General features: G+C 49.4%; 3 protein-coding genes across 15 annotated transcripts; 2 read left to right on the plus strand and 1 right to left on the minus strand.

Moving 5' to 3' along the window:
• Positions 1–17,698: 17,698 nt before the first annotated feature.
• Positions 17,699–636,643, minus strand: PRKN (parkin RBR E3 ubiquitin protein ligase). 5 transcript variants are annotated; one of them, XM_081141124.1, is made up of 12 exons: positions 636,512–636,643; positions 500,951–501,114; positions 422,077–422,299; positions 393,619–393,740; positions 329,338–329,421; positions 304,024–304,139; positions 233,914–234,050; positions 125,053–125,114; positions 114,955–115,104; positions 29,834–29,914; positions 21,711–21,828; positions 17,699–20,093 (listed from the first exon to the last, which is right to left on the minus strand). In XM_081141124.1, the coding sequence occupies exons 1-12, from the start codon at positions 636,516–636,518 to the stop codon at positions 19,981–19,983; spliced, it is 1,377 nt and encodes a 458-aa protein (XP_080997250.1). In that variant the 5' UTR covers positions 636,519–636,643; the 3' UTR covers positions 17,699–19,980. The 5 variants fall into 5 exon arrangements, with proteins under 5 accessions (XP_080997250.1, XP_080997249.1, XP_080997252.1 ...); XM_081141123.1 differs by having other exon boundaries at positions 636,494–636,629; XM_081141126.1 differs by lacking the exon at positions 29,834–29,914.
• A 160-nt stretch (positions 636,644–636,803) lies between these two features.
• Positions 636,804–964,860, plus strand: PACRG (parkin coregulated). Of its 5 annotated transcripts, XM_081141419.1 has the most exons (6): positions 636,804–637,171; positions 689,062–689,196; positions 799,640–799,811; positions 805,101–805,250; positions 961,538–961,657; positions 963,477–964,860. In XM_081141419.1, the coding sequence occupies exons 1-6, from the start codon at positions 637,019–637,021 to the stop codon at positions 963,647–963,649; spliced, it is 903 nt and encodes a 300-aa protein (XP_080997545.1). In that variant the 5' UTR covers positions 636,804–637,018; the 3' UTR covers positions 963,650–964,860. The 5 variants fall into 5 exon arrangements, with proteins under 5 accessions (XP_080997545.1, XP_080997546.1, XP_080997548.1 ...); XM_081141420.1 differs by lacking the exon at positions 961,538–961,657 and having other exon boundaries at positions 963,477–964,854; XM_081141422.1 differs by lacking the exons at positions 961,538–961,657; positions 963,477–964,860 and adding an exon at positions 954,336–954,409.
• Positions 964,861–993,441: 28,581 nt separating this feature from the next.
• Positions 993,442–1,113,479, plus strand: QKI (QKI, KH domain containing RNA binding). 5 transcript variants are annotated; one of them, XM_081141180.1, is made up of 8 exons: positions 993,442–993,693; positions 1,028,091–1,028,233; positions 1,042,883–1,042,999; positions 1,077,966–1,078,109; positions 1,102,003–1,102,090; positions 1,103,510–1,103,785; positions 1,106,493–1,106,567; positions 1,110,422–1,113,479. In XM_081141180.1, exons 1-8 carry the CDS (start codon positions 993,552–993,554, stop codon positions 1,110,436–1,110,438), a joined length of 1,002 nt encoding a protein of 333 aa, XP_080997306.1. In that variant the 5' UTR covers positions 993,442–993,551; the 3' UTR covers positions 1,110,439–1,113,479. The 5 variants fall into 5 exon arrangements, with proteins under 5 accessions (XP_080997306.1, XP_080997304.1, XP_080997305.1 ...); XM_081141178.1 differs by having other exon boundaries at positions 993,449–993,693; positions 1,103,486–1,103,785; XM_081141179.1 differs by having other exon boundaries at positions 993,449–993,693; positions 1,103,489–1,103,785.
• The last annotated feature ends 39,954 nt before the right edge of the window (positions 1,113,480–1,153,433 follow it).

Consider the following 1,153,433-nt stretch of genomic DNA (forward strand, 5'->3'; position numbering starts at 1 on the left):
CAGCTCCTAGTGTTCAGACAGCAGGAGTTCCACGCGCCCGCCGGCTTTACGTGATGCGTGAGGAGGGTGCAGAGGAAGCAGGCAAGTCTCCTCCGTAAATAACGATAGTGCCCGAAGTTGTTCCCAGACACATGTGCAGGCAGAACCCTCTCTTTCTTGACCAGCTTTCAATGCCTCTTAATTCCGTTCTCTGTGCTCTCTTAGCTCCTTTCTCTCTGGACGTCCTCAAGGTCACGTTGCCTCACAGGGGTGGCCCGAGTGAGTCATCCGGGACCTCCTCCCCCACCGGGGCAACTGGAAGTCACCTACCCAGGAGCCGATTCCTAGAACAGGAGGGAGGAAACTCAAATCCGCTAATGCCCGGCGGTGGGTAGCTCCTGAAAGTTACCAGCTCCACAGTCGGACCTGAAGAGGCAGGTGGCGTAGACGAGCGCTGGCCCTCAGCACGTGTGGTCCTCACCACCTCACTATCTGAGTGGCATCGGTCGGGATGGGTTTTATATTACCGTGTGATTTTTAAAAAATTGGAAAACATGAATTACCTTTGTAAGCAGAACACTAAGGTGGTTTTTTATCTTAAAATAAATATGTATTGCCCTGGCTGGCGTTGCTCAGTGGTTAGAGTGTAGGCCTGCAGAATGAAGGGCCTCGGGTTCGATTTCAGCCAAGGGCACGTACTTGGGTTGCCGGTTCATTCCCAGCCCCCAGTCGGGGCGAATGCAGGAGGCAACCAGTCGATGTGTCTCACATGGATGTTTCTCTCTCTCTCACACTCTCCTTCCCTCCCTTCCACTTTCTAAAAGATCAATGGAAAAAACATCCTCAAGTGAGGATTACAAATAAATAAGTAAATATATTTGTTATTAATTGTTGACATAAAGCTTTTCTTTACTGGGCAGCCATGGGAGCATACAGCCCAATGGCACCTTAGAGGTAACCTATCCAGGTGTGGTCATGGACCCGGTGGCTCAGACACTGCATTTTAACAGTGTCCCCAGCAGATTCACACGCCCATTGAAGTTAGAGAGGTGCTTTAGTCCAAATCTCTCATTTTTCAGAGGACATCAGGGTCCGGGGCAGCTGGGTCAGCTTGTCCCGTGTGACACAGTAAACAAGACGGACCTGAGGCAGAGCCCAGGTGTTACTGTTCCTGCCTCAGAATCCTGATCACTGCGTCCCCGGGCTCACAGAGGAAAAGCAAGGTGACAGGAAGTCTGCTGGCCTGAAAATGTCCCAAAGGGGATTTCTACTCAAGCTCCTGCTCCGTGTTCTAAGCTATTAAAGAATAAGCTCCTTACCCTTCGTAATGAAAGGTTCTTCTAGCCCTGGCCAGCGTGGCTCAGCGGCCGGAGCGTGGGCCTGCATCTGAAGGCTCCCGGGTTCGATTCCGGCCAAGGGCACGTACTTGGGTGGCGGGTTCATTCCCAGCCCCCGGTCGGGGCTCGTGTGGGAGGCAACCAGTCAGTGTGTCTCTCTCACACCGATGTTTCTCCCTCTGCCTCTCCCCTTTCCTTCCATTCTCTCTAAAAAAAAAAAAAAACAATGGAAAAAATATCCTCAGGTGAGAATTAACAGCAACAAAAGTTCACCTGTGCTCCGTGCACTTGAGTTTACACATAGAGTCAGTTTCACCCAAAGGAAACTAATCTTAGAATTTGGCAACTATCAAAGTTGGCAAAAGGCACAGGACACCTTCTCTCCATGATCGCTCCTTTATCCTGGTTTCGAGCCAAAGCCGGGTCTGGTTCAATAAAACTTCACTTCGTGACTGGTCTGCAGGAGGTGGCGAAGGGTCCCGATCCTTTCTGTACGTTTTGGAGCCTCAGCTTCCTCAGGCATAAAATCCACGAGGCGGTTGGGATGGTTAAACGAGACGGCACGTGTGAAGCGTGGGAAAGGGTGTGGGACCCCAGGAAAGGACCGTGTTCTCTGCATTGAAACGCAGGCGGCTTTCAGGCCTGTACTTGCGGTTGGCGTCTGTGTCCTAAGCCTCAGGCCCACTCACCCAACCTGACGACCATCTCGTGGAGCGGATGTGACCCAAGACCGATTTTTAAAATGTATCTTTATTGCTGAAAGTAGTATAGATGTCCCCTTCCCCCCCATTGACCCCCTGCACCCTAAATACTACCCATACTAACTTTTGTATATTACATGGAAGTTGCAGCTCTTCCCGGGGGTCTTTTCTTTCCATTATTGGCGGGTGGTCTGTGGGAGACAGTTCCTTGCGCCTTGGTCTTTGCCTTGGTCGTTGCCATATGCATTTTGATCTGTCCTTCGGTTTCTTCTATGGTCTCGAGGCTTCGGCACTCAGTTCTCATTTCCTGCTCACTGTTCCATTGCTCTGTATTCAACTTTTTTTAAAATTCATCTTTGGTGTGAGGTGTAAGGTGTTTAAGATGATTAGCAAGTTGCCACACTTCATGCCATTTATTAAATATTTTCCATTGTTTTGTTAACTTAAAAAGCCAAAGTGACAGGCAACAAGCATTTATTTGAGATTTAAAAAAAAAAAAAAAAAGGCAAAAAAGGAAGGATTAGCTACTCAGGAAGCTCAGAGTCAAGCAGAAGCCCAAAGTGTTGCTATTAGGAGGTGAGGGGGGTTATGTGGAAGAGGAGGACAGTGACGTCCACAGAAGGAAGGCATTCCTATTGGCGCAGATCACATAACATAGTGAGGCTGATTCTAAACAATGTTTCTAATTTCCAGTCCGGAAGTCATAATATCTGCTTTCTTGTTATCTTTGCAAGTAGCTCTTTGGGACACAATGTTGCTTTAGGCCCAGTCCAAAAGTTATTTTGTCCTATTTTAACATCCAAAGCTTTGAGGCCTAAGATGTGCAAGGCAGTCCTGGGATGGAAGCTCTGGCTCCATTTTAAAGTAGGTCTTTTACTTTTTTTACATTTTGAATAGGCTGACACAGGCAGAACTTGGGGTTTGGGAGAAAAACAGATGTGGTCAGGACCCTGGCCTAGGAGAGAATCCTGTTGAAGGTGGGGGCAGCCTTTCCCAAGAGCAGCACCCACTGTCACCCACCCCACCTGCGGGACTCAGGGCTTCGGGACAGAGGAAGAGAGTGAGGAGGCCTGAGGTGTCCCCTGCCGCCCTCCACCCACATCCCACACACAGGGAGCCCGTCTGGGGGGTAGGGGGGTGAGCCTTTCTCTAAGTTAAAGCTGCAGGACACAGGTGTGCCAGCCAGATGTTCCCAGAGCACCTGGGTGGCCCAGGCCAGTGGTCTCCGTCAGAAACCCAGCAAACCTGGAGCAGCTGGCTGAGCAGGAACCTGTGCCAGACAACAGGCCAGCAGGTGGCTAGTGACACAACCCTAGCAGAAGAGAAACCGACACGCCCAGAGAGGAGAGGGGAGGTGTGGCCCCAGCCCCTGTGTGTCTATCGAGCTCTCCCTGGAGCTGCCTGGCGTCCAGCTCAGCAGCATTGGTCCCCGAGGGACCCGTGAGTGCCCATGGCCCCACTGTACCATGGCAGGCCATCTACCACACTGCCACAGAAACTGGCAACCCCTGCCCCAAGCCTGTCGCTGCTGTTGCTCTTCTTGGTGGTCTTGACTCCATTCCCACCCAATGGGCTTTTCCTGGCCCCTCCAGGGACAGGGGCCTTTGGGACGTTCTCTCCAGCTGCTGGCCTGCCTCGGTGTCCTCCAGCCCTGCTGAGGGGCTCGCTCTAGGGAACCGGGAGCACGTCTCCTTGGCTTTGTTGCTCATTCCAAGTCCCCACTGTCTGCACTCTGGGCACCTGCATCTGCATCGTGGGCACCGGCGGGCAGGAGCATCCCCCCACTGTCTGCACTTTGGGGAAATTCACTGATATGTACATGCTTAGGATTTGCGTGTTGTTTCAATAAAAACATCAAAAAGGAAAGCTATTCACCGAATTCCTCCATCTGCCAATCGAGAGACGTGGGACATGAGAACAAGGCGGGACCAGGGTACAAAGGTGCCTGTGAGCAGAGAAAGTATTGGGGGTGAAGATTCGCGTGGTTTTGGACGTGTGATGGTTGAAAGATTTATTAATTATCTCGTGGCCAAGGGGCGTGGGCAGCGGGATCTGAAGTTCAGGAGGGAGATCTAGGCTGGAGATAAAAGTTTGGGAGGAGCCAGCCCCGAAAGCCTGGAGACCGGATGAGGCCTCCTGGGACTGGCCCGTGAAACAGGACGCCTACCTGAATCCGAGTCAGAGAAATCGTCGTTTGTAACATAAGTAGGTTTCATGTAACATCTACTTGTAAGAAAGTATTTGGCACCGCGGGATAGTCGGGGGACATACTAGAAAATTCCGAGTTGCTATTGGAAACCCAGGCTTAGCTGCAGCTGTGCCCTCACTCGCGTCACTGCCGGGAGTGGGAGCGGGGGCGGGGGCAGGAGGGGCCTGAGGACTGGACCCTGGTGGCAGCGACGGGAAGGTGGTGACAGGAGAAGGAACACGTGGAGGAGGTGAGGGGGGAGGTCACGAGGCGGCGGAGAGCAGTCCCTGAGGACGGTGTCCCGGGACGGGGACGAGAGAGCAGCGAGGGGGAGGAAGTGCTCCAGCAGGACGTCCCCTGGACGTGGCAACAGAGCAGCTCTGGCGACCGTGAGGGACCGTGGCTCCCGGGGCCGGAGCACTTTGCCGTGCTGAGGGCCGACCAGTGCCCACAGACGGGCGCTGCTCCTGCAGCCGGCGCTGAAAGGCCGCCGCTGGTTCACGGTGGGCGCGCACGATGCCTGTGACCCCTGTGCTCGCGAGGCTCGGCCACCTCGGAGATGCCGGGATGCCGAGACGCACGCCCGGGCGGGCTTGGGATCAGCCCCTGGAGGCCTCCCCGGCAAAGGCATCTGAGTGCAGAGGCGGAGCTGGAGTGGATGCCGGAGGAGGGACAGCGACCCGAGGACGCCCAGGCTCGCCCACCTGCGGGCTCACTCGCCCCCTTCCAACGATACCATTTCAAATACGGTTCTTTCTTCCGGAAAATAGAAGCAGCAGTGCTCCCCCAGAATCCTGTAATTCTTTTAAATTGTAGTCGTTACCATTAAGTCCCTTCATTCAAGAAAGACCAACATTGTTTCCTCACCTGGACGGAATGAGGGGCAGCCCTTCGCCATGTCCCCTGAGCAGGACTTATTTCTTAGAGCCAACAAACAAACAGAAGCCGACATTAGGTCCTTGGCCTGCCCTTCACCGCCGGGCGTGGGTGGTGCGGGGCCAGAGGTAGGACATCTTCTCACCCCGAGCGCGACCCAGGGCTGCGACTCAAGAGGACACTCTGCCTCGCATTTCAAAGCACAGAGCTCATCCTGTTCCCTCTCCAAATATTATCTTGACCGAAGCCTTAGCCAGCCTTTCGTATCAGAAACAGAGCGAGAAGACAGACCGCACGCACCTGCGAAGCATTAGGGGTATTCTACTTGCCTTTAAAAAAATGCACTCTCGTGACACTGTGACTAAGAATGTCGTCTATCTGCTGGGTTTACATTGTTTCCACAAGTGATCCCCCCTGGAAAACTCAATGCATGGCTTTGAAAGACAATTTGCCCAGATCTCTATAAGTTACTTATTAGAGGACTTCGCCTATGAAAGCTTTTTGTGTGCTGTACCTTGATCAGCTGGGAGCATCTGGTTAACTACACGGCTGTTCTTTTAAAAAAATTCAAAATTATTTAATTGTATTAAAATAATTGGAAAACTCTACATATTTATAGGTTGTTTGTGAATTTTTACTTGTGTGGGTGCACGCTGCTTACCAAATGGGGCATGTCCGCGGTCCTTCCCAGCATCTAGTGCGTTTTGAGTAAGTGCTGCTCACTCTGGCACCTCCCCGGAGGGGAGCGCAAGGCCCTGTCCCGCACAGCCTGCCCCGCGGTCTTCTGTTTACCTTGGAGGCGAGTTCTCCAACTTCAGGGACACCAGAGTCACCCGCAGGGCTGGTTAGGTGACAGCGCTCTGGGCCCCACGCTGAGTTTCTGAGGCTGTCGGTCCGGGTGGGGCCTGAGAACGCGCCTTTCCAAGGAGTCCCCCCGGGGAAGCAGACGCTGCTGGTCAGGGGCCCGCACGGCCCTCGGAGAAACTATGACGGCGGCAAAGGTCACCTATGGAGAATCTCCTCGCTGCGCCACTCAGGGGCCACGAGGAGTGTCCCCACCCCAGCCCCTCAGTCTACAGACGAGAATCGACGACGCAGGTGAATGAACCTCAGCGTCGATCTAGGACCACAGCCCGGGTCCCTGGCCCGTCTCCCAGAATCTGGAGTGGGTTCCTCCCGCTGGCACGTCCCGCCTCTGTTCTGGACAGAGAGGCTCCAATTCTTTTCTAAGTCAAAAGGGAACCTATTTTCATAACACGGTTAAATGGTGTGAGTTCTTTCCTCTTTTTGATGAATTAGAGTTACAGGAATGAGAACCCCTGTAAACATGAAGAGATTTCACATTTCAGGCTATATGTCTTTTTTTTTTTTTTTTAGTCCTGACCGCAGGATATTTTTCCATTGATTTTCAGAGAGCAGAATGGAGGGAGGGAGGGGGAGAGAGAGAGAGAGAGACATTGCTGTGAGAGAGACACATCAATTGGTTGCCTCCCGCACTGGCCTCAAACAGGGCAGGGGATCGAGCCTGCAACCGAGGTACGTGCCCTTGACCAGGAATTGAACCCGAGACTGAAGGGTCGCTCTAACCACGGAGGAAAAAACGGCTGGGGATATATGTCTTTGAACTTGAACCTCTGAACTCACCCCTCTGTCTGTATCAGAAGAGAGGCACCTCATGATGGCCACGGGGCTCTGGGAAGATCCACCCCTCAGGCCCTCCCGGGAGCTTTGGTTTCTTACTGTAAGATGAAGGCATTGGTGCAGATTGTTTAAAAATTCCTTGCAGCCCTGGCTGGCATGCTCAGTGGTTAGAGCATCGGCCTGCACACCGGAGGGACGCGGGTTCTATTCCCAGTCAAGGGCATGTACCTGGGTTGCAGGTTTGGGGCGCGACCAATCGATGTCTCTCTCACATCGATGTTTCTCTCTCTCGCCCTCTCTCCCACTCTTTCTAAAAAAAATCAATGGGAAAAATATCCAGGATATTTTTTCCAAGCAAAAAAATTTCCTTGGAACCCTAGCATCGTATGAGGCCACTGAAACCTAACGGGCCTCCGACAAGTGTTTGTTGAGCGAGCACAGTAAATGGAAACATAAGTATCCCTTCTCCGGGGAGAAAGCGGAGGGTCACTGGCTGCTCTTCACGGCATCGGGGGACGGGAGAGCTCTGGGCCTTGTCTCCTTTGTCAGTGGGTGTCTGAGAGGGTCACCTTCCTGTAGGACATCAGTGTTCCCAACAAGTCCTACTGAGAGGGTCCCTCTTCTCCTCTAAGCGGGGATGCTCCTCTTACAATGAAAAGAACCAGCAAAACGTAAAACTGGAACCAGCACAATCGACGAGAGAACAGAAAAGTCCTGGTGAGTAGAAGGGGTACTTCCTCAGGCGGGACACACTTTTCGGGTGGGACACACCCTCCCCGGGCTGGACACACCCTCCCCGGGCAGGACACACTCTCGCTGCTCTGTGCTGTGGGGTGTCTCCTGGGCCCTGACGTTGTTCTGATCTAAGGTAACAGGTAAAACATTGAAACAAGAAGTAAATGTGTCATTAGCTAAGAGAAAAGGGATAGCGATACAATCTTCAAATCCCTTTGTTTTAATTTTGAAACAATTACAATTTTAAGATAATTTGAAGGATATATAAAATTAACTGTAGGTTACTGATATGTGGAAGCCACTGACTTCTCAGGAAGGAAGAAGCCAAGTGCACTATAAATACCCAATTTTTGTTTGCTTGGCTAATCCTGCTTCTGAAACTAAGCTGGAATTAGACATGGCAATCAACATTAAATGCCGTTATGCACACTGATACATGTGCTATTTCAGACTGTGGGACTCTCTGACCTTGGAAACGCACGGCTCACCATCTGAGGAGGGAAAGCTACAGAGACGGGGCTGGTCCCCGTTTAGCGTCGTGGGGCTGAGAGGCTCCCAGACATTCATTCCCGGTATCTGGACCTCGCATCTTTCAATAACAAAATGGTTTTCACATTCAAATAGCTGTGATGGAAACATTTATACTGTAGAGTCCATCCTTGCCTGTTTTCTTAACAGAATATTCAGAACATAATTTAACTTTTTCTTGGTGACTCACGATGAGTCATCATTATGAATCAAAACCATAGAATTTTAGTACCAAAAGGAACCTCAGAGCCCAGCGAGGCCCGTTTCTTCATTTTCTGGATGCGCAGATGGAGGCGGGACAGGAGTTCAGTGCAAAGCGGACCTGCTGCTCCCTGGAGGGAGCAGGTCCAGGAGCCTCAGCCTCCGTTCTGGCTCCAAGGCTGTGACCGCCACGCCCTGGGCCTTGGGGCCTCCACGCTGCTGAGACTCCGTGAAGCCTGCAGAGGCCAGTTTCTCCTTTGCAAGATGGGCCCAGATTTTTAATGCCCTTTGAATTTTTTGCATCTGTTTTCAGGTTTCTCCACCTTTGCTCTCACCTATTATTTGCAGCTCTGTGGCTGTGCGGGGGCGTCAATGTGCTCATTCAGCCCTGGTCTCCTCCATCTGTCTCTGGCCAAATCCCACTGAAAGCAACAGAAGCCTTTACCGTCAGCTCTCGGCAGGGCTGCCCCCGCCACACACTCGAGCTCTTCTTAAACCCCCCTTTCCCCACTTGCTCTCGCTCTCAGAACCTCTGGGCTCAGAGGGCATTGCTTCCAGTGCCCTCCTCCTCTGGCCCGAACCCCAAGACGGCAGCTGGGGGAGGGCCTGCCTCTCTCACCCGCCTCCCTTTCCTTTCTCCCCCGAGAGAAGGTGCTCAGCCCTAAGTCAGTCCAGCTCGGTTTGCTTCCCAATTTTGCCATTTCTAAATCTCACTCCTCGTACCCAATCGCTTCACCCAACACCACCCATCCCGCCCTCGGGAGCTGCTCAGCCGCGGAGGAGGAACACTCCCGCTCACTCAGTGTGTTTCTGTTTCCACCACATAATGGGCGTCCTCAACTCCCCATCCACAGGCTGGCAGGTAAAAGAGAGTAATTACAATCCTCCCCCCTCCCCCTTCCCCTCCTCTACCTGCCCCACCCCCTTCTCTGCGGTGATCACCGCACTGTTGTTTGTGTCTGAGTGCCTGGTTCTGTATGTTTGTTTCCTTAAAATCCCCTCACCTTTTACAGCCCTTCTTGAGATAATCTAACAGCTTTGGGCTTACCATTTGGGGAAAACCATAACTGCTTTTAAATGTTGAAAATCCCGAGATCATAAAAAGGAATATAATGGCCTTAAGAAAGCCAGCACCTTTGTATAAAAAAAAGAAAAAAAAAAAGTATTTTATTTTCGTCAATTCATATGATTAGATGCTGCATCAGAATTCTGCCCCATGAACAGCAAGGAGACAACTTCAGACCCCAGGTAAGGAGGCAGGAGGGCGCGGCTCTGGGCAGGCCCCCGTCTGCTCCCAGGTGTACCCCACCCGCCTGTCCTCTGAACCCGAGACCCCGCCTGACACAGGGACACCGTGTCCACCTTCCTTGCAGGGACACTGCGCGTGTCTGCCCAGAGCTCCGCCGGGCCCGTCGCTGCGCGGGGTGGACCCGGCAGCTTCCTGGGCGCGGGAGGGGAGGGGCTCGCATCTGTGGCCCCGGCAGGAAGGTGAGGGACACAGAAGAGGCCTGTCCCCTCCTGCTCCGACCCGGGGCCATAACCTGTAACCAGAGAACTAGACTGAACGTCCCCCAAGTGTTTTAAAACCACGAAATAACGACCCCGGTGAGGACTCCAAGCAGCGGTTCCTTTTGAAGAATTGAGCAGGATGGACTGGGGGGGGGGGGGGAGCGTGAGGTCAGAAAGTCCCGTCAGGAGCCTAAAGATGACGACGGCGAGGATGGGAGGTGGTGACAAACCCGAGAGACACCTTAGAAGTTGGAATGGGAGCGTAAATCACCCACTAGAGAGAAAAGAAGGAATCCAGAGGCATACCCTGAGAATCAATTCAGAAATGAGAGGAGGCTGCGCGGGTCTCACACACAGGCTGAGCTCCTACTGTGTGCTGAGTGCCTGTGTGGAGGCCGGAGAGGAGCCCCTGCCTGCAGCTCCGGGGACACCGCAAGGAGGGGCGGGGGGGGGGGCAGGCCTTCGACGGGGGTCAGGAAGGCAAGAGGCGCAGCGGCGGGAAAGCGAGGCTCTACTCACGCGAGCGGCTGGAAGGAGGCGGCGTGGCTCCCGTGGTTACCGGGAAGGGCACAGCGGAGGTGGCTGTCGGCGGCGGGAACGCACCGGGTGTCAGTCTGCTGGGGTCAGGCCGGGCCTGGGCTCAGCAACCTCGGAGCCGGGGCTCTGGCTGGGAAAGAATTCAGAGCCAAGGCCCGAACTCTAAGAGAAGATTTATTTCGTTAATCACAGAGGTGGGAGAAGTAATTTCCAGAAGAAATGGGCTCAGCAAACAAGTTACAGAGGCAAAGGAAGGAGCTTGAGAGTGAGGCAGCTACAGGTACCAGGCCTGGGGGTGGGGAGGCGCAGGGGTGCTCCAGGGAGGGGAGCGCAGGGTCCTCCGTCCTAATGGTTTTAGGGAGGAGATTTTAGCTGGAAAGATCTCATTATAATATTCAGCAGCTGTCCGCGTGTGTCCTTTCAGGGTCTGGGTCTCCGCTTGGTTGGTTGGTCGGCGCCAGGGCGGGGCCATCATTCAAGGCAGCTGGGCCTGAGGTCAGCTGTGGCTGGTTCTGCTGCTTTTCTGGGCCTGGAGCTGGAATAAAACTGAGGCCTCGATGTCATCTCTGGGAGGAAGGGTCAGGGGGTCCAAACCGCAGGACAGCGATATGCTGGAGGAAAGGCCACCCCGGGGGGGAGGTCCCACCCGACCATTGTCCTTACTAGGCACCCGGGGCTTTCCACCCTGGTGACCTTCTGTACCTGGCCTGTGTCCTTGCTCTGCTCACGTCTGTCTGTCACTCACAAGATGGTCTCAGTGGAGGGTCAGGGCAAGGTGGCTGGGTGACCTGAGATGAACAGGGTCCACCTGCTTCCAGAACCTTCCACATGCTGAGGGTCAGCCGTTCTGGTGAAGACCTGGAACCGACCCACCCGGTTCCGGACCCACAGCCCGAGGACTGTTCCCTTCACCCCAGCTTCAGAGCCCATCTCCTGGGACAGGACCTGGCTGGAATCCCTACGCCACAGTCGGGGTGGTCAGCCAGTCAGACCCAGGTGACGGGCGGGTTTCCCTGGAAGCACATGATACAAGCCCTGGAATCTCTGTCCCCTGAACATCCCAGGGCCACTCTCCCTGTGTGTGTGTGTGTGTGTGGGGGTGCGTTGGGTTTCATGGTCTGTGAGGACAGTGTGGGGAAGACACTGGATATCTTGGTGAGACACAGGGAACCCCGAGAGAGAGATGAAAAATCCCAGAACAGCCTGGCCAGTGTGGCTCAGTGGTCGAGCATATGGACCCACACACCAAGAGGTCACTGGTTCGATTCCCTGTCAGGACACATGCCTGGGTTTCAGGCTCCATCCCCAGTCGGGGGCGTGCAGGAGGCAGCCGACCGATGTTTCTCTCTCATCATTGATGTTTCCATCTCTCTACCCTCCTATCTTCCTCTCTCTCTAAAATCAATAAAAACATTTTTTTAAATCCCAGAAAAAATGGGTGAGGAAGTGAACAAGGTCCAGGGGATGTGGGAAGGATTCTGAGCACCGGTGGTGGTGGGGGAGCCTGGTCAGACAGGAGAATGCCACTCTTTCTGAGGGACAGCAGCAAATGGGAGTAACTGGATGGACTCAATTTACTTAGGGGCGCAGGAGCCCGAGGGCAGTTGAGTCAATTTTTACAGCTGACAGGGACCCTGAGGATCATCTGCGTGGCTGGAACCCAGAAAGGACAAGAAGCAGTTTCCAATAAGAGTGAGACCCAATTGGAGCATGAATTTGCAGGGGAACAAATCTCACAAAACAGAATTCTGGGGTTGGGAGCCCAGAGGGCACCCAGGGCTGGGGTGGGGGACGGGGGGGGCAGTGGCCTAGGCCTGCTGGGTGAGGTGACCCATAGATCAAAAGCATTAGCAGCTCAGCAAACTATGCAGTTGGGGTTTGAGGAAGGCCCGGGTGGGTGTCAACGCCACTGAACAGGATGGACGGAGGAGACCTTGGATGCAGGGTCTGATGGGGACAGTGCAGTCCCCGTGCTCAGGAAGGATGCAGGCTCGTGCGGAGCCGCCTGAGGTCCGAGTCCTGGGTCTGGGACTGGTTGGCAATGGGAGAGAACCACTGTCCCTGCCGAGGTCTTCTCTGGGGCCCACCTTTGCTAGTCTCTGTTTCCCAGTTCTCCTGATACTGCTACTTATTTGTGAGAAGGACTTGCAGCTGACTGTGTCACTTCCCTCAGTCACCACAAAGTAGTAGACAGGCAGGAGGGCTCAGATCATGGCTTTGCCGGGTGGCTCTGGGCTCTAGCGGGAGGGCCTGACTCTGGTCCTGTCCTGGATGGCTCAGGGGTCACACCTCAGCTTCCCAGCCAAGTCAACTCCTGCCTGGCCACGAGGTCATCCATCAGAGGTGACTCTGAGCCCGGCGCTCCAGTCTGCAGGCTCCTGCTCCCACTCCACAGGCCCTGTGTCCACTCTTCCCTCTCCCTCCTCTTGTGTCAACTTCACTATCAGAGAAGATCAGGCCTCCCGTGGTCTCCTGGGAGGGCTGAGCCTTCCCACAGCCAGGACAGCCCTGCCGCCCGTGGCCCAGTCAGGCCCGGCTGCCCAGCTGCGCCCCCGTGGCCGTTTCCTTCGCCTCTGCGCAGTCCTGACCGAGATGAAGCAGGGTGTTTGCTGCAGCTTTGTTCTGATTTATGATCATAAACATCCTCTCTGCATTCCTCATCACTAAATGCCTGTTAAAGTGTCACAAATACCTGTCACTCCGTGACCTGGGGCACCTTTCCTGTGAAGGCTGTGACCTGGCTGCAGACACTTGCATCGCTATTGTCCTCTCTGAGGAGCCAAACCTACAAGGGCCCCTCTCCGGGTGCTGGGAGGGGGTCTCCGTGACACCCTGCAGTGTTTGGTCTCCTGAGGGCATCCTCTCTGAGGTCTCAGGGGTCCTAGCTGGAGGCCCTGGCGGAGGCCGGGCTCAGCTCCACCCAGCGCACCTGCCACAGGCTTCGTCCTTGACGGGGGCGTTTGTGGTGTGGCCGGCACGGCCGCCCAGCTCCTCACCAGAGGCTTCCGGACTTGATTTAATAGTTCCCACGTCCTCCGAGTGACTTCAGACCCGGACTCTTCAATCCAGTCCTCCCTTCTCTTCCTTTGTATTAGAAAAAATATTTGATCTCTAGATGGCAAGTTCCTTGAGGCCAGAGATAATAAATTCTCCTCTAAGTTTGTATTTTGAAAAATTTACAACTATAGAAAAGGTAAAAAATCAATACAATGGACGGCCCTATTCTCTTCACCTAGATTAACCAACTTACTAATTTGCAATGTTTGCTCTCTTTATATAGATACATATACACACATAATATATTTATACATAATATATACACATTGTGTGTGTATCTATGTATACATATACAGACACACACCTTTTGCCGAACTATTTGATAGTTGTACACGTCATGACACTCTACCCTACATACATATAAATCTCTTCAGAACATGCCATTCTCCTGCATGGCTACAATGTTGCTCCAGTGCTGTGATTGGCTACAATGTTGCTCTGGCTCTGTTTTCAGAGGCGATGTAATTTTGACCTTGAACCCACTCCTGTACCCCTCCCTGCTTGACCAGCTCAACTCAGGGTCTAGCACGAGGTGACATGGACAGAAAGAAGTCGCTAAACAAATGTTAGTCGCGTGGGTGCAGGGATAGATGAATGACTAAGAGGTCCTCTTTGATGAGTCTTCAGACTGTGCCCCGTTCATGAACTCCACGCGGGAGTTACAGCGACCTTCAAGCGCTTCGCATTGATCTTGGCAGCAACCTTACCCCGAACAGGATATATATTCTGCGACTGTGGCTTTTTGTCATTAGATGGATGATACTTAAGTTACTGGTGGTTGGGGGAACAGTCACGGCAAACCCCTTTAAAGTGAAACATATGAGAATTACTGTTAATCAGACATCATCCATCTCCCAGGCTGCAAAACCACTTTACACCGAGAACGCAAACCGGTGTAATAGCCAGGGAGGCAGCGGGACCGTGGCTCCGCGTGGTAGGGTTTCACTTCCAGCCACAAAGAAGGGCACGGCTTCTGCTGTGACTGCTTCATTGTGTCCACAGGGACCCGTCACAAAGAGGCCTCTGTGGAAACCGACAGCTTGTTCATCGCGCAGGGGCAGGCCATCCAGTCAGGCAGGCTTTGCCCTCCTGTTGGAGGGGAAACTTTCCTCTCCTGCTTGGTACCAAACAGGCCCAGCAGAAAATCTCACTTAAGAGAATCACCTTTAAAGGAGAGACTGTGTCGGGCGGGGCTGTGCACACAGTAGGTGCTCACAGGTCCGGTTCCCGGTCCTCCCAGCACCTACAGCAGGGGCGTCCTCGCCAGGGTAGTAGGTAGTTGGGCATCTAAACAACTGGGCCATTGGAGAAGCGTATTTCAGCATCATGGCCACCTTTCGTGATGAAGACAGCGGAATTCAGTCTCTCTCTATTCCAAAGGCTTGTTTTAATTTCTCGCCAGCATTCCCGAGACATCCTTTCAGGGCTGTGCGCCCCGAGTCCTGGCGCCAACGTCTCAGGAGCAGGTTCCTGCTGAGCAGGCCCTGCGGGCGCACCAGGCAGTTATCCTCGCGTGTCCCACGAAACACTGTGAATTCCGTTCTAACGGTGCTGCCCTTTAGAAACACAAGGTCACGGAGGGATTTCTTTATCTCATGTTGGCCTCCTCTCCCAACCACGTCGTTTGCAAGGCTGACCCTGAGGTTGCAGGGTGAGTCTTGGGATCCTCTCCCAACTCCCAGGACTCCTTTCGCCCCGCCCTCAAGCTCCCTGTTCTTTGCCCTCCATCCAGCGTTTCCCATGTGGCCTGTCCGCGTCCCCGTGAAGGCCTCGCTGTCCCACATCTGGACCCATCTCCCGGGGCACAACCGCGGGACCTCCCCGTGGTCTATCCCAGGAGCAAGCTGGCCGCTCGCAGGGCCGCAGTGGCCCACTGTCCAGCAACTCCTGAGGGACATGGTCCAGAGCACGTCTGATGTGAAGTGACTGCCGCTCGTTAAGTCAGGGGGAGTCCTCTGGCAGCTTGGGGCAGGTGGCCCCAAATTCCGTGTGTTTTGCAAACGGTGGCTGTTCTTCACTGTGCGTTTCCTTTATCCCCGTGAATCTTTTGGATAGCTTCCCCTCGTCTAAATTCACAATATTTTCTCTTGCACGGTGGAGCAGATATTACCCGCCCCCCCCCCCCCCCGAAAAAAGCAGAAGGCGGGGCATAAAAACCAAGTAGTTCCACCTTGTGATGCGGGAATAATTTCCCGTAGGATGTGAGAGACAGAGACAAGAACATCTACCACCACTGATCAGGCAGCAGGGTGACTTGAAGAGTGGAAGGGCGGCCACGTTGTGGTTATTTTATAAAATGCATTAGTCTATCCTTTATCTTTAAAACCCAATGATGGACTTCTTAAAGGAAGTGATGAAGAAAAACATTAGTCAAAACAATCACAATTCTGGGTAAATGAAATGGCAACCGACAGAACCGCCAGCTACGCGGATGACAGATGCTGTCTCGCTCCCTCCGTGAGGGACAAAGCTGGGCTCGGGTGAGAGCCAGGGAAGGGGAACTGTTGACGGGTCAGCCTGCGTCTTTACCAAACAGTCTTCGGTCGCGTCTCGCGTGGCCACCGAGCCTTCCGGGGACCCGTGGGACCCGTGCTTCAGTGCACCGCGGGAAGTCACAACCTGGGAGTCGGGTGTATTTCTTAAAAGCTGAATAAAAGCCAACTGATTGAACCTGGGTAATTGGGTGAGTAGATAACCCTGCAGCATGAGCTCCTCCCGCCGGGCACGCGGCTCTCCTTTTGAGGCCACCTGTGCAGGTGAACGGAATCTCTTCGCGGGCAGTCCCAGCCCCTGTCCCTGTCCCTGTCCCTGTCCCTGCGCGGGGTGCCCTGGGCACAGTGGGTCAGGACCCGGAGCTCAGCCTCCGAGGAAGCAGGGGAGGCCGCGCCCAGCTGGCCGCCCTCGAGCAGGCCGGTCCCTTCGAGGGTCCTTCTTCCCGGTCAGACGAGGGCCGGGCCGGGGGAGGAAGACGGCTGAGCGCGTCCAGCTCTGAGCAGAGCGCCTGGCACGGGAGCACGTGGTAAACGATCGCCACCAGTGTCATGAACTCGAACCGGATGTTTTTAAACAAGAGATTCATTCCCAAAGGGAGGTGTAGATCTTCCCATGAGAAATCCACACGCTCGCTCTTCAAGACTGAAGGCCAAGGGAAGGTCCCCGCGGCTCCCGGCTCAAGGTGCAGCAGAGACGCATGTCCCTGTTCCGTCACCTGCGTCGTGCGGGAGCTGGATCACGCGTGTCATTCCAGCTCCGGCCTCAGCTAGAATGAGGCCCCAGGACTGAGGGACAAGACCTCGGACGTGCAGCGGCTGATTTTCCTATTCGGGGGAAATGGACTCACCTACCCTCAAGACGCCCTCACAAACATGCCGCCAGCGAGATCGTTTCCCTCAGAAAGGCGCCTGCGTCTCTAACCGGGGACTGTCTGAACGCGGTGCCCTGTGGGCTCCCAGGTCCCCCGGCTGGAGCGGCCCGGCCCTCTGAGCGGCTCGCGTGGCTGAGCGGGTTCTGCGCCGGGCCGACACTGGGCCCGCCGTCCGGGCGTGATCCTAACAGGTCCGCGCAGGGGCACACCTCACGCTGGCACTCGCTCCACTTCTCAGCAACGCTCTTTTCTAAAGTGGAAATTTCTAGAACGTTTGCCTTTGACCTTGGGTCCCGTGCCCTCGGCCGGCGCTGCTCGCGTCCTGTGCTCCCCCAAGGCCTCGGGGGATGGCGGGTTGAGGTCAAGTCGCACTTAGGGAACAAAGAAGGGAAAAGCGCTTTATTTACATGGGGTTAAACATCCCAATCATGGAGACTGAACGATCGCCACTGAAAGGAGAAGCAGCCTCCACACACACACTGCGTTTTGAATTCTCTCTAACGTAGCCGCCTGTCATACCAGCGAACCGGCCGCATCTGTGACGCCCTCGCCTCTCTCTCCCCTTTATTTCCCCAGTTGGACAGTCTCACTTGCTAAACTCCCTGCATGAGTCTACACCGCAGGGCAGGGCCGGGATGTTTGGGGCGCGGGGAGGTCCGCAGGGAAGGAACAAGCCAGGTGGGTGCCCGGGGTGACTCGGGGGACACGCGGAGCCGAAGGAAGGTGAGAGGACGGGGGGGGCCCACCCGCGTCCCGGGTCCGTGGTCTGGGTTCCCGTTTAACCCTCACAACGGTCAGGTACCTACTGTGACTTCCAGAGATAAGCCCTGACCCCGGGAAGGTGGCAGAGCTGGGTGACCAGACAGACAGGAGCGACAAGGTGGGCCCTGAGCTGTGAGTGCAGGTGCCGCTGACAAACCCAGGCGGGCGACGAGGCCACTGCCGACCGGCGTCGAAGGCGGGGGCGGGGGGCTGCTGGCGTCTTGGGCTCCCCTCCCGCACTGCCAGCATTTACTGAAAAGAGATCTTCAAAGACAGACCCAAAAGCTTTTCTGATGCTTTTATTGACAATCTGAATACAGCCTTAGGCCTAGTTGTCAAGTATTTCTTTACACACTTCAGAGAAAAACAGGCTCCCCGGCAAAGCCTTTACTTCCATTCTGCGCCGAGTCCCCGCGCGGTCCCCGGCCACGCTCACACCTGCTCGCTCACAGCAGCTTGTGGTGCACATTCGTTCACAGTGGCTTTTCCCTTAAAGTGTTTTAAGAAGCAGAATTCTATCCTGGCAAAGAGCAAACAAACGAAGCCGGCCGCCAGGTACGGAGCGGGGACCTGGGGCCTCACCCGGGCCTGGCGCAGGGGGCAAACCTTCGGGCACCGCACACCGGACAGCACGGGGATCCGGGACCAGGCGACGAGGGCGGAGTTGGGACGCCCAAGCCCTGGAGCGTGTGAAAGCCTGGTGCCCGTGAGGAGGGAGCCCCGGTGCCTCACGTGGGGTGGGCGCAGGGAGCGCTGCTGACGGGGATCGTGGGGGGCAGTCAGGCCCTGAGTGATTTCAGGCCCAGCACCGGCACCTGCGCTGGGCCATGGGGGCTCAGCCCGTGACCCTCCTCTCTCCCACTCACGGCCTCGGCTCCCGTTAGCTCTGCACCACCCGTGGGCTCCTGACTGAGCCTGGCGGCCTGGGGGCCACACCGGCAGAGCGAAGCCGCCTGAGGCTGCTGGGGCAGAGGGAGAGCCGGAAGGGCCGTCCCTGGGTGGAAGGCCCCGGAGAGAGGGGCGAAGGCCCTGGGGCATTTCCTGAGGCCCCTCCCTTTCCCCTCGCAAGGGTTTCTGGTGCTACTTCTTCGAAGAGAAGTCCTGCCGCTGGTTTTATAATTTCCAGGGTCCCTACGTGCAGAAGGGGCCCCGTGGGCTGGTGGACTCGTGACGCCCTCAGGAAGGTCACCATCGCCCCGAGGAGACATGGCGAGGACGGAAGACACTGGGTACGCTGTTCCTGAGCCTCCCGCGCGGCAGGAAGTGAGGTTTGCGTATTTAGAGTGAACACACCTTTTTGATGGGGGGCAAACGCCTCAAAAAAGAAATAAAAGAAAAGTTGATCAATACTCCATCCAGCCCCCGCTAAGGCCAGGAAACATCCGTGAGTTCGGCGGCCGTGGAGGAGCCTGAGGTCTGCAGGCTGGGGGACAGGGACGCGGGGGGAGCGAGCCCTCCTGGGGCCGGCGCGGGGGGGGGGGGGGTCACTGTGATTGTCCTGGAAGCGGCCTCTTGAAAGGTTGCGCTTAAACGACCCGCTCTCCCGTTACCACTGAGAATCGCTATGAGACCACGTCCACAAACGCCTCCTGCCCGGCACCTTGTCCACGCAGTTTGCAGAGAAGCCGCGTGTGACTGGCTGCAGGACCACGGCTGAGACTCAGATGAGAGATTTGGTAATATTTCCAGAAAAACTGTTCCTAAAGTTGCAAGTAATTAAGTGGAGTGAAAGTGCACTAAGTTTTAATTTCTTCTCTGCAGTTTAGACATTCGAACTACCCTGGTCATCCCTCACCTAGGTGACAAACCGAGGCAGGCAGCCCCGGGTGTCGTCACCGCAGTAAAGGGAGGGTTCGGGGGGAGACACGGCCTTTGCACTGCCGCCTGTGGTCCCTCGGGAAGCCGCGCTCTGGGAGACTGTCGGAGCTGCGAGCTGCGCTCCGAAGGCGGTGAATCGAGGCCTGAGGGTCCAGTGCCGAGTCCTGAGGGTCCACTGCTGAGTCCTGAGGGTCCAGTGCTGAGTCCTGAGGGTCCACTGCCGAGTCCTGAGGGTCCACTGCTGAGTCCTGAGGGTCCACTGCTGAGTCCTGAGGGTCCACTGCCGAGTCCTGAGGGTCCAGGGCCGCCGACCTCAGAGAAGCCCAGAGGGCCCCTCGGACCAACTTCCCAGGGTGCCTGCGCTTCCTCCCAGTGCCGGCGAAGGTAGAGGGCAGGAGATCAGCCCCGAGAACCCCTGAGAACGTCCAGCCTGCCTTGAACTCACTCGAGAATGACAGTGCCTCTGAGATGCGTGTCACCTGTGGGCTGCACGTCACCTGTGCTCTTGCGGGGGGGAGGGGTTGCTGAGGCCCGAGACTGTTCTCCCTGGTCTCACATCCAGGGCTGCTGTTTCCCACGGGACAACGAGAGGGATGCCCCGTACCTGGTTTTGTGATTTTGGAAACAACTGTGTGTGTGCGAGTGTGCGCAAGCGTGCGTGTGTGCATATGTGTGCGTGTGTGGAGAGGGAAGAGTCGCAGACGCTGGTCGCTGTGTCTTGGGCGGCCAGCGGCGGGCCCGCGGCAGCTACACGTCGAACCAGTGGTCGCCCATGCAGGCGCGGCTCCACTCGCAGCTGCAGTTCCAGCACCACTCCAGCCGGCACTGGGGCTGCGGGCACTTCATGTGCATGCATCCTCCTGGGGGCAAAGGACACGGCAAACTCTGGGGGGAGGACCTCGCCCCCACCCCACGCTGCTCAAGACGCGGCTTCCTGAGGGCCCCCCCCCGCCCCGCCCAGCCCAGGGGCGTCTGAATCGAGGAACACAAATCAGGACACACACAGCTTTCAAAGTGGTGGCGCTAGGGCCCTGGCTCAGTGGTCAGGGTGCTGGCCACGAACCGAAGGGTCCCAGGTTCGATTCCCAGTCCAGGGCACGTACCCCTGGACGTTGGGGTTTGATGCCCAGCCCAGGTTGGGGCGCGTGTGGAAGGCAATGAATTGATGCGTCTCTCTCACATCGATGTTTCTCTCTCTCCCGCTCCTCCCTCGCTTCTACTCTCTAAAAATCAATGCCAAAAATTTCCTTGGGTGAGGGTTACAAATAAATAAATAAATACATAAAAGTGATGGCAGTTGGGACGAAATGTCACGCCCACCGAGGACCAATTTTATGTGTCACTCTGACCTCGCTGGCTTCTCCTGAAGGGCGAGTTAGAGACAAACGCTGTGTGTTTTGCCAGCAGGATCGATTCCTTCTTTAAGTAGATATTAAGTTTAATATTGCGAGTCTACGTTAATATACTAAATAATGTAATATATAACATGTAACGATGTAAACATATACTATGAATATGTTTTTCATATTCAAAGTGTAAACATATAGTTTCAAAGTATAAACATTTACTTTGACTTGTTTCAAAGGTCATTTAAAAATTACAAGTATGTGGAAGATAAAGGGAAAAACTCCCTCAGGATCCTTTTATCTCAGTGTTTCCCACTTAGGACCACACAGTTACAGGATCCTATAATTTTCCACACATATCTAAGGCTTGTACGCTTACGATGCGATTAGCATAATAAAGTAACGGGATGCCGTTCAATCACTTAAGCTTCTCTGGAGCATCATAAAGAGCCCCTGAGAACACACTCGAGGGCAGAGGAACAGTGAAGGGATGCTGGATGAAAGACCAAGGAGGTTTTCCTGTCCTACAAGATCCTACGGCCATAAACTACTGGCATTAAAATAAGATTTTTTCACAGAAGCCAGGTGGCAACGGCACAGCGAGCAGGAAGGAGGGATATTCACGGGCGGCCCTGTCTTCCTCCCGGCCGCGCACACGGGGACCCTCGGGGGGAGGAGGGAGGGCAGAGGAGGTCTGCAGTTGTTTGTAGGGAAAATAATACAATAATTAATCAATAATAATACAAGAATAAACTCCGTTTTGCGTGCTCACAACTGCAAACCTACTTCTGCCCCAGCCTGTATTAAATTTGCGTCCTTTAAACGTCGGTGATGTGGGACGCGCCCTCTCCCAGGGCCGCAGCCTCTCTGCTTCCTGCCCCCCCCGCACCCCTCAGCCGGGGGACTGGAAGGCTCTCCTATTATTAATAAGTGATAATAAGGGCGATGGACAGGTGAGGGCCTGGGCTCAGGAGGTCAAGGGAGCTGAGGGGGGCGCTGGGATTCAGTCGGCGGGGCTCCCAGGTCCCCGAGCTGGGTGCCTGGCTATGAGGCCCTCCCGGAGCTGCTGGCCGTCAGGCTCCAGGAGGAGCTCAGCGGGCCCCGTCCCGTGGTCCTGTGCCCCCGGCTCACCATTCTTCTCCACGGGCACGTGGCAGCGGGGGCAGGGCTTGGTGGTCTTCTTGATGGTTTCTTTGGAGGATTCTTCCCAGCGAGCTTGCTCCGCGGCCTTCGCATCCACCCTGTAGACCTGGGAAAACGAAGACGCGGGAGTTGGAATTCACTTCTTTTTTTTTTTTTTATCTCCACCCGAGTTCCCAGTGCTTTTCAGAGAGAGTAGAAGGGGCCGGGAGAGAGAGAGAAACATCGATGGGAGAGAGACACGACTGTTCGCCGGGGATCGAGCCCAAAACCGCGGCAGGTGCCCTTGACTGTAATCGAACCCGAGACCCTTCAGTCTTCAGGCCAGCGCTCTAACCACGGAGCCAAACTGGCTCGGGCCGTTTTGTGTTTTTTTTTTTAAAAACCCAACGGATTCTTGTGCTCACAGCCTGGAGATGTGGATTCAGTCAGTCTGGGGTGGGGTTCAGAAATGTGAATCCTTAAAATGGTTTGCCAGGCACCGGGAGGTTAGGGAACCTTCCGCTTGGGCCTGAAGTACATTCAGCTGGGTGCCTGTTAGGACTTTAGCCCTCAAGCTACGAAGCGAGGACTTGTTCTTGCGTTTCTAGGGGCTGAGGGTTTCCTGTGACTCGCATTTTCGCCCCGTGCGAGTCTGTGGCTCCTACAGGGCCGTGTGTGCTAGTTAGGCCGGTGCGGGCTCACTGCTCGCCCATCTCGAGGAGGAACCGAGTGCGAGTGCAGGCGGGGGCCGGGCAAGTCTCTCTCCTTACACCTTTGATGGCTAACAACAGCAATTGTGGTAATTCCCTGCATACTTTCAAAACTGCCTCTGCCAGGTCAGTGCTGGCACGGCCGCTCACGGGAGGGCCGTGGTGTCTGCTTGCGCGGCCCTGACTGCTCCGTGACACTGGGGCGTCGCAGGAGAAGTGGCTCAGAGCAGGACCGGGGGCCGTCGTGCCTGGGTTTAACCCCAGCTTCACTCTGCTCGCTGTGCGGCCGCAGTCAGGTGCCTAAGCTCGGTCCATGCTCATCCGTGAGCGTGTGAACATGTACGCGCCTCCCAGGTACGAGCCTCCCAGGTAAGCACTGCGAGATGTAAGTCAGTGAGATGAACACGCAAGGAGCTCGGCACAGAGCCTGGCGCCCTGAGAGCGAAGTGTTTTCTATGATAACTATCATCATTTCATCATCGTCATCACCATTTCTGACGACACGGGCTATGGGAGTTTGGGTAAACTGAAAAAACTGCTGAAGGCCTGGATTGGCCTTAAGTCTCCTTTAAAAAATACAGGTGTGCCCTGGCCAGTGTGGCTCGGGTGGCTGAGCATTGTCTGTGCACCAAAAGGCCGCTGGTTTGATTCCCAACAGGGCACATGCCCAGTTTGCGGGCTCCGCCCCCGGTGGGGGTGGGTGGGGGGGGTGCGGGAGGCAGCCGATCGATGATGTTTCTCTCTCAAATTGATGTTTCTGTCTGTCTCTCCCTCTCCCATCTTTTCTCTCTCTCAAAAAAAAAAAAACCAATAAAAATATTTTTAAAAGAAATAAATAAAAATCCAGGTAAATCCAGGTGCCCTCATAGAGGTTTTTAAATCTGTGCCTGGGAGATGCTGCTGATATACTTGTAGGTTAGAACTAAAGAGCCTGTGCACATACGTGCCTTTCCTGCCATACGAAGCTTGTCTGTGACATTCGCTTAGTCAATAATCAAACAAGTGTGTCCTAGTTCTAAAAGTCGATCTGAACCCATTTTCCGAAAAGGACCAGATGGCCATTAATTACTGAAAACACAGACGGCTCCATTCGGATGTGAATGTTCTCAGGTGAATCCCAACTTTGAAGAGGTGCCTCTCGCGTCCACACCGGGTGCCCAGGCAGCACTGGCTCCCACCCCAGACCGGACGCCTCTGCAACGCAGGCCCCCCCCAGCCAGGGCCGGCTCAGGCGGCTCTAGGCCAAGCCCAAAGCCTGTGAGCAGCCCGCCCCCTGCTGGCGAGCCGGGCACCGCACCACCTGTCAGGCACACAGGTGTGAACAAAACTTAAACTTTGTTGTTCTCACATTCTTGAAACTGTTATTCTTTTTTGGGAAAATTTGCATATATATTTACCTCTCTCTAGAGAGAGAGAGAAAAAAATCCCCCGAGTGCTAGGATGTAACGGAGCATCTTGCCCAGGGCTGGGTGGGCTGCCAGGCTGCAGTCTCTCTGCTCAGTTCTAAACACCCCGGGCCATGCTTCTGCTTCTGCTTCTGCTTCTGCGTGTAACTTGGAAGATTTTTTATGAGGACGGTACAGTGGGGGTTTCTGTTACTGGTGCAAAGCTTACTGGCTACCAGCTCAGTCTGCGGGATTCGATCTTAACTGCTTCGTGGAGGGGAAAGGGAAGGAAATAACGTCTATTTGCCTATTTTGAGATTGATGGTGACGTGGAATCACATACATATCAAGAAGCAAGATTATTGATAGGTGCCGTTTATTGGGAACTTTGAAGTGCTTCGTGTTCAACTATTACCACAAGTTGATGAACCGGGAAAGCCTGCGCCTGAGCAAGGAAGGAAGAAAAGCTGCCTTGTATTTCTGATACCAGAGCTCTCTAGCTCATGGCTTGCTTAGGACGGTCATTACTAAAATTAACATAGGAGACGGCATGAGAGGTATATAAATGAACTAAAGTCAGCAAAGTTAAGTCAGGGGCCTGCTACGGGCTTGACTGGAGATAAGAGCTGACCATGAGGAGCCTCCAGACAAAGAAAATTCCTGCAAAGATTACTATCTACTCACCCATCCCTGTCGTTTACTCAGACCATAAACGGAAAACACAAGGCCACAGCATATACCTTGTAAAGGTTAAAGTTAATCCCAACATTTTCCCCCGCTCTCTGTTTCCCCATGCCAGTAACCTTCCATAGAAACTACGAACGGATATGTAAGCTCCATCTCCCGAGACGGTGGGGTCTCTTTTCCGTCTCCCGTGAGGAGAGCCCACTACTCCATCTGTATAGCAGCCGCCCTGTCTCTCGGCTTCACTAAGAAGCTCCCTGTCACTTTCAACTCTGTGCTAGCTCACATCTGAATTCCTTCCGACAGTGGGTCCCGGACCTTCGGGTCCCGGACCCCCGGAACGCCTGCATCAAAATGATACAGGACTTGGAATTTGGAAGCATCACTAGTGTAAAGAGGAAGGCAGAGCAGAGAACAAAGCTTATCCTTTGTGAAAGGGAGCTATTCTGGAACAAAGCAGACAATTGTTTTTGCTGAAATTGGCACAGAGGCCCATTCATTCAACACACGCTGGGTGCCTGTGACCCGCGGGCACTGCTCTAGGTACGAGGGACACAGAAAACAAAGATGACAAACACACAGCAAATGGAAAGCACCTGCCTCGTGGCGCTGACGTGGTAACAGAACAGTGGCCCTAAACCGTGGCTGCGTGAGCGGCACCGGAGGGACCTGTTCCAGCACAGATTGCTGCAGACCCCCCACGGCCCCCGCCTAGTTTCAGACCCAGGAGGTCTGGGCGGGGCTGGGAATCTGTGGTGTTCACACGGCTGGTCTGTGGGCGACCCTTCGAGCAGCCCCGCTGGCGGAGCGTCTGCGTACGCCGCACGCCTGTCACCGCAGGTAGAACGGATCATGTGTGTGTGTGTGTGATCCAGCCCAAGCTGTCCAGTCCCCAGCCCGAGCCATCCTGGGGGAGTGGGCACATCGGGACAAGGACTGCCCTGTTCTGCTCATACCGCGAACGCCAGGCCCCGGGCTAGGCGTTCCGCGTCATTTCATTAAATCTCTTTCATGCCACGATCCCATATCACAGATGAGGAAAGCAGGCCCTCGAGAGGGTAATTCACTTAGTGACTACTACAGCGAGTGTACCTGTCAGGTCCTCCAGACAGAGGGAACTGACAGGATACACATGTGCCTATATAAAGCATACGGATTTATGTACGGAATTGGCTCGTGGGATTGTGGGACTGGCAGGTGCAAAGGTGGTGAGGCAGACCAGCAGGCTGGACGTCAGGCAGTTTCTGTGGTGCAGTCTTGAGGCAGAATTCCCTCCTCTCTGGGAAACCTCAGTCTTTGCTCTTAAGGCCTTCGACTGATTGGGTGAGGCCCACCCCCGGATGAGTAATCGCCTTACTTAAAGTCAGCCAATTGTGGATGTTGACCGCATCTTCCAAATTCCTTCCCAGCAACACCTGGACTGGTGTTTACCAAGACAGCCGAGCAACACAGCCTAGCCAGGTTGACAGAAAAATGTACCCATCACAGCTGGTCAGGGCCGAAACTCATGTTCAAGACCCGATCTGCGTGACTTCCAAAGCATCCGCCTTGGATTCCTCGCAGGGCGCGGCGGGGAGATAAGAGATGGGCAGCTGGTCCTGCTGAAGGAATGAAATGTGGGCCTGGAGGACAGCAGTGGTCCGCGTAGGCGCTGTGCCCCCCCTCGCACTGGGCAACTGCTCCGTTGGCTAGGAGGTGCTTGGGTAGAGTGGGGAACCGTTTCCCCACAGAGTCTACACACCCACAGAGTCTACACACCCCACGTGGGTGACAATGTGTACACCCCCCCCCATTTTAGTCAGTGAGTGACGCATTTAGAGCTTCCAGGACCCAGCCCTTCTTTGCTCAGAAATGCTGCCTTTATGGAAACAGTCCTTGTTTCTCTGTTGTCATTAGAAAACGGTAAACACTCCTCTTTCCCCAGGTCACGTCTTGCAAAGCATAGAATTTCCCTTAAGGATTTAGCGCCATCTGGTGAAGGAGAGGCGCTCAGCAGACGCGTCCCCTCTTCCTGCTGAGATGCAGAGGTTGGTGGCGTGTTCCCCCGGGGGAGAGGTCTCAGGGTGTGCGTGCGTGTGTGTGTGTGTATGTGTGTGTGTACATGTGTGTATGTGTGTGTGTACGTGTGTGTATGTGTGTATGTGCGCGTGTTCATTTATCTCTCAGTGTTGTCTTTCACTTTCTCTCTATAATGCCCGGCATTTGCAGCATTCAGCCCTAAAACCAGGCAGACCCCAGAGTTTTACGGTTCTGAGTACTTCACGCTTATAAAAAGCTTCACAGACGTCTCCCTGTTTAGAGCTCGGTCGCTCAGTGGGCCTTACTGACCCCTTGTGGCAGGTGAGGGAAGCGCTGTGAGCATTGTGACTGGGGGGCGGGTAGTGAAGGAATCACGGCCGCTGGGGACACCAGCCCTGCTCCGCGGCCCCCCCCCCCCCCCCCAGCCAGCCGTCCAAGTGCCTGGCCTCGTCTCTGGCACTTCCTCAGCTCCCTTCCACTGAACGACAAGTGAGGACGCACCTGTATTTACTGGAGATCATCACAGTCGTTTGTCTGCAGGTCCGCTAAGTCGAGGGCTTAAGTGAGGGGCATCAATAAAGCTGTCTTACTTAAACCACCAAGTGATTCAGGGACTACACTCCCAAATAACTGGGCTCCTAGACCTCCGGCAGTAATAAAGGCCCCTGTCTCCAATTCTGGGGCCGCACTTTTGTGCCACAGCAGCAAAGGGCTGGGAGACCACTGGGATGAGATGCAGAGGCAGGTGCTTCCAGGAATCGAGGCTCCCGCGCCCCCGCGGGTCCCCCTCCTCCACGAGGGCGCACGTCCCCCAGCCTCTCCTCACAGATGGCAGCGGTCAGGGTGGGGTCGCGGCTAAGGGGCCATCAGCTGGAGATTCTTAACCTTGGCTTTCATTGGCGCCAGCCCGGCCTTCCCCTCTCGGGCAGTCTTTGCCTCCATTCCTTCACCACTGAACACCTCTGCTGAGACGCCCAGAATGAACTTGTCCCCGGTCCCTGAAAATACCGCGTCTGTGCCTGCGTGCCCCCTTCCGGTGCGTGGCACCACCCCCCACCCCAGTTAGAAATTCCAGCATGGACCTTAACTCGTCACTTCTCTCGTCCTGCCTTCTAATCGTTGGCAGGCCTGTGGCTCCCACCTCAAACCCAGGGCCTCTCTGCATCCCTGCTGCACCCCCCTCCCACTGCTTCCAGGGACAGACGACTTTTCCAGGTTCCTTGGTTGATTTGCTCTGTTTTCAAATAAGAAAAATCAGAGGCTGGCCCAGTGACCAGAGCTCGGGGCAGGGAAAGCTGTATGGCAGGGAGGTCTTGTTGCAGGGCCATCTCTCCTTGAATTCTCCCCTGGCTAGCCCTCTCCTGAATCAACTATTCCTCCCCTGAACTCCCAGCATATTGATTGATTGTGGCATCTAATAAAGTAACATACACCTCACGAGATCAGGGAATTTACCCCCAGAGCCTACAACAGACCTAGCCTATCAGAGGTGTTTAGCGCATATTTCTCGAATGAATAAGAGGATGTCTTTTCTTTATAGATGCCACCATCACTCAGCAAACATCTGTTAAATGTCTACGTGCCAGATGCCGTCTTGGGCCGGGGGGATGCAGGGAGGGACAGAAATTCCTGCCTCTGCACCGGTGTCCCTGCAGCGCCCTCTGCTGGAAGGCTCTTTATTACCCCATTTCATTGTCCTCTTGACAGACTGACCCACCTTCCGTGACTTTTCCAGGAAAGCATTATGCAAAGGGGCATATCTTCTAAATTCGGTTTAGCACAATCCCATCATTGTCTGCTCCCTGCAGCCTCCCCTATGGCTCTCCTCTGAGCCTCTGAAGAGAAATACATGTATCTGCATTTTTTTTTCTCCCCCCCAGCAGGATGACTGGCCTACACAGACACTCGATTTAATTCTGCCAGTTGATGGTGATTGCAGACGCAGGCCCCTTGGTTACTGGTCATCTATGCTCAAGGCCAGCTCGAACTTCCCCCCATTTTTCCCAGTTGAACATGAAGGCTTTAGTGACTTAAAAAAAAAAATTGGGGCGACCTCAATCTTTAGTACCAAGGTTGGTTGGTTCCTCTTGAATGGGGAATGAAGGAGACTACTGGTGGGCAGGGCACCTGGACAGCTGTATGTTAAACAATGCTCTTCTTTACCTTACTGCTGCTGTTTTAAAATGAACAGGTGTTGGGGTATCACTCCTGGAAGCCTGTGTCCATGGTTGTGATCCTAAAAGCGTATGGATTTAAGTTGCATGCAAGACCAGATCTATTTCTCAGAGCCTCAGGCTCTACCCTCTGGGCTACAGTGATGCCGAGGCAAGGGCGGGGTGGTCTCAAGGTCATTGCTATTCCTGAGGTCAGTCCCCGGTAAGCTCCCATCTGAATGCTCCGGGGCTAAAATAAAATCAACCGAAAGAGCTTTCGCTGCCTCTGCTATAGGAATGGCAGTTCAGGGCTAAATATGCCAGTATGCTCGTGGCCGACATTTAGGAGCTGGTGAGAAGACCTGAATTCACTAATTATGTTTATTTAATTAAGCTAATACTGAGCAAATACGTCCGCAGAATACTTACAGGGATGTACTTTGTGCTCTGACTTCACAGCATTCAGGTATTTAAAATTCTCTACTGTGAAATTAAAACGTTCTGGAGTTTCCGTGTTGATTTATGAGGCTCCTGTCAACAGAATGACTAAAGGACTTATCTGGGTAGATGTGGTGTTTAAACCCTTGTTAACATCTGTATCGGGGGAAATAATGCGCACATTCATCAACTGTGCCGAGGGTTCGAGTCCTTCTCCCGAAGGCCTGGCTGATCATAATTCATAAATAAAAAGAGAATGCGCTTGCGTTTCCCTGAGCCTGAAACAGCACACGGGAGAGCGAGGCTCGGTAAACAACGTTCTGAACAACCTGGTCGAGACTGAACACAAGGTAGCTGGGTCACGACATTGCTCCCGTCATTTCATCCATGGAGTTCATACCCCCCGAAGATTCTAAGCAGGGACACTTTTGACAAAAAATAAAGTATGGGCTTGGTATTATTGATTTCTCTGATGTCGAGGCTGTCACACTGCATCGCCTCTCCTCTCCAGACGCCCCCGGCCGCTGTGCCTCGCCCCTGTTCCAGGTGCCCCATGGACGGACCGAGGCCCCTCCGCACCGGGCGCCTGCAGCTCCACCCGAGGGGGGCCTGGCTCTGGAAGGGGCAGGACGGCCGGGCACCCACAGCCCCGCTCCCAGGGCTGCCGGCTCCCAGCTCTGATGGCCCCGGGGAAAGCTCCTCTCTCCCACCCCACCCTGAGCCCGAGGGAGGAGGGCGCTTACCTGGGCGGCGGCTCCGGGGGCGGCCAGGGCGCTGCACTCCCCTTCGTGGAAGGCGTCCTTGCAGTCCCGGCAGAAGACGAGCTGCGGGGGAGCACACGGTGGGTTAGAGGGGCTCCCGCAACAAGGGGCCATCGCAGGGCTGCTCTTTTCTAAGCTCATCCCCTCCACACCTCTGACTCGCGGGACGGTTTCTGTGTGAGGTCACTTTTTTGCAAAGAGACATGAAGCTCTATTTCCATTTAGATGGGACCGTTGGCTCTTTCCTAGAGAATGTCCCAGGCACTATAGTCGGGCTTTACAGTTGGAGTCGCATTTCCTGCCCTCAAGGACACAGCAGGCAAATAAATACCTGTCGTCGAGTGTCACTGGTGTTAGAAGGCGAGAGAGACAATCTCACTCAGGAGTTTCACAGCTACTATTGTTCACACACACAGAGGGCTTACGCGTTCACGTGAACGGACGTGGCTTTGTATCGAAAGCCTGGTACGGAGTCAAGAAACGGGCTGAGCCGCATCCCTCACAAATTCAAACGTTGACGTCTTTTCCCCCCTCAAAATACAAAACTTTGTTTTTCATTGAGGTGGAGTCGACGTGCAAAACCATGCGCGTTTCAGGCGTACAACCTAATACTTCCATATTTGTATATATTACAAAGTGAGCGTCACCGTGTCCCGTTGACACCTGTCACTAGGCGTAGTTGTGGATTTTTATCCTGTGATGAGAACTTTTAAGATCTGTTATCTTAGCTGATTTCAAATATGCAAGTCTGTACCTTTTGACTCTTTTCACCCATTTTTGCCCCCCCCCCGCCCCCCGGCAACCACCGATCTGTTCTCTGTACCCATGAGCCTGGCTGGTTTGTTTGCTTGTGGCTGCCACGTATAAGTAAGAGCGTGTGCTATTCTTTCCCTCTGTCTGACTTATTCCCTGAGCATAACGCCCTCAAGGTCCACCCACGTTGTCACAAATGGCAAGACTTCACTCGTTTTTATGGCTGAATAACATCCCATTATACACGTCACACCTTCTTCACCCATCCGTCCATCCATGGACACTGAGGCTGTTTCCAGTGGCCGTGGGAGTCACCGGGTTGGCGTCCCTGCTTCCTTCAGATACATGACGCCCAGGAGTGGAATCGCCGGGTCACGGGGTAGTTCTGTCTGAGCTTTCTGTGAAACCTCCGTAATGTTTTCCACAGTGGCTGCACCAGTTTACATTCCCGCCAGCGGGGCAGAGGGTCCCCTTTCTCCGCACCCTCGCCAGCACTTGCTGTTTTTTGTCTATTTGATGAGAACCGTTGGAACCGCCGTGGGGGTGATGTCTCACGGTGGCTGGAATTCATTTTCCCACCACTGTCTGGAATCACCGGACAACCTCCGGAGTGTCCTTCAGCGTCACCGGCCAGGCTCTAGAGGCCACTGTCTGACCCAGGGGATTAGACACCTGCCAACCGAGACACCCCGGGAGAGAAAGCCCCCTCAGTGCCCGTGCCTCAGTTTCTCCCTCTGAAGAACCAGAATAACGCTCTTAACTTCCCGTGAGCAGCGGGGAGGCAGGTGAGATGGCCGCGCAGGCTGGCGACCCCCCTGGCACGAGGGGCCTGCACCGCGGGGGGCGGCCGGCTGATGCCCTCCCGGTTCCCCGGCTGGAGAGGGCGCGGCCTCGCCCTCGGGTTCCCTGGCAAACGCTGCTTTCGCTGTGGGGCGGCGAGCTCGCGGGAGGGCCGGGCAGGGAAGGGGTTCCAGAGAGAGGCGGGCGCCGGGCCGGGGCACGAGCCCCGAGGGAGGCCGTCCCGTCCCCCTGACGGGGGGCTCTGTCCCTTCTGCTTAAGCAGGGGTGTGGGGACCGCGTGAGCATGACACGCGCTGGAAGGGGTGATGTGTCGCTCTCTGGGCCCGGCCTGAAGAGCGGGGCAGCTTTACCACCCCTTTCTCGGGACAACCCCTTTCTCAGGTCACTCGCTCTGGGCCCGGCTGCCATGGAGAGGCGCCCGGGGAGGGGACCCGGGGCCCGCAGCCCCAGCGCGTCTGAGCCCCGTCAGCGGACCCGCCGGGCCCTGGCTGGTGGCCTCAGGGGCCCCACGCGGGACAGCGGCCTGTCCTCACAGGGCTCTGCCCAAAGGCAGGGTTCCCGGCAAAGCAAAACAGGAGCCAGACGGTTGCTGTTGAAATCATGAAGCTTTGGAGTGCTTTTGTTTTTTACACAGCAACACAACTGATAGGGTAACGGCCCCGAATGTCTGGGAAACTCAGGAAAGTTCTAGATTCTTGAAAGTTCTCCAATTAGCCTTGTATAGCGTAAGCCAGGAATTTTGCTCTGTTTTGCTTAAGATGAGACTGATTTGAACTGATAAACAAAACTCCAGACAAGCTGGATATAGAAAAAAATCAGCTTTATCCCTAAATACGTCGCCTCCTCCTGGCCTCAGAGAGAACAGACTGCGAGGCAGGTTTCCCTTTGTGGTCGCCCCCACGGAGACGGGTTTGCCCCCTCCCCTGGGTCCAGTTTCTTGTTTTAACAGCTCATCTGAAATTATCTTACCCCCAGGACTTAACCGACAAGAAAGGCAAGTGCTTCATAAGGAAAAGGCCTCTCCACAGACCCGCGACAAGCGACCTTCCGGCCGTCACGCTCAGAGCAGTATATATAGTCTTACTTTCTTCTCCCAGCAGTAGGGCTGAACCCAAAGCTTGTGGGGTGTAAACTTCGCTTAAAGGTTCAGGTTGGGGTGGCCCCGTTGGTGAGAAAGTCGTCCCCATAGGCCAAGGTTGCGGGTTCAGTCCCCTCAGGGCACACAGGAAGCAGCCGATGACGGCATCAGCAAGTGGGAGGACAGGCCGAGGTCTGTTTCTCTCTGAAGTCAATCGAGAAAAACAATTCCAAGGCTGCGGTTGGTGGGAGAGGGGTGTGCGTCAGGGTGCCGTGCAAATCGCCGGTGCCACCGGGTGCGAACTTCCGACTTCCATTTTCCCTGAACTGAAAGCTCACCCAGTGAACAGTGAATGGACTGGGTCCTAGGTTTTCCTCTTAAGCTTTTTTAAAAAAGGTATTTGCTCCTCTTTGGGTTTGCCTGAGACCTGTTATTTTGCTCTTACGTGCTGTCCTGTGTAACTGTGTGTCACCGTGTGCGTGTCACTGTGTGTGTAATGGTGTATGTGAGTGCGTGTGAGACTGTGTGTGTGACTGGAGTTTGTTACTGTGTGACTGTGAGTGTGACTGTGTGTGAGTGTGTGTTTGGTACTGTGTGACTGTGAGTGTGACTGTGTGTCTAAGTGTGACTGTGTGTGTGTTTGTTACTGTGTGTCACTGTGTGTGCAACAGTGTGTATGTTTGCTACTGTGTGTGTGTCTGTTAGTGTGTGTGACTGTATGTGACTGTGTGACTGTGAGTGTGACTGTGTGTGACTATGAGTATGACACTGTGTGACTGTGTACATCTGTGTGGCTGTGTGTGTGTTTGCTACTGTGTGTGTGGCTGTATGTGTGACTGTGTGACTGTATGTGTGACTGTGTGGCTGACTGTGTTGCTGTGTGTGTGACTGTGTGTTTGTTACTGTGTGACTGTGTGTGTGAGTCACTGTGGCTGTATGTGTGACTGTGTGCCTGTGTAGCTGTGTGTGTGACTGCGTGTGACTGTGTGTTTGTTACTGCGTGGCTGTGTGTGTGGCTGTGCACGTGAGTCGCCGTGGCCGCCTTGCTCCCTCGCGGGGCAGAGCTCACTGCGCGGTCTCACCCGCTGCTTCCCGGGAGGCAGGCTGACCCCGGGGCTGGCGGGGAACACGCTCCACATCTTGTTAGCCGCTGGATGAGATATGAAATCAGTTTCATGGGAGAGGAACAGCCCGGAGCTTGATCAGTTTGTCAGAATAAATAGGCCTTTCCTGACACAGAGACATTAAACTCCCTTTCACACGCTTACAGAGGGAATGATAAACCCACCCAGAGAGGGAAGAGCACGTGGAAGTCAGAGCCCCGCCGGTTCAACACGGCAAGCGGCAGGGGAAAGCTGCAAACATCCGCCGTGCTAATGTAACGCTGGTGCGCTGGTTAATTTGCTTCTATCTGGAGAGGACAGCTTAACTTTAGTTACACCAAGCAGTGGGCCGCTTTGCTGAAACAACTCCACTCCGTCTCACACAAGATGAGGAGCTGTCCAGAAAGTCTGACTCGATCTCGAAAATGGCCAGGTTTTTGATGACAGGACCTGGAGCCCAAGACTGTCGACAAAGTGCTGGTACACATGCTTAGGCCTTCAGTTCCCAAACTGTGTACCGGGACACCCTGGGGTGCCACCGCAGGCTCACAGTGGGGTACGTTAAATTTTTGAGGAACACGCAGTGATACTCAGCATCTGCTAGATACCGTGTGAATTACTGACCCAAGGCAGTTCTTGGGGCTCATGTCCCTTGTGCCACCCTCCTCTTGATGACATCATGACGTCATACGTTTGCAAAGCTGGGTGTTTGGAGGTTACTGTGATTAAAACAAAAACAAGAAACCAAATGACGACCACCACGTGAACATCCGTTTGGAACAGGAGATGTAGTTATTTAAGAATGAAATAAAAAAATATATATTTTTCAATTTATGTGAATTATTTTTTTCCAAATGATTGTTAAGTTACTAAGACATTCATTCTTACGTTGTCTGGACCAAAATAGTTAAAGAAAACAAAGCAAAACTATTTTGGCATCTCTTTATTGATTTCAGAGAGAGGAAGGGAGAGGGAAAGAGAGAGAGTCATTGATCAGCTGCCTCCTGCAGGCCGCTGACTGGGGATCGAGCCCGCTACCCGGGCATGTGCCCTGACAGGGAATCAAACCGCGATCTCCAGGGTCCTAGGTCGATGACCAACCACTGGGCCATGCCAGCCGGCAATAATTCTTAAAGCCTTTTAAAAATTATAAAAGTAATACATTCTCATTCTGTTGGTCCTCTGAGCTCTACCCCTTATTCAGTTTGGTTAGAGAGCAAGATGTAGCAACTGTACTGTCTGAGCTCCCACGAAGTTAGTGTTGTGTGCCAGCTTGGCCGGTTTACCGTCCCCGGTTATTTCATCAAGTGCCAGCCTAGGTGCTTCTGTGACGGCATCCTGCAGGTCTAGACGGTCTGTGATGTTTCCTTTAAGAAGAGACACTCCTAGGCAATCGCATGGGCCCGGCCCAATCAGTTGAAAGGTTGTAAGAGCAGAACTGAGGCTTCCCCAAGAAGAAGAGAGTCAGTCCATCTGTGGACAACAGCTTCAGGCTACACCTGAGAGATCCAGTTGCCCTTCCTGGTGGCCAGGCCCATGGATCTGGGACTTGCCTGGCCAGCCCACAATCACATACGCCAATTCCCTGCAATCAATCTCTCTCTAGGTACGTCAATACAGATGCAGAAATAGAGGTATTGATACATCTGTATGTATCTATAGATCTATGGGGATAACTGAGTGTATATCTCTATCTCTCTATCTCTATCTCTATCTCTATCTCTATCTCTATCTCTATCTCTATCTCTATCACTGTCTCTGTCTCTGTCTCTGTCTCTGTCTCTGTATCTGTATCTATATCGTCTATACTATCAATATCATTTCCAACTGGTTCTGTCTCTGCTAGAACCTCAGCTCCTACAAAAAATGTCACCAGGTCATTTACTCTTTTTGAAAGCACTTATGTGAAAAATAGCACTATTTGAATTTTCTAAGTGATTTGCAAAACTGTCGTTCAAATTTCTTTCTGTGTTTGTTTTTAATTCCAAGTACCCACAGGACAGTTCCTCTTGAAATTCAACCCCAGGAACAAGTGCATCCCTTCCAACAGGGCAATTGTTTCCCTTGATTTGACCACGAGAATGGGAACCCAATACAGTTTTCTCTTTGGCTTTAGCTGCCTGGGGGGTTGGTGCCAACTTCTCGCTCAACTGTTGTACTTAGCTCATCCTAGGTGCCCCAGGTGAGGTACACAATATTAAGACCACTACTTATTAAACGGTAAGTTCAATAGGATGACTTCTTTTTTTTTAATAACTAATAGCCAAACTATTCTTACCTTTCAAGTCATATTTTTACCTTGCAGTTAATATGTGTTGGGTATTTGTGTTTAGGATGAATAAAGTCTTGGACCTGGACAACATATAAGACAACGGCCTATTACAACACATGGAGTCACAGAGTAGATCTTACACGTTTAAAACTCAGAGATGGCTTAGTGGTTAGACGTAAAGCCTCTAGGTCAGAGTGCCCTGGAGTCAGAGGCCTTTCCTTTCCTTTTCTATGTGTTTCCTTTATTATCCTAACATCTCTTTGCTTTAGTTTTTTTGCATCTATAAGGAAGAAATAATACGACAACTAATATTTCACAGTTTCTGGCACATAGTAAACACAGTAAGTGGTTTTTTAAAAATAGAATTACAATTTTTATAAACAATAAAATTCTATAGAAAAGTAAGGTGACAGTAAAGCACCTTGTTAATGAAAGCAGTTCCCAGTATATGGATAGTAATTACTATGTGAAAGTTATTAACCGAGAAAACTGAGAACCTAAAAAAACTGAGGACCCCGTCAGGGACGCCAAGCCTGTCGGCTCCCAGGACGGCTGTAGAGAAAGAGGTGCCGCCCTCCCTGGGCTCATATTCGTGCAGAGGGACCGTCGCTGCCAAGCCCCTTCGACGGCCCAGCACTGCCGAGCAGCCTAGGAATTGCCCGTCACTTTCCTCATTCGGCATCAAGTCAGCAGGGAAGTCATCGGATTGACGCTTGAGCCCGATTGCCACATGCTCACAACGGAGACACACAAAAGGAGACGTGTGCCTATGTCCTTTCTGGAAGCAGGGCGAGGAAGGAAGCCGAGGATCAGCTTCCAGCGCCATCGGCACGTCCCGGCGGCTGCTGGCGGGTACAGTGGGGAGCCAGGCGGCGCCTACAGGTAACGACCCTCAAGGTAAGGGTTTGTCCTTGACGCGGAATGACCTCTCTGTGAAGCCCGAGTGGCTCCGTGCCTGTTTGCTGTCACAGTGGAATCTGTTATAAAAGCATTTTACCGTGTGGCATTTATGTTTCTTCCGTGGCTCTAAGGTTCTGTGTTCAAAGAACAGGGAGATCAACGGGCCCCTCAAGCCCCTTCCTACTGTCCAGGGAAACACCCGGGCTCCTCCGGAAAGGATGGGCCACGGTGCCCTCGGGGGCACGGCTGTCCGGAGGGTGGCAGCAGCGATTTATGAGACGGCCGCTGTGCGCCAGACACAGTGAGGGGAGGGCGCGGCTCGGGGACCCGCCGCTCACATATGCAAAATTCCTTGCGACCAGACAGTGGCTCGGGCGGAACCGGTGCTCGACCGACCGCAGCCCGGCTACTGTCTTTCAAGCACGCGTCTTCGAATCACGGAACCGCCGGCGGGACCCAGCCGCGAGCTGCCACACTCGAAATGCAAGCAGGCCGGGACAATCTTCCACGCGAGCTCTCCAGAGGCTAAAAATAGATCACGCCGAGGGGGCTGAACACAGCTTAGCAGTGGAGCCCTGAGCATGGTCCGGATCCTACTCACCCCCAGGGATGGCCACACAGTGCCATCGAGACCCCCACAGGATTCGGCGACGCCGATCCCGACCTCTAGCCCCCAAATTAGTTTTGTTTTAGATTCGCTGCCGTGAAAAGGCCTTGACGTCCCTGGGCTTAATTTCCATTTAGTGGGAGCTCTCGAAAGAACTCTGCCGTCCCCGTTTCCGACGCCACCATCTGTTTCGTGGAATACACGTCTGTGCCCAGCTGGTCATCGGGCTGGATTAACTTGTGCACCCACAGCGAGGACGATCTAGTAGGAAACTTTATCACCGCCTGTCCCGGGGCCCCCGGAGGGGGGGAATTTCCGCAGCTTCCCTTCCACAGGGCTGACCCCAGAGCCGCCCGCTAGGAGAGGCGCCTAGGCCAGGGTCCAGGCGGCGGGGTGCGGCTCGGTGGCGGGACTGCTGGGAACTGTAATTATAGGCGGAGGTGCTCAAGCTGACCTCCGGCGTCAGCACAGTTACGGGTGTTCTAAGCTCAAAGCTCCTCTTGGCTCCTGCCTTTTCCTTTCTTCAACAGCTTTACGGGGTGTAGTGCACGCGGCCGTGGGTTTTATTTTTTTATTTTTTTATATCTATTGGTTTCAGAGAGAGGGCAGCAGAGGGAGAGAGATAGAAAGACCAATGATGAGTCATTGGGGATCGAGCCCGCAACCCGGGCATGTGCCCTGACCGGGAATCGAACCTCTATCTCCTGGGATCCTAGGTCGATGCTCAACCGCTGAGCCACGCCCGGCCGGGCGTGGTCATGGATTTTAAAGAACAGTTCACGCATCGGGTGGGTAGTACAGGCGCACAGCACAGGCGGACGGCGGACAAAGTGTAGTGAGAAACAAGTGCCCCTCCCAGGCAGCTCCGCGCTTCCCAGAGACAGTCGCCGCTTTGCACCCCCCAGGCCCTTTCATGTATTCGGGAGTGACTATACGGGCTGCGTTCAGACCAAAAACGGCACAGAACACGCTGCCTTACGTGGTGCACGCCCCACCTTGCTGTCCACGGAGAGCAGGCGCCCAGCAGCTGCACCGTGTCCGCTGGCGGGAGGCACCTAATGCATCTAACCCCCCCGCACGAGCACTGGGCACTGGGTCCTTTCCAATATAAACAAAAGCCGCGGGGACCGTCCTGTCCTGGCCACAGGCCACCGCGCACACGTGAACGGAAACCTGAAGCTGCTTTTCTGGCAGTGAGACCGCTGGGTCACAAGGCCCGTGGACCTTAAATTCCGATTGCTTTTGCGAACCTCCTCTCGGTGCAGGATGCTGGTCCCACCCAGGCCCAGCAGCAAGGCGTGTGAAGGCCTGTCCCCTTCCCTCCCCTGGGGTCCCCTCCCCTCCCCTCCCCTTCCCAGCAAGTTGCATTCCCATCGGTGGCCTTTGTCAAACACGGCAGGAAAAGAGCCCCAAAGACATCACAGCACTCTGGCTCACGCCTTCTTTAACCCACGCGTCGTCATCACAGAAACACGTCCCCGGCCGGAGAAATAACTCCGAGTCACTCTGGGGTCTCGTGCGTGTGTCCAGGGTTGAGAGTGGTGTGTGGTCCCCCCCGCCTGTCACTTCCCTGCGCCTGCCACCTGTGACCCGTGATGAGGTGCGGGGGCTGGTTGTCTCCTTGTACTGGCCTAAGTTCAGCCGGTTGGTCAGAAAAAGACTCAGTGACTTAGCTCAGTGGCTTTAAACACTGACAGCTGACAAGCTGGAGGTCCAGGTGAGAGAGAAAACAGGAGACCAGGGAGCATGGGGCTCAGTGGCCCGTGGCTGTGTCCCGGCCGTGACCGGGAGCAGAACAGGCTCACCGGGAGTCACCCAGGGCAGCGATGGGCTGGGCACCCTGGGGAGCTGTGACAGGCGTGATTCAGGGCAGTGACCCTCTCTCCCTAATCTCCCTGCCTTCTGTCTCACCCTTTGCTGTAACCATTTTAGGGGACGATTCCGGTGGTGATGGTCCCCACCCCCATCCTCCAGCCTTCACTCCGTGACGTCCCTTTTCTCCAGAGGCTAAGGTAGGGTTTGGCCGTGGGCTGGGGGGGCTCCTGGAAGCACAAGAGGACGGTGCTCGCAACACCCAGGTTCATTGCGGCCGGCTTCCCGGAGGGTGGGTTTCTGCACGTGGCAGTCCCTTCGACATCCTGCAAGGACGGCTCGGTTTTGCTTCTGATCGGCGTGTCCCAGACCTGATGGAGTATTTGGCTCCTTCCAGAAATGGAGCCCCAGTCCCAGAGTGTCAAACTCAACAGCCCTTTCAAACACTGCCATTCATTAGCGAACATGCTCGAAAATGGCCATTCATTAGTCAAATGCGCAGCATATGTCTTCGATCATTTCTAACTGGTCTCTAATCCTTGTGACCTTATCGTTTGCAATCTGTGGTGAGGCACCGGGCTCTGTAAAAATGATTACACGAAGCCAGTCAAAATGTGAAATCCAAGCCATATGGCCGCCCGAGCTCGATTTGTCCCGTGTGCCCACGGGCGTCCTTCTGCTCGTCCGCATGGCGGGGAGACCGAGCGCTTCCCTTGAACACCTGGGCCCGACCCAGGCCACCGGGGCTGGGGCAGCTCCGGAAGGGGCCGGAGCTGCACGTCGGGGGGACTCCTGTCTTTGGAGGCCTTGCGGCCTGTCAGTGATCCCACTGTACATCAGGCCATGACTGCGCCCTGAGCGGTTTCCTAGGTGCCTTAGGAGCCACCTGTTCCTGCCGGCGCCCCCACAGCCTCAGCCAAAAATCTCAGGGTATTTTTGTCTTAAGCACTGTCTCTCTCTCTCTTTTTAAAAGAACAGTTTATTGATTTTTAGAGAGAGCGAGGAAGGGAGAGAAGCGTGGATGTGAGAATGTAACACCGACTGGCTGCCTCCCGCACGCCCCCTACTGGGGACCGAGGCCACAACCAGGGCATGTGCCCTGACCGGGAATCGAACCCGCGGCCTCTCAGTGCACTGGAAGCTGCTCAGCCAGCTGAGCCACACTGGCCGTCTCTTTCTCACACATACTTCTGTGAAAATGCCTGTCCTCTCTGTGAAATGACTCTTGCTCCGCTCCCCTCCTAAAGGCAGAGGGTTTGCACCTTAGCTTCCCAGGATCCGGGGTCTGGGGCAGAGTAGGGACCTTTCTGTTTGCTGCGTGCCAGGTGCCAGCTCAACACGGCTCAGCCGGCGGGGCAACGTTTATGAAAGTTAGGAGTGTTAATGGGAAGAAATTCATTCTTGTCTGGTAAAGGATTCTTGTCCAATAAACACCTTATTTTGAGCTGTCGAAAGACCCCGTTTGCTCTGTGATGTCGGGAAGGTCAGCAGAAGACAGAAAATCAGCGCAACGAGAGAAGAGAAGGCGCCGCTGCCCGCGGTGAGAGCGCGTGGATTTCCCCCGCCACACTCCCAGCTATTTGTGGAAAGGAAACCAGGACGGACCTGAGCTATCTCTGACCACCCGGGGGCTCCAGTGCCTGTGTAACTAACTGCCTGCTCCCTTGGTCAAATCCCGCACCTCGGACAGAGTGGCCAGACCATTAATCCTGGAGCGGACCGTCCAGGCAAGTTGCTGCAAACAAGCATTGTTCTTATGTCTGCAAGACCGTCCCGTGTAAGTGACAGCAGAGGATGGACTTGGAGAGGGGAGCCGCAGGAGCCCGCCGTGGTCACAGCGGTCTGACCCACGGACTGCAGTCTCGGAAGGCAGCCAGCCCCGGGGCCTGGTGAGGGCCTCTGCTGCTGGGTGTGGGAGCCCGGCGCCGGGAAGCCTCAGCCCCGCGTGGTTTCAGCAACGGGCCTTTCGTTCGACGTAGTTTAAGTAGATCCTGGCAGATTATGTGAGGGTTACCCTCCAAAGGTGGGCGCTGCAGGAGGAGTGACAGAACTTAGAGTCTGCTGGGACCACGCCCTCGAAATTGTGCGCACACGAGTGACAGGGCTGAAACAAACCTCAAAACTTCTTGAACACTTTCCACGTGCACGCAGCTACACGAAGTTCTTACAGGCACCTGGCACGTGGCTTTCGGAGGCCAGTCGTCCCCTGAACCAGGTTCTCCTGGACCTCAGGTGTTCTCTGCCCCCGACCTCTGCCCTCAACCATTCCTGAAAATTCCAAATAGTCCAGCTGAAGGAGGAAGGGGAGATGTTCGCTCACACACAGTCTCCAGCGGGCTCTTCTGTTTATGGTCCTAACGCGTCTCAATGCTCGTGGCTCAGCTGCGTCACGGCGGTGAGGCGTCTCCCGCCTTTTCCCCCTCGGCAGGCAGCCGTGCCCGACTCGAGGACACTGGTGACAGCCCCGCCGTCCATCAGGGTGACTCCCAGGGACGTGTTCGCTGAGATAAGGCCGCCTGGGGTGCTGGGAGCGGGAGCTGACCCTGCACGCCTTCAGGGAGCTGAGAAATGTTATCTCTCAGCAACACACACCTTGCGGAGTCTCGGGAAAGTGCCAAATAAACCCAGACTTAGAAGACTCTCCGCTGCCTGCCCGAGTTTTTCCCTCCTGATTTGACTGCTTTGCTAAGGAAGGAGAAAGCAAGCTAAGGAAGCCGCAGCTAGAGAGCAGGGCCCTGGGCTCCGGTCTCGGGGCTGCGCAGATAAGGCTTTTTGCAGGGGAGCGAGACTAAATGTCACCCACGTGCTGCCCGGAGCACGGAGGCGCCCACTCATGAGGGCAGCTGGCGACGGAGAGTGGGCAGTTCCCCGGAGCCCCGGCTCCCTCTCAGTTTGGCGACAGGAGGATGTTAGGGCCACGAGGCCCCAACAGATTGGATTTATTTTTTAAAGTCGATTTTTGCTCCTGTCAGCTTGATTTAATTCTTGTATTTCCAACGGAATCTCCCCACTTAGTGTTTAATTTTCCGTCTGTCTCTCTCTTTTTTTAGTCATAAAATTTAGTCTGAAAGGAGGCTGGCTGGAGACTCCAGCGGCATATTTTCGCCGTTTCTCAGATCCATCCACGCTGCAAGGTGGGCTGCTTCCAGGCTCTTCTGCAGGGGGATGTCAGCCCAGTTCAGACAGACCTTTTCTATGCTTAAGTCGCTGTGACTTGATGGGGACGTCTTGCTCTGTTCTTCTGACCGGCGACCTAGGCCGCGCTTCGTGACGTTGGTGCCGGTGGGATTTTGAGCCAGTGCCTCACATACCACAACGAAGTGCCTTCTGAGTCAGCGTTAGCTCGAAGGAAATGCCTTCTAGGCCGGTGGCAATAAACTGACTTCCAATGAGCTATTTCTAAACTCCTTTATCCCTCAGCAATTTCCGTTCCACTCGAGCTAAATGGGCTCTTCTCTCTCCACTTGGCGATCGGCCGCGTTGAAATTCAAGTACAGCTTGTCCCCGCCGGTCGGTGCCCACAGCGAGCCGTGCTCGGCGCTGTCAGCTCAGTCTGGCATCTGTGCATCTACGGCCATTTTGCAGACGATGAATTACGATGTCCACGCACCTACGCCACCCCCGACGCGGGGACACAGCGAGAACTGAGGGAGGGTGCGCGGGCGCCCGGCGCCCGCTGCGTGGGAGACGTCGTGCATGCGGCCAGCCGAGGCTTCGGGTTCATTTGACGTTTTTAATAAAATGGAACTTTGGAGGAATTTAATTATAGCTTAATTTTAAGATTAAGTTTAATTTATTGTAAATTATATTTACTAATAGCCTATACAATGAGTATGCTCTACCTGTCGTTAAAATTTCTTTACAGTTTTATAAATATGGCTTTGTAATTTTTTATACTGAGAGTCAAAAGCATAACAAAATTATTACAATTTCTAAGACATGTACTCACGGTAATTAATTATTAGTGAGTCCTAAGTATAGAAACGGGCCGGCTTGATGAGCAAAGACTAGCACTCCCTGTCCTTAGGGGAGGTGGAGAGAGGCGGGCCGGGGAGGGGGCGGCCCCGCTGGCGGCGGGGGGACCGCGCACGGCACACGGGCCTGCTGGGCGGCGATTTCACAGGGCTCGATGGCTTAATTCTAAGGTGACACTCATTGTAAAAAGCGCCTTCCGTTTAATAAGAGCCTGACAAAGGTAAAAAACCCACCACTGCCATCATGAGAATCCACATCCATTTCAAACGTTATCCTGATTACAGAAATGTTAAAATATATAAAACTCTGCTTCCTAGAAGTGAGGAAACGCTTGCCTGCAAAACCTTAAAAACACGCACATACTTTGACCCTCCAACTTCCTCTGCTGGGAATTCTTTTTTTCTAGAGAAAAATCAGGGATGTGGCAGGAAACGGGCGCCATTCTGTAAGGTAAGTGCTGACGTGAGTCCGGCGCATCCCCATGGGTGGCTGTGAGGCCGCCGTTAAACGTGGTGTGAGCCAAACGCCGAGATGTTTGCGACAACGTATGATGAAGGGGAGAAAACCGCTAACACAGCGCCCGGACACAAACTCATTTCTGTTAAAAATGTGCGTGTGCAGCGCATCCAGAGAGCTCTACCGCAAAGACCCATAAATCCCCCTTGCGGCGGAGTGGGGCTGCGGTTGCTTTCTCCCGTCCCCTTTCAGCTTCCCCACAGTTCTCCGACATTTTCGTGATGAGCACACATTGCTTTTGTCATCATGACGCATCTCCTAGTCTCATTTAACAAGGGGACTCCGGGTGAGCCCGAGGCTGGGTGTGCGGACCAGCACCGCTGAGGTTGGCGAGCACGTGCGGACGCCGCGGGCCGGGCCGGTCGGCGAGGCTGTGCCCAACGCACACCGAACGCAGGCTTGCTCTTTGGTCCCCATGTGAAGTCATTCAAGTCATGCACGGATGCTAGAACGAATCCAGAGGTATAGCTCACAACGACGTTTCTTCCCATTGCTTTATTAGCACAAAACAGCAGGGACTGGCTAAAGAAATCATACCCAAAATGAGTGCCCTTGCCCACCTGCCGTTCGCACGCGCACGGCGCGCCCTGCAGACGCTGTACTGGGAAGTCAGTCTGCAAACACTGTGGCTACGTGGCTGAGGACACCCCTGAATGCTACAAGCATTTCGTACAGAAAATCTCTTAGACGATCAGACCATCACTCGCCCTCTCGTGGGCCGGGTTTCGATGGCAGAGGGCTCTCAGAGGAGGATCTCAAGAATAAGTGACCAAATGGCACTGATGAGCACAGCCAGGTGGGACAGGCCGTCTCCCAGGGGTGGCCCCTTTCCAAGGGCATCAGCAGCGGCCTGCGTCCCGAAAGCTCTTCTCAGTTCCAAGGAGAGTGTGTGCTCGCTGGGTGTTTTTAGATTGCCAGAGGGTCAGGGGGTCCCACGGGCTGTCACTATAAGATGAATGCCAGCCCCAACCTTGGCGCGATGTTTCGCCATAAACGGCCATCGTGGGGTAAGTTTTAACCCTACGTGGAATCACCTGCTGCGAACCCGCCGCTCGTCCCCGGCCCGAGCCTCGTCACCCCACCGCCTCGGGACCAGCGAAAGCGGCACACGCTCCCCGGGGCAGCTGCCCATTTCCATCGCCGAGGCCCGTGCGGCTCCCTGAGATCAATAGAGCTGCCGCGTAGCCATATAAATCCGAGCAGCAGATCCATCCTCATAAAGTTTACCCCGGCTGGCTGTTCGGCGGCGAAGTGGAATTGAAAAATATCTCAGGGAGTATCTGAAACAGCAAGATTAAATTCTGTCTTACGTGTATCACAAATGAAAGCGCTAAGCTGGGCACCAATGTTCTTTACGGTTCCTGTGCCAGGATGAAAAAGGCCGTGGGTGCGGGGCCTGGGCACGCTATGGACCTGCCGGGCCGGCTGCCCTTGAAGAGGTGGATCGGGACACTTAGGACATCGACATCTGGGCAGGAGCGGCAAGGAGCCTGGGGCAGGCACGTGTTCAGGGGATGCGAAAGTGAGTGCAAGGACATGAGTGTGTAAGAGGGTGTGTCAGTGTGCGAGAAAGTGTGTGAGAGAGTGAGAACAGGTGTGTGTGTGTAGGTGTGTGAGTGGATTTGTATGAGTGTGAGTTGGTGTGTGTGAGTATGAGTGTAGCTGAGCGTGTGTCTGAGCGTGTGTGAGTGAATGGGTGAGAGTGAATGTGAGTATGAGTGTGAACAGGTGTGTGTGAGTGGGTGTATGAGAGTGTGAATGTATGAGAGTGTGAGTGAGTAGGTGTGTGAGTAGGTGTGTGAGAGTGTGAGTTAGTGAGTGTGAGTGTGAGCTGGTGTGAGAGAGTGGGTTATGTGTGTGTGAGTGTGAGAGTGGGTGGGTTGTTATGTGTGTGAATGTATGTGTATGGTGTGAATGGGAGTGTGAGAGGAGAGTGTGAGTGTGTCTCACCTGTCTGGAGGCGTGGCCGCCACAATGTCTGTGTAAGCGGCACAGGCCAGGTGGCAGCTGGCAGCCCTTGCCCCAGACAGAGCGGGGGCTGCTGTGCCTGGAAGCTCCAAGCCCTTCCCTCACCCACTGCACCCCCTCTGCCCTCTTCCTCGGGCTGGCCTGTTGGGGGGCAGCGCATGACCCCAGCTGCGAGCAGCTGCGAGGGGCCTTTCAGGGAGCCTGGGCCCCGGGGGAAACTGAGTGGCTGCAGTGAGGGCCTTAAGCCTGCAAGTCACTGGTTCTGCCCCAGCCCCTGGTCCCAGCAGCTGGCTCGCAGCCAGGGGACGGGAAGTGAGAGGTTCCGGCTCTGAGCTGCCCTCAGGTCACCCGGTGGCCGTGAGGAAGTGCGCGGGGCTGGGGGCGCACCTCCGCACAGGGGCAGGAGTGAGCCCGAGGGGGACTTGAGCAATCGAGAGGGACAGGAAGAGGTGCCATTTGAAGTATATCACCTACTCTCGCGACAGCGGTTATGTGGAGGGTCCAGGTGACAGCAGCCCCAAGTACAGAACATTAATTGTGGAACAAACAGAATGTTTAACCCCCAGAGGATTTGCGATTCCTTAGAACAGAACAAAACAAAACAGAAAAGCAGCTGTCACCCACGGGTAAGGATGACAGGAAGGGCCGGGCTGGAGGCCTGATGGTGTTTCCAGACCGGGTGTCTGACAGGCGCGGCCCCCTCCCGAGACCTTTCCTCCCGGTGAGAAAAGGCAGCCTGCACCCCCTCCCCCCGCCGACGGGATTGTGTGATCGATACATTAATACTGTAAGCAATAACATAAACCACCGTGGGTTTTTCCAGGACATTTGTAAGCTCCAGTTTCATTGTGAGGCAAGATTTATTACCTCTGTTTTGTTGATGAGACCCCAGGGACCCTCTTTCAGAGCCTGGATACCATGGCGACAGGCATGGCTGAAGGTAATGCAGGGCTCTCTGTGGAAGCTAACGTGGCATAGCTCTTGGCCTGGGAACACACTCATCCATCCACCCACCCACCCACCCACCCATCCATCCACCCACCCACCCATCCACCCATCCACCCATCCACCCATCCATCCATCCATCCACCCACCCACCCATCCACCCATCCATCATCCATCCACCCATCCATCCACCCATCCATCCACCCATCCATCCATCCATCCATCATCCATCCACCCATCCACCCATCCACCCATCCACCCACCCATCCACCCATCCACCCATCCATCCATCCACCCATCCATCCATCCATCCACCCACCCATCCACCCATCCATCCATCCACCCACCCACCCATCCATCCATCATCCATCCACCCATCCATCCACCCATCCATCCATCCACCCATCCATCCATCCATCATCCATCCACCCATCCATCCATCCATCCATCCACCCATCCATCCACCCATCCACCCATCCATCCATCCATCCATCCATCCATCCATCCATCCATCCATCCATCATCCATCCACCCATCCATCCATCCACCCATCCATCCACCCATCCATCCATCCATCCATCCACCCATCCATCCATCCATCCATCCACCCATCATCCATCCACCCATCCACCCATCCACCCATCCACCCATCCACCCATCCATCCATCCATCCATCCATCCATCCATCCATCCATCCATCCATCCATCCATCCATCCAATCATCCATCCATCCATCCATCCACCCGCTCATCCAGCCACTCCCTCGTTCATTATTAATTCATTCCCTCCTTCGGCACATTCTTATCACGCACCCGCCACGCGTCCGTTTCTGTGATTCGTCCTGGAGACAGAATGGTGCTCAAAGGCACCCCCTGCGCCCGCCACACTCATGCTCCTGTCTGCTGACTGGAATCTCTCAGGATTAGGCTGTATTCGGGCGGCATTGGCTCCCACTGCGCCTTTGCTCCCGCCCTCCCGCTTTATTGCTCTACCCCCCCAGCCCCCCATCTCGGGAATGACTGGCTGTTCCCCCGGGAGTGTGCGAAGCTGTAACTTCCTGGTGACTCAAGCGGGCTCATGCTCCCTGGTTGATTACGTTTAATAATCTCCAATTCCCTTTATTACTGTCTAGCTACCTATGCTCACAAAGCTACTCAGAATGACTTATAATTTAAAACATATGAATTGTTTATTTCTGAAATTTTCCATTTAATATTTTCAAACCACAGCTGACCACAGAGAGCACAATCGTGGATAAGAGGGGCTACTGCAGATATTGTCGGAAAGGGAACGAAGGTTTTAGTGATTCGTCGGCATATGAACATAGTTTAAATGAATGAATGAATTTCAAAAGACCCAAGGATGCGGCCAGCTGGGGACAGACCCCAAGGTGGGAATATTGCTGTGAGTGTGGGAAAGAAGCCTGGGGACTGTGACACCCTTGAACCGGGGGGCTGGGCAGGGGGAGCCCGCAGTGGAATGTGCTGTGCTGGGTCCCAGGGCCACCTGTGGCTGGGCCAGCCGGGAAGGGGCAGGGCTCTCTGTCCATGGCCAGCCACATTAGTCAGGCTGAGAAGGGAGCCACGTGGTCATTCCTGGGAACAAGGACAATGCCAGACAAATGAGCTGTCTAGTCACCCAACTCTGAGAATGTAATCGTCACTTACAAGGCAAAGCTCCGGGAGAGAGGGAAGGCATGTCCGCGGGCAGGCAGGCTGGGTGGGCCTCCCCCACCCTCCCCTTCTCTCTCCTGTTGGGTCACGATGCTTCTGGGGCGGGAACTGAGGAGGATGAGACACGGACTCAAACTCTGTCACAACATTTTCCCACAGCTGCCTGATGGCCTGTCCGAGTCATCTAACGGCTCTGTGAACATATTTCGCTGATTTAATCTCTAGCTTAAAGTGTCTAAGTTACCTTTCCACACAACCCTGGGAACGGGATTTGTGTCTTAAAAGGAGGCAAGAGAAAAGCAGCTCATTTGTTCTTGGGGTAACCTAGCCATTGTCTCCTGAATCATCCTAAGGAGCCTGCCAGGCAGTTTCACAGACAGGACTCAGGCTAAATAACTTTCACAAGGCTTAGAGATTTGGGCATCAATGACCCCTCCTTCCTGCATCCCTGGGATTAACTTCTAGACCCAACTGGATGGGACTGAGGGCTTTTGTAAATGGTCAACATTCAACGGATTCCCCAAGTGCAGGGCCCCAGGCGCGGCAGGGCTGGGCGGATGGAGACAGGCCTCCTTCCCACCCCAAACCAGCCCCAGGCCTGCTTTCCACCTGGAGTCAAAGACTCAGGGGAACCACAGGTGACCTCCGTCACCCTCAGGATTCGGGCCGGGCGGGTCTGAGTCCCTGGGCCATTCTGTTTCTATTTCTCAGGCTCTGTGGCACCCAGCCTGATGTCACAGTGTGACTCCCTTGCCAGCCCAGTGTTACCCTCTCTGGATGTCTTCTAATGAAAACGTCCAGGGTGGGCTGCGAGTTACATCTTGAAAAGGCACCACTGCATATCAATAAAAATATTTAAATACCAAAGTTACACAAAGGGGAGATTTACTTTGGAAATGTTAATATGTGATGAGCTAGACAAACAATGAGTTTGGAACGGTCTCTGCCACTCTGTTTAATCAACATAGAGAAGAAAAGCAGGTGACTCGAGCCAAACGTTTTTACTTGGCACTTGAACCAAATCACTTGGAGCAGCTCTGACAAGCCAATTTTTATGGGGGAAAAACACACACAACAATTTTGGAGATGAAACGAGCAACTTTCATACCAGAAAGTGAATTTGTTTTGTTCATGTATCTGTCTCTACATGGTCTGACTTCTGCTTTTAAATTGCAGTGTTGGTTCTTTGCTCCCTGAAATCAAAACACCCAGCATTATTTTTGGGATCAAGTGGGAATGGCAGCTTTTCTTAGGAAATAAAAGTTACCAGCCTCCACCAGTAGGTGCCACTGTTCATTTATCAGAAACCAACCGGAAGCCAAGGCAATTGCCTGTGCGAAAATAACAAGCATATTTTCTGGAAATAAAATAACCAGTAAGTACTGGGAAAGGGTTATTTTCTTTCACAGGTGTCTCCAAATCAAAGCTGAAGTGTGAACAGCAGTTCACTCCTTTTCTGGCCTCCCACGTAGTATTTGCTTCCAGAACTTTAGCACCATTGTAAGAATTCCTTCTGAGGCACGCTTGTGCCTCAGCTCTAAGTGCCTGACCCTATAAACATTTAGCGGTTGATTTTGCTTATAAAGTACATTGGCGTTTCCTGGTAGAGGCAGTGGAGTTTTCTAGCATTTCAGCATAAATCGGAAAATGATACCTACTGCTGCCTACAATAGAAACACACAAAAAATGTAGCTACTTACAAATGAAACACTAAAGAAAGACTCTAAAAATATGTTCAATGCAAACACATCTTTTATATCAACGCCAGACCACAGGTGTTGGCTTCTGCCTCAGTTTCCCTGTCTTACAATCCAGTTCCCTGTTACTCCAGTGCCCTAATCATTTATTCCGCAGTGGGATTGAGTCATAGTATGTCCCAGGCGTCGGATGCCCTCCCGGTGAGGAGAGGCCCGTGTGGAACCTGTTGACATGCAGCAGAGGCGCCGATCAAGACCACGCAATCCCACCAACACATGCACAGTGACAAGTGTCTCTGAAGACAAAACACACGCTTTGCCAGCCTCTGTAGGACAGGAACCTAACCAGGGTTCAGAGATTCTGTGGCACCTGGGGGCAAGCTGGACCGGGGCGGGCTTTGTCTAGAGGAAGGGGAGTGGGGCGGGTGCTCGGCGGGGAACTCTGAGCAGGGCCAGAGGTCCTGGGGAGGGAGTTAGGGTGTCCGAGGAGCTGAAGGAGGTGAGTGTGGCTGGAAGGGAGAGGGAAGGGGAGGGTGACAGTGGGTGGGAGCCGTGTGCAGGTCAGGCCTTCCTCCGAGGGGCAGTGGCCGGGCACCTTGCTGCTGCTGACAGCTGGGGACGGGACTGGGGAGAGGCTGTGCTGAACGGTGATTTGAGTTTGTAAAGAACAGATGTCTTAGGCAGAAAAGAGATGGAACGAAGAGATGGCCGAGTGGACTTTCTTGGAAAGTGGGGGTGGTTTAGCGAGACAAGTCAGTCCAAGTCCAAGGAACGGAGGAGACTCTGACAGACCAAGGGGAGCGTAGCCGAGGGTCTGGAAGGAAGGGGGCTCTCCCCTGACACTGAGCCCGAGGACAGCTGCCACCGCTGCGCACGGGGCCGGCCGCTCGACCCAGTTCTTTTAACCTTCGCAACGTCTCCATAAGGTAGCTGACGAAGGCCCTCTAACCTGTGCATAGGTCAAGTTACGGAAAGTTCTAAAGTGGCTTCGCTTATGTGTTTTCAGTGACAATACACAAATTACTACAAAGGCCAACTGCTGGTGCCAGGCAGAGCTGATGAGTATTTATTGATTGATTAGAGTTGATGAGTTTTTGACATGATGAGCAGTTTTATTTATTTTTAAAATTAATAGCTTTTAAAATATATATGTTTTTATTGATTTTAGTGTGAGAGAAAGGGAAGGTGAGAGAGAGAAACACCCATGAGGGCGAGACATCCATCGGCTGCCCCCTGCACGCCCCCTACTGGGGATCAAGCCCACAACCCGGGCATGTGCCCTGCCTGGGAATCGAACCGGTGACCTCGCGGTGCACAGGATAACGCTTAACCAACTGAGCCACACCAGTCGGGGCTCAAATGAATATCTTGATTTTGCAAATAAAGAAACAAAAGTTCAAAGAAATGACATGTCCGAGGTAACAAAACTGAAGAGAGCATTTGAACCAACACGTGTTAGACAGCTGGGTCGTGTGTTTTTTTTCCTATTTTGCCGCAGCAGGTAACGTGCTATACAATTTGTCCCTTTCACGAGTGCTACCGAGTTGTAGATCCACTCCCTGAAATTCCTGCTCCTTGCTAACCTTAATTTTGTGTCTGCGCCACGGAAGACAGGGACGACCAAAGGACAGTGAGTGGGAGGCAACAGACACGGACGAGCCCTACCCACGGCGCAGCGTTTCCGTGCACCCTTGGGTGACGATGTCAGAAAATACCATGGAATTCATCGGACAAGCCTTTCCCCCGGGCGGCCGAGGCTCCTCCGCACCTCACCGGGAATAACCCAGGCGGAACTCACTGCCGTTCGGGTCATCGGTACTTACACTGGACACTTAGCACTAATTTAAACATACTAAATTCTCAACATATGTGGAGATACTCAGGACATTTCAAAAGGCAAAAATCCGTCCTTTCTTAAACAATTAACTCCAGGCGTAGAGTTTCCATCTAAAAGTTGTAGAAAGTGGTCAGAGGGAGCTGGGTGCTGGTAGTTATGGCTGGAAGTGACCTACTTTCTGGGTCGGCACCAGTGTCCTCGAGCCTGCGCAGTAAATCACGTTCGGTCTTCACTAAGCACTAAGAGGGACCAGGCGAGGGTGCTAGAGGGCACGTGGTACCTTCTACTGATGACATCCTTTGTCTTTGCCCATAGCACTGTCCAAAGAGAAACGCAGGGACTCCTGAGATGATGGGGAGGGGCCAGGCCAGGAGGGACAGCGGGCGGTGTTCAGGGGGAAGTTAAAGCATGAACCGTGTTCACGTGCGGAAGAATTTACGAGCAGGTGTCCACACAGAAGAAATCAGACAAAGAACAAAGAAATCAGTTAAAATTTTGAAATACATTTCTTGAAATGACAGATTATCTGGCTTATTCTGGAGTCAGGATAATCAGAGATTCAAGATCAGTGTGCTGAAAAGATTCTTCTGTTTGCAGTCAAAGAGTGAACATGCTAACGGGCAAGGGGCTTACGGTTTTACGAATTTTAGGAGTAAAGAATTCTGATGAAAAGAACAACCTATATTCTTTTGGACTTTCTATATAGAGCTTCTGTTAATGGGTTATCACTATGGAAACATAAATGGTAAAGGAAGATATTTTCCAGGATTTCCTCCGACTCATCGAGGGAGATAACGGGCGGGGGGTTCCTCGGCCAAGACACTGGCCGTGATCCCAACTTGTCCACCAGCTGAAGGCGAAGCGACAACTGCCGAAAACAAAAGGCAAGGAAACAAAAATAAAAACCATACCCCAGGAAAATGAGCTTGATGCCTCCCTCCCCCTCTGACTAACGCTGACATTGTTCTACGCGCTCTTTTCGTTCAGGCCGCGTTTGCGGCTGCGTCACCATTCTCTCTTTCTCTGGATGGACAAGTAAGAGATCTGAGGGAGAGAGAAAGGGAGAGAGAAACGGAAGAAAGAAAAGTAAAAAGAAAAATATACCCAGGAGGCAGGTGACATCTATTGAAAGCTACTTCTAGGCTGGCAATTTCCCAATGAGAAGCCCTGCCCCGGCCTTGCGTTGGAGATGCCGGTAAATAAACGGGACTGATGCCAACGACGGCGACGCCAGGACAGCCTCCTCAGTGCGGCCGATGTCCAGAGCCACATCGCTCACAGTACGTGGACCACAACAGGAGACCCGCCGGGCGAGCGTTCAGACGCGTTATCGGTGGCTTTTGGAGAGCGTCTGTGCTTCCTACCAATCCCCGCCCATCGCGCTAAGTGAGAAGCGCACCGACAACGCGGGGCCGTGACCCGTCGAGAGGGCAGCTCCCTCAGAGGGGCCCTGTCAACGGCCCGGGCTGGGGTATCATCAGCATGTTTCGTTTACGACGCCCTTGCAGGGGTCCGCTGTGTCGTGGCCATCGGAGGAGACGTGGCTCCTCAGTGAACAGTGGGAAGTGAGAGTCCATTTCTCCTGTCTAGTGGCTGCAGGGCTGTCTCCACGCTCCTTGCTTTCCCGTGTCCAGGGTGTCCACGTGCACGTGGGGAACAGTGATGGATGCTGCTCTCAGCTCACGTGTGAGTAACGGGAGGTGGGTCCCGAGATTTGGGGCCGCGCCATCCCATCTGTGTCTTATTTGGGAAACCTTGATGCCCACCCAGCACGAAGACCACGTATTCGAAAGGGGGATGGTCGGTGTTTGTCAAGCTCCAGAATGTGGGTGACAAAGTACATCTTAAAATTCCTTGATTTGGGCCTGATGACAAGCAAAACATTCACAAATTTAGATTCTTTGTCAATCCCAGCCTGGGATTCATAAAGTTTGCTGGTCTCAGTTTATAGCTGCCTCTTTAGAGGAGCCTCCCTGCGGGCCCTCCCCAGGGCAGGCCACCGGCCCCCAGCTCCTTAGTCTCTTCCCCTGCCTCCTGGTTGCTCCCTCCCGCATGCCACTGGCCACCACTGGTCTGTAGGAGCGCAGGCGCTCTACTCTGTCTGGGGTCATTATTGGACATCTATTGATTAGAAGAGTGCCGGTACCCAGGCAGCGCTGCGTAAACATCAGTTGCATGAATGCATACAATCTCAATGATCATGTTTCTGTTTTTTTAAGTCTAAGACTAGATACGCACAAGCCAGAGATGTTCATTTCGGAATCGCGATGATCGTGGGCAGACTGGGCACCGGGTGGAGAAACTACCAGGAGTCGCTGGCTTCCCCCAGAGAGTCACCATGGCCCTGTGGCCACGTTTGGCTCCAAGGTGGGGGCTGGGGACTCTGGAGAGGATTGACACCCCTCCCCTGAGAATGGTGGGGGCACTGAAGGAACCTGGGCTCTAGAATGAATGTTGTTGTCCTGGGGCAGCGGGGAGGGCCTGGGTGGCAGGAAGCTGCTCTGGCCTTGATTGAGAGATGACCGTGGAGCAGCGGGAAGGACATCCTGTTAAACACGCCCCGAGAGTTTGGACGCCTCGTGGGGGAGGTTACGGGAGCTGCTTTGCCTAGAAGTGCTTGAGAAAGTGGCAGCACCCCCCCACCTACGTTACACTCCTCTGTGAAAGTCGGCTACACTGCCGGTCCTTCTGCCGCGGGCCTTCAGGCGGGTCTCAGCGGCTTACTCAACAGGCTTCGGGGTGAGCGGCAGGGACAGACAGACAGCTTACGTCTGCGGTCCCGCCTGTGGGTCTGCTCGCCAAGGCTGGTCTCGGAGCTTCTCCGTGGCCCTCATCTTGTGAGATCAGAATCCACAGAGTGACTCAGGTCAAGGGCTGGTGTCCACGGCTACTCCGCTCTCAGACACGGCAACGGAGAGCCCCTCCCAGCGGAGGGCCTTCAGAGGGGGGTCAAGAGAGCAATTGCATTTGGGGAAAACAGGTTCAGAAAGAATTATGAGGAGAACTGATTTGTCCAGAGACTCGCGATGTCCTGCTTTGTAAAATGTAACGTAGATTAGACCCACGGCCAGGTCATTAAGGCCCCATCGTCACATGGTGCCCGTCTCTCGGGAGATGAGCGACAGGGGTCCCCCATCCTTCTGAAGACAAGCCCCAGGCGTCAGCCCCGGCAGTGGGTGGGAATGACATAACGTTCCCCAGGTGATGTTAAGGGGGGCTAATGAGGAGGGGTGATCGCTATCCAGGTGGTTAACGGAGGGTCTGAGCACAAAACCGTAGGAGTATGAAAATAATGTGAGACAAGGGGGGGGGGGGGCTCAAAACAAAAAACAAAACAAAACAAAACAAAACAAAACACGAGGAGGAAAAGTAGACACGTGAAAAGAGAGAAAGCAGAGTGTTCACCGCCCCGCATGCCCAAGGTGGGGCCTCAGACCTTCGTGGTGACAATGACGCATTATTCTGAGTCCCTGGACGCAGTATTACCATAGAGCTTTAAGTGCAGTGTCTTGGTTAATACCTCACAGGAACCCTAACTGGTGGGTACTATTATCACCCACATTTCAGATGAGGAAACTGAGGTACAAGGAAGTTGAAAAACTTACTCAAAGTCACCAGTTAACAGAAGATGCAGCTGAGATGAGAACTGAGATAAGACTGACTCAGGAACTTTCTTCAGTCTCCTGAGTCATGGAAAAAGCTGCTGAATTATGAGGAAATACCACAAGTCTATCTCTTGTCTGAGTTGCTAAAAATGAGCAGTTATTACATGAAATCTGACCTGTAAAAGTGAAACACTATTTCAAGATGCTTGAGATACAGACATAAGATTATCTGTCCCTCTACCTACCACCTATCAATCATCTATCCATCCATCCATCAATCATCTATCTATCTATCCACCTACCAATCATTTATTCATCCATCTATCAAACATCTATCCATCCATCCATCCATCCATCTGCCAATCATCTATCTATTCATCCATCTATCAATCATCTATCCTTCCATCCACCTACCAATCATCTATTCATCCATCTACCAATCATCTATCTATTCATCCATCTATCAATCATCTATCCATCCATCTATCAATCATCTATCTTAAGGATAAAGTGGCTTAGCTTCCACTCTTTTCCACATTTAGGCCTTTGGTGAGACTGGAGGTGTTCAAATCAATAAACAAAGTCTTTCGTGACCACGCATCTAGCAGTGCCACGGAAGAATAAGCTCTCAGGCTTCTGACGAGTCCCACGCGTCACCCAGGATGCAGATTTCCGTGTGCGGTGGGTCAGCGGTGTGTGTGGGCTCCTCCCACACATCCAGGGAACCAGTCTGTCTAGGCCCCAAGTGAGACTGAAATCAGCCCTGTCAGCACTATGAGCAGCGTGTCCTCAAAGCCACGAACCTCGGTCCCCGCCCAGTACAGGCCACGATCTTTCCTCTACTCACGTTCTGAATGAAATACACGAATAACTGGCTCAGGAGAAGCCGGCCCTTTATCAAAGGCCCCCAGCATGTCCCCTGCAGAGAGCACTGCCCTCATGGTGTCTGATGCTGGGAAGGTGCAGAGGGGTCCAGTTTCCACTGTGACTGGCAGAGACGGACAGAGGGACAGAGGGGTGGACAGAACCCCCTGAATCGCTGAGCTCTGCGCCTTCATCAGCCACACGGGCGTCAGAGGGAGCGACACTCACGTGGCAACCCAGTGACCTCCATCAGGGCAGCGGCCCGAGGTCACTAAGCCTTTGTGTTTCCGTGTGGCGGGCGGCTGTGTGGGCGTTGGGAGGGCTTGCTGTGCCCGGTGAGTGTTTTCCCACGTATCTAAAGGGTCATTCTCTGCCAACTGTTACCGCCGTGCTCAGGAGTCAGCGAGTCACACATATAATGAGGCTCAGGGTGAGAAGCACATTCACGTTCTTCCTTTATTTTGCTGGCTCAGCACTTGCACCTTTGAAAGTCTTTACCTCGTGGGTGGGCACACACACCTAAAGCCATGAGCTTCCAGGCGGGCGGCCCGGGGAGCCCTGCACGGCCACTCCACCGGTGTTGCTGACCAGGCCCCCGGCACGTGCTGACCCCTGGCCACGGGTGCCTGGCTTCTCCCCACCTCCACCCCGAGGGCCGGGCGAGGCGGACCTGCTCAGGTCAGCTGGTCCAGGAAGGGGGGCAGCGTGGCTCACGCCCAAGAGACCACTTAGGATGCACCCGGAGCGGCACGTCCCTTAGGCAGGAAACCGACAGGAGGCACCTTTGCTGACCCCGAACACCTTTCCTTTAGTGAGAATGCGCCAATAACCATGGCACAGTGCACAGGATGTAAGGCAAAGCGTTCACATTCCTGCTCACTTACTAACTCACTCATTTATGAATTCGCCCAGCCAGTATTTACCGTGTGCGTGACAGGTGCCGGGCTCGATGCTGGGATACAGTGCAAACCCGGACAGGCAGGGAGCTGATCACCAGATGTGGGCAAGTGACCAGGTCAGGGCCTGGTGACGGGGCGCAGGGCCTGCTGCATGTGTGTGGGGAGAGGGTGCAGGGGGAGGACACGGCAACAGGGGAGGGACAGGCACGTAACACAGGTCTTCTCTCAGCAGCTCAAGGATCTGTCAGGTGTAATCTGGGTTCTGTCTGTTCTTGTTCCAGGTCTGGATTCTCCCCAGCTCTTTGCTACAAATGACCGTCAGATGGTCAGAGGGCGTGGTGAGCTGATCACCCCACTACACACGGTGTTGGCCTTCGCTTTGCTCTCTGAAAAATACAGCGGGCCTGTTGCAAAAAAAACAACTCTGGGAAATACTGAAAAATTAGAGTAAAGCACTCCTAAAACATCCGTGGCATAATATATAATAAAAAAGAAAGGACAGAAATCTAATTTATATCTGTTTTTTTCTCAGAATGATTCTAAGAGTGGGGTTGGTCATTTAGATGAGGCAGCCCAAGTCTGAGGCGCCTTGATTCCCCCGCGGCCCCCATCAGTTATCAGCTAATTGGGAATTAGAGCCTGAACGCCGGGAGCTGGGAGCTGGGAGCAGGGAGCTCCTCTGCCAGATGACTCCTCTCTTCAGTGTCATCCGTCACCAGCCCAGCACCCAGGCAGCGTGCTGAAGGGGACGTCGCAGCTGGGGCTCCGACTCCGGCTGGCACGCCGCTGAGCCCGGGGCCCCTGATTCCTCACCTCCTAGATCAGAGGGCTGTCCCGGGAGAATTCTAGGGTCCCTTCCAGCCGTGGCTCTGAATCCACGGGGTGCAGCTGGGTGAATCCCTGACAGCGACATCAACCGGTTCCAAGCAGTAATGGCCTCGGGTGCGAGTCACCTGTCCCTGGGTCCCCCACAGGCACCTGGGGGCCTGGCTGCGTCAATGCAGCACCAGGGCCTCTTGCCACGAGTCACCTTGGGACCCGGGGTGCGGTGAGTGACTTTCCCAGGGTACCCAGGTGCGGATGAGCCTAAGGGGAGCCGGTGCAGGAAATAAGCATCGTGTGTATCTGACAGCATGTTTCGGAAGCGGTCGGCACATGACTATTAAACAAATAGCACCTGTTCCCAAACAGGAACTAGCGTCACTGCCGGATGCAGGCTGTGGTGGCCCCGTGGCTGTAACGTTTGCATCCCCCTGGGGTGGTCCAGCTGTTACACAGGCCCACGCCTGTCGGCACAGGCCTTGTCTGAAGACGCGCCAGGTCAGGGTGGCTGTAACAGGACAGAGGTGTGACAAGAACCATGTGATTTCACTTATATGCGGGACACACAACTGAAAGCAAGAAATAAACCAACAAGAAAAACAAACAGAACTCACAGACACAGACAGCAGTGAGCTGGCTCCTCGATGGGAGGGGTAGTAACAAGGAAAAGGGGTCAGATATATGATGACGGAAGACGGTCTGACTCCGGGTGGGGGGCACACAATGAAACACGGCGATCATCTATCACGGGATCATAAACTTGACACCTATACAATCTTATTAACCAGCGTCACCCCAATAAATTTAATGGCACAAGTCAGTTAAAAAATAAATAAAAAGTCCCCATAGGAAGAGGGTCGATCCTAGCAGTTTTGCTGTTGAAGGGAACAGGCAGAGTTCCCGTTCGCTTACAGGCCGCCTTCCGCGGAGAATTACAGGAAACTGATTCACAGCTCGTGGGCAGAAGACACACCCGCAGGGTGTCTTACTGTCACCCTCAGGGGAGGGAGAAGACGCCGGGGAGGAGACGCTCCTGTGCAGGGTTCAGGCGGAGGCAGAGACGGGGGACCAAGGAGGGAATTGCTCAGAGGCCTGGGGAGTCCGAAAGCGCCGGAGCAGCCTTCGCTCCCCGAACGGCCATCGGGCACATGGCCGCCTCGAGCAAGGCCGCCTGCACATTAACTCAGCAAAATTAACAATCAGACGTGTCCCTGAACGGACGGTGTGCAGGGAGCAGGACAGACAGTCGCCCGGTTTATTGGAAGAAATGTTAGGGCGCTGGAGGCTCACAGAGGCAGCTGGAGGCTCTCAGCCGCACGGCTGGTTCTTAAACGGAAACTGCTCTTTGTCTTAGTGAACTTGGATCGGCCGATGGCAGCTGATCTCCACGGGCTTTATTTTTTTAGTTGTATTCCTTTCGGGGACAGAAGGAAGGTCAATCACTCCGTAGAACAGAAAGAAAGGTGACTCTGTCATTGTAGCACAAGGTAGCGGGTCCCCAGGTGTAACCGGAGGAGAGGAGACAAGGTCCCCCATCACGTCGCAGCTGAAAGGAAGCTGCCGCCTACGAGCTTCTCAGAAGAACAATGACTCATTATGCCCGGGCCCCGCGGCAGATGCGAGTCCCCAACAACTGGCTCCCCTCCAAGAACAGGGAAGAGAAGCAGAGGGAAGAGGGAGAGGCGGCTGCCAGAGACGCCCTGCCGGGGAGCCCTTCTAGGAGGCGGAGAGCAATCAGGAAAGTGCTCGGGAATCACAAAATTAAAAAACAGGAGTCGGCTGTGGGAGCCGCGGGAATGCAAATGAGCTGGAATGCAAATCGGACGGATAAATGAGAGTGTGCAATCGCCCAGAGCTCTGTTTACCACCGAAGGCGCCTCCCTCTGTAATTATCTGGGTGCCATTAACTGCACGGGAGCCGCCGCCAAGGGGGCCCATCAAAGATACCACCTGAATGGAATTAAACACCTTCCCCTCCCCGTGATAAAGCAGGATTGCCCAGAGCACAGCCCGCCCTGGACCAAAGCCCGTCTGTGCGCTAGGGAGAGGAGTGTCCCTTCGGTGAAATAAAAAAAGCTGGGTTTTTATTATTTACCGTCCACATTAACATAATTCGTACCCTTAACTAAATGATAGGTGACGCCAGAGCTGGCTTGGAGAGACGGGCGTGGAGGGGAGCCGGCCACATTATTTGGTGCCATTGTCACAGTGATCTCCCGAGGCAGGTGTCACGAGCTGCGAGGGACCCGATCAAGCCCGGGTTTCAGGACCCGTATTTTGGCCTTGGGTCTTCACTCTTTCCATTACACCACCCATTCCCAACCAGAAGCAACTGTGCCCCCCAGGAGACGCTGGACAATGTCTGGGGACATTTTTGGTTCACGACGAGGGGGCGCTACTGGCATCTTATTGGTAGAGGCCAAGGTTGCAGGTAAAGGTCCTACAAAGCACAGAACGGCCCCCACACGGGAAGAATGATCTGGCCCCAACCGTCAGGAACGCCTGACGACGTTGCGGCTGCCAGACCTTGCGTTAGGCCACAGCTGCCCCGTGGAGGCTACATCTCGGGACAAAGAGAGTTGTTCAGGGAAGAGGCAGCCACGGACTCGGAGGGTCCTCGCCGAGGGGCCTGGGAGTTGTCGGGTATGAATAAGAAAGTCCTATTTCCACCTCACAGACAGGGAGGCAGACAAGAGGCGAGGCATAAAAATTCATAACATAACTGTCAGAAACGCATTCCGAGACTGCTTGGATCTAAACTGCCCTTTCAAAACCCAGGAGGCCTCTCCGGTGCTGCCCGGAGCTCTGCATGGCTCCCCGAGGTCGTTCTGCAGGGAAGTTAGGGAGCGGGGATGGCGCCGGGCGCTCCGCGGGCTCCCTGTTTGCCTTCGGGGATATTAAAGACCGGCAGCGCGCAGAATACAAATCGGGGGCTAATGTGATAAGAGGCTGAGCTGATGTTGTCTCCGGAAAATTTAAGACGGAAATGTCAGCTGAAAGACAGAGAGAAAGATGGGACCGCTTTGGAAGAATCTCATCGCAAAGATGTAGAGGATTTTCCTGACGAAAACGTTCTAACTGGAAGCGTCTCAGAGGGACTCTGAATTTAAACCCGCTAAACAGCGTCGGGGGGCGTGGGAGGGGGTTACTGAGTCACACAGTCAGAAAGGGCCTGCCTGTGGCGCAAAACTGAGGGGACAGCGCAGAGAAAACTGGGTGATGCTTCACTGAGCCGCCCGAAGGGGACCTGGGGGATGGGCTCAGCTCCCCAGGGAATCACGCCCCGAGTCATCCGCTAGCAGATTTGAAAGGAAGCACGCGTTGATCTCAGGGTTAGGCTTTGGCAGGAAGCCCTGTGTAGCATTTCTCCTTTTTCCTAATTTGGTTGGTTTGTGAGTCCCAGAAAGAGCGCAGGGTCTTGGGAGCGCCAGCTCTGGCCCACGGTTACTGGGCTGCGGCTGCTGGGGCTCCCGGCCCAGGACCCCCGAGGCTGTGGTGTTGGCTCCCCCCCTCGCTTCCACCTCCTGGCCTGCTGTGCCCGGCCCTGGGAAAGATAAAGACCCCTCTGGAGGTGGAGCGAAGGTGCCTTAGCCTGTGCCAGGCTGCTGAGCAGACGGTGCCAGCGCAGTCCCACGCGGGCAGCCACGGCCAATGCGTTTCTGAGTTCACGGCGGCACCTACGGAGGCCACGTAAGACTAGCCGCTAATCGCCACTCGGTCTGATTCTCGCCCCTACTTTAGTAAACACACTTGTGCCCAGCTGGCTTGGAATTATTTGAAAGTACAGCCGTCAGAAGAGAGACCTTCTCCAAGCCTGTCAGGAGGATTTTTAATGATCTTTAAGTAAACTTCAATTTCCCGGAAATTGAAGGGGAATTATTTCTCCACTTTAGAATCCAGTGCGGATCCACTGAAGGGGCTTTCCGTCTCCCGCCGTAAGTAAAAACATGAAATGATTAGTGCAAAAAATACACCATGAAATGGATTTAAGGTCCTTATGCTCGGAGCCTGGATTTGAGAGACAGTTCCTATTGTCCTGAAAACGGTTTACTTCAGTGATAACACACAGCCTTTATTCAAAAGCGTTCATCAATACGATTTAAAATGTCCCAGGCTTAGTGGCGTTGAAAAGCCACACGCTCACGTCTACCCGAGCAGACAGGGCCACGTTCGCGGGCGGGTGTGCGGGACGTGCTTCCTGCCGTGGAGCGGAGCCCGGGCCACTCCGAGTTCATCGGGTGGTGGCCGCGGCAGGCGTGGCCTTTGCCGCTGGATTCCCGGCTGAACGGGGCCTGTGATTCCGAGGCCCACTCAGGGGTGCCGCTTACCCTCCAGCACCCACGGGTACTTTCTGGCGAGGCTGCTGAAGTGACGAGAGCAGAGATGGCCGCTTCCGGAGAGGATGGGAGGGTGAAAGTGGGAGGTCTCTGCCCTTCGATCTTGGAGATGATGGAACTGCATTCGTATACGCCTCTGTTCCTTTAGCATAAGCTCTCTCATTGATGGCGAGGCCTCCCTGCTAATTCATCATTATCTCTACTTCAGAGGTGAGGGAGTCGGGGCTCAGAGAGGCTAAGTGACCTGCCCGAGGTGGAGAAGTGATGGAGGATTAGACCGGGGAGCTGGGGCCCCTGAAGCCTGTGGTCTGCACCACGGCAAAGCGCCTCCCGCAGGCCAGGGGCGGGGCTCGGCTGCGTAAATTACAGCTGCGGGGTTTAACAGCAGCAAGAAGCGCGACCAGGAGAGGGGACCCCTGAAGGCTCATCGTTAAATGCCCCTTGAAGACAAAACTCACTGTCCCTACTAGATGTCCTAACGTCCCAGGGAAGGAAACCGGGCAGCAGGTTCCAAACCTAAAATCTATTACAAATACCAGATTTTTCTTCATACACAGGCAGCCCTGGGAGTAGTGTGTTATGTACGTGGATAACCAGCTTTCAATAATGGTCATAACCAAATAAATAAATAAATAAATAAATAAAACCCCAAAACCTCCACAACCTGCACGTGAGGTTCAGTCAGCGGTACCGCTGATAAAAATATAGGTGCTCCCGCTTCTGACGGGACCTCCACCCACGCGGAGCCCGGGGTTGATGGGCTGGTGAGCAAGCTGAGACTCGGCCATTCCGGACGCCTGCCCCTGGGGCCTCGGCGACGGCGAGGGCCACGCCGTCCGAGTGCAGCCACTAAGGATCCCCTGACTTTATGCGATGAAGGTGAAGACGCTGGTATGAGGACCTGTTACCATTTGACTGGCGTGCAAGTCAGCTCAACGTGCAGTAACTAACTGCAGGCACTGTGCTGGCCTTAGGCACACGCAACAAAACCTGTGGGTGGCTGGCTGGGGGCGGCCAGAGAGGCTCCTCGCTGAGCTTCATCAGGAAACTTCCGCCTGGAGGAGGCTCCCCGGGCCTTCCAACCTGTCCCCGCCATTCACGAGACAATAAGCTCCTCGCCCACGAAGACACATTCTCTGATGACCAGGAACATGATCTGTGCAATGCGTTTAACCAGAGAAACCGAAACTCCTTCCTCCGGGGATGCACCCTCAAGGTCATTAGATCTGGCAGGCTCATTAACAACAGTCCCATCTCCACGCACCGCTTTTCCACGCAGAAGGCAGGCTAGGGGCGGGCGCAGCGCTCGGCCTGCTCCGAGGAGCCCGTCAGCACCCTGGCTAGCGGCACGTACAGCGGGCCTGCAATCGGCAAATGCTAATTGAGGAGGGAGGCTGAGCGCTGAGGCGCCGAGCTCCTCCTGAGAGGCTAATTTGCTGGGCTCAGCCTGTCCACAGGGGTGAGGGCTTCTGAGCAAAGGCGAGCCTTGGACAAGAGCTGCCGCGTGGCGGCCAGGTCCTTTGTTCCAGTGATGGAGGAAATGGCAGCCCTGACGTGCTGGACGGGCACAATCTTTACATGTAACTTCCTGTGCATGTCAATGACCTTGGAGAAGGCTTCCTGGGGTTTCTGCCAGAGGTGTGTGTAACTTACCAGCTTATTGGGTTTATTCTTGTTTTGCTAAGGTAAGTAATAGTTATTTATTAAAAAAACACACCCCAAAACGTGCAAAACAAAACTCTCAAGTCTGCACTTTCATTCATTCTGAACGTGGTCTTTTCTAGGGTCTTCGGCACAGTCTCTGCTTTTATTTCTAGGTTGCCTCTGCCAACACTGTCCTCTGGATTCCAAGAGTGCCCATCCTGGGCCTCAGACAGCGGCTCTCAGGGCTGGTTCTTACGTCGCCCAACACTCACCACCCTGAAAATCAGAGCGGCCTGCGCGTGCCCACCCTGGCCAGGAGAGGGAGAGGGAGTCGGAAGACAAATGTTACGGTGACGGTTTGGAGGCTGCGTGGCCTGGGGGAAGGGGACCCTGACACACAAGTGGCGAGACAACCTTCGAGTGCTCAGAGCAGACACCGGGAGGCAGGTGTGCGGGCCTGGAGTGGCGATACTGGTCACCTGCCGCCTGCCAGGTCAAGCGGGACAGACACAGGCTTTCTGATCTCAGGGCCCCCTTCCCCTTTCTCATCCGAATGGACACCTCTGCGTGGGACTAGGGGCAGGCTGCCTTTCCTCCAAGTTTGAAGGCTCCCGTACCCGTATCTTAGTCTTGAAGGCCCCTCAGAGTCCACTGGCTGTGATCTGAGCCGCAGGCAGTGGAGCAGCAGCCTGGGGTCAGGAGCTCTGCCCGGGCCACCTCTCTGTGGCCACGTCCTATGAGTCAGCTTCTTCCCATGAGGCCAGCCACCGGGCAGAGCTACATGCTGTGGCCTGCTGCCCGGGAGTCTGCCTGGGGGAGGCCTGTGGCCCCATCACACGTGAGAAGCTAGCTGAGCCCAGCTTCCTGCAGTGCCCCCAACTTCCCATCCCCTCTCTAGAGCAGCCCTGACCTGGGGGAGACCCCAGGGGCCGGCAGCAGGGAGCAGCGCAAGCTGTGGGAATGAAAGTTTCCAGCGAGGCTCCGCCGTCACCCGGGACTCCAGGGGCAGCAGAAGGCGAGCCAGAGCCAGAGCTGGCCTGAGGCCGCGCACAGGGCACAGTGGCCGTGGGCCTTTGGGGAGGTTGGTGTCCAGGTGTGACCTGGAGGACCAGCCCCGGGAGGGAAAGTCCCCAGGGGAACCAGATTCCGGGGCCCTGGAGCCGGGGGGCTGAGCCGGCTCTGTCTTCGTTCAGAAGCTGGGGAGGACTGAGGAGGACTGGGGAGGACCGGGGAGGACTAGGGAGGACCGGGGAGGACCGGGGAGGACTGGGGAGGACCGGGGAGGACTAGGGAGGACCGCGGAGGACTGGGGAGGACCGGGGAGGACCTGGGAGGACTGCGGAGGACCGGGGAGGACTGGGGAGGACTGCGGAGGACCGGGGAGGACTGGGGAGGACTGGGGAGGACCTGGGAGGACTGAGGAGGACCGGGGAGGACTGGGGAGGACTGGGGAGGACTGCGGAGGACCGGGGAGGACCGGGGAGGACCGGGGAGGACTGGGGAGGACCTGGGAGGATTGCGGAGGACCGGGGAGGACTGGGGAGGACCGGGGAGGACCGGGGAGGACTGGGGAGGATCTGGGAGGATTGCGGAGGACCGCGGAGGACTGCGGAGGACCGGGGAGGACTGCGGAGGACTGCGGAGGACTGCGGAGGACCGGGGAGGACTGGGGAGGACCGGGGAGGACCGGGGAGGACTGCGGAGGACTGCGGAGGACTGCGGAGGACCGGGGAGGACTGGGGAGGACTGCGGAGGACTGCGGAGGACCGGGGAGGACTGGGGAGGACTGCGGAGGACCGGGGAGGACTGGGGAGGACTGGGGAGGACTGCGGAGGACTGCGGAGGACCGGGGAGGACTGGGGAGGACTGCGGAGGACCGGGGAGGACTGGGGAGGACTGGGGAGGACTGCGGAGGACTGCGGAGGACCGGGGAGGACTGGGGAGGACTGGGGAGGACTGGGGAGGACTGCGGAGGACCGGGGAGGACTGGGGAGGACCGGGGAGGACTGGGGAGGACTGCGGAGGACCGGGGAGGACTGGGGAGGACTGCGGAGGACTGCGGAGGACCGGGGAGGACCGGGGAGGACTGGGGAGGACTGGGGAGGACTGGGGAGGACTGCGGAGGACCGGGGAGGACCGGGGAGGACTGCGGAGGACTGCGGAGGACTGGGGAGGATCGGGGAGGACTGCGGAGGACCGGGGAGGACCGGGGAGGACTGGGGAGGACTGGGGAGGACCGGGGTGTTGCTGGCCAGGGATCCAGCCCTGTCCCTCGAGAAGCCCCTTTAACCCGTTAGCCTGAGCTGCGCCTTCCAGCTCACGCTGTCCACGATGTACGGGGCTCCCTTTCCATCAAATTAAAGTCTGCCCAGGAAACAGTCTTCCTTTCCCATTTCTAACCACCCTCCTGCACGGGCCAGGGAGCCGGGAGCAGGGAGGCACCGTGGGAGGCACCGTGGGAGGCACCGTGGGAGGCAGCAGCTGCGGGAGAGACAGCTCTGCCGTTCCTTTCAGTTCCCCCTGAATGCCACCTGCCGACCCACTGTCCTGCCGCACACAGAACAACAGTAACAAAGCCCATTAACGATCCCAGGGCAGCTGGAGAGCGCGTGTAGCCGGGGCCTCGGCCCCCAGGCTCCCGCCTCCCCACGCGCGAAGGCGGGCTCTTTTCTTCTTAAGTCCGGATAGGATTTCTCCTCTGCCCGCTCGGGGCGGGCGACTTCTTAATGATCTCTAAGGAAAGAACCCGATGGAAGGAAAATATTCTGTTTTAATCCCATTTTCCTCCTCGCTCCACACCGAGCTGTTACTATGGCAATGTGCTCCCTGCTCCCGGGACAGCGACGCTCCCTGTGAAGTGCCCGAGTGATCGCGGCCTTTGCACTCGGAGGAGGGGCTGCTGCTCATCGACCGGTTTCCCCGGTGTCTAAACCCCAGTTCTCCATGACGCGCCTAATCTAGGCCTTCCTGTGGCTAAAAGCTAAATTCACTCCTCAGCTCCCAACGCGATAATCCTCCGAACCTTTCAGAACTGAACTCAGTAGAAATGAATTTACTTTTTTTAAAAAAAAAAAAAAATATGAATAGCGTCTTGTCTATGGGTCGGCTGAAGTTTAGAGGATGCCCTGGGAAGGAAAACAATTTTGGGAAAAATCTCCCGTACACCTCTGCCGACCCCACTTCCCTGCCTTTCACAGGTTTTTATATATGTAATATATACAGCATATATATGTAATGAAATACATATGTGCTGAAATAAATGTATATGATGAAATAATTCCAATTCACAGAAAACACAGAGACTGAGGTAATAAGCACTCATGTATTCATTTCCCCTAGTGGTGCTGGGGGGGCCATTTATACTTCAAATTTGTAAGAAATAAGCACGTCACAAAGTAGCATCTATTCTGAGGTTCCTGTATATCTTTTTCATCCGAGTCTTTGCACTTTTGTTGCACATGTATGTGCAAGACTTGTTTGCCAGCTGCCTCCTAATTAGGGGTGGTGCTAGACATCTCAGCCGCAAAGTGTTCCCCAGACGCTGGGAAGCCGAGAGCCCCAGGACCACTCGCTGCTCCTAGATCCTTTCATCTGTTTGCTGGGCAATCCTTATAAGTGGAGTCTAAGTTATCCTTCCCAAATGAGTGGGCTTATTATTTTAAAATAAAAGCATTCAAAGCCAAGGGCGATTTGGGCTCCTGGAAGCCCAGTGTTTCTCCCCAAGGTCATGCGAAACACGTGATGGGTCTGAGATCTTGTCTGTTCAAAATACAGTGATAAAAAGTCGATGCGAGAAGCCGGCTGTCACCTGGGGCGATGGCTTACTACGGGTGTTATGAATGAGGCCATCAAGACGCAGGTGAGAACATTATCTCAGATAAATGGTTTGTGGTTATCGATCTGGACCAACCGACAGAAAGAGGCTCTGTGTATTATTGCTACAATTACTTGATTTATACTTGCAATTTGGAATTCGTGGGCTCATTCAATTCTGTCAATATCAAAAAGTAACACCCTAGTTTCAAAATCTGACATTTGCATTTTGTCCTATGATTTAGTACATTCTCCGAGCAAAATAACTCAGGCCAGGTCGTCTGCCTTCAATGACAGCTTGAAACACAGGTGATTAGGGAGAAAACCAACCAAAAAATCAAACATAAAACTCAAATCAGGTGTCCAGGTTTATAAAAATAAAAGGAGACTTTCGTCCTCTGTCCTTCCAGACTCTGCCGTTGCCCATCGCGTGCCTGGCGGAGAGGTTATCCTGTAGGAAGGAGGTGACTCAGAGACTTGGGCTGGGACCTGGGACACGCCTGCCAGTGCTCGGCAGTGAATCTCTCCTCATGCTCACATTCCTTAGAAACAGCAAGACTGAAATAAGCTGACCGACCAGCACACAGCGCGGAGGCGCAACCGAGACAAACTGTTCGGGAGGTTGTTGAAAACTGGCGTCTGGACCTCAGAGAAGCCAGGGCCTGCAGGAGGGAGGCAGAGGCGACAGGGAGGCCTTGGGGCGAGGCAGTGCAGGGCTCAGAGCTCCAAAGCCAAGAGCACTCTGCGGCTGATAAACACAGGCCTGCCCTCGGTTACTCTTAACCACTGTACTACAGAAATGCTCATAAACCGTGTGTGCGCGCGCGTGTGTGTGTGCGGTCAAATACTCTGATTCTTTGTGGCCTCAGACAACCCAGGCAGATGCACAACGTGTGAGGGGTAGTTTCATGTACCAACTTGGCGAGGCTGCAGTGCTCAGTTATTTCAGCGGGTGCTGCCCTAAGGGGCGCTGTGCAGGCACTCGGTCCATGGGGCGGAGACCTACAGTCAGTTGGCTTTAACTGAAGATTATCCTCAATAGCGGGGGTGAGCTTCGGTCAGTTCAACAGCTTTCCTTGAGGTTCCACAGGAAGGAGAAATTCTGCGTTCTGCTCCAACATGGGAACATCTGGTTCCGTCGTTTCCCACCTGCTGGCCGGCCCTACAGGAGTTGGGTGCGCAGCCCCACAACCATATGAGCCGGTTCCTGAGGTCAGGAGAACCCTGCGGGCCTCTGACTGATACAACACGGTTGCCTTTTCCTGTTATTTTCCTTCCTTTCTTCCTTTTCTTCTCTCCCCCAAATTCAAAAGAGCAACCTTCACGCCCACCTTTCTGGGCACACTAGCCATTGCTACACGTAATATTAGTAATGGAAAAAATCAGTAACTTAGCAATTGGTCATTGACCTCTTCAGAGAGGAAGGTTAACATCTTATTTTCTATTTAGTTCTGTGCTCTAGGTATTACAGCAGCGCTAAGTTCTAGGTCTTATTGGAATGCTGTGTTTAGGCCCTACAGGAATGTTGAGTTCTAGGTCTTACAAGAGTGCTGAGTTCTAGGTCTTACCAGAGTGCTGAGTTCTAGGTCTTACAAGAGTGCTGAGTTCTAGGTCTTACCAGAGTGCTGAGTTCTAGGTCTTACAGGATGCGGAGTTCTAGGCCCCACAGGAGTGCTGAGTTCTAGGTATTACAGGAGTGCTGAGTTCTAGGTCTTACCAGAGTGTTGAGTTCTAGGTCTTACAGGAGTGCTGAGTTCTAGGTCTTACAGGATGCGGAGTTCTAGGCCCCACAGGAGTGCTGAGTTCTAGGTCTTACAGGAGTGCTGAGTTCTAGGTCTTATAGGATGCTGAGTTCTAGGTCCTACAGGAGTGTTATGTTTTAGGTCTTACAGGATGCAGTGTTCTAGGCCCTACAGGAGTGCTGTGTTCTAGGTCTTACAGGAGTGTCGAGTTCTAGGTCCTACAGAAATGCTAAGTTCTACATCCTGGAGGAGTGCTAAGTTCTAGGTCCCATAGGAGTACTGAGTTTAGGCCCTACAGGAATGCTGTGTTCTAGGTCCTAAATGGTACATGGGTACCATATAAAAATTTATGCTTATACCTACATATAGTGCCTGGAACTATTACATGATTACTGAATGCTTGCCTGCATGAGTGGATGGATGGATGGGTGGGTGGATGATGGGTGGATGGATGGATGGATGGGTGGGTAGACAGATGGAGAGATGGATTAACAAACATTCTGTGATCTGAGGGCTGAAGATGTTACATAAAGCTCCAAAAAGGGGAGAAAGCCCAATCAAGGGATATAAAAATCCACCGTAAGGTAGAAAATCATTTCTAGAGGAGAGATTCTGAGAGTAGAGAGATTGGAGGTCACTGACTCCATATGTGCTTTACTGCACTGTTTACACCTGCTTGGTCAGGGGCTAATGCTTTGTAGACAACCATAAACAAAAGTTTTTGTTTTTTTAAGGCAGTCTTCTTTTGTCCTTCCTTTGTACCTATTTGGAAAGAGGATGATAGTAATTGAAAGACCTGCACAAACCGCGATTTGGTCTTTCAAAGGTCGCAGGCTATTATGTGACAAGAGCAGAAAATGACTACCTTCTGAATTATTTGGGATGCTCGGAACTCCTGAGAGAGAGCTAGAATCTGCCGTGTGTTAGCGAACAACTCAGGAGGAGAAAGAGAGGAAGGCGGCTTTTCATGCGTTCAGATTTCCTTTGCTAAACAGGGAGCCCCCTTTTCAGGAAAGCTTTGGGATGAACACACGTAAATCTCAGTGCAGCCACTTGTCTGTCTAGAGAAGGTCATGTCTCTTATGCCACGTGCGGATTTTAAAAACATGCTGTCATTCTTAGGTCACGGCAACTGCTGGAGACTGTGATTGGAATTTTAATTCTTAGGTAGGAAGAACTGTAAAGCACTCTCATGGCCTCTGCAGTCACGGGCAGGCCATCAGCAGAGCCGAGCGGATCTGTACGCCTGTTGTCACAGCCCCATGACCCCAGCTGAGGTGGACGCAGTGAGCGGTCTGTCTGCCTCCTAACGGCCACTTTCCTACAGTGTCTGCACACTCTTTACTGCAGGGCCCGTGTTTAGACCCAGTGCTCAGTAATGTGGAAACGTCAATTATTTCCTTCCCATATTTAGATGAACTATGATTACCCTTGATTTAATAGCAAAGGAGCACTTCCAAGGCACAAAAACATTTCAACCATTAAGCACCAAGGATATGCTTCAAATGTTTGTTTTTTTCCACAGGGTAGCAGGCACTGGACTGATTAGCTTCACGCTCACTGTGACAGTGGCTCTGCGTCTGCTGAGCTCGGCACTGTCCTGCAGGAGACGGTGGGTGGGTGAGTGCATCCAAGGACAGAGCCTGCCAGAAATGCGTAAACTTGGGGAAAGTGAGGACCACATGGTTACTATGACTCACTAGCACTTTACTTTAAACCTTATAATCGCCAAAAGCCTTCTGGCGTCTTTTTAAAGCTGCAGTGCGTCTCCTTTGGACGGCCTTGACTCCCTCCGCCTGTTGAAAGGGGACAGGAATGCTAGAATGGCGAATTTTTGTTTCACTACTTCAAAGGAATGTGAACCCTCCTGGCTGTTCCCCTGTATGTAATGCATCTTTTGTCTCCCCCTCTGTCAGCTCTCGAAATGACCTCGTTATCTGGGGTTTTCAGCATTTCGTCGGATTTATGTTTGGTTTTCTTTGCACTGGTCCTGCTTGGGATTCACTGTGCTGTTCAGATCTGTGGTTTGATGTTGTTCATCAGTTTTGGAAGAATTTCCAGCATTATTGATGGCAAATGTTTCTTCTCCCCCATTCCCCCTTTCATCCCTGCTCGGTCCCAATTACACATATGTTGGACTGTTTGATGTTGTTCCGCAGATCGTGGATGCTCTGTTTTTTTACACTTTGTGTTTCTGTTTGGATAGTTTATACTGACCTCTATTCAAGACCACTGATACTTTCCTCTGCTACTCAGTCTCCTGTTAACCCACTGAAACTGTCCATCTTGATCACATATTTTTTATTTCTAGAATTTCCAAATGATTCTTTTTCACGGTTTCCATCTCTCTGCTGATATTTCCTATTTAAACAAAGTTTCCATCGCTTAAAGGATACGTTTTAGTGTGTTTATCAGCGTTATTTTAAAATCTGTGACAAATAATCCCCATTCCTGTGGTTGGTTCTACTCCCATGAACTATTTCCTCTCTTGGCCATGGATCACATTTTCTTGCTTCTTTGTTTTTTGCATAATATTAAAAAAATCCTCACTCAAGGATATGTTTTACTGATTTTAGAGAGACAGGAAGGGAGAGAGAGAGAGAAAGAGAGAGAGGTTGAGAGAGAGAAAGAAACATCCATCTGTTGCTTCCTGTACATGCCCCCACTGGGAATCAAACTAGCAACCTTTCAACCAACTGAGCCACACTGGCCAGGGCTGCATAATTAATTTTTTTTTTTTTAATATCTTTATTGATTTCAGAGAGAGGAAAGGAGAGGGAGAGAGAGAGATAGAAACATCAATGATGAGAGAGTCATTGATCGAGCCCACAACTGGGCACGTGTCCTGACCGGGAATCGAACCCCGATCGCCTGGATCCTAGGTCAACGCTCAACCGCTGAGCCACGCCCGGCCGGGCTGCATAATTAATTTTTAATTGTATGCTAGACATCGTGTGTGAAAGAACAGTAGAGCCCAAATTAAAAAACACTGACTCTCGGGAGAGGGCGTGCCTCTTCTCCTTTCGAGCTGTTGGTGTGGGGAGCTGAGGGCTCTGATCCGTAAGGGAGGGGGCTGCGCTGCAGTGCAGCTGTGGACAGGTTCAGCTCACTACTCATTTCAAATGCAAGAGGGAGGGAGCAGGTCTCTCCCGTCAGCCGGGCTTTGGATCCGAGTGTGATGGGATTGCAGAAGTCTCTCTAGTCTTGACAGCTTAGAGTCTGGCTTTTCTAATCACAGGAGATCATTTCCCGCTCTAAGCTTGGTTGCCAGGGTTACTATACGGTCACTATATGGAATCTCTGCCAATGTTATCCTGCTTGCTCTGTTCTTTTGGTTAAGGTGCAGGGCGGGGACAGGGGTGGAATCTAGAAAATAATCGTGCATTTTCCTCTTTTAGTTCACTGGCTTCCATTTCTGCACCCACCTGCTCTGGTCTATTTGGACAGAAGCTTAAACATTTCACTGACTCAGCTCACCCAGAGGTGGTGAAATTAGGACTTGAGAGTACAGTCTGCACACCCAAAGGTAAGTCCGTGCATCTCTGAGACGTGCCATCCTGTCTGGCGACGACCACGCTCAAAGCACAGCGAGGCCCAACCTTAAAGAAACACTCAGCCGTGTCGCCACGGCAGACATCTCCACGCCACACACAGAACCACAGAGCCGCTGAGGGCCGGCCTCCCGAGAGGAGAGCACAGAGTTACCGCGCAGCTGTTACGTCGGCACAAAACAGGAGACTCCCGGGGCCTCTGGGTGAGGTTGTGCCTCTCAGTCGTAATGTACCGGCCGCTGCCTTCCCGCGATGCTCAAGCAGTCAGGTAACGGTGGCCTTTTATCCTTTTGCGTCTGGTGGCAGATAAAAATTACTTCTAGAGGGCAGGGACATCTCGTCAGGAGGCACAGACCGGAGCCCCTGTCCGGATCTGAGACCCCGCACACACGCCGCCTTCTCTCCGCGGTGTGTCCATGTCCCAGGAACCGCACTGTTTGCCGCTGATCTCAGGGCCCCTCAGTGCTGCCTCTGGATTAAGAAGCCTCGCTCGTTACTGCTCATCAGTGGCCTGCTGCTGAGAAAACCATTTGTGCTGACGGATGGCTGCCTCCCTAAATGAACTGGGGAAGCAGCATTTGAGAGAGGCGTCCGCCATCTATGCCCTTTGGTCTTAACTATAATTCACTTATTCAGTCTTCAGTAAGTATTGCCAAGGACAGGCTACGTGCCTGGTACCGTGCTAGGCATTGACATAAATATACTTGATAGAGACCCAGTTCCAGCCCACAGGGAGCACAGAAACAATTAACTTCACATGAGTTTAGGTGAAGGTACATTTAGAAGTTCTCATATGTGCTGGGCATATGACATCATGGCTAGTCAGACAGGCTTCTCTCTGTCTATAAGCTCACAGCCCAGTGGGGAAGACATGAAAATAATTTCAGTAAGTGCTTTAAAATGCACACGACTCTGGAATGCAGACAGGGGGCGCTGAATCTAATCTGGGGATGGAGGGAAGACTTCCCGGCAGTGATGGTGCTTTGAGATGAGTCTTGAAGGAGGTGCAGGAGCCGGTCAGAAGAGACAGAGACTGCAATGCCTACCTGACCCCCGTGCTCCTGACCTTGCCCATCAACACGACTTCAGTGACGGGCCCAGCAGTCAGCGGCTTTCCCAGCCTCACCCACACGGGGCTGGTCCATGAGCTGCAGGCAGGTTCTGTGGGGCTCCCAGGAAGCTGAGTGCTCAGAGACGGTTTAGAAAGAAAAGGGCCTGGGTCCCTGGTCACCATGGAGGTCACATTCTGTCCCTCAATTTCATGCTTTCAACTTTCCTTTATATGAGAAGTAATAGCTTCTATTCCTTTTAACTCTCTACCCTCCACTCTCCCCCTCTCTCCCAAGCCAGACCTGAAGACCTGGTCATGAATGTAACACTGATGTACTAGGTAAAGTGAGGCTAAGAGAGAGAAGGCAGAAGGCCTGGGAGGCGCGGTCTATGAAGAGAGGTCCTGATGAGCTAGGGCAGAGGGCCAGGACAAGGAGAGGGTGCCCCGTGAATGCAATGTGCAGGCGGGGTGTGGTGGGAGAGGAGGCTGGAGTGGCAAAGGGCCTCCCACGCCAGGCTGGGAAGCGTGGGCTTTATTCTGTAGACGGGTGGAGGTGGTGTCAAGGTCAATGTTCAGCTAAGAAAGTCAACCTGGGAGGAGCAGGGAGAATGGATTCAGGAGGGGGGCTTTGGGATTCATACAGTAGCTCACCAGATGGCAATAAAAAGCACAAACCAATTCAAATACACACAACCGTGTGGTTGACTCTCCCAGGCGCTATGGTGAGTGAAAGAAGCCGGAACAAAAAGAATATATATGGTATGAGGTTTTTTTTAGAAGTTCAAACACAGGCAAATGGATGGTGACAGAAATCAGAAGAGTGGCTATATCTGACGGGGAGGACACATGAAGGAGCCTCTGGGATGCTCTCAGTGCTTGATTTATTAGGTATGATACGCTTAGTTCATAACGTATTTATGTTCTTGTGGGAAGGGAGGGGCACTCTCACTCAACAGGTATCTTAGTTAGCAGTTCCCCATTCTGTGCACCCGTGTTATGTGTTGGCATGCCTGCACCCCATCAATGACACCTGCAGGAGGTAATGGGGCTATTACTACTAGAACAAACACAAGACTCTCAGGGAAGAATATTTAATCTATTGTCACCACCTCCCCCTCTAAAAAAAGAGGCAAGAGAGAATTTTCAGGGCTGTAAAAATTTTTTTGTGTGCTTATTGTAGTTTGCAATGGAGACAGAGCAAGCTCTTGAGTGGGAAGCCAGGGAGTTGGGCAGAATGAGACTGGATGGAGGGGTTAGAAGCAGAGGCCTGTAGAGTCAAGCAACAGGAACAGGAACACCTGGCTCCAAACAAAGCCAAGACGTGGAAACAACCTGATGGATAACTGGCTAAAGACGATGTAGTCCATATAGACCACGGAATACTACTCAGCCATGAAAAAGATGAGATTCTGCCATTTGCAAGGATGGGTCTTGAGAATATCATGCTAAGTGAAATAAGCGAGATGGGAAAGGACAGGAACCATGTGATTTCACTCATACGTGGAGTATAAAACAAAAAGCAACAACCAAGCAAACCTGACACAGCAACAGACGTTGGTTACGGGGGGGCGGGAGATGAAGAAGGTCAAGGGAGTCGAATGTACGGTGACAGGAGACTAGGCTCTGGGGGCTGAGCACACAGTGGAGTAGACAGGTGTTGTATTATAAAGATGTACACCTGTAACGTACATAATGTTATTAACCACTGTTACCCCAATAATCTTAATTAAAAAAAAAAAGCCAGGCTCCACATATGCTTTGTCCTGGCTATGCTGCTGCCAAAGAAGAAAGGCTAGATGCTGTCCTGGGGACGCAGGGAGACCGGTGGAGCTCGAGGCAGGAACTGGCTTTGTTCCTAAGGACGAATACAAGAGACCCTCCAGGCCCACGAGGAGGCAGCTCGCAGCAAGGGGTTCCCACCCCGTTCACACCCTGTGGTCTGCAGAGACCACACCCCAGACAAAAACACCGAGTGCCCATCCGACCTGGAACCGGGGACCGCAGTGAAGTTTCCCTTAATAGCAAGGGCACCTCCATTCACGATAGTTACACTCCAGTAGATGTTAAGATAGTAAAAACATTTTAAATACTAGATTACTTGGTATTTTAAATACTAGAGACATTATACTAGGTGGCCTTATAGTCAGGAATTCAAAGCTACAGATATTCAGCAAGTGCCCGGTGTTGTCAGCTCTATGCTAGACGCTGCAAGGATGCAAAACCCCAGCCCAACCCGATCTAGAAATATTAGTAATTTCAATCCTTCATCTGGGCTTCTAAAGAAAAGCTGCTGCTTCTGATACATCCACAGGATTTAAAGAACTTGGTCCTATTTAGCGGTTTTCCCCTCTAAGGCCTTACGTGCGAGGTCGCTATTGACAACTACAATTTTGGGACATGTTTTAAAGGAAAACTCAGCTCAGACATAGAACCCAAACACTTCAAATGCTGTCCTCTGAGAAAATCCAAATATTTTGTTTCTGACTCGTGTTAAAAAAAATGTTTTTTAAAGCATGAGATGTTATGGAGGGTTCCCCACTGTCGATGACAGTGATTGAAAAGGCCATTTCCCAGGAAAGGGGCAGCTCCGGGGCAGTCGGGGCTGCCGGGGAGCAGAAGGTGCCCCACGGCGTCCTTGGAGCGAGCGGCTCGGTCACACAGAGACCAATTTCAGAGCGCGGGGCCGGGCTGCGCTGGCGACATCTGCGCTCGGCGGCTCTGACTGGGACGCTCCGCAACGACCACGGAACCAGGCCGCGCTTCACCGCCTCCCACCCTCCGAGACGATGTTATGTCGCCCAAAGGAAGGGCCTGGAAATCACGAGCCGGCGGATAGGAGAGGAGTTGCTAGCGGAGTCGTCGGTGGGGAGCGGGCGAGCCGCTTCCATGGGAACCAACACGCGCGGCCCCAATTAGGCAGCGAGGCGGGAGGGAGCGAGCGGGTGTCTGTTTGCCATGAACTTGGGTGGTGCTGGGCGAGGTGTCCCGAGGAAAAGCCAAGAGCCCCGAACTCGCCAGGGCGGCTGATTTCTAGGGAGCACTGTCCTTGCGATTTCCCACCCAGCATTTAAAAAGAGATCCTTTGGCTTTAAAAGTGTTAAGGCCACACAGCGACACTTCTTGCGGCCACGGGCAGCTCGCGTGGGTGAGGAGAAGGTGGTGGGGTGGGAACGCTACTGAGCGCAGGTGAGCGAGCCAAGGTCACCGAGGTGGCTCCTTCAGCTGGGCTGCGGCCTGGGAGAGCACAGGTAACTTGGGCTGGGGCACGATCCCGGAAAATGGGAAGGGATAAGGTGCCTCGATGTTTCCATGTAGAATATTTTAAACATATATATTTTTTATTTTTCTGTCTGACAAATGAGCAAACCTGGAATTAGGCACCCTGGCCCTTTGTCTTCAGCACCCGCTGAAGAGCGTCACAAAGAAAAGCAGGCGCCGCTTCTGATCTCACCGCCATCGCTAATTAGCATCAGGGAGGCCATTTCCATAAGCCACACGCTAACCACTGCTTGGCGACAGGGAACAGAAGCCTACGGAGCCGCTTTCTCCATGGCAACCGGCCGGGGGGGGGGGAAGAGCGACGCAGAACCGGGGACAGGAGGGCGTCCTGGGGGAGGGAATGGTTGGTGGTCACTGCCCCCCAACCGACAACCCACCAAGAACGTCGGGACACCCAAGTCACGGGGCTGCTGATTTTTGGAAGGAAGGAAGGAAGGAGGGAAGGAAGGAAGGAGGGGAGGAGGGAGGGAGGGAGGGAGGGAGGGAGGGAGGGAGGGAGGAAGGAAGGAAGGAAGGGAGGGAGGGAGGGAGGGAGGGAGGGAGGGAGGGAGGGAGGGAGGAAGGAAGGAAGGAAGGAAGGAAGGAAGGAAGGAAGGAAGGAAGGAAGGAAGGGAGGGAGGGAGGGGACCGAGTGTGGTTGGAAGATGCAGGATGCCTGCGAGCTAATTAGCCCCAGGGCGCTTCTCTCAGCGTCCGGCGGCTTCCTCGAAGGTTAGGGAAGGAGACCAGCCAGCAGCACGTCGACTCGCATTAATGCCCAGCTTCTACACCCACGGAACGTCCACGGAATCCACAAATCTTTAACGAGCTACAATTCTGTCCTTACCCCAAGCATCACATAGCTGAAGGTGACATGCACGTCCACGTTCCCTCCCATGGGTGGCACGCTAGTGGTTCAAATCTGCTGCTATTCACCGTGACCTCTTTTCCTTCCCTCTTAGGGTGCCGCGGTGGCATATTAAGGTCACAGCAGGATTTTAGAGTGAAGAAACTGTTTGGTTTTTTTTTTAGCACATGGCCAGCTCCTGAGAGCCTGTAACCGGCTTTCGAACCGCAATCCTCCTGCAGGGCTGAGAAACGCCGCAAACCTCCAGGCGGGTTGGCGGATCCACAACCCGCCTTTGCCGTTGTTCCTATTTCTGTATCGCTGTCGTTACCGCTAATAAACACTGAGATGCATCGGGCCTATTACGTTCAGGCAGTGTCCCGAATGCTCAGGGGGCAGCCATCAGGCTGGTTTTCACAACGGCCCTGTCCTGGGAGGTAAGCCGTGGGACCTGCTCCTTCTCAAGATGAGACGAAGGGGGCCTGGGGGGCCCAGGGAGGTTTCCCCGAACAAGCAGCCGGTACAGACGGAGTCAGAGCTCAGCTCGGGCCCTGACTCAGGCTTTCTTGACTCCCGCACTATTGCTACTTGGGGCCGGACAATCCTTTGTTGTTGGGGCTGCCGAGTCTTGGGGGATGGTCAGCAGCATCCCCCAGCTGTGGCTGTCTCTGGACATGGCCAAGTGTCCCCTCGGGGACAAAACCTCTTGCAGTTGAGAACGGCTGGTCCGACTCAAAGATCCCTGGTCTTAGCTGCGGGCACCGCTGCCGCCCAGCTTCTGTGGCTCTGCCTCACTCCTTCCCCACGTCCCCATGTCCCTGAGGGAAGACCTGGGTCCCACCAGCACCAGGGACAGAGGAACCAGGACGGGTCAGACCAGCTCACCTGCAACCATCACCAACCAAGCACATTGTCACATACTTGCTGTGGGAACAGATCTGCACAGGCAAGTATGACATTTTCAATAAATCAACATTCAGGCTATAACGAATCTGTTAATATTTTCAGGAGTCTATTATATAACGAGTCAGCCATTCCAATGACTCCTGCCTTAGGTCTTTCCATGAAGCAAATTTGATTTAACTCAGCAGGCCAGGAGAAGTGGGCGGAGTACCTTTTATTTCCTGGTTATACCAGTGCGTGGTGGGTGGTAAAAAAATGTGTAGGTATCTCCATCAGCTAATTCTTGTAATTTCCCCATTGATTCTTTCTTTAAGATAAAACCCGGGTCTCATTTCCGTCCTCTTAATTCATTTTGCGTCCTGTAATGATTACACGAATCCTCAAGCCAGCCTGGTTTTCTAATATAATGAAAGCAAACAGTAATAAATGGAATTATAAATGAGAATATTTCTATCAGCACAATTAAAATATATTTGTTTAAAATCCACACGTCAACTTGCATTTCCCCCCCAAGCCACCCTCATTTGTAGAAGGCGGGGCCAGGGTCCTGAGGAGGAAGAGGGTCTCTGAATTGGAGATGTTGTGTCTATGAGAGGGGCCCTCATTTGTGATGAATTCGTTAGGAATCAATACTTTCACTGTTAAACAGGTTTACCCGAGAGGGTAAAAAAAGCCCAGGTAGAGGGAGGTATCTTGAAAAACAGCAGATTTTTCTCGCCCGAACTGGAAACATTTGGAGACTTAGAACAATCATACTAGGAATTGCTTTGTACTGAAATTTCATAGAATTAAAAAAAAAACTTTTGCAACATGGGAAAACCAGTTTAAAGACAGAAACGGTGATTAATCCATGGAGAATTTTAAACATAAATGTGTACACCCTGTGCAGTAAGATTCCGTTGGGTTTAACCTGTGATTTTTGTGGAATGTGAGAACGAGAAGGGACCTTAGAGATTATCGAGAATGCTCACATTTCAGCAAATGAAATAGTACCCAGAGACCCAATTTAAAAAAAGAAATAACAAATACATATATATATATTTTTATAAATCCAACTTCTTTTTGTTTGGTGAGCACAACCTTTTAAGATTCAGCGTTTCAGGGGAGACATGCAGGCCCATCCTATGTAGTCCTGTGTTTTGTTCAGTTTGTCCAGATCAAGCACATGCTGAAAGACCAAGATAAGGAGTGGAAAACTGATAAGTTTCTTTAACAGCTCATTTTGCAGTTTCACGACGCTCTTTATTAAACAGAGACTTCAGTCTGAGTCTACACAGTGTTATGCATTTTTCAAAATATTTTTATTGATTTTTAGAGAGAGAGAGAAACATCCATCTGCTGCCTCTTCCACGCCCCCCACTGGGGATTGAGCCGGAAACCTGGGCATGTGCCCTGACCTGGAATCAAACCCTCAGGCTTTCAGGGCACAGGCCCACGCAGGCCCACCGGCTGAGCCGCGTGGGCCAGGGCACACCACGTACGCACTGTCGGTTTCTATTCTAAGTGTGCGTATGTTGTTTCTGTTACAGACCATAAATAGTTTAAACTGTATTTCAAAATGAAGTTGGAGTCAAGCTTCACCCATGCGGCCCTGAGCATTTTAGGAGCAGGTTTTGACAATCGCCGAGTCAACAGGACGTTTCACATGAGGGACGAGTTCACAGGCCCGGTGTAGAGGAGTCACGGGTCCGGGTCACGCGCTGGCAGGATGAGGGATCGAGGGTTAGGACCTTTGCCTTCAAAACTTTGCTCTTTGAGGTTCACACCGCCTCTATTATTCAATTACTCAATTTATCAGCGCAAAAAGCAAAACCTCAGGGATGCCATTAGCAAGTTACTGTTTCCAGCTCTTCTGGGGATCTGCTAATTGCCCTTTCGTGAGGGCGGCTCATTATGATTAAGACTTTGATTAAATGCCGGAGTCTAGACCTCGTACGCTATCGCAGGCACATTTCCTATGAATTTAAAGGGCCCCAGCGACACGGGCTGTGCATGAGCGTCTTTGGGCGCTATGACACCCACGTTCAGCCCGCCAAGCGTTTTCCAAGAACCTGCGCGTGTGCCCTGGTCGTTTCTCAAGGAGCCTCCAGTCAAGCTCAGGAGAGCTCGTATTAGAAACAGTGAACGTCAGGGCATGAGCAACGTTCAGCGGAGATGCGGGCGGCTTCTCGGAGCCTGGGCGCTGCTGATAACGGACGAGACTCATCTAGAGGGAGGGGCATCCGGGGGAAAGGGTGGCGCCAGGAAGAGCGGCGGACATCTGTGGGCCACCGACAATGACAGGCACGGAGCAAAGGGCTGTACAGGGATCGTGTCTAATTCTCAAATACTCCTCAGTGCTATTGCTCTGCTCACCCCTGTTACTGAGAAAGACCCGGGGCCCCCAAGCTTCAGTTACGCAGCCCCTGGGGGGAGGGACGGGATCCAGCCCAGGCTGCCTGACCTCAGGACCCCCGCCCGCTCCAGTCCGCTGTACCCGCTGCCCTCCCTGTCCGTGTGAGCCAAGCCAAGGACACAGTGGCCTGTGGGAAAGGAAGCTTAGAGAACAGTAAGTGTGCGTGCGGAAGGTCCTGCGCCAGGCCAGGAAGGCCGCCCTGCAGACACCGGGGGGAAGATGTTCCAGGGAGGGAGGGTCAACGCCTCCGAGAGGACAAGGCCCGCGAGGGGCCGGTGGGGGCGGGGTACTGTCGACCTGGGGAAGTGGCGGGAGGAAGACAGAGGGTGAGATGGGGTCGGTCTCTGCAGAATGCGGGAAGGTCTCTGGGTTTTGTCCGAAGTAACAGGAAGCTGCAGGAGTCAGTGCAAACTTTAAAGAGAATTCAGGTGATGCTTACAGAGGAGTCGAGAAAACAACAGGCCCCGAGGAGGGATTTCTGGGGAGGAAGGGAGGCCGAGACATCAGGGGTCTTGGGGGTCGTGGAGACAGAGAGCACGCCGGCTGGGCGGAAAACGGGGCGCACACGGAACGCCGAGGGGAAATCAAGGTGGGGGGAAATGGAGTAGAGGTCATTGGTCACCCCCGGCCGATCATTTGATCCATTGCAAAGACATGTCTCAGGCCGAAGGGACTGGAAGAGAAAAATAACATAAAAGGGAGCCAAGGGTTTTCAAAATCGCACTACTATTCAAAAAGGGTCTCGAAAGCCAAACCCAGCTTTGCCACGTTCATTTCCAATACATGTGTTATTGTCTCCCTCCCTCCGCCCTCCCCTAATGCAACTTAGGCTATTTACACTTTCTGTAGTTTAGTTTGCTAGGAAAGTGACTATATTCATACTGAAAAACAAGCAGGGCCGTGTAATCATAAAAAATATAAATGCCTATATTTAAAATGGGCTGTGCAACAGTAACGAGGTTTATGATACGTGCACAGCCTCCCAGGGATGAAACCTGTGGGTCGTGGATGCAGGCGTTCCTGGGCTGTCACTGCTGTGACAGTTCAGGTGTATTTCCTGGTCGAATGGTCGAGATTTGCTGTATTAGCTCACGGATGGCAGCGTTTTCAAGGGAAGGAGGAGCTTTTAGGAACCGGGCCCTTGCAGGCAGGCCTTGCTCCAGGCGCCGCAGGAGCTCCCTGGTTCTTGGCTTCAGGATGATTATTCCGCCGCCGAGTTCCGAGGGCTCCTGCCATACTGCTTCCAATGACCGCAAGCTGGCCGTCCAGTCCCCAGAACCGCCTCGGCCCTGCGCGCCATCTGTCACGGCAGCGGGGTTCAGCCCCGAAAGGAGGGGCTGGTAGAAAACTCTAACTTAACGCAGCCCCAGGAGAACCGGAGGCCAGCAGTCACTGCACCGGGACACGGACGTTCACCTCCTCCAGGCTGGGTGATGGACGGACATTCACCTCCTCCGGGCTGGGTGATGGACGGACGTTCACCTCCTCCAGGCTGGGTGATGGACGGACATTCACCTCCTCCGGGCTGGGTGATGGACGGACATCACCTCCTCCGGGCTGGGTGATGGACGGACATCACCTCCTCCGGGCTGGGTGATGGACGGACATTCACCTGCTCCAGGCTGGGTGATGGACGGACATTCACCTCCTCCGGGCTGGGTGATGGACGGACATCACCTCCTCCGGGCTGGGTGATGGACGGACATTCACCTCCTCCGGGCTGGGTGATTGACGGACATCACCTCCTCCGGGCTGGGTGATGGACGGACATTCACCTACTCCAGGCTGGGTGATGGACGGACATTCACATCCTCCAGGCTGGGTGATGGACGGACATTCACCTCCTCCGGGCTGGGTGATGGGCGGACATCACTCCTCCGGGTATCAGAGGAAGGCAGGGTGCACAGAAGGGGACATGCAGGCAGGGCCGAGGAGGGACATGGGCCGACTGCCTGGAACACCTCGGGGTGGAACAGAGGGATGCAGGTTGGCCCCGAGCAGCGACGGCACGTGGCTCCCGGTCCTCCCTTGCAGAGGAGCCTCTGTCTGCCAGGACGATTAGCGAGCTCGAGAAGAAAAGTCCCCCAATTAGTGTGCCTTCAAAACGCCATATGTGAGTGACTAATGAAGTGACAGCCTGAAGGCAAGGACGCCGGGCTGGCTGGGAAGAAACACAGGCGCCCGGGGCGGCAGAGACCCTCCATCCGCTGTTGGAATGTGTTAAAGGGGCCACCCCACAATCTAAACAAACGACCCCCGCCATGGAGACAGAGGCAGCACAATCACTCCCGACAGCGGTCTCACCGAGGGGACGTCGGCCGCCGGGCCTGTCCTTAGTTTTATACTGGATTTAATTAATTAATTTCATATACCGGATTTAATAGAACATTTTAAACTTTCAGAACCACCTGGCAGTTTGCAAAAAAAAAAAAAAAAAAAAAAAATCCACTTGGGTTGCAGACGACGCATTACAGAGTCGCAGAAGATGCTGCTGAAATAAAAGATGCTGCGGGGACTTTGTGATACGCTGTCAGCGCCCACCTGGGCCCTTCTCCCAACACCTCCCGCCCAGCGAGGCCGGGCGAACGGTCTTCGTTACTTCAAAACCAGAGCAGAAAGTAGAGTCGGAGCCGCCGGCCACGCAACTCCTCAAAGCTCCGGGAGGACCGCGCCGGGCCCACAGCCTCGGGACTGGCTGAACCTGCACCGTGTTCCCACGGCCGCCTGCAGGAAAGCAGACGCGCTATCGGCGGAACGCTGAGGACGCTCTTCAGAATCAGCACCGCCAGGCACCGCCACAGACCAGGGCAGCTGTCTGCGCCCACAGAAGCTTCTTCCTTGACTCATTACCACCAACAGAAATTCCTTCCTTCTACCCATGTGATTATTCCCTTTCCCTCTCACAAAGGCCCCTCGCCTGCACCCCTAGTCCAAACACTATTTGGGTTTTGCCTGAACCACGAATCTCTCTTCTCTTGCATCTCAGATAAACACTGGTCGCCTCTCACCCCGGCCTTTTATTTCTACGTCGGCACCGTCCCTGTGTTCCCAGGGAGGCGCCTAGAGAGCCGGAAGCCCGGCGGGTCCATCCTGTCCCCCCCCTTTGGAAGGGACCCAGCCGTAGGGAAACGTTTCGGGTCTCGTGTTATTTATGCTCTGCGCTCAACACCATTTCTATGGAGTTTAACGACCCGTGACTTTTAACCGTTTAAATAGATCTAACCGGCCCTGGAGTCCGCATTTCTCTGCAGTGGCTTCTCTCCTGCCCTCCCCGCTCAGAGTGCTTCCCCCTCACAGGCCGAGGGCTTCGCGCCACAAAGTGTCTCCTGCTTCTGCTCTTCTCTCTCCTGCAGTTTGGAAGGCGAACTCCATGACCCTTTTCTATCGGAGAGAATTCACATAAAAAGCAAAGGATCTGAGGCCAGGATTTTGCTTTCCCTGTTGCCAGGTGGGAGGGGGACGTCGGCAGTGAGAAGCAGCTGTGACGGCTCCCACTTGACAAGGTGACCTTCCCAAGGTGTCTCAGCTATGAACGCTTGTGCCTGATGTTTTCCAATTATTTTCACTTAAAAGAAATACTTTAACGTATTTAGTTCAAACTGCATGATTGCAATTATGCTTCCAGATCTGATTAAGTGGGGAGAGAAGAAAGCTCTGTTTCCGTGAGGGGCTCTGTTTCCAACAGTTGGGTCTAATTTTCTGTGGCGGGAGGAGTCATACTATATGCGTGGAGACAGCCTCTTTTTCATGAGTTATTGATAAGGCTCTTAGACTGGTTAAATTCACACAGGGGGAAAAAGATAAGTTATTGTTAATCAACTTCTAATCTAATCTATCCATCACTTAGGTGACAGACAACGAGGTTCCCCAAGGGGATTTGTGATTCAGGCTCCAAATCGTGATCATGTTCTAAATGACCTTAATTGATAAACTGATCATTTAACTTTTAAGAATTAGTACTTGTATTTATCATATTTGTTATATTGCCCCTTCCTTAAAAATCCAATAAGAATTTCTTGCTTCATAGCAGATAAAAATACAGCTTATGGTTTGGAATTCAAGCCGTCCCCCAGAGGGCACGCAGCCCAGCTTTGTGGACATCGATGCTGCCGTGTTATTTTCAGTGCTCTGCTCCCGGACAGCCCCCAGGAGGACGGCAGTCTCGCCCTTTAAAGTCAGATGGAGCCCAGCGGCTTGTCTGGCCGGTGAAATGTGAGTGGAACTGACGTGGTAACAACTTCCAGGCCAAAGCTTCTAGTTGCTGGTGATCAGCTTTCCATCCCTTCCGCACCCTGCTTTGGTGACTGACACTCAGGATGCCATGGTCTCCCCTCGCTGACCCCCGACTGGGAACGAGGAGAAGGAGGGCTCCCCACCACCCCGAGGGGACACGTCTCATGAGTGAGAAGCAAACCTTTGCTGTTCTAAGCCACTGAAATTTTGAGGTTCTTTGTTACTGCAGCGGACATTAGTCTATACTGACTGACACATTGAGGATTTATTTAAAAAAATTTTTTTTTTTACGAGGATTATTTTTGCTTTTGGAATTTTCGCAGCCAAATTCTATTTTCACGTGAAACCGGCATGGGACACCCATGCGCCACGTGACCAGGCAGTCCATGGCGGGCAAGGCGGCCTGGTGAGTGCGGGAGGAGCCCTCGGCTGCTGCCCACCTTCGGGGCAGCCTGTGGTGCTCTCTGCGACTTTCTTTCTAGCTTTTGCTGGAACTCAGGTTGGAAACCAAAGATCTCAACCCAACAAATCTTTCCAACTAAAGTTTAAAAGTCACAGCTGGATCTGGACCCGTACACACCTTTTGTTTTACTTTGGCCCACAGACTGTTTTTATTTATTTACTTATTTTTAAACCCTTACCTGAGGATATTTTTCCATTGATTTTTAGAAAGAGTGGAGAGAAGGGAAGAGGGGGGAGAGGAGAGAGAAAAACATTGATGTGAGAGAGACACAGAGACATATCAATTGGTTGCCTCCCGCCAGGGTCCTGCAACCGAGACCCTTCACTCTGAGGGCCGACCCTCTAACCACTGAGTGACCGGCCAGGGCCCACAGACTGTTTTTAAAGAGTCTAAGCCAACATTTGAAAAACGGGAGACTGCAACCACAACTCTGAACTTCCCCTGACAAGAGGAAGACTGTGTGGAGGGAAGCATTTGCTGCCCCATCACTAGGGGCTCCTCTTGGCCACTTGTCATTACACTTACGTGTCTGTGTCACTTGGGAAAGGGTTCTGTGTCCCGTGTCTGTCAAAGTGGGAAAATACAGACACAGAGCTGTGTTTCCTAAAAGTCTAGGAAAAAAGTCATTGTCATTGGTATTATTTCGCTCTTTTTTTGCAGTTCCCTTGCACTGTTAGCGTCTCTGTTACGGTCTCTGAGAGCTTGTTTATGACTAAAGATGTTAACCATTTCTCATGCATTGCAAATGAAGCACCATGTTTTTTTGTTATTATTTTACTGTGGTGTTTTATTTTTTGGTTGTACTGAAGTCATGCATTGAAATATAATCATGCTGTTTTTTAAAAAAAGTCAAAGAAAGAGTGTATTTCTTTGTGGAGCGCATAATCTTCCTCAATATCGACATGAAAACTAAGTTTATCCATGTCCTATATACTCACTCCTGTTACTGTTGCTTCTTACAAGCTTTAGGATTGGGGACACCTCTTCGAGTCCCTTACATATATATGTCTATGACTTGATTCCTGAAAATGTGATCCCCCAGCCTCCTGCACCCAAGTTACCTGGGAAGCTCGTGAGGAAGGTAGATTCTGAGTCCCACCTCAGACCTGCTGAATGCAAGTTTGTGACGCAGGGGCCCGGGAATATGAATTTCTCATGAGCATCCCCTGCCCCGAGACAACTCTTGGGCACAGTGGTATTGGGGAGTCGCTGAGCTTTGGTTCTGGGGCTTGCAACGTGAGAACCAAACTTCTCGGAAGCGACGGGGAACTCTTACTCTCTTCTAGGTCTAAGGAACGGCTCGGAGGGTAGAATTTCGACGCCGAAGAGAACGATTTGTAAGACGGCGCTTGGGAACCATGAAGTCAAGTATTTGAAACTCCGGCCGTTCTCAAGGTTAAAGGCGAGCTGAGCGCCGAGCCGCCGTCTGGGTGTCCCGCTCATTCCCCTCCCTCCCCACGCCTGCTCCTGGGCACCACCACAGGCCGTTCTCCGCCCTCCCTGTTGAAATCGCACCCCCTCTACTGTGCAGATGAAACGTGAACGAAAATTAACGACGCTTTCTTACTATCACCTAAACTTGGCTGTGCCCAAACTGTCCATTTAAAAATTTTAATTTTTAAATAGATTTTGTGTTTTAGAGCAGTTTAATACTCACAGAAAAATTAAGCGGAATGTGCAGAGAGTTCCTGTGGGTTCGGACAAATGTATAAGGACATGTGCCTACCATTCTAGTATCACACAGAATAGTTACTGCCCTAAATCCCGTCACCCCTCCCTTCCCTTAATCCTTTGCTGTCTCCGCAGCTTTGCGTTTTCGGGAATGTCCTGCGGCTGGAACCCTACGCGTGCAGCCTTTTCAGGTGGGCCCCCCTCCCTTCAGTAACGCGCATCTAAGGCTCCTCCATGTCCTTTCATAGCTTGATAATCGCTCCTCTTCAGCACTGAACAATGCCCCCTTTCTGGATGGACCACGGTTCACTTACCCGTTCACTGACTGGGGGGCATCTGGGTTGCTTCCGAGTTTTGACAACTATGACTGAAGCTGCTATAAACCCCCGTGTGCAGGATTTCGTGTGGACCTAAGTTCCCAGCTCACTGTGGTAAATACCAAGGAGGGTGATTGCTGGATTATAGGGTGAGAATCAGTTCAGGTCTGTAGGCAGCCAGTCCTTCATCGGGTCCCTGAGGAGCACCCAGGGCCATGTTGATGAGACGGAGCCACACTGGGAGACGCTGCCAGAGACGCAGAGGGAGCCTGCGTGTGTCAGTTACCAACCGAGAGCGCGAGACCTTGGCTACTGAATATTCAGGGTATAAAAGCTTCTTTTTTATGAGCTTTGTGAGAAACTGCTTATTACAGATGCCATGAAGCGGCTGTGAGCCTGCTGTGACCACCACCATTGGTACCGATGACCGTTTGTGCCCGGCGCTGTTCAGATGATCCTTATATGTCCACGAATCGAAGCCTCACCCTCCGAGCGAGGTACCAGTACTATGCCCATTTTACAGTTGAGCAAACTGAGGCATAAAGAGATTAAGCGACTGTAAAGCAGGCCGATACCATATTTACTCCAGGCTCGTGAACAATGCTGTGTAGAAAACCAATGAAAGGGCAGTTTCTACGGAACGGATGGTCATGGGTCAGTGCCAACCAGCGTAGGAAGTCAGCAAAGTTCTTCAGTGCCCTCGGCTGCTGCATCCCTGCCCTCCTCCCAAACTACATCCCCGACTCTGGAATCTTTTAAAAACGTGGGATAAAACCCACAGGCTCTGTCGTTGACCTGCATGAATCTGGGGAGGGGGAGTGAGAGTATCTTGAGGCAGAGGTCAGGCATAAGCAGGGAGGGGAGAGAGGAAGACCACCCCACAGGGCCTTGTGCACTTACAGAGAGGCAAGTGCGTCCTGACCGCTACTGGGGACGAGGGGAGAGTGTGGTCGGGGCGGAGGTGGCCCCGGCCCACCCGCAGGTGAGCAGGGGAGGGTGCTGGGCAACAGTCCGAGCCCAGGCTCTGGGGCAGGTGGGCCCAGGCCCAAAACCCGCCTCCACTGCCCGCAGCTGCCGCGAGGCCCCGGGGAGCCGCCTCCCTGCTCGGAGCGGCACGTTCCTCGCTTCGGTTTCGGGAGGACGCCACTTGCCGCCTCGCGCTCCGGCGAGGATTAAGGTGCATCACATACACGAGCTTCTCGCTCAGCGGGCGCCCCGGAGCGGGAGGGATGTGGAAGGAGCTGTTCCAGCAGCTCGGCGGGTGTGTTCTCCTGCCCGAGGCGAACGCCGGGTGCACTGCAAACCGCACACGGATCTCCCGCAGGAAGGAGATGAGGTCACCGAAGACCTGGACGCTATTTGCAATAATAAATCAGTTCCAAGTGGGGAGGAGAAGGGTGGGGTGCTGTTGGAGCGCAGACTGTTGAGTAACTTACTCATGTCCTACTGCAGATTTTTATCTTTTTGAAAAGATATAAAGAGCCAATGCTCATGAACTTTATTCTTTGCTAGATACTGTGTTCTTTAAAAAAAAATTATTGATTTTAGAGAGAGGAAGGGAGAGAGAGAGAGAGAGAGAAACATCCCTGAGAGAGAACCATCAAGTGGCTGCCTCCTGCACGCCCCCTACTAGGAATTGAACCCGCAACCCAGGCATGTGCCCTGACCGGGAGTTGAACCTGTGACCTCTTGTGCACGGGACAATGCTCAACCACTGAGCCCCGCCGGCCAGGGCGACGTTGTGTCCTTTAAATCGGTTTTCTAGTTCATTCTCACAACGCATGGGTAAGGACCATTTTATCCTACAAACCCTTTGCTGTCACTGAGCTAAGCTTTTTTACGTATCTTAACTCATTTAATTGTCCCAACGACCCCAAGAGGTAGGGGCTTAATTACCCCCATTTAAGGGGCGTGTGCAGGTCAGCGGACCGGCGCAGCACAGGAGAGTCGAGCTGGGCTCCTGGCAGGGGCTCTGCGCGGGCTCTGCTCCGGGAGCCACTCCACTTCCGCTGAAGGTCATGCCACAAGCAGTCCAGCCCCACGGAACAAAGTACTGCAATTGCTCTATTTTAGAAACGATTGTAAACACCATTCACCGCACCGCAGGGCGGCTGCCGTGGAAAGTCAAATGCGAGATTTCTGTTAGAATCCGCTGTCAGGAAAGCTCGTGTCCCCCAGGGAATCCGTAGGCTGCAATCTGACCGTGGTAATGATGTCACTGGCCGGGCCTCCTTTCTGCCTGGATCACCAAGGTGTCCTGGGCTTAATTAGAGCTTTGCTGAGGTCTCTGTGGCTGGTATAACTCCTGCTTGATCCATAATCTGGATTTTCCACCTTCACTTAGGTTGTATTACTATTTTATCATGTTTATTCCAGTAGTGCAAAAAATATCAATACTATTTTAAGGCCACAGCAATAACACAGATGCAGAAATAGAGGGTGTGACTGTTCATGTTTTAAGATGTCAAAAAGCTCTAAGATGATCAGTAAATTAGATGTTTGAAGAAAGATTCGAAGCGTCTCCAAGGCTGGCAGAATGGGCCCCAAATGACTAGATACATTCAATGAGCATGGTGGGAAATCACGAACACGGTTATCTCACGGGGAGCTGTGCCAGGCTGCCTTCCTGGGGACGGGCCCAGGGGCGGGGCAGGACAGGATCCCCAGGGACCAGTCAGGGACTTTCCCGGCGGGCAGCCCCCTGCTGGGCACCCTTTCTTCCCATCCCTGAGAGTCACTGAACTGAGCAGTGAGCCAGGGAGGGGTGGTCACAGCCCCAGGGGTGCGGGACGGAGAAGGGCAGAGGCCCCTTCCTTCGCTCCACAGGCACCGACTGAGCTGCCGTCCTAGTCGGGAGTTAACAGCAGTGAACGGGACAGACGTCAGAGACCATCCACCCACATCACCTGCAAACACGGTGGAAGCTGAAAGTTAGCTCCCTAATTAACGAATCCAGCAACAAATGCTTTTTAAACAACTGCTCTGTGCCAGTCACCGTGCGGGAATCAGTGGACGTCTCGGGGTTGAGGGCAAGAGGGACACGCAGAGTCAGTCAAGGACAACTGGGCTGGCGGAGCGGGAGCCAGTGAGTCTCGGGCGGCTCCCAGCAGCGGGCGCTCGGTAACAGGGTGTAAGTGCATGTGCATTACCATGCATTGAACTCTTTTTAGATAAGTCTGACAGGGGCGCCAAAAATGCTAACTCAGCTGTAGCCCGCGCCAGTGGTCTGCAGTGAGGGAGGGGCCAGTGTGGGGAGCCACGTTTTAAGGGACACTGAGGAAGTGTGGCCCCTTCAGGCCACGGGAGCCAGGAGCAGCAGTCGGGATGCCGCTGGAAGGGCAGAAGCTAGGGTGGCAGAGAGAGGGACCGGGGAGCAGGCCAGTGTCGCACAGGACAGCTCAACTAACTCAGGCCAGGCCAGGGGTCTAGTGGAAGAAGGAACTTCTTAAATCCCACCCTTAAAACCACAGGTCTTCCGAATGAGCCAACCTTCCTGCCACTTCTCTGGATGCCCGCTATAAAGGAAGGTGTGCGGGGCTGGTCCAGGGATGTGGGGGGCTCGAGGGCTGACTTTAAGTTCCCTCTCCCCCTGAGGGTCTGTGGGGCCAAGAGGATCCTGTCTAGGCGTGAGAGGATTTTGTCAGGGTACCGTGGGGCTTGGCACCGGAAGGCTATTGAAGGGCATTACGCATATGGCTGCCCCCACTGACCTGACTCAATCCTTTAAGGTCACCGGAGGGTGACCACCACCAACGATAATCTGCCATCTCTTCTGCTCGCTGGCACCCCACCCCTCAGGCCGCTGGGGCAGGTTCTGGGGGCTGCTGGGCACAGGTAAGAAGCCCCTCTAGCCCATGGCTGCCAGGAAGGCATCTTTCTCGCAAGCTCCCCCACGCCTCCCTCCTTTGCCTGTTCTGTCTTTCCTCTCTGCTCCTAATGGTACAAGGTGCAGTCGATGTGTTCTGACCCCTTAATCCCATGTTAGGTGGGAAATCATCTTTTCTTAGGGCCGTCTTCATACTCACTGCAGCCTCCTCACACCACGCCGTGAACTGTATTTTCACAGTAGGTTTCCACCTGGGGCTGGATTTCCTTCCTCCTGCCCCCCGCCCTGGGCGACCCCCCATCCTGGGCGACCCCCTTGACTTGGTCTTTCATCTCTGTAAATTGTGTGCAAAACACAGACCCGGGGGACAAACAGGTGCTCAGTACACACGAGCGGACAAACTGAGTGACCTGCCTCTTCTGGCTGGAGAAGGCCTTTCTATGGCCTTATCTCCAGGTAGTGACGTTTCTGATAAAACGTATCCATGGAAACGCTTCACTCACAGAAGTATTACACGTGAGGCATAAAAGCAGGGCCCCCTTTTTTTGGAGCGCCACACAGACTAATAACTGTTAGTTTGCAATCACAGACTACAAAAGAAATGATTGCGCGGGGATCTCAGACCCAGGTGCTAATTCAATAGCAGAGAACGCGCCATCCTCGCAGCCTCGCTCCCGCCGCCGGGGCTGCCGTGTCGCGGCTTCTGAATGCGCTGAAATCAGCGTGGAGACCTTCTGTTATTCTGCAGGCTCACAGGGAGAGATAAAGCCCCAAGGTCACGGGGCACAGACTTCTACCTCGGGCAGGACAGGACAGAAAGCCACCTGTGGTCCTCCGTGCTTAAGAAACCCTTACACATGATTAAAAATTCTCCCCGCCGTCCTGTACGACTATTTCCATTCCCTGTGCCCTTGGTGGAGCAAGAGGCCTGGTGGGCATCGTCCCCCAGATGCCCTTTAACACCCCGAGCAAACCCCTCGGGCTTGCCTTCCCTCAGAATTCGTACACCCAGGTCCTCAAGCCCGTCCACAAAGAGTAATTTTGCAACCCTGCAATCTCTGTCATCATTTCTGTCACTCTCTGCTGAATCGTTTCCAATTCATCTACATCCCGCTTAACTATTTTTGCCCCAAATTAAACTCCGGGGTGGTGCAGGATGGACCAGCGCTAAGAGGAGGAGAGGGTCACGGTTCCAGGGGCAGGACTCCACAGGGGACATCGCAGGGCTCTGGCATCACCAGTTTGGTAAGAAACGCACCAGAGCTGGCTCAGCAACTGTTCCTTGTCTCTCGGCAACCTGATGCTCTGGGCCTTTCTCATCAACGCTCAAGAAAGTTTCAGACCTAATATTAGCCGCCTGTCTTTTCAGAACGAAAATGACCTTTCTAGGAGACCGGGAAGAATGGCAGAGCCTCAGAAAGAGAGGCAGCCAGCTCGAGGGCCCGTGGAGCCTGGCAGGAGCCCGAGGTGGATGGCGGGCGGGCTGGGGCGGGAGGAAGGTGGCACAAGTGCCTGCGCTGTTAAAGGAGGGACCATCCCGCCACCTTTGTCTAATGTTTTCATTCGAGAACGTCCATCCAGCGTAGCAAGACCTCTTTTTTTTTTTAAAGAGAAGCTATAAACCTATATTTTATAGTTAAATATCCCAATTAAAAAAGGCAATTAATTTTTAAAAGTTAAGCCACTGTGCGCCCGACGCTGCGCGGGCCCCGGGAGGCAGACCCGAGGGCCGGGGCTGGCCGCGGGCTCCCGCATTCATCGCCTCCCCGGATCCGGTTCCTCCACCTCCCTGGCTGTTTGGGTGAGAAATTTCTGAAGACGCCCGCACCACTGAGAGGCAGCCTCTTTCCATGTAAATACCTTCATAAAATCGTGTTTCAAAAGGAGGTTTTAAAGGGAAGGGAGTTACACCCTTCACTCCCTGGCGGTGGAATTCCGAATGCGGTGGCCGTTAAAAGTGACGACGTCGGCGGAGAGGAGCCGTCCTTGTGTGCTGTCACGAGTCGCCATCGTGGGCGAGACGTCGTGGAGTGTGGCCGTGGCTGCACCCGCCACGTCTAGTTGGCGAGTGCGAGGCCCACGCAAGGAGCAGGGAACACTGCGGAGGCGGGCGGCCTGTGCTCGGAATTCCAATTTTCAGGCCCAGCAGGCTCCGCTCATCGAGGAAGCTGGCCTGGGGTGGAGCTCCCGGCGAGGGGGGCAATTTAACCGAACGCTTTGCCCTAATTACACGGCGCGGCATCCAGGGACCCAGGGGAGCGAACAGGGTTAAAGTGCCACTTAACATTTCTGATAACTTTTAAGAAAATAATAGTAGGTCAAACCTTTATATTTTTCGTCTCCCTAAAAGCAGAGGACAGAGGGTCTAATCCTGTGTCGTTTGGGTTAAATATCCTGGGGGGAGACTCTTCTCCATGGGAGGTGGGCTGAGACTGGGCACCTCCCTCTGGGGCCGCTGTTTTAGGACAGGGCGCTGGCAGTGCCCGGTCTGGACAAAGGAAAGAGAGCTTGTTGTATCCAAGAGGCCAGTGCAGACCCGCGTTTTCTCTGCTGACCGGGAAAACGCTATTTTTAAAGAGGCCACAGATCCTTTGTTTGCTGCAGAAAAGGGGGGGATCTCTTAGGATGATGGACACAATCTGTAGCAAAGGAGTTTATCTTAGAATTTGATAAGACATTTCTCACCTAGGGATAAACGGCGGCACTGTTTACCAGGACGGAGAATAAACGTTCTCTGTAGAGATTTTAAGAGCAGATGGGACAAGCCCCGGAGACCCCGGCCTGCGAGGCGTGAGCCATTGCGCAGGGCAGTCTGACAGGCTGGGCTGGACGCGAAAGCAAATGGGCACAGACCAGACTCCCCTTTTTCTGCATCTGTACAGTTCAGATGATTTAAACTTTGGTGGTACTTGGTAGCTACCAATTTTCCCTCCCAATGGAATACAAGCTCCACGAGGCTTAGGATTGTTGACTTCAACTGGAAACAGGTCCCTTTATCTCTAGACTCCTGGGCAACTGGCCATGAGGCCAAAGAAAACAGTAATTATGAAGGAGCAGGAAAGTAAAGCATCTCTCGTGGGCTCTGGAGCCACACCCGACACACTTGCTATTCCTGAGAGGGGCACGAGTCCGTGACAACCGACTGGACACATCAGGAAATACGGTCACACTGTCACCAACCTATTCAGGAACCCCAAGCCCTCATGACATGAGCCAATGACAGTGCAGACCTGCCCAAGTGACCGGGCAGTTCTTTAAAAGGGCATCACTAAAGGGCAGCTTTCCCAGCCAGGGGTCAGGGTGGCAACGACAGCCCGGGCAGCCTGTTGCCAGGTTACCGTGGGACACGAGTGGCAGATGGGTTGATCTTGAAAAAAACAACAACCTGCCAACTGGTGCGGGACGTATTCGCCTGGGAGCAGAATGTCTCACTTTAGCAGCGACAGCTCCCGCAGGGCCACTCATTAGGTCCCCGGAAAGGCCGGGGCTCGCAGCGACGGTGCAGCTGGAGCTCACGGCTCTATTTCCCCAGCGCACACGCACACACACATGGGACATCCCGCCAGGGCGCACACTCTTGTGAAGGGCCACTGTGCTGGAATGAGGTCACAGCCCGATGGCAAGAAGAAAACAAGCTCACTGAACGTTCTCAGCATCAGCCTGGACATGGAGCAGGAGCCGCAAAGGACAGTGCTGCAAAAACGGTGCGAGGCGCAGTTTAATCAGCTGCTGGGACAAAACACACTCGGACTAAAAGCTCTTGGAAAGCGGCACACACGATACACTAGCGCATTTCACACCAGACAAGGGGTTGAAAACGGCTGTAAGGGAAGGAGCGGGCGTTGGAATGAACCCCGCGAAGGTCAGACGAAGGCAGACACGCATTTGTCCGGAGGGAGACTCAGCGCAATAAGAAATGACTTCGACAACAGGCACTGCTCCTGAAATTCTCGCCAACAAAGAAACACTCGACAAGCCCCTGAAGGGCCGCCTAGTGGTAAGGGCGACGCACTCAATATGCCACTAAGGGCGCACTGCTTGTGGGTGGTGCTACCGGTGTCCTCGGGTTCACCACCCTGAGCGCGTCTGGCCGGGACGGTGGTTCCCAGTGAGACACTGCACAGGGTTTGTCGGGAACTCTGTACCCTAATAACCAGATAGCCTGGCTGGTGTTCCCACTTCGACAGCTGGGAGGTAATTATTCCACCTAGAAGGCCATGAATGATGCAGGCAGGTCAATGGGACCCTTCTTTACCACGCGCCTGGTCTCGTTGGAGCCCGGGGTGATGGGCGCTGGGGTTGGGGTATTCCCCGCTGTCAAGCCCCGGTGGCGCTGCTTTCTCCTTGCTTTCTCTTCGAATAGCTCTAGACTTTAAAAACAGTACCTGTGCAAATAATACTCCACCCGGCACGAGAACTCCAGGGGTGCTAGAGGCCGGCCAGCCTTCCCACCTCGCCTCCCCATCGCGGCCCCCGAGTTTCCTGCCCAGGCCCAGGCTGACTTCCACTCCCGGGAATGCAGACGGTCAGCGGTTTCCTCCGGGACTCGCGAAGATGAGCCCGCTGGTGGACAGGAAGGATGAACCGGCCGCCCGTGAGCTGTTACAGTCTCCGACTACGGCGGGGTACTCCCATTTGAGACGGAGACTCACGCTTTTTTGAAGTGGCCCTTTCTGCTCTGGTTTTTGAATGTTTACAACACACGTTTTCTAAGGCGAATGCAGGCCAGGAGGTAAACAGGGCGAGCGGTGCTCGAAGGATCGTGAGCTTGGAGTTCCTCTGGGACTTGTGGCTCCCACGGGGCCCTGCCGTCTGCGTCTTGGGGCTGCTGCTGCGGTTTTTAACTCCAGCAAGGCTCTCACCCCACCGCCCAGACACCGCAAAGCGAAGGCCGGGGAAGCTGTTTTACGGTGAGCGTGAGAGCTGGGTGTAGCTCCCAGATCTAGAGCAGGAAGCTGGGTCATCTCGGGCAAGTTATCGATCTTTGCTGACCTTTTGTTTCCTGCTCTATAAAATGGTGAAAACAATGCCTCACGGAGAGACTCCTCGAGGGGACAGTTGAAACAATGGATGAGCCGGCATTTTGTAAACCACGCAGGTCCACGAGAAGGAAGCTAATTCTGTAATGATTTGAGATGCTTACAGCTGGTGTGGGGGACACATGTTGGAGAGCCTGGGTCCAGGGGAAGGGGCTCACCTACTAGAGACTGGAGGAAACCTCTGTCACTGGGGTCTGGTTACAGGGGACCAGGGGAAGGGCAGGGCCGCACACCTAGCGAACTGCACAGTGGCCGAGCTCCTCCGTGCTGCTGTTGCCAGGGTGGCCACGAGGCTCCTGTAGGTCCCCTCACACCTGAAACCCAGGGGCTCCTGAGGTCCCAGGCGGGACTGGGCTTTGAGCTGAGACTTACGAGGCCCAAGCTCCAGTTAAGACGGACCAGGAGAAACATCGCAAGGTGCGTGGAAGAATTTCCACCCATGCCTGGCCTCCTTAACCAACTATGAAGGCAACGCCCCGCATCTCCAGGCTAGTCTCCAAACTGTGCTGTTAAAGCGACTGTACCGGTAAGTCCCATTTTTATTGTTTTTCTTTTGTCCAGCTTCATTGACCAAACACCTATTGTATGCGAGGTACTGAGGAGAGACATAAACATGCAACTACCTGTCTTCTTCGGCTGCCTTATGATATGTAATAATTATTATAGACTTAAAAATAAAAGGGCAGTGTCACCATACAGGGTCACCCATCGTTTCCTGTATTCTGGATTTCCTATGAGTTGTTATCCATGAGCATAATTTACACACAGGTACATTCATGGTCATCTAATTCCGTGGGGGCTCCTCATACGTCAACATCCCCTTCCGAGACGGTTCTCATTCCCGGGCACTTGGTGGTGGGATGCCTGGGCCATGCGCATCGGCATTTCCACATTTGAAGGAGGGTTATTTAAAAAGAGGGGTAAGTTGTGTTATTTCATTGGGAGCGATGTTTCCTTCTCTTACCATAATCAAGCAAACTCTCTCCAGCACTGATCTGCATGTTGAGTCAAGATCAAATGGAAAGATTCCATGGCCGTTGTCAGGGTTGCTAGACTTCTGCACACTCATCAGCTACGTGTAAATGAGATGACACCGGCTCACTGTTAGTTTTTGCCCTGGCAGGCCCTGGGGTTCCTCTAGTGCGGTTTTAGCTGATGGAAACCACCACTGTTTAAGCACAATCAGGTAGCTTAGGTAGATAGTGAAGAAAAAAGAGAAAAAAAAGAGCTAATGGCCTTCCACACACGCACAAAAAAAATTAATAACCTGATCATCCCTGGCAAAGGAGACAATTTTTTTCTCCCTCGAAGGCTGTGAGGTTCAACACTGCGTGATTTATCTCAATGACCTGCGAGTGCTGCGTGTAATTATTAAAAACAACCATTAACCGAGCTTTTAGGGATCCCCGCTGGTGCGGCCGATGGACCGCCAGCTCGTGCGGTGCCAGCTCACACGCCCGGGGCAGGGAGGGGCCCGCGCTCCAGAGCTGTGAGGCGGGGAGGGAAGGGGCAGAGACCCGATCCTTGAGCAGACTGTCCTTTCAGGGGGTGCACTTGCCACGGAGTTGACACTTTTGGGAAGTTGTTTGGGATCGTGGATATCATCCTAAAAATAGACCCGCAGGTTTAATAATTAGTTGTTTTTGCTTCATGAAGCAACACTCTGTTATCAAGATGACAGCAATGGCGTTGGTTTCAGTCTGAGGGAATCTGGAGCAAGTGGGTTTTGTTAACCGCTCAGGCAAGTCCTGCTCAGAACGAGTCCCGGCTGGGCGGCTGGAGAGAAGGGCCGCGAAGGCCCTCGTCACCCGGGAGCACGTTCTCGTGGTGAGGGTGGGGCCGCCAAAGGCCAGTCTGTGTGGCTCTGGCAGAGCTCCCCGTGACTGACGTATTCCACACAGGCCCACTCATTCCGACCGGCCTCTGCGGGATCTGGGAGCAGCAGGTCCACTAACAGTCACCACATTCTGTTACTCACGTGGCGACGTCACAGGGCATCGGAATGGCCGAGTCCCTTGGCTTTCATGGAATTCTGCTTCGGTGATGCCCCAGCCAGGAATAAAATGACGTCGTGAGTGGACACGGTTGGTACACAAATCTGTCGATGCGTATGACATGAGGCATGGAACTAACGCATGCCCGGTCATGGGGTCGGCCGCGTATTTGCTAGAGCTGTGAGAGGTGTGACTGGCGCAGGGAGCGGGCTGAACCCGGCCCGGGCCTCTCTGGATTACCTGCACGCCTTCCTGTGCAACGCCACGGTTGTTTCAGAGTAAAAAGTTACAGAATGAAATCCAGAGGACTGCGTGTCCTTGGGGAGACCGCAGTGGTAGAAGCTGGCGGCGCGGTGGCCTCGAGCTGGAGGGCGATTTGGCTGCTGGGAGGTGGCATATGAGTCTCCAGACAGCACAGATGAAGCCAGGGCCCCAGGACGGGCTGGTGGGGGACGCCCACTGGCAGCTGAGCACTGGGGCCTGGGCCTCTGGCTCCAGACAAAGTGAGGGATGAGAGCAGGACTCACGATGCCCCCGTGAGCAGCTTACTACCCCTTTGCCTCAACAGATCCACCCTGTGACCCGGGAACAGCACCCTGTCCCTCTCAAAGGCCCCGTGGCTGACCTATCTTTACAAATTACTAATGCCAAGACGAAACTGAGACGGAAACCTCTTGAATTAAGTCCTGATAAAATCCCCCGGAAATTCGATAGCACAGAGGAGTGCGCTGGAGACGCAGTGGCTGTCCTGAGATGCTTTCTCTGGAGCATAAAACGTGCTGTTTTTATATTTGAACAAAACCAGAATAAACTCTGCCCTAGGGGAAAGGAGACTGCTTCTCACTGTGTGCCCAGGACCAGCATTGCTGCTGTATTTTAACCGATGCAGATTTCCCTGAGTCCTACGACCGCAGCTTGTCATCACATAGCACCTCCAACACGCAAGCCCGACGCGGGAAGTGCTGGCGGACTGTCAACATGGCCCATTCGGAGGCCTGTCCCATCTTCGGATGACCAAGCCTCTCAGTTTCGTTACTGGGGCCCTAAAGGTCATGCCCATTGGAACCCAGGCGAGAGTTTGCTGCTCATTAGATGCTGCAGGACACACGTCCACGGCACACAATGGACACAGCTCGGGGTCCAGTCACTGCTCCTGCCGTTCTGGGGGCCAGTGAGCACACACTCAGCAGGACGGCCACGCGGCCAGGCATCCGATCTCGGGGGCTCCGTTCAAGCAGCACCTTGATTGAGGTGCTCAGCGGGGCGGGAAGGGCGTGGAGAGCAAGGCCTGATGTGGCACATTCGCCGGGTTCTCCTTGGAGAGGAGCTTTGTGAAAAATGGGGCTGGTTTCAGTGTGAGGTTTAATCGACTGTCTCCATGTTGGGCTGCCTCCCCGGGGCATTTAAAACATCCATTAATAGTGTGTTTGTGGTTGTCAGAATGTGCACTGTGAAGCTCAGGCTGCTTGAGGGCCGACTCTCCACAGGACAGCAGGACCCGGCCCGTAAGGGGCCGGAGAGAGGGGGGAGGATGGACCCGCGCTGCCTTGGTGACAAGTGGCCAGGACAAGCAAGGCGACGGATCAGTGAGATTTTCTATTAAATCAGGAAAAACATGACTCGCCCCTAACATCACCTCTGATGGCTTCTTAGACCAGCTGCTTCCCGACGCCCTGCTGGGGACAAATTGCTTTCCTGGCAGGACATGCGGATGCTCCTGCATTAATAGATGCGACCGGCAGCCGGGCCAGGCGCGGAGGCCCTCTAACATGAGCAAACCCGTCCTCCCGATTTAGGACCAGAGCGGGATGCCCCGGGGCACTGCCCCAGCTCCTGGAAGCACACGCCGTCGATCCTCTCGCGGTCCTCGGCTCCAGGAGGCTGGGATTCCTGGTGAACCGTCGGACCAGGGTTTACCACGGGGAGCGCAACGCAAAGGCGACGCGGCCCTATGCCATCGGAGGACATAACTGTCCGCTCACGCGGCTTCCACGTCTGCAGAGAACTGAGGCCCGGCTGAGAGAGCCCCTTCCCAGCCCAGGCCCGTCACGCCAACGCAACGGAAAGCCCCGCAGCCCCTAATAAACACAGGAGTGGGCGACGCGGGGGGCAGAGGTTGCACACTGAGGCCTGAGGACGTGTTAAAGTAAAAGGTAGCTTCCCATTCTAATTGTCGCCGTTATCTATCGAGCCTTGAAGCTGCGCGTGACAAAAACTAGTCCTTTTAATTTGCATCTCAGACCACCAGGCTATAGGAGAAAATATTCCCTGTTCTCAAGTTTTTTTTTTTTTACTCTAAACACACCATGTATTGGTTCATAGTTTAATCATAGTTTCTATTTTATTTTCACCACAGCAAGGATATGGCTGAGTCCAATGTACGTATTATGCGCAGATTATATTTTTGACAAGAATTCTCGTACAAATTGGCTTCGAGGATGACTTTCCCAATCTGGAGTTAACTACATTTTTATGAAAATTTTCAGCGCTCTCCACTGACACGCCGGTTTATTTTGCGTCGATACCGTTTCTCACTGATCATACTGAGAGGGATTCAGATACACAGTGGGAAGGAAATATACTGACACGTAAGAAAACACAAGCATGTCTCCTGTAGACAGACAGTCTCGATGGAGGCAGAGAAGGTGATGCAGAGGTGACCCCATCACCTGCAGTGCTCCCCACGGAGTCACTGTGCACGAGGCACGGGGCAAAACACCACACCGGTCGCGGCCGCGAGCTCTTCCTCGAAGACCCAGCTCTGCGGCGCGTCACAGGTCGTCCCTGTCGCGCTGCAGGTGCCCCCGTGGCTGACACTTGCCGCACAGCGGACAAGGTCCTGCCCGTCTCGCGTGTCCTCAGTGAGACAACAGGGCTGTCCACGCGCACTTGAGGGACGGAGCATCTGCCGCAGGCGGTGCTGGTGCGCTCCCCTCCGCCCCCCTCCTCTCCCTGCTCCTCCTCCGCTTTGCAAACTTTATACGCACATGGCGCTCACCGTCCCCAAAGCACTGTGAGGAAAGTCACCGGACATGGCCTCTCGGAAAAGTGAGCCGAGGAAGTAACAGCGCCCATGTCGCTCGGGAGTTTGGAGATAAAAAATTAAGTGCAATTCAGTCCGTTTATTTTTTTATTTTTTTTAAAAAACTGATTGCAGAGAGGGGAAGGGAGAGGGAGAGAGAGAGAGAAACATCATCAGTGATGAGAGACAAACATCACTGATCGGCTGCCTCCTGCACGCCCCCGACTGGGGATGGACCCCGCAACCTGGGCATGTGCCCTGACGGGGAATCGAACCGTGTTTTCCTGGATCCTAGGTCGATGCTCAACTGCTGGCCCGGCAGTGCATGAATTTTTAAAAAATGGTTCCTGTTTAGAAAGTTCTCATTAATTTTTTATTAAATATTTTTAATATAAAAAACCCTTTACGTATTTCCATTATTGCCCACCTAGTGAAAATAAAATAAAATAAAATAAAATAAGAAAACAGTAACAGCTCTTTATGCTTAGCACCTCTTTTACAGATGGGCTTGCGTGGGTTAAGTGACTTATCCAAGCAGACGCAGATAGGAAATGGCACAGTTGTTAAACAAAGTTGATTTTTTTTTCTCTCTCCACAATGCCACCAGGCCCAGAAAATCAATGAAACCAGCAACTGTTTCACTAACCATTGCCTTCAGACTTCATCAATGAGGAGCTGCCTCCTTGTTAGCTTTGCAGGTCAGAAACTTTATTTATTTTCAGCTCATCTCATTATATAAAGAACTCGAGATGACCAAATTACCTCTGGCCATAAAAGTAAAACAGAAAATGAAATCAAGGTAAAAGAAAATTCAATCGAAATAGCAGAAGGAAACCATATTTAGAGCTTGCGCCCAGAAATAAATTGTAAAGGCGGCAATCATTGCCACTAGGCGGGGAAACCCTCTGACGTAATTTTACATCATTCGTTCATTCGTTCATTCGCAAATACTTAGGAAGCTCCAGCCATGCACTTGGAACAGGGTATAATCTGCTTACAGAATTGGGCCAGATGAGTTGGAAACAGGGGGCACCCGTCTCTGGACCTGGCAGTTGGTGGCGCTGTGCCCTCAGGGGGAAGGGGCACCTTTTAATTCATAGCAAGATGCCGTGTGCTGGCCAGTCCTGCGGCCTCTGTCTGAAGACTGGGATGGGGGGGGGGGGGGCGACGATGATTTTTATAATTCATTTGCCCACAAGGGTCACTTACGTTTTAAAATCTGCTTTCAGGGGGTGGGTAAGACGACACCAACTCACAGAGCTCCTTGGCCGCCTTCTGTCCTTCCCTTAGACTCTACCTTCCCAGTCAGACTAAGCTGCTCAGGGAACCCCTTCCCCACCCCACCTCACCCCAGCTCTCCCATCTTTTTGATGACACCTGCGTCCGCGGAGCGGAGCGAGATTCTCTTTTCCTCCTGGGTCACCGAACCCGGGGGCTGCAGATCAGCTCCGGTGACAAGCCACCGTGTCACTGATCTTCAACGTGAGAATCCCTTATAAACACGCTTCCCTCTAATTTAGTCCCTAGAGATCTGGAATTAGCTTGAATAAGTTCTCCTAACCGGGGACAGTGTTTTACCCCTCAAAGTACCCCACGCGTCCTGGAGGCCTCCCACCCGCCCGGGGAGCGGAAGGATGGGCAGACGTCCGCCTGAGACGCCACCGAGAGAGGGGCTCCTGCCCTTCAAGGTTTCTCGCCGGTGACTTCACTTAGCGAATCATTCTATTTTGAGACAGGATTTTATTCTTATTGATATCTTCTAGTCTCCCCTTTTTGTTTATTCACAAACACTAGTCCGCTTCCTGGGTACAGGTGTCTCTTGATGAGTAGAAGGAACAGAATGTTCTGGGGCTGGGATGTCACACAGCTGTGAGTGTGCCCTGTGGCCCCTTGTTCCCTCCAGGACCCCCCATTCCATTGAAGAAGGTGGTCCCTTGACCCTTGGTTAGAACTGAGCATTCTGGAGCCCCCAGTTGTATCCGCTGGCACCCCAACATGAATGGGAAATAAGAGGGCCCCCGAGTCCTCACAGAGGAGTGATCCTAGAAACCATAGCAGGGCTCTGGGGTTTCTCTCTCCTGAGGCCCCAGGTGGCTCCGGGGCTGTGTCCAGACAGCGTTGCACGTGTAACCCAGCTGGCCCGGGACACACCAGCACACTGGCGTCTTTGCCTCTGGGAGTCTCCCAGGACATGCTATAAAAAGATCAATGGCCCTGAGACTCCAGCAGGAGAGCTTTGCACTTAGACACGGAGTAACTTCCCGTCGGGAAAGGTGATTAAACGCCGCCTCGGGAGATGGGCTAATTATCTAAGGACAGGCGACTCTTGGTCTTAAATGACTAGATGAAGTTCTGTGTGAGGGTAGGAGGCTGGACGGTGACTCCTGGGAATTAAAGCAAAACTGGAAGAAAAAAAAAAGGCAGATAAATGAGAACTTCCTTAAAACCTCGTACCGCAGGCCAGGGAAAACAGAGTGGGCTTGCTTGGCATCCGGAGCTACCTTAGGAGGCAGGAACCCCGCTTTGCTCCACTTAAATGATTTCTGTGTTAACAAGAAAATCCTTGTTGCGATCATCTTACCGTAGGAGGCCCGTATAACGTAGGTGCTGCTGTGTGTCAGTGTGGCCCACGTGCCGCACCACGGGGCCCCTTTGGGGTCCCTCCCCACACTCGAGTGTGTCTTCCTGTTCAAACTGACATATGTCAGCAGCAGCCTCACCACTGATAGCGGATTTGACCAGTAAGCTGTTTAAGGAAGATACCTGGGGCAGGAGGGGAGACCAGGGTGGGAGGAGGTTGGCCCACGGCTGTGTCTGGGTGATGAGTCCCTGTCTCTCCAGCAGCCTAACCTGGGAGCATAGATGGCAGGTCACAAGCTTGTCAATCACTCTGACAGTATCAGCAGAGGGTGTAGGGGGCCTCGAGTCTCCGAGATGAACGAGATCCCATTTTGCAGCTGGGGAAGCAGGTGCAGGGGACACTGAGTAGCTTACCTATGACCTCAGAGCTCTGGGATGGACAGAAGACTGGGCTCTCTTTCAAGTCACATCATCTCAGGTTCAAGCGATGAAACATTTAAACCTACACCTTTGAGCGAAGTGCTTACTCTACTTATACAATTGAGGCGGCTCGGTGTAAGCGAGGGCACTTTGAACGGGTGCATCCTAAGCATCGTCTTCTGCAACATGAGGCCCGAACAACATTTTCTAAATCGAGATGCAGATGTAAAAATTATCGGTGCAACTGATTTTTATCTCTAGTGAGAAACCTCCGCCAGAGTTAAATATTCTTTAACATGCCCTCCTCTCCCCGGCCCCTCAGTCCTGGTGGAAATGTGGACACGGTGCTGAGTCACCTGCCCCACGAGGAGGGCGACCGAAGCCTCCGTGGAGCAGGACTGCCCTCCCCGGTCAAGGTTTTCACGAGAGAGAAACGAGCTCCCGTCCAGCCGAGCCGTGCTGAGTGGGCCTGGGTCACACACCGCGGCGCCGATGTCTAAATAATACCATCGAGGGCACTGCCACCCGATCAGCTGGAGATAAACGAGGAGACGTGTTCACCACTATTACAGCCACAAGGGACACAGAAAATATTATGGGGCAGAATCTGCAGGCTGTTCTGTCTTCTGCTGGAAAGTCCTTGGCAATCAAGTAGCTCTTAGTCTGTTCTCTGCCCAAAGTCATTAGTGAATGTTCTCCTCGGGTCCCTTTGAAGGTAATGCCCACAAAGCAGTTAAGAGATATTGGCTGGAGAAGCGGAAAGTCCTGTTTGATGCGACGAAGCGAAGAGGAACTGTGTTCTCTCCCGTCACACGCCGCCCAGCAACAGAGCGGCGTTTGGCTGACTAACCGCGTTGCGCGGTCAAGCACGGAGGACCCCGTTCCCCCCGAAACAATCACCAGTAAGGGTCCCGGGAGTGGCGGCCTGGCTGAGACGCTCAGGGCCCTCTGCTGACCGGCGAATGAGGTCACCCCCTAAAGAGGAGGGGGCCTGAAGCCGGCGCAGATTCTCAGGGTGACCTGAGAGACGCGCCCGCGCTGGGCGGTGGCCGGGGGCTCGGGGCCGGGCTCCAGCCGCACGTGGTCCTGTCTGCAAAGGGCAGGGAAACAGCCTTCAGAGCAGGGCTCATGCTGGGCATTTTGTTAACTTTCTAGGGCAATTTGAGTCCCTGCTGATATCAGTAACATTTAAAATAATGCTTGAAATATTAAAAGCAAGTGTTTTATCTAAACCGTGCTTATTATTGAGGTTTAGGGCTTTTCTAAGATTTTACAAAAAAAAACAACGATCTTCAGGTTCTCTAGAACAACAAACTGACAACGCACAGGGCAGCTCGGCCTCCGGACACCGACGGCGAGGCCTTTTAAAAACCTGTTACATTCACAATGTGAGGCGTTTCCACGATCCCAGTGGGAAGTCCCGGATCAATAGATTCCGTCGAACAAAGATCTTACGTCTTTAATCCCGTCGCTCAGCTTTTCGTATTGATTCTTCGGCTCCGGCGCTTCACGCAGCGCCGTCCTCCTGCAGAAGCGCAGCTGGGTCTCCGCACCGGGCGTCTTGCGGGGGCCGGATGGGGACTTACCTCCCTGCCAGGCCAGGCGCCGGCCTCGGACCCGGCCGTGCGTTCTGCTCCGCGCCCATGAAGCCTTTAGGAGCGCGGCCCAACGGGGGCGCTGTCTGGGGGCTCCCTCCTCCTGGAGGCGCCCATTCCACCTGCCTCACACTCTTAAAAAACCCAGCAAGTAAAATTCCACCTTATTTCCGCAAAAGACGAACTCTGAGGGTGACCGACTCAGGATCTCTGCTTTTCTTATTTCCTCCGAGTAACCGGGCGGGACCAGCGTGGGGCCTGCAGACGTGAGCAATGAGGCTTCGGGGCCTCGGTGGGGGGTCCCTGGGACACTCCTGGCCAGTGGTTTGCTTGACTCCCTTAGGGAGAGGCGACACTCGGCGAGGGGAGCGAGCGGGTCCTGACGTGCAGGTGGCCGAGGGAATAGCTAATTCACTCCCTTTGCATCATGGACCTGCCAGCCCAGCGCTGCCGCGTGGAGAGGAACCGGGAAAAGCCACCAGACGGTAAACCCGCAGGCGCACCGCGTGGGGCGCGAACCCACAGGCCTGTGCCGGCGTTGCAGCTGCAACACCATTTCTCTCTGGGGACGGGAGGGCCTGCATCGGGACGGAGGGGGAACTGCTTTCTTTGTGGCCGGGTGGCCATAGGTGAGCTGGACAACGACGTCCTGGAGCTATCGGCTGGCGCTGTCTCGCCCGGAGGACGCCTTCTGTCTCCCGCTTCCTCTGACCCCGGCTCAGGGATGGGCGGATGGGCGAGGCCTGCACATTTGGCCCCTGCCTGACCTACGGGCTTGCGTCTTTTACTTCATTTTTCTCTTCTCCTTGAAAAATATTCTCAAATAAAATTAACTTGAAAAAATATCTTCTTCTCTGCCCGCAATATAAACTTCGAGATGGACAGGTGGACGGAGCCTGCGGCAGGCTCGGGGGCGCCGCCTCCCAGGGGCCCCCATCCGAGGGGGAGTGGGAGCCAAGGTCAGGCTGGGCCAGGTGGGACCCGCCGGGGGGCCTTCAGTGTCCAGTCCCAGGCTCCAGTCAGTGCTGGCTGAAGCGCTGAAAGCGAGGGTTTGAAGAGGCCCCTGGCAGAATCCTGGGGCTGTTGAGATGGGGAGCGGGGCAGGAGGGAGGCTGACTCGCCTTTCGGCATCTGGGGACACTCTGTTTCCATCTGTTCCAGGCCCTCGGCACCTCCAAGCAGGCAGCCTGTCTCTACCCAGGGAAAGCCCTGCTCCCTCCCAAGGGAACTGGTGGGACAGTTTAGAGATGTGGCCTCTTTCCATGGAAAGTTCGACACGCAGTGAGGAACGCCCGTCACTCTAGTACCGAGTGGCTGTTTGGTTCGGGCCACACCAAGGTCTAAATTCCATGGAAAATAGGTATAAACCCAAACAGGGAGGTAAACGAAGAGCGACAATAAAATACACGGCAAGGACATGGCTCCTAGAGCACAGGTGTGCGCAGAGGGGCGTCGGGATACACTGTCCTGTAAGTCAGGAGCGACCACAAACGTCCCGCGGGACATTTAAAGCATGCGACGCCTGACTGCTTAGTGAGGGGCCCTGCCCTCTCTTCCCTGAGACTGTCAAATAAAAAAACGACAAGAGCCAGCACCACAGCAGCCGCCCAGTGGGAATGAATCAACACGATACCTATTTTTTCGGTCAGATCGGCAAAACATGTAATACATATTTTTGGTGTGCCGCAGAATTTTAGTGATTCGTTTGTGTGCCATGAGATGAGAAAGGTCGAAGATCACTGCTTTGAACTGTTTAAAAATTAGGTGAAAGTGGAGACCCGCCGATTGGCATTCAGCTGTCGATGCTTTTGGTGACACGTTGCCACAGGACTTATTTTGAGGACATGAATTAGATTTCCCAGCAGACTTCGCTCCCGTTTTCCTTAAATGTGTCACTGAGCTAAGCGGGTGTCACAGGAGCGTGTGCTCCGTGCAAAGTCAATGCCTGAAAGAACGCCAAGCGGCCACCTGCGCCCCGCCCCTCCCAGGGACCGGAGTGCAGCTTCGCGGATCGTGTCCCTGCCCCTGGTCGCGGCCAGGGAAGCTCATGTCCTGCCGTGTCTAAGCTCCGAGAAACGCCGGCTTGTCCCCGAGACCGGGGACTCTGAGTCTGCAGACACTGCTCCCTCGGGCGCTGTCCTAGAACTTCCCGTGACTGCGATGCAAACGTCCTCTCTGCGTGGTCCCGCCCGCAGCTGGAAGCCACATGTGGCCATCGAGCGCTTGAAATGTGGCTACTGTGGCTGAGGAACCAAATTTCTAATTTTATTTCAATGGCCACTTGGGACACGTGGCTCCCGCGTTGGATGGAGCGTGTGGTAACCGCAGGATCAAGATAGACGCGCAGGAGCAACGTCACCTTCCGCAGAAGCCTGCCTTCCGAAGGCCTCTGAGCTCGCCTACAGCTGAGAGCTACGGCAGACTCTCCCTTCAACCGGCCACAAAACCGACTTCCTAACCCCTGTTCAAAGACATGGAGCTCACCACTTGGAAAGAGTATAATTGTTTCGTATTGCCTTTTATTTTGACAAAAATTAGCTGAAGACTAGTGACATGGACAGTGGCCTGTGTTGTTAGAAAATATATATTTCTGTTTCAAATCATGGAACACTTTCTAGGAACATTCACCAATTGATCAATGTTTTTCAGAGGAATGGTATGCACAGCTTATACGTCTGTGAACAGTTTCTTTAATTAAGATAAATAAAAAGCTTTCTATCTTTGCACTTCAAGCTGTATCACATGCAGGGACTCTAGTGAGACTTATTTCCAATCTGCAAATGAGCCAATCTTATAGCTTAAATTAGATTTTTGGACACATGTCAAGTAAACATGGAGCACATATTTTTTAACATTTCATAACATTAACTTTCTTTCTAAAATGCTTTTTGGTAAATAACATCTTGCATATCAAAAAGTAATGTGTCAACAAGATATGGTCCCCCTTCCTGTGTTGGACAGGCCAGGCGATGGAGGCAGCCAGATCCAGCCGGAGCAAATGAACGCTCACAAATCGTATCCCTCAAAATGAAAATACCTGTCCTTTCTGGTGTCTCTGAAAACATCACAATATAAACCACCTAAATCTGGAGCCTAGATTTTAATCTCTAGTCTTTTTTAAGAGAAGGGAGAAGTCAATATAGTTTTCAAATACTTCAGGTAATTTAATTATGTATATTTATCAAATTAAAATATCTTTAAAGAATAGGAACAGTAAACACTCTGTTTTTCCTTTTATTACTAAATACTGACCATCTGCTTGCTTTCTATTTCTGAGCTCCACATATTGAAAAACTGGACTCCCCATCTATTGATTAAGTCTTTAACTCAGTAATTAGTTATGTCTTTGAGTGAGAGACTAAGTGTCCCCATTTGTCTTCATCGACCCCTTTCCTATAGAGGGCCTGAAAATGAATCTCGCTGAACTAAAACCTTTAAGGATATCTTAATGCTATTGTTATAAGTAGCTTAAAAGCACTATTTTCAACAAAAACTTTCTTGTACAGAGCAGGCTGGGCCTCATACTTGCGTAGGTCCAGAACCAGGAGTGATGGGCCCTTTGTAACATCAGGTCCTATAGATTTGAAGACCCTCTTCAAGGGCAACCAAGCAAAGTACACACTTGGTTCTGGGGGCCTGTGTGAGTGGGGAGCCCGAGGCCCACGCTTCACTGGTCCCTGAGAAATCGGCCTGGGAGCTACTCACAGTATTCATTAAAGGAGGGAGTGACTATCAGAGGCCTTAAGAAATTCTATTTTGCCCAGCTAGTGTGGCTCAGTGGTTGAGCATTGACCTATGATCAGGAGATCGAGGTTCGATTCCCGGTCAGGGCACATGCCCGGGTTGTGGGCTCGACCCCCTAGTAGAGGGCATGCGGGAAGCAGCCCATCAGTGATGTTTGTCTCTCATCATTGATGTTTCTATCTCTTTCTCTCCCTCTCCCTTCCTCTCTCTGAATCAATAAAGATATGTTTTTTAAAAAAATAGAATTAAAATAAAAGAAATTCTATTTTATTTCCTTAACTAATGGCCAGTAATACGACTTTTAAAAAATCATTGGTTTTTATTTAAATATGTATTATTATTATTATTTTTGCAGTTGTTAAATCTTGTCCTTGGATTTCTCATTTAAGACAGAAAACTCTTCATCCAATTACTGGTATTATTTTAAGACATGATCTCCCAGACACACAATGTCCCCAACCACCACCCCGCGAGATGAAGATGTTTTATTACAGGAAATTCACAAGGTCCGACTGCCACAGCTTTCCAGTCCCCGGGTCACTGAGTATACTGTAGTCCATATTTCGCTGCTGTTTTCCAGTGTTAAGCATGTCAACATTTTACTTTGGAGCCATAAATGTGAGCGAGAGAGTTCTGATAAATAGCAATAAGCAGAGAAAAGAACAGAGCGTAACATGAATTCCGTAGGAAATCAATTAATACTTTTACAAGCAGGAGTAAAAATATGATCAAAGGTTGGCAGAGAGCGAGTCAGGCAACTTGATCCCCAGATATTTTCTCCACTGAGCTCTGCCGATTGCTGTAAGAATGTTCTGTGCTGTGTCAGAACTAAACTCTCCTTGCTCCCAACGCTGAGACTTTTATGTATCAGAATGTACAAAACTCTCTATTTGGCCCTGCGGCCTGTTGTAGGGAACCTAAACTCTTTAACTTTCACAGTGCTTTCTGGTTCCTAACTGAATTTTCGTGGATCTCAGAACTTAGTACATTTTGGTATTCTGAATTACATATTATTATATGTGCATATAAAACCCTGTATATTGTATAAGTACATAAAGGTATTTAAATGTTTTTTGAAGAGGTTCTTGCTGAGGCAAGGTAAGCAATTCTAGTACTGGATAAATGGTAATTAATATTTGAAAATGAAAGTGATAGTGCTTTCATATTACTCTACATTGTTAAGATTCACCCATCCATCCATCCATTCGTTCAGTGAATGCTGAACCCCCACTACATGAATTTAATGAAGACCTTCACACGTCTGTCAGACCTGTCCTAGATGGGCCCACATTATCATTTACATAGAAATCCCGTTTCATTGATTACTAATACACACTGCTCCCCAAGTAACAGTTAAGCCTAGTGACATAGTAGAGCCCAGGACCGGGTAATCCAGTTTCCAAAGGACATGACCAGATGCTTGAATGAGAGACTCACAAATACTAACCTGAGCACCTATTTTAAAGAAGCCAAAGACGGTCACAATGCTGACGTCTGTTTCTTCAGATGGAAACTAGATACACCAGCAATCACGGGTGTGGGGACCACCCAGGCGCGTGGTGGGGCCTGACTGACCAGCAGATTAGAAACATACAAGCCTGGGCACCCACATGGGCGTGTCTCAGCTCTGAGAGTGGGTGTCCATGGGCCTCTCACAGAGACTTCTAGGGCTTAATATTTAAGTTCCTCGAACGACAGGGAATTTGGTTCTTAACCTTTACATATGAGATACATACGTCAAGCATTTACATGTGAGATACATACATCAAGCATATTGCCATATGATAAGAGTTGTACTTTTTGGATCTCTTGATAGTTGGGGGAAAATGAAGCTCGGTGGATGCGCAGGTATCTTACAGTCAACCTGTGAACTACGGCCGAGAACCACGGAGGCTAATGGGAGCTGGGCTTCTCCCACGTCCAGGACTCTGTGATCCCGCCACAGCTTTGCTACCCACGACTCCCCTTGAACACCGTGCGGGACGAGGGGCTCGCTCCTCCCCGAGGCAGCCCGTTTTGCAGTTGTTGTCTACAGTGTCAGAGCAAACACGGAGCAGAGGTTCATCGTCTTCTGACGTCCACTTACTGGGACCTGCTCTGCTACGGAAACAGCAGTAACTAACCACGATGCCGTACACGCAGTGGCTTCCATCACCATCCTCAGCCCAGAAAAGACTGGCAGCTAACAGGATGCACAAGTCACAGCGAAACGGCGCACGTCGGGAAAAGCAGCCGAGGAAGAATAGGAAAGGAGAAGGTAGGAGGTTTCCTTCGAGGTGCATCTCCGTAACGCCGAGCGTGGGCCAGAGAGAGCCCACCCCGAGGCCCCCGGCTCCCAGAGGGGAACCTTGAGCTGCACGATTCCCAGTGTCCTCAAGGACAGCTTTCCCCAGGACGAGCAGAAGCGCTCCTGTTGCTAACATCAGCCTGGAACAGCCACACGGTTCCCACAGAAAAGTCCACTGGGACGTCCTAAACCACTTGCATCAGATTTCCCGTAAAATGACCGCGATATAAACAAAAGGCACTATGCCAAAGTGCTATGCAGGAAAAGCAGTTCTTGGAAGGGCTAAAATAGTGAGGCCTGGGAACCCAATTCCCTGCTGTAGATCTGCCTTGGTCCAGGGGTATATTCTAGATTCTAGAATATTTGGAAGGAAGGCTCAAACAAATGCCCCGTAAGTAATTTTCCATAAATATTGGGTGTTCTAGGGGAGCTTTTGATAAATATTAAGCTTTTGATTTAATAAATATACACTTAATGCCAGACACTGTTCTAAGCACTTTGTATCTGCTCCGCTATTTACTGTTTGTGGTAGTCTTATATATGCCACTATAACAGATTTTAAAGATGAGGCGGCCCAGACACAAAAACTAAGAGTCAGGATTTGAACTTAAAGACACCCAACCCTTCTTTAAAGCAAGTTGAACAACCGAATGCGGAAGATGGGCCCAAAAAACTCCCCACCGTATAAAGAAAGTTAAGATCTTTTTAAAAGATTTTTCATTGATTTTTTTAGAGAGAGACAGAGGAAGGGAGAGGGAGAGAGAAACATCGATCGGCTGCCTCCTGCACACCCCCTACCAGATCAAACCCACAACCCCAGGCACGCGCCCCAACAGGCAACCTTGGGGTGCACGGGCCAAGGCCCAACCAACTGAGCCACACCAGCCGGGGGGGAAGTTACGATCTTAAAATCCAGCTTTAGAGAATGAAACGGCAGTGGGCGATTAGCAGGAAGAAGCACACAATTTAGCTGTCAGTTGAAAATGGCTGTAACTCATTCTGAAGGAAAACACTCGCTAGTATTGTGATCCCGGGACTTGGCTGCCTGCTCAGGCCCCACACAGTCAGCATCGATCAGAGTCGGTGACGGCGGCTGAGGCTGGAAGGTGTGGTTTGATTTCCACAATTTCTAAGGCCGGTGCCCCTGCCTTGAGCTCGCAGGCCGACGCAATCGCAGTCATTGGTGCGGAGGTATTCCTTTCCGCTTAGGCACATGGTGTCTCGCTATTTTTCAGCTTCCACCTTGTGACAGATAGACAGCTTTACACAGGGCGACAGATGCCGACTTACGCTCAGGTGACTCACTGCGCTCAGCCCCAAATCAGGCCTGCAATCCGCCCCTGCCACCGACACCTATTTGCCCACAAAAGCCCTCGAGAAGTTGCCATGCAAAAAAAATGTTTTCCCATTAAATTCAATAGTCTTTTATAAGCAGATACAACTCTCTTCCTTTTCTGCCTGCATGAAATTTAATGTCAGCAGCATCACCCATTTGTCATTTCAATTTATAATGCAGTAAGCCTTTCGCCTCGGAGTCGCCCTCCCCTCAGCCCTGCGCCATCAGCTCGCAGCCAGATTGGGCCGAGGAGCCGGCTGGGCCGCGCTGGCCGACCTCTTAGAACAACCGCTTCCCATGTTTCTTACTCTGCTTCCCTGAGAGGCACCATTAGTTTTGCTCGTCTCTGTTTGGAATGATTTTTATGACACGATAGCATTTCCAGTTTTCCACATTAATCTTCATTTTATTTCTTGAAATACTTAGGCCAACAGCATTGCTAAGACATCGCCGAGGGGGGACTGCCTTCCCCCTTCACTCCCATCTACTGAAAGCCTTGGAAGAAATAATCAATTTCTGCTCTGAGTCAGCTGAGCACCGGAAGAAGCGTTTAAAAGACTGGCCTAGGGACTCACCAGGTCTTAGAGTCAACACTGCGAGAACTAATGAAAGCAGGCCACCTTTCCCCCCTCCAAAAAATAGACCTATCATCTATCTATCTATCTATCTATCTATCTATCTATCTATCTATCTATCTATCTATCATCTATCTATCATCTACCATCTATCTATCATCTATCTATCATCACATCTGGAATCCTTTGTATAGAAGTTTTACCTCTATTTCCTTATACATCAGTTTAAAGATATCTGAGTCCACGCGAGAATAAAGCACGTGTGTAACCCAAGCGGGTTAGCCGTAGCAAACAAACACATGCAACACCGACGCCGGGCGCCGCAGTACTCACCCCACAGCCCAGGCCGTCGCCCCCTTCGCATGTGACCTTCCGCTGCTGGGGCTCTGGGAGCAGCCCGGCCCCGCAGCCAGGGCCGGGGCACAGCACGCCGCCCATCTGCAGCACGCACTCCTCGGCGCCGTAGAGCTGGTACCGGTTGTACTGCAGAGAGAGAGAGAGTTTTAAAACGAGGGCACGTGTACTGGGGCGCTGTAGGCCAGGCCTGAACAGTCTGCGCACACGGCGTGGGCCTCCTAGCTAATCCGCCTCAGCGACAAATGGGGACGGGGTGGCTGGGGGTGGCCCGAGGTCCAGGCTCTCAGTTCCAGCTGGGAGCGCAGGTAAGAGAGGCATTTACTCTTTGTGCTTCTAGAAACTTGTCCTCAGAAAATAGATTTTGCAAAGTTTGGTGTTTTCGTTTTCGTTTGTTTGTTTTTTAATCCTCACTGAAGGATTTTTTCCCATTGCTTTTCAGAGAGAGTGGGAGAGGGAGAGAGAGAGAGAGGAACGTCCATGTGAGACAGACACATCAGCCGGCGGCCTCCCACACATGCCCCGACCAGGCCGGGGACTGAGCCTGCAACTGAGGGACATACCCTTGGCCGAACTCGAACCCAGGACCCTTCCGTTGGTGGGCAGACACTCTAACCACTGAGCAACCCGGCTAGGGCTGGTGTGATGTGTGTGTTTTTTTAATACCTCTTCCATTGACTTCATTTAATAGTGTTTTTCTGTACAAATTTTAGGGAGTGTAGTTATAGACACTTGCAATGCATCACTGGCAATCGAGGGTATCCTCAGGTCTCCGCTCAGGAGCGCACTGGGTTCTAAGACCGTTTTGGAAATAGGTCCCAGTATCCCACCCGGGGTGACTGTTAGCCGCCCACACCATGTCCTGGTGCACACTTGGCTGAGACTAATGACAAAGGCCAAGTTTCCTCCATCACTGTTCTTACTCTGAGAGCACGATTTCTTTATGCCCGACTCAGTCCCCTGCGCCCTGCTTGGCTCAGTTCCTCCGACGGTTTCCCCCGCCTGCAGGATAAACCCGAACGCCCTAGCCCAGGGCCCAGCCTTGCTGGTTGCAGCTCTAGCGTATTGTCCTCGCATCATCGGGTCATATTCTCCTCCAGACTAGGTTCAAATCCGGTGCACTTGCTCGGCTATTAGTTTCTGCAACGTTTCAGGGGACTGTGCCAGGCACTGCTGTGGCTGCTGGGAATACAGCCTCCAACAGGATAGACGTCTCCGGGCTCATCTACAGCACTGTGACAATAGATCCTGAAAGGGTCACCTGCATCGTGTTTCAGGCGGGGACACGCGGGAAGGAGAATGAAAATCAGAGAAGAGGGAGGCTCCAGCGACCACGGGATTACAAGGTAAAGAGGTGGTTGTGGACAGGAAAGCCTCGCCCCCGGCGGTGAAACAGGCACCGAGGCTAGATTAGGAGAGCAGGCCACGCGGCCGCCCGGGGGACGGCTCCAGCGCCAGGCAGGCCCAGAGGCCACCATGCCCCTGGCTTGTCTGAGGCGGGGCAGCTGGAGCAGAGGGACCGCGTGGGGAGCGGAAGGCGAAGTCAGAGCTACTGGCAAGCGAGCCAGGGTGCAAATCGTGGGGAAAGGCTCTCTGGAGAACGTCATGAGCTATGCAGTTATCAAGGTATAAAATGAGGATATTTCAGCGCGTGGTGAATACGAGACAGCTTATACAATGGAGAGATCTCACATTAGCGGTCGTTTCGCGGACTCCTCGGAGACCTTACTCACTAAATCTTGCCTCGAGTGCACCCTGCTACACTGAGAAAGGGCTCGGGGAGCGTGTTAAACAACCAGAGGAGGGAATGGCTGTTTGTGTCGAGTGCTATCCACCGAGAAGCTGAATGAGATGAGGTCCAGAGTGGCTCTCGCTGTACGCTCTTCGCACCCCCTCCTTTCACATACCTGTGCCTCCTGAATTGAGCACAATACTGTGTCCATAGATGGTACATAATAGCTGTAGGATGAATGAATGAAATCTAACTCCACCAAGTGTCAAGGAAAGAACCCTAAAAAAATTGTTAGTCACAAGGGACTTAATAATGGAGCGATACAGGATGCTTTTACCTACATAAATTGCTTTTCTATTTTAAATAAATTGCTCTTAAGTAATTGGCTATTTTCTGATTTGATGACAGTATTTGTCTATTTAATTTAGTGAAGCAATTTTTCTGCTACGACCGTAGCTTTTACCCAGGAAGATGTTAGGCTACGGACAAAGCCCAGTAACGCTTTAGAGATTCCTGCCTACTGCCTTCCGGGCGGGACTGATGGCCATGTACATCCATGTGCCTCTCTGTCCATTCGCTACAGAATTGATAAGAAATGACTTTATTTATGATACACCCAGGAGCGTTGGAGCACACAGTTCCTTCTCTAGAGGAAGAAAAATACTTTAACTTATGTGCCTGGTGACTTTTGGTGATTAAAAAGTACACACAACACCTGAGAGAAGGCCTATGCCTACTGAATGCATCACTTTTCTTTTAATATTGTCAAGTTTGTAAGAAAAGCATCTGACCTCGAGCCGATGCTGTCAGTAGTTGCAGAGCGCTTCACGCCCTCGGGAAGCGGTTCAGATGGATAGTCCCATATCTGTCACCAGCAGATCCTTACTCGGTTCCCTTCAGGATGGGACCCACGTCTCCCCAGACTCCTTTCCACCCACCGTGTCCTGGCACTGAAAGGACCCTGTTGCATTCTTACTGCAGAGCTGAGACGCGTTAGCGCTAGGCCGGGAGAAATGTCCCCGTCCCCGTGAGTGTGACGTGTACAGAGGAGCAGTGAAGGGGCACGAGCCCCAGTGCCGAAAAGGAACAAACGCTGATCCGCCGTCTTATGTCCAAGGGCTGTTTTTTGTGGTCGTCAATCTTCACCCAAGGATATTTTAGAGAGAATGGAAGGGAGGAAGGGAGAGGGAGAGGAAGAGGGAGCGAGAGACACATCAACCAGGGCTGGGGACTGAACCTGCAACCCAGGTACATGCCCTGGACTGGGAATCGAACCCGTGACCCTTTGTGCACAGGCTGACACTCTAACCACGGAGCCAAGCCAGCCAGCTTTTCCCATTCATCAACACTGGACAGCATTTTATAAAGAGGAGTAACGTGGAGGAGTGTGACCGATGCGTCGTGTGGACTCGGTCCCCGCAGAACCCCCTCGGGTGAGCTCAGCAGCGGCTTCTCGAGACCACTGCGCGCTGCTTGTTGGCATCACCGCGAGCGTCGGTGCGCCTGAGCGCGGGTTAACACTCACGGCCGACTGGGGCTGCTTGCGCTGCTCTCGAAAGCAGTCCGCAGGTTTCTAGATCTACTTTCATAATGTGGATTAGCCACAGACAGATGATCACTGAAGTAATTCAGAGTGGACAACGTAACGTTTGCCATTTTTTTTTGGAAAATAAATGTTGATATTAACAAAGCACCCTACTCTGCACCTCAGGGAAAGAAATAAAAAATTTTCTCCCACATTTCATCAGAATATAGTGAAAATATCTTCCGTTAGTATGACTCATCTAGGTGAAATCTCAATTCCCCGCTATGGTTTATATTTTACTTATTGGGGGAGCCAATTATTTGGTGTGCGTGTGCGTGTTCGTGGATTCTCTTAAGTACTCTCAACAATAAAATCAATAAATGAAAAAGAACAGGGGCTACTCATCAAATAGAGGCCGTATCTTGCTGGTGTAGGCCGTCTGTTACAAAGGCTCGGGCTGGGCAGAACACTGTTCTACAACGAAGGAGGGGTCGCAGGTTCAAGTACCTCACGGGCCGGGTAGCTTCCCCTTCTCCCTGGCCACTGTCTGCATGGTAAACAGGGGTGCCCCCTGAGGGGGGGCCCGGCTGGGAAGGCACTGTCCCCACATACCCCACCCCTGGAAAACCTCTCAGAAGGCCTGCCCTGTGGAGGAGGGAGGCACAGGGGGCCTCACAGTGATGTGCGAGCCTCACGCTTTCATGAGAAAGGAAAGCAAGCAGGAATCTAAATGTCAAAACTGCAAGCAATCTGAAGTACAGGGTGCTGGGTAAAACTAAATCTGAGACAACTGGCAAACGTCCTGTTGGAATGAGTCACGCTTGTCAGCATCCAGAGCGTGTGGCAGCTACCAAGTCCCCTGAGACGGGAGGGAGGCCGCTCTGGTTCCGCAGCAGAAGTTTCCGGAGTGTCCTCCAGGGGGCGCTCAGGCACAGCGGCAAGAGCAGCCGGCAGGCCGAGGGGGGGCCCCTCTGGCTCCCCCTACATTCTGGCTTCCGCGAAGTCTCAGCACAAGCACCCGGGGGTCCTTCCCTGGGCCATTCTCTGAGTCCCCTTGGAGGAGAGGGACCTGATCCGAGACACCGGCCACTGAAGGGCTACTCTGTCGCTGCCCGGGCCGACCCTCGCCAGGGAAGTGGCAGGCGAGGCCACCGAGTCACAAGACGCCCAGTCCTTTGCTGAGCTCCACGCAGGCGGGAAACCCAGCATCCTGCCTCGGAGCTCGGCGTGGGCCTCAGAGACTCCCTTTCCCGACACCCAGATGTCTCCACTGTCTTTCTCCCCCTTTACTAAAAAAATTCAGCTCACTCTTCCTAGGTCATCTTTTGGAAATTAATGAAAACCAGTTTATTATAGCACTTCTTTGGATTAAAAAAAAGCTAAAATAACCTTCTAGAGAAACGCAAACTTCTGACTAATCCAGTTCCCCTTGCTGTGCACAGGATGCCCTATTTTCTATATGTATTAGACTTTTTAGAATTAGACCTCCTTAAATTCTCAGAAATCTTGGCTTTATTTTTGTTCATTTCCAGGTAGTCAGCCGGGGGAGGGGGGGAACTGGTGATGGCCCCCGTGGGGTGACAGCCTCCGTGGGGTGCCGGCCACAGGGCTGTCTGTGTTCTCTCTTCTGTCGCTAATGATGTTTCCTTCGCCGGGTCGCCTGCCATCGACCGCTGCAGTCGGCTGGCTGGAGAAAGGGCTGCACCTCTCGGGCTGCACCGAAAAACGGTCGTCAGGGTGGCTGCAGTCAGACGCGGGAGGAAGGGACCAAACGACGACCGACGGAATATAATTAGAGCTGCCGGCAGCTGTGCCCTGGATTGTGATTCATGATTTGTCCCCCAGATGGCTCAGATGCCAGGATGCCAGGAAGAGTCTCCACTCCCAGTAGCTGTGGGATCTTCTGGACAGGAGGTGAAAACCCACCGGCTCTCTGTCCCTTCCGCACGCGGTGGCCCACGGCAGCGGCTGGCAGGATGGGCGCCACCGCGAAGCAGACCCTGCGAGCGGGTTGCCCTGCCGGGATCTTTGGGCATCGGGGCCGGCAGAGGCTTCTGGAGGCCGTGCAACAGGCCCCCCAAGCACACGCTCCCGCCGGGCGCCGGGTAGAGGGCATGGCTGCCTGCGGGCACCGGCCACTTCACCCGTCACTCTAGAGCCCGGAGTGGTGCTGGCCCCCCGGGCCCACGAGCCCGCCCCGCAGAGGGGCGTTCGGGCGGCTCTGCGGCCAGCGGAAGGGAAGGCTGACATCTCACTGTTCGGCTCCGGGTTCGATCCACTGCGCAGTTAGTGAGCTGACTGGACCCAAATAATTGAAAAAGTGACTTTCCGGATTGGGTTAGATGGCTTTACATTCATCGCTAACTTGGAAGTGAACAAGCCTGTGACGCCAAGGAAAGCTTCTGGAGCGAAGCCCGAGGAAGATGCCTTCATGCCAAGAGACACCCCTGAGGTGACAATAGCCGGGGAGGTGACGGTAGCCAGGAGGTCTGCTCGTGCACCTGCCGTCCAAAGCTCATCAGAACGCACCCCGCGGCGCCGCACATCTCCGGGTTTTCTTCTACGCTGCTTGAGGCTCCTTCGGGGTCTCCTTTGCTGGCGGCCGCTCTTTTGCCTGGTTCCCAAATGTTGGTGCTTCTTAGGGTCAGTCATGGTCCCTCGAGTGCCATGAATTCAAAGTATCATCTGCGTGCCAGCGACTCCAAATTTCTCTCTCCGTCTCTGACCCCTGGCCCCATCTCCACCGAGATCCCGCTCACATTTCCAAATCCTCACTTCTCTCTTTCTCAGCGCGTCAGGCACATCAAACGCGTTCCGAGTTGAACCCCGGGTTCCACGTCTCCATCTTCCCCTTCCTACCGCCTTGCGCCCCTCAGGGAAGCAGAACTGGGGGGATCCCTTCACTTCTCTGACCCACAGCCAATCGGTCCCCACGGCCTTCAGTTCCACCTCCGAATACCCTCTTCAAGTAGAAGTTTCTCTGCCAACCGCCTGAACCTGGGCCCTGTCCTTACCGCCGCGAGACTCGCTTTCTCAGTACGCGATTTGGATATCGCCAGCTTCCTGCTGAAAATTTCAAGGACTTCCCCTTGAAGCCAGAATAAAACCCAAGCTCCTGACCATGGCCTTCATCGTCCATCGCTCATAATCTCCCAGTCACACGGATTTTAGCTGGTGGCTTGAGTGAAGGAAGCTCTTCACCAACCTGGGGCCACCGAGCATGTGCTGTCCTCTGCTGGGGACGCTCCCCACCCAGCGCCGGGGTCCTGGCTCGTCAGTGGCGGGTGCGCTCTCAGCCTGTGTGCCGCAGGGCCCCTGACTCCCTGTCTGAAGCAGGCCGCGTCCCAATCACTGTCTGCTTCCGTCTTAGCTCTTGTCAGGATTTGTGCCCGTGGCTTCCATGTTTACCATTTTATCCAATATTGGCATGAGGATACTGCACAAAGCTATTCAGAAGTATTTGTTGAATGAATGAAGGTTGTTTCCTTAAAATTCTGGTGGCTGAACTAGTGGAGGAAGCTGGTCCCAGTGCAGGCGCCTCTGAAATGCAAATCTTCTGAGGGCGCCGGACCCAGGGCCGTGCAGGTATCAGGCCTGTCTTCCTCGGGGCTCGGCTAGGACGCTGAGCGGCTTTACTTGCCTACAGCGTGGTGATATCTTTGCCAAATAGTTTGGACTTGGGGAGGGGCGTGGAATGGAAGGTGCTTTATGGATGTAAATTATAAACACAAATCAGAGACAGAGCCAGGAAGCTAAAGTAGATGTATTATTTTAAATTCCAAGGAGTTTTAATTGTATTTTTATTTTAGGAAGGTAATGATTTATAGTGTTCAGTGATTTATTTTTAATCCGTATCTCGAAAATCAAGTGCCTATTAAAAGATCAATGAAAATGGAAAGGAATCACACATAAAGAAATTGGGTCGCTGGTGAGCATCTCTACCATCCAGTGATGAATTCAGTAATTAACCAGCAATTCACTTTTAAGGGAACATTACACTTATTTTAGTGTCCACTTTGTTGCGACTAGTTCAATATATGGATGGAGTAGGGATAGTATTGAAATCTGAGACAGGACTGAATACTTGCAATTTGCATCACAACCCTACTTATAAAAATTCTAAGAGGTGCCTGAGCATCGCGCTTCCTTTTCTACAAATGGAAAAGCCGAGCGAGAGAGAGACAAGAAAATGATTTGTCCACCGGCACTTGCCACACCCATTAATCTAAAATTTTCATTTCATCAGCAGGACAAGTGGCCTCAAGCATCCAGAAAGAGCCCGAGGGTTTCACCAGCTCCCAGCGGGGTCACCAGCCCCGCAGGCAGCAGTGGTGGGGCTGGGACTCCCCCCTCCCTCCCCGGAGCCTCAGGCCACCACCTGTCTCGAGGCCATTAGGTTTTGTTGAGTTCTCATCAGGATAGAAATATCCCTGACTGATGTGTCCTGTTTATATCCGTCACCAGCCAGGTCCCTGGCTTTCCTCCGGTCTGTCCCCAGTCCCATGCACCCTTGTCTCCTGCCCTGTCCTTCACCTGCCCAGCTCCTGCCCGGAGCCTGGGGGGCCTGGGGTCAGTCGTGGTAACTGCTCTGTGACTCCCATGTACTCCCAACGTTTCCCTCCATCTCGGAAACGGCTCAGGCCTGCGGTCACCGCCTTCCTCTCAGCCCCTGATGTCTTCTCCACGCACCCTGGGTCCCACCGGACATCTGTAATAGCGTCCACATAAAAAGAAATGAAAAAGAGAAAACTCTTGTACCCAGGTACAAGAGTTTTCTCTTTTTCATTTCTTTTTATGTGGACGCTATTACAGATGTGCCCCGTCGCCCCTGCGCACGCCCACCCAGCCCCTGGCCCGCTCCCTCCGGCATCACCCCGCTGCGTCCCCGGGACGTTCCCTCTCCTTCCAAACCCGCAGCCCCGACTTTCAAACCCCAGGCTCCGCTCTCGCTATTTCTTCCTCTGCAGCGGGCTCGCGCCCCCTCAGCCTCTCTCCTCTCCCCACCCGCCCCAGTTCTCAAACGGGGTGCAGCTCCCCCACCTCCGCTCTGGGGTCACGCTGGAGGATCTCAGTGTCCACACGGGTGACACTTCAACACCCCGGCTTCCCCAGGCACAGTCTCCACTTCTCCATCGCCCGTCTCTACCTACGGCAGCTGCCGACACTCCGCGTGCTCCCCGGCCTCTCACTGCCCGTCACTGCGCCCCCCCGCGACTCTGTCCGGCACCCCATTCTTCCACCTGCTCCCACTCTTCCAGCCAAAACTTCTAGTGCCCAGGACCCCCAGACTCTCTGAGCCCACTGGGGCCTGCAGCCAGGCGGCCTCCGCCTCTGCCCCGGCCGCTCTCCTCGCACCCGCTGCTCTGCCCCCCGCTGCTCTGCCCGCCGCTGCTCTGCTCGCCGCTGCTCTGCCCCCCGCTGCTCTGCCCCCCGCTGCTCTGCCCCCTGCTGCTCTGCCCCCCGCTGCTCTGCCCACCCCGCTGCTCTGCCCCCCGCTGCTCTGCCCCCTGCTGCTCTGCCCGCTGCTGCTCTGCCCCCCGCTGCTCTGCCCCCCGCTGCTCTGCCCACCGCTGCTCTGCCCACCCCGCTGCTCTGCCCCCCGCTGCTCTGCCTGCCCCGCTGCTCTGCCCGCCGCTGCTCTGCCCACCGCTGCTCTGCCCGCCCCGCTGCTCTGCCCCCGCTGCTCTGCCCGCCCCGCTGCTCTGCCCACCGCTGCTCTGCCCACCGCTGCTCTGCCCGCCCCGCTGCTCTGCCCACCGCTGCTCTGCCCGCCCCGCTGCTCTGCCCCCGCTGCTCTGCCCGCCCCTGCTCTGCCCCCTGCTGCTCTGCCCGCCGCTGCTCTGCCCGCCGCTGCTCTGCCCACCGCTGCTCTGCCCGCCCCGCTGCTCTGCCTGCCCCTGCTCTGCCCCCGCTGCTCTGCCCGCCCCGCTGCTCTGCCCACCGCTGCTCTGCCCGCCGCTGCTCTGCCCCCGCTGCTCTGCCCACCGCTGCTCTGCCCCCCGCTGCTCTGCCGGCCCCGCTGGAACCCCCTGCGGTCGCTACACCCGCTCCCTCCGTGCGCACCCCTCCTCCTGTCTTTCTCGCAGCGCTGGCTCGGCCTCACCGCCCGCCGTCTCTCTGTCCGTCCGCGCCTGCACAGCTGAACGCGACAGAAGGACGTCTGCCCAGGCCCACCGAGCTCCCTCCAGACTCACTCACTCCCAGGTTTAGGGACAACTTGACATGAAGACTCAACATTATAATATGGAGCCTGTCATCCATATAAGGATGGAGAAATTTACTTTTAAGCAGTCAGAGGTAGGGGTGTGTGCATTATTTACAAATAAGTCATATGTTATGTATCTGACACATATATTATTTAGCACCTGCATCATGCATGGAGCACGTCTATTTAAGTTGGGCCGGTCTCACTGAGCACACGGTGTCTCGATGACCTTAAACGGGGCATGCTCTGTCTCACCCGGCGAGAAGAGCTGGCCCCCCGCCCGCAGACAGCGCTTCAGGTGTCTGGGCGGCCTGTCCCTCGGGCGTAATTCATCTCGCACCCATTTGTCTGCTTATCTGCCCTCCTGCCTGCTCGCTCTGGCTTCGGAGAAGAAACGCTCCGGCCGAGAGCAGCTGCACCAATCAATAGCCCTCAGGTCTGAGGGACCGGGAGAGGGGGTGTCCTCACACAGTCCCCAGTGCGCCTTCCGCCCCATGTTGGATGCCGGGGGTCAGGAGACACGCCGCCTCCCTGGAGGCAGCCGGCGAGGGAGCCCAGGCCGTTTCATTAGCGAGTGTCTCCCCGACACTGCGTGGCCTCGAGCCGCTGACTCACCTGCTCTTCTCCAAGGATCCTGAAGTGATGGAGCTCTTTAATCAAGGAGTCGGGGCAGCCAGCTGTTGGAGAAAGAAATGAGTCACAGTCACGACTCTGACGGGGTCAGGTCCCATTCTGAAAGTCTGCAGTCAGGTAAAATGCCAGGACGTACTCTTACTCTTTGACACTGTATCTGATACAGTCCCGCTATTACAGTGTTTCATGCTCTGAGTAGTTCATAAATACAACCAGGTGATGCAATCACCTGACAATTGTCCAAGAAAATGAATGAAAATCCCGAGGGAAATATTTTGGTGAAAATCGTGGTAAATTAACTGCGACAGGCACATCCAAGGCCATAAAGACGAAAGCTAGATCCCAGATGTTAGCAGACGAGTCTGAGCTGAGCTCTCCCTCTGGAGGGTCCTTGGCGAAGTCGCTCATTAGAGAGTTGACTATCTAATCAATTCAGAAAATTATATTCTGGGTCATTACGCTGCCTGCAAGTCAACCAAAAACTGCTGTGGAAATTCGGCCTCGTGTCAGGTGTTGAGTTTTAACTCTCTTCGCGCGCAAGGAGCCATATTTCAGTTTCTGTGAGATCAACGAGGAAGGAAGAAGGCAGAGCTGAGTCCAGGGACACATTCTCACAAGTGAGGGTCCCCCAGTCTGGCCGGGGCCCACCAGTCAGGGCCCCATGTGTACCCCAAGCACTGACTTAGTTTCAGGAAGATGACAGCATCTGCCCTATCCAGAGCTAACTTGCCTACTTTTGGTTTTGTGTTTTCATTTATCAATTTTCACTTTGGCCTTTTGGTTGTAGAAGCATAAAAATGTCTATATCTAAATTTATATCTAGATATATTTAAGAAATGTTGCTTTAAAAAATAATTTTATTCAACCTTAGGAATGTTTGAGGATTTTTTCCCTTTACAAGCGACCCTTTACAGCCCTCCAATTTGAGAAAAACTGGTTTGACTTTATTTTAATGCCAGGTAAAATAAGCAGCAGAATTTAAAATTAGCCTGTCTTCAGAGTTTGTATTCCAATGTTCTCCTAACTAAGGACTGACGCCAATGATAGCTCGAATATCAACACCATTACCAGAAGACTGGATAATTACCTGAAACACCTGGTCGGTGCAATGAAGCATAATAAACAGGGCCAGATATAGCGTGTGGTTAGAAGGGAAGAGCCGGAAGGAGCCAAGATATTTAAGAAGACCATGGAGGGGCACCTGTACCTGTGCTCATCACAGAAACATCAATGTGGGAAATGAACAGGTACAAACCTAGTGTGAAGGCGGAGTTTAAAAATACCAAAGCTGGAAATGTAAGACATGCATACAGAATATAGTAGTGTTGGGAGAAAGGGAAGGAAAAGTCAGACGGGGTGGCAAGGAGGAAACCAGGGCCTGGTAAATGAAGACTCTACAGAGGTAGGTGTGAATGGTGGTAGGCGCTCTGGTTTTTCCAAATTCGTCACACACGGTCTGTGTAGGGTCATTGACCCACGATGATGGGTCATTGTTTGCAGCCAAAGCTGTCTCCTTAGTCTATATCATAGCCTCACAGTGCCCAGCATCATCTGCCTTCAGCCCCAGTCAGTTGGTTTACTGAGATAACAGTTAAAAGAATCTTGTTAAAATATGTGCATCAAATATTGTGCAGTTCCCTCCCTCCCCTCAAGATTTTCCACCTCACTAAGAGTAACTGCCAAGGTCACTGCAGTGGCCTCCCAGGTCCCCTGTCACCTACCCGTGGCATCATCCAGAGGGCTCCTTCTCCCTTGCACTTTGCACTCTGGCCAGGCCAGGCCTGCTCTCTGCTCCTGACCACCCCAGGCAGGCTGCTGTCCCCAGGCCTCTGAGTTTGCTGCCCCTCTACCTGAACGCTCTTGGCCCTGATATCTGCATGGAGCCCTGTCCGCCTCCTTCAGGTCCTTGCTCAAATGTCACCTTCTCAGGGAGGCTGTTGGGGACTGCTCTATGCGAGATTTCATCCTGTCTTCACCCCCCACCCCCATCACTGCATATTTTCTCCACAGAATTCACCTGACACAAGTCCTAAAATGTAAAGCTATTGTGGTGAACAGACTGGACTTGACATGGCTGCAGAAAGAATCAGTGAGTTTGAAGAAAGATAAAAAGGAAATTCCCAAAGCTCCAAGATTTTAGAGGCCAATTTTGGTAAAGAAGCCTAGTATTCAGTTAAATAACAGATTTATTGTAACACTTTGCTGAGAGACGATGGATTATCAAGTATGTACATAGGGTGTCCTCCAAAATGTCAAACTTTAACAGCTGACAACTCACTTAATTTCCACTATTTTTCAGGTTTAACTGATTTGAAATAATGGGTGAAGCCAGACTAAGCTTTGAACAAAGAAAATTCATCCTAAAGTGCCACTAGACTTTTTTAATGGGGACACAAAAAAGGTAAAGTTTATGGTACAAAACCAGCAACAGTGGATGAATTGAGTGTGCGAGAGGGCGCACAGTGACCGAACAAAATGATTCCTGATGTTTGTGTTTCCGCTGCTTAGAGGTAACAGTGGTGCCTGGACCGGAACGGCCATCAGTTTGAAACCAGGCATTGACAAGAAAAATTTTCATTTCTGTAGATTCTTTTAAATTTTGAAAATGAACTGTATGTTAATAAACACTGATTTTATAATCATTCAAAGTGCGTGTACATTTTTGGGGACCCCCGGTAGAGGTATGTATGGATAAGTGTACACACAGGGTGGGGCAAAAGTAGGCTTACAGTTGTGAGTATGCGAAACATGGAGTGTGTTCTTGCATTCTTACTTATTGATTACTGTATTATTTATTTCTATTGTGTAGACCTATTTGCCCACCCCTGTATAGTATGTGTTATTGTAGATATGATCAGATCATATATTCTTAGAAAAGTAAGGACAGTATACATCTAAGGCTTTAACTTTGTTGCCTTTTTACTGACTTACTTATTTCTTTACGCACTACCATAATCTAAGGTGGTTAATAAGCGATCTGATATTTTTATTTGATTACCATAAAGCTTTATGACATAGTTTTGCCTTCAGACTAGCTGGAAGCTTTTTGTTTTGTTTTTTAAATCTCACTGGCTATTTCAAGTTGCATCCTTTGACTCAATAATGAAAATAACTTAAGCCCCAGATCCCCAAACGCATTCACTTATACAAACATGCAAAAAAGAAACAAACTAATTTCCGATAAAAGGGCCAGTTAGCGATTGCTTCCCAATCCCTCACGCTCTGCCTGAGTCAGCCAGACCCTCGGGAAGGGCATCGCTTGAGTATACGGTCAACAGATGGAGGGTTACGGCAAACAAGTGGTGGCTAAAAACAAATATTCCACGAGGACTGAGGACGGGCCATTCTGTTTGGCCAGCGCTGACCTGGTTTTAGTTGCGGGGGGAGGGGACGGGCTCTGTTTGCTGCTGGCAGCTGCTGTGTCACAGTCAAGGTGACTTCCCCTTGGTCACCCAGGTTGTAAATGAACCAAATGACAGAGCTGAGTAACCCACAGCCCTACCTTGAAATTCTACCCCTAAATCCCAGACTCCACGCCCTGCAAGCTACTTTCTGCCCAGTGAGGGTGGTGTGAAAAAATGGATGTTAGATTTCGCATTTATGCCACAGTTCAGAATTTCACCAGCGACATTACGTTGACCCTCAAACTGACCCGGTTGGTCTAATTAACCTGACGCTTTCTGCATTTGGAAGAGAAAATGTACTGCTGTAGAGACATCGAAAATCTACACACAACAAAAAACAAAAGCAAACCAAAACTTCAGAGGTTAGATGTGTTCATTACGGAGTGACTGTTAAAAAAGGAACAGGAGGGACCGTGAACGGGGGTAGAGCCCCCGACTTGTTGGCCCAGGGAAAGTATAATGAAAATATCATTTGTCTGAACATACAGATCCCACGAAACACTGTTATAAGAAAACGCTTCTCCTTTCACACTGACCAGTGCGCTGCATGAGGCTCTGGGAGGGGGTGGTTCACAGCGCTCGGGCCCCGGGAGCTCTGCCCGCGAACGTGGCTGTGCGGGGGCAGCCAGACCGGGTCCCAGCCCCTCCCCTCCTCTTGCCCCCAGGTCCCACCTCCTTGAAGGGCCCCTCACCACCTCTGCGGTGCCGCCCGCAGGTTCAAGTTCCACAGCCCAGCCCCCGCCACGGGCCCCCCTTGGCCATTGGTTCAGGGAGACAGAACCAGCGGAGCGCCCCAGGGAGGAAATCTGAAGATCCAGGATCCCAGGCTGGGCCCGGGGCGAGGTGAGGGTGGGGAAAGGAGGGGTCTAGGGCAGGGCGCTTCTTGCCTAGTTGAGGACTTACTGCCGGGTCCTTGCGGGTCCTTGGTCTCTTTCATCTCCCTGAAGGTCAGCCCACCACCCTTACGACGACTCTCCCTGAGCTTGGGACTCACCAAGCCCCCCCCCCCCACGCGGTCCTGCGCTTCCCCACTTCCCCGTCGCTCCCTCGCTCTTCCCGTCCTTGGCACCTGGGCTCCGTCTCCTGCCCACGTGGCTGTTTCTGACTCTCCCTCCACAGTCGGCCCACGGATCTCACGGAACCTGCGCGCCTTCCCTCTGTCCCCGACGCCAGCTCACCGGCGGCTTGCACCCCGGGGTCCGGCTCTCACTTTACGGCCGAGACGTTTCACAGTGGTCACATCACGTCCCCCACAGGCGACGTCTCCCACGTCCAGTTCTGGCGACCGAGGTGGCACGTGAGGGTGACACACAGCTTCGTAGGTGCTCGCACTACGATAGTTTTGTAGTTTGACGACTGAGACTGATTCAAACTCATTGCTCTTCAATTTTTGAGATTCAATCTTTCCCCATTTGGAAAAGTTTTTTAAAAAAGCCCGTCTCCAGTTCCCTTCACTCTGGCTGGTCTTCCTTCCCCGTGGCTCAGAGGCTCCTGGCGGGGACTCAGGTGAAACAGAGGCACTTACGGAGAGTGGTCCTGGCTCCGCTCTCGCTGCCTAAGTACGGGTCCCCCTGGAGGCCCCGCTCTGTCCTCCGCGACGTGGGCGACGCCCTTTGCCCGGGAAGCAGGCCGGGGGAGCCGTCACCTGCCAACACCTGCGTCTCCTGCAGCCGGGGCCGCCTCTTCCTGTCCTTTCCTTACCTGTTCTTGCCCTTGGCCCGGTTCTGAACGTCTGCTTAGTCTCGGGCACTGCAGCCGGACTGTCGTCTCTCCGGGCCCATCCTGACGACCCGCTCGCGGGTTGTGCGCCCCACTGCTGTTCCCCTATCATGTGATACGCGGGGGGTCCCTCGTCCCCGCTGCCTCCTGGGAGTAAAAACAAGTTGCCTGTTTGGCATTAAAAAGGAATTAAAACATTTATTTAAAAAAGCGTATGAAGAAAGAATTGAATCTTTTTTTTTTTAAGGGTGACTTTGAATCCGTTGTTTTTTTTTCAGTGAGTGTCTGTGATCAGTGTGGACTTTTATCCGGTTTCCAAACCATAAGCGCTCCTCACAATCTAACCGGGAACCTCCTCAGGAAAACGCGTTGCAAAGCTGCGGGTCATCTCCACGAAGTCACTGATTGCTATTTAAAACAAACAGAAAACCCTCCCCCCAAACCCAAATCGCTTTTGGGGGATCCACTCAGCCACAGCTTTGGGGAAGCCGTTGCCGAGCTCTCTCTACAGCCACTCTGGAGCCGGGGAGACTCGTTTGCAAAATATATCCCAATAAAAAGCATTAAAAACCGCACGAGTCTTCAATCACAATTTGCCTTTTAATTTCCTTGCGGATCATCACGGGCCTCCGCGATCTCCTCTGGGCCCAGTGGGGAACTGTGGGCACCGGGCTTGGGACGAAGGTGGAACGGATCTCAGCTCGCGGCTGCGCGGCTGGCACGGGCCACACGCCGCAGGTCACCACGGTCTGCAGACTGCGGCTGTTCGGTGGAAGCTTTGAGGATTCGTTTCTCTCTTGGGCACAGCTTAGAGTCGCCAGTGCCGGCTGGACAAGTACAGGTTCCTTCTCGCTTGCCTTTAAGCACAACTTGGAAAAGGAAACTGGCTGAGGGCGAAAAAGGCATAGAAAATAAATGATTCACTGTGATCAAAAACGATGCCGCCGGACACTGAACAGGGCAGGCGCAGCCGCAGGCGGGCTCTGCCAGCGGGTCTCTGGGCTCCGGCCGCTGCCCCGGAGTCGGGTGGATTCGGGGCCCCGTGCGCTTTGCTGACGCAGCCAGTTCTGGACGCGGCTGAGAGCGGGGCATTCAGAGTGTCCGTGGAAAATTCACTAACGCGTCTTGGCTGAGCAGCCGCATTCAGAGTCAGCAGCGGGACGTTACATAATCAAATTCAAAGCATTATCACTTTCATAAATAAAATCAAGCTCGTCTTCATAATTTCTCTCTGCTGATCGTTTCTACTGATGCCTCTAAAGGATTATTTATGGAGTGTTTTTCAATCGCGGGACGGGTCTGAGACATCTCAAACCAGTTGAAAAGGACCTTGAAGCCAGTCACCTTGGACTGAGCAATTTCCCTCGTAGGTGTACGCTAGGGAGAAACCCACGCGGCTCCACGGGGAGGCATGCGCACGCGCGCTTACGGCACAGCTTTTGGAATAACAGCAACAGTGAAAGGAAACATCTGGAACGGCAGTCCGAGGAGACGAAATCATTCACAAGCACCCACTGTGCGCCCGCTTGTGCCAGGCACTGTTGGGACTCATTAGGGTGAGAATGAAAGCAGACAACCCCTCGTTGGAGCTCACGTTCCAAGGGGGAGAGACCCCAGAAAGGAGACGAGGGACGGGTGAGCTAAGTGACGCTTGAGAAGGCGGCGGGCACTGTGTCGAAGGAAGGGAAAGATCGGGCCGCGGAAGGGGGAGAGCAGGGCAGGGTCGGTTTAAACAAGGTGCTCAGAGTATTTCTTGTTGATAAAATGACATTTTGCAAAGACTTTTAGGAAGTGAGCTAAGAATGAGCCAGGATAATATGTATCAAATAGACAAATGTAAGAAACAAAGTTAAGAAACAAAGTAACGAAGACAAATGTCAAAAACATACAGTTAAGAAACAAAGTTACGACGGTTCCTGCCTAGTGTGATGTCACTGATGTGAAGTTTATAAAACCTACTGAACAATACGGATACAAACAACTATATTAAGGGTATAAAATAACGGATGCAAATGAGGAGAGCCAATTTAGGGAAAGCGGGGAGTGAAATGGGATCACAGAAAAGGGGAGGGGATGCTTCAAATCTGCCTTTAAAATGTATCATAATTGTTCAAAATAAAAGCTCGCGTTTCCGTAACACCTGCTATGGACAAATCTCTCTTCTTAGTGCTTCCCATACGATAATTCATCAACTCTCACAACCACCACGAGATAGGCTCTATTACTACCCATTTTACAGATGCTGAAACGGAGACATAAAAATGTTAACGTTGCCCGGCCGGGCGTGGCTCAGCGGTTGAGCGTCGACCTGGGATCCAGGCCACTGCGGTTCTATTCCCGGTCAGGGCACATGCCCAGGTTGCGGGCTCGATCAATGACTCTCTCATCATTGATGTTTCTGTCTCTCTCTCCCTCTCCTTTCCTCTCTCTGAAACCAATAAAGATATATTAAAAAAAAAAAAAAAAAAAAAGTTAACAAACCCGACAGGGTTACCTGAAGCAGAGTGAAAAGCTGGACGTTGACAAAGCTGGGTGGTGGGCTCATGGGTGATCATTACGTTATTTTTTGTATCTGATTGCGAGTTTATAATTTTTTGTCATCAAAAACCTACATGAAGACTGAAGGCACGTACAAAGAGAACATGAGAAAAAAAAGTGAATAAAAATTCGAGACACTATACACCTGGGCTTGTATTTATCACGAACGTACAGGAGGACGCACACGGTCTGGGGAAGAGACAGCTTTTAGTGTAGCCCCCATGGCAGTGAGTGTGCTAATCCGGGCAGGATGGCATGAAAACTGGCTTATTCTGTAGCTTCAGCCGTAAGCGGAAATAAGCCATAAATATTAATGATTCGGTTTCTCCCTGACGGGGGCCGGTTACTACCCACGGGGCACATGGCGCCTTCCCGGAGCTTAAGCGACAGCATATCACACTCAGATGTTCGTGATGCCGTCGTTCAGATGCACGTTCACAGCGTCTGGCTCCTTGCAGCCGCTGCATTTATCCGAAGGTCCCTTAGCCAACCCCTAGCGGCTGGGAGGTGACCGTCTCCCAGCGAGGCGACGCGGGAGAGCAGGTCTCATCAGAACGAGACACAGTCAGACACCGGTCAGGTGTTTTCGTTGCGCTAATGGTAAGTGTTATTATTACTGGCAGGCGGCGAACGCTAACCGAACGTTCGCTTGCTCCTTCCTGGACGCTCTCCCCGAGGGCGCGCGTGTGCAGGGGGCCAGGCGCGCTGGGGGTGGCAAAGGGAGCCAGGCCGGGGTCTGTCTTCCTGGGGCCCCCTGAAGAAGTAACACGCGGGTCGCCCACAAAACAGTGTGCAGGGAGCCATCAGCAAGGAGGTGTTCAAAACAAAGAGGGCGGGAGGAGAAACGGGGCGCACAGGCCCGGAGGCTGGGCGGCAAAGGGTGCGCGGAAGCCAAGCAGCTGCGAGGGGAGACGGGCGCCGGAGCCTCGCTGAGGCTGAGACGCGAGGCCTCATCATCCGCTCCGGAGAAACCCGGCCTGGAAAGATAAGCTGGAGCACCGTCCATCATGCCACCGTTGGCGTCAAGAGGTTCCTGCCAATAATGAGCCCGGCTTGCTTATCTGAGCAGCCGTCTCCTTTAACAGGACCTCGGGCCGCTCACCGGGCCGGGGCTCTCCCGTGAGACAGCTTCCCTGCCAAGGCTCCCTTCAGGAAACACGTCCACGCCCCAACCCCACACCTACTGGAAGGAGTCTCGCTCAGTTCCAACCGCTTCCCGCCTGGAGGATCTGCCTCCACGCCCGCAGCCCAGCTCCCCGAACCCTACAAATCTCCCCCCTTCCTGCAGCACCCCGCCACTGTCCACGTGGGGGCCTCTCCCCGCAGCAGACCCATCTGCGTCATCAGTGGGCTTCCTGGCGGTCCTTTGGGACAACGGACACAGAGTATATGGGAGGAAGTAACAAAAGATAAAAATACGGTAACAAGAATTAAAACTTTCCTCATTTTTATGTTGTTACGATGTCAAAACCATTTGAAAAATTAGAAAAATTATTCTCAGCGTGTGTGTTCCCGACGCTCTGGCTACTCCTCTGTATCTCACAAAACGCTCCCTTTGTAACTGACCGACGTTTTGCGTGATCCTCACGTGAAATTTCTAGAGGGTGGGTGCTTTCACCACCCAGGGGCCTCAGCTGACGCATTCAACCTGGGTGGCCAGCATGGGAGCAGCCGCTCAGGTGCCAGGGGCTCAGGGTGGCAAGCGACCCCAGACCCCGGCTCTGCCCCCGCTGCTCTCAAAGGCTCACCTTGGTGGAAACGAGAAGGGCGAGGGGGGAGGGATGGAGCAGTGGTTTTAACATGTTTCGAGTGAATTTAACATGGTTTTCCATGGACTGTGGTGGCGCTTGCTTGGCTCCAATGAGCAGGTCGATGTCTAGTTAACATTATGAGGGAGGAAAGGAACCTGCGGGATCGTGATCGCTGTGTGGATCGGATCAAAGAGGGGACTCGGGTCACACGCATCACATCGGGTCAAGTTTTCTTCAATAAGGTGACTAATTATCATGGTGAAATTAGTGAGGTTTCTCTTGAGTAAAGGCATCCTGCGTGCCAAACGCTTCGTGTGCGCACAGGCTTAGGGAACACGTCCTGTTCATAAACCGGGAACTTCCAGTATCCATTTCTGAATCCTACCCTTGGCCATAGAGTACGTTCCTTGAAATGGATTTCCTCGGTGTGTACTTGGGCACCGCTAAAATCGGAGAAAATAAATAATATCCAAAACAGCGTTAAAGAAATAAATGCCACTGGGCTTCATGAACTGGTACGATTCTAAAGGAGGCTCCAATCCTGTCTTCAGGTGCTTTTTAAAAGAAATTTTGACAAGTATTTCATAATATTCTGCTTCTAATTTTTTTGGTATTTTAAATTTATTTCAGTAATTTCCCTTATTACTCCAGTGCTACGTGTTCTGTTTTTTTTGTTTGTTTGTTTTTGTTTTTTAAATTTTATTCATCTTACTGTGGGCAAAACTGCATTCATGACTGAAGGCATATTTCAATTTCTAAAAAACTGATTTTCAAGCACTCTGCACTGCTCCTTAGATTCATCGCTGCTTTGCCACCGTTCAGATATTTAATGTTTATATGCTGATGCGCGCGACATTTGAAGGAGATGAGACAAATAAAACAAAAAATTCAACGTAAGGGACAAACGACAGATTCCGTGATGGGGAAAGAAGCACGAAGCTCCAGCTACACTGCGAACTGCACCCCGGTTTGGTGCCAGGTTCTTCGCATTTCCCCGGGTGAGGATCAGTCATCCTTCTTTGCTTTAATTAGCCAGAATGGCTGAATGCGGGCGATTCCATCTGTCAGCAGAGCCCCGCCGATGAGTCCGGATTTGCTATTCACGTTGGAGGCACAGCGTTCACCGGCATCCTTTAAACGCGGGGTAACGAGGCTCCTCTCAGGCGGGGCCGTTCCCGTTGCCCCAGCAGCCGGCGAAGACTGGGCTCCGCGGGCCTCTGTGCCCCCCCCCCCGGGGCTGCACCGGGGCCCGGGACACGAGCCCCAGGCAGCTGCCTGCAGCCACCCTCCTCGCCTCCCTCCCTGGGAAGCGGCTTACAGACGGTTGGCTCTAAGCAGTGGTCAACTAGAAAATAAAATGAATCGATTCGGACACAGTCAGTGTTTCAAAGCTGAAGGTGGCCCCACTAAAAACCTGCGACGGTCCTGTTAGGGGTCCTTACGTGCGCCCGCTTCTACTCTGAGGACTCGTAGATTGAGAACCTCTCCGGTGAGGAGGCCCGGCAGCTCTGGCCTCACCCAAGGGGCGGTTCTCACACGTCCTGCGGTCGTTTCTGGCCTAAGGCCACAGCTGTTGGTCTCCACCGTATTTTGCTGTGTGATTTGCTTATTTGGTGACTTTTCAAATGTCCATGAATTGTCACCTCTAAGGAGGACAGAACTCTAGGGGTGTGTGTATTTTTTTAAAGTGTTGAGAGGCCCGTGAAACCTGGAATCTGAAAATGGAGATCATGTGATCAAACGGTGAGAAAACGACAAACGTTGCGCGGGTCTGAGGGCGCAGCCGCTCGACAGTAGGCATCAGAGGCTAGTGGACGGGTCTGTGACAGGTGCCGGGAGGCAGGGGACGTGAGGGGTGGAGCGGGGAAAGGGACTCCTCGGCCGAGAACCTGACCTGTTGAGGTGGAGGCTGGGGTTTTGTCTGGGGGCTTCGAGGAGACGGGCGGGTGGGGAGCGACTGTGGGACCTGGCGCGGGGAGCGCGGCCTGCGGCCGGGCTAGCCCAGTGGGCACCAGCACCGGTTCTCTCCCTGCGTCGGGCTGGCCCGTGGGCGCTGGGCTTTGGGACAGATGAAGCTGCCCTGCTCGGAAAACGCTCGCCTGACAGCCAATCCATCGGGGCGAGGGAAGCGGGCGCACCACTAGTAACCACTTTGCTCATTAACAGTTATCGGGGAGAGAGTTAAAACAATAACTCAGCCTCCGTGTCTTTTACTACCCACTATTACCCGCGCTGCGGTGTTTCAGTGGGGCGAGAAAGCCAAGAGCGCTTGAGAGGAGAAAGAACTGCCATCCAGTTACCCTGATTCAGCTCGGATTCATTCCTTCGGCCAATAAATCCATACCCGCTGCCACGACTGTTTTACCTCCCGGGACCCACCCCGACCAAGACAGGAGAGGCCCCAGGCCCCGCCGCGGGGTGCAGCTGAGACAGCAGGCGGGAGGCCGCCCCGCGCACCGCGGGAGGCCAGGTGCTGGTCAGAGCTACGGGAAACCACGACGCTGCGATGGGGACTATCTTCTACGGGCGGCGATGTGTCGCCTGAAGGGAGCGAGGTGTCTGGTGTCCTGAGCCCTCTGTACCTATCCTTTATTCCCATTTTCACTGCTACACACCTATGGCAGACTCTACCCAGCGTATCGCTTAGTGACTCTCAAGATCCCAGGGGGCGTGTTCCTTGGGGGGGTGAGTGACGTGAAAGGTGGGCCAGGGGACATAGAGAAGCCTCCCCGGGGCCGGGGCCGGGGCTGCACAGGCTCCCGGGTCACGGGGATGTGGTTCTGCCCTTGAGCTGGGGGTGAGGTGGGCTGGGGCCTGGATCCTGGAGGGGGGGCTGTGTGGACGGAAAAGCTCCTTGGGGACTTTGATGTCTCCCCCCGCCCCCGGCTGGGGCTGGGACAGACTCCGGGCTGACAGTCCTGTGCGTTTATTTGTTCACTCACTTGTACGTAGCCGCTGCTGAGGGAACTGAGCCACGTCCTGCTGGAACGGTCTCAGGCTCAGGTGCCCCCAGCAGGCTCCACACACTCATATCTGAGTGTCTCTCCTTCTGCCTGTTTCCAGTCCCACGCTCCTCAAGATCAGAGAGGAGTCGGACTCAACGTGTGACTTCCCGACCGGCCCTGGGCAGGGCTCCCCTCACCACCGAGGGGATCCGGCCACCCAGGGCTGTCGCTTTTATCTACTGGCTTTTGCTAAAGTGCAAAGTCCTTTTTCTAGAAGGTTCCCCGGCTCACAGAACAAGCAGCCTTGAAAGGAGATGCTTTAAAAGTCGGCATTTCCAGCAACGACCCAGTTCCTTTGATAACCGTCTTATTTTACAACAGCGGGAATATTCCCATGTGAGACAACCAGCTCTTGCTAAATCATCGAGGACGTCATAAAGCAATTTAGGGTCTCCCAGGCTGAAAGCGCCCCTCTGAAGACCTGTGCAGTGCTGAGTAAAGCAGACGAAAAAGCCGACATGCGTAGCTGTTACTGATTTTAAACCAAGGGTGAAGTCGACCAGACGTGAGCGTCACGGGCACGCGAGATGAGTTCATGGCTGTGCCCCCCCCTCAGGTCCACGTGAGCCCGGGCGGGTGCGCTGGCAGCCACGGCCACGGAGTTGCCCCAGGCAGACCTGGTGCTGGACAACGTCCCTGGCACACCTGGGAGCCAACACCTGAATCCCAACTAACGTCTTTCTACTCAGGTACCGTGTTTCAAAACCCCCAATACTCCTGCAAAATCTTGAAAACTTTAAACCCAGGTAGTTCACGGTTAGGCTCCTGATGATACACTGAGGGATGTTCCAGCAAGCCTGAGACTCTCCGCTCGCCTCTCCCCTCGGCGGTGCTCGGCGACCGAGGGTGCCACTCTGAGCACCTCCAGGTCCTGGGACACACACAGCACCGCCGTGCTCTCCTTCAGACACGCAGGACAAGTGACAATAATATCAATACAGATACGTGCCTGGGTGGTGTCAGGACAAAAGCCCGTCCTGGGAGAAGTTAAGGGGAACCTGGATTTCATAGCCGCCCAGTGCTGCTGGGGGGACAGGAAAAGGCACATGTGTTTTTCACTTCTTACAAGTGTGGCTGTCAGGTTGTCATTTCCAGAGGGTTTTTTTTTTTCCTTCTATTTAGGGGGTGTTAGGAAAATGTTTAATATTTACAGTTCTCTGTCCTTCTTTTAAAAAAAGTGTTTTCCAAAATAAAATGGGTGGGGTTTTTTTCCATGGTCATTGTAAAATATTAAAATGCATAGCAGGGGAAATAAAAATTAGGAATTCCACCACCCAGGAAGTCACCATTCATATTTCTGGGAATATTCCTATAGATAACTGCAAACATGCACACACACGGACACGCATGCACACGCATGCACGCACACATGCACATACAAACGCTTTTATACATGTGGCATCACACTGAGCATAAAACTCTCTGTCTTGTTCCCTTTACCTAATAATATGAGTGGACATCCTTTCACGTCGAACAGTACAAACACCCAACCTGTGTCGTGGCTGCTCGCCTATCGTGTGCTCCAGCCTTTAACCAAACAGAACGATGACATTCTGGGAGTCACCTCGACGCGGATATTTGCAAACCATTCAGGTGATTGAAATGGGGCGCATTCCCCCAAGTCCAGCCGCGGCCAGCTGAGGTGTCTGGTGGTAGGGGCCGCGACCCCCCTCCACCGACTGTGTCCTGAGCTCCCGTGCCAGCCCCGGAGCACCCAGGCCGCCTGGCGCGGCCCCACGTCCCCGCCCCCTCAGGCCACTTCTTCCTTCCTGCGCTGAACCTTGGCACCGTTCCACTCGCACGGGAATGAGGACAGTTTTTGCATTTCACCTTAATCAGATCAAATTAGGCCAGGTGGCAACCCTGCAGGCAACGTAATTATGAAAAATGTGTGTGCTCAAGACAGGCTGCCCTTCAGCTCCCCAACCAGAGAGGAATGCCGGGCCCGGCCTCCCTGCTTTAGCTGTGCCCCGCAGAGCACCACCCGCACGCTCTGGGGAGAACGGCACTGCCAGACCTGGGATCCAGTATCGCCTAAAAAGCAGGAACGTCTATTTTGTAAATTAGCTAATTAAATATAATTATAGTTCTATGAAAATTTTTATGTGCCGAGAGAGAGAGAGAGAAAAAAAAACCAAACCAAAATCCTGCGCCTGGGCTGTTAGTATAAAAATCTTTTAACATCCCCCCCCTTACACTCGGACACCCGCAAGTAAAAAGAAACCGCGCGGAGGATTCCTGGTCAGTGTGAGCAGCTGTCCCGCCAACAGAAACGGTGCAGCGAGTATCTGTTTAAACAGGTCTGAGGTGAGCTGAAGCTGGGGACACAGTCCGGTCCCATTACGGGGACTGTCCACCAGCTTCATCAGGACACTGCTGCTCAGAGGACACCCCAAGCGCCGGGTTAGCAAGCGTTCGCTGGGAATCGCGCTCAGCGACAGTTGCAGTGGGTCTGCGCGCAGAGATCGCTCAGCACGTCAGGATCACACCGTCGCCACGGGAACAAGTGACACACACCTGACGCCGGGATCGCTCTATTAGCGAGGCGGTCGCTTCAGACCTGCCCGGGACGTCGCCGGCGGCTTCTCCGTTGGCTCGCAGCCCCGGCTTTGTCACCCGGAGAGGAGCCAAGGGGAACACTTCAGACCCCGATTCCTTCTCTTTCCCACATTTAAATGGGGGAAAATAAACGCTCGGCTATTAGCTCCCGCCATGTACCTGCGGCCCGCATTCCTCCCGCGGGGGGGGGGGGGGGGGAAGAAGCCTCAGCGTGAGCTGGGCACCGACGCACCTTCGGCGGCCCTTAGATGCTCCCCGACGGCCGCGGGAAACAGCCCCTGAGCTGCGCATCTCAGGGGAAGGGCTCGCTGGCCTGTTAGGCTCGTGTGCGGGAGCTTTGCTTTTCCCTCACTTGTGAAAACCGGAATTCTACTGGCCGCGTGCGTGCCGCTTTCGGGGATGCATGACTGAGTCTTGCTTTGAAATGGCCACTGTTGGGTCAGAGTGACGTCAAAAAAGAATGACTGGCATCAACGGACGGGCTCTCGGAGGCTGACGCCGGCCCTGCGGCACGCAGGAAAGCTCACCGGAGGAGCGGGAGATGCCACCCAGAAGCCCAAGCAGCACCCGCTACACCGGCTTCCTGAATTTTGTGACTATAGGGTGTCCCCCAAAAATGTACGTGCACTTTAACAGCTGATAACTCACTTAATTTTCACTCCTTTTCAGGTTTAACTGATTCGAAATAATGGGTGAAGCCAGACTACGCTCTGAACAAAGAAAATTTACCCTAAAGTGCCAGTAGACATTCTTTATGGGGACGCACAAAAGATAAAGTTTATAGTCGGCAACAGTGGATGCATCGAGGGCGCACAGACACCGCATGAAATGGTCCCTGATGTTTGCGATTCCCTCGCTTCGCGGAACGGACCAGAACGGTCGTCAGTTTGAAAACAGGCGTTGGCAAAAAAATTATTCATTTCTGAAGATTCTTTTAAATTTTGAAAATGAACTGTATGTTCATAAACACCGACTTCATAGTCATTCAAAGTGTGTATACATTTTTTGGGACCCCCTGTATATCAGTGAGGTTTTAACATTCATCCAAACCATGGCTAATTTTTCTGAAGTCCAGGTATCTTACCTGGAATGCAAACTTTCTCTCAGCTGGTTGTCAGTTGAATCGGTACGAAGTTGTCGTTCAAACCGGACAAGGATTTCTTGTACCCAGATATGGACAGCATTCGGGATTTGCTGCCGGAGGGGGACTGGCATCCGGCCCCTCCCGAGCAGCCCTGGGGCCCGTCCGAGGCGGTGCTTTCCTTCTCCCCCGAAAGCCGGCTCTGACTACGGCTCTGACGTCTCAGCGTAGCGGCCCCCACCCAGGCGGCCTACTCCACGCACATCTGCAAATCCAGGGGCTCCTCTCTGACTACGACGCTCCCACTTACAAAGAAGTCACGTTCTCATTTCCCGTGATGGCAGCTGTGTGAGGAAGGGGCGCTCCGGTGTCGCCTCACAAGTCCAAGCCTAACTGCATCCTTGGTTTTTGCCACAATACGGTCCCGCGAAGCTCGGGCCATCGGAACTCGAGGGGGGCAGAGGCTGGGCTTCCTCTCCGTGTGCCCGTTTGTGCCCATCTTTGCTCCAGTTACCTTGGCGACTGGCTCCCGTCGAGCAGTGTAATTTCCCACGTCCTCACGGTGCCTGCTCTATGCCAACACCTTCAGCTCCGTTTCTTTTTTAAAAAACGTGTCTTTATTGTTTTCAGAGAGAGGAAGGGAGAGGGAGAGAGAGAGACAGAAACATCCATGATGAGAGTCACCGATCGGCCGCCTCCCGCACGCCCCCTACAGGAGATCGAGCCCGCAACCCGGGCATGTGCCCTGACGGGAATCGAACTGCGATCGCCTGGACCACAGGCCGACGCTCAACCGCTGAGCCACGCCGGTTGGGCTACACTCTGTTTCTAAAGATGTTGTTAAAAAAAAAAATCTGTGGACTGAAATGCATCCCGTCCGTTTTCCTTCTTCATACTTCTGTTTCCACTGAAGAAATGTCTCTTCTGTGCATTTCCGTGTAGAATAGTCCTGCATCCTTCCTGTTGAAATAGCTTGGTCCCTGTATTCGCTAGATATGAAATGCTAGAGAAAATAAGGTGCCTTTCCCATTATGTCCCATAACAGAGAAATGCAGGTCCCTCCGCTGAACCTAAACTCACCAAACAGCATCTTACACTGGGCGTCCCTGGGAAGCAGCTCCCGGCCTCTGCGGAGCGGCGCGGTCCAGGCCCGGGCCTTCAGCCTCGCCGGCTGCGGGCCCTGCGGCTCTTCGCGGTGCCTTAGTCGCCTGGCTCAGGGCGACCCTGGCCGCTGAGCAAACTGTGCGGCTGGCGGGGCTTACAGCTCGCCGACGACACGCAAGGAGGCCGCTCCCTGCCGAGGCTGGGGTCTGACGCGGGCGGGACTGACGGTTGGTTTCCGCTGCCTCGGTCCCTGCGCGCCGCGTCCCGGGGCTTCGGCAGCTGCTCTCAGAGCTCACTAATCCAGAGCGGTTTATGAAAAACGCCCAGATTAGCAAATCAATGGCACTTACACACCACGGGACTGGTGCCGCTTAAAGGCTTTATACTGACAAGATTTAGAGCCGGCGTAAATCCCATCCCCGTGACATTTGGACGGGAGACGGGCTGGAGGCGTCCGCCTGTCGGCAGCAGAGGGGACCAAGCGGAGCCAGAAAGGACCACGAGGGAAAATCGGCCGGTCCCTGAGTTTCCACGAAATATACTGTGGGGAACCTGCAGGGGGCGTTACAAGGACGCAGGTCATTTAACCAAAACCCGAGGCATCTTCCTATGTCTGTGGAACGGAGGTGATTTCAGAAACAAGGCGCAAGATTTGTTTGATGTTTAAAGCTCTAAGTAAAACAAACGTTACTTGTTTCAAATAAAAGCTCCTCTCCCGAGCACTTCAATGCTAACCGGAGATTAAGAGCGATAACACAAACTTGGTCGTTTTTATGGTAAAATGCTCGCTATTCAAAGGTCAGATTCACTCGCACGTCTCTAAAGATGTTTGAAGCCCTCTCTGTGTAATATATTCTGAGTGTTGGATTCCAGCGGCAGAATTCATTAAGCTCCTTTTTATGGTTAAAGTAGAGCTGACATCCAGGGTTATATTAGTTGCAGGTACAACACGGCCCCTCGATATTTATATACCTTAGGCAGCGATCACCGTGGTGAGTCTAGGGACCGTCGGTCACCATACACAGTCACTGTGACATTTGGACTTTGCTCCCTGTGCTGTATGTTACGTCCCCGCGACATTTATTTTATAACTGCAAGTCTGTACCCCTCAATTCCCTTCACCTTTCCACCCAGCCTCCCACCCACCTCCCCTTCGGTGACAATCAGCTTGTTCTCTGATTGTCTATAAGTCCGTTTCCGTTTTGTTTGTTTTTTAGATTCCACATCTAGGTGGAATTATCTGGTACTTGTGTTTCTCTGTTAGATTTATTTCACTTATTGTAACACCCTTTAGGTCCATCCGTGTTGTTACAAATGGCAAAATTTCATTTTCTTTTTTTTTTTTTTTGTGGCTAAGTAATATTCTATTCGTGTGTGTGTAAATAGATGACACGTCTTCTTTACCCATTAGCTATCGATGGACACTTGGGTTGTTTCCATATCTTGGCTACTACAAATAACGCTTCAGTGAGCAAAGGGGCGTATACACCTTTTCAAATCAGTGTTTACATTTTCGTCAGATAAATACCCAGGAGTAGAATCGCTGGATCACGGGGCAGCTCCATTTTTAACTTTCTGAGGAACCTCCGTGTGTTTTCCATAGTTGGCTGTGCCACTTTACATGCCCGCCGGCGGTGCCCGAGGGTCCCCTTCCTCACACCCCGGGTGACGCTTGCTCTCTGCTGTCTTTCCGAGGACGCCTTTCCGACAGGTGCGAGGCGGCGTCTCGTCGAGGTTTCGGTTTGCATTCCCCTGGTGACTGGTGGCGCTGAGCATCTTTCCCTGTGTCCGTTGGCCACCCGTATGTTCCCTGGATTTCCCGTGTTTTAACTGGATTGTTTGCTGTTGTTTTTTATGTTGAGCTGTAGGAGTTTGTTTTTTTTTATATATAGTTTGGATATTAGCCCCTTATTAGATATATCATTTGCAAATACCTTCTCCCAGTCAGCAGGGTGTCTTTTCATTTGGCTGATGGCTCCCTTCACTGTGCAGACACTTTGCTTTGATGGGGTCCCATATGTTTATTTTTGCTTTTGTTTCCCCTGCCTGAGGAGACAGATCCGAAACAATAATGGTAAGACCGGCGTCAAAGAGTTTACTGCCCATGTTTTCTTCTAGGAGTTTGACGATTTCAGGTTTTACATTTAACTCTTTAATCCATTTTGAGTTTATTTTTGTGTAAAGTGTTAGAAAGTAGTCCAATATCATTTTTTGTTGTGGCATGTATCTGTCCAGCTTTCCCAGCACCAGTTACTGAAGAGACTGTCTTTTCTCTGATGCATATTAGTGCCTCAGAGATTAATTGGCCATATAAGTGTGGGTTTATTTCTGGGCTCTCTATGCTATTCCATTTATCTATCTATCTATCTATCTATCTATCTATCTATCTATCTATCTATCTATCTATCTATCTATCATCTATCATTTTTGTGCCAGTACCATGCTGTTCTAATTACTATAGCTTTACACTATAGTTTGACTTTAAGCTCTTAAAAATCTCTTTATTTCAGTCCTTGGTGAGAGTTACTCTTGATGTTTCTCTAAGTATATAAGATTGTAGCCTGAACTTGGGATTTCTGATTTAAAATTCAAAGTAAAATTTTTAGTTCTTGGGACTGATATAGACATATTCTATATGCATTAATAAGACCGCATTGATAGAAAATTAATGATTATCAGGATTAAAACTTTCTTTATTCCATGGATACCAACAACAAGAATGTACTGAGTTATTTTAACCCATCCTATGACTTGTTCAATAAAAGGGTAGGAGGTATCTTAGAGATATTTGTCAACAAACAGGACGGTTTCTTGATGTTCTTGTTGCTTTAATGAAGGGAAGGGCAGTGAAGGGAAAATGGTAGAAATAAAAATAAGCGTGGGCTGGACTAAGTGCGCACCCTGAAGGCATACGACCTGTCTGATGTGGGCTGCAGATTCCGTTCTCCGCATCCCAGCGATGAGAGCAAACAGAGGGACACCACAGTCCCTATTAAATAAGTCCAAACGTGTTCTTGGAAGAAGCACAGAACTCTCTTTGTCACAAGTCTAAGGTTCCCAGACTTAGCAAATCAAAGTACAGGACATCTAGTTAAGCTGGAATTTCAGATAAACAATGAATACAGGATGTCCCATACACGTTTTTGCTTATCTGAACTCAGGTTTCACGGAGCATCCTGGGTTTTGTCCAGCAAGCGCAGGGAGCCCTAATTTAGATACAGTATTTGTAACAGGGCCTTTGCGGCACGTGCTTTCACATCGTGATTTCGCACGGGATGACTAGCGTGAATAGAATGAAAGGCAGTATATTTCCCAGAGACCGAAGCTTCTGATTTCAACATCAAGCCAGATCGAGTATGCTGTGTGCCACCGAAAACTCTGCCTCCGAAATCTAGCAACAGAGGTTGGCTGGCGCGGAGGAAGCTGGGGGACACCTGCCGTGTCCGCCAGATGGTCAGCGCCGCGCCCGCCGCGATCTGAGCGCCTGTCGCCCCGGGAGGGCGCCTCACGCCGAGACCCGCTCAGCGGGAACCAGGACTCGCTTCAGATGAATCCAACGCCCAAGCAAAGTTATAAAATAAACCCCTTCTAGGCAGCGAGGATTACCTGCATCTCAGCAGCAGAAGTTCGAAAAGAAATAGGACTATTTTTCGTTCCAAAAACTTGTTAATTTTTTAACTTCCACTTGAGGCAGATAGTTTATGGAGTCGGTTTTGACGCATTTTGACAGGTGGGAAGGAAAAGAAATATAAAGCGCATAGAGGGTTATCTAACTGTGTGACTGCTGGAGTTTTTGCCTCCTAGATATAGCTGCCTGCAGATTTTTAAATTTTATTTTATTATTTTTAATTTTACATGTTGCAGATTTAAAACATTTATTTTGTTATTTTTATTTATATATTTTAAAATAAAATTTGTATAGATTTAAAGTGCACAGCGTGATGATTTGATAGACATGAGGAAAAGGTTACTGTAGCCCAGCTAATGATCATCTCGTCTCACAAAGTTACCATTTTTTCTTGTGATGAGAACACCTGAAATCTACTCCCTTAGCGGACTTCCAATATTTGACGCAGTGTGAGTCCCTTAGACCCTGGACCCACCCTCCATAACTGTGACTTTGCACCCTGTCGATATCTCTCCACTTCCCGTCCCCCCACATATTGAATATATGTTTTTCTATTTAGTTTAAGGAACAAAACTGGAAAAACAAAAACAAAAAGTAGAATGGATTTTAAAGTCACCGTTATTTACGACACAATGTGCTTGGTAAAAGTAAAGCTTTGATTTTCTGATAAAGTGCTTATAATGTGACATTTGAGTATCACAAGAAGCTAATACAACATGAAGTAAAATAATTCACATTACTTGCCACCGCTAAGTGGCCGACTAAATCTGTCATCCAATCACTGTATTTTCACCTAATTGTTTTTGTCTATCACCTATCTATCAATCATCTATCTATCTATCTATGTATCTATCTATCTATGTATCTATCTATCTATGTATCATCTATCTATCTATCTATCTATCTATCATCTATCATCTATTCATCTATCTTCCAAAGTAATTGTCCAGGCACAATTAGAATTCATGCTATTTTCTAAATATTAAAATAGTGGATTTTTACATCTATTGCTCAATATATAGAAAAAGCCCTCCCATACGAATAATTTACTATAATAAAACTGGACACAAGTGAAATCCAGTGCTGGCTTGCCTTCCTGCAGCCTTCACATCTCCAGGGTGACTTATTGAGAGTATAAAGTGCCTGCTCATTCGGACCTGACTTTGCTTTGTGCTCAGGCCCTGTTAGACATGCTATATTTCCTTAGAAAATGTCCCTTCCGGGATACTTTAGCGTGAGAGAGAAATGTCAAGGTTAGAATTGTTAAGAGATTTGCTCCCTGTGGGTTTCGGGGCCGTAAATAATCAACCATCTGCAGCATGGGGTTATTTCTCAAAAGATAAGATTTCTTTCTCCACACTTGCAAATTCAGCGTCACTTTTATTTCTTTCACTTAACACTTAGATCTCCATTTTCAGAGCATTTTAGGAATATACTGGTAACTTACTATGCCTGTGTTGATGAAGGTCAACCAATGAATGCTCATCATGAGCAAACTAGGGGCCCTAGGAAACATGACCAAGATGTAAAATCATCCTTGCTCTCAAGGAGCCCGTAGCCCAGTTGATGAGACATATAATCAAATAAATACAATAAAGTCAGAAAGGTAATGATTCTAACAAGGACTTTTGTTTATAATCGTCTCCGCAGCTTACAACTCCCTTTACATACGTTACTTCCCCGGATCCGCACAGGACCGGTCGAGGCGGCCGAGGAAGACACAGGGCCCGCGGGGCCCGGGCTCGGCGCTCGGGGCACCCCATGGCGGCAGGGCGGGGGCGGCCCCCTGCCGAGGGTCCTGGGCACCGTGCCGGCGGCCTCCTACTCCAGCCCCTCTCCCGTGCTCTCGGTTTTGCTGGCGTCTCTCCTCTGGCTCTGCGCCGCCTCCAGGTTCCTGCTCTTGGGGGTTCACGTTCTTTCTTTTCCTTCCGTGGCCTTCTGGGGGGTCTCGGGGAGGCAGCGGGGGTGAACCGTGGAGCTGCTCCGAGAGCCGGTGCGGGAGGCAATCGGCCCTGAGCCCTGGGGGAGCCTGAGAGAGGGGACGGGGTTTGGCCGGGGCCTCAGGGATGAGTGGTGGCGCTGAGCTGAGCGGCCACCAAGAGAGGGAGGGCACGCGGGGACGCAGAATGCGCGATAAGCCACCCGCACACCACACACACCGGCCTCTCTTCACTCGCGGGGGGAGCCCCGCGAGGGGCCCAGTCCTCGAAACTGGACAATGTCCTGTAAATTATATAAAGTCGTGTGTAACACGGACGATCAAGAGCGTTTGGTTAGAGTCTCTGGGCTTCGAGCGCGAGCAGGATTTGGAAGTGGGACCTATAAAGCCGCACCCAGGAAGAGGCAGAGTTTACCCGGCGCAGAGAGGGTCCCCAAAGCCTGCAGGCGAGGGCTGGGCGCAGGCAGCTCGGGCTCCAGCTGACTCGCCGACAGGTCCCCGGGCCAGCCTCGATCAGGGAGGAACGGGAGAGAACCGCAGTCACACGGAGTCTATTCGATGGGGACAGAGCCGCTGGCCCCGCGCCCCCGCGCGGGCTGGGGCCTGCTTCACAGGCACAGAGCGTTTCCGAGCGCGCGGGGCTGGCTCAGCGATCGGCACGTGCACGAGAGACCGCGGGCAGGGGCTCTTCACGCTCCAGCAGGTACTCGAGGCTAGGGCTTTTTCTCTTTGATAGAAATATAATTACTTAAATTAGAACCCAAACCTCAGACTTAAATTTACATGCCCCCTTATTCTGGGTTCAGTTTGAGTTCCTCAAGCTGAACTATCTCCTAATTTTCACACGATTTCTGTTAAGTAAATTTTCAGACATATCTGTGAGAGGAAACTAGTGCACCAACTAACCCCTTTAAAGGGGAGAATTTCACGTTAGATGATTAAAAATCTGTAAAAAAAAAAAAGCTTCTTTCAGGGCAGGCATCTTTCAGGGCAGTAGTGATTTGGGGGGGGGGGCAAGGAACCACCCTCTCCAGGGAAGGATGACTAACAAAATTCCAGACTTTTGGCAAATGTACGATAGAGCTAAAGGTCCTATGGGATCAGGCAGAGAAGAAGGGGTGTGCTTCAGGCAGGTGCAGACACCCGGGCAAAGGCCCCAAGCCAGGAGACACCCTGATGGACCCTCGAGCTCTTGAGGAGCCTGAGCTTCAGGGGCCCGTGGTGACGGTGGGGGGAGAGCTGGGGGTTAGAGGAGATGAGAAGGGCCTTGCTGTAGTGAAGTGTTTCCTATTTATGACAAAGACCTTGACATTCATCCGAAAGGCGTGGGGAGCCATGCGATCATGTTAATAGAGAGCGACACGAATTCCTGTTTAGAGTCAGGATGGCAGGATCCGTGTGCAACACAGGCTGCTGCTGGGGGATCAGTTCAGAAGCTGCTCCATGTTCGGGGTGAAGAGTGATGTAACCGCCAGCGGAAGATGCTGCAGGAGGGGTGGATGCTGGCCCCATTGAAGGGCTGACTAGTAGGCAGCATTGGGAAGACCTGGAGACTAACTAGGGGCCGTGGGACACGGCGTCCAGGATGACTGGGAGGTTTCCATCTTGGACTAGTAGTGAGTGGGTGGTGGTGACATTCACTGAACAAGAAACCAGCGTCCTCCAGGCCCACACGGCAGCTCGAACAAACGTGTCTAAATCTCCTCCATCAAGTCCCACCAAAGCGACACTGAAGGGACAGGAAGGGGACAGATCCACAACCAGAGTCAGAGAGAGAAGAAAGCTGGTGAGAGGTGTCCGTGGAGCTGTGGAGCGCAGACGGAAGAGCGGAAACCTATTTAGCAGAGGAAGCGAAAGCCCAACTGTCCACAGTCGGGAAAGTCAGGAATAGGCCTGTTCACGCTGCGGGGCCTCGGGAAGGTCCAGGAATCAGAAGCACCAGGTGCCGGGGAAACTGGAAGTGAAGGGAAGGGCAAATGAGCCAAGGCCTTGAAAATCTAATGAGCTGTGAGATTATAGGATCCCGATCCCGCCTGCGAAGCTAGGCGCCTGCGCCTCCCTACCTGGCCGGGGACATGTTTATTTTCTAATAAACATGTTGCTGAGCGGATCTGGCCCTGGGCCACCAGGCTCACCTCTGAGCGCAGGAGGGGCTATATCAGAACCTGGGAAATTACATGAATGACGGTGTGTTGACTGGTGATTTCTCAACCCCTGCCCTGCCTGGGTCCTAGACCGACAGATCTAGATATAACACAACCCTCATCTCCCCAACGCCTGGCAGGAAATTACTGCCGAGTGTATCTCTGGCAAACTGGCTAGTCCTCTCACCCCACAGCACTGACACTGGGTGTGCCCACTGAGTTCACAGCTCCACCACCCCGCAGAGACCCCAGCATTTACTAGGCCCCACTCCTGCACACGGGGTTTCCAAGAAAGCCTTTAAAATGGAAGGTAAGAGACCAAAAGAAACTGAAATGAAAACAATTTAGGTAATAGTAGGACACTAAAAAAACCCAACTAACTATAACCAATGCCCTTGAAGGCATAAGAGAATGCTTTAAAGACAAATAGAGGAAAAAGAAGAAGTCTTAAACATTCAAATGGTGGCAGGAGAAAAAATTACGAATTCAGTCAATTTGGAAAACAAGTTTGGGAGAATCTCTCAGAAAACGGAGCAAAGAGGTAAAGAAATGGGAACCAGGAGATGGAAGATTTAAATAAATTAAAAAAAAAACCCCAAAAACCCAAAGGATTGATCCAAAAGGCTTAGTGTACAACAACTGCCAATTTCAAAAGAGGAAATTTTCAAAGTGCAAATGGGAAAATTATCAAAGAGTAGCATATAGAAACATTTCCCACACCGGAAGGACACGAGGTTCCAGGTTCAAAGTGCCTAGTGTTTGGACGGGCCCAGCACAAGGCCCAGGCCAGGCCCAAACCAAAGGCCGTCCAGACGCGCGCAGGGGAGGGGACCAGCGAGCACACAGAAAGGACCAGGAATCAGGTGGCCTCAGATTTCAGCGAGAACCCCGAAAGCTGAAGGATGGCTTCAACCTTCTGACGGAAATTCATTTCTTACCCAGCTTTCCATGTTGTCGGACAAAGCGCTGAGCAAGTGCAGGGGGACAGTGAGCACCCCAACAAAGAGGACCCCCGGGCTCCGGGACATGGGGACAGTGCAGGGGAGGAGTCAGAGTTCCCAGGAGGGCAATGACAAGTGTCCGCCCACGAGCGTCCGGACCAGCTCGGAGTGAGAGGGCTCCGGGGTGCGGGTCCCCACTTGAGAAATGGGGGACAGGCTCACCATATTAGGGATTTATGATCCTGTTAGAAAGTTTGGGGCTGAATTAGTGATGAAAAACCACGCAAATCAGCAAAAAACCAAGTCAATCACTAATCCTTCCAGAAGAAAATAGTTGCATAAGAAAGGTAATTAGACCACTGTACCTGGAACAGTGCTCACCTGTGAGGAGCATGCAGGGAGAGACGGGTGTGCATGTGTGCATGCGTGTGCATGTGTGTGCACCCGTGTACATGTGTGCATGTGCATGTGTGCCTGTGCGTGCATGTGCATGTGTGGGCAGTGTACAAGCATGAAGCCTTCATGTTTCTGGGTAACAATGTAGTAGATAGCAATTAATAAAAGGAGAAATAACAGCATAATCATACCATGTGGAATCGTTTATCTTAAGATCTGCCTTAGGATTTTTCATAATTTTTTTTTTATTGCTAAAATTAGGAGGCAGGGGCTGTCATCCAGGTGGCAGCTGTCACTGCTCGCACGTGCTCACCGGAGCTTACAGAGCGGCTGACAGTGGCTCAGGGGAAACCAGACAGCCGCTGACGGCCCGCGCAGGAGGCCCTGGGGCCAGTGCCCCCGGCTCTCAGCGGATGCTGCTGTTTGGGACGGGATGGGAGAAGCGTAGCTCCGAGGCCAGAAGCCACCTCCGGGGTCCGGCTTCTGAATGGGAAGGAGTGTCAGAAACACCTTGGTCTACTTGGCTCTTAATTTTTTATGCCTGTGCAAGGGGACAAACAATGAGAAGTGTCTCACAGCACCTTTGACTATAACCCAGAAATCGGAGACATTTCAAGCGAATAAACTCATGTATTGTGCTTAATCGACAGTGCTTTACATCCCTCCTCAGTGGTAAACAGGTGCCTCTCCTCCATTCCTCCCAGGAGGGACCCTCCCTGGGAACGGCCGCCTTGGGAGGCGGTGGGCGGAGAGGCCGCACGTCGCAGGACTCTCACGGTGGCTCTGCGGCTGCCTCCTCGCCGTCTTTGTGTTCAGGTTGCAAGTCTTCACCGGAGTGTCTGGCCTCTGTTGACACTCAGCACAGACGTCCCTGGGAGCTGGGTGAGGGTGGAGGGCGAGGCCTTGGAGTCGGGGCCTGACTGCCTGGCAGGTGCCCTGCAGTGTGGTCCTTAGGAAGGAACTTGAACCCAGTGATCGCCCGTTAATGAGAAAGGGGTGAGCCCGGGAAAGGGGAAAGGGTCTGAGATGTTGGTACCACTCATTCCCAGTACGTCACGGTGGTACATTCATAGGTGACACTGTAGAAAAAAGTGCAGCCTCCCAGTGTCATCGATATCTGATCTAATCTCCCTCTGAAGCCCCAGCTTTCCTGCCCTCCTCCCGGGAGAGGAGTGTCACCACGTCCGTCTGTTGCGGCTCTCAGGCTCTTCGGGTTTAACCGGCTCTTTCCGTTTGAAAAGGTCCCCTCAGGTGTGCGTCAGCCCTGGAGACCCAGCTCCTCTCCCCTCCCCTGCCTGGTCTGTGCCCTCGTGGGGAGGGGAGGAAGCCGTCCTGGAGCAGCATGTGGATCCAAGGCTGCACTCTGGGTCACGCTGGACCTGCAGGGACGGTGCCCCTGCCCCTGTGGTCACCGCCGGCTCCGCTGGCTCCGCTGAGGTCTGTGCACAGTGCGCGCTCTCTGCTCAGCGCTGTGCGGTCCCCGAGGTCTGGCTGCAGTCCCCATGTGTGTCCCCATGTGTGTCCTGGGCGGCCACGTCCGCCTGCAGCCTCTGGCTCCAGATTCACTTTGTGCCACATCCAGCTCCACGAGACAGTTTCCTTGCTACTCCCTCGGGCATCCGGGATGACCGGAGACACATGTCACAGCCCGAGGGGGCCCAGGGAGGTTCTGGGGAGCTAAACCCAGGCCCTCTCCTCTGGACTCACTGTGCTCCCCATTTTCCGCTGATGCCGGTGCTGACGGGGGACGGGGGCAATAAGAAGCCCCTTTTCCCCATCTTCTCTCTCCCTCTAATTGACCCCTCCTACCCCCCAGCTTGTCACGGGCTTTGGCAAGTGAGGGAAAATCAGGAAACTGTCCCACGGTCCACTCGGGCCTGAAAGAAATGCTCCGTTCCTCTTCTGCATCTCACCAGACACCAGCCTCCCTCCCCCCCTCCCCTGGGGTTGTGTTAGCATTTACGGCGTCCAGGAAAGTTGACTTATGAGGGAGAGAAATGAAGTGAGGGGCAAGAAAGAGCTGAATGAGCAAAAGAAATTGGCAACTATTCCCTTCAAAGTGGATTTTCAACGTGACTTATTGTTCTGTATGAAGCACTGAATTCTCAGAAGGCTGTGTGCGAATTCGTGCAAGGAAAGTGGAAAAAACCCAACTAGAGCCTAAATCAAACTTTGGCCATTTAGAAATCACCTGCCGCCTGGCTCGGCCGTGCCTCTCACCCCCTTTGGCGAGCACGTCGGGGTTGGCAATGGCGCTTTCTGTTTGTACTTGGCCTTTCTTTAGCTGTTTACTCCAACAGCTATAGCTATTTGCAATAGACATCACGAGCCTTGTCTTGTTTCTCAAAATGTGATATAAAAATGTATGTAACAGTGTGGAAATACAATAACTGCAAAGCCCTGGGTGACACGCACAGCCCGTGGGCACCCACGGGGGGCACCTGCACGGCATCCTCATGGGCAGCGGAGATGTCCTGGAGAAAGGGGCACCTCGTTACCTCCCTCTTTAGCTCCTGGTTTGCTTCATACAGTGACACCCCAGTTTCCCCACCCTTTCAACCACATCTCCCCATAAAAGAGATGGATGTATAGACACAAATATTCAAAATGAATGTGCCAGGCGGTCCATGAAGGCAGTGGAGTAGGTGGACGCTACACTCACCTCCTCCCGGGACCAAACTGGAATTACAACTAAATTATAGAGTCAACCTGAGTGACCAACTGAAGACTGGCCAAGCAGACGTCTTATAACCAAGGATTCACAGAAGCAGCCACATCGAGACCGGTAGGAAAGGCAGAGACTCGGAAAGGGCTGGCCCTGCTCCCACGGGTGGCGGCTGAGGTTCCGGAGGGACATCTCAGCTGCAAAGGTGCCCCCTAAGGAGCGTGGGGTCCCAACCCCAAGCCGGGCTCCCCAGCCCAGAGCGCCAGAGCCGGGAAGCAGCACCCGCATAATGTTTGATTGTGAAAACCAGTGGGGATTCTGTCTGCCAGGGAGAGACGGGGCCTTCTTAGAGGGCCAACGCACAAAACAAAAAATAAATAAAACGAATGTATGAGTAACAGATTTAAAATGGATTCCAAAGCAAATATCTGCAGCAAATGCAAAAATATGAGTGTATACGTCTTCCTATTTAGAGGATCTTTTAAGTATCATAAACATTACTGCTACCTATAAGGAAATAAAGAACAGAAAGAGGGTGGCAGAGAGCTTGAAAAAACGGTATGGTTTAAAAATAAATCCAAATAACATATTTGCTATTTTCTGCAATTTCAACCATGCTCTTGTGCAAAAGGTTAGGCTCTTGCACTGCATTTTAACCTGAAAGCCACACTCCTTCATGATCAATCCCTGTCGCGCACACGCATCGCCTCCAAGTGTGTGCGGGAGCCGCCCATCCTGTCCCCGACCACTTCGCGCAGCTTCAGTTTTCACACAGGAGCCCAAACCGGGTGAAACGGAAGGAATGGAGAATTGGGCAAACCAGAGACACGTGCGGTGAATTCATGTATTTTAATATCCAGGGCACATAGGGCCAGGGTTGAAATAAATTAGGAATCTGCGTGTTTATGTTGAACTGGCTAACCTAATGTGTGTCTGGACTTGTTACCAGAGGATCATCTAATATTTGATAATAAACACAATACTTTAAATTTCCCTTTTCCTGTGAATTACACGAAGAAAGTCCTACTATGAAAAACATTGTAAAGGTCTCATTATGGTTTTGAATCCTGTAAAAATTATACTGTTGCCTTCTGACATCTTGCAATAAATAACACTGTTAATATTTTGACTTTAGACACATTTCTCTTTTGCTCTCAGCAGCTCACAGTCGCCAGAGGAGACCATGCGACATTAATTACAGCAAGTTACTTGGGGACACCGGCAGAAACACATAAAAGCTGTTATGGAGCCAACAGCTACGCCCAATTCTAATAAAAAGGAGCGGTGCAACTTATAGAGAGTCCTAAAATTTATCTGAAAACAGAAAAGAATGGAGATGATCTTTTGAGTGACTCCAGCAACAATTCCCATTGTATTTAAGTCAAGGTGTTTGTTTTCAGAACTGTAACAACATATCGATGTTAAAATACTCTCCCATCCAAATGGATGTAAAGTGGGGAGATGCTCTTTCGGCCCCTGCTCCTGGTCCATTAAGCCTGGCCTCCTGCCTCCGGCGCTGTTTTCACGCTTCAGAAGGAGGCAACAGCAACAGAAATTATAAGGAAAATTATAATAAATCTACAGCTCTTACGATCGATCATGCATTTTAGCGCTGGGAGGAAAACACTCATTTCTGGTTCCCACAGGAATTGCATGCCTTTGACTTTGAGATCTTAGGAAATGTATTTTCACCCTATAGGAACCCAAAGATTTCAGATGGACATAAACATTCTACTTTCTAATGTTGTTTTAAAAACACTTGGTCTGCTTGGCTGGCGTGGCTCAGTGGTTGAGCATTGACCCATGATCCAGGAGATCGCAGTTCGATTCCCGGTCAGGGCACATGCCTGGGTTGTGGGCTCGATCCCCAGTCAGGGGCCTGCAGGAGGCAGCCGATCAATGACTCTCTCATCATTGATGTTTCTATCTCTCTCTCTCCTGCTCCCTTCCTCTCTCTGAAATCAATAAAGACATATTAAAATAATAATAATAATAAAAACACTTGGTCTGAAAATTTATTAGAGAGCATTTCCTAAAAAAAAAATAGCACTTTCCAAAACCCTTTCTGCGAATGACTTTCCATCTGAAAAGTGCTTGAAAGGAAGTTGGGTGTGGCGAGGTGGATTCATACAGGGGAATCATCCCTTACAAATAATGGACAGCAAGTATTTAGGAGGAAAATGAAATAAAGTAGAAATAAGTGTAAAAATATATGTTGGCCTGCAGGTTCACTAGTCCAAATGCATTCATTAGGCCGCATTTCTTACTAGAAACTCTTCCCTGGAAATGGCCCTGTTCCAAGCAGAAGACCCCTCCCGTAGTCTTCCCAACGTGACACCTGAGGGGCCAGCTCAGAGGGCAAGTGCCAGCTGGGTAGAGCCTCGTCTAACAAGTTGGGTTAATTCGCCGTGAGGGGATCTCCATGGGATAATGTATATGAAATGCCAGGCTGGAGCTCAGCACATAGGCATAATTAAAAATGCCAGAACATCCCTCTCAGGGGCCTGCCTGGGGTCATTAATCCTTCTTGCTTGTCACACATTTTTTTTTAAGGGCCTAAGGAACAGTCCCTTAAAACTATTCACAACTGGAGGCCATATGACTTACCAGGCCCTATCCAAAGTCCGGCAGGAGGAGCTGGTTTTACTATAGAACAAGGTAGAATTAAGACCAGGTTAATGTAGAGATTTACATTTGGACACCATCTAATCTAAGTCCCTCGTTCCTGATGCGGAGACGGCCCAGAGCATGGGTCACCTCAGCATCTCACCTGCACCCGGCGCCGGGACGGAACAGGCCCAATGACTCACTGTGTGTCGAGTAAAGTGAGGTCACTGGCCTGGTGTGTCATCACCACCAGTTCAGGGCCCAAGCTGGGGAGGTGACTGATTTCCCATGGTTTTCACTCTGCAGGGGAACTTCCCTAAGAAAAGACGGTTCCAGAAACCATCACCCACGGACAGGCTAAGGCACCACTCATGTGAGCTTACAGGGGTCCCTGGCTGATGTGCCAAGTCCCTTTAATGGGCACAGAGCCTTCGCTGAGGAATTAAAGGCAAATAAAGGGAATGTGCTGACAGATGCCAGTTCAACCGGGTCCTGTTGACTCTGCCTGCAGTCCCAGGGCGCGTGCGGTCGCCCGTCTGGAAGAACGTGAGAGCGCTCGAGTCTGCTGAGGAGACGTGCAAGGCCGTGCGAGCGCCTGTAGCTCCCTCCCTCCCCGGCTCCCACTCTGCCAGCCCAGGCCCTGCCCCAGCCACACTCACACTCTCCACAGGTCCCTGGTGCAAGCAGCACATCGGAAACAGAGCGCCCTGTGGCCTCCATCCAAAGCGTCAGGAGGACCTTACAAATAAGAGAGACAAGACCGAGCGGCTCTATGGGCTAATAAAGACGATAATTTTTTGTGAGACAATTCAGCAAAGTTTCATGTCTCTGAATCTAATTTTCTGAAATAACTCTGCGCAGTTGACAGAAGGAGAGCCACCTGGAACGTGACCCACAGGTCACTGCCGCGTGACATATGGCCTGGGGTTTCACACGCTACTGAAAACCCATTCGAGATATTCTTTTATTACCGAAAGCACTCTCTCCTCCCAAGACAAGATGAGTGGAGCGAGTGTCATCAAATGCATCCATAAAGCCACCCCTCGAGAGGACCTCTGAAGACCTTTTCTTTTGGTGGAGAGTCTAGAAAGGCGGGCAGAAACCACACCAGAGACCGCGCTGCTCTGGAGGAAACGGAAGGGCGTTGGATTGCGTTAGCTGCTGGCCCCGCGAGCGCCACTTCAGGGCATAAACGGCCACAGCTCTGGCACGGACTCGATTAGCACCGACCTGGGCCAGCTCTGCGGCTGCTCCGTGCACGGCGTGGCCGACGCTCCCGATGCGTTTACGCGGCGTTAACTTGCACCACATTAGGCGATGACACAGAGCCAGAGGTTTTCAATTAAATTCTTCATTTAGGAATACACTCATTTCATGGGTTTATGACATCCTAAAACACCTCTGGGAACTTGCCCCGCCTTTATTGGGGTGGTAGCTATGAGTTTTTTGGGCAGTTACACAATCAGCAGGAGCCAAAACCAACTGACAATTAAAAATCACAACAGCAGAGGGCTGTGCTGTGTATCTCGGCAATCAGAGTGGCGCTGGGCGAGGGAAGTTTACAGTGTTTCCAAACATTGATTTATTGCTTTCCCTTCTCAGTCTACAGAAAAACTAGATTAAGAATCAATGACATTGCGTGATATCAGTCTAATAAAATGTGGTGATAATTTGGCTGTTCATCTTATTTAGTTGGAGGAGACGTGTGTAAACATTTAGTACTTGAATCTCCGCTGGTTAAAGGATGGGACTCCAACCAGCCCAGAGCCCTGGGCCAGGCTTTGGGGTGAATCAGGGAAACGGCACCTAGGAGAGGAGTTCGGCGCCTCCAGGACTAACCACAGCTAATGCCCGGGTCTCACTGTGGAGCCACCAATTCATAATCAACGCATCCACTCACTCATCGGCAGGTGGGCACAGGTGGGCAATGCGTGTCCTTGAGGCAGAGGGTAAGAGTGGGAAACGGACACAGGTAATGAGAGTGCTGGAGCCAACGACAGGGTCTATTTGCCACACATGCAGTTTTGTAAAGAATTTAGAGAATGCATGTTTTTTAATTGGGGAAAAATCTTCAAAAAGTGGTATCAGATAGGCTGAAACTTAAATGTCTCGGGTAGATAAAAGAGTAAAGGGAGGCCCTGGCCAGTGTGGCTCAGTTGGCTGGGCATTCTCCCACACACCGAAAGGTGGCCAGTTCGATTCCTAGTCAGGGCACATGCCCGGGCTGTGGGCGCGACCCCTGGAGGGGGCGTGCAGGAGGCAGCCGATCGATGCTATGCTCTCACATTGATGTTTCTCTCTCTGTCTCTCTGTCTCCCTCCTCTGTCCCTTCCACTCTCTCTAAAAATCAATGGAAAAAATATCCTTGGTTAGGATTAACAAACAAAACAAAACAAAACAAAACCAAGCGTATTCACGTGAACTCCTTGTGTTCACAGTCTCCGTATCACCTGACCCAGGACGGCCGAGTCACTGAGCAGGCACACAGGCCATTGCTGCCCGGCTCCCCACCCCTCCCAGCCTCCCATCTGCGGCCTCCAGCAGGGCCCGGGCTCCGCTGGCCCTCTCACGTTCCTTGTCCAGAGCTTGGGTCTAAGGAGCTTCTGCTCCCCTGCCTCCTGCCCACCTACCTGCCACGCACCCACCCACCTGCCATGCCTATTCGGCCTCCAAAGACCCTTCAATGAGCTCTGTGTGCCAAAGAATCGGTTAATTCAGGAGCTGAGCAGACTTACAACCTAGGGCAACAGCGGGGACCTAGTGACCCACATTTCTGAGCTTTGTTGGTGAGGACAGAACCTTGGGGACAGACCCTTTCAAAGGCCTCTGCTTCCACGGCCACAACAGAGCCAGGCCCGGCCTTGGGCTCCAGGGCCCGTGAGATGCTCTCAGGTCTTAGCTGAAGGGCTTCCCGGGGCTTCTGAGCACTCGGAATGGAACTGTGTCAATGGGCGAGTGGAACATTTCATTTTGCTTAGTCACCCGAGATATCATAATAACACAGGCCTTTTCCGTTTTCAATTTGATTGAATTTTACCCTGAAAAGGTAAAGATTTTTTACTGCTTGCTTGAGCGAGTCCCACTATTTCTGGGGAAGCTTGAAGCCTAACAGGGGGAACAGAGCCCCTGGGGTCCGACAGAATGAGATCGGGGGGCCCGATGACACTCCCCTCCTACCCTAGCCTGAGGACACCCCCTCCTGTCCCAGGCCCTGTGCGACCCCCCCCCCCCCGGAATGCCTCCTCTTTTAGAAGCTTGGCTAGTCTGTTGACATGATAATCATTACCGTCGCCATCAAATTTCAGAACAAAAATTAATTAAATAAACCAAATTTGCTTGAAGGGTGCGGGTCTCCGAAGCACAGACTGCCTGGACGTTTCCCCTTGCTCCCGAGGGTTAGCTGTTTTGAAAGGTCTCAAAAGGGCCTGACCATTGCCATTCCCTAGAATAAAACCCACATGTTCGCAGACTCGGATGCCACCTGAGCCGTCGCTTTTAAATTTCAGAGCTCAGCGGACACTGCCTCAGCAGGCACCCCGTGTTTCCGCCATCGTCATCACCTACGAAGACGGCTGTCACCACCGTGCCGATGGCCCTACCCCAGGCACGGGAAAGCAGCGATCAATCAAAGGAGACACTTCGCTCCCTGCTAGCGCAGGGCTTATCGCAAGCAGACAACGTAGCGACAGTGACCCGCTGGGAAGGGAACCGAGAGGCAGGGCAAGCCGAGCGTCTAAATCCAATGTGGTTTCCTCCCACGCGCTGGTCAGAGACAGAACGGGACCGACGATAACCCCGCGGGGACTGTCCGACTCCTCCGGGGGCAGGAGGCAGCACCGCCGGGAGCGCGGGGCCCTGAGGTCCAGGCACAGCCGGCCCCCGGGAACCGCGCTCCCAGCCACAGCCACAGCCAGAGGAGAGGGAGGGCCCGCAGGTGCGCACAGGTGCGGGAGGCGAGGCGGGGGCAGGCAGCCCGGGCAGTGACCACCGTGCGCCAAGAGATCCTTCCCAACGCCCGGCTTCCACGAGCGGGAAGCTCTCTAAAGGATACTTTCTTTCTCTTAGAAATGAAACCATGTTGCATTTAGCATCTGCAGAGCACCCGGGCGCCAGGAAGTCCCCCGAGACGCGCAGGTGCTCAGTGCGGCCGGTGAGAAGACCAGGAACAGACGGCCTTACGGCGGGCGAAGTGCGTGAGACGTGCCCGGTGCGGCACAGCCGCGGTATCGGGGACCACGGGCCTTGAAAAGGCATCGGTGCAAACAGAAGTCACCTAGAAAGGGATTCCTCCCAGTATGGAAACACGTCAATTAACAAAATGTATCCACGTGAGCGCGAGGATGACTCTAGGTCACCAGGGTTTTACCGGGCAGTTTCCATGCAGTGGGAACATGACAATGTGGTCTTTGAAATGTGCCTGTGGCCACACGCGCACACACGCATGCACACGCACACGCACAGTCATTCCTCAGGGCTTTGCATCCAGTGGAAATTTGCAAGAGCTAAAAACAGCTTCCAGCCCAGTGGCTGTGAACAGCTACGGAAATTAAAACACACCCTGACACACATTCTCACGCAATTCATCCCGTTCAGGGCTGCGGGAAGTGTCTGGGCAGAAAACTAATAAAAAAGTGCCGGTGGTTAAGCATCTCTCGTGAGGATCCTGCCCTCCCCCCCCGAAGTGCATGAAGACGGTCTGTCCACATGGACAGCCTCAGCAGTCAGAGGCCATTCAAATAAACCGACCCGGCTGCACCCCGGTGCCAGGGAGCCGCTCCCACTGCCACTAAGAGCAGCACCCCAGACTCCGTGACTCACAGCTCGGCAGGGAGCTTTTCTTTCTTTCTTTAAATTTTAGTTTTAATGACAGTCTTAGCATCACACATTTTGTTCGTTAGCGTCGATGAGGCCTGAGGTTACAAAAGCTGCGGAGAGAATCGTCCTTAACCGTGTGGGTGGTTCTAGGATTCGCTGCGCTCTGGCCACTCAGGGCACCTGCTGCTTGCGGGGAGCCCCACAGCTCCCGCCCACCCAAGCCTTCCTCCCAAAACGGACGGCGCAGCGCTCCCCGGGAGGGCCCACTGCGGGAGCTGCCCGCAAATTCTACGACTTTCCGTCTTATTTCTTCTGGGAAGAACGCAAGAAAATACTCCTCTCTGCAATCTGGGATTTTACTCCCAGATCCCCTTCTTGCCTGAACGGATGGGCAGCTGAACTCTCCCTTTCCAGAGGCATCCAGGCCCTTCCCATCGCCGTGGGGACTCGGGAGGAAGTTGAAGCATCGGCGACTTGCAGGTCACCTGCCTGGTGGGAGGGATGCCCACCTGCGCCCAGGATTGCGCCCCGGCTGTGGGCAGATGGATAAGCAGGAGGCAGGGCAGGACCTGCCCCAGTGCCCCTCTCCTGGGCATCCACTGAGGTCCTCAGGGAACCCTTGGCAGGTGACGTAGGGGGTCTCCTGGTTAACCGTTGGAGGGACAGTGAGAGCCCCTCTTGGGTTACATGATGTGTCTGGCTTTTCCGCTAAGGCAGGGGTGGGGAACCTTTTCTCTGCCAAGGGCCATTTGGGTATTTATAACATCACTCGTGGGCCATACAAAATTATCAACTTAAAAAGTAGCTATGAAAAAAGTTCCTAGATTTATTGAATTTTGAGTCCCACCTTGGTTGCCTTGGCAGGGCCAGACCATATATGGCCCACAGGCTGGACATTCCCCACCCCGGCTCTAAGGCCCAGTCAAACCCATCAATTGGGAGTCTCCGTGTGAGGCTGGGCAACCCTATTTTCCTAAAAGGTCCCCAGGAGTTCTAACAAACGGTGGAGGCTGTTGATGCCATGCGTCCCCTTCAGGGGGTGACCTGTGCCAGTTGCTCTGTGGCTCAGTGAGACTGAGGCGCGTGGACGTCCCTCCCGCTAGCCAGCAATCGGGGTGACAAGAAAGCCCGGAGACACCTGCTGGGATTGGGGCTCCCCCTCCCCACATGTCCCCCAGGGGCTCCACGGGCCAGGTTTTCTTCGATGATCTTGCCAGGCTTTCGTGAGTTTTCTTATCAATAAGACTAGTAATAATTTCCATTGTGAAAATTGGTGAACATGACAAAAATGTTAAAAATATCAGGATCTGTGAGTTTTTCCAGCAGTGACACTCTGCCTTGCCTTAGTAACGAGGGTACAAGTCATTAGTAATCGCCAAAACTTCATCCGCTGACCCTCACACTCGATGGTAGCGCACGTGGGTGAAATCATATCTTAATTCAATTGATCTCAGAGTTTTCCCTAATGCGAGATTAGGAAAAAAGTTTCACTTTCCTTTAGTCACCTTGAAATAATGGAAGTCAAAATAAATCCAGCTGTCTGGAAAATGCGTCTGTTTCTAAATATTCAAGGAGCCGTTTAAAGCTCTGCAGCTCATTCAGTGACACCCCCCATGGAACCTGTGGTTCTTCAATGAAGTCCCTCTCCCGGGCTTTATTGTCCAAACAATATTGTACTTATTTGGTGTAACAGAGATTAAAACTGGAATATTTATTCCCAGAAAATGTAAAAGCCTGAGAAATACTTTGGAACAAAGTCTCGGACACACACACACACACACACACGGAGGCGCTAACTTAGTTGCTTTTCCGTGTTTTCTGATTGCCACACAGGTCACTGTGCTGAGCACATTGTAACGCTGTCCTCGTGGTTCTAGTGTATCACAGCGTAGTTTTATCTCCCTTTCAATCGAGGATGTTTCACCTAAAAATACAATGTTCCAAAGGGTCTGCTACAATTGATGCTTGAGTCCCGTCAGTAACATTGAGTCCTGGAGGCATCTGTTAAAAGTCAGGCCCATCAAGCTAACAGCATAATAGGGTTGGGATCCGTGGGTATTTATCAAACACAGGAGCATCACTGGCTTTTACACAGACACTAGAGAGGGCCGCAGAGAGCGCCACAGGACTGGGCAAAGGCCTCGTCCGGCTGCGGGGCCGGAGAAAGGGTTGCCCGTCGGCGTTCCTGGGGGACAAAGCGGCGGGGAGACTGCAAGGCCGGGAGCCCCGCGCTCCTCTCCCAGCAGACAAATCTCCTAAAGGAGGGGACGTGCTTCTCACCACGCCGGGAAACTGCCCTGACTCAGTGGCGGTGTCCGTGTGGGGCCTGCGTGGGCCCGCCGGGCAGAGTGAGCCCACGGCTCGTGTAGCTGAGGCTCCGCTGCGGGCCAGGGGCGGCTGCTCCCACGGCTGGGCGCCGGAGGCCTCTGTCCACAGTCTCTTGTCAGATGGACACAGATCAGTCTGGGCCAAAGCTGGGTGCACACTGGGGCAGGGGCTGATCACCTGGAGAACTCGAGAAAACCACACCCCCACCCCACGGCCTGAGGGGCAGGGGCCTGTCCCCAGGTGAGGCAGCGCGGAGGACCTGCCTGTGAGGGCAGGTGAACACCGCCCCTTGCCGGCCACTGACCTCCGACGAGCTGGACACAGAGAAGCCGAGAGCCCCGCAGGCTTCCGAGGTGTCCGTGAAGGTCTGGAGCGTGGCCGTGGGGGAGGGGCCCTCAGGCCGCGTGGATCTCTCTGCAGGGGACGCGGTATCAGCCCGAATGTCCATACTGCTCTGTGTAGGCACTTTGCCTAAACAGCTCATTCAACCCTCACAGCAACCTGGGAGGGCCTCTGAGGGCACCCACGTCACTCGTCCCCCATCCGCGTGGTCCCAGCACGGCCCAGGCGGCGTCCCTCCGTCTGCCCAGTTTGACCACAGCATCTGTGGACGATGGGCGTCTCTGACACCCAGCCCTGACACGCAGCCAGGAAACTGGGGACCAGGGTCGGGTGGAGGGGTGTGGGGACGCGACGGGCAGGGGAAGCTCTTCCCACAACCTCTCTGTCCCCTCTGGCACACAGGGGGCCAGCCCCTTTGAACAGAATGCCCTTGTCCTTGTAGACGCTGCTGGGGCTGAATCCTACTTCTGTGGGGCTGACAAAAGCGGACAGACAGGAATATCCCTCTGATACAATGTTGCTCCAAACTTAGATTCTGCTACAAAGAAGCCCCGCTTCCCTCCCCTGGAGGCCCAGGTGGGTAACAGCCCCGCCGGAGGGCGAGGGAGCCAAGTGATGACGACGAAGACGAAGGAAGCCACCAGGGACACGGGATCCGAGCCCTGAACCTGAGGGGTTGTCCAGCTTCCACTCGCCACACGGAGAGGCCGGGGGAGTGAGGACGGCTGTGCCCGAGCCGGGCTGCCTGTGCGCCCTGTGACCGTTCATTTCACATGAAGTTTTGCAGAAAAGCAATGCCTGCTGCCCAAAGTCACATAAAATGCCCTCGGAATTCATCGCCACGGCCACTGGATAAAGCACCTCGCAGAGCCGATGGAGCGCGGCCCCGGGGTGGCTCCCAGTGACGCTGAAAGTCAGTCTCTGCTGGCGGAGGAGGGAAGAATCTTCTATAAGCCACTAGGTCAGGCTCACACGCGAAGGGGGCTACCGATACTTTCCAGTTTCCTAAAACGTTATTCCTTCACGTGCGCGATGCTTCCGAGGTCCCCTCTGCCTCCCGGAGACCAGGCCCCGGAGCAGCCGCCGCAACGTGAGGGGTGTCACGCGAAAGCACGTGAGCGCCCAGGGCTGGGGCGGTGATGCAACCCTAGTCGACTCCATCTCCATAAATAAATGTCGAATGGCTGCAATACACTTTCCCTGATTAAACTGTCAAGGGCAGAATCGCGTAAGAACAATGATTTTTTATTCCTGTGGCAAAAAACCAACAAGAGGAAAAGTAATTAAAATATCTCCGTAGGATTATGTCGGCAGGTCCCCGGCTTCCCACTCAGAAAAAGAAAAAGCACACAGTGAGGGAAGTCGTCGTACGTGTCAAACGCTCGCTTTTCACTGGCTTCTAAGACACACACGGATAAATCGAGGATCCCCGACCTTTCTGCGGCGGGGCCACTTTACGGTCCTGCCTGCATGGGGCGCACTGCGGGCTGGGCTCCGAAGCAGCAGCGGTGAGTCCCAGCACCACCCCCACCCACGAGTGAGACAAGGGACAGAGGGGGGCATGCGGATGTGGGCCCACAGAACCGGCTGCCCCTTCAGCGTGGAGCGAGCAGACTCTAGCCCCGTCTGCCTGAACACACGGGGCCCTCACAGCAGGGGACGGGAGCCTGTTTTTTCTTTCTGTCTTTCTTTTTAAATTGGTTTCTAGAGAGGAAGGGAGAGGAAGAGAGAGAAACATCGATCAGCTGCCTCCTGCACGCCCCCTACTGGGGACTGCGCCCACAACCCAGGCGTGTGCCCTGACCGGAATCGAACCGGCAACCTTTTGGTGCACGGGGGTTGCCCAGCCTAACTAAGCCACATCAGCCAGGGTGAGGGGTGATTTCCTGATGAGCCTCCAGTCGGCAGAACGAGCCATTACCATCCAGAGAGGAAGGGCACCGCGTGGAGGGAAACCATTCAGGCTGGTCCTTCCCCAAATCACCCTCCGAAACGGCTTAGAGAACTGCCTGGAACAGTAACTCTTCCCTAACCGTAATCTTTGTGTTTTCTCAGAGAAGCGTGGTTGACTGGGAAAAACAGTACAGTTATTTTTGGGAGGGATGAAATGAAATTTAAAAGGTGCTGTGCAGAACGAATCAGCTTTCCAGAAGGCGATGTCTGGCGGTCTTTCCAAAGCCGTGGCTCATGCCCTCTGCGGAAGTCGCCCCTCAGCCCGTTCCAACGCCTTATTCAGAAACAGGCACGGCCCCAGGCCGGAAGGAGGGTGGCAGAGGGAACGAGCCACGTGGGGCTTCATGACTCCTGACCCCTGTGCTGCTTGATGGGCCCGGGCACCACCCACCCTTCTCAGATTCCACCTCAGCCCACGAGCCAGGCTCATGACCGAACATGGCCCAACAATGCTGAAGCTTCTGCTGGTGTAAATGTTATCGGTGGGGAGCTCTTCTCGTCCCCATCAGTGGCTGGTAGGAGCGGGCTTCTTGCGATATCACGAGAAGAAGAATTCTGAGACTCACGTGGGAGGATGACATATTGTAGAAAGCTGTATTTCTGTGGAATTATACCCCTTAGTTTCCAAGGTCCTGTTTCCCTTCGTCCTGGCGAGGAAAACGTCCCATTTTGCTTTCAGCAGAGCCACGATGAAAGCTGCTGCCCAGGGTTTCTGTTCCGTTTCTTCAGTCTAACCCAGCATCAGGCTAGCAGCTTAGCTTGTGTCCCTACTGAAGTCCATCAGTCCATCGCGTGTGGGGTCCGCAGGGCCACATGGTTATCAAGGGAGCATGGGCAAATGCAAGAGAGTCACACAAGAGCCAAGAGAGCAAACGCCTTTGTTTAGGGGATTATGCATTCCCAAATTTTCACAGGCTTGCATTGGCTCCACCCCCTCTAGCCAATCCATGGTTCCCCAGCTTGACTGACAGGCACCTTCCCTCTGTCACTCTGACTTTCCTGCACATGCATCTGTCTCCCCTTTGTTGGACTCCTTCCCCCAGTGGTCTGCAGGGAATAGGCTGGTGTTTCCTGGGGAGTGTAAATTGCATCTTCCTGGTGAAGCTGCCCAAATAACATGCCTGTAATGTGTGGCCTTCCTTTTGCTCCTTTCCTATTATTAATAACTAGCTAATTATAAAGGCATCATAAAGACTTTCATTTAAGCAAAAAGTTTAGTTTGCAAACTTCTGGCTGGCATAATGGCACCCCTCCCCCACCTACTCTGGATTAGATTATCTCGTGCAATGGACTAAAAATTGACAAGTCTGTCTCACTTAAAGTAAAAGAAATACAATAAAATCTTTGCAAGCTGATTTGAAAATCTACCTTGAAGTCATTTAGCTGTCTGTTCCTTTTGTCTTAGTATTTCCATCCATCAGGGAATTACTTTTGTCCATAAATGTAATCAATATGGACTCTAAAGCCACCAGATTAAAAATCTAGATTCAGAGTACTTAGAATACAGTGTACCTCAAACTTGAAGCAATACAAATGTGAATTAATGTAGCGGCTCAGTGTCCTGCTTAGTGCATCTCTTTTGTAAGTGACAGAAAAATGATGGTGGTGCTTGTGTATCTCAGTAAAGACGTTGAGCGCTTCCCAGAATTATTGTGATGTTTACAGAATATAACAGAGGGTTTCTGGTGTGGGAGAGAACACAGTATCACCTTTCATTAGGAAACGAAAGGCAAGATCCAAGGCGTCCTGGTTAAGCGTCCAGTTGCTTTTTAGAAAATAACGAAAGCCCTGGAGTCAGGTGAAAGAAGCTGAGCTTTGAGAGGACAGGGGAGGGATCTGGCGGGGAATCAAGTCAAAATAAGAGGTTCTGGTGGGAACAGGGAAGGAGGAGCCCCCCACTGTGGTTAATGAGAATATTGGTTTGCATTTTATTATAGCAATCTTTTGATGGAGGGTTAAAGCCTTTTAAACTTTTTAAAAGTACAGGTCCACAGACTGGAATGTTGAGTTGTCATTGTTTTATAACCAGTTTTTCTACAGTTTCCATTTCTTTAGAGGAAAGCAAGGACATAAAAACAGTAGTAAAGCACTTCAAAGAAGTGACACAAACTATCCGATATTAGATGGTTAGCCCGCGGCAGAGCCGTGACCGAAACCCAGGCATTCGGATTCCCTGTTCTGTCTACTTTTCACGATAATTATGTAGAAAGCGTAAGAAATGAAGCTCAGGGAGTGACCTCAGGACTAGTTTACTCAAAAAATAGCGAAAAATGAGTCAAGGAAGCTTATTAAGCAATATTTTGGGATGCAGATGCTTAGTTTCACCTCTAGGTACCATCCGACGGGTCAACTACAATCTGAAACTTACTTGACCGAGGAATTTTCAGGCAAGCTCAGCGAGGTCAGCTGGAAGTACTGGCCTCACTCATTCATTAGGATAAATGATAACATGACTGAATTTCCAAATTCCTGACAATCACTGTAGTCATTATAGCAATAATCTCAAAACATTCAACCTACAACTTGACAAAACAGACATTCTCACTAAAAGTCTCTGTAAAGGACAATCCTATAAAGTGGTTTGATACATTTTACTTGATTTTCATTCAACTATTTTAACAGTTTTCACTCAATTTATTTCCTGTTGGTTGTTACTTTCCCAGCTGTGCCCACAGATTATTGCCTAATTGAAACTTCTCTAAATTCACTAACAAAGTCACAATGAATTATCTACCGCTTTGTATTACAGTGGACATGGTGCTTAAGGTCAGAAAAATGATACTGTGACCCCTTGAAAGTTGTTCTATGGATGAAATCAGCTCAACATGTCCAGGGAGAACCACTTGAGAAGGAAGGGACAGGAGGGTGGTGACGACGGGAAGGTGGAAGGGTGGAACCGTCGGTCCTTGTGATGATGGCTGGTGCTTTACGGAGCCTCCTAGGCCACTGAGACACTTACGAGTGGCTTTTTTAGGGTGAGGCTCTGGTCGTGGGAGCTGAAAGCCACCACCTCCAACATGACTGGGATCTTCAGTCTGGGACCTTCAGATTTCTGGTCCTCTAAAATTTCCATGGCTGCTCTGAAATCCTGACCACTTTTCTGAAATCTATACTAAATTTGCTTTGCCTTGTAGGAAAGGAAGTGCATTGATCAATTTCAAACTTCTTTCTGATAAAACAGATGCTCTTATTTGCTCTGAAATATGGTTAAGACCAGGGGCAGTCACGTGTAAATGAGAGGCATTGAGCACTGACATGTTTCTGCGTGACTGTAAGAGGGAAACTATGAATTAATTAATGCACGCAGTGTAGTAGAAATTCGGGTAACAGTCATGGTGTAGTCTGCTTTCCTAGCCCCACTAACAACCAGTTGTAAAACCCAAGGTGGCTCAATCTCTCTAGGACACATGCCCTTCTCTGTAAATATTGTTTCCAACTGTGTATCCTAAACATCACACAGGAAATAAGAGAAGGGTCTGCTAGGGCATGACCACGACAACAGAGTAGACCTCGGTTAATGACATCTCCCGAGCAGGCGTGGCTCCCTGCTCCCACTCACCCCATGTGGCTGTCAGTCCGGGCCAGGTCTTTGATCGGCCGTTTACTGCGGGGTGTGTGAAATCAATGAATATTTAAAAACGGAGCGAAGTGAGCAGACACCAAAAAGAGCCAACATGACAACTTAGTCGATTAAATCCTTATGCGGCACAAACCGCCTGCGCTCAAAGCTACCCCCGGGCCAGGCCCAGAGACAGGACCTTTTCCTCGCTGACATCCTCAGTCAATACAAAGGGGAAGAGCTCTCCCGCGGGGGGTGCCGACGTCAGCGTTCTCAAAATATCCCTTGGAAGAACACAGCAGCCTCCAGATGAGGTCTGCCGATGCTTTAAATCTTTCTGTCTTGGAATAGAATTCTGCTTTATTTATTTTCCTCAGTGTTAAGCACATCGAGTCACAGAAATGCTTTCAGCATTAGGAAAAGATACGTTTTAATTTTAATCCTTTTGAACCCTCCCTGCCTCCCTCCTTCCCTCCTAGAAGAAAGAGTGAGCCTGCAAAGAGCGTAATTAAACTGAGTGATAAAGGTCTAGATATTCCCATGCTTCTGAGAAATTTAATATGTTGCATGTTTGCTGGAGTAAAATCTATTCGATAAGTAGTCCTGTTTCCTCCTCTTGTTTACTTGGGCTTTGATTGCTCAGTGATGCTGAGGACGGGTGGAGATGCTGACCTCCGAGTGTCCCGATCCTTCACCATGGGGGGGCTTTGAGTGAAGCCGAGGTGGGTTTGCTTCTTCTGCACAAGGCCTGGCACCCTGAGATGCCCACATGACCTTGTTTCAAGGACGGTGGCCAAAGGTCAGTGTGTTTTGCATTATTTTATTATTATTATTACTATTTTAAACACACACAGATCACCAGTGGGACCAAAATGCATCTTCATATTGTGGAAATGTAACCAGAGCCTTGAAATAAAGCCAAGCGGCTCGGGGGGGCGTGGGCAGAGCTTTGACCTGTCGGGGGGCCGTGGTGAACACACAGCACCGCCGCCCATTGTCTCTGTGTGCAAGTGATCGATACTCGGGGCAAGGGCTTAATGAAGCGCCGGGCGGAGGAGCACTCGCATGAGCCAGCTCATGTTTGTGGGCTGTGGACATGGACGAGCCGCAGACTTCCCCGCGGTTGTCCGGAGGGTCCTAATTATCGACGCGGATCAGCGCATAATTAGCATAATTAAAGTGCTGCTCTGTCCTTGCTGCTGAGAACAGCCGGGGTGAACCCCCGCCCCCCAGTCTCTGCTTTAAAGGCGATGGGTAGTTCGTTCTCTGGATAGAGGGGGCTTCTTTGCCTTTTAAACTCACTGCATTTTAAGCTTAGGTTCAGGTGTCTATAGCTGATCGAAGCATAATTCCCTGCACTGTATTTAAGCACCCAGGCTCCGTCTAGAGCACATTTCATGGTGTCAGAATGTCCTGGAGCCAGAGACAAAGCCACAGAGTCACCTGAGAACTTGGAAAGTCTCCCAAAATGCACGCGGGCATCGAGGGCGCTGCCTCCCAGGAACAGGGCACACTCAGTCTGGAAATTAAATTTTACTCTTTCTGCAAGACCTCAGCCACACGCACGACTGTTCAGGGCTTCTCAGAACCACATTAGCTGCGAGTATGCAAGGAGCTCAATTCATGACCTATAATTATGAGTTATTTAGTCTAATATCACAAAGCATTCCACGACTTGTCAGATGCCCGGACACCAGCTCTAACCAGAGAAAATGGTGGAAAAATACTAAGATAATCCTTCTCAAAAGTGGAGGGAATTCAATGGCTCAGGTGATAGATTAAAGATACAGTTCTTCTTCTTATTTTTTTTTTATGACAAGGAATATCCTTTCAGCCATCTATAATTGAAGGTATGTTTATCTACTTGGTACCTGAATGGCCCAGCCTGCAGCTTCTCTTTGCCTCATACAGTTTGTCTCCCCCACTCCCAGCACTGCAACCAGTATGTGGAGCAAAGAAATCCGTGCCCCCAGAAATGTTAGTGACGCCTGCAGAGAGAGAGACAGAGAAACAGAGACAGTCAAAGACAGTGAGAGACGGAGAGAGAGACGGAGAGAGAGAAAGAGATTGATTTATTCTATGAATATTCACATCGCTTTAGCTGCTCCTTGCAGGACTCACCCCTTCAGTTCTGTAATACGGCCAACACGGCACTTTATGTCTCTTACATCTAGTAGGCCCCGCGGCCTGTGATGTCCTTGCCTGGCGGCAGCTGTGCATGGACTGGCCCCACCGGGGCGTCTGGCCTCAAGTGCAGACGCTCTGCCTTCGCCAGGGTCACGTGCGTCCCGCCTTCCTGGCCACCTCAGTTCTCAGGACGGGCTCGGGGGGCCTCCTTCCAACGGCGGCTACAGGCCATCTCCCAGGTTACTGCTGCATTCCGTGTTTGTTGAACACCCTGAACTTATTCCACAACATCTTCATTCTATTAAAATCTCCTCCCTGACCCCGGTGCGAGCACTTTTGTTACATTTACATGTGTATCAGTGCTTTAGGCAACAGGTTACGCTTACGGCCAGCCGTGGATTAAGGCTGCTTGATCCCAGGGAAATCTAACGCTTACCTTTAAGAAGAGAGGCTTAGCTTAATTAAGACATATACATCTAAGATTTACCACTGCAATTAGACACTGAACGCCTGTGTTTGGAATGCACTAATTAGGTTCTAATTAGCGGGGTCAACACAAGGGAATCAAAGGTGCTCTATCCTCTTGGATGACTGTGTGGCTCCCCACCAATTACCGAAGCTCTTGCTGCTCCCCTCGGGTGCCTGGAGCCTGCGTGCCCTGAACTCTCCGCAGCGATTCCTCCCAGTTCAGAGGGACATCGGAGAGCAGAGTGACCGGGTCATGGCTGGTGCCCTGCCAGTTCCTACGGAGTAAGTCCCTGAGGGTGGGTTCCAGGGATCTGCGTTTGCCAAGATGGGCAAGTAATATTATGGAAAATTTTGAGGCGTTCCCAAGCTTCAGCCACTCAGGGTTGCCTGGTACCTTTGGGTCATCGGATACGTCGCTGCCCAGTGCCTGTTTTCTGTCGGTGGCCGCGAGGATCATCAGAAAGCCTCGCCCACCGCCTGCCCTGGCAGAGCTGACGGGTGAGAGAGGGTTTGCTCAGAGGACAGCCATAACCCAGGGCTGCGTTCCAGTTACAATGAGAAAGTCCTCAGTGCTTCCTAAGTCAGGATGCTTTTCAAAGTTCACTTCTAGATTAAACATCACGAATAGTTTCTTATCAAAAGAAACTTCGGCCCTGGTTGGGTAGCTCGGCTGGTTAGAGCATTGACCCCCTACGCCAAGGCTGTGGGTCCTACCCCCGGTCAGGGCACGCACAAAACCCAACCAATGAATGCGTAAATAAGTGGAACAACAAACTGATGTCTCTATCAAATCAATTAAAAAACAACAACTTCAGATGTCTCCATGCAATGTTTCCTGTATAAATCACAAACATTTACCGAGAGCCCTGAGCGGCAACCCACACGTGGAAGCCGAAGGCAGTCTGTCTCCCCTCATCTAACGTGGATCTTATAAAAGCCGTACAACAGTGACCTGATTTATACAGAAAACGCACGCATCGCCAGCTGTTTGCACATTTCAATGTTTCTGAAGTGCAGAATTCATGGTGCCCTGCAACTTTTCGCAACCAATTTGCAAATGGTTTTCATCCCTCATTTTATTACCCGGGACAGAGTCAACCCGATGGCGTGGGGCCATCAATCTGACTGACGGGCGGCGGGTCCTGCCGCCACGTTTTAATTTATGCAGACACCTCCCTGAAAGCATCTCAGTCACTTCTGGCAGGAAACGGGTGGCGTCAGATTCATCGGGAATGCTGTTTTTGTTCTACATATATCTCTAAGGACAGGGCCATTTGTATCCAGGGAACAGGCTGGTGACAGACAGGCCTAATGCATCACTGTCAGGAGAAAATGCGAGTCCAGGTAGGGCAGCGAAAACCAGCCTCGGGAGGCGCCTGGGATGCTGTAATTTGATGCCCTTCTGAGTAAAAGGGGGTTAGGTAGGATCGCTGATTTATCAATCACAAATGAAGGTCTGTCCGGCGGAACATCCGCTCCTATTTACGTAAGAAAACCTTTCGCCTTGGGTTCGAATGTAGGGTTATGTTGCTTTGTGTATTTTTCTAGTTTCATCATTGCGCTCAAACTAAGGACAGCTCAGGTTTCTGAGATATAATAGTTGTGCTGATCAGAGGTTACGGACACTTAGAAAAAGTTACTTGCTATTAGCACTTTAAAATAACAAAAAATATGAAAACAGAAGTAAGGAGTGCCTTATTCATGCGATGTAAAGAAGCGGAACATCGTGTGAGGCTCTGACGGAGAATGACTTTGTGACTTTGTAAATCACTTACTGCATGCTTCAATTTAACCAAAACAGCTGCTAAAAAGGCAAAAGGTAAATCCAACGAACACAGTGCTTCAATCACCGTCTCGGCTATGAGAGCCCCAAACTGGTGTCTCCAGCTCTGACCACTGCCCCGACTCCAGGTCCTGCGAGGGCCGTGGCGCCCTCCCCGGAGCCTGGCAAAGTGCCCCTCACCCCACGCCTGGTCGCCCTCAGCCCAAGTGCTTAACTTGCTAGTATCTCCAACACTTACTAGCATCTCAAATTAGCTTATTTATTGGTTTACATGTTTACTGTGTATTTTACCTTCTCAGACTCACCCGAGAGGTGATGCTCTTTCTAAGATGATCATGAGATACTCTTTTGGGATCAGATAAAAGAGGGAAACGCTAATGTGAGCTGACTGAAGGCAGGGACCCCCGTAAGTTCTGCTCTCCTGACCCTAGGATCGTACATGGCACCAGTAGGTTCTAAGCGAAATTTCGGTTACTGATTCACCAACCCACAGCCCTGACGTCCACCTGACATGTCCACTTGGGCATCTTGTGGACACAACACATGCAGTCAGTCCGAGGTTGAGTTCATGGTTTTCCCTGTTTTCACTCTGTCCAACCTTAAGTCAAGGGCATGGCGATCTATCCACTCGCTCAATCCAGGTCCCTGAACACCATCTTCTCTCATCCCTCTCTTCCCTGCGTATCTCATCCCCCACAGCTGACGGGTCACCTTGTCCCTTTGACCTCACAGCTCTGGAACCCCCAATGCCACCATCGCTCCCACAGATTTCTGGGAGAGCCTGCTTTCTGGTTGGCCTCTGCATAGTAGCCATACTTATTTGTTTAAAGGCAAACATGATTAAGATACTTCTTTAAAATCCCTCAGTGCCTTCCCATTGCCTCTGGAACCCAGCACCACATCTCTGGAAGTGCACACAAGGCCCAGGGTGAGGGGGCCTCTCTGCCAGGAGCACCTGAAGGCCACAATCTGGCCAGTCTACCCCAGAGTGCTTCAGCTTTTTGTTATGAATGTTTAAAAGCCCTAAAATATCATTTTTAACTCCTAAAGTATTTTCCTGAGGAGGTAGACTCCATTCCAAAACTTTTGGCATTCTAAGAACCAAATTATTTTTTATTGATTTTTTTAAAGAGGGAGAGAGAGAGACAGACAGAGAGAGAAACATCTATTTTTTTATTCCACTTACTTAAGCATTCATTGGTTGCTTCTTGATTCTTGTATGTGCCCTGCCTGGAGATCGAACCCACCACCTTGGTGTAGGAATGATGGATGCTCCAACCATCTGAGCCACGCAGCCAGGGCCCAACAACCGAATTCCTAGCAAGCCACCAGTCTGAGGGCTGGGGATGTGTATTCTTCCCGCTCCTGAAACAACCTGACTCCCACTGAAAATAAATTGGTTTCCCATCTTGCATGAATGAAGCATGAATGAGAAACGTGTCACTGGCTGAAACCCCTCACATTTAACAAGAGTGTCGCCCGCATTTTGGCCACGTCACGGAAGCTTCTCATTCTCGTTACCCCGAGTGGGAAACTCCATTGACGGGAGGAAAGGCGGACACTGATGGCATTTCCCCCCAGAAGGGCAACTGCCTCCTGAGATCACTTTAATCAAAAGAACACACACGTAGTCCGCGAGCCACGTTCTGTTAATTGGAAGAGCTGGTCAATTACTACAGGAGAGCGTGTCCCTTTTCAGTAGGAGGGAGCAGTTCCCCTTCGCTGTTTTTCGATGGCAATTATCGCCGAGTGAAGCGCCTGACAGCTGGCAGCCGAGTGACTGGCTCACTGGGAGCCGAGTGGTCGTCTTTGGAGAGTCACCCGGCGGAACCGTCTCCTTGGACAGGACCAGCTGGGGAGGGGGTGAGCTCGGAGCAGTCGGAGGCGGCTGAGCCCGGGGTGTGGGTTGGGGCCATGTTGCTGGTTCCCATGGGTGCAAACTGGTCAAGTCACAGGCCGTCTTTGTTGGTTACCAGAGGCGGGGCTGGGAACCTGTGTGATGACAGTCGTGTGTGGTTCTCAAACTTCACAAACATCTCTTCATTAAGATGCCGAAGTTGCAGAGAACCCACCAAGCGGGCGACGTGGTATTCTAAGACCACCGCCAAACCCTGTTTTACGATGAAATAAGGGGTGTGAATGTCAAGAGCAAGGCGATGGCACCCAAGTGGTCTATTTAAATCCCGTATGTCGTCTAGGTCCTGACGCCACAGGTTCTTCGTGTGACAGTTCACGCCTTCATTCACTGATCCCTTCCATCTAGAAGCCTCCAGGCCTGCTTCGGGGGACACAGGAAGAGAGACGGCTGAGGACCGGAGGGGGTTCAGCGAAACTGGGACGGAGCCGATCCTCCCACTGAGCCTTATGTGAGCACCTGTCACACGAAACACTGAAATCATGGGGCCGCCTCACTGCCCCTTCACCCTCTCGGCCGCCCTGAGCAGCGTCGCCACTGCCCGAGCCCGGGTAAGGGGCCCATCTCACCCCCGGCCCCTGCCTGCTGCGCGCCCGCCCTCCGCCGGCTCCCCGGGGGCGCGTGGGGCAGATGGGACCGCCGGGTCCCGCCGGCTGGGCGCCTGCTACTCTCCCCACACACTCGGGCAGGCGCCATCCTCTATCGTCTAGCCGGTTCCTTCATCTTGAAAACGGGGAATAAGTGTGGTGCTCTTGCCCTTGGACAGACCCTCCCCAGGGTTTCTGGCCCCTCCAACTCTCACCGACATTTTTGGTTCTCTGGAAAATAGGGGGTCCACTGGTCACTGACTTTAAGTGAGGTGCTGAGACGGTGCACCTGCCATCGCCACAAAGAAAAGACCCCGTGTGACATTGGACAACTGTCTGTGAAAAGCCTGCCTTTCCTGGGAATCCTGTTTGCTTGGATGTTTTTAGGTTTTATTAGAGTAAAGGAAACAAATCCAGCCCCACCCTAGAGCTCTGAGCGATGTGGGAACGCTCCATCGGAGGCTGGACGGCTCCGTCGTTTCTGCCACAAAGAAGGAAGCCGGAGAAGGTGGAACACTCCGCCCCCGACCCGACGCCCTCGGAAACGGGCTGAGGGTCCTGCGGGATTCCTGGGCCCCTCGCCATCCGCCCCCCGGTGGACGGAGCAGCCCTGGGGCGCTGGCCACTCAGGGCACTGAAGCCACAGCTTCCCTGAGAGCAGAGCAGGGGACCTTCAGGATTTACTCAGGGCTGCGTTTCATGGGAAGGAAGGAGACAATGAATGAACGAACCCCTCTGGGCAGTTTCTGTCACGTGTCCTGAAATGTCTGTCCCCTTACGATCAAGGTAACCAGGAAGGTCTGGCCTGTGGAGAAACGGCAGCTACTGAGACGCTTGTCCGCAGGGCTGGAGGTTGTGGGCGCTCCCGGCCCGAGCTTCTCCAAGCCCCCCTCGGCACAGAGCAGCCTGGCAGTCAGACGGAGCCACACAGCCAGCCGGCCTCACCGGAGGTCACAGCCTGGAGTCCCCACTGCCGTTCTCAGCACGGCCACCAGGCCCTGACACGGCAGCCCCGCTTTCTGGTCTAATCCATCACGGTCGCCCCGACCCGCGGGCTGCCCTCTGGCCTCCCTGACTTCACGGTCACCTTGCCGGGCCTGCGTGGTCCTGTCACCCCCTCTTCCCTTCTCTCTCCCACCGGTCGTCCCTCCTGCAACACTTTCCCCTCTCCCTTCTGCAGTTTATCTTCTTTGATGACCGACCCTTCCTTGGTACCAATGTCACAGAGAATCCTTGGGTGGCTTTGTGGCCGCCGGGGACGAGCTCCTGGAGGTCACGGCTGCCCCTCCTCACCTCTGCATCCCTGACGTCTTGCCTGGCCCCAGGCCCGTAGAAATACCCACTCGTTAAATGACGTGTCGGCTAAATAACCGACTGACTGAGCGGTATGCTTTACATCTAATTTTAGATAGCAAAATGATGACAGATCATGACACAGGAATGTTAACAGTGAGCTAAACCCGGGCTGTGGACTATGAACAATTCTTGGCATGATATTTAAGCTTTTCTTCATTTCTCAAAGTTCGTGCCACACCAGTCGGCTGAGGAAAGGCTGCGAGGGTCTGCGTGTGCGGCCAGCGGGCGAAGGCCAGTGTCGGCGTCGGCCTTCATCGGCGAGAGCCTCTCCTAACCGCTGCTAGGCCCTGCCCCTTCCCGTCTGAGGCGTGCGTCAGTGGGGCACAAACTGTGCCCGGGGTTCTCCCGGTTTGCTGCATGTTTTATTAATTTATTCTGACCTAACTCATTGCCTAAGTTTTTCATGCATTCCGCAGCTGTAAGTCGTGCTCGCTTCGCTGGGAGTGGAGCTTTGTTATTATAGACGCGGACATTTATTAAAACGCATCAAGGTGATTCTATCTTCTACCAAGGCCTTTAGCCCAGAAGCACCAGCCTTGGTGTGGAAGAAACCAGGTTTCTCTTGCAAACAAAAAAATACCTGAGTGCACGTGGCGATCTGAATTTCATCATCACAAGACAGTCACGGGAAACGGGGTACAGATCTCATTTGAGGATTAAAAAACGCACTTAAGTGTTTTTAAATAGGATGTAAACTTGCCTGCTTATTAAAAATATGAGCAATAACGAACCAAGCACACTCACGGGGACTAGAAACTGATCTGTGGGTGCTACACTGACGGCGCTGACGTAACATGCGTTCTCTGAGTGAGAAAATACGCTCGGAGTTCTTTGTGTGTGAAGGAAAAACTCAGCTTCCTCCCCACTCCACCACCAGGTGTGTGGGTGTTGCTCTCACACCAAGAAATGCTCCGATCCTCCGCAGGCGCCAGCGGGGCGCCCTGCATTCGATTCAGTCCTGACCCTGCTGACCTGGGCCCCCGTGCAGACTGCCTCCCTCGGTTCAGGTGTCAATAGCGAGACCAGGTTGCCACATGTGCTTCTGACCAACCAGGTGTAAATCAGAGGTTCCCAGGACCCCTTCCCTGGGGTCAATAATTCGCTTGAGTGGCTCACAGAATTCAGAAAAAAAGTTTACTAACTGGATTGCACAACTCAGGAACAGCGGGAAGGAGGAATGCACAGGGCGAGGCGGGGGAAGGCGCTCGGAGCTCCCCGGGCCTCTGGGTGGGCACCACCCTCCCGGCACCTCCACGTGCTCAGCACCCGGGAGTCTCTGAACTCCCTCCTTTAGGGGTTTTTATCAAGGTCTCGACGTGTAGGCGTGATTGATTAAACCACTGGCCTGGGGTGACTGACTCAGTCTCCAGGACCTCACCCCTCCCTGGACTGAAAGTCCCAACCGTCTAATCACATGGGTGATGCCCCTGGCAAACAGCACCCGTGCCTCGCTTACCTGGGGCACTCCAAAAACATGCCCTCAACATGAACTCAGGTGTGGTGGGGAGGGCTTGTTATGAAAAACAAAACACGCCCCTTTCACCTTTGTCCCTTTGGAGCTAGCTCAGGATCCTCGGACAAAAGACCAAATGTCACAACAAGAGATGCTCATGGCTCTTCCCTCCTGGGAAACCAGGGGCAAAGGGGTTTCGGAGCTGTGGCCAGGAAGGGGGGACAAAGACCACATATTTATTTCTTACTATAAGTCACACTGTCTTATTTCTTATGATAAACCACACTAGGCCTGGCCACGGAAGGGAAACGTCACGTAAAGGCTTTTGTTCTGCTCTCAGGAACACGCAGGCCAAGACCACAGGCCCAGGTGTGAACGAATCTCGGAGAGCGAGCATTGGTAGGGAGGCCGGCACCAGCAGTCCGGGCTAGAAATGCCTCCCGGGACATCGCTTCCTGGGCAGCAGAGGCCGGTGGTCCCCACGCTCCAGCCACCCGCATGGTCACGGTCGAGAACACCCATCCCTGTGGCGGGGGGCCTGCTGCGGTCCCCACTCGCCCTGGGAGTCAGTGTGCTCCGCCCTCGGTGCTTCAACTGCCAGTAAACCGCGTGCAAGTCTGGACGGGCCTGACCTTTTCAATATTCCACAGCCTGGCTCGCCGGCTCCTCCCCACTTATAATTTTAGTGACCTGGGGGAGAAGTGAGTTGGCAGTAAAAGCGGAGAGCAATGCAAAGAGCAGGGTCGTAAAGGGAGCACGGGCTACGTGACGGGGTCGTCATTTTGATAACGCCTTTTGTTTTCCTTCCACAGCAAGGGAGAGACAACGACTGATGCTGACGACAATAAATAACCGTCGTGTTTTCCTCTGTCGCTGTTGCTACCCAGCCCCTCAGTGGTCTCGGCCCCTGTTTGCTCTATTCCTCAAAGGTTTTATTCTAGAAACATTTTGTCCCAGTCGGATTTAGTAGAGGCTTTAGTATAAATTGCTGCTTCAACCTCTCCCGGACACAGTCTTCATCCCCCAGCTGGAGTTTTCTGGTCTCACCGACGAGGTGAACTGTCAGGTGGACCCGCTCCATCCCCCATGGGAGGGAGAGGCAATCGGCATGATCAGCACCCCCCGCCCCCGCAAAAGATGTCCCGAACCCCAAACAGTCCTTTCTCTGCCTTTGCTAACAGCTTCCCTGCCCCCCCCTCCTTCCTATAAAGTCTTCCGCCTTGTACGACCCCTCCCAGGCCCTTGCAGGTGCCGGACGGGAAGCTGCCCGACTCAGGAGCAGCTGAATAAAGCCAATGAGATCCTCAAATTCACTTGGTTGCATTTTGTTGTTTTTTTATCCGGTGAAACCTCCTAAGCTCTTAAGATGCTCAGTTCGCTTGCTGTGGTCCCTTTTTTAGCAGCCGCGGATGTGTTATTCCTCCTTGGAATAACAACCTTCTCGGTGACTCTCAAATACTAATCACCCACGCTAATGAGTCACTCCACCTGCAGGTTACAGAGCCAACAGTCGACCGCTCCGAAGTCGAGGCTGCGCCGTCGGGTTCTGACAGAGATCAGGAGAGGCCGACAGTGATTTATGCGCCAACTGGATAAACTATCACAATTCTGACAGGCGAGAGGAACCCTCCATGCCATTAATTAGCCACATGTCCATTTTGAAAACACTAATGCTATATCACAAACTCTTCCCTCATGTAAACATCTGAACAAAACTGCAATAACTGTAACTAATGTATAGATTTGCTTCTTCGTAACTAGTTTTAACAAGCTTTTTACTCATCTATGCTATGGAAGGGGAATATTAATCTTAAAGGTGTCATAGCACGCTCTCAACTTAAAACTCTAAAATTAAACAGGGCCTTTCCTGTACTAAATTTATGAAGCAATTCATTTCACAAGCCCTCTTGACCTTCTGGCCTATTCCAGAATCCTCCAAAATTAAAATTACTATAAAATATTTCCAGTGGGTTTCCTACCCATCAGGCATAGCATTACGATGCCAACGGAACACACCCTATTTCAAAGGGTCTAGGTCACTATTGATTAGATCCTCCCTAACTACAAATTCATGAAACTGATGAATCGCACGCAGATCCCAGCCAGAGAACTTTATCTCGACTCGTTCACGGGAAACAGCGCCGGAGCGCTGTGCACCTGGCTGGCCCGGGGCACTGGTGAGAAAAGCGTGGATGACATGAAGGCAGCCTCTGCCCTGTGGCACATTCACTCAAGAGGGCAAGGCAGAGGGCTTGTTGAAGATGCCGGGAACCTGCCAAGGAGACACGGGTTCCCCGTGAGGAGGGCTGCGGAGCCAGGGGCACCAGAGGCCCCCAGAGAAGACTGTGTCCCGCTGTGACGGAGCTGCTGTGAGCAGGGACCGAAACGAAGTCAGAGCATGAGCCCTACGGAAGCTGCGGGAGGACTCCAGGCGCAGGGACGGGCACACAAAGACCCTGAGGGGGGAGCCGGCTTGAAGGTCCCGGGAGCGGCCGGCTGCCCCGCAAGAGGGACGCGCGGGAGGGTGACAGGGGCTTGGCTGGGCCAGATCCCAGGGGCACTGGGACGGGTTTGACTGAGAAGCCGTTAAAGGAGCCTGAGCAGAGGAGGGACGTCATCTGGCTTAAACCCGAATCGATCCCTCGGGTGTGGTTTGGAGCCGCAGACAGGGCGAGCGGTGGGCAGGCTGTGGCGACAATCCAGGCGAGGGTCAGCGGGAGCCTGGGCCAGGGCGGTGGCGGTGGGAGGCCTGGGAAGCGTGGGGAAGGCGGTGTCTGCAGGCCTGGCTGGTGGGGAGCAGTGTGGTGCAGAGAGAGGAGTCTCGGGGACTCCGGGGTGGTGCTTGGGCCTGAGCCCGGGGTCCCTGGGCGCAGGGAGGAAGGCTGAGGCAGGAGGAAGCGCAGGCCCTCGCGTCTGAAGAGTGGATGCCCCGTAGAAACCCAGGGGAAGACGGGAGGCAGTGGAGGCTTAATCCTGGGGTTCAGAGGAGAACTGGGGCCTGCGGTGAGCATTTAAATCAATTAAGAGTAGATGAGACTACCCAGGGGCAGTGTGGATGAGAAGAGGGAAGGCGGTGGGAGGAGGGGACCTAAGACTGCGCCCTGGGGGGACACAACCCAGACCGAGGTCTTAGAAATGAAGGGAAACCATGGCGTCGGCTCATGTCACAAAGTGTCGTAAGAAGGGTTTTAAGAAATTAGCAGTCAGCGTAGTGGACTGGCCGTCCGCAGGTGGCTTTGCCATATTGTGCTTTTTAAAATTATCATAAATAAACAAGTATACATGGATTACACTTCAAATTCCGTATTACTATTACAAGGATTATTACTATTATTACAAGTATTACTATTCCGTATTACAAGGATTATTTTTACTGCTACTATAGTCCCTATTTTGTCAGCTTCAATTGGTGACTATTTGAAGATCTAACCCAACAATTATCATGTTTCATTAATTCCAAGATGCACATTTTTCCATATTTTTGCACCTCTGGTAGCAGAATGTGTCACACAATTGATGTCGCCTTACAAGTATAACTGGTGGCGTTTCCTGCTTCTCAGATGCACACATCAAAAAAGAGGCACAGTGCAACCTGCGGCATCTTAGATCTGATTAAATTATATATATATGTTAAGTAGAGGCTCCTGTCCACTAGCCCCCCCACTGATGTAAAAGTGGGAGAGTTGGGGTCCCACACGGCCACGGGCTGGGATGGGTGTCGACACGGACGAGGGGCCGGGGAAGGAAGGGGCCGCGACAGGCAGCGGCTCGTGGGCGCCGGTCGCCGGTCACCCCGGTTTTGCCCAGGCCTTGCTGGTGACTGCGGTGACCTCGCCGAGGAGGGCAGGTTCAGTCGTCACCTTGCCCAGAGGCCGGCGCCGGCTCCCTTCCCCAGATGCTTCCCTTCCGTTCCCGGGGAGCAGAGGCCGGGTCCCAGTCCCTTCCACGCCCAGAATGTGACACGATGCCCGAGTACAGTGGGTGCTAAATTTAACCCCCGCGCCCCGCTCTTCGGGTGCAAAGGTTCGTGGCCTGCGTCTCGGGGGAAATGAGAGCGAGGCTGAAGGTGCCGAGCTGACCGCCTCCCGCAGGTGTCTTATCTGAGGGCCCAGGACCCAGCCTGGGCGGTCTCCATGGAAACGCAGCGAGCGCTCAGATCCTCCAACGGAGACAGCGGTCGCCCACTTCAGGGGAACAAAACGCAGGCGGCATTTACAGACAGGATAATAACCCGCGCGCGAAACGGGCAATTTAATGACACGCGCTGATAAAAGGCAGAGATACCCGCGAGGCCGCGATTTAGGCCCAGGGCGGAGGCGGGGAGGGCCGCGGGCGGCGGTGCCCAGCGGCGCATTGGTCTCCCTCCTCTGCTCGGAATGTTCTGGGGGCGCCTCCCTCTCCCTCTCCCTTCCCCTCTCCCTCTGCGGGGCCTTTGAAGGGTTTCCCACTTGGGCTTGTCCTTGGCAAGCTGCAGGTCGAGTCTTTTTTTTTTTAACGCCAACCTAGAGAACTCCAGAGAGTGTAAAAGGCCATCAACACGAGGACGCGCGTTTTGGAAATAGGTGCCTTCAGTTTACAATCATGCCTTTTTCAGGAACAAAATCTCTTTCCATTCAGAGCCAGCTTGTTAAATGGGATGGTCCCAGAGCAATGGGCCCTGTTGGGGGGAAGTACTAGGGGTACATGGGCTGTTCTAAATCACCTTTCTATCAAGAGGTGCAAATGCACCGACGTGCCACGCGGCTGGGGAGGACGCCCCCCCCTTAATTAGCACCCTCGAGGACGTCCCCCCCTAATTAGCACCCTCGCTCTCTGTGGCGACTGAGGCTGGCTGGGGGAACCACAGGAAATAAATCTGCCCAGAAGTTCTATTTGCCAACCGCGGGCCCGGTTAACGTGCGCTCATAAACAAATAAATATCTCTGCTCGGACTATTATCCAAAGCAATCGTAAATCCTCAGACACCGGGGAGCGCGAGGCAGTGACACCCTCCTGGGCCGGGCCCCGCTGCCATCCCCCAGCGTCCCTGCCAGTGGCTGCCTGAATAAGGGGTGCCCTTCACTGAAGGGAAAAGGTGACACTTTGATTAATGCAACAAGCACGCGGCCGAATGCCAGAGCGAGAGCTAAAATGGCACGCGCTAATTGACAGTCTCAGCTGTCATTAGGCTGGGGTGCAAAGGGGAGTCACCTCCTGGGGCTGTTTCCCTCCTGGAGGGAGCAACAGCAGGCTGCTCAGGGGGTGCACGCAGGGCGGGGCCGAAACCAAAGCTGGCTGCTGAGGACTGCTGACCGCGTGCCTGTTCTTTGTGGCAGAGGAGCTGGGTGGCCTGGTCTGTTCTCGGGGACGTGGAAAACACACCCTGAGGACGCCCCAGATGGAAGGGCAACTTGGCAATTTGTGACTTATCGCTGTGACGTGACCAGATTGACAGCTATAAACTGGCTGGGTCTGGGATTATTGAAAGAGAGTTGCAGCAGTGGTGGGGAAGGGCTGGCGGGGACAGTGGCGGCAAAGGACCGGCCAGGGGGCAGCAGCCGTGACCTAAGTGAAAGAGCAGAGGGCTCCGGGTGACACAGTGGCAGGGGAGGGGACACGACACACACGCATTCTCTGTTTCTATCATATGTCACTGAGCCAGACAAACAGGTAAGAGGGGAGACGTCTGACTGGCGGACTTGGAATGAGGACCCCCCATATTAAAATGTAAAAATAAACATATACCCTGAAGTGTTTTTAAAGCTATATATTAACAATAATTGAAAGTGTTGTCATTCCTTTTCAGGAAGGAGTAGGATATTGGCTGCAAGATGTGGGATGGTTGTTAAAATTGGTCTGAGGGTCCTTAAAAATTATATCTACTTGGAGGAAACATTTTAAAAAATGTTTAATAAGGGGAAAATCCTCTTATTGCCACCTATCAATCAATGACCAACAGTCAGTCTTTCTTCCCAGTCTGCTAAGACATTGATGTTACGTGATAGAAGTCATAATATTTGCGATATTACAGCCAAAAGCATTGTGTGATATCTCACGATCCCAGAGCCAAGGAAACCTGCTCTGTGCCTCACTGAAGAAAAAAGTGTCCGATACTTAGAAAACGTATATAAGTAACGCCATGGGAATATCCAGCATTTTAAACACAAACATGGATTTCTATGTCTATAAAACATTTCCAAAAAGCGAGACAATTCAGCAAATAAAGAGTTTCAGTGACAAAACCGTACCTTTCAGTAAGGTCTGTGTTAGGTCATAGAAATTGTTTTTATGAAAAATACCAACTATTCCTACGCAGCACGATGCAGATTTCAAAGCATCATTAAACAACTAGAAATGAACTTCTCAAAACACAAGGGCCATTCATCACTCGCATCTGCCTCCAGTCGATTAGCAGTTGAATTAACATTTTTCATGAGGAATCAGAAGCTTTCGGGAACTGAAATCAGTTTGGTCCCAAGGCTGGTGGTAACATAAGCTCACTGTCTACTGGAAACAATGGAAGAGCTTCATTTTTTTTTCCTATCAAAACGAGCACAGTCTGGCTGGTTTTTGCCTGAATGTTTACTCAGCCAATTCTCTCACTCCCTCTGGGCCCCTCCCGCTCTGCTGTGTGGCCTGATCGTCACGTCAGGGCTGTGCTCTGGTCCGAGAAGGCCCGGCGGCCCATTTCGTCCAAGTTCAAGGCCCTGTCCCACAAGGCGGATCCGTGACAGTCCAGCGGTGAGCACTGGGCTGCCCGCTGGGCCGTCGCGTCTGCCTTCTCCTTTGTTAAATGTCAGTCGCAATAGAAGCTAAGCGCCATGTGTCCCTGTTTCGAGAAGGACGACCTAGGATGGAGACCCTGGAGCTGCCTCATTAAAGCCTGACCGTGGGTGTCTGCGCGCCAGGTGGCGGGTGCCCTGCAGGAGGGGGTCCTGAGACCCACCCAACACGCATTTCTCCGGTGTCAGGACCAGGAAGCCGCCCGCTTGGCACCGACCCCTGCCGGTGAACAACTGGGAAAGTGGTCACGGTGGCCTCAGTTTAAACACTTGATAGATAATGTTTTCTTACTGCGACGACGCGCCGGTTAAGCCCTTTGCAAAAATCCAACAGCTCATGGACGCGACACCATCACGCTCAGATGTATACACCCCGTGGCCCTTCCTGCTGTTTCTCTCCTTCTGTGTGGAGCAAAAGCCTAAGGACTCCATAGGGATTTTAACAAGTTTTTGGGTAAACTGTTAACCATCCATGACCTCACATAGCCGGGCGTGACCACAGGAAAACAGCCCCTCTGACGGCGCAGGAGATGGGTGGCCCACCTCGCAGTGCCTGAGAGTCCAGGTCATTAACACTTAATTACCCGCCCGCCGCTCAGCTGTGCTTCTGCTTTTACCAGTGGGCGCCTAGAGCACTCTGCAGGCGTCTGGTATGTCCGCTGGCTCTCCGTGTGATGTCATCGGGTGGAGTAGAAAGTGTGGGTGCCGTGGTGCCTCCTGTCTTTCCTCTTTCCTCCTCTGCCCCTCTTCCCATGTGTCTACACCCTTCCTTTCGACATAGTTCAAACTGTAAATGCCTTGGGTGGGACTTACGGGCACCTACAGTGCCTTTTATAAATGTTGACGCCGTGTTAACACCGAAGACAAAGTACAAAGCATAAGTCACAGGAAAAAAATGATTCATGAGTTTTCCTATCATCAATCTGACCGGCCCAGCAGACTCCCATGACCTTCAAAATAAGTTTCAGACTCCCTAGATTAGTACTGAACAACCCCAGGGCCTGTCGCCAAGATTTTCCAATCTCCTTCCCAACTGCATCCTGTCAACTACGGGGCTCCAGGTAAATCAGAATTATGTTCTCTGCCTTCAAGCCTCTGTCAGTTCTGTTCCTCTGACCTGAAACACACCGAATCTAGACGCCCTATCTAAAGCGAACCACGCCATGTCACCGTGAAGCTTCTCAGTCCCCCCGCGGGCCTGCGGGAGTCACCACCACAGCCGGAGCCGCCGGCGGTCAAGGTACAGACAGAGGAGGCTTCTCAGAGCTCCACCCACGCCACACACATCGCAGAGGCTGAAAAGGTGCTCCACCGAAAAGCAGAACTAGAATGAACAATGCTATTTTTTAAAGAATGAAACATAAAGTGTATATATATATATATATATATATACACACACCTTATTTTAATACTTTGTTTCATTCTTTAATATATATATTTATATTTATATATATTTATATTTAAAATATATATATATACACACACTTCTCAAATACATATGAGACATGTTTTCCTGTCTTTAGAAGCTGATGACGTACAGTTAAAACAACAGAAGCCCTTGGTGTCCACGCTAAGGTGGAAATCTTTACCTGGCTGCACCACACCCCACTTTAACCATTAATTGAAGAATACTAAAGGTAAATTCATAAGAAATTGTTTTATAAAGTATTTTCCTTAGGCTCCTCTCTATGTCTTTAGTTTCAAGTTTTTATTTCATTTCATGTTTTCAGTCCACACGGAGTAGATTTTATTTCCTTCCCTCTTCCGTCTTTTAAAAAATTTAACTCGACTTCCTGCTCTGAACCCAACGGTCCGGCCACTTAGGACTCCCCTCATTCTGTGAGCGGCACGGCCTTGCTGTGGATTATGCAGACCCTTTAATGAAGGAAACACGAGTGGAAATGGGGGACAAATGCCACCCGTAGGCATTTCGTGAACTTCGGCTTATTTTCAAACCCTGGCCCTGGGACTGACCCCAGCCTCTCGTTCACCTGTCGTGGGACAGTCTCCCTGTGGGTGACGCGGGAAGACGCGGCGTCACTGTCATTCCAGGGAAAGCACGTACAGGGCCAGAGGGAGAGCATCAACTAGCCCTGGTCTCCAGACACGCACGGAGCCCACGTTCTCAGGCCTGTCCACTCCAGCCACGGGCTTCACCGGAGAGCACACTCGACCCCGGGCCTTGGTGCAGGGCGTTTACAGTAAGGAAACAATGACATTTACCCAACACAAATTTCATTCATTTATGAGCTTCACATTCGCCTCCACCAGACGCGTGCTCGCTCCGGCTTCTGCCCCCGGCACTTTTCCTTCGGCGAGTCTGACCGAGCGCAGGCCACGGGGTCCTGCTCCGGGTGGGGCAAGCACAGCGGTGGGTGAGACAGACCGACCGACACATCTGCACTCGAAGGGCCTGCATTTTTGTGGGTGAAACAGTCAATGAAGGAGTGAATGACTCACTCCTGACCCACTCAGCTACCCACGTGGGCCCAGAGGGGCTGTGGGCCACACTGCCTGGAGTGCCAAGTTCTGAAGCAAAGACGTACTAGCTGACAGCGGTCCTCTCGGGGGGCACAAAGCTCCACGTAAGACATGGGGGGGGCACAGCAGATTCAACTCCTGCTTCCAGGGAAACGATCCTACCTGCGATTGCCAATTCATTCGGAGATCCGTCTGCAGAGCTGGGCTGAGATCGCCAGGGGAAACCGGGAGCTTATTGCCTTCCAACTTTATTTCTTTTAGTGCGAAGACGATGGGGATAATCCGTTCTCAGGCGGAGGAGAATTTAATATAGCGCTCCCTGCTGGCTCCTGCTTAATTCAGAGTCTCCGGCAGTCCCCACAGAGCACTCGCTGTGTGTTCAGGTTTTACCCTGATGTTTGTTTGCATCAGAGAGAAAATGAAATTGTCCACAGCACAGGGAACCCAGCTCCCTGTTCCCTCCAGGCTGGCCTAAAAGTTATTGTTTTTATATTGGTTTTAATCAGCTGTCTCTGTGATGCTGTGCACGTCAGTGCCTTCCACTCCAGCACTTTCCTTTCCTAGCAATTAACCTTAATCTGTGCGACCTTGCCTTAGCTTAGCCAGTGTAAGTTCCACAATAATTCTGAAGGAAAAAGTCGAGTTTACGTATGTGGACTGCTCAGCACCCTGCAGGGACTGTCTAAAGCGCTGTTTAATAAAAGCTATTATTTTCCTTTTTAAAAATATATCTTTATTAATTTCAGAGAGAGAAAGGGAGAGGGAGAGGGAGATAGAAACATCAATGATGAGAGAGTCGTTGATCAGCTGCGTCCTGCAGGCCCCTGACTGGTGATCGAGCCCGCAACCAGGGCATGTGCCCTGACCGGGAATCGAACCGCAGTCTCCTGTATCCTAGGTCGATGCTCAATCGCTGAGCCACACCCGGCCGGGCTAAAACCTATTATTTTCCATGCCGAGAAATCGCAGGGTCCTTGGAAACAGAGGGGCCACCCTGCCCACTTCTCAGAATGCACCTTGTGTCCTCAGTTAGTGCATTCCTGGGGCTCACCTGCTACTTGTCCCCTTTGAACATGCATCGTTTTCATGCCCAGCTTCACCAGTCATCAGAGGTTTTGTGTGTGTGTGTGTGTGTTGTTATTTTTTAAAACATAAATTAATTCTGGAAAAAATAAGAAATTTAACTTCGAATTAAATTCCTTGGAAGAAAACATCTCACAGCTGGATGTGGGGCCCCATGTGCTCATTTCCTTTTACAGCCGGCGAGGGGCTCGAGCACCCGATTAACCTGGAAGACGTGTCCTGAGGATGGAGTCGTCCTGCGGACACGCCTGCAGGCCACTGTCGGCTTCCACCCTCCCTTCCCCAAGCTTCCCGCGGCCACGCTCCCGGCCTGTCCCTTTAGGGAGGGCTGTCCAGACCACAGCCCTGCTCCGGGCCCTCCTCACCCTCTGGTCACTGAGAGCTCTGGTGTCAGGGGACCCCGCAGGGGAGCCAAGGCGGAGCAGCCCTGACCTTGAATCTGAATTCTAATGTCAGGAGGCCCTGCCCCTTTGTGGGCACATCCCAAGTCCTTGTAAGAGGAGGAGCCTGGAGCTGACAGGAGCTCGGGGTTAGGTCCCGACTCAGCTGCTTCACTGTCAGCCTCCCGAGCGAGGGGCCAGGCAACCCTGGGGCTTAATCCACCCATCAGATCCTTTGCAGGGTTTTGTTCTCAGCGACCGGAACTCAGCCTTTTGGGCCTCATTTTTCCCTCTGAAATGGCAACAATCAAGGCCGAAAGCAACAATGGCCAACATCAGGGAGGGGAGTCCACCGAGCACGGACACAGGCCTCGGCGCCGGGCTTGGAGTCCCGCGGGAGCAGCTTCCCGGGGCCGCACCTGCAGCGGTTCCGGGCACAGCCCTGCGGCTAACCGGGGACACTGAGCGACTTCGAAGGTGAAAACTTGAATACGTGGAACAGATAGGAAGGACTGAGAGTAAATATTTAGTTTGCAAAGGCTTTAAGCATGAGGCATTTTAAAAGAAGCCTAGTACCTTTAAATTATAAATCAATCGTTAAATTTTGAAGCCCAGACACCGTGGAATACGGGGTACAGCTGCGTATGTTGACAGCACCCTATAAAGGAAATGGGAACTCAGGACCCGGGGGAACCTGGGCATCGCTGGGGGGTTTGCACGGCACACACTGAGCCCAGATTTGCTCCTAACACGCTGGGTGCTCACGTTATGGAGGGTACTCAGAGGGAAATATTTGCTCTAAGAAAAAGAAAACTAGACAAACTTGAGTCTTAAATACCAAGAAAGAGAAAACAGTAAAAAAAAAACGATTTCCTTCTACAGACCAAGTTTTTAGAGAAACGTTCAAAAAAGCAAAGTGAAACCTCGGGACTGGGATCGCCCGCGGAACGAGTGCTGGGCGGACGATCGCTCTGTTGCTACCGGCGCATGCGGCCCCCCTTTAGCTCTGCGACTCGAAGGCGGTCACGGAGGAGTCGAGAACAGCGAGTGGGAGCGGCCTCAAACCCTGTCCGCAAGCGCTGACCTGCTGGTCTTCACGGGGTCTCCGTGAGCGGGACCGTGAATATCGTTTTGGAAGCAAAGGCTTTCATTTTAATGGCTAGAGAATGAGAGGAAGGCGAGGAGCTGCTATAAGAAAAGCGGGAACAAATCACCACCTATGTTAAAGTGACAGTGGCTTCAGCATCCCTGGTAAGTTTTTTGTCTTTGATTTTTTTTTTTAAATATATCTTTATTGACTTCAGGGAGAGGAAAGGAGAGGGAGAGAGGGATAGAAACATCAATGATGAGAGAGTCATTGATCGAGCCCACGACCCAGGCATGTGCCCTGACCAGGAATCGAACCCTGATCGTCTGGATCCTAGGTCGACGCTCAACCGCTGAGCCACGCCCAGCCGGGCTGTCTTTGATTTTAAATAGAATATAGTTCTGATGACAAAAATAGATGCTAAGTCTTTAGAACTTGAAAAACACATCCATATATAAAGAAGATGATTTAAGGAACATATAAAACACAAAAGGAAAACCAGTCCTAATGATTTCTGAAAATCAGTGATGTACAATTGCATTTTGAATGTGTCCTTCACAGAAAAATACCAATATAGATTTTTTTTTTTTTTGAAAAGATAGATTTTTTTTTTCCTTTCTCCTTAAGTATCTTTAAAAAAATCATGGCTAATTTTTTCCTTCCTTCCTTCCTTCCTTCCTTCCTTCCTTCCTTCCTTCCTTCCTTCCTTCCTTCCTTCCTTCCTTCCTCCCTCCCTCCCTCCCTCCCTCCCTCCCTCCCTTCCTTCCTTCCATTTGTTTATTGATCTTAGAGAAAGAAATGGGGAGGGGGAGAGAGAGAGAGACATCGATGTGAGAGGGAAACATTGATGAGTTGCCTCCCCCACTCGCCCCAGCTGGGGATCAAACTCGTACCCCGGGCATGTGCCCTGACCAGGAATCGAACCCGCGCCTTTTGGTGCATGGACAACACTCGGCCAACTGAGCCACACTGACCAGGGCCTGGCTCATTTTTTTTCTTACTAGGTTTCATTTCAAGGGGAAAATATATGCCACTTATTACATATACATAATAATGTACGGGCTGAGCAAAAGTAGGTTTATAGCTGTTCATACGGAAAAGAATCCAATAATTAATAAATAATGAAACAACGATGAACTCTGCGTTCCGTGGACTCTCAGCTGTAACCCTCCTTTGCCCACCCTGGATGTCATGTGATGGGTAACACAGGCTGAGCACGTCACGGAAGGCGCGAGCTCGGGCACCCTTCTGTACTCAAATTCTTCAGAAAAACATCTCGGGGTTGCCTGTCTCTGCCGGAGGATACAGCTCATCAGGATGAACAAGAGGGGCTTCGGAGGTTGCAGCTCCAGGGTTCAGAATAACTTAAAAATGAGTATTAGACACGCTTCCATTTATTTATAATATTGGGGAAAACCATGTCTTTTAAAATGAATAAGTATCACGAACAGTGCGAGCTTTCCCAAAGTTAATCATCACTAAACCACTCGCGATAGGTTCTCTAGCCCAGGCTTAATTTTTTGGAAATTCTTACATATAATTACTTATAACTGGTGCACAGCTATTAAAGGATGTATGGCCAATTCCCAAAGTCTTAAATGGATAAACATTAGCCTCATGTGCTCAGCCAATGCAGAGCAATCTCTCTAAGCCCCTTTCCCTGCAGGGAAACATTCACCATGTGTCACAGCTAGGGCAGCTTTGGGCGCTGAGCCGCTCATGGAGAAGCCCGGAAACCCTTGTGAACGTCCTTGCCCCTCAGTGAAGGACGTCCCCAAAAGGTAGAAAGGAAAAACCAAACCAAAACCAAAACCAACCCCCCCAAATCAAACCCACGGTGCCGCCTTGAGCATTCTAAACAGAACTTAGGATCATAGGTGGGTCCACCGATCACATCTGAAGACACGGAGAAGTATCTCTCTATTAATTAAACAATAACCAGATGCATTAAAAATTACAGAGAACTTTTGCCCTGGCTGGTGCGGCTCAGTGGTTAGATGGCCTGTCACAGGTTCAATTTCTGGCCAAGGGCACACTGGGTTGCAGGTTGATCCCCAGCCCTGGTTGGGGCACATGAAGGAGGCAACCAACCGATGTGTCTCTCTCACATCCATGATTGTATGTTTCTCTCTCTCTCTCTCCCCCTTCCACTCTCTCTAAAAATCAATGGGAAAAAATATCCTTGGGTGATGATTTAAAAAAAAAAAATTACAGAGAGCTTTTAATAGTCTTCATTTATCAGAATATTCATTACCTAGTACAGTTTATAACACTGAATTAGGGTGTCAGTTTTTTAAAAGGCTTTTGACTACAGATAATTACGTAGCCAGGGTCACACAGACCAAATGTAGAATGAACCCGACTTCAGAAAAATGAAAACAGTGAAATACTAATTAGATGCATCTCACATACCTTTGCCCTGTTTATTTGATTGGGGTAAAACACACGTAGCTTCCATTCCCTTTATTGTTTTAAAAGCAGTTGGGCTCATTGTACAAGTTATCACCACTATGAACCAAGTTCGAGCTTCTGCCTTTGAGTAGAGTCCCTGTGAATTGTTTTTTTCTGAAAAATTTTAACTGTAGAGAAAGATGGTACTTTTTCCCCCCTCACCTTAGACATTCCTGGCAGTCACGCCATGTCCTTCACATTCCAATAATCGGTTATGGCTGAGAACTGGAGGCACTGGTTAGGAAATGTGATTATACATATTACCCTCCAAGTTGACCCCTAGGTACACGTTGCTATCAGACAGCCTCTAAAACTCTGCACACGAGGCCAAGAGCACCCTCAGATTAAACCGGACACAGGAATACTGAAAACCCGAGGGGGTCACACCAATGGTCCGGTCATCTTCCACGCTGTGTTGGGGCTTTTTAAATAAACTGCCTGGTGCTAAATCGAGTTCTGTCCTTTATCTGTTGAAGAGCTCAGCTCCATAGCATGGAGACTTCCAGGTATCCTACCCTTGTATTTTCAGCCATGAAAATAGGGTGTCAACCCCGGAAAAGACATTTATTAAGGCAAAGGATGGGAAAGCTTCACTTTGGGAAAAAGAAATTGATTCCCACGAAGCCCATAATGCTTGACTTTTCAAACCCCTTTTATCCATCCCCTCGGACTCTATGGTCTCCTTCCAAGCTCTGGCCGAACGGCCACGTAGCGCCACCTCTTTCTCACGGCGGGAGCAGGGAGACACAGTGTTGTGTGACCGGTGTGAAGACACCCGCGGGAGGTGGCCTGGTCTCTGTCCGCTCCCCTTCAGCGACATCATTGGCAGGGCGCGGCCGCAGGCCACCTGCCTGAGAGGCGTCGCACTGGGACCGAAGCCCACTCTGGTCTTATTTTATCTTTTGTGGGAGCAAAGACCACCCAGTCACTATCTTCTGCGCCCCTTTCCCGCCCCCTCGAGTTGCCTGTAGCATTCCTAGCTTTCCCTTCTTGGGAGCACCCCAGCTTGGCTCTCGCCCGCCTCTCCTCTCCCCAGTGGCCAGGCCTATGGGGAGATGTCCTACTTACAGGAAAGTTCACACTCTGAAAGGATGGCCTCACTCCCACAACCGTTCTTCAAACTACTTTCAAAAATCGTCAAGGCTTCTCGTTTCCTGGGGTTAAGCCTCAGGATGCAGCGCTCTGAGCGAGGCTGCCAGGTGAGCCCACCTGCGTGTCCAGGTGAGATAGACCCAGGCCCCTCCTGAGAAGGCGTCGGAACTGGGGAAGACTCTGGGTGCCTAGGGGGGTGGGTACCAGGTACACCAAGAAGTAGACGGAGCAAGGAGAGAGTAAGGTGGGAAAGGAGCCCCTGAGCAGACCAGAATGACACGGGGACTGTGTTCTCCGTCCGATATTCACTGTCTCAGAGAAGCCTCCCTGGTTTCAGGTATTTGGAATAGATTCCCTTGGTCGCCAGGACACTCTGCTCAATGTGCCTTCAGTTGAGCTTTTCGGCTCCATTCTCCTGGGACAAAGGCTGCATGGACATTAGCAGGACGGTGTCCCATCCCACAGTCTTAGCGCTGGGTGGGGCTGGGGCGCGTCCGGAAGCCACCTCGGCCGGCCCGTGGCTCTCTGGCCTGCGATTAACGGGGCTGCCGGGCTTCGCAGCGCACTGACATTTCCCCTCCCAGGCCATGATGATCACGTATTCCGCCCAGCCTGCCGTTAGCGCGGCCCGCGGGTCGGGCGGCCGCAGCAGCGCTCGGGGGCGCCCGGGTCTCGACACCCTGGTTCATCCCAGTGGGATGCTGTACCGTCTACTTAGGAAACAACCCTTGGGAAGGTGGTTGCCTGCCATTTACATATTTTAATGTTCGCAGTAAAATGGAAAGTGGTTAAGCTTAATAGATCTGTGTGGTCCTGAGAGAAAGAGGGAGATTAATTCCGGGAGGGTCATTCCAGCACCAGTGGATAAAGTGTCATGACCGTGCATCGGAGGCGTCGAGCAGCGAGGGGAAGGAGCCGGACCACACACGAGTGGGCCCAGAGTCCATGAGGATCTTCCTCCGAGAGGGAGGGGACGGCCCGGGATTCACACCATATGGACACGCAGGCACACGGCCGCTCGAGATGCTCTGTGCCAGTGTTATTTTTACATTTTCAACATAACAAATACACTAAACAGGTGTTTTAAAATGTCACACTCTGAACAGCAGTAATTTAATTAGCATAAAAATTCAGTGTTCTCAGTAGTATTGTTGAAGTATTAGCGGAATAGAGGTGTTTTATATGTGGCATGTTTAACTATATATGTATAGGTGGTTTTGATTTTAGTGAATATTTTTTCACTCTTTCTTGAAATCAGTCCCGATTTCAGTGATCTAACGATTCTGCACTGTGACAATGAATCAATGAATCAGTCTTTTTTATCTACACCTTTGTCCCTGGCAAGGACTCTCCCTACTGGATTTGAACTGATAAATCAGAAAGGAGTCTGCTGGATACTGACTCTTACATTTATAGATTAGGAGTTCTCCTTTAAATCTAACAGTCTTCTCTGAAAGTCTAAAACGAATCTAAATGTTCAAAAATTAGAAAATGGTTATATAAATATTCTACATTTCACTTCAGGAATATTTTGCTCTCACTCAAGTAACATAATATTTGCAAATTGTCTAGAATTGAGTCAAGCATTTGTAATAAAAAGTGTCTGTTTCTAGCTATAAATACGATTTTTCCTAAAAATATAGAGAATTACACTAATAGTCTGTTTAGAGAAAAAAATATGAAACTGTGCATAGAGCATACATGAGCTATATTTTAAAAATTATAAATTAAAAAAATTTAAATGACTGGTGGTAAAACCTAGGAGACAGTTGCTTTATATTTTTCTACTCTAGTATTTTTATATTTGTCTTTTATGGAATTATAGAAATTTCAAATAAATTAAATATTCATGATATTATAAGTAATACTATTTTTTCCATATTATTTCTGCCCTTATTACTTAGGTTTGTTGAGTATTTTTTTAGAATGAAAAAAAGAGAAAAATACTCTAAAATCAGAGAATTCTGTGGGTTGTTCCTGGACTTGAGAAGCTGCGCCAAGAGCGTCACTCATCTGACCATTCTGTCAACAAATCCCAAGTCACATAACAGTAGCAGCTCGCGTACAAAGGGCTCCTCCTATGTTTTAGGTTTTCAGCAATGCATCATCTCATTCAACCATTAGGGCTGCTTTGGAGGTGGACATTAATTTCACGATAAAAGCAAAAATGAAGTCTGAACGCTGTAGACTTTCCCAGGTTTGCCTGCAAGTGCTGGGGGTGGTCTGCAGAGCCCACGTGGCACAGGTGAGGCCCCCCACGGGCGAGGCCATGGGCAGTGCGGAAGCTGGACTCCACGGGGAGGCCCACTGCTGCCCTCAAGGCGGGGACACTAAAGCTGTGCTTTCGAGAACTTCCAGTGAAAACGTAGATGCCGCACATCTGTCCTGTCTGACACGACACCGCTAGCCACAGGTGGCTTCGGAACATGAGCAATGTGGATTTCAGATTTTAAGTAATTTTAATGAACTGATTTACATTTACATTTAAATAGCTAAGTGTGACTAGTGGCTACACTATTGGGCATCTCGGTTCTACAGGTTGAGACAGATAAAAAATGACATTTATAAAACAACATCCTAAGAGCTAACAATATGTTTTTAAAAATGAAATAAGAATCCCAGGGCTCTTGGACAAGGCGATATCTGCCACTGTTCCAATGTGGATAAACTGCCGTCTGAAAATAATTAATTCTTCTGAAAACATTCTTGTTCCTCCCTCAGGATACCTGCCTTGCCATGTGCCAAGGTGTGAACAAATGCTCCAAGGGAAACTCTGATGCTGAATTAAGTAAGCTCTTGGGGTAAAATTCTACTCTTTGCTCTAAGTGTACAAATGCTACATTTTAAGAGTAGAATTGTGGGCCAGTAAGGCACCCATTTATTTGGATTAATATTAAATCTCAAGACAACAATCTGAGTAAGGAGCAGAGACTGAAACACTCTTAACACGAGAAGCCAAATTCATCCTGTCATTTAAATGTTTTATTGTCTTTGATTTGCTCTCTCCATTAAATGTTAAATTTTCTAAAATAATCTCAGGAGTAAAACCTCTACTATAAGGTTAAAGGATGAATAAAAATCACTCTGAAAACCAAAAATTACCAAGATACCCTAGATCTCTTTGGAACAAAGCGCAACATAAATAAATAATCTTGTAGAAAAGCAAATATATTAGAAAAATTACTCCTTGTAAGTAAAACTGCCATTCTGACCACGCGGTCAGTACTTCATGGAGGTGGGTAGCCCTCTGGGTGGCCTCCTGACTAAATGCTGCCCACGACTGGGTGCAACCCAACTCGGAGTGCTGGGCTTTACATGCATTTTACAGCTAATGGCGACATGTACTGAGACAATTCGAAACAAAACCCACACAGCCTAGATGATCTTATCTGGACTTTAAAAGTAAAAGAATAGCTATGTATCTTGGCTTCTTATGTTTAACATACTCCACGTCAAGCTAAGAATATAGATGGTGTGTGTATGTGTGTGCATGCATGTGTGTGTGTGTGTGCGTGCGTGTGTGTGCGTGCGTGTGTGTGCGTGTGTGACAGTCCACGTTCTAAGAGGATTTAAGCCTCCCGGGAATGATCTCTCATCCAGGCCTCTCCTGGGCTCTCATCACATCCCACCTCTCTGTCACTGTTCCAGGTAAGTCTGCCAACAGGCCAAAGCTAGCTGCTGACCACCTGGCTCCGTCGCAGGAATCAGAGCAAGAAATAGGACATTTCTTGCTTCCCAGAGCTACAGAAATACTATCCGTCTACCCATCTCTATCTCTTTCTTGGTAGCACTTGTTTCATCCAGCGACGGACCTGGAGAAAGCATACTTCTAATTGCCATTGTCTAAAAGGCATACAAGATGAGAAACTAAAAAACCTATCATTTGAGACACTTTTAAAAAACAGACGCAGGTAAAGGGAGTCAAGCCCCGTTCCTCTCCCTGTCCCTGTCTATTTGCACGGGGAGAAAGGACGGTGTAGAAGGAGGCAGGCGTGGGAAGGGCAGCTACCAAATGAGCATCGCGGTACCAGAGCAGCGATGCTGAGAGCGAGACAATAGACGACTGTGTATTTCAGATGTGGGCCCCAGGCGACAAACAACGCGGAGTCATCGACTGGTACTGAGAGTGACTGTGAAAATAAGATCCTCGGTGAACACGTTCTTCTGATAGAACCGACAGGATGAGTTAGATGAATCGGGTAGGAGGCTGGGTTAGGGTGTTGTACTGATCCTGTATCATACAATCTTGACCCTTAATATCTGAAGGACATCTGCGATGACTCTCCACCCGGGATTGGAATCCATTTCTGAAGTGTGTCCACTCAGCCTCTCCAAAAACCGGACAATGACGGCAAGCTTACGATTTCCCTACAGGTCCCCTTCCATGTCATTTCTCAGTGGCACTAATTCTAAGGTTTGCTCTTATTTTGACTAGAACTCAGTTCCTACTAAATTTACTTCCAAGTCCTTCCACGAGAAACAGCACAGATTAACTCCACTCCCTCTCTCTCTTGCTAAGACTTCAGAAATCTCAAGATAAATACCACAGGTTCTCCCAGGCTTCCGCTCTTTCTAGACTAAACCTACAGGTTTCTCCAGCCACTCTCCTGGGCCTCACTGCCCGTCGCCGGCCTGCTCGCACGCATTTGCTCACACATGCGTGGCTCTCAGAAGGAGGCACGGGCTTGTAATGCAAGGATCCATCTGTGGTTTGACCAGACAGAATTTACTGAGATCTGATCCTGGCAACAGATGGTCAGCAACCGCGGCCAAGGTGAGTCACAGACGCAGGGGGCCGGGGGAAAGAGAGCCCGGCCATCACCTAAGCCTTCAGAGGTGGAGTGGTGCGCATATACTCCGTTTCAAAAGTCAAGAATCACGACAATGTAAGACCCCAAACACTGTTCAGCAGGTAGGGCTTGAGAGCAGTTGTAATGAAATACACTGTTCCAGCAACAGAAAAAAAAACCAGTGCAAACAGAGTCCCCGAAACACGGCCATGCGGTGGGTGGGGCCGCAAGGGGCTGAGTGGCCAGAGAAGAGGCTCTGACCTGGCCCAGCAACAATAGCACCAGGGAGCCACTTTGGGTTCCTCAGCAGGGAAATGACCAGCTGAAATCATTTACCATGATGAGGGTGACGCGGCACCGAGGGGAGCACCTTCCTCAGCAAGCGTCCGGCCTAGACGCCCTGTGCTCAGCACAGTGTTACGGGGGATCCCCACGTCCTAGTCGGGGACAGACGTGAAACCGCCGTGGAAATGGAAATAAAGACACGGGATCGTTTCTGGTGGCCACAGGGCTACACGGACAGGAGAACAGAAACGGGATAGAGGTGCCGGGTTAGGATCCGTCTGGGTTCCAAGAAGCGGGTCACGTTCGGAGGATCACAGGCAACGAGAACAGGCAGAGATGGAACCATGGGGGAGGGGACACAGTCAGGGCCACAGGAGGTGGGAGGACAGGGCTGTTCACATCACGCAACATCCTAAATCAGAATAATGCTTGTCACAGCCACACTGACCCTGAGAGGTAGACGGAGGCTCTTCTCACAAGATGACCTACGGATGGAGAGGGTCCCGGCGTCACGCCCGAGGCCAGGGCCTTCCCGAGCCTGCCTGGCAGCGCATGCCCCACCCTTCCCCGCACCCTGCACCTCTGCCGGTGGCTCCTTCCTTCCCCGGTGCCCGGGCCTAGTCGGACCTAGTTGGGCTTAAAGTCACCAGGCGGGTGTGACAGGACAGGGGGCGAGAAGGAAGCTGCCCGGCTGTGTGTCAGCGAGACGGCCGCAGGGCAGGACCAGGAGGAGACACATCGGCCGGACTCGGCCGCCACCGAAGTCACCAATTCTTAAAGTCGGGCGGTTTTACTAATTTCTTAGCTCCGTAAGTGACTTGGGTTTCATGAGGGGTTGGAAGATAACACCTTCAGGAGGACGTTTCCCCTCCCCGCAGCTGCACCTGATAAGACAACTTCCTTAAGTGAGAAACGGTCCTGCGGGAGGCACGGGGAGCCTGCCTGCGCGACTCACAGGTGGGGTCCGAGCAGCACGACCACCCGGCCCAGACTCAGAGAAAAAGACCCGGCTGTGGCCGGGGGCGGGGGAGGAAGGGGGCCTCGCGGAAGGCGTTCAAAAGGCACAGGCTTCCAGTGTAAGACAGGCAAGTTCTAGGGACATCAGTGACGCCCGCACGGGGCCCGCAGTCAACAGAGACGCGTGATGCGCCTGAGTGAAGGCAGTAAATCCTAAGGGTTCTCGTCACGAGAATAATTTGCCTTTTTCTGCTCTTTTTAGTGTTTCTATATGAGGTGAATATGAACTAAACTTACTGTGGTGATCATGTCACCGTGCAGGCAGGACAAACACGCCGCGCACCTCGATCTCACGCGGCGACCGACGCCAGGCGCACCTCGGCGGAGCGGGAGGAGGGTGCAGGTGCGCAGCACCACAGCCGGTGGCCAGAGGCCCGCAGAGCAGAAGTCTCGGGTGTTAGGTGTAAATTACTGTTGTTGTTTTAATCAAAGAAAAAAAAATGAAAGATGTGGTTTTGATTCACTGTGTATGTAATGAATAAAACGAAGGACTTGAGCTGTTAAAGTATAAAATGGGGATATCCCTTCGGATATGGCTCATTGATTTGTAAAGTCCACTTCATCAGAACCTACAGTGTGGAGTGAGTCTAAGTATTTCCTTCAGAAGTCACTTTTACGAATTTAGATACATTAATATGTATTAAGACAACAGAGCTTTCTAGAAGCGCAGCATAGCATTAACGATATCTATCTGAACCGTAGCCAGCTCTGCTGGCTAAAAATAGAGATGTAAAATATACACAGAGGGCGCTTAAATTATAATGCTAAGTAGTGATCATTTACTTGTTGAAAAATAAATTTTAAGATGGCTTCTAGAGCCAGTCTTGCATGTAGTACAATAACAGTAGAAACCCTGAGTGGATTTTACCCCCAGGAGAGTGTGCGGCCCTGGGCGGTGGGCTCTGGGGGCCCTGTGCCTGGGTCGGCATGAACCCCGCTCTGCCACCCCGTCCACCAGGGTCTGCTGCCGTCTCAGCGTGTCTGCTGCCCCAGGTCACCGCGTCACCCTTGCTCAGTGACTGGGGAAAAGCAAAAGACTTGAAAATCACTGCCCCCAAAATACATTTCTCCTGGGGGGAAGGCGGCGGGTTCCACGGGAATCTCGGCTTTTACATATCAAGTGGAAATGCTCTGTCCCCCAGCTCTCAGCGAGAGATGAAATGGAAAGTGTTTGAAAGGGGATTAGAAATAGACCTTAGAAGTACTTGGTCTGGAAGCTATTTCTTTTCCACTCAGAATGACAGGGAAGGAATCTGTTCAAAGCACCAAAAGATGCTTCCGGGCTTTAAAGAAAGGATGCCCCCTCCTTCTCTGACAGTCTGGGGCGCCCGCCTCCAGGGCTAGCCAGCCTTCCTGACCTCATCCAGGCATGGGTTTAAACCCTGAGCATCTCCTCTCCCCCATCCACAAAAAAGAGAAAATAAATATCTTCTGATTAGGCAGAAATTTTGGGGGGGGGGGGGGGAAACAGGAAAGCTCAGATACCCACAAGGCCACCAGCATAGGAATACCATAGTTAACATTTTTGGGTAGATTATTTATGTAATTGGGTTTATAAAGTCTATGCTGTTTTGCAGCGTTGTTTCAGTTACTATATCATTAACTACTTATCTAAGGCGAGGGTTTAGCAGCTGCGAGTGCTCATCACAACGGTCTAACAGTCCAGTTGGCTCAGCACCTGTTGTGGGAACCGAATCAGCTTGTTCGTAACTGTACACAGTGCTCTAGATAATGAAAGTGAACATAATTCTGGTTAAATGTCTGGTAATTTTCTTAGGATAAATTCTTAACTATCTATGTTCTGGTCCAAATATATGAACATTAATTGTGAGTAAAGGTCCTGAGGACTAAGGATTTTGTCTAACTTAGTGCAAAAACCCAAGTCTTGAAAATTACAGACAGTGGATGGGGTAACATCAGACCAGGTCTCCAGATCCTCGATGGACGGATGGCCGTAAGAACGACATTCCTTGGTGCCTGATAAAGTGAGGGATCAATTAGGGCCAGAGACGGCATCGCGGAACATTCAGGGCTCACAGATGACTGATGCAGAAACAATTTGCTTAGGGACAAGGCAGGGCAGAGCTTTCAGCTGCTGAGGTCCCAGGAACAAAGACAATGCCATGTTCACAGAATGTCCCTGGGCCCCTGTGGCCTGCTGTGTGGCTCCCGCTGCCTGGTCTGCAGGTGATGGCGTCATCGTCAACGTGTTAACAGTGCAAAGAGCCTGTGGGGCCTGGGGGAGACTGGGTCCCAGCCCAGTGCTAGGACTTCTGAGCCCCCAGGTGTGGCAAGAAGATCAGCCAACCTAAACTCTTAATTTCCTCACCCATAACAGAGTGGGTCCTTCTGTTTCGGGTTGAAGCGAGTGTTAAATGAGATTATCCTGGCAAAGATCCTAGCACCATGCCTGGCACCGACCTCGAGTCCCTGTGCTCCAAGCCTCGGAGCAGCTCGGAGCTCTCCCCTTCCCATGAAACAGCCCCACACTTCTCCACCACGGTCAGGGACCATGACGCCGGAGGCAGTGCCGCCTGCGGGAATGAGGGCAGGACCCCTCCCCTGGAACCAGGGGCTGTGAAGCCCGAGGCTTCCCTCAACCGCACCTTGTAAATATGCGTCCCTGCCATGAGATGCTCCTTCCCAGGAGGTGGCGATAAAACTCAGTTCACGTCCCACCACGGAAATGACATTTATTCTAAGTAAAAATAGCTCCCAGGTGGATCTGAAGACGTGTCATACCTATCACTCAACACATTTCTGAAAACTCTGTTTGCTGTTGAAGATCCTGAGGACCAAGGGAGGCGCAGACACACAGAGAGGCACATGTGCAATAGCAGGCCATTCCCTGGGGGCACTGGAGGAAGACCGCTGCCTGCGAGCTCGTGTGCAGGCCCCTGGTGCTTACCTGGCACACAGCAGGTGCTCGATAAGTGCATGTGTCCCCTTTGGTTCCTTTTCCTCAGGACTGATCCATGTGGTCATCTTGACCTTGGATCCAAGAATGTCCCTCTGACAGCATCATTGGGACACTGCTCGTAAGACGCACGGTAATATCGCCAACAACCAGTTTAGCCAAATGCCCCCCTGCGGGACAGAGCTGCGGTCCAGTTTCAAAACTGTAATATCGCATCAGAACTGAAAAACCGGGACACAGAAATTTGACTTAAGAAGCAAAAGCAGAAATGATAGTAAGAGAGAAACACCACTGTGATTTCCGATCAGGAACCACAACTCGTATCTTCTGAAACTATGAAAACAAAATTCAAGCTCCAGTACTTTTCAGTTAAGTGACGCTCTTCCAGTGCCAATCTGGCTCTTCCAGACAAGTGACGTCCCTAACCCGGGTCTGCCATGCCGGGTCTTTTGTCCCGGGCATCCTCGCTAAGTGAGAGGGAGGGACCGGCCCCCTCTGGATCCTCTCTTCCCCCTTCACTCCCTCCGCTGAGCCTGACCTTCGGCAGGGCACAGTGACCTTTGCATGGATCCGAGGAGAGAGGAGAGGGAGACGGAGAGAGGGGACCTCAGGCGGCTATGGGGGCCACCAGCCTAGGGAGCTGCCGGGTAGTTGTAATGTCCCCACAGCTGGAGCCCGGCTTTCTCTGCTGAAGAGGAAACCTCACGCTCCAGCTGTCAGCCCCCCGAGGAACAAATGCATTGGTTGCCCGCTGTTCTCCTGGGGACCGTCCTCTCCGGGAGGGACAGGAGGGGTGGGCTCGGCGGGCACAGGAGCGGAGGACCCTGACCTTTATGCCCTGGTGATGCCCCACGTCACGGAACGATCCCTGCTATAAATAACAGGGCCCCAAGTGCTCCCGAGTGGGGGAGCTTTTAAATAACAAGGATGAACGGGGGGAGCGCAGAGTGAACCGGAGAACACTGAACTGCTGGGCAACAAACACGATGCACACGATTGCGCAGGCAGTGCCGCCCACCGCCCCCCTGGTTCGCTCATTTTATGGCCTTTTAGAAATGCTCGCACTGTTCTGTGGCGACGGATCCCCCCTTGGACCCCTGTGTTTGTCTTATCAACGTAACGCACGGGCTGGGAGCAGGGGCCCCGTGTTGTCTTTTAACAGACGCTGTGACTGTGATAAAGGAAGCCAGTGATTTTCCATGGGATTGACGGGCGCTCTGACTCACGAAGGCCCAGAATGCCTTGCTTTTCTCTGTTTCCCTACGATTGGGTTTATTTACTGTTATGTGTTACTAAGTAGTTTTTTTCTAAATAGCAAGAATTTTTAATAAGGAAAAAAAAACACAACCTTCTGCGCCTCAAAAAATGATCCTGAACATAACATTTTGTAAAACACAAATTTTAAAGATTATCAAATGACTTGATTACTGGGGACTGGGCGTTCCAGAGGAAGATGCTGGTCACCGCCCGGTTTTCTGCCCTGAGGGGAACTCCCAGGAGTGAGGGTCTTCGTCTCCTTGCTCAAGTCCGAGGGCTCCTGGGCCGACAGCACTTGGCACCTGCTGAAAGGTGGTGGGGAGTTTTTTTTAGCAATTTGGAAAATGTACATCTGTTTAAACTTCTCTAAGTTCTCAGCAGGTGGAGCGAAGAGAATAATTCCCCCCCCCATCAAAACGTAAGAAGAAATACAATTTCACAGACATGGGCATTTTTTATCACAAAATTCCTGATTCCTGATTTGGGACCAATGATAGCAGCTCTTTCTTTGACTAATCTTTTTTTATTTTATTTTTTATTATTCACCCGTGGATATGTTTCTATTGATTTCTAGACAGAGAGGAAAGGAGAGAAAGAAACACTGATGTGAGAGAAACATCAATCTCTTGCCTCCTGTATTTGCCCTGACCGGGGACTGAACCCACGACCTAGGCATGTGCCCTGCCCGGGGATGGAACCCGCCGCCTTTTGGTGGATGGGATGAAGCTCCAACCAGCTGGGCCACCGGCCAGGGCTCTGTGCCTAATCTTGCTTCTCCACCTGCTTTGTTTTTTCAAGAAGACCCATCCACACGAGCCGGTCCTGTCGTCTCTACACCGTTTCAGGCGCCCGGCCAGGCCAGCCTGCACCTGCCCGGGTGGACAGGAAGGTGGCCTTACACCGCTGTCACCGGGCTTATAACAGAGCGTGTGCCAGGACAACCAGAACGCACATTTCCTGTACAAATTTCTTGGAAAAATATTACAAATATTGTCTTAAGCCATCATAAAAGTAACAGATGCTCATGGTTAACAACCAATGAACAAAGAAAAAAAAGGGAGACTTGCTTCAAGCTTGCATTCGTTCATCTTCTGGTGGGATATTCTTTGGAGGCTTTGAGGCCAGCGATGCCCTCAAGGCCGGAGGGGTTGGGGGCAGTTTTGTCCCACTGGGTGATGACACAGGTGCCTGGAGCAGGAGGTAAGATGGTCTTGAGAGGTGCCAGCTGCCCTATTCTCCACACGTAAGCAGCCAAGCCAGGCGGGAGGCCAGCAGCAGGACATGCTCTGTGAACAAGAAACGCAGAGCCGTGTACACCGGCCACACCGCCTCGCACTCTGTCCCTGCTCCCCAAGAACAAGGACCACGGAGTCCGGGAGTCCGTGTGCAACAAGCTGATAGGAAGTCAAGCTCAGACACACACTTGGTTCCTCAGAGGTGTACCTGGGGCCCCCGAAATAATTCTAAGGCTCAGAAATGGTGACGGGGGATGAGGCGAGCAGGAGGACTGGCCAGACGCAGCAGTCAGGCCTCCGTCCAGCCTTCCCAGGAAACGCCACCCGCTTTGCCGCGGTAGTTCTCACGCCCGACTCAAGCACCCGAGGAGCGGTGCCGCGGGTCCTGAATCACGAAGCCTTGGTCACTACTCACAGCGGCTTCTGGGTGTTTCTAGGCGCTCAGACCCGTCCACTCTAACGCCACAAGGCCACACCAAAGCTTTCCACGAAAGCTAGGGCTGAAACGTAATGAAGGGGGAATTTTAAGGAATTCCATAGATGGAGTGCTTCTTTCTTAATTTAAAAATGACAAACTTATTCTACATGTGTGTATAAAGGAATAGTTGAATCAATTGTTTGTAATCCTCATGTGATGATATTTTTTCTATTGATTTTTAGAGAGAGTGGAAAGGAGGGGGAGAGAGAGAGAAACATCGATGTGAGAGGGACACATGGATTGGTTGTTCCCCTAAACTCGCCCTGACTGCAACCCTGGGTGGGGATCAAGCCTGCAACCCAGGTACGTGCCCTTGACCCGGAATCGAATCCTCCGCCCCCTGGTGCTCAGGTTGACACTCTAACCACTGAGCCATGCTGGCCAGGGCAAATCAATTGCATTTTTAAGAGAAACTATTAGTATATTTGGTTATTCTCGATTGGAAAAATGGCTCTAGTTTTATTAACCAATGTCATCCCAATAAATTCAATAAAATAAAAAAAGCTAATATGATATAAACGTTCAGTAATATTTGCCTAATGGGTAGATCAAAGATGACCAAATCTATATTCATAGTTTAAATAAAATTATACTTTAATTAAAAGTAAATAAATAAAATACATGCATTCATTTTGAGCATGTATTTCCTTGCATTGTGTACCTTGTGTGTACATTTTGAATGTTTGTTTTAGCTAATAAAAGATTTAAAGCGTTTAGGGAATGATAAAGTGGGGGATCCGCATAAAGAGACGCTGATGACAAACTACATCAGAAACTAAGCTCTACAAAGAGAAACGGGGACTGCCGGCGGCCGAGAAGTGCAGCTGGAAATGGGGGCCGGTTAAACCAAAGCGCGGGGCACGAGCTAAAGCTGACCAGGAAGGGGAATGGTGAGCCCCGAGTGTGCTGCGAATCCATAAACGTCAGGCACATATATACTAGCATTACATGAACAGCTGTGATGATCTGGCAAAAAGGCATGTGTTTCCTTAGGCTCGGCTGTTATATTTAAAGATGTAAGATCCTGGGGGGCTTTCTGAGGCTCTGTTCTGGGTCTAGGGTGGTCTGCATTGTCTGGACGACCTGGTCCCCCCGACTATCAGTATCTGGCCCCACCCTCGCCCACCTACAAACGTTTTCAGGGGATTCCCCAGAGCAGAAACGGTGACCTCCAACAGAGCAACCGCGGGGCCGCGGGAACTTCTCAATAAATGCTGCCCTGCTGCTTGAGAAAACGTTGCTAATGGATCAAGAAGTTGATTTTTATCAATTTGATAATGAAACATTTATTTAATATTAGTCACTGAATATGAGTCATGATCAGAAAGACAATAAATAGCAAATTCTTACCTCTACTAGCTATACACAGAAACTATGTCCAGTTTTGATCTGATTTAGGGCGATACGGATTTTTAAGTCCTAGAACTAATGGAAAAGTCTATAAAATCTTCTCTATGGAAAAGTACAAAGAGAGGCCAGACGTAAAAGAACTAAGTGAGATGATGTCATGAAGTCCTCTGTAGGTTTACAACTTTTTTAGCTAAAATGGTTAATAGTTTACAGATCCCGAAGTTCTGGTCTCACCGTATCGGGCCTGCTGTGCTGACAGCAACGCCCAGCACCGTTTTCAGACACAAAAGGCAGCCACGGATACATCTCTCGGGATAATAAACCGGAATATCCCGGGCAGCAACCTTGGGAGAGCTCACTCAGCGTCCCGGAAGCTAAACCCCCCTAGGCTTCCAGCCCGACGTCTGATCACGCAACTGGATGTGACATCACTGCCCGGAACTGAATCCTAAAGTAACTCCGTTAGCTTCATTGAAACAAAGCTTGAGCCCAAAGAGGGAAAACTTTCAGTCCTTGGCAATGCTGTTGAACCGATTTCCTCTGGATTATTCAAAACGGCCAAGCGGTGGAAACAACCTAAATGCCCATCGACAGGTGAATGGATAGAAACAGGTGGCACATACGGACAATGGAATATTATTCAACCATGAAAAGGAAACACCGTCACACACTACAACGTGGGTGAACCTGGAGGACATTATGCCCAGTGAACCACGCCAGTCACAGGGGGACCAATACTGCCTGGTTCGTGCACTGACATGAGAAATCGAAGGCAGCTAAACTTGAGGGCGCAGAGAGGAGAAGGGTGGGGTCCAGGGCGGGAGGCGGGAAGTGGGGAGCTGCTGTGGGGCGCTGTGCTTGTCGCCGACACACAGTATTGCACCATAAACACTTGTTGAGACGGTAGGTCTTGTGGGTATGTGCTATTTGCCACAATAAAAAAAAAAGTTCACACAAGAGATGAAGGATCAGCACTAGCTTCCAGGAGACGTATTGATTTAAGCCACTAAGTCTGTGGTAATTTGTTAGGCAGCAAGACTAACAAATGACTAATTTCCCTGAGAATGTAAGTCGATTTAGGTAGAAGTTCTTGGCATTGGGGAGATTTTGTTGCTGAGGTTTTAAAGCAATTGATTCTCTCACTTGGTGGCTCACAAATCACGGAGAATTGAGGACGCCTGCCAGGCAACTGGTAGCATATTGAGTGGGACTCGAGTGACTGAAGTGTTTCCATTATTTAAATCGTCTACGGGCTTCAACGCCTTTCATAATTTTCCTAAACGTCCCACGTTCCTTTCCTTCGGCCTATGTCATAATGGTGTCACTCTTAGAAATAACAGGATGGTCTGGCGTCCGCATCACCAACATTATTTCTCTTTTAGAGCAGTGGTTTTAGCGAAAGTCAAGCTTGCGAACAGGCTTGTCTTAGAAAAACATTTTCTTTGTCCACTGCGATGTAATTTTACAAAACACAGGTGAGCAGAAGGAAGGTGCGTGACCCCTGGACTGACCTCCCAGTGTCGCCAGTGCTATGGGGGCCGCGCCGGTCTAACCTCGTCAGCCAGGCGGCGCTGGGAGGGAGAGGCCTTCCTCCCGCAGGGGCCTCAGCAGGGGCCCGATCCTGGGTAAGGACGGCCTGTCCTAACCAGGACCCCGGACCCACAAGACGTGACTTCCCGGACAAGGCCAGGTGAGCCGTAGAACTGTCTGGGTACAGACAAGAGAGATTTCACGTTTCTAATGCCCCGTGTTCAGGAGAAGCTCAGGCCCCTCCCCTGTTCTGGGCAGAGGGCACTCGAGGCTCCCGATCGCCTGCATCTTTGGGGTTTGGTATTTGGTAAAGCTCATCGGGCTGGATCTCTGGTGCATGGGATCCAGAGCTGATCCCCCCACTGGGCTTAGCTGGGAGGGAGCAGGAGGGTGGAGGCACCCAGCAGGCAGAGAAAGAGATGGGACGGCGAGACTCACATGGGGTGGAGCGAAAGGCCAACGCCCAAGCTTGACAGGAAGGGTGAGGCTGACCCTTAGGGTCAGTCAGGCGCACCTGCCGAGGAAATATGGACTTTCCCATGAGGCCAGGCAAAGCCACAGGATGATTTTAACCAGGGGATGACTGACCAGAACAAAGGGCCTTAGGAGAAGATCAGGATGTAGCGATCAGGACAAGGAGGGCCCTGGGAAGGCCGAGGTCCAGATAAGGGACAATAAATGAATGAACGGAGAGCGGAGGCTGGGATGGAAAGGAGGGACAAGACTGGAGAGATATTTAAAGTATGTAAGACTTTTGAGAAGCTTTACTGTAATAAGGGAGGTAAAATATGGATAGAAATAATTACAAAAGGAGTGCTAAGAAGACGACACCATACTTCTGAGCTCTTACATAGCATCAGCCAATAGTTAGATGCTTCAAATTCATCAACTCCTTGGACTCCAACGCCATCTCCTTGAGGTTAGCTCTGTCTTTCTCCCCATTTTAAAGGTGTGGAGGGCGAGGTCCAGAAAGGTCATGCAGCTAAGAAGTGGTGAGGCCTTGGACTGCACACCAAGGCAGTCCAGAACCTAAGCTCCTCACCATCGTAACACCGGAGTAATATTAGAGTGTCCACAGACACGGCAGAAAGTCGCAAAAGCGGCTGGAGAGACCGTACCAAAAAAGAGAGAAGTGTTCACGGCAGGGCAGGCCATCTGTCCGGCTACCCGAGGCCATTCTAGGGTAAAGGACCCCAAGCTTCAGAAGCCTCTATATTACATCTGATGCCGCATATAAGAACCTCATATCTGATAGGCCACATATTAAATATAACCCATTAAGTTATTTTTATAATGTGGAAAGACCATGCCTATGAAATAAATAATGGTTTTTAAAAAACGCACTCAGTGAGTCTGATCTAAATCTCCTTCTTTGCCAGGACTTCACCATCAAAACAGCAGGTGTGAGATGTGACTCCTGTTCAGAGTGAGTTCAAAAGTGAGATTAGAGAGCAGATTTTTCTTAAAACGCAGCCAATCCCCCCTTTTAGACTTTATTATTTAAAAAATAGAAAAAAAAGGCTTTATTTCTCTGAAAAGTAACACAAAAGCTTCACTTACAAAAACGGAATAACATTATTAAGCGAGCGTTTCTCAGGAATTTAATTGGGGGAAAAAGAGCTGCATCACTTTCAGGCGTATTCGAGCAAACAGGTGGTTGGAATATTAGACGGCAGGAGGCCCGGGCACGGCTCTCTCACCGTCACCACCTGCGTTTCCGCTCTGCACATTCTCGGCTCACATGCCCCAGCCTTTATCTTAGTGGTGAGATGTTTAGTTCTTATAAACCTGAAAATTCATCGAAATGGACCTAATATTGAAGGAAAGAAAAACACACATGGCATTATTGTCTTTACTGTGGCAAAGGGTCAACTGTGTCCCTTAGGAGCAAAAGCACAGAGACCACAGGTTCTTAGTGCTCCCGGCTGTCACCTCACTGAGATTCTGGGAAAATGTGGGCTTTGGACCCAGTGCCAACAGGATAGATGATGGAGAACTGGTGAGGCCGCGAGACCCGGAGGCTGCCCCTGACCAACCCCCGAGGCGAGGTTTCCCTGGGACCTGAGTGCCACGTGAGTGCCACGTCCACCGCACGCTTGCACGTGGGTGTCCCGGCAGGCAGGCTGGCTGTAACTGCCACCACCCAGGTGGGTCCAAAAGTAAAATCTGGGTGCTGACCCACATAAATATTTTATTGGCTGCAAGTCTGCCTAAGGCCAGTCTTGCCGAATATCTAGACTAGAGAATCTAGTTAAGTTGACTGAGTATTAAGAAAACAAATGTAAGGAAAGCCATGGGAGATGGGTGTGTGACTGTCGATGAGAAGGTCTGGGCTGGAGCAACAGCGCCCACGGGGAGTCAGGCGCCAGGGAGGGCCAGCGTCCTCTATGTGACAACTCATTTGACCTCACTTGGCCTGGATTTCCTCCACTGTCAATAAAGGGGGTGCAATGATTATCTTAAGTTCCTTATATTTGTAAAGGTCACGATTTTTATTTGAATCATAAAAATTAAATAGGTGTAGTAGTTATGCATATGATGTAACCAGTCTGGGAGGAAGTCCGCACCAGTCACCTAATTCCTCTCTCAAAGCTCCCTCTCGCCGCCTCCCCAAGCTCTCCTGTCTGAAAGCTGTCTGTCCGCCAAACAAACAGCGAGCGACTTTCTCTCTCTTTCTTTTCTCATTTCTTCCCCTTTTCCCCTCCTTTCCTAACTCAAGGACACGTGTAACTATTAATGAGGACGTCGGGTCAGCCGGAGTCAATGAGAATTTTCAAACCCAGTTGATATAATTTCTGCCCAGAGCAATTTGACATTTCCGTTAAACTGCCCTCTCTCCTCAAAGTAATAAGCTCATTTTCCTCTCAGCTCTTTGCAGGTACTAAACCCAGCACGCGGGCACTGAGGACTGTCCCCCTGGACCCCAGGGCTGGCGCGGCTTGCATGCACCCCGCTCCCTTAAATCTGAGGCACCGCCGCTGTCCCCGGTGGCCCTGGTCCTTGTCAACAACGTCCCGCCGGTGCAGCCCATCACTTCCTGAGGTCGGGGCCCCTCCATGCACAGCCCATCACCGCTACCTGCCCTGCCTCAGTTTCCCTTGGACTGACGGACTCTAACTTGGGGCTCTTCTGCCTCAGTTTACCTGGGGGGGCCTCTGATCACCTGGCCCAGACAGAGAAGGCCCCGGCCAGCATCTGCTCCTGCAGGTGGCCCGCCGCGGCCCCAGGCTCCCAGGCAGTAACTCTGAGCGGGCTCTTTGCAGTACCGACGAGCACATTTCAGAGAGTGGACGTGGCCTTTGAATGCACTTCGGGTTTTACGACAGTGACAAACGGCTGACGCTCAGGCGGGCGGCTTCCCTGTGAGACCACGTGGGACAGACAGAGGGCCGGAGCTTCACAGCCGACTACACAGAGGGTCCAGCGAGACCTCCGCCTGTTGGTCACCAAGGCAGGACCTTCAGTCAGAGCAGTAACTTCTGGTGAAGCTGTGACGGGGAAAGTCTATGAAGAAACAGACGGCAGGAGGTCGCAGGCCTGTGGGATCAAGACGCACGAGGTGGGCTGAGTCTGATCTCGGGACAGGCGGAGTTTCCACAGGCACGAGTGTCCCCCGGGTGCCACAGTTCTCTCTGGGAACTAGACATTATTGGTCTCATGTTACTGATGAAATGACAAGTGAGAGGCCAGGGAATGTCCTAAATGGTCCCGAGATTCAAACACAAATCTGGTGAGCAAAACCCGGGCGGCTTCCACTGTCCACGCCGCCCTCCGCGGGGGCTGTGACGGGGAGCTTTCGTGGGGGGAGCTTTCGTGGGGGCTCCCCAAGAGCGGGCTGCTAATTCACCATCTAAGGCCCCTAAGAACCCTAGTGTGGGGGCAGAAAGCGCCCCTTGGGCAAGAAGGCAGGTCCTTATTTTATAGCCAGGTGCTGATCGGCTGGGTCTGGGTCCAGGTTGTCCTCAAACCTGATGCTCAAACACACAGAGAGAGAGATGAGGAGACGGGTGGGGAGATTCACAGTGAGCTAAGAAAGCGGCCACTGCGGGTAAAGGGAGTCTATGCGTGTGTGTGTGTGTGTGAGTGATATAGGTGACCACTTTAACAACGATCTTATCCGTATGTATAACTCTAAGCCTCCAATTTTATGTCCAGGTATTGCCTCATTTTCATTTTATCGCAGACACATTTCCAACTGGTTTGCACGCTTTCATCCCAGTTACTGAGGGCTCTCTAAGCGTGGGCAGAACACAGGTGTCTGCTCAGCCAGTGGTGTTTACTGAGCCTGTACGACGCCCTGCGAGTGCCGCTGCCTGGGACGGAGGAAGAAAAACGGTGACAAGGAGAAACTGCCGTCAGCTTCCCGCATTCCTCCTGAGGTTTCTGCAAGAGATCGTGAAAGCCACGGCCACGTTAGGTGTCTACCTGCTTTCCTAAGAGGCTAAAGAGGAACCTGAATCACGTAAAGAAAATGGAATTGGAGCGATATGAGGCTCTTTTTCTCATCAGGATATTGACTACTAAAAAAAAACCAACCCAGCCCGGCTGGGCGGGGCTCAGCGGTTGAGCGTCGACCTGGGATCCAGGCGATCGGGGTTCGATTCCCGGTCAGGGCGCATGCCCGGGTTGCGGGCGCGATCAATGGCTCTCTCATCATTGATGTTTCTCTCTCTCCCTCGCCTTTCCTCTCTCTGAAATCAATAAAGATATATTTTAAAAAACACACACCAAAAAAACCGAAAAAAAAAAGCAGAGACAGAGGGACGGGGTGGGGGGATGACACAAAGGCGGCGAGTCCACTGGGGGCTGACAGTGAACTGCCGCGTCTGTGAAGCTGCGTGACACCCTGCACGGCTGACATACAGTAATGGAAACATTAACTGCAGGAGGCACGCGGCACAGCCGTGTCGGCGGCGGCATCCTCTCTCGCTAAGAGGCCCTCGCTGGATTACCGCCGGAAAGCCCGGGAGCTCTGACTGCCCGGGGAGCCCCGTGAGGCCCCCGCAGCACGGTAATTAGACGGCTGTGGCACCAGGTGTCGGCGGGGGCTGAGGATCTGCTCCGAGTACCAGGGTGTTTCCACGGCTGTTTGCTGAGCTGAGTCCCGGAATTTAACGGAATCTGCGGGAATTCTCCAGTGACTGCTGTGAGCACGTGGCTGACACGGCGTCTCGGACTGTGAGTCCCTGGCTTTTGTGGCCGCGCCACCTCTGTCCCTGTCGCCACGCAGCAACGGGCGCAGTGCGGAGGATGCAGGCATGTGGACATGCGTGCACACGTGTGCACATGTAGTGATATGCATACACATCACATGTATCACACACAATCACACACGGGCTGTACATGCTAAACCGCACCTCACTTTAGTTCCTTCAAGGAGACGGGGGGGTCATCATTTGCAGGACGGGTTTCTAAGTAGAAGAGGCGGTTCCTAGTACATTTTAACGTGTTAAAATTTCCACTAAGTCTTCAACTCCAGCAATTCCAGTTTGATCCAGGGGCCTGGGCTCTGCCGCCTCCTTCACCGGTACCTCTCGCCATCACGAAGGGAAAAGAACCCACCCCCCTCCGGTCATTCTCGGAATATCCTAGGTTCCTCTGCGGAGCGGCGCTGGCTCAGGGCGGCGTTGGTGGAGAGAAGGGGGGGTCCCTGTCCCCGGCGGCCTCGGCTGACCCAGTTCAGAGCCGGTCTCTGGGGAGCCCCCCCCACACCTTTGCGGTTAGATCTGCAAACGCCCGTCTGCTCGGCCGTTCCCCCCACCGTCCATCTCTCCCCTTCCTTCCCTTCACCTCTCACCTACGGGAAGGGAACATCAGAATGCTTTGAAAAACGGCAAAAAAAGAGAGAAACTCAGTGGATTTTATCTTTTTAAGAAGCCCACTGCTCCGACCTCTGTATGTGCAATGCCGCCGCTGTGCTCTCCTGTGGGCATCGCCTGTTACGCTGCCTAATTGCTCTCGGTAAACCCAGGAACAGCTCGGCGGAAACAACACAATTTCACTGGAATATTTTTAATTACTGGGACGTTATTGAAAACTGCACGAGTATAAACTACACGTATGTTTAGTTAGGACAAGATTCTTTTTGTTTTTTCTGACTCATAAGAGCCTGGAAGCCCACTCTGTTTTCTTATTCCATAGGCACGTGGAGAGTGCGCCTATCGTCACAAAATGCGGGCTGAGGCTTCAGTGACTGAGCGGCCCCCGAGCAGCACGCCCGGTCCCCGGGGAAATCTCCTTCCCTGCTTCCGTGGGAACTTCTAATTGACTCCACTTCTGAATAACTGTCGAAACCAACACGTTGGAAGAAGGGAGGGATGGGGATTTTGAACAGCTGTAAATGAGGCGTCGAGGCCGTGTTCTCTCCCTGCCGAATCCATAGACGAGTTAATATCTTAAAAGTCAGTATTGGAAAATCTGTCCTGTGAATTGATTTAATGGCTGAATCGATAAGCCGGGGCGAACATCACAACGCAAGAAGATTAAGGCCTAGATCTTGGTGGACCAAACACATAATTATGTGTGAGTCAGTCACTCCCGGGGAACGTGACTGTTTCCTAGTCAGAGAAGCAGCAGTCGGGACTCGGGGGGCGATTAGAAGACCTGCAGATGGGCTTTTACCTGGAATCGCCTCGGCTGGGTTAACATTCACCTGGGGTCGCCCTACACCTCGCATGCGTCATTGCTCATATCACTGATAGTGCGTTATCAGTATCACCAATAGTACGCACATATTGGTGAAATGTGTGAAAAAAGTCTCAACAGAATCCACGTACAAGCAATGTAACAATATGTGGTTTCAGAACAGACGTCATTTAGAGCGGTCTACTTTCTTGCCCAAGTCGAAAAATTCCCCAATTCTTGATCAGCGCCTACAAGGGCAAGACGAGTGAACCTCTCCTTAGGGACGACCCTTCTCTGCTCGAGGGGGGAGACGGACACGACGCTCTCCTCGCAGGCTAGTCAGGATTCTCTGAGCAGCAGGACGCCCGGGGCCCCCGGCGCGGATCCTTATTAGAGGCTCCCCCTGCTGAAATCCACATAAATAGCTGGGCTTGTTACCCAGCACTAAATCTGTGCCACAGTACACATTTATGATTGTCTATAAACTCATGCAGATATGTAAGTTTTAAAATATGTTGTGCTTTTTAAAAGTGTGTGGGAACATAAACAAAATTATACGATCTTAAAACAGGTTAAGAATCATGGCAGCGTAAATACTGAGGGCCACATTGGTGATATTTATTTATGTTCAATACTCCAACTGATAACTCCCTGCGTGCGCCCTTCCTCTGGGTTTGCAGACGCAGTGATGAGCACTGAGAATTCAGCAGGGAGCAGGATGAGGTCATTCCTGCTTTGAGAGATGACATCAAACAAACTAACAGATGAGTAATTGCCAATTATTACAAAGGACCATAAAGCAAGCAAGCAGGGAGCCGTGGCCAGGAGCCGGGCTTATAGGATATGCAGTTTAAGTGAGACTTTCAAAAGGGGAAGTGTCGTTTAAACCACATGTCACAGAAGCCACATCATAGAAGGGAAGGGGCGTCCTTGGGGGACGGCCTGGTTCCAACAGAGACCCGGAGGAGACCGCAGGCTAAACGGCAGAGAACACAGGGGAGTTCATGGGCATGGGCCTGGTGTTGGAGGGCCGGGGGCAGGGGCAGGGGGTGAGGAGGGGGTATTAGTGGGGGACAGTAGGGGTGAGAGTACGAGGGGCAGTGAGGCCAAGGTGAAGGCCCTGGGAGGGAAGCCAGAGGGTCCCGCAGGCCCCTGGGAGGGACGGGTGCCCAGATGCCAGCACCCCTCCACCCTGAGACCTCAGCCGCCGCAGAGGGGAGCAAGCGGCCCAGACCCTTTTCCCTTTGCCTTTGGCCCTCGGCACCTTTTGTGCCCAGATGGCAAATATCGTTAGGGAACTTCACAATAATCCTTACGTCTAGCTCGTGTACTTTAGACTCTCAAGTTCCTTTTTTTTAAGTGAAAATGCCACAGTCTCCACACTCGGTCGTGGTGTTTCACGTCTTCTCCCCAGACAGCGCTGAACGTGGTCTCGCCTTCTCGGGTCAGCTCAACCGGCAAAGTAGCCTCGGGGGGGGGGGGGGCTGACAAGGTCCCAAACATGTGAGTATTTCATCGGTCAGTTTACCCGACTTAAATGTTTTATTCAATATTATGGAGCACCTTCAGCGTGTAAAGGTTTTCTCCAGGGGCCAGGGATACAGGGACCACAAGAGGCCTGGTTTCTCGTCACCAGGACACTTACGTCACGGAGAGAGTTTGTACCGTTAGGGTCTGTGCTCTCTGCAGCAGCCCTCACAGGCTATATTCCCAAAATACTGCACCACGTGACACTGGCAGACGCCTTCAGGGGAGAAGAGAAACTGAGCAAAACACGAAGAAAACAAAACCCTAGAGTATGTCATTGTTCGTGGTGACCTATCACACGGCAGTAACCATCGTCGCTCTCAGGTACCTTTGAAATCGTCTCTCGGAGGGACCCACTAACTGTCCTCACAAAGGGCCCTGACCACGGTGTGGAGGCGACGCCCACACACCCCCCCGTCCTGTAAACACACACGTGACATTCCTGACACAGGAGGGGCTCCTGGGAGCATTTATACCTACGGGATAATATGTACTGAAAATGGGGCCTCGCCTACGGGGAGCGGTGCTCGAGTGATGCTATGAGAGTGATGAACGTTTTACTGCTTCCGCGATGAAAGGCGTCGGAAATGCATCCCAGACAAACTATTCACAACAATTCGAAGTCAAGAGCAGCACAGCATTCCTCTTATGCAGAATTTCATCCCTCAGCGTTCTGTTCGTCAGGATTCTCTGCACGGCGGCCGGTTCTCGGGGAACCTCCTCGAAGCATGTGAACAGGGAGCGGAGTCACTCCCCTGGGCGCGCAGGGCTGGCGACTGCCCTCCGTGGCCGATGGGCGTGGCCACGTGGCTTCCACACAACGCCGCGGCCACTGCGCTGGCAGCCTTGAGAAGAGGCTCGTCGGGGACTGAAAAGGAATCATCGGCTGGGCTGAAGCTGATAAATGAAGGAACCAGTGATAAAAAATGATGAGGCTGATTGAAGGCAACACGGCCAAAAAGCTAATGGCTTTTACCCAGAAGTCATCACTCATGCAAATGAGCTCAACGAAGCAGCCTGTGTCCGGGACAACTTTCTGTTGGCTTTTCAGCTTCATTGCTTACTATTCCCAGAATTATTCTTTCTTCAGAACCGTTCTCAGGGCCTCTTTTCTTTTTAGCTGAGCTCCATGTCTGGTGTGGCGAAGCGAAGTCGGCAATGAACTCAAGGCCGGGAGACGGGGCCACGCGTCCCCGCCTGCTCGCCCGGGACAGTGGGACGCTAGGGCCCGGGCGGCTTGGCGAAGGCGGGACAAGGTTGGGGCCAACGCTGCCTGTGGTCAGCGCGCTATAAACCCCCCGTCGCCGAGACGTATGCTGCTGGGTCACAGGCAGACAGAGGCCGAGGGAGCCAAACGACGGCATAGAAGGAGACCCTCGTGCTAAAGGCCAAAGGCGCAAAGTTAATTTGGTGGGGGAAGCGCAGTGTCTTCAACGAGTGGCACGTAAACAGGTCCCCTGCACCACCGGTCAAAGATGACTCGGAACGGCCGGCAGCTGTAACATAAAGTATAAAGAGAAGCTTCTAGAGGAAAACATGCACGCAAACCTCTGCAAGCTTTGGTTAGAGGAACATTTCTTAGGTACGAGACACAAAATGGGATCCACAAAAGAACCAGTTAATCAACTGGGCTTCATCGAGATGAAAATCGTCTGTGCTCAGAAAGACGGGTCGGGGAAAGGAAACGACAGGCCGCAGCCGGGGGCCGATGCTCGCCAAGCGCGTGCCTGACGACCTACTTGCATCCAGAACAGAAAGGGCTCCGAAATCTTTACAATACGGGAACCACCCGATTTCTCTGAATGGGCAAAAGGCTGAGGCCAACCCAACGCTCCCGCGCGGAACGTACAGAGCAGCGCACTGCCCAGGAGGGACGCCCAGCGCCCGGGTCCGGGGGCGCAGGGGGCCGGCGGTGCTGAGCCGCGGCGCGTGTGGAGCTGGACCCTGAGAGCCTGACACGTCGCGTGCCGAGGATGGGGGGAAACTGGAACCTCCAGCCCCGTGGGCACACGGGCCGGGACGGTCACCTTGAAAACAGCTTTGCAGTTTCGTAAAAACAAAACAAAACACTCCTAAAATACGATCCAGCTGTTCCACTTCTGGGTATTTCCACAAGAGGAAAATAACGTGTGCTCACAGAGACCGGCAGAGAGCCTCACCGCAGGTTTGTCTGTGAAAACCGGAGATGGAGACGACCCAAATGTTCACCACTGTTGAACAGATAAGCTAACTGTGGTTCTACACCTACAACCGGGTACAATTCGGCGATACGAAGGGATGAACTTCTGACACACACGGCACATTTACCCACCTAATGAACTGAGGTCCACCCAGAAAATAATCCTGCCAATGGGAGCTCTGGGCGCCAAAGCTCAGAGAAGTGAAGGCACTTGCCTGAGGTCACACAGGATGGTGGGCCTCAGTCTCAGGTCTGAGTGCAAGTCCTCCCGTGACACCACAGCCACTCCTTTTAACCTTTCTGGGCCTCAGTTTCCTCATCTATAAAATACCCCGGTGGGTAAGATAATCTCCAAGGGTGATGTCAAATCTAAAGTCCTAAGAGTCTATATGAAGCAAACTGCTTTCAAGTATAATTTCACTCATTTAAAGTCTCTCGTTTCAGAAGACACCAGCTGCCTTTGGAGCACACGCCAGGGAGAGCAAGCATTTTGATGGTGGAGCCAACGGCACGTCTGCGTTTCAGGAACCGACACCTCGGTCCCCGCCGGTGGAGTCCTGACTGTGAAGGGCTGTGGGAGGATTTCCGGGACCATCCCCTAGAACGTGCTTTTGGCTGGAAAGCTTGGCCTGTACTGTAAACAGGTAAATGTAAAGGAGTTTTTCTGGATGCTCTAGAAAGCTCTAAAAGGCCATTAAATATGAGGAACTAATGTGACGACCGTGCCCCATTTTCATGACTGGTAACCGTGCCCCTCCATGCCCTCAGCGCTTCCTAAAAAGCTGCCCTTCCCAATAAAGCTTAACAGCAATACAGATTCTCATCACCTGCCAGGCTTAGGTAGCAGTCACCTCCGACTCCCTTTTTTGTGTTCTATATGCTTTCTATGCCACTGGAGTAGGCTGTCCCCCCAAAATGTACACACACTTAACAGCGGGTGGCTCAACTGATGTATCTTTCTTTTCAGATTTAACCCAGTGGAATTAATAATTATTCAAAGTGTGTATACATTTGGGGGGACACCCTGTCTATACGTCACATTTCAGTGACCTTTTTCTAGTCCCTGACTCAGACACATCTAACCTAATTCTAGGTCCCTCTAGGCTGTTTCCATTGTTCGGCTGTTTCCATTGTTCGGCTGTTTCTATCACAGGCATAGAGACAACGGTCACAACAACCCAGACTGTATTTCCTGCCTTTCAAGCATTCTTGGGGGTTCCCTGGATATGGAGAATATATACCTAAGCCTAAAGCTGGGCCCAGCTTCCTGAAGTGCGACGGATTGGTTGGCGTGTAAATAGTTCGCTCCGGAGAAAGAAGCTGTGATGAAACTGAAGACCGTCGGGGACTTTCAGGGCTCAAGGTACAAGAGCAAACACGTAGCTGATTGAGCCACGAGTCACGTTTGTCAATCAAATGGCTTCTTGTCTTTCTCGTCTGGAAATCTACCCTTTTAACACACAGCCCATTCTTCAAAAAAAAAAAAAAAAAATTCCTGTGGTCATAATGTCAATTGCTAACTTTATTTTCTGTTTACACCATCCACTTATGGATACCCTTTTCCTCGATTTAATTAGTCACTTTAATTGGTCACAGCTCAAGACTGAGCTGAATCTGTAAATGACTTGGCAATGTCAGAGCAAGTCACGTCAATGTTATAAATACACATCCTGGCCAGAGCACAGAGACACAACACCGGCAACTACATCTGTGAACTGGAATTGGATTTTTACAGCTTTATTTTTAATGGAAATGACATATTAAGTAGCATAAAACAACACCTTTAAAGATGAGAAAGACCTATTGACCCCCCCCCCCCCAATTTCAGTTCTAATACCTTCAGTTCAGCACCATCAAAACTCAACAGAAAAGAATAGTGAGTCGACGCATAAGTTCTCTAAGAGCGTAAATCATCAAATATCGCTGAGGTTTCCTGATATTTGTGGGTTCTCAGCCTGTAGCGACATGTATCCCAGCTGTTATTGATGACACGGACGGGTCGAGGGATCACCGATGCAGCAAATCGTTCAACACGCGCACATTCTCTGGCCACGGAGAGCAAACCGCCCGGCTTTTAGTATTCAGCAATAATTTCAGAAGGACAGGCTCCCTTAAAGTAGGTGCCAAATCCTACCAAATAAATGTTACGGCCTAAACAGATGTTCTGGATAATTACTCAAAATTAATGTCCTACTCACAAGATACCGCGGCCATATTTATGAAGAACAAATAAAATAATGAACCACGACGTTGCAACAAAATATAGCAGGCCTCTGCCTCTAACAAGGCAGCCTCATAAGGAAAACGTGTTCCTGAAACAATAGCTAAATGCCTTCCATTTGAGGGCCTTTGAATGAAACCCCTCGGGCATGAAGCAGCTCTGTGGTCTCTCCTGGGAGAGACGTGGAACCTTCTGAAACGCACTTTCCCTGCGTCGGGAAAGCAGCTGCAAGTGTTTCTCTTATATTCGAGTCCTTAAAAAAAGACTCCACCGCTCGGCTCTGACAACTGTGCCTCCTGCCCCCTCACTGGTTCCTGTGTGAACACACAATTCACAATTATAAGCAATTTTGTAAAATGCATGCCATTTTCCCCTGAGACCAGAAGGCCTCGGAGCAGTTAAATATGTAATTGGGTAATTTTCTGAGATGCTTATTTACTTGAGTCTCATTGCAGTTCCTCTGGCAAACAGAATATCCCTGTTAACAGTAATTATCCCCCAAAAAGCTTCCAAAATTTTCAGTGCTCCCCTAACTTTCCCATAAACACGTCACATAGCGGGGCAACTAGTGCGGGAGGCAACTAGTAGACGTGTGTCTCTCACATTGACGTTTCTCTCTCTCTCTCTCTCTCTCTCCCTCCCTCCCTTCTACTCTTTCTGGAAAACAGTGGAAAACATACCCCAAAAAACAAACAAACAAAAACACTGGAAATTGAATATGAATCTCAGTACTGATTTAATACAAATATTGCGACTATTGTGTGTCCATTTAGTGACACACACGGATTGAAGGTGTAATAAGTAAACTGGAACAGGAGTTGCAACAGTTTCTTCCCGCACCACAGGCAGATCCCTTCCTTCAGGGTGTCGCTCAGCAGCTTTGAAATAACGTAACTCGAGTGTCATGCTACAGATTTGTTCAGTGTTATACAGGACGATAGCCTAAAAGCGCTAAAGGGAAACTCCGCATTACTCGTGGATGGCCGATTCGGAATACAAAACTAAAAGGTGTACCGACGGCCTAGTTGAGGCAGCCTCTTGATGCTGCCAGGAAAAGACGGGAGGTGACAAATCAAGGTGTCGCCTCGTTAACGTAACTATTTAAATTCCCACGTGTATCTCCTTCATTAAAGACTAGTTTGGAAAGTCTGGCTATGTCCGATGAACCTAACTTAAGGATTTAATAAGAACTTCTATCAGTAATTTTTAAGTGCTTTACAGGATTTTACTTATGTAACATTTTATACTTCTTATGATGCTAATTCCTGATTCATAGGAATTATTTCCATTATTTGTTAATCTGCTAATGTAGAAGATGTTAAAAAGAGAACTATATTTTCACTTTTTAGGCATGAAACCCTTAATCACACCTAGGCCGCAGCTTCAGGCCTCCTGCTAGAATCCTAAGTACGTGGATACTTCCCGAAGCCGGGTCTGGAACTGGCGGTGGCGGAGGCTCTCCTCCTGGGCACCAGAGGCTGGGCCAGCCCTCTTCACACGCGATCTTTTTCATTTTAGGTGAGCAAATCAGCTGTGCCTCTGGAAGAGCAGGTCTGGAACTGGATCGGCACCAGCTGACAGCAAAGCCGGGACTGGGCCCGTGCTCCCTGACTCGTGAATGTGGAACCAGGACTGCCGCCTGGAGGTTGAACCGTCAGCACTCCAAGGGGAGACCTTCAGGAGACACTGCCAAGTGTTCTCCTCGATTCTCCTTCTCTGTATCTCGGCTTCACCTCCCCGACTGCTTTGCAGCACGTAAGGCCGATGGCTATGTCCTGGTCAATGAAGGGATGTGTGCCGTTTCCATACTGGGGTTTATGAGAAAGATGCACGTCTTTTTTTATCATTTCTTTGCCCCATGCCAGCTGGATCCTCGATCTGGGGGTCAGTCTGACCATGAAGAGAGTGGTAAGTCCCAATGGCATGGGAAAGCCAAAAGGCAGAAATGCCACATTGAGGAAAACCTCCCACCCACCTAAGACTCCGCCCCTGGCCCAGGCAAGAATTAACTGCATTTGGGTGTGAGCCATTACATTTGGGTTCCGTTGGCCACAGCGGTTTGGTCTACAATGACCAGTAAAACTTGTTAGAGGCCATTATTTCAATAGGCCTCCTCTGAAGTTGGGGGTGGCCAGTATTTAAAAACTATTTCACAATCAGGAGGGTGGCTTTTATGGACTAAATTGTGTCCTTCAAAAGTTCATATGTTGGAGCCCCAACCCTCAGTCCCTCAGGATGTGACCATTTGGAGAGAGGCCTTAACCGAGTAACTAGGTTAAAGTGAGGCCGTCAGGGTGGGTGCGGCCCAATCTGACTAGTGTCCTTAAAAGAAGACATTAGCACAACAGGGAGACGCCAGGGCTGCAGGCCCAATGGGACGGCCATGTGAAGAGGGAGCCTGAGCGTGGCCATCTGTGAGTCAGGGAGAAAGGCCTCAGGGCAACCGAACCTGCCGGCACCTTGATTTTGGACTGCTGGCCTCCAGAACTGTGGGAGATAAATTTCAGTTTGTGGTCCTTTGTTATGGCAGCCCTAGAAGACTAACACAGTGGCCAATGACCGCAGCATTGTCACAGGTGACCCACAGGAAAGAGCTGGTCCTGGCAGCTGGGGGGGGGGGGGCGCAGGGAGAGCCGGAGAGACGTCAGACCAAATCTACCACATCCCCTAACACTCGCTCTTCCCCCTTTCCGGACTTCCTCTGCTTTTCCTGCAATGTTTCCCTCTATAAATACATCATCCCAAGATGAATGACTTTCAGTAAAGGCCTGAAAAGCAAAACATGAAAGAAATAATAATTCACCAAACTCCTAAATGGAGTCAGTAATAGAACCTACAGGATGACCTGGCAGGGCTCAGATTTTCCTGGAAATATGGGGTTGCTTGGTTCAGATATTATACATTTATTTCCATCTTGGTGTTAGAATATTAAACCACTCCTCTTGCTAAATGGGCCTGCAATGAAAACATTAAATTGTATCACTGTCCTGCTGAGGCACCAAATAATATGAACTCTCATGAATATGTAAATCAACACCTCTAAGCACATTATTAATTATTTCAAAGATAGTTGGAGGTCAGCGGCTTATAGCAATTTCTATGCATGAAGTCTCATTAATACAAGACACCACACAGTAAGGAAGTTTTATCACAGTTACTGCTTGTGTGAGAGTTTGAGTGTATGTTGTGAGTGTGAATGTGTGTGTATGTGAGGGTGTGAGTGTGTGTATGTGTGCTGTGTGTGTATGTGTGTGTATTGTGTGTGTGTATGAATGTGTGTGTGTGTGAGTGTGTATGTGTGTTGTGTGTGTATATGAGTGTGTGTTGTGTGTGAGTATGAATGTGTGTGTGTGTGTGAGAGTATGTGAGTGTGTGAGTGTGTAAGTGTAGGTGCTTTAAGTGGCCAAAGTAACAGCTGAGCCTGTGGATGATGGAGGAGGAGGGGGAGTCACGAAGGAAAACCCTCCAATGAGAACAACTGTGAAGAACACCCCTCGGCTCTATCGGGAAATGTGGGCTTAACACTCAAAGCAATTCCGTCTCAAAAACAACTTAAATTTTCTTAACCCAGGGGCCACAGTGGCCCCGATTTCTTCGGAATCGAGGTGTGACTGGCTCCGGATATCTGTGGCCCCTGGAGACACAGCTCTCCTGAGCACCTGCAGGCATCTTTCTAGATCTCTTCGGAGGAGTAATAAATTCACACTTAAAACGGTCTGTTTCTTCCAGGTTGCTCTTCTTAAGAGTTGGGGGCAGAAGTGGGTGGGAAGGAATGAGTTCTGCCTTCTCTGCTCGCTAGTCAAAGCATTCCCACCTTACTTCTGTTTTCTAGAATGTTATTTTCAACCACTTAATAAGATGCAGGAGGAGAAGATGAAAGGCAGTTTGGAAAGAACACACCCGAGCGAAGGAAGAATCTGGGGTGCAGTTTGCGGCTTGGACAGGAGGCTCCCCTGGAGATGAAGGAAGAAATAGGCTCGAACCATTTCCAGCAGGCGCATGAAGCCCCATCATTTGGAATCCACGGAAGACACGCGAGTGCATAGCATGAGCGAGAAAGGCCCCGTCTCTGAAGCAGGATTCTACAGGCGGCATCTCCAGGCCAGACGGACGCCCCGACGGCAGAGAGACCTGCCGACCCAGCTGGGACGAGCGCCATCATTCTGCCCTGCGGCGGTTCCTGGTCCTGTCCCCGTACCAGTCACTCCTTCCAGGGAAGCTGCCTGGGTTGTTCCATGGCAGGCGGGAGAGCAGAGCCCCAAGGCCCTGCGATAAAGTTTATGTTTCTTCCATCGTGAAACTGGCCGTAGAGACGGCTGTGTGTCTGCGCCCTATTCGCTTTTCCTCCCCACACACAGCAGGCCGCATTCCCACTTCCCCCATGCGCCCAGGCACCCACGTGCATTCACATGCACGCACACACACACACAAGCACATATACATGCACTCTTGTGAACACACGCGCACGCAGCACACACCTGCACATGTGTGAACACATGTGCACACACGGGCACACACGTGCACGCACGCACATGCATGTGCACCCCCCTGTGGTTAGGTGGGGCCATGTGGCTGGGTTCTGGCAATGAGAATGGGGGAAGGAGTGATGGGCTCCATTTCCGGCCTGCTCCCCGAAAACTCCGCAAGGTGACGGCCCGCTCTCTCTGCCCCCAGCCTGGATGGGGAGGATCCCACGGGGATTTGGAGGCCGCTGAGGATGGCAGAACCACGGGGTGGCAGAAGTCTGAGTCCCTGAATGATACTGTGGGGCAGAGGCCTCACAGCCGACCCACACTGCGCCCTAACCTGAGTGGAAATGAACCCCGATTCTGTTACTTCCACGTGGCTCTTGCTAGAGGAGGAAGACTGCCCTCCTCGCCCGCATTGCCTCGTGCATTCAGACCAAGGGAAGACGCCTGAAATTGCAAAACCACGCTCCCGCCCTGCCAAGTGGAAAGGAGTCCAGCACTGACCTCGGAAAACAAGGGAGTATGAATTAATTGTAAGTGATTTTGAGGCTGAAGGAGCCCTGGCTTTGGACTGACGCTCCCCAGCTGTTTAGCTCCTGGAGCTCCCACTGCCATGGGGCTGTTAGTTATTTGAGATCTAGGAGGCAGCGGGAGAAGGGGCTGCACATTCAGACAGACAGACAGACAGACAGGCACATGGAGAATGTGCCTGTGAATAGGCTTCTGAGCAGTCTGTTAATATGTTAAAGCTCATAATATGAGTTGCCAAATTGCTTTTCGAAAATTAATGAGTTTATATTCTGAACTGCTTTAAATGTATGCCCATCACATTAGATTATATGCTTTAAATTAGTGATTCTTTAGTAACAAGTCGAGTTTTAATATGTGTATTGGTCATTTGCATACTTCTTTAGGGGACCCACTTGAATGGCATCCATGGCCCATGGCCTGTCCTAGGGAAGGGGGAACCACTCCCTCGGCCACCCCAGGTGACAGGACGTTGTCAGGGCTTACAATGCACTTGCGGTAAATGCATTTTACATTGTCTTTGTCACACAGAGCTGCTGAGGTGGCCCAGAGCCTGAGGGAGGAGTTCCGAGCACCATGATCATGTGACCGGCCACACCCCACCTTCCTGCAGGGATCTGGCCCAGGCTGTGCCCAGCTCCCAGGAAGCTGACCTTGAGTACACTCTTGCTCCTTTACGGAATTAACCACTATTTTTGCTTTTCATACATATTATTTAAGTCTTATTGATAAGAGTCACAGACACTGATATAACCTTCCAGTGAACCCCGAGTATTCCCGGCTGTGCCAGGGAAATAACATGGGCTCAATCAGGCCTCGTTCCTAATAGACTGCTCCTTCTACTTAGAGCTGAAAACTTTGATTTTCTAATTCTATAATATTACTTCTTAATTTTATGTCTTATTCTATGCTCTATAAATCAAGGCAAAGTAGAAAAGAAACGGGAAGATGGCCAGAGAGATGGATCAGTAAAGCGTGCCTGATGACTGGTGATTTACTCACTGAGCTACAGGAAATGCCAGCCTACAGCTAAGGAATGTCTAATACACGTTCCTTGGTGAATATACCTGTATTTACATATAGGCGCATGTACGTTATATGTGCCACCCGTGAGGATACATACTTATGTAACAACCAAAAAACAAAAGCAAATATTCAGTTTTGTGCTATCTTCAGCATTTAACCTAAAGACACTTTAAGGGCATTATTTTAACTCATCCACATAACGACGTATGAAACAGGTGCTACTGTATTGTCCCAGTTTGACCCTACAGGGAAACCGAGGCGCACCAACGTTAGCTGGCCCTGTGTCACGCAGGTATTCCGTCCCAGCGCCGGGATTCGAACTTGGCCCCTCCGATGCTCTGTGTCTGCCCCAGGATATGTGCGGAACGATTCACTGGTTTATTGGAGGTATTACTGGGGCTTACACAGGTATTACTTAAAATATGAAGCAATCAAGCTTCACTAAGAATGTACAGGCAGGTACTGGTATCTCTTATACCTGGGTCTGCCAGTCAGATGGCCCTGTGCCATCAGTTATACGGGGGCATCCTGAAGGGACAGCGGGAGTCCGACAACAAAGACTCGGAGAGTGAGGCTCTTTCTTGCTCGGTCCCTTCTGCAGAAGGTTACCTGTGCTTGGCTGAAAGAATTATGGATAAATTATCTCATCTAACTTAACTAACGCTGTTAAATCACGTAAGTGACTTAAGGAGATTCAAGGTTCCTGCAAAGAAACCATTAATTCAGGATAGCACTAATAAAGCAACATGCGCCAGGAGGGTCGCTGACGGGCGCTGAAGGGAGGCGCCGTTACCCCTGACGGTGAGCCTCACCTTGACCGTGTAACAGGCCCTGGGACGTAAACTAAGTTGGGCGTGAAGCCATTACACTTAGCGAGACATTTAAAAATCAAGCAAGTAATAAATGAGGAGAGTGTCCCCGTCGGGCAAAGACTCAAGATAATCCAGTTTGTTTTTACAAAAAAATTCTATGGTGACATTTGAAAGTCTCCTTTTAAATAGTATGGGAAAAACATAATTTGAGTCACAGTAAAAAAAAAAAAAAATAGTACATGACAACATTCTGATAAACTGAACTATATTTGGTTATGAGTAGGTACTTTTGGAAAACAGTAGACCCCCCACCCATGGGAGATATGTCCCCAGACCCCCGGGGATGCCTGAAAATACGGGTAGTACTGAATCCTGCATATATGATTTTTCTTATACGTACGTGTCTATGATAAAGTTTAATTTAGAAATTAGACCCCTCCCTCCCTCCCTCCTGCTATCTCAGTGCACCTACTCACTCTTTCAGTTTAAATGAAGCACTTTCCGGCTTCTCTCTGTCGCATCTGAGTCACCAGCGTCCCTAGACTCTTGCGCTCTGGGGTGATCTGAACACCAGCCCCGCGATGCTGCGAGCGGCAGGCAGCGCTCGGTGTGGAGACCCGGACAGGCATGATTCACCCCCGGGGACAAAGCGGGAGGGCGCAGGGTTTCCTCCTGCCACTCCGCACGGTGCACAACTGGAAGTTTATCAAGTGTTGATTTCTGGAATTTTCCCATCGAATAGTCTCACACTGTGGTTGCCTGGGGCTAACGGAGACGCTGGAAAGCGAAACCACGGATAAGGGGGGCTGCTGGACATATGAGAACCGCGCTGACGCGCTGAAGAATCGGCGCTGGGCGAACGGGTCACGGGGCGGGAGGGCGGCGGGCCGGTGGCCCGCGCAGGCTGCTTCCACCCGGCCTCCGCCTCCGGCCACGCGCCGCGTTCTCTTCTAAGAACAAGACACAAACAGGCAGCCTTCTGCTGAGTGTTGCTGAGGACGAAAGGAAAGGGGTGTCGGGGAAGGTAAGTTCTCAATGTCAGTGGCATTTTAGAAAATAAATCAAGGTTTTATGAAGCATTATGCTTAAATAGCCAGTAATGAGATAGGTGCATTTACAAAAAACTATTTAAAAGGGTTGCAAAGAAAAAAACAGAGCAGCATATTTAAAATTCATTCATCCCCTGCCTCACTCGCTATTAAAACAAAGAACCCAGGAGTGCACAAAGGCCTAAGGGTGTCACCGACAAGGTTAATTTAAAAAATTTTAAAGGCAATTAAAATATGGCTACACTATTTTACAATCTATACATATGATGCATTTCAATTAGACAGAGCTTGATCAGGCGGGTCTTTTGTTTCACAGAGTGGATGTTACATTGTGTCAAAAAATCTAGCAAAATTAAAGCTGGTTTACGCACATTCTTATAAAAATAGAAGTGATTCAACACGATTAACCTTTCCTGGGACTGGAAGGAAATGTCAATAGTGTGCTATAGAGAGAGTATTTTTGAAAAAACATATTCAATATATTCACTTAACCTGTCCCTCGATGAAAAGGTGATATTTTTTAAATGTCTGAGAGAGAGAAATGCAGAAGCATCTCAAGTCTATGAAGGTCCTCGACCTTGTTCAACACAGGAGGGAAAGCACGGCATGGAAACCCCACTTCTCAAGCAGAGGCCCGGAGGAGAAGTCACCGAGTCCTCAGTGGCCTGTTGCTGAGACACGGGGAGGCTGTGCGGTGGGGATGAGAAGAGGCTCGGCGGTGGCTGTGGCAGTGGCTGTGGTGGTGGCAGTGGCCGTGGCCGTGGCCGTGGCCGTGGGAGGGGGGCTGGGAAACCGTGGGAGCAGCGTGCTGTTTCTCTTCCATACAGTAACCTGCCTCCAGGCGTCTGCCTCGGCCATATTCTCACAACACTATGAAAAGACGTGGGCACACAGCCTGTCAGTTGTAGCCATGCTTGCAAGAAGAAAAATGAAAACGGCGTGTCCACGCGTAAAAGTGAGGTATATACGCACGATGGAATTCAATGGTGCGACATTTTTAATGAGGAAAATGTCCATGTATTGCTAGGGAGTGGTCTCCCGAATGTCGCATATAACGCAGGGTGGGAAACACAGCAAGGCGGAGCGGGCGGAGCGCCCCCTTCCTACTTAAGGAGGGGCGACACAGCCCACGCCAGCGCCCGCACCACTGGTGATTTGCTTACGCTTCCATAAAATGGGGGCATTTTCAATAATGGTTTACCTGTGGCGGGATATTGAAGCGAATGGAGTTAAAAGCTCTATTTCTTTTAATGCAACTTGTTTTAGAGCTTTGACTTTGGAATTATGTCAATACTTTACATAATTATTGCAACAAAATAAATTTTAAAAGCAATTTGAAAAGAAATAAAATATGTATGCAATTGATGACATAAGTATACAGTAACTGCAAATATATCCTAATGAGAAAACGAAGGGTGAAAATCTGGTCACTGCTTTCAGTGACCGTACCTTGGTGATGGTGTTGATTTTCTAACTGTACCTAATATCGATACTATTGTGGGTACTGAAACATAAGACAAATGGGTAATTTTGTTGATATCACTTCGTAACAGGATTTTTGCTAAGAAGCAACAACTGTAAGATTTGTGACTTGAAGTCAAAATTCCATAACTCTGGATTTGAACTGGAAATGTCAGTATATCTATGTTGCAGTTTATACTTATTTTTTTAAGCATGTTTCCCAGCTCTTTAACTGGGCCTAGAAACAGTGACAGCCCAGTAACAATGAGCACACCAGGCACTGGGACTGGGACTTCTAAACACCATTTCCTTAGAAAAAGGGCCGAGTCCAGGTTGTTGAGGAAGAGTTAGAAAAATCCAGGACATCTTGTATGAGAAATGGGGACCACGTGGTTATTTTACTATTTCTCTTTACTTAGTATGTTTACATTTTTCCATAACAAAAAAGGTTTATATTTTTAAAATAAATGAGAAATTAACTAATTTTTTAAAGTACCTCAACTATGAAGATAACATTTGAAAATGGATACTTACCAATGTTCCCATGTTATCTGGTTTTGTGAAGGAAGGTTTATCAATTAAAAAATCTCATTAAAAAATTAAAAACAGACACAGAATCTTCCAAACTTCAAATAAACATTTCACTGACCTTTGAACACTTTTGTTAAAAATATAAGAGCATAGTACCTTTCAATGAGTTTTCCTTACCAATATATTCACACATATATTATGCAAATCTTAATGTAAAAACCATTGCATTGCTGCAGGTACATTTGAAAAAAGCGTATCATAATTTACAAAGCCAATGATGCAATTAGCTACTTCCATTTGGATCTTTGAAATAATTTTGAGGTATACTGTTCAGCTATGATCAATGTGAAAACTAAGTAACAAAATAAATTGAACTTAAAACCTGACCATTCAATCAAGGCATCACATAGTTTCCAGCTACAATTTTCAAAATCAATGAAGCATATTTACTGACCCTGCAGTCATTCAAAACTAATATATAATGAGGTCTGGACCCTTACCTCACTCCACATGTAAAAGTTAACTCAAAAAGGACCAATGACCTAAGTAAGCTACCAAATGAAAACATGGGGGTCAATTTTCATGATCTTGGACTTGGCAGTAGATTCTTACGTTGACACCAAAATACAAACAACAACAGAAAAAACAGATGAATTGAGCTTCATCAAAATTAAAAACTTTTGTTTTTATCAAGGGACCTTATCACCAACCTACAGAATAGGAGAAAGGCTTGGAAATCATGTATCTGAAAAAGGTCTAGTGTCCAGAATATGGAAAGAATGCTTCCTACTCAACAACAAGGCAAACAACCCGACTGAAAATACACAGAGGCCTTGAATAGGCCTTTCTCCAAATGGCAGACAAGCACATGAGAAGATATTCAACACTACTGGTCATTAAGGAAATGCAAATCAAAACCGCAATAAGGTACCACTTCGCACGCGATAGGGTGGCTATTAAAAAACCAAACAAACAGAAACCACACCCAGAAAAACAACAAGCGATGGTGAGGATATGAAGGAAGGGGGATCCTTATAAGCTGCTGGTGATACTGCAAAACGGAGCGGCGGCTATGGAAAATCATTTGGTAGCTCCTAAACACAGAATTAAATATGACCCAGCATTACTCATAACAGCCAAAAGGTAAAAACAATGCAAACGCCCATCAACAAGTGAATGAATAAACATGCTGCGATACATCCATGCAATGGAATATTACTCAGCCATAAAAAGGAGCAGTTTGGATGAACCTCAAAAACATTACGCTAAGAGAAAGAAGGCAGGCACAAAAGGTCACATTGCATGATCCCTTTCATACGAGGCATCCAGAATTGGCAAATCCATAGGGGCAGACCACGGCGGTGGTTATGGGATGGGGGTGAGGGGCAATGCGGAGTGATTACTTAATGGATATGGGCTATTCTTCTGGGGGTAATAAAGTGGTTGTGAAACTAGAGGGAGCTGGGTGGTCACTGCATTGTGAATGCACAAAATGCCACTGAATTGTACACTTCAAAAAAGTTAATTGCATGTTACATGAATTTCACCTCAATTAAAAAATATATAACAATAATATAATGCAAGTAAAAGATGTTTTGTAAATGTTGAAAGATTTTTTAAATATTTAAAACTGTAAATGTTTCAGCTCTGAGTCTTCTTTAATTTCTTTTTAAATATATATTGTTTCATACGTATGTATATGTGCTCAAACTGGTTAGCATGATTTAAAATTTTGGCTAATGCTGCTCTAGCCTGAGTAATAAATCTGTAACTTGCAGGGTGAATCCACAGACATACTTTATGTACCTTGGCTGAATAATATTGCTAATTTGGTCTTCAATACCTTTATGCAGCTTTTGCATTTTCTAGTTAACATAGTTCTTTCATACCTTATTTTTGTGATCCAAACATTAATGTTTCTTGACCCCAATGATCAAACAGATATTTGAATTTTCAGCCCTCCACTAGGGACTGGGCGTATCTAAGATGGTTTCACGCCAACAGCTCTCCTCCTGTTCTGACCAGCACTAAACGCGGGGGGAAGGCCCGACTCACCCACACAGGGCAGCGAGTAGCCGAGCTGCGGGTCGTGGACGAACTGCCGGTCATTGAGCCTGGTCACGCAGTACAAGTGGAAACAGTCCAAGCAGATCACGTGGCGGTGGTTGCACTGGAAAACCAGGACAGGGCTCCTGCAAAGAGAAAGGCAGACATGGCCTGTGGTTCTTCTGAGGGTGGGGAGGACACTGAGCGACCCGGTGGGGCTGCGAGGCGTGGTCGGCAGAGACCCCGGCTGAGCGTCCAGCTCGTGGATGCCCGGCCGCGTCTCCTAAACTGGAAGCGCTCGGCTAAGGACCCAGAACACTGACTTTCCTGATTTTATGTTTTATGTTAACAGATTTACCGATCCACTGTTTACACCAGAGCTCCCATGCACCCCCTTTCTAGAAGCCTTCCCTGGCTCATAATTACCAGTTAACCTACTAATCACCCCCCACACTTCTATGTATTTCCATCGATCCATCATCACGTCATAGGATCGATACGTGTCTCCTCTCTTAGAGACTGTGGTCCTTGAAGGTAGACGCCGTGCCTACTTTACACTGATGTTCTCATAGTACCAGGCACTGGGAGGTTTTAAATAGATGGCCCTTGGATTTAATTATAATAATATATAGAATCTGAATTTCCCCAAAGTCAAAAGAGAAATTACCATTGCGCCAAAGCAGTTAGGGTGAACAGGCGCTCGTGTTTCACGGGCAAGCGGAAACGGGGAATTTTGAAATGAAAGATGACTCAGCAGAGATTCTTCTACTGTAAGATTTATTTTGTCTATTCTGCCACCCACATCCCACCCAAATATCCAGTTTCTTAAATTAAGGTTAGGAGATCACTATAAATTGATATAAACAAGTCCAAAAAGTTTTGGGTTCCTTTAAAACACTTTGTAGGGGGGAAAAAAAATCTCCTGAATAGCTATGTATTTTTGCTAGTAAATGAACCATACGATTTTACGGCAAAAAGGAGACAAACTGAATATATTAAAATTTGAGATCAGCCCCAAGGCAGTTTTAATAGTAACAAAGTCATTGCCGTTTATTTAGATGAGCCTGTTCTGTGTGTAATGAGAATGAAATACACAATAGTCTTTATTTCACACAGACTCCTAACAGATCTGCTTCTTCAAAAGCCCGTTCCCCAGAAAAACCGTTACTGTTACCAACCGTTACTGTTACCAATACCAAACGTTACAGATACCAAACGTTACTGTTACCAAAAGACAATTTCTTAACAATTAAAATAGTTTCAAAATTCTGTTTTCCCACTTATATCAAAGCAGTATCTAATACAAAACAATGTGGAAAAAAACAGCCTTGATGTAATGTCAAAGATCTCGAGGATAATGGTCACCTAAATCTGAGCTAGAGTGTCCCCAATATTGTTATGTGCTCCCGTGTCCCACGTCTGGACCCATGGGAGTCCATTCAGGGCCCATTTTCAGTGAAACATGGACTGTGGTCTGAGCTGCCAACCTTTTTCCTTGTAGCGATTTTCCCCTGAAGATGATAAAATGTAACACTCCCTGCTTCCGACCCCGCGTCACCCGGCACTCGGCTCATTCACTCCGTGACCCCAGAGCTGCTCTCCCGCACCTCCTCTCACAGCCGGTCCCGGCTTTAGCAACGCGGTCGATTAGGCTGTAGGGACCCCTAATCCGCTGTCAACCCGTGGAAACACGGGGGGAAATGGCAGAACATTTATAAAAACGTTTCTATATGCAGCCAGGTTAAAGGGAAGGCTTGGCCGTTGCCCCGGAGAGGAAATCAAACTTGGAGCCACAGCAGGGAGCAGGTGAGCGACTGCCAGGCCCCGGGGGGAGCTCGGGTGCACGGCCCGCAGCCCGCGGCCTGGAAGGGGGCTCGTCTCCATCCCTGCCGTTAGAAGGACGACTAGAAGAGTTCTCTTGCACGCACAGGGGACATTTACAGCTTTGCATTTCCGTTAAAACGTGGTCGGGAAGAACTGAGAACGCCTAGACAGTCCACAAGCATCCCTTGTTCTATTTAGTGATGACGCCCTACTATTTGGAGCAGAGTAGCAAGAAGCGATAAATACGTCAGAGGCACCTGTGAGGTGAACCCTCTGCAGAGGAAGGAACCCAACACCTTAGGAAAGGGCTTAGAGGCCCAACGTTCAGGGCATAGAGGGACACACCCCACAAAACAAAGGACACAACAGTCCATCTTGCCCCTCCCTCCACTAAGAACCGCAGGGGAGTGTGCACGAGGTGTCCAGGTGATCACTGGTCCAGGAAGGGGAGGGGGAGCGTGCACGAGGTGTCCAGGTGATCACTGGCCCAGGAAGGGGAGGGGGAGCGTGCACATGGGGTCCAGGTGATCACTGGCCCAGGAAGGGGAGGGGGAGCGTGCACATGGGGTCCAGGTGATCACTGGCCCAGGAAGGGGAGGGGGAGCGTGCACATGGGGTCCAGGTGATCACTGGTCCAGGAAGGGGAGGGGGAGCGTGCACGAGGTGTCCAGGTGATCACTGGCCCAGGAAGGGGAGGGGGAGCGTGCACATGGGGTCCAGGTGATCACTGGCCCAGGAAGGGGAGGGGGAGCGTGCACATGGGGTCCAGGTGGGCCACTGGACATCTCATGGTTCTCTCTCTGAAATGTTAATGGCAGAATGTTAATGTCAAGGGCCGCAGTTAAAGCCTGAGAAGTGCGTGGAGCCAGGACTTGGGACCCCTGCTGCCGGTGGTTCAGGAACAGATGAGGGATGGAAACGGCGGCATTCCTCAGGAGGACACGCCGGGACGCATCCCCTCACGGGTCTCTGTTCCTCCTGACAGTCCTCCGTGCCCTTGGCTCACATTATGTCTAAATGTTAATTGATCGACCGGAAGGTGATTCTACCCCGGGGAGCCGGGTTGCAGAGTGGCGAGGGGAGGGTCACGCAGAGCTCTCGGGCACTGGCAAGATGAATGATGAACTGATGAACGCCCAAACGCCTCTGTTCACAGCTTGTTGGCATAACTGAGGGAGTCTTAGTAAAAACAGGGCAAGCCTTTCACACGTGTCGCATATCAGCTGTCCACACGCCCGAACTCTTGTAAATGAGTTTCTAGTCTCTGTAAAGTAGCGACAATGTTTTCATATGTTAAAATGCGGAAAATGCGCATTTTAAACACCTTGCTGACTGGCCACGAGTACACAGGTGTCTCTGTGTCCTAACACTGCTGACCAGTCACGAGATAACTTGTGCCTGCACTTACGTTAATTTAAGTGATTTGAAGCACCTCGCTGACCAGCAGCCGGCTGCACAGGGGAGTTCTGGCTCGAAACCGCCGGTCAGCGAGGTGGTAATCTGCTCTCTACCTCCTTTGTTCTGTTTTTCTCTCTCCCTCCATCTATCTGCATAAAAATCTGTCTGTTTTTCTGTCTGTCTGCTTCCTCTCCACATGTACGTTCTTCAATGACGCCCATTAAGGAGAGGTGGTGATTCCCACTTATCCATGGAAAGCGACATATCGAACACAGTGTCCGGGAAGTTTCAGATGAGTGAGATACAGAAGGAAGCAGGTCTGAACTCTAAAGGACACAGAAGTCTCACGGTGTGGACGGGAGACGGACACGAACGATGGGGATCCAGGGCGGAATATTTTCAGAGCTTAGGGAGGTAGGAAGACGGCAGCCCCGGTGGCCAGCAGCCCGGGCGTGTTCCCAGGGTCCTCGCCTCCCGGTGTTCACGCAGTTCCCTTCCATGCACCGGGGATGGACCTGTGCTACCACCGGGGAAACGCAGACGTGACGACGTGTGATTTCCAGAGCGAGATGGGGGCTTCCGCCTGGGCTCCCTCATGGGGCCACCCGCTCTCAGGAGAGTGAAAAGCCACGGCCAAGGACCCGCACGCCATCCTACGGAGAAGGCCCCTTGGCAAGGAGCCGAGCCCCGGCCAACAGCCAGCCCCCGGAGTCGTTCGTCTCTGAGCAGACGCCCCAGCCCGAGGCCAGCCCTCCGGCGACCGCGGCCCTGGCTGACGCCCCGGCCGAGCGACCACCCGGCGAAGCTGCTCCCACACTCCTGACCCACTACTGTGCAAAGACCACATTTACTGTTGTCTTCAACCACCATGTCTGGGGATCACTCTTTTCAAATGCAGGAGGGTAGCGAGTACAGGCTCAGAGGAGGGCGAGGTCCCTTGAGCAGGGCAGGAAAGAACTAAGGAAGCAGGGCATTTGCAGGAGAATCAGGATCCCAGGGGACGGAGCCAGAGAGAACGACCCCGGCCCAGGGAGGGGAGACGCGAGTGTGGAAGCAGAGCCTGGAAGGAGGGTGCTGGGGGCCCCGTGGAGCTGATTCTCCATCCGTCCCAGGGAAAAGCAAAATTAAATGCAAATACATGTTTAGGGAGAGCAGGATCTTCCGAAATGCAGTGAAAAGCCATGCGAGTTAGAGTAAAAACTATTAAATGCAAATCATGGTGGAGGTAAAAATAAATTTTCCTCGCTGGCGGGAGAGTCAGCCCTTCAGTTTCGCTAACCCGACTTGACCCTGGAAAATCCACGGCATCTGTGCGACCGTGACCGACGCCAGGCCCCAGCTAGCTGCCTTCCCGGCTCCCCGCAGACCGCCGTCCAGGAGCAGCTAGGGCTCCTGGCAACTGAGTGACGCGTCTGATTAGAGAGAAAGACTTAGAGGAGGGAAGCTACACCGTTAAGTAACTTGAATCGATCTTCTTAACAGCTGTCACTTCAAATCCCTTTCACTTAGAGGCAGCTTACAAACAATAGATCGATGAGGGGACCTCAGAACCCAGGCGCATCTTCCTTTAATCTATGTTTAGCGGCATCACCTACGAATGGCCTGAGCGCGCGGCTGGCAAAGAAGCCCCCGCACGGCGCCCCCCAAGGAGACGCGGAGACGCTTCGCCCCGAGTCCCGCGAGCTCATTGTCTGAGTGGCCACGGGCGCAGTCCAGTCGCGAGAGGCCCCTGCCCGGGCACGAACTGACAGACGCGTCTCCCGCCCCAACGAAGGGAACAGAAACGGAAAGGCCGGGGGCTCGCCTGGCCAGGAAACTAGAGGGAAGTGAGGGAGATATGTAAAAACGCTCAAAACGGAATAGTTAGGTAAGGTATAGAACCAAGTTGTATGTTTTTATATTATCCCCTTAGCTTTTATCGAAGTTCTGCGTCCCTCCAGGAATTAAAAGTGAAACTAACACGCGACGACACTGCTTCCACGGGCCACAGGAGTAAGTCCATGCTTTGGGTGTAGTTGAATTAGGTGTTACTTATAACATTAACTAACAATAAATAGGCTACGCAAAGTAAAAATGTGCAGCCATGGTTACAGAGACAATGAATAGATTTTTAATTTCCTCCAGATGGTGGAAATCTTTGAAAATATTTTTTGATCTTAGTGTAGTCTATATATTATATTTCTAAATATAATTACTGTTTCCACGTCGAACCCAAACACAAAGCATTAACTTCTAGAAGTGTTAGAGCGTAAACATGGTGATTTAACAATACAAATTAGAAGTAAAAATAAACCTCTTTTTTTAGAAGTTAAAACGTGAACTGCAAAGTGGCCAACCCATTTTTGTGGCGATTCATTACAATGACGGGGTTTGCCAGCAGCAGCTCCGGCTTTTCTTCCTAAGGCACTTATACCAAACAGACGCTGGTGAACCACCGAAAGAGCGGGGGAATCATAACGGAATTACCGCTGCACGTAACGAAACAGAACGGACAGAGCCAAAGGGCATGTGGCCCAGGGGAGGACGATGCCTCTCGTGCATAATTATCACATTACTTTCCTAACCCCCAACCAACAGCATTAATTTCAGTTCTCAAAATCGTATTTATGAAAGTCCAAGGATGCTCCCAACTGTACTTAGACGAGCCCGGGCATTTGGAATTGTGACCGCAGAGCACAGTCTATTCTCACTGCCAGTGTGCGTGGCGCGGGAGCTGAGCTCGGGTTTAACACAGAGGATGTATCCCCGGGCCACGTGACTCACACGTGGCGGCTGCGTGGCACCTGAACCGCCTGCCAGCTCACGCGCGCATCTGCTTCGCGTTTCCTTCTGTGAGTGACAGCCAGAAGCAGCCGGCGCCAGGCCACTGTGACCGCCCTCGGCCACACTGAGAGAGATACGGGGACAGATCTTGTTTAAATAAGAGCCTGCCGTGGAATAAATTGTTCCGGTGTGTCCCCGAACCTCATGGCAGGAGATGTTAATGTGTTAACAACCAGTCCGGTGGCTGTGGACGTGAGGAGCTGTTTACCACAAGCAGTGACGACAGCCCCAGGGTGGTTTAAAAAGATACACCTTTGCCGCTCGCGCAAAACCTTGCGCAGAGGATTTCTCACGGCTTTTCATTCATTTCTAAAAGTGGGAGAGTGAATGTTCATAGAATATTGGCTCCTTTATGCCCTTCATCGGAGAAACGCTAAGAACCGGGCCTCTGAAGGAGTCTGAAATGGAGAAGTCGCCTAAAAGACTGTCGTCACCTCGGAACAGCTCGACCATGAGGCCTTCTCAGGAGAGGCTGTGAAATTCCCGAGGTTCGTGAGATGGAGTCGGTGTTAAAATAGTAACATAATTTAAGGATTTGTGGAGCACAGTAGAAAAAATGTATTCTCATGTAGTTTTTTGTTTTCTACGCAGCCGGAAAAGAGGTGTGGAACAGGCCAACATATTTTGCTAAATATAATCAAAATCGACAGGGCACAACAGTACAAGTCCAAACGAATTCATGCATGAAACCCAGACGGGGATAGGAGCGGAGAGACAGCCGCCTGCCCCGAGAGTGCAGGGCCCCGGGGTCTGGGAGCCCGGGGGGCCAGGGAGGCCGTGAGGCCGGCTGCTCGGGGCTGGCTGGGCACCGCCCTCCGCAGGAGGCCCGGGAGGGGCCCCTCAGGTCTGCCCTAAAGGCCTTGGGGTCCTGAGGGTTCGTAATCTTCCATTTGTGTGGTGACAGCAAGGATGGATCTCAGAGTCATCGTGAACTATTGACACACAGGCCTGGATGGATCTCAGAGTCATCGTGAACTATTGATACAGAGACATGGACGGATCTCAGAGTCATCATGAACTTTTGATACACAGACCTGGACGGATCTCAGAGTCATTGTGAACTATTGATACAGAGACATGGATGGATCTCAGAGTCATCGTGAACTATTGACACACAGACCTGGACGGATCTCAGAGTCATCGTGAACTATTGACACACAGACATGGATGGATCTCAGAGTCATCGTGAACTATTGACACACAGACCTGGACGGATCTCAGAGTCATTGTGAACTATTGATACAGAGACATGGATGGATCTCAGAGTCATCGTGAACTATTGACACACAGACATGGATGGATCTCAGAGTCATCATAAACTATTGACACACAGACATGGACGGATCTCAGAGTCATCGTGAACTATTGACACACAGACATGGACGGATCTCAGAGTCATCGTGAACTATTGATACACAGACCTGGACGGATCTCAGAGTCATTGTGAACTATTGATACAGAGACATGGATGGATCTCAGAGTCATCGTGAACTACTGACACACAGACATGGATGGATCTCAGAGTCATCGTGAACTATTGACACACAGGACATGGATGGATCTCAGAGTCATCATAAACTATTGACACACAGACATGGACGGATCTCAGAGTCATCGTGAACTATTGACACACAGACATGGACGGATCTCAGAGTCATCGTGAACTATTGACACACAGACATGGACGGATCTCAGAGTCATTGTGAACTATTGACACACAGACATGGACGGATCTCAGAGTCATTGTGAACTATTGACACACAGACATGGATGGATCTCAGAGTCATCGTGAACTATTGATACAGAGACATGGATGGATCTCAGAGTCATCGTGAACTATTGACACACAGGACATGGATGGATCTCAGAGTCATCGTGAACTATTGACACACAGGACATGGACGGATCTCAGAGTCATTGTGAACTATTGACACACAGACATGGATGGATCTCAGAGTCATCATAAACTATTGACACACAGGACATGGATGGATCTCAGAGTCATCGTGAACTATTGACACACAGACATGGACGGATCTCAGAGTCATCGTGAACTATTGACACACAGACATGGACGGATCTCAGAGTCATCGTGAACTATTGACACACAGACATGGACGGATCTCAGAGTCATTGTGAACTATTGACACACAGACATGGACGGATCTCAGAGTCATTGTGAACTATTGACACACAGACATGGATGGATCTCAGAGTCATCGTGAACTATTGATACAGAGACATGGATGGATCTCAGAGTCATCGTGAACTATTGACACACAGGACATGGATGGATCTCAGAGTCATCATAAACTATTGACACACAGACATGGATGGATCTCAGAGTCATCGTGAACTATTGACACACAGGACATGGATGGATCTCAGAGTCATCGTGAACTATTGACACACAGACATGGACGGATCTCAGAGTCATCGTGAACTATTGACACACAGACATGGACGGATCTCAGAGTCATCGTGAACTATTGACACACAGGCCTGGATGGATCTCAGAGTCATCGTGCCGTGTGAAAGAAGCCAAACCAAAAAGGAAGCACATCCTGGGTGATTCCACTGCTACATATTCTAAATATGGAAACTCTTCTACAGTGACAGAGAGCATAGTGGGGGCTTGTGGGGGATCAGAAAGGGGGACAGAGGGGGAGGAAACACAAAGAGACAGCCAACTTTCGGGGTGATGGGGCTGTTCATGATCTCAACTGTGGTGGTGGCTCCTCGGGCGTCTACAGGGGTCGTAACGAATCAAACCGCGCGCCTCAATGTGTGCCTTACCGTGTGTCAGCCAGACCTCAGTGGAAAACCTAGTGACCAGACAGGAGACTCAAGAACGAAAAGTTTCTTCAACAGAGGACTTTCCATCCGTGACTCCTTTCCACAGTGTCCTCTGGGGGAGGCAGCGGCCGGACCCACGAGCACAGCCGCTTTCCAGTCGCATCGCCGCCGAGCGGTGTGGAAGGAGCCGGCGCCGCGCCGGAAAGCACGCTCCAGTCCCCGTGTCCCACGCGGCTCCGGGTCGGGCGCAGGGAGAGCAGCGTGGCGCTTGCCTGGGCCCGTCTTCCCAAGTGGGGCGCGCAGGCCCCGCCTCCCTCCAGGACCGAAGCAGCAGGTGCTGCCTGGGCTTCAATTATTTTATATTGCACACACACACATGCACACACACGTGCACACACATGCACACACGTGCACACACACACGTGCACACACACGTGCACACACACACACGTGCACACACACGTGCACACACACACACGGATGCACAGCTTCGTTCTGCTTTGCTGCTGCACTTTCTGCTTTCGTCTCCCCGGGGCGAGGCGCGGGGCCACGCGTCCGCGTCCGTTCTGTCCCTGAGATGTGCCCCCAGTGCGCTGGAAGGAGGTTAACCTGATGCCCCGCCACCGCCACCCCTGAGGGGAGTGAGCGGGAGGAAGGTGTCAGTGTGCCTTGTGCATCCAAGAGCTTCTGATAACCTCGGGGCATCGGTCCCGCCGGTGTGAAGATGCTCCGAGTGGTGGTGGACCCTGGGTCCCGCTGGCAGAGCTGAGCAGCCCCACCCGTAGGGCAGGCGGGCCGGGCGGGCTCCCAAACCCAGCCCACAGGGTTTGAAGCCCGGGGCGTGGTTTTCACCAGCGACCAGTGGCGCAGCCAACTTGTTAGAAAAAAGTCTTTATTTGGAAACTGTGTATGTCCTGCTTGTCATGAAACAATGCCTTCCGTGTATTAAATGCCACTGAGACTAGATACTGTTGTTCTTGGGTTTAAACATCGGCATCGGGAAAATTAAACCCTGCAATCCTACGCTCCCTCCTACTCTTTTTTTTAAAAACATTAATTTGTTTGTAAAATCCCAAAGTCCTGGTGTTATCAATACTTTTCAGGACATATGAACACTTTTATTGACATTTTGGTTATATAAAATAATGGCGCTTGAACACAGTCACCCACGGCCGCAGACGACAACGCTGCTTCTACAGTGTGTGGAGTTTCGCCTTGAATTTCCTCAGGTCAACATCTTCAAAATCAGCTTCACTCGCTGATCTTTCAGCAAAACAAAGAGGGACCGGGATAGTCATTCGCACCGTCGCTCTGGGAGACGCCGGGCCCCGGTGAGGTCACTCACGGTTCCTGCGGGAGCCCCGGAAGGGCCGTGCGCAGGGAGAACTGCCCAGCGACGCTGAGGCCCAGCCACGGCCACAGCACGATGCAGACGCACGTTTTCATGAGCGTGACCAACAGGATCATCGGTACAGAGGAGCCTATCGATCGGATCGTGCGGGAGGAAAGAGGGACAGGGACGTCTGTCTGGTGGGTGTTCCCGAGCCCTCCTGAGAGACGAAGGCTGGGTCACGGTGAAGAAGGTGTGCAGACGGAGAAGCCCAGGGACCATTTTTGGTGGGGAAGATCCTTGCGAGACTTAGGGCAGAAAAGTAGGACACTGGGATCATGCTGACAGATGTTCACAATAAAGTGTGGAAGGCTGGGCACACTGTCCATTCTTAGCTGGAGGTAGCAAGTGGGAAGGTTAACTGGCAGCAAGGACAATCATTTCCACGAGGGCGCAGACACTGTGGCAGAGGTGTGCTCTTTCACCCCAAGTTCCAGAAAGAAGGCCGGTAACGTCCAAAAGCAGAGCTGGGGACGGAAGCTGACTTGTGTCTGCACACTCCTGGGTCACAGACAGCTGGAGAAGGCCCCTGATGACGGGTGAGACGTGGGAGGTGAGTCCTGCAGGGGAGACGTGGCAGGAAGTCCTGCAGGGGAGACGTGGCAGGAAGTCCTGCAGGGGAGACGTGGCAGGGGAGACGTGGCAGGCGAGTCCTGCAGGGGAGACATGGCAGGAAGTCCTGCAGGAGAGACGTGGCAGGGGAGACGTGGCAGGGGAGTCCTGCAGTGAGATGTGGCAGCTGAGTCCCACAGGGGAGACGTGGCAGGTGAGTCCCACAGGGGGGACGCGGCAGGTGAGTCCTGAAGTTGTGCAGGTGGGAGCTGAGAGCCCGCAGAAGTCGGAGTGCAGGAGAGAAGGGTCTTCTTGGCCTAATCTCTGGTTGGCATGGAGACATTCGACGCATCCATCTAACTGTACAGATGCTTCAAAACCTTCAATTTACTGGGGTTTTGCTCTTGAAAATGTACATTTCGTTCAAATGTCCAAACCAAGGTGTCAAATGAACAGTATCAAAAAATGAAGATTTTGTTTCTCACAAAGTCCTTGATCGTCCATTCTTGCCGTACAGAAGAAATTTCTGTATCTGTGTATGGATACAGTGTAATAGCCTTTAAAAATAACGGCAAGTAAAATGTGGGAGGAATGAGACAAAGATATATGTTGAAGTTAAACTCATAAATGTTTCTTGTATCCCTAGAAGGTATTATCCCTACTAGAACTCCCAGACCGAATGCATTTTATAAAAATACATGCTTGGCTTATCCTAACAGAAATTCAGCTCTACCCTGAGCATGCCAGGATGACAGGGCTATTAAAAATGCATTTGTTCTGTACTCAGATGCTACCTTTCTGAGATTAAGGCACATCGTAGTTTAAAACATATTGCAAAGAAAAGATGGATACATTTCTTTTACTCACCACAGAAATGCAATAACCAAGCACAGTAGCAGATATATGCCTTGTGCTCAGAAAGTATTTTCAAATAACAAACATGAATGATTTATCACAAGTTGTAAGGTTCTTAACACCCAAACAGCTTAAATTAAAACTTAAGGAAATATTTACAACAAATAACATTGAAAAAAACATCATTATGCTCAATATGTAAAGAGCTCTTTCAACTTAGTAAAAAAGAAAAAGAAAAGTAATTATACAGCCATAGAAAATAGGCCAGTAACATTAACAAACCTTTCCCAGTAAATATTTGGAACTGTTCAACCAAATTATCCACAGTAACTTAAACTTATGTCACAATAAGGTATCATTTGCAGATCAAATTTATAAGCTTGTCTAAAAATAAGAAAATTCAGTGGTGGCTATTTCTGGTAAAATGGGCTTGCTTAGTCCTACTCTGTGACTGGGAGTGTTAACCAGCGAAATCTTTCTTAAAAAACGAGTGGCTGATGTGGTTTATATCAATAGTTTTCAAAAGTTCGTAACTTTCGGCACAACTCTGTTTCTAGCACTCCTCCCTCCTATGGCAACGGCCGAGCCAGGGACAAAGGCCGGAGATAAAGATGCTCCTTGCAGAATAATTTATACAGGATTCTAAACAGTGCAAATAATTCATACTTCCAAGAGCTGAAAGTGACTGAACACAGTATAGTGTTTTTATTTTAATACTATATAAAATATGGTGTTATGTGATAAAATTAAAATCAAAATACAAAAATTTCTATATGGCATCACTCTTTTTTTCCCCATGTCGTTTAAAACATTTTATATAGTGACTATAACAATACACAGACACAGACAGGCACACACACACGAGCACACACGCACACACATGCATGCACACATGCATGCACACACGCGCACACCCACCCACGCACGTGCACACACACACACACCTGTCTTTCAAATGAAAAAGAAAATGGCAAAAATGACCCAAATCCCCAGCAGAATGAACACTGGGTGCAGAGACACCATGGTTTCACTTTAAAAAATGTAACAGGAAATATACTCCCATAAAACATAAGTAATAAAGGGTTACATGAGGCAGGAAGTTCCAGTCCCCCGTCCCCAGCCATCTAACTCGCCCCCCCGCTCTCCACCAGACGCCCCTGACCTCGGCCGGGTGTGGGGTGCGTCTGGACATGTAACTTGAAAGGGCGAAGGCGAGACTGCGCGGCGCGTAGGCGTCTGTCCTGGAACCCTTTCCGGTCAGCGGCGTATCACCGTTCTTAGTGACGTCCGGGTAGTGGCCATGCGACCTATTTAACGCGCCCCGAGGTAAAGGCGGCCCTGCTGCAGTGGCGGGGCCGGGCTGTGCGCTAGGCCTCCCTCGGCACCCGGCCGCGCGCCCCGCGTCCAACAACATCCTGAGCTCAGGGGACCACGAACTGTCACAGCCCAGCAAGATGCCCCGGAGCGAAGGGCTCCAGTCCGGCGTCCAAATTCCTCCGTCAATAAATAACTACATGTAGCAATGAGCAAGCCCATCGGCTATTCGATAATTAATGGAGAGAAACCCCAGGGCCATCCTGGAAAAAGATTTAAATGCTTTTCTGATTGATATGCATACTAACGTTGACAAAAATAAGATCGCGCTCCTAATACGTCGATATAAGGAACGTGCTGAAGGTCACCGATGAGTTCTGCGGATGTAGCGCGTTTTTGAGGGCGGTCACTAGGCCAGAAAAAGTGAAATGCTCTGAAATCCTGCAGACCTTGAGGGGATTATTAGAGGTTTCCTCACATTTTAAAACAAGTCTTGAATTGTTATGTTTTCAAACAGAAGTTGGGAAACTGAATTATTTTCCAAACCCGTTAATAATAAAAAAGTAAATTTTCATCAACCACGCTAAGCAGCAAGAACAAATTACCTTCCTATGTGTCCTGTAGCGAGCACATCGACGAAAGTCACTGCCGCAACAGGAGGCCGTCAAAGAGCTTGCAACCAGCGAGTGCAGGAGAAAGCGCGTATCTTCCTGTCTATAGATAGACAGACAGACAGACAGGTAGATATGCTTTGCTATTTTTCTTGAAGTGTGTGATTTTTATGGTATCTGTTGGCTTTTTAAAACCTGTAATCTGTTAGGATTTATTTTCTTATTCTCGGCTACAGCACTGACTTGTGTTCTTTGCTTACAAGAGCCCCCTCCCCGCAGTGGCATCATCTCAGGGCCTATGACGGCCAAAGCTGCCTCTGCTCGGGGACCGTCTCAGGTCTCCCAGGCCACCTCTGTCTTTGCAGAGCACGCCTGGGCTTGGCCGCGCACCACGGCCTTCGCAGAGAGTGGCCCGCTCAGACTCTTTCAGGCTTAACCTAATCCTAGCTAAAGCCTGGGGCTTCCCGGGCCCTCGGCCCACACAAGGAGCCCCTTCAGCACGGAGCTGCCCCAGGCTTGAGTGAGACGCGTAACGCTCTGGGCCGGGGTTCGGCTAAGCAATCAGGTGGCGCCACCTGGAAACGCGAGGCCTCCGGCTCCCCACAGGGCAGGCCCTGGTCGAAGGCGACGGGAGACAGGGGGAGGCTGGCAGACACGCGTCCCCTTTCCGCCTTCCGAGGGATGCCCGCGGTGCGGGCTCCTTCCCCGCGCATTTCCCCGCAGAGTCCCCTGGGCCGCCCGGACGCGCCTGCTGAGGGCCCGGCCGCGTCTCTGCGCTCCCGGGAAGCCGCAGCCCACGGGATGCCCCGGTGGCTCAGCGTCTGCTCTGGCTTCATTCCCACTATTTCTCACCTGAGTCACCGGGGTGAATTCCACTCCCCAAGGAAAGGAGTAAATTTTTGCCGCTGGCTCTGCTCTGTGGAGGGCTCTGGCTAAAATAAGAAGGTTCCAGCGGCCGAGGCCTGCAGGGAGCCCTCATTACTGTCAGCTGCCGTCCAAACTACACAACTAGCCCCATCCCAACGCGGCCACGGGGGCCAGACAACCTCGAGTCACTGCTCAGAAATCCAGTGCGATGAGTGAAAACAACGAATGGAATTCAGTTAAAGGTAGGACGGGTTCATCTTGAAAATAAGTTGTAGAAGACAAGAATACTGTACCCAGAATAAATTACTGGGGAATGAGAGCGTGCCATAGGCTCCACTTGGATAGGCAGGCGTCTGGGTTAAGCTGCGGTAAGAGCACGGACGCGCCTGTATGTACAGACTCACCCCGTGACCCGAGCAGCGCAGCATTTGCTCAGCCCTGCAGGAAGCCCGTCACTGCACCCCTGCGACTGCGAAGGGGCCGGCAGCTCAGTGTACGCACTTCTGCACCCGCGTTTGTTCGCTGTCATTTTTCTGTCATGAAAATGTGGGGGGTCACCCGTCTCAGAAGTGGGCGAGCGAACCTGGGCTTGTAACTCGCTGTGTAAACAGCATTCCCTGGGCACAGGGGCGGCAGAGGGTCCCTCTCCTGTGATCCTGGCCCCAACCATGGCCTGGCCCTGGGGGCAAACACAGGCGGCCTGCGTCGGGTCCTGGCTCATCTCGCGTGTCTCCCGCCGCCTGCGGACCACCAGCAAGCGCCTGCTCCTTACCGGTGGCCATAGGACCCCAGAGGACCCCAGAAAGAGGGGCCAACTGGCCCACGAGGGGGGCTGAACCCACGAAGCCTCGTGAGCGATGATGTTTTAACTGAGAGACTCAGGTAACAGGTGCCCTGCGGCTCCTCCTACTTAGAGCTTAGTGAACAAAACACAGTGAAATAAAATAAAACAAAGCCCTGTATGAAGCCCTGGCCTCTGTCCCCGGGTGACGCTCATTGGACGTGAGGCTGCCGACTGTTCAGATGGGTTTCTAAGGACGTGTGACATGTCAGCTGCTTCAGGATCATCCACGTTCCCCGCACGCAGCAGCTCAGAGTCGACGTGAAGTGACAGGAGGGAGGAACGTCGGTGTCCTTCTGCTCGCAGACCCACCCTGACATGTCAGCTGACGGCAGAGACATCCCGGGCCTCCCTCGAGGCTCCCGATTTTCATAACACCAGCTGCGTTCCAAGGGGATGCGTTTCAAAATAGTGGGCGCCCAGCTCGGAGCTCCGGCCCTGCAGGGGGAGCCCCGCCCGCAGGAGACGCTGGCCCGTGCTCCTCTGCCACAGTCCGGGGACTCGTCACCTCTAGTCTTACCAACCGCATCTTTTAAAAGTGGGAATGAAGCCTATTCCGGGTGGATTCTCTGAATCACGGTGCACGGGTGCATGTCGGTGGGCTTGGCGCCCTGTTCCGAGGCCGGGAGCAGCCCGGAGGCAGGCAGGACCGAGATGGGGGAGGGAGGAGGGAAGCAGGCAGGCGGGACCGAGATGGGGGAGGGAGGAGGGAAGGGGGTGCGATTTGCCTCAGCCCCCTCCCACCACAGGCGAGGCCGGCAGCTGGCCTGGGCCGTGCCCCTGAAGGGAGGCTCTGGGGGCCGCAGCAGGAGCTGTGGGCCACGGACACACCAAACCTGCCAGGGAGCCGTGAGGGTGCCAGGGGGTCTCCCTCCCGCACCCTGGGATCCCTGACTCTGTCCCCGTTTGTGAGCTTCTCCGGGGCGGCACCGCCGTGGCCTCTGGTCTGCAGTGGACACCTTTGCCACCACTGGACGGCGCCCGAGAGTGTGCTGGACCACTGGGCTCAATGTTTCTTCCTTCTGGGGTCATTTGCGCCACATGACATGCTCCTGGCACTTTCAGTTCACAACCACTTTCGCAAAAGAGCAAGCTGGAGAAAAACACAAGTGTTTGTCAGGGACCCCTGAGTTTTAAAATTCAAAATTCAAACAGCTTTATGGGATCCCGGAGAAGCACGTAGTCTCTTAATATCTCACCGAGTTACTGAACGGAGGTGCCTGAGGAGCTGTGACCCCAGGCAGGCCCCCGAGGCTCCCCGGCCCCGTCACAGGGCACAGTGTATGCGAGTGAGCCCATTGGGGACATTTTGGCGCCTGCTGAGCGCCGGGGGGCATGGCTGAGGGGCCGGGGTGGAGGAGAGGGGCCGCCTGCCCGCCCTCGCTCAGGCCTCCTGCCTCTGACTGACCTGCTGGCGTGGTTTACAAGCCGGGAGCCCAGAGCTACAGGAGGCGAGACCAGTGCTGCCTCAGGGTCCCCCATGTCTGGGGTCCCCCGCTTCTGGAGTCTCCGGAGGCGCTGCACAGAGCCTCCTGTGTGGCCGGCTGGCTCTCGCTGTCCCGAGGCTTTGCCCCGAGGCCGAGTTCTTTCCTAACCCTCAAGCTGAACGTCTTCGAAAGGCTCACTCCAGAGAGAAGGGGGCTGTCCTGAGATTAGTCGGGGAGCTTCTAACATGAGGCGCTAATCCCCGGCCTAGAAAAGTGCAAACGGAACCGTCTGGGCTGAGTCATCCCCGACGCTGTGCCCGGGGCTGTACTGGTCCTTTCCCACGGCTCCGGGCTCCGTCCTGCTACATCTGCCTGCCTTGCCTTCAACACTGAGGATTCTCCCAGCAGCACCCCCTGGGGCTCTCCCAGGGGTTCCGGGGGGTAGCAGGGACGCAGCGAGCAGTTGGGGTAGGAGTTTGGTTACAGGATCGTATAAAAATCAACGAGTCTGCAGAATAGGACCCATTTCCCGGATAATCAGTGAGGCCGAGTGCGAGGTTCGCTCCCACGATGGAGGCTGGGTCCGCCTGCTGGGGCCACAGACACGGGTGCGAGATGTGCCGGGGGGGGGGAGGCAGCTGGGTCCCCACCCGGTGGGCCCTCAGGGAGCACCCTGGTCTCCTCCTGGAATTTTACGCAGAGCTCTTTAGTTTAGAAACGTACTTTATCTGTAGTTAACCTAACAGCTTCAAGGGATTCAGGGTTCATCATTTACTTTTGAAGCTGAGGTTCCCGACGTGGTTCTGGATCCACGGGAAAGCAATTAACTTGAAAACAGGCTCCTCTGGACTTTCAAAACGATGGAGCATTGACGATGGAGCATTTCCATCCCCGGCAGAACACCTTTAAGCTTAACACACACACTCCTTTTCTATGTGATTTCGGGGGCGTGGGTGACCTGCGTGTGTCTGCGTCTGGAGGTTCTGCAGAGTCGTTCGGGGGGGGGGGTCTCATTACAGTTCACAGACAGGGTGCGGCTCACAGCATATAACCTCCATTCCGAGCCTCCCACCCACGTTTCCGCCCATCTTCACGCCCGATGTATTTTTTGGTAAGTATCTGGTCCTGCCAGCAAGTGATTCTCGAGGCCTTTTTTGCGCCCTTTCCCACAAAGAATACACGCTTTTCTTTAAAAGGGCGGGGCGGCGATTCCCTGAGACACGGCTTCCTTTGGGAAGGGGCTCCGGGCCTGCCCGGGGGCAGCAGGGAGGACACTGAGAGCACCTGCCTCTCGCCGCCGCCCGGAGTCCCGCTGGCTCCCTGCAGCCACCTGTCAGGCCCAGAGCCCTCCACCTGAGAGCATCGTGACGACGTCTTATTTTCAGTCCCAGGCAGGCCCGGCTCCGCCACCCCTACCCCGTCCGTCCATGCAGAAGCCCAGCTCCCTGGCCAGCTCAGGCATCCAGCTCAGGCATCGAGGGCAACGGCCGGCGGGGAAACTGCCAACATAAGGCGGTTAAAAGGGTCAGCCGGAGGGGCCTGGGTTAAATCGGCTTCCTGCCCCCAACCAGTCTTCAGTCTGATCGCCTCGCACTAAGCAGGGCGTGAACGAGTGCCCAGCGGACTTGGCGAGATGGAACCGGCCCCTCCTTAATAAGCAGGCTCTCCCCGAACCTGCTGGTTCTGCTGGGATTTTCCGGGTGTAAGCCAGAGACGAGGGTCATATCGTGTTCGGCTCCGGATTTCCCCGGGGCGGAAAACTAGGAGCAAACTCATATAAATCTAAGGGAGGGAGTGGAAGGAACCAGAATTCCCCGTCCGGAGGCCAGGCTGGACGCCGCTCCCCCGTCCCTGCCAGGTGTCCCCCCCGGGTCCTGCCTCCCCCCCTCGTGCATAAAAGCATCCTTGAGCCAGAGAAGGCCACGGACCTCCGGGTTCCTGTCCCTCCCCTTCTCCTGAGGTGCCCAGGTTTTTGAAGGTGCGCCCGTGGCAGCCCCTGGGCAGCTGATAAGGCGACATTTTGCATCTGGCTCTCCTCCCAAGGGTCGGGTTTTTATGCCTCTCAGGTCCTGGCATCCCTGCCGCCGGGCAGCTCACACTGCAGAGCTAATGCACACCCCCTGTGGCTTACGGCCTGGGCACGAAGTGGGCGAGGGGGCACATTTCTCAGCACAGGTCACCCTGTGCCCCTGGCACGGGCACCCTATGGAAGGAAGTGTCCCGTGGGGCCTGCTCCCCTGGCAAACACCATCCTGCCCTCCACCTCTGCTAACAGCGTCCTGCAGCTTCCCCGAGAGGCTGGGGGCAAATGCTCCCGAGGGCCGACCTGTGAGCCTCCCCTTCTCCCACCAAGGGGACGGGGGACGGGGGTCCGGGGACGGGGGCGCAGACACCCCCTGAGCAGGAACGGAGAGCGGGGAGAGGGGCGCCGGGAGGTCCAGCCCAGAGTTCACCCCTAGATGGGGCTGCTGTCTGCACGTGGCCTGCGGCTGGTCTTTAACATTCAGCTCACTGCCGCCGAGATTGAAATTAGGTATCAACAGAGAATTTACAATGTAAATCAAACTTGGACTCGCGTAATTAAGTCTTTACTCCTGGGAACTCATCCGCGGCCCCAGCACAGGCCACCGTAGGAATCCGGATGATACATTTCTTCAGTCCCTAGGTGCCTGTTTTTGTGGGTGTGCTTTTTAAAATATTTTTAAATCAAATCCAGAAAGTTAAATACACTGACAGGAAAGGGGAGCAAGCGGTTGACGCGTTTGTTTCCTGAATGACACAGGAGTGACCATGAGAGACCGAGGGTGAGAAACCCCGGGACGCTGGCAAAAACCCCGCTGGGCGTCCGTCTGTCCATGTGGGGTCCGAGGGTCAGTCGCGTCCCTGTTGGGGCCTGTCGTTTTCACCGCAGGAAAGCACAGGGAAATAGCAGTGCCGGAGCCTCCTGAGCGCTTTCAGGCTGGGCGTGCGGGTCTCGTATCGGAGAGCAAGGGTCAGCTGTCTCCGGGGCATTTCTGCGACGCTGGCCCCAGGGTGCCGGAGTCATGAGAAGCTTTGCTTGGCTGCCTAGACGTCACCTCTAGTCCCGAGCGGACTTGCGGGAGCAGCGGCCCTGCCTCGTGTGCTCCGTAACCGTTCCCATCGGGGCGGCGCTGTAACTGGCAGTGTTTGCTGGGCGTTTACTCCGTGCCACGGACGGTTTCATTGCTTTGCATATATTGATGCGTTTAATCCTTAAAAACGTGCTGCGATTGAAGTATCAGAATCCCGGGTACAGATTTAAGTAACTTGTCCAACATAACATAAGGGCCCAAAGTCTCAGACCTTCCTTTACATGCTCCTCAGACCAGGGCCACTCGGAGAACTCAGCCAGGCCCGCAACATAACCGAGGGGCGCCGTGTTTATGAGACACACGCGTGAGAACGGACTTCCATCCAGCTCCCCTCCGCTGCTCGGGTCAGGTGCCCTGGGCCGGCCCTCGTACCTCTGGGAACCCAAGTTTCCTAGTCTGAAAATGGGTCTTAAATGAAAGAACAGGTAAGTCGTCAGGCCTGAGTCGCTGTCAACCCCGGTCTCACAAAGAGGTGGCCGGGCACCTTTCTCGTCATTTATGTGTCTAAATACACGCTTCCCATGTCCCGCACCAGCGTCTGCGCAGAAACTGCTCCCGCCTCGCCGCCCCTCCTCTCCAGCGTCACAGGCGGCGAGCAGAGACATCACAGGGACACCGTCCCCGCACACACACAGTCCTCAGGGCACCCGGAGGGCAGACCTCACGTTCAGGGCACAAGGCCAGCCTGGGACCTGACTGTGACCGTTTCAAGGACTGAGGCGCAGGATGTCACGCAGCGGGAGCAATGCAGGAGGCCCAGGGGAGCCTGCAAGGAGCCCACCGAGGACGCGCCTCGGCAAAGAGACGCTGGGGACCAACAGCCTGAACCAGGCTCGGTCAGGTTGGGGGGGAGCGGACACGGTGGGGACAGGAGCAGGTGCTGTTCAGAAGCAAAGGACCGTTGTGGCCACAGAAGAGCAGAGATGGGGAGAGAGACAGAGCTGCTTGATTCACGGGAGGCATTTGGGGGAACAGAGGTCTATGGAGGCACCTCCCGGGGCGAGGAAGATTCTACTAGGGAGGGGACGAGACAGGGCTCCGGGCGAGAAGGCCCAGGAGGCTGGGGTGCAAGCCCCCAGCAGCACGGGGCAGGCTCTCCTGTACGACAGGTGCCGAGGGGGGGCTGGAAGGAAGGGGGTACAGTGACCCGGCTGTGACTGGAATGAGCAGGCAGCTGGACATTACTCCCTGAGGGAGTGAGCCAGGCCCCCAAGGTCACCTTGACATTGGGTGCATGGGGGCTTCTCTTCTTCCTGACAGAAGCGCGTCCAGGCTGAAGGGTCCCCGGGGCGGCCCAGCCCTGCACCTGGGCCCAGGGAAGTCCTGGCCCACTCAAGGGTGGAGTGGAGGGTCCCCCTGGCCCTGGAACCCCTGGGACCCTACCTGTTCCCTTGGGACTCTGGGAAAGGCCTGTCCTTTGTCTGCAAAGCTCTAAGCCATCCCTTGTCCCTTGATTTCCTTGAATCGGGAATGTGTCTGCATCCAACTTACCCTGGACCCGTGGAAGCCTGGCTGGGTTCAGAGGCGGCCGCCCGGCCGCGCGGTGGAGATGGGTCCCAGCTGCCACGGGTCCCAGCAGCTCCGGACACAGAAGCGCGTCCGGTCGGTGAGTGAGTGAGGCAGCACACACGAGGGCGCGGGTACAACAGATGCATCTTATTAGAACGTTTCATCAGCGGTGACAGTTTCAAAGGAGCTTTAGAAATATTTCAGACTCTGGCATCGAAGCCTGACATATTCAATTTTGTTTCTATCAGGTTATCTGATGACACACAAAGGACACCTTCCATAATCTCGGGCCGGCCCACCCACGCCAGGCCCGGCCGGCCCACCGCACACAGAGCTGCCGTGGGAAGCATCTCCCCGTCTGCTAGGGAACAAAGGAGGGTTCGGATCCCCCAACACCCACCCCCCCACTGCTTACCCCCTCTTCCTGCACAACAAGCTCATCTAAGGAAATCCCAGGCCGAGCAGGCAGGCGATCCGGTGGGAGGTGCCAACAGCGTCGCCGCAGAGGGTGGACAGCGCCTTGGTGCCGGTTGGGCATCACGGGTAATAAGCGGGCTGCTCGGGGACTCGCGTGCTAGCACGTGACCGCAACAACCGGAACCAGCACTGAAGACCTCCCCCTGCTCATCCTGGGAGCAACTGGCTCCAGACAGCCCGGGCCGGGCAAACCGCCCGGCAGGTCACCCGCATCCCAGGTGTGGGCCGTGTCTCTTAGTAAAGCCCGGCGCGGAGCAGGAGGCGCGGGGAAGCTGACAGTGCCAGGCGATCGGAGGGGAGGAGGGCGTTTTAACAACTCCTGGCTCGAGTTTCTCTCCATCCCTTGTCCGTAGGACAAGATGCAGCCAGCGCCCCGGGCCTGCACTTAGGTCAGGTTTACTAAATGGCCCATTTCAAATATGAGAAATAAAGCGAACGAGACAAGTGCTCACAGGCCGTCCAAATGGAAAACAAGAGCCGAGCGCTGGGGAGGCCGTGCCCACGGGGCCCCGGGCCCTGACTTTGCTCCGGGCCAGGACTCCTCCCCACCTCCCGCTCTCCGTGAGGTCGGTGCCCTTTCTCGCTTGCTCGGCAGCTTCAGCGGATGGAGGCAGCACAGTCAGTTTCCTGCCCAAACGGGTTCGGCTCCCGCCAGCTGTTTCCGAGGGTGAAGGGCGCTTTCATCTTCAATCCCGGGCAGCGCTCGTCAGGACAGCGGGTCCCGGGGGACAGGCGTCCGAGGACTCGGCTGCCTTACTAAAACCGACTTTACCCAGGTGAGTGCACACAAAGGGAAGGTCAAAGAGGGTTAATAATTTATACGCGGAAAAGCTTACAAGGGCTGCATAATTCAAGCCGCCCACGGAGGCCCAGAAGCAAGCTCCACATCGCCCCTGGAAAGCCAGCCCGACCCCGGGACTTTTCTCTGTTCCAGCTGAGGGCTCCGTCATCCTCCAGCTCCCCAATCTCAAACTGGGGACCCAGAAGGATCATTTCCCTGTCGGATCGGACGGCCGCGTAGTTATTAGCGGTCAGGTTTTTAGTCAGCGGGACTTATCGCGAATGCTGTCTTCTTTTATTTTTTTTCTCACTTGGTGATTGAGAATACATTCCTTCCTCGTATCCCCCCTTGTCTGAATCTGCCTCCCATCCGGGGAACCCCTCTTCTTGGAGTTTATATTCCCTTCTGCAATCTGGGGCCAGGAGGGGATTCAGGATGGAAACCCAGGCCGGAAGGTAAAGCGTGGGGAAGCAGGGAGGTTCAGGGCTCCCTTATTTTACAAGTGAGGAAATTAATACTCGAAGAGGCTGAGTTTGCTATTTGAGGTCCCCCAGGCTGGTGACAGTCTTTGTCCCACTGGGTCTCAGGACTACTAACCTTGACACTTGTGACGGTCAAGATAGATAAGCATATTTAGCTTTATTTTGTCTTTTTCATCTTTATAAGTTGCATTTTTACTTTTTTTGGATCACTGCTTTGTATAAAATTCATGTTCTCGGGTATTTTTCTCCCATTTGTGTAGCATATGTTCTTATTGAAAGATTAATTCCACATTTTCAGTAATTTATATGATTTGATGTCACAGATTAATAAAGCATCGAAAAAGGCTTTTCTCTACCTTCATATATTGTCATCTAATGCATTCTTCTACCATTATAGAGAAACCAAAATATTTCTCTAAATCCACTTTGTTTTCCAAATTTTATGAGTTTAACACGGGTGATACATAAATCACAGTCAAACATTTTCCTCTTGCCTCATCTGACTTAGCTTGATAAAATCAACTCCATCTATATGTATGTCTTTTAGAAATATGTCTCAGTCTTCCCCGAATGGACATGTCTTACAGCTAATGCATAAGAAAAAATTCCAGCAGCACCTCCCTGGGGGATCTGAACTAGCCCCTGATTATGCTAATGGAAGCCAGGAGGTTTTCAAAGCAAAAGAACTCCAATAAATTATTCATAAATAGGTCTCCCTTTTGACGGTTTTGGTGTTTCCAGATTTTCCAGACCATAGAGGACATGCAACATGATATATGGAAGCTAAGCTCGAGATGCGACGGTGGGAAATGGGGACTGAAAATTAACTGGAATTTTAAAGCATTGCGTTTTGCATGTGGTATATTTACTCAAACTAGCCAGCCTAGGCAAGGCCCAGGACCTGCTCCTCTGACTGTCCTCGGTGTCCAAGGCTCTTAGAAAGGGCAGGGGCTTGCTCCCGATAGAGCCGTGGCCCAGTGTCCCGGGGAAAACGGCTTCCAAACTCCTGCCTGGACGAGGTGCTGCGTCCCGGCTGCCACCTGGAGGCCTTGAGGCCTGGAGGCCGCGTCTGGAACCTCGCTCACCCGTGGGCCCAGCTCCTCCCGTCCGATGACGAATCACGTGGCCATCGGGACGGGTGCCGTTGTTGACCCCACGCCCGGCACGGCCCTGAGCACACAGCCAGAGCAGGTCAAGTGGCGTGTGAACACGAACACGCCGACAGTCACCTGCCTTCGTCGGCCGTTACCTGTGACGCCAGCTACAAGAAGCCCACTCAGCCACACCGTTAAGGCATCACCGGCATTAAACACTGATCAGTCCCTATGGCTAGGATTTTATTAGGAAACCTGATTAATTAGTTCTAGTAGGACATGGACAGAGCTAGACTTGACTTCCTCGGAGACAGAGGTCCCTGAGCTGTTTCAGTCCTTCCCGGGGTAAGTGAACACAAACCTAGTGGACTATTGGCAGTTGGCCATGAGTGGATGTTTATTATCTATATTTTTCCTAATATCTGTTAAGGAAAAATCAATTTTGAGATAGCTCTTATGGGATTACCCCTCAATACTGAATCAACCAATAGGAAATTAAAGGTTAAATAACAACGAAATAGAAGGACCCAAACATTCTCTCTCTCTCGTCTTTACAAAGGACTACTTTCTACCGGATAATAAATTCCCTTCCAGTGGAACAGAGCTCGAGACAACGTCCGAACGTCAGGAGTGTTCGAAAGCCCACGACAAATCCAGTCGAACGTCTCTGCTCTTTATTTCTGACATAAGCCCGTCTGCAGTTAGCCTCATTAGCACTGACGATCCCTTTGAGTAACGTTCATGTTAATTGCGGCTGGATACCTTCCGCAGTGATAAACTGCGCACATGTCAATACCACGGCCATGCCTTTGTCTATCTTGCTCCCCACACTTTTCCAGATAGTCACGATTCTAAAGACAACTGAATTTATACCACGGACTTCCCATGAAACTGGAGAAAAACACACTTGGAGTCTCCTTCATGCCCCAACGTCTATAACTAATGAAATATTGTAAATTATGTGCCAGAAGCTTTTCAAGAATTATACCTGAGTTCCATTCTGCATAAATAATGCTTTTTTTACTCTTACTGTGACAGAGAGAAATATAAAAATAGACAATTATAATCGGAACAGCAGGACAGGAGAGGCGGTCAGGCCGCAGTCACAACGCGCCAAGCAGGAGAAAAACAACAGGCGGGAGGCGGGGAGCCGGGGCCGAAGGACCGCGCGTGGTGCGAGGACATTTCATAAGAATTCACAGCAGGACTCACCATCGAGTAGGCATTGCCGTGAACACCCAAGGAATGTGGGTCTTTCCCCTAAAGCAGCTTAGACTTTTCTGGCAAAGTATTAAATGCACACTTAACACCTTCGAATGAATGTCAGCACATGACAAAGTGCCTTCTAAAGGGGTATAAAAAGGGAAGGACAAACAGCGACAGCCACACACAGAAGGAGAGCCTCTGAGTTTAATTAGGGACATCTGCTTAAAAGTCTTTACAAAAATACAGGGTGTCTCCCCAAAACGTGTGCATAAATTAACAGCTGGTAGCTCAATTCTGAAAAGGAAAAGTATTTTAATCAACGCTGCCTTCATAACTATTCAGTGTGTGTCTGCTTTTTTTGAGGACACCCTGTAGTTGTAGTCGTTAGTCAGATGCAGTTAACAGAACTCGGGGTGATCGCCGAGTGGGCGCCAGAGGTAAAAAGCACAGGGGAAGCCCCGAGAAGTGAGGCGAGGGGGCAGCTGCCAAGCGCCCAGCAGAACAGGAGAAACACGCGCCACGGCCTGTGTTCAGCTTTGACGTCAGTTTGAAGGGAAACGGATGTTTTCCTAAAACAACATCTCTTTGATGGAGGAGGGCTGCCCGGTTCAGCGGCGGAATAACTTTATTTTTCCTGGAAGAATTTAAGAATTGAAAATTGGAAGACAGCAGGTGGGAGTCGTAAATTTTGTATTAATGTGGCAATCGGGGTGAGATGTATGAACTTTGATAATAATGTGATTTTTTTTTTACTGAAAACAATTTTACTTTCCCAGTGGTTTGACCATGGTTTTATATTAATGTCTTCTCATGGAATGTATTTTTCTGAGTACAGTTTATTTTAGCTGAGTAATTGCTTAGAGATAAACATTCGCGGATTATTGGGTCTACTGATATAGTTAAGGCCGTCTGCTGATACAGTTAAGTAAGTTTTCAGAGACTTTAAGAAGACGAAAGTACTGTTCCAGATAAGTTTGGAACAATGACATATCTGAACATCATTTTTTTCCAAAGTCCATATTCATTTTTAAGCCGTCCAGGACGCCAGTTTCTAGCTTTTATTTCAAGTACGTTTCAGAGACGTAGGCCAAGCACTGAACTGAAATGGTCGCAACACGGCTCTAACTCGGAGCCGGCGGACGGCCAGCCTGCAAAGGCCAACCTTCCGAGACTTTTCTCTCGAAAACGGAAATGCCGTCCTCAGAACCGTGGTCCTCAGGGGTTTCCAAGCATCGTTTCATCACGTGGGAGAACCTCTGCTCAAAACAGGCCCATCACACACACAAGTCCACAAACAAGGCGCAGGCGGAGGCAAGGAGGGGCCGGGCACCCCGCAAAATGCTGACTGAGAATTTCCCACAAACATTACCAGTCCCGGGGTGCCCGCCCAGGGCGAAAGCACCGACGGCATTGCAAGGGTTGGCGCAGGGAGACCGCCCTGCGACAATGGGAGCAAAGGAACAGAAATCACTGAACATTAAAAGACGTACTGGAGATGAGAGGTGCTGTTGATGGGCCTGGCACGAAACGCCAGTCGAAAGAAATGAACACGAAGGTGAAAATCCAAAAATAAACATTGCGAAGTGTTGTTCTTTTTTTTTAAATCTCTGCAGCCCACAATGATCACATGATTATATCTGAAACGCGGGTAGGTGGACTTAAACTACATTTAAAATCGGGCTCAGGCTCTTTCAGAATCGTGGACGGTGAAACGGGAAGTCCCCGCGTGGACAGGCGTCCGCAGGGCAGTCCCAGGCCAGGGCTGATCTGTGCCTTCGGCTCTCGGTCCTCACACCTACTGTTTTGAAACCAACAGAAGCTCTGTGATGTGCTGTCATTAGGCCTAGAAAGGGGTCCTTAGCAGACACCATGCGTGGGGCCACCGGGGAGTTTCCAGAAGCCCCGCCGCTTGCTCTCAGCGCCCAGCAATTCCTTCCGCAGCCGTCGGGGGGGAAATGCCCGTGCCCTCCCCGGGCGGTGCCAGCGGCCAGAGTTCAGGCCTGGCGCGGGAGGCGGAGGCTGGGAGCGTCTCCCGTCGGAGGCCCGGCCCGCCCCGATTCATTCACTCTGCCCCCCCCCCCCACGGTTTACGGCGGCTTCTCCCGTCAGGATGTGGACAGGAATCCTACCAGCACTAACCGAGTATCTCTAAACCCCCTGGCTCATTTATTTACGGCGCACACACTCCTATCTCACACCCCAGAATTTAGAAAAATACTCAGCACAGGCGACGACATCCCTGCCCATCCATCCAGTCCTTCGACTGCTCATGTTCACAGCGACGGTGACTTTACGTTTTACGAGCTCAGGTGTAACTGCCTTTTTACGCTGTTCTTTACTGGATGCTTCCCTTTATAATAATATTGACCAGGTAATCCTTATTTAGCACAACTGGTTTCAAATAATGAGAACAACCTAACTTATTTTATGAGAGTAATATAACTGGACAAGGGCAATGTAGGAAAATAACAGGCCAATTTCATGTATGAATATAGAACAGAAATATTTAACATGTGTTACGTAAAAGCACATTAAAGAAACAATTAAGGGGAGGTAATCCCAAAGATTCAAGGATAGTTTGACATCAGAAAATTAGTTTATGTAGCTCATCAAATTAATAGCCTAGAGGAGAAAATTTTCAGGCTGCTTCAAAAGATGCTGAGAAACCACAAGTTCCACGCATATGTGTCGGATACACACACACAGGCATGTATACTTACATGGGTGTACATATTTGTGTATGGACAGACCTATCAAGCTAACTTGAAACCGGGAAGAAAAAGGAATTTCCTTAACCTATAAAGTGTATCTACCAGAAGAAACCCTCTTCCTCCCGGGATGAAGCATCACACTTAGGAAGAAATTTTAGACCCGCCTCCTTTCGTGTCAGGAACGAGGCCAGAATATCTAATATCACGCCTGCTGTCCTGCATAGGTTCCCGGGTGTCCTGGGTAATGCAAGAAAAGGATCGGAAATAAAAGGTGTAAGAACCACCATGGGATTGAAACCAAAAAGGAAGCTACCTGGAGACGACAAGCTCACCTGCACACATTCCAAGAGGATCACAGAGAACTTATCAAAAACCTGCAGAATTCCATCAAAGAACCTGAAGCGGATTTGGTCAGATGCAGAGGTGTACCCCATCCAATACCGGGGACACCGAGTGTTCTACAGGCATCAGCTCACCCCCAAATAATCCAGAAACGTAATGCGATTCATTTTTTGGGGGTGACATAAAGGATTATTTTTCCAGTTCGTGTTCTCAACCTTCTCAAAGATTAAGTGTAAATCATATAATATCGAACAGTACTGCGTATCTATGAGCGTTACGAAACGGCAGGCACAATGCCAGGCGCAGTGGCTCTGCACTGGGCGGGTGTGGGCATTCCTTACATTTTTAAAATGCATTCCCTTTTCAAAATAAGCTTAAAAATCTCCTAACACCCACCACGTCCGCGTACCCCGTCCCTCACCCCCATCCCCACACCACCGCTCATCCACTTTCTGACGCAGGGCTTGAGGATAGTCCCCCCAGCTTAAAACAGAAGCGAGGCTGTGCCTTCTGCAGGACTCCACCGGGATGGGGGAAAGGTGCTGGCATTTGCTTTCTGAACTTTGACTCAGTGGGTATTTTTTGAATCTTCCATATAAAGTTACCAAATGTACCAGATTTTATCTTTTAAAGATACACATTGAAAGTACATTTGTTTAGCCCGGCCGGGCGTGGCTCAGCGGTTGAGCATCGACCTAGGATCCAGGCGATCGGGGTTCGATTCCCGGTCAGGGCACATGCCCGGGTTGCGGGCAGCAGCCGATCAATGACTCTCTCGTCACTGATGTTTCTGTTTCTCTCTCTCCCTCTCCTTTCCTCTCCCTGAAGTCAATAAAGATATATTTAAAAAAAAAGAAAAAAAAGAAAGTACATTTGTTTAATTTTTTTAGTGGTACTTTTTATAATAGATAGAGACTAGAATAAATGAAATGGGATTTTCAATATATTTTTACAAATTCACACCCTGTCTCTCCCAGAGTGTAGCCCTGGAGTGATCTCCAGGCTTCTGATTTCTACGATTCAAGAATCATTTCTGCTCTGGCACTCTGCCTAGCTCACGTGCGTAAGATATTTTTCGAATGGCACACACTCTCGACACAGCTAGGGGGTGTGTGTGCAGATGTACGTCCATCCAGGTTCTGACATTTTCAGATACAGCTCACGCACGGAGGTATCAGCTCGAAGCAGGTCTCGCCACCCGGTTTGAAAAAGAGCAACGTTGGTGTGTTAATTCCACCGTCTCTCCGCCGAGCACCCAGCACAGTCCTGCCCGGCAGGCTCACTAACAGTCACCCACGTGTGACCTTGGGGAATGATCGCCGCAGGTTAGCTCAAGTCTACCGTCAGGGCGTGAAGTCATAAGGCGCAGGTGCAGCTCCATGGAGAACAAGCCACTCATCACCTGCGCGGGGAACGAGTAAGTGTCCGGCGGCTGCCAGGTGTCAGGCAGGTTTCGTTGCTGCACCTGACGTCAAGGGGGTAAAGGTCACTCGGTAGACAGGACGCAACACAGGGCCAAGGGTCCCAAACGCAGAAGCTGAGCGCTAAAAACACATTTGCCATGATCCCTTCTCCTGCATAAGATCCTCTAGGGGAACATATAAAGCAGGTGCTAACAATGGAACAAAATTACAGAAAATACCTGGCACAGTAGTTGAGTCCTTTTGAAAACCTGTGATTAGGAAAATGTTAATTGAAAGTAATTTCCGGTTGTCCATACACTGGGTTGTAGACTGGAAACACGATCCCTCTTAATATTTAATATTGGATCTCTGTTTATAGGCAGAAAAGCAGCTCTCGTTGTGAAATTATTGTCAAGATCTCTACAGAGTTAGATGTTCGCAGTAACTCATCGCATGGGTGGAGCCTGGGTGTGCCACGTGGCGTGGACAGACCCCCCGCCTGCCGTGTGCTGAAACAGCCCCGGCCATGGGGACGGTTAAGGCCAGAGTGACCGGAGCCCCTGCTCGCTGAACATCCCTTTATCACGCTAAGGGAGCCGTGAACATTGGGGTGCCGAGGGAGCCCGGCACGGCTATGTCGTGGGTGAGGTGTGGGGTGCTGGCGAGAATTTCCCACCTAATTCTAACCCCTTCTCCGCACAGTGAAGGGAGGACACTGTGTCTCTCAGGGGTCAGAGGGCTCTACCCTGCTGACCTGTCGTTTCCAGCAGGTCATGGGAAAGCTGCTCTTTAAACAGGTGAAAAGGTGACTGTGAGAATCACGGGGGAAGGCGGCGACAGTGACACCCACTTGGGTCAGTTACACAAGCAGTCAGTGCCCTGTGAAGAACTGGCTGGTACCGAACGAGACGCGCACGTCAGAGCCGAGGGGGCTAGTTCCAGTCTCGGTTTATCCACAGCCTGTCAGCAGCCTTTGGGAAATCCTTTGCGCTCCTTAATTCTATTTTCTCTCTTATAAAACAATGGAAAGGGGTTGTAAAATTTCTAAGATCAGTTTTAGCACGAAGATGAATCCATCTCTATGTCTGAGGCGTCTCCCTTTTCCCTCGTATAACTAGCCGCCTGTTTCTTTATTGTTTTATTTCTATACAGTTATTAGAGTAAGATCGCAAAGTAAGAGGTGGTTGCTACGGTCAAAAAGGGATACTTTTCTCACTTTATCTTTAAGGCTCCGGGTGTTTGCAGGAAAAGCAGCCGATGGTGTGCAGTGTGTCATCACCCAGCATACTTTTTGAAAAAGGTAACGATTACAAAATCAAAGTCAAGTATCAATTATGCAGCAGTGAGGTCCAGTTCCAAGGAGGAGACGCCGTGTGGACGCGGACAGCGGCCTCTCGCTGTCCTTGAGAGCCTTGGGCGGGGCCCGGCCCCTGCGGCAGGTACTGGAGTCCCCGGAGCCAGGCCCGGGCGGCTGACATGCTGTAGTTTAAAATGCAGTGTAATTAAAATGACTTTTTTTTTTTTCTTTACTGTCCAGCACTCGCACACCCTATTATGACATAACGAATGATCTATAGATAATAATTTGGCGTTCACTGGGACTGAAATACATTTTCACCTGTTTCTAAAGCAGAACACGCTACAAAACAGAAAATATTAAAAAATAAAGGGGTCGTTGACGGCAAACGTACACCCGCTCTGAAGAGCACGCGTGCTGTGCCTGTGGCTGAGGCTGAAGCCCGAGGACGAGCCGGCCCCGTGGTAGGCACAGTCTCTAACAGAAGGGCTGCGCGGTCACCTGAACCCCAGGACTGGAGGCATCACCTAGAGGTCACCGTGACCCCGCTTTAACCGGACTTCGCTGTTCCCGTCAACAGAACCGTGTTTCTCTCTCTCCTCAGCCTCCAAGCCCCGGGGGTCCCTCCCTCAGAGACCTCCTGGCCATGGACTCTGTTCACCTCTCCTGCCAGCTCACTGCCCGCCTCCCTCCCTGGCAGGGCACTGCCCTGGCGGGTAGGGGAGGCGCAGCCGGTTCTGGGGGGGGAGGGCCGGGCGGTCCTCAGCGGTTGACGTGCCAGGGCCAGCCGGCTGCAAGTCAGGCTCTCTGCAGAGCCTCACTCGGTTCATCAACTGGTCTCGGAGGGTCATAGCCCCATGTTCTTATCTCTTTCACTCCCTTTTTACTCAACCAACAGCCACATACATAGTGAGCATTAATTTTATATAAATAAAAGAAAACAAAGCACCAACCAGCTGTGTAACGGGGGTGAAGGGAAGAAAGAAATGTTCTAGTGTTGACACTGGTCTGTCCTCAGGGAGCCTACGATGCCACTGAGAGACAAGTGGCAAAGAAAGAGGGTGACAGAGAGTCCCCCAACGTATGGGTCACCAAGGAAAGGAGATGACTGTGTCTCAATGTCCTCTAACTTTACACTCAGTTACCCATGAGAACTGGTTCAGTATCAGGCCACACAGAACAAAGCTGGACGAGACGAATCTTGCCGGAGTGTCATTTCACACACCCCTTGTCAAATACATGTAACGCGGTTATCTCGTGTTCTTCATTTCAAAGTTATCTGTGCCACTGCCTCCTCTTGTTGGCATGAGTCAGAGCTGCCAGCGTGAGCGGAAGACAATTTATTTACTCCTGTACCTAAATAGGGACATCTTAAATGTTTCATGACCACAGGGCTATCAATATTTCATATTAATTGCAGGGAAAAGATATCCGTGGAGCTATTTAAAAATTCTCTGGTCTGTGAAGGTAATGCAGTAAGAAAGAAGGAATTAATTATTAATTAATAGTGATTAATTATTGATAGCACACTACGTGCCAGGGTCGGTGCTGCATGCTTTCCCTGGTCTTCATTGTCTTTAATTCTCACTGCAAACACTGGTGATGGGTCTCATGAGGAAGAATGTGTTTAGAGGCCACTGGAGAACCCTGGGCATCGTGGAATATTCCTGTTGCCTAAATTAGAGACAGGGGAGAAAGGGGAGAGGGGAGCGAAGAGTGTCTCCTTCCCCATCCAAAACGACAAGACCCTCTTGAGATACTCTATTGAAAGAAACAGTCTAGATAAAAATAAAAATTTTAACGAAAGAGGGTATTTTCAAATACAACCTGCAATTGAAGTCTAACATATATACAGAAATATTTAGGTATTGTAAGTGTTCTCTAATAAAACTTCAAACTGGGAACCTACAGGTGTAACCGATAACCAGACCAAGAAATGAAATATTACAGGCACCCAGAAATGTCCTTCGGGCCCCTCCCAGTCACTGTTCCCTCTCACCTCCCCAAAGCCAACCACTGCCTTAATTTCCATTTCTCCCCCTTTTTGAAATGGTGAAGAATGTGTGCTTTGTGCTTGACATTTCTCATGGGACACTGAATAAACATAGGAGGACCAGGTGCCTAACTTGCAGGGCCCCGTGCAAAATGGACATGCAGGTCCCTTGCTCAAAAACGGAGAATTCCAAGACGGTCCCAGCAGAGCATTGAGCCAAACACAGGCCTTTCAGAGCAGGGCCGTGCGCAAGTCGTAGATCGATCGCACTCCCACAAAGCTGGCTTTGCTCTGTAGGATCCTAAGGGATAAATACACTAAATTTCGTACGTCCACCCTACTGTTGATGAACATATTTGAGCAGTCTCCATTCTTGGACTATCTGAATACTGCTGCTGTGAATATTCTCACGCACCTTTTGGTGAAGATACAGACGCATTTCTACCGGGCACACAGATGTGAACGGAATTGCAGCATTGGCACACATATGCTCAGCTTTTATGGGTACAAGCATATTTCTTGTTCCAATTTGCACCCCCCCCTCCAGAGTTCCAAACATCTCAAACAGGGTTCCAGTTGCTCTGCATCTTCACCTACACTCAAAATTTTCTCTTTTTCAACCTGGGGAATGTGTTTAAAGTGCAGATTCATACGCCTCACTCCTGACCTAACCAGAGCCATGCCACTGAAGGTTCTCTCCAGATTCCGTACTTTTCTAAGCTCCCTAAATGATTCAGCACTAGGGCCAAGTTAGAAACAGCGGCTAGTCAATGGGGTCATCTTGCAACAGACCAAAAAACGTTCTCATTGTGTGAGAGTCAAACATGAGTTGAAGGATTGATACTACCAAGGCCAGGTCATCACCTCACCAAAAGGACCAGTAAGTGATAGCAAAGCCAACTGGAGGAGGCCAGGCCAGGACGCCTCTGCACGGCTGTCCCACTGTCTCCATGATGCTGAGGGCCAGTGCTTTCGGCACTGACAGTGTGAAGGGGTTTACGAGGGAGGACAGCGGGATTACATTTTTAAAGTAACAAGCTTAATACCCTGAAAGTACACCTCGACAATTACCATTATAGAGTCTTTTTCAATTCCAATCTTCTAAATTTTATTTTAGATAATCAAAGTAAAATCATACCACTTTACATAATTATAGAGGTTTTTAAAGCTTTTCTTTTTGTTTGAAATCTGCGGGATGGCCACTTAGCAACAGCAGGCCGTTTCCCTCTATTTTCTACGTTTTAGACACTACCCGTTAGAAGGGGATGGAAATGCACAGAGTAAAGGGAACGCTGTCAAAATATATTGTGCTTTGGGAGGGAAGTGTGGGGCCCGGTGCTCTACACAATGTAGGAGGGGTTTGGGATTCAGATGAATCCTATTTGTGCTCTTTTCATGTTTAATTTTAGAAGAACACATTCATGGGGGTGTTGCACTCGGACACTGCTCTCTCTAAAATACCTGTTAAAAATGCTAATGGAGCCCACTCAGGTGTAGCTCAGCGCTTGAGCATCAACCTATGATCCAGGAGATCGAGGTTCGATCCCCGGTCAGGGCACATGCCTGGGTTGTGGGCTCGATTCCCAGTAGGGGGCATGCAGGAGGCAGCCAATCAATGACTCTCTCATCATTCGTGTTTCAACTCTCTCTCTCCCTCTCCCTTCCTCTCTCTGAGGTCAATAAAGATATATATATATATATTTTAAAAAGCTAATGGACAATGCATTTCAATACTTTATATCTTCAAAGCAGAGGATCATTTACAAAAAGAAAATTCCTACGCCGCATGGCATATGTACATGGTGTATGCATTTTTCTTGGTTAGATAACATGGGCTAAGATACAAAAATTACCATTTCTGGCCATCTTTCCCAAATTAAATTTTAAACATGCACATTTGTAGCATAAGCGTAAAGCCCTGTAACACAGAGATATGACTGTTCTTTGCAGTGCAGCCGACCTGTAATTCATAGACGTTTAGTTTTGTTTTGGAAACATGAGTGTGTGAGAATTTATACAACCAGAGGTATGAACATCTCTGAATCTCTGGTTTATTTTCCCACGTGCTACCAGCACTAAGGCCTCATCTCTGCAAGTGGACACCAGGGCACCACCCTGACATCTGTCCCCAGAATGAGAGGGTGGCCACAGCCACAGCGCCTGGTCCTTTGCTTCCAGCCGACAGCAGGGAGAAGGCACGAGCCAGCTTCCCGATGCACCGGCCAGGAGGGCCCTGTACCACCTCCACTCACATCCATGGCTGTGAACTTGTCACTGGATCCCACCCAGGCGTGAGGGCCTTGGGTACGGCCTCTGGCTCTCAGGTAAGTAGCCGTCTGACTACACCATGAGCGCCGTCTTAGGGGTGGGCACCCCTGTGCAGGGCACCCCCTCAGCAACTGTATGGGGGCCTGTGTTTCATCCAAGCTTTGGAAGTTAGGGTTTCTCTGTCGGGAGAACTGATGTTCATTAGAAAGGGAATGAATGGGCTAATCCCAAGGGAGCTGGACCTCAGAGGAGGGAAGAGAGATCCCTCATCCGCTGGCTCCAGAGAAGCACCGGGGCCTGGACTCCGGGAGGAGGAGAGGTGTCCAGAAAGGCCCTCGAGGCTGGCTGGACAGGCCCACAGACCTGGAGACCAGCACGGGTTAGGCAGGGATGCTGAGAGGAATGGGATATGCCAGCTACAGACAGCTTTTAGACAGGCTTTAGTTATTTTTCCTGTATTACTTCTGTTATCTCTAAGCATGCAGTCAAGTCACGTAAAAGTTAAAGCTTGTTTCTCTTGGCTGTGATGTGAGAAAATTGGGAAGCAGTGTCCATTACCAAGGCTCAAGTTGGGCATCCCAGCCAGTCACCAATAAAAACACAGCAGTGGCCGGGAGAGCAGCAGTCACAACTCTCGGTGTCAGAGGACCCGGCCGATGACAAGGTGAGGTGTCTGGAGCGGGAGAGCCTCACACATCTGCTCTGGGACACGACTGTGGCCGAGCCCCGGAGCCCCGCGAGACTGTCCCCACTATAGATGTTTGTGTCATTTGGAAATAAAAATACAGCCTATGCTACCTGTATTGTCACAGTAGGTGACTCAGGAGAACAGGGCTGCTTATGTATTTATCTCTAAATACTCTTAGATATGGTGAGGTTTTTACAAATGGAAAGAATATATTATCACAATAAGGTACACTTCAAACTTAAGAGGATAAGTTTCACGTTAATCTCTCATCACAGTAAAATAAAACAGTGTATATATATATATGATCATGTGATAGTTTTGTTTCAGGCAAGACTGGAGCAAAGGAGGTCTCAATACAGACATTTAATTTATGTTATGTATGCATCGAGAAAAGTGCGCTGACGTAAGGACTCGGGTGCTGACGGTCAGCAGCGCCCAGAGGCGGGTGCAAACCCTGGGGAGATGCTGTGGAAAGGCTGATGTCCCTGAGACTGACGTGGCCCTAACAGAGATGGACAGCCAGAGTCACTGACCTCTCCGCTCTCCACCTGGCTGCTTGTACCGCGAACATAATCCCCCGTCGGTGATACACCCTGGAAAAGCCTCTCTTAACTTTATTCTAAGCACCGTGGATTCACGCGGGGGACAGACTTCTAAATCCCAGCACGTGGGTCTACAGGCAACAGGGGGTGATCGCTTCGGTGTCGAAATGGAGCGTGCTCCCCATAATGCTGCTTCACAGCAAACGCGGCTCCGGCCCCCGCTCTCGGCCTCCAGGGTCATAGAACAAGCACTTGGGCCGGCAGGGCAGGGCCAGCCCTCCAGGAGGCAGGGGGCGCCGCACCTGACCTCGGGGCAGAACACGACCTGGGCTACAGCGACCGTGGTCCGGATGGCTCAATCCGCCCTCAGTAACCCCCAGGGAGGTTTCACTCTTGTACATGGTAAGAGCCAAGCACAGGAGCAGTCACCGCGCTGACGGAACTCATTGGGAGGCACCTTCTTTAAAAGCCTTGTAATGCCACCGGGGGAGGTTAGTGGCTGTGCGGGGCAGGAACGCAGCCAGGTTTAAAAACCCGGGGAGGGTGGAGGGCAGTGGCCCCGGGAGGCCACGTTCCGGCCTTTGCTTTGCCATTATTTCTCTTCTGTTGACAGTGTCACCGCTGAGTCCACAGGCACCCCGAGGAAACAGGAGGAACAGCTTGAGCTGCTTAGAACAGTCTCACTATAGAGGTGACTTGTCTTTTTAAACTAAAAAGCTCTTTTTTGTAAAGAGAGGTTAAAGCCAAGATGCCAGGGGCACGGCCAGTCTGTTTGCCCGCCCCGATTTCCTGCTGCCCTGTGGATGACTGGGACTGGGCAGCTAAGGCGAGAACCAGGCTTCCTTGCTGGATTCCTGTTCCCCCAACCACGAGGCTTCGAGGTCTTCTCAGGAGCCGGGGGGACTCCTCAGGCATCACGGGGAGTCTGCTCTCAGGGCGTCCCCCGAGCCTCAGCCCCTCTGCCCAGCACATCTGGGCACTAAATCGTTCCTGCTGCACCCGGAAGGCCTCCGGATTGCAGCCCGGCCACGCGGTGGCCTTGGGAAGGGCACACGCCTGTGGGGGAGGGGGCCGCCGCGTCTCACGCTGACATTAGCTGGGGTTTCAGGGGCAAGAGACCTGAAGTGTCCGAGCCACCTATGGAGCAGACAGTCAGATCTAATTCCAGCTCCTGGTAGAGGGATCTGCTGTTCCAAGAAAAGCAAATATGAGGGTTGAGAGCAGGGTTAAGCCTGGAGGGCGAGCTTCGTGCCCCATACAGCCCTTCCCTAGTCGCCTTGCAGATTTCTTGGGCAGTCTCCTTGGAAGCGAATGGTTTACAAATTCTCAATGTGGCATGAATATTGGTTAAATGTGGCTCATGACTTATAACTGTATTCATTTAATGCTGACATTTTTTTCTGTCCCAAAGTCTAATCATGTGCTCACTGCAGCAAACTTTAAAATGGTGACTCCGAGGCAGCTCCCAAATCCTCGGACCTCACCCATGTTAGAACCAGGATATTTTATAGACACTTATTTGGTGCTATTCTTTTAAAATTTATTTTTTCCTCATGTGAGGATATGCTTTTTATTGATCTTTCTTTTTTAGGGAGAGGGAGGGAGGGAGAGGGGAGAGAGAAAGAGAGAGAAATATCGATGTGAGAGAGAAACATCAATCGGATGCCTCTTGTATGTGCCCCAACTGATAACTGAACCCTCAGTCAGGGTCTGTGCCCTGACCAGGAATCGGACCAGCGGCCTTTCCAACTCAACCAACTGAGCCACACTGGCCAAGGCTGGTGCTATTTCTTTTTTGAAAAACTTTGTATTGATTTTTCTTACATTTGGTTGCTTTCATGACCAGTGGGAAATTTTTCCAGTAAAAAGGCAGCTGAGAAGAATGAAAGAGAAATGGAAATAAAAAGCCTCACATTTAACTGCCACAGCAGGAACTTCGGAATTGCATTCCAACCCCAGCTATTAAACACCCTGCTCAAAGCTCCCCCCGACTTCCCTGAGCCGGGCGAGTCTTCTGCAGGAAAGAGAGGGAGGGGCTGGCCACAGAAAATGCATGGGCTCCGCCTGCCCGGCCCCGAGGAGCTGGAGCTGGCTGTGGCCTGACCGCCTTGCTCCCCGAGGGCACGGGTCGTGAGTGCCGGTGGCCAGGAGCCCACAGCACAGAGCTGCCTGGAGGCCGCCTCCACCTGAGCGTCCGCGGTCACTGAGCCCGCCCAGCTGCTCCGCCCTCACGCTCTTCCCGCCGGTACTTAGCTGGGCGCCTGCGAGAGCCTCGATGCACATTTGTGGAACCGGCCATTGAGTGAATGAACGAAAAGGACACCATGGAGACAAGGGACAGGCTTCCTGGAGAAGCTGATCGACGAAGGAATTATCCAGCCAAGGAGCCTGGAAGACGCGAGGGGCATTGAGCAGCTTAGCTGGCGGGAACGAAACAAAGTGCAGGGCTGGACACCGCTGTGCTAGGAGCCCGAGGGCGATCCCTCGGCGGCCCTGGGGAGGGAGCTTAAGGAGAGGTGGGCGGGCGGGCGTGAGGCCCCACGGGGGGGGGGGGGGGGGACACACACGATTAGAGTGACGGGAACACAGCCTTAGGTCCGCGCACTCTCAGACGCCGCATTCACAGGCGGGAAGGGTGGGCTCGGGGGGAGCGACAGGTGCTCGGAACCCGCTCGCCCTCCTCCCGCTGGACCTGGCATTCCTGTCCTGTCCCGTCCCGAATGCGGGCCGACCCTGCGACAAAGCTGCTCAGTGGGAAACAGCGAGTGACGGGCGGAGAGCCAGTTTCTGAGCCCGAGTCAGACGGCTTCCCGTCTGTTACAAGGCTCTTCTCTGGGAGCCCTGATGTCTATAAAGCTGAAACACTCCAAAGGAATCTCCACGCGCCATCAGATCAGCTGGGCGCGTGAGTCCTTTGGCCCACGGAGTGTTTCACTGGAGGACGTCTTATGCCCTGGTATCGAGAGAGTGGGCTGCACATGGGGCGGAGGGGAAGGAGCGTCAGGTTTTCCAGGCTCGTGGATGTGCCACGAGCACTGATATGCACCCACGACCTCCCCACACTGACTTATTCTTTCCCGGTGCCCCTGCGTCTGCATTATGTTAATCTGCGCGTCACACCAGTTCTCCAAAATGCCTGTGGTTATCTTCACCGAGAGGACATGAAGGCAGGTGCGGCTCTGCTCACCACACTCCCGTTCGTGGAAAAGTGCTGCGGCCCACGAAGGCCACGCACGTAATCGCTGACAGAGGGGGGATTCGAGGCCAAGGCCGTGGGCGGCTGCCCGCGGTGGAATGTCACGTTGGCATCGGGCAAAGCCATCTGGACAGACAGAGCTTGCTGAGTAACATGTGGCGAATTTCACAAAACCTTTACGTTTCCAGAGCACTGGTTAAACGCGGTTTCAAGATGATGGAGCTCGGGAGAGTTCCCCCTTGGAGCAGCTCTGATTTTAGGAGCATGTGGCTGCAGTTCAACTGCTGCTGCGCGGCTCCGCCCGTGGCTCCTCTGTGATTTGCACGGGAAGGAGGGTCCAGCGTAGTGACCGGGGCAAGTGTCTCAGACGGTCCCCGTTACAGATCTGCGGCAGGTCACAGGTGCAAGTCAAGGGGAAAGAGACAGGAAACTCCATGACCGCTTGAGCTTGAGCTGCCCGCTGAGTCTCCTGCTTGAGACTGGCAGCTGGCCGCACAGCAGCCCTCGGCGCCCGCGAGGCCGGGCCAGCGGGACACCGTGATGGATGCGGACGGGAGGCCCCAGCGAGTGGGCCACAGATTGCACACATTAGACCAAGAAACCAGAAAGACATTTGCATAAATAGATTTCCTGCTGTCCCAGAGGGAGGCCGGATGGAGACACCTTCCAGTGCATCTGTGATCACAATTATGCGACGATATTATGGACATCCATTTGGACACCGGTTGCTGTAAGGTGTATCCCGATAGATCACCAGTACTTTCCCCCTGTAACCACAGCTAATATCACTCCGAGGGAGGCTTGTGGAAACAAAGAATAGGTAGCTTTGTGCTTGTGTAAGATATTTACATGTTCTGATCCTCAGATAAAGGAAATCCAGCCAACGGTGACAGTTGATTGCTGGGAAGTGGGGTTCAGGTCATATTTATTCCCTTATTTATATTTATCCATATGTTGAAATAGCATATAATACCTTCATGAACAAAAACTTACTTCTTAATGCCTTAGCCTTCTCAGCGGCCCATTCACGATGCCTCCTGGTCATGCTCAATCAGGTCAGAATCAACCACTACTTACTGAAAACACACTCTCCGTCTTCTAACCATTTGTTCTTTTTTGTCAGTTACCTATGAATATACCTACGAATGTTTCACGTAGGTTTTATTATTCTTCTGAAACAATCGCATTTTTAGGCAGAGAATGGTTTAGAGTCATGGGTGTGTGTGTGTGTGGGGGGGGTGCGTGTGTATGTGTAAAGTTAAATATATATAAATATATATGTTAAAAATATAAGTATTTGACCCCTGATGAAGGGAAAATGAACTCTTATGAAGTATTATGACCTGAATGTTCATGTCCCCCAAACTTGTATGTTGAAGCCCCAGTCCCCAATGTGATGGGGCTGGGAGGCCTTGTCGAGGTGGCCAGGTTTGGATGAAGCTACTAGGGTGGGTCTACCACGGTAGGATCCGCGTCCTTATAAGAAGAGGAGAGGAGACCGAGCTCGCTCTCCGCCATGTGAGACGCGGTGGGAAAGCAGGGGTGTGTAAGGAATTCCCGAGCGGGCTCTCACCAGGAGCTGCGTCTGTCAGCAACTCGATCTTGGGCTTCCCAGCCTCCTCACTGTGATGAACAAATAAATTTCTATTATTCAAATCTAGGGTACTTTGTTATTGCGTCCCAAGAAGTCACAGGTACGAACAAAGATGCTCATTGAGCATTATTTGTAATATCTTAACTACTGGAAAACTCCACATATACCCGTCCATAAGAATCTCATAAATAAATCGCCGCTCAGCACATCATACAGTGTGACGCTGTGCAGCTACTTAGAAGCAGAAGGTAGAACTATAGTTACTGATCTAGGAGGATGTTTAGATGCCGGTAAAGTGAAAAAAAAATTAAACTGTAGGTCAGAATGTACTGTAGGATACCACGTGTGACCTTTGGTGAAAAACACACACGCACCCATACTAAACATTGGCACACGTGTGTCCGTCTGTAGCACACTTCTGGGCAGGCAGGAGAAACAAGGGCTGGCGACGGCTTCTGGGGGCTGGGAGTAATGACGGGGCCACATGGCAGGGAGAGGGAACAGGGGCTTATTTCTCACTTTCCACCCATCGGTACACGTTAGTTGTTAACAGGGAATTTTTACTAAAAAGAAAAGAAAAATACTGCAGTGCTCCGGAGGCCACTGTGTCAGGAGCTCCGCGGCTCCCGGGGCGCAGAGCGCAGGAGCGCCGTGCATCTCGGCCTGTCCGGGCCGCAGGTCTGCGCACGGGGCCGTGCGAGGGGAGAGCATGCGGACGCCATCCCTCTCTCCTGGCTGCACAGGCACCGGGGGATTTGCAAAAAGCGTGGGGCTTTCTGGAAGGATAAGAAAGTGCAACGAATCCACGCCAACTAACTAGGCGGCACACCGGCAGCCACGGGCTCCACGAACAAGCCGGGGGGCTCTCCTCCCCCACCCCCGGCTCACCGGCGACCAGCCCTCTTCAGAGCACAGGTTTCTAAGGGGAGCTTAGGAACCCGCGGCCCTGAGTGCAGCTGGGACGAAATGCATGGGCGCCCTGACAATCGTGTCACTCCTGAATGTCCTCGGGACCTGCACAGATGAATTTTCCCGAATCTGAGATGTGTTTGGTGGGAGAAAATCTTATTAGGTCGGGTGCCGGCAGACTCATGCTCGCTCACAAGCTGCCCTTGGATACACGTATTCTGACGTATTTCTAAGGGCTTGGAAAAAATGTATAGATTTTTAATTTTCATTTCAAAAAAATCACAAGCCTTTATATTGAAAGGTTAGGTTTCTTTCTCTCTTTGGTGTCAACCCTTGTCCCTGTGAGAACTGATTGATTTTGGTTACGCCCGTGTGACAGACCAAATCTAAGACGCGGTGGGCGGCGAGTGGACCTTGCCAGTCCCGGGGAACTGGGACGTGTTCATCACCCGGCCACGCCGCGTGTTGAGCCACGTGTCGAGCCACGTGCCCGTGGGCACGCAAACTCACAGGATTGATGGGATGGGTCCATCTATTATTTATAAAAAAATTTAACCAATTTATTATCTAAAGAAACACACACACACACACACACACACATGGGTCACCGTTTCTTCCACACCCAGCCGTCCCCTTTGCAGCTGTCACTCTGCTCTCCGAGTCAATGAGCTTGTTTTTCATTTGCTGGCTTTTGTGTCTGATTCCACAGAGAAGAGAGATCACGTGGTATTTGCCTTTGTCTGACTCAGTCCACGTAACATAGTGCCCTTAAGGTCCACGTGTGTTGTTGCAAATGACAAGATTTCATTCTTTTTTATGTCTTAATAATATCCCCTTGCCTCTCTATTTATTACCCTCATTTGATTAGGAAAAAAGCAAATAATAAGAGAAATACCCGCCACAACCTTGAACAACCAAGTGGCAGAAAAGGCATTAAGGACACTAAATTTGGGTATAAATGTTTGCAGAAATTGTAAATACAAAAATTAAAGTCTATTTTTGTGTTTCCTGCTCTAGAAAGCCCAAAGGGTGTCCTGGAAGAGAGACAGAAGAATACATGACTGAGAGAAATCCTGTGAAAGGACCGAGAAATCCTACGAGAAGTCCAGGAGAGCCCGAGAATAACTGAGCAAAGACAATGAAAAATACTTTGGATTGTATACAATGGACACTTTCAGGAGCTGAGTGTTACGAACAAAATCCCACACAAGTAAATAAAAATTTAAAGCCATTAAATAAAAAAAAAAAAAAAAATACTATCATGAATGACTAACATGATTACATTTGAAATTTATATAAAACGTCGTTAGAAGGATCTAAGAGGAAGCCAGAGGAAGGAGTTGTGAGGCTACAGTACTTTGGGTGCTGTAGATAGTTTGTCTTTAGTCAAATTTGGTCTTTTACCTCTATTTATTCCCCCCTCCCTGCTATTTTCTTTTCTCTTTTTTAACTTCATTTATTTTAATTTGTAAGCTTTACGACTTTCTCCTGCATGGCCCTTTCCTTACGCTTTGTTTGCTGAATTCTACCAATCTTGTAAACATAGACCATGCCCCTCTTTATTTTTAATTTTTCTCATTCCCACCCCAAATGTATACGCCACATATTTTGGATTCTCCTTTTTTAATGATAAATTAAAAAATCTAACAATTTAAGTGCATTTCTGAGATTAATATTTGAGGTGGCAGTGAGGTTACATTTGACAGTTCCAGCCGGTTGGGAAAACAAACCGTGGTGATGCCCGAATTCCACAGCTAACGAGGCCAAGGCAACCGCACGGCCAGTGGCCAGGCCTGCAGGACTGGGCCCTCGAAGCTTTTCACGAAGTCCCAAGAGATTGATAGAGAAGGAATTTTACAACATTTAGCTGCGCAAGACAGAACACTGCGGCAGCCACGTACAACGCGACGCCCGGAGTCCAAACACAGCCCGACTCATTTTGATTGTAAAAACTGAGTTTCCCAGTTTGCTTGCTGCTGCAGAGAAGCAGATCTCAGGCGGCTCATTCCCCCACTTCCACGGGGAGCCGGGCGTGGGGTGTGGCTACTGTGCATCCCTCGGGAGAAAAGGGGTAAAACGATAGCCTGGAGTGACCCGCCACGCTTCCCGGCCAAGCGCTAATTCACGCGGATCTGTCCACTGGCGGGAGGACATCCATATTCATGAGTGGACGCAGGCCGCGGCTGTTGCGTCTGTGATTTACAGCAGCCCCGCAGTCACGCGGGCTGCCATGTCGGGAGTCCCAAGGCGACCCCGCTGTGCAGGTTCCGAAGGTAATAAAGCACCAGCACGTCGGGCCGGGCTCGGCGCGATCGGCTCCCACATTCACGGCCCGAACAGCCGTGCGGAGCGGCGTCATTGTTGCAACTGCCCACGCAGACCCTCGGGACCCCAGGGCGTCTGCCCGGGACGCCGCGGATGAATCGGAGTTACTCAGGCTTTGTCAAAGAGTGACTGTTTTCATCGTAATTAACAATAAGTAGTTACTCATGGAAGAGTTGTGGGGGCGGCAGCTCAGCGCCCTCGGGAGGCAGACGGCTTTTATGTCTGTGTCACCAGCATCACCAGCGGATGCCTACAATAAAACCCGGAGCCAAAGGCAGGGCGTAATGGTTTTGATTCCAGAAGTCAGGTTTAGAATCTCCTTAGCTATGAAAACTATTGTCTTTTATACGAATATCGCTTAGGTGTCGTGACCGTGGTGAACGGTCCCCGTGTCCCACTAAGGGACGGCTGGGCAGGCTGAGGTGTTCTTCCTCTAAGGAAGGACACCCAGCTCGTGTGTGCGCAGCGAACACTCCAGAGAGGGGCATGGCTCACCCGGCGCCCAAATGAGGCCAAAGGGCCCAATAAACATTTCACTAGACAAGACGTGTAACAGGTTAACAGGCGCCCGAAAAAGGTGTCAAACGCGACTGGCGATTTGAGTCACGTACATTGAAACCACAAGAAGAGGCCGCTCGCTACCCACCCACCAGGATGTCTCTAATGAAAGACTGACAACATCAAATGTTGCTGAGGGTCTGGAGAAACTGGACCCCACCCTTTTGAGAGAGGAATATAAAATGTTACAATCACATTGGAAACACTGAAGCAATTTCTTACAAAGTAAAACACACATTACACAGGCCTCAGCAACTCCTCTCCTAGGTATCCAGTGGAGAGAAGTAAAAGCTTATGTCCACACACAGACGTGCGGGCAAATGACCAAAGCTCAACGGACACTAATTCCACACTAGAAACAAAGCAAATGTCCATCACCTGGTGAATGAAGAAACACAATGTGTCGCTTCCGTTCAGTGGCTGCCTGGGGCTGAGGTGGGAGTGACGGTGGCTCCGCCAGGCAGGAGGGAACTGATTTTCAGGGTGACAGATTCTACATCTGGATGGGACGATGCTTGTACGCTGGCAGCGATTTACTATCAAACTGCACGTCACACTGGGTGATCTGCGTGACGTGTAAATTACACACCAACAGACCCAGCAAAGTGCGTCAGGGTGTAAACCTCCAACTCGTGAATCCGTGCGCGTGCTTACAGATTGTAAAAAGCTTACGATAAAAACAGAAGAGTATGTCATCATTTCACACTAACAGCATTGTCTGCCTCCTGGAGAGAATCCTGAAGCTTTCTCTCAGGAGCTAAGAAGTCGGCTTGCTCCACATAGCCAACGTGAGCCATACTTTTAAAACCAGAATAGAACAGCGTTTCTTTGACTTCAGGGAAATGTTCTGTAAAATTTCTTTATCAACTCGTACTTATAGACAAATTGCTACCTGAGGAAGATTCACTTTGCATTTCATTAGTCTAGTTCGTGTTCTATGGACTTGTGATAAAACATTAAAATATGATTCAGTTTATTCACAAACTTCGGGTGTCGTTCCCAAATTTTTATAAATCCACTCACAACACAAAGTGTTCTTACAGGACTCAGCTGGGAAACGAAGGACAGAGAAGAGGCCCTCTGTCTTTCCCAGTGATGATACGCGTGACAGTCATGCCTCACTGAGCCCTTGCTGTGTGCCCGGCACTGTGCTAAACAGTCTCCGTATCTCATCTCGTTTCCTCCTTAGGGCTCTCTTTTGAAGTTTGTGTTTATTACTCTAATTTAAAATGAAAACCCTGGGGCTGAGAGAGGTAAAGGGACTTTCTCCAGCTCATTCAGTGAGTAGGTGGCACAGGGGCCGTGGACGCAGCTCCATCATCTACTTCGGGAGCTTCTCAGAGTGAACGGCTCTGTGTGGAAGCTGCGGGTCTACCACCTCTCAGTGCAAGAGGGGGCTACCTGCCAGGGTCGCCGGCCTGTAGGAGGCACGGAGTGGGGGAGACAGACTGTGGTCTGTTAAATAATCCTAAAACGTGCAAGTGAGGACCTGATGGGATTTCCCTGATGACACACTCTTTTTTAAAATATATTTTTATGGATTTCAGAGAGAGGAAGGGAGAGGGAGAGAGAGAGATGGAAACATCAATGATGAGAGAGAATCATCTATCAGCTGCCTCCCGCACGCCCCCTACTGGGCATCGAGCCCGCAACCTGGGCCTGGGCCCTGATCGGGAATTGAACCATGACCTCCTGGTTCATAGGTCGATGCTCAACCACTGAGCCACACTGGCCAGGCCCTGTTAAACATCTTGCAGTGTGTGTCACTCTGTTTCACCTTCCTGCTGTGGTACTGGGCTGAGGTCTGTCTCCCCCACGTGACGTCTCCACCTGGGGGTCAGGGCATGCGTCTGGCTTGCCTGCTGGGGTCCCAGGACCTCGCAGCTCTCCGCAGGGAGGAAGCGAGAGGCAAGCCCGTGGTTGCGGCTCAGGCTTCAGTGCCGCAGGCCCTTCCTTCATGCGCACTCCCCGGGGCATGAGCCCTGTCAAGGCCGCCCTCCGTGTCCCATGCATCCCAACGTCAGCTAATTGCAGATCAGAGGAATACACTGCTCGGTAACTTTTAGGTCTGACTCTGCTGTAGCTGTGGTCCCATGAGCAGGTGAAAGAACAGACTTTAAAATGAAACATGAGGTTTCTTTGAAACTCTCTCTAAATACAAGATAATATGACTGCCTTTCAATAGGAGATGTTGAGAAAAGCTCTGGGGAGCTACAAAGAATTCAAACAGGATCACACCCGGAGTCCTGAAGCAGAGAGAGGTCAAGCAGGCCTTTAGAGAGCCCCTTCAGTCTCCCGCTCCCCCTTTTGTAAAGATAGCATTTCACATTTTGATACACAAGGCTTTGATATACGAGCGCGTTTAATTCTGAAGCCAACCTCTCCTAGAATGACTTGTAGGCAGAAAATTAAAGCTTTAGATATTTTCTGGGGAAAATAATATACATGTATCACATTGAAAACACACACACACACTGCAGTGTAGTAAGTGCTTCGGTATATCATTTTCCAGAACTCTCACAGCCGCCTTAGTGAGGTGACTGTTATTTATTTCAGTTTTAACAGATGAGCAAACTGAGGCTCAGAGTGCAGTTGAGAAATCTGATTAAGGTCACATGGTTCCCTAGTGGCAGGACTGGGATGGGCTTACTCTTCAAAGCATCTCACCACCCTGAGCTTTGGAAGTAGATGGGTACTCAGGCGCGGCCAGCACGGCTCAGAGGCTGAGTGTCGTCAAATGCACCAAGAGGTCCCCCATTCGATTTCCGGTCAGGACACGTGCCCGGGCTGTGGGCTCCGGCAGTCAATCGATGATGGTCCTCTCATCTATGTTTCTATCTCTCTCCCTTCCTCTCTCTCTAAAATCAATAAAAACGTATTTTTTTTAAAAAGAGATGGGCACTCATGAAAGAGTTGCTTAAAAACCTGTCTTTGATATCTCAATAAAAACAGCCTCAAGTTCCTCAAAAATTTAAACCCAGAATAGCCACATGACTCAGAGATGCCACACCTATATACACTCCAAAGAAGTAATAATCGACTCAAACACATCCCTGTCTATAAACATCCACAGCAGCGCTATTCGCAATCACCAAAAGGTGTAAATAACCCAAATGTCCATCAACAAAAGAGCAGGATACACAAACTGTGGTATATCCATACAACACAATATTACTCAGCTACAAAGAGAAATAAAGTACCGAGATACGTGACAGCATGGATGAGCCGTGTAAACATTAGGCTGGGTGTAGAGCCAGATGCAAACAAAGATCGTAGGACCCCATTTATATGCTAAGTCCGGAGCAGGACATCCACAGCGTCAGAGGGTGCTTCAGTGGCTGCCAGGGGCGGGGAGGGCAGGGAAGCGTGAGTCGCTGCTGTAAAGTTTGGGGGTTTTGGGGGGAAAAGTGTTTTGAGTAGATTGAGGTTGCAGCTGCAAAACACTGAGAATGGACTAAATGCTACTGGATTGTTTAATGGGGTTAATTTTGTTATGTGAATTTCACCTCAAAACAAAACGATCTCAAAGCACTTCTAGCAATTGTAAGACAGGGAAGGAACTGGGATCCCATTTTCATAATCGGATAAACAAGGAAGGTACTTCCTTTGTCTTATGAGTACGAATTCCCAGAAAGATGGCCGATCTTCGCCTATCGTGGGGCCTTCCTGAGTCCAGCGGTCTCCCTCCCTCGGGCTGGGATGCGATGGTGAGCCAGGCCCAGCACCGCACGGCTGGGCTCCAGGCGGCTGCGGGAGAGTGTGAACAGGGCAGGCCGCGGCCTCTGGGGCCAGTGTATCTCTCTCTCCATCCACGTATGAGGATGGATACATTGTCTTCTGACCTACAAAGTTTCTTAAGTTAATATTTCACCTTGTAGATCACAGTTGTAATGTTACATACTGTCCAGAAAGTGTCTGCTGTGTAGCAATACGTTAGGGGCGAAGTACATGTTCAGACAGAAATAAGAAACAACTGTGCAAAGTTTGGCTGAGAAAGTTGCTGGAGTCAATAATGGATCAAAGGTTTCTCTCTCAAATGGAGCAACCTAGTTACACACAACAGTTTGCCAGGTGAAACACTGATGTAAACTCAGAGCAGAGACTTTCACTGGTCTCCACTCCGACAGTAATGGCAACAGCCTCTGAGGTTTGTAACCTACAGTTTTGTTTCGCTCTGATGGTTTCCCCAGGCCCTGCTGTAACGTACAGACTGTAGCCTGTGTCTTCAACAAAGCAAAGTCTCAGAGCTTTTTGGAAAAGTACTGACTCAGGCACCCTCAGCTGCTAAATGTTCCAATGACTGTCTCTTGGGAACAGGTTTGTGCTGACAGTGCTTAGACAGCTTTCAGATGTGGCAACAAGACGGAGATTCGGGATAAATCTGTTGGACAGTGAATCGTACATCCAGGGACAATCTGGAACGTCACATTTGAGAGTGACTCTTATTTAATCAAATCTGACAAAGCTTTCAAGGGAAAGTTATTGACGTATGTGGTCCACCAGCACTCCCAGCAAGACTGGCCTGTCACCTGGCCTTGAGGCCCTGCCTTACAGGTAGAAAGGCAGGTCCGTTCTACGGTAGGAACCATAGCACATTTTTAGGACTTCAAAACAGGAATTTGCCCAAATTTCTAAGTGATGCAGGTGAAGTCTGGCGGAGGCTAGAAGCTTAAAAAAAATTCAGTCTGAAGTTCCTTATGATAACCCAGAGCAAAGTACTAGGAGCCTTGGCAGTCGCTCACAGTGCATGGCGCTGGGTTAGAGAACTCAAGGTGGCCTGTATAGTAAATGAACACTCCTGCCCCACCTGTATAAGTAATAAGGCCAAACCTAGAGAGGCCAGTCTGTTTTGTGATCATGAGTAACCTTTGAGATTATTATAATCATAAGTTGGAGAAGACAGGAAAAAGTTTAAAAGACTTTGAAATGGCTAAAAGGAATATAGATATATATAGATATCTAAATCTCTCTCTACATATATAGCTATATATATCACTGTGTGCTCTACGGAATGCTGGGCCTGCCTGCATGTTAGAGTCTACAATGGTCTGTGCCATTCACTGCGTTTGAGCTATTTTAGAAACTTGGGAATTCATGCAAATGATTTGTGCCCGTAGAGATACAGTGGGTTGGTCCCTTTCTGCCCCCAATGAAGCCAGTTCTGCTTCCCTTACCAAACACATCTCAGCACCCTGCTCTCGGCTCGGTGGGCTCTCCCGTCAACCATCTCTAACATCCCACTGCTGCCTCAAAAACTAATAACTTAAAGAAAATCTCTGGCATGTGTTCATTTTATATTGGTATGAGAATCATGCCTTTCTCCTTTTAAAAAAAAATATATTTTTTAACAATTCAAAGAAGTCAGGAGTTTGTTCTTGATTTTTGAAATGGACAAAATAGGAATATGAACCAACCTCCAACTAAGAAAGTTTGGAAACTGAATTGAAAATATGATGACAGGCATTAAAGATAGTTTGGGGGCAAGTGGAGAATTTTTAATATAGATTACATTTTAAATAAAAATCAATCATCAAATGCTTTTCTTAGGAGTGAAATGGCATATGGCACAGAATAATGGAGTTATTCTTAGGTCACACGTGCTGACGTATTGCATAGTCAAGTATCTCAATATCTGCAAATTAGTTTCAGAAGATACAGGAAGAAAGTGTGTCTGTGTGAGTGAGCAGAGGAAGAGAAAGGAGGCAAAGCCAGTGAGACAAGTGAGAAGTTGCCAAAGAGAAGGTGAGCATGCGTGGATGCTCAAGGTAGCATTCTCTCAACTTCTCTTTAGGTTGAAAATTTTCAAATTTAAAAACTTGGGGCAAGATAGCAAAATATAAATTAGCATTTATTTAAAAAATATTTGGGACTGATGGAAAGTTTTGGACCCAGAGATCACAAGGCTAAAGCATGCCTGGGCTTGTGACACCATGTAATATGCCCCTTGCTTCTCAGATGCTCAGCCAGTGCTCGGTTTCTATGCCCCTTTGTCCCAGACGCTTTATATAAAAGATTAAGGGATTTCAGTGAGTGAACATAAGCTCACTGTCATCCCAGAGCCCGAAAAAGTGGAGCCGGAAAGTGACTGTTTGGAAATCAGCATGTCTAAGCTACACATTCTGAAGGTAGATTCCTGCTCCCTGCATATGTGCTCTTGAAATGCAAGCCCCACAAATGCCAGATTCTGCAGGGGAAGCAGCAGCCTCTCGGAGTTTTCCTAAACGGCAGACCTCATGCTGGTGCTCTCGTTTCCCGCACATGGTGGACTCTCCCGGCACAGGTAACACGGTTCATCCACGCTACCTCAGACGACCACACAGTGTTCCTGACGGGACAGAACTGACTGTTTAGAGATGTTCATAGAGATCATGGTACAGAGACGGGACAGAGGAAAGGATATGTAAAAACAGGCGAGTGTACACATTTAGGAGAAGATAGAAATTAGTATTATTAATGGAGAAAAAAGACAGTTTAATTTTGGTCCAAGTGTTGAGTTCAAACATTTGTTTATAACAACCTAAGAGAGTGCCAGTATGAGTGCAGATGAGAACAAATACACATTCCTACAAATAGAGACCAGTGGAAATGCTGCCCTTGAGCTACCGACCCTATGGGAGCACATTTGCAGTCCCGGCAATTACAGATCATTTGTCTTCGGTGGTGACAGAGGGACCCTCTGGGGAGAGCATTTTACTACAGCTCTCACCCCAAACCCATCGGAACTAGAGGCATCGCAATCCCTCCGCTCAGCAAGCTCTTCTTCCTAGATGCTTCTTTTGCCCCAATTCAAGTGTAGTGTCGTTGGGATTGCAAAGGGCTCTCAGAGTAGTTACTCAAAACGAGGCAACTCAAGAGACTGGATCAAGAAATATAAAAACCTTCATGAAACGAAGTCAATGAGATAAGATGGTTGATATCATTTATTTGGAAACATTCAGGTGGAAACCACAATCTAAAATAAAGACATGGAAATTCATGTTGGATATCCACAACAACAAAAAATACAGCATGTACCCTTTACGGACAGAAAAAATAATAGCTGGAGCATCCACTGGGAGGCATTTTGAGGCAAAAATTTAAATTAGACATTTGCAAGGATGATGATTTGAGAAGATTTTTTTTTTTCTAAGACATTCAGGGAAGACAAGAAATCTTTATTCTCATTTAAGTTATAAATGACACTTTTTTTTTTTTTTTTGGTCACAGAATTGCTACTTACCTCTAGAATCAGCTAAAATGCCATCAAACCTTTTTAAATGCCTTCTTAAAGCAAAAAGTACTTTAGCTTAGTTTTAAGGTATTTTAGGCTTATTAACCTCAATGGTGACCTTGAAGATTTCCCATTAAATCCACTGTCCGCCAGCCTATTACAGAAACACCACAATCCTCTTGCCGATATCCTGGGCTCCTTTAGGAGGGTGGCAGGAGGTAAAAGCTGACTTGGTCAAATGACAAAGAAAATTGAGCAAAACCACAAAAACGCCATCCGATGCCCCCCATCGAATGCCACGGACGAACGTGGTGCCAGGCGCTGTATGTGTACAAGAGGGAAATGACAGCGTTTGTCATTTAATCTTATCTAGTTCATTTTTTAAAAATACACAAAAGAATAAGAACCTTTTAGATATGAAAAGTAACACATGGGCCATGTATTTTGGAGACTGTAACCATTTACTGTTACTTTCTAAGTTAACCGCCGATGCTGCTGACGGGCGGCTGGGGGGTGGAGCGGAAAGCAGGGCGGCTCTCTCAGGCCGCGGGAAACGCGGGCACGCGGTGGCTCTGCGCCCCACCCTCCCCACCAGGCCCTGCATTATGCATACTCGGTATCGCAATGTAATTTCAAGGCGGGGTCCCTAAAACTCTGGGACTGAAGGCTGGAGGGCCCCGATGACTTGACAAAGGGCCGGGAGGGTGCCAGCAGGGTAATCCGCTCGGCTGCCTTCCACCTCAGGCTTCCTCATGCCCACCCCCCGCAAGGCCTGGCACCTCTAATGCTGAATACGCACGCGGTGGCGGCGGTCCCCTTCTTTCTCCGCTTTGGGGCCGCCGCAGACTCCCCGGCCGCCTTTCCCCCTGCTGTCCAGACGCCGCTGCTATAGTGCTTGCCCCCGAATGGCCGCTTCTCCCTGACTGTGAACCTCTCGAGGCCAGAGGCTCGACCTCTCTCCTTGGGGCCAAGCACAGTAAGCTGGTTGGTAAGAAGGGTGTCGCCGAGATCTCACAACAAAAGGAGCGACATTCGGTCCAAAATAGCTGAGTGATGAGCGTGCTCCTTATAAAGAGAGGGACAGAGCGTCACGCGGTGGATTTTATCGCGGCCGAGGAGCTTACGTTAGAAGAAAAGAACCCTTTTCTAAGCCAGAGAAACTGAAGAGTTAACTTCTGCTGCACCACAGAGGCCCATTTAATGCCCTAAAGAACACAGAATACTCGCGGTATTTACCAGCTTCAAAGGAAATGAGCTATTTGCATTTTTATCTGAAGGCAAGGGGAGAAACATGGTCTGTATGTGTTTTTTTCCGACCTTTTATCCTCAAGTTATATATGAGGAAGATTAAATTTGTCTGTACTGCCAGTGTAACCCATTTGGAGCTTAGAATCATAACGGTGGAAAATATCAAGATTGACTTTAAAGCCTCGTGCATATAAATAACTAAAAAAAAAATATTGGACGAGACGCTGAAACGGGGGAGGAAGCCTCAGTCACTGGAGGCCCAACCGAAGATGTTTTTCAGAATCAGAGTCAGGAGTAGCTGGCATCCTGTCACCTGCATGCAGAGATTAGGTTGTTTGTTTTATTGAGGTGAGGGGGAAAAAATCGTGTTTCTGTCAAATCCCAGGGGTACAGCCGGTTCAGGCGCCCATCTCAGTGTTGAGTAAACAGGCCCCCAGCTGCCCAGTAAACTCGGGAGGAAATAACATGCAGACTCCCGTTTACCTGAAAATTCTCCTGCTCTTAGAACCAGACCCGGCGGGATTCCCTCGGGTATTAGGGTCCCCAGATGGACAGGCATGAGAATCGAGGTTCAAAGGCAAGGTCAGCACCAGAGAGAGCTCACGTCAGCCTGCCACAGTCAGGGATGAGTAACCTGGGAGGGGGCCTGTGACTTGCCCAGGTTCTTATAGTCACTAGACGCCACCGTCTGCTTGCCAGGGAAAATCGGCTGCCTCCTGCACCCCCCTACTGGGGATTGAGCCCGCAACCCGGGCATGCGCCCTGACCGGGAATCGATCCAGCGACCTCTCAGCGCACAGGACAAAGCCCAACCACTGGGCAACACCAGCCAGGGCAGAGCCGATGGATGTTTTGCTCTCACATCGATGTTTCTCTCTCTCTCTCCCTCTCTAAAAATCAATGAAAAAAATCTTAAAAAAAAAAAAAATTGTTAGTGCCTCGCTTTCCCAATCTCTGCCCGGGGAGTTCTAAACTTCCTCTCCACGAGGCTCCCTTCACAGTGCTCGGTGATGGGATTCTACCTCGCACACCAGTTCCACACTCAGCTGATTTAATGCCCTGGTCTCTTCGCAGGAGCCATTACCCAGGTTCAGGGAAGTCAGAACCGCAAGTAATAACAACTTTCACGGTTTATAATATTCTTCTATCCACATTCTAATTACTGAGTAGCCTGAACTTCATTTCTCACCCATCGGTAAGTTACGGCACAGGCCATACGGCTCCCCGAGAGAGTTATCGTATCAGGCTAAGCCGAGTATAACCTATAAAAGAGCTGCCTGTTCTAATTAAAGGCCTATCAGCATGTCCTCTCTGAATCACTACGATCGTCTTACCGATGGTTTTCTCCCCCCGATTCTCCCGCCTCTCAACAATGTCACGGAGAAGACTCGTCTTTCCAAGGCTCAGCTGAGAAAATGCCCCTCTCCCTGCTCCCGAACCTTCCGTAGCTCCCATCAGACACCCAGTGAGCTCCCTCTACTGCATTCAAACCCTGCCTCAGCTGACATTAACCTCTCTTTCCCTCAGTTTCTCTCTCACATGCACCAAGCTCGGCTAAACCAGATCACGTGCCGATCCATGGGTGTCTCCTGCTTCCGCATCTCTGCTCACCCTCTGCGGTCCAAGGCTCTTTTCTCCTCTGCCCGTCACAGTCCTGCCTGGACCCCAAGGTTCCGTTCAAATCCCACAAACACCCACCTTGAGGCCGGAAGAGACAGGGCCCCTCTTCTATAGAACCAAAGAGTCGTCTGTGTCACAGCACTTGTCACACTGTAGATGTTATAAGCACCCTGAGTTGCCCGGCTGGTGTGGCTCAGCGGTTGAGCGTCATCCCATGAACCTGGAGGTCAAGGATTGATTCCCGGGCGGGGCACATGCCCAGGTGGGGGCTTGATTCCCGGGAGGGGCATGTGGGAGGCAGCCGGTCAGTGACTCTCATCATCGATGCTTCTCTCTCCCTCTCCCTCTCTCTCTAAAATCAATAAAAACATATTTAAAAAATATATTTTTTAAAAAAGCTCCCTGAGAGAGTGAGCTTTTCCTTACCATTTTTTTTTTTCGTATCTCCCACCATCTTGCCAAGTTCCTAGAAATATTTCTAAGTTTCTATACATGATTCCTCCGCTCAATTCCTGAGGGTGACGAGAAGGTCCTTCAGGGAAAGACCTTGGCTTTGTTATTATTTTCACTCCTTACACTACTTAGAATTTACTTAGTAAGTTCTCAATAAATATTTGTTAACAAAATGAGTAGAATTTGCCACTTTTTTCCTAAAATCACAAGTAGGCATTCTGTCTGCCTCAGAGGTGTCAGCGTATTCTCAGTATCTCAGCAAAAGGCACTAGTTTAGCATCAACAGCACGGCCTTGGCGCCTGAACTGGCTGGAAACGGCGGAGCTTCGTATGGGGTTTGCTTCTGAGGTGTTTAAATTCACATTCATTTACCTAGCGGGACTATCAGGCAAAGTGATATCTTGGTCCAGAATCATTAAGAGAAGTTTAGATAAAAATAAATATGATTTTACATGTTTATGAAGATTTGTACATATATACACACACACAAGCATATCTAGGTTATAGAAATGTATATATACTGAAGGGACAGGCCTAAGTCTGCCTTGGCCTCTGGAATTGGAAAAGGCACATTTCAGAGCCACCGACAGAGCGTTCAAGGCTGGCCCTGAAATAAACGCCATCCGTCCCTCCCAGAGCCAGAGAACACACCGGTCTGCTCGGAGCTCAGTTATTTTTATGGCCGGGGAAACCTCGTCCAAGAAATCGGTTCTTCAGAAGCACCGGGGAGGCCGGCGGAGACGTGCGCACACTGCTGTTAATCTGAACGTTATTTGGGGCCGGGGAGTGAATCAGCCACGGCGATGCCTACAGCAGGGCCAGGCTGGGCCCACTGCAGTGCGACGGACCCTCTGCTGCCAGGGTAAAGGGGGGGTCTGTCCGCAGGTCCCCGCTTAACGGCTCTCCACCATACATCGCCAAACATGCAGAACGTGTTGTAAAAGAAGCAGAGAGAACAATCTGTTCAACACTGTGTGTGATCTCATCTCTAAGAGGAACATCCCCGTAGGGGTCACGTACATTCATGAACATGCCTATGTGCACACGCACAGATCTGAGTATGTGACCGTGTGTGCAGCTGCTCATGCCTGTGTATATGTGTGTATATGTGTGTACAAGTGCTTATGCTTATATGTGAAACATATACGCAAATGGTATATATGCATGTACATGTTTATAACACTTTTTATATAGCCATGGACAAAAGGTATAGAAAGATCCAGAACATTTTTAAGATAATCACCACTTGGTGTGGGCTTGAAGGAGGGGAGAGTGAAAGTTTCCTTCTATCCCTTAGAAATACAAAAAACGAAAAAGTTGGAGGAGTTCAAAACCATGGTATTTACTTGGGGATCTGTCCCCAAATAAATTCTTCTTACTTGATCCTGGGCTGCTGTTCCCAAATGGCTCACTATTGGGCTGCATGACATAAGCACTTAAGGTCACGGTCCCCGTGACCTCAGTGGGTGCAGTAGTGTCCCCAGCTCACTCATATCCTTCCTTCTGACCTGCCGGCCACAGAGACCCACGCCCATTTCAATATTGACACCAAGTGCCGTGGGATTTGGACATAAAATGAAGACGGGCCGGCAGTGTCGCACAGCGTGAGGGTGGCCTGGGTCCTCACGCATCGAAAGGACCAGCAAGGGGCTGCAGGTGGGCGTCTCAGAGGCAGGGCGGCCGGGCTAAGACTCTAAAAGAAGACCGCGAAGGGCTGTGAGTCCCGTGGCATCAGGAGATGGCCGATTTGGAACAGAGACATATTTCTAGGAGAAAAGGGAAATCACTAAGAAATTAGAATATTAAGAAAAGATTGTCCTAGAAGAAAAGTGCAGAGGTTGAAAATCGCCAGCCTAAAAATGATTTTATGGGGAGATTAAAATTTTTGCAAGAAGCCGTGGATTGGATTTCAAGTCCCTATGTGAGTCACTGCGGGAGGAATTTAGCTGGGAGGAAATTAAGATTCTCGATAATTAAAATATGGAACAGTCTGGCAAGAGAGGATGGGCATCTCCAAGTCCGTCTGAATTAGGTGCTAAAAATAGATGTTTCTGAAAGTCCTGCCTCCTCCCGGGCCAGACAGCATTAGTGAGAAGTGCTTTTAATCTCAGCAATGTGCTAATTGTTTCTAATGGCCTGTAAACAAAGTCCCCAAACTATTAACCTTCTCTCTTTAGCCAGAGAATCAGGAAATTAGTCTTTGAGAGAAAAGTCCCCAGCAGGTTGCCCAAGGGGTGTCCAGAAGTAGATACGCTGTCACTTAATTTGGAGGGGAGTCAAGGTCAAACAGCCCTTAAGCTTGCGATATGAAATGGATAAGCCAAAAGCCTTAACAGAAATAAAGAAAGACTCTCTCCTCCCTGGTCGGGTTCAGTTTAGTTGTGTTCCTATCTGTGGGGAGAAATTCAAGTGACAGAACCTCTCAAGAAGCTCACAGACGCACAAGTCTGTCATTCTGGGAGCTTTTTAAGCATTAAAACAATGTCCCTCAAATGACAAAAACATCTGAAGTTCAGTCCTTGTAAGTTAAAATCAATGCCATATTGAAACTGGAGTTCAAGTTAGTCTTAGAAAGGCGATGGCCCCCAACCATCAGGACCTGAGAGGGGGATTCGGGTTGGCCCCTCTGCTCTGCGTATCTTTTCTAGGATATGAAAAGAAATCACTTAAATTGTTCTGAAGGGAGGATAACCACTGACGAGCCAAAACATGTTAGGGAAGAGATGGCCACTGAAGAGAGTCTTTTCAGCCATTTAAAAATTTTTATTTAAAGTTGCAGTCATTAGACCACGTGCTCGCACAGCGTGAGTAAGGGAGGCGGAGGCGCTGAGAGGCGCCCAGGAGACAAGCACGCGCGTGCGACCGGTCTCAGGTTATGGGCTGTAACATTTCAAATCCCGGAGACATCGCGTGGCTTGATAGGTGGCGTTAGAATAAGTAATAGAGTACGAATAGAAGCTGGATCTCTTAGCTTTCAAGGAACCAAACGCTTAAGGGAATGGAATTGTAAAACCATGAGAACTCAGCACGGGCAGGTCAAACGAGTAACTCGGGATTGGCAAAGAAGTTCCTGAAATGGAGGAAAATTCAAGATCACTGATAACCGAGCAAATAAAAATTTAAGACTCGGTACAGAAAAACACTCAAAACAAAGTCAAAGAGAAACAATAAGTGGGGAAATATTTACACTTATTATATACATAGAAAAGTGCTAGCATTCTTGACATATAAAGAAATCTTACAAATTTATTTTTTAAAAATCAAACAGCAGGTAGAAAACGTGGAGGTGGAAAGGCCAAAACAATGGATTCATAGAGGAGCCAACGCGAACAGTTTCCCCGGAAAGCGAGCTCACCCTCGGGGCAGCCGCTCTGTGCCACAGGGTCCCCACAGTAGCTGCCACACCTGCCGAACCCTGTGGGCTCCGCCATGGAAAGCGCCAAAGTATAAAGGGAAGAAGGGGCCCCGCACCGGTCGCGTGAGAGCAGACCTGGTAGAATCTTCTAGCAACGAAATCCACACACTTAAGTATCTGTACCGCGCATGGCCGTCCACTCTGACAATATCCAACGTCACGGAGACTAAACGAGACCGGGCAGGTGGGGTGCGGCAGGATGCGCCTGAATCTCAGGGCCCCGCGTACGGTGCCTCCTGGGCGGGGAGCGCGCTCAGGGATACGCAGAGGGCCAGGGGTGGAGGCCTCGGGCCACTTTCCGCTAGGCGACAACGGTTCTTTCCCAGCCCTCCCCCCACTGAGGCTCGGGTGAGGCCTGGGAGCACACCTAGGAGGCACTGTCAGTGAGGAGTTGGGTGGGGAAGAGATTGTTCAGAGCCTGGGCACCGCGCCAGCAGGATCCGGGATTTAGTTGGCGGGAATGTGAGCTCGCCGTGTGCAGCTCATCGGGGCTCCCACGGCACGTGCAAGCTCAGCCCTGGGAGACGTGCGGCCTCTGCAGGTGTGGCCGCAGCCCTGCGCAGTGTCTCGCCCGTCCGCTCCTCTCAAGAAGAGAGGCCCGTCGCAGTGCTGCCAAGGTCAGCCCTAAACCAGGGTGGGTACCACCGGAGCTCTGCCTCTCCATCCCCCGGGTCACGGTGACCCACAGCGAGACGGAACTGGACGCCAGGTGCCCCTTCCCGAGGCTCCCTGCTGCCCGACCTTTGCTCTGCGCCATTCCCCTTGCTTTCTAACTGCCAAAGGGCATGAGCACAATTCTGAAAAAGTTCTCAATCACATGGATTCACAGTGGAGGATTTTCCTTCCAAATGAAATGGAACGAAGTGTAATTGTTTTACTAGCGGCCTGCAAACTTGGTTTCATTCTTCATGGATGTCGGGATCAAGTCCCACCGGCGGAAAACCCCAGCTGGCGTGAACTCAAAGGGTAACGCCCTGGAAACCCGGCTCAGGTTTTTGGAACTTATTTAAAATACACAGCTAAATTCCAGCGCACTGGGCCAGAGAGATGACCTTCAGAATGGTTTTATCTCTACCAGCAGACTCGCCTCTTCTTCATGGTGCTCGCTTCCTAATCGCCACACGCTGGAGGCCCCTGAAGCGTGTCATCCAACTCGGGCCAAGCCGCATCCTCTTGGCTAATTTATCAAAACCCACTGGGAAGAGCTGGCCCCACGGCTGACTGTGGAGGGCGAGGTGTTCACGGCACAGTCTGAAATTTGGAACTACACTTTTTATTTTTGTTTTCTATCTTTGTGCCGTGAAACAATGCAGGGGAACAGTGGAGGCTGGAGTCCGCCAGGTTTAAGAGCTCGGGTGGAGAGGCGTCCCATAGGAAGTGAGCCTCCCGCTTTACGCGACCTGAGCAGGGGGCTCCGCCCCTCCTCCACCTGCGCGGCGTTTCCCCCCCCAGGACTGTGAAAACTTGCTTTGGGGGATTGTCCTGACCACTGTAGGACACTCAGCAGCATCCCTGGCCTCCACACATGCCAAGCTAGGAGCAGCCCAGCCCAGGAAGCTGCAGGCATTGCCAAAACCACCCCTGGCTGAGGGCCGTCAACCTGCAGCTACGCATGGGCGTTAGAGCTCAAGGTTCGTGCCTCGCTCCGCATCATGAAGAGTGAGAAATGGGGTCGCATAGAGTGCCCGCTCGATCTTACACTGTCATGCCCACATCCACAAAAGTGTGTGCTACTGACCTTAAAGACACTACTTTTATCAGTAAAAAAAAATAGTCCATTCAGCTAGCTGATGAAAGCCCTGTTTATGGGCAGCTTCATGACACAGATGATGTCTGGGACATCGAGGCAGGCACACCGGCCGCTGTAAAGATGAATCACTCTTTAGCTGTGCTTCGCGGAACCACGGTTCATGTAACCGTGAACAAATATAGATGAGACAAGATCAGCGAAAACTGCCGACGACATACTCTTCCGTTAGTGACTTAGAGCCCAGGCCCTGGCTGCTAATGACCGCGCCTGCTCTGTGCCAGGCGCTCTTCAAGTTTGATCTCATTCAACTCTCAGAACCTTCTAAAGAAGTTCAGAGAGGCTGGGGGACTGGCCCAGAGAACAGGACAAGCAGAGGCAGAGCCAGTCAGGGACCCGCCCTCCTTCTGCAGAAGCGACACCCTCCCTCAGCCTGCGTTCACTGTAGGCTGACGCGGTGGACATCGCTGAGCGATTCTAGGGCAAGTCCATTTATGCTGAAAAGCAAATGTCACTGGAAAGCGGGAAGCGTGAAAACCAGCCACGGTGAGAGACCGGGTGGGAGGGAAGATCCAGCGCCTTCTGCCTCCTCACTACAGAAAGCTGTGGTGTGAAACCCCTGTCACAGACGGACAGGAAGCGGGCCCGGCGCTCGCTAAGGGGCGTGCTCCGATTTGTATATTGGAAAATAAACTTCACCAAGTCAAGTTTTCAAGATAAATAAAAGAATTATTCCACCTATGTATAATTCAGGGAGGGAGACCAAAAAAACCCATAAAGGTCCAAAGGCTGAAATTCATTTTCTAATTTCCCAAATCAAAATCTCTCCATATGGACTCGGAGTTGCACGAGCCAAAAATATCCTTGCAGAAGCAGATTAGAGCAGAGCAGGGACAGCTCTGAGATCTGCTGTGTGGATGGAGCATCGCGTCCCACGCATCTTAACATCTTCCTAGATGATTGAGAAATGCTTTGAAAGGACCCTTACAAAAATTCCCATGGACACTTTTAACTTAAAAGGCATTATGGGCACCGGCCAGGAGAGTCTCAGCCAGCTCTCCTGCACAGCTCGCCCGTGTGCCTGCGCCACATGACGCCTGCATCAGTATTAAATATATTTGCCTGCAGCAGCCCGGCCTCTCCCAGCTCAGAATATCTCCTCTGAGATGCTACTCAGCGCCCGGTATTCCGCTGGGATGAAGGTCTCATTTCAAAAAGAACTATTTATGTACCTATGTTTCCCAAGAGGAGAAAGATTATTAATACTAGTCATTACAATGGATGTGTTCCATTTGCCTAGGAATCTAGATTTGTCAGTGTATGCTCATATAAATGAACTTATATGATCCTAATACCACCTCAGAATCTAGCTGAGTTCAGGAAATAAGGTCAGAATCATTAATTGGCCCCCAGTCAGTCAGTTGGTGGCGGATTGGGGAGGAAAAGCCTGTCCCTACGTCCCACCCTGGACCCGTCCGCACGCCTGGGCACCTGCTACGGAACAGACCGTATCCCTGCGGTCCCCGAGGAGCCGGGCAAAGGCCGCACTCCAGGGCTTTGGAAACTGGAACTGTGGGAACCCCCTGACTCGGAGATGGCAGGGCGGGGCCTAGCTGCTGGGCTCTGCGTTTGGTGCACCAACAACCTACACCTGCCTCACTCTCCTCCCAGTCACTCAGTGCAGCCAGAAGGCGGCGCCGTCCCTGCCACGAAGACAGGTGCGGGGGACAGAGGCCCACAGCCTGTCTCTCAGCGCCACGCTCATCACTGCAGTGCCTTCCGCCCGCCGCGGGAGCTGGGAAGGCCTGAGCTCCAGACACCCCAAACCTCACTGACAAAGCGAGGGCAAGTGGGGGGGAAGCGGAGACCTACGCCCCTTGAGTGGCTGGGGAGTGACGTGGCCGGGATTGAAGCGTCAGTGAATGACTCGGACTAGCGGTCCACGCGTGGCTCCGTATCTGCGGGAGGGATACAAGCAGGAAAATCCTTCCCCAGGGAGGCACCTGAGAGGAGCGGCAGTGAAGAGGCGGAGGGGCGCAGATGAGGTTTAGCTGCTGTTAGCAGAGGGGCCGGCACAGGGACGACCCAGGACTGCAGCTTGCTGGGACAGGATGTCAGTGTGTCCCGCTGGGAATAAAGCCTCTTTGTCGGAACGAGACAGCGAGTCAGTCCGTGGACACAAGAGCCCTGAACACCAGCCCAGCAGCCCCTGCTTCTCTCAGGGCGGCTTCAGGACCGAGAGGGGCGCAGCGGCTGGATCGTGGGGATTCCCACCAGTGAACACAGAGAACAGGGAGGGATGCATGGCCATGAGCTCCATCTGTGTGTGACACTGATTACTGCCACCTGTACGGGGATTTGCCCAGAACCCAGCGGTTGCAGTGTCCCAGCTTCGGGTTAATCTAGGAGAGAGGGAGGCCAATCTGATTTACGCAAATGTGGGAAACGCTATCGACCGCATCTTGTGTTCCTGCTTGGGTTCAATTAATTTGCTAGAGAAGCTCATAGAACTCAGAGGATCATTCTACTTACTAGGTCACCAGTCTGTTATGAAAGGGTATAACTCAGGAACAGCCAGATGGGAGAGATGCACAGGGCGAGGAGTGGGGAAAGGGCAGAGATTCCTTGCTCTCTGAGTGAGCACACCACTCTCCCCGAATCTCCGTGTCTTCACCAACTGGAAGCTCTCCAAACCCCAACCCCATCCTTTTGGGGATTTATGGAGGCTTCATTACATAGGCATGATTGATTAAGTCATTTGCCATTGGCGATCGTACTAGACTTCCAGCCCTCTCCCTTCCCCTAAGAAGGCTGGACCAGAAGTTCCAACCCTGTAATCTTATGGTTGGTTCCCGTGGCAACCAGCTCCCATCCTCAGGCCAGGCCCCAAAGTCACTTCCTGCACAACAAAAGACACCTTTGTTGCTCTCTTTCTTTAGGAAATTCCAAGGGTCTTAGGAGCTCTGACGGTGGCAAAAGTCAAATAGGCTTTGTTATTATAAATCTCAGAATTTCTACTTCTCTAGAAAGTTAATAATAGAGTATGTAAGGTGCATAGCGTTACTCAACTTTTGCATCCACCTGAGGGGCTTTTTAAATGTCACTGACCAGACACACCAACCTGCCAAAGCAGCAGCAGCCTCCCCACCAAGCCTGGAGTTATTTTAGGAATGTTGGGCTCAAAAACTCGATTTCTCGCACGCAGCTCAGAAGGTGCATTTGCATATTACTCAGTGAAGTGTGGTTTTTCATTTAGATCAAATGACTGTTCTAAATTAATTTACTCGGTTTGGATTCCAAGTTTTCTGTGCATGTACAAGGTAGGGGATAGCTGTTAGTATTAGTCTGCTTAGCAGCACTTCATGAAAAGTTCAGTTGCATAGTAGTCTATCAGCATCACTGTGTGATATAAATAAAAAATCTGTTAATTACAATAATTGTTCAGTTTTTCTCTTCATGTAGTTCATTGACTCAAAGTGAAACTTTTGGAAGGTATTCTCTTGATGGTGAGTTATCTGGCATTGTAAATTCTATTGGAAATTTAAAGTTCCACATTGAATACATTGTTTTTAAAGTGATAATATGAATATCTATTTGGGTGCAACACAGCACTATGGTTAAAAACAGCAGCTTACTGAATCAGGAACTTGTGGAGCATGCTTGGAAGTAGGTGTGGTACCCATGAAACTTGTCACTGTGTTCCAACGAGCTGTGATATCCTACCAATCAAAGCAGAGCTGTAGTTGTCAAAATTTGCAAATATTTTTGCAGAGACAGAGAAACTGAACCACAAAGTTGCTGTGACAAATCTGATGTTGAATAAAACAGCCTTCTGGGCACCAGCATCTACTGTCTCTGCTGCCCATCATCAAGCACAATTTTAGGAAACTTTCAGCCTTGAAAAAAACTACTTTGTAAACCAACACTAGTGCCTACTGAAGGGTGAGAGAATATGCCACGCCCAAACATGCCATTTTGGCATTAGGACTATTTTGAGCTGGAGCCAGTTGAGACGAAGCAGATACGAGAAAAGCTCTGCTTTCCTTTATTTGCCTAAATGAAGGACATACATTTGTAAAGGTGTCTCTCTGCCAAGAAGGGCAGAAGTTAATCACTGGAGATAACTCTAGACCTTTATCAGCCAAGATGACACCAGAGGAATCTATATTACAAACTTTACTAACTGGCCTTTATCTTCCATTAGATCCCCCATATCTTTACCTTCCCACAATTCTCTGCCCTAGAAGCTCAAAGTCCTTTTCCTTTGTCTTCTCACTTCTCTACAAAGTTATTTTTCTTTGGTCAAGAAGAACATAGTGGGGATAAAGTAGGTTTACAGTTGTTTGCATGGAAAATAATACAATAATTAATAAATAATAATACAAAAATAAACTATGTGTTTTGGGTACTCACAACTGTAAACCTACTTTTGCCCAGCCCTGTGTAAGCCTGAGTTCTAACCAGCTTTTTGAGTTACCCCTCTCTGGGTGCTCCCATGTATATGTGGGCTTCACTTGTCAGTAAATTTCTGCCTGTTTTCCTTTTGTTAATCTGTCTTTCACCAGGATCTCAGCTGGAGAACCTAGGAGGGTAGAGGGAACATTTTTTTTCTCCCCTACACTACAATAGTATTAACTATTTTATGAGAACCTTCTAAATTTGTTTTTGTTTTGTTCAAAATCAGTTAGCAATGTTTTATCAAAATCTTCAATTAATAAAATTCCCCAAATATTCAGCTTTGGAAGTTTTAAGTAAATATAAGTCACAGGAAAAGGTCATCAAGAAGAAATTGAAATTAATCCCCATAAAACTGAAGGCAAACCTGATTAGATTCAATGATGAGAAATTGAAAGGCACACAAGATTTTCATTCTGAAATCCAAAATTTAATTTTTGGAATATTTAAATTTATGGAAAGAATCTTTCAATGCAACTTTTATTTTCCACTAGATAAATTCATATTCATATCACAAAAAAGATTGAGAAAACTTTTGATCTTGTTGCCTAGAAATGGTGGAACTTTCAAAATATGTATAAATAGAAATAATTTACTTGACGAGTTGTTTTGTAAAAATGTTTGTAAAAAGGAAGTTTCTCTGAGTGAAGCTTGGGATAATATTCTGTCAGAAATATTTACTCATTTAAATTAAAAAGCAGTTAGAAGTGAGAATACCGTCTATCAAAGTCTTTCCTGAGCTTGCTACCAGTAGAGGGAGATGTCCTCAATTACAAATATTACGATCTACAGAGAAATATCAAGGGGAGGGGTTAATTTCTAATGCTTTAGTTATACAACAATTTTAAAGAAGATTATAGGCAGCTGCTTTTTTTTTTTTTTTTTTTTTTTAAATATAAAAAGGGAAAATAGGAAAACACATTTTGAACAAAATGTCTCAGGAGGAGAAACCAGATGTGAAGACTAGTAATGGCAGCACGAGGTGTCAGAATTTGGCTTTGGGGCCAAGGATCAAGTCCTGCCCTTTGTAATGTGCAAGGGGGAGTGTATCCACAGAACCAGTAAGGTCAGCATCCAGCTGGCTGGGTGTAAAGAACAGTGAATGGGCAGATTAGTACAGGCCCTGCTTAAGTTTATGTAAGTTATTCTATGCTTGTTTTTACACTGTCTTGGCCAAGTAAAAGCATCATTGTGAGTTTGGGTTCCTGCTTCGGAGCAATGGTACCCTGAGAAGGCACCAGTAGGTGCAACCAGGGTCTGTCTTGCCCTGACTAGCCCTTTCCCACCACACCCTTCACTGCTAGAGGACACAGCTGCCCTCCACCCTCCCTGCATCCCATAAACAACAGCCTTTATCACAGCCTGAAGCACCTACAGCACTTCGTGGGGTCACAGGTCAGCTCAATAAATACCTGTTGAATGAACAGGTTGATTGACCTTTAAGTTACCTCTGATGACAGAGGTGGTAAAGGTCACAGATGCTGCATGAAATTGCTTTGCCCGGGACACTGACATTATAGGATGCTGGTATCCGCACACACACTTCTGCACATTAACGTGTGGCACTATGGGGTAAGCTCCATCACCACCACACAGTAAGTAGCTCTTAGTCCTTGGAAATCTGCACCTGGACCCAGAAATGCTTGGATTTCATTCCTGGGCACTTCAGGTATAGAATTTGACAGCCATTAAGCAATACCTCCAAAATCAGACAGAAAAGTAACTTGCATATTAATTCTAAATCATAAAGAAAATGCCAAATATAACCAAAATGTAAGTGTGAATTGACAAAAGCAGCCTACAACATGACAAGTGCATTCAAGGGGAAGGGAGCTAGGGGTCCCATGTCTTGTCTCCCTTTGGTGAATGGGTGGATGGATGGATAAAAGAATGAATGGATGGGTGAATGAATGGATACCAAAATACTGTCAAATGAGGTTTAAATCACTCTCCCCCAGCAAGACCTAGAACCAATACAAATGGACTTCACTAATCTCCAAACCCAAGGAAATCATTTAAGACTGCAGCCCAAGGCAGCTTTGCTTTAATAGGCTAAATGAACTTTAGGACAAACTTGAAAGCAAGATTATTATAAAAACCATTTATATCAAACAACAGTGACATCAAACCATGTGTCATTATTGAAGGAAGAGTTGAGGGAAATTACAAGGTGGTCCTGCTTCTCAGATTTAACGTCCTATTGGGTGCTGGATTTAAAAACATGTTTCTGGGAGGTTCAGTTTCAACTGTGCAAGCATTGTTTTTGTTTTGTTATTTTTAGTTTGTCTTCAACTTTTAAACTGAGGAACGAAGAATAAAGGTGGGAAAAGTGCAGGGAGCCTCAGTCAGCCCTGGAAGCAGGGGAGGGTGGGGAGGGCTGTTTTCTTTTTTGCCAAATGAGATCATGGCAATGATTTTTCCAGTCTGTATGATTTCACACTTTGCATTTTTAAATTTTAAGAGTAATATTGTAAAGTAAATACTGTTTTTCCCCAGGGAAGGGGACCCAAAATCAGGGTGGGCCCAAGATACATGTGCTGGTAGGATAAAAAATACAAGTATCACCCTGGCTTCGTCCATGCCATTTCTATGAGGCTGAATATTGTTATTCCTGGGTCAACTTGAGGTATACAGAAATGGCCTGCACCCTTTTGATGCAGTTCTCTGGGAAACACTTAACAACACAGACCTTCTACCTTGAAGGGCTGGGCTTTCTGCTTTTCGCTCAAGTTTTTGCTTTTTGTTCAGTCCATTACTTTTTATTCATAAACTTAAGACTATTGAGTGATAACCTTGAGTGAACATTCCTATCATGAATCCATGACAAGATCCTTATGCATGAATCCATGACAACATCCCTATCATGAATGAATGACAACACCCCTACCCATGAATCCATGACAACACCTATACCCATGAATCCATGACAACACCTCTACCCATGAGTCCATGACAACATCCCCTACCCATGAATCCATGACAATATCCCTATCATGAATCCATGACAACATCCCTATCATGAATGAATGACAACACCCCTACCCATGAATCCTTGAATATAAGAAGAAACAATCCTTCTATCTTATGTATAGAGCATTACTCTGCTGCCTTATAAGAGACCTTATTCAGTGAAGTGGCTGGTTATACACACACACTTAAATCTAACTGAATATAGTCGCTTCTATTTATAAAATCCTTCAAAAGTAATAAAAGAAATTTTTTTTTATTGTAACAGACAATATTATTATTCCAGCAATTATCTCCCTGTGTATCTGGAAGGAAGCTCATTTCTGTCAAAATATTTTGTGATTTATTAATATAAAGGTGGCAGCTCAGCAACATGAAGCATGGAGGGCCATGCTCACTGTGAGATAATATGATAATATGATAATATGATCAACACGATGTATTTTAATGCCATCTTTATCTGCTTCAGTGGAAGGTTTTAAAACACTGGCTGGGGGCTGCATTCTGACTTAGAGAAAATATTTTTAATTTCTCCTTTTAAAAACTGAAAAGTGATTTAATCACCTGGTGCATTCAGAGCAGCTGGGCCCTGCTTTTCAGCACTTTCCATTCAGTTCCTGGACACCAGAGGAGTCAGCTGTTCTTCCTCATGGTGAGAGCACTGGCCACACTCACTCACCCACCTCTCCAAGGGGGCGCAGATGCGGACTGTGGGCAATACTGGGGGGCTCCCTGCCTCCGTGAGAACTGAGTAGGCAGCCAAAGGAAAACGTCTCATTTTTATTTATTCCTTTCTGGAAACAAGTTTGCTCAACAGATGTGGTTAAGGTTTTTAGACTTCTATTAGGCAACATTTATATTTAAACCTATTAAAGAATGAATGTAGCACGTAGGCGTATGAAGACTCACTAATCATGAAGTCGTACAGTTTACAGCAGCTTTAAAAGCCCATCTAGTACAGTTCCAAAGGCCAAAGAGACACAATGCTTAAAGGACCATCTTTACTTCAAGTCTGTAACAAAAAAGATCCTTTGACCTTGTTCGTGAATTCACGCTGGCAGTCCATTAAAGTCCTCCCGGATATCAGGGCTAAGCCCCCGGTATGGCAATGTGCTTGGAGCCGAGCTCAGAATATGCAGTGAAGCGAATTTGCAGGGTGTTCCTTTGCAGGGTGTAGACTGTAGAGTAAGGAATTCTCTCAACCGTCGACTCAAGATTAAATAGGCTCAGAGCTTCTACGCTGCCCTTGGCCCCTACACTGGAATTCAAACCTCACCGCTTCCCCCTTTTTGCTAACAGACCAGCAGCTCCATGATTTCTTTCTTTCACTATATTCACTCAGATGAGAAACACCCAGGTCCAAACCCAGAGACATGCTTCCATGTGGGGGTATGAATGCATGTGACATGCCAATATAAACACAGATAGATGTGGGGGAGAACTGAAAGGCACAGGGAACAGACATTTTAAAAATAAAATATTATGGGGTTCATAAACTCTTTGTCCCTAACATTAGCGTCATGTTCCAGGTTAGAACTTACTGGTATCAATACGTGTGTTTACATTTTACTATGAACTATTACATTTTACTACGACACTATTTTGAGGTATCAGTCATCTCCTAAGAGCCTACCTGACTACCGAGCAAGCTAAGGATCTGGCGTTTTGAAGTCTTTTCGCGTTAAAATATATGCAAACTGGGCAGACGGCATCGGAGTAAAGCAGACTCTGCTCCCGAAAGAGAAAGGCCTGGGCATGGGACGGTCATACCATCAGGAAGGCCAGGCACTGGGCGTGACAGAGCTTCCAGGTCCTTACCTGACGTCCGTGCATGTGATGCAGGGGATTCCTCGACGGTTTGTTGTGATCAGGTTCAAAGCTACTGATGTTTCTTCGTCAGAGGTTGGGTGTGCTGAACATTTAAAGAAAAATTCCTGCAAGAAAGAGAAATACAGTCAAAGACGTAGAATGCAGCCGGCCCTTCCCCGACTAAGCATTTCCACAGTAAACAATCTGGTCGGGCAAGAGAGAAGTCTCTCAGCAGGCATGCGTTAGAAATACTCAGCATCCGATCTTTCCAGGGAAACGATGGGCCTTGGGCAGCAGTCAAGGTCGGCCTTTGAGGAGGGTCTGGGGTCAGCTGGCCTTTCCTTCTTTGGGTCTTTCAGCCATGGAGCTGGGGACACTGTGCCCCTGGTGTAGCGATGCCCCCAGTGACAAGGGGTCAGGTAGAAGCACTGCACGTGGGTGCAGAAGGAGCCCAAAGCAGGACCTCGCAGGTGAGGAGAGGGACACCCTGAGCCACAGAGGAGGAGAGGGACACCCTGAGCCACAGAGGAGGAGAGGGACGGCCTGAGCCACAGAGGAGGAGAGGGACACCCTGAGCCACAGAGGAGGAGAGGGACACCCTGAGCCACAGAGGAGGCGAGGGACACCCTGAGCCACAGAGGAGGCGAGGGACACCCTGAGCCACAGAGGAGGAGAGGGACACCCTGAGCCACAGAGGAGGAGAGGGACACCCTGAGCCACAGAGGAGGCGAGGGACGGCCTGAGCCACGGAGGAGGAGAGGGACACCCTGGGCCACAGAGGAGGAGAGGGACACCCTGAGCCACAGAGGAGGCGAGGGACACCCTGAGCCACAGAGGAGGAGAGGGACACCCTGAGCCACAGAGGAGGAGAGGGACACCCTGAGCCACAGAGGAGGAGAGGGACACCCTGAGCCACAGAGGAGGAGAGGGACACCCTGAGCCACAGAGGAGGCGAGGGACGGCCTGAGCCACGGAGGAGGAGAGGGACGGCCTGAGCCACAGAGGAGAGGGACACCCTGGGCCACAGAGGAGGAGAGGGACGGCCTGAGCCACGGAGGAGGAGAGGGACACCCTGAGCCACAGAGGAGGAGAGGGACACCCTGAGCCACAGAGGAGGAGAGGGACGGCCTGAGCCACAGAGGAGAGGGACACCCTGGGCCACAGAGGAGGAGAGGGACACCCTGAGCCACGAAATAATTGGCACAAAGTCACACAATCATAGGTGAAGCCAGGAAATAACCTGGGCTTTCTAAAGGGAACCCAGTACTTTTTCTATTTTTAAAAACACCTCTGCACTGTGGACAAGTTCGCAGCAAGAGCGCAGGATGGAACGAGGGATAGAGGGATCCCACCGTCAGCAGGCAGTGGGACGGTGCCACCTGACAGACCCCCACGTTCTCTGCTCGTTCAGGGTCCCCAGAATCCCCGGAGACCCGGCCCACCCCACAGCGGCAGCTGGGGTGCCGTCCCCTGCGCAGCTCCCCTGGTTAATTCATTCCCCTGCTCTTGTTCTGCACATGTGCCTCTATTTTAGCTTTTTTTTTTTTTAAATATGTCTTTATTAATTTCAGAGAGAGGAAGAGAGGGAGAGAGAAAGAAGCACCAATGATGAGAGTCACTGATCGGCTGCCTCCTGCATGCCCCCTGACTGGGGATCGAGCCCGCAACCCGGGCAGGAGCCCTGACCGGGAATCAAGCCAGTGACCTCTCGGTGCTGGGACGGTGCTCAACCACTGAGCCACACCAGCCGGGCAATGCCACCCGTTTCACTCAGTCTTTTAAAATGCTCCAAATCCTTCGAGGGTATTGAGAGGAAGGCTTAAAGCAATCCCTGGCCACCCAAAGGAAAAGCGTGGAGGACACCACTGACTCCAGAACGTGGAGCCGGCTGCGGCGGCTTTTTTTTCTGACATGAAAAAAATCCTCACTCACAGCACAAAGTAATTCCTCCAAAACAGCTGAGCTGGCGGACTGTTGGGAAGGCATTTCGTACACAGAAGAATAGATAGGTCGTATTTATATTTTTTCTGAGCTTGCAGAGAGCTACTGGTAGACATTCAGCCAGCAAATCACCAAGGGCTCAGACACCGGATAAAACCCAGCCACACAACGGCCAGAGTCCTTTCACGGGGGCGAGGGAGTGTTTACAGATCATGGCGTAAGAAGTCACAGATATGAGGGAAACTCCAGTAATTGGTATGGTGCGATAAAATTAAAATAGAAATGACCAACCCTGTGTGTTCAATATGTAAGTCTCATCAGTGGATTTGGGCACTTTTGCTATCGATTTTTATGAAAGGGGGTTTTCCGTGTTCCTAGAGTAACTGGCAAGGAGGGAGGAGGGCCTGAGAGTCCACCTGGCCCGCAGGCCAGAAGGTCACTCTGCCACAGTCTCGTGGATGCTGGCAGGGGACACGAGGCTGCTGGGTCAGGGAGAGGTATGGGCATCCTGGTTATGTTGAAAATGAAAGAGCTGCCAGGCGAGGCACAAGGTGGGCACAAGCTTGAGAGGCCCCTGAAGAACTGCCTCCCAGTAGTAAGAACACCTTTCCTTCCAGACCGTGTGGCAGTGCTCCGGCCACGTCCTGTCCTACCCATCGGAGGACCTTGGTTTTCAAAGCCTTCTGACAGTTTCGGTCTGCACTCAGGACACACAGACTATAAAGGCCCTTGGTGGCAGTACCGACACCACCTAATTGTCTAGGGACCCACAGGGGGCACAGGACTCCTGGGCGCTTCCTGGGGGTGCCTGGCGCAGGGCTGGCACGCAGGGGTCGGAGTGGCCGCAGGAATGAGCCGTCTCGGGGACTTTGGAGAGGAGGGAGGGAGGGTGCCGAGCCCTCTGGGGAGGGCCGTGCTCTGGGGAATAGAGGGACGGGATTCTGCCCCGGCCTCTGTGTTCCGGGGAATTTGCTGTTCTCTCCTGTCTCTGGTTAGTCCGCAGCTTCCTCCATCTCACTGCTGTTGTTTTTCCTGTGGCTGAGTCTACTGTGCTGCTCATTCGGAAACCGGCCCCACCCGGGACCGAGTGCGGGGCGATGACACTGTCGCTGCCCAACGCGGCCGCTGCGACTTCAGAGCGTGCGGCCTGGGCTCGGACAGTGCAGGAGAAACGTCCCTTTCTGTGCGGTAACCCGCACCCTGATAACACGGCTGGACTTCGGCTCCAAGCAAAGAGCAAAACTGAACAATAAAAAAATCTGAGCTTTAAAACGTCTTAAATGACTTTAGACTCAGAAGCTAAGGTTTCCCCCTCAAAAGTCCTTGTTTCTTTAGCAACTAGACTTTAAAGCTTCTGTTAAGTTGTTTTCTTTACTGCAGGCAGCACAAGCCACTGTAAACACTCCACTCGAGACAAAGCTGGGCAGAGGAGAGCTTTCTGCACTTCACTAGTGTCCACAATTCTCTCCATCGATTTTGTTTCCTTGTTAGGCAAGAAAACAAAGTAAAATTTGTAAATTTTCCTATACGCTCGACACAGACAGAAAAACTAAGATGAATAAAACTAGTAAATAAATGTTACGGAGTGCCTTTTTTATTGAGGCTTAGATTTTTTAGAGTAGTTTTAGGTTCACAGAAGCAGGCACTCTTTTAAAGAAACTGTCCAAAATCAAGACGACAGACACACAAAAGGGAGCAGGCCCAGCGCAGTGGGGCAGGCTCGGGCCCTGGGGAGCGTTTGGGGTGGTTTTTAAAGGACAGCAAGTCCGGGGGGAGGCGACAGGGGACACAGCTGGAGGAGTGGCCTGTGGCCAGAGCAGAAAGGATGCGCCCCTCTCGGGGATGGTGGGTGTCACTGTCACCGAGAAGGCGCAGGGCAGCTGTGGATGCGTTTCAGCAGGGGAGCCACATGAGGTTACCGATAACACCTACAGCGCCTGATGAGAGGGAAGCACAGAAAAAGCGAACACCTCCTGACCGTCCCTGTCCCTCTGGCGCCAGAGGCCCCCTGGCGCTGTGCCCAGCAGGGGCAATGCCATAAAAGACTCCCCAGGTATATGCCACCCCCAGCCTGGTCACATGACCGTCAGCAGGTGATTCAGACCAAAGGGCCCTGTTCCCTCTGTCAAGTCAGGAATATGTTTTGGCTGAATTGCCAAATGTGGTTGATTGATCAAAAATAATATTATATCTACTAATGGTGCCCTAAACTTAATAACTTTTGTCTTTCTCTTCTCTGATTTACAGCTCGTCTTCGAAATAAAATTTATAGCTCCTGGGTGTACATAAAATTCAGCTAATTATATAAAGGAGAGTGGATTCTTAGATAGTAAGTGTACAGTTTGCTGTCATTGTAAGAAAGTTACATTAATATGCATTATTATTTCAGTATTTTATGCTTACGCAGTTAACAACACCATTCACATTAGACAGTGTGTTGGAGGGACTGGTGTAAGTATGAAAAGCAGTCTCTCCAGAATGTCTTTTGCCAGGACCTCATCCACCAAATATCAGCCCAGAGGAGATGTCTGTGGTCAGGTTATAAAATTTGCTCAGTGAGGGGGGGCCCAGGTGTTTGTATGAGTATGGAGGAGGCACCTAAATCACTTCGCGTCAACCGAAAGTCATGCTGAGAAAAGCCAACCACCAAACGTGCCCCCGACACGGACTCACGGCAGCAGGTAGCTCACCACTGAAACAGCCCACAAGCCGTGGGAGCCGAGTCCACCTCTGCTCACCGGGAACAGGAGCTTCACTTAAGCCCGTGGACGGCAGCAGGTGCACACGCTGGGATGTCTATGGACTGAGGCCTAGGGACCAGCAGGAAGCGCTGCGTCTCAGAGACACGGCCACTCTAGCTGCTGGTGCACACATTAGATGAAGTCATCCTTGCTATATATATACAGGGTTACATACTCATTAATGATAGTGACTTCTGCAAAAATTTATGTCTACACTGCAGTGGAAGCCCAGAAACACATTATTGTTACTCGGGGGGTGAATGCTACCATTTTCCACTTGGAACAGGAGGTAGGACAACCAGGCACGGGGCCTGTCACTAACTATGCTCAGCTGCTAGGGGCTTGATCGAGCCCTGACCAGTGTAATTTACAACGTGTGGGTTCTGGGCAGTGTCCCTGTGCCTTTCTGCCTGGGGACCTGATCCCATGAACCGACGTTTCTTTCCCCAACCCCCTAACTCAGAACCAGCCCGCTGGTCGGTGCACCTCGAGGCACCGAACAGAAGACCCGTGGCTGCTGTTTCCTTTACACTTTTCAAACCAGTCGGGCCAGTCGGTCTTCTCAGGACACACGGAGCTGCATCGGGCGCCGACTGTTCGCTGCTGCTGTGGAATCTCCCTCCCTGCCCCTCCCGTTTAAATCGAGGTTCTTTCCAGAAAGCCGGCCATTATTCAGGCATAAATCACCGAACAGGGCGCCCTTCCCAAAGCAGGGGTGTGGAAGAGCCTCGAGTCGGGCAGAGCTGTCAGTGTTTTTTTGGCCACACACGTTCTTTTGATCAGCAGCACCTGGTGCTCAGTGACTATACGGTTATTTGGCCTGTTATGTAGAAGCCCATCTGTGCAAACATGGCCACGTGCCGGCTCCGGGTGGCCAGACCTGTGTCCCGAAACGTGGGTGCCAGGCAGCGCTGAGCGTTACTGACCTTCACAACCCCACGAAAGCAAGACAGGTGACTAAATGTTTCATACGAGGCGGCAATGTGGAGATACAGGAAACACATTAGGACCTGTGTTAACATATAAACATTTACATTTATATGGTGATTATTAAGCCCTTTACATATATTATTTCATCCCATCTTTTCTTTATGAGAATTTTTTGGGATGTGTGGGGTTTACCATTTAAGATTTAGTGAGAAAGCAATACCAGTATCACTTTTAGATAATCTATGGATATGAAAATCCTAAATTGACTATTTTTAGTCAATTGTCAGCCTCAAATCCTTGTACATACATATTAAATATATCATCCTGCGTCTTTATTTGTGCTTCACCGTCTGCTAGAACATTCTTTCTGTGTGATCCTAATCGACATGAAGTCACGTTTCGCTAAATATTTTATAACCCCTTTTATAAAATTGGGAATACATTAGCTACACATATAAAATTCCACACATGTTTGAATATAAATAAGTGTTTATATGTTTTGTCAAATCCCTCTGTTTGTCTGACAGTTAAAGATAAATCATGCCACGAGGGGAACCTCGGCGAGCCAGGCATGTGCTGCCACGGATGGGCGCCAGCTTCCTGGGTGCGGCCTCCTACTCGGTACCGGCTTTCATTAGCTACGGATTGCCCATCAAGCTGGGACTGCGGTACTTAAAAAACATTTATTCACACATTAAATGAGAGAAAACTTAAGTGAATTTTCTGGACTCCGGTAAAGTCTCAAGAGAACAGGATAGTGCATAAGAAACCCGCTTTATGGACGTTTGTGGTGAGAATTTGTCAAGGGTCCATTTCCAGTAGATTTCCTCCCCCACCCCACAAAATGCCTCAATATAAGTGGGACCTTCAGGGAAATCATTCTGTGGATGTAAGTGATTTATGGTGTCGTTTATGTTTCCAAAGAAGAGTGGTGTGAATTGAGTGTGTGTGTTTGGTAATTTTTTTCACGGTACCATAATCAGTCTCTGCTCCTTTGAGAATGAAAACCATTCTGTTTTATTCTGCGCTCCTGACACACAAAAGTGTTTGATGAAAAGATCTGAAGATTTTCACTAGACGTAGGGAAGAGAGAGTGCCAGCACCCCCACCCCAGAGTTACACAGAGCGTGCCCCCACCTCACAGGCTGTCCCGCCCGCCTGCCGCGTCCGTTTCTGAGTCAGGGCCACAGTGAGCCACCGTGACTCAGGAGCAGCCATAAAACAGCATCTTCATCGGCCGCCCGGAGAGGACACCACCCGCATGGCCATGAAACGGACAGGCGACCAGTGGGGATGCCTCTGCGTTGACACACGGACGCGAAGCCACTGTGCCCATCTGGACACTGACCTCCGCTGGCGACTGCTTGTGTGGTGTTAAGGAGAGTGACTGTCCCTGCCTTGGACCCGCCCCACAGTTCCTGAAAAACAGGAGAGGGCTTGCAGTGAGTTACCCAAGAGCAGGAGCAGACACCGGCAAACCCTCCTCTGCGGGGCGCGGAGCACGTCATTGCCCACCCGCTCGCGCAGGGGCTCCCGTTCCGCATTATCTGTTGGCCGGGCCACGTGCTGGGTCCCGGGGGTCCCGGGGAGCAAGGGAGCTGCATGCCGGCAGGCACCCCAGCCAGGAAGGCAGGGAGAGGCGAGCGATGACTGCAGCGGGTACAGGGAGGCGGGTGCCGTGGTGGGAGGATGGCGGAGGAAACGGAGGGATGGCGATCTCGGGACACGGGTACACCTGCATGTGACCACACCTGCCCCGCAGAGGAGCCACCTCCGGCCATGAAGATGGTGCAGCGATTGAGGGAGGCAAGGTCCTCCAAGCCAGTTTCCTAAGCCCGGACTTTTCCATTTCACAAGCCAAAATAATAATAAAGAACTGGGTTACTGACAACTTCTAAAATACTGATCATTACACATCACACAGATACTAAGAGCAACATGATGGTTATATTAATAGTAAAGCAGGGTATGCTTGAAAATTTAATTTAGAATAAAATTTAGTTTTGCAAAAGTTCTGTAAATTGTTTACTTGATCCAAGTTTATAATTTGGCTGTTTAAATTGACAATGCATAAAATTCCTTTCATTTTGGTGCTTTATTTTATTACAGTATAACTGACGTGCAATAAAACGCACACATTTAAAGTATAAAGTGTGATCACCGTAATCCAGACAGTGACCGTATCTTCACCCCCCAGAGTTCCCTTGTGTCCCTTGGTAATATCTCCAGCTCACCCTTTCCCACAGCCTCGCACATCCCCAAGTTGTCTCTGGCCTCCTTTCTGGGGGGTTTTCCATAATTTAATAGAGAAATCATGCAGCACGTACTATTTTTTTCAGGCAGCAACATTTAAAAAACTCGTCCGTGTTGTTAATTGCATCGACCATGCATCCATTTTCCCTGCAGGTGCCCTGTCATTACATGACTATGTGACAATTTCCCTCTCCTTTCACCTGCTGATGAAGACTTGGGCTGTCCCCCAACATAGCCCATCGTGAAAGCAGTCCTTGCGCACTTGGAAAGAACCGGTGCTCTGCTGCTGTTGGGTGGGATGCTCCAGAAATGCCCACTAGTCGCCTTGTCCACATTCCTCCCGATGTCCCGTGTGCTCTGCTGTTGGGCAAGTTTGATTGTGAATTTGTCTCCTTTTTTCTTTGCAGTTCTGTGAGCTTTCATTCTACGTAAACTGAAAGTCTGTTACTAGGAATGAAAACACTAAGGATTACGAAGGCCTCTTACTAAACGGATCCCTCATCATGACAAAACTTTCTTCTTCAGCCAGTTCCTTGCTCTGAGGTCTGCTGGTCTGCAACTAACAAAGGCAAGCCTGCTTTTAAGTTTTTAAAATGGTATATTAGCATGGTATAGCTTTTCTTCCATCTTGTAATTTTTAATCTACTTGTATCTTTATATTTAAAGTCGGTTTCTGGTGGGGAGCATACAGGTGGCTGCTGCTTTTTTATCCAACCTGAAACCTCCGCGTTTAACTGGGTGTCAAGGACATTTCCGTTTACTGTGGTTATTTATATGGTTTGATTCGAGTCTATCATCTTACTGTTCCTTCTCTGTTTTCCCATCTACGCTGTTCTTTATTCCTCCTTTTCATCCGTTTTGTGTTAATTACACTTGTGCCTCCGTGTTACCTTCTTCATTGGCTTATCAGCTATAGCTCTTCATTACTTAATTGTTGCTTGGAGATTATATTATACATTAGAGCATTCATCTTAAACTTATCCAAGTCCGTGTTAGAGTGATGTCATGCCACGTCTCACTCAGTATAAGAACTTTCAAAAATATTCTTCCAGCCCGGCCGGGCGTGGCTCAGCGGTTGAGCGTCGACCTAGGATCCAGGCGATTGGGGTTCGATTCCCGGTCAGGGCACATGCCCGGGTTGCGGGCTCGATCCCCAGTCAGGGGCATGCAGGAGGCAGCTGATCAATGACTCTCTTATCATTGATGTTTCTATCTCTCTCTCCCTCTCTTTTCCTCTCTCTGAAATAAATAAAGGTATACTTAAAAAATATATATTCTTCCAATTTTGGCACACCCAGCTTTGTGCTATTTTTGCCATACAATTTTTTTATACATGTTATAAACCTTACATTGCATTCTTTGTCGTTTAAAGACTTGGTTATTTTAAAAATATTTAAGTCATAAAAAAATATATATTTGATCATGAAGTTACCTTTCCTAGTGCACTCCATTCCCATGTTTCCATCTGAAGTAATTTTCCTTCTGCTCCAAGGATGTCTTTTAATATTTATTGTAGTGTAGTTCTGCTAGTGATAAATCCTTTCAGCTTTTGTCTGTCTGAAAATGTCTGTTTCACCTTCATTTTTGAAATTCATTTTTGCTGGGTATAGAAATCTGGGTTGAAACATTTTGTTCTTTCTGCTCTTAAAGCAGGGTATTTTTCATTTCAGACATTGTAGTTTTCCTCATTAAGAGTTCAATTTGGGTCTGTTTGTATCTTCCATCTCTCCACTTAACCCTCTGAATGTAGGGAATACTGTTACAATGGCTATTTTTAAATCCCTGCATGCTGTTTCTAACATCTGGGGCAGTTCTGGTTCAGTTTTGATTGATAATATTTCTCCTCACTGTTGGTCATTTATTCTTTGCATGACCTGCAATCTTCGATTGAATGCTAGACATCATTAACTGGCCGTGTTGACGCTGAACATTTTTGTATTCTAAGAAATATTCTTGGACTTTTTGTTGGAATATAATTACTTGGTAATAGTTTGATCTGTTCGGGTTTTGCTTTTCAGATTTGTTAGTTGCGTCCAGAGAAGCATTTAGAGAAAATTACTTCCCGCTACTAAGGAAAGGTCCGACAGTGGCCAGTGCCCCGTTAATTACGACGTTCTGCAGCTGGCGGCTGGAGAGCGGCATTGCCAGCCTGTGGGGGGCTGATCCTGCTCCTCCAATCCTTTCACAGCTTTCACTGCCGTCTCTGGATTCTTTGCGCAGCTCTTGTGCTCTCCCGGCTTTGTCCCAGGCATCCAGACTCTCAGAGTTGTCTTTGCAACTCGGGGAATCTGCTGGGCTCTGCCTGGGACATCCTTCCTGGGGCCGGAGCCCGAGAACTCTCTCCGGGAAGTGGTCTGGGCACTAGGGAGCTCGCCTCACCTCCCTCCGTCTCTCAGGAATCGCTGCCCCGCGTCGCTGGGGGCGTAGAAACCACCATGTCATGCATCTTCTCTAGTTTTTTGCTCGTTTGTTTCCAGCCAGGAAGGAGTACACCCGTCCCTGACTGGCCCCCTTGACGGAAGCGGGGGACAGGCACTTTATTATTACAACAACTGTTAAAGCCTAGCTGGACCCGCATGTGCTCATCGAAACGGAAGCAGCACTCGTCACAGTTTCATTCGGATCAAACCAGCCCAGGTTTATAGAAAGATGTTAAGAATCAGCCTCCTCCAGCTTCGTCTTTTTTTCTCTCTCTGTTTTCTCCACCCACACAGACCTTGGAAGCAGACCTGCGTCAGCCTAGGGAGAGATGGGTAGAGAAGATGGAAGGTGTCCTCACCCTGAAGCAACTTGTGTCCAGACCTGAAAAGCCTGGGGTCTGGGACGCCCAACACAGAGAGATTAGGAATTAGGGTTTCAATGGCCATAAACACATTTCTCAGACTCCGCGGCGGCAAGGCAAACAGGGTCAGGGCAGCGGACGTTTTCTAGAAATGTCTGTTGCAACATAGTAACTGTGAAAGGAACCACTGAACAGGCAGGGCCCGGGGCACCGGGAGCCCACCCGCCGAGGCGGGGACGGCGCTGCGGGCACCGGCCCGTGGTGAGTGGCGACCACCAGCAGAATAGCAGACGCATTCCCGGCAGGAAACCAGGCCTGTCAGAAAACCCGAAACCTCACCATCTCAGAGAATGAATTTACAGCAGGACATGTGTCTCCTGAGTCAGGGACAGGTGTTTTGAGGATACATTTCAAAATAAAAACAGATAATGAAAAAAACAAGCTTAATGGGCAAGAGCTTCTTAGTCTCCAAGTCTGAAATTAATAGGTACCGTTTAACCCTACGGCAGAATCATCCATTACGTTTTATAGCAGAGCTAAGTGAGAAATAAATCAACAAAATATTAGTAATCCATCTGCTCATCACGACAAATTCTGGCGGATGACATTATTTCCTTAATGACATGGCGCAGGGAGGGAGAAACGCAAGAAAAATGGCCTCGCCTCTCCCAAAGGCAGGCGGTGCGGTTCCAAACTAATTTAAATGTATCACCACCCTGGGTGATCTGTAACAACCTCACTCCACAAACACTAAATTTTTAACACCTTTTAAGAAACCAGAACCAACACGCGTTCAAACACCCGGGCGCTCTAATTCCATGTCATTCTGAGGCAGCTCGGCGAAGGCTTTCGCGAACAGCCCGAGTTCGAAAACCGTAGCTGAGGATATATTTTTCCGACGTCACTCGGGGAGCATTGATGAGCTACCTCTCACTTAAGCAAGACCCTAAAATACAAAGCGAATTTCACCCGGTCAGTGTGGCTCGGTGGTTGAGCATCGACCCAGGAACCCGGAGGTCAGGGTTCGATTCCCATCAGGGCACGTGCCTGGGTTTTGGGCTCGATCCCCAGTAGGGGGCGTGCGGGAGGGAGCCGGTCGATGACTCTCATCGTTGATGTTTCTCTCTCCCTCTCCCTCTCCCTTCCTCTCTCTCTAAAAATCAATAAAAAACATATTTCTTAAAAACAGTGAATTTCAATGGAAAAAATTACAAAGGGAAACGAGGCATAACTACACTAAGACCAAAAAGTTGTTGTTTCTTTTGGCAATTTTAAGGGAGGTGGGAAAGCAGACCTACGAAGGTTACTGTGAGAATCCCCATAAATTCTCAAGAGGCGGGAGAAGTTGAGAAACAAGAGACAGAGGCATAGGTTTGTGCTGGAAACTCCTGCGCCGTGTGGTCACAAGCAGAGGCATGGACTTGTAAACTATGTGCGGAGTGTCACTCCAGGTCCCCTTTCTATCTCTCTCCGCTCTGCTCGCTGCCCCAGGAAGCTGACCTACTGGCCGCCTCGGGCCTCTGGTTGGTTTTGGTCAACGGGAAGCTCCAGAAAGAAACAGAGGAAGGGCCGGAGGTGTTTATTCCCCAGGCCTCGCTGAGCGTAACAGTGCTGGGAGCGGAACATGTGGCAACGTGCATCGCATTTAGGCTGGTCTTATACAATTACCTGCCGCCAGGTGGACGCTGAAGCTGGAACCTGACCCCCAGACAGAAGCTGGAGAAGCTGAGACCATCGCGGTCACAGTCGCTTTCACCTGTCATCTTGCATTAAAATGAAACAGCCCAGGGAACGCTTCCCGATGTAAAGTAAAAGGGAACAGACAACAGGGGTAGAAAAAGAGACCGCGGCCCCCTCGGGAAAACAGCTCTGGCTTTATACACGAAGCCGGATCAGCAAAGGTAAAGGACTGACCGCAGGAGGCGCTTCACCAATCTCTGAGCGTCAGGGGACACCCTGGAAATAGGTCTGTGGGCTCAGGAACAGAATAAGCCACGCAAGAAGGGTCCTAAAGGAGAGAGAAGCCTAGAGTCAGGCCCGCAGTCAGACAGGAATTTGGGAATAAAAAGTGGAAAAACGGAAATCAAAGCAGCTCGCCCAGGGCACTGTGAGCGGACGACCCCGTTTCACAATCAAGGGGGGCACACTCTCTATATACAAACACGCAAGACCTCAGGTCAGTGAAGATAAAGCCATCACCGTCGGCGCGGTTCCTTCCAGCAGCAGCTTAGGCAGAAAAGGAGGGAGAGGGAGATGTCCGTCTACGCAGGCGGGGACTGGAGCTGGATCAGGCTCGGGGCTGGGTTTCTTTCCTACCCTTAGTCTTACACGCTGAAGACAGGCCTCGCTCGTCCTGGGCACAGCGTGTGTGAAGGGAGATACGTTTACGACAAGGGCTATTTGTAAATTGAAGCCCCCGTGCTAACTGTCCGCAGGGTCAGAGGTAACTATTGACTGAAACAAATGCAGACCCCTGAGGGAGGTGGGCCTGGGGCTCAGGTCCCCCGGGCCCTCAGGCCCCTTCCCAGGCCCACAGGCCAGGCCCCCGGCTGCATTCCCAGCTCCCCCACCCGAGGCCTTCCGCACGGTCCTCTCCGGGCCCCTCTGCCGAGGCCTCCTGGAAGATGCTTTCCCTTCTCTGACTCGATACCCACACTTTTCCCCTTCAAGTCCTCTGCTCTCACACACACCCAGAGCCCCTAAAACTGCTGGAGCCTCTTGCTCTGGGTTCTGCCAACAGCGAGCGCGCCCCTCCGCGGAGGAAAGCGGGGTGGCAGGGAGCGGGTGCCTCCCTTGGCTTTGGAGTCCTGTTCATTCCGTCACAGTGAGCGGTCAGTGGTCTGACTTCCTGACGGGCTGTTGCTTTAACAGGCTCTCCCGACACCCGGCAGTCCTCTCCCCCAGCTCAGCTGAGCTCCTGACGATCCTCGACTTACTCTTACGCAAAGGGCCACACCATACAGGCCATCTTTGGCATTCTGCTTTTTTTCAACCAGTGACACGCTCTATAAATCACTCCATGCCACTGTGTGGGGACATTCCCCCAGCTGCGTAGTGCTCACACAGCTCGGGCACCGAGGCTGCAGCTCCGCGCGTGTCTCCGAGGCCTGCTCCCCGTCGCCCTTAGCGGCTCACCGTCTGCTCTGTGAAACGGCAGCAGACTGCAGTGCATCCTGTAAGAGCCGAGCTACAAGCGTCAGGGAGGTTCTTGGGTGTCAAGGACACAGGACAGCAGAGTCCTCGGGTGAGAGCAGGGTGAGTGGAGAGCTGTCCATCACAGGGCGGAAAGAGCGGGTGCTTACGTGTGACCGTCGGTGCAGAAGGCCGAGCTCAGAAATCAGACGCAAATGACACGTTCGTGGGAAGTACCCACCTGCAGGGGAGAATATTCTTTTTTTTTAAATATATATCTTTATTGATTTCAGAGAGAGGAAGGGAGAGGGAGAGAGAGAAACATCAATGAGAAAGTCATTCCTTGGCTGCCTCCTGCACGCCCCTGACTGGGGATCGAGCCTGCAACCCGGGCCTGTGCCCTGACCGGGAATCGAGCTGTGACCTCCCGGTTCATAGGTGGACACTCAGTCACTGAGCCACACCAGCCAGGCTGTTCTTTTTATGTCACTAAGCTAACTGTATTTTTAGGCTGCACATTCCAAGTGAATTCACTGTAAGCTTCCCATGTTTTTGGATAATACAGGGGTGGGCAAAAGTAGGGCCACAGTTGTTCGTACGGAAAGAGACACGCGGGTTACGATTATGACAGCAGCAGGTCGGGTCGTAATTATTACAGTAACTGTGTTTCGCGTGCTCGCAGCTGGGAGCCTGCTCTTGCCCACCCCGCATGTCCTGACGCGATTTAACTCCTGTATTAAGTCTGACACCTTCACTATTTATATCACAAGACATCCTAAGTTGAGGCTTTGCAGGTCGCCGGGAGGTAAAGATTTCTCAGGCGCCCCTGGTTATTTCTCCTGCCGGGAAAGCGTCCACTTCTCCACGCGTGTCCATCCTTCCTGCTGGCCTCACAAACCTCCTGTTTATACACGTCCTCGGGCACAGGGAGAAGTAGGAAGGACTTCTCCTGCGCTGGGAACTGAAGGAAACGAAATGAGGCAGGTTCTTCCAGGGGGAGCCCCTGTCGCCCTCGTTAAGCCTTCCTGACCTCGGGTAAAGCTAGTCACCCCCGTTTGGGGGACCCAGTGCCCCCGCCGACTGCCCATCACCCCACCTCTAGTATTTTTTACAGGCCTGTCTCTCTCCCAGGCAATGACTAGCTGAGGGGGGAGCGCGTGCGTCCACCTGTCGCCCAGGCCTCAGCACGGACTAGATGCTCAATTAACACGCGATCGTGGGAGGAAGGGATGGGAGGGGGAGGGGGGAAGCTGGGGAAAGTGGAGGGGGTGAGGGCGAGATTAATCATATCAACTCGCTGTGTGATTTATATTCAGACTAAATACTCTTTTTTTCTTTAACTTTCCAGGTAATCCTGTCTTATAGACACTTCTGTGGAAACAGTTCACAGAAATCAGATGGGAACAGTAGCACCAAGTGTTTCCTATGAAGGGCTTTTCTTTAGGGTCATATTTCCTCTCTAGCTCGTGGGTGAGGGGAGCCCCGGAAGGTGGGGCTCGGCCTCCGTGCATCCCCACGGGAGGGACCGTGGTGCTGGCATGTGGAGAGACTCTAGAAACCGGATCCCAAAGTTAATATAATATGAAGAAGGGATTTACTTCAAATAAGCAGGGAAATGGGGTCTATTCAATAAATGATGCAGAAAGGGTAGATTTTTTGTGGGTGGAATAAGTAAAAGTACATTCATATAAAATCCCTCATGCTAAAGCAAAATCTATATGGATCAAATATTTTAAAAAGTGAAACCATAAAAAAATACTAGAAAATATCCGCATTCACTATCTCTAATGATCTTGAGTGTCACGAAAATCCTGCTAATAAGAATCCCGACAGAGGCATATAAAGAAAACAACACATTTAACTGCATGAAAATGCACAGAGTCAACAGCTTGAGGACTTTCATATAAAATTACCTACTGGCAAAACCATTTGCTACACCTATGGCCCGCAAAGGGTTACTCTAAGAAACGTTTATGAGTGTAATTATAAGAAAATGGTCGTAATCATGAGCAATAAATAGTAAAAGCACACTCAGGCTTCCTTGCGATGGGAGACAGGCAATTTAACACGAGATGCTACGTTCCACCTGGGTAAATGGCAAAGATGTAAAATAATGGAAACAAAGCAGCTAATTTCCGGGGTGGGAAGAAACTGTCCTCACACGGTTTTGGGGAGAGTGGCAATTGTGCCCACAGCCCAGGAGATCTTTGGAACTCAGGGTCACAACACTGTGAATGTAAAACACTTTGCCACGGCGACTCTTCTTCTAAAACTGAATCTTAAAACTGTGACCAGCCGAGCTCACAGAGATGCACATAAGGAAGATCACAGCCGCGCTGCTTTTGCAGTAAGACGCGGAGTAGCTTAAATATTCCCCGGTGTAGGAGCTTAAGCAGAATACAGTCGTGTCCATCACGGAAAGCGGTCACATGGACCAAGGGTGGGGAACCTCGGTCAGGAGGCCGTGTACGGTCAGCCAGGTCATCTGGTCTGGCCCTGCCAAGGCCTCACCGAAGAGAAGAGGTTCCAGCCATGACATCAGGGGTGAGCTAATGAAATGTGTGACCAAATAGAGCAGGCTAATGTTTAAGTTGATAATTCTGTAAGGTCCGCAAATGATGTTATAAATATCTAAATGGCCCTGGGCAGAAGAAAGGTTCCCCACCCCTAATATAGACCTTTATCTATTGACATGGAAAATGGTACAATGTATGAAGGATACAAATTACAAAGTGATGTATGAGATATGGTTGCAATGAAGTGAGTGTGCGTGCGTGTGTGTGCGCGCTCCCGTGAGATACGCATGTACACCTGGAACACAGTCTAGACGACTGTTAACAATAACAGTGATTTTCTCCAGGTGCTTTGATGAAACACATCTTACTCTTTTCTTTATGTGAAAGGATGCTGGCTAATTTTTTGCAGCCAACATTATGTTCTTATAATCAGAAAAAGCAACATGTATTTAAAAATAATGAACTCAATGAAAATGAGGTGTCATAACTTTAACTTGGGCTCCTAGTGTGACATTTAAAAATGTGTGGATTACAGTAATAATCATGTTGGCACATGGTTCTCAGAAAAATAAAAACCCAACAACACCTTTTCTAGGTCGTTATAACTTATTTTTTCCCCCTCAGATCAGCTGGCAGGGAATTTCATCCCTGCCACACTCGTGTATTATAAAACATGCAAATCGAGGACATTTTTATTTAAGGAGATACAGATGTTGCAGTTTGTTACAAAGTTGTCGCCAGAGCAGCTTCATCAATTTGAATACTCCGTGCTATTTGTAGAAATGGCCATCAACCGCACAGGCATGATGCTAAACTGACCCCAAGCCAGGTGGGAAAAGTCAGAGGCAAGCTAGTAATCTGATGAGATCAAATCTAGTAAAAGTCAACACCTCATAATAACAGCTAATAATAGTGATAATGATGCAGTTTGTTGATTGATTACCATGAGAGGCTCTGAGGTGGGTGCTTCCTACCCTCTGTCAGATTTAATCGTCCCAACCGCAGTCCATAAAAGGCATCGAAAAGTCCATTTCACAAATGGGGAAACGGACCGGGCGCGAAGATTCTGTCCCAGGCCAGCAGCCTGCACCCACCAGGAGCATGCGGGCCAAGCGTCCGACTCCGGGCCCGCGCCCGTGTCTGCTCGGCTCACACCAAGTCCCGCCCTTTCTAAAGTGAGTCCTCTAATACTTTCAAGTTTTCCAGAAAGGCTGGCGGGAAAAGAAGGGAAGGGAGACCCTCCCCCATCACCCACCTCTGGCCATGGCAGATAACAGAGCTGCCGATAAAGACGGAATCTCAATCAACCGCTAAGCAGACTCCCACTGGGAGCACGGTGGGGACAGTGGGCGGGAAAGACAGAGGACGGCCGCCCGGCCGCGCTGACCGATCCGGCAAACACAGGGAATGCGCGGCGCTCCGAATCCGCTCCGACCAGGACCTGGTTTGTGCGTTTCCAGCTTCACGGAAGGCGGACGCCGAGCCTCACTACCTTCACTCACACGTTGCCAGGGATCCGAGGACAGGCAACGAAGCTGTACAAAAATAACCTTTTGCTTTTGCTCCAGTGAAGACTTTCTTTTTCTTTCTTCGTTCCTCACCCAACCACCTCAACCGGGATCTCAGCCTTCAAAGCACCTCACCTTCACCGTGGCGCGATTACTGCCCTCACCATTCGTAACCCTCTGCAGAGAAAACCCCAGAGAGCCATAGGCCACACGCAGCAGGAAGCTGCCTCCTGTCCTTCCGTTCCCAGGAAATCCCCGGTGCTCCCGAGGACCCCGCCTTCTCCCAGCAGGGCTCCTGCAGGAGGGTCCCACCTGCCGGGCGGTGCGGCCCACCCCTGGCCCGGGCGCAGCGCTCCGGGTGCGGACGGGAGCCCCGGCTTCCTCTCCCCAGCCCTGGGGCCCAGCCGCCGGCTGCAGGCAGCCGCCCTGTCTCACACCCTCGCAACACCTTGCAGTTTCCTTTCTCATCTCCCTTCGTCAAGTCCAAGGCCGCTGGGGCTGGAAGGGGCTCCATGGAAACAGAAAATGGTGGTTTGGTAACACACAAGACAGCCGAGCACGCTGCCTGGCAGAGAGCAGGCCGCTAAAAAGAATTCATGGAATAAATGAATCTTAATTTCTTTATCCCATTATTCCCGTCATTTCCTCTCCCTCAGAAAACACTCCCAACCTGGCCAGCATCACCGCCCGTGGAAACTCCACCACCCATCCCTCAGGTGCCACCTCCTCCAAGCAGCCTTCCTTGACCACCTCGGCTGAGAGAAGTCCCTTCTTGGAATTCCTACAGGCACTTTCTGCGCTTGTCTCGTGACATTCACAACACGCCAACGTGTCTTAACTTCCTCTGCCTTATTCAGTCAAAGACCTTTCAGAGCCCTTCACATCCATCATTATCAACATCCAGGTCACTGTCAAAGTCATCATTGGGCCCGGCCGGGCGTGGCTCAGCGGTTGAGCATCAACTTAGGATCCAGGAGATTGGGGTTCGATTCCCAGTCAGGGCACATGCCCGGGTTGCGGGCTCGATCCCCAGTCGGGGGCGTGCAGGAGGCAGCCGGTCAATGACTCTCTCATCATTGATGTTTCTCTCTCTCTCTCTCTCCCTCTCCCTTCTTCTCTCTGAAACCAATAAAGATATATTTAAAAAAAAAAAGTCATCATTTGTCTCCATGTCTGACCCCCACCCTGAATTTTTTCCCAAACTGTGAGGGCCCCAGATAAAACCTTCCCTTTTCCATCCCTGGTGCCTGGGGTAGAAAACATGCTCACTCCACTTTTGTACCTGCTCTTTTGGTCCAAATTACAGTCATTTCTGTAAAGTCCTGTCTTCCCAACTAAATTCCCGGCTCTGAAGGTCAGTCTTTGTTACCCGCCCAGCGAACAGCCCAACAAATAAATACCGGTTACGAGCATCACTCTATTTCTTTCCATGGAAAGACACGGATTTTGAAAATTACATTTGGCTTTCCAATCTTTAAACGTAAGAATTTTCCCATCTTCTCCTGAAACCCTCATGCACGATGATCGGCTCTGAGTTTATTTTCCAGAACTCTGAGTGTTGAAGGGAATGATCACCACCTACTTTAGGAAACTCAGCTCTGAGGATCCCACACTGTTAGTTTTCCAAGAAGCATCCACGGGAGTAAACATTTCACCAGGCGGGTCAGTGGCGCATGAAGGTCTCCTCGCCTTGATTTCATTCTGTGCTTATAGTTCCCACCCTAAACCTCAAGCTTGGTAAACTGGCTTGAAGTGTGCTTTGCAGCACGTATCTTGAAAACCAAGTCTTATCATGGCCCTTGATGGCTTCTGGAGAGCGGGCCTGACCTGCCAAGAGAGGGGATGGCTTCCTAGCGACTGCCGCTGAGGCATGAGGAGTGTGGCTGCCAGAGCCACCCGCCCCCGCCCGCAGGACCCGGGAGCCACCTGCGGCGGAGAAGCAGCCTCGTCCGCCGGCCCATGACTCTTGTATCTTCCTTCCACTCCCTGGGCTCCTTTAGCCTCCAGGGTATTGGCCGGAAGGCCATCCAAAGTGACCTCCAGTCACTAATCCCCGATATTTCCACCAAGTCTAATCTCCCATCCCCCGTGAAACGTTCGGGGGTGTTTACCGCGGTGTTTAATCTTTCTTCGCTCCAGTTCTCAGAATCTCATTTATAAATCTATTTGAAGTTATCTTTTCACACCATTGCTCTCGTTCCTGGTAGGTTGAGGGGCCTTCTCCCCTAATCTAAAGCCCAGTGGTCCGGAAGCACATCTTTTACGGATTAATCATGATAAATCCCTCTGTTGTGTCTTTGTTGCCCAAGGCCCTTCTCTAAAGTCTAAACACAGCCATCGATATGGACTCTCCCCGACTGAGCTGGCTTTGGAACCATTCTGCGGAAAGACAAAAAAATCAGGAGGTGACTTTCAAAGCCTCGGAGACAATAAACAGGTTTAAAACTGCTCACATCTTGGCAGCGCTGTGGTAATCTGCATGGCTTTCTCCTACGTATACAAAATAAGACATAAATTATAGCCCAGGGAATCACAGACCGGCAAGTGAAAAAAAACAACGTACAATTCACGCAGACGAGGGCTCCCTGAAACTGCAGACGCGAGAATTAATCTCAGTATTTAAAAAACATATTATGGAAACTGCACACGGGCTTGAAAAACAGCATCATAAACCAAACGCGGGTTCTGTCCGTGTGGATGCTGGTCATCTCGTCTACGCAGGGGATCGCCATCGCGAGTGGACTTCTGGAGCCTGGTCCCCTTTCCCTGGAGATTAATTTTTTTCATCTAACAGTGTACAAGAGTCTTTAACAAAACCATGGAGAAGACGGCTGATGATTTATTTTCCTCTAAGTTGTAAAGGAGCCCAGCTAAAAGGGGGTGATGTCACAGGGAAAAAAACTCACTTGAATTGAGTCCAGGCTTCAGAGCTGCACAAATACCCCAGGTTCTTAAATTATACCTCAATTTCTTTAGTACCCTAAAAATTGACACCCTTTTTCACGGTAGCCTAATTTATCTTTATATATGAACGTTTGTAATGTTCCAAGTTTGCAGAATTTTAGCTGAATTGTAATAAAAACACCTATCTTGTAACTTGTACCTTAATTTTTCAAAATGACACACTTTTTGTTACCAAGTACTCAAAACTCGGTTTAGAAATGAACTGTCCTTGAGCCTGAATACCTGATGGGTTTTTGAAATATGGTGCAAGAAGTTTCTAGTTTGTCACCCAAATTGCATGTCAGACCACAGAACGTTTTGTCAAGCGTGGGCACCGCTCAATCATCATCTGAGCCGGACCTCAAAGCCTTCACGATTCAATTTTCCTTACAATTAAGAACGCAGGGCTGTGGGGGCAGCCCGAGGGCCGGAGACCGTCTCCCTCCGGCCAGGCCTCGGGCAGGACGAGAGACAGCAATGTGTTCTCTCCTTTACACCCGTGTCCTCTCCGCCCTTCACCCGCGGGGCCGCCGCCCTCTGGGGCCCACGGGGCTGGGCCCGTCCCAGCGCATCCTGGGAGAAGGCAGGGCCCACGCGGGTTGCTGAGCTGGGCCGGTGGCTCAGCTGCAGGGAACACGGAGCCACGGCTCCTCTCCCTCCTGCCATCTGCGGCCGTCTCACGGGGACTTCGGCCAACCCGAGATCGTTTCTTACAAACAGAACAAGCCAACCTTTGATTATCATTAGATGCGGGATAAATCAGAACAGACAGTCTCTGCCAGAAAACCATCCTGAGAAACCCTGAGTCTCACTTTGGGAGATTCTAAAACAGCAAAAAAACAAACAGGAGAATCACAGATCCCTGCGAGGAGCGTGATTTAATAAACTGAAACATTAATAAGGAACGTTTTGGACGTAAAATATGCAAATGCCTTATGAATAAAACCGGTTCCCATTGGGTGGCTCCTGATGGCTATTCGTTTTCTGTTAGCCAGCATCCCCGAGGAGGTGCAATGAGACAGAGGCCCTGAGCGTTGGCTGTTGCCCACACTGATGCCCAGGGGGCATTACTGCGCCAGCTGGGGGAATGTGAGGCATAAACTGCATGTTGAGCAAGATGAAAACTCTCCACTTACTGCAGTTAGTTTAATAATTGTGTTATTTACTATAGTTCAGGGGACAGTTTTTAGTATCTAATTTCATTTGAAATAAATCCTTGAGCTACTGTAAGAGGGCCTTCTCAACTGTTTCTGATAAGAAAAAAAGTTCTCTGTAAAGATTTTAACTCAGATCAAAATCAAATAACCTAAAAAAGAAAACAGATTATTCTACATGGCACTTCAGGTAAATGTCACTTCTCAAAAGCATAAACTACATGTATCTTATAGTCTGGGAAGTAGTAAAACCAATGCCCTCAAGTATAAAAATAAGGACCATGGTCATTTAGTACTTTGAAGGGCACTGTGGTCTGAATGTTTGTGCCACTCCCCCCAAATTCATGTGTTGAAACCTAATCCCCACTATGCTGGTAGGTGGAGGTGGGCCCTTCGGGATGTGACTAGGTCCAGGGAGTCCTCAGGAGTGGAACTCCTGTCCCTGTACGAGGGACCCAGAGAGCCCCTGGTCCCCTGCCATGGGTGGCCCTCTGTGACCCCTGTGACCCGGGCTGTGGCCCTCACCAGCCAGTGAGCATGCTGGGCCTTGACCTTGGACTTCCAGCCTCCGGGACCGTGAGGAGTAAGTGTTCGCTGTTTATGAGCCACCTAGGCTATGGCATTTTGTTACAGCAGCACCAACAGACTAAAACAGGCATGATTAAAAAAGCATCGTTCCCTTTCTCTTACGAGAAACCCCGTCTTTTACCTAAACTCTGTTGCCCGATTGTCAGGTGTGAGGGAGGAGGCAAGGTTCTCATGGTCGGCGAAGAAACTCCATTAGCAGGGGTGCTCACAGGGGCATGCTGATGACCCGGGGTGGTCGCTTTGAAAAGTTAGGCTGTGGGACTCAGGAATAACACCCAGAGAGTGGGACTCCTGGGTTTGCTTTAGCCTATGTGTGTGCAAATAGAAAAAATACATTCCCCAACACACGTACAAACACAGGGTCTTTACTGTCTAAGGTATCAAGAGTAAAATATAAAATGAAACTCACACAGAAGATTTAAAGTCTTACGTCATACCCAAAGTGGAATTAATTTCACTAATGGAGAAAATCCTATTGATTTTCCCCCTTTTAATCTCCAGCATATACTCTGAATCGACTAAAACATTCTTTTTATAAAGTAAGATGCCTTTCAGAACCAATGCTATGTTCCTTCCCACGATGACACCAATTACTGTAAAACTGAATTAGGTTCAGACTGCTCTGTGAGGAGGCCACGTTCCTATTTGTTCTCTTAAACACCAAGGTTAAATTGTGCTGCTGTTTCAAATGAGCTGGTTAGATTAGCTTTAGGTACATAAATATTAATTAAGAATACATTAGAAATCCTGCTCTGTTGAATTTTAAGTATGTGGATATTTATACGAGTGACAGAAATTAAACTTTTTAATGAGAATGTAATATACAGCGTATAAAATACGGTCCAAAATTCAAAATACCCTGTCCACGTTACTAACATTATACAAGTTCTTAAGCTTGTATATCTTTCTGGATTACTAAATCTTTTATTAAAACCTAGAGAGCCTCCTTTTTAAGTAATGCTTTCTCCCGTCTTCCCCAACTCAGGGAAAGATGGGGTCGTGCCCACAAATTCTAAGGAGCAACATTTCACCTCTACCTGGAGGGAAAATGAAACAGGCAACGGTTTGCAGCCCCTTCCCGCAGCTCATCCAACAAGGTGCTTGCTCTGTGTCGGGCCTGTGGGCTCCCTTCCACCTGCTGAGGCCCTGACCTCGGCCGTGGCCTCCGCTGCCTGAGGCCCTCGCCCCCCAAGGTCAGCGTCTACAGTTTACAAAATATCCTCTCGGAAGTCCAGCTTCTCGGAATGTTTGGCACATAAACTTTTTCCCCTGTGTTGTCAGCACAGCCATTCTTTCACAAGCACGTGTCTGTAGTTCAATCCGACCTGTATGCGGCGTGAACGGGAGGGTTTGGGGACATCAGGTCACGGAGCTGTCGGAACTGGAGCTGCATTTTCACCTGATTTATACGAATCCCACGCATTGAAATCTAAGGCAAGTTGGATACATGACAAGCAACAGCCACGGTTTTCAACTCACTAAACACAGTTTCCCCCTCTGACCGATCTGAGGCTGAATCTCACAGACGCAAAACTGGCGGAATCCTGCCAATTAACATCAGGGTACAGGAGGGGCAGCCAGACTGTCCGTGGCCGAAGGGGGTTTTCAGAGAACCTCCCGTTACTGTGAAGGCCACAGCGTTACACATTCCAGAGGGTAGGGACCCACTGCTGTTACTGAAGGTAATCAGGTCTGCATCTATGTGTGCCAGGACATACACATACTGCATTTGTACGCATGCACAAATAGATAATTGTACCTAAGAATCCTCGCCTACAAAATATATCACTTCGATTTTATCCCAGCAGCAAACTGACAGGGCCGTATTATGCGCCTGCTGTGAGTGACACGTGAGTCATTGTTTTCCTCAGGATTCGCATTAACAGAAGTCTGTTCGTGGTCCCCAGCCCTAGCTGGATGGGGAATGGCTGTCACCACCGCTCGCTGCAGTCTCGGGATCTGCAGGCTCGGGATCCGCGGTCGCCTGCAGGCTGGGGACAGGAGGCTCGTCTGATGATCCGAGCTCAAGACCGCACCTGTTGCTACTGACAGACTTGGTTCCTCCGAGAAGATGAGCTGCCAGCTGGCTGTGACAGTTTGTGAACTAACAATGACATTCGCGCTGGCACCGGAACCGTGTTTACGGCTCAGAAAATATATACGCTCGGGTTATGATGGACCCGGGGAATTTTGAGGTAAAAAGTCTAACATTTGACAAATTACAAACATGACCGTAATAATAAAATTGTTTTAAAATAACTTCAGTGCTCAGAGTCTCTTTCAAGAAACATCTGCTCCATATGAAACACAGGGCGTCTGTTTGTGCCCGAAAAGGGGCTGCAGAGAACAGAGTGGTGACCCACTCGAGCAGCTGGTCACCTGACTAACTGCGTAGCGCACCGGTGTCAGGAAACTGCTAAGGGCAGGCGGGGAGACCAGGCGAGAGCCTGACTCTGAGGGACACGGGACATTTGAGTATAAAACATCACGGCGTCAGGAAAAACATTCACGCTGCGTCTTTGTTATTTCCCTTTGCCAGGCTCCGGACTCCTCCTTTACATTCCGTGACTGTCACTTTGCAAGGAGTCTAAATTGTCACGTTTTAGCACAGTCACCCAAAGGGGCGAAGTCTCTGGGAAAGTGACACTGGAAGGCAAGGGCACGGGAGAATTTTTGGGAATGTTAAAAATGCTTTTGAATCTCGCAACACTTTTGGCGAATGTTATCTGATGGGAGAAAAGTCAGTAGCATGTTTGTCTTTAAGGTAATTTCCTAGTGACCATGGAAGACAGGAAGATGCCGCCAATGAAAGAATGGATGTGACCAGGTACTTACTGCGCTTGTCCCAGGGCAGCCTGGAGACTGGCATTCCCCATTCATCCGGTTTGGGGTTAAGACATCTTCCCAGCAGGACGGGCCCTTTGAAAAAAGCAAACAAACACATCCTTGGTGCATGAATTGCCATGTAAATGTCCTCCCTAATACAATCTGCAAAATCTACTGATATTATAAATGACGATGAAATTATTGTGTGTCCCAGTGACTTTCAAAGTATGGTCCAGAGATCTTGGGCATCCTCAAGTGACCCTTCTTGGGGGTCCAGTAAGTCAGGACCATTTTCATAAATGTCCTAAAATGGCATTTGGCACATTTGCTCCAAACACGTAGCTTATTTACATGTGGTAATCTCCCAACCACAGTTGAATTGCTTAAAAACTTAATTTTCTTAATTTGCTATGGTTATCCTGATAATAGAAACTGGTGCCCGAGTGAATTTATGCCATTACGAAGCAGATTTAACTTTGCTTCTTTCTAGTTTTAGGGATTTTAAGAAGTTAACTGGGTAATCGTAGCAGACTGTGTTTCATTATTTCCATGGTTAAAGCATCTACAATTAGGAGTAAGAATGGTCTCCAGACGACCCGACTAGAAAGGGCTGCAAGTCCCCGGCAGCTGAAGGAGTCATGGATGAGAGCATGTCAAGGAGAGGCTCCCCCAGAGCTGTATTTCATCTGTCAAAGGTAGAGAATTGGAGAAACACGTCTGAAAAAATGCCAGAATATTTATGTGAAATACACATCGTCCTGAAGAACCACTTGGCTGCTTTTTAGAAAACATCCTCCCTTTTATGCCCGGTGTTGGTTACAACCAAGAAAAACAAGTAGATTTCTTGAACATCGAGGAGAGGAGTGAGCTAACTCTGGCCTGCAGGTCAGCTCGGGCCTCGGGTTTGCTTCGGTGCCGCCCACACACGAAAGATGGCTTGGCGTTTGGAAATGGTTGAAAAGCGTAAGTAGGAGAAGAGTTTCGTGGTAGATGAACAGTAAATGACACTCAGGTTTCTGCGTCCACGATGAAGCCTATGGAGCCTGGCTGTGGAATTCACATACGTATCGTATTATCTGTGCTGCTTGTCAAGCCACAAGGGCAGGACTGAATTTCAACACAGAGGGCGGAGCTCTCAAGGTCTAAAATATTTACTGTCTGGCCCTTAATGGAAAGTGTTCGCCAATCCTTGATCTACAGTAAATTACTTTTTAAAAAACTGTGACAGCATTTTGGCCACCATATAATCTCATTAGTCTGAAGGAGTAGCTGTGTCCTGGGTCTCAAGTGAGAAATTACTTCAATTAAAAGCTCAGAGCTGTTGACCCATGAAATCTGAGGAGGTGAGGTTAGAAGGCAGTGATTCAGGTTGTTTGCATCAGTAAGAGAGGGGGAATTACAACTAGAGATGACATTGGGGGAGTTTCCTGACTGATACAACCACCAACTGAAAACCACCAACTAGAATGCTGTTTAAATACCTCCATAAGATGCATGTAAATCAGAAATTCAGGAAAATGACTCAGTGGCATGGCCCAGATTTCTGGAAGGACTTTTTGTTTAAGCTGAGACCTGAGGAATTAGTAGAAGTCACACAGGAAGAAGAAAGTGCCACGACAGAAAGAAGAATTTGATCAGGGGAAACAGGACCATGTACCTTCAAGCCCTGGATTGGCTTCTGGGGTATATACCCCCAACAAGATGATATGGAAAATTGATTCATAAATAGTTCATTTCTTCTGTACAGCATCCTAAATATCTTAATCTATGCTACTATAACCAGAACCAAGGTTTGGCTGTCTGTGGTCAAGAAAGTCAAACACATGAGACAGATGCTGGTGAAAAAGGAAAGAGGTTTATTCAAGTGCTGGTAACCTGAGGATTTGGGGGACTCTTGTCGCAAAGCCCATCTTAACATCTCAGTGCAGGCAGAGGTTTCCATAAGGAGGGAGAGGGGAAGCAGAAGAAAGAGATCAAGGGGAGGGGGATTGAAAAGTTCTCTACGTGCAGCCAGCACAGTCCATTTTGATAAGGATCTGAAAATTGGCCAAATGAAGGCCTGCTGTCATCCTGGTCTTAATCATCATGGTTTTATGTATTCCTGGTTTTAAGGTTGAAGGTCAGCAATTCTCCTAGAGCTGGGAGGACTAAAGGTCGGAGTCTGTATCTTCTGAAGCTAGTTCCTAGGATTCTTACACAATATGTAGCTTATCTATAAGCTACATATTAATTAGAGTCAGCGTTTGCAGAAACAATGTCAAAAGAATGGCGGGGTGGGTTATAAGTCCCCACTGTTATGCTGTTGCAAGAGTGCTTAATAATATGATTCAATTGAATATACAGTTAAATATAATATTATGCAAAGTACTGATTTCAAAGCAATAAGGATGCTAAGATGATAAACAATGTCTTCCTACTTTTGAATCGGATGGACTGAGTTGCAAATCTAATGGACATTACCAGCTACTCCCACATTACACATAAGAAACAAATGTTCTGATTAGTTGAGTAACTTCCCCATCATTGCATGGCTGGTTAATGTCAATTTCAGTCCATCTAATTCAAAAGAATGAAGACATTGTTTATCATCCCAGCATCCTCAGATCTAAGTTCCAGACATAACTTCATTAGAGTTTAGGCTAATCAATTTAACTACCTTATGCCTCCCTTTCTTATCTGTACATTGTGGGTAGTAAGAACTCAGGGTCTAATAAGATAAGGAATGAGCTAATTGATGAGAAAGCCCGTTATAAACTGGAAGACGCTACAGGGACACTAGTCCGTGAAGAGACAAGGGAGCTCTGTGTATCCCTGGACTCATACATTTTCCCACTTTAGATAGCCCCCAGTATAACGCCGCTTCCAGGCAGGAGGATGCTTCATGCATAATGATGCGGCTGCTGCCGGCTTCAGCAATTAACAGACCAAGCACTTACGCCTGTATCGATTACCTGATGCTGCCCAGTTCACTCAACAGCTGTTTAAACAGGACATCTCAGCTGGCCTTGAAGATTTTCCCCAAACACTGGGCTATCTCCGCAGCTTATCACACATAATTTGGCATAAAACAGATTTCCTTCCACTACTAAAGCGTGCTTCATATAATAAAAAGCACGCATTTCATAATCTAATACTCGATAACACACTTTTCCCTTACAAGAAAATTATTAAAGAGAGGAACATCACATCTCTTAAAATCTGCATTATCGTAAGTGGAACAACTCCTGGTCCACTGCTCTAGGCTCTGTGGGTTTAGACAAAGTCAATCGCTGTCATTATTTACTAAGAGTCCCTCCACGCAGGGTGCCTTTGTGCTAAACACGTTAAATGTCAAACAGCGGTGTATTCCTCCAGGACGCCCAGTTACCCAACTGTTTGTAGACCACGAGAGGCCTTCAATTACGTGACTGAGTATTGACAGCTCTCCTGTGGGCACATCACACTGAGAGGAGATTCAAACAGCAGTGCTTTTTTTTGGGTCCTGTTTCATAGACTTTAAACAATGGAGACAAATGAAGACTTAGAGTGATTCACTCTTATGCACTCTTAGCAGATTTAATTTAGGGGAACCATATGATTATCTGCATCTGCTCGAGCGCTGTTTGCTAAGAATAATCTTGCGTGGAGTGAATTTGCCACCAGGGCTCAGATTAGAGGTGGTTCCAGGCAGTGTGATGTGCTTCTAACTGTCGAGATGGTGGCTCTCATTTCAATTCAAGGCATGTAAATCTGTTTGAATAACAACATTGATGACCATGTAAAGCTTCGTGGTTGTCGCAGCTGGCCCTGTGTCCTGTTGGTTATGACTGGACTGGATTAGGCTTATTAAGGGAGATAAGGAGTTTATTAGATTCCGAGCGAAGGCCCAGAGACCATCAGCATCACATGAGCATTATCATTTCGTTCTCAAAATAAGACTCTGTGGACAACACAGGGCATTGTGGTGTGTACAATCCTACTCTAACCTCCCAGCTGGCACTGGACTCAATCGGCCACCTTTCTTCAAGGAAGAGAAAGGGTGAAATGATACAGTAAAATGGTTAAAACCTTAAAGAGGCCATAACTCAGTTTGTCTGTTGCATCCATGCAATTAATTGTCCATGAAGATGTATCAATAGGGGTCACTGTCCTGGCCAGTCCACAGAGCCTACACATTGTGCTTGTAGGACCTTAAATGGGCAACTGGCTAGATAAGAAGTGGGCAGAGAGCAGGAGGGAAATCACCTCTCCTGGGTCCTCAGGGGCAAAGCACTGGGATGGGCTCCTGCAGTCGGCCCTGAACACGGGCTTCTCTCTGCGCCTTAAACCTGCTGGTGCTCTTCTGCATTTATGAGGCTCCCTTACTCCCGTGACCAGGCGTCCCCACTGGATGCCAGCCCACGGGTCAGGGTGCTTACGCTTGCCCCTTCCTGACCTAGGGTGACAGAGCTGAGGAGAGAAAGGGCTTCTTCACTGTCATCATCATCATGGGCGTCTACAAAGACCAAAAAACCAAAAAAGGTTGCTGGCCGAAAGGAAAGGCAGTTTGACCTTGGATACGTACGCTGGCAAAGTCATTTATTTTTTTTAACACAGTCCAGCTTAATAAGCACTGAGCACTGTTCAAGTTTATATCTTTTCCTCTGGGCCTTTCATTTCAAGATACTTCTACCGTGTCTTTCCCTGCCTCTCCTTTTCCCGTGCCTTTCTCCCGGGGCTCCGTTATGATCAAGAGCCAGTGGCCCCTAAGATTCACTCCTGCCCACTGACTTACGGCCCGATGAGAGAGGAGAGGAAAAGTCTTAACCCTTCATTAAAACCAACTAAATGCGTAGTTATCCCAACTTTCTTAGGACAAATCCAGCTGGCTAAAGTTCACACCAAAACTGCCCCCCCAACACCTTTGTGTAAGAATCCCCCCAATTGCAGTTTATTATTTTTCCTCCCCTTTAGCTCAACATTTTTGACTTAATAAAACTAACCCCTCTAAAGCTCCCTTCACTCTGTTTGTATTTCTGTCATCAAGTGAAGTGGGAAAGACCCTTGTTGAGGAACCAAGTATATCTTGGTTATAAACATTATAAACATTCTAATTCTCAATTTTCTTAAATAATAATACTCTGTGGACAACTCTTTTATCTCCCCACCTTCCTGCCTTTGCTCAGAGACCTGGGCCTCCCACCTTCTTCTCGACACCCCTCCCTCGCTCGTCCGTCCAGTCCGTTTAAGCCCCGCGTGCTCTCCCTGGGAGGAGCCTGTGACTTCGTCCGGTGGGAGCGGAGCGGGCGGCTCGCCGTGGCTGTGGGTGCCCGCGGTGCCCTCACCAGCCGCGTCCATAAGGCGGACACTCTGGTGCCTGCTGGCCCAGCCCCCCCGCCCACTGGTCCAAAGGTCAGAGGAGGAAGGGGCGAGATTGACATTAAACCCTGAGGACAACTACAGCCAGTTCCCGATGGGCATCGCTGTGCTGGAAACTCAGCGGCCCACTGCGGGCTCCCCCAGCAGGCTACTCTCTGGTTTGGGACGACGCCGTGGCTTAGTCCCCCCCCGGCTTGGATGCGAACCTGTTCGTGAGTCTCTCAAAGCAAACCCAGTCCCACCGGCTGCAAAAGCACAGACCTGCCAGTTTCTCTTCCTGGCTCACCGCCGCTCCACCCCAGGGCAGCCCTACAGGGTTTGGGATCCCATGTGGGTTTTCCCTGCCACGGCCGCCGGGGGTTCTGCCCATTCTGTCCCCAGGGCAAAGCCGCTGCAGGTAACCGGATGGACCTGGGCCGGGCCTCTTGTTACTCTCAGCTCAGCATTCCTTCAAAGCAGCTCCCCCCACCTCCCCATCTACCGATAACTATCCCGTGAACTACCAATTTTTAACAAAAATGAAAAATCCAGGACAGTCTATGACAAGGTAAAACAATAAAATAAGCTCTTGCTTTAAATTATCTGCTGTTAGGCACAGGACAGCTCCAATAAACCGAGATCTATTTCAGACTCTTGCTGGTTTTTTATGTTAACACCTCAAATTGGCTCCATTTAAAATGTGTGTGGCGTCAGCCAACAGGTCCAGGTTCTGAAATTCAGTCTCCTCTCATTTCTTACAGCTTTAAACCTCAAGATTTCAGCCCATGTACACGGGTTGTTCAAACGTGTTCCACGGATTATAACTACGGATCATGATTCCCGAGACCAGTCTGCCGGCGGAGGCGCGTTCACACCTGGCTGTGGTGCGTGCCGCATGGGGAAACTTATTCATACGAGCCACTGTGACGCCCTTCGGGAATCAGAACACAAAGGGAGTCACACGGCGCGTTTCTCACCCGAAACCGTGCCCTGGTTTGAGGAAATATTTTCCTAGCTAACTTAATCTTAGCTAATTCAGATCACATCTGCCATCGCTTTACCCAAAGCCAAGAAAAACAGCAACATTTTAATTAGAGCTGAGAGCCCAACTTTTCCAAGCGTTACAATAAAGCTACTTTCCTGGACACCTTGGCAGGGCCCCGCCTTCTGCCCCAGGACTCGGCACAGCACCTTGGAAACGACCAACAACGGTTCAGGAATAAACACGTGTCCCAAACCCGTACGCTTACGCAGACTTGTCTGCCGGCGTGCGCAGGACAGGCAGTGACGGCTAGAAAACATTAAGTGGAAACGGAACTAAGCAGGTTTCCAGATTAATACCTGAAGGACGAGAGGGACAAGGTCTGACCTGACAGACTCACTGCGGGACCCGCCTTGCACCGTTCTTCGCATGAAACCGAAGAGCCAGACGGGACCCAGCCTTTTCTGTGAAACCTTCAGAGGGTGGCAGCTGTGACGGCTGAGGGCCTGGCCACCGTGAAGGAGGGAGAGAAGTTAACACAAAGTCCCCGAAGCTCAGCCCGCAGACCTTTCTACAAGGCCGGCGGCGCTGTTCGTGGTGCGCTAACCCCTGGCGGCGGCGATCGCGAGAACAGGTCAGGTTGAGGGTCCAAGGGCATGAGGACGCAAGGCCCGGGGTGCCGGGGAAACGGCCACCTGCTGGGAAAGAGGAATTACTCAGGGACAGTTAGGGAAACCTGGGCGGGTTCTCCAGCTCGGAAGTGAACTCCCCTGTGTGCCCACCACCCAACGTAAATCTTCCGTGGCCGTGTATCTGCCCCCGCCCCCTTCCCCTCCGACCGGTGATGTATCACACAACTGTGCACTTGAAGCCTGTGGGAGCTGATTAACCAATGTCACCCCAATAAAGCTAGTTAAAAAAAGTGAATGATTCTTCAGCAAGTCTTGTTCTGTCAACATTCGCTGATGTCATGTCCTTTCTAGACCCTTGCCTGCAGCCTAATCCTGAGACCGCACTCTCTTCTTCAGATGATGGCAATGACTTGTTAACTAGCTCCCTGCCGGCCCATTTATTTCCTTCAGATGTATTCTCCGCACACCTGCCACGGGGGCATCTCCAAACCAAAATGAGAATCTGACCATCTGTTGCTGAAAACCCTCCAGCGGCCCCACCCCACGCTCGGGACACAGTGTGCCCCCCGTTTCCTAACTCAGCGCCTGCAGCCCTTTCTGAGCTGACCACCTGCCTCCCCCCCACACCCACCCGTTGATTTTCCATCCCTCCCTCCGTGTAACCCACAGGTACACGTACAAGGAAACAGAGCTGCACAGTATTTTCAGCCCTCCTGGAACTTTTCTCTGTTTAGAAAATCCTTTGACTTTCTAGCATCTTCCATCGGAAGGCCTGAGGACAGGCTTAATAATATTGACGGCGACTTTACAGAACCCGGATAAAGCCCCGTGTCAGTTCTGTTTATTGGAAAACAAGCTCTCGTATTTCTTTATCTGACATTCCTCGCCCCCTCTCTGCTGTCGCTTACTGCGGGTACACGCACCTTCAAGTCCAGGGGGTCACCTTTTGCTTTTCCACTTGAAACCTCCTGGCGAGTGCAGCCCCTAGGCCAGCAGGCCGAGGGAAACTCAAGCTGCTCTGCACCGAATCAAGACGCCTAATAATGGCCACCACCCTACGTGTCCATTAGAACTCAGTGACTCGAGTGGTTTCTAGGACGGGATGTAACAGGAAAACGCAGAGTACAGAACGACAGTGCCAGAGTTCAGGGCTCGTCAGAGACGAAGCTGTGCCCTTGGGCCGGTCACTTCGATTCCGCGAAGCTCAGATACCTCTGGGTGTGAAACGAGCGGTCATATCAGCTTCATCTACTGCACAGTTTGTTGTGAGAGTAAAACAGCAGCAAAAATAGGAAACGGGATTTTCGGCGGTGCCAGGCGCTTCCTCTCATCCTGACCGTACCGGGGGGATTGCAACAGAGCCTGGGGGTGCTGCTCCGTGGCGCAGGTGCCGGAAGCCGACCCGATGGACTAGGGCGCACAGCTTCACGCTGCAACGTAAAGGTTTCACTTCCGAAAACAGAAATAACAATTTTCTTCAGGCACGAAGTAAATGTGTCTCCCTGCTTAGAAATGGAATATCAAGTCTCCTTCGCAGAGACCCAATTTGCCATTTCAGGAATTAAACAGAGTTACAATCCCCTAATTGTTACAATAACTGGATGCCAGGGAGCTTTTGAAAAACAGTGTCGTTACTCTCCTTTGCCTTAAGGACCATTTAAAACTCTGAACTATTCTGCCAAAAGCATCTGCAAGAAAGATTTATAATCGATATACGAATCAATGCTATAAAAAAAATGGAGAAGTTGGCATTTCTTCACTTCTCTGAGATTTAATGCTAATAACTAGTGGTTACTAACATTGTTATTAGTCCACGGATACTCAGAATCTTATAACTGAAGATTTTAAAAGAATTAAAATAATGAGTATTTTTCAATAATTATAGTAAATGATAATTATGAGAGCCATTTAATTTTTCACAGGGATCAAAGATATTAAATGCCTTGTATTCATATTATCCAAAATATTCGATTGGTTAGTTCCAAGTTTCTCTCTCCAAATTTAAACGTGTGCCCTCTAACGCCAAATCACGGCATCTCTCTCAGTTTCGCTCAAAGTCTGTTCGCGCGTCTGTATGTGAACGACGCCCCCGCAGCTGGGGCAGCCTTTGGAAGGAGCTGTCGTGGGGCCCAGGTGCTGCCAGAGGTTCAGGCCGCTGGTTCTTTCAGCGAGGCTGAGGGAGTTTGTTCATTACAGGAAACGTCCTGCAACGGCGGCTGCACTGGGCAGACGGCACCTGAAGCGGCCAGAGGGGTCTCTGAAGGCCTGCGCGGTGTTTGACGGCCATTGTTCAGTGTTGTTTGGATGCTTATTAAGAATAAAACTTACAGGAAGATCCCAAATCACGATAATGAATAAATCCATGAGTTTAATGTGACCTGTGCTACAATGTTGCAGTACCATGCAGATCATCTGAGACCTCCCTGGGTTATCGATGCTTTTAAAAACGTCATTTAAATCAATGCTATATTCAATGAGAGTCTACATTAATCAATTTTCCTGTGTCTGTTACTAAGTGGAGTTGGAGTGTTCTGTCTGGTTATGGGCAGCATAGCATCTCTGTAGTGCATTCAAAAAATTCAAGCAGCTTAATTATAAGGCAGAAGACAGTTACTCAATACCAATATACAAAAGCGCACCTGGGACCAAACATTCCAGTCTCTGGGCTGTCAGACAGCTGGGAATCACCACCACGGAGCCAGACTCCTCTCAGCGTGGAAACAGTCTCCAGAGTCCGTTTTTTTTTTTTTTTAAAAAAAGGCCTAAGGTGATACACTGTCCTTTCATCACCGATTATATCCCCTGGGACCGACTGGTTGACCCACGGCCTTCGTGGGCGTGTGAACACAGAGTCCTCACACAGTGGGCAGCTGTCTCAGAGGACAAATCCAGGTGGGACAGGAGAGGGGCCTCAAAACCCACAAAGACCAAAAAGTCGCCAGGTGTATGGCATGGTGGGGGAGGAAAGGAGGCTGTTAGCAGCACACGCAGGTAAGGGTACCCACTTGACAGACCAGGGCAAGCCTAGGCACGGGCATGGAAATAATTCTAGATTTAATCCCATGGTGGTGTACAAATGGAGACTGAGAATAAGGCGTTGGTCCCAACACGAACACAAGGGAGCTGGAATTAAGGGGATGATTAGATTACAGATCTTCCGATCAATTATAGTACTTTAGGTTAACTAATAGGCTTTGCTCTAAATATGATTTCAAGTAAGCCATACACCCTCACCAATTTGGGGGGAAGGGGGTGTTAAAGCATTTTCTACTTATCTTCATCTTAAACTAGTCAAATTCCAATAAAATAAGCACTGATATGGGTTACTTTTTAAAAACCAACGGGATAGTTGGGATAAATGGTTGACCAGCTGAAGCCAGGCTACACTTTCACTTTATTGCTCTCATCACTGCCCACCCCGTCTAAGAATATTTTTGCAACAAAATTCTGCCTATGTTTTCAAAGGACTTTGGATCTCAGGACTGAGAGATTTCACTGTAAATAAAAGAGATTGGGGGGGGGAGGGAAGGGGTAAGAACATAAAGTAACAAAGATTTAAAAAATAAACTTAGGTAACATTGCCTACGAGACAGAATCTCCCTTCTGTTCCATCCATCTAATCAGTTACACTTGTAACGTTTTCTTGTAAAGGCTTCAGGAGCTTCTCCATTAAAGCCCTCATGTTAGTTTGAGAATGTTCACAGTCAAACCACAAATAAGTAGAGAATGGACTCACAATTAATGGATGCCCCTTTGCTTTTAATAAAAATTACACTCTTTCATTATGCGACTTACAGATGGCTCCTTGGGGAGCGCTCCTTCCCGCTGTTTACAATGGAGCCACCACAGTTGGCACTCAGCTATTTTAAATTTTTAATGAGTTCATAACTAATCTGGGCATTTCTCAAAACGTGGAGCCTCTGAGTGCATGAGTGGGCCCCCTTATGTTACCCGACCTGGCTGCTCTGAAATCAGAGGACCCTAGAGATATGTTTTTAAAAAGCAAATAGACAGATCATCTTTTTCAGGGCATGGGAAGCTCCGTGGCACGCGAACATCCCGAGGCAGCAGCTTTTTCACTGGCGGAGGGGAAGGGAGAGGAAGAGACGGGTGAGCGAAATGATAAGCTGTTACCATGGCAGCCACGTCTGGCCTACAGAACACGGTCTTTAAAAACGGGGGTTTTTATTTCTATTTGTTTATGAACAGATAAACCCGGTGCCAACCGAAATCAGCCATGGAGAATTAAGACCAAATCCCCGGGTGAAGATTAGCATCTCAGGGTTGTCTCCGTGTCTTGGCCACTGTAAATAACGCTGCAATGAATTTAGGGGTGCAGCTATCTTTGCAGATAAATGTTCTCAAACGTTTGGGGTGTATACCCAGAAGAGGGGTTGCCGGGTCCTTGGGTAACTCTGTTCTGGATTTTTTGAGAAACCTCTGTACTGTTTTCCATAGTGGCCCCACCGGTTTACATCTTGAGAATATCAGGCAGAGTAAGTCAGACAGAGGAAGTCACCTCACTCATTAGTGGGATATAAAGCTGAAGGCAACACAGAACAAAAAAGGAAAACAGAAGCTCACAGACAGACAGCAGAAGGGTGGTGATGGGGGGGTGTGTGTGCTAATAAACGGTAAAGGGAGCCAGGCATACGGAGGCAGAAGATTTGAGTTTGGGTGGTGGGCACACAGGGCAGTGTACAGATGTTGCATCACCCAGCTGTACACCTGAAACCTATATAATCTTATTACCAGTGTCGCCCCAACACAACGAACAGAAGAGAAAACAGAAGAACCGGGTACGTCTGTGTCTTCAGACTCCACTGCAGAGCTGTCCAAGTTTTGTTTAATTTTAGGGGTTAAAAAAAAGACCGGGTGTCTCACTTAGTCCCAGTTTAAGTAATAAATCTTGTTTTGATGAAGAAACATTCACAGTGTGCGATTATTATAAAAATATAAGAAATAGCATGTTTGGTGTAAACTGCTGTTAACAACGAAGTTTCCATCCTCAGGTAAGTCTGTCATTCTATTAGTGCGATTATTTTACTTATGATCCCACATGGTAGAAAAACATATTACATATGTGAGTCACACTCTGTGTTTTTGAAAGATATAGTTATAGGAGCTAAGTGGGCACACGCAAGTAAAAATAGCATCATCAGCCCGTGGGCTAGTAACCTCTCTCCCTGATTTTTAAGTGATCTATGCACGCGCATGCTATGCAGAAAGCTACCTCTCAGTTTCTAAAATCTCTGGCCTTTCAAACACTTTTCCTGGTCTTCTTTCATAAAAAAATAAACAAATGAATGCTGATGACGTGGAAAACTAGTCCCCTGCAGGTGCTTCACGAAGGAAACACAAGACGATGGAAGGTCCGCACTGCATTCTGTGGACACCCGGCAGAGACGCCCCTGATTCCACTCATGCCCATCTCAGGCTCAGCTCCGGAGCCTGGGCGCCACCCGAGAGCCTGGAAGTGCTAACCACAGGCATTTCCCGACCGAAACGGAAAGCGTCGCGGTCTCGCACTTCAGCTAATTCTGTCGCTTCTGATTCTGGCTGGACCGAAACTCTTATCTCTGGACAGCAGGCCTGCAGATAGCGCCTATCGCGGCAGCTCCCATTCCCGGGGAAGCCGCCCCCCCGCGGCCTGTGAATTAAATCCCTGCAGACAGGCCCATTAACGGTCCCTTGCGGGTCCCTGTCCCTCCCACTGATGCCTCTGTGCCCTGACAGAGCCGCCAAGGTGGAAACCGCCCAGTTACCCGCCCCGCTCCCTCCTCCTTCTGTGGCGAGTCCAGCGTCGGGCTCCTTGTGCGGAAGAGAAGCTCAGAGGCAGCGGGTCCTGAACCTTCTCAGGCCCCGAGAGGCGGCTGCGAGGGGTCCGTATCTTACCGGTTACCTGCGAAAGCACCTTCTCTCTGCTATCTTTCCGGTGAGGCTCCGCCACCTTGCTGTTTGTGTGCTTTGCACCAATTCTCAGGGAGTGGTTGGGGGCTGCAGGGGGGACGCTGTTCCTTTTTCCAGTCTCTCTTGGGCAAGCTCACCCCGCTGCAGACGCTGTCCATTAAACACTCTCCAGTACCCAAAAGCATGGCTGTAAAGACTGCCTTTTCCGCCGATGGCGTCCCAGCCGGTCCTGAGTCACACTGTGCTCCTCTGGGCTGCTGCAAGTTTAGACTGGACGTCACTGAAGATCCGAAGCTTACGCTGTCCCCGCGCTAAGCAGGGCATCGCTCCCTGACCAAGCTCAGCCAGCACCGAATACCAGTTATGGACCAGGAGTCCCCGGCCGAGCACTGCCTGGGGACCTCGACATAAACCCCGGTGCCTTACTCAACGATATGTTCAAACCTGCTCACGGGCGTGTGCGGTTGTTTGGGTTCGGTAATTTTAAAACTCTTGTGTGTGGTCCGTGGGATGGAACCAATGAACTGACACACTGTTGTCTCTGGTGACCGGGACGAGGGACAGGATGGGGAATGAGGATGGGGGGAGGGCTCCGCCCCGCGGGTTTGAGCTGGAGCTGCCCGGAGGAGCTCATGGATGCTCGTGTGCACTCTCACACGCGCGTGTGTGTACTCGGCGCAGAAACAGCCCGGGAGCGAAGGCGTGGAAGCCGCGGGCACACCTGGAGCAGGTTCCGGGGCGTGCACAGGGAGCCTGGGACATCCTGTGCCGAGAAACAAGGACATCCTCATAGACTAACGGGACACGTGGAAAGCAGGTGGCGGCTGACACAGGAACGCCTGCTGGCCACTCCCTTCACTCCGGGACACTGAACGGTACCCAGAGGACAGGGTGAGGGAATCATGCATCTCCCCCATTCACTCCTCATTCATTTATTTGCAGCCACAGATGCAACAATTGATTCGGGCAGGAGTATAAACGAGTCCTTAAAAAGGCCGATGGGGGATAGGATGCTCATGTGGTTCTCGGAACAGTGGCCCTTATTTTGTTCACTAATCACACACGGGACAGGCTGCCTCACGGCCGAGCTCTGGAGGCCTCGCCGCCCCAGTGAGGAAGCTCCGTGTCACAGGCACCCTGGGAGGACCCCACGCGCTGTGCCCGTGGGTCTGACAGTGCGAGGTGCACACCACGTAGGAAATCTTCTTGCCCAGGCGTTTAGTCTGAGCAGCTATGAGGAGGAGCTCCCGGAGACACCGGGCTGTGGGACGTTCCAGCAGACCATCCGCCTGGGGTCTTCGAGCGCGTCCGGGGTCACGAAGGGCAAAAGTGGCAGGAAGCTGTTTCAGGGGCTCGAGAGAGATGACGCGGCCTGACAGGGCCAGAGGACCCCGTGTGACCCTCGCCTCAGCCTGGAACAGGAAAACAAAGCGTCATCGAGGACGCCCGGGTGACCGACGTGGGATGTGCGTGTGAGCTGCATATGAAAGGGTCCCCCGGGTCCATGTCAAATCCCTCGGGTGGCATGGTCACGGCGTCACGGGCGGGAATGACTCTGTACTCGAGAGATACGCGCTGAAATATCAGGGTGGAGGTGGGACGATACCTGCAACTCACTTTCAAACAGATCGACCAGAAACGTGCGCACGCAGTGATGCGCACACACACCCACGCCGCGCATCTCGTGACATGTGCGTTCGGGTTACGAGATGTACCAGCATGTGTGTGAGAGAAAGGCGGCAAATGTGTCAAAATATGAAGAAATGGCGAATCTATGAAAACGTGGTGTATGCTGTACGAGTCAATTTCCCTATAGTTTTACAATTTTTCCAAAAAACATAGGTGGAAAACTGTTTTGCTGGAGGGAAGGAAGGACGGCAGCCTGAAACCTGCTGGCTGAGCTTAAAGGTCACTTGTCAGCGCTCGGGCCTCCGGACGCTGCACGCCTCACACTAGCTGCTCGCGCCGGCGCCCCCCGGGACTCGGGACAATCCCACCCCAGCTGTTGAGCCCAAAGTCTCCCTCCCACGTGCGTGCGGCAGAGTCCGTGCTCCAGGCAGAGCCAGAGGAGCAGCTAACGTCAGCCGGGGGGTCAGCAGCCCAGACGTTGTCAGAGGCCCACGAAGCTCAGCCCGTTTTCTGGTTTTAAGGCCAAATTGTTTATCTCAATTCGACACCCACAATACTTTCCATCTCCAAACATATTGTACTGACACTCGGCATATTTCCATGTCGGGAAATCTGAATAAGTGATGTGAGAACTTGAATAATATTTGCATCTATCGAGCAGCACTTACCATTCAAGTTCTGTTTATACACCCGACGCTATGCTAAGTGTTGTGGTGACATTCTCAGCGGCCAGGGACCTTCATGTCGAAAATCACGGCCTGGTCTGTTGCTCACGGCGGGACTTGCTGTGGAACAGCAACGTCACGGACGGGAGCGCTCGCGTGTGAATACTTAGTAGGGCTTCTTAAAACAGGAGACCTGCTTTTTTACGCCATTTTTGAAAATTCTCATTCTCAACACAATTTTCAGTCGCACAAGGATTTCAGTTCACTTTTGCCTCATTTGGCCAATAAGTTCACAGGGTAACGGGCCAGAAGGCGGAATTTCAACTCCGGGAAGCACGTTGGAGCGAACCCTACAGGGCGGTCGCTGAACAGTGCGTTAAAAACGTAGGCGCCCGAGGGAGGCAGCTATGACTCATGATGACATAAAAACCACTTTAGACCATAAACACAAGCAGACAAGGTTTTGAGAGGGAAAGAGAGAGGCGGGGCTCAAGCGGGTACAGAAGAAGGGCCCTAACTCTCCCCTCGCTGCCTGTAAATGTCCTGCATCAGGCAGGTCTGGAGAGATCCGGGACTCCAGGGAGGGTCACAGTCACGCAGCCTGACGGGAGCTTGTCGTCTGGTGGGGTCACCACCTGGCTAAGGTGTGATGCACCCTCCACACCTCCCAGCTAAGGGATGTAAATACGCTGAATGAGTAGATGAATATATGAAGCGGGTGGTAGTAAGTCAGCGCAGGACATCCCTGGAGGGGTTCTTTCACCTGCTCTGCACACGTTAGTGTTTTCAGGAGACTGTGCAGCGTGGAGATGGACTAGACTTGCCTACAGATACAGCATCGAGGCGACAGGTTCTGGAGGCAGGAGAGCAGCACCCGGATCACGGTACTTGGCAGAAAGCGGGGGGCTGAGGGAAGAAGGCAAACGCAGAGCACGTGTGATCCAGGCAGCTGACCCGGCCCTCTCACACCCAGCTCCAGGCGAGGCTGCAATCACGTTGCTGTTCCAGTTGTGCTAGGAGTGTCCTGATGAGAAAAGCTGTCTCCAGACAACATTTAAAAGGCAACTTCGGTGCCTTTCCACAGGCCCTAATTAACTTAAAAGGTAAACAGAGGCCTTAAAATACCCACTTACCTTTCCCAAGCCATCCAGAGGGTAACGTTACATAGCTGCCAACCAAAGGTGTCCGTAAAACGAACGGATGTGAAAGCAGAGGCTACGCAGTCCACAAAGCAACAATGCCGCGCGCGTGTTGCCAGAATTCACTGGCGGCTGTACAGTCGCTGCCGCCCCGTCATTAATCCAGCTAAGGTTTGTTAAGTAAGCTTTAACTTTGTTTGTAATTGAAAACGTTTTGCTGGAATCTGTAACATTTGGGGGAGTATTAGAGAAAGTAACATGACTACAGTTACTTTGCACTAAATAAAGATTGGAATCCAGATGGGTGCCTGCAACTGGCAATGAAACATATTTGCTGAAGTGTTACAAGCGTTAGATTTTTATATTGCTACACATGTAACGCAGAACCGAGAGGGCCAGGGGACCGGATGAACAGGCAGCGGGTAAGGGCCCGACTGCTTCCCCGCGTGGGCGCTGTGTGCTCCGTGGTTACCGCCCAGGGAAGGCGGTGACCGGAGCCAGGAGGCTGGAGAAGCATGAACTGGGGACGGATCTCAGGCAGGAAGCAGGACGTGAACATCGCGCCCATGTCGTCAGGAGGCAGAGCACTTTATAAGATAAAATTAAACATGCTGATTTCATTTTCAAATCTCTCACAGTTTAAAATTAAACGTTTCCTGGTGTGATGAATGAGTCAGAGAACTTAATACAATTAATTCTAATCCTGTTATAAATGTTATTAAAACATTATAAAATGGACTCCTCAACTTATAGAATAAATATATAAAGGCAAAACTGTGCTTATGACATGTGGGATAAGGTTTTGCCGTAAATATTATTTATGTGGAAGATAAAACAGCCAGATGATAAAGTTAAAAGAAAGCAACAGAAAACAATATCGACTAATGAAAGGAAGGGAAAAAATGGCCCTGTCAGCTTCCGGGGTTTCAGGCCTGGGGAGCAGGGAACCGCCCCCGCCCCCCAGTGACTTCGGAGGCAGAACGGAGATGCACCAAGTCCAAGTCGCTAAAACAGGCTCCGTCCACCTCATCGCGGGTCCCTCCCCGGCGAGACTGGTCCTGAGATGCCGAACCACGGCGCCTGACCCCTCCAGCCTCCCTTCCCTCCTCCGCTGAGTCCCGTCCACAGGCACAGTTCCTCTCACGGCAGACACTCTCTTGTGTTTTCACACTGTTCTCTACGTATAAATATGTTTTTTGGTCAAAACAATAATCTAGTTCACCATCGAACAGAAGTTTTCCAGTAAAAAACAAAACAAAGCGAAAGCGATTTTTTTCCCCCCACAGGAAAAAAAAAGTACCATAATATCCACATGTCCACATGATTTTGCACACTGTTCCAAAGGGCTGTGCCCTGGGCCCAGGACTGGGCAAAAACGCGTGTGCACCAGCGTGATCAGACGCCGGTTTCGGGTGGGCTCCATGCTCACGGGCTGTGCTGTCCACGCTGACGGGTTACAATCCCCTGACCACCAGCGGACAAATATTTCGAGTAGCATCCCTGCCTGGGGACACGGGTCCTTAGCTGAATCACTGTGGCGCGGGACAATGGCACCACCCCGTCTGTGGCGACGACACCCCCGAAACGCAGCTCGTACTGAACGGAATTCAGACGGAACCAGGAAGATCCAAGTGGGAATCACGGATTTACCAGCTACCCGCTGTGTGAAACGCGGACACTTATCCACCTTTCTGAACTTGGATTTTTCCTCTGTAAAGTGGAGATAATGGCACATTTATCACAGGTTGTACAGGATAACAGGAAAGGCGTATGCAGGCGCCTCGCACAGTGGACCCGCGCCAGGTAGGCGACGGTGATGGTGGTGACCATGGCGAGGACCGAGGCGACGGTGACGGTGGTGACCATGGCGAGGACCGTGCTGAAAGGTTTATGATGTAGGTAGCCCTCCCTCAGAGTCTAAAACACTCCTCTGCTCTTCGGTGACTGAGTTTATAATATCTTTCCTAAAAATATTATATTTTATTCACAGTAACTTCTATTTCGAAGCCCACCCCTCCCCTAAAACCCCAGCTCCGTGAGATTCGTTCGTTACGAGGTGGTTGCCACGACCGTGACATACTCTGTCTTGAGGCAGGTGGGCGGTGGGGTGAGATAAACGTTTATAGGCTCAGCTCAGTAACTGGTTTTCGGGAATATAGGAGGTTCTGGCGCTATACACGCGGGGACTTTAAGGGAGAGACATGATCACGCACAGTAAACGGGAGCCAGGGCAGCGGTGCCCGGGCGAGAGACGCGAACGCGCGTACAAAGCAATCAGCATCGCGGGCGCCGAGCAGAGCGCGGCAGAGCAGTCACGCCACGGGTTTTAGTCGTACAAAGGCTTCCTTTCACTCTGTCTCACAGGAAGCATTTCCAGGTTTCTGTAAGAATGTGGCAAACGATGAAAAACAACATTTATTATCTCAGCTTATATTAGTAACTCAATTTCCCCCAGGACTGCAATAGTTGCGAACCGGCTTTGGGACTGAATTAGCAAAGCTATTTGGGTAACAGCTGAACTAAGGTCCAAGAATGAACTAATGTGTCTATCAATCTCTCCCTGGGTCTGGAAAGGCTGCAAGCCCTTGAGCTGCTTTTTTTTTCTGGTACCTGAAAGAGAAAATTATTATTTTAATTTTAAAATAAAATAGGTGCACCTGGCCGGTGTAACTCAGCAGTTGAGCATAGACCTAGGATCCAGGAGATCGGGGTTCGATTCCCGGTCAGGGCACATGCCTGGGATGCGGGTTCGATCCCCAGCAGCGGGCGTGCAGGAGGCAGCTGATCAGTGGCTCATCATTGATGTTTCTATCTCTCCCTTCCTCTCTCTGAAATCAATAAAGATATTTTTTTAAAAAGCCAGTAGGTGCCATGGAGAAGTTTCAGAAGACAGACGGTAGAGCGACTGGGCCCAGACACTGCAAGGACACGGGGTTCATTTAACCAGAATGTCTGCGCAGGAACGGATGGAGGCAGAAGGCAGCCAGAGATCCCCGGGGTGCGAGTTCGAGGCTGTGCAGGGAAGGGCGAGGACTTGGACCTGCTGCTCTAGAGCCAACGCACTCCGACCAAAGCTGCGGGTGAGGAGGGCTGAGGGCGGCGCTGGGAACGGACGGGAAGAGGCTCTGACGGGGCCGGAGGCGCCGAAGACATGAGCCCGACGGCCAGGTCTCCCGAGCACCATCACAGCGCCCCCACGCGAGTGCGGCTGAAACCCAAGGCGAGGGCCCGTCCCTGCAGCGGAGCTGCTTTCACGGGGAAAAATGTAAGTTTCAATTAAAAATGTTCATTGCTGCTCCCTATATGAGAAATATGCGCGCGTCACCATGACAAGAACTCTGCTGTGACTGGAAGACGGCTCGCCGGGCACCCCCCTCGCTCACGGCACGTCAGCAGCTGCACAGTTTTCATGAGAAAGCTCCATCTACTTCATAAAGTAGACTGACTACCTCTCTAGGAATCACAGAAACGTGTTGATGAAAGAAGCCAAAATAATTTTTCACTTTTATTCCAAAATGGTTACCCTAACTGAAATTAAAAAGAAAAAATCTACGGAGTCAAACTACAGGGGTTTGGACCCGAGCTGCTAAGGGACCTTGAGGGGCACACTTGCTTCAGCTGCTGCATTTATATGTATCGAATTTATATGTATCGATGCCCAGAGAAGGACCAGACAACAGGAAGAACAAGTTACCTTTTAACTATTCACTGTTTAGATACTTTTCAAACTCAGACTCGCACCTTCCTTAGCGGAGTCCTGACCACATCCTTGTGTGACCCCGACTCTGGTCCGTGTCTGACCCTGACTCTGGTCCGTGTCTGACCCTGACTCTCGTCCTTACGTCAGCGGCGGGCGTACACAGCCCAGAGCGTTTCTGGAGGTGAGAGGACGCCAGCAACATGCCAGGTGGAGAAGACGAACGGCTGACACAGAGGTGGCAGCGGAGGGGGCGATCCCGCCCCTTGCTGAGGTCACTGCCGTGCCGTTTCTGATCACAAAGGAGATAACACCAAAGCGATTTATTTGAAGATCAAAACTCGTATCAGGATCAACTAAGACCACTTCCAAGGTGGGAGGTGATACTACGATCACAATGTACAAAACTGCTCAAAATCCAGCCATCATTTGAAAGCCCACGTCTGACGGATCGCCCGCCGGAAGCCTTGTCCGAACCCCAGCGACCGTCTGCCCTCAGCCCCAGTCCCCACGGTGCTGTGTCCATACGGCGCAGGGAAGAAACCCAGTGCGTCTTCTGCTATAATTCAGTGGTCTCGTCGGGCTTCCTCGACTAGTATGCCGGCCGCACGTGGGAAGGACTGAAACTCAACCTGACACGGCTGCTGAGCGATGACAGAAAATGCTCAGCAAAGAGCCGGGGCCCCCACGGTGACTGTCACGGACAGTCGCTGTCCTCAGGCAATGAAAACGCAACCTCACTAATGCAAATATATGTCAATAGATCACTGCATGTGACACAGTTCGCAGGCTCATAATTACATAGTATATACATTTACTCAGAAACGTGAACAGGCCGCCCAAACCTCCTCTTCCCTTTGGCAGGATTCGCTGCAGGGGCGGCTCTGCCATTTGGGGCATAGGAGCTGTTCAGATGCAACCTAGTTACTTCGTAAAACATTTCTGCAAGTGTTCGATTCCTTTCGAATCCACCTGTGCGAGCCCTGGGTGGCCCAATTCTGCCTTGTGCAAATGCCACCTCGTTTATTTACTTGGTGCGAGCCCCACATTCTTTGAGGGGATGCAGCAGACTACTAAGCAATGTGGTTTTGCTTCTGAGCCATTAGTTACGGGTTTAAATTGAGACTGGAAGTTACCAGCTCTGTGCCTGGGATGTTAATTAATCGGGATAACTTAATTAACCTTCCCAGGCGTAAGCGTTCTCACTTGTCCGATGGGGACGATACACGTCACGCCACAGTCCTCTGCGGAGAAACGGCCAGGGGGACGTGTGTGAGATGCTCACGAAAAAGCAGCCTCTGCGTTCAGCACCGTCCCCTCTTCATCATCGTCAGGTGACTCGCTGGTTTTAGCTTCAACTGCAGGAACCCCGAACAGAACAATTCTAAGCCATTACTTTAGGGCAGCGATTTCCAACCTTTCTCATCTCATGGCACACGTAAACTAATTACTAAAATTCTACAGCACACCAAAAAAATATATTTTTGGCTGATCTAACAAAAAAATGGGTATAATTTTTATTCATTCACACTGTGTGGCCACTGTTCTGTTGGCTGTTGTCATTTTTTTAATTTGGCCGTCTAAGGGAAGAGAAGACGGTGTCCCTGACTAAATGGTCAGGAATGGCGCGTCTTAAACATTCCTGCACCGCCCCATTCAAAAATCGCTGCTCTACAGAATTAATTCCAGGTCACAAAGCCAGGGCTTGAACAGACTGTTTATAGGTCTTTGCCCACTTCATGTAACAAACAACACAAATAACTTCAAAAGAAGGGGCTTAAATCGGCATTTATAAAATTACCTCTGTGGATAGACACATATTAACATTGAAAAATAATTAAATATTTTATGAATCGAGTGGTGCAGGAGCGGTGCACAGAAGAGAGAGCAAGAATGGATAGAAAAGGGAATTCTCTATCAATGCTTCATTTTATTTTATTTTATTTAAAATAAAAGGAGAGGAGAGGGAGAGAGAGAGATAGAAACATCAATGATGAGAGAGTCATTGATCGGCTGCAGCCTGCAACCCGGGCATGTGCTCTGACCGGGAATTGAACCCCGATCGCCTGGATCCTAAGTCGACGCTCAACCGCTGAGCCACGCCCAGCTGGGCTATCAATGCTTCATTTTAAATAACATTTTTAAAGTAATGCTCAAGTTATTCCAAGAAAAATATAGTAACATGGCTATCAGAAGACAATGCACCCAACCAGGGATCGAACCCGCAACCCAGGTAAGTGCCCTGACTCACAGTCTAACCTGCAACCTCTTGGTGTAGGTGACGTTCCAACCAACTGAGCCAGCCGGCCAGGGTGCGGCTTACTTTTTTAATGAATGATTACACTTCCGATTACTTTGGAAATCCGACTGAGATATTATAAGAAGGAACATTATTGGGTTGCACAGGGTTTGAAATCACACAGGGCCGGGCTGGAGGCCTGCTTTGCCATTCAGCAAGTCAATGATCTTGGGAAAGTTAATCCAACTTTCTCAGGGTCACTGTCATCATTTATAAAATGAAGACAATATTAGTATCTATCTCATAGAATCGTTGTGGAGACCACACCTGAGACTTTCAAATCTCCACCTGAAGGATGGACTGTCATGGGAACGGCCCTCCCACTGTGAGCAGCTAGAAAATCAGAGAGTCAACTGCTTCTTGACACTGGGCTACATGTAGGGCGGGACCGTGGATATACATATATTGTATATCCAAGAAAAATATAGGAATATGTCATTTTTTAAAAGCCCTCATGTTTCAGTGACTTACTTTTTTTTCTTATTGGCAGGATGCCAATGGGAAATGACACAAACAAAGGTTTGTCCCAGCTCATTGTCTGTAGAGTTTGAGACAATTGCACAGGGAAGAGAACCTGAGCGGAATCTAGAAGTCTCGAGGACCTGGAGAGACAGAAAGCAGAGTTCAGGGAGGCTAGGAAACTGCAGGGCAGGGTGCCCGAGAGAGGCGAGTTGCACAGAGAGAGCGCTGGAGATGCAGAGAGGTTACCTTAAATCTAACACTGGACATTCATATGTGCACGTGTAAGGTTCACAATTTCCCAAACTCACAAAGTGAGAAGAGTTTTCATTCCCACCAAACAGAGTGAAGAGACCTCATAGCTCCTGTGGTATCGGGTCGAGTCACTAGAAGAGTATTGCCGTCACAGTGGGGATAACTGACGCCTGGAGTTATGGCCATTTGGGGCCACTGATAAAGCTTAAAAGCACGGCTCAAAAAGATGAGCTTGATCCCAAGTGACTTACCTGCTTGCCTGTATAAAGTCTAACATTCTTTAAGGGAATGCAACAAAATCCAGCACCAAACAACATAAAATGTACAATATCAGGGATCCAACTGAAAAAACAAAACAAAACAAAAAACTACGGGTTTAAAGAAGCAGACTGTAAACCATAACAAGGAGAAAAAAAATCACTCAACTGGAAAAGATTCAGAAATGACAAACAATAAAAATAGCAGGGAACAACATTTAGCTACCATTGCAAACATGCTCCGTATGCTCAAGGAAGTAGAGGAAAATATGACCAAGGTGAGGAGAGAAATGGATCTTGATAAGTCCCAAGTAAATATATGGAGAGAGAAAAAAATCTTAAACACAAAACACTAATGGGATTAACAACCAATTAGGCAACACAGAGAAATAGGCAGTGACCTGGGAGACACAGCAGTGGAACATCCATGATTGAGCTCACAGAGAAAAAAGGAGCAGAACATAAGCTCTGGGACAATAGCGAGTGGTCCACCATAGGAGAAACTGGACTTCACACTCAGGCAAGGGGCTAATGAGGCAGTTAAAGCAAAGGCTGAGGATTTTTCAAGTCTGGAGAGACCTAGAGAGAGGAAGAGTGGGGGAAGAGTTCACTGATGCCTTCAGTCCTTCCTTGGTCGAGAGATGGGCCATAACCTCCTCATAAGAAAGCCTCGAGTATTTTAGTACAACCTGAGACAATACTAAAGATGTATTATTATTAATTGTAAAATCCACTAGGAAGTGGAGTAAGTGACACAAAGGGTCACGTCCAGGCCCAGATGACAGACAGCTATGGTCAGAGGTTTATGATGAAACGGGGGGTGGGAAACACCTATTGCAGGATGCAGAGGATCAGCATCTGAGCACCGTGGAACCACAGAGAGCATCCCACCTCCCGCATCCCGCATCCCGCACAGCATCCCAGTGATGGCCGTAAGTGAACCACAGGGATCCGCGTGCCTACAACCAGCGTCTGGACTGATGGGCTGTTCTCCCATCTCAGCCTGGATTTATGCTTAGAGAACAGCAGGTGCTACAGAAAAGAAATGTCCATCTCCCTAGTAAGACATTACCTGAGGTGCAAGAACAGCCCCAGATCCACGCAGAGGGTTAGTATGAACTCTCTCTAGGCTCCACTGCTATGAAGTGGCCACTGAACAGAAGGGACAGTGTCTGCTGCCCACTGCGAGCTGTTTAAGCAAACACATCGTCCAGGATTCTAAACTGATGCTACTTTTAGATCCCGCAACATAAGCACGTCCACTCTACTGTTTAGAAAACAATGTCACCGGTTTCATCACTTATTAAATGGGTGTTTGCAAGATATTTTTGGAGAAGGGTTGGGTACTGGAGTGATTTTAACTTACTAAGTAATTCTGTAAAAAAACACACAGGATGAGATATTAGAATATAAGCAATGCCCTTAATAGTATGATTTTTAACATTCAATTTGAGATTTCATGATGATTCTGCTCTTGCAACTGCAAAACTCATCACCTTTCTTACAGTTTCCTGGCTAAAATCATAATTTCTTAGACTGAGTGCCACCATTTTCTTTCTAACCTTGTGTTTCTCACGAGAATTTAGAAAAAAAAAATTGAGGAAGGTGTTATGACAGGTGATCATTCACACACACAGCTCTTTTTCAGCGCCTGCCCTGCTCGGCTTCGTTTCAAAGCTCCCGTCCTGTCAGTATGAACCATGTTTGGCTGCAAGGATGGTGGTGGAACACAGTGAAGGAGAAACAATTGTGACAACTGAAAGCAAAGTGCAGTGTGTGTGTGTGTGGGCGTGTGTGTGTGTGTGTGCTCAGAACACAGAAGCTCTCTGCTTTCCCAGCCACCTTTCAAAGGGGCCGATGTTATTTGGGTTGGCTCCTTGTCTTCTTTCAGAGCAAAGCGATGCCACTGGGGGAAAGAGACAACTGTCACGTCCGCAAGGGCTGCCAAACAGCCTCGAACTGGTCCAAGGGGCCTCCCTCACCCGCCGCACACAGTGAGAAAGCGGTTTAGTCCAACACACACAGACGGATGCGTTACACGTATTTATAAAAGCCGAGTTTTCCTAAACTAAAGCCTATATAACGTTAACCATTTAATTTTTTTAGAGCAATAGCCCAGGTATATTGTGACATTCAGGATCAAACTAGCATGTTCATGTTTCTGCAAACTCTATGCTGCTGTGACAACTTTTCCAAAAATTCACTCAAAATATATGCTAAAATTAATGTTTTCTTTTTAAAAAGATTTAGACCATATACAAAAATCCAAAATTTGGACAGTGCATACCCAAAGCTTCAAAACCAAATAAAATTCACTACATTTGTTATTTCTCAGTGGGCTTTGGTAAGTAAAGACATTTGGAACCCTTCAAATGTGAAATCTGTTACTCAGTGTGTTCAAACATACACCTAGTTGCACCTAGCGTGTTCGCCTGGACCTCACTGTTCAATTAGCATTCAAATTCACTATCTGAGTTTCAACAGACTTTGTTGTATTGATTATTTATTTTAAGATGACATAAAAATGGAACAAGTGAAACATGTTTGATGTGGAGGCAACAGGCATAAATTTGTCCATATACTTATAAACAATAAACATATCAATAATAGAGAAACTTGAAAAGCATCCAGATGATTTAAAAATAAATATATGTTGTGATATGTTATATTTTATATAAATAATGATATTGAAGGGAAGTAAAGGAGCCCAAGATGATTAATCTTGGGGGTTAATATGCAGAAAGAACAGGCATAAAGGATTTACCATAAAGATGGAAGCTGATTCTCTCTCCAGCAAGTCTCAGAGGAGAGTAAATCTAACTGGGATTATGTGTCTCATCTGGTGCAAGAACAGCACACCCAGGGGAGACAGTCACCAAACCCTTTCCGTAAACACGCTCTGTAACGCATCACAGAAGAGCTGTCAGTTTGGCTATTACGATTGATTTAAACTGTCAGTTCAACCCAGGGCACGCAAACACGGCTACATATATCAACACACATGGATGAGATACTTAAATGATTTTAATTCTGATTTTAAAATTTCAACAAATCGCCCAGCCGGGCATGGCTCAGTGGTTGAGCATCGACCCAGGATCCAGGCGATCAGGGTTCGATTCCTGGTCAGGGCACAGGCCCGGGTTGTGGGCTCGATCCCCCATTGGGGGCGTGCAGGAGGCAGCCGATCAATGACTCTCTCATCATTGATGTTTCTCTCTCTCTCTCTCTCCCTCTCCTTTCCTCTCTCTGAAATCAATAAAGATATATTTAAAAAAATAAAAAAATAAAATAAAATAAAAAATAAAATTTCAACAAATCTTGAAAATACCAAAGCATGAAAAGAGGAAAGCAGCCAATTAGCAAATGGACAGAGAAGAGATGAAAATGCATAAAAAGAAGGGCTGGCGTGTGGCTAAGTGCACAAGCCCAGACGGTGGTGTTGGGGACCCAAGGTGTTACCCTGCCACCATCCCGACGCCATCCTGCCTCTGCCAGGGAGAGCAGCACAGGGATGCACAGTCTTGGTCAAGCAGAATGGCCCCCGAGACCGAGCTCTCTCCCTGGGGTGTGGAGGCAGCTCCTGCTCTGTGGGCTTGTTGTAAGGACCAAACCAGTCGGTGCCCGTAAAGAACTTAGGGCTGCGGTGAGAACACCACGATGTGCCCGTTACCCAAATCGCCATCCCAACCCCCTGGCCTTTTCATTTAGGCAACAAGTTATGAGGGTTACGCAAGTTATAGGTACAGAATTGCCCAGAGAACCTAAAGCAGGGTCGGCTGCCAATGAATGTTTCAGTTTTAATTACTGTTACTGTAGTGAGCACCTACCACGTGCCTGAAACTGTTCTAAGCATTTTACATTGTTACCCACTTCATGGTAACAGTGTGTGAAGCAGACGTCTCATCCCCACTGCAGAGATGGGAAAGTGGGAACAAATAATCACAATAAATAATCCTAGTCTGAGGAAAGCTACTAGAACTGACTATAAAATTTAGTAAGAACCACGGTAATAGTAAACCTAATTAATTTAGCTAAGCAACACTTTTGGACTTGTTTGCTAGATAGTTCCTAACTTGTGAATGAATCGGTGAGGACAATCGGCCGTGTTGGCACTGACCTACAGCCCTTGGTTCTAGGGGAGGCTCTTTATTTGTTATTCTCAGAAGAGTCACGCTGTGGTGGAGGGGCCTGACTAGCTGTCTCATCAACACACATTTTTGCCTTTTCTGTAGTAATAAGATATTTGAGGTGGTAAAATACCCGCCTACAGCACTACGTTGCCCAGCCTCCCTTGCAGCTAGAAGGAATCACTGACTAATTTCTGGCTGGTGAAATGTAAGCAGAAGGTTAGAGTTGCATGTCTGCTAAATTCCTTAAATACAAAGGATAAACCACCTGCCGTCCCCTTTTCTTCTCCTTGACTGATAATGCTCCAAAAAGCATCTTGAAGCAATAGGCGACCTTGAGCAAACAAGCACGCACCAAGGGCGGCGAGGCAGGAGGAAGGGGGGACCAGGTGCTGGGGGTCCGAGGTGACGCACACCAGCCTGGGGCTGCCTGGCACCAAACGTCTCCCAGGGAGAGAAGCACGCTTCACGGTGCTGCGGTCACTGAACACGATGCCTGACACAAGCGGCCGTGTGAGCCAGATGCCAAAGGCAAACAAAATAGACCCGAGGAAAGTAAGAATGCTTATGATTATGTTTCACGAAGCGTTGTACGTGACCTGCAAGATGTAGCACGGGGTACCAGGAGGTGGCCCGGGAGAAGCCTGTTCATCCTGTTTGTGTAGGTTCTCGGGGGGGGGGCGGCCTGGATGGGGTCCTGAAACATGAGAAGCTCAGCGCAACACAGTAGGCCCAGTGCAGGGAGCGGGGCCGCCGCCCCCAGGAGAGCTCACGGAGAGACGCACAGGGAGGCGCGGGGGGCTCCGGGGGCTTCTGAATCAACTCCTATTAGTCGCTAGGCTCAAAAATACATAATTTAGTGCAAAATGGGAGAGCAGATTTGACTGAAGAACGCATTATAAGAACTACCTGGCTCATTTAAAGAAATCCATGTATTCTCCATTTGCCTTAAAGTGGTTTACGCTTAAGGGCTGTGGGGAGGGGAGCCGGTTGCGGAGCTCACCCTCGCGGCCCTTTCCCAAAACGCAGATGCGGCGCCTCCTGTCTTGACCCTTCAATTATCCACGCTCTGGACGAGGCAACGAAGCTCACTGAGGGAGAGCCTCAAAGACCACCTTTAGGAAAGTACAAACCTCCAATAAATTACTATTCTCTCATCATGATAAAAAACAACATAAAATATGCAGGATGGATTTTAATATTCATGGCCTACATCTTTTAAGAGGTTGGCGAGACATCAAATGCAATAAGGTAACAAGAAAGCACTTTGTAGAGGTGTTTGAAGCACTCGGCAGCGTTAATGAATTCTTATAACATCCCTGTGGGAGAGGAAGGAGGCAGAAGTTATTCACCAAAAGTTACGGGCAGGACCGGGGGCTGGTAGGTGCTCCCAGAAGGTCACCCGAGGAGCTCTGCGCTGCTCCGAGCCCTCAGGAGCTGGTGTGTGGACCAGCCTGCGAGCAGCGGCGGAGACGACAGGGCGTGGTGTTGCGGGCAGACCCCCAGGGAACCCCCACAGGCACCGGGGGTCCCCCGCTGCAGAATACGTCCCCACAGGTGACAGAAAGAGCAGGGAGGTGCGCGCTGCGAGGACGCGGAGGGGAGAACCGCCCTCTCCTAAGCCCCTCGTGCACATCGCAACCTGTCACCGGTCCCTTTCCCACTCGCCCGTGATAACTCTAATCTGAGTAACGTGCCTCGGACACTCCTTGCCTCTTTTTTGATTCTATTTTATTTATTGTCGACACTATTACAGATGTCCCCCATTGCCCCCCCTTTACCCACCTCCACCTTAAAGTCATTAGTTTTTCCCCCATTTTTGTTACGGTATAATTCACATAAGGTAAAATGTATCCCTTAGAGCGTACAGTTCTGCAGATTTTGACAAGTGAGTAAAGTTGTGTAATTACCATCAAAGTCGAGCTGCGGAACAGTTCCCTGAAAATCCCCCCGTGCTCTTCTGTGATCAACCCGCACCCCCGCCTGCATCCGGCGGTGACCCCGATCCGTTTATTGTCCCCACAGTTTTGCCCTCGGAGAGCATGCAGTCCTTTGAGCCTGGCTTGTTTCACACCCAGATGCGCCTGTGCCGAGTCCGTCTGGTGACCATCAGGAACCATTGGCCTCCTCACTGCTCGGTCTCCCACTGCACGGACGAGCCACAGTGTGTTCACCCCTCCGCCAGCTGGAGGACACTCGGGCTGTTTTCTGGGGGGGGGGGGGGTCTGTTACAAACAGAGCTGCTTTAAACGTAGTGCACAGGTTTTCACGTGAATATAAGTTTCACTGCCCTCGGGTGCACGCCCAGGGTGAGGGCCCCGGGTCACCGGCGACTGTGCCGTGCTAAGGCCGTTGCTGTGCGTCCCGGCCCGCGGCCCCGGGCTCCCCACCGCGCCCGCTGTGAGTCTGGCCCCTGGTCCTGCCCTTTCCAACAGGCGTGCGCGTCCCTCACTGCCCTTCCCCGCTGACCCGCGGTGGTGACCGTCGCACCACATGCTCGCTTGCCAGCTTTACGTTTCTGGTGAGGTGTCTACGAAAATTGTTTTTCCGTTTTTAAATGGTTCAATATTTTTCTTATTTTTGGCTTGAGTGTTCTCGGTACATTCTGGATAAAATCCCTTTATCAGGTGTGATGTGTGACTATTTTCCCCCAGCCTGCCCTTATCTCTTCCTGCTCTTGAGCAGCGCTAGTTATTAATTTTGATGGAATCTACTTTATCGTGTTTTTCTTTTAATGGATTGTGCTTTTGGTGTTATCTTTGCCTACCCCGGGGTCACAAAAATATCCTCCTATGTTTTCTTTTGAAACTGGTATAGATTTATGGTTTATATTTAAACCTATAATCCGTTTTGAGATAATATTTGTATGTAGTCCAAGGTATGGATAAAAGGCCTTTTTCTTTTTTTTTTTTTTGGTATCGATACCCAATTGTTGAAGTGCATTTTGTTAAAAACACAATAAAAATAATTAATTTTACTTCAAAAAAAAGTGTATCAGTAGCCTTTTAAAACGTTCCATTCAAAGGTAATACATACGCATTATAAAAATTAGAAACCGCAGAGAAACAGCAAGGAGAAGGTAGACGTGAAGACGGGCGGTGGAGGTGGACTCTGCCGCACACACTCCCCGCGTTTTTCTCGGCACAGCCCGCGGAGCCCGGGCCTGCGAGACGGACCAGCGCCCCTGGGCGCATCCTCTAGGTGGAGAGCGAGGGGCTGGCCGGCCCAGAGGCGCACATCTACTCACGTCCTGTCGCTGGTTCAGGGCGTTAACGAGCAATAACGAGGGAGTAGACGACGGGTCACTCGGAAACGTTATACAGGGAGAGCGATAGAAGGGAAAGCGTAACGGGTGGGACAAGCGAACTGGACACCGGACCTTTCACCTTCACCCATTCGCATTTCCAATGACCGACTGCCATGAATTTTGCATCCTGAACATTTTAAAGGTCCCTCCTTCCTATGAACTGATCGCTGCTTCATTTGAGGTCCCCTCGCCTAAAATATTCTGAGTGTCTTAACTTCCCTTCAGTCTTGACACCCCTCCGAGTAGAGTTGGCCAAATAAAATAAAGGAAGCTCGATTAAATTTGAATTTCAGGTAAATGGCAAATAATACTTTAGTATAAGTATGAGCCAAATATTGCGTGGAACATACTTACCCCAAAACTCTTCTTTGTGGTTTACCTGAAATGCCGGTCGCACTGGCTGCCCTGCACCATCGCGGGCTGGTTCCCGCTCCCCACTCGACCTGCTAAGGGAACCTGAGCGGCGACGGATGAACTAAGGAACACGCGACGCACCCTGATTTGGGGTAAGTGGCAATGGTGGAAAATAATGCGTGGGGGCGAGTCCTTGAAGGATGAACAGGGCTTAAGTTGATGAAGGAAGAATTACCAAAGGCAAAAAAAAATAAACACGAACCAAAAAAAAAAAAAATGAAGTTCTTTAGGACGCTTTGTTTCATTGCTAAATAACGGTCAGACTAATGTTTTGTTTTCAGTTCACTTTCAGTGCATTTATCGCTGGAATGAGTGTCTTTTGTTAGGCTTTCATTTTATCGGAGGCAAAACATTATTATTAAGAAACGAGCACCAAGGTCACTTAAACACATTTGTCCTAGCTGACCACTGGCATCTCGAACACAGCGCACAGGTCGGCGGAGGGCTTTGTGCTCTCCGTAAAAAATCTCATTAGCCTGGACACCAGAGGGCTAAGGCAGCAATTTCCAACCTTTTTCATCTCCTGGCATATAAACTAATTACTACAATTCTGCTGCACTCCAAAAAATACATTATATTTTGTGCTGATCTGACAAAAATAGGTTTAATTTTGATTCACTCACACTGGACGGCTGTTGTTGGGTTGGCTGCTGTCATTTTTCTATTTGAGGATCTCAGGGAAAAGAGGTCAGTGCCCTGACTAAATAGTCAGGGGATGCGTGATTTAAACATTCTTGCAGACTCGGTTGGACATCCCTGGGCTAAGGTGACTATTACGTCACCATCTTTGGTTTTAGCTCCGACTTGGCCGAGTTTCTGTCATTTGTGGCATCCAGCTTTGTAGATAAAAATACTCATGGGTAGTAAACGCTGACCAGCTTTGGGGAAAGAACCCCCTTTGTTCCTTTTTTCAATAAGAATTTGGGCTACAGTTGCCCGAAACTATGGGGCTAAACCTAACAGGTCTAACGCACTGAGGGGCAAGTGAGCACAGTTCCCACTTGCCCGTCATCTTCAGTTCTCAGGCCTTAATCAAGTGTTCAGGCTTCCTCCCGAAGCTCCCGTTGGTCATTTGTCTTTAATCACTAATTAGAAGAGAGATCGGATTAGATGTCCAATGGGGAGAAGTCCCTGCTGCCTTCCTGCGGTGAAGGCATTCATTTCAGCAGCTTATTATGGAAACTGAACGCTTCCGATGATAGGCGAGAAAACCTTGAAACGCTTTCCATACAAGGAGCCTATAAAGTTAGTACAAATGATAAATAAAACCCAAGGTGACATATGCGGGAACACAAAAAATAATCAGTTTCCACATATTAGGACAGGGTAACGTGGAATACGCTTTTGAGGCTCCCATGCCCCCCCCTCTTCCCTTCCCTCCAAAGGCCAACGGGCTAACGGCAGCTGAGGTCGGAGACAGCCCAGCGGTCAGGACCTCGGGAAACCCTGGGACGCAGGTCAGATCTTCATCAGCGACGGTGTCGAGGGAAAAGCAAAGACAGTGACAAGACCGAAACTGACATCGGGTTTCACATGAACTCGAGTCCAGGAGTGTTAACAAGCGGGGACGCTCGGAGGTGCGACCGGGGTGAAGGGACCTGCCGGACAGAAAGGTCCTGCTTGTTCATACATAACATACAGAGATGCAACTGTAACAAGGTGGGGGCAAAGGACACCGGAAGCTATAACCTACTTCTGCTCCTGACCGGCTCTGTGATTTGAAGCCAGACTCACCTGGAGTCGTTTCCCCACAGGAAAAGCCATTATTATTCCGCAGCTTCAAGGTCAAACCAGGAGACAGAGCTGGTTGGCTGGGCTTTACAAGATAGGGTTCATTTTATTTACAAAATAAAGCACAGGACTATGTATTTTTTAAAGTCCAGTCAAGTCGGGATGGAAACCAGGAAGGTTAGGGGCCAAATGGAAGCCTGAAGGCCAAGAAGTGAGAGCAGTTGGTCTGGAGCAAGTGGGACCTTAAAATCTATAGGGTCCCGTAGTTTGACCATTGGGGGGCAGAAACTCAAAGGTTGCCTGATTCTCGGGCTAAGACTATTCCCCTCTCTAGTACCTGTCAGGCGCCTGCACCCAGGGGTGTGCGCTAACCTCACCTAGGAGAAGGCAGCCAGGGGAGAGGGGGAGGGTCTGCAGGCAATGGGGCCCACAAGCAAGGGTGGGGAGCTGGGATTCCACAGAAGCAAGTGAAAGCTGCCCTGGGGTGCCTGGCTCCGGATCAGTGAGCCCCCCGGGACTGAATGCTCTGTGGTGAAAAGCATTATATATTATAAACACGGCACACGCGTGGGTTTTATTAACGGGCATCTTAGCCCACAACATAAAGCGTTTGGGTAGGTTCCACTTCCTGACACGTGGACTCATCAATTCAACGGAGTCCGATTTTACTACGGGAACAGAGTAAGCCTGCCTCATGGTGACATCCCCAACACCAAACAGAGCCACGGTGATGGCAGGGTCCTTCCAGGAAAACAAATGTGCCAGCAAGTTCAGAGATAGATGGATATTTATAAAAAATACCTGATGGATGATATCCGCGAAAAGGACCCGTCGCGGCCATAACTCAAGTGTGGGCAAATCTGTGATAGACACATTTATCCTCAGTAGACACTGTCAAAGTGTTTTTAATGTGAATTTAAAATATTTGCGTTTGGGGGGGCTTCTCTGTTCCTGCTGTTTTCACTCCTGATTTATAGGCTGTCTCAAGGGCTTGGGAGCGTAAACTGTTTCCTGAAGGTAAAATCCTCACCTGCCCCCCGCCCCCCGGGCTTGGCCATGGCAGGTCTGCTCCAGGGCACCCGCCCGGCTGGGGCTCCTCCAGGTGACAGGGACATCAAAGCTCTTACTTTGAAGAGGACATTGTCCAGGAAGGACAGCCCAGCGCGGCTTTTGCAAGGGATCCTGCGTCAGGGAAAATAAACTCCGCACGATGGTGTCTGGGTCCCGCGTTCACCAAGGCTCATCAGCATCACATCCTTCCAGGGTGTCAGGGAAGCGGAAGGGAGCTGAGCTCTGTCTGCCGGCCTTTTCCAGGGCGAAAATCTGCCGCTGTGTAGACACCGGGGCGGAGAAAGCGTCCAGGCAGCTCCGCTCTGCTCGCGCCGGATCAAACTGGAGACTGGCAACTATGTATCTATTTTAAGGAAACTGTCCAGTTTCATTTTTTCCCACATCCTGGGAGCGAGTCAAGCAATTACTGAACCTCAAGTCGTGGTTGTTGAATACCATAAAAAATACTCAGATGTCACCGGAGACCGTGGGCTGTATAATATAATCGAGTTTCTAACAAAAGTCAGAGAAGTTGGCAAAGCTCGGGGAGGCCGCTATGAGGATCTGTAGGAAGCAGTCAGGAGAGCAGGGGCTTCTAAAGCCAGGCCAGAGAGAGGAGGGACGCGAGGGCGTCCGCGGCCCTGGAAAACGCTAGGAACTGAGGAGGGTTCAGCACCTGACCCGACTGTCCACTGTCTTGTCACTAATCTCCAGGAAGGGGCACGTGCCGCTCACACGGGGCTGAATCTGCAGGTATGCCGGGGGCACAGACGGGAACCAGGTTGGCCGAGAATCGGCCTCCGAGCTTGGCTCGCATCCGGCAAACAGGTGCCCAGCATCTCCTGCCGCTGCTCCCAAGGGCACCTTCTTATGAAATGAAATTTCATGCTCAGTCAAACTTCAGAAACATGCGATTAAACATATGCCCATCTCTCTCTCCATACTGGCAGCTTCTAGGTTCTCTAGATCCCAGGCCCTTTCTGCAAATAGCTTCTGGTTGAAACTACAACGCTTAATTGACAAGGGATTTTCCCCCTTTTCATCTAGTATACAGAAATCTTTTGAAAGTAAACTGGGCAGCCACAAGAAAGCTGAATTAATGACATTTTCTAGTGGGATATTTTCCTGCCTGAGACTATCATCAGAATTACAAAGGAATTTTTCTTTTGGCAACATACAGTCTTCCGAAAAAATAAAAATTCACCATCGACCCTAATCAATGAACACAGGCTGGTCCGTGCCTTGCCAGTCCCACAGTCCCTCTCGAGACAGAGAGAGAGAGGGTGGGAGGGAGAGAGAAATGTCATGAAGATAAAAATATCTTAAAGTGACATAATTTGTAGAATCCACTTCTACAAGAAGAAAAGGGCATGAGACATAAACACTGCCTATAGTTAGCTATATGATAATGAGTTCACACTGACTATTTTACTAAAATACAAAGTCCTTCTGCGAAACATTATTAAGAAGAATTCAGACAGCTGTCATGTTTGAGGTGTCTGTGGGTTAAAACACTAGCGATGTGCTGTGGCCGAGGCACTTTGTGTCGGGACGACCTCTTTTTAGCGAGGCGTGACCGGGCCCTTGGACGGCGGGACCGGAGACAGGCTGAGGAAGCGCCTCCCTGGCACAGCCTCGGGGGACGGCAGTCCCCGCGGGGGGCTCTGCAGGGATCAAGCAGGGCCCTGTGACCGACTCGCGACTAGCGCAGTTTCCCGTCTTCCACAGCCTCTGCCTCCCTAATCCTCCAAGTTCTCCCTATTCTTCTCACAAGTTCGCCTCCTCCCTCCAGGCCCCGTGGAACCCCCTGCCGCCCAGGCACCCCTCGACTCCTCCAGCTGGGGGTGTCTCTCCAGCTGAGCAGTGCCCTCGGCTAGCGTTTGACGGCTCCCCGACCCGCCCTGTGCACGTCACCCCGTCACCTCAACCAGGCCACTGAAAGGAAGCGGGAACCGGTGGAACTGCTAGAAGAGTCAGGGCCGCAGCCAGAAGTGGTTGCACATACCTACCCTGGGAACGCAACGGGTGTCTCCTGATAGCAAGTGACCCGCCCCCCCCGGGGGGGAATGCAGACGTGGGACCTGCAGGGGATGTGAGGCGAGCCACTGGAAGAATTTCAAGGTGCTGGTGGGGACATGCGGCCAGCTTCACGATACTGTCCAGGGCTCCGCGCTCCTCAGCTGCAAGCTGCAACTTACCCCAGGGCGCCGGAATCTGTCAGGGGAGGAACCCAGGCTCCAAAGGGAAGTGGGCCTCACTCGCAGGGGGAAACATCAGAGGGCCTCACTCGCAGGGAGAGTCAATTACTCGCTAAATCTTTGTTTCAGCGACGCACCTGCAGATGCGGGACCCTGAGGGAAACCCACCTCCTGCTCTGGGACAAGGTCAGAGAAGCTTCAAACACACCGATTTCGTTTTTCTTAAAGTGTGCTCCAGAGAAAGCCAGGTCCATGAGGTCGGGTGTGACCAGCAGAAAAGCCCTTCGCCGTCAGCGATGTTTGGGAAACAGCAGATTAAACAAAATCAAATAGACATGTTTAATGCCTGGAGTACTAAAGCTGGTAAAATGCTAATATGGTTGCAAATGTCCCAGGCTAGACAATAGTGTGAGGCACACACCTGACCTTGAAGCCCTGTAGGGGCACTAGGAGGTCCCCTCTCATCACATTCTGGGGGTGCTGGTCAGGGCCAGGGCTGGGGGATGCCGCTCTCCCCTCTGCACACTCCCCCCTGGCTGCACCCCTGCACCACACACCCAGGCTACACAACAGCCCGCCCGTGAACAGCAGCACCGGTGAGAACGCCTCCGAGGGAAATAGTAAGTAAGAACGGAAAACTGTTTCATCTTTGTAAGGAGTGGAAAGCTCATTTCAACATCCAGCCCCAAATCTTGCAAGAGAGGTTTCTGAGAGAACCCCTTCTTAAGTTACATTACAAAGAAAATGTTCGTATATTTTTAAAAAACACACGCTGAAAGTCCTAGAACTAAAGGAGTAAAGGAATTAAATCAGATGCAGTAGGGCCCGGCCAGCGTGGCTCGGAGCTCGAACATCGGCCTGTGATCCAGGAGATCAGGGTTCGATTCCCGGTCAGGGCACGCGCCCAGGTTGTGGGCTCGATCCCCAACCTGGGGCATGCAGGAGGCAGCCGATCAATGACTCTCATCATTGATGTTTCTCTCTCTCTCTCTCCCTCTTCCTTCCTCTCTCTGAAATCAATAAAAAAAAAAAAAATTAAAAAAACCAGATGCAGCCAGCTTTAAGGGCTTTAAGGACCATACATGCTTCCATGTATGGTCCTCGACACCTGTTATCTTTGTGAAACTGCCTTTATCTCTGTCCGACCCCTCATACTATTAAATTTTGATGAGTCTAAAAATTGTTATATGAAATACGGGAGGAAAATAATTACATCTCAGAACCGACCAAGCAGTACAAAATAACCAAAGCTACCCACTGTATTTTCCTTGTAAACGTATGGGCTCTTTCTTAAAGGGGAGCAATGATTTTTTAGTTTATGTTTTATACCTATGGAAACTTTTCTTACAGATATTGTTTCCTTTCCCTGGCCGGCATCCTCTCACAGGTACGTAGGCATGTAGCCTATTTCACAAAGTCAGGTGCCAGCGTGGGGGGCCCCAATCCACCCTGGCTTCGGATCACGCGATCGTCTTCAGAAAACTATCAACGAAATGGCTTCACAGTTGTTTCCACAGAAAAATCACCTTCCATCAGGGACATGAACAAAAAGTAGCACGTGTTTATCTCCTGGTGCTGGCTCGCCACTCTTTCAATGCTTTCCCTTCAACTACGCAGCTCTCAATCATCCCACTCTTCTATTTTGGCAGATCACTACTTTATTTACAAAAAAACAATCCAGTGGAAATCAACTTAAATAATCAAGTAAGTCCGGAGAAAATTGCTCTTGATGCCACACACACGAATCTATTGTGTCAAAATTCCTACCTGCTCTCATGAGAGAATTTGGGGTTGGAGCTAAATTTTCTTTTTTAAGCAGAGCTATTTGACTGCCGAGAGTATGGACAGAGCTCATACTGAACTTAAAAAGCACCCAGCAGAATATCATAATGTTATGGATGAAGTCCCATGACTTTCAAGGTCAAGTCTACCAGAAGGGAACAGAAGGGAACTGAATGGTCTCAAAAGCAATGAAACATTGACCGTAATCTCAATTCTTGGGGAAACCTCCATTGGTTAGTCCTCAGGAGCCATTTCCGAGGCATGAGCTGTGTTCTGTAAATCGCGGTCACTGGCTAAGCGCTCAGAAACTCCCAATAAAGTGAAAAGAACCAAAGGAAACACAAGCTCAGTTGATGAAGGAGCTAAAACCAAAAGGTGCTAAGATAAAAACAGCTTTCAATGAGATAAGTAGGAGACTGCACAAGATCTACAGGATGCAAGAGCCTGGAGGAAGTCAGGCTGTCCACTGGTTCTCTGAAACTTTGTGAATTCTCTCAGATAAATTAAAGAGGAGGGGGAGTGGCCAGGAAGAGTAAAATGAGTCACAAACATGCTCCTTGACCTCAGTCCCAATTTTCCTTCCTTAAAGAAATGTTTAGAATATTTATATCCCTATAAAGCATAAACATTTTTGCTATGCCACCATGATCAAAACAGCTACTATATCAATACTGAGTTATAGTTGTGATGGGTCATTTTCATGGATAGCATCCATCAGATTTTTTTTATAAATATCTCTATCTATCTATCTCTGAACTTGCTGTCACATCTATTTTTGTGGAAGGACCCTGCTATCACAGTGGGCCTGGAAGGTGTGATGAAGACACTGGACCAGGAGACTCGGTGACCAACAGTGACCCTGCCCGGGGAAGGCAATGGGGCCACCCAGGGCTCCATATCTAACACAGGCAGGATCTCAGCCTCTCGGAGGCAATCAAGAGCTCTGATTAAGGAGCAACAAAATTGCATTTAAAAATTCACTAATTCAACAAGTAAGACCGAAACATAATTTGGAATATATTATCTCCAACAGACATTTCTCCCTCGTATGAAAACATAAAACTTGTTAGCACACGCAAAACAAACAAACACGCAGATGATTTCCTCTCAGTCTTACCAACTGGAGTTACAGAAACACTCCCAAAAGGACTGCAGTTCATCCCAGATGCTATTACCCTCTGATAGCCTATCATTTCAGAGCCTGAACACTGGCCTAGATTTCTTAGTGTGCCCTGTGTGTCTGGACGGGAGACGACTGGCTGACGCCTCTGACTCCCTGTGTGTGTCACACTCGTCTCCATCGAGAGGAGACCATCAGTTTTATGTTTGCGCCGAGAGAGGACTCATAGGACATCCTGCCTATTAAATCGCACCTACTTGAAGGAAAGGAACACGGTAAACACATTTCTCCCATAAATAAGGCCGTTCGTCACTATTTCCCATAAACCAAAGGAGATGTGTAACCTGCCAAAAAGCCCTATAGCACTTTCCTAATAATTATAGCTTCTCATCTGTGTAACATGCTGCTTCGTTTTAGCCAAAATGACATTATTGAAACCCATTAAGTACCAAGCGGTATAGAGAAAGGAAAAATTATGAGTCTGAGGGCGACTAGCCCGGGAAGGACAGAAACAGAGAAAGAGAAAGATACTGTTCTCCACAGGCAAGTGATACGAAACATGCAAAACTCCCTGGGAAGAGCCAGGGAGTCGTTTCTTTAGAAATTATTTTAAACAGCCCTGGCCGGCGTGGCTCAGTGGTTGAGCTTGGACCCGTGAACCTGGAGGGCCCAGTACGATTCCCGGTGAGGGCACAGGCCCGGGTTGGGGTCTCCATCCCCAGTAGGGGGCATGCAGGAGGCAGCCGATCATGCTCCTCTCTCACACTGATGTTTCTCTCTCCCCCCTCTCCATCTCCCTTCCTCCCTCTCTAAAAATCAGTAAAAAATATATATATTTTTAAAAAGAAATAGTTTTAAACAGAATTGTCTAGAAGAGGACCTCAGATGTTGCATCTCCCCGAGCGGCCCCATCACGCAGGCTGATGCGTCCAGGAGGCAGAATTTTGCGCATCCGGGGAGAAAAGACAAGAGACAGAGGGCGCTGCGGGCATGGACAGGGGCTCTGCCACAGCCCACCACCCGCCGGCGCCTCCCCCTCTGCACCCGCAGGTCTGGGATTAGGCTCCACATGGGTGCCCTCGGCAGCTACAGGCCTCGCACCCTAATGCAACTGACCCACTCTCGGGGAAGAACAGCCCTGCTCAGGGACCGACTAACATTTAGGAATGCGCACGTGTGGGACTGGGGTGAAAGTGAAGGCAGAGGTGATTTATGCAAAGGGCATTTAAAGATGAATAAGTTATGTGAGGTTGAGAAACTGCCTGTGTAGAAATGGATGAGACATTTGCTGAAGTATGAAACACTAGTCGTTGAAATGCTAGGTCAAATCAAGTAGGAATATAACAGTTGCTATTTTACAATGGCCAAAGGGTACTTGCTAATTAGCATTTATCAGAAAAAGTTTTTTGAGTGGCCGGTTTTTGTACTTTTTCTGTGTAGAGTGGGTAGGTTATGCATGGGGATGCCCTAATCTCTCTGTTACTCTGGAATTCTGTTTCACGGCAAAAGAAATATTAAAAATTGCTCCCACTTGGCCCTGGCCGGCATGGCTCCGTTGGTTGGAGCGCCCTTTCACGCACCAAAGGTTGCAGGCTAGATCCCCGGTCCGGGTGCATGTGGGAGGCAGCTGATCGCTGTTTCTCTCTCACATCGAACAAAGTTTCTCTCTCTCCCCCTCTCCTTTGCTCTCTCTCTCTCTCAAATCAATAAAAACGTATTTTTTAAAGACTGGAATTCAGAAATCGTATTTACACGGAAATGCTTGTTATAATGAAGTAAAGCAGAAAGGGTTGTGAGGCTATAGAACCATGTCAGGAAGCCCATGTACCTTCTGAAGTTTTCTACCCAGTTCACCCAAACACGGGAGAGAAAGTTCTACCAGAAAAACAGTGACATTAATTTTGACACAATATTAGAAACTAAGCATTTTCTATGCACTATATGCCCACTCCAGGAATTCTAGATCTTTTGGTCAAGCATCCTGAAGGTCTACTGTCAAAATCACAGTGGTCAAGTAACAGCAATGTTTCCCTGCTGTGTCCTTACACACACGGTTCACTGGAACCCAGAGCTCCTGGCAGGCCTATGCGAGGACGGGCATGTGATGGCAAAGGACGAAGTCGTCCGAGGGAGGAAGGAATGATGGCACTTCCATGCAGACGCCCACACCGGACGCTACCAGACAATTAACAGGGGCTGGATCCTAAATCCAAATGCAAAAGCCAGGGCTATAAAGTGTCTGGAAGAAAACCCAGGAGGATGGTTTATGACTCAAGATTATGCAAAGGTTTCTTTGACAGACTCTAGCAATAACCATAAAAAAGTAACAAATTTAAAATGTAAAACGTCCGCTCATCAGGAGATATTAAGAAAGCGAATTAACAACGTACAGAGTGTCAGAAAGTAGTCGTAAGGTGACTATGAGACAAAGTGCTGGCATCTAATATACATACCAAAGATTCTGCAAAGATGTGCCTCTTTCCGAATAAACCTAACTGAGAAGTGAGGAGAAAAGACTGTCTCAGTATTGGTGGGAGAAGTAACGCGCTTGTCTGAATGGCGGAAGCAAAAATGTTTCTGCAACTCTCCCTGCGAGGAAATCCAGCCGGGTGGGAGGGAGAGCCAGCCCCACGGCGTGAACGGCCAGAGGCGACCTAGAAATCCCATCTCCTGCTTGCTGCCCTGAAAGAGCGCTAGGCACAGACGGACACGCACATGCAGACAGGGCCTCACGTGCAAGCACACGTATGTATGTACACACAGCCACACAGGTGCACACACATGCACACGCACAAAAGAGCGTACACATGTGCAGAGACGCGCACATGAACATATGCACACGATGCACACGCTCACCTCCTCACACACACGACTCTAACCTCATCCAACCTGGAGAAGACCCCCGGGGTCGGAGCTCTTAGGTTGCAAATAAAGGAAACAAAACCCACAAACCCTGCAAAAGAGCACCATAAAAAAAAATTAAAGAGAATTTAAAGAGAAAAACAGCCTAAAAATTATAAATGGAGGAAGAGAGCAGGTGGCAGGCCGTGGTGACGGGAGGTGACATTTCTCGCCAGGACGAGGCAGAGTGGCCGCGAGCCTGGGTGGGCTCCTCCGGGTGTTCACAGGAGCTGAATCGCTCCCTAACCTGGACTCTCTGATGGGCGAGAGGGCAGGGCTTCCTCACCGAGGGCTCAATACCAGGGCCGCCCTAACCAGACGGACGGCCATGCTAAAGGTCCATCCGTCATCCAGGGCAGAGAGGCGGCCACTCGAGAGACTTGAAAAGATGTGGGAAAAACTGGAGTGTTATTGACCGAATGCACAGCCTCGCAGCACCCCGGCCGCCGGGGGAAGAGTGGGCGGCCACTCATGCCATTCCTACTTCCTAAGAGGTTCTGCAGAAAGGCAGGGGGTTTGGGGCACGGCCTCACTTTCAGGAGGACTGCCAGATGCCTGCAGAGGAATGACCAGGGGGGCAAGAGCAGCACGGTTTTGAAAGAAAAGTAAAACCCTCTGACAAGACGCAGAGTTCTTCATGGTTGCGTGAATGGGACTCTTCAACCACACAGTCAGATACAGAGCCGGCGCCTAGTGTTGCTGCGGTGTCAGGGTGCCAGGAGACAGCTGGAAACGGGACAAACTCTGCTCTCGGGGACCTTAGATTCTAGTAGGAAACAGACCATCTCACTACATTAACGAGCTAATTTAACAACTGATAAACAACACCAAAATATGTAAAGTATAAGCATGTTAGAAAGTAACTGAAGGAGATGCTTTAAAATAGGTGACCAGGCGACTTCTCCGAGTGGGTGACACTGGAGTGGCTAACAGAAGGGTGAAGAGGTGGCACCTGCTCCGGGTCTGAGGATGGCACCCGGGCAGAGGCAGCTTTCACAGCACCCGCGGGAAGGAGCGGGCTTCTGGGCGGGAGGGACAGAAAGGCCAGTGTGGTGGACACACAGGGAGCAAAGGAATAGCTGGGGTGTGCTTTAGTCACTCACGTATATTCACAGCCTGTACGCAGGGCCGTTCAGTGCCTTAGGTCCTGGGGACGGCGGAGTGAGCAACGGGGACCAGCCCCTGGCCCCCGCGGAGCTGAGCTTCCAGTGGACTCTGGTGGGACCTGAGAAGACGGCGCAGGGCAGGTGGGTGGAGATCTGGCACGGTGACATGTAAGGGCCACATGACAGAGGGAAGGCATTAATTTCCACACAGTAGTCAGGATCTCGGATACTGTGAGTTTTGGCTTACTTACCAATTCTGAAACACAGAGCCAGACGGGCATTTTTTTTTTTTTTCTTTCTCCCCAGAATGAGTATCGTTAGGACAGGTACCATGAAGTACCTAACGCGTAGAAAGAGATGTATGGAATTCATTGCTCCGAAGAGGTGACAGAGATTGAACCAGCGTTTATGCAAATTTGGGGAAAGAAAGCCATGAGATACAACTAAAACCATGAGATAACCAGGACTTTGAGGGTGGCAAAGGGCCTCAATGAGGCAACACCCACAGTGTTCCTTGTTGACTCCGCTCACCATTTAATGTTTTAGGATCTTGCCATGAATACTTGCATGAGATAATACATTTTAAGCAAGAGCATTAATAATAGTTTTGCGTTTCAGGTAGAAAGATCATTAAATAAAAAATTCATTCTTTTCCTAATTCAAAGGATATTTGCTGAGATGTGTTCAAAGTGAAAGAAGTCTTGGAAGATAAAATTGCTCAATGGAGAGGGGCTCATGCTGTTAGTGAAATTCGGGGGCCATTCTAGAGTAGAAGTAAAATTACAGTATCAATCAGAAAATAAATATTTCCAATGGACCTATCAGGACAAAGTTGCATGTCCTTATAAGATAAATTTTTATCTCCCTCTCTCCGGGAAGCCATGTATTCTGACTTGAAGAACAGCTTACGAACTATTAAATCTTTCTAGTAGCAAGTACTGATGCTTTTTCACGGGTAGTGCAGGGTAAAAAAATGACTAGTTATACTTAAAGTTGAGTATTCCTAGAAAATCCAAGGCAGTGTGTTGCTTTTTTCTCCCCTCTTCAAGTTCTTTTCTGCCATGTATCCCATCACTAATAACAAGAAGAAGTGAATTTGAAGTTTATGCTCGCTACTTGAAAATTTACTTGTAATCGTCATTGTATTATGAATAGAGCTTGTCCATGGTTTAAAAATCAAAGGGGAATTATGACATTTGCAAGGTAAATCCAGGCGTTTCATCCATCAACCTAATCTGTTTTACCAGAAAAAAAATAAATTAAATAAAAAAAAAGATTGAAGCAGCATTTAGGGAAGAAAATGAATGGCAGAAAAGAGAAGTATGTCAATAAAAGTAATATTTCAGAGATCCAGGAGACTAATACAAACATTATCGCTTCACTCCCTAGATACCGCATTATCACTGCTCATGTTATTACAGATGATATGAATCTTAGGTACACTCATTACACTCTAAAAACTAGCTGAAGGAACTGATGTTCGTGGTCAGATCAGAAAATGCAGTGAAAACGCGATGTTCCAGCCCACATAAGAAAGAGCTGGAAACCACCAGCAGAAGCCTCCCTGTGTGCCTACAGACAGACTCCAGAAAAAGAAACTGAAACAGAACCAAATTGAAAAGCTCACGCCCGTTCCTCAGACATGTATTTCTATTGCCCTGGAAGGTCCTTTACTGGCCACCAGGCTGCTCAGCTCTGCCTCCCACTGGGCCAGTGAGAAGGTGCAGGGGGCGTCCAAGGCCCCCCGCTAGGAAGCCGCATCCTCGGTAACAGGGCGGAGGCAGAAAAGCGACTGGTCGTTCCCTTGTTTTAGTTTTCATTTGTTTCGTTGGTTGTTGTTATCTGGTGGGATTTTCTTGTGGTTGCCGATTTGTTCTTGTTTTTGACTGGTTCCCCGAGGGGTTAGGGGCCCTCCCATAAACTTGTGCAAAGACCAGCATTCTTCTGAGTGTCTTCTCTTTAAAGGTCTCGCCTTTGATTCTCAGAGGGAGGGCCCTGGGGAAATGGCTCTGGGCTTGGAGGACGCTGAAGGGCAAGGATCACTTATTCATCTCTCCAAGCTCCCAAAACACCTAAAATATATTTTTCATAACTATGTGTCTGCTATGAGTTTAAGGAACCACTTCACCTGGTGGTTTAAGTCTGACTCAGGGGCATTTTAGACGGTCAAAAGTAAGATTTTATGAACGTTGGGCTTTGGTATTCATAAATATTTCTTTCCAAATATTTCCTTATTCCCAAGCTATTAATAAGCCTACCTTCCACCCGTAAAATAATACAAAAGAAATGAACAAACAGATGGGTGAATGAATGAATATTATTAAATTTTTAAAAACCTTCCATTTTGTTGACCTGATCATTCAGAATTGGGTAAAACCTCATGTGCTCAGATTCTTTCTAGTGTCTAAAGTTAAATTAAATTTACAGACCAGAAAGAGCACTGGCCTCAGGGTCAGAGACTTAAGACCAACATCCACTTTTTCTTTGACTTTGGGTAAATCACTTAATATTTCTGTTCCTTAATTTCTTCATCTATTTAATGAAACAGACCAGTTGATTTCTTAGTTCTCGTGTTTCAATGTTTTATAATTATAAACCATTAGGAAAGTCATCATTAAGTGTTGTTTTATCAACTAGTTCAAGTTACTGTAATATTATACGGTGATGTCAAAAACATTTGATAACATTTTTAAAAAGTTATCATCTCTTCGCATGACAATATACAATCATCCTCTGATTTCCTTCTGTTTCACTGTGCAGTAGACATGGTACAGCTGATAGCCATGGCCTGGCTGGATTAACGACACAGTGATACTCTAGAGGCGGGGTGGAATTAATATATTTAATTTTCGGTCTGCCCTTTAGACTAAAATTGTTCATGGACACTAGGCCATAAGGCATGTACCCATTTCAACGACTTAGTTGTTCATCTGTATTTGTTTCTAAAAAACTAGAAGTTCTGTGAAATGCCTACTAGCTATTCCTTTCAATCTTCCATTTTACTTTAGGTCAAGGGCTCCAGCAGCCTCACCCTTGTGACAACATTGCCTTGTATCTAGGGAGAAAGGAGGGGAAACAGCAATAAAATAGGTGGGCATGGCTTTCTGATGCCAGAGAGCAGTTAAATGGAATGGGGAAAAAGCAACTATCTGACAAATGTCCTGGAGCAGGAAAATGGCTTTACCGCGTGACTGCCTACCTCATTACCAAGTGAGACCCAGGCTGCAGGTCCAGGGAGCTGCGCCTTCTGCAGCACCGGGAGGCAGCTCCCGGGGCTTCCCACTCTGGCTGCTGCCTCAGTCTATCAGATGCTTTGTTTCCACTTCTCCCTCCCTCCCTCTGCCTCCCGGCCCTTCTGAGGCACCTGCAAAAGGGGGGTGAAAGAGTCTGTCTCCCAACTCGTTCCTCGGTTGTTTATTTATATCTGCTGTGGGGAAAGAGACTGGGAAACATGAGAGCAATTCACGCATCCATGTCTTAAGATCCTGAGTGTAAATGGTGCTGCTACGGAAAAGCATCTTCCCACAGGCACGAGTCAGAAAGCTGTGAGCTCACTCGGTTGGTAGCTTCCCTCTGTTTCTTTTCCAACCCGGACCACGTGTGCTCCTCTTTGCTTTAATTTGAAAATTATTCTTGGCCCCCCACCAAAAAGCAACAACCGCAAAACAGATATAGTAAAGAACAGGAGAGAAAAATATTAACAATTTGCCAAGACATTATTTTCCCCCCATACAACCTGAATAGCAGACTTCACATCCCTATGTTAGGAGACAATAGGTGTTTGTGAGGACAGACTGCTGGAACCTACAACAAATTAGCTTGGTCTCTGCCTCCATGGCCACGATAAAGCATCTCTAGATGCCGGTCACGAATGAAGCTGGAAACAACTTTAGTGACACTGCTTCTGTGTTTTGCACGTGACTTCATTTCAGGGCCACAAGGAAGGAAGGAAAATATGAACGGCACACCTGGGCTGCAGGGGCTTCCGAATATAAGCCCCCTAAGTGGTAGCTATGCTTTTAGATAAAATTTAGCACATAGTTCATGTTCAATAATTTTTAAAGGGAAGGTAAATAAATTCACAATAAGGATGTACATAAGAAAATAACATGACTAATTCATCTATTCAATTAATAAATGGTTGAACATCTAACGTGAAAGACTCTGTGCTAGGTACTGGAGGGTTCAGAGATGCATTAAATATGGTTCCTGCAAGAGGTGACCATGTCACGACCACACAACATAAGGACGGTAAGTCTGAGTGATAGGCTAACCCCTGGCTGGTCTGGAGCTGGGAATAGACAGGCTGGTGCTGTTGAAATCCTGCCTTTCTTACGATTCAGCTTGTGGAGTGGCCCCAAGCACATACTCTGTGTCTCAGACTTCTCATCCGGGAGCGTAATCACATCAACAGTGGGGGTTGAAGGATTCCACAAAGAATGTACTACGCGCAGTGCCAAGCAGAGTCTGGTGCTCAGTAGGGAACAGTGCTGAGCAGTGTCTGGTGCTCGGTAAGGGGGTCCTGCCTCTGAGCTGTTTTCCTGCACATCCATCAGATCAGCTCCCCTGGGAATCCTGTCTCAAGGCCCCATCATAATTTACAGCTTCCTCGTTTCTGCTCTACACAATCTTTATTCATTTTACCTATTTGTGTACTTGCTTGTTTTGTATTTTTCTTCTCACAATATAAGCCCTATGAGGATATGGGGTGGCCTGTATTTGGGGGTCGGAAACATAGATGTTCAGTGTTTGTTAAATCATTGCTGCTGCTGCTGCTACTGATGATGATGATGCTGGTGACGATGATGTGTGATGACGATGGTGATGATGGTGGTGGTGATGATGGTGACAATGATGGTGACTATGGTGATGATGATGATGGTGATGGTAATGATGATGGTGATGATGGGGACAATGATGGTATGGTGGTGATGATGATGTGTGATGATGATGGTGATGATGATGGTAATGATGATGATGGTGATGGTGACGGTGACAATGATGGTGATGGTGATGATGACGGTAATGATGATGGTGATGATGGTGACAATGATGGTGATGATGGTGACGATGATGGTAATGATGATGGTAATGATGATGGTGATGGTGGTGATGATGATGGTGATTATGATGGTGATGATGGTGGTGATGATGGTGATGATGGTGATGGTGACAATGATGGTGATGATGGTGATGATGATGGTGATGTGATGATGGTGACAATGATGGTGATGGTGGTGATGATGATGGTAATGATGATGATGATGGTGATGGTGGTGATGATGGTAATGATGGTAATGATGGTGACAATGATAGTTATGGTAGTGATGATGATGATGATGATGATGTGATGATGGTGGTGATGATGATGGTGATGATGGTGATGATGGTGATGATGAGGGTGATGATGAAGATGAGGATGACAGCTTGCCCTACATAGTTCTTTGTTCGTGCCAGCCCATGTTCTGGGCATTTTAAATGAAGCTGTGTTCCCAATTCTCAGAGGCAGGCACTGGAATTGTCCCCGTTTTACAGATGAGGACATGGAAGCACAGGTCGGTTAAGAAACTTGCCCAAAGTCACATGGTAAGTAGCAGAACCGAGTGCAAAACCCAGCAGTCTGGCTCACAAAATCTGTTTTCTTAGTCATTAAGCTACCTGATTGTAAATGATTAACCAACAGATATGAACAGGCTGCTGTCTGGGGGGCTGGCCAGCTAGAGAGCAGCAGTATCCCCTGTTCCGCAGAGAAGGGAGGTGGGCGGAGATGAAGACACGAGAGGAGCTGCCTGCGAGGCGTCATTTCTCAGGATTGCAGAGGCTGAAGCTGCCTCTTCTGTCACTGAAGACAAGCTTTCTGTATTTTCCATCCATGTTATGAATGGCCTGCCTGTTGCCTGGCTGGGTCCTGCTCCTTCATCCAGCAGAGTCGGACTCGGGACAGACTGACGGGCTTGAGTCGTGGCTCTTCCCAGCCGTTCTACTCCAGACAAGGCATCTATTCTCTGCTCCTCAGTTCCCTCACCAGCAAAGGAGGATTATAAAGTGCCTGCCACATGGGTTTGCGGTGAGAACGAAGTGATTTAATAGAAAGAACAGTGCCTGGGACAAAGGCAGCTCTTGTCACTGTTGATCTGAGTTAGCTGGTTCTTTGGTCTAGTCCATTAGTCATGGACTTTCCTTTTCAGAGGTGTCGGGTTTCCATTCCTGGAAATTCACACTTGTCCACACACAGAAGCAGAAACAGTGAAGGAGCAAACATCAAGTGCATGACCCTCCCCCCCGGGGCCCCCCACGAATGGTGCATCGTCACGAAACATAAGAGGTCTGAGTCAAGGGCTTGGCCAGGGCTCGGTCCAACCTCAGAGTCTACAGAGGAAGATCAAGAGCACCCCAGAAACACACCAGGGTGAGGTACAGGGTCTGGGCACTGCAGACACCTGGGGAGCTGAATGGTGGAGAATGGTGGGGGTGGCTCACCCCTCTTCCTTCCTAAGTGCCAAGTGCTTGCCATTCTCGGTCATGACTAAAGCAGGACAGTGGGCCTCCCCTGCATCACTCCTGCAAGGCTCTCCTCTTAGTTCGTTCTAGGCTGTGTTCCCAGGGTCATAAAATCCCCCTCGGTCAGCCTGTGTGTAGGCCTCCCACAAGCATGGCCCCAGATTCAGCACTGCCCTATCTGTGCTCCTGTCACCGGTCGGCATCTCCATCACCAGCAAGTCCAGGCCATGGCACCCAGTAGAAGTGCTAAGACCAGGCGACTGCTGGATGCCTCACTGCTTTTCAATAACCAAAGGTTTGAAGAGACACCTCCATGAGGAGGAATGGAGCCTCCCTTGTGATGGGCTTTGATATCCGTGGGCAGCCACGTGCGTAGCCAGTCCTTGACATTTTCAGGTAGCTGCTTGGATGTAGGTTTTTTTTTTTTTTTTAAGAAATAGGACTCTGTGACTGAATTGTTTTTGACTTGGCCTTGGGGAGAGTCTGGCCTACCAGCACTGTTTTAATTTTTTTTAAATATGTTTTTTATTGATTTCAGAGATAGAAAGGAAAAGGGAAAGAGAGAAAGAAAGATCGATGAGAGAGGAACATCAGTGATGAGAGAAACATGGATCGGCTGCCTCCTGAACGCCTCCTACTGGGGATGGAGCCCGAAACCCGGGCATGTGCCCTGACCAGGAATCAAACAGGGCGACCTCCTGGCACAGGGACGACACCAACCAACTGAGCCATGTGGGCGGGGCGAGCACTAGGTTATTATCACCCAGGACCTGTGAATTACACGCTCTCCTCTCCTCCCTCACCCTCTCCCTGCTCTAAGCAGGAGGGAAGGAGAGAGGTGGTGCTGACCTTGCTGGGCCAACTGCCTGGGTTCAAGGTTTGCCTCTGCCTCTGTCCAGCTGTGACTGTGGGGAAAGTAGTTTCCTTGTCTATTAAATGGAAACACGGTATCACCTTTCAGGGCTGTGGTGAGGAATGAGTGGGGTCATGGGCGTCCAGTGCTCCGCCCGGACGGTAAATGCCCAGTGCCTGTTACTCTCATCAGCATGGGCCGTTCTCAGCGTCGTTATTAATCTGTGCGCTCAGCACCGGGAAATAAACCACGTCATAGGCTTCTGTGCATGAGCATCAGCATCGCCGTAAACCTTGCGTCATGCATCATCCTCACAATTTAGAGCAAACACTCCAGAGGGGAAGGACAGTAGAAGTAAACTGTAACAAGCAATCATTGGGTATATAAATTACACCCACTTTTAAGTGCGTTTTGCATGCAGTTTAAAGGCAGAAGTACTGAAGTCATATGATTTAAAATACTCTGGAGAAAGGGGATGGGCTTCCCAAAGCAATGCCTTTCTTTTGAGGAAACTGTCACCCACAGGAGAGAGGTATCGTTGTATTTGCTGCTGCTGGGCGGCCTCGCGCGCTCCCCTCCCCCATCGGCTCACAGACCGTGACACGTCCCCACGCAGGTCAGGCCAGAGCCGGTCGAATCACAGGTCCTGGCCTCCCCTCCAACCTGCACACAAATGCAGATTTGTTTTTAAAATCCACGGAGTCGGTGTTCTATCCCACTTAACCTGCGTTTTCCTCTGTATAGATAGATAGCTTAACTCTGGAGTTAAAACGCAGTTCTTCCCGTCATAGGCGACACGTGGTATTTTAAAGGTATCGGAGGTCACAGGTAGCAGGCTCCCTCTATCATTTACCCAGATCACCGCCAGCTCTGGCTTCCCCTCGGACTCTAGTCAGTTCCACATCCCTGTTTGAGGCCTGCTCTTCACTTTCCGCCCCGGTCGGTGTTCATCCCCTTGCTCACTTCCACACAACTAGTCCCATCCACATAAAACATCCTTAACCAACTCGCTGTGCTGCACAGGTGAATCTTCTAAACAGAAATCACTGTGTCCCTCCAAGTTCAGGAACACCAACTGCAGGCCCCTGAAGCTAAATTAAAGGCGAATCCTTTGATATCTTGAACAGCCCCACATACAGAGCCGAGCTGGGCTGTAGCTGGAGGGGCTGAGGGGTTTTAGGTAACTCGGTGATTACATGAGCTGCCGAGACATCTATCTCCATCCCGCGAGGCGCTGGGCTCTCCACGGAAGGGACAAGAGAGCCTTCACTGGAAGGCGACTTCGAGCTCAAGCATTCCTTAGCCCGAGTGTGCTAATCGGAGTTGGAGTTGCGAGGAGCAGGAGCCCACGCTGGCTGCCTCAGGTGTCCTGTGGAAACCGTGGCACAGTGGCAGCCTCCACGCCCACCTCCAGGCAAGCCATCCTGGAGGTCACAGAGCAGAAGGACCTCAGGCCAAATTAAAACGATTGAATCATATGTTGTAAAAATCAGTTTAAAGCAGTTTGAGAAGGAAGGCGAAATAAGAAAACCAAGCACATTTGGGATAGGATGTGACTGGGATGGGACCAGGGCAGCAGGTGCCCGGGGCCGGCGACACACACTTGCTGTATCAGAGAGACCCGGGGACAGGGTGCACCTGGCCACAGCTTCAGCTTGTTAACGAGCCTGGTGAACGGCCGTGGAGTCCGTTTCCTGGGCAGAGGAAACATGGGCCCAGGCTGTTCATCGCCGAGAGGTGAATTGAGATTTTCTGAGTATTAAATGCTGATGTCTGTTTAGTGCATCTAAGTATCTAGTGCCTCAAACATTTCCTCTCACATATATTAGAACCAGGTGCCTCCTGAATATTCGGTATCCCCTGGTCCTCCCACGCCCTCTGCTGAACACCCCCCCTGCTAACTACTCATCCTACACTCAATACGCACCATGGATCCTGCCTACCACTTACTTAAAAAGCCCTAAAAGACTGAGCCTAAGTTTTACAACTACCAAACTTACCCATGTAGTGGAACTGAATCCCCAGAAAAACATCTACCCATTACTTGAGGCACAAAATAAATGAGTTGACAAGATGTTAGGAACCCACAGAACCTCGGAGAGGCTGGGGAGCAGGGAACACAGGGGACTAGGCAGTGAGGACCAAGGCGAGGGTCATGCCTCAGGCAGACTCTGGCATCTGCACCAGTGCCCCTCAGAGGCAAACACTGTCACTGTCCCCGTGTGGCTGTCACTCACGGAAGACTCAAGTCCCAGGAGTGAGCTTCAAGTGCTGGAGTCCCAGTCCCGTGCTTGCTCCCGGATGTAACAAAACTGAGAGGAGGAGAGCCTGGCCCGCTGGACGCCACGGTGGGAGAGGCCAAGGTCACTCAAGGTTACATAACACAGAACATGCCCCAGAGGAGGTGTGGATGCCAGACGCATGATAGATGTCCCAAACGGGGAGCATCCAACCATCAGTTCTGTCAACATCCCACCGAGGCTCATGACTTAAAAAATTTTAAAAATCCAAATAAGCTCATCTCCCTGACCCAACCAGAATCCCCTAAACTAGAGCTGCCAGAAGAATTCTGTGACGACCGGAAGGATCTATATTTATAATGCACAATAGAGTAGCCACTGGGCACCAGTGCCTAGTGAGCCCTTGAAGTGTGGTCACTGTTTGAGAAACTATTTAGTTTTATTTCATTTTAATTTGTTAAAATGTAAAGAGCCACGTGTGGCCAGTGGCTGCCATATCGGCGAGCACAGCCGTGGGCAGCTTCCTGCTGATGAGCGCGGACATCCCAGAGGTGCGGCTTCCCTTCAATCGATCAGTCAGCCATTCGACAAACAGAAATGGATGGACCGCGTAACAGAAGAGTTCTCAAGAACGCATAACAGGGCCACGTAATAAACACGCACACCCGTCTCAAAACGTCCCTCCGTAGGCCTGCTCCGCCCGCCTCGGATTTCCTTCCATCCTGGCCCCCGAATGAAGCTAAAGACACACGTTTCCCAGGTGCTTTAAGATTTCAGAAATCTGCGCATTTGAAGAAGAAAGGGCAGCACTGAGAGGTCCTTGTCGATCTCTGAGAAAGTACAACCACCCAGTTTTCTCCGCTCTCTAACGGCACCAAGTTCAGTCTCCTAGATGAGGCGTTTATTTCAAAACTGTTACCCATAAAACTGTAATAAACAGAAGGCCACCATGCCCACCTGGCCCTCTCTCCTGACACCCCCAAATAAAGCCCCTTCTAATAAGGCAGAATCGACGCTGTTAGGAAGTTTGTATTGGGCTCTGCTTTGCTGAACATATAAATTGGCATTTCCCTAGATTTGTGATATTATTTAGCATATAAGTCACCTAAACTACACACCGCAGCACATTTTCCAATCTTATAGATTTTTTTCTAAACTTATTGGAATTTCCAAAGTTCAATACAATACACAGCCGTCTGAAAGCAAATGTTCACTAAATTTCAAATGGTAACCGATACATTTGCAATGTTTTTTTCCAATAAGTGACAGACCAGAGCCAAATATAGAAACCAGTGTTTATACAGACTGCCCCCCTCCTTCCCATTCCGTCAAAATCTCAATTTTCCAAATAAAAGAAACAAAATTCATGGCTGAACACACTGCTCCAAATTAAAACTAAAGTAATTTAGGTCCTTATTAAAAATCATTCATTGACTAAGAAAACAGAGGGGTGGAACGAGACTTCAGGTCCAGGGTGTCACATTCCAGGGTCTCCACATCCCTCATTATAAGAGATTTTAAACCTTTTTCTCACTGGGACAGGCTAGTGAGTGACAGCTTAGTCTCGATGACAGCAGCTCTGTGCCATCAGGCCCAGATTCCAGCTAATTTTCAGCTCTTATTATCCTGATGCCATGAGATGGAATTTAATAGGTGCTGGGACATCTCTAACATGACATTTAACAAAGAACATGTCAGCGGCATCCGTGGCCTCAACGAAGATGGAGCCTCCAAAATATAAATCAAAGAAAATATGAGAACATCTCAGAAGAGAATGACAGTGGTCCTGCCACTTAAACTATTTTAAATGCCGCAGGGAACCCACGGAGCAAGTGGTGTTGGAAATAATGATGTACCAGCTAAAGCTGTCGAGCTCTCTGTTGAGAGAAGAGGCGATGGAGCAGAGTGAAGAAATCTTGAGATTTTTCTCAGACTCTGTGGGTTGAGGTTTCAGCCCCACCTCATATTATTTCTTGGGTAATTCTGATCTTCCCGGTGAACCTCGGAATGTTCTCAAGTATAAACAGTGACAGTGATGCCTGCCTTCCGCAGTTCATGTGGCTGTCATGTGAGCCAGCCCAAGGTGCAAGGACATGCTTTTTATTTTATTTATTTTATTTTTAATATGTTTTTATTGGGTTCAGAGAGAGAAAGGGAGAGGGAGAGAGAGAGAGAGAAACATCGATTGGCTGCCTCCTGCACGCCCCCTACTGGGGATCGAGCCCACAACCTGGGCCTGGGAATAGACCTGGAATAGACCGGGAATAGAACTGGAGAGCTTTTGGTGCACAGAATGATGCCCAGCCAAGGACATGCTTTTTAAATTGTTAAAGGTGCTATAGATTCATTCTATGAGATATAATACTATACCCGAGGTTTCATCTGGAGCACCGGATACCAAGAGAAGTACTGGTTCCACATGCAGATTCACAAATCTAAAAACCAGTTATGGGATTTTTAAAATACTGTGTCACTTTAGAGCAGTTTTAGGTTCACAGTGAATCCGAGTGGAAAGCAGTTTCCCTACGAGCACCTCCTGTCCAACACATGATGCAATATTTGAAATCCCTGCCAACTCTGTGACTGTTACCGATGGTTGGCTGGAGGGTGGGTGGAGATGATCTGGGAAGACGCTTTCTTTGTTGAAAATGGCATCACATCAGCATCTCAGCACAACAGGACACCCCCCTTTATCTTAAGTCAAGAGAGAAGGGCCTTGATGGGGTGACTCAGAGGGCTCGACGTGGCTCTCCCAGAGCTAGAGAGGGAACGGTGGGGTGGGGCCGGAGACCCCTGGTGAATGCAGAAACTCAGCTGCTTGTTGAGCACCACCTGGGATGCTCCTTGAAAAATGAGCGTTTCACTAAGGCCATTCTACCTTCTACCCAACAGACTCCCTGGACGGGCCGAGAAGATTCAAACAGAGAAAATATGGGCGGAGACACAGTGACAAACCAGGAGCCAGGGAGGAGTGGTCATGGGCGGGGAAGGTGACATTTCCCGTGGTGGCCTCTAAACAGCCCGGACAGGGAGAGCTTCTGGTTTGGTTGCTAGTTTTTCCTGAGACCAGACACTGTTATTTCCTGCATTAAGACTGTATTTGACATTTAAGTTTTCCAGGAGGCCTGGTAGAAGCTGCCACCTGCTAGGAGGCCCCGGCAGTGCCTCTAGCAAAAGACACAAAAGCATCCTCAGCAACAGGGACACAGCTCAGACACCGCGTGATGGGTTGTGCAGTTTAAGCTGCAAAAGGCTTGTGCTCGACCTGCCTGGAGCTGCCTCAGGAAGATCGCCACCAGGCGCCGAGGTCCGAGGGCTCAGCAGGCCCCGTCACGAACAACCCCGGGTCCTCAGTTCCTGGCTGGGGGCCAGCTCGCCTCCCGATTCCCCACCCTAATACCTGGCCCTTCCCTGAAGAAGCACCTGTGAGCATGGCCCCCTCTGACCTGTCCACAGCCCAGGTTTCTTCTCAAGGATGTTCCAGATCAGCCCCAGTCTGTCCACACACGCCCCCGGCCTGAGTTCAAACAGCGGTCGGCTGGTCCTGCCTCCCACGCGCCCCCGACCTTCCGATGGTTTTCCTTTCGCGCTCTCACCGTGCCTTTCCTGACGCTGGGGCTGTTCGTGGGAAAGAGAATTCTTCGTGGCAAGGCGGCACTTTTAGCCTTTCTTACATCTGAGAGTCCTGTTTCGTAGAGAAAGGAAGACCAAGGGAGCGAATCCTTTCAGCTCCCTTAAACATATGGAGAGCTGCCAGATAGAAGATTTCTCGGATTTTTTATTTTTATTTTTCCAAAAACCATAGCTAGAAGTCATGGCTGAAGACAGATTTCGTGTCCAATCTGTCAACAAGAGTTCTGTAAATGAAAACAGCCAACATGAAAAGCAGTGAGCCCCCCATTACTAAGGTTGCTCTAGCAGAAGGCAGGTGACCGAACACTGGGTGTGGCTCACAGGAGCGGTTCTTGTGTCAGGAGAGAATTAGACTGGACGGCTTCAAGGTCCCCTCCTATTCCAAGGCTATGGGTGGGCCGAGGCCTACAGGGACTCTGCTGACATTCGTTCAATCATTCACTCGCTCCACAGAGCGCGTCTAACCTGTCCTGTGCACCAGCCTACGCTAGGGGGAGGTGGAGGGGTCTCCCCCATCGAGGACCCGAGTCTCGTCATGGAAGGAGCAGAGGGCACCCGAGTAAGAGTCTCTTAGATTTTGGGTACTCCATTGATTTTATGTCTGTTTATATATGTATATACATCTATACATATATGTACATATACGTGTATATACATATGTGTATATAATCTTTCCTATATCTCTTTATGCAAGGCTTAAAAATCTTGGCTCTACAGCAACAGTGCAAGACTTACAGGTGATACCACACTTGACTACACTGACCAGCTACCTAAACTACTTTAGAGAGAACGTCCCAGGTGGCAATAAGGAGAAATGACATCTGCTGTTAGACCAACATGGAAGAAAAGGCTCATTTGTCCAGGAGAGGCTGCTGCCGACGTTAACCGATGGCCGATCAGGATGGCTTTCCAAATTAACAGGAAATTCCCAAGGTACAACTGAAGATTTAAAAGACATGAAGGAAACTCAGGGCCATCTGACACTACGGAGAAACACAGTCCTGTGAACCAGCTGGGGGAGCCCTTGGCTCAGTCACACCAGCGAGGGACTGTGGGTTCTAACTGTGCGGGGATGCAGTGGCCCCCGGGCGCGTGTGCCGTGGGCTCCAACTGCGTTAGTGTTACACCCGCCACGGGCCAGGGGGCTAACTAGTCACTTAAAAAACAGTCACAGTCCAGGAGAGCCTCCCCTTTAATACCCCGGACCCCTGCTTCTCCAGGACACCAGCACCCTTCTGTGTTCTCTCCACGAAAGGGAAACACCGTGTTCCCCACTGATCCAGCTCTGCATCCCCACCTGGCTTTAGAAAAGGGGGCCTGGTAAGTTTGACTCGTTGCAGGGAAAACCTGTAGAGTGGGGCCTAACACCGCTCCCCCCTCCCCCGGACCTGTTCCTAGTAAGAAAATGAACTAAGTCAATGTGGAGGCTTCCAAAGGGAATCTGAACTTGGGCTCCGGTATTTAATCCTGAGCCTGGCTTCTTTCTCACCGAGGGCCCGAGTGAAGTCCGCTAACCTCTCCATCTCCCCTCTGGCTTCAGTGGTGCATCCATGCGGGGACCTGGAGATTCCCACAGGGAAGACACGAGCACAGGTAAGTACCAGATCTTCTGTAAAATAACTGTGAAAACATCACGGTCGTGACCCACCCTGTCCTGTAGCAGGGTTTTCAAGAGACTCTCCCCGGCACCACAGTTTATCACAGCCGGTAACAAGCTTGTTCTTTTAAAGCATCGGCACAGGCTCTCCTGTGGGGTGAGATGGGGCGACTGAGCTCTATTTATCTTTCCCACTGAGGTGCTGGGCCACTTACTTCTTAAGCAAACGACACATAAATTAACCTGGTGCCCTGAAGATCTATTTTTTCTTTCCACAATTCTCGATAAAGCTTCTAAGTGGTCAGATAGATCATTTATCAATTTCATTCCACAGAAAACCAGGGAGCTGCATTTATGTGTAGAAACAGAGGCTGAAACGACAGTGGCATCTCACACCCAGAAACAAGTCCACGGCTGGCCCCGGCCCCAGTGTAGCCGTCGTGACACACGGAATACGGAATAGCGCAATCTGGACTCAGGACAACGCCGTCGAGGAGACGTGGCAGCCTTGGTCTTGCCCGCCCGGTGTCTGTCCCATTCTCTCCTTGTTAGCACAACTCTGGCTCTGATTGGAAAAGCAACGGGCCCAACCCAGCAAAATAAAAAGAGGAGCGTAAGCCGGCCGTGGCTGTCCTGTCACCCGCGGCAAACACGAGCTTTTCTGGCTTCCTGATGCCAAGTTATGAACAGTGAGATGCAACAAGAAGCCAGCAGAGAGGTCTCTAAAATGTATCAATGCCATTAATTCCTTGTTCTAATAAACAAAATAAGCACAGCCGCTCCCCTCCCCCTGCCCCGCCTGCAGACCCGGTGCCATGGGCCCAGCGCTGCCCCCGAGGGTGGGGACAGCAGAGCTGCACATGCCCGGTCAGAGCTCCGGAGGGACATGGAGCCCGGGTGGGCGAGGCCTCTGTCACGTGCGGGTCCTGTCCCTGCCTGCCTGCGGATAGCGCTGTCAACCAATAAACAAAGTGACTGGTTTTAACAAATGACACATTGAACTGAAACTGAGAAGGAAATAAAATGGGAAAACCTTCTTTATAAGAAGCTTATCTTTTCCTTCATGTTTTAGAAACATTCAGGGTATGACTTTGTCAAAACATTTTAGGAATATTTCTCTTTTAATGTTTTAAAGGTACCATCCTGAACGGTGAATAATACATAAGTAGGATTCTAGGTAGCTAAACCCATTTCCCACTGAGCGATCGGGCGTCCTGCTCGGGGCCTCCCGTTCCAGAGCGAGGCTGGCTCCACGCCCCCCGGCTGCGAGGTGCCAGCTCGGGCTCTGCCCGACTCTCACACAGGCTCAGATGAAAACCCTCGTCTGTCCACTCTCTGCTCTCACTTGCCCCTGACCCGTGGGGCTCGAATCCGAGGGGCTGCTCTGCTCCCTCCCTGTCGTCTCCTCTCGTCTGCAGCTTGTCTCCCAGCAGAGCCTCCGCTGAAGCACGGGAGGGACCTGTAAGGGCCCTAACGTGACCCAGAGCTTTGCTGAAAATGGGTGTCTGCAAACAAACAAACCGCTGCGTCCGCACAGACGTGTTGGTGGCCATTTGTAGGAGCTGGTTCCAGGAAAATCAGCTGAAAATAATTGACCGAAGCCAATTCGCCAAGTAAGCGAAAAGCCAGTTTGCTTACAATAGTAATTCACTCAAAATTTATTTGATTTATTTGATTATAAAATGTGTAGCCCTGTCTTTGGTGCTCTGAGCTCTTCAGATCCCTCCCCTGCCCCTGGCGTGCTGGGTGCGGGGCCTCCTGTCTTTTCCTCCGTTTCCCTGACTCCCTCTACGTGCAGCAGAAAAGCGGGGGGAAGACAATGGACTTGAACATCTCAGAGGCTCTGAGGAAGACAACACTGCGCAGCTCACGCTGAGACGCCTTCGAAAGCCATCGCAACAATCCAATTCAACAGGAGATGCTGCAGACTTTATAACCGGCTGTAAAGACACATTTTTGGTAAACGGGTAAATCTTTAGCAGAGGAAATGGTTGGGAAATTTTAAAACATTTCTGGAGAAACAAAATTACTAAAAATAAAGATTAAAAAAGAAACCAGCATAACCCCAAATGTTGAAATGTTGAAGCTCTGATCCCATTCATAAAAATACAAGTACAAATATAGTCAAGAAGAGAGCTCTGGTGGGAGGGCAAGAGCGGGCGCCCAGCACCGGCAGAGGCGCGGCCTGCAGCGAGCTCCCGCCCTGCCCGAGGCCCGACGTGGAGAAAGCCACACACCACGGGCAGAGGGGCTCCTCTGCGGCCCAGCAGCAGCGTAACGCAAGTCGGCGACCGCAGGTCCCGCTGCGCCCTCCCCACCGGGACAGGCAACGGGGGCCTTACGAACGGGAAATACGTCACAAGGTAAAAGGACTCGCAGTGACTCTCCCACTCAACTCCGCGAGCTCGGAAACGCCCGACACTTGCCTCGATAAATAAAAGGCGGGTCGGCCTGCTTACCGCTCGCTAAGCTTAGATATGTTTCTGGGCTTTATCACATGTGTGAGGGTAGGTTTGGATATTAAGAGAAGTCAGTAGGCTCCCGACCAACAATTAATCTCTAACAAATATTAAGTTTAGGAATGATTATGCATTTAGACTGTATTTCTTAATAGATTTCCTCACATAAATTGTCCCCAATCTATAAGCCGATTTCGAATCGCATCCATCACGCCGGGCGTTTTACATCTTCCTCTATTTATTGCACCATTTCTCATCAGAAGCCTTTTAGCTTTAATGCTATTCCATGGCCGAGGATCTCATTAGAGTGGCAAAGATAAAGTTCTTTTTCAGATAAAGTAATTATAGTGATGGGGGGGAGGGGAATCTTCCCAAGTTCTTGGCTGCAGCAAGGTCTCTGCGTAATACACAGACCCAGGCAACAGCGTGGGGACAGCCGAGGGGAAGGGGCGTGGGGGTGGGTGGAGCTGGGCAGAGGGGGGGAGATGGGGACGTCACCTGGGCGACGAGGGTGCAGGATGCCGGGTGCAGATGACGTTTTGTTGAGCTGTACACTTGAAACCGGTATGGTTTTGTGAACCAATGTCACCCCAATAAATTCAATTAAAAAAAAAAAGACTAATAAACCGAGAGCAAACAAGCAGCTGTTAATGGTGGGTGAGTGGGTGGCCTCGCGTCTGTGCCGGAGGCATCAACAATCCGTGGCTTCACCAGTGGGAGAGCTCCGGACGTGGGAGCTCACAGTGAGGCCGCGGTTGCTTTGGGGCATTTTGGTAGAAGACCCTTCACCTGAGCAAATGACAGTGAGACCAACAGTCTCCAGGTGTCTGTTGTGTGCCAGGCACTGCATGAAGCACTGTAATGAGTTCAGTTACTTAACCTTTGCGAACTTCAGTGAAACTTTACTCCCATGTTACGACAAGAAAACTGAGACAAAGTCAGAGCTGACGAGCGTGGCAACCAGAATCCAAGCACCCACAGGTGCAGGGACCCTGGGTGGCCGTTCTCCCAGCTCCTTGTCGCCGGGCAGTTCCGAGCCCAGCGTTCCAAACAGGGTGCCTGTGCCGTGTCCTCCGTCCCCTGTCCCTTCCACGGGTACCCCACCTCCTAGTATGTCAGAGTCAAGAGACACTTCCCTCATGAAGACCCTGCTGTACTGCAAGCTATGTCCTGTTCGAATAGCTGGTCCCTGTCTTCCTGTCACAGGAGCTTTATTTTCTACAGGAGGAGCCGTCCACCTAGAACGTGGGCGATGGGAAGCTGGACGCCGGCCGTGTTTTCCCAGTCGGCCTTTGTCCACTGTTTTTGAGCAAGTGTTCATTTTCCTAAAGGCTAGTTTGAGGAACGGAAACCCTGGTCAAGGTCAACATGAAACAAAGGAGATGATTTGATTTGGGGAGAGAAGAAAACCTGGAGTCCAAGCTGATTCTCAGCCTTTCCTCATGGTCAGGCCACACTGCAGACATTGGCCTCCCATCCTAACGCCAGGCCGGAATTGTCCGCCCATCTTCCTGGACAATGTTTTATTACGTATGAAATGTGTAAACGAGTCAACCTCACGGCACACGTGTGAGAGGCAGCTCATCCCCAAGCCTGCGAATTTCAGTGGGTGCCGGGGAAATGCTGGGATCATGAATAAATTCCCCAAAACCACCACAGAAAACTAGGAGGTCACTATTAGGATTCATGGAAGGCATGGGGCTTGTTGCTGACTTTTACTCCACCAGAAACAATAAAATTACGTTTTAAAAAATAACCCAGGTGGCTATGCAGGCTCTGGTTTCCCCGGGGGTATAGAAGCCCCACGGAGGTCCAGGCAAACCACTCGCCACCCCAGCACACGAGCCAGCCTCACGGGAGCCTACTTCTTTCTATTTTTCCCCGACCAGAGAAAACTGGGTAAGCTGCAGATCTTTAAAAACTCTGGGAAATGAAGCCAAGCCCTTGTCTTTTCTCCACGTAGGAATCCTTCCTCGGGCAAGTCCAACACCTGCCACATCGCCGCCAATCCGTAACCTGCAGACCCATCAGCGGCGCGCCTGGCCGCCCGACCCACGGGGATGTCCGAAGGCTCTCCTGAGAGTGCACTTGTTGCTAAGAACATATTGAAACGCCTGGTCTACTCGCTCGCCATTCACGTGGAGCCCCCCCACCACCACTCGTTGATGCCTGGGGGAGCCGACTCCTGTCTGTGGGCCGAGGCCTCTCCCACCCACCACGGTCCTCACCACCCCCACCGCCCACGTCTGACTTGATCTTTCAGTCGCCTGTCTGGGCACTGGGGGTATTTGACAGGTGACCCTTAGTGTAACATACCTACCTGCGTGGGAAAAGGGTGGCACTGGAGAGCTTGCGGTTCAAATCCCCGGGGCTACTGCCAGAAGCTCTTGTTCCCTTAATCTTGTTAAGCCCCTTTTCCCTCCAATCTAAAATAGATTTACTAACAGTACTTAACTCAGAGTGTTACCAAATAATTAACTGAGATAATCCGTGAAAGAATTAAGCTTGAAGTTCAGTAATAATCGGTTATTGCTCTTTTTATTAGGAACAGTGGGTGGTTAGTAAAAGTAGGTCACAGCCACCATGTGAAGCACTCGGGGCTGGACAGGGATCAGAAGAAGAGCAGAGGCGAAGGGGCAGAGGGGAGAAGGGGAGAGACGCCTTCTGGGGGACTTCCGGACAGCATGTCTCCCAGGCGGAAGCACCCCCAGGGACAGCCCCAGGGGAAGGTCCACTCCGCTGGGTCAGGAGCAGCCTAGGACCACTCATGGGTTTGTCTTTCCACGTGATCTGCCCGTGTCGCTGAAACGCAGTGAAATACTGAACTCGGGTTTGGTAATTGCACCATCTTACCCAGGCCTGAGTTGAGGATCCGTGGTGCCCCCCCTCAGGCCGCATTCGAGGTGTTCACTGCGCCCCACTGTATCCATCCCTCGGGCACCACCCTCATCTAGGCCCTCAGAACCCTGTGAAAAGTTTACTGATTAACCTCCTTGCCTTCAGTTTGCCACCAGCTTCAATCCCCGTGGCAAACTGTCTCAGCGCTAACAAGCGGCTCTAACATGTATTTCATGCGTCCCCATGTTTGTAACCGGTTGTCCTCCTCTCCACTGTCTGCAGAATAAAATCTAAGCTCTCCCCCCGTCACTGGAGCTCAATGTGGCAACGGGGGAACCTGTCCATGCTTCAGCGCTCCGCGCCCCCCACACACATTCCCATCCACGTCCAACTCAGCCGAGTCCCGCACAGACACCTCGCTGAAGCCACCAAGTAGCTGTGTCCCTGTGTTACACCGGGACATGGAAACCTGTTCCTTAGAGGGCCAAAGAGTAAGTACATCAGGATGCCAGGCAGACCAGGCCGTGCCAACGACTCACCCCACCCCCGGGCACCAAGCAGCAGCGAGGAGACGGCATGTGCAGGAACGGGTGGGCCGCTTTCCAATAAAACTTTATTATGGGTGCAAATGTCACGTAATGTTCACGGGTCACGTGATACCATTCTTCTGATGCTTCCCAACCATTTAAAAACTTAAAGCACATTCTCAGTTTGTGGACGGTACAGAAGCAAGCGAGGCCACGGGTCCCTGTTTCTCGGACCCACAGCTTCCCTCTGCACCTTTCCCTCGAGGAATAACTTACGCTCAGCAACCTCCAGGGCTCCGATCTTAAGTGAACTGTCCACTGAGTTTTGACATATGTATACAAACATATTATCAGCACACAGAGCAAGATACGAGACATTTCCAATACCTTAGAAAGCTTGTAAAAAACGCCCTACTAAAGTCTGCCCTCTTTTTGTTTTAAAACCATCTCTCCTTTCAATAGGCCTGCAGTAGAGAAATGCCGGCAACGGGACTGGACCACCTAAATTTACAGTCGTGTAGCTTTCAATGAACCTTCCGATACTGTTCACCATCACGACCACGCAGAACATATGTGTGAGAGACGTGGGGACAGCTGATCAGAAACTCCAAAGGCCACTCTGAACCGCCCCTTCATTCCCCGGCGTCTCCGCCAGCATGTCCTTACCTGGGCCAAGGTGAGCGTGGTTTGCTGGCAGGAGCTGCAGCGCACTCTGAGTTTTCCTGGCTGCACTCTTTGGCAGGGGCCTTTGCAGTAGACGTAAAAGCTGTTGTAGGCTGGTCTGCCTGCTGTGGAAACAAAAAAGCAAAGGAAAGAGCCCATCAATGCAGAGCCGAATTGAGACAAACCTTAGAACCAGCTCCTCGAAATGGCCCCGCGACGAAGCCCAGTCAGCGACCTGCTGCCAGGAGAGCCTGCCAACGAGATGGAGCTGTTGCTGCTGAAGGTTTAAGAGGACGGGGGGTGTAGGGACCACAGGGACTTAGAGGCCAGCCCTCCGGAATTCCATCTCATGCTCCCGAGCACAGCTTTCACACCAGGACACATGCCACCCAAATAACACATGGTCAAGACTCAACGCTGGACAATCAAACAGCAGTAACTAAATGTCTCTGGTCATTCCTGTCGACGGTTGCCACACAGGGACAGTATTATTCCCCAAAAGGGGGGGCCTTGTACAGGGGTTCACACTTCTATGTCTGCAAAGAGCTAACTTTACAGAAGTACTTACCAGTGAAATAACCTCCTTTAAATTTCTAAAATCACTAAATGCTTCTCTTAATCCTTAACTTGCTTCTTGCTGGGTAGGAGTCACATAAGGTCATACACAAAATTTTATGTAAAAGTTTGCTATTACCATCAAGAGCATCTAGAAATAACATATAGTATTTTTTATCATTATGAGCGAAAACCTTTAGGCTCCCAAATGCATATGGTTTACTGAAAACAATTAGTATAAAAATCATGAGAAAACAAACAAAAAGATCCTAAAGCCTCATGAAGCTCCATCTGTTCCATTAACTTACAGAATGACCCTTTGTAGGCATATTGAATGGTCATTTGTTCAGGCATCTTTATTAATATTATAGGTGACAATACTTCGTAAAACGTAAAGCACAATAAAGATGTCAAGTGGCATATTTTTATCACGTATTGGCAACATTTTATAATCATTAGTCTCCAGGGATTAGTATTTGGCTTCCAGTTTTCATTGAGAAAGGGCAGGTTATACATATATCTTTGTATGATAAGAAACTATCATATTCTGACCCCTTTTTTGGTAACTTTAGTGCCTTAACGTGCAAGATATTCAAGTCGATGAATATCCCACTGTTATTAGCAATCTAATAATCACATGAACCATATTCTTAAGGTTTCGTACATATCAGAAACGTAACAGATAGAACCATATATTGAAGTTATAGAAATACCGCGATAACTGACGGACTATCACAAGATCACAAGAACGGTGACAATTTTAATGTTGGATTAAGTCGAGCTTAGTGAAGGAGGCAGAAGCCTTATTGTTAAACCCTTTATCAGCAATATGAACAAATCCAATTTCATGATTTTTATAACCCACTGTAAAGGTTAAACGATTTTTGAAAGGAGGGAGGAAAGGGATGGGTGAAGGAAACGCTCGCGAAGGGGAGCCACGCTGCAGACACCACCTTGTGGAAAGAGCACGTCCCCCAGCTTCACAGCAGGGCCGGGAGCATCTCAGCAACTGCAGGCAACTAAGTGGCTCCTCAATCCCCTGGGGCAACAGCAGCGTTTGCGATACTAAGGATACCCCGGGCAGAATCTGAAGACGGAACCCTCCCACCTCCCTGGGCTGCGGCCTTCGCTCAAGTCCTTGAGAGGCCAGTGGGAAAATACTGCAGGCCGGTGCCGAGCCCCCGCAGCCCACGCGGTGACACGCCATCCATCACACAGCGCGTCCCGGGGCGGCCGCCGGCCGGGGATTAATGGCCAGTCTCAGGAAGATCAAGGTCAGGCCAGTCCCGGCTACAGCCAATTCCAGGCTGTTGGCTCTGCTGGGCCAAGCAGTCGGGGCTTCAGGTAAACCTTGAATCCATTTTCTCCCCCCAGAGTGGCCTCCCCGCCTAGTTGGCTGCATCACACTGTTTAAACTTGGCAGGCTTCTGCGTCACGCTGAGCTTCGAGCACGCGGGACGGGGCGGGACGGGACCCAGAGCGAACGCCCCGACGGCGATCTGGGCGGTGTTCCCACCGCCCGCCTGAAGGCCTAGGGTACAGACTCCTGCATACGGAGCCAAGGCTCCCAAGGCAACAGCGAGGCGAGTCTACGATCCAAACACCTTTCCCGTAGGTGTCCAGCTGTCTCCAGTCAGCGGCATGAATCCTGCTCCTTTCACTTCCGTTTGGATCTTAAAACCGTTCTCTCTCCTGATCGGCTCTTCCACGGGGCAGCCCCTCGCGACCCCAAATCATCAGAGCAGCTTGTGGTGCAGGTTTCCCTCCTTCTATTACAATAACTTCTCAAAACTAGAGAAAGATTTCAAAAGCTTTTCGAACTACCTCCTTCAGGGTAATTTACCGACTGTGAACATTAGGCATAGTCAGTGTACCATCTTGTACGCAAACACACGTACACTACGGGGAAATATTTTTCACTGAATCATTTGTAATTCAGTTGCAGATATCACAGTGCTCACCCCTAAGTCCTTAAATATCCTGAAAAGTGACACCCCCCCAGTAAAACATAGAGCTTTGGGAGGGGTTTGTGGTTCTGCCGTCCAGGTCGCAGACTTCTCCGGTCCTCCGAGCACACCTTACGGGTCACCGCAGGGTGCGCAGGCTGGTCAGAGGCACTGAGCCAGAACCTGGGGGACTCTTTAGCCGGAGGAAAGCAGGTCCCCTCACTGCAGACTCTACGGACCCCTAGGACAGGACTACAGAGCACAGCGCACCCCAGACTTTACCTGCCCTGCCCTCGGCCTTCCTTTCATGGGGCGTTCTGTGAAAATGCAGGTCTCAAAAAACCCACAAAAACAACTGAAGGAAGGGTTCAACCCAGTTTGTGGACTTGCTCTCGACAAGCCGAACCGCTGAGGCTTACACACCCGGCTTTACCCAAGGCTCCCCAAGGGCCTGCTGACGGTCCAACTCTTCCTCCACCCCGAGCCAGCGATAAACTTACGTAACTATTATTCTGCGAGCCAGGGGCTTAGTCGACTGGTGCAATGATTTCACAAAGCAAAGTATGTGCACTTCCTTCTGAAGTGTTTTTTTCTTGATAGAGGTTAAAGGGTCATAGTTGGGACCCTCTGAAGTGTGAGCTGCTGTGCGATCCAGGCACCCACAGAAACGCCCGTTTCCCCAGCGTCACAGTTTCCTCACGGGCTTCAGTTTCCCTCTCCCGCTTCGTCCGGACCCCAGGGCCCTCGGCCGAGCCTCCTCTCTTCCTCTCTCTCTCTCCCTTTCGGTCCCACAGCTGCCAAAGCCCCGCGTGAAGCCCCTATTTAAAATATTACATATCGTTGGCTTTGCCTTTTTGAACAGCCAGCACGATCTGCACCGCTTTCATTTTTCTCGCATGTATTTTAATAACGAGCCTCAGGCCCGAAGCCATTGTTTAATAAGACAAATGGACACGTAAGAAAAATTCTGATTCGGACGGAAACTTCATTAACCTCAGAAGTCTTCATCGCCGCTTGTCCCAGGCGCTCGGGAGTCTAACTGCTGTGGGACTTTGTTTCGGGGTGGCAGGAGGCAGTGGGATTCCACCCGTTTATCAGCGACACTCTGCCGGGCTCCCTCGGGTCTCTGAGACGGGCGCCTCGGCCAGTCTTTCCCCCGACATCTGCCAGAGCTCTTGCTGCCGTATTTCGGGGGGCGGGGGGGGGTCATCCTCCCGCTGTGCTTGATGACATTTGCCGGAATATACGCCTCATGGTTCAGGTGGGCAACAGACACAGACCAAACGAACACAGTCAGTACCAGGTTTTTGGCACAACCGATTTTCCTTTTGCTGACCTGAAGTGGTGCATTAGTTCCAGCCTGACCGATACGCGTTGCATTGGCCTAAGGCAGTTCCACACGAAATCCATCCACCGTGGGCTTCGGGGACCATCCCTTCTGCGTGGCACCTTGCTGTGGATCATCAAAAGGACATGTCCCTCCAACGTGATATAAATTTCTGAATAAAAATTCTGCCTCCTAGTTACCCCCCGGTCCTGCCTTTTCTATGTGTGGCAACCTCCTGCATGTCACACTGCACCCGGTTTCAGACAGAAACTGCTAGCACGGCTCCTTGATCTCAGTAAACAATAAATGTTTGCCAGGCTAAAAATTCTCCCATGTTTTAAATGATGTGGAAGTTATCAGGTGTGGCAGTGTGAGGGCAGAGTTTATATAAAATACAATGTAGTTCTGACACCAACACTTAGAACTACGCTCCACCGGCCAAGTACACTGGACTAACTTCACACACCCTTCCAAACAAGGGCCTATCATATTAGAAATCAATACCATTGATATTATCTTAGGACCACAACGATTATTAGTATAATAAATGCAAGAAAACAAAAAGGAAAGAATACTTTTAAAATTTTACATAGGGCCCGGCCGGGCGTGGCTCAGCGGTTGAGGGTCGACCTGGGATCCAGGCGATCGGGGTTCGATTCCCGGTCAGGGCACATGCCTGGTTGAGGGCTCGATCAATGACTCTCTCATCATTGATGTTTCTATTTCTCTCTCCCTCTCCTTTCCTCTCTCTGAAATCAATAAAGATATATTTTAAAAAAATAAATAAATAAAATAAAATTTTACAGAGGACCCGGGATAAGGACATGTTGAGTGGAAAGCTGAATTCTGAAAGCTCCCAGTAGAGCTACTCGCCCTGCACGGGCGCTGATTTCAATGCTCGCCCAGCGGCTGCTGCCCCCCGCCTGACCCAGCTGCACCGTCCAGGACTTGAACAAGCCCCAGCCTTCGCCCCGGCCGAGTAGCCCAGGTGACGCTGCGCCATAAACACCTTCCAGGCACACGGCCGTCCGTCCCGGGTATGTGCTTTCAAACGTGTTCAGCCATCCCTAGGGAGCCTCTGCCCTCAGAGGTCGTGACTCAGTTCCCTGTTTCTGTGCTGGGTCTTTCACCCGTGAACCTGCACAGTGACCTCCTCTGGTGACACATCTGGGGAAACCACTGATGGAAGCGGATGCCTCCGCCTGGATTCTGGCTGTTCTTGTTGCTGTTGCCCATTTGTTTTTTCATTAGTTGCGTGGAGCATGGTTTAAGGATTGGTTCTAAATAAACAACCACCTTCAGCGCCAGCCGGGTAATTCTGACGCTTACTCTCCGCAGAGATGGGCCCCGGCCGGGTGCGGCGAAGGCGGGAGCCAGGGAAGTCGCGGCTCTTCCCAGCCCCGAGCGGACGCCCACGACCGACTCTGCTTAGATGGAAGAAACTCCAGACGCTGCAGATGAGCGTCTGGAGTCCCTCAGCACGACTCTATCCAGGTCCCGCCCAGCTCTGCCGTCACCTTCGCCCATCCGTGGACCCTCGACGCCCGTTTTCTCCTCTGCGAGGTGGAGATGATGGTACAGCTCACGGGCCGTGTGAGGACTTAAAATAGAGCAACACAGGGGAGGTGCTCAGCAGGGTCTGACACGTGGCAAATGCTCGGGGCGCGTTAACAATTCTCGTTTGCCATCAAAATCTTCAGAACTCAAGTTCCTCCCAAACCCTCGCGCCTGGGAGCTCAGGTGGCCACTTCCCGGCTTTTACAAAGTCTGACCCGCGTCACTGTTTCCATGTTAGACCTGACTCTTCATTTCTGGAAATAGCTGAGGGATAATTCTTCTTAAAATTGCCTCAAACCCAACCAAATCCTTCATGATAATATTTGATAATATTACAGAACCTGAACCATGCTGGGAAGTCCTCAGACTGATTTAAAGTTTACCAGAAGCGCATTTCCTTTCCATGAATAATTCTTTTATTATTGTCAAAGAGATAAAGATGGACTGTAAGAAAATTAGGAATGGAGAGAGTGAGCAGTTACACGGGCCCGGTCTAGTGGATGAAACCTTCATGCTCGCTGACGCGCTGAGAAGCAGAGTGCTCCCGAAACCAAGGCTGTTTTTATCTCGCGGTTGCAAATGGAATTCCCGGGGCTCTGAGACGGAGCCGACATTTCGTTTCACCGGGAGGCTTCTAACATGACTGTTCATTCCTCTTTATTAAATGGGTTTTAAAGTTGATTTGAGAGTGAGAGAGGAGAGAGAGAGAAACGTGGATCAGGTGCCTCCCCAGGACGGAACGGCAACCCGGGCCTGTGCCCTGACCAGGGATCAAACCAGGCGGTCAAGCAACCAGACGGGGGGACCGGCGCCGTCTTCGAGCTGGCGAAAGACAAAATCGCAACAAACTGACCCTCACATGACTTGATCACTGTGACAACCTAGCGAGGAAAGATCTTCCAGACCATCAGAATGACACGCAGGCGGGTGGTGATTTTGCGGGGTCGGGATCCTGACGCGGAACGTTTCCCAGCTTCCGTGATCTGGCCACGCGAGATGAATGTTGTCAAAGGATTAAATACAAATTGGTTATAAATCCCCATTTAACTGCTCCGTGTGGGGAAGGCCGTGTGACAGCACCCATGCTTGTGTCAGCGTGAAGACCATGAAGAGTCGGATTTCAGCAGCACTGAAATGGTGGTTTATCCTGTGTCGCGGGCTTCAGATGAGACCACGCCGTTGGTGGCCATGGCTGAGCCTCTGAGCAAGGCTGAGAAAAGCCGGGGGCAATGGACTGGCCCTTCTGGGCTCCAGGCGGGCAGGCGGCCGCGTCCCAGCAGCGGGAGTCACTGTTCGCAGGGTGCGCCGTCCTTCCCGGAAAGGTACGCCCGCTGGGCTCACGGAGCTTCTGGACTGATGCAAGAAGCCGCCCTCAGAACGGTCCTTTTGAACCCAGTTTGCCTGACGACTGGGCGATGACCCGAGGATTCATCCCGCCCGAGCCCCCCGGGGCTGGGTGGGAGCCGGTTCCGATCGTGCGGCCGGCCGGTCTCTCTGCAGCTCCTTCGTGGCCCTGAACTCGGAGGCTGCGCTGTCAGGCGGCCAGGCGGCCGGTGGACGTCCTCTCGCTCACCCGGGAGCTCGGCAGCATTGGGCGATGAGGCCGGGGGCGCTCCTGGGATCGCAGGAGTCAGCAAAACCCGACTTCACGGTAAAGCTCGTCCTTTGGCTATGCGTTTCGGCCTTGGCAACATCATCTCAGGGGGTAAAATAAAGGCTTTGGATCAAACAAATGCTTCAGTGATTTAAAGATTTATTACGTTAACTTTGAATTGTGGTAATTATCTTGGCATCAGAATTACACCAGGAGAAGCCTGAAACGGACTTAATTTGTACATAAGTAGATAGATCGATAGATAGGTGATAGATAAATAGATATTTCCCTTTCGACTCCACCAGGGGAAGGCGAAGGGTGCGGCCGTCCAGAGCCCGGGAAGGGTTGCCGCAGGGGCCGGACGAGCCTGTTCTGAGAGCCTCCTGCCAAATCCACACGCCTGGGGCTGGAGCCTGGGAACCGGAGACTTCCTCAGCTTCAGTCGGTGGTTATTTTCGAAGCTCACCTGGCGATTCTGATGCACAGTGAGGCATGGAAGCCGCTTGTAAAAAAGATTCATGAGGCTCAGAGGTGGGCGTGGTGGACAGAGAATAGTCATTCCAGGGGGAGGAAGCGCCCTAGGGTGGGGGTCCCACTGAGACGGTGCTGGGACCCCGACGACGAAGCCCTGCGGGGACCTGGCGCAGCAGCAGGCGTGGGGGCTCGGGTCCCCTGCTCCAGCCCACCCAGCGAGGTCCTCTCTCACCTCCCTCTCCGCCTGCTGCGCCCGCCGCCTCCCCGCTCCGACAACGCTTCTCCACAGGCCGGCCGGAGGCGCAGCGCATTTACAGAAACTGCCCCCGAGACTCTGCCACAACCTCGCCGCTCAGAGGTCCGTAAGATATTCTAACCGCTGCGCGGGCCGCGACCACACTGTTCAGTGAAAGTCGTAACAATCGACGGCCATTTGCCCGTCAGCCCATCGTTTCCGCCGCTGTCCATCGCTCCTGGGTTTATCTCATCTCTGAACCGAGCCGCACGTTGCAAAATCCGGCCGAGCAGACTCCGTGTCTCCCGTCTGCCAGGAATGATTTCCACTAGGGGTGGCCAGGAAAAGGCAGTGTTAGGAATAAAACGCCTCCCAGTTTTAAAATAAAGATGAAAAGCCACGGCGCCGTGCACCTGTCCTCCCCGGCACGGAGGGGAAAGCGGACTTTATGACGATGTCCTTTTACACTGTTTGGGAAACGGGAGCTACAGTTACACCACTGCTGCCTCAGGGGCTACTGTTTCCTGCTCTGATTCTTTGGGCAGGAAGCAAATACACTTTAGACATCAAATAAGCCGGCGCCGGGAGTGTGCCTGGAACCCTGCAATGAATGTCACTAACCTGGGAGAAATACGCACGCCCCGGCGGCCGCTGCACAACCGCCGCCACTTTGCGTGAAAATTAACTGTAAATGCCTTTCACGCTCAGTGGGATGACTTTCAGATCCTGGCGTATAAGAAAACCGGGAGAGGGGAACATCTCTGTGTCCTTTCCCTTATGCCACTTGGTAATATTTTTAAAAATATTTTTTTAATTGATTTTTAGAGAAAGAGGAAGGGAGAGGGAGAGAGAGAAACATCGATGTGAGAGTGAAACATGGATCGGCTGCCTCCTGCGCACCCCTTACTAGGGGTGGAGCCCAAACCCCGGGCATGGGCCCTGGCCGGGAATCGAACCTGCAGCCCGTCGGTGCTCAGTGTGACGCCCAACCCACGGAGCCGCACCGCGCAGGGCACAGCGTTTAGTGACTCCGATGGCACCCTCCGTCTCCAGCAATCGACACCATTCATTGAGCACCTGCCACTGTGCTCGTCTGATGTTAGGTTCCGCTGAAGGTCCCTGAGACGTTTGTATCTATTTTATGGGCTTTATGATGGAAACTCCGAGTGTCAGGAATGTAATCTCCCCGGGGCTGCGGCGGCTCTGTCAGCGTGGTCTGCTGGATTTAAACTCTCTCCCTCCGACTCCGCGGCCCTTGTTCTTTTGGCCACGGTTCACCCCAGGGCTCTGAAATCAGGTTGGCTGCTTGCAGGGCAGCAGAGAAAACAAAATCTCACGGTCGCGCTGGGAGGGGGGAGCTCGCAGCGAAGGGAAGGCTGGGCTCAGGAGCCGCTGGGTTCAGACAGCAGTGGGCTGATTATCAGCTGTAAGATTTGGGACAAGTATTTACCGTCCTAAGCCTCCCCGTCTTTATCTATGACGCGGAGATAAGAAACGCCTCAGGTGGTGCCGAGAGCAGGAAGGGAGGGAAAACACCAAATGCCGGCAGGCGTTTCCAAGTGACAATGGTTGGGGGTGAGCCCAGCGAGGCCAAAGAGCACAGAGGAAAGCTAAATAAAGGTAAAAAGTCACAATTCAGGGTGAGACGTAGAAGGGGGTCGGCCAACTGGAGAACTGGTCCTGGTGGGTCCCGAATGGGCCCCTGTACGTGGCAGGGGGGAGTAACTCGGGGCAGCACATCAAATCCCTGAACCGTTCACGGTCGCGGACTTCGTGGGGACTTGGGAGAGGGTCTAAACAGGCAGGGAGAGACGGGGTCCCCGATAACTAAGCGCTGACCGTCTTCCTCACCCCGTCCTGAAACAGGTGCGAGGCGAGGGGTTCACAGAGAGCACCTGCGCCCCGATCGCCCCACACGGTCTGGCCAGCTGCCCCTTCTCTGGTTAGTGCTCATTCCCAAGGGGTTAGTGAGCAGAGAGAACAGGAGGGTGACCTGGGGGATCTCAGCATCTTCTCATGATGCCAGAGCGTCTGGGCCTCCGTCGGGTTTGGAGAGGCGATGAGAATCCAGACCGCGGCCTGCGGCCCACGGCTCAGGGCACCTCCATGTGATGTCCCGGCGGTGTGGCCAGAGCTCACACAACCCTCCAAATTTCCCAAACGCTGTGGTCTCACAAACCACAGAGTGACACAGACTGTGCTTGCCTGACATTAGCTCATCACTAAAATCAAGATGATTGAAAATATATAAAGCTTACAGCACTGTGGGGACAGAGACAGGGACTGCCGACACATTTCTGCACTGGCTTTGGAGGTGTGAGCATTCAGATGAAGCTCAGAACATTCTGAAAGAGAGATTAACAGATGCACATGAAGGGAAATTATGCAAAATAACCAGCATTTACTCTGTCACTTTGAGGTCCCAGTGACATTATGACGGTGACACGAGTCCTATCACGAAGGCATTTCCGGAAGAATCAATAGGACTCGGACACCGACTCCACCCCACAGTCTTTCCTGACGGTGGTAACGGTTTCTAACATGACACACGTGTGTTTGCGGAGGAGGCGATGAGAGTAGATTCTACGGGGTTGTTTTAGACTAAAAGAGATTTTGGGTTGAATCCCAAACTTTCAGTTTTGTCATTACCCCGGGGCGATATGGGAGGCAGAATTCCACGGCAGTCCCCAAGATTTGGGCCCTGAGTACCCACGTCCCGTGTGATCCTCTCCCCAAGTCCTACGCCTGCGGGGCCTGACTCGTGCCAACAGCCCTGTGAGCCTGGAAAGAACCCAGCAGGGCCGGGAGGAGGCACCTGGGTCGCAGCCGGGGAGCCCCGAGCAGAGGGCCCGGGGGGCCGAGCCCAGACTCCTCACCCACCGCGGCTGTGAGGGCAGAAATGGGTGTGGATTGAAGCCGCTAAGTTGGTGGGGATTTGTTACTCAATAAAGACAAATACAGGCAAGTCGTTTACTTAACCTACCTAAGCAAAGGTTTTCATACATGTGGATGGAGATCACAATAGAAGGTCACCGAGAGAATCTGATGTGATTAAGCAACACCCTCAGCACGCGCCCGACATATAACAAGAGCCTGGTGCAGGCAGCTGAGAGCACTGTCGGTGGTGGCAGAGCACTGCACAGCGCCCAGCTGTGCCCGTAACAAGCGGAGAGAGGCACCGGGATGGGCAATAGGCCTGTGTCCCATGAACTGGCATTTACATAAACTGTATCAATGTATCATTAAACCCATCACACCCACACATGCGATTCTATTGGCTTGCCCCAAATACACACACACACTGCTCCGGGAACACCAAATTATTCCCAGGCTACAAATACGCCACATTCTTCTGCCTTTGCGTCCGTTTCCCGTGTCCTGTCCTTAAATGTCATTCCAGTGTCACTACTAGTAACATTGATTCATTCTTCAAAGCCAGGCTCAGAGTGCATGGCATTCACAATGTCCAAGAATTGTTCCAGTCACTTTGTAAGTAGTATCTGACTCGGTAACAATTACGTAAAATAGATGTTACCATTATCTTTTATCTCCTTCTCTAAGGACCGGGAACGAAGCCCAGTAAGACCAATTAGCCCAAGTTCAAGGGGCAGAGCAGGGTTTGAACTCGGGTGGTGGATGCCCAGGGTTTGAACTTATTTTTGAAAATCAGTGAGAATATCTAATCATAATGCAGATAAATTATAGAGTGAATGAAAAATATGTTTAAGTTTATATAAATATAAGCTACATAATAATTAAAATTCTGAATAGACACTTCTCCAAAGAGGACATGCAGACGGCCAAGAGACACATGAAAAGATGCTCAAGGTCACTAATCATCAGGGAGACGCAAATTAAAACCACAATGAGACACCACCTCACACCTGTCAGAAAGGCACCATCAATAAATCAGCAAACAAGTGCTGGCGACGGTGTGGAGGAAGGGGAGCCCTGGCGCACTGCTGGTGGGAATGCATTTAGGTGCAGCCACGGTGGACAACAGTGTGGAGTTTCCTCAAAAAATTAAAAATGGAGCTGCCTTATGACCCAGGGATTCCACTTCTGGGTTATTAGAAGAATCCTGAAACACCAATCGAAAGAATATATGCACCCCTAGGTTGTGGGAACCTCACCACCGAGATCATCAAAAGAGTTGAACATTAAGCAAAATTTTAGTCTGGGAAGGATTGACAATAAAATAGAATATCTTTCATCTTTACTTCTATTTAAGAAGATGGGGGTTTTTTGGTAGACATATTTCAACTGATGTAAAGATCACAAAAGTACCAAATTAAAATAAACTATTTCTAAAACTCATCATAAGAGCAGTAGAATTGGTTCCATAAAATGTATGTTGTTGGGACTAGAAATATAGGCCATTGCATTTGCGCTCTATTACAACTGCTCATCCACACGCACAGTGGGGCCGGAGACTGTCCTCTTCATAGATGACAAATATTGGTAATGACGTTCATGGAACAAGTTCTCACTGTAAATGTGGATTTTCATTTAAAAATCTGACACTTCAAAGTTATGAGTTATTAAAACGGAAAACAAAAAAATTCAGGGGGAAACGTGTTTTAGTCCATTGATCTCTCACTTTGCTGAAAGATAGCTGAAAGTTTTTAAATGAATGCCCGAAAAATAGGTGAGCTGATTGAAGCTATAAATATCTTCAAAGAGCTATTCAAAGCTTATGAAAATCCCTTTTTAATGAGGTGAAAACATGAACATTGGCTCTACGTGAATGCCTAGGAGAGCCCAGCGCTGTATTCTCCATCTCGGGTTAAGAATTCTTACCTTACGCTGTCGGGCTCTTCAAATCCTCTTCCTGAGTCAGCCACGGCCACTAAGAAAGAACCTGCCAGCAACACGAGCCAGGCGCCTGTTCTGTGCCCCCGCCCCCCACGAGCTGCGCCTTGCGGTCCTCTGCCGGGTCCTCGCTGCCGTGCGGTGACGCAAGGCTCCAGGGCCCAGCCCAGGGACCTCGCCTTCTGTCTGTGCTCCCCCTTAGATGATCTTACCCAGGGTCACCGCTTTGAATACCTACATTTTGATTCCCCAAATTTACATTCCTACCTTCGGGCTCCAGACTTGTTCGGCAAATGGGCTCTGTGACTCGTCTGCGTGAACCGGCGTCTCAAAGTGCGTCTGTCCAAGTTAGCGCCCACGGTTACCCCTCAACAGAGCCCGCTCCTGCCCCCGCTTCCCCCTCTTAACAAAGACCGTCCCCATCGGATGTTCAGCAGGAATATCCATGAATCACCCTTACTGCCTCTCTCTCCGTCAAACGCCACATCCAGTCCAAGGCAGACGCAGTCTCTCCAGAGCTGGACCACTTCTCGCCGCCTCCAAAGCTACGCAGCCCTCCCCCAGGGACCGCCGTCGCTGACCCGGGTCCTCATAACTGCTCCCGCTTTCACTGCGCCCGACCCTGACCGAGCCATTTCTCCACCAGAGCCTGGGCTAGTCGTTTAGAAACATAAAATAGATCCCGCGCTCCTCAGCTCAGTGTCCTCTGCGGGCTCCACGCCCACATTCTTTACACACCTTCCAGGCACCACCTGCCCCTGCCCTTCCCCTCCAGCCCGTCACCTCCTGCCCCGACCCGGCCACGCTGACCCTCCTCGTATACACTTGGGGCTCTGCTTGGAGCAGGGGTGGAGAGTGTCTGGCCCGCGGGCCATATGCCGCCTGGGAACTCATTTGCTCTGGCCCTGCCAAGGCAACCACGGGTGGGACTCGAAATTCAATAAATCTAGGAGTTCGTTTTTTCATAGCTAATTTTTAAGTTGATGATTTTGTATGGCCCGCAAATGATGTTATAAATATTCAAATGGCCCTTGGCAGAGGCAGAGAAAAGGTTCCCCACCCCTGCTCTAGTCTTTCACTCTATTTTACATTTCTTACCACACTCAGTGCCAGCTCAGATCACGCAACAGATGAAGCCATTCACTGTGTGCCGGCTGCCTCTGCCCCTGCAGCGTCAGGTCCAGGGGTAGGAGTCCCGTCTGTGGTGTTTACCGTTAAGTCCAAATGTCTAACCATGCTGGCACAGAGCGGGCACTCAGTCATTAATGCTTCATCCAAGGAAACATCAACAAATGTATGCACTTTGTTATAAGCTATGTTACCAAAAAGTTCTTACGGTCTGTTATTGTAATACAAAGTACCAATAGATACGACTTTGAGTAGCAAAGGTATTCCTTTTAGTACAGTGTACATATACACACACACGTATATACGCACACATGTCTGTGTGTACATCTTACTTGAGTAATTAATTAAATCACGTGTATTGGGGACCAGTGAATACACTTGTGCGCATGAGTCTAGAAGTAGCTTTGACCACGGCCAACGTTCACAGGGCAGGAGGAGCCCGGTGCCTGTGGTACAGTTCAAGTCACCTGCCGTCACCTGCCGGGCGCCAAACACCTGCTGGCACAAAGTGGGAGCAGCACGCCCCCTCCGAAGCAGGCACCTCTGCTCTCTCCCTGCTCGGCCGAGGACGGACGGAAGCAGGAAGGACGCCGGGCAGACGCTGGGCGTGGGGCCGGGGAGATAGAAGAGCCAGGAGAGAGGCACCTGGCTGACAGCCAGCTCCTTGGGCTGCTCCCCTCACATTTCGTGATTGTGATCAGCGAGGCTTTGATAGTGCTCATCGGAGACTTGGTCAGACGTCGGCTTCCATTTGGTCAGAGTTTAACACCGAGCCATCTGTAGAGCTTGGAGGTGGGAACCTGCGCACTGCCGACAGGAGCGGAGGGTCGCGGACGCCGGCCTGTGGGGAAGCGCGCCTTTGCTTTGTCAACACCTCCAGCCACCTGCATCCACGGGAAACCCTCCTGTCTTCTTTGCTCCTCACGGCGCCCGCCCGCCCGCTCACGGTGGACAAGGGTTCCACGGAGCCCCGCTTTGCACAAGCTCGATGCGTGCCCACCTGAAAATAACTTTAAATCTCCATTGTCGCCTTCTGGTTTTCTTTCCATCCCATGAAAATATTTAAAAATAAGAGTAGATTCAGATGTCTGCCCTCGCAGTGTGATATAAATCCACAGGTTGGCCGTTCCTATGCTGTAATGATGCTGTAGGCCGGGGAGTAATTGCAGAGACTGTTCACCAGCCTTCTCAATAAATGCAGGAGAATTCCCTCCCCTGGATCCGACAAATACACGCTCGCTCCCTCTCTGTCTGTCTCAGCCTCTCTCTCTCCCTGTCTCTACTCTAAGTCAAATTAGCTTCCAAAGAAAATATTTGAACGCTGAGAGATGACAGATATAACGCTCCCATCCCCCTCCACACAGGTTTTCTTATTGGCCACGAATTCCCATTGGAATATTAACACCTCTCATTGTTGATGGAGAAATTTTATTTTTTAATGGGAAAACCTAATTCTTTGCCCCACTATTCTAAAGAATATTTATATTTCAAGTGGATTTCAAACAAGTAAAGTTAGGCCCTAACAGACAAGCATATTTTAAATGGAGAGCAAATCCTTGAGGAAATTAATCAGCAGTGGGGCTACACATTTTCCTGACGACCCCCAGGTTTCTGAAGCTGAGGACCTGCCTTTATTTGTGGCCAGAACCGCACGGCACTGGTGTGGGAGTTAATCCTGGGAAAACGGAGCAGACAGCAACAGCTGCCTTCTGGGTCTGTCTCCACAACTGAACGTCACCTTAGGTCCTCCGAGGAAACAACAGTCCCGCGCGTGGCGTGGCCCTGGAAAAATTACTCCTGTGTGACAGCTCCACTCAATCAATTAGCATCAAAGATGCCGAGGGTTTTGTGTTGTGAAATTAAGGCATTACCTCTTCCTTCATAAATCAGAAAGCCTAATCCAATCACATTAACCACTGTCCCAAATGATTAAATGCAGCCCAGACACAGAAAAAAAAAATTAAACCAAACAGAGCAATTTCTCACAGAGAAGACAGGAGGGGAGAGAAAGGCAGGCGTTTGTTTGCAAGAAGGACCCCAGGCTCCGGATTCCACTGGTTCCACCAAGAACACGGGCGCTGGGGGGGATGAGGCTGGGGTGAGGGTGCTGTGTCACCTCAGTGGTCATACTACAGCGGCCCCATGGGGTCACCGCCTGCCACACAGCTCCCTGCAGATGGAAGTCTGTCACCCTGACTGCTTTCACACCTTCACCTCCCCGGCAGGTGACATTCACGACCTTGGAAACCCACTTCTAACGGCTTTCCAAATAAGCTCTCGGCTTCACAAGAAAGGGGAGAGGGGACTCAGCTCAGGACCAGGAGATAAAAGGGCAGATGGGGGGCTGCCTGTGGACCGAGTCGGCCTAACAGGCTCTGCTTCCTTTGCCGGCAAATTCCTGACCCTGCGTCCCAGGCTTTTTGCTGAATTGTAAGTGTCCCTTTAGGGGCCGGGCGTGTTTCCCTGTGTGGCCCCTCCCATGCCTGGCCCTGCCTCTTTCTGCAGGAACCCCCTCGCCTTGCAGGGGGTGTAGGTCTAAGAGAGGCAGCTTCTGTAGCTCCCCTCATCTGCAGCCCCCCATCTCCAGCCCCCCCACCTGCGGCTCCCCTCATCTGCAGCCCCCCCATCTCCAGCCCCCCCACCTGCAGCTCCCCCCACCTGCAGCTCCCCCCATCTGCAGCTCCCCTCATCTGCAGCTCCCCCCATCTGCGGCTCCCCTCATCTGCAGCCCCCCCACCTGCGGCTCCCCTCATCTGCAGCCCCCCCATCTGCAGCCCCCCCATCTGCAGCCCCCCCATCTGCAGCTCCCCCCATCAGCAGCTCCCCCCATCAGCAGCTCCCCCATCTGCAGCTCCCCTCATCTTCAGCTCCCGTCATCTGCAGCTCCCCCCATCAGCAGCTCCCCCATCAGCAGCTCCCCCCATCTGCAGCCCCCCCACCTGTGGCTCCCCCCATCAGCAGCTCCCCTCATCTGCAGCTCCCCTCATCTTCAGCTCCCCTCATCTGCAGCTCCCCCCAGCAGCAGCTCCCCCATCTGCAGCTCCCCTCATCTGCGGCTCCCTCCACCCCATCTGCAGCTCCCCCCATCTGCAGCTCCCCCCATCAGCAGCTCCCCCCATCTGTGGCTCCCCCCATCTGCAGCTCCCCCCATCTGCGGCTCCCCCCACCCCATCTACAGCTGCCCCCATCTGCAGCTCCCGCCCCATCACCTCTCTAAATACAGCGCAGCTTACTGAACGGCGCCTAGGATGTCAGGGAGCAGCGACCTCTGTCCTCCGATTGGCAGACTAATTGCCTTTCCTTCCACAGTCCTGTGCACAGGCGTGTGATGGAGCCGCGGTTTGGTATGAAATCATCGATTTCCCTCCAGGTTGAGATTCAACCAGTCACTTTGAACACTTTAATATTAGCGGAGGCCCCATGTGGTTTCTTTTTCCCTCGGTTGTGACTCCTCGAGGTCTCAGGGGGTTTGATGAGGTTGTCAGTGATCACGGGCCACCTACGTCAAATAAAAAAAAAAGTCCCACCAACATCTCTTACGCACTTCTGCCTTCCAGGACCTTTCCAACGCCGGGGTCTGTGTGGAATTCGGGGGGTGAGGCATGGCCACTGAAGACGGTGAATTAATTCGGGCGTAGGATGTAGGATGCGGTTCATTCCCAGAGATCAGTGTCACCGTTTACGTGAAAAACCTATGCTTGGGCCCGAAGGAAGTCACGGCAAATAACTGAGCAAAAGGGAAAATGCCGGCAGGAAATGTGCTTAATTTGTGCTATATAAACATCTCCGTGAGCACAGTGGACACTAGGTTTCCTCACAAATGATGCAGCAGCTAAATAACCCGACGCCACAGGGCGCCTTCTGGTCCTGGGTGGGGTGGGGTGCGTCCCATGCGCGTCCCGTGAACACTGCAGAAGCTCTGCAACTTGCTGTCTCCATACTAATTCTCAGCAGAAAGGGGTTTCTAAAATGCCTTCGATAGCTACGCGAAACGACAGCCCTTTCGGGCAACGCCTCCCCTCATTAAGCGGACGTCTCTGACTCGGGGACCCTCACGAGCACTGCTTGCTGAAGCGGTCAGAACCGTTGCGGCGGCGGCCGCTTGGTCTCCGCTGCCTTCCCCCAGGCCCGGGCCAGGCCTGCTCCGTACAAAGGGACAACCGACCAGAACAGTGAGCTTTGGACGACAGAAGGGATTTTTCAGATCATCAAGTTAACTCATCCGAATCCTACGGCAAGACCCAGGACAGTGAAGAAAACGCCAGCGAAACGGTAACGCCGACGGAGGAGCCACCCAGCCTCGGAGGCCGCGCCCTGCTCACGCCCTGCCCACACCCTGCCTTTTCCCCACACCGTGGGGGTTCTTTGCTACCGGGGCCGGGACACTGTCTGCAACGCGTCCGTGCTCCTCCGAGCAAGGCTGTTGGCATCAAAGGGCTCTACCGTCCGCCCCAAAGGCAGCTGAAAGACGGAATGCAGGGGAGACTGTTTGAAATACTCGTCTGGTGTCAGCCTTGCTCTCCTCACAGACGGAGGCAGAGGGAGCCGACACTCCTGCCCTGGAAGTCAGAGCACTGGGGCGGCAGGGAGCGGTGAGCACAGGACTCAAGCACATGACAAGTTGGTTTTGCATCACCCTGAAGGCGAGCTGTCCAGTAAACCCAGATGCTTCAAAATCTCTGACCAGTGAGTCTGTTTCGATGTCTAACGGTCAACGCAAAGGAAGGGGGACGTTCCATGAACCCTTGCAGCCTGGTCCTGGCCAGCGGGTGGGGAAACGGGGACCCGGCCTGACCTCTAGGCGCACTCCCGTCAGCGTCCTCGTTAGCACGTGAGCAGGTCACACCGGACGATTGCACGTGTGAAACGGCGCAGCTTGCGCACTTGTGCACGTGTACGTGCTCACATCTTCTGCGTCCATGAAGGGCAGAGACGCATAAGCAGCTGGTGATGCTGTCCTCAGGCCGCTGCTCTGGTCGGCCCCTAGGCCAGCATCGGGCGTCCTGCTCCTCACAACAAACCCAGGAAGATGCGGAGGAAGCGACGGCATCTTGCAGAGCAGTGATGTCCTTTGAGAAACCATCCTGACCCCCCCCCCCCGCCTTATCCACAGGAGGGGCCACGCCCTGGTGGCAGCCAGTCCCAGGTCAGGACAGGCGCGAACTCTAAAGACTAGGTGAGCCCCGTTAAACACGGGGAGAGAGCAGGAAATGAAGCCGGTCCTCAGAAGCGCCGTCCCTGACCCACAGTGCCATCGGCCCGTCACACGTCGGGACGCACACGTTCTGAGAGTTTTCACTCCCATAAACCCACAGACGGGTTGGGCTCTAGAGCAGCGTTTTGAAGAGGGGGGTAGAGTCCCTGCCGTGGAGACTGCGGGGACCTGGGATGAACCGGCTCTCGCAGGCAACACAGTCGTCTTGGCTTCTTGAATTTCCTTTCAGCGTTAGGAATTTAAACTAGAGAACGTGCCGAAGTTAAAAAGCTGGACAAATCAGGTTGCTCCCCCTTCCCTTGGACCACAGTTCTGTCCGGTGCCCTTTCTTATGCCCTTAAGTCACTGCTACCACCCGCCACCTCATTACTTTAGTCACCACCGAGGAAAACGCGACTGAATTTGGATTTCGTTGAGGTTTCAGCATTATTCAGAAGCGTGCAAGAATGTTCTTGTCCACCAAACTTTAAAGCTATAACTTAGAACTGCAAAAGCAAACGCTATGCTAAGAAGGCATCCCTGTATCCAAATACAGCAAAAATCCATGGCCAAATACAGAGAAAACCCACGGCCAAATACAGAGAAAACCCACGGCCAAATACAGCGAAAACCCGTGGCCGTGCTGGAGCAGCTGCGGAGCTGGCGGAAGGAACCGCAGGGTAAAGGGGAACCTGAAGCACACTGGGCTCCAGCCAAGGGGAGCCCATGCTCTGGAGATCGATTTACCAGAGAGGCCGTGACAGAGAGAATTAAAGTACCGAATATTAGGACCAACTGTAATATTTATTTCTTATCTCTACAGCGCCAGGCATGGTTTGGTTTAAAAAAACACACAAAATTTTAAAAGTTGCACCCAAGGTTCATATGATGTCACTTCAGCGGTTTCCTTGCCCTCAGTGGGAGCTGCTTCAGGAGGCCGTGTACGAACCGTAACAGGGTTTGCTTTAAACTTCGAATATTTCGTTATGAAAACGCTTACGCTGCGACACGAGCCTGTGACGGCGTCAAGCGTAACTGCAGAGACCACGCAGCTCTGCTGGAAACAACGATCCCGGCCACTTTCTAACACAGATGTATCCGCTTTGCTCCCACCTAGACGATGACGTGTCGCTTAGTTTCAGGAAAGCAGAATTCTTTCTAGAAGCAATAAAACAGAAGGTGGATTTCCACCCAGCTACCTGTACAAGGATCAGGCCACAGTCTGCGTTTGTTTATTTATGCGACATCCCTCCGACACCTCTCACGTGGAGTTTCACATTTCACATTAAGAAGCTACAAAAGAAGTTTTGAAAGAAAGAAACTGCATAAAAAGGGGGAGAGCCTGGGTAGAGACACGGATTATCGCCGCGTGTTGAGCTGAGCGTCGAGCTCCCCGTAGTCACAGCAAAAGCGGACACGGGCACATCCTGGGCCGCGGCGTCTCAGTCGGGGTGGGCGGCCCTCACTCTGCGTTTGGAGCCCGCAGGGGCGCGCCAGCCCCGTCTTCGCCGTGAAGATGCAAATTCCCGGAGCAGTAACGACTGCCACCCATTTGCAGCAGAGAAAACGCAACCCTGGGACTGGGAAAGCTGCTCCGTACTTACTGGAGCCGAGGGTCTAGTGACCTCCCAATAGCAGAGGAAAACATGTTAATTTTGATCAAGTTTCCTTTCGTTTCTAACTGGTTCTCATAATTGTAAAACCCACCCGGGTGTTTACCACTTATGAGGAATATTTACGCAAAGGAGTCGCCGCCTAGATGCAAAACTTCCTTAAACAACAATCAACTAACTAGTAACTAACCAAGAAAATTTTCTGTGTTCCCAACGCGTTGCTGAATGAAAACAAAGTATTTACATCTACAAATGCCTTCACTCTCGGGCTGTGGAAATTCTGAGTTACTTATAGGGGAAAGTAGCTCATACATGCCCCCACCTCTCCACCCACCCGGGACACACCGGGGAACTGCAAGGGACTTCAGTTCGCACGAAAGAGCCTTAAAAACAACAAAGCAATTAGACACGTTCCTGAGAGGCGACCACGTCATGTAATGACAGCTAGTCCCGAAGTCCGCTGGCTCCGCCAGGAAAAGCACGTCTCTCCCTCGAGACCCTTGCAGACCGCAGGACAGGAGGCGAGGCCCCTGCGCGCCCAGGTAAACGCGGACGGCAGGACGGGTGCTCCGCGCGGCGGGGCCTGCGGTGAACGACCAGCGCGCGTTATGTTTTCTGGGATGGGCGCAGTTCGTCATTCTGTTGAAAAGGCTCCGTCGTGCTGATGTTGCACAGAATCACATGCTGCCGCGGCTGGACGGTCACGAGGGGACGTAAATGTTTCCTTTAGAAACGGCAGTCAGCTCCCAAGGGTTAACAGGGCAATAGGACGCCATCACACTACCTTCCGGGGCTTATCAGTGGCAACTCCTTAGGGTGCCCTCCCAGTCAACAGAAGGAAAAGGGAGAATATTATTCCAAGTTAAACGTTAGGGGGAAAAAGAAATGAACGCTACAAGAATGGGGTATTAAAATTGCTTCGAGTGTAGGCGTGAAATCTCTTCATTGAAATTTTGACCTACCTAAGAACAAGTGCCTGTTGAATAGGTCTCCCCCGGCCGGTGTGGCTCAGCTGGCTGAGCACCGTCCCCAGGCACCAACGGGTCGCAGGTTCAATTCCCGCTCAGGGCACACGCCCAGGTTACAGCTTCAGTCCCCAGCCAGGGTGCGTGTGGGAGGCAACTGACCCATGTTTCTCTCTCTCTTTCTCCCTTCCCCACTGTCTAAAGTCAATAAAACAAAACATAGTAGGTGTCTGTCGCACAGTGGGTAGGCTGTCTGAATTATCTACCATCTTTTTATTTATTTTTAAATATATCTTTATTGATTTTAGAGAGAGGAAAGAAGAGGGAGAGAGACAGAAACATCAATGATGAGAGTCATTGATCGGCTGCCTCCTGCACGCCCCCGACTGGGGATCGAGCCCGCAACCCGGGCATGTGCCCTGACCGGGAATTGAACCCCGATCGCCTGGATCCCAGGTTGACGCTCAACCACTGAGCCACGCCCGGCCGGGCTCTCATCTACCATCCTCAAACACTTCCAAAAAAAAGTCAGCTAAAGGCGTACTATGTGCACAAAACGAATGCGAATCTATTTCTGTAACCTCATTGCGTATAGGGAGGGTGCACAGGTCCCGGCTAGTCCCCAATCCCACACCGCAGTTCTCGGGAAAAAGAAGAAAGATATGTGAATTATTCGGTGCAAACTGGATATTATTCCCGAGAGTGATCTTTTATTTCCATCTTTCCAAAAATTATTGATTCCCTCCAATCACCGAGGACGGCGAACATAATTCATGAATATATCATGTCATCAATCCATCAATAATTTGTAGTTACGGGCAACAACTGTCAAACAGCTGAGCGAAAACGCATTACAGCCAGATAGCTCCCCTTGGGCCAATTACTGTAAATCAAAGCAGCTCGGAGGAGAAACTGCCGCTCTTTAGAGAAACCTGCCTGGTGTATGTTTGGCAGCCGATTTTCCAGCACAGCCCGACAAGCAGGGTGTGAACGGCAGGAGCATCTGCGTCGCTGGGCCGGGCTCTGTTTTGTCTGGTTCCCTTGCTGGGGGGCTCTAGAGTCTGATATCCTACAGTCTGAATGTTCTTTAATTCGGGAAGCTGTTCTCAGTGGATCGCTGACCACACCGGGATTCCCAAGGAGGTGATGACTAAGCCTCGGGGTGTGGCCCGGGGCGGGGCCTGTCCAACCTTCGCCTGGGTTAAAGCACAGAGCTAGGGACACACAATGTGTTGCCACGGCCTGGAGCTGACAGAGGGAAAAAGCTTTAGAAATATGTCTAAAGTACTTTGGAAACTGTGTTTGAAAAAAACAATAAAAAGATTATATAACTTCTTGCCAAATTCAAATCATAAAGTTTCTCATTGACTAACTCCAAATATATTAAGAGCGTTTTTTTTATGGCTCTTAAGTATTTCCTGTCAACTGGTATGTTACTTTCAGCTGGAATGTCAAGCTCTGGATGGCGACATCCCTTCAGCTGGGGAACTATTACCCACATGTTTTACAAAGGTGGGATATCTGCTGAAGCCCTTCGAATAAAGGGGCTGTTCTCGCATCAGAGTGCTCGGGATTAGCGTTGATTTTACAAACCAGGCAAAACCTTAGCAAAGTTCCACGAACACTTGGATCCAATTCAAAGAGAATGGAGTTTGGAACCATCGGGGCCTGGTTCAAAGCTGGGCCTCAGCACCTTTTAGCCGTGGGAGCTGGAAAATTTAGTCTTTGCTGTCGGTTTCTGTATAAACAAAGAGACGGTGATTATGTTCCTAATAAAAATCAAGCAAGGTAAGTGTAAAAGTTTCATAAGCCGTTAAGTGTCAGGGAAAAAATTAATTATTCTATTGAGAGTAAAAAAAAAAAAAAAAAAAAATTGTATCTCTACAATGGGCTTAGAATGATGGTTGGCAGGAGAATGTTATTTTCTGTAACAGTTCGCACATTAAATAGGACCACTGTAGCTTCCTTCTCAAAATAGCCAGAAAAACAGCGGAAACTGGGAAGTGGGCCAAAGAGATTTTCTTCAGTGCGATGGAGATCACTTCCTTGGGCCATTTTACAGCTTTGCGGGGGGCAGGGTTAACTCGACTTCCAGTGGAGATGTAAAGAACTGCCCAGTGGAGCAGACGGCCCAGATGCACTGTTTATTGTCCTGCAAGAACGTGATTTTTTTTTGGTATCTAGCATAGCAGTCCTATCCTAACTGCTCTTTATCTATCCATCCACCCACCCACCCATCTATCTACCAATCTACCATCTGGAAATGGAATATAGGACTATTCCCCTCCTTCAAAAACTCACCCCCAAATTTGCCAGGCTGGCAACACCCCTACTGCACAAGATTGTCCTCTATGTCCACACTCATCTCGAAAGGACGTATTATAGCAAAATGTCTCTGTTGGAGGAAACTTAAGTTCCTGGCAGAACCAGAACGTATTTCTAATAACTTGATGCGACGGCGAGTTGAAGGCGTTCTGGTGTGACTGCCAGCGTTTCGTCGTTTGGGGAAGGCTGAGGCGGGAGGCCCTCCTTAGCTCTGCCCGAGGCACCAGGAAGCCCACACCCTCTGGCTTGGAGTCAGTCGCGTGGATAATCCACATTTTCACGTACTTGAGATGTGAAAAAACGAGAACGCCGTCTGAGGTTCATCATTTCATTTCATTAGCAGGCCCCCGTGACTGATTTGTATTTGGCAAGTGTTAACTAATTTATAATCCCAGAATAATTTTCTTCTTGTACGACATTCGACCCCTGGCAAAAATCGCTGATGAGAACATATTCCCCAGCAATCGTGATGTATCTATAATGCGTATTCAGAGCTCAAGCCTTCAAAGCAATTTCATTTATTTTAATAGCCTTTATTTATTAGAGCAGTTCTAGGTTCACAGCAAAGCTGAGCAAGAAGTACGGCGGGTCCCCGCAGACCCTCGTCGCCCCCACACACACAACCTGCTCCACCGCGGACGCCCCGCACCGCGCAGCTCGGGTCGTGCGCCGAGGGGAGCGGTGCAGCTCATCCCCACACCGGCACACTCGACGTCCGCACCTCACGAGGGCTCACTCCTGGCGAGGTGCGGTCTGTGGGTTTGGACAGGGGTATAATACATGCATCCGCCATTCTAGTATCGTACAAAACAATATATTTACCCTAAAAATACCTCTGTGCTCTGGCAATTCAACCTTCCCTCCCCCCGCAATCCCTGGCGACCACTGATTTTTTTTTTTTTTTTACTGTCTCCATAGTGTTCATTTCTGAACGTCATATAGTTGGAATCACACAGTACGTAGGCTTCTCGAGTTGGCTCCCGTCACTTAGTGGTGTGCACTGCAGTTTCCTCCATGTCCTATATGGTTCGATAGCTCATTTGTGTTTAGCACTGGATAATAGTTTATTGCCTGGATGGACCATAGCTTATCTGTTCACCTGCCGGAGGACGTTGTGGCTGCTTCCAAGTTTTGGCAATTACGAATAAAACGGCGCTGAACCTCCGTGTGCGGATGACTATGTAGACACCCTTCTTCAGCTCATTTGCGCAGACACCGAGGGGCACGGCTGCCGTGTGGTGCGGTAAGAGCGTGTTTGACTTTGAAAGAAACTGTTAAACTGTCTTCCAAAGTGGCTGCACCACTTTTCACACCGGCCAGCACCGAGTGGAGTTCCTGCTGCTCCATGTCCTTGAGAGCAGTTGGTGTCGTCAGCGCTTTGGATCTTGGCCATTCCGGTAGGTGTGTAGTGGTGTCTCCTTGTTTCAATTTCCAGTTCCCTGATGACGGACGCTACTGAGAACCTTTTCGGACGCTTATTTGCTACTTGTATATATTGTCTGGTGAGGTGTCTGGGAACAACTTCAGCCTGTTTTTTAAGTGGGTGGTTCATTTCATTGCTGAGTTTTACAAGTTCCTTGCATATTTTGGATGACTGCCCTTATGAGATGTGTCTTTTGCAGGTGTTTTCTCCCCGTCTGTGGCTTGTCGTCTCATGATCTTGACACCGTCTTTCACGGGAAGAAACTGTTCAGTTTAATGAGGTCTAGCTTATGGTTTATGTATTTCATGGGTCACGCCCACGCGTTGTGTCTAAGTCATCACCATCCTCAAGGGCATCTCGGTTTTCTCCTATGCTATATTCTGGGAGTCTTATAGCTTTCTGTTTCACATTTAAACATGTGATCCATTTTGAGTTTACTTTTTCGAATAGCGTAAGGTCTGTGTCGATATTCAGTTGTTCCCGCACCATCTGTCGAAAAGACCACCTGTCCCCCGTCGCGTTGCCTGCCCTCCTTTGTCAGAGGTCAGCTGCTCGTGTTGTGTGGGTCTGTTTCTGGGCTCTCTGTTTTATGCCCCGTATCTGTTTGTCTGTTCTGCCCGTAGTCCGACACTGGCTTGGTTATTGCAGCTTTATGGGATGGCGCGACATCAGGCAGCGTCAGTCCTCTGGCTTTGTTTTCCTTCAGCGCTGTTGGCAATTCGGGGTTGTTCTCCTCTCCGTATAAAGTTTGGAACCAGCGGATCAACATCCACAAGATAACCTGCTGGGATTTTCATTGGAATTGTTTAGATCGAGTTCGGAAGTTGACATCTTGACAACGCTGAGTCTTCTCCATGAACATGGGATGTCTCTCCACCTATTTAGTTCTTGGGTTTCTTTTATTGGAGTCGGGTGACTGTCCTCACACAGATCCTGCACATGTTTTGGTAGGTTTATGTCTAAGTTTTTCACGTATGGGGTGCTAATGTAAATGGCATTGTGTTTTAATTTCAAATTCCACTTGTTCATTGCAGTATAAAAAAAGAAACTGACTTTTGCATATTAATTTTGTATCCTGCACTCTTGATATTAGTTTCAGGAGTTATTTTGTTGTTGTTAATTCTTTCTGATTTTCTAGGTAGACAATCGTGTCATCTGTGAACAAAGACAGTTTTAGATCTTCCCAAACTGCGATGTTCCTGTTACAAATACTCCAGCGGTTCTTTCAGATTGGGCGCTGATACTCCCAGTGTTTGTCTAAAACTCTGTTCACTGTCCTCTCCTGTACCTTTGCCGGGTGTGCTGGGTACAGAATTCTAAGTTAACAGGTGTTTTCCGCAGTTATTTGATATCATGTCACCATTTTTCTATTACTCCTGGTAGGAGTCATTCAAACTATTGTTTCCTCTCAGGTAACCTTGTCTCTCCGTTTGACTTTTAGATCTTTTTCCTTGGTGGTGTATTTTTTATGGAGTGAGCGCACTGCTCCTTCACTGGACTGAGACCAGCTGCAGGCTTTCACTGGTCTTGCTCGGAACTCTGCACGCGTGAGCCGGAGGCCTTCTCCGCACTGGAAGGTTCTCAGTCGGCCTCTGAGAAATCTGTCTGTCCTCTGTGCTCTCTGGCCTCCTAACAGATATAAGGGTTTCCTATCAGACGTATGTTCGGCCACCTCATTCCAAACTCCTAGTCTCTTAAAACTATTTTTTACATTTTAACTTGTGTCACATTATGGTAACTGCCTCATATCTACATTCCAGCTCACGAATTCTCTCTTTGGCACCATGTATTTCATTGTTTTACTCCATCCACCGAGGACACTTTAAAATCCAAGTGACTAAAACTGAGCTCTATCCAGAGCTACCTCTTTCTGTTGTGTCGCTTGGGGCTTCATTTTTTTCTATTTTGCTTTAATTAACATAAATCACATCTGTTGTATATTCTGTTTCAAAATGCTGTTTTATTTTCTCAAGTTTGGGGGGAACTTATCTTCTGGCTTACGGAATATGCTCACCTCCACTCAGGAGGAACAGCCTGTTTGACTTACATCAGTTACATGTGCCCTCTCGGTGGGGCTTGTCTCCGGGGCATCGAGCCGCACACCTGAGTCCTCTGGAAGCTTTCACGGATGCTGCTCTGCTTGGCGCACCAGACGCACCACAGGCTGGGCCCAATACTCGTATTAAGTTCTCATCTGGATCACACAGGTACTATAGGGGTTTAGATGTGCTTCATTTCCCCCCATTTCTTACATGTCTTTCCCATTTCTCAGTTGTATTTTTCAGTCTCCTAGGTGCCCAGTACATGTGAAGGACACCTCCCTCCCTCCCAGCCACCTGAGGACCCCGGGAACCAACCGTGCACGTAGCTCCTGGGTTCATCCACTCCTCTGCTGACGGACAGCTGTGCTGTTTCTACTTCCCACATGTCCTTGGATATAATGCCCCCGCCCCCCCCTTTTTTTTTTGGCAATTTCATCTACTATCTTTAAATTTAATGAGTTTAGCAGAAGATATTTCATATTATTTTAAGTCTCCATCTTGCTGGTTCCAGCGTCTCTGGCACTGTGAGAGCCACACTAGCCCAGGGCTGCCAGTGTCTCCACTCACTGTCCGTGTGGAGAAACAAACGTCTACCTTCCAGGGCCACTGGCACTGTTTTGGGGTTTTTGTCTCATGCAGTCGAAAATAATCCTGTTATACTCTGACTATTTACATTGGAAAATAAAAGACTAAAGGAAACATATTAATATTGTCAGAATAACAAAGGGATCCCCGCCCTTGCCAAAGCAAAGCATGCTGCAGTGCGCTGCAGCACCGAGAGAGGGAAGGCCTTCCACCAAAGGACGTCCCTGACACGCGACACGCTGGCCTAGAGCCCGCGAATGACTGACAGCACCTCTGGAGCTCTCTTCCTGCTTCTTAAAATCTCTCTACATCATCAGAAACATCATCAAACAAAATGCATTTTAACTGAATAAGAAATGGAAGGAAAGAGAAAACCGAGAGGGATGTACACGCACCCAAACCATCTATTTTGACCCAAGCGCAAAGCGTCACATGTCCCCACCCCTCCAGCTCCTCGGAGAAAAAGTGCTGGTCCTGAGAGCGTCTCCACCCCTCGTGTGCATTCTCATGGGCAAACCTTTCCTGTGTTCCTATTAAACGCAGCACCTCCATTTTACACCCAAACGCTCTCCTTCTAGTGGTGTCGCGATAGGGCCCATTGTGACCACCACCGACGGAGAAACCCCCTCAGAGGGGACTTCACTGCACAGGGCGCTTGGCTGGCGCAACAGAGTCACTATAGTCACCTGGTCTCCCCGCGGGCCGGTCAGCCTTCAAAATGACAGCCAGGCCCTCCGAGTCGGTCGGCAGGACAGAGCTGCTGAAGTCCACGCGGGTGAGGCTCTCAGGCTCCCTCTTGGAGGCGCCCGCAGTGCTCCGGGGACCATCCCCGCCGGGGGTCGTTGCCTGGCCTTCTCTCCTGGGTCTCAGCACTACGTGGACGATGCTCTGCTGGTCCAGGTCACAGCTCTGTGGGAACAAAGGGAACACACAAACAAACGCCAGGTGAGGTCAGAGATGCCTGCAGTGCTAGAGCGGGTCACAGACTCTAAACTCTGCCCTGCGGGTGTCCCCTGCAGCCGTGGGACGCAAGCAGGGCGACGTGTGACGTGTGTGACGGGTAAGCCAGGCACACTTCCCAGCCGGGGGCACTGCACTCACATGTGTGCCTGTCCCCCAAGCACCGCGCGCTGGGCCGGGAACTGTGAAGTGGGGGGCGGGGGGTGAATGAGAGGCGACCACAGGAAACCAAGTGACCCGCAAAGGGACCTGAACTCTGGAGACGAAGCAGCGCTCTGCACGCACACCCAAGGCCGGGGAAAGGAGCACAGAGAGCTGGTCATCAAGTACAGGGCATCTTCTCCAGAACTGAAGGTCAGTACGTTTATGGTGGACTCCACACCGCCCCCTCCGTCACAGCAGGCACACCGTCACCCACGGGGGATCCCGGGGGTCATGTCCTGCTCCATCTGGTTTCACAGGTAAAAATGGGACCATTTACGAAAGTGTTTGGCGTCTGAACACCACAACGCGTATGAATAGGAGACTGTAAAATCCGGTGGAATTAAAGCTGGAAGTCACAATATTCGCTAGGACAGAAGCTGGATGACTTTAAATGAAGCCCCTGCTTCAGGACGTCCACTAGACAGAAAGTGTTACTCACCCGTCCGCCCTGCCTCCCGCAGAGGAGACCATGCTCCTGACTAACCCCCAACCTCAACGTCTTCAAGCTGCCTGTTGCTGTTCCCTCGCACCTTAGGACTGCTCGGAGCGACCCACGCGAAGCGCAGTGATCATTTTAAAGCAGTAACTCCTGCCCCCACGCACCCCCAGCCGGCCCTCCCTCGCCTTCACTATCAGACTTTCGAGAGGGGGCCCGTCGGTCACTCGCAGGCACTGCTTGCTGTCTGCCTCCGCTTTGGAAAGGTCACTGGCCGCCTCTGGCCCTAAACACCATTCCCACCAGCTGGGAAAGGTTCCCCGAGTGCGTTACCGAAGAGGCGCCTGTGGACGCATGGCTCTGGGACCGTGCAGTTGTTTGCTAAGCAGGGACAGCCGACGACACTCTATTTTCCACTCTGATGGGACTAACAGACCCTCCATCATCATTTCTCGCCCCGTAGTGTTCGGCCAGCACTCAAGCTGGACAAGCCTTCAGCCCAAGTCACCCAAACAGCCGACGTCCCCCATCTGAGTGCCCTCCGGGGGGCGCGTGCGTGAGGACTCGGGCGAGGCTGCATCCTTCGGAGAAACAGTTGAGGATTAGCATCGGGTTTTACCCATACTGTGCTCTTCTCACGGAGGCTCAAGAATTTGTTCGGACAAAGGTCCCCTCTGCACACTCAGGGCTGGAGGGCGTCCCGAGATCCTGCAGATAAAAGCGAGGCCTCCCTCTCCTCTGAATCCCGACCGCCTCCTGCCGGGTCTCCCTCCCGCCTCCCTCTCCTCTGAATCCCGACCGCCTCTACCAGCTGGGCTCTCTGCCCTGCCCTGGGCAGTGCCTGGGCAGGCTGCTTGCAGGAGTCTGATCTCAGGACTTCACTGGGACATTCCTGAGAGCAGCGGCGGGTCACAGTTCCCTTTTTGTTGACCAAACGCTTCACACAGCGCTTTGAACCTTGGAGATGCAGAAAATACATCCATGAATTGAAGAGGTGAGTGACTGGGGGGAAATGACAATACTTGAATGAACACATATACATAGTCATAAACTCGGTGCCCGAAGTCTCCACAGGGAACCAGGCGACTGCGGAAGAAAGAAAATGGAATTTAAAGCCAAAGGAAGGTAACTTATTAACTGCGCGGCCTTTGGAAAATTTTTCTTTTCTAAGCCTCGGTCTCTACATCTGTCACAGGCAATAACACCGCCGACTTTGAAGACTGCTGGGAAGATTTAAGGGGTATGCAGAGTGCGGACCCCAATCGGCGGTAAAAACTCGACACAGTGTTAGCATTGTCGCCAGCGTCTGGGAGCTCTGACAACCAGCGAGGGCGGGTCCCTCACCTCGTACATCAATGAGGCCGCAAAACCCTGTCTATCTGAGGGCTCCACTGGCACCATCTCATTTGGAAAATGCACAAAGAAGGCGAAATAAGGAGATGTGACGATTGTTCTGGTAACATCCTGGCTTCCTGCGAACTGAAAAATGATACGAAAAACACCCCTCTCCGCTCAGGGCCACGGAGCCCACGAGGACTCTGGGCAAATTCCCAGGGCTGTGAACCGACACACGTGGAGGAAATCCCAGCGCCGAGACCGCCCATGGGACCCAGATCTTCCTGACGCCCGGAGAAGGCTGCGGAGGGGGCCGGAGGGCCCCAAGCAGGTGTGGCGATGTTTACGGAACGTGTTTCTCTCGGTCTCGCCCACGGTTCTGAGAGCACCAACTGCCCAGCTCTTTGACTCTCAGGGACATTGCTGCTGACGTCGGGAGCGGCCGCTCTGCCCGACGGCACAAGATGCCACCAGGCCGGTGCAGTCGAACCACGGTCACAGCCCACGCCTTGGACAATGGACCCGACAGGCTGGCTGGCCGGCCGCTCCAGGGCCCGAGGAGAACTCGGGCTCACGGCGGACGCCCCGCTCCCCGGCTGCGGGGACGGAGGGGTCCCTGGGAAGACAGTGGCGTTCTCCGACGTGGTTTGTTGCTGTTGTTGCTGTTTAGTTTGTGCTCCAACACAGGTGTAAACCTCCTCAGGGCGAAGCACTGTCTTATCTGTTTCCTCAGTAGCTAGAGCACCGCCGGGCAAAGCGGGGGCGCTTCATGCGGTGTGTTCCGTTCCAGCGTAGGACACAACTGGGCCCTGCAGCCCGTGTCTCCCGTCCCGGAGCCCACGCTCTCTCCAACGCCCAGGCGGCCTCTCCCCGCTCGCGACGGAAGACGCGCTAACCAGAGCCTTTCCCTGTGTAAGCCTTCGGATCAGTCTGCACTCGTGGGCACAGTCACTCTTGCAGGTCTGTGCTCTTTAAATTAGGCTCAGCTGTCTTCAGCGTCCTCAGCATGATTCATTCGGTTCTGGTTCCAAGGCTGTTAAACTCCCTTCCATCAGACGAGATGCTGACATTACTTCCGTTGGAAGGTGTCGCCCCTCCCACTGTGCACCAGCTTCACACGTTAAGGCCTTCGAGTCTCTGATTTTCAGCTGAATTTTTAATAGCACACAATTCCCCCCCCCCCCCCAGAAAAGCAATAATGATTAGTCAAGAATTATCAGATGGAAGATTTCCTAATTTAATGGTCGATGACGTTATCAGATTTTAATTTTAAAAGTCATTCCGACATGAAGCAGCTCTCTTAGGTGAGTTTAAAGAAACACTTTCTAGAGCAACTGAAAGCCCCTTCCTGTTTCACTGCGAAAAATCCAGGGGTGCTGATTACTGGCTCCTTCTGAAAATAACCTGCAGCAAAGAGATGCTTCTGAAAGTCCACCAGAGTTTTTAACAGGGTACTTTCTATGTCAGGGAACAAAATGGCCATACTTAGGAAGTTAGTGAGGTATTTTTAAACGTAACGGTTAAGAAAGGCTCTGCATGGTTGCTGCTAACAATGCAATGATGTGCTTAAAGACAGCACAGGCGTGGATGCCCCGGCCCGCGTGGCTCAGCTGGTTCAGCATCGACTTGGGCACCAAGAGGTCGAGAGGTCCCCGGTTCGATTCCCGGTCAGGGCCCATGCCCGGCTGTGGGCTCCATCCCCAGTGGGGGGCGTGCAGGAGGCAGCCAGTGGGTGTTTCTCTCTCTCTCCCTCTCCCTCCCTCTCTCTTTAAAATAAATAAAAACGTATTTTGAAAAGGACACCATGGCCTAGAGATGCTCAGAGCAACTGGGAATAACCGGGAAGGAGCTGCTCACACTGGTTTTTCCTCGTGAGCCCCAGCTCTCTCCAGGGTTCACGATGAACACTAAACGCCAATTTCTATTAATTGGAAGAGAAAGAAAACTGTCCCTTCCACGTGATCTTTCATTTAAAAATAAAGCTTTTAAATGATGATACGTTGTGATTTATGCTCTGACTTTATTGCACGTTTTTATGGCTGGTTTCATTACGATCAAAGAAACTAAGCTACACGGAGATGGTGAAGGGCCCTTCCCTGGCCGCCAGAGTTCAAGCAGCACGATTACTGTGACGGTCGGGTAGCCCCACGCTGACGAGCGGGCGTGGGTCTGAGCCCCGTCACCCCCCGTGTGCCGCCCACCGCAGGCCTGGGACCTGCCAAGTGCCACCGCTCTCATCCAGGCCATTCAGTAAGCCCGAGGCTCCCTGTCCCCTGTCCCCTGTCCCTGGGCAGGGCTTTGGGGACCCCGCAGAGCCAGGCAGGTGGAGGGTGGCAATGGACAATTGGGCTCTTCAAGGGCAGGGCTCTTCAAGCTGACAGGCCTCATATTTAGTTTTTAAACTGACACAGAGATAAAGCTTCGCACCCTGTGTACATTCCCTAAGTTTCCAGCCGTGGGGTTGCATTTTAGATATAAATGCAACACGTTACTAAGTGGCTCCTGTTTCGTGAGCGGGATCCGCCTTGTGTCACGTGGATGACGCTTTCCCTCGATGACTATAACATGAGCCCGCTCTCCTCCCCCACCTGCCCCCTGGGCGGGGGCCTGCCTCAGGCGCCCTCCAGGCTCCGGCTCTGCAAGTCTGCAAATAGAGACAGACCCCCGGCCCCTGACACCCGGGTGCGAGAAAGGATGCATGGTGCTAGCTGCCACTGCAGCTGGCGGTCCTGGCTCATCCTTCTGGGTGCCCGTCTATCCCAGAGAAGCCGTGAGAAGGCCACAGGCCACCGAGGTACATCCCGAGGGTCACAGCTCTCACAGGTGAGAGATGCTGCCTAAGGGCCTCAGGGTCGGCCGGCGGGTAAAGGAGAAAGGTGGGCTGGGCCGGGCCGATAACCAGGCTCCCACCCATGCCCCCTTGGCTCAGAAATAACATACATTTTGTCTTTGACAAATAGATTTTTCAAAATTGATCTAGCAGAACTCATCTAGAACGAACCTCCTCTACGATTGGTGGTTAGAATTTTTACATCTTCACAAAATGAACATTCTCGGGGTGTAAGGACAGAAGAAAGCTCAGCAGAGGCCTAGCCCCTCTCCCCTGGAGTCGATCAGTTGAAGGAATTCGAGTTGCCTGCCTGGCACTGCTCTCGGTATTTGCTCCTTTCGCTCTGCACAGTGAGATACGTCTTATTAATACCCTCATTTTACAGATGAGACAACCGACATGCAAAGAAATTAAGTCACGGCCAAAGGTCATAATGAGCTGCTAGGTGGCTGAGCCCGGGTGTTAACTAGTATCTGGGTGGCACACAGTGACCTGCTCACGAATCCCTGCAATAAACACTCGCACATTCATCTCAGCCACCCTTTCCCCAACCCTTTCCCACGGGTTATGTTCGGAATTTTAGCAGCAACTTAGGGCTCAGGAAGGCAAAGGAATTAGCCAGAGGCCACAGGAGCTTCTAAACAGATAAAATAATTTGCAAAAATTGTCAGTAAAAAAACTGACGCAATCGCCCCCCAAATCGGCACTTTTTGATAAGTGGATTATAAGGTTCATATATATATATAAAAATATGCAAGACTCTTTGGAGAAGCTCTGAAAAGAAGAGCGATGAGAGGACTGGCCACGGGAGGCAGGAAACATGACACGGAGCCTCGCTATCAAACCCCTTTACCATATCAGAAACAGGACTGGCCCAGGGGTTCAGGGCAGCATTATCCGACCGATGACTAAAACGGTTTGTTTTACTTGTTTCTGTCGTAGTTCCTTTTGCCTTGGACTATATCTCACTAAAAATGACTGTGTTCAAGCCCCCTTGGAACACGGTAGCTGTGAGGGCAACGGTTACAGAACAGAAAGAAGCTGGGAAACCTCCCGGACGAGTGGAATAGGGAAACTAAGGCAGGGGTGGGACAGCAGCTTGCAGCCCCCCAGGAAATCCCGTCTTCCCTAAACCAAGGCCCATGGCTCTGCAGAAAGCGGCCCTGATTTTTTGCAGACACAGACTGAAGTGTTTTGGACCCAATGCCCTGGTGTCTACACACCCTCCTGACCTCATTCTAACTTGACCTCTGTGAAGACCTTGTCACCTAATAAGGTCACATTCGGAGGGCTTGGGGCTTGTAACTTCAACATGTCTTTTTGGGGGGACACACTTAACCCACAGCACCCAAAACAGAGGAAAGAGAAGAGCGTCCTGGAGCCAGGCGTTATCTCACCGGAGGGCAGGGTACAGGAAAAGCAAGAGTCTGGATCGCGCTGAGCGTTTATTTAAATCCTTCCATGGAAACAATAAGCTACCTGGATGTGGGGAGATTTTGATTTTTCCCGTTTTTGAGAGGGTAGATTAGGGCAGGAGAGAAAGCTGAAAAATGGAGAAAGTTTCATTTCGGGTGAGATGCCCTGGGCTGTGTAAATATTTCTGTGAGGAGCAGATGTCCTAGCAGGATTCTGGCATTCAGAGGAAGGGCCTTAAGACGCACACTTTGTCCGCACCTCAAACCCAAACCAACGGGCCGCCACCCCTCCCATGACGGGGGCAGCAGCTGAGGATCCTGGGAGACTGTCTCATGTCTAAACCAACGTAGGCCAGGTAAAGTTGTCTGCTTGCTGGCTGGCTTGAATACAAGACAGCAGATCGCTAAAACTTCATCGAACGGGCTTGTTAAACAGAAGGGCCAGCCAGCTTTCCACCGATGACCAGCTTCTTAGTGAGTTAATCATGTTGTAGAAATAAAACTGAATCCAACAGGGCTATCACAATGTTTTCCTTCTGAATAGAATTTAACCCCTGATTTCAGATGTTACACTTGCTCCCTATTTTAAGTTTGGTATTTTGGTCAATGCCTTCACCTCCCGGCGTGGCCGATTAGTGACAGTGATGTTAGTGACTAATTCTTTCTCACCGAGGTTTAGGCCTCACATACATTCTTCAGTCGAGTCACTACCATGATGACGACACTAATGCCAACAGTTTTCAGGCTTAGGTAGATCTCATATTTTCAAAATGAAAAACTAATTCTTAAAATAAGATAAAAAACACTGTCTTTAGAGCATGAATGGCAATCTCCTCCTTGCAAGCTGCCTCGCTTCTGTTCAGCTGTGTCCCGACAACCCAGAACGAAAGGTGCGGAACAAACTTCCTGCCGCAGAAGTAACATCACCCGGGGCCGGGAGTTTCCCAGCAAAGATGCGAAAATTTTTCAGGAACATCCCCAAAGCAATCGGGACAAATCCACAAATGACCATGACACGAGTCTGGCCCGTGGAACTCACTCAGAGAGTTTCTGGTGGAATAAATTTGATAGAACTAAATACTAGATCTGTCCTTCTAAGTTCAGAAACGCTGGGGTGACTTTCTGTACCTGAAGGAAAGGCGGCAGGTCATGGTGATTCCAGCCTCACAGCCGGCCTCCAGCCTCAAGGCCCACCCCCAGACCCACAGCCAGCCCCCAACCTCACAGACAGACAGCCTCTAACCCCCCAGTTGGCCTCCAGCTTCACAAACAGCCTCCAACCTCACAGTCAGATCCAACTTCATAGACAGACAGCCTCCAACCTCACAGAGAGCTGGCAAAACAGCCACGGATTTGCTGAGAGGGAAGCACATAAAACTTGAATTTGAGAATCCAAGGGTAGAAAGAAACCTGAGTTCTCACCACAGATTATGCTATAAAGTAAGTCAAGGAAATCGCCGGGACATCTGAAAACTAAGATGCAGCTGAAGGCACGCAAGGTGGTGGTAATTGTGCTTCGGGGCCCCTTTTAAACCATAGCGACCTGAAAGACAGACCCTCAGGCAGAGCCTCTGTATGGCTGGAGGACAGGCTGTCCTGGGAGAAGATGACCCTTTTCCGGCACCTTCCCCCTGCCGTGCCCAGAACCGGTCTGCAGAACAGACTCACTGCACGTGAACCTCATGCTACATTTGTTACTGACCCTTACAAACCAGCTGTGATGGGCTGGGTGCAGACAGAACGTGCCATGGACGGAGTGCGGACAGGGGTTCAACGGGAATCGTGACGCTCTCCGACCTTACCATTCCGATGCCCACCCCTGCCCACCACTCCCAGCCTCCTGTCCCTCTGACCGTGGGGGGCAGGGTGTCAGGGAACCACTAGGAGTCAGCAGGACCCACGCAGGTCTGTGCACCTGAGCTCCTGCTTGAGGGGCAGCCGGGGGGCCGGCTGAGTCAGAGATAAAAGGTGTCTTTGAAAGCCAGACCACAGAGGAAGCCCTGCGGGAAGATGAAAGACCAGCTCCAAGAGCGCGCCTTCCATTCCTGCCTCCAGCAGCCCAGCCTTTTATGTCTCCCGGAGGCTGCTCCGGCAGAGGGAGGAGGTCTCCGGGGGCACAGCGTCCTCGACGGGAGAGGAGACGGCTAAGCATCCGGATTTGGAAAGGAAATAAAACCGTTGAAGGTAAACGCGCTGCCCCAATATTGCGCAAACTTGAGTCATTTTTGTAAGACGCGAGCAGCCACTTCCGGGTAAAATTCACTTTATCATCGGAGTTCTGTTTTCCTTTGTCAACCGACCCATCTTTGGAAGACATTCGGCTACTCAGCAGAGAAGCGGGCCGGTGGCCGAGCGGAGCGTTTTGGCCCATCACCTGGTAACACTCTTCTTTCTCTGCGGTGCTCGGCCTTAAAGACAGGCCCTCGGGCAGGGCCTCTGGATGGCTGGCAGACAGGCCGCCCCAGGAGAAGGAAGGGTGAGGCGCCCGGGCTCTGAAATGTGGAGACGTTGCTGGTGAATTTACAGCAGCCGTGAGTCCCTGTAGAATTCACTCCAGGACACCTGAGAGGCGGGACAGATGGGGAATCCTAGAGAAGCCCTAGGAGGACCTGAGGACCGGCTTGACCAGCTGGGCCCAGGGGGCCGCCCCGAGGGTGTGGTGAGAGCTGAGACCTTGGACGCAGGGCGGTGAGAGCAGCCCCACTGCCTTCCACACCCCCCAGGCCCCGCTCCCTATGTGGGGGTGCAATGGGGGGAGGGAGTGGGGGCAACAGAAATGCCCAGACAGGTTTGGTTAAGTGACGTGCAGCTGACGGAAACTCATTGTTAAATTCAGGTGGAAAGGGCATCTTCAACCAGGCGTGTTTTCCTTCTGTCTGCATCTGGTCTGCGTGGGATCGGTGTGGAGCTGGCCTGTGCCAGGCGCGGGATCTCAGCACCGGGCACTCTTTCCCGCTGCAGGCACCGCGGGGCGCTCCGCCTCTGGACTGGGGAGCTTTCCAGGGGCAGATTCGCCTGTGTCCATGCAGGGCCAAGTAATGAACCGGTTCAGTTATCCGACACACACTTGTACTGGGGTTGACCGAATTTTAGACTCTTTAATCCAGTGCTTTGATATCAAGGAGTAACTGCTACTGTTTAGCCTCTATTTGTGCAAATGGCCTGTGACCTGACACACGTACGACACTCATCACCTTCCATCAGCTGGGTCAGACTTACTGACACCTTCACCCCCCCTCCACACGGAAGGAGACTCATTCTGACTTTGAGCTTGTCCTGTTTGGCCCAACGCGTTTATTGTCCACCAGCTTCAGCTACGTGCCAGGCACACGGCGCAGACGGGGTGCAGCCCCAGGCAGCTCGGGGAGGTTATCCCTGATGTCGTCTTGTTCTCACGTCCCAGGAAGGCAGACCCACTAAACCCACAGTTTCCCGGAGCCACGCGGGCCCTTCACACAGCCGCACACCTGCCCCTGGGCTTTATTTGACTTCTGTAGAGAGGGCCCAAGGCCGGGGTCAGAGGCACACACGGGACACCCGGCTCCACAATCACAGGTTTGCTGTTATCTCACTTCCTTCCGTGAGATGCGCCTGGCGGGCGGGGTGGTATCAGACGGACGAGTGAAGGGCCAGGTTACCACACGGAAAGGTCTCTGTAATTAGGGGTGGGGGACCCACACAGTAATTTCCCGGTGTCCCCAGTGTTACTAGACAGAATCACGAACGAAGAGGATATGTCCCATTAAAGCACAATTTCAGGAGAATCAAAGAAAATGTTAATAGGACAAGCTCATATTTTGGATTTGTTCATTAACAATAAAATAAAAAAACAAAGCAAGAAAGAAAGAAAGGGGAAAAAAAAAAGCCAAGGAGGGGAGGTAGGGAGTAAATGAGTAACAGGAGGAAAAAAGGACCCCAAGCTGTGGAGGCCGGCAGCAGCCCACCCTCACCCGGGGAGAGGCTGGCGCAAAGGAAGCTGCCAGCTGCGCAACGGTGAACTGGAAGGGGCGCCGGCCCAGCTCACCCTCCGGGCTTTACGTCCCTGTCACAGCCACAGCCTGACCCTGTGTCAGCTGCAGCAGGAAGCACCCGGCTCCGTCGCTCATCTGGCAGCCAAGCACCTGCAGCATCTTCGTCTCTCGTGAGCAGGTGGTGGTGCTGTCCTGGCTGCTCTAGCTGATGAGTCTACGGGAGACAGAGAGTAGCTTCCAGTCCTTTTCGATCGCGGCAGTTACATGGCCGTGCGGCACATCCTGGCAGTGACATTAATATATCGAGTTACCTCCCGCCGAGCCATCTGCACCGGGGTGCACATCCAGCTGTGTGCATGCATCTGGCACTGAGGGGGGAAAGCGGATCCAATTCTACGGACTGGGTTTTTGAAAGAGCTGTTTTGAAAAGCAAGGAAATTAGGGTGTGGCATCTGAATGAATAAATGAATCATGAGACCGATATAATGCAATAACACAAAGAAACTGGTGTAAGGCTCACGTCTACTCGCTGCACTAGGAAACATACCTGTGCATTTATAACACGAGCACGGAACGGTCACCTGCAGGGCAGCTGAAAATTACTCTGATTGGTTCTTCAGTACATTGGCAGAAAAACATAACTGAAACCACGCAGTAGAGAGACAGACAGCAAACGAGTTCCCTCGCATCATTTAAAGAGAAACTTACTGATACAGGAGCATGTCCTGTGGGCTCTTCTTCCCTCCTGTCTCGTTTATCTCACTCTGTCGCCAGCTCCCTTTCCAGCCCCAACTGAAGCCAGCCCCGAGCACTACTTATCCAGCCTCAGACGCTGGCCAGCGTGCTGACGGCAGTGGGCACAGCCCAGAGACCACCTGGGGCCAGGGGCGCACCCGTGGGAGCTCTGCCAGTCCTCTCGTTCGGGTCATTCTCCGTTCTCACCCTTCCTGGCCCGTCACCCCCAGCCTTCTCGGCTCCTCTGTGTGTCCCGGGAGGCACCTAAGGGCCACACCCCCTGGGCTCCCTTGTCCTCTGACCTCGAGTTGGGTTTAGACAACGGGAGATGCCAGGAGGAGGTTATGGGCACAGGGAGAGGAGAGGTTTGGGGGACCCCTCGCCCTGCCTGACCCTCCTTCTTTGGCACCTCTGGTTCTCACACGGTTATGATGCTCCCGGCCCCCCTCCAGGTGGCTCCTCCGAGTCTCCTTGGGCTCGGGGACCTGCATGCAATCCTCCTGCCTCACAGACCTGAGAAAATAACAGCTTCTCACTGTGACCAGGTCGGCTGCCCTGACATCGGTTGGGTTTTCTTCACAGCAGGGTCCCTCACCTCCCTCTGAGATGCTCTCTGTTCCCTCCTGGAAGCTGCACTGACACCTGAGGCCACAGGACGCTTCCCCTGGATCGCAGGAGGACATGGGGCGCATTCATGGAAGTGCCACCCCAAGATGACCAGAATCCTGTGACCCTCCCCGCCGACGTCAGCACAAGCAAAGCCCTGCTGAGTGTTGTCTTCTAGGATAAAAACAAAAATGGAATGAAATCTGCATCGACGTTTCTACGCAAAAAGTCGGACTGTTCATTTGAGCTGCGTTTATTTGAGGCGAGGTTTGCTCGGCACTCGGGAGGGCGATTCGTGGTATTTCCCAAGCCTCGCGCTGACTGGCGTTGGCTGCCTCCCGTGTTCTGCGGGTCCTTTTCCTTGCGATGCAGACATTTCCAAACAAATCTAAGCCGAGCGTGTACACCAGTGTTACAGAAACCCAGCGGCAGGCAGCCAGGGATTTACACAACCGTCTCCTCCGGCGAGTGCAGGGGTGTTATACACACACAGTCACTGGCAGGAACCCGGACGCGCCGTGGAGAGGAGCGCCTGCTGCCCCACGCGTCACGCCCGCCCCTTCAAGAAGTTGTTTCTGAGCACAGTGTTTTTTCTCTCTAAAAACACCTCCCGTCCTCTCCGAATCCACCTAAACCCTTCCAAAGAAGGGAAAAGCTGTCATATCCTTGGAGACCAACAGAGAGAGAGATTTGACAGTCACACAGTTCCCTTCCCGATGCCAGTGGAGTATTTTTAGAGCTAATCTAGAGGTTGAGAGCGACGGCTGGGCAGGAAGCCCGTCAGGGCTCTGGGCAGCGGGGCGGAGGGATGCTCTCCACCCTTTCCGTGGCGCCCTTCTGAGCCTAAATGACGTGACTCTTTAAACCTTTCACCTGGAGGTTCTCCGCGGTCTCCCCACGCATCCTCACAGCGGGGCCGGGAGCCAGCCAAGCGCAGACGCGCGCCCGCCGCGTGGAGCTGACCGCGGCCGGGCCAGCTGGCCGCTCAGCCGGCGGCAGGGGCTGCAGTGCCGGGCTCTCGCGCCCGCGCCCGCCCCCTCGCGCTGCGCCGGGGACCCTGCCCCTCCTGTTCTAGGCAAACCCGCCTGGCCTCTAACCTACACATCATAATAAAACAAAGGGCTGGGCACGTGTGGTAACTAACACCTGGAGGTGAGAGAGGTGACCCAGGAGCCTGGCCGAGGCAGGGTCACTTCACGTGGTGTGACCACAGCCCGGTTTTAGAACAGCATCTATCTGTGCTTCACAGCCCAGGGAGGAGCTGTTAGTTGTAAGTGTAACTATAGCTACAGAAAGAGGGAAGCCTACTGGGACCTTCCAATAACCGGGGAGGCGCAAGCTATCGCCCCCACTGTGTGGACCTGGAGCTTGGAGAGCGTGGGCCCTGCCATCTCTAGGGCGCAGGCGGGGCTCCCGCCCTGGGACCCCAAGTCGCTGACCTCTGGTTCACTACGTTGCCCTCGGCCCTGAGACTCCCGGCTGCTTCTCTCCCTCTCCTGTCCCACCCCTTTAGTCTGATTCTTCATAGACACTGTACTTGGGCTTTGCAGGGGTCAGCTCGGTGCCGTAACGACATGTACAGACCGGGGACTTCAGCACAGACGGGCATTTTCTCCAGCTCTGGGGGCTGGAGCCCAGATTAGGGTATCCACAGGGCTGGCTTCTGGTGAGGTCCCACTCCTGGGTTCCCACTGTGCCCTCTACCTGCGCCACACCCCTGGGTTCCCACTGTGCCCCCATCCATGCCACACCCCTGGGTTCCCACTGTGCCCTCTACCTGCGCCACACCCCGGGGTTCCCACTGTGCCCCCATCCATGCCACACCCCTGGGTTCCCACTGTGCCCCCATCCATGCCACACCCCTGGGTTCCCACTGTGCCCTCTACCTGCGCCACACCCCTGGGTTCCCACTGTGCCCCCATCCATGCCACACCCCTGGGTTCCCACTGTGCCCTCTACCTGCGCCACACCCCGGGGTTCCCACTGTGCCCTCTACCTGCACCACACCCCTGGGTTCCCACTGTGCCCCCATCCATGCCACACCCCTGGGTTCCCACTGTGCCCTCTACCTGCGCCACACCCCTGGGTTCCCACTGTGCCCCCATCCATGCCACACCCCTGGGTTCCCGCTGTGCCCTCTACTTGCTCCACACCCCTGGGTTCCCACTGCGCCCTCTACCTGCGCCACACCCCTGGGTTCCCACTGTGCCCTCTACCTGCGCCACACCCCTGGGTTCCCGCTGTGCCCTCTACCTGCGCCACACCCCTGGGTTCCCGCTGTGCCCTCTACCTGCTCCACACCCCTGGGTTCCCACTGTGCCCTCTACCTGCTCCACACCCCTGGGTTCCCGCTGTGCCCTCTACCTGCTCCACACCCCTGGGTTCCCGCTGCGCCCCATCCATGCCACACCCCTGGGGTCCTATCGGGTCTGTGCCCCCCGGTGATCGCATTTAGCCTCGGTCGCCTCTTCGAAGGCCCACCTCCACACACAACCACACTGGGGATTTGGCTTCAACGTATGAATTCTGAGGGAACGCAATTCAGGCCATAACAGGCTTCTGAGCCTTTTTTTCTGAAAAGTATATTTACTCTCAAAACTCAGCTATTCCTCCTAAAGCGGTAGATGCCGACCCTGCTTCCTCAGGACGGAGCTCTTACTGTGCTGCAGGGACACAGGTGCCACGGGGGTCATCGCAATCCCTTCGACGCCCCGTCCGCCGAGGCTCACCCAGCCTCCCGTGTCTTTGCCTCAGGCGATGGCTGATTAGCTTTGAACCATCTTTGACTATTTACTTTTTTTTTTTCACTCGTAGGCCAATCGGCGAGTGTACTGACCCTTCACTTAAAGTACGTTAGCCTCTCTTCCCTTTACCCTGTCCCGCCAGCGGACGCGAGGCCCCACAGTCCCCAAGCTGGACGGATACAGCGGCGCCCTGACAAGGGTCTCTGCCCCCTAGTGCGGCAGGTGGCTTCTCAGATGACCCACCAATGCTCCTCTCCCTTACATGACGCCCCCCCCCCCCCCGCTGAGTGCGGGACGCACATTTATATGTTAGCATTATATCTTTTCCTTGATTAAATCCTAGAATAGTTCACAACTGAAATAAAAAGAAGAAAATACATTTAAGTCTCTAAGAGTCAATTCTGCTAAGATATTAAATAATTGTGGGGGTTTTTTTGTTAATTTAAAAAAATTATGGAAAATAACCTTCACACATCTCCTCATTCCCAAGTGGACTATCTGAAATATCCTCATATAACTAAACTCAGGAGCAGGAGGAGCATTGGGAGACAGTCACGCTAACGAACCCGAGTCTGGATGACTGTGGAGCCTGTGGGCTGGCGGGAGACGCGGCACGGCGCCCGGGGGTAGGGAAGGGCTCCTGGCAGGCAGGGACGGACCCAGACGCTGGGGGCTGCTGGCGGCCAGGGCCCGCTCTGGAGAGGCCACGGCATCCTCTGGCTAGGGCTGGCCCGTGCTCACCCGGGTAGGGCAACTCGATACAGGTAATTACTTTTTGTGTATCTAAATCTTCCCTGAACATCCAAGTGGGAATAGTTTCATTAAACGCTCTCCTTTCCACACCACAAATTAATCCCTATGCTGTACACATCCCTTGTGAATCTCAAAAAGGAGCTGTGAAGATTAATCATTTCATCGTGTGAACCACTTGGAGACGGTTTCCCCGAGCCCCCAGAGGAGCTCAGTATGTGCCTGGCTGTGCACAGTGGATGCACGTTGTTAGCAAATTAACGTATGAAACCACCACTGTGCGCACGATACTGTGCCGGGCAGCGTGGGAATGAAGAGAAATTATAAGGCAGGCTCTGACTTCAAGGAATTTATAGCCTAGTTAAGTAAACAAAACTCTGAAGAGATGAACTCAGACCATGATCTCAGATGCCCACAGGCCTGGGGAGAAACGTGAAATGAAAGTAAGCTGTCCGGAGGGACCCTGGGCACCGGAGACCCCCTGCCCATCAGGGACGCCCGCCTCGGTTTAACCAACTTCTCCCTCCCGAAATGAGAGCCCGCGTAGCCACGAGTGCTGTCTGACTTGAGCGAAATCAGAAATCCAGGCTTGTGTGTGCAGTCAGCCGGTTTTCAAATGTCGATGCCCAACTCAAGGTTTTTATTTTTCAAACTGTCTGCGGGCGGTCCAGACAGATGATACTGGGAAACCTCAGATACAGAACAGCGGCAACACCAAAACCCTCGACATAATGAAGTACCGAACAGACGTTACAATGTGTGAGCACAAGAAAAAACGAGACTGGGCCTCAGAGTAGGTGTCACGGAGAAAGGAGGCCCTGAAGTGAATTTTGAAGGAAAACACTAAACCTTAGGCTATACAAAATTTAAAAAAAAGTTTACGGACACGCCAGGGCTGATCATGCTCTATTGTCTGAAAACGTACCCTAAATGAAGAAGAAAAACCTAGAAAGTGTGGCAAACATTAAAGAGCACAACAGCCCTGGCCAGTGCGGCTCAGCTGGTTGAGCATCGCCCTGCGCACTGAACGGTCGCTGGTTTGATTCCCCGTCAGGGCACATGCCCGGGTTGCAGGTTCAATCCCCAGTCGGGGTGAGTGGGGGAGGCAGCCAATCCATGCTTTTCTCTCACATCAATGTTTCTCTCGCTCTCCCTCTCCCTTCCTCTCTCTCAATAATTAAAAAAATATATTAAAACAACAATCTCCAAGTAAACTCAGCTGTGACCCACATCCAGCTTTACCGATGGACTGTTTCCCCTGTAGTGACATTGGAAGTGGTTGTGAAGGAGAAAATCCTCGTGGCCCTCGGCTTTTAGGGTGTAAAAGGAAGTTACTGTTAACGCACGCTGAGAGAAAGGGGTCATACAGACAAGGATGGTGACCCTAGCATTTGCTTTTATGAGGCTTTGAAATATTTGTCAAGCTGGGAATTGTGTGTCGGTGACATTTAAGAATTAAATGCTCCTTGGAGACGCCCTTCCCTTGGAAGTGCCCGGCCCCACGGGGTGGGCTGGAACGAGAAAGGGGGGCAGACTTGGCTGTGAGGCCTGCCCACAGCCCTCCCGCCGGCCACGCGGCCGGGAGCCAGGGGAACCCCACACGCATCGCTGTTGTCTGCAGCCCTCCGGGGTCAGGACTCATCTTTCAGACCCACGTTCATTTCCTGATCGATGGAGACGCGGCCACCGTGGAGTGTGAAATAATAGCCATGCCCCTCTGCTAAGAAAGAAAAGTCAGAAATAGAAGGGGAAAAAAAACAAGCTTTCTGTGGGAAGAGAGAAATTGGAACAAGATTGGCTGCTATGAAAGACTGATGAAGAGGCATTCAGCGCTTGCAGGGAAAAACTGGGAAAACAATTGATGTCAGGAAGCTTTTGATAAGACACTCAAAAATTTCATTTTAATATTTATCGCTGGTAGTGAAATGGATGGGTAGCTCCGGCAGGATGAGGTCATGAAAGGAGAGACGGGTGCCAGCAAACTCATTATTTCTGCTTCTGTTCTTCCTATTTTGATATTAGTTTATGCCCCTCCTCCTACCAATAAACTACCCTGTTGCATCCCTTCTCACTTCCGCAATTTTTTTTTTGGTCATGTAATTTTCTTGTCATCTTCTATGAAATACGAGGCACCCATCTGTTGTAAGGTAGTAGTAAAAATAGCTTCCTCTAGATTGTAGAAGAAAACACTGCTCTAACCAGCTAAGGATTTATATTCTAAACCATATGAAAGACAAGTCAGTCCTCTATCAAGTTAGCCTTCCCGGTGCTGGGGCGGCCCACCTGCCCTCGACTTCCTGAGCGCGTGGAACAGAATCGCAGGAGCCAATGAACAGGGATCCGGCCGGTCGTGCAATAATATTCCGTTGGTTTTCTCTTTACTGCACACTTACTCAGCTAGGATCGTTTAATGCAAATACTCTACCCTCACTTTGCTCAAGGCCTGGGTAGGGAGGAGTGGGGCGGGGAGGGCCAAAGGGGGAAAAAGAGGGGACATCTGTAATACTTTCTTTTTTAAAAAATAAATTTTTTATTGATTTCAGAGAGAGGAAGGGAGAGGGAGAGAGAGAGTGAAACATCAATAGTGAGAGAGTCATTGATCGGCTGCCTCCTGCATGCCCCCTACTTGGGGATCGAGCCCACAACCTGGGCATGTGCCCTGACCCGGAATCGAACCCTGACCTCCTGGTTCATGGGTCGATGCTCAGCTGCTGAGTCACGCCAGCTGGGCTGATCTAATCTATTTTCTTTAAAATTTATCTTTATTGTTGAAAGTATTACAGCCCAGCAATCCAACCAGCTCTTGGATTTTCACTTTCTAAGACTACCTTTGCAATTCTGACTTTCAGAACTGTAAGAGAATAAATGTGTACTACTTTAAGTCACCAAATTTGTGGTTATTTCTAAAAGCAGCAATCAGAAACTATGCAGTAATGGATATATAAAAATTTATATATACTTCAAAGGGAACAGTGAATTCAAACAGCTGACATACTTTTAGGTCAATGTAGCTTGAAGCATCCATAGCAAATATCCTGGCTGAGTGTAGTGCGCATGTTCTGACATATTTATTAATAAAAATAAGTATATCATTCTTAAGTTTCCAGTATTAAGGGGAAGTTAGAAATCATTCCATCAGAAAAGTTCTCTGGCAACCATCTAGCTCTTTTTACTGTCTCCTGACAATTTTTACCTACAATATGCAGAAACAGAGAATTATAAATGCCGTATTTTTCAAAAGAGCCTTGGCTGGCAGTGAGTAACAAGGAGAAAGTTACAAGCCTGAAGTTCATGGTTGAAATGAAAACTAAGAAAGATTACGAGGCTCGGGCCACGGGCTATGACAAGAAAAGCCTCCGCTGTCCATTCACTAACAGGAGGAGGCCAATGGATGTTTAATACCAGCTACTAAATTTAATTTAAAATTATATTTATTTGGTGTCTTATCAAAAAGCTGAGTTTCAACTTAAGTCTCTCTGCTGACAATGGCAACCGATTTTCCTGTAACACCCGAAGTATTGTTATACTGGCTTGAAGGACTGTTGATGTATAACTTTGAGGCTTAAAGTATTTTTTATAAAAATAGATTTGTTGAAATGCTGATTGTAGGAAACTGCGTTTACTGAAGGTTGTGAATGATGCTTCATGGGAGATGGTTTTTACCTGGCAACTCATGATACTTAACTTACAACAACTTCATTGATCTGGGTCTAATTAACTGAAGCTGTCTACAGGGCTATGAAGAGTCTCTTAAAACTGGGAACACAGCTAATGCATCCCCCTTGTACAATTAATCTTATACATGAAAGCAGAAGTGACTGTAACAATGCACCAGCCTAACCTGTTTAGATGATTATTATACGTAGCACTAGTCTTAAGTTTTCCAGGGACTGCAGTGAGGAGCCAGCACGTGCCCTAAGTCCTTCCCAGGGGAGGGGAGGGGACCCGTTGTCTTCAGCACCAGCACCCAGCGCCCACAATTTTCACGTTCCACAATCCCTTTTCCTTTCCTGTTTGCTTTCCTTCCCTGAATAATTTTCCAAAAATTCCCCAAGCATCCGTTTTAAGCTTCGGAGACTCAAACAACAAAGCACACGACCCAGATTCTTGCTTTCTTACGCACAAACCCACACACGCATATGCGCATAACACGGGGCACATACGCTACGCGTATATGCACGTGCACATACGTTTGTGTCCAACAACTTAGTTTCAAACACAGAATCGCGGATGTCAATAACTACTTAGAAGTCATCAGCATTCAACCAAACAGAGAGAAATCTCAATTATTCATCTCTGGGAGAGAAAACACCCGTTTCTCTCCGTGTCGCTGCTCTGAGGCAGCGGGTTTCATCGTGGGAGCGTTACCTGCATCTCAGGCCTCAGCCTGGGTTCTTCAGGGGCCTTGGGATTCTTGCTATGTGGCTTTTCCTTAGCTGGTCCCTTCCTCTAGACTTGCTGGCTATGTCCCTCCCGATTTTTATTATTCTGCTCTTGTCCTTGTTGACCTCACTGTCAACAAGGCGTGTGCTCATTTCTCCGACCTGTCGGGAGCATTTGGACTTCCAATCCTGTCCCCTGGGTTCTGCTCCCCCTGACTTCCCGACATCCACGGTGTGCGGTGAGCGTGTCCCTAGTCCATCATCCCGCTCGCTGGCAGGCTGACCCCGCCACACGCCGCCTGCATCTGCCGGGTTAATGGCATGGAGAAGTGGAGGGGATGAGGCACCGCTCACAGCCCCCCAAGAGAAACAACTGCCTCGCGGGCTTCTGCGAAGCCCTGCATGTAAGCAGTTCTTGGTGTTTTGGACGTCACAGAGCCTTTGAGGGTCAGATAAAAGCCACGTTTCTCTTCCTTGAGAGATGCACACGCACGTCCCATAGCATTTTGTGTGACACTCGGAGGCTGCAGGGACGTCCCTTGAAGGGCCCCTCTGGAGCTCCTGGGGGTCTAGGGCACTTAGGTGAGGAATGACCGTTCAGACACCTCTGATCATGCAGCATGTCTGTTATCTCGGGAGTGAACGTCACACACAGTAGGTGCAGAAGTTATAATGTGAAGGGTGTTGTCTAACGCAGAAGACGTCACACACAGACCTTAACGTTCTCTGCATTGACCTGTGCTACTGGCAAAAGGAATCAGCATTCATGCATTTAAATACAGCAAAAGTGATTTATTCTATTGAAATGAGGTGAAATTAAATTTTTTGAATTGTGGTAAAATGCGCATAATATAAAACAGACCATCTTAAGCATTTTTAAGGGCGCAGTTCAGATGTGCTCAGTATGGTCACAGTGCAGTGCAACCAATGTCCAGAATCTGTATACTGCAAAACAGACGCTAAGCCCATTAAACAAAACTCCCCACCTCCTCCCCCCAGCTCCCAGACGCCCCCTTCCCCTTTCCCTCTCTGTGATTTTCGCTGACCTAGATACTTCCTACAAGTGGAATCGCACAGTACGTGTCTTTTTGTACGTGGCTTATTTCACTGAGCATAAGGCTCACCCGTGTTGCAGCAAGCAGGAGAAGCTCATTCCTTTTTAAGGCTGTATCTCATTCCACGGTATGTATATTCCACCTCTTGTTCATCCATTCACCCGTCAGTGGACACCTGGGCTGTGTCCACGTGAGCAATGCTGCATGAACGTGGGCGAGCACAATTAAATCTTTGTTATGTCGATAATCCTCACCTGAGGATATTTTTTCCATTGCTTTTCAGAGAGAATAGAAGGGAAGGAGGGAAGGAGGGAGAACATCGATTTGAGAGAGACAATTAGTTGCCTCCCACATGCGCCCTGACCAAGGTGGGGGAGTGAACCTGCCACCCAGGTATGTGCCTTATGACCGGGATTCGAACCCGTGACCCTTCGGTGTGCAGGCCGACGCTCTACCCACTGAACCACGCTGGCCAGGGCCACAATTACATTTTTAACATTGAAATTTTACTGCTTATATAAAGCTACTGTGCTTAATATTTTCAGGGTTAAGTTTTTAAAATACTTTTAATCATTTTTACTGCTAAGCTTAACAGACATGCAGAAAAGTACACGAAACAACTCAGTGAATTATCACGAAGTAAACAGCCACTTCATGCAGGTGGAATTATATAATACTTGCACTTCTGTGTCTGGCGTATTTCACTTGGCACAATGTCTTCAAGGCTCATGCATGTTAGAGCATGTGTGAGAACTGCATTCCTTTTTAAGGCTGGACTACATGGGATGCATCTAATCATCACCTTGCCGGATGGTTTCCTGGGAATATACGTCTGTTAAAACTTACAGGCGCGTGCACTCTAAGTATGTGCAGCGTATTGTTTGCCAGTTATTCCTCAGTAAGCCCAAGACGAACCCCGACGAACTAACCAGCAGCTCTGTTCGTTAGCTCCGTTATGGATAAGACACAGGTAGTAAAATACGGGCAGACAAGGGGAACCTGGAACTAAATCATGACCAAATTGGCAGTGCCTGTGGGCTGCGTACGGGGTCCACGGGTGTGCAGTTCCTTCTGCCTTACAAGGTACACACGCATTGCAAACTTGTACATGTGTCACATAATATTTATAGAACTACGGGTGCTTTCCCACCATCCCACCATCCCGTTGACAATGCCATGTGCGCGTGCCTGAGTGTGAGCACAGGGGTGGGGGTGAGGAACTCGGATGAGGGGACAAAACCGTCAAACAGGAAAAAGCCCCGTGTGAACCCACGGTGACAACGTGCTGTGACCTAGTGAGCGTGACCAACGGAATTCTGTGCATCTGCTGTGGAAAACAACAAAGCCACTGGTGTTGAAACCCACTGGGTGACTTCCCCGGAGCTACACAGAAAATCGAAATGAGCCTGCAAATCTAAGCAGACCCGGGTGTTTTAATGTGCAAACACTATACCCATATATACATAGAGACTAACCTTATTTTAAAGGTAAATGTTTCCTTTCAACAAGTGCATTAGTGACAGCGGAAGGAGGGCAGGCCCCAGCCTCAGCCCCAGCCCTGGAAAGTCCCGGCTCTCCGCTGAAGCTCCTTGAACGTAAGCAGGTGCAGACAAACAGCTTTCCTTCTCTCGCTCTGTGGCTGCTTAACGCGCGTTATCGATCCTGAGATTTAGAGTCGCCAAACACTGTCTTAATTAAGAGCTCTAGGCTACCGACCATCTCCATTTCCCCTGTGCCTCTCTCCTTAGTCCTGGGTGAGATTAAAAACTCTCTGTGCTGTTTTTCAACTCATCTCAAGGGAAACAGCCTCGATTTGCTGTAAAAACGATGAAGGCTCCCTGTGACCTCATCTCAGAGGGTCATCAGCCTGCTCCCGACATCTCTTTTCTATGGTCCCAGGGTCGAGGGTCAAGGCCCAGTGTGTGACCGCATGGGGACCATGGGGTGCCCCCGGTGACGCCCGTGCTGGTGACGCCCACGGACGGAGCCAGCAGCAGCCCTCTGAGGTCAGCCCCACGAGCCAGCCAGGCCGAAACAAGGCTCTGAGTTCTTGAATTTTTGTATCCATTCTAGACAGCTATACATATTAATAGATGTTTATGAAGCACATAAAAATATTTGGAGGAAAATCAGTCTAGGCAATATTGCTAATGTCTTTAAAATAATTCTTTTGGCCCGGCCCAGCATGGCTCAGCGGTTGAGCATCGACCTAGGATCCAGGAGATCGGGGTTCGATTCCCGGTCAGGGCACATGCCCAGGTTGCTGGCTGCAGCAGATCAATGACTCTCTCATCATTGATGTTTCTATCCCTCTCCCTCTCCTTTCCTCTCTCTGAAATCAATAAAGATATATTTAAAAAATAAATAAAATAAAATAATTCTTTTGAAAGTTATTCTACATCATTCAGAATTGTCCTTACGATATCTTTAAATACTATTTCCACAGGGAAAGAGTCATATGTGGAAAGAAGCCAAAACTAAACTGTACATACTTTAAATTGGTTGGAAACCTAATTCTCAGAGACCCTAAACCTATGAGGACCTTTTCAAACATCCACAATGATAAACTAAGGTCCCCATGTAAACCGATGCCCGCTGTGCGAAGCCCACCGTACGCGGAACAGCGCCCACAGCTCCGTGAAACACGCACCCACCCAGGGCCCGCCCTGCAGAACGAGCCACGTTCATGCCGGAGCCCAGCTGCATGTGGCAGACGGCGCTGAGGCCGAGAAACCCGGGGAAGCCTGTGCCGCTCCGACGCGCAGGAGCTAAAGTGACGTCAAATTAGGGCAAAATCCAGTTACACCTGCAGACGACTCAGGTGCACAAATCACAACGCAGAAGGAATTTCTAAAGAAACGATATTCAGACGTTCCCTGGGACGCGTCAGATGAAACCAAGTCCTGCAGCATGTGTTGTAACACTTCGTAGGGAACGTTTACCTGAAGGCTGATCCTAAAGCAATATGTCTCCGCTTTTATCGGTTGCCTGAGGATGGAGAGATATCGATGGCTTCAGAGGTTTTAAACGTCTTTAATATTTGCACAATATTAGATCGGCTATAATCACATACAAAGCTACCTCCCGGGGAGCTCTGGAGAACTGCCTTGCCTGCCGTCTCTAATACTGGAAGAGATTAGAAATATGTTCCTTTAAAAGGTTCTCTTCTTGCCGATAGAAATCAAAGCAGCTTTTGTTCAACAGTCAGGCGGAAAAGGAGCTGTTATAAATCAGCGATATTCCCTCTAATTGCCCCAGGTTCTTATCTTAGATTGAAAACCAACCCGAGAAATGAAGCTGCTGCCTGGCCGCAGGTTAGTCACAACACGGGCTTACGGGCGGAGGGAGGAAGCCACGTCGGCGGCGACTCGGACAGTCCCTGTGGGACGCTCGCGGCTGGAGACTGGGTTCCCCGCCTGCTTCCGTCTCAGGGCCCCGGGGGCCACTATGAATGAGTCGCAGGTAAAGAGAGGAGGGGGTGGTTGGAGCACGTGACTACACGGCTTCTCCACTTTTTTTTTTTTTTACAATAATTTCACATTAAATTTCCGTCTAACTCCATCCCATCATCATGAATTTTTTTCTTGCATTCCTTAGATATATTATTTCTCTGCTGTAAACAGTTTTTCTGTAGTTAAAGCAGCCTATTATTTTATGGCCTAACAAACCACGGGGTTTAAAGTATAGTCATCCACTGTGAAAACTGCCCTTCCCTTCTAACCTTTACACGCTTTGTTTCCGTCTTTTCCCTCTGAACGTAGAAAATTAGGGCCATTTATATGCTGAATGTTGATCAGAAGAGGAGAGTCTATGAGGTGTGAGTTACATTCCGACTGGTGATTTCCCACTCACTCGGTTTTACTTATCACATCAATCACTTGATCCGCAGCATGAGTCCTTTTAACTTTATGATGAAAAGTTTTTGGTTGTTTTTTTTTCAAAGAAGACTAAGGGGTTTGATTTTCTTCAGAGTTCACAAAATCCCAGAAAGCAGGTTTACTGAAAACTATATGCATAGCCCACGGACACAGACAATAAATAGCTCGGTGAAGGCCTGGGGAGGGGGCGGGAGCAGGGTAGAGGGGGTCCGTGGGGGTGGGGACATCTGTAAAACTTTCAACAATAAAGATAAGTAAATAAAAAAAATCTTAGGGCTTTCATAATGATGTGCCTGATGGTTTTAACGTTTCGTTTCTGTAAACTCTGAGTGTGCATATGAATGGGAACTTTTTTGAGCGGTGGGATCCTTGTAACTTAGGGAAGTATTTTATATCAAGCACAAGCACATGATCTTGGAGCTCAGATCTCCGTCTTGATTCACGGGTGGGGCCGAGAGAATGCCAAGAGCACAGTGGGACTCTGTCAAGAGGATCACCAGGTTCTGTCCTAGAGATACCCACTGAGTGGAGATGCCTGAGGTCGTCCCAGGAGCCATGAATCCACCTAACAGACTCCTGCTCCAGGAAAGACAGGAGAGAGTGCCCGTGATGGGCCACGGCATTGACTCTCTCATCTGGACCGCTCCGTGGGGTGGGGGGAGGCGGGATCCCGCGTCCCATAGGAAGCACCTGGGCTGTGCAGGGCTCAGGATCTCACCTGAAGCCACCAAGCCAGGTGTGAGTGGGGGTGTGATCAGGACAATAATCCCCCGCTCCGGCTCCGGTTCACTGACCCATCGAGAGGAGACTCAAAGAACGATGGAGCCCAGGTACCCCCTTCTCACTCCAGTAGCATTTGAGAATTATAATTTCAGTATCAAAATTATTATCAGACAGCCCTTTCCCCTTCCTATGGATCATCACCGCCCTCTCTCAGCGCACACACCATTCCTCTAACAGTCTGTTCTACAAATTGCCAGGAATCAGCATCCGTTCATGGGGGGAGGGGGGCTTCCGTGTAACAGGAACACTGATCCCTGTTCAGCCTCCACCGTTCTTCTCAACACCTGAGTGTCGTCGAGGGTGGCAGACAGAGGTGCCCCGTCCCTTCTGTGGGTCTCTCCAGACCCTGCTGGGTAAAGGACCCGCACCCACCGATTCGACAGTGCAGGCCACGGATGCAGCATCGGCCCCCGGACGTGCTGGAAGCCGGGCTCGCCACCCGCGAGGACCGAGTCTGAGGCCTCCTTCAGCTTCAGCCTCTCTAGCTTCACAACGGGATTAATGGTAGTAATTACCTCTTGGGTTTATTGTGGAAAATAAACGGAGTCCTACCTGTGAGGCACTTAACCTAGTTCCTGGCCCACTGCCGGCTCCCAGAAAGTACCAGCTCGCATTTCAAGCGGCTAAATGTTCTTCGACTATCTTTTCACCTGAACTGAGTTTTTGTTAACCTTCGAAATGTTTACTTTCTTTATTTTAATTGTCTATTCTTCTCTTAGAGATAACAAAAATAAATAAGTTGAATAACACTGCTTTTCTTCTTTTTAGTTTAGGTATAATGGACATTACCCTAGATTCATTGTTTTTCTAACTGCCCATCAATCCCGAAGAGCGGACTTAATTCTTTTTCGGGTCTCAGGAGACATGCAAAGGACAGTAAAATACGCTGGCCGATGTCTCTCTCGGTCATCGTGTTGTGAGTAACGCACACCACCCCTCCTGCCTGCTCAGGGTCTCCGAATCATTGTTTTTGGCTTCCTGCCGTCCTGGCACACCTCTTTCCACATCTGTACTTTCTCTTCCAAAATGGGAACTCAGTGGGCAGCATCTAAATTGGTTTTGTTAATTACATCGCCTCACGTTTTCTTCCTACTATCACGTGTGGGTGAACAGGCAGAATTCCTCCTTCCAGAACCTTCCATCGGGGGCCTTCCCCTCGCCTGGGCCCACCTTGTCTCCGCCCTTGGAGTGCGTGTTCCTGAAAGGAGCCCAGGGTGTGCCCGCTGACCACGGCATCTCCCTCCCCCGGGCTGAGTCCTCCCGCGATGGGCTCACTGCTTCTGCCGCCAGCTCCCCTTGGAGCGTCCCTGCCTTTCTTGGAGAAGGTGTTGTCAGCAAGTTAAGCCAAAAATTTAACTCTTTTTTTAGCAGGAGACTTTCAGACACTGGCTCATTCAATCAATACTGAACTATAGTCATCAAGACTGCGTTGCATATTTGAAAGTTGCTAAGAGAGATTTTAAAAGCTCTCAGTGATATCAAGATGGCGGCGCAGGTAACGGCTGCACCCGCCGCCTCCCGCAACCACATCAAAATTACAACTAAAACCCGCAACCACATCAAAATTACAACTAAAACCCAGAACCACCAGCACTCAGAGCCTCCTGAGATCTGGCTGAACAGAAGCCCCGCAACCAGGGAGCTGAAGCAGCACCGAGAGGGTAGGAGGGGCGCAGACGCGGGCGGATCGGGGCTGGATCCCAGAGACGCGGCCGCGGGCCTACACCCGGTGCCGCGGTTGGAACCCGGGAGGGAATCTCAGCGGCAGAGGTTTCCTGGAGGAGGGAGGGGTCCCAGCCCCCCAGCAGGCCCCCAGCCCAGGGCTCCAGGGCCGGGAAAAAACGCCCCCACAACTCCGGGCTGTGAACCCAGCGGGGACTGTCGCTGAGGGTCGCGGAGGCTGCGGGAGCCCCAGCAGCTCCTCTCAAGGGCCCGGCACGGACTCACTCGGACGCTCCCTCTGAGCCCAGCGCCGGGAGCAGCCTGAAAGGACCCGGGACACTCGGGGAGGAACTAACCTGCCTGAGATCCGGGCGAGAGGCGGAGGGCGGCTTCCTCTCGGGTAGAAGGGCTGGCGGAGGCCACGGCTCCTGTGGCGAGTCCTCCCCGCACAGCCGCAGGCAGGCGCCATGTTTGAGTCGCCAGCGCCTGACGCACACCGTTGGCCCCGCCCCGTGATTCCCGGAGGCCCCGCCCCTCCCCACCTGCAGCTCATCCAGGCCATTTCCAGGGGCTTTTCTGTGCAAGTGGCCTCTCGAGCCTCATGCTTAGGACTTTCCTAAAATCTCTCAAACAAGCAGCAGCTGCCCCATACGGCTTGATAAGCGGCCCCAGGCCTGGCACTAGCGGCAGCTGCATTGGCTCATAGCTTGGCCTCTCCTGGGCTCCTCCAAGCCCAGCACAAGTAGCGGCCAACTACGGTTTGCTGTGTAGCTCATGCTGGGTGGCCCTGGGCAAGGCACTGGCACAAGCTAACTTTGCACCTCCCGGGAGGCCCCAGAGACAGTGCACCTGGTGGTCAGACTCGACCACGCTGGATTACAACCCTACCACAGCCACGAGTGACACACTCAAGGAGCGCACTTGGTGAACACCAAAGCTCCACTGAAGTAAATCCTGCTCCATGGGGGTGTCTCCAGCACAGCAGCTCTCTGGCTGTAGTTGCAGCTGGTCCTCACAGCCGATTGGCCTGGGGGTCAATTCCTCCCAGCGACGCCAACAGCAACCAAAGCTCAACTACAACAGGTAAGAGCACACAGCCCACACAGGGGAGCACCTAGAAGGCCCAGCTCAGGTGACTGGGGAGGCTGAGCCACTGGACCCTACAGGACACCTACTACACAAAGCCACTCTACAAATGCCAGGAGACATAGCAGCTCTACCTAATACATAGAAACAAACACCTGGAAGCAGCCAAAATGCGCAGGCAAAGAAACATGTCACAAAGGAAAGAACAGAAGGAATCTCTAGAAGAGGAACTAAATGAAATAGATCCAAGCAAGCTAACAGATACAGAGTTCAGAGTTTTGTTTGTAAGGATGTTTAAGCATATTATTATGAAAACAGCTGAGAAAATCGATAACATAATAAAGTACCAATTTGAAATGAAGGCTACACGAACTGAAATAAAGAATAATTTACAGGGAGTCAACAGTAGAGTAGAGGACACTGAGAATCAAATCAGCAATTTGGAACATGAGGAAATAAAAAACACCCAACCGGAAGAGCAAAAAGAAAAAAGAATCCAGAAATATGAAGAGAGCATAAGGAGCCTCTGGGACAACTTCAAAAGGCCCAACATTCATATTATTGGGGTGCCAGAAGGAGAGGAAAGAGCAAGAAATTGAAAACCTATTTGAAAAAATAATTACAGAAAACTTCCCCTACCTGGGAAAAGAAATAGACTCACAAGTCCAGGAAGCACAGAGGGTCCCAAACAAGAGGAACCCAAAGAGGCCCACAGCAAGACACATCATAATTAAAATGCCAAAGGTTAAAGACAAAGAGAGAATCTTAAAAGCAGCAAGAGAAAAGCAATTAGTTACCTGCAAGGGAGCACCCAGATGACTCAGCTGATTTCTCAGCAGAAACCTTGCAGGCCAGAAGGGAGTGGCAAAAAATATTCAAAGTGATGAAAAACATGGAACTACAACCAAGATTGCTCTACCCAGCAAAGCTATCATTTAGAACTGAAGGTCAGACAAGGAGCTTCTCAGACAAGGAAAAGCTAAAGGAGGTCATCACCACCAGACCAGCACTACAGGAAAAGCTGAAGGGTCTTCTTTAAGAAGCTAATGAACAAAAGAATCTAACTAAATAGATCCAAAGATATTGATGCAGGCAACAGACGATCATATTTCAGAGGGAAGAGGGAAGGGGGGTGGAGGGTGGGAAGAGATTAACCAAAGAAGTAATGCATATATGCATAACCCATGGACACAGACAATAACGGGGTGAAGGCCTGGGGAGGGGGTGGGAACGAAGTGGAGGGGGTTAATTGGGGGGAAAAATGGGACACCTTTAATATTTTCAACAATAAAGATAAATTTAAAAAATAAAAACTAAAAAAATAAAAGAGTGACATATTGTAAATTTAAAAAACAGCTCTCATTGCGAGAAAAAACTGTGGGAGGTGATGGATGTTAACTTACTGTGGTGATCATTTTATTTCTGCACTAACATATATATATATTAGATCATGTCGTACCCCTTAAACATATACAATGTTCTATGTCAATTACATCTCATTGAAACCAGAATAGTGAAATTTAGATTTTTAATTAATAATTAATAACTTATAAATAAATACTGATTGAGCCCCTACAATATCCAGAGGTTGCTGTGCCAGTCTTCTGACCTATGTTAGGAAAGCATGAGCCCCAAGCCCCTGTCTACCTAGAAATTCTGCAGTCTCACCTTTAAAAGTTACAAATGCTTGTCCAGCCCAAACTGAAACAACCAGGGGTGTGTTTTCTTCAGCTAACACATTGCATTAAAAAATAAACCACCTTTCCAAAATTCACAGATTTCACATGAAAACCCATACTGTGGATGACCCTTGAAAAACTGGAAGCTCTGGCAACTCGGGGGTTGTGTTTCCATGGGGAAAACAGATTCCAGAGACAAGCAGTAGCCACCCCGCCAGAGGGTGCGGTTGCTTCATGTACGGGAAGGCGTCCTCTACAGGTGTGGTTCGCACACAAGGTGTTCTGAATTTCCACCCTCAGCCGGCCTGCCCCGCTCCTTGACCTCCCTGAGTCCCACAGGCATTCGCTCTGCACGTCCTGTCCCACTCCAGCGCCTCGATGTCCCTACCCGCTAGGACCCCTGGAAATGATCTCCGTGGGTTCCTGCCCCCTTAGACTTGTAGTTACCATCTCGGGAAACCCAGTCCACCACTCGTCCATATGGTCCTTTGTGAAAATTGAAAAAGGCACTCTGTTCGACTCATAGCCATCTGTTACAAAACTGTTGGAAAAACTGATTTTGTTAGAGTGAGATATATGTCTCCTTTATGCCAAAAAACTGTCATAAGAGATAAAGAAGTCTGTGCCGTCCACTGTGTGAACCGTGTCCCTTCCCACGTGACACCGTTGGGCTCGGCCCAGCCAGCATGGCCCTGACACAGTTCCCGTCACCTCCGACACCAGCACCACCCCCACCCCCGGCGTGACGCACAGAGTTTCACGAAGGCCGCAGTCCCGTGAGGTGTTTGTTCCTCCTGACCGTCACCCGATGAGCCTTTTTCTCACTGAAATTAGCTCCCTACCTGCTCTGCCCCGCGTGGGGCTCCGCACACGCAGTTTGAGAAATCAGCAGCCGGATCTCTGCTCCGCTCCCGCTCTGTCATCTTGAGATAACATTAAGGGAGCTCATTTCTCCGGTTTAAAGGGATACTGAGCCCAATAAGTACGCTTTTCCTCTTACTCAGAGTTAAGTGGAGAAAGGGACTGGTGTCTTCTCCAAGTAAAAGAGGGTGAGTTACTCTCCCCCCATCTTCTCCTTCTCTGCCAGTTCTTGTAACAAAGAAAATGCCCTGTTAAGCATACTCCTGAAACACACACACACACACACACACACACACACACACACACACGTGCAATAAGCTGGTCACAGTGAAGCCGCCCATCTGCCGCTGGTGACGGTGCCAACGCCAAGGACCCAGCTGCTCGGTATCCAGGCCGCAATGCTGACTCTGCACGCAGGGGGAACGGAAAGCGTGTGCCAAAATGCAGAAAAGATTGACACCCGCCACTCACCACGACTGCCTCTCACACTCAGTTTCACTTGATGACTTCGGATGACGGGCGGGAGGGGCAGCAGGTGCCCAGGGTCGCGTAGCGGGGGCGGCCCCTGTTTTCAGCAAAGCCGACAGGGGGGCCTCCACCTCAGGACACTCCTGCAGCTCACCCGACCTCGGCGTGGCTCAGAAAGCCTCGGGCGCTCGGCCCCCTCCCCAGAGACACTCACCCCTCCCTAGGGTGAGGCAGGAGAGGGCAGCTGCTGTCCAAGGCACCGCTGTGTCCCAGGGGTGCTGAGGTTTGAGAGCCACTGCTCCGGCCACTGCTGAGGCTTCAGTGGTTCCAACCAGAGGGAGAGGTCACCTGCACCCGGAGAAGAGAGGGATGGCGGCTGTCTTTCCGCCGCGAGACTGCAAACCCAACCTGGCAAGCCATTCAGTATGACCGGGCCGCATATTCCTATCCCAGACACCGCTGACGTCCCGGCGAGGAAGCTTCCCGGCCTCCCCCCTTCTACCCAGGTGTGGGAATGTTTGCGTAACTATTTAAAATGTTTTCTCTTTAGCAGGACGGGTAACTAGACAAATCATCACCTTTTCTCAGAATTCAACACATTTGGGTCCCTTCCTCAGACAAATGAACTCACTTATGAAAACGTGCTGTTAACGCCGCTCCATTAGCACATAATGAACAATCCAAGTTGTTCTCGGGCCTAATCGGCTTCGGAGACATTGTGAGGGGTTCGGGAAGAGAGGAGGGGGCGCTGGAGGCTCGGCAGCTCCCGCCCAGCGCCAAGAACGGCCGAGTTTCACACGGAGCCCCCCGGGCCCGCGGCGGCGGGTCTGGCTCGCAGCTCATCACTCCTCCGCCCGCGCCCGCCGGGGGGCACCCGGGTCTAAAAGCAGCAAACTAATGACTTGGCGTTAATACAAGGTAGGGACAGAGGAACTGAGAGGAAATCGGGAAACGGGGCACAATCTTTAGAAAAACGGTTTGGAGAGATTTATGTCGAAGGGCGTGGGAAATGTGGGTGTGTTAACTTTCAGGACAAAGTAACCATTTCTTTATTTCTCTTTTTTTAGAGGAAAACTTTTAATTTATGGGGGGAATGGCCATAAAGCAACCAACTTTAAAAAAGGAAAAACCACCACCAAATTTCTCCAGTCCTGAACTGGTGTTTTTGATGATAAGAAGATGTTTAGTTATAACTGACGGGGGCCTTGATTCCATCAGCAGTGAAACTTTACGAGTCAAACCACTTCTGATAAAACACTAGCACACGAAACTGCTCTACTATTGCATACGGTACATTCATACTTCTTTGCAACAGACTGTAAGTGCATTTAAAACATTTTTTAAGTTTTGAAGAAGAGAATTCTGGAAACTACATTCAGCACAAGCTGTTAAAAGGTAAAGGAGATGGGGATTTACTGGTATAAATAGCAGAGGCCTGGGACCACGCACGGCCTGGGAGGCAGAGATGAAAATGAGGGTTTTCCCGACTTCAAAGGTCTCACCACCCTCCCAGGGGGACAAGTGCAAGTCCACAACCACGGCAGGGGACGCCAGGCTCACAGGGACCTCTCGGCAGAAGAACCTGCGGTCTCTGTATTCCTGCTTTCATGTGAGCCAGCAACGTCAAAGACCTGACTCATTCAGCGTTCTTTCTGGCTCCGATCCGCACTGTGTCAAGTAACGTGGATGTTAGACCCTAATAGGACACTGTCTCGGTAAGTACTTACTCGACATAATAAATAATCCCAAAGCTTAAACCACTGTTCTGGGAATTGGTTGGAAAAATTTAACTTTTTAAAGTCCTGTGAGTAAAATGATACGGGCAAAGCAAAATGAAATTCCTCCTGGCTAGAGCTCCCGGGAGGAAACGCCGACAGAGGACTGTCTCTGAGAACGGCGGCACAGCGTCGCTGCGGTTCTGTGGGACAAAACCATTCCCGCGTCGCTGGCACCACTGCAAGCCGAACGTCCTAAACCCAGGCAGTGACTGCATTCGCGTTGTGCAGGGACTGGCAGGGGTTTGTTTTGTCTTGTTTCCTGTTTGTTTCTAATGAAATACTTGTTTTTTGAACTCTCACTAATTGGTACCGTGGTTCCTCGGCCTTCCTTACATAGACGTGCATATTTAAGTTTGAATTACAGCCCAGTCCTTTTTGTAAGTAAAGAACTTGGCCATGTTTCTAGCTCCGTGTCAGCCCCCACAGATTAAAGCAGTGAAGGTGGGCCAAGGGCTCTCAGATATTCCAACAGACATTATTTTTTTAACTTTTTTTTTTTTTTTAAAATATATCTTTGTTGATCTCAGAGAGAGGAAAGGAGAGGGAGAGAGAAACATCAATGATGAGAAAGTCACTGATCGGCTGCCTCCTGCATGCCCCAGACCGGGCATGGAGCCCGCAGCCTGGGCATGGGCCCTGACTGGGAATCGAACCACGATCGCCTGGATCCTAGGTCGACGCTCAACTGCTGAGCCACGCCCGGCCGGGCTCCATCAGACATTACTGAATACACACTTTCTATCCTGTATTTATGCTCACTGGGACACGGTCAAAGTTTTCCACTTTCACGTAGTTCCAACAGAATTGTCCCTAGTTGAGTGAGGAATGCAGATGATGCCCGAGGTGCTGAACAAGGCCGCGGGCGCTGGCGGCAGGTGCGTGCCCGGCGCGGTGGGCAGAGTCTAACGCGTTACCTCGCGGCAGCTCCATCCCTTAGCCGGGGGCTGTCGGGACGCCTGCCTCATGGCCGAGAGGGCTAGTGCTTCAGCCAGTGAGGTGACCTGCTAGAGCCTCAACAGCAGGAAGGCGCGGGCCGGGCTCCCGACTCCTGGCTCGCTGGAGAATTAACTGGCTGAAGAGCTAATCCAGGGCCCCCGTGCGCCAGCGCTTTGCTGGGTCGCTCTGCCTCCCTGTGCCGTTTTCCGGCGTCATTTGCTGGGTGACACAAACACAGACACCAGATGGGCTGCGCTTGTCAAGTCCGACAACGGTGGGGGTGTTTCTAACATTACTAGTGGTTCCTTCCGGCTCCTGATCCCCCAGGGAATATAATTATCTGTTAATTAAAGAAAACTTTGCTTTAGCTTTACTTCCCCAAGCAAATGCCAGGTGTGCTGGAACAAAAAGCAGGTCGGGCTTTCATTTCACAAAATGTCAGCCTTCGCTTCTCTGTGCGGAGGTGACCTGGACCCCGAATTCCAGGGTGCTGTAGAGAGGCCGCCTTCTACGTCCAGGCAACTACAGCTCCCCCACACGGCGAAAGCGCTTTTAAGACAAGTGTCCGGGGAAGCTAAGCTCTCTGATTAATACAGACGGGTGACGGAAGAGCCTGGAGTGGGGAGGAGAGCAGAATGTGTTTTCCCAAAACAACGGGGAGACCTTTCACAAAGTCTGTGATACTAAATACTTCTCGGCAGAAGTGCCTTCTCTGATCCGTTTTCTTCCTTCTAATAAACACGATTTCCTTCCTGACATTCTCCTGAAAAGGACTCAATAAACGAACAATTTAAACAGCACGGGGACAAGACTGTTACCTGGGAGGCCTGAGGTTGTCAACCTTTTTAAAGAATGGTGGTCGTGTGCGAATCCCTTCATGCCGAGGCTGGGTTCCAGGCGGGCCTCCGGGCCCCACCCCGACTTGGCTCTCTGCCTCTGGGGGGGGCCTGGGGGAGTCTGCAGAACAAAACCTTTGGCACCTCAGCAGAGCCGCCTCAGCCTCGCAGAGGGACCCGGACTCGCACTGTGGTCCCGGGTGACATCACAGTGGAGAAGAGACTAAGGAGGGTAGCGATGGGCAGCTTCGTGGCGCTCCTGGTGGACCACGTGATGGACACTGAAACCTAGAGGGGGCGGGGTTCCTCCGGGGCCCCGGGAATTTGAGTTTCCTGCCGGGGGGGCCACCTGCTGCGGCCTCATGATGGGGTGACAGCCTCAAAGGAAAGCTTGTGGGAGGCGCCATTCCCATCGGTGCACAATCCACAACTGCGGGGTGTAGGTGTGGTTCGGCACTGCCCCAAGCAAGGCTTGGGTTTCTGGAAGAGCACGCTGGGCGCCGTTTTCGGGAGATGCTCCTGACATCAGACCCGCGTCACGTTCGCATCGAAACATATGGCCCCCAGTGCGCCTCTCAGGTCATCAGCGGAGACGGCGATCAGAGGTGCCCGCCTGCCTTCCTTTCATGAGCCCGTTGTCACTGAGCCAATGACTATACTGCTGACTTGGAAGCATTATCTTAATTCCTCCAAATTTATATGTAAATTTATTTTAAGCAGATGTGGGTCTATGAATAATATAAAAGTGAACGCATCTTATTAGTTATTAGCAGAAATGGCGCCGAGGGTGTTGGATTTTAGGGGTTAGGGCCAAGGAGCACGCTGAGCTCACCGCCCGTCACTGGCCGCTGCCCCCTGCGTGGGGGAGTCCATGCTCCTCGGTGTTTCGAGAGTTGAGAGGAAAGTGGCCTCTTTTTGAAGCCCCCCTGCCCACCCCATGGGCAGACATACGCTTGAAGCAGCCCAGCTCCTGGGAAAACCGGTCCTGAGGGTGTGAGGGTGCAGGGAGGTATCTCGGGGTGCAGGGAGGTATCTCAGCCACGTCCCAGGACATTTTGCTGTTTCTGTCCCTCCCCGGTGGGTGGGGGGTGCAGGACGTGAGTGCAGGGAGGTTAGACACAAGGAGGAAACAGGCGAGTTTGGTTCGGTCTTGGTGTGAGCAGCTGCTAAAACGTCATCGAGAGACAAGTTAAGAATTTCACTGGGTTTTAACAAAATGTGTCCCTCTAAAATCTGTCCTTGTAAGTATCTCGAGTAGACTGTTCTGCTAACATTTTAAACAGAGACACAAAATGGGTGTGGAGAGGTAAGCAGTTTCCCCAGGACAAAGCTGCAGTTCCACCGAGAACCAGGGAAGCTGCCGGGCCCCCGCCGACCCTGAGCTCAGCGGGATGGTCCCCAGGCCTGGCGAGGGACGGCCAAGACCACCGGGACTATCGCACAAATTCCTCGCACGCATCAGCCCCTTCTTTCCTGTCCACGCTAAGAAAACACGGGTAAACCACCGCCTTTTCTTTCCAGCAGCAAAGCCGTCACTTCTGGAAGCACAGTGGATGCTGGCTGCAGACGGAAGCTGCCCAGGGGAGGCCTGAGCTTGGCTGGGCCACTCACAGCAAAGAGATTAAGGAAACCCCAGTGAACCCCAGAGCGGGAGGAGACACTGATGACAGCCCCAGGGCGGCAGCCCTCCCGGGTCCCAGACCTGCCGGTTCCGCGCTGTGGTTACCGAGCCCGTTGCGTTCCGGGCGTCGAACAAACGGACTGATCGCCCATCGTTCGAAGTGCCTCCCTCCACCAGCTGAGGTTTTATTTACTCTGCAGCAGTCAAGTTTCGTCAAGTTACTCGCAAAGGCCTTACGAATCTCTCCTTGGATTAGTCCAACGTCAGACCCATTTTCGATGCAAGTGATTACAAACGGTAGCTTAGAAAAATCGCGTTTCCTGACTCTCTTCTGCTAGCATGTAGCGATGCACTGACTTCTGTACGCTGAGTGTTAACCGGCGAAGGGGCAGATTCTCTCATGAATTTCTGTGCGTCGCTGTCCGGCGAGCTTCCTGCGCAGCGGTCACCTCACTGAGAGGAGCGCGGTCCTGTGTCCTCCTACCCAGCCAGACGCTTCTCTTCTTTTTCAAGCCTCCTGACCGTCACACTGTTTAAAGCTAAATACAGTTGTCTTCTTTCTCCATCTTAAAAGGAAAGCTTGAGTATGTTGTCATAGGACCTACAGTTTTTTAAACAAATAGTTTTAAAAAATATATCTTTATTGATTTCAGAGAGAGGAAGGGAGAGAGTCACTGATCGGCTGCCTCCTGCAGGCCCCCGACTGGGGATCGAGCCCGCAACCCGGGCATGTGCCCTGACCGGGAATCGAACCCCGATCGCCTGGATTCTAGGTCGATGCTCAACCGCTGAGCCACGCCCGGTCGGGATAGTTTGTCTTTTGAAAAACAAGTTATCAGCTTTATTTATCACCTTCATTTACCTTTGTCTCCTTGTTTATTAATCTCTGATTTCACGTGGGGTTTTATTGGGGGGAGGGGATTATTCTGTTGGTTTTTTCCTGGTTTCCAAGATACCGGCTCCCAAGCACTGAGTGAATGATGGTCCCTAAGAGACAGAAACTAGTGAGGTGAGCCCCTAATCACTCCAGCCTGCTGCCCTTCAAGAGCGTCTGGGCTGGGGGACAGGGAGGGAGACCCAGACAAGGCCTGAAGAACCTCCTACATCGAGGAGCGGGGGCCGGGGGCGGAGGAGACCAAGGGCCTGGCGTCCCCAGGGGGGAAGACGAGGGTGGTGCTCAGAGACAGCACCAGGGGCCCCCCGAGGCCCTCAGGCACCCGGCTTCTGCAGGCGAGGGGACTAACCCAGGTACCAAAAGAACCACCGGAAAGGCCTGGGGGTAGCAGGGCCCACAGAGGGCCAGGAAAGAGCCGGCTCCCTCCGGCCAGACTGAGTCCTGAGTCACACTCGGGCGCTGGGAGGGGCCTGGCCTGGCCGGTGGGCGGAATGAGCCCCGGGCTGAGCTTGCTCCAGGCCCCCAACAAGCAAGCCCGTGACCAGGACGGGCCAGGCCACTCCCAAGTAACGTGACTGCGCCCCCAAAGAAGCCACACGTATTTATAGAGAAATACGTTTTAAATACAGCACTAAACAATGGATAAATCACAATACCTGATGTCCAATAAAAAATGACCAGGCATTTTAAAAAGCAGTAAAATGAAACCCATCACGAGAAGGACATTCAGCCCACGGGAACGGATCCAGCACTCACACAGGCGCAGGCCGTGGAACAGCCACACAGCCACACCCCATATGCTCAGTGCGCTCAGCCTGGGAAGATCTAAAAAGAAATCTGACTTAGAGTTGAAAATGATACTGTGAGAGATAAAAAAAATACCCTGGAGAGAATTAGGGGCAGAGGAAACATTGCAGATGAAAATATTAACAAAGTCTAAAGCGATATAACAATATGAACTCTCCACAATGCAAGCCACAGAGATAAAAGATCATAATACAAACACTACAAATAAATAAACCAACAGGAGGCAGGCAAACAGGAAAAGGGAACAAGAAAGAGACGGAACAAACAGGACCTGCGGGGAAATTTATTTCAACAAACGCCCATATTAGAAAAGAGGGTCTGAAATAAAAGAGCACCTTGCATTTACTACGACAGAAAGCTAAGTCAAGAAGAGCAAATTAACGCAAGGTAAGGAGGTTACAGCAGGAATTACTGACGCCGTGGGGACTGGCCCACGTTTTCCGTAAAGGGCCAAGAGATGTTTTAGCCTCATGGGTCTCGTGGTCTCTGTTGCATTTTCCTTTTTTTCCATTGTGCTTCTGCAAACCTTTAAAAATGTAAAAATCATTGGCAGACCCCAAGGTCTTATAAAAATGGCTGGATTATTTTTTTACAGGCTGTAATCAGCTCCACAGATGATACAGAAAGTAGACACACAACAGAGAAAAATCAGTGAAATCAGAAGCTGATGCTTTGAGATTAATAAAACAGATAAACCTCTAGAGAGACAGAGACATAAATTACACTGTCGGCCACGACAGAGGGGGCACCGCTCTAGTCGCACAGATATTAAAAAGATAATAAAGGAACTTGCAGAACTTTCTCTGTCAGTAAACTTGGCAGCTTAGATGAAATGAGCAAATTCCTTGAAAGACACAGTCATAGAGCTCGGCCAGGAAGACAGGGGAAACATGAACAGACCTATTACCGTTTATTGAAGAAATTAAATCTGTAGTTAAAAGCCTTCCAGTGAGTTCTACCAAACATTTAGAGGGGAAAATTATATTGGTTCTATACAGAGTTTTCCAGAAAATTGAAAGGAGAGACCGTTTCCCAGCTCACTCAGGGAAGCCAGCATAGCCATGCTACCAAAATGGGACGAAGGCGTCACAGGAAAACTACAGACTAATATTCCTCATAACCACAGATACAAAGATAACAAAACGTTCGTAAGTTTGCAAAATTAGAAACAATATTGCTTCAAACAATATGTAAAAAGAATAATACATTATCACCCAGTACTGTAGTTTATTCCAGCAATGAAGGGTTGATTCTAAAAATAAAAATAAAAAATCACTCCCTGTATTAACCCTATTAACAAACTAAAAAAAAAAAAGATTATATTAATAGACACAAAAAAGGCCCTGGACAAGTATGTAATATCCACTTCTAATAAACACTTTGCAGCAAGCTCGGGAGAGTCGTATGCAAAGGACCAAGGGCAATACTTTATTGTGAAAACATAAACCACATGTTAACACCGTCTGTATCCTGCAAACAGGGGACATGTCTGCATTCAGTGAACTGCTGGCCGTAACTGTGGGCCTGTGCGCGACGCTGATGTTGGCATCGCCTCCGTGGTCGCCGGGCGCCCCGCTTCCATCTCACCTGTTCTCGCAACGCAAGAGGACGAAAGCAAACACTGGACGCGGCGCCCCTGCCACACCCGTCTGAACGGGCTCACGGACCCCCGAGCCCCGTCCTTCCATGAGACACAGCCCCGCGCAGCCCTGCCCGGGGCTGGCCCCAGTCCCTACTTCAAATCAGTCGCTGAAAACGCAGCAGGAGCAGGCAAGCGACCCGAGTGTCACTGCGATCACAGGTGATTTCGCGCGGAGGAAGAATCAGCCAAGCGTCCTCGGCGCCTGCTTTCAGGCCTAGGGCAGCCGCAGTGCTCACTGAATTTGCTGGGTGGTTGTTTTCCCGCGGGGTAAGCACAAGTGAGGGAATCAAGGCAGTTTTCCTGCCACCTTTGACTACACTTAACATTCCATGACAAAGCTAGGTCCCAGAAAGGTCCTGAGCGCCCCCACTCACACTGGGGCGCTCCTGGTACCAACACACCCCGCGGGCTGAACACAAAGGGAGACAGAGGCGGCCGGTGAGGCAGAGGAGGGAGCCAGGGTGACCCCACGGCACGGAGACTTGGACTTGCAAACAGCCGCACCATGAGGCCCTCCTAACGGGGTGGGGAGGCCTGGGAAACCCCGGCACCCGGGTGAGCCCGGCAGGAGGCACTGAGAACTGAGCTACTGGCCCTACGCAGGCCTCGGGTGGCCCACGATGCAAACAGGCTGGACAGCGTCCACCCGGGCCTGAGACAGAGCGGCTCCTCCGCAAGCGAGGGCCACCCGGCTGCCTTTGCAGGCCGCGGGAGAGCTAATCCGCTGAGCGTCTCTTAATCCAAGTTGTTATTCCAGGAAAAACGATCCCGGCACCATCTCGATCCACGGAAAACCCTATGTTTGGGAGGAGACAGATTTCCAGTCCCCGGTGGGAGGGACACTGTCCACACGACAGACAGTAGGTTGGACACACAGTCGTCACATCACTGTAGGGCCACCTTCATCTCACGAAGGCCCAGCTGTTTCCTTTCCCACCAGTCCTCAAATGAGCCCCCTAGTGATGGAGACGTCGAGGAGGGGCGCCGGGTCCATAGAATGCTCGTGATTAGGGGCTGCGGTCTCGTTTCCCAGGCTTGACTTCAGGAAGGATATGCTGTTCCCCCAATTTAAATGGCGCCACAGCGGCATAATTTAAACTGTGAGAAGGTAAGTCGGTGGGGACTGAACACAGCCTGCTGAATTCAAAACGGAAATGTTTTTCTTTTTTCCCCAGGGAATGAACAAAATTAAACCTGCTCCACAGTTTAAGCTTCCGTTTCGTCTGTATGGTTTTCAGTTTCACGAGACGTGTTTCACAGGATGACGTCCCCTCTCAGTTTCCTAAAGCCGTGGGGCTGGGCCATCGCCGCCACACTGCCGGTCGGGTGGCTTCGGGTATTCTTCCAAAATGTCCATCTCTCACTTGCCCCGCTAACAGTCGCCCAGGATGGCTCTTCCCTGCTCCCCAAGTATCTCCACAATCTGACTCCATCAGCTCCGTGTTTCACTACATGCAGGGTTTAGAATTCCTTGCAGATTTAAAGTCTTTGTGTCTGTTTCTTCTTGAAAAATTAAAATTTATTTAAAAAAAGCACTTCTGGCTATGAACTTCTAAGTACTACAAATTTACATTTCTCTATTCATAAAAGGACTTTGTTTATTGAAGTTTGTTACCTTTAAGCAAACCCCTGTTCGTGATAAACAGTTTACTGATTTTGAAAGTTTCCAGTACGTACTACCAGAGGTCGTTAAGACTCTGAGTGGGAGCTGTTTTTCCCCTAAATTGAGAGGACAACATAATCCAAAGCACCCCAGTCCCCTTTTCTCTCTACCTCATAATTTGGAATATTTTTTCACCAAAGTATTGATGAGTCTCAGAGACCGTCTTGTTCATGCACGTGCGCACTCTTTGTCCAAATCCTCTCTCCCCTTCCCCACCCAGGCGCCTCCCAGACACGCCCACTCACGTGGGAGCTAAATTAGAGGCCCTGCCAGACAAACGGACACCGCTCGGTGAACAGCGGTAAGTGGCGGAGTAAACTGCCTCGATCTGGTCGACGAAGGCATTCAGAGCATTCGGTACCATCACACGGCCTGCGCCAGCTCCGTGACCGCGTGGCAATTACGTGAAATTAGGATTAGGGTTAGGATAGGATTAGGATTAGGATTAGGATTAGGATTAGGATTAGGATTAGGATTAGGATTAGGTGGGATTGTCGAGAACTCGAAAGCGGTCGGTTCATTTTCCAGAGCTACAAATTGAGGCGAACGGACGCTCCCTCACTGTTTCCAGAACCCTGGTGATGGGACCGGAACAGAGTCCAGCCCCTTGACTTCTAACCCCATCACCTCTCTACCAAGTTAACTTGGGGTGGAACCTCCTTAGCGCTTCCTCAGGACAGAGTGCGACCACCAGGTCCTGCTTTCCCGCTTTTGCTTTGTTATAACTAAGTAGAGCTTTTTAAATGTAAAAACCATGGTTATGAGTGACCTCACTTCCTGCCTCCCGGGTCCCTAAAGCAGGAGCTCCCCAAACCCGTCCTCACCGATCCAGTGCTCGTGGGCCGGACAGGGGTAAGTGGCCTTGGTTATCAGGGGACATCTGCAGCCAGGACGCCCACGGTCCGACGAGGAGCTGCTGCGGGCTCCCCACGGCGGCCTCTCGGCCCGACGGCCTGCAGACAAGGGCCGCAGAGCACGAGGGTGCACACACTTAACAGTCTCCGTGCCGGTTCAAAGTACATTACGAGTGTTTCCCTCCACAGGTTTTCTACTGCGCAGCACGCAGCACGCACTCCCCCCATTTCCAGGATTTAATGTGTTCTCGCCTATTAGCAAGTGGCTGCACCGAACGCACGTGCATGGGACCTGCAGGAGACAGGTGGCAGTAAGGGCCAATTCCCTCCCTTTGCTCCATTATTTTAAAAATTAAAAGACACACACACCCAAAGTGTTCTTTCCAACAGTGCAAATTACAGTCAATTTATTTTTTCATTATTTTGATCCATGATGTTGGTTTTTTGGCTTTCCAGTTAGGTATACTGAAACAATTCCCTGATATTTGCATTTACTCAGGTTCCTTTGAAAATAAGTAGTAAACAAGGCAATGGATTTTGAAGAATACGGGATTCCACTGAAAAGAATTTTAACATTTATGTGGTTGGGTTCTGAAATTTCCTATAAAGCATCTCTCTACTTCTGAGATCCCCACAGGTATCTTTTCTTCTTTTTTGAACCCTAAAAATAGCACTTAAAAGAAGTTATTTCTTCTTTAAAAAACAAAGACCAAACCACAACACTAAGTACAGCAGAGATCTCACGGAGGCCAGGAGGCCAAAGGGACACTGGCGGGACAGGTCCTGGAGGGGCTCCCGCTGCTCCTCCACCTTCCCCCCTGCTCCTGGCTCACCCGTATGCTCCCTCATCCCACCCACATGCTCCCAGCCGTGGCTCCCGGCTCGCCCTGCAGCTCCCAGCTCCCCTCCTGCTCCCAGCTCCCCTCCTGCGCCCAGCTCCCCTCCTGCTCCCAGTCACCTTCCTGCTCCTGGCTCCCCTCCTGCGCCCAGCTCCCCTCCTGCGCCCAGCTCCCCTCCTGCGCCCAGCTCACCCTCCTGCGCCCAGCTGCCCTTCTGCGCCCGGCCCACCCTTCTGCGCCCGGCCCACCCTTCTGCGCCCACCACTTCCTGCTGCACCTCTGTCAGTCACCAAGGTCAGTGGGTCTGTGACCCAGGTTTTGCTGGGTGGGGGACATATTAATAAAAATAAAAAACACAGGAAGGAAAAGGAACTGACCTTTGAAAGACAGCACAGATAAATGATGAGTTTTCAAATTACATTTCTGACAGCTTTGAGATGGAGTGAAAATTAGAATGAAAAGAACAGAAAAACACACCAAGGGCATAGCTTCCTAGAAGCGGCTTTCACCTTAAGTGAAGCATTCTCATCAGAACCGGGCATCTCAGCCGGGGCCTCTCACACCGGCTGCAAACAGGACAATCCATCTTGTCTGCTGGGGAGAAGCGCCCTTCACACGGGGCAGAGTGCAGCCTGTAGACACCAGTCAAGTCCATATGGCTACAGCTACTTCAAAGGTCGGCTTCGTCTTTAGAACAACTGATTAGGGGGCTGGGGGCACACTATGCACTGAATAATGCTCTCCCCGAATTTATATGTTGAAGCCCTAACCCCTAGTGATGGGGCCTTTGGGAGGCAGAGTTAGGTGAAGTCATGAGGGTGGGGCCCTCGTGGTGGAAAGAACGGCTTTATAAGAAGACGGGGGAAAGACGTGAGGACACGGACAGGGGCGCCGTCTGCAAGCCAGGAGGAGGCCCCTCACCAAGAACCAAGTCAGCTGGCTCGGGCCTGGGTTGCAGCCTCCAGAACTGAGGTGGACATGCCTGTTGTCCACCAAGCGCACAGCCCAAGCAGAGCAATGCAGGCAGGCAGATGGACAGGGGACTGACAGCTTCTCTTGCCTGTCTCTTTACTCACCTATCCCTTGTCTGTCTGTAAAAAGCCATATGGGTTCTGCAGCCATGATGGAAGCGTGATATGCATGGATTTGATATTCTGTTCGAATCAGGTTTAAGTTTTTCCACTAGAGAACATAAGGGGAGATTTACAGTATTAATATGTCACGAGTCTCGTTTGCTCGGGTACTTGAATCTCTGAGCAACTGTAGCCTGATGCCAACTTGAACCTCCAGGGCATTAAATACAACATCCAGGGGAAAGGGCGAAAGGCCCCGTAACAAATGAGGGCCAGACAACCACGCTGGAGCCGACGGTCGGGCGCGATGGCCTGGAAGTCGTTTAGGTGGGTTATGAAACAGGGGGCTGGGCAGCACCCAGGTTTCCAACGATGAGTCCCTCACATCCATACTGTGCACGAGAACTTCAAAAGTAAAAGATCCAAAACCATTTCACCAAGTGAATCCGGCAGTGCTCCAAAGAGAAGTGCAAACAGGTGTTCGTTTAGGGAATCACAGTCCAGTGGGTAAGTCAGGTGGCCTCTGAGAACACACTGCTGCTTCTACCTGTCAAGTTGTAAGTTGACCGGGCAGATCTGACTTTAATTTATGAAAAATAAAATAATCTTTGTTTCCCTCTGCTACATAAAAGGGGCGTGCTCCAGCCCTGGCCGGTGCGGCTCGGCTGGCCGGGCGTCTTCCCCGCACCGAAAGGTGGCTGGTTTGATTCCCGGTCGGGGCACATGCCCGAGTTGTGGGCTCGATCCCCAGTGCGGGGCATGCAGGATCGATGTTTCTCTCTCACATCCATGTTTCTCTCTCTACGTCTCCCTCTCTCTCTAATAATAAGAATATTTAAAAAATAAATAAAAGTCGCATGCTCTAAATTTAAGAATTTAGCTGCATAAAACTTGTAGAACACACTTGTATAGCTTAGAATATTATAATGCCTAGTTATAATATTTAATAAAGTAACGGTGAAGCACTGAGAAAATATGGGGGAAAGGAGTTCGACTGTCAGGCATTTAAAATAACTGCGGTGTCATCCTACTAGAGTAAAAATTGAATAAAAATGAAAATAAGTTCTACCCAAACTTTTACTTCTTTTCTTGACTTTATCTTTGTTCTTTTCAGAAGAGAACTGTCTGATGAACTAGACTAATTTGGAGGGTGTTTTAAGTACTGAGGAAAAATAGTAGAAAGCAGCGGATTTCTGTTCGAACGCGTGTTCAGGGTGGTCAGGGGCCTGGGGAGCCGCCTCCAACCAACTAGAAACACTGCTCTAGGCAGTTTCCATGATCATCATTAAAATGATTTTTCTACAAAAACCGTTTCCGCTGACCGGAGGCCTCTCTGGGCACCCAGCAGCCCACGGAGGCCCCGTCCCTGGGGGCGTCCCGCCCACACACCCCCTGCCCCGTGGCTGCACAGGCCACTCAGAGGCCCCGTTTAAAGTCCTTTTATGCTGTTTTCATTCAATCTGGTTCCTACGCTGAAGCTGAAATTCTGCGTTACCGCAAACCCCCTTTATATGTGAAAACTTTATTTTTCTACATAAAACCTTCTAATCTTCAAGGCAGCCTGTATTTAAAGCCCCTCCACTTAGCAGCTAACGATTCTACCTACTTGGGGATTCTGTTTATTCCCCGGGGCACGGTCACGGTGAGCCTGGCAGGCTGAGGAGACGGCACCGAGGCAGCTGCCTCCATTTCTTTGCTCTGTTGTATGATTTTTTTTAAAAGAAATAAGCAAAAGCACCATCACCCCAGGAGTTAAAAATGTTTTAATTTTTTTTTTAAATATCTTTATTGATTTCAGAGAGAGGAAAGGAGAGGGAGAGAGAGGGATAGAAACATCAATGATGAGAGAGTCACTGATTGGCTGCAGCCCGCAACCCGGGCCTGTGCCCTGACCGGGAATCGAACCCCGATCACCTGGATCCTAGGTCGACGCTCAACCGCTGAGCCATGCCCAGCCGGGCAAAAAATCTTTTAAAAGACTACTTAAAATGCATAGGTGATTGTGTACACAGGTGAACATAGTTATAGACTATTAAACATCATGATATGGAAAGACTGTCCTTGCTGGGTCGGCCAAGACCACAGGCCCCCCACTTTCCGCCCGGCCCTCTCTCAGGGCTGCTTGTGAAACTGGTCATCCTGAGAGATCAGGAAACGTCTGCCCTGGACAGAGCGGCCTTGCTCACTGCCAGCCCAGCTCAGGATCCTCAGCTACGGAGCAAACCCACCCAGGGCAGAGCCCCCCCTCGTGCGGTCACCTCACCGCCCAGGGACCGGGGTGTGCGGTGCACTGAGGCAGACCCGAGGCTGGAGCTGACTGCGTGGAGTGTGCGACACGGGGCTTCGCCTCTGGCCCACGGAGCTGGTGTCCCCTGCCAGCAGTTGGGAACAGCAGCAGGCTGACGTACAGGTTTGCAAGGGGGTAAAATCAAACCCCACCCTACCCACTGCATTTGCAGACATCCCAGGTGTGACTCGAGAATATAATTCGCTGGTGTTCTATGTCTCCAAAAACGATCACGGTGACACTCCCTAGAGCACTGTTCTGCAAAACATCGCCAGAACAGTCTCCTTTTTTATCTTCATCTGTTGATCCGTTAATTGGACACATTTTTCAATCAAATTTCTAGAGTTGCCTTTGGTTTCATAACATAGAAACCTGTCTTTTCAAATCCCACAGTGATGTTCAAACAGAAGAGATTCCAACCCTCTCTTCCCGTGACTGCACTTAACCCAGCGATAAAACGTCCCCGAATATTAAAAAGGCTTCTGCTTTGGCAAGTGGGAGGCCAGAAGAAAGGGGCTGGGAACATAAAGGGAGCCCTCAGACCTGCTTTCAGAGGCAGAGAGCCACTCCCGGACCTTATCTCGAAGGCTCGCGCGGTTCCAGTTCCTTTAAAGATCAGCTTAACATGCAAGGAGCTGGCCCGCTCGGCTGTGCTCTGAAATTTATACTAAAAATCGGCTGGGCAGCCGACATGCTTGGAAGACGCGGAGCAGGCAGGAAATGGGAGGCGAGGCGCAAACTGCAAAAAGGAGCCGGAGTTTAGACAGAAGCGATTTGTGGAAAAACAAGCCAGCGGGGGTATGACCGTCGGCAGTCAGTTTGCAGGACGCACTCTAGTGGTTTTGCTCTGAGAAGTAAGCCGGGCGGGTGGGCGGAGGCAACTACAGGCCCCAGGGCGTTGCTTTCGAATATAAATCTCCTCTTGGCCAATATGTGGAACAGGATTTTCTAAAAACTGTCCAGTGTCCCAGTTTTCGAAATATGCCCTCCTGAACGTCTTTTTTATAGTCACAGTTATTTTCAGCCTTGTGTATTCTGACCTATAATAAAATAAATGCAGACTCGCTTAACAAAAAACAACAACAAAGTGTGGGACGTAAAAATCCACACACTCAGGGAGGTGTGGGGGGCACACCGGGCTTCCTAGGGCCGAAGGATGCTTTCCTAGAGCAATCGGCACAGGTCGGGATGCTCCTGGGCCTGCAGGACGAGACAGAACCCAGATGGCCTGTTAACACGCGGGGCCCGGCTTCTCGTGGTTCCTGAAAACCAGCAATTTCCACGTCGGCTGCGATGCGGACTCAGAATTACGGTTATTTCCTAAGACATGGCTGCTTGTGAAGACGTTCGTGGTGAGAGGGCGACTTTATTTCGCAGTCTTCTCTGTGCCTCTCAGGACGGTCGCAACAGTGGTACAGAGTCGCGCATTTTCCATTTGTAGCTGGTGAGCGGTGACAGGGACACTCACACTAGTGCAAGTCGGCAGCGAACCGGAGTCACAGGACATCTGGGCACTGAAAGTCGAGGCCCCCGGGAGCTGCTGGCTGGCCACCCGCTCTCTCTCTTCAATGTAGATCGAGCTCACTCTCCAGAGAGAACTCGGCTTGTTAAGCCAACGGCCAAGCGATTTTTCTGGCGGGTCCTGAGAGCCAGTCCCGCTCCTCGCTCGGGCTCCTCGCCGGCCTGATTCTCTCCGTGGCCAGCGCGGCTCCTTCGAGACTAAAGAGAAAACGGCAACCCAAACTTCTTCTTTAGCCTCTGGGTCGTGTTGCTGGACACCGGGCGGCTGTGTCTATGGTCCAGGGAAGACGCCGAAAAGACAGTTCCAGAGACAGAAACGCTGCGGGCGCTGCCCCTGGCGTCAGACTCTGGTCACGTGAACTATCGCTCTGCGCGAGCCAGTTCTCTGCACGATTGAAAGCTATTTACCCCGAAACATCAGGTGTGACTCTCACACTACCCATCACCTCCTTAAGCCATTTGGATCATTGTGGTGTGGACAGTAAAGTCGTACATATTCCACAAAAATACTAACCATTCGAGCCCTGGCCGGTTGCTCAGTGGTTAGAGTGCCGGCCCTCGGACTGTAGGGTTTGGGGTTCGACTCCGGCCAAGGACACGTACCTGGGTTGCAGGCTCCATCCCTGCTCCTGGCTGGGGTGTGGCCAGGAGGCAACCAATCGATGTGTCTCTCTCACATCCATCTCTCTCTCTCCCCTTCCACTCTCTCTGAAAAGCAATGAAAAAATATCCTCCAGTGGGGATTTAAAAAAACCACAACTAACTATTTCTATAATTCAGCATCTGATAAAGTCAATTAAATTAAAGGCATTATTAACTTAGAAAAAACAGCAAATGTCTTCGTTTCAAATGGAAACTGAAATTATTGGGTACATAATTTAAATGTATTTGGGGTCTTTTTTCACCCCTCCCAGGCAGAGATCGCTGGGACCTGAGGGCCCGGCGGCGGGAGAGCTGGTGGTCGTTAGCAGTCTCCCCCCTCCCGCAGCAACCGCAGGGTAGCCGCTCTTTTCCTACAAAGCCCGTCCCTACTCTGGGTAGAAAGCTAGAGGGCGGCGGAGCTGAGACGCGCCTCCACCACCCGGAGGCGTCCTCGCTCAGGGCGAGACAGGAGGTGTCCTTGTCACTTAGGGCGGCGGGTGTGGGGACTCTGAAGTGAAGGCTTCCTAACCAGGTCACCTTGGACTTGACATTCACGAAGCCTAAGCACAGCCGCCGCCTCCCTCTTCACCGCAAAGGACCATCTTATCTACGCCTTTGGGGTTTTAACTCTTGAAATAGATGTGTTTTTTCTATTAAGAAGGTTTTTTCCCTTCCGTGTAAAAGCTTAACGTCTCAGTCACAGGGACTGCAGCGCTGTGTCTTCGCTTCCCTCCTTTCTGACACGCTCCTCAGCGTCCGCCTGAGCCTCCTGTCCTGGGCTCCTTGCTGCTGTCCCTCCGGCCGGCAGCGATGCTCCTCGGTGGCCCGGGGAGGCCCCTGGCCGCTGCTGGGACACTGCCTTTCCTGCAGGTGCCTCTTGCCGACTTTCAAGTCCAGGCTCCTCTTTTCTTAATGCAGTGAAGAAAAAGAGTCACAGTGTTTTCATATAAATATATCTAAAGGCAAGTGGTGGGAACAGAAGGTTCAGGAACGAAAGACATTGTTTCAGCTTCCGTCTTGGTTTCGTTGACTCACTGGAAATCCAGGGGACAATTTCAGTTCCCTGAACTACAGCTCAGTACAGAGCAGAAGGGGCTTAGAGGTGCTCTTTATCCCATGCAGGTAACACAGCGGTTACTGTCCTTTTGGTGGTGGGGGGGTAAGGAAATTTATTTCTTGGAGAAACGAGCATTTGAAAGGGAAAGCCAGTGCCAAAGCCAAGGGAAGCCCACTTCTGTTTGTGCCCAGCAGCCCGCTCTGCCCAGGCTCTCACGGGGCAGAGACGGATGTAATTACAGGAGCCGAGGCGCCATCAGCGCTTCCAGCGCCGATGCTACACGTGTCGGCACCCGGGGGCAGCGTCCGGGATACTAATGGTTCACCAGGAGTCCTGTAGGGCTTCTCGTCCCCGAAAAACAGCTCAGTGAGTGATACTAAGAGCCGCAGCTTGGCTCCGGGGTGTCATTGAGCACATGGCTCTGAGCGTGGCCTCGGCCACTGTGAAGTTACGAGCCTGGCGGGTCCTGCTGTACACGGGCCCCACGGCCGTGACTAGAGATCAGACGCCGGCCCGGGTCGGAGCAGACGGGGACAGATGGCCACGCGGGGAGGGAGCGCCACTGCAGCTTAGGGCCAGGTACTAATTTGGTGAGATTTCAGCCCATTTGCTCGACACCGCGGGGACAGTTCAGAGGAGGGGGGACGAGGGACGCTGCTGGGCCGGTGCCTCGCTTCGAGCAGTTCAGCTCTGGGCCTGAACCCAAAAGCTCACTCAACACACCAGCGCCCCGCGGGCAGCAGGAAGCAGCCCATTTAGAGCGCGGCTCGGGGGCCAGGTGCCGTTAATCACGCGTGTCCCTGGGTGACTCGCGCTCGCCTCACCGGCTCTGCGGGCTCTGCCTGCCAACCGACGGGGCTCCCTGGAAGACTCACTAGGCCCGGGCCAGGGACTGGGCTGTGGGCTGCGCGCTGGCTCTCCCTTACTGACCGCAGGGCCAGCAACACAAGTGACCCCACAGGCTGCTGCGGGCCGGATAAACGAACGCCACTGGGGGCTCTCTGGCCTCAGCACGCATCCCGTAGACTCAGCGGTTACTCTCCCTGGCGTCCGTGCCCCGGGTTCTGTGCACCTGCCCGCGGGGCCGAACCTGTTTTTGTCCTGCCGGTCGTCTCACTCTCCGGGTCTGTGCGGCCAACGGGCGGGAGGGGGGCCTCCGCTTGTCCCTGCGGCCTCTTCACGCTCCCTCCTTAAAACCCGCCCCTTCCAGTCCTCACCATGCAGCGCCAGGCCCCGGAGACTCCCGTTTAAGCAGGCCAGCCTGCCGCCTGCCGCCGCGGTGACAGGAGAGGGCGCGGCTCAGACTCGGGGCACTTTCCTCTTTCTCTCTCTTTTTTTTTTTTTTTTTAGAAACCTCATTTTATTTTCACCAACCTCATTTCCATTCTGTTGAGTTGGTGGAAGAACAGCTAAGACCCCTCACTGGATGTCCCCACCCCCTCGGTGGCCTGCGCCGTGGCGGCTGCAGACCCATCCTCGTGGCACTGAAGCTCCGGGCTTCAGAGGGAAGCCACTGAATGGGCAGAGGGCCCCTGCGCCTTCAGGCCGCCTGCGACCTCAGGCCGAGCAGCAGTGAGCTCGGGCGGGAGCCGTCCATCCCTCTGAAACTGCTCCTTGGCCACGGCCCTGTCAGCAGCACCCGCTCTTCCTTTCCAGGCTCCTCGGGGTCTCTGTAGAAGCAGAGATCGGGCAGGACCTCCACGGGTGCTCACGGGAGACGGTGCCACCACGCTGAGAACTTCCCGGCCAGGCCAGCGCCCACCACCTCGGACCCACTGAGCGGGCCCCTTGTCGTCAGGGCCGGCAGTGTCCACAGGGCGCAGAGGGGTCTGCGCCACACGGAGCCTGGTGGCAGGTTCACAGGCGCCCGTGAGAGGCCGGTGCTCAGCCAGGGTCAGTCGCCACGGGCGTCCCGGCCCCCGGGAGGCTGCCCGGGTCTGGCTGGCGCGGGTTCCGGGAGGGAGGCCTCCAGCGGCAGGAGTTGCTCCAGCGGCAGCAGCAGCTTGAGCGCAGCTTGCTGGCCGGCGCTCCCGGGCGATGTGGCACGGACACCAGGGGGTTTGCAGTGGCGACAATGGCAGGGCTGCCGGCAGGAGCGTCCCCGGGCTCCCTTCAGATTCGCGGTGCAGATCCATCGCCTTCCTTCTGTAGACGACTGTCCCGTCTGGCAGTGGAGGCCGGTGCCACCTGAGTGGGCTCCTGCTGCCCTTTCCCGACAGGCTCTCGTCGGGTCCGAGGAGAGCTCCCCGAGACCCGTGCCCGCCGGGCAGCCGGGACGATGCTGGCAGCAGCTCCGTTCTTCTGGCCGCCGTCTGAAGGACATGCTGGCTCCCTAAACCTGGTGTCTGCGCTTTCTGTCCTCAGCGTGTCGACCCAGCACGTCTGGGAGAGGCACCGCGGACGACAGGCTCCACAGCTTTTCGTGGACAGAGAAAATCTTTGGCTAAAGATCTGGCCGAAAGCAGTGCCAAGTAGCTGCGACTCGAGGAGCAGTTCATTGTTCCTTAATTGCCCGTCTGCATGCGGGGCTCTGGGCCAGGCATCGGGAGGCAGCCCGACACCGGCCCCTGTGGACTCCGAGCCGCTCCCGCTCGCTGAGTGGCCACCGCGTTCATTCACTGGGCTGAGTCTGCTCACACATGTTGCACACGGGTCCTCACAGCTCCGTAAAATAAAACTACTATCCCCATTTTTTAAGAATAAAAATCACTGTCAAAGAGGTTTAAGAAGGAGAATTTGAAATCTGGTCCAGCTGACACGAAAGCCCACGGGTTTTGGTTTTTTTTTTGTGTTTTTTTTTTTTTTAATCACACTGTTTTAAAGAATCATTTAGAAAGAAGCAAAAAAAAAAAATATGAGCAGAAAGACTACTGAGTATGTTAAACTAAAGATTTCTTAGATTTGTTAATTTTGTTTATTTGGCTGCTAAGTGCAGGGAGAGGAGGCAATTATCTGAGCATAAATCATACACCTTTGTCAGAAGAACGTTTTTTTCAGGTCGGTTCCCTTACCCAGCAGCCGGCGTGACGAACAGATGTGAGAGAGACTAGCGCGGGCGGGAGGGTGCGCACGAGCCGAGCGAGAGCTCAGGACGCTTGAGTCGCTTTAACAGTGTGTGCTGAAAGGCAGCCTCAAAAGACGTTAAATAGCAGTATCCAGGGTGGGGCCAAAGTCGGCTTCCAGCTGTGAGGATGCAAAACACCGAGTTTATTCGCGGGTTATTATTTATTAGCTACTGTATTATTTTCCATATGAACAACCGTAAGCCTACTTTTGGCTCCAGTGGCTAAACGATGTTGAAGCGGTGGCAGGACACCTCCGCCGAGCCTTCCTTCATGATCGAATTTCACGGCAAGATTGGTTTCCTTTTGAGAAAAATTTGGCTGGGTAACTAAGATGAATCCGGCCATTTTCAATTTCATTTTATTTATTTATTTACTTATTTTTAAAAATATACCTTTTATCCAAGTTCTGGATAAACAGGGTCAACTGGACGGCCATTGGGAAGGGCGGGGCACTCAGAAAGCTGGGCGCAGGTGGGTGACACCACAGCAGCGGTGCTCCCGCCCCAGGAAGCAGATGTCCCTGTCCCAGGCGCGGACCGGGGTTCCTTTGGGTCTGGCTGGCACTCTCCGAGAGGCCCCACGCGGTGCGGTCAGCCGCGCGGGCAGAGTTCCCGCACCAGCCGGCGGCACAGGCCGGACTGGACGCTGGCCCCTGGTGCCAGGTGCACCAGCGGGAAAAGGTGACGCGGAAATCACCCCTCGGACGCACCAGAGAGGGAGCTGCAGCCTCGTGACAGGCATCTCGAAGGCAAATGAAATCAGTCTACCTGAACATTCACACTGGCACTAGGGAGGCGCGGGCACGGGGAGAGCCTGCCAGCTGGAAATCTAAATCCCACTACGTTTGGAGCTGGCCTGTGGACTTTCACACTTATTGGTTATTAATATCCCAAACGATGAACACTTGAGCCATTGTGGGCTGGGGGGGGGCGGCAGACGGGACTCACTGGAAATGAAGCGTCATGTATTTGGGAAACGGTAAAACAGGGGAATCCCCAGCGCCCCCTGGGCGGAGCGTGGCGATCGCCTCCGCTCCGGGCGATGCACTCCCCACTCCGTCCGTCTGCACACGCGCACTTCAAACGCAATGCTTTCCACATGGTGAAGCCAAGCTCCCCTTCCAGACGTCGGCTGAGGGGAAGGAAGAGGTGACCCGCCTGTAGGGTTCTGTTTCCTTCCTACGTGGAGACGACTAACGGCACAGGGAGGGCAGGAAAGCGAGGAAGTCAACCTTCGGGGTATCTTTGGGTGAAACAACCCCGCTGGGCGGCCAGGGCACTTTTCTCTGTCCCTGATTCCCGCTGGGTCCCAGACTGTCAGTCTCGTCCAAGACCATTGGGGGGGCCGCAAAACAACCCCCGAGAGGAACCTGCGTTCGACTTCGCAGCAAGTGCCGCACATGCGGGAAGACACATTTCAACCGGGTGCCCCCCGGGCCCCAGCGCCCACGGCCCGCAGAGCTCGCCTGCAGCAGGAGTGGTTTCCACTCCCGTGACCCAGTGTAGTGTAAGACATGACCACCCACGCTTTCATCTGCCGTCCGGAGCCTCGCGTCTCCAGGAGCACGAGCCTGGGAGGCAGGTTATCGAGTGCCCTGCACAGTGGTGTCTGGATGGTCTTGTGCCACCCGGCGGGCTCGAGAACCGCTAAAGGGGCTTGTGCTTGATTCCAGGAGAAAGCGCATGCGAGTGAAGGGTCTGCTTCCTGTGAAATCGCAGGTACGTGAGAACCTTAGACTTCCCAGGTCCTGAACCTGGACGAGCCTGCACTTGGGCACTGGGGTCGCTCCTGGATGGGTCCCCAGAAATGCCCACAGGTAGGACCTGGGAGAGACTGTGCACTGAGCTGGGCCACAGACAACCAAGCTCAAGGAGACGTCATTCCTTGAATGGAAGCCCAGCCGTAAGTACACGGGAGGGACTCCTGTGAGGACCCACAGTCCAAGTATCTGGCAGAAACCGACAGGGCCTTTGCTTAAGTGACCTAAATAAACCATCGCTCTTTGTTCTCTCATCTCATGTTTCCTTCGTACAAATTTTAAACCAAGTAGATGTTTTCCCGACATTCCTCTCAGAGGTCTCTGGCTATATCCGACCTCAAGTTTTACTTGACCACACACAGTGTTTAAACATTTGGAATTCGAAGGCGGTTGCATGGGCGAGCTCTGAAGACAGGGGCTGCCACGGCCTCGCACGGCAGGATCCATCGCATTCCACCCCAGGTGGCTCCTGTGGACACCGGCAGGAATCCTCCGTCGATCAGACCTTTGAAAGGCCCAGAGTCACGGATGGGGAGTTTACTTGTACTGGGCAGTTTCATTCCCTGCGATCTGTGTGCTCTAAGGGATTATAAGGGGTAGGAAGGAGAGTTGGTGTGCGTTTTCTTTCTCTACCCCTCAAGGCTAAATAAATACTAATTCAACCATCTTCCAGTCCCTAAATAAATCTTCCACTCGGGTCAGGCTAATCCCTTTAACTCTCCTCTCCAATGTGATTGTGATTCGGCCGTTCCCCCTCCCCACCACAGCCCTGCAGGCCCCCCGGCAGCCTGCCCACCTGGCCGGTGAAGCTGAGAGTCCCCCGGGGGCTCTGCTGGGCTCTCTGCAGGCCGCTCGCACCCCTTGGGAGAGTCACTACCCCCCATTACAGCTGCCACAGTGCGTGCGATGACTAGAAGATGGATTTTAAGGCACTTTGAAAGCACACTTATGTCAGGGAAATGAAGCATCCGGATTCCATACAGTAGCCTTAACATGTCTGCTTTCATTTCAGAAGGACCTCTCCCCGGACGGCCAGGCCTTCGGGTCAGTGTGCCGGGCAGAGGAGCGCAGCTCTGGAGTGAACTTGGGGCTCCCGTCCGAGGGAGCCGACGTCTGGAAGCTGCAAACAGAAGCCCTGTGGGGCTCATCTGTGCATAGAGCTGTCAGAACAATTCAACATCCAGAGACAAAGAGGGTCCGAGGAACCCGCTGGTACGTGGCGCTTGAATGCAACTTCTTTTAAATTACGTGGCCATCTTCTGCACTTTGCTGGGTAGGCACCCTCAATTTCAGTATTTCATGTAATAGAATATGTAATTTGGCATTTTGTGTAGTAAACAGCGAAGTAAATGCTTATGTGGTTTATTAGGGCAAGTAAATTCAGAATAAAGTCTAATGATAATAGTACAATGTAATATGGCATGCCATCAGTTCGCAGAAGAAATTTCTCCAAGGAGCGCAAAGTTCTGAATACGTGAATTATCACAGGGAGAAAAGCAAATACCCGGTATTCACCTAGGAAAGGAAAGGTACGCCCTTGGAATATGTTTGAAACAAGGGTGAGCAAAATCGATCCCAGGGACAGAAAGAACCTTTGCCTGTCTTCCTCTGGCTCAGCCCCCACTGCCCACCACCAGGCCACACAGCTCCACTCAGGCCCCCCGGACACCCCCTGCCTCTTCCCCACCCTCCCCTTTCAACTCACACCTCACTTCTCCACTGTCTCCTCTCCCTGCAACGCCGCCTGCCCGGCACCAGGTCTGTGTCCAACTGCTCGTCTCCCGCGATGTTTCTCCCGCTTTCTCTCCGCCGGCACCAAAAGCCTAGGCCCACCTCCCCATCTCTCCTCCAGCCGCCAGAACCACCTCGCACCCTGTCTCCCACCTCCACTCTCCTTCCATTTCAATCCACTCTTTCGTGTTAATCTGTCAGCCCAGGGCCAGAGCGGCCTCTAGAAGCATAAATGTATCCTATCGACGAGGCGCATCGCCTGCAGAGCTAGTGTCACTCAGCTGGGCCTTACAGCCCCGGGGCCCTGGCCCGTGGCTCAGCCCTCAGTCGGACGGAGTGTTGTGCCGAACACCAAAAGGGGTTCGATTCCCGGTCAGGGCACATGCCCAGGTGCGGGCTCGATCAATGGCTCTCTCATCATTGATGTTTCTGTCTCTCTCTCTCCCTCTCCTTTCCTCTCTCTGAAATCAATAAAAGATATATTTAAAAATAATAATAAATAAATAAATAAGCTGATACTGTTATTATTGCAAACGTCAAGTTCATTGCAGCAGATGTTTCAAAGGAAGATCGCTACCCATTAAAATCAAACAGCCAATATGCTCTGGACTCACCGTTTGATTTAAAGTGTCAACTTCAATGCTCAAGCAAGTCGATCAGGACTGAATTCTGTGAACTGTGGCAGGATTGTTGCGCAACAGAGAACCAGGTTTCAGTTCTGATCACCTGCTAATCGTGATGATTAAAACGTGAATGAAGAGTTAACAAGTGACAGACACCGTTTTAAACTATAAAATACATTGTAAAACACTTCTACCATTTTGTGCATGTTGCTCGAGGAATTATTTTAATGTCAAAAATAGATAACATTTCTATTAAGAAAAAAATATTCAAAATTGGAAATAAGGAAAGAAGATGATTAACTGATCTGTGAATGTCACACGAGGGCACAAGCCCGAGCTCGGTGTCCTCTGACTCTCCAGGGGCTCGCGATTCTGTCTGATTTGTTGTTTTCTATTCGTTAGAGTCTAAACATTTTACACTTTAAAATTAAAATTAGGGTTCCTATTAAAACAAAAGAAGATAAAGTGAGATGATTTACATTTTTGTCAGGTTGAAAAGATAACGGAAGGTGACAGTTTCTTGCTCTGGAGGGAGTATCTGTAACCATCTATACCCATAGCCCGTGCATCTATAACCAGCAACTGTCCTCACATCCCTCCCATCTCTGACTACATAAAACTGCTTTTTTCGTGTCATTTTTTTATCTAGTTTTGTCATGCTGTTGATTCCCTCACTAATTAGTTCTATAATTGATCTTACAAAACTATGTACAGCTTCCCATTAGAAAAATATCTCCTACTCGTCAAGGAATTGGATCAAAAAATGAAAGAGGCAGAGTTGCAAACGTTACCAGAAAAGGAAACTATGCGCATCTCCCTGAAAGCACCTGTACTGAGAAAACAGAGCTTAAGTGACCGCTTAGTTGAAAATGAAATTGCCGAGAGAATGCCTGTCAGCAGCTGTACCAGTGACACCTTTAAAATGCGCCCTATTTCAAGGAGGCGTCGGCCAAGTGCCCGCAGTGCGACCGGAGACGAGTCGCCGAGAGAGCCGCGGGTCCCGGAAAGCCGGCTGTGGGGTCACCCTCCAGAGCCGGAGGCGGCTTTCGGGTGGCTGGGTCCTGAGAGGCCTTCCAGCCCGTTCTCTCCGTAACGTGCCCACGGACCGCTGTCCTGGGCTGAAGCAGCGAGAACAGCGAGGTCTGCTGGCAGCAATTTATAGAGCTGGCTGCGAAGTCTTGGACGGCTCGGCAAACACACTTGGGAGTGGAAAGTTTCATTTTTGTGAAGATACCGTAGGTCGCTATTTATATCTGAGCATGAGCTAAACAGCCTAGAATTATCCGAAGCTCGTGTCTCGTCTTTCCACGAACGTGACCGTATGTTCTTGCTCTAAGCATCTCTCATGTTCACTTTACTTGAGTCGCGCTTCACAGGTGAATGATTACAATAAATTCTCATGGTCTTTCCCTCCCCCCGGCCTGTGTTCTGTTCTGTCTCACCACGTAGGCTCCCTTCGATTTCATCACAGACCAAGGCAGTAATTTGCTTTGACGAAGTAAAACGCATCACTTTCGTGGCCTTCCGTCCACCCCTCCCTTCTGGGAACAGTAGCTGGGACCCTTTCGGGTGGCAGGCCTCATCTCCACCCCCCGCTGCTTTTAGTGTGACTATCGACAGGGGTCGGGGGCCACATGGAACTGCCAGTTTTGCTGTCAAACATGGTAGAGTGTTAGCAAATTCATGAGGTCAACACATACCATCCTCTTAAGAACAATGACGATCCAATCTTTTATCAAGTCTAACTTCAAGTTTTATTGCTAGTTGAATATTAATATTTACTTCTTATGGATCAGAGCCTAAAATAGTTGGTTTGCCTAAACTACCTACGTGGGACAAATTAACAGGTCAACTGGGATTCTCTGCACCCCAACCGGCAACAGCCCTTCCAGAGCGAAGTGGGAGATTAAAATCGGTGCCACAGCAGGAAAGCTGCTGCTTCCCGGGCCTCCTGCCCTGCGCCGGGCGCCAGGGAGGCAGCCTGGGGTTTTCTCCGCAGGCCTGGGCAGCCTGCTGCTTTGGGAGAGGTAGGACAGGCTGGGCTTGTTTTCAACAGAGCAGGTTCAGGGACTCAGCCGGGTACCAAATACCAGCAGGATGGGAACAGTGACAGACGAGCTGTGCAATCGGGCGCTTGCTTTCAGGAGGATTTCTCCAGGCTCCCCCTCAGAGAACCCTGAATTCATGCTGGGGGGGGGGGGCAGACATGATAGAAGCCCTCCCTGCTGTTTTCTCTGTTCCTGCAGAGAGGACTTGCAAAGAATAAAGTCTTGTTCTGTTTTGTTTTGTTTTTAATTTTCTTTTTTTTTCTTTCCAGTTGAAGATCAATCGGTGTGGGGACTGCATGGGCCCTGGGAAGTTTTCTTCCCCCCCATTTGCTGGAGGGGGTCCTGGGTCCCACCCCCTAACCAGAGTTCCAAAGCCGAATCAGAGCCGACTAAGGAGCGAGTGTCAAGAGGCCGCAGGGAGCTGCGGCTGCCTCCTGGACTGGAAGGGCCTCCCTCGCAGTGTTTCCTCCCCACTGTGGAAGGAGCAGAGATGCCCCCCTGGGCTCCTGCCTGAGCAGGGCCCGGGGACCCCCTGCTGGGAACCCCTCCTTCCCCTTGTCTTTCTTACTGTAGGGACCAGCCTCAGAGGAGGGCTCTGTGCGTATCCGTGAAGAGGGACTGAAACTGAGGGTTATGTTTTCCTGTCATTTTAAAGGTTCCTGTGAATCACGCCCCCTGGTAATTCCACTTCCAGCCCCAGCCCCCGCTAGTTCCAGGCCGGGGTGCTCCCTCGGCGACCCCGGCTCTGCCTCCCCGCAGGGCAGGGCCCAGGAGCAGGATCCCAGGGAGCCTGCTCTCTGCCCCCTCGGCAGGACCCCAGGCTCCGAGGCGGGAGGCAGGACTAGAGAGAAACGATGCTGCGGCTCAGGGCCGCGCGGGCAAAGCTGAAGACAAGGACTCGGGTGCACCTTGAGTTTGGGGGCGTAGATACGGGGGCATAGGAAACTGGAAAGGAGCGAGGGGAGCATGCTCGTGCAGCCCTTCGAGGTCTTTCTTACAGTGACCCGCCCAAAATCACACAGGATACTAAACTAAAGTTCTCCATTTTAAGAGAAATATTGTGAAGTTTGTTTGTAAAAAGGTTAATCTTTCAGGGATGTTTTAGAATATAAAAGTTAAATGATGGCCCTGGCCGGTTTGGCTCAGTGGTTAGAGCGTCAGCCTGGGGACGGAAGGGTCCCGGGTTCGATTCTGACCAAGGGCGCGCACCTCGGTTGCAGGCTCGACCCCTGGCCCTGGTCGGGGCGCGTCCATCGGGCAGCCAATCGACGTGTCTCTCACATCGATGTCTCTCTCTCTCCCTTCCACTCTCTCTGAAAAAACAATGGGAAAAATATCCTCAGTGAAGACTAAAAAAAAAGAAAAATTAAATGACAACTGAAAAAAGGTGTTAGGGACTTAAAGTGTATTTCAAAACAAGTATGAATCTTACTTTACTTTATTAAGATTTTATTTATCGATTTTTAGAGTGAGAAGGCCTTCCAATTATTCATGCATCAATGGCATGCACCCTCACCAGGGACCGAACCTGCAGCCTTGGGGTGTCAGGCCCATGCTAACCAACTGAGCCACCGGCCAGGGCTGACTCTCACCTTAAAAGGCACGTCTGGGTTAATCAGGAAAGCGGAACATCCTAAGGAAACGGTAAGCCTTCAGGTGTGCGTGTGGCCCTTGAACCAGACTGACGATTAATCACCAGAAATGCACTTTCCCGCAGGAGACGGACGCCTAACCAGAACTGTGTGAGAAGCAAGGACTTTTAATTAAGCTTAACATCCTGTAACAGATGTTGGCTTTCTCTCTTCTACCCCAAGGAGGACCGTAACACTGTTTGAGATGACAGTTGTCAACTGTGCAACGTGTGTGATAAATTATAGAAGCTGAAACAGAACATTATTATTTAATAATCCATTTTAACTATCACTATCATTTAAATAGCACCTGCAAGAAAATTGTATAAAATTGCCAATAAAAAATACACAACCAAGGAGAAAATATACAGAGTCAAGGCTCAGAATTTTTACCTTTAAATACAATGGCACTTTTAAAAATCCCCTATCACCTTCATTAACTATAATTATTAGGAGAGGCGGTTAAATATAACCAACGATGCAAACTGAGCTTACTTCAAGGCCGGCCGTGGTTTCCTCCAGCCTCTTCCCACCCACGCCCAGCCCCATCCAGCCACATTCAAATTCCTCTGACAGCACAGAAACCCTCCCCTACACTGGCAGTTCGAACCTGTTAATCCTGCTACTCATTTAGACCACGGAATTTCCTTGGCTCTAAATCACACTGAATGCTTGACTATTGAGAAAGCAATTTCCTGGGAAGAAAATTACATTGTTCTTTTGTTCACAGGTGAGAGTCATATTTTCTGACTTGGAGGGAAACAGTGATAGAAAGGGAGTTGCTGGTGAAATGAGATCTTAATTTTGTTAAAAACAGAATAGTAAGCTGACCCCACCAACAATAACACCAGGGCGCTAGCTACAAATGATTAACTGTTATTAAAATCAATGTCAGGATATTTGAACAATAAATCACATGCTAAAAAGCTCCGAGGACATTTCTGGAGCCGAGTTGCCTGGAAGCAGACCTCTGAACTAATGTCACGCCGGCCGCACCCCGAGTGTGTCTGAGCGAGACTCGCCCAGAAGACATCCTGGGCCGAGCACTCGGGGAAATACCGGATCCCGAACAGACCAGAAGGTGACTGGTGCTCACTGTGGGCCACATGCCACCAATGCCCATGGGATGAAAATATATCTACTTTCATGACAATTAAGGGTACAGTCGAACAAGCAGAGGAACAGAGCGGGTAGAAACGGCCTAACTCGCACTGCCCCACCTTGGGTAGGATTCCAGCAGGAATGAGAAGCGGGATGGATCTGCCCCTTGGTCTTGAATGTCTTAAATTAAGGCAATTAAAGGGGCCTTTCCCATCACTACAGATGTTCTTGGTGACATGTTAGGTACCACAGTGCTTTCCAGAAGCAAACACCCGACAGAAAGCCCGTTTCCAGAGCTCAATTTCAAATTACACTGTATTGCCTATATTTTACTCATGGCCAACAAGGAAACTATTGAGAACAGAAAGTTTATAAGTAATTTACAAATGCATTGGGCAGGAAATGCAATATCCGTATTTGGATTATATTTGCAGACATTTATGAAACTGAAAAGAGTCAACTTGTTTTGTGTTAGAACATTTAAAAAAGTCTTTGAGGGGGTAAGGGGCTGGTAGTTCCTTAATCAGAGTTTAATAAGTTTATTGCAGGCAGTATATTCTGCTGCTTTTATGTAGTAAATCTGACACCTTGGTAATATGGAAGCAAGTCTAGAATGTTTCATGTCTTAAGCACAAGTTTCCAAAAAATGCAAATTTGGGGACTGTTATATTCAAAGAATAGGTAAAACTTGCCTGGTCTACAGTTCACGTCAAAAGAAATATTTCAACATTTCATGGCTACAAAATTGGCTTAAAAATACTGAAAATTCTCTGTACAGTTTTTTATTTGTCATTTTTCAGCCCTTGATATCTGGGAGTCAGGACAAATGAGGACGCCGCGTCAGCTCCAGGAGCAGGACACAGCCTGCGAGAGCAAATGATTTACGGAGCCACCAAGCTGAGTTATGAAAATTCCACACACCGGAGCTATCTCGCTTTGGGGGAAAGAGACAAATGAGGTTCGTGAACCGTTTGCAAACTACGGAGGGGAGGAAAACAGAGCAGGTTAATAAGCTGTCTCAGATAGGGACCAATTAGACAGCAAGGTACCACTGACCAAATGAAACGAACGCAGGGTGGCAGGAGTCGGCTTGCGGCAAACTCTGTCTCCGACGTTTTGGTTTCCACCTCGTGTCTTTCCCCAGTTCACTCAGAAGCCTACTGCCTGGGCCTCCACCCTATTGCTTCAGTCCATTGTTACTGCTTTTCCCCTGGCTTTTGTTCATGTCACGAATTAACTCCAAATATTAATATTTCCACGCAAGGCACCTTCTCAGTGATTTTTGCCTAAAGGAGTAGATCTTAGACATCGCTTATTGTAAGAGCTTAATTTAGTCGAGTTGGTGCAAAGAGCTTTGAGCCTGGGAGAGCGAGAGGCAGAGGCAGGCAGGGGATGCTGTGCGGGCCCTCGGGGTGGGGGACGTGCTGCACCTGAGGTTCCAGGGACAGGTAGGCAGCTGATGGCTTTGGAAGATGGGCGGAGCTTGTGGCTCCGTAATACAGACTTACAACTTAAAAAGCAAGACTGTTGGTCTCTCACTCAGCTAATTTCTGCGACAGGTAAGGGCAGCCAGTTTGATCGGCTGTTAGGACAAAAGTGTTAGGATTATCATAAAGATTAGATTCAAGTTCTAAAATAATGTTACCTGGAAGGCTATGACAAAATGAAATAATCAGAAGAGAAAGTGTAACAGATTATCTATTACCTGTCTATCTGTCTCTATCTAGTGAGCATCCTTAAAGCTCTTCATCATTGAATGAATTATTTATGTCTTCAAAAGCAATGGATTTTCCACCACTGGAGGTGTTGTATCCAATTATAACTTGGCCAGTTGTAATTTTATTATTCCATTTAGGAAGAGAAAAGATATCTAATTCTAAGGACTAATTAGAAATATTCACTTATTTCTGAGAGATGGTAAAATGCTAGTTCATGACACCTCTTTAAAAATAACAGTGCTCTACTTTCTTCCCCAATGGTCCTGAAATCGAGGAAGCAGCTGGTCAAGGTGAGCGAGTTCAACCTGGCCGGCAGCCCGCGGAACAGGCTTAATGCTCTGCCATTTCTGCCCAGGCCCACAGAAAAGCAGCCGCAGGAGGAGAGTCTGCTGAATCCGGAGCACCACAAACGTGTACATGTCAGATGCGCTCAACAAATGACACGGGGACGCGGCACCGCAGAGAGCAATCGCGTGCGGGCAATCCAGCGTCACAGTGAAGTGGCGGATTAAACAAAGGCAGGTGAAACCGCCGAAGTTTCAAAAAGTAGAAACAGTTGGTGGGGAAACTATTCTGACAAACACTCATGAAGGACTGTCACTCACGTATCCGAACATCTTTATGTCAAAAGCTCCCTACTCTAGGAATAGCGGTTTAAAGAGATATCTGCGCCCCTCCGTTTATGCAGCGTATTTACAACAGCCAAGATACGGAAGCCACCTAAGTGTCCATGGGCAGGCGACTGGATAAAGAAGAGGTGGTGCATGTCCACAGTGGAATATTGCTCGGCCGTAAAAAAGAATGAAATCTTAACCATTTGCGACAACACGGGTGGACCTGGGAGGGTATTAGGGCTACTGAAATAAGTCAGACAGAGAAAGACAAACACCATATGACTTCACTTATATACGGCATCTAAAAAGTAAAACAAACAAGTGAAGCAGAGACAAACTCACAGATTTTGTCTCTTAATTAGAGAACAAATTAATGATCATCAGAGAGGAGGGGGCTGGGGGCTGGGTGAAAACCGTGAAGACGTTAGGAAGTACAGACCTGGCAGTCATGAAAATAGTCAGGGGGTGTAAAGTACACCACAGGGAATAAAGTCAGTAATATTGTAATAACTCTGGTGTCAGGTGGGTGCACGATTTATCAAGGTGATCACTTCCTAAGTTACATAAATGTCTAATCACTATGTTGCACACCTGAAACAACATAATATTGCCTGTCAATTGTAATTAAAAAATAAAAAAATAACTCTTTAACACCTGGTGATATGCAATTAATTAACTGGTTAAAAAAAACCCCGAATGTAACTAAAAAGAAAAGGTATTTTTTAGAATACACTATTCAGAACCTTCTGACTAATGAAAGGCCCCCGTGAACGACATTTGAGAACACTGACGATGGGCATCTTTCCACTTGAGAGACTGAGAAACACCGAATCCTGTTGCTGGGAGGCTCTGAATTCTAAACGTTTAAAATTGTTGACGCCCGTAAGTGGACGGTGTGTGTCCAGATCCCCGCAGGCCGCGCCACTTTCCAGGCTCTCCCGTCCAGCGTCGGCACCGACATCACCTGCCCGGCGCCCGCACATTCGTGCTCACGACGCCGCTTGGTCCACACTAACGCCAGGGCCCGAGCAGCGCAAACGGCAGCACTGTGGAGGGCTAGTGTTTGTCTGCACGTCCTAGTCTGTTTTCTTAAATTATATGTTTTTAAAATTCCTCCTCTAAGAGTACATTTTCCCCACCATCTAACTGCCCCAGACCCCGTCCTGACCCGGCAACACTGAAGGTGACCTTGGCAGAGCAGCTCTGGCTTGGAGGGGCCTGTCTTTGCTGGGAGGTGGTGAGGGTGGTTCATCACCCGATCAGGCCCTTGTCTGTGCCAAGAAGACAGTTATTTTCCTGGCTGTGGTTGGAAGCGGTGTCTGAACGATTTGCCTCCCTCCCCTTTCACAGTTATGTGCCCTGCAAGTAGCGGAGTCACTGTATTTCACTCGTAAGCATTTCGATAAATCCAATTAAACTTGCTGCCAAGCAGGAAGGCTTTTTCTGTGTAGTCTGTGGGCAGTACATTAATCACATTTTCCAAAATTTTAGTTTCTAGACTTTTCCTTCAGGTAAAGTTCAGTATTCTATTCTCAAGCTACTTAACTCTTCCTTTCCGGTCTTATTTTTAATAATCTGCCCCCTTGCTCAGGCCAGGTTGGGGCGATACCTTACATTTCTACAAAGCACCTCAGCTACGCTTTCTCCGTCCAAAACGACAATTCGAGCAAATGCATGCCACCCGTAGGTCCTGTACACAGAAGACTGAAAAGCTTTAAAATACACTTAAATGAATCAACCTAATAACCAACAAAAGAAATTATCTTGAAAAAGGACGGGAGTCTAAAAGTATGCGGTCCCGTTTCAGGAGCCGAACGCAAAGCCGTCCTCCAAGGCACACAGCTGCTTGAAGTTGGCGGATCCCCCAGTCCCGTCTGAACAGCTGGAGGAAGCGACAGTCCTTGCGGACACGTGCATAAGCTGGATTAAACAGACGCGGCTGCGAAGGGAATAAACAGTATTATCAAAGTTCCAAGGAATTCTTGTGATTTCATAATGATGCGACTGTTGCCGGTCCTGTGATGCAAACTACCTGCACCAGGGAAAGGAGGGATCCTTCCCTCTCCCTCCCTCCCTCTCTCCCTGCTTTCAAAAGTCTAAAAGGAAACAAGCCAACTTCCATATTAAAGCTACAACACAGCCGTCTCTGCATTTCCATTTTAATCTCCCTTCCTTTCTTCCTAACGTGCTGACTGCTGGGGAGCCGGCCGCCCCCCACTCCCCGCTCTCTCCGCCGGGTCCATGTTGCCCCAAATGCAAAACCAACCGCATGGTCACATGCTGTGGGCACCGTGGCTGGGTGTGGGGTGGGAAGTGGCTAAAAGGTTAGGAGAAACAGCCCTTCAGCGGAAAAGTAACTTGAACACCGTTTTACAATCTGCAGTGGGTCTGACCCACTTTAAGGCGCGCGAGGCTGCATTTAAAGGCACAGGGTGCTCGGGGCTGGGGGCCAGATGGCGCCCTTCGGAATGAAAGGCCTCTCGGACGGGAAGGTCCAGGGAGCCGCGGCTGCCCGACGGCAGCAGCAGTTCCACCAGACCGTGCCCCTTCCATCGACAGCCTACAGCTCACTTTATGGAAGTGTCTGCAGATCTTCTGTATAGAAACCAGGAGTTGGTGTCCACATGGTCCTGCGAGCCCTCGGCACGGAAGTGACGGTCACCTTCCATGCTCATCACCTTTGGAGTAGATGTCCCAGTGTTCGATGAACTCGTTAGTGAAGTGAAAAAACATAAATATAAATATCGACAGGCATTTGGAAAACAGCTGGGCAGTTCCTCAGACAGTCAACCATGTGTTACCACAAGACCCAGTAATTCCATTGCTAGGTTTTTCCCAAGAGAAGGGAAAATGTACGTCCCCATACAAACGGGTACACAAATATTCATAGCAGCAGCATTCATAATAGCTCAAATGAAAAATAAAAATAATAGCTACAATCGATCGAGCACTCCAGTTATACACGTATTTGTCACCTGCTTGTAGGCAGTTGGGAGCCGGGTCCATGTCTCATCCATGGCATATAATGAGTTTTCAATAAAAGCATGGTGAGTGAATGGATTTAAAAAATCCGTTGTATAAATACAGAATGAGAGAACTGCCTTAAATGTAGGCCTTGAGATGAAGAGCTGGGGTGGGTCTAAATTGACTATGCAACTATATAAGCCATATCATGGACCGTCAAATACAACGCGGGGCCACGTCAACGGGCACAGCACGCCAGGGGACAGTCACTGCCCAGCACGGGCCACGCCAGCTCCAGGGACTAGCTCTCTTCCTCCTTCAAGACGGCCAAATGGAGTTTGTGCAAACACGTAGGTAATATACACGGATGCCAAGCCAGGAAGACAGAGGGTTCAAGGGCATATCCGCTATCCTCACGCACTTGAAAGGGGTCTGAAAGGGGTTCTAACAGGCAGAGCAGGCCGAAGGTGGAAGTACCAAGGGGCCAGGTGAGGAATCCGTGTCCTGCTCAACCCACCCGGCCGACCCCTAAGGTGGGACCCTGAACACCTTTCCCCGACTGCGGTCAGTGTTATCACACCAGCACCTTGAGAAAGGCTGGGCGTGGGGGAGGGAGGAGGGGGTTCACATCCCAGAGACTCCAGAGCTAAATCAGGCCTTTTTATTCTGAGACGGAAAGTTCACCCGCGACCACTGTCTTTAGCCCCATCAGAGCTGCTGACAGTGGAGGAGGCTGCCGGGTGCAGGGGGTGGTGAAGGAGACTGCGGGGGGCTGGAGGGGAACTGTAGACGCAAATAAATTTAATGAGGGGCTAGGACGGGACACACAACCCATTGTCAGTCTCCTGTGTTTAGATATTTTTAACTTATTTTTATACTATTTATAGAAACACTATTTATAGATAAAACTCATTCAGTCAAAGAAATGGTCTGATGCAGTTCTCCCATCAATACCTAATGTCAAGAAAACCACAACAACTACAAACAAAATAATATAGAAAATGAACATAATCCAATACTTTTGAGCAGGAGCCTGGTCTATTGCAACCTTCTCCCGCCTGAGGCAGGAACTGAAAATACCAAGTCAACAATGTCACCCCAATAAATTCAATAAATAAATTAACAAAGAAAATACCAAGTCCAACAGCAAACCCTAGGAGGCTATTAACAAATTTATCATCGTATTTTTCAGAATCATAATACAAAATCTACAGCTATGTTTTCTGGTCAAGCCGAGCCTTAGAAGTAATTAGCGAATGTATTGCTATTTTCAAAAGGTAATATCCCTTGTATTTGTCTACTGTATGGTCAGCTTTTAAAAAAAAAATATGTTCAGTGACCTTTTGTATAAACTGAAATCCATCATAACAAGCACTCCTCTTGCCCTGGCTGGGGGCTCAGTCGGTTGGAGCGTCGTCCTGTACGCCTAAGGGCTGTGGGTTTGACTCCCGGTTGGGCGCGTGTGGGAGCAACTGGCCGAAGCTTCTCTCACATCGATGTTTCTCTCCCTCTCTCCCCCTTTCTCTCTCTCTCTAAACAGCAGTGGAAACATATCCTCAGGTGAAGACTAAAAGAAAAAAAAAAAGAATTTTCCCTTTATTATAACTAATGTCTTTTAATAGCCCACACACCCATTTATAAAAAAGGAAACATTATTTATAAAATTGCTACTATCAGTGACTAGGGCTGAATAACTAGTATATGAGGCACATATATTTTAAACAGTGGAAAGCAGCAGAAGGTAAAGGAGAGATGAGCTCGGCGATCATGCACGACACAAGCGATACATGAAGAGCAACATATGAAAAATCAACCTTTTCGTCCTAAAGGACTTAAAACAGACGCGAACACGAAAACAAACGAGTCAAGTCACGAGGCGGGAAGCACACGGCCGGCTTTCGACGCCGACGCGGGACGGCCCGAGCGCTCAGCTGTTTGCAAAGGCCCCGGGGAAGGTGGCCGTGGGCGGTGGGCGCGTCTCCTCGGGGCCTCCTGCTCCGGCCTGAGCGTCGCGCAGGCTCTCAGGGCCCCTCTCAAGCTACGTGGGCCCCTCGGTAAAGAGTTCCAGCAGGGGGCACGCTTGTAAGACTGCCCCCCGAATAAAACGGGGGTTTGCTCGGGTACACTCCGCGCACGAGGGAAACGGTCAGCTCCCCTGGACAAGGACACGCCTGTTCCTGAGACGACTCAGGTTCATCGTAGGACTTGCTCAAGGCGCTCCCACCAGCCGGACAACGCCGTTCGGAGGTGACCGAGGGGGACCAGGACGTCCGGCATGGGGTCAATCTGTTCCCTTTTAAAAGGTAACACATTTCTGGTGGATCCACTGCACGTCAGAAATAAAAGGGGTTGCTTTTCTTTTGTGAATTATTCATCACTCATGCGTCAGCCTTTGTAGGTATAATTTCGTTTACTAAACAGAATAACCCTAGGAAAATGCAGGCACTGCCGTGATCTCCGATTTATAGGCGAGGAAAACAGAGGCTGGAGAAAGTAAGTGGCCCGCGCACCCAGGAGGCCTGACTCTAGGCCGACTCAGCCCCCGACACTGTAGCTGTGCGCCGGGGAGTCCGGTGGGATTCCTGACGCGTGCACCTCGTGCGTGACAGCCGTGGAGTTTTCACTCCCGCCGTCTGCGGCAATCAGTGCGTGTTGGACGTGACATCCTAATAACAACACGTAGCTCAACGCTGCTCAAAAGGAGAAGCGCCTGAGGGCAAAGGGTAAACTGAGGAAGCTGGCGGCACCCACTCTTGCAGGCTCTGAAGTTCTCGGTGCCCAAGTTTTAAATAACCATAGAAGTGTCTTAGGTAAGTGTCTGCTCTTATTTCCTCTCTTTTCGGGGCGTTTTGATGAACTATGCATACATTGCGAGCACACAGATCCTGTGCCCTTGGAAATACTCGGGGATGTGTAAACGAACAGGAAATATCCCTGGCAACACCTGAGATTTCAAAAGCCCGCATATTTGAAGTAAAGGTTGTGATCTACGTCCGAACATAGACATCAGTGAGCTCTCACGTCCTCACGTCTCCCTCTGATGCCAGAATGTCCCACTGACTGAGGGAGCAGAGCTCCGTGCGCCGTAATTAGTCCCCATAATCAGCCACACGGGGGTGACAGCCCTGGGTGCCGATGACCAGACCCGACAACAGGAGAGGGGACATTCGATGGCAAAATAAAACCCGATGACAGAGCAAAACCCTCAGTGAGAAGCAGTTTAGAGAAATGCAACCCACAACGTTTATAATTTTCTCCCCCGGAGCTGCATTCCCCTAACGAATGAGCGCTTGTCCGGGTGGAGGGACATTCCCAAAGGCTGAGACAATTCTTAAAAAATCTGACAGTGTCCCAGGCCAGGGCACCCACTGCCGCTCCCTAGGAATCCTGAGGCCGCGCCCCCTCCGCCCGGATGGCCAGTGCGGCCTCGCTCACTCGTCCAGGCTGTTTTCACTTAATTAAACTGCTGCCGACCGGTTAGGCCCGGAGAGCAAACCCCCTGCCCCATGTAGTCCGTTTTCTCTGTCTCACGGGCATCACTGAAGTTAGAGCTAAAATAAATTACTTTTACCGCACGTTCCCTCACCTCGTGCTCAGCTCGCACTTAAGGGCAGAAAAGGCAGCAGGGCCAGCGCTGACCACTGTCACCGTCAGCTCCCCAGCGCCCAGACCCACCCCTCCTCCGCTAAGGACAGAGGGCGCCTCGGGCTTCATCAGTCACAAGCCAGTTCTGCGCTGAAGAGCTTTTCGCACAAGGTCCTCGCTCTGGGAGTCTCAGGCTGGTCCCAACTCCCCAGGGGCGCAAGGAGGCAGAGGCATCTTCTGGGTCAGAGGCCCGGGGCGGGTGGTGCGATTCTTGCGTCTGAAATTCCTCTCTAAAGGGGGGTCGCCGTGTCAGGAAACCTGCAGCTAACGCGCGTCAGTCAGATGATGGCGTTTGAGTCCAGCACCCGAGACACAGAATATTTGAAACGCGGGCGGCCCCGGGCAGCAATGAAGCTTCCGTGCGGAGCCTCTCCCCTGCCACCTGCCAGCTTCCCGAAAAAACAGGCTTTGCCCTGTCAACCCGAACAAGCCGCATCCTGCGCTAACCTGGGCGACCGACTTGCCCAGAGTTCCACTGTCCGCCCTGGAACAGGGGGCCCCCGGGGCAGTGGGACCGCCTGGGTGACCCGGGCCTGGTGCAGGAACCCACCGACCGTGGACCCTGCGCCCTGAGAAGCCGAGTCTCTGCTCCCCCCCGTGGAGCCTGCGTTTATCCAGGGCACCCCCAGACGGTTCCTAAATCCGCAGGGCACGCAAGTGCCAGGAGTCCCTCTCTACGGGAAAGTCACGTTTCTGAGGTTCTGGGTTACGCAGCGAGGAAGGAACGGAGATCCCATCTCACTGACCCACCTGCCGGCCAGACACAGACTGGTCCAGCCTCCCCGAGGTGCGCGGGCGGATCGCCGCCCTTTATTCTAGACCCGAGGCTGTTACAGTCAAGAACCAGTTCTCCGGGGCACTCGAGAGGGTGTCCGCACTCACCTCCCGAAGGAGGCGGCAGGGAGCCCCTTCAGCGTGCCCACCCTTGGGGGGAAATGCCTCTGCCTTACTCCTGGCGTGTCAGTCTCACCACGCTCGGAGCTCCCGCCTGCAGAGGGATCGCTGTGTGGCTGTTCTCTGAGTACCTGGTACTTAACCTGGCCTCCTTTGTCTTCTATCAGCGCAAATAAATTTCAAGTAAAGTGTATTGGCTATTTATACTGTCATTTTCGGAATCCTTCTTTATATACAAACAAAAAATCATGTCCACTCTATGTTCTAATTTAATCTAGCCTCTACCTCTGTCTGTCTTGTATTCCAGTGTAAAAGAATTTTAAATAAATTTAGTTTACAAATGAAATCAAGTCATCCCTAAATGCCTTCCATTATATAAATGCATGATACCAATAAAAGGGGGAGAGCTTTTAAAGGAGTGTTTTCTCTAAGCATTGTAACCACAATGGCTACACGAGGGGCTTGTTTGTTTCCTAAAACTACAGTGCATGACACTCAAATCAATTGTGAAAATATGTGCGACTCGAGTACACAGCTGTCAGGAACTATTTATTTTTGTTTACTTGAAATAGTTGGTAAAGACTTAGAAAATAAATACTAATCATATCTATTCAGACTTATAAAGGGCTAACAATCTGTTTAGGAATTTGAGAAACATGCCTTACTGCTTCTCGAAGCCCCACTGGTCTAACATTAAGTGTGGACTAGTCTTCAAATGTTTCCGAGAGTCAGTTAAATTATTTTTTAATTTCTCATGTTAAAAGTCACGTAGTAATAAATACTTAAATACTGTCCCTTTAAAACAGGTGTGAGTAATGAGCTTGTCTGTTTTCTGCAGGAAGAGATCACGCCTATTCCTCTGTGAAAGGGAACAGAACATTTCTGTAATCGAACTTTACCTTGAGGTACCCGTAGATTCACATGTGGTTGTAAGAAATGACAGAGAGATCAGGCCCCTGTCCCCAGGGCCCCCAATGGTAACACCCTGTAAAACTCCAGGACCACATCACACCTGCACCGTCGGCACTGGGAAAGGCATCGGAAATACTTTCTGAAAGAGGCTGAGACTCTTAGGTGTGAGAAATCCTGCCCAGCGCCCGGGGCAGCCTCTGTCTCTCGGCCCAGGGCACTACCTGCATGTACATCTGTCCTGGAAAAATTATTATTAATAGAAACTTTTTCCACTCTCAAAAGTGCCCCGTTTTGTATCATAAGCTATAATGGCCACACTATCTGTGGTCACTGTAAAAAGAAAGACAATGAAAAAAAGAGGGGGAACCCAGTAAGCGCATGTCAATCACACCCCCACGCACCCCCCCACACCCTCCCACACCCCACACCCCCACGCACACCCCCACATGTGCACACCCCCCCATGCACCCCCCCACATGCACACACACATGCAGGCACACAGCATCCCACCCCCCTCAGTACACCAAGGGGTCTACTTAGCGTTCATCAGTGGGAACGCCGAGTAGCTCCTGCGCACGGTTCATTTTCTGTTTCTCAGCAGTAACTTCTCGCACGTTCCGTGCTTGTCCTATAAAGTGCAGCTTCTATCGTGATAAAGGGCAACTAAACAGTAGCGAGGAAACCACTGTAAACAACTGCCCTAAGACTGCATAAGAATATCAAAGAACACCAACGTTCTGCCCATTGCATGCCTAATAGAATATAACCATCAAGCTTGAAAATAAATGCATAACTTCCTAGTCTTTCCAATAAAACTCTTGTATGCAAATAATTTGCCAGCTTCTCGACACCAAAATCACTAAACTCCGATCCACTAGAAGTTACAGAAATAGCAAGTTTGCTTTTTTATGTCCTCGGGTCTACTTGAACTCATAATTTCAGTAAAGTGCATGACAAGGTGATAGAATAAAGGAAAAAATATAAGATTATAAGTGATAATATACCTACTACCATATGAAGAATCATCATTAATTATTAAGAACATATAAGCAGGGTTCTGGGGCCTGCCGGTATGCTTTCTCCTGTGATTTGAGTTTTATAACTAGCAGACAGTTATTCTCTAATCAGAAAATATAGCCTAAGTATACAAAAAAGGGAAATAATGACGTTGGAAAAAAATTTAAAGGACATTAAGAAAACATCAACTCTCAAAATTTTGGTTAAATGACACTCACGTTAGAGGTGGTTCAAGGAGCATAGAGGATTTTCATAACATCCTTGTGCAGTTTCTAAGTTTCCAAATTTAGCAGGTTAATTAGATATGTGACCAAAACAATAGATAATGTTCCTGAGAGTAACAGGTAAATTTTCCCACAGATTTAAAAAAACACGAATTCTGTAGCCACTGGATAGGCTGTGCCCTGTCAGTGAGAGCTGGTTGTCACTACTCACAAATTTTGAAACATATATGGTGCATGTCACTAAAAATATAGCCAATTAAGTAATTTGGCTTTTCAGGGTCACTTACTCTTCTTGAATATTTACAACCTAAGCTATTAAAGTCTAAATGTCTTTGGTCCTCCAAACTCAGATCTGTCATCATAAAGATTAAAAGAGTGCGGGTAATAAACGGATGCCCTTTAATACTGACCGCAGAGCAAACCACTTTATGGAACGACGGTCTCCAATGTGCATGCACATTTGAAACGCCATGAAACTGAGTTATTTGCTGAAAGGAGTTTATGAGCATCCACCTGGATGAACCCTTTTACAAGGCAAAAATTTCTATGTAAGTCCTATTTTATTTCCTATTTTGTAAGTCTACTTTATTATTACCAAAAGAATACAGATAGAGTAACTTCCCTATAACGTTAATAAAGGTAACAGGTTTGCATGTCCTGGCTGTGGTGGTGAAGTTTAAGTGTCCTCTTGACCGGGTGGCGCCCGGGCATTTGGTGGGGCCTGAGTCTAGGTGTGTCTGGGAGGGTGCTTTTGGGTGAGATAACATTGACTCAGCAGACTGAGTAAAGCAGATGGTTCTCCCCCACATGGGTGGCCCCCTCCAGTCGGCCTGAACCAGAAAGCTGACCCTCCCAGAACAAGAAGAAATTCCTCCTGCCCAGTGGCACTCCGGTTTGTTTCCCAGCCTTTGGACTTGAGCTGAAACATCAGCTCCCCTGGGCCTCAAGCCCATCGGCCTATAGACTGGGGCTGCTCCATCCATCACCTCTCCTGGCTCTCAGGCCCGAGCACTCAGACCTTAGGGCTTGTCGGCCTCCACAGCTGTGTGAGACAGTTCCTTGTATAAATCTGTTATCTATCTATCTATCTATCTATCTATCTATCTATCTATCTATCTATCTATCATCTATCTATCTATCTATCTATCTATCTATCTATCTATTTATCATCTATCATCTATCTATCATCTATCTCCCTTCCTCCCTCCCTGTCCTATATACTATACATACTATAGTATATATACTATATACTATATATATATGCACATAACCTATTGGTTCTGTTTCTCCGGAGAACCTTGACTAATAAACACACGAGCTAATAAACCTGCACTGATATTAACGACATTAATAACAACACAGCTTGTGTGAATACAGAGTTCTGTTCAAACAAGATCTTATATAAGTACTGAAGTCCCTGCCATTTTAGCAGCTCATCTAATTGCGAAGATGATCGGTTTCGCATATACAACTACATTAGAGCCTTGTTTTCCTTGTGGGATTCTCAACACTAAAGTTAAAATTATGTGGCGGTGATTCCCGGGGTTTCTGATGTGTAGCATGTTAGATGCGGGGGGTAGGAGGAGTGACCATTATTTGAACGGGCCCTGAGTCCTCTGTTGCATGAGTTAACAAGAACTCCTTACAAAGAAAAAATATCAAGCCATTGTGAGTAATATGTCAGACATTAATATTTTATATTGGGCTCTTGTAGGTACGAGAGAAATAATACAAACATGCACAGAGCTCTGCTTATGGCGCAGGACAGGTGTGAACTCTTCCCGATCTGCTCCCCGTAAGAGCAGAGCATGGCAGATATCCATGCTATAAAAATGCACTTTAAAAGCAGTAACACCATGATGAATCTCTGCTGAACAATGCGACGAGAGGTTTCTGCTTTTACTACATATGTTCAGAGGAACTGTAAAGTCTTTTTAAGTTTGATAAATTCAAGTCCTACTATTCTTAAGGTAAGTAAAAGCTGTATGTGTGAGGGCCAAACATTTATTTATAAACTCCACAGAGTTTAGTTAAAATATATAAAAATTATACAAACACACACACACACACAAATATACACATATATATATATTTTCCCCAGTAAAACACTCATCCTATCATCGCCTTAACTTTAACTTATTGCATAATCCATGACGAAGTGAGTCTTGTGTTATCTAAGGTGATCTCTCAGATGCTGAAGAAACTGCCTGACGCTGACGCTAACAGATGCTAATATTTATATAGTGCAGCGACTTTCAACCCACGTGCCGCAGGATGTTTAAAACACGCGATACCTGATCCGTCGGGGGCACTGACCTCTTCCCTTAGACCGTCTGATACAAAAATGACAACAGCCCGCACAGCAGCAGGCCAGCGTGATGGAATCAGAATTATCTGTTTCCTTCGTCAGATCGGCAAAAAATAGAATATACCTTTCGGTGTGCTGCACGATTTTAGTAATTAGTTTATGTGCCGTGAGATGCGAAATGCTAAGAATCGCGATCCAGCGTTCACTGCATAGCACCCTCTGTCCTGAGAGCCTGACAGCAACTGACCGGTTCAGTCGTCACAGGATCCCAAGGAGACAGGTTCTCTCATTATTCCTACTTTACAACGAGCCAACTGAACCCCAGGCGGCCTCATTCTCTGAGCATGAAAGATACATTTTCAGATTTGTTTTGCCTTAATTTGTAATATTAAAAATTAGGCCCCCCCAAATGCTTGAGTTATGTTATTATGGTATAAACTCGTAGGGCATCACTCATACACTTAGAAATGAAGATCACACAACGTGGAGAGTGCTGATGACCCAAGTTGAGAAAACCGGGCTGTGAATCTGCGCTTTCCCACAGATGACAACTGCGCAGCAGTCGGCCGAGGGCCTGGTCCCCGGCCAGAGGCTGCTGGGCCCCGGGCACCGTGCAGGCCCCGCTCCAGGGGCTCCCTCTGGCTCTCCTTCCTCGCTCGTTCCCCACTCCTGTGTCTCCCCGAGCCCCACAGTGCAGCCTTCACCAGCCACTGCCCAGGACTGGAGTCCTGAGGCCACCAAGTCGCCACTGCAGTCACCAAGCCCCCGGGCCCCTCGTCTTCCCGTAGGCGCCCTCACAGTAATTTCTTCTTCTGAACTCTCCTCAGGGGAGCAGAGGGGCGGCGGAGGCCTCCTCCCTGGCTCCTCCCTTGCCCCCTAAATGGTTCCAGTGACCACAGGATCCACCTCCAGGCAGGCTGTCCTTAAATATGGGCTCTGAATACTCGGTTGCACGAGCTGAAGGAACTCTTTACAAAGAAAAAGTACCAACCCATCGTGACTAATATGTGAATAAATAATGGGAATCTCATGTGAATAAAGCTGCCCGAAGCTCCACGCCCAAGTTCTCAGCTGCCTGCTGGACGTGTCCACGCAGGCCTCCTGCGGGCATCGCCTCTCACTAGGTGCAGGGTTCCTCGGCCCTCCCACGATCGCACGGCCTGACTCCCGCTTCTCTCCGGGGCCCCATCTCCCTCTAGCTCCCCATGCAGGCGACCTCAACGCCAGGCAGTCGAGGCCCTGTGGGTGCTCTGAGTCCCGCTCTGGGCCAACCTGCAGTCTCCTCCGGGCTCTAGAACAACAGGGACTGGCGCCTTTCCCAAGCACACACCACGCGCGTTCTCCGTCCCCAGATTGTGCTCAAGCTTCAACTCATCACGAAGCCTTTCTTCGTGGCGACCCCTGAGACCTGTTTCTCCACCGTTACAACCTCATGGTATTTTGGTTCCATTTTCATAGGGCAGTTAGTTAGCATGTCCTATGTTACAGCTACTGGGCTAAACCAAGGAGGCTGCTGGTAGTTTTCAGCTACGCCATATGGTTCAGGCTAATACATCTGTTTTAAACCCCTACATAAGGAGCTGTCTCCACAAAGGCGGGGATGCGTTCTGCCTGTCTTTGGTGTTTGTCAAAATAAAGAATCTAAATCCATAGATAACTTATACATGCACGAGTAAGTGGGGGCGGGGGTAGAGGCGAGGAGCTTGAGGACCTCAAATCCCAAACTTCTGGGAACATAAAACATTTCCGTTCAAGGAGCCGTTTTACAATCATTTATTTGTGAAGGAAACACTCTTGGATTTAGAGGTTGGCAGGTACAGTAAAAGCTTTTTTGTCGACTGAAATAAAAAAATCAAAACACTTTTAGCGCAGGCCCTTCCCTCATAGAAGGCAATTGCCTGAAAGCCACCACAGCAGTCTGCGCGCAAGGAGCCGGTGCCCCCGCCAGCTGAGAAAGGGAAGTGGGGCGATTTGCATTTCTATAGCTCCCTTTGTGCTCCCGAACTCTGAAAGCATTTCTCAGAGCAGTTTACCGTCATCCCGGAAGAGACCCTGAGGTGACAGGGTGTCAAACACGGAGGGACACCCTGTGCCAGGCCCGCAGCCCTGTGCACAGCGGCCCCCACACAGCTGTCGCCAGGAGCTGGACGGGCTATAAAGGGGGATGTGTCTGCAGGGCCCTCAGCAGCCGCCCCTGAACCTCCACAGAAGGTGTCGCGTCTCTCATGCTCCTACAGAGAGTCACTCCAGTCCCTGGGGGACCGTATTTGCCGGCTTCCCTCAGAGGTGACGCGGGGTTCGCTAGTCCCCTCACCGGTCCTCCCCTATTCCCGCAGAGATCGCTGTTCTGAGGGGAACCCTGGACGGAGAGGATCGGGCCTCCTGGTGTCAGAGCTGTGCAGGCCCCAGAGAAGACACACAGGCTCCCTCTCCAACGGGTCCTGTCCCGGGAAAGTCTTACTGACGCTTGGAGACATTAGGCACAAAGGTGGACTTTGGCTGTGCTTTCCCGCCAGCCTCAGCACATGTCCGCGGGGCAGGGAGCCCCCAGCTTGCTGCCAGTGGGCCCTGCGCCCTGCACCTGCGCCGGGAGTCCCAGCGCAGAGGTGCCTCCGGTCCTCCAGGGGTCACACTTGGGTTACAAATCCCTCTCCGCGGGAGAGGAGCCGCCTGATTTGCAAGTTTATCCCGCGCCTTCCTCATTAGGATTCCGACGGGACGCGGGAGGTAGAGATCGACCAGACGCCGACCGGCCTGGCGCTCGCAGTCGGTAAACATTTACTCCCCGAGCCCATCGGCCAGCGCCGCCCCAGCTCGCCACCCGGCTGTCTGCGGCTCCCTGCTGGCTGCTCCAGCGCATAATTAAGAGGGTCGGGTTAATGAAGCGCTGGAGGAAAGTTCGGGAATCCCCAGGCGCGACTTACTCTATTAGCCCCAGGGCCGGAGGGTCAGCCTGGGCGAGGAAGCTGCCTGAGTCCTGCCGGCTGGTCCCAGGAACAACCCCGGGAGACTCACCTGCACCACCAAGTCATCCCTGAGCTCCTTCCCCGCAAAAATCACACGCAGCTGGTCGGCTGGAACCCCCTGTCGCTTAGCAACCGCCTCCTTGAGCTGGAGGATGCTGGTGGCCGAGTCGACCTCCACCGGGAACCCGTGGCTGGAGTTGAACCTCACAAACACTGGGGGAGAAAATGGGGAGAGAGAAGGTGAGCGTGGCTCCAGGCCCCGGCAGGTAACAGCACATTTCTGACGGGGTGCCCGCCCCTGCCCTTCCAGAAATGGCACCTGTTTTCTTTCACTCACAACTCCATGCTGTGGAGTAGCGTCGGGGAGACATGGGGGCCCCTGTTAGTCGGTGACCACAAACCAAACCCATGCTCCCTCCGACACCCGCCCTGGAAACAGGGGCTGGAGCAGGGCACCTGCCGGGCTGGGAGCGTAGGAGTCCCGAGTCTGTCAGAGCCGGGCCTGGGTCAGCCTGCCCCACGCTCCCTCCAGGGGGCCCCTCGGTAAAACGCAGCCAGTGTGCTGGCACCCACGGCACAGTGAGTCCCCACGCGTCGTGGGTGGGTTCTGAGATTCAAGCACAATGAGTGCAATTTTCCCAGGGGCTGGTTGACATAAATAGGAGGTGAGTTTCCTGTAACATCTCAATGTCATCACAACACAAAATGACTTAAGGACCTGCCCCGTCGCCATGGAGGACTTTCGATCCGCTTGATGGGCAGAGTGGAGCCCCGCCCACTGTGTCCGAGAGCCCTGGGCAGGGGTCCCAGCCGAGAGGCCCGGCTGACCTCACTGAGGCAACGTAGTGTCTTCGTCTTTTCTGTGGACACCAGTGAGGCTGCTTCCCTCTCCCACTGGGTCGCCTCCCATCGCCCTGAGGACCGCAGTGGGACCCCGGGCCTTTGCTGGCTTCCGCCCCCTGGCTCACACCGTCCTCCTTTCCACTCCTCTGCTCTCATGGAACCTTCTGGGTCTTTGCACGGCCTCCCTCTGAAGCCCTGACACACGCCTTCGCTCCAGATGCCCTGTACCATTCTGCTACGTCGGCCAGAGCTCGGGCCACCTCAGAGCCCTCCAGGTCCTAACATCTCACACAGTCCCTGGAGGAGAAGACTCCAGACCCCCCTCGTCTGGCACAAACCTGAATCCCAGCATGTCCTCCGCCAGTCCCCGCATGCACCCTCCTAAGCTAGGCGTTCCCAGAAAACACAGCACAGAAAGTAGCAGGACCATCTCTGGCCTGTACTCATGCCCGCCCCCCGTCACCTCCCCCGCGGGGAGCCCATTCACCTCCACCATCCATCTCGAAGGTGACCTCCTCCAAGGCGCCTCCCACTGTCAGGCCCTGGAGGCTGAGCTCCCCTCTGGGCTCCGGTGACGTTACCTGACAGCGCTGCCACATGCTCTCATGGCCGCGGCGATGCCCAGAGGGTCCCAGTGCACCCTGTGCAGGCAGAGGGACCTGTGCCCCACTCGCTGTGGGTCCCTCAGCCGCTTAGAAGCCTGGGGTGACACCGACCATCATTCTTGGCCTCTCAGTCCCCCAATGTTCCACATCTAAGGGGCCACGGATGGCGTCCGCTTAGAGTGTTAGCAGCTCTCACAGTTGTCTCTTAAAAAATAATCCATAGCTGCATGTGCCTAGAGGCTTTGGTGAATATTTTACCTCCTTTAAAGATTACAGACTCCTCGAGGGCAGGCACTAGAGCTTATTTATCACTGTGTCTCCTTTAAATGCAGCATCACCACTAACCAGTTCTCCACGAAGGCGCGAGAGGTCCACCTGACAATAACCGTAATGAAGTATAACTACGGTGCCAGCGAGGAGCAGGCACTTAGGACGCGGCTGAGGCTGTGCCTCCCGCACACTGTTCCTGAGCTCCCGGCCTGGCGAGGGCAGTGTTGCCACCCTGACTCCACGGAACAGTAGATGAGGCCTAGGGAGTCGCAGCCCCCTCTCCACGGACGTCGGCTGCTCTGCAGGGGAGTCGGGGCTCAGCCCCAGCTCGGTCTCCCGCTGAACCCCGATCCATTCCTATAGAGCAGGCCGCCTACAATCTTCTCGGGAAGAAAGCCCACGTTCCCTCTCCTTATGATAAAAAGAAACGACAGCCAAAGGCTTTTCAACGAGAGTCACATAGTCCCTACAGGGGTGAGCAGCAGACGGCGGGATTAAGAAACACACGCTCCGCGGAGAGCAGAGAGGAGAAGAGGGAACTGAGGTCCTCGGACGGAAGGAGATGACAACGCCGCCGAAGGAGGCAGGTGCAGGGTCGGCGCAAGAGCAGGAACCGCGCAATTTTACCAGCGTGGGAAATAGTTAGGAAAAATAGGGATTGGAAGTGACAAAAGTGTCCCAAATAAAGAAGATTGATGAGAGAAAAAAACAAAACAATTACAGAGGAAAAGGTGCTTCTGATGTATTTTTTTTTTTTAATATATCTTTATTGATTTCAGAGAGAGGAAAGGAGAGGGAGAGAGACAGAAACATCAATGATGAGAGAGTCATTGATCGAGCCCACGACCTGGGCATGTGCCCTGACCGGGAATCGAACCCCAATTGCCTGGATCCTAGGTCGATGCTCAACCGCTAAGCCACGCCCAGCCAGGCCTGATGTACTTTTAAGTCGATGTCATACGACACCTTTGGAAGTGGGGAGGGAGAAATGATGACCGGACGGACGCCCTTAAGGTCCATCCAGCACCTGCAGGCAGAGATCACAGACAACCAAGGCACCAGGTGAGCCCGAGACCGGGGGATCCAGGGGGACAAAGGTACACGGCCAGCTGGAAACTTGATTTTCTAGGGGTGTGGAGAGACTGTCTGAAAAAGCCAAACACCGCGGGGGCGGCGGGAGGAAGCCCCTGGGACCTGTAGAAAGGTCACCACGCAAGAGGTGAAGAGGGTGGAGGGGGAAGTGCTGATGGAAGGAGACGACTTGGGGGATGAGCACACAACACAACACACCACACAGAAGATGGGTCACAGAATGTACACCTGGAACCTGCGTAGGTTTATGAACCAGTGTCGCCCGCTCTGGCTCTCATGACCTTGCCGTGGCCGCGGACGCCGCCCCTCACGCGGAGCTGGACTCCTTCCAAGGCAGAGCGGAGCGCTGTGGCGGCCCATCGCTCGGGGCTGCACAGCAGGGTCGTGAATGTGGTTTGTCTTGAGTGAAGCTCTAGGGGATGGCACCATGAAAACAAATGTTCGATCAACCATCGGGATGCGGAGATTACAGAATCACCCCCTAGAATCAGGCTGCGTTTTTGGAACCGCGGCTCAACGCTAAGGGACGTTGCACACACAGCTTAACCGTATGGGGCTGTTACAAGGACCGGTTATTATTGGCTATTGCTATTCTAAAACTCTACTACTTATGTCGCATAACTTAGTGCTTGGTTGTCTGCTATCTGATATCGTCCTTCATGAACTTCTTAATTCTCGATTCCTGACCATCTTTAAGTTCTTTCAGATCAGGAGCCTCGTTTGGTCCCCCACACCCACCATCGGAGTGTGAAACTGGGAGAGGTCAGGGCTCTGGCTTTCTGTAACGACAAACATGCCGCCAGACCAACGCCCCAGCAGAAAACAACGATACTGTCAGGAATTCATAGAAAAAGCAGACGCTTGAAGGCACAGGAAAGTGAACAAAAGGAGGGAAATTCTGGAAGGGACGACATGCCAGGAACAGCAAAATTTCAAAGAGTTTAGCTTGGGGCCAGGGGCACGGTGGTGGAGTGCAGGCCCGCTGGGGGCAAAGCCTGTCTCTCTAGCCTGAAGAAGGAAAACCCTGAACCTGAGAGCACTGGCCTCGGAGAAGCACAGGGGGAATCTCAGGACAAGGGTCAGAAAGGGAATCCCAACACGCCGTCTACCGGTGTCTGGCTGACGGCCGGACCACGAATGTGCGTAACACGCTCAAAGTCAAGAGGCAGAAGAAAAGATGTGCCCGCGGGTGGGGAGTCTAACCCCCGCCCTGTAAGGCACAGAGCGGCCTCCTCCCAAAGAGCACAGTGAGGGAGGAAAGAACATAGGAGCGTCACAGCAGAGACCGAAGGAGCGGACTCCAGCGGTGCTCAGGGCCAACATCCGCAGTGATGAGTCGTCCGGTAACGCAGGCCGCGCCCTTGACGCGATGTAATGAGCAGGGCATTTTATCTCTGGTCTTCCTCTCAGAAACACACAGCCCTTGTCTCGTCTTGAGAAAAGCATCAGGCAAAACCCAACTGAGGGACAGTCAAAAAAATACCTGGCCAGTACTTCAAACTTTAAGGTAAACAGAAACAAGGTGAGTCTGAAAAGCTGTCACCATCCAGGCAGCAGAGGAGGCGTAAGTGTCATGACTTAAATGTAATGTGGTATTCTGGGTGGGACCTGAGGAGAGAAAGGGGATGTTTGCTAAAAATAAAGACAGTCTCCATGAAGTTTGAATTTTAGTTAATAAAAATTATAGACATTGGTTTAATAATCATAAAAATGTAGTGTAATAATATAAGATGTTAAAAATAAGGAAGCTGGGTATGGGGTATAGTGAGAACTCCCTGTGCTATCTTTGCAATTTTTCTCTACAGCTAAAATTGCTGTAAGTAAAAGTTTATTTTAGACTTCACAGTCTAAAAAATCTGGACTGAATACAGATCTGCTGTCCAAAGAACAGATTTCTCAGTTCAAATCCAACCAAAATAATTGTCTCATAAAACAAAAGAAAAAACTATCATCAGAGAAAAAAGACAGAATCCAGACTTTCAAAAACTTACATTCATAATGTTCAGGATATGATTACAAAATCTCCCATTAGTTGAAAGAACCAGAAAAATAAAGCACATTTTCAGGAGAAAAGGGAACCAACTGAGACAAACCCTCGGGTGCCTCTGAGTCTGAAGTCATGGGCAACATTTTAAAGTGGCCAGTGTGCTATCCGCAGTGAAGCAAAACAAAATACTCCTGTAACGAAGGGAAGGACAGACAGGTAAGCAGGGAACTTATAAAGAAGAACCAAGTGGACACTGCAGAAGTGAAACTACATTATCTGGAATAAAAATTTATTGGACAGGTTTAATAACAAAGAAGAGACGAGAGAGAAAATGTTAATGAAGCATAAAGAGAAAGGAGACTAAAACCACAAACAGACCTCAGGGACCTAGCAGGTGCCAGCAAGTTGCATAACATACGTGTAATCTGAGTAACAGAAAGAAAGAAGAGAGAACGGGGCAGAAAAATTATTTAAAGAAATAAAGCCTAGAATTTAGAAATATGTAATTTTAAAAATTTACATATTCAAACATCAAGCAAGATAAACATGAATAAGACCAGGCTGAGGCACATCATAGTCAAGCTACTGAAAACCAAAGATAAAGAACAAGTTGTGAAAGCAGCAGGTAAACACGACACCCCCCATACAGGCTTAAAATAATGTGACTGATGGTTAGTATCTCATCAGAAACAAGGGAGCCCAGAGTAAAAGTTCACCTTTTTCTTTTTTTTAAAAAAAGTCTTTATTGATTTCAGAGAGAGGAAGGGAGAGGGAGAGAGAGAGAAACATCAATGATGAGAGAGAATCATTGATTGGCTGCCTCCTGGGAATGGAGCCCGCAACCCGGGCATGTGCCCTGACAGGGAATCGAACTTGATCTCCTGGATCCCAGGTCGATGCTTAACTGCTGAGCCATGACGGCTGGGCATCAACATCTTTAAAATTAAAAAACAAATTAAAAAACACACACGAACACACAAAAAAAAAAAACGAACAAAAGAACAAACAAATAACAAAAACAAAAACACTGTCAACACAAAATTCTATACCCAGTGAAAATATCTTCCAGGAATAAAGACAAAATAAATAAATTTTAAGATAAAAGGAAACTAAGAGAACTTGTCATAAGCAGACTCCCCCACTGGAAATGCTAAAGGAAACCTCACGCTAAAGGAATATGGTATCAGATGGAAATGCCAATATCAGAAGGAGTAAGAACATCAGAAATGCTCACTATCTCAGTACATACAAAAAACAATTATGTGGGGAGATTTTTTTTTGCTTTGTATATAGTAATTTATTTAAAACATAACTGTTTGTCTGGATTAAACTGCGCTCCTTTAATTCGTACGTTGAAGCCCTAACCACCAATGTAGTGGTATTTGAAGATGCAGCCTTGAGGAGGTAATTAGGATTAGATAAGGTCACGAGGGTGGGACCCTCACGATAAAACTAGTGCCCTTATACTCTAAGAAGAGATACAGACACACTAGAGCTCTCCCTCTCCCTCTCCCTCTCCCTCTCTCTCCCCCTCTCCCTCTCCCTGTCTGTTTCTGACAGGTGGGCCTACCATCTACAAGCCAGGAAGAGGGCCCTTCCAGAATCTGACCACGTTGGCACCCGGATCTTTGACTTGCAGCCTCCAGAATTATAAGAAAATGTATTTTCATTATTTAAGCCATCGAGTCTATGGTATTTTGTTACAGCGGCTGAGTTAAAACAACATTCAAAGCAAAAACTACAGTTTCATATGGTATTTAAAACACAGAGATACAACAAGTATGACAACTACAGCAGAAAGAATGGCTGAATGGATTTGAACCTATTAAGTTGCAAGCCTTCTACATTTGGGGGGGGGGTGAATGGTGTAATATAAACAATATAAAAATAAATGTAAAAATTTGAGAGTACACATTATAATTCTTAGAGTAAATAGAAAAATGAATAAAAATGTTGAGCTAAAAAGCAAATAAAAATTACAATGTTCTTCTAAAAAATACTAGATTTCCAAAAAGGTGGGAAATGAGACAGAGGAACAAAAACAGGGGGCGGGACAGATAGAAAACATACAATAAAATGGTAGACCCAGGTTCAACCATATCAGTAATCACATTAAACTTTAACAAAATAAACACTGCAATTAAAAGGCAGAGACTGTCAGAGTAGATAGAACAAAACAGATGCAACTACAAACTGTCTACAACTGCATTTTAAATGTAAAGACAAAATTAGTTTAAAAGTAAATGAATTTTTAAAATGCCAAGCAAAATAATTATAAGAAGGGAGGAATGGCAATATTAGTATCACATGGATTCAAAGGAAAAATTATTATATAAAAAAGATATACGAGACTGCGTTGCCAGCACTGGAGGTGGGAGGGAAGGCGCAAAAAGCAGAGCACTCTCCCTTTCCTTCCCATCTTTGAGTCGGGGCAGTGCCTTGTACCTTATGTAGTCAGACTGGGGGAGTGTGTGGGTCCCCCTCTGCTCCAGGTAAGAGACCAGGGGGCACAGGCCACAGCAACTTTCAAGACACGGCCTATGGCCCTGAGGCAGCTGCTGATTCTCCCGTGGAGGTGCACCCACTGGATTTCACACTGCAATCTCGCTCTCTCTTCTCTCTCGGTCCCCCACCCGGACTCTTTTTTCCTTTGACTAATTCTTCCACTGTCTTCTTTAATTCTTCAGCAGAAGCCACATTATGGGAGGTAGAGAATGGGCGACAAGTTTGTTCCTTACAAAATAGGAGGTAACAATAGTACCTGCTCATAAATTTGCCGTGAGAACTGAATTAAGTAAATTTAGTATATGAGAAGTATTTAGGAAAGTACCTGGAACATAAGTTTCACCAATTATTAGCTCTTACCTAGGCCCACGATGTGGCTTAAACACTGTGGCTACTATTTCCAGTGCACGCTGTTAATGTTGGTTGACTAGGGTGGCAGTGTTCGGGGAGAAATGGGAGTTTTTGTTAAAGGGTAGAGGATTTCTTTTCAGGGCGATGAAATCTTCTAACATCGACTGTGGTGATGGTTCTGTAACTCGGCGAATATACGAAAAGTCATTGAATTTACACTTCAAATGAGTGAATTCTATAGTATGTGAATTATATCTCAGTGAGGCTGTCTCCCCCAACACCCGCTCCCAGAATTTCTGAATATCCATCACTTACTAAAGAACTTGGCAAGAAGACAGGCACCAAGTAATTTTGGAAAAAGCAAAGGAGTGAATGTGCGTTCATTTCTCTTTAAACGGTCTCTTTCCTGCTTTCACCCGTTATAGAAGCCTGCAATTATGGGAAGAAACGTGCAAAACCTGTATACATCATCTTTTGCATTTAGATGTTTGTTTTTATAATGTGGTAAAATTCTGTTTTGAAATACCACAGAGTCAATGCACCCAGAAGTGCTGGAAGGACCCGGAATAGTGCTAATGGTGTTAAAAAAGGAGACACATTTCAGGGCTTAATATAGAAAATATAATTTGCTCAAGTTACTCACACTGTTCTCATTTCTATGCTCTAAAGTACGACTAAGATTTAGACCAAATCTCTGGTAACATTAAAATTCATTCATTCATCCTTTCGACAAATATTTACTGAATAAGCAGCCATGCCTAGGCACAGTGCTGGGGATGTTGAACACGATTTCTCACGCACTACAGTGTGACGTGTGTTTTACTACCTTTTGTTTCCTGGGCAATAGCTTTGAGAACAGAGGGGAGGGACCGGCTGAAGGCTGGAGGAATTAAAAGCATCTCCGAGTTAAGACAAAACTCACGGCGGATGCAGAAAAACAAGTACAGGATGCCCAGGGGGAGGCTTTTCAAAATTGCTACAAAGAGCTGCCAAAGTTTACTGATTTCTCCTGGAGGAAGAAATACGCTGTTTTCACCGGTCACGGGGACGTCAGTAGGATGGACGGACGCACCTGAAGCAGTGAGTAGACAGGATCAGGGCCCCGGCTGTCACACGAGGGGGTTCCTTCGCCGCGTGGCCTCTGGCCGGCCTCCTCCACGCGGCACGGTGCTCTCGGGCCCACGCTGGCACGTGGCAGGGCGCCCTTCCGTGTCCCGGCCGAGCGCCGCTGCAGGGTGTGGGCGTCACGCTCAGCTGCGTCTGACGGGCTCCGGGTTCCTGTTCGTGTCCAGCTGCGGCCAACATCCGCGCGCAAGTGTCCGGGCGGCGCGTTCTCGTTCTCCTTGGGACCGTGCCGGCGGGACCAGGTGGCCACTCTGGGTCTGCCTCTTTGAGGGACTGTGAAAACTCGACTCACCGCTGATATCAGCAGAAGTGACAGTTTCGTACAAGACTGCTCAGGTGGGGTGCTGTCCAACCCGCAGCACCAGGCCAGCTCCCACGTGTCCCGTGATACAGCCTCGTGATTTAAATAAGCGTCTCAGTGCGTCCCGCATATTTGTGCTGAAGGCTGCTGCTTCCTGAGGCTCGCTGCTGGGGGTTACGGTAACGCGAACAACCTCTCCTACCAGGTTCGGAATGAGGAGCCTCGGGAAAGTGGTCCTGTGGTCATAATTCTCAATTATTTCTCTGCTACATTCCCTTGCTTACTTTCTATGTCTTAAATTCGTTCCAATATTAAAAGTCACATTTCTTCTTGTTTTAATGCACATAATTAACATAGAACCTTGAATCTGTTTTAGGTGTACAACATAAAACGTAGTTTATATACGCATAAAACGTGGCATGATTACCAAAATAAGGTTAGTTAACATCCATCACTACGAATAGTTTAAGGCGCACTCTCTTGGCGACCTTCAAACTCACAAAGCAGTGCCACTGACTGCAGTTACCGCACCGTACACGACGCCCCAGAGCTGACTCATCCTGAAGCTGGAAGTCTGCAGCCCTGACTCCCTTAATTACCTCTTTTAACCATAAATCTTGGTTCCTATTTGAAAAGTATAACTTTAAGAATTATTACACTTTGAAAAGTTAAATGAAAAACGTCACTAAAGTCTCTAAATTATGGGGAGTCAAAAATAAATCTGAAAGCACAGCACTTTGGATTCCCATGGTGCAAAATGAAGCTACACTAGCAATACAGTGACTCGGTTTGCTGATAACAGCAAGAAAGGCCCTTCCCCAAGGCAGCGGGGCCTCCACGGCCCTGTACGCTTACGCTAAGGAAGCCCAAGCAGGAGCGGGCCCTGCCTCGGAGGAGCAGCACGACTGCCGTCGCTTCATCGTGCCGGTTTGGCAGAGGACTTCAAGTGGCACAAGGTCAAACAAATCACGTAATTCATGGTTTCACGGTGTGTGCGCGTGTGTGTGTGTGCGCGTGTGTGTGTGTGTGTTTTAATGATAAGAGAAGAGGGAAAGAGATGGGGCACAGGAGGGAGGAAGAGTGTAAAGGGAGGGAATATTTCAAGAAACTCCTCAAAACAAGAGGCAGCTATGGAAACCCCCACGAGCGGCAGGCAGGTGCGCGGTGCTGGAGACAGGGCGCTGCCGCCTGGAGGCCACGTCCCGCCGCGGGCTGCGGGGGAGCTGGGACAAGGGCGAGAACAGTGCACTGCGTGGTGTGAACACACCCGCCCGATGCCGAGACGGAAGAGGTCCCTGCTTAACACCATGTGGTTTTTCCAGTTTCTCCACATTTGGGGACTTTGGACGCTTATTAGTTTACGGGGCTTATGAATTCCTGGTACCGGGTGATTTGAAAGCAGGGAAGGAAACCGGTTTCTTAGGGTTACAGTTTTCTGGCCTTTTCTCCGTATTAAAAAATGACCACGCCCTTCGGCACTGAGAGCGCAGCGCTAAGCACGGTGCACGCTGTTCTCAAGCTGCAATGTGCCCGCCGCAGGCCCACGCCTGGCGTGAACGACATCAGTAAGCACGGTGACGGAGGAAACGGAATTCTACGGCTACGTCAGGAGAGGCGGGCTCCACAGGCGGCCTCGGCGTGCCAAAGACTTCAAAGCGCAACATAATTTTTCCTGGAGGTATTAGTTAGCTAATGGGGGCATTTAAACAATTTCAAGATAGAAGAGGAAACGCTAATGTCATATTTATTATCTAGATAAAATGTTAAGCGCTAAAGGCAGGTGGCACCGGGAACACTGAGCCCGCCCGCACGCACTGCTGAGGAAACTTGGTCACCACGTTTTATATGAAAATAGACTCACGGCTAAACTCTTTGATGGGTCTGCGTGCCCTTGAAGATCCACTAAGGCTGAGCTACGATGCTGACACGTAAGAATTTAGCCGTGACCACGAGCGCGACACGGCCAGGCCCTCCTTCCACTCCCTTCCTGCGCCACCCGGGCACGTGGTGCCCACTGGACCCCGATGCCTTTCTGCGTGTCAGCCCGCTTATCATTCTCTCTTGAGATGACAACTCCAAACGGTACCCAGCGCGGGGAGAAAATGCCGGAACCACCCGCACCCTTCTTTCCCTGACGCCCTGCGGACGTGTCTTTACGCTCCAAGAGGAGTTAGCGAGGAAACAGGCCGCCTGCCGGCTCCAGCGGCTTCTGGGGGTGCGGGGGCTCCTACCTGTGCTGGTGGGACAAGGCCGTGATGTCGCCCCGGGCACCGCGCCCGTCCTGCCCGCCCCCCTCCGGCCGCCGCCGCTAGCGGAGTAACGGGCCGCAAGGACGAGCACATTGGCAGATAAAAAACAGCCTGAGCCAAGCCCTCGGCACGGTTGCCATGGCCCTGTCACTAGTCCTTCCTCAGTACTGCAGAGCGCTGTCCAAAGGCCGGGCCGGCCCCGCCTGCCCGTATCCGCAGCCCCTGCCACGCACCAGCCGCTCAGCGAGCACGGGGTGGGCGAGGACCGGGACGTGCCGGAGGGAGGCGGCCACTAGAGCCTGACCACCCCTTCCTCTGTCTTTCACTAGCATCACCAGTGTACAGCTCAGGCCCAGAATTTACGGTCATCTTCCCCGCCGCCTTCCCCGCCGTCTTCCCCGCCGTCTCCCCCGCCGCCTCCCCCGCCGCCTTCCCCGCCGCCTTCCCCGCCGTCTTCCCCGCCGTCTTCCCCGCCGTCTTCCCCGCCGCCTTCCCCGCCGCCTTCCCCGCCGTCTCCCCCGCCGCCTTCCCCGCCGTCTTCCCCGCCGTCTCCCCCGCCGCCTTCCCCGCCGTCTTCCCCGCCGCCTTCCCCGCCGCCTTCCCCGCCGCCTTCCCCGCCGTCTTCCCCGCCGTCTTCCCCGCCGCCTTCCCCGCCGCCTCCCCCGCCGTCTCCCCCGCCGTCTTCCCCGCCGTCTTCCCCGCCGTCTTCCCCGCCGTCTTCCCCGCCGTCTTCCCTGTCATTCTCTCCCTTAAACTTCTTGCTATTAAGCCCTGGTCCTGTCTCCGGAACAAGAGCAACAGTCCCACAGCACATCTCCCTCCCGGACACGTGTCCGCCCCAAGAGCAGCCCGGCGGCCCTCGGGACAGAAGGACAGTCACGTCACTTCCGTCCTCCGGCCCCCCCGCGGCTCCCTGCTGCTCACCGGGCGTCACCCACACTCCTGACCACGGCCCCGGGGCGTCCTGGCTCCCGCCTGCCCCCTGACCCCCCCCCAGCCGCGCTCCAGCTACACGACTTCAAGTTTTGGGAATAAGCCGACTCCTGACTTGCAGGTCGTCCCGCTGCCTGGCACACGCTTCCCTCACCCCTTTACAAGGCTGGCACCCATCCTCCGGACAGCGCCTCAAATGCCATCCCACAGAGATGGGCGCAGGACCACCCTGGGTCCGCGGCCCCGTCACTGCCTCCTCCCCGGGTGGGTCGCGGCCGGGCTTCTTGCCGCCAGCCCGCCGCTGGCCCGTTATTTGTCACCACGTGAGCCCCAGAGGGCAGGGCCTTTGCCTGTGTCTTCTCAGTAAAACGCCTGCTCCACCTACGGCCACCGGATCACCAAGTACGACATTCCCGCCACCATCCGCGCGCCCTCGCCTCTGCCACCCCGGCGCCCAGCAAGAGGAGGCGGGCGACAGACGCTGGGCGACGTGCACGAAGGACCTTACGGCCTTTGTTGCTGTCAGGAGCACCACCCAGAGAGGCCTCCTTCGCGGAGATGTGCGCACGAGAGCGAGACCGAGCGGGAAAGCCGAGCTCTCTCGGTGGAGGGTGGCCCGGGCCATCGAGCGCCAGAAGGACACGTGGGGAGTGGGCTGCGGGCGCGGGACAGAGGGTGTGATTTCCTACGTATCCGATAGTCCCTAAATCCCCCCCGGCGTGTGGCGATATGTGCATTATGCTCTTGCTTTCAACACGCAGGGACACGGGCTGGCAGCGGCCCCGCCAACGGACTTGGTGCAATAAAGCGGCCGAGCGGAAAGCTCCGCTCGGAGAGCGACGCGCCCAGCCCCTCGCCCGTTCAAGGCGGCGAGTATCTTCTGAGAGCTTCCGCCGGCCAAGCGCCGAGCTTGATGCCGGAATAACACACTGAAGGCGCTGCAGTCTCTTACCCAGAGGGGCGCCCAGGTTTTCCGTAACTATCACAGAGTCGTGCCCTGTGGAGTCGACGGCATTTTAAAGTCGATGCCTTGGCTGAATATAGAGAGTATGCGCCCGTGGGTGCCACACGAAGGCTGCAGGGAAAGAAAACAAAAGCAATAGGCAACTCAAGATCCAGGCGATGGCAACTGTCTCCGAGGCTGGGGCGATGAATTCTTTAAGAGACATTTAACTCCGATAAATAGAAGGTTCTGCTCTCGAGCTCAAAACACCGCTCGCATGTTTCCAAAGTGGAGGTGATGTGAGCATAAGCGCTGATACAGAACCGCACGGGGTTTTAATTTAGAGCGCTCTCCGTAAGGATCTGTTATAGCACAGCCGTCGCAGACACCGGTGTCACCTTTCGGTGCCTTTACAAGGGAGGAATCAGCCCTGGCCGGTCAGGCCACACGCAGGCTGCTGCCCAGGGCGGGAGCCACGCCGTCGGAAGGGGCTCGGAGGGGCCCGGCCAGGCCATGCCGAGGGTGCCTGGGGCCAGGGCACTGGCGTCGCTAAGACTTCGGCCACTGAAGGACCTGCACAGGAGGCTGGAAGGCAGCGAGGGGGATGGTGGGGAAGGAGGGAGCTCATGACCCGCTCCAAACAGGCAGAGGGCAGGTGTGAAAAGACGTGTCGGACCCCTTACCTGGGATCCCAGGACAAAGAATTAGGAAACCACAGGAAGAGAGACTCTGATCCGCTGCGTAAGGCCGGACACCGCAGGAGCCATGAGACAGGGCAGGGCCGCCTTGGCCGTGGGGGCTCCTCCTGGCGAAGGCGTCGCACTGGAGACCTGAACACTGAACAGGTGGATTAAATGATTTCTAGGCCCTAAGATTTTTATTTTTTTTTTAATATGTTTTTATTGATTTCAGAGAGAGGAAGGGAGAGGCAGAGAGAGAGAAAAACATATTAAAGGAAATTAGCCCTTTTATCATATATATTTAAAGTTTTTCAACTTTTTAAGCTGTTTTTTTTAAAACAGTTCATCACTTATACATTATTCATAATATCATGTATCTTGAAGGAATTCTTAATTTCTATGCAGCCTTATTTACTGTTTTTTTATATATTTAGATATATATTTTATATATTTAGATATTTATGATATCTTCTGCATATATTCCTTTAAAAACTTAAAGTCAAATCTCATTACTAATCATTAATGATGATGTAAACTCCACAACAGAGAAAATATGTTTTAATGATTTCATAGAGTTTGCAAGAATTGGGCGGGTTTTGAGGGCATAAATTTGTCATTTTTGTAGTTACGCCACAGGAATATCTTTTATAAAGTTACAGCACCGCTTTATTCCTTAAGAAAAATTGAATATTTAGGGACATTCTCCAACTCGAAGCCCACGAGGAACTAAGTATTCCTCAGAGGAATGGGGAGAATTACTTTGCTTAGAGCATAAACCTCAGTTAGAGACGATAGCTGTGTTTGCATGGGGTATTTTTAAAATACGTTGACACAGTGACTCCAATTATTTTTAAAAGCACCAGGGTAGCTGAGAAACATTGCTGTTTTTAAAATGTTCCTCAGTACAACTAATGAATTTATAAACTAGGTAATTGTTTCCTTTGGGGTCAGAAGTAGGTTTAATGTTAGAGCAGAAACCAAAATAAATGTGGCCGGCTTTGCTCGGATCAGGGACGGCACTGGCACCCTTACCCCTTGCCGTCCCCAGAGCTGGTGACACGGTGGCCGCAGCAGGGCGCAGAGATGCCCCTCGCTTCCTCGCCAAACACAACAAAACAAAAAACTCAACCAACCGACCCAGGGTCCACTGGCAAAACGGTTCTATAAAAGAATGGCTATTTTAACACCAAAAAGGACACTTGCCCAAACCACCTCCCAGGACAGAAACACAGACCCTGCCGACCGTCCCTTCCCTCGTTTCCGGGCGGGAGGCCACCCGCCGACCGACGCTCGGAACCCGCGTCCTGCCCAGCGACTGGGGCTGATGAACCCCAGAGTCCCAAAGCTTAAATATTTAAAAAACCGCTGCGCTGCTTATGCACAAAGAGTTCCTGTTAATTTTAGCCGAATGTCTCCAATAATTCTTTGCTTTTCCTTCTTTGACCTGTAACCCGGGGAGGATCTCCGGCCTGCGTGTTCTGCATCAACTTCAAGAGGCACCGCACTCGGCCCACTGGGAATGTCCCTATTTACCCACGTTCGTCCCAGGAAAACAAAACCACTGGAAAGCGGGTGCCGACAGTGGGCGCGGGGGCTCCCGCGAGCCATCCCTCATTGGCGAGCCCGTCCTGCAGGGACTGGGTGTGGGTCACCTGCAGCTCCGGCCCCACGTGTCGTGAAACCAACAGAGCCCGGGCCGAACACGTCTCTTACCCGCCCCCCACGCAGGCTCACGCAGGCAGCCTCGTGGAACAGTCCAGAGCACAGGGGTGCAGCCACGTGGCCACCGCGATCGCCAGCCCTGACGTGTGTCTGCCACCTGCTCAGGTGCCCTGCCTCTCTGAGCATCGCTTCCCTCCTTTACAAACAGCAGTTGTACGGAGCTGTCGTGATGACTCGGTGAGTGGGTCCCGGGGGAGCGTTAGAACGGGACCTACACAGTCAGCACTCAACAGTGCTGGCGCTGTGCCCGGTCCCTGCCACGTCCCCACACAGTGTGCGTCCCCCCTGAGCCATAAACGCCCTGCCCGGTGGGGCTACAGTCTATGGGGAAAGACAGGCTGAGACAACCGTGCAAACTGAAAACTGCAACTTGAACACACGATACTAAGAGGACACAGGTGTGACTGAAGCCTGTGTGTGGTCTGTCTGCGGCTGTGTCCCCGTGGCCTGACCTTCCCCGAGGTCTGAAGGGTGAGCTGGAACGACAGGCGCAGAGAAGAGCGTGGGGCTCCGGGAGAAAGGGCGCGGCCTCCCCCCGGCCTCCCTCCCTCCCCGGCCTGAGTCGCGGCCGTTCCACAGCGCAGAGTCCAGGAGCAGCCCAACACCGCAGGGGCTGGCGAAGCCTTACCGCAGTTAGCATCTCCTCTAACGCACACAGCCCCATCACCTCCACGCAACGGGCAAGAGCCCGCGCCCTCTGCTGGAGGCCGGGCGAGGAAGGGCTGGCACAGCGCACGCTCAGCTCGGCTCGCAGAGGGCGCCCGTTTCCAAAGGGCGCCCCGTCCCGCGGGGGACAGGCCACAGGACGGCGCGGGCCGCCTCGGAGCGCGCACATTCCCACGCGACGCCTAAAGGGAAGCATCGCCCTCGTCCTCGGAGCCAGAAGCCTTGACCAGGCTCTGCCAATGTCATTTTCTACAGTCGCTCAAGCTTAAAAAAACTGCTGCCAATTTTCTTCTTGCCTGATGACCTGTGTTACAGTTAATCACCAGCTGCCATGGGTCCTCCTTAGAAACGCCCCGCCGTGCTGCTGGCCTGCCACCGAGGTCCTCACGCCGCCCCCGGGCCCCGCACCACCCTCTGGGGCCCCTTCCCTCTTTTGCTACAATCCCATCATCTTCTCTCCGGCCCCAGCCTCCCTCCCCGGGCATCCTCTGTGCCGCCCGAGCGCCTCCTCCGTTTGTAAAATGTTTCAAACGAAACTACGAATGAGTCCGAGGCAGCTGTGCAGCTGGACGGTGGCCGCGGCCGGGGGACACCGCCGCTTGGACGTTAGAGTTTAGACAGATGTGCGCTGGTCGTTGGCTGTGCCCTGAGCACCTGTGTGACCTCCCTCAAGTTTCTTTTCCTGGTGTGAAAAGCTGGGTTCACTCAGTACCTCCTGCCGTTATTACAATGATGTGAGATGGTGCATGGAAGATGTTTAGCGCAGTGAGAAATTCTGAATAAATGTGAAAAGAAACAGCCTGCCCTTCAGCCTGGCCCACCCTCGCCCCTCAGGTAGGGCGGACAGAGCCTCCTGTGGACAGAGGCCTGGCCCGTGGTGTCAGCGATGCGACACGCAGAGGGAATCGTACCGAGTCACTTCCAAACGTGCACATAATCTAAAGACCGCATTTTAAACCAGTCTCACACCGACTTATTTTCTGTGAAAAACCAAAGGCAGAGACACCTCCGAGCTAGTGAGGGGAACTACCTACTTAGCTGGGATTAACCAGGCTCCTAATTCACAGGATATTTCACCAAGGATTTCCAATAACTTAAAAGAAAATTATTGAAATAGGTACAAATTAAGGAGTTTTCTTGAAACACCCTTATTTTGCTCAAACTCTCTTAACGTGGGTGAAGGTCTCTTAAAAAATGTTTAGGTCTCAACAGTATAGATAAGATGATGAATTGTGGAGAACTCCGCTTGTGGAACAGTAAATTCGTATTTGCTTGCATGGGTAACTTCTACATCCTTGCAATGGATTTTACAAATAGGGAGCATGTATTTCGTGGCAATAAGAGGCGCACTCGAGCAGCCAGATCTACAGCTACCTCTTTATCACTGTCAGAGCTGGAAAAAATCTCGGAAAAAGGTCCCACTTTCCCAAAATACCAAGCACATGAACTTGGATTCATTTAGAAGAGTGTACTCCTCAGTACACAGTCATTGTTTCATACCACACAAACCTCTCTGCAGACACACGTACACACCCAGAAGCTGAAAGAGGGAGCCAGGGACACGTGGGTTAAACCCCAGCTCTGCCCGGTGATCTTGGCCACGTCACCCTCCACAGCAGCCGCAGTCTGCTCTTCCGCAAAACAGAAATACTCTCTCTGATAGTCATGAAGATTAAGGTAGATATTATACCTACGGGTGCCTCATGGAATGTGTGACACACGAAAGCAATCGATACATTGTAGCTATAATTATGTACCTGAGAGATCTGAGATTAACCTCTTTCCATGTTCTTTAGTCTTCCAATGCTAGACTTTTATAACTGTATTTAAACGTTGTTCTGCTGTTGTCTTGGTTTGCAATAAAATCATCTTAATAATAAAGACCTTGACATTCTTCTAAACCTCCTTTAGATGGAATCCAATAGGAAGTATCCTATATGCACAGGTATATATGTTCTTATTTTACATGTAACAGGATATTTCTAGATTGATTTTATAGATGTTGTAATGGCCAACCTGGATAAATTCCAAACTGCCCTTTAGGCCCATGCAACTAGACTGTGATAAATGCTGCAACGCTGTTACTGTTTCATGCATAGTAGATGCTCAATAATATTCAATGAACTTAAAATTGGCAAGTAGTCAAAGAGAACATTTTTATTTCAAATAAACTTTTAAAACTAACTACACCTCCAGAAATAGGTAAAGGAGCTAAAGATGACACAAAGTTTCAGGCGTTATAAATCCAGTAAAACGGAACCCTCCAAACTCCCATTGCCGAAGCGTGTGTCCTGAAATAAACGCCCACGCCGGTTCACGTTCAGCAAACTGGCCACGCGATGTTTACAGGGGAATTGCGGTTCTGCACTGTTCAGTCTGATTGCCCTCTGCTCTGCATTTCCATCAATACAGGACGCTCGGAATCATCTTGTAGAGCCGCTCATTGTGGGGAGCAGAGGGGTGCCACCAGTGTCTTGGTTACGTGTGCAATACAGCTTTGGAATTTCCAGTCTCCTCTTAGCTCACTGAATTTGGGTGCCTTCATTTCTCATACGCTATGTAAATTCCACAATTTGAAAAGCATACCCAAATGCTCCTCGTGTTCCATTTTTAAGCCAATGTAAAAAGAATGTGTGCACCCTTTTATGTGGTGGGTCCCTCACACCTGCTGTGACCCCTTCCTCCTGTGAATCCGCACAGCACGCGACCTGTGCTCCCTGGTACTTACTCGATCACCCGCACAGTGATCTGTTGCGCACAGTCCTCTGTGTGCACGTTTCACCCCGGCCCCGCCCTGTAACGTGTACGCTCCCTGAAGAGGGGGCCTTGGCCTTGTCGTCCTGGCCAGAAACACTCAACGGGTGATGTCTAGTCTGTGCACCCATCTGCTCCCATCTGTGCGTCGGATCCGCGGAGTCTTTGCAGAACAGTCCACACTCTGCTGCCTTTAAACGAATGAATCCTGGAAATCAGTGCCAAGAACCTAACATACATTCATGAAAGTAGCATAGTAAATAACATGTAGTATGAATACAAGAAAGAAAGCATGTCATTTTGTAGGAGAATGATGTTTAGGAAGCCGGGCTACTGTTCCGAGCGCAGCCTCTAACGGCTACTGTATCACTGACAGCAGGCCCCCTGCCACCTCTGCCTAAATGGTCACCGTCCAGGAATGAGCCCAAAAACTAGAGTGTCCATTCACTTGCCACTCACTCATTTATTACACAGATATTTCAATCATTTCAAAGAGCATATTTATGACTGCCAGAGAGAAACGTGATTTTAGCTATGCCTGACTTAAAAATACTTCGGCGGCAGCTCCTGAATGTCTCTGGGAATGAACCCAAGTCCTGTGCACGCTGCATGAGTCTCCTCGTGACCCAGGCCCTCCCTGCCTCCCAGCGGCATTTCGCCAGCCCCTGCTCACGTGCGTCATCCTTGCCAGGCGGCTTTGTACCCGCCACGCCTCTGTGGGCCTTATTTTCCCTGCAGGGAAAATTTTCTCCTCTCGCCTACCTCCTACCTCTCGCCTTAATAACCTACCTGAGGCAGACCCCTGCCCTGGGAGACCTTCTAGGTGGTCCCAGACCAGGTTAGGTTCTAGATCAGCTGCCCCTCCTGTGGGTACCCTCGGCATCCCCACTGGTCTTTGTCATCACATTTATCACGTGTCTTCAGATCTGAGTCTCTCTCGCCCAGTGGGCTGTGACCGCCGTGTGCAAGCCACGTCTGTGTGCCCACTAAGCACAGTACCTGGTAGACTGTAGGCGGCCAGCGCATGCTTATTAACGCAATAAATGAAATTCATTACTGAAGAATGCGGAGACTGGGACAACCACGACCACGAGAAGACAATTCACTCCAATCCCAGAGACCCAGACTTCTGTCGTCGAGACTGAAAGACCTTTAGAAAATTATTTCATCTCTTCAAGTCTTGGAGTTAGCTAAGGCGGTGTCCAAAGTCCTCCTTGGTCCCACGCTCTGTGACATTTTCTAAAAGTGACAAAGTTCTAACCGCGCTAGCCCAGGGGAACAGCTGGCAGCTGAGAAGAAGACTGTCTGCCTACGGAGACACCCCTACCTTAACTCCGGATCCCTACGACGTCCCGGATAAATGCACGAGGTGTCAGACAGGTCACCTTTTCCGAAAGATTTTAGACAAAATAACATCTTACAAAAAAGAATGACCTTGACAATATAGCTATAAACAGTATCTGAACTAATAAAGAGATGACCTATTTTCTTTCCTATTTAAGGGCGTTACCTGGGCGCAAGGCTCGGTCATGGCCATTCTAAGCCCCGTGCGATGGGTGGGTCGCAACCCTGGCGTCTGCAGCGACGGGCGGCGTTTCATTCCTGTCCTGCCCTCTAACTCCAGACACATCCCTCCCTCCGTGTCCGAACAAACAGTCGCCCACACGGCACTTCTGAGCGTCCAGAGCGGCTGACCCCATCTCTGCGGAAGGTACGAGAAATGAGGGTTCTCAGCAGACGGCCGCAGGCTGCGGACCCTGAGCCATGTGAACTAGCGGGAGGAGTTGCTGAATTAGCCCGGGGTCCGTCTTCTTAAAATGGTATAAGTGCTTTCAGACGCGGAGAACTGACCAAGGTGTGCTAACGGGTGCATTTGAAGACGTCTTTTTCTAATTAACAGACGTTATGCAATTAACATACCGTCTGATAGAACTTGAACATATTGAAATGAAGGCCATGAAACTACTTAAAAATTATGCTCCTCTGGGCATACTGAAATATTGTTAATAGTATTATTTTACTTAGCAAATATATTTTTGATACTTTTCCTCCCAATCTCCGAAGGATACATTCTGCATTAGCAACAAGTGAATTAGTGAGATTATAATGGAATAAAAAAACAAACACGGTGCAAGGGAGCAGCTCCGCCTCCCGTCACCTCGGGTCGGCCTCATGCACTCGGCATGTGTAAAGCCCCCAAAACCCCCGCCTGTGACCCGGGGGGCTGTGGACACGGATGTGCGAGGTGAAGGACGGGCGGCGCCGTCTCAGATGACGCCAGAAGGCAGAGCCAAGACTTAGACGGATGGAAACGCAGGGGCATCGACTGTCTCGTCGCAGCGACACCCGCTGAGGGTGAGAAATAGCTGACGGCTGACCCCAGCGCCCGCCCTTCGGGATGCAGACAAATGTGCCCGGCCCTGTCCCGGCTTCACTGGCTGTCTGGGGACCAGACACATGATATATTGTTGCGATGCAGGAAAAACAGAAACAAAATAACTTTGGAAATTCTTTTCCTAGACCACCTTGCTAGAAAGAGCGGTAAAAGACAGACCACGGGGGATGTGCGCCGTTTTGTTTTTCAAGCAGCCGATTAACTAGGGCTCTTAGAATATAGTGACCAGTGTTCAAGTTAAGGGTCCCTAGGACATGTTAGGTTTTTGAACCTGATGAGCACCACCACTGGAGGTGAAGGAGGCCAGGGGGGCTCCACTTGAGTGCAGCCGTCCACAGGGTAATATTCATGCAGTGGGCCTATAGCACTGTGCAAATTTTTCATACAGTTATGCATTTCATACATACAGTATTTCATACAGATATTGTAAAGCAAGTCAGCATGCCCAATAATTTTCCTTTTAGTTGAATAAATATAAATTTCATTATGGCACACTGCTTTACATTAATATTTCCATTTAAAAATTGTAAGTGAAATGATTGTAAAAAATTAAAAGCCAACTTCTATGTGAAAAATCACATATATTTTCAGGAAAGGGATGATCACAGCATTTTACAGAATTGGAAACCACTGGGTGACGGTCTTCATTTCACAAATACACAAGATACTCGGGAAGTTAGATTATTTGGATTTATCCAAACTGCTCAGGGTAATTGCAACAGAATCTGTTTCCGGACTCCCACCCAGTGTTCTTTTCAGCATAATATTCTTGCTACATAATTTTATATTTATTTGGTAAATGAACTTAAAAATGAAAGGGACCTATATATAGAAATATAGTTTTGTGCATTGTATTTTGATATAAAAATAAAATAAAATATAATAAGCTTGTATAATATTTACCAGGTAACTTTTCTAAAATATAAAATGAATACATTTATAACTATAGGTCATGTACCATTATTTCTCAGTGCAGAATATGATATTCTACAGAGAATTATATACACTCTTCTTTCATTCAATGCAGCATTTATAGTAATCAAATGTGTATCTGACCACACTTAAAAATTTAATAAATTCCAAAATGTAGGAAAATCACAGACCACAATATTTCTTTTTCTTTCTTTCTTCTTTCTTTTCAATCCTCACCTGAGGATATTTTTTCATTGCTTTTCAGAGAGTGGGAGGGAGAGAGAGAGAGACATCGATTGGTTGCTCCCTGCACGGGCCCGGGAACTTGCCTGCAACCGAGGTACGTGCCCTTGGCTAGAATCGAACCCAGGACCCTTCAGTCCTCAGGCTGATGCTCTAACCACTGAGCCAAACCAGCCAGGGCAGAGACCACAATATTTAAGCATAATCCAAGAAAAGTCTAGCCAAACAATGAGAGGGTAGTGAAATATTTCAACCACTTCCAGATAGTGAGCCTTCTAATCTTTGAACAAAAGAGAAAAATTAAAATTATGCTTAAAATGATCCAAAAGTAATTTAAGGAAAAAACCCAACACCTAAAATGTAACTACAGATAAAGTAACCTCAGAGGAACTGGACAGCTCTCAGGCGCTAGAGCGGATACAAGCGAAGGGGCGATGTGGGTGGGCAGCGGGTGGGCAGGGGCCAGGCCCGGCTGGAGTAGCACAACGCCCGCTGAGGAGGGCGAGGAGGGGCACATGCCTCGCCCACGCCCTGAATTACTTTACAGTGAAAAGAACTCATCAGAATATTCTAAGCAACGTAGAGACTGAGTTTTGGGCAACGTAGTTGACTGAACCGAGGGGGACATTCCTCCTTTAGCTCCAGGGGAGTCGCTGTGTGTGGGGGGGGTGGGGGGGGAGGGTAGGCCTGGGGGAAGGGGCAAGAGAGAAATCTCGAAGGGAAGGGCGGGGGCAGGAGAACCCCAGGGTTCAGAATGGGGAGCAAGGGGCCAGGGCAGCCCAGGATCCCAGGCCAGACCCCCTGTTGGGGCTGGGGACAGAGCTGAGGACACTCACCAGCTCTAGGGATGTATCTCAGGGCTGACGAGAGGCAAAAAGCTAGATCTGGGGCCTGTGCTCAAGTTCCAGGCCCTGGGAGAGACCCCTGTAAAGGGAGTTTACAAAACTTCACCCAAACAAGTGGCAATGAGGCCCAGAGCTCTGGGGGATTGGCTAAAATGCTCCAAAACTGTAACAAAACTCTAGGATGAAACGGTGAAATCCTGGCGTAGGAAGCAGATGGGTGACCTGGATTGTCCTACACTGTCAGACAGTCTGGGGGAAGGCAGACACCACATTCACTGTTAGGAGGGAGACAGAGGCTCCTGTAGAAGTAGGCGCAAACATGGACAGCAAATGTTAGCATTTTAGAGAGAAATATAGGGGGTGAGTTGAAAATGTCGGCGTAGGGAAGGTTTCATGTACAAAGGCTGTGAAGGAGAACACGGGTCAATCTGTCTTTGCTGAATGGAAAACATCTGTCTGTTCAAACACCCTCAAAGCCGAGCCTGAGAGCCAGCCTGTGTTTGCCCTGAGTCAATAAAGCCGCCTATTTACGGGAGGCACAATGCTGCCACATCTGAGTGTTTGGCACTCACTGTGCTGGCAGATTGCACGCTTCAATGTTAAGTGGGAGAAAATACTTTCTATTAAAACACTCTTTCTCGAGAACCCAAAGCTTTTCAGGGCTGCCCCTCAGGGCTGCCCCTCAGATTTGCTGCATGGGGAATGAGGCCTGGGCATGAAAGAAAGACAGGCCGGAGGGGCAGGCCAGAGGGAGCTGTGGTTTCCTTTCGTGAAGCACGGAGCTGTGTCACTCCCGGGAGGGACAGTCCCCACAGTGGGACCAGCAGGGCTGCTCCTCTCCAGCTAGGTCTGCAAGAGGGAGGAACTGCCTTTGGAATTCAAATGAATCTAACGACTTACATCATTTTATTAAAATAAGCAAACAGAACTGCAAAATAAAGCACTGATGACTGTTTAAATACGACAGTGTCTGTGTAAACCACCACCCAGGGGACAGAATGCAGGCCCTTTGGGAGGTGAGACATTTGCTGCCTCAGGAACGTTTCCTCACAGCGTCATATTTTACTTTTATGGCCTTCAAAATATTCTATTTTTAATGATTTGGGCTACTACTATATGGGCACGTATATAAAAACATTTCAAGAACACCTATGAATTATTCATGGTTTACCTGAGAGAAGGTCCTAAGATAAGCTAGTTTTAAGATCAGCTAAATTCAGCATATAAGCATTTTACCAAATTCTCTTTTGTCCATCCTTTATATTTAAATATTCAGGAAAAGTGGCAAAATAATATAAACAAACTTGGCCGCATATCCTAAAGTACCTGTGAGCAATGTTCAGTGAATCTCTGCGCTACGCGGAGATGGGTTCTCTGGACCAAGCAGGACACTCAGGGCAGGGCCCACGTGGGGCGCAGGCTCCTGGCGGTAATGGGCTGAGGCAGAGACGGTAGTAAGTGTCTCGAACTTGTATTTTAAAATCTGCAGCCAACACAGGTTATCTGCGGGTTTGCAGGCAGTGTAATGGACACGCTTCCACAAACACCCATTAACAGACAGAAGGCCCAGGATGCTAAAGCTGCCGTTTCTTTTTACGGCCAGGAAATGTACGTGTTCTTGCCCATGAGAGTAACGCTTGCAGAGTGCTGCGGGGTCTGTTGGGGGAGACACGCTGCCCTCGGAGGTCAGCGGCTCCTCATTCCCTATGTTGGGGGCCTGAGGCCGTGGAAGACCCAGGAGTCTCACCTGAGCACCAGGTGTCCCTGTGCCGTCTCCCTGCCCCGCGTCGGTAAAGGACCTCAGCTTCCCTCATCACTCCTAGTTCTGATTATAGGGTCTGAAGTCCTTCTTGGGGAAGAGTTTTGGCTTCAGGGGCCTTAAAGGGAATGTGCAGAGCGTGAGAGTCTCGACCCTGAATGCCCGGGACTCCTACGTGCTCCGGCCTTCGAGCGCCGGGTCAGAGCTGCCATGGAGGCTCCGCGGGGACACCTCCCGGACAGGGGATGGCAGGTTCTGCTGTGTGCGTGTGTCAGAGAACAAATTCCTTCTCACTAATTCTATACATCGGCAAATCATCACAGCTTACGATAATACGACGTGATAGTATTCAATCTGCTTAAATAAGCAGCTCATCTTATGTCACTTGACACAAGGAAAGCAAGGTTTAGGAAGGGAGACGTAGCCAAGCTGCAAACTTGCTTTAACCAGAGCCTGGCCTCTGACCTGCATCCTGCCTGGGACCTAGCGGGCCCTGTTCCGTCTGCCTCTCGCCGTGCTCGCGATTCGGCCAGCAAATGCCGTGTGACATACACTCAGCAAGTCGGCCTCTGCAACCGCAGCAGGTGTGTGATCAGTCCTGGGGACACACTGGGGGGAAGCAGCTCTGCGCCCTGACTTCCTGAAGCTTACAGTCCAACAGGAAGACGGACATAATCCAACAGTCATTCAGGTATATAATTACAAAGTAGCCCTTTAGAAAACTGTACCGTAGATGTTTTCAGAAACCCTGTCCGCACCACATGACTGTGTCCGAGCAGCGAGAAATAACATGATTCTAAGAAATAACATGATTCTATCTCTTAAAAGCTGCAGTTCACAGAAAGAGGTACAATTTCTAATAACTTGATGGTGCCTAAATGAAAACAAGCCTCAGCGAATGTGGATCACATCTGAATGCAGACGTATTGGAAGGGACCCCCCTCCATTTGCGCTGTGGCACAGAAATGGCACAGAAAGGCCGGGACAAAGGGCTCACCGCATGTCCCTACGCTCAACATCGCACGAAGCGTGTAAACGGATTAGGGTTCTTGGACGAATCTACCCAGCACGGCCACATGTACAAATTACAGTGGGAGAAAGGAAATGTCACCATCATCACCTCCCTTACAGCTTCCCCGACGAAAAATGGGTTATGTCATTTCCTATCACAGCCCCAGCTGCCCCGGGGTGAGACGAATGTGAACGTGAACGCGGCCGGGGAGGGATGGAAATCAGGGTAAGCGTAAGAATTCAGCTGCACAAAACCACACTTTTAAAAAAATGGAAAACATTTTAGCTTGAAGATTCCTTGGTGCTTCTGTTACACAGCCGATTGCTTATTCTAGAAATAATCACGTCTTCAGCTAACTCAGGAACCAAAATAGCAACAGAGGAGAAACTCCCCTTCTAAGACTCAGAGGCTCTCACATTGTTTAAGTGTCAGAACACCTGCGAGTCACAATGCTCTTTGCAGCTCCTGTTAATTCTAATATAATAGGTATGAACTTGGCTAAGCAATAGTAGTAGCAATATTATTACAAAAATCAGCTGCAAGACGCACATCTGAAAAGGCGTTCGGCAGCCCACCCAACATCGCTGCCTGTCTCCGGGCTTCCCTGCAGCTTCTGTGTTTGTTTCTTCCAGAGCAGTTAAACCAGGATCCGGGAGGTCGAGTCCAGGCATTAATGTGCATACTTTAATTCCCCACACAATTCCGACGAGCAGAAAAGTCTGAGAACCGGCGAACTAGATCTTTGCCTCCCTGATAAGATAATTTTATACTAATTTTAACTCTGCAGAGCTCGGGCAAGCACAATGCCCACTGCAGGTTTTACTAAACCGGAACGGACACAGAGCAGCATGTTGCCATCTGAGACACTTTATATCTTCATTCAGATATTATATTGACCAATAATATGTTAGACTTTAAAATTAGAAAATATGCTTATGAATAGATATGTGATTAGAAAAAATTTCACAGTAGCTAAATCTTACCAGAGTCCCACTTTGTCATTTTATTTTATTCTTACCCCAGGTTTATTTTTATTTCATTGATTTTTTAGAGAGAGTGGGAGGGAGGGAGAGAGAGAGAGAGAGAGAGAGAGAGAGAAACATCGATGTGAGAGAGACACATCAATTGGTTGCCTCCTGCTTTCACCCCAACCTGGGCGGGGGGTGGAACCTCAACCGAGGTCCATGCCCTTAACCAGGAACTGAACCGGCGACCCTTTGGCCTGCGGGCCGACGCTCTAACCACGGAGCAGAACCGGCTAGCGCTCCCTCGTTGCCACTTTAAACAGAGCTGTGTGTTTATGTAACGGGCTGGCGTGATTGCATACAAACAGTAAGAGTGACCACGCTGAGTTTACCCACGGCTGCGTAAACTGTTGGCTGCTGACTTTTAAAACATGTTGTCATGTGTCAAGAGCACCTGATGCAGCCTCAGTGAAACCAACTATTTGTTAGTGTCACAAGATGAATCAATACACTTACAGAACCACTTACACGGTGAGCGAATCGGTCGACAGCCATACTAATAAAAATTACTAGAATTATCATTAATAAAATATAGAAAATAAAAATTTAACATTAGTATAGGTACTTATGTTTAAATTAAGTGTGTATATACGTACATAGATATATAGACTTGTATATGCACATTTGAACTCATACACCTCACTGCAGTACCACATTTGAATGATAAAAATCTAATAATTCTCTCTTTAATAGTAACTGTTGCATTTGGCATGGGCTTTATTCTAACTTTAGACTTACTAGTGGAGATATATATATATATATATATATATATATATATATACACATACACACATATATAGGTTTAGTACATTAGAAAACACACGTACATAATTTGACTAACAACGGGTCGTCGCAAAGAGTACAGTTGCTAATTAAGTCTGCACCTTAACTGATACCACACATACTACAGCAGTTCCTTAATATGTGATTATCACTCGTGCTAATTCACGTTCAAACTCTGCCTTTATAACTCGGGCTTTTACCTGTGCACCTTCCCCAGCCCCTGGGAACAGGGAGGCGTGTGTTTGCCGTGCCTCGGCTCCGGTACAGGATCATGAGGGGGCGGTGTGTCCCATGTGCACACGGGTGACTTAGGCTCGGAGGTGCGGGGTCGCCTTCCACAGGCCGGTGGCAGCTCGAGCCCACGACCTGGGGCCTCTCACTCCCTCGCTGGTAAAATCAATCAGGCTTTCTTGGCTCTGGGCCAGGGGCCACCTTCAGTCTGTGGGAGGGGCCCCTGCACGTGTCCACTCTCGGCTTTGCTCGGCCAGAGCGCACCCTCCACCATTCTCCCCCAACTCTTTTTACACCCGCTGCTGAGATACAGGCCTTGCCTGACTGCACTTACCTGGTATGTACCTACCTTTCTACCTTCCCTCTTCTCATAAATTCTTAGATGACGTGAACATGGGGGAGGAGGGGTACCTCTCTCTCTCTCTCTCCCCGCCCCAGCCCAGGCTGACACAATGCTGGCTTTTATCTGAGGTGATGGAATTCTAAACAGGCTCACACAATACAAGCCCATCTCATTTATCCTATTTCCCAGCGAATAAATGGCCCTTTAGTACAAATGCACTTACTTTGAATACATTTGTTGCTTAATCCACAACTAAATGGACTCACGGAATAAACTGTCTTCTTCAGTAAAAAGAGACCCTACGGGTAGCATTCTCCTCTGCGGTCATCTGACATACGGAGGAAACCGCCACACATCCAGCGCACTGCACTTCTACGGATCAATGACATAATTAAAGATATCAAAGCATAATCATTCACGTCAAACATATGGCCGGCTGTAGAGGAATACACTTTTGGAGTTACAAATAAGTTAAAGGAAGCCATTGACCATTTACCTTCCCAAGAAGAATTCAGACTTTTCTAAGATATCTACCCTGGCTACTAGTTTATAAAAATTAAGCAAATAAAATGAATAAGAATCATAATAATAATGTAAGTCCCATTTTATTAGGTGATATGCTTAGTACAAGGGTCAACTGAATTAAAAATTAATAGTAGTTATAAAAACTGTAAGCACACTCATGCCATTCACCTCCAGGTCAACCTCAAGTACACACTCACCTCTGGGTTAACTTCAAGTACACGCCCACCTCCAGGTCAACCTCAAGTACATGCCCACCTCCAGGTCAACCCCAAGTACACGCCCACCTCCAGGTCAACCCCAAGTACACGCCCACCTCCAGGTCAACCCCAAGTACACGCCCACCTCCAGGTCAACCCCAAGTACACACGCCCACCTCCAGGTCAACCCCAAGTACACGCCCACCTCCAGGTCAACCTCAAGTACACGCCGAAATTCAGAGGCCAGGGCTGCCCTGCCCGAACTTAACGCTGAGGTCCAGTCAGGGAGGGGCCTGTGTCTTGCATTTGGTTGTGTCATCTCAGGTCTCTTGCCCACAGCTCCTGGGGCGACTCTCCCACGTACTGGGCTCTCTTGCTCACTTGTAATCCTTTAACCTCTGAAACCTCCTCTATATACAACTGGATGCTCGCTCAATAACCACTTTTGTGCCCTTGACAAATATTACTATGATCTGATGAGGGCATTTAAAGACTGTTCAAACACAAAAAGGGACAGAGTGTGTTGTCTCCCAATTGCTGCTATACGCCTTGGTTAAAATTTAGTATATCTTTTCCCCTGGGCACCGATCTGTTCTTTGCTGAACCACTTCTAGTAAATTACTCAGTTTTGTCATTCAGATTTTTAAATGACAAGAAAATGTCTGAGGCTCTTTTGTGAAAAGGAAGATTAAGGGTCAGAATTATTCTGACTCAATGACTTGAGCTGAGCAAATCTTTTTAAAACAGCTCAAATAGTATGAGCATTTTACAAATGAGCTTTAAACGTCCCTAATCTAAATTGCTCTTAACTTCTGAGTACCTAGCAAACTACCATTTGCAGTCTGAATACAAACATTCATGCTGGATTAATACAGAGAAATCTGGGCGAATCCACGATTAATATTTTTTTCCAGTTTGCAATATCCATCTCTGTTTGAGGAAGGGGTTTAATGAATGCCACTATAATAATTTAAATCTGAAATTGATTTCACGTGAGCACCATCACTGTCGCTTTCATCAGAACTGTCGCTGTAGCTTGCGTCCACGACTCATTATTTCCATTTCCATCTATACTCATTTCACGGAGGAAAAATACATTATTACAAGCATCCCGTTTTCCACACCTGTAAGTAAGCAGGGGAGCTCCTCTCTTCTGTGCAAAGAACAACCCGCAGGGGCGGGCAAACTCCAGCCGGCAGAGCCCAGGACGGAAGGCCGGACGCCATCCTCCAGGTTACAGCCACGCTGAAGTCCAACTGTCTGGGACCCTGTGAACGGAAGACCTGCGAGCTGCAGGTGCCTTTCTCCCTCCGGAGGACCGTACACATTTCACGACGGTTCATTCAAACCACTGGGGACACTTACAGGTGTGTTCCTCACGACCGCACCCCAGTCTGTCTGCAGGAGGAAAACTACTGGAGCTTAAATGCACCATAATCAGTCGCAGGCCATATAATGTTAAGATTCAGGTTTTTGTCTCTAATCTGCACACAAACATGCAGCTCCATCGAGCAATCACATATGGTCTCATTACGGGTATATCATCTATGTAAGTATTACACATACTCATATATTTATATGTCTGTTAACCAAATTGTTTCAGTTTAAGGAATATGTTTGAAGTATAAAACATAGTAAGGTTCAAAGTAAAAAATATCACACCTCAGTCAATGAAAGATTTTTAAAATTAAGCAAATCAATTATAAATGTTCGAGGCAGGTAAGCGTACATGTAACTTTAACATATCATCTCATTAGGCTCAGTGTTCATTTTTTTCACATCATAAGAGATTTAGTGAAATAAAGTATTAAACTGTAAACTTATGAGGGACATTCAGGAGGGTTACTTATGAAGATGTTCAGCTTTTTTATCCAAAGTCCCAAGTCAGTGCTCAGTGTCCTCGACCTGGCAGACTTACTTGAATACGAATTGTTTAGTGCTACAATATTAACGCTGTATCATCAATTACGATTTTATTCGGATGAGATCAGTCAACAATAAACAAAGCTATGGCCATTAATCCATAGTATCATAAAGAAGCACATTAAAGAGAGAAATCACTTTTGTTTTTCTTGCTAAACTGCCTTCTAACTGAGAGAGCAGGTTTCTCCTAAAGTCACCTGATCCAGTCAGCTCCCTCCGTGGCCCACAGTGACCGGGGCAGGTCAACCGCTCACCCCTTGGGCCAGCAGGCGGGTCAGGACAGACAGGGTGAAAGGGGTTTCCTCCCAGGTCCTGAAAATCTTCCTAACAACCAGCCATAAAGATGGCACCTGCCTCTCATGGCACCGCCAGCCAGGACCTCTGATCAGCCCAAGTCCTCAGTGTGAATACAAGGTCACAGTTTCAGAAAACACCACCACCACCACCACCACAAAAGAAGGCCTGTTGGTTGGGCCACACTGCCTTGACCTCTCCAACAAGTAAACCCGGGATCTCTCTTCTCATTTTCCATCCAGAGCCAACACCTTGCAGCCAGGGCTCATGCTTAACTTCGAAACAACAGCTTCTTCTAAGAAGCTGCTGCCCCCAAGGTTCAACGGTTCTCTCCTCCATGCCTGGTGTCACCCACCTACATGGGTGCTCAGAAAGGACGTAGGTGGGCAGTCTGGAGCTAACCAAATTATGGGTGACTCCTGAAGAGAAAAGCGCAGGGATCCACGGGGCTCTGGTACCGGGGGAGAGCCGGGAACGCATGAGTCAGGGCTCATTGCGGACACTTAGGCGGGAGCAGCGGGAGGACTCGGCGGAGGCTCTGGCAGCAGGAGTGGTAGGAAGGAAGCCAAGAAAGGGAAATCCCTGAATACCGCAGCAGGTCTGTGCGTGGGGTCAAAGACCCGTGAGGCTAACAGCTATAGAAATAATGACAGAGAAGAGAAAGACCGTGCCCGTGGGATGGGAGGTTCCTGTTGTATCTCAAAGCAAACTCTGGAGCATTGGCTGTGCTGGTAGATGCGTGACGGGGGGGAGTTACTTCACCTTCCTGGGCCCAGGTACGCCTCACCTGTGAAGTCAGGACACTAACAGTACCCACACCCAGGGGTCTTTCGAAGATTAAATGAAAATCAATATGCATGTCGAAGGAGTAAAAGCACAGAAGAAATGAATGACAACTCTCTTTCAGCTCTGAAATTTGACTCTAAACCTGATAGTTTAACTGTAACTGGGTATTTCTTACGTAGATATTTTATGCCATGATATGTCTAAGGCACCGTGTTTCTGTGTGAGCACATCCAGTAAATATTCAATGATTCCCCGGGATTTTACTTTTAATAGATATATGTGGAGGGGGGAAGGTGCTCTTGTCATTTAGGTTGGCAACTCCGAATTCGGTGGCAGCTCTGGGCCAGTAGTGACCTGTCACCGTAAGAACAGTCTGAATTCTATAAAATATCACAGCTGGACCTTGGTGCAGAGAAGAGCAATTCACCCGGGGGCACACTCATCACTAATCACCATCCTTTGAGCTGCTTTCATTTTCACGGGACTTCTCGGCCAAGTCAGGAGCAAGGGCTGCACTGTCCTGCCTGCGTGGGGTACACTGTCCCGCGGGCTGGGGGTGCGCGCAGGGCCGCCTTCCCGAGGCCCAGCGCTGGGGGTGAGCTCGCCCCCGACACGATCATCCTCTCTTGATGGGACATCAAAAACTTCTTTCCGAATGTTTAGTTAAAGAAATGCCCTTTAAGTGAACAGTGTAATCAAGTGACGGAGGCTTTTATGTCATCTAAAGAGTCCCCAAGTTCCAGAGGAGCTCCGGCGGCCACAGGCTGACTCGAGCCCACAGGGTGCCCGGCTCTGCCCTTCAACCTGAAATACCGCGTGCTCCTCAAAGCAGCAGCAGGACAGAGGCTAAAATGAGAATAACCGACGTTTCCTCACAGAATTTCAGGAACAAATGTGCCCGACTATTCTCTAAAAACGAGAAGATGGGCACCGGGGAAGCATGACGTCAGCTGCGTAGAGCAGGGAGAGCGCGCCCGAGGCCCCCCGGCCTGGGCCCCAGCATCTCCAGTCACCTGCCAGTCGGGGGTCATAGCTGCAAAGCACCCAGGGGCCCACGGCCTCCCGCCTTTGCTGCGTGCGCTTCTCTGGGAACCGGGGGCTAAGTGCATCCCCGCCCCCCTCCAGCTGCCTTCCCCCAGCTGCCTTCATCCCAGGAGCACCCGCCTCCCTGCACCTCCCTGCAGCGCAGCCCCAAGCCCAGGCTCCCGCCCAAGGGCCTCCTTTTCACTCCCCACGTCCAGGAAAGCCGGGCCCAGGAGGGCTGCCCGGCTGCCTCCCTCCGGGGCAGGCTGCACTCGAGGGGGGCCTCACCTCGGCTAAAATCACAAGTCAGCCCACCGCTCTGCTCCCTCCCCTGTCCAGTCTCCCTTTCTGCTTGACGTTTCCCCTCAGCACTTATCGCAAATACACTCTACGCATTTAACCTACTTTTCCTCCTTATTTTCTGCCTTTCTTAACTGAATGCAAGCTCCGTTTTTTTAATTCACATCTGTATTTTTTAGGGACCTAGAATAACCTCTGCAATGTAGTAGATGCTTAAAAAATATCTGTGGGCTCAGTGGGTAAATGAACCTGCCCCCGAAGGTTGTCGTGATGGTCAAGGGAGATGTCCCGGTTAGAATTTACCAGTAAAACATACGTACGGTTCACTGTTTTAAATTCACTTTAACATTCTGTTGAAACAGTAAAATGTAGTTGAATTACAATTAAACTTCTGCAGTCGACATAAAATAAATAAAAATGAGTTATAAGAACTGGAAAATACTTGGCAACGTTAGAAGTTAAGTAATAAGAAAAGTTTTAGAAAACAGATGAAGGCTTAAACATGTACCCCAGATATAAATAACTACCCCGGGTTTGTGGATTAAACCTGAGCTGCCACCTCTGGTCTGAAGCAATAAAATTCTGACCTGCGGCCCGGTGAGGAAAAGCCAGATTTCAGGAACAAACAAGCTGCGTAAGAGCACAACAGGTCTCCTGACAGGGAGGCGGCCACTAGGGAGGGAGAAAGCCCAGAGGACGGGGTAGGCTCAGCAAACACGAACGGAAGCTCGGGTTTTCTCCTGCTGTTGACTTAAGCAATAAAAAGTACATCAGCGGGCCCTGTGATGAATGGCACATAACTAATACCTCCCGGGTTAGCCCTTCAGGCCCGCTGAAGGATTGGCCACCCCCTAGGAGTGACAGGAAGAAATGAAACTGCGCGAACCATCCAGTCCCAGGGGGAATCACCTGGGCCGGGGCTTGCGTTTTCCCAGGGAGAAAACAAAGCCGCCAAACAAATAAAAAGCAAAGCCCCAAACACAGATAGACACGATGCGCTCCACACAACCAGCTCCCATTGGAGCCGGTGGCATGTCTGCAGCCGGAGGACTGGTCTCTCCCTGGGAACCTTAGCTTGCGGCCTAAGGGCACGGTTCCAGCCACGGGAGTGCGGTGTCTGATCTGAAACGAAACCAGACGCAGCCGAGGACCCCGGTTCGGTTCAGAGACGGTCTGCAGGATGCAGGGTCACAGCAGGCGCTCAGTGGGGCTACCGCACGTCTTACATTCTCACGGAGCTCGGTCCTGGAAGGCGGGCAAAAATCGTTTCCACAAACGGGAAAATTCAAAACAAGTAGATGAGGTGACTTCCTTTTTCCAAAATAATTACAAAAGTTGCCCAAAATTATCTAACTAAAAATTACTTCACGCCGAGAATATAAATGTCTGGTTCTTTGGTAAATAAAATTAACAAAATGCATCAAAATAGAACTACCAGCATATAGTTCTAGTTCCTTTGGTTAAAACTGGTTCTGAGATGAAGAAATCACTAGGAGAACTGAGCTGTGTTTAAGAGTAAAACCAGCCTCCTGCTAGCGCTGGTTGAAACCGCTCCCTTCAAACACGGGCCTGGATTGAAATCGGCTCATTAAGGCTAAACTCAACAAAGCATCGAGATGTTTATTATGTGGACATAATCTACCTGTATTTGGATTTTTAAAAGGGGGGAGGGAACAGTGAGGGAAAGCAACACACCTTCACTGAGACTCTCTTCTTTTTAAAAGTATGTTTTTATTGACTTTTTGGAGAAAGAGGAAGGGAGAGGGGGAGAGAGAAGCATGGAGCCCTCGGCCGGGCATGTGCCCTAACTGGGAATCCAGCTGAACCGGTGGCCTCCGGGTGCCTGGGTCAGTGCCCAACAAACTGAGCCGCACCGGCTGGGGCAAGATCCCTTCGGGTCCAGCGTCCGTACACTAGCTCATTTTAATCCCACAGCCACTGGGAAGAATGAGAACATTCCAGAGCAGTCTAGTAGCCCGCCCAAGGCCACACAAACAAGTGACAATGGCTGGTCCTGCTGATCCAGACCGGCACTCTACCACCATACCCGTCTCAGGGGCATGGTCAGCACGAACGGCTGGCTGAATTCGGTATTTACTCAGGTGACCCACACAGGAAGCGCAAGGCAGCACTCGGGACAAGTTATAACATCAGCGAAGGTCAGGACGAACATTGAAACAGAAGGTGGTAGTCAGGCCCTACGTGAGCCACGACGGACCAGGTCAGTAGATGATTTTCACGGAGTATAACTTCTCCTTGAAGGTCTGCTTTTTAGTGCACATTTAAAGTATCATGTAAACAGTACCAAATAATACAGAAAAGATACAGTTTGGAGGCTAAGCCATTACTAACTATATTTTAATGTTTTCATGTAACGAGGTAATATCATAAGAGTGAAATAACCGCCCGGCCGGGTGTGGCTCAGCAGTTGAGCGTTGACCTGGGATCCAGGAGATTGCGGTTAGATTCCCGGTCAGGGCACATGCCTGGGTTGTGGGCTCGATCCCCGGTCCGGTGTGCGAGAGGCAGCCGATCAATGACTCTCTCATCATTGATGTTTCTATCTCTCTCTCTCCCTTCCTCTCTCTGAAATCAATAAAAAAAAAGATATATTTAAAAAAAAAAAAAAAAGAGTGAAATAACCTAGAAGCAGCAGCATGACTGTACTCGCCTTAGTTACACATTTTACTGATCGGTTTCACATTAACTTACTGACAATAAGATTAGCGGTTGGGAAGGAAGGTGTGGAAATACCACTTTGCTCAGTAGTCACAATTATTTGTTACATTGGAAACACACTTATGCTTGCGGGAGCCAGAGAAGCCTAGGCATCCACCCTAAATGCCCTCTTTTCCTCCTCGCTGTCACCCCTGCACCCCGAAAAGCAGAACACTAGCACTGCGAAGGAAAATGACAGATACTATCCTGCAACGGTGCTGAATTTTCACACGTTCTGTGAGGTTTTTAACTTGCAGATTGATGGCCTAGTCATCCAGATGGGAAGCAGAAGGAAGAGCTGGGTGAGAAGTTCCTGAGGGCAGCTGTGTACTCAGGTCAGCCGTGGAAGCCAGACCCGGGCTGGATTCAGAGACCCACGTAGAGGCCCACGTAGAGACCCACGTAGACACCCACGTAGAGACCCGGGGCTCGTTGCCCACGGCAGCAGCCAAAGCCTTCGCTACACAGACACCACAGCAGTGTCTGGAAAAGATAGAGAACTTGGGGTGAGAAGTTCCAGGGTAAAGTCTCAGACCTGCCACTTGTCAGCCTTGTCCTTGGGCGAACGTTTTAAACCTCCCGTCTCAGTTCCCTCATCTGTGAAATGGAGACGATACCAGTCTCCTCTACACACAGGGCTGCTGTCAGTGAGCAGTAAGGGGCACATCTGAAGACGTCTTCAGAAGTCCAGTGTGTGCTCTGGCGGCTGCGGTCAGTGGTATACATTCTATCATCCAAGTACAGAGACATCTTAAAGCTTAAAGAAAAATAAATAAGCAAAGAAGTATGTAAAAGTATGTAATAGGCTGCAGTGAGCAGCTGAAAGTGGGTGATAACAAAAGAAAACACAAAGGACATTGAAAAGGGTTATGGCTATTGATTTTCTGTCCAGTCAGTTGAAATTCGCTAAGAATATATATAAATGTTTACTATATTTACTTCTTTGACCATATTGCCTAAAACTTGTAATGGTCTTTACTACAGGACCTAACCAACCCCTCGTTCTTAGAATCAACCACATCTCCACTTTGGCCTAAAACAAAAACTACTTCTCTTGTTTCCCCGAGTTGGAGATGTTTCCCCAGATGCCCATTTGTGCCGAGGTCTGTCACCCTGTCTGGGTTTCCTCGGATAATGCAGTGGCTCTAGTCTCTAACTGAAGCTTTATGGCACAAATCTGAGTCGGTTTCCAGACTCCCAATGGCTGTTTTTATGGACATATGAAAACAGTAACCCGGCTTTTCTGCGATTAGTGACAATATGCAATCACTCTATAGGCAGGCACACGGCGTAGCCCGTCTTTGTCCGGAGCAGGGTCTGCACCATGGAGACCTGAGCTCACCTGCCGCATGCATGTCTCACACAGTCCCCAGGGGCTGCCGGGAGGACTTGTGGCTTTCCCTGTGCTCGTCCCCGGCACGGGGAAGAGTCCCTTGGGCCGAATCCTCTGCGTGCTCGTTCGGTATCTCTTCCTCAGCTATCAGCCTCTGACGTGAGGCTGAGGGGCTGAGCTCTCCTCTGGGGTAACGCCGCCTGGCCCCGTGCCCCAGCGCCTGGGCCCACTCTGCTCCCGGCGCGCCCCGCCCGCCGTCAGTGAATTCACTTGATCTGAGTTCACCAGGGATGCAAACCACTCTTGGCAAAAGGTCACACACAAGGTCAGCGTCACTCTGGATTCGGAACACAAACTGGATTTCACAAAGATATCTGTATCGGAATTAGAAATCGGTACACTCTTCTGTACACACAACCAAGAAAACAGCCGCTCCTTTCCACTAAGTTAACGGGAAGAGTCTGCCTCTCCCGGCTGGGGCACCGTACGTTCAGGAGCCAGCATTCGGTCCCGTCGCCAGAGGCGAGAGCTGAAGTCATCACTCCAAGTCTCCTTCAACGAAGCAGAAAAGATGCTATGACGTCTCGGCCATGTCAGTTCCCAACACCGATGGCCTCGGCCGCATCTTCCGGCTCTCCCGGGTGCACAGATGCGCTTCACATTTATAACAGCAGCAAAATGCAGGAGCGGCCTTGTGTCTTTCAAAGTCTCCTATTAGTTTAGCCAGTTCCAGCTCCAAATTATTGTAAACAGTGGCCAAGAGCGGGGACAGTGCCTCAAGATGGGACACTCATGTCTTACCCACTTACAATCCTACTGTGCTCCAGGAGAATGAGTTTTAAAGGAAATATAGTTTACAACTTGTCCACTCACTCACTCACTCACTCATTCATTCATTCATTCATTCATTCAACACATAAGCACTGCTTGACTACCTTCATTGGAGGCGATATGATGAGCTGCAGAGAGGTTTGGGGCCCTGGCGGGTGTGGCTCAGCTCACTGAGTGTCGCCTGGGGCACCCAGAGGTGGCCAGTTCGATTCCTGGTCAGGGCCCATGCCCGGGTGGTGGGCTCGATCCCCAGTAGGGGGCGTGCAGGAGGCAGCCCACTGATGGTTCTGTCTCATTGATGTTTCTCTCTCTCTCCCTTCCTCTCTCTAAGTATCAATAAAAACATATTTTTAAAAACCAGACTGGGTTTAAATCCTGGCTTCACACTTGACCACCTCAGTGACCTTCAACAAAACACCCTGTCCCTCTGAGAACCGACTTCCTCTCCTGCGTCAGGAGGAGGGAGGGTCAGACGACATCGCAGGGCGCGGCGCACTGCGCTCTCGCTCCGCGGCGGCGATAGAAAGATGAATAAAATATGTTCCTGTCATTTAAGGACACCCAGCGTGGGGGACACACGCACACCCAGCAACAAGCAGATTAACACCCACGATGACGAGGGACGACGCGCAGGCAGGAATTTAGTGCTGCTGTTGAGGAGCAGTGGCCGCTGGCGTGATCTTGACTAAAAGAGCCAAACAAAGTTACGAGGCAAGTGACCCGAATTGACCACAATAAAAAGAGGAGAGTTTTGGAGATAAGCAACTAATGGTTCTATAAGTCACGCTCTCAGATGAATCCACATCATAAAACCCCTGACGCCGGTCATACATCCTTGCTCAAACCTCTGGCCGCTTGGGACGCTCGAAACAAAACGGTGCAAGGGGCTGCCCACAGCATAAAAGGCTGACGCCTTCCGCTGACCGGGGAGGGCCGTGCGCGGCTTCCCCGGCCTGCGCAGCGCTGGCCTTGAGGATTTCCTATCAATTATACCAGGTATTCCATCCCTTCTAAAAAGTAGTATTTGAGAAGATTCTCATAAATCTCCCAGGAAAGTTTTGGGAGCTTAGCTTCAAACGGTAACTGCCTGAACTAATTATATCAAAGCGTTTGGTTACAGCAGTTTCTAACCCTGGCTGCACATTAGAGTCACCGGGGGAGCTTTTAAAACTATTAAATAGCAAAATACCTGACATGTGGTAGCCAATCAATGAATGGAAACTTATTTCTCTATTAGTCCCTCCAACCTATCTCCAGCTCTGCGTTTCCCAAATGCCTGCCACATGTAACTCGCATCTCGGCGGCCCCTGACTCAGCCGTGCACCCCACAACCTCCCGTCTGACTCACCACGTACTGAGCTCTCCTACCCAAGAGGTGGCCAAGAGAATCTCTTCACCCATGTGACACTGCGTATCTGTCCCTCTTGTTTGCGGGATGGTCTTGGCCGGTCTTCCCGCTTTAACCCCAGAATCGCTACCCTGCCGCCTGGTTCCCCTCCCACGGTGCAGGTGTGAGCACGCCTCGCCCAGCACCACCCGTTCAAGTTCACATTCCTTAGCTCCTCAGGGCCCCCAACATTAGGGATCTTCTTGTCTTTGTAACTTTACCTCCGGGGTCACCTTTCTGAGACCCTCTATTTCAGCCAAACAGAACCCTTCCTGGGAAAAGATGAAGTGTTTGAATAAAAAACTTTCCGCGTCCCTACTTCTATGTCAGCCTCAGGCTCATGCTTTGTCTTTTCTCATCTCCTGTTCTCGCCACCAGAAACGTCCGTCCATCTCTACGTCACCTGGACCCTTCCCACGGCCCTTGTCACTTGCATATATGAGGAAGGCTTTAACGTTTATAGGGACACTTCTGTAAGAGGTGAAAAAAACAAATCATCGGGGACCACTGTGTCATTTATTCCAGTGCTTCCTTTCTCTGTCGGTTACGTTTCGGTCCACATTTTGGATCCTCTTCATAAAACCGATCACTCCTGGCCCCAGGGCAGCTGCTACAGCACTCCTTAGATCCCGCTGTAAGTATTGTCATCCTCACAAATCACCATCTCTCTTCCATAACAGTTCACTGAGTAAGCAAAATATAACTTCAAAAATCAAAGCCAGAAATACCTAAGTCCCTAAGGCCAAGGAGACTTAAAAACCATCACTGTCACGGCACGTCACACTACAGGCACATGACCCAGTGAAAAAGGGGCACAGAGCCGGGTGTGCTGCGTGGTGCGGAAACATCCAGCCCGCAGCTCTCTCCAGCTGAGTCCACGTCTCCGTATTTTATCGCAGTTGAACACACTGAATCTGGGCAGGATCGAGGGAGAAAGGACAACAGGACTGTTTAACTGGAGGTCAGCTGCCCTTCAGAGCGGGTCCGTGGCCTCCTGGCAAACGGGAGCCACCTGAAAGTCCATGGATTTCAACAGCACTGTCCCCGGTGTGAGGCCCTTTACAAGCAGACAGGGGCCCCGGCTGTCCTTGGTCGCCTTCGTCTGCTGGGAGGAGGCGCATGGAAAAGGCAGAGCTGTCCATGCAGCGCACACGCCTGCTGACACGGGTGCAGTTACATGACAGTGACTTTAAACAGGGCCCGTCCTGTGAGCCGCATGAGAGGCAGGCCGTCCTCTCCGAGCGACCACCGTCCGCGCTGCCGCGGGCCGGCCGCAGGTCCATACGGCGGGGCCGGGAGCGAGCCTGAGGACAGACGGGCCTCATTCTAGGGGGGCCCCAGCGGAACGGGCCTGGGGACGTATCCGCGCAGTGGCCAATTACTTGAGAGTGCGGCTTGGCCAGAGCTGCAAAATGTATTTATACCGAGTCTTTCTATAGGCAAGGAATGTTTTCATTAACGAGAACGAACATGGAGGGGATTGAAAAAATAACAAGTGTGTCTATTTCTGGAGGAAAACATTTCTCACAGGGAAATTAGGGCTCTGTCACTCTCTCCTCATTTAAAAAATTAGACATGTGGGTAAAGTGATATTTGGGAAGGCTGGCCAGCGATAGTTCATAATTGCTCCTGTCACCGAGCTGTCTGTCCATTTCCTTCCGTTTTTTTCCTACCAAGTTTGATTTCAGGTTTAAATTCTCCTACTCAATTCTCTGCTCTCTGCTGTACCTACAGCTCCTTTGTCTGAAGGAGAAAATATGAAGAGATCAGCAGCATCGACGTTAGGATTTGTGTCGCAGAACAGCGAGACCACAGGGAGACACGGCCTTTGTTTCAGACTTAGGAGTCTCACGGAGACATCAAACATCAGAGCTGCTAAAAAATAAAACAAGGCGGCAGATGACTGGAGTCCCAGCTTAATTGCCTGCAAACTAGATTCTTACATCTCTCCAATAACAGAAGAAAATCCCTGCCAACATCTATGTGAAGAAAACGCCGGGCTGCTAGCACTGAATTTCGCGCCTATGGTACTTTTAATGGTGATTGGTAAACTCTCAAATAGCGAAAGATTATAAGGGACTCATCAAAAGATGTAAATTAAAACCAAAATAGAAGAAATGCCATCATAATTTCCCACCTTCCTAAAGAGTTGTTTCTCAAAAAAAAAGAAAAAAATGTGTGGAGAATTTACATAAATTCTAGGATATGATAAAATATTCATTAAAACCTCAATTACACAGGTAGACGGGATACAATCCCGGGAAAGGTGTCAAAAGCGCAAACAATGTAAACCAAACCTGGTTTCCCCAAGCTCGCAGTGTAAGAGGAGATCATGAACTGACACTTAACTAACCATAGAAATGAAAATAAGCCCAGCACTGGATCTACCTACCTCTCTCTTTTACTTATATAAATAGGAAGGTGCACAGAAATTTCCAAATGACACAAGTCAACTAACCAGTGGCCTAGGAACCAACCACATGCTAAAAGATAGGAATGAAATCTATACAAACAAAAACGGGAGAAAAGACCCAAGAAAGACACAGGGGGCTCCAGGGGGTCTCGGACCAGCTGCCTGCCAGAGCGGCCGTGACGGTCGCCCACTTTCCCACTGGTCACTTGGATTTTGCATGTGCCTCATAGGGGAGCCCCACTGCCTTTTTCCTTACACGTGAGGAAAGCACTGCAGGTATAGCTGCCTTTGGGTCATTCTAATACAGACAGCTTTAGAAAACTTACACAACCACAGGAATTACTCAACTATATAGGGAAGGTAATTAATGTCAGATGGCACTGAAACAATTAAGTTTGAATGAACCACAGATGACGTCACTCTGTTCTCTTCAATGTTTTAAATACGGGTGACAAGTATAACCTACCAGGGGAAACATTAATGAGAAAAAGGATCTAAAACTCCCGACTCGGTAAAAGGGAGAAGAGATGGGGCAGGCGACACAGCGCGAGAGTGTGGCGCCCGAGGCCTGGAGCGAGGAGGGCATGGAGCGGGCGAGCTCGTTCAGGGCCGTCGTTGGAGGCTAGACGCTTACACAAACGTAAGGGTCACAACACTGTCCACTCGGCCTGTAAGCATCTTCTGCAGCACACAACACTGTCCACTCGGCCTGTAAGCATCTTCTGCAGCACAGTAACATAGCTACCCTCAGTCACCTTAATTTTTAAAAGCATGTTGAAGAGTCACGTCTACGCTATAGCAATTACCATGTGAGAGTATATGTGTTTGCTTCTATCGCCAGGCCAAGGAAATGCAGCCACTTAAACACTCTTTCTCATATTCATGTGACGTCCCCTTTCGTGCAACAGGAGCAAAACAGGTGCCTGGTAGGAAACAGTGAGTGCAGGTGTCAGATAACAAACAACAGCAAAAACAGCCACCACGGCCCTGGCTAGGGAACCACCACTTCCCCCGACCCCGGCTTTTCTCGCATGCCTGTCTGCATCAGTCGTAGGCTTTCTCAGACTTTGTTCCACTGGGCTGACGGTAAAATATTCCCGTGTGTTTCGACCAAAGTGCTTGCGATCCCAAACTGCTCAGCGCTTTGAATTTCTCAATGGGACGAAAGCCAAGCACATGCCCGCCAAGCATCCAACAGCAAGCAGGCCCCGGCGTGCCAGGCGCGGGTGCCCCGTCGGTGCTGGCAGGTTTGATGAGCCTCGCCTGCCGTGTTTCCTATACACGTTTCAGAATGTTCCCACCCTTTACAAAGAAGAAGCACGAGCCAAAGGAACAGACACCTGAGCGAGGGTGTGACAAACCCCCCAGGCGTGGGACCCGAACGTCACATAATGAAATGGGCGACGGGGGCCGCGTTCACTGAGGGCGCTGCAGGGTTTGCTAAGAGTTTTCTCACATTACAGCCAAATTTTATCACAGATGAAAATAACATATTACATCCATGCAGTTTTATACCATACTATCTACTTCAAAGGCCTTCCAGAACTATTACCTAGTGAATGTTTACAAAAACCCTCTGATTGAATGGGAGGGATTATTTTTACCCACTGGATAGAGGAGATAAATGAAGTTCAGAAAAATTAAGTGGCACCCCCAAAGTCACAGTCATTAGCAGTGCCAAGGTGAGATCTGAATGGTCTTGAACCCTGAACTCAGGCTCTCCTACCATTCCTCATGGTCTTGTCTCAAGGGCACGACCTTGAAACCAAGTGAAACATCATTAACCTCCCTCCTAAGACCTGAAAGCAGCCCTACTAACTCTCTGACTGATGGATTCTTTTAACATTCATAAAATACAAATGCAGATTTTAGGTCTATGTTCCCTGAGAGGAAATCATACCTCGCCCTCAAACACAAAGATCAGTCTTAAATCTGGACCAAGAGCATGAATCCTGCTGGTTCAGCATATTACCCCACTGGTTCCTCTAGAAGCCGCTGACATTCCAAAAGTGCTTCCTTTCTTTGTAAGTACCAGCGAGGGGACTCTAGCCCAATCCATAGGGACAGGATACGACAACCCTGGGTTTCCTTTGGAAGTGGGGCTGCCCTTCCTATCTAAGCTAAAAGATATTTTAATCTGGAAGCTATGTGGGCTTTAACATTAATGAGCTCAGGTGCAGATTCTTTACAAACAAGGCTAGAAAGGACTCAAAATGTCGAAAAGACCGAGGCTGTGTCGTGGCTTACTTCACGTGGCAGTCGCGTGAGGCTGAATGACCTGGCATTTCACAGTCGGCGCTGGGTGAACTGCGCGCAGTGCACCTCACGCATCCCCGGGCGTCCCCGGGCGTCCCCGGTCCCCCGCTGGCCGGGAAAGGTAAGCGATGCTCCCTGACGAGAGGCGGGGGATTTTTCATCCGCCATCCCCATGTGACGTTTCCACCAAGTCTGTTGCGAGAAATAGGAGTAGGTTGATAGTTCTGGTTTTGGTCGTTTCTCAGACATTATAAAAATTATGTCAACAGCACTCTCGACATGTTGTCTCTGGGTGAATGGATGGGCTCAGATAATTACGTATTTATTTACTGAATTTTAATACCAGCCACCAGTTTCTACACACGTCTGCAGAGATGGGTAAAGGCAGAGCCCTGCCGTTGCGGGACAGCAGCCTGGCCGGGAAGGTAACCTGGCAGTGTGGCACTGTGGTCACTTCTTTAAGGGGATCAAGTAAAACCCAGAGGAGACGGAGCGGAGAGGAAAGGAGGCTGAGCTGGTCCCACCGCCTGTCGGATGCTCCAAGGACGCAGTGAAGTTTCAGCTTCACAAACAGAAAATAAAGAGCGATGTGTAGGTGGGTGAAGGTTATTCAGATGATCAAGGTCGTATAGAGAATAAAGTAAGAACCATACTAATATACAGCATGTAGTGAAAAGGCAGAGGACTATAAACTGTCATAACAGTAGGTTCAGCGTCTCGGCAGGAAGCCTGTCCCGGGCTGGATTCCCTGGACACAGGTCCCAGGTGCAAGTGACTTGCTAGGAAATGTTCTCCTGAGGGAGATGGGAGGAGGGAGACGGGGAGTGGGACAGGGAAGGGGAGGGAGCCCAACAAAGAAGGGTCGTCAGCTGACCTCCTGTGGAGGGGAGCTTTGGCTCATTCCCGAGGGGAACTGTGGAGACACCCCACAGAGTCGTCCTGATTGAGCGACAGCGGAGGGTTGGGTTGGGAGGTAGGAGGAGCTGGAGGAAACCTCCCCGCCCTGGCCGCTGGTTAAAGGCTGCCCCGGGAGGGTATAAGTCCCCAGGCTCAGCTGGGGCTCGGCATCCCCCGATAGCTTCAGGGCAGCCCCACCTCATCTGCTCCGGGGCCACTCCAGCAGCTCCTCCTGAAGCCCACTTTGCTCGCCTACACATGCATTAGGTCTGGAGCAGAAGGCTTCAGCCTCGGCCGGACGTGCAAGGATGCAACAACCTGCACGTTCCTACAAAGATGCATACGACACGCGTTTCAGAAGTTTTCTGGGGACCAGAAACACTGTTCTGCAGAGTCCACTGCAAGAGTGGCCTGTCAGGCAGCCGAACAGAATGGCATGTAAAGCGGAGTTGACTTCGGGCCTCAGGCAGCAGGCAGAGGCCTTGGATTGACTGGCCTCACTCATACTGGTCAAGTCTCTAAGCCAACGCTGAGAGGAGAGTACATGGGAACCATGTCGGATGCCTAATGCTCCTATGTATGTATTTTCAAGACTCTTCTGACCATCTACCTCTCTTCATGATCAGTGATCTGGTGCTTATAACTGACATTAGTAAATGTCCCCTCTGCAGAGTGGACTGTGGGGCACACATACAGATGCGATGCTACTAAGATGCAGGTCGCCTGGTGAAACAGTCTAAGTAGAAAATTTGATGGGAAATACACACATGGAAATACAAATCGCACAACTATGCACTAATTCTCCCAGGTGTAAACATCACTGGGCAGACCCTTGTCTGAAAACTGTATCCAGTTTCCAGTCCACCTGTGTGCGAACCGCCCAGAAGATGGTTCTGCGACTGGGGGCACAGGGCCAGCGCAGGAAAGCTCCTGGCTGGTCACTGCAGCACGTGTTTGTGAGCCACCCAGGAAAGGGCCCATTTCGTTGCTACGCTCCAGTCTGCGGGTGCTGCATCTGTCATGGAGACTGACAGGTTAAGTTACGTGCTCATTTAACGATCATTAGATAGATGCTCAATGCGAGCTGGCAGCAGGTGCGCAGCGATGGCAGCAGGGTCCGGGGAAGACCGATGATACAGAGGTGAGAACACGAACAGCTGCAGAATCTAAAACTTCACGGAGGGGAAATGATGCCACAGTCAAGGACAGCAGGGTGTCCTACCTGGAAAGAGCAAACAGATACGTAAACCAGAGATGAACTGTAGGTGGAAACCTGAACAGAAAGGGCCCAGCTACGGGGACAGAGAAGAAAAGAACCTTCCACACAAAGGCAGCAGATGAACAAAGCACCGGAGCCTGGCTCCTTCCGCACACTGAGGGCCAGGTGACCAGCCTGCAGTGACCACAGGAGGTGGGGAACGAGGACAGAGGCCAGGCCGTGGCTCTGTAGGCCAAGAGCAGGACTTCAATCGCGGGCTAAGTGCAGTGTTGGGTAGTAAAGACTTCTCGGTAGTCAAGAAAGAAGATCCAATTCATGTTTTAAAAAGATGACCCCGGCGGCCCTATTAGCGGGTGGCAAGAGAGAAAGCGAGGTTCCAGTAAGTGGGTTCTCGCAGCAGCACAAACAATAGGACATGTACTCTGCTGCTCAACCAACCATTCTGAGGATGAATGGGGCGGGGGGCGGGGGGCGGGGGGCATGGGGCGGGGGAGTTGAAAATCCATCAAGATTTTTATTTCCGCAGTCATGTAGGGTGAGGTGCCACTTACTGAGGCAGAGAGGGTTCGTGGAGAAACAGATTTCCACAGGGAAAAGCCAGAGTTCAGCTGTGAACATATTAAGCTTGAGGTGTCTGAGGGGCATCCACATGGCGCTGTCAAGTACATAGTTTGGATAAAGGAGAAATGAGCAGGGAGGGGGGAGCCAGGCGAGAGAGACAGGCCTGGGAGGTATTAGCATTCAGATGGCCTTTAAAGCCATGGGAAGTAGTGTAAGAGGAAGGTGAAGGACTTGGTGCCAAGGGGCCGAGCTACGAGGGGCTTCAACATTTAGCAGTCGGTCAGATTCGAGCCAGGAAAGGCAATTAGGCAGAAAGAAAGAACCGGAGGAATAGGAGGGAAACCGGGTTCTCGGAGAGAAGAAAGGCCACCCCTCATTGTTGTCCAACAATGTCCAACAGTGTCCAACGCTGGTGACTGGTTACAGAAGATGAGAAAGGAGCATCTCACGGAGTTTGACGGCATCCAGTTACTGGTAACCTTGGCAGGGCCTCAGGGAAGTAAAGAGAAGGTGGGAACAAAGAAATGGGACAATAAGAGAAGTGTGTGGGGGTCGAGCAAGATTTTGAGAAGGTGATGTTACTGTGCAACACGGCCGTGTAGAGAGGGAAGGAGAGGAGGGCTATGACTCGGGGAGCAAGGCCTCTGAAGAGGTCTCGAGGTCAGGGCCCAGGGCAGGTGGAGAGGTCTTGGCGTCTGAGAGCAGGAGAGGAGATGTCTCTCGAGAAACAGGTGCAAGAGGGGGAGTGTTCTGTGTCGTCTTAAACCTCAGGGAAGCGTGAGGCAAAGTCATGAGCCAGAGGAGAGAGGCAGCAGAGGAGGCACGGAGGGTGGCTGAGAGCCCAGGACCAGCGCGAGGCCGCCCACCTCGCAAATGCCCGTCACAGTACCGAGAACTGAGGGCCGTCTGCGAAAGGCGGTCTCGGAGAGGGCTTGCAAGACGGCAGGAGCGACGTCCACTGGAGATGAGTAAGTCAAGCAGCTGAGACTGAGGCGCCGAGTGGGATACCCCGGTGGACGGTGCATCCCAGGAAAACGGACCGAAGTTGGAACAGAGAACACGGGGAGGTGATGAAATCCTCAGCGGGTGGCGGAGGGTGGGAGAGGGGCCGGTGAGCGGGTCACAGGAGCGCAGGGAGGGGAGCCGGGGAGAGGCACGTGGCATGCAGCCCCGGGTCGCAGGAGAGGCACGGGAGTGCCGCCGGCTTGGGGTCGTGGAGAAGGCTAGGACCTCACCTCCTAGCCTGCGGCAGGCACCTGAGATCCAGCGGCCTCCCCTGCGGAGGCCGCGACAGGAACGGGAAGCCTGTCAGGGGCTGGTAGGATGTTCTAAAACGAGATTGCGTATTTAGCACTGTAACTTGCTGATCACAGAAAAAGAATTCCTGGGGAAATAACGGAACAATTATCTGGGGGACTCTGCAGAAAAGAGGAATCCTGAGCTTTTTCTATGGTAGATCCAGCTCAAAAACAGTTTATTTGTTTCCTTTTAAAAGCGAGGGACTGTGCCTGTAACAGGCTTCTCAGCCCAGCCGTCAGCCACAGGCCGGGGGACAGCTCCTGTGGCCTGAGCTACCCCAGGGCAAACGCGGGAAATGACTCGCAAAGCCAATAGTGTACAGATACTTAAATACAAAGGAATTTGAAATGGCCTCTAGAGTACTATCAATTAGAGGTTTTTAATCAATCCTGATAGTATTATTTTGAAGTACATCAAATAAAATTAATTCACTGCTAATCCAACCACTAAAATATTCTTTAAAGCAGGACTTTACTGGTATGCCACTTAAAATTTTTTTTAAAATCCCAGCTTTTTAAGTAATTGTATTCCTCAAATCCTTCCCTAATGAAAACCAGTGAGAAACTTAACTAATTAACGGGGTAAAGAAACACCTTTAAGACATTATCCAATTACAGGCTTTCCTGTCTGTCAGCTTTTCACCAGTAATAGGTGCCAACTACATTTAACAACCACTGCTGCTGGGAGAGCTCGCTGTTCTGTTTTTCCAAATATAATCAAGACGTCATCTTGCTATAAATGATGTGAATATCACATAATCAATTGAAAATACAAGAAGAAAGTGTCCACAGGTGTGTCTATAAACATGGTTCCATTGATCTCAGCCCAAGGCCCCGACGTGATGCGCAGGAAGCCGCTGGCTGGCGGACGGCAGGACTGCGAGGGGCACCTCAGGGGCGTGGGCCTTATCCTATGGGCAATGGTGGCTGTGAGAACAGTTTCAATCATGGGAATGCCATGGCCCTTTTTTGGCCATTTTATAGGTAAATTTTTATGCCAGTGGCGTAGCCATGTAAGAGAAAGGCTGAGGCAGAAAGCTAATGGCTGACTAGTTAAAAAGAATCTAGTTAGGAGATGACATAGGGCCTGGGCCACTGGTAGGGAGAAACGAAGAAAGCTGCTCTGGCAAACCTCTGAGTGGGTAAAATGTGTGGCCGGTTGAATGCGGAGAAGGTGACATGGAGAGCTCAGCATGGACGCCCAGGTAGGTGTGGCCTCATCAAAGGAGGGCAGTCGCTGACTGAGGGAGCGGGTGATTCGGCTGCATGCAGTGTCTGCAGGGGGAGGCATCGGCAGGCAGGCAGACGGAGGGCATCGGGGAGGGCCGGGCGCTGCCAGGACCAGGCAGCACCAGCCTGTGTGTGATGTGTTAGGAGGTCACTGCCTGACTGCAGCTGGAATCGTCTGAGAGAAGTAGGTCGGGTGGGGAAGAAGAGGCCGGGACAGGCCCAGGATAAACGGCGAGAGGGAGATGAAGGGAGCCAGGGGGCAGATGAGAACCGATTGAGTGCCACCAGTAAAATATTCAAGTGTGAGGCTCTGCCCTGTAATGTCATCTCAGGCCACTAAACTCTAAAGTTCCTGTGAGACAAGTATAGGAAAGTCTAGATGGCCTGGGAGTACAGAACTGCTTCAATTACAAAAACCAAAACCAAAACCAGACATTCCAGACGCAAACTGAGGACTAAGCCACTGGCGTATCTCTATGGTCCTTTGCCCAGTAAAGTAGGAAGCGAGAGGTCCTTTGGGCCCTGCCTCTGGTAGATGGACTGGTTAGAGATCACTGGTCAGGAGGTGCCCATCTCTGCCCTCCCCTAGTTCATTTCCATCTGCACTGGCGCTGACCAGCTTCCCTCTGTCACTTCTAAACATGACCCTAAAGATAAACATAAAGGAAAAAATGACCGATTTTACCACCTAAATCTGCGCTTCCAGGCCATCTAGACTTTCTTATGCTTATCTCACAGAACTGCTTAAATTACAAAAATTAAGATGAGCAGTAACCTAGGGAATCACATAGAAAAGAATGCCGTCAGTTTGATTCTGAAACGGGGAAAGACTAAAAGGAAACTAGCATCAGCGTCCAGGAGGGTCTGCAAACACCTGCCCCCCGCCCCTGCTGGTGGGAACGTGAAATCCCATTCGGCAGGTCATTGGGTTCTAGACACGTGCTGAAGGTTTAAATATCTCTCCTTAAACCAGAGATTTCACTCAGAGGGATGTACCCAGAGGAAATATGTAGACAAATAAAGTACTATTTAGCCGCTAAAAACAGTAATACAAGACCCAAATCTTACTCTGTTACTAAGTGAAAACCATGTACAAAAAACAGTGTTACATAAGCCTCTCTTTTGACTGAAAATATAAACGGTAAAAAGCCTCCGTTTGTGTGTGGGCCTGCACGTGCACACCTGAGTGTGCACACCTGAAGGTCCAGAGAGTCCTGCATCAGGTGTGTTGCAGTGGCTGTCTCGTGTGTGGACATAAGTGTGACCTTGTTATTCTTTTTAAATTTTCTACACTTTATACAAACCTAAACAAAGTATAAATAATTTCTGTAATCGGACTTCAGCACTGTTTTAATTTTTATTTTATTTTTAAAAATATATCTTTATTGGTTTCAGAAAGAGAAAGGGAGAAGGAGAGAGAGAGATAGAAATATCAGTGATGAGAGTCATTGATCGGCTGCCTCCTGCACGCCCCCGACTGGGGATCGAGCCCAAAACCCCGGCCTGTGCCCTGACCAGGAATCGAACCTTGATCGCCTGGATCCTAGGTTGATGCTCAACCGCTGAGCCACGCCGGCCAGGCTACAGCATTGTTTTTGAAATAATGCCTTTGTTTTGAGGATGATATACTTAGGAAAAGTAAATGGAGGAAGAAAGCAGCACATCCATGGAAAAGGAAAAGTCAGTTCTAAACTACAAAACCTGACCACATACTCTCTTTGTTCATCACTCAGGATGCTGTTTTCAAATGGTTTCAAAATAACAAAACCTTACATGTCGGCCCTGAGTGCTCTCGATTTGGTTTAACACGTGGTGCGGTGAGGGCTATGCGTTTGATTCCACTTTTTCCATTTAAACTCATCTTATCAAAATGCAAAATTTCTAAGAGCTATTTTACCTCCAAAAAACCCCACATTTAAGTCTAATTTATGTCTCATATTTCTTAGAAAAGGAAAACAAATTTTACTAAAAGGAAATGAAATTAAACTAAAAGTCCACAGCCGAAAGAGAAGTTAACCACCATGAGAATGAAAGCACCCTGGCCTCCAGTTGTTATTAAAAAGCTTCATTCACCCACACACGGTGCTTTCATCAGCACCCTGCGGGGCAGTCTGAACCAAGCCCCTACCCCGAGAGCCCTAGTCCTAGTCCTAGTCCGTGAGCTTCTTTAACAGAGTGAGCGGGGACCTGTTCATTCCTGGGTCACAGTCTTCTCCAGACCTGGGGCGGCCGGGGTTCTGATGCCAACCTCACCCTTCTCTGTTTCTCAGTGCCCGGTGCTGGCCAGGGTTTCCTCAGGGCCCCTCCTTGCTCAGGACCCTGCTGGTGGAGCTCCAGCTTTGTGATCGGCTGATGGATCTCATCTCACCTGATCCTGGCACGCACGTGGGGCTCCAGGGCGAGCTGCGCTCTGCCACCGCCCAGGGCCTGTCCCCTCCCCGCCGTCCCCTTCCAGGAGCTGCTCTGCCACTGCCCAGGGCCCAGCCCCCCCCCCCCGGCCCCCCGTCCCCTTCCAGGAGCTGCTCTGCCACCGCCCAGGGCCCAGCCCCCATGCTCTGCTGTCCCCGCTGTCCTCCTGGAGGAGCCGGGACCCACCCTCCCCGCCGCTCCCTCTCCTTCTCCAGTCCTGGGACTCCAGCTCCGCCCAGTCTCTCGCTATGCCAAGGCTCTGGCACTGAACCTGCGGGTCCTCCGCCGAGATGGCCTCTGGAACCCTGTCCACTGCCGAGCAGGCGCCCAGGTGACCTTCACCACCAATCTCATCACCTCCTCCCCGGTGACTTCCAATCCCCGCAGTGAACTGTGCCCACTGCCTTCTCTGGGCACACGCCGTACATCCACACACACACCCCACACACATTTACACGCACTCACACACACACTCACATTTATACGCACACTCACATTTACACGCACACTCACACACATTTACATACACACACACTCACATTTACATGCACACACACACATTTACACGCAGTCTCACACATTTACACACACACATTCTCACAGACATTCTCACACACACAGGCACACACACACTCACACACACACACACACACACACACACACACAGGTATTCGCGTGTACTGTAACTATCGGCTTACACGTCTTTCTCACACACACTCAGCTCAGCCCCTCGGGGAACGCCGCGTCCGATTTCTCTATCCATGCCCAGCAGCCCCCCGACAGGCCACAGCCCCCCACACCCCACACCGCGGTCTCACGAGCCTGCTGAGTGGGCCAAAGGCGGCCCCCGGGGAACCGAGGGCGCCCGCACACACTGTCCTCCCCATCACTCTCCTCTCAGCTTACACTCGGTGTGTGGGGCAGGCCGAGGAGCCTGGAGTTTCCACGACGGTCGGGGGGACGCGCACCTCCAGAAGCACCGACGGCGCCTGGAAGGTGCGGGTGACGTCAGGCAGGGCGGGTACGTGGCAGGGATTCGGCGACTGCCAAACCTAGTCGGGGCTGACAAGCGCCTGCAGCACGAGCGTGACAATGCAGATGCGAAGAGAAGGAAAACCCCTGAGACGCCCCCACGCGAGTCAGGAACCGGCAAGGGGGGGGAGGGCGTTGAGTGAGACGAGAAGTACAGTGAGGTCGTTGGGGGCCCCTTTCCATAGAAGCCTGTGCCCCCAGCTTTGCAGGCGGGAGCTTGCAGAGGCCGTGAGCCCGAGCCTCCGCCCCCCCCACCGGCAGCCCCCCGGCCTTGCTGAGCGCTAGGCCTCCGGTTCCTCCGAGGCTCCCGCCCACAGGCTGAGCCACGCAGGACTCGGCGTGCGGGTGACTCGGCGGGCGCCACGCGCACCTGCCCAGCTGCGGGGCAGCGACAGGCCTGATCCGCGGGGACAGGACGGGGCCAATGCCGGGACGGCTCTCCCTGGAGGGAGCCCCAAACGCCGCGGCGGGTTCAATGCGGGTGTCACCGCGAAGTCAAGAGGCGGCCACGAAGGTTAATGAGAAGATTAAATATACGAAAAAGAAGACAGAGACTGATGCAAATTCAATTTCCTTTTCCCCAAAGAATGCGACGCGTCTGAGACGTGAGAGAGGTTAAGTGACGGCCGGAGAGATGGCCAGGGTCACTCACCAGTGACTCACTCTTGAGGGGGGCTCTGAGAGACCATGTAACTTGGGGTGAGCGGTCAACGGCCGAGGCGGCGACGCGGGCGCGGTCACTACTGAAAACGTGGAAGTGGGAATTAAATTCCTCACTCAGCGGTGTCGTGGCCCAAAGAGGAGGAGGCCAGTTTCCAGTGTTGCCCAGGAACTCACGTAACTATGAAACTCTGATTCTAACCAGTTTTTCCAACTAATAGAGTTGGGTAAGGCGAAGGAAATGAGTGAAACGGAGCTACCTATCCACTGTCCCCCAGCTTACTTTTGGGCCACGGCTAGGACAGGGCTGGCCAACACCGTGACGCAGAGACTGGCCGAAGGGCCCAAGGGAGGCAAATCCGGCTCCTGAGCTCTGAGCAGGTGACCTCCTTCCCACAGAGTTGTCAAAGCAAGAAATGTACACAGCCTTGGATAGGAAATTGAGTTGTTTATGTCTAAGCAGAGAGTGCTAACCACTATAGTGAAGCCATTTAAATTCCCCCTGGTTAAGTGCCTTATCTGTGAAACATAAATAAACATATAAATCTCTTTGATGACATTATTAGCATTTCACAGACTGCAGAGCAATCTGTGGAGGGAGCAGGAAGCAGAGGGGACTCGGAGCTCCCGCCTGTGAAGCCGGCCTGGCAGGAGAGTTCTTGTCCTCGACAGAGTCCTCGCTGCTTTGAAGATCGTAACCTGGTAAAAATTGGCCTTGAATATTTTTAAATGTAAAATGAAGTGCACTGGGATAAAAATGCGTGACCACATGACTTCAAACACGTCAGTGCGGAATACGCTTTCTAACACGCGGCTGTTCTAGTGTCAGGAATGAAGGGCCCTGAGGGTGACAGACCCTGATTGCGGTCCCCGTATTATGGTTTCCGTGTGGTTCACCCTGTCATATAGATAGTCCATGGGCCCCTAAAAGAAAGGATGAGCTAAGAATAGAAATACATTTCTGGGAACAAGTTCAAGCTCATATTTGCACGGCCATGTCTGCACTGCTTTATCCCCCTTACAGCCGGAGCCAGATGCTCCTAAACGCCGTTCTCTTTAGTTTTAATAAACAGCCCGATGGTCCCATGGTTTGTGTTTATCTTGATTTTGAATCCCACTCTACTCACTACAGTGCTGGGTGCCCAGTGGGCCTCCAAAAGCTCGCTGATTATTGTTTAAATAGCACCTTATGTGTCTCCAAAAACGTTAAACTCTGCAGCAAGGACAACAGCCCTTTAAATTGTTATTGTGCTATACATCCTACCCACGGGCAAAGTTAAGAGCTATGAAACCATGGCCACTCTCTGTGGCCAAGGATGGCAGAGCCTCAGGGTGTAGTCGGCCTGAGGGAACCAGCAAGAATAGATGACACACAGAACTGTGAGAAACTATTTGTGGATTATTGGTTCCTAGCTCCTGGGGTCCCCTTTCCTCCCACAAAAATACACACACACATACGGACACATACACACATACCTACAGACCGACCCCACAGGGCGTTCTACCCAAAAGAGCTGACTGGTGGTAAGAGAACAGGTATATTCCTGAAGGCCTCCCCTAAATGCCACAGTGGTTTTCACTGACAACCCCCACGGTTACTCCGGAGGGGGCCGTGTTCACCTGGGGAGGCTTGGCCACCCCGGGCCCTGGCTCTGCTTCCCCCCAGAGGCAGCCGTTCTGCAGAGCTGCCCCGCTCCCCAGACTCTGCGAGCACGACCAGGGTCCCCACCACTCACACGAGAGGACATGCCAGCTAAGCAAGTAACCCTATAAAGCACAGGAAAGAACTTAAAAACAAAACAAACCTCAGGAAACCCCTGTAGACATACGCCCACCGTAAACATTCCGAACTCCGCAGAGATCTCCACGGGGAAGCCCTGGGAGGGTGGCTGTGGGGCCGCCTGCTGGACAGAGGACACCAATCCCTCTGTCAATCGGAGTAAACAAAGTTGCCTGCTGAGGTCATCACTATGGGGACCCCCGCGCGGCCGGAAAGGGCTTGGCACAGTCGTCCCCGCTGGGACCGGGACCTGTGGAAACCCACCCGGCAGCAGCATTCGGAGCAACCCCACTTGCTCCTGGACCCGGGAGTCAGAAGGCGAGTCCCAGGTGAAAGTGGAGCGAAGCCCCCTTGGCCATAGGTAGAGTGACCTCGCCGGGCGGCGCGGGGACAGCCAGGCGCCCCAGACGCGCGGGGTGTGCCACGACCGGCTGACAGGATGCTGGCCGTCACTCAACTTTCCAAGGCCCACAGAACACGCACGTTTATGAAGCTGTACTAGAAACTGAGTTTTATTTTCATCAGATAATAATCACATAACCATGGTTAGCCCAAGGGATACACTGAAAGAAATTAATATTCACTCACAGTAAATGTGCCAGCGCACCTACAGCTAAATATGTTAACACACCTACAGCTAAATATGTTAACACACCTACAGTGAAATTTCCTAGCACACCTACAACTAAACATGCTAGCACACCTACAGCTAAACATGTTAACACACCTACTGCTAAATTTGTTAACACACCTACAACTAAACGTCAGCACACCTACAACTGAATGTGCTAACACACCTACAACCGCTGTCGCTGTCTGACCTGCATCCTTCGCCAAGTGAATTCATTTCCCTCGCATGTTAAATCTCTCCCGTCACCAGGGGGCTGCGTTTAATTCTTCCGTGCTCATCACAGAGATCCCACGTTCCTGAAAATTCCTGACTCCGTTCGTTTATTCCGTCAATATTTACTCAACCTCTCCAAGAACCATGCTGAGTTCTGGGCATTCGTGCTCACAGAATTATTTTTCCAACTATCAGAATTCCATCCCCTTGTTTTCTATGAGCAATTCTTTGTGTGCAAATATGAATAATAAGACATAACAATAAATGCTCAGTAAATGTTGGCAATCATTTCGGTGGCCTCATTCCAGGGGGAACCCACTGAGCATTCATAAGCTTTGCTATTTAGTTATCACATCAACCTTACAATCCCGCTATTAACATCACCCTCAATTTTACAGAAGCAGGTGCTGGGTTCAGAGAGGTCAGGCAGCTCACCTAATGCCACACAGGTACCAGGTGGAAGACACAACACTCACACCCAGTTAGCTGACCCTTCAACCTCTGCTGACGGGGGAAGGTCATATATAGGCTCAGCAGGCAAAGTCAAAAGGATGTGAGTTTGGGGCTCTCATAGCAATGCAGAGTACCAGTTTGGTGACAAGGCATCACTAAGCAACTCAGGTTTGATAATATGCTGGTGTCAGTATCTCAGAAGCCACTGCTTTTCAATGGTCAGCATGTTAACGGAAGATGCTCTATTTAAAAAACACATTTAAATACAGCCGCTGATGCAGCCTGTGAGCAACGCCAGCCATGCTCTGCTGTGAGTGGGAGAAACAGGTTTTCAGGTGTGTGAGGGGGGACATGAGTATGTACCACGGGGGTGCTGTCCTTTAAATCTGTGACCACCACTGATGTGCAGCATAACCGCCATCGCCACGTTCCAGGTGGCGTGTGCGTGCCTGGGGGTCTCTTCCAACGTGGTTATGAGTTAAAGGGGAGAGAAGTCACAGCCACGGGGACTGGAAGTCACCACGAGGGGCTACAGGCTGCACTTTAACTTTACAGCTTCTGCACAGTAAATCTAATGTCAAGAAGCAAACAGGTTTCTGATCTAATAAATGACTGACATTCTTCCAGAAACAGCAAGAGACATTTTGTAAGAATAAAATATGCTCGAAGGGGAAAGAACGGGCCAGACATACCTGGACTGTTAAAGTTTGCAATCGAAAGACCTGCTCTTGATTATTTATAGGGTGAAGTGAGTGCAATAAACCTTTGCTGGGTGCCTTATATTCCTGGGACAGGCACTGTGCCTCCTACACCTGGGACAGGCACTGTAGCTGGCCCAGGATGCAGGCACACTCCCTGACATCAACCCTGGAGCCTCTGCAGCAGGGGTGGGGACCGTCCCTCCCTCGGGCTCTGAAATCTTTTGGCCTGGCCCTGCCAAGGCAACTGCAGGTGAGACTTGAAGTTCAATAAATCTAGGAGCTTTTTTCATGGCTGATTTTTAAGTTGAAGTTTTGTATGGCCCACGAATGATGCTATAAATATCCAAATGGCCCTTTGCAGAAAAAAGGTTCCCCACCCTTGCCCTACAGTCATAGAAAGGTAACCCGTGCAGTGTGACGCATGCGACAAAGCAGCCACGTCCAAGTGGAGGGAGAATGAACTGCTCCTCACGCCATCTCAGTAAGAGGGGCATCTGAATGGACACACAAAGTGGGCACACGGCAGTGTCCTCAACTCGAAGGTCACAGCAGTCGCTGGCATCAAGACGAGCGCTGCTTTCTGATCTGGTGGCAACTATCAAAAATGGAAACACGGGGACAAGAACACACGGGAGCCCTTCCCTACAGAGTAACGGCAACAGCCACGGACACTCAGAGCAAACGGCACCACGTTATCATCATGCAAAGAGCGGGCTATTCTGGTAATAATCACACGTGCACAATATGTAATTACATATACACTTAACGGATAATCAATCAGGCTATGTGGTTTATCTTCAAGGATTTCAAATAAACCTCCTTGAAAATCACAGAACGAGTGGTCCGACAGAGGAGACAGAACCGCGGCGATCTTGATAAACAAAGTGAAACCCTCACTTGAACAATCAGGCGGAAGAAAAGGGAGGAAAATTGTAATTATCTGTGTTGCAAGGAGATTAAACATCTCTCCTATAACATGGGCTCTCAATACCATGGACAAATAGAGATTTCTCCTGTTTCCCCTGGAAAGATTATGCAGCAAGATGCATTTATCTGGGCTAAATGGGTTCTGCTGAGGGAAAGGCCAAGTGATAATTCTGACGTGGAAGCTGAGGAAGACAATAGCCTGAGGGGAAGGAATGGAAGTTTCCTCAGCGAGGGCAAAGATGACTGGAAGGTGTGGAAGGTGAGACTCCCCACATCAACAGCAACTCTGCAACAACACAACCAGCAAGCAACAGTGAACTGGCATTCTTAAAAACAATAGTTTCTTATGACAATGGGGGGTCACGGCATTCTCGGGGGGGGGGGGGAGGCACTGGACCCAGGCCCGTTAGCAGAGCGATAGATTCTGCTTATGTTATGGAATCTGTCCTATATACAGAGAGAAAAGAGCCCTTTGTTGTCCATACCTAACAGCAATGTCTTTTTAAAAATAATATTAACCTTCTGAAACCACAGAGCTGCCACTCAGATTATTTTTCCAAAAGAAAAAAAAACATGACATAAAATTTCCAAATATTTGCTGATCGCTCTACTAAATGACAGTAAGATCTGAATTTCAACTTGACGTAAACCTTGATCTACCTGTAAAGTCAGCCATTCCTTTTTATGGAAGAAAGTGAACCATTCAGGTAGAGAACAGGGGCCAGGATGACACATTTCACGGCACCCACTCATCTCTCCCTTCCTTCCCACACCCATCTGAATCCTCCATCCAAGGGTCCTGACGGAATCACACCCTGAGTCAGTGTCACCAACGTGAACCCTGCAAACAAACGCAGGCTCCAGGCTCAATGAAGAGTCAGGTAGACAATGAAAGCTCAATGCAACCTCTAAAAACAGTGACAAAACCCTGGCTGGGCTGGCTCAGTGGTTAGAGCGTCGGCCCTTGGAACAAAGGGTCACGGGTTCAATTCCTGGTCAAGGGCAGGTACCTGGGTTGTGGGTTTGTTCCCCGGGCTTGATCAGGGCTCATGTGGGAGGCAACCAACTGATGCGTCTCTCTCACATTGATGTTTCTCTCTCTCTCTCTCTCTCTCTCTCTCTCCCCCTCTTCCCCTCCCCCCTCCGTTCCACTCTCTCCAAAAAAATCAATGGAAAAAATATCCTCAGGTGAGGATTATCAAAAAAATTAAATAAAATAAAAATACTGACCTAACCCACAGACCCATCAGGCTTCAAGCTTTTGCTCTTGAAAACAAAACAACAGCGTGATCTGCATGCGCAGAGCAGACGTACCTGGGAGCACACCTTTGGGCCCGATGAGGCTCCCTTTGGCCGGGTGGGAATGGCTGGCCCCTGGTGTTGCCTCCCCACAGCTCATATAAACTAGCCTCAGCTTAGGAGCCAGCTGGGGGCAGAGCCACCGGGTGAGATGATGCCCTAGACAGGTGGCTGCAGGAGCCTGGAGGGCACCGCCCTGGATGGAGTGCAGCCAGGTTGTGCCTGACGGACGTGGCCCTTACCCCGGCCGTGCGGGGGAGGGTGTCAGGCTGGTGAGGCTTCCGACCGCCACAGACAGCAAGGGGCACACAAGTGAGCAGGACTGGAAGGACACATGGCGAGTGACGCAGTTTTTAATTATTACGGTGAAGACACCAATGACAAAGAAACATTTTCCTGGATTAAAGTTTATCTCTCTGTGTACCCTAAAACCTCAATACCAAATGTCACCTAAAATCTAGGCACATTTTTTCACAATCAGTAAGATGGGGGCAAAGGGGCTCACCTGGAAAGAGTTGACACATTAAGGATTAAGCTAAACTTTAGTTAAGCTAATGTAGCAGCAATTTAAAATATTTCTGCAGTGAAAGATAACAATTCTGACAATTACATAGAAAGTGTGAAACGAATTAGCAGAGTCCCCGTTCCCTTTGCAGCCCGTCAGCTTAGCGGCTGCCGTGTGGGTGTTTTTTCACCCAGATTCTAATGGACAGACCCACTGAACTGCTAGAAAGAAAATTTTAGTGAGGTTAAAAACACACACAAACATGACAGAAGGAAAAAGATGAGATTCCAATAATAGCAAATAGCTACAAAGAAGCTTCACAGTTTACAGAGTTTCACAACTGGGACCTCGTTTAACCCTCACGACAGCTCTGAGGAACACCCAGCTGTCACCACCCCGGACGCCTGTCCGCGCCCTCACTCCGCGCCTCTCCTGAACCGTTGTTTCAGGGGTTCATCTCCTGGCAACTACCCGGGATTCGGGCCTGTAATCAATATCTGGCTCACTGTTCATGTTTCTGGTCTTTGGGGGTTTATAGCTGAGCAGGAGGCTGACTTAAGGGGATCCATCCAGAATAATTCTGGCCCAATAGAGACTTCCTCCAAAAGTTTAAAGGACTGATCATCGCCTGACTGTTCCCAAACCCCTTCGGCATCTGCACGGAATAAAACAGACGTCACCAAAAGAAATGTGATTTATGATCCGCCCTGGGAATCAGAACCACAAACTGGAGATGTGATTACTTGACTGGGGGGGGGGGGCGGGGTGAACCAAGCAAATACTTTGGTTCTTTTCAACCATAACTCACAGCTTTATGTAAACTAGAAGAAACATTTTTAAAAATAGAATGTAACATGGAAAGAGAAAAATTCAACACTATAAATTACTGCTTTACGTTTGATTACTGTTTGAAGAAAATCAATCTCTGTGTGGGCTGTAGGAGCTCCACGAGGACAACCATAACACAGCCTCAGAAAGTGTAGAAACAGACATTAAAAGTCGGCTCACATGTCACCCTGACCAAACCTGCGGGCGTCACCCCCAGGCCTCTGCACAGTCAGGGCTGTGGCCGCAGGGCCACCTGTGGCAGGACGCTGAGGGGCAGGTCGGGCGTGCTGCCCGACACACGGCCTCCGCCAAACCAAACGTGCAAAGCGGACAGAGTCAAAGCAGAAACAAAGGCAACTGTGAAGCAGGGGAGGGAGAGCAGGGACAAGCAGGCAAAGCAGAACGGTCCCGAGACAGGCACAACGGGCCGGCTTACCTGGGCAGGTAAGTGGGCGCCGCTGAGAGCCTCTAGCCGCATCCGAAAGAGAAAGAACATTCTAAGTTCACTGATGAGAGACAGGTGCATCGACAGCGGACCGCAGGGGATTGGACGGCATGTCTATGCGATGCTGTCCCCCAAAAGGCACTTGGGGGTGTGTTGCAAATCTGGGAAACAATCTAGCAATCATGAAAAACATCCCCCCCAACTTATAAACTTGACCTATATATTCCCGGGTGAAGCAATGGTGCCACCTCTGGACCTCCCGCAGTCCATAAGTTGATGATGAAACCTCACACTACAGCTCCGTGGAGCTCAGCAGGCATCTGCAGAGGGTCTGCTTTGTTTATGGGTCCCTGCCTGGGACAACTTCCCTGGGACCAGACAGGAATAGGTAGTGAGGCTATAAAGGGTGGGCCCTGGGAGTCAAGAAGGGCGACCGGTTCCACCTCAGGGGAACCACACCCAGGAGACAGTCCACAGCTACAGGCGGCAGATCTCTGGGCAGCAGGGACAGGGATGGCTTTCAGCACACAAAGGAAAAATTCGGTAAATATTCCGAAGGTCTGATGTTGATTTTGTTTCTACTTTTATCCTAGAGCAAGCAAAGATCAAAGCGCTCTTCTGGAACAGTGGTCTTCAACCTTTTTGCCAAATACGTCCAAAAGAATTCTGAGAAAACTGTGTGTCTTTTGCATATTTTGAGTTGAAATCTACAATGTTTTATCTTAAATGTAAATAATTACAAAAAATTTAGTTTTGCTACATTGCAAAGACTGAAAATTCCACATACATTTGTTCCAGTCTTTTAACTAGATCCAATGGTGTCTCAATACCACAAGGACATAGGAGTGACTACCGTTCATTTTAAAATACATGAACGAGTTCCTTTTTAACAGCTGGACATTTTATACCCTTCCTCTTTCTCTTTGAAGTATATGGCTACTCAATTTTATTTTAATGCAATATATTTTTTGCTTCAAAGCCTTATTGATCACTCTATATAGTCTATAACAAAAAATGCATAATTTCCATGGTAACCAACTTACATAGACCAGTCCACTAACTTGGTTACTCAGGGGAACTCAGTAAGCAAAAACAAACATGTCATCCAAGTTCGTTTAGTTAGCTATAAAATCCCCACATCTCAAATTCTTATTATGAAATCAATTCTAAAGTATACAGTGGCCCAAGCCTGAAACACTGCTGATGTTGCTGAGCATGACACATTCGGATGTTACGGGGAATACTTCCCCTGCTCCTCCTGTGGTCTGGTCGAGTCCTCCATGTCCCAGATAACGTTCTCACTGTTTGGGGACCCTTCCAGAAAAGTACGTGAAACATAACTGCCACATCCCTCGTAGAAACAACACATCTTCAGATCCAAGTCTCCCCAGAGTTGATACCATTAAAAAGGGGTCACACTCAGGGAACACCTCCCAGAAGGTGCAAACTCAAACCACCCTGGACAGAAATCCTGACAATGACGTCTGTCGAATGACAGAGCCCAAGAGAAGAGGAGGAGCTCACAGGTTCAAAGCCAGCCTGCACCCAGCACCACCCATCTTCCCAAAGACGGTGGGAGCGGAGCCGTCAGGGTCAACATGAGAAAGAACTCAGGCCCGCTGTCCTGGGCTTAATGATCCTTCTCGCTGCAACGGGGACACAGGTCAGTGCGGGACGAGACAGGAGCCGACGGCGCACTTGGAGATGACTCACAGGAGCTTAAATGTACCGAGTCATTAGCGAGTCAGGTACCTCTTCTCCAAGGTCAAACAGCGGCCCCGACGCAACACTGGGTCTCAGAAGTAGGGGACAGTAGCTGCCTGGGTTGGAGCTCTCTACCCGGCTGCGCTCAGAGCTAACGGCTGCAGGGCCCCTGCCTCCGCGGGAGTCCTTGCCGCCCTTCCAGGGACCACAGCTGACAGGAGGAAGGTCTAGTCCAGCTTCCCAACTCCAGCGATGTCCTCCATGCCTTATTGTGACAAGCGAGTTCTCCCCGAAGCCCCAGGATGCACTGCTGTTATGTCAAATTTTACTTTTCAAACATAACAAAGAGCTGGCTCTATCGGCCAGCGGGGTGTTTCTGGTGAATGAATTGTAGATAACTCGGGGCAGTCTCCCTGTCCGTGTAAATAACCCTGAGTGAGGGATTTCTCAATTGTGAATGATAAAGATGTGGCGATGCATCCAACAGTGGCAGGAGCACCCAGCAAGCGACGGTCTGCAGGACAGCCCTGCGCCCGCAGCAACAGGCACCTGTCTGACCAGGGCGGCCCCAAGCTGGCAGGGAGCCGCAGAGCCGCTCCTGGAGGCGGAGAGAGCCTGCTCTAATCAGTCAGCGCGGAACGGCACATCCATCTTCATTCCCACCTCAAAAAGAATGGCCCCTCATGTTTTCCACGCTCCCCGGCAGCAGCTCCTGTGTCCCCCCAAGGCACTGAGGTGACCCTTATTTGTTTCACAGCCTACACAGGCGAAACCATCCAAGTCCAGTGCCCTGCTTCCCCCAGCTGCCTCCTCCCCAAGCTGCCTCCCCTTCCAGCTGCCTCCCCTTCCAGCTGCCTCCCCCTCCAGCTGCCTCCTCCCCAAGCTGCCCTCCTCCCCCAGCTGCCTCCCCCTCCAGCTGCCTCCTCCCCAAGCTGCCCTCCTACCCCAGCTGCCTCCTCCCTCCAGCTGCCTCCTCCCCAAGCTGCCCTCCTCCCCCAGCTGCCTCCCCTTCCAGCTGCCTCCCCTTCCAGCTGCCTCCCCCTCCAGCTGCCTCCTCCCCAAGCTGCCCTCCTACCCCAGCTGCCTCCTCCCTCCAGCTGCCTCCTCCCCAAGCTGCCCTCCTACCCCAGCTGCCTCCTCCCCCAGTTGCCTCCTCCCTCCAGCTGCCTCCTCCCTCCAGCTGCCCTCCTCTCCCCTAGTTGCCTCCTCCCCAAGCTGTCCTCCTCCCTCCAGTTGCCTCCTCCCCCCAGTTGCCCTCCTCCCTCCAGCTGCCCTCCTCCCCCAGTTGCCTCCTCCCTCCAGTTGCCCTCCTCCCTCCAGCTGCCCTCCTCCCCCAGTTGCCTCCTCCCTCCAGCTGCCTCCTCCCCCCAGATGCCTCCTCCCCCAGTTGCCCTCCTCCCTCCAGCTGCCCTCCTCCCCCAGTTGCCCTCCTCCCCCCAGCTGCCTCCTCCCCCCAGTTGCCCTCCTCCCTCCAGCTGCCCTCCTCCCCCAGTTGCCTCCTCCCTCCAGTTGCCCTCCTCCCTCCAGCTGCCCTCCTCCCCCAGTTGCCTCCTCCCTCCAGCTGCCCTCCTCCCTCCAGCTGCCCTCCTCCCCCAGTTGCCTCCTCCCTCCAGCTGCCTCCTCCCCCCAGATGCCTCCTCCCCCAGCTGCCTCCTCCCCCCAGTTGCCTCCTCCCCCAGCTGCCTCCTCCCTCCAGCTGCCCTCCTCCCCCAGTTGTCTCCAGGAGAAGAACCTACAGTACAGACCATTGATCGGAAAAGCACCCCAGACCCTCGTAGAGCCAGTCAAATTATCATCTACCAGACACTTTCCTACTTTCCATACATAAAATAAACACGATTGATTTGTCAGCTTCGGAGCACAGCTCTGGCAATGCACGAGATAAAGCCTTCTCGGGGTACGCTCTCCACCCCTCCGCCAGCCCCATACGTGGTCTGGTGTGTGAGCTCTTCCGTGTGGCAGGAAGTCAGGCTCTTTCCCCCAGGCCCACTCCCCTCTCCTTTCCCACTCAGCCTCTGCCATTCATTTTCACCTCTGACAGCAAAAACCCCAGGACAAGACTGTCACAAAAAGGATTATCTTCCAGATCGATGGTGAAATTGATTCCAAGCCCCATATTTATCGGCCGCAGCAGAAGCGGAACTGGTTAGGAAACATGCCCTCCCTTGGAAAGCAGCTGGGCTCCCGGGAACCGGTTCAGGTTGTCCGGGGGAGCACGGCCTCCAGGCTTTTCACCTCCGCAAACTACACAGCGCCGGCCGAGGGGGGCCTTTCAATGCCCCTTTACAGGAGACACAGGGTCCTTTACTTATACTACTCCAGGCACAGCTCATTTTTTCCAGCTAAACTTTCTAACCCTAAAACTGGAGGCCACAGTTTAGGCAAAGTGCATCGGGTCCAGTTGGAATAGAGGAGGGGAGCTGACCTCCCTCCCTCCCACTTCTGCATAGGCTCTGGTCTCCCACATCTCCCCATTATGTTCCACCCCGAAACCCAGGGGGAGTTTACTAAAATTGCTGACCACCAGGGTGTTATTTCAACCATGACATCCAGCAGCAGTGACATTTTATTCACATCACCTGGCTAAAACTCCAAATACTGAAGTTAACCGTACAACTGATATATAAGTAGTTGATGTAATTCATAAAAAAATTACCATGGGCAGAAGTTACCTTAAAGAATTAAGGTAAGAAAAAGGGCTCTTCGGGGGCAAGAAACTTTTATCTGTTGACTTATATGCACACACATGTGAAGAGCTAGAGGAGTGATTTATTATTCTCCAGCAGCAGCTAACCAGCTAGAGAGAAAATAAATACGTCGAATTGGTGTATTCATATCATACCACCTTCTAAAAACGTCCCACAATGTCTGGAGTAGGCACGTGAAGCTGCTTAAAGCAGAAATAGAGCTCTACCCACACTTGCCGATGGCTGGCATGTACTTAGACTCTGCAACGTGTTTCCCGCGTAATCCGATGACATGCAGTGAGAAAAGCTTCATGTAACTGAAAGGCCACGAAGTTCAAATGCACAGGTTCAAAGTTTACCGTGAATCTTAGATCCCAAGGCCACTGGGCAAACGTTTTATCCAAGGCCGAGTCTGCAGTCAGAAAGACGGATGAGCCTACGACGGACAGATGCTTGCAGAAGCAGAAGGGATGTGGGCTAACCAGCTGGAGGGCCACGGAGAGGGGGAGGAGCTCACCACCTGCAGCTGGGCCCTGTCCCTCTCCCCGCTCAGTGACGACACAGGGGACCCAGGGCCACACAGCTGGTTGGTGGCAGAGGCGGGATCTGAACCCAGGCGGCCAGCTCCAGAATCCGGGCTCATACCCAGGATGCCAGTCCCCTCACAGGCAGGATCCTACTGTAAATCAGCCCCAGCGATCGTGCTCACTAACAGTGTGCGACAAGTGTGCTGCCGACACTCACAGTGTGCAACGAGTGTGCTCCACGCTGTCTAGAGATCACTACCTGGAACGTGGAAGCCACCGGGTCCCTTTCTCATTCCTCGGCGGGCTCACGGATTCCAGAATATTAGCATGTAACTTTAAGCCATAAAACAATTTATACACAAATGGAGAGTTTCCTGAGGTATAAGAGTAACCATAGCAACAGAGAAAGATGGGTTTGCAGAGTGAAAAGTATCCTGAGGTATCTGATGTCCTCGCAAAACTCTTCCTCTCATTTAGAATGAGGAGATCCCCACCAGCAGCAAAATAATAGTAAATTTCCATAGCGGATTATATTACTGTGCGGATTAGCGGGGTTTCATCTTAGGGTTTTTGTTTCCAGAACAACAAGAGCTAAATGCAAATCCACCCCGTTTACAGCTCAGCAACGGGAATGCCTAATTCGGTCAAGAGTTTTCTTCCTAGCTCTTGAATAAAACAGCACCTCAGGTAAATCATGATATGTGCACAGGTTCAATGAGAAGAATGTGCATTAGAGTAAAGTGTTAACAAGACCGCATGCAAACTACGTTAGTACAGAGGGTAGATGGACAGTTAGTCTAAGTACAAAATTAACTTTGGAAGAATTTCCCTAAAGTATAGATTTTTTTTTTAAATAAATCAAAACTTACTGTGAAGAGTAGGCCTCACTGGAGCAATACTGAGGCAAATCCTTGTCTAACATCTATTGACAAAGAAACTATACGATTTCTTGAGTAAATAAATGTCGTTTAGAGGCTGCCAGTGCTGTCCAGAGGACAGATAAAGGAAGAAACGCCAGGCAAGGGCTCTGCCTCTGCGGAGGGCTCGTGAGGTCCTTTTCTTCACTGTGCATCCGCGTGGGTAAAGCAAAGAAGGTGACTCTTTTCAAATATTTGCACGATGCAGTAAGAAGACAAAATTCAGGGTTTGTACAATTCCCTGATCGGATCGGGCCAAAGTTCAATCCAAAGAAACTGCTTCAGTTTCAAGTGTGAGCACTGAGGTTAGGTAATAACCGGCAAGGCCTTTGCCCGAGCCCACAGCGTGGCCATGGAGGTAGGAAAGGAGCCCGTGCCACCTCAGGTGTGCGTGGCTGCAACACTGGGAATCAGCGAGCGCCACGTGCCCACTGACCTCAGGCACCCTGCCCCCAGTACCAGGGCTCTGCAGTCCCAGGAGGACTGCCGGGGGACCGTGGAGAGCCAACACCAGGTCACATGAGGAGTGTGTCCCGTGGAGACCAGCTCCCCCAGGCCACACCTGTGTTCTGTCACCAATACTGAGTACACCGTGGGTGCAGATTAAACGCCTCTTATATAAATGAACAAACGAATGCACCTAAAGGTGCAGAAAGGGACACTGCGCTGTGACAGGATTGGGAATCTCCAAGCATCTGCAGGAGTGACAATCGAGGGCACATGTCCTTCTGTTTGGAGTCAAGAGCAGAACCAGGAGGAAGCTGTGGAAGCCACAGGAAAGCAAATGCCAACTCAGTTAAAAGGAGGCCCTGGTGCTACTTAGGGGCCTCTTAGGTGGCCTGTCTGCCCAGGTTCCCCATCCAGACAGGGATGGATCAGCCAGAGGAGGGTTTGTGGAGTTGACATCAGGAAACAGCTTCCTGGCGAGAAGGAAGCCCAAGGGCAGGGACGTGGGGCGCTGGCCCCCGTTCCTCCCCATGGGTGAGGATGCTGCCTCCTGATGCTCAGTTTGACCCCAGGCACCCATGGGGGCAGCGTTCACAGGGACGAGGCCTGCGGGGCAGACACAGGGCTGCGTGCAATCCTTGCTGCGGATTTTGGCCTGGAAGGTGACAGCTGATCCTGCAGCAGATGCTTCCGTCTCTTCACCAACAATGACGATCCTCGAGCTTCCACGCATACACACAGAGAACCCCTCCAAGGAGACGGTGAGGAAGTATGAGGATAAAAACCACCCTTCCTGGGATGTGCCGCATGCACAGGGATGGCCCATGACAATGTGACAGCTCCTCAGAGGCCAAAAGCTGAGGTGGCCAAGCAGGAGAGTTTCATTAGAGAGAGTTTTCCTTCTCTTGATTCCAAATGTAACACAGGACCAGTTGATATAGAAAACTGAAAATCAAAGAGAAACTGAAATTCAGTTGAGGTATATTTCCAGCTAATCTCGTTTCACGTGTATAGATACTCTGCTTTTGTTTTCATAAAAAGAAGAGCGAAAGGATATAAAAGAAATGCAAGATGAGACGGAACTAGAAATATCGTGTCACTGTGACAGCCACAATCTGAGGACTAAGCCCCCTGTGCATCACTTATCACGTTCCACTGAACCGTCACCAGCAAAACCGTCAAGATCTTCAAAGAGTGGACAGTAATTGCTGAGAAGGTTCCGGGAAGGATGCGGATAATATGAGGAAACACAGAGAACAATGCCCTTGGGTCCAAGGTCACAGGGCTGGTAAAATGAATGAGAATTACCAAGCAGTTCTCACTGTACATCCTGTGCAAACACTTTGTGCATTTCAACATGCGTCTGCAGTACACGTGGGTGTCAAAAGAGCCTGACAACAGTGTTCCTTCCTCTCCTCCTGGTAACTTTTAATCATGGTTAACACCCCTGAACACGCAAGCGATACCTGAATTTTGTAGACTAACTAACTAAACAGCCTGACAGTTTCAGAGCAAGGAGAGTCGCCCGAATGCCCCTTCCCTTAACGGAGGCCAGTGAGAGGGTGAGGTGAGGGCCCGGCTGAGAGCAGCGAGTCCTGAGAAGGCATCAGTCACAGAGGCAGCGAGGACGCTGGCCAGGGTGGGCTTAGGAGCGGCCCGCGCTCCTGTCCAGGTGCGCCGAGGACGCCGTAACCAGGTCGCGGTGACTGCGGGTCCTGACCGAGGAAGCTGGCGCACAGCCCAACGTCTGGCGAAGGGGCACGCTCTCTGCTTACACACCAGTCTAGTGCCCCTTTCAAAACAGGCTAATGGGCCCTGTAAAGTGGCTTCTATCATGTATGTGAACTTATATATGTGTGTGTGTGTGTGTATACATATATACACATTAATAGACATGTGCAGAGACTGTAAAGATCTCTAAAACCCTGGATATATTTAAATTATACCTTTAAATTTATATTTACACATTAAAGATATAAATGTAAAATATGTACATAAATATTTAAACATAAAAACATAGGGTGTCCCGCAAAAATGTATACACACACTTTGAATGATTATAAAGGCAGTGTTTATTAAAGTGCATTTCATTTTCAAAACAGAGTTATCAGCTGTTAAAGTGTATACACATTTTACGGGGGGGCACACCCTGTGTTTTTTAAATGACCTCTGGTTCAGCAGCGGAAGGGGGAGTCTCGTCTGTACCACGTGACCGGGAGGCCACCCACGAGTCCGCGCCTTGACTCGGGTTTTGAATGTACAAAGACCACCGAGTTCTCAGATCTGTGGGCTGTGGCTGATGAAATCTCAAGCCTGTGTTCCAAACCCTGACTGATACCTGGCATGAGGGGAGCCATAGAGATGTTTCAGGTGGTTTTGCTATTGTTTGTATGAAAAGAAAAAACACAAATGAGCTCGGTAGAGATTACAGGCGATGCTCCAGAAATGTAATTAACAATCACCCTGCGTCTCCTCCGTTTCTACGCAAGGAGCACAGTCTGGATGTGTCCGTGGTGGCTTTTTGCTCTGTCCTCACCAATTAACAGGCTGTTGGCTATGACGGCAATTAGACACCTCAGCTGGAAGAAGATCATTATGTCTTAATGAGATGATTAAAAACAAAGAAAAGTGTGCATCTTGCAAAATATTAGCACCCACTTCAACTAACAATAGTAGGATTTATTTTGTCTCCAAGTTCATTGTGCCTTGTCAGCCCGTATAAAATAATTCTCCAAACAAAATGTGCCTTAGAAAATTACAGAACCTAAGGGAAAAAGAACAGTATTTAGTGAATCCACGGTGAGTCTGAGCTACGTTTACTTTGAGGCTAGTCACGGCGCCTCCCTGACTGACCAGCCACAGCTGCAGGCGACATAAACGTTGCAGGGCTACCCCGAATATTCACCAGGAACTTCAGGCTCTAGGCTGGCAGGCGGTTCAGGCCACCCTCCAGGACTTAACTTACTCAGTCTCCATTAGATGGACGTGTTTGGCCCCAGGACCCGTGAACGGCCTTGGCGCCCACAGACTCGGAGCAGCAGGAGAGACGTGGGGGGTGTAGGGAATGCACACGGCACCCAGCCAGGGCCCCCAGTGTTCTAGATCTTTCTTCCTTTGGGTTAGACCTGTTAGCCTACAGCCCACGTTTCGCTGCATGTGTCGTCCAGAGAGGACAGTAAGTACCACCTCCCACGTGCCTCCCTGGATTAATCATCAGATGTGGTAGCACAAGGTCTGGTTTGGAGGAACTGAAAAATTTCATATGGAACCAGGATGGGAAAAACGAGAGGACGGGCGAATTCTCAAGCCCTGGCTGGCAGGCGCACCTGAAGCGCATTCGCTCACTCAGTGGGTCACAGGCCCGCTCAGCGCTCACCCCCTCTCCATCCGTTCACCCAGAGGCGCCTGCTGAGGACCCTTATCCAGGGGCCAGAATACAAATGCACAGCTCGGTCCCAGCACAACAGGCTGCTCTCTCGTTTAAACGTCCTTTATGTTTCCCACGAGGGAAATAAAATCCGTGCGTTCAAAACCCGAAGCCGCGCCCAGGAACACTGCCACCTGCCGCTCTCAAACCCACACCCATCGCTGCATCCACACGTGTCCTCCGCCCTTCCTTTCTGGGACGGTAGGGCAGGCGTTCTTTCTTTATCTGAGGCCCACCCACCCCCATTTCCCGGACGCCACCCTCGGGCCCACCGCCTCCTGAAGATCAGGCTGCCTTCGGAGGCTCCAGCTCTGAGGGTTACCCGCCCCCAGCTGGCGTGACCGTCACTGTCTGAGAGCGAGCCCACCGAAGACAAAGGGCCTCGCCTGCTTTATTCACATTTATAGCTCCGGCACTTACGACGACGTGTTGGCCCCAAATATCCAGTCAATCAATACACGTGCAGAGCAAAGGGACCTACCCACGCTTGAGACTTCTGTCCCACCCCGGGTGCTACCAGCGCTGTTACCTCAGCAGATAGGACATATATTATTTACCGAAGGAATGAAAGGAACGCGGCACCCGAGTGATGCGCACAGATTGTCCCGCGAGCTCTATGCTTTATCTTTCTTCTCTCCTAATGCGATAGCCGCAGGGTGTTTAGCGGTGGCTGCGCCCTTCCTCGGCCTGGGGGGAGCTGGTATACAGCCAGGACAGCCGCGCTTCCTCCGGCTCCCCTCTGCCAATCAGTTTATTTGTGTGACACAGAACTGCCACTCCTCCGAACCGCAGCAGGAGAGGCCCCACGTAACACAGCCCTGTTGTGATACACCCTGACACATACATTATGTAACAGCACTTTCCTTTGCTGCACTTCCAGACATAAGAGGGGAACGCTTTTTAAAGTCAGCAACATCAGCAGGAATAAGACTTTTAAATGAATCTCCTAGGAAGACAGAATTCTCGTGCTTAAAGGCCAAGGGTTTATTCCATAAGAGCTTTTCTGGGGTTTTTTTCCTGAAATTATTAAGATGCAATGATCAGGTAACAAGTGCATTATTAAGGAATTAAAATTAGTATACAGGAGACATCTACTCAGAACGATTAGGTGATTTTTTAGAAATATTTTTAAAAATGTAATGGCATCTTAAGTTAGATCTTAATACAAATAAATTTTGTTTTCATGTCCCTATGATGAACTATAGACCATAATAACCAACAAGTAATAATGACACTACCTAAAACTTACTGAGCATCCGTACGTCCAGGTCCTTCTGCAGATTAGTACATTTAACCCTTAGTTCCGCCCAAGGGCACAGGCTCAGCAGTGATCGGTACTGACTGTTCACTGAGAATCTGACTACAGAGATTTGGAGGCCTTTCCCCAGGAGACCAGCAGACAACGGGTGGACCCAGGGTTTGAACCCCTGCTCTTGAGGTCAAACACTGTTCTTCCTTTAGTGTCCTCATGGTTTAGCAAACATAAAATAAAATACTTTCCTATTCTTTTCTTTCTCTCTGAAATTGAAATCATTTTAAAGCTGCTTGGAACACATTTCGGGGTAGGAATGACAGAAAATCACCAGTCACTCAGATCTCAGTGTCTTCAGAAGGGGTCTGGTGGAGGGTGTACTCAGTCACCTAAGCACGCGGGGAAGGGTGAGTCATCTGACAGCCGCCAAAGCCGCCCCGAGGGCTCAGCCAGCCAGAACTCCTTCACGCACTCACTGCCCGGCACCCGGGCCGACCCGCTCCACACGGCCTCTGCATCAGCGCGCTTTAGTGACCGGTGCTTCGGGTTGTAATACGTCAAACACTGTCCTATTTCTACAGCTGCCCAGGAAGCCCGGGCGCGCCTCCCCCTTAGAGAGGCAGGCGCAGCGAGCCTGCTGTCCCCGGCCCAGGAGAGCAGAGGTCCTCGGAGAGCGCGGGTCTGGGTAAGCCCCGGCCCAAGGAGCTTCACTGCAGACTGGTAATCCCCGAGGTTTAGAATAGAAACGCTGACGCGGCGGCAGCTGCCGCGTAACGAACACGGCTGTAAGGCCTGCCTGTCAGAAATTCCCATTGATGTCCAATGTCCTGCCAGATGTGCTTTACTGCCCTTAAATTCCCCCGAAAGTTCATTGCTTGTCTATCAAAAAGATAAACATCTTGTTTTAGGCTGTGGGGATATTACATGTGGTGAGCGGAGTCAATACTCTAGCAATCCACTGTGTCCAAAATTCATGTGCAGGGAGAAAGCCACGCTCTCTCGGAGCATTAGGAAGTACCCAGAAAGTGATAATGGGATCATTCCAAGCTCTTAAAAACGCCAGGATTCCCCACATAACAACACTAAAATATACAACACAATAGGCTTGATTTACTGCTACGTAACGACTATAATATTTTTACAAAATGAATTTCAGAATGAAGGTGACATTCTTTTAGATCCTTGGGAACAAATATAAAGCTTTAGACAAAATGGACCTTCAACATATCCAGCCAAGTATCTTTCAAACTATAAATCCTGACCCACTGAATGAGCCGTAGACTTAAAAAGGGAAATGGGAAGCACCACGCATAGTCGAGTAAGCCGCTCAGGAACGCGTGTGGGGTGAACTGAGCCTGCGGGGTGAATACTGTGCTGTGACACAGGGGCATTTCTGACTGAGAGGTACCTCCCCTTTGAAAACACCGACTCGGAGCCACTCTCCTTTTCGCAGGATCGGGGAGACTTCCCCCAGCTCCTGACTCGTGTCCTTTGCTTTGGGACAGTAACCACGTCAGCAACGACCTGAAAAATCCCTGTGCGGTGGAATACACAGACGATGTATTATAAAGTCGTACGCCTGACACTCGTATGTTATCAACCAATGTCACCCCAATAAATTCAATAAGTGAATAAACAGTTTTTTGGAAACGGCAGCCTGGCTGCCCTGAGGAGCCCTGCTGCCCAGAGAAGAAGCCGCAGTTGGCAGGATGCAGATGGTGAGACGCCTGGGGGGTGAGCCCATCCGATCGCCCGGCGAATCCCACCAGTCCCCCCGCCGCAGTCAGGGGAGCCAGTGCCCCTGAAACGAGCCCGCCTCGCCCGCCCCGCCAGGCCCGCCAGCGGGATCGCGGGCAGGTGAGCCCGCAGTGTGCTGTCCGGGCCACGCAGCCAGGGCACCGGCCCGGTGTTTCTCCAGCTCCCAAGAGGGCGTCTTATTAAACCACGCGGCCCCCGCCTTTCGCTGTCTTTCTTTTCTACGTCATTCGGATGTAGACTATTCTTTGTCCCCCTTAACCTGGCGACTTTTCATTTCCTTATCTCCCTATTTTAAGTGTTGGGAGTTAATTTTCAATTCAACTTGGAGATAAAAACTAGCCTAATCGTCAGTCGTGCCCTTTCTACCAGTCGGTCCACAAAATTTTTAATTCGGTGACCATATTTTTAATTTCCTGCCCGTTCCTTGCTCTCTGGCTGCCTCTTTTTCATAATAGCTATAGTGCCCTGTCCAGTTCCGCCACGGGGACCGATCAGGCTTCTCTGAAAGGCTCCTGTGATCCCTGGATCACACCCAGGTCTTCCAGCATCAGTGACTCTTTGTTCGTCTAACTAGCGTTTCCCCTACACATCTAACGGGCCTTGGTGGGCGGGCTGTTTCCTGAATTAATACAGGAGGCTCACTCTGCCTCATCTGCACGTGGGGGCTGACCCCGGAGCCCTCCCCGTGGAGCGAGGCCGTGCCTGCAGCCAGGGTGCTCCGTGGGCTTCGCCAGCAGAAGTGCGGCAGGCAAGCTGCTGCCCCTCCCGGCTGCCAAATGAGACGTGCTTTACTTCACGAAACGCCCCCTGCCCTCACTGCTGAACCTTCCCCGCCTTTTCTCCGGCGTTCCAGGCAGCATTTCACTGTCAACAAACAAAGAAGCCAAGAAAACCAGGTCTCATTACTGTGACGCCGCCTGGAGAGAAGCAGGCCCGGGTGCCAGGATGTCCCCCAGCGCTCAGGCTCTCGCTCCTCGGCTTCTCCCGGCCAGTGTCTGACGCCCCGAGAACAGCTCAGGGAAACGGTTCTGAGAGGGCGCCTTCTGAGAATGATTTATGCAGAAAACAGTTTACTTTTAAGAATAATTAAAGTTTCTAACACGGAGATTTAAAAAAAGAAACTTGGCTTTTCTTTTAACTTCAAAAGCACACACACATTTTGACACTTTGCAGAGGGGACCTGAAATCGGTGGTTACACAGATGAATGGTGCTGTTTGCAAACACTGCTACACTCAACGCTGCTGTATTTAAAGTTCATTTAAGCTTTTGACACTAAATAATATTTCTTATGTTTCCAAATTTATGAAAGCAACAGAAGCTCAAAAGAAAAGCCGTATATTAAAATAAAGCGAGGTTCTTTTCCACTGGCAACGGAGGCAAGTCACTTCCCAAGGAGAGCTCGTCAAGGCGGGAGACTGGCAGGAATGGGGTGGCCCTGGCCTTCAAAGTGCACGCCAGTCCCCACGCACACCCGTCGCACGCACACCCCTCTCCGGGCTACCTTGGAAGAATGGGTGTTCATCTGTCTTACAGCCCAAGGCTGGTGTCCCACAGGTTACAGCAATCAAATAACTGTCTTATGTGAAAATGCATATGGAGTAAGGCTCGCTCAATTTTTATTTTAAAACAGCAATTTTAAAAGTTTTGGCACAAGACTCCTGGGCACCTGTCCACAGAAACCAAGTGGGGCTGTTTTGCTCGGGCAGGTTGGGGGTGGGGCAGGGAGGCCTCGGAATGTAGCCTCCTCCGAAAACAGAGCAAAACCGCCTTTTCCTCCACGGAGACTGAAATCCACTCTCTGGTTCATGACGGAGAAGAATTGTGGCCTCACATTTTAAAGGTGATACAGATACAGTTTCCATAAATATGGATGGAAAACAATTACGTAAAATAGTTCAGCGACTCGGTGGTGGAACGGTTCTCTGTGCCCAAGTGAGACCCTGAGAGCTCATGGGCCGCACGAGGCACGGGGCTCACCCCCCGCAGATAAACAGAAGCCACCCAGGAGGCGGGCGGCGCCCCCCATGCTCAATCAGCCTCCGTCCCCGAGTGACGCCAACCCAGGAGGGGCAGGAAGCCGAGTGGGGACACAGCGGTGGCGGTGAGGCCGCTGGAGCGCAGGCCTTCCAGACACAACACGGCAGGTGAGACCCAGGTTAGGGAAGATGCCGAGAGGGGCCTGGGGTCGGGCAGAAGCGCATCCAGCGCCGGTTCATGAGCAGAGTCCGTTCCCAACGTGCCTTCGCGGGCAGTGGGTTTAACCGGGGACGGGCGGTGCCCACCTCGGTTTCGGTCAATCTGACAAGGGGCATGGCGGCCAGTGTCCGTGTCCACGTCGGCCCCTCCAGAAACCTAAGGCGGGAAGAAACTGGTCTGCTTCTTAGTCTCTGTCAAGCACCCCCTTCTCCGTGAGCCCCGCTGGCTCCTTGGAAACTGGAGGCCAGCCGCACGCTCGTTTACACGGTGTGCCGCCCTCGCGGTCTCTCCACGCCCTTCGCCGCCACGGGTGTGCATGTTAATGAGGACATGTGCATACGTGGGCACACGCATGTGATTTATTAACGCTATCAGTTGCAAAAACCTGAAAATCCCTCTCATTTCACAGCGCTGCACTAACATTTTCTGCCTGTACGTCCCATGAAGAAGGCAGGTGACAACCCCATTTTCAACAGACGGAAACAGAAAGGACACAGCCCTGGGAAATGTATTCCTGTTGCTAACGAGCTGCAAGGCGCCCGGCCTTTCTCTCACGGGCAGGGCCTCAGGTGCAGCCGGCGCCGACCTGCGGTCTCCACCTGCCTCGGCTAATGAATGGCTTGTTCGCAGCTGAGTGGGGCACAGGACACCCCTCAGGCCGCCAAAGAAGATGCCAAGTCAGAGTGCAGAGCCCACCTCCCCGCAGAAGGGTAGTGGGGTGACGGAGATATTTCTGGTAAATTATGGTTAAGCTGCTCTTTTCCTGCTGGCTCAAGAATTAACCACTTTCACGTCTGGGTTCTTTTGAAGCCAAAACAAAGGGGAGCCTTTAAACAAGACAACGCCGTGCCTTTGCGGGCCACCCTCTGAGAGACGAAGGGGGACCACAGAATATTTGTGAAAGATAAGCCCTCGCACAGCAAGAATTTTTTTCCCCCAAAAAAAATGTCTTCAAAGGAAGACGCTCTGCTTCTGAGAACAATCCTCAAGCTAATTGCAGGGAAAGAACTTTTGCTTATAAATGTCTCCTCTTGTTACTTCACCGACGAAAGAAACCCAAACCAGAGCACTGTACGGACCGATGCTCAAAACTCCGCCCGAGCGCGGGGTGATCGAAAGGGGCCCCACGTCCTCAGCTGCGTTACGCTCCGTGAAACGTTCCCTTCAAGATGAAAAACTGAAAACAACTGACACATTCAAATTCTGGAGACGTGAAAAAGAGCTTCAAATGCGTGATAATTACCAACAGTTGTGAGTTTATGTCCTGGGAGGGATTCGGTGTCAGAACAAACGGGCGAAGCCCCTGCTCTGTGGCACCCAACGGCAGGGAGACACACTGCCTATGGGGCGCGGTCACCCCAACTCACAGGCAGGGAATGACAGAGCAGACAGGGCTGCGGACGGTGGACCGCCTCAGAGGTCAGTGATGACCTCTCCGTGAAGTGACGGACAAGGTCATCTGCTCAAGGTCATCTGCTCCAACAGCACTGGGAGCCGGGCAGTGGAAATGGCAGACGTCTGCATTAAATGAGAAACGTGATTCCTGACGGATGAAACAAGAAAGAAATAACCAGATTATGTGGTAATTATTGTATAAGAACAAAAAATAATCTGGAATGCTTTAAATTTTTCAAGCACTGGCCCAACAATCAGCGTATCCTCATATATAAGGTCCAATAGGTGCTTATAACAGTGGGCTTTAGTTTTGCAAAAGAAACAGGAATATTGTTGAAACCGATGTTACTTGCATTTAATCTTAACTCGGTGAGGACATTCCTGTAACACAGTCACACTAAGGTAACGTCTCGTGTAACTAGATCACAAGTATTTTATTATGTGAAAACTGCATCCTGGGAATCACGATCAAATGACTAATTTAAAGCTAATTATTTCCACATTAATCTGGATGATGGCCCATAATGAACATAAAAAGGATAATCTGACATTTCAGGGGTTTCCTATCTGTCCCAAATCAGATACAAAAAAATATCTTTGTTATATCACCTACTTACAGATTAAAACATGGTCTAAAATAATCCCAAAGTGTTGACATGTTTATAAATTGTATTTTAGTTGATCATAGAATTCAGTGAAAAAATGAGAGTTTCAGCACTGAGTTCATTAAGAAAAGCTTAATTTTATAATGATTTTTTGGTGTGGAAAAATAATACCTACTGCTTCCCCATATGGTCTCATAGTCCTCTTTCTAATTACCTACAGACCTCGGCCCAGATTTTGCAGCCGCTGCTTATTATTAATGGCACTGCACTGGGCTTCCCCAAAGACCTATTCCTCCTTTCATACACTTTTGTTTTAACCACTGTCAAAGAACATCCATATTTTTAACAGCATTTATTGCACAGGACTAAATATACAAAAAAACATATACAGGGTGTCCCAAAGAATGTATACACACACTTTGAATAGTTATAAAGGCAGTATTTATTAAAATATATTTCATTTTCAAAACTGAGCTTTTAGCTGTTACAGTGTGTATACATTTTGGGGGGACACCCTGCATATTAATAATTACATATACATGCATTTAAAGAAATGGTGATTTACATTCAAATTAATGCTAATTAGTTGATAAGTTTCAGCAGACCAAACCTCACAGTAGTTTTATTTTAGTCAACATTTTTAAATCCTTCATCAGAGAATGGCAGCCCGGAGCACAAAGTGTGGCCGACAGGCATTAAAGTGTTGTAACAACAGTTTCTGATATAAGAAGCAATTAGCTCTTTTTAAAAAAAATGATCTATTTTATATAAGCCATATCTAATTTTGGACATCCGCTTAAAACATTAGAATTAAATTTGAATTTTGTCATATAATAAATCTAGAATAATTACTATTTTTTTAAAGTGTGAGCAGTTGGATAGCATGGCAGAGGAAATGATAGAAAATTGAAATGGAAGTATTTAAGTGCTAATAAAACCCTTGCTCCTGTCCTGCCCAGGATACTTTATATGTTCTACCCTCCCTGGCCCAGAGTAGATTCTATTGGGCAGGACGGAGACCGACGGGTCACATGCACCAACCAGCCCCGAGGGTCTGCCCAGGGCGGGGCTGAACGAGCTTGTGGAAATACAAGTCCATGGCTCTCAGCTCAAAGTGTTTTACTCTTCAGTGATACACTGACTTATCCCATTAGCCATATAATAATAGTCTAAAAAACCCCAAAATACTGATATATCAAAAACCCATGGATACCTTTCAACCAGCAATATGGATTCCCCGAGCTTTGCACTACCCGGCCAAGCAACCCAGCTTTCTCCTTTCTAACACCGCCCAGACCTTCCGAAAAGCCCGTCGATGGCTTGCATTTCCCGGGCTGCCTAGGCCGCCAACAGAGCTCAGCAATGAAAGTTCCTTTAAAACAATCCCAAACGGAGCATCTTCCCATCCAGCCCAATTAGGAGCTGCCACCAACGTTAACACTGATCGCTGGCGACATAATTAACAGCTGAGGTGGCCGTCATCTGAAATCCTTTCCCTAGAACGTGACGCGGGGCTAGGGAAGACCGCGTCCTGGGGGATGAAGGTATTTCTGTGTCCGAGAGCTGGTTCTCCGCGAATCTCCCCGCAAGCCTTCCCAGCAAGGTCTCTTCCCCCTAACAGTCCGCTGTCTTTCATACTGAAGAGCCTGGAATTTGGCCAGATGTTAAAAGGCTGCTTTTTCCATCCCCTCCCTTCCCCCTAAATGCAGTAAGACATCAGTACATCGCGCACCATCTTATGCATTTATTTGGAAATAGGTCTCCAAAGTGATCACCAGTATCCAGAATAAAACACTTGCAAATCAGAACTGCTAACTTGAAAAGCAAAAAAAAAAAACCAAAAAACCAATAAGAGGCAAAATGAGTGTGAAAAAGAAAGAAAGAAATCATAGAAACACTTGGCCACAATTTAAAGAGGTTTTGGTCAATCGGTGAGTCCGACCAGGAAATTACACCCATTAGTGCTTCCGGTAGGAATTCTGGTCTTTCCCCAGCGCTTCTCTCACTAGAACAGGCCACAGGACCAAGCACCGGAGCAAGGAACCTGCTGTGGTTTGTGAAGGGCACAGTGGCCTCCTGGGCACCACGTCTCCAGGGAAAAGTAAAGCTTCAGAGCGGAGTTATCTGTGTTGAACCCCAGTCAGACCCGAGGAAGGACTGTTCCATCACAGGCCATGTAAAGTTGCACGTCAGGTGTAGTAAGCAGACCATAAATTTAATGCCAAAATTAAATTGCAACGGTCAGCCATCACTTACAGATAGAGAAATGATTGTCTTTATTACTTCTGTTACAGTCCAGCTTTTCCCATAAGATGATGCAATATCAACCCTGTGGACACTTTAAGAACTGATTTTGTATAAAATACCAGGTAGACAAGACAGATGCAAAAACTAAAATGATAGGCAAAACGCACCGAGGACAAAAATCCACTCGGCCATGATAATACAATATAATGAAAATATAAGACACTTGCCTAATAAAGTAGTCTAGCCTGATATAATAAAAATAATGAGGTTAACTTCTCCATAACAATATATAATGTAATAAATATAATAAATTATATTTTATAGTCATCTTTCCGGAAAATATATTTGAAACTGAGATTCAAAAGATTTGGTAGATGCGATCCTATGTGTCAACTTTCAACACTTGTCAGATTTCATTTATTTTCAATAGTGTTAACTTTCAATACTTGCCATATGTAATTAATACCTTATGTGTATATGAATTTTGAATGTATCTTTAATACCCATTAAAAATGCATTCCTATGGCACCTATACAACCCAGGTGAGCAGCACTATTTCGTGATATAAAATTATAAGGATAAACTTTTAAATAAATTTACCCAATTAGTCACTGGGAAAGAAGAGATTATACTCCTAGGATTCCCGTTTCCAGGGAAATTCCATTTGTATAAAGACACATTTATAGAGCTTTACACCTTTGGCTCAGTAAGTCACATGAGTTCACAGGCTCAGAGGCTGTGGGCTGCCTGGGTTTTGTACCCACACTGAACGCAGGTGTCCAGTGAGCCCCCTTCCTGGCTCGCCAGCCCTGCCCATCCCCCTCGGGCCCTGAGTGTCCCTGGATGGCACAGTGATGCGACAGGGAAGCAGAAGATGACCTAAACAAGCAGACTAAGATGGAAATCTGCTCTTCGCCATTGCCCCGAATGCCCTGGGGTGAGTGGCATAGAAACAGTGTTTAACAAAACATTAATAACCTCTAAATCACTAGAAATGGGAAATGTTAAATGGGAAGCTAGACGGTTACAGAGAAAACCCAGTGCAGGAAAGAAACCTCTACTGGGCGTGCTGGCAAGAAAACCGACCAGCGCTCACAAGGACCCCAGTGCGACTGCCCAGCGCTCACAAGGACCCCAGTGCCGACTGCCCAGCGTCCACAAGGACCCCAGTGCCGACTGCCCAGAGTCCACAAGGACCCCGGTGCAGACTGCCCAGCGTCCACAAGGACCCCGGTGCCGACTGCCATTCCTTCAAATTGTGAGGTTCCCGAACCTGGCCGGCCCAGTCCCAGCGCAGCGGGCGGGCACTCACGTCTCCCTGCCCTGGCTCGGCCCAGTCTCTAAGGTTGCAAGGCAAGTGGCACAGGCTGGGGACTGGACCCCTGCATCGGGAGGCCTGTCCCCTGCTGTTTCTCAGCCTGGATCCCGTCACACTCTCACGATGCTCTCGTGGGTCTCTCTCCCAGCAGACCCGCACCTTTTATGGCTGTAACAAAAAAAAAGGAATCACAGAAAGGCCCTCGGAATTCAAGCACAGAAAGGAGAGATTCGGTGACTCGGGAGGTCCCTGGCGCTGAGAGGCAGATACACGGAAAATGAGGGGCAGACCCGGGTCGTCATCGACTGTAACTCCCCCGCACCTCCTCCGCCCAGCGCCTGCTGAAACCATTTACACAGATACGCGCTGCAGACCAATAATTACAAACACGTGCACCACAAGCGAGACGGCGATGCCGAGTGAAATGCAAACTGCCTTTTAATTACTCATTGATAGTGATTTAGAAGATAAGTGGCGTGACACAGTGTTCTCCGCAGACTCCGAATTCACCTGATAGATGAAAACCCCCCTATTAAAAGGCCCGTTAGGCTCAAGTTGGATAAATTCTTCTTGACCAGAATGGGGCTCCATGTCAACCTATATTATTCTTAATGCTAATCTACATTCACGGTTAACGACATAGAGTGTGCTTAGAACTGTCCCCAGCACACGGTTACCATTCACCAGCCGTAGTGACAAACGGGACTTCAAGGATCGTTAAGAAGGATTTTTTGAAATGAGTAACTGCACTAAAGTTTTTAATAATGTTTAAAACCCAGGTCTTACCACTTCTTTGGTGGTAAACATAAGAAATATATTTGCCCAGCCGGGCGTGGCTCAGCGATTGAGCGTCGACCTAGGATCCAGGCGATCGGGGTTCGATTCCCGGTCACGGCACATGCCCAGTTGTGGGCTTGATCAATGACCCTCTCATCATTGATGTTTCTGTCTCTCTCTCTCCCTCTCCTTTCCTCTCTCTGAAATCAATAAAGATATATTTTTAAAAAAAAAGAAAGAAATAATATATTCTTTGTAATAACCATGTACGGTGTCAAATGGGTACTAGACATCGGGGTGATCACTTAGTCGGTTAAATAAATGTCTAGTCACTATGTTATATACCTGAAACTAACATAATATTGTATGTCAACTGTAATTGAAAAATTAAAAAATAAAAAATATATAAAAATAAAAATAATTATAGGACTAAAAACTGTTGACCTGTGTGAGAGCAATAAAGTCTGTTTGGTGATAGACAAATAGCCAGGTAGGTAGGTACAGCAATAGACAGGCATTTATCTCTCCAACAGTTGCAAAGAATCAAACTGCAATAGGCTTGAAACGTCTTAATTTATATAGGGAATAATGACTTCAAAAGTAGAACTTCCTCAAATTTGAGTAAGACCACTGATGATCTTACTCAATTTCATAATACTGGGGGGGGTGGTAAATGTATAGTATCTTCCTTAGTTATGTGAATTCAGGGGGCTGCTCATCTATAATTGTAAATAAAATGTCACCTGGTCTGTGCATAATAATTTTGCACTTTACTCTTCCTTTAACTGAAATACATTGTTCAGTCGACCCCTGGCTTCAGGTTTTAAAGTTTTATTGGAACGAGTTTCGCTGCGGTTTGGTCTGTGACACACACGCTGTGGGCTCCTTTCCCGCATCGCTTCTGCAGAGCCGTCCCCAGTCCTGCCCGGCGCACAGAGTAAGTAATGTGCGGCCGCAATCTGAAAACATCCATCTTGCTCACGCTGCCCAGCTCCCACCGGAAGATTTATACCACCCCCGAAGCCCGAGCTGACGAATCCATCACTGTCGGCCGCATTTTGATCATAATCAATAACATATTTTTGCCCTTAAATAGGATTTCAATTAAAGCATGTTTTTCAAAGCAATTTCACTTTAACGTAAAAATGGGCTTTCGTACCTCGAATCATTAACCCATTGGATGCCCAAAAGAGAATTATTTTGTCTCTGAAATTCCACGTTGGAAAAAAATAATAAATGAAATTGAAGTCTGTCCCTCCTATTTCACATTTCCTGCAGGTACATTTCATAAACACTTACATTGTTATTTTTTCATCACGGAAAATGAAAAGTAATCTACTTTCCTAAAATAATAGAACCGTAAAAGGTTTATCAGATGAAAGTGATGACACGCCCAACCACACTGCCTCTGCCTGGACACTGCATTTTATCTGCAAGGAAAACATCCCACCTGAACGAGATTAATCTGTCATATCATTATAAAACATTAAAAACAGTCAAGAATCCAGTGAAATGCGTACGTGGTATAAAAACACAGTGCATTTCATGATAACCCTCCTAGTCTAGCCATCTGACTCCTTTTTTCAGGCTTTCACTATCAACATGTCCAAAGAATACAAATTTCTCCCATGACACAATACAAAACTGCTTCCCTCAAAAATAAATAAAAATTCAAAAATTATTTTAACTGTATGGTATCATCACTTTATTATAAGGAAGTCACTCTCAGATTTTCCAGCTTGCAGCTTACATAGTCCATCCCATTTTGCCACTGACTTAGAAGAAAGCCGAAGTGTCTTACTCCTACGACAGCGAGCTCACCGCGGCTGGGTGATCAGGCCCAAGGCCTCCTAGGCGTGTGCAGGGGGCCCCTGCGGGCCGCGCACGCAGCACGGTCTGTGTCTTGCCCACTGCAGGCCGCCCCGTCTCCGGCCGCTCCACGTTAGCAGCACACTGCGACTCTGCGCGCATTCCCTCCACACGGTCCCCTTCCAACGAGGAAACGCAAGCTGGTCCTTCGGAATCAAAGTCAAACGCTGTTTTCTGCGCAGTTCCCCGGCCTTCTCTCTGGTCCACAGGCGGGGCTCATTTCACACTGTACTGGTTTATTGACTTGCCTGCTGTCTTCCTGACAAGGGGAGGCTTCTAGAGGCAAAGCTCTCATTCGTGGTTGTATCCAGGGGGGCTCTCGAGGCCCCCCCAGAGCAGACACTGCAGGAATCTGTCAGGCAGATGGATGGGAGGACTGGAACTCACACGCTCTGCCCTCTAGCCTTGGGACGGTCGCCGGAGCTGCGGGCCTGCGCCGGGTTTATGAAGGCCGCCTAATCTTTCTGCTCTGTTCAGTTTGGTAGGCGTGTCCCTGGGCTTGGCTCTCAGCTGCTTGACTTTCGAACTGAAGAAGAGATGAAATCCGTGACTAAGAATCCCAAGTGCTCAGAAACAGCACTCGACCAAGGAAGACGTGATTGGGGGGCGGGGGCTGGTCTGCACCGACTTCAGCTTCTCAAGGTGAGTCCGGGCCTGAAAGAACAAGTTTCCAGTGACGTTTCTGGGAAGATTCTCGTGTCAGCAGGCAAGTAAATAACCCCAGCCAGCAGCTAAGAAAATAAAATCAGGGGAAGCTGAAGAACAGAGACAAGTATGTTCCAGGGGGGAAGCTAAAAGGGTGAGAGACACGGGGTTCCCACAGACGTCAGGGTTAGAGGAGGGGCAACTGCCAGTGAGGAGAGTAGGCAGCCTGGAGAGCAGGACCCGGCTGCGCAGCAGGAGCCACGAGGAGCCACAGATGCGGATGGAGCAGAAACGTGGTCCGTTCTGGACCATCCGTGGTCAGACCAGCCACGGGCAAACAGCCACGGCTGCAGTCATCACCTGCCAAGTTCCCACAGAGCTCAGGGCCGAGACAAACGGAGCAGCGGGAAATCCACATCCAGGCGGCAGCCGCAGCATCCATCCGAGGCCTTGAGGACGGGGCCGGGCACATGGAAGGCCCAGGTACTGTGGTCTGAGGCTGAAAGGGAGGGGCTGCAAATTCAAAGGTTGTGCTAACTATCAAAAGGCCCTGCCAAGGACCCTCAACTTGCAGAGAAACACTGACGGTTCTCATTTGCACCTACTTGCTTAGTTAGGGTGACTCAAGTCTGTGGAATCATGAGAAGCAGATAACAGGCCCTGGGAAACCTACAGACGGAAAACAAGAGAGTCCTCAGCCCTCTTCTCCGTCTCCAGCAGCGCACGCTCCCCAAGCAGCTACCTCCTGCTGGGGTGTAGACTGATGACCATGAGGACAGTGTACTCTGGCCTACAATGGTGATTTAACTTTCATTTTAGACAGACACAATCATCAGCATTTCAGAACCTGATAAACCGAGGCCTAGAGGGGTTAAACGATTTCCCTACATGATCCAGTGAGTAACTGGAAGACCTGAGTTTTGAACTCAAGTCTCTAACCCTCTAAGTCTACGCTCCTTTCCTTCTACGCCGTGGCCTCCACGGGCAAGGCGCCCTATCATGTCTTAGGAGACTGCCATTTCCACTTGTGAAACTAAAAAAATGTGTGGAAGTCTTTTTAAAAAAGGAAACATGTTTTGAAGTGTGTTCACATCTGAACAGATTAATAGTAACAGATTGTCAGGGAACATGACATGAAAATACAGACACAACAGAGTAAAAAACATGAAAAGTTGCATCGTCTTAAGTCAGAAATCCCCCTATTTAAAAATATGTTTTAAAGAGGACCGTTGACGTAAAGATCTGGATGGTGGGCTAAACTTCAGAATCAAGAAGTGCAGATTTAACTCTTATTACTCATGTAAGTTACTACATCCTTTACAAAGTCCCTTCTTGACTCGGGGAAGCTACCCGCGTCAGCAGTCCCTTCCCAGCCCACGCTGTCACTAGCTCACCTGGTTCCCACTTTCATATACGCCAGGAAAATTCCAGATGCTGACAACGCTCACTTCCCAAACCAGATACATGAAAACATGGGTCATCCTAGACTATCAGGTTAGGAGGCACTGCTGACCTAAGAAAAATCACTGTCAGGTGCAGGGTGTGAGCTCACTTCCAGCGATTCCTTTGGTATGTGCCCCTCAGGTGGCACCATAAGCAGGACCTAAATAGCCTAAGGAGCGATGTCGTGGAAGGGGTTACGGGGCTGCGAAATGGGGCACTGGGCGTGGATGTGCTAGAATGCCTCCAATACGTTCCACATTAAAAACATGTGGATTTAAATGTCACATCTAAATAATAAATTTAAAAATCATCAAGGAGAGCAGACACAGCACTTCAGAAGCACAGTTACCACGTACAAGCTAAAACTACATAAGCCAGGAACCAAATTTCCTCCTATCGTGCCACCAAACATTTGCAAAGCCTAAGAGCGTCCTTGGCGAAGCGGCTGACAGACTAAGAGAGTTAAGTACGGCCTTCAGGCCCGGCCACGACACGCGCGCAAGTGCACACGCTCAGCTCTGGTCATCCATCCCAGGCTGCCCCGCAAAGTGCTGGATTCCATTCCGTCTGCGGGGGGGAGACATTTACAACGGCACCAGCCCCACAGCCACATCTTCTGTAACTGGCTCTAAGAGAGAAAAAAGTCTTTATGACAATAACAAGAAAATGAATTTTCACTTTCAAAGGCAGTCTGCGCCGACGCCGGCTGCCCCGCCACCCAGCTCTTCGGAGGCATCCAGGCCCTTCACTGCAATGTCTCAAAAATCAATAGCAATTTATTCTCTCTTTGGACCCCGAGCAACAAAAGTAAATAATGCTGTCACCTCCAGTCTGGCTGCAGAACATGGTCACAAAACAGCCCTGCCACTGAAATAGCACCTCGCGCGCTCTCTATCCAGGCAGCGCTGCGACGGCCTTGGCCTCCCCGGGGACAGACCGTCAGCGAGCCACACAGGAGGTCACGCTCCCGCGCCTCAGCCAGACAGGGCGCCAGGCCCTGAATTAAAAAGAAACCCTGGCATCCACCTACGCTCCTGCCTCAATGATGTGGTTTTTGTGGAAGAAAAATGAGAGTTCTTTTTTAAGGTTATTAAAGCTAAGAGGAGAACTCAAGAGATCAAATATGTCATATTTATATTATTCTTCTACAGGGTTTAAGGAAATCGCTGGGTATCGGAGGCAACTGGCCAAGCCGTAACATTCTGCAGTTAAAAATCTGTGTTAGTCCATTTTCACGTTTTCTGACCGATACAAGTATGAATCTGTAAGCAAACTAAGATTTAACGATGAAAGTCCTATTTTGTTTATGCTCAGCGGCGTAGGTGAGGTCAGTGGTCCTAGCTGGGGGAACCCCGCGCACTCTGGATATTCAAGGTGGCGTTCCAAAGCCGGGGAGACCCTCAGGAGTGACCCCAGGATACTCCTGTCCACGCACAGATCACTGAACCAGACCCCACATCCAGCGCCAGGAAGCCGGGAAATGGAAGGAGCAGGACTCGAATCCAGCTCTGGATCTCCTGTTTATTGATGAAAAGTTACTTCCAGGAAAACTAAAGAAAAAGCAGATGCCATTTTGGTGAGAACGCAGAGTAACCAGCATCCCACAGGCTTATAAATTATTTCTTAACAGAACAATCAAGGACCTTGGACTCTTTATGCCACAATTAAAATTTCAAATCATAGAATTTATCTGTCACATTAGGAATATCTATTTACTATCTGCTGTGCAGTTATCACTAGCAGGGGCGAAAAAACATACACAAATTCAAGAACTGTATAAAAAACCCAAAAATAATCAAATGTCAAATTGTGTGGTTAAAGAATTAACCAAAATTGGGTGAGGCGGGGTGGGAGGGGAGGAGGGTGGGGTGAGGGGAGGAGACCGGCCACTGGGCAGACCCTGGGGGTGGGTACACTGGGGGCTGAGGCTCCGCGTGGGAGGAGGGGCCTGACCCAGAGGTAGGTGGGCCACATGCTGGAACCCCCCAAAAATCAGGCCGAAGGGCTTGAGTCTGATGTGGTCGAGACCCCAAATAATAGAGGGTCCGGCACTGTATCTGGGGAGAGTCACTGGGGCACCACTTGGCTCACTCCTAGCTCAGAACACACACAACTTTAAAGGTGTTATCTTACTGGTCATAAAACTGTGACTGAAAACATAACTTGTCTAAACCAAAATATTGTTTCTTTGAAATTTCATTTAAATAACCAAAAACATTTCACTGTGAAGAGACTGACTCATGCCTTATGAGAGTGGTCTTCTGGTAAAAGTAACATCCCTAAACCAAGTTAAGGAGAAGTATCGCTCAAGTCCTCACTTTCAGTTGGTGACACTGACCACTTTGGCAAAAAAGAAATGAAAACTGGGACTGGGAGTTTTGATAAATCTGGTTTAAATTTTGTACTTGAAAGAAGATACATTAAATTGATATACTCCACTGTCTTTAAAAATATAAAGCATCTAAGTTCTTCATCAAAGCCGATTCAACATTAAATTTAAAAACAAGCATCCTTTCTGTTTTTTTTTATTTTAAAATTAAAATTATGTATTGTTGTGATATGTATATCACAAAATAATTCCCTGAGTGTCCACCCACCAGAGATGTCTACTGCAGCATCTGACACAGGCCCCTTCCCAGCAATTTACCGTGAAGATGGAAATATTTTACCTATAATTTAGCAATTCAAATCAAATGTCATGAAGTTACGGCGTGAGAGTAACAGTGACTCCGCTTATAAAAAATCTACCTTAAAGGAAAAGCTGTTGATGGGGAGAGCGGGGGAGCGATGGGGACAGCGGGGGGGTGATGGGGACAGCAGGGGGGCGATGGGGACAGCAGTGGAGCGATGGGGACAGCAGTGGAGCGATGGGGACAGCGGGGGGGGCGATGGGGACAGCAATGGAGCGGTGGGGACAGCGGGGGGGCGGTGGGGACAGTGGGGGGCGGTGGGGACAGCGGGGGGGCGGTGGGGACAGCAGTGGAGCGATGGGGACAGCGGGGGGGCGGTGGGGACAGTGGGGGGCGGTGGGGACAGCGGGGGGGCGGTGGGGACAGCGGGGGGCGGTGGGGACAGCGGGGGGGGCGATGGGGACAGCGGGGGGGCGATGGGGACAGCGGGGGGGCGGTGGGGACAGCAATGGAGCGGGGGGGACAGCGGGGGGGCGGTGGGGACAGCGGGGGGGCGGTGGGGACAGCGGGGGAGCGGTGGGGACAGCGGGAGAGCGATGGGGACGCTCAGTGCAACACCGTCTGCAGGAGTGGAAACCGACGCAACCTTAACAGCCAAGAGCAAGGCCCTTAATAAGTGATTTAGAAACACAGACCTATTTTGTTACCACGATTTTTTTACACATATTGAGTACAGTCAATGCTCATACATTTATTTCTCCCCTTTGTCCTAATTTTTGGAGACACCCCCCCGGAACGTTTACAGATCTGTAAACACTGACGGGTGGCGACTGAACCAGCCCCAACACCCGTGTCTGCGAGGCCGGATCCCACCGCGCGCCCCGCGGGCCTGTGTCTCCGGCGTGGAAGGGCCGTCGCTCCTGACGACAGTGAGTCATGTGCCACTTGCAGCCACACACTTAAAAATAAAAAAACGGAAGCAGCTCACAACTGAGCGTGAGAAGAATGCAGATAAGACGTGAATGTGAAAAGCAGACAGGAGGCGGCACAGGGGGCGCACGGAGTCGGGACCCTGAGCTCCTGCCCACTCGGTCTCGCCTCAGCGCCGCGATCAGGAGCGGCTGGGGCGCGAGCTCAAACCCCAGGGTCACGCGGCCGGGGGGTCCGAGCCCCGCCTCACCGGGTGTTGGCCTGACGGGGCGCTGGGGAAACAGGGCTCCTTCTGGGGTTCACCTCCCCCTGCAGAATGGAGCTATGAGGACAGCATCGGCCAGGGCTGCGGGGCTGACGAGCTAAGCCAGGCCGGTGTGACCGCGGGGGCTGGACGCACTGCGGGCTCGCCCGGTGCCCGACGGCTGACATTTATCATTATGGCTTTGGCTGTTTGAAGAAAATACCACCCGGCCCTTCCAGGCTCTGTTCCTTTCAGAGTCAGTGCTGACAGAGACCCTGTCGGGGACACAGTAGCTGGAGCCCAGGCGAGGCCTCGGAAAGCCTCACAGGGGGCGCAAGGAACACAGGAGAAACCTGCGGAAGTGACTCGGGCGACACGTCCCACCAGAGGCACACACGCGTCCCTGGAAGTGATCGGAGGACATGGTGGGTCACTGGTGGGTGGGGGGCTGGGGGCAGTGGTTTAGGAACTGGGACGGGAAGAAGAGGCAGGCGCCCCGGGTGGGGAAAATGGTCTGGAAAGTCACTGAAGGCCACCCGGCTGCAGAAGTGAAGAAACCGAGGCCTGGGGTACACAAGACCGAGGCCGGGGGTACACAAGACCAAGGCCGGGGGTACACGAGACCGAGGCCTGGGGTACACGAGACCGAGGCCGGGGGTACACGAGACCGAGGCCTGGGATACACGAGACCGAGGCCGGGGGTACACGAGACCGAGGCCTGGGATACACGAGACCGAGGCCTGGGGTACACGAGACCGAGGCCTGGGGTACACGAGACCGAGGACTGGGGTACACGAGACCGAGGACTGGGGTACACGAGACCGAGGCCGGGGGTACACGAGACCGAGGCCGGGGGTACATGAGACCGAGGCCTGGGATACACGAGACCGAGGCCGGGGGTACACGAGACCGAGGCCGGGGGTACACGAGACCGAGGACTGGGGTACACGAGACCGAGGCCGGGGGTACACAAGACCAAGGCCGGGGGTACACGAGACCGAGGCCTGGGATACACGAGACCGAGGCCGGGGGTACACGAGACCGAGGCCTGGGATACACGAGACCGAGGCCTGGGGTACACGAGACCGAGGCCTGGGGTACACGAGACCGAGGACTGGGGTACACGAGACCGAGGACTGGGGTACACGAGACCAAGGACTGGGGTACACGAGACCGAGGCTGGGGGTACACGAGACCGAGGCCGGGGGTACACAAGAAGCAGGTGGTGGTTGGAACGTAATCAACATGATGCTGGTGAAAGTGCGACCTGAACCGAATGGTTCTATTCTGTTGACATCAAATTTGAAGGCTCCCGTGCAAAAGGCACAGTACTTGGAATTCATGGGGAAAGCGAGGGAGAGCCACCTTGGGCCGATCGCGGCATCGGCGTTTTCGATACGAGAATTATTACAGGAAACAGGCTGGGTTTGGAGAGGGGTGGAGAGACTAGAGGCTGAAACACCCAGCGGGGGAGCCATCAGAACAGAAAACAAGACAGGCCGGAAACCAGACGGGCCCGCAGGGCTGGAAGAAGGGAGCTGGCACCGGACACACCGTGGGGGCGCCATCAGGAGGCCTGGTGGGCAGGACAGTTAGCGAGAACTTCGCGGCTTCCATCTTATGTGGCAGGACCGTGGTAAAACTCATTAGGGGGTAACAGAGGGAGGGCATTTTGGGGTGGCAGAGAAAGAAGGGCTTGTTCTTGACTACATCGAGCGCGAGGCAGGTCCGGGACAGGGCCCGCTGCCCAGCAGGAAGATGGGGTGAGGCGCCAGGGCTCAGATGCAGGCCGAGCGGTCATCTAGATACAGGGAACAGCCACGGCACTGGGTGAAATCCCATGCAGAGAGCACTTAAAATTAGAATAAACCACTGTGATGCCGCTTAGAGTACCAACAACAAGCATTAAATACCTAAAATAATAACTAAGCGGGACCTGTGTGACGAGAGCCACAAGCTACACGCAGGGACAGGCGGAAACACCTCAATGCACGTAGAGCTGTGTGTCTGGGTGGGGAGATAACTTGGCTCAAGTCATCCGTTCTCTGACGAATCTGTAAAGTCATCCATTCTCTACCGAATCTGTAGATTTAATGCACTGCTAATTTAAAAACTGCAATGTCGTTTTGGGAGGCTTAATGAAGTTATTCCAGAGCCATCTGGCCTAAGAACCGGAGAATGGCTGTCTTTAGGGGGGTGATGGAAGGAGAACCTGACCGAGCAGGTGCAGAAGCGTATCCTAGAAGCTCAATATGTACCAACTCACACAAGAAAAGGTTACGAGATTGGAAAACCCAGAAGTAGACAGAAGAACATGTAATTATTTAAATTATAAAAACCCGGGATTTTGGCCCTAGCCAGTTTGGCTCGGCGGTTAGAGCACTGGCCCGGGGACTGAAGGGTCCTGGGTTCGATTCTGGCCAAGGGCAGGTACCTCGGTTGCAGGCTCGATGCCCGGCCCCTATCGGGGTTGCAGGAGGCAACCAATCGGTGTGTCCCTCACACATCGATGTTTCTCTCTCTCTCTCTCTCTCTGAAAAGCAATGGAAAAAATATCCTCAGGTAAGGATTCAAAAAAGCGAGGTTTCCCTTCCGAGGTACGTTGGACAGGGTGGGGTCTGAGCTATTCACGCGCAGGGGGCGGCCTCAGCGGCACAGACGAAGGACAGCGCTCCCTTGCTGGAAAGCCTGGGGAGTCGGGGTCGCCCTAGCGAGCGCTTCAGCTGGAAGGGGGGGAGCCACAGCCCACGCTGCAGAGGGGCCGCGGGAAGAGCCAAGAAGAGTTATTTCACTGCATGGCAGCGACAGCTCCTGAGAAGGGACGTCTTGGGCTCTGATATCTGACTCACGGGAAACGAAGGAAGAGCAGAGGTGAAAAAAATAAAACTTTATTGCCGGCAAGCGGGCTCGCCGAGCCTGAGATTTCTGAGTTGTCAGTTCCGGGAAATGGCCTCATAAATCAGGCGGCGGCAGCGGGCATCTGGCCGGGATTCTGACAGGTCAATAATGCAGGCGCTGAGGCTCCCCAAAGGGGGGCTGGGAGTCAAGGCCGCGGGGACGGGACGGGGACGGGCGTGGAGTGGCGCGTCCTCCTTACCGAGGGCCCTGGCCTCGGGCAAATCCCTGGAGACCAAGGGGAGGGAGTGACTGGGCTGAGCGCAGGGTGAGCTTCGACGCAGTGAAAGTGGCTGGTAACCAGACTGGGAGGCACACGCGGGATTTACCGCTGCGCCGGGTCTGCCGCACAGCACGCGTGCTGCAAGATGCACGGGATGTCAGCGAATGTCTCAGGCCGTGCTGGGCGACACCGGCCAGCCCAAAGCCAGCCGCCCGGTCCAGGCGCCAGCTCAGGGGCGAGCGGGATGAGCCGCCGGCCAGAGGCACCCCGGTGAGCGGCAGTGTCCCCGGGGAAGCCAGGCCCGGCCAAGGACAGGCCAGAAGCTGCCACACGGGTCAGCAGGGGAAGGAGCGTTCAAGGGCAGGGACGGCCAGCCGGGTGGGAGGCTTTCCTCCGCCCCTCTGGCATGAAAGGTTCACGTCCAGTCACTCCACTTGCGGTGGGTGGCCCTTCCCGCCTGGCAACACGAGTCCCCACCACGCGAAAGTCGGTTTGTAAGATAAAAACGACGAACAAACAAAATTACTCTTTGCACCTGAAACTGCTGGGAAAGCCGGCATTTTTCAAATGGTGGGCTTGGCGAACCCTCGGTATCGACATGTAGTAGGGAAAAGAGAAAGTATCTAGCAATCGCTGCTTATTTCTGAATTTCTGAATTTGTTCCCTCGGCACGCTGGCCTGGAAGCCTCTCTGTGGGAGGTAAGTACGGTCGGACTCCTGCGTGACCCGTGGAAGCGGGGACCCAGTGTGGCCTCGGCCGCCGCGAAACGCCCGTCAGGCAGACGCCTGTCGCACCCGCTGCGGCTCAGGAAGTACCGGCTAGCACTTTGCAAATTTCTTTGAAAAAAGGCTTATCTAAGTGAACAGATTAGAAGGACTATATTTTTTAAAAGCTTATTGGTTGGCACAATTGGCATATAATAAGCTGCACGTACTTAAAGTGTTAGAGTTGAGGTGTTTGGGTGTAGTGTGCACCCCGAAACCATTAACACAGTCGAGATAACAAGGAAACAGGCCACACACACACACACACACACACACACACACACACACACGCTCCTGGACCCTGTAAGGCCTCCTCTCGCCCTCCCACCCCCGTCCCCAGGCACCACTCATCTGCTCTCTGCCTCTATATATTAGCTTGTATTTCGGGGAATCTTCACCAATAAAATCATACAGTTTATACTCATTTTTGCCTGGTTTCTTTCCTTCCACAGAGTGATTTGGGAAATCATCTGTATCGATGTACAGAGGGTGCCCCCCCAAATGTATGTACACTTTTTGTGCTTATAGCTCTAGATTCTATTACATTTTGGAAGTGAAATGTATTTTAATAAACACTGTATATACGCTGTGTATACATTTTTTGGGACACCCTGTATATCAAGAGTTCACTCCTTCTTATTGTAGAATTGTACGCGATCCCATAAATAGACCAGGATTTGTTTACCATTTACCCGTCGATGATGATTTAAGTTATTTTTAGTTTTTGCCTGTTACAAAGCTGCCATGCGCATTGTGTACAGGTCTGTGTATGGACATATGTTTGACTATCTTGGATAAATTCTGTGGAATGGCCAGGTTACACAGTAGGCATATATTTAACTACTTAAGAATCTGCCAAATTGTTTTATTCCAAAGTGGTTTCTCTCCCATTTCCATCCCCGCCGTGGCGATGAGGTTCCCAGTTGCCCCACACCCTCACCAGTGCTTGGCGCGAGCAGTGTTTTTCATTGCCTGCATTCTAACCGGCATAAAGTGGCATCTCACTTTATGAATTTGCATTTCCCTAACCCCAGATAATGCTGAGCACTTCTCATGGGCTTATTTGCCATCTGCATACCACCTTTGGTGAAGTATTTGTTCAAATATTTTGCCTAAATTGTATAGGGTTATTTTCACATTTATTGAGTGTGGGGAGGTCTTTCTACATTCTAAAGGTGACTCCTGCATCGGGCGTGTAATTTGCAGATGCGCTTTTCCCAGTCTTGCCTTGTCTATGCCTCCTGCCAACAGCGCCTACAAGTTCTCGATGTTGGTGAAGCCCAGTGTATTATTTTTCTGTATGGATCACACTCTTGGTGTTTCAAAGACACTAAGATTGTCTTCTATGGTCCCTAGAACTCTGATAGTTTTACGTTTTACATTTAAGTCCACGGTCCATTTTTAGTTAATTTTTGTACATGGTGTGAGGTATGGGTTGAAGTTAAATGGCTTTTTATTTTAATCTAAAAGTGATCTTTAAGATTCTCCGATCTAACCCCTTTGCTTTGCAGACATTATCTACATTATCAGAAAGTGGCACTATTAATGTCCAAAAATATATACCTACTAGGTAGATTTGGGACCTAAATTTAGGTCTAGAGACTAAACCTAAAGTCTATAAACCACTTCAACGTCCTCAGTGTAAGCTGGTTACAGAACGATCTTGCAGCTGCACCACATGCTGACCTGAAAAGCTATTTCCTTGGGTTGAAATCATGTATTCCAAAGTTTATGTTAAAAACTGTAACAAAAAATTGAAAGTAAAAAAATAAAAGAGTTTTTTTTTAAAGTATGTCTTCCCTGAGGGAGGGAAGTGAGGACACCTATTGATCAAGCTGTGGGACCCTTTCTCACCTCTCCCAGGAGGCGGTTTGGGGCAAGTCCTGACTAATAATTTCTGATACTAGACTCGCCCCTTTTCAAAGGGCAAATGCTGTGCTGCAGTGTCAACACTAAGTGAGCAAAACCTGGTCAAGGTGGCACTCCTGGCTGTCCTGCCTGCCTGGGCTCCCACCCAGGGTGCCCCGGCCACGCGGCTCTGGGGAGGCCGACGTGCGGGGCCCAGGGCACGGGGCGCCCAGCAGTGGGAGGGGCCACCCTGGAGAACCTCTCTACTCTGACTTCCTTCCTTCCTGGGTCTATTTCTTTTTCAATGTTAGTCTTTTTTGTTTCCAATCCTATTTCCTTTCTAATAAAATACTATGTTATGGTTTCCCAAATTTTCAAACGCATACAACTAACTTTTTCTTTTCTTCCTCAAATGGTATTAAGTATAAACATACAGGTATATGTGTTGTTGTATCAAGATTATTGACATATAAACGGAAAGCTTGCTGGCAAATGCAACATTTGATGCCCACTGAAATTTTAACTCCACAGAGCAGCCCTGATAAAGTGATGAGAGGGGAAATAAGTAGCTTATCTTTTGGAGGCAACAGATCTGTTTCTAGTCTTAGAGCATTTCAGCAAAATGCTTATTCCAATAAACTCACTTAATGCAAAAGATAAGATCATAAAGGCATGTAAATCAATTTTTAAAAAAAAAAAACTTAAATTCCCTAGTGAAGCTCAATATTTAGGTGATACACCTACAATAAACACTTTTATAGAGTAAATAACCATCCCTATGTCTTCTCATAAATTCAAGGTTACATCTATAGGCTTTGTTTAAAGCAATCTTTGTTGAATCATTACCTGACCACAGCGTCCAAAATAATTTTTTAATGGTGCACAACAGGCGATGTTTAATGTGCACTGTTTTCTGGATTGCTTTCGCTATTGTTTTCAGAGCAGCCACAAGGTGATAAATATTGGGAAAGGCACTATTAGATTCCAGCCTCGCTTTCAAGTAGATACTATTCACAGACACAGAGACAAACACAACAAAAGTTATTACAAAATGTAGGCAAATCGCAGGAAATCTCTTACGCAGCCTCTCAACTTCACACATTTTTGGATAATTCTAAAAATAGCCAAGATTCCTCTTTGTCTAACAGCACAAACAACGCTTGAGACTCTCACTTCCTTTTCTTCCATCAAGAACATAATCAAGTGGAAGAAAGAATAGCATGTCAGCAAAAAACGCAGACGCTGGCCCAGGACAGGCGCCCTTGGGAGGCGTCGAGCGCCCGAAGCTGGAAGGCACACAACTCAGGCGAGTTTCACCGCGAAATGGAACCGTCACGGCAGGGATTACAGAAAACGTAAAGCTGCGCTGGGTGCCCAGTGTTGGTGTCGGGTATAATTTCACATGTGACGACGTTTTAGGAAAACAACCTGTCGATACATACACGTCGGCATTAAAATGCTCATGCCCTTTGACCGGTAAATCCCATTTCTCTGAATCCACCAGAGGTTTTCAAAAACTAACCCTAAGCTTGGAAAAAGCTCCGCACGCGACGGCGCCCATGGCAGTGCGATGTGAAATACAAACACGCTGGACACGCCCGCGCCCGGCGCCGGGAGCTGCTGGCGGGACGCCGCGCCCTCTCCAGGCGGCGGGTCACCGTGCCGCTATTAAAATGACACCGGCAGCCCTGGCCGGTGAGGCTCAGCTGGTGGGGCACCGTCCACCCCACCGGGTTAACACCCAGTGCAACAGCAGCTGTGGCAGACGGCAAGGAGGACACGTGCATCACCCCAGACTAGCCCACTGGGAAGAGCGACTCTAGACAGTCGGCACAAGTCGTCAGAAGAAAAAGAACCGCACAGGGGAACGCAGAGGGAGCGGGTCCCGGGGGCCTGTGCGGACCCCGCACCCGCAGACTCCCGGGGCCTGCCTCACAGCGGGGAATGTGCTCTACCGACAACTGGCTCCCGGGTCAGCAGCAAACTGTCAATCCTTACTCTATGCGTTCTGGCTCATTTCCTGGGGGTGCTATATCTGGTATCTAGTAAACCCATAAAAATCGTGGCTCATGTCTCTTGGAGGCCTATGGCCTTGAAAAGATTAGAACTCACCCTAAAATGGAACAATTCCACCCACAGGCAGCCTTCCCAGAGAGGAACTGAACGCTTTTGTATCACGACAATGGCTTGTCTTGGGGAGGCCCGGGACAGAGGAAACCAAACGAGAATTGGAGCCATAATATTTTTAAAACTGTTTTCTTTTAAAAATGTTCTGTTAAAAAAAAAAAAAGGCAAAAAATTAATTCTTCTGAAAACCTAGCACCTGTTCACAATGTTAAAATCACTGAAGTGGGTAATATTTAGGAGGAGACACACCTTTCTCCGAGAAAATGCAGCTGGAGACAATAAGGACTCCATCCAGCCGGCCGTCATTAATGCAAGTTTGATCCCCGGCGTGCTTGGCGCAGCTGCTGTTCCGTTACATATTGCCCATTCCCACTAGAATGCTTACTTAATCCTCTTGATTTACCCTCATCATTGCAGGAAGATGCTCCAATCAATTCTAAATGAATAGGCTGTCTCCATCTCCAGGGCGCACGCTGCATCCCGCTGACACACCGGGAAGGCCGCAGAGGGCCACCGTCTGTGGTGAAATGTGCCCAGATCCTCTGATGCTTCAGCGGCTCTCGCCCTTGAGATTTAAAACTCAGCTCTTCAGCCAAGAAAGCCGAGGCGGCGTAAACTGCAAGTCTTAAGACGTAAGTTGCGTTTAAGAGTGTTTTAATGCCCCGTGGCTCTCTACGGGGTTCAAACACTATGCATGTTTAAAGGTTACTACATGTTCTGACGGGTGGGGGTTTTACCCCCATAGGAATGAATATGAGTGGATAATCCTAAAGAAGTATAAGCTTTAACGATTCCCTTTAAAATGTGTCCACGTAGGAAGGCAGGATTGTTGGAGAAACCGGCCTAGGCGGAGTCAGAGGCTTGGAGCTGATGACCGGTTCCGTCGATGCCTGGATTAAACGGGGCTGGTACGAGGGCCTAGTTCAGAGGGGGTGGCTGTGGTGGGACAGGGCGTGACAGACGGAGCAGGCTCCTGATTTTAAATCCCGATCAATGTTAATAAGGGAAATTATTTGACACAGAACCAAAGTAAAGTGGCTACGGCTCAAAAACAAATCACAGCAGGATAACCTCCTCTAGAAACATGAACAAACTGATCTGTGAAAAATATAAATAAGGGAATAAATTATTCCTTCTACCAACTGCCATTAAATAGAACTTCCTGGGACTTTTAAAACGCAACTTAAAAATGTAATTTTGCTATAACTTTTTTTTCCCCTCCCCCGGGGATGTTTATTGATTTTGTAGACGGGGGAAGGGGGAGAGAGAGAGAAACATCGGTGTGAGGGACAAACATCAACTGGTTCCCTCCCGTACCTGCCCTGACGCGATCATCGAGCCCACATTTCAGCGTACGGAGCGACATTCCAACCACCTGAGCACCCCGCCAGGACAGACAGAACGTTCTTTACGAACACGTTTATAATATAAAGGAGACTGGCAGTTTATATAAATCGCATCCGTCATACTGATAAGTCAGGAAGCCCTGACATGCTCCTGCCCTGTTCAAATCAGCCCCACTAGGGACGGGCTGTGGGCCTTGGACACACTGCGCCTCTGGCCCTGAATGCTCCCATCTCTAAAACGGGGACGTGGCACCGACGTCAGAGGGCTGCTGTGATGACTCGGTCAGGGAGGCGTGTACTGTGAAGGATCACTGAGCATTTGCTGTACTCTTGGCAGCACAGGCGGTCACGGACAGTCGTCACGGTGGTGGGGGGAGAGGGGGAGCAGGCGCTCTGGCGTCTCTTCTCATCAGGGCAGTAATCCCGTAAGGAGGGACCCATCCTCACGACCTCAGCTCGACCTAACCACCTCCCAAAGGCCCATCACAAATACAGGGCTTCACCATATGAATGTGGGAAGGAGGGGTGGGGTACCTGTCAATCCACAGCAGCAATGACAGTGGATCTGGACTGAAAGACCCCTGATAATCTGGCAGTACATGGAATCGTTTTATAACCCTGACTGACTGAGCTCATTTACTTTCATAAAACAATGCAATTCGGAGAAAATGACAGCAAGACTTAAAAGCTGTATAGAGAAGAACTTAAGCTATAAAACATCTTGGAAGAGATGGACAAACATATTAGAGTCTTTTCTTGATAGTTTCCTTTTACTTTTTCTGTATGGGAAAGAGATGAGATAAAGTTGGACAAAGGTAAGTTAATATTCATAAAATGCCATGCCTCTTTTTAATGTGGCCATCGTATTGCAGAGGCCACACATGTGTGTGTGTGTGTATAAAACATGTATTTGGTAGGAAAGTAGTCACACTGTTGATTTGAACAATCTATATAAAATACAAAAATCAACTTTCTGAGAAACTGTAACAATTTGTTATTGAGGACATAATGTAAATTTTCCCACCTGTGTTATTTTTTTATACAGGTCAAACCTAGCAGGAATCTCTAATTATTGTACCAGTGGGATGGCTTGACAAGGGTGTTGCCTGCCCACAAATGCAATTTGATTCTCAGCAGGACTGTAAGAATGTCAATTTACAACCTGCATCAACAAGAAACTAGGAATATTGAGGTATTATTAATTTACAATGGAGAAGCACATGACTCTTAGATTAGTAAGAACAGAAAAGGAATACTTTGAGGGCACTTGCATTAATATTGTACTATTCCTTGGTGCTGGATTTGGGGTACAAAACTCACGGTAATGGTTCTAACAGTTATGAAGCACTTACACATACCTGTGTGTCAGGGTATCTACTGCAATTGCTCTGCTCAAACCAGGAACACTTTCCTTAAGAAAGCAGCCTAAATGAACAGTCAGGGCACAGGCCAACGCCCCGATTGCACACACGGACAGATCTCAGACGCAATACCGGCCGGAGGAAACCAGACACAAAAGGAAACGCAATGCGCGATTCCATTTATACGAAGGTCAAGACTGGGCAGAGCCGCTCTGGGTGACAGATGTCAGAGGTGGTCCCTGCCGGAGCAGGAGAGCAGGGAGCCTTGGTGCCTGCCCATCTGATGGGGAGACGGCGTGTGCACTGTGAAGGACGATTCGAGCTCCCGCAGAAGGCTGGGCCTTTCGCCGTTTGCGCGCCTCGCCTCAATTAAAATTACAAATGGGTCTCCAGTATCGGATTTTCATCTGATCGAAATGAATAGCAGGTCGATAGTACTAATCAGCCATCTAATAAATATGGAGCTGTCTTTACCTTTGTAAGAGGAAATTTTCAATTGCAGCTTTACTTAGCAAGTACCACAGAGCACCATTTAGGTTTGCAAACCGTCTCCTCGGGCAGACAGCCTCACATATTTTACGTCTCGGGGTGGCCGCGGCCCCTAATCCTCCCGTCAGGATCCCACATAAGCCGGCTGTTGATAAAACAGTCGCCACTGCTGCAAAGAATTGTATTTGCTCTCATTGCCCATCAGCTTAATTCAGACGGGGAAACATCCTTGAGAAGGACCAGGTTCTACAAGCAGGACTCAACGATTATGGAGTAGGCATCTTTATAATTGTGTTTTTACTTTTTTCCCTAGCGGCTTCTCAAGGAGTACAGCCGAAATTGAGCCATAAAGCTCAGCTTGACAGAAGGCCTTAGCCTCGCACACTAACCCACACAGATAGGAGAGACAGTTATTTATGAAGAAACACTGCTGGCTATAAGCCTTGCGAGGTCCTACCAAAGGGCTAAATATCGATGCATTTCCGAGTCACCTTTCCCCACTCCTTGTGTTAACAAGCAGTTTCAGATGCTCCTAATTTGTCAGGAGCAGGTGAGCAGGCCTGTTGTACAGAGGACACTGCTCCGCTCCTGCAGCGGCTCTGAGCCCCGGGAGTGATTAATAATTCATGGTCTGTCTTAGCTCACAGCAGGAGCATCACTCCAGGGCAGCCTCCTCACTGAAGGAAGTTCAGGGCGATGGGCACACAAGCGCCACACAAGTCAAACAAGGAGGCCCCTGCGAGTTGTGGACATTTAAGACCTGTTAAAGAGCCCAGTTACAGCCCCGAAAGGCAAGGAGAATGCTCAGCACCCCTCACCTCACCTGGGCTTACCCTGCCTGGCTGGTTGAATCTCACCATTTTTAGAGTTGTATCAGTTGTATTTATACAGAAATTCTTTTAAAATCATTTTGTTCTGTTGTATGTTGAAATAGCTGATAGTCCTGGGTATAATTACACTGTTTATTGAATTTGTTTCTCCAAGCTCACCTTTTGGGCAGGAAAAAGACATATGTCGTAAATGCTGAAACCTTTGAGTTCCGATGGTATTTATCTATCAAGAAAATGTCGGTGCCGTGAACGGCACCAGGGGTCAGACCCGACCTGGGCTCAGCAACCTCGGAGCTGGGGTTCTGGCTGGGAAAGAATTCAGAGCCAAGACCCGAACTCTAAGAGAACATTTATTTCGTTAATCACAGAGGTGGAAGAAGTAATTTCCAGAAGAAATGGGCTTAGTAACAAGTTATAGAGGCAAAGGAAGGGCCTCTGGGGCTTGGGAGTGAGGAAGCGAAAGGTACTGTGCCTGGGGCAGGGGAAAGGGAAAGGCCAAGGTGGGCCCTGCTCCCGGGAGGGGAGCGCTGGGTCCTCCATCCTAATGGTTTTAAGCGTGGAGATCTTAGGGGAGGTTCCGGGGAAGGATCTTAATAGAATATTCAGCAGTTTTCCACGTGTGCCCTTTCAGGGTCTAGATCTCCTCTGACTGGTTGGCGTGGGGGTGGGGGGGGGCGCATCCAATGCAGCTGGTCCTGAGGTCAGCTGTGGCTGGTTTTGCTGCTTTTCTGGGCTTGGAGCTGAAACACAACTGAGGCCTCGATGTTATCTCGGGGGAAGAAAGGTCAGGGGGTCCAAACCGCAGGACCAGAGAAATGCCGAGGAGGAAAGGCCACCCTGGGGGCGAGGTCCCACCCTACAACTGTCCTTTGCTGTGCACCGGGGGCTTTCCACACCCCGTGACCTCCTGTACCTGGCCCTCAGTCCTTGCTCTGCTCACATCTGTCTGCCTACCAAGGGAATGCATGAGGGCTCCCTATGTCTGCTATGACTGAGAACGAGGCTCCAGGGAGAAAGACATCCACCTTTTTTGCTCCCCTCTGAATATGCTTAGACCTCCTGGGCACAATTCACACCAATACTCTCTAAGGTTCATCTGGAATAACAGGAGTCTGGTCTCAGAAGCCTCGAGGGGAGAACCAGACAAGAGTCGGAGATCCTAGAACATGGCAGAGCCTGTGGCCTGTGACAGTGATCTGCTTAAAGGCATTTATTTCAAGAGCAAGACAAAACCAAAACCAAAGCAAAATATTGCTGGGCCAGACATGCATTTGGTTGTGCAGGCACCAACCTCAGGCCTAGGGCCACAACCGGAGTCTTCGCTCCAAGCACAAAGGATTCAGAATGAGCTGTGGGTTCTCCCCCGATGGAAGACATTCGTGTTGGTTAAATCAGAGCACTGATTTAGTGTCTTGAAGATGTATTTGAGGAATTGCCCTTGATATTATTTAGAAGGTTACGCAAATTAAGTTTCAAGCAAAGCCTGAGTTTTCTGAATACCAGTAAAAAGCAACCTTGCTCTAGCTAAAAATAATAGTAATAATAATGCCTAATATTTAATGAGCACTTACTATGTGCCAGGTACCATTCTAAGCACTTTGCATGTATGGACACATTTATAATGCCCACAGCAAACCTACGGAGTCAGTACTATTATTACCTACATTTCACAGATATGAAGACCAAGCAGACCCAAAAGAGTTGAATAAGTTCCCAACAGACACACAGCCCATGAAAAATGGAGCTGCACTCAAATCAAGGCCTCTGCTCTTCGAGTCCACACTCCCACACGATGCTCTCGGCCTCTTTGTTTCAAGTCCTATCTCTTTATGCCACATGAAATGATCATCAGGGAGGAGGAATCGCTTTCACTCCTGAGCAAGGCCAAAGTCAACTTTGGGGACAACACCTAACATTTATCTCATACAAAATAAGTAGAAATCCAGCACCAAAATCACTACAGAAAGGACAGCCTGCTCAGCTGCTAGAGGGAGAGTTTCGGCTTCAGAGAAAGAAAGGCTTTTAGACAACCTGTGAGTGAGTAAACTTCCTGTACGTAAGAGAATAAATATCAGGTCAACTTGGGAAAATTCGGTTCTCCAACCACATGGTGCTTTCGTGCCTTCTTGAAATTGACATCTTTGGAGTCTCTGGTTCCTTTAAGATTCTCACCGTGTCGAATCAGATGCTCACCTTTATTTCTTCTTTTGCTAATGGAATGAATGCCCCAAGATACAATAAATATAGAAGTTAAAGGATCTTCGAAAACCCCTTGGGTTTTTCTTTATTGATGAGAGCGAATTTTTAATTCTACTGGTTCCAGGGTCACAGAATATGACTGAGGGGTCTCCCTGTTGGCGCTGAGTGTTACGCCTTCAGGCTGCAATAAACAGTCTGGGGCATGAAGGAGCATCATGTCCTAAAAGTGGGGTCTTCAGTAGCAATATTATACTGGGGTGGCTCCTACTGACCTCCTTCAAAATAAACAGAACTTCACCAGGCTCAAAGTGGCTAATTACTCTCGTACGTGATACCCATGAGGTTATAAATAAGGAATATCGCACAGATACATGAAAAGTCTCGGTGGAAGCTCTTGCTGTGTCTAAAGATATAACTGGAAACATGAAGCTAGAATATTTCAATCAGATAACTGTAAAAGTGAAAACATTTTTATCTATTTACACACATTTAAAATACGATGAAACGTTTTAGCACCAAATATTTTAATTACTTTCTCCAGTGAATTAAAAATACACGTCACTGTCTCAGAGGCAGCTCTACAGCATGCTGCCTAAGAGATTAGAACTAGATAGTGTCAACTTTGTGCATAATTTGAAGAGTATACCCCAAAGAAAAGAAAAAACGCTTGGCCTGAGATTTCTAGATAATAAGAGTCAATATGGTAAAATGCGCCTCCCATTGTTTTTCCCTCTAAACTATCAGCTGTTAGATATCCCAAGATAAAGGCTCTATAGCTAAAGTTTAGATAACAGAAGGAATGACAATGGGCTTTATCTTCTTAAAGGCTCTGAGAAGTCTGGCTTTAGAAAAAGTTAACTTGGTGAGCCCAAAGTTTATCCAGTACAGTTGGCCCATAACCTTTGAGCAAACCATTAACAGTTTAGGAAATTATTCTTTTGTGGAACACAACTGGGGGGATTTGTTGAGTGTTGTCCAGTACTTCCACATGCATTATTCTCACTTAATTCTTAGACGGTCAAAACAGGTCTTTATCAGGAAAACAGCCCTTCCTCCGGGAGCAGCAGTGGCCGGAACAGGGAGAGAGAAACGGCTGGCGGATGCTCGGGCCCACACCCAACGCACCACTGCCAGACCCCCCCCTGCCCGGCCCGTAAGCACCTGGGGGTAGCCGGCTGGCAGCAGCCCACGCAGGTCTACGTGCACACGCACGCGGATAACAACAATCCACCACTTCTCCGGAGGCAGATAGGACAGCAGGAGTCCTCGGGCTCAGAGACTGCCAGGGCTGACCGAATCTAAGTCGCTCCTTTCGTTTCCTGTAGCTAAAAGTGCACTAACCGGCTGTATGCAGAAACCGCACTAACGGGACCGGACGGCAGGGAAGGACGAGTGCACAGCGCTGAACTGAAAAATGCCAACCATATGTGCGGGGAGATCGGGCACGGACACGGGTCCAATCAACGCCCAGAGCCCACACACCTAGAGCAACGGCTTTCAGGGGCTTTATCACAAAACACAAGAATCCATTTCACATCAGGAGCCAACAAACATTCATTCCGGGTACCCAAGTTAAAGCTCAGTTCCCGGAAACCGTTCAACCTTATCTAGATGAGACACACTCTCCTTTCCATTTATAGTCTATCCCATTAAAAAATAAAAACTAGTTATAACTTGCTAGATGAGTTTCTTGAGCCACTATCAGCTCACGAGGCACCCTTTACACAGCTCCGAGCAGAGGCCGAGAAGGCACTCGGGACACCCAGCAGCGGAGAAGCCAGTGACACCAAAGACAGAGACCTGCGGGCTTCTGTCTCGCATCACCTCCAGCAAATGATGCCTGGGACCGAAGTCACCTGAGACCACAGGAATCCTGACATCTGTGAGTTTTGCTTTAGCCCCCGTCTCCCACTGTCACATCCCACAGCTCTCTGCTCTGCTCTGTACAAAGCCTGGCATCATAGGAGAGCACAGAAGGATCTGGGTGCTTATTAGCAAAGGAGTGTCCTCTTACAAAGATTTCACTGTCACTGGCCTCCAGAAATCCAGACTGAGTCTACAAACTATGTTGTATCGGCCCTTACATATTTCTACATGTACTATTCTCATTTAATTCTTATATGTTCAAAACAAGTCTTTATCAGGAAAACAGCCCTACCTCCCTGAAGCAGCAGTGGCTGGAACAAGAAAAGAAATCGGCTGTGCAGATCCAACTTGGTCCCAACTACAGTTTGGTCCCAACTACAGTTTGACCCACTAACCATACGCCTGTGTATCGCCAGCGCAAGTTTGTTCCCAGGCTTCTGCCCAGTGTCCGAACACTGCTGCTTGTTTCCAAGACCGGCATCCAGAGAGTCCACTGTGGTCACTGCCCAGTGCATTAGCGTAGACTCTTGCGAGGCTGTGTAACTCGGCGGGTCCGGTGTCACACCTGCACCGTCTACAGAAAGGACTGGCCCTCCACTGGCTCCTGGGACATAACTGCTAAGCCCCTGGAATAGCCAAGTGGCTTTTTATACCTGGAGCCTTGGGCCACACCAAGTAGTCTGTGCTAACAACGTGATTTATGGTGATGTCCATCTTTGCCTGGGACCCTGGCCACACTGGATCAGCGTGACCTCTGAAGGGCTGGAGATGGAAAGACCAGGGTCAGCCGTGCTGACCATGCCCAGCAGAGTCCCTGGACACGAGGCTCTGTGAGCTGCTCTGGTCAACAGCAACCCACACACGTCCTCAAACATCCGCTGCAGGCGACGTAAGCACTGCGCATACAGCCCACTGGGAGAGACGACCGAGGCTGGCGCCTCATCTCGCCTGGGCTATGCCCTGTACTCCTCACTTAACATGTACCCTTTGCTGTAATAAACCATAACTGTGAGCTTCTGAGTCCTGTGAATACTTCTAGCAAATAACGGAACATGAGTGTGGTCTCGGGCGCCCTGAACACAGGCTCGAGTCTCTTTCGCATGGGCGTCTCCAGTGTTCAGTCACACTTGCTGTCCACCTTCTTGGTCATGCCCACTCTCAGTTCAGACACCAAACAGACATGGAACCCCTTAAATTTAATCAGCCACAGGTCTCCGCAGAAGTAAAAGCACAGAAAGAATAAGCCGATAGAATTTCTGTCAGAAAAAAATAAGCAGCAACTTCTTAAATGTAAAGTAATTCTAGGAATCAAAGGACAACGAATGAATGAGGCGGACCAACTGCAATTAGATCATTTCCAACCGATTGCTGGTGACTGGTTTCCCTGCAGGAGGCTGCTGTGCGTCACACATTCCCCCTGAGACTGATGTGCCCACAAGCTCCTGCTGGAAGCAGCCACACCCTCTTTCCTTTGAGCCCATGCTGTCCGTCTTATCCCCTGAGGACACTTGTCACTGGCACTGCAGCCTCGGGAGGGGGAGAGATGAGGTGGTGACCCAACTGCTGGCGGGGGAGGGAACGGCACCGGGTGTTAGTCTGCTGGGGTCAGACCGGACCTGGGCTCAGCAACCTCGGAGCTGGGGTTCTGGCTGGGAAAGAATTCACAGCCAAGACTCAAACTCTTAGAGAACATTTATTTCGTTAATCACAGAGGTGGGAGAAGTAATTTCCAGAAGAAATGGGCTCAGGAAACATGGTATAGAGGCAAAGGAAGGAGCTTGAGAGTGAGGCAGCTACAGGTACCAGGCCTAGGGGGGGAAGGGAAAGGCAAGGGCATGCTCCCAGGAGGGGAGAGTGTTGGGTCCTCCATCCTAATGGTTTTAAGAGAGGAGATTTTAGCTGGAAAGATCTGATTATAGTATTCAGCAGTTTTCCAGATCAGGGTCGTGGTCTCCACTGACTGACTGGTCGGCGCCAGGGCGGGGCCCTCATCCAATGCAGCTGGTCTGAGGTCAGCTGCGGCTGGTTCTGCCGCTTTTCTGGGCCTGGAGCTGAAACACAACTGATGCCCAGGTGTTATCTCTGGGGAGGAAGGGTCCGGGGGTCCAAACCGCAGGACCAGGGATATGCTAGAGGAAAGGCCCGCCCGGGGGCGAGGTCCCACCCGACCATTGCCCTTTGCTAAGCATCCAGGTCTTTCCATCCTGGTGACCTTCTGTACCTGGCCCGTGTCCCTGCTCCACTCCTGTCTGTCTAACTGCCTCTCACACAACCCAACGTTCACCAGGGAGGTGTAAGAGCCCGAGAAGCGCCCTGCCAGCTCTGCTTCGCCAGTCAAGGGTAGTGAGTGTTCCTCTTCGGGCTCTTCTCTTACCCTGGTCTCGGGTGGACAGTGAGCAGAGGCAAGAGCCCCAAGAGCCACCCAGAACGAATGTGAAGGGTGGGGCAGCGCTGGGTGCCTTCACCATCTTCAGTAGCCCCTCAAGTGTGTTAAAGGGACCCAGCCGGGAAAGGGGGATCATCTGTCCGTTAGGCTTCACTCTTCTCTCACTGAAATATGAGATGCCAATAGCCAGCTCCTTTTTTGCTTCCAAGCAACTCTGGTTGCTGACACACGGAGCCTTCGAAGTATTCAAACCCGTCCACCTCGCGTCTCAGAGCTCTCGGTGCATCGTGAAAGGTTAACTGCAGCCTCTTAGAAGGAGGGCTTAGCGACTGAAGGGATCATCCGAAAGGGAAGCAAATAAATACGCGGAGAAAGTCAGAAAGTCCAGCCTACACGTGAATTGATATAATACACACACATTACTAGGCAGACAGAGAAACGAGAGCTTGTAGACCCCGCGCAGCTCCAGGGGTAAGTTCTGGAGAAACTGGTGTTTTGAACCGTAGGACAGGACACGTGGACACCTGTAGGCCTGTCTGCCAATAGCGGCGATCAGCGGCTTAATCACGATGGCTTCTGTCATTCTTCATGGCCAAGATCAGGGTGACAATCGTGGCGATGGGCAGAATTGAAGGCATGAGCCAGGTGACGCGCGTGCGTTAGGGCAGCCCCCGGGGACCTGCCCGAGGGCACAAGTGCCCCTAGAGGAGAGGGGGCAGGGGGGCAGCTCCAGGCTCCGAGACTCCCCTGAAGCCATTCAATATTCAGTTCCTCCCAAGGAGAAGTGAGCCGGGAGGAATCCACTTACCTGGGACGAAGCTAAGAACAGTTAACTCGCTGCAGAACTGCACAGGAGTCAAATTAAGTTAAATTGTAACCTTTCATCCTTAAAAAAAGGATCAGTATCGGATACAGAATTTTTGAGCTTGATTTGAATTTCATTTCATTTAATAATACATTTTATGGAATTTAATGATACACAGCACGCTGAGTAGCTTAGGTTTTCTGAAACAGTTCCCAAGCAGCTTTCGTGTTAAATGTGAAGTTTTGGTATAGAAGGAATGGTTCTTATCTGGATTTTTTATGTCGGGCCCGCATTTAATAACTAACAAATAAAATTTAGCGCCATAATCACTAAACGAATAAAGCTGAGGTTGGATCTGCCCGTCTGCTGTTCAGCCCTGAAGCTCTGCAGTCAAACCCAAGTGTCACTGGGCTCCCGTCACACCCGCACCTGCCGTCGGCCCCACGAGTCGGTTCATCCGCAGCCAGAGATGAGAGGAGATGGAACATATTTTATGGCAGTTCAGCTCCAGGGAAGAAAAATGAGGTGAATCAACGCGTCTTGTCATTTTCTGAAAATACCATGTTCTCCAAGACATTGAGGCAACATTTGCTCATTTGAGCAAGAACAAAACATAAAAAGAAAGTTTTTAACTTGGAAAATTAGCACGTCAATATTTCTGGGTCACAGGGATGGAAGTCGTATCCGGCATTCCTTCGAAATCTGAGTTAAATACAGTCTCAAGGTTGGCTGCTCTCAGGAGTGGGAACTGCCATTAAGGAAACCTAAATTTCAGGAGTGAATAGTCATATTTAACATCCTGTTGTCGCCGCTGAAATATTACTAAATTTATAGCCCCATTTAAAAATGCCAGGACATGACTTTTTTGTAAAATTAGACCTGCAAGAACATTCTATGTCTTGACTCATACCGTACATTTTCCCCACTTACTGTTCTATCAATTCCACAGAAGATGTTTCTTAAAAGTAAATTTTATTGTTCAATATTATTTCTGACCTTTGAAAATGGATATTTCTTTAATTGTATTTTTAAAGTTTATAATCCATATTATTTTGAATTCGTTTCAGGTGCACAGAACAGTGGTTAGAAAATCAGATACTTTACAAAGTGGTCCCCCAGATATTGCCAGTACCCAGCGGGCACCGTACATAGTCATTACAATATTATTGACTACATTCCCTGTGCTGTACTTGACAGCCCGTGACTACCCAGCTGGGTTCTTCATCCCTTCACCTTTTCACCCAGCCCCCAGCCCTCCTCCCCTTCGGCACCATCAGTCTATTCTCTGTAGCTCTGAGTCTGCTTCTACCTGGGGAAAGTGAAATCACATGGCATTTGTCTTTCTCTGTCCGACTCATTTCACTCAGCATAACGCCCCCTACGTCCATCCGCGCTGTTGCGAGTAAGAGCTCCTTCTTGTTCAGGGCTGGCACTCCATGGGGCACGCGTCCCGCAGCTCTTCCATCCTCTCGCCCACCGACGGGCACCTGGGCTGCTTCCGAATCTTGGCTACTGGGAAAAATGCCACAGTGAACACAGGGCTGCATGCATTCTTTGGAATTAGTGTTTTGGGTTTCTTCAGATAAATTCCCACAAGTGGAATCACTGGGTCATAAGGCGGCTCCATTTTTAACGTTTTGAGGTCATTCCAGTGTCTTCCGCGGTGGCTGCGCCCGTCTGCATTCCCACCAGCAGGGCACTCGGTCCCCTTTCCCCACACCCTCGCCAGCACTTGCTGTTTGCTGATTTCCTGATGGAGCCGTTCTGACAGGTGTGAGGTGGCATCTCACTGTGGCCTGACGCTGCAGCTCTCTGATCATTAGTGACGCTGAGCATCTTTTCATATGTCTCTTGGCATCTGATGTCCTCTCTGGAGAAATGTCTACTCAGGCCCTTTGCCCATTTTTTTAATTGGATTGTTTGTTTTCTTGGTGTTGAACTGTATGAGTTCTTAATAAATTTCGGACATTAACTGCTCATTGGATGTATCATTGGTGAATACATCTTCTCCCACACAGTAGGCTGTCTTTTTGTTTTGCTGACGGTTTCCTTTGCTCTGCAAAAAATTTTAGTTTGATGTAGTCCCATTTATTTATTTTTTTCTTTTGTGTCCCTTGCCCAAGGTGATAAATCAGAAAAAATATTCCTAAGAGAAATGTCAGAGATTTTACTGCCTGTGTTTTCTTTTCGGGTTTTTAAGGTTTGGGGTCTAACGTTTAGGTCTTTAATCCATTTTGAGTTCATTCTTGTATATGGTATAAGAAGGTGGTATGGTTTCACTTTTTTGCATGAGTCTGTCCAGTTTTCCCAGCACCATTTATTGAAAAGACTGTCTTTACCCCACTGTATGTTCTTGCCAGTTTGTCATGTATGAATTGACTACATAGGTATGGTGTGTTTTTTTCTGGTCTCTCTACTCTGTTCCATTGATCTATGTGTCTGTTTTTATGCCAGTACCATGCTGTTTTGATTATTACAGCCTTGTAATATAGTTTGATATCAGGTAGTGTGATACCTACAATAGTACCTTACATAAACAGTCATTTTAAATGTGAGAAAAACTGTTCACATATACGAAAGTCCAGCACACCTGTGTGCCAGTCATTTTACCTAGGGCTTCACACCATGTAATGAGCCTGGAAAACAAGGATCAGCAGGCAGGAATCTTTTTTTTTTTTTTTTTTTTTTTAGGTCAATGCACAACCAGAATCAACATTTAACATGTCAGCCACGACTTCATCACTGATCTTCATGGTTAGCAAAATTATAACCATAAAATGTTGTTGTTCTTTATTTTCAGACAGAAACACCCTCACACACACACACCACAAAATAAAACCACCAGAGGCGCATGACCATGAGTGGACAACAGTTTCATTTATAAACAAACTACTTCCCTGCATCTTCCATTAAGCAAATTGCTTAAAAATCAAACCATATTATAATGTCTTTGTAAAACTAAATACCTCACGTAAACTGATGTGTCTTTAAAATAGGGGCTAAAATTACCTTGACAATTGTTCTACAAGGTCGATAAATTGGTAAAAATAGCTTGAAGAACCTAAACTGTAAACAGTGACATCTATGTAAAATCTGCACATTAATGAACTTCCAGCACCACACACTTGGCAAGATGTTGAAATCAATGTTTCCAACAATCTGCCAAGATACATTATTAACTCTCTGGTTTATTCAAAGTTATTCCTTTGAAAATAACTTTAAGTAGTTAACAAAATTCCTCTACTTCGAAAAAATTCATGTTCTGGTTCCTCCACAGGTGGTCACTGTCAGGAAGTTTAAACAGCTCCCAGCCTCAGCTAATAATATGCAGGGAGCAGATGCACACAAAGGGTTCATTAGATAAAGTGACCACAGGAAAGCTCCCTCAGCCCTTCCCACTACCACCTGGACTCTGCCGATGGCCGGATAATTGAAACTCTTTTCTTCCACATCAGCCCTAACCACATTCACCTCTTACCTGACCTAAGCGGCATTGCGAAAGCTGCCCCCGCATCCAAGCAACCTTCTGGGCCCTGCCCTGCAGGAGCAAAGCGACGTGCCCGCAGCCCAAACGGGCCCACAGAAGGCTGTGCGCCTCTCCTGGTGCTCGGGGCTGATGAAATGAGTAGCTTTAAAATAGCACTTTTTGAAATGACATGGCAATTAATAGTGCATAATTATCCGTGTTGACAAGTGAGAGGGGTTTAACTCCTCGGATGAGCTTCGGCGGTGGGTCAGTGTGAGAGGAGGGCTCAGCTGCCTGTGTGTTGCTGACTGATATCCGAGGGCCTTGACGGAATCATGAAGGCACACCGAAAGCCCATTTTTAAAATAATTCAGAAATTAAATGACCCAACTTTCACTTATTATTTGAAATATTTATGTAAGATTTTACTGTGGGCTTCAACAGTATTCTAGGTGTTGGATTACTAAGAAAATCTTCTCTTACATTTTACTTGTCTATTAAGAATATTCAACCTTTCCATACAGTTTCAGCAAAACAGACGCCGGTATTTGACTCTGTTACCTAAAAGAAAGAAGTAAACTACTGGGTTTGAAAGGCAGTAGAGAGTATGTTTCGAACCTTTACATCTCAGGATTCTACTAAAAGACAACTACGATAAACAAAATAAACCTTCACGCTTTTTAAAAATAAAAACATTTAAATATGTGTAAAAAAATTATAAAAATGTTTTCTTTAGCATGTTGAACTTCAACATTTCAGACCCATCCCTTGTCTCTAATTCACGTTAATTAACTCATAACCATACTATGCAATTGTGTGTTAAATCCTGTGGGTAAAACTGTGGGAGGCAGTTAGACAGACATGAGCAGAGCCAGGACCATGGGCCAGGTCATCAGGGTGGAAATCCCGGGGTGCATAGTAAGGACAATTGTAGGGTGGGACTTCACCCCCAGGGTGGCCTTTCCTCCCCTAGCATATCTTGGCCGAGTGGTTTGGACCCCTGACCTTTCCTCCCCAGAGATAACATCGAGGCCTCAGTTGTGTTCCAGCCCCAGGCCCAGAAATGCAGCAGAATCAGCCCAGCTGACCTCAGGACCAGCTGCACTGGACAGTGACCCCCCCTGCCCTGGCGCCGACCAATCAATAGGTGGAGCCCACGACCCTGAAAGGACACACCTGGAAAGCTGCTGAACAATTTATTGCGACCTTCCCCTGGCACCTCCCCTAAGCTCTTCAAGCTTAAAACCATTAGGATGGAGCACCCCTGCCCCTTTCCCTTCCCCCGCCCCCCTCCCCAGGCACTTGACCCTTAGCTGCTTCACTCTCAAGCCCCCGAGGCCCTTCCTTTGCCTCTATACCATGCTTCCTGAGCCCATTTCTTCTAGGAATTACTTCTTCCACCTCTGTGATTAACAAAATAAATGTTCTCTTAGGGTGTGGGTCTTGGCTCTGAATTCTTTCCCAGCCAGAACCCAAGGACCGGGGTTGCTGAACCCAGGTCCGGTCTGACCCCAGCAGACTAACACCCGGTGCGTTCCCACCACCTACAAGAAACCAAAACAGGGTTATGTTCCTAAGTACCTGGAAAGAGGAAAACACTCTCCCAGAGGCAGAGCTGCAGGTGAAAGCAACACAGGCAGCGCTCATCACTCCTTAAGTGCGAGGCCCTGGGCTGAGACCTGCAAAGGGTGGGTAACATCACCCACGCTGAGGGTGAGGAAGGCCATGCTCACGGTGGCGCCGGGGGAGCCCACTTCTGGGCCGAGCGGGCTGGGGTGCAGACCCGCGTGCACGGTGGCGGCCCCGACTTCTCCGCTCAGGGTTATCTTTACGGGACGGGCCTGGTCCTAGCTGCGGGGACTGTGGGGCGTGAGGTCCTATGCAGTTACTCCATCCCTGACTCCATCTGAGAGCTGATCAGATGCCAGCTCTGCCCCAGATGCTGGGCCTACAATGGCGCACGCCTCAGGTGGGCGCCTCTACCTGGGGAAGGCGGGCCTGCTTTGTAATTAAGCGCCTCACCCAAGAGACGGGGGGGCCTGGGGTGGGAGAACTTGGGACACACGTTCACACCTCTGGCCTGGTGTCCTCTTCAGGCAGCATCACAGGGGAGGACTGAAGAGCTTCGCAACAGCAAGGACGCGGAGGGTGAAAGAGTCCAAGCAAAGTGCGAGGACAACGCCAGCCTGGGCCCTCAGCACTGACACGGCTGCCCTACCTGGTACCCTCCCCCGGGGCACAAGGGGTCAGTGCACAGGCTCGTGGACCACAGGAGGTGGTGACCAGAGCGTGCTCCCTGGGAGGTGCTCTGGAGAAGCCAATAGCCTGGACATTCCTTCAGGGGACCAGGGCTCCTGTCCCTCCATCCCTCCCCATGGAACACCTGCCACATCCCCCAAACTCCTTGGAAGAGTGGCATAAGGAAGGAAGCTACATCCCTAGAAGCCACGTTCTAGCTTCAGGCTCTGTCTCAGGTTTCCAAGACAGGATCAGGTGCAGATGCCTTTTAGCGAGAGGAAAAGAGAGGGAGAGAAAGCAGCATCGATGAGAGAGAAACATCATGAGCTGCCTCCTGCACACCCCCTACCAGGGATCGAGCCCGAAATCGAACCAGTGACTTCTTGGTTCCTGTGTTTATGCTCAACCGCTGAGCCACACGGCCGGGCAACACCTTATTTATTTTTTTTAGGAGAAATGCATTCTGAGTTCCAGACGTGCAGCTTAAACATGACGTCTTAAAGCACAATCAGCTAAGAAAGTTTAGTCAGTGTTATATTTCATAAATATTTGTGGGTAAGTATAAATATGCTCTAAATGGAACAAACAAGGCTTGATTTCCTCACCTGCAATTAGGGATCATGAGGGCTACTCAGGAATAAAGTAAACTATTGTATACGAACGGGCCTGGTGGGGTTCAGCACCAGCAGGTGCTCGGAGATGGTCACATCTGAACAGTAAAACGAAGAACTTCGTGTTTTATTTACATTGTAAGGATCTACAAGAAAACAGTACTGTCATTAGCCGGCTTCAAACGGTATCAAATAATTTTACTGTAGTTAACAGGTATATAGTTTTATATTGAAAAATAAAAACATCAATAACTGTGAAGTTTCAAAGGTAAAAATGTACGTATTACTTGGTAAATAATGTTTTTTTAGCACAGAAACGAAAAATGTTAAAATAAGCAAAGACTTTAGTAATGAGTTCTAGAAATGGGCCCTTCTAATGTTTCTGTTGCCTGTGATGGAAGCCCTCGGCCCCCGGTGGCACGCAGGCCGGCGCACGGGCACTGACAGGTAACCTGTGTGTGTGTGTGTGTGTGTGTGTGTGTGTGCGCGCGCCCTGGGGGTGGCCTGCAGCTGGGGGGCCGAGGGGAAGGACAGAGGGTCAGGCCCCTCTTAGGCTGCCCCTGCCCTGCCCTGCCCTGCCCAGGTGATGCCCTTGAGGACCCAGCTCCCTGGGGGACAGGGGTTCAGGAACAGCCACGTGGAAACACTATTTGCACTTATAACTCCACAGGTGTAATTTACACGCCGTGGGAGTGGTCCACGTGTTCCGGGTCTGGACCCCGACGTCCTCATCGGAAGTGCCCTCAATCCAGGGGCACCTGTAGCCCTTCTTTAAGGAGACAGTTCCCAGGTATAAACCTGGGTACCCCTAGCTCTGGGCTGACACTGAACAAGCAAAGCCAGGCCTCTGTGAGGAGAGGACCTGGCTTTGAACCAGGCCCTCAAAATCGTGAGGTTTGGGGAACAGCTGTCAGTCAGGGACAGCAGCATCCAACACTGTGATGACCTCGCGGAACCTGGTCCCAAAAGACAATTAGAAATTAAAATAACACGTCAAAGGGCTTACAAAGATCACAAGATTCTGCTCGGCTCTGAGACCGGGAAGAGGGGAGCTATTTTCCCGGCGAGGGAAAGCTCGGTTTCATCCTGAAGTCGCTGCTGGGTAACCGTGACCCTCATCAGCCCTGTGGGGAGGTAATTATGGGCCAGAGGACAGTCCCCGCTGCTGCTCAGAGTAAAGGAGAGCTAAATTAAGGCCCACGGAGGGCACCTCCCAGGTTGTGCAGAGCTGAGCTGTGGTCTCCCGTGGATCCCAGCAGAGCACTAAGCACGTGTATTTACTCAGAGGGCAGGAGCCCAACGGGCGGGTGGAAACAGGGCTCTCAGCCACCCCCTCCCAGCGCCTGCTAACCAAGGGGAGTCACAAAGCTATGGCTTCATGTCAGGGCCTCAAAATGCAAGGCTCACTGGTATCTCACTGCAGTGTCCTTGTACTGAGATGCTCTTATTATGTGGTTTCCATTTTACCTGTATATTTAAAAAAAAAAAAACCACAGTGGGAAAGCTGCTACTGTGAGAAAGAACATAAAATGCAAGCAGTGAATTAAAGAGGCAGATGAAGGCCCTCTTCTTTATTAGGAACAGAAGAAGCAGATTGCGCCCGTCCTGCTCGGGGCCCACAGTCGCGCTGGTGGCATCCAGCCAGCCTCAGTCACAGCCTCGCTCAGGAGCCCGCTCTGCGAGAGGAGGCCAGATGGGCTGTTTACTTCCAACGAGATAATTCTGGAGGAAATTGTTATAAGTCAAAGAAACTTTTTAGCTTCATCTGCTATTTTAGCCTCTAAACTGACTCAGGAGGCAGCGGGAGGGTTCCCTTAGGAAAGAAATGAGAGACTGGAGAGCAGATAAAAGGAAGCGCGTGCGAGGGCTGGGCAGCGGCAGCCCCCACGTGCGGTGCGGCCAGGCCACAGGGCCTGGGCTCACATCCCAGCTGTGCCCGTCACGCCCGGTGACCTTGGGCACGCTACCAGACCTCGGAGCTCCCGTTTGCTCCTGGGTGACATTGGAGACCAAGTAGTGTCACAAGAGGCTGTGAAGATTAAACGGCCTAACCCAAGAATAGCCCCTGAAACCTAACCCAAAACATCGCCCTCAGTAAATAGCGGTCACTATTTTTATCCATTTCATTTCCTATTTGCAAAATGTAGAGAGAATCCACCATTTATATGCATGTGTGTAGGATAAAATCCTTAAGAACATGGTAAGAGCTAAAGGTTGTATTAGTCTACCAGTCACACTGGATGGAGTTTACGCATGAAAACAACTTCTTTTATTTCGCTATCACAGAGAAAGGGGAAAAGAATCCTGCTAACTAACATTTACTTCTTTAAGAAAAGTAGCTGTGGAGGGAATAGAGAAAAGTTCATTAAGTTGCGAGTTAAACTTCTGATAAATATAAGAGAGGCTCCCTAACTCAGAAAGCAGAGCTTCCCCATCAAGCTGTAAACAATGGCTCTGGAGACAAATCAAGATAATCGTTATACGAATACTCTATGGAAAGGCCTCTGGCAGCCTCATGTTCAGATAAACAGCATATAAATATTATTTATTAAGCACAAACTAAAAGTATTCAAGTTAAGTTAGGGATCACTAGGCAGCCAAGTTAACCTACTTTTCTTTCTTTTTAACTTGTAGGATTGTTGAATGATAATTGATTATTCTAATGCAATAAAAAACACTCTCTGAACAAAGCAATATACAATTATGTTTAGGCTGCTTTATGTACCATGGCAGAAGATAGGACTTTTGGAAATATTACTCAATACAAAAGACTAATTAAAATATTTTGCCAGGTTATCTCTGGTTTGGTTTTGAGAAAACAACAAATATTCTATTTTACTGCTGTATTAAAGAAACAGCACAATCACTATTTTAATATATTCATTTTCTGAAGGAAAAATATCATGAATAAATGATTCATTTAATTTTCAAATTTTATTTATGGGCTCAGGTAAGACAAGCACAACAGTAAATAGTGTATTTTAAAACTAGAAAATGTAAAAAGAATCATTACTATAGTTAATTTTTAACATTCCTAGTGACTCAATCAGGCTGTGCCCCAAGAAAAGTGACTACACGTTGATGGTCAGAGTGTTTGAGTATGAGGAACCGTATACATATATCTACACTAGAAACTCACAGACTTTACGCCCCAATTAAGACCAGCAAATGAGCTGAGAAGAGGCAGCAAGGAAAGATAAAAGAAATGGAAATCAAATCTTTATTTTAATTATCTCTTATGAAGTTAACATAAAATAAAATTTCCCTAAGAACTAAAGAAAGCCCAATAATAGAGCAGGACACTTTACACTTTCAGTAATTTGGAAAATGGGCAGAAGAGCGGATTCCCTGAGCAACAACCAAAGAGGACTTTTATAAGACACTGGTTCTAAACAGTGATGAAATATTAAACAAAACATGGAACTGTCATCTTTCTCTTCTGCACCAAGAATTTTCCCCACTTTGAAAATATCTATTATTTCACTAACTCAAAGGCCAAAAATCTAATACCCTGTGCTATTCAGATTCAACCACTGGCCTACCTTGTCTGGGTAGCTGTGGAAATAATGCCACCTGCTCTGATACACTGTCATGGAAAGCTAAGAAAAGAGGCTTCTTTTGGGGAATGCAGTCTCCTTGGCCCCTTAAATCCTAAATATTTACTGGGTATGCCAAGACAGCAAAGGCCTGACTGCATCTTTACCTGGGCCATTTCTCAGGCTACTTCTGCAGATGAGAGATGAAGCAGCCTCTCCCTTAGACAAAGAGCAGGCTTGGTTACTGCTTGCTATAAAAGCAGTGACTTCCCTAAGCTCTGAGTGCCTCAGTGGCAATGCAAACTCACCTTGTCCATGGCATCCATCTGTACCGTGGGATTCAGGGGCAAAAACAATGATACTTATGTGGTGAGGCTCATACTGCTGGTGATCTCTGACAGGGTCCCCTGTCTGGGTAAAACCGAATCTCAGACCTGACAGTTTGGGCAAAGGAGGGCCCACAAAATTGGTTTGGGAATATAAAAAAGTTCCCTGAGATCTGTGAGTGAATGCTCTCATCCAGGGGAGGCGAGGAAATAAGTGTCCCCAATGTCCTGCCAATTAATGGGGCTGAGAGGAAAATGGTAGGATTGAAATCATACCTTGTTGTTGCTCATTCACTGTCCTCCATGCAGAGGAGAAAGGAAATGTTACCATGACTATGCGGCAGCAAGGCCTTCTGTCCAACAGAAAGACAGTGTGTGAGTGCTAAGTCGAGGAGTCCTCAGAGCTATGCAGTGGTGTCTATAACGATGACCTTGCCACTGGTCTTTGAAGGGGCCATCAACATGAGAAGGTACTTTTCTTGAGCCCCAAGTCAGTAGCTGTTTGAAAACCAGCAGTAATGTGCCTGCTCACTGACCTGGAGCAGTTGTCTCCCTCTACACCACCTGATCCCTGTCTCCCCTCTACTCTGACCTCAGGTTCCTTAAGCAGAAAGCTTATCCGGGTGGATGCTAGGTGTTTCTGTCCTCAAGGGTACTGAAAGGACACCATCATGGACATGACACGAAGGAAAGGAGTTTCTGATGCAGAAGCTACCACTGCATTTCTGACTGTGACTCCTGCCCAAACCTGGCCTGCCCGTCTTGTAGTGAGGAGGCCATGTTTGCCTTGTCCACTCCTACCAAACTGACTACCATCAAACCTCTGACTCTGATTTTGGGATAGCCTGAAGGCCTTACCACTGTTGACTTTTTTTTCAGGTTACTGTCCAATCAGCTGGCTTTGGCTACACCATTGTGGCTCTTGAAAATGTCATGGTTTTAGCTTCCCATACTGACTTAGTCTGACAATGGTGTGTCTTTTGCCATGAAGACCAGTCAACAATGGGCAAGTAGGAAAAGCGATCAATGGGCATTGCATGACCTTTACCATCCTTATGTTGCAGGCATTATTAAGAGGTAAAATGTGGCTGAAAAAATCAAATAAAAAAGATTTCTGACTCTAACTCGCTTACTGTCTCTTGGTCTACACACCTCAGAAAGGCAGTTCAGTCACCAGATATAGCCATCCCCAGAGAGTTTAGGAAGTTACATAGACGTATATTGAAAATAGGAGATTTTGCCCTAAAGTGGTCATTCCTGGCACAAATCATCTTTCTCTCCCCTAATAAGAACCCCAGGCCAGGATGACTGGTATGTCCTCCAGGTGGCAGCCCAGTCCAAAGGAATTCAAAAAGATTCCAACATCTTTTTGGTCCAGCCATTAGATATCCGTGTTGGACTAACATGGTTCTAGCTCATGAAGATAATGGCCATTTGGGTCACTGAGTTGAGTACACTGCTCACCATGTCCCTCTGCATTGGCCAGTGTGGGGCACACAGAGGCTTTACAAATTCTGTAAAAATGCCCCTATCGCACTTGCACCTGACCTTCCAGACAAAGGTTTGGATACAAGGAGGGGATGGCTGGAGAAAAGACAAAGACATAGCTACTAGAAAGGGACATACCAGTTTCATAACTGTGGAGAGAGAGCAATAAACCTGCCAACTGGGAGGGGTCCCCTCAAATCCCAGGAGGTGTGAGGGAGTGTCATTAGTGCTCTCCTAGTCCCCTGTATTCAGTGCCCCAGCCTGGCAGTCATAGGATCCATGGGAGACAAGCAGCAGCGAAGGCTGGCAATCTGACTCACTGACCCACTTCTGAGCTTGTCACCCCCATCCATGAGCTGCAAAAACAGAAAAAGTCTTGAGGACACGGCTGGTCCCGAACTACTCTTCTGTGCCCAATGCCATCAACAGCAGCTCCAAACCACAGACCTCCCCCTCATACCTGTGCAAACTCCCAGACTGGCACAACCTTGTTTCAACGTGACTGACAGAACTCATAGGCTTGTCCTAACTCCAAAGCAGCCTTAGGTTGTACCTTGTATGGCAACCGAGGTGGCAGCTACTCAGAATACTGTCTGTGTGGCTTCATGAAACCAGGTAATGGTGACCCAAGTCAAGTGCAGCAACAAATTCCTAACCAGAGTAAGGTGCTCTCTCTGGGGGGGGGGGGAGGGGGAGTGGATCCAGAGACAGCTCTCCGATGGGCATGAGAGTTGCTTTCTGGGCCATCTATTGCCCCCTTATTACTGGCAATGACACGAAAGATCAGCAAATCATTACAAACTTCCTGTATGAGTCATAAAAGATAACAGAACTGAATCAGACTGTCTTAATTAAGACCTACAGTCCCTGCCTGGGATGTATTCACCACGGGCTGAGTCAGGGGCCCTGGGGTGTGGCGGGGGGCAGATGAATGCAGTCAATATTGCAGGATGGCTGCATCCTCTGCTTAGCATCCTACTGATCAAAGCTCAAATTAAATGCTGAATGAGACAAGTTGAATAGATTTGGTCCCAGTCTCTGCTGGACCAATTAATCAGAGTGGCCATGGAGTAGCATACCTATGTGAATTCACTGCAAGTAAAGATGGTGTAGGAAAACCTGTTGGTTATTGGGAAAGAGAATTTTCTTGGGGCCTCTTACACTCTCCTGCCTGTCTCGCGGAGTGAACCAAGAATGCATCGCCCTGATGCCCCTTCCACCTGGGCCACCTCTCAGGGCTGTTTATGCATCTGATAACCTCAAGAAATGAGATCAGGTTTATCCCCAGACAAATTTTACTTTTCATTATAAAAAATCCTACCAAAGCAAAGTTTTTAGGGTTCAAAATCCACCTTCATAAATTTAATAAAAAGACTCAAATGTCACTAAGTGCTTACTGTATAATTAACTGCAAAAGATTTGTCTATTAGCTATTACTCACACACTGTTAGAAGCAAATAAAGCAACTTAAGAGGAAGAAATAACTCTTTAGAAGTAGAATTTTAAGAGCCAGCGTTAAACTACTTCAGAGTTATGTCCAGACCTCCAGCTGAGTATCAAATGTGATGGGTAAATAGTCTAGATTTACTGCTTTGTAACGTATATGTGAGTAACAAACTGTGCTAAAAATGAGGAAAACTCACATTGCTTCAGAAAGGGATTTCATATTCACTTGTCTCGGCAATTCATTAAAAATAAAAATGAGTGGTTTTTGAGAACCACAGATGTGAGTTTGCTGGACGGCACGTCTCCGCCCTGTGAGCTGGGAGGGAAGGCAGCGTGTTCGTCACAGTATCTGTGTCCCCTGGGGTAAGCGGCACATGGCTCTGGGTACAGGGGGACGAAATGCCTGATACAAAGACACCACTGGGGCTGAGCTCGCAAACACTTCAAAACTGCCCATAATTTCAAAAAAGAGTCAAAGCTTAAACCTGTCTTATAGAAAGACAGGTCTTTCAGGCACTTATAAAAACCCCGACGTTGGTCCTGTGTTGTGGCCCTGGGACTTTCTATGGTCTGGGGTCTTGTCTTGCGGGGTTGAGCAGGGGGGTGCGAGACACACCAGAGAAAGGGCTGCAGGAATGACATCAGAGACTGTCCAACACTAAGAGCATGAAAGCAAATCCATTTGCCCATTAAAATCCCTCAGAATAATTGAAATGAGTTCCTGCCCAAAGTAAATTGCCCCGAAGTTTCTGAGTGAGGCTCTGGGCATGGCGGACTCTCCTTGACTTTGGCCTGCAGGCTTTTTCAATCAATCATGCTGCAGCCTAGAATCAAATTGAGATGATCGGATCACGGAAAATCAGATTTTTTAACGTTTAGCTTCAGTAATGTGATTACGAAGCTTTTAGTGATATTGTGATTACTCTGAAGCTTGCGGCATATGTTTCCGTGGACAGCCCGCCACGGGGAAGAGCTGCGTCAGGGAAACAAGTAGATGCAGACCTGGGTGAAGCAAAACCACACTGTTGTCAAGTTAAAAGCTAACGGTGGACGGAAGACGACACACCCATGTGATTTATACTCTGAGCGGCTAGAGCAACTGCTTTAAAGTCCAGCTCATTCCAGAATGAAGATAACGGAATGGCTCCCCTCCCGGTGCATGCGCGAGAAGCGGTGCAGGGAGCTGAAAGGGAGAAAGTGACAGCAACGCGCTCTCCTCCATTAATGACTCCCCTCTCAGGCTAGGAAACATTTTAGCACACTCAGCGGACACCAAAATCCAGCCACAGCGGCCCGGCCCCACCTATTCACTCTTCCATCCACTGCACCGCTCCCTGGGTGATGCTGGCCGGGCCCAGAGGCGAGCGCATGGGGCCCACCCCGGCAGTGCCAGCGGAGCTCGGGCTCGTCTAGCGCTGCCCCAGCCGCAGACACCCGAGGGGGCTGGAGGGGACAAAACTGAGAGGAGCCGGTGGTGCCCTCTCCTCTGACCACAGTCACTTACTCAACAATTAGCACTCACTAGGCGCAAGCACCCCCTTCCCTCCGAGGCACAGGAAGGGCGAGGGCACCGCCCCCCAGCCCCCGGGTGGGGCGAGAGGCAGCCTAAACTCCCCCGGGAAGACGATCCTGTCCATGGGACCCGGCGTCCACCGACCTCTCGGAGGGTCAGTTTATTCCGACCACGTGACGGGACAGGATGTGTCCCAGCAGCGTCGGGATCCTAAGGAGGGAGCAGGACAACAGGCTGAAGGCTGATGAATGGAGCTCCCGCCATTTATATAATTTTCCTGTTTGAGTCCATGTCTCTCTGGCCGCAGGCCCTGGCCCTGTCCACCGTCCCGGGGGAGCCCGATCCATTTCCCACGGACCGCTGCGGCGGCGGGGTTCGCTCCTCCGCCCGAGTGGGCCCCAGCATTCAACACGAGCGCCCACTGTTGCAGGCCTGCTGCTCCTTACTAAGTCAGGACAGAGCTGGTTGGTGCCGCCACAACTTCTGTGTCAACCAAACGTCACTGAGCGAGATTTCACGTGGCCCCGCTGCCCAGGCTCTTCCTAAAAGTAAATCCGACTGTGCCCCTTCCTGGCCCTGAGACCGAGGCGGTTCCTCTTCCTCACAAGGCAAAACCCGAGCTCTGCAGCCTGGCACAGAAGCCTGCCAGGGCTACCCCCCTCTACCCGCCCTTTACCCCATCGCTCTCGCCCCTTGTGCTCTACCCCAGTCAACGACTCCTCCCCAACACAGGTTTGCCCGCAAGACCCCACAAAAGGGAGCCTTCCATTACAGCTTTCCTCTTGATGGTGGCTATTTGGCTGGTGCCACGGCATCGTCACTGAACTGTGACTCCCTCATTTAGATATGCAGGCTTGTGCCCGTCCCAGGTCCTGCAACTCACGCTCTCAGCCAGCGTCTGTTGCATTTCACATTTATTTTCTTATCTTTTTCCAATAACAAATGAACTTTTCCTTTTCTTACAAATCGAATTCTGCATCTGTTTTAAAAATATATTTCATATCTCCCTTAGAATTTCTAACTGTACCGATAATGTGCAGTGAAATAGTTTCCCAATATTTCAGCCAAAACTGCCTCATGGAAACAAAATCTGCACTGACGTCTTTAAAAGAAAAAGTAGAGCCAATGAAGCCACACTATTTTGTTCCTTTTCGTCCTTTATAACGTCACTGGAATTTATCTGAAACATCTAACACCCACGCCAGGTTGGCTGTACTTCACGGAGGGCCAGGCAACGCTACATGGACCCACAGGCGCGCTCTTCCCCACGTCCGCAGGGACCTGGCAGATCAGAAGCCACATGCACAGAAAGGGGTCATTTGCTCCCCTTTGCCTGGTCAGGTGCTGCTGGGTGAAGTCACATTTCCTGTCAAAAGCATAGTGAAGCGTCCCCTGCGCCACGGGGTACAAACGAGCAACCTGGCACAGCAAATTACCCAGCTGTGACTCACCACTCGGGCCTGGAGTGGAGCCACATGCTCTCGTGCCACCTGGGAGAACCTGTCCTTGGCCAGGTTCATCGACTCACCCCCCCACACAAGCATCCTAAGTCCCTCACATGCAGAGGTACCGCATGGCCTCTAAGTGACCCTAGAGAAGGCAAAACCGAGCGGTGTCACTGTCGACTCAACGTCCTACATCCGTCATCCTTACTTCATAATACAACACTTCAAGCCAGCTTCCAAAGGGTGACAGCCTTAATGGCTGAGCAGGACCTCCTCCAGACGTCAGTGTCCTTGCCCCTGAGCCTGGGAACCACGGCAAAAAGGACTTTTCGGATGCGACTAAGATATCTGGAGGCCCCTAAGTGCGGTGACAAGTGTGAGGAAGGCAGAGGGGCCTGACTGCCGCGGAGGAGACCGCGGGGGCAGGCAGACTGGAGGGAGGCGCCGGGAGCCGGGGAGCCGGGAAGTGGAGCAGTTTCTCCCGGGGCTCCAGGGGAAGCCGGTCCCGTGAACGCTTCCGTTTACGCGGCTTAAAACTCTCTTACTCCTGCAGCCTCCAGAACTGCGAGAGGATAATTTTGTGTTCTTTTAAGCCACCAAAGTGTGGTAACTTGTTACAGCGGCGACGGGACACTAATGCAGTCACGGAGCCTCAACAGTGAGCAAAACCACTGAAAACATTAGTGGAATGGTGGTGGCAACGCTGGTTCTCCAGGAAACGCTCCTTTTATGACCCAACATGACATTACTCGATGCTACCACTGTTACTTATCTCACATAACTTCTCACAAAAGTATAATCAGTTCTACATATATTATAATGGTGACACATTTGTCCTATCCTTGAATCTGTGTTTCTAACATTCATTGTGTTTCTGTATTTCTAAAATATTATAAGCTTAATGTTGAAGATCTAAAAAACATAGAAAACCACAATGAAAGAAATATCCCACAACCCAAATGTAATAATTTTGGGTTATACCTCCCAATATGTTTCATAAATAAATGGCAATTAATGCTGCCTAGTTTTTCGTTATGGTAACTAAGCTCTAATGTTAATATTTTTAAAAACAATGTCTTTACTATTGAAGAACTCACACAAATTTATCAGTCTTAGATCATTAATGTTAATCACACTGTTGTCATCATTACTTCAGGACAAAATAAAAAAAATCATGCCACCTCCAAGAACCTGGCCTCAAATGACATCAGCACCCTTCTCTGACTAACTTTACCAGCATACCTTGCATTCTAATTATTTATAATAATTAAATTGGCTGCAGAATTCAAAAGGGATTTTTAAAAATAAATTTACACGCAAAGAACCATGACAACCATGACTAGACCCAGAAGAGAAGTTCCTTGGATATTAAGTCCCAAAGAGAAATTATTTGAGAACCTTCAAAACAAGTTATAAAGTGTTCTGCGGTGCACAGGACTTTCTTGGGTAAAAGACAAGCATACAGACCCAGCATAAAGCTCTAGCATCAGACACTGAGAATAACATTATTTGGTGATTTTCCTGAAATCAAGCTACGGGGAAAACTCAACACACTGGATAGGAACTTTGCATGTAGTGACACAAAATGGCCAATAAGAGAGGAGAAAACTGGAGAGGACCACGAAAAAGGGAGGCATCCCCGTACCTACCACTGCTGGGATTCCACCAGTTCCTAAAGGGACAAGGGTGGGAACCATATCCCGTCTCCACTGCTTGTACCATACAATGATGCTGAAAAGGACCGCACAATAAAACACATAGGATACCTACCCAACACTGTGAATTCAGGCATCTTCGTTTAAAACCACCTTTAGGTGCTGTCACAGGTAATTCTCAGACCCCAGTGGGTGATCGACGACTGACTCGACTCAGGCGCTTTGCATTTGTCTGTGCTCAGCAGCCCCAAAGAGCAGCCACCCCCAGACCACTGCCTCAGGGCTTAAATCCGCACCCCTCACTCCCCGGGGACACGCCAGGGAGCTGCAAAGGACCACGAGCCAGAGTTCAAGGGCAGAGAGGAGGCCTAGAGCATGAGTCGCTTTCTTAAATCTCTCTCTCTGCAGGCAGGGAGCCTAACTGGTCCCTAGCCTCCGGCCAGCCTGGCATTCACCACTCCCCAAAACTCGGGCTTGAGGGGAAAAGAGTTGCGAGCAGGACCCAGTCCTCTGGAAGCCACACGTGGAGCCTGGGCCTGCTCATGGCTTCGCTGCAGCAGCTCCCTGTGGAGCAGGGACCCCAGTGGCTCCTGGTCTGGGCAGTGAGGCTGCTCCAGTCACGACCCTCGGAGACACTTCATAACCCACAGTGGAGCCGGGGGGCGGGGGGGAAGCTCCGGCCTCAAGCAAAGAAAGAGCTCACCTCTCATCACTCGGGCACCAGCTGCTCCTGTGAGCCAAAGAATGAAACGTTCAATCCCAGCTCCTGAGAAAACTGAGGGTGGTGGGAAGAGAAACGTGAAAAGAGGGGGTGCAGGTTGGTGCTACACTGAGGGTCGCCTCAGAAACACAAACAGTGCACACGTTCAGTCTCTGTGCCCAAGTCCCTCACAGCAGGGCCCGAGCCTCAGATGTCTGCCCCTCTCCTCCAGGTTCCGGAAAGGGGGGCCGCTCTGAACCATGAGCTTACCCAGCCACCACGGAGCCACACAGGGCTTCATCGCAGGCCATCTCACTCGCACTCAGACTCGAGAACACTTAATAAAAAGAATAACCAGTACGTTCATCAATCTTATAGACAACTAATAACACACCTCCACTGGAACACCAACATTGCTTAGTTCCTTAACCGGTAATTTTCCCCTAATCTGATGAGGGCGGGGGTGGGGGTGTGAGGGGTGGGTGAGGTTCTATATACTGTACACAGCGATTTTCCTCTCTTCCAATATTTGGGACTCTAACATGATCCTTTATGGGGAACCCTGTTCAAGTCTTACAAGTATATTGGAGAAATTATCAAAAAACACATACCAACATTTGTCCGAGGATGCTCTCGGCGTGTGGCCAGGCACGTGAGTTACACAGACACTGAAGGGGAACATGACTCCGCAACAGCCCAGGTAGCTCAGTAGCTCCAACTGTAGTTACAGAAACTATAAATAGACCCCTGAGCGTCAGGTGCCACATGTCAAAGGAGATACAGGTTGTTTTTGGAACATAAATAGATTTAAAGCTTTAGTACCACAAATAAAAGCATACCTGTCAATAAAAGATAATACATTCTACAGAAACAAGAACAGTTTCTTTTAGAAACATGGTCCTTGATCAGAGGTGAGTTAATGACATATCAAATCAGGGTCATCACCCTGAGAAAAGTCACCTCCTGCCCCACAACTGCCCTGTCATGCTCAGTGGACGGCCAGGCCCTACTTGAGAGAACAGAAGTGATGAATGGTTGCCAGGCCCTGGCACGGCCGGCCTACGCTACAGCTTCCCAGATGGCCACAGGCACCTTTCCAAAGCACCCCATTCTTCATGCTCTTCTGTTCACTGTGGCTCAGGGACTCCTCCTCGCCACCAAATGGAAACCCACCCTCACCGCATGCCCTCCTCATTCCGTGAGTCCCTCGCCCCCCCCCGGGCCTCAGCTCCTGTCTCCCCCGCCCCCCCAGGTCACAATGCTGCCAGTTCGTTCCTGCCTGTCCTTCAGGACACCGCAAAGGGCCCGTGGGAAGCAGCCCTCTCCCACGCCTCCCGGTGCAGGCTCTCCCCGCGGGACTTGCCACGCAGGGCTGCAAACCTCCTTTTCTGTGCACTTTCTGCACCAGGAACGGGGACCTGACAGCAGGTGCTCATTTCTCGGTTGATTCTAAAGGAGAAGCTAATTGCTTCAGGCCGAGGAATGGGTGAGAGGGACACCCGGGTGGAGGCCTTAGGGAAACACCCTAGGAAGTGGGCATCGTTTGAGAGGGACCCTGAAGGATGGGCAGCATTTCCGGACGCACCGCGGGCAGGGCAGGCGCTCGGCTGAGAGAACCGCATAAGCAAAGGGTAGAGACGGGAAGGGCCGTGGTGCGAGGCGTGTTCACACAGACGCATTTCTCTCCAATTACTCTGCTTCTGTTGCGGGGACAGCAGAATCCTTACCCCAAATATATGTCTTACCTGCCCAACTACATCACAGACTCTTTAGGGTGGGAGGACTTTTGGCAAATAACTTCAGAATGTCATTAAATATTTCTCTGTATCTCATGTTTGTCCGTGTCCCTTCCCCACAGGCAATACATACACATACCCCCCCCCACCAGGGCCTCCTGCCCAGGGCGACGCGATCCAATACCTTGGAAAGAAATGACACCGAAATCAGGACTGTGAACTGCAATACCTATTAGTCCAAGGAGGAACGTTTCCTATTTAGCGAAAACAGGTATTTGAGTAACCTGGGGGAAGTCCTAGGTAATTAGGACACGCTGTACTGGGGGAAAGAGCGGAGTCACTGCAATTCCTTTTAAGCAAGATTCTCTCCCGCGGGGCGAGGTAAACACGCCAGGAAGGCGAGCTGCGGCGGGTCCGCCAACTGTCTCAGAAACCTCTCTCTTTAATATTACAAAACTTAGGCGAGGAACCATTCCCATTACTACAAAGAGACATTTAAAACGAGCTCATTAAATGCAAATTAAAACAGAAACCCTGAATAAGCACTGGGCCACAAGAAAGGCTCAGCAGCAGCAGGTAAGAGACGGTTTCCGCTGATCAAAGAACTGAAGCCGGCAGAAGAAAGAATTCTGCATGGAAACCGCCTTCAAGAAGAGGAAGCATTTTGAAGTGAGGAGAATTTTCCCTTTTTGCATTTTTCAAAGACGCTTTGGAGGTAGAAATGGATTTGTGTACCTTTGTACAAAGCACTTTCATTGTCTCCTTTCCAAGCAATGAAGCTATGAGGTTTCAAAAAAATGCAGCCTTCAAAAAACCCTCAGAAACAGTTCCAAGGTGGAAGAGGGCTCCAGGTCATTATTTCGGAGCCTTTGGACTCAAAGGACTGGACATAATTATGCAAAATCTTCTATGCAAAAGTTCAGTAGAACTTCTTGGGTGACACAAATCTACCTGGTCACAAACAGAGGCCTTGGAGCCTGATGGGTGCTCAGCGGCAGGGTCACCCTGCATCCAAAATGATCGACATGGCAGGGCAAGTAGTGGTACACAGTACATTCAACTGAAAATATAGATTCTGAGAGTTTAAAATTCACCACATAAGATCTTTAAAACAAATATGTAAATTTGTGGGCAAGCAGTGAAGTTATACTCCCCATTCATGATGGCAGGCATTTTTTTCTGTTTTTTTCACTTCTGTATCCCTGGCACCTGGGGCAGCACTGGGCACACAGCAGGTGCCCGACGATTAGACCTGCTTTCATGAAAGTAATACATTATAAAATGAGACGTGAGAGGGTTTTCCTTCATAGATTCATTTTACAAATTAAAACACACTGCTCTTCAGCTGTCAGAAGGCAAAATAAAAATATTCTATAGGACACAGGGGCGAAATGGGCAGTCTTACAAAGACTGTCTGTCAGAGAGCTCAGGGCCACCAAGGACAGCTATGCAGCTGTGCACTGCTCGAAGGCACTGACCCACACCCATGGTGGGAAGCAGGTATAACGAGACAGGAAAGCCCAGCAGGTGCTCGGGAGGATGTCTCTGTAATCTTTCAGCCCAGAGGGGCGGGAGATTTGCTACCTTGTTGTGGTAGACAGGAGTGTAGAATAGTGTGAGTTTCTTTAGAATAATTTGGAAATACTTTGCAAAATTCAAAATCTACAAAGCCTTCCTCTAGAAAACCCACCCGGAAATTATAAGGTTTTTATTTTACATATATGCTAACATATGCAAATAAAATGATATAGACACAAACATTACTGATGATAGCAATTGTCTGTAAACTTTCTGAAGGCTCATTTATTGGAGAGTATTTGCATAATTTATGTGCATCCATAAAATGAAAGTCTAGGCAGGAATTATCATGGGATAGAAGTATACGTGCAGATGTGAAAGTTTTCTAGGAGATGTTAAGTTAAAGTACAGGAGAGACTATGTTCTAGTTATTGTGTTATTATAATAAAAAACCTTTTTAAAGAATAAGACATTGAATTTGAATTTCAATACTGGCATCATTGTTGTACATATATCCATGCACTTTATTTTATTCATTTATTTTTTCATAACAGTTTTGTGTTTATATATTTTTATTATTGATTTTAGAGGGAAGAAGGGTGAGAAAGAGAGAGAAAACACAGGTGTGAGAAACATGAATCGGCTGTTTTCCTTACTTACCCTGACAGGGGATCGAACCCATAACCTGGGTATATGCCCTGACTGGGAATTGAACCTGCCACCTTGCAGTGTATGAGATGATGCCCCAAACAACTGAGCCACACTGGCCAGGGTATCCATGCATCTTAATATCTGATACTATTCAAATACCTAAATCCAGTTCCATAGGACATTTAGAATATACCACAAATATCACTACAAAAATTCAATTTTAAACACAAAGAACTGCTCTTTTTATAAAAAGGCGAGATATATTTTTAACAGAGGTGCCAACACCTCCAATAAGGAGTTAATATCTAAATTATATAAAGAACTCATGCAACTCAACAACACAACAAAAACACAGTTAAAAAATGGGCAGAGGACCTGAAAAGACACTTCTCCCAAGACATACAAATGGCCAACAGATATACGAAAAGATGCTTAACTTCACTAGCTACTAGGGAGATGCAAATCAAAACTATGATGAGACACCACCTTGCACCTGTTAAAATGACTCTTATCAACAAGACAAGTAGCGACAAGAAAAGGGAACCCTCGTCCACTGCTGGTGAGACTGTAAGCTGGGACAGCCTCTATGAAACACAGTCTGGAGGCTCCCCAAAAGATTAGGAATAGAGTTACTATATCACCCAGAACCCCTCTTCTGGGTATCTACCCAAAATCTTTGAAAACATTCATTCACAAAGGTAGGTGCACCCCTATGTTCGCTGCAGCATCATTCACGGTGGCCAAGGCATCGAAGTGTCCCTCGGTAGACGACTGGATAAAGAAGACATGACACATATATACATCGAAGCAGTGCACAGCCACAGAGAAGATGACCCGCTGCCGTCCACAACGACGTGGATGGATTTTGAGAACATTATGCCAAGTGAAACAAGTCGGAGAGAAAGTCAGGAGCCATGTGGTTTCACTCCTACGTGGGATATAAAACTGAAAGCAGCACATGACCAAATGGGGGAAACAAACAGACAGAACCTCATGGCACAGATGACACTGTGGTGGTGACCAGAAAGAGAGGGGGTGGGGGGAAGCAAAGGGTATAGGAGGTCAAATAAAAAAACGGAGGTGCCCGAATTACGTCTTCCTAAGTTGAATTTCCCTACGGCCTGTTGCGTTCTGCTTACATTATCTCACAGTCCACACTTCCCACGGTCGTCATCTTGCACTGACTTCGATGAGGTTAGGTTGTGTTTCTGCAGCTGTCGGGGTCAGGGCACCTGTCAGCCATCATCCAAGTGAGGAATGGACAAGCTTTTGAAACAGCCTCGGTGCCAACATAATGGTATTGGCAGGGAGGCAATAGCAAGAAACCCACTTCTTGTTTTTCCTCAAAAGTGAGCTAAGATTTGAAGACAGTGGAAGAGTGCCATCTGCGTTAGAGAGGTCGTAGCGATGACACAGAGCGCAGATGTGAAATGGGCGAGTGCCGAGCAGCACAGGTCTTCAAACAGAAGATCACAGCCCCCAGGCAGGCAGCTGTCTACATTCTGATCTCCAGCCGATCTCTGGCTCCAAAGCTCAGTCACCATCACCGGCACCATCACCGTCACCATCACCGGAACAGGAAACCCCTCCCTCCCGCCTTCCCTCCCACAGCTCCCATTTCAACTCACCTTCACCACGATCCAACACATCCAAGCCCCAAACGGCAATTAAGACTTTTATTAAAATGTGCCCGCCGACATGCACAGGCAATGCAACTAGTTATATACAATAACTTACTGCACTCTGTCCTCGTGGTTGTTATATGCAGGGTAGTTTTCTTAGGATGGGGCATAGATTTCATTACTTATGTTGTAATATGCACTTATTTGCACTATTTAAAACAATAGCTGGAGTGTGAAAAGAACGCTTTTTAAATCCACCTTTATATTCGTCTTGTCATTACCAGATACTGATAACTGTCTAATCATCAAACCCCAAGATCACACTCTTCCTTTTGTGTCCCTAAATCCACCCCCAACCCCCACAAACAAACAAACAAATAAATAAATAAACCAACAAAACTGCCTAAACATATTTCATCCTAATAAGTTATTTACATAATCATTTATTAGATACTAACTTGGAATTCAGTGATGATTTTTAGATCTTAAGTCCCCGTCTTCAGACAGCTTTACCATAAATGCATTCCTTGTAAAACCAGCCACGTGCTAGATTAAGCGGAATTACAATCACACTCGCACAATCATCTTGCAAATAAGGTCTGTTTTTCCCCCTTTACAATCCTGACAGCATGGATTGGGAGCAGCTTTCCAACTTGGTTTTCTGATTCAGTTCGGATTTGTGTGGACAAGCGGATACTACGTCATTCTCACCTAAAAGCTCAAAGGTTTCAAAAAATTTCCTACGTTCTCCCTCGTTTAGCTTCCAAAAGCCGGACCACAGCAGAAGCTGCAGGAGCCTGGACCAGGGCCTTAGGTTCTACCCGTTACTCCACCCACGGCGCCGGGGAACCGGTGTGATTCCCCCCGTGTCGGGCAGGAGGCTTCACATTTTAACACGAATTTAATAAATAAAAGGCAAGAGGAGCCTATTCCCTGCACACAAATGTTCACGTTTTAAAAATCTCCCTCCCGTCTTTCTGGATTGACCGCCTGACTTCAGACGCGCTGGTGGCCGCGGAGAGCGCCGGGTGGGTGGGGCCCGCGGGGGGCCGCCCCGGACGAGCTCACGGGCCCACGCGCGGGAGAGCCAGGCGCTGGCACGCGAGGCCCCGGACCCCGATGCCTCCCAGCGCCCCCGAGCGCCGCGCTCCAGGCACGCTGCGCATCCCCTGTCCCCAGGGCCCCCCGAGGAGAGGCCCGGCGGACACCCCAAGGACCCGAGTGCCGCCCGCACGCCCGCGGCGCCCTGGCACCGGGCACCTGGCGCAGCGCTTTCCTAAGGGCGCGGGGCGCTCGGGCCACGCAGGGTCTGACCCTTAAAGTCATCCGCTCCCAGCTCACTCCTTCCCGCCAGGCCCCCCGAGGCTCGGCAGGGAGAACCGGGGGAGCGGGGCGTTCCCGCCCACCTGCGGGGCTCCTTGGGGCGCCCGGCCTCTTAGGGGTCCACGCCCCGCCCGGGCCCCCCGCAGAGTCCCCCAGACGGCGGGTGTAGCCGCGGGGTCTGTGGGTGCAGAGCTGGAAGGCGGCAGCCCCGGCGCCCCGGGGAGCCCCAGCGCGCCCAGGGAGCCGCGGGCGGGCCTCGCCTCGGGGGCGCCCAGGTGACCCCGGCTCCCCGGCCACGTGGGCCCCGTGGGCAGCGGGTGCGACGGGGTGGGGCGGGGCTTCGGCGACACACACACACTGTCCCGGCGGCGCGGGCTCCAGGGCGCGGGCAACGCCGCGCTGCCGCTGACAGTTGGCACCGCGTAGGGGGGCGGGGGGCACCCTGGGATCCCCGGCGTCCCAGGACCGGCGTGGCGTCAGCTGGGCGCAGGGCGGCGCGGAGAGGCTGTACCTGACGGGCACCACGTACCGATCATGGTCACTGGGCAGGTGCAAACTGCGGGGCACGAAGGGGCCTCTGGGGCGCCCGCCAGCGCCTCCCGCCAGCGGTGCGCCGCGGGGTTCAAGCCGCCGGACTCCCCTCCCCCGCGCCCGGCCGTCGGAGTGCGCACGCGCAGACGGAGAGCAGCCCGCGGCCTTCTGGGAGTTGTAGTTTCAGGGCGTAGTTTCTGTTCTTCCCCCGCCCGCCGCTCTTCCGGGTTACGGCCCAGGAAACGTACGTCCCGGGGGGTGGGGCCAGGTGCCCGCAGTGTTGACGCGTCGCTTAGCAACCGGGAGGTCGCCTTTGGAAGCTCGTTGCAGCCCAGGCCGAGGTCCCGCCCGCTCCCGCCCCGCCCCTCCCCAGCCCCCCTCTCCCGGGAGCCCCCAAACTCGGGTCCGCCTGGGCCGCGCGCCTTTTTCCTTCCCCCCCCGACCTCCTTCCCGCAGCCCCTGACTTGTGCACGACACGTGTCCCGAGAACAAGACCTTTAGGAGGATGGTGGCAGAAAAAGAGCCCCTGGGCGCGAGCGGAGGCCCGGACAAGGGCGCGAAGAGGCGCGGCCCGCTGCTGGCGCCGCCCCCGGCGCCCCGGCCCCGCGGCCCGGTCTCCGAGGGCTTCACGGTCAAGGCCATGATGAAAAACGCAGTCGTAAGTCACCCGCGGGCGCCGGCCCGGGGCGGGCGGCGGGGCACAGGCGCCCCGCGAGCGCGGAGCCCGCGCGGGCCCGGCCGGGGGGCCTGGAGCCGGGCGAGGCTGGGCCCACGCACAGGCACCTTCCCGAGGCACGGCCGCGGTCTCGAGGCTGCTCAGAACTACTCCTTTTAAAAAAATCATCCCAGAATTACTCTTAACAAGGCCCTTACTATTCCTAAACTCGCCCCGCTCCACCAAGGCCTTATATGTAGCAAGTAGGTGAGTTCCTAGAAATCTTAAAGGCTCTTCCAAATTTGACATGTGCTTATGAGCTGGGAACATAAAATGCATTAAATAACCTGCAGTAAGACATCTCATCCGTTCAACCTGGGATCTTCCTGGAACAACACTCTTAGGAAATCGTATCCACGCCTGTTAGGACTCTGGAAGGCGACTTCATCGGCCTTTTTCCAGACACACCTTTTAAATGACAGATTTTTAAAAATTCAAGCTTCAGTTCAAGTAACCTCTGGCTGTTGATACAATTCACATTTCATTTTTATTATTTGCGGTAGTTAAAAGAGTTTCAGTACTGTTGAGGAAACAAAAGGAACAAGTGGTTTAGCTACATGCATGATAGTTTAAAAAAAAAAAAAAAAAAGCCTTCCTACCTGGGGAACTGCTTTAAATTTGGTTTGCTAACCCAGGTTTACCACTGAGCAAACACCTGTCTGGGAATGAGATATTAAATAATAAATGCAGCTTTCCAATTTGTATAATTTACACTCTGGGAGGATCTGACTTATTGCCTAGCAACTCATTACGTTAAATGAATAGTATTGCTTTCGGGTGTCACATTATTTGTTTTACATAAATGTTGTAAAGCAAATACCTACTCCGAAATCACCTTCTTAATGAAAACGTGAATGAAACAGATTACCTCTAGACCCCCCTAGGCCAGATCTCCAGGTTGCTACGCAAATGCTATTCTGGCCATTGGAATGTGTGTCAGTTGATTTCCAATAGTTAAAGTTAATGAAAATAGACGAAAACTCCGGCGAGGCGTAGCTTCAGTCCTTTTGCATGTGTTTCACGAGAATAGGTGGTCATGGGAGCCAAGACGACTATTGGTCAGCAATACCGAATACCATAGCTGTTCAAGCTAATGATCCTAATCAAATGTAAAAAATATTGGTCAAATTCTTTCTCTTGTTTTCTAAACCTATATTCATAATCATTTTTTTTTTTAAAAGACCTTACACTAAAGTCATGGATCTGGAAAATCAAATATTTCAGTATTGTCCAATGTCATAAGTATGCTTACAAGACTCAGAAAAACAAAGTGTGAAGCACCCTTCTTTATAAACAACTTATTTGAGATGAATTATCCTGTTTCCATATTTTTAAGGACAATCTCTTTGCGTAATATCTGTTTTTCTACTGGTTTCTTCAAAACATGATGGGTAATTGCTCCATTTGGTGGAAATTGTAATTCATTGATGCAAACATTATTCAGCCATTCACTTATTCACCCAATCCACAACTTGTTTTTTTAAGCTAATAATTTGTTAAACACCGCTCTGGGAATTTAGGATCAGCCAAACAAAGCCCCTGCACTCACCACTCCAGGGAAGACCACCACCACCAACAGTACAGCCCTGATAAAGGAAAGACAGACAATACTGTTGGTACAAACTAACTTCAGTGGTATAGGAAATAAAACCTTTTTTTTTTTTCATATCCAATATTTACATGTTATTGTTTTTACAGTCTAGACTTTTTGGCATTATAAAGTCAAAATATCCCTCTTTTTTGAGTGTTTGTTGTGGTTTTTTTTTTAATCTTTATTGATTTCAGAGAGAGGAAGAGAAAGGGAAAGAGAGAGAGAAACATCAATGATGAGAGAGTCATTGATCAGCTGCCTCCTGCACGCCCCCGACTGGGGATGAGCCCACAACTTGGGCATGTGCCCTGACTGGGAATCAAACCCCGATCACCTGGATCCTAGGTCAACACTCAACCACTGAGCCACACTCAGCCTGGCTTGAGGTTTATTTTTATTCAGAAAATAATACGTCTACTTGCAGCTTTGCTTCATTACAACCCCTTGTTTTATTATTTTTTAAAAATTTATCTTTATTGTTGAAAGTTTTACAACCCCTTGTTTTAAAAGCCAACCCCCAAACCATGTTTCCAGTGTGAGGGGGCTGCCTTCAGTTCGCTCTTTCCAACACTTGATAATTCAGTGTCACCACTCTGGGGCTCTTCCACAAAAGACATTCAGAGCTCTACCCTAAGGAGATCTATGTGGCTCCCGTTGCTGCTTGAGAGTGTGTCAGTAATATAAGTGCACAAACTTGGTCGTAAACACATCTGATCGATGAGCTCTGCGAGCAGACATCCTTATTTAAAGTCCTAATTCATATTCAAAACCACAAACTTACTTACAAAATAATAATACATGTCGATGTCAAATGTTCTTCAACGGTGAGCAGTCCCTAGGCTTCCTGGAAATTGTCATGGCATTATATAGGGTGTCCCCCAAAAACGTAGACACGCACTTTGAATAATTGTAAAGGCAGAGTTCATTAAAACACACTTTCGTTTCCAAATTGAGCTGTCAGCTGTTACAACCTGTCTACATTTTGGGGGGACACCCTGTATATGAAAACAAGAAATGACAAAAGTCCCGCAGTTAGAAAATAATAAACTCGTATTGTTATCATGTTTGCCTGAAAAGAGTGATGTGAAACTCAGAATGTGGAGACCTTATAGTTCATTTTCCCCGTAAAGGCCTGGTGCCTGGTGATGCAGCCCGGAATCAGACACCAGCAGCTCAGGGCGCACTGGCTCCATCTCAGCACAGTAGATACTCGCTGTGTCGCCTATGAAGTGAGGACACAGTTGCAGGAGAGCCTGAGAAATGGAGCCTCCAACTGCTGGCTGTGTCCAGCTAAAGCCTCAGGAACGAAGGGAACAAGGGCAAGTGGGGGGCGGTGACGTGTCCCCACTAGGACTGGGTGTTTCTAGTGCAAAAAAGGAGATGGACACGGAAAACAATGACTGTAACATAAATGCACATCCACAAATACTCAGCACAGGGGAAGGGCTCCTGATGAAGGGACCACGGGACAGCCACGCGACCTATCATCCGCACTGGGCGCTAGACTCCATCCACCAAAGGGCCAGTCACCTCAGTCGGCTGGCCCTGTTGTCAGGCTCACCTCCCCAGGACAGTGTTCTCCTGTCACCGCTGAGAGCCCCTGGAGCCCCTCCATTCTGACAGAAAACCCCAGCGCGGTGCCTCCCCGGGCCTGCGGGGACCTAGGCCTGTCGGGGGCTTTGACCTCATTGCCCGCCAGCCTCATTGCTGCCACCAAGCTGAACTGTCACTCTCCATGGCGGTGTTTTTGCCCCTGTTGCCACGTTTGCCCGAGTGCCCTTCGGCCCGCGTATCTGCGCCCGAGTTGCTCAGTCATTAGGTGACAGGTACGTTCAGGTCCCTGTGCCAGGCGTGGCCTCAGGTGCTGGCATCCAGAGGCCTGGGGCGGGGGCAGGCGCAGGCCGCAGGCCGCAGGCCGCCCGGAGCTGTGGTTCAGGAGCCGCGGCTCCAGTTCTCCCCCGTTGTCAACCAAGACCCAGTTCTCCCCCGTTGTCAACCAAGACGGAGGCTTGTCCTTTGCTCTTTGTTTCCTGTGGTGCGTTGGAGTGACTTCTGCTCCCGTCTTACCCCCTCGAGGGTGTTCCCTGAGGGCAGGATCCGGCTCTCGCTCACTCCTACCGCCCTCTCAGTACCTAGCAGTGCCCCCGAATATGTGATGAGCCGAGGAGAGCACCTCCCCCCTTCCTTACCTCACTGCCCCCCCTTTGCTGTTGCTCTAGTTGTCCTGTGTGTATAGTTTGGACTTTTGTAACCGCCCCCCACCCCCCTCCACTTCAGGACCCCAGAAGATCCCTTTAAACTCAGCCCGATCGTGAGGTCGCTCCCCTCAAACCGCCGGTGGCGCCTTATCTCCCCCAGAGCAGAAGCTGAAGTCCTCACTCTCCTTGAGGACGTCGTGCAGCGGCCTGCCTGCTTCATCCGTAGGTCTGGGCACCTGCTTTCTCCCTTCGTCATTCTGTTCCACCCACAGTAGGTTCCTCGCGGCTCCCTGAACACACCAGTTTGCGTGGCCGCCTCAGTGCCTTTGCCCCTCCTGTTCCCTCTGCCTGAAATGCATTTTCCCTACGTATTCCATCTCTTTAGCCTTCAATTTTTGTTCAAAAACTCCCTTCTTAGCGAAGCTGTCCCTGACTATTTAAACTTTCAAGGCCCTAGTCACCTCCCCCGCCCCGGCTCCAGCGCGCCCGTCGGCTCTCGGCTTGTTCGTTTTCATAAACGCCTCTCACCCTTTCGTAGAACTGAGTGCAGCCTTGTCATCTGCTGCAGCGTGAGCTCCTCCAGGGCAGGGAATCAACCCTGTTTGCTCGCTGCTGTCTCTCCAGCTTTAGAAAAGTGCCTGGCGCACAGTAGGTGCTATTTTTTGTCAAATGAATTAATGAATGGCAATGTTTTATATTATAATGAGACAATCATCTTTGAATTAGCAGCTTCAAGAAAATGCTAATGGTGTTATGTAAATATAAAGTATAGGAGTTAGATTAATTTACAAATGTTTTATGCCATATTTTAATTAGCTCGTTATAAAAGTTATACGTGCTCATTGTAAAACGTTAAAATAGTTTGGCCCAGAAAAGCTTTCTCTGAGCTAAGATCATGGGACCAGGTTTAGCCTTTTTTCCCCCAGTCCTCTCAAAACTTCCATTTTTTATTTTAAAGCTTTGCTTCATTGTCAGGTGTGTGGGGTGAGGGCTGATAGGTCCTGGCGTCCCACCCATGCCCCCGGCCATCCCGCACGTGCGCAAGGCCAGGGCCTTACGTCAGGGTGATTCAGCAGCATCCCCGCACCGCCCGTGAGGGTCCATAACCTGCGCTGTCGGGATGGAGGGAGGAATCGTTCTCTCCAAGTGGGCTCCGCGGGCCTTCTGTGCGCCGGGGGCTCCCCTCTGAAACGCCCTGCAGCCTCCTTCCCACGACAGTCGTCTTGATTCATCTTGGTTTAGGAAGAGAGGTAAAATATTTGATTTTTTTTTTTCCAATTGGCCAGAGAGTTATTACTTGACTCTTCATATGTAATTAAACTAAGTTATATCAAATATCTTTCTATTTGCTTTGAGTAATCTGTCATGGCTACATGTGTAATAATTACAGTAGCCTTATCTATGCGTTAAGGTACCATAGGACTGGTCATCTCTATTCCATTCGGCTTCCCAGCCAACCCTCGGACAGGCAGGGCGGACTAGGAGGTAGGGCAGGCTACCTTTTTTTTCCATGTAGCATATAAATCTAAGGTAAATAATTTAACTTCTTGTTGTGATTTTGGGGCACATTAAATGGCATAGCAAGAAATGGAAGCTGTATTTCTAGATTTTTCTGACTAAAACTAGTCTTCTCTTAATACCTATTTTTATAGACTTTCATTGATGCATAACATACAAAGAGAAAACACGTATTTTATGTGTATCACTTGATAAATATTAAACCAAACACACTGGTTTAGCCAGCAGCCAGATCAGCAAACATCGCCGAACCCCTCAGGCCCTGTCCAGTCTCCGCCGAATCCACCCCAAGCTGCCCTTCCCCTGACCCGTCGGCAGATTTGTGCTTGTGTACGTGGAATCGGAACATGCACAACTGTTCTGTGTGTGGCTCTGGTCCCCGCTGTGTCTGAGATTCTCCCGTCCGTGGCTGTGATCGGGGATCTTCCACACTCATCACTGCTAGTACTTGCATTTGTGAATAAACAATTACCCGTCCCTCGGCTGCTGAGTCTTTGCGGGACTTCTGGGTTAGGACTGTGACAAGTACCGCTCCTGGGGAAATCCTGATACGTTTTTGGAGAACGTGCCCGAGGATACACACCTGGGAATCGCTGGGTCCCGAGGATACACACCTGGGAATCGCTGGGTCCCGAGGATACACACCTGGGAATCGCTGGGTCCCAGCGTGTGCGTTTGTTAGCTTCTAGTAACTGCATCAGAAGTGTTTCCAACTTGGTCTTTCCCCTTTGAACCCGGCCAGCTCCGTATGAGACGGCCACTTGCTCTATGGTCTCCCCAATAATTGGCATTTTCTTAACTTTGCACCTGAGCAATTCCAGTGGGTTATCTAGGGTAATTCTAGGATTATCTCACCGTGGACTTATTTATTTTTATTGTGCGTAGTGAAGTTTAAAACTTTATATTTGTTGGCCATTCGATTATCTTTTTCCAAGTGTCTTTTCAAGACTTTCGTCCGTTTCTTTCTCAGCTTGGTCTGTCTTCTTTGTAGTACTTTAAAATTTTTCATATTCTATTCTAAATAATATAAGGCGCTGTCAAATATATGTATCTCAAGTATGGTTTCCTACTCGGAGTTTCCTTTCCATTCTCTTAATGGTGATTTTTACCTATCTCTTTTTAAAATATAAAAAGAAAAAAATTATCTTCTGTGAGAAAAAATGATCTCAAATATTTTACTTACGTACTTATGTGTAATACGTACCTCAACCAATTTTAATTGTCTCACAATAATGTATATATGAAGGCACAAGCTTTGAAAATAAATTTTGGTGATCAGAAAGAAAAACCACAGTGCAGCAATGAAACAAAATGTAATCAAAGTAGGAAGCCTGAGCTGGAGACAAGGAGAGTGAATTTGCCGTTCTTCAGGATTGGTATTTGTGTTGATTGATGATCAGATTTCTTTCTGTTTCTTGGCACCTGCAGTTGAAAGGTGGACACTATGCACTTCTCATTGTCAGAGGAGACACAGCCGGGCCGTCCCTACGGGGAGTTCAAGCCTTCCCTGGGCAGAATTCTCAGAGCAAGTGATCATGTAGTGTTCTGATTTTAAATATATATTTTTTTATTGATTTTAGAAAGGAAGGGAGAGGGAGAGATAGGAACATCTATGATGAGAGACGCGTAACATTTTAAATGCAGCAGGTTCCCCGTTAATGCTGTTTCCTTCCACGTCCTCATGGTCAACTCGGGTTCCCTACAGTGTTGAACAGAAAGAAAATTGATTCCAGCTGGGGCGCTGTCCGTGGCGTTTGCGTTTCTCCCCAGGCTGCGTGGGTTCCCTCTGGCACCCGAGCCGTGCGAGTTAGCTGAATGCTGTCTCCCCCGGCCCGGCCGAGTGAGTGGGGTGCGGGCGCCCTGTGCCGGAGGGGCATCCTGTCCAGGATGGGTGCCGCCTGGATCCCTGAGCTGCCCGGGCAGGCTCCAGCCCGGCCACCGGCCACCTGCGACCCTCACCTGGACCCCGCAGGTTGGAAAACACTCCCTTCCTTGTTTTCGTTCATCTTTCTTAAATGTTTGTAGAGCTCACAGTACCTCTGTGTTTAATATTAGAGGGTTGCAGGGTCTTTATTTAGAAGTTTGGTGATGTTTCTGTGACCAGAAATACGCTGTAGGGACGGAACTCCCGTTTATGTCAGCTAGCCCACGGAACACTGGTTTCATGAATCCTCGTTTTGAAAAAGTCACGTTTACCCAGGACCTGTGGGCGACATCCAGGACTTGCCGAGCCCACAGCACCCGGTACCTGCTACACAGAGTCGCCACAATTTCTAGGATCTTACAGGAAACCCAGTAGCGGATTTCCCAGGAAACAGGAGCGGATTTCTCCGTGAGGACCTGGGGTTGCACGCGGTGGCTGAGGGGGTGCATGTGCGCGGGCCCTTGGCGGGCAGGTGGGCCCAGGAGCGCCCAGGCTGCCGTGCCCCCGCCCTGGTGGGTCTCGGTTCAGTTTACGGCGCGAGTGAGGCGGCTGCTGCTTCCTAGGGTGGCAGAGAGCACGTGAGTGGTGCTGAGAGGGCAGACGGGGACCTGAAGGAGGGGGGCTGGGGGCCCCGGAGGGTAGACGGGGACCTGAAGGAGGGGGGCCTGGGGGCCCCGGAGGGTAGACGGGGACCTGAAGGAGGGGGGCCTGGGGGCCCCGGAGGGTAGACGGGGACCTGAAGGAGGGGGGCTGGGGGCCCCGGAGGGTAGACGGGGACCTGAAGGAGGGGGGCCTGGGGGCCCCGGAGGGTAGACGGGGACCTGAAGGAGGGGGGCCTGGGGGTCCCGGAGGGCAGATGGGGACCTGAAGGAGGGGGGTCTGGGGGTCCCGGAGGGCAGATGGGGACCTGAAGGAGGGGGGTCTGGGGGTCCCGGAGGATAGACGGGGACCTGAAAGGGGGGGGCCTGGGGGCCCCGGAGGGCAGACGGGGACCTGAAGGAGGGGGGTCTGGGGGCCCCGGAGGGAATCATGTTTGCTGCCTTGTGAAAGCTGAGGGCGGCCCAGGGGAAGAGCTGGGCAGGGGCCAAGGCTCAGGGACAAGACACACCAGGCCTCCTGCTCAGTCGTTTTTCAGTCTTTATTTTCTGCTTTCTTTGACCAAAATAAGTACGTCATACGTTCTATTCATGATGTATGTGCTTAAAATTTTTTAATTGTATATATTTCTATAGAATATACATGCAAATGTACTTTGTGGAGAGTAGATATGTTTTACAGCTGACATATTTAGCTTGTATTGTGTACAATTGTAATCCTTTATGTGAAATTTCATGGATTCCTTCTAACATGCTAATATTTTACATGTCATTACAAACTCTTCATAAGCATTTAAAAGACTTCATAAAATTCTATCCTCGGAATACACCTTAATTTACTTCGTCATTTACCCAGGTTGCTTGCAGTTTTTTGCTATTACACATAATGTTGAAATGAATATTTTTATATTAATTTTTTTCCATATTTTAACATATCTCCTTGAAATACAACTTCTGGCGTAGAATTACTGGGTTTAGAGATCTTAGGAATCTGAAGGCTCTAAGGAAAGTCTGATTTATTTGCCACCTGCAAGGCTTGACTGCTGCGCTCCCCTGCGGCCGGAGGTGCCCCAGGCCCTCCCGCCCCCCGCCCCCCTCACCCGCCGCCCCTGGAGAGGATGGGCCCATCTCAGCACCTCAGACACCCCCATGACCCCTATTAGAAAAGGGTTGAAAACACCTCAGGCTGCGGTTCTCAGGTTGCAAATTGGAACCACCTGGGAGCTTAGACACTGATTCCTGGGTCCCACCCACCTAGGTTCTGATTGTTCTGGGGATAGTTTAATTCGTGCTTAGTAGGGATTCAGAGCATTTAGGGGGCAGAGTATTTTGGAAAGATCTCAGAACTATTTTCCAGGTAGCTGGTCAGTTTTTCCAAAGAGAAAGGGCAATGTTTCGTTCCCCCATTCGTTCCCGTTTTGTGTTATAATTATATGAAATACTCAGACACCTGAGAGGAATTTTTAACCAATGTAACACAATTATTATAACTTGGTAATATGTTTAGAAACTGCTAAGGCTAATTTCTCCTATTAATTCCTATCCAGAATATTGATTTTAAATTTTTAACTCTTTACTAATTTAATCTTCCAAATGACCTATTAATAACATGCAAAACTGAAATATTCCTTTGAAATTGCAATGAACATGTGCATCACTTGGAAAAGAATTCTCATTTTTAGTGTCTTCATCTGTAGCGATATATTTGATCACTTACTTCACGTTTATACTGTGTATCTGTTTTCTTAATAAGTGCTATTATATTTATTTTATATCCAGCTTCCTCATTAACTCTTAAATCTAATAATGTTCCCACTGAACCTTATGTTTTATTTTAATTGTTTTCCACATTTTGAAAAATGCAAATATACAAATAAATGTAGAAAATAATGAAATAGTCATGTATTTAATCTAGATTTAATAAGTAAGGTTTTTTAAATGATTTCTTAAAATAAGCTCCTGATTTTATAGATAAAATAAATCCTCTGTACCTCAGCCCTTTCATCCGCAGAAGTAGCCAAGATCCCCAAGTTTCCGTACATCGCTCTCGAGTGTCCGCCGCGCTTACTCTCCGTCCGTGCATTTTGTGACCGTGAGTGTGTGCCTGTAATTACAATCGGGAGCCCCCCTCGGGCTGCCTTCCCACCTGGGCCTGCTGTTCCTGTGCACGCGCGTGTGATGCCTTTCTGCTCAGGTTTAACTCATAAATACGGGAATGATGTCAGTGTAAGCCGGGGGTTCACATACAGGAATGATGTCAGTGCAAGCCGGGGGTTCGCGTGGGCTTTCCCCATGTCGTTCCTGTGCGGCGCGCGTCGGAGCTGGGGCCGAGCGAGGAGAGTCACGCGGGTGATGCGGAGGCCCCCCTCCGGCTCTGCTCAGCCTCCTGCGCCCTGACGCCACCTCCCTGTATCGGTCTTTAAAGGCAGAGCACTGTTTCCTCCAGGGTTTCATTCTTAAAGGGGAGGAGTTTACTATTCTAACTGTGAATGGTGATTAAGTGCCCTGGTCACAAAGCTGCCTTGCTTTTGGGGGCTTCTTAAGCTTGTTTTCCCCAGGCACCTTGTCACCTCTCGTGGGTGGTGGTGCGGGAACGCGCGGCCCGCCGCAGAGGAACACGCAGAGGGGTCTGCTCCCCTGCCCACCCGGCCCCGTGGCGCGGGTCAGCCCGGCGGTCATCCCGCAGCCAGTGTCGCCTGCGCTGCCCTGGGCCCCCCACGCGGGTTCCTGAGCCGTGAGCTGCTGCTGGGACTCCAGTAGCGGGGAGCCCCTTCTGTCCTGTCGGTCGGTCTGTCTGTCTCTGAGCCGGCATCACACTCATGTTGTAGCTTTAGCAGTCGTGGTATGTGGTAAGGTGGGTGCCCCGGTTTGTCTTCACCCTCTGTGACGTTCTTGGTCGTTACGATAAATGTCAGGTTTCATGAGAATTCCGAAAGTGGATTACAGTTGTGTAGAATGTACAGGATGGGTTGGGGACAGTAACAGTCTTTTCTGATCCCCACTTGCTAAGGCGTGTGGGTGGGGGTGTAGTATTGGATTTTATCAAAGACACTTTCTGCATCTACTGAGATGATCATAATGTTGGGCTCTTTCAGTCTGTTACTACTAATATATTAATTAAATGAATAGATGATATTCTAAGGTTAAATCATCCTTACATTATGAACACAATTTAATCCTGATGTGTTTAGCTTACAAAACAGGACAGGTTACCGGAGCAAAATCCTTTCCAGGGCGCCACCACCAGCCCCTGCATCTAGGCATTATTTTAAGGTGGCGTCTTAGGTCTGCTGCCGAAACAAAATACTACAGACCGGGTGTCTTAAGGATCGAAATGTATTTCGCACAGTTCTGGAAGCCAAGCGAGAAGTCTAAGTCCCAGTGCCGGCCCTGTCGGGTCCTGGGGAGGAGGGCTCCCCTCCTGGCTCGCAGGTGGGGTGACACTGATTCTGCGGCACCTAGAAAGTGGGACAAGAGACTTATAGGTTTAGTGTTTGGGATCCAAGAACTGAAACTCCAGAGCGTGTGCAAAGTAATTCAGTTAGTCCAAGAAGAAATGTTATACCCAGGGAGAGGTTTGTTTATAACTTTCCCACGTACCTGTGAGAATCACAGCCCAAACAAAAAGTTGGGGTGTCACTGTCCATGAATTTGTTTATTTTCAGAAGTTAGTCATTTAGGAAAAGGCATGTGAATTGATACTATCAGAAATACTTGTATTGTATACATAAGAATTTATGTTTTAGAATTATCCCTAAACCAATTTAAAGTCATTATGTAGCCAAAAAAGATGAGGAACAGGAGGGAGGGGGCTCAGAGAAGCCAAAAGGGAACTAACACCTTTAGTCCCCTGTGTGGGGAAGCACAGGCTGGTACCTGTTCGGTAACCATAGAGATCTCACCTCTATCCCTGCTCGGTCACCCACAAATAGTAAGTGACATTTATCAGTGAGGAAAGTGGGTGGGAGTGAATCTGCTGAAGTTGATTAAAATATTGGCAAACTCAGAACTTGCATTCAGTTTATAGTAAAAGGGCCACATCGTCTCGTGACCATTGTCAATGGCTTTTCAACTTGAAAATTGTTTCTCGAAGTGTCCATGTGATAGGTGCACGGGGATGATAGGTGACCTTACGGAGAAGAGCCCCTCAGGGCCTCTCAGTCCCCATCCTGCCCCCGCTCCCCCCCAGGCCCACATTCCTTCGGCTCTACCACTTTCAACCATTCCTAATTTTAAATAGTCGAATAGTTATTTCTATTCTGTAAATACAATAACACGCTTGTACAACTGTTTTCTTCAAACAGCTTAATTGAGGTAGTGACAATGAACCGCGTGTATTAAAGCATAGAACTGGATGTGTTTTGACATCTATCCACGTATGACTGTCACACCGTCGCAGGTGTCGAAGTGACGGTCAGATCCACCACCCCGGGCCCCCTGTGCCTCTTCGTAACCCCCCCCTTCCTCCCTCTCTGGTGAACAGAGGATCTCCTTTCCTCGCTATAGACGAGTCGCATTTTCTAGAGTTTTGCGCAGATGGGATCCTACGGAACATACTCCGTTTTCTTCCCGGCTGCTTTTTCAGGCGGCAGGATTATTTTGAGGTGCAGCCGCATTGTTGCGTGTACGGCGCTTCCTCCCTTTATGTCGCTGGAGGCGTCCGTTTGGGTGGGTGTCGCATGGCTCGCCTCACCACGTGCTGGTGGGCGTTTGGGTCGTTGCCAGAGCCTGGCCGTTCAAAAGCTGCTCCGAGCACTGGCGCCGCGAGTCTGCATAGAGGCGTGTCCCTCCCCGTGGTGCGCACCTGAGGGCACCGGCCAGCTGCCTGAGGGAGGCGCACGGGGCGCCCTGGCAGTGTGGCGCAGTCGGCCGGGCACCGGGCTGTGCGTCAAGAGGTCGCCGGTGCCATTCAGGGGCAGGGCACGTGCCCGGGTTGCGGGTTTGGTCTCCGGTTGGGATGTTTCTCTCTCCCTTTCCTTCTCCCTAGCCCTTCCCCTCTCTGTAAAAATCAATAAAAAACATATTTAAAAAAAAAAAAGTAGAGAGGGGATCAAAACTGAGTCATGTCCCGTCTGCCCCCGGCTGGCATGTGATGTCATTAATGGCAGTGACAAGTATAAGCCAGATTATTACATGAGAGCTGTTTTCTTAGGTCTATAACGCATAGAATAGCGGGAAAATCATTTGTATTATTTTAATCAGTATAAACTGTATCTGTGTGCAGAAGCTTCTCATAAAGGAAAAACGCCCACTGCTGATTTATATACGCTATCAAACATAGTTATTACACGAGCTTTCCGGAAGTATCGTTAGGGTATGAAAACAAAGTCTGCATAATTTTCTCTACTAAATATATTTATTCACTTTCTCCTTTATAGGTTACCCAACATAGATCAATGTTCAGAATTTCTCATTAAAAACTACAGTAGTTAGTACCTTAACTTTTTGCTTCATTTGTTGAGATTTATTTGTTCCATGTACATAAAACTCAAATTTATGTTTGCCTTTATTTTCTTTCAGTGATATCTTAGGAATCTCACATTTTATAAGGAGCCATAAATTTGTTTCAGCCTGGGGCCAGGAGCCGGCTTTCACGCTGACCTAGATGTATAGATGCAATTTAGTGAATTTTGAAAATTTGAATGATAGCACATTAAACTGGAATAATGAACCAATAAAAAATTGTTATCACATTCCAAAAAATTATTTCTTAGACATTCACACCGTCGTTTTACTCATTAAAATTATTCCAGGATCATAAGTTACAACATGTGCTCCTAAGGCTAAAAAAAAAAAAAAAAAATTCAAATCTTTGCTGGTGATCAAATGATTTGACCTGAAAAGATAAATCTTGTGGAACGCCAGGGCAGGCAGGCATCTGTAACTAGATTATCCACCGCCAGCTAATGGAGTAAAATTCCTTTTTTTTTTTTTTTTAATTTGTGTTTATTGATTTTTTATTTATTTTTTTGAGAGAGAGGAAGGGCGAGGGATAGAGAGAGAGAAACATCACTGATCGGCTGCCTCCTGCATGCTCCCTACTGGGGATCGAACCACACCTCAGGCGTGTGCCCTGACCGGAAATTGAACCGGTGACCTCTTGATTCCTGGGTCAACTCTCAGCCACTGAGCCACACCGGCCAGGCGAAAAATTTTTGGAAAATCTTTCGCTTGACGCCTGCGATGCTCGTCACACGTGGAGCGCTAGGTTTGTCACAAAGCCAGTATCTCCATTCAGCCCTCACTGGTATGTGACATTGGACTTAAACCTGCAAAACCTCGGTGCTTCATCCGCAGGTAGAAACCCTACTGCAACTCCAGGGGCGTCACGGAGAATTCATGAAATACTACAGGGAAATATTCAGGTCCCAAAGGCGCGCGCCCAGCGACATGGAAGTGAGGCGGGCGTGCGCATGAGACGTTGGCTGTTGGCTGTCTTTCGCGTCTGCGGCCTGTCCTAGAAGCAGAGCCTCTGAGCTCCGCAGGATCCTAAAGTCCTGCTGCAGCCGCGGCAGGGAGCCGAGCGCCCGGGAAGGCAGGAGATGCCGTGGGTCGCGGAGGTGCTGTCTCCTGGTCGCCTAATGACTCCGCTGGCCTTGGCCGTGTTTTACAGATGCTCTTAGTCACCCAGGAGGAACACTGCTCCTGAAATTTTTTGTATATATATATATATATATATATACACATATATATATACATAACAGGTTTTTATTGATTTCAGAGAGAGGAAGGGAGAGGGGGAGAGAGAGAAACATCAATGATGAGAGTCAGTGATCGGCGGCCGCCCGCAACCCAGGCGTGTGCCCCGACTGGAATGGGACTGTGATCAGCCGGATCGCAGGCCGGTGCTCAACCTCTGAGGCAGGCAGCTGGGCTGCTCCTGAAATTTCTACACTAGTAAGAGGCATTTCCCAACCACGCACATTATTTTGATTTCAGTGATATGTATGATTCAAGCAGTTTTATAAATGATTTCTTTAACTATTTAGGAGGCGCTTTAAAATTACCATAACATCTTATATGTGGAATCTAATGAACAAAGTAAACTAACAAAGTGGAGACAGACTCATGGATACAGAGAACAGACTGACAGCTGCCAGAGGGGAGGGGGGTGGAGGGGTGAGAAGGGTGAAGGGATTAAGCAAAGAGAAAAAGACTCCTGGACACAAACGACAGTCCGGTGATTACAAGAAGGAAAGAAGGCGGGGGCAGGTAGGGGAAGGGAAGGGGGGTAAACGGTGACGGAAGGAGACTTGACTTGGGGTGGGGAACACGCAGTACAATATACAGGTGATGTGGAACTGTATACATGAAACCTACGTAATTTTATTAACCAATGTCACCCCAATAAATTCAATTTAAAAAAATCAGCATAACATCTAACCCTGTTGGTATTTCTGTTGTAGTTCATTAGGATGATCCCCATGTTTGAAGGAAATAATGAAATAAGAAAAATTTCGTTTAAAGTTGTTTAGATTCTAATTTGACAACTAAATGCATTAATCTGAACAAACGGAGATTATAGGAACGTTCCAGGTTTCCATTAGTCTTCAAACACTGGCGTCTAATTGTCGCTTCTCCTTCAACTCACCTGATGCCATTTATCCGGCAGCGGTTCTGATGTTTTTGTGTCTTTGCGAGACATAAAAACAGAGAATGAGTGGGGTTTTTTTATTATAAAATGTGGTTTACCTTCCGCTAGGAATTCTTCTTTTACGTTTTAGTCTCTATCTTAATTGTGAATATCAAATGGAGCCTCTCAGATGAGCGATATAGGCTAATTTCACATTTTCTCTAAATGTGCAAATACACTCCTCATTTTCCCTAGTCTGGGCCTAAATTGCCCGGCGTGCATTTGTAATCAGAATTGATTGGGTTGCTGTGGAAACTGGAAGAGTGTGCGGCTGGCTGAGGCGGCGGCCCGGGAGGAGCGCTGTTCTCATAATTGTCTGCCGCCCTAAACGCCTGTCATTCCGCACAGCACGCTGATGAAATTTTCACATGCCAGCCCCCAAACGCTCCTCTCCAGAACATCGCTTTGTGGTCAGTAGTAATCCTCTAGATTGATTTTCTCTTTATTTCCAACGCCTTTGTTACCGTATTTAATTTGTCTCCACACTGAACTGTGTTTTTTTTGCAAAAATGAAACCAGTTTCCATTTTGTTCATACTTAGAAGGCACGTCGTAGGAAAAACCATGAGGCGCAGTAAAAGGTCAGTTATTTAGAAGCCAATCGTCTGAAACATTTCAGCTGCTTAACAAGAAGATGTAAAACGAGTGCAAAAAATGCAGTTGAGGGAAGAATTCTTGACACCTGGTGATGAAGACGGCCCGGAGGAGGCGGAGGTTATTTCACACAAAGCGAAACACAACTGTGCCTCTCACACGGGGAAGCCAAGATGAGCTGTGTCTCTTTAAAGGTTTGCCTTTTGTGTGAAGTCCAGAAAGTGAAGATCATCGACCCAAAGAATGAGGGGACAAGCCGAAAGAAGGGCGAGTCAAGTGGCCTGTGGCCGGGGCAGGGGTGCTGGGGTCAGGAGTGAGGACAGCACACGTCCGAGGGGCACAGACTTCCCTTAACACCCACTGTTCTGGAGACTTCCATTGGCTTCCCGATTTCAACAAGAACATATGCAAAAACTATCCGTGACTTCCAAAGTTCAAAGATATCCCGCCCTCCCCATAAATCTTAGGAAACCAAAGGATGCCCCCCAAAAGAGAGCCCCCTGCTGAGGAAAGGGAACAGTGCGGCCCTGTGCGGAGAGGCCGGCGTGGGCCGGGCAGGAGCCATGGGCAGAGGGTTCCAGACGCGCCCAAGAAGCCTGCTTCAGCCAGAGACGTCGCCACACGTCCGCGGGGCGTCATCTGCATGCCCATCGCCTCGCGAACATTGAAACTTGTGTGCTGGACGCTTAGATCCCAGCCTGGGGACCGTCACTGCTCCAGAGAGAAGTCGGCACCCCCTGAGCCCCTTCCTGCAGGGGAAACGCAGTGTATTTGTGGAAGTGAGTTCTTGTCTTCCTCTGAAGGGCTGGGCCGGAGGCAAAAAGTACACAGCAGTTTTCATGTGCCGTTCACCCCGAAGCACAGTTAAAACTAGATTTGTTCAGTTAAGGGGGGAGGGGGGGCATCTGCCTCAATACACACTTGGTTTTTTTGAAGAGGTAACGAGTGATAGTTTAGAAGGCAGACGGGCACACACCGAAAGAAATCTTTCCCTTCATTTCTCCTTTGCAACGGCAGCCAGGTATTTGTGTCCTATGGAATGTTTTATTCATTATATGCAAATACGTCCATAGATTCATCATCGTCAGGTTTGTTGATCTGAGGAAAGCTGGGAGCTGTGTGGCAGGGTATTAGAGCTGCTGTCCTTTGAACGGGCTTCCAGGGGCCCGGTCGTCCGCCGGCCAGTTGAGCACCCGCCCGGTGAGCTGCACACTGTCCCGCCTGCCCGCCTTTCCCTTAGGCGCCTGTCTCTGTTACTGACCGAGAGCTCTGTGCTAGAGACCTTGAGGTCTTTTACCGGCTGTCTGTTTTATATCGCTTTCCTTTCTGTGCCTTGTCTTTTCACTCAACTAGTAAAGCCTTCCGATAAGCAGAGTTTATTAATTTTGAGGTGGTCAGATTTATCCGTCTTTACTTTCGTGGTCAGTGCCTTTTTGGTCTTAAGAAATCATTCCCTATTCTGAGACTATAAAACTAGATCTGCCGTCCACTGGAATTATTTTCTGAGTATGCCGCGAGGTAGAATGGGGTCTCATTTTCCCAGTCCGTATTTCTGACCGACCTGCACCACTTCTTGAAAACACCACTATTTCCCACGGCTTCCCGGTACCACCTTCATCATAGCTTAAATTTTCACGCAGGTTTGCGTTTGTTTCTGGACCCCTCTGTCCTGCTGTCTGTCTCGCTCCCTGTTACTTCACGGTGCGTGTTGCTGTCTGGAAGACTGAGTCTTCCAACATTTTCCTTTTTCAGGATTGACAGATATTCTCGGCCCTTTGCATTTCCATATAAACTTTAAATTTCCATATGAAGTTTGTCAAGTTACAAAAAGAAGTTTGGATTTTGATTGGGTGATTGGGATTTTGATTGATGTATAATCAGTGGTGAGGGTCGGCATCTTTATTATATTGAATCTTCTAAGCCATGAATGTTATACCACAAAATATTTAGGTCTCCTTTAATTTCTCCCTATAAAGTTTTATAATATTCTCTGTAGAGCTCCTGCATATATTTCTTAATATTTATTCTTTAGTACATGTTTATGCTAATGGAGATGGTCTAGTTTTTGAGATTTTTTTTGCCTAATTTTTAACATATACAATTATTTTTTTATATAGGAGACTTGTAAAATTTGCTTATTAATTTTAACACTGTATGTGTTGCATTTTGGATTTTTTGCATGCATAATGATATATGTGAATGGAAATTGTATTTCTTCTTTTCCAACCATATAACATTTTTCTAATCCTACTGAATGAGGTTTTCTCTCCAGTATCCTGCTGAGTACATAAGTAATGGTGGATATTTTTATGCCCTTCCTGATCTCACAAAGAAAGCCTTCAATATTTCATGATAAAGTATAATATATGTTACAGTTTTACTTTAGATTCCCTTAATAAAGTTAATGTGGTGTTCATCTGTTTCCAATTCATTTAAAGTTTGCATCGTAGATGTTGGTTTTATAAGTTTTTATCTATTGAGATGATCATATGCTTGGACTCACTTCACTAACATTTTGCTCATGTTATAGTTTATATTTTTATATTTATGTTCATAAATGATACTGACCTTGCATTTCCTTTTTACAGTATCCTTTTTGATATCTCTGCATATTGTAAGAGTAAAGTGAAACCAGAGTGAGATTAAGGAACATGTGGTACAATATGTAAATGTGACATGTTCGTTATGGATAATTGAGACGGCAAGATATAGTAGCTGGGGTGTCAAAGTACCACGGTCTTTTATTTTTAGCTTTCTCATCAGACAGCTATTTTGCAAGTGTTTTTTTTTTCTTTGATGTCTTACCTTCTTTGTAAAATGAGGCATTTGAAATGTATTATTATTTATTATTTTTAATCCTCACATGAAGACATGCCTCCATTGATTTAGAAAGAGGGAAAGAGAGAGAGAAACATTGATGTGAGAGAGAAAAAATATACAGCAGCTAAAGTAGGTTTACTGTTGTGCATATGTGAAACAGAGTTTATTCTTGTATTATTAGTTATTAATTATTGTATTTATTTGTATTACAACTATATGCTTTTTCCCACCCCTATATGTAGTGTCTTCTCATGGGCATAAGTATTTAGTTAGGATTTTGGTCTCTAGATTATGAGAGCTATGAGAATTTTCACATTACCTCACGTTTCTGAGAATATTCTTGATCAGTGAGAAAATATACAGTAATAAAAGCTCCAGATCCACACCCAACATCCACAAGAGTAGGAGTTGGGGTGAGACATAGGAGGAGAAATGTGGGATATTATTCATTTAAATGAAGTTTGTAATACAGCTACACCATACTTTTATTTTCTTAGGAATCATGCTCCCAGACTAATACTTACAGGAACTAATGTTTTTTTTTCCACCATTTTGACCAGGTCTGAATATACTTTATGGGACAAGAAACATATATGTTGGCTACATAGAGGTAGTAAATCGTTTGCAAGGATCTTAGATAACTAGAATTGCCGAAAACTCATTTAATAGAATATGCGGTTAAGTATGAGCTATTATTTTTGCCTACAGTAATAGAAATGCAGCTTCAGGTGTATTATTTGTGTTTAGCACAGTGTTCTAAAAATCCAATATTAGGGCTATTTTTCTTGAAAATAAACCTTCAAATATTTATGTGTGTGTCTTAACTATGGTTACCCAGAAGTAGAGCCTTGAGGCAGGGATTCTTGTGCAAGCAATTTGTGAGGGGAGAGTTTTCAGGAGGAATGTGTAAGGGAGTAAGTAGAACAGGAGAGGAGGAGAGAAGCTAAGCAATGACCCCATGAAGAAATTGTACCAGAGGTTCAGTCCTGACATGAGGCAGAGGCGTTAGCTTCTCTGCATGAGCGTTCTGTGTGCACCCCTCAGCAATCAGTCATGGATAACTGGCCTGATGATCCAGGTGGGGGCAGGGCATAACTGCCAGGCACCTCTGGGCAAGGCTGTTCCAATCTCCCAAGCTCAGTCCTCCTGAGAAGGTTGCAGGTGCAGGCTGTCAGCTGTGACACACACAGAGGCTTTGGGGATCTGCTTGGAGCAACAGTGACCTGCAAACCAAGGTGGGACCTTCATCATTTCTCATATAAGTAATTATTGTTGTAGTCCCTACCATGGTGACCACTGGAGGGAGTTTCAGGAACACTGAAGAGCATAGACATACTTTCAGAGATAGGAATGAGTATAGAATGCTGGAGGACACTATGAGAGGATCATAGTGAGAGAAGATGGAAAAAGGAGGATCAGGGCATCAAGAACCATGTTGGCCAGAGGAGGAGTTTAAGGAATATTCTAAGTGTCATGCAAAGGCAGTGGAAATAGGCTGTGGCTTGATGTGATTGAGGAACCACAGAAAGCCGGAATGGCAGGAAGAGAGTGAACCAGGTAGAAATTTGAAATGGTAACAAATGAGGTTAGAAAGCAGGACTTCAGAAATTGCAGGGATAGGTAGACTTTGGAAGGGCTTTGGCTTTTACCCTGGGTGGGTTGGACCATTGAAGGATTGTTAGAGAGTACAGTATGGTGAAAGAACCACTCTGGATGATGTGCCCAGAACAGACCATAGAGCCGTGTGGGCAGTAAATATGGAGATGTTTGCTGTAGTTGAGGCAAGAAGCGATGGTGACTGAGATTATAACCAAATCCAGGCCAGCTACCTGCTGCAACAAAAGCCAAACTTGTGAGACAGGTGCTGGTGGAAAAGAAAGAGGTTTATTCAAGTGCCGACACCTTGTCAAGATGGGGGAACTCCTGTCCTCAAAAATCCATCTTAATAATCTTAATATCTCGGTGCAGGCAGAGGTTTTTTATAAGGATAGAGAGGGAAAGCAGAACATAAATATCAGGGGTAGGGGCTATGTGCATACCGTCTCTTCTGGGAGTAAAGGGAGGGTGAGCTGAAGAGTGTGAATACACCCCTTTTTTTGTTTGTTTGTTTTTTTAATATATCTTTATTGATTTCAGAGAGAGAAAAGGAGAGGGGGAGAGAGAGAGAGAAACATCAATGATGAGAGAGTCATTGATTGGCTGCCTCCTGCACGTCCCCGACTGGTGATCGAGCCCGCAACCTGGACATGTGCCCTGACCGGGAATCAAACCCTGATTGTCTGGATCCTAGGTCGACGCTCAACCACTGAGCAATGCCCGGCTGGACGATACGCCCCTTCTTAAGTTTCCTCCCCTCGTTTCAGTGCTCACTGTCTTCAAACAGGATTTGTAGATTTGCAGCAGACACCTGAGGGACTTACTGCGGGTGCCTAGCAGCCCTTCTCCCCCAGAACTGGCTGCTCTAAGCTGTAAAAAAGGCTAGATAAGAAGTGAAAACATAGGATTTTATTTACATACTCTAAAAAAAAACAGATAGTAGGCTGTATCCTTGAGAGAATGTAGAATAACCTTTATTGCTTAATCAAAATGTGAAATTATGGTTAAAAGATGAGGGTGGCTGCAGTGGGTATATGGAAAATGGAGTAAGTTCCATCTGATTGATCTGGGTAGTGGCATTTTCTGATGGCTTGGAAGGCAGGGGGTAGGGAAGTGAGTTAGGAAGTACAAGAATGAAATCCTTTGTGGCTTTCTTACTGGCCACTTGTCTCCACAGAATCCAGCTTTCCAACATGGCTGGGTTTCTTCACTCTCTCTGCTTCTATGTGACTCAGACATCTTTCCCATTCACTGACCCTAGAAAGTCAAATTCCTCTACTTAACCCGAGGAAAACCATTGAGCTCCCCATTTTTATTTGTCTCCGGGTCCATCTCTGCATATCCAAAGACTAATCATTGGTTTGCATTTCTAAACAACAGCTATTGGTGGCTGGATCTTCTCTTCTAGCAATGTAGATAACCAAGTAGAAATGTCATAAGTTGTCTTTGCTTTTCCACTTTACTGCAATTCTCTTTAAACAGAAAGGAGCAGGATCAAGATTTATTTTCCCACCAATAAAAAGAACTCTGTTCCCTTTAGAAAACATGTTTTGGATTTTAATAATTTTTCACCTCTCTCCACTATCAGTTCTAAGCTATCGTTACATATCTCTTTTATTATAACAGCCCTATGTATTAGAATGTAATACCCCAATTTTATCGATGAGAAAATTGATTCACTAGGATTAAATAAATTGCCTAACATAAACAAAAAAAAAAACCCTGCCTAGCAAGGAGAATCTCAGGCTATCTAGTGACACTAAACTTACATACATTATAGTGTCTTTAAATATACAAAGAAACAAAGAGGCCTTGTGGGAAGTTCTGTGTGGGCAGGGAACTTCACTGTCAGGTATAGTATTACATTAATTACCTGTTATCATAATTAGTTCATAATAAATAATTGAATGAATCAATCAATCAATTGTAAGACCTTGTCAGTGGGGCAGTGGACTTATGGAGGAAGGAGAACCCAATTCTGACCGGGAGCTTCATTGCAGATGAGGTGTTCCAAGGGGTCTTTAAGACAGAAGGATTCCAACAAGCTGAGAACAGGGACTCAACCTATTCCAAGCCGAGGAAACACTGAACAAAAACAAGGAGTTATGTGAGGCATAGTTTCTCTTCTGCGGAAACACTGAGAACTGGGCTGGAAAGGTTGTTTATGATGGATCTCTTAGGACCTGATGATCTCCATGCTCTTCATTTTCTTTCTACTCTCGAGAGCCTTTGTTGGTGGTGATGGTGGTGTGTGGGGGCGTTGTTCAGGAGTTGGAATCACAAGGGCCTTGCGATTCCTTCTTTTTATTTGTGGGTTTTAGTCTAAAGGGTCATAGTGTCTCAGTGTTCCTTAAGAAGACTTTAAAAACTATGTGTTCATTGGTCATAACAGAGTTTATAGTAAGACAGGGATACCCAGCAACTTGGATGTCATGTTCTTTTCCTCATGGACACTGACACATTATTTGAGTAGGTTACTATTTGTATCTTGATGTATGCTAGAAATATCTGATTATAAATCAATTTTACATACAGAGCAGTGAATAATCCATTGAGGAAGCAGATCAGTTTTGCATTTTGTAAACAGTTTTTGCTTTTCATTCTAATAGGAAGGACTCTATTGATTTGAGTATAATATTTTACAGCAAAGTGTATCCTTGATTTATATCCTGATGTTAAATATTTATACTAGTTTACCCTGTATGTGCACTATTTATCTCTACAATCACACCGACTCAACCCGGTTTTCTTTTTAATGACATTTAAGAATATATTTAACTGAAAATATCTGCTAAAATGCACCTGGGTTTTGTTTTCTCAAAGCCAATTAACGATCCTGGCAGCTTCTCTATTTTTCTAAACTTTAGGAATGGCTTCACACAAGTCAGAAGTATCCAGACTTTCAAATTTACAATATCCATTTAAGCTTTAAATGCCCTTGATTAATAAAAATACATGTGACAGCAAAGTATAGCTCGGCTTTTAAGCTGTTAGGGAGAACATAAAATCATTATGGCTTGCAGTCAACGTTATTATGGTCCCGAGATGTTTCCTGAGGGATTCGGCAACCTCCTGCACTTCCCTGAGGACCGGCCCTCTGTCCTTGGGAGCAGACAGGAAGGAGAGCTGCAGCGGCAAGACCACTGTGGGGTCACCTGCCACGGCGCTGACAAGGCTCTGATAGAAAACCTAATTTACAGTTTAGGAAGCACATCCATTATCCTTCCGATTTTAAAATAGAACATACATCAGCAGAATGATAAAAGAAAGTGCTTAAGAATTATGAAAGTCAAGGACTGCTTCATATCATAAAGTCACAACCCTTTTTGAATATTACTTTAAATTATAGCACAGTCCAATGATATTCACGTGTTCTGTTCTCTGAAAATTAGTATCCCAGCGTTCTGACTACTGATTATGCAATAATCATGGATTAATTATCGACTCCCTTTACATTTAGGTAGATGATGATGGTCAGTATTTAGATATTTCTCTATGAAGTAGATGTGCCCCAGAACATTGCTAGAAGAACTTAAATAATGAACTTACATTGAAAGTACTACAATGTTGTTTTATTTCTAATCAAACCTCAGTTGGCAATGTTCGTATCGCTTCACCTCTTTCTCACTCCTGGCTGTTGCTTCTCCAGTTATTCTCAAATAATGAATGGCAAGTGGACAAATCCTGGCATGAATTTTTAAAAACTCTATTGTCCTCCTGGAATGCAAATGAACTCTTTTAAAGTATCTGTGCAAAAACCTTGGATTTTCTTTTTGAAAGGAGTACTCCATATTACTGTCACCGTAAATTTCATTGTAGTAATTCCCTGTTATCATAATTAGTGATATGGATTAGATCATTTGAATTTTTTGAGCATTCTCTTAATATTTTGTTATAACAGAATTAATACTTAAATGTATATTTGTAATAGGCTAATTTATTAGGATAAGAGCTGAGATTTGACACTCTGAAAGCATAAATGTTGAAACATTTGCTTTGTGGTCTACTCTAGCAAAAATTCAGGGTTACCTGAACTTACACCCAGATTTAGAGACAGAAGGCTGAGTGGCGGTAATTTACATTGCCTTATACCAATTTCTTACTTGTTTTAAAATTAATTGCTCTCCCTCTTTCTGCTATATTTTAATGGATTCTGCTTAACTTATTTCTTCCTTTCTCATTTTATTTTAAATATGAATTAATATTTAAGATACAAATAAGAAAAATTTCAATAGGCTAAACCCTCAGGAATCCAAACTTTTCTATTTATATATATATACCACATTCTGTGTGCCTGTCTGTCTACCTCCCTACCTCCCTATCTACCTTTCCACCCACCCATCCATCCATCCATCCATCCACCCACCCACCTACCTACTTACCTATAGATTTTTATTAGCTTCAGGAGTGCTATAGAAGAATAAGAAATGTTATTGAATTGTTCAAGTATTCTATGTTTTATATACATATAGGTATATATGTATATATGTGTGTATAATTATATGTGAATTTTTTCATTTGGTTTACTTGGTCTGCTTAACTGTTTAACTTTGTAAGGGAGAGAGCTAAGCTGAAGTCTCTCACTATAATGATGAATTTTCTAATTTCTCTTAGTTGTTATACATTTCTCATTTATATATTTTTCAGGTGATTTCATTAGGTGCATACTATTCAGAATTATCATATCTTCCTGGTGACTAAAATTATTATCATTATACAGTGACCCTTTCTGCCCCTAAAAATGTTTGGCTTTTTTTCTGCCTTAAAGTCTATTTTGTCTGATATAACTACTCCAGCTTTTAATATTTTCCTGGAATATATTTCCCATCTTTTACTTTAATATTTTTAATTCCTTGTGGGTTTGTTTATCTTTTTGGTGTTTATTTGTGGGGGGTTTTGTTTTGTTTTTTTGGTGGCTCTTGAAGACACCCTATTTTTAAATTTTAATCTTAGTCACTATGACAGTTCTGGGAGAATTTAACTTGTTTACATTTATTGTGACCATTGATTTATTTGGATTTATTTCTACCTTATTATTTAAGAATTTTGGTTTTCTTATTCTATGATAAATTTTATTATATTATTTCTTATTCTATGAGTTTTTTCCTTTGGGAGGGGGTTATACATGCTATTTCTGTTTGTGTTTTTTTTTTTTTAGTCATTACACTTAAACTTTTACTAAGCATTTAGCTCAATAAAATTTGAATTTAAACTATGTAAACTTCTATATCCAAGAGTGTGGGGAATGTTAGAATATTTAAACTATGATCAACACTCAGACTAATATCCTGTTCTCTAGCATTTTAGTTCTCTCAAATTTTAAACCCCACAAATTTCACATTTTAAAAAATGCTTTATGAGAGAGAACCTATGAAACAATAATGAAAAGGCCTTCAGCGTCCCCTTACCCTGAGCCTTGAATTTGAGGAACCATTGAAAGCAAATGGTTGCCTTATGATCATTAACCTGGCAACAACAACAGAATGGGTTGTAGGGGAAGAGAACTGAGATAAAAATTATGTAGTGCAAGGAACTGAGGGGCATTTGAAAAGAGCTTGTGGGAATAGAGAACAGACTCAAGAGGAAAGTTATCAGCAAATGGGAAAGAATTGGGCATACAGACATAGATGTAAAAAGTTAGTGTTGATTCTTGCAAAATGTGAGAGTTAATTTCCATTTTAGGCTTTTGGATCCGAGGTACGGGAAATCGCCGATGTAAGTTATTACTAGATATGCAGAGACAGTGGTCTCTGGAGACCCAGGACTGAAAGGTGAATTTGGCGCGTGGACGTTGGTGACCTTGCAGAGGGCAGATCTGGTGGGAAGGCGGCGGTGAAGGCTGGTGGGAATGGGGTTCAGGGACGTGCGTCTGAAAGGCGGGCGCCACGGAGGGTTAGAGCGGCAGAGTCCAGAGGCTTCACTCCGCCGCTGCAAGGGAGAGAGTGGAAAACTTCTATGTTATTTGCGTTTTCCATAGGGTGACAGAGAGCACCCTAACAACAGAAGATTTCCCAAAACTTTACTGTGATTTTTATGTCATCGTAGGGAACATGCGTGCTTTTTAAACTGTTCTCAATACACACACACACGTGCATGTATTTCAACACAAGTGTATGTATCAACTATGCTAACTAGTTCCTTGCTAGTTTTCATATCATGGAAAACAAAACAAATGAAGATATTTTGGTATTGGTCTATTTTTATAGCTTAACATTAATGAGATTAGATTAGATTCTTGTTTTAGGCCTTTATAGAAGTTGGTGTATTAATGCAATGACAGATCCTTGCTTCTTGCCAGAAAATCCTATTAAGGCAGCTTTTCAATGGCATCACGTGGTCTTAATCAAGGTAGAGCTCTTCCTTTGAAAAAGTATAAAAACAACAGTGTAAACAATACCAAAATTTATTTTATTTTTTGTTCCTGTTATTAGGTAAGTACTCAATTTTCATTAATAAAAACAATCGAAGTTATTTAGTGTGAGACCATTTGCATTTTTGTCACATTTATTCTATTATCAGCATGTAGTAGATATAATGGAAATTTTTTTGATGAATGGGTGTCATTAAGAGCAGACTTGAAACAAGATCTCCCGGTGCCCCAGTGACAGGCTGGTACATGCCTCTGCTCCATTGTCAAATGTCTCATCTAAAGGTCTGTACGATATTGTCAATTAAAGTGGCACACTCGGCTATAAACAACAAGGCATCTAGCGTTCTTCCGGACAGATCTGGTTTAAATGTTTATCCAAAAAGCATTTAATTTTGCTTCTTTAAAAACAAAGTCCTTTAAGGTGTGTCCATACACCAGGAATAGTTAAAAGTAAAATGACAGATGTGTAACGCTTTATAGTTATGGAATTGCTTTTACATAAATTTTTTGGTTCACTTTCATCAGCATGATAATAGTGTGTGTGAGAATTGTTTTGGTTGTCTTTTAGTGATGTTTAGAAATAACGGCACGGGGGGAAAGTAGGCTGTTCCAGTTACTGAGTGGTCATTTCCTCCTGTTTTCATGCACAGTCGCTGTCACCGCCTGACTGTCCCCCGCACGACTGTCCCCCACACTCCTTCACCCCAAGGCTGCGTGGCCTTCACCTTTACTGCACTTGGGCCGTTTAGTCAGCCCCGCTGCTGTGACACAATCCCGGAGGTGGGTGGCTTAAACAACAAATTTATTTCTCGCCGTTTGGGAGGCTAACAAGTCTGAGACGAGGGCGCCAGCGTGGTCAGGTTCTGGTGCGAGCCGTCTCCAGGTTTGCCGGTGGCCCCTCCTTGCTGTGTCCACACATGGTGGAGCGAGATCATCTCTGTCTCCTAGAAGGGCACTAACCGCATTCGCGAGGGCTCCACCCTCATGCCCTAATCGCGGCCCAAAGCCCCACCTCTGAACACCATCCTGTTGGAGATTAGGGTTTCGTCATGAACTTCGGGGGGCACACATTCAGTCCATAGCAAAGGCTTTATTTAGTTGTTTTTTTCCAGCTTGCTTGTGGCCTGTGATGAGAAATGCAATCAGACTATATTCCTTAAAAGTTCATAAACCTTTATAAAATTTACCTGTTAGTGGGAACTCATTGCTCTGTACCGCTCGGGATACTTGCTTCATTTTTTCTTTTATTATTGGCGACACCATCATGTAACGTTTTCATTACATATGGCCCTGTCCCCTGCTAGGCCAGAGCTCCTCCGTGACAGGAGCCACCTCTTACCTTTGACTGGTTCTCAGCATATGCCGGGCACACAGCAGGGGCTCAGGGTTTACCCAGCTCTAATTGGGACTCTATGTTTGACCTCTGTGTTCACCTGTTATCAATGAGAAAAACATTTTAGGACTCGGCCAAAGAGAATTTTATAAGTATTAGATGTATATGCTTAGCTAATGTTAATTTTAATCAATTTTATATAATACATCAAATACATATAATATAGAATATATAGGATGTTATATAATGCACAAATCACACATGCTTTTCCATAAGACTTAATAATGCCCTTTGACAGTTATACATTTAATGACTATAAGTAATTACATAATTTACCTGAAATGCCTATAGCAGAGAGTATAGGAGAGGTTTAACCATAAAACGTAACATCAGTTTATATAACACATATGCTTTTCAAATTATGTGCGCATCAACTTTTGATGTTAATGCTTTCCAGCGTCTATTATATTGGTGGTGATTTATTTTCATTTTGATTTCTGAATCACCTTAAAGCAGATTTACATACCAGCTTTGTCTTCCTTGCATATTAAACTTCCTGTGGTGTAGCTAATTAGTGTAATTGTAATTATACTCATAATTACATAGTATTTTGACATTAAAAAGGTCCTTAGAAATTACCTAGCCCACCACCTTTGCTTTTAAATATGAGGAAACAGGTACAGAGGATCTGCAGGACATGTATGGAGTCAGCACAGGTTTGGCTAATGATCGCTCTGTGATCACAGGGAACCAGGTCTCCTGAGGCCTCAAGCTTACATATTTCAGGAAGCCTGTTTTAAGTAAAAGGATAAATGAGATAAGAAATTTAATATTGCCTCAGAATGAGAAAAGAAATTAAGAATTTGGCAAACCCAACAAATATAATAAAATCCAGAAATTAACAGTATTAAACCATGTGCTAGCCCTGGACAGTGCTTTTCTCTGTAATTCTTAGGTGCCTATTTCTTGATCTTCCCTTCATGAGAGCAGGTGTGTGATGTCATTTTCTACGGAAAACATGCGAAGGCCGTGAGACTGTCCTGTAGCAGGGTTGATGAAAACTCGTTCTTTACTTTGAGTGGTTTAGAAAAGTTTTTGCCCTAGTTTCCTCTCCATCTGCATGTCCTTGGTCAGGCCTTGCAGGACCGGCCATTCCACCTGAGGGGTAGTGTCCAGACACAGCAGGGTGGGCTGACCTGGGCACAGGTCAACGGGGAGGTGGTGTTGGCTGCCCTCCACCTGCTTTGGCCCAGGGTCAGAGCAGAATGCCCACCAGACTCCAGTCCCCACGGGTACCTGATCCTGTGTCTCCAGAGTCCATATACTAGTGAGGGGCCCAAAGCTTGAACTTCATTAATTCCATTGCCTATCTGTCTCTGCCCATGGAAAATCCTTTTCAAAAAGCCAAAAAATATTTTCCTTTTTCCTAAGAATCTAAAACATCCTAATTGACCTAAGTACTCAGAATCAATGAAAGCAGATACTAAGTTACAAAGAGTTTTGTGTTCAACCTGTGTCCATCTCCCCAGGCCACCTCTCCCTGAAGTTGTGTAAAGTTAGCATGAAATCAGTCTAGCAGTTTTCATCTGGCTCAGTGTCCTGCACATTTGCACAAACCCTGGTCCCCTTGAAGTCTCTCTCCTGTCCTCGAGCTCTAGGCAAACTGGCAAAGCAGACCCCATGGGTCCTTGGATTCATTATTTGGTGCATGGGATTTCATAATGAAATATTTTATTTTGTATTTTTATTTTAGAGATTGAGCTGAAGTCAGATATTAACATATTCTGGAGCATCTTGAAGATGACTGCCTTATAACTGAATCCCGCCAGATAATTCAACTGCAGTTTGCTTGAATGAGCACATTGCTTGTGCTTGCCTTGAACTGGGGAACAGTAGGAATTTCTCCCTCCTTCCCCCCTGCCTCCCTCCCTCCTCCCCACCTCTCTTCCTTCCATCACACATACATCATGAGCACATCCTTTGGACCACACACTATTTGAGTGACAGTAGACACTGTCCCTAACCTCAGGGCACACAATCTTAATATGTAAATATGCATTTGCAATAACTGCAGGCTCATGATGTTACCGTTTGCTATATGGGAGAGCACAGCAAGAAAGGTGGCCATCTACAGGCCGAAAAGATCTCATCGGAACCCCACCACACAGGCACCCTTGAGCTCAGACTCGCAGCTTCCAGAACTGTGAGAACTTTTTCTGTTGTTTAAGCCGCCTGGCCTATGGTATTTTGTTACGAAGCCTGAGCTGACTATATAGGGGCAGGAGCCCAGCCAGAGCGCAGCTGTCCCCTCAAGTTCAGGAGATGGGTCTGGGAATTCAGAGGAGTCCAATCAGCTAGAGCTCACAGGTCAGGGTCTCAGAAAGGAATGAAGTTCACAGAGAGAAATGCCAAGATCTGCAGAGGGTTCCCATCAAGTTTGCCTAGTACTGATCAGTGCCCATGTTTCAGGAAACTGCCAGAGGCTGGGAAGGGGCCGCCTGGAAGGGTGGGGTGGAGTGTGGCCAAGCTCAACCCTGGGAAATGGTTCTTGTTCTCAGAGGCCCAAGTGGAAAGCCTTGTGTTTCAAGGGGCACTGGTTAGAGTGCTAAGAAGGGCCCTCCCACACTGGGGGGAGGTGAACCCTAGTAAAAATGGTGATTTTTATCACCTAACAGAGCTTAAAAGCAAGATCTGAAAGAATCAAAGTGATCCCACGTATCCCAAGTAAAGGAACTGTGAACCAGAGAAATCTAAAGAATATTTATAGGAATACTAAAATTTTTAGTATCCAAAAAGTTAATGTGCAAAATGTCTGGCAACCAATAATAACTTATTAGACATTCGAAGAGCCAAATAACTACAACTCAAAATAAAGAGAAAAATCAATCCATTAAAACTCCCAGAAATTACACAGGTGATAGAAATAGGGCATTTAAATAGTTCTTATGACTGTATCCCATACATTCAAGGAGCTAGAGGAAACAGCTTCCATGTTAGTAGAGACATTCAAGATATAAAAAGGTACAAACCCAACTTTAAAAGATGGAAGCTGCAATGTCCACAGTGAAAAATGCGCTGTAAAAGTCAGGCTTTTTCAGTCACACATAAGTGGAAAATTTTCTCACCAGCAGATGTTCAGTAAAAGAAATGTTAAGTCTTTCAAACAGAAGAAAAATGAAACCAGAGGAAAACCTGGATGTACACAGAGAAATGAAGAAACCAAAGCAGAAGCTATAAGCGTAAATGTGTTTTTCTAATTATTTCAGATAATACCTAATATCTGATTATTTAAAACTTTAAAATTACTGTTTAAAAAAATAATAGCAATGTAGTATATGATTTATGACATATACAGAAGATCTATGACTACAGTATCACAAAGGCTCCGAGGCGAGACAAAGAAGTGCACTTTCAGATGGTTTTTATATTCTACACCTGATGTGTAGCATTTTATCACTTGAAAATATAAAGGGATATATTAAAAATGTTTACTCTAAACCCAAAACAACCAGTAAAATAATAATTACAGCTAATAAGCCAAAAAGAGGATATGAAACATAATAAAATCTCAAATAACACAAAGGAAGACAGGAAATGGATAGAAAAAGAACAAATTAATCAAATTAAAAAATAGCAATATGTTTAAACCCAACATCATTATATATTAAATGTAAATGGGTTAAAACTTCAATTAAAGGGCAGCAATGATCAGTTGTGTTTAAAAGGAAGACCCAATGATGTCCTGACTAAAAAAAAAAAAAAAAATCTTACCTCAAATACAAAGACATAAATTCGGTTAAAAGGATGGAAAAAGATATAACCTGCTAACACTAGTCAAAATAAAGGTGCAGTGACTGAATAATATCAACGTAGACATCAAGACAGAGAATAGTACCAAGAGTAGAAAGGATTGTTTCATAATAATAAAGAGACCAGTTCATCAAGAAGACGTAACAATCCTAACTATTAACCAATAACTAATAGAATTGCCTGGAGAAATACCCAAGACCACAATGATAGAGATTTCAACATCTTTTCCTCAATAATGTCTAGAACAGTAGACAGAAAATTAGTAAGGATATAGGCAACCCGAACAATGCTGACAACCAACTGACCTGACATTTATAGAGTATTCCACAAACTACGTCGGAATGCGCATTATATTTAGTGAACGCAGAACGTTTATTAAGATAGGCCATAGTCTGGGCCAATTCAACTGTTCATCAGCAGGTGAATGGATAAAGTGTGTATGAAAAAATATGAGTGGAAAAGGTGATGAACTGTAGATAAAGTATAAATAAAAAGATAAGAACAAAAACCCCACAATTATTATAACAGACTTTCACTATTGCAAAATATGGGTTGATGCAAAAACTTTTTTTCTGAATTGTGTTTTCTTTAAGTGGGGCACAAATAATGCTATATTTTAGAGAGCGAGCTTTTTAATGGAAATCAGCTCTTTAAGAAAATGCAAATTTCAGGTGATTTTTGTCGGTGCAACATAGCGCTTTCTCTAAAAGTGAATTTTCCAATGCCATATGCTTTACGAAGTTAAAGTAATTATAATAGCACTTAATTTAACTGGCACTGTCTATGCGCATCTGTGGTTTATTTATAGTATTTGGTTGTGCAACTTTGCTGAATTAAGGGAAACTTCAGGGGGGAAGAAAGGTGTTCTGGAAAAATGAATTATATTAACTTAAATCAGAGTTTTCTATCCCAAAGTTTTATCCTAAAGTTTATGTAAATCTAGAAATAATTTTTGTCAAATGCTTTAATGGAAGCAAACTTTAGGAAAATAATATTTTAAAAATTAATTTTAATGGAAATTCTGAGAGCTTTTAAATATTTTATCTAAATATTTAAATATTATTTATTACAAGTTTGTGAGGTAGGCATTATTATCTCAGTTTTACAGTTGAGCAAACTCAAGCTCATATAGTGTAATAATCTAATAATCTATTGGAAGTCACATAACTGCATAGCTGCAGAAAGGGATCTCCTAAATCTATGCCCAATAATTTCTCCACTAACTTCATACTGAAGCCTACACAAGACATAAATCATCCGGATTCACACCCAGAAATAACCACTCTTCACATCCTTTCTGGTGATTGATGAAATAGTCCCTTAACTGGAAAAGAGCTGAGGTCTGATAACATGAAATGAGCAACTGAACATGAAAAGATGGTGGAAGGAAGGGATACATATTTTATTAACATACTTTTCCTAGAAAGTATATTTGCTGAAAATAAAAGTAAAGGTATTTGAGCCAATCTAATTTACAATTTCCAAATAGGACCATCCCACTACAATAAAATATGCCCAAGGGATTCTTTTTAGACTACATGAAAATCTGCTCCCAAAATTCTGGAAACATCTCCCACAATTCTCAGTTCTCTCTTTCTCTCTCTCTGCTCTGCATACGCATACATATGAAATCCCATCATATCTGCTGTTTTCCATTCGTCACTCTGTATTGGCATCTTAGTCTATGTGAATAATTAATTTACATCATATTTTTTAGTGGTTGTTTTGAATTTTTTTAAAATATATTTTTATTGATTTCAGAGAGAGGAAGGGAGAGAGAGAGTCATTGATCGGCTGCCTCCTGGATGCCCCCGACTGGGGGTCAAGCCCGCAACCCGGGCATGTGGCCTGACTGGGAATCGAACCTTGATCTCCTGGATCCTAGGTCGATGCTCAACCGCTGAGCCACACTGGCTGGGCTGAATTTCTTTTAAGGACATAATTTATTTAACTAGTCTCTACTTTAGATGCATTTAATAGTTTTCTCTATTTTAAAACGTAATATAATAATTATTCTTGATCTTACAAGAGTAAGTCTGTGAACTTTCTAATGATCTCATTAGTATAAATTTCTGGAAGTGTAATAGCTGGGTCAAAGAATTAATATAACTCTTGAGACCTGTTATCCAATTTCCCTGTAGAAGTGTTTGATTTGGAGTCCCTCTAACAGAATATGATTGTACGTATTTCCCTTACGCTCTTGTCAACATGTTACCAATACATTTTTGACACCTGGTTAAGAGGGAATGGAGTCTCCTTGTTTTTATGTTAGTTGAACATAAGAGTACCATCTTTTCACATGTCTAATTCCCATTTTTAGTATATTTTACGCTTTATTGTAAATTTGCAATCATTTGGTCAAGTTCCTTACCCATTTCATCAGCTGAGTTATCCTTTTACTAACTTTATAGATTAATTAGGTAAAGATAACAAATTGAGAATATCATCTTCCTCCAGAAAAGCAAGATCTGAGCCTGCATTTCCTTGTCTCCCTTTCAGTCCCTCAGTTGAGCTTTGTTGTTAGGAGATTAGAGGCTGTCACCAAGTGGAACATCTGCATTGGGCTCCTTGTGACCAAGAAATTGGACTTCAGAATTTTAGGCCACTGAGACTCTGTTTTCTGTGTGTGTGGTGTGATGGCAGATAGTGTTTTCTAGTATAGAAATTGGTTCTTGATTGGGGTGGTACCATATCAAAAACATGAAAGCACATATGTGTTCCTGGCTTAGCAGCTGGGCAGCAGGGCTGTGAGAAAAGATACAGCAGAGATCGATCGATGTTGTGGTTCTATGACAAGCATTTTTTAATATCCGCTTTGACAGTGTAGAAGGCAGACTTTGTGCCTACTGAGCCTGTGGCTCTGGGGAGATGCTTGGAAAAGGCTCAGGAAAATAGTGTGTGTTCCTGGTGCCTTAGTCAAGGTGTTACGGCAAAGAGGTGAGGCCAGGTAAGAATTAGGTAGTGTCTCCACAGAGAAAAATGGGAATGAAGACATTTCCGTGATCAGAATCCTTACAGGTTTGGGAGCTGCAACTGCTTCTTGTCCCGAAAAAGTAATAAATATGCTCGAGAAAGTTCACAGCGGCAAAGGCCCAGTTAAACAAACTCAGGATCAAAATGATTAAAGAAAGTGATGCAGCCCTGCAGCCTGGATCAAATTATCCCGTAGATCCCTTCCCAGCTGGTTTTTCAGATAGCTCCAGGGTAGTATGTTTGCACACATGTGCACACACACCCACACACATGTGCACATGCACATAGAGCATGTGTCAGTGAGGGCAAGGTGGCCAGGAAATAAATCAGGCTTGAGAAGCAGCCCTAGGAAAGATCTTCGGCTGTGGCTATTAGCACATTAAACTGACTAGGAAGAAAGACAAAAGTCCACAGTATTGGGGGGATGATTATATTGCCAGAGGAAACAAGAGCTAAGACTAAATACGCCTTGGCCTGTTAACTCTTTACACAAGCTTTTGGATCCTTAAACTTGCAAAGCAAGAAGCAAATTATGCAAGCTGATGGTTTACACCGATCCTGGTGGTTGACACCAATATCTCACGTGGGGAAACAAAGGAGGAAGCTCCCTGAGGAGCAGCCGGCACCCCTGGAAACAGCAGCGGGGAGTCCCCTCCAGAGAGCGGGGTTAGGTCTTCCTCAAGGAGTTCCTGCCTCCACCCTGCCCGAGGGGTCCCACGGTGCCTTCCTAAGTGGGGGTGTTCGTCGTGGCCACCCGTCCCGCTCCACCACTGTGCACCGAGGGGCGGGCCCATGAGCTCATACATGTCACGTCGCTCAGGGATCCTCAGCTTTGAGCTTTATGTGCTGGCAGGTGGGGCTTCGGGTTGTCTGTGGAAACTGTAACCTGCGGGGGGATAAGAGTTGGTGATGAAACTGGTGCTTTGGCGAAGACAGAGTCCTGCAAAACCTGTCTCCTCGTGCTCCTGGGCGGCAGCTGGGCTGCGCTTTGCAGCCTCGCCTCGCAGTCGGATGTGGCTTTTGCTGGATTTTAGCCAGTGGAGCGTGTGTGGACATGGTGCGTGCCAGTCCCCATACGGTGCGCATAAACCTCGTACGCCGAGCCGCCTGCTCTCTTTCCTGTCACCTGTCTCGAAGGAGGTGAGAAAGGACAGCCTCAGTGTAGAGGGGCCGATGCCCAGAATGACCGAGTGGAAGGCAGGGGCATCTGCTTTGGATTTTGATCAGGAAAAAACCCCACATATTAATGGGTTTCACACAATAAAAGTTGATTGGGAGTTTTGATTGTTATAGTAGCAGGTGTGTTTTGCACTCATGCAATTTTTAATTTTGTTAAATTTCTCTCACTTTTTAATGGGTGGAGGTTGTCCTTGTGAATTGTTCAAGAACCCAGTATGAAAAGAGTTCTTAATTTTTCTCAGTTGTATTGTATCACTTAGGTTTAATTTAGGTTTCATTAGAGAAATCAAATGCATTGTTAGTGCAGAGTTCTCTAAAGTCGAATACAGTTCACAATGAACTATGTGTTGGTCATAGTTTCCAAAACCATTTCAAATGACACAAAAGGGCATCAGTTTTGCAATTAGAAATACTGGCATTTCTGCCAAGAGTAATAGTTTAGACTAGGAGGAAACGTGTGCTCTGCCCTTAGCTTTTGCGAGATAGTGGGGAAGCGATTGATTATAGGTTATTTTATGGGTAGCTCACCTGTGTTTTATTTCTCACCCCATCGGACCGAGGAGACCTCCCAATTTTATCAGCGCTGCTGATGTTACTCCGCACTTACCATTTTATTACCTGGCAGAGAAGTTACAAGATATTGGCAGCCCTTAATAACGGGCACTTGATGTTTCCTTGTGTCAGCAAATTTCTTAGATTAATTCCCTCTGTTTGATAGATGGAATTGTACTGAGGTGTGTTGTTTTTTTTTTAAGGTTCTAATTTCTCTAAATGCTTGTAGAAAAAAAAAATAGCAGGAGGTCTAACATGTAGATGTAGTCTAATATCTATATAGTTATATATAGAGAGAGATATATCATTTCCTAGGTAAAGCTTTGTCTGAAGCGGATATTAAATAATTGTCTATGATTATAAATAATCAACATGCTTTTGTCTGTGCTATTAGGTTTGTAAAATAGTTTTACAAACCAAGAACACATGGTTTAGAAAGAAAACGTAAAACGTTAATATTATGGATTTGGGACGCATAAGACGCTTTTCCTTTCATTAGTTTTGAAACTCATTAAAGCTAGTTCAGGGTCAGCATTGCAAAAGTACTTCAGGTCTTTAAAATCTCGAGGCAATAATTTTAAAGGATTAATTGAAATAAATATTGGTCTTTTGTTGTAAAACTTCAGATACCGATTTTTTTCAAGGAATCTGAAAGAGAGGAGGTATCTCTTCCCTTTTTTGATCATTGGATCAGAGGGAGGTAACAGGGACTCCGAAAAGCTTGGAGCATCGCCCATCATCAGCAGGAAGCGGCCACAGGAGAGACTTTCTGCCCCTTTCCCTTAAAGTGTCCTTGATGGGGGGGGGCAGGCAGGTAGGCCAGAGGAGGGGGAGCACGAGGCCCGGATAGAGCGGCGCGGGCGGAAAGCCCCGGGTACCAGCCACGGACAACTGGACGGCAGGACCTGCGCCCCGGTGACCGCGCCTCCTAGCATCTGGCTGGCCTTGCGGCCTAGACCCCCGCCTTTCATAGCCCCGGCCATGCCATTCTGTGCCCAACCCTGACCTTTTCTCCCCTCACGTGTCGCTTGTCGTGTGGTTTAGACCCATTAGAGGAAGAACAAGGGGCCAGAGATAGCCTCAGATGACTCCCATACAAGCCCTGGCATGACCACTCCCTTAAGCATTAAGCCCTCAGGACAGAGAGGTTCTTACCCACATCAGATAATCTTAGGAACAAAGCCTCGGGTTTATTGACCACAGGCCACACTACAGATAACATCTAGGCCTTGGCTGTGTTTCAGCTTCAGGCCCAGAAAAGCAGCAAGGCCGGGTGGGAGGACACCATGGCTGACCTCAGGACCAGCTACCATGACGAATGTGCCCCTGCCCTGGTGCCAACCGATCAGTGGAGACTATGACCCTGAAAGGACTCACCTGGAAAGCCGATGAATAGTCTATTGAGATCTTCCCCTGGGACCTCCCCTAAAATCCCCACCCTTGAAAGGCCCCCACCCCTTCTTTCCAGGCCATTTTTCTCTGAAGCACCTGAGTCTTCCCCCTCCCCTTCCCCCAGACGCGAATATCCTCGCTTGCTTTCTCCTAAGCTCCAAGGGCCCTTATTTTGTCTCTAACTTGTTTCCTGAGCCCACACAGCCCAGCTGGCTCACTTTTTCCAGAGCTCACTTACCTCTGGGGCTTTCTAAATAAATACCTGCTTTGGGGGGGGGGGGGAGGGAGAAAAAGAAAACTTGGAACAATTTTCAGAATAATTGAACCTTAACTGAGCTTTTCTATAATCATTTTTATAATATTTCTGTTAAGCAGTTGTTAGTTCCTATAACACTTGGTAACAGTATTGATGAAAATGTAAATATCTTTTATTTGGTTTTATAGCAGAACTGTGTTGCTACATCTTTTGCAAGGGTTACCATAAAAATCCATAATCATGTTGATTTTCAAGGTGTAAGTTACACTAAGGAGCATAATTTTCTTTATAGAGATAAAAGGAATGTCTGCTGTCTCAAATTATCCTTGGTGAAGTTACAGGGCGAGGTGGTTTGTTGTTGTTTGTGAGTGTGTGTATTTTTTGTAGAGACTATATTTATTTAAGAGACCTGAGGTGAGAAAAGGACCATATTATTTAAGTAACGGGATGGAGAGTTGAGTCTATAGCACATGGTACAACCTGGCACAGCAGGTCTTGAATTCCCTTTTTTTCTTTTTAAATAGGATGTGGTTTCTTACATCATATTATACTTAGCTATTTGAAAGTTAAATAGATTCATTTCAAATCATATGAACATCCTACACCAATTTACATGAACTACTTTATCTTTCAATATGTCATCAGATAGTAATTTAAGCTTGTATCTCTCTCTGCACACAAAATCAGCGTATAACATTGATTGCCCACCATTTCCCAATATCGATGTACTGATATTAGGACCGGATCTCAAACACCAGGCAATTCTTCTGTTTTATCTGCATAAAGAGATTCTGTTTTTATATGGTTTTTTTTTAAAGTAGTAAAGCATATCTAAATGATATTTAAGTGTTTTTTAGATCTAACATTATTGTAAAAAATGTTTACTTGTTTCCTTTGTATAATATTGGCATGAACTAAATACTCCTGAATTGACAATGCTGTTGTTACCACAGGGACTGGGGTCAAAAAAATATATGTATCTTATTAAAATTAAATAATTCAGACAGGCAAGCTCCTAGCCTTTACGGGTGCTTGTGCAGTTTTCTCTTCTCTAGTCCAAGTTTCAGTATCCTAACGGAGGGTGCTGTTGTTTTGTAGCATGTCAAATAATTTTCTCCCTTCTAATTTTTTCCTACTTAGCCATTCCATCTGTAGTTAACTCTCTTCATCTCTCCTCACATATCAATCTCTCTGGCTCATTGACCACCTGTACAGTGTATACCCCTTTCCCCAGAACCTCGCGAACACGGTTTTCCCTCTGCACAGAATTCATTCCACATTCTTAAGTAGGCTGACGGTATAAATTGCTTTTGGAAGAGACGCTTGCACATTAAAATGTCTCTAAGAGTCGTCTTATCTAGATCCATGTTGATCCTGCTATGTGTCAACTGACAACCTAAAGCCAGAAGAGATCTGGATACGCCTTTTAAATTATTTTGCACTTCTAAAATAATGGAGTTACATTTGACTAGATAGCTCTAATATAGTGACAAGATTTATCACTTCTAAAAGCCCAGTCTTATATTATTGTATTTTGTCCAGGAAAATTTTGCAAAGGAGAAATGTATACACGTATATTTTTTAATAGCTCGATGGATGTTTCTTTCAGATTTAACCCATTGGAATTAATAATTATTCAAAGCGTGTATACATTTTTGGGATACCCTACATATTTAAAAAGGAAGTCGATTTTTAAAATTAATATAAATGAGCATAATATTTCTAACCAGTGTTTCTTCCCCTAGAATTATACCATAGCTTGGTGAGTCAGCCTGATGCTTTCAGGTTATACACGTGGTCCTTATAATTCCACACCCTTTGATATGTCTTATAGTGAGGAAGGGATTTACTAAGAAATAACCACAGTTACAGAGACTTCCCTCCTAGGACTGGAAGCCAACCTGAAACAGAGGTTTCGGTGGATACATGTGCCTTCTGTTCCCCACTCTGGCTCCCGTTGGCTTTGTGCTTCACCCTGACGTCCTGTTTCTATAGATCAGGACCCAGGTTCAAGACTTCAGCGTCACTGTTGGCTTTTCCCTGCTTCCTCTGACACCCAACATATAAATTTTCAAAAGTGTCAAGGCGACGTGCTCCTGCACTGCTCTCGCCTTGCGATTTTAAACCGCGTGTTCATAGATCGCCCGATCCTCCTGTATCGTAAATTCCAGGCTAGCGGGTGCCTTACCCTCTTGTGCAGCCCTAAATGCCTGGGACCCAGAAGAGCAGATGCTCAGCAAGTGTGTTTAGTAAACTAATGAGTGGTGCTTGTGTTTGTCTCCTGCACAGCCGTGGGGCAGAGCCTGTGGGGGTCCCTGTTGCTTCCTGTTTCAGCGGAGAGGGCAGGACCCCCAGCTGTGAGTGGCACGGGCGGAGCTGGGGCTTGGGGAGTGGATGGCTGCGCAGCGGGCTCTGCGCGGCGGGCCGTGGGGTGCAGTTGCCAGCCGGCCGCGTCGCTCCAGCTGAGGTCGGCTGCGCCCCTGTCTGCAGTGTTCGCGGGGAGCCGTCGAGTTTCACAAAGTACAACAAACCGGGGGGGCCAAGGGAGCTGAGGGTGAGCGTGAAGGGGAGGTTATTATGCTGGCTGATCTCGAGGTGCGGAAAGGGGGGTGGGCAGCTCAGGGGCGGTGGCTCGAGGTCATGGTGAAGCGTCTAGGGTTCGGGCGGGAGGGACTGCGCCGGCCGGAGAGGGGCGGCCTGAGAGCCGCGGGCTTGGAGCTGCAGTTCTGGAGGGGCTGCAGTTCTCCTAGGAACCTCGGCGTCGCTGGCCGGCCAGCCAGGATGCCAGCCGAGGTCACTGAAGGTTAAGGAAGCCGAGAGGCCGGGCTGCTGGTCTGATCACCAGCGTGGGTGCTGAGATCTTGTAGCACAGGCCGGAGGCGGCGCCCCACGGCCAGGCTCGGGGACGAGAATGGGTCTGCAGAGGACAAGCCGCGGGCGGGGAGGCAATGGCCTTGGGGGGAGTGGGCTCGCAGTCGGGCAGGGCGGCAGGGGAAGCACCCCGAGATGGCCGAGGCCAGAGCCTGGCAGAAGGACGGCAGGGCCACGCGGCCCGCAGAGCGGGGGCAGGCCGCACGCAGCCACTGTGGGCGCTTCCTCTGGGCTGGGAGGCGCAGCGACGGGGTCTGAGCTGGCACCTCGACCGGGCAGACAGCGCACTATGGGGGTGCATCTTCACCCCTCCTCCTCCCCGCACATTCCTCACATTCCCTTTTGGTCCAGTGAACCGTGGTGGGAGCCCTGGGGGAAAAGCCCCGAGGGATGAAGCTGCAGTGGAGCGCAGCTTGTTACGTTACCTCCCCGTGGAGTGGTCACGTGTGTGCTGTGTGTGTGTGTGTGTGAGTGTGACAATCCGTACGTCTTGGGACAGTGCTTTCTTCCTTTGCATGCCCACTAGAGTTCAGGAGTTAAAACCAGGGCATTTGACATCTCTGGAAATTGTATGAATTTTCAAAGCGCCGTAATTTAGGGGGAGCCAGTAGACTGAAGGAACGGCAGAACTTTTTTTTTTTTTACCGATATAAATATATTTTTTTATTGTACACAGTTCTAAAAATTGTTTTCCATTCAATAGCTGGCTCTTCCTGGAGAATACCTGTTCGCATCGTTAGACACAAGGGTTTTGAAATTTTCTATTAAAATATTCATGATATGTAAAATGCGAACCGTAATAGTCTCTTCACACAGACAAAAATAACATTTTCGCTCTAATTATTCAGCAAGAAACAACTCTGCTACAAGACAAAGAAGGTACATGTTTAGATGTAAACTGCTCGCCACGCTGTAGGCATTAAGCGGGCGAGAGGCCTCGGGCACCTCTGAACTCCTCCCCCCCCACCCAGCTCGCTCACGGGCGCCTCAGTGTACGTGTGACTGTGTTGGCCCAGCTGCCTCGGTCCCTCGGTCCCTCGGTCCCTTCTGCAGGACGGAGGCTGAACCGTGTGGTCGAAATTGAAATCTCCACGACTCCCGGGAGACAAGTTGGTAGCAAGAGCCACACCCGGGCACTGAAATCCGTGGCCTTTTCCTACATTTAACTGCGAGAGGAGCACAGCTTTCGAGTAAACTTTTTTAGCCTTCACCTGTCGAGTTCTCTTTTGTATCACGGATTACTGCATCTAATTTTGTTGGGAAAGACTGTCAATCCTTTTTCTTTGCCTGCAGCAGAGAATTTAAAGGAGCACCAGCACCTACCTAGTACTTCCAACAAAACAACTGAAAGGAAACTGTAGACCAGCCATTCTTCCAGGACTGCTTTAGACTATGGGGACAACATTTTGAAATAAAACCTCAGATCCACGCGTGCTCCATGTTAGTTATAAATCTAAAATGAAGTGACCATAAATTACTTACAAATCCCCGAGGCTGGCTTCGGTCACGCACGCGGCACCGCGGAGCCTCTGTGAGCCCAGTTATTGGCGGCCGGCCTGAAGGAAGCCCCGCAGCTTTGAAGCTGAGGCCACTGCGGAGGTGATGGAGCCGAGAAAGATGAGCCTTGACGCGCAGACCGGGTGTGTTTCCAGGAGTGAAACAAGGAGTCTGTGTGCCCTGCGGGCCCTCTCAGCTCCACCGTGGGCGAAGCCTCGGATGATAACCTGTCCTAATGTTTTCTGAATGAATGGGCACACATGCGAGGGTCCAGAGGTGTGGGGAGGGTGTCGGAGGTGGGCCGGTTAAAAATTAATCTGACACGTGGGGAAGCCGAGGCCCTGGAGGGCCCGACCGCCTGCCCCGTCCTAGGGCAGCTCCCCGGCCCCTGCCCCAGCTCCTGGGTTGATGAGTCTCCGCGACCCAGCATAATTTACCGTCGGGTGGAGAAAGTGAGTCTAGCACTGAAGCCCTCTAACTTTTTAAATCGAAATATTGTCATTTTACTCCATGTGACTCTCTTCATGTACCTTTCTCATTCTTTCTATCTGAAAAACTAAAGTTATTAGGGTCTTTAAAAAAATAATGACAATGCTAATTTAAGTGTAACTTGTTACGATACCCACAATACTAACTTTAGCGTTTATTTATGCTAATCATGTTTGAACTAGCCTCTGCAAGCACTTTAGGCTCATTTACTTCATTTTAAGTATCACAGGAGCCTTAGATTTTAGCAAAATTTTCCCACTTATACAAATGAATTTCAAAGTAAAAAATGTGGGTTTCAATGTGAGAGGTTTTGCATAGAGAGGAAATACACATTTGGTCTCATTGGTAATGTATTTGTGGCTATAAATTTGTGATACTAATTGATAGTAATTTAGACCTAAGAAATATATAGAAAATGCAGGCAAATTAATTCTGATTTAATAATTAATAACTGCAAAGGTTATAAATAGACAAGCCTATGGTACAGCAATTACATTCTCCGATAATTATTTCTAATGAATATTGACATAATTTGGATTCATAGGGAATTACAATTTATTTACACCTGGTTTGACTGAAAGGTGTCAGTCCTTTGCAAGGCTAAATAACGTTTCCTAGTGAAAAGGAACAGTGCCGTAGAAGCCGTGTCCTGTCTTCCAGTGCGCAGAATTCTGTATCTCTCTGTGGCATTTACCACGTTTCACTTCTGTAGAAGATCATGGGGTCTTCTCCCCTCTTCTAAAGGATGTCTATCTTGAGGGTAAGACACTTGAGTTACCCTTGTGTCTCCTGGAACACCAAGCCTAGTGCCTTGGAAATATGATATATTCATTACATTTTCAATGCATAGATGATGTAGGTAGGACCTGTTTTTGAACCTATTTCTTATCTCTGTTTCTGAGAAATATTTCTGTTTATATGTCCATAGGTTCTTAAATTCACATTTGTAAATTTCTAACACTGAAAAACATATACTTTATTTTTCTCTGGCCCTTTTAGATAAGTATATTAGTTATAAATATGTCTTCTATTCCAAAATCCATCTGGTACCGTAAGTGATTAGTTTGTGGATTCAGGTATTGTGCCTGCCGACGTTCTTTTATTTCCCCATTTCCAGTTACCCTCACCTCTACTTGACAGTTACCCCTTGCTGGCCTCTCAGACCTCGACGCCCACAGGCCAGGCGGCTCCCCGAGAGTGTATGTGGCTGTGCTTTCCATCCCGCTTGTCTCTTGATGCGCTGTAGGCGGCCTTCTCCCCATCCTGCCGCGCTGGCCGTTTAATTTCCAGAGGCCTTTCAGTTCTCTTCGTAACTGACTCTGTGTAGAGTTTAAAAAACGCGTCCCTGGCCTTCATTGATTTCCCGGGCTCCGTCCCGTCCCCACTTTCCTACCATCTTGGCTGTTCTTTCTATCCCCCCATAGAACCCACTTGCTATTCATTCTCCAGGGAATCGCTCAGGTTCTCCGACTCCCTTTGGAAAATTGACCAATTTCCACAGATTTAACCCATCGTTTCTCTTACAAACTTCATCAATAGCCTAGACTCCCCCTCCCCGCCCCACACTGAATAATCTCCATGCAGATTGTGGTTTAACTGTCAAACCTAATTGTTTGTCCCGCAGGCATTTCAAGCCCAGCCTGAAGAGGGTAGGGTTAAGGCAACTTAGGAAAGGCCCCCGAGGAGAGAGGAGATGTGTGCTGAGCCCTGAAGGCGACCAGGGGTACTCAGGAGAGAAAGGAGTGCAGGCGTGAGGGAGAAAGACAAGTTGATGGGATAGCAAAGCCAGGGAGCCCAGAGGGAGCAGGGCAGGCCTGAGATCTGCGGGTGTTCGGGCATGAACAGGGCTGGGGTGCCTGTGTAGGAAGGACTGGAGAGGTCACAGCCGGCTTGCAAACGTCTCTGTGTATCGTGTCAGTGGGAAATAATTTATGGGTCTTAAGTAGATGAGAGAGATGATTTAATTAGTGTATTAGAATATTCATTGTGCAGTCGACAGAGGAATGGTCTAGAGAAGATAAAGCTGGAGGCAAAAAGACAAGGGGACTTTCCTACGAATAATTTAAAACCTTTAAACACTAAATAAACAAACATGGAAAACAGAGATGGTGAGATATTTGCCGTAAATGCAACCAGTGGTTAATATCTCTCAGTATAAAAAGGTCATACAAATTGATATTAATTTGGAAAGGACATAAACACACATTCACAAGTGGTACGCACATGGCGTTTGTAAAAAGACGTTCACGCGCCCTTGTTAAACATGGTAGCCCAAAGTGAACGACAGCCAGATGCTATGGACTGAACGTTTGTGTTCTCCCAAAGCTCACGAACTGAAGTTCCAGCTCCCAATGTGATGGTATTTGGAGGTGACCTTTGGGGCGTGATTTGGCTTATGAGATGACTCCATGAGTCTGGGGCCTCTGTGATAGACTTAGTGCCCTGGTAAGAAGGGAAGAGAGACCAGAGGTCCCTCTCTGCCGGGGAAGGTCACGGTGAGAAGGCAGTGTCTGCAGCCAGCAGGAGGGTCTCACCGGAGCCCGACCGCGCTGGCACCTTGGTCTCACAGTTCCAGCCTCCGGAACTGTGAGAAAGTAAATTCCTGTTGTGTACGTCACCTAGTCTATGGTATTTTGTTTTAGCAGCCCAGGTAGACTAATATAGAAGACCTGTTTTCCTACTTAATTAGCAAATAACTTTATCAAGCATCATAAAATATTAATAAAGTTTGACCTTGTTATCTCATATTGGGGACTCTGCAGGAAATAATATAAAATAGGAAAAATGCAATATGCCTGCCCTGCAGGTGTGGCTCGGTTGGTTGGGTGTCGTCCCCATGCACCAAAAGGTTGCAGGTTTGATTACCAGTCAGAGAAATATCTGGGTTAAGGGGCTCAGTCCTTGGGATGGGGGGAGGGTATGCAGGAGGCAGCCAATTGATGTTCCAATCTCACATTGATGTTTCTCTCTCCCTCTCCCTTCCTCTCTCTCTCAAATGCAATAAAAATATTTAAAGAAAAGAAAAATGCCATATGCCTGAGATGTTTCTAATAATGTCATTACAAGAGCCAAAAAAATTGGAAATAATATAAATTCCAAATATAATTGCAAACAGTTGGTGAAATACTGTCTAGCCATGAAAAATGAAATCTTGATACTGTTAGCAACATCAAAACACAAAATGGAAAAACATGGTATTTATATATATATATATGTTTTTGGAAAGTTTAGAAGGGAGAGCACAAAATTATTAATAGGTGCTAGAATGATCAGTGACTTAATAAGATGTTCCTCCATTCTGCAGTTTATTGTTTGTATAACCTAAACAGATTATCTGCATCTCTGCAGCCTGAAGCCTGTTTCATCCCTGCCTCCAGCTCTCCTCATTCCATCAGCTGTGTGCCTTAGCTATGTCCTGTTTAGATTTTGGCCCAAACCCAGTCCTCTAATACAGTGACAGAGGTCATTTCCTACAGAGTTAGAGGGATTGTGGTCAACTTGTTGCCAGCATTGGGGTTCTTAGGTTCCCCAAGACAGAAATCGAGAGGAAACCCCAGAGAAATTTCCAGACAGATTTTTTTGAGCTTATGCTGGAGCACAGGGGAGGAAGCAGAGAGAAAAGGGAGGTTTTCTGAAATGGCTCGGGGGCTGCTTGGCTGCTTTCCTAGGCTGGGGACAAGGTGGGCTTTTTGAAAAGGCAGGGGTTGTGGACTTTTCTATGTCAGGGTCCGGTGACTTCCTTTCCCAGCTGTTGCCCGGTATGTTCTCGGGCCTTCGCTGTGGGAACAAGACGACAGACTGCTCATTACGGCCACCCCAGGGAGGTCGTGTAGAGGTGAGTGGAGCATGTGAGTCAAGTTTAAGCAGCACTTAGAAGGAGATAAATTCGGCTGCCTCTGCGTGTTTGAGTGGGGAGTGGAGGGGTGGTGACATTTTTGCGGTCAGCTTATCCCGTGTTCCTTCTGACCACCTGGTCTTCACTTGGCTTCCCGACCACCTGGTATTTTCCATCCCCAGGCCCAAGTCCCTTTGCTGTCTCAAAATCCCCTTCCTACTGGGTCCTAATTCTATGGTTTCTGCCAGGCTATTGAACGTCCCTAAGCTCTGAGTTCCTTCTCTACAAACACAGTATCGGCAGATTTTGTTATTATTTTTGAGCCCCCTTCCCCCAATTTAAGGCCTTTGCCATCTCATGCTTGGACCACTGCAGTAAAGTTCAGGCGGATCATCCTGACTCCATGTTTTCCTGACTTCAGGCCATCCTGCTAGATCTTGGTGGACTAATCCTCCTGAAATAGGGTCACCCACATCACTGGGAAGTTCTCTCTGCCACTCACTGTTACCCGTAGGGCCTGACTTTTAAGGACTCGACAGTAATCTATGTGTATTGAATATTTATGCACATAAATATTCATATGAGCTCTTGTTATCTTTTCTGGCTGTTACTAACAAGAACATTGCTATCATTATGTTTTGTTATATCATTAAATTGTTATATTGTTAAAGCTTCTTGTAAGAGCTACCTGGTTGTACGAGCTCACTTTTGTTAATGCTGAGCTGCCGCCCCATCTGCCATTACGGTCAGGTTTGCTTAGTGTAATATTTTGCAAGCAATTTCCTGGCCACTTGGTGACCTTAGGAATCGCAACGGTGCCGATGCAGTAAAACAATTACGATCAGCAAGTGGGGCAGACGCTGAATTATAATAGCTCTTACTCGGAAGGGAAGCCTAGGCTGATGCAGCCCATCTGCCTGTCCCGGGTTCCAGGCCCGCGGCAGCTCAGAGCCAGCGCCACTCTCGCTCACCGGAGGCTTAACCAATGTGTTTTCGTGAACCCAAGTTTCAGGTGGAAACTGATGAAAACAGGAAACGAATGTGTCTGCGTTTCACCGTTTCAGTCTTAGGGAGTTGGCTAAACGGAACGATTAGAATGACGCGCGATAGGTTTCCCACCTGAGGAAAAGGGGTTTGTTTGTTTGGTGTTTACTGTTTGTTTGTAGCAGCTTCAGCGATGCTCAGAATAAAACGACTGAAAAGGAAACTTTCAAACTATATGATGATGAATTTCCGAGAGCCTTAAATTCCCTCCTGCTGATTATTACGAGTGCTGTGGCCGCGTGGCGGAGACCAGGCTCTCAGTCCTGCATCCGTTAGGGTGCATTCAGCAGACGCGGGCGTGGAGGGCGCTGGCACCCGGGCTTGCTCCCAGGTGCACCGGGTTTTATTAAAGGCATCCTGCTGCAACGTCCCCTCTTCCTAATTGGTTTAGGGATGCCCCCCCAGGCAGATCCTAATTGCATTTTCCCACAAATCTAGTTTGACTTATGGTTCCTTATTTGCTCTGTATTATTTATAATAATAAATTGGAGTAAAATTCATAGGACATTAAATGCAACTTCCAGCAGTTCTACAAACCTGGGGCTTACATAAGGATTCTTAGCAGTCCTTCTGCTTGTGCTCAGTCGTTTACTCAAGCTGCAGCCTTCTGTATGTTTTCCAGTAATATTGTCTTTATTACATCTCCAGAGGTCGGCTATCTTTCACTGGATTTTTAGAATTACTTGGAACGTTGGAATGGATTATGTGTAGAATATTTTAAAAAAGTAGTGTGTCCTCCTGTAAAGTTTAAGTGGATACATTTGTATTTGGAACAGAAAAAAATGTATTATCTAGAGCTATAGTGACAGAGCATCCGCATAAGATTAGGTAACGTCCCTGCTGCACTAACAGGTCCTCACCTGTTAAGTGTGAACATTCTCTAGAACAACTTAGGAAAATCCCATGGGCTTCTTAATGAGAAATGTGTTCATTCCTTGGAAAGTTTGGACAATTAGAGTGTTGAGTTCAGAAGGTTGGAGTGTATTTAGGAAAAAGGAAGAAGAAATTGATCAGAAGATAATACAAAGAACAGGAGAAATCTGGATCATGTCGAGCAAATTTTAGGGCAGTTCAATAAGTGGGAGGCTCGCTGTTGACCACATAAATAATAATTGAGCATCTAGAAAATATCAGAAGGATGGTTAGCAGGTGATGAGCAGATGGAAGATCTCAATAATGGTTGCACCTGAAGATTTTAAATGAGGGATCGGGCCTTTCATCTCTATTAGAGCATCAAGGGGCCCCCAACACCCACGGTGTCCGTGGAGATCGCATGGGCGGGGCTGGGCCCGCAGGAATGACAGGCTCCCCCCCTTCCCGCCGGGGTGCTGGCAGAGGAAGCCTGCTGGAGGCGTCAGGAACTTCATAACCGCCCAGCAGTAAGGAGGCCCCTCTGTGCGTGGGGAGCGGGAGCCCGGCTCTCCTCCCTCTCGGGGGCCTGTCAGCGGAGGCCCGAGTGCTGCTGCAGCCCCACCTTCACGCAGCATTAAGGAGGAGCCCCCTCCGCGGGGGTCAGCCGAACCGGCCAGGGTACCAGGGCCTCTACAGCAAACTGGCAGTAACGAGGTGGCACCCTCCCCGAATCTCTGCCCGAGAGATGTCGGATTAAACCGGCTAAAGCAGAGGGTTTAAGACCCAGAGTCTCAGAATACACCAACACCCATGTTTCAACTGAAAATCAACCGTCCCACCAGGAATCAGGAAGGTCACAAAGCAAATGAGAAAAGACAGCCGATTGATGCCACTCCCTCCTCAGTCCCTGGCAACCACCCTTCTCTCCTCCGTGTCTAAGAGTTGCACTCTTTCAGTTTCTACTCTAAGTGAGATCATACGGTATTTGTCGTTTTGTCCGACTTAGTTCACTTAGCATAATACCTCTAGGTCCGTTCGTGTTGCTGTAGATGGAGTCCCTCCTTTTTCATGACTGAATAATATTCCACTGTATAGATACATTTTCTTTATTCGGAAAAAGGTTAATTAAAAAAACAATAAAATAACATATCTTCTGACCAGTAATCAGTAGTATAGAGATAACAATTCTATACACACAAGCACACGCACACACACGCACACACACGCGCCCCGGCCCTGTAACTTCCTGCACGTCAGCGCGCGTGCTGCTTTAACTCGGCCTCGTGTTCTTTCCGTACAGTGTGTTCTGCCACGTCTGGGGGCATTAAAATGGCGGCACGACGGTAGACGGCAACTTCTTAAAAATGTCACGTCTTGGCAAAATGCAAGTTGCCAATTCTTTCTCAGTTCCCCAAAATGTGATTCCAGATTTACTGGCCCACGCGCTGCAGCAGCCCGGGAATCAAAGCCGCCCGCTTTCTTCGAGCCGGCGGAGCTGAGAACATCCTCCTCTGTGTGCGGCGCCCAACGCGGAGCCCTGCGCGGGGCAGTTGTCGTGCACAAGTGGCTACTTATCTGTTAGATGAACTTAGCTGGAAATGGTGGCTAATAACTCTAATAGCAGGAGAACCTTCAAACCGTGAATAAGGAAGAAGAAACCTTGTTGCCCCACCGCCCAGGGTCACCTCCGTCACTAGGTGACGCTGAGCTGGAGATTCACCTTTAACAGGCGCCTGCGTGTCACCTCCCTCTGCAGCTCCCCTCGGTCAGTCACCTCAGCGAGATATTTCTTAATATCCCCTCGGCTCCTGGTGTCAGCCGTTACATGGACGTTAGATACAATGGGCTCACCATGATCTGGCAGACTTCTTATAGTACATATGTTTTATGTATTTCTTCGTTAAAATTAAAGGTTTTCATGGAAATATTAAAAATTGACATAACTTCAAATATTAAGGTATAACATAAACGATTGGCTCTCTTGTTCATATTAAGAATTAATGATATAATCATGTTTTTATTAAACTAATAAGTGATTAGTATTTACCTTTTTTTCAAGCAGGGAAAGGTGGGTTTGGACCGTATGAAAGGAACTCTGTGTAAGGGCCACAAATTTCTGAAGAGTTCACTAATCACCTTGAGTTCTGTAACCTAACGAATTAGCTCATATGTAAATAATGCACATTTAAAAGATGTGCTCAATGTGAACAACTCAGTATAAAATATTTTTTCATAAACATCTCAATTTGGGGGATGAAACGGCCTCATGTAATCTATCCTAATGCTACTTTCTCATGAATTCATATTAGCAGATATGTGCTATGCACATAGTAGGCTGCTGTTTTCCTTCTTAAACTCTGTCATTTATCACTCGTAAATTTTGCAGTTTTGTTCATATATTTTTTAATGTTCTTTTTAAAATTTATCTTTATTGTTGAAAGTATTGCAGATGCCCCCTTTCAGCCCTACCCCCCATTTATCCTACCGTGTTAAGCATGTAGAAAGATTTAAAGGAGATATTTTAAATGCATTACCTAAGTATTCCACCAAGTAAATCAGACCAAGATTAGAATTTGCAATTAGGAAACTTGAAGTTTAGACACTCTGAACTTAGATGCCTTCATTTAAAAATTTTTAAATGAACGTTCAGGCTTTTCTACCTTAAAAAGTGATATTTTGAAGCGACATTTTCTAGGAATACTTTCTAAAGTAGTTTGAAATAAAGTAACACTTCACCGTGATTATAAAATAATTTTCTTTTCCAAATGTCTGTATTAGTGAGATGTTTGTCCATTATTAGTGATTTGGTCTCTCTTGTCCAGAATATTTCATGCAAAATCAGTCCGTCTACTGTGCCTGTTTTAGTTTTCAGCCTTTTAAAACTCTGATCCCTGCTCTGTTTTCTTTGCAGGTGAGAGGCCCTCCTGCCGCAGGAGCATTTAAAGAGAGACCAACCAAGCCCACAGCGTTCCGGAAATTTTATGAGCGAGGAGACTTCCCCATTGCCCTGGAGCACGACTCGAGAGGAAACAAAATCGCCTGGAAGGTAAGTCGGGGCCCCGCCGGAGAGCCGCCTGCGCCTGCTGTGGCCACGGCCCGAGGCCGCGCGGCCCGCCTGCGAGCCAGTGAGCTGGCCCGACTGCCCGGCGACGGAGGGCGGTGGGTGGGCGCTCGGGGGGCCGCGTCGGCGTCCGCCTTGACGAGCAATTAAACGATAGCCTGCGACCAAGAGGATGACAGAGCTGCTGTGCCTTAGAGAATTGCCCGGTGCCCCATTCATCTCTGTTTTTATGAGAACCTGGCAGCCCGGCCTGTCCCGAGCAGTCCATCAAATGATGGAGCTGGTGGTGGGACGGGAGAGCCACAGCCATTTATCTCCCCCAAAGTTCACCTTCCGGCGGGACACCTCCAAACGGACGCTTTAATTACCTGAGTGGATAGGTCAGGGCCCTGGAAATGCGGGCGGAATGCGGAGGACACCGGCCCTCCGTGCTGGCCTCTCGCCGTCCGCAGCGCGTGTCCCCCGCGCAGGGGCGGACACGCGTGCCCTGTTAGAGGGTGACCTCCGCCCCCGGAACCGTTCCAGCACCGACACTTTTTTGACAAAAGGTTAATTGGCTTCAAGATAAATGTATCGCCTAATGACTCCATTCTAGCGGCCGTTTCTCTCCCGAAGGCTGTTATTTCTCAAAGGATGTTATTTGTAAAAACGTGTCAGTCTCTTCCCCAGAGAAAGGCTGTTACATTTAATTTGAAAAAGGAATGCGGACCTCTCACCAGCTTCTGCTATTTAATTATTTTCGTTATCAGCCGCTTGGCTGCGGGCGACGCTGATCAGCCAAAAGGGCCCGGAGGCTGGGGACAGAGAAGGGGCGCCTGTGTAACCAGGTCGGGGCCCGAGCGTGAGAGGGTGTTTACCAAGTGTCGTTTGAATTAAGTGACTGACCGTCTCGCTAAAAAGTGCCGCGGCGGTGTCTGGATGTGAACATAGCAATCGTTTGTAATTAGTAACCAACAGCTTGGTGTTAAAAGATAAAATAACCGCCCGGCCAGTGTGGCGCAGCGGTTGAGCATCGGCCGTGAACCAGGGGCTGTGGGTTTGAGTCCTGGTCGGGGCACGTGCCCGGGTTTCAGCCCAGCCCCCTTGGGGGACATGTGGGAGGCAGCCGATGGATGACCCTCTCTCATCACTGATGTTTCTAGATCTCTCTCCCTCTCTCTCTTCCGCTCTCTGAAATCAGTAAAAACATATGTTTTTAAAAATATATAATTATCAAGTTGAATTCATCAAAGTGTCTTGGAAAGAGTCATTGAAATGAACCTCTACCCTGTTTCATGGGAAAACTAAAAGAATTGTTTCCATCGTTTCTAGCGCGTCTGTAAATGTTTTCATGTAATTATCAAATATTTCTAAGCCTTGAGCGGACGTCTGGCATTCAGTCATCGAACTTAGAATTATTAGAAATTATTTGGCAGGAGAAATCTGAAGGGTCCTTGTTACTGAATTTTGTCGTAGTTTCTTTAGGAAGATGAAGGGCGTTTCTATCATGCTTGTAATCATCTCTATTCAGATGTGAAATACGTTATGTGAGGATGTGCCCATTTTAGTCTTAGCAGAAGTACGTGTCCCAGCACTTCACTGTGACTTCGGGGGTTTGTTCACATTTGATTTGTCTTGTGGATTTTATGCTTGTTTGTCTATTTACCGTTTCACACAAGATAACACAGAGGAGTTTTTAAAAGCCTGTTCCCTTTCTAGTAACAGAATATGCCATATTTCCTTATAAAAAGCGGCTTTGGTCTTTTAAGTAATTATAGCACCTAAAAATCATATCAATAAAAATAATTTATGGATTCTTTGACCCCTTCAAATAATCTTATGAGTAACTTTTAGAAATGTCAAGAGACTAGAAAAAATTCATCTTGAAAATAGCACATGGTGAATCATTTCTCTCCATCTCTGCTAATCCTGCTGTCAGGAGGGATAGAAACTGCTTTTCTTTTGCAGCCACGTTAATTCCTCTAAGCCACCACTGCCCGTGGCACCGACTCAGCAACCTGAGCGCCAGGGCAGGGAGGCGATTCACCTGCCGCCTCCGGTGGAATAATCGCGGGGATTTGAAGGGACATCTTACCCCGGGACCCGCAGACTTCCGCTCTTTTCCAGCTCTGCTAAGCACAGTTCAAGTGCACTATTTTAATACTGAAAATAAAACATTAAAATGATTAAGCGTAGGCTTAATATCCATACCTATTCCTTGGCTCGGGCACTGTGGGCACCATCTGGCACTTGGTAGGCAGGCGCCTGGGACTCTTCCTTGGGGTGCAGCGTTCCTAAGGAGGGGGCCATGGATATTGATGGAAGCGGGGGTCCCTCACCACTGCACACAAGCAAACCCAGGCCCTGCACTGTCCTCCCCCGTGTGTGGACAGTGGGGCACCTGGTCAGGCAAACGTCTCACCTTCGTGTCACTGAAGGCTCCTGAGTAGCTGTGCTGCCCCAAGAAAACACGGGTCCCCTCTCCACACTCGTGTGCCACCCCAGGACACCAGGGAGCTTGTGAGTGCCTGCCATGGTGGGCTCGACTAAGGCGTGAGGAGGCCCATTTCCTTTACCAGGACCGCAGGCGGCCTGTGAGCCTGAGGTACTCAGGGGTCACTGCTCTGAACCCTGGCGAAGGCTGCCAGCCTGCCAGGCTCCTCCCCTCTGCGGAGCTGGCAGAGGCTCCCTGCCCAGGGCGTCAGATCCCCCTTCTTGCTCAGGATTAGCTGGCCGATCACCATCGTATTAGAAATCACCATATAGTCTTGAAATAACAAGGCTCTATGGTTGTGTCTTATAAACAACCTAATGAGGTCCGAGATAGAGGTGAGACGTAGAGATGGGTAAGTGTCTATGCACCTTTAGGTGTCTCAGCCCAAGTCCCGAGCTGACATCACAGTTTGGTGCCCACAGAAATGGTCATTTGTTCCGTATGCCCACGGCGGGGCAGACCCAAGGCCGCAGCCTGTGTGGTTTTGTTTGTTTCTCGTGGCATCTCTGAGGATCAGAGCGGCGGCGGACCCACTCTCCACCCTGGTGGAAGTGCTCCATCCACATCTGTGCTGATGCATCATGACCGGCCATATGTGGCCATTAAGCCCTTGCAATGTGCCCAGCGAGACCGAGGGCTGAAATTTTAATTTTAATTAATTTTAATTTAAATGGCCACATGGTCACCATATTAGACAGCGCTGCTCTAGATTAAGATAATCGCAGTAAAATAATAAAATGCCCGAACCTGCTGTCCAGACAGGAGCCTGTAGCCAGGCGGGAGCGACTGCTGGGGTGCACAGCGGGGACTGACGCGTGCGTTTCTGTCGCGGCCGTCTGCGGTGAGCGTGCGTCCCGTGGTAAACATGAGCGCGTTTTGCAAGGTATTTGCGGTGAAATTTTCTGAGTGTTTGTCAGGGGCAAGATGAATAGATCCGACCCGGAATATGAAATCCACCAGGCAAGCTCCGGCATACTTTTTTATTTCTCAATATTCATTTTCTAAATATAGCAAAGAACTCGTGATTAGCAATGGAGAAAGCCACAAAACGCGTCATGGTCTCTTCACATGTTTCACCTGCCCCGTTTTCTGCGTCTCTCTGACTCTACTGACAGGAAATGAGACGTTTTATTCTGTTGGTGGTGGCTTTATATCGAGTACAGGCTAGAGAAAGGGCAAAGAGCTAACCGTTCTGACGCCTCCCGGAGCAGGTCATCGCAGGGCAAGGGACACTTAAAGATTCTGTTTGAGTTTCCGCTTCTCAAATGCCCGTCCTCCAGGTTCCTGGACTCCCGGAACATGACTCACCCCCCCACCCAAGGACAGCGCCAGGGGTGGGGGTGGGGGTGGGGGTGGGCACCCCGGAGGGAGAAGAAGCGTCGCACAGACCTGAGAAATACCCCGTGTGCTGTGTCCAGCTCTGCTGCTCGGAGGAGGGAGGGAGGAAGCCTGAGCACAGAAGGCCCTTCCCTGGAGAGGAGATTTAAATTGCACTAAAACCCGACGTTAAAGCACGAGTCACAGGGGACTGCGACGGCGGGGGGGGGGGGCGTTGACACTGCTTTTCTGTAAACCGCCCCCCATCAGTTTCAAACAGCCTCAGGCCTTGGATTCTCCCACCTCTGCCCCCTTCCTTCCTCTCTGCCCTCTGGTCCTTCTGCCTCCCACCCCGCCTCCCCTGTCCCCTGTCCCCGCCTCCTCTCCCCTCTTTCTCTTCCGTTCCCTCCTTTCGTCACGGGGAATCCAGGTTTTCCCCTCTGGCTCTTCCAGGGCCGGCGATTCTGGAGAAGGGGCCAGGAGCCCACCCGCGTTCCCTGCTTTGGGCAGGGACCCGAAGTCATTTGGGCGGGTCACCCAAATAATAACTGTTTCTTACGCAGCTCGTGAGGAGCACAGATATGAATCCTAGGAGCACTGTGAAAATCGCCCTTTTCCACAAATTGCGATTCTGAGTCATTGTTTTAAAATTGTACCGGCATACATGTTATTTTAAAATAACCGCTTCTATACGGGCCTTGGGAAAAAGAGTTGGAGAAAATTAGTCACGTCGTATTTTTAAAAATAACTAAACAGCATTGTAACCCATTCGGTTATTCTGCAGACGAAAGCAGCTGCAACCACACTAAAATGTCTCTAAATTCTTACAACTTATAGGCAGGCTGGTGCATGAATATCGCTAGACCTGCCCGTGTCACCACCTACGTGAGGGCCTGCGACATGCACGAAGAGAGCCTTGTTTCCTGCCAAATTTCTAACGAATGAATATACATAAGGATTTCCCAGATATTAGAGAGGTTTGGGCAAAAAACAGAGGCCCTGTACTCCAGCCAAATGAGGGTATAATATAAACCCTGTTCCAACGCCAACTAAAATCGCAAATCTTCGCATTGTCTCCAAAAGGGAAAAGCTCCGAACGGGCCTGTTTGGCCTCAGATTTCCTGCTCTGCGCCCGCAATCAATCCCTCATCTGCCAGCGTTGCGGCGGGCATTCAGCATTGTTTTTTAATCCTTAATTTGAGACGCAAATGATTTTTAGTAGCCGATAACACTGGAATAAAATTAATAAGCCCAGAAGTGAGACAGGTGGGCGGGTGAGAAGGGGCTTGAGGCAGCCTCTCTGCGCTGCCAGAGGTGCGTCTTCCTCCCGGGCCTGGGGGAGGAGCGCACACCGCACCCCGAAGGGCACCCCCGAGGTTAACCGAGTCATCACACAGTTTCTCCTTGACGGAAACTAGGATCGCAGGACTGTGGTTTTCTGTTAAAAGGAGACTTCATAACTTAATATTAATTAGGTACCTAAAAACACACTTTTCTATTTTTTAACCAGTGAATTATATACATTTATTCATTTATGGATTTATGCCCCAGTTTATGACTAAAAGATTTTAAGTTGCTTTGCACAGTTCAAATATTGTAAGAAAAATAAAAGCCAGGCGGGGCCATCAGTGGCGCCAACGTCAAGGTTAATGAAATGGCGTAGCCTGACCTTTCCCAAGGCAGGGACCTTCGCCTGCGTCTCCGGTTTGTTCATTCACGAATCCCAGGGCCTAGAGCAGTATCTGCACGGAGCAGGTGCCCAGTGATGTGTGTCGAATGGATGTGAGCATTAGAGCTGATTGACCCTCAACCTTTCCGAAGACACCGCTTCGTTGGCCGTGTGTGTGTGTCTCTCTCTCTCTCTAGGCCTTACTTTCCCCATCTGTAAGTGACGACCAGGTACTAGATGATTGCTAAGGCTCTTTTTAAGTGAAAGCTCTAAGAAATTTTGTTTCATAATTACTAAAATAAATGTATTTGGTCCTGGCCAGTGTGGCTCAGTTGGTTGGGCAGCAGTCCATGCACCAAGAAGGTCGCGGGTTCGATTCCAGTCAGGGCACATGCCCGAAGTTGTGGGCTCGATCCCCAGTAGGGGGCGAGCGGGAGGCAGTCGATCAATAGTTCTCTCTCACTCCCTCTCCCTTCCTCTATAATGTTGGATTAATATTTTAGTCCTTTGGTGGCTTCAGCTTCTTAATGTTTCAATATCTTGAGGATTCAAAAAATTAACCTATTACCCCCCCCCCCCCAGGTGAATCAGATGGTGATTTGTGAAATCTTATAGGCAAATTTATTTCAGAGTTTGGTAATTTGTTTCATGGGAAGAAGCGTGAATGCCCCCTTGGAATTGCCTGGACTTCAGTTTCCTTTGCTAGCAGCCAAGGCCCGGGTTTGGATAACAGATATCAATAGCATTTGTGAGGCCAATTTTACAAGGAAAGTGACAATTTTCCTGATTTCTTGTTTCCGCCATTCACCCCTCTGTGATTAATAGGCAGAGCCTATTCTGGAAGTCTTGAGAAACGAGTCCCCTGTCCATCACGGAGCTGCTCCTTGTTTTGGGAGGAGGGCCCGCATGCTCCCTGAATGCCACCCTTTCATCTGATGCAAATCGCTGTGCCCGAGAAGTGTGCGGCTGAAAACACAGCCGCGTCTCGGAAATAACTTTAATTTAAATGGGTGAGGTGACCTCTGGAAGCGGGATGAAGGGTTTTCTGCTGAATGGGCTGGTGCTCCCCGCCGCCCGTAATTTATGTGGGAAATTAGTGCGAACGGCTCCCTTTTATGGAGCGGTGCTGCTTGTAGCAGGCCTGCGGCAGCACTTTCCCCCGGGCCTCCATCTGCTCTTCAAGCGCGGGCATATGCCACCTCGTCGAGCAGCAAGCCGGGGGTTGATGGCTCCTGGAAAGTGCGGGGACTGAAAGGAGAGGTCGGCGCGCTCCCTGACATGACCTGCCGGGAGCCGCCTCCCCCAGCTCCCGCGCCGCCCGAGGGAAGCGGCGGTGTCCGCGCTTCAGGTCCCCGGTCCGGTGAGAGCCGGAGGGAAAACAAACCACTCCCACTTGTTAAGCGAAACGACCCCCACTGTTGAAATGTAGGAGTCAGGGGGCCCCGGCGAAGACAGCTTATTGTCACCCACTAACCCATGAAGACCTGGGGTTGCTCCCACTCTCCCCACTCAGATCTTGTCATTTCAGGAGTATCGGTACTGTCATCTTGACACTAAAAATGTGTATTGCCCTGGATGGTGAGCTCAGTGGTTAGAGTGTCAGAGGGTCTCAGGTTCAATTCCTGGCCAAGGCCGCGCACCTGAGTTGCAGGTTCAATCCCGGGTCCTGGTCAGGGTACGTGTGGGAGGCAAACAGTCCATGCGACACATTGATGTTTCTCTCTCCCTCTCTCTCCCCCTCTCTTCCACTCTCTAAAAATCAATGGGAAAAATACCCTCCAGTGAGGATTAACAACAACAACAAACACGTCTGCTGCTGCTTGTCAGAAAGCTCCGCTTGGGGATGTAAACCGGGCTTTGTGATGTCTCTGCGCCTGTCTGCAGAGCGACTCTCCGGTTCTTTCCAGCTCCTGATTTAATGAATGGTCCCCGTCTGTCCTATCACTCGGCACACATCCCTTTTCTCTGCTGAAGCACTTTGGACATCAAAAGTTCTTTGACAAATGACAAATGAAATCAGATAGTAAAAAAAAAAAAAAAAAAAATCAATGTTTGCTTGATGTTTTTATTTAGAGTGGTCAAAGTGTCTCTTTACATTTGAAGCTTCTAGGTACTCAGTGAATTTTCAGTGCCCTGCAGTTGTGTTAAAGTTTCTCTTTTTCTTTCAGGTAAAATCTAAATACTGTGTTAATGAATGATCATATCAATTGAAATCAATATTCCAGGCAACAATTTTAGGAAATTACATTTTATTTTTATCACAAAGGAGGTTATCCTGACCTTGAAAGTTTTATGATAGGATAATCAATTGAATTCATGTAAAAAATATAAATTTGTTTCTGTATTAAGTTTTTACTCTTAAAATGAAATATATACATGTTTATTTTATAACATAAAATATTGAACAGTAGAAGGAATAAATAAATCACTCATCATTCAACCATTCACTCAATGCAACTGTTAACATTTTTCAAAGTATTTGTCTTCTTTCTTTTTGCATAGTTGAGAACATAGTGTATACAATACTTTTCAAAGCTTTTGTCATTATATGATATAAAAGAACTGTAGACACTTATTAGACTTTCTGATTCTTTTTGAGTTTTAAATAGATGATTACTGTAGAAAATCTGGAAAATGGATAAAATATATACAGAAGACAACATTCATCTTGAGATAACTACCTTTAGTCCAGTGTTGATGGTTTAGTTCGGTCTTTCTTCTACACGTATATTTTTTACTTTGTTGACTTTGTTTCATATGATGATTTTTGAGGAACTCAGTAGAACACTCAGGGACTAATTAGGAGAGGAGATTAATAAGGGGCATAACTGCCACAGGAATATGAATTATTAATGGTTTTCCCCAACTTAACTTGCAGCAGCAATGAAAAAGACAACCGTAGTTCAGCATGCATCCCAAAGTTCTCAGTGGTCATTACTGGCCTTTGGGGAAGATTCATGCCAATGCGTGTGTGTGTACAGCTCCGCGTCGGACAAGGTCACACGGGCTTCTCTCATTCCTACGCTGCAGTGCCAAACACATACGTGGGTTTGTCACCGTGGGCATATTGTTTGTATATTTATGGAGAAAAGCAACAGATGTTAAGAAAAAGACATTAAATATGAAACACGTTTCTTGATATTGGGACAAGTATAAAAACGGACAAGGCCATTGACAGAATCGTAAAGCAAATCTCTGCCCCCAATCTAAGCCATGTCACAGCAAACAATCAAACGGAATCTGAAAGATTGTGTTCCAGTCTGAAGGAGGGAACATCCATAAAACTTTCAAGCCATAAATTTCCATTTCTTGAGTTCTTACTTAGATCCATCTCTCTATATCCATGTGTATCTTTGAGCACGTGCGTGCACACACATACACAGGCACATGGGTTGACTGTTTTCAAACTCTTGAATTTCTTGAAAATATATTTTTTAAACTTTCATATATGAACCACGATTTGTTCAAAATTAACATGCTTAAATTATAACTGTTCCCCTCCAAATAAATCTCTTGAAGATTTACCATCACTGTAGACTAACATGTGGTTGCTGAGAGATTAAGACCAGTGTAATTTTCATTTATCCAACCTGTTTCTGTTGGCTTGCTTGCATATTTGGACAGTCTGGGTAACTTCACTCTTTTTGTACAATTAAAAGTTGCTTGTACATATATATTTTTCTTTTCGGTGATCCTTTAATGTAGTGAGCTTATTCCATCTACCAACTTGAAACTTTTTCTCAAGTGAGGAAAGTTTTCTTCTGTACCGTCATCGATGATTATTTTTGTCACAATTTTCCTGTGTTTTTTCTCAGAACAAATATTATATGTAGACTGTAAATATATTTGATCCTATCATTTCTACTCTTGTCTCCCTCAATATTCTTATCTCTATTCATTTTTTTAAAAACTTGTAGTAGAGCTTTTTTATATTTTCTATTTTTTTAGTTATCAGTTTTTCTATTACTGCCTCAATTCAAATTTTACCTCCACTGCATTTAGCCTTGCAAATATACAAATTCCTCATTTCTTCAGTGATATCATTATACACACTGGCTTAAAAATTATTGCACAGGCAAGTTTATCATAGAAAATGTTTCAACTTATCCATTTGCATTTTGTAACCCAGGTAAGGAAAAGTTAAAAATATGAATGAATCATAGTCCCACAATCCTGAGATAGCCTTTATTAATTTGTTAGTGTTAAGTCTCAGACCCTTTATTCTCTGCACATACAAGTCTGTGCATGTGTGCAAATTCTAAAAAACATTTTTCAATTAGTCACAAGTCATCATCATCTTCCCATGTCAATGAATATGTACTTTAAAAACCATTTTGAGAATCTCTAGAGGGTTCCACAGTTTAACCCATTCCCTGTTGTTGTATATGAACGTTTTCATTCAATATTTTGCTATCATAAGCAATACTATTACCAACATCATTGTAATCCTTGAGTGTACCTATTTCTAACAGTCGCTGATTTTTGCAGAAATGAATCTAAAGGTCCTTCTCACTGTCAAGTCTATAGGATGAAATTCCGCTCCCTTTTTTGTGCCGGATGTTTATGAAACCCTTATATTACCGTATATCTTCGAGTTTACCTCAGCCCGGAACTCGTGTTTGTCAAGACGCAGAGCGTGGGCTTATGCGGTCGCTCACTCACTCTCTGCTTGGGGACAGGCGCGCTCCTCTTATCAGCTCTCCTTAGGCGGACTGCCCAGCACCTGGCTAACGCTCAGTGCCTGGTGTGAACAGGCTTCACCGGGTCCTGTTCTGTCGGCCTGACGGGGAGCTTCTGTGACTTCCGATGCCGAGACAGATGGAGCAGAAGAAAACCCACAGCCCCTGAAAGGCACACATGCCCAGCTCTGTTTCCCTCTGGCCTTACCTGCAGCCTTTTGCTTGTGGAGCAGGCCACCTCCCAGGATGCCATGCAGTGTGCCATGGGGGTCTCTGTCCCTGCCTCCTGTTCAGCTGTTCCCTGAGATTTGGCTGTGAATGGGTGTGGAAGTGATACCGGTGGGGGTGAGAATGGGAGCGAATAGCACTTTTTCTTATAAAGCAGCCACTTCACAGTGGCAGGATGCCCGCACCCTCGAGTTTGTTCCAGGCCTTATGTTTCTGACCAGGTGGCAGAAATTCTAGGAAGGGTGCACGAGCCACCTCCTGGCTTTTGGATGGGCGTCTCTGGTTGCAGACCGTGAGTTCACCGTGAATTGTGGTTTCTCTGTCCGGTTCCGTCGGCCTTGTTATCTGTCCAAATGCCTTACATGCCTGCCTGTGCATTCATTACTGGGCCTGGTTTTCGGTTGCGTGCTGAGGTTTCCTATTTTTCTGGATCTTCATAGGTAATTTTGTGGCATGTTGGGGACACTGTCAGAGACTCTTGTCCAGATGCTATTTAAAACAGCTGAGTCCAATTTAGTTCAGCCCGTTATTGAACTGTGTTCCGTTGCAGAGAAGGGATGTGATCTCATCAGCACCCAGACAGCAGTGACTCATCTGCTCACATCCTGAGTGACACAAAGTGGTGGGCCCTCCAGCCTGGGCGTTAAGGGCTCTAATCGCCAGTCGCTCCTTGACTAGAATAGATCACTGTTCAACAAAGGAACGGAAAAGGGCCCAAAGAGCACATGTCAAGTTTTAAAATAAATTGCTTTCTCTCGAAGAAACTGTAAATTCCAAACCCTTTATTCAGTGTGTGTTGAACATTCGCTACTTTAATTATCTGGTTCAAATGATTTCTGTAGACAAGTTTTTTTAAATTGAGAGACTATGGCATTTTTACCAGTTCATCTATTTGTACATATTTTAGTGAATGCTTTTTCTCCTGCTTTCGTCTATTTATTATTACATAAAGAAATAGTATACTTTACCTTTAAAATGTCCTTGAGGTGCCTGGCTGGTGTGGCGCAGTGGTTGAGCGTCAACCTATGAAGCCAGGAGGTCACGGTTCGATTCCCCGTCAGGGCACATGCCCGGGTTGTGGGCTGAATCCCCAGTAGGGGGCGCACAGGAGGCAGCTGATGGATGCTTCTCTCTCATCATTGATGTTTCTCTCTCTCTCTCCCTCTCCCTTCCTCTCTCTGAAATCAATAAAAACATATTTAAAAAATAATAAAAATAAAATAAAATGGCCTTGAGGCGATCATTTCATGTACATATGTATCTCCATATTACAGCAATCCCAGATTTCACTGAGACATCACTGACTTCCAAACGTGCTCTGCACTTTGAAACAGACTCTATATTCATGTTTTCACCTTGGTATAAATTTTAAAGATTTATTCTGTTTAGAATTCAATCTGATTTACCTTTGAAGACTTCGGGGATCCCTATTAAATACAAGCCGGCCTCTCATTGGATCCTTCAAACTCTCAGGCTCCTTTCTTCTCATTTCCTGTCTCTCTAATTCACCGTGTTTCATGCTGCGTGATTTCCTCAAGTCTGTCCTCTAGTTTAATAATTCCATTAGGTTTATCTACCGTCTAACCTGTGTATTTTGGTAAATATCAACCCTAGAATTTATTTTTGTTTTTTTGAAAGATCTACCTGTTGATTTTCCAGTAATGTCTTCTTGCTTTAGGGTCTCTCTTACAGTCTTTATCAGCCTATGTGAAGTTTCCTTCACATTCACCTGTTACCTGCACTTCCCGGGGCGTGTGGCCCTGCCAGCGCCCGCTTACTGTCAGCTGTCGTGTTTGACGTTTTCACCGGGAGCTCCCCGCTGGGGGATGGACCTTGCATTCCTTGGACGCCTCGAGCCCGGGTGTGGAGTCAGCCCTGTGCTCACAGGCACAGATCTGAACTAGGCTTTATGACTCAGGCCCAGGTTTCCTCACTCGAGTTTCCTCGTCTTCCGTGGGACTTGGTATTCGCCTTCCTTCCTTTCGGGGTGGCCGTATATTTTAGTAACTTTCCCTCCATCGTTGACAGCTCTTCTAGTCCTATTGACCAGAGGTCTTTCTGTAGGATTGTTTCCTCAAGTAGCTTAATATCTTTGCTTAGATACAGGAAGAAAAGGACTTGAGATACAATCGTATGCCATTAGATCAGTTCTAAAACTTTTCCACTTAAAAAAGTCAATGAATTAAAATATTCTTTGTATTTCTTATGGCAGTCCTTTTATTTAAACAGATGTAATCAGCAAACGTAGGTTGTATGATTTTGTGTGAGTGTGTGTGTGTTTGTGAGTATACGTGTGTGAGTGTGTGTATCATCATGTATTAAATCTCTTGCAGACTATAAAATAAGGGTTTGGAAAAATCACAAGGAAAGGACAAAGATTTGGCGCCAACTCACCATCCTCATGTTTGTGTCTACTGTGTGTGTGCATGTCCATGCATGTGTACACGGACATCTTGTTTCTACTTCAGTACTGGAGTTACGATTTCAATTTTCATTCTGTAAAATTTTACCAGCTAATTAAGGTGCGTGATTGACCCTAGAAGACCTTTATTTTTTCATTATTAAAATCTAGTAATAGTGAATCTCTTGAGAAACATTAAACCATCCATTGAAAAAATGCTTTCCATTTGCATTAAGCATATAGAATTTTACTAAACATCAGGTATTTTTTAAAAACCAACAAAGGCCTGGCCAGTGTTTCTCAGTGGTTGAGCACTGACCTATGAACCAGGAGGTCACGGTTGGATTCCCGGTCAGGGCACACGCCTGGGTGCGGGCTCATTCACCAGTAGGGGGCGTGCAGGAGGCAGCCGATCAATGACTCATCATTGCTGTTTCTCCATCTCCCTTCCTCTCTCTGAAATCAATAAAAACACCTATTAAAAAAATAATAAAAAAATAAATAAAAATCAACAAAGTATAAGACCCGATTGAAGAGAATTTAGTTTTTTTAAATCACGCTTCAAAGAAAGAATCACTTTAGTTTTGTTATTAATTTACATTTTTGAAGAGTTGCTTGTGTAATGGTGTATTTTTATATGCACAAAAGAGATGGCTCTTTTACCTACATTTTTCTTTATATATTTTTTAATGAAATATGAGAAATGCTAGTGTATTAGACTGGTAATATTAAAACCACAAGTCAAAAAATATAAAAGTTAAGATTTTCACAATCCTGTTTGGGAATCTCTAGCTCGCTCTGCCTGTGTGGGTTATCGTTTTAATACTTCATTATTGTAATTTATTACATTTAATAAAGTAACAATGGGACTAACTTCAAATCTCCAGCAGCAGTTTTGCAGATGGCTCCTTTCATGAAAAAGGAATTTGGGTGCTCATGATATGATAGTACTAGGGGGGCGTGGAAGGAAGGGCGAAAGGAACATGCATTGGTTAGTTGCAATATTACCAGGAATACTTTGGTCAATAATACTAGAATTTAGGGCACTTTTCAGAAATAGTGAGCTCTATATCCAATGAATGCATCTCTGGAACATATCAGTATTGTAGAAAACTTTTTTTACTAAGAAATTGTGCATGCTATTAATGTAAAACCTCACTATTTGGCTTCTTCACCACCATTGTTTTTCTCATATTTGCTGTCTTGCACTTTATACATCAGAAACCTTTGCGTGCGTGGATTTCCAAACATACCATTTTGTTTCTTGCCTCTTAACCTTTACTTATGGTTTAGCACCCTTCTCTGGGAAAACCAGAACACCCTATTTTCAGACTCAATGTCAAGTAAGACAGAAATCTGTGTTCATGTTTCCTCTTGTGATGCTGGGCTGAGGCAGGGTGTTTATTTAACTTTCACCTACCATAGCCCCTGATATATCATGAATAAATATTCTAAAGCTGATGTTTGAAATAATTTATTGAAATACTATACTTTCAATTTTACATATTTAATTTGTTTAATATAATAGCAATTGGTATTTCATCTACTCAGGAGCTAAGAGGGAGGATGGTTATCTTAGACATTTTATTATTATTATTTTGAAAGAATAGTATATTGATTTTTAGAGAGAGAGAAATATCGATGTGAGAGTATAACATGGCTCAGCTGCCTCCTGCACACCCCCTACCACAACCCAGCATGTTCCCTGGCCAGGAATTGAACCGGCCACCTTTGGGTGCACGGGAAGATCCCCAACCACCTGAGCTATACCGGCCAGGGTGACTTAGACATATTTTAAATTTTATTTTCAAGCCTTGTAGATCTTTGGATAGCTGTTTGTTTTTATATTTTCTTATAGAATGTAGTTTTTAATCCTTTGGGCACCTATATGGGGTCAGCTCCCGGACTATTCCTTGCTGCTGACACATAGACTCGGGTTATTTAAATTCTATCGACCTGATCACATCGAAGCTGTATTCTTATGTGTGTGCTTTTTTAACTGTGTGTCATCTAATTGATGTCCACGCAGCTTAGTGAGAAGCGGCTATTTATTCAAGAGACATCACCTGAATGGCTCCTGTGTGCCAGGCGCTGTTCTAGACCCTCAGGTACAGCAGCGCGGACCGCGTGCGGGTCCTCAGTCTTCCCGAGCGCCCGCGCGGAGGGAAGGAAAAGCCAGGGCGGTGATCTGGGGACGGCTGAGCGGCGACAGAGGCGACCCCGAAAGCGTAGGGTGCGGTTTTCTGGGCTCATCAGGGGCCAGTTAGTAATATTGCCTAAACTCACTTTTCAAGTAATTGTGCCTGCTGGATGCCCCTCCCTTTTTGAAATGTCCTGCTATCCAAAAGAAGAAAGTGTCGAAGAGAAAGCACAGTGTAAACAACCCAATAAACTGTGCGCTCTCAGGACCTATAAATTACTTGAAAATCAGTGTCAAAGTTATAACCCAACTCTAATGAATTAACAAATTATATTTTAATTAAGTTCTTAGTCTACTTAAAGTCTAATTAAGGGATCATGAGTGACTGTGTTTTGTGTATTTCGACGTAAATATTTTATGAGCACATGCAAATACATATTTCCTTTGTGAAAAGTACTTTTCACGTTTTAAATAAATGTAAGGAAGCCTAAAGGGGCCAAGCAAATCCATTTTTTATGTCCTATTTCTCTCTCCTTCTGAAGGTAAAATCATTACTAGTGAAAAGGTTGAGAAAAACAGACAGGAAGGGATGGGACACACATGAGCAGACACATCTGGACACAGAAATGTCATGTTCCTGCTGTCCTTACATGGGTCACACAGAACGGGAGCTTCCAGTCCAGGCCTACAGGGAAGATTGATGGGTATGCTTTTGGAGACACAATCTGATGAATTCACAGCATAATATGCTTTTTTTTCCCCCGTACGAACGTATCAAGGTATCTACGATGACGGCTGCACAGTATAATGTCATCTATCAGAAATTAGCAGAATTAAATGTGAGACGCAGCGGCGTGTGAAGGGCATGCAGCCTTCATCTGTTTGCTCTCAGCGTTGTTTCATCCATCGCGGGCTGGATGGCTGCCATTTATTAGGCGCAGTGGGAGTCGGTGATGGAGGTCCCTGTACAGTGTGTACAATTAGTCACAGATGAAATGAAGTAAAAAGTAACTTAAAATCATGCAAAATCACCTGTATTTTGGAAACCGTAAGTCAAAATCTCTGCCCCATTGTGAGCCATAAAATTAGTACAGAAAATGTGCTTGAGAACTCAACTGGACATCAACATTATTGCATCGAACATCTAAATATTGCGTAATTAATAAATATATATATTTGTAATTTATTTCGCTATATAAAATTATTTTGTCAGCATGAAAATGTCCATCTGTTTCTTAATGTAAAACTGATGAGAGTTGTTCTGTAATCCTCAATCTGAGGATATGTTTATGGTATTTTAGGGAGATGGCACCTGCGACCCAGGCATGTGCCCTGAACAGGAACCGAACGGGCTCCCTGTGGTGCAGGGAGCGCTGCTCAGCACCCAGCCGCACCCGCCAGGGCCCTCGGCCTATCTGTAACCTGCCTTATTGTGTCCTGCTCTGCAGGCTGGTGAAACTTGCCTGTTCTGCAGTTAATCCCATTAGGACTGCTGGTTATTCCAAAGTAAAACCTGTTCGTTCCTGGAACATAAAAGGGCGTGAATTCAGTGATAATATTCAGGACACAATGGCAGGCAGGTCGGGTCTAGAAATTAAGAGACAAGTAGGACACAGTTTAAAGGGACACATTCACTACTACTGTTCCGTTGGAGATGGGTCTTCATGATTAAAAGTTAGTGGGGTTTTATTGATTTCCATTGTTTCACTGTAATTCATTCAACAAATACTTACTGAGTGTCTATGATCCGCCAGGAGCTGATTAGGTCCTGGACATTCTGTGTTTAAATCCTTGCCCTGATGGTGCTCCTGTCATTTAATATGATGAAATCATATTTTTTTAAAAATAGGCAACTCAGTTGTCTGAGATTTCAACTCAGAATATCACATAATGATAGCCTTGGGAATTAGGAAAGTCTGATAAATTCATGTTCTGCTTCTCTGATTAAACTTCCTTTCTGCTCTATTAAAGAACAGGTTCTAGAGCAGAGCAAAGCTATTTAAGAAAAAGAAATTGAATCAATCATTTTAATAACCGTAAAACCTAAATAGTCATATCAGTGCCCTGACTTACGTGGGCTGGTTGCTCCTACATTTAATTTTTAATAGTTGAATGGAATTGAGCACAATTCTTGCTGTTTTTGGTTTGAAATGATTTTGACGTCAGCATGTGTTAGTAGCATTTCCAAGTTCTAAACAGCTTTCGCCACATCTGTTGCACTCCCCAGTCTCTGCTGGGATTTGCTGCTTAGAGAAAAGTGGGAGCAGCGTAGCTACACCGTCCTGATAATTGGCATCTGAGGAGGACCAGCTTCTGCATAAATTTCTCTCACGATAGGAGGAAGCTCACGGACACAGAGTGATCCCCATGCCTGCGGTTTTAATATTGAAATATGTTTCTCTTAGGAACTGAACCTGTAGCTTCTGTACATAAAAACGATCTTTTTATTTTACTTTATTTTTTGCTCCAATAACTATAGCAGATAATTCCAAATAAACTATATTTTAGGCAACCGTTTTCTGTCCTACACATGAAAAATCAGTGATTTGTAACTCAAATAGCCTTTCAAGTAATTTCACCACTTTTTAAAAATCATTTTCGTATAAGCTATAAAATGAAGATGTGATCAACGTTGGAAAGAAGCGGTGGCCCATTTTGCTTTTTAGCCAGTTCCTCTTTCTAGAGCTTTCTCGCAGTATTCGGGTGGAAGCGCAGGGTCTGCCGCTTCTCCCCCGTGGGCTGATGACGGCGTGCCGAATTTCTCGTGATTCCCAAAGAGTGGGTTCCACAGTCCTCCTGGCACGAGTTTCTGTCTCAGGACTAATGAGCTTTTCCTGCCCCACCAGTGCCATTTGCCAGCCTGCTGGGCAGCCGTGAAGGGCTGCTTCCTCGGGACCGGGCGATGTTACTCCCGGGAGGCAGGTGCCTTCCCTCTCCGTTGGGACGGTCGTGTTCCTCTAGTAACTGCGTCATTCCCAAGAAGATAGGGAAACACTCCCACCTTTGACATCTGGAACTCCGCTATTCCCGGGGCCTCCAGAATCCATTTGGGAGATGTTTCTGCAATTGGCAAATTCTTTTGCTCTTCTTTTAAAAAATATTTTTTTTTCTAATTTTAGGAAATAATAAAATTTTTTATTATAGGTTTAATTATTTTCTAATTACTTTTAAATATTGATATAGTTATATTGCTATATATATATATATATATATATATATATATATATATACACACACACACACACACACACACACACACACAGTAAGATACCCATAACATAAATTTTACATCTTAACTTTTTTTTCCCCCCTAGGGCATGAATTTATTACTTTTTTTTTTTTAATTTATCTTTATTATTGAGAGTATTACAGGTTTCTCATTTTTCCCCCCAATTGACCCCCTCAACTTCACTCCCACCCCCTCCCCAGGCCTTCACCCCGTTATTGTCTGTGTCCATGGGTTATGCATATATGCATATAACTTCTTTGGTTAATCTCTTCCCACCTTCCACCCTCCTTCCCTCTTTCCTCTGAAATATGACCGTCTGTTGCCTGCCTCAATGTCTCTGGATCTATTCAGTTCATCAGATTCTTTTGTTCATTAGCTTCTTCTTAAAGAAGACCCTTCAACATTTCCTGTAGTGCTGGTCTGGGGGTGATGAACTCCTTTAGCTTTTCCTTGTCTGAGAAGCTCTTTATCTGACCTTCAGTTCTAAATGATAGCTTTGCTGGGTAGAGCAATCTTGGTTGTAGTTCCATGTTTTTCATCACTCTGAATATTTCTTGCCCCTCCCTTCTGGCCTGCAAGGTTTCTGTTGAGAAATCAGCTGACAGTTGTATGGGTGGTCCCTTGTAGGGAACTAACTGCTTTTCTCTTGATGCTTTTAAGATTCTCTCTTTGTCTTTAACCTTTGGCATTTTAATTATGATGTGTCTTGCTGTGGGCCTCTTTGGGTTCCTCTTGTTTGGGACCCTCTGTGCTTCCTGGACTTGTAAGTCACTTTCTTTCCCCAGGTAGGGGAAGTTTTCTGTAATTATTTTTTCAAATAGGTTTTCAATTTCTTGGTCTGTTTCTTCCCCTTCTGGCACCCCAATAATATGAATGTTGGGCCTCTTGAAGTTGTCCCCGAGGCTCCTTATGCTATCTGCATATTTCTGGATTCTTTTTTCTTTTTGTTCTTCTGGTTGGATGTGTTTTGTTTCCTCATGTTCCAAATTGCTGATTTGATTCCCAGTGTCCTCTGCTCTACTGTTGATTCCCTGTAAATTATTCTTCACTTCAGTTCGTGTAGCCTTCATTTCAAATTGGTACTTCATTATGTCATCGATTTTCTCAGCTGTTTTCATAATAGTATGCTTAAACATCCTTATAAACAAAATTCTGAACTCTCTATCTGTTAGCTTGCTTGGATCTATTTCATTTAGTTCCTTTTCTAGAGATTTCTTCTGTTCTTTCCTTTGTGACATGTTTCTTTGCCTCTGCATTTTGGCTGCTTCCAGGTATTTGTTTCTATGTATTAGGTAGAGCTGCTATGTCTCCTGGAATTTGTAGAGTGTCTTTGTGCAGTAGGTGTCCTGTAGGGTCCAGTGGCTCCGCCTCCCCAGTCACCTGAGCTGGGCCTTCCAGGTGCTCCCTGTGTGGGCTGTGTGCACTGTCCTGTTGTAGTTGAGCCTTGGTTGCTGTTGGCGTCGCTGGGAGGAATTGACCCCCAGGCCAATCAGCTGCGAGGACCAGCTGCAACTACAGCCAGAGAGCTGCTGTGCTGGAGACACCCCCATGGAGTAGGATTTACTTCAGTGGAGCTTTGGTGTTCACCAAGTGCGCCCCTTGAGTGTGTCACTCGTGGCTGTGGTAGGGTTGTAATCCAGCGTGGTCGAGTCTGACCACCAGGTGCACTGTCTCTGAGGCCTCCAGGGAGGTGCAAAGTTAGCTTGTGCCAGTGCCTTGCCCAGGGCCACCCAGCATGAGCTACACAGCAAACCGTAGATGGCTGCTCCTTGTGCTGGTCTTGGAGGTGCCCAGGAGAGGCCCAGCTATGAGCCAATGCAGCTGCCGCTAGTGCCAGGCCTGGGGCCACTTATCAAGCCCTATGGGGCAGCTGCTGCCTGTCTGAGAGATTTTAGGAAAGTCCTAAGCACGAGGCTCGAGAGGCCACTTGCACAGAAAAGCCCCTGGAAATGGCCCGGATGAGCTGCAGGTGGGGAGGGGCGGGGCCTCCGGGGATCACGGGGCGGGGCCAGCGGTGTGCGTCAGGCGCTGGCGACTCAAACATGGCGCCCGCCTGCCGGCTGTGCGGGGAGGACTCGCCACAGGAGCCACGGCCTCCGCCAGCCCTTCTACCCGAGAGGAAGCCGCCCTCCGCCTCTCGCCCCGACTTCAGGCAGGTCAGTTCCCCCCCGAGTGTCCCTGGTCCTTTCCGGCTGCTGCCCGGCACTGGGCTCAGAGGGAGCGTCCGAGGGAGTCCGTGCCGGGCCCTTTAGAGGAGCTGCTGGGGCTCCCGCAGCCTCCGCGACCCTCAGGACAGTCCCCGCTGGGTTCACAGCCCGGAGTCTTTTCCCGGCCCTGGAGCCCTGGGCGGGGGGCCTGCTGTGGGGCTGGACCCCTCCCTCCTCTGGGAAACCCCCGCCGCTGAGATTCCCTCCCGGGTTCCAACCGCAGCACCGGGTGTGGGCCGCGGCCGCCTCTCTGCGATTCAGCCCCAACCCGCCCGCGTCTCCGCCCCTCCTACCCTCTCGGTGCTGCTTCAGCTCCCTGGCTGTGGGGCTTCTGTTCAGCCGATCTCAGGAGGCCCTGAGGGATGGTGGTTCTGGGCTTTAGTTGTGATTCTGATGTGGTTGCGGGAGGCGGGGGCGCGGCCGTTCCCTGCGCCGCCATCTTGTTCCTCTAACCTCTTCCTTTTTTTCCATCTTAACTACTCTAACTGTACAGTTCAGTGGTGGGGAGCGGAGGCGAATGTTAACCCTTCCCCTCTTAGGGTTTTCCCACTGGGCCTGAAAATTAAATTGACGTAAGACAGACAAGCAGAAGGAAGGCGTACAGATTCATTTAAGGTTTACGTGGCATGGAGCCCCCAAAGGAATGAAGACCCAACAGAACGGTGGCAGCCACAGGCCTTTATAGTTGGTTGAACAAAGAGAGGCAGTTGCGGAAAAGTCGCTAAAAAGTATACGGAGAAGCCCAAGGAAAATATGAATTATTTAGCACGGGCTGCCTGGAGGGTCCCTTCAGTCTCAGCCCTCGCCCTCGGCAAGGCGGCCCTTTTCCTTCTGGTACAGAAGGAACACCTTGCACACGGGAATGTCGCCTCCTCTTTGGGAAAAGAAGGAAAGTCAGAGTGTTTTTCTCACATTCGCTGTCTTTCAAGTGCCTTTAACTCCAAAGGACCCTTATGCCAAAGCAGCAGGGTTTAGGTGTCGCATTCCGCCACGCTTCGGGCACTAAGTGCGTTCTCGCTGCCCGTGACCCAGCTCCGGCGTCCTTGCATCTCGCCAGACGCGACCCTGCGCCTGTAAGACGCCTTCCCGCCCCCCCCCCCCCCCAGCCCTTGGCAGCCACCTGCCTAATTTCTTTCTCTGTGAAAAGACTGCAGTGAAGTATGTGAGAGGTTTAAATTATATGTTACATGTGCAGCTAAAGTTGTGTTGTTATTTATAAAGGCATAAAGGAGGAACCGCCTTTTCTCTGCCCCCTTGGGCTTAGCGACTGAAGAGTGTAAATTAACCTGACAAAAGACAGATCAACGGGAGAAAAGATTTATTTCACAGGCAGAGGTGGGGGCCTCCCAGAAAAGGGGTGAGGACCTGGAAGAGTGAGTGAGAGCCGCAGGCTCATATACCACACTAACAAAGGGCGATAAAAGGCGGAGTAGGGAATCAACGGGAGGGTGTTTGGGATGCTGGGGGGTGGCCGGTGCGTTGAGGGAAACCTATGGCGAGTCAGGGTTGTCTAGTGAGGTCGGTTTTGCAGACCCCAGGTGTCTCAGGCGACAGGAGCCATTGCCGTTTTTCCGGTGTGGGAGAGGAAGACACTTTCGTAAATGGAAATTTGTTTCACAAAAGGGGGATTTATGCCCTGCTTTTTAAGCAGAAAGGGGAGAGCAGGGAGCCCCTCCTGTGTTTGCTGTTTCTTAATTGCCTTCAACTCAAGTGGCATATTTTGGGGTGCTGTATTCTGGTATCTTTCATAAATCATTGGTATTAGGGACTCTAAATGGGGAGGGGAAAAGGAGTGTACCTAAGTCAATTTAATACAGCTTCTTGAAATGTTTAGTCATTGAAAGTGGTAAGAAAACTACCTACATTTTACAAAATGCATGTGATTTCATTAGAAATTAAAGTACCAGGGCAAAAAAAAAAAGTGTTTTTAAACCTGGTATAAAACTATCGCGCATTTACATAATGAATGCATGCTTAAAGGTTATAAAATCTTTAAAAAATAATGTAAGTTGCTTTAGGCCAGTTAAATTACGTCTATGCCATTTTCCAAATCTTCTGTTTGATAGCGCTCATACTCATGCACCTATGTGTATTTGCGTATGTTTGCACTCGGTTTACGCTTCCGCTGACAAAGACCTTGCTTCTCATATCCTTACCAAAACTTAGAATTGTTTGCTTTTTAAGAAAATTTTAATAATTGTGAAAATTTTAATAATTGAGATTTCTGGCCCTGCTACCAGCCTTTGCCCCAAATGCCCCCCAGGGACTCTACCACATCAGAGTGGAGGTTCTGTTTCCATCCAGGTCTTTGCGCTGATAACGTTCGTAGGTTACTTTGGGACAGCGCCGACCCAGAGGCAATGAGTTCATGTTCAGGAGAGTGATGAAGGCTTATCACACTCTAATGTTAATCCCAAATTTAATTCTAATGTAATACTTAGTGATACATTTTGAACCAGAAGGAGTTTTCTTGGTTTACATAACTGATGAAATCTCCTTTATTCTTATTATATTTTTAAAGAAAGCACATTTTTAACATGTTTTTATTGATTTTAGAGGGAGAGAGGATGGGAGAGGGAGGGAGATAGAGAGAGAAACATCAGTGATGAGGAAGAACCATTAATCAGCTGCCTCCTGCACGCCCCCTACTGGGGATCAAGCCCACAACCCGGGCATGCGCCCTGACTGGGACTCGAACCTGTGACCTCTCAGTGCATGGGACAACCCTTAACCAACTGAGCCACATTGGCCAGGGCTAAATCTCCTTTATTTTGGTATATGAATTTAAAATAATCTTTAAAAGTAACTAAAAGCGTATACTTATTTCTATTTTACTATATTTCTTGGTATCTTTCAGCTTTCTTTCAAGGACTTTTGCCCGATACTTACTTGGTTTCTTTTTTCCATTTCCTTCCATTGTTTGAGGTTTGAAATAAATTATACAAGTGAAACCATATCGTCTTTTCATTACCCAAGTACATTTTTCTGATGATGAATATACTTTAGAAAGGGCTTATTTAATAAAACAATGTTTCATCAGTCATTCCTATCTGATTTAATATGCAAAGTATACATGAAATATTACAAAAAACGTAACATTAAATTTCATTCTGCTTGCCATTTGTCACCCTTTCGTAATTGTTTATAAAGTAAATCCCGTTTCTAAACTGCAGATACAACATAGTCGGCTCTTTCTGCCTCCTCTGCGGTTTGTGATAGGGAACAAAGCGTTATCGGAGGAAAACATGCCTCGTCTCCCCCCGTTGCTGGTGGGAGTGGGCTTCTTGGGGTACAGCTGGAAGAAGCATCTCCGGAGGCCCCCATGGGAGGATGAGATGTGGTAGGAAGCTGCATTTCTGTGGAATTACACCCCTGGGTTTCCAAAGTCCCTTCTCCCTTAGTCCAGTCACAGAAGAAGGGTAGCTGGGGTTTCAGCAGAGCTAAAAGCAAACCCGGTATCCAGCGTTTCTGTTCCATGTCGGAGCTGGGACCAGTCCAGCCTCAGACTAACTGCAGTCCATTAGTCCGCTGCACATGGGGTCGGTATGGCCGTGGGCCATCTGGGCGAAGGTAAGGAAACAGAAGCGAGAGAGCCCCGCAAGCCCAGAGTCACATGAGTCCCAAGAGAGCCAAAAACATAAGAGAGGGAACTCCTTCATTTAGAGGGTTAAGCATCCCAAATTTTTGAGGGTTTGCAGTGGCCATGCCCATTCTGGCCAGTGACCTCTGTTCCCAGGTGTGATTAAAGCACCTTCCCTATGTCACCCCAACTTTACTGGGGATGCGTCTCTTCCCTTTGTCCAGTCCCCTTCCTCCAGTGTTTTGCAGAGAATATGCCTATAATGTCTGGCCTTCCCTTTGCTCCTTTCCTGTTATTAATAACTAGTTAATTACAACGACATCAAAAGCACTGTCTTGAGTCATTAACTCAGACTAGGAAATATTCCTCGACATGCACTTTAGAGGCTACAAAGATAAACAAACCACAGCACAGTAACGTGAACACCAAGTTAAAATATTTGCAAATAATTTATTAACTATAAGTGTATTTTATAAATATTTAATTAAATGTCTCTTAAAATATGTTTGGCAATATATAGAAAACCAAGGATTTATGAAATTCTATTGTAGAAGCTAAAAAAAAAAATACTAGTTTCCTTCCCACCTTCTAAATTGTTCTAGCCGGGTGAATAATCAGATCAACAGGGACAGATTAACAGAAAATCAATTTTTAATACATGGCTATGGGGAATGCATCTAAGCATGAAAATCCCAAAAACAGTGAGGTAAAATTGGGTATATATGTCATTATGGACAAGAGAGAGAGTGGGGAGTAGGGGTCTGAGATTTCAAGGAAATAGGCAAATTACAGGTAGTTGAGGGAAAGCAGAACTTGAAAGGCAGGTACATTTTTGCCAGGCAACCCAGACAGTGAGATGCGGGGGGGGGGGGGGGGGGGCTCCTGTCTAACGCTTAGATGACTGTGTTGAAGTTCCCTGAATTTGAGGCAGGAAAAGGGAAAAGTCAAAGGTTCTAAGTCTTTGTTTCTTTTAATATATCTTTATTGATTTCAGAGAGAGGGAGAGTCATTGATCGGTTGCCTCCTACAGGCCCCCCACTGGGGATCGAGCCCGCAACCCGGGCATGTGCCCTGACCAGGAATCGAACCCCGATCGTCTGGATCCTAGGTCGATGCTCAACCACTGAGCCACGCCCGGCCGGGCTAAGTCTTTGTTTCTTAATAACCAGTTTAAAATCAGTGTCCTAAAAGGCAGCTTTAGGTCGGCAGGACTTTGGCCCCCTTCACTCTGTGAGGCAGAGAGCCCTGGCAGCCTGTGCTTGGGGGCGCAGTTGTGGCACCCCCACAGCCCGCGCGTGGCCGTCTCTGCCGCCCCCTCCGTCCCACTGTCAAGTACAGACGCTCGTTGGGGAGGGAAAGGAAATTATCATGGGTCTCGCCGTCTCGCACTGGACACATTTCAACAGAAATGATAACTCACTGCCACTTTTCAGCTCCGTGTTACAAATTTTAATGACGTCTCATGCTATCCGTGCAAAAATTTCTAGCATGGTCCTTCTTTCCAGTGGAAAAATAAGTGATTAAAAATAACACGTGCTGTTTCTTCCTCTCTCTTCTGTTTTGGTCAACTGTAAATCCCACGTCCTGCCCTGTCTCCGTTGCTGTGTTGTTGTTAAATCCTTTCCTCTCCTAAATCTTGGACTTTGGCATGTTTTCGTATCGCCTGAAGTTTACAATCCTTCATTGTCTGTTGTTTATGTTAAAAGTTACTTCCTAGACTTTGTCTGCTTTTATGGTTATTTATAAGGTGAAGGCCCGTTCAGTACCAATGCCTCCATCAGGGCTCTCATCAACGAACTAACGGGGTTCGTTTGCCTGCGCCAAGGCCCAGTCACAAGGGAGCAGGCGTTCGCAGCACAGGAAGGAAAGGTTTATTTAAGGAAATGGCGCCAAACCCGGAGTCACAGGTGAGCTGCTCCACCTAAGATGTGGCTCCCGCGTGGCTTCCAGGGGATGGATCACATAGGGAAGCGTCATCAATCATGGGGACTAAGGGAGCTAGGGTCCTGGTCTCTACTGATTGGCCGTGGCCAGGGTAGGGGGTAGTTGATCGTTGCATCTGGTCCTGATGTCAGCCATGGTGTCCGTCCATCTGGTTTCACAAGGGTGGGGTTGGTGGGATGGTTCCACTTTTCTGAGCCTAAAGCTGAAACACAACTGAGGCCTAGGTGTCATCTCTAGTTTGATGAAGCTCTGTCTCTGTGGTCAACAGACCCGAGGCTTTGTTCCTAAGAGTATTTGGTGCTGACCAGGGCCTCGGTCCCGAGGGCTTAATGATTTAAGGGAGTGGACATGCAAGGGGGGAGGAGGTGGGAGAGTCAGGTGCGGGTGAAGCCAGTTTGAAGGAAAGAAAGGAGCGACATTCATGTTAAAGAAATGAAGCTTTGTGTGGTTACACTAGAAGCAGGTCCCTCCTGTCATTATTATTACTATTATTGTTATTTTTGCACACAGTTTCACCTATTCCGTGGGTAAGCAGCTCCCTCTATTACTCCAGCCTGTGTCTTTGCCTGTTGTTTTGGAGCATAAAGCTAAGAGGCTCTCTCCTGCCTCATGACCCTGTTTCCTGGGCTCCGTAGGAGAGGAGGTAAGGAAGGTAGGCTCTGGGCAGAGCGTTTCTGTGGTGAACCTTGAGAGCAGCCTGAACCTCACAACTGGATAGGAGTTAATTAAACCACGACACATTCACTGGATAAGACATTACAATTTTACTAGTTTCGAGATATTATAATTGCTAGTTTGGGACTAACAACATGGTAAAACTATGATATAAGGTTAAATTTAAAAAAACCACACACCTCTGGGCATAAAATGGTATGTTCCAGAATTCAAACTATGGAGAAAACAATCGCCCATCAGGACAGTGAGCAGGAGCATCCCGGTTGGCAAAGTCTCTTGTTTTGGTATAATAGAGACAGTTATCTTTCAAGGGGAACAAAGTTTCCATACTGTTAGTTAAAAATCATAACGCATATAATTAAAAATAATGTTTACTCTGAAGGTAAAATATATAATAAAAATCTTCAAATATGTGAGTAATTTTTAGGTAATTAGACAAGATACATCTTGCCGGTAAAACCTGCTGCAATCGATGTGCACTTAACTGAAATGGGCTTTCTTCTGTCATCTCGGAAAGTGCCGCCCGCTGTCGCCTTTAACACTTCTGACGTCAGGTCACTGCGGACGTGGGCCGGCGCTCTTCCCGGGGGCCTAGGACGTCAGCCTCTGTGATCTGCCGAGCTGCCTTCAAATTACGTTCCTGAATTACATGTTTACAGTTTAATGGAAGAGTGTTGATTTACCTCCAGTGCTGAAATTAATTGCCAGCTTGCTTCTTTCCATCAGCGCATTTTAATTTAGCTGTTATCATACGCTAGCTAATGTTCTGTATCCTGTTTTTCGCTAAATACAGCATTAGGATTACTTCCCAGTGTCGGTGAAGATAAGGTCCCCCCCCCCCCCGTGTTAACATCTGTATCCTAAAGATGGCAGCTGTGGGGTCTAGGCCAGACACCCAGGGCATGGCTGAGGATAGCACCCCGTGAGGAAAGGAGGGACCAAGCCGGAGCCGGGTGCCATCGGGCCATTATGTGGGCAAGACCCCCGGCGAAGGAGAGGGGTCGGGGGATGTGGGGCGGACGCCCTGGGACCGCACCGTAGCTCTAAGACAGGGCTGGGCCAGGTGGTCAGGAGCCCCTGCTCCCGTCACCTGATGGAGATAGATCTAGGGGGAAGCCCACCTCGCCGTCCCTGCCACACTCGGGGACAGCCTGTGGGGAGCCTGGCCTCCACTCGATGCAGTGGCACTTTCCAAGGACAGTCGCTTTCCTGGAGACCCAGGTCTGAGGAGCCCGTCTCATGCCCTCCACACGTCCGTCCTAAAATAATTTCCAATGCCGCGCACTGTTCTGTTCATATTTAATGTCACTCTTTTGGGTCGTCCAGGAATCTAGGAGTCTCCTCGACGACCCTCCCTCCCTCACCCCCATCGTGCATCCATCATTGGGCCATGTTAGTTTTGTCTCTTAAATATCCGTCACCTCTGACCTTTTCTCTACATCTTCAGTTCCAAGGCCAATAATAACTCCACCCCCATCTTTGCCTCAACTTTTACAACCACCCCTGGCCAGCCTGGCCCCGTCCAATCTTGACTCCAACCATATCGTCAGAGTAACCTTGGGCAAGAAGAACCAATGTACCCGTGTGAACCCCTTTCAAATCCACCTGTCTCTTTGGGGGTGCAAAATGGCCTCAGCATTCCCTGTAGGGCATCAATCCGTGCCACACTCCCCATTGCTACCCGCGTCCCTCCACTGACCCCCTTTCGGTTTACAGAGGAGCACAGGCTGGGCGGGCTCTTCCCTCCCCTGGGGTGCTCTTTCTCCCCCTGTTCACCAGAGATTCGTACACAGCTCCAGCCACCATCCGGGCGCCCTTCCTCGGCTCCTCTGATGAAGCCAAGCCCCTGGCTGTGGGCTGCTGTAGCTGCAGGGCCCGCGTCGTACAGCCTGCATTCGAGTTTCAGTTCCCCATTTGGCTACTACACGGAGCACCCGCTGTACTCTGCGCTCCCAGGGCAGGGTCCCCTTTATTTTTGCTCATCAGTTTCTCTCACTTAGGACATTGATTAACACAAAGTAAGTATTTGTTGTTGGATGAAAAATCGGGCTTCGTGTGAAGGTGTCGGCTGAGACGTATGTGTGGGAACAGTTGGGGCTGCAAGAATGGGTGTGGTCCCCAAGGCAGGGAGGGAGGAGCGGGAGACAGTCCCAGGGAAACACCCGCCCCCTGCCCTTAGGGACGTTAGAGCATCTCTGAGGCACAGAGGAGCCACCGTCAGCCTGTGTTTGGAGCACCACAAGTAGTTCTGGATCCCTCGGGCTAAGGAGATAATTCGGGAAGGGACATAGAGGATGGTGGACGTAAAGAGAAACCTGGCCAGGAAATACTTTCTGTGCCAGTTAACTGATTTGGGCTCTACACTGACAGCTGATGAGAAGCACTGGAAGGTTTTAAGGAGAGAGACCTGGGCAGATTTGCCTTCTAGAAAGATCATTTTGTCAGGAGGGGGGAGAGGAACTTGGAGGAGACCACCTGGAGTCACGAAGCCCCATGAGGGCACCTCTCAGCAATCTGGGTGGGGCGCAGACCAGTGTGGACTAAAGTGGTGGCAGCAGTGACACTGGGAAGGGAACGAGGGCGCAGATGACAGCTGTTAGGGTTACAGTCCGCAGCACCCGGCCAGTCTCTGCACTGATGGGCGAGCTGTGGCTGGGAACACGCCCTTGGATCTGGCAGGAGGTCAAATCTCAGCCTTCTCTGTGAGCCGCGAATGAACCTCTGCCTTCCCCAAAACAGCACCAGTGGGGACACACAATGACTTCTTTCCCCTTTATTGAAATGTGCCCTCTAGCTTCGGGAGGGCTACGGCGTCGGGCGGCTGCTCAGCAGAACCGGGCTGGGACGTGCGATATCATGTGAGCACAGGGTGGCACGGACTCACATGGGGCTGTCACAGAACCTGGTGCACTCCTTCGGGATGAATACATCTCTCCTCGGGATCCACCAAGGTGCGCTTATAACGAGTCCTTTGCCCTGCAACAGGATGTCAAGAAAAGCTTTGGGAAAACACTTAGAATATTTTCTTTCCAACTTTCAAGTCAAGGTAGCTACCTTTATTCTTTCAAAGGCTTCCTTGAGCCAGTTTTTATGAAGAAGAGCGGGAATTCTGAAAGCAACTTGGCTCGGCTCTTTGTGACTTTATTTAGGATTCACGAATGGTAGTGTGTTGCCTTAGTGTAGTTTAAGGCTTATTTTATGTCAAGTCAGTTGGATAATCAGTTACTGAATGTATACTATGTGTCAGACACTATGATAGGTGCTAGGAGTGTGGATACTTAACAGGAAAGGGTCTATACCCTCTGAAGTTCAGTGACTTGGGGGAAAGAACCCACACATGCTAATAATAATAATAATGGTAATAATACACATTTGTAACAGAGATATAAAAATCCAAGTGCTGTGGAAAGACATAGGAGAGGGCAACTTTGGGGAAATTAAGTTGATGCTAAGCAGGAACTAGAGGTTTGTCAAGAGAAACACAAGAGAGGGGCTGGGGGAAGGAGTGTAGGCAAGAGACACTATTTACCGAGATACAAAAATACCCAAGAAATCAACATCTCTGGAGAAAAGTAAGCTGCTTCATGGTGCTGGGAAAAGAGCGGAGGGGTTAAAAAGGGACCTGTTAAGAAAGTAGTTAAGCCTTAATTTAATACACACACACACCCAGAGGTATAGGGATGTTGCTCACAGGCATATGCATCTACAATAAGGCCTGAGACGGGCGAGAGGAAACAACAGGAGAGGGTGAATCAGCTCAGTGGGAAGTTCTGTAACTCTATGTGCTCAGTTCCCCGTTCTACCCATTTGTGTTAGGAGTGGGTTCCTGTCTCATTGGCGGGGACCCCACTGCCAATGCTGCACCCCCAGGGAGACGGTGTGAGAGCCCTGACTTGTACCAGTAAACTTAGGTGGTCCACTCAGGCTCCTTCCGCCGGCCTGAGGTTGGGGGGACCTGACAGTATGATTGATAATCCCCACCTTCGTTTATGAATTCGTGGATTACTCTTCTTGAATTGCTCTCTGAATTCACTTTTGCCATTTTTATAAAACTGTGGAGATGATTGAAAACTGCAATTTAGCACCTGCAATGATTAAAACAATCGCAGAAGTTTAGAACGATAACCTATGTGTTAGATTAAGATATCTAAATAATTAAGGTTGATTTAAAATACATCAAAGGGCAAAGGCAAGCTTTCTGCTTACTACTAAGAGTAGATAGTAGCTGATCAATATTCTGTGTAAGAAATAAGACTATATTGTCAGGTAGGAAACCTTGGGAAGGTTACTTAACCTCTGTCTGTGCCTCAGTTTCCTTATCTCTGTCTACATGTCTACACCTCATAAGGTTGTCGTTCGTTGTAAGGATTAAATGAGCTCATGCATCCTGACGTTAGGACAGTGTTTGATCCATGGTTAGGGGTAGGTTTAATGTCACCTATTGTTTCATTGGCATTAGTATCATTATATCATTATATATTTAAATTCACTAACCTATTCTGTGGTCAAAAGTAGAAGGAGCTGTATTATTGATATACTCGCATAAACATCGCCTCCCAAATATTTTGCCTTAAACTACAGTTTCTTATTTTGCATTTGCCTTATGTATTTAGTTCTAATTTGTGAATTCCTGGAGTCAAGGGACCATTTCTTTTCTGGTTTAAAAAAAAAATTGGATGACTTTTATTGTATTTCTCTTGCTTACTCCCTTGACCTTATCTAGCCCCTTGCACACCACGAGCATTCAGAGTGCTGTGGAACTGAATTATGTAAACGCTTCCCTTCGCTTATCTGCGAAAGCCCACGAGTGGCTAACAGTCTATTAAGTCGCTAACAGAAGCTTCTACCTGCATAGTCCACAAACAACAGCAGCATCTGCAAGGTTTGCTTAACTGGTAGAACTGCAAGATGTTTTGAATTTGCTCCAGGAATTAGAGGCTTGTGTGACCCCCAGAGAAATGCCATCTGACACATGATGAGACTTTGTCGCAAAGGGATTAAAAAGCAAGTATTACAGGTCCCACATTAATTTTTTTTTTTGGGGGGGGGGGTTGAGATTGACTTTGTGTTTCACAAAATAGAAATTAAAGCAAATGCTCTTTGTGTATATAGTTTTAGTAACATTTATTTTGATAAATAATGTCCCTGACATTAATTGCTATATACACTTGAGAGCATGACAAAAAAGCTACCACGCTGCTTGCTAGCGATGTTTAAAGCCTCTGGGTTTTTGGCCAGGACTGTACTGAGCCTAGTATGACATGTATCTGACTCTGAGTGCCCGTGAACAAGCCCGGTGACATGTGAGAGGCCCCACTCTGCGGCGGTTTCAGCACGCCCCCTTTCTGTCCTCTGTGGCGACTTGCCACCGTGATGTTCTACTTGGGTTGCCCCAGTGGGGGTCGGTCGTATGGTTTGCAAAAGGCCTCTCCGTATCCCAGTGGCCTGGCATGCTGCCTGGAGATGGCATCCTCTGTGACCCGGTCCTGGGTGTGGCAGGCGGCAGGAGACGCTGACCTCGGCTGGTGCTGACCTCGGCTGCTGTGCACCAGCTACGTCCTAGGCACAGACCGTCCCTGACTCAGTCCTGTGAGCGCTGACCAGGACTCGTTCACTCATTCACTCACTCATTCATTCATTCCCGGCCCTGCTGCTCAGTAGCTGTGCAATCTTAGACGACTTCCTGACGCTTCCGCGGTCTCTGTGTGCTTCGCCGTAAATTAGGGGTAATTATGGCACAGGGTCAGCACCAGGTTGGACTGTTGTCAGGTGAAAGAAGGCGTATGAAACACTTAGCACCCTGCCTGGCACACAGTAAAGTGTGTTAAATGGTGGTCACGTTATCATTATAACATGTAACCCCGACGAAAGCGTGAGGAATGTTGGCCTCGCGGTCCTTCAGTGTAGCCAGGTTCCTAAAGTCACAGAGACTCTTCCCTCTGCTTCTCGAAGACACGCAAGTGCGGTGAATTCGTTTCTAAGCGTGCATTACAGGCGTCTGTGTTAAATCGATACTATTCTGAGAAAAAACTGAAAAAGAGGGAAACTGGGGTGATTTGAGTTACCAAACATTAAAATGGACTTAAAAGTAAAACCACCCCCAAATATCAGTGAAGCAAAACCCCCAGGAAAAGCCCCCCTGTGGGCACGAATGGGTGGGTGTAGCATGGGCTGGGGGTGTGGAACAGGGTGCCCGGTGCTCTGGAAACAGCACGCCCAGGCTCCGTGTCCCTCTGCCGCAAACCCCTGCTCGCAGCTGCTCTGCAGTGTTGTCTTCCCCCTGAGATGCCTCCGTAGCGCTTAGCGCAGTTCCTCGTGCGCAGCAGACGTGTGGAAGGAGGTAGACGGTGTCGCTGCTCTTCCTCGGGCACCAATAATGGACATTACCGAAGATCACGTATGCATGTGTGCATAACCCAGGGCACAGGCAATACCCTGGGCAAGGCCTGGGGGGCGGGGGGAGGCAAAAAGGGGACAAATGGGGGACACCTGTAATACTGACAACAATAAAAAAAATGTTAAGTCAAATAAAATAACAGACAGTACCAATCGGTCATGGCCCCCTTTCTCCCTGCGTCCTGTTCTGCCTCAGGCCCTCTTTCACCATGTTCCAGGCCACCTCTACCAAAGGGAGACCTTGTGCACCCCTCATCCGAGGGTCACGCAGCCTTGTCCAGGTCTAAGACTGAGGTTGTCCAGAGCAGCCGGGTGCTGACTTGTGCCGACGTATCCTGCACTTCCGTAGACTCCGTCCAGCTGGCCGTGGGGTCTCAGCAACGTCACCTCAACATGACCACACAGGACGACCGCAGACCCTGCAGGTTCTCAGAGAGGCGGCAGGTGTCACAGCCCCCCTTGCGCATCTCGAGGTGGTGCAGGAGCGAGGACCACAGACAGGCACATTATTAAGTTGGGGTCACGTTTCGGAAAGAAACCTCTGCACAGAAATGGCAAAGGCTCCGAGAGCGGAGATCTTCTGCAGGCGCCACCCTGCGCTTTCAACACCTACTCGGGGAGGTGACGCCATCAGCTGCTTTAGCTTCATCAGCCAAGGGATTATTCCTTTTAAGCAACGTGCACAGTCTCTTGCATTTTCCTGCAGAACACACGGCGTTTTGGGTGCTCATCTTTCCCTCTGGTGTGCAGCCTCAGTTTTGCCGGAGGAATGAGTTTTCTACTAAAGATTTAGGGCCGCTCTGAACGCACCCCCACCCCCACCCCCACCTCCGGGTTTTATGTTTCCCGCGTTTGGCTGACTAGGCACCTGGAGCGAGTCCCCCGTTTACCTGGGTCTCCCCTGGAGGATGAAAGGAGGGAAAGGGCTGCTGCCGGTAGGTGGCTCACTGCGAATGTGCCTGGGACGGGATCAGAAATGTCACCCCTCCTCCCCTTGGCCTTTGTTTCAATCCCTGTTTCTCTGAGCCCGTTTCTATACCGTCTGAGTCATTTATGGGGGTGGGGGTGGGGGTTGGAGGAAGAGAGCGCCAGCCTTTGAGATCCAGAATAGAGGGAGGCCCCCGCCTTCCTCGGCGCGCTCACCCGGCACAGCCTGGCCCGAGGTCTCTCCTCCACACACCACTGCTTGTTCTTTTGTTCCCCGTGTCCTTGGCAGAGGCTGAAAGGACTCAGCCTGTACTGCTTGGGCCTCCCCTGTCACTTAAGAAATAATAGGCCATTGTCTTCATTAAGCTGCCCTTGTTTTAGCAAATAGAACCCAGAGACTGGAGAGGGGGCAGGTCGAAGGGGGTTGGACCGGAGCGGAGGCGCTTTGCCGAATTCCCCAGGGTCTCCGCTGTTTTCTCGCTCCTTCCCGAGAAGATTCATATTCAAATGGGCCGAGCCGGTGAATAGCTGCCTGCGAATTCTCAGGCGCCGGGAAGCTGCGATTAGGGCTCATTACAATGAGGAATGGCCCCCTAACAAGCGCGCTCAGTCAGGCTGCTGCTCGCGCGTGAAGCTCGGGGCCCAGCCAATGGAGGTGTGAGTCTGCTAATTACCAGCAATGTGGCCATTTGAGACGTGCTGAGTAGATCTGTTCAAGACAAAACAAGGTCTAATTAATCAGTTTAGGCTCCGAATTCTCCAGATGATGCATTTGCTCTGCGTGTGCGTGTGTGTGTTTCAGGGTCCCTTTAACAAACCAAGTCTAAGGCATAAAATACGCCCTGCTGCCCACAGTTCCACTTGTCGGAGGAACGCACGCGACTGTGTCACCTGGCGGGAAGCGTCTCTTCTGTCAGTCACACCGCCACCTGCTGTTACGGCAACTTGACAGTTTTTTGAAAAAATACGTGTTCATGTTGTTGTTATTCTCTAACGGGAAAGTGCATTGCGGAAAGTGACTATAAAACACTGACCATGAACCGAGTAAGCACCCAGGGGTGGGCAAAAGTGGGGTTACGGTTGTTCGTATGGAAAAAGACATGCAGGTTAGGACAGTAGCTTTACTAACCCAGAACTATGTCCCACCGCTGTACACCTGCCCCCGCCCCCCCCTGCGCTGGTCTAATCACGGGGCCGATTTACACACCTTGCTGACCCACTATTTCGAGCCCGAACTCGCCCACACGGCCGGTTACTTCGGTCAGCAAGGTGTTTAAAATTACTCAAGTTCAGGTAAGTGCAGACACGAGTCATCTCGTGACCGGTCAGCAAGGTGTTAACTCTTGACCATTCCACGTGCGTCCTGTCTGGCTCTTGAGGGATCTCTGACTATATTCTGCCTTAAGTAATTGGAGGCCTCCATTAAGTGGTGATTATGATGTAGAAACTCGTGTGCACATCCGCCCCCCATAATTCCTTTTTTAATGGTGCTTGAGCTGGAAATGTCTTGGGCTTGACCATTTTTCTATTTGTCATTTCGTGCCTTTGGGGTTTCTAAATTTTTTTTAATTTATTTTTTATTTTTTAATCTAAATATAGGTTAATAAAATAGCCAGTTACTACAAGAAATCTGTTAACGTTTTGAAATGCATCAGTCTTCAGTTCCGTTTAAATGCCTAGTAGAAGGAACTCCGCCCAGCGGTTGGAGGAGTTTCATTATTTTTGCCTTGTTTTCTGTATCTGAACCCAAAGGAGTGGCCTCTTCTTGACTGAATTCACATGACTAGAAATTAAACTCAGCACAGATTTCAACCTGAGAATGGATGATCCTCTTACCACCTTGGCCGCTCTTCTTTCTAAAGGAGGGGGAAGGAGAGGGAAAAAGGGAAGGAGACCAAAACAGGACTAAGTTTTGTACAGATATCTTATTTTAACTAACCTGCATCATATGCCGTCTATAGAGGGAAAAGCAAATGCCGAAGCTACTGGTTTCCCCAGGAGAAGTGAGAAAAACATTCATGTAGCAGGGGAAGAAATAATCCCATGCGTGCATATCTACAAACCTGCATTTCATTTCTCTAAAAGCTAGTAATTTATAATTAGAAGCTCCTCTAGTGGTTTTCACCAAGTGAATTTTCTAGAAATGAAGACATAAAACAATACACAATGTAGGAAAAAAAAATTAATTTTACAGCCTTGCCTTTTTCTTTAAAAAATGCACCTTCTCTGTGAAATACGACTGGCCAACTCGATCGCTTAGTGATATAAAACTGAGTTCTATTTACCATATTAAACTATCATTGTTTTAGTTCAGCTAAACGATTCCGAGTCCTTCACCTGCAACGCGCGTGGGCTAAAATAATTGTGGCTGTTACTTTTACCTACCAAAAATATAGATTTTTCTGTGATTTGACAGCATAATGCATTTGTCGTAATCATTTGGGGTTTAATATTCAATGGTTTATCTCAAATTCCTGATTGACCAGTCAATATGTTATTGCCGGTTTAAAAATTTTAATCGAGGAGTCGATTCGCAATGTCTCGATGGACGTCCGAGGCGTGTTCTCTCCTGAGTGGTGGGGAGTCTACGGGGGCGGCTGCTCTAGCCTGTTCTCACGCTGCCTTTGAAGAATTCACATCTCGAGGGTAGGGGAAAGGGGCTGAGAAATCGGACCAGTTCCCTCCCCTCAGTTGCCAGAGAGAATCAGTGGAGTCCATTCTTGCCCTGATTAAAATGGAATCCGTTGCTTCCCTTCCTGCTCACCAAACACATCAATACAGATGCAAATCAGCGAGGCTGGTCCTGTGGATGGGCTGTGAGCCTGTCTGGGGGGAAAGCAGTGAACAAGGGGGGGTCTGCCCATCCAGGCAGCCCCGGGTGCTCGTTTGCAGAGGAGTCTCTGTGGCCCCCGGCCGGCAGCAAAGGGCCTTGGGACATAACACACATCCAAGGCATTTTGGGACTGAAATCTGTGCAGAGCGCAGACTCTGAGAGGGTCAATAGGACTTCTTGGTACCTGTTTAATCCAATGAACGTGTTGTTGGGAGGGTGTCCTACTTACTCAGCCCCCTCATAGGTATTCCCAGCTTTCGTGCATAGGTCAGCCTTAGAAAAAGTGAGTCAAGACTGCTTTAAGATGTCAGTTTTCTACGAATGTGAACTTAAGAAAAACACAAGGTATTATTAGGATCGCAATAACATTGGGCATATCATAGTGTCTTCTGTTCCCCAAAATGTGTATTATTTCCTTTAATTTCCAAGTTAATAAAAAACAACCAACACAAAATTTCTTAAAAAAAGGAGGGCAAGTGTCCTTCACCAGCTATCAAAGGGAAAGCAGCTGAGGCTTTGATGAAATAATTAACCTGGGGAGCACTCAGGAGTGAGGGGTCCAGCCAGCACTCGTGTCCCTCTCCCTGACCACCTGGCCTCTCGTTATAAACAGCGATGTCTGTCACTCCAGGGATAGATGGAAATCTGGGCGGAAAGTTAAGTGTTGGGATAATTCAGCTTTTACTGGGCTTGTTGAGCGTACCCTGATTCCAGTGGCTGGCGAAGTCCCTTTGCGTTTCTGCCGCAGGCCCTAAAACGTTCCCTTCACAGAGGATGGTAGCAGAACGGTGCCTTGGCCCCAGCTGGCATCTCTGGTTTGGACGACATGTTAGCTGGAAAGAGATTTGGCATCACGAGCTGAGGAGGAGGAGCTCGATCGCCAGGCTCGGAGGGTCTCGCTCACAGACGAGCCCCACAAGCCCCCGCGTGCCACTCTGCGTGAGATTCAGGGCTACGGGAGAGAGGGGGGCAAAGCCTCGGCCATGCGCTCCTGCCAGGAAATGAGAGGTCCGCGCCGGCGAAGGAGCCTCCTGGGCCGAAGTCTCGGGCAGCTCAGGCCGCTGTAACAGAAGTGCCGCAGCCTGGGTGGCTCGCAGACCACGAGGCTTACTCCCCAGGGTGCCGGAGGCTGGAAGTCCAGGCCCCGGGTGCCACGCGGTTGGGTTCTGGAGGGAACCCTCTCCCGGGCTGCACACTGCGGACCTCTTACCCTCAGGTGGGGAGAGCAGAGAGGGAGCAAGCTGGCCAGCTGGTCCCTAGGAGGGCAGGACCCCCCGCGGCCCCACCCTCATGACTCGTCTCATCCCAGTCACCTCCCCAGGGCTCCGTCCACCTTGTAATAGCATCTCAGAGCAGGGAGGGCCTCAACCGATGAAGCTGGGGGGCACAGACAGTGGGTAGCAGGCCTCCTTTGTCCCCAGGGGTGGGGGGTGGAGGGGAGCCCCTTGGTTTTCTCCCTCTTCCCCCGCCTCGCGCCCCTCTGCCCACCTACCCTCGCAAGAAACAGCTGGAGGAGAGGAAACGGTAAGCGCACGTCTGTTCTTGTTTGAACTCCACTCGCCTCTCTACGTATTTTAGAAAGCTCACCTGTCACTAAAATAAACTTTCGGGCCCTGCGAAGGCTGACTTGTTAGCTCCAAGGATGCTTCCGTCGGTAGGGTCGTCCCGGGATACGGCAGGACCGCCGCGGGAGGGGCTGCCATTCCCCAGTCCCTCCCGCACCTTCACGGTGCCTGCTGTGCGTGCCCACGTTCGCGGTAAGCAAGTTCCGCGCATTATTATATTCCCACAACCGATCTGTAAAGTATGTGCTATTAAGTTTTGTTTCATGTCACGTCCAAAGAATTTTTTTAACCAAAAAAAAAAATGAGCAGAAATGAACGTAGGCTTAACGGTGATGGCGAGGGGAACGATCCGTGGGCGCCCCTCCGGCCATCTCTCACCAGCTACGAAATGTTGACTGAACGTTTTGAGCGCGTGCCATGTACTCCCTCTAGGACACCGTGAACCCTCAGGAAACCTAGGAGAGTGGCCAGCGTTTGGCTCTGGACTGTTACTCTCAACAGTAAGTGACACGCTCGTTACTTAAGATCCTGCAGCCACTCCAGTCAGAATGCCATTGGACGTACAAATGGCAGGGGCACCTGTCCCGTCTGCCGTGGCTCTCACAGAATTAAGTTTTCTTTAAGGTACATGGGTATATTGAGAAAATTATATATTTCGGCTGAATATGCCAGTTTTGCTCTTTTACCCACTATTTTAGGATATAATAACATCCGAATATAATATACAGTAAAGCTTATCATGGCACGTCAAATTGATCTTTCACATTAAAACATGATTCTTTTTCATGTATATATCAAGTTTCCACTAAATGGAATCATTTTTAACTTAAGATTTTACAGAGCTTGGACTGCAGCTCCCCAGATGAGCAAGTCTCCTGAACCCCGTTATGTAATCCTCAAACTTACCGCACAAAAGGCTCGTCTTCTCCAGGGTAAATCTAACTTCCCCAGGCAATTAGTATTTAGAAATACTCAAAGCAACTATCACGTAGCAAAAAAGAACCTTTAACTAGATGTAGCATAAAATTGCCGGAAAACAAACACGATAAGGACTTGTTTTCCAAACAGCCTTGAGGTTTGGTGCCAGGTTCAGCAGATAGCTGGCCCAGCCTTCGTTTCACCAGCTAGGAAGCTGTGGCTCCTCTAGAACGAGCCAGGTGCGGCGCCCTCTGACCCTCAGAGGGGACGTAAATTAGGCTGGGGTCAGGGTCACTCACGAAGGCGGGAGGGCAAGCCCGCAGACCAGGAACTGTCCCCGGTGAAGGGCTGAGTCAGAGTTGGTCCCCTTGCCGTGGGTCAGTGTTAAACACTCAGGACCACCCAACTCCTGTCACCCAAGTGCTCCGGGCCCCTGCCCACTGGGCGCCCAGTGAAGATGGTTGAGCCTTCACCCCACATACTCTCGGGCCTCAGGACCTGCCCAGGGTTTTCTTATTTGGGGTTTTCTTTTCCTGCTTAGCTTAGTTTTGTCTTTTTGTTTTGTTTTATCCTAAACTTCTGCTATGGGATCTTCTTAGTTTCCTGTCCATCCTTGTTGCCATTTCTCCCCCAAATCTCTAGTAACGGAGCCCAGTGCTGGCGGGTTTTCCCTGAGGGCGTGGGGGTGGCAGTGGGTTGTGGGACAGAGCGGGTGAGCAGGTAACGGCAACTCTGGACATCACCGGCGTGGCGATGGTGACCACGTGGCTCTCCCCGTGGCTCTCCCCGTGGCTCGCGCAGACCTGCAGGGCCCCTCCCCTGCCCCCTCTCTTGGGGCATCACAGCTCCTCTCCTGTGTTTCCCTGGTCTCTCTGGAAGGCAGGGTGGCTGGGGCTTCTCGCCAAATAATGGCCTGGGGGGCTCCAGATCCCTCAGGCTCGAAGACCCATTGCTACCGTGACTGAACCAATCTTCCACATCCCCAAGTCTCAGAGCACGTTTCCCAGCTGTACCCCAGCAGAGTGCCATTTCTGTAAAGGGCTGAAAGTTATTATTTGGGAAAAAATCAGAGCCAAAAAGATGCAGAGTCCATGGCATATTATTAGTTTCGAGTTCGCTAATCCTTATTTTATGAGATTTAATTTCCATACGTTTACCTTCCCATTGTCAGGAAGAAGAATGCCTTTTGTGCTCAATGGAGAGATAGCCACAGACTAATAACGGAGTGCTCTGCCCTCGCTGAGATAAATGCGACGGTGACAGGAGTCCCCGCAGGGCAAGAGGGCCCTTCTGTTTACCGTGGTAAAGTTAATACCTTACAAGTTGTCTGAGGCGTTTGCGAGATGTGACAGATTTATTTTTAATATCATTTCAAAGTTGGGAAGCTAGGAAATATGAAGCCTGATGCTTGATAAGTCCATTATCAGAAATACCATATGCAGAAGAAAATTACACGTTCGGCAGGAAATATTCTGCTGTAGCCTTTTATTATCTACTCTGAGACTAAACATTGTAATTTGCAAGTAATTGACATTTTACCTGAAAATATGTGTCCACCTGAGAGTACATAGAGCATTTTGTGGGATCTTTTAGGTTATTTTTTCTTGACTCACTATATTAGGGACGTATTGTGTCTGTCGTTACCGCTCACCTACAAAGGGGAGACCCAAGTAATTAACTGCATGAGCACGCTTAGATTTCTTGTAACTCACGTTTATCTTCTTTTCAATAAATCAAGTTGGAAACAGGTTTTACTGATACAAAGGAGAGCTTCTGCTTTGCACTTTCACGTGAGACCTCATTGTAACAATATTGACTATTGGAGGGATTTGCATGCACTAGGTATTGGAATGGACTGGTTTACACTTATTTTACATTTTAAATCAGACACATCAGGCAAAAACATGAGGGAGTAAAATAAAAACAAAAAAACACAAGCTGAGGTGAAGGATAGGTCATCAAATAGTTCAGAGACCTTTTCAAAAATTTGCTTCCTCCCCAAATGCTCAGATACCTTAAACAATTTTTGTTAAGAAGACCAACTGCTTTTATCTTTCCCCTCAAACTTTATCTGCCAATTGGCCTATTATTTTGTGGCTGTTGGAATATGATTTCTTTTTTTTTTTTTTTTTAATATATCTTTATTGATTTCAGAGAGAGAGGGAAGGAGAGAGATAGAGAGATAGAAACATCAATGATGAGAGAGTCATTGATCGGCTGCCTCCTGCACGCACCTGACTGGGGATTGAGCCTGCAACCTGGGCATGTGCCCTGACTGGGAATCGAACCCAGATCACCTGGATCCTAGGTCGACGCTCAACTACTGAGCCACACCCGACTGGGCTGATTTCTTATTTCTTTATGTCAATTAGGGCTTTGGGCTAGGGCTTGGGGGCATGCATCTCATAATCGTCCATCTTCCTTCTTAGGGTTTCCATCCAAGGGGTCTGCACACAAGAGGACAGTGGACAAATGAGAAACAAAGTGCAGGTGGTTAATTAGACTGGACAGTGCCCAACAGTCTTCAAATGCAGGACCCGTGAGGTCATGTGGGGGCATGTGGCCTAGACCAGAGGCTCTTAGTTCGTTTCCTGAATCTCTGCCTGATGAACCCGCCAAGAGTGGGTGTTTGACTTTATTGTTTCACTGTGGGGAGAGGCCAATCAGAATTGTCCCATGAGCACCTGTCAGGAGAGGGAGGAAATGGGGGTAGCATCTACACGGGTACATGCACAGACATATGTGTACACACATACAGACACAGCTATACCTCCTGTGTAGTGTGGAGTTTGTACATCCTAATTTTTTCTCACTGAAGATTTTTTAAACTCTTAGCCTAACGCGGTTGGAGGAAATGCCTTCTTTATTATTCTGTGCATTTTTTTCTCATGCAGGTCCTGCATCAGCACCCTGTCCTTCCTCTGTGTGGCCTAGGGCCTATGTCCAAAGCCAGCCTTTCCTGCCAAATCCTGCTGTAATAACTGTGTCCTTGACTCAGGGCGCTTACTACCCAACGCAGGGAATTACTAGCCTTGCAATCCATTCATGCTCCAGGTTTTATTTTTTTCAATAGTCTTCGACAATTGTATTTCTAGGCAGGCTTTCTTCAGTGTGACCTGCCATATGCTTACCGACTGCTCAGTCTTGGAAATAATTCTCTCTTCTGTTTCCCTGGAGCTTGAGCTCTGATTGTTCTACATCATGTTTGTCTGAAGGGAACTGTGATGAGAAGGAATGTGTGTGTGTGTTTCCTTCCCTAGGCAGAGCCCAAGCGTAGAAATGGTTTCCTAGCTGTTCTCTCCTTCACCACCCCCTTCCTTCCCATGCAGAATCCATGCATGTTAGGAGGCCGCCTGGGTGCCACTGTAACCCCATGGGACACAGCCATCGGGGGCTAGAGTTTGCATATTTATGGCCACCAACGTAGGGGTTGATCACAAAATAAAACAAGCACAGCGGAGGACTCGGTGTAGATGGGTTCCCAGGAGATGGTAACCACACTGATGTTTTCTTCTGATAACCGAGCAGAGGAGACATGGTGATGGCAACCTCCAGCAGGTAGACACGCCCAGAACCAACAGGGTGAGTTTTTAAAAATAATTTTTTAGTTTTCAATTATACCAGACATACGATATTATATTAGTTTCAGGTGTACAACATAGTGATTGGACATAGTGATTTATTGGGGTGAAGTGATCACCCCAATAAATGTAGTATCCACCTGGCAGCATACATATTTACAATATTATTGACTGTATTCCCTGTGCTGTACTTGACATCCCCATGACTATTCTGTAACTACCAATTTTTACTTCTCAATCCCTTCACCTTTTCCACCCAGTCCCCTACCCCCATCCCATCTGGCAACCATCAAAATGTTCTCTGTATCTATGAGTTTGTTTCTGTATTGTTTGTACATTTAGTTTGTTAAATTCCACATATAAGTGGAATCATATGGAATTTGTCTTTCTCTGTCTTATTTAACTTAGCATAATACCCTTTTGGTCCATCCATGCTGTTGCAAATGGCAAGATTTTATTTTTTTTCATGGCTGGCGTTCCATTATATATAGTATGTACCACACCCTTTCATCCACTCATCTATCAGTACATTCTTAGGTTGCTTCCATACCTTGGCTATTGTAAATAATGCTGCAATGAACATATCGATGCATTTTTTTTTTTTCTTCAACTTAGTGGTTTGGGTTTCTTCAGATAAATACCCAGAAGTGGATTACTGGGTTCTTTTTTTGTCTTTTGTTATATAGCCTTTGCTTTAAAGTCTATTTTGTCTGATATAAGTATTACTATCCCACTTTTTTTTTCATTCCAATTTTCATGAGATATCTTTTTCCATCCCTTTACTTTTTCAGTCTGTGTGTGTTTTGGATCTGAAGTGTGTCTCTTATAGACAACATATGTAAGGGTCTTGTTTTCTTATCCATTCAGCCACCAAATGTCTTTTGATTGGTGCATTTAGTCCATTTGCATTTAAAGTAATCATTGATAGATGTGTAGTTATTGCTATTTAATTATTCATATTTTTTATTTTTTTTCTTCCTCTTAAAGAAGTCCCTTTGACATTTCTTATAATACTGGTTTGGTGGTGATGAACTCCTTTAGCTTATTCTTGTCTGAGAAGTTCTGTATCTGTCCTTCAATTCTAAATGATAGCTTTGCTGGGTAGAGTAATCTTGGTTGTAGGCTCTTGTTTTTCATCACTTTATATATTTTGTGCTAATCCCTCCTGGCCTGCAAAGTTTCTGTTGAGAAATCAGCTGACAGTCTTATGGGAGCTCCCTTGTAGGTAACTAACTGCTTTTCTCTTGTTGCTTTTAAGATTCTCTCACCATCTTTAACCGTTGGGATTTTAATTATGGTGCATCTCGGTGTGGGCCTCTTCAGATTCATCATGTTTGGGTCTCTCTGCACTTCCCCAACAGGGTGGTTTGAGTTTTGAGGACAACATTTCCTTCTTTGTTGTGCACATGAAATCACCGTAATGTTCGTGATTCTTCAATCAGATGTGGACTCAGTAGGACCAAGTGTACAGCAAATGTATTTCTATGTCATAGAAACGTTTTAAGGAAAGTGTTGGGCAATGTCCTTTTGGCCCTTTGGCCTATATTTGGCCTTTCTCCTTCTGTCCAGCATAGAAATAAAATGTCAGAAGTTGTTTTGCTCTTCTTTCAAAGATAAAGATTGATGATCTTTTTCTTTACAGAATTATAGTTACCAATGAACAATTTCCTATCCCTAAACTATTAGATAGCAACTGTCACCATGGTAACTAAGCTGAGTGCTTTAAATGATTTCTTATAACATTACTTTTGAAACTTTACCTCAGGTGGGAGTTGCATTCATTTAACTATTTCAATGCTAAATTTAGACTGTGCTTGTGAGTTATAAACAGTATGAAGAAAAGCACAGTATCAGTGGGTGAAAATTCTTAGACTTTTTTATATTAGAGAATTTATGAACATGATTTGGATCTTTGGACCTATTAGTGTGGATGAGATGCAGTATCACTATTCGCATTTTCACAGTAAATTTAATAATTAATACTATACTGTTGAAATAAGAGATTAAGTGATAACAGTGGGCTTAAAGAGCCATGTATGTGAATAATATTGAGAAGGAAATCATTACAAACTTAATTTTTAATGTGTCTTCTCTAAGTAAAACTACACCAGTATAACTCTCTTAATGATTAATTCTTCTTTTAATAAAGTAATGACAAGAAACATTTTAATAAATAAGGGCTAAATATTTTACTTTTTTGGAGTGATGCTTTTTTAAGAGTATTAGACATTTTTAGTAATTTTTTAAAGGGGAAAGATATAAATCTATACCTGTCTGTCTATAGAATTAGAGAGTCAATCATATTATTGAGATGTTTTATTATACTGTTAGGGAAATTTGGAATTTTTCTGGCCTTTGACTTTGGAAATAGAGCCAACACATGTGGGACCGATTAAAACTTAGTCTTCTAACCTCACACAGTCTATTGTTTTACCTTGTAGTTTATTATGATTCATAGCATGTTGACATTAATATATACACATAAGCCCCATGTTATTCTCAACCTAGTGGAATGAATGATTATGGTGACACATTTAATTAAAGATGTCTTGCTTTCCTTAGTTTGTTATCATTGCTATTATAGAATGGCTCTTTGTATTTAATATTAAAATTTTTGTATTACTTAAATTTGTATTCACTGAATATTCCTTTTCCTGAGATATGTAATTGCATACGAAGGAGCTCCAGACTGTGCCAACACAGCCCAGATGCCTTCCTTACCTTTAAAAAAAAGGCCTCTTAATGTACACGATGTTCCTCATAAATTAAACTCTGGTGCAATTCTCTATCAGCTCACAAAAGAACAATAGGGAGCGTCATGTAAAATACGTAGTATAAAATAAATACTTTACTGCTGGTTGTGCCTGGAGAGACAGAGCCTATTTTTAACATTAATTAAGAATCTCAAGTCTTCTCTTCTATAGAAACTGGCCTTTACTGAAGGGAGATGATAACACAGAAAATACTGCAGTGAAACTGTATATAATAATTCCCCTTCATGCTAGAGTTCAGAGTTGTAAAAGTCTCATTATACCTATTGGGGGAAACGTAGCTTAGCCACTGGGTGATGTTTGGCCTCTCTGGCCTGGTGCTCGGGTCTCTGTCTGGGCTTCCTGTCTCTGCATCTCGAATCATCAGTTGGTACATTTGTATCAGTTGGTATATTTGTAACACACAGATTTTACATGAATTCAATAAAGGAAATAAGAAGTTAGCCTAATAAATTTCTAATCAGGGTATTCATTCATTCATTCATTCATTCATTCATTCATTCGACAAATATTATTGAGGCCTTGCTGTGTGCCAGGCCCTGGGTAGTGGGTGCAGGTAGGACAGTGAGCGAAACGGACAGAGACAGATGTAGGTAGGCTTTCGTCACCAGGAGACCGGGAGGAATGGCGGCCAAGCAGCTCACAGGGCCGTGCAGAGCAGTGAGAGGGGCAGAGGCCTAGAATGAGCTACCTCTCTGCCTCTCAGCGTCCGAACGCGTCTATAAAACGCCTCTTCCATGAGGTGTCGGTAGGACTGTGTGCGGGAATATGTCTTAAAGCACTGAGCCGAGCCCCTGGCATGTGGTAGGCGCTAGGTGCTTGGTGGCTTCCTTCCTCTTCTGCTCAAGGTCAAACCGTATCCCCGACAAAGACGAAGGTCAGCTCTGGGTTGCTGCCTCTGTCTTGCTGGAGCCCGGTGTCCTCCACAGACAGCTGTTGCCTTCTGATAAGGGGGAGAGCAAGAGCAGCGGCCGGCCAGAGAGGAATGAACGGGGCAGTGGAAACGGGGTCCTGGGAGAGGGGCCTGCCTCTGCCAGCCCCTCGGTGGGAGTGAGTGTCCCGGGGAGGGAAGCCCTGGCCCTGTGGCCCCCTTGCTTCACTGTCCCTGTATAAGATGTCGCGGCGCTAGGAGCTGCTGGGTTTTAATTCAGGTCCGCAGACAGTTCTTTAGCATCCTCCTGTAGAGGCTGTGTCACTTGCCTGGGAACCTGTGGGTGCGATGGTCCCTTACTGACACCCCTTGGGCGGCCAGTGCTTCTCACCTAATCTCCTGCAGCAGGGGTGGCACCTCGTGGTGTCAGAGCACCTGTGCTGGATGGTAGCCGGCCCCGGAGGGTCGGCGGGTTGTGGACCGAAATGGAGAAATATGACGCTTTGAGTCCCTCCGGAGACTCTAGATACACAGAGTGACGTCATTCATGATTATCAAGGAGAGTCCTCCTAACAAGAGAAAATGAATATTTATGTTCCTTTAGAACAAAACTTATCTTCAGTTTCTATACACTTAGGCCTCATACGTATTGCAGGAATGTGCAGTAAAACATACCCTGCACCTCTCCTAATTCTCCCTCCGAGTCACCCGGAAGCTGTCGCTCTGCTCCCCACGGGGCTGCATGTGCGCCGGGCCACTTGGTGTTCCCGGGAAGCCTGCCCCGGGAACGCACAGCCTCGCGGCAGGACCGCGGCAGGCGCTGGGCGGAGTGAACCCCGAGAGCTCCGTTCTGTGGAGACCGGCCTCCCGGACCCCACACCTGGGGACACCCGTTCTCACCGGGCCCGTGGCCCAGGCTGTGTCTTCACCCGACTCTCGTCCAGGGAGCCTGTCCGACCCACCCGTGGAGCGTCCACAGCACCTACCCATCCATCTCAGCGCCGATGCCCAGACTTGTCATCTCCTACCCGCGGGGACTCTGAATCCGGGCGGGTGGGTCCCAAGCATTTTTAGAGCCACCCACCCCGATGGAAACCTCCAGCCAGGCTTGAGGCGAACCGTCTGAGCTGCTGCCCCTGGGCGGGGCCGCTGTCCCCAGCGCTTGGCACCGTGTCTGACAGGAGGTGTTCAGTTACCATTTACTAAGTAAAACTAATTTTTAAATAGTTAAAAGAATAGCTAAAGTCCTGTGTTGCATTGTCACTACCGGGGTTTTTTTTCTACCTTACCTCTAACTAATTTGTTAGATTCTTTAAAAGCATGCTTACTCATGCTTTCCTGATATTATATAAACTGCCTGGCACGCTGAAAATGTCCGATCAACACGCTTTCCCTCTCATTCCTTTTATGACATAGATCACTGGCGCCTGCCAGGCTTTTTTTTTTTTTTTTTTTTTTTTTAGAATTATTAGATTTCCTTTTCCCCTGGAAAGTACCCTTAAAACGTGGCTTCACCAGGCGCGGGCCTGACCTCTGGGATAACAGCTCTCTCCCCGGCTGTGACTCTCTTCAGGCGACAGAATTTATCAAATGCCAGGGTTCCAGGGTGTTTCCACCCCAGAATCTAGACCAGCCACAGAATCACATCGTCTTAGGTCTTAGCTGGAGTCAAATAATCTAGACACCTAATAATTAAAATAGCTCCTGCCGCTTCCCCTCGCCTTGCCGAATGCAGCCCCCCAGGGCCTGTTACCGAAAGACGTCTGATGGTCACAGCTGCCATTAATTCAGTGGTTAGGTTTTTTTAAAAGTGTGATTTCCCATAATTATAAAGACGTGTTTTCTGATGGTATGTGAACCAGCTCATTACAAATGTCCAATCAGCATTCCTCCCCCTCGTAGATTATTTCGGTTACTTACATTTGCCTATTTACATTTGCTTTCACAGTGTTAATCGGTTTAGACATCAGTTTTATGTTTCATAATTTCTTTTAAATTATATCTTTGATGATCACTTTCTTAATATTTTACATCTTGGGGCCAGTTCAGTACATTTGGTCTTTATTTAGCAAGAGTAGACATCGAGTGGTTGAGAATTGTGGGTTTTTTTAAAGTGTGTGTGCATGTGTGCACGTGTATGCATATTTGCACATATATCCATGTGCACACAGAGGTAAGCGATAGATCAATACAGAGATAGATAGCAAATTATAAAGCAAATGGGATAAAATGTTAGCAGTAGGAGAACCTGGGTAACGGCATATGGGTGTTATTTTTATTATTTTTCTTTCTGCAACTTTTTGTAAATTTGAAATTATCTTCTAACAGAAATTAAAAAAAAAAAAAAAGAGCAAATAAGCAAACTTATAGTTACTTCATAAATGTTACTGACCCATGGTCCGTGGGGACTTCCGTAATGAGTAAGATATTCCCGTGGACTCACCATTTACCATGAAACTCCCTACAGGTATTCAGAGGGGAAAAACTAAGGATATTTCTGGGTAGAATTATCTCAGGACATAATGTGGTGTTAAGAAATGTAGCTTTAAAATAAATCTGAATTGAAGTTGAATCCTGAGATAATCCCAGACAGTCCGGGCTTACCCTGCCTTGTTCTTGAACATATTTCAGAAGTCCCGATGGTGGGGCTCCCCGTTCCTGACGGTGGGTGGGGTCCTGGTCCTCAGTCTGGGTCCACAGGGCCCAGTTCTTGAGTGTGGGGTGAGGGACTGGTCCTCACCTGTGGATTGTCCAGGCTGGCAGTCCCCAGGACAAGCACACGGATCTGCAGCCCTGGCCGTGTCCCTCACACCCAGACGCAAGCCCATTTGGGTGCAGCGACTCTTTATTTTCTGTGCCAACCCAGGTACGAGGCAGCCTGCTGGAGCCTCGGGGCCCCGTCTGCACCCCTCTCTCATTCATGGAGTCGCTGGGCTTCTCTGGGGGCTGGCACCCCTCAGAGACCTTGGACTGACTGTGTAGACATGGCATAGCTGTGTCCACTCCAACTGCGGCCCAGCCCGGCTGGCCTGCCGGGAACTGAGGGGTTCACACCCTCCCTGGGCTCTTCCTAGGAGAGAGGCCGCCGATCCCTCTGCTCCTAGACTTATGTCACCTCTGCTCCCTGACTTGGGCTCACGGGAACTTCGGAGAGAAACAGGGTCCGAGCACAGAGCCCCTTTCTGTAGACTGCCCGTGACTCCCCCTGCCTGAGCCGGGATCCCCCCTGCCCCCCGAGGATGGAGAAATGAGAACCGTCTCCCTGCGCAGTCGCGTTCCCCCGCCGCCTAGGCTCCCATCGGCGTCCTCGGCTTTGGAGCCGCCGGTGGCCAGGACTTGAACAGACAAAAACCTTTCTTCAAATTTTCTGCGGTAACAAACCTTCCCTAAGGCCACGAGACCCAGCCGATGCCCCCCGAGTGAGAGGGCCGGAGTGTATAGGAATCGGCAAGGAGGGAGGACTCGTCGGTACATATTTGGAAATAGCATCCTTCCCGATGCCCAGGTTAGGCCAGCTGTGTCGAGGCTCATGCCCCTGTGCCAGAGAAGAAAAGTTACCCAAAGCATGAGCGTCATCACAGCGGCGTCATCACGACACCACACGAGTGCGAAACGGGAGTAGATGAAGGTGCTCGTCTCCCCCGAGGACCGGGTGGCACAGCGCTCACGGCGCCTGGTCAGCCGCACGCGCGTTTTAGCTGCTCCTCACCGAGGCGGGCAGGGGCGCAGCGCCCTGTGTGTTCTGGGATAATATACACTCTGTCCTAAGTCAGCTCAGATGATACCAAATTTTCTACACCGCTGATCCACAAAAAAAAAAAAAAAAAAAAAAAAAAAAAAATCTTCCCTAGAATCCTGCTTGCCACTAATCAGGCTGCTCTCCTCAGTTTTTAGAAAGGTTGACAAATGGGAAACCCGGCTCTAAATGTTGTAGTCGTTTAAAAATAGATGTCTCCTACTTCAAACCATCCTGAGCTGCTGCTTTAAGCAATAAAAGTGTACTTTGCAGCGTGTTAACCTAGATCTCGTGGATATCCTTTCTACACGAATATAAGTAGATCATTGTTTACTGTCTAAATCTGCCTTGTCAGAGCCAGGCTCGCGAGTGATTTTTTTAGAGTCGGGGTGAACGGGTACAGTCTGTCTCCCGTGATCACCCAGCCTGGCCCGTGTTCTCCCGCACACGTTGCATTGCGAGTGTGAATAACAGTATTTAGCTGACATTAACGCTTTATAGAAATGTTCGTAGGTAACTTCTACTTATACCTGCATCTACCCAATATCTTAACTGTTTTATAGCCCCGTTATTTCCCATTTCAGTTGCTTCTAAGGCTCTTGAATATGCACTCACATAATTTAAATATGTATATATGCGTGTGTGTGTGTGTGTATAATCTCGAGATAGTCCCAGAAAGTCCTGGCCTCGCCCCCCACTATCACTGTGAATATATTTATTTACGTCTGACAGGATCATATGTAGTAAGATCATCCTCTTCAGGGTGCATGCCAGGCCCAGCTGGCTCTCTGTCCACCTGTGAAAAAAATCCCACTAACACCTGTTTCTGCACCCGGCAAGGCTCTTACTCCCAGGCTGCATGGACTACATGGTATTGCATGATTTTTCTTAATGGCAAAGCCTCAAGACAAGTGTTTTATACGTAAATGTTTCCTTTTGCTGATTTGGAGTTTTTTCTGCCCATTGCTGTGTGGAACATGCCGTGTGGAAGAAATGACGCCAGCTTTGCAAGGCGTGCATTTTTAAACAGAACATTATTCTTGAAACAGTCAGAGATTTAACAATTGGGATAGAAATGGTTATGATTCTCGTTGGCATATATTATTGTTATTAAAGGCACTTATTAAGCATAAGGAAAGTGTTCATTAGGTACACCAAAGATGATAATACCGACAAAAAGACATTAAAAATGTCATTCCGCCATATTAAAAATTAAAATTAAACAGTATATATCATCAGAGTAAACTGTACCTTTCAGGTAATTATGAAATGTAACTTCAAATGAAGATAAGCTCTATTTCAAGTGACAATTCCTGGTAATAAAAGGGGAATGTTGCCAAGTTACCTAGCGTCCCTCGGAGTTCCTGGCCAGGGAGTCCTGGGATTGTCAAGGTCCCCAGTATCTAAAGAGCATTAGGGCCAGGGTCTTACGTCTCTCAGTCTTTACCGAGCATCCGGTGAGATCATTGCTTCTTTGTACCTTTGAAAGCTGTCTTCTGAACACGCACTTCCTTCGCCTGGCCTGATCTTGACGACAGTGTGAGTCAGCGTTTGGATTAGTTTGCTTAATCTTTCCAAATATAATGGTTTAGGACCCGTATAATCTAGAGCTAAGAACCGCAGTACTTCCTGTTTGGAAAAACGGTCTCGCTTCCTTTGCGACCGCAGAGAGAGCTGCGCAGGTGTGTCGGCCGCGTACCGTGCACCCGCGGCCGCGACTGGAGTTACCTGCCTGTGACCCGCAGGCACGACGCTTTCAGCGCCCCGGCCTAGGCGGCGGGACCGGGTCTTCGCTCCCTCCCCGGCGAACTTGTGCCGCCTTCGCTCAGGTTAAATGAACGGCGACCCTTCTGTGGTATTTTGCGGTGAGGACAGTGGAATGTTTTCCGGGCTGTGCCCGCCCCCTCGGGATAACACTGCCCGCGATGAGCACCGGGAGGATTACCCAGAGCGCCTTACGAGGGGGGCCCAGCCCGGGGTTGATCCGGTGGCTTTACGTCTACGCAGGCGTGGGCTTGCCACGAAGCTCAGGGGCCACTCGTGGGCGTGACCCCCTTCCTCAGCCTGGGACGGCCCAGCAGGGTGTCCCACGGCCGTGCGTTTTTAGAAAGTTTTGCGAAGTTGAGATGCTTCATCCGCAGTCAGTTAACGCGCCGTCCCTCTCGACGCCGACCTCCCTGCACTGCATCCCCTGCTGTCTGGGGGAATCAGGGGGGGGTGCCTGGCAGTTTGGGGGTCTGGCCAAAGGGAATTTGATGTGGAGATACACTGAGAGTGCATTTAGCGCGACACGTTTTGTGGTTCACTCCTCCTGTTGACTGTGCCCACTCGCCAGGCGCGGTTACACCAAGGTCCAGCGACTGAGTCTCAGTATGACCGTGCCCCATGGTGCTGACCGCAGGCCCATGGGGGGCACGTTAGGAGGAGGAGGGGCGGGACTGTGTGGGACCAGAGGCAGGCCTCTGGTAGGTGCTGGGATCTGTGAACCACACGATGAATTGGATATTTAAGGAAACTGTAGGAGGAAGGCTGTGTTCTCATCAACAGTGTAGTAATAGTACTATAAAGGTATCCATATATTGACTTATTTTTTATGTGAATTATGTAAAATACAATTTGTCACAACACGTTCCTTCGTAGGAGAGCTGCCTGTAATAACACTTCAGTGAGCAAGTGGCCTGTGGGCAAAGTTGCGTGTTTTATGCCTTCGGACACATCGAGCTACGTCGTTTTTTTTGTTTTTAATTCTCACCTGAGGACATTCTCTCCACTGATTTTTTTAGAGAGAGTAGAAGGGAGGGAGGAGGGAGGAAGGAGCGGGGGAAAGAGCAAGAGAGAGAAACATCGATGCGAGAGGGACACATTCATTGGTTGCCTCTTGCAAGCTCCTGGACTGGGGCGGGGAACCTGCAACCAAGATACATGCCCTTGACCAGGAATCGAACCCAAGACCCTTCGGTCCGCAGGCTGATGCTCTAACCACTGAGCAAGATGGTCCTAACATACCTGCTCACCTTGCTGGGGAGCCACCCGGCACTTCCCAGGCGGGTGCCTTCTGTATGGCGGGCTTCTCACCGTCCAGGGCAGCTAAGGCGTCACTCCCGAGGGCCCCACCCCCAAACACTTCACTTATTTCAGTAGCTTTCTATCGTATCACCTTGTTTATTTTATTCAATAATTTATTCTGGTTTGCTCCTCCTATCCCCCCACCTAGAGTTTTTGAGGAAGGTGCCAAATCTATCTCACTTGCCTCGGTGTCTCCCATGATTAGAAAGCAGGCTTGGCGTGTGTGACAAGCTCATCAACATTTACTCAAATGAATGAACACGCCGATGAACATGCAATACCTAGACACAGAGCGCAGACAGTTTAGCCCGGCGCAGAAGAGGCGAGGGAAGCGACATCGATCGTCTAGTATCTAACGCAGTGCCCCGGAGAGGGGGGACTTAATTTATGGCCCATCACCTCTAGGAGATAAAACAAAGAGGCCGAAGCTGAAGGGGGAGTGTATTGGTGCAATTTAAGGAAGAACTTTCTAGTAATAAGAGCTGTCTACAGAGGTAATGGCCTGTTTGGGGAGGTGATAAGTTCGCTGTCGCTTAAAGCTGCCCACGGGTGGACCGCGTGGCTTTGGGCAGGGATGTCGTAAAGGAGATTCATGGCTTTGAGGGATAAACGCTGTCTAAGGTTCCTCCTGGGGCTCACAGCCTTTCGGAAGTTGAGAGCGGTGGTCTCCTCCTGGGGGCCTATTGCTCCGCGGGGAGGGGCGGAGGGGAGGTTGGTGGGAGAGCAGACTGGAGTTTTAGTTACACCCCAGCCCTCCTCCTCTGAGACTCAGCGGGGCACTTCCACTGTTTTAATTGAAATGAGCCGCAAAGAAGAACTGGATTAACAACCACATACCCAGTTCTGTGGAGCTGCCTTCGCCCTGTAAGTCTTGGAATGTCTGCTTTGGAATTTCGTTCAGTCAGGGAAAAAAGGGGTTTCATGACTGCGTGACTTCACTATAGTTTTGGTTGTGTGTTTTTTGCAACAGTTTGGATTACCCACATTTGTCAGGCATTTTAGTCATTCAATTTCAAGTCAAATAACTTTTGCCTCAACTCCGATCCTAAAGGTGGGCCTCCAAAGACTCTGGAAGTAATTGTCCAAGAGCATACCCCAAAAATAATTTACACAAGGGTAGGATCGCCGGAACACTCAGAGTTCCTTTTAAGGTAGCTACTTGGCGAGAAACACGTCTTGGGTATATTGGCTCTGCTGGGAATGTTAAAGAAAATTTCCCAGGCGAACTTCCTTAGTGTCCCGTGGTACGCACGTGAGTCAAGATGCCGAAACTCTTTCCCTAATAGTTCCTTTTTTCCCTACATTTTGGGTTTGGGCAAGAAGATCCTTGTTGCATGGCTTTGCACAGGTAATGAGAATTGGTTCTGCCATTTTGTGAGATTTTTTCATAGCATTTCAAACATTTATTGTGTTTCCCCTGCATACGCATAATCAGTGTGTAGTCAGGCTCTGGGTGATCACAGCGCTGCACTCACAGAGGGAAAAGCCATGGAGCCGAGCACTCAATTTGGACGTTGCAAAGAGGAATTTGAGTGGTTTGTAAACCTTTTAGTGTTTTGTGTAAAATGTACGGCTAATGGTATACCTCTGAAGAGCACCGAAATAATGTAGTTTATTTCCTTTAAATGACTATAGAAATTCTAAGCGTATGCTCAGTGTATAACATATTCCAAATTATGTTTCTTTTCTGTTTTTAAGAAACAAAATGCTTTTTTACATCTAGCTCCAATTTATCATTTTGTAGCTATGCCCAGTGAACTGATAGGCCATTATCCTATCTTATTAACACACTCATGGCTGGCTCTTCCCGCAATATATCAAAACAAGAGCAAACCAAGGAGCTGTATACAGAATGCTTAAGTCAGTTTTATCACTGGTGTGAAATTTTTAGGTAAAGATGGCATCATTCTTAACAATAAATGTTTGTTTGAGTTTCATATCCTTTTTTTTTTTTTTTTTAGGCAAGAATAATCCTGTAGTTTCACACTTGGCCAAATTATTTTCTTCTGAATCTCCCAAAAGGAAAATAAAGCATTTCTTTTATCTTGACCCTGTTACAAATGTTGCCCTTGAGACTTTGTTCTTCAGTCCCAAAGACATTTTAACAACCATAATCCAGGAGAGAAGGTAACGTATTTATCACTGGATCATTTTCACAGCACCTACGTTTCCGTTACAGCGTCTCACCCTGCGCCCTTCCCAGCTCTGAGATCAAACTGGGTCTGTTTAAACATCCGAAAGTTAGGCCCTTTCATTAGTTCCATCTTTTCATTAAAAGAAAGCTAATGTTTAGCCAGGTCCTGACAAAGCCGGGATCAGATCGGCGTGAGCCCCCCTGAGCAGGGTGGTCTGTCATGTACTAGGTAGCGACACCGCCCCAACCAGATGCCCGCAGCTGACTTTGTGAGTGAGAACAGTCCCTGTGCTTGAGAAGCTGCAGGGAAGATGGTGAATATTGAAGAATATACTACGGGAGCGGGGGGGGGGAGGGATGTTAACAACCTAATGTGGGGGAGCCGCCCATCTCCGGCTAGGGAATCGAGCTTCCCTGAGGAAGACGGATGCAGGGAGCTGGAAGGACAGACCGACTGAGACAGGTGGAGCCAGGAAGAGAGGAGAACTGAGCATAAGCGAGGCCCTCGGGCGCCCTGTACCCGCAGGCAGGGCTCCCACGAGAGAGACGGTGTCCCCATAACCCAGGGTGGGGGTTCTGGGCAGAGGAAGCTTTTAAGGAGGCCAGGTAGGCATTCAGTCTGGGATGTAGCCAATCTGGAAAAAAAAATATATACACACACACACACACACACACACACACACACACACACACATATGTATGTGATTGATTCATTCACACTGGACCCAGACTATTATTGTGTTGGCTGTTGTCATTTATTTTATTTTATTTTTTACAACCTAAGGGAAGAGAGGTCAGTGCCCCTGACTAAATAGTCAGGTATCGCACGTTTTAATGATTCTTCCAGCACGCGGGTAGAAGATCCCCTGATTCTAAGGCCCTCCCAGTTTCGGCTGCACCTCGACATCACAGTTTGTTTTTATCGGCTGAAAGATGGTACAGGGGAATGTTTTCCTTACCTTGGCTGGTTTTAGTCCTAATGATCATTTGTCATATCAGAATGTCATATGAATCACACACTTTTAGACATTGCTGTAGTCGAGCGCACCGCTTTTAAAATAGTTAATGTTTATCCGTTTGGGTAATTGAACATAGTTGATGAATAAGTGCCAATATTTTAATTCAAACTGGGGGGCGGGGGGCGGGCGGGGGAAAACCCGAAGCTATTATATTCAACCTCTGTGCTGTTTGTGCCGATATGAGCGGTTTGTTTCCAAGAAGAGAAGGAGACACACGGAAGGTGTGCCTGGCGCAGAACAGCAGGCGCGATCTTTCAGGAGGCGCTCGACCTGGGCTCCTTTGCCCCGACCCACGTGTCAGATTCCTCACTGGAGACGGTGGGTCTGCGAAGCGCTGGGTGGCCGGCTGTTAGTGGAAACACTAACAGTTCACTGCCCACAGTTTTCCCTGCGTTGAGTTCTGGGAGCCCTCCCAGAAACAAGGGAAAGCGGATCCAACTGAAAAAAAGGAACGTTCTCACCTCATGGCACCCACTGGGGCGGTTCAGACACTAGCTGGCTTAGCGATTCCGAGGATTCTGTATTATGTACAGAATCATGTGCCACGCAAACTCACGCAGGCCCGTGCCACCTGAACAAACATCATGCTAGGAAGACTAGGAAAATTCTGAACACTGTTGTATTTTATCTTTTTTCAATCCTCACCGAGGATATTTTTTTTCCATTGCTTTTCAGAGGGAGTGGGGGGCGGGGGTGAGAGAGACATCGATGTGAGAGAGACACATCAGTTGGCCTGGGGATCGAGCCCGTAACCGAGGCACGTGCCCTTGGCCCAGAATCGAACCTGGGACCCTTCCGTCCGCCAGCTGACGCTCTAACCACAGAGCCAGACCTGCTAGGGGCTGGACAACGTTTTCAGTAGGATCACTGATATATGTCCTAAGCCGTCATGTGCATCTGCATTGATACCAATTTGCTTTCATTAACTCAGACAATTAAAATGAAGAACTCAGTTATTTTAAGCAAACGGCCTCATTTTGCATTCATTTCTTTCTGCTCTGCGTGGCGCACAGCTGCCTTGCAACGTGCCCGGGCACAGCGAGCCGCGCTGTCGTTTGCGAGTGGAGCAGCGGTGCCGTCGGGTGGATGGGAGCTTCCGCCCCCAGTTCAAGCGCAGGAGACGGCGTCCTCTCCCCAAGCACCTCTTACTCGAGCTTTAGAACCTATGGATTTTCTACCTCCTATTACCAAAAGCAAATGAAATGTTCTGGGCCAGTGGTCTGGAGTTATTTAATTGAAGATATTTAATTGGTAGCATCTTTTCTAATGTCTTTGAATCCTTTGGAAAATAAATTGGCCCAATAGCAATTGCGTTTAGGATATTTTCAGAATGCACACACATGCACACACACACACATGCACGCACATGCACACATGTGAGCATACATGTGCACACATGCACACACACATATTCTTTATGTATCTTCTTTGATAAAGTGGCTGCTCAAATATATTGCCCATTTCTATCGAGTTGTCTTATTACTGAGTTGCATATATTCTTTATGTATTTCAGAAGCACGTGCTTTGTCTACTCCATGTGTTTCAGATGTTTCATTTCAGTCTGTGGTTAGCTTTTTCACCCAGAATGCATTCACTTTCACCTCTTTCCTAGAATTTTTAATTACGGAGACCACGCCTTCTGAGTTGTAGTTTCCCTCCTGCTGCGACTTGGCCTGGGTGGAAGGTTGGCCTCGTACCAACTGTGCTACTTTGACAAAATTAAATCAGGATATTACTGGTCTCACCCGGATGGTCGAGTTATACAAAGAGGTTGTGAAATGATGCAGCTGGAGCACCTCTCCTGGCTCCTCGAGGTGCACAGCAGTCGGGGGAGCGGGGGGGCACCGTCACCCTCAGCCTCCACAGCATGACCATCCCTTGTGTATCTGGGCACCGCCAACCCACCCCGCTTCTGCTTGGACTTTGGGGAGATTTATTGTCCTGGCAAGTGGTCCTACTTTTAGGTTGAAAAATACAAGCTTTTTCTCAAGGGGTAGAGCTCTCAGGGCTTCTAGGGTCTCCATGCTGGCCCCCTGCCTCTGAGCCAGGGGACAGGTGTCTTCAGGTCCACTTTAGAGCAGAATTAGTCCCGGGTTCAGGTAGCCAGATGCCACTTTAACTCAGAACCAAAACCCACCACCTCCTGTTTTAGTGAAGAAAGCACTCGTGTCTCTCTCCCCTCTACCCTTAGTCTTTTGGTTTTAAATCCAAGTCAGCGTGTTCCCTTTCTCAGCGCACGACATTACTCTGCGTCCGCCCTCCTCTCGCACACGCCTCTGCTCCGCCGGCGTCTCCGAGTAGGAGATTAGTTTAGCAGCAGGGTGTGCAGATAACAAAAAGTCCCTGGAAACATGGGCAGAATGGGATCCGTGTCTGTTTCGAGGCTCCACTCACATCCCTGTGGTCATTTGTGTGCTCTCTAGATGGAGGGCCCGTTCTGTAAAAGGCAGATGTGTCCAGGCGGTACAGATACGTGCTTAGGTGACCTAGTTACATAAGGGATCCAAACACAGCCATCAGCCTTTGAAGACATAGGCAGGCAAAGGGTCACTTCTCCTGGCCACCTTGTTAGTAGAATCTATAATACAGTAATTTTTAGGCCACCAGATACTTCAGATTAATAATACATATTCAATAAATTACAAACCAATTCTCATTGTAGAAGGACGTTAATTGTCACAGGTGTTGCTTATTAATCTTCAGGAATTAAATTCATTTAAAAAACGTGTTCTGTTAGGAAATTTAATAGCATTTTCTTGGTGACCACTAGCTAATACTAAATTACAGTGTAACGCCCCTGGACGTGTGAGCACCAGGTGAACCCGTAATTATCTCTACTGTAATAATGAGTGTCAAGCCAGTTTATAATAACACCCTTACAGTACTTGTGAAATTTTATGTTCTCACCAGTTCTGGGTGCGAGATCCGAACACAACTCATTGGACACGCAGGCCCCCGGGGAACGTGCTGTGCAGCGGCCCGCAGTTCTGTTCTCTGGGATTTTGGGCACCAGTCCGGTGATTTTGAACAACGTAGTGACAGTGTGGTGGGCAGGGCGGTGTGTGTTCAGGAGAGGGGGCACCTGCTTACAGCTACGATCATGAGGAACAATTTTAAGGACAATAAAATGACCACTGTGCTTCAAAAGAAGGTACAGCGCACAGGTGTTAATTCATTATGAAATCGCTGAAAAGCATTTTTAAAAGATGATCATCGGACTAACTTGTGAAAACACACAGCCCCAAGCTGGCTGGTCCAGCTGCTCGGCAAGCGATCCGTCCTGTTTTGCTTTCCAATATAAATTTGTTTCTCTGGGTGCCCCTTTTGCATCATGAAAGAGTAGACTTCCCGGATTCCCAGGCTGTCTTGTGAAGTTGAGTGGACAGCAGAGCGGCGATTGGGGCGAGGGACAGATGTCGCAGAGGTGAGAAGGCGGGGTGCCGGCACGGGCTTGGAGGTGCAGCCGCGGGGCTGTGGCTGGAGAGGGGATCGGGTGCTGCCGAGGTTCCGACGAGGGAGGGGAGCTGGATGCGGATGATGAAAGAAATAGCATTTGAGGTGGGCCTTGAAGGCGGTCTTCTTGGGACAGAGGGCGGTGCCGGGGCGCTATGGAGACAAAGGGAGCACAGGAGGGAGAGGGAGGGAGACGCAGCTCTGCCTCCACCTCGCCATCCATCGGGACGTTCCCATCTGTGAGGAGGAAGCGGTAGGACTGTCAGGAAACCGCGAAAACTCCCGTAACCGCGCACCTGAGGTCGCCCCCACCCTCAAGCCCGCGTGTTTTCCTGCTTCTGGTTCGTTCCCCTTCCTCTCCTGGTCCATCCCCGGAACCCCCGGGGGGCCGAGCACTGTCGAGCCTGGGCGTGTGCGTGGACGAACCCGCACGTTTCTAGGTTTGCGTTAATCCACTCGAATCCCCTTCCCTGGTCTTTTTTTTTAATAATTATTGGCAATTATTTAAAAAACTGTCGCGTGGGTATGGAGCATGGAACAGCTCAGTGGTTCACGGGATGGAAATACTACACCGGCCTCTTGGTTCCCATGTCTAACTGAGCTGCGGGTCACCGCCGGGTGCTCGTGGGTGGAAACCCTGTCTCCTCAGGAGAGAGCCACTGACACACAGGCTCTAAAGTGTCATCGACATTAGCGCCTGCTGGCAGCGGAGTACAGGTGGGGTTCAGCAGTCCATATTTGTTTTGTTTTTTTAGTGTATCTTTATTGTTGAAAGTATTACAGATGCTCCCCCTTTTCCCCCGTTGACCCCCTGCACCCCACACCCACCCTCCCAGGGCCTTCCCCACACTACTGCCCGGGTCCGCGGGTTACACACATATGCGTGTAAGTTCTTTGGTTAATCTCTCCCGCCCACCGCCCACCCCCGCACTCCCCCTGAGACGCGTCCGTCCCGTGAACAGAACGAACTGATGAACCAAGGAGGTCCAGAGACATAGCAGCGTGGAGCAGGCTGGCGGACGTCAGTCCCTATTTCAATCCCAGCTTGTTCTCATTAGATAACAGGGAAGCACAAAAGCCCTTATTTTTAAATTCTACAGAACTGTGAAAACAAGCGCTATGCATATCCTCTGTGCCCAAGGCCTTCATAAAAACACCGTTAATTTCCAAAATAATGCATCTATTATATTTTATGTTCGCGAGGACCGTTTGAAACATGCGTTTCTGCTCGGGGACTTTTGAACCAAGCTGTGGAACAAACTGCAGTAATTAGCTGAGCTACACACCAGACTGAACGTCGGCGTGTTTTCACCTCAACTAGTTCTGGTTGCGGAAGAGCGTTTGAGGAACTCTAAACAGTTGTCAGTCCCCGGGGAAATCAACCCTCCCCGTCGTGGAGACCGGAGGGTGCCGAGTGTGGAGGGAGCCTGAGGCGGGCCCTGCCGTGCCCCTGCCAGGTTCACCCCCCTCCACAGGACCAGGCCCTGGCCCAGGGCGTGCTGGAGGAATCCCCCCCGTCATTTCCTACCCCGTGTAGAGAGCAGTGCTATCCAATAGAAATATAACTTGACCCACAGGCATCATCTTAAGTTCTTCTAGTAGCCATATTTTATTTATTTTTATTTTTTACTTTTTAAAATTCATTTATTGATTGATTGATTTTAGTGCGAGGGGGAGAGAGAGACATCGCGTTTTCGTTGCACCCATTCATGCATTCATTGGCTGACTCGTGTAAGTGCCCTGCCTGGGGATTGAACCCGCAACCTTGGTGCATCGGCACAACACTAACCAACTGAGCTACCCAGCCAGGGCCCTAGAAGCCATGTTTTAAACAGTAAAATGGAATTGGCAACATTATATTTAATGGTATTAGCCCGCTATATTCAAAATACCATCTCAACTCGTGGCTGTAACCACATTTCAAGGGCTCTTGGCCACAGGTGGCTGCTGGCTGCTCTTCTGGACTGCGCAGGTGCAGAGGGGCGAGGGCCAGGGCGGGGCTGTGGACACCCCCGGGGAATCCCAGCACTGAAAGATCGGGGAGACTCAGAGGACCCTGTGCAGGAGAGCAGAGGTCTCCCCAGGTCCCAGCTTGTCCACGAGCCGGGAGCAGCACCCTCACGCCTGCCGCCTGGGAGTTACGTTCTCGGCCTCACGAGACGTTCAAGGTCAAGTCTGAGACCTGGTCTCATTCTGGCAGGACCTCGGCCTCGCCCCGGTTTCCGTCCTGAGGAAGGACAGGCCTCTCCAGGTCGCGAGGGGCGGCGAGTCTCCCCCTGCGGCGTGCGGGTGTGTCTACCAGCCCATCCTGGTCAGTGTGGGCAGCGGGGGGCAGCCCTGCCACAGTTCCGTCCACACCTGGCGACGTGTCCCGTTCTCTCAGCGGGGCCAAGACTTCCCATCTCAGGGCGCGAACTGAGAAGTGTTAAGACACCACCACCCCCGGCTCAGCCCCTTGCCGCTGGTTTGCAGCCACTCCCAGTGAGTGACACCCTCACTGAGGCAGGGCCAACGCCATGGCGCCCAGGAGAGCGGAGGGGAGGGCACTGGGACTCCCAGCTCCCCTCCTTTACCGTTCCCCTCACCCCCCTTCCCCCCCGCTCTTCCCGACTCCCTCCCCGGCTTCCCACTCCCATGTCCCCTTTTCTGCCTTTCTCCAACTATTTCTTCTTTTATCTCCTTTCTCCCGTTCTTTGCTCTTATTTCCCATCTTTTCGTTTTTCCATTTTATTTTAATAATATATTGATGAATGCCTTTATGAAATGACTATGTAGATAGTATCTCCTGTGTGTAGACGTACCACCTACCTGCTGTGTCTATCAGACCATTTAGCTGCTCTGCAGAGAGTTTCCTTTGGCCGTCGCTGGCATGATCAGAAGGCACACGTTTTGGGGGCTGTTTTCGCTCAGCCGAATCTGGCGGGGACTGGAAATGGTGCTGCAGGATCTGCTATGTTATCGAACACTGGTTTATGTGCTGGGCTTTTATTTTCTCTTTAATCAAGCAATATTTTTAATCCATAGTTACATTTAATTTGTTAATTTACAAAATTTATTTAGTGCCTGCTGTCAGTCTTTTTCTTAAACTAAGAACCATGCAGTAAATTAGTTCATACTGGTAATTATATTTTCTGAAATTATCGAAGCAAATTAAAACGAGGCTATCAGAGTATTTTCTCAAATGAAGCTGAACCAAACCCATAATTTAAGTTTGTTGCTAATTCTAATTACATATAAACAGTCTTTTTTTTTTTTTTTTTTTTTTTATCCCCACCAGAGGATATTTTTTCCACTGCTTTTCAGAGAGAGAGGAATGGAGGGAGGGGGAGAGAGAGAGAAACATTGATGTGAGGGGCACATTGATTGGGTGCCTCCAGCAGGCCCCCTGACGGGACCAGGGATTGAGCCTGAAACCCAGGTACGGGCCCTTGGCTGGAATCGAACCTGGGACCCTTCAGTCCGAGGGCCTGAGCGAAGCAGGCCAGGGCCATATAAACAGTCGTTATAACAGATTGCTGTGTTTCTCCTGGATCGTGGGTCTGGAGCCGTGGAATATTTCAGTGAAAAAGCAGCACCAGAAGCAATTCTTTCCAATATTTGATGTGCAGATATTTATGCTGAGGCTCAGGGGCCGGAGTGCCGGGGGCAGAGAGCAAGTTAGTGCAGAGGAGGGTTTAGGAGAGACTCGGACCTAGTAGCCCGGGTTCTGGTCTGGGCTGGGCAGGGCTGGTTATTGCTTCTGCGGTTCCTGTCTGGTTTCCTGTGTTTAGATCTGGCCATTCTGTGTCCCCTCTGTCCTCTGCCCTCTGCCGACACCCCCATCTGCCCTCCGCCCTCTCCCCCTTCCCTTCTCCCCTCTCCTCTCCCCCCTCCCTTCTCCCCTCTCCTCTCCCCCCTCCCTTCTCCCCTCTCCTCTCCCCCCTCCCTTCTCCCCTCTCCTCTCCCCCCTCCCTTCTCCCCTCTCCTCTCCCCCCTCCCTTCTCCCCTCTCCCCTCTCCTCTCCCCTCTCCCCCCTGCCCCTTCTTCCCCCTCCCCTCTCCCCCCTACACCCTCCCCTCTCCCCTGTGCCCTCTGCCCTCTCCCCTCTCCCTTCAGATTTGAACTCAAGTGGCTGCTCCTTCCATGTAAATACTTGAGCTACTAACTCAGCTCAGCCTGGGCCAGGGCCCCCCACCCCACCCCTCCCCTCCCCACCCCTCCCCGTGGCAGAACCAAAGTGGAAGCTGCGCTAACTAAGCAGTTGGCTCCTTCTCAACTCTGACACCAAAATCAAACCCAGTGCCTCGGGATTTGAAATTTGGTTGCTTTAACACGATCGAATTGCTCGGCCAATTTCTTTATTCAGGCGGAGAATCGAGGTTATCCCCCCACACACTGGGGTGGGGGGGGCTATGTTCGGCCGGATCGCTCTCAGTGCCCCTGCCCCGCTCAGCCTTTCTTCAGGGAAACACACGACAACATAGATGTGCCACCCGCTCTGTTTTCTTAATTTTCACCCTACGTTTCCTGTTTGTTTCTCTGAATATTTTGCACTGACCAGTTTTCCAGTTCATTAGTCATTTCTTCAGTGTCGCTAATCAGCTCCTAAACCTGTCTGTCTAATTCCTAATTTCACAATATAATGGTGTTTTTCAGGGCTAGAATTTCCATTTGGGTATTTTCATGTGTCCCAGTTCTTTGATGGAATTCTTCACATTTTCCGCTCTCCTTGAACATGTCATAAGTATTTAAAGTCCACGTCTTATAATAATATCTAGCTCACGTGTCAGTCAGTTTCAATTGTCTGCTTTCATTCCTGGCTCTCAGGCACTTGGCCTTGGTTCGGACATGACTGGTCATATCTGATTGAATGCCAGACACTGTGAGAAATTTCAAGGCTCTGGCTGAGATATTTCTGCGGAGATACTGAACCCATCTGAGTGGCAGATAGTGTGTGGGCCGGTCACACGCTAGGCAGACCTTTAATCAGAATCTTTGAGGCTTGTCCGATGCGGTCACTCCCAGGGCCCAGCTCTTAAGGGGACTCACCAGAAAGACTGGGGCGTCTCCCAGGCACCCCTCACCTCTGCAGCACTGCGACAGTGTTTAAATCTCTGCTTAGATATTCCGGCTCTGGGAAGGTGCCGTCAGCAGGGCCTCTAGGCCTCCCTCCTGAGCAGGTGCAGCTGAGCACGTGGCACATGTTGAAGGGAGATTGTGTCAGGTGTTGGGCTCACTTCCCTGTGGTCGGCCCCCTTTTCTGCTGGATCTTGGAGCCAAAGTCCTAGTTGCCAAAATAGCCTGAATTCCAATATTTTCCCCCAACCCAGCGAGGCCGATGGATGTTCTGGGCCGCTGTTTCCTGTTCCGTCTCCGTGACCCATGGAGTGAATCTCGGAGGGGCACCGTTGGTGAATTTAGCTGTTTTCCTCCTTCCTGGGGCTTTGGCCTTTCAAGTCCTCGATGCCTCGGCCACCGTCCGCTTGCCCTCAACCAGCTTGCTCTTGCCTTTGACAAAGCACGGCATCTGCCTGGAGTGGGGTGGTTAGTCTAATACAAGACATTCAGGAACAGAAGTTCTTTTGTATCTATTATTTTAAGAGCCACCTGTCCTTGCCTCTTGTCTTCCTGCCCCCGAAATACACTGAACGGCTACCCCGAAGCCTCTGTTTTCTGAAGGCACCAGCCCGTTTCTGCCTTGGCAAGAACTATCCAGGGAGACGAACAGAGCCCTTGTGCATGCACCTGTCCCTCTGTGTGTGCACCTGTCTTTTCTAGCCTGTCTCTCTGTCCTTGCCTGTTTCCATGACTCTCGGCGCCCTCAGAAATGTCCCTGCCGGGCTTATAGAAATGGTATTTTTCTTAGCAGCCCCCGCAGATTTTTACCATTTTGTGGCTCAACACCTTAGTTTAAATATATATTAAAAATTAGAGTATTAAAGATCCATGACAGAACATCCTTTTTTTTAACCATTCACATCTCCCCCCCCCCCCCCATAAAATTCTTACTCTTTTGCAAGTGTGTTTAGAGATGATGACCGGCATAACTCAGGAGAACTCTAAACACTTAAGATAAACTGGATTTCCACCCGCCAACGAAAGGCCTCTGCTCAGTAAAGATGCTTTTGCAATGTCGTGTATCATGCATCTCTTTTTAAAAATACTGCTGTTCAGTTACTTCTTTGAAAACTTAGGAATTGCATTATTCATCTTTGTGAAAATCATTTTGATTTCTATTTTTTCTGTGACCATTTTTATTTCTGCAAATTGACTTTTTCTATATATGAGATACAATTGGGGGAAGATAATTATTAAGCATTGTGAATAGATTGTATTTTAGACTGTGAATGACATGTCTCCTTGTCCCCCAATTAAAACTGTGCCGGGTTTGGAAATACGTTCATTATTCAAAATTTTTTCATTATTTAGGATACATCAACCTTCTCAAATCTCTTTGCTCTTTGTGGATGAATGAAAGGAAAAAGTACTATAGATATCTCATTAATCCTGGACTTAATCCAAGCTGATTTCTTTAAGCTTGTAAAATATATCTGGGAGGAATTCAATACGAGCCCTCGAAAAAAAATTCTTTCAGCGTTTTAAAGGTCTAATAAGTAAAAAACCAAACAAAAACCCACCTAGACCAAGTGAGGAAGACAAGCCGCGTGGTAAGAATAAGCAAATTGGCTCTAGCTCTTCGGGAAAACACGTAAACGAACATTGGACGACTAAAATACACAGCTTTGCAATTGCTATAAGAAAAAAATTCAAACTGAAACAGATAGTATGTTTAATTTACCCCTCAGTTGAAGGATTTTGCCCTCTTAAAGAGCAATTGAAACTTGTATTCAATCTTATAGTGAGGGCTGATGGCCCGCGTTTCCCTTGTAAGTTGGGTGGCATTTATTTATATTCTAATTTAAAAAAAATTTTTCCCCAATTCATCAGTTACTGAGTTGCAGGCATTCCAGAGATAACAGTTCAGTATTCATTCAGCTGACAGTTTTTAAAAAGCACACCTGTTTAGCTTTCTCCCCTCTTTCTAGGGAGCTTTCTGTAGCAGCCAACCAGTGTTCCTGGATCCGATCTCACCACTTTTGCTCTGAGACCCCGAGAAGTCTGCTCTGCGCTCCAGGTTCCTGAGGAGAGAAATGCTCTTTGCATTCACAAGCACAGAAATGAGACCCGTCATTAAACAAAAGTGTCAGTAGCTCCCACCCCGCCGAGAGCCGAACCTGAAAAGACAGTGGTGATGATCCATTTTCTCTCGCTTCTGAGAGTCATTAAACATAGAGATTAATTTCCTAATAAACTAGCTCTTCGCTCTGTGTTCTGTAAGGGATCGTTTATAGTTACTAACCTGGTCTCTTATTATGAGGCAGCGCCGAAGGAAAAATATAACTAAAAAAAATGCACAGTGCCAGGCCGGTGTCGCTTAGTGGCTGAGCATAGTCACAGGTACCAGGAGGTCACGGGTTCGATTCCTGGTCAGGGCACATGCCCGGGTGGCAGGCTCGAACCCAGCAGGGAGCGTGCAGGAGGCGGCCGATCGATGTTGATGTTTTTGTCTCTCATCACTGATGTTTCTCTCTCTCTCCCTCTCCCTTCCTCTCTCTCTCAAATCAATAAAAACATATTTTAAAAAAATACACAGCGCATTTTTGTTATAGGTTATAAATGGTTCAAACAGTGACCATCTGTATCCATGGGGTTCTGCACCCACGGACTCAACCAACTGTGGATCAACAATATTCAGAAAGAAATGTTTTGTTTTACTGACGCATATTACGTAGTTAGACCTGCGATAGCCGCATCCCTACTGAACATGTACCGACTCTTTTTTCTTGCCGTTATTTCCTAAACAATACAGCATGTGGTTATTTACGTAGCCTTTACATGGTATCGGGTGTTATGAGTAACCTAGAGGTGATTCAGAGCGTGCAGGAGGGTGCGCGGAGGTTCCATGCAAATACTCTGTCGTTCCATATGAGACTTGAGCAGCCAAGGATTTTGGAATCCGTGGGGGGCCCGGGAATCAGTCTCCCGCAGACACCGGGGGCAACGGTATCCAATTCTCACCTTCATCAGCTCAAGTAGTCAAACCTGGAAATCCTTCGCTGCTAGAATAGCTTCCTGCATTTTCATAATAAAATCCCTTCCTCCTTAACGCAGAACATCCCGAAAGCATCTCCCATCGGAAAGCACTCTAACGAAACGGAAGGAACTTGGGTGGCTGGGCAGATAAATTGTCCTGTTCCGCAGGGAGTGGAGTTCACGTCCAGCCTCGAGTCCAAATGAAATGAGCTTGATCTTATCTCTCCAGTCTCTTGTGAGCAGCCGCCGAGGATGCTGAGCCCTGTGAATAATTCCTCCGCGCGCGTGATTGATAGTCTCGGCTCAGGAGAGGCCCGGAATTGAACTAACAACCGCACTAAATGGTATCGCATCTCCGGAGGAGATAGCCCTGCTTAGCCAGGGCCCGGCTACACGGAGGGGGCATGTTGAGGAACAGGCCGGCCCTCAGCCCGGCGAGATAGCGGCGGCTCCCCGGCCGCGCTCCTCGCGTCAGCTCCTGCCGCGCCAATCGCTCCCGGTGATTTATTTCCTTCCCTGCGGCTGCCTCCAGCCTCGGATGTTCTGTGTGGTATTATATCTCCCGATAAATATGTGAGTTTTTCCTGCTAACTAATTTGTCTCTAGCAATGATAAGAAGTGTCTGTATTTCAAACACGGGAGACTCTTCCTGCGGCCGGAGTCCACCCGCTCTCTTTGGCGTCCAAAAAAGTCATCGCATTTATCCGCCTGCTATATTTAGCTACTTAAAAAATATTTTAAAGTGATGGAACCTGGGAACCCCACGGAGCGTGCTGCTGGAACTGAAAGAACCGGGAGTGTGGCTGCTCCATTGAAAATATACTTTCCTTATAACCTGTGTTCAGTCAGTTATGCTCACTGCCTGTTGGGCTCCTTAGGAGCAGCAGTTAAGGAGGGGTGCCAACAAAAATAATATGAAAAGTACAGCTTTAGCGGCCGGTATCACTGTGATATTTTTCAGTTCTTACTAAGCTTTGGCTGAGCAACATCTACTCCCGATTTTCAGGCTCCGTCAAACTCTTTGATACAGAAACAGCTACCTTTAAACGCACAGTATGTAGATGATTCCGTGGAAGAAAAAGAAAAGATAATAAAATAATCTTAGATAAAAATGAACTATTTTCCTGAAAGGCAACATACAGCAGTGACTTTATCCAGTAAAAATAGAAAATGTGAGATAAATCGCCCCCGAGGATGTTAGGGCTCAGATGACCTTGAGGCGACCCTCTGACCGCCAAGCGCGCCAGGCAGCGGCGGTTTTTCTGGGGAACTGTGCGGGGCAGCAGGGGCGCCTGCCTGGCAGGGCTTTCAGCCCCCCCCCGACTCTCTCTCTCTCTCTCACGCGACCAAGTGTCCATCATCCGTGATTAAACAGGAAAGAAGACGGCACATTCTGTTCCCAAACATAAATTCTCTTTTTTTCCCCAACTCCGTAGGCTCTACGGTGCACATACCGGCTGTGGCTTCCTTTGGCCACCATAGACGGGCAAAGCCACAGCAACTGAAAATAACACGTAAACTTTTTGACGCCACCCTTAAAAATTCCATTAACAATAAAGGCTCGTAAAGGTAAAATACTGTTATAGAACACCAGTTTTTATATGAAAATTTTAATATAGGAGAACTGAATAGCTGTAACCTCAGTATTTTTTACATAGTTTTTATTTACTTAATTGAAAAGTAAATAAAGCAATATAAAATAATAATTGCTTTCCCCGCGGATAAGTGTATTAAAAAGGAACATTCGTCTTTACAAGTGCGCGCTCTTATTGAATTTTATAGTATAAATAATCTAACAAGTTGCCCTGGCCGGTTTGGCTCAGTGGTTGGAGCGTTGGCCCACGGACCGAAGGGCCCTGGGTTCGATTCTGGGCAGGGACATGTACCTCGGTTGCGGGCACGATCCCCGGCCCTGGTCGGGGCACGTGTGGGAGGCAACTGATCAATGTGTCTCTCTCCCTCCCCCTTCCATTCTCTCAGAGAAGCAATGGAAAAAATGTCCTCAGCTGAGGATTAAAAAAATAAATAAAATAAAAAATAACAAGTTACAGATCGATTTAGGGTTTCATCTTGCACATGTTGGTACTAAACACCTCAGAGCCGTAGTCTATTTTAATGCGTTTTGAATGAATTTTCCAGTTGCATAGGAAGAGCACGATGGCCTGATTAATCGGCTGTCACACCAACGGCTGACGCGGGAATTTTGAAATCCCTGACCTTCAAGGTCAACACGAGAAACAGGCAATGTGAATAAACTCTACCTTCACATTCCCTTTCTTAGACTTACAGGCCAAAAAAAAAAAAAAAAGCTATGAAACTTCCTGATTTTTTGAATAACCCCTAGTCTCTCAATTTAGAATTAATCACTCCAAATATTTAAACGTTATTTCTATCACTGTGCAAATGTGGGCCTCAAACGCCAGGTCGTTCCAGCAGGGTTGCCGGCGTCCACTCCAGTTCCCCACCGATTAATCTGGAGCGGTTTTCTTCGCCGCCTAGTTAACACCCGTTCATTAACCAAACAAGTTTTGAAGCCCACTACGTATTCCGCTTTGTGGGCGAATGAAAATCTCATGTCCAAAAATTATTAAAAATAAATGTCATGTCAAGATGCTTGAAGGTGAGCCTAGGAAGACGAAGCGTAATCAGATAAAAGCAGTGGTTTAGCAAAGTGTATTTTTTCACCCTTGATCCTGCTAATTGGTTGTTGCAGTACTTTGTAGAGCTCACCGTTAATGACTCGGTTTGTGGCTGGTTTTGCCTTTTCATAAGTGAAGGATTAGCTTGATTTTTCTGAGAACAGCAGCAAACAGTGACCCTGTCGTGGCAAATTGTGGGGACCAGTGGCACCTGCTACTGCTGGGTCACTAGAAGTCTGTGTAAACATCACTGATAATCCTTGTCTCACATTAAACTACCTGGATTTAAAAATAAAATCATTTCGACATTACCTTTAATTGGTTGTTTACACTTGAAGGAAGCCACCGATACATGAGGTCAAGACAGAAGGAAAAGGAACGAGAGAAATCGAAATGGAGAGTTGGCGGAGTGGGTGCGGTGGCCGGTGGCTGGGGAGTCACAAACAGGAGCGGGGGGATGTTTCACATTCCCGTGGTGGTCTAAAAGTCCGTTTTAATCCGTTTATATTTTCTGGGACTACCTCGAAATGATATATTACTTTTTCAGGATCCGCTGCAGCCCATCCCTCCCGTCTGGTTGGGGCGGAGGTGGGGTCGTGGCCTTGGAAATGCACCTGTGAGGTGTGGCCCGAGCCGCACCCCGAGTCCTTCCAGCCTGTCTGTGACCTCAGCTCTTCCCGTTTCCTTCCTGGTGACAGCACGTGTGTATAGACGCCCAGCGTGGACACGTGGGGCCCGTGGGGGAGGCAGAGGACGCCGGGCGGCATTGCTGGCCCTCGCTCCTGCTTTCTCCTGTCCCGCAGGCACCCGGCCAGCACGCACACCGTGGCTCCGGCCTGGTGCGCTGCCCAAGACCATCCACGTCTCACCTTGAAGCGTGAGAGGAGGTGGGCGGTGGTGCCGGTGAAACAGCCGGAGCGTTTGCCCGCTGTACACTGAGGACCACAGGAGACCCTGGCACAGGGTTTAGAGCAAGACCAAGCCCCGGACACAGCCAAGGGCCATCTCCATGTCTCAGCTCGAGATTCCCAGCACGTGGGGACCGCCCCCTTTGCCAGCACGCTCTGGCCGGTATCCTGTGATGTTTTCCTCTTAACCAGTCCAAACTGTCGGGTGGCTGTTCATCAGCTCACATCAGTCAACAGCAATGTCACCCTTTGCCAGGCTGTTTAATATAAATGTCCCTCAGTCAGTCGCTGTTACTGCAGGCAAGAAATAATTGGTGAGACATCACAGACAACAGTGATGACCAGAGGGAAAGGGGGGCAGGGCAGGGAGAGGGCAGAGGGGCGTAAATGGTGATGGAAGGAGCCTTGACTTGGGGTGGGGAACACACAATACAATATACAGATGGTGTTTTATAGACTAGTACACCTGGAGCTTATGTAATTCTATTAACCAATGTCACCCCAATACATTTAATTTTAAAAAAAAGAAATAAGTGGTGGAGATGAGAGCCTTTTGGTTTTGCGTGTGATTGAGTGGGTGGGGCAGGACCAAGACATCCTTGAGGCTGGTAGGTTGGGTAGGAGAGTTTTGCTATCATCCTGTATCACCTGGCCTGAGCCACGCCATTTGAGGAGGAAGGACGTGGCAGCCTCTGTGCTTTGACCTCAGGGATACGAGAGAGGTCCCGAGCGACTCTCTAATCCTTTCTGACCTCCTAACCAACGTCCTCAAATCCCAAACATCCTGCTGGTTGCTGTTCTGAAGCTACCCTCATGGGAAGGGAAAGCCCTTTAATTTGTTATTAGTGGTTTATCTCGATTAGGGTTTGTATTATTGAAGAGCAAGCTTTAACCACGTGGCATCTGAATTAGGGGCGGCCACAATGCAGGGGAAGGGCCTGCGTGTCCCCAACTCCATCTTCTGGCCAGAGGACCAGGCCCAGAGCAGTCATATTATTCATGCTGGTTATGCTCTGAGGTCTCACACTAAAGCCATCGTAAAATACTCACGCAGCCGAAATACAACACGTTTCCTGTAAAAACCAGGGAAAAGTTTCTCCGAGGTCTAGTAGCCTGTTCTCCACGGCTCGGGGACAGATGCCGGTTAAGTCACGCGGTCATTGGCTGTACAGACAGTGGTCCCACCGTTTGCGAGTGGGGACTGTTAGCCTCAGATGTGCTTCTGAAGCGACAGGCATCGTGTTTGCTTTTTCCTGGGTCTTGTTTTATTCCATTGTTTACTTATGTTTTTGTCCAACATGCATATAAAAGACGGTGTTCTTTTCCATAAAAAGGAAAGAAGGTTTTCCTTTCAAAATCAAGAAGCCTAGAACTTCTATTTTATCTATTTAGTTAGGAAAATGTAGAATTTACTTTAATCGTGAGGGACGTATGTGAAGCCACGGTCCCAGGAAACAGGTACAAAAGTAAAAAGCGGGAAGTGGACCCCCTACCATCTGCTGGAGAAACAGGCCATACCAGGGGGAAGGGAGGCCAACGTGAAATTTACTTGGAATTTCTATTGGTGGTACTTTAATTTCATTATTAAAGGTATTACTTTTTTTTTTTTTTTAACTAATGATCTAAAACACACTTATGCATTAGTGAGAAGGAAAGACATTGAAATCCAGAGAATAATCAGGTTTTTGACTGAACGAGTCACCTACCTATCCTCCAAAATTTTAAGCAAAGAAAGTAAATTAAAAACAAACCTTCATTAACTAGAGGAGTGTGAGCCACAGAATGGCGGCCCTTTGGTGGCATGCTTTGCAAATCTAGCGAAAGGTTTTAAAAACTGTGCTTGCCTTAAGATTAACTCTGTTTTATAAAAAAGAATGGATTTCAAATATTAATATCCTGTATTAATATTTAACTATTCATTTAAAAACCCATTTTTAAAATAGCCCAGTTAAGGACTTTTCACAACACATCTCATTTGTATGACAGATTCTTGCCGCAGTGGCTCATGTATAATTCCTGGAACGAAAACCGTGGAATTCCCCGCACACCTGGGCATGCGAGCGTGTTCATACTTCAGAGCGGATTGCGTCCCGTAGGTCCTTGGGGTCCTCAGAAGGACCTGAGCTGTGGCCGTCCCTTTTGCTGTAGCATCTGTCCCGCTTATCCATGGCCAAAGGGGTGGTGTGCTTTAAACATTCATTTACTCGCTCGACAGGTATTTATTGCGTCCCTACAACATGTCGGGCGCTGTGTAGACACAGGGGTCAGCAGCGAACAAAGCGGCCAACATGCTTTGCTCGCGAAGCGCCGGCGAGCACCGGTGTGTTACGGCGTGTGCCAGGGGGCAGCAACTGCCCAGAGACCAGCCGGGGAAGGAGGATCGGGGTGCAGGGCTGCAGGCGTGGGGGCCTAGCACCGCTAGTGATGGGGGACCATCCCACTGAGGAGGTGACATCCCAGCTGCAGGCCACGAGGGAGCCCTCTGGGCGCGCCCCGTGGGAAGGGCCGGGCCGCAGGAGCCTGGCCCGCGGCTGGGAGGAGGGGCTGGCGTGTTCCAGGAGCGTGAGGCCGTCCCTGGAGGGAGTAGGTGGGCGAGTGACAGGAGTGTGGTCAGCGATGCTGTGAGGACGCGGCTTGTGCTCTGGGTGCTGGGGAGACAGCGGAGGGTTTGACCAGGGGTTGCATGGGCACCTCGCGCTCAGCTCCTCCAGTGCCGAGCTCCTCGCCGCCCCCTTTCTTCCCGGCCCTCCCCTGCCGCCACCCCCGCCCCACATCTGATCTCACGTCCCCGTTTTGGGTGGGAGCGCTCCCGCCGCCCAGTCACCCGGCCCTGTGGCCGTGAGCGTCCTGAGCGCCCACCTCTCCTTCACCGTCCCCTTTTCTACCCGCTGCCCCGGGTCCGGCCTTAGCCTGGCATCCTGCCGGCGGTTCCCGCCCGACCTGGAGAGGCCCCTCGAAGCTGAGGGCTGATGGTGTGGGCCCTGCGTAGGAAGCTTCAGGGACCCTTTCTTACGGGTCAGAGCCCGAGGCCCTTCCTGGAGAGCCCGGGCTCTCTGGGCGCCGGCCCGGCCCGCCTCCCCTCTCCACCCCACGTCCCCCGAGCGCTCCTTTCACGCCCCAGCCGTCCGGTTCTCCCAGGTCCCGAGCCAACGAGACCTTGACGGCCCTTGGCTCCCTTTCTGTGCTCGATGAACACCCGCCTGTTCTGCCCGGACCCAGGGCCAGCGCTCCTTTCCCGTGAGCCCTATTCCAGCCCCACCCCGTTTGACGCTGTGTCTCCCATGGGCCCCGCCTCACCCAGGGCCCCTTCTCCCCAGCAGGGCGGTGACTTTCACCCATGTCCACGCCCAGCCGCCTCCCCAGGCTGTGAGTCCCTGAGAGCAGAGACCGCGCCCTTCTCGTGCTTCTACCCCACTGGCTAACGTTTACGAGCGTGGAATAAACATTTCTAAAGTGAAGAGACGAGCGGGTTTGCTCGTCTCAGGGAGCTGTTGACACTCGTTCTGAAGGTGTGACTAGCATGATCGGCTGGACGCTAAGTCTGTGTGTCGGGAGTGGAGGTCGGGGCAGAAAGGATGGTCCCTGCGACAAAGAGCACAGCAGCCTTGAACCACACGCCTGGCAGTGAACACGCCATGCCCAGGATGGTTATGAAGTGGGTTGACTCCCGTCGCCCAGGGCCCTCGGCTCCCAATCAGGGCACTTTGATGGCGAGCCCCCTGGGGCCCCTCCCAGGGCTGACGCCCTCCCTCCGTGCACAGAGCTGTATTCGTTTCAGTGACACCCGTTGGCGGCAGTGAAATGAAGATGTCTGGGGAAGTGTTGGATGGAGTTCAGCTTGGGAGAGAACTCAGTTACGGAGAGAAAGGCCGCTTTTCTATAATCAACTGCTTATGAAAACCCCTGAGATGCCTGCTCGCCTGGGCAGGTGAAGACAGGTGGGGGAATCTGAAGTATGAAAGATCACATTTGTTTAGCGAATGTAGTTTTTAATGACTAATTCTATGTAACAAAAGACTTCCCAGGAAGTGATTATATCAGTTATTAAAAGATGTTCATGTCCGGGGTGTGCAAATATCAAAGCGTGGAAATTCTCATCTCATTACGTGATGCCAGCAATTACAAGCTGCCAGTGAAGCTCTCGCGGAACACAAATCTATTATATGGAAATTTCAGCTTAAAATAATATGAGTGCAGCAACATAGGATAAAACCGAAATGCTCAGAATTCACATTTAACATATATGCATCAGCGTCTGTGTGTGCAGAGAGAGACCTATATGCTTAAATAATTATGTGTGGGTGTGTGTGTATATATATGTATTTTTATAGACTTTAACTCCTGACCCTGAAATTCCCCCATCTCAGGAGGGTGTGCCGTGTTGCGGGACTCGCCCCAGGCCTGCCTGTTTTCAGCATGTTTATTTTCTTAGGAGACTATTTCATTGCAGTTGTCCTATGTCAGTTATGGAGTTGAAACTATACGCAGCCTCCCTTACAGCAGGATTTCACCCTCCGTAGCAGTTCCCGTGGGGAAAGGGCTCTTCTCTGCACACCCTTGTCAAGCCACAGAGACTAGCGAGGTGTCCTGCGGGCGGATGTGGAACTCAGCGTATCTGTGTGCTGAATGGCTGGATAAATAAAGAAACACGACCACTCCACCAGCACGCCGGTGGCTGTGGGGCCCCGGACAGCGAGCGAGGGGCAGGAAGCCCGACCACGGCGGTTAAAACCTGCCCTGGGGAGTCGGGCGCCCGATTTCACATCCCGGCTCCGCCACTCACAAGCTAAATAACTGAGCGCGTTGCTTCCCCTCATTAAAACTTGCTTTTCTCATCTATAAAACAAATGAGTTTCTCTGAAGGTAAAACGAGAGAACTCTCAGCAAAATTTTCGGCACGCAGTAAACTCTGATTACTTTTAGCTATTTTTATGGAAAGTTAATAATCACAAAAATATTAAATTGATGAAATCGTATCCGCCCGCTATTTTGTTCATCGTTGGCACTTTCACAGAAAGACGTGAGTCTAGGAACTGCTTCGGTGAGAAAGGGAAGGTCTTTTGTCCTGAGGGGGGGGATGTTCCGGAGCCGTATGTGACCATTGGCGGCGTAGGGAAGGGCTTGGGCTGGTCAGCAGATTTCTCTGGGCATCCGAGGACTTCATGGCAGGTTAGTTGCCTGGAGCTTCTTTGAACTTGGACCTGAATGCACTAGGAGGTCCAAAGGGAGCTCTTGGAAGAAGGAAGCCGTAGTCAGCATCCTGCATGGAGAAGCAACCTGGCCGCCTGCATTGAGGAGTGAAGAGGGGTGGTTCTGAGTGAAGAGAGGTGGTTTTGGAAGCGAGGTCACTGTAAACATTGTCTGTCGTTGCTCCTCTAGGGGGCGCTGGACTCCGGAGAGCGGAGCTGTGATTGGAAGTGCGTCCAGTGGGGCTGGGTCTGAAGCTGGAAGCGCTGGAGGACTCAGCTGGGGTGGGGTGGGGTGGGGTGGGGTGGGGTGGGGTGGGGTGGGGTGGGGTGGGGTGGGGTGGGGCGGACAGAGAAACAAAAGGTTGCATCCAGACCAGACTTGAGGAGACTTGATCCCCGTGGGGAGCCCAGAAGGACTGTCAGAGCCAGGGACTGCCTTTAGAAATAGCTCCCTGAGAGTGTCACAGACTAGAAAACACGTCACTGAGGTCTTCATGCATATTTTACAGGAGGGAAAACCATATTTTAAGATATTTTGTTGCTTGATAGTCTCTTGTATGGTTTTGTGAATTACTCTAGTCAGGAAGAAAACTAATAAATCAGTTTATAGGTGGTATTTTATTGGCATGTATTTTTCTGGTTCCTAAGGGTCAGGAGTTTGTATATAATTACGTAAAAATAGTAGCTTCTGGGCCACTTACACGCAGCCTCTGTAGCTGACGCCCTTGTACTTGGTGCTCCTCATGGGTTTTCCCCCTTGTTACACACTTTGCGACGCTAGGTGTTTTAAGCTGGCAGCTCAGACGTGGCACGCGGGTTTCATTGCGGAGACGAATGCCCCCCTCAAGAACGCGAGCTTCCTATTTGGGGTTTGAAATGAAGAAGCTGGTATTTTGCTAGAGCATATACCTGGTAGCAGCTCCGTTACTAAAACTGGGGGGAAAAAAAACAAAGAAAAAACCCTTTCAGGTATCAAACGTGTGTCTATGGTCTGTGATATATCTGATTTCTGAATTCTTAGACCAGCATCTTCTATTAAAATCTAAAAGCGTATTATTGAAAGTCGAACTGTTCTGTACACTGTCCGCATGATTTCACACGGTTGAGTTTCATAGGTGTGAAACTTATGTCACATCTACCAACTAGGTGGTCTTCGTATTTCGATCACACCCAGACTTTCGATCGATGTATTTCTGTGGGATGCTGATGTACTTTCTCTTTAATGATCTTTTTTTTACATCCTGCAACGTTACTTTTCTTGGCAATACAAAACTGTTCTTCAATGATGGGTCTGTCAAGTATAGCCAATCATACATTAAAATTAAAATGGGAAATTGATGTATCTTTTGCAAAATAAATCACGGCGTTTATATTAAAATTATTGTATGTTTCTTCCCCTTCAACACTGGACGCCCTTCACAAGTATTGCTAAGGGATGTGCTCATTCGCCAAGTATTCTGCGGGCTGCTTGCCTAGCGAGTCCCAACGTCATAACGAAGCAGGGGAACGGAGGCCTAATGGCCTATGTGTCTCCGCCCATGCTCCTCTGAGCGTTTCTGTCTCTCACCAAGTCATAAAGCCCAGTAAATCGGGACCTGTCACTGTTTGGGATTATGCAGACCTGTGGTTCATCTTCATCAGGTATCACGGACCGTCCAAAGTTAAACAATCCCATATATACGTTCACCTGAAATGTATTTTGTAAAATTGTAAGGAGGCTGCTCTCTAATCCGCCTCAGTAAGAATATCGTCAGAACCAAGAGCCGTTGCATCCCTCTTCCCCCTGAGCTGTCGTGAGGATGGATGAGGCGTCTGGAGTCGGATCGTGCAGTTCTTCCGGGCGCCTCAAGAAAGTGTTACCCAACTTCCAATCCAATGATAGAACACGGGAATATTCTATCCATCCGAGGAAAGGAAGCCTGAGGTCCACGTCACACGTAAAAAGAAAACTTAGAAACAAGTCAGTGGACCCGTCTTACTTACCTGTGACTGATTTATCCCCTAATTTTAAGTTAGACACTGGTAGAGATACATTAACTAATTGTATTCCCTGAAATAATAGTTGGCATATTTCCATCTTAAGAACTTGAAAGTAAAGCTGTGTATTCCTGAGAGCTAGTCGGGTGTTCAGGGATCCTCGGCTCCCCTCCCCGCCCTTCCCCTCGGGCCCTCAGTGAGCAGCGCTGGTGTTGGCCGTCTCCCAACTCATCGCAAATCCACCCACGTCTCCATCGCTACCCTATCTCCTGCCTCAAATACTGGAACTGACGCCCCACTTGTCACTCTGTTTTCTCTCTTGTCAACGTCCCCCCCATCCAGTATCCCCAAGAAGCAAAAGTGAGCTTAAAAATGCCAACCAGATCACTGAATGAGTGAGTGAACAAGTGAGCGAGTGAGCGAAAGGAAAGTGCCAATAGGCGGGACATACTAGAGGCTTATGCGCCCAGCGTATTTACCCAGAATCAGCCGGAGGTGAGGGGCGACAGCGGTCACTTACACCAGGTTTCTAGGTGCCCCGGGCAGCCGTGCCCTCCAGATGGCTCTTTCTCCTGTGAGTGAGACCTTCAGCGAGGTGGGCCTCTGTTCTCCCACGGGGTCGCCTTCCAGCTCGGAGGTCCTCGGGTGCTTTGGAGACGTCCCCCGGTTGTGCAGATGCCGCCCATCACGAAAGCACCTCAAAACGCCACCCGTGGCTGAGGAACCTGGAGCAGTCGGGGGCACAGTTTGAGTGGAGTGGGGGAGCGCAGCGGTACCTCCGAGCGATGTTTCGGGGACACGCTCCAGGTGCCGTGGAGCAGGTGGGCGTCAGCCATGCTCACCGGGTCCCTGTCGCCTCCTTCCGCAAGAACCCCAGCTGCCCAAGAAGAAACCGACTGCTTTCCTGTGTGGCAGACGAGCAGCACAGTGTTGACAAGGTCTCGCAGGCCCTGGCTCCCCCGCCTGACCGCCCCCCGAGCCACTGCCCCACCCAGGGAGACCCCTGCCGCCTAGAAACCCTGCTGAGGAGCGCCCCCCGCTCGCCGCCTCCATCAGGAACCGGGGCGCCCGCGTCCCCTCGCGCCTCTTGTCTCTGGAAAAGCCGCCGAGAGACTCAATTACAGCCACCCGCCATCCATCCCGGCTCTGAGGGCCGTGAATCAAAGGGATGAGAGGCTTCTCCCCGCGGCTCCGGCCCCAAACAGGTAAAAATTACAACATAAAACACAATGCAGTCCCGGCGTCGCCCTGTCACCGAGCCCTAGATTCTGGCGGGAGCAGTCACCCCGAGGGCTGCGCGGGCTGTAAGTCAGCAGCTGGTCCGAGGCCGGGCGCCCGGGAGCACAGGCCGCGGGCAGCCGAGGCTCGAGCGCGCGTTTGGGGGAAGGTGCGGCACCGTCCTTATGCGATTTTAAAAGCTCGGGTGGCGGGGTCCGGTCTCCACCCCTCCGATGCGATTCCAGTTGGCACTGACTTACCAGAGCCGGGGGCTAAAGAGATCAGGCATTTCGTGAGCTCACGAGAGTATTTCGGCTCCAGTGAGCCTGCTGCTCGCTGCAGATGCAGGGCGGGTGCCACCACATGCCACCTCTATAGTGGGCACGAGTGGTGGGTGCCGCGGTATAATTAATAACAAGCCGTTTTCCCTTTAGAAATTCCAAGGAAGAATATGTTGGTAATCCATGCTTTTTCATAAGAATTCAAAATATAATGCCAGAGTACACTCTGAGAAATATAGCCGTATGTCAATGTTATTTTACTTTCAGAAAACCAATATACAAAAATTTTAGACTTGAGAGTTAACGTTACTGTTGTCACAGATGTTTTTTTTTTTTTTTGCTTTTATTTCCTTACGGAATTGTAAAACACCATGAGCTCACCCACTTCATTTAAAATGATTTATTTTGCACCCGGTTTTCTTCTGGAATGTGGTATAGATCCATTGTACGTCACCGAAAACACACCGCAGACACGGAGTTTCACGGAATCAAAATATTAGCTGCTACATGGAGCCTCCTGCCGTTGGCTCCTTTCCTACACGTGTACCTCCCGCTTCCTTTGACGACGATGATGACGGGATCAGTCATGCTTCGTACAGTCCTACGAGCTTACGTTTCATCCTCACAAGAACAGCCTTATTTATGAGGCAGATACTCGCAGCTCCTTTCCATGGACGACAAAGCTGAGTCATGTTGGGGGTCAGTGCCGAGTGGGCCTTGAACCTGGCGATCAACCCCAGAGTCCATGTCCTAAGCCCCTCCTGTCAACTAGGGCTCAGGGACAATGCCCATTTCGCCACGACCGGCTGTGACCGAGTCCTACGGAAAGGAGCGAGGTCCCTGGTCCTCAGGGTTTGCCTGAAAACTTGGAGAAAATCCGCAGACGGGGTGGAATTTCAAGCGTGTCCCCGCAGCAACCGGAGCCGACTCTGCTGCCTCCCCTGCTGTCTTGTCCCGAGCACGCCTGGTGACATGTCTAGACACTCAGACCCTGTGACAGGGACACTGCGGATACATATTTGGGGGCCATACGCCAACAGATGGTAACTCAAGCTGCGGGAGGGAACCGGCCACCTTCATGCAAATCGCCACTGTGACCTAAACTTAATTATCTCAGTAATAATTAAAACGTGATACTTTCAATGTGAATATGCCCCGACCCGTGAAAAAAATGGGGAGCAGGGATTCCAGCTCGCTACCCTGAAGACGGGCCTTAAAGCGCAAGGCGGGACTGCGGCAGGTGCTGCGAATCTAAAACTGCTCTAAGAAAATTAAGTTTTAAAAGTTAAAAAAGGGGGGGTTAGTCCGGGTAAAGATACCTAGAGATAGGAACATAGTTACAGAAGTGACTGTTTGGTGAGTAAGGGGTCGTTTGGCGTAGTTGGGAGCAGCATGCAGAGCGAAGGCGGCGACGGGTGGATTTGCGTTGAAAGGCCTTAGAAGGCGGGCTGAGGGGTTAGATTTTATTTCTAGGGGATGGATGACCAGCCACGTGGGTGTTCCCAGAAGGGAAGTGACAGGACTGTCTATGTTCTGAAGAAGGTACAGGGAGCCATGCTGTGGAGAAATGATAGCGATCGGTAATCTCTAAAACGTGTATAGAGGCTGATGGAGTGGTCCCATTTCTGGGAGTTTATCCTAAGGAAACAACTGAATCCATTAACAGAGCTTAACGCACAGTGATAGTCATTAAAATGCCAAACAGTTAGGGGAATGGTTACATAAACCGTGGAGCATTCACTTAAAGGATTATTAGGAAAAGATTATAGATTCAAAGTTTTACAGAGAATTTTTCACACTATTAGAAATGATCAGGCTACCACCAAAGAAAAAGAAAAACAGAAAAAAGCACGATATTGGTTTGATCACGACCAATGTGACAAACTCACGTGCAGGAAAAAATCCTCGGAGATTCGCCGGCAGTTCCGTGGGAGCTGCCAAGTGGTGAGGCTACCAGCGATGCTTTTTTCTTCCTACATGAGCCTCCAATACATTTCTCTAAGCAAGTATCCGTTGTGCGGTGTAAAAGTGATTGAACGTTTAAAATAGCACAATCTAGAGTAAAGGAGTCCGTGAACCCAGCAGCGACCCCATGAACACAGACCCAGATGGGGGCGGGACGTGGTTCTCAGGGACACGGAGGGTAGGGAAGCTCTGAGGCAAAGACGGCCCCACGGGCCTGACTTCTGAGCTTGGGTGGATGGTGATGGTCTCGGTCACGAGAGCAAAGGCAGGAAAAGCAAAGTTACGGGAGGAGGAAATGCAACGAGTTTCATGTTGAAAATGTTGGTTGGGACAGGAATCCTGAGGGTGTCCAGCAGACGCATCCTGATGGCAGGTGGGCATGGAAACATTCAGTGCCCACAAACATGCCATGCGCCACCACTGCGTGGTCCCGCGGTGAAGGGGCTGGGGAGTGCTTTGGTAAAATGTGCATGTTTGTCAAACCGAGTATAGAAGATTCATTACGCACTTTGATCCACAATAGACCCAAAAAATCATTATTTACGAAGATGCTCATTGCGGGATGTTGCCCATAACCCAGAGAGAACAGACACAGAGAAAAACATTTCCCCCCAAGTAAGGGAAGGTTAATTAAATAATGATGACTCCGTCCAGTGGAATATTGTAGATAAAATAATATACTAACAGTAGAAAATACTTAGGTTAAAATTTTTAAATAGCACGTTAACGCATATACCCGGTAGGACTCTGACCCTGTAACGTGTTGTGTGCCTGAGACTGGACTAATCGCACGAAGCAGCAACAGCGTTGTCTCCAGCCTTGGCAGCACTAAGGCTGACCCTGCTGCCCTTTAACTCTTCTTTATTTTTCAGTTCTTTTCTACCAAGAGCACACTTTACTTTTAGAGGTAGAGGTTTAAAAGAAGGAAAACAACAACAGACAAACAGGAAGAATATGTGCTAAGAGAGCAGGTTTTTCCGATGCGGATTTGAGACTCCTCGCAGATAAGTACTCGCGGAAATCACAGGTAGTCACGAAGCCCTGGAGAGAAATCATGGTGTCTCTCTCAGCAACTGTTTAGTAATAGATTTCATACAATAAACTGAAACATTTTAATGATTCAGTCAGACGTTTATCCAAAGTCAATTAGAGCCCCGCGGCCTTTGTCATTTCGGGATGCTCGATAGAACGAACGTGCCTTTTAAAATTGATTTGATAAAGATTAAAACCTGACATTAGAGTACAGTAATTCATTTTCTCACCTTTCTTCCAAAAAACATGCCACGATCATTTCAACTTCAAGGAAATATAGGGCAAATCTACATAAGGCAAAAATACGCACGGTTTGTTTGCCCTGAGATATGCTCTGCTCACTATAATTGGGTTATCAGAATGTGTCCGACGTATGCTAAGGAAGCAGCGGGAAAGCCGAAATATGGTTTATTGGGCCCCATTAGTCCTTCTTATAGTCAAGCCGGCAACATTTATTTAGCTCCTACCTACGTGCCAGGGATGAAAATTGTAAAGCAACACCCCCTCGGCACTTAAGTAATATGCCCGCGACCAGCGGAGGCAGAGAATCGGGAGCTCCAGGGAGGGGCAGGGGAACGTGGGAGACGGGAGGCACGTAATGTCACTGCGGGCCCGCGGGCACGTGACAGCCATCACCGGGGACGTGGTGATCTGAATGGGCCTCGAAAGCGAGGCTGCAGTGAAGAAGAGAGAATGTCACATAAACTCAGTATATGCTGCCAGAATGTCCTCCCAAGTGGTAACGGGAGTTTACATCCGAATCACCAGGAATGAGTCCCCGCGGTCCTCGTGCTGGCCCGTAGTCGAGAGTGTCGGCCGTGTTGCCCTGCATTTGTCACGTGAGGCATCTTTCCCTCTATTTATTTGGCAGTACGTCCTTTCTGTGAATTGCCCGTTAATATCTTCTGCCCAGTTTCTCTTGAGCCCTTTGTCTTTTTCCCACGGACTTGGAGGAGTCTCTTGGAGCCAGATCTCCCGAGTCACACACTCACTGACACCATGTCCTTAAATTACTGAACCTCCCTGGGCTTCAATTTTCTCAACAGTGAAATTGGCCTAAGAACAGACCTTCCTGAAAGGGTTGACGTGACGATGAAATGAGCTGGTACATAAAGCACTTGCAGCTGAGTTCCACACACAGCAAGCTCTGAGCAAACGTGGGCTGCTGTTTGTACAACGATCGCTGTTACCTCCCTCGAGGGGATCGTTTCTAACCCACCTGTCCCCAGGGGATCTATCTGCCGGGAGTCTGGCTTTGAGCAGGAGTCTTAGTTCCAGCTCCCCCTCCTGAGGACAGAGGACTTGTCTCCTGACCTTGTGCCGTCTGTGACTCAGAGCCCAGGCTCCCGGGAGGCGATCACCCCCAGGGGAGCCGATGTGAACTCGCACCTGCTGGCCTTTCCTCGATTCCCCTCCTCGCAGGTCCTCACCTTCTTGGAGGCTGACTGGGGACAGAGCTTGGTTATATACTCTCTGCAACAGTTCTAGTTGTTAAAAACATTTTTAAGACGGAAGTTGTTTCTGAGTACTCAGTATGTCACATTGGTGGAGGCGGGAGTCTCTGTTCATTTTCCCTCATTTGTAAGAATTCATTCTCTATTAACCATGTGAAGCATTTTCCTCTCCTGTTGCAGATACGATTTTTATATAGCAAATTTTAATAGTGAAACATAACGGCCTTTATGATCCCTGCTTTCGGAGGCCCGCTTAGGAAGGTCTCTCGCACCCCAGGGGTGTATGGAAATGGTTTATATTATTTACATTTTCTCCCTATACATCTATGACACTAAATGCCATTTGGAACAGATTCTGGCATGGGAAGTCAATTAGGGAATCTCACCACTTCCCTCTCAAATGTTCAGATAGTTGTCACAGCACCTCTTACTGAGCGATCAGTCCTTCCTTTAGAGACACAGTCCTAGACGGAGGGATCTGTACGAGCCAGTTGCCAGCTCACTTTGCATGTCTTCGTGGGGCGCTGCCAACAGTAAGACGCTCCAGCCTGCCGTTCTGCTACCCAGATAGTGAAGAATTCACATCCATTCCTTGGACAGGATTCATACTGGCAGAAAGAATACGAAAAAGGGCATTTTTCATTCCTTGTACCATCAGCCCCAAACCACTTCGACCTGAAATATCTGACTAATTGGGGTGGGGGAGGGATTGTCCTGAAAGTAAATATAAACGAGCAGACCCCATGAGGTTGAGCCGAGGCCCATTCTTACCCGTAGGGCGCAGTCACGGTTCCATTCACCTCTCACTGGAACGGACACGTCTCGGGATGCGGATCCCAGCTCTGGCGTGTTCTGTGAAAAGCCTCTGAACCTGGGGTTTAGGCCCCTTGATTGTAACCTGGATACACCAGTGTGTGCCAGCCAGGAACCCAGCTCCTAGTGGGAGCTCCATAAAAGATTGGGTATCCATGGCCCATAAAACTCTTTAGGTTCTCAACAAACTAAAATTGGATTTAACACAATGGAAATTCAGAACCAAAGTTGGCTTGGGCTTCTGTGTATTTACTTAATATTTTGGTGACATAAAGTTTCCTTCAAGAGGATTAGCATTCTGTAAGGAAAAGCATGCTAATTAGGAAGATGCGTTTACTACGTGACATCCGCTCTCCCCCTGCAGGGTTAACCCGTCAGACAGGACTAGTTTTCCTGTGAGCTCTACTCTAAGCCAAGCTTTTCAAGACTTCCAAGCGGAAGATTATTAATCCTGGCGATTCGGGGCTGCCCTGGTATTTCATAGTCTTTGTATGAAATCTTTCATTTAGAAACTGCAAACATAGGCGTGGACCTGAGGTATGACTTAGGAACATAATTATGAAGCATAGTTATAAACACAAATGCCGACACCGGTAAAAAATGTACAACTTATAATTGTGCGAGAACCTCCAGCTTGTGATATCCTATGGTTGAATTCGTTTAAATGGACTGCAAAAGAGCTCACAGCAGCTGTGTCCGACTTAGATCAGTCTAGTAGTTAAGATCCTGTGCTGGGTGTAAATCTCAGGTAGCAGAGAGCCGAATGCTGTCCGTCTAGAGTCCCTCCCCCTCCTCCGTGGCAGGCCTGGCCGATTGTCCCTTAGTGTGGTCGGGCTGCGTCAGTCAGGGGGTAGTGCCTGGTCACCCCGGCAGATGACCTCCTGTGGGTCCCCAGATGTGTTCTTGCAGGGCCCCAGCCTCTTCGCGTGCTTTTCTGTTGTTTCTGTGACGGGGAAGCACTTTCCTGGAAGTCACCTTTGGGGGCCTTGATGGGGACCACTTTCCGTGGCTCCTGTAAATGAGACCCCTACTATTGCCCTCCTACCCCGTGCTCAGTCCCAACCTAGGAGGGCGTGACAGCCTCCTGTACAGTCCTGTTTGCAGCCTCTGAAGACAGCTGGTCTGGACCACACTCTGGCTCTGGCACTTTCTGGGGCTGTGACCTTGGGTGTGTATGTACGTTGACTTTTCTTCACCTGGGTGTGTTTATCCGTGAGGTGAGGACACCGCAGGTTGCTGGGAGGACGTAAGGGAACCCTTGGCCAAGGGTGCAGTGATTGGTAATTTGCATCACTGCTTTTCATGTTTATTTAGCTCTGTCGAGGGTTTACACTGAACACACTGTGCTCCATGGGCTGTGGTAGGAACTGAGGGTCCAGCAGTGAATATGCGGCTTCTGCCCTCGGAGAGTGACGGGTTAGTGAGGAAAGAGACACGGAAATTGCCTACCGGTCAGTGAGAAAAGTCTGCGGTGGGCGCTTCTGGAACCCACGGGAGGCTCTTGGCTCAGCTCCCCGAGCAGCTGATGGCCCCGGTTTCTGCAGGAGAGGCTGGAGCCCGCAGGGAGTGCAGAGGAGCCTTCTCGGCCGAGGCGGGCGCTTGTGCGGGGTCCCGGGAGGTCAGAGGCTTCCCTGGGCTCTACAGAGACCTCCATGCGACCGGAGGCGGTTGCTTTCTGGCCTCATGTGCCAGGAGGGACCTGTGTAATGCACATCATGGCATTTGTTTAGCTCACGAAATTCACTCACCCAGGAAGCCCACCGATCACATACTCACTCCATATAATTACCCTCTTAGGCACAAAATAATGTGTTTAAAGAGAGTCAGGCAACCTGCTTTCATCACTGCAGTAAATTGTAAATGAAATGAAGAAATCCTCGCTGCAATATTAAAAATATTGAAAGCATTTTGTACCCTGTCTGCTGTTACTGAAAGAAGGCAGTTCTTTCAGAATAACATCAAAATATTGTAATCATTTATTTGGAAGTAAGAAACCCTAAGAACTTTTCATTAAAAAGTCGTCTAGGTTGACCCATATTCTACAACATAGGCCCACGAGGTGACAGCAAATTAATGCTTGTGGAGTGCGTTGGGTATAAGCTTGTGGAACATGTTGGATATAAGTTTATGGGACGTGTTAGGTATAAGCTTGAGGAGTGTGTTGGGTATAAGCTGTACAGTGTGTTGGGTATAAGCTTGAGGAGTATGTTGGGTGTAAGCTGTAGAGTGCGTTGGGTATAAGCTTGAAGAGTGTGTTGGGTATAAGCTGTAGAGTGCGTTGGGTATAAGCTTGAGGAGTATGTTGGGTGTAAGCTGTAGAGTGCGTTGGGTATAAGCTTGAAGAGTGTGTTGGGTATAAGCTGTAGAGTGTGTTGGGTATAAGCTGTAGAGTGCATTGGGTATAAGTTTGAGGAGTATGTTGGGTATAAGCTGTAGAGTGCATTGGGTATAAGCTTGAGGAGTGTGTTGGGTATAAGCTGTAGAGTGTGTTGGGTATAAGCTGTAGAGTGCGTTGGGTATAAGCTTGAAGAGTGTGTTGGGTATAAGCTGTAGAGTGTGTTGGGTATAAGCTGTAGAGTGTGTTGGGTATAAGCTTGAAGAGTGTGTTGGGTATAAGCTGTAGAGTGCGTTGGGTATAAGCTTGAAGAGTGTGTTTGGTGTAAGCTGTAGAGTGCGTTGGGTATAAGCTTGAAGAGTGTGTTGGTGGTTTGGGAGCCACCTCTGATGTGTGACCATCACAGCATTTGTCTTTGGCTAGATCAGATTTTCCACAGGGGAGATTTTTGATTGACTGCCAGTAAATTCACTTGTTTATCTTTGACACCTCCCTTTCATCCGACCTTCAACAAGTTCTCTAATGCCAGGTCTACACATACGGAGTGAAAGAAAGGGGGAGGTAAAGAAAAATGATTTGAACTGAACAACAGAGTGATTTTAGGAAATGTCTTTTTCAGGTTAAAAAGGAAAGGACAGAAGTGTAGAGAATAGCAGCTCTATCTTAATTATCCTGGTGTTACCTACAGTGCCTTGACCATAATATGTGCTCAAAAAATAGTCATCGAATCAATGAATGAATTGATGAAGGAGATGTCTTTGCCCTTTGTAAACAGTTTGTTTGGGGGTGTTCTGTTTATTGACAAATGAATAGAGAAGAATATTGCTATAGACAATCAAGAGGCTATAAATGGCTATTCTTTTACAAAAATGCTTTCTTGTCATTAGACTCTATCTGATTTATTACATAGTCCTACCCAGCAGGGAGTCTCAGACATGGAGAAACTGGAATCCTCTGTAGTGAGGAGCCTTAACCTGGAGCTCCGAAGGCTGGTCCCAGCCCCCAGGTGTGTTTCTAAGGCTGAGCAGTGGTGTTTTGAGGCATTTAAAATGGGGTGTTTCCAGGCCCAAACTCCCGGCTTCCCTTGAATACTGCGAGGTCTGGCAGCACCAACCCCACATTCCCGTGTGTCAGTAAACGTGTGGAGCCCAGGAGCACCTTCCCTTCTAGATGGCACGTGCGCCCCGCATTCCTCCACCCTCACCAGGGGCCCCTAGCGCCAACGTGGTTGGCTAATGTCCACTGTGGTCAAGTATCCTGTCTACATTTTTATTTTTCTTAAAGTAGAGAAATATTTCTGGGGGCCTAGATGGACTGGGTGAGTTGCATGTGGCCAGAACATGGCAGAGCACACATTTTTGTGTGAAAGTGAGTGAATTTCCCATTGATTAACATGCAAATAGAGTGTCTGTGGGGAAAGACTGCGACCAGCTGGCCCCCATGATTCCCTTGACCTGTGCAAGTACCATACGCACCTGAATTTCAGTTCTTACTCTACAAACATTGGCGGCGAAAGGAGAATATTGAGTCCGTCTGCAATACGAGAATGGAGGTAGAAATTATTCGAGCTGGAAAAACCTGGGAAAGTAGAGACAGACCCAGATAGAAGGAGAAAGATAATATTTCCAACTCAAATCTCACTTTTTATATCCACTTCTTACTGGATGTTGGTTATTTGTCTCTTAATTAGCCCCCCCCCCATCTTCTCTGCAGAAACTATTTGATCGGCAACCAGAAGTAGGATGGACCCGAAAACGACAATAGCTGTCCTTTATTGTCTTGCTTTTATCTGCGTGGCGTTAGGTTAGATGTTTAAACAACTCAGCTTTAGTCCTCACAATAATTATTTGAGATAGCCTTTCTCCCCCCATGTTTACAGATGCTGTGATGTAGCTTAAAATGGTTAAATAATTTTCCTCAGTGAGTAGAAGCAGAACCAAGTTGTGAATTAGGACCACACGGCTGCGCTGTGAGTGTTCTTTCCGCTTGGACTTGCTCAATAGTTGGCTAATCATTCCAACTGGGTCATTAACTCATGCTTAAAACTAATCATCGTATCCGTCTGTTTCCGAGTTCATTGATCCTGAAATAGAACTTGCAAAAAAAATTTATCTTAATATAAGCCACGTTTGGTCTTTACTTTCCCAAACTAACACATGAAAAGATTGTAAAATTCCAGAGTTTTTCTTACAGAGTTTTCTAAAATGTACATATGCATATATAGCATTTTATATAAAGCATATTAGTTATACTTAGGATATATAAAATTCTAGTGTCTGTGCTTATACTTTTATATATATATGCAAATTTAATCTCTATGGAATTTAAATTTTTTCCTAATGAACATATTTAGTGGTTCATTTGTTCATTTAAAGTGGGCAATGAGCCGGTCAACCTGGAAACAAAATCTGGCTCTACCGTTTGCTACTATAAGACCTGCTCAAGATGCTTAACTCCATGTATTTCAGGCTTTTATTTTAAAATAGGACTAACAGTACTAACTTTATTTGAAAGCTAAAATTAAAATCTACACCAGGCTCGTCAGGTTATCTGTTTCTCCTTAGTGAGCTTTGACAGTTTGCGTCTTTCAAGAAGTTTGTCCATTTCGTCTAAGTTGTAGTCTTTACTGGCATGTTTCTCGTAACATTCTCTTATTATATTTTATATAGAATATCATAGGATAATACAAAATAATATTGCAGACTTCAATAGTATTTCTCTTCTCACTCCCATAAGCAGACATCTGTGTCTTCTCTCTTTTTTTGTGATCATTTTGGTCAGAGATTTATCAGTGATATAATATTGATCTTCTCAAAGAACCAACCTTAGGTTTCATTAATTTTTTTTTCTATTACTTTTATGTTTTCTATTTTATTAATTTCACTCAGATAGTCATCACTTCCTTTGTTTTTTCTACTTTGGTTTGCATTTTTTATTCTTTCTTTTTCTTGTTTCTTGAGGTAGAAGCTGAGGTCATTGACCTGAGATAGTTTGTCTTCTTTTCTAATAGGAATTTCGTTGCTGTACATTTCCTTGGAAGTGCTACTTTAGTTGCATCCCACAAATTTTGAAAAGAGTTTATTTTCATTCAGTAAAAATACTCAAAAATTTTTCTTTTGATGTCTTCTTTGACACAGGGGTTTTGCTGAGTTCCAGACGTTTGGGGATTTTCCAGATATCTTCCTGTTACTAATTTCTAATTTAAATCTGTGTGCTTAGACAGCATACTTTGTATAACTTGAATTCTTTTAAATTTACCGAGGCTTGTTTCCTGACCGCGAATACGGTCTGTTTGGGTAAATGTCCTGTGTGCGCGTGACAGTGCTGAGCGAGTGAGGCCAGCTGGTTGGCAGTGTCCTTTCCCGGCCTTGACATCGACCGACTGATGATATTATCCTAGTTTCTCTGTCATCGCTGACCCTCTGTCTCCTTGCTCTGTTCGTCACTGAGAAAGGCGCTGAAGTCCGTCCTCGCTGAGGCCCAGGCTGCCTGGGGCAGCCCCCTTTGCGCTCCCCCTGCAGCCTCGGGGCGGGGCCACCAGGCCTCGGGGACGGGGACGGGACCAGCTCTGGCTCCTGATCATCCAGCCGCTGAGCCGGCAGTGAAGCGCTTTCCCTGGGCTGGTTTCCGCCTCTTCTTCTGTCAGTAAAGGAAAGGCCGTGACGATCTGCTCTCTAAGATCCTTTCCCGCTCCAAAGGTCTTTAATTGCTGATTTTTGTTTAGATCTGGACCAAATGAGAGGGAGAGTAGAGTCCTGGGTTCCACTCAGTGGGTTCGGCGAAGCAGACGACCGTGTGTGGGTGGACCCGCGCACTGCGTCCGGGTGACGACGACAAAATCCAGGCAACTGGTAACATCTAAATCCGTCACATATTGAGGCGAATTCATTTAGCAAACATTTTACTCATCGAGATACTTGGTATCGCGTGACCATAAATACCGAATTAGTGGCAGAGTTAGGAATGAAGTGTGAGATATCTCTGAGTCTTTTGTCCTGCATAAAGCTACCATTTTATATACTACTGTACGAAACAAAACTGTGCCATGTTAGAGGAAAGGGAACTCGGAACTGAAAATATAAAACTTTCCATCTCTGCAATTTATTGCAAATTTAACATCGCACTCATGTGGTTCATTGCATTTAATGATTTCAAAAATCACTCAGGTATTCTTCCCGTGGTCTTTAGGGAAAGGTTTTGCTTTCCTGTGTGGATCTTCGCCAGGATTTTCAATCTAAGCATGATTTCTTTGCCAGTGAAAATTATGGAAATTACCAGCACAGCTCGGCACTGGCTTCCCTGACGACAAGCGGTGGGCTCGTCAGCTGTGCGCGGCAGGCCGGTCCCTAGGCTGGTCCCTCGGCCGGTCCCTAGGTCAGTCCCTAGGCTGGTCCATCGGTGATTAACCAGCTGAGATGCGTTAGTCACACCTCTGGACGCTGGGCCAAATCACCCCTGACAGTCCAACTTTACACTTACACTCATAAAGCTGCTGCAAAACCTTAAGCTTTATTATTATTATCAAATTTCATTCCTATGAGATTTGTGTTCTTTTCATCTATTAAGGGGTTACCGTTTTTTTTAAAAAAAGGTTAAGTTCAGTGAGTAGAATGAAGTGAAAGTTACAGAATCTCTGTTTTCAGTGACATGAAACATGAAATGAATAATATTGAAGTAACGTGACATACGTACGTCTCGAGGAACTTACATATTTGTGTTAATTTATATAGCTGGCCTTATGCTAGTAGGAAATATGGAAAAGCTCACATTCGAAAGGATTAAACATTGATACTAAACTTGGTGCTCTTGTTAATGTCCAGGATTCAAAGTCATTTTGAAGAACGAAGGCCCCAATAGCATTTGGTCCCATAAATAAAGCGTCAGATTCCCTTACCACTGTGCTGTAAGACACAGCTCGTAAGTTACATTTAAGATCCACTATAATCAGATCTGTTATTACACTAGATGATACCGAGCTTTTATTTAATTGCTGTGTGTAGAGATAACAAAGCAAAATACTAGATTCTGACTTATCTAGTGATTTGCAAAAGCAAAACCCATTTTTGGTTGGTGTCTCATTCCTGCAGAAGCAGCAGAAAGCAATGAGGAGGTCATGCTGGTGATTTTTATTAGCACGATTAAATGTAGACAATCCTTCCTGTGACCGGTGGGGAGGAAAACAGGCCTAAATGCAAATACTCCCACTCCCTGCCAAGTCTACTCATCCACGGGCGCCATCCCCCCCCCCCCCCCGCCCCGGCTCTGAGCCCCACCCTTCCAGCCAGCCTCAGTTAACTGCTCCCCTTTCGCAGTCCGAGCAGATATTCTCAGCACCTCTATTTCACCAGGCGGTCCTATTTCCTGCCTAATGACACCCTTTCAGTGATAGTCAGATGAGCTTGTTATGTTCATTTTCTTTTCATGTCTGTGCCTCGTCTTCCAAGACTGGGTCTCTGAGTTCTTTGTAAATAGCACCGTGTCCCCCATCAGAATAAACTGTGAACCCATCCGCTCCACAGCGAGCAGGTACAGGTGTCGGGCGCTGTTCCAGGCAGGAGGAGACGCCCATGGATGATGCCAGTGTAACAGCTTGCTCTCCGGGGACTCACGGTCTGACTGGAGGAGACGGAAAGAGTAGCATCAATATGTAGGTCATATAGTGTGCCAGGAGGTGTAATTGCCATAGGGGGGCAAACTGAACAGAGTATATGGGATCAGAGGGCCATAGCAGCCCTGAACAGCCCAGGGCGGGGGTGTGACACTGTCAGAGCTCCTGTCCCATGGAGGGGAACACCAAGAGCGTCAGAAAAGATTTCCACCCTAACACCCACGAGTAACTGTCGGTTTCGTGAGCACAAGAAGTAAACCTTGTATTTCTCAGTCTGTACAAGCTCCGTATTTGTTGTCCAGATTAGCACGTGCCCCTTTTATCTCAGTCCTAAGGCCCAAAAGAAAGTTAGTGGATATGTTTTACCCGTACTCAAAGCAGAATTATGAATGCCTTGCTGTTATGACATTCAGGTGGGACTCAGCATTTGCAGAAAAGAAAGGTCTTTTTAAAAAATATATATATTTTTTTATTGATTTCAGAGAGAGGGAGGGAGAGGGAGATAGAAACATCCATGATGAGAGAGTCATTGATTGGCTGCCTTCTGCATGCCCCCAACTGGGAATTGAGCCCACAACCCGGGCCTGTGCCCTGACCGGGAATCAAACTGCGATCTCCTGGATCCTAGGTCAATGCTCAACCGCTGAGCCACGCCTGGCCGGGCAAGAAAGGTCTTGCTTTCCATTGTTTGATATGAGCTAATGACACCCCAAGCTAAACAGATTTGCAGAAGTGACCTGTAATGACAGGATCAGCAAGTAATGGGCACAAAGAGCGAAAGCCGGCAAGGAGGTCGCAAGTTCAGTACTGAGACTGACCGCTGATGTATCCACACGTAGATACTGTTTCAGACGCCAGGCCGGACCTGCCTCGGGCCCGTGTTACACCAGGGCTGCCAGGTGCGTAGCTCTTGGACGGGCATTCTCGTTGTCGTCTGCCCGCCCCTCTGGGGCTGGGCCTCGCTGTGCACCTGTTGGCAGCCCTGCGATGTGCTGCCTGGAGGGGAAGACGGGACTGAAGTGGCTCATCCCTTCTCTGGCCGCGTAACCGCTCCTCCATTCCCCTGACGTGGGCGAGCACCTGCCTGTAGGCACGTCCTCTCACTTACCTCTGCACACTTTTAAATATGCAGCACCACCTGGCCAGGTGGCTCAGTTGGTTGGAGCATTGTCCCGTGTACCAGAGGGTTGCGGGTTCGATTCCTGCCCTGGGGCACATACCGAGGTTGCGGGTTGGATCCCTAGTCCGGGCGAGTGTGGGAGGCAACCTGATCCATGTTTCTCTCTTGCATCAATGTCCCTCTCTCTCCCTCCCTTCCTCCCCATCTCTCTAAAAATCAATAAAAACATATCCTCAGGTGAGGGTTAAAAATGAATAAATAATAAATAAATATGCAGCACCGTGCTAGGTATACCGAAGATGCTGAATAAATGTCCATTTAATGAACCAAAACTTTTAGGGCCTGTGTGAGCCTGGAGACCTGTGCTTCCGACACAGAAGGCAATACCCCCACATGGCTAATGGCGCATGGGCACATACGGCTGACGTGGTTAAAGGTGTCCTAGGCTCAGGAGCCCCTCTTTCCCAATGACCTGGAGGGGCTCAGACCTCTCCTGGCTGCTGGAGCTGAGCTGCCTGCTTTGCCTGGATCACCTGCCGGGGAAGTTCAGTCCTCAGGCAGGAGACACCCCCTCCCCCTCCTCTTACACCTGCTGACTTCACCTGGTCTTAGCCCTTTGCCCCACCCATGCAGACGCCAAGGCCACGGCCGCCTAGCGCAGGGCTCTGCCGGGCTCTTGCAGGCAGGCTTCAGCTTTGCCGTCAGAGTTGCTTTCTCTGGTTTTATGGGGAGATTGGGAGAGATTCACAAACCATGCCACTGTCACATACGCTGAATTCTCCCAGACACCAACCCCAGGCTAAGCACTGCAGCGAAGGAACTGCACGTCTGAAATTTTTCAAATAAACGAGACTTCAATTAGGGCAAAATGAAAATGGGCCATTTCAGATACTTTGGCAAGATGTCTTTTTATTGGCAAAAAAAAGTAAAGGAGTCCTTAAAGGATCCTGATGATGGGAAATACCCACAGACAAGTCGCCCTTCGTTTAAACTGCCAGGGTAGCAAAGCTTCGGTCTCCGCGCGTCCGGGGAGCCGTGCGCTCCAAGGCCGCCTCCCAGAGCCTGGCCAGCTGTCACCGCTGTAATTACAGCCCTTCTGGTAATTAGCACAAGTTGTTTACGAAGGTGCGGATGTTTCTGGTGTGGATGTGCAGGTCACCTTGTCCATGGTCGCGGGGGAGAGGAAGATCCTGCACCGTGTGGAGCTGTGAACCAGGGTATTTAAAAAGCCCAGCTTGGAATTGCTCCTGGCCACCCTCATAAAAACCACAAAAAATAAAAACCACAAAAAATAACACCGGCAGCTTATGCACCCTCCCAGCCAGATTCCTGCATGTCCTTAGGAGGCAATGACATCGCGCTTTACTTAAAGCGTCTGTGGTTGAAATCGATCCATGCGCCCAGACCAGGGTGGCAGTGGCTGCTCCTAGGGCAGGGCCTGGGCCCAGGAGCCGGCAGGCCTGCAGCCCTGCCCCTGCCTCGCCAGGGCCTCAGGAATCTTCTCAACGTTGCCATAGTCTAGCAAGCCACCCAGGCTTCTCCCCCTTCAGTGTGTTTCATCCTGAAAGGTCCTTGCGTTCCAATGTCACTGTGCCGTCCACTCTTCCTACTATAACTGCCCTCGCATCTGGAGGCGGCGGGAGAGGGGGAGGGAGGAAGAAAGAGTGCCAGCCTGCCCTTCCCGGCCCAGGACCCCTACCAGTCCTGCCATCACCAGTGAACAAAACGCCCACGGTGGACTCCATGTACTCTCACATCCTTGTTGCTGTCACCCAAGGCTTCGGTCACCCTCCTGCCTGCACCCCTCCCTCAGTGGCTTCACAGTCTGAGCCTTCGACCACCCCGCTCTCCTCTGGCTCCCACTAAGGGTTCATCCCTCCCCACGTCCATTCCTCGTGGGGACAGCCCAGCATAGGGCCCCTGGGCCGCCTCACGCTCCCTGTGGCCCTCCTGGGGATCCGCCCTTCAGCCCGGGTCTGTCTCCAGGTTCCAGACACCTCCTGGCGTCTCCACTTCATGTGTGTGCTGCATAGTAGCCGCTGCAGAGCTGGGCATGTCCACCATGGAAACCCTGGCCTTGTGCCCCACCCTCCCCATCACTGCTCGGAGCTGTCCTCCATCACCACCCCCGACTGGGTGACAACTTCATGCGCGTGGCACCCGAGATAGAAGCCAGGAGCTGTCCTTGACCAGGGACTCACCCTCTTTCCCACTTTTAAGTCCTTCTAGTCCATCTCCAAAATATCCCTGGGATGTGTGCGCCTCTTCCCATCCTTCCCAACCCTCCAAGGTTCCGACCCCATTACTTAACACCCAGCCAGCAGCAGATGTCTTAGCTCCAGGGTTGCCCCTCCCGGCCCGGCCCCCACAGGGCAGCCTAAGCGATCACCCTGGAAATACAAACCCAACCCTCACTCCGCCGCTCCTTGACGAAACGGAATCCCCGACACGGTCCTCTACGCCCTGGCTGCTGCTCCGTGGAGCCTCATCTCTCGTGATGGCCCCGCCTTCCAGCCCAAGCCTCGCCGCCACGAACCCCGGGATCCCCAAGGGCAACACTCAGGGGCACTTCCTCCTCGACGCACCTGCCCTGGCCACCCCCAGGCCTTTCCTGCCCCTTGCGGTTCTCACGTAAGCATCCTTCTGGCACACGCCAAAAATTTGAGTCCCGTTTTCTATAACTTCTGATTTTATCGCAACGTTCTCTCGTTAGAGTGCATTTTGATATGCCCAGTATCTGGGTTCTTCTTTCAAGAATTCCTGCTCTTAAGAACGGTTATGCACAACCAAGCGCTGAATGCCTGCGGGCCGGCTGCGTCCAGCAAGCCTGCTGGTGCCACCCGGAGCCGCCCTACAACCTTCCCCGGCCACCGGGAGGGGAAGGGACTCGAGCACTGGCGGGAGGGTGGGGCCAGAAACCTGCTCACTCACTTCACTCCCAACAAATATTCATGGAGCCGCTATGTGTTCAACAACACGCACTGAGCCCGGAATTGGGGATTTAATAACCTGCTCTTATGGCGCCTGCCGTCGAGGGGAGCAGACAGACAAACAGGTAAACACATCGCTTAATAGCTATGGACTCCGACGGGTACCACAGAGCGACTTCAGTCTCCAGCTGAGAGCTCCGTGGACTCTCGCTCCTGTGCTTCATCCTAGTGACTCGGGGGGAGGCCTGGGCCCGCCCTGACTTCGGGGCACCTCGCGGCCCGGCTCCAAGGAGAGCCCAGGAGAGGGCCCGTGGCCTGGCGCCGCCCGGTGGTGGTGTGGACGCCGGGCAGGCAGGGCTCCTTCCCGGGCCACTTGGTAGAGCCTGCTCCTCACTGCGGGGGCGCCCCGGGAAACACGAGACCCGCCGCGCGGGCCCCGCGCCGAGTCCAATTACCTGCTCCAGCGAGTCGTCCCCATTCCGTGTCGTGGAATTAGCCGGAGCACTGAACCCACACTCCCGTGGATTATTTGCCATTTTCCTCACCGTTTTCAACATTTTAGAAATCTGTGTCGAGTCAGAGGGTCAGGAATAATGAGGTTTCCTTAGATTTGTTCTGGGCCGTGATTTTCGTGTAATAAACCGACAGTGGATTTGCTGAACCGAGTTCCCGCCCCCCCCTGCCTGACACTGGCTCACAGGAGGGAGTGAGGGGCTCCCGTGTGCCGGTCCTGAGGGCTGCGCTCTCTCCAGCCCTCTGCGTTTTCTGATGCTCTACTTGCCCCGCTGGGGGCTGCACAGGACCGAGTTCTCCTTTCCAAGCAGCCGAGCAAGCCAGCGGCCTGGTCAGCTCTCAGGCCGTCCTCTTTGTGTCCAGCCGAGCAAGCCAGCAGCCTGGTTAGCTCTCAGGCCATCCTCTTTGTGTCCGGCGGTTCTCCGATGCTCAGCACAAACCACAGTTTTAAGCAAACCACTTTGTGCAATTTCGAGAGGAAAATGCAGGTGAAGATTTGCTGCAGGCATTAAAAATGGGCGTAGCTAGAATTTGCTTTCCTCTTGCGTTTCATGTTTGTGTCTTTGCCTTTGATTTGGACTGGTTTCCTCAGAGGGTTTGGGGGTCCCCCCGCAGGGCCCAGCTTGGGACAGTGATCAGGGGAGGGAGTGAGCTGTGGACAGTCGCCTGGGGAGGGGGTGTGTCCAGGTGGGGACCCCCACACTCACGCAGGGGCCCAAGTGAAGAGTTCCTTTGTTCTGCAAGTGCACATGGATGGCCAATTTAGACAATAGCAAAAAAAAAAAAAAAAAAAAAAGTTTTTTAAATCAATTTAATAAGGAACAAAATAAAATGTTATCTCACTGAAGAACTGTGTAAGAAGCCAGAGATCCGACCCCCAAAGGGAGAAGGTCCGTGTACTTAGCCAGTCTGTGCCCTTCCCCTGCAGACCGCAGTCGAGTATGTCTGTCCCCCTTCCCTGCAATTTTTAATTGCACCTGTCACTGTCATTTTCACAGTTAGTGGAGCTTTTCCGTCTCATCACAGACACCGTTGAATATTATACTTTCTCACAAACAATTCCAGTGCCGTACAACTGTTACTGTTTATATAGTGGGACCTTTTCAATTATTAGTTTGCTCAGATAGAACAATTTTATAAAGCGAGTGCTAACATTTGTAATACCGCTGAGCGAGAGAATTTCACCATAGATGCTAGATTAGAAAAGAGATCCTTTTCTTAAAATTGTTGGGAACACATCAGACTCCCACTGTCCCTGTGGCGCGGTGGCCACAGTCACATGTGGGCACAGAGCAGGCGAGGGCTCCCCACAGGCCACCTCCCACGCCGCCCACAACCCCGGTCTCCGTAAGCGCCATTCCCTCGTGTGTGCTCTGCATTTGACTGTGAGCCCCTTGTGGGGAGGGGATTGTGCCTGTCAGGTACCTAGAGCATCCAGTTTATAGCACATGGAGCCCTCGGTAAATGTTCGTTGGCTGACCGAAGTCGTGCGCATCTGGAGACCTCAGGAAAAAGGCCCGCCTGTGCCGGGCACATAGGGGAGAGAGATCATCCAGCAAATTTAGGATGATCCAGAAGCTTCTCCCAGGACAGGCCTCCTGCAGATGGTCCCTTGGGATTGCACACCAGCTGGACACCCCGGGGTGGGTGGGCCATCTCTCATCAACACTGCAAAAGGAGCGCTCAGGATGAACCAGGAACCTGCTCGGCCTGCCTGAAAGGTGCCCTTGTCCGTTCAAAGCTGCAGCCGATGTGAGTGGAAATGCACATAATCGGAGGGTGAGGAATTTCCTGGGTAAAGAGGACGACCCCAGTCACATCTCCTGTCTTGCTCAAGCTCCCATGCAGGCGCCCTGCCTCTGTCTGAGGCTTGCAGAACGTTTTCCTCAAGGCCCATCTGACTGCTCTTGCTTTTCTGTCTTCTAATACTGAGACCTAATTTCTGTACAATATCACATTCATTACACTGAAAATTGCACTGTATTTAATGATGCAAGTAAATTGAAAAGTATTGGCTAAATTCGGGAAACATCCTCTCTTAAAATCACTGTTCCAAAATCTCAGCTGAGTTTCTGGAATTAATTTAATGCCTCCTGGTCTGTGTTATGGGGACATTTCAAGGTGATTCTCGATGTACATTTTTAACCCCACCTGAGTGAAGAAATCCTAACACACTGTTTTAGACAATCGGCCCCTCGTCCTATCTCTGCAGAAGGTAATAACCCCACCAGAGACGAGCCTGCCTCGATGTCCCCAGGAAGGTTCTGCAGAGAATAGTTCAGAGGCGCTGCCAGGCAGAGTTGCCCGCCCGAGAGCCTGTGGCTACACCTCCTTAGCCCACCCCCTGGGAGCAGTGACAGCGAAGCCTCGGCTTCTACCCTCATTGATAACTTCAACTTTAATGACTTTGGGGGGTGCATTATTCTCAATCATAATGTAATGACATGATTGGTATTTTAATCCATTGGATTAATCTGCTCGCATCTGTTGAATTCATCTAAAATGAGTAGTACGTTGAAAGGCTGAAGTCTCAGGTATCTGAAGTATTTCCAAACTTACTCTGTTCGATCTTTTCTCTTCTTATCTCTGTCTACCTGGAAACTCTAGACTGTCAGGAACTAGCACCACTGAGCTCCTCAGCCTCCCTGTTTCCCACAGCTGTGGCCGTGAAGAGCGTTGTAATGCGACCGTCCGCCGGGCTGAGTGGAACAAGCGGCGGCATCCAGGGACCGACGGGCAGGCCGCACGCGTGGGTCGTAACACGCACCCTGGAGCGAGGCAGGAGCTAATCGCTCATAATCCGGGCCTCGTTTGACATGTTTCATGAACTGAAAGTGCTGGAGACTGAAGGAAATCAAAGGCGCCTTTCAGTTGAGAGAGAACAATCGGCCTAAATGAGTTGGGATTGACGAGTGGGCCATTCCCATGCTATCTGCCTCTGGGCAAGTCATTCCACCCTAAATGGAACCCTGGTTCTCACTCGTGAATTCAAAAGGGGATTGAAATGAATGATTTAAAGTCATGCCAAACGGCACGTTGTTCCCGGATGACTAAATCCAGGTCAGAAACCAACCCTTGCTGGGCATGTTCTGCAGAAATTCCCAGAGAAACGCACTAAAAGAGCCGGCGTTTGATCCAGAGAGGGTGGCGTAAATTAACCAAAGATAAATTCATTCATTCATTCATTTTTTTTCATCCCTCCCTCCATCCCTCCCTCCATCCCCCCCTCCATCCCCCCTCCCCCCCTCCCTCCCTCCCTCCCTCCCTCCCTCCATGTGGCAGACCCTGTAAGACACTAAGTTCCAGGCCAGATGTGAAGCTGACACAGAGACAGGCCTGGTGAGGAGGCAGGTGTCAACAAGTGTGCGTGTGCTGTGCGTGTGTGCACGCATGTGTGGTTCCGTACTGAGGGGTGACGGGAGCGAACGTCTTCTATGTGCAAAGCACTGGAACCCTCTTTAATGTCCACAGTTGTTCTCCTCTTGCTCTGGAGACTCCGCGTGCGCCCCTGGGGTCCAGGAGGGGGGAGGGGAGGGGAGGGGAGGGGAGGGGAGGGGAGGGGAGAGAGGCACTTGGGACTTACCCTGTCTGTCTCACTTCCCTACTCCCTTCTGTCCTCCCGGGGGCACCGCCTGGGGACGGGAGGAAGCTTAGGCGGCTTCACAGGAGCAGCGTAGAGCGTCTGGAATCATCCTCACGTTGTCCTCGGCGGCTGAGCTTGTCGGTCGTCCCACGCGGTCCGCGGTGTGGGCTCTGCCCTCTCCTGTGGAGGTGGCATGGTTAGAACCGGCCCTCGGTTTCCTTGGCACTCACGCCGCCCTGGTGGCTGCTCCTGAGGCTTAGCTGCCGGCTGGGCCCCGGCACTCAGCTCACGGGGCCCTGCCGCTGGGATCCGGGCACGTCTGCTGCTTGTCCCCGGCTGTGAGCTCTCACCCCCTGTCTCTGCTGTGACTCGAGACTTCCTTGGGCTGTCCCCGAGCAGCCAAGGACAGCAGCCAACCACCCTCCTCTACCAATACACCCGTGCACCCTAGGGTGTCCCTCAACCTTCTCCAGTTGTTTACAACACATCCATGTGCATGTGCATAGGCACGTACATGCAAACACGCACACATGTGCACTCACACACACACATGACACATGCATTCAAACACACTAACGCAGACACTCATGCGCACACATGCACATGCACACACACATGCACACATGTGCACACGCACACACACACGGACACTCATGCACACAGATGCACATGCACACACACATGCACACATGTGCACACACACACTCATGCACACACAAGCATGCACACAGACCCATGTGCGCACGCACTCACAGGGCTTCCACCCTGAGCAGGAGGCTCTGGGCCCTGACGCTGACCATTGGCTCTTCATCTCCCCCCCTCCCTGCCTGATGCCCCTTCTGGGCCCGGAGGCCCCTCCTGCTTCCCTCCCCCAACTAGAAAGGCACCTGCAGATCCAGTTCACATTGCTGAAAAGGTAAATGTTTGGGTGCACGTGTACCAGTTAATCCTGTAATTATATTACCGTGTGTCTGATGCTATTATAGCAGAGCATAGTGATAATGATGATTTACAGATGCCCCGCACTGTTCTAGGGGGTTTGCATGAATGGGCTAATGTATTATTTACAACGCAAGATTGAAGTGTCCTCTGTTGTCATCCCCAACTTAATGAGGACACTGAGGTGACTTGGCCAAGGACACAGAAGCAATTAGTGGCAGAAGCAGGGGCAGGGCTGGGATTTAGGGTCCAGACTCTGAGCCCTCGACCGGTATTGTATAGAGAGGCTGCAGCGTTGGCGAGACTCATAAAGGAGACATAGGTCAACATCAACGTGGGGAGGGGCTGTAGGCATGTACTCAGCAGAGCGAGCCGTTTGGAGTCATCGGAACTGAGGCCCTGAGGGCGAATGCCAGTCATCGTGAAGCTGGAAAGGGACCGTGGGGACAGAGCCTGAGCTCTGAGTGTGCCATGGTGAGTTTAGCGTATACCCCGTCCACGTTGGTGAAGGGCGCTTTGGAGATGAGTGACACGGACGGAATATTTTTTTCAAGGAGGGTCTGGCTGCGTTCTGAGCGTGAACAGGAGAGGAGACAGACTCGTGTCCGGGGATCACTTCAGCATCTGCTCATTGGTTAATTCATTCAACAAATATGAGGCGGCCCAGACACCAGGAATGATGGCGTCCGGGGCTCACATTTTAGTGAGGGTGGCAGAAGGTAAATTCACACGTGAGCATTACGATGCCCCAGGAGAGGCATCTGCACCGCCTTCTGGTGCTGCCCCCGCTGAATCCCCCCAGAGAGCAGAGGGGAGGCCCCGAGCCGGGCGCGAGGGCTGGGCCTTCCAACCGACGCATCTGAACACAATCAGATTCCTTAAGATTACGAATCCTGTGTGCTTAATGCATTGCAAATTCTTAATAAAAATAGAATATTCTGCACATGAAGTGTCTTAGCTGGCCGTGTTTGTTGTACAGTAAGCATTCAGTCACCCATACTTTAGAGTTTTTTATTTACTCCCCAAACTAAAAACGACCCATTCGCCACCCTCAGCAGATTTTAAGACTCTTAGGAGCCAGGCGGTATCAGGTATCAGTGGCGAACCAAACGCAGTCCCCAAACTTCTCTGCAGAAACCTTTCTGCCCCTGACACAGGACGGCATGGGAGCATCTACACAAGTGGCCGTGTGAAATTAATAACAAAAGGCAGCAAGCACAGAGAGAACAGGCGATGAGAGGAATTCAGAGACAGAAAGAGCAGAACTGCAAAGAGCATCCTGAGTAGCAGCGCTTGATCCCCTTTAAAGAAGCTGCCGGCACAGGCGCGGAAGAGGCAGAGTTCGTCTTAGGAAGGGAGATGCCAGCTCCCCAGGTTGTGTAACGGGAGGAACAAGAATGACCCTCGCACTCTGCGTGGTTTGAATTTTCTCCGTAATCTTCGCCGGGCTAAAGGGAATAGTCTTTGTACCGTGTACATAGTAACCCTTTTAAAACTCTGCTCGGATGTTGTGATTTAAGGTGCCCGTTTTGGAATCACAGCCTGGTGTACAGATTGTGTATGTTCCTGCACGTCGTTGGCATGCGACTCTTGCTTGCAATGCTCACGCTTACCGTAAAACAGCACTGAGTCATGTGGTTCAAGGGTAAGCCCCGAGGTAGAGGCTCTACCAGGCAGATAAAGTTTTTATTAAAACGTCAACGAAGGTTTTAGTTGATAAATTCAATCCCGATCATTTTATATGCTGTTGTCCAGCAGCTTAACTACATATCTGTAGTCATTTCATGAACTTACTGTCTGCATTCAAAATGCATTTAACAAAGTGCAGCGTTGCCGTGATAAAGATGAAGTTCTCAGCATCCTACGCTGTTATCCCCTGGTCAACGGCTACACCGCACAAACCCCAAGAGGTGGGGTCGTTTTCTGGAACAATATTCTGACTACGCGAAAGCCCCCGGATCGCTGGTGGATGTCGCTGTGCCCGTTTTAACAGGGGGGCTCTCCCCTCGGGGCGCTGTGTCCTTCACAGTGACCTCTGGTCTTCAGTCGCTTCAAACAACGTGACAGCAGGACCAGAATCGTTTCAGAAAATGTTTGCATGCCCCGAAGAAGCCTTTTTCCCCAACAAAGGAGCAAAGCAAAATGTAAAGGGTATTGTAAGGGTAGAGAAAGTAGGCTGAGCATTCAGTGTATGAAGAAGTAGCTCGGCAAGGACACGACGGGGGCTCCCGGCAGCAATGTCTCAGTTTCCACCGACTGAGCCCTCGATTGCCAGGCGCCGTCTCCGCGTCCATGTGCATTAAGTCACAACGATCCCTAGGAGGTGGTCCTGTTGCTGTCCCATTTCACAGAGGAGGAAACTGAGGCACAGGGGGGTCAGCAGCTTGCCAGCGTCCATCTGCTAGGAAAGGAGGAGCCGTGACTCTGCTGCAGAGCCTGTGCACCCCCACCCCCGCCTCCCCGGGAGCCACGGCACAGGGCAGCAGCCCACCTTCCACCTGCCGAGACCCGACCAGGCTCGTGGGGGGCTTATCAGGCATTTGGTGGCGTCCCCCCAGGCCCCTCGCATCGGCTCCTCCGCCTGTGGCTCACTCCCTGGCGTCCCCCCCAGGCCCCTCGCCTCCGCTCTGCGGCCTCCCCCGGCTCCGGCGGGTCTTGCAGCGCTGGCACAGCGGCGGGGGGATCTCCCGGCCTTCGTTACACCGCAGGGCACACACGGCCTGCGAGCTGACGCACACGTGCCGAAGGGTATTTTGTTTCTAAAAAAGACGCGATGATTCTGACGACATGGGCTTCCCGGGTGTTCCCGTCTGCTCAGGACCCCCGTCCCGCCCCAAGGCTGCGCAGGGTGGGGACCAGGCCCGCGTGACTTCAGTCGTTCCAAGCGGTGACCGCAGCTCTCTTCATGAGATGGTTCGAGTTCCTTCGTAAATACTCCGATCCCACTGAGGAAAATTGTTGTTAGGTTGCCAGGAAACAGTTAGCGCCCTCGCTTGGGTTTCACGGTCTGCACGCCCAGTTCCGTGCGCCTGGCCTGTGTTCACATTTGCAGCGATCATCACCGCCTTCCCCGGCAGCGGGTTAGCGGGGCGCTCGGGCCGGGTGTTTCCTAGCGTGTAGCTCGTGGGCGCTGGCTGTCCTGCGTGACTCTGGCTCCCCGGCCGCCGAGTCTTTCTCCCCTCCTGCCCTCCCGGCTCAGGACAGTCCCCATGGGTCTCGCGAGGATCGTCTCGCTTGACGCTCCTGGAGACCCAGATCTTGACAGGAGGGCTCTGAAACCTCCCTCACCAGCACCAACCCTTTTCCAAAACAAAAAATGTGTGTTTTAAATCTTTGGGCACGTCCGCCCAGAGGTCGCACAGTCTACATGTCAGACTGAAATTATGGCCGGTAGTGGGGTCCCCACCTGAGCCCCCTGATTCTAACAGCATCACCGTCATTTCACCTGCTGTCATTTCTTAATCGTCCAACCCCGTGAATATTCTTACAACATTTCCATACTATATTAATATGAACATAGTTTGCTCCCTTTACACCCCTTTGGTTAAAGCACTATCTATTGTAAAAGTTTTCGGAGCCTGATTTAGGGTTTGTGATAAGGTGGGAACGGCCGAAGCTGTGGAACCCGGGCTGCGCCTCCGTATTTGTTCCACTTGAGAGAATCGCTCGCTGCGTCCGCAGCGGGGAGCGCGCCGTCCTGGGGTAAAGGTTAACTGCGCATAAATCCGAGGTCTGCTGGCGGCTGACCTTTAGCCATCTCGTTAGCATTTCTGACAGAATCTTAAAATAAGGTTATTCCATAAAATAGCTTGATTCTGCATCCCCGAGCCCAGATTTGTTGCTCGGTCAGGAATACCTTCCAGCTGGACAGAGCCGCCAGCGCCTGCAGTGAAACGATGAGCCATCGAGGGAGTGAAAAAGTGAGGGGGTCCATGGAAAGCAGCTCTGGGTGCAGGGCCTGACCCCCCACAGCCTGGGGCACGGCCTCAGCCATCCCACTGGGCCTCCCCAACCCCACAGCTTCTCTCTTTTTTAAATCCTCACCATAGGGTATTTTTTCCATTGCTTTTTAGAGAGAGTGGAAGGAAGGGGGAGGGGGAGAGAGAGAAACGTTGATGTGAGAGAGACACACCGATTGGTTGCGATTGGTTGCCTCCCACACGAGCCCCGGCCTGTAATGGAAATTGAACCTGCAACCCAGGTCCATGCCCTTGACCGGAATCGAACCCTGGACCCTTCGGTGCACAGGCCGACACTCTAACCACAGAGCCACCCTGGCCAGGGCTCAGCTTCTCTCTTTAAGAGCACAACACTCACCTTGGATTTAGGTTGAACTTATACGTAAATTTAGGCAGAATCGCCATCTTTATAAGTCCGAGCCAGCCCGCCCACGAGTAGAGTCGGTATAGGCATGTATTCCTAGATGGTTCCTAGACAGCTCCTAGATGAATCCTAGACTCCTAGACGACACCTAGACGATTACGATTCCTAGACGGCTCCTAGACGACTCCATCTGCTCGGAGCATTCATCAGTAACCTTTTGTAATTATCCCCGTAAGTCTTACATGTTGGTCATTAGTTTTAGTACCACCTTAGTGTGGGGTTGTTTTGCTTCTTTTATTGCTGTTGTGAACATTTCGAAAATATTTTCTAAGTCGTTTTTTAATGACACATAGAAATGCTATTATTATTCATTTATGCAGTGATTTTTCTGAGCTCTCTCACTAATTAAACTCGCTTGTAGACTCCCGGGGTGACCACGTGGACAGCCACGTCACTCTCAAGTGAGGGTTCTGACTCTGCTCTTCCAACCTTCATACATGGTTTCCTTATATTTCCATGTTAGCTGGAACCTCCAGTACAATTTTGAATAAAAATGTTGGAAACAGTCTTCTTGTCTCCTTTCTAACTGTGCAGAGAATGTCCCTAAAGCTTCACCACGAAGCATGATATTTGCTTAGTTTTTATTTTCTAATGAATGATTTTTATCAAGTGCTTTATCTGCATCTGTTAAGATGATTTCATTTTTCCTCCTTGAATAAAACATTTAAACATGTTGTTGAAACATCCTTGTATTTCCGCAGTACTCAGCCTATGTGGCCGTGATTTTTAACTTCCTGCTGAATTCCATTCGCCTCGTACTTTATTTTGACTCAGTGACATCGGACTGTCATCATCTGGTTTTAGTGTCGAGGTTATGCTGGCCTCGCGGAGTGAGTTGTGTGGCTTTTTTTCTATTCTTAAAAAGAGTCTGGATAAGTGGATGTCTTTCTACCCTTTTAAGGTTAAGTAATTTCATTGTGATTCAATTATTAATATGTTGTTATTTCCACAATGATTTTCTCTTTGATCTCGAAGTGATTTAGAAGTGTTTTAAAATTTCTAAATGTGTGGAGTTTAAAAGCTTGGCTGTCTTTTAGTTAATAATTTGTTATTTAATTTTATTCAGAAAATCTGACAGGCATTACGTAGACATTTGGGGAATTTCATGAGACTTACTCTGTGGCTTATCACTCAGTTTCTAAACCATCTCACGTACGCTTGTAAAGAATGTGTCTTACCTAATGCCAAGTTTTATGTAGGTCCGTTAGGAGTAATTTAAGAGTAAAAGCAAAACCTAAATTAGAGGTTAGTTAGGAGATCCACTCTTGGCCTTCGTGTGTATGTGCGTCACATGGTGACCACGATCCCTTCAACTTCTACAACATTGCTGGCTTTGTTTGCTCACTTAAATTTACAGAAGGTCATTTTAATTGTTTATTTAGCAATAAACCTTTTTTTTTTCAGTTTTTTAAAATTATTTTGCTGTTAAGATAACTAATATTTTAAACAAATGTTGCACTTTACCATGTCTTTATAATTACCATAAAAATAGTTTTAAAACTTTATAAAATTTGGGAACCTTTCTTTAAAGTCTATGCAAGAAATTCATAATTTAAAGAAAGCTACCTGAAGTGGGACAGAGAGCAAGGGCTGCTTTAGACATCAGCTAAAATTACGGGGCAATACACTGATCCTTGCATATTAACTATAAAAGCATCAAGTGCTTTACTCACAGAATTTCTCTTTTTTTTTAAAAAAAAAAAAAAGGTTTTCTTACTTTTTAAAGATCATGTAGTACCTGCAAACCGATCTCTAAATCTTACAGTGACCTTGGTCAAAAGCAATAAAACTCTAACTTGACCTAGGCTCTCAAACATAACGTTTCATCCCCACAGCAAATGTGTAAGGTAATAACGTCACACTGAAAGGCCAGAAACACAATGAGATGAGTGGTTTTCATTAAAAAAACTCAATCAGAAGCTCACTCTTACACTTTCCATATCTGTGCCTCCGTTAGCAAATGAAACGTCGCTGAGGATACCTGTTTCCTTGAGTCCTAGGTAATTCCAGGGGTCTTGCCTAGAGTCACCATAGGAAAAAGTGTACTTATCTATTAATACATGACAGCCCCATTTGGACTTATTCTGACTTTCATAGAATAAAGCTTTAACTCCCGGCTTTCCAACCATCGAGGCGGCTGTGGATGTATTGCAGGACCTGCAGACCTCCTGCTTGGGAAACTAGAGCATTTGATTAACTGAGACTCGCAGTAAACACTCAGGAACCTGATGGAGTGGTTACCGGTTGCTCAGACCCAGGAGCAGCAGGCATGTGGTCGGAGACTCCAGAACCTTCCAGCTGAGAGGGAGCCGCGGGGTAAAAACCTGACAATATCACAGGGACTTTCTCTACGGTATCGATGGGTCCTCACTTAATTATAAGGTGATAACTAGATGCCGGGGACATTCATAGGGACTTGGAAACAAGGAACATTTGCGCCCGTTACCAGGAACGCTGCATGCTTCGCTCTGTAGGTGTGTTGTATCCCCAATCCGAGCCTACGAGCTTCTTTCATCCATGACGTCGCTGTCACTCCTGTCACCTCGCGGGTGGTAAGTCAGGTCACGGATGCTCTAGACAGTGGAGGACCCGGCTAGAACAAATCCCCTACATGTGAACAGATCCCAACACGCCACCCCTGCTCCCAGCTCTGTAATTCTAGTCCCCATTTCCCGTCGGGCCCGGCGCTGCCGCAAGGTCAGGACAGGAGGCCGGGGGCGTCAGGTGGATAAGAGGTGTCTGTCCTCAGAAGAAGCAGACGAGAGAGTGAGGCTATTTTGACTTGGAGGCGTCCGTGGTCTGCTCGGGGTTCGGCCCACTGTGTGTCTTTCCCATTTTTTCTTGATGACGCCAACATTCTAATTGTCACCGAGGCTCCAGACACAGCCTTGGGGTCAAGTTCCCCTCTCACTCTCGGTCACAGGGATGTGTCATGCGCACGGCCTGTTGGGCTCTTGTCGGAGACCCCTTGCTAATCTCCTCGGGCTGCGTTGTTCCTGTCTGTTGTCCTTCTAGTCTTACGTCTGACTTCAGCAGACGTACCGTGCGGTTCCCAAGTCCTCCCCATCGCTGCGTCTGTGCCGGATGGTGAGAAGCTCACCGGCACAAAACAAAAGGCAAGCCTGGAGCACGCCCCAGGGCGCGGCCCCTGCGGATTAGTTATGACTCTGATCTGCTACGATTTAAAGGCCCACGATTTTGCCCTGTCCGGTTTGCCTGGCAGTTAGAGTGTCGGCCCGTGGACTGAAGGGTCGTGGGTTCGAGTGTGGCCAAGGGCACATGCCTTGGTTGCAGGCTCGATCCCCGGCCCCCGCCGGAGCTCGTGCGGGAGGCAACCCATCGATGTGTCTCCCTCACGTCGATGTTTCTCTCTCTCTCCTTCCCTTCCACTCTCTCTCTCAAAAAGCCATGGAAGAAATATCCTCAAGTGACAATTTAAAAAAATTTAAAATTAAAAATAAATAAAGATCGATGATTTCGGCCGCATTGCCAATAGACCTAAGATGCGACGACATACTGCAGGGCGCCAGGGGACGGGTGGGTCAGGCCCTCGGAGGTTCGGAAGAGCCCCCATCCCGAGCTGTGGCCCGCCGTGGCTGGTCCGCGCACTGCCCAGCGCTGTTTTCACGCGGCCTGCGTTCCGTCTGTCTGTCCAGGTGGAGATTGAGAAGCTGGACTACCACCACTACCTGCCTCTGTTCTTCGACGGGCTCTGTGAAATGACATTTCCCTACGAGTTCTTCGCCCGGCAAGGAATCCACGACATGCTGGAGCACGGAGGGAACAAGATCCTCCCTGTCATCCCACAGCTCATCATTCCCATCAAAAGTGAGTGCGCGGGAACAGCGGGGGGGGGGGGGGGGGGGGCGCGGGGGGGGGGCTCTCGGCTCTCGGGGCTGCGTTTTGACCACTCGCTAATTAAGCAATGAAACAACAGACCGAGGCTGTCTCCCGGTTTGTGGGATTTTCATGAATTGACCTGCGGGGCCACACATCCCAAGTCTCCTAAGAGATCCACGAATAAATGGGAGAAATAATCACTAATCACGAGAAAAAAGTCTTGGTTTGAGAACCTCTTTGAGACACTGTCCCCACTGTTGGATTGTCCCAGCCACATGGCTCTGGTGGGGACTGCCAGTCACCGAGCAACGGTACGAATGTGTCCCTCTTCCCCACGCTTACCTCCTCCCCCTCAGTTCTTTAATAGCTATGTCACAGTTAAATCGATAATCAGTTGTCATGCTATTGTGAGCAAATACTGTTCACTGTAAGTCACACATCGACTCTGACTGCATTGCTGTCCTTAGACCACCTATTTTTCTAGCACTGGCAGTCGCCTCTCATTTTGTTTGTGTGACTTGTATATATGTACTATTTTTTTCAAATATCTCAGGATCCAGCAACTGAATACTATGTTCCTGATGTTCAGAACATCGGATTACCCACGATCTTTTTTCTTTTCCTGGAGACGTTCATCATCCCACCCTCCATCTCTCTGCTCCAATCTGGACTAAAATGGCCCGACCTTTCTCGTTTTTAAACATTTGTGTTATTAACACAAACTAGGACTAGAAGGGAATTCTCTTAATATGATAAAAGGAATCTTATTAATCAGAATAGGCTAGGTTATGTTGAAATAACAACCAATTTCCAAAATCAAAAGCTTAAAGCAATAACTGACTTGAAATAAAGGCCTGTTTCTCACCTGTGCCCCGTGCCTGGTGCAGGTTGGCAGGGGGTCTCTGTTTATTGCTGTTGCTCAGGGACCTAGCCTGGTAAGTGTCACCGGTCCTAGTGACAGAGGAAACCAGACCACAGGAGGGTCTGTGTGGCAATGAAGGGCTCCATCCTGGGAGTTAGCACGTTTCATTACTGTCCACTAGTCATCATCCAGACCCAGTCCAGGGCCCATCTCATCTCAAGGGGTCCAGAACATGCAATCGCACCATGGACATTACGAGTAACATATTTTAGAGTCTCTGGATTCTGTTATATTCTTTTGAAGAATATCAATTCTAATTCTGACAGTTAACCTGTTAAACTCCAAACTTCGTGTGTGGTGGACAGCAGAGTTCTTTCATTTTCCGGCTTCTGCCCATCCTCTGGGCCCACTGGGACCTCTCCTTTGTGCATCACCCTTAGAGACCAGCTACAGCAGGGTCTTCTTGTGGATTTTTAGTTTCCCTCCTCTGTTACAGCATCCTGTAAGTCTTTCCCTCAGCTGCCAGCTTCCTTAGATTGAATGCCCAAGGTGAAATCACTGGGTCAGGTGTGACATGGATACTGTCTAGGAAGATTGGGATGGTCTATAACCTGGTACCTATGAGGGGGCCTCTTTCCCCAAAACTGTTTCCACACTTATTACCTTTTCAAAAACTTTGTGTTAGCATGATATTCAAAATAATCTTTTAATTTTAATCGTCACTGAAGTTGAAAATTCTAGAACAGTAACTATTCATTTGTATTTATTAATCTCTGTATTATCTAGTCATATTCTTTGCCCATTTTTAAATTATAAGATTCAATCTCTTATTGGGTTTGCGATGGCTATTTTTATATCAAGGTTATTAACACTTATTGCCTACGTCAAAAATACCTTCTAGAATTTATTGTTGGCTTTTGCATTTTGTTTGGTGTTTCCAGTATTAAAAGAAGTAGAAATATTTCCATTTTTCCTGATTCCACAGTAGTGAACCATATCTAACAGCAGAAAAAGTTCTCAGTTTACAGAAAGCACGGCAGTAATAGAAGTTATGCTTGAGAAAAATCATATGTGGAACTATAACAATCTAAGATGAATGTTTTACGACTTTGACTTTAAAGTATTCTTCATCTGTTTCTATATATCTGAAGACTCTGCCCTGTTGATCATTACTGAATGCAGTAAGCTGTACAATAGAAATTCGATTTTCTGAATGGACAGGTTCCCCTGGCTGATCCGTAATGTCAGTGGGTTTCCCATGTAAGACCCTTTCAAAACCTTAAACCTTGAGTTCAGAGTCCTCACTGAAGCCTTGACAGTAGGTTTCAGGGCATCAACACAGGGATGAACACATTTCCTCTCTTTCAAGCTAGAGAATCAAGTCCTCTTTGTATCTGTTAACATACTTCTTCAAAAGAACTTTGTTTCAGAAAAAACAAAACAAAAAAAAAAACCACACCTCGATTTTATTCAATTCCAGTGGGATATTAAGAACAAAAAGATTTCCAACTTAATGGTACATCCTAATTCCCCAACAATGAGGAAGGAAAACAGAGGAGCTGAAGTGGAAATGGCCAATATAGAAACTTCCCTCTCGGGTGAAGTTTAGGGGCCTTTATCGCTTGTACCCTGGCTTTGCTTCTCAGGGGCTAGAGAGTTTCAGAGCCATTCCCTGGTCATTTAGGGGGACATAGAGCCCCACTTTAGATGCTATTAGGGGTAACAGTTCAGGCGTGTTACTGTCAGCCGTGGTCAACACAACAACATTCATCACAATTATGTTAATTCAAGAGGGGTCACAAGAAAATGAAATAACTATTTCCTAATAGATGTACTACCCATCGTGAGAGTTTGCACTAAAACAGGCCAGAGTACACTCGTCTGCGACCGATGTTGGAATTTTTCCATATAGAGTAAACGGATCGAGGCGTAAACCTTTTATATATGTGAGTAAGAGTAACATCAAACCTTTGTTGATTAGCTTTATGCTAGTTGAACACTTGCTGATAAATTAATTCTCTCTCTAAATGAGACCTTATAGTCTTGGAGTCTTAATTGAGAATTCAGTTTGGTTCAAACTTACCCTTGTGATTGGCTAGTTTGTACTTTATTCTGCAGGAAATGGAGTTGGGGGGGGGGGGCTGAATGTTTTGAGCAGGGGCGAGGTCCTTAGACGCGCTCTGGGAAGGTTGACCCGGCGGCAGTGAGGAAAGACAGGCTGCGGGAGTGGAGAACACGCACAGGGAGACCTGTAGATGGTCCTGGCGGTGCTCCCGCGGGAGTCCAGGGCCGGACCCGAGGGGGCATAATAAGGATGGAGACCCTGGACCAGGAGAGCGAGAGAGAGAACGGAGAACTGGTACGAAGAAGTATAGGGGCCCGGCCAGCGTGGCTCAGCGGTTGAGCGTCGACCTGGGATCCAGGCGATCAGGGTTCGATTCCCAGTCAGGGCACATGCCCGGGTTGTGGGCTCGATCAGTGACTCTCATCATTGATGTTTCTGTCTCTCTCTCTCTCCCTCTCCTTTCCTCTCTCTGATATCAATAAAGACATATTTAAAAAAAAAAAAAAAGACTGTGCTCCTAACTATTATGGAATACCTCCTCCTTGGAATAAATGCACATTAAAAAAAGTATAGGGGAGGGCGGGAGGCCAGAGGAGCAGAGGGGAGGACATTGGTCAAGGGCCCGACAGGACAGAACCAGGAGACTTTGACAGGAGGAGTGTGAGGGCTGGGAGACGGCGTTGGACCCTGGTCGGCTGGGACCTGGCTGCCGCATCACTAACTACGGGAAACGTGGGCCCAAGAGAAAGTTTATGGCAGAAACTTATCTTCGGGAGTGTGGCCTGGAGGCCAGGGAGGGTCAGGGCTGCCTGGCAGGTGTGTCGCGCGTGGTGTCGTCCCCCCTGAAAGCCTGGTTCCTTCTGTCCCTCCACAAATGGCACGTACTTCAAGGTCACATAGTCCTTGACTTTGTCTTGGACTAGTCTGGGACATAACGGTGTATCAGTCCCATCAGTCTAACACACGCTTTCTATAGCTCGTCTACGGAAATCTTAGAACTTGCGGTCATCTTAGAAAGTCAGCAACAAGTTCCCATGACTGAGGAAACTGAGACCTAGAAAGTGTGGGGTTCTCGGCCAGGTTCACACAGTCAGTGGCCAGTGTCCTGGTCCCCGGCCTCTGAACTCTCCACGCTGGAAGGAGCAAGGGCCACCTTCCAGGCCCTGCAAGTGGGAGGATGCCAGGGACCCCCCTGTCCCCTGTCCTTCCTCCCCAGTGCATCTCGTCCCTGTGCTCTCAGAGGCTTTCTCAATAACCGTTTAGTATTCCCTTGGTCTCTTGTCGTTCTCTATGGTTGATTCCTTTTAAAGGTCTCAACATTTAAAATGTTGCTTTCCTTACCTGCATTCTCTATTTTTCTTAGTTTGTCTTTATTCTTAAAAGTGTTACGGACGTCCGCCGTTTCCCCCCACTGACCCCCTTCCGCTCCACCCCCCAGGCCTTCGCCGCGCTATAGTCTGTGCCCACGGGCCGTGCATGTAAGTTCTTCGGTTAAGTGGAAACACAGACCCAGCCCCCCTCACCAAATACACGTTTGTTTCCCGGGAACGGATTTAAGAATAGCATGGGCTGGGAGCTGAAAATGTGTCTGTTGCATAAAACGTACCTGTTGTCCACCTTCCGGGGGTCCTTTGACTCCAGCGGCACTAAGGGACCTTCGCTCTCTCTCGCCGCCTGTCCTGTGGGCGGCGATGAGCCGCGTTCTCAGGGTTGGTGAGGGATCATGAATGATCGGGGTTCGATTCCCGGTCAGGGCACACGCCTGGGTTGCGGACTCGATCAATGACTCTCATCATTGATGTTTCTGTCTCTCTCTCCCTCTCCTTTCCTCTCTCTGAGATCAATAAAGATATATTTAAAAAAATAAATAAAGACTGTGCTCCTAACTATTATGGAATACCTCCTCCTTGGAATAAATGCACATTTAAAAAAAAAAAAAAGGGGGGGGGCCCAAAGTTTATGGCAGAAACTTATCTTCGGAACAAACTGAATCTGAAGGGCTGTCAAGATTCAGGTTGTTGGGAGTGTGGCCTGGAGGCCAAGGAGGGTCAGGCGGCGTGAGAGAGCGAAGGTCCCTTAGTGCCACTGGAGTCAAAGGACCCCCGGAAGGTGGACAACGGGTATGTTTTGTGCAACAGATACATTTTCAGCTCCCAGCCCATGCTGTTCTTAAATCGAGCCCCGTCAAGCGCCCCAGCGCAGCAGTCAAAGCCGTAATCACAGGGCCCGTCCCCGCGGTGATCCCAGCGGAGTGCGGTTTAATTTTTAACTTAAAGGTCTGCCGGCCGATTTGCCCTGTGATCGTAGAAATTAACGCTCTTCACCTGGCCTCTCCTCGCCCACCTTCCAGATGCCTTGAACCTCCGGAACCGGCAGGTCATCTGCGTCACCCTGAAAGTGCTCCAGCACCTGGTGGTGTCGGCCGACATGGTGGGGGAAGCGCTGGTGCCCTACTACCGCCAGATCCTGCCCATCCTGAACATCTTCAAGAACATGAACCGTGAGTGGCCCGGCGCGGGCGGCCGGCAGGCCCCAGGGAGGGGGCGCGGTTCGAAGCCGAGTCAGTCAGCGCCCGTTGGGGGTTTGTTAGGGCGTATAGAGCAAAACGCACTTGGAGGCCCAAGTAGCGTGACTCCCACCCCTCGCCTTCCCCTCCCCGGGGGACCGGTCAGGTTAACACTCATTTATGGCCCCTGGCGCCGCAGCTCCCTCCCCCGGCGCCCAGGCGGGAGCAGTCCTGCGATCTCCTGTAGTTCAGTTGTCACGTTTTTCCAGTCGTTTCTGGAATACGCTAGTAGGCGTTGAGTGTGTGCTTTCTCTTGATAGTAATTCTACCTTTAGATACTTCCTGCTAAAACTGCAGTTTTTGTTGATTTAAGATGACATTTTAAAGCAATCTTATTAAAATCTGGTTCGAGCGGTTTGGAGAGTCTCAATATGCATTTTCCACTTCTAAAAAATACATAGAACAATCGATTATTTGTAGCTACTTAGTTGGTGGCGAGTGCTGTTTAAAATATATACGTACTGGTGAGCTTATTCTGTAAAGTGTTATTGCGTATGTTTTGGAAGCGCCGAGGAGCTCCGGTGAGCCCGCGTCAGCCTGGCGAAGGCGTCCGCGGGGTGGGGACCAGTGGCGGGAGGTGGGCGCTCTGTCCACGGAGAGCGTGTTTCCTTCCTCGCCTCTTGAAACTACGTGCACGTGGTTTTCCTCTTACGTCGCTGCCCTCGAAGGCCCGCGCTTTTCCTGAGTCGGCGTCACGGTTAATTCCCGACGTCCGTGCTCGTGAGCGATGCGATGGCGGCTGCAGGGAAATGTTGGAACGTGACCCCTTCTCGTGGTGGGTACGAAAAAATCAAACGAAAAGCCGAGTGTGGGGCGCCTCCCACCACAGACGGGTCCTGCTCGTTTATTTCATTCCTACGTGTCTTTTAAAATTCTCCCGGGTCAGGGGACCCTTCAGGAAGCCGCGGCGTCCTCGGGAGGTTTCCGGCTGCCTTTCAGTCGCTGGACCTGCTCGTGGTGCCTGTTGAACGTACGTAGCGGAGGGGACTCAGGCTGAGGCGGTGGGAGCTGAGGGGCATCCGCAGGGAGCGAGTAGCTATCCAATCCGAACCCCTGAAGGTCTACAGAGTTAACGGGGGTGTTTCGATTAGAGGGTCACCCTCTGGGGAAAGTAAAACTGGGCGTTTAGTGGTTGAGTATCTCATGGTCTCAGCTGCACGTTTCAGCAACAGCGTGGAGCCATAGGCTGAGTCCACGTGTGCTCACTGTCCAGTTATGGTCCCTGAACAAAACCCTAAGGACGTCCAGTGTCAATTCTAATTAGCCTGAGAGAGACAGGGAGAGAGACGGCAGAGCCGGGAGGACAGAGCTGGAGGTTATGGAGCCGAGTTATTGAAGAAATGGGCGAATCGGGTGGCAGCCACCTCCACACGTCTTTCCCGCTGAACATTTCCCAAGCGTGTGATCCCCCGGCTTTTTCTCCACGCCCCGCACACAGAGGCCTGTGACACGCGCACTGTTTCCATCTTTGTTGTCGCAGTTGCCTCTCCGCAGCTTTTCTCGCATATAAACATTCGCTTCTGTTTCCACCCGCATGGAGCCCGAGCCCCGGCCCCTTCCCCTCCCGGCCCGCAGGAGGTCCCGAGGCTGCCGCAACACTGTAGAGTCTGGAACCCAGACCTAAGCATCATTTTGAATAAAGGAAGAAAAGCAGCGATATTCAAAAGACAGTCGGCGTCTCCCTCAAACCTGTAAAAAGTGGACCGGGCGGTGGGGGCTCGGACTATCCGACAGAAACAGCCGGTCTCTCCGCCTTCGCCGCTGCGCTTTCTGCTCAGGCCTCTGACTCGCGGGCGTTCGCGTGCTTAACAGCAGAAGCGACTGGCTTAGGGATACCTTCCTGTTTAGCTTTGATCAACGCGAGGCATCTGTGGTTTCTACCGGAGCTTTAATTGGCCCCAAGCAGGGCCCGTCATTTGGGGAGGTTTCTGAGTGCGTGCACCAGGAATTCTGCGTTCAGCTATTTTCTGCTGAATGTCTCTCTGACATTTGAGTTGAAAACAGTATCAGCTTCAGCTTCGTTTTCTACTTATCTTAGGAACCTGTCAGTGCAGGGCCGGGACGCAGCCGGCTGTATTTCCAGAGGCCGGATTATAAAATCGGAGCACTGGAGCTCTGAACCTCAAAACCAGTCTTCAGCGTGGCCTTGTGGCCGTAGAGCCAGTTCTGTTAGCAGAAGCTTATCGCAGGATTTCCAGTTACAATAGTCTTTTCACTCCAGAGACAATTTAGCTTTAACGGTGTTTTAATAAATCCTGTGTTATGATTATGGATATTTTACTCACATACACAGAACCATATATACTTAGGTTATTTAAGCAGATGTGTTCAGCAACAGATATCTTTATTTATAATTAAAATTATATTAGAAATTTGCAGCATGTCACCTTAGAAAAAAACTTTATCCTCAATTTCAACATATTTGAGAAAATTTCATACACTTTAGTCTCCTCTCTTCTCTCCTTCCTTCCCTCTCATGTAAATCACCGTCTCATAAAATTCAGGTTCAAACACATTTCTTTCGAGTCCCGTGACAAAATCTTGGGAACGAGACCAGAGAGAAATGGCAGAAGGACAGAAAAGGAACGAGAGAATGTTCCTCAGATACGATGACTTGCCCGCCCGCCTGGGTCCCCGCAAAGGACAAGCTTCAGCTTAATTCTTGCCCCTCCCTGCGTGCAGTTCCCGTCGTTTCAGTGCCAGGTGGACTTTCTCCGAAACGCGCCGAGGGGCTGCGCGGCCAGGGACCGGGCACACGTGCAGGTGGTCACCCGGGTGAGGAGCCCAGGCCTGGCGTCTCCTCAGCAGCAGCCACCCGTCGTCATTGTCACGTCCCCAGGTGCTCAGACTGACCGCCAGCCCGGGTCTCGACCCTGACCTGGGAGGAGTGGCGTTGTGCTTCTGTTTAGGATAATATGTTTCACGGGGCTTAGTTAAGCTGTGGTTTAAAACACGCCACAGGTCACTCTCCGCTGAGAGCCGTAACGCGGACCCGAGGGTAACATTCTGGAGCCGGGAGAGGGAAGCGCTAGGCCACTCATGCCACAGCTCTGAGCTTACGTCTCTCCATCTGTACAAAGTAGCCGTGACAATGCCTCTCTGTCGGGTTGGCGTCACAATTCGAGGCAATATATCCAGAGCCCCTTCACACAGAGGCTGGCCTTGTCCGGGTATTAAAAGAGATAGCCACTATTATCGTATAAGGGCATATACATGCCCAGTATTACGTGCATCTGTTATTGTGTGATATCGCATGCAAGCATAGCAATGCTGTATAAGTTATTATATAGCCACACGAGCAGGGGACTGAGCGTATTGCGTCCTCTGTTGGGTAACTCGGGCCTGTGAATGAAGCACCACCTCCTGGTCCCCCAGCGGCGACAACCCCTTTGGTTTCACAGGACTCACCATACCGCTGATCGCCAGACGCCAGGGAGGTGGCCAGGTGAGCGAAGGGCCCTGGCATTCATCCAGGGGTGACTGGTTTTCAAATCCGTCTCTTCCTGCCGTAATCTCCCAGCTCGAACATGTGGCCGGTGTTTTGGGGAAGGAGATATGTCCAAAAAGGAGGCCTGAGCGTGACCACCAGGACTCACCGGGATCAGGGTCCTTGTTGGAGGATCTAAACTTGGGTCTCAGCTTTCGAGCTCATTTGCCTTAATTCTGAACAGTGAATTCTGGGTGTCTAAAATGTGCCGTCTTCCCAGTGGCTGCTTTGGGGCGAAAGAGAGAGTTTCTGAAATAGCAATTTCTTCGTTCCCGTGTCCTTTTACAAATGTTATTAACAGTTACATAAAATTAAGACAATAGGACTGTTCAATTTATAGCCTTCGGAAATGAAGCTACAAAATTAATGACGCAGTGTATTGCTTTTGAGAGGCAGGAGCCAATAAACGGTATTAAATATTTACAGCTGAAATACGGGGCTGTGCGGGCAGACGAGGGCTTGCCAGTAACCCCGTTTCCACAGGCAGTCCCTGCTGCGGGCCCTTTGCTCCTATCCGCACCGATAGTCCTCAGACAGGTGCCACCTGGGACACTTCAGAGGCCCCAGGTAACAGCAATGCTAACAGCTTATTTAAGTCATGAAGTATGTAAAAGTAATAACAAAACAACCTGTTCCCGTATGTGGAAATCAAATAGTCTTAGATTTACCTAGGATAGCTCTGGGACATATGCCTCTAAAATCAATAAAAGCCCATGGGAAAGATGTTAAAATTTTAAACTTCAATTCAGATACATTAAAACATAGAGAATTCTAATTTTGTGGGTTTTTAAAACTCTACAGGTGTTTTTTTTTTTAATCTGTAAATAAGTGTTACATTAATTTTTAAAAGAACCTATCTATGCGCTTCATCAGGGTTGCATGAAGCAGTTTACCCCTTTTCGTTGCTGTGTAGTATTCCATTATAGAAATAGTCTGCAATTCGTTATGCATTTTACTGTGGTTGAACAGTTGTGTTGTTGAGTTTGGAATTATTAAGGATAAAGCTCCTATTAACAAAACAAAACAAAAAAACACAGAGGTAATGGGGATGCATCAAATTTACAAAATTTTAGAATATTTGTATCAGGACTTTGGCCTTGAAGTTCAAGTAGTTTCTAAAAAATAGGAACAATTATTTCATGCTGGTAGTCTTTTGAAAGAACTTGCATGAGAGCCTCAGCGTTCTTGGTCAACCCAAATTCAGTTCTCGTTTACATTTCTGAGTTCCATGGGGCCTGTTCTCTCAGGGTCCTTGAAAGTGTTGATGAAGTTTTCAGAGCTGACGGTTTACCCCCAACTCACGACCGACTCATAGAAAGGTTATTTCACTTTGGAGTTGAGGTCTGTTTCCCATGGAATTCTGTTCCGTTTTGAGTCTATGGGTTTATATTTTGGAAATTGACGTCAAGGTTCCTTTGAAATCATTAGGCTTGTCAGATTTGAAAGCATTCGGATGTTTGTTCACGGAATGAGCGCATGGAGGAACTCGTTAGGGCTAGAGCGCCACGGCTCCTGAGAGTCAGGTTGGAAGGGTCGTGTTTGAAGCTCAGAGTTAACCAGTTGTCTAAACGGAATTCTGACCGGAAATGTGGAGCTGGCAGGCCCACTGGGGGCCCCTCGGTCTGCGCCTCCCTCTTGCTTACTAACCATTAGACCGCTGCTTCCACGGGGGCAAAACGTTTGTGCTGGGCTTTCTCTGTCATTTGCGGAGCATGGCACACGTAGAAGAAATAGGTGCTTAATCTGTGTGTGTGGATTTGTTCACAGTCTGTATGGCCAGTGTTGTTTATTTTGTCCTGTCCCTGGTGGCTGCACTGAGACTGCTCCATTCAGGCTTATTCTCACCCTAAAGTCACTTGTAGAAACTCATGCTGGGGTCAGGAGTGTGATATAAGTTGCGTGTACTCGCCCAGAGGGTAAATTAATCTCAGAGTTGTCTGTCTGTGTCTAGAAACATAGGGCCTGGGAGTGTGATAACCACAGAAATGAGAATCTAGTCGTAAAGGCTGCATTTTAGTGTCCTAGGGCTGCCATGGTATAAACAACAGAAGGTCATTGTCTCACAGTGCTGGAGACCGCAAGGCCAAAACCAAGGTGAGGGAGGGCTACTCTCTCCAAAGCCAGGAAAGAACCTGTCCCTGCCTCTCTCCTCGCTTCTGGGGGTGCCAGCAGTCCCCGGGACCCTCCAATCTCTGCCTCCAGCTCCACACGACACTTCCCTGTGCATCTGTCTCTGTGTCTCTCCTCTTCTTACAAAGATACCAGTGTTTGTAAGCGTTGGGTGAGGCCCACCCTACCCCAGTGTGACCTCATCTTAACTTTACTAATTGCATCGACAATGACCATGTTTCCAAATATTGGCCACATTTTGAGGTTCCAGAAAGGAGAATTTGGAGGATGTCATTCAGCCCAGGACAGGCTCCTAAGGTGTGTGAGGGTCAACTCCATCCTTGGTAGATACAGCTAGAGGGGTTGTGTGCCGTCGCTCCCTCGAATCCCCACAGCCACTGCAAGTGGACTCTCTCTGCAAAGCCTGGGAACCCCCTCTTCAACACGATACAGAATTCATGATATACCCTTCACAAAGGTAGCATAGCTCTACATCCCCGTGATAAACTCAGAGAGGGCTTCGAATATGAAAAGGCTTGAGTGGGTGTGACGACAAACAGTTTAAGGTGTTCTGTTGTCATTTCAGAGTTGAACCACATTATCTAAGGAGTCAGTAATTTATTTACATACAAGTGGAGAGTAAACCCAGGAAGATCAACATGTCTTTCAGAAGATTAGCCAGGGATAAAAGAATTCAAGCATCCCCAGCAGAGTTCAAGTAGCCTGTTGGCCAGAGGTGTTCTCTGTTGTACAGTATGACTCCTCGTCAGAACAGTGATACACGCCCGAGTAATTTCAGCAGCATCACCTCAAACCCCCACAGTCTAGCACTAGAAAGGACAGCCTGGCATTAGTCTTTGAATTGTCAGAGTTGTTTTACAGATAAAGAAACTAAGAATTGGATCCAATGGCTTGTCCAAGGTCATATGACAGAAATGAGCCACTGCCAAGACTTCCAACATAAATAGATCCTACGTCCAAGCCCGAGCGGCCAGATACTCTGGAAACGCAAATTGCTTTGCCAGGAAAAGTGGTTCTGAGGCTGTTCTGATCAACAGATTTCTTTAATGTCCCGATTAAGTGGAAGTTTCATGGATCCGCTTTAACAATTATTAGACGCTGTCAGATCAAAGTGGCTGTAGCTATCTTCTCCACAAATCGTATGCATTATGAAACACAAATGTTTCATAGCATCAATCTCCACTGTAGAGTAGTGATCAAAACAGCTCTAGAGAAACTCCGAACACAAAGAACCAGCAGCAAGTTCACCTGGTTTAAAGCATCAGACAGAGCACCACTGAGCCCCAATGCAGCCCCACTCTTTTTGCCAGACAGCATCAGATCATTATATTTTTAATCCAGGAGCATTTCCTTCCCACTTCGACTGTCGAGAAAAGCGGTGTACATAGTATAGTCACCTGTGGACCAGGTCTTCCCAGTAGAGTTACCCCCTAGAGTATATGTTGCCAACTAAACCCAGACACACTGTCAACATCCTTTGTAAGAAACGGAAAAATGTAAAAAATGTGACTTAACAAAATGTACTAAGTCCAGTTCAACTTGCAAAGGGAGGCATCCACTCCCCCAAAGTGGAAAATAAACCATCGTGAATGCAGCGACCACCGTGCACCATCCATCGTCTTCAGGGTTATTCTGTGTGTCACCCACAACTGCCGTAGGAAGCAAGTATTAGGACCTGTCGATGGAAAAGGGAATTCAGTGCTTTGCCCAAGGCCCTCAGCAGCTGTTGGGATGCACATCAAAATTAGTTTGATTCCAAATGCACTTGTTTGTTTTCTCAGAGGGTTAGGATCTATAGCTAAATCAGATAACTAGAAGCTTCATGGTCATGGACATTCACACAGGCCTTTAAAAACTAAGACATTATTCGGGATACATTGATAGATGCAAAAATGGACATTTCGCCATTTCTGTAGTTTTCTCTACAGAACACGACAAAACAGTCATCACCAAATTTACACTGTAAAACCAGCTGTGGACTTCACTCTGTCCTAAACTTAATTTTGTTATTTCAAAATAATGGATCTGAAATTATAGCCCCAACTAAATAGTAGCACTTCTGTTCATCTTTATGAAAGTAGCACAAAATAGTGACAGTGAAAGTAGGGAAGGAGGGTAAGATAGGTGTTGTAAGAACAGTTCAACTCGATTGTAGGAGACAAATCACAACTCAGTGCCCACGGCAGGCCAAGTACACTGCAGTCACTAACCTGTGTGTGCTTTTTTTTCAGTTCATAATTCAGTAGGTTTTCCTTGTTGGATGAATTTGGATTGGTTTTCTCTTGGCTAACCATGTTTGATGTTTATTTCAGAATTACCTGATAGGGAAGTTAAAATAATAACTTCTATGGGATTAATTTGGAAACATTTTAATAAGCTATGGAGCAAGTTTAAACCTTACTTTTGGGTAGTTCAGTTTGCACAGCGTTTTTGTTTTCAAACATAGCTCTTTAACAGGAGACCCATCGCTCTAGGTGGGAGAGTTCACAGTCCTTATCCTAACTAACCACGGAGCCCCCACACTTCTTCCCAGTGCCACAGGTATGTAGACTGAAGCACTCTCCCATTTATTCTTCACTCACTTTGCCAGATGGATACTTGAGTCAAGCATGGTTGTGGATTAATCCAGAGAGCAGTGTTCTCCTAATTTTGACAATAACTCACAAAGCAAGGGCTCTGGTACTGCCCACGACGTAGTCTAACGCTTGGGATTTGTCTGCATTTACCAGTACATTGTGCAAAAGCCCTCATATGAACCTCTTTCTGAAATCAGCCTATTTTTTCTTGGAACTTTCTCCCTACTTTTACTAAAAATATCTATCATACTATTAAATTTTTCTTAGTTTCCTATATTTTAAAAAGAAAGCATAATCCATTTCCAAGAAAATGTTTCCAGGGTAATAATCACTGAGCATATGAATGATTTTTAGTATTGATATAGCTAAGTTTCTCTAAATAAATAATTGCTATGCCCACTGCATAATATACCAAGTGTGCCTGTTAAATGGTAGTTTTCTTATGCAAGAATTTCCATTATGAAAACCTGTGAAATGGCAATCCAACACATTTGAAGAATTAACAGCCTTAGATTGTAATTGGAAGATACGTTCTAATTACTGTTTAATTTCTTGGTTGAAAATCTTTGGCATGTGGAATGTGAAATTAACTCCGAAACTATGTGATTAATATTATTAGCACTTAGCTACTCTTTTTGCAGCTACAATGGTTTGATTTGTTTGACTCAAAAAATGTTCAACCAGAAAAAGAGTGCTTAAAGTTTGGAAAGTTTAGAAAGAGGAGTGGATATAGTTAAATCTATAATTTGCTGTGTTCAGGTGAAGTGGTTCAGTGTTGGCTCATTGAAGGAAAAAAAGGTATATTCAGTCGGAGGCGTCCTGTTTGAGTTGTTTTATGTCAGGAAGACAAACTTCTTTAGAATCCTGTTATCAAGGCCAGGGATTAATACCCAATCTTGTGACACGATCCTGTGATCTTTGTCCAGCCAATGGTGGAAGGCTAGAAATCCCTTAAAAATCGATGTTGTTAGAATCGATTCCTTGTTTAAACTTTGTATTTCACTCACGTAGATCTCAGACAACTGTTCTGCCAGTTATATTACTAGGGTAGATATTCCTCGCTGTTTTTAACGAGATGGTTTACTTATTAATTTGTCCCAAGATTTTTACATCATGTAACTTAACAGCTGACAGTATTTAGTGTGTCCTGCAGGCCAGAGGCGGGGCAGAGTGCTTCTCATGAATCATTCCTTTTAACCCTCACCGCACCGGAGGAAGAGTTTCCTGAGCCTAATTTAACTGACCGTCAGTCAGTCACGTGGCCCTGGTGGCGTTTTTCCTATGGGGAGAGGAACAGAAAGTGGTAACTCCTGTGGTTTCCTGTTTCACGAATCCTTGGGCTTCAGCCGCGCCGCCCGGGCGTCGCCCACCGCGCGGGACAGTCCCGCCAGCGCCGTGATCTCCTCTCCCGGCGTTTAAACCAGCCGCGCTCAGCCAGTAACGCGCCTAAACCGGCCGCTCCGTCCGAAGGGGCTCCTCCATTCTCGTCACTATGGAAGAAGAAGTATTTCAATACTAAGTATTTCTCACACGTTTTTTAAAATATCATGAGCGGCAACCGATCTAGGGCTCGGTCTTAACTCCTTCCTCACGTGGCCGCTTCAAGACTGTTTGCTCGCCGCACCTCCTCCTGGTTTCTCCTCGATTCCCCCAAATCATAGCGCCCTGGTTAGATCTGCTTCTTTCCTCCTACACAGGCTTACACTTCAAGCTGTACCACATCCTAGGTACTCAGGAGTCCCCCGATCCTCAAAAATGTGAGAGAATTCATCACTGTTGCTAATCCTCTGCTGCCTAAGCTTTAGATCTGGCGCCAGTGACACGGGCTGAGGTCAGGGTCACCCACACAAGCGTAATAAGTGCAGGAGGCCCCTCGTCTCCACGCAGGAAACTCAGCACCGTGTCGGTCCGAAGGCCGAATATCACCTTGGCGCAGCGCGGGGCCAGCATCTCAGGAAACATGCTGGCACCTCGACTGTTTCCACACCTTTTAGCTTATTACGGGAGAGCCCAGCTGGCGGGGGTCGGTGGCAGGCTGCATGTCCCCAAAGAGTGTCTGTAACTGGGCGTGAGATTTCTCCACCAGCCCACGCGAAGGAATCTTCCAGCGTTTTCCCTCCCTCGCACTCCAAAATCCAACCACTTGCCCGTCGCATTTCTTCTCCAGCTGCGACTTTATTTCTGGCCCCCCCCCCCCCCCCGTCGCCAGCCGTCCCAGTGCCCCCCTGCCACCCGAGGGCCCGCGGGCGCACCTTCTGTCTGCTTCGGAAAATCTCCCCTGTTCTCGGTGCGTGGAGAACCCCACCGGCAGTCCCACCGCCCGTCGCCAAGCGCCCGCAGCTCTCGGGGCGCCTGGTCCCCGGTCTGCAAGAATGCCGGACAGGAGCGCTCGGCGGTTTGCGTCTCCTTTCGTTTCTTTTTAAACATTTCTGTCTTTCTAACCTCGTGACGCTCTCTTAGTATCGACCGTCCCGGAGAGAAAAGCCGACCCCCGAGCAGCCCCTGCGGCCTGCGCGCCGAGGCTTCAGGCTCCTGCTCTTGGGACAGATGCTCACACGTCCTCGCGTGGTCCAAGCCGGTGGCTCCCCTCGCTTGCTGGTGCCGTTCTCTGCGGCAGGTTCTCCTCCCCGTCTCCGCCTGTCTTCCTGCTCTCCAGCCTCGGCGCCGGTTGTCATTTACAGCCACGTAGTGTGTCCCCATCACTTCTCACCCTCTGTGTGCGGCCTCGTTGCCGGGACCCTGGGACCCTGGGACCCCAGGAGAGGAGAGACGGCTCCCCCTGCAGAGACCACCACTGCCCATCCCTCTGTCCCTGTCCCCCCATCACCCCCTCCCCAGTGCCCAGCCCAGGAGCACCCTGTCCTTCTGTCCCTGTCCCCCGAAGTCAGCAGGCTCTGCATTTCACGACGCTCTTGGAAACACCCCGACATCAATGCGAGTCCGCGCCGCAGGGCAAGGCGGGAACACGGCCGCGGCCGCTGTGGGTAATGAGTTTCTCTGCAGAAACGCGAAGTAAATGCGGGTGTTCCTGCCACGTTTCTGCATATGGAGGCATTTATGCAACAGCATCCACGCGGCTCCAACCGCCTGCGGCCAGAGAACATCCAACCTCCAGCTTACTACCTGCATCAGCCTCGAGCTGATGGGAGCATCCTGCTCCTGCTTAGGGAGCCCAACGACCTGCTCCAGGGGGTCGTCCCACCCCGCCTCCGACGCCCATCCCTGGCGGGCGTCTGAGGACTGGGACCTTGCGGGTGTCTGAGGACTGGGACCTTACGGTTTCACTGCTGTGGAGCCTTCCAGTGTTTTGTGTTCTCTACAGCAGCTCCTGTAGGCCGCCTGCGAGGCTGTGCCCTAAGCCTCCCTCCTGCTCCTTCCAGCTCTGCTCTAAGTGCATTAACCAATTCTCTCTGCAGAGTGGGCTCTGCAAGCTCAGGTGTGCCTCACTTTATCTAATAAACGTGTTCCGGGCATGCAGTGTAGATCGAATTTTAACAAATTGAATCATATATTTAAATGCCTGAGGGGCACTCAGTTAAGGAAATGAATCGCATTCTGAATTTTAAGCGAATTTTTGTGCCCTAATTTTTCTTTCCTGGTAATCCAGGTTTGCACTTGGGTTTGCTTTATTTAGGTGGTGCTGGTATCAAATTTTTAAACCCATTGAGGAATTTTATAAAGCAAGCACTCGAAAGGTACTTCTTAATGACCCCGTGCTTGCATCGTTACTGGCAGCCAGTTAACTGCAACGGAATAGAGGTAGTTCAAGCTCAGGACCAGTCCCAGCGCTCGATTGCCTGGGCAAGAGGTATGGGGAGGGTAAGGGAAGTGGCTCTGATCTTAGAGTCAGGTAAGGGTTCCTCTTAGGCGTTAATGGTAAGCTGACAAGGTCTTCATCACAGGCCTGTTGAAAGGAACTTCTTTAGGAAGTAGCCTGTGGCATGAACATGAACACTTATGATGGTGACCAACTAAACTAGTGAGTCAGCCAAAGCCCCTACATACAAACAGAAACCTTGGATCTCAAAACCCAGGATTGAATGAATGCCTACTGCGTGCCGGGTTCCAGAGCCACATGGAAAAGCAAGACACTGGCCTCAGGGTCCCGGGCTGGGTTCTGCGATGGGTCTGGGCTGTGGGACCAAGCGGAGGGTCCCACTCTTCTTCCAGGGGACCATCCAGGACCTTGGGGACACAGGGATGCTTTGTGCTTTAATTAGTACTAAAATTGCCCAGAGGTGAGGCTGTATGTGCTGTGGAGATGGTGCCCGAGAGGGACGGATCCTGAACTGGTTTTCACCACACCTGAGGCTCGCGGTCCATGTGAGCCCGTTCCCACCCCCCCCCCCCCCGTCACCCCTACCCCCGGGTAGTTTCAGTGGAAGGTTGTAAGTGGAGGGGAAACAATGGGGACAAGATGGAAGAAGGAAACTCACCTGAGCGACGTGAGTTACAAATAAAAAGCAGCAGAAAGAGGGTACAGCTGCATCTCAGGGTCACCCCGTGTCTGCATGTAACCTACTCAGATTCAGCCAGGTCCCAGGGCAGGAGGCGGAGTCCCCTTGCGCCCACCCCACCGGCCTGGGTCAGACTCCAGAGCGGCCATGGGGCTGGGAATGAAAGTCGGGGTCCCTCACTCGGTCTCAGCCCGTCTCCCCCGGCAGTCAGTGGTGCCAGCAGGGCCCCTCCCTGGGTCGCCCACGCCGGGCAGCAGAGGAAACTGACACTGGCACCTGCCCACCGTCAGCCGTGGAGAGTGGCTCAGCTTCCCGATGGCGGGTCTGTGAGCAGCGGTGGACTGTCCCCCTCCCACCTGCCCTGTCCCCACAGCTTCCTTTCCGGGGTGAAGGTCTCAGGGCGCAGTTAGCCCCTCGGGTCCTGGTTTCAGGTTTCCTCGGGGGGGGGTCCAGAGAAGCCTGGGAGAGAGGGAGAACCCGTTCGTCATGGTCCCGGAGAACATGGCTAATTTATGTTAATGACCATTCAGAGACAGACATTTGCAAAGAAACTATCAAGGTTACCGCTCGGCCCAACCTTACCTTATTATCAACCCCACGCCCGGGTCCTCGAGGGGAGCACTGCTATGCGATATTTCTTCACCTTACCTATTTCACTGGCTAGCTTAGCAGAAAAGAAGTCGTTTTAAAAATTCAGAGGGTGTCATATTTATTTTCTATACATCTTGTCACTTACTATCTATGTTTGTAAACAAATATGTTCCATTTTTCAGGAGCCATATGGCTTCTAACTCGTTTGACTTAATAAGGTAACAGAAATTCCCTGTGAAATCTGCCCCGAACGGTTGCATTCTCTTGGGGATTTCATGCTCCCGAGAGCCTGGCGTTCAAGGGCAGAGCCTGACTCTGTCCCCGCTCCTCTCTGCCTCCCTTTCCTCCCCGGACACGTTCCTTTCGAGTCCCGCAACAGAACCTTGAGAACGAGACCAGGTAGAAATGACTCCGGCCTTGTCCCCGGACCCCGGGGTGCGGGCGCCGCTGAGCCCCTTAGCACCGTGCACCGTGTGAGCAGGCCTGTGGGTGGTCCGCGCCCGTGGAAGGAGGGTATTAGGAGGGCTCAGCTCAGAAGGCTGCGTGAAGGGCCCAGTTGACACTAGCAAGGCGTTCGGAGCATCGCTGGCACCAGGGACCACTGCGTAAATGGCGAAGGGGGCTCCTCCTGGCACCCTGATCAAGGGCTGGTGCCCAGCTGCTCAGCGCTGCTGGTAGCATGTCCTCTAAGGGGGTAGGTGACCCCCAGAGGTGGGTCAGAGCAACTCTCACGATCCGGGGCCCGCTGGCTACGCCCGCCTGAGGGTAACAAAGGCCTCATGTTTTGCACACTGTGAACTGCACAGGTACAGGGGGGCGACTGGAGCCCACACTTCCGTGTAGAGACGAGCTAGAGGAGGTGGGGGGCCAACTCAAAGAGGCGCAAAAGCCGCTCAGTAACGTCTCAGTAGTGACGCAGGGGGATCAGGGCGGCAAAGCGAGTCCCCTCAGAAGTTTCTGTTCCGGTTGCAGTTTCAACACCGGGTCATGTGTTTGGTTATTTTGTCTGTTGGTTTGTTTTATATCTTTCTGTGCTGGGATTATGGGGGCTCATAGTCCAAACAAAGTGGCTGGGACCATTCGTTTTCTGTTTCCGTGTTTGGAAGACCGAACGCTCGTTATTTTTGGCGTCCGATCAGCCTCTGACTTCCTTTCTGAGACACATTTTGCAGAAAATTAATTTCCCCACTCATGGCACGAGAGAGACGACACACTCCTCTTTAATAATGAAGGAATGGTTCGAAACTGCTCGCGGAACAGGTAGGATTTCAGGGGAAAGGCTGTGGTTCTGCCTGGCTCTGGGATGAACGACGTTCGAAATGAGATCAGAGGGAAGGCCGTCGTGGGGACCGGCCCGGCAGTCGGCTGTTTTTGGAAGGAAGTCCTGCTCTGTTGTAACTCCCGCTGGCCTCCCAGTGGCATCACCTCTTAGCAAATGACCCTGTCCCCCTGTGCTCTTGCCCCGGGAACACGCTGAGCAGGTGCGACGTGGTCACTTCCTCTGATCCTTTCGTCTTAGCTGTGCCACCTTCTGTGCGTGAAGCATCCACTCTTAGCTCCATCAGGGTGAAGCATGTTAGCTCCAGAAGGTTCTATAAGAGCCCGAGAGTCCTCAGACCCGACCCCTGCCTGGCACAAAGACAGGCGCCCTGGGCTGACGGGATACATGGCACATTAATACCGTTGGCCAGGAGGGCGAGTGGAGATAGTGCAGCCGCTTACTCAGCTCATAAGCACCTACTGTGTGCAGGGCAGAGCCCTGCTTCTGCATGCTCGTCTCACAACCAGAGTGGTTCTGCCCGCAGGCCCTTCTGCACACTGTGGGCCTCTGTGCGTAGTCCCTACCTCAGACAAAACTGTGCAGCCGAAGAGTCTGAAAGGGGACCTCTGTGGCGTCTGGATGAGTTCTGGTAACAGAGGAGCTCAGAGAACCCCTCGCATGGGGGATGAGCTGCACTCAGCCCTCCCCAGGCCTTCACCACGGGCACCACGCTTCGCTGGACCCTGGCCACACATTCCTCCCGCCAAATGCCAGGAGGCAGCTGACCCGCAGTCTTCAACCCAAGGGTTGCTTCATGGATAAAAGGGAAACTCTTCTCAATTAACAGCCGGTAGGTAGAGTCTCCCATTCTCCAAAGTCACAGAATAAAGACGTTGTCACAACAAATTTAAGAAATGATCCCCCTTACCCACACCGGACACAGTAGAGACCTGAAATGTAGGGTTTTGACCACATATTTAACCTCGTCAAGCCTCAGTTTCTTCATCAAAAAAATAGAAATGATACTTATTTTGTTGTGAAGTCTCAATGGGCCAAATTGCAAAAAGTTCCTCAAGAGCCGAAAGACAAGGAGAGCCCAGGAGAAGCCGCCGTTCAGGGAAGAAGCTTGAGAGTCAGGTGGAGAGACATCCATCAGTCAGCAGCTAACAAGGTCATTAAATCCACAACTTAGACATGATCTCTCGAGTTCATTAAGTTCAGAGGAACAGAAGCTCATGTTCGCAGTTGGCGGGAAGGTGAAGCACCGTTTTGGATAGCTTCACCCTTTCTGTTCATCTTAGGAGCATGTTCCCTTCCACCCCTAACATTCACTTCTAGGAAGCTGCCCCGCAGGTGCCATCGACATGGCCGAGATGTGTGAGGGGCCTGAGTGTCCGTCACTAGGAGAGCGGAGGGCTCCGCGGAGGTTGCATAGAAGGACCTATGCGTTGTGCCGTGGGGGAAAAACACCGTTTGCTGTGAGATAAAACATGCGCCCATACACATGGAAGGAAATGAAAGCGCGACTCCGTTTTTATCCGATAGGGGACACGTGTGTGGGTGTGAATACAAACAAAGACATCTATGTGTTTTCCAGAAAAGGCACGGGAGCAATTTGGATGAACAGGCCAAGTAACTACCTTTTGGAGGGAGGGGTTCAGGTGGGTGAGACTTTTATTTGAATCAAAATATGCCAGGCCTGGCCAGCGTGGTTGGCTAAGGGCTGTCCCACGCACTGAGAGGTCGCCTGTTCGATTCCCAGTCAGGACACATGCCTGAGTTGCGGGCTTGACTCCCGGGAGCAGGCGTGCAGGAGGCAGCCGATCCATGTTTCTCTCTCTCTCAAATCAATAAAAACCCATTTAAACAAAAATATGCCAGATGATGGTTTCATTCACCACCAGATGCCGGCACACAAGGCCATGCAGTTTGTCTAACTCGAGTAGCTGGCACGCAGTCTGTCTCCCTAACCCGAGATCGGGCCTCGCACCTGTTGCTGGAGTGGGTGACCTTGGGCCAGGGCACCGGAGCCACCCCCGGCCATCCGCTAGACGCATTTAATCCCTCCCGACGCCTCCTTCCGCTTCTGTTCATTTTGCAAAACTGATCCCTGCGACATTGTATTTTCGCGCGGCACTGACCCCGAGGTGGTCTCCAGTATTTACGAGGGCACTTACGAACGGAACAGAGCAAACGCGGTTTAGACGGGTCACAGTAACTCTCCCAGTCTCCCTGACATCCGCCGCTTCCGGCATCACCCTTCTTCTGCACACACTCCACTAAATTAAAACATAGCACAAAAGACTATGGCAGAAGATGGCAGAAGACCCCGAAAGGGCACCGCAGAGGGGAAATCAAAATAACTTCCTAGAAACCGTTCCTGTTACGAGCGAACATTCTGTTCAGATAAAAACCCAGGAAAATTACCAGAGCACAGACAGGAGGGGAGGCGCACACGAGGCGGTGACGTCAGCAGCCCCGTGGTCTGGCAGTGGTCAGTGTCTTTCTCGGGCCCGAGCCGCTGGCCGGGCACGGCCCCCGCCGGGGAGGGCCCAGCGGTGCGCCGGAGGCTGTGCTGCCCCTCCCGGGGCCGTGAGCTCGGGAGCCCTCCCCACCACCCACCGCCCCCTCCCCCCCGTGGCGGGGGCTTGCTGGGCAGCACCGGCCCGCTCGGGGCAGCGCTGAGGAAGCGGATCGGCGCCTTGCGTTCTTTGTTAGACTGTGGAAACTGACGCCAACAGAGCCAGTGAGATTTAGCCAAAGCAGCTTGTTTTCCAAAGCTCTGGCTGGGCCCTTCCTCCTGGGGGCGGGGGTGCAGGGAGGAAATAGGTTCTTTTATTGAAGGCATCATATTTCAGACAGATATTTTTCCATTATGATCCTCCGTCAAATTACGAAGTTTAAAGGACCGCCTCAGCCTGTGGCTGCCTATATGCTACTTATAAAAAATAACCTTCGCTTCGACTGGTCTTCCTGTCCCTTCATTTTCTGCGGAGAGAGGGGCCCGGCTGGGACTTCATTCCCCCCAGACGCTGAGCCCCACGGAGGAGGGAGCGTCGGTTTACCCCGTGTCCCCGGACCCTCTGCATATAGTGGGTGCTCAGTGAATATCTGTGGTCGTAGAATGAGAATCTTCCGGTCCTGTTAGAACTGTATGTCCTCACTGGGGTTGGTTTTTATTAATTTTATTTCCCATGGCCGTGAAATTAGGTGAGTCGTGACTTTTAAGTAGCCAGAAACGTGACCGCGCCCAGAAGGCGCCCCTTGAAGCATGTACCGAAGGCGTTACCTTCAGAGTTCACAGAAATGACTTCTCACGACCGGTCTTGCCATTTGGTTTATGTGTCACCTGAACACCGCGTGCTCATTACAAAGCCCGTTGGTCTTTGAAATGCATGGGAAGCCTGCTGATGGTTTGTAAATGAAGAGATCGTGTTTAATTACTGTGTCCTGATGTTGAGCTTTGCTTTTCCAACCCTCCTCATGGCAGGAAGAGGGACTGCGGGCTGTACCCTTTTAATACTCCTTTGTTCCTCGGGTGCGATTTATTATTTTTCAACGAGCTTTGAAATTTCCAGAAGGGTTTCGAATGTAAAATGTAATTGTTTTAAAATACCAAAATTGGTGAGATTATCCGAAGACAATTCTATGGACCCAGAAAAGCCACTTAAAACCAGATAAAACTGAGGCATTAGGGCGAAAGCCTGATTCCCACGACGTCACCCTGGGCTTCCTTTGGAACAGGAAGCAGAGCTGAGGAATTGCCCTCCGTGGTACCCGGACCATGAGCTCAAACACCCACATTCAGGGCGATCGTTCAGTGCTACTCAGGTGTAGCCGAGCAGGAAAAGCCTTGATGACCTAAAGGCCCCACCAGCAACCGAACCAAGACCCCCCCAAAATTCAGTGGATTAAGGTACAGTAGATCTATTTATTCTTCCAGTAAATAGGCCAGTGCGGGGCAGGTTCAAATAAAACAGGAAGGAAGGGGGACCGTGGCCCGCGAAGTGGCAGGGACCCAGGCTAGTAGTGGTTTTGTCACATTCCATGTGGCCCCGTGATCCTGACCACCGGAAGGGGGCAGAGGCTGGAGGAGGGGGGGCAGGCGCGTTTGATAGGCCTGGTCGGGAGGCGGCACGTGTCCCCTGATTTCACCATGGCTCTGACACAGTAAGTTTTGCAATGTGAGCCTCCGGCTTCCACATCTTGTTCTCTAATCCAGCTCAAACTTTTCTGAATGGTGTGACAGGGGTGTGATTGTCCCGATATCATTCATCAGATGCGCCACCCCTAACCCGCCGACTTGTCCCAGGGTCTCTGTCACACCTGGGTTTCCCTTTAACCGGTAAGCCTCCTGCCTCTCCTGTTTCAGTCACTGTAGGTTCACCTTCCCCCCAACCTCCACCTCCCTAATTTTCTGGCCTATTCTCAACCTTCTGTGCTTCTGCTTGAATCCAGTAATCAGCTCGTCAGGACCCAAGAGAAACTCACGAGGATTATCTTCTAGAATTGCTCCGAATTCATTAGAACTTGTAGGAAATTGAGAAGCGTAAGGGACTGAATTTTTCCATTCACAAACAACTTACAGCTCTGTTCTACTCCTTTCTGTACTTCATTCATGTTTAAATTTTTTTCCCCCCATAAAGGTTTTGCACAGCTTTGGTTAGCATTCATTTTTTAAAAATACTTTGCTGTTTACTATAATCCTTAGATTTTTTTATAACATAATCTCTTAAATTCAAATGCTTATCACTGCGACTGTTGTACTACACCTTGATTTTTTGCCAATTTGGGGATTACGGAGTGAACCAGCGCAGAATCCATTTCATGCCAATCTATGCACTTGATTTTGAATAATTTATTCAGCGAAATACTTTTTAAAGAAAACCATACGCGATGGATTAAAATATGTGGAATAGATTGGCAGCATTTCCGTCTTGTTTTAATTTAAAATGCTTCCTAAACGTGTTAGCACAGGAGGAATCTGCATCACCACCGTCAGCGTCCTCGAACAGAAAGGCTCGGGACGCATCCCCGCTTCAAAAGACAAGCTCTGGAGCTCCCTCCTGTTTACCGCCCTGTTTCCAAAGGCCGGGGAGGGCGTTTCACTTGAAGTGTTTTGACATTTGAGAAAAATAAGCAGAGAGATTTCACGATGGTTTGAAGCCAGCACAGTTCTGAAGCGGGAAGCGACCCCGCCCAAACCACGGGCACGTAAGGAGCCGGTTGGTGGCACCTCCTTCGGCCTCCTTGGAGCGTCTCGTCTCCCGTTCTCTGCAATGCCGCCCACGTTTTGGAAATGAATTTGAATTTTGTCACTATTCATGAACTGCAGAATATGCACTGACCGTAACTTATTTCCCCTTTTGGAGTATATTCCAAAAATCGCACCTCCCTGCTCGGCTTTCTTGTTTGCTGGCCCATCCTTCCTGCAAGTTGAAAACAAGCTGCCTGCCAGCCACCAGTTCCAGGGAGGTTTTTAGTTACACCGGACGCGCTGTCCGTGGTGCTGACCTGCATTATGAAGCAATTTAAATGTTATCTTGTCTAACGCCTCGGTTTGGGTCTGAAAGGTCACAGACGGGCCTCTGCAGAACAAGTGGAAATCGTCTATTTATAACCTTGGATGAGTATCTGACAGCTCTACCCCAAAATGAAACAACTGAAATTATCAGTACAATAAGGGATCTCCTAGGGATATAATTAACACGAGAGCTTCCCCCCCCCCAATCCCACCTGTTAATTGTACCACTGAATAAAAATTTAGCTGAAAAGTTAATTATAATTTGAATACTTGGTTGTACTTGGGTGACTGGCATAGCCCCCCCCCCCCCAGCTCTAGTTTTATTGCGTGTCCTATGTGCCATTTCCAGCATAATCATCCAAAATCAGTGTTTTATTCCTGGGGTATCAGTGAAACCGTGAGCCTGCGGTCACAGTGACTGGCCGTGTCCTGACCCTGCCCTGCACTGTCTGCATTACTGTCCTGTGGCTGCCATCGCAAACGGCCACAAAATCGGTAGCGTAAAACAGCGGAGTGTTTTCTCTCTCAGTTGCGGAGGACAGACGCTCAGCATCAGTCTCACCGGGCGGAAACCCAGTTGTCAGCAGGGCTCGGCTCCTGTCAGGCTCTCGGGGGCTCCTGGTCTCGTCCAGCTCCCGGTGGCCGCCAGCATCCCTTTGCTTGTGCAGCATCGCCCCAGCGTCTGCCTCTGACTCCACACCTCCTCCCCTCCGCAGTGTGTCCCAAGCCTCCCTCGGCTTCTCTCTCGTAAGCACACCCGTGGTTGGGGTCAAGTCCCACCGGACAGTCTAGGATGACCGCCCCTTGTCACAATGCTTAACACAATCACATTCGCAAAGGATCTTGTTCCGTATAAGGTAACATCGATACGTTCCAGGAATTAGGACCTGATACGATTCAGACCATTCTTCAGCTTGTTATCCCGCCTGTGTGATTTCATGCAAACGATTTAATCTCTCTGAATTCCATGTATGACAATAGCATCGATTTCATAGGGTTGCTTGAGGCTCACATGAGATAATTTATGTAAAGCCTTTGCCCAGTGCTTGGCAAAAAATAACATTTCAACCAATAATAGCGACTTGTTCTGTTTCTACATGCAGAACTTTCAGTACGTTTCCATCATTTTCAGCTTCAGTCTCTTAGTCGGGAAATCTGGCATGTCCATCATCTGCCCAACAGCCTCCCCAGCCTTGCCTGTTATTAACTCCTCCGTGGATCTTCCATTCTCACCGGGGTTGTTTGCTAACCAGTCCGTCTGCCTAGTCGTCTGGTTTCTCCTTTGTTCTCTTTCTGTCTGCAGCACTTGACCCCTTCCTCTTTGCCTGTCCAAATACTGTGCCTTTCCTGCCAGGACCAGCCCGATTCTCTCCTCTCCTCGAAGCCTTCCCCACCCAAACCAGCCTGGGCCAGTCACTCCCTTCGGGGACGGTCAGCTCCGCTCTTAGGTGCTTGATTAGCTCTCACCACGATGGGCCTGCCCATCCACGCCCTGCTGCACACAAATGCACACTGGGCGCCAAGTACATGGCAGCGATGGATAAACCATAAAGAGAAAAGTCAAGGAGGTCAGCTCTGGGATCAAAGACTAGATTTACATCTTATCTCCTTAAACCAGAAACAAATTAGAAATCCTGGGCAGTGCGTGGTCCTAAAGGCCCAGGTCTCCTGAGATGCCGTGGGTAGAGACCAGGCTTAGTAGTGGTCAGAGTGAGAGCCTAGATGGGAGTCTCCCACTACTAAAAATAAATTAAATTAAATTAAATCTACTGCCAACTGCTTCCTGGTGCTGGACAGGGGCCCAAGGAGCTGGGCAGAGACAACCCCAAACTCTACTCAACAGGCAGAGTGAACACACACTGAGAAAAAGTGGGAGAAATGGAAAACCTTTCCAGTTAAAATAAGCCCACAAACAAAAACATGAAGAAATAAAATGCTGCAATGACAGCCAACAAAATAGAAAATTGGGACATGTATTCATTCCAGACTAAACTAAATTTATATGATGGTAAGAGGGAATAAAGTAAGTATATTCTGGATGTCCAAAGAAATCATCAAGATAATCACATAAAAATTAAAGGAAGTCATTTTTTTTTTTAAGGGCAGAAAAGCGAAGACAAGATTAGTTGAACAGAAAGAAGAACAAATTATAAATTTTTATTGAATAAAATGGAAAACATCAGAGAGACGATGAATTTTAAGCTAGAACATTAAAGAAGAGATGAGTGAGTTGAAAGCTATTACTCAATAGAAATGTATCTCAAATTGAGGAAGATTAATTATAAAAGTCCCACCTAGACGCAATCATGACAAAACTGGAGAACATTAAAGAAAACAAGGAAATGTTTAGGGCTCCCGGAGAGAAGGGGCAGATTGCTACGAAGCAGCAGCGGGCTTGGCGGTGGAGCCATCAGCAGTAAGATGCAGGCAACGGGTCGCTACCTCAAAAGTGCTAAGAAAAAAAATAAATAAAACTGACCAACTAAAATTTTATACACAGCTCACATATAGTTCAAGAGTGATTCAGAAGACAATGTTAGACATACAAAGATTACAAGAGTGCACCAGCTCTACTTACCTCTGCATAAGATCACTGTGCAGGTAGGTTCGTCAGCAAGAAGAGCCGGCCCAGAGCCGGGACCGAGGAACCAGGACCAGTGGCAAGTCCCAGAATCGATCGGTTGTTCGTGAGATCCACTAACTACTGGCTGCTTTTTAAAAAGCCTAACAAAACTCCGGACAACAATGGCACGGTACTAGCAGGGCTGTTCATCCTCAGGCACAGCTCCGTTTTATTGGGGAGATGGTAAAAATACCGAATATGGACTTTCCACACATAAAACCATGATGAAAGATTTTGGGAAAGGAGGAGATGGAAAATATGGGCTTCCGGGCAAATACTAAGCTGCAGAAAGCTAAGTAATGTCAGACCAAGACTAGACCGACAGAGAAAAAAGGGACGTCATATGATGATACGAAGCCAAATCCACCAGATTGACATTTAAATTACGATCTCGTATCGACCTCGCAATATAATCTAAAATATGTAAAGCAAAACTTAGCAGAGTTACAAGAAAATATGACAGATCCATGAAGTGGGAAGTCACACTCCTAACAAACTAATAGATCAAGTAGACAAAATTATTGAGGAACAAATTTTAAGCAAAAAATTAACAGGCAAGTTTCGCCATAAATTAGAACTTGTGCCCGACAGAGAATATACATTCTTTCCTAGTACAGAGCATTTACAGAATTGATCCTGAAGAATATTAAAATCTCAACAGATTCCCAAGAATCTGTACTATTCAAACCATAGTATAACTAAAAAAGACAGTGTTTTAAATAAACTCATAAACTAAAGCTAAAGAGATTGAAAATAAATGGAAACTATTCAAGTTATGAATCAGAAAAAGGGCAGAGTAATCCCGACAGAAACAGAAAGAAGAAAATACGTAAAAGAAGACAGACTGGTGAACCGGATATCGGGGGAACAGGGTAGAATTTCTGCAAAACCAAACCCTGTTCTTTGAAACGGGTAATGAAATAGACAAATATTTACTTTGACTGGACGCAGGAAAAAAGGCATAAAGACACAGAGATAGAAATAAAAAGGGGGGTATAATAGACATTTCATCATAAATATTTACATAGTATATAAAATACTAAGCATTACTGTTATATATTATTACACTAATATACATAATACATAATACATATTATGTTTGCTGTGTGTTGGTTTTCATGCACAATTTTTATATAATATGTATGTGAGCGTATATAATATATATGTGAAAAATGTGTCATCTCTAGTTGGGGATTAGAGAAAACTCAGGCTTGTAGCAGTTGAGGGATTTGTTCCAGAGCAAACAGTGAAGATCAGGGACAGACTCAAACCCAGGCCTTCAGGCCCAGGTGCTGGGCTGTCTTCACAAACGGTCTCCCATGGCCGGTGGGGAGGAGCAGTGGTCACCGAGCCAGCACCTCTGGGACCTGGCTGCACACACAGTAGGGCTCCGAGCTGGATAGGAGGCACCAGCTGCCTGTTTTTCTAGCAGATTCTTCCTTTGAATTAAGTTTCAAATTGTGAGCGTAACTTTGCTTAGCATGCAGGGTGGGGCAGACGTAGGTTTACAGTTGTGCATATGGAAAATAATACAGTAATTGAACAATATAAGAAGAAACTCTATGTTTTGCATACTCACAGCCGTAAACGTGCTTTTGCCCGAGTCCTGTATGTGAGCGTGATTTGTGAGCTGATAGCGTTCCCGGTGATGCCAGGAGCAGCACCAGCCTCGTTGGCTTTGCTCTGTAGACCCAACCTTTCCCAAGCCGTCTACACCTCTGCCTACATCTTCCCTGGCGACAAACACCCTGGTCTCGGCCCTGGGCCCAGAGCTCCACTGGCTCTTCGCAGTCACTCGGGCACCTCCCCGCTACAGCCTTGGTTTCCAGCTGTTCTTGGAATCCCGAGACCGGGCCTTTCCCATCCTGACCACAGCAGAACAAGCAGCCACCGAAGGCACCGGGATGTCCTCACTCCTGTCCCGGGTCCTTTCCCCCGATGCATTCTGCTGATTTCCCAAAACAGAGACAGAGCTGGTCCTCGGAGCTGTGAATTCTTCAGGCTCGTGGCATGGAAATCAACAAGGCAGAGCCATGAAGCCACCATCTGTCTCAGCTCCCTGCCGTGGATGTTTCATCAAGCTAAGAGCCTCGCCATATGGGAGACATACTGCCTGGCAGAAAGGGAGAGCTCTACGTTCCTCCGGAAAATCCTGATCATTGTATGTCATGTTTTCGTCCCCTCCTGTCCGGGCACCTTGTCTTCCCGTCGCAGGGGAACCAAATGGCCGACTCTCCTTCACCTCCGCCCGGCAGCTTTTCGTGACAAGTTATGCGGGACGGTTTCTGTTTGCACGGAGCGGCCGCGTCATGCTCGGGGGTCTGAAGACATCCTTTAAGTCCAATCTGTTCCGTTTCGCCTTACAAACTAGCCTGCTTTCAAAAGGCCACTTCAGAAAGGACGCGCCTGAGTTCCTCTCACGGTGGCTTCCGTCCGGGCACTCGAACCGCTTTGCTGACCATGTCCGTGCATTTTCACCGGGTCCCTCGGAGAATGTGGACAGTGCTACACCACCTTGCACGCGGCCCACCGACAGCAGGTGGACGTCAGTGGACTCTTGGCCATGCCTCTGAGTGGCCCACCCCTCTTCTGTCCTGTCAGCCCACACAACGGAATGAATTCTCGCGTGAACGCCCTTTGCGGGCAGCCGGACAACCCTTCCGAAGCTCAGTCTCAGCCCCCACGGTCATTGCTGGAGGGTGCTTGTCTCCCTCCCTGTCCGTGTCTGATTGATGTCAGTTTCCATACTTCAATGTATAGATTTATCAGAGCCTCTAAGATCCAAATAACAGGGAGGCCCATGAGCTTTGCAAACGGGCGCATTGTTTAATACAGAATATCAACACGCTCGTTTACGTGGGGGCTCAAGGAAACAAGGCTTTTCCTCCCACCTTCTAAGTTCTTCTAGCTGGGCCGATAGTCAAATGAACAGGGATAGATTAACAGGAGAAAATCCATAAGCATGAAAATTCCAGACAGTGAGGCAACATTGGAATATTTATATGACATTTTGACAAAGTAGAATGGGGGGGGTGGGAGGAGACCAGGATCTTTGATTTCAGGAGTGAGAGGGGGTGATTTGCAGGCAGTTGAGGAAGAGCTGAGCACACGGGGCAGCTCAGAAACCATGGGGCCTGGGGGGCCTGGTGCCCCCGCTGGAGCCTCCTGACTAACGCTGGTGAAGATGCTTCAGGTGACTGTGCCCAGGCTCCCTTCCTGAGCAGGCCTTTCTACTGAATCTCTTTAAGGAAAAGGGGGAAGTGAAAACTCCTCCCGAGTTAGTTGGGCTTTAATTGATTTCAGTTCAGAATAATCTGCATGTCAGGTGGTACATTTTGGGGACACCCGCTCCCCACGTCCACATACCCTTTCACTGTGCTTAGGACAGGGTCTGCTATATATCATGCACATTACGAATATTTTAAATTTTTTTCTTTCATTGTGTAATTAATTTAAATTTGACATATTGAGGGACAGATCCGATGCAAATTTTCCATTAAAAAGCATTATCCCAGGCACAGAATTACGCGTGCGGATCAAATCACATAGAAAATATTTTCTGGCCAAAAAGTTGCATCTAAGGCCACCCCCCTTCTCGTTAGGGCACACTGCTTACTGAAAGATTGGGGCGCTAGCACCTCAGAATCCACACATCCCCCTGGAGGTTCGAACAACAGCATGCCCAACGTTTAAGTCGAGTATGACATTCAGGGTAAGAACCCCAGAGAGGCAGCTTTTCTTTGCGAAGTAGCCGCGTCCCCTCCCACTATCTGGTTTCAGCTTCGCACGTTACTAGTGTTATTTGTGTGTGTGAGGAGCGTTAAAGGCCGTGCGGAACGCGCAACTCGGACCGTTGCTAACACTGAAAATATCTTACACTCTCATCGATTTGCTCCGTCCGCGCAGATGGAATCAGAGATCCCAGGGCCGCCGATAGAAAGATAACAGGTTTGCCACCAAACCGTGACCGGCTGCCGCACACCGATCGGCGACGGCACGCGGTGTTCCTGCAGAAGCGAATGGATGTTTCGAGGGAGATCCAGGGCCAGAAAAATGTCCCTGATGCCATACTGAAAGCTGCCAAGCTCCGCCGAAGGAAACTGTGTTCCTGCTGATTGGCTCTGTTAGGACGGGATGATTTCCAGCCCGGCCGGCTCCCAGCAGTCAGGCCCCACGCCCTCCACGGAAGCCCGCGCCTGCCCCTCCCGCCTGGACCCTCCCGCATCAGAGGCGCCGCCCGGCCGCCCCTCCTCTTGGCCCCCCTGCAAGTCTCCAGTCCAAAGATGTAAAAAGTGAAGAGCCCAGGGCCGTCCCTGCGTCTGTCCCGCCCTCCTTCCCTGCTGCCCTTCTCAAAACCACAGCCTTAGCCCTGGCTGGTGCGGCTCAGTCGGCCGAGCGTCGGCCTGTGCACCTAAAGGTCGCGGGTTCGAGTCCCCGGTCAGGGCGCATGCCCAGGCTTGGGGCTCCGTCCCCAGTAGGGTGCGTGGGGGAGGCAACCTGTTTCATGCTTCTCTCTGCAATGATGTTTCTCTCCCTCCCTCCCTCTCCCTTCCTCTCTGTAAAAACGTGTTTATATATATATTTTTTAAAGTCTTATTAGGACACCTCAGCTTCCTCACCTCCCATTGCTGCTCGTACCACCTCGAGCTACACGTTTTCCTGAAACTTCTCTTGTCAGGCGGCCACGGCCGCCTCATTCCCAGGCTCCTGGCCTCTTTCCTTTCCGGCCTCCTCGACGTCCGTCCCCCACTGACGCGCTCACTCCCTGCCGCCTGCACGTCCGGGGCCTGACCTGCTGTCTCTCTTCCCCTCACCCGCCTGTCCGTCTCCCCAACTCGCCACTCAGTCACCAGGCAGCTGGTAGCACCCGGGTCTGCTGGAGCTCGGAGGTTCCAGCCCCCCCCCCGCCTGGAGGCCCCCGTCCAGCACATCCAGAACGTTCCCTCCCACGAGTTCCCACCGCGGCCCTATCGTTGCTAGAAAACTCAGCCTCACTCCCATTTCTCTAGAAGGCACGGGGCCATCTGGGACGCCTCCGTTCCTGGGGCTCCCCACTCTCAGCTGATCCCCAAATTTTAAATTATAGAGTTTTTCATTTCCCTGAGCCCCTTTCTAGTCACGCCTTCGTCGTTCAATCCCTCTGAGTAACCCACCCGCTCCAGTAGTTCTCTAACCGGCACTTGTGCTGTGGGTCTTCAGGGCCCTATCCCCCCCCCGCCCTTGACCCACCTGCTGACGACGTCCCTCGAACCTCTCAGGGCTCCAGGCTAGTGCACTATTTTGCAGGCGTTGGAGGTCCTGCAGTCCTTTGCTACGTTGGACATACTAAAAGACCTCTCTGTGCCTCAGTTTACCCCCTCTGCCATCGGGCAGTAAGAGTACCCACCTCATGGGGTTATGGGGAGCATCAGTCAGGCTAAGCTCAGCCACGCCCTGAGGACCAGGCGCCGAGTGGGCATCGGCGAGAGTCCTTGCTGTTGCGGTGGCCGGTCCTTAGCAGGACACTCAGTGCACGTCTCCTCCTGACTGGTCTTCCTGGCCATGGATGTCCCTCCCTGCCTCTTGCCCGCTGGCCCCCGTTAGCTTGTCTTCTCTGCCAGGGGAGTCCTCCCTCTTGTCCCCCGTCAGTTCTTCTTCAAGGTCAACTCAAGGTCTCCTTCTTCAGGGATTGGTCCAGGCTCAGGTCAGCCTCCCCCACCCCCAGATGGGGGGAACGAGCAGCACTGTTTGCTCCCTCTGTGTTCCTCCCAGGACATCGGTCATGATTTAGCCCAACACTTAGTGCGGTGTCCTCCCTGCTGCCTGCTGGCCACCTCCCTCACTGCTGGAACCTGGACAGAGCAGTCGTGACATTTCCTCCCACTTTCACTTCCCTAGCCCAGCAAATGCCACGCAGTGGGGGCAAATCTATGCTGGCTGAATGAAAATTTTCAATTATAAATTTAATAAAAATCATGGCAAAGGATAATTTCTGTGCGCTGGGCTTTGATTCTATCATTATTGGTTTAGGGGGTTCGTCCTTCCCTGAAACTTTAAAAACCAATTTCTGATCTCTTAAAATAATGATTTTAAAAGAAAAATCTCTTATTGGCTATTTGACTGTATCCGATTGTTTTCCATGAGAAATCTTACATAAATAATCTATGGATATTTTAAATTCCTACATCCCACAAAAGACACAAACACTGAAAAATGCTCACTTGTTTCAACATAACTGCAATCTGATAAATATTTTGGGTGTTTATTTGCAAAGAAAGATAAAGAATCCTTATTTTAAAGACCTATTTGGCAGAGCTAAATATCACCATTGTGCTCCCCTAGAATGAAACATTTGTGGTACTGGGCTTTCTGTTGCTGTTGTTGTTTTAATTCCTTGCTCTTTAGACTGTTGTTTGAAAGTTATGTTTTTTAATGCGTTACCAAGGAGAAAATGTGATAGCGGATTCCATAGCGTGAGGACGGTGTGCCACGCGGCCCGCCCTCCCCGCCAACACACATAATGATGTCTGCATATGTTCAAATCCTTACCTACGGGGTTTTGTTCCAGGCCCGAAAAAGACAGCCTCCCACGGAACAAATAAGCCCTCCAAAGGATGTGTTTTTCTTTGGTGTTCCTGCAAATTAGCACGTTCCCACGCCGTGTGGGATTTCAGAGAGGCGCCACATTATATGTCCTCAGTAGGGAAACGTGCAGAAAGCGTGGCTCACTTATTCCAGAGGCAGTTCTTTCACCTTTATTTAAGTCGGCATCAGTAAGCAGGAATTTGGTCACATAAATGACTTTCCTTTGAAAATCGTGAATAAAATTTGAGGCCCTGGCTGGTGTGGCTTGGCTGGTTGGGTGGGTCCCATATGCCAAAGGGTCGCCGGTTCGATTCCCGGTCAGGGCACGTGCCCGGGTTGTGGGCTCGATCCCCAGTCGGGGGCGTGCAGGAGGCAGCCGATCCATGTTTCACTCTCACATCGATGTTTTTCTCTCTCTCTCTCTCTCCCTCTCCCTTCTTCTCTCTCTAAAAATAAAAAATATATAAAATGTGAGTTTACCTACTAAAACTTATATTTGGGTCCAAGGGAAATGATATACATATCCTTAATTTTTTTTAACTGAACTTAAATATGTTCAAAACTATATTTCCAGAATGAAGTATGAAATGAAATCAATATCAGAAATTTACAGATGTGTTCTATAACAATATTCTTCCTAATAGATGATTTAAAAGTCATGTTTATGCTTTTGAGCCCTTAAAAATCTAACCCCAAACATTTCCTGTAAAATTCATCATTTTTGTTTTGACTTTAATTTTGGTCTGTTTGGTTTAGTGCCGGCTGCTGAACATAAATGCCATTTATGGGGCACTTCCCTGCTGCACGAGTGCAGGACCTTAGGCTTAAACACCAATTTGTGATGAAAAGATGCCACCAGCCCAGTTCTCATCCTCATTAGCCGCTTCCGCAATTGCCAATTATTTTTCTAAATTACCTATTTTAATTAAGTAAAATATTGTGAATTTAAGATTGTGACATGTTCAAGTATTATTTCATCCCTAACTAATTAGTTAAAAGAGGAAGTAATATTTTGCCACAGTGCGTGGCTATTTATAAAATACCTCTGTCGTTTCAGCATCTTCTCATTTAGGGGAAGTACAGACTCCTCCTGAAATCCTGTTACTATAGGGTGTGTCCTGAACGGATCGTTTGCGTTAGCACAGGGTACATTTGCATATTAATTAGAGCCAAAGCATGCAGGGTGTTGAGGGAGTATCTCCCTGCCTGTTAGACACATCGAGATCCCTCCGAAAATTCAAAAGTTCTGTTTCCATTTCACACTGTGAAGGCTAAAAAAAAAAATTGATCTTTACCTCCCACCTTCTAAGGTGTTCTAGCTCTTCTAGCTGGACTAATAACCAAATGAACAGGGGCAGATTCACAGGAGAAAATCAAATTTAATACATGCAGGTGGGGAATTCACACAAGCACGAGAATTGCAACGACAGCGAGGCAACACTGGGGTACGTATCTGGACACTGGGAGACATTTGGACACAGGAGAAAAGGGGGGACAGGGTCTTAGGTTTCAGAAGTGAGGGGGGCGACCTCCAGGTAGCTCAGGAAGAGCTGAGCACACAGGGCAGGGAAAGCCTGGGCCGCTCAGAAACCATGGGACACGGGGGACCCAGCCAGCAGGTCCCTGTCCGCAGCCCACTGTCTCCCGCACTGACTCGGGAGGCGGAGGCTGCTCCTGAGGTTCCCTTCCCCAGGCAGGTTTCTCCATCTGACTCTCGGGCAGGAGAGACGGGAGGGCAGAGGTTCTCCCTGAGTCTCGTTTCTGAATAACCAGCTTAAAATCAACGTCCCCAAAAGCAACTGCAGGGTGGGAAAACGTTCGTTCCTTTCAACACTCCCTGGACCAGAACAGGGCCTAGGACTCAGGAAAGACCCCGATCCCCGTCGTGGCTGTGGGCGTGACGGGACTCGTGGCTTCCTTGGGAACTTGCATCCCTAGCACCCTCCTCCTGACAAGAGCCCCCCAGCGTGTGCACAGTGACCAGGGGAAGTTGATACCCAAACCCAAAACCACCTGCCCAGCACCTCACAGCAAAAGCCCGTTCTCACCGGCCTTGGCAACGTGACTGCGACACCCCTACACGGTAGGGTCAGGGCAGCGACCACAAGCTCAGTCACACACCTGCCACGGCAGCTTCCCACCCCCTTGGGGCGGCCGGCGGGCTCCGAGGGAAGGGGCCAGTCCCGAACCCGGACTCCTGCTCGGCGGCCTCAGGGCAGGGCCCGCGCTTGGCAGTCCGGTGAACTAATTGCGAGCTCCTGATGAGATCATTAGAGGGCAATAAAGGGAAATGGGAACGATTTGCAATACGCGTGGACAAATTTCAATATAGAAAAATTTGTGTTTGTATTTAAATGCTGGGTAGAAACTTTCTGTTATGAGGAAAGGTTGATTTTTATTTCTTTAATCTTCAGGTTGAAATTACCCTTTAAGAAGTACAGGGGGCGCAGTTTCTTGTTTGGGGTCACCGTGGGCGATGGCGATGGTTTAGCATTTTCAACCTGAGAGATGAACGCTTCCCGCTTCCCCTGTAACGTTACAGCGCTTCTCCACGGAAACGGGGACAGGAAACCTTGGGCTCGCACCTTCGCATTTTCAGTGTCTCCGTCTCTGAAAATAATTTAATCGGGAGACTTATACTTTATGTGTATTTTTATTAGAATACTGCCTTTGGTTGCCAGTGGACGTGGGTTTCTCGTGGTGTCCTGAGGAAAGCACGTGTGGAGACCCACGTGTGGAGAGTGTGGCGTGGTAAGATTTACCTGCGACTGTGGCGTCAGATGGAAGGTCAAGGAGGGATCCTGGGTTCCCAATGTCCCGTCTCCATCCGGCCCGCCATGGAAAAAGTCCAATCCTGCCCTCATCAGGCCCAGAAATGGGGCCCTCCCCAGAGACTCTGTGCCAGGCCGAGGCTGGTGCAGCCCAGCCTTTCTGCCCGCCCGCCGGCTTAGTCCGCGTTCCCAGCTGTGCTCTGCTGATGCTGTGCCCAGGCCTGTACTTGGAGCCGGCGAGGTCCGCCACGGGCCCAGGCACCCAGTTAGTCCCGAGTCCCCTCTGTGCTGTGTCCTCACTGCCTGCGTCCAGCGAATCTCCTCCTTCCCGTTGCCGCTGCCTCGATTCAGACGGGAGCTCCCTCCTTCCACCTCCGGACCATCCGTGGCAGCTTCTGTGCTGCTGCGACCAGTGGACAGAGTTAGTGGCTCAAACGGCACCGATGCATCGCCTCGCAGCCCTGGGGCTCCGACGTCCGCCCCAGGCCCTCCTGGGCTCGCACCACAGTTCTGGCCGCGCCGCGTTCCTGCCTGGACGCCCTGGGAGGACAGGCTCCCGGCCCTGCTCCGCCTTCCGTGTCTTGGCACAGGGACGGCTCCTCCCTCTTCCTGACGTTTCTCCCTGTGGCATCCTCCGTGGGTCTCTTCTCAGGACCACAGTGATCACATCAGACCCACCCAGGTACCCCGGCTAATCTCGCATCGCCAGGTCCTCAGGTTAAGCCCATTTGCAGACTTCCTTTGGTGTGTGGCGGGACGTACTCACCGGTTCCAGGAATTAGGACGTGGACATCCTTGGGCGCTGGGGGGAGCATCATTCGGCCTAACACACCATTAGTGGAGCCATCTTCCTAAGACCCGTATCTTTCTCTGGTTATGATGACTAACTGCCGCCTATAAGACAAAATCCAGACTTCCCGGTTGGGCGCATAATGTTCTCTATCTCTGTCCCGCGTCAGGAAGCCCCTGCATCCAAGAAACCACATCGGGACGCCGCGCGCCTCGGTGCCTTTGCTAACGCTCTCCCTCCCCAGCTTCACGCACGTCCTCGGGGCCCTCCCAGACCTACCCTCCTGGGTGGAAAAGCCCGCTGCCTCCTGTGGGTCCCGGCTCTGCCTGTGCCTTCCCTCCATCCCCTCGCCTCCTCACTGTTCGCCCACGAAGCCTCGGAACCCCCAGGAGAGGGCCAGGAGGTGGCCTCACTCGCTGTCCCCTCCCCAGGACTTCGCACAGTGTGTTCTGAATGTTAGTTGAAGGAGTGAGTGTCCCACTGACTGCGTTCATGTTTGTTTCCAGCTAAATATGAGGATTGTTATCCAGTGGGTTGGGAATATAAATAGTTATTTCTTGGAATTTTTTTAAAAAGGAAACAATCTGCCCGGCTGGTGTGGCTCAGGGGTTGAGCATCGACCTAGGATCCAGGAGACTGAGGTTCGATTCTCATCAGGGCACATGCCCGGGTTGTGGGCTCCATCCCCAGGCGGGGGCGTGCAGGAGGCAGCCGATCAGTGACTCATCATTGATGTTTCTCTCTCTCTCTCTCCCTCTCCCTTCCTCTCTCTGAAATCAATAAAGATATTTTTTTTTAAGTTTGCACTTAAAATTATATTTTAAAAATGAAACAATCTAATTCTTCACTTACTATACCACCAGCAAATTAAACAAAACCACCGGCGCCCGGTTGAGGGAGTCCATCATCCCCTGAGCTCTGTTCCCCATGGTTTTGGCCACTTTGGATTTTATTCAGTCACCTTCCTGGGTGTTGAATAGATCTGTGAAAATTGTCGTTAGACCAGAAGCAAGTGGGGAACAGTTCACTCATCAGCTGACGACTCACAGTGGACTTTAGGTTCGGTATTTGTATCAGGACCCAGGAGTCCATGGAAAAGTCCTACAGCTCTCAGGAAGGGGTGGAAACACGTTGGTGGGTCCCCCGCAGACCCTTTCTGGATAGCCCCTCTTCCCCTCCGTGACCCGGGAGGCGGGGATATTAATCCCCTCGGTCTCACGGAGGAGAAACCAGCAGCCCCGAGAGACCGAGAAGCCCTCCGGGTCCCCAGCAAGTGGAGCAGCCCAGCCTGGCCCCAGCCCGGGCTTTCCTGCCTCCGGTAAACGAGGGGCTGCCAAGTGTGTTAGAACCTGGGCCCGCAGGGAGCGGCCGCTCGGTCCACGCTGGCGCCGGGAGAGCTGAGCCTGGCTGGGCGGAGTGACAGCGCGGCCACGGGCGGCGGTGGAGGGGCGCGCTCAGCGCCCGTTGTGCCCGTTGGTGCCCGCCTGGCTGAGCCCAGCCTCTAGACTCCCTCGCCCACCATTACTCCGTGGCAGGAGGGGGAATGCGCCACCTGAGCTGAGGAACCCTTAAAGATCAGGGCTTCCCTGGTCACGCAAATAGCCGAGAGCAATGCCCCCGGGGAAGGTGGGTTGGGGCCGTAAATTACAGTAGGATCTGTGTCACTGGATAGTAAGCCAGCTGATTATTCAGAATTAAACTCACGGCAACGACGACTCTGAAAATGTGTCATTAAGTTGTTAATAAATGTGTCTTTTAAGTTATTTTTTCAGTGAGAAGAGGTCATGGTAAAATATTACCCCGAATCTCATTGCCTCTCTAATACGTCGCAGTGTTCGGATGACTTGAATATGCGATTCTGAATTAGGTGTTATGGGAAGTCCCACTGCAAAGCCCAGCGTGCCAGGGGCCTCTGCCCCCCGCAGCGGGCGCGGCTTGGGGCCTGGAAGCTGTTGGGAGTCCGCTGAGGCACCGCTCGCACGAATGGACGTGCCTCCCGCGGGGCCCGAGACCGCCCTGTGGTCACAGCGGAGCAACCCAATGACCCATCTCGCCGCCGCCTTAGGCCGCGGGCCTGCCTAGGAATCCGCGTCCACAGCTGTTGTCGTGTGGCCTAGAGGCAGGTCACTCCCTCGAGGACAGGCTGGTTTGAATGGCAGGAGCGTGGGCTTTGAAACAACGGAGAGCCGGGCGCTCCGACGACCTGCTTGCCGGCTCCATGACCTCGGGCAGCGCAGTGCACTTCTCTGAGCTGTGCAGTCAATGCCTCCAGATGTCGGGAGGGTCACATGATACAGTATTTTTAAAGGATTTAAATGTTGCCTCTGTCTGGCATTTGGTAAGGGTTTAGAAATGTCATGATTATTTTTAGCTAAAACAAAGGAAATTGATGTCCCGTAAAGGAAAGGTTTTCTGCCCTTATTAGAACCACATTCACACAATATTTAAAAAATAAAAACCACCCAGAGTTGCGTGTCTGGTGGAAAGAGTGCTGGACCGAGCCCCAGGTTTGGGGCCTTAGTCCTGGCGCTACAGTCCCAGGGGTTTTCCTGCCCCCTCGGCTACCCCGCAGGATTCGCCCCCGCGGGCATCCCGCTGAGTTCCTCCCGCGCGCGCGCCCTCTCTGCCCCACCCCACAGCCCTGCGCTCTCCTTGCCCCCTTCTCCCGGGAGCCTGGCTTTCTCCCGCAGGCTCGGCCCAGCCGTGGCCGTGGCTCCCTTCGACTTCCTCTCAATTAGTCGTGCTCCGTGTCCGAGAACCGTTATTGGGTAAGAGACGCAGACCAAGGAAAATACCCTGAATTATCTTGGTTATCGATGAAGCCCAAGGCGCAGATTCATTGTCATCACTTGCGTTTTGTGGACACTGTAGTTTGATGGGATGTCTTCCTTTTGACAGAGTTGATGCCCCCAGGAAGCCTAAGAAAGATTCTCCAGCCATTTCAATAATCAGGGAAGGATAGTGGAAATGTGTCTATGAATAGCAAAAATCCATCGCCTTCAGCGCTGTCTCCAGACGAGTCCTGCTCTTCCTGATTCAGCATCCTGTCCGCACCTCAAGGTGACTGTCAAGTGTGTAATGCCCAGGAGACTGAGCTTCCCACAGAGTTAGCCCAAATATACGTGTATTACTTCCCGTGGGAGCCTCACAGTCCCCGAGACTTAGACTAACGGAGGGCCGACCTGCCGGTGAATAGTCACTTTTTTCCTTTTTGTGCACTGTACTCACTAAAACACACCGGCGCACTAATAAATGGCACGACTCTTGACTCTCGTCCTAAATTTTAACAAAATCACCGTTTTACGGGAGCCCGGATTGCGGCGAGCGCAGTCCCGGCATCGCCGTCGGGGCCGAGGCGTTTCCGTAACTAAGTCGGGCCATTACTGTTTTGCCCCCACAACTCGATTTTCTCTCCAGCCTCCCAACCCCAATTCAGAGTCACCGAACCTGAAACTTGCTGAAAAGAAGCTACACACGCAGCTCAATTTCCCCCTTCAACTCGCTTAAGGGAGCGAAGGCCTCTCTCGGAGGAATCCCGCGGCAGCCCCGCCTTCCCCCCTCGCCTGGCCCGTCAGCGTCTCGGATCTGGGGGATTCTGCGAGGTCCTTCCAAACGGAGTCCCCCCTGCTCCCCAGCACCTTCTGCGGAAGGGGGGCAGCTGGGCCGGTCTCACCCGCCCGGGGCTCAGTGGGGAAGGGGGCAGGGTCCTAGCCTGCGGGAAGCCCGCCCTCCAGCCTGCTCCTCGGTGTCACCAACACCAGGACACTTGCCCCCCCCCCGCCCCCCATTGTCTATTGACTTTTCCATCTGGCTCAACCTCATAGCCTGGAGTTTGGGGTTCCTCCAGAATTCGTTTCTTACTTGGCCGGCTGTACTTGGTCAGCACCTTGAGCCTGCATCTCGGTCAGCGAGGGGAACCTTTCTGTCCCCAAGGCGCGGAGTCAGCAGTCTTCTCGATGAAAGTCTTCTTCAGGGCATTCGCTTTCACAAGCAAGTGGCTGCACTGTTCCATGTTTCTTAATTTTGCTCTTCTTTACCCCACCTGATGCAATGCCCTGGGAAACGTTCCCAGCAGGACACTTAGATGGACTCATTCACAGGAAGACAGGACGGGTTCCTCCGTGTGGCTCAACACCTGGATGTAGCTCCCTCTCTTTTGGTGGCCGGTAAGGCTACTCTGAGGATCCTGCTGTTAAGAGCAATGTTATAACTTGTATTTTGCATGTGTGCATCTCTTTGGTGCACTTATGTGAACCCACCTGAAAAATACACTCTCAGAAACAGGAGGCACATGTTTCCTTTTAGTAGATACTGACCCTCACCCCTCCAGTCCTCTCGGAGTCTGGGAGGTTGGTTGTCAAAGTCTCAATCTCCTTACTTTTCAATCTTGCCTTCGGGGGTCCCCCAATACCCAGGCTGGGCGTAAGTCTGTTCTGAGGCTCCGGGGATCAGCAGCTTGGACTACACAGCACCCGACGGCAATGACTAAGCTGCGAGGGTCTCTGAGGCAATGAGTCTGGGGTTCAGAAAGGGCTCAAAAGTATAGACATCGACTAAAATCGTTTCATCTTCTCAAATGGATTTGCATGAAATTTTAAATAAGCCTAGATCTTTGGGGTGGAACAGACTAGGTGTGTACCTTCCGAGAGCACGATGCCCAGAGGGCCCGACACAGACCCTCGTCAGCGTGGACACCTCTCCCCCCTTGGGCAGCGTTGGGCTGGGGCCTGCTGGAGTCTCTGAAGCCTGGACCCCGCCACAGGGAAAGGCTGGGAGTAACCAGCGAGCTGCTGGGGCTCACCCCAGCCGGGGGCCAGGAGAGCGAGGCCCGGACAGGGGGGATCCACAGAGGTCCGTCCTGCCAGATTGGGTGCAGCCAGGGAGAAGCAGCCAGTGACCTTGGGAGCCAGACGTCCTTGTCAACATGGTTCTAGGTGGAGTCACGCCCTGGACGTTGTTCTCAGTCCCGGCTGGACGTTGAAGTCCATGGGAAGTTTCAAAGCCCGGATGCTGAGTGGGACAAAGCCCACCTGTCCTGCAGTGACCCCAGTCCCCCCGAACACCTCTACATAATCTGAGTCACATGTATTCAGGACACGGTCTTTCCAGCTTCACCAGTCTCTGCCAGTTTTTTCCTCTCCTCTATCGGACGCAACGAGAGAGGATCCTCTGAATCGGCCCCCGCATATTTTCTCAGGTTTCCTGGTCTCCCAGTCAGTCAGGTCTGGGGCTCAGCCCGGACACGGGCACTTTGTAAAGCTTCCCAGGTGGTAGTAATATGTAGCCAAGAACAACCACAGTAGGATCACAGCCCCCAGAGGTGGCGGGAGCCCGTCAAGGGTCCAGGCCCCAGCTGAGCAAGACATAGCCGTCTCCTTCCCGCCCCCACTGTGAGGCCGGAGGGACGGCAAAGCGATGGAGGCAGAGGTCACACAGCAGGCACGGAGCTGGGGTAATCGGGCCACCGACGGACTCACTAGAGACCACGCAGCAAGACTGACTCAGATCTTACCAGCTTGGCCCCTAATGTCATTCCTCTCTGAGCAAGTTTCCCTAGGAAGTGGGAACAGCCCGCCTGCCGGGGGCGGCATCCAGGCTCCGGCAGGGAGGGGCTGCAGGCAACCAGGACCTGGCTCCCTGTGAAATAATTGGGTGCTCCCTGTGTGCACAGTTCAGGGTGCGAGCAGCAGCCCCTCCCAGGAGCTTTTAGCCCTTTCCATACCCACTTGCTAATAATTCAGCCACTTTTCAGCACCTCCACCTCTGAGCCAGGTTTAAATGCTGACGACTGTAACAGTATAAAAATACTGTTGTCCGATTATTGTCCGTATTTTTATATGATTTCATTCTTGTATCTAACTTCATCATTTTGTACTTTATAAATTTAGAAATCGTCTATGAGTAGCTTTAAAAAGTTTTTGGTAGCCTACTAAATATTGAAATCTATAAGAGAGTTTATAGCAAAATCGATTTAGGCCTTCAGCCAATATTTCCATTGGTGTGAGTAGTAACTTGTATTGGGAAATTCAAAGCTAAATAAATAATTGCAAAGACAAATTTTCAATGGGAAACAGGATTTATAGATCTGGATTATTGTTTTAAATCTGTAGATACTATATTTTAGCAGTAAGTAGATATTGTGATTTATTTTTTAAGTTAACGTGCATTAAAGAACAGTCTCAGATGGCAGATATAGCTTAAATATATATTATTTCATGTTTTAATTTCTTATTTTTCTTTTCTCATACATAATTGTGAAATTCTACAAAGTCACATATTTTTTTAAAGTCTGACAAAACAGACATAAAATATTCACTTTTGAAAATCCTAAGGCCGTCTTGAGGAACAGTAATTGAAAGGTAAAACAGGGTCACAATAAGAAACAAAATAATATTTGTTTTTTTCTATTCCCACTTATTCTGCAGTAACCCTAATCCCCCCCAAATTCCTCCAAATATCTGAGTCACATGTGTTTATGATCCCGTCTTTTTGGCTTCCATCTGATTTCTACCAGTCTTTCCCCTCCTGCTACATCCAACGAGAGAATGTCTTTAAAATTAGCCCATGTAGCCGTCCCAGCCCCTCCCCGCACTCTGGTTACTAGATTAAGGCCCTAACTGGGGGACCTGGGACCCACCTGGCCCAGGTGGGAGCTCTCTCCTGGGTCTGGATAAGATTGGCCATGACTTCGGTCCCGCCTCCACATCCAGTTCATGCTGCATGGGCTCCGGGGATGGTGACAAGCAGTCCTCATACTCATCCCTTGCTGAGGTCACCAGGAGAGAAAGCAAGTCTACCTACCCCACAATATCTCGAAACCTGGGAGCTAGACTTCAAAACTATCGAGTTAAATTCTGCATTACTCAGATTAGTCCCACCCCTCATCCACCTGGGCCCTAACACATTTGATTTTAAAACCTTGCTGTGCCGTATTTAAAACTAGATATGCCACCTACCTTAGAGACACAAACCTAGATATAAATTCCCAGTATTTATGTTAGTTGAGTAGCTGTACACAAGTCACTGAATCATTCTAAGGCCCATGGTGTTGACCCTAGATGTTGACCTTATCCTTGTAGAGCAGCTGTGGTCATTTGACAAGATTAATGTAAGCTCTGGTGATGGGTGGGTGGGTGGATGGATGGATGGATGGATGGACACCTACTGTAAAGTACTAACAAGGATTTACTATTGTGGTCCTAACAAAAGTTTGATTCCAAAAGCATGTATTAAGCATCCCTCAGTGCCTTGCAGGTATGCTAGGTTCTCTGAGAATTAAAAGGTAAAAAGGCCCAGTTTCTGTCCACTGGGGCTGACATGTGTGGGAGGTGCTACAGGGTTACAAGTAAGAAGCAAGGGATGCAGCTCAGTCATTTCCAGACGGGAGTCTTGAAAAGGTCCGATGAAGAAAAGCCCTAAAGAGAGCTTACGGTGAACATTAAATGCATCCTAGATAGAGGAACAGAACAGCAAAGACGCAAAGACAGGGCACACGTGGCCCCTACACAGAGCACAGCCCAGTGTAGTCACCCGGAGCGCAGACAGGGACCAGACTGAGGAGCAGAGGGTGCGGTGGCCGTGGAGGTGCCGTGGGACGGAGGCCTGACTGGGGCCCAGTGAGCACCAAGCCTGGGACTTCAACACGAGACAGCTGCATTGTGTCGGGCAGCACAGAAGCCCAAGGTCCCTGGCCGCAGGGGGCTGGAGGGGGTGTCTGGGCAGGGCGGGCCCTCGCCCCCACATGCCGGCGGGGTGCGCTCATTTCCCTGGACCCGCTAGGGCGCCACTGACTCTTCTCCCCGCTCTCCTCTGACCCTTCTGTCTGCTCCGTTTGCCCTGCACCGTGCAGATGAGAATCCGCTCTTTATGTCAACGGCAGCGGAAGGATTATTTTGTTAATTGGCGTATTGATATCCCAAGAACTGCTCACTGTGCCAAGTTATTAGGAACAAGTAGACAGGGGCAAATTAAACTTCGAATCACCTGTTCCTTTGGGCAAAATGCATAAACCAAATTGACTGCAACCAAATGTCATATTATTTACACGGTGTGCAGAATTTATTTTCCACAAATGTGCTCAACAAAAGATTTGAATCTGCTCTTAAGCGTCTAATGGGTCCCACTTAATAGAGACGCTCTCTGTGTGCCCTCCTCTCTATAATTAAATCATATGGAAAACTGTCACAAAGCAAAATAAAATGTATTTATTTCGGCCGTATCTTCCCCCAGCATGACACGGAGTCTGAGAGAAGACGCGCTCAGCCTTCGATGCCATCTGTGCTGGTCGGGGATGCGCTCCCCAAGCATGTCACTGGGACATATTCCATCTCGAATGAAGCAGAGCCTACATATGACTGTTGCCACATCTGACACTCAGGATTCTTCTAAGTGCCATTCTGTAGCCCAGCTAGCCCACCAGAGCCTCTTCTACTGGATTTCAAGAGGCCCAAAAAGAGGAATCTTGTTGTTGGCCTCTTCAGTTTTTCTGACTCTTCCTGATCTCACTCATATGTAGAATCTAATGAACAAAATAAACTGAGGAACAAAACAGACCCAGAGACATGGAAGCATGGAACAGACTGAGGGATCTCAGAGGGAAGGCGGGGTGGGGGTGGGGGATTGGGTGGGGAGAGATTCACCTAAGAACTCCTATGCATATGTGCCTAACCCATGGACAAAGTCAATAGTGTGGTGAAGGCTGGGGGGTGCAGGGTGGAGGGGGTCAATGGGGGGAAAAAGGGGGACATCTGTAATACTTTCAACAATAAAGGTAAATTTTGAAAAAGAGAGAGAGGAATCACCAGTAAACCATATTTGTGTTAACCCCCCCCATGCTTCTCCATCCAAATAAAGTTCTGGAAGTATCCCCAACGGCTGAAAGTGTAGCTTCTCAGAAGCAGAATGCAGATCACCGTGACAACTTGGGGAATGACACTGTTGGAGGGCGACGGTCCCTGTTGCAGGAGAGTTGAAATGTCTGCACAATAGAAAGCTGTTGTTTCACTTAGTTTATGGAACATAAAGTGATGTGCATGAAAACTTCTACCTTTCCAACAGAGTAAACCTAAGGCTTATGCTTTGCCATTATGACTAGATTCTGTGTATCCTTACAGAGAATCGTATGTCCTGCATTCATTGAGGGCTTTGCATGGTTTGCTTCTAAGACGTGCAGGTCCTGTCAGTCTATGGAGGGGCCGCCTGACTGACAGGAGTTCTGGCTGGACATGGAGCCTAGGTCATTCCTCTGGGTTTTTCTAGAAGGATGTACAGAGCAGCATTGCTTGGAGACACATGAATAATGAAATGTAACACTGTTTACAAATGGAAAGGACTTTGTTACTATGTTGAGCTCCTCCTAGTTACAAATCTTCCTGAGTCAGTAGTATCCACCTTAAAATTTCCAAACCTTGCTAAATTAAGAAGATACAATGTACTCTAAAATAATTTAACATAAAGTTATACCATTTTCATCATGACTCTACAGAAAAGCTAAGATTTTTCTAAATTTATAAATTACACAGTTTGTTGCGAAATCAAGGGCTAGGTTTGCCTATCTTGGTTCTACTCAAAACTGAAAAGATTTGAACTTCCGTAGTTTTTAAAGTCCCACTTCCCTTAAAACCAACCCGGCCACCTCCCTGCAGCATTTATGACGATGGTAGTGGTGGTGAAAGTGATTTGCAAACTATTACAGGAGACACAAAACTCAGCCATTGTCACTGGTAATAGTGTTGTTGATAACACTGTAGCAGTTACCCTTTCCAGCATCGGGTCTTCGCGTTCTCAAGTGAACACAGTGCTTCCTTCTGTGGTTTTACATGTATCTGCATTTATTCAGCATTCTCCTACACAAGCTACCTTTGAACTGGACCTGAAAGTGATTCAGTCTATGGCTTGTCCCTCATGTAACTTCAGGATACGGTCCAAACGGGAGATGTCAGAGTGGCCTGTCAGAAATAAGATAGACATTCCAATAAACATCCACCAAAGCATCGAATGAGTTCTACTTTCACCCCTCTTCCCGTCTAAACAAACAAACAAACAAACCCACCTGAAAGACCCTGCCTCACTTCATTGAAAATATTACTTTCCTTTGGCCCAGCTCTAATCCCTTGTCATAGTTATTTGTCAGACTGAGCTTGGAACATAATGAAAGGAGAGACCACCTTTAACAAAAGAAACCCTTTCAAAGCTCCAATTTTTATCCCTGCGATCTCCATTCTCTGGTCACCTATGCTGAATATTTGTAAATGAGAATTGTCAAAGTGTTAAATATTTACAGCTGTTTTTCCTTCCTGACTTTCATGGCACACTGGAGGTTCTGCCCACAATAGTCTAGCACAAAATTGGATTGACTTTCTGTTTGAAAGTTAACATACTGATTTTGCCAGCTGCAAAGGATGTCAATATTTGTGGGGGAAAAAAGGCTGCCACAACCAAAACTAATACAATTCAATGGTACGCATGGTTGTTTCCTCTTTATTTTAAATCCAGAAGGGCGGAGGGGTCTGCATGGTCTTAATGCTCCTATCAGTTATTCGTTTTTCTCTAGGTGCTCTGCTAAACCTTCTTTGGACCACCTACCATGAAACCCCCAAGATGTGAAGCAGTAGTGACTTAAAGGAAAAGTTCACTGAAGTTGTATGTTTTTAAACATTAATGAAAATAGTGATGACCCAGATACATTTCATTCTAGCAAACACTGTGATGCGGGTCACGACAGTGCACAGGTTCCCGCTTGATGTTCAGGAGTCTCGCCTGGGGAAGGAGAGGAAGCGCCTTCCTCAGCCTGGAGAAAACCGGAGGTCGCGGGGAGAAATGGAGGTCGCGGGGCAGCAGGTGGCTGCGTTTGCCGTCGAATCCCTAGGAGATTCTTTACCTTCAGGGTCACATGCCTGCAGTTTTCTCAAAGTGCCACTAGAGGGGGATCTTGTGCTTTGGGGAAGGACCAGAATCCTCTCCTCGGGTTGGCATCAGGACCCACCTCTCCCATCGCTCAGTGATGAACCTCATCTTTTTAATTTATCTTTGGTGTTGAGAGTATTACAGATGTCCCCCTTTCCCCCCAGCGACCCCCTCCGCCCCGACCCCTGCCCCAGGCCTACCGCACTATTGAGACCCGGTGCCCCACTTGCAGGCCCTCCCTCAGCCACCCACAGGCACGCGGGGGAGCGGGGAGGGTGGCCCACAGCTCCGAGCATCTGCATCTTTGATGGTTGTGTGGAGCTCGGAGTCCCTGAAGTGTTTAAAATTGCGTTCAGCGGTAAAGCACGCGTGTAACACAGCGAATTCTGAGGAAATTACATGTGACAATCCCAATTTGGGTTGATAGGGGTCTTTCTTTAAAAGACTGAGTTTCTTCTGTTCTTACGGAATTAAAGTCTTTACTTTTCATTTGTTAGGCGTTGGGTTTTCACGTTGATGAAATAAGTCACGGGTACTTACCACTCGGGACTTGAACAGCTTACGTTTAAATCGTGGGATTCTTTCTCAGAAGCATAAAGCCGTCTCCTGGTGCAGAGCCCGCGGCTCGGTGAGCATCGCGATCCGGGGATCCTTCCTTTTGGAGGCCGGGGGATCCGCAGGCCCCCCGCCAGGGATCCGGGAAGGGGCGGGAAGCAGCGGGGACAGTGACACTCTGCCGTTACCTCCTGTGTCCTTCACCCCCGGCTGAGCCACTCTGAAGGAAACAGGCCCCGAATCCCTCACAGGAGAAAATCAAATTTAATACATGCGGGTGGGGAATTCACACAAGCACGAGAATTGCAAAGACAGCGAGGCAACACTGGGGTACGTATCTGGACACTGGGAGACATTTGGACACAGGAGAAAAGGGGGGACAGGGTCTTAGGTTTCAGAAGTGAGGGGGGCGACCTCCAGGTAGCTCAGGAAGAGCTGAGCACACAGGGCAGGGAAAGCCTGGGCCGCTCAGAAACCATGGGACACGGGGGACCCAGCCAGCAGGTCCCTGTCCGCAGCCCACTGTCTCCCGCACTGACTCGGGAGGCGGAGGCTGCTCCTGAGGTTCCCTTCCCGAGGCAGGTTTCTCCATCTGACTCTCGGGCAGGAGAGACGGGAGGGCAGAGGTTCTCCCTGAGTCTCGTTTCTGAATAACCAGCTTAAAATCAACGTCCCCAAAAGCAACTGCAGGGTGGAAACGGCCCCTTCACTCCCACACCGTGGGCTGTTTCATAAATGAAGGTTTGGGTAAAAAGCCCACGATACAACCTCGGTAAACGGGAAGCGTTAGCGAGCTTTTACCCACACACACAGCATCTCTGTGTCACCTAAGTGACCCAGGCGGCCACTTGGGGACAGCAGAGGCTCAGGGGCAGCAAAACACTGAGCAGAGGACGACTTTGAAAGGGCCAGTCCTCAATTATTCTGCAGGTCCCTGCAGATGAGCCCTGTGAACTTGTCCCCAGTCTCTGTCTCATGCCAGCTGCCCCCCCACCCCCCCCACCACCCAAGGGTTTGTCCCTGGAAAGGTACCCCTGAGTGTGTGGGGAGGAGAATTGGAGATTATTTGCTGAGGCGGAAAAAATTGAACATGTACATGCATCTCCAACCCACCCTCGCTATAGACGTATTTTGTTTGCTTGTTTATTTTATGAACTAGGCATCGGGGAGCATTTCATCATTAGTCAGTAACCTGCACTGTGGCCCTTTTCCCTCACCATTAACCCCTCAGTTTCCAGAAATGTGTTTTTTAACTCACTGAGGAGCACCGCGCGCACCATCCTAACCTGCGTCCCCCGTCGGCGTTGGCTTCCCAGGGAGTGAACCAAGATCTGCATGGAGACTGAACGAGGCTCCTGGCTTTGAGAACACCCCTTGTGCCCTCTAAGGGCACCTGTCGCGCTTCCATCGCTGGGAAGCAGGAGGTTTAAAGGTCGACCTGGCTGGAAGGGGAGAGAAATAGATGCACCTTTAAAAGTTCCCATCCTTATTTTTTCGATCACAGTTGACATTCGGTATTATTTTGTATTAGTTTCAGGCGCACAGCATAGTGGTGAGATAATCATATGCTCTACAGAGTGGTCCCCCTGATGTTTCCGTGCCCACCTGGCTACCTGCGCAGTTATTACAATGTTACTGGTTGTATCTCCTACGTCGCGGCTTACACCCCTGTGGCTACTTTGTAACTTCCTTTAACTTCCCACCCATCCCCCACGCCCCTCCCCCGGCAACCCTCAGGCTGTTCTGTGTCTGAGAGTCTGTTTCTGTTTCCTTGGCTCATTCATATTGTTCTTTGGATTATCAGTTTGTACCCAAAGAGACCTGTTGTATGGTCACTCTTTTCATCAGGATTTTTAACCTAATCAGTGGGCCTTTCACTGCGAGAATAATTAAATGAAGCAATTCCCCGTGCCTAAAATAACCAACTGTGCTTCTGAATTAGAAAAATGCAGGCTTATGAAAAAAATATAGCCATAATGAAACTATATGCCTCTCATTGATTTTATTATAAAGTGTTTCCTTTTTTCATTCTTACGTCAAAGCAGTGAAATACTGAGTTGGTTTAAAATAAAATACGAAAAAAAACCCTTGTGCTGTAGGAAGCCTGTCACTCTAGTGGGGGCCTTGCTCACAAGAACAGTATTCAGGCCGTGTCAGGGCCCACCGAGAGGAAGGAGATCTGGCTTTGCCAGAGTCTCACTGTGAAAGAGTTCGCTGCAACAGTGTTTATTATATTCTTATTGAACTTCAGCCATTGAAAATGGGATCTCCTGACCATCCTTTAAAATTAGCCTTAAACTGCAGACAAAAGACAGAAATCGATGGGCAAATTTAGCTCCTTGTGCTCAATTTCTTAAGAAATTTACCCCAGTGTAATATGCAGGGCTCATAGATAATAGAACATAGAGTAATTGGACATTTTAAAGCAGCATTTCTTATTCCATTTACGTCTATTTAAGTGTCTAGCAAGCCCCACACGTAAATTGTTTCTTTAATGCTACAGGGTTCTCTACATGAGCCGCCATGCTCGCTCAATAAAACTGTCCCCAGTACATTGTCTGTGCCCGTGACAAATTATGGTGAAATCTCCAGTATCAAACTATAATGAAAACTGTTAGAAAAGAGTGGTGCCTAAATAATGCTACATCGTTTAAGTGTTAGATTTCATCAATAATTGCAAAGAGCTTGAATACCTAAGTAGGAAATAGAAGTCTGTGCCTGAGCGTGCACACACACACACAATGCACACACGCACACACTCACATGCACACAATGCTCCTGCACACGCATGCACGCACATGCACGTGTGCACATGCACACATGTGTGTACATGCACACAAAGCCGTGCACGTGCGTGCACATGCATGTGTGTGTGCGCACATGTACACAGAGACATGCACACACACACACAATGGTCTTATTCCCATTGGTCACACAGGTTTAATGCGTCTGATTGTTCTAACTGGAGCTGATGTTGTGAGTTCATAAGTCTTAGGGGAAAAGTAACTATGAATTCCTTAAAATGCCCATCGGACCGAGGCCAGTGAATTCCAAGTCTCACGTGCCCTGCTGTCCAGCACTGGACAACAGAGGTCAGCAAGCTAAGGAAATGTCACGTGGGCTGACTTGGGGCATTAAATGAAGAAACCTACGTAGGGTCCTGGAGGCCCAAGGAGAGGGAGAAAGCTGATCGTTCTTGAAAGAGACAGCGTCGTGGGCGCCCCAAACAATGCCCGGTGTGTGGGCAGGAGGAGAGGGGGATGATTGGCGACAGTCCAAGACCTGGTGGGCACGTGGAAAGGAACAAACAGTGAGCACGAGGCCAGATCACTAAAGATCTGTTTTGTTTTCTGTCCTGATCCCCAAAAGGCTGGGAAGGCTACAGCCAGAAAGGCCGTGCACTGAGCAGAAACCAAGAAAGTAGATACCTGAGCATGCACGGTGCACAAGGCGGACACACAGTCAGCCACCTGCTGCCTAGGACACGTGAAAGGGCCTCGCTCCCACCAGGCAGCCCGTGTGACGCGGGAGAGAGGCAGGTAAAGGAGGGATGGAGTCACGATTGATTTTTACTGAAAAAAGTAAGCGGGAACCGTTGTCCGGAATAAGCCTGGGTCGTAATAGAACATGAAACTCAAAGAGAAAGATCAGAGGACCTTGTTATGGAACAGCCCACGCGGCTCGGTGACGCGGGTCCGGCCTGCCAGGAGCTGCGGCGCCACGATTTTAAGCCCAGCCCGAGTCGAGTCCGCGGGCAGTGTAGGGCCGCCCCAGGCAATCAGACCCTCCAAATGAACAGGCCTGATGACGCCACATGCCGTTGCTTCAATTATTCGTTCACTTCACTGCAAAGAAAGGAGCTGATTTTTAGGAAAATACTCAATGATGAAAGATTTCCTTTGGGAAAAGTAAACTGAGTGCCCACAAGCTGGTGGGAAGGCTGCAGGCTCCCTCTTCCCGTCACTGCCTGCGCAGGTAGGTCCTGGTCACGCGTGCAGGGCGGCTGTTCTGGTGGTCGGCAGCGGGCATTCACTGCTGGAAATCTCCACATCCCCCCCTTGATCCTGTGCCCTGCTTGCCCCGACCTCCTCTGCTCCCCCACATTCTCGGACTCACTCCCTCACCTGCTCTGCAGCTACTGACGCCCCCAGCAGGTTAGCCCCACTCGCCCCTGGGCTGCCTCATGCATCCCATGTCCCGGTCAGCGGCTCCCACATCTGTTTTCCTAAAGCCCATGCCCTCCTGAATTCCAAACTCACTGTAGACACCCTGCCCTCAGAATGGCCCACACCGAGTTCACTGTCTGTTTCCCGTATCTATTCCTGCCGCGGATGCCCGATGGTTGTTAATAAATGGATCATTTAGCTAGCCTCCTGGGCTGGAACCTCCAGCCCAGCCCAAAAGACAAGGCCAAAGCCTCCTTCCTGGACACTTCCTTCCAGTGGCCTTTCCTGGGCGATGCCCGAGGGGCAGGCAGGGCAGGTGTGCTGCCCGGGGCGGGCGCCTTTGTCATGCAAACCACTCACGGCCCACGGGGTCTGCTGCCCAGCTCTCTGTGTTTCTGAAATTACCCAAAGCAGAAAAGTCCTTACTTCACCCTTATTCAAATATTTAATTTAAAATATTATTTTCATGGTATTGTTCCAATGGCTTGAGGAAAATGTTACTTGAATTCTAATTTGAAAAGGGGCTTAATAACTAGCCCCTTCGTCGGGGAAAACAGCATAAAATATGAGGGCCTCCTCCTAAACCGTTCTGTCTGATGGACACTCACCCCAAATGCAGTGACTAACAAACCAAACGCACCGTGGTCCCTTCTACCCTCGGGGCCAAATCCCCTCCCGTTCTCTGAGGCAGATTTCGGTTAAAGCCCCACCTGGCCTCACCGAGGTGTCAAATCTGTGTCACGTGACTCCCTTTCTCTGACCCCCTTGCCCTCCGCCTGGTGTCCCTGCCACTCCGCATGTCCTTTCCCAGCACTGGTGTCAGATCCCCGAGTCTCCCCCAGGACGGCGACCCCTCCACTCTGTGCCGCCCTTCGCCCTCGGCCGTTCTCTGGGCCACCACCTGTGGGCAGTCACTCCCCTCCTTGGCCCGAGCGGTGGCCTCCGGAGCGAAGGCACTCGGGCTGTTCAGAGGTTTCCCTCGGCTCTAGGGTTTGTCTGCCTTTTAGCTGGGAGACCCTGTGAGCCCGTCCTCGCTGTGTCCCCCACCCCCCGAGATGGGCACGCTGGGCTCCACTCTCCACGGCTCATTCGCGGGCCACACTCCACACTTCGCTCTCACTCTGTCCATCAGCTCAGCGCCGCCCTCCACCCACTCCCCCCTCCAACCGTAGCCCCCCCAGGCTGCTCCCAGGCGATCCCACCTCCGGTCCGACATTGCCATCCATCCCTGTTCCTCTAAACCCACACAACACCCCGTCGCCCCCCTTGCCGCCTGGCGAGACCCGCCTTGCCCCCCAGAGTAGACTGTAAGCTCCTTGAAGACTATGCCCCGCTCCCCTCTCCCTGTCCCCTCCCGGGCCAGCAGCGCCTTCCACGCAGCCAGCACTGAGGGGGTATTTGTTGAGCTGATTTCAATTAATCCCGTTTCTAAACGGAGTCAAGCAAAGGGTGTCACAAGCCTGCTTTTATAACTAAAGAAAGCACAGTTGTGCAGCTGCCGGCGGTCGCTGGGGGCTGGAGGGAGCAACAGGGGGAGTCCTCAGAGGCCAGCTGACCGCCGGTCAGCCCAGGTGCCGGCCGGGAGAGCTGGGCAGCGGGAGGGGCGGTCGGCGCAGGCGGGCAGAGAATGCCCACATTCTTGCCAGTGAATCCGAAAGTGTTATTTTCACAAAGAACACAAGGATTATTTCAGCCCCCTTGTTGACTAGCTTGTATGTTCTTCCTACAGATACTTTCAGAAAAAGACCTATTGTTTGTTTTCCTGCGCAACACAGTGCCCATTGTTTGCCACGGTAGCCACAGCCGCATCGCCGGGGACGTGGGCCCGGGCCCGGCCGCGTCCGCCCCTGCTGCTCGGACACTGAGCGCTGTGTTCTTCATCTCTTATCACAGCTCTTTTGTCAGGCACCGAATGGTTTTTCTTTCTTTCCCAGACAAATTTGTAGTTTGTTATCAACCATAAAGAAATGTCTTTATGGCCTTGTTTTGAAACATTTCAACTTCGGGACGTGTGTCTCAAGACGAGCGTGAATGCGGGTATTTATTCCATATTTAATACGTTTTATTACAGTGTATAAAGCTGGATTTCTCCGTGATGTCGAGCTATACGGAACAGTGTTTAGACTTGATGAAAGCATGTTTTACTTCGGTGTGAGCTTGTACCTTTTGAGGCGGGTGACTAGGCCCGTGGGTCCCAGTCAGGTGTGCTGGGAGCATCACTCAGGTGTTGGACGGGAGCAGGCACCTGTCACCTTCTGTAGCATGTGGCTGTCACCAGGTGTCCTGCAGAAGGGACGTAACACGCGTCTCCACTCCCGGGATCTCCGTTTTTCCAGAGGCCCAGGACGTCTCAGTGTTTGTGACTTAAAACCTGCTCCCAAAGCCTGGAACAGATACAAACCCCTCCTATTATACCCTGATCAGTAATAACTCATTTGTCCTGGTTTAAAAAGTTACAATACATGGCTTGATGTGACATCTAATGGCTTTCACTCAAATGAATATTTAGAACAAATAAATAAAATAAATTTCAAACGCACTGGGCATGTAACTTCAGGGCACTTTGAAAGTGTTCACTGTTTTCGTTGGCAACGGATTCCACCCAGAGTCTCACTGCGCCACTGGCTTATGAATATCAAGCTGTGGAACATTTCCGTGGCTCTCGCCGTTTCCACGAGGCTCCGTCTAACTGAAGGGGAAAAAGTGACCGTGGGTCTTGCAAATGCCTGGAGAGAAAAAATCTTTAGTTTTGCAGTTGACTTGTTTTGAAGGGCTGATTTACACTTTTTTAAGACAATGCCTGAGGCGTGAAGGTCGGCCTCGGCACCTTTTCTGTAACGCGCCTGGGATGGCGCCGGCATCCCCGCAAAGCACGGGACCCGACTCGCAGGCCCGTCTCCCGGGCTTCCAGCCATGGGCTTGGAGACAGGCCGACCATGTTCGTAAGAACCTGGGATTTCACACGAAACGTGTGCAGGCCGTGGCTCCCCAAGGACGGCAAGGGAACCCTAGAGAGAGAGACATGGCCATGTGGGCCGTTAGCTGAGCAGTTTTCTGGTTTATTTTTAACTTTGTATTATTTCATTTGATGACTTTTCCGCAAAGATAATATTTAAAGTTTTCATATTCAGTTAAAAGTTAAAAACTATACCAGCACATCATATTTTGGAAATATTCCTACTAGTATTTCAAAGAAAAATGTATTTTAGCCCAGCTGGTGTGGCTCAGTTGGGCGAGGGTCGTCCCATGAACCAGGAGGTCACCGGTTCGGTTCCCGGCCAGGGCACAGGCCTGGATATCAGGCTGGATGCCCAGTAGGGGGGTGCAGGGAGCGGGCGATCGGTGTTGCTCTCTCTTCAATGTTTGTATCTCTCTCTCTAAAATCAATATAAAACACAATAAAATAAAATAAATGTATTTAAAATGTCGTGCGTATTTTAAACATGTCAGAAAACATAGAGTCAGAGACCTCTTCATGCCCGTGCTGGACTAGGAGACGGTTTCTCAGCATTAGGGGCACTGGGCAGCAGATGGGGCGCCTGGGGTGGAGAGTCTGCCAGCAGCGGCTCTGTCCCTTTAGGCCTGTCACATGCCCAGTCCTTCCTATTCCAAGAGATTCCAACAGCTTGTGTCCCCGGGGGGCTGTTTTTACGTTTGATGTCCCACAGCTCAGCTTTTCGGTTCCTCTCTCTCTCTCCCTCCCTTCATGTCTTCCTGCCTTTCCTCTGGCCTCGCTCTCCCAGCAGGGCCTCTGAGGGCTCGCTGGCGCCTGCAGGCCGCTGCTCTGTGGCTCTCGGACGCACGGCCACGGCCACATGCCGCCTGCCCGTCACGCAGGAGGCGGGTTGGACCCGGGTCCCCCCTGCCAGTTGTTCCTGGGCCTGATGGAGTCAGCCGGGGTTTGCACAGCGCTTGCTGCTCACAGCGACATACCTATGCCCAAGAGGTGGTTGGTTTTTTTTAGGCCACGGTTGCCTCACTCATCCAAACAGCTTCTTCGTAAAGGCGTCAACATCCAAGTATTTTAGAGCCGCTAAAATTAGTCATGGAAACTAGGGTGTGCAGGCCGCCCGGCCCCAGGAGCGAGGCCGCCCGCCCACAGTCAGGCGCGTTGGGTCTCCTGCCCTCCGACGCCTCGCCTCCCACCTGCCTCTGTATCTGCCCTGCTTTGTGACCAGTGCGTCGGGCATTTGGGTAAGTTCCAGGTGCTTCTCCTCTAAACCCACGTCTGCATGTTGCCGGCAGGTTCCCACCACTCACCCCTCTCTCCAGGGACCGGTCCTCGTCAACTTTTTAAAAAAAATTTTATTGATTGATTTTAGAGAGAGGGAAGTGGGGGAGAGAGAGAGAAACACCGACTTGTTCACTGGTTGATCCTTGCATGTGCCCTGATCGGGGATTAAACCCACAACCTTGGCTTATCGACCAACTAAACTACCCAGCCGGGCCTGCTGACCGAGCATCGTGACTGGGAGTTGAGCCCCCGAGGGGGTCCCCTCCTGTTGACCCTCAGGGTCACTGTGTTCACAGCGAGACAGTGTTTCTCCATCCACACATAGCGCAGAATATTTAGGCAGCGCTGGTCCTCCCTGCCCCACGCAGACGATGGGCGTCTGGTTGTTTTCGTATTTCATGGTAATGACCCACAGGCTGTGTTGCCTAATTGTTGCTTCCTTTATAATTCCCTGCCTCTCCGACTAACCTGGACACCATCGGATCCAAAGGGAAGGGTCCTGAGGCAATGTGACCGCACACGCCCCGCCGCACCCAGCGCATTTCCGAGACCGTGCCCCGGGCCTGGCTCTGCTGACGTTCCGAACTGGGCCGCGAACCCCGTGCAGACTCGCCCACGGAAGAGGAGCACTGCCCGGCCCCCCTTCCCTTCCCAGACGTGCTCATGTGGGGCTCCCAGTTCCAAGGAACTTCCCCTCCTGGGCACAGAATAGTCCCCGTTTCCTGGACGTGCGCTGTGGAGAGCTGGCTGTGGTGACGGAAAGTAGCAAGAGGCCCCCCACACCAGGGCTGCAGGCAGGCTCGGCGGCTGAGGAACGTTAGGGGACCGGCCTCGCTCGGACACCGCGGCCGCCCTCCCCGCCCCTCCCCGCGCCTGCCCGGTTAACCTTCTCGTGCTTCTTTAAGTGGCAGACAGACAGACGGTAGAGAGATAACTAGTAGTAAGGCAGGTAGATGGATGGGTAGACAGACAGGTGGATAGATAGGTGGATAGACAGACAGAAGATAGTTTGGCAAATGGATAAATGATAGCAAATGCGCATGGGAAAGATGTAAGGGAGGGAGGAAACAGAGGGAGGAAAAAATTAGTTGAATTTGTGGTTATTTTACTGAACTTCTAAAATCTGCAGCCTTACATCTTCAACAGACTTCTCTTTCCACCAGAATAAAAGACTCGTCTCTAATTAGTGGGTGTTTGGCTTTCCCACGGGAAGACATTCCCCTTCAGGTATCGTTGGAACTGCCTTTCGTTCAGGGCCGCCAGCATCGTCTCTGTGGACCGTCTAGTGCTTCTGGGCGCCCTAATCTATCTTGAAATCACCCTTAGCTAGAGAGGAAGGAAAAGCGCCATCTCTAAACTCTCTTGTCTAGAGGCCTGTCATGGAAATAGGGTCCTGTACACCCGGCGTCCTTACGAAACTGGTGGCTATTTTCTGCTCTCATTTTTAATTTTCTCTCTTTACCATCCATCTTAAAGCGATTCAGAGCAAGGGCCACCTTGTCTCTCAAAGAAAAGCGGAGGGGAGCCACATCCAAAATGGGTTGGGAAGAATAGCTCCCAGGCCGTGTCAGATGCTCAAAGAGGAAGCGCCAAGTCCCGACGTCACCCAGCACATTCAAACCCCCTGGGCACTGCCCGGAGGTGGGGCTTTATCGCTCTCACTGAGGTACAGGGAGAGGCAAAGGCAGGTTTACGGTTGTGAGTCCACGGCAGGGGCCTTATTCTTACATTATCTATCAATTACTGTATTATTTCCATACGAACACCTGTAAACCTACCTTTGTCCCTCCCTGTATTTACCTGTGACTCTCCCAGCTCCCAGCCGCTGTGTGCTAATGTCCTGAGGGACATTAGAAGCCCAGGGGGACTAACTTGTATCCAGGAATACGCTTTCTTTATCGAAATAACCAATTCTGTCTGGTCTCTCAACGTAGCCCATGTGTTGACCAAACGAGAGGAATTATTTATTCGTTACAGTGATGTTCAGAGTTTTGGTATAATGTTTAGTACCTGTTTTGACTGTGAGAATTGCTGTTTTTTCCTTTGCTAATATAGTGAGTCGAGATAGCTCAGCATGTGAGAAAATATCACCCGCAGGGTTAGACCACTCGTCGATCCTTTGTTCGAAGCACAGCGTCAGGCACCTGTGTTGTCAGAAGGTAAACACACAATCGCAGCACCGCCCGGCGCCCCGCACGCCGGGCACTCGCCCTGAGCGCCCGCCCTCTTTCCCGCCATCCTTGGTGACTTGCCGCAGAGTCCTCGGGGCCTGTGAGGCGGGTGGCGCCCTGTCCTCGCTTTACAAAGGGTGAAGGGCGGCAGAAGTCGAGACTTGCCCGGGGGGCACGCAGTGGGCATGGCGGGGCAGGTGCGCCCCTCAGCAGCCCGGCAGCCGCGCCCACGTTCCCTGCCACGTGCTCTCGGACCCGGGGAGCCCGGCCCCCCCGCGCGGCTGGGTCGTGAGGGCTCGGGAACGCGTGCTGAGTGAGCGCGCGCCGGGGGCCGGGAATGCGCTTGAAGGACGCAGCGTGGCGATGTCCCCGACGACCAGAGGGGCCTTCCGCTCACCTGGGTCTGCTGCCGGTTCTGAGTCTACATGTAGTTTTTATTTTTAAAAATAGAAAAAAACAGTAAGGCAGCAGACTTTTTGTTTTTTCTAACATGGAACAGGAGAAGGTCTAGGACTGCAGGTTCCCTAACGGGGTTTATCTCTCGGATTGAAATCAGACACAGAGATGCAGGCACCTCCTCACGATGAGAGCCCCCCGCATGCCATACACACGCACACACACACACTCGCACACACACACATACACGCACACACGCACACACACGCACACGCACACACTCACACACACACTCGCACACACACACATACACACACACACGCACACACTCACACACACGCACGCACACACTCACACACACGCACACGCACACACTCACACACACGCACACACACGCACACACATACACGCACACGCACACACGCACACACCGGCTGTCCCCGTGCCTACGCGGTGTTTGGTTCCGCCATCTCTAACACTCACATGACCTCACTCTAAGGCAAATGCCGTTAACCTTGGGCGTGAGGCGCCAAGGGCACGGCGTGGGCACATGCCGCATAGTTCCGAGTGCGCGCATACTTTCCGACCAGCACGCAGCCGTGGGCAGGAGGCGGAGGATTGGGTTTCAGGAGCAGCATTCCAGATGTATTGATAGAACTGCAGCCAGTCTGCTCCGGGGGAGGCCCAACCTTAACCTCTTCGTGCTCGGAGCTAGGACAGCGGCCTCAGTGACAGGTGAAGCAGCAGGTGCTGGAAACCCTGCCTGGTCGGCTCACTCCTCTACTAGCCTTGTTCGGCTGCCTCTCGAACGGGGTGGCCAACCGTCCCACGTTGCCAGGACCCGGGACTTCAAGGGCTGAGTCTGGGGCGGAGGGTCCCCCTGTTCTTGTAGGTTACTGCGCTGCTCCTCCGTGTCCTGAGTGGCCCGACACCCTGACACTGGACCCTGCCAGCGCCAGCACCCAGGGTACCCCAGCTGGGTGACCACACTCTCCAGCCTCGGCCCCACCACGTCACCAGTCACACAGACCAGCGACTCCAACTGCTCTGTCCCCTGTTGTCAGTTGGGACCTTAACCTCCTCGGGCCCCCAGCAGGGCCGGTGCCTGCAGAGGCCCAGGAGCTCCGGGCCTATCACAGATGCTGGTTGCTATCCCTTCTCCCCAGTAACTTAGGAGCCAGGTCGTTGAGGGGAGACGGATGGCACCTTCCCAGCACGGGTGGGGGGCGTGGGGAGGCACACTCCGGGGTCAGAGCATGGAGCTCAGAGCTGTGACTGTTCACGCTCCCCGGGGCCTCCCAGGCGGTCAGAGCTCATCTTAGAAGTTGCAGGAGAGCCCGGCCGGTGTGGCTCAGCGGTTGAGCACTGACCTAGGATCCAGGAGATCGAGGTTCGATGCCCGGTCAGGGCACATGCCTGGGTTGCGGGCTCGATCCCCAGTGGGGGGCGTGCAAGAGGCAGCTGATCAATGACTCTCTCTCATCACTGATGTTTCTGTCTCTCTCCCCCTCTCCCTTCCTCTCTCTGAAATCAATAAAGATTTTTTTTTTTTTAAGTGGCAGGAGTTGGAGAGACAGCCAAGGGGGAGGCACCTCGGAGGGCACAGTGTGAGCGGACGGGTTGGCTTTGCAGGCCCGTGGGAGCCGTGGGGACAGCTGCCTTGAGGCTGTGAGGGAGTGTCCCAGACACCAGGGCCAGGGAAGCAGGTGGGAGGCAGAGAGCGGGGAGGGAGGCAGGTGCCTCCTGCGATCTCTCCCTGACAGTCAGAAACTAGTAACGAATCAGAAGTCACTCCCTCCGAGTGGGGAGCCCCGTGCAGGGAACGGCGAGCCCCCCTCCGGTCGCAGCCACTGCCACTTCTGTCTTTCACGCCTGTTAAAATTATGTAAATACACACGTATGTGTGTGTCTACACGCGATGGCAGATTCAGATTTCCCCGTGTTTCCCCACAACCCGCCAAGAGTGCCAGCGAGCTCCGTGCACTGCCACCAACTGCGGGACTTTCGGGAGGCTCTGCTCTCGGAGTTCAGAGAGAAGCAGTTGCAAGGAGACGGTCTCACATCGAAATGAGAACAGAAGGCTCGGAACCTGGAGAGGCTCCTAGCAAACAGTCTTGGATTGATTCCTCGTCGAAATTTAAGCAGTTCACACCCCTAAAGAGGAAGTAAAGAATATGCAATTTTGCCTAAATCCCCTGACTAATTGAGGAAAGCCAGGCTCTCCGGGCCTCAGTGGCTCCTGTGTGGCCCTGTGAGTAAATACTAATAACTGAGGGCGCAGTTCACAGGCCGGGTCCCAGGTCAGACCCGGAGGGGTCAGTTCACAGGCCGGGTGCCAGGTCAGACCCTGAGGGGTCAGTTTGCAGGCCGGGTCCCAGGTCAGACCCGGAGGGGTGAGTGTGGGCAGCTTTTCAGCTCCTGTCTGTCCGAGGGGCTGCGGGTGGGCTACTGAGGGAAGAGTTTGGGGGGCCACAGATCTTGAGATGCCCTGGGGATAGGCATCTTCTGATGGGTTTGCCACGGCCGGTCACCTGGACAGGACAGATAGCTGTCTTCCCTCTCCTTCCCCGGCCCCTCCATGCCTGCTGACCTGCGGACATGAAGGGACTGGCCTCACCGGGGACCGATGCGCCACTCGTGAAGGTTTCCCTGGATGAGCAGAGAGGCGGTTTGCCTCGGGTCTTGGTTGATGGCTTCTGCCTTCAGCTCATTAGCTCAGTTTCCACACGTCACTCCCAGGGCCCTGGGGGGGGGGGGGGCGGGGGGATAGTCCTGCTCCTTCTGAATTCACAGGACACAAACTGCGAACTCGGGCCTTGTTGGTATACTTGGCATCACCAAGTCACCAGGAAGGACCACAGGCCGTAGCCCCACACTGCCATGGCCCTGTGGCTTCGTGAGACCAGTTACTTTGAAAACGAAATGCAGAGAAGTGAGCGGTCAGCCCGGCGTCGCACATCGGGGCTCCTCCCAGGGAATGCGGGTGGCACCTGCGCCGTGTTCCTCGGTCCCCTCGGGGCTGCTGTTGGCGGCATCTCCTCTGGCGTGTGATCGTGACTTCATCAGTCCCCGTAGGGTGAGATCGATTGTACGAGCAAACAGTTAGAACCGAGGGTGTATTTCCATGGTAGTGATTTCTAAGAAAATCCTGACTGAGTCTTAAATAAAATGAAATTATGTGGTAGCGTGAATTTGAGTTTTGTGACAGCTCTGGGAGTTCTTGATCCCTAAGAGGCGGTGTCTTTGTTGTTTCTTGCGTAGGCGCCCGGGAACACAGACGGGACCGTGTCTGTAGAAAGGTGAGAGTTAGGATTGCCAACACTAGGTTGGCCTCTAGAAGTATTTAGGTGTTTTAATAGATAATTGAGAGGCTACTGGGGCTCCAAGTTCTTTCATTATAAATTCTAAACCATCTTTGTATTATTGCAGGATTCAATTTTCTCTAAGATAAGATGTGTCGGTACAAGATTTCTCACCTTTTCCTCTTGGATTAATGTTTTTCTGCAACGGGCATGTTGTTATATGTGCGGTGAAAACACCCGCAGAGATTAAACACTCCCCCCCCGCACCTCTCCGGTGTACCTTCTCCCCGACCCCCACCGGTCACAGGTGGGAGCTGGGCACCTGGGCCCTGATGCACGAAAGGTCTAGAAACTAGGAGACACTGGGGATAGAAAGGTCCCGTAGCCAAAACCACAGCCGGTTATCGGGACCCGACGGGGGAGGAGAGCCAGGGGTTACTAAGCCATGCGGGTGGGAACGAGGGATGGAGAGATACATGAGGAAAAACACGTGTTTTTTTAACTATGGGGCTAAAAGAAATTAACACTTTTGCTCCCACATTCTAAATACTTCCAGCTGGGCAAATTATCAGATGAACAGGGGCAGATTCACAGGAGAAAATCAAATTTAATACATGCGGGTGGGGGATTCACAGAAGCACGAGAATTGCAAAGACAGCGAGGCAACACTGGGGTACATATCTGGACACTGGGAGACATTTGGACACAGGAGAAAAGGGGGGACAGGGTCTTAGGTTTCAGAAGTGAGGGGGGCGACTTCCAGGTAGCTCAGGAAGAGCTGAGCACACAGGGCAGGGAAAGCCTGGGCCGCTCAGAAACCATGGGACACGGGGGACCCAGCCAGCAGGTCCCTGTCCGCAGCCCACTGTCTCCCGCACTGACTCGGGAGGCGGAGGCTGCTCCTGAGGTTCCCTTCCCCAGGCAGGTTTCTCCATCTGACTCTCGGGCAGGAGAGACGGGAGGGCAGAGGTTCTCCCTGAGTCTCGTTTCTGAATAACCAGCTTAAAATCAGTGTCCCCAAAGGCACAGTTTGGGGGGGGGGTTCAAAACTTTGGTTCCTTTAAGACCCTTGGAGAGGAATAAAAGTGTGGGAACAGACTCCAGGAAAAAGTTACGTTTTCGCTTATGTCTTCCTAACAAAGCTACGTCGCAGGTCACCTCAAACTTAGATTTGGCTGATTCCTGCAGAGAGAAAAAATTACAGAATAAATTCTTAGGAAGTTACATCGGGAGAAAGTGCTAATATTTGGTTTTGCTGTTTGCCTTCTGTGAAATGTCATTCTCTTTTTTTTTTCCTTTTACCAATGTTATTATGCATGTTCCGTTTGTTACCAGCTCAATTTGGTTTGTATTGAATGTTTCTCTAGGATTTTACATTTTTCCCTTCCTAAATTATAAATATTTGTCAACAGAGCAATGTTCTGACTTTCTGGTTTTTAAAAAGGTTTCATAGAAAGCGATAACTTTCTTTAAATAAAAAAGCTTTTAGTAACAAGAACACACTTCTTTGAAATCTGTTGTCCAAGTAGCAGTTGTCTCTTACCGAAAAAGCAGCCCCTCCTTTTAAAGAGTGTCCTGTGCTCTCGCCCTTTTATTTATAACTTACACTGTGGTTTCTCTCTCTGCCGAAATGAAAATAATGGCCACGGCCCCCTAGGCCCCTGTCAAATGGGACAGGTGATGACGCCACAGGTAAAAGCCTGAACACCACGAAGGGAACCCTCTCTCACTTCTGAAATCTAAGACCTGCCTTTTCTCCTTTGTCCAAAATGTCACTCATACCCAGCACTGCCTCACTGTCCTCGGAAAATTCACGCTTATGTGAGTTCACCGTGCACCTGCATTAACACTTTGACTTTCTCCTGTTACTCTGTCTCTTAGTTTGATGATTAGCCCAGATAGAAGAGCTTAGAAGGTGGGAGAAAAGGTATTCATATTTTTGTAGCCCCTACACCTATAAATGTTAATGAGCCAAGAAACGAGTGTGTGGTGCCTAAAAATTGCAACGTACAAATAAACCTCAAGAAATATTAAAATCAGTGGTCGTCGGAAGAGTCTTTGGTTAACATTTTTGCTCATATCTGTCTAACATTTCCACTCAATTCACTCTCTTCTGTTCACCTGTGAGAATAGCTCGTCGAAGCAATAACATGCGAGCCCGGTTAAGTTTCTTATTTTCTGCCTCCTCGATACCTGAGGCATAGTGTGCAACCATTTTCATATTAGATTACAACTCACGGAACTAATTTATTTCTGTACAATTAAAGCATAAGGTTGTCGGGTTCATAACTGTGTCTCAAGAAGCGGGAGCCCCCAGGATTCCTAATCTCATTGTGCAGCGAGACTGAATCGCTGTGCCCGACGGAAAGCCAGGGGACGCTCGGCTGTCTCGGAAAAGGCGAGCTCTCAATCTGTGGGCGCCATATGGGCGTCGCCAAGCGGGAGCTGGGACGCGGGCTGCAAAGCTGCCAGGCGCCGGAGAGCATATGGAGGTGGCCTGTCCGGGGCCACGGCCTGTCCGCGGCGCTCCCTCTGCTCGTCGCAGTCGCCTGACGTATTGCCGCCGTCCGCGAGCACGACTTAATAGTCACGGGGCCGCACCATGGCTGGGCCGGCGTCCCCCGCGAGTGAGCCAGCTCACGTCGCGAAGCTGAGCCCGCGGTTGGTCTGTGCTTAATTCACTAAATAAAGCGCAGGCTCTGTACAGGATGGAAATCACTTCTGTTCATAAGGCTACTTCTGAGCCTTTCTGTCATTTCCTCTGCCTGAGACTTACAAGGCGCATTCCGTCACGAGAGGGCGAAGGTGAGGGAGACAGAGGTGGCGACAGGTCAGAACGGAAGCTACAAGCTGCTTTAAAAAAATCGCCCCATTGTTATGTTAAAAATTAGAATCTTCCCTACGTTGGTCAGTCCTGTCAGGAAAAGTACAGAACTAAAATAACCAATAGAGATGCATTTTATTTAGCTGTTTTTGCCTGGTGTTGGCTTTTCAGCTGCTCTGGCTGATGGCACCTCTGAGTTCATCTTGGCAGGATAGCATCCTAGGGCCTCAGGGCAGCAGCTTCTGAACAGAATGCTAAAATATTACTTACAATCCAAATATGTGTATATATACACACACTGTGTGTGGAATAAAATGTTAACTAATTTGGAGAAAGGAAGAGTTCTGCACACGTGTTGCATCAGCATGAACGTCCACCTCACGCTGTGAGTGGGCACCTCTTAGAACTGATGTTTCAGTGCTAGCAGGAGAAAAGGGGGGAAAAGTACCTTTCTACCAAAAATATCCGTCTAATGTTAGAGTGTTAAGCAGAAAAGAGCATTAGCTAATGTGAGAGGTATTTTCCTGGTAACGTTCAGCGATTTTCCCCTCTCCTGTGAGCCTCGCTTCCCAAGCAGGTTTGATAGGAGCGTCCGGGCCGTGTCTGGGAGGGGCTGCAAATAGAAGCTCAGGCCGCTAATCTACGGCGCTCAGATTCATTTACTAAATAAGGTCAGGAGCCGCATTAGGCACACTTTCCCAACGCCTTTCCCTGCTGACAGGAGCTGGGTGAATGTAGTAAAGGAAGGGCACGGTGAACTATTGTTAGCATTTATCAGCCCGTGCGCTGAGTGGCCCTGAAATAGCCCATCTTATCTAACCTTCGCCGTAGCCTCAGTAAGGGGAGCCGGAGTCCCTCTAACAGCATTAACGCGCCGGCCCCCCCACTGTGAGAGAGGGACTTTGAGAGGGAGGCAGACGATGGGTTTGGGTGGGTAGGGTTGAAAGCAATTGCAGGTTGATCTAGCATTTTGTATTTCATTCATCATGTCCTAAATCTATAATAAAATAAAAAAATAGCCACCGTGGGTGGTTGGGTGTAAAGTAGAGATTGGATGGCATGAACAACAAACGCTTGTTAATGTTGACAGGTGGCGGCCCAGGGATTGCCTGATTTCACAGACGAGAGTAGCACGTACTGTTTGTTCTAAAGGAATAATATGACTTTACTGAGGTTTTTAATTCCTTCATATTGATTTTTTTTTCATAAGGCATGAAATGAACATACATCAACCTGGTTAATAACTGAACAAGGTCCCAACACATTCAAACCATAACTTGATATGAAGCTATGACACAGAGGAAATATCTGCCGTAAATTAGCGACTGAACATGAGGCCGTCCCGACACCTGAAACACGCAGGCATGCAGCCGCGTAGTCTGTAGTTCCCTTGGAAAGCCGTCGTGGCTCCGCAGTAAAACAAGTGTGAGACCGACTATTAAAATCAACACTGCATCCTGCAGTCGCTGTATGCAGTCCTGAGCCAACACCTAAAAATCTTTACAAATATCAAACTGTGCCCGTTGGGGGACCTCCGTTCTCTACCAGTGTTTTGTGAACTTAACTGCTGGGCAAATGTCTCCGCGAGGACCGTTATCACTGTGAAATGTCCTTGTGATGCCCGTGAGTCATAGCTTATTCTACTATCTATAAAAAAAAAAAAAAATGAAAGATAACAGAGCACTCGAGTGAGTAAACAGACAATTACATTGAGACTATAAAAGGAAGTCCAGCGCAATGTATTAATTTGCTGCTCTTAATGAACTTTACCCGTGGCCCGTATATATTCCTTCTCAAGTATTCATAGAACTACCAAAGAATCTGGACGTTTTTCTCCCAGAGCCCCATGCACTCCGTGATGCATCGTAACCTTCTAGAAGGCACTGCGGCGCCAAGCACTCGCAGTCCACAGTGACTGTTGAGCATGAGGACAAAGATAAACCTCCATTGGCAGGTCCTCAGAACATATTCCCGCAAGAATAAAGCAGAGGCCACCGGGGGGACAGAGTGCTGGACGTGGCCTTGGGAGCTCTGGCCCCCAGTTGGGCCTCTCTGTTCCTGGTGGCAGAGGGGCTTACACTCTGTTAGTTGGGTGAAATCGCCTGCGGAGGTACGTCGAGGGGATTAGATTGGTCAATGCGGCCACTCACTGTCTGGCAACATTGGAATATTTATATGACATTTTGATAAAGTAGAGTGGGGGTGGGAGGGGACCAGGGTCTTAGATTTCAGGAGTGAGAGGGGGCGATTTGCAGGCAGTTGAGGAAGAGCTGAGCACACAGGGCAGCTCAGAAACCATGGGGCCCAGGGGGCCTGGTGCCCCCGCTGGAGCCTCCTGACTAACGCTGGTGAAGATGCTTCAGGTGACTGTGCCCAGGCTCCCTTCCTGAGCAGGTCTTCCTGAATCTCTTTAAGGAAAAGGGGAAGTGAAAACTCCTCCCGAGTTAGTTGGGCTTTGATTTCAGTTCTGAATCATCTGCATGTCAGGTGGCACATTCATGGGGCACTCGCTCGGGCCCCCACACTACCCACCAATAACAGAGAAGCTCAAGGCTTATACACACGGCGGCTTTTTTCACAAGAACTGAGACCTTTGCCGTATTGGATCGAGTATTTCCATAACTGAAATCGAGGCATATTTCTATACAATGGGAGCTTAAAAATAAGCCTTTTGAAAAGAAAAAATTTGCCATAATTCTCAGTATTTTAATCAATTGCACATAAAAAAAAAAAAAAAAAGACTCACTCTGGCCAGTTTGACTCAGTAGAGCGTAGGCCCATGGACTGCAGGGCCCTGGGTTTGAATCCAGCCAAGGACCGGTACCTGGGTTGCAGGCTCGCTCCCTGGCCCTTGTCGGGGTGCGTGCGGGAGGCCACCAATTGATGTGTGTCTCTCACATCGATGTTTCTCTCTCTCTACCCCTTCCGCTCTCTCTGAAAAGCAATGGGAAAAATATATTCTCAGGTGAGGATTTTAAAAAAAGACTCATGAAAACATTGTGCTTAGTACAGATACAAGAAAAGGTGGATCCCTAGTTCCTTCCCCCCAGCACAGTGACTGAGTGTAAGCAGCTTGCAGTCCCCTCGAGCCTGGTTGGAAACTCGGGAGCCGAGCCAACGGGAGATGCGGGATGGGAGAGCTCGCCCGCTTCCAAAGGCTCAGGCCAAGCCACTCCGCGGGGCCCCCGCAGGCAGCGCCCCCTGCGGTGGGGGAGCCGAGGTCCCGGGAAGGGGCGGGAGCGGAGCAGGGTCAGCGGCAGTGGCCCTGCCGTGGGGTTGGAACCCGAGGACGGGGCGGGAGGGGCCGGTGTATCGGTGTCGCCTCCCGGTTTCATCTCACGCTGTGGCTGCCCAGGCAGTGCCCGGTCCCTGGGGGTACCCGCTGGAGCGCCGGGGTTTCCTTCCTGGAGAGAGAGGCTGAGCGTCTTTTCAGAGTATTTATTCTCCTGTTAATCCCTATTGAGATCCTTTGTTCTGTTGTGTTGGTGGCTTTTCCCTCTTGAATTGTACAAGCTTTTTTAAAATGAGAGAAACGAGCCCTTTGTCAGCTGTATGCATCGCAACCATCCCCACTCCTGGTTTATCAGTAAATCCCCTCATCCTTCCTTCTGGAACATTAAGGGGTTTCGCTTAGTTCTGCTTCTACATTTTAAATCTGTGTTCTATCCGAAATTTATATTGGTTTAAATAAAGAGATAAAGATCCAGCCGTATATTATTTCAAATGGTTAGTCGATGGCCCCAACATCATGAAAAACGTGGCCTCTTTTCTTCTCACCTTTGAAACACGGCGTTTAGCGCAGACGGCGAATCCCCACGTTATTTAGGTCTAACTCCGGGCTCCACACTGTTCTGACTACGTTCTTTCCAGCACCAAACCGCTTTCCTTATTAAAGTTTACGGATGTTTTGCTAGAACCTTCCGCAATGATGAAAATATTCTGTTTTTCTGTCCACATAGTAGCCACTTGGGTCCTTGAAATACATCCTTATTTTATTTATAGTTAATTTCTATTTCAAAAAGCCAGGGTGGCTAGTGGCTACCATATTGGGCGGCAAGATTTTAGTACCTTGTGGGGCTAGTCCCTGCTCACTAGCTTTCTTTCCAGAACTTGCCAGGCTGTTCTCCCATTTACCTTTCCTTATATTTCCTCTCATAAGAAAACTAGATTTTTCTCGTTGCTCAGAAAAAGTCACATTGAATTTACAGGACACTTCAGGTAGAATTCTTACACTTAGCGTGTTTTATCTTCAAGGCTTCATTTAAGGCCTTCAATATAGTTTTCTTTCCGTAATTGTGTACATCTCCTTTAAAGCCCCTTCAGCGGCGTCTTATCTGTGTTGTCTCCTTTGGTTTTGCTATTACAGATAAGCCGGTCTCTTCCACTCCTCTCACTGTGTTTTCCCGTCGCTTGTATTTATACACAGTGCAGCTGTGGGGTGTGCATTTATAATCTTACCTGAATTCTCTTACAGGTTTTTGGATGATTTGCTTTGTATTTTCTGGTTCTTAGTCATCGAATCTGCTCAAAGTAGCGTAACTCTTTCCTCCAATATTTATACACTTTCTCTCATTAACACCATTGCCTGCTATTTTAATTGCAGTTTTAAACAGTGAGAGCGAGGGGTCACCATCCTTGTTTTGTTCCAGATTTTAATAGGAAAATATTTAGTGCTTCATTATTAAGCCAAAAGCTGGCTGGAGAAAGCTCTCACCTTACCAACAGTTTTGAACCTTAGAAAAAGCATGTTGAGGTTTGTGAAGATGCCTCATTTGGTATGTCCCATATGACTAAGATCATCTGCCTCCATAACCTTTACAACTATGTATTAACTTGACCCATTTATAATATTAAGTATGTTTAATTATCTTTCTTTTTAATTTTATTTTCCAGTTACAGTTTACGTTCAGTATTATTGTTTGTTTTAGTTTAAAGTACACACGTAGTGCCCAGCCAGGCATGGCTCAGCGGTTGAGCGTCGACCTGGGATCCAGGCGATCAGGGTTCGATTCCCGGTCGGGGCACATGCCTGGGTTGCGGGCTCGATCAATGACTCTCACATCATTGATGTTTCTATCTCTCTCTCTCTTTCTCTCTCCTTTCCTCTCTCTGAGATCAATAAAGATGTAATTTAAAAAAACAAAAAAATAAAAAATAATAATAGTAAAGTGCACACGTAGTGGGTAGACAGTCATGTCCTTTACCAAGCGACCCCCTGATATTTCCAACACCCACCTGGCGCCATACACGTCATTACAAAGTTACTGACTATAGTCCCCGTGCTGTGCTCCACCTCCCCGGGCTCTTCTGTGACTACCAGTCGGTACCTCTCAGTCCCCTCACCTTTCTCACCCAGCCCCCCAACCCCGCCCCGGCGACCATCAGCCTGTTCCCTGTATCTGTGAATCTGTTTCTATTTTGCTTGCTTGTTTTTGCTGATCTTTAGATTTCACACACAAGTGAAGTCATGGTATTTGTCCTTCTGTCTGATTTATCTCAGTTACATAAAGCCTCGAGGTCCGCCTGAGCTGTTGCAAACGGTAAGCTAGCATTGGGGTTCCTTGGCCAAGCATACTCCATGGTGCCCACGCAGCACAGCTTCCTGACCCGCTCATCTGCTGATGGGCACTTTGCTGCTCCCGTATCTTGGTTGTAATTAACGCAGCAGATAGTCTTTCAGATTCGTGTTTTGGGTTTCTTTGGATATACTCCCAGAATTGGAATTGCTGGGTCATAAGGCAGTTTCATTTTTATGTTTTGAGAAACCTCCGGGCTCTTTCCCGCAGTGGCTGCACGTCCACCGGCGGGCAGAGGCCTCCCTTTCCTCCGCACCTTCACCCGCGCTGCGTGTTTGTTTATTGCTGTAGCCGTTAGGCAGGTTGAGGTGCTGCTATCTCATTGTGGTTTTAATGTGCATCCCCCTGAAGGTCAGCGAGGTCAGATTGGGGGCCAGTCCTCTCTGGAGAAGTGTCCACTCAGGTCCTCTGCCCATTTTCTGACTGGGTTGTTTGGGGGGATTTGGGTGTTGAGTTGTCTGAGTTCTTTATAGATTTTGGATATTAACCCCTCATGGGATGTATCCTTGGGGAGCACCCTCTTCTGTGCAGTGGGTTGTCTTTTCACTTTGTTGACCCCTTTATAATTTTTCACCAGCCCGCCTGTGTTTTCAGGGAATAAATGCCACTTGGTTGTGGCGTATTTTTCTTCTAACTAACTGCTAAATCTCTTTAATAATTACTTTAAGAATTTTTAATATTCAGGATAATTATCTGATGTACAGCCATTTCTGTCAGGTCTGGGTGTGAGTGGCGTGCTATCATTTAAGAAAAACAGGGTCATGGAGGCTTCTTCTTTCAACGGAGTTTAAATAGGATAAAATGGGAAAATCAGAGCCCCGCGGACAGCTGAGTTAATTCACTCCCGAGGCCCTGTGGGCCCGGCCTGCTGTTACAGGTAGTCTATTAATAGCTGCCACAACATCACTCATTGTTATCAGTCTGTTTTCTGTGTCCTCTGGCATCAGTTTTAGTAGATTCTGTTTTCCTCCACTGGGCAGATGTTGATGACATTAACCTAATGCCGAATTCGGGAAAAGAATGTTTAGGGGAAACACGATGATTTAATGCACGGGGTTTACGATGCTCATGGGACGTCGAGGTGGAAACAGCCAGCGAACAAGATGAAGCCTCTTGGAGCTGCTTACGGGGGGTCTCCGCCGGCGAGACAGCCACCCGCACGGCGCTGCGGGTTCACGGGATCACCCGGGAAAACAAAGAATTAAGGACAAGGGTCGCCAATGGAACCCGGAGACCCCCAATTTCTACTGGGTGGGAGAGGCTGGCTCTTACAAAAAGCGTGTGGAGCCAGTTTCCTTCCCACTCGCCGTAAAGGAACAGGGACACCGGAGACACATGAAGACACGGCCGTGGGAGCAGACATGGGCCCGTCTTCCCCAGAGGGAGGGACCCCGGGGCACGAGAGCTGGAAACGAGGGACGCCCACGTTCCCCGGGAAACCGGGCAGGGGAACTGAGACCGGAGCCTGGTGGGGGTCAGGGCAGAAGAAAACCCGGGGGCCATCGGACTCACGAGACCGCCACCGAGGAAAACGGGGAAGAAAATGAGGAACGAGCACTGGAGGCCGGGCTTTAGAGACATGCTCCTAAATGCCTGGGAGCCCAGCTGGCAGGGCCGGGCCTGGGGGGGACAGCCTGCGGGCTGGAGCCGCCTTGCACACATGGCTGAGTCCCAGGCTTACGTGCTCAGCCCCAACCACCCCCCTCATTCCTGTGTCCAACCGCCCCTTGTTGTGACCACTTGGGTATCTAGATGGGGGATGCGCAACCCATTATTTCCCCCCGAAGTCCACGCTCCTTTGGTCCCGTGTATCTCAGTCAGTGCTGCCGGTCACTCGGGCCAAATCTCAGCACCCTCCTGCACCCTTGTCTCCTCCTAACGGGAGGGACACACCCGTCCGGCAGCACATCGTGCCGGCTGTGTCCTCAGGATGGGCCCAGGGTGTCAGAGAGAAGAGCTGAGGGCCCCGGGCCCTGGGAGCTCGCGCAGCCAGGCCGTTGGGTTGGGAGAAAATGTTCTAACCGCGGGTCTGAGACCTGCCGGGCTGGGGTGAGGGTGCGGGGACGCAGGTGGCCGCATCCCGTGACCCAGAGGTGTCCAGACTCAGGGCAGAGGACACCAAACCCACAAGCTAAATGGAACACTTTCCCTAAGGAACCAACTGGATGGATCAAATTATGATGATAAACTGTAATTTTTAAAAACCTTTATAATAGAATACAGAATTAACTGAAAATTCAGGAAAACTAACCCACTACAAGGACTATTCAGTCTTTGTCAATGTGTTTTCAGAAGCAACAGGTTGGATGTCTCAGGAACAGCCCTGGGGAGATAAAAGTCCCCAGGACCCATCGCCATCAACCATGTCCCCACCTGTGCGGGGGGGGGGGGGTCTGCAGGAAGAACACGTGGGCAAGCGTGTTCCACAGAGCAGCACCATGTTCTGCAAGCTCACCCGTGACAAGGACGGGGCAGGATAGGTAGCAACCCTAAGAGCCGAGACTTCTGTCCGGACGCCCGAGAAGGAAATATTAAACACACTCGAGGCCCCAAGAGCTAACGTAGGCTGTGCAGAAACAGATACTGACATCGGACAAATGAGGCAGCATTTACAGAGTCACTGTACGCGTCGCGAGTAATTAAAAGAATCGACTATAACGCTTAAAATGTTACTTTTGAAAAATCATGTAGCGTCGAAGTAATATCAGAACAGCATAGGGAATGTTAACGACTATTGAGCTCAAAACAGGAAAAATGAATGAGTCTGTAATATTATTGTGGTTATTTGACTTAATGTAGAGCCATCTCGCCTTAAATAGTTGGCAATTAACTTCTACTAAAAAATGTCGCCCGTGTGGTATGTGTATGTCACACATAAGAAAAATAACTAAAATAAAAGACTGTTAAAAATGCGGAGGTGCAAGCCCCGCGGGGGAAGCGCGGCGGAGAGCCGAGGCCCAGGCGGGCGAGGGGAGCTCGGAGGGGATGAGAGGGGCCCTGCCCCCGGAAGCCCGCAGCCTGGGGCCGAGGTCGGTGACTCCCACTGGGAAGCACTGGGACAGGAAAACGCAATGGGAGGGAGGAAGCCTCCGGGAAAGGCTGGGGACTCGAGCTCGGACCAGGATCGGGGAGAGAAGACTGTCGGACGAGGCTTGGGGAGCAGAGTGTGCGTTGCTGGCTTTGGATTGTGCTGGGCCCTCAAGGGGCCGAAAAGTGACATAAATGTGTTTGGAGAGATGACCTGCAAACCGGCAGAGTTGGGGGGCGGGGGCAGCCTTTCTCGCTGCATTGTTTCCCTAAACAGTGGATAGAAAATACAGTAGAGCCTGGCCGGGTGTGGCTCAGCGGTTGAGCGTCGACCTAGGATCCAGGCGATCGGGGTTCGATTCCTGGTCAGGGCACATGCCCGGGTTGCGAGCTGCAGCTGATCAATGACTCTCTCATCATTGATGTTTCTATCTCTCTCTCTCCCTCTCCTTTCCTCTCTCTGAAATCAATAAAGATATATTTTTTTAAAAAAGAAAATACAGTAGAAAGGGGGTGACTGTTTCCATCAGGTCCCCTGGAAATAGGCTCTGAGAGGAGATTTTCATGCAGAAACAATGCCTGTGAGAGAGCCAGAGGCCCAGGACTGGCCACAGGGGACTGTGGTGCGGAGGGAGCAGAGGGCCCGGGGACCCAGCTGAGTCAGGGGCTGGAGCCCCCACACAGGGCCGGCTGCCCAAGGCCAGGGTGACTTTGGAAAGGTGATCCCAGGGAAGGACCCTACACTTGTGATGAGCAGCCTGCGCAGTGACACACGGCGCAGTGAAGCGAAAATGTTGTATCTTTTACATTGACTCTATTTAAATAGCCAATTGGATCAAGAATCATGATAAACAGGCACCATCTCATGCTAATTTGCTTGTCGAACAAAAAGAAACACATGGCTTCCTGCCGTTCCGATGAGTTAGAAATTGAAAATGCACCGAACGTGCAGGATGGGAGGCTGCCGCGAAGGGAGAACCTGGAGGCCGGAGCAGGTAGGCAGAGCATCCTGCCGTCAGGAAGGCCAGCCCAGCGAGAGGAGCCGGGACCCGCGGGTGGGATGGAGGAGGGGCCGCGCGGTGAAGACACCGTAAGTGCAGCCCAGCTGAGGGACCCAGGCAAAGGCCAGCAGTCCCTCCCCCAGCCCAGAAAACGGAGGCCCCAGGCCGGGGCTGGCGCGTCAGGACCCCGGCTGCTGGCAAAGGGCGTCGCATGGACTCGAGGAAGCCAAGGACGCGGGCAGACCAGCCTCAGACCAGGATACTGGGCGGATCTCCTACCTGCCCGCAGCTCTGTCCACGCCTCACACCGGCCTCTCGCTGCTTCTCTTATCTCTTTCCTTCAGCCACTAGCTTTTTTCCTGTCCCACTGGCCTCTCACTGTCCTGCCAGAAAATGTGCTCACAGAACAAAGACACAGTGGTCCCTGTCACTTTATTAACATCCTGCCTGGTCCCGATCAGCTTTTCCTGACCACACCCTCTGTAAAGCCTGGACAGCCTGTGCCGGGCGCAGCCAGGAGGGCCACGCCGCGGGGGCAGCTACACCATCGCGTGCCCTGTTCCCCCGCACGGATGGACGCGATTCGGGACAGGCTTCCTGGCTGCTCTGCGGACCTGACAACTGTGAGTCCAGTTCAGCTTCATCTGGTCACCTCCGTAAAAGGGGGTGTCACAGAGTGTGGCCGCAGGAGGCTCTGAAAGTTCCCCGGGATCCATCACCATCAGTCACTTTCAGTTGACCTAGACGCAGCTTAAAGAGGGGGAGAAATGAGAGCATGGAACCTGAGACACCCCACCTTCTGAATTACTCCAAGGACGTTAAATGACTTTCCTGTGTTAGCCCAAAGAAATAACTAGCTTGTGTTTCACTGTGTGGGGAAAAAAACAAAAACATGAGCTTAAGAAAAATGGAAATTTTTAAAAGCCTCACCTGAGGATACGTTTTTATTGATTTTTAGAGAAAGAGGAAGGGAGAGAGCTAGAGAAACATCAGTGTGAGAAGCGTCGACCGGTTGCCTCCTATGTGCGCCCGACGGGGGGTCAAACCCGCAACCTGGGTACGTGCCCTGACCGGGAATCGAACTCGCACCCCTTTGGTATACGGGGCGATGCTCCAACCAGCTGAGCCACCCAGGTGGGGCAGGAAAGTGGAAATTTTTAATGGCGAGATGACAAGGGATAGACAGTCCGAGAGACCGTTCAGGGGGCTGGACACAGGCTCCACGTGAGAAACGGCCGTGGCTTCAGCGTGTTAGTGGCAGAGGAGATGGAGAGAAATGGAAATCTTTGGAAAACACTTTAAGAATATGAAGGACCATCCCAATAACAGAGGACTGTGGGTGAGAGAGAGGAATGGGTAAAATACGCAAACAAAACTGAAACGGGAAACACGGAGAAGCAAGGGCAGGAAGGAGAGGGCCAGTTACACTCCTGCTCATTAGGATTTCACCACCTGGGAATGTTTCCTAAATAAGTGGACTCTGGGTTCTGCAACTCAATTTTTTAAAATTTCTTAATACGTTGGTTTTTTAAATTACAGTTGATGTGCAATGTTAGTTTCAGGTGCACAACCCAGTGATTAGGCATATTTATAGCTTACGAAGGGATCCCCCGATAGGTCTCGTTCCCATCTGACACCACACGTGGTTATTAGCATTACCGCCTGCATTCCCTGTGCTGTGCCTGACGTCCCTGTGACTACTCTGTAACTGCCCGATTGTACTGCTCAGTCCCTTCCCCTGTCTCACGCGGTCCCCCAGGCCCCATCCCATCGGGCAGCCGTCAGAGTGTCCTCTGTATCTGTGAGTCCGTTTCTGTTCCGCTTGTTCCTTTATTTGGCTCCTACCCTGGTAGGAAACAGCAGATTTAAGAGTCACGGGGCTTGAGAGGATACCTGGAGTCACCTGATGGGGCCTCCGAGGAGGTGGGAAAACGTGGCTGAAAGTACGAAGTTGGAAGACTTTGCCTGAGATTGGACAGTGAAGGGGGTGAAAGGCCTGCACCCTGAAAGGTCTAAGACACTGAAGGAAGAAGCTGAAGAAAATACAAGTAAATGGAAGGATATTCCATGCTCATGGTTTGCAAGATCAGCATTGTTAAAGTGCCCCTCACTACCTAAAGCGACCTACAGATTCAGTACAGTCCCAATTTAAACGGCAAGGGCATTGTTCTGTGGGTTAGAACAACTAATCCTAAAATTTATATGGCACCATGAAGTACCTTGAATAAAGAAATTTTGAAAAAAGCACAAAGTGGGAGGTATCATACTCCCTCATATGAAAATATACTGCAAAGCTGCAATAACCAAAACAGTATGGTACTGGAATAGAAACAGATATATAGATCAATGAAATACAATACAGAGCCCAAAAATAAATCCTCCCGTAGATGGTCAATGACTTTTCAACAAAGGAGGCAAAGATATACAGTGGGGTAAAGATGATTTTTTTCAATATGTGGTGTTGGGAAAACTGGACAGATACATGCAAAAAAAAAAAAATGAAATTAGACCACTTTCTTACACCATATACAAAAACAAGCTCAAAATGGATTAAAGACTTAAATGTAAGACCCCAAACCATAAAAATCCTAGAAGGAAACAGGCAGTAAACTCTTTAACATTGCTCTTAGCAATATTTTTTTGGATATGTCTCCTCAGACAAGGCCACAAAAGCGAAAGTAAACAAATAGGACCACATCAAACTGAAAAGTGTTTACACAGTGAAGGAGACCATCAGGAAAACAAAAACACAACAGACCGAGTGGGAGAAGATATTTGCAAAAGACACATCTGATGAGTGGTTAATATCCAAAATGTATAAGGAACTCATACAACTCAACGCCACAGAAACAAACCTGATTTTTAAAGTGGGCAAGGACCTGACCAGACACTTCTCCAAAGAAGACACACAGATGCCCAAGACACCCAGCGTCACTAATGATCAGGGAAGTGCAAATTAAAGCCACAACGAGAGATCACCTCACCCGTCAGATGCCTGCCCTCAGTAAATCCACGAACCACGCGCGCGGGTGAGAATGCGGAGGGAAGGGAGCCCTTGCCCGGCCCCGCGTGGCTCAGCCATTGACCTCGGGGTGGTGGGGATGGGAATTTTTAAAATTCAAGAATAAATAAATCGGGGGAAGCTCACACAAGGGATGATCGCTTTTATTAATATACATGAGTAGGAGAATTAAAACAGGATTCTATTGGCCTTTTATCACCTGAAGTAGGTTCAGTTGTGTCCCCTGAGTCAGCGCCCACAATACACCCAACAGTTACCTGGAACTGGCCAAACAGTTAACGGAAGAGTTTGTTTGTTTGTTTGTTTTTGCTGAGTTAGTCTCATACCTACTACAATCTCCTGAAATTACTAATTTGATGAATCCCATGTCATTTTTAAAATTGAAGGGGCTCACCTCCCCCACCCTGGCAAGAGGCGAGAAGGCGGCACCGCTGTTGCTGGCGTGGTTCCTGTCGCCCTGTGACACCCCAAGACCCGTCACGCTTCCCGTTTGCAGGTTATATATATATTCTGATCCTCTGGAAGCATATAAGAGTCTATTCCATCTCTATGAACTAAGCCTAACATCACCTCCTGGAGACAGAGGCTCAATTAAAGTAATTCCCCAGTTTCTCCGTGTACATAGCTGCCCTCCATGGAGACAAGCCTTTTGAATAGGTGGAGGCGGGTTTTGTGATCAGAAAACGTATGCCTCCAGCCTATGGTATTTTTCCCGTTATTTAATGTGAAATACCCACGGCCAGGTTCCTCGGGGTGTCCGCTTGCGAGGGGGTTCCCTCATCGCCACCCATGCCTCCAGCCTCTGCGTCGGCGTTCATAAGCCGGCCGGCAAACGGCGCACGGAAAATCCAACAGCTTCCCGGAGCCGAAGAGAAATGATCAGAAATATTGTTCCCTTCCTCTTATATATTTCTCTCTGGAATTTTTCATAAGGTTTCATAAGGTTATAATACCTATATTACAGAGATTTGATTTTAATTTTTCAAAATTTCCTTACTATCCTCCAAGGGGGCCCTTAAAGTATACGGTTTCCCTTTTAAAATTCCGCCCCCGGCAAGCCGGTTGCTCGTTCAGTCTGGTATTTTATTATCGTCGGATATTGCTTATGAAGCGAAGGCTTGGGGGAGACCTGCACTCTTCCCGCTTCCCCGAGGGGTTGCTTGCTGGAGAACTGCCCTCCAAGCGCCCGTTTATCCGCAGGTACCGTTGGCAGGTCTGCCTGCCGGGCAGCGATGGCCGCAGGACGCGCGGGAACTGCGAGGGCAGGGCCCGCGACGGTGTCATGCTCCCACCTGCCAAACACGCCCATTTCTCTTCGTGCCAAAACCTAGTGTCAGCCCCAAGGGGGCTTCCCAGACAACCCCGCCCCTCTCCGTCCCCCTGCGCCGTCCTGAGCTCGCCTTCTCCGCCAGGTGCTCCTTTGGTGACCTGCAGTCGTGACTTGTTCAGGGGTGTTGATGCCTCTCCAGCTCCTGTCCCCCCGTGGGAGTTACTCTTTGCGACAGGAGAAGCCGAGCTGAATCCCCCCCCCCCCCGTGTGCTCCTGAGCCTCGGCCTTTTTCGAACACCCCGTAAGTATTGGTTGGCGGTTAGCCGACGAAGATTTAGTCTTGCACAGGCGCGCGTGAAGTTCAGCCCGTTTCCTGACTCAGAGGGACCGGGGGCAGGGCTGCGTGACCCAGGCCCCCGAGTCTCTGCACCCCCTCGGCTTGGTAAAGGGCCATGACTAATAAAATGCCTGCTCCGGGGACGGCAACAGGGGGTCAGGGTGGCGCCCGAGCCGGGGATTCGCCACCCCTCCGAGGGGCCGTCGCGTGGCTGGTGGGTTATAGATAAAACGGTTTTGGGAGACAGTGACGTGGACATACTGCCTTTCATTAGTGAGCCTGATGAACTTCATCAGCCTTAAAGATATGATATTGTGCTTGGCGGGCTGATTGGTGGGTCGTTTTATTGGGGGGTGGCGCCCGTCTCTTTAGTCCGACACTGTGGCGCTATAATTTGTGGTCACGTGATCGTTTCGCAGAATTATATGAATTAATTGCCGCGTGCAACCTGATTTTCAGGGATTTTCTTTTCTGGGTCGATACAACCTTAGGGAAGTAGATTTCCGTCTTCGTGAATATTTTCTACATAAACATTTCCTACCGATACAGCTAATCTGACGGGATGTTATCAAGGAAGGAGAAATTCTAGCTTTGGTCCCTCTTTTTCTTCCGCTCGAGCTAAACAAAACCGCCCGGCTTCCGTCGAGAATAAATGTAAGGGCACCAGTAACATTCTTCAAAAAATAATAATGTTCCTTTAGGACAGAGCGAGTCCGAGTGGGCCGTTTGTCATCCGGCTGCTGTCTCCAAAGCCCCATTTCCCGCCTCACAAGATAGTTCCTGTGAAGAGAAGTTGAAACGCCATAAATTACATTGGGGTAAGGTCACAAATTAATCACTTCATAACCTATTTTCTCCTGAAAACGCTTCCTTTGTAGAAATTCTGCCACAAAGTGGCTCATGCCGTTCAATGGGACGGGTCGTCACGGCCCGTCTCGCGGCGCCGGGGAAAGAGCGCAGGTGCCGCGCCCGTGGGCCGTTGGTGACGCGAGGAAACGCTTGGTTCATGTTGTCCCGTGACTTTCGCTCCCGCCACAGGACACGTGCATTTCACACGCGGCTAAAACCCGTCCCCCCGTCACGGAACGAAGGGGCATGCCTGAGGAGTGGCTGGGAAGGGGGCGCCCCAAAGCTTCGATGCCGGGCTGCGATTCTGATTCCTCCTTGGCTACCCGGGAAAGAAGCGTGGAGCGGGCGTGGCCTAACCTTAGCGTTCATTTTACGCTACAGTTGAATTTCTGACCGAAATTTCCATATTCCTATTACTTAAGGAGGCTCCCCGTGGCTCCCTCTTTGATTCCAGTAGACTGCACAAAAACCCGTATTGATTTAGGAAGATACCTCCATGGACTAATTTTATACAAAAGAGTAAACAATCAAATCCAGCCAGTTCCGGAACTCAAAACCCGGCTCTTGCGTAGAGACGAATGCGGGACGGTGGACTGAATCCCTCGCTCACCACAGCGCCGCGCTGGAGGGCGGGACAGGGCTTGGACAGAGCTGACGTGAGAGGAGGCGCGACGGAGGGGGGGCGGCCGGCCACCGGTCCTTTCCGCCGTCACTCGGTCCGAACACACCTTTTATTCCTGTCTCCACCCTGGGGGCTCAGCCTCCGGGCCGCCGGTGGTCTCAGGACAAAGTAAAAGCACGTTGGACACCATCATCAAGGACTTCCAGGCGCCCTTCCTACCCTTCGAATAGCTCTCCTTTGAGCCCTGTGGACTTCCATCGTAATTTTTCTCTGTATGATAGAACACTTAGACTTCCCAGAAAATGTCTCTTATATCAAAAGCTCCCCAAAAATGTCGTCTCTCTTGTATTTCCATCCATCACTCTTGGGTCTTCGCCCTTCAGACCTGAACTAACTCACCCCATGCTTCAGCCCCACGTCCGATGTGTGGCCGTCGATGAGTTTTTGTTGTTCCGGCCGACAGATGTGCGTCTGCGTCCGTGTCCCCAACAACTGGCCTCGCGGTCAGCACACAGCGGGTGGTAAGCGCACGTCTAAGTGAATTGAAAGAAAGCTTTTCAAACGTCCATCTCACCCCCTAGATAAACGACTTTACAGCAGGCACTTGCTCTTTCTGAACGTTTTCCTCCCGTACAAAGTGAGGCCGCAGTGTCCCCTCCGGGTCGTTGCGATGGGCAGATAACGTCGCGGCTGAGATGGGAGACGCGGGTATTTTCCTGGCCTTCGAGGAAATTGCCGGGGTGTTGTTCTGGGTGCCTGGGTGCTGGAGTGAGTTCTCTTCTTTTTTTATCTAGCGAGGAACTGGCCTACCTTGCCTTCGAGGACTCCGAGCCCTGGCCGCCGTGGCTCAGTGGTTAGAGCGTCGGCCCTCGGACTGAAGGGTCCCGGGTTCGAGTGCGGCCAAGGGCACGTACCTAGGTTGCAGGTTCAGTCCCTGGTCGGGGTGCGAATGGGAGGCAGCCAATCGATGCTTCTCTCACATCGATGTTTCTCTCTCGCATCGATGTTTCTCTCACTCTAAAAAATTAAAAGTAAATAAGTGTGGCTGTTCCAGGAAGAACAGCCTGCCCCCCTCTTCATGACGCCCTCTGTAAAACCCATAACATTTAATGCTGTCTTTGGTGTTGAGTTTCCCAGAACCTGTAAGTGAAGAGACCGAGTGAGGTCAGGGGGACCAAGGAGGCGGGTCAGACGCAGCAGGCTGCCTCTCGGTCACCACCCATCGCTTCCCGCCTGTGAGGTGCTTTTCAGGTCCCCTGTGACCCCTCCCTCCCTGACTCCGCCTTCAGTCGCCTCTGTGCCACTGTGACCCTCACAACCCGTCCTCTTGGGCTGCAGTCCCAGTGTGACCCGGATTGCTGGTCCTAAGCGCCTCTTCTCAGCTTTGCTGTTTTGCTTTAGGCGCTTCCAGGGTCAGGCTCCTTCAGATGTGGAAGCCACGCGGCCCAGAGCTCTTTGTTCCCTCACCCGACCCTCCTTTGAGGGCTCCTGGCGGGGGCGCCACGGGGAGGTGCCCGGTGCAGAGGCGAGGCCTCGGGTGCGGGAGACGGTCCTGTTCCCACGTCCCAGCTCTGCCCCGGCCGCCGGGCGACCTTGAGCACGTTGGTTCTGGACCAGGTTTGCTTCCTCGCCGTCAGCGTGGGCCTTCTCCTTATATGTTCCTCTTTCAGGTTCCGGAAAGATCCCTCGTGACCTCTGTTGGAAATTTCACAAAAGAAAAAGTGGGATTTTTTTAAAAAAATGTTTTCTAATTCCCCGTGAAAGGCAGCCCAAGAATGCCTTTGATATATTTACCTGTCGATTTTTAATTCTTAATGGAAATTACATAGAAAAATTGATGTTTGATATTCAGAAGCGCATTTCTAGTCAGAGGTTCCACACACCACGTACGTGTCGTTAACACGGAGAGGGAGGGAGTGGGGCGGCGAGTGCGCAGCCAGCGCGGGGGAAGGCTCCGCGCACGCGTCTGTCCTCGCTGGGAGGAAGCCACGAACTCTCCGACCCGACGGCTACGCTTGTCACACAACCTCACTTCGTGTCTCAGACTTCCGCACGGAGAAACCAGACAGGATGGACATTAGAACAGAACCAAGCAAAGCCTTTAGCTTTATGATGGTTCCAACTTTCAACGGAATGGGAGGGGCGGGTTTACAATGTACGGTCCGTCTGCGCTCCTCGGGCCCGTCCTGCGTGCGGACGGCTTAGCCCGGGCTCCAGGCAGCTTCCTCCTGTGTCCCCGGCTTGACGTGACGTGACGTGGGACGGGGACTGTCGGGCTGTGGGCCCAGGCACACGGCAGGGAGCCAGCGGCCGGGGGTCACCCCCAGGATGGGCCGCAGCTGGGGAAGGGGCTGGGCGCCACCGAGCAGGGGGGCGCGGGCGGCTGCTGGGGGGCGGTCGGAGTTGGGGGCACGGTTCCGTCCTTCGAACAGAGCCAGCCGAGGGCTTCGATTCCAGTGACTAGCCGGGGACCGGAAAGCAAGGTGAACGGCGGGTGAAAAGTTAGAGACCCCGCCCAGACCCAAAGACGGGGGCGGCGGGAAAGGAGCAGGGAATCTTGATTACAGGGCCCCAGCGGGAATCTCTGACACCCGGACCCGTCTGCGGAGGAGCCGGGCCGGGAGCAGAGGTGAGAGCCGGTTCTCACTCAAGGCGTATCAACGCTAAAGAGAGTTTGTTGGCCAATTACGTTGGCCACAGCTCTAAAAACGTAACTTTAACTTCTCCTCGTGACTGATTCCATCCGTGCGACAAATGACGCGGGATCAGAAGTCAGAAAATTACACGAGGTTCATTCGCAGCCGAAGGTCTTCCCTCCGGCCCTGCGGGAGCCGCTGAGTCGAGATCGCATCTTCCTTCTCACAGCGCTTTTTCGGTAAATGATAATCATCTGATGAGTTGCACTGAAAACTAATCACTAACAGATACATCAGCACCATTGTCCAATTAATTATGCCACCAAGTGTTGTGCTCATAACAAGTGAAAACTACCTAATAGAGCAGCGCTGATCCCCCCCACGCGTTCCTCGGTGCCGTTCTAGGGCGCCTGGAAAGGGCACCAGGTGACCGCCCGGTAAGCTGCCATCAGCGAGGCACGTTCCTCTTGGCTCATGGGGCTCAATTCCCCTTCTTCAGTTATAAGAAATGTCTCAGCTAATAAAAGACCAGAGAGGCACTATCTTTAGCATCCGACACCGACGGTCACGGGGCAATGCCGCATTTTCCTGTGGGTTAGCAAACATTTGCAAATGAGGAGAATTAGGATTGCTCATCCGGGAGGTTTTGGCCTCGATGGACTCAGTTAATAAAGTAACTGTGGAAAAATTAAACATGGATCAGCCGGGGCACCTCCAGCATACTCAGCGGATCCCCGAGTCGTGTCATTTACAGCAACAAATGTTTTCAGGCTTCGAGCAGAAAACAGTGCTTTTCATTTTACTCGAGAAGAAGATGATGTCTTCAGATATTACAGGGAATTACTTCTCTTGTGTTCAAATGAGTTCAGACCTAAGCCAGCCTTTAAGTGGGTTTCAATCATGAATTGCAAATTGCAGCTGAAATGAGCATTGCTTTGCTGGTAGTTTAGTAGGAAAACAATCGTCTTTTTTTCCCACTGCCAAGGCATCGCATACTTGATGAAGTGGGGTTTGGGGTTAGTTTTTTTTACAACAGGCCAATATTTGTTTGGATCACTGAATTAACCCCGGGAGGACCACAGCGGGCCTGCCCGAGCTGGACTCTGTGTCCCGGGCTGTCACTTGGACGGTGTGTGAGTGGTCGGTGTCACTGATTGCTCTCCGAGTCTGGAAGCCAGGGTCCTGTTACTAAACAAAGGTCCCTGACACTCGGCTCCCTCTGCAGCTGGCTGTAGATGACACGGCCGCACACGGTCACTGCGAGGACCCGAGTCCCATGGGGACAGGGAGCTGGCCCAGGCCTGGCACCAAGTGACGGCCTCAGTAAGAGCTGTAACATGTGTGACTGTCCCTGTAGACTCCGTGTGTGTCTCTCAGACATTTCAGGGGTGGGCGTGCACCCCCGGGGAGCCTCAGGTGGTTTTGTATTTATACTTTCAAGCTCTCCAGTCTCTTTCTGTGTTTGTGAGAAGTAGGTCTTTTCATCTCTGAGGCTGTGTAGATAGTTGAGGCTACGCCGAGCACATGCACACATGCACGCACACACATGCACACACACACGCACAGAGGCAGGCGCACACCCGGGACCCTGGGGCAGGTGGGAGGGTGGGTGGCCCCCTTAGCTCTTCCCCCCTGGGGTCCCCATCACCGTCTGACCCACCGGGTCGAGTCTGCTCATGCTCTAGACCAGCCGGAGATGCCTGGGGAACAAGAAAACCTCAGTCAAACCCCGAAATGCTAACTTGATCGAAATTAGGTTCCATCTAAATGAGAAGATAAATAAGTGTCTTAATTGTTGATGGGGTTTATTTTTAAAGAGAGATTTAACGTGGGCTCCCAAGGCCCAGCTGCTGAGACCGGCAGCTGAGGCTGTAAGACCCTCTCAAGGTGGTGCAGCAACCAGGGCCCGCGACTGATGCTCACGTCTGCAGGGAAACGCGACCGTCAGCGGGGGCGGGAGCGGCCCCCAGCGCCTGCGGACACGCACACATCCAGCCTCGTCCTCGCGGCGGTCTCTAATGCGACTGGGGGGTGGTGCGGCTATACGTTTCGGGCCCTCACCGAGCGACTCCCAAAGATCGATGCTTTTAGTACCGAGCACGGCCGTGTCGCCGACGAGGCCCGAGCGCCCAGTCCGCAGTGGAGCCTTCATCTCACTGATAGGACTGGGTGGGCCATTTCGTTTAATTCCTCTCATCTAAATTGTTGTCAGTGGTGTTTGGTTTTTTCTTTTCTGGAAGAAAAGCTCCTCTCTCAGGCCCCTTCCTTGATGTGTTTCCGTCACATTCGGTTTGGGCTGAGCTGATTTACAGCACTTTTCTACGTGGGCTTAACCAAGGATCTGTCTTTGAACCATCCAGTATTTGGGGTAATATTCCGCAATATTGGGCCAAAGGGACTGGAAATGGGCGCTTTGCGCGCACCACAGCGCCAGGCTCTCGTACCAATAATTTAAGAGCCCTCGTGTCACTGCAATGACCTGCCTTCCCTTGTCACCCGCTTCCATTTACAAAAGAAATGCCTTGTTGTTTATGGTGCGTGTTTTAGAAAAGAGTGCCCGGCACCGGCACCGACTGTATTTCACCCCTCGAGCCCCGTCGGGTCCGGGCGAGCGCTGGAAGCAGATCCAGCCCCGGGAATGAGGAGCCCGGTGCTCCATGGTGACTCTGAGTCTCTCATTTAGGACCCCATGAAATACGGCTTCGGTTCCCAATCCATCTGCCCTCTAGTCTAAAGGAACCAGCCCGTTCAGGAGCCAGGCTAATTCTTCACTTTGATGTCATCTTTGGGGGAGTAAAGGCGCACAGCTCCAAGATGAAAGCTTTTCTCAAACAATAACGGTGTAGGAAGGGAGATCTGAACTTCGGCAAACAAAGTACTTTAGCCACGAAGAACCTGGGCGCTGTAAAAAGTTGCAGAGGTTTCAGGAGAGGAGAGTGAACTCTCGGTTCTTTCTCTTCCTACTAACCCATCCCCAGGGGAGCTAATTGCCCCGGAGGCGGGAGGGAGGGGGGCAGGCGAGGCTCCTCCCCTCCCTCCCGCCATTTCCTACCATCATCATTTTTTAGTCTGATCTTTAGGTCAGTTTCCATGTCCCAGACTGAACTCACCAACAAATAATATTAACTTCAAACATTTCATACATTTATAGTTAATTTGAAACAAAACAAAACAAGTTATAGACGGCGATTTCCCCCGCGGGCGCCCCACCTGCGTTCAGTAGTTGATTACTGTGGCTTTGTCTTTTAGAGTCTACTTTTTAACTTAAATCAATTCCGTACTGTAAACTGTGGCTCTTTCAGAATCACAATTCTATCTGAATTATAATTACAGCCCGAAGCTAAATTTAATTTAGCAGATTATCAGACAGGGGGGTGCCTCTAATATTAGCCGGGGAGACTCTAGCTAAGTGTGACTTCGTTCATCCCACCAACCGTCAGCCTGCCCAGACCAGGCACCTGTGCGCAGGTGTGGACGGCCACGTGCAGGTGCAGGTGCAGGTGCAGCTGGAGGGCCGAGGTTTAGGACGGAGACTGAGCCAGCGTCAGGGGCTGCTACCTCGGCCTCTTCTGTTCTTCCTCTGCGTTCATTCCCTTGGCAACATCATTCAGTCCCATGCCCTTCGACGCCATCTGCACACGATGGACGGACCCGTGTTTGACCCTGCTCCACCCTCTAGTCCGAATTTCTACCTTAGATGCCAACAGCCGCGCTTGCTTACCCAGCAGGGCTTTCAAACTGCATGTATTCTGGACACTCTTGACTTGGCCCCTGGACATTTTCTGCCCCCATCTAGGTCACGGGATCACCACCCACCTGCAACGACCTGTAAGGTTATCGGGAGGCCTTCGTTTCCTTCCCCTCCTTTCACAAAGGATTTGAAACAGCTTTAAGCAAAAACATACAATAAAAGTAAAAAACAGAAACGGAGCTCGAGAGGAAGAAGCCCAGGTGAGAAGGGAAAGCAGGGTGGTCGGTTCAGCACCACTTGAGGGAGCCGGAAGGCGGAGAGTGCCCTGGGCCTTAGAGAGCAGCCCTTCCCCGACTAAACTCCACGTGGAAGTGCCACCCGGGGCAGGGCAGTGGCCCAGGCAATTCCATTGGTTTGCAAATGGTTGTTTCTTTGAGAGTGGCCAAGGGCTCACATTAAAATGCAGTGGAGTGAAGGGAGGTCACTAGGGGCTGCGTTAATTTGCTCCAAGAATACAGAATTCTGGTACCCTGGCCCGAACCCAGAAGTGACAGTCATCTAGAAGTGTCACCTAATAACAGTCAGCGTTGTTTATTGCCGGGGATCCGGGTGACTTCAGTAATTCCATGAAAATACTGCATTAGAGAAATGCTCGTGTAAAGATGCCTCCACTCGTATTGCTCCCAACCCCAGGAAAGCCACCTGCCTGGAGGGATGCTCAGTGTTTTCCTCTTGCAAATATCCTTCCATATTTTCTATCCACTGTGAAAGCTTAGACCTGGGTACTTTTCTCCATCAACTGCTTGTACCCCATCCTGCCCTTCGGTTGCCATCGATCTCTCATCTCAGTTTACTCACCTGTATATAAAGAAACAAACTTCTAGTACTAAAAGTAATCAACAAATATCACAAGTTGCCATGCACTCGACTCTCTAAAAGCATGAATGCTAAGTGGTCATCACGGACAGTCCCTCTCATACTCTGTGACATCCAGGGGCTGGCACAGAGCTGAATGGGGGCTCTGCGTCGGACACCTTCGAGCGTTCCTGCGACACATCTGACCCGGTCCCCGAGCGCCCTCTCGTCCTGACAGCATCACGTAAAAAGCACTTCTGGAAAGTCCCATGAGCTCCGGGGTGAAGCCGTGGTCGTTCCTCTCGGCCCCTCTCCTGCCTCCGTAAATAACCATCTTTAACCAACTTCCACGAGCGGCCGTAACCACACGGCTGGGCCTCTCGCTCCTGCCACTGTCCCCGCGCATCAGTGAACAAGCAAATGCTCGTCCCCTTTCCCGCAGAGGCCCTGCCAACTCCAGTCAGATTCAAGAACAACTTTTCTTTCCTTTTTCCCTCTGACATTGTTTTCTATTTGAGGTATTTAAACCAGAGTCTTTTGAAAGACTCACTTCTGTGGTATTGGCACAGGGGGGGACACAAATCACTGTTCACGGCGCCCATCGTCTCCCTGCCCACCCTCCTGGGAAAAGCAGAGCCCCCCTTCCTTTCCCCAGAAGCCGTCTCCGAGACCCACTCCACCTCCCCCCCAGTGCCCCAGCGTGGAGGGGCGGCGAGATGACCGCGAGGGGGACGCACGCGGTGCCAGGCACAGAGGCTTGGAATATTGTAGGGAAGGGGTGCAGAGACTGTCACGGTCACGTGCCCCCCAAGAAAAATATGCCCTTTCATTGTCTATTCAGCCGTCGCCGAGAGTCAAAGCCAGCACTGGCCTTCGCTGCCGTTTGTAGAATTCCGTGTGGTCCTTGCCAGGTGACACTCCTTACCGAAAAGCTCATTGCATCCGGTGCACTTAGCACCCTCAGGATGTCCCGTGTTTCATTGATAATTGCACACACTTTGTGCAAAAAAAAAAAAAAAAAATTCATTCTTGCTACCACATTTCTAAATTATTCTAATATTTGTCGTTAATAAATATAGTCACTCACAAGGTAAACACGCTGTTCTGAGAAGCAAAGTCGCTTCCTTGTGTAAGGCTCTGGGCCGCAGTCAGCACACTTCCCTGTCCTGCTGAGCCACAGAACCCCCAGTTTCCTACAGAAGCCCGAATCCCACCCAAAACCTACTCACACAACTGCTGGGTTTTCTAATGGTCTGGAACAGCAACGGCACCTACCCACTTCTGGAAGAGGTGCGCGGCCACCTGCCGGGTCAAAAGACCCCAGTTCCAAAGACCCCAGCGCCGGGGTGTCACTGACTTGTCCCTTGAGTGCTGTCTCAGCCTGTGTGGAAAGGAGAAGCGTGTGTGTAGAAGAAAACCATCTTCTCCAAACACTTCCCTTCTGAAAATCGGTCGTGCCCAGCGGCCTCTATGCCGAGCCAAGGACCCCCCCCCCACCCCCCCCAGGCCCCTGGGTCACGCAGTCTCGCCTGTCGGGTGGAAGGTGCCCTTTCTCATGACACTCCGGCACTGTGCAAATGGCACGACTGATAGTTCCAAGAGATCTGAAAACACTAACAATCTGCAAATAGAGAGATTGCCCATTTGAAAAAACTCAGGTGCCCATTACCCACCAAATATTCATTTATGTTTAATCATTTGCTAGGGGCCAAAGCCGCTGATCCACTCATGTTACCCAGAGGAACCTTAATCTGCGGTTATGACTGAGAAGGTCCCAAGTTAACTTTGGTTACAGGCATGAGCCTTCCAGGAGATCCCGAGAGGCCAGAGAGGAGCCCCCCTCCCTGCCGCCCCCCCCCGCCCGCAGCATTTGGGAATGTCCACACTCCTGGTGTTGAGCAAATTCATTCTGTGGGACCAGGTGGTCTCTGTGTGCTGAGAGGACGGTGCTGAATGCCGGCGCGCACACCGGGCAACCAGGCGGCGGTTCCCGCGGTCTCCGGGCAGCAGAGTTCGCTGTGCGGGTGACCCTGGGCAGGGGGACGGGGCGGCTGGGGGCCGGCCTCGGGGTTGGCCCTCGGTGCAAACTGAAGCTTGAGTCAGAAAAGGCTGCTGTCTCAACTGAAGAGAGTCCTTCTGTGCCAACTGCTTCTAGAAAGGGAAGTGACACCAGCTGTCAGGTCTGAGGCGAGTCCCCCATGCAGACCCTGGTCAGATGACAACTTCCTTCCTTCCTTCGCACAGTTTCGACCACAGGGAATGGCATCAGCAGCCCCTAGAACACATGCGGGGCCGCCGCCTCTCTGAATAATTGGCAGCTTCCTTCCAAGTGGCCACAAGGTGATAAATGCATTTTTTAATCACTGCCTTGCCCACTGGAAACTAGGGACCCCGTTTTGCCCACTTATGATAAGTCACCGTGTCCAATTACATGAGACGTAAAGAAACAACACAGAATTCTGATCAATTAGAGCAGGCAAACAAGCAGCACAACAGGCCGGCCCTCAGCGGCTCCCCGAAACACGCCGGAAGATTGAATTTGCGTCATAAACACTTTGAAGTCTGTGTCAGCAAACGTTGACAACCAGAGCGACATAAACATGGGCACATTTTAATGATGGCCTTGGCCCCTTCGGGAGATGAGCTGCCGGAGATGAGATGTGTTTCTCCCCAGCCTTTCTGAGATATGTGTGGAGTGGTCGACAGGCTCAGAGGTCACTGAAGTGGAATGATCTGTGCTGAGACTGGGCCATTTCTCTGTCCCCGCAGCCCTACGCTGTCCCCCTGCAAAGCCAGCCACGCAGGCAGTGCGGGGACAGGCACACAGCAAGGGCACGAGGCAAGGCTCCCCTTGACCGGCACCACGAGGACCCCCCCACCAGAGTCACCTCTTGGTTCCAGTGACGGCACCGGCCTTGCTCATGCTTCCGGTGCTTCCAGAGCTTCATCATCCGTGCGCCGCCCCGACCGTGGCCCCACTCCACCCGAGGCCCACCCTCGACCTTTCCCTCGTGCGTTTCCCTTTTAGTTAAAAGCCAGCGGACTAGAGGTCACGTAGCATCCTTAACACCACGTGTTTCAAAGTGGCAAACACGAAAGCCACTTAGATCAAATTAACTTCTTGTAAATTAATGGCATGAGGAGAGGATGGGAAGCCACCGGACGTCTGGCTTTCTTGCAGTGCACCAGAAACGTCGCAGGCAAGCCACCGCGTGATTCTGTTACTGCTCCTTCCTGCTCCCCAAACCGGCTTAGCGTCATTAACCAGGTGCTCTGCCTTCCAGATGGTCAGCTAGTTTGTCTCCTAGGGGGCAAGTCACCGGTGCTCCCCTCAAATGTCCACGTGGACGGGTTTAACCTGTGGGCAAGCAGCAGGTGCAATTGGGAAAGGGCCTGGCTGGTAACAAAAGACATGTGGTGACCACAGCCCAGCACTGAGCCGCCACTTAGAAAACCAGCCTGGGCCACAAAGGAAACAAAGAGGAAGCTTCGAGACTGTGAGTGACTGACTGTGACAGGCTCCTGTCCGGTGCTGGGGCGTGCACGTGCTCATGTGTGTGCTCATGTGTGGGGGCGGGGGCGTGCGTGTGTGATTCTTCTCTGTTGCTGGCTTAGCCTATTCCGATTTAAACAGCTACCAAGAAATAAACTGCCAGAGAAGTCAGAAAATGTAAATAAATGAGCTCTTGTGGTATTTCTAATAGAATTTTAATTAAAATCAAGTTGGTTGGAGTCCAAAGCATTTGAAAGTTCCAGAACAAATGTCTGTCTAAAAATCAGAGGATTTTAGGGGTAGGAGGGAAATCACACACCGTCTGTCCATACACCCAGACTCTGCAGGAGAGGAAACTGAGGCCCAAGAGTTCCTGCGCTTTGTCTCGGGTCACACGGAGAAGCAAAGTGTCCCGCTCCTGGCCCGTTGCTCTCACCCGCGCTCTCTGTTTATAAATGTGATGCCTGCTCTCAGGGCCAGAGTGACACTGAAGAGGCTACGGGCACACAGCTGCCTCCCCTCGCCAGGTGCCTTCCTAACCCAGACGCTCCACTGTTAGATAATCATTCTTTGGGCAAACATCTTTCCTGGTGGTCTGCTCCTGATGGGAACGCCCCCAGCTCGGATGGGGCAGAGGGGAGCCCCGGTGTTCCTGGGGCCGGGCCCCTCCCACCGAGGTCACCAGGGCGGGGCTGGGGGCCAAGGAAGGACCCAGGAGAAGGCAGGTGCCGGAGCAGGTGCAGAAGCCAAGGGCTGTCTCCTGCCCCATTTTTCCGGCTCTGCCTCCCCACCACGTGCCCTGAAGGAGGCAGCCGTTTCAGTATCACCATTAGCCCACTTAAAATGCTTTTTTTTTTTTTTTTTAATCCCATTTACCATATAATATTTCTAATCTTAAAACCCACCTCTGAGTTTTTAGGAGCCTGCTTTGCAAAGAACTTTCTGTTGGTTACAAAAGAACCCAAACCCTCCTTTGTAGCCAGAAGTATGTGCCCGAGAGAGAAATAAAGCTGATGGGGGCGGGGGTGGGAAGAGAAGGCCCTGACATTGTCCCTACTTCAGGAAAAAGGCACAGCAGCGATAAAAACAAGCAGCCCCATTGAAGCAGAACTTTACATTCCACCACGAAAATCTCCCAACAAGCTGGCCCATTGTTACGTGCTGCTGGGCTGCAGTAAACAGACACAGCGATTGTTCGGCGGCCAGAGCTGCCCTCTCAGCACATAGCCCAGGGGCCGAGGGGCTGGCAGCTGCGGTAGGCTCGCCCTGAAGGCCATTCTCGAGGACCAGGTGAGGGTCTCGGGGTTCCCAGGAAGCCTCGGGTTCCTGGGGCGGCGGCTATAACCGATCCAAGTTGCACAGCGGGAGCGCGGCTGTTCTGGAATCTTCGCGGTGCAGTGGTGCTGAAACTCCCACCTCTGCTGGGCAGGTGCCCCCCCCGCCCGCCCCCTTCCCCGCACCCCAAGGCCAGCAGCGTGTTTGAGAAGGAGACAGTTATAGCTGCCTGGCTTTCCTAGGCCCCCCTGCTGTCTGCTGAGGTCTCTGACGAGCGCCATCGAACAGCCCAGGCCTCCAGCCGCACCCTTTCCTGAGGCCCACTGTTGTCCGAATGCCTCCTTTTCCTAAGCGGCTGCCTCACTGCGCAAACCACACGCTTCCCGAGGCAGGCCCCCCTCCACGGGTCAGAACGGGGCTTGAGCGGCACAAAAGAGGGAACGTATCACACTGAGAAGTTAACAGTTCACCTGGACTCGCCCCGTCCTCAGCCCCACGCCCATGGTGACATCCACCTAGAGGAGCACCGCTCCCGAAGGCCAGCTTGTCTGGCGGCAGCTTCTAAATGCGACATGCACGAAATTGTTACCGGCGCTTGGGATGGCTCAGGAAAAGGGCCTGGACAGGATGGGGAAGGGGCCGGGATCTGGGTCCTGGAGGACAGACAGGCCTGGGTAACCAGCCTGGCCAGCCTTGGCGTCTCAGGATGCTGCTGGGGATCCCCGACAGCCAGGCAGGTGACCGAGTCCAGGGCCTTCCATGCTCAGAAAGGGGCTGGTGAGCTGTGGCCACTCAGGTGTTTGCTTCCAGACAGCTGGACATGGTCCTGCAGCCAGGAGCAGGTCTGGGCCCTGGGCAGGGGGAGCGCAGCGACTAACCAAGGAGTAAACACAAAGGCCGAAGGTCAGGTTGAAGGTTGTCCAGGGAAGGAGAGACCTGGGACTTGGGAGCAACCTGATGCCCCAGGAATTACTCCCAATGACAACAGGCGCTGACTCTCACTGAAACCGAGGAGGCGAGGATTATGGGGAAGCTTGAATCTTTAGATGGTCGAATCTGTCACCGTTAGCTTTGTGGCTTCCTTGATTGCCTCGATCCTTTAAAAGTCATCCTTCCAGCGGCTCGTGTGCTATTTGTTTTACTTCCTACTAATTTTTCTATGAATTTTTAAACATATTTGACTTTAATTCCCTTTTAGCACACAGGATAAGATGCGTATCTAAATTAATTTTTCTCTAATGTGCTATATCTCAGAATCGTATATCAGTTAATCCTCCCCCGCTGTTTTGTGACGCTCGCCTTACTGTGGACTAAATTCCTGCTCGTAATTCGGTCTATTTGCATCCGCTCAGCAAACACAACCGAGGCCTCACCCCATGGCGGGCACTGCTCTGGGTGCTAGAGACACAACAGTGAACAGCCTGGCTAAAATATGTGAGCAATTTTAGCAGGAGGAGGCAACAAATAAATACACTGTGTAATCTATCAGATGATGGTAAATTTTCTGAAGAACATAAAGCAAAGAAGGGCAGCAGAAAGTAAAAGGCAGGATAGCTGAGGTGTGGTTTAAAATTGGGTGATCAGCCGGGCCGGTGTGGCTCAGCGGTTGAGCATCAACCTAGGATCCAGGAGATCGAGGTTCAACTCACAGTCTGGGCAGTCAGGCTCGATCCCCACCAGGGGACGGCAGGAGGCAGCCGATCGATGACTCATCATTGATGTTTCTATCTCTCTCCTCTCCCTCTCCCTTAGACAGATAGATGATGATGATGATGATGATGATGATGATAGATGATAGATAGATAGATAGATAGATAGATAATAGATAGATAGATAGATAGATAGATAGATAGATAGATAGATAGATAGATAGATGATAGATAGATAGATGATAGATGACAGTGATAGATAGATGATAGATAGATAGATAATAGATGATAGATAGATAGATAGATAATAGATGATCGATAGATAGATAGATAGATAGATAGATAGATAGATAGATGATAGACAGATAGATGACAGTGATAGATAGATGATAGATAGATAGATGATAGATAGACAGACAGATAGATAACAGTGATGATAGATAGATAGATAGATAGATAGATAGATGATAGATGTTAGATAGATAGATAGATAGATAGATAGATAGATAGATAGATAGATAGATGTAGATAGATAGATAGATAGATGATAGATAGATAGATAGATAGATAGATAGATAGATAGATAGATAGATAGATAGATATTTTTTTAATTGGGTGATCCGGGAAGACCTCACCAGGATGGAGACATGACAAAGACAAGAAGGGGTGGTGGGCGCATGCGGGGACTGCGTTCAGATGACAGACAGCAGGTGCGAGGCCTGAAGGGGGCGGGCGGGTGAGCTCACGGAGGCCAGAGCGGCTGGACAGGCGAGGAGGGCCGCGGTGGGAGAGGCCAGGGGTGAGGTGGTCTGCAGGCCAGCCAGGCGAGCCTGTGTGGACGCAGGTGAAATGGTGCGCTTGTGGCCTGGGGAAGCCGTAGCAAATACCACAACTCGACAGCTTATAACAACAGGAATATCCCCTCACAGCTGTGGAGGCCAAAAGTCCAGAAATCAACGTGTTGGCCACATGGGTTCCCTCCGGAGGCCCAGAGGGAGAATGGGCCCACACCTCCCCCTAGCTCCTGGGGTTGCCGTCCACCCGGGGGGTCCTCAGCTCTTACCCGCATCGCTCCAGCCTCTGCCTCCAGCGTCACCGGGCCTCCTCCCCCTCATTTGCTCAGCTTCTTTCCCTTGTCTGTCTCTTGTGAGGACACTGGTCGTTGGATTAGATCCCGGATGGTCTCATATCTGGATCCTGAACTTGCTTACATCCGCCTAGAGCCTGTTTGCACACGCACAGGTACAGGGGTTAGGACCTGGACGTGTCCTCTGGGGAGACACAGCTTAACCCACTACGGATGAGCAGCCGCTGGAGGGTCTTGACACAGCGGGAAGATCTGGTCTGAGCTAAAGGGATCACTCTGGCTGCTGTGTGTGTGTGGGGAAGAGGGTCGGGCAGAAGCTGAGACCAGTGAGACCAGTGAGGAGACCATTCGAAGAGGTGGAGGCAATAGTTACGTCAGGGGCAGAGATCCTTGTGACGTAAGAGGGTGAATTCGATCCCCTACTCAGGTCCCAAAAATCGCCGTTTTTTGACCACTGCCAAACTATTTCAATTGCTCATTTCCATGTTCTTAAACACCCAATAGAGTCAACCCTTCCTTTTCTGGTTACGTTACATAAACCTGCTCATCGCTTGAGATGATATTTCTGTGGTCTCAGGAACCTGTATGTCAGTTTATGGATGGATAGCTTGATTGATCAGTCGATACGTGGGCTTTGTGCCTGTCAATTTGTTCTTCTTTTATTTTATTTTTAAAGATTTTTTTTAAATGTTCTTTATGACCACACACGCCTCCGTAGGTTTATTCCCCGAGGGTTTCATGTGCGGGAGGGGTAGATATTACAATCACGATCGATATTTTTATTACACTGGCTGGTGTGTGCTGATAACAGGCAAGGCTATTAATTTTGGTTGTTTATTTCAAATCTAGCATCTTATTGAATCACTTTATTAGACATTAGTATTTTGGGTGGTTCCGTGGCATATTCTGGGTTTCCATTATGCTAAGTGCAAATAATGATCTCTCCTCTCTTCCCATTACCGTGCCTCTTTATGTTTTCATGTCTCATTGCGTTAACCAGAGTTTTCAGAACGCGATTAAGGAGCCATCTCGCTCCAGTTTTTAAACAGAATTTAATTTGTCTATCCATTAAGCACAATATAGGCTCTTGTTTGCCACAACTTTATCGTGGTAAGGAAGCAGCTCCAATGCCTAACATTTTAATGTTTCGAGGAGCCTTTTCGACATGGTGTTCATTTAATGGGACCTATTGATACTGTGTGTAGGACTGGGAAATGCTCTTACGTGAAATCCTTCTTGCATTTGGGGACACACCTTCCAGCAGACTCTATTACATGGGCTTAGAGGAAGATTTCAGGGTGTTCGTTTTTGCATTTTTCTGTTTCTCTTTCTAATTAGGGATCCGCTTTACTTTGGTGACATCCTCATTAAAATCAATATTCTCACAGCCCATTACAATATTCATGATCATCGTGGCACCTTGGGAGAGGGTCTTGGAGAAACGCCTACCAGTTATTTTTATTAACACTTCTGGAAAAAGCACCGGCTTTCTGTAGCAACATCATGATGATAAAAATGTGTTTGTGAAATGCCTCTAATAATTCCCAGTGCTTTGGCGTAATGCAGACTAGCTCTCCTCTCCCAGGACTAACGACAGTGTGCAGATCGCGTGCTATTTTGTGGATTCTAAGCCATCTCCACAGGCGGCACTGTCATACCCACTTGTACAAATGAGGAATCCGACCCTGAGATAGCGGGAATTTGCATCGGGTCGTCTAGTCAACCTAGGCAGGTGAAGACAGAACTTGAACTTGAAAACAGGTCCTGACCCGAACCCAGCGCTCTTCCCACTGTACCACACTGACCACGCGCCACCCAGCAGGAGGTTAACATTTACAACATTGAGCCAAGCAGCGGAGGACATGTGGTTTACAGAGAGGCTGGGCTCCTCCGGAAGCCCGTGCGCCCGTTGCCACTTTCCAGCCGCCATCCCTTCACCCCTGTGTAGTCATTGTTCCCTTAACGTCCAGGCCTGTCAGCTGTGTCCCTGTGCCCTCTGGTCTCCATCACCGGCAGACCCCTCAGCCACTGCCCACACCGGAATCACCAGCTTCCTCTCCATCCCGGGTCCCCAGCATCCCAGGTGATCTCCACATCCCAACAGGAGGCCCGTCTCAGACAACTCCTCCTACCCCCTCCACCTTTCAGCTCTACTGATGGTTCTGACATCACTTCAGCCACCCAGGCCCGTGGCCTCACCTCGAACCCAGTGAGCACCTCTCTCTACCACACTCACTGTCCCCTGTCCTCCCCCATCCAGATTTCCCGTGTTGTCCGTCCTGGCCCTTGCCACCCAGGCGGTCCACATGGCTGGTCATTCACACTGATGAGACTTTCAATGGCCTCCCATCCATCTCCCAGCAGTTCATCGGGGTTGAGGGATGGGCTTGTTAACTGTGGACGTGGGGGGTCCTTGTCCCCACCTGTTGCTCGTGGGAGTGGAATTCTGCTGATATTCCAAGACAAAGAATTTTCTGAGATTTGCATGGGAGAACTAGTGGTTTTTATTTCTGGGGAATCACACCCCTGAGTTTCCGAGGCCCCCTCTCCCTCAGTCCCGCCTTAGAAGAAGTGTAGCTGGGGCTCCGGTAGAGCTAAAATTAGAGTCAGTGTCCAGAGTGTCTGTTCCATATTGGAGCAGTGTCCAATCCAGCATTAGGCCAGCCTAGTTTGTGTTCCCCACTGAAGTCCATCAGTCCACTGAAAGTGGGGTCCACAGGGCCGCATGGCTGTGGACGAAACACAGGCAAATGCAAGGAGGAAGGAATGAGAGGGTCCCACGGTCCAAGAAAGCCAAGAGAATGAGCTCCTTTGTTTAGGGATAAAGTATCCCCAGATTTTCCTGGGCTTGCAGCGGTCTCACCCTTTCTGGCCAGTCATCTCTGTCCCCAGGTTTGACACTTCCCCTAGTCTCCAGCTTCACTGTGCATGCGTCTATCTCTCCTTTGTCGGACCCCTTCCCCCAGCGATCTGCAGGGAATGGGCCAGTGGTTCCCCGGGGGGTGCAAAGTTGCAGCTTCCTGGTGAAGCTGCCCAAATGACATGCCTATAACGTCATCCGGCCTTCCCTTTGCCCCTTTTCTGTTATTAATAACTAGCTAATTGCAACAGTATCAGGGTGATGGGCACTGACATTGGGGAGGAAAGAGAACCACAAATCTCTGAGCAGCTGTTTCACGCTGAGGTCCCATCGCCTGGACGATGGAGCAGTGTTGCTGGTTGGAAGGGGGCTTGCCCATGTTTCTGATGATCACACTCCCTCCGTCCACGGGAGAACAGCCACCAGGTCCTGTCCCTAAACCCTCGATGTGCCCCGTGTGCCTCAGGAGCATGATCTCACTCTGCCCCGCTCTCTGCCTTAGAGTTCACCTCCCATTCGTTGCCCTGGGACTCTCCGGTCCCCTGCACTTCCACGCACTCTGCTTGCTGCCACCTCCAGACATCATGCAGAACCTCCGGGGACCCCTTGGCAGGCACTGCCGGGTCTGGGCTCTGTCTCAGTCTGGGCCTGGCCTCCTGCCATCGGTGCCGCCTCATTTCCTGCCATGGGGAGCCCTCTTCAGCCCCCACATTGGTCCAAATTGGTTTGGTCCCTACTCGGCTCACAACCAGCTCAGGAGGAACAAAGGCCCGTTAGTCTAGCTCTGCAATCATTCAAAGCTTGGGCTTTAACACGCAGAGATTTTTCTGCTTCATCCACCCACAGCTCAGCAACTGTATTTCTACAGCTATTGTTACTCTATTTCTGTTCCTAATTGCTATTATAGAAAACCCAGCCTCTTGGAAGCTTCCAGAGCTGCCAGTCTGTGAGCTCCCTTCAAATGTAAATGCGTTATGCAAATGTCCTCGGAGGCGGGGAGTGGGATTCTGTGGTCCCCCCTGGATGGGGACAGGAAAAGAATGCTCTCAGGGCAGGCTGAGAAATCAAGACGCTCCATCCCTCCCGAGCTAAATGCACAGGGTTCGGAGATGGCTTCCTGTCTCCGACTTCCTCTCCCACTCGAGCAGCTGAATTTAAAGTGCTTGCTGAAAATGCTGCTTCTTGGGGGCACTTGCCGCTCAGCTGTTCCATGCCACTCTCCGTGGGGACACCTGTTTGCCAGCCGATCTCCCTTCCCTGCGGGCTCAGGGTGCTGTCGTAGGAAAGATGTTTTTAGAATCTGGGAACCCCATTTTTCTAACTAGAAAATTACCCCCTGAAGAAGGTACTGAAGAGGCTCGTCACTGTCACTATGTTGTCAGCAAAACCTTAAATGTCAGGACTGACAGAGATGCCCCCGTCCGGAGCAGAGTCACGGCCTTCGAGAAGCAGCTGCTAAGTCAATGAGAATGTCCCCTTCCCTGCAGGCCCCTGACGGGGCCTTGGTCCCTCACCAGGAGCTCCTTCCTCTCCCCCCATCTTCGGGGCCCTCTGGGTCCCTGAGTCCCGCTGCCCTGTCGGCCTTCTCTTGTCCCCCCACCCCCATCGTGCTGGGCAGGCTCCTCTGTCATCTCCCTACCATCTTCCCCACTCCTGTCGTCACCAGTTGCAAAGGAAGCTTCTGGCTTCTGAACTGAAAGCCCCTTAGGTACCTGGCTTCACACCCACTCTGCAGGGGGGCCAGGCCCTCTCCTCAGCACCCCACAGTGTGTAATTTATTCACCTCCTTTGAATTTCCCAGCAGCCTCTCTACTCAGCTGTACTGCTGACATTTCCAGAATCTGGGGGAAAGTTACCACCAGTGTGCAGAAATGTGTCCTGTACATTCTAAGAAAATCGATGCCAAACCCCATGAAAGTACAGGCAAAGCAGGAAAGAGCGGAAGCGGGCCCCGCGGGAGCCCCACGTGCTGTCCGTCTCGCGGTCCTCGCAGTCGTGTCAATATTCCCCACAGCTCCGTGCAGCCTCCCAAGCCTCAGCGGGAAGGGGGCTGTGTCTTCCTCGGGTTATCCTTTCTGTTCCGAAGGCCTAAACATTCTTGAAGGCTCACTTAACTTATTTAAGAGGCAGAGGTTCCTGGGGCCCTGCCTGCCTCATGGGGTCACCGGGAGGACAATAGTGCCGGGGACACATATCTGTGCTCTGAGCCCAGTGGGAGGGAACCTGTGGGCAGATTCAAGGTGGCTTCACACACAGCGAGAGCAGAGTAGCTGATCACAGGGAATCACACTGATGTCCCCAATGGCAGCAGGGTCTCCCCCTTCTTGGCTCAGGAATAGGTTGCAGACTGACAGGTGTCTGTGGACATGACATGTGGCTCGGTGACATCACTCATACGCTGCCGTGTGCACTCCACCCTGGGGCGATTTCCACGACGGGTCTGCCCAGTAGCTCAAGTGTCTGTAACTGACTGAATCCGTCCCATTTTCCTCGGGGAGGGAAGGGATCGCTGACACGTCAAGTGTAAATTTGCTGGACTGTGACGATGGGAGTGTGTACACACTAGGCCTTCAGAGCTCTGCTTTTGACCTTCACCCCTGGAGCCTGGTACCTCCATCCCCTCTGAGATCTGTGAGGCCTTCAGCCCCTCACTTGCCTTGTGCCCAGGCCCTGAGGAGCCCAGGGAGAATTCTGCAGCAGCCTGTGAGCCAACCCGATTCCAAGGGGCTGGCTGACCTCGCTCCCCAGGAGAGGACACAGCTGGCAGGAGCACCCCTGCAGCCTTGCTACCCCCGCGGGAGGGGACATCCATGCTACAGCCTCAGCCCATAGTGTACAGAGCCCACTGAGGGCCAGACCAGAGCCCCGCTCCAGAGGAGGCCCCACCCAAAGTCCTATGGTCCCCAGAAACCTGTTACTACTGCAGACCCTTCCCATGTGGATCGCAAATGCTCTTTGATAGTTCCCCCAACCCCCAAACAGGCAGAGAAGCCATGGGGAGCGTTCTCACGTGAGGCTTCCAGTTTTTTTGTGGCGGAACCTGGAACTAAAGACCCAGAGCTTGGCTGGAAACAGCATTCTCATGGAAACAATTTATGGAAAGCCTATTACCTGGCAATTTCATATCTGAACGCCATTGTGTTAATGTTATTAGCGCATTGCGAATGGCGCTAATATGATCATTGTTTTGTGTGGTATTACAGGAAATTAATTTAAATGGATTTACATATTTCCAGATAAGGGGTGCGGCTAACGCGGATAAATAAGGTGGTGTTACCTGGAAACAAAGGCAAGCACTCAGAGAGAGCAGGGCTGTGACTCCGTGTGCAATACTAATGCGTCCATATGGGGGGCAGGGGTCATGTCAGCATTTCACAATTGCAAAAGTGTTTTTCCCGTTTAAAGAAACCCCCTGGATTAATCTCCTAGCCCCTCCAAGGGGTCCTGTAGCTCCATTTTTAGTTACGGGGTTGACAATCAGTGAATGAAATGACCAGTCTCAGATGACAGAGTCTCTTAGATGGCGCCGTGTTCGAACTCAGCTTGCCTAGAACTCGGTTCCTCCACGGAGGCCAACAGACACAGCCTTTACCTCAAATCATTCAGAGTTCTGACTAAATGAGGCTGGCCCTGGGCTTCTCCTCCCAGGACTTAGTGAAAGGAAAGAATCGGCACTTGTCCCTGCACTTGGCAGGCAGCTCCCAGCACGGAGCCGGCTTCCTGCGAGTCCCCTTTGCATTCAGAGTAGAGGCCTGGGCCTCACTGAGCAGAACTCGGCTGCTGGGAGCAAACGTGCACAGGAGACCAGCGACTGCATGCAACTTGCGTGCACTTGACCAGTGCAACAGTGCAGAGGTTGTCCAAGGACAGCAGAGAGAGGAGAGAGAGAGGAGAGACAGAGAGACGGAGGAGAGAGAGAGGTCCCCCGGGGTGGTGGGGAAAGCTGCCCAGAGGAGGGATCTGGGCTGGGCCTGGACAGATGTGCACACAGGCCCCACGAGGAGACACAGGGCATGTGAGGTCAGAGAAGCTATGGGTGCAGCAAGCAGAGGTGGGAATGCTCAAAGCACATTCAAGGTGAACACACTGGGGGCGAGAGTAGGTGGTGACAAGTTGCAGATGACCTGTAGACAGATCACAGGGGAGGGGATGCTATGGGCTCTTGAAAGCATGAGATGGACCAAGGGAGAGGCTGCATTTGGGAAAAAGAATCTGGCAGCTGCTGGAAAGGATTGGAGGAGGCCGCGGGGTAAGGAAACAAGAGTCTTTTGCAAGTTTTCTAGGCCTGGGGTGATAAGGGCCTGACCGCTGGGAGTCCTGGCCACTGCCCCAGGCCAAGGGGCAGTATCTAATCTGATGAAGTATCTACAACTGTATGGTGACAAGTGCTGATGCTGGTGGTTTACTTTTAAAATGGAATGTCTTGGAAAACCAGTACTCTAATCTGTGTGTGTGAGTGTGAGTATATGAGTGTGTATGTGTGTGATTGATTGTGTGTGTGAGTGTATGAGTGTGATTGTGAGTGTGTGTGAGTATATGAGTGTGTATGTGTGTGATTGTGTGTTTGAGTGTGAGTGTATGAGTGTGTATGTGTGTGTGATTGTGTGTGTGAGTGTATGAGTGTGTGAGTGTGTGTATGAGTGTGTATGTGTATGATTGTGTGTGAGTGTGAGTGTGAGTGTATGAGTGTGTATGTGTGTGTGATTGTGTGTGTGAGTGTATGAGTGTGTGAGTGTGTGTATGAGTGTGTATGTGTGTGATTGTGTGTGAGTGTATGAGTGTGTATGTGTGTGTGATTGTGTGTGTGAGTGTATGAGTGTGTGTGTGTGTATGAGTGTGTATGTGTGTGTGATTGTGTGTATGAGTGTGTGTGAGTGTGTGTATGAGTGTGTATGTGTGTGTGATTGTGTGTGTGTATGAGTGTGTGTGTGTGTGTATGAGTGTGTGTGAGTGTATGACTGTATGTGTGCGCCCGCATGAGTGTGACAATGGCTAGTTGTAGAAGAGCCTCACTGAGCATTTCTGGGTTTTTTTCCTTGATTGCAATTTTATCTTGTGCACCTGAAATTCCAGGCACACAGTGTCTGAAGTGACACTGCCGTCTGCTCCACCTGTAGAACGACACCGAGCTTCCCCCCCGGCCACCCAGTCTGTGCCCCCCACGTGTCACTGGTGACGGGCAGGGCACTGAAGGCCACACCCACACACCTGAGCCCAAGGGAGGCTGTGACCCTGTCAGCCCCAGGGTTTTGGACTAATCACTATGGTTCCTCAGCCTCGGTTTCCCCATCCGTTGGTGAGGACAGTAGGCTCGATCGTGCGGGATCCTTGGGGACTTGGGTCGTGTGGCAGAGTGCTGTCTGTGACTAAGGCGGTTGTGGACGCATCCACATTCGAAGTTTAAAGTGAGCGTGAAAGAATCCGGCTCTTATCATACCTTTGAGTGGCAACTAATAAAACTAAAATCTCCACGGTGCCAGATTTACGACGACGAACCATTCTACGGGGCACTTTACCCGAAATGTGTGAATCAAACTAGTCCCTGATTATCTAGGAAAGACGATGTCGACAGAGCTTCATGTCATAAAACGAGTGCTCGCCTTTGCCACCAGAGGCACGCGAGTGGCCTCTCCCAGCCACCTCCCCGAATCCACAGAGGCCTAAGTCAGTTTTACATGATTCCGAAAATCACTACGACTCGACGGGGACCTAGGTGGCAGAAGCCACTGAGTACGTTCCAAAGAGAAATCCAAGTGACGCGAGGACCCTGTGCTCCCTCGGGGTGACCTGTTAGTGTGATTAGCTACTAACCACCAGTGAAGATCAAAGGACCGTGACCGGTACAGTTGGAGGCCAGCGATAAAAGCAGCCCTGGGTCCGGAGGCCGGCGTCCAGGTCGGCCACACGCTGGCTGCTGCGGTGTTAGACTGTGGCCTGTGGGCGGGAGGCCGAGGACTGTCACCGGGCCCCATGCCCGTGCTGACAGATGCGGGCTTCCCTGTGCTGGTGTCCACCCCGCGGGCAGGGACAGAGCTCTGGCGGGAGCGGCCTCTGTTGCCCCCGAACCTGCTCTTGCTTTGATTCCGTGTTAACTCGCTGGCGGTTCCGATTCGGGGTTAGATGCGTCAGGGCCAAGCCACCTGAAGGCCGTGTTCTCCCCTCGGCTCCTCTCTCCAGCGTCTTCCTGAGGACGCTGCAGGTTGTCCGAGTCCTTCGCGGTCTGTTTGGTGCTGTGTCGGTTCTTCTTTTGTAAACGTCTCTCAAGGTCTCCATCGACTTCCTCAGTACTTCTTTTGATACATGTTTTTAATTTTTTTAATACTTAAGATTATATTTGAACTAGAGTTCGATGAAAACGAAGAAAGCCTTGTGATTCATCTAGTTCCCCGGCGTCGTTCTACGAGATAACTGCCTGAGGCGGCCGGTGGACACACCAACCATGCTGGTGTTGCGGCCGGTGCCATGGAGCGGGGGCGGCACTCCGAGAAATGCGCCGTTGGGCGATTGCGCCCTGGCGCGGGCATCGCAGGGGCCCCGGCCGGCAGTGTGGCCCCTGCCGCGGGCGGGCGTGTGCTTCTCCACGGCCGGCCCGTTTACACCGGCGTCCCCACAACCCCTGAGGAGCGCGGGTTCTTGGCCTGGGAGAATGGGGACCAGCCCCGCCTGAGCCCACAGGAAGGAGCTTGCGGGTGGGGGTGAGGGGTGGCCGGGCGCCCCGGGCCTGTCCCCAGCCACACCAGGCCGCGTCCTCGCTGTCTGGCTCAGTTTGTTGTGCAAACTTGGGCAAATTGCTTCGTCCGTGAAACACTCAGTCGCCTCAGCTCTCAATAAGCCTACAATAATAACACCTGCCTCACAGTTCTGTTACAAAGATTGGGTGAAATAACATATTTAAGCACAGCGAAGCACCCGGCCATGGAAACGCTCGACAGATATCAGCACCGCTGCTGTTGTTACATCCTGGCTCGAGGCAAGTGCACTCGACAAGGCGCCTTCCGCACAGTGGTCGCTTATAAATGACACTGAGTTAGATGAAGTCAGATCTGCATGAGCTTAACGCGAAGTCCGAGGGGTGGAGGGAGATGGCATATCGCCAGCGTTGGCTGCACCCTGGGGTCTCCCGTCTGCCTCCGCCTGCCTCTTCCACCCTGTCCTCGCCTTTCCCAGTCGAGGGTTGGTAAGCAAGGGATTTCCCTGACAAACCCCACCGCTGACCTCTCTAGGAGGCGCTGGCTGACCCTTTAACTCAAATCCCGCATGTTCCCCGCTTCAGTTGTGGCAGCTGCTCCCTGGCTCTTGGTCCCCAGATTTCTGCCCACCTCCAGGTGACCCTGTGCTGGCTGCCGCTGGCCCTGCGTCCCACTGACCCGACAACCGGGCCCCCAGGAGGGCAGCCCCTCCCGCCCCCAGCGGCATCCCCCCGTCATAGTCATTCTTCCAACAAACTTTTCTTGAACACCCGCGGTCTTAAGATAGGCACCTAGCCCGGCCGGTGCGGCTCAGCGGGTGGAGCATTGTCCTGTGCACCCAGAGGGCGCGGTTGGTTCCTGGTTGGGGCACATGCCCAGGCTGTGGGCTTGAAGCCCAGCAGGGGGCGCGCAGGAGGCAGCCGAGCAATGACTCTCATCACTGATGTTTCTCTCTCTCTCCCTCTCCCTTCCTCTCTCTCTCAAATCAATAAACACTTTTTTTTAAATCTCTCTCTTAAAAAAACAAAAGGATAGGCACCTGGACACCATAGGGGATTCAAAGGTGGTTCTCGCCTTCAAGGAACTTAATTCTTGGCGATGAGACGTTTACCTGTAAAATGGGCTACTTGGAGATAAAGTTTGTAAGAGAGGCGCCAACACCCCGCCAACGGCCGAGGGAAGGAAGACGCCCCGGCCTGTGCGATCAGGGTGGTCCTCGCAGACCCAACGACCGCCGCAGATTTTAGGAAGCCGCGTCGGGGAAGGGGTTCCGGCGTGAAGGAAGCGGGGGGCGGCGGGGGGCGGCCCACTCCTGCTCGGGGACTGTGGTCACTGGACTGGGGCCCGATGCGCCCGGGGGAGGGGCCTGGGAGATGAAGATCGGCCTCGAGCCCGTTGAAAAGGGCTTCACGCCGGGCCGGGGGAGCAGACACTTATTTAACAGAAAATGGTGGCTTTTCGAAGGTTTTTTTGTCACAAACTGAGCTGAGGATGGTCTAGGGAGACGGTTGTGGAGGCTGAGCGTGGGAGCAGCAAGACAGAGGCCGGAGGGGCTCCTGCCGCGGAGGACAGAGCCGGAGACGGGCCTGAGGGGCGGCGGTGCCGGTGGAGGGGCGCGGAGCGCGGGGCCCGCCTGCGTCATTCTTCCTGCGCTTTGACAAGTGGCACGTCGGGTGCTTTTTATATCGTCGCCCAGCGTCTCACATTTTGCGCAGGATGGTGTGTTCGCTAGAAGGGGGCGGGCCGTGTTCAGAACGCAGAGGGACCGTCAGGGGCCACCGCTGGCCAGAGTTTGTCTTAAATCGCGTCTCGTTCACAGGCGCTCCTGCTCCCCGAAGGGCTGTCTTAATACTATTCTTTATTCACATTGAGTAACCTGCACCAGGTCCATGCAAAGCTCTGTTTCTCCCAATGCCTCTGAAAGCTTGTCCCCCGCGCCTGCTGAGCTCACTCTCATGGAGACGGGTACCCCGGCCTCACCGGGGCTCCCCGAAACCACGCACGACCGCACAGCCCGCGAGGACGCTTTCAAAGCTGGGGGCGGATAGAGGCCGAGCGTAAGACCAAGTGCTGATGTTTATTAGCCGCCTTCCCAGCGTACCGATGAATTATTCAGGGAACCAGGCAAGATTTTCCGCGGCTCCCTTTAGTCTCACCATGAAAGCCTTGACAGCAAGTCAAGTCTCCGGAAAATCCTATGAGCCGTGCAGCTCTTTGGAGATCTTAGCGACACTTAGGTCAAAAACAACCACCGACAATGGACCGCTGATTTCGGCTCAGCGACAGGCTGGAGCTGCCTGCGCCTTCCTGCCGGGCCCCCGCGGCGCGCGCCTTCGGGCACACGCGTGCAAGCTCGGCCGGGACAGGCGGGCGGGCGGGCACAGCGGCACCTCCGCGGCCCGGGCACCTAGAGGCCCAGCGCCGGCTCCAGGCTCCATCCCGGTGCTCACACCGGCTTCGCAAAGGGCAGCGGCCGAAGGCCAGCAGAGCCGCCCCCCGCGCCCGCTGCTGGGCCGGCACAGCCGTGGGTTGGCAGTTACACCAGCGACTACGGGCACATAGTTCTCGGTGATTCCCGTCGTTGCTTATACACGTGGCCCAGGAGGTCAAGACGGCGCGGAACTAAGGTGCTCGTCCTCCACGCGGAGAATCGGAGCTGCCCTGGCCCGTGGGCTCAGTGGTTAGGGCGCCAGCCTGCCCGCAGGAGGGCCGCGGGCTCGATTCCGGTCAAGGGCACGTGCCCGGGTTGCAGGTTCGCCTCCGGGCCGGGGCGCGTGCGGGAGGCAACCATCGGCGTGTCTCTCACCCGCGTTTCTCCCTCCCCCGCCCGGCCTCCCCTCCGCTCCCTCTAGAACCGACGGGAAAAATATCCTCGGGTGGGGGTTAACCAAACAAAGAGAATCAGGGGATTAGGGACAGGATGTAACAACAAGACAGACAGACGTGACAAGAGCCCACATGACGGTCAGAGAAAGTTAACACGAATATTCAAAAGTGTGTTAAAGTGGGTTAGATCTGGACATGAGGAATGACAGCTACAGTGTTGTGAGATCTATAAAGGAAGCATCAATCATCTTCTAAAATTAAATAAAAATCCAGACAATCATGTTTATTTATCATCGATGAAGATAAAAGAGATAATTCTGAAAAGAAATAACAGTGCTAAGCACATTTTAATATGTTCTCATAAAGTCTGGTATTTACACCTTCTAGCACTTTCCTAATTTCCAGCCCCAACAGAGATTGATACATAGTCTGTACCTCCAATAACAGTTGCAGAATGTTACCCAATTATTTCTTTAAGAAAAAAACTAAATTTTTTTTTTCTGGTTAGGAAACAAGATATTTTAATGAAAATGATCTGAAACCAAAAAAAAAAAATGCAATTGTAGTAAAATAGATGAGAAAATTATACTTCTTGTATTAAAATATTTTTCATGAAACATTAAAAATATATTAATGAGGATTTAATCTCATATAAGAAAGTTAATCTGCTATAATGTTGCTTTATGTATGTTTATAAGAAATTGCATGGGTGTAAAACAAATTATGTCATCATAATATTGTTTTGTATCCCCTACAGAAATGTTTTTATAAAACAGTTTAAAAAGCATATTACAAAGGGGGAAAACAATCTTAGCCTTAGTGAGAGTGGTACCTTTAAACAAGTTATTTTCATGGAAAAGCGATGAAAATTTCTAAGAACAAAATTTATATTTAAAATTAGTCAATAAAAGCCCTGTTGTCAGCGTTGATCTCGGTTTTCCCCAAATGGAAAACGGCAGCTCTGGGAAGAGAGAACCGCTGGAGAAAGTGTGGAAAGGAAAGAAATATTTCAAAGGACCAGATATAAACTTTTTATTTCGCGGTGAGTTTCCTGGCAGCCGCGTCTGTCCTCCCTCACATTTAATTTCCACCAGTCATGGCGACTCAAAATTATAATTTGTGCTGGTGAAGATTAAATAAGGTTTTTTTTAACATGTCAATTTTATATGATTTAATCCCAGTTTTAATTCTTACCACGTGTTCGGCGCTAGATGTGCTAAGCATTTTTCATACATTGAGCTTATTTAATTTTGTCAGCGACCTTGTGAAGTGGGTCATGTCGTTACCCATGAGGAGAGTGTGGCGAGAAAGGTTGGGTCTGACTTCCAGTCGTACAATCTTAACCCCCCTATGTGCAAAGTCGCCAAGTGTCTTCATAGATGTTTTGACCAAGAAATTTAGTTTTCACACACGTGAAAACAGAATGGCATTAAAACGTCGAAAACAGTTTTTATCTAGTTGAATAATACGTCCGTTGCTAACAGCGTGTTTAAATTGGCATTTACTTCAGTCAGAGTGGTTGACTGTTGACGGTATCATCTGGTTAAACTTAAAACAAGGATTTATTATTTTTGTGGGCACATTCAAAAACCTTAAACACATTCCAGTTTCAGCCCAAACTTTTTGTTTTCTCTGTGATTTTAATTCTTCTTAGATACAGAAAGAGGAATGACATGAAACAAAATATATTTAAGACCAAATAATCTAGAGAGGTTCGGAGGTACCCAGATAATTCAGAATTAAAGGTCACATGTACCGCACTGTCCAAATAATTAGATTCCCCTTAATTAATTGAGCGGCGTGTCGATTATCCAGGTGACCTTGCCGTAGCTCAGTGCCAGTCAGAAATTCAAAATCCTTTTGTAACGTCTGTGTTTACCCTGAAGTCTGCTCTCAATGGGACAGTTTTCTTCCCGCTCCAGCACCTTGTTTTGTTCGTTAAGTTGGAATAAGAAAATATAAACACTTTATCATTGTTATTATCAACTGAAGAGGGCGGCAGTTTCATCATCCGAGCTCAGGACGCTGGGCGACACTGGGCCTGCTTGTGCCTAAAGGAGCCGCCGGTGACCCGCTGGACCGCGGCCCCCTGGAGGTCGCGGCTGAGGTCGCCGCAGGGTTTACGGAGCTCGCGTTGCAGCTGACGCACTGTCCCCACTGTCCCCACTGTCCCCAGCCTGGCCATAAAGAGCAGCCTGGGGCTGCCACAGCTACTGGCCTTTCAACCTTCGGTTAGAACAAATGCTCTGGCGGAGCTCAGTCCACGTGCTCAGGGCCCCTCTCCCAGGACCCACGAGGAGCTGCCCCTTCGCTCGGCCACCCTGCCGAGGCCGGTGCTTCCCGGAGGCGAGAGTCCGGGGCCGGGTTCCTTTTGGGGGCTCCCCGTATATGTAAGAATGTAGAAATGCCGGCACAGGTTAAACCGATTATAGTACATCACGAATGCATTTAACCAATTAACTCTTTTCACACACAAACCAAATTAATGATTTTGTAGATGGCCTCATTTCCAAATAATTTAGCTTGAAGGTAACCCCGAGGTCTTGACTTAAGGCGCTTTGTAAACGAGAGGCCTGGCCAGGGACTAGCCCGGCAGGGGACTGAGTGTGGTCTTGGAGGGTGACCTCGGGCGCAAACCGCCGCATGGGGCGAGCGGGGAGAGCACAAGGAGAGGGTGTGAAGAAAGCTTTTCAGAAACCGAACCACTTGTCAACGTTCTTCCTTCCGGAGGTGAAAATTAAGTTACTCTTAAGGAATTTATTGATTATGGGTTTCCTCCCCATTTCCTAGCACGATCCCTCAGGTTCTTTCAGTCCCCGGGGTACAGCTGCCCAGGGCACCCTGAGAAGTCACAGCAACCTCCCGGGCCACCCTCGCGTCCGGAGCAGGCTGCTGAGCCTGTCAGAAGCCAAGGCTGCGTGTCCTGTGCCCTGGAAACTAACCCTGGAGACCTGCCTCCTCCCCAGCTTCCCAGGGTGTCAGGAGACTTTGTTTCTCTCATAAAAACCACCCAATAGATAGACAGGCTACAGAGAAGAACAAGTCATTCTCACAGGGGAAAACAAAGCCACAGACCCCAAAACAGGACTGAAACATGTTATTCCTTCTCAGCAATTAAAAAACTCTAAAGCAGCCTTACAGTAACGTTTTACCTGCCCTGACCCAGGTAAACAAGACGCTGGTTATAAGGCCCCCATCAAGCAGGGCGGCTCCTGAGCTGCTGGTAACGGCGCAGATGGCATAACCTTTCTGGAGTCCGTGTGGCGATTCTACGCAGCGTTTGTGCCCGTTGAGGCCGTGAGCTCACCCGTGAGAATTGTTTCAGGGCGGTAATAGGACTAAAGGAAAACGCCGTATGCACAAAAACGTTTATTCATGATTTTCATAATTCCATTATGAAAATCTGGGAGAAGACGTAAGGTCCCTAACCGGAGGGGGCTGGCTGAGCGCCCGGCACCCCTTCAGCTCCAGGGCCGTTCAGGGCCGTTGGGAATTGCAGCTGTGCGCGAGTGTCTCCGCGTTGGGGGAATGAGCCTGGACCCGGTGAAACCACGCGCGCGGACACCACGCGGCCCCGCCTCCAGGCCCTTGTCCTGGGCCGCCAGCCGGCTTCTCAGCACTCGGGTCTCGGCTCGCGGGCCCTGTTCTCAGGACACCGTCCTGGTAGCAGAGCCAGGGAGCCCCTGCCGCCCCTCCCCGCCGCAGCACCTGTTTTCACTCGGAAATACTCCCGTTCCCGTCGGCCTGCCGGTGTCTTATCGGCTCTTCCTCCAGACCTTGAGTTCCCTGGTCTACCGGGGCCTCTCCTCCACTCTTCCCCCAAGGCGTGCAAACATCCCAAAGGTGGGGGCTCCCTGTTCAGGGTGAACCCAGATAACAATACATTCCCTCCCTGCGTGACTTGGAGATAAAGCTGCTCAGGCCCTGCTCTTCTTCTGAGGCTGTAGAGCGAGCCCGTTTTATGAAACAATAAAGCAGAAAGTTACCCCTTGGTGTTGGGTGGGCTCCGCTTCCTGTCCTGTCCGAGGAGAGTGGGATCAGGGACAGGCTGCTGGCGCTGGGGAGCTGGGATGCTGACATCACAGGTGGCTGCGGGGACCACAGTTGCTGAAATTTATCAACACTGCGTCATAGCCCTAAAGCCATCACATATTCCCCTAGTTTATCCTTGCACCTGTCCTTACAGGTGGGTGTTGTTACACCTGCTTCACTGAGATTCAGCAACAGGCTGGGGTGCCCCAGAGCGGATTTAAGCTGTTTGCATCCACAGGAAGCCTGCTCGCAGGCCTCAGCCCCTTGGGAACCTAGCGTTTTATTTCCTCTCGGCCTTGGTCTGGACTCACCTACTCTCAAAATTCTGATTCAGGGGAAAGCCATTGTGTGCACTAAACTGGAGAATTTTAAGAGATACAAATGTAACTCGGGCAAATAAACATCCTTTATTCACAAGTATCAAAAGTCAGCATTTTTCCCCTATCGGCGTTTGCAACAAGATTTAGTTTCGATTCCTGTGCAAACCCGAAGTTGCTGCTATGGCAAATCAGGTTTTCATTTTCTGCCCACAGTTTACACACCTCTCCCCCACCCCCACCGGAGCTTTGAACGGCCTTCAGCGACGCCCTGAGCTTTGTAAAGGCGTCCTGGCACGCTCGGGTGTTTTCGGGCCCTGTTCGGCTTTCATAGGCTTGGTGGCAAAGTGGACGTCCCCTGGCCACATTTCACTCACCAGCATGCAAGCTGATAGAAAGTGATAGGCGGGCTCTGAAAGCTACTGCGAGGCTATTTTAAACTGAGGCCGTTGTGAGAGGCCTGAAGGTTTCAGCTCCATGCCCCCTACCCAGCCAGCAGTTCCGCCCAGCAGGTTGCTTTGATTTGTTCATTAAATGTATTATCTTTGCATTAATCGAGCTCGTTCCATGAGAAAGCTTCCCAGTCTGTAAAATTTCCAGCTAATTGCTGGAAATCTATTCACGTTTTGCATCTAATAGTTCATTTTAGAGTTTTCAAAGAGTAGATAATTTAGGCAAAGCTGAGATGTGTCCCAGAACCGGGGAAAATCTGTCTACAGAAATTGTCTGATGTGCTTTTTCACTGGAAGCACCATTAGTGAGTTTATCTACTTGATCGCTTTCTGCAATAGAACAAATTCCGCATCAAGGCCACGCAGGCCTTTTCCTCTTTGGCTCCGGGCCCCTCGGTGCAGACCATCCATCTAGACGGTTTAACCTGACTTTGTTACGATGGCCGTGGCCAGTGTGGACACACCCAGGCTTCCAAGGTCTGAGTTCATCGTGGAGAGCATCTGAGAAGTACATTTCCCCCCAGTTTACTGCATTTCCTGATAACATTTGTTAGAAATCGGACATTTCTTTTTCATTTTTGTGCCTTAATCACACTGACAGACACACACACAAAATCAGAGCTGAAAATGGGTTGTGTCATTAATGTTTCCTGAAAATGGAAAACTGTGCTAACAGCTGTCATTCTGGCTCTTTTTTAAAAGTTTTCAGCATCAGCCTAAAGTAGTATAATTATTTCCAACAAGTTTGCATCAACTCCTGACAGCAGCGATCAATATTTCCTTTCCAACTGAAATCATTATTTGGCTATTTCTTGAGTTGGCTGAAAAGTACCATGTGGCTATGTAAGGGATTATATTAAACCAAATTTAGATATTAAATGAAAACACTATAAAAGTCCAGCATTTTCTTCATCTTAGAGCAAAGGCTGCTAATATAGTAAATGGGGTAATCCAGTTCTTCATTTTGGAAAAACAGTTTTCCCTCTCAAATGTAAGGGTGACCCAGGTGAAGCCCACTTTCAACGAAGGAGGACATTGGGAAGAGAGGAGGCTAACTGTAGGCACCCCCGGTACTTAAACCCATCTGACCAAGCCTTTCAAGTTCACATAGATAGTGTTTCTGGGGATGGGAACTCACAGGTGTGTAAAGAGTAAATAAAGTGTAAGAATTAGGGTCATTGTAGCCGCCACGTCTAACATACAATGTATCTAGAACCGAACTTGCTTGTGTCGCATCTGGATTCGGAAAAGCCACAAGGTTTGTTGAGTTTATCCATTTATCCCCTTTACAACTGTTTCATTTGCATTTGATGCCAACGAGTGAGGTTTCTAAGTCGCGGGATCCCGCCCCTCGAGAGGCGGTAGAATGTAGGAAACGGAATCAATGTGCAACGCTCCCTACCGGCGGGCAGGTGTCGGCTGTTAATCAGGAGGGGACGTGATTAGGAAAGTCAGCCTGCAGGCGAACGAGGGAGAGGAGAGCTGGAAGGTGGGAGGATCTCGTAGACGATCACCTAGGATCGGGGGGCCGGAGGAGCAGCTTGAACCTGGCCGATTAAACAGCCCACAGTGCTCTGCGGACGAATCAGCCGACTGGGCGCCGTGGAGGCGGAGCCGAAGATCCCCTGCGCCCCTGCGAGGGCCTCCGCACGGCTCTGGCTTCCATCGGGTACGACCAGGATCGGAAGGAACCACCTCCTGAAGGGACCGACCACTCTCCATGCAGGATGGAAGCTTGGACTTTGATCCAGAACCTTCCCCGGCATCCGTGGCTTGAATTTGATGTAGTTTTTTTTAAGGACATAGAAAGGCTATCAGAGGCCTACGAGATCTCTGCTTGCTACCTTCTCAGGCTCTTCCTACTCCCCCGCAGTGACAGGTTTTCCCGGCGCCTTGGGTCTCACTCCACCAGGGGACCCTCCACAGGTAGAGGGACACCTGGACAGTGGCTCTCAGCTGCCTCTCTGTCTCGAGTGCGTTACAGCCCTGTAACTTCCCCACCCGAACACCGCAGAACTCACACCCGGGGACCCAGACACAAACCATTAAGTGCTCACGGAGACGGGAGGGACGGAAATTCACCCTAAATTTCCCTCGTTCCGGTATCTCGTAGGGCACCGAGAAAAGTCCTTGAAGTTAGACAGCCTTGCCTTTTGTCTCCTTGCATCTGTCCCTGCAAAGGATGTCATTATTCCAAGGACTTACAGTGACGTGAGACAGCAGAGGAGTCTATATCCTAAAATAAAGCTAAAATGAACCAGTTCACGGGTTGCGGGCAGTAGAATATCTCCCCCACGTTTCCCATCTAGACCCTCTCTCCTGATGATAACCCTTCTCTTTGGGCTTCAAGTTCTCCCTCCAGGCACAGAGGCACCGTTTCTGCTCCCTGGCTCGCTCCCTTGCTGACGCGGACCTTCCCGTCACCCCCACGCCCCACGCTAGCAGACCCACGGTCTCCCTGCTTGCACCCCAGCATCAGGCGCTGGGGTGTCTCACGTCTCCACGCCTCAGCGGGCCCCTCTGTGCAGGGGAGCCAGTAATGGTATTTAGCTCCTAGGGCTAGTCTTAGTGTTACGTGGCATCGTGTTAGCATTACTGGTGCAGCTATTACTCCACCAGGAGATACGCCAGCAGGGAATAGACTGAGGACAAGAATTGGACCCAGAGCTCTCTGCTCCTGTTTAGACATGGTCTGCCCAGCGAATCACTTTGGCCAAGAAGAAAAGGGATACACTGTCACTTCACGAGCTTGAACTCAGCTTTAATTTCAATCAATGGCAACTGTATCTATTGTTGTAATCACCTTGTAGCAGGATAATCTGTTGAACCCTTCCATTTTTCTCTGTATGACTTCCGTGTCAAAGGAGTGTTTAATTGGAGAGAAACTTAACTTACCTTTCGGTAGTCTTGGCCAGATCACTATCGATTGAATATATTTTTAAAAATTAACCTATACATTTGGTTTTTATTCTGAGAAATCAAAATCTGCGTAGACTTAGTGGAACAGCAGACGGGAATAATTTTTGGTAGTGTGTCAACACTGACTTTGAGTTTTTGACAGTGTGCCCTTTCTTAACTAGAACTAATTATGTAAATATTGGTCCTTTTGGGTTTTCTTGGAACTTGATTGGAAAGCTGAATTTTGATGCTTATGAGATGTGTGACTCGCTCTGAGAAACGGCTGCTGTTTCTCAGTCGAAATACGTCGCATCCGTTGAATAACCATCATTTCCAAAAGCGTGTTTCGAAGTCATGTTGTGATATCATAAAATGTGATGTTACGATGCGTAGAAACCAGAAATCACCCGAAGTCCAGTCCCTTCCTTGTACAGGGAGGTAGCTGAGATCAGAGAAGTTGAGTCACCCGTCTATGGTTAAGCTCCTAGGAAGTTATTGATCGTTGTAGCTATTAAGTTATTGAAATATTATATTACAAGTTATTTGCCTTGAAGTCCAATATTTTCCACTACACCAGTACACACCAATGTTGTCATTGCTCATTTCTTAAAGTAGAAATAAACCTACTTTGTAGTTGGAAACGGCCACTGTTTAGAAATTTTCATTGTTTATCTGATGGGAAGTTTAAATATTTCATCGACAATTGGGCCAAGATGATATCTTCAGTTTCCCAAGCGATCGGTGCCCCCATTCAGAAGGTGAAAACTCTTCCCCGAGCCGTCAATCCCGTGATGGCTCAGTAGCCTCTGGCTTTAGCCGCCCACCTTCTGTGTCAGAAAGAAAGGAAGAGAGACTCCCCCTGGGAATCGGGGTCTTGCTTCATGGCTTTTATCTTAAGAGGAAAGAAATCTTGTGAATTCCATTCATGTCCTCAAGACCTGAGAAGACTTGGAGTGTTTAAGCCCTCGGGCATCGCTCGCGTGCCGGATGCTGCGGTTATACGTTTTTGGGTGCAGACCACCCCGACCTGGATCTGCACCTCCGCGCCATGAGCCAAGCCTCTGGGACTGCCCCCCGCAAAGCCGGGCTGAAGGGTATGTTGGAAACCGGACTGCACAAGGGGGTCTGAAGCCACCCAAGGAAGGGCTGGCTAAGCTTAGGCCAAACACAGACTCGCAGGACTCCTGAACGGGACACATGTTACGGTTAAGCAAGGAAAAAAAAAGACCGAGCCCCTCAAAGTACCATAGCAAAGCTAAAAATAGAAAGTGAAAGAGGCATTTGTTTAGGATCTGAAGGGACATCACCTCCAAACATGAGCCCAAAGGCTCCTTCTACTGGTGTAGGGTGAATTCGGTTCTTGGTTTCCTTCCCGCCTTCCTTTCTCTCCTGTCCCCTCATCTCCAGGGAGGCTCAGACTGGAACCCACAATGGTTTTCACTGTGATTCTCCAAACTTTATGGGAGAAAGGTTTTTTTTATTCCAAAACAGGTAACACCATTTCTATAAAGTGAATTGAGTTCAAGCTAACTCCAAATAAACAGACATTTCTGGCAAAACAAATGTTGGCAATTTAATCTAGGTCTCGAATTGAAAATTTCTTAAAAGATCAAATGTACTTATGTCTCTCCTTTCTCCCTTTCTTAATTATTATTAAAAAGGGGGTGGAGGAAGCAGCCATTTCTAAACCCATAAATATTATGAGTTATCTTTTTAATGACACCTTGTTAAATGAGTCACCTTTTTAATACATCTCATTTGGAAAATGTTAGTTTATGAGCAAACAGGGAATTACAGTTTGGGTCACCTCGAACCCGTCACTGCTGACCCACTAAACCCGAAGGGAGAATTTGTTCAGTCGTCCAGCAGGAAGCTGTGAGGGTTTCATGTCATCAGGAAACATAATAATAATATTTGCGGTAGGTCCCACCTGCACGTACCTGTCAGGACCTGAACCCAGGCCCCAAGGGCTCACTTTCTGTCTCCAGAGCGATGACGTGACTGACACCCATGGGCAGGGACACAGCTTTGGCTGTGGCTGATGCCATCGAAGGTTACAGGTCCTGACAGGTAAGCCTCCCTCAGCTGGGCTCTCGAGTTCTTGGAATTTTTTAACTCAGCATTTGAGAAACCAAAAATGCCTTTTCTGATCCAGAAGGAAACGATTCTGTTTCCTCTGTTAGCATTTTCTAAACTTCCCACTCGGCGCGGCTTCACGGAGACTGTCCAGCCCTGATGGACACACACCGTGGAACCAGAGTTCCCAGGGCCCGCGAAGCCGGTCGCCGGCCACTCGTCACCAGGGACGCGGTGCTCCCTGCGAGCTGCTCTGTGTCGTGTGCCCGGGGCCGCAAGGGGGCCACCTCCGCCGAGGCTCTGTGAGCTCAGGGTGCCCGCGCCTGTCCTGTCTCATGGCGGGTGTAGGTGACCCCTGGGTCCTACGGGGAGGGTGGCCAGTTAGGCAAGGGCTTTGTTCCTCTCGCATCATTGCCCCGTGGTGCCTCCTCGAGAGCTCAGCCTACAGAGGGGATGTCGCATCGCAGGACTGTCCTGGGTGCCCCCACCCAAGGTGCTCCTCAGTGTGAGAAGCAGCCCCCCCCTTGGGCGGGAAGTCTTTGCTCTGGCCACCCAAACTGTCCCTCTTTCATTTTTCCCTTCTTCCTATAATCGTAATAACTTTTTAAAAGGGAAAGAATAAAATCTCCCACACAGTCTAGAAACTGCAAAACTACTCTAAGTGCATTTCATCACAATATGCGATATGAGCCTGGGGCCGGCCCATGTGCGCCGCTTAGCAGACACCCGTGTGACGTGTGACGTGTGCATGTGTCCCCTGTCACCTCCCTCTGCAGCGGCCCTTGGTGACGCGGTGTCCCGGCAGCCACTGCCCCACGAGCTGAGCTCAGGCCCCGGGAGGATGCCGCTGCTGGACTCGAGAGGGGCCGGGAGCTCGTCCCAACACGCCCCACTTCGGGCCAAAATGGCATCTAGAAAGAGACAGCCTCCGGGTTGGGACGGTCCAGAGAGGGTTCGGTAGAAAACACGTACCCGTATGTCCCACGTATCGCCTGCATAACCAAAACCACGTCGGCACCCAGGAGAGCAGGTGCGCCTGGAAGAACCCCCGACCAGAAGCAGCGTGCAGGCCGTAGCCCCGCCTCCCGCAGGCAGGACCCCAGGATCGAACCCCGTCTGCTCCGCCCTGCTCCCGTTGGAAACGCGGCCCGCGCAGGCCTTTCTCACGGGCCTGCCTGTTTGGTTACAAATGAAACGTAGCTTTCGCACCATCAACCTATCTTTTGAGCCGCTGGACATGAAGTAGACTCCTAGCTTCCTAAACTGAAGCGGCGCCTTCCTAATCGGGGCCGACACTGTGAGTGACCGGTGGTGGGTTCTGTTTGCTGTGGTTGTTTCTCACCCGAAGGCGCGCTTTTCCATTTTCAGATAGAGTGGAACGGGGGGAGGGGGGAGAGAGAAACATCGATCGGTTGCCTCCTGCATGCACCCCGACTGGAGCCGGGGATGGAACCTGCAACCCAGATATGTGCCCTTGATCGGGAATCGAACCCAAGACCCTTTGGAGTGGGGGCCAGCGCTCTAACCACTGCGCACACGGGTTTTTCAAGCACCCTGTTCCCACAGCACCAGGCGTATTTAAAACGGGGAGCTCACTCCCTCCCCTCAAGTTCAGGCTCTCGGAGACCCCGACCCCACTGCGGTTTTGAAGGGAGACCACCTCGCTGCCCCTGCTCCGTTTCTCCCCGTGGCCTGGCCCTGAGCGGTCCCGTCGTCCTTACAGCAGGGACAAGAAGGGATGTGTCCCTTCTCTGGTCTTTTTTTTTTTTTTTCCCCTGCCCCATTGATACATATTCTGCAACCACAAAATATTTCAACTCCAACTCACTTTCTGCATCAGCAGCTTCTATTCTGTTCTGTTCTCTCTATCACCAGGTTTATCCACTGTCGAGAAACAAAAGAGCTACATAGTTGGCTCACTCCCACGGTTAAGTGTATTTTAAGGAGCAAGAATAGGTTACTGTTGGAACCGCGTGTTGCCAGCCTTCCGGAGGGCGGTGGAAAACGGGGCGGGCCGAGCCTGCCTGCGCTCCCCACCCCCGCCTCCCGCGGGAAACTGTGTCCCGGGGCCCATCCCGCTCTTGACCTTCAGACTCACGTGCCAACAAAAGGCGCCACTGACTAGTGGTTGGTTTGCGGATCTCTGTCCGTAAGGAACCGGTGGCAGCCCGTCACCACTCAGCACCGTCAGCCATCCTATTCCCCGTGCCCACCGGCAGGCGTGTGCCCCAGGCCTGGCTATCCCGTGCACACGCAGGTCATGCCACCCGCCCCAAAGGTGTATCAGGGTGGCCGCGGTGGTCCCTTCACGGCTCTGTGAGGCTGGGCCTTTGCTAGGTCCTCCAGGGCCTGACCACCCGTCTGGATGTAGAGAGGCTCCGAGACCAGCAAGAACTGCCCGAGAAACCATCACTAAAACTGTCACCCGACGTCCAGGGGTCAGTCAGGGGCCCTCACAGCATCTACGGCAGGTCCCCCCAGCCCCCTGCACCCAGAGGGATGGGACCAACTCCAGAGAACGAGCCTTGGAGTGCGGATGCTTGGGGCGAGGGGACAGAGCTAAAAGCACGTACAAAAGCCACAGAGCCCCGGGGATGGGCCCAGCCTCTCGTTCCAAAGGGTCTCCGTCTAAGTCCCACGGGGCCCACGGCGTGACCTGATGCGAGACGGCTCCTTCTAAACGGGCCGTGCCGGGGTTTGGAAGAACTCGAGGCCCAAGAGGACAGTCTCGATGTCACGGTCAGATCTGAGGCCGAGGTCCCCTCGGCCGTGAACTGCGCGGTGCCAGGGCGACCTCGGCCCCGTTTAGCCTGTTGTCTCTTTAGTGCGGAGGAATTCTCATCAGCTCCAGTCCGGGGCTCTGTGCTTTTGTATGTTTGTCCCCACTCCCAAAACTCCTAAAACGTTAACCGCTTGCGTCCCCTAACCGGCACGCACAGGAGGTGCCTGGACTGGCATCCGGGACTTTTTGGGAAACTGCGGAGAAATAACGAGCCCCTGGCCCTGGCCGGTGTGGCTCAGTGGGCAGAGCGTTGGCCCGCACACCGAGGGGGTTCACGGGTTCGATTCCCGCTCAAGGACACATTCCCGGGTTGCGAGGTTTGCTCCCCGGCCCCGGTTGGGGCACATGCGGAGGCAACTGGTCGATGTGTGCCTCTCGCATCGACGTTTCTCTCGCTCTCACTCTCTCCCCGCCCCTTTCCGCTCTCTTTGAAAAGCAATGGAAAAAAATATCCTTTGGTGAGGATTAGCCTAAAAGGGAAGAAAAGAAAAGCAATAACGGGCCTCTCTGTGTGTTTGCCCGACTCAGTGAACTCCGGAGACGGCATCGACTACAGCCAGCAGAAGCGCGAGAACGTGGGGGACCTGATCCAGGAGACGCTGGGGGCCTTCGAGCGCTACGGGGGCGAGGAAGCCTTCATCAACATCAAGTACATGGTCCCCACCTACGAGTCCTGCCTGCTGAACTAGCACGGGGACGGCGGGTCGCAGGGAGCCCCGGGGCTCGGATCCCACGCGTCCCGCCCTCGGTGGCCTCCTCCAGCTGCCAGCGGCGGGGCCGGGCGGGCCGCGCGCCCTGTTGGGGCGAGCCTTTCCGATACATAAATAGTGCCTGTTTCTTAGATTACAACAGTGTACTGTGCTCATTTGTCCCGGGAGGAGAATCGGCTCCTTGTGCGGCTCGCACGGAACAGGAGTCCGAGCCCAGCCTCCCGTTGTGTAGACAATAAACTGTAACTTTCATACGCGATTCAGCAACTGCTGTGCTGTGTCCGCCTGCCCCGGGGCGATGTCAGAGGCTGGGGGGGAGCCGCCGTGCCCGGCGCGTCACGGGCGCTGGCGGTGGGAGACGGTCGCCCGGCGGCAGCCCCTCCCGGCAGCCGCGCTCTGCCATCCGACGGCACCGGCGAGCCCGGGCTCCAGTCACAGGAGGACAGTCGCAGCCCCTCCCGAACTCCGGCTGTAGCCGCGGTTGATGCTTCCAGCCCGGAGAGCGGTGGGCGACCAGGAGGAGCGCCCGGGCCACGTGGGGAGAAAGGCGGGGATGCAGGGTTGGGGGGGAAAGGAACACGGAAACATGGTTTTTAAAAAGGCTAGATTGAGCCCTGGCCGGTGTGGCCCAGTGGTTGGCGCGTCGGCCTGCACCAGGGAGAGTCATGGGTTCGATTCCAGGTCAAGGGCATGTACCTGGGTTGCAGGTACGATTCCCGCCCCGAGTCGGGGTGCGTGCCGGAGGCAACCAATCGATGTGTCCCTCACATTGGCGCTTCTCGCTCTCTCTCTCCCCCTCTCCCTTCCTCCCTCTGAAATCAATAAAGATATATTAAAAAAAAAAAAAAAAAAGCAGGTAGACTGAATGCTTGTCCTCCACACCGGGACCTGGCGGGCTGCTGACAGGTGTTATCCAGCAGTTGTTTAGGGCTTTCCATCGTTTCTGAAAATGACTTGTAGGCATTTTAATCATCTGATCGTAATGAACACCCCTTGCAACAAATCAAACTCTTTTCCTTCACAACTGCCCTCAGCCCTCGCCTCCCCCCACCGCCCGGATGGGCTCTCACAGCAGGTCCCCATAGGCCTGAGGGCAGGGTTTGGGGAAAGAAGAGCCGCTGTAGGGCCCTCCGCCCCGACGACGCCCTGCGGGCTGCCCGGCAGTGAGCTCCAGGCGCCTGGAACTTGGCCCAGAAAGCCTCCTGCAGACAGAACACTAAGTGCAGGCCTGGGACACGCCGTCCCTGCCTGGAAATGCACGGCCCAGAGCATCTTGTTCTGCGGCAAAGCCCCGCTTCTGCACCGAGGGGAAGAAATGAAATGCGAACCCCACACACCGAGCACCGCGGCCTAGAGATTATCGTCACTAATTACTTAAGACGAGTTTCCAGAGGCAAACACCACCTTTGAAACTGGCTCATTACTCACCTTCCGGGATGCCTGGCTCATAGGAAATCCAGCACCCAGGTAGCTAACACGCAGTTTCCGTGGCATTTCTAGGGCAAGCGGAGATGCGTGACTGGGTAAACAAATTGGCCCCGGTGTGTAAGATTTTGAAGAGACTTAGCGAGAGGCCAACATCGACGGGTTAAGGCGGGGTTTCCTCTAAGCTGTGACGTTCAGTTGCGCCCCTAAGCCCTTGCCCCGGCGTCGGCAATGTGTTCGAAGGGAACCAACGCCCACGATACTATCGGGAAGGTGGCAGCTGTTGGTGCGGGTGAAAGCTCCTGCTGGAACTTCCCACGCGGCTTTGCTGGGACTCACAGAAGCAGCCCGGCCTCTGCTCTGGGTCATGCTCACAGGACCTGCCTGGTGTAGGAGTGAGAAGACACCCCCACCCCCCAACCCTGCCCATTTAGCCAAGAGCCCTGACCTTGGTTTGGGATTAAAACATCCGGGCTCTTGTCCCAGCTCTGTTACCTGTTGCTATGCCGCCTTGGGCAAGCTATTTAACCTCTCTGGGCCTCCGGCTTGTCAGCCGTGAACTTGAGCTGACGCCGACCTGCAGGAATGCTGGGCAGACAGAGGCGATGTGTGTACAGTCCCCGGTGTGGTTCCTATACCCTGGGCCTTTTATTTCAGAGAGAAACAGCATATAAATGATGACTGGCTTCCTCCCCCGTGAAGCCATACGCACATGGAAAGTCTTCAGACCGTGTGGGGCGTCCTACAAGGCGATGTCGAGGTCTTTGCCATCAAGAGGTCATTTTGCAGGAAACCCGAATAACTACGCACGCAGGTGGCGCAATGTTTTCCTGAGACTTTTTAAGTAAACACATTGTTTTCTGAGCACAGAAGCAGGGGCCGCCTGCTTTGTCTCCCAGATAAAGTCTGATCAGCTCAGGGAGGGAAGTGTGGCCAGGTGGCCGACTGACCCCGGGGCGAGAGGGGCTCCTCCTGGCTGCATTTTTACAGTGAAACTTCCTCTCAAAGGGACGGAAAGGAATGAATTCAGTGAGGAAAAGGGGGAAACACCAAGCGCCCGTGTAGGAGGCAGGGGTTTTTGTCTGTTTATGACGGGCTTCTATTTACTGGAAGCCGCCGTCCAGGTGTCAGCTGTCTGGGTGGGACTCTGAGCCTGGGACTCAGGAGTTCCAGAGCCCAGAGCAAGTCATTGAAACTCGGTGTCCTCACCTGTGACAGCCTCTGCTCCCCAGGGTCACTGCAAAGCCCCAGGGATGGGTGTAGGGACACAGGCCTGGAGCCAGGAGTGGGGACCAGGGCTGGAGCCAGGAGTGGGCACCTGGCAGAACTGGCATTGGGGTCTCTTTCCACTGAGCAGCTGCCCTGTGATCTTAGGCAGGTTATGGGAACTGTAAAATGCAAATCCCTCACCCCAATGGGCTCAGTAATGTCTGTCTTGCAGGTTTGTTACAAGCACCGAGGACAAATGCACATGAGGAGAGGGCTCATCAGGGAGCCCAGCTGGATAAATGGAAGGAAACATGGGGGGCTAGGGGGAGTCCCTCGTGAAAGCAGCTAGCCTGGCGCCTGGAGCAGAGAGGTGCCCAGTCATTGTGTGATGCATGGGGGGGGGCTAGTTCCCACCACATCTGATGAGGTCCACATAGGCCATGGAAATGCTGAGAAAGACATCAGGCCTCTGAGAAGCCCCCCTGCCCTCCTGGGAGTCACCCCTGCGAGCACCCTGTCATCTGCGTGCTTCCCCGCCCAACACGCTGGAAGGACCGCACGCAGTTTTCATGGGCCAGCTCCGCCCGCGAAACTTCCCGCAGAAATAGGACATTCGGAAACTCTGAGAAATGGTGGTGTGCTTGAAGAACTTTTAAAACTGAAGTTTCCTTAAACAAACAAACAAGTCCCCCTGGGGTTTGCTTAACCGAGCCCTCCGGAGAAGCTCCGGTGTGGGCTGCGGACATCTCAGGGCCCCGTAATTTAGAGAAGCCGAAACCAAGTAATTTCGGGTCTATTTTCATATCCTCTGCGTCTCTCGCTGCCTTTAGCTATTTTGAGATGCTTATCACTGGTCCTCAGCGAGCAGAGGCTGGGGAGCTCAAAGACTGGTTTTGTTGTGAAGTTATAGACCCGGGAAAACCTGACCAGGTCTAACAAGGAGGCAGGAAGCCTCAATGCTTTTTAAACAGCTCCCTCCACGAAAGCGTCCCTTTTTTTAGAAATGTACCAGTCAACCAAAGCGCATCCAGAAGGGGACACTCCCAGATCTAAACTAAAAACGACCAAGTTTGCATCCACACCGAGACAGTTCGTGCCCACTGGTTAAATATCCAGGGCACTCACACAAGCTGCAGGTGGTCGGCAGAGCTCCACGCCAGGGCACAGTCCGGGGCTCCGCCTTCCCCACTCCTGTCCCACGGGGGTGCCCCGAGACTCACAGAACACCGTATTCCTGGAGGACCCAGAAAGAAGGGCGCTCCTAAGCTCAGCTTTTAACCCTTTGCAGTCGTTTGTCTACTCTCAGCCACCAAAGCTTTTTTACCGTTCCGGTCATATGTCTGCTCTCAGCCACCACAGCAAGGAACCGTACGAATCTTAACTCTGTTCATTCATGTATCAGTTCATAATTTCTCTTGTTTATGCTTCATAATCTTGCATGTTATGTATCACTGCTCTTTCAATGGAAATTAATTCCGACCAGTACGACACCCATGTCCAAATTTAATACGACCGCAAAGGGTTAAAATGCAATATTGGAAGTGAACTGAACTCTCTGGTTAGCCTTAGTGATTTCTTTGTCGCCATGATGAGGTGCTCCCCACCCGTGTTCTGCGAGGGAAAGGCTCTTTGAAAGTGGCAGAGCTACCCCAGGTCCACTCTGATTATCTGTCATCACGATGTTTTAATACAAAAGAAAGTCTTGCCCAGCTGGCCTGGCTCAGTGGTTGAGCATCGATGTTTCTGTCTCCATATCTCTCTCCCTTCTTCTGTCTCTAAAATCAATAAAAAATATTAAAAAAAAAAAAATAGGATGCACCTGCATCAGAACAGGAGGCTTGCTCAGCTCCCCACCGCTGGCCCCTGTGTGGGAGGGGAGCCCAGTACAGTCAGCACTCGCTCGACATTTGTTGAATGAATGAATGACTGGGCCTTAGGTCACACGGCTCAGGCGGCCCTCTCCTCGCCCCAGCCTGACTGGGACGGCACTGAACTCCTTCAGGTGGCCTGGGTCAGCGACGCTGCTGTCCTGAGGGGAGAGGAACCCTTCGTCTGATGGGAGGTTCACTGAAGATGCTCAGACTTTGGTTCATCATTCTGCATAAACAGAGCCAAAGGGGCGAATTCCAACCATCCACAGCTCTGGAAACACGGGCCCGTCCGGTTGTTCGGACAGATGGCCTCCATGTGAGCTGTGAAGTAGAGTTGCTGGTCCTCCGGGGGGACATCCAGGACCTCAGTGAATCCAGCGAGGCCTAGGCCGGTGTGCAGGTCACTTCCAAACGCCCCATTCCCGAGGACATTCCCACTGGGGACTCGGTGCAAACGGGCTCTGATGTCCATTTAAATCCACGTTCTCAAAGAGATTAAACAGAAGCAGCCCGAGTGTCCCAAGACCACTGACCGCAATTACCCCGGCGCGTCCAGCTCAGGGCTCTCAAAGTGGCCTCTGCCCAGCAGCATCACAGCACCTGGGAGCCCAGGAGGCCCCTGCTCAGACCCACGAAACACATGCTCCAGGGGCCGCACCTGTGTCCCAACAAGTTGTCCAGGGGAGTCTGATGCACTGAAAAGTTCAGGTTTCTACCTGCGTGGATCCCAGCTGCTGGGAGGGCCCAGGCAAGGCAGAAAGTCCATGGTCCCAGAGCTTGGGGTGCGGGCGGAGGGGAGGCGGTCTCCTTGGGTCCCGCTGTGAGCCCGGCCACTCGTGCTGTTTTCCATTAAGTGACAAGCTCCTTTGGGGAAATTAACTTTGGGTAGCTGTTAGGATAATAGGGAGCCTCTCCTTTCCTTGTCGGGAAGGTAAATACATTGTCCTGGGTCCAGAGAAGGAAGAGTTGGTACCTTAGGAAATACGGTTTCCATCAGCCAGTCAATGCCAACAGTAAGACCTACCATCTCTGCTTCAAGTGTTGTCAGGAAACCAAAAGGCCCAACAGTCTCACTGTTCAAAAAACATTTCCTAATAGTCCATGCAGTTGTCACCTTTATACCTGAAACTTAAAAACCGAGCCGTTGATAGTAATACAGAAAGGAACTTTCTCGTCAACTGCTCAGAATTCCAACAATTAAGGTCAGTTGTCCTAAAACCGGCCCCCGGTCATCGGCCCACAGACGCTCTCTCGCTGCAGCAGGACGCCTGTGTTAGCGTCGGTCCCCGCCCCAGGTCTGAGGCTCGGGGGGTCAGCGAGAGAACCTACAGCGGGAACTGTGTCCCCATTCAGCGAGGCCTGTGTCACCCGATTCAATCCGACGCATAATGGGAGCATTCTAGAACCAGAGCGTTCAATGGCCTTTTTGTCTCCTCCCTGGTGCATCTGGGGCAGTAAACATTACATTAAAATGCAGCAAGAAAAGTGTCCCATAAAGAACTTTATTGATAAAAAGGTAAATTTTTAATAACCCTTCAGCGGGCCCCACTGAAGAGGGGGGACGCTGGTGTCTGAGCGGGGCTTGTGCAGTTCTCCTAGGAATTCTCCGTATTAAGGGGCATTTTCAGTGTAGAGGGAACCCAACTGCCCAGCATTCCTGAACTGTGGCAGCCTCGGCCCCAGATCTCATATATTGGGCAGGTCTTTGTTTGCTGGGGGGGGGCATAAATGACACCCCACGAGAGAGTGATTTTTTCCTTTGTTCAGAGCCCGACAAAAATGACCCAGACAGCCCTGGCCAGCTTGCTCAGTGGTTAGAGCACCTGCCAACAGAATCCAGGGTTCCGGGCTCAGTTCTAGCCAAGGGCACGTACCTCAGTTGCAGGCTCAATCCCCGCCCTGGTCGGGGCTCGTGTGGGAGGCAGCCAATCGATGTCTCTCTCTCACATCGATGTTTCTCTCTCTCTCTCTCTCTCTCCCTCTCTCCCTTCTACTCTCTGAAAAGCAATGGAAAAAAACATCCTCAGGTGAAGATTTAAACAAAACAAAACAAACAAGCAAAGAAACAAAATATGTGTGTGTGTGTTAAAATATAAATGTTTCATTAAAAAAGAAGAAAAAAAAAATGACCCAGACCATGAAATTGATTAAAATGCTTTATTGGGAGGAAGTAGACAGAGTTTTGGACGCACTTAAATTTCTAGTAATGTCACTAGTGCAGCAGAGGCCACACAGCTGGCAAATACCACGGCGTCTCGCAAGAGGCCCAGCGCCCCGACCGAATGAAGCCCTTCTCTAGAGAATGACCGTCAGAATCTGCAAAGCCACTAAAACATGGGGCGTGCCTGTGTTTCCCCAGCAGCCAGAGGGCCCCCCCAGACCCCCACCCCCGGGGGGGTGGCCTTAGCGGGCTCACGCGGGTGAAACTCGCGGCTCTGTGCGAGGGTGGGGAGCGCTCCCCACTGCTCTTGCCGAGGATCAGATGCTGCAAACAAGCCGGCGGAGACCTCGGGGTCCCTGGGATACCTCGGCTGGCATCCTCACAACAGGGAGGCGCATGTGTGGACTGAAAAGAGAGCGATCTAATTCCAACCTAAAGAATAAAATCAAGCCCAGAGAGCAGGGGAGGGCTGGACATGGGTGAGAGATGGTGAGTCAGGATTTGGCTGGGACCCCGGTCAAGGCCGAGGTTTGAATGGCGGCTCCGCCACCACTTGGCGATGTTAACCTTCCAATACGGCCTCTGAGCCTCAGTTTCCCCACTTGAAAAACGGGAGGAAAGAACACTCTGGGAGGCATCAGGAGGAGTGAATAAGGTATTTTGCGAAAATCACGTAAAACTGTTCCTGAGACATAGTGTTTTGATCGAAGGCATCCGGAACATTTAACTATAAACATTTTATAAATACAAAACAAATACCACGGTATGAATCCGTACACGGAGTCCCAGCACGCTCACCCCGGAGAGTGTGGCCGTTCAGATCACAGGGGCCCAGTGTCATCTCAGTGTTGTGGGGGGTCTCATCATTGCCCCCCGCACGGACAGACCTCTGCTCCTGACTGGAAAAGACCAAGCCATGAAATTAAATTTTCTTTTGCACGCTTCGCACCCGGGAAGTGGCTTTCGGTGTTACTGCGGAGCACCATCCAGCATTTATTTTTAGCCACAGCAAACACAGGCTCTATTGCAGGAAACGTTTCCCCAGCAGTTCATTAGTGAGAGTGTCAGCTCGGCTCAGCTCACCCCGAAGACGGTGGCCGCCCTCCACTCGCACACGCTCCCCGGCTCCTCGCCGCCACCCCGTCTGTCTCCCGTGTTCTTGTGTCGCATTTCCTGGGAGCTCAGTCCCTCCTGGTCTTTAAGACCTGCTCCCAGGCAGTGGTTGGACAAACACTTTTTAATTGCTGGAGAGCCGCAGACATAAAGCAGGGCGAGAGGGAGCCGGCTGTAAGCACAGGGGAGGTTTGATTTGTGTATTTTCAGCTGCTTGTGAGAGTTGTAATTTTTCCCTTCAGAGCTGCTCCCTCCCGTGTCCTTGGCGTGGAGCGGGGGACTCAGCACGGGAGGCTCCCTGCAGCCAGCCTGCTCCTCCTGCAGAAATGCCCGGAGGTTCCCAGTGAGGGCGCCCCGCTGACCTGCACCTGCAGGTGGGGAAGGAGGCAGGGGGCTCACGGGGCCTATGCTCATGTGGACCCTGGTGCCTTCGCCTTGTGGACGGGCCACAGCCACTCAGCTCTGCCACTGTCACCCAAGGCTGCTTCGTGGCTGGGGTCCAAGCCTTAGGTGATCTCTGATTATCTCTTTGACTCAGGCTGTGCCCCCACCCCAGAGCAGGTCCAGAAGAGCCATAAGTTACATCAAGGACAGGAAGGAACAGGACGCGTGGCCTGGAGAGTCACTGGGCACCTCGCACCTCGCAGAGGTCACTGCTAACACTCAGTGACAGGAACACTGGGAAATCGTCATTCAGAGAAGACACACCCTTGGTCTAGGGTCACCCAGGCAGTAGACAGTGATGCCCGGGGGGTCCCATGAGTGACTCCCATCACACGGGCTCTCGTGTGCCAAAGGAAGCCATGGGGACAGTGGTCAGGCTTGCTGACTCCAGAGAACAAAATCCCCCCAGAGCTGGAGGTTTGGGGGGACACCAAGGTCCCCGCCATATTTAACCTGACACAAAGCTATCGGCTGCCCCGGGAGCTGCAGACCTGCCTTCTCACTGGAAGCTTTGGGACGGGGCAGTGACCACCAGCAGGGCCCCGTAGGGCAGGTCGCTGGGCCACAGGCACTCAGAAGCCCCCCCACCCTAACTCTCCGTGAGTCCTTGTGGTAAAACTAAACCCGTCAGGAGCCGGCGACGAAGTAAAGAGCCATTTATCCGAAGGACAAAGCACGAAGGTGGGAAGGTGTCTGCAGGGCCACCAGCTCTCCGCGGCCCACTCCCCCCATTCGCATCCTTTCCTGGTGCCTTCACACTGTCCCTGGACACTGGTCTAACCAGGGCCTTTCTCCTGGGGTTCAGGCCAGGGGGGCACTCCCAGCTGGTTCAGGGACTTCCCATCTCCATGCCTTCCTCCCTCCGGTGGCACCGGGTCTGCTCTGGGCCGGAGCTCAGGAGGCTGACTTCAGACCTGGCTCAGCCACCAAACAGCCGGGAGCTCTCGGCCCGGGAACTGCAGCACCCTGGGCCTCGGTTTCCCCCTCTATTCAGTGAGGTGTGAGGACCAGCTCTTGATCTCAGAGTTCCTTCCTTGCAGGCTGCACAGCACATCCCTCCATGGGCCTCAGAAGGGGGTAAATAAAGCCCCTGCAAACTGGGCCACTCTGTGGGGGAGGCAGCTGGTCCCCCGAGATGCTGAGGCCCCTGCCTCCCTCGCTGGGCCCAAGCGTTTCCCTGGGAGGAAGCGGGACTTGGCCCAGGGTCGTGTGCCAGGGCCTGGGAACCCGCCACCCCCGAGAGGGCAACGGGAGCTTCCTGCCCAGCCACAGCCCTCCCAGGCCCCGGCCCCCGTGCCAGCGGCTGCTTTCTCCGGGGCGAGAGGGGCCGGGCTCCGCGCGTTCTCACAGCCCTCGCTGCCGGGAGGGCACTTGCCATGGCCGTCACGCAGGGGCTGCTTTGTGCTCCCTGGAGCTGCCCTTTGTCCCGCCAGCCTCCCTCCCCCCTCGAATCCGCTTTGGCAGGGTGCGCGCATACCCCAGAGGCTGCGGCCCCGTCCTCGGTGACCTCTTGAGGCCAGGCCCCATGCCGGGCCTGTGACACCCGGGGGCCCTCCTTTCTCCTCTTTGTCCCTGGGTTTTCCAACTTCTTTTCTCCTGTAAATCCTAAAAGGCTGGGCGCAGTTTCAGGTCCAGCTGACGTGAGACGAGGGCACCTGATTCCACAGGTACAAGGACGATAGTGCGATCCCGGCACAGGTGAGAGCCCCCTGGAAGAGGGGGCATATTTTTATATCAGGGTCCCCACCATGTGAGACAAGGGCCTGCTGCAACAGATCTCTTTGGGTTGCAAATTCATAGCCTCATAATATCCATTCGTTCATCGGCCGGCAGGCGTTGAAACTGCTGCAGAAAGTCACGCCACGAGACAGACCGATTACCGCGCGCAACGCATTGTGACCGCTCGATAATCATTCTTGGAACACTGTTTACGAGGGTGATTCTTGGATTTAAATATGTAGACAATAGCTGTTACTGTGTCATATTTATTTATGTCGCCAAAATTACTACAATGTTTCTCCCAGCATATGACCTATTCTCTGCAATTATTAAAAATAACAGTGAGTTAATAACAAAAATATAACCTGTTAATTTAATTATAAGCAAATCTTGGTTGAAAGTATTTTTAAATTAACAGGGTGTTAATTTTCACATACAACATAAGGACCGGAAATTTTGCCTGTTAAATCCGAAGTCCGTTAAATCGAGGTTCGCAAGATCAAGGGTTTACTGTATAGAAATATGGAAGTTACTTCTTTCTTTTTGGCTGGTCTCTACTTTCTAAATTTCTACAATGTGTATGGACCACATCTGTTGGGGTTGCATTGTGCCCGCCCAAATTCATAGTCAAAGTCCTACCCCTCAGCAGCTGAGAATGTGACCTTGTTGGAAAATAGGGTCATTGCAGATGTAAATAAGCCAGGATGAGGTCATCCTGGAGCAGGGTGGGCCCTATTGCAATGTCATGGGCTCCTTATGAAAAGAGGAGATTTGGACACAGACACACACAGGGAGAGCTCCGTGTGAAAATGAAGGCGGAGATTGGAGCCATGGAACACGGAGGGATTGCCAGCAGAGCGCCCAGAAGCCAGGGAGAGGCGGGGACAGATCCGCCCCCACCGCCCCCGGACAGGAACCAGCCCTGTCAACACCCTGATCTTGGACTTCTAGCCTCCAGAACTGCGAGTCCAGACGTCACTGTGTTCTAAGGCCCTGGTTCGTAGCACTTTTTGCTGCAGGCTTACCGTGTAATAGAACATCTATAATAAATAAGTCACTTAAATTTAAAAATTAAAGTAGGACCCGGGTAGGGGGCGCCGGATACAGGGGTGTGGGCTCTCGGTCTGTCAGGAGCTGTCTCGCAGGCCGTAGGTCCCATTTTATAAACAGCTTTGATTGCGAGAACAGTCTTCCTTCCACTAAGACAGCCCAGAGCTGCCTCCCTGGCGGTGCCGCCTATTGAGCTCATGAGTCACCCCCTGTGAGTCACCCTGCTCCCCGGAGCTGTGCAGGGAGGGTCTCTCTCCTGGGGAGCCACCACCAGCAGTTCGGCCCACCTTCCTCCAGCCTCCCCTTCTCCCACCCTGTCCCAGCAAGGGCACCTTCTGGGGGCACCAAGGACACCTGGAATGGACAATGGGTCCCAGCCAATGGGGTCCCAGCGCCCGCCCCGTGAGCCCTGAGTCTATTATTATAATGAAAGGCCTCATCCTCCCGGACCGTGGCCAGAGGCTGGGCACAGAAACCTGAGCCCGTGGGGCCCAGCGGATCAGAATAACTTCCCAGAATAACCGGGCCTGCCCCTCGTGAGGGCCCTGGAAGCCGGGCCGGCCGCCGCTTCCTGTCCACACTGCCCAGGGTGAGGCCAGCCTGTCTCCCACACTGAGATGCAGTGAGCGGGACAATCGGAGGAAGTGTGGGCTTTCTCCACGCAGCGGGCGGAGCGGAACCTGCTTATCAAAGTGACAAGATTTACTCAGTTGCTACAAATGTCCAAAGACTTCCTTTCCCAAAAGAAAAGCCTGGAGGAAGGTCGTGTCCTTCAGCCACCGCCAGGGAGCCCAGGGCTCCATCTGCTTCGCTGCAGGCAAATCCATCAGGACAACCCCCAGCCGCAGCTCTTAGAACCAGGCCGTGGAGGGAGCACCCATCATTCACGGGGCCGGGAGGAGGGAGACAAAGCCCCCCCTCCGGCCACGTGCAGTCCACATGCAGGAGGAAGCCAGAGGGCCCGGGGCACATCCTGTCCCACCTGGGAGGAAGGGAAGAGGGTGGGAAAGGTAATCAAGAGGGGGGCGGGTAGAAAGGGGAGATTCATGGGTGTCTGCGGAGGGAGAGGGAGGAAGGGCCAGGGCCCCTCAGTGCCAGCCCTTGAGCCCAAGCCCCACACGCCCCAGATGGTCCTCCCTGCCCTTGGGCTCCCTCCAGCCCTACAGTCCCACCCCGATGCCTCCTCTATATCCCGCCCCTCAGGGTAGAAGACATTCTGGCCGGTTGAAGGAGGCTGCCCATCCCCCTGGGTCTGAGCAGCCCCACATGGTCCCAGGCCCTCGCCCAGGCCACTCGCCCGACCTGCCTTGTCTTCTCCTCTCCCAGTGGCCAGGCAGAGCCTCCCGCCAACCCTGCTCAGCGCAGGCCTCTGCCCCCAGCTCCCTGGGCCCTTCCTTTCGGGTGTGGTTGACTTGCATGCCACACTCCTGACCAGCGTCCAGGTGAGCAGAGGGCACCGCAGAGCTGGGCACGACTGAGGCAGCCACATCCCAGCCAGGCCATCGACTGTGACAAGAGTAGAGGGGGCGCCCCTTCAACCTGCATTGGGCGACTGGGCCCTGAGACACTTAACCCACAGCCCCACTGGGGGGAAAGCCGGTCCCCCACGCACGAGGCTCATGGAAGTGATGTCTAAACACGCAGCTGGGCAGAGGGCCCCGCTCTCCTCCTGGCTTTGAAGATAGGGGCATGGCATAGTTTCCCCTCCACCAGCTGAGGAAGAGGCTGCCGGGGGGTGGGGGGAGGCGGGAATAGATTTACGGAGATGACTGGGGAGCCTGAGGCCAGCCTCTCCGTTTCCATGGCGGTGGCATCAGAATAGCACTGTCCCTCCTGCAGGACCCACGGCCTCAGAAACAGGGCCTTTTCCCACAGAGAAGTACATGGGAGGAGGCCGGCCTTTTTCAAGAGACCTGTGCGGCCGCTCTTGACAGTCTCTGCTCTGGAGGGGCTCCCTGGGTTTCCTGATCCAAAAAGCCCAGAACCAGGCCCGACACATGAAGGACACATAACGGGCGTGAACGCGTTGACTCCTTCGTTCGCGTCCATGGGAGGCGTAAGGAAAGTCAAGCTAAACTTCCACACAGGTTCAGGATCCTGCTCAATAGGACAGAGTGACTGGCCTCGGCCTGCGAGCTGAAGTCTGTTTGCCCCACGCGCCCTTGAGGAGGGGCCCTCGACCTGTGTCTGCCTACCGGTGAGGTGGTGCCCGAGCCCACTGTGTCCTCACTCGGGCACGGCTCTCGGTGCAACACCCAAAGACCCCCATTTGCTCTAACACTTAGGGCCCCCTGCTTCCCTCTCCCACGGCCTGGCACCTCTGAGCAGTGGGCTCGGGCATGGGAATGACAACATCCAGTCAGCAACGTCCTCTAAACACCAGCGGCAGGTTCCCAGGGCACCTGGGTAACTCAGACACACGTCCAGGGTTTCTGTGTGCTTCCATCTATTGATCAGTTAATTGATCAGTCAGTATCTACTGAGTGCCTTCCGCAGGGATCCTTCACCTGGGGGGGAGCTCAGCTCCACTTGGTCATCTAATGAAAACTGTGAATGGCTGCACTTACGTGCATCAGTGACGAGAACAGAGAAGATGCAATTAAAAGTTCCTGGAGAGCCCTGGTCGGTGTGGCTCAGTGGTTAGAGCGTTGGCCTGTGCACCAAAGGGTCAAGCCTTCGATTCCCGGTCAAGGGCATGCACCTGGTTTCAGGTTCCCTCCCCGCCCCTGGTCAGGCACCCATGGGAGGCAGCCGGTCAGTGTGTCTCTCTCACATCGATGTTTCTCTCTCTCTCCCCCTCCCCTCTCCCTCCCTTCTGGTACTTTCCCAATTAATTTTTCCTTCTATGATGGAAAAATCCAGCTGTCTTGAGATATAATAGAGAATACTTTGGCAGGTTAAAAGGTAGGCATTCCTATAGTGATGTGAAACTGAGTGTCAGGAAAGCAAGTGCAGATCTCGAGGACTACGTTTTCCTTAGAGAGACACAGACACGTGCTCGGGGTGTTTCCAAATCAAGTCAGGAAGCTCCCCAGAGAGAGCAGAGCTCACCTATGTCTTCACTGACGCCCTCGACTGGCTTTTTATATTCTAATATAGGTCAACAGAAAAGAAATCTTGAGGCGATGTAGATTCATAACAGGTAATATGGAGAAATTAAGATAATTAGTAATATGTATTTTAATATTTTACTAATAAAACAATACACAGATGATCATATCCCAACCCTTTACCCAAATAAAATGAATTACATTTCCTTAGAGCTTCCCTTCATCTGCATCCATATGTATTTATATATATTATTTTTTAAATACTGTTGACAGTTGATTACTTTAATGCATTGTATCCTGCTTGATCTTATTCCATACATGCCCTATTTTGCGTATACTCTGCCGTCTTCAGTGCCGTGTAATGTGCTGTAGAGTTCACATTCTTGGACAAAGTAACCATCACCACATAAATGTTATTAAAATACTCACCCTACTGACGTGCCTCATTGTAAGCACAGCTTTCTCTTCATTTGAATTATTCCAGCCCCAGGAACAGAATTATGGGGTCAAAGTGTAGACCTCACGGTTCTTTCAGGCTTTCCCCGAAACGGTCAGGCCGGGCGGTGCCGCCGGGGCCGCCCCTCGCGGCGCTGGGCGCTCGCCGTCCTTCCGCTTCGTTACCGTGCGTTTGGCGGGCGGAGCAGACGCGGGGTTTCTCTAATACCCTTTGACCCCGTCCCCCGACTCTACCTCCACTTCCGGAAACTGTGAGCTCTTGACCACGTCTCGGGGATTCGTACGGGCCCGGAGGTTCGCGCGGGCCCCTTACGTGTTTGCACATTGACCCCGCCATTTATTACATGTGTCCTCAGTGCCACCACCATACCTTTGCTCACCGTTGTTGCCACAGGCCAAGCTCGTTATAACCACCCTCTGAGGCGGCACTTTCCTTGGGGTGTAGTGGAGAAAATACTCTTTTTTTAGTTGAAAGTAGAGTTGAGGCTCCACCACGCACGTATTTTGGTCCACATCGTGAGGCCGGAGAATGTCAGCCCGACTCCGGATGGTCCCCACTGCCCAGCAGCCGCTCCGAAGGGTCTGCACAGCTTCTTCCATCGCGGCGTCCCCGTAACCTGGCTCCTGTGGCACAGAGGTTGCTGATTCCACGTCCTCATTTACGTCCGTGCTGCTTTACATTTCTGTTCATCTGTAATCATGGTGACCCTAAGTACACATTTGTAGATTTTACTAGACACGGGTATTTGAATAAGCGCAGGACCAGTCCCAGTCTCACTTTAAGGAGGGATGTTGACACCCTGGGCATTGCTGGAGGGAGGCTGTCGCCGGACGTGGGGGTCTTTTTGTTACAGTTTCGAATTAGAGGGACTTATTTATTTACTTTATTTTTATTTTTTGAATTTTCACCGGAGGATATTTTTTCCATTGCTTTTCCGAAAGGGAGGGAGGGAGGGAGGGAGGGAGGGAGGGAGGGAGGGAGGGAGGGAGGGAGGGAGGGAAAAAACATCGATATGAGAGCAACACACATCGACTGGTTGCCTCCTGCATGTGCCCAGACCAGGGCAGGGGATCGAGCCTGCAACCCAGGTACATGCCCTTGACTGAAATCGAACCCAAGACTCTTCCGTTTGCGGGCCGACGCTCTAACCACTGAGCAACACTGGCCAGGGCTGCCGAGCTTCATTTTAAAACTAGTGTAAGTAACACCATTGTCCAGGCGGAAGAAGGAAATAGGGGCCTTAAGCAGCTGTGCTTTGGAGAGAGTGGAAGCTCATTCACCGAGTGTGGAGACCGCATGGCTCTCCCGGTGGGTGTGCGCGGCCCCCACTGCCAGAGCCAGACGTCAGCAGCCAGGCCGTGAGATCGACGGTGACACGGCCCTGTGGGCAGCCCTGCAATCACCAGTGTTGAGAGGATGCGTTCGCAAGCCCCTCCGTGGCCCCGTGTCTTGTCTGCTGTTTCCCTCAGGTCCACTTCAGACATAACCCCGAGCCTTCGGAGCCGTCGCATCTAATTCCAAACAGGCCCGGCCCCCGTGGCCCAGGACCCGTCCTGGTGTCTGCCCGCATTTCACCGCCAGCCGGGCTCTCACTGGAGCTCTATTCTGCCGCCCGGAGCTGGCAGCTCACCCCGGCCCCCGGCTGAGAACCTCAGCTCCTGCCACATCTCCGAGGTGACAGGAATTCCTGAGCCGCTCGGGCTGTCGCTTTGGGATACAGACCCTTTGCTGTCCAAACACTGCTGCTGCTTTGTCATCCTGAGCAGCTCTGGGGACAGGGGCTCATCAAAGAACCAGTTCCTGCAATTGTGCCGAACCCAGACGGCGGATTCCTGACAAGAGGCTCCCGCTCTCCCGCTGCTGGAGGAGGCGGCAGGGGACACAGACGCTCCCTCGGTCCTGCGGGTCCCCCCACTGCCCCTGCAGCCTTTGGAGCCCGGCTCGCACAGCGGCCGGTTTGTTTCCTGCTGGAACTCGAGCCAGAGCCTGCCTTTCCGCCCCAATCCCCGCTTCCCCAGAGCACGGGCCCTGCTGGCCTCCGGCCTCACGGGCTCCCCTCGGCTCTGTCACCGCTGCGTGCGTCTCCCCACTGCCGGTCTGGGTGACTCCCTGTGGGGCACTCGTGGGTCGAGCTCCAGGCGGTTTGCTGTCTGCCTCCCTGGTCCCGCAGGCTTGGTCTCACCTGCTGTGGGCCTCAGGAGAAGATTCTCCTTTTCGGCCCATAGTTTATCCTGTGGCCGTTGAGATCCTCAGCACATCCAACACATGGAAAGAGTAACCTCTGGGTTTATCAGTGGTGAATCAGTTTTTAGGAATGAGTGAAACAGGCTGTATCGGTTTCCCAGGGCCACCAGGGCCACCAAAGCAAAGACCCACAGACTGGGGCTTGGACAACAACAGAAACCTACTCTCTCCCAGGTCTGGAGGCCCCACGTCTGGAATCAGGGCGTGACCGGGCCGCACTCGCCCCGAGGCCTGTCCAGGAGGGTCTGCCCTTGGCTCCTCTAGCTTCCGGAGGCCCCCAGTGTTCCTTGGCTTGTGGCCCCGTCACTCCAGTCTCTGCCTCCAAGGTCAGAGGCCTTCCGTGTGTCTCCGTGTTCTTCTCTTCTCACAAGGACCTCAGTCTTATTGGTTAGGGCCCCTCTAATGAGCTCATTCCACTTGGTGACATCTGCAGAAACCCTTTTCCCAAATAAGGTCACACTCACAGGTGCTGGTGGTTCAACGTGTCTTTATGGGGGGCACGACTGCACCCCTCACACAGGCAAAGTCTGTCTTTGGCCTCCTTCCCCAGCCTCACTGGACCCCCTTCTTTTCCCCCATCGCCATTCCCTGCTCCCCACTCCATTCAAACCCCACACGGGCAGGAGGCGGGGGGAGAGCGGCTCGTGCTGAGGCGGGATTCCGAGTCCTGCTCTCACAGTGACGGAGCTGCAGGCATCCGTGAGGCAGGACTGAGGAGGGCGGACTTGGGGGCCACTGAGGCACTCGCTTGGTTTGTAGTCAGGGAAGCCTATGCTCGTGCTGGTCCCCAGATCCCCCCCCAGGGTCTGGGTGAGTTTGCCTCTCCCAACGCTCCTCAGCACCCACGGGCCGCTGCTCACCACTTGAGGGCGAAATGAATGTTCGGGGCGAGCACACCTGCGAATGGGAAGCGCGCAGGCTCCTGAAGACCACAGGGGCGGCTGTGAGGAAGCAGACCCCCACTAAAAGCCCGGGGGCCATGTTCGTTTAGAGAGTGGGGACCACTTCCCTGCGCCTACCTATAGACGGGGACCCTGCAGGCCAGGACCGGCCTGAAAATCGAATTGCTCTCTGACCTCTGTCCCCTGCTCAGGATTAAAATTGAAGCCTGCTGGTTCCCACTCTCGGCTCAAAATGCTGGTGGTTAGAGGGGAAGCTGGGACCGCTCACAAGCACGCTGTTTGGAAAGTATTTATAGTTGGAAGATGTAGTATCTGAGATATTTTGGAATCAGCCATCTCTTCTAAAATTACACGTATATCCTGTTTTTAAAATATGCTGCATCAAAATTCAAATTCAAACTAGATAGAGCAGTTATCCAGTGAACAAGTAAGTTTGGGTGCCTCCTTCAGAGGTTTACTTCTAAAAAGAGCCGCCCGGTATCCTCACAGGACCAACTCTTCTGGCCTCTCTTCAGACACGTCACTCAAACAACTTGTTAGGACACAGGCTCCATGCGGTGACATACACAGTGACACCTGCATAGGAGGCTATCAGGTTTATAAACTGAAACACACCGATGTGTGGAATAAAAGAAATTCTTTACTTTTCCTCATTAATCACCCACCATCCATCAGACATAGAAAGAAACATCCGATAACTAAAGATAAACTGTACCTTGGCATTCAACCCTCTGGGCAGTCCCCTGGCCCCTGGCCCCCAGCGGACCTGGCTCCCCTGGCACAATCCTCCCCCTCTGGGCCCACCCGCCAGGAGTCCTGGTGGCTCCAGCCCAGGCCTCTGATGGTCCCGGCCCCCAGGACAGGGCGAGGCACAGTGAATCAGCTCGAGTGCCCTTGGCTGCCCCAGCCGCATGCTTGGGTCTCAGCAACGTGTTAAACATATCACATCAAAACATACCTAAAAATAAGGACTGATCTCAGGAGGCTGGCGACTGAGAGCTGGAGGGGAGGGCAGAAACAGAGCAAACCCCGGGGAGTTTTCCCCCGAAAAATGCAGTGATAAACAAATGGTGCCCTCCAACTTCCGAAATACCCTGAAATGCTTACTTTCCAGTTAAAATTATACAACAGAAAACTTTTTCAAAATTTCTTTCCTCTGATTTGAACTCAGCACAAGGGTGTCCCTTCTCCCAGGCCACACACTGTCCTCCTCTGCCCGGTCCCTCCCCTCCCGGCCTGCCTCCCACACCCTCAGCTGACGGGCCCCTGCGGGTTTGGACGGTCACCAGAGCTGCTCCCGGCTCCCTGCGAGCCAGCTCGGCAGTTATCTTCCAAACCGTTCTCACAGACGCCCTCCAATGAGCGCAAAGAGCAGCCAGAAGCCCAGCGGAGAGCGAAGGCCCCGTGGCAGTGACAGGCCTGGGCCCAGAGGCCTGTGCGCTGATCCCTGATCCGGGCCAGTGCGGGGAGAGGCTGCCAGGGGGCAAAGGCCCGGGCACCCTGGCGCGCCAGGCTCAGGATGATTTTATTTCGTGAATGTTAACACACTGGAAGGAAACTCGTAACACAGCCAAGTGGCTATGAGCTCAGAAGCTTTGCGGGAGATCTTCTCGGAGGGCTCGCTAACGTGGTCCTTTAATGGAACCTCCCAAATCCCAATCCCTCCCTGGAGCTATAAATAGGCCGATAAGCCCTCGACGGGGAAGCAGTCCTCACCTCCGGCCGCAGGCCCGGGGGCTCCGCCTGCAAAGACCGTGGAGGGCGGGCAGGAGGGCAGGAGGACCGTGGGCCGGTTCTGGGGACTGCGTTTCTGGCATTAATGCCCAGGAGCAGGGCAGGGCTGGCCCTGCACCCAGGAGAGGTTTCTTGGAGAGCTTTGAGGCGCATCCCATCGCCAAACACCATGGAGCTGCCTCCCTGCTCTGCCATTAACCTGGGAAAATTCCATAAACTAACCCGACCGTGAGCATAAGCGCTGCCCACCCCGCCCTGTTCCCCAAGCCCGAGGCCTAAAATACCCAGGCAACACTTGCCCAGTGACTCAGGGTGAACTTCCCCAGCTCCGCCCTCCTGCCTATAGCCCTGCTTGTGTGACCCTCCTGAAATACATAAAGTGGGGGAGATTCCTCGGGATATTTCTGGGAGACAGCTGTCTGTGGTTCTAGCCGAGGTATGCGTAGCACTGGCCCAGGGCTGGGCGGGGAGCTGGGGCTGGGGCAGGTGGGGGGGAGGTGGGTGTGGGGCCCCAGCAGATGCTGCTTCGCAGAGGCCCCTTGAGCAGGGGAGGGAGGAGTGAAGGAGAAAGGACCCGATTCTCATCTGCTCTGAGGGAGGGGCTCGGGCGCACCCCATCCGGTCGGACACCTCCGAGACGTGATTTCAGGTCCTCAAGGAGGAACTCCGCTTCCCCAGGGGTCAGTCATTCACACGACAACGTGGGGGGGCTGCGGACAACCAGAGAGCCCCGGAATCCGCGCCGAATCCGTGGAAGCAGCACCCGAACCGCAGTCAGACGTGGACCTCCCCTCGGGGCCCGTCTTCCCGAGACTGTTCCCACTTCACCCAGAAATATTCTACATGGGAAAAGGGGGGGGAGGGACCTCTGGTCAGACAAGATTGGGAAAGACTACATACTGAGTAAAGTTCTTTCTTGGATCCTATAGAACACATTAGCGTATTAAAACCGCCAAAAACTCCTGCAATTTAAAAAAAAAGCCTGTTTAAGTTTATGTGACCCACCATTTCCAAAATGTATTTGTTAAAAGAGAACACTTTTTGGCCTGTGCAGTAGACAGAACAATGCCCCACACCCCCAACCAAAGATGTCACATCCTAACCCCCCGAACCCGTCACTGTTTGCCTCACTCAGCAAAGGGGCTTTGCTGATCCGATTAGGAGCCTTGGATGAGATTATTCTGGATTCTCCAGGTGGGCCGAATCCAATCACCAGGATCTTTATAAGGGGGGGGGTCAAAGTCAGAGGGAGGTGGGACCGCAGAGCAGAAGTTGGAGTGACCCCGTTTGAAGACAGAGAAGGAATCTAGGTCCCTGGTGACCTTTGAGCCACCGCACCATCTCTGGACTGTTCCTTGTCACAGGAGAAAAACAAACGTCTCCTTATTTAAATTAGTGTAGCTCTCAGCCAGAAACAAGTTCCCTCCCTGCCTCCATCTCCTGGGAGACACTGATGATGTAGGAACACATTTTTGGATGTCACAACTGGGGAGGGTCCTACTGGTACTAGTAGGTCCTACTGGTCCAGGCCAGGGGTGCAGCCCCTCCTGCCCCCCAAGGGGTTATTCCGCCCCCAAACATCCACAGGGCCGAGGGCAGCCAATGCGCCCTTCCTTGTACCCGGCTGGATACTCAATGAGCTGGACAACAGCCCCTTCAGACACAGACCCGCGTGTCCCCGTCCAGGCCAGGAGGGGATCAGAGTATTTCTTCCAGGTCTCGGGGGAAGGCCGCTGTTAGCCCTGGGCCTTCTGCAGTGTTTCCCTGCTTGTCCCCCGCTGACCACCCCTGGAGGACCTGACCGCCTCCTCAGTCACCTCCGCATCTGCATTTGCTAAGTAAGACTGACCGCTAAGATATTCAGGGGAGAAGGGACATCACCCAGAGCACTGGGATGGACTCCCCAGCGCCACCACCTTCCTCCTACCTGTCCTCCCACGTCCAAATATCAACGTGCTCCTGAGCCCTGCAGCCCAGGAGAAGACTTGAAGCCGGGGCCACTGTGCCTGCATCAAACCCGGGGCCAGGCTGGAATCTATACCTCACTTCCCTAGAGATATCAACAGTGAAGGAACTGTCACAAAATCATAAGCGCATCACAGTTCATTGTATGCTATTAAATTCACTGCTCACAGCCTTGGAAAATGACGACTCTTTTTCTAATTAAAATAAACAAATTTCAGGTGACCTCCTTGCTTTACTTTTCTGTTAACACCCTCGGAGTAAAAAGGGCGCACACTCACATTCCAAAGCCTTGTTTTCAAACCAGGTAAAAAAATCACTGAAGAAACATTTGGTGAACTGGGATTCCTGGCCCTCTCTAAACATCATCAGCGGATTTCGGCCTGTACCTCTTCTGTTTTCCAGAAGAGCCCCAAGGTTTGGGGTTAGGGTGGGTGGTGGGGAGGAGGGGTGAAGGAAAGAGCTCAGGAGTCAATCTTCGAACTGTAGGGAAACCTGGCAACTGTATCGGGAAACGTGGCAACTGTAGCGGGAAACCTGGCAACTGTATCGGGAAACGTGGCAACTGCAGTGGAAACGTGGCAAAAGCCAGAAAACCCGAAGCAAGAAATGAACCACCGTCCTCACCGAGTCCAGGAGCAACGAGCCCAGGAACGAAGCGGGCGGATTTTCTCCCACAGCTGCACAGGCCCGTGTGGCTGCGAGAAGGTGCCAGCCCATCTTATGCGATTTGCATAAAAATTTCTGGAATGCGAGGGTGTGAACTATTAACAACTCTCTATAATTATTAAGGGATTTTTTTTTTCTCAGAGTGAAACATTGTTATGGAGCTTAAATGAAGGCTGAGAAGACCAATTCATTTGTGTTTTTGTTTTATTTTTTATTTATCTTTATTGTCTAAAGTATTACAGATGTCCCCTTCCCCCCCGCCACTGACCCCCTCCTCTAACCCCCGCCCCTCCCCCAGACCTTCTATGGTCTATGTCCCTGGGTTATGCAGATACGCATGTAAGTCCTTAGGTTTATCTCTCCCCCCCATTCCCCACCCCCTCCCCTCTGAGATTCGTCAGTCTGTTCCATGCTCCTATGTCTCTGGATCCATTTGTTTTTAACCAGTGGGAATCAGCACTGATAATAATGGAGGTCTCTCTGGTGAAAAGCCTTAAGGCTAAGTTTCTGATTATGGCTACACGTGCTTTAAACAGCAACCATAATTCATTAGTACGAGAAGTCGCCTTCTTTCACACGAAGAAGCCGAAAACTGTGAGGAAGGGAAGAAATACAGGACGGCAGTGCACGATCAGGGCACGAGGAGCTTTGCATGGCATTCACGTGGGTCAGCGTTTCGGGAGTGGTGATGTCACTTTTGGGGAAGTGGCTCCAGGAGATGTTTGCCCTCGAGAAGTCAGGGTAGAGAAAATACTGGGCCTTGTCTCCACGGTGCCGTCTGCGCTGGGGGCCAGGGAGGAAAGCCAGACACTCGCTCCGTGGTTCCTCCCCGCGGCCCGCAGATGAAGGTCTGACTTGCAGAAAACATGTGCAGACGCAGGAGAATCTGTCCTGCAGCAACACGCCAGGGTGCAGACGGTGCCCGGGGCAGCACACGCACCAGCCCACGGAGGGGGCGCAGCTCGTTAGATTCATTTCCTTTTTCTGACTCTCAGGAGGCCAACTTTCATTTCCCCAAAGTGCACGCAGCGCTGGCATGGAGCGCCCGGCCCGGCCTGGCCCCAGCAGGAGCCGGGACACAGGCCTGAGATTGGGACCCAGGCCTTCAGATGCACAGGACGCCGCAGACTCCTTCAGACCTGGGGGCATTTCGTGTGGTGGCCACACACTTCTGGAGACGTGGCGGGTGGAGGGCTGAGTTAGCAAAGCCGGTCCCAGGCTCGCGGGGTATGGGCGTGTGCCCCAGTGCAGGTGCGTGTGTGGTGTGCGTGTGTGCGCATGTTGTCCGAACGCTGTGAGCAAGAAGCCTCACCGTAAAGGCATTCGGAGGCCCTTCAGCTCCATGTGCAACTTTTTTTTTTTTTTTTTTTTAATTTCCTGCCTGGCTACAAATGTCCCGAGGAAGTGAATCTCCAGAGCTGGTGACCTCATTTCCATGTTTCTCAACAGTGTGGCCGCCTGTCAGCATGAGGCCGCCCGGCAGGAGGAGGCTCACTCAGCCAGTCCTTCGGGGCTGAGGCCGCTGGACGTGCTGGAGGCACAGAGCGCGTTCCAGCTGCACCCTGCAGGCCCCCAGCCCGCGCGCCTCGCCTCTGCGACAAGCAATTGGCAAAGTCATTCCCAAGACGATGCCAAGTTCAGGTGATCTTCATGCGCCAACTCATGAGGATCCCAGGCGGACGGGCAGGACGGTTAGTTACACGCAGGGACAGGGACTGTGGCAGTAACAGAGGTTCCCAGTGATCACGCCGTGGAAATTAGTCACCCTCTCCCGACAGGATCAGCAAAACATCTATTATTGATGGCGTTTGCCAAACTGCAGATAAATCGATGCTTTACCCTGACCCAGTGGCAGTGACAAATGGCTGTTATTAAATCGATAGATCAATCCAAAGCCAATACATCCAGGCACCCAGAGGTGGATCAACACTATATGAGGTCAGCTGGCCTCCCAGAGGGAGCTGGGACGCCCCGAGACGCCCTGCAGCGAGCAGAAAGCTAACCTCATGCTTCCCCTCTGCTCACTGCTTCGGTCTCACAGACAGAAGCAGGGCCCTTTCACAGCTCTGTGCGTTGTACACACAACATAAGAGGGTGCAGACGCCGGGGGACCCCGCGGAGAGACGGCTCCTCCGCTCCTCAGTGAGCGTCCTTCCCTTCCCTTTCCCGCCCACCCAGTCGTCACGTAGGTTGTCCTCTCTTGTGGTTGCTGTTGTCACATTTGCAAGTGAGAGGCTGGAGGTCCCGGGGGAGGTAGGGGACCATGCTGGAGACAGGAGGGAGGAGGGCGAGGCGAGTGGGTGTGGGGCCCAGATTCCCAGCCCCTGGAAGGCCTCCGCCGTGGCCGTGGCCGTGGCCGCAGTTCCCCTGCCGGGGCCCCAGTGGAGGGAAGTCTGCAGAGTGGAGCTTCACCCGCCTCCGCCCCTCACCGCACCCCACCACCCTCCGCTGACCCTGGGCAGCTTGAGCAGGCCTCCCGGGGCTGCCGGCTGATTCTCTAGACAGGCAACACATCACACACACCCTCACACACACACACACCCCCCTCACACACACACACACACACACCCCTCACACACACACACACACACCCCTCACACACACACACACACACCCCTCACACACACACACACACACACCCCTCACACACACACACACACACACCCTCATACACACACACACACACACACACCCCTCACACACACACACACACACACCCTCATACACACACACACACACACACACCCCTCATACACACACACACACCCCTCATACACACACACACACCCCTCACACACACACACACACACACACCCCTCACACACACACACACACACACCCTCATACACACACACACACACACACACCCCTCATACACACACACACACCCCTCATACACACACACACACCCCCCTCATACACACACACACCTCATACACACACACACACCCCTCATACACACACACACACACACACACCCCTCATACACACACACACCTCATACACACACACACCCCCCTCATACACACACACACACACACACCCCCCTCATACACACACACACACCCCCCTCATACACACACACACCTCATACACACACACACACCCCTCATACACACACACACACACCCCTCATACACACACACACCTCATACACACACACACACCCCTCATACACACACACACACACACACACCCCTCATACACACACACACACACCCCTCATACACACACCTCATACACACACACACACCCCTCATACACACACACACACACCCCTCATACACACACACACACACCCCTCATACACACACACACCTCATACACACACACACACCCCTCATACACACACACACACACACCCCTCATACACACACACACACACCCCTCATACACACACACACACACGCTCACACACACACTCTCACAAATGTACACTCACAAACCTGCCCTCTCTCACACAGACACACACCACGTGAACACACACAGCACACACGCACACAAACATACCACTCACAACATAAACACATACACTCACACGCACACAACCATACCACTCACAACATAAACACATACACACACTCACACAACCATACCACTCACATACGCACACACACTGTCACAGATGCACACAGAAACCTACTCTCTCTCACACACACACACAGAACACCAGGCCGTCCCGGTGGCCGCTCCGTGCGGCCCCGGTGGCCCTGCTCCTTCCCTGCTCCCCCCCGACCTTGTGCCCAGTAGGCTGGCCCAGGGGCAGGCGGTCGGGAAAGACCTTCGCTTTTCCACGTGATCGCTGAGGGGGACAGGCGGGGGAGCCAGGGCAGGCCGCGGGGGAGCCAGGGCAGGCCGCGGCAGAGCTGGCCGAGGACTGACTCCGCGCAGCAGACAGATGTTGAAGCTGCCCTCCTTCTGGGAACAGTGGGTTTTGAGGTGGGGTGCGGGTGTACCAAGTACAGACTGTGCTGGGAAACTTAAAAGCCTTTTTGATGGGGTCACAGAACTCGCAGGTCAGTGTCAACACTGTGTCTCCACTCCAGGGAGCCCTGCGTGCGGGCCCCCGCATCTCTGTTTGCAGTTACTCAGGCTGACTCGGGAAGTCTCAGGCTGGTGGGCAAGGCCCCGAGAGGCTGTGCCACCGGAGCCACGCAGCAGACAAGCCCCCTGGCAATGGGAGCCACGGGCTCCTGCCCCGGAGGGCGGGGCAGAGAACCACAGACTGAGCAAAGGAACACAGTGTTTCATTGGACACTCATACGTTCACCCAACACTTTGCCAATCTGCACACACAGGGAAATAACCTTTTCAAATAACACTTTACCAAACACCATGGGTTTACCCAAAATACGTTCTTAAAGGACACAGAGCCTGGACCCAACATGCTTAGATTCAAGTCAAGACCAGAAAACAGGAATCACAGAAGCAGAAGAATGTCTGTGCACTTCATAGCTGTTCGGAAATGTGAGGAGTCGCTGCCTCGCTGGAGCGGCCTGGCGTCCTGCAGGGAGTGACTCAGAGCCGCTTACAGGCGTGTGATGAGGTGTGGGAGGAATGCGGGTCGGTGTCCAGGAGGGAGGCGCCCGCTCCAGAGAACACGCTGCAGGGAACAGCAGGGCATGAGTGGCAGGGTCCCAGCCTCGGGTGGCACTGATCTGTATCTTGGGTGGGAGGAACACTTGTGGGGGGGCTGTGAAGATCATAATTAAGAGTTGTAAGTGTAGCCCTGGCCAGTGTGGCTCAGTAGTCAGAGTGTCGGCTGGTGCACCCAAGGGTCTCGGGTTCAATTTGCAGTCAAGGGCCCATACCTGGGTTGCAGGTTTGATTCCCAGCCCCGGTCGGGGTGTGTGTGGGAGGCAGCCCATCAATGTGTCTCTCTCACATCAATGTCCCCCCCCCCTCCCCATCCCTCCCTCCCTTCCAGTCTCTCAGAGAATCAATGGAAAAAATATCCTCTGGTAAGAATTAACCGAAAAAAGAGAGGGAGAGAGTTGTAAGTTTTGTTTGGAGGGAACTAAGAGATATTGAGGCTTCCAAGGAAAATGGTCTGTGGGCCGTGCAGCTCTGCAGAGGCAGGATGGGGAGGTGGGGGGCCCGGTCTGGAAGTTGTGGGGGTTGGAACCACCGGCTGTGTGAATGGAGATGGAAAGAGGAGGGATATGTCACAGAAAACCCAAAGTGACTACCAGGATGAGAGGAGTGGGATGGCTGAGGAGCAGGAAAAAGCTGTAGCACGAGGGAAATGATGGGGATCTTGGCCCCAGTACGTTTAGCTCTAAATACTAGTGGAATTCTGAGCGGGCGCTTCCTGCCAGCAAGGAACAGCAGCGGCGGGGCACGGCCCGTGGACCACAGCCGCCCGGGAAGCGCGCGGTTCTGGAAGCCGAGACACACGCACTGCGGAGGGCAAGACCCGGCTGATAAAGACCCGGCTGATAAAGACCCGGCCGATGATAAAGACCCGGCCGATGATAAAGACCCGCCCACAGAGCCGCCCGGCAGCTGGGAGGAGGCCCGTCAGCGCCCTCAGGCCCCAAGGAGGGAGCGTGGTCCCTCCGATTCCGGAGAGAAATGCTGATTACCGGACAGATGCCAACGGCAGAGACGGCTGGTGGAAAGCCACAAGTGTCTCGTGCTTGTCTACGGAACATGGTTTTAAATGTTACCTATATCTCTCTCGGTTTTATTTTTTAATGATTTGGGGGAGGAGTCATTTTATACAGGAGAGTTGGGAAGACGGTGCCATTGCACTGTCAAGGGTCTTCCCGAGCCACCTCGGCTCTGCGGGCTCTGTCGCAGGTTCTCGGGTTGGCCTTGTGTTGACGGCTCGACGGTCCCCAGGACTACCCCAGAGTGACTTTGTAGACGGCCCGTAATTTTGTTTTGTTTTTCTGATGTTTCTGATGTTTTTCTCTTGATTGCAGTTAATGGCTTTGGGGGGAGGGAGGAATACCACGGAGATATCAAGACCACACATGATCTACATGACATATCAACGATGACATTAACCACGATCACCTGACCAAGGTAGTGTTTAGCCGGTTTGTCCAGTGTAAAGTGACGCACGCACGCACGCAGACACACACACGCCATTCCTTGGGAGCAAGTTACTGCGTCCAGCCACATTCAAGGGCAGGTGGTTGGGCTGGGGGTGGGGCTTCTACATAAATTATTTGGGATTCTGCTGTAAGAATTATTTATTTGTCCCTTATATCAACAAGGACTCGTGAAGATTTATTTACACATTGAGTTATAATACAGTTATTTACTTTTTTGCCCCAATCATTGCTGCTTTGGCCATTGAGAGCCTTCAGGGGGGCGCTTGTGTCCCTCTGACAATCCCCCATCCCTAGGTTACTTGAGCACCTCCTCACTTTCTGCTACGACAACGGGCTCCAGGCTCATCGTATATTTTCCCTGAGCCAGTCCTAGAATGAGCCATTTCTCCAAGGAGCCCCGGGCCCTTTGATAGGAGAATTGCGTTCAGAAGCCGAGGCCTCGGCCCTGGATGTGCTTGACGCGTCCAGGCCCACTCAGCAGGCAGGTAGGAAATACGTGTGCCTGCAGTTATCTTCCTGTCCCTCCCTCTTCATCTGCACTAAGCTCATCACGAGGTCCGCAGACGGCCCTCTCTCTGACCTCGCGGCCCTCCCCTGTGTGTATCTGACGCCGTCCCCCGACGCCGAAAGCTGGCTCCCACCGTCCCCTCACTTAATTGCGCGTGTACAGCTCCCTCAGAGCTGGGAGCCCGCAGCCCTGCTGAACGCTGTTGACACACAGGACTCAGGTGTCGAACTCGCACAGTGAAAGTTTGGAGGAAATGGAAAGACACGTGAAGGAATCGGGGTTCAAAGAGAGTAAGGAACCAGGTAAAAATGTGAATTAACAGGATACACAAGGGTTTGAAAATCAGTAAGTGACGTAAGTAGAGACTAAGAGGCCGGGCTCGGCAGCAATCTGTAGGAAGGGGGCCGGGTGGGCGCGTTCGGTGGACACCAGCTCGGGGAGCGGCCGCGCTAACAAACAGAACCAACGCGGAGAGCGGGCGTGAGGCAGAGAGAACAGCCCGACCACGGCGGGGAAATGCGCCTCGGTCAGTGTTCGGGTCAGGCACCAGCCCTCCCGGTGCCAGCGTTTATATCCACCCCGCAAAGGAGCGCACGGGAGAGGGGGCAGAGCCTGCAAGAGGGATGGGATCACTCTCCTAAAATACCAGCAGGGATTAGATGTACCCTGTGCCTCTCCAGAGGACAGGACTGAGGCCTGGAGTCCCAGGATCATTCCCAGACGGATGGGGCTCAGCGAGGGTGGGGCGGGCGCCGACCCCACGCTCTCCTGACTTAGTGAGCGGGAGGCTGGAGGGCAAGGCTGGAGGTCGTAGCCTGGAGACAGCTCCCAGGAGAAGCTAAGAGGACATGCAGCTGGGTTCCTAATGACAAAGCTCCCGTGAAACGTGCACGGAGAGCGAGCGGGTCAGGGCAGTGGAGACCAAGGAGCAGGGGGAGGAGGGGCTGGGGCACTCCCTGGACAAAATCCCCTCGGTCCAGTCCCGGCAGACTGCCCGCCTGCAGCCAGTCCCCTTGGAGAGCCCAGAGCAGGAGGGGCCGTGGGGACAGCGAGGGGAAGGCAGAGCGCGCTTGATTGGAAGGAAGGCTCTCTAACGGTTAGCGTTGTCCAGAATCAAGGCGCACACTCCCCAGGAGAGCTTGGGCAAGTCACACGCCCGCTCTGAGCCTTCACCTCAGTCTGCTAAGAAAGGAGTTGGGCCAGGAGGTTTCCCAGGTCTCATCCAGCTCTGATTTTTTTTAGGAAAACATTGTGTTACTTAAAGTGAGACTACGTAAATCGTGACTTTCCAAGAATGTGACCAAGCCCCTTTCCCAACCTGGGTGTGGTGTCTGTAAAATCTTTGTCAGCAGAAGGAAAATGGATTGAAAACCACAAGTGTCTCACTTCCCACCCGGGACGCGGTTCCAACAGGGGTGAGGAGGGAAATGTGATTGGATCCAACACTTACAAATAGGGGAACCCAAAATGTCAGCTTAGATCTTAGCGGCAGCTCACAATGTGTGCTATAAAGTGACCAAAATGTGTGACAGGTGAGACCAGACGTTATGTCAGCACCAGTCGAGAAGGGATATAGCCGCACAAAGGCCAGAGCTATTTTGGTTTGCACATGGAAAGACATCCTGTCATGGGGTATTATATTCTGCGTGGGCACCTCGGGGCGCAGTGACAAGGACTTCTAAGGGGTGGAAGGGAAGACAGAAAGCCGGGAATTAGCTCAGGAGCTAAGAGGTGAGTGGGCGGAGCCCAGAGTCCTCTCAGGAGCTCAGCAAAGGCTGGCTGCATGAATTAACTCAACACTAACGGAAGAATGGAGGGGGCGGGCAGATGGGGAATGTTTAATTTGTAAAGTGTGAATAAATAAATATCTGTCCAGGGTGAGAGTAACCCCATTGATATTGGTATTCGTATATGTGCACGTTTGCAAGTCGTGTGTGAACAGGTGTGACACCTGAACCAAGATCCTGAGCACAAAAGTTTTAGAGAAAAGTCAATGTGTGCAGGCTCACGACCAGAAAGTACACAAGGCTCCCAGAGAACTGAAATTATTACCCAAAAGGATCAGGAGCAGCCCAGAGTACAATCGAAAGCATCCAGGGAAAATCCCCAGGCCCACCTGGCAGACATCTACCTCTCGGAGACGCACGCCCAGGAGTCTGGCCAGAGCCACCTCAGGGGTCCCCCGCGTGTCCCCGTGGTCCACATTGTTCGGTCCACACGGCATCGATATCCCGCGGCACACCCCGACTGGGAGGGGGGTGTTGGCGACCTCGGAAGTCCTACCAGACCCTGCAGTTCTGGGCTTTGGGGGAGACAGTGTGAGTATAGAATGAAAGAAAAAGCTTGGGTTTGGGAACTTTTCCTCATTTTACTAGTCTGTCAGCAAACTTCCCGAGCTTCTCGGGTGGGTAAAATATTGAATTGATAACGGAGTTGAAAAGCACATCCTTTTAAAACTCAAATCACAATATGCGGGGAAGAAAGAAAACGGAAGATTTATTCTTAAAAATGGCTCATTAAAATAACAAAATTATAAAATATTTTTTAAAACAATCAAGGAAACAATAAAGCAATGAAGGGATGTGTAGAAATGACTTGCAAATGAGACGAATGGCTGTTGGCCATCTGGGGATGACCAAGGTGAGTGCAGGCCAACTGGAGAGTGTTCCTTGGGAAGACTTGGGGAGGCTGAGGGGGGAGGTGGGCCTGGGCTGGGCGCTGTCCTGAGGGACCTGCTGTGCGTCACCCCCTCCCGCCCTGAGCGTCCTGAGAGCCGAGGGGAGGACACTGAGGCTCAGAGAAGTCGGCTCACTTGCCCAGGTTCCCACAGCCAGGAAGTGGACGAGCAGAGATTCGAACCCACCTTGGCCCCCAGGTGCACCCCCTTCCCCCTAATCTCCACGGCCACGTGACTGGGGAAATCGGTTTTAAAATGCGTCAGCTTTGGGGAGCAGCACGAGGACTCGGGAGCTCCGACCCAGGACAGCTTTCCGGGGAGAGGAAGAGGGCAAAGCGTGGGGGACGGGGCACATGCTGCCAGCTTGCCCCGAATTTCAGAGTTTGCGTCTATCCCCCCACAGCTCTCCTTCCCGGCGGTGTCCCCGAGCAAGACCAACCTTCGGACTCAGAGAGAGCCTAGTGTGGAGAGTCGTGGGTGCCCCACTGCGTGTGGCCCTGGAGGCTGGCATGCCTCACCACCCGGGGACCCGCCTGCCCTCCTTGCCAAAGATTTGGCCTGGAAATCGGAGATCAGGAGCCCAGGAGCAAAAAATCTGAGAAAAGTTTTCTTTATGTTTGTAAGTTGCCTTTTTAGCCTGGAACTGAAAACATCATCAAACTCCACGCATGGACTACTTGAGTGGGATTCCCACCCACGGAGAGAGAAACACCGAGGCTGCTGGTGGGAGCTGCTTTCCTCTCTCCGGTTCCGTTTTGTTTTCCATCTCCTTTCCCCTGTCCCCTTTCCCCTGGAGAGCAGGGCTCCATGGATAATTGATCCTAAAGAGGAACATCTCTTCTCCAGGTGGGAATTCCCTGCAAGGGTAAGTTTGAACTGAGGTCGATTCTGAATGTGAATGTCATGTTCAAAGGCCTTAAGGTCCTGATCACCCTCTATATGGTTTCCCCACTGAAATACCAAGTTCTGGGAGTAAAACATGGGCCACAGTGCAGCTCTTCATTATCACGGTTCCCAGGATGATGCTATTACCTTGGGCCCCCAAGCTTTCCAGGTGCCCTTAACTCATTGCAGAGGCCTGGCCTGCGTCAGATCTGATTTCCTGTCTTTTTTAATTGATTGATTGAGAGAGAGAAACATTGATTTGTCGTTCCACATATTTATGCATTCGGTGGTTGCTTCTTGTATGTGCCTGACTGGGGATCGAACCCCAAGCCCTGACCTATCAGGACAACATGCTGCTCCAACAACTGAGCTACCTGCCCAGGGCCTTGACTATATGTGGAAACCTGATGTGGGACAAGCCACTTAGCTTCCATGTGCCTTACTCCATCCAGCTCTAAAGTCTAGAAACCCCATGACTCAACCCTCAGAGACTTGGCTACAATCATATATGACATTCTGCATACAGTGTGAACACAGGTAATTAAATGTCTCATTAAGTATGTGTCAAGTGAATGAATAAATGAATGAATGCCAGTCAGGGCCCTGAAACATTTTCTTGCAAACTTTGTAAAAACAATCAAAGGCGAAGTTGAACTACGAAAAACCGGAGACTTCGATTGACTGTCTCGCAACAAGTTGAAAACTGTTAGTCAGAGACGTTTGACCCTTTTAAGGATCCCCATGTGGCGATAATGACCTCGCCTGCATATTTCTGCACTTAGCTTTATGATAAAACCACTTGAAAGGCTAGTCCCCCCACCCCCTGCCCCGGGAATGCAGCTATGGCAAGAGGGGCAAAATATGCCAAGTTCAAAGGTCCAGATACGTAGAACACAACAGTGTTGGAATTCCTCCCACAGGTAGAAAGCCCCTCGGTGGCTGTTGACTCAGGGAGCGCTGGGACACTCAACGCATCCTTGAAAGTCGTCAAATGCCTGCCCCTCCTTCAGCTCAGAATTCCTCCCGAAGAGCACTGGCTGGCTCGCCAAGTGCGTGCCCTTTAGTCTGGGGCAAGACAGGTAATGTCTGGAGGTGCAGAGAGCTGGGTGGCCACAGATATTAGCAAAGAATCCAAAACAGGCCCCGCAGCCGGGGTTGCCCTGCACAATCTTTTTGTTAGTTACTGTTACTCAGGGTCATTCATCGGCCTCTCAAAGTAAAGTCATGTGGCCCCGCTCCCTGAGTAAGTTAATTATTTTATTTCATTGTATGAGACAAAACACTGCTTTTATTGCTAATTAATACGCTACCGTTAGGTTATGCCGTTCTGAACACGTGAAATCGGATTTAGTATTTTCAAATGTGTTTCTTAAAAGCTGGTTAGAAATGAATGCCTGCAGTGTCCTCTCCCCCAGCTGAGCATAAATTTCCTTCGGGTGGAATTTCATTTGTTCTCGCTGTAATAAACGACATGCCACTTATTTTCCAAGGGGGCGGGGTAAGAATAATGAGACGTTCAGTGAGCATTTTGAAAATCCAGATATTTAATCATTGAGGGAAAAAAAGGAAAAATATGTAACAAGAGAGAAAGAATCATTCATGGATTTCAGAACCAAATCTGAAAAGGTGAGGAGAATTCTTTATTTTTGTACTAATTTCAGGCACGTAAGACGTTTATTTTTTCTTCCCCCATTGATGGAAGTGAAGGTGTAATAGGAAATTTAGGAGAGGAAAGCCTGAGAGTTTCATCGGACGAGCGGTGGGACACCCAGTGACACCTCGATGCTGCCAGGCTCTTGAAATTCCAGCCGATGCATCGCCCGCTGCAGTTAATTACTTCTCTATTTATGTAGCAGGCCTGCGAGTGAAAGCAATCTACGGCCCAGGGATTGCTTGACTCCTGTGCTAAGTGGACGGCATTCCGATCCGGTGAGGTTTATCTCATTGCCTTGACAAATTAGCACTCGGCCAGCCCCAGATACAACCAGGGTTGGGTTTTTTGTTTGTTTGTTTTTAAATCTCTGCAAAAGGTTGATAGTTCTTATAAGTCAATAAACCTGTCCTGGGCATTCTCTGTTGTCCACCCGCTTCCTTTTCCCTGAAAAATGAGAGGAAGGGCTCAGTGTAGAGTTTACACGAAGGGAGGGTGTCTTTACACCGCGCCGTGAAGCGCACTTGGAGAAGTCGGCGGCGGCCCCTAGGGAAGGACAGTGAGCTCAGGTGTGAGTGACGCTGGGGCCCAGGAGCCCACCATGTGCCCTGTTCCTCCGAGCCAGGTCCTCGCCAAGCAAACGTGTGACCTGTGGCCACCTCAGTGCGGGCCTGACCCTCCTCCATCACACCGGGTCATTCAGTGGTCAGTTAAGAGGACAGCAGAGGCCGAGATAAGACTGACTTTGCAGCCCGCTTTGGGTTTTCCAGGAGCCGGGGAGGAAGCGGGCTCCGTGGGCGTTCAGCTAGAAGGCAGACACTGAGGGCGGAGAGAGGAGCACAAAGTGGGGATGAAAGCGCCGTCCGGGCTTCGCCTGCGCAGAGCGAGGTCCTGGGCCCGAGGGGCTGAATCGGGGGCAAGCCTGGGACTTGGAGCGGTGACCTGACACGGTGACCACGCGTCCCGGCTACTTCCGCCCTGGCCGGCCTGGGCCCTGGGCCAGGAGCATCTCCTTCCAGCCCTGATGGGTCAGCTCTCCGGCCTCCGAACCTGGCCACTGCCCTTCCCCTTGGGTCGCGGCCGCTTCCCCTGATCCTCCCACCCACGGCCTGCGCTTCCTTTGACCTTCACCTCCTTCAAGATGCGTTTCCTGACTCCACGGGGCCCCCCTGGTGACACCCTGGCTCCCCTCTCCTAGGCACTGCGGAAGACCTGCCCTGTCATCCTCACCGGCTCATATTTGCTTTGAAACCCGGAGCCCGTGTCCTGAAGGACAGGGCCCTGGTGCCACAGCCTGTGACCCCAGAAGGGAACAAGGACCCCAGAGCATCCTTCTCAGCCTGGCTCCACTGACACCAGCCAGGAAGCCCCAGGGCGGGTCCTCTGTGCGTCCACTTTCCCCTGGGGCCCTGTCCTCCTGGCTGCCACTTCCCAGCCCAGGCTTCGCTCCCTGCTGCAGAGCTGGCCCCTGTCCCTCGGGCTCTGCAACCAACTCTGTTTTCACAGCGTCCAGCCAGGCCTCCGTGAGAGGACAGTGCCCAGGACCCTCCAGGGCCACCTTCTCCCGGCCGACTCCTTGCCCACCTCGGTTCTCTCCACCCCCACGACGGTCCCTGGGCACATCCCGCCCGCGCGGACGCTGCTCTGCCAGGCCTAGGACCGGACGCTGTCTTTCTCCTCCCGGTGGGAGAGTCAATTATGCGTCCGAGTCTATTCATCTTATGAACAGTTATGGAGCTGGAGAGGCCGCATCGAACGGCTGGGGTTTTAGAGGCGCCCGAGTACCGCGGCCACTATTCTAATGAAGTCCCCTGATGTATGAGCGTGTCTCGGGGTGACCGGCGCCATTCTTTAATCTGAGAAATTGTAAGTGACGTGTAGGGTGTTTTTTACGTCTACAAGGAGGCCTTCCCCAAGGTGCTTGTGACCAAGGGTCCCCAGGTCCCCTGTCGGGGGGTGGTACCGATGCTTAGCCTGAAGGGTGGGCCTTCAGCTGTCACCCCTAAGCTGGCACAGCCTCGGGCTGGCAGGCACCCCCTCTGCCCTCCCCCGGGGCCAGGGAGACAGGTCAGCGGCGTGAGGGGGAGGGACGAGCTGCCATCCCCTTCTCTTCAGACCTGTTTGTTTGTCTGTCTCTGAAGTTTGGTTTTAGTAGCATAGAAAAGGGAATTTATCTTCCTCCCCAGATGCAACAAACAGATGCTGGGGACCAGAGACCTTGCTTAGTCAATAAAAGATACGTTATAAAAATCCATAAAACTGCTGAAAGGAATCAGAATTTCAGCAAATTCTAGGGTTTTCTTCAGGCTGCTCCTTTGATCAGCTGTGGGGGAGGGGAAGCCAGTGGTGCGGAGACTCCGTCTGCTATTAGAGCGTCCTGCGGGTGGGCCTGGAGCAGCGACGGGGGGCAGGGGGGCGGGCAGGCTGGGACCCGGCGGCGGAGAGGTGGGGAACGCTGCCCTCGTAGAGACAAAGCGTCATTATCAATTACCATTCCGCTTTTTGTAAAGATCTGGGAGGCGATGGGTTCTTTAGATTTTAATGTGCATCTTCAAAGTAATTTTGTAAGCTATTTAAATGATGCTCCCTTTTCACAACTAGACATAATTTGATTATACAAACCATCCTCCAATACTTGGATATGCAAATGCTGCATCGAAATGATTTTTCCCATATTTTGATGAAATTCAACGTCGGCTGCAGTGATAAGACATGACACGAACTGCAGCAGGGCGTCAGTCACCCACTCATCTGTCGCCCAGAGGCCGTTCTGAGAATCATCCTTGAGAGTAAAAATGTGAAAATCTGAGACAGCGCAGTGACTGGAGTTTGAGGTCAAACTGCCTTGGGTCTAATCCCAGGACCACCAGGATGCTGAGTCTGTGAGTTAAGCTCTCAGAGCCTCAGTTTCCCCACCTGTAAAATGGGAGTAATAAGACATAGCTTACAGAAGTGCAATAAGGGTCAGCAATTAGAGTGAAGACCCCCCCCACCCCTGGCAGCAGCTGCTATCATCACCCTAATACTGTACCACTATCACTACTAATAAAATCTGGGCTATTCTTTTGACAAAGTCATTCTTCGAGCAAATATCCGGTGAGGTAGTGATGCTGAGATTATGCAAATGGCTGAGAACAGTTGTGATGCTTCTTCTCTGAGGGGCCATCACTGAAAGGTACTAGCCTAGAATGCAGGCCATCCATTCAGTGGACATCGCTCCAATTTATTTTCTGGATCAGATATTGTGCTGGGAGCTCAGGATTTAAGACTGTGGATTTGGAGGCATAAAGCCTTGACCTCTAGGAGTTCACAGTCTCACTGGGGGCGGGGGAGACAAACAAACAATTGCATTGCCGTAGAAAAGCACCAAGTAGGTGCCAACCCATAGGGCTCAGGAACCAATCGAGAGAGGACGCCTCCTCCTGCCAGGGTAGCTACAGAAGCTTCGCAACGGAGATAACGCCGGAGTTGAGACCTGGAAGAGCAGCTGTTTGCTGGAGAGACCAGTGTCAAGAAGCCCATTCCCCTTAAAGAAGCGCTTATGGCCCAGGGGGCATTTGGCAAAGTCTGGAGGCATTTTTTCTCTTAAAACCTCACTGAAGGGTATTTTTTCCATTGCTTTTCAAAGAGAGTAGAAGGAAGAGAGAGAGAGAAACATCGATCCGTTGCCTCCCACAAGCCCGACCAGGACCGGGAATCGGGCCTGCAACCCAGGTACATGCCCTTGGCTGGAATCGAACCTGGGACCCTTCAGTGTGTGGGCCGATGCTCTAACCACTGAGCCAAACCGGCTAGAGCTGTCTGGAAACATTTTTGATGGCCAGAACTTGGGGGTTCTGTGGGCCTCTAGTGAAAATGCTGCTACAGTGTATGGACAGCCCCCCACAACAAGGAAGCATCCAGCCCCAATGTCCACAGCGCCCAGGCTGACACCCTGAGCTGAGGCGACCGTGCAGCCAGCACGTGGGGCAGGAGAGCACACAGTGTGTCTGGGAGATGCCAGGAGCCTCAAGCCCTGAGCTTAGGGGCAGGGAGTCTGGATGCGCAGGGCGGGCTCAGATCATGAGGGACCTCGCAGGGCATTGGAGCCAAGACTGGTCCTTTTTCTATGCTCCTTACACTTCCCCTGAAATAGCCCCAAGGTCAGAGAAAACTAAACTTAGTACCCACCTCAGGTAGCAACAGCCTGAGAGGCCCAAAGTGTCTGTATCGTCCTGAAAAGTCAAGTAGGTTTTGCTTCTTTCCCTAATTAAAATTTAAAAATAGCACTGTAGTCGTTTCCCCTTAGAGGTTTAAAGTCAGTACTTGCAGGCCCACCCTAAGTGTAATCCAGGATGGGAAGCTGGCCTGAGCACACAGGTGGGTGTGAGTCCTCCTGTCACGTGGGGCTGCACCAGAGGGGGCAGCTTGGCAGTGCTGGCAACACCTGCGTCCCCTAAGGACTGAGTCGCGACACGGTGCCGTGGAGGTCCCAAGGCACAGCTAAGTTTGCGGTGTCCTCCAGCAGCAGGGAAGCAGGTCCCCTAGGAGCAAGCAGGCTGGGCTGAGACCCAGGAGCTCCTGCAGTCTCTGGCTCTGGCATTCATTAGCTGTGTGACCCAAAGAACGTGACTTCACCTCTCCGGCCCAGGTGACAAGACCCACCTGGGTGAGGAACACTCCTAGGTGCCCAGCTCCCACATCCCCGCATCTCGGCAGGAGGGTAAGCCCTTCTGCCCGGTGGTCACAGGACGGTGGGACCTGGGATGTCACCTGAGCCCTGGCTGGCCCTGCTCACCGACCAGCACAGCCACGGGCTGGGGGAGGGGCGGTGGAATTTAGCAGCGGAGGTTTAACTTCCCACTTTCATAACTTCATTCCTGGGAGTGTTGAGAACTCTCTGCCCTTCGAGAATCCCTTGTTATTACACAAATCTCCCGAATCCCTTATCAGCTGACGTCTCGGACTTCAGCGAACCCTTTCGCCCGTGTCACCAGGAGCGGGGCTTAGGGAATGGGACAGAGGCCAGCGTGGGTGAAAGGAGAAATACCTCCAGTGTCTTCTCAACATCTACCTACCTGTTTACTTAGGTATCACAACGCAGTTTACACAGCTACAAGCAGGTCCCGTGGATCTGCCCGGAGGTCCCAAGCTGAACACGAGGCACAAAGAGAAGAGGGCCACACGGGAAAGCCCCTGCTGCCCCCCAGGTGTGTGGTCACGGGCTCTGCGATGCCCTCCTCCTCATCGACGCCTCATCCCGAGGAACCCCAACTCCTGCAGGCTGCCCTCGGCTGCAAACTAAGGAGTGGAAGTAGATGGGCTCCCCGCTCCTTCCCTTCCTGTGACGGGGAGGGCTGAGCTGGCTCCTGGCTGGCGCTGCGAGGAAACACGAGGAGGCAACTGGTTAGCCGCCCAGAGGCCTCGGGCAGCGGAGGGAGACTGGGGGCTGCTCTGTGGGCAGCCTGGATGGATGCTCCTGGATGATTGACAGCTCCTGGATGAATGCTCCTGGATGATTGACAGCTCCTGGATGAATGCTCCTGGATGATTGACAGCTCCTGGATGAATGCTCCTGGATGATTGACAGCTCCTGGATGGATGCTCCTGGATGGTTGACAGCTCCCGGATGATTGACTGACAGCTCCCGGATGATTGACTGACAGCTCCCGGATGATTGACTGACAGCTCCTGGATGATTGACTGACAGCTCCTGGATGATTGACAGCTCCCGGATGATTGACAGCTCCTGGATGATTGACAAGCATGAAGAGTGGCCCCAGACTGAGAGCCGTCCCATTGGAGGGGGGCGTCGGGGAGCAGGGTGGGCGTGGGCATGGGCGGGTGGGGCCCAGGAGGGCAGGAGAGAGGCGGCAGCCCAGGGACCCGCAGCCCCCGGGTGTGGCTGGGACCTCAGCCTCAGGCACCCGTCCCCGTGTGGTTTGGGAAGATGGGCTGATCCTGAGGGGAGGGCCCTTTCTTCCCACCTCACCCAGCCGTTCCTCAAGGGTCACACAGTCCAAGGCGGCACGTGACCTGAGTGTGGCTCTCGTGTCGCCCGAGCTCATGAGCTCCTGCACATCACTGCCCCAGCCCCACCCACCCCCGGCTCTGTGGTTGGTCTGTCCTGCAGCCCCAACCTCAGGGTCCCCCAGGTGACCGGGGCCCCATCCTGGACGGAGAGGCCAAGGCGAGGCGGACAGGACGGTGCAGACCTGCCTCCAGGGCTGGGCCCCGCTGGCCCCGCACCCCGGGGAGGATTCAGGAGGTTGAGGCTTATCCACAGACCTTTAAATCGTTTTTGAGCATTAAAAACTGAATTTGTCATATATGAAATATTCATAAATTGGCCCAATTCACATTTGTATCGATTGATGCAGAGAAATAATGTGTCTCAGCAATACAAGTCGTGGAGACCGTAGAGAAAGATTTCTTTTTTTGAGAACTGTCTTTGCTGAGGAATCAGGCCGCATCTCATCTCCACGGCCCATTACGTCTCCCGCTCCTGAGAAGAAGGCCATCAACACCCCAACACCCCATGGCGACCTCCACTCGCTCAGGCTCCTGGGCCAGGACTGAGCCTCCTCCCAGTGTGGGGAACTCAGCCAGAGGCCCCGACACCGAGTCTGGGTCCGGTGGCCCGTCCTTGGGTCCCTGTTCCGCCCATCAGGCCGAGATCTGGTGGCCTGGGGGTGGCCCCTGTGTTCGTCACTCCCTCAGGCACCAGGGACTGTGTGTGGTGCTGGGCACCCTTCTAACCTGCCCACAGCCTGCAGGGAGGCACCCTGTCACCCATGTTCAGATGACAGCAGGGGATACCGAGTGGGTGAGAACTTGCTGGGTCAGCCGGGGCAGAGCCTGGCTCACACTCGGCCCTGTGGCTCTGGGCCAAGGGTGTGGACCACTAAGCAGAGGTTCCCCAAGCTCGGGCCCACCCAGCAGGACTCCAAGGCCCGTTAGAGGGTCGCAAGTTCAGAACTAGTCTTATAACAACACTGCGGCATCTCTGACCTTCTCTCTCCCTCTCAGGTGTACACAGTGGAGCCTTCCAGAGACCCCTGAGGCTTGGTGGCATCGTCACTCTGACAACGAATGACACGTGTGTTTATGTTCCTGTCTTTTTGTTTTTCATCTTTATTGTTGAAAGTATTACAGATGTCCCCCTTTTCCCCCCATTGCCCCCCATCTTAAACACATCTTAGGTTTAATTTCTAATAAGGTTGGTGTTGATAGAGTCCCCCAGGTCTCTCCGGGACTCTCAGTAATTTTTAGGAGTGGAGGGAGGTCCTTTGTCTAACCTCTGTGCTGTACACCTGAAACTAATACAAAATAACATTGAATGTCCACGGTAACTGAAAAATACCATTTAAAGAAAAAAGAGTGTGAAGAGGTCCTTAGACCTGCTCTGTGCCAGGCCACACCCCCCACCCCCACTGCTCTTTGCTCTGCGCCCTTTGGCCACCCCTGCCCGCCCCTCACATACCCAGCTGGGGCGACGTCTCCAGCCCCAGCGGCCAGGCCCACACGTGGCTGGTTATTCTTACACTGGATTGGGGCTAGATTCCCCCTCAGACTCTGGAATTTGAAAGTGGACACTGTCAGAGCAGCAGGACATCAGTGACAGTTCCCCAAACCGGCAGCAGCCGACGACAGCCTCTGCTTCCTTCCGTGTTGGCCCCTGAAGCGGACAAGCGGACGGTTTGTAAATTCCCTGAGCTCTCCCAGGAACTGTCCCCTTTATTGCTAAGGGGGCTTGGGAAACAGAAACTTAACAAACAGAAAAAAGTTAATACCCCCTTCCTGGATTCCCCGTCCTCTGCCTATTCTAGTCCCCCGTGGGCCGCCTCACCTGGCTCATCGCCGGTCTCCCGCCCGGAACTGCGGAGGGCCCTGCTCCCTGCGGGTGGCCCGCAGCCTCAGCACCCGCCGGCCTGTCAGGCTCCAGCGGGTGGTCTCATCCCCTCCCCTGCCTGCCCTTCCCACGTCTCCTCAAAGGAGACTTCACGCCTCAAGCTCCGGGGCTGAGCTGGGACGAACAAAACCCGCGCCCTGGCCGCTGAGCACCCTTATCTTATCTTTGGACTCAAATCCCCACTGAGAAACCTGGGCATCTCTCCCCTGAAAAGCCCGACCAATGGGAGCAAAATGCTCTCCTAGAAATAAGCATTCCTTAGGAAGATAGCGTTTCAGTAAAAGAAAACTAAAGATCATCAAACACGATGCAACAGGAAAGAGGCAGGAATCCCACGTTCCACAGCGAGTATCATTCCCAGGCCGTCACTTACCATGGGGAGTGTGTTGAAGCAGCCCCCCCCCCCAAAGATATGTCCCTGTGCTAACCCCGGGACCCTGTACATGGGACCTTATTTGGAAAAAGCGTCTTTGCAGATGTAATTAAAGATCTTGAGATGTGATCACCTGGATTACTCGGGTGGGCCCTACGTCCAGTGGCAGGTGTCCTTATAAGAGATGCACAGAGGAGGGGAGGGGAGGGGAGGGGAGGGGAGGGGAGGGGAGGGGAGGGGAGGGGAGGGGAGGGGAGGGGAGGGGAGGGGAGGGGAGGGGAGGGGAGGGGAGAGGGCTGTGTGGACACCAAGGCAGGTAACAGAGAGATGCAGCCACAGCCAGGGGCCACCTGCAGCCCCCAGAGGACGGAAGAGGTGAGGAGTGGAATCTCCCCTAGATCTTTGCAGATGTATTAAATTGAGGAAACCCCAGAATGGTGAGAGGCTGGGTGTCTGTTGTTTGAAACCACCAAGTTGGGGCATTTGTAACGGCTGCCCCAGGAAACGAAGCCACCACCTTGGGTGGAGGGCCTGTGATACCAGGGCGGGCTCCCTGATTCTGGAAGATGCCCCCCAAGTGTAACACCAGGCTCCAGGCAGGCCGTTCCATTGCCCACTCACTCTCACCCAGGGCGTGGGTGGTCCTATGCCCTTCCCTCCCCACAGCTTCTGAGTGGAGCCCTCTCCTGTGTGGTGTAGGGTGTGGTGTGTCCGTGGACCTCACTCTTCTTTGGTCACTGCCCTTCCAACACTCTGAGTTGCCAATGGTGTCCATAGCTGTCCTTGGTCACTATCATGACCCACATGAGTTTCAGCCAGAAACAAAGAGGAATTTGTTCTTTAGATAAGTAATACCCAAGGGCCAGGAGCACAGCCAGGCCTCACCAAGGACCCAGGGCGGATGCCCATAAGCCCTGGAACCCAGGCGGTCACCTGACCGCTTATCAGAGTTGGTTTCCTCCTCTGCATTTCTCTCTGCGGCCCAGCTTTCCTCGCCTCCGCCAAACAGCCAGAGACAGCCACCCACCCGCAAAGCATCAGCTCCAGCTTCCCGGCCTGCCTCACCCCAGTCCAAGGAGGCAGCAGAGAGAGCACCTCCAAATTCCAGTTCCAAACTCGGGGGGGAGAGAAACTGATTAGGGGAGGCCCCTGAGAGCAAACGGGCAGGATTGCGTAGGACAAGCATGGCTGGTGGGGCCCACTGGTGGGGACTAGAGAGGGTCTCAGGGAAGGGGTCCATGGGTTGGTTCCACTGAGTAGTATAAGAGGGGCCCACCAATGATGGCCACTCCCCCAGCCAGCTCTTTCGATAGGGGTCGTCTCGAGGAGACCCTGGTCTTGAACTTCTGCGCACACAGAGGCTAACCCTGTACCTTCTCATCTGACCTCGCACGGGGGGCTCTCCACCCTCTACCCCCTACTTTTCAGTTGTCCCCTGCTGGGTTTATACATAGAACTAATACTAAAGAAGCACCCAGCTGGCTGCACTCTCCAGCCCCGGGTGCCCTCAGCCCCGCCCAGGCTGGGCTGAGCACCGTTAGGAAGAGCTTCCACTCCGTGTTTGCTAACATGCCCACTCTCCTTTCCTACCCCCATTCCCTCCCCACCTGTGTCCCTTCAGACACGGGACACCCGGGGGACATGCCACGGTGGCCTGAGCCCACCACGCTCCTCCCGCACGCCAGGCCGGGTTCCTTCTAGGATGACTTCCAAGCGCACCTCCTGGGGACTCGCTCTCACACCCTCCACCTGCGCAGGAAGGAGGTCGGACCTCAGGGTTCTGTCCTGGCTGACCACAGGTCACGGACACGGACACGGACACGGACACGCCTCGATTCCTGGGGGCCCCGAGGAAGAAAGTGTTCTGGTTTGGTGAGTGGGTGAATGCCCGCAGCTCAACATGCAGCACAAAAATTAAAATCCAGGATTCCCAGGAAGCGAGAAAAGCAAAACCGGTAAACAGGGGAAACGGAAACCTTGTGCCTGTGGCGACTCGGGTGGGACTCGAGTTTGCACCTGTGCCCGGCTGGCTTCACGGCCGCAGCCCTGCCCAGTGGAGCCGGAAGAGCCTCCCAGGCCAAGGGCGCAGCACTGCTAGGTCTGAAGTGAGCAGTGATGAGCCCCAAGCCTAGTCCTGGCTGCGTAAGGGTAAATAACATCAAAACTGGGAAATTTGTTTTAAATAGGCTGTTAATTGCTGTTGATTGTTAAATATTTGAGTTTATTAATGTCTCCCTCACCCCCTGAATTATATCTCAGCAACATTCCCATCATTAAATCAGATGTATCAGGAAAGAAGCATTTATTTATATCTTCAGAGGCGTCTAATGAAGACAGTGTCACTGCGCATATTTTATATCAGGCAGATGCTGCCTGTGATTCTGGTCTCATCCGCTCCGAGGGGCTGGATAAGCACCGGGAAGATCTGACTTGAGCGGCATGAGCAAGACACCCTGCATCTTTTTGAGCAGGGATTTTTAAAGAACCTTTGTCCTGAGAGAAGTAGTTGTTTCTAGACATGGTAAAGCCCCCTCTTGAAGAATCCCAAATGGCAAAGGCCAGAAAACACGAGACTTGAAACCTGGCTGCACTGCAGAACGTTTCTGTGTTAACAAAGATAATGCAACTGGCCGACACTTTGTTTCCTCATCTGTAAAGTGGGTATAAACTTCGTAGTGTGCTAGGCAGTTAGTCAGGCATGAGCAGAGCAGGAACAGCGGGCCAGGTGCAGAGGGTCCCCGGGGGGAGAGCCCGGGGTGCCTAGCCATCGGTAAAACTACAAGCCCTTGCAGGACCGCTCCCTTAAGCATTAACCCCGGAGATGACATCTAGGCCTCAGCTGTGCTTCAGCCCCAGGCCCAGAGAGGCAGCAAAATCAGACCGAGTGACGCCAGGCTGCCAGCAGGACCAGCTGCGCTGACTGATGACCCCAGGCGCGGGCCAGTCAGTGGAGACCGCGAGGGGCACACCTGGAAACAGGATGAGTGTTCTATTGGGCTCCGCCCCCGAGACCTCAGATAAAAGCCCTCAGGACGGGGGGACCCAGTTCAGGTCTCTCTACGGAGCAAGCTCCTATCTCCCCCAACTCCATTCTTTTCTTAGGGTGAGCTCTGTCTCCCTCTCCCCCCACCCCTCTCTCCTAAGCTCCAAGGGCCCTTCTGTGGCTGTAACTTGTTTCCAGAGCCCCTTTCTTCTACCGCTCACTTCTTCTACCTCTGTGACTTTCTAAATAAACTCTCTCTGATAGTTTGAGTCTTGCTCTGAATTCTCTCTCGGCCGGGACTCAAGTCCCGAGGTTGCCGGCTTTGGATTATTCAAGGGCCACCCGGACGCCTCCACCTCCTGCAGACAAGGTGGGTCTCCATCGAATTGCCCCACTCAGGCGCCGAGGGAGGTGGGCTCCTTCCCTCTCTTCCTCCCTCCCCTGCGCAGGGAAGGGGTGGGGGGAGGAACAGAGAGGCCCTTTCCCTTGAGCAGTGGGCCAGGGGTGCCTCAGCCTTTCAAACCCGAATTACATAGAAAAAACTCATCACCAAACGGCTGGAATTACTAATGTGTGTGAACTTCGGATAGCTATATGTGTTTGATTTTTTTCTGTCTGAAATGTTTTTTAAAGAGTTAAAAAATTTAGGTCATGGCCGGGAAGTTCAGTTGGTTAGAGCATGGTCCCAATACACCAAGGTTGCGGGTTCCATCCCTGGTCAGGGCACACACAAGAATCAATCAATGAATGGTCATAAGAAGAACAACACATCGATGTTTCCCTCCCTCCCTCTCTCGCTCTAAATCAATGCATTAAAAAAAAAAAATTTAAGGAATTAATTCAGTGTTTGAGTAACAGGACCTGTCTCATTTTGCCTTCATATGATACAGGTCAATGGCATTGGAGAAGCGATCAGATTATACCTGGGTTCTGAAAATAACTTCTTTTAGGGAGTGCGGTTCGTTTTCACGGTGTGATTGAATTGGCCACAGAAAGCCTGGCCTTGCAGCTGGCCGCTGAGTTCGGTCAGCCTAAAGTGCTCACGCTTCCTCTGGGACCTCACGGCTCTGGGCAGGCACGAGCATGTCCCCACAGGAAGAGGAGGGGAGCGGAGGAAGCGCATGGATCGTTAGATAAAGCATGGAAACCAGCACAAAGTAGCATCCGCAGGGGCACGGCGCGAGCGAGTGGTGACACGCGTTTGTGGGACGGGGCTCGGTGCACGGCGGCCTGAGCACCTTCACCTGCCGGCCTTTCTCTGAAGGCACCCAGGTGCCCTGCAGGGCGACACAGCTACGGGGTTGGGTTCTATCTGGATAGAGGTAACGTGATTAAACCTGAAATTGGCTCAGTGTGTAGCCTGGCTTGGTTTGGGTTAGAATAACGACAGAGCAGAGTTTCCTGCCCATCTGTGAAGAGCTTTGAATGAGAGTTCACTTCGGGGATCCCCGGAGCAGATGGGCTGACCCAGCAGGACCGCGAGCAGGCTTCTGCCTGGCGCATCTGCAGACCTGGCAGCCTTCTGCCCCGCCGGCCTGCCCGCGGCGAGGCCGCGCTGGCCCACCTGACCTTTGACACCGGGCGGGGCCTGTCGCGCCCCCTCCCTCCCTGGCTCGTGGCTTGCTCCGTGGCTCAGCACCCTTCGTTTTGGCTCCGTCACTCGGCTCCTACTTTTCCAATAGTCACTTTAATTTATGACATGGTTTGGACACACTCTCTGGCCATGACCTTGGCCCTCACCCCAGAATATTACTTTCAGCACTTATCCCCGAGCTCTCCCGTTGCAACCGCGGGCAGGAGGCACTCACCCGATCGTGGCCCCGCATCCCAGGCCAGCGGGACAAAGGCCAGGGCAACGCTACTCCAGCTCCCACAGAATCCTGCTCGCAGTCGGGTGCGAGGCCCGCCGGAGAGCAGGCCGAGAGGTGATGCTGGCCGAGCCTGTCTGCTGTGCCTTCTCCTTTGCCAGGGAGATGCCAAACACTCCTTCTGCAGGGTAGCGGGGGGCACACATCAATAAAAAAGTAAACCTATTTAAAAAAAAAAAAGCCCGGCCAGTGTGGCTGAATGTCGACCCATGCACCAAGAGGTCACCAGTTCGATTCCTGGTCAGGGCACATGCCCGGGCTGCGGGCTTGATCCCCAACAATGGGGCATGTGGGAGGCAGCCGATTAATGACTCTCATCATTGATATTTCTCTCTCTCTCTCCCTCTCCTTTCCTCTCTCTGAAATCAATAAAGATATATTTAAAAACAAAACAAAAACAAAGCATATTTTAAAAAGAAATTAGAAGCACTCAGGTTTTACCTTTGGAGACAAAACACACAGGTAGTAACCTGAGAAGATGCACAAGGCTACGCCCAAGAAGTGCCCACAGATGTGCTCGGTTCCCTCAGTCACCCAAGTGAGAAACACCTCCAAAGGGAGAGGCCGACAGATTGGGAGTCCAGAACAGCACGTTCAACCTGCAGGACAGGAGGGACACATCTCAGGGATGGGCAGTGAGACATATATGCCGGGTGGACAGGACCCTTGTGAGCCATGCAAAGAAGGTGGGCCTACAATAGCCCCAAGTAAATCACATGCATGATTTAACAGGACATGAATAAGATTTTAACTATGGGGGGAACCCCCTGAAATAGTGCTGTTTCCTAACTAAACAGATTTAGAGAGCGGGGTTAGTCCCTGGTTCTGTACTTTTCTAAGATTATAAACTGGAACCATTTAGGCGGTGACCTGAAAGCAGAGAACTGGAGTGACTTGGTTCGCCTCTCATTGGCCTGGCTCTGTGAACTTGTAAGGCCACTTCATATGTACGCTGCAATTTGTCCTGCACGTCACCAAGGAAGGCGGTAGGGGGTTGGTTTGCCCCATGGCAGTGACAGAAAGGCCACTGCTTGGCCAGCCCTCCGTGCTCCTATGTGAGCACTTATTGCTTTGACTGCCTCAGACCCTTCCTCATTTCTGGGGACACCACCTCTCTTCTTGGGAAAAACTCTCTCACTCCAGCCATCTGGTTCGAGTGGGGGCTCCAGTGACACTCCACCCAGGGCCCCTGGCCCACCCTGAGCCAGGGAGAGCCTCTTCCGGGGACTTTTTAGCCGGGCTCAGGCTCAGGGCAAGGAGAGGGCAACTTCGGTCAAGTTTTGCCTTCTTACAGCAAAATTGTGAGATATGTTGCTGGTGGCTGTGTGTCCATCCACGCGTAGGAAATTTGAGAAAATAAAAACAAGATGCAGTGAGAAGAGAAAAAGTCTCGTTAGCATTCAAAGTCCTGGTTCCAGTGGTATTTGAGGCTCAGTGGCTTCTTTGCCATGGTTACTGGAGACTTTCAATAAACACTATTTTGGTAGTGTTGTTTTTTACTTAAACTATTTCCAGTTGAGGTTATGTTCCTTAAAAAAAAACAAAACCAAAGGAGTCATAGCTAATTCCCTTCCTCAGTGTTACACATCTATCCCCGTGAATCCATTTCCAGCCACTCTCATATGTGAATGAGGCTCAGGAAGGTTAAATAAGTTGGCCCAAATCTTATACTGAGTTACTGATACAATGTTGCCACTCACCAGCACATGTTACTAGGACAGTATACATCTAATTAATGAAGTTTCATGTACCCCATCTCCTTTGATTGCTGCGACAAGCCTTCAAAATGGACTGGACAAGTATTGTCAGCCCTGGTTTTAGATGACAAAACTAAGGCCCGGATACGTTAGGTGACTTCCCTACTGTCAGCCAGCCAGCCAGCAAGTGATGGGACGGGTGTTCGTGCCCATGGAGATCATCTCCACGAAAAATGAAAACTGAATTCAGCACAGTAACTTTTCTTAGGATTATTTTTAAAAGGGTTTTAAGATATTGCCGCCCATAGCGATTTGTGCTTTTATTTTCTGCCAGAACATTAGTTTTCTGTAGATCCAACTGGGATAAAATATTTTTCATTATCTCGGGACTTGATAAAATATCAATTAGCTTGTACTTTCTCTCGGTTTTGATACCTAATGACATGTAAAAAAGCAAGATGACACATAAAAGAAAAGCAGAAGATCACCAGTTCAGAGGTGAACTTCGGAGCAGCTCCAAGAGGAGGTTGTGTAATTAGTCCGCAGTTTAGAAGCCTTTGGTGGAATTGGATTTATGCAAACAAATTCCATTCACATAGCTTAGGAAGACCGAAAGATTTTAGAGATGAATGACGCTTAAAACCGAGGATTACACACGTCTCGTTCCTCGTTTTCTCTTTCCCATCACTGGGTGGTAGTAGTTGTTTTTTAACAATCCAGAAACTCGGAAACGGCACTAAATTGTTCACAGGAACAATCGATGGTGGACAGTAAAACGGTGACAAGACAGCTGCCACCAAGCTACATTACAGCAACTCTTTAAAAAGGTCACAAACATTCCTCCAGGCAAGTAGCCAAGGCTGGCAGGTTCCAAATTTGACCTGCCCTGGTTTTCACGTCTTTGTGAAATTCTGTGCAGGGGTGAACTCAGTCAAAGGCTGGGCTGGATCGCTGGCTTTTACGTTACATTTTTATTGTTGTTGTTTCTGGAAATTCAACATACAAAACAGTCAAAGGTGAAACTGATGTCCTTGTGGAGGTCAGGGAGAGACACACAGGAGCCAGGGCGCCTGGGTGGCCACCGGCCAAGGCAGGCTCCGTGCGTCTCTCCACTCGGCGCTTCGGACTAACCCGCAGCTGCTGAATATTGATCACAGCTGTAGCATCGTAACTTCAAGCATCCCTCCGTGGGAGCTTTCCTTAGATTAGGGGAATCCAGATTTAAGATTCAGTTACGCAGATAACTCAAGGACTAACCAATATAAAAGAAAAACCTACGCAAAAGAAAATGTTTGCTTCCCCCCCCACCAGATCGACTGGTTGCTTGTCTATATAGACGAAATAAGACGGTTATTTCACTGTGTGGCTACTTCTTGGACAAATTCCCCTCTGTTTACAAACTGGCTATTTTCAGACGAGTCAGTACATGTCCGCGCTGTCAGAGAATGGGAAAGACAGCTCAGGGAAGTTCTGATTTTGGTATTTAGCCAGAAAACAGTTCAGTTCAGTTTGGGTTCAGGCTCAGCTGTGACAGGCGTGTCTCCGGGGGGAGAGGACCGCGTCAGGCCGCAATCCCGGCCGAGCGGCGCCCGCAGCGCAGGGCTGCCACCAGCGGGGCTGCGGGCCGGCCGGCCAGTCCTGTCGTGTTTGAGATCTCAGTGCAAACATTCTGGAATGGGCAGCATTTTTCAACTTTGCTATGAGTTGGGCGAAGGTTTCAGGATCAAATATTTGAAGATGTTTGAGAAACGAAAATCATACCATGAGCTCAACCCTATGAAAAGTGAGACTGAGTGCCAAACTGTGGTTTTTAATATTTCGATTCCGAGTTAACACTTCAGATATTTCTGAGCTAACACTTCATACAGATATTTTTATTTATTCCTTGCTGTTTCAGTGCAAATTCAGATCAGTCCTGGTTCGGAAGAAGATGCAGTTCTGCCATGCTTGTCTGTTTGCACAAAACCCCACGGTAATGAAGTCGCCCTAGAAAAAGCAGAGGCTGAGCAAACGGGACATTTCCAAGGTTTTGAGAGTGGAGATGCTGTTTCCTATATTTCATGGGTATTTAGTTGTATTTTACAAAGCAAATGAGAAATTATAAACCATTTTCAGAAATACATATATTGAGTTAATTAAAACTTTCCAAGTTTATCTGCGTTTCTCAAAACATGACCATTTCGCTGACGTGCTACATGTCCTTGCTGTGCGGAGAGGCGCGTGGTGCAGTGTTTGCACGCAGGTCCTTAGGTGCTGGGAGCTGAGCGCTCCTCGGCGCTGGAGCAGCTCGGGTTCCTGGGAGGACCTCTCAGTCCGTAGGCACAGCAGGGTTCACCGACCACAACCAAACTCCCTTAACAAATTGTATTGCTGATTTCATATTACATAATTAATTAATGTTTATTATAGAAAACGTAGCTCAGCAAAATTAAGATAAACATTTTTTTCTAAGTCTTCCATACTAGAAATAATAATATTGTTCTATCTTTGCCCATCTATGATTACTTATACAAAATAAATGTTCAGAATTGAAATGATAGCCCAAAGACACACCCATTTCTAAATCTTGGGATATGTGTTATCAAACTACCTTGTAGAAATCTCTCAGTTTATAGCATTATCATCAGTGTAAGAGGAGGTGTTTCCTCACTTTAACAGTGGGTTATATCACTGAGACATATTTTTCAATTTTGTAGATAAAAAATAGTTTTTATATTCAGGGACAAACTTCTACATGGTTCAAAGTTAGTCCTCAGCTTTCTCGACCCTGCGAGATGCCTCCTTTACGTCTAGTCTCCATGCAACTGCAAAAATGTGCCTCAGTTTCCCAGGGAACCCTGTTCTAGTGCATTCTAGTATGTTCCTCTACTAGAGCAAGGGCCTGAACTTTTCCTCCTTTCGTGTATTCTGAGCTTTAAATTACAGATTTTTCACCCTCTGCTAAAGTGAATCCACTACAATAATTTTAGTCAGAACTTAACAATGAAGGCACCTCCCCAAATACATACATGGTTTTTAAAGAGTTAGAACTAAGAGGAAGTTTAAAAAATGAAGTGTGCTGGTGAGGTAGCTCAAGGGAAATCTCTCCTGAAGACCCTCAACTTGCTCCATGCAGGTCACGGCCTTCTCCTGCGGCGTTATAAACAGCCAGCCCCCCGTTCCCTGTGGCGTGTCCGAGTGGAGGGTGGGCGAGTGTGGCTCCTGGACACGAGGCCAACTTAGTGATACCACGATGCTCACAGGCCTCCAGCAGCTTGCAGTATGGGGCATATGTTGGGCTCGAGGAATATACCATCAATAGAGGTGATAGTTCTGTTTATGTATATCCATTTATGCATAAAGTGATCACAAAATTTATTGTATTTAATTTTTTGATCAAAGCCATGCAACATTCATTTGAAAACATTTACTGACAGCTCACACTGATTTTCCAAGTTTCATACAAAATGCCTTTCTGAAATATCTTCCAAACAAAATACATATATATATATATATATATATATATATATGTATGTGTTGGGGTTTTTTTCTGTGAGAATTTGGGACAACTCTGTGAACCCTTCACTGAATTTTTCTTTAACGCCTAGATACAGCTTCTTTCAAATTAGATCTGGACAAGAGCCCATTCACTCAAAGCAAGTAAGTGAAAAAAATAATGCTGAGCTAATACAACTCTTTGTCAGCGTAGCAGATGAAAGACTTAAGAATGTCTGTGTGAACATTTTGCCTTGTTTTTTATGGATGACACTGACTTAAAGACACTCCGTTTGTAAGCTAAGAATATGCTTTGCTTAGATTTTAACAGCGGTTCCATAAATAGAGTAGTCTAGTAGTATCTGAACTTCAAATAACTAAGAAGCAAGAACACAGATTCCTTTTTTTTTTTTTTTGGCGGGGGGTGAGAATAAGAGAGTATGTTCTGTATTTTATTCTAATGTGATAAATAATATTGACAACCAACAACTACTTTTCAGTTTGTCACAGAAAACTGAGCCCTGGGTGTGTTTAAGGAGAAGCTTGAGGCCTCTTTTCTGCTGTGGAGGAAAAGGGGCCACATACCAACCAGGACGAGCTCAGCAGGCCCGCGTGGTGGGTCTTACAGACTCAGAGACTGAAAGTAACCGCGCAGGATGGTCTGAACAAAGGATTCCTAACTAAAAGCTGGCCCTGGCAGGTAGTCTAGTCCTAAGCCTGTAGCTTCCTTGACAAAGGTGCATCTTTGCCTTAAGTGAGCCTGTCTGTTATCTGCTGTCTTTGTGCATCTAAGATAACATATCCCTCAGGGCACAACCTCCCACCAGAACACAGACCACAGGACCCCTAACTGTTAACTTGTTCCCCAAATACCATCCGTTTGTGTTGTAAATGTTCGTGTTAACTATCTGTACCCACCAGTGTAGGAGAAGTGTGTCTCTCCTGTTTACTCTGTACCCTGCCTGCTTCCTCCCGCCTCCCTAAGCTTCCACCAAGGGATCTCCTGTAACCCTCCTTATGTCTCCTCCTTCGATTCTAATATATAAAATAAGCTGAAAAGCTGCCATTCTCAAGTGCATTTTTCTCAAACCCTTGAGATTTTTGCTGCTTGGCAAACTGTCGCGAGTTTGGCTCAAATAAACTCATAAAAATTCTTCGCAGGTCTGGACACTGCTTTCCCTCCCTTCAGCTAGAGCTGCAGGTTGGGCTGTGTGGGGTCAGAGGTGGGATTCCGAAATCTTTTCAGTACCCTCTAAAGACAGGTGAGGAGAGCCAGCCTCAGTAGTCCTTGAACCCAGCAAGAATCTGCAAAAATTATAAACACAGCCTCAATCTCTTTGTATAGCATGATGTACGAATGAAAATAAACACCAGTTGAGGGGTAATATTTTTTATATATATATATTTTTATTGATTTCAGAGAGATGAAAGGAGAGGGGGAGAGAGAGAGAGAAACATCAATGATGAGAGAGTCATTGACTGGCTGCCTCCTGCACGCCCCCGACTGGGGATCGAGCCCACAACCCGGGCATGTGCCCTGACCGGGAATCGAACCCCAATCTCCTGGATCCTAGGTCGATGCTCAACTGCTGAGCCACGCCCAGCCGGGCGAGGGGTAATATTTTCTTAAGTACACTTTTCAAACTACTATCCTCCTGAACAAATATTAAAGATAATTATCCCTGGCCTGTGTGGCTCAGTGGTTAGAGCCCAGGCCCATGCGCTGAAGGGTCTTAGGTTCGTTTTTCGGTCAAGGGCTCCTACCTAGGTTGCAGGTTCCATCCCCGGCCCTGGTCAGGGCACATGCAGGAGGCAACCAATGCATGTGTCTCACTTTAATGTCTCTCTCTCTCTCTCTCTCTCTCCCCCCTCCTTCGAAATTCCCTCTAAAAAAAAAAGAATCAATGGAAAAAATATCCTCCGTAAGGATTAACAAACAAAGAAACAAACAAAAACATAATTACAGAGCCTTGGATCTTTCTGAGCCCCGCCGCCCCGCGTTCTGTGTTTGCTGGAAACAAGGGCAGGGAGCGAGGGAGATGGTTAGGAGTGAGAAAGATGACTGGGCAGAGTGATCTTAAGGCCATTAATATGTCTGTATTTCTCATCTGGTGTGCAAATATCTTATTCTCTCTATTAAAATATCCTGAAGATGACCTCTGATTAGAGATGACTCAGAGTCTAAGCCATAACTAGATATAATTGCGCAACACATTAGGGGCGAATTCGCTTTTTAGCTCGCCTGATGCGAAAAGTATCTAAAAGGCACCGGAAAAGACAGAGGTGAAAAAGCCGGGAGCCCAGGAAACCCCCACCACCCCCACCACCCCCACCACCGTTGCGCGGATTCTTCCCTAAATCATCTTCCCGAAGGAGCAACGGGGGAAGAGGAAATGGGGTTCTGCCCCTTGGGTTCCGATGCGTGACTGGTCACCAACAGGGAAACTCCGTCCTGGACCCTTGGCCCGTCCGGGCCGCCCCTTCCAGCGCCTTTGCACGGCTGCAGCCACGGTGACATCGGCAGCTCCCGGCAGCAGAGCTGAAACTTTGTTGTCGCCTTTGTGCAGAGCCGCACAGTTTCTCCTCTCCTGGCAACACATCTGCAGCCTCCCCTCCTCCCCTCTCCCTTTCTTCCTTTCCATGGGAACTGTTCGGTGAGTGCCGGCGGGCTGTGTGTGTGCCTGCGCGTGTGTGCATGTGTGTGTGCATGTGTGTGTGCATGTGTGTGTGCGCGCGCGCGTGTCCTCTCCGCAGGGCTGCTGTGTTGCGGGGCGCAGGCACGCATTCATTAGCGCGATCCCCCACCTCCGACAGGGGTGCATCCTAAGCCCCCCCCCCCCCCCCGAGAAAGAGTCTCATACATATTTAGACGCTCCCTCCACCTTCCGAGCCTCAGTGAGAGGCGCGTTTGGGGAGGAGCCGGTCCCCGCTGATCCGCGTGTGAGTCAGGTTGGGGACAAAGGGATGAAAGGTGCTGGGCTCTCGCGTTTGAACCCCGCGTCTGGGGAGGGACATTCGTCCGGTTGGGTCAGCGGCCAGGCGGCTCGGCTTCCTCCTGCGCATGAGCAAACGGGGCGGGTCTCCACCGGCGGCTGCGTGCGCTTTGTTCCGTCCTGTGAGCTTTTACGGAACCGAATTGCTCTGCGCTGAGCCTTGGCCCCACTTCGCTCTTCGCAGCTGCTGCGACCCCGAGGGGTGCGTCCGCGGTTGGCGTGCGTGCAGTAAATACACGAGACCCGGCGTCTGAACCAGGCTTTTATTTTTGTTTTGGCAAAACGTGCATGAAACGTACCGTTTTAACCGTCTGTAAGGGTGCAAGTCGGCAGCGTTAACGTCACTCGCCAGGTCGTGGGACCCCCACCACTCTCTATCCCTAGAACTTTCTCATGATCCCGAACAGAAGTTCTGCACCCAGGAGACCGGCACTCCCCCTCCCCCTCCCCCTCCCCCTCCCCCAGCAGGAGCTGGGGTTTTGCAAACGCCATTCCTGAGGGCTCTCCATGGTGTCCGAACTTGCGGCCCTTGGTTTTGCAGGGGGTGGGGGGTGCAGAGCAAGTCACAGTAACCAAGGGCAAAGATTTTTTTTTAAAAAAAAATGAGATAAAGCTCGGCTCGTCTGGTCTCCTACGTGTGGTTTCACGGAGCTAATGAACTCGAATCCTGGAAATGAATCTGGGAAAAAGGAACCTTGCATGTCAAATGGCCAGCCTGGTTTTCACCAGAACAAAAGACAATGATAGTGAAAAGTTTAGCAGCGTTTAAAAATTGTCCATTTTCATGAGAATTTTAAAATAAAATTCAAAGATAAAAGCCTCATAGTACTGATATAATTTGAGAGAACAAGTGGATTGCATATTTTATGGAAATATTTTCACTGAATATGGGGGGATGTGAAGCCTGGGAGGGTGACCTGTGCAACTGTAACTGTTCACTTACATTGTCATCTCCTGGTCTGCAAATCTCTGGGGTTGCAATTATGTTGCTTTAAACAAAGGACGTCTCAGAGAATCATTATCGATCAAGCCCCACTACAAAGCAACATAGAGGGAACTTGCAACCCCAATCCCCATCCCCACATTCATCATTACCTTAAGGAATCTTTAATAAAAGTTCAGTGCCTTGGGACTGGGAAAACATTTCTTACTCCTTTAGTTCTTCTGGCTGGTCAAAGAACTTAAGCAACATACAGCATATTAACAGGAGAAAATCAAATTGTAATACAGGCGAATGGGGAATTCACAGAAGCATGAAAATTCCAAAGACAGTGAGGCAACTTGGGGATACATGCATATGACATTTTAGACAAAGGAGAAAAAACCTGGGGAGTGAGAGGGAGCAATTTGCAGGCAGTTGAGGAAGAGCTGAGCACACAGGGCAGCTCAGAAACCATGGGACCAGTGGTGCCTGGTGCCCATGCTGGAGTCTCCTGACTAATGCTGGGTGAAGATGCTTCATTCAGGTGACTATGCCCAGGCTCCCTTCCTGAGCAGTCTTTCTACTGAATCTCTTTAAGGAAAAGGGGAAAATAAAAACTCCTCCTGAGTTAGTTGGGCTTTAATTGATTTCAGTCTGAAATAATCTGCATGTCAGGGTGGCATGTTCCCGGGACACTCACTGCCAACCTCCGCAAGAACAATAAAAAAAAAAATAAAAAATGTGGGCAGTCCTATTGAGTTTGTTTCAATGGGATCTTTCTCCCAGCAGATGCAGCCGGGCTCCCTCCCTAAAAGTGAGCATTATCAGTTGTGACCACATGTGGGTGACTAATACTCTCCTTCCCTCCGTGGAAGTCACGCCTTCGACTGTCACTGTTTATTTAAGGAATTTCAATATTTTATATAATGTGAAGATAGGGTTATGGGGAAGGAGAGAGTGTGAGGAGCCAGAGGCCCAAGGGGACTGGGGGAAGGGGCAAAGCTGGGAACTTGGCAACTTGCAGTTCCAAATCAAGGGAAAACCAGCTCTAATTAGCTTGCCTGAAAAGGAGGTTAGCTGACCAAGGTGACTGGGAACTATGAATCCGGCACTAACAAATGCAGGAGCTCAGACGATGTCAGAAAGGCCCTTCCCCATGGAAGCTGCTCTCCTGTCGGCCTCTCTCTTGGGCAAGCTCTCTGCACAAGGTAGTTACCGCCATGGCCACTGTGTCCTTAAAGTATCTCCATCCTTTAAGACCAGAGGTCCCATAAAAAAGAAAGAGAGGTCACTGTTCTGCTGGAGGGTCTGTGGGGATGGTGGCAATGATGGATTAGCCCACCTTGGGCAGGTGGCATCCTGGAGGGGAGACCCGGGGGCCTGTGCTCACCGCCGGTAGGTGGGGGTGGAGGTGCTAGGCAGCACCAGTGTCACACTGGGCGTCACAGAGAACAAGGGAGGCTTTATGGAAAGGAAGAGAAATGTACTGGGTAGGCAACTATAACTACAGAATTGACCCTTCATTGAGCTCCTGTGTACAAGTTGTGTGGGTCAGGGTTGGCTAGTCAGCTGGCCGAATGCACCCTAGTTCAACTGCAATAAAGGGGCATTTCTTAGCTGGGTAGAGGAGGCGCAGAGATCTGCTAAACGACCTTTCCCCAGGCCGTCCTTCTGGGACCAACATCCTCAACAAGTCTCCATTCCCGCTGGCCCCAGTGAGACCGACGATGGTGGGGAACATCAGGGGGCTCCTGTGGGCCAGGCCTAGAAGGGGGACCCATCACTTCAGCACATACTCTATTGACTATGGCCACACCTAGCTTCAGTAGAGGTCGGACATTAAGGTGAGCTGTATCCCCAGAATAAGAGGAGGTACATTCTGGTGAACCACTATCAAGCTTTGCCTCATCTGTCACCAGCATTCTGCAAATGGGTGGACAACTAGAGGCACCCACTGAGTTCTGTGTGCCCAGGGCCTGTTTCGAGCGAGGGCTCTACCAGTATCAGCTCATGTGGTCCCCTCATCAACCTGCGGGCGGGACGAACATCTTCACTGGCAGATGGAGAAACAGAGGCACAGAGAGGCTACTTAACTTGCCCAAAGCTGCAAACCTAGAAATCGTTGGAGCCAGGATTTGATATAAGTTGAGCACACAGGGTTGTTGGGGAGACTGAACAAGGTGGTGTTTGCAAAGGCCCAGGTTGCGCCGGGTACTTGGGAAGCAGTCAGTGGAAATTATATCATTGATCTGTTCTTTGGGTGAAGCCCTGGGTCTCGGGAGCCTCACCTGGAGGCCACGCTTGAGGCTGAGGGTGGGTGGGTGGATGTCCACAGAGGCAGCCTCTGGAATGCTCTTTCCTGCTGAGTCCATAGGGCCACTGGGGAGCCTGGATCTGCTCACTAAATTAGAGCCGTTGTTGAGCCGGCCAAGTTCATGCACGGGCGGGACCAGCCATCACCACCTTCCGTACAGGTTGCCCTCACGAGTAGGAACGTGTTTCCAGCAAGACTCCCTTCCTTCCTGCCCTTGTCCTCAGGCGGGATCGGTTGCTCCTTGCCCAGGGTCCTAAAGGGTTTAGAGCACAGTTCCGCTCAAAGGCCTTCCTTGCCTTGTCATTGCTGGTTAACTTGCCCTCCTTGCCGGAGAGTGTTACGGCAGAGGAGGCGTCTGTGCTTACTGAGCAGTCGCTACATTCCAGGCTTATTAAGGGCTTTCTAATCGTGGCCTCATTTCACCCGCACGGCACGGCGACACTCTAAAGTGGATATTAGTAGCCCCATTGTGCAGCTGAGAAAACTGAGGGTTGCTGAGATCAAGTTGCCCAACGTTGCAGCAGAGCCAGAGCTTTTCATCATTGCTCCGCCTGGCTGGGCGGCTTTAATTCAGTGACAGAGACCCACACCCCGTTCTGTTCCAGGGGCATGGAGAGCCCAGGAGGCCGGGTTGGGGGGTGGTGTCTAGTATGGGAGGAGGGTGGGAAGGACAGATCTCCAAGCCCTTAAGCGGGGTGCTCTGCTGGGGGCTGTGGCAGCAAACTGGAGGTCAGAAGGAGTAGCCTGAAGCCCAAGGGAGAAGCCTTGGAGGGGAAGGGTTCCTTTGTCAAGGGTCAGAGATTGGGCCTGGACCGCCCCCTTGGAGAGCTAGGGAAGCAACCCCCCCGCCCCCGTTGGGACAGAGGAGGTGCCCAGGGACCTCTAACTACAGAAAAGACTAGTAAGAATAGTTGGGAAATCTCTGCAGTGGTTCACCAGTCTCCACTGAAATGTAAGGAGGACATCCTGCTGGATTTCTCCGAGATTCTTCAGCAACCCTGTAATTTTCCCAACATTGGCCGTTTTTAAAACTCTGACCTTTCTATAACTAAAAATCCGTTGTCCCTTTTCTGATTGGTGTTTGTTTTGAAGGCAGAGAGGATGAGGCGAGGCTGAGGAAGCCGTGTCCAGCCTGCAGAGGGCCTGGGAGCTGGGCTGGAGGAACCCAGGGAAGAGCTAGAAAGGAGAAGTGAGTGGCCGAGGGCTGGGGCCTGCGCTGGCCTGGGGTGCAGGGGACGGAGGGGTAGACACAGCTCTTTGGATACTTCTAGAGCTTGACTGGCAGACCCAAGATGGATCTTTCGTGCAGAATTTCATGTCAGCATTCGGGGGAAGCCAGTGCACACACTTACCTCTTTATTACAAGTGCAGTTTAAATTAAATTAGGAAGGAAAGACTACAAGCTTTGCAAATCTCCTTTGCAAGGATCTGGGGATCAGAGACGCTTGACAGCTGAAATCACTGGAGGCTTAGCTCTGCAGACGGTGCGCACTGGCTCTGAACTGCTCGCCGGAAACTGCTGGGCCGTGGAAGCTTCTGGTAGCTGTGCAGATGAGGCCCAGGTTGAGGTTTAATTAGCATGAAGATTTTCTCCCAGATCTGAGGCCTCCTTTTGACTCTTAAGGAGGGAAAAAACATAATGAATGACAGGGTTTTCTAGTTTTGTGACGCTGACCACTAATTTTAATTTAATTCTAATAAGAAAAAATAAACGACAGGTCCTAGGACTCTTTTATTTTTTTCTTCTCTGAAGTGCTTTCTAGTATTTTCCCATGGTTAACATTTTACAGAAACCAGGATCTTTGCTTCAACAATGCAGATCTTATCTTGCAAACAATCTCAAGCGGAGCACAGACTCTTCAAGCCTTCTCGAGCCACCCTGAACTTCAGGGCTAGAGGACTAGCCACACAAACACAATGGGCTTGGGCGACAGACAGCTAAGAATGGAGCCAGCAGGCAAGGAGTGGGGTTTCTGTGTTTAGGACCTGAAAAACAAAACCGCTCTCGCCCTTCCTAGCAAATCTGCCCTCTGGGAACGTGTCCCTTGTGTTCTTTCCTTCCTCCTGCAATTCCCTGGACTTCCTCTCTAGAGTGACGTCGCTAACGAAGGCTGCACAAAGTTGAGATGACTGAGGACAGTGTCGGTGAGGGTTAGTCCACGATGAATCTTAAGCCGAGGACTTTTTATAAAGCTGCAGTAAAACGCCAGCCAAGCTTGCAGCCAGGACGGGTGCAGGTCGACAGTGAGAGCAAGGTTACGGCCGCGCCCATCACCCTGTGGACGTGAATTCATTACGTTATGAATAAAAAATGCTGTCGCGTTTTTGGAAACACGGCGAGTTTCAAGATTGAAGCAACTCAGGGCGCCTCTGAGACTCTGTGCAGAAAGGCTGCTGGGCTGGTGGAAAATGACCCTTGACCAAGATGACAGGAAAATGGGAAAAGGCAGAGGCAGGGAGGGGAGCCATTGAACTTGAGACTGGGGGGGGAGGGGAGGCACGAGAGGGGGGCCGAGCCCTGAGCTCAGATTTGGGTCATTCACAGGAGCAAGACGTTGCCTTGGGGAAAATCTGGTGTAAAAATAGGTGATTTAAGTTTCTGCTGTGGTCCATGACACTACTCTCAGTTAGTGCATAACCGTTGTATACGTGTTACAATACGCCATTTTTATAAAAACAGATATTGAGGAGAAAATTTTTATCGAGCTCTTATAATGTCAGGGACTCAGATGAAATCATCCCCTAGGTATCTAGTGATGATATGAGGCCCTGCTCGTAATGAGAAAACACGTGATGCAGATAGAACTTCTGTTTGACATTAGTACTGTACTGGGGAGTGATTCACTGTAAGGCCAGACTCATAATTATAAAGGGGTTTATTACAAAGATTCTTTTCCTTCCAGCTCCGTTGATCTCATTGTGCCCCATCCCCCACTTTGAAACAATGCTGGGAATTCACTTTGGAGCCCTGAAGCCACCGAGGGAAAGTCTAGGCTCCTGGGGTAAGTGTTTAGAGGCTGCATGTGTGGCCTGGTGGCTGGGTGCTTGGTGACAGGTGCCCGTAGCAGACATCCGGGGCTCAGAGAGCTAGTCTTGCTGGAGATCTAGGCCTTTGGAGGTTCACTTGGAGCCATCAAGTCTGCTTCAGGGACGACCCAGGGAACCCAGAGCTGTCACTGTCTTCTTGTTTGATGCGTGACCCAGTGGAACTGAACTGCAGAAGCCGCTGTGAGTGCGCATTTGTCCCCTCCCAGACCACTTTCCAATTTAAATTCTTCAAAGCAACACCTATTTTTTCCCATTGTATCTGATTTAAAAAAGGGTATGTGGGGGGTCAGTGCTTTGCTTGCCTCTGGCCACATGAAGCAAGCCTGGTTCTGCTGAGGGCGGCTCACTCACCTGGGCCGCTGGCCGTAGCTGCCGTGCCAGGCACTGCAGGAAGCCCTCACCTGGCACAGCGCAGCCAACAGGTGCTGGGGCATCACACTGAAACCCTGGGTCAGCCACGACTGGCAGTGTTAGGACACAATGGTGGGCTCCATGCAGGTGTCCTGGGAGCCCCTGCAAGTCCAGGAGGGCGGGTGCCTGTCCACCCCAGTCCTGGACCTTCACTGACTGCCAGCCTGCTGTTTACGGGGCAGGATGGGGGAGGGGCAGTCTCTGCTTTTCCACACTCACCCCACAGCTACAGAGCTGTTGCCACCCTGCAGCAGCTGAGCACGAGGCCTAGAGGAGCGAGGGGCACCCAGGCCAGCTGGAGACAAATGGTGGCTGCTGCCCACAGCCTGGGCCCCAGGCTCCTCGTCAGGCTGTTTGTCCCTTACTTCCCAGTGTCAGCAGTCCTGGGAACAGGAAATGGCTTGTGCAATAGGAAGTGGAGGAAACTGATGACTGACTGCTTTTGAACCTTGTGGATACACTTTCAGGGTAAGTAGAGATACTGACACACATTCCAGGACAAATGTGCACCGGTACATGAGCTATATCCAGGCGCTACTCCTGGAATCTTGAAAACAGTAGCGTGTACTGAAAGTGTACTGAGTGCCAGGGGTGTGGCTGGGCATGTCATGTCCACTCACTCCCATCATCCTGACGACGTCCTCAGGTGGCATTAGAGAGAGGCACAGGTGGTTAAATGGCAGGACCGAGATAGGAACCCGGGACTCCTGAGGCCACTTCTCTGGACCCCTGTGCTCAGCTGCCTCCTCCCAGGACCAGCAAACTTTTCAGATGAACATATTTGGACTTTGCTTCACTTCTTGGGGTTAGAAGACAATCTATCCACGTCACCTGTGGGAACGGCATTTCCATGGCCCGGCAGGTGGTCATGCGGCGGGGCTGAGGCATCATCGCTCCATGCTCTCACAGTGCAGAAGGAAGCACTAGACCCCACGGGCCTGACCTCCTCCCCACCAGGCTTGGCGCTCGGGGGCTCTGACACCACGAGAGCCGGCTGCTGCTGTCCCCACTTAGCATCCGCTCCCTGGCAGTGACAGGGCCTGCTTGGAGCCGTCCCGAAATCAGGCACCGAACCAGCTGAAATGTCGAAATCTGGTCAGCTGAGGGAGATGAGAGTCCAGACTGGCTGTTGGTCCCTAGAGGCCAGGGAAGCTGGGGCAGAGAAGGGCCTGCAGCCCGAGAGGAAGGGGCAGTGGAGGGGGAGCTGGGTGATCGCTGGCCTGTCTGCTGATGGGACAGTGCATAGGCTTGTCTTTGAACCCTGTGACCCCAAATCTTCTTCCTCTCCCTCCATCTCACAACTTAACATGAGTGTTTCCAATCCCCTCCGCACCGCCGTTCTTCTTTCAAGCTTTACCTGGACAGAGAAAGGATCCCAGCACCTGGAGGGCCCCATCCCACCGTCTTGTTACAGCTTCTGCTAGCCAGCGATTGCCCACTCTTACCTAACTCCAGGCTCGCACTATAAATAGAACTGTTAAACAAAAGTGTCACTCACACCCATTTCAGAAGTGTGAAAAGTGTTACTCATTTCACTGCTACATTTCCATGTGAAAAAAAAAAGCTTACCACCAGTGAATATTGAGGGGAATAGAGTGTAATTAATGCCAGTTTATCAAGTTGGTGGCCCCTGAAGATCTATACAATGTTACTGTTACACATTCTTGCAGATGGGCTTGGACAGAAGAATTAGGAAACAGTAAGTGCTGGCGTCATCAGTATTACTTGTGGAGTTCAGCAAAGTAGCTGAATGGCTATAGATGGAGGGCCGGGGAGAGAGCAGAACAAAGGGCTTGTGTGGTGCGAAATACAGAGTTTACAAAAGGAGGATGGTTAACCACGTTTGAGCTCTGGCAGCAACCTGTCTGTGAAAACTTTATTAAAATATAAAACAGAAAGTAAAACTGGAGAGCTAGGTATTTCACTGTAACTGGGTGAACATGATGTGCAGAAATCTTTCTGAATTTGGTTATATGCCCAAAGAACCTATGCATATTTTACACAAGTATCCATTTTAGTTGCAATGAGAAAAAAACTAGTAAACTCAGGTTTAATAGATGTGAAGGTATGAAACAACTTCCTAAATATGTACATACGCTGACAGCAATAGAGGCAATATTAGAAATGTTTTTACAGTTGGCGTGGTGGGAACACATGTGACCAGAGGGGCTGCCGGCCCCGTGGGAGCAGGCCCCGGGCATTCTGCCTTCCGTTGCTGGGTCAGAGGATTTGGAGGGCTGGAGGGAAGGGCTGGGCATGTGGCTGAGAGTGGTCACTGTGCCCTGAGTTTAAAACTGATGAAGCTGTGCTGGTGTGTGCTGGCTGCATATCAGTGCTGAGAGTAATGGTTTTTCATTTTAAGTCCAAATAAGTGATAAAGTTACCGTGATTGTGATAAAATACCATTGCTATGGAAGCCCCTTTAATATTGAAACAAGAGATGCTCATTTTCAGACCTGTTACAGACTGGGGGACTATGGATGCTCTCCCCTGTGGCCCAGATGGTGTGTTTCCTGTGGAGTGAGGCATATCTGGCCTTCCAAAATCCTTCTCAGGAATCACTGAGTCACATGGCAAGGCTGCTCCCCCAGGGACAGCCCCAGGCCCTCCTCCCTCCCGGTGTCAGGAAGGCACAGATGTCCAGGGCTCCTATTAACTCAGACCAGGGTTCTGGGCCGAGCAACTTGCACAGCTGCTGGCCCTTCCCACAGCTCAAGTATGTCTGTGTGTTTTTTTTCTTTCTTTCGTTCAAACAAGTAATAATTGAAAGTAGACTACTTGCAAAGCATTTTTAAAGTAAGAGCAGAAAGGAAGGCAGAGGCCTGGATTCTACCCTCCAGGAGTTTTTATACTCTCCTGGTAGAAAGTGTCTCCACTAGGAGCTCTAGATGCGATTTTTCAGTGCTCTACTTTTTATTAAGTTGTAATATGTTATTTTAAAAAAAGGATTTGATTTAATCCTTTGGAAATTATAAAAATGCAACATTTTTCAGTTAAGTTTATTGTCCAAGGGAAACAAAAATGCATTAATAAATGTTTTATTTCAATAAGGAGTACAAAGCCGAACACCGACAATTTTTAAATACATTTCTTATTGCCATTACATCACCATATGTACACAGGGTTCTCCTAGACACAGAAATTAAATTACAACAAAGTTCACTTGCTGATATGGATGAAACCATTTTATTTAGAATTGTAGACCTCCAAAAGACTTCCAAGATCATTTAGTGGGAATCTCAGAGAGACTGAGTTATTTACTCAGTGATGCAGAGCTCATTAATAAGGCCTTTTATACCCAGCACAGTAATCTTTTCCCTATATGACACCAGCAGTATTTCACTGAGCTAACAGAGCTTCATGTTTGAAAAGATTCAACATCACCATTGGTTAGAATACTGAAAAAAGACTCAAAGATAACAGTATTTCAGTCATTAAAAGACACAGCTCTTGGGGTTCACAAAATTAACTTACGGCAGGGTCGGCATCCTGCCGTAAATCAGTCAGGACTTGGAAGGTCTGGGTTGAATCTCGTCCCCGCATTTACTAGCTGTATCAGGAGAGTCACATCACTCAGTTGCCTCTCTGAGCCTCAGCCTCTTAACTATAAATGGGGGTAATGATTAACTCGGAGCTGCTGGGCACTCAGTGAGATAATTAATAACTGAAGCGCCCGAGTTTATAGGGACTCTACAATGTCAGTCCTCTTTTTGTCTCCCTGGTCCCACTCAGAACTCTGCTTAGAAAGCAAGAATATACAGAAATTACTGGAAAAATGCAATGTTAAGGTGTAAGTTAAATTTTAGTAAAGGGTAATGGAATTTGATTAAGTGTCTAGGACAGGAGTAGACACTTCCTTTGCTCCCTAGTTGTTTAAAACGAACACACAGATTAGGAATCAAACAGTATCTCTTTAATATGTTAAAAAAAAAATCGAATTGCAGACTCATGCCGAAGGAACCAGATCCTGAAGGAAAGCAACAAGGAATTAACCCAATCCAGGGGGACACTATGGACATTGTTTTGCAACCATAAAACTGTGAATCGGCCTGAAAGTAGATCAAAACAAAATGCATTCTCGATTCTCTCATAATCCTATAAAAAGACAATTATTTCTTAAAGTTTCCGTTTAAATATGGAATGAAGATTGGATTACATGGCACAAGAGCCTGCCTCTTGGCTGAGAAGCTTTTTACCTCTAAAGTTTCCTTTGGGGTCAAGTGAGTAGAAACCTGACCCGGTCGGTTAACATGTAACTGCTGTGCAGTGGTTGAAGCTAAAATGTTACTATCGCATCTCCAACCTTGTTGTGGTTTAAAGAGGCAGCACACTTAGCATTAGAAGGCTACGGGGAGCAGAGCCTTTCATTCTACCCGTGTCGTGTTTGCACTATTAGATATGAATGTGCCTCACTGGACGGAACCCATGGCACTGTTTCATTGATTAATTTCCTTGTCTTAAAAAAAAAATTCCGATGTCTCCTCTCTATGAACACTGTAGCTTGACATTCAAGGCTGAACGAATCCGGCATCCACTACTCACCGAGGAAACTCCTGCCCTAAAGCCTGGTACTTTCCCATTTCCATGTTTTGTCAGTGCCCAGCCTGGGTACTTTCACTGTTTCTTCAAGCCTGGGATAAACCCGCCTCCCAGAGCAGCCCTGCTTTGGCTTCCAGGTTGGAAGGCAGTGCTCATTTCCATTCGTTCAGCATTCTGTCTTCAGCATTTATTTTTGTGAGTTAACTTTTCATATGTGTCTGACATTAACTCTCAGCTAAGCCCCAAAGTGCCTTAGGGTTAATGACAGGTACTTAACTATTTGTTGATGAAGATATTCACTCTTAAAATGTTCCATTTCAACCTCTTAAATAGACCTGTAAGACATCTCATAATTTAAAGGAAGCCTTAAGAAATCTAATAGACAATAAACAAAGATTTACTTTTCAAAGAAACTGGGAATGCCCCATTCCCTTTTAGGAAAATTTAAGGATTAAATTTTTTAGAAATAACATTTCAGACAAAAGCCATCAAACATTGATTCTGAAGTCCAAGGAACAAGAACTCCATGGTGATGAAAACATATTTGGAATACTGTAAATTTCTATTTCAAATGTCAAGAATGGCAATAAACAAACAGAATCAGATTTAAGAGAATTTGTGGTTAACTACTGATGTTAGATATGGAACCATTTTTAGGGTCAACGTATTAGATGACAATTTTTCCTACAAAAAGTTATAAGGATCTTCAACTGGAAGCTCACCCATACTCACATTCTGTGTACACTGTAACTTGTCAATGTCGTAAGATGATATTTTTTGTAATAATGTAATTAAAGTCTTTCCACATTAATTTTTAGATTTTTAAGCTTCTTGAAGGCAAGTGAGTATCCCAAAAGTTTTTGACTTCTCACTGCACTTATCCTTTGGGTAATGAGTGGTGTCCTATGGACCTCAAGTGCCTGAAGCAGGAGTGAGACAGAGAAAAGGCGGGGAACTCTGGACGGTGCACTTGTCTCCGAGGAGAGGCATCTGGCTCTCGTGCCCACCTCAAATATCTGCTGTGCGGATTGAAAGAAATAATGTAGGTAAGGGTTGTGCATAGTTTCTGGTGCACAACAATATAATACCCTTTGGAACATATTTTTAATGAGTACCTACACATACCACACGCTGTTCCAGGTGTTGGGAATTCCAAATAGAACAAAATTAAGCTCTCATGAAGCTTACAGTGGGGTGGGGGTGGGTGGGGAGTGGTTTGAGGGGGTGATAAACCATCTTACCTGTAGACTGAATGTGTCAGAAGGAAATAAATGTTATGAAAAGAATTAAAAGGAGGGTAAGTAGGCAATAACGAGGATGTGTGTTCACTTCTGCGCTGTTTCATTTCGGATGGTAAAACACCTTGAGGAAGGGTTATAGGCCTGTGGGGAAAACTGCAAGGAGAGGAAACTCCAAGTGCAAAGCCCAACTCACTCAGGAAGAGGTTTTTTGTTTTTTGTTTTTTGTTTAACTTCCCCTTTTCCTTAAAGAGATTCAGATAGAAAGACCTGCACCAGGAAGGGAACCTTGGCATAATCACCTTAAGCAAGTCAGGAAGGCTCCAAGCATGCGCACTAGATACTTGGTGTCCCACTGCTTGGCCTATTTAAGGGTGTGTGTGTGGGTGGGGGGGATTCCAGGGGCTACAGCCCACTGTGATGGGGAAGAGAGGTGGACATCAGGTCAGCAAGGCAGCAGGGGGTCAGAGCGCTGTGGTGCTCCTGGCCTTGGTAAGGTCTTTGGGTTTTTCATTGAAGAGAGGCAACAAGGAACTGTGAGCAGAGAGGTGAAGTGACCCATCTGTATTTGAGAAGGTAATACATAGTAACCCATTGAATGTTGTAACCGTAAGGGACTTAATACCCGGGAAATGAATACTGCCTAACACAGTTCTTTACCTCGGATCCGGTTCACGTAGTAAAGAGCAGGGTGAGCTACATGACATTCCAGTTTCTATGGGTCAAAAATGGTCAAACACCGTCAGAAGGTTCAGTGTAACTTACTGGATAGGGCGAGTAGAAGGGCAAAGAACGAGGGCTTTGAATAAAAGATAAGCGGCTTTGAATCCCAGATCCAGGACTCGTGAGCTGTAGTCTTGGGCCGGTTGCTTAACCTTTCTCCTTGGGCTTCCTGTTATACAAAATGGGGATACAGCAGAACCCAAGGCACAAGGCTGACCTGAAGATTAAATGAGTTATACATGTAAAGCATTTAGTACAGGGCCTAGGGGTGTAATACAGAAGTGAGCCCATTAAGAAGGGAGATTGATGGAATCCCTTACACTAGCAGATCAAAGAAATAACTTACTACCTAAACCTGTTAAAACTACTTACCACTTTGTGTTACTGAAGAAGCATACCTTACCTTAGTGTTCAGTGACAGCAGCTTTTTGATTAAATAATTATTCCTTCTATTTATACAATTCATCCTTTAAGTAGGTAATTAGTACGTGAATATTCTGGCTCTTAGCGATGGGTGCTGGATAACTTAAAATATTTGAATTAAATGTTTTTAACTTTGCCAAGGCAATTCCATTTCCTCCGTCAAACTAGCTTAATTTAAAAAACAAACTCACTCAGTGTTTTTCAAATTAACAGGCCAGAAGTTTGCCACTCAAAGAGTATCTGTTTGAAATTCACTTAGCTTCCACAAAACTCAGTCTTAAAAGTGTTCCTAAGAATTTGTTTTAAGTAAATTCACAGTTAAAACACAGTAACCACGATTAACAGAAAAGCTCAGGGAAGTGTAACTCTCACAATGGTCAGTGTGATAATAAATAATTTTGTCTACATTGTTAATTGCGCACGTCATAAATGCAATCAAATGCAGATTTATTGACTGATAATATTCCAAAGAGGACTACATTGTTGCAGCTGAGAAAATTCTTTCCCAGACTAACCTAAATATTGGAAATCCATCCTACTGCTTGGAAAATCCTCCTGCCCACCGTATGGTTATTTCTGCAAGTCTGCAAATAGGAATGTGGACTTTCGCTTTTCAAACTGGGCACATGCTCTTTTTATTTCATCTCTTGACTGCGGCTGCATTTTATTACTGGGCACGGATGCCGTCACGAAGCAGAACCCGGCAAGCGCCATTGACGATCCTCGGCATCCCGGGCCCCGCGGGGCTCGTCGCCGACCGTGGCCGGCTCTGGAGTAACGGGCTGCGGCAACGAGCCGTGCCCCGTGCCCAGGGCCGCGCCCCGTGCCCAGGGCCGCGCCGGCCGCCCGGCCAGGTCCCTGCGCGGGCAGCGGCCACGCCGTCGGGCCGGCGCTCCTCGGGCTCCTTCCCGCCGCGCGGCGCTGGGCACCGCGGGGAACCACCGGGACGCGGCGGGGGTGGGGGTCGTCGCGCGGTCCCCCCGACACAGCGGCGGCCGGAGCCCACCGCGAACAAGCCCCGCGAAGGCGAACCAGGGCGGCAGAAATGCCGCAGCGGGGGCCTGGGCCGGAGGACCCCTCCGCTCCCCGCGCCGCCCCTCGGGGTCCGTCGGGCTCCGCACCCCGCGCCGCGGGCCCTCCCCTCCCCCTCCGCCCGGAGCGCCCCCTCCTCGGCCCGGGCCCCACGCAGGCGCGCGCCAGGCCCCTCCCCTCCCCCCCGCCGCACGCGAGGCCCGGGCGGGGGCGGGGCGACCCTCGGAAGGGGCGTGGCCGCCGGCCTCGCCGCGCGCACGCGCTCTCGCACCTTACGGCTACGTGTCGGGCCACGTGACGACCACCCCTAAAGTCCTCCGTGAAGCAACAGGACGTTAAAAAAAAAAAATTAAAAAAATTTTTTTTTTCTGGCGGGGAGGGCGAGGAGCGGATTTAAAAAGCGCTAGTAGCGGGCGGAGAGCATGGGGCCGGGCGGCGGCGCGTCCCGCGGGGAGCCCCGGCCCCCCAGCGCCGCGCCCCGCAGCGCCCCCCGCCGCCCGCGCGCCGCCCCGCCCTCCGCGCGCCCGCCCGCCCGCCGGGGGCGGCGACCCCGGCCCAGGCCCTGCGCCCCCCCGCGGGAGGGCGGCGGCGCGGCGGGGGGGCGGGGGCGGCGGGGGGCGGAGCGAGCGGCCCGCTAACGGCCGCCCTGCGCGGCCCCGCCCGCCGCCCGCCCCCGGCCCTGCCCGCCGCCCCTCCCCCGCCGCCGCCGCCGGCAGCGCCGCCTGAACTGAGGCGAACTCGGCCGCCAAGTGAGTGAGGAGGAGGCGGCGGCAGCGGGAGGAAGAGGAGGAGCGGACTCCGAGCGCGGCGGCGGCGCAGGCACAGGCTCGGCGGCCGCGCGGGGACCGGCCCGAGGGACCGAGCGCGGCGCAGGCGGCGGCCGAGCGGGCGCGACCGGCAGCGAGCGGCGGCCCGGCTCCCTCGCCGGCGCCCGGCCCGCGGAGACCCGCCTCCCCCGCCGCCCGAGAGGGACGCGCCGAGCCGGCGGCCGCGGCGCCGCGGCGGAAAGTGCCCGCGGGGGCGGGGAGGGCGCGCGGCGGGCGCGGAGCGGAGCGGGACGCCGAGTCCCGAGCGGCCGGCGGCCGGGGCTCCCCGCCCCTCCCTCGTCTCGGGCGGCGGCGGCGGCGGGCGGAGCGGGCTGCGGAGCCTGGAATATGGTCGGGGAAATGGAAGCGAAGGAGAAGCCGAAGCCCACCCCGGATTACCTGATGCAGCTCATGAACGACAAGAAGCTCATGAGCAGCCTGCCCAACTTCTGCGGGATCTTCAACCACCTCGAGCGGCTGCTGGACGAAGGTGAGCGCCGGGCCCGCGGCCCGCGCGGGGACCCGACGCCGCCGGCCGGCCGGGAGGGCGGGAGGTCGCGGCCGCGGGGCCCGGAGGCCCGGGCGGGGCGCGGGGAGGCGGCGCCGGGCCGGGCGGGCGGGCGGGAGGAACCCGCGGCGGGACGCCCCGGGCCCGCACCCAGACCCGGTCGCGGCTCGGACCCGCGCCGCCCGGGCGGGCGCGCTGGCGGGGCTGCGGGGCGGGCTCCGCGGGCCTCCGGGGAGGAGCCCGGCCCGCGCCCCCGGGCGCCTGAAGGACACGGCGCGGGGCGGCTCCCGGGGCGCTCCCGGGGGACGCCGGGGGCTGGGCGCGGGGACCCGAGGGCCGCGCGTCGTGGGAGTTTGGGCGGCGCGGACGCGCTCGCGGGCCGCGTGGGCTGGCGCGGGGAGGGCCCGCGGGAAGGCGGCGGCGCGGGAGCCGCGGCGGGCGCGCTGACAGCGAGCGCACTTTGCGCCCTTTTGTTCGGGGGCCCGGGAAGGGAGGACTGTTGGGAGCCAACTTCCCCGGGGGCGGGGGCGGCCGCGAAGTACCGCGAGGCCGGCGCCGCCGAGTTTCGGGAACTTGGCGCGGCCGCTCCCGGGACGCGGCGGGGCCTCGGGCCGGGGCCGGGGCCGGGGGCGCGGGGCGGGCGGGCGGCGGCGCGGGGGAGGGGCCCCCGGGGCTTCTCCCGAGGGCAGCGCCCGCCGGGCCGCCGTGGGAAGCGGGCCGCGGGGAGTCGCTCGCCGCGCCTCCCGGGGCTGCTGCCGGCGGGCGGGGCTTTCGCAGGGACTTGGGGGGTTCGGGGCGGGGCGGGGGCGGCAGCCCGACGGCCGGAGCAGCCGGCCCGGAGCGCCTCTGCCGGCAGTGCCCGGGGAGCGCCCGGCGCCCCGCGGTCGGGACGGTGGCCCGAGCCGCTGGCGGACGCGCCGCCGGCCTCGCCGCGCCCCCCGCCCGGCGCAGCGGCCCGCAGCCCGCCCGAGGGCCCGTGCCCGCCGCGGCCGCGCGAGCCCGCGGCGTCGGCTGCCCCGAGGGCGCGCTGCCCCTTTAAGGGTGCTGCTTCCCCTGTTTGCGTTGGCATCTGAGGGATCGGGGAGGCAGAAAACTTTCTGGAATGTCAAAAAAAAAAAAAAAAAAAGCTGGAACTCTTCAGTCGAGTGTTTCCGAATGTGAGCGCTAAGGGGCGCCAGTTATTGTTTTTTTAAAACCGGAGACATGCTTGGAGCCAAATGTGTTCCCTGCTCCCTCTGACCTATATTAAATTTAGTGGAAGCTCGAAGTGCAGGTCATTTCATGTGTCACTTTGCGTTTATATATGTATTTGCAAACATTGAAAACACTATCTTTAAAATTGGGACAATTATGTCACATTTGAAAAATAATATGCTATTATTTTCTACTTGGCACATTTTGGTGAAATTAGAGTTTTAGTAGTATTAGTAAAAATGTGTTACTCTTTTTCTTTTTAAGAACAGTTGTTTAGAAGGCCTCTTTTATAGACATTACAATGAAAATAGGCCATGACAATATTTAGGATTAAACTTAAATTGCATTCTTTGAATTAAAATCTTGAATTCAATCAAACGGTATAAGAGATCATTTTAAAAAGGTTTGGAAATATTTTCATCTTGTGCATATTTAAAAAAGTAAATAATGAGAGTCTCCCAGAGTAGTTCTGAAATGCTCTCTTATGCTATTATGTTGATCTAAAACCTCTAAATGATAATTTGGGGCTGGTTCTCCGTTAGAAAGTTTCTAACCTTTGGTTTGATAACTTTAATCTTCTAAATCTAGAATTCCAATTATGTCATCTCTGACAAATGTTTGTTCATTTCACTGTGGTTGGAAAGAGTAACTATTTGAGTTTTAAATGAGGGACAACTAGTTGAGGGTGATACATTCTAAATAGCATTTTTTTGTTTGTTTTGTTTGTTTTTAATGTGGTTTTTTTCCCTTAGTCTTAGTCTGTCCCGTTTTGGCCTTTTCAACTCCCAGCATGGAGATCGCCTGTGTAGGAGCTAGGATCTTTAAAATGGAGAGCATGACATCGCTGGGAAGTTCGATTGTTCTCCATCTGTACAAACGTGCAGGAAAGGGGGCTGTTCCTCAGTGCGGGATAAGCTGCTTCCGGCAATTGTTAGCCTTATTATAAACTTAATCTGACTGAAGAAGAATATTGGCTTCTGAAGTGCATCACCTTTTTTTCCCCGTGCCGGATTATTTAATTCTGAAATTTGGCAAGTTGTGCTCCCTTTGTGGCCAGTCATTGTCCAAAACAAATTAATCGTGACTTCTATTAGTGGTTAGGATTACATTTTCCTTTGTCCATAGGATTGGATGAAAAATTTTAAATTTAGATAAAACTGTTAATTTGACTTTGGTGATTATTTTAATCAAGTTAAGATACTGTGCTTAGTTGCAGTAGATATATTTTCAGATAACTAGAAATTTTGAGTATTTTGTATTTTTGAAATTCTATTTTAAAGTACTTTACAAAACTAAGCTTTTAAAATTTTTGCTTGTCTGTTTGAAAATTTTTATTTGGCTAGTTACAAATTTGAGATGTAGGTGTTCTAGATTTTCTTAGGTAAGTATTTTAATTCCATGTCAGGTTAACCTTTAGCCTACATTTTGACTATGGGCTGTCTTTTGGGGAAGGTGTGGAGGGGGCTTCTCAGACTTTCCACCCAAGAATCTTCAACATGGTTGCTTTTTAAAGTCGTATGTTCTGAGCTGCAGCAGCCGTATGAAGGCGGTAACTTCAGTTGATAATTCCAGCACTTAAGAATCTTTCATTGAAGATGGAGATAATTACAGATAAAACCAAGGTCTTAAAGTCTTAAACTGCTCTCTCTTCAGGGAGTTTTCAACTGAACTTTGGGACCATCTGTGGGAAAGAGTAGTTATTATGGAGGGGTGTGCTTTTGTTTTTTGTTTTTTTAAAAACCTTTGTCATGAAAATAAAACTTAAGCAACAACAGTGCTTGAATGCAATTTTTTTTTTTTTTTTTAATAAACAACTGCAATTTAGAATTGAGAAGAATTTTATTGAAAAATAAAATCAATTTCACTTAAAAATTCCAAATAGGGGAAAATGGAGAACTGGGGAATCTTAAGATCAGATTTTGAGTTTTTATTTTTTAGACAGAGGGGAGGTTAAAGCTGCTGATAGTGAAAAATCAACAGATGCATAGTATGGTTTATGAGAGAGGCCAGCCTAAGTCTTTTTATTGTGAACATCTGAAAAATTAGTTTGTGGCTTAGAAAAAGTGAGCAGATATGTTAGATTAGATCCGGCTATTCCTGGTTTGAAAATGCATTTTCATTTTCTTAGTCTTTTTGTAGGGGGGGGCATAATACATTTTCTTTTTGACCTCAGTTTACTCTGCTCTCCCTTAAAAATGGGGACAAAAATGTTTTAAATTAAAACCTGCTTTGCTAATTCACATTTTTCCACGTCGCTATTTATTTCCACTTACTGTGCGTTCATTACTGAGTATCAAACCCTAGTTTTTCTAACCTCATTTTATTTATTTTTAATCCTCGCCCTAGGATGTTTTTTCTGTTGCTTTTCAGAGAGAGTGAAAGGCGGAGAGAAAGAGTGAGAAACATCGAAGTGTCAAGTCGATTGGTTGCCTCCTGCGTGCTCCCCGACCAGGGCTGGGGATCGAACCTGTAGCCGAAGTACGTGCTCTTGACTGGAATCGAACCTGAGGCCCTTCATTTCCCGGGATGACACTCTAACCACTGAGCCAGACTGGCGAGGGCCTTTTTTTTTTTTTGAAGAAATCTTGCTTGTTTACAAAAGCTTTATTTAGTTTTAAAAAATTTTAGTATTGAGAGGCTTCTTGCTATATACATTTATTACAGTTTTAGGGTTTTCTTTCCAGAAAGATTGTTGACAGTATCAATATCTGTGACAAACAGATTTTACTTAACTTAAAGCAGTCTTTTTTTCATCAGCTTGTTCTTCAGGAGCAAAGATTCCGCTCCTGGTCGCAGCCCTGAGTTAGGAAGGGAGCCCTATTCATAAGCAGCTCTTTCCATCGCCCTTTTCCTCCCACCCCGGCGGCGCCACCAGCTGCCCAAGGTAGTGATGGAATAATTTGTATTATAGGTCATTTACTCAACATTCATTCTATACTTGTGAAGCTTAACTCCCCTTCAGCAGAGTATGTGTTCAAATACTGTGAGGTAGAAGTGACTCCTTTTTCTAAACATCCAGTTTACATGTTTTGTAGTAAGAGCTGCACTCCCAGGGATATAATGTGTAATTGAGTTAATAGAAATGGGCCTCTTGGCTAATAGCATTTGCTAGTATGTTTGGTATGAGCACCTTTCCTAAAATGGCTTTGGGAATTTTAGTGAGAACAAGTTAAGTTGACTTTCTAAATGTTTTGTACACGTATTTCTGTTATTAGTCCCTCACCGAGCCACTGTCCTGAAGCTGATTGAAGTGTATCATTTTTCCCTGAGAACATGGGTTGGGTTTGCTGCTTAAGGGAGAACAGATTGTGCAGCAGCGATGCAGGGTAAGGGCCGGCCCTCTGCTTTCCCCTTGCCTTCCTGAGGACCATATTCCTCTTTCGGGCTCATATACTTAGCTATATAAGGTTTTTATTTTGCTTTTTTTATTTTCCTTTTTTTTTCCTTTTTTTTTTTTTTTTTTTGGTTTTAGAGAATTATATCAGCTTTTAATAATCTGACTGGAATAGAGTTACATTTTAATTTACTTGAGAAATTCCATGTAGTTAATACAATTTGTTTGATTTATGGTGTACTTAAAGTAACACTTGCCTTTCTCTTTTGGAGATGAAAAATGCTATGCCATTGTAGGTTATATTTGTTGATAACTTAGAAAACAGCCCACTGAGCAACTTTCTGTTCTTGGTATGCCAACGATTGTGAAGATATCCAAGGAGCTGTTTTAGGGCCAATGGATGGGAGTGGTTCCTGGGCCCATGTCAGGAAGTCATAATTGGAATTATGTACCATTTATTTACATGATTGATAGGACTTAATTATTTTCTTAGACCCTTCTTTGGACATTAAGATGGTTCATTATGAATTTCAAGTGCAATAAATTATTTTCCCTCAATGAGAACTTCTAGGGAATGCTTCTACCCCTTTTAAAAATTGACATTTCAATCCGGCTGGCGTGACTCAGCAGTTGAGCATCGACCTAAGATCCAGGAGATTGCAGTTCGATTCCTGGTCAGGGCACATGCCTGCGTTGTGGGCTCATCCCTGGTAGGGGGTGTGCAGGAGGCAGCCGATCAATGACTCTCATCATTGATGTTTCTCTCTACCTTTCCTTTCCTCTCTTGAAATCAGTAAAGACATATTTAAAAATAAAAATTGACTTTTCAGTTTTGGGGCTCAAAATAGCTGCATTGTTTGATATCCAAGTAAGATTTACACAGCTTTATTTTCATTTATCAGACAGCAAAAATAGCATCAAACTTTTCAGTGTGAGAACAGTTTGTTAGTTTTATGAAATTTGACTGGAAGGGGCTAAAAAAAAAATTACTACTTTACCTCCCACCTTCTAGGTTCTTCTAGCTGGGCTAAGAATCAAACTAAGAGACATTACCAGGAGACAACCAGATTTTTAATACATGCGCATGGGGAATTCACACAAGCACGAGAATTGCAAAGACAGCGAGGCAACACTGGGGTACATATCTGGACACTGGGAGACATTTGGACACAGGAGAAAAGGGGGGACAGGGTCTTAGGTTTCAGAAGTGAGGGGGGCGACTTCCAGGTAGCTCAGGAAGAGCTGAGCACACAGGGCAGGGAAAGCCTGGGCCGCTCAGAAACCATGGGACACGGGGGACCCAGCCAGCAGGTCCCTGTCCGCAGCCCACTGTCTCCCGCACTGACTCGGGAGGCGGAGGCTGCTCCTGAGGTTCCCTTCCCCAGGCAGGTTTCTCCATCTGACTCTCGGGCAGGAGAGATGGGAGGGCAGAGGTTCTCCCTGAGTCTTGTTTCTGAATAACCAGCTTAAAATCAATGTCCCCAAAAGCAACTGCAGGGTGGAAACGTCAGTCCCCTTCAGCTGTAAATATAACCCAAGTCTGTGTTGGGTATTGCTCTCTATGTAGTTATCATGCTTAGCATTGTCATAGTATCTCTTTTTGTCTGTCTGCCCTGTCAAAATTAGTCTTTTGAGGGTGCCCACCTCAGCCTGACATATGTACACTCAGATGTTTGTTGAATTAATAAATAGGTTGATACTTCATATTCTTCTTTCATTTCTAGTTTCTCTGAAATATGGGATGAAGCAAATTGTATACAATTGGTGATGGTTTGGGGCAGTTAGAAAAAAGTACTTTTTCCCCCCTTAGAAACGATATTTTTTAGAAATTTTACGATATTATTTGCAGTACCTGCCCTCAAGGAGCTTAATCTTAATTTTACTTTACCACCATTGGTGTGAATGAGAATTAGAAAGATAAAATCACTCAAGCAGTAGTTTCTAGCCAGTCCTTATACAAAGTATGTCATTCCATAAGCAGAGAAAAGCTCTCACTGCTCATCTCAGCTCTTGAAAGTTTTGGCATTTATGGAATTATATAGGTAGGCCTTTTCCCTTGACAATTGCCTACACGAATGTCAGCGTTCAATCAATATGTAAGTCTTGTACTCTGTGCAGAGCACGATAAATAGAAAAGATGCCTGTCCCTAAATGCTGCTTTGATGTGTTAGGATAAAAAGGACTATCTGAATGGTTTTAGTTAGAAGAAAGCTGAGTATAAACTTGTGTGGCAGTTACAGTAATTTAACACACGTAGCAATTTTTTTAAGCACTGGTGTTTCAGGCTCGTTTGAAACAGTTCCATTGCTTAGAAAATAAATTGAAATTTTCAGTTAACTGAAACTTAACCCTTTTAAAAGGAGTCCACTTTTCTGCTTTAGTTTTAAGAGTGTTTTAAAATAAATGTCATGAGTTTTTAACAGGATAGCTTGTACTAGATAAGTGATTTGTGCAGAATTCTTGGAATTAACAACTTAATGTTTTCATCATTTCTTCAGTTTCTGGAAGCAAAAATTCTAGTTTGAAAATCCAGCCATCCTATCAAGTCTAACAAAAGTAAACAAAATTTTGTTTGTGTTTGTAATGTTGCTGCATGCATTGACTTCAACCTATATATTTTATTAAACTAAATTTTGAGGCTGGTGAGTTGAGTCAGTTTGCTGTAACATTTCTTTTACATTATTTATGATAAAGCAGAATTTGTCATTTTGGATGCTTTTCAAGAGTATTGAAGTGTCAGAAAAACAACAAAATGCAAAAGTGGGTTCATGTTATATGGCCGTGGTAATAAGGAAGGGGCATGTGTGGCCATGTACGTGTGGGCAGGCGTACATGTTGCAATGGGAAACAGTGGGTGTGCACTCAAGCTGGCCTTGGAATCCTCGGGAGTGGGTGCTGGTGATGGTGAAGTTCCAAAGCAAGGTACATTTTGGAAGTTATGAATTATCTGCATGGCCTCAGGTTGAGATGATTATATGTCAACAGTGGAAAGGGGAATGCGTCTAAAGTAAAGGCCTTGCTTTTGGCTTTCATGCAGGACAGGTTTTGTAAGTGCATGTTCCCTCGCCAGTTACAAATTATTGGGGGAACCCTCGGGTTTTGAGCTAACTTAACAGATTAAAATACATAGGAAAGCTAAATATCAAAAATATGTAATATACGTATATATTTCCTGCATCTAAGAGAAGTAGGAAAATGCATGGTAAAGAAGCAAACAGGCATTTTTTTATTTGAAACCACTTTTTCATTACCTCTTAATGTCCCAGTATTTTATGGGGTCTCAAAAGTGTTTTATAAAGACTATATGAAGAGGTGTATATATGAAAAAACTAAAAGAAATAGGAAAGATAACTTTAAAGTGTAAGGAAAATTAAAGTAATACCAGAAGATCATGGAATTTCAGAGCTGCCAGGGAGCTGAGTGTCTAGGGATGTTATTCTCATTTCACAGGTGCAGAGACTGAGGTCTGGAGAAGTTGTGACTTGTCCAGATCGTGAGGGAAGATAGTGTCGGAGCTGGAGCCCAATCCTCAGTCTTACCTTCTGATGTGTTTTGTGAAGGTGTCTGCCACTCTGGGTGAAAGGAGAAGAAAAACCCAGAGGAGTCAGTTCCATGTGCTGAAAACTGCTGTGGCCTCGGGTTGTGAACATGAAGAAACAGCAGATGGGGGTTTTCTTAACTCTGTGATATGTAGGACTTGAGCAGATGTTGGTCAGATTCTTGGATTAGAACGTGGTTGTTTTTTAATGGTAAATATTTATGTTAAGAGGCCAAAAGTGAGAAAGGAAAGGTGTTTTTGGAGGATTTCAGCTCCTTCACGTAAAAGTTCTTAGTAACCAAAGGATAGAGCTTAACTCTAAATAATACGGTACAAATAAATCTAGTATGTATTTAGTATTGTTGCTGTTGTTATTACTAAAGTATTATTTGATAAGCTGCGCAAGGGGAGACAGCATTCCGTCTGGGAGAGTTAGTGTAGCGAGGCTGAGCGCTGGCTGCTGCGTGAGCCCTCAGGGAGGCGCGGATCCCTGCGCCCTGGAGGTCAGTGCGGGGTGGTGCTGGCCCAGCGGTCTCTCGGGTAGAGCCCTGAAGAGACGGCTGGGGGGAGCTGCCCCGGGAGCCGCCGCCCCCAGGCTGATGCCCGCCTGTGGAGCAGGCCTGCTGCGTTCAGGCATGCGCGAAGCAAGGACGAGGCACGGTGCCCTGCACGCTCTCACAGCCATTGGATTCCTCTCATGGGACCGATGCTGCCTGATGGCAGGGGTATAACATTTTTAAGAAATAAAAATTTCACCTGAAGGCCAGTAAATGGTATCTGATCCTCTCCTGTTGCCATTGCTGCCGCCGTGGCTGCAGGTCTGCTCGCATTGTGGTGATGGGCATTCAGGTGTTCCTTCTGTGTGTGGTACACGTGTACACACGTGAGCCGGCTTAAGGTGACAACGAATTCCTGTTTCTGTGCCCATATTGCAGAGTGGTGAGCGTTTTTTTGACTGATAGACTTGGGATCTAATCATGACTTTGCAGTTAACTAATTAGTTTGGTGATCTTGGACAAGGTATCAACTGCCCTGCTAACCTCAGCTCAAAGTACTCTTCTCACTGGAAGGCAGCACCGTCTGATTTCTGCCAACATTTTAAAGTTGTTTTGATAGTATTAGCAATCGGATGAGCAACGGAATTTGTAGAGAATAAGACAGGAGAAAAGGCGAGGTCACCACAGGTGTTCCGATAGTTCAGAAGTCACTGAGCTGAAGTCTCTAGTAAGGTTTTTTGAGAAGTGGAACCTGAGTTGATATTAATCCTCGGCAGAGTTTCATGAGGTGAATGGGGGGGTGTTCTGGGAGAAGGGCAGGTGCAGTAGTGTCGCAGTGGGGCTGGGACATTGAAAGGCTTTCCGGAAGTGTGTGGGGGTTAAGTTATTTGGGGTAGTGAGAAATAAGAGTAGAGCCAGGAGACCAGGTGGGACCTGTATTGTAATGGGCCTTGAGTGCCAAGGTGAACTTTATTCTGAGTTTTGGAAGGAACTGCTGAAGGCTTGGATTATATCAGGGTGTCATAACAGCTCTGAGGGTAAACTAACAAGAGTGTGTAGAATACCCCTGCCCAGTGGCTTGGTTGGAGCATCTTGCCATATCCCGAAAGGTCGAGGGTTTGATACCCGGTCAGGGCACGTGTGGGCGGCAACAACTCCTGGATGTTTCTCACTCTCTCCCCTCCCTCCCTCCCTCCCCCCCCCCATGTCCTCAGGTGAGGATTTAAAATCATAAAAGGAATATAGAATATATGGGTTGAGGGAATTAGAAATTGGACACAGGTGAAGAGTTAAGATAAAACGTTATTTAATAAAAATGTGTGTGTTTTGAGCTTTCTGTATTTCAGGTTTAAACTCTTACCGTTTTTTAAAAAAATATTTTAAGTGAAAAATAAACATTCATTATTTCTTATCCACAAGTTAGTGTACTCGCCCTGCAGTGCTGAGAACATGTGGGGCTCGTTTGTTTAGCTGTCAGCTTACTTTTTGATTACTTAGATTTGAGCTTTCATTTCTCTGAATTAAAGAGAATTGAAGAACTCCTGGTTTGAGGGGATTTTAGGAATTCTTAAATTAGGCTGACTTGGAGAAAGCTTTGTCCCAGCCTCCCTTATCTGTCTGTTGTGAGGTCTGTGTTATAAAGTACACTGTAGACTTTCCAAAATCTTCACACTGCACTCCTCATCCATTTTGCTCACTTCAGTTATATTTATCATTTATGTTGTTTTCAGTAAATTAGAAATATCTTGACATTCCATCTCTAAATGTTTGTGTATTTTTAAAGGCTAGCATTTTCCTACATTGTGACGTCACAGGAAGATGGGTTAATCCTACACGTGGTGTAGAAACCAGTCCATGTTCAGATGTATGCAGTTGTATCTGAAAAATAACTGGCTTGTCCAGACCAGAATCTGACTGGACCACTCAGTGAATCTGGTTGTTATGACTAAGTTTTTACTCTGGAATGTCTCTCTGTCATTGGCTTGTTTCTTGATGCCCTGTGCATCTAGTACTTTGGAAGTTAGGTCTCAAGGAATGAGTAGCTTCAGGTATCATCATAGGTGACCCCTTGTAAAGTTAGGTATTCTTTAAAAGGTAAAACCTTTTTTCACCAGCAGCGAATATATTGCTATTGTAAAATAATTTCCTAATGGAAAAGCCAGATAGATGCTTATCCTTATTAATAACTATTAACTAATGGTTGGTTCTCAAAGTAAAGTGTTGGTTTGCTCGCTGCCTCAAACGGTGACTAATGGATTTTGTTCTTTCTCTTTCATGATCATCATAGATTTTCATAGACTTACTATTTTTAAGTCAGCTACAATTATTCTTTTTGATGTTCAAATTGTCAGAACTTTGGCCAGCGGTAATCTGACTGGCTCCTGTGTCTCTTGAAATCTTTACTTTGTGGAACAGCTTGATGTCCCAAGCTCGTTTGTGCCTTCCCTGCCCCACAGCGAGAATGGGCCATTTCTCCAAGGTTTTCATTGGGAGCGGCGTACAACGTGGGAGTGGGGGTGCAGGCACTAAGCGAGTTCCTTGCCGTCAGGGGAGGGTACTTTCGGGCCATTTTCTGTGGACGGAACTAGGCAATATCGACTTTAAAATTCATGAGCTCATGTTTGTATTTTCAGTTCAATTTGAACGTTACATTTTATTTTACATCCTATATTTTTTCTGCCAACACCGTAATAACACGATTTCTGAGTGACAGTATTACTTGTTTTACTTTATCATACAGTGTAAAGAAAACATTTTCAAAATGGGATTAATAGTAACAGTGAAATTACCAAATATGGTTAACCCTTTAAAGTGCATTTTAGACGCATGACAAATTATAGGCACAGCCAGTGACTTGTTGTAACTTGATGACAGTTCCCTTCTGTTTCTGGCCTTACTCTACCTATAGTAAGTATTTATTTTTTACTAAATTTTGTTTTTGACCTTTTGATGTTGTCACGTATTGGCTGAGCTCTTTTTTGCGGTACTGATTGCTTTTACCCCTTCTCCAGCAGAAATTATAGAAAAGATGTACATGTATTTTAAAATCAAGACTTGGTGAGTGTGTGTTTTATGGAGCTGGGATCCAGAAAGGTAGCTGACTTAAGGAGCAGTTTGTCTGTTCAGACTAGTGCTTTGGATCTTAAGCACGAGGGCAGAAAGAAGAGACCATCACAGGCAGATTGTTTTAATTTAGGGAATTCCTCTGAAGAATACTGGTAAAAAAGTAAGTATAGCTGTTGAAGCTTTTAAAGTCCTGTTAGGTAAGAGAAAATCCCTAGGTAGAAATTAAGTATTAACATTTTGTTTCTAAGTAGTTGCAGAGTCTCTACTTCAAAGTTTTTGTCCTTAAGAACTTCTAATAGTGAGGAAGTTATGTTCCAGCAGATGGAGATATTAGTACACAAAAGACAGTGTTTAGTGATTAAAATGTGTTGAGAAACAACCGTTTTGCTAGAGTAGGAATTTTTTTCTCCTTTAAACTGTGAGAAGAGTTGGTTGGGAATATGACTAATAGCTGTTACTGAATTTAGTGTTTGTGGTGGCATGTAAATCAGTTAAGGTATTTCTTTATAGAACTTGTCTTTTTAAGAGACCACATGTTCATATGTTGACTATATAAATATAAGTGGTTTAGGACATCAAATTGATTATAGCCTTTTCTGAAATACTCTTTCTTGTCTTTACAGCTTAGTTCAGAGGGTTTTGTTTGTTTTGGCAGGGGACCGAGTCCAGTTTGCTTAAAGGTATTCTGTTTGTATAGTATCTTTACAATTCTAAGGTCTTGAACCAGATGATTGATTTCTTTTTAATAACACAAGTCAGAAAATAATGTGTGCCGTAGTTTACTATTATGTTATTTGAAGAGTGAGTGAGCTCCTTTGGGGATTGCAGTTTTATTGTGGTAATAAAAAATGATCAGCAGTAAAAAGGTTATCTTATCTCACTTTATTATAGCTTGTAGCATTCCTTGTCGGTTGTTTTAGTTAGGTAAATATTACATTTTGCTTTAAAATATGCCTTAACAATTGTCGAAGAAATTGCTTACTTAAGTTCCTCCTTAGATATGATTTGTAAGTATGTGTTTTTGTTAATAACATTAAAATTCTATTTTTCTAGTTGTTGAGTTTTTTAAAAATTGCCAAGTCAGTTGTTAAATGCGCCTTCTTCAGTCACTTGGAGTTGGGCTCGGGCCTGGGGAATATGTATGTCCTCTTTGTTTATACGTGGAGGACTGGGGGACGAGATTCTGTGGGTCCCCTGTAGAACTGCTGCGCCCTCTAATCCCCCAACACACACACTGTTCTTTTTTTCTTTCTTGTTATTACTAAAATGTAGAGAATTGGAGATTCAAACATTATCAATTCACCTTTGGCAGTAGCGTGATTTGTGGTCTCTGAATTGTGGGAAAGGTGGTGGGGAAGGCAGAGAGGCACCATAGCATATTGTCTTTGAACTTTAATGTGAATTATTTCTTTTTCAGAGAAAGGCCAGTTTTGTGTATACATTTTTAAGATTGTTTCTTAAAGCTGTTTGAGAGTTTATAAGAAATTTAAATTCCTTCTAGTAATCATTAAAAAAATGTGTTGTAATAAAGAGCTACACACATTTATTTTATTGTTATCTTAAGTATTCTTCATGGAAAAACCGTAAAATGTGTATTAATTAAAAAATGAAAACCACCCATAATTCAGTGGTGCTCACTCGACCTTTCGATGGTGTTTTTCTAGCTGCTTTCCCCTCTGCTTATGGATACAGCAGCAGTTGGGTTCTATTTTTCTATCTCTGTTTTTTAAGAAATAAATCACATCATGAGTGTTTCCCCCTGCCATTGCCTATTCTTTGACAATATATTTTTATGACAACGGTTCATCTTACAGAGTAGTAACTTACCTAACCGTTTGCTATTGGACATCTCACTTTGCCCCCAGGAAGCTTGTGTGACACGAAATGGTTTCAGAAGTTTATTACTCACTGTTTGCAAAGCCTTAAGTTACTTGTAACCAGGCCCTGTGACGACCAAGCTCTTTTATTTTCGCAGTGTGGTTAGTTGGAAATCGCATTCTATGCTGCGTTCCGGTAGTGGTTACTGTTATGTGACGTGTAGTTTTTGAGTAATGTCAGGTGCTTACTTCACGTTAGTTTTTAATGACTTGACACACTTACTTGAAATTTTTTATTCTGTTTTCAAATGTTTGAATGCATGCTCTGTGTAAGGGTTATAAGAAATACAGCAAAGCTTCAGATTCATTTCCTGCCTTCACGTCATCTGAGTAGAAGAGTCAATCGTACAAAACGAAAATTAGTATAAGGTAATATAAACATACCAAGAGAGTGCTGGGGACCGGTGCCAGAGGTCACTTTAAGCCAGAGAGGTTATGGAATGTTTCAGAAAAGGTAAAATGTCACTGGCTCTTGAAGCGGGCGGACAGGATTGCAGTGGAGAGGGGGCCAGGAAGTGAGTGTTGAGACACAAGGACAGTGCCCTTGAACGTGAGAGCATTTCACGCAGGGGAAAGTCGTTCTCTGCTGTAGGAAGCTTTAAATGCCTGGCTGTCTTATTGATCATGGGAGATTCATTTATATCTTTCTCTTAGTTTTCCCCACTTTTATCTGCCTCCCTGTGTTTAGTTATATATAAATGTGTTAGATTGTTACGCGTACTGCACATTGTCAAATTTTCCTTTTCTTGACCTCTTAACTCCCTGTATTTTGCTACCTAATTTCTCTTTTAACCTTTTTTAAAAAATCAGTGTATATTTACTTTGGCTTTCTATTGTGTTTCACCACTACATTTGGATTTACTTATTTATTACAATGCCATTTATTTTCATTCTTGTCTGTGTGTGTGGGTGACGTGTTGGGTTCAGGTGCCTGGAAGAGGAGGGGCATCTGCATTGATGAATGTGCCAGTTGCTGCCTCTCTTGGTCCGCGACTCTGGCAGGGGTCCAGCTCCGCCTGCCTTCCACCCTCCTCCCCCTTTGCTGCTCCTCTGATGGCTTACAGGCTGCACTTGCAGTTGGACGGGAGAGATTAAGGCTGGCTGACTTAACCCTGGGCTGAGGGGGCTTTAGGGACGGTGTGCCAGTGTGCTGCAGGCAGGCCCGGCCGCCTGCGTGGCCTGAGAACGAACGGCTCCCTGTGGTCCCGGGCCGCAGTCACCTTCTGTGACGTTGACGTGCTGACGGGTAACTGTCCAGGATCTGCAGTGAAGAAAGCTAACTTGGTTTAACTGAGCTCTTCCTGAAGTTACTTGGTAAAAAGGAATGCCGCCGCCTTCCCTTTTCAGAGCTCGTGCTTTAAGGATACATTATGGGAGATGTTAGGAGGGTTGTGAAGCGCTGTGGATCCGAGAGGGAGGGTTTAAGTAATAATTGGGAATCTTGTTTTTTAAAGAGAATGCTGGTTCAAGTCAGATCAAAGTACCCTTTGAAAAAAGTAGTTAAATTTCATTTACTTTGGCATTATTTCAAATTTCATCTGAAAGGAAGAAAAAATGCACTTTTTGGTTTTAATTATATAGTAGTTGAGGCAAATGGTTTCAATAGTAAATTTTGTTTAATTCACTGTATTTGTTATTTAAATAAAAATCTGAACTTGTTGTTTTAAAAAATATAATTCTGTAAATGAAAGAAAATTAATGTAGAATCCCAACAACTTAAACATCAAATTGAAACATACTTTAAACTAGATACACACAGAAAAATACGTTCATGTTCTAACATATGCCTGGCTTAAGCCTAAATTTTTTAGACTTGGGAACTGTAAGGTGAAGAGTAATTGTTAAATTTTGAAAAGAAAACAATTGACATTTGTTAGATTGTGGTCGTTTACGGCTATTACTTAGTAACATAAATGACGTTTTGATGACGTTTAGTTTTCAGCAGGCTTTAGAAAGCAGGCAGCCCAAGGGTAGGTGGTAGGATAGCATTTGACTTGGAAGGCCCAAAGGGTTTTATTAAAAAAATCTGTGTCCTTGTTCAAAGAAAAAAAAACACCTATAATTTTGAGATTTTACATCTGGAATGGGTCTTAAAAATCACAGCTCCATTCTTTCCTTGTACGTACGTGTAAGTGCAGTGTGTTCACAAAGTGTGTGAAGAAGCTTTACGTATCGGGCAGCTGGGTTCAGGGGTAGTGGCTCTTTGGGCTCTTGGGACAGAAATATATCTGTATGTGATATTAGCCAGTCAGAGTGTCTCTGGGCCTGACCCCTCTATTGAGAATTATGTTGTGACCGATAATTTGTGAGATGTGACTACCTTCTGATGTGAGTAGTCTTAATTAATTAAATTTTATTTCATTGCTTGAAATACCTAGCCCAAGGTTATTTTTAACTTTTCTTCTAAATAAGAAAAATTAAATATCGAATGCACAGTGATATTGTCATTAAACTGATAAAAGTCTAAGACACAAGGCTCTCCTAGGTTCATGGTGCCCTCCATTAGTATTTCCCAGCAGCAAGCTGAATCTAGGTCTAGGGAAAATTCAGTGTATATTTGCATGAGAACTTTCACTGTCCACATTTTACAGAACAAATATTTTAAAATCATTTGTTAGCATAAGCTGTTCATTTCCCCGCTTCCTTTTAGACCTGGTCATGTGCCCTAGAATAATGTGCTAGAAGACTGAGAGAAACCTGAGGGACCATGAGAAGGCCCCTTGTCTCCTGAAGACTCAGCGTAGACCACTGGTGGACGAGGCTGCGTTGTGTTGATGTGCTGCCCAGCTTGTAGTTTTATAGGCTAGCGTAGGTTTATCTAAATTTTGAAAGGTGATTAGTTTAGGAGAGATGCCTCTAAAAAACGCTGGGCTGTTCTTTTAATAATCTTGAATAAAAGGAAATATGAAAAGGAGCAGAGAGTAGAGGGATGAATGGACCTTGAGAGAGAATGGTAGTCATTTGGAAAGATGAAAGTAAGGTCTGAGTGAGAGAATCCTCAGTTTGTTTCTAGGTTATAGGAAAATTTACTGTACATGGTGGTAAGGGATTTGAGTGTCTGATTTTCTACATTTCATTATTATTTGAGGACTAACACCTTTGATTTTCTTACTGAAATATCTTAACACGATAGGATATACCACAACAGCATTTTTATTCTGTTACACAATAACTTCAGATGTGTCGCAAGTTGTCCAAATTTGAATACGAAATTTTTAGTCACTTTATTTATGCATGTTTAAAGGTGGATGGCTTGGAGCCTGAGGGGGAAAGGGTAAAAGCATTGGAGCAAGTAGTGATCGGTAAGAGGGTGCTCGAAGTGGAGGTCTCTTGACAAGCAAGAGTCTCTGATGGTATTATTTAGTGAGTAACAAGCACATATGTCCTGACAGTATAAATGTGAACTAGAAAAATGATATAAATGGGAGCCAGGAAAGGTATGTATGTTAAATTTTTAAACGGTACCTATAAAGAGATTGTATTATGTACATAGAGGTATATTTATATAATGAAACAACTGAAGTGGAAGTTTCATAAAATGTCTGTGTTACCTATGATGTAAACAGTAGTTTCTCCTATTCCGTTTGAAAACGCTGGTTGTGGATGATACTATAGGTTTAATGGGTTGTGACCGATGTAGTTTTGCGAAACTGATGTTGACGCCTGCTATAACTTAGGTTTCAACAAGCATTTTCAAAAATCCAGTAATTGGCTAGGAGCTGGGCTACAGAGATGAACAGGTTTAGTTCAGTCCTTGAGGAGCCAGGCAGGGGTTTGGAGAGAAATGAAACGGAAAACTGCTGTGTGGTGCTTCTGCTCCCGGCGGGCACGCCCAGGTCAAGGTTGGGAGGGGGCCCCCGCATTTCCTAGTAGGAAGACGGACATTTCTTCTAAATTCATGTGCTTTGTAATCTGATAATCCTTCCGATTCCAGGCTTCACGTAATGTGAAATTTAGTTGTTTTCCCCCCTGTAAAATCTGAAACAAATACTGTCAAGTCTACTTAAAAACACGAGATTTCTGAATTTTTGGCATTCAGGCCATAGTTTGTAGAAGTAAATGTTATATAGATAATCCTCAATAAACGAAAATCTCACAAATGAGTAATATTTTCCTAAATGTGTCATGGTGTCTAGCTTTAATGTCATTTATTTTGGAAATACTTATTTTCATCTTACTGAATCAAAGTATTTGATGACAAATATTTTGTCATCTTACTGAAATGTGGAAATGTTCTGTGTATTGGCCTCTTTGATCTTGTGGTCAGTTCATGCACAATAACACTGAATACAAAAATTAGGAGTTTGGTTGCATTTTCTCCAAAAAACCTTAAAGCATGGCATCTCTATAGAATTTAGTTTCTGTGGGTCACACAGTTGTTAGAGGCTTTTCCTTTGAGTGATGAGCCACTACATCAGGCCGAGGAAGCTAATGTCTGGGTGGATGTGGTGGTTGCCCTAGAATGATTTTGCCGTTAGCAATGAAAAATGTTTTCCTTATAGTTCTTGTGCAGCAGGCCGTGGAGTAAAAGCACATTTTTATAATAAAGGTGATGAATTTAATCGCAAACTGGCAGCCAAATGGAAATTGCAGACCTTGATACTGGGAGAAAATTGCCTATAAAGCAACTCTTGAGAGAACAGGCTTTAAATTTATCCACCCCTTTCGACATTGAGGAGAACATAGGAATCACAGGAGATTTTGCTTGGCCTGTTTAGTTCAGATGAATGACACTGAGTGTTCCATTTAAGAGCTATAGATAGTTGGTTTAAAGTTGCTTAGGCTTTGTATATAAAGCCTTTAGCACATACATTTTTGTATTTTATTAAATATCTAAAATATTGCTGCCTTTTTGTATTTCAGCACATGATATGCCTAAAAGAATTGACATCCATTTAATACATTTATGGTCATATTCTGTGTAATCCTTGTTTCTGCCGTTTATGTCATAGACTACAGTCTTAAAGGGTGCAAAATACTCTGTGTTTATAAGTAACATTCAGTTGATAGGAGATCTGTCATACACTACCCGTTTTTACTGTTTTACAGTGTATTTAAACAATTTATAAAATTTAGACAGAGTGGTAGAATTTCTACTATGGGAAACTTGGACTTTGTTACTTTTTATTCTGAGTGACTGATGCGTGTCACTCCTAGAATAACCTAACCCTTGATCCAATATTTAGAGTATTTAATTCTGAATCTTGGTATATTGTAGCATGTATTTGGAGGTGCACTTTTCCCTCATGATACACAGTTACTATATCTGTGTTCAAGTTGAGGATTATTTGTGACTATTGGAAAATGAAACCTAACTGAGAATGGTAAGTGTTTAAAATGTAACAGGGCTACTATAAAATAGAAAAAGAATATTTCTTAGTATACTTAAGGGAACTACTGGGTTCTGAAGGGAAATAAGGGTAACTTCTAGGAGATTATTAGGTTTTGCTTGGACACATGATCCTGAAGTGATGGATTATATTTTCTGGGCTGCACAGTACATTGTATAATAAGAGTTTAGCTGTGCTAATAAGTCTGTGTTCTTAAGTACAGAATTATGGAAGCCTTTAGTTTTAAAGTAAATGTGGGAATTTAATATTTGGTGGCTGAGAAAGCAAGATTAGAAGGAAGAAGAAAGTTTTACAAATTCTCTCTATTTAGGAAACAGTTTATTGAGGTGTGTGTGAGATTGCAGGTATGAAAACCAAGAAGAAATAGGAGCACGTAGTATTTTTTTGTTGTTGTTAAAGTATGTACCAGTAATTGTATCTTTGTCATTAAAAGTAGCTTTATTTAAATTACGTTAAGTGGGTTGTATTATATCCATAGGAGAAGTAAGCTTAGCATATAATGTTGAAGATAAATTAGGATGTTTAGCCACCTCTGAAATTCGCTAAGTTTAAAATAAAGCAACTTCTCTAATTCCGTATCAGTGATTGGTTGCTTGGTCATTTGGTTTATTTGCCTTAGGTAAGCTGTGGAAAGTTGAGCTTTCAGAGTGAGCCCAAAGGTAAGCATTCTTTATGCTAATCCTTTTTGAGAGAAATAAAGTTATATTTTAACTCTAATGCTCCTCATTCAGTAAGTCAAAATGTGGAAAGCTTTATTTTCAATTTCAGAAAAAACAAAAATTTCATGTATTTTAACATATAAGATGAAGCTAGAATAAGGTATATGGAATGTATATAAATTATGTATATATGTAGTACCTATGTACATTAATGTTTTAATATACTTGATGTATTTTATATAACATGTATTATGTGCATATCATATACATATATATTAATGATACAAGTGTGTGTATGTATATGTGTATAATATTCATAAAGCTCTGCCCTGGCTGGTGTGGCTAAGTGGTTAGAGCATCGGCCTGCATAGCTAAGGGTCTCGGGTTTGATTTCGGTCAAGGGCACGTACCTTACTTGCGGTTCGCTCCCTTCCCATGGTCGGGGTGTGTGTGGGAGGCAGCCAGTGAACGCCTCTCTCACATTGGTGTTGTGTCCTGTCCCCCCATCTACTCTCTGAAAAAGAGTGGAAACTATCCTCAGGTGAGAACTGAAAAGACAACAACAAACACACAGCTCTGCTACTTTCCTGTAGCGGGTTGAGTACAGTTGTTCATACGCTGACGCTAAATTCAGTTTCCATAGATGCTGCTGGTGCTTTACTTTTTTAAAAGGGCACTTTTGCCCGGCTGGGCGTGGCTCAGAGGTTGAGCGTCGATCTGGGTTGATTCCCGGTCAGGACACATGCCCGGGTTGTGGGCTTGATCAATGACTCTCTCATCATTGATGTTTCTGTCTCTCTCTCCCCCTCTCCTTTCCTCTCTCTGAAATCAATAAAGATATATTACAAAAATATATAAATAAATAAAAATAAAAGGACACTTTCTTGTAGTGATATGCTGAAATTCACATCCAAGGCTATTACTGTGATGAAGGTAGCCATAGTTTAGTTCAAGATCGTTTGTGCCAGCAACTGAGACACTGAAACATCTAAGATTTTGAATTGTCCTGGGAGGATTTTAGAATCAGTATGTTTGAACAGTCAGGTCGCTGAGTTAGCTCAAGCTTATAGGATTGGCCGAATGGAGGCAGGTAAGGGGACCAGTCACTTATACTGCACTTTGAAGGGCACGGTATAAGATGTGATCCTTTTCTGTTCTTTTTGTGTACACGGCTGTTATAAGGTATTGAGCTGTAGTTATGCAGATATACATTACAAGCCAGAATGTTTCCTCCAACTTTCCTTTCCCCAAGTTGTTCCTTTGAGGTTAAAATAATTTTAAACTCCAGGAAAGTGGTTAAACCAAAACAGATCAGATCCTGGAGCAAAAAGCTGTCACCTTTTTAAGAGTGTGCTGTGGGAGAAGTGCTATAGAGAATATTTGCTCCAAGTATTTAAGGGTCATTTTTAATCTGATACTGTGGGGTTTGTTTTTGAGTAGTTTGTAAGGTTTTCTTAATTGAACGAGGAGGAGCTTAGTAAAAATGAGTTGGACAAATTAAGCTGTATCTTTGCTACATCTACCTCCAATTTGCCATTTATGATGAATTTACATGTGAGAAGTCATTTGCAAACAGTATTTGGTCATTTGGTAGGTATGCTGTCTAAATATCTTTTATGCCTATAGAGTCTAGGAAAAGAGCAATTGTAGATTTTAGGTAACTGATATTCATCAGATCAGCAGATCATTATCTTTCAGACCTATTTGTCAGGATACAATGTTTCCAGAATATATCATTTTATATCATAATCACCATTGATAATATGTACATATTTATGTATATGTATCAGACACTTTCTATTCATTATCTTATTTAATCTTGACAGCAATCCTGTGAGCTGGAAACAATTCCACATTCTAGGTGAAGAAATAGAGGCAGACTGAGACGTTACAAGTAGTCTTCCCCCCCCCAATTGTTCTCCAGCACTTTGTTTCTCTATTCCTCATCACAGATCAACCATGGAGTCAGCTGTTTAGTAAATTTCTTAAAAAAGTGTAAAATTTTACCTCGCATGAACCTAATAGTTCAGGTTACTTCTGGACAAAGGCAAGGGAGTTGTGCTCTTTATTATATGCACATGACATGGAATTATCTTTACAGCTTTAGGGAAGGCGGTGGTCTGTTGACTGTAAATAGCTTGCTTGACTGCAAAGTGTCCACTTTTCGTGAGAGAAAGACGTTCACTATGCAGGAAGTATATTGAGTTTCTTTCAAAGCGTGTTCATGTAATACTGGCCACCTCAGTGAGTTCACGTTTGCGTAAGTCTTTGTTCTGATTTGCCTCCTACCAAAGGCTACTGCTAATGCCCCAGGTGGCTGTGAATTGGCCTGGTTTTGAGAGATTTTATAGCCTTTTCACTTCCCTGCTTTTAAAAAAAAGTGTACTGCGGGGTTCTAATGTACAGCTTATCTTTCTGTTGCCTGTGGAATTACCCGACTGAAGGTGGCAGATCTTGCTGTACTTAGTCTTCCTAGGAATGCTTGGCTGTAACCCACGATTGAGAGATTCAACGCGAATGACTGGATCTCTCTCCTTTTCCAGGTGATGGTGGTGGTGGAGTACTGTTTGAAGTGAGGTTATTTTTTAGAGTTTGGTTTAAATCGGTAATATTCTACTTGTCCCTATCAGGAAGCTTTGCTAAACGTATTGGTCTAGCAGAGATGGGATTAGAAGTCCAAAAACTGAGGTTTTCGAAAAAATCCTTAAGAGGGGCCAGAAACATATATTTTAAGCTCTTTTTCATGTATCAGATTCGTCAACATAATCACGTGCTATCAGAGTGATAAATACACGTGCGTTTTTCCTGCTTTTATTCTTTCCTTCATAATAATTAAAGTGAGGGTTACATACCTAGAATCCAGTTTTCCCTCCCTTGGTCATCTCTGCTGTAGGACCAAGTGAAGCCATAGAGCTCTGGTGTTTATTGTCTTTACAAACTGCTTTGTCTAGTGTTCAGGTCCAGGTATTTAGGTCCCAGGATACCCAGCCTCATCTGTCAGTCGCTCTAGCCCTCTAGTCTATTTACATAGAAACCAGTTCCTCCTCCTAGAGAGATTGTGGTGACATGGACCGTGTTCCTTACTGGCTCCTCCCAGGCACCCAGCACGGCGCCTCCTGCTGTAGGAAGGTAGAACATACTCAGTAAGAGGAGACTGTCATGTGCCAAACAGCCTGTAAATACTTTAGTTCTCAGTGAAATAATTTTTCCTGTCACATTCAGAAGTTTAGGTCTAGAATTATTCTAGATGTCCTTATGGATGAGAGTCAACACAGACCATGACAACTTAAACGACTTGTCGAAGGACCAGCAACAAGTTCCTGCTAGATGTTAAATGAGAATCTCATCCGACTTTCATTTTAGGTTCAGTTTGGATTATACCATTCTTTCTTTTCTTTTTACTTTTCTCTCTTTTTCTGTTCATCCATATGTTCAATCTCTACTCTCTTCCCCATCTTTTTTCACTTCTCTGTCTCTTACTGTCTGCCATCACTGCTTTTCTCACTATTAAGACCACTTTCTCTAGCAGCAGCCAGATTTAATTTTGAGTGTTGGAGCAATAATGTTGAAGAGGCAGTGTGCTGGGAGTAAAAGAAGTCAGGCCTAGGTTTGGATCCTGACTCACAAGTTATGTGATCTTTGCTTAATTCCAAAATCTCAGTTTCCTAACTGTAAAATGGAGATGAGAATCGTACTTACCTAGAAGGAAATCCATTTAACCAGACTATGATAAGAAAGTGCTGGCCTTCAGGGCAGACTTTGAAAGGGAGACTCATCGTTGGAAAGACGTTCGACCTCATTACTCTAAATTCTGAGTATAAAAGGTCCTCCTCCTAACCAGTGGCCACCCCCAGTCCATCAGCTGTTTCGTTCCCAGTAGAAGGATGCTGTGGCATTTAAACCAGCCCTGGGAAAGGTCTGGATAGCAGGAAAAACAGAGATGGAGTAGCAGGTGGCTGGATAATTTGTGTACAAAGAGAATTCATTTTAAACTGTGTCCTATAGAGATGCCCCCTTGTAGGGTTGTCTGGTTGGCTTGGTCTCCAGGGGGGCTTTGTCGAACATGTCTACTCTTGGAAACCCAACCTCAAGCAGGAATGTGAAGTCTAGAGGAATTAGGAGCTCTTCTTGGTTTCCTGTCTGAGGACTCAGTTTCCCCTGAATAATTACTTCTCAAATGTCTATCTCCTAACCATATAGGCCACATGACCACTGAATCCAATATACTACTTTTAATATTTTCATAATTTCCTTAGATTATGTTATAGGATAATAGTGAGAATAGAAATTCCAAAGAAGTTAAAATTATTACCTCTTTGCTATATGGATATGTCGAGAGGTGCTGCTTCTTTGAGGCCATACACAAATACTCTGCTCCCACTATTGTTTTGCTTACTTAGTTTCTGATAGAGCAGGGACCATGTCTGTTTCCACACACGACCATGTCCTTAGGGCCTCAGTCAGTGCCCAGTTCATAGTAGGCAGACAATACAAATTTGTTGAATGTGTGTATGAAAAACCATTATATTGTACCATGGATTATTGAGAGTTTTTAGAAGAATTCAGATTATACTTTATTCAGGCCAATCTATCTTATAAACAGTTTGTACTTTTAGGAAATAAAAACTTACTCTTAAAGTTTTTACTGAATATGCTTTAAATGAAGAGTTGAACTGTGCAGACTGTAAATATAGAGGTTTTAAAAAACCTCGAGGGATGATGAATCATTACAACCCTTTGGTGCTGTCCTTGTAGGGGCACCAGAGGCCAGTCATATAGAGATGCCTGTGCATTGTATCTTCTCATTTGATCTAAAATACACTAGAGAGTTTAACATCGAGGCAGCGAACATGTTACTAACCAAGTGTTTCAGAATCTTGTGAATCCAAGATAAAGGGAGCCAAACCCTGTTGAAGAAGAAGAATTCATTTCTGATGCTTTAGAAGGAAAAAGGGATGACAAATGAAATAACCTGTTGACGCTTAAAAAGTCTCAAGAGCGCTTTGTAGCTTTGCATGTTTTCGTGCTAATAGTCCTAATAAAGTTTGCTTAAGCGGGGCTTTTTCCCCAAGGATTTTAGATGTTGGGCATCTAGCAAAAGGCAAAAACAAAGCTGCCTGCCGTCTGGAATTTACATTCTGATGTAGGAGACAAGGCAGTAAGCAATAAATACACTCCATACCATGCTAGGCAGTGTGAGTTATGGGGATGCATTGAACAGGATAAGGGGGATTGGAGTCTTTGGATGGATTGGGGCAAGTTGCAGTTATTAGGGAGGTTTGAGAGGCCTTGTTGAGAAACTGACATTGTAACAGAGAGTTGAAGGAGGTAATGGAGTGGGCCCTGCTGCTGTGTGGGGAATAGCTTTATAAATAGAGGGAATAGTTAGTGCAAAACTGAGGCCAAGGCCAGTCATCCCTTGTGTGCTTGTAGCTGTGAGTGATCAGTGGGGTGGTAGGTTGGGGTGGGGTGGGGTGGGGCGGGGTAGATTGGTTAGGAGAGTGGGCCAGACAGAGAGGGAGCCTCTGGATGTTGTGGGTCCTTGCAGAGGTACATGTGTGTTTTAAGCAATGCATGCTAAGAAAATTAGAGATTACTTTGAATTAGAGATTATTTGAATTAGAGATTCTCTGAGTGCGTTTGAGATCCTCAGCTTTAGTAAGCAGGCATTTTCTTTTTCTTCTTTTCACAACCAGGAGAAGACATGTGCCTGGCTTTTGTGCTCCCCCACTCTCTCACCCCAGCTAAACAACTCAAAACACACACTTTACCCCAAGAACATAAAGGGAGACTGCAGCCCATCAGCAGTGACCTTCCCGGGGAAAGCGCATCTGATAGCTGCATGTAGCGAGAGAGGGACCTGCCTTCACACAACCTGGACTTTACTCCTGATTCCCTGGCAGGATTTACCTGTGTGGGTCCCAGTCAATTCTTTATTTTGAAATAAATTTAGGTTTTGATAAAAATAGATAAAGAAAGTTACAAAGGTTAACTAACTCAAATACCAGCAGCACTACAATGAGAGGAACCCTGAAATTAAGGTGGATACAGTACTGTTAACTAACTGGTGATGGCTCTTTACTTCCTTCCAGTCTGTGAGGGGCACTTTCTTTCATGACACTTTCATTGACATATTTGAGGATTACTGGGTGTGTGATTTTTGTAGAATATTCTTCAATTTGGGTTTGTCTGATGCTTTCTCATGCTTCGATTGAGGTGTTACGCATTTTGGCAAGAAAACAGCAGAAATATTGCCTGGCCTTTCTCAGGGCATCGTACTAGGGGTGTGAATGTCTCTGGTAATAATAACTTTGGTCACCTGTCTGCCAGGTTTCTCCACTAAAGTCTCTCTTTTTCTCTTTGTAATTAATAAATGTCTTGTGGGGAAATACTCTGCAACTGTACAGATATTCTGTTTCTCATACTTTTTGTTCACTAATTTTAGCATCCACCCAGTGCCTGCAGTAATTATTACTGTAGTTTTCTATGGGTGATTTTTTTAATAACCATCTTTATTTATTAATTGGAATTTTGTAAGGATGATCTGCCCCTTCTCTTCCATGTTTTTATTTTATTTAGTTTATGTCATTGTGGTGGGTTATAAATACCATTACTATCATCATTATATTTTAAGTGAGAACATCTGAGAAAAATATGTTTGAAATGTTAGTACAATGAAATGATTAAAAATTCAAAGACCTGTAAGTATCTGGTGGAAAAAGTTTTTCTCCCGCCTCTCTATCCTGGGAACTCATCTCCATTGTGACAAGTTGTTACTCTTCTTCCAGACACATTAAAAGGGTTGGGGAAAGGGTCAGTAATAAAAATTGCTAGATTCTAAAGTACTGCTTTTTACCTGGATTCTGATGATACCTACTGATTTACAGATGTATCTTCAGATTTTTTAAACAAATGTTTCCTAACCTTCAGATTTTAATTTAAAATTTCATATAGCACATATTATATAGAAATAAGGACTGGCTTCCCCTGAGTATTCTAAGCTAAATGACTAGAAGGCAAAATCTTTATTAAATTATACTTGATGCTTAATTTATGAAACACAGTTCAAAAGTAACTAACCTCCAAACCAAATTCAATTTAAATGAGAAAGAATACCTATTCTAATTAAATAAGTTTTTACTCACTTTAAACAAATCCTTTCCCCCATTCTGTTCTGTCCTGTCCTGTCTGATAGCCTGTCTTGCCTTCTGTGTGTACCAGCAGTGCCCATGGACTCACTCAGGGAGCTCGGAGTGGAAGAGGGTGACTGCAAAGACCGTTTTTTGGAGTCACCAGCAAATTGGTGAACTTACACTTATTCCAGTATAGCTGGTAATAAAACAAAAGTTGGTTTGTGCCATTGTCTTCTTTTACATTCTCTAATTGTTATCTCTTAAAGTGAATTTTAAGATTCTTTTTTCAGGAAATCCTTTATGAAACTGTAAATAAAAGGTGGTTGGACTTACTGTGACCTTGGCCATTTTTTAAAATCTCTGAGCATTATTACTGTATTTTGGTAAAATTGGTATTCTACTTCAGATTCTGATGAGGATCAGGTGATATAATTCATATAAGTTATTTTAGCATGGTGGAGGTGTTCATATAGTAAAAAGTAATTAGCCAAGTCTTCGTCTTTTTTTTAGTATAGTTGGGAGTCAGTGACTTAATCCTTATTATAATTTTGTATACGGAATCCAATAATACATGCAGCATTTTGACATAACGTACTTTCTACTCTCCAAATGAGAATATCTTTATTTTCTAAGTGATAACCATAAAAACATTCATACAGTAATGTGAAAGTTAAAATAGTCCCTGTAAGCCCATCTCCCAGAGGTGACTGTTAATACTTGTTGTATCATTACAGTTGACATATAAATTATTAGCTTAAGGTTTACAGCATAGTGATTAGGCATTTATATAACTTACAAAGTGACCACTCTGGTAAGTCTAGTGCCATCTGACCCCATACATAGTTATTACAGGGTTACTGACCGTCGTCCCTGTGCTGTGCTTTCCATCCCTGGGACTGGCGATTTGTACTTCCGTTAATTCTTTCACACCCCACCCCCTGAACCTGGCAGCCATCTCTGTTCTCTGTGTAAGTGTTTCTGTTTTGTTTTTTGTTCATCTTGTTTTCAGATCCCTCATGTATGTGAAACCACATGGCGTTTGTCTTCCTCTGTCATACTGACTTCACTCAGCATGATACCCTCTGGGTCCATCCATCCTGTTGCAAATGGCAAGGTTTTATTTTTTAATAAAAAGTCGTACTCCGTGGTATATGGGCCACTTCTTCATTATCCGTAATCTCTCGATGGACCCTGAGGTTGTGTTCGTGCCTTAGCGATTGTGAAGAATTCTGCGGTGAACATAGGAGTGCCTGTCTTTTCAAGTTTTGGATTTCTTTGGATATATTACGCAGACATGGAATTGCTGGGTCATACGGCAGTTCTATTTTTAATTTTTTGAGGCGTAACATTTTTTTTTTACTACTTTGTGTCTATCTTAAAAAAATGCACATACTTAGTATAATGGGATCATACATTAGACATTCTTTTCTGTATCCTTTGAAAGCGCTTTTTCAGGAAGGTGCAGCTATTATTAAATAAATCCCTTATAAGATACAAAACGGCTGCTGAGAACAATCATGAAAATAGGATGGACATTTTAAAAAATATATTTTTATTGATTTCCGAGAGAGGAAGGGAGAGGGAGAAAGAAACATCAACGAAGGAGAGAGAGTCATCAGTTGACTGCCTCCTGCACGCCCCTACTGGGGACTGAGCCGGCAACCCAGGCCTGTGCCCTGACCGGGAATCGAACCGTGACCTCCTGGTGCACAGGTTGATGCTCAGCCACTGCACTGTGCTGGCCGGCAGGATGGACATTTCTGTAAGACTTGCTGTTTCATAGTTTATGTGAAATACATCAACAGTTTTGCACAGTTGTTAATTTTGGCAGTTTAAGGGAGGGCCGTGATGTTGGATTTAATTTGGTGGTTTTTCTCTGTGCTTATAGTTCTGAAACAAATACAGTTTAACCTAAAAAGTAAGGTCCCATCTAGAGAATTATTGATAGCTTGCTTCTTTTCCTGCCACTTTCAAAGCAATTAAATCAGATTTAATTTCTGTTGTTTGAGTAAGCAAAACATATTCCATTAAATAGTGCATATTCTCTAATAACCTGCTTTTTAATGCACCTGCTTTCTATACCTTGTGAATGTGGCTTTTTAAAGCGAGCACAGTGAAGTTACATTATTCCGTGGGTTTTGGTATGCTTAAAATATCTTTAAAGCTTTTCCGGTATTTAGTGAGCCCTAAATTAGAGGTTTCTTTTAACAGGAGAGCTGTGCTGACTCAGGGTGCATGACAGCCACCTCTATGCAATGGCATTTGTTCTGACGTGATAAACACACCCTGATGTTGCTGTGTTAATACTTGGTGAGCATCATGTCAGTAGAAACTAATACTTTGTTGTGTAGGACCTACATAAATAACTCAGACCTCACTTTGCTGTTGGTGGTAGCGTGCCAGGGAGAGATGATGGCCACAGCGAGGAAATAATAAGAGAGCTCGTTTAAACTTTGGTGGAAAAGGTGAAAGCTCTCATCTTAACTTTGCTTATAAAATTTATACTATGTACATCAAAGCGTAGATATTTATAAGTAGTTGGCTCTTATTTTACTTCAGAAATTAATGGAAAATGTGAAATTTTAAAAATGCAATAATAAATGATACTATAACTTTCACTTTAGCTCTAGCTGTATTACAATAACATAATTTTTTTTTTTTATGGATTTAAGTGTAGGGCAGAAAGAAATCAGATAGATGCCCAAATATAATGTGTATCGCATCAGAATAGCTGATTGAGCAATTAGGTTAGCTTCTGTAACACTGAGTACAGGGCATGTTTCGTATGAAAATTTTTTCAGTCTTTAAATTACAAATCCTGAAAATAGTACTTTCATGCATTTTATTTGTATATCATTGATAGTTTTTTGTTTACTACTGAGCTAGTAAATATTTCTAATATTTCCCAATTTTTATTTTTTTGGTTTAAATTTGTTGAAAAAAATTTAAGCCAGAAAGTGAAATAGTGCTGTATTTTATTCTTTCATCTAGTCTTCCAACATTGCAGTATTAAATTTAGGCACAGTTGTTATCTACCTTGGGAAATGATCACTTAATTTTATAATTTAGATTTCTCACCTTTTATTTTTCTATTCTATATTATTCACCTTATCTTGAATTCCTACATTATACTTTCCATAGAGTGGTTGGTCTGTTAGTTAATCCAGTAGTTGAGATTTTAAAAGAATGTGTGAAATGTTAAGGTGGCCCAAGGCAGGATCACATCAGTAGTTCAGGTGTAATAAGAGTGATGGTGATGGAAAAGCCAAAGGCAGAAGTGAGCTGAGGCTTACAAAATGCAAGAATGATTCTGAAACAGAGCTCTTACTAGATTTGCAGGTAGACGAATTAAGGAAGGGAAAGGCGGGTGGGGCCTATGAACAGGGCACACAGCAGCTGTGCAGCGGCTGCTCCCTCTCGGGAGCCGGGCCTACTGGCGGGTGCTCGAGCTGTCGTTGGAAAGGGACAGGAAAGGAGGACAGCTGGCAGCGGAGATGCCGTGTGGATACTAAGCAGCAAGAGCAAACGCACTTTTAGTCCCGAACAGAAGCGGTTTTTAGGACATTGAGATTTGAAAAAATATGGTACCTGAATATCAGTTCAAGAAAAAAATGGAAAAATGAGAGGGGCCTGGATGATGGAAAGGTGACTTTTCCCCAAAACTGAGAAGTTTATATCCTAAACAACGTGTTGGTTCTAAAACAGATTATTTCCTGTTTAACCTGATAGGTCCACAGGGAGGCTCAGGGCCTAGTGTAGCTTGAGGCTTCATCAGATCGTCGATCAGCTGTGTGTGTATTTTAGTGTCCAGGCTAGAGAAGTGTGTGTTCTGTGAAACTGCAGTTAGTTGGATCCTGGACTCAGAAGAGTCGTCCCTAAGGAATGTCAACTGATAGACTCACATAAGTCTGAAGGGTATGGCTAGTAGATAAGAACCACAAAAAAAACTGTGATGGTCTCAGTAGACGTGCAGCTGTGGCCGCATCGATGGTGGAGGCCGGGCTCCGCACCGCCGGCATGTCAGAGGGCGCTGTGCTCACCGGAGAGGTAAAGGTATTGCACGCACGGTGGAAGGTGGGGTGCTTGGCACTGGAGGTCGGCAGCCTCAGTCTGCGTACTCAGCGGTTGTCAGGCAGGATGTGTGTGGGATAGAATTTCCCATGTTAGAAGGGACATAGACAAATGGCATGTGTCTAACCGAGTGGGAGGGTTTAAAACTAAGCTACTACTCACACGGGTTAGAGAAGAGGACACTTAGATATTACAGGACTCTTCAAATATTTGTAGGGCTGTCACCTTTTTTATGAACTTTGGAGTGTTGAGTGGGTGGGTGGAGAAATTTTAGGAAAGATTTTGGTTCAGTAAAATAACTTTGTAACATTTAAGAACTTCAACGGTGTCTAAAACATATTGTCTTGGTTTTGGGGATATTTGGGGGTTAGTGTAGCAGGAATATTTATTTATTTATGAACGTTAGAAAACTGATTTATTACTGCTGTTGACGTTTTTTAAATTAAATTTATTGGGGTGACATTGGTTAATAGGATCACATAGGTTTCAAGTGTAGATTTCTGTGATACAAGATCTGTATATTGCACTGTGTGCCCACTACCCGAAGTCAAATCTTCTGTCACCAAATATTAGGCCCCCTTTACCTCCCTCCCCCCGGCAACCACCACTCTGCTGTTTGTGTCCACAAGTTTCAGTTTTGTATCCCACGTACGAGTGAAATCATGTGGTTCTTAGCTTTTTCTGACTGGCTTATTCACTTAGCACAATATTCTCAAGGCCCATCCATGTTGTCACAAATGGCAGAATTTTTATACTGGTGAGTAACATGTTTCTGAGCATTTAGTTCTCTGAACCACTGCTGTCGTTGGATATAGGTAGTGAGTGTGGAGATGAGGGGACGTTCGAGCATTATCATGTTATGTTTGATATAACTGAAGAATATTTGAAACATTGGTTCTGAAGCATTCCTGTTTCATAAATGAACATCTGTGAGCCCACCACCTATGAAGGAACTCGAGCATCACCCATACCCACAACGTGCTTTTTTGGTTGTGATTATATCAACTTGATATCAACCAAAGCTCTGATCACCAGGATTTATAGAATGAAAAGTTTTGGAGACAGAACTTTGTAAAACATGAGAGAAAAATAAGTAGAGTCCTTGTATACTGAGGTGGAAACCAGTGGATTCGATCGAGTCCTTAGTAAGCAACCTCTAATTATACGAGGTGCAGGCACATAAAGGTTAAGTAAGAAACTTGTCTAAAATCACAAAGTAGTTACTGTTAGAACTCGAATCAAAACTTGTTCTAACGTGAGGGTTGTAAATAACATGCCAGGAAGTGCTAATGATTTCCTGGCTAGAAAGCGGCTGTTACTGAAGGGTAGTACTGTTTCTTGGCCGGTGCATCCACAGTGAATCAGTACAGTCCTTGATCACCTTTTGTTCCTGTGCACACTGTTTTGTATATAATTTGTGTTCTATTATTATATTGAGTGATATATCTTAGGGACTGAAAGAAACATGATAGAAAGACTTTAAGAAAAAGTAGACTTTGTAATTACTCTGTTTGTGCTTTTGCTTTGCATAACCCCTTGTCATTAGAATTTCTCTCCTCTTGACTTTTCTCCTGACCGTCGCCTGCGGCAGTCGTCCTGCCACTCCTGCTTCGGAGCTGCTGCTGCCTCTGTGCCCTTCCTGCTCATACACCCTCGGTTATCTGTTTGTTTGTATACCTTCCCTGTTAGACTAAGTCCTTTGAGAGCTGGCACCATTACTGGTTTGACTTGAATGCCCTAGAACCTAGCTCACCCCTCCCTTCATTCACCCACCCATCTACACAACCCACTGAGTATTAATTGAGGACCCACTGTGTTCCAGGCAGGATTCCAGAAGCTGGGAGATCGAGGGTAACAGATTCTCATGGGACTTTCAGTTATTAAGGAATCACACAAATGTTTACAGAAATATAACAAGTTGTAAATATATCTTCCATTATATCACCTAATTGGATATAAGAAGGTTATTGGGTTCTGTATGTTTATATGTTTTAATCTAGGCATCTGAATTTTTTCTTTATAATTGATTCTCTTGGTTTTTCTAAGTTTGATAAAATTATTTACGTGGAAAATCATCCCTCCCCCCCAACTGTTGTACTGTTATGGTTACTTACAGAGTTTTGAATATTGAACTATTTCTGCATTTATGGTGTAAAGTCCACTTTGTTTTGACACATACTCCTTTACTGTGCTGGCGGGGCCTCTTCACCTAGGGTGTCTGCATCTGTGCTTACAAGCAAAGTTTATCTGGGCTCCCTTTCACGCTGTCGTCGGGTTTCTGCATTGGAGCTTATTAACTTTGCAGCAAGAGTTGGGCAGTTCAGAGGATTTAAATGTAATAAATTAATACTGAAAGTGCTTTTGTATAGAGACTGGGACTGACAGATAGGTGTGTAATTTCAGTTAGGTTAAAACTTTCTAATTCCCTTTGGTTAATTGTTGTAATTACCTAAGCAATCATTTATGTTTCAGTTATTACTTGGTTGTTGAGAACTTGATTTGAGAATTACTGTCATGCTAAATTTAAGAAAAACACTAATTTTTGATACTGGACGTCTTTATGAAAGATTGTATTATGAAACTGGAAATATAAAAAATAAAGAATCGAGGTCTTGTCCTTATGTAGTTCAATCCAAGATACCTTCTTTTGATTTTTAAAAAATTTTTATTTGCTTTCAGAAATAAACATTTGTTTAGCTCTGACAGGCAAATTATTTTTTGAGAAAATTTGTTACGAAATGCATTTTGCATCGTTGAGGCAGAAAGTGGATTAGAGTATAGTTTTCATGGATAAGACGTTATTACTAAGCAATAACATCTTTGATGCCTTCTTGCTGTGTTGGATTTTATTTAACTTAAAGTGATTTAAATAACTGAAGAAAATTAAAGTGCACAATCATATTTGATAGTTTCTTAATAACAACAGATTGAAATTCCATGTTTGGGAAGCATACAAAATGCATTTTAAAAATAAAAAGAAGATTTCATTTTTAAATCCTAAAGGACACAAAACCTTTCTCCCAAGAGGGATGTAATCTATAGCGCAGAGAGGTGGTTACAGAGGCGTCCAACTAATTTAATAATGACAGCCCGTATTATCACATTCCAGTGGTCAGGAGCCTGTCCTCTAGCACAGTGTAGAAGCTTAAAGAATTCTTGAAAGATTTCATCAATTTCTTTGTAGAGGACTTGATTCATTAAAATAGATTTCTCATACTTTGTTTTAAAGAAGTATATTTATACCCAGGATGCATATGCATCTGAAGTAGGAGAGAGCCTTTGGTACTAAGTTTTGTCTGATAGGCATTCTTACGATAGTTAATTGACTGAGGCTATCATTTGGAATTACTGGCCCTATGTATGTGTGGAGAAATCAGATAAATAACACATCTGTATCATAGTGGATAAGAACTTGGGCTCTGAGGTTAGTTTTAATAAAATATATTATTTGGTACATAAATTTGATTTCTGGTAGAAATAAATTGAGGCTACAGTCCTGTTAAACAGACTTCATCCAGAGAATAGTCAAATAGGTCAACAGTTCTTTACTTCTTTGAGTTTTAACACTTTACCAATGAAATCCTCCCCTCCCCTTTCTTTTTTCCTGGACTAGCAAGAATATTTTCATCTAACACATTTAAAATTTTTGCTTTCAACAGAAATTAGCAGAGTACGGAAAGACATGTACAATGACACGTTAAATGGCAGTGCAGAGAAAAGGAGTGCAGAGTTGCCTGATGCGGTGGGACCTATTGTTCAGTTACAAGAGAAACTTTATGTGCCTGTGAAGGAGTACCCCGACGTAAGTATATTTTGTTTTATTCAATATTTCTTCTGCTGCAAATACTTTGGGAAGTGATGTATTTGATGGTAAACACTTAAGCATTGTGAGCTGTTTTAAAAGAATTTCATGAGAGGACTAGAGGTGTGAGTAATTTGGAGTGGATAACTTAAAAAGGTTCTAAATATGTTTTCATTTGAATACTGCTTGTGTCACTTTTGGTAATGCACATGGTGAAGACTTAGTTTTATTTTTGTTTTATTTATTTTTTTAGTATCTTTATTGATTTCAGAGAGAGGAAGGGAGAGGGAAAGAGAGAGATGGAAACATCAATGATGAGAGAGATTGAAACATCAATGATGAGAGAGTCATTGATCAAGCCCGCAACCAGGCATGTGCCCTGACCGGGAATCGAACCCCGATAGCCTGGATCCTAGGTCGACGCTCAACCGCTGAGCCACGCCCAGCCAGGCAAGACTTAGATTTCAGATCAAGGCAAGAGTTATGTGAAGAGCTTTGGCCTGAATGTTCGAGAGCACGAAGTACAACTCTTGGCTCATCTTTGACCTGACCTCAAAGAAGCCACAGCCTGGGCCATGTTGTCTTTTTATTAAAATGAGAGTTTGGACCATGTGAGAGCTAAGGGTCCTTTCAGCTCTAAAATTTCTATGTCAACCACTGTTTGCAACTTATTTTTTGTTCTTAATTCCTCGTTCACCTATTCTGTATGAGCATTTTGTTTCAAATAGCCTCTGTGTCCTGTGCCAGTTAACTTATAAATAGCTCCAAACTCTGCCTTTTGTTACAAAGCCCTACTTGATATGGTCCTTTCTTTTAGACTTCATGGTAAATGATTTTCCCTCTTCCTCAATACACTGTGTAGTTACGTTGGCTCTTAGAACAAGTTGAGCCTCCTCGCAGCCTAGGACCTTTATGTTAGCTGTATTCTGATCTCTGCTGGCTGGCTGCTTGTCATTAAGGTTTTAGCTTAAATGTCACTTCAGAGAGGCCTCCCCTGACCATGTTATCTAAAAGCAGTTGGGTTACTCATTCTTTTACATTAAGTTTATTTCTCTGCAATAGCTTTTATTATCTGATATTTTTCTTCTCTATTTTTCTTTGTCTACCGAGCAAGATATTTAAAGGTACTTAAATCAAGAACCTGTTTTTGTTATTAATTGCTGTATTGCAGGTGTGCATGACACTGGACATAATAGGCATCAAGTATCTATTGAGTAAATAAAGGCAAATTGGTGGCTTTTCCGCTGTCTTTCAGAGGACTTTTCCAAAAGCAAATACAGGAAAGAGTTGGTGGTGTAAGGCCGAAAATTACGTGTACTCTTAAAATTCAGTGATTATATTGATAATATACTAATCTAGAGAAGGGAAATAAATGTCTTAAGTTGGAATAATGGAAAAAAGCTTTGATATTTCACTAATTGCCTTTCCATTACAATTTCCTATAAGTCTAATACATTTACTGTTATAAGTATTTTTGGTTGCAAATATACAAGAAAGAATTTGCTGGAAGATAATTGGGTGCAGTAAAAGGATTACAGGTGGGAATCAGGGCAGCTGTGAGAACCTCAGTAGGAGTTTGAACCTTCTCTGTTGAAAGCCTTGCTCTTTACATAATGTGGAATCTGTGCCTCCCAGACTTTTACCGTAACTTCAGATTCTTAGGAGGGAGAAGGTAAGTTTTCCACCAGTCTGCCATGACTAGGGACCTGATGTTGTCTACGTAACTAGACAGGACCGCTGTGGGCCTGCCCTGGGGATTAGGCTGATTCCTGGAGATGGGAAATTGTGATTTGGGCAGCTGTCTCAACTGCAGTGTATTGTTTGGTGTTTCAGTGGCCTTCTCATCTGCTTGTTTAAACTCTGAAGAATACGGTTTCAGCCTTAGTCATTAACATGGACTTCTTTTAAGACCTTGTTAGAGCATTTAACTTGGGTCTCCTTGGTCCTTGTTCTTCTTAAAAACAAACACACACAACATTCTCTACATCAGTGGTTCCTAAAATGTGATCCCAGGACTATGATATCCACACCTACTGGGAACTTGTGAATGTTCACGCCCCACCCCAGACTAGTTGAATCAGAAACCCCAGGGGCGTAGCCCAGCAGTCTGCCTTCCCAGCCCTATAGAGGAGTCTGATGCACGCAAGTGTGAGAAACGCTGCTCTCCTGTATCATTGGAACAAGCCAGGCAGACAGGTGATGACATGTGGTCGTTTGCCGGGCTTTGCTCCAGGATGCAGGTAGAGTGGGAACTAAACAAGGTCTTTGCTTTTGTGAAGCAGACATCACAGTGGCAGAGACAGCGAGCAGATGAATATTTACTTCAGGTGCAGTCAGTGCTCTGGAGGAAGCTAAAGCGGGGCTGGTAGGCCATGGTGCCGATGCACTTACAGTCAGAGGGTCTCACAAGGTGAAGGGGATGTGGAGACATCAACAGAGTGATGGGGAGGGGGCGTGAAAGCCACCTGGGGGAGAACATTCCAAGAAGAGTGAAGAAGCGCAGTGACTCTGGCAAGAAGGTGAGCTTAGAGAGTGTAGAGGCTGTGGGCCCCGGTGGGTCCCCGTAGGGATTTCAGATACTGTTCTGAGGCAAATGGGAAGCCATTCAGATGTTTTGAGCCAAGGAATGACATGATCTTCTTTGGGTTTTAATAGATTCATTCTGGCTGCTGTGTGGAGAAAGGCCTTTGGGCGATGGTGGCAGCAAGGAGACCAACTAGGGAGTAGAGGAGGGAGCTTGAGCAAGGGGACTTAGAAATGCTTGGATCCCACATAGATTATCACCTTAAAGCCAGTAGGATTTGCTGATTGGATAATGGAGTGTGAAGGAAAGTCATGAGTAGCTCAGAGGTTTTATCAGTTGGAGTTAGGGAATCGCCAGTTCTGAGCTAGGAAAGACCGAGGAGGAACGGGTTAAGGAGGGGGGTTCAGCAGTTCTGATTTACAGGTGTTGAGTTTGAAGTCAAACATCCAGGTGTGAGCATGTCCAATAGACATGTGGGTATGTGACTTGTAGACGACTCTTTGCACTCCAAAATGTCTATTTTAACAAAGCTATTTAAATGAGAATTTTAGTTATAATTTATGGGAGAAAAGAAATGAATATAAAACCATTTTGGTCCTTAATTTAAAATTTGTTAAAAGAATTTAAGTTTGGCCCTGTCCAGTGTCGCTCTGTTGGTTGGGCATTTCCAGTGCACGGAAAGATTGTTGGTTGGATTCCTAGTCAGGCACACGCCCGGTTGTGGCCTTGATTCCGGGTAGGGGGTGTGCAGGAGGCAGTAGATCGATCTTACGCTCTCACATCGATGTTTCTCTCTTCTCCCTTCCTCTCTCTCTAAAAATCAAGAAACTGTTCTTTAAAAAAAAAAAAAAGAATTTGGCAAAATTGGGATCGGCACGTAGTTTTTAAGTTTTTCTTCTTTCTTTGAGGTTATTAATTCACACCAAAAGAGTGGTACTGTTTTGTCGTATATATTAAGAACTTTACCTCACCTTAAAAAAATTGAATAATATTAAACAAAACGAGAGTCTGTGCCAGATTTGATGGTATGGGAAATACTTATTTCAAAATTATGAATTAGATATTGGCCAAAATTAAACAAATATTATTTCTTCATGCTCTTGTTTTTTCCCCTCACTTATGTCTTAGAGGTTATTACATATGTGCCCCCCCCCCATATGTATATAAGCTTGACTTTGTGAGTGGATTCATTCCATTTGACTCAAAAATGCTTTTATTATTATTAAGGTTTCAAAAGGCCAATGGAGCATAGTTGTCAAAAGTGTGGATTCAGACCCAGGCCCCTGGCTGGCTTTGCTGTTTGTTTTCTGACTTTGGGCAAATTACTTATCATTTCTGGTCCTCAGTTTCTTTACCTCTGTAATGTAGATAGTAATAGAGTTACTCTTTCACAGGGGTATGGAGAGTTATAAGTGAGTTATAAGTGAGCTTATATATATGTAAAGCGCTCAGAGGATGCTTTTATGCTAAGAGTTACCAGGATGTAAGCTCCACGAGGGTGAGGGTTTTGTCTGCTTTCATATTTCCATTTACCCATCTGGTAAATGTTAGATGGGCAATAAATACTTTGCATATCTGTGTGAAAGCCTCACTCTTTCAAATATTGGTAAACCTTTAAAAAGTTTCATCTGCACATAGCACCTTATTTATAGAAGTGTTAATTTGGAGTTGTTGTTTTGGGCTTGGCTGTGTATAGCTCTGGGATGGTAGGAGAAGGAAGCCTTAGATTCCGTGTTTGAGAAAGGAGTGGTACTGTGTAATGTCCTTCACTGTGTTCTTGAATCAGTGGCTTGATGTGGGAACCGGAAAGTAATGTCGGTAGCCTATTGAAAATGTCCTCTACTGTGTACCAGTCACATCCTAGGGGGGCTGGGGGAGATATTCAGTTGAGGAAACAACGTAGTGGGGATAGTAGTGGGTTTTTGAGCCAGACTGGTCTAGATTTAGAATCCTGGCTTACCCCTCACTGGTGATATTTGTCAACAGGTGCCACAGGTGACGCTCCATAATAGGCTATCTTAAAACTCGGCATCTTAAAATAAAGCAAATTGATTCTGTGCTCTTGAGTCTGTGTGTATGTTGGTTGAGGTTCTGCTGATTGGGCTGAGCTGAGGTTATCCAGGTCTAGGCCGGTTGCTGGTGGGTATTCCTGTTGGGCTCAGCCCAGAGGGGCAGCAGCTACTTGGAGCTTCTCTTTTTGTGTCAGGTCACTGGAGTGCCATAGACAAACCCAATTGCTTAAGCAGGTGTAAGGCCTCTGCTTTTGTCCCATCCACTAACATTCTACTAGCTCAGCAATTGTCAACTGGGGAGGTTTTGCCCCTCCAGGACATTTGGCAACATCTGGAGATTTTTTTAGTTGGCAAAATTCAGAGTGGTTACTAATGGCATCTAGTGGGTAGAAGCCAGTTGTGCTGGTAACCATCCTCCAGTGCACAGAACAGCTTCCACAACAAGGAATTAGCCCGCCCAAGATGTAGGGAGTGCTGAGATGGAGAAACTGCGTGATCAGGGCATCTGTTCACAGTGAGAAGGAACTGGAATAAGGATTTGCTGAAAATAATCGAGACCATTCCGTTGGCTTTGTGCACATGTTCCTTTTCAGGAACCTGTTCTCAGGTCTGAAATTCCAAGGCCTCTCAGAGTTGTTGGGAGGAGTAAGGTAACAAGTGTGCAGCATCGATAGAGTGTTCAGTATGGTTCCTGTGGCTGAGCAAGAAAAGCAGTCCTGCCCTGAAAGAGCCCACAGTCTTATATGAAAGGTAAAAGGTGTTGCATTAACTTATTTAATACTTTTTAAGTTTATCATACATTCATAAAATGACAGACATGAATGAAGATAAAGTTATACATAGGCCATCAAACTGGTAGTTTGGCCCGTTAAGTTATTAAGGACTTGTTTGAATCTCTGCAGAGCTTATAAGCAGTGTATGAATGGATTTAACTGATTGATACAAGTAAAAGATGTTATGTTTCAGTGAGTCAGTAATATTTCTGTCATTAAATGCACCTAGTTTTCAATTTTGAATTAATAATTGTTTTATAGGATCTAACCATGTGGTAGATAAGTTTCAAATATGGCACGGTCTAGCTGTTAGGGATATTAGTTCTGTATACACTCGAACGGGTTAGAGTGTATACTAAACTGTTTGCTTGGGACGTGATATGATGCAACTATAGTGAGACTTTTCCCAGATATTTTAGATGAGGATAACTGTTTTTCTGATGTTTGTAAAATGGGTTTTACTTTTGATTATAGCCTTATAAGGTGTGTGTTGGGTCTAAGCTGTCATGATGACATGTGTCGTCAATTGTTTTGTAAGTTGGATAAATGCCTTTTCAACTATTTTTTCAAGCTTATAGGATCTCAGCCTGGCAATTGTAATAATATAAATTTATAATACTATTCACAGTACTCTCTATTGTCTCATAATAATACTCTTTGCTAATAGTGGAGCATGAGTTTTATGTTCCCTTTCAATTTAATTTTCATGGGTTTGCAGAGAAAATTTGGCTAATCATAGCTTCTGAATTAGTATAGGGTGATTGGTGGTTTTCTTCTGTTTCTAAAGATTGTCACCTGCAAATTGGCTGCCAAGTTGGCATTTGTTTTGGAGGGCGATGAGAAGAGAGGGGCAGCACAGTTATCTTTCCTTAGTCTTTTGTTCCTTTGACTGGCTTGCTCAGATGTGTTGAAGGAATTAAGGTTTGATAAAAACTACTTTCACCTTTGTTATCTGAGAAACGAATGTGAAATCAAAATTTAATAATCTTCAAAGTCTCCTTTTTTAATACTTAGGTTAAACCTTGATTTTTGCCTGGATATGATCTTAATTGTGAGTGAAAATACAGTATTTTAAAAGTAAGATCTACATATCTCTTCTTTGATACTACATATAGGAAGTTATTGAACATAGATTCTTGATTTTAAGAAGGTTAGTATATATTGTTATGGAGTAGAGTTAGTGTTTCAGATTACATATTAACCTGTTGAAGTTTTTGGTTTAGTAGTATGAATTGATCATATGAAGCATACCTTTAAGTGTTAGGTAGAGAAACTGTTATTGTTGACTTAAAACTTTAAACAGATCAATTTAGTGAAGGTCAGTTTCATTACTTTCGTTTTCTTGTTTTGGTTTTGAAATTTACTTTTTATTTCACTCTGCAAGAGTGTATTGGGGGCCTGCTATGTACCAAATATTTAATAGGCTCTTTATCATCTGAGATACACTAAATTTCTTAGGGTGTTAATAGAAGTTATTCCAAAAAGGATTTAAAGAGATCCTGAAAACAATAAATTTAACTCAGGGTTTTTTTTCACAGTTTTAACAATTTTAATAAGTCTTCTCAGAGTCTTAAAAATGTTAATGCTTTCTTTTTTAAGTAATATATTTTAATATTTAAAAAGGTAGTGTTCAGAAGGACAAGTTAAAAGATGGGGTTAGTTTTAGGGAAGAATTAGTGTTTTGTAAGCAAATGTTTTCAGTCTCCATTGAGATACAGTTTTGTCTGTGGTTCTCTTATCCAAAAAGTCTGTTAAGATCTGCTTGTTAAAATTACTGTTGCAAAAGACTTATAAATCAGTTAGATACCTAGTTCCAGGTGTCTAACAACCAATTACTCTGAGATTCTTAAATGAAATAACCAAAGTAATATAATACAAAATTGGAGAGAAGCCTGCTTCTCAGGGCTGTTCATATTTTGGAAACATTGAGGTGTTTGTTGGGTATTAAAGGGAAGGGGGAGGTGCTGATCTCCCCTTGGCCCTCGTGAGAGCAGCGTCTGCCCGTCGGACAAGGGAAGCGGAAAGATGGAGGGAAGCGGACAGTGACCAGCTTCCCGGTCCTCGCCAGCCGCCCTCCAGACTTGGTGAATAAAACAGGCTGTGGAGTAGTTGAAGGTTATGTATGCCACCCTCACCTTAGTGTCCACTTACAGTAGGTGGCCTACATTTCTTTTGTGAGTGAAAAACTCATCATTTATGCCTTTTTTGGGTTTGAATTTGTTTGAGCAGACAATTGTCGTAGTTTTTGAGAGAACCTGCCTTATCTTCACCTGAGGGACATTGAAATCGGACTTCTCAATGAGGATCTTTGGAACTAAATTTAATTATTTCATTGGGAAAGCATATTGTATGTCTTAATAAACCCAACTCTTAGAAAAAAATAGTTTATATATAAATTAGGAACTCCTGAAATCTAGTTTTGACTCCTGTAGAAAACTGCTTTTCCCAAGTCCAAGAACAGTATCAGTAAGCATCCTACCTAGCATGAACTAGCCCATCTCTATGTTTCACATTGTATGATAATTTTTTCTTTATTAATTGGTAAGGAATTTGTCAAGCTTAAAAATACATCTATGTTTTATTGTTTGGGCTATAGAACTGATAGTTTTGATTCATTTCTTGCCTTTAAAAGCAATATAAATTTGCAATTTTAAGAATAGATTAAAACAAAAGGACAAAAATTTAAAAAGTTATAAGGAACCTGAAGACTAAAGAAGAGATCTGAGTATAAGTAAAATTTTGGTATCATTCTTCCAGAATGTCATGTGACCTGTGATAGGCACCTGGCACAGGAATACAAGACAAAGTCCTCGCTCTCATGGGACTGTCACAGCTGCAGGGCATAAACTAAGGCAGTGGCAGTTGAAGAAAAGGGGCAGGTAAATGAAAATCTTAAGATGTCTTAGTCTATTACATGTGGAGCCTAAGAATGAGAGGGCCTTGCTGCTGGTTCTGTTCACTGAGAACAGAGAATACAGGAGAAGGTTTTATAATTTAAGGTTGTAGAGAAATCAAGAGGAAGAGATGATCAGTAAGCATACCACACCAACAGAACGCATTTAGTTAAAAGCCACTGTAAGCCGAGTTGTTTGTAACAGTGTATGAGGCAGGTGATATTTATGCAGCAAAACTTAGGAAATCAATTTCAAAGAGCTTAGGCAGTATTTAATGAATGGTCGGAAGGACCCATTTCATCTCCTTGACACGTTCTGGGTCTGAGGCGACGTTTGTAAGCCCTGTCTTGAGTTAAATAATCCTGCTCTTCCCTTCCTCTTTTTGGAGTTATACAGATTTGTCATTGAAATATTTGTATAAATGGTTCAATTAAGGTAAAAAGGATGTATGTGGTGGTGATAAAGATGGTGATCACAGGCGGTAAAGACGTGAAAAAGTTGAGAGGGCCGGCGTGGTTATGTAGAAATAGTGTAATAGTGATACGCTATGGGATGTAGGCGGAGAAGAAATTACAGAAACAAACTTGACTCTGAAGACTTTCTCCTAAACACTTTGAACCAGCAATAAGAATGAGGAAACTAAATGTGAGCTGTTGAGATCTGGGTGTGTGCTGGCGGTCTCGAGGAGAAAGGCCTGCATCGGGCACAGCTCTGGTGCTCTAACCTGTCCCATACAGCATGTACAACATAGAGGAGAGTGGAACTGTCGTGGGTGTTGTCCTCATTCAGGGGCTTAGTGCATGTAAAGCGGCCGAGCACGGAGCTGCTCGCACCCGAGCAGTCATTGCTACGCTTGCTTCTGCACACTCAGCACCCGAGGAGTAGGGAGAGACGCGGTCTTGGCTCTCAGGCCCCTTCCCTGTTGAAACGGGAAGTGGAAAGAAGAGGCTTGTGTTTATGACATTATCTGTCATTTGGAATTTATCCTGAGATCAGTCAGCCAGGCTTACTTACCATTTGAGAAATTTTTGAAATGCCTGAGAGTTCTTGTGCTGCATATAACTGGTGATTGAATTTTGTACCATGTGAATGAAAAAAATCACCATATGATTTCTGTGAACATTTTAAAACTATCATTCAACAGTTTGAACAATTACTAGTTTCTCCTGTGTGCTGTATATTGTGTGAGGCACTGTGGAGTAAAAAAAAAAAAAAAAATCAGGTGCTGGCTCCTGCCTTAGGAATGACCTGCAGGAGACATGCAGATCCTTGCATGCCATGTGGTGGGGCTCTAAGCGGGGGGTGCAGAGCACTGAGACCCACAGTTTGGAGGAGAAGAAACACAGCTGTCTCGGAATCAGCAAATACACCAGGAATCTCAGCAGAAACGTGTGAGCCCAGAAGTGTGCGGAGAGGAAGGTTTGACGTGGTTGGTGGGGAGGAAGGACAGAGGAAGGTGTTACGGGGAAAATCTGGAAGTCCTGCCGTTTTTAGAGAACAGCGGATTGCTTATCTGTGAACAGAACTGGGGCGACAGCAAAGTAGAGGTCTGGAAAGTAAGTTTTGGATCTTTTAAAGGGTTTTGTGTGTAATAAGAGTTTGTACCTTGAGCTGTCCAATATATTGTCATACTTGTATCATAAAACTCTGGTTGGCTTTTATGGCCTTACATTTTTATTTTAATTGGCTAGATAACTTTCCCCAAAAGCTCAGGAAAAATATCCTCTATGTGGCTTCTAGAGGATATTTATCTTAGTCACCTGATTTTCAAAAATGGTTGTAGACTCTGCCAGTTACATCTATACTCAGAAGATGATTTGTCATAATTTAGCATGTCCAGATTCGTAGGCCTCGGGTGGCATATTCGGTCCTTACTGGTTACTGTTTCCCCTGTAAGCTGCGGGTGTAAGGGCCTCTCCTGGCATAGCTTCTCCACCAGCAGCAGATGTGTACAGTCACATATGTGAAACGTTTTTCAAAATGATTCCTATACTAATCATTGTGTAGCATAAGGAGACATATTTGGTGGCTTATTGAGAATTAATTTGAAGATAGAAAAGGGATAAGACCTTTGTCTCCCTTCAAATGTAGACATTTTGATACATTCCTTTTGGTATTTTTAACTAAAAATAGTGGTACAGTAAGTCCTCACTTAATGCCATAGGTTCTGTGACTTTAAGCAAAATGAGGTTTGATGAAACCAGTTTTTACCATGGGTTAAGTCCCTAGGGCATCTCATCAGCATTACAGAGAAACAACATTGAGTGAGGTGCTGTTACTTGAGGACCTGCTGTGCTTTTAACTAGTCACAGCTCTTCTCATGGCACACCTCCAGGAGACAGGCCCGCTGGTGTGGGCTGCACTTGAGGTGCTTAGTCTTTTGTCATTTGCTAAGTAAAAGGCTTCATCAACAAATGTACGTGTGTGTGCTTCATACCTATTATATCACTTACATGATGCTATGTAAGGTTTGTAAGGTATCTAAAATCGCTTTAGAAATACCTGACACAAATATTTTGAAACAGATTCTTAATCTGTGTAAAAAATAACCCAAGGAAGTACATATTTTTAAAAATTTTTTCCAAAATTTTAAGAAGTTACTCTTTAATGTTTCTTAGAAGTGTTTTACTGAAATGCTTTAGTGATCCATTTTTTATTAGTTACCTGTTTTGATAGCATGTCACAGGAAGTTTTATCTTAGTTGTAGATATCTTAAAAGGTTAATGGAAAGATTTGCCATAATGCTTTATATGTTGTCATTGGTAGAAGCCTATCATTTCTGTTTAAAATGGAGTGAGCGCTAACGAATAACTTTAGACACTGTTGTTAACCTCTTCTTTAGAAAACAACTTGCCCCTTGGCATAGATGTAATTGGTGAGCCATAGAGAAGGTCTGTACTTCCACTGTAGGGTTAATGGGTGTCTGTCTTTCTTTTCCTTCTTTTGGTCTTTAAAGTTGCGGTTAGCTCAGGCTGTTTGAAATGATTTTCTTTGAATGTGTTGTGACATTGTTTTAATTGAATGAAGCTGCAGAACTAGCGTGATAAATCAACACAGAATGAATTGTAATGCAAGGCAAACGATATTAACTTGGAAATTGGCTGCAGTAGACAAAGCAGCTGCTATGATTAACTTTCTCATTCTCTGCTTACAGCATTCTAGAAGGGTGACCTTGGCAGCGCTGTTGTGTGGGAACCCCAGTGGTGTGCTCTTGAACACGCCTCAGCTGTGCTGTTGGCTGGTTCTTGGGTAATAGAGATTCGTTCGTTTTTAAGGTTACGAAAATTTCGTGTTACAAATTTAATATGTTGGTTTTGACTGCTTTTAAAACATTTCTTATTGATAAATAATAACTGCAGGGATTATTTTGCTGTTGTGAAGTCTTTTTCTTTGTAATTCTAATGCCATGGTTCCAGCAGAAGAGGCTGAACCTGTGAAGAGAACAGGATGTGCCGGGGGTCTTCTAGTGTGTGGGGACTCTAGTGTAGGCCCCCCAGTTTGGTAATGGACACAAGTCAAAAACAATTAGGCATTTGAAGCACTGAAGGACCTGCATTCATAATGCATTTTCCTAGACATTCTTTGCGTATTTGAGATATATGATGTATGCCCAGTGTAGTAGCTGCTTTGGGAAAGGACCTGTAGAGAGCACAACTATTTCTGAGGCGTAGCTGGCAAGGCTAGTTAAGAACAGTCAAGGTGGCAAATAGAGTAACAGCAATTCCTCCTCTTTCTTTTTTAAATCTCTAGTGTTTATTTCACTCTCTACCATGTAGCAGACCTTGAGTAAGTGTTTTATTGAGTTGAGTTTGAAAGTGGAAGGTGTTTTCTGTTCAACTGAAAAGTGCGCGGAGACTCCTGTCTGCCTGGGTGGTTCTCGGGGAGGGGCGATGAGTCCTGTAGGATCTGTGACTGAGAGGGGAGCTGGTAAGTTGCAGGGAAGTAGGGAGAGCTTGCTGTAAGTGGCCAGAGGCCAGGCCTGTGGTAGACTTTCTGCGACGGTTCTTCTCTTCCTCTGGCCTTTATTCTCATATGTTTTTACTTTATATTGTAAGTTATGTCAATTCTAGATCTGTTTAGATTAAAAGGCAACCTCTTAAAAAATGCCATGGGCTTCCCTGTTTAGGGCTAATAGGGTAATTCAGACTATCGGAGCAATTCTAGTAAAATAAGACAAAACAGGAAAAAACACCCACTTGACTGCACCAGAGACGCAGCAACACTGTGAAGAACTGCTAGTTCAGGGTCCTGGGGACAGATAGCCAGAGTGTACTCCTGGCTCTGGGGGCTCCCTTTCCTCTGGGGGTGCTTGCTGAATCTGGAGAGGATAGCTGGGGGGCTGAACCTGGGGAACAGGGTTTGAGTGTGCGACCTGCCTTTGTGGCCCCTCATCCCCAGCCTTAGCTTTGGGTGGGGATGCTGGCGAGTGTTTCCCAGGCCCTCACAGACACTGCCTTGTCAGCATCAGATTTTCTCAGTCTCAGTGAATGAAATCATTTTCAGGTGATCTTGGGTTGCTAGTAGCAGTAAGTGCCTGGCAAAGGATAATATATATCCTCTCTGGATATTATTTTAGGTCTTCTATTATTTCTGTAAACTGTTTAGTATATACAGTGTCTGGCTCTCATTAAAAAAAACAGAAGGTAAAATGACATTAACGAAAATGTGAAGAAACAACAAAACACTAGAAACAAATCCACAGGGACTTTTTGATACTAGAAGTAGGACACCCAGGCTCTATATGAGTCATACTTACTATGTGTGAGACAGAAGACAAGTTGGAGACATCTGGCAGAGAAGTAGTAAGCAAACACTTCTTAACTGGGACAAACGGGTTTCACGGAAGATTAGAACCATTTGAAGAGAGAATTGGTGGATGGAAGATGGATCAGAAGAAAATGCTCATGTTAGCCATTGGAGTTCTAGGAGAAGAGAGTGGGACAGAAGATGTGTTTGAGGAGAGTGTTGAGAACTTTCAAACCAAAGAAATGAAGTCACACTTATGAAACTCTGAACCATAAAACGAAAACCATACCTAGGCACATCCCAGTAGAGCTGCTTAAAACTAATGTTAAGGAGGAAATTCTAAAAATAGCAAGAGGGGGAAAACGGTTGCCTTTAAAGGAGCAGCAGCTAAAGTGGATGACAGCAGGGCTTTAGGGTGGGTGAAGTGGTCAGGTACCCTGTGCTGGGGGGCTAGGCAGGGATCGGGGTACTAGAGAGATGGTCGGGTGGATTTCAGAATCGGCATCCTGTAGAGCGAGGTCAGGTGCTTACAGGGTCGGTCTCAGCTTGGGCGGGAAGGTGGTATCAGTCCGAGGGGGAGGTCCTTCTCCCAGCTGTGCTCCTGGACTGCCGCCTTCGTCTGTGGGTCACTGGAGGTGGCAGTGCTGGCGAGCAGCTTAGCGAGGCAGAGTGGGAGCTGTTGAGGGCAGAAGGTAGAGGTAGTGCCCTCGCCCTCAGCCCTGCAGCAGTGGGCTCTCGTGCCCGACTTAGGTAGTGACAGGCCAGAGTGGGTCAGGTGCAAGGAAAACATAGGCAGCTGGGTGCAGAAGACCACCACTTTTGGACTCGTGGAAGTGAAGGTAAACACTCACTTTTGTCTTCATGCAGGTGACACGTGGATGAGAAAAATTCACGTGTTGTTCTTCAGGGTTCATCCGTTCTTCACCTTGGTCTCTTCCCCTAAAAAATGGACTCAGTATATGAGCGCCAGAGGTTCCTGTTGGGGTGCTAGTTCTTTATGTGGTTACTTCATCCCTGCTCGATTTGCGGGAAGAGTTAAGCCTTTTGTAAAAGTAGTTGTGTAAGTTAAAGGTAGGAATGGAAAAGGAAAAGTATATAGACGTAAACCTTCACAGGGAGTGTGGTGAAAAGCATGTACTCTCAAGGCTTAAATGTTCAGAACAGGGTGGAATCCAGATGTGGCCAGGAGTAGAATTCTAATAGGCAACCCAAAAATACGGTCTTGGGACAGTAGCTTCAGGGGAAGTATAACTTACTAGACAAATAGCAGGAATTTTGCTCAAGGATTTAGTTTTAAGAAGCAATTTTTAACGTAATGAACAGTTCCCTGACCACCATCATTACAGAGTTTTATGGAAGACACTTGCATTCTTGTGTGGCACCCAAGATTTTGTCACCTGCTTTGGTTTAGATTACATGTTGGTGGACAGTTCAGTATAGTACCTTTTTTAGGTAGATTGTATTGCTCCTAATTTATAGTTTGTACCAGTACATATGAAAATTTCGTGCTAAACAATGAGCTATTGTACTACCTCCCCCCCCAAAACAAAGCAAACTTGGGAAGAAATTCATAAGGACTCTTAATTTTATTTCAACTTAATATGAAAAAGTATTTCAATTGAGCAAGTAAATATATACTTTAATTTTAACAGCTATAAATTCAAGCAAGAGAATAATGTGTGGTGACTTTTTTTTTTCAGTTTAATTTTGTTGGGCGAATCCTTGGACCTAGAGGACTTACAGCTAAACAGCTTGAAGCAGAGACGGGATGTAAAATTATGGTCCGCGGCAAAGGCTCAATGAGGGATAAAAAGAAAGTAAGTTCCTGAAAATGGAGGCGAGTCTGATGTGAATGATGCAATTAAGCTTCTGCATTTTAACAAAGTATTCAGATCTTTGTGTATAAGGTGTTATTTCATGTCTGAAACGTGAACATTTTAAAGGTCATCATGATTTTGCCCTGCTAATTACCACTTTTAGCCAACTAAAGTATCACTCAGTCCATCTTGTTAACTTCCTTTGTTTTTTACTATCGAGGAGCTTCTAGTTTGGGAATTAGACTGTAATGAAATGCATATAAAAATATGTATCTACAAGGGTAGAGATCTGAAATGTTTGAGATCTGCATGAGAACAGTCAACTGAGTAAGTTTGCATGTATGTCAGCTCATTTGGAGAGTTAGTAATAAGAAAAAGTAGGCTTATAACTAGTTTGGTTTCATCAGCATTTTGTGTCGATCGTAAGTTTTCTAGACATTTTACTTTAAAGTGTATTGTTTCTGTTTTCTGTTTTTCTTTTCTCCTGCTACTTCTTGTTTTTCCAGTTTAATTAATAAAGACCTTTAAATACTGCTTTTAGGTTTTATTTGCCTAGTTTCTTTTTATCAAGGGAATATTTTTGACTTTCTATTTGTGTAAAAAATGTTTGCCTTATTTAAAAAAAATAACCTAGATTTTGTTGCCAATGATTAAACTGCTAGGAAGGGTTTTTTTAGCACATTGCCCTGAGAAGGCTCTCAGGTGATAGGCCTGTGATCGGCGTGTGTTGGCTGGAGCATGTGCATTGAATTGCTCTATGGAGCCCATGGAAGGAACACCAGACCTAAGGGCATGCATTCTCACTTCCCTCTGATACTCGCTTTTCTGAGCTCCCGGCTCATTTTGTTTAAGGTCTCCCATAAGCCAACCGAATCGCAGTCGTGAGGTAAAAAGTCCTCATTGACACTGCTGGTCTTTTAATCTTACTGTAACTCGTTCTTGTCATCTGAGATTAATGATACTTTGAGGCAAACATGTGAGTTCCCCTTGAGTATATTTCGATGTATTTAAAACACATATTATTAGGATCTTAAATATTAAGATTTTAGATTCCGATTCATTGGGTGGCATGCAGTCTTGTATTGCCGTGCGGGTTTGGTTCCCATGTTTGCACTGTGGTTGCATTGGCATTAAGTAGTGTTAATTTCATAGCCTGGGCACAAGGAGATGCAATCTCGACAGCCGAAGGACCAATACATCTCACCCAAAGAGGAGTATATCTGTTAATTTAAAAATTTACTCTTAACCAGTCAGTTAATAAAACATGTTTTTCCTCTGCAGCTTCTGTTAATTCTGTAGTAATGGCCTCCTTCCCTCCCTGGTGCGCGTGTGGATATCGCGGGTGAGACTTGTGCAGTGTAGCGAGGCGTGGTGACCTCCTTCCCAGCAGAGTAGGCTGTAGCCTGGGGAACGTTCTCTGCTCTCTCTGGCAGAGGAACAGAGTGGTTAGGGAAGGAGCTCTGCAGATGGCTTAGGCTCGAATCTTGGTCCTGTCATTAGCAGCTTCATGACCTTGGACAGATTACTTAATCTCTTTGTGCTGTGTAAAACAGGACTGGTGATGTCGCTCATCTCTCGTGGTGGTTGTGAGCTGAGGGTTAAGTTAGTCCTAAAGCACTTGGAATGGTGTTTTGGTGTATAGTAAGTGATCAATTAATGTTAATAATTGTTCTTAAGTTTTATCTTAACACTACTCGATAGTACATTTTATGTTTAAACTCTCAGGTGTATGATGGGAGTTCTAGTTTTTTAAACTCTGGAAATGACAGTACTTGCTGTTTTGTGACCTTTGACTGCCCCATGTTCTCGTGGCTTTTCTGTTCTGTTTCTGTGGCTGTTGGTGTGTCCATTTCTGTCTTGTCTACTTTGTTCTTAACCACAAGTAGAAGCAGCTCACACATTTTATTTATTTATTTATTTATTTATTTATTTATTTATTTATTTTTAAAAAATACAGGCATATCTTGTTTTTTTGTGGCTTTTTAAATTTATTTTATTACTGAGTTCAGAGCGAGGAAGGGGGAGAGGGAGAGAGAAGCATCAGTGATGAGAGAGATACTAACTTGAGAAAGGGCGGAGGAACTTGGATACTGAACACTCTAAACTGTATGACGTCAGTGTGACTGAGCTTTTGTTTGTTCCCTCAGTGGTAATGTATTTTGAAGTCTTTTTCTGTGTCATTCTTTTGATTTTTCACACATTCTTCCTTCAGACAGGATTTAATCCCTCGTCATCTGTTGGGAGACGATACTTGAACAGAGTAGAGATGCTAAAGAAATAATTTTGGGAAAAGAAAATGGTTGATGTTCTATAGTTTTCCCGTCGAGGGCTGCAGGGGCCGCACGAGGGGCTGTGGAGAACGTCTCAGGCTAGAAGGAATGGTCCACCTTCAGCAAACAGGCTGGCCGTCGGCTAGTTCCCAGTGTAGCCGATGAAAACGAGAGTCATTACAAGGGAAGACTGTTTTGTGCATAATTAGATACTTGGTAAATTACTGTGGAGTTACAGTTGTTATTAGATGGTAAATGAATTCCACCTTTGGGAATCTATATGAATGGTCTTTTGAGATTCTTCTTGTCCACATCCAGGAGCTGTTTTCTTTCTATTTGTTTTTTAATGTCTTTATTGATTTCAGAGAGAGGAAGGGAGAGAGAGAAACATCAATGATGAGAGCGTCATGGATCTGCTGCCTCCTGCACATCCCCCACTGGGGCTGGAGCCCACAACCCGGGCATGTGCCCTGACCGAGAATCAAACTGCCATCTCCTGGGTCTCAGGGGATCCCAGCTCAACCGCTGAGCCACGTCCGGCTGGGCTCCAGTAGCTCTTTTCTGAGACCTCCCAGTCAGAAACAGGTGGGGACTAAGTAGCCATGCTTGTGTTGGCCAAACGTGTTGATGGGTGAAATGTGTCCAGTTGGTTAAAGCCAGCTCAGTCAAATGCTGTGTCTTCTGGAAATTTCCAGTGAGACTCCGCAATTCTGATTAGAGCTCTGTGCTTGAAATGAAGGGCTTTGCATTCAGATGGCCAGATGGCGGCCTTCCTCCTCAGTGCTGATGTCGTATTCAGACCACGCCCCAGCCTCAGACGGTAGTTTCACCTTCCACCTGTGGAGGTTTAAGGAGATGAAGCAACTCACCCAGTCCCTTACCTGTCACGAGACATTCAAACTCAACTGTAAATTATTCTCATGAGAATATGGGCTTTGCATTTAAAATCAGATAAAATCTGTAATAAAGTTTTAATTCAGGTTTTAACTTTACATTTGTTTCCCAAATATATTTGACCATAGGCTCTCTCTTTTTAAGAGTTGTTTCTATAAATTCTTGAGCAACTACACTGTTTTGTGGAATGTTATTTATGGAATGTTATTAGAGAAGGCATATTTTATAATTGTAAACATAGGTAGAATTTCATAACATTTTTTACATGCTACTTTTCATACACATTACACATTTTCTTAAATATCGCATAGCTTTATTTTTTATGGTTAATATATATTTTAATATGTGATATTTTTAGAAAAGTTTAAAAGTACAGATGGGTCCTAAACAAAATTAAACGTAGCTGATTCTTTCTCTAGATGCCGCTCTCATTGACAGTTTTGGTATGTGGTCCTATAGATTGTCCTTTGGACAGTCACATGCACATTCACACATGGTACAGAACGTGAGTCATACCATACATGATGCTTTGTCATTAGTGTTTTCTCCTAGCTCTCTATTCTGTCCTGTGTCAGTTTACCAAATAATCGAACTTTATAATGTCCAAGACTTCGTGCTGGGTCATGGGAAAGCACAAGTTTTTAGTGGACATACTGAAGTGGCTATGATCACTATGACATAACATCATGCACAAGCATGTTTCCAAACAGCGTGCCCTATTGATCTCTTTGAATACTTAGCTTTCTTTTAGCATAGGTATAGTTTATTTTTTAAAAAAACTTTCATTATGGTAAATTTTAAATAATATTTATTCATCACCCATTGTGAGCATTGCCATTCTCCTTCCATGTGTGCCCTCACTCCCCCGCTGTCCCCCAGATGATTGGGGGAGCAAATTCCAAACATAATTTCAATTGTAAATATTTTATTAGTTTCTGAAATAGAAAAGCTCTTCGCTATTGTGCTTGTTTTTATCACAAAATTTCCTTTATGTCACCAAATACCCAGTCAGTGTTCATAGTTTCCCTCTTGTCTCATAAATGTGCTTTTAAAAAAGTTTGTGTGAATGGCATCCAGAGGAGGACCGGGTACATAGCAGTTGATGATTAGAGCTCTTAATGTCACTGTCCTCCTCAGCCCCATTTCTCCTTGCAGCCAACTGAGCTGTTTGTCCCAAAGAATTCCTGTGAATATGGCTGATTGCCTGTTCATGGTGGTGGGGAACACTGTTCCGTGTACTTCTTATAAAGGGCAGCAAGAAAGTTTTAATCACTTTCAGGTCTCCTGCCCTCCCTTCCTCATTTTCTTCTGTTTTAAAGAATATTTCGCAAGTAGTGTTCTTGTGGTGGCACATAAAATCTAGTTTCCTCTCTCAAATTTTAGCAGTCATTGTTGATTGTTTCTTAGGCTCTGTACTTCAGTAGGAGTTGCAGAATAGCTATATCCTGTTTTCTTCATGGGTACCAGCTAGATTTACGGGAAAGGCTGAATAAATACTCAATTCTTGATTCACTAGTTTTAAAATAGAGAGTTGGTTCCTAGGAACCCTCCAAAGGTGAAAAGAGATTGTTTATTTTGTTTTCTTATGACTATCCTTGTGAATGCACTTAAACAGTTGATGTGTTTCGGTTTTTTGTGGTTAGTGTTTTTAACTAATTGTGCTGTTTGGCCTTTGGGTATCTCTTTAAGTTCACCTCTAAGTCCTTTAGATGCAATCGCAGTAGTTGTGGTTAGTAACTCTGCTTTCTGGTGTGATAGGGTAGTCCGGGCTCACCTTTTAACTTTCCTTCTCCAGAATTAGAACCAGCCACTTCTTTCGAGGGTACGTTCTGGGCTGGAGTGATGCGTGCTGTTTGTAGGCCCTTTCAGCACAGAGCTAGGAGACGCACGAGGATATAGATGTATGTGCATGCTCATTCTCATTCAAAAACAAGATACAGGGTTTTATTTAATGATCTTTTCATCTACATTGTCTTTCACATTGAAAATCCTGGTTCCTAATGACACAAAATAATGATTCATTTACTTTATTCTAAAATACACAAAACAGCCCTGCCGGGCGTGGCTCAGTGGTTAAGCGTCGGCCTAGGATCCAGGTGATTGGGGTTCGATTCCCGGTCAGGGCACATGCCCGGGTTGTGGGCTCGATCAATGACTCTCTCATCATTGATGTTTCTATGTCTCTCTCTCCCTCTCCTTTCCTCTCTCTGAAATCAATAAAGATATATTTAAAAAAAAAAAAATACACAAAACATCTCAGAATTTCAATACGGACTCTACAGCCAATTGTACCATCAGTTAAAAAATTTTTCTGCAGTTCTTGTTGCCTTCTTTGATTGTTTTTTTCTTTAATTGAATTTAGAGAGAGAAAGGGAGGGAGAGAGATGTGAGAGGGAAACATTGATTGGGACTGAACCTGCAATCTGGGTGTGAACCCTCGACCTTTTGGTACACTGGGTGATGCCCAACCAGCCAGGGCAACAGTGGTTATGTTTTTTAAGGTATATTTAACTTGAGAAACAAATTACTATGTTTTAAAAAGAATGGTATAAGTTATGCCATCATATGGATACACAATTAACCTCATTTGTTACACTTGGTTTTAAGAATTGCTTAAATTATTTTTCTGTTACTTGTATTTACATGGTTCCAAAATCAAATGTACAATGACGTAGGAAATTTTCAGAGAAGTCTGGCTTTTATTTCTGGTTCCTTTATTTATTTCCCCCTTTGCTGTTTGTGTAAATTTTTTAGTTTTTGGTTTAACCTTCCGTTTTTTGTTTTTTTTACATAAAAATTATGGCAGTATGACAATTGTGTGCTGTGTATGTGCGTAATTTCTCACTTTTCCCATAGATTGTTATGTATTCTTCACCTTGCTGAGTGTACTTAATGGTATATTAAGTACACTCAATATACTTAATGGTATATTGCTGAGATCACTTAATTGGGAGTACATAGAGATAGTCTTTATTCCTTTAAAAAATGTCACCATATTTCATTGTGTGGATACACCATGAATTAGTCCAACATCTACTTAATAGACCTTTGAATTGATTCTAGGCTTTTGTTGTTAAACAGGCAGAGTGCTGCCTTGAAGAGCGTTTATATATATATTGTTACATGTAGTTGCTAGTTTATCTTTTGGTTAGAGTTCTAGAAGTGGTATTACAATATGTAATTTTGCTAGCTAGTGCTAAATTCCTATTTCGAGGGCTTCTTATTTTGCATTACCATGAGCAACCGATTTCTTAACAGATTCACCAACAGGTTTAAACTTATATTTTATGAAGGAGGTTGAACATCTGTTAAAGGCACTTTTAAAGAAGCTATTCTATAAGTATATTTGTGTCTGTATGTGTTTTAGAAGGTCATTGCTCTTGTGAACACTGCGACCATGTCTGGTTTCCCAGTTAGTCATTTATTTGCAATATATTGCTGTTTTCCCATCAAGCCAATTTATGAATAATGGTTACGCATAGCTGAAATGGTGTTATTGTAACTGGGCGTAAGGTTTATTATAAGTGTAATAAATTTCTGGTTGGGCCTAAGGAGCTAGCTAGTATTTTAAATGTTTTTAAGAGGAAAAGTCATGATTTTCTATTCGGTTACACACCTTTTTTTCAACTAGGATTCCTCATATGAAACAGGACTTAGGAGTTCTTCATTTTTACCGAGCGTGGTTCATAATGCGTGTCATTATAGATGTGTAGGAGAGAAGTTAATGATATATAATATGCCTAGGGCCAGACGTTAAGACTTGATTCTCTTGTGGAATCCTTAGTTGAGAGAGACTGTACCCTATGAGGAATAGTTTCCCCCTCTGCTTTATATCCCTGCCCCGCACCCCCCCCCCCTTTTCCTGTCGTTGGTACCCTTGACTCAGTGCATTGGATAACAGGAAGCTGACAGATCCTTGGATAAATTGCATACTTCCGTGTGTCCTGTTGAGTAGCAGCACTCCTGAGAACAGATCGGCTGCTTTAGAAGAGTGGTGGTGAAAATGATAGTACTGTGCAGGCTGGTTGGGGAGGAGCCCTATTAAAGCCATGGGGTCTGACCACCTCGTGATACTTAAATCTGTGATATTTTAGTTCTTATACTTACTGCAAATGGTTGTTACTCAGTTTTTATTACCTTCTGTCATGGCTAATTTAATACCTTCTCAGGCAGCAGATAATATTTGAATGCCTGTGATTCTTTGCCCTCAAGGAGCTTTTTACTCCTGGAAGACTAGGTGCATTGACAATAAACGGGTACACGTTGCGGTAAGTGCTGCAGGGTGTTACACATGGTACTGTGGGAAGTCCGGGAAGTAACGGTTCTTCTCATGGTGAGGGAGGGTTTTCAGGAACGCTAGAGGAGTTGGATTGGGGTGGGAACTCAGGAGGCAGCCGAGCAGGATCCGGTTCTAGACCCCGCAGATAGGACCACCAGTAGGCCCCCTGCGCAGAGGTTAGGAGCTGCGGGGGGCGGGGGGGGGGCCCTGGCTGTTTGAGGACAAGACTGGGTCTCAGGGCACAGGGCCTTGATACTGTGCTAAAATATTTCTTATTCTGAAAGCAGTACATTGTCATTCTTGTGTTTTTAAGGTAAGAAATTATAGATACGTTGGTTTAAAAAGATAACTTGGAAGTAAAAGGATGGGTGTTAGGGAGGAGAGACTGAAGGCCACAAACAGCAAGCAGGCCGTGGACAGCTTTGCTTAGGAAATCCTCCTTGTGCTGAGGTAAAATCTGTATCTTTGAAACTTAATCCCTTGATCTTAATTTTGCTTTGGATGCAGAACAAATATATTCTCTTAAACCTTAGAGCTTTGACATACTTGATTACAATACTTACATCTTCAGGATGTCCTGCTCGAGCCATAAACTATTCCCAGGTAGCTCCAGACTCCCTTTCAGTGTAATGAGATGAGACAGCATCAACCTCAGGTGACTGGTCGCCTTTTTTTCCCTTAAGAGAAGGGAAGGCTGCCTTTCTGGAAGAGTTTAAATCAGTGCTTTTGAAATGATCTGCAGTAAAAGACCATCTCAAAAAAATAAACTCTAATAAAATTATCAGAGAAACGGAATTCCTAAAAGATGTAAATTTGAACCTATTTAGAACTTTTTATGTCACAGACAGAATTGTCCAGTCAGAGTGCTGTAAATGTTTATTAAGCACTCCTGATCCCTGCATGTTCAGGCTACATTCCCAAGCAGCGCTGGCTGGAGTGGCTGAAACACCAGCTTGCAAACCAGCTCCACAGGGTCCTTTCCTCTGCTTTTGTCCATGCTTCTCACCCCCTCATTTTTGCTATGCATTTTTAAAATAAAATTTATTTTAGAATATTGACATTTTTTTAATGTTTCTGGTTACATGTTCATTGTGGACTCAAGCGGCTTAGCCTTGTTTTAAGATAGAAGAGTATAAAGCAGTGCAGTAAAAATTCAATGTTCATTTCAGATTGGATAGTATTTCCACACACTTAGAGCAGAGTGGAAATACTATGCTTTGCCCACACTGATTAACAAAGATGTGAGGGATTTGAAATAAAAATTCTATTTGTTTTAAAGTACAGTTATTAAAATTTGTGAGACATTCTTTGAAGGGTAAAAAGATTGTATCCAAGGAAAATAAACCTTTGTTTTCATTAGTAAAGTAACACTTTAAGTAACCTGTAAAACTTAAGCTAATTACTCTGCCATAGATCTAATACCAAGAAGAGTTAATTGCCCATGTCTAATGAAATGAGACATGAGTTTCAGTGAAAAGGGAGAGTCCATTTTATCACTAGATGCTGTCTGTTAACGAGCCTTTTAAAATTAAGACTTGATTGGATTGCAGTCAATTTAGTTAAGGAATACTTGAACACCTTGTAGTTGTATATAACAAATTTTCTTTTTCGAGGGTTCAGTTTTCTGTTGACAGTTGGTAGTGGAATGTTTCTTGTGTGCATATCATTACGCTGCATCAATTGATTTAATAAGAAACTGCGATTGGAACGTTTTTCAGTCATTAATGAAAAGTTATTAGGCTGTTTTGTAAGCCTAGTGACCTATTCTGTGCTAGTTTATTTTTATGTATCACATTAAAACTTTCAATTCCAACTGTAGCACTCCCCCCCCTTTCAAAGGCATTTTAAAATAAATATTTTTATTGATTTCTAGAGAGAGGGGACGGGAGAGGGAGAAACATCATGTGAGTAAAACATTGATCAGCTGCCTCTTGCACACCCCCTACTGGGGATCGAGCCTGCAACCCAGGCATGTGCCCTGACCTGGAATCGAACAGGCCACCTTTCAGTGCACAGGATGACAGCCGTCCGAGCCATACCAGCCAGGGCTCTCGTCTCCTTTAAATTCTTCATTATAGGCTATCCTCTCCCTGAAGAAGACAAGGATCTTAGCACACTCGGCCTATCAAATGCTCCCTCTCCTATTAAAGATTTTATTTCTCGGAGGGGGCAGGTGCTCCACAAGTGGAAAGCTTTGTGCAGCCAGAATAGGTGGTAGCAACAGCTCAGTTCAGTTCCTTGGTCAGTGTATCTGTCGATGTGCCAGCACCACACCACCCTCATGAATGCGGGATATAGTAAGTCTGTCCGCTGGGGCAGGCACCTCTCCTCCAGCGACGCCCTAGCACTACCGTCCATGTGCGTGCTTCAGCTTTAAGTCACAGGTTGTCATAGGGCCAGGGTATCACAGTCTGTGGGTCCAAAACACGTAAACTCCGAATATCTCACTATTGAAGTGATTCATTTTGTGAATTATTAGAAAAGAATAAATAAAATGCAGGATAGATAGGAATGTTTTAAAAAGGATCTCATAAGTTTTTTTTAACTTAAAGGTTTTGCCAAATACAAATACCTGTAAAGTATTCTAATATAGAAGACTAATCACTTCACATAGAAAATATTATTTGTAAGAATCTAATGTGAAGAAAGTTTTGTATAATTTCACCTTTGTAAATTTGTATGATTTCACCTTTGTAAATAAGAGTAATTTCTCCCTAGGAACTTGTATTCGTTTAAATTGTAGGATTATTGAGTAATAAGAAACTGGTGAATGATTGAAAATACAAGGGCATGTGAAGATGTGTAATATGATCCAGCTGTTACAGCAGCAAAGTTTTAAAATGGTCAAGATTTAAAAGGGGTCACAACTTTAAAAGAAGGCACAAGTAATAAAAGCAAATGATCTCTTGCAAAATCAAAACTCTTATCTTAATTGTGAAAACCTTTCATGTTTAGTGTAGAAACAATAAATACTGGTATTCTTAAAAAATAACCTTCCTCATTTAGAGGTATTACTTATATGTTTATACATACTTTGAGACTATGTTTTTGTGACCTGATTATTGTTTTTCCTATATAAATTTGAAAGACATCTGCACATATATCATTCATTATTAGGATACATTTATAGAAGTGTAATTTGTTGGTTGAAAAAGTATTACCAAAATTGCCAATTAAATCCACTCAAAGCCCACTCAGCAGGAATGAAAACATTTGTATATGAATCATCTCTAAAATTGGGGATATCGCTTTAATAGGTTTAATCTTCATTGTTGAAAGAATTACAGATGTCCCCTTTGCTTTCCCCTGTTGGCCCCCTCCACCCTGCTTAAGGGGACAAAAATACACTTCTTTGCATATTTTTGGTTAGCAAAGGTAAATCTGTTAATACACGTTTGGATATTAATGTTTACTTTTGTATTGCTTAGCTTGCCAGTGCTACTACCCCAAGCCTCTACTTATTTATTTTCTTTTATGTTATTTTTTTGGGGAAAAAAGTTACAGAAAAGTTGTAAGAGCACTACAATGAATTCCTAAATACCCTTCACCTAGATTTGCCATTTTTAAAAACATTCATACATCTCTGTACGCTGTATGTTCTCTCTCTCTGTTTATAAATGTTTATGTATATACATACACAGTTAATGCCCATTATTGCGGATTTCATATTTGTGAATTTACCTACTTGCTAAAATTTATTAGTAATCCCTAAATTCACATGTGTGGCTCCTGATTTCATAGTCATTTATGGACACGTGCCGACTGGCAGAATAATCTGAGCCACCCAGCACTCTCGTCCTCAGCCCAGGTTGAATAAGGCAGCCGCCAGCCCCCACCCTGGGATAGGTGCTGTGTTGTGTGCTGTTTGTTGGCAATTTCGGTGTTACCCCCCCATAGTAGTGAATGCTACTGTCCAGTGTTTCTAAGCACAGGATGACTGGGGTGCATGCGTTAGTGGAGCTTCATTCAGAAGTGAGTTTCAGTGCTGCTGGCGGTGGGCTCAGTGTTAATGAGCCAACAGTACATGTTAAATGTGATGTCTTTAAATATAAACACACAAAACGGGTTATGTTGATTGGTTGGTGAAAATGTTGTGACTAGAGGCTGGCAGGAGCAAAGCCCTGTATTTCCCCAGGAACAGTGGTTCAGTGTTTGCAGCGACTTTATAGAGCATCATCAGTGAGAATCGGGGGTGGGGGGGGTGGGGTGTGTGTGTGTGTGGAGTAACTGTCCCCGAATCTTGCCCCGGTCACATCTTGCACTTGTGTCTGTTCGTCTCTAGTTTGGAATAGTTCTCAGCTTGTCACTGTCTTTCATGATTTGAGTTTGTCTTATTTTCTCAGGATTAGATACAGGCTATGTATTTCTGGTAAGAATGTTTTTAAAATGTGATGTTGTGTCCCAAGCACATTACGTTAGCAGTTATGCTATGTTAGTTTGTCCTATTTTTTATTTTAACTTTGATAATTTGGTTACAATGGTATCATTCATATTCTTTTTACTGTAGAGGCACTCCTCCCCCCTCCCCCTGTTTTAAATTAACAACTGAGGGGAATACTTTGAAACTTTATAAATATCCCATTCCCAACAAAATTTTGGCCAGTGGTTTTTCTGTGAAATCCTTTTGTTTTTAAAATATATCTTTATTGATTTCAGAGAGAGGAAGGGGGAGAGAGAGAGACATCAATGATGAGTCATTGGTCAGCTGCCTCCTGCACACCCCCTGCTGGGGATCGAGCCCGAAACCCAGGCACGTGCCCTGACCAGGACTCGAACCTCGAACCTCGATCTCCTGGATCCTAGGTCGATGCTCAACCGCTGAGCCATGCCCTGCCAGGCTGAAATTCTTTTTTTTTTAATTAAACTAAGTTTTCCCCATCACCTTCTGTCTTTCCTATAACCTCTCCCACCCACCCTCCACAGTCAACAGACTGTTGCCCTGGTCATGAGTTCTCTCTCCCTCTTTCCCCGTTGTTGCTCAGCCCCGCCTCTCCTCCCAGAGCTGTCAGCCTGCTCTCTCGCCTGTGCGTCTGTCTCTGTGTTGCTTGTTAGTTCAGTTGTTTGTTAGACTCCACATATGAGTGGAATTATGTGGTACTTGTCTTTCTCTGACTGGCTTATTTCACTTAGTGTAAAGTTCTCCAGGTCCGTCCATGCTGTCGCAAAGGGTAAAATCTTCCTCCTTTTTATGGCCCAGTAGTATCCCTCGGTGCAAATGTCCCACAGCTGTTTTATCCACTCATCTACTGATGGGCACTTGGGTGGCTTCCAGATCTTGGCTATTGGAAATAACACTGCAGTGAACACGGGGTCGTATGTTCTGTCAAGTTAGTGTTTCAGGTTCTTTGAGTAAATTCCCAGAAGTGGAATCTCTGGGCCACAATAATTATTTTGCTTTTAAAACAACTGTAATAACTTAGGAAATTTGGTTGCTTTTGATAATTGTATAGCTTTTTTCAGTATGTATATAAAATTTAAATTTTTGAAAATTTTAATTTGGTAGCATTTAAAAAAACTTTTAAAGGAATTTTTGTATGTGTGCGTGCATTGATTTAGTTTTTGGGAGAATTGGCTTTGGCTGTGCAGTTTGTTTTATTTTTGTCCAGATATATTTATTACCTAATGGTCTCGGAAAAAGGAGAGTAAATAATGTTTTTTTAAAAAGTCTGTGGTGTTTTTAACTCACATTGTCTTCATGTTTTAAAAAACTTCATGCTAAGCTTTTCCCCTCAGCGTAGCTCTTTGGAAGGGTGAGGTAAGTTTCAGTTTGACAGTTTTAGCTATGCTGACGGGGAGTAATTTCTAATAGCATTTTCGTCCACATTCAGAGTGTCCTAGTTTGCATGACAAATTAGTCACTCCCAGATTTGGCATTGTTTTGGTGTTACTCAACTTTCTTATACAAAACATTAACATCATCATTAAATCTACCTTTGTACTGGCTGTCATGGGATTTGAATGATTCTGTGGAGTTGGGAAATTTTTTTTGTCACATTCAGTATTTTTATTTAATTTTCTAGCAATTTTGGAATGTTACTTTTAGGCCCTGGCTGGGTTGCTCAGTTGGTTAGAGCATGGTAGAGCATGGTCCTGATACTCCAAGGTTGCGGGTTCAGTCTTTGGTCAGGGCAACTACAAGAATCAACCAATGATGCTTAAGTAAGCAGAACAACAAATAGATGTTTCTCTTCCTCTCCCCCCCTCCCTTTCTCCACCCCTTCCTCCCTCTCTCCCTCCCCCTCCCTCCCTTCTCCTTCCTTTCTCCCTAAAATCAATCAAAAACACATTTTAAATAATGTGTTACTTTTTATATGTCTGTTTCAAAGTGCTGCTGCTCTTGGAATGAAAACCAGGAGAAAATAAGTTATGGAAAGTGCATAGATCAGAGAGACGTGTTGTCCTCTGATGTTTAATGTCTTGCTTACATATAGGATTCGATTCATGTTTTTTATTAGTTTGCTCTTACCAGCAGCCATGATTAAAAAATAGACTTGGGACTTATCCATGTTCACCTAGATGTATGATTTGTTTGGGACCAGTTTGCAGTAGTATGTAGATAGGCCATTGATAAGCAAAACCTAATCTGGACACAGCAAGTGAGTTTTATTGGAGGTAAAGATGTGAGTACTGTCACTGGCTCATCGTTTTTGTGGAATTGGCCTTTGAAATGATTAGATGAAAAAGAAACATCATCAAGGTGGCAAAGAAGAGCAGGTCCCATTGTGACATCGAATGCCTGGCTTGATGAGGTCTTTGAGCAGGAAGCAGTGCTGTTAGCGTCGCCCTGCCCAGGCGTGTGGTCCTGCTCACTGCCACCACCACCAGTGCACATTGACCATAACCCTAATGGCAAGTAATGCAGCCGAGTCCGTAGTCTCGTTCATAGTGCTGCTTTCATGGCTTCCATGCTGCCTGTTCCACCTCAGCACCTTGTGAAGATCAGGCCATTCTTACACTTGATCTGCCCCTTATACTGTTATTCACACGCTTTTTCCACCTAGAATATTTCTTCTCCCTTTCAAGTTTATTAAATAATTGTTTGTTTTGTTTTGTTTTGTTTTGCTTTTTAATTTCTTTACTCTGTGCCAGACAGAAAACTGGGAGGTTCCTGTTCTCGTGGAGCTTAACTTAGGAAGAGAAAAAATAAACAGGGAAGCGATCAGGACAATTGCAGGTAGAGATGTCGTAAGTGTGGTCATTGTGGCGTGGCCGGCAGGGGAGGTCTGAAGGCTGAAGTTTTCTGGTAAGATGAAAGCAAGTGCAAAGGCACTGAGGCAGGAATGGCTTGAACTCTCCAAGGAATGACGGGCAGTGGGTGGGAGAGAATGGGAAGCAGTGTTGGAGAGGTGGTCTGTCCAGACCCCTCACTGCACACTTGGAAATGAGTTTGACTTTTTGGAAGAGCAATTGGAAGGCAGTGGAGGGTTTTAAGCAGGAATGTCATGATCTGACATATTTTTAAGAAGAATTGTCTCGAGGCAGTCAGAGGATGGATTGTACAGGGGTGTGGGGTGTGCGTAAGGGTTGAAGGGCGGGGTTCGTGAGCAGGTGCTTGCAGCTACTGAGGTGGAGAGGGAGGGGCCAGCCCCTTTCCTCCAGGTTTATTTTGTGTCAGCACTGTCAGTACTTCGCTCAGCCTCCACTTATCTTCCTCTCCTGACTTTCAGAGCCGCTTGTCCTCTAGATACACAGCTTCATCTGTAATTGTATCATTGCCTCCTGTTTCCTTACCACTGCATCCTCCAAGAGCAGTATCTCCTGCTTCTGATTTCCTCCGTGAAGTGTGGGCAGAATTGGAACCCGTTAAAAAATTATGGGTTTGTCTTTTTCACCACAGAATTTTACCACAACCAGTTTCTTGAATTTTTGAAGTATAGGAGCATCAAATAGATAATGCAGAAGGAACACTTGACAAATTTACTTTATAAACAACTGATACATGACGTAAATTACAAAAAAAGAAAAAGAAAGGCAATAGGGGCTTTTTGAGTTAATGGTTAAAGTTGAAGTTGAAATTGAAAATTCTGAAGCTAATTGCCAGGGTGTAGAGACAGTATGTGAGTACATTTTGCAAGAATATCAGTGGCCGTCGCAGTTTTCAAGTCACATCCACAGACAGGTCTGCGGTTCCCATCTTCCTGGGGGCACATTTTTACCGCCTCCCTCCCTCCCGAACACGCGTGGCGCTTCCCCACCCCGATGGCTGCCAGCAGCTGGCAGAGTGCACCCAGCGGGCATGATGAAGAGTTTCTCAGCAAACGGAACAGTTAGGAAAACTTGCCAATGTTTTATATCATGTTAATAGGTGTCATTTAATAGAAAATTTCAGATTGTGTATTTTATAAAAATTTAAAAATTAAGTTTTTGACAAGTCTGGAATAACCCTAAACAGTGAGTTAGGGTGTGTTCTTTTCTTGTTCCACTTACCAGGCCTCCCCTCCTGCAGGCACATACTAGGTTGACAAGAGAGATTTATTCCAAGGAAGTGTTTTGAATGTTTTAATATTTTAAAAAACCCTAGGCATTTGAGGCAGAGATGTTTTTAGACAATAGTTGTTTAATGAGCTGCTTGTATATACAAGAGAGAAGAATGGGCCTGATTGCTCACAATCTGATGTTTGAAAAAGTCTTTTTCCGGATCTTACGCATTTGCTATCTAATTGCTATGTAATCAAAACTAAGTGAACTGTGACTACTTGAAACTGAAATGAAAGGCAGTCATCTGCCCTGAGAGGAGGGAGCCCTCTGCATGTGCACTCACCCGAGTGTGAGCATTATAGTCTCTCTCGCTTAATCACAGGTGTCTGACTGAGCTGCAGCCGTGTGCTTGTGTAATAAAGAGGTGACTGTGACCCTGAAACGCCAGCTGGCTATTCTGGCAGAGCACTGGCTTGGAGAGGAGGTAGCTTCCATGGTGTTTTGGGTGGTGAGGGATTGTGCCAGAGTGGCTGCTAATTACTTGCTTTGTTTGATATGGAAAGTGGCGCATCTGCACCTTCCCACCGGTGCCTCGCTCTGTTACAAGGTGTATTTAGCAGCCGCGGTGCCCTCTTTCTGCTGGGAGGACACGAGGTGAAGAAAGTTAACCTGACTTTTTCCAGCTGCTTGTTGGCAGCTTCGTTTCTGGTAAATCTTTTGAGAAGGAAAAACTTCCCCAAGATGTGTCCTTTGTGCCTTTATAGACTTAAAATTTTATTATTTCTTGCTGCCTCGTAAAAGTTATTGACTTAGAAGAGGTACTATTAATATTCTTAAATGTCCTTTGAAGTTTTGTAGCTGCTAATTACCAGAGTTTCAGACTATAGCTCTTTTCAGATTTTACTCTTTGGATCCTCTCTATCTAGCACAGGCTTAACATTCTGGTTTGGTTTGGTTTGCTTTTTTGGTAAATATGTCTTTATTGATTTCAGAGAGAGGAAGGGAGGGGGAGAGAGATAGAGAGGGAAACATCAATGATGAGAGAGTCACTGATCGGCTGCCTCCTGCACTGGGGATCGAGCTCGCAGCCCAGACATGTGCCCTGACCAGGAATTGAACCTCGATGTCCTAGATCTTAGGTCGACGCTCAACTGCTGAGCCACACCCTGCTGGGCTGGTTTGTTTTTTATTTTAGTTTTCTTATTGTCAAATCAGTCAATTACCTGTTTGTTTGGTATCAATTCACCTTCCTAATTTGGGTCTTTAACCTGTGTGATTTGGGTGATTAAATAATGCCAGGACTTCTGCAGGGGGAGTGCAGGTTGTGTGTATAAAGGGTGGACAAGCACAAACCCCGTCTGTGTTCTGCTCAGTGCTGCTGTACTCAGTGCCAACTCTTTTAATGTTTGTCTCGGGAATACTTTTTTAAAAAATGTATTGATCAGTCTGTCACAGTATACTGCCAGTATGTGTTTTCCTGTGCTCTGCCTGCTCTCATGCCCTCTCAGCCAATGACCACTGGTATGTCGAGTGGAAAACTACATGCCTATTTCTCAGTGAGCATAATGCTTCATCTCTCAGTTCTCTCAGCCAGTGGAGTGTGCTGCCCTGGGTGGTTTGCTCTGATCTCCCTGACGTTTGTATTTTGTCATTGAAATTAGTTTTGACCTACAATATCATGCTGATTATAGGTTTGTAAGTTATAGTTTTAGATAGTGTACTGAATGAAAAAAATGAGTTTTAAGGAGAGCTCTAGGTATCTCGGGGTGGAGGGGGGCTACAGAGGCTGTCAGCAGGACTAAGCATATGGCTGGGAGAATTGACCAAAGTAGCTGTTTGTGAATCAATCAATCTTGATAGTCAATAAAATCTAACAAGTCTCTTTTATTAGGAAATAGTACAACTTTTTGCTTGTGGAACCGAATTGACTTCAGAATTCTTAAGATAGTGAAACTCTCCATTAAAATTGGAACAATAGTAAAAGAAAAGTAAAACACATTGGAGGAGTGGCTTGAGTACATTTAATTCCTATCATTTTATTGTTTATATTACTGAGGGAAAGCAGATCAGTGGGATTAATAAACTAAGAGTGACTTTATTATAATATTTATGTGTATGCTATGGAAAGAAGGGGCAGACATGGTGGAATGACAAATGAGACGTGACTTATCAGCAAGTGATGTTAGGAGAGTTGGGTTTGCATATGCAAAAAGAAGTTCTAGGTGAATTAAGTTCCTAAAACTGAAGAGCAAATAATGTAACCATTAGAAGAAACTGTACAAGAAATGTATTTGTGACTTAGGGTAAGCAAGTAAGGGTCACTTACTAGAAAACTTGTAAGGGAAGATGGATATATGGCTCTTGGGAAAAATTGTTATGCAGAAGACACTATGAATTATTAAAGGGCAAGCCACACAAAGTGTGTGTGTTCATAATATATAAAGAATTCATCCAAAAAGAAAAACAAGATCCCAGATCCAGTAGTGACTGGGCAGCTCACAGAACAGCAAACGAGAATGAACAGTGGGCCCTCGCACGATGCTTTACTTGTTGTACTCTGGAACACATGCTACAGTGAGAGTAAGGCACCATTTTAACACATAGTGAGCTGTCAGAAATAAAAATTCTGCCAAGGTCTAGGATGTGGGGAAACATGAACTCCCATGCATTAAGGTTGGGAGTGTAAATTGGTACAGGTTCCTTGGAGAGCAATTTGACAGTCTGTAATAGTGAATTTTCAAAACATCTATGCAAATTCCACTATTTGTCAGTTTCATAAGAAATTCTTATGTGTCTTGGATGATGTATATGAGCAGTTTCACAGTAGCATTGTTTAAATAATAAAAATTTTGAAATAGCGTAAGTAACCTTATAGGGGGAGATGGAATTTTGGTTTCCTTATGCAAGGGAATATTATGTAGTGATGAAAAGGAATACATTTGATTAAATACACTTGGTTCAGCATATACTCCATCTTGAACTTGTGATGTTTAATAAAGGGCACAGTTTAAAATTATTATTCTGGGTTCTTTCTGTTTGGAGTTAAAAATACATTGATGTGTTCTTTACACACAGAACAATTTGGAAAGGGAACCTTATCACATGGTGATTTGTTGATGGGTCTTGCCATATGTGAGATGGAATGTCAAGAGATTTTATATCTAATTTATTAAACTATTAAGCATTTTAAATATTGAATACTTGACTTGGGAGGGAGAGGATAGGTAATTAGCTACTGTTCTCTCTTTAAAGTACAAAATTCATCCAGCATTTGATAGTTAATAAGTGACCAAAGCTTTTCACTTTTTTCCATCCTCATGTCACCTCATTGTGATGTAATCTGTTCGTTTATGTAGGAAATTACTTTCAAAGACTGTCCTTTCCTGATCGTACAGTAAAACACCAAATGCAATTGTATTCTGGAATGTTAATGTAAAAATGAGCCCTGGCTGGTATGGCTCAGTTGGTTCAGTGCTGTCCCTTACATCGAAAGGTTGCCAGTGCGATTCCTGGTCAGGACTTACGCCCAGGTTGTGGGTTCCATCCCCGATCCGGGTGCGTGCAGGAGGTTTCGCTCTCACATGTTTCTTTCTCTCTCTTCCCTTCTTCTCACCACTCTCCCTCTCTAAAATCAATAAAAACGTATTTTAAAGTAAAAATGTGATTATCTTTCTATGGGTTATTAATGTCTTTCCTTAAGAGTGCAGACTGTACAGAAAGTTAAAAATAACGTATGCACGCATTCGACACAAATACATTCTGCTCAGGGTTCATCTGTTGCTTGCAACTCAATAATATGGAGGGTCTCTTGAATGAAGCAGAATATTTCTAAAAGTTAATATTAAATTACTTATTATATCCAGTTAAATTTGGGGTTTATGGTCTTTTCTGTATGCCTTTATGGTCTTGATGACTTACTTGAAGGAAATATTTTATTTTCCCATCTTAATTACTTTGTCGTGTTTGTTGAATAGGGATTAATCTAACATTTAATTTACTCCCAAAATACTCCCAAACATATTATGACTACTTCAGAACACACACTGACCATGGTGAGCCCCTTGCTTTCATGGCATAGGCTGTAATTATGGCTTTAGTCTCTTAATGAGGTACTTTAAATTTTATAATTTGTATGATGGTGAAACTTGAATGGAAAATGTGTAAGTCAGCTTTCAACCAGAGGAGCAGCAGGAGAGAAACACAAAAGGATATTTTGGAAGGCGCTGGGCTTTCACAGTTGGGTGGTCTGGGCCTACTCAAGGGTCCAGAGCAGGAATGAAGGCTCTGGGGGAGCAGGAATGGCAGCGGTAGACCCACTTGGTGTTTGGAGTAGCTTGAGTCTAGAGAAGGCCTAATCCCTCTTTTAAAGGCTTCTGTTTGACTAAGTTAGGCCACCCAGAGTACTCACCCCTTTTGATTAAAGTCAACTGGTTAGTGACTTCAGTGACACCTGCCGAATCCTTTTACAGCAGCACCAAATTAGTGTCGGATTGAATAGTGGAGAGGAGGGGTGTACGTCATGGACAGGACCACTGTCTCCCTTTGCCCGCCCGCTCTTGGGAAGGAATACGCCGTATTGCTCATCTAACTAGAAACACTGGAGTGGAATTCTGGCGCTGTACTGAGTTCAGCGTGAGCTGATAGACCCAGAGAACCTGCTTTTCTTCTTAAATAGCAGCTCCCTTTATTTTGGTTACTCCTGTTAAAGGACATTCTATTTCTTTGAATACAGTATATACATGTAGGTATTATTCATTGCTAAAGTTAAATTTCTACATGTAGATAGTTTGTATTTTATGAGCTGCAGGCTTTGAGGGTTAGGCTTTGCTTTATTGTGTAATAGTTTCTATTAACTATTTAAAAATCAATTCTTTCAGCATGGAAAAATTAGAATAAAATGCTCTATTTTTCAAAGACAAGTTAATATTTATACAGTCTTTGATTTTTTTTTTTTCATAGAATGTCAGTTCTGTATTTTGGCAAAATCCTACTAGGTAAGCCTAGGAAGCCCCAATAACTCACCCGTCCAGCTTTCCTGAATGCAGTAGGTGTCCACAGAGGCTTACACATTGTTTAATGGCGGCCCGAATTCATTTAGTATTTCTTATTCTTGTTAGGGTAGCATGAACGTAGTCACCGGGCCTTCTGCTCACTGTGAGAATTTATTGTTACATGTTCTGGCCTGTAGAAAAATCAGAGAGCTTAATTAGGTATAGAGATGGTGTTCATTGAACATGGTATTTTCTCTCCCATTACCCATGAGATTCTTTTCATTTCACTAAATATCTGAGTGTGAAGACTATTCTAGGAAGTGTTGGGCAGGAACCCTAACTTTAACCTGTAGAAGGAATGAAAAGATGAACTTTACGGCTACATAGAGTTTCTCTATACGAAGGTGTCATCAGTAAGAATCAGATGAGTTTAGGACTGCTAGAGAAATGCCGGAAGAAAGAGCCCTTGAGACAGCTTGACAGTTAGGGTCCTGAGAGATGTCAGGTTTCACGTGGGTGGACCTGAGAACAGAATGTGTTCTGTTAGGGTCTGTCCATTCCGTCCCAGTGGAGAGGACATAAGAGTCAGATTTGCTTTCGGTTTCTGGGCCATCTACTTAGTGGTTGAAGGACTTAAGACAAGTTAGTGTTTCTGTCTAAATCTCCTCACCTGTAAAACAAGGTTAATACTGTCTGCCATTCAGGGCTATGAAATGCCAAAGGATTATCTTCAGTATTTTTTATATTCATTCTTTTAGAATATAGGTAGTTGATAGATCCTTAGGTATCATATCTGTGATCATTTTCAAAAAGATGTTTTCTCCAATTATAATGATTGCTATTAACATTGAAATCAAACCTTGACCTCAAAATTAACCACATTAATTGTTAGTGGTAGCTTAATTCATAAGCATCATAATGATTTCAGATGGTTGTCATAAAGTTTGCTTTGTGCCTCAGGAAATGGTTGTCATTGCATTCACATTTCAGTCGGATGGTGAACAGCTTCTGTCACATCTGCTTCTTTGTTAATTAAGAGGAAGCGGAGCGAGGGTGTTCTGAAGGGGTGGGCTTGGTGTCGCGTCCACGCAAATCTCTTGTGCTAGTAGGTAAGATGCCTTTAATCCCCAGTGGACAGGTGGCGCGCTATTCCTTGGGCACTGAAAATATCACCTTGGTCACCGTGGAAACATTGTGAAGTTCTTACCAAGACTTTGAGGGAACCTTTTGATTATACAGTTAAAATGGCTGTCAGTTGATTACAGGGAAGGAATGTAAAAGAATTTCACTTTCGTTCAGTATTCCTGAAGCTTGAACATGCTTGAAATAATTTCTAATAAATGAAACATGGGTTCTGTGAACTTTCATTTTTTATTCTGCTGAGAGAATATTCTTTTTTTGACTGATATAGTTGAATTATCAGGTAGTTACAGTAAAATGTAAAAATAACAATAAATGGTTAACATTTAACTTGAGCATTAATTATAACATTGGATAACGCATAAAACATAAAGTGACAGTTTGTAGAGGTAAAAAGTCACTAGTGTAACAGGCCAAGTTTTAGTTAGCAAAATAGGAATTTTTAAAAAAACATCTTTAGCCCAGCCAGCATGGCTCAGCAGTTGAGCATCAACCTATGATGCAGGAGATAGCGGCTCAGTTCCCAGTCAAGGCACATGTCTAGGTTTCAGGCTCGATCCCCAGTAGGGGCCGTGCCGGAGGCAGCCGATCAACGGCTCTCTCACCATTGATGTTTCTCTCTCCCCACCCTCCCTCTCTCTGAAGTCAAAGACATATTTTTTAAATAAATTAAAAAACAAAACCATTTTTAGGGAAATTATAAATGTTGGATGCATCACTAGTTTATTTTTTAAAAAGACATTATGCAGCTAGCTATTTTTGTATATTAAAACCACTCCCTATAGAATGAGAAAAGGAAAAGATAAGAGGCTCCTGGAAAGATTGCCCTGTCCTAGCTCGGTCACACCTGTTAGATGGCGGTGTTGAGGAGGTGGTGCTGTGAGCTGTGGTCCTGCTTGCCTGCGTTCAGACTGTGTTGAAACCCTTAAGTCAGGCTAACAGCATCCCTGAGGAACAGTTTTTAAAATGTTTTCCATTTATTAGCATCTTTGAATGCACTTACCAGACTTAACTCTGGGTTGGTTGTTTTGCAGAGATACCCACCAGAAATGAAAATAGTTTAGCATCTTTAAGAGAAAAGGAAAATTGTGTTATATAATATACTGTGCTGCATTAACTGCATCACTTTTATGGTTATGTTTTGCTTATCAAATTATATTGAAGGGTTATAGAAAAGATAACACTTTAGTTCATACAGTCATGCGTGGGTGACGACATGGATGCGTTCTGAGGAATGTGTCCCTGGGCGCATTGGTCACACGGGCCTGATGGAGTGCTTCACGCAGCCTGGCTGCGCGATCCCGCCCATGGCTCCTGCCGCAAGCCTGTACCGTGTGCTACTGTACTGAGTGCTGCAGGCAGTTGTAACGCAATGGTAGGTATTTTGTGTATCGAAACATAGAAAAGGTGCAGTAAAAATACAGTATAAAGGTAAAGAATGGAACAGCGAAGGGCACTAACATGAGCGGAGCGTACAGGACTGGCAGTCACTGTGGGTGAGAGCGAGTGAGCGGTGAGTGAAGGTAGAGCCCGGGGTGTACTGTCCACACTGGCGACTGTGAGCACTAAGCTTAGGCTGCACTGAATTTATGAAAATCGTTTTCCAAAAATAAATTAACCTTGGCTCACTCTAACATTTGTATTTTATAAGTGTTTTAAGTTATTGAAGCTTTTCGACTCTTATAATAGCGTAAAGCAACATAGCTGTACCAAAATATTTTCTTTCTATCTTTATAAGCTTTTTTCCTATATAAAATTATTTTTTTTACTTTAAAATCCTTTTTGTTAAAAACTAAAGACACACACACATGTTGGCCTAGTTGTACACAGGGTCAAGAACATCAGTCTGTGTGTCTTCCACCTCCACATCTCGCCCCACTGAAGGTCTTCGGGGCCGTCGAGCATGGAGCTGTCCTCCTGTGACGACAGCCCTCCTGGAGCACCTGCTGAAGGGCCGCCTGAGGCTCCTTTTGAGGAGGTGTCACTCTCTTCAGAAATGTGTCTGTGGTGGTTTGCTTGGTTTGTTTCTCTTTTTTCATCATGGATTTGCTTGTAAGCAGATAATGCACCAGGGACATCCCCCCTATTAATGGAAGCCTTTTGATGTTGGGATTCATGTTTTTAAGATTTGTAGGGAGCTTGCTGAGGTCTGCAAAACCCCCGCTAACCCCTCACTGTGAATTTTGTGGTGACCCTTTTTCTTCTGCATCTGCTCCACTGGCCTCTTCCTCGCGTGTTGCTCTCCCCGTTTCACAGCTCCTCAGTGCCTTTCATCCACACCAGGCTGGAGTGCTTTGTCTCATTGGTTCTTGCAATCTTCGCACTATGACTAGAAGACAGCTGTGTTGCACTAGGTGGTAAGACTATAATGGAGGGAAAAGTTCCTGTGGGACCACTGTCGTCTATGCTACCCGTTGTTGACCAAGTCGTCACTGTGTAGTGCAGAGCTGCATTTTGTTAGACAGACTTTAAAAAAGATTGGATTTGTATAGGTTTTAGGTGATGGAAGCAGTGTAATATAGGTGCAATGTAAGCCTAGAGAACCCTGGGCTCACCTAGTTCTCTCAGGTAAAATTACCGTTGTTTTTTATCCGTTGAGAAGTATAGATGTGTTAAATATACTTAACACTGTGGAATTACTAGGAAGAGAGACAACTCTGCTCATAATATTAATCCTTTGGACAATCCAGTATGTTTTTGGTCACCGTCAGACATTATGTCATCCAAATTATTAGCCAAGAACTATAGAGGTATGTTATTCATGGGAATTATACCTGCTACTACCTGGCTGTGCATTATAATGATCTGTAGAGCTTTTTAAAAATACAGATGCTTCTGACCTGTCCCATGGTAATGTCTGGGGTGTGCCATGAGTACCTACCTACAGTTCTTTTCAGTGGAAATCAGAAGGATAGTCTAAGATACTTGACTATTCCAGATAATATTAAATTTAAGTAATAAACACACAAAGACTATTAACCATAGGGTTGATTTATTTTTATTATTCTAATCTTAATTGTAAAACTTTCCAAGATTGAGAGTCCTTACCAAGCATAGAATTATGACACCCAGGTAATTTGAGGTGGGCACCTGTACTTTTTAACCTAAAGGAATCATTAATTCCTTATTGATTTTATTAAGTAAATACTTTTTACTGATGACTTTGATTTTGAGGGTTTGTAATGGAGAAACTGGGACTTCCCTGGTGCTTGGTTATAGTAACATAATGACAATAAGTCCTACATGGAATTCAGGGAAATCCCTGTGAGCTAGAAAGCCACCTTTTAAGGAAGACCTGGGAAGGGAGCAGGGGCAGCAGGAGTTACATATTCAAGTGTCAGGTATTATGAACCCGTCACTGTCTTAAACCTCCTTCCTTCCATTTAATCCTTGCAACCCTGTAACCTTTACAGCCCAGGGAATCAATTTTCAGGAGATGGTTATCATATACCCTGGATCGCTCCGGCGTAGTATGCGCTTTATAGGACAGTGAATTTTGATGTCTCACTCACCTTAATGAAAGTAAATAGTTACTCTGTTATTACTTCTTCATGTGTGTCCTCCTTGCTAGCCTGTAGGCTCTTTGAGGGCTTGTGCGCCTGTCCTGTTACCTGTCACATGTCTTGTTTACTAGCAAAGCTCCTCCTGTGGAGTAGAAAAACTCAGTTTATTAAATAAGTAAATGAATATATGAAGGAGACTGAAATCAGGCTGGCCTTCGAGCCTATCGTTTCTTCACTGTTGCATGCACCCTGCCCTCTTCTGGAGGGTCGTGAGTGGGAAGAGACCATCTTGTGTGTTGCCTTCCTATTTAACCAAGTCTTTTTATTTGCTCTCTGTTCCGTAATGAGCAAATGATGATTTAGGATTTGAAGCAAACTTAACACTCCAGTTGTCACTGAATAAAAGTGAGTACTTGATAGGTGCTTAAACCCCTTGGAATGAGTGTAAAGCAATTATAAATTACGTGCTCCTTTTCCTTACCAAGTTATGACAGCATAGCTCCCCTCACACACACACTCACAGATACACAATCCCTAAATCAGCAGCCATAAATTAAAGTCATTGTTCTACAAAATTGTGGGGGTTTTTTGATGCTGGTTATCACGGACAGGTTCAAGATCACATAAAGGCAGCTGTGAGTTAATATTTGGGCAATATGAATGCTATACATATTCACAGTGGCATTTGATTGAACAGACATTGCCAGGTAACAAGGACAAGTAGTGGAGCTGCTCTTTGCCTTCTATCTTCCCAACCTTAAGCAGGATGTAAGTGGATGACCTGTGTGCTGTTAGTATCCCTAATTGTACAACATCAGGAATAAAGGATGCTGGCTGTGGGCTCCTCCAAGGTAATCCTCACTTTGCTTGGGTTTACCATGCATTCATCTGATTCAGGTCTCTATTTTGTGTGTGTGTTTTTATTTTACAGGAAGCAGGTAAAATACTCTGTTTTGGTATTGTCTGATTGCTTTTTTAAAAAAGAAAAGAAATTCAGTTTCAGATGTTTCAGTGCTTAGTTTATAAAAAACATTTGCTGGTAAATGGTTTCTAATATATAAGGACAGTAGTGTTTAGCATGTGTTGAATAAAGAAAATGTATAGTGATTAAAAAGTGTGTGAACTCATTATATAGCATGCGTGTGTGTTGAGAAGCTAGTAGTACATTTATGTGTGACCTTATTTATAGAATATGTATAAAGATAAAATAAGACAAGTGCATAAATAAATACTGAAGAAAAGACTGATGAAAACATCCTATGAGAAGTGCAAGTTGAGATCTGTGCAGGGTTGACGAACAGAAGTAAATATGAAGCTATTGGTTCTGTACCCTGTACCAAGCTCTTAAAAAAGTCCTCACCCAAGAATATGTTTCTATTGATTTTGAGAGAGAGGAAGGGGGGGAGGAGAGAGAGAAACATTGATGTGAGAAACATCGATCAGCTGTCTCCTATATGTGCCCCATTTGGGGATTGAACCGCAACCTAGGTGTGTGCCCTGATCTTGAATGGGGCATGCACACCTTCTGGTGCAGGGGATGATACGACGCTCCAACCAGCTGAGCCACCCGCCAGGGCTATGCCAAGCTCTTACTTGCACATATTTAAACGCACTGTGAGTAATAGAAAAAATGTACAGGAACCATCTTCCTCTCTTGGTGCTTCCTAGTAACTCTTATACCAGATGCAGAAGACTCCAGTGCGGCGTTAAATTTTATTGTGGTCGTAAAATCCTGTGGAAGGAAAGTGGGGGAGATGACTTTTGATAGGGGGTGACTTTGGAAAACACTGTGGAAGTATTGGAACCCATTCTCCAGTTTCATTACTTTTTTATAAACTTTACTGCTCCTTTAGTCTGTTCTGTGTAGAGCTCCTGAAATAATTGTGGTTTATTCCTGTTTCTGGGAAACTAGTTTCTCCTCTGTTCTTTGTTTTAGATCCAAACTCTGTGGGGGGGCATTCCTTCCGTGGTTGGGTCTGCTGAGCTCTCCTCCAGTCTACAACCACATAGATGACAGGGGATCTCTATTAAGCTGCTTTCTCCTAAAAATTATATTTAAAACAGTGTCATGTTTTTATTTAATATGTTTAATATATTTTTATTGACTCGATTAATTAAATAATAGGCTATCTTAAGCTAGTGCTCTTTATCCAGACAGTGCTTTTTCCATTTTATTTTGTATAGTGTAACCTCTAGTCACGTTAATTTGGTGCAGTTGTTGTCCCTGCTCTAAACTCGTGCTTATGTCATTTCCTACAATCATTTATCCCTCTCTGATTTTAGATAGCATCCTGTTCAGACAAGGACAGCGTCACTTGCACAGCTCTTAGGAGACACTAGGCGCTCCCTGTATGCCGTACAAGCCCCACATTTAGGACTCACCACAGTGCTCTGACAGTAACACTCTGCTTACCTTTGTCTACCGGTGAGGAAGCTGAGGTGCAGATAGTTTGCAATAGTAACTCAGCCCAAAGTTTCCATAGGGATTTTCCACCAGATATTTCTTTTCTCTATTTTAATCCTCAACCTAGGATATGTTTTTATTGGTTTTTAAAGAGGAAGGAAGAAAGGGGGAGAGGAAGGAAGAAGGGGGGGGAGAGAAAGAGAAACAGAAACAGAAACATGGATCGGCTGCCTCCCCGACACGCCCCGACCTGGGATCACACCCACAACCTAGGTGTGTGCCCTGACTAGAGTCACACCTGCGGCTTTTGGGGGTGTGGGAGATGCTCCATCCACTGAGCCAGGGCTGCTCTCATTCTGTTTGTAAATGGCCACATCCAAACAGTATTGTGTTCCCTTACTACAGGCAGCTCTGATCTAGACAAATCTTAATTTTGGTCGTTATTGTGACAGACCAATAGTATTTGTCCAGAACTGGGGATCTGTAAGTTTAGCTTGGACATGCATTAATTGCAACTCAATTAGTGGAATTAATATATGAAAATTGCAAGGAGGTCATTACCTGCATGCAGTCTTTTAGCACTTCTTGTGCTCATAGGAGATAGATGTTTCTTGTGAAGGAAAAGTTTTGAGAATTGTCCTTTTGTTTTTAACTTGGAAAATTATTGACATAAAACAGTAATGTTCTCGGAATTTAGCAAATTGTTTCATTGTGCCTAATTTAATAAGCATTTGTTGAATTTCTGCCACCTACAAAGAACTTTTCTAGATGATAATTTCAACAACCTGAATATAAAATTATTCTAATCTTCATACATTATTAGACAATAATTTGCTTTGAAAACATGATTGTTTGTTGGACTCAAGTTCAAGTTTAAAAATTTTTTGAGGTCAGCTTTATATAACTAGAGTCAGTGACCAGTTATGTGAAATCACTTTATTTCCAATTTCTCATTAAACATTTCCTAAACTACCAGAGATGGGTATGTGTGTAAGCCTTATCACTTGGCTTAAAAATGTATATATTCATAAGCGTGTTATTGGAGCCTTGGTTTACTTAAATATATAACCCTTGAATTCATGTCTGATAGGGTTTGCATATGAACTTTCCCATTAAGAGCACAGTAGGGGAGAAGTCTTGTGCTCATTTGCTTGACTCCAAATCTATAATTAAAAGAGTCTCTCAGCAGGGGTTGGGACAATCACTGTGTTCTGATGCTTTATGTTATAGAATTACTTTGCTGTTCAAACAGATACTGTAATTAGAGCATAATTTAAAACTTCACAGGGCAGTAACTCATCCGATGCTTTTTGTTTTTAATCAAAAACTAATAAAAAATAATAGTTTCTCAAATGTTGAGAATGTTTTTTTAAAAATATATTTTCATATTACTGTAAGCAGCAGCTTTGAAAATGAAATGGATGATATTTTATTGAAAAATAATGGTTAGAGCTTGTTTTAGGGCAGTAGTTTTAAATACCCCTAACTTAGTAATAATGTTTGATACCTATATATCTACATCTCTATCTGTTTATGTCTACACACACACGTACATATGCATGCATTGTGTATTAAGACCAAATTTTAGTTTGAAGGACCTCACCTATAGAAACTTTGCAAGAATTCTGTGTAAGTGCCACAAATTTACCATTTTTATATATTTCTGTCACTGACATTGAATAGGCAGTTCTCTCATCTCGGAAAGAAGCATTTTTGTAGGTTTAAGAGATCTGTTTAACCAGTGCTTCTATGCCAGTTTTTGGTACTGTTTTTCATATGACTTATTAGGGAATTAATTTATTGAGAAAGAGCACTTGACATAGAATTAGGAGATAGGAACAATATAAAACAAAACCAAACCCAGTTTTACCGAATAAGCTCAATTAATTTGTTTCTTTATCTGCATACAAAGTCCGTACCATATCTAAAATTCTTTGAGGAGAAGATGTACTTAGAATTTTATGGGGGAAAAATATGTAAAGGTAAATGGTAGAGTAGATAAAATTTTAAAGATTCAAGACCTCAGTGTTCTGTTTCTGGCTGTTTCACTTATACATGAAGCTGTTGTTGGGAAATTTGATTAATTTTAGGGCTCTCATGTAGGTGATGTGTCTTGTTAGGAAATTAGTTGTTGAGAGTGCGGACTCTAAAATTCTGCCCTGTAGAGCATTTACTGTACGTATGACTCGGGCAAATCGCATCTGCCTCAACCTCCTCATTCACGTCAGTGAGAATAATAGTCCTGCACGCAGGACCGTCAGGGGATCCACCGCCAGGGGCATCAAACGAGGTGGTGTATTTATATGTCTTTGAGTAGGACTCAGCAAGCAGTGTGTTTAATGAAAGTTCAGCTGCTTTCATCATCGTTTCCATGGCTCAGTTTCTTTCCTCATCGCCTGAAAGACTGACTGACTTGGAATTTCTTACAATATACTTGTCAAGAATGTAGCCCCACGATCGTGTCTGTTTTATAATCAGGTATGGGTGGTATCTAACGCTGTTTTATGTACTACTAAACTTCAATTTACTCTGTAAAGAAAGCTATAGTCCACTCTCGTGAAGGCTGTCTCGTATTTCAGCCTCCCTTAAATCGAAAAGTTAGCGGTTTTGTGCTTTGAACATATTTATACACGTAATAATTGTATATGTTTGTTTTTGCTGTCACTTTGTTACATTGAGATATAACTCCAGTCTTGTAGTTTAAGAAAGAGTTTGACCCTGGTACCCCTCCTCGTGACACACTGCAAACAAGGGAGGGTGGAGGCGGTAGAGGAAGGGAGCAGCAGTGTCGCGAGTGGGATATGAACGTCCGACCTCATCAGCGTTATCGTGGAAGATCTGGGAGAGTTGTCTAGAAGTAAGAGAACAAGAATAAACGATAGAGCTCAAGATTGTCAGATGTAACTGGCAACTTAAATAGGAGGTCACAAAGAGGGGCCCCGAAACCAGCACACGTGATCCAGGGGACGGGGAAAGCTGCAGCACATTCATGCATCATTTCATACTTGGTTTTAATGATGCTCCTCAATAATAAAAGCTCAGTTGTTTAATTCAGTACATATTTGTTTAAGGCCAGATATGTGTAAAGCTAGTGTGTACATACTGTTAAGAATGAAAAATCAGTGAGGCGTGGCTCTGGTATTGCCGGGATCAAGCTTCCGAGCGGCTAGAATAAGACAAGCACTGGAACCGTGAGTTACGGTAGGATTCTTAGAGCAAAAGGTGAAATTCACGTTCAAGACGGGGAGAGAAGAGCATTCAGGACATGGGCAGTAGCTTGCGGAAAGTTACGAGTGTCAGAATCCGTGTTTATTTACAATGTGGCGTGAAGGCCGGAGGTTGTGGGACAGTGAGCGAGGCGGCACCTGGAGTTGGTGGCACTGAGCGGCGGGGAGCGGGGAGCGGCCTCGCGCTCAAGGCTCGGGGCTGCGCGTCAGGTATTTTCCTGCAAGTCAACTGTCCTCGTCCTCAAGTTTTAAAAATCCACACTTATTTTAAAAGCTCAGGATCGATAACAGCTGAGACATAAATTGTGGACAAGTTTGGAGAAGGGACGGATAACGAGCTGCAGTTTGGACGAGCTGAGTTGCGAGTGCCTTAGAGACAGCGGTCGACGGCCGCCCGCCCGCTCGGCAGTCTCCCTCGGAGGACTGCGGGGAACGCGCCGCGTGGGCTCCGTGCTGCGGGAGACTGTGGCGCACAGGGTGAGGTGGCGTTGCTCTGGGCGACCATAGACAGGCATATAGTAACGAGTGGTAATGAGCTGTTACATTAGCATCTCGGTTGTTGCCTCCTGAGATATTCCTGGAAATTAACTGACAAGGAAAGAGTGCCCGTGGCCCGCTTCGAAGGGTGCCTGTTTTCCATGGGGATTCTTTTCGGTTTTCCTCTTCCTGGCTTGTTTCTTCCCTTTTTTGGCCCAACTTATTTTGTGAAGTGAGGAGTTTGGAGAGTGGATTCTTCATGTCGGCATTTGGGAGCCCACACCCATAGTCTTACTCTAATGCTTGTCTGTCTGCGCCGCACGCCGCAGCTTTCTGGGCACGCGCCGTAGGCCTCTGTGGCGCTGGCCCGCCCAGACTTCCCGTTTCACCGTGTCAGGAGTAGAGCGCAGGCAGGGATTGTTTGTGCTGGCGCAAGCCTCAGCGTTGAAGGGGTTTACTTAACCACGGCTCTTCCTGAGTTAGAATGGACTGCGGTTGGATAATTGTGACTTCTGGGTAGAATTATCTTAAAACCTTTTTAAAAACGAAGTCTGATATGGTCATAGATTAAAAATAAAAAATTCTGTAAGGCCTGATGTGGAGTACGTGGGTTTCTCCCCCTTGTCTGTCTAACTGTCCCCAGTCCCCCAGCTTCCTGCTCTTGAAGAGATTCTTCCGTGTTTATCCTGTTACTACCCTGTGTATTCATCCTGCGTCTGGTGGGTTTAAGTTCTCACCTCATTTGTTCGTTGTGGTGAGAGCTCAGGCCGTCTTCACGTGGAAGCTCTTAACCCTCAGTGTGGATGGTTTCCGCTCTCCTGCGCCCTTTTTCTTGGTGAGACATCTGTCCTTCAGTTTCGGAGCCTCATGGACTAGACCTGCAATTTTTATACTTTCCCACCATTTTCTATCTCTGTCTTTGCTTCTAGTTGGAGGGAGACTTCCTTAATTTTTACCCTCTAAACTATCTAGTTTTTTGTTTATATTACCATATTTTTAGTGCCATTCTTTTTTATGTTTCTGTTTTGTTTTTGTTTTCTTATGTTTTGAATTTTTTTCATAGCATCTCTACTTGTTTTAAGGATGTAGCATCTTAACTCTGCATATTTCTGCGTTTTTCCTCTCGCTGCTCAGGGATTGCTTGCTTCCTTCAGGGTGTCTTCTCTTTGTTTGTTGGGCTGGTTAGTTCCCCAGAGAAAGGTCTTCCAGTCACCTGCCCCCAGTGTATGGGCTGGCAGCCTTCTCTGCAGGTGTAGAATGATGGAGAAGCCTGGACATCTCAGATTTCAATATGTAAGGGATCCCCAAAGCCCAGTCCCAGGAGTGGACCCCTTGAGGAGCAGAGTTCGAGTCTTTGCTGGGAGTTGGGGAGTGTTAGGCATCCAGCTGCTTGGGGCAGGGCCATAGAGAGTCAGCTGCTCCTTGGTGAGCAGTTGGTGTCAGTGAGAAGTCAGTCTGCCCCCCCTTTCATTGCTGCCTTTTCCTCTGCCTTTTTTTCCCAGGGGGTGGGATCTTGCAGTATAACTTGGTTCCTTCTCACTTAGGGGTGGGCCAAATTCCTCCCTAACTTAGGCATCTGCTTTCTAATTTCTAAATTGTTTCCCATTTTCTTATTACAAGTTTGTACATTTTAAACTCCGGTATTTTAGAATTTTAGGAGGGAGTGAAGGAGCACAATTAAATTAATTTCACCACCTTTGTCCATAAGTTTTTGTTCTTTTAATAGTTTTTAAAACTGTAAGTAAAACTTTATTTTGAAGCAAGTATTAGGATAAGTGTAACTGTCTTTACATTTGTATTTTTAATCGATACTTAAGTTATTGAATTGAGTATATGTTTACCAAGGTGTTTTACAACTCATAAGTTTATTCCTGTAATAGAGCACAATGAAAAATTAGACTGCAGCTTTGTTCTCTGTTCCTGTCCTGTAAATCCTTCCCTTTTTAAATCCTCTGGCTCTTGTCCCCTGTATAAAGTTTCTGTGGTAAGTCACTTATAATTTTAGTTTTCATTCTTAGTCTTTTCTAAAATATTTTGAAATATGAAATATAAATATTCCTCAGTTTGTTTTGTGTCTCTCACACACACACAAGCTTTTAGTGTCTTTTTCTATTAATTATGACATCTGTGTCCTTGGTTGGTTTCTTTTGATTTCTTTTCCTCATATGTTATATTTTTCTGCTGCTTCGCCTGCCTGTTAATTTCTGATTAGGTGCCAGATAGTGTGAATATTACTTTGTTGGGCCCTTATTTGCATTTCTAAGTATTCTTGGTCTTTGTTCTGGGACATTGACTATTGCTATTACCTTTGAAATTTTAAATACCCCCCTGGCAGGCCTGTGAGCGCACTGTGCTGACTCAGGTTCACTCTTTGGAACCCCGTCGATGGCCTGCCACAGGATGCTGTGCTGTCTGCTTTCTCATTCCCTTCACAACATGTGGATGCATTTCCATCCAGTGATAGGAACAGAAAATAAAGTCAGAAGCACATATTTCATGTTTACAACTTCTATTCTTATCGACTAAGCTATTTACAACTTATTTCTAGTCTTACTGGCTGAGCTACATAGATTTTTTTCCTAGTATGGCCTCTGTAAACATGTGAATTGTAGTAGAAAGCTGTTTTCATATACCAGGTTTATTAATTTATACCAGTTTTATTTTCTTTTATTCGAATCTCACAATTTAGTAAATAGAGATCTACAAGAGGTAGTTATTGCTTTTATGGTATCTTGCACTGAGCCAGGTGCATTTATTTATAATAAATACATATATTTTTATAAATATGTATTTATTTTTACATTTAAGTACGTTTATATTCTTATTTTGTTTAATATTAACAGTCGTACTTATAAGTTATATATTATAAATTGTGACAAAATGGAAAGATCACTGAATTTGAGTTTTTGTAACTTTGGTTGAGCTCCTAGATTGACAAGTTACTACCTTATGTGACCTGACAATGACTAAGTTAAATTAACCCCGATGACCTGCTATTTACTTATAAGTAAAATATAGAAATAACAATATGTTTTTCATGGTAACCTAAGCTGATGCCATAAATGAGTTTCTTAGTACATAAGAGCACTACAGGGTTATGGGGGTGCCTTGTCCACTGTTGTATCCTGAGCATCTGGCTCCATAGTACGTGCTCAACAAATGTTTGTTGGATTAACTATCGTTTGACCTACTGGGCTTACACACAGGTTTTTGCCAGGAAAATAATTCAAAATACTTACAATGCCATCATAGAAAAGTAATGCAACCATATCTTAAGTAATTGGCAACAATTAGTGTTATGAAAAAATATACTTTCTTTTTGGAAAGAAAAAATTGTAATATTGTACTTCGTAAATTTTTTAGGAGGAGCAAAATAGAGGCAAGCCCAATTGGGAGCATCTCAACGAAGATTTACATGTGCTGATTACTGTGGAAGATGCTCAGAACAGAGCAGAGATCAAGCTGAAGAGAGCCGTGGAGGAAGTGAAGAAGCTCCTGGTGCCCGCAGTAAGTACAAACTCCAGGTCTCCAATTCGGGATCCAGCCCCTTCCAGTCTAGTTTTAAATTATTGTGAGATTATTGTAGCGTGCAGGGTATTAGTTGTTAGAAATTTAATTTAAATAAAAATACAAAAATATTTCTAATTCCTATAGTACAATACAGTAGACAATCATAGACATCGATCAGATCTGTAAATGGAAAAGCCTATTTGTATCTTGTGAAGGGAGCAAGCTGAATTAGTGACCTACTTTTCAAAAGCATTATTACCTTTCATCCCTCTGCTGTCGGGTAAGACACAGTAGGGTGATGGAAGCTTGCTTTTTTTAGTGCAACAGTTTCTCTGTAAGTGAGTAATGAGCGGACAGCTGATGTTTATGTTGGGCAAGCTGTTAGTAGGAGCACATTGTTTGACTTGCAGGTCCTTGTCTCCCATAGTGAACTTGTTGCAGAGGACGATGAAGTACCCTTAGAAAAATAAGAGCTCACTTCCACTAATGTCCAGGCCCCTTTGTGCTCTCACCCTCCCTGCCTTCCATTCCCACGCCTCCACCTCACCAGCCCCGCTCCCCTCTCCCTGTGGTCGTCTCCTCTTTGGTACAGAAGCCTATAGTAAGTTTAGACATGATGACTGAGTTACTACCAGATTATTATCTTTTTCAGTGGAAAATAAAAAATAAATTACTGGTTTTCTAAGATAGTATTAAAATTTTTTATATTGGTAAAATATATGGAATGTGGACCCTAACAGTAGGAATACTGCTACTATTCTGTCCAACAGAAATTTGTTGACATTTACATAAATGAGTAGAATGCTGTCTGTCCTCTATTCCCCAGGTAGCCTGTTCTACAACTAAACTTACAAAACAACCATTTTTGTTTGACAAAATTAACTCCTTGAAAGAAAAGAATTCCTTGTAAATTCTGTTTGATAGGTCTTATAAGTAATATAAACATACAAGTTAACTATAAGTTCTATAATTGTACTCTATTACATCATATAACTTCTCTCCTTTTAAAAAATAATTGTGCAGTACTGAAGAGATGTATAAAAAAGGGTTTTTTCCCCTAAGAATATTGGGCTATTAGTCCCTTGATCAGAACAGGTTACTTAACATTAAGCCTTTTTTTGATATGTATAACTGAATATTTTTAACTCATATAACTAAACAAATTATTTCATCTAATCTATTAAATAGACCACTGTCTAATAATTAAAACTCTTAACCGACCTATTTATATTATTCCAATCATTCTGTAAGCTACCTTAGTTCTAAAAGTTATTAACCTGGGAAAGAGCATTCAGTTAGAAATCTATTGTTATTAACTAGCTGTGTGTCTTTCAGAAAGTAAGTAAACGTCTATGTGTCTGTTTTCTCATTTACAAAGTGAGAATTGGAGCAAATGTCCTCTAAGGATCATTTTGGCTTTAAAATTACTTGTTTTTGAGTATTAAAAGGTAGCAAGAGATAAAAAAGACAGGCTTTAAAAAAAACTCATACAGTTTATATTTTAAGGGAAAATAGCACTCTACATGAAATTCGTATTCCATCGTTCATTAACAAATGTTACTGAAACACAGCCATGCTTAGTCATTTCACATGGTCTGTGGCTGCGTGTGCATTTCCTTGGAGGAGTTGAGTAACTGAACACAGACCATGTGCCCAGGAAAGCCATCTACTGTCTGGCTTGTTACAAAGTCTGCCAGTTTCTGGACAGTTGCATTAATCCAGATGACAGATGGTAATGGGTGGGGCCAAGGTAGCCGTAGTGGTGAAGGCAAAGCGTGGTCTGATGAAGCTGGCAGGTTTGCTAATGGAATGTCTATGCGATGTTGGAGAGCACTGTGTCACGAATGAAGTCAAGGCTTTTAGCCTGAACAACTGGAAGGAGATGATGCTGTTACCTTGATGGAGATGATGTTGGCAGCGAACAGACTTTAAAGGGATTATCAGGAATCCCGTTTTGGGCCTAGAACACTTGAGATCCTGTTGCCTGTCCAAGTGTAGCTATTCAAGTGTTCTATTCAGATGAACAGGTACTTACCCAGGCCGACTGTGTTTTAGGGCAGTGGAGTACAGAAAATTATTAAGATAAGATCCTTTGAGCAGTTCGCATTTCCCTAAATGTATTCTGTGAGACGTTTTTCATAGGTATTCTGGGAAAAGGAAGTCTTTAATATGCTAGTAAGTACTGCGAACCTCTGGTAAGGACCATTTCCAAATTTAATTGGCCATCAAATTTTTTTCTGGGAATACATTCACATTTTGTGCCCTGAAGATAATCTGAGAAATAATAATGGAAATTCTTAGGTCTGATTTAAATACAGTTTGAGCTGCATTTTTTTTTTTTTAATGCTAATGGAGTGATTTTGAAGACATGAGAAAACTCTTCTTGAGGGTTTTTTAAGTTCCTTTTTAAACATACAGTGAAACCCATTCATTTTAAGTGTACAGTTTGAGTTTTGAAGCTGTATACAGCTATGGTCACTACCTCAGTCAAGATTTCTATCACCCAAAACATTCTCTTACTCTTTGCCATCAGTTAACCACCCCTCTCCCGCTACCCCCAGACAGATACTGAGGTTAATTATTCCTTTTTCCCCTTATAGTCTCAAAACTTCGTGTTGTTGTTTTTTTCAGTTTTATTGACATATGATAGACAAATAAAAATTGTACAACATGATGATTTGATATACACAGAAATTGTGAAATTATCATAATTAACGTATCTGTTACCTCACAGTTACCATTTTTTAAGACCTACTCTTAGCATTTCAATAATACAATACAGTTAGTTCCCCATAATTTATTCATCGTATAATTGACCAGCACCTTCCCATTCCTCTTCCCCTCACCTCCCAGCCATTGGCACCCACCTTCCTACTCTCTCTGGTTGTGTAAGTTCAAGTTTTATATATTCTGTTTACCTTTTCTAAATTTCACATAAATGAAAAAATTATTTCGTGCCTGTCTTCTTGGAGTGAGCATGGCTTTTCTGAGCTTCATCCATGCTGTTGCATGCATCAGTGGGTGGTCCCTTTTTGTGGATAATTAGTATAGTCGTCCATAGAACAGGTAGGCCACAGTTTGTTTATGCTTTCACCCGCTGGGATTTTATTTTCCGTTTCTCTGAAGACAATTGATGTTGAGCATCTTTTCATGGGCTTTTTGGCAATTCATATTTCTTCTTTCATGAAGTGTATTTGTTTAACTATTTTATTGCCTTCTTTTATACTGAGTTACAACAGTTCTTTGTATGTTTTGGGAATAAATCTTTTATCAGACACATATTCTAATCTGTGGCTTATCTTTTATTTTGTGCTTTTGTGGGAAGGCTTTTAATTACAAATTCAATTTATTTGTAAAATATATAACTTTAAAATTTTTTTCCCTGTTTTTGTATTTTTTCAAAGAATTTATTCATGTCATCTAAGTTGATAAGATTTCTGTCATGAAATCGTTCACAATACTGCCTTTTTATCTTGAGGTCTGTTAGGTCTGTAGTAGTGTGTTTCTTCTTTCATTCATTCTTTTTCTTTTGGTCATTCTAGCTCTAGAGCTTTATTAATTTTATCCATCTTTTCTAAGTATCAGCTTTTGTTTTTGTTTATTTTCTCTATTCCTTTTTTATTTTATTGATTTCTCCTTTTATACTTTCCATCTACCTGATTTTGGTTTAACATTATTTTCACACTTAAAGGTTAAGGATTAGTGATGTGAGACCTTTCTTTTACTTTTGAGACCTGTCTTTTAAAGGTATAAATTTTTCTCTGAATAATGCTTTAGCTACATCCCCCAAATAATGTTATATTGTAATTTTATTACCATTTAGTTCAAAATATTTTCTAATTTCCATGATTTCTTCTTTGGCCCATGGGTTATTTCCAAATATTTGGGACTTATCTGTTTATCTTACTGTGACTGATTTCTAATTTAATTTTGTTCTGCCCAGAAAATGTATTCTATAACATTTTAGTCTTTTTTAATCTACTTAGGACTCTTTTATACTATAGCATGTGGTCTGTTTTGTTGAATGTCTTATGTACTCTTAAAAGCATGTGCACCCTGCAGTAGTTGGCTGTGTGCGGTGCACATGTCGCTGAGGTGAAGGTGGTTGAAACCGTTGCTCAGGTCTTCTCTTTTTCTTACCTCTCTCCCCCTAGTTTTGTTAATTACTTAAAGAGGTGCCTAAAGATCTCCATTCATTCATGGTAAAAATGCACACACTAGCATGTTCTCTTGGGTCTCAGTGAGATGGCAGACTGATTTGGTGTACTTATGTGCATTCCCAAGTATGGATACGCGTATATGTAGCTCACACAACCTACGTGACCAGGATTTGGCATCATTAAAAGATTTCACTCATTTTTTATGTAATGGCAACTTTCCCCTTGTTTTAAATTTGAAGTCTTTGTCGTTGACCTCCCGGCCATTGTGTTACGCAGAATGTTTTCGGGGAGAGAGTACCCAAGCAGTGCGTAGGTGGCAGCTTATGTTACAGGAAATGTTAGGGGTCATAGGAAGGGTCCAGGGGCGCTGTGGTGCCTAGGGGGGAAGGCCTGACATAGCCGGTGGGACCTGAGCCGGATGTTCCAGGCACAGGTTCACAGAGACAGAGAAGGTCAGTGTGTGTGCATTTCAGGGGGGCGAGTTGTGCATCAGGTTATTAAAAGTGGTGACGTACAGTAGGATTACATACATCGTGGTCAGGAACTGTCACTTCTTATCTGTAAAGTTGGGCTGTTACTGCTTCCTTGCCTTGGAAGCTCTTGGACAGTCATAATTATTATTTTAACTGTGGAATACCAGGCACGTTTCCTCTTCTCCTCTTGTCTCCCATCTGGTCACAGGATGCACCACACCAAAGAAAGAAACCTGTTCCCTGCCCACAGAGCCCCCGTGCCAGTCCCGATCTCAGTCTAGCCTTTCGGGTGCGGCAGCATGAGCAGCGAGAACACTGTGGAGCCGTCGTTCATGTTACTAAAGCGTGACAGGTGTCTAAATGGCACCCGCCCCACTCCTCACTCACTGAGGGGGTGTGCACCACCCGTCTCAGGTATGAGGTGCCATGCCTCTTTCCGTTAATTCTCATCTCAGTAAGTTTGAAAATAATACACGCTATTGTTTGTATTCGTTAGCTGAGACCTTATGGTCTTACACATTCTGTGGTGGCTTCTCGTCTTCTCCAGAGAACCTCAGCACACTGAGTGGACATAGGGGGATATGGTGCTGGACTGTGTGGGCAGGAAAAACAGAAAATAGAGGGGAGGGCGCTTGCCCGAGGGTTCTCCTCCTCGCTGTACTGTTTCCCCTTCCAGGAGGAACGGGGTCAGGTTCTGTTGAGGGGCTAGAACACTCACCTGGAAGGACCAGGTGAGTAGCCCTAACCTGCCTTAGAGAAATTAAGTGAATTTGCGCCGCTGAAGCTTATGTGGCCTCATAATCCAAGACGGGCTTGGGCACACAAGATGCCACCATCCCAAAGAATTCATATGTGTTTATTTCAGGTTTTTTTACTTTATGGTGTAATCATTTCTTTTTCCTTTGGTCTTTTGTTTTCTCCTTAGGTTTACTTATAGGCATTTGAGGATGAGTCAGTTTTGAATATATAGATGATCTCGATATGACAGCATTTATATACATAGAGCTCAGTAATATTAAACTAAATAATTGATCCGTTAGAGCCTGACAGATTTCCGCTTGGATTTTGAAATTTAAAATTGTTGCCAGTTTTCAAGAAATATTATGAAAATTAAAGATATTTATCAAAACAAAAGTAATTTTAATTCAGTTATTTAAAAACTGCAGATGTCAGCGTCATCAAAATTTGGTAGAGTAGTAGAAAGAAGAGGATCCATCACAAAATAATTTTTTAGGTTTGCTTATGTTTCTCAAACATTCTTTTCTGTCTAATGCCATATGCATTTGCCTCAGTTAACTGTGTTTTGATTATAACCTGAAAATGGGTAAAGAGTAAGATAGGAAAAGAGAGAGAACTCCAAAGACAGAGAAGTTTTACAAAGTGTTTAAAGAGGGTTGTTAATGAGCTGGTAGCTCCACACTAGTTCTTGACCCCCGTATTAGTAATTGGAATCTGTGGCATTACTGGCCTCCTCGTCATTTATTCGGAAGGAGGCAGGTAGTAACAGGTACATTGAAAGCAATGTGGCCGTGATGCGCTGCTCCCGGACAGCGCCGCACTGCGAGGCCATGCTCAGGGAGAGGAAGGTGTTGCCGCTCTTGGCGGGCGTGCAGGACCATTTTAATCTGAATGGGAAATCTGTCCAGGGACCCGGAGCACAGTAGTTAGCAGTCTCTTCCGAGTGTCAGAGCAGAATTGCCGTTGTAATGGCTTAGCTGCAGGATAAAAGGATTGAATTTGGGTTTGCCAGTCTGCCAACCCCAATGAGTCGCCATGAGGATTTTCAAATGTGAGAGGCGTTTACTTTAAGCAATTTGGCAGGTTTGAATAAACTCATAAATTGCAGGTTTGAAAGGAGCCAGTCCTGCTTTCTCTCAGAGGAAGGGCTGTGTATGTAGCAGGCCGGTCCGTTCTCCCATGCAGACGATTTGCCTGGGGAGGCTTGTCTTTTCACTAAACATAGCCCCATAAGCAGTTAAGGAAAGGTACCCTGTTCCAAATCTCTGAGGAAAGAGAAGGTACAGCTCTACATATAACGTTTCCTTCCTAAATTAAATCTGTCTTCAAGTGATGCTAGTATCATGATTATGTTGTTTTAATAAACATTAGTCTGATACTAACTTTAATTTTTCTCAGTGCCTGTAATAAATCTTTATCTTTACACTTGTCATATTTGCCTCACAAAGTAAGAACCCTGATCGTTTTTTGGAAAGCAGATAGGGTCCTCAAGCTCTGGACTGGATTATACAGGCTGCGTGCAAGCGTTTTCAGTGTTTCCGCTCCGCCCTGTCTCTCAGAAGAACTGGGTTCCAGTGCAGTGACCTCAGGAGCAGATGCTCCCCTGACGCCTGAGGTGAGCACCACCTCTTCTGCTTGCGTCACCCACCAGGCCTCAGGGTAGCAGTGATGATCACAGTTCTCGCATTAGTGGTTCATAGCTGCTCTCCAGAAAGACACTCAGTGAAATTTAAGTCCTTAAAGCTTTGAGACTATAAAATATTCTCTCATAGTAAATAAAATAAGGTCTTTGGGGAAGTCTAGTAAACATTTTCAAGCCACTAGGTTACAGTTTCATAAGGAAAGTAATAATTCAGTTGTTGCTAATTTTTGTGGCCTGAAGTGAAGATGTAGATGCATCTTTCAAAAATGTTTCATGAGGAGACGCAGGTATGCAGAATGGTTGATTCATAGGAGAAGGTATGCAGTATTCTTAAAAGTACAATAAATATGCTGTCTATGTATTAATCTTTACTCCTTAAAGTATAATTCCATATCAAAGTAGTCTGATTAAAATCCTGTAGTAAATTAATAGAACTTAACCCAGTGACAGATAAGGTTTTCTGAAATACCATTTAAATTAGAAGGCAAGGACCATCGTAGGTGTCCTTGTCAGCGGTCTCTAGAACTCCTGGGTGACAGTGGCCCGCGTGGTGTGTGCTCTACAGGATACTCTGATGGGAATGAGCGGGTGTTCACGGCTTTAGAAAACAGGATGAGAGAAAACCACGTGCAGAAGTTGACGTGTGCTTATGAATTTCTTTCTACAAAGGACAGTGCTAAATAAAATTTAACTTGATTCCAAACCCGTATCTTTTTATGCTCCAGCCTGTACTGTGGCTTGTTGTTCATTCTGCATTGGGGCAGCCACAGGAGCAGTGCTTCAGCTAGAGTTTTCACAGATTACTACGAGCACTACGCCTCGAGAGATCAGTTCATAGGGACATGTGGAGAAGCGGGACCAGGTGTAGTTTCTAAGCCTTGCGTCCCTGCCATACCAGAACCTTAGAAATCCCCGAGAGCCGGCGCGCTCTCTGGACTCTTGCGCCAAAATGTCTGGCAGTGAATCGAGCTCTTTATAACCAGAGAGACTCCCCAAACGTGGGGCTCCAGTTTGATGAAGGTCCCTGTGAGTGTGATAAAATGCGCCTCGTCCAGGGTAGTAGACTTAGCTCTCCCAAGTACAGACTCGGTATGGAAAACTTCCTCCTTTTGGTCCTTACAAGGATTCATTGAGGAGTCGCTTTTCTAAACATAAAATTTTGTAGAAATTGATGTTTTAAATACCCTGTAACTTTAAATTCAAGGTGTTACAAACATTAAAAAAGAGATTCTGGTTGTAGAATAATAGGGCAGTTTTTGTTTATTTTCTAACAAATATTTTTGCAGTTCATATAGGAAGTCCTTCTATTTTAATCCTGAATTCTATGCCTCCCTCAGAATTTATATGTTGAATTTATCATGTAACTTTTTTCTTTTGGATTGTACCTATTTATTCTTAAATATTAACGTTTCTACCCCTTAAGTAAATATGCTCCTCACTGGCTGGGATAATACATTTCGGGTTTTTAAAAATGTATCTTATTAAATATATGATATTCTACACAGATACTCTCAAATTACTTTAAAATACAAGCTCATTAAAAATTTTAAATTATTTAATAGGAAAAAATAAGTGAATGCTTTCTCGCTGTATTTTCTTTGGTTCAATTATTTTCATACGTCCCTTTAATTTGTTTGCATGCCCTTCTGATGGTTGGTAAGTAGCATGATGTTCCTTATATATGGGCAAAGCTCTTGTAATCCATTCACTTCGTATTAATGAACATTAAAATTGAATTAGTAAAAAGTTAAATAAACCATATGCTTTATTTAATTTGCTTGTAATTGTAACCCTTACATTTCATTTTTCTTGACAACATTTCAAGTGTTGTGATATTTATTAGTAAAATTATTCAGATACTACCATGGTGAAATTTTAATAGTATATTGAGGATCCAGATGAGCATTTCAATATTATATTAAGATTGTTTCAGATAAAATTATTTGGTAGCTCATCTTATTTCTTAATTTTCTCCTGTGTTTTGGGTAACTGAATATTGAGAATTTAATCTTAAAAGTGACCCTTATTAATAATAGACTCCTCCATTATGAGAATTACTTTGAATCCTATATTGCAGAGTTATATAAGTGTATGTGTTTTCTTGTTTGTTCTCTTAACCTCTAATGCTTTTGTGGGGGAAAACATTTAATCTTTAATGTATATTTCACATATAAAATGTAAATTAAGTTGTTTTTAAAGTTCTGCCTTTAAACTGACATGGCATCACTTTATTTTGTTAAACTGCTTTCTAAAATATAATATCTCTGAGCAAGCCAACAGGTGTATGAATTAGCTTACTTTGTGATATTAATTTATTTTATGAGTTCACCTGTGAACGATGGCAGTATACTCTGTTTAAATAAAGTACTTGATTACTGAATTCAGATTCTGTGAAATTATAACACACTCATGGAGATTAAAAGACTCGTTTAATCACCATCAAGCAGTCCGCTTCACAGACTTCTCTTGAGAAGCTGCTATAGATCAGGCTAGAAACCAAACTCCAGTGCATAGGAAGATGTGGATTTAATAATATAACGAGCTTAGGACAGAGTTACTGAGTTTAACAATTACCTATTGGTCACTTGATGCTCGCTCTTCAGGAACGTCCCGCCCTCCCCAAAGGTGGTACTTTCTAGAGTGATGGTCTCCATTGTGTTCTTCTTGGGCACTGTCATCCTCAGCCGTCCCTCCAGGGACCACCGTCCAGGTGCTTCTACCCTCAACTCCAGGTCTCTAGTCCATTCAGCACCTCCCCTCGGATGACTTGCGTCCATCTCAGACGTAGCATTTTCAAAACTACATCACGTCCTGCTTGGCCCTTAGACAGTGGCTCCTCCGTTGTTTCCTTTATGTGAATGACATTAGTTGCCCAGGACTCACAGGTCTTCATTTTACCTCCTGGTGTCTCCCTTCCCCCACTGCTTCCCATCTGCTGTATCACCAGGTTCTCTCGGGTTCTGCCTATTGGTAGCACATCACTGGCTTTTCTATTTTCACTGTTGGACTAGACCCAGGTAGTGCTCTCGTTTAGTTGTAGCCAGAGCTTGCTTTCTAATAATGGAGGTATTCTCACACTCTTGGTTTAGGTTTTCACTGGCTTTCTGTCGCTGCGTGGTCCAGGTGCAAACTGGTTAGCACGGTGTTCGTAGCCCATCTTCATCTAGCGCGTGCCTACCTGTCCAGCTTCCTTTCATGTCATCTCCCCTTACTCACTTACACTCTCCTCGTCTGAAGTAATTGGCAGTTTCTAGAACATCCCCGTGTCCTTGGTGCATTGTAGTGACCTTGAGTGGACGTGGAGAGGGTGTAGGTAGCAGGTTCCAAAGTAGAAATGAAGGTTCAGGAAAAACCACAAAAAAGTTTGTCCCAGTGTCCAGGGCTTTGAAAGCACTTTAAGACTTCCCGCGAAAGACCCACAAACAGAAACTCACTCTCCCTCAAAACACTGCACAGGGTTTGTCGGATTTTAAATAGGTGCGTGTTAATATGCAGCGGAGGTAGTCTTCTGTGTTACTTGTAACCCCTTAAAGGAGAAGCTCCCTTCTCTTTCAATCCAGCACAGTACTCCTAGCAGTTGTTTAACTGCCAGTTTAAATTTACTGAAGCAGCAGTCATTGGTGTGTGTGCACCAGGAACCTGCCAGTGCAGGATCTGTGACACCTCCCCCGCCAGGTGGGGAGGTGGGCTCCTGCCAGCATGCAGCCAGAACTTCAGTCAGGGAAAGCGTTCTCATGCTGATCAGGAGAGTTTAATAACCAATTTATTTTTTCCTGTGTGAATTTCAACAATCAAAGATTTTTGAAAAAGCTCTAATACTATAAAACCAATATATAACAGGAGGGACCCAGCGTTGAATTACTCTGGACACTGGACCCAGACCTGTTGCCTAAGTTTTCACCATCAGCTAAGTGTTTAATCATAAATGTTCATACCAAGTATTTAAAGCACCAGCCACTTTAATAAAAAAGCTGCTTACCTGTGGAACATCCGTCAGATTTTAGCCAGCAGCATAGATGCTAGCCACTGTGTGCGCCGCTCTCTGATTGGGCCCTAGTTCCATTTTTATCATGAAACCTCACCTGTTAAGAAAGGTACCAGTGGCCCGGCCGGGCTTGGCTCAGCGGTTGAGCGTCGTCCTAGGATCCAGGCGACCAGGGTTCGATTCCCGGTCAGGGCACATGCCCGGTTGCAGGCTCGATCAGTGACTCTCTCATCATTGATGTCTCTCTCTCTCTCTCTCCCCCTCTCCCTTCCTCTCTCTGAAATCAATAAAGATATATTTAAAAAAAAAAAAAAAAGGTACCAGTGATCACATATTGATGCCAGTGGTAAGAATTGTGCCGCCACTTGGAGTGATTATGCACAACTAAGGCACTAGAGCCTACTGAACCAAAGACGCACTCCCGCGCCGCCTAAACCCGTGAAGCAGCGGTTCTCAGGTTGACCCTGTGACTGGGCACACGCCCAGTGAAGGGAAATGCCTCTGAGCCGTTTGGTGCGGTCTCTTGCGGTGTCCCAAAGTCAGAGAGGCAGCCCAGCAGGTCCTTTCTAGAGCACGTTTCTTTTCTTTCTTTTTTCCTTTTCTTTTTAAAATGTCTTTATTAATTTCAGAGAGAGGAAAGGAGAGGGGCAGAGAGAGAGAGAAACATCAGTGAAGAGAGAGTCATTGATCCGCTGCCTCCTGCACACCCCCGACTGGGGATCGAACCCGCAACTCGGGCATGTGCCCTGACCAGGAATCAAACTGCAGTCTCCTGGATCCTAGGCCGACGCTCAGCCTCTGAGCCACGCCAGCTGGGCTGGAGCACGTTTCTATTACGTGAATTCCATTTTAGATGCTGATTTTTATAAATTAGAAGTATTCTGAGTATAAAAATCTGTCACTGGAAATATATTTGAATATACTAATTTTTTCTGTCTGATATTTTCCATGATAAAAAGAAAAAACATAGAAGTACAGGTAACGTTTATGTATTGTACATACATATGTGTTCATGCACATATTACACCTATGTATAAAGATATACATATATGAAATATATGAAAACAGCAGTGCTTTAAACTGAGTCCAGCTACCGGCAGTAATTACTACTCCCTGATCTTTTCTTTGGGTTACTGGGCTAGCTTTTCATATGAGTGCCACCAGTCCCAGGTGACCAATCTTACCGTGTGTGCAGCCTCTTTGGTGGATTGAATGGCATATCTTAATGCCATCTTAGCACATAGTTTTCACAGAAAACACAAAGTGGGGAAATCACAGGCTCTTAAAAAGGCCTGAGAAAAAGTCCAATTTGAGCCTCATTGAATGAACTTAGTGGCATTTTCTCATTTGATTAGCAGTTATTTTGTTTAGATCTTTAACGTTACTGAAGGGCCCATAAAGTTAATACCCACACCTTTGTGTAACCACATACACTGGAAAAGCTTTTTCAGGATACTGTTTAATAGAGGTACATCTTCTAGAGTAGGGAGTAAATAAATAAAAACAATTATTCTTGGTATTTATCCAAAAGAAGCAATCCTCAATCAGAAAAGGAATTTGTGACAGTAACATTCATACAGGCAGAGGCTGGTGCTAAGCAGCAGGGGCCCTTACCTGTCTCCAGCGGGTTAATCTAGTTAGGATATCATGGGCGCGCCTCTGCATCTGTGGGGTCTTTCCTTTTCGAGTTCAGTAGTCCCCAGTTATCCACGTTTCAGTCAAACGTGGTCTGAAAATATTAAGTGGCAAATTCCAGAAATAAGCAAAAGGTTTAAATTGTCCCCTGTTCCGGCCGCTGCTGCTCCCGCGCTGCCTGCTGCACCCCGCCCGGTACGCGAGTCCCCCCGTCCAGCCTCCCGCGCTGCACGCGCTCCTCCCCGCTAGTCACGTAGTAGCCGTCTCAGTAATGGCCCCAGCGTCCAAGAGGAGTGATGCTGGCAGTTCACACGCCGGAGAGAAGCTGCGAAGAGCCTGCTTTGAACGGGAAGGGAAGAGCAGAACAGTAAGATTCTGAAGGAAAGGGAGACCGTGTTCACATAACTCTTAGTGCAGTGTATCGTTACAGCTGTTCTAGTTACCGCTGACCCTTCACTGTGCCTCACTTACAAATTAAACTTTATCCGTAGGTACCTATAGGGAAAAGCGTAGGATGTATCCGCATGGACCCGCTCTGGCAGTGTCCCGGTTCAGACGCCCCCTGGGCCTATGTGTTCCCTGCAGATGAGCGAGACCCCTGTGTTCTCCATACTGCAGCTAAGGCGTCCTTCTGAACGCGAGCTGATCGTGGTCCTCGGCTGAAAGCCCTTCGTGGCTCCAGTTCCTCCACGGAGCGCCCGCGCCTGCTCCGCGCGCCGTGCAGGCCACTGCCGCACCAGCCTCGTTCTTTACGTCACACCCTCCGTCCAGACTCGCGACGTGCCCTCCGCCTCAGAGCCACCTTCACCCGCTCTCCCTCGCTGACGCTCTCACCCTCGGTCCCGGAGCGTGTGTGACTGTGTCCTGAGACCCACGGCCTTCCCTGCCCTGAGCCCCAGCCGTCACATCCCAGACTTAGTTCCACACCCTTCCACTGTGTTCCTGGAAATTCCTTATTAATGTCTTCTAATTGCTTAATTTTTAAAGTTTCAAGGGCTATAATATGAAAAATTTGATAGAACATTTTATAAAAACAGTAAGAATTAAAATTATATAACAAATATTAAAGGAAAAATCCCATTCATAATAAAACCTGGATGGGAATAAAAATGTTACATTTCCCTGGAGTAGTAGATTATGCGTAAATTTTAAAATGCAATTTTAAAGTAATATAGAAGCCCCTAGATGTGGAAAGACAGTGCTCTTAGATTATCTGTGTGTGAGTCCAGACTGTTTAAAAGCATTTTCTGTTTTCAGTCCCTGGGTACATTCTACTAAATAGAGTTAAGATCCTGTCCTTGGGAGCTTAAGATTTTGTCCGTGTTTCCTGCCCCGTGGTGGCATATCTGGCATCTTTTCCAGAATGGATTATCTTTGCTATATGGAAAGGACTCTCTTGTGGCAGGTGACTCCCTTCCTTGATAAACTCATCTGGTGCCAGGGAGTTCCTGGGCAGCCAGGGTAGGTGCACCTCTCTCCACAGTGCCCATGTTGACACAGGTGCAGTTCAGGCATTTGTCATTTTCTCACCATTTTTCAATTTTTGTTTGTGTTGATAATTGTATGTTAACAAAAGTATATGGGCTCATTATTATTGCACTTACTGGATAAAACAGCTAAGAAAAGGGGGATAAACGTAGAAGCTGCAAAGAAGAGAGAAATGGCCCAAAATCAAAATGACCAGGCATAATCAGCTTGCTTAATAAGAGTGGTTTTATTGACCGTCAAAGTACGTTTCAGAGTTCTCATGTAGAGGAACTTCTTACGCTGCTTTTTCCTCGTGAGGAAAGTGTGACCTGGAAAAGAGCAGCCCCACCCACGAGTGGTCCTGCTGCAGAGGGAGAAGTTTCTAAGGTGTTAGTTCTAGAATTAACTCCTGCTCTTGAAACAGTCCACTGCTGCCCTGCGGGGTGGTTCGCCGGTTGGAGCGTCATCCCACACACCGGAGGTCTGTATGTTTGATCCCTGGTCGGGGCGAGTGCAGGAGGCCAATGACGGGTGTTCCTCTCTCCCTCCTTTCCCATCTCTCTCCCCCCCTTCCTCTCTCTAAAATCAATAAAAACGTATCCTTATGTGCGAATTTAATAAAGCAAAACAAAAGTCACGTTCCTGTACTCACCTTTCCCTGAGTTATTTTATACCTACTTTAAAATGACGTTTTTAGATTGCTATATAGTTTCCCACTTAAATGAAGGACTGGCAGTTTACTGTGGAGGGAACGAGCGAGCCAGACGGAGCTGCTGCCTCCTGCACACCCCCTGCTGGGAATCAAATGGGCGACCTCAGCCCACTGAGCTGTACTGCCAGGCCGGTCCGCACTTTATTAGTTGTTTTGTTCTTCAAGTGCAGCTGAACAAGACCTGGCTTTCTAGCTCTCCTTGGATAGCTAAGCATAATGAAAGGTGTCCAGGTGTTTCACTGACACAGTGGTGCAGATTCCTGCCCCTCGCTGGATTTTACCAGTGGGAGAGCTAATGCCTGTCTCACGTGCCTTGCAGACTTGTTAGGAGGTGAAATGGGGTAAGAAAGTTTAAATTCTTTACAAACTATATACTTTTAAAATAGGGATTTTATCCAAATCCCAGGAAAATGGGGCCTTTAAATAATGGAATATTTAAATAGCTTATCTTTCTTCTGACCGAGGAAATTGGACGAGTCTCAGTCTAGAAGAAAAAGCCTCCCCTTACTTGCCTGCAGTGCAGTTGTCCTTGTGTGTTTTAGAGGTCAGGTGCTACCAGGTGGCGTTCGAAGATGGGCAGCCTTTTCCCCTCCCCTTGGCCTTAACTGGAAGTTCAGAGTCTTAGCCAGCTGTTAGCAATGAGCTGAGGGCTTTCAATACCTTGTGAAACAACAAAGAAAAGCGCCAAGGTGGGAACCAACCAAAGTTAATGGCCTCAGTTGTCACCATAACCAAAAGTGAGTATAACTGAAATTAGCAGTGCTGACTTAAGATTGCTCTGAGGACCAGGCAGCTTTATGCCTCTGTTCTCCTTTGAGGTCATTAGATTGTGCTCAAAGACTCAGAAATCTCAGGAATCTCTCCTAGTGGAAAGCGAGTTACTTTAAAGATTCCCTAGAAGATAGACATGGTCAGTAGCATTACCTGGGAGTCTTAAGACCAGTTGGGCTGAATTAACAGTGTTATCACATGCTTATGGGTGAGTTCTCACTGTTAACCCCTAAAATTGTAACATTTTGCAAAGTGATTCGCGATCCTTTCCCCATGCTTTTTCATTTGGTCTTTCAAAGTGCTCTGTGTACACTCCTGTCTTGGTACCTCTTACACTTCATGGAACCTGCATTACCTTTCTCTCTCTCCCCAGACTGGACTATAAATCTTACAGGCAGGAACCACATCTAAGCTTTACATCCTTAGGCCAGTGATTGGTCTTCGGTACATAATCAGTATTTTGTAAAAATAAATTCCTTTCCCTTCCTGTAGACTCTGCTTATTCTGAATACATCTGCATTTTATAGGTGCTTATTTTCAGAAATTTTTGTCATGACATCCTTCAAGTGTCTACTCACCACCCCCACCCCCACTACCATTGCTGGTGTGCTGTTTGAATTTTTTGCCTACTGCTCCCATATGCCTCTCAGAACTGATAGATTTTTAGATCATTAATATGTTTAGTTTCCTACTCTACATCCCTTACTATAGAACAAGACTCTATTAAGCTTACAATTTGTATTTATACACTTTTCCTTCTATTTTCCAACCATATAGTCTGATAATGTCCATTTAAAAATACAATTAGCTTTCGATGTCCTTTTTCCCATAAAACGATGTGGCTCTACTAATACTAGTATGTAGCCTGAGTTGTAGATCATATAAACCTTTAGAATGTTTGCCATTCCTGTTAAGCTTACTATAAATAATAAAATCTCAAATTGTGTGATACTGTTTTGCATAGGAAGAAGTACATATTTATTATGAGACAAGGCTTTTGTCCCAAGATCATTACTACTTTTAGATAGGTCAGTTTCTACCTTGATGGAAAAAGAACATATTATCCTAAAGTAAAACTATTTGATGTATTGTATAGATTAGTAGTTGATGTAGTTCATATAACATCGTGTGTTGGGGGGGGGGATTCTTTTACGCTTTTATGGTTTAAGTGCCTCATGTTTTCTCCCTACCTTCTCTTACTTTATCTCTGGTAACTTGTTGCTCAGCCAGGTAGAAATACTCTTCGACTTACAAGGGGAGTTATATCCTGATAAGTCCATCAGTAGTTGATAATATTGTAAGTTGAAAATGCATTTAATACATCTAATCTACTGAACATCATAGCTTAGCCTAGTCCACCTTCAGCGTGCTCAGAACACTTGCATCAGCCTACAGTTGGGTGGCTATTTTGAGTTTTTTTGTAATTGCCTTCCTCCTCTTACCAGAAACAGGAGACACGGGTGTTCGGTGCACATGTTGGCATGCGAAAACACAATATCCCAGAGACGTTGGCGACCCTGTACACTAGCCTTTTGGTTGTTTACCATCCTGATTCATGGCGAGAATATCTCACTCCTGTCGCTAGCCTGGAAAAGATCCAAATTCAAAATCTGAAGTATGGTTTCAGCTGAATGCTTATCACTTTCTCACCCTTGAAAGTCAAAATCTTAAGTATAACCATTGTAAGTCAGGAAGGGTCTGTGTTACAATGAAGTGAGAGAGTGTTGGATAGTGTAATGGGAAATAGAAAAAGATACACTAAGATTCTGCCCCTGTGTGGCTAATACTCTGACCATGAATTTTTCCATGAAGCAGTACAGTCATCTTTGCATTTCATGAAAGCCAAGGGCTTGCCCAGGTGAAGTAATGATGCTGTTTGTCTGCCTTTCCATCGCAATTCTGATACATCTGTTCAATACGGGCATCCCTTGTTTTATTGCTTCCTTGTGCTTCGCAAATGCTGCATTATTTACAAGTCGAAGCTTTATGGCAACCCTGCATCAAGCAAGTCTCTGCAGCGCATTTGCTCCCTTTGTTTCTCTGTGTCACATTTTGGTAATTCTTGCAGTATTTCAAACTTTTTCATCACTGTTATGTTTGTTGTGGTGATCTGTAATCGGTGATCGTTGATGGTACTATTGCAGTTGTTTTGGGCACTATGAACTGCACTCATGTAAGACAGCAAATTGAATCGATAAATGTTTTAATGTGTTTTGCTTTGTCAGTCAGTCATTCTCCCATCTCCTGCTCCTCTGCCTCCCCTGTTCCCTGAGATACAACAATATTGAACTCTGTCCAATTAATGACGCTACAGCGACCTCTAAGTGTTCAAGTAAAAGGAAGAGTTTGCCTCTCACTTTAAATTGAGAGCTAGAAATGATAAGCTCAGGGAGGAAGCCATGTCGAGAACAGACCTAGGCTGTCTCTTCAATTCTGTGAAAGCTGTGAGAGGTGGAGTGGCCACAAAATAAAAGTTTGAAGCTAGAAGAGGTTGGTTCATGAGGTTTAAGGAAAGAAGCCGTCTCAAAATAAAAATGCAAAGTGAAGCCGCAAGTGCTGACGTAGAAGCTGCAGCAAGTTATCCAGAAGATCTAGCTAAGATGATTCATGAAGGTGGCTGCTGTAAAAAACAGACTTCAGTGTAGACAAACCACCCTCACATTGGAAGAAGATGCCATCCTGGACTTGCATGGCAGGAGAGGAGAAGTCAGTGCCTGGCTTCAAAGGATAGGCTGACTTACTCGTTAGGAGCTAATGCGGCTGGTGACTTTAAGAGGAAGCCACTGCTCACCATTCCAAAAGACTTATGCTAAATCTATTTTCCCTGTGCTCTGGATGGAACAGTAAATCCCAGATGACAGCACATTTGTTTACTGAACATTTGAAGCCCATTGTTGAGACCTACTGTTTAGCAAAAAGGATTCCTTTCAAAATAGTTCTGATCATTGACTGCACCTGGTCACCCAACAGCTTTGCTGGAGATGGTGCAACGAGATGAATGTTTTTCATGCCTCTGAACACAACGTCCATTCTGCAGCCCGTGGATTAAAGGGTAATTTTGACTTACAAATCTGATTACTTGAGGCTATAGCTGCCATAAATCGTGATTTCTGTGAAGGATCTGGGCAAAGTAAGTTGAAAACTTTCTGGAAAGGATCTCCCATTCTAGGTGACATAAAGAACATATGATTAGTGGAAATTGAATTAAAATAACAAAAGTTACAGGAATTTGGAAGTTGATTTCAGTGGAAGGGTGACTTCAGCAGCAGAAATAATTGCACGTGTGATGGGAGTAGCAAGAGAACTAGACTTAGAAGTGGAGCCTGGAGGTGGGACTGGACTGATGAAGCCTCACGGTAAAGCTTTAGCGGTTGAGGAGGTGCTTCTTGGGAACGCGCAGAGAGCCTGATTTCTTGGAATGGAATTGGCTCCTGGGGAAGATGCTGTGAGGATTGTTAAAGTGACAACACAGGACTTAGAATATCCCATAAACTTGGGAGGTAAAGCAGCAGTAGGGCTTGAGGGGATGGACTCCAATTTTGAGAGAAGTTGTACTTTGGGTGAAATGCTATTGAAGAGCAGCATCACATGCTACAGAGAAATCGTCCATGAAAGGAAGAGTGAATTAAGGCACCAAACTTCTTGTTGATTTAAGAAATTGCCCCGGCTGCCCCACCCTTCAGAAAACAGTGCCTGGGTCAGGCAGCAGCTGTCTACGTCAAGGCAAGACCCCCCGGAGCAGTCACGGCTCACTCAAGACTCGCACTGGCCAGCACCTTCTACCCTGAAAGGATTTTTAAGGTGTATGTTTCCAGATACTATGCTGTTGAACACTTAATAGAGTTCACATAGTATAACATAACTTTCATATGCATTGAGAAACCAAAACTGTGCATGACCTGCTTTACCACAATATTTACTTTGCCGCGGTGGTCCACGGCTGGTTGGTCATGGGCCTCCACAATACGCCCGCGGGCTCTGTGAGCATCCCCAGCGTGCTTTGCTTTGTGAGCATCTCGCTTGCTGTGTTGGATTCAACACAGTGTCTACATCATGGTCGGTGCTTATGAGCATCTGGTAACTGAACATTGAAGACTGGGAAAAATAAGGAAGTGGAATCAGAGCACCTTTAAATAACCTAAGGAAACAGCTAGCAGATTATCATGGAGTCCTCCAGTTTTCATAATAGCTTTATTTACAGTACCCAAAAACGAAGAACTGGCCCATGTCCACAGCAGGAGAAGGGATAAACAAACAAAATACCGCTCAGCTGTTAAAACAAGTCAACCACTGATACGTGCAGCCCCATGGAAGAGTTTCATAAATACCCAGGAGAGAAGCTGGACAAAGTGTGTACTCTCAGCTCCATTATGTGAGATTCCAGAGCAGGCAGCACTGGGCTGAGGTGGTGGGGACCTGCCAGGGCCTTCTCGGTGGGGCTGGACTGGGCAGAGGCGCCGGGAGCTTCTCTGAGTGGGGCGTGTCCTCTGTCTGGACGTGCGTTCACCAGAGCTGATTGGCTGCTGCAGCAAAGATCTCAATTCACTGCGTATAAATTACACCTTGATTTTTAAATGTAGAGCACGAACTGGAGAAATGAGAAGCGTTGTGGTTCCAGGTGACCATGGGTGCTTGTTGTGAGATAACGTTTTAGGACCTTAGGTTTGGTTGCTTAAGAGTAGCTCCTTTGAGGTAATGGAGAAGTCAGTGTTCCCTCTGGAGGCGCTCAACTCTGAGCATGCTCCACAGGCGCTGCTTGACGTGGCCGGGGTTGAGTTGCTCGTTTCAGGAGAGCACATTGGATCACCTCTTGTCTCTGAGGGAGGGGAGAAAAGGGGGAACACGTTGGTCTGAGGCCCAGCCAGAGGGAAAAGCTTAGTAGAGGTAACTTAAGAAACCAGCATGGTTTCCTGTCTGAAATTGTATTTGAAAAAGAGGTGGCATGCACCTTCCACAGTGCTCAGGGAGGTGATACTGTCAAGTTTCATTGACAGAACCAGGACACAAAGGTTGAATAACCACTTGAGTGTGAGAGCCAGTCTCTCGTGACCTGTGCGGTTTCCTGAGACAGGACATTATGCTCTGAGTAGGCAGTGGTGGGAGAGGTGGGGACGCCAGAGTGAAGCTCATTCTGGAGTGAGGTGCCAGGGTCAAGTTCGAGCTTTGCCAGCTCAGTTCTGTGCTCTGCTAGGAGGTGGTGTGTAGCCTGCCACCATGTGATGTGACCCAGTGTGCACACTGTAGTTCTCAATCTGTAAGTCTCAGTGGCCTCTAGTGACATCATCAGGCACCCCCATGGCACCCCTGGTGAGAGTGCTGCTGCTCTGGCTTTCACCCTCTTCTCGGGGGTCTGCTGATGTCACTGCATCCGTTACTTAGCCTCCTGCACCTGAAAGGTGCCCACGTGCGTGCACAGCCCCTGGTGTCTTCCATTATCTTGTCTTTGGCTTTCTCTGTGTTCGACACTGCATCCAGCTACGGGGTGCAGTGACTTGGTTACCCAGAGAAGCAGTCAAGGAGAAACAGGTGTCAGGTGCCTCTTCTCTGCACGGCCCTGTGGGGCACTGTGGCCCGTCCCCATGGCACATCACCAAGGCACATCACTTGTCCGCCTTTATTTCTCAGTTTGCGGCCATTTTCATACGTGTGCTACTTTCTCACTGGAAAACGACCTTAGTATAGCTATTGCTTTTTTTCTGACTTACATAAAGTATAATTTATATGCTTTTACTGGTACTCTATTATATAGCTCCAGGGATTTAAATTTGAAATTACATGATTAATTTTAATTTCTAGTATTAGTTTTCAGTGAACAAGTTTAAGGAGTTTTCTTGTAATGGATTTCCAATTCTTCCCTTCTGGTAATAGTGCTTACTTACTTTTATCTTTAACAGTTAATTGCTGGCCTTTCAAAGAAATCATGTTGCTTTATTTTCTTCCATCTGTACAAGTTCATAGGAATCAAGGAATAGCAGTTTCTCAGGCTGCACAGTCTTCTCCGTGCTCTACTGCAACGTGGGCTTCTGAAAAGGTGGCAGTGGCACATTAAGCATGGTCTTAGGACATGTGCATTCATCTTTTTCTTTAAGTTCCTTGTGTTTCATTTACTCCAAGTTATAGCACCAGTTCTCTTTACTGCACATTACAGTGCCCTGTGTTCAGCTATAGTCCCAGAGTCAGGGGTTTTGTGTTGTTAGCAGTTGCTATAGAAAAGGAGGCTGTCCTACCAGGGCCGCTCCTGTTGAGCAGTGTACAATCGGTGACTTTTAAATATTAAGTCCTGAGCATTGGCTACTGCATAAAGCATAGAACAGTGCAGTTCCTTCCCTACTACCACCTCAGTCAGCGGACTTCATCTTCCGCTTTATGTTACTGTGGTAAAGTTTATCCTGTAGGATTTGCACATTTGAGATTGGGGAATAAAATTAAAGCTTTCTCATACTAGCCATTTAAAAATAAGTTCAGCAAATAACTTGGGGCGGGGTGGTGGGGGTGAATGGGGAGACAGGCGATAAATAAGGCATCTCTGTTCCCCAGGAGCTTGTTTTATTAATGATGGTACACAACATGCTAATTCAAGACAGAAACTGCGTGATCCAGGAGTGACCCTTTGAAGGTGTCATTTACATTGAAGTTTGCAGGGCTCAGTGGGTTTGGAAAGTGGTGGGTTGAGGGGCAGAGAGGAGCTTTCAAGGCGGAGGATCGGGACGTACACAGAGATGAATAGTGGGATGGTTTGGCTTGATTTATAACAAGGTATGCCAGAAAAATAGAAGATTAATGAGCTTAACTTGAGAGCATCGTCTGGGGCCAGATCATAGGTAGCTTGAATGGTTTATACTTTTAGATAGTAAGAAACCATGAAGGGTTTCAAGACTTGAGGTTGTTAAGAAGCATTAGGCCCTAGCTGGTTTGGCTCAGTGGTTAGAGCATTGGCCTGTAGACTGAAGGGTCCCTGGTTTGATTCTGGCCAAGGGCACATACCTCGGTTGTAGGCTTTATCCCAGGCCCTGGTCCAGGCACGTGCGGGAGGCAGCCAATTGATGTGTCTCTTTCACATCAATGTTTCTCTCCCTCTCTCTCCCTCCCTCCCCCCCCCTCTTTCTCCTCCTCCACCCCCCCCCCTTTCCCTTCCCCTCTCTCTGAAAAGCAATGGAAAAAGTATCCTCAAGTGAGGATTTTTTTAAAAAAAGCATTAGGATGAAAGTTGCATTTTGGGCAATTAATCTGGCCACTGTGTATAGACTGATCGGTGAGCAGACATCATTAGCATAATGTTGGAGTAGTTTTGATAAGAGCCCAATAATGACTATATGTAGGTGACATCAGTAACTGGGAAGCGTGAGGTGAATCCAGGCAAATGGGACGGCTGAGCATTTTGATAATCAGGTGATGCTGGGCTTTGCCTGTGGTCATAGCTGTTAACAGTGCCCCTGCCTCCTGTCATGGTCAGTGGTTTGGACAGTACATCAGATGGCGACTCATAAGGTAAATTTGCTTTAGAGTTGATAGCACTTGCTCATTCTAGTTAGGGGAGGAGGAGATGTTGGCACAATATACATACAAATTTTAGAAATTCTTATGACTTTATTAAGTTTTTCTTCTTTGAAAATTAAACAGAAAATTCTCTTATCTGAATATACAATCAAATCTTACATGTTTAAAATCCCTGTTTCTGTCTTTTGTTGTTACTGATCCTCACCAAGGATATTTTTCCACTGCTTTTTAGAGAATGTGAGAGGGAGGGAGGGAGAGAGAGAGAGAAAAACATGGATGTGAGAGACACACATTGATTGGTTGCCTCCCACATGCTCCCCAACTGGGGCTGAGGATCGAACCTGCAACCTAGGGACATGCCCTTGACTGGAAATCGAACCCAAGACCCTTAGGTGTGCATGCCGACACTAACCACTGAACACACCAGCCAGGGCTGGGGTTTTTTTTTTGTCTTTTAGTGAATACATTTGAGCTTTGGAATCTTTAACATACTATATTTAATCTCATCTAACATTTTCATTCATTCCATTTAAAAGCAAAGCCTTTTAGGAGAACTTCAATAAATCAGGGTAGCTTACATTAAAAAATGCCCCCTAGAAATGCAGCCAGTGGCAGCCCAGTGCGCCCTGTGTGCACGTGCCATCCGTGAGGGGCCGTCCTCAGCACGTCGGAGCCCCGGTGCCCAGAGCGCCCTGTCCTGGCGGCACCAGTGGCTGTAGCCCCATGGTGTCGGCTATAGGGCTGGAGCGCGGCTGTGGCTGTGGCGTGTGGACCGTCCTGGGTGCTCACTGGTCTGTTTTCCACGTGCAGGCAGAGGGGGAAGACAGCCTGAAGAAGATGCAGCTGATGGAGCTCGCGATTCTGAACGGCACCTACAGAGACGCCAACATCAAATCACGTAAGAGCGCTGCCGGGCCGGCTGGGCCGTCTCCGCTGCCTGTCGCAGGCCTCTCCTTTCAGCGGCGTAGCCCGCGAAGAGGGGAAACACCTGTCGCTTGATATGGGACTGACGGTCCCACTTTTACTGCTTGCACAGATTGTGGACACTTCTCAGTTTTTCCCAGCCTGTCTTTTTAAGTTTGGGGTTTAAAAACTTTTATTCTTTTGATGAAATTTCAACTTCTGAATTCAAGAGTTTAATGAAATTTCCTATTTTGTTAACTAAGACTTGAGGCTTCTAGCTTACTCTGTAAACCCTTTTAAGAGTATTTGGGCTGTGTCTGAACGCTCTTCCATGGGAGCCTGTCCTTCCAGCGTGCTCGCTGCTCCCTCCGGTGCCTTCTCTAGTGACTGTGTGAGTTCCCAAGCGCAGTGGGCGACAGCTACCTCACCCGCTGCCCCTCACTTGTATTCGTGCTTGCTGTCATCAACTGTATAAGAGGATTGCTTTTTTGTATTTAAAGTGAAATAACGTAAAATTTGTATTTTGAGTAAATCTAAAGCTAAATACTAATTTTTTTTTTTAAAGAAATGAAATTTTGAATTTTAAAGTTCTAGGCAATTTTCCAAAATGCAGACAACCTGTTGGGTTTAGATGTGGTTGCTTTACAAATGGTTGGCTTCAGTTCACTCGTCAGAGTGGGTCTGTTAACATCAGGAATTGAGGAGTGGGCCACGTATTATACAGGGTGGGCGAGAGCAAGTGCACAGTGGTGCACCCGGAACAGCTTGTTCTTGCTGTTACTTATCAGTTATCGTGCTGTTTTCCATATGAACAGCTATAGACCTACTTTTGCCCCACCTTGTGTTGTATTTCTGTGAGAAGTTAATTCCTACATATGCAGGAAATTTATATATAAGTTGTGGTTAGTTGGCTTAATACAATAAAAATTATTCTTTCTTTAATTTGAAACTGAAGCTACTATATTAGAAACATACCAGAACTGTTTCCGTGGACTCCAGTTACAAAATATGTTTTAAACACCTTTCAGTGTGAGTGTTTTCTTGCACGTCTGCAGGTACCTTTTAGCCTTATGAGATCTGAAAGATGTGGATATTCAGACATACAAACTAAACATAACCTCTTGTAATGGTCTTGGTGTTTGGGGGTTTTTTGTGGTTGTTGTACATTGGCTTTTTACTTTTTGCACATTTGTTCTTAATCACGTTGGGAAAGGGGAATCCGTTCGCTTTGATGGGTATGCTTTGCATTGTGTGTGGCCAGCGCATGTACTAATGGTTTCCTTTTGTTTTTCTTCCTTCCCGCTCTCCCCTTTCTTTTTCCTACTTCTCTCGTTCCCTGTATTTTGCACTGCTCTCTCTACTTCCTTCTAAATTTCTTTGCTTACTGTAGCAGCCCTTGCCTTTTCTCTTGCAGCAACAGCCCAGGCTGCGCCGAGGATCATCACTGGGCCAGCGCCTGTGCTCCCACCAGCGGCCCTGCGCACCCCAACGCCAGCCGGCCCCACCATCATGCCTTTGATCAGACAGATACAGACGGCGGTCATGCCCAATGGCACTCCTCACCCCACGGCTGCAATAGTTCCTCCTGGGCCCGAGGCTGGCCTGATCTACACGCCCTACGAGTACCCCTACACGCTGGCACCAGCCACGTCAATCCTTGAGTACCCTATTGAACCTAGCGGTGTATTAGGTAAGTGGTTTTCTCTGTTTGGGGAACATTTTTCAAAACTTGTGCTGCCCCAGACTTTGAAATCATGTTAGTTTTAGAGAGACAGGTTTCCATTAGGAAAGACTGAAGACGAAGTTTTGTTTTGTTACAGCCCCTCATAAGGCTCCCCCTTTTAAATAATTGCATCCTAGGTTTGTTCAGATTTGCTTTGGTATCTCAGATTCACTCTGGGTGGGTAAATTTGGACATTTCAAACAGGAAATACTTTTCAATTTGGCATCACTGAGACCCCACCCACTGGCATATTCTCTCCTTTAGTTTTGCCACAAAGTCAGATTATTTTCATATCAGAGATATATTTGTTGGCTAAATTTTAATAATCTATGTGAAAATACTTAGAGACTTTTAAAACTGCTGTGATTGTGTGAATTTCCTAAGATATGTGATAACTTAATTATGAAAGGGTCTCAGTAAACAACTACATTCTTCAAGTTTTTTCCATTCTGTCCTTTTGAAGTCCAGGTTAATATCAGACATAAGAGCAACTCCTAATTTCAGGTGCACAGTGTGGAATTGATAAATAAATACCAAGTGACTGAGGTAGAATCACTCTTGAGGCAAAAATTAAGTCATACTATAGACGCTCAGTTTTACATGAACAAAAGGTGGTGTGCTTGAAAAAGACATTACTGATGCCTTTTTTTTATAGAGTGGATTGAAATGCCAGTCATGCCTGATATTTCAGCCCATTGACTTGCTGGATGAAGGACTAGAGTACAGCAGCTGTTGTAACACGACCAGTCCTGTGGACAGGCTGCTTCGAGCTGCCCTTTGTTTTGCAGACAGACTCTGAGCACGCTTTTCCTTGAATTGTGTTTGACCCTGGTGCTGCATGCGTGCTGTTCACTTTTAGGACTTGGATCTTTTAAGGTTTTTTTCCAGCATTCATACTGATTTATCAAAATTTGAAAGCCTTTCATGAACCCGGACAAAGATTTAAACTTAAGAGTTCATTGTTCAGCTAAGGAAAGCACAACGCTCTGTATGTTATCTGTGTGTGCATGCACTCAGGTGCCTTGTTTCACGAGCAAGGACCTTTCATTGTACGTGTTTTGGGTTATCTCTAAGCCACTGTATAAAGGTTCCAGGTCAGAATCATGCCATAGCGCTGCCTACGAAAGGCTTGTTTCTGTTGCACATTTCTTGAAGCATTTTTAAAATAACATGTAACATGTAACCCGTTTACGTTTTCTTTTCTGTTAACGCTCTATCCTGTGGCCACGCCTGCTCCTCTCCCCCAGAGCTCCTCTCTGCTGCACGCACAGCGCCTGCTGGAGGAGGTGGACTCGCTTCCTGCAGGGCTGGCACTCAGCCCCCAGCTGCTGCTCCAGCACCCGGAGCAGGAGCTCACCGAGCCTGCCTTGTGGAGTTAGACCCTATAAGCCTAGTTTATCTGAAATGTAGAAGGGACGATGGACCAGTTTACTGCTTAGAAACAACAAGGGGCACTGCAGAGTGTTTCTCAGTTTAAAGCAACGTGCTTTTGGTTGTGTTGGGAAATTTTTATTTATAATACTTAATTACTAGACTGGCAAAAGCAAAATATGCCAGTATCTAGTTGACATTCATAAGATGAATATTAATGAGTGCTAAAAGACAAAACCTCATTATGATCAGTTTTATTTCTCGCTTTGCCACCTAAGCAGTAAAGCATGATATGGATTACCACTTGGAGAATTGAGAAAGTTGTTTCATTTGCTAAGTTACAGTAAATTTGCACACAGATAACATGCATGCTCTCTATCCAGTCTCACATCTTACTATTTTAAACTGAGCAGTGCCCTTCAGAACAGATGCAGACATGTGTTTTGGTGGTAGTGAGGAGATTGGTGATAGCGTCGAGTCTTCATTGGTGACTAATGTTTAATTCCCTTCCTTTTATCTTTAGGTATGGCTTTCCCAGCGAAAGGCTAAGAATTCAAGAACGGTCTTAACCGAACTCTCATCAGATCTGAACTTAACAAATGCTTAGTTTCAGCAGCACGGGGGGAGGGACGCTTAGCCTAGCAGTCAGTGGCTTACTTGCACTTTTTGCACACTGATAGAAAGTCAAAGTATGCTATTAATTTGGTTTAGTCTATAATCTTACAAAGTAACGGTAATTTATAAAGGAGTGTGTAGTAGTATGCTGACTGCTAAGTGTACTGTACTGTTTGCTTTACTAATCACCTAATTCATTGCGGTTCATACTTATTGACTCAGAGTTTAAAACCACAATCTGTAGGCTTTAAGAATTGCTTATAAACCTTTTTAAGTGATAAACTCTGGAAGTGGTCTTAAGGTTAGCAAGTAATTGTCAGTATTAAACATGGCATTATTTTAAATGGTCCTGCTGCAAAAGGCACGTCAGTGAATATGTGACTAGTAAAGCTCCAATGTTTGCATCTCTTAGAGCTCATGAGATACTGTTAACCTGGGATTGTAAATGAATGGATAACATAGGTTAAGGCCAAGACGTTTGAAGTAAATGCAATATGAGTAGACGCATATATACGCAACATATTATGGTTAATTTTAAAACTACTGTGCCTTAACGTGTTTCTTAAAACGACATTTTTGTAGTAAATGAACATTTGAAATCCATTTTGATAAACCTGCTGTTAATGTTTGTTTTCTTTCCCCTTGTGAATGTTTTCTAACTTTGTCTTGGTAATTGCAATTTAACTAGGTGCGGTGGCTACTAAAGTTCGAAGGCACGATATGCGTGTCCATCCTTACCAAAGGATTGTGACCGCAGACCGAGGTTAGTTTAGTTCTGCAGTTCTTGTTTATGAGAAATGCCTTGGGTGTCCGTACGATTTGCAACACCACACCTGATGGGGATGGGTAGCTGCTTACTTACCTGCACAGCATTTCTTTTCCTTTTCTAAGTTAATTTATCACAATTGACAGATTTAAGGGTTGGGTTTTTGGGGGGGTTTTCCTCCCTTCATATTTTAACTTATTGAATTCTATTAGTATGTACTATGATTTATCCCTACTAAAACATAAATTAGTCCATTTGGGGAGCTATTAAATTTTGGTTTCGTCTTAATTATTTTTCAAAAATTTTTGCTAAAAGTTACCTTTTAATTGTTCTGAAATTTTGGTTTGGTTTTGCAAAATGAACTGAGCAGATGGTGCTTTAATGAGAGAAGTAAAGGGCTATATGCCTCCTGTGTTCTTTTGGAGAAAACTGAAGATTTAGTTTCCCCTTTTCCTCTTTACTAAGATATTTGAGCCACTGTATAAACATGAGGTTATACATGTCAAGTACTCAGCTGAGATCAGCAGAGCAAGGACTGTGAAGATAACTGATGCAGTTGGGTCTTTTATAAGTCAGAAAATCAGTTCCCTTTATTCTTATATTTAATTCCAAAATGGATCCTTTGATTTTTGTCATTTGCTGCTAAAATACATTATCTAAAGGTCAGCTATCCCTTGAGGTTCTGTGGTGGCGTGAGCCCAGCTGTTTGAATACCTTTTTGACTAACCTGTGACTGGAAAATAAGTCTTCATGTTCTCCTTTTCAGCGTTTGTAATCTGTGTCCTATATATGCCCTTGGACCCTCTATAAATTATTTATGTTTATTGAGGAGTGATATTTTCGGTTTATTGACATTGAATTATTTTTCCGAGTTTGAAATCACAAGTTAGGAACCTGAAGCAAGGTAGCCGTGGGCTTTACACGCATTATTTAGGGCACATTTATTTCCTACTGAACCTGTTGACCTAACCACCGAGTATTAGTGGGAAAGGGATGGGTTCACCCCAGTTCTACATCTCCTGTGAGCCGTGGAAGGCCCGCCTGCTTCGCAAGGTTCTCCTGAACACTGTTGAGTATGGGACACAGCGCTGTCCACATCAGGATAAAACGCCTTTCCAAAGACATCGGCCATATTTACTTAGCATCATATGTAATTAAAGAGCCTTGAAGACTGTTAACTAATACATTACTTGCAGTGATTATTTAATGAACAAAGTAAACAGGCCCCAAGCTCAGCGATCCTCTGAAGGTAACACTCCTGAGAGTGTGTCGTGCACACGTGTGCGCAGCACCCTCCTGCACAGAACAAGTCTCTCAGAGGAGGACATTTTTAAAAAGGAAGAAAAGCATTTAGATTTAAAGATTCCAGATAATTCCATGAGTAATCTGAAGCTTTTCCCCATAGTTATTGTCTCAAATAGTTACGAGTACTTTAAAGTAGTTTGTCTTCTGTCAACCTTTCCTTGTATTCCCCTTTGAGATTTTTCATAATTTCTTTTTAACTTAATAATTATTGGCCTACTTGATACTCCAGTACCTTGAGGTGGTTGAAAATGTTAGGAGATTTTAATTGTATTTCAAAACGAGAACACATTCCATGCATGGCTCCTTTGTAGTTACACGTGTCTTGATTAGTCTTGTCACTGTTTTTATTCAAAACGCAATGTCAGCAAACCGAAATGCTACCTTTTTTTCCCTTCTAAATAACAGAAGATTTTGTATCCTGCTGTTCCTGTCACTGTGCACTCATTGGGTCTAAGGGAGATGTCTGAAGTCCTTCACTTAAATTATTTTACGAGACTACTGTTTTCTCTATTTTTGAGGTTTTTTTATTATTATTTTTTAATCTTTTGAAGGAAAGGTTAATATAAGTGTTCATTTAATGCCAGGAAACTCAGCCCTTGGGCCCGTAACCAGGGAATGCTGTGTGAGCATGTAGAGTGCGGCATGGTTGACAAACATCTAGTTCTTTACTAAAAACAAGCCACCTCTACACATTTCAGAACTGAGTTTGAAGCCTATAAAAGACCAACTGACTTCAGTTGAGATGAACCGTACGCGATTTTGCACGGTTGACACCCTGTGTGTGCTGTAGGCGGCCAGGGCTTGGCAGAGGACAGGCTCCGTGTGCTGGCAGACAAGCGGCCGTGTGCTCGGTCTGTGGATTCCCCAGAGAGAGAATTTTCCTGAACAGTGATTTCACAAAACCTTCATTTACACAATTTGTGTAAGAAACTTAATACAATTTTAATCAAAATTTAATTACTGTCAAAAATGCTTTAAGATTCTGTGTTTCTGGATTACCTATGAAATCGTATGACTGCATCATGTGAAATATTTATTTCCTTTGATTATGGAATAGCCGTTTTTATTTTAAATAAAATCCCACTATTTTTAAGAAATTCAGGGAAGATTTGGTCACACTGAAGATACAGTATTTTTGTAGTATTTATAAACGATCCTAAATGATAGACCACAGAAAGCACTTTTGTTCCATGAGGATAAACCAGTCAGTTTCGTAGATCATTTAACCCTGTGACCACGAGACCCACTGGGCTTTGATTTACGAAGTGGCACAGAAGCTACCTTTGCACTGAAGTGTTTCTATCTCCTCTGCCGTAGTCACAGTGGCGACAGTACAGAAATTCCTTTCAAACCTCAGAATAGAGTAGAAATAATTAAGCTGTTGAATGAGTCTTAAAAAACCATACTACTGTTAAGTGGACCAAGTTTGGTGAATCAGAATGTGACAGGGGTTGATTCAGGAAGGAGCAACTGAGGACATTGGGGACAATAACTTTTCCACTTGAGAACTACTTTATGTTTTACTGTAATTTTTTTAATTTTTTTTGTTGTTTGTTATTTTGCAAAAGAAAATAGTATTTACAGGTGGCTTCTTTTAAAATATATAAAGCAGGAATGTATATGAAATGTCAGATTTTATTGTATTTGCAGAGAATTAGCTTTGAAATTGAATAAAGAAAGCTGTTTGTAGTTTTAAAATGCCTTATTGGTATCAATTAGAAATTTCTTCTATTTTTTGATGTACGTAGAGCTTTTTGAGTATAGAATTTTAAATGGCAGGACTTTACAGTGTTTACATGCAAGTGCATTTTATAAGCGTTCTATATGTGTAAAATAGTATTTTCAACTGGAAAGTGTTGGCCAGCGCCCAGGGCCTGGCCTTTTCTGGTTCCCATGATGTTGCCTACATGCTAGACTCCAGTTTAGTGTCGCTTTGTATCATGAGGCCAAGAAATCCACGTTGTTTGTAAATAGAACAATTGAAAAGCAATAAACATTTATTGAACAAAAGAAACCTTGTTTGGCCCAGAGTTTATGTTGAACCAAATTGTTCATAGAAAATTAAATTTCTGTAGATTCATTTCTGTTAATCATCAGTTATTAATAATCAATCACATCCATCATTAATAGCTGCTCTAATGCTTGCACCTGAGAGATACTAATGCTTGGTAGCAGCCAGGCCTGAGAGCTGCCCCGACTGCTCCAGAGCCCGGCACGGACCCTCACTGTCCTCCGGTTCCCTTCACCGAGCTACTAACTGTTAGTTGTTAGTTATATTTTATTTCTATTTTTTCCTGTTAACCAGTTTTTTTGTGGGAGAGGGCTCTCCTTCATTTGTTCAAATCATGATATGAAATTGTCATGATTTTTATTGTATTCTGTAGATGGTGTCAGTCAGTTTGTCAGAGTTACACATGCTTTTTTTTATTAGTTGTGATTAGTTTTTCATGTTGTCATTAAGCCGTCACTAGCTGAGACTAATCTCTTCTCTATCTTTTCTTTTCTTTTTTTTTTTTTTGTTTTGTTTTTTGTTTCTAACCACCCAGCCGCCACCGGCAACTAACCTATGACCTTCTGACCTCTGAACTCTTCACCCAATGATGACCTGACCATGCCTGCCTGCTGATCAGTTAACTGGTAATCGCCTTTGCTTGCCTGTCGTCAGTGCAGCGAGCTGAGGCACTTGTCCGTTCGTCTTACCATCTAACCAAACAAAAGACAAAGAAATTGTTGTCCTCCGACTCAGCTTTTGGTTTCTGTTTTTGTTTTCACTGTTTGGGTGAAAATGGTTCTAGAACCTGCACTGAATAGTAGCAAAGCAATAAGGCCCGATTCATCCCACAGCACTGACCATCTTTCCACGTCCCGCCCCAAGCGAACGGTAAGAAGGCCTCACTTCAGGAGGGAGGCAGGTGGCCCTTAACGACTCAGTGACAGGCAGTTACTGTGAGAGACTTCCTAGGAAGCCTTCTTCTCATGGCGAGTCCACGCTCTGAATGTACGTGTGGTGATGCATCATGCATGAGCCTTGGTCGGGGGGCCGGGGTGGAGTGGCGTCACTAGTATTCAGAATGTGATGCGCTCTTTAGTCACTACAGTGCCCTCAGAGGGCAGCGGTTGCAGCCTTTTCCTGTCGCCTGCCAAAATGTGCAGTATCACGAGTGTGCCACGCGGGGAAACTCAGCGAGGAATTTGAAAAGTAATGCAAAGAGCAAAACTGCAACACTATTTTTAAAAAGATAAATATCTGAGTTAAAATTACTGAACCTTTATTTTACAGCTCCTTAAAAAGACATGAGAACAAGGTACATGCATTATGTGTCACATTACTGGGCAAACTGTTCAAATGTTTTTTTTAAACCTCCCTGTATAGAAAAAAATCATTAAGGATGTAAAAGCCATGCTTGCCTATCGCTGTATCCATGTAATGAAATTGTAGATAAGTGTAGTGCATTGAAACAAACGAACAAAGTAGATACTTTTACTCTACAAGGGTGCTGGTGCAGAAAAAATATATATATTTTTGGAAATGTAGCATTTTATACTTTCAAGTGTTATAAAAAAAAAAAACAGAAAAAGAACAAAGAAACCCTTTATTTCATTAAATGATTTTTTCTGGTGGTTGTCAAGAAACAAAAGACCAAAAGAGCCTTTGTGTCTTTCTTTTTTATTTTTTAAGTATTGGAATAAGTCTAAAGAAAAGAAAGTGCCTTATTTTCCTTCACAGTCATTTAGTCAAGTGTCTCGTAAGATCAGCTCCTCCCTCAGAACACAAGTTCGTGCATGTTACTCAGTCGCCCAGTATGTGAGAGAAACAGGAGGGAGACGAATGAGTTGATGGTTTGAATTATATAATTTTTGCCACGTTACCTTGATACAAATTTGCCAAATCTGATACTGTGAAAAGAATTGATCATTTTTCTAATGCCTGACACGTAAGTTTTAAAACACCATCCTTTTAAAATCATAATCGATTGCTTGTGGTTATTGCAATATTTAATGTTACCCCAAAGGATTCTGAGATACAGACTGTGTGATTGATCGCCAGTTTACAGACAATTAAAAGTAGAGCTTTATTTTATTCAGAGACAGGGGTACATGTTGGATTCTATCTCACTGTTTGAAGATTAATATTATACTTAGCAAATGTTTTCACAAAAATGAATTTTTTTTATTTTCATTGTGGAAAACTGTGTTTTTTAAGTGACCCAAACTTGATCAGAACTCCTCCTTGCCATCCCGGATCACCTGGGTAGCCTATCCCCTCGCAGGTTTTAATAACCTAATCTGCCCCCCGCTCCCCCAAAACCACTTTTTTTTTTTTTTTTAAACTTTAAAAGAATGTGGAAAACTAGCATCATTGTGCATATAAATACTCAACTACGTAGGAGCTAAGCAAGCTTCCGGCTTCTGTTGAAGTTCAGCTGGTTCCGTAGTTGAGGGGTTTGTGCACAGAGCCACAGCCACCTAAACACAAGTAATCGTTCGCTGCTCAGTACCAGGCGTGGCAAAGATCAAGGGGCAGCGCCCGGCCATCAGCTCGCTCCCTCTGCGTCCCTGACAGTCCAAGGTCAGCAGAAGCTCGGGGCACCTTCGCGGTGACCCCCCCTCCCGCCTCGCTCGGAACCCTTTCAGTTTGTTGACTATGCAATAGACGCGCTGTTTGTAGCGGCCAGCTTTGGTTAGTGCCACTGCTCTCTCTCCGTTACACAGACAGTCGTTTGGTTCATTTACAGTATGTGCTGTGCCATTTTGATTTTGATTTTGTTTGGTTGGTCGAGTAGATTTGCGACACTCAAACTCTCGAGGTGATAGTAGTTTAAAAACAAGACCAGTGTTTGATCCAGTTCCATCTCAGCTGCGCTTTACCTGGACATTTTAGACGCTTATCAAAGGTCTGTGGGGAAGAAAGTAAATGCTGAAGTAGACGTGTGACGTTCACGGGCCGTGTTGGCTCTGAACAAACTTCTGAAAACTTAGTTGAAACAGTTTTGGATCAACTGAAAATACGCATGACTTTTGAAATCTCTGAATGCCTGGTTCTCAGTATTATCATTCTTTATCGAATTTATTTCTTATTAAAATATGTAGTTTTTAAGACTTCTTTTGACAGTATTATGTAATTTTTAGCGTGGGTAGGTGGGAGTGTCGCTTGTATGTCCCCGTACAGCTGACATGTATTTTCGTCTCTTTATTATCTTAATAGTTTCATGCTATGTATGTACCATAACCAACCTATTGCCTATGAGAAACATGTAAGATAATGTATTTACAGCCATTGTTACAAGTTTATAATGTATTTTTCTATCTTGTTTTATATGTATGTTATATAACATTCAAAAAGAATTTTTTTCTTGATTGAGAAAGGATACAAAATGCAAAACCCACAATTTTGATAACTGAAAATCGCCAATTGTTTTGCGGTACTTTATTATATGGGGTGTCTTGTCCTTCTTGGGCTTTTTAGTTAGCTAATGAATGAATACATTAGAAACTTTGGGGTTTTAGTTGGAATTTTACATAGCTTGCATTTTAATTCTTTGGTTCTTTGCTGTTTCTATTAACCCCTGGCATTATTTTAATAAATGTTATAATACCAACCTACTAACTCTGGACTGTGTCTGTTTATTAACCTTTACATGTTTAATTAAAATAAAGAAAGACAAAAGAATGTAAGTCTTGAGTTACTGGACTAACCCTGAGGGGCGTGACCACAGATAACAGCGTGACCTGTGTCTGCGTGTTTGTCAGCTGACAGCCCCTCCGCACACCCGTTTCGGTGGCTTTGTCGGTTCCTTCACTCTGGGCAGGGTGGGCGCCAGCCGAGGGGAGCTGAGTGGCCTTGGTGTGGGGCGGTCTTCTCACCTTGCCACTGCCTTCGGCCTCTGCATTACTAATTCCGCACTCTCTTACCTTTTTTCCTCCGAAATAATCCCTGTCTCACGATGGTGCACCCCGAGGAACCAGTCTGATTCGTCGTTGAGCCATTTCTTTTAACTTCTACAAGTAGGCGATGTTAGGGTCCCACCGTTCAGCAGGGAAGCTGCTGGCATTTTTCCTGTAAAAGGTGCTGAGCTGCTTCAGCCGCTCCCCTTGGGGCGCTCGGCACGGGGGCCGCAGGCGGTGGCGATGCTCCTGACAGCAGGGCAGGCCCTTGGTGGGCCCGGCGGGTCCCCTGCTCCTTGGCGGGCCTCCCACCCTGTTTGAGGGGACCATCAGGGCGACATTCATGCAAGAGCTTTAAGGGACAAGAACTCTGGCATTCGAGAAACGCTGTCACGAATCTCCCGGACGCCAGTGGGCCTGGGAAGAGCCGGAAGTGGGCTCGTGGCTGTCTCCGCGGCCGCCTGGGCGGGTTGGCCGGCGTGGGTTCCCCGGCTCGGCCCCGGAAGCGCACTCGTTTCACGGGCACCATCCATTCCCTTTACTGCGAACACCTCCTGGCGACGGTAAATCCTCGGGGTGACTGTTTGCCCTCGCGAGCACCGGCTTAAAGTTCTGAAATGGGGCTGAAGTGAGCCCCATGTTGCAGAAGGCATGACTGCACCCCAGGGTGCTTTTAGCCGATGGGACTGTCGCGGGTCCTCCTTTTACACCCATTCATTCCCGGGGCGCGTGCTCACGGGCCGTGCTCGGGATGGTGGCCACCCTGACTCTCTCAGACTCGGGGCCGTTAGACTCAGCAGGGGCGGTGGCTTCTCGGGCGGGCGGGCGTGTGTGAGGGAGACGCTCTGACCCGCTGCTGCTGTGAAAGTCGGCGGCCGCCCAGCTCCTGTTACTCGGAGCTGGAAGGCGCCTGTCCGGCTGCTAATACGCAAGTCCTCGGGGCGCCACTGACGCTGGGGACCCTCTGTGCAGGTCACTCGCCCTGGAGCCGTGACTGCAGCCTCATCTCACTTCCATTCGCGGGCACCCGATGTGCGGCCGTGGCCGTGGCCGTGGCCGCCGTTTCTTTTCGGTTGGAAACGTGTGCAGGGCTCTTCCGAGAGGTGACGCAGTGTCACAAGCCTCACCTTAATTCAGGCGGGAATAACGTTAAAATGAAACTACTGAATCCTCAGAACGAACGAGTGCTGGGGTCAGTTTTTTACTATTTGAAAAAACAGTTGAAACTTAAGCTCTCAGTCAAGAAGTTAGTGAGATGAGCGACCTTAGCAGGTAAGCGTCTCGGAGGCGTCGGGGTCGTGCCCCGCGGCAGCACATCCCGCACGCCCGGCGCCGCTCCGGGGCCCCCCACGCGCCCGCCGCCACGCCCGCCTGCGTCTGGGCGCAGCAGGTAGGCAGGTGAGGCCCGGCACGTGGGAGGACCTGCGTTTTCCAGGGCACCGGGAGCAGACAGCAGGCTCAAGGAAAACGCTCATCATAGAACCCGTGTCCCCCTGACCGGTGCAGCTTAACGCCGCTTGTGTGAGGGTCTGGGCGCTCTCCAGCTCCTTCGGGGGGCGGGATGTGTTTGGGGTAAGAGGCCTCTCTGTTCCTTGATAGCAATTACTCATAGTATTTACAGCAAGTGATTTTTTTTTTTTTTTTAGTAGAATGACATGCATTGCTAAATTATAATCTATTTAATAGCAAAAATTACTTAGACAACATTTTGGGTTTGCACACTTAGTAAGTAGTACACGAGGTAATTTTTTAACATTGTTAGGAACTCCTTAGTATACCTTTATTTATTTGAAATGGAAAAATAATTCATTTTATAGACCACACTCATGGTACGCACATGTAACTTTGTGGTTTCTCTAATATAAAGCCTAAATTGAAATGCCTTTGCTGTGCCTGAAGAGACTTGAACTCGTATGAACAGCCGGTCCTCAGTGTTGAATCAAACTGGTTCTCCCACCCACGGTCTCCTTGCTGTGCTTCCCCCGCACTAACTGCAGGGCTGGGGAGGGCGTGGGTGTCCCCGCCCCCGAGAGCAGCGTGCTGGTGGGTCCCCGTCACTGTCCTTTCCTAGCAACAGACACCGCGTTGTGGGGAGCGGGTCGGCTCTCAGGGCGGAAGCTACGTCCTTTTTAGAAAAATGCTGCTGTTGGAGTTTGAATTGTCAAATGCATCTCGTGCGGTTCACGCTGTGTGTGTAAAACGTAGACTTGTGCTTGTGGAAACTGTACAGAGAGAAGAGTTGGAATAGGTCTTCCCCAGCCCCCCGTGACCGGAGACCCACGCGTGACTGTGTGTGACGTGCAGTAAACCAAGTGGAAAATCACGCGCCTCCTCGGGCCAGCAGCAGCTGGAGGCTGCCCGGGCCCCCACCTCCGAAACGTGTGAATAAAGAATGCGCTTTTCAGTTTTCATTTTTCGTTGGTGGTTTTACTGCTTCAAAGAAAACATGCGAATCTGACCCTGAAGCTCTAACACCCCTGACTGGGAGGCGATCAGAGTGTGTGCCCGGGTTACAGCGATTAAAAGGGGGAACCGGTACCCAGACCTCCGCCGTGTGCTCACGGATACACATCCCCGAACGTGTCCCTTCCGATAAGAAAGCGGGTGCACCGTGTGTGAGCTTCAGCGGCAACACTGGAGAACGGCCGACCAAGCCTCGGTCTCCCACCGAGCCCTTGAACAAGGAGAGCTGGTAACATTGTTGCCAGTATTTCGAAACATTTTCTCCGAGGTTCCATGTTGAGATGTAGTGAGTGCCCCAGTCCTTTTACGTCCGCTCTCCAAGCCTTCCTCCTCTCTGGTCGCTCGCGGGACCCTCAGTTTTCCTTGGCAGCGGCTTCACACGCTCCAGAAGCACAGGATACAAGCTTCACACGTCACATGCCGGGACGTGGTCCCGCGGGTCCGTCAGAAACCGCAGCGTCGCTGTCCCTTTTAAACCAAGCACTGCCCAGCCAGTTCCTGCCCACCATGGCCCCCGTGTCACCCACCCCTGGACGCTCGATTCCTTAGACTCCTGCCCGATAAGGTCCCCACCTCCCCGCCCCCTGTAGGCCTCTGCCTGCCTCTCCGGTCCAGCGCGGAGCCCTGGCTCTTCGGGCACCGACCTGGTATCTCCAGGGGTGTCGTGCAAAAAGGATTTGTTTTCCCTCCTGTAGAATCAGATGAATGGTTCCTAAATAAAAAATATCAATTGTCAGTTCATGCATAGATTAATATTTCAGTGAGTAGGAACACTAGGTGACATTGGGATTCCTTCCTAATGTGAATTTTTTTATAACCTACCTTTTTATAGTGACTGGTTTTGTCAGAAAAACTGATTGAGTAGTTAACTGCTTTAAAAAAATATTTCACATCTAAAGTATTAGTGTCAGTAAGTTTGGGATCAAATTTTTCTAAACCAGGGCTATTAAAATGAGATTACTCCAATTAAGTGCTATTTTGTGAAGAATTGAGCGTACAGGCCACCCTGAAAGTGCCTGTTTTTGTGTGTTGTACGAACAACCACTATGGTGGTTTTCTTACTGTATGTTCTGGATACTTCATTGGATCTAATGCAGGTTGGGGGGAGGGGGTGGCTAAGAGAAAAATAATAAAATATGTGCATAGGCATCCACAAGTACTTTCTTAAAACCAAAGATTTTATGATCACGCATTTAACCTAGAGCTTGTGTTGAGGTTGGGAGTGAGTCCAGGACCTCGCTGGCCTGAGACCTGAGTGTTAAAAGTTGCTCTCATTGAGCTGTTTCAACGATTTAGTCTATAAAGTAGAAACAAAGTTGCTTTGAGTACATTTTAGTTACTTGGTGTTAATGAAGGGCTTTTGCCTAGTTTTCTCGCGGAGGTGAGAGGGCGTGGGAAACTGCCCAGCGGGTAAACTGGCTCTAGAGGGAGGGAGACCATGAGGTCGGTGCGAGAGACCCAGGGGGTGTGCGGGGAAAGAACTAGGTTCACAATCAAATGTGCAAAGGCCCCACCCTGGACTCACCTAAGCATCAGTTTCGGGGGGTATGGGCAGTAAAGGTGATTTTGTGTCAAAGGAGAACATTGAGAAACCGGAAGAGTCTGATGCCGCCCGGAGCCCACAGTTGACATCAGCGCTCGCCCTCGGTGGCGGACACTGTGGGTGTGGACAGCGTGTCGTGACGGGTGCCCACCCTTAGGCTTCCCAGAGAATAGCTCACTGCCCTGCACACCTGCCGATGCACCGCCTCCCCCGCCCCCGGCAGGATCTCCCGTCTCCCGTCTCCCTGCACGTCTTGGTCGGCACCTTACACTCGTGGCCGCCTCAGACCGGGTCACATGTACACGTAAGCGCCCTCGTGGCGTTTAGCACCGAATCACATCCACTGTCCGGATGGACCACAGTCGGCCCGTCACCCACCAGGACACCGTGGCCGCTCCCACGCTCTGGCAGCTACGAATAAAGTGGAGCTGCCGTGAACACTCGTGTGCGGGTTTCTGTGTGGACAGTTTTCCGTGTCTCTCTGAAAATACCAAACAGCACGGTGACTGGGTTGCATGGTAACAGCGTGTTCAGTTTCATAAGAAATTTCCAAAGTGGCTGCTCCATTTTGCTTTCAGAATTTAATAGGAAGGTGATTAAAGGGTCATTAAAAAACAAATGTCAAGACTGAACTGTCGGTTACATTGTTTCAATAGACAACTCCAATGTGGGATGTGTGCCGATCTATTAAAATTCCAAACACGAGGGAAAGAACTCCCCAAATCATTGAAGCATTTTGTTCACACACAAGGACTGACTTATGTGCTGAGGGGAGTGTGCCGGGCACCGTGCCTGGCTCCCTGAGCCCGCGCAGCTCCAGCCCTGGCCTGGGGTCGACAGGTAAACGCACAGAAACGCCTGTGACCCCGGCCTGCAGGGCGCCAGGCCGCGCCGCCCACCTCTGGGGAAGTGATTCCTGGGAACAGGGAGCGGGGTCTGTTTACAGCCAAGATGAATGCGGTTTAGCAGACAGTTTGCTTCCCCGTGTAGCCGTATTTGAAGTGACCCCATTTCCTAGAAGCCTGTCTCACTAAGTCACTACCTAGAAAACTGCTAGTCGGGGTGCAGCCCGGCCCTTGGGGAGGGAGCCACTGACCCCCCACCTCTGGCTCCCTGGTCAGGCCTCTCCCGGCCCAGGCAGCCGGGGCCTCGCCCTCCTCTCCTGGGGCCCGGGGCCTCCTTTCCGCCCAAAGCCAAGCCCTGTGTGTTGTGGCCCTTGGGGAATCCATCTCCAGTCTCGGATGGTTCACGTGCCCCTGGGCGACCGCCTGGGAACGCTGGAGTGACACCCTCGGCCACGGTCGCCGAGGAGGAATTTAATCCACGGCGGCCTGGCATTTAGTCTCAGTCTACACACTTTCAGAATAAAATCATCCTTCCCTGAGATCGTCTGGCCTGCGTGAGCAGACGTGAGTGGAAATGCGTCCCGGGCGGTCCGAAAGGCGTATGTTCTCCTTCCGTTTCATCTCTCTCCGCATTTAATTGCGATAGAAACCTAAGACCTTAATAAATATCCCCGGAGTGGACACTTGCCACCGTCTGTCCTATTTCCAGAGCTGACCCTGGAGACTGACACAGTCAAGCAGTGCAGTTGGGCCTGAGGCGGGTGCGGAGACCAGCTGTCTGCCCGAAGCTCAGAGAAGGTGTCCAGCCGGGACGGGGACGGGGGGGAGCGGGGGTCAGCGGGGGTCAGCGGGGGTAAGACACACCGGGCCTGTGCGCAGCCTCTGTGGACGCCCAGGGCGCTGCGGGCCGCCCTGTCCCTGCCTCCCCGTCTGCAAAACTGAGGCCGTCCCTGTCACATTCTGACCTTCAGGACTGCCTGGAATGTCGCTTTAAGCAACGCCCAGTATGAGTTACGAGGCGAGGTGGCCAGAAAGCGTGTCCAAGTGTCCACCCCTGAGAAGGAGCCAGCGTCTTCTCATAGCTTCATAAAGACACTTAGAGCAGCAATGAAGCCCCTAGAGGGAGGCACCTCCGCTGGTCGGTCAGCCCCACACCTGCTGGTCAGAGGAGGCCCCAGGTGCCCAGAAATGAGGCTCCTACGTGCACCCTTGGTGCTGGGACCCTGCAGCCAGTCGCCTCCGCCCACACTCCTGTCTCTCGCTCGTCCCCCAGCCCCCGTATCTTAATGCTGCTGCCCCCCGAATCCACACGGACCCATTCCCCCCACCGCCCTGCCGCTCACCCGAGGCACCGGGGGAGAGGCTGGTTCCTTAGGAGGCCTGGCTCCTGCCCCCAAACTGGAGCTCAGGTGGGCTCCCCAGAACAGGGCTTCCAGAAGTTTCTGCCGTAGCCCATGTCGAAAATAATCGGAGAGACGACTGGGAGCCACTGACGAGGCCGCTCACTGCCCGACCCACAGATGCGGTCGGGCCGGGGGGCGGCTGAGGGACAGCATTTTTGGTGTCCCCGTGCTCTGCACCGGGGGGGGGGGGGGGGGGGGGGGGATGGGCGGGACCTGGTGCCCGGGGGAAGGTATCCAGGGCGACAGCCGCGGAGCTGACGGACGCTCAGGGCGAGGTGGAACCTGCACCCGGCTGCCCAGCCACCTTCCGCGTGGGCCACAGCCCGGGCGCGTAGTTCAGGGAAAAGTCATTGCGGTTTGGTGGCGGCCGTCAAGCTCACCTCTCTCTCTCCTGTGGAAACAAGCTGTTGTCTCCGAGGCAGGCCTGTTGGTCTTCCTGGTGTTCAGATGTACGTTTTATTCATAACATTGGTCACTCTCGCCCGGTGACGGAGTGGTCACAGGACGCAGAGCAGGGCGTAGGGGACGGAGCCGGCCACCTCGCGACAGCCGTGCCCGGTGCCCGGTGCCCGGTGGGCGCTGCGGTGTCGGGAGCTCTGTGTGAGGCGCATGACTGCCCACGGGGCTGTTCCGCTGACACCGACGCAAAGTAAATGGAAGGAACAAGGAGAAATCGTTGGTCACCAACTCCGGGGTCCGAGCAGCTTGGCCAAGAGCTGAGCTCTGGGAAACCACCTGACGCCACCGCTCACGCCCGTGAGAAAGCTGCGGGATACGAACGACGCGGGACATTCCGAGGGCGATGCACCCAGCCTCGGTCTCACCTCCGTCTGCAGTGACGGTGTCCCCGGGATCGGGAACCTGGGGCTGACCTCCAATTGTCTGACCCCCCCCAGCTGCTGCAAATCTCTTCGAGGGGCCTGACTTCCGTGGAAGGCGCCCACTCGGGCTCAGCGGCTCTGTTTTTCCCCCTTTCCCCGGTGGCCTGGTTCACATCCACCGCCGGGCTTCGAGGGGTTTCAGCGTCCTTGACGTCGCGTGGTTTGCTCTCTGTGGACGGCGGGATCTGGACAGCGACCAGCGGGTGGCCCTCACTGTGCTCGGTGCCCGTGGCCCGGGCCAGGCTGCTCCTGGGGGCCCGCCCAGCGCGGTCGGCGGTCGGGGCTGGCTGTGCGCTCCCAGGACCCCCCGCCGGCGCGGCTTCTCCGGACTGTGGCCACGGCCGTTCGGACAACTGCGCTCCCTCCCCTGAGCACTGACCGCATCGAAATCGGGCCCCAGACTACAAAACCTCGTTGATTGAACCTAAGGACCACTCACAGCAACAATCACTGGGGAGTGCAAATGCCTCCTTCTCTCGAGCAAAATTTTGGAGGGTCACCTGCCGCCCAGACCTGAGGCAACACAGAGCAGTAAAACGCGCTCTGTCCATTTTCGCCTTAAAATGGGAGTACGTCTTATAAAAGTAAATTTTGGGTGAATTACGTTTAAAAAATGAAAAAAAAACGACAATAAAACAGTTGAAGAAAAATAAATGACCATATTTACAATGTAGGGAGAGAGATATTCTTACAGGGCGACCTTGAAACAACACAGCAGTAGACAGATTACGTGGACGTGTGAACATCAGGAAGTTTTGTGTGGAGGGAAAGCTCGCAAAAAGATCAGAATCCGCATCGTGGAGGAGGGGGTTTGACCTCTGTCGTGGTCCAAGGATCCTAACCGTCGACGAGATGCGCACAGAGGCCAGTCAAACGGGCCAGAGGCTTGCCGAGGATCCCCCAGGAAAAGCTGCTTTAGGAGGACAACGGTGTAACGGGCGGAGCGTGACAGGTGGGGCCTGCTCCCCGGGCGCTGTCCCCACCGTCAGAGAGGAAGGAAGACAGGCTGCGGGGGGACAGACGCAGGGGCACTTTCCATTCTTTCCTTTCCCTCCCCCCTTCCTTCTCTTTCCTGCGAAAAGCTTTATTGTCTCCATTTGGTCCAGTGCGTGGGAGAGGGCTCCCGGTGGTTAACAGGCTGGCTGGGGTCACAGGGAGAGGCCCAGGCAGAAGCCAGACACCAGGGGAAGGCAGAGGGGCCCTCAAGGCCTCGGGGCTCCAGAGGCTCCTAGTCCTGCTTGCGGGGGAGCCTTTCGAAGAGAAGCCGGGGGGTGAGCCAGGGGATGAACCAGGGGCTTGAGCCAGGGGGTGAGCCAGGAGGTGAGCCAGGGGGTGAACCAGGAGGTGAGCCAGGAGGTGAGCCAGGGGGTGAGCCAGGGGGTGAGCCAGGTGTCGCCCATCTTCTTGATGAGTTTCACCTGCTTGTCCCGGAAGCTGTGCTCCAGGAAGCTGCAGAGCTGGGGGTCTGCGGGCAGAGCCCAGGCCTGCAGGTCCGCGGGGCCTGGTGCAGGTTCCTCTCCAGGACCATGGCGGCTTCCATGGCGCCCTGAGTGCCACCCACTCACCCTGGGACGGCTTCAGCACGTCCTGGAAGAGAGTGCGGCCACCCCCTGGTTTTGCATCTTTAAGAGCCGCCCTTGGCCGCCAACTCGAGGAAGAAGTGGCCACGACCCCAGAGCCGCATCCTCGCGGTGGAAACAGAAGCCCAGGGAGAGGTAGGTGTGGAGGCCGCAGACGCAGGGTGGCCTGGTGGGGGACAGGGCCTCCACCTCGTGGAATAATTGTGATGAATCTGGGAGCTCGTGGTTGCTCAGCCGTAAGGAGTTAAGCTCGAAAGCCGGTGCTGGCTGGTCTCGGAGGCCGAGGTGGTTCCGAGGGGGTTCCGGGGGGGGGGGTGTGACTGCGAGAGAGGCTGGCGGGTGGGCGGAGGCTGGAGGCAGGGGCGTCCCTGGGCCTGTGTCGCCCACACTGTAGAAGCGAGAGGCAGACCCGGGACCCCGAGGGCCGTCTGAGGGCACTTTCATGCATTGCTGGTGGGGATGCAAACTCACAAATGATTTGGAAAACAAGTGGGCAACATTTGCTAAAATGTATGTGTATATATATACACACGCTCTTTAACCCGACAGTCCCACTCCCGGGAACCTACACTTTATCGGGGTATTTATCTCAGGCTTGTTCATAGCGGAAAACCAGATGGGGGCCCAGAGTCAGGAAATGAAAAGGCAGCCTATGGAATGGGAGAAGGTATTTGCAAACCATCTGTTCAATACGGGGTTAGTCTCCAAAATTGATAAGGAACTCATACAACTCAACAGCAAAAAACCCCAAATAATTCAATTTAAAAACGGGCAGAGGACCTGAATGGACACGTTTTCAGAGAAGACATATAAATGACCAATAGGTACATGGAGCGGTGCTCAGCATCGCTAATCATCAGGAAAATGTAAATCAAAACCACTACAAGGCACCGCCTCACACCTGTCGGAATGGCCCCGTCGGAGAGGTAAGAGGTGGGTGCTGGCGAGGACGTGGGGGGCGGGGGCCCCGGGCACCGCTGGCGGGAATGTAAACTGCTGCAGCCGCTGTGGAAAACGGTGTGGAGGTTCCTCAAAAATGAAAAGAAAGCTACCCTATGATCCAGCAATTCTGGGTGTTTATTAGAAGAAAACAGAAACACTAACTCAAAAACAGTAAATGTACGTCCCCGTGTTCACGGCAGCGTTATTTACAATAGCCAGACACGGAGGCAGCCGGGTGTCGCCGACGGGTGGGCAGGTAGAGCGTGGCCTGATGTTATTCAGCCCCAAATGAACGAAGCCCTGCTGCTTGTGGTGACGTGGATGGACCTGGAGGGCCTGACGCCCGGTGAAATACGTCAGACAGAGACAGACAGATGCCGCAGGGTGTCACTCACGTGTGGCACCTAAAAAGACCTTGAGTTCATAGAAATGGAGAGTAAATCGGTGTTGCCATGTTTGATTCCTCTTTGAAATTTGGGCTCGTCTCTCCTCACGGCTTCCTCACAGGCCACACTGGTGTGCTCTCGGCCTCGGCTTGTCCTGACTGTTGCCGGCCTGGTTCCGTGTCTCCTAATTGTGTTTCCCGCTTTGAGCATCTGGCGGGTACAGCTGACCCCTGTGGGGTAGAGCTGACCCCTGGGGGGTAGAGCTGACCCCTGTGGGGTAGAACTGTGTGTCTGCGGGTTGTCGAGCCCAAGGGTCTGGTCCCAGTCCAGCCTTCGGTCCCCGTCCAGAGCCCCCTCGCCCAGCCTTCGGTCCCCGTCCAGAGCCCCCTTGCCCAGCCTCCTATCCCCGTCCAGAGCCCCCTTGCCCAGCCTTTGGTCCCCGTCCAGAGCCCCCTCGCCCAGCCTTCGGTCCCCGTCCAGAGCCCCCTCGCCCAGCCTCCTATCCCCGTCCAGAGCCCCCTTGCCCAGCCTTTGGTCCCCGTCCAGAGCCCCCTCGCCCAGCCTTCGGTCCCCGTCCAGTGCACCCCCGTGGCCCAGTCGTGGAGGCTGGAGGATGGGCCCCTGTGTGTAAACACGGCCGTCCAGCGAGAGGGACTGAAAGCAGCAGCGCCACTTGGGCACAGCTGGCAGTGGGTCTTGTCAGAGCTGCACAGAAGGTGCAATCCCTCAACTGGAATTACGTTTCTTAGTGCTTTTAAAAATTAATTACTGTCGACATTCACTATCACTTTGTATTGGTTTCGGGTGTACAGCATGGTGGCCAGACAATCATATACTTTCCGAGGTGATTCCCCGTTATTTCCGAGCCCAGCCGACCACACACAGTGGCAATGTGACTCGCTGCACCCCCTGCGCTGCTCTCCCCATCCCTGTGACTGTTCCGTGACCACCCGGCTGTGCTCCTCACCCCCCGCGCCTCCCCTCTGGCAACCCTCAGTCCTTGACCTTCAGTTGTTCCTCAGGCCTGTCGTGCCCGAGACACCGACAGTCCCTCTCCAGCACGTCCCTCAGATCCTCGAGGTGTCCCCCACGAGCCAGTTAGCAACGCGGTTCAGACCTGACAGTGCCGCCCTCTTGTCCCCGAGGACGCGGGGAGCGGGAACCACGTTTCTCCCCAGGTGCACACGGCCGGGTGTCCGCGGCTCGCTCTGTGCTCACCTGTGACCCGGCCCAAAGCCTTCGTCTGAAAGAGAGAAATCCAGCGCGTGCTCGGCCCGCCCGGAGTTACTCCCCTCACGGGCTTGGGGACCACGCAGGCCCAGGAAGGCCTTCGAGCTCAGGCACCGTTTTTGTCGCGGGGGCCGCAGACACGCAACGAGAGTCAGAGCCAGCGTTTCGCGCAGAGCACTTAGGGAGCCGGGGTGAATTGGCTCAGACGTCTGTCCGATGTGGTGTTTTAATTAAAGATAGTTTCCAATCAAGAGGGGAGCGCAGGATGCTAGAAGATGTCAGGGCCCGATGCAGGGGGCGGGCGGGTCCCGGTTCTGAATTTCTGCTGTGAAGCTTCCGCCGCGGGACCCCGTCGCGGTGAAACCGTGTCCTCGACCGCGATGTGCTGATTTTAAATCATCTTTCTCTCATTTTGTCTCATGTGTGCTGTTCGAATGTCGAAAAGGCAAATCAGTTTTCCATTTCCATGTGCGATGGTTACTAAGATTATTCAGCTGCATAAGTTAATAACAGCCCACCGTCCAGAAAACCAGCCTGCGTTTCATCTGGGGGAGGTTTGAAGACTCGTGGGGACCGAGAGGGGACCGGTCTTTCCCGCGGGCGGCCGCGGCTGGGGGGGGCTGCTGGCTGCCCTTTGGGCCGCGCTGTTCGGGGCGCTGCTGGCTCCTGTCACAAGCTCAGTCGTTACGTACTTTCCCTCTGGCTCCGCCTCCGTTGCCTTTCCATTGCGTTGCTCCTATAAGCGCCTCTGTAAGTTAGTTAATAGGAGGCGGGGGGGCAGATGGGCATTTTCTCCACTGGATAGTCACGTGCGTGAGTCCCCGTGTGACCTTCGATCGTTCATAGAGGAGGGGCCTTTGCGGCACTTAGTTTTTAAAAACACATTTGATTAAAGAGAACAGATCAGCTTCATGGTCTTAATTTCCGGACTCGGTCACAGGAGCCGGGCCTGGTACTCGGCTAAGCGCCTATTCCTCCCTGTCCTGTGTTTTCTGATCCGGGCGGAAAGGCGGGCTGCTGGGTGGAAGGTGGCCCCCGGCTTCCTTAGGCTGAGCCCCCCGCAGCGTGGCCCTAAGGCCGCCCAGAGCCCCTCAGCTGTGCATCCACCTGAAAATGCCGCATCCGCCCCACGCTCGCACCTCTGCCTAATGCTGGTCACACACTTTACATCGTGGAGACCACACCCTAAATACACGGTCAAAAAGCCGATACAATTAAACAAAAAGCAGGTACATGCTCACCTGAATCTGGACTGGCAGGAAGGAGACCTTTCTAATTATTGGGGAATTGCAGGCCTGTTCTATAAAGATAAAAGCACCAGAAAGTAAAATAAAACCAAGTGAGAAATGGGGTGAGCACAGACAGAGTTAAATCCTTAGCATGTAAAGCTCCTAAAATCAAGTTCATAAAGATGAGCCCCAGGGGCAGGAAACAGGGCAAGAACAAGTTCACAAAATGAAAAACATAGGTGGTCACTAGGCCTTAAAGAGCTAAAGTCCTGGTTTTTAAGAGTGAGTGTGAATAAAACAACATGATTTTTTCCCGCCAAACTAATGATTTGACCACATCAGCAGCGCGATGGGGCCGGAGGGGCCCGGCAGTGTCGCGTTTGGAGGGTGGAGACAATGTGGCCGGTCGGGAGGCCAGTGGGGTGGGACCTGCCAGGTGCCTCCACAATTTCCTTCACCCGAGGGGTCCCACTTTTCTGTTAAGTGGAACAGGTGAAATAACCACTATTCGATCATTTTGACCTACAAAAATGGCAATTTCACGTGGCTAAGCCTATTGACTTGTTCTAAGACAATTAAGGGGGTGGGACAAAGATTCGAGAGTGAGGACATCACAGTGGCATTACAGAGAAGGAAAGTCAGCCGTCGAATATAAACGTTCGCAAATAAGGACTGGTTGATGAAACGCAGAGATCCACACGGCAGACACGGCCCACCCGCCGCCCGGGCCCCGCGGCGTGTGGTCCCCGGGAGCGTCGGCTCCGGGAACAGAAGAGCAGCTGTAGGCGCAGTCCTAGGACGGGGGGAATCTGAGAGGGGCTGGGATTAGGTAAGTGTTGGTGTCGATGTTCGGCCCCTGGGTTTTGATAATGACACTGTGATTTTGTAAGAGAAGGTCCTTACTCTCCAGAAATACACCCTGCGGTGCCTGGGGATGAAGGAACGCGGCGTTTCCATCCACTCTCAGACGGCTTGGGGGGAAAGTGTATACATGTCTTTGAACTTGTCTTGAAGTTTTTTTCCCTACGTAGTTGAAATTTCATCAAAATAAAAAGTTATAAAAATCGCATTTTCAATGCAATGACGTGGAAAATCCTCACTGTGCTTTTAAGTAAAAAGAGCATCAAGTCTCTGAAGCTATGGTCCGTCTCCCCCTCGCTGCTCAGGCCCAGCTCTCCAATGTCACCGGAAGGAGCTTCGCCCAGCGGCTGACACGCGTGTTCGTGTCCTACGGGCGGCGGCCCGAGCGCGACGTCTCCGTCTTCCCGGCGGTTTCTCGGCTTTTCGAGCATGGGACCGCAGAGAGAGGCAATTCCGCGTTAGAAAGAAGGGGAAAACCCTTTTGTTCTCTAACCTGGTGGTTTCTCTCTGACCCTAGTCTCGTAGCTGAGAAGTGAGTCATGACCGGAGGCTCCGTGGGCTTGGGGATGCTTCGGGACTCAGCGATATTACCACCCTCAGGGTTTGAACTTGAGAAATCCTTGCGGAGTGGCTGCGACTGGTGTCCCGTGCGAGACCCGGCGCGGCTCCGAAGCCAACGGGCACCGTGCGGCCGGAGACCCGGGCGTGGGCCGGGGGCGCTCAGGGGCGGCGTCGGTTACCCACGGCCAGAGGGGTGCTGTGCGCCCGAAGCAATGGGGCAGGACGGGGGAGCTGATCCTCGGGGGCCCTGAGAAGTGAGGGGCTGAGACCGAGAATTAGGGCTTATCCAGCTCCACTCAGTCGAGTGACTTGGGTAACCCGAGCGTGGTGATATCTGGGGGGCGCGGGGACCCCCCTCTGTTCTCTCTAAACCCGGCAGCAGGGGCAGCAGCCCCGAGATGGATCCGAGCACCTCGCCACCCACATGACCTCATTCACAGCTTTGGAAACAGTAACCGTTGTCGCTCCTACGAAGAAATGGCAATTATGTAACGCGACGAAGGTGTCGGCTATGATGGCAATCACTTTGCAACAGATCAGTGTGTCCACTCAGCACACTGTGCCCCGCACTCTCCCAGCGCCACGTGTCGGTCCTCAGGAAAGCTGGTTCTGGAGTACCCACGTGGCTTTAAAGCCCACGGCAAGTGTCCTTACGGGAGACAGAGGAGAACACGCTCACGCAGAGGGAACAGCGGCCACAGCCGAGCAACACCGGGGCCCCGGGAGCTGGAGGAGGCGGGCGGGTCCTCCTCCCGAGCCTTTGGAGACGGCGGCCCTTCTGGAGCCTTAATTTCAGGTTTTGGGCTCCAGAACTATGAGAGGATGATTTCGGTTTGTGGTCATTTGTTACAGCAGCCCCAGGAAACCAATACATCCTGGGCGAGAGGTCATTTTTAATGAGCATTTAAATGAACAGCTGGGCCTGAGACTTCTTTGCCTTCCTACATGGCGGGCATGTGGCTGTCCTCAGGGTCGGGCACCTCTCCTCGGGGTCGGGCACCTCTCCTCGGGGTCGGGCACCCACACCAGGTCTTGGCAGGGGGCACACCCTGCCTTCCCTATTGGTGACTCTTCCAAATAACACCTCGAGCGTCCCACGTCTTTCTGGTGTTCCGTCTTTCTCTGAATGTCTCCATGGATTTTTTAGGGTTCGGAGATGCATGTTGTAACACCTCATGCCAAGCTGAGGTTTGGGGTCACGTCCTTGCCAGCCCATCTGCAGGAAGAGGGTATGAGCTGGTCAAAAGGGGGAAAAAGCTGCAGATCTACGGCATTATTATTCAGAGGGGAGTCTGTGGTAGAGTTATGTTGGAACTTTTTCAATAAATTAATTTTACAGACTTTTAAGGGATAGCTTTGAGATGAATGGAGATACTACTTGAATTTAAATTCAGCCCATTAAGTCATCAATTATGTTCTTGTTGCAACATCATGCATTTAATGTTAATGAGACACACAAATAAAAAAGAAGCGACACGAGACAGCTACTTGCTTTACCGTTTGGGGTGATCTGAGCCACAGGCTAGGTAAGATTTACCCTGGTAGTTAAAGCGGGGCTGGGGCTGTTGGAGACGGGGTGAGAGCAGGGGGAGCGCTGCGCCGTCGGGAGGCGCTCGGGGGAGCGGCGGGAGACACGGCCGTGGTCACCGGGTGAGCGGGACGCACCTTCCACCAGCCTGTTCCGTCCGCCCGTCCTGTCCGTCTGCCGTTTCTCTAGCGTGTTAACGAGCCCTCTGGCTCCTATTACGATGCCTTGCTCCTGATCCCATTTCCTCCCCTGCCTCCGTCTGCAAATACCCCCCAACCCCCAAGCCTCGGAGGCTGACGTTCTGTCTGGTCACAGCCCCTGTTCTCCTTCTCAGGTACCCTGGCTCTTCACTGTGACCCTCAGCTCACCCTGCAGGGTGCTCTCGTGCCACTCACAGGAGGTGTCCCCTTTTGGGCTGGCCAAGGGGGAGACGGTTCCCCTCCGCGGGGCCACAGCCGCCGTGTCCTCGGGGGCCCAGCCGGCGGGTGGCCCTGCTCTAGCTGGTCCTCACCAGCCTGCCCGCCCCGGGCCCCGGTCAGCCCTTCAGATACGCTCTTTGTAGAGTCTCCGCTTCCCCTTCCTCCTTGTCTGCGCCTCGCTGGACCCCACCCGGCGGTCTAGAGGTTACGTCTGTCCGATGCCCCACTGGGTCTCCAGCTGGCGGATGGCGTCACTGCCCACGGGGTCCTTGGCCACGAGCTCCACGCGTCTCTGTTGAAAAGATGAGCCCGTCGCTTCCTCCAGCCCACCCATCAGTCAGTCTCTCCGCCCCAGCATCTTGCACAGAAAGTCGAACGTCCAGGAAGACGGACATCAACCCAAAGTCACGCCGTGAGACTGGGGCCCTTAGTCCCGGGCAATCTCCTATCTCGTCTCGGATCCCTCTTCTCACGGGTCTCACAGGATGCAGGACCCCCCCTTCTCCCACTCCCACCTGAGTGTCCTCTTTGGGAACAGAACGTCTTACTTTCCTGCTTGCTAAATGACCTGACAAACACGTGGGGCCACCTGAGTTCTGCCAGCGCCTGTGGTCTCCTCTTGCCTCCCCGGCCCGCCCGCCTCCCCAGCCGGCCTCACCCCGCCCACACCATTCATCAGGGCATCGGCTGGCCCGTCTGCAGACGTGCTGACCGCCTCCCCTTTGCCGTGTCCTGCAGACGTGCCCCTGCGCCCGCCCCCCTGCCTCCTGGTCCCAGGCTGGCTCCCGGGTCCGGCCCTTACGCCTCTTGCCTGGCTGGCTGGGCAGGGCTCCCGGTCCAGGGGCTGCCCCCTCGGCCTCACCCCCGCCCCGGGACATCGCATCCTTGTTAAAATTTCCCAGGTAGCTGTTCTGACATCATACGGCCACAGCTTAACTCCTTTCCAATAGTCTGTCTTCTTCCGGCCAATTTAACTGACTCGCTCAACGCCTTGTTTTTGAGGTTCTCCTGGGCGCCTGTCCCGAGGCCGGGCCCCCGGGCGGGCAGGGGTCTGGGCTCTGGCTCCGGGCCCTCCTCTCTCAGAGGCTCCAGCCCCCTCCTGCCCGGTGCAGACGCTCTTGCTCTGAGTTGTTCCTTCTTGGTTTTGCCGCCACGGCATCGATGGGAGGAGGGGGGGAAGAGGCGGCTGGGGGTCGGGCAGGGCCCGGGCAGAACAAGTGAGGTTGGGGAAGGGGGTGCCCAGGGGGTTAGGGCCGAGCCCTGCGTAAGGACTGAAACAGGCCGAGGGACCTCACGGGCTTCGCATCACTCGGACCCCGCCCGAGCCAAGCTGGGCGGAGCGGGGGCGGTGCCCGGGCCGCTCTCAGGCTTCTCTGCGCAGGGACTCAGCCTCAGGGGAGAAACGGTGCCGCTTACCTGATGAGGCCGCAGCCGCCGCCCAGGCCAAGCCCAGGGTCAAGCCGCCCATCTGCTCGCCCCATGTACTGGGACCAGGCAGCTTCTGCGGGGACGGGGCCGCGAGGGCACATCCCCTCAGAGGGCCCCCTGCGCTGTGCCAAGTCCCCGCGCCGACGGGCGGCTCAGTCATCTCGCCCCCTTGGCCGTTAAGGCTCCTTACAGCGGCGGCTTCTCATTCCCCGTACCAGGTTGTCGCCCCCTGTGGTGCCCTGAACAGGCCCCGCTGGCCAGCGCGGGGCATTGGTCCTGCCTCCCCTGGCCACGCCTTTTAAATGTTTCCAGGAGGAGAGACGACACAGCCGGCCCTGGGGCGCCCACCCCGGCGGTGGCTTTGTCCATCACACAGGTGCCGGTCCCTGCTCCCTAAAACCACACGCGGACCTTCCTTCTGGCACCTGTGTCGTGGGCGAGCTAATTCTTTTCTTCCCTTGTTCCCAATTTTTAAAAGATTTATTCCTTCGTATTCTTATAACCCAGTCACCTGGCTGCTGCAGTGTCACGAGCTTTTTTTTTGTTTTTTTGGTCAGCGGGTTATCTTTTTGTGTCCCTGCTCAGCAACCTGATTAAATCCGTTTGCTACCCCATCATTATTGCTGCCCGATGGTCTTGCGCCCGGCACGTCCCCTGAATGTGACAGTCACCTTGCTCCCGGCGTTCACATTCGCGCAGGAGAGGTGAGGAACCGCGGGCGGCGGGCACATCCCTGCGGGGAGCGGCGATTAGGGTGGGGTGGGGGGTCTCTCCGTCCCATAGGAAGCAAAAGGGCCACCAGCCGGGGAGCGGGACAAGGACCGTGGACGGAGGAGCCCGCGCCCTCCCGCGGAGGTGAGGGGTCACGCCAGGAAGTCCACCCGTAGGATCCAGCCCCCCCCCAGAGGGCGCAGCCCGGCGGCGAGGGGGTCCAGGCCCACGGGATGCTGACCGACGGACACTCCCCTCCTCTGCGTTTTATATGAATTCCCGAGACATTTCCAGCACAAACAGCTTTGGATGGAGGCGGCGCCTGGACCCTCCAGCAGGTCGCTCGGGTTTCCCGCGGTGTTTGCACGCGGGGCAGAGTCTGATTCGGAGCCTTCACTCGCGGCCGCTTGGACGGTCCCTCTCTCCGCAGAGCGGGCCCGGGACAGACGGCTAACGGGACAGACGCTGCCGAGAGTCTGGGCCTGGGGCTGAAACTCCCCGGGTGGTGGGAGATGCGCAGGGCAGCCGCCCCGGGGGCAGGAACGAGAACAGCACCTGGCGCCGCCCTAGTCGCCTGCTGCGTAACCGGTCACCCCCACGTAACGGGTTTAAATAACAGACGTGGGCGATCTCAGGGTCTCTGCCGGCTGGGAGTCCGGGGGCCGCTTCGCTGGTTACCTGGGTGCGTGTCTCCCTGGCCGACGTCCCGCTCACCTGGGCGTGCGAGCGAGTGTGAGTGTGAGTGTGAGCGCGTGTGCTGCGGGTCTGGGCCACGCGTGTGCTCTCCAGCACCGCGCCATGCTGTCCTTTGAAGCCTGAATCGGTCTGAATGTTGTCATTTTTGTATTTCACTCCGCGGTGGGTGTGCATCTCCAGTAGTGCAAATGTGTCACTCTCCTGTCTTCGAAACCTTGGCATACTTTGCTGCTCCAGAAGGAAGGCCCGTGTTTGTTTCGTGGCTCACACGCCGGCTGTCACCCAGCCCCTTTCCTGGGAGAACTCAGCCTCGGGGGCTGGGCTGAGGGACGGCTCACCCCGCAGAGTCTACGCCGGTGGCCTGGAGCAGAGGGCAACGCGCCCAATGCACGCGGTTCCCACGCACACGGCTGCCCTGACCAGGCTCAGCACTGTGTCAGCACCGCCTCTGCTAAGGACACGTCCACACCAACGACGTCACCCCAACTTCCCCTTGAAAGGGGCGCCAGGAGGAACTGTACGTCCCCTGAAGAGCAGATCTGCGACCTCTCTGCTTGGCAGCCAGGACTCTCAGGACCCAGCCCAGTGCTTAGTTCATCCCTCGTGTGTGTGGGTTTTCTTTTTTCCGAGAGGAAGGAAGAGGGAGAAAGAGAGAAACAGACGTGAGAGCCAAACATCGCCTGGCTGCCTCCTGCATACCCTGTCCCGGGAATCGGGGCTGCAGCCAGGCCGGTGCCCCGGCTACGAACCGAACAGGCACCTTTTGGTGCACAGGGTGATGCCCAACCACCTGAGCCACACTGGCCAGGGCCACTTTACAATGTGATCGAACACGACCTCCCATGGGCGGGTTAACCCCTGGGCAGGCCCACCCCCCTGAGCATCTCTCCCATGTCTCCAAACGGGGCTTGCACTGGGCCTTTCCAAACCCCGCCTGGGAAGCACGAGGGTGTTGAAATACAGACGTGAGCACGTAAACATTTCACTCGGTACACGGCTCACCCTGCGCCGTCCCGCTGAGGAATCCGCCCGGGTCCCCAGCACGCGGGCGCTGGCCGGGCGCAGTGCAGGGCCCGCTTCTGTCTGAAGCACGGCCTCGCTGGCTCCTGCCTCGTCCGCGGCCGCCTCTGTGTTGCGATGGCAGAGCTGGGCAGCCGCCACGGAGACCCCTGCCGCCCGCGGGTCCCCAAACAGCCGCCGCCGGTCCCTTTGTAGAAGAGGTGGGCTGGCCCCGAAATGGACCGTAAAGCAAGGAAACAGGGACGTTCCCGTCTGCAGATAAGTCCAGCCGCCGATGATGACATAACAGGGGCGCCTTCCTCGGTGGCGAGCGCATGGGCCCGGGGGGCGTCTCCATTATAAAGAGCTTCGCTTCCGCTCGCCCGCCCTGTGGGACGCGTCCTGGCTCTGAAAGCGGGGGGCCCCTGGGAGCCGGCAGTGCCTCCGGGAAGCCCTCCCCCCAGGGCGCCCGGGACGCATTCCCTGCCTCGCAGTGAGGAGGACGGGGCAGGGGACACAGCAGAGCGAGTGTCTCTGTCACGGGCTGTTTTGTGCGGCGGGTGGTCTGAGAGCTCCGTCGAGGCCTGAACTGTGATATTTTTCAGAAGCAGCTGGTCCAGGGATCCACTTAGACCAACTCTCTGTCCGGCTGGTGTGGCTCAGGGGTTGAGCGTCGACCCATGAACCTGGAGGTCACAGTTCGATTCCGGGTCAGGGCACATGCCTGGGTTGTGGGCTCGGTCCCCGGTAGGGGGCGTGGAGGGGGCAGCCGATCAATGACTCTCATCATTGATGTTTCTCTCTCTCCCTTCCTCTCTCTGAAATCAATAAAGATGCATTAAAAAAAAAACACGACTCTACCACCTTCCCAGCCCACTCTCATTTACATTTTGGGAGTTGTTTGTTAAATTATGTATTTATTATAACTTTCAATCCAAATTACGAGTGTGGGAGAGAATCATGATCCATTTACTCTGGAATCTGAGGGAGGGGATTTGACAATATCGGTGCCGGAAGCCACAACCTGAAAACAGTGGAGAACTGGAGCGGTGCCACACACAATCAGGATCAACCCCTTTGGAAAATACTCGAGTTAGCCAAGTAACTTCCTCCTTGCCCACGTTGTCTGTGAGGACCCCGCCTTAGTAAACTAAACTCCTAAAAAGTCACCAAGATGAGAAAAATCTGTATTAAGATGAATTTTCAGCAGGGATGGAAGGCAAGAACCCATAGAGATTTATTGCTATTATTTCAAACATCATTGAAATTAGACTTAATTATCTGTGCAATTTGCTGAAAATAGCATTTTCAATCAAGTACATGTCATTAATTTTAAAATAGAAATGTACCAAGCTGCTTTCTAAAAATTTCCCCAAAACATAATTGCTAAATTGCCTGTTTGCAAAAGCCCCCTCTGTCCTTCCCCATCCCTGAGGACGTGAAACTGAGAAAAGGTCCTTCTTGCCTGTTTGCCTCTACTTTCGACCACGGCGATTTCGAGTGGCCGGGTGGGGCCCCGTGACTGCCCAGGACATTCCCAGTGCGAGGAGCCCTGCCTTGCCCTTGTCACTGAAACGAAGGTCACAGTTTCCTCCGCTTCCTTCTCTGTCTGCGAGTGATTTTAATTTTCCCATTCTAAAGCCATACCTGATCCTCAATTTAACCCGATTTCATGGGTATATCACGGTGGGTATGTGCGCCCTCGGGGCTCTGCCGCCTGACATTGCCCTGGCTCAGCCACGGCCCCTGGAGGCCAGCCGGGCCGGGCGGCAGAGGCTGAGCCGGGCTGCTGCTTTCCCCCTTCCCCCCAACAAGACAAGGTCCGTTTTTAACTGTTTGGAAATAGTTCTTGCTGCATATTTTAAATCACGTTTATGGATCAAGCCAGTCCCTTCCTTCAGGGGGAACTGTGGAGAACTTCTGGTCGCTGATAAACATGAGAAGTTGTCCGCGTGTGGCAGCCTTGGTCTCGGGTGCGAGCTGGAGGAGGGTGTTGTCTGCTCTGCCACCTGCCCGGAGTCAGGGAGCGGGGGCCCCCGTGAGCCCCACGCAGCGTGAGCTCTAAGCAGGCCCAGCGCTGACGCGGCGGGAGCCACAGTGACCCTCCTTCTGTGCTCCGGGCCCTCTGGGGAAACACGCCTCGAAAACAGGGCCTTTCACCCGAGAGCCCACGGTAGGGGTCGGGAGAATGTCAGGTGGTCTAAATTTGGAAAATAAACCCCACGAGGACAGGCTGAGGCTGTTCGTGCTGCAGTGGTCCCCTGGCCAGTGGGATCTGCACCCCCGGGAGCTTTTTAGAAACACAAATTCCCTCCTGAGCTCCCGAAGGACAGTGCTGCGGGGGGCCCAGCAATCGGGGCGTCGAGTTCTCCTGCTCACTAGGGCCGGCAGCTCCAAGAGCCGGGGTCCAGGAGGCCGGAGCTGGCTGGCTGGAGAAGGGAAGGCCGAGGGAGACGTCGGACGTTTTTAGCTCAAGCTCAGCCCTCAGCCACTTGCTCCTTCCCACTTCCAGCCGCTTCTTTCGAGGGTGGGACGCTGGGCAGTGGCCAGTGACCGCTGACCCGTGGGGCTTCCAACCCGGGCTGCTGGTTACAGTCGCCAGGAACTTGCATAGCAGCGCACACACTTGGGTGTTCTCACTTAATTGATCTGTCTTATTGATTGATTGGCTGTTGTATTTCTTGCCCGGGACAGCCCCTCTCACTGCAGCGCCCTCCCTCTGCAGCAGAGACGGACGTTCCAGCCCACACGCAAGGCCGCGACGCCGTGGCTGTGACCCGAGCCCTCCGCACACGCAGACCCACACGTCCTCTGGGTAGCACCGGGGCTTCGTCCCAGTGACAGGAAGGAACCCGGGGTCCCCTGATTGTCGTCTGCGCAGCGTTTGCCCAGCTTCCCCGGGGAAGTGGGCACTAAGGGGTCAGGAGGGTTGGGCAGCACTGGCCCTGGGCTGTTCCCTGGAGAACAAAGGGGCTTGAAGAGCAGATCCCAGAATCTAAGCTTTGGCTGCAATTACTTGGAATCCAAGGTGCAACATGACATTGCCCTGGGTGGTTGCTCTACTCCTTGGTCGGTCACAGACCTGGGAGCCCCAGGAGGTTCCCGGGAATTCCAGGGGGAAGACAGACGCCTTACCAAGCCACTGGCCCAGAGGCTGAGTCTGTGGAAGGCGAGGTCCAGGCCTGGCGAGGAAGTTCTCAGTGGCAGCAAACAGACATTCGGAGCCGCCTGTGCAGCATTCGGGCCACAGGAGAGCCGTTCGGGTGCTTTGTGGGCTCTGGGGGGACAGCTTCCTGTTAAAGCCGAGGGGCTGTCCCTCAGGCCGATGAGCATATTGTGGATGAAATGTGGGCCTTTGCCATCTTTAACTACAAGAATTGCCCCTGTTGGTCTGAATTGGCTTAAATAAGCAGAACGGACTTTTAGCTGATGGCTGGGGGCCTGAGGGCACTGGACACCCAGGGAGGGGCCTGGAGGACTTTCTGTCCCCTGACCCTTAGGAGTCAGTTGTTTAAGGCACAGCCAAGCTTCATCAGTCTTGTTTCTTTCTTGGGATTAAAAATAAGTTAAGTAGTGAATTTTGAGTGTGGGGGTGGTGGCTAAGGCCCCGACTAATTTGTCCTGAAGGGAGGGAAACTATCCAATAGGAATGGAAATTGACAAAGAGTCTGCACTGAGTCCACTGGTTCATCAACAGGGATCTATTGACGAGGTGATTAGCTCTGCCAGGAGATCATGGATCTGGCCACCTCAATGTAAAACCCAGGGCAGGGCGGTAGAAGTGTGTTTTCCTAACAGTTCTGCCCACGCACATGTTCCATAGATGGGTGCAAGGGGAAGATTCTGGGAAGGGCAGAATTTGCCTTGTTTATTTGCCCTTGAAAAATTGAGTGTCTGCTATGTCCAAGACACAGTTTTTAGCATTTTGGAACACACAGACTTCAGGCAGACAGACACACAGACATACATACAAACAAACGCACACCCTGACACACACACAGACACACGCTTCTACTCTGCCCTGAAAAAGCATTGCGTAAACTGCTTTGATCTTTTGAAAGAATATATACCATCAATTTAAAACAACTTAGTTTTTGGAGGAAAGCGCTGTGTCTGTCCTTTGGAAGACTGGCCAAGACAAGCAGAAACCTGGCCCCGAGACCACTTATTAACATCTATCCGCGCTCATGTGCGACACTTGTTCTAGTTGGTAACCGCCGCTCCTCTCCGAACCCCGCCCACGGGCCTATTGCACCAGATAATAGGCCTCAATCACTCTAAATGAGCTATTATATTCCTCCGTATAATTATATATTTAGGACACGTGTATGGTTAAAAAAAGAACGGACTCCATAGAAAAACACTGAAACGAATCGCAGAGCAATCTCTGCGGCTGATTATATTTAAGCTGTGGGTGTCAGCTGCTCTTGGAATTTTTTTCAGTGTTCCCAAATCCGTCACAATATTCCGGAGCTCTCGAGCGCTGGTCTTTATTTTTGAATCGATGTCATTTTGGAAATGTGAAAAGCACGCTTCCCGATCTCAAGACTCATTGTATGTGTGTGTGCGTATACATACATATGTGTGTGTATACATATATTATGTGTGTATACATGTATATGTGTGTATACATATATGTATGTGTGTATATACATATATACACATATATATATGAGCATCTCATTTATTTTTCTTGGACAAGTCTTATGTCTGCTTATCTTTTTCACATACTAATAATACTAACAATAAAAATCAAAGCAGTTGCTATCACCGAGCTCTTAATTTTCGCTATGTACCGAGGTATGTAATCGTATCATCTTGTGTAGCCCTCACAACAAAATTGCTGATGAGCCAGTTGTTAGCAACGTATTTTGTTCAAGGACGTGCGGTTCACTAGGGTGAATCCGCGATTAGAACTGGGTGGGTTGGTCCATTCTTATTATTTTTAGCAATAACAACAGCTAATATATTTTCATTTTATAAAGTGTTTTCACATATTATTTGGCTGATTGTACAATAGTCCTGTGAGCACAGACTTGGGTATTACTCTCATTTATTGTGGCCACCCTGAGGGTCAGAGAGATTGATTTGCCCAAACACAGCTCAGTCCCCAAAGGGCTGCTGGGGGCCACCCTGTGCGCAGCAAAGCGGGACGAACATCGGGCCAGCTGAGTCCAAGCCCAGTGCCCGTTCACAACTCAACACTGAAAAGCAAAACAACCAAACCAAACACACACACACAGACCTCTTAGGGCATCGAGAGAGCGTCAGCCAGGCTAGAGGGGGGACCTCTGCTGACATCAGCTGGGTGGCGCCCACGGAGCACAGGGCCCTGCAGTCCGCCCCACCTGGGCGCCCACCGGGCTCTGCAGCCTCGCGCCAGGGCTCTGAGGGTCAGGCCGAGTGCGAGGGCCGGGGCTCACCTGGACCCTTCTCACAGGCCAGGGCGGGACAGAGTGAGAAACTGGACAAGCCAGGAGCTAATGGGGAATGGGGAGATGGCGGGGCGCCCGGGGGCCTGGTGGGCGTATGGGGGAGAAGCCTGCCCAGGCTGGGGGTGGGCAGGTGACCGCTGACATCATGGGGACAGTGTTGCTGGGAGCACATTAGAAGAAGTCATTTTAATCATCAGAATGAGCTCAGAGGGACGCAGGGCACCTCTGTAACCTCCATTCACTTAATCTATGAGTAGCTGTCGTGTTGCAGTTACATATTAGGAAATGACTGTTCCTAATGGAAATCCTGGCAAAGTTTCCTTGTAATCAGCAAAATGGGGCTCAGGGCGCAGCTCTGCACCCTCGCAAGAGGCTCTTAATTTACGAGTGATGTTAAATCCTGCCGGCTGCCAGCGAGTCAGATACGGGAAGCGATACAATAAGTCACTGGGGGATACGCCAGTTTTTCTTTTTTCATTTGACAACCTCAGGAAGTGGCCAGTAGCCAAGCCGTCTGAGGAGCGGGCATCTGGCTGCCGTGCCCCGTGCACCGTCCTTGAATAAATCCAGAGGCTACCGTGGGAGGCTGCTGGGCGCGGGGTGGGAGGCCTGGGGGTGGGAGGCACGGGGGGGCAGAGGGCTGGCCTAGTTAGGGGAGCACCCAGGCTCACCAGACACACGTGCGAAGGGCCCCCGTTTCTCTCAGGTTCCCCTGGGACTTCCAGGTTGGGCTGGCCCTACTTGGGTTTGTCATATGCCTTATAAAAATAGTTTGGGGTATTTTAGGGGCAAATTGTGCACGAGGAACTTAAAAATATCTAAGTTCTTACCTTGCTCTTTTCTAGAAAAGGGCAGTTCAATACGGTGAGCTTCCCAGTCTGTTGTTTCTGCCCCAGGGCAGGGGCAGGCCAAGATGGGGGCAGGGCTGTATCTGGGACTCGCCTTCCTGGGGCCCAGACGGGACCCGAACCTGAGGGGGGACCACGGGGCCTCTCGGGTGATAACCGAGGGGAGAGCTTGTCGTTCATAAAGTGAGCCCGGTGCGCTCCCAGGCCATCTGCGAGTCTTTGAGAGAGACGCTGTCATATTTGCCGAAAAGCTGCCTCTCAGACAATATTCAGTAACTGAAGCCACAAACGGTGGGTTCTAAGCTGGTGTTTGGGGAGCAGTCTCCCCTCTCCCCATCTGCACCATGACCTGCCCTCTCAGATCTCCAGCTCGATAGCCGCCTTCCCAGCGTGGCAGGCATTGCTCTTCATTTTCCTGGAAATAAATATTTTTATGCTCAGCAAACAAGGTTTTTTTGTGTGTTTTTTTTTAGTTAAGGAAAAAAGACAATGATAGAATGGTTCCCAAGTTCTCTTGCATACTGGAATCATTGGGGGTCCTCATAAAACTCTGAGCCTGGCTCTTACCTGTCCATTCTGATTCAATCTGCGTGGGGTGGGGTGCTGCCCCGGGCACCCGGGGGGTCAGAAGCTCCTGGGTGACCGTAAGGAGCAGCCAAGTTTGGGAACCACTGGTCAAGTCCTCCACTCGTCAGGACATTCCTGGGCTCATTGGCTCAAAAATCCCTCAGCAAGAATTTCTGTCTTTTCCCGGGTCCTTTCCTCCAGCGTGATGTTCCTGCATCACCTAGATGCTGTTGGCGAGCAGTCTCGTGGGCTGGGCTGGGCTCGGTCAGACAACTCACCTGCTCCGGGAGGTCCTCAGCCTGCGTCTCCAGGGCGGGTCAGCAGGGTGCTGCTTGGGGTAGGCCTTTGGGGACCCCGGCCGACCAGATGTTCCATTTTGACCCGCGTTTCCCCATCGCCTCGGTTAGAGAAAGGGAACCTGAGCAAGTCCATGCTGATTCTCAAGGTGGCCAAAGAGAGCTGTGTGGGTTTTGCCCCGCGTCCAAGGGGCAGGGAAGCGTAATCTCATGGTCCGGGAAGAAGGCAGGCCGAGCATGCTGGGAAAGTGGCAACAACGACTGCAGTGGATTTCTGACTTTGCATTTAGAATTCTTTTAGTTTGGCTAATTTATCTTCAAGACTTTTTTTTCTTAACAATTTTGAGTGTCATGAGATGAAACTTGATGCCTCAAGATGAAAATACTTTCTCGGTCTGGACCCAGGAGGGAGGGGACCTCTGTCTTCCTCAGGTCCCTTTGTGACTATTTTCTTGGTTTGATTCCTCGATTAGTCAGGAATGCAGTTTTCTCCCCCAAATAACAGCACATCCTACTGGCGGGTCTGAAGCGGCCTGTGGCGCTGATGCCTCACGGGTCTGGGGCCAGCAGCATGGGGCTGGTCCCGCATCCACGCAGGACTCAGGCTCTTTCTGAGTCTCCGCAGGACCACCTCTAGCGGTTCTGCCCCTGTCTTCATGCTCAGCCACCCTCCAGACTCCTGCCCAAGATACATGCAGAAAAAAGACAAGGGAAGGGGGACTGGATGGGGGACTGGAGGGTCCAATGCGTTCTCTTTGCCAGACTTTGCCTTTTTATTTGGGAAGGGGCCCCCTCCCTGGGATTTGCGCGTCCCTCGTATTGGCCGGGGCTGTGGCCTATGGCCGCCGGGAGCTGCAAGACAGTTTCTGTTGCAGAGGGAGGCGAGGAGCACTGAGCTGTGAACGGGTTTGCGGAGCCGATTTGCAGCACAGACACCGAAAGTAGGCGAAATTTGTGCTGGAAACTCCAAGTCTAACCCTTGAACTGCCACCCCTCCTAGGTCCATGAAGCACCCAAGTTAATTTCTGATGATGTTGTGACTTTACAAACAGAGTCTAGGCCCTAAGTTATGAAACAGCTAAAACACCTTCTATCGCAGCTTCCTTTGGGCACCTGGGTGGCCCTCTACCCTTTACCTGGGTCTCGGGCCATGGTGAGTGATGCAGAGTTGGACTGGCATTGAATATGAAAGATAAAAAATGTCTCCACCAGATCGATACATCTGATGAAATCGCCGTTTGGAGGCTTTTTATACGAGAGCCGTGGACTCTTGAGGCTGGATGGGAAGTGGGAGGGGGGGCAGTCCAAGCCGAGCGCCCCCATTGACGTCAAGTGGAGAATTCAGACAATTACCCAGCACTTCAGGCAAGAAGAGGGGGTGCTTGTCTCTCCGAGAAGTGACCTTCCAGAGTCCTGTCCCAGAGCCGTCCCAGGCCACCGAAGACGTGCCAGGCCATCCCCATGCTTTCCCTGGACCATGGAGAGTTTTCCTCTGGATGGAAATGGTTCTCGGAGTTAATGGCACTGGGACGTGGCCCGGGCTCCTGGCTGGTGGATCTTCAGTGGGAGCAGATGGCCACACTGGTATTAAAAACTAAAGACGGCAGTAAAGCTTTTAATTGAAAACAATTGGGCCCTGCTGGATGGTAATTACTTTGGCTGCTTGCAAATAATCTCCTGCCCCCTGATGCCGTGAAAGAGAAGCCGAGACAGACCGAGCAGGGGCTGCCGGAGCTGCGTCTAATGAGGGTGAGGCCCCCGGCTGCCTTCCCCGGGTCCTCGGCACAGGGGGTGCGGGGGGGAAACGCCCGCGCGAGAACTACAGGCGGCGCTCGTCTGTACAGCTACCAAACGGGCCACGTTCCCGTGGAGAAGATCGAAATTCCAGCCGCCTTCAGGGAACAGAATCACGACGCTCTGCCGAGGCCTCTCCTTTCCCAGTTAACCACGGACCCTAACGAGGAAGGTGTCCCACGGGGCCCATTTCCTTCGAGAGCTGCGGCAGGTTCCCCTGAAAGAGCTATTTAATCTTGGTCACGTGCATCCGCTCCAGGGTCCGACTCTGTGGGCCTGGGGCCCTGGTGTCCCCTCCCGGAGGCCACGCCGGTGTCCTGCCTGGGACCCCAAGGAGCTCATGATTCAAATACAACATTCGAGTCCCTCCATCCGTCCCATGTAGCTCGGAACATTTCCGTTTCGGTGACAGTGCGGGGAACTTGAGGGAAGGACTATAAATACCCTTCTTGACACTGGAGTTTTCTCGAGACAGATGTAGCGGGAGGCGGGTTAGCTTTAAACGTCCCACAGTCTTTCCTGGGCCGTTGGGGTGGCTGCTCACCGCTGGTCTTAGGCGACGTAACTGTTCAGGGTGATTGCCTCGCGTAGCCCCGCGGTATCTGCTCTGTAGCATCTAGTTTATAGGTGTGTTAAGGTGTATTTTTTATTGACTTGGCATATACACCGCACGGAGCGGCGCCCAGATTGATTAGATGCTGGAGCGAAGCCGAAACGTTTAGCGCATCGATTCCTCGTAATCTGCAAAGCTGGCTATTTGCAGTTCTGCATATATTTGTTACTGCCCTGTAAGTAACGTTAACATTAAAAAGAACGTTGGGGGGGCGTTCCTAGTGGGGAATGAAACGTCCTGGGGTGAGCTCTTTCTGCACACTGCCCAGGTGCTTCGGGGTCGATGGCAGGTAAGCCCAGGGGTCGGGGCGGGACGCTGCGACGCCCTCCCACGCCCCGCCCGGGCTTGGGGCGCTGCGGGTGCCTGGCCCATGTGGCTGGATTGAATGTGCCTACGGAGGCTGGTGTTGAATCTTCAGGAAATAACAGTCAAATGAGGCATTTCACTCGCCTTTATTTTCCTTGAGCAAAAATGGGGCGATTCTGGTTTCCTTCCTGAGCCGAAGCACCGCCCGTTGTAAAGACGTGTTGACCCGCCGTCTCGTTGGGTCCTCGCTGCGCGCCTCTGGTAGGTTTTTTGGGTGTTTTTCTCATGGCTGCTGCAGCTTGGATGTGTGGCCGTTGTCTGTCTGTAGGTGCTGTTTAATTCTGACCACTCTCGGGTCCTTTTTGCCATGTTGCTCCCGTTGGTGAGCAATGAGAGTCCGCAGCTCAGAAGACTGCCTTTCATTTGGGGGGAGAAGGGAAGGGGAGGCTTTTAAGACGGAACGGGGGAGGTTCGCTGGAACCTTTTCGAGGATGTGTGTCGATGATTAAGTTTTCCAGCTGTTCTCATTCTCTGTGCCCACGTTGTGACTCGGTGAGTAAAAATCAGAGCGGAGGGGGAGGGGTGGTTTGCAATTGGAGGCAGAGGGATGGGCGGAGGCGTGGCACGGGGGGGGGGGCGATCTGGTCTTTCTGGGTCCCCGCAAGCTTGGGATGGATGTTGGCCGTAAGCGGCTGGAGGAGCCTGGTTTGGTTTCTGACGGTGAGAGGTAGTGACTGAAGGAGCCGGGAAATGTTATTCACAGCTCAGGGCGAAGTGAGTAATTCACTGCCTCCCCTCAGTGGGGGGGATCTGGAAAGCCTCTGGGAGCCTTTGGACAAAGTGCTCTACAAACATGTCAGATGGGTTTTGGTTTTATTGCGAGGAGCCTGGTTAGATGGAAGATGGGAGTTAAGTTAAGCATAAGGATTTATTGCCTGAGGGAACCTCTTTTAACATAATTGTCTTAAGAGACAACTATGTGACACAGGAGCTGAAGTCATCTGCATGCTATAAATTCTATTTGATATACAGCAGCTACATTTGAAGGCAGGTGCAACTCATTTTTTGGTAAATAATTAATATTGTATCTGAAGCCTTCCAAAATCCCATGTTATTGCTCAAATGCAGCGATTTTTACTTGGGATATCCAGCTAAGCTCGAGTTCCTGGGCCTTGGGGGTGTGCCCAGCAAACGCTGCACCAGTCTCTGAGTTCTCCTGGGAGCCGAGGAGGCGGGTGGTGTGCGTGTGTGTGTGTGATTAGCACTGGGGAAAGGAGGGGAAGGGCTGTGGTGGACAGAGAATGGGGCCCTAGGCGGTTGCTCAGTGGTTAGAGCGTCGGCCGGTGGACAGAAGGGCATGTAACGCGGCTGCAGGCTCCATCCTCGGCCTGTTGGGGCGCCTGCGGGAGGCAACCCATCAATGTGTCTCTCTCACATCGATGTTTCTCTCTCCCTCTCTCTCTCCCTCCCACTCTCTCGGAAAAGCAATGGAAGGAAATATATCCTTGGGTGAGTATTAAAAATATATAAATAAACGAATAAATAAATAAATAAAATTGTAGAAAGAAAGAAGAAAGAAAAAGAAAGAAGGAAGGAAGGAAGGAAGGAAGGAAGGAAGGAAGGAAGGAAGGAAGGAAGGAAGGAAAGCGGGGAGTAAGAGATTTAGAGGAGGCCGAGTTGGGGTTCTACGGAGGAATTTGGTCTCCAAGTTCTTCGTCCGCTCCTCATGCTGCACGTGGAGATGAGCTTGCCTGTTGCTTGGGCACCGGGAATGACACGGAGGCGCCAGCTGTGGTGTTGAACGGGTGGGGCGGTGATGTGATGTGGAGCCCTCGGCGTGGCCTGTTCCTCGGCCTGTTCCTCCGCCTGTTCCTCGGCCTGTTCCTCCGCCTGTTCCTCGGCCTCTTCCTCGGCCTGTTCCTCCGCCTGTTCCTCGGCCTGTTCCTCCGCCTGTTCCTCGGCCTGTTCCTCCGCCTGTTCCTCCGCCTGTTCCTCGGCCTGTTCCTCCGCCTGTTCCTCGGCCTGTTCCTCCGCCTGTTCCTCGGCCTCTTCCTCGGCCTGTTCCTCCGCCTGTTCCTCCGCCTGTTCCTCGGCCTCTTCCTCGGCCTGTTCCTCGGCCTGTTCCGCGGGACGCTGTTGTGTTCCTGTTGCCCAGGGGCGGGCAGTGAGAAACATTGTAACAGATGACACCGATGTTTCCGCTGTGGCTGGCGGGGTAACGCCTGGTGGGTAAGTAAGAGTTCTTTTCTTGTCTCTGTTTTTATTGTTGTTTTTCCTATGGCCGCTACAACCGATCAGTGAATGCAGCTGATCAGAATGTTCTTAGAAGGCGCGAGGCCCGGGGAGGTGGCGGCGGGTGTCAGCCTGGCCAAGTGAAGGCAGCATTCTGACCCAAAGACCAGGACACTTCGGTGCTTCAATAGGCTGGGAAACTTCGCCTCCCAGCTCTCACCTTCCCTCCGCTCGTTTGTTATTGAAGTGGTTTTTTATATACTGCTCCACATCATATAGTACATAATATATAATTACATAGGTATTATGTATTTTAACAGTGTTTGTATATATTACTTACTGTGTAACATATATTATTTGTTGTATATAAGATTGTAAGGCTCGGCCATCCAAGGTGACAGCAGCTCCGAACCCTCCATCTTCCTGGCAGCTGCCAGCTCTGATCCTTCCCCCTTCCCTAGGGTAATGGACACTTGGACAAAATATAGACACACCACTTTCTTTTGAGGCAGTAATTGATATCAAGCAATTTATTTTCCAAATTGGATGAAGATCCAGCCAGTGTCTTGACCCTTCCTGAACATACAGCAGAAAAACTACGGCACCCTTGGGTGTGACTGTTACTCTTTAATGGACAGTATGACAGGCGGTGTAATGGTCCAGAGTATGGCCTCCGGCCAGAGGACCTGCCTCCGAATCCCAGCTCCGCTGCTCCTGGGGGTGTGCTTCCATGACTTCATTTGCATAATTTTGGCTCCTACCTAATAGGTTTGTTATGAAGAAAAAAAGGAGTTATTACTTGCGGTGTGCTTAGTAAATGTCAGTGTTTGTTGAAATAAATATTACAGACCCCGTCACATTGAAAACGAGTGAATGCTAAGACTTTTAGGCACAGAACCGAGAAAGCCTGTGTGTGGGGGTGGCTGCTGATGACCCTGAGCTAAGGAGCTCTGGGCACCCTTAAACCCCCTTCAAATGTCAGCCAACGTCCCCGCGCAGAAAGGGAGGCGAGTGTTTGCTGGGGGTGGAGGATTTTAAATTATTCATGAGGGCTTTGCATCCTGAATCCTTTAATTCCAGCACATCTGTAGTACAAAAGGCAGAGCCAGTGTTTTCTGGTTACAGATTTTGTAAAATAAAACGCTTCTGTGGTGCCAACCTGGTGGGGCTCTCCTTTCTCAATATACAGTATCGGCTGCTGTATCTGTCGCTGCGATTAAATTTCCCCGGGGAGGGAGCCAGGAGAAACCTGATCCCTGGAAAAAAGGCTTGATCAGAGGGTTTTTTAAATCCTCACCTGAGGATATGTTTTCATTGACTTGAGAGAGAGAAACATCCATCAGTTGCCTCCTGTGTGCGCCCCAACCAGGAATCACTCCCGAAACCTAGGTGTGTGCCCTGACCGGGAATAGAACCCACACCCTTCGGGTGTAGGGGATGACCTCCAACCAACGGAGCCACCCAGCCAGGGCACGAACAGAGGTGTTTTTAATCTCCGGGTGTGGTATTAAGCTCGTGAGACTCAAGATGGTAAATTCTTTCATAAGTCAAGCAGGGCTACCTAGTGCCTGCTGCTGGAGACCTACATTTTGGGGGGTCTTGACGACCAAGTGCTATTCTCAGAGTTCCGCCCAAGGGCTTCTCTCCCCGACTCCTGCCAGTGCATTTCAGACCACAGTCCCACGGCCAAGCCCTTGGACTCAGCCTCTTCACGCATATGCCTCGTCCGGCTCTGCCCCTGGCTGGGCCCTGATGGAGACACACCTTGACTCCTACTTTGTGCGCTAGTTTATCCGCAGTTGTCATGGGCCCTCCTGCCCGGAACACAGGGCTCCCTTTTGAGGCTCTGGCATCCCTTTGTCCGCTTCTGAGAATCCCTCCAAGGTCCGGCTCTGAGGCCCCAGGGGCAGGATGAGCTCTCTCCCGGGCTCCAGCTGCATTGGGTTCAGCCCGTTTCCCGGCACTTCGAACCCTCCTCTTTGCACTGTAGGTGATTCCCTACCCTCCCTGTGGGGACAGAGCCTTTCCAGGGCAGGGGCCGGACTCTCAAGTCTACCATCAGAACCAGCCTGCGCCCCCCCCCCCCGGCTCCGCCCTCCCCCCCAAAGGCACCCGGAAACTGCAATGGGTCAGACAGTGATGGACGCTCAGAACAGAGCAGCTGCGATGGCTGGGAGTCCTCAATTCATGCACAAGGCTTGTCTGCTGCTCACCACATGACTGAATTTCAGATGACTTCCGCTGTCACGGGGGTGGCTTCTCAGGGATTTGACCGTCCCCCCTGAAGGAGAGCCCCGAGCAAGTCCCATCTGCCGGGGGATGGGGGTGGTCGGAGCTGGTGAGAAAGCCTCACCCCCCCTCGGCAGCTCCGTGCTTCTGGGCCGGCCCTCCGCTCTCAGTGCCTCGGGTTCCTCATTGTATCTTGCAGGATTTTAACACCCCACCCCCCCCAGCCTGACCCATAGCAGGCACTTAATAAATATTATCATCGCCTGCCATGAGAAACAGGCGCCCACTCAGGTGCAAGGCACAGACCTGGCCGCTGTGGGTGGCTCTGCTCTGATGGACACTGTCTATTCTCACATTTAGGTGATAACATAAGAAACATTCAAACCTGCAAATAATTTTTGTGAGTTTATTTGAACCAAACTGTCGACATGTGCCGGGGATCCCAAATCTCAGCGGACTGAGATAATGTCCCTGAGAATGGCCGCTGTGCACCTACCTCGCTTTATAGATCACAGTCAAGGGGGAGACGTGAGTGGGCTCCATGGAATCCACTGGCGATAGACCAGGGAGGCGGGAGAAAGTAAAATGATAAATACATGCTTCTTTTACACCGGTGGGTACAGGGTAGTTATCAGTCAACAGTTAACAAGATAATATTAACAAAGAGAGGATTCCTCGTCTCTGCTCCCGTGCATTGAGGGCCAGAAAAAGGGGAAATTGCTTTGTTTTCCAAAGCACCTGTTAATCAGTATGTTTATCTCAGATTCAAAAACAACGACTGCTTCCTTAAGGTGAAGATTGAGCTTTGTCAGGGAAAAATACTGCCTTAGGGCGTGACGGCCCACCATAGACTGCTTTTAGTTAAAAAAATTTTAATTTCCGGCCATCCTTTCTGGTTATTCAGTTCTCTGAGTTTGCGAGGCCTCCACGCAGGCCTCCCTGAGTTTTTCAGGCTTAGTAAGTGGCCCCTGTTTGTCCGCGTAGCTGGGAACTCGTTCACCTGTTCAGGCGGCCACGCTCACAGGCTCCGGGTGGACGTGGGTTCTCGGGAGACACTGTTCAACTCAGCACAGGCCGTCCTCAGAGATGCTTGGAGAGGGAAGGGTTTCGTGAGCGGTGCTGGTGCCTGCGGACGGCCCGGCGGCAGGGGGCGGGGGAGTGGGCGTCAGGGGCGAGCTCGGTGCTCCCAGGCCCTCGGCCAGGGGACAGAAGAGCAGTGGCAGCTGGAAGGGGAGGCAGGGAGAGGCTTTCCTGTCCTTGTCCCTGGATGGGCCCGAGCGAGGCAAGATACAGGCTGGAGGAAGCCAGTCCACGGAGCAGAGGTTGGGAGGGACCCGGATGGAGCCGGGTCTGGGGCGGGAGGGAGTCACAGGGTCCACGCAAGGCTGAGAGCTGCTGGGGAGGAGCCCCAGGGGCTCTGGGTGGAGCCACCGCCCGGGGAGGCCCCGCCATCAGACTGAGGGCGGATGGAGACCAACGGGCTGCTCCTCTGTTCCTCTCTGTGGGTCTAGGTCGGTGTCATTGTCCTCTCATTTTCGAAGGTAACCAGGAAAACATGATGCCACCTGGCTCCTCAAAGGCGCTGCAGCTATGGGGCTTGTTTCAAGGCCGTGATTACGCAGTCAGTGCCGTTCCTGGGGCTGGTGTCGGCTCCGATAATAACTGTCACACTGTCCCAGTTTCTCTGGAGACATAAACGCAGGTGGTCTAACTCCCAATACGTGGCTATACCACCGTGAGGGTCGAGAGACACTTTAATTCAATGAGACCGAGCCAATAATTCAAGTTTCAAGAAGGGAGACAGAGACAAACATAAAGCAAATCACACAGGGTTTGTTTACCAGTTCCCGACGGTTCTTGGCACCAGCAGGCCACCCGGAGGATCCGCTGAAAGACACACACGAGGTCCGGGGGTGCGGCCCGAGGGCGTCGGTCACTGCAGCCCTCTGGAAGCTCTCGCAGAGGGATGCGGGCAGAGCAAGGCAGGGGCAGCTTTCCCGGAGCTGGGGACGAAGTCCGTGGAGGGCAGACAAGCATCCGAGGATGTGGCCGAAAAGCCGCTGCTTTTAACAGCCCAGTTGAAGGTGTGGTGCGTCTTCAGTGTGTCTCATCAGGGTCCTACAGAGCGCGGGCCTGCTTGGAGGCCGGGGCTGCAAAGTGTTCATCTTATCATGGTGTGCAGGCCTCACAATTACACTCGGTCACACAAGATGAAGTTACTTATTTCAAATCTAATACACACATCAAACTTATATTCCTGACTAATACACACACAAATCTATTTCTATAACACACACCCCTGGGTCCCTGCCAGAAGCCACTTCCCCTGCGCCCACCAAAAAGGGCTAAAGAAAGAGAAGGCAGGGCCCCATGCGGCCCAGGACAGAGAAGCAAGTTGACTCACGTCAATCAAGCCCAGACCTTTATTTATCTGGGGGGGGGTGCGGATTCCTGTTTAGAGGAAGTCAAGGGGTTCCCGTGAGTGACTTGGCCGGTCCTGTCCTTCCTGTGCTCCCGGCCAATGTCTCACACGAAGCCCCACGTCTGTTGGTTTTTCTTTGAGGGTGACGGTGTTGAGGGTTTGAGGGTGTCGATGGCCTTGCCGCTGAATTCTGAACTAACCGAGAAAGATGTGGAGAATTCAGACCAGGGTCCAATTAGCTCTTTCCTGGAAAAACTGGATGGAGCTATATAGGTTTATCAGCATTTAGCACATCACGAGCATTTAGTAAATACCTTTAACTCCTTGAGTGAAGCATATCCATCCATCACCCAGAAGAAATAGAGTCTGGGGGCCTGTGTGGGAGGGTTGGAGTCTTGGTTTGTTCAGACCTGCTCTGTGAACCTGTACTGACGCCCCACCTCACTGAGTCTCAGTCCTTCGTTTGCAAAATGTAGATAACATTCTAGCACGTCCACATAAAATCACTCTAGCATGTACCGCTCCACATAAAAATCTTTCACAAAATACGTTAAAGATTTCATGACCTCTAGGTTGCTAAATGCCAGTGTAGCTCAGTGATTAAGCCCAAGAGCTCTGGGGTCAGACAACCGGATTCACCTCAGTTCCACAACTGGCCCAGGTGTCGCCTTGGTCACCTCCCTGGTCCGTGTGAGCCGCATCCCACCCCTTGGAAAGTGGCCGTCCTGTCTCATGTAGCACTTGAAGCGGAGAGGACTCGGTAGATGGGTCTAGAATTTTCGTTGTGGTGGTTGTTACTCTGGGCTCTGAGGCTGGAAACCGAGGTCAGGTTTGTGGGCCTCACCTTAGGGTTTGTGTGTACAAGTCACACCAGTGAGCGAGGCAGTCACCCCCTTGCAGTGCGAGCAGCTTAATAAATGGGGCAGGAAAAGAATAATAGTTTGAATTTTATCCCAGGTCGGGTCCGCCCTCCGCCACGCGTCAGCACGTCCAACGACGGGAACACGCACAGAAATCGTTTCCTCCGCGGCCGTTCCATTCCTGCCTCCTGAGACAGCTGGTTATTGCTTGTGAAGTGCGGGGGTTAGCAGTGATGTCATAAGCCCACGTCTGCTACTCAGCAGTCCTCAGTGGGTTTGTCTTAGTAATCAGCTGGTGTTTAATTAACACGGAAAAGTTCCTGTTAAACCTAAATTAAATTTGTAGAAAGTCCATTTGAGATCATTTAGAACGTTGTCGGGACATTTTCTTCGGCTGAAAGGCCATGTCGTTAACTTGACTGCTAGGGTTTTGAACACGGACGCGGAGGAGAAACTCAGGGCGGACGTTCCGAGCCAGGCCAGCCTGGTCCAGTGGGATGGTCACTAGCGGGCTATCACCTCCCAGTGTCCCCTCACTGTGGAGTCTTAGGAGCAAAGCCGCGTTTCTCAGACCGCGTTCCCCCCCCCCCCCCCGCAGTGGCCTTGGCAGCACAGGTCAGAACTGCATGTCCCTGGGCCCCGCCCCAGGCCCAGTGAACTGGAAGCTCTGGGGTGGGCCCCGGAAATCTGTGCCCCCGCCGGCCTCTGCTGAGTCCGTGTCCTCATCAGACTAAGAGCCACTAAGCGAGGGTCCGGTGTCAGGACACGGTGCAACCGGCCCAGCCCGTAGACTCTTCGCCTCGTGACCTCACCACGCGGAGAAACACCCACCCCCAGAGCAGGGCTGTATCCCGGCAACTTTTTCTTTTTTGCGTGTTTATCATACTTAGTGGGTCAGTGAAAAGCCCCTGGTTGCCATGGTGCTGAGAAATTGGGAGATAAGCACTTGGGCGCGGACGTGGAATCTGAAAGGCTGCGGAGCTGCTGAGCCACCTGATGTCAGTGGGAAAGAGCACCGTTTTCTTTTGTCTCGGTTGCATTTCCCCCTCTTTCTGTTCCTGCGTTTAGCCGTGTGATTTACTTTATTTGCTCCTTTCTCCCATAACTTTGGAATTGGGGCACATCAGATGCCGTCTGTAAACCCCGCAGCAGAGAGTGAAAGTTAGACGTCCTGAGACCCAGCAAGGCCGTGGGACACACTCAGCCTGGAGCCCTTAGGACGCACTGTGAGCAGCAGAGAGGAGTGAGCCAGCCACTGTGACGTAGGCCTCTGTGACGTGGGCAACTGTGACGTAGGCATCTGTGACGTGGGCATCTGTGACGTGGGCATCTGTGACGTGGGCATCCGTGACGTGGGCAATTGTGACGTGGGCATCTGTGACGTGGGCAACTGTGATGTGGGCATCTGTGACGTGGGCATCTGTGACGTGGGCATCTGTGACATGGGTGGCCGGTTTTAGGAAGTGTCAGCACAGGCAGGAAGGAAGGAAGGAGAGAGGCAGAGGCATTTCTTGGTGACATCTACAGAGCGACCCCGCCTGTGACCGGTGTAAGTGACCTCCTAGCAAAGGGAGTTTCCGGGTCAGTCCGCACACCTCTGCCGTCGAGGGCATGAGCAGCGTCTCACCCTAAGACAACGTGTAGACCTCTGGGGGAGGCTGTCACCGGCGAAGGTTCCGAGGACGGATTCACGGAACGATTTCTCTGGAAAACAGGACCAAGGAGGCCGAACAACGAACTGAATCTCAGCCTGAGGCTTTCCAGAAACCGAGGCGAAGGAGAGGAGGGAGAATCGGACCCTAACTCGGACCGAGACGAGCAGACAGCTCGTGGCGCAGCGGGCGGGGAAACCTGGCCCTGCGGAGGCCGGCGACTGACTGACTGGAACACACGGGATCTGAGGCACCAGCCTGTGACGTCAACGAGTGACGGAGTGATTCCATCTGAAAAAGAACATTGTATTTGTGAGACTTTCCCTGCCCGCTGCTTCCCCGTGGCTCCGCTTCTGTCTTCTCCGGGCCGTCGTCTCATCTCCTGCAAGAGGGCCCTGGATAGGAAACGGGGCAGCTTCGTGGGAGACGCGGGATTTGCACCCGGACAAGGTGCCGAAGCACCATCCAGAATGCTCCCTCTGTCCAGCGGCATCACTGCCGATGGCCACCAGGGATGCAGATGATCCAGGCCAGGGTGGGTGGTCCCGTGGACAGAGCTGTGCTCTTCCCCTAAAGCTGTGTGAGTGGGTGTAGGCGCGTAAGGCGTTACCGAGAAATAACATAACCCGTCACCTAGACGGTATGTGATGCAAAACCTACCCCGCTGGCCCATCATAGTCGACGTGGGAGGGGTCTGCTCTCTCCCCACCAAG

The sequence above is a fragment of the Miniopterus schreibersii genome (assembly GCF_964146895.1).
Source record: "Miniopterus schreibersii genome assembly, chromosome: 6".
NCBI classification, from domain to species: Eukaryota; Metazoa; Chordata; class Mammalia; order Chiroptera; family Miniopteridae; genus Miniopterus; species Miniopterus schreibersii.

Bases quoted from the DNA above. Each gene is read 5' to 3' on its own strand.
- PRKN (XM_081141123.1), bottom strand. From the start codon at position 636,518: ATGATCGGTACGTGGTGCCCGTCAG. The intron at 115,105-125,052 runs GTGAGTCAGCGG...CTCTCTCTGCAG, and splicing joins GGATCCTTGGAGAAGAGCAG to TACAACCGGTACCAGCTCTA. The intron at 20,094-21,710 runs GTGAGCCGGGGG...CTTTGCCCCCAG, and splicing joins CGTGCCCGTGGAGAAGAATG to GAGGATGCATGCACATGAAG.
- PACRG (XM_081141419.1), top strand. From the start codon at position 637,019: ATGGTGGCAGAAAAAGAGCCCCTGGGCGCGAGCGGAGGCCCGGACAAG. The intron at 637,172-689,061 runs GTAAGTCACCCG...TTTTCTTTGCAG, and splicing joins CCATGATGAAAAACGCAGTC to GTGAGAGGCCCTCCTGCCGC. The intron at 799,812-805,100 runs GTGAGTGCGCGG...CCCACCTTCCAG, and splicing joins GCTCATCATTCCCATCAAAA to ATGCCTTGAACCTCCGGAAC.
- QKI (XM_081141178.1), top strand. From the start codon at position 993,552: ATGGTCGGGGAAATGGAAGCGAAGGAGAAGCCGAAGCCCACCCCGGAT. The intron at 1,043,000-1,077,965 runs GTAAGTTCCTGA...TAAATTTTTTAG, and splicing joins CAATGAGGGATAAAAAGAAA to GAGGAGCAAAATAGAGGCAA. The intron at 1,103,786-1,106,492 runs GTAAGTGGTTTT...CAATTTAACTAG, and splicing joins TGAACCTAGCGGTGTATTAG to GTGCGGTGGCTACTAAAGTT.